This window comes from Mastigoproctus giganteus, chromosome 14 (genome assembly GCF_048544385.1).
Source record: "Mastigoproctus giganteus isolate SK-2022 chromosome 14, ASM4854438v1, whole genome shotgun sequence".
In the NCBI taxonomy this organism is placed as follows: Eukaryota; Metazoa; Arthropoda; class Arachnida; order Uropygi; family Thelyphonidae; genus Mastigoproctus; species Mastigoproctus giganteus.
Window position 1 is genome coordinate 65,813,153 of NC_143588.1, and position 1,112,909 is coordinate 66,926,061.

The 1,112,909-nt window shown below is 37.7% G+C and overlaps 2 protein-coding genes across 9 annotated transcripts; one reads left to right on the forward strand and one right to left on the reverse strand.

Annotated features, from left to right (window-relative positions):
* The first annotated feature begins 77,044 nt into the window (after positions 1 to 77,044).
* On the forward strand, positions 77,045 to 217,383 carry LOC150075187 (serine hydroxymethyltransferase, mitochondrial-like). The gene is made up of 12 exons (XM_090389091.1): positions 77,045 to 77,236; positions 103,993 to 104,181; positions 131,500 to 131,579; positions 134,633 to 134,833; positions 151,811 to 151,892; positions 162,431 to 162,553; positions 167,237 to 167,376; positions 179,376 to 179,538; positions 189,118 to 189,217; positions 200,868 to 201,023; positions 216,027 to 216,134; positions 217,143 to 217,383. Exons 1-12 carry the CDS (start codon positions 77,183 to 77,185, stop codon positions 217,271 to 217,273), a joined length of 1,527 nt encoding a protein of 508 aa, XP_090245217.1. The 5' UTR covers positions 77,045 to 77,182; the 3' UTR covers positions 217,274 to 217,383.
* Positions 217,384 to 229,899: 12,516 nt separating this feature from the next.
* LOC150075188 (poly(rC)-binding protein 3-like) lies at positions 229,900 to 969,780 on the reverse strand. 8 transcript variants are annotated; one of them, XR_016547921.1, is made up of 13 exons: positions 678,777 to 679,180; positions 531,821 to 531,952; positions 462,133 to 462,156; positions 448,271 to 448,303; positions 432,313 to 432,429; positions 426,291 to 426,419; positions 422,370 to 422,498; positions 414,927 to 415,043; positions 410,722 to 410,824; positions 403,876 to 404,047; positions 402,707 to 402,826; positions 298,372 to 298,491; positions 272,877 to 273,121 (listed from the first exon to the last, which is right to left on the reverse strand). XR_016547921.1 is itself a non-coding variant. In XM_090389199.1 (13 exons), the coding sequence occupies exons 3-13, from the start codon at positions 531,893 to 531,895 to the stop codon at positions 347,933 to 347,935; spliced, it is 1,362 nt and encodes a 453-aa protein (XP_090245325.1). In that variant the 5' UTR covers positions 531,896 to 531,952; positions 686,802 to 686,866; positions 969,694 to 969,780; the 3' UTR covers positions 347,603 to 347,932. The 8 variants fall into 8 exon arrangements, 7 of the variants coding, with proteins under 7 accessions (XP_090245329.1, XP_090245328.1, XP_090245325.1 ...); XM_090389199.1 differs by lacking the exons at positions 272,877 to 273,121; positions 298,372 to 298,491; positions 678,777 to 679,180 and adding exons at positions 347,603 to 348,275; positions 686,802 to 686,866; positions 969,694 to 969,780; XM_090389200.1 differs by lacking the exons at positions 272,877 to 273,121; positions 298,372 to 298,491; positions 678,777 to 679,180 and adding exons at positions 347,603 to 348,275; positions 686,802 to 686,866; positions 711,713 to 711,866.
* Positions 969,781 to 1,112,909: the final 143,129 nt, after the last annotated feature.

Here is a 1,112,909-nt window from a genome sequence, read left to right on the forward strand (position 1 = left end):
TTACATTATTAAAAATTTGTATCTAAAATGGCTTTGGGAGAAAAAAAAAGCTTTTTCGGAAATGTTTTAATGTGATAAACTAATCTAATATATCCATATTTGCGTCTTCCTTAATAATTCTAAAACGTGGATTCAAAAAATAAAATGTCATCTTAAATAATCCTTATTTTCTCAATCTCGTTTAAACTGTCTAAAGCTCTACTTAAAATTTATGGTAAAATAACGTAATCAATTTTTGGTTTTAAAATCGAGGCTTCAAAAATATTCCATAGGAAATTTCTAGAATTTAAAAGTTCCATCAATATTATTAACACTAAATACTGCTTACCCTTTCAGAGATAATAATTTAATGCAAAATATGAATAACGCTAATTGTAAATTTTATTGTGAAACAAAGCACAGAATATTGTTATTATTGTCAGAAATCGATAAAATATCAGTTACGAAATAAAATATACACAGAAAAAAGTGCGTAAATCATGCATGTATTGTTGAAAATTTATGCTTTTAAGTGATTATAAAAAAGTGGCTGAGTTAGTCGATCTCAGGCGAGGGTAGCGTGGTGTTTCCTCCCAGAAACTCGGGTTTTTCATCCAGCAATCAGAAAATCGACCTCAAAACACACTCAATTTATAGACAATATACACGGAACAACATGGCCTTAGTGGCAGATGCTTCTAAAACCCAACAACAAATTACGATTAAAAAAAATTCTTCAGAACCTTGATGTTTAAATATATCTGTACGATCACTGATATTTTAACTGTAAGTGTAATTTCTAAAAATCGTGATCATTATTAAGTTTCTCACAAAAATCAATTTATTTTCGCATTTTATCTGACCCCTCCTCCCGCGTTACGTAATTTGTAAATAACTTCCAGAGAGAGAGAGAGAGAGAGAGAGAGAACAAAGTATATATATAAAAAAAAAAAAAATGTTTGATTGCATTTCAGACTAGGTAGGTGGCGCTTGCATATTTCAGACAACGAAAATATTCGGAGTCTTTTAAATGAAACATAGAGAAGTGACAGAGCAACATTTTATAAATTACACGTTACTTCCGCGGCGTGTTTTCCTGCTGAATTTTAAACTAAATTACTTGTCACAGTAGTAAAATATGTCTTCTTTACATAGCTCACTATGTAAGTAATGCGCTTTTATAAAAGAAGTAGACAATAAAATTAATCATTAACAAAAGAATTCAAAATATTCGTAACCCCAAACAGTTGTGATATGTATGTTTATATGTCTCCATGGCGGTGAAAAGCAGTAGTAATTCAATCAGTCAAAAGGCTCATTGGCTACAATCTAGGGAAAGAAACTATGGGGGAGGGGGGGTGTCTAAGCTGGAACCCAGATCTCATATGTTATCTGCACGTTCTCTGCATGCTAGTGTCACGTAGAAAGGAATGAGAAGCATGAATGGCCACTGCGGATACATAGCAATAGTTTTTTTCTTTATTGTATTTCAGCAAAATAAACTTCTTCATTCTATCTGTATTTGTAATGTGGAGGATGGTTGCATCTACTAATAGAACAGGCTTCAAAGAAAAGGAGTGCGCTTGCCCTTTTTTTAAAAAAAGCAAAACTTCTACCATTAAGGATAATCAAAGCATGCACGCGAAGCATGCAATAGTTTAACATTTATCATGGCGAACTATAAGCATAATAACCTTCTAAATTTATTTTACTGGTAAGCAAGTAGCGAGTCGTTAACTTGCATTAATATGGAAAAACACGTTTTTAGTGTGAAACAAACGTTTACAATTCCCACCTGGCCATTATGCGAGACAGAAACTTCTCTTTTAATGTAATGGAACTGTAAAAGCGTGACTTTCAAAAACAAGTTGTCATTTAACCGTGGTTAAAATAGTAAATAAAAAATTATTTGAAACAATCAACGTTAGTGACTGCATTAGCATCTTTTAGGAAGTGACGTAATTTGCGCCATTTCCGCTTTACGTTTTCTCGAAAAAAAAACATTAATAGGGAAAAGTAGTTAATGAATTTAACAAATATATTTTGACAAAATGTATTTGTCAAATTCTGTACAGTAACTACTTTTGTTTAAAATCTACAATTTAAAATAAGAAAAAAGAAGAGAAAAAAAAAACATTTGAGAATTTAAATTTTAGAAGAAAATGATGTATTTATTCAAAGATAGCAATTTGACTTAAAATATGCGCTTTATTAATTGATTTTAACTTAAATAAATACGGGACTATCTACTAAAAATCTTATTTTAGGCTAAATTAGTTCTCTTGGTGTGTGTATTACCATTTTTATTTCAATATACCAATTTTTTCAACGGATATTGTATGGCATTTTATTTACTTTATTTGTGAATCTTTCTATTTGAAACTTTTTATTTAATTTGAAAACAGTAATAGGAATAAAATTACAAAGAGAGATTTCTATAAACATCATTGCTGCAACCACAAAGATACTCCATAAGAGAAAGCTTGGGTCCGTTTGATCTATCACAAAGTTAAAGAATACGTGATACTCAATAATGAAAAATTGCTAACTATTTTTAAATAAAATAAGTTTTTGTAATTAAAACTATAAATTTAACATAAGCTGTAAAAGGGCGGTAACATTCAGTGATCTTCAAATATTAAAGCTTTAATGTAATTTAAGAAAATATTGGGTTATACTCCAGAACATGGGTACCACTATGTGGTGTGGCTTGTTTTGTGTGAATCCGTCCCGAATTAGAGGCGCAAACTAAGCTAACTTTTTTCACTAGCCAAAAATGAAAGTCTATTAAAAAACTCCACATTTCTTTTGCTTAAATCAGTCCCAAATTAGCCTTCTTCTTCCTCTCTTTCTCGCCTTAGTATGGGGTTGTATCCATGTTTTGGAGTATAACCAAATACTGTATTTAAATTATAAAAAATGGAATATCGAAAAGATATGTAGAAAAATGGATAAGTTGATATTTGATATAGTTTCAATTCGGAAAAAAAAAATACAGCTGATATCATGATTGAAAATTACTAATGTTCAAGGGAGGATTCGACAATCAATTATGTACTATACTGGATAAAGTGAAATTCAAGTCTCTAGGACACGAATTCATTGGACATATGATGGAAATTGAGAATAAACACAATTTATGGCCTCTCAGATGCCTTCGAGAAGCTATTTCGCCATGAGAGAAAATGAAAGCGAAGAGATCTAACAGATCATCGAAAGATAAATCTGAAAGCAATGGAATAAATTCACATTTGCAGAATCGCTTAGAAACAGGGAAAACAATTAACAATATGTAATTAAAAGGGAATTTACTGCTTGAAACTTAAAACGTCTAATATTGGGAGGGCTGTAACTGAAAAGTATTTAACAGGGAACTCTCATTGAGAAAATCGACAGATGACGCCGGTCAGCCTTACCATTTAATAACGAAGAGTCTACGAAAAGAGCAGAGAATGCAATTCTAGATTGCAGAGATAATTAGGGTGTGTAAATTATAGTGCCGGACTCAATTGTGTGCGTGTGTGTGCGTGCGCACGCGTGTGCAAGAGGGGGGGGGGAAGCAGTTATGGGTAAATTTTAAGGAATTGCACATGTAATTTATTATTCTGACATCTTTTACTGGAAATAATACGCTTGTTCCTAGTGCCCACCATTAAATCCCACAAATAGCAGATTCCAGTAATTCTATCTCAAGGATGTCTCCTAAAAAAGAATGATCTTATTTCTTTCAAAGAAAGACGTTTTCGTAGTGCATTCATCAGCTACATCTAAAAGGTGGATTTTTTCTTATCTAATGCGTATTTAGCATCAAAATACACACCAAAATAATAACATAAACTATTCGTGTCTTTTGCAGTTCTTGGAAGTGTTCAAGGTGAAGGTTAGTCTTCAGTGGGGACGTTTAGATTCTCCATGTACGCCATTCCGTAGTATCGATCGTCAGCCAAAATAGGTCGATTTGAAGCGACGCCGAAAACGGGAGAAAATGGCGAGTACTCCTCTCTATCTCCTTCTTTAACGTGCCTATGGTCCGTGGTGATCTTCGCTGAGCTAAGAAAACGAGATTGAACACAAGACTAATTGCTACCGAATCCCACATGATAATTAGCATAAATTGTTTTTACTAAGGCTCCGAGATAACATCTCATAATTTATGTGGATATAACTTATACACGCTGCAAATTAATTAGCTTTGTTTCCACTTTCTTGCCTTTTTCTACCTTGTTAGTTGGTTGAATATATAAAATGTCACATCCCAGTTTAATAACGTTCCGGCTCAGTTCATGCGGTGATGTTAGCTTTAAACCTTAAGATTAATTCGGCTAAAAATAGCAAAAATTTCATTATTGTGCACTCTTGTTGATATTAAATGAATCGGAAGCCATTTCTCCATATTGACTGAGGTTATGCTGCAGAAAATTTGAAAAAAAAAGTGAACTTTAACGTTCATTAAGAAGTGGCGTCATAATAAGAGGGCTGCTGCAGTAAAAATAGAAGTGAGGCTAAGGGACAGTTTATTGGAAGTACAATTAATTGAAAAGTTTTTCAGTATCTGTTCGTTTACGATCCCTTTCCCCCTTAAATAACGTGAGTTGGTCCAGAAATTTCACCGCATCACTGACAAACGTGCCATATCGATCTATGGCTGCTAAAAATAGACTTGCATATTGCATTTGGATCGGATCGAAATGCTACCTGAAATAAATGTTTTTTTCTTCTTCTTTTCTTCTTCCTTTCCCTTAGATTATCAAAATTTTAAGTGGATACAGAAACACGACGCAAAACTTTGATAATTATAATTTGGCGTGACTGTTCTAACTACAAGAAAAATAATTTAAATTATTGAATTCGTGTAATTTATTTTTAAATATTAATTATAAATAGTAAATATTTAGAAATACGTGGAAAATAAAAATATAAAAACATAATCACCGTCTTAAGTTCACAATTTCGATATCTGAAGCGATGTTAGCGTCCATAGTTTTGAAGAATACGAAAAAAATGAAGGAATAAATCAAAGATTGTACTTAAATGATCCACTAAATTATACCAGCTTCTACAAATGTTTAATTTTTTTAAAGGCAGTATTTATAAATAACATTTTAAAATGCTTTTAACAGTTACGTTCCAATTTAAAATATTAGAATTTGTCATAAAATGCAAGGAACCACAGGCTTTTGTCCCACCAGCCAAAATTAAATAAAAATAAAATAAATAAACAAAAACTAAAATAAAAAGTGAATAAAACACAAAGAGTAAAAAATAATAAAAATCAAGCTATCGATGAGTGGGCACTCAATGAAGCTTGATGAGATTCAAGTGTCCACTGAGGTAACTTAATTCGGTTACCAACTCGCTGGCTAAAAGAAGACTTCCCGAAATCCAATCTCAATCTCCTTTGCTATTATTTGAATTTATGGCCTCTAGTTCAAGAATTATTGTTAACTGAAGAGTTTGCCTTTGTTCATTTTACTGTCCCTCTCAGGGACAGTAAAATGAACAAAGTTTGAGGTCTATAGGACATAGATCCTAAGGTCCCTAGTTGCTAAGCTCTGTAACCCACATATTCGGTATTTTCTGATATGGACGCCTTTCTGTCGTCTTACGAGGAGGATTGTCCATCTTTGGACCGTTCCGAGAAGCTCATTATCTTTTTTTTAAAGTGAGGTCTCCATATTTGAACACAGTATTCCAAGTGTGGTCTTACAATTGCCTTTATACAATCGGATTGTGACCTTCCTACCTCTACAAGCAAATCTTCGATAAATCATCGATACGACGCACCATGGACCCTCCTTGCCGCCTGTCTACACTGCTTGGAGAACATCATGTCCGCTTGTATCGTAATTTCCATATCCGTTTCTTCTTCTACTCTCTTATTCAAACACCAACAAGTGTGTTTTAGAGGTTGCTATTCTCCAAGTATAAGACCTTGCATTTTGCTGCATTTAAGCACAGCTGAACATCCTTGAAGTCCAAGTAGCTACGAAGGAGCATTGAATTGCACTCTTTCTCCCAGTCTTTACATAACCTGCAAATTTGGACATCGCGCCCTCCTAACTCTTCATCGATGACATTGGTCCCAGAATATATTTAAAGCATTTCTACATAAAGTAAGTAATTATTATTTAAAGATAATTTCATTAAAAAAATTATAATTACAGTATTTAAAAATTAAATCATTTAAATAAAAACTGTTTCTGTAATTAATATAATTAATAGAAATATTAAATTTTATACGTTTTACTTTACTTTCTGTTACAAATTTAATTTCGAATTATTTGACAGAAACGCAACGTCAAAGCAGATGTATCATAAACTTTTTAAGCTTTTCTAATTCTTACCATATTTTTCCCTTTCACTCTAAAATAAAAAAAAGGATTAAATTATTAAAATAACAGCATTAAGTTCTATTCAGAAACAATTGAAAAATATAAAAAACTGGGCAATTAATCTTTTACACATAGATTTTTACTTTAGATTACATTTTCTGCTTTATGAATCTGTTGTTTTATTTGTGGAAATTGTCTCCGAAGGGACTTGAACCCAGAGCTCTCCAAAATTGTAATACTCACTATACTTTTGCGAAGGACGAAATCACATCAATCATGGATACTACTACCAACACGCGAATGCTGAAAATATTTGAGAAGCAACAAAATCTGTTTAGAAACACACGGCACTGTACATTGAATGGTGACGGCCATTTTGAACATTGTCTAACATAATTAAAATGTGAGTTGCTATTTATCTAAACGTTTCTCTCATTATGTTGTTGGCAGAACACCATGTATATATATAATTTATTTTTTCCAAGGGGCAAAAATAAAAGGTTAGTTTGTTTTTCAGTACGTTAAGCATCGAATAATTAATGGCATTCTTTTAAAATATAGTATTGAAGCCCAATATATAGTATTATAGTCTATACTTATTTTTTCCAATTATGATTTAATTGATTTTAAAGAAAAACCGAGAGAAAGAGAGGAAAACAATACATATTTCCTCTGATAAAATTTCAATCACTAAATTAATATTTCTGTAGGCTTCATTTCCTATAGAAAGAAGATGTCAAGAAAAGAACAGAAAGTTTTGGTCGGAGATGGTGAAAGTTGAGAAACCAAAAGTTCTGGTAAGATGAATTCTAATATGCTAGTCCCCCCTCTATCTCTGTTCAGTGTCTATGAATCCAACGAAAGTTTTTTTTAAATATATCTATGTATATAAAAACTACATTTGAAAATGTATTAGAGTAAACTCTTTAAAAGCACGCACGCTCGGGGATTGAGAGGTACCAGAGTTTAAAATTTTCCCGATTGTAGAATGGTTGAGCAGTTAGCAAAAATCTGTAAACATCTTAGTTACATGTATAAACATTTATAATGCCTGTCTTGTCCTTTCATCTATTTTTTGTGAACAGCAGGATTTAAAATGCATGGATAATAAAGTCTTTTTAATTCTCACAGCCGAACAAACTTGCCTTTGTGACGAGTTGCCCTGATATTGCACTACTTTTAACTTTCTCAGAAGTTAAAAGTAGGTTCCCAAACTTTCTCGGAGCCCTTAGTGTCTCAGTAATTTTTTCACGGCACCCCTAGGCCAAAAGAAATACCTAACAGTTCCGTTTATTAAGTAGGTCCAAACAACATAATGAGTAAGGGCGAAACAGTGAACACAACGATACTCGACAGATGTCGAGTATCGTTGTGTTCCCCTCGAAAATTTAAAATATCCTGCGGCGCACAGTTTGGGAACAGCTGTACTACTCACATCGAACAACTTCTCTACACTGTTTTATCTGTGTTGACACTAAAGACCACTTTCTATATGATGAGGGACCAGTTAGTCCTGAAACAGGCCGTCATAGCAGTCTCATCTTTCAAACAAATGGCCGATTAACTTCTTGTGGAGGCCATCTAAAAAGGCAATCGTTTTGCGCTGTGACAATTGCTTTATCATTTTAAATCCTGCTGGCTGGAAAAACAGATTAAAGGACAAGAAAGTTCTGCAAGCATCTTATAAAGAACGAAGTTTTGTGTAAAGTTCAAAGTTGTAAAAAACAATCCAAAAAATAAAGCAGCGACCGCATTCCTAAAAGGCAACTTCAAAAAAACTGTTCGAAGAATAAGTTCTGACTTCGTTCAAGTATGGCATTAAAAACACTGCAACTTTTACAGTTATGAGCTAATTTTGTAAACTAAACTCTAACAGATCATTGAATACCACATTTTCATATATAATAAATTTATACATTCTGGGCCACATTGTGTGATAAAATGTCGCATTAATTATCCATTCTTCTTCTATCTGCTACTTTTTATATTTATATTCACGGTATAAAATGTCTGTATTTGTATGATTTTTTTTTTCTCTCTCTTAAGACTAAAGGCGCAGTTGCTTCACTTAACTATTTCCTCTTTGTACCACTACATGCGTCAGATTCAGCAGACGCGCCACGAGCATGCTCTTCTCGTAGTGGTTCGTGAATGACAGCATAATGTACCGCGAGTCTTTAGCTGACAGGCCGAATTAACATTGCTTCAAAGTGTGTTATGAATATGTCCAAATAAATACAATTAACAGTTAGGATATCTTTGATGAATTTCCCATTTTGTGCTTTTCACACGAAGCTTAAAGGTAAGTTCTTTCGAGGGTTTTGTATTTCCATTTTTTTAAAAAAAAATTATTCTTTTTAATCGAGGCTGTCAGTGAAAACTGTAAATGTCACGCGAAGTTATAGACTTGAGGGTGGCGTACAATCATGTTTGCAGTAACATCACTACGATAAAAGTGTTTCAAGTCTACCCCTTCTTATGTTATAGTTTTATATTTCTGTGTTCTAAGGGACCATTCAGCTTATGTAACCCGATTTTTTTTTTAGTATTGTGCGAAAGACACTACGAATAACATCTTTTCCTTTTAACTGTCTCCAACCGATTTGACATTGCTGTTCTTAGTTGATTTTGCGCCGAGGTAATTAAGGCCATAAGGCATCGGTATAAGAAAGCCCAAAAAATGTCTCCCTCGTCTGTTTTCTGGATAAAAGATCCGCGTTTTCAGGAAAAAAAATCATGTTGCCCTCTCCCGAGATCGACTAACTTGGCCACAATGCGGAAGAAAGCCCCTTAAAGTCCCTCCCGTCTAGGCTGGACACGAACAGCCTTTTCTAAACGGTGTGGGAGGATAGTGATTATAACTACTGTTCTAGCTGCGAGGGCGCGTATATGTGTAATTTTTAGAGTGATCTAGATGTGAGCTGTGTTTTTTGAATGGAAAGATTACTCATTTTTAATGTTTCCCCATTTTTTCTTTTTCAAAAATGTAAATCGTGCAAGGTTTCCTGTATTGGTAGAGACTCAAAAACGTTTATACAGATTTGCATAGGTCAGTAAAGTTAGCTGTTATATTAAGCTGAATCTATTAGATGTTTTTGTAACTGTTATCCAAATCAAATTCAAAAGAGCTTTGAAGTATTAAAACCTTTATTCAAGTGTATGGCTTGAACACGTAAAAATGAATCCAACCTTCATATGCAAATTACACGATATGAATTTTATGGTTATTTAAAACTGTGGTTTTAAACTAATGTTTAAGAAACTCAGTTTTTAGCAATCACTGTAGAATTCCAGCAGTGAAACATGATCGTGTGTCCAAGTTCCGTTCATAGTGATTGGAAATCCATCCATACGCGGATGGATTTCCAATCACTTTGAAAGAATTTTGCCCGCTATCTTTCAAGAAATCATACTCTGGTGTCATTATTGATCCATATACAATTGAAAACCCAAGAAATACGAACCTACGTGATCATCAACATGAATCATGGAACACAAATGTCTGTTTTATTGTGGGTATGTCCTACATCCTTCTGACTTTGACATTCTGAAAGTCTGATCACTGAAGTATTCGAAGATAGCATTGTGTTTTATGTATTAATATTTAAGTGATCTACCCAACGATATTCTTATTACGAAGAGCATACCACAATCGAGTAGATGGCAGTATTGTTTCTGTATATAGACTTCAGAAATCATCCACAGCTCTGACTTTTATTCATCGCTTTTTGGGGAAAGGAAAAACGACTCTTTCGTATTGTACATACCACGAACTCACATTGCGTTAGTCTTTTATTATTCATGTAAAAATCCATTTTCAAAATGGCGTTCCTGTTTATTTTTATCCCTTGGTATTTTGGTTCGTGCTTTTATGATACTTATAAATCTCGCGTGTAAGTTCTGAAGTAATTTTATACTTTTCGTAATCGATTATTTCCCTTACGTGATCTAGTACGCTTTTATTATTTATTCTATGTTTCTTCTGATGTTTATCGAAAATGTCTAAAACAACTTCTCCAGCTAGTTGATATTACTCTGTAAGTGTACTTGTGCTAGAATATACTGTAGAAAGCATATAGAAAACCAGTTAAGAAATGGGAATTACCAGTTAAGTCTAAATAAGGAAACCAAAGTCTCCTTATTTAGACTTAACTGGTTTTTTCCAGTTAAGTCTAAATAAGGTCTTCACTTTTCTTGTGAAAAGAAAAGTCTTCACTTTTCTTGTGCTAGAATATACTGTAGAAAGCATATAGAAAACCAGTTAAGAAATGGGAATTACCAGTTAAGTCTAAATAAGGAAACCAAAGTCAAAAAAGAAACATGTAAAAGTAAACCAGAACCTAAGGAGTTAAATCTACACTCAAGAGACAGTACTAAAATTACTTACTATTAAAATTTCTGTAAAACTTTAAATAGAGTTTAAGAAATCATATTATTATATGTTTCTTGATATACAGATATCAGATTATTAGTTTAAAATATGCTGAAGTGGTAACTAAAATTTAAGCGTATAAAAGAACAGTGTACTTCTCAATAAACAACCCTGATTTCTTCAGTTTTCTTAAATCTTAGTTTCTGCTTTTCTTCAATCGATCGTAGTGTCCTCTTACAGCGTGACAGATACTTAGACAAATTCATTCATATAAAATATTGTTATTAAATCTAAAAAAAAAGGAAAAACATTTACGCTCTCTAGAAAATCCTTTTTTGCTCCAAAATTTCTTGATAAAAAAGGGAAAAAAAATATTCTTGAGTGTCTGCGAATGGTATACATATATAGACACAGATTAATTGTCAAGGACTATACATACAGCAGATTTAAAAAAAAAATTGCACTCCTTCCACCCACTGTGACTCTTATGAGACGTGGAAATGGCTTAAGTAAACATTTTTTACTTTCATTTCAGGATTTCCCTCAGTGCATAAAGTTACAGTGTAGCTACAGTCTCTACACTGGACATATTGGGAGGGGTTAATGACCGTCAAATCTCATGAACGCTTCCCGTCACTGATTTTCTGATAACCCCGGATGAATTAATAAACACCAATTATTCCCACTGGACTGCTTGCCATGGAATTATGATCATTGATTTACCGTGGCCATCACTTTAGTTGAAACTTGCTGACAGGAACAGTTGGTAAAAGTTTAATACTCAAGTGTATTTTCACTGAATTATTTTTTAAAAGATGAAGTTTGTTTTTGTTACAGTCGTGCTCATTGGATTTTATAATTCTTTCATCGCGATTTCATATTTGATGATGTGAATCTTAAGACGATGTCAAATTTATTTTTCTGAGGCACTGACAGTTTGTGGCCAAAACAAAGTAGAGAAAACAATAAAGGCCAGAGGTCATCGGATGCCCAGACTGAAAATTAATTGGAGTTTGACTACCAGATCTAAGTTTTAGTGCATCATATTATCGACATATTTTCAATTAATGATCCCTTTATTCTGTATAAATGTTGCGTATCATCAACAACCTTAGTTATGCCAACATTTTTTTTTTGAAAGTTAAGCAACGTTGTTTCAAAAAATTTAATGTGTTAATGGTATTCTTCGAGTACGAATACATTCATAAAATTTTAAAAATTAAAGACTGCGATTTCAAAATATCGAAAGTACAATTATATATACCTAAAGATTTTATACACAAAATTCATATTTATTTATTAAGTCTTTACTTGGAGAAGGCCTTTGACGTATACTGCAGCAATTCAAGTGTTCAAAATTTCAGAGATGGATTTGAACTGTTGCACTAATGTAGATGAGAACATGCGCATGCTCACTGTAAACCAAAAGCGTAGTGTTTAATTAATTTACATACAATTCTGAGTTCGCACTAAGTTACGACATTACTACATCACCATTAGCTTCGTAATGAACATGTGCATTAATTAGCTACGTGTCTTAATTAAAGTACATAGTTTTATTCAAATTTAGATGTGTAGCTTTAAATGGTACTTTCGCAGTGGAGTTTCATGTTTCAACGCTAACTTAAAAGCATTGGTTCAGTCCACTACAGTGTTTTCATCAAAGCGAATTGTAGACTTTCTTAGATTCGTGACATGGCCCATTCGTTTAATTTATAGTAATATAAAATAATTCATTACCCGAATTATTTTATTTATTCCAAAGTCTTCTGTAAAATTCAGGAGTTTTCCTAAACGTCTGTATTACGAATGTTAAAAATGAACTACAAATAATTAACGGTATTATCTTTAACATTCGTAGAACAGAATTTCAGGAGAACTCTTGAATTTTGCAGAAAACCTTAGAATAAATCAGAGATAATGAATTATCGTAACTTTCAACTCAAGGGTTTCTGGATCTTTATAAGGGTGACCATGAAGTTATTATATGTAGTTCTCCCCTTGATCACCGTGTCGAGGCATGGGGCCTATGGTATTTTGGTTAAAATTTTTTATTTCATTTATATGAATGCTGAAATTTCCAACTGCAGTACTTTGTTTCTTTCCTTATATCTTCTCTTAAAGCAAAAATATCAAATTCCATTGTCAGTGCACGTGGGTTGCTGTTTTTGATATCAAAGGTTTTAAATTTTTTCTTTATTCTTTCTGCTTCACTTTTCTTATTTACTTGGCTTGAATGCGTTTTTTTCTTAGTTTCTAGTGTTAATTGTTTGTTGTTTTCTTAATGAAAACCATCACTAGAGTTTTAAAAAAAATTCGTATTCAATTTTCGTATGCTAGAATGGTGTCTGACAGTAAATTTCTTAAATTTTTCTGTTTTTTTTTTTAAAAATCGAAATAAAAGTAAATCCTGTCGTGTACCTTTCCTACTCAATATTCTCCAACTGGTTATACTGTATTTTCTGGATGCATTTTGATATACTAGGAATTACGACACATTAAAGTTTTATTTGGCGTTTATCAGACGCCATGTGAGCAAGAGAGTCAACCTTCTAGGCAACTCCCTGTCTCACCTTGTGTCTCTGAGACGTCAGAAACAGGTGACTAATCTTGCCATAATACTTTGATTTCGCCAGCTAAATGTGAGCAGCTGACAAAAATGCAAACCTTCACTTTGCGTCTGCCAGACACCACTCGAACGTCTGAGTTTCAATCTGGTGGACCATTAACCTGAAATTCTCAAAAAAATACGATAAAGTTTTTTTTATTTTTATTATTGTTTTTTTTTTCTCAAATTTATTTTTTTTTTTTTCAATATTTTTAATTGGCTCAATATTTTTTAATTAATATATAACCGCATATGGTTTCAAAAAACATAAAACGCACATACACAGTGATTGTGTTCTGTGTATTATTAAATTGTACTGAATACTTTATATGGATGAAAGTTAAGCACCCTAATACACTGCTCGACAACATTAACAGAACAAAATGTTTTTCATGAATATTTTATTGTGAAGAGTGTTGCCGAAGGCGAATATTTGATATAATAGGCATCCTAGCATGCAAATTCCGAGTATCCAATAGAAATCCATCTGCTACCTTAGAGACCGCACATTATGCAAATTATCCATGCCTATACAAACACCGGTTACAACCACATACTGTAACTTCATTCCCGTTTGGCTTGCTCAGCCACATCTCCAGTACTCAAGGATTGCAAGTCATCGTCGTTTAGATGATTCTTTGAGATGGCGGGCCGTTGGGCAACTTAAAGCCGTGTCACGCAGTGTCGTCTCGGCCCTATTAAAGCAATTTTAGGAGACAGGAATCATTACGAGAAGAGTTGACTAAGGTCGCCCCAGGGCTACATCAACCATAATGTGTTAAGAAGACTCAGTTCAAGTGGACTCTACGCAAGGAAGCCAGTGGTTTGTATCCCATTAACTCCAAACTACCGTAGAACTCGTCGAAACGAGTTCTACGGTACTATGAACCTGTGACTTGGAACCTCTGATGAGTCTCGTTTTAGACTATATACAGATTCTAGATTATTTCATCTGGAGACAACGAGGAATGCGGTACCATCCCTCCAACATCAGAGAAAGGGACACTTACGGTGGATGCGGTGTTCTTTTGTGGGGCAGAATAATGATCAGCAGCCGCAGTACTCTTCGTTTTTTTTTTTTTTTTTTTTTTTGATATGGGTACTGTAACTGCTCAGAGGTATCGAGAACAGATCCTCGAACCCTGTGTGCAACTTTTTAGGGGTTCGGTTGTCCTAGATTATCTTTTCATGCAAGACAACGCTACTGCACATAGAGCTCAAGTGGTGGAGGAATATCTTGAAACTGAAGATATCCAACAACTGCCGTGGCCAGCACGATCAGCGGACTTAAATCCGATCGAACATGTATGGGAATCCCTTCGACCTCGCGTTGCACGCCGACAGCAACTCCTCTGTGACTTGGTGAGCCGAGGTCTGCGCTTGTGGAAGAATGGGATTTTTTGCCACAGAATCTTATAGACACCCTTATATCGAGCACGTTTCATTGCTGTCAGGCCTGTTTAGCCGTTAGAGGGGATCATGCGCTGTACTGAGGTCATGTGACGAGCACCTTGTATCGACTTCTGTAATGTGACCTTTTGGTAATTAGGTCTCTCTATAAATGTCCCGCATACCTGTCCGAAGTTTCTCGCTGTTTCCTCATTTCATGGTTATTCTATGGCACACCACCATACCAAATTTTGTCCAGCTTCATCGCGAGCTGCACAAGTTACATCACGTTTTCTACGTGTTCTGTTAATTTTGTCGAGCAGTGTAGTTGTAACCATTCCTGTTGAAGGTACAAGTACGGTATTAGTTTTGTACAATCAGTTTTCGCTCTCTTTAATGTAATTAAAGAGAGTAATAAATTAAAATAATTAAAGAATAATACAGTACGTCAAAACTAAATACATTTTTTATCTAATTATAATTGTATTCTTAATTCAGAATGCTTATATAAATGTGAAAAAGTAAATAAAAAACTCTATAAGACAATCCAGAACGTATCCTATCCTTATTACATCTTTTCTAAGAATTAATAGCTTTCCGAGATACGTGTTTTCGTTTAATGACATAATTTCATAACATACACATATTTCATTAAATTTAAATAACATAACATTTAAATCTCTATACTATTGTTTCCATATATGTATAGGAACTATAAGAAACTATAAAATTTGATGTGGATTCCATGCGGTTTACAAAACCTGAGTTTTTAAAGTTTTAGTATAGTTAACACCCCAGGGGTTGACATCTGGTGAGTATGGGCTTGGCACACCCAGGGTCCTGAGCTGGATATCATCATTCTTCTCTTTCTTGGTGATTCCCTTTTACTTCTCTCTCTCTCTCTTTCTCTCTCTGAGTAATTCATTTTTTGGAAGGAAGCTTATGTTGCACCATATGGCTTATAAACCTGTCTTTGAAAGTAGTGCAATACCGGCGCAACTCGTCATAAAGGCAAACTTGTGCTGCTGCTGTGAGAATTAAAATCATTGCATTATCTTTGCAGTTTAAATACTGCTAGCCACAAAAACAGATGGAAAGACACGATTGTAATTACGAATGTTTACAGATGTAAATAAGTTCAGTTGTGTACGTTTAACATTTATTTAAAAAGTGCACCTCTACAACTGCAGAACCAGTCGATTACCTCTCTGATATATGGAAAATTTCAAAATTGAAACCTCTCTCAATCAATTTAATAATAATAGGATTTGATTGATAAGCATAAAAAATATTAATTTATTATTTTAAACGCTATCCTATATTTTTGTGATATTATACTACTGTATATTTTATAGCCTTTACTTGTTTATAAAGCGTCAAATTAACAATTGTAGGAAATATTCTGAAAGTTTGAAATTGCTTGTCATTAATGGAATTGGTATATGCGAGTGGAACAAAACGTAAATGAGAAAATAATGAACTGACTTTTAGTAAATGCTGCCGGGAACTTGAACAGTATTATTTATTTAAATAAATAAAATAAATATTGCGTAATCGCCATTGATATTTAAGGAATTCTAATTTGTAATCCACTCCCGTATATTTTGCAGATGTTGGAGGGGAAAGGCCACCAATCACAATACGTACTAGATTAACCCAAAAAAAGTTAAATGAATCGCATACATCTCCTTCTTTCTTCCCCATCCTAATTTAACACAGAACGTTTTGTCTACATCCTCACTTCTTAGAATGAGTTTGGCTGGCATGTTTTGCATGTGACGTCACGCCAGTTACTGGTCAATGAAGTAGCTGTATTTTCCACGCCTACGTTGTCTAGATGTCAAACACGTTGGGAGTGGCTTTCCAAGATGTTGTAATACTGTACTTAATAAATTGCCAAATACGTAACTATTTTACTTAGCATTTTTCCTTTTAACAATATAAATTAGCTAATAAAATGATTTAATCGAAAGCTTGCTCGAATACGAAAATAAATAAATAAAGCAAGCGCTGGTTTCAGCGTAATACTCAAACGGTAGATGAATCCTAAATTTCCAGGAGGTAAAAACCGATTATTTTGCATGGAATATTATTGGAAATTTATGATTCAAAGATTATAAAGTAAAAGTCAGAATAAACACGAAAAAAGGAGTATTTCAGGAAATTAAATAAGCGTATATTCGTTGTTCCGTTCTATGATTTCATCTTAGAGATTTTATAATAAAATCTCCAAAAAAATAACTTCGAATATTTTCTTTAAAATGTCGTCGTTATTAGCGTTAAAAATGACCAAATTATATCTAATTTTCTCTGCTTCCCCGCTGAGCAACTGGCATTTTAAAACACTTTGTATTTCTCTGGGGCACATGAAGCGATATGTGATGCGTACAGAAAGAATCTAGAACACGAAGCCTTGTCCTTGTGCTCTTCCGGTATGTGACGTAAGTCGAAAAGCATGAAGAACTAGTGACTCCCCTTACCAGAAAAAAAACTGTATATATAACATAATAAAACTGAGAGACTACGCGAGGAATTCAAAAATCAAACTGTGCGGATTTATTGCCAGAGTGACGACTGTACTTCAAAATTGTTTATGTACACTATATTACAATAATCATAGGGAAACCACCACTAAAAACAAAAACAAAGGATCAAACGTTACGTGCGGATTTAAATTACATAATTCGCACTCTAAGTGCCCTCTCTAACATTCGCTTTGTGACTAAGCTGCCCATATTTTCTACTTTAACTTTCTGGTTGATTTTGACTTGTAGCGTGGTGCGCTTTCTTAGCTGCTAAATTCGAGAAGCCATTTTTGAAATAATGGTATGAGGGCCTCTTTTAGGATCTGATTACATCTGGTGGAGTTTAAACCGCCGCTTTGGCCACTGTAGTGGATTGTGTTCCTTAACACCTCTTTTAAAACTTGGTAGCAAGGTGTCCAGTGTGCTCTTACGGACTTTCTCCAAACCCTTGTGCCCCTGATTGGAGATTAACTGAAGGAATGCAACCCATCATTCAAAACTATCGTAATTGTATATTATTTTTAGCTACTTGTGTCTTTTGAAGGTAAACAATTTACTATGAGGCGTAGGTGTGACAGATAATGAACGCACAGTATCTTTTCACAGAACGGAACCGTTCTTGCGTTCTTTGTCGTCTTGTGTTGTTCTATAGGAGGATCGAGTCACTATTACAGTTATGTTCTGTAAACTATGCATTAGCATATTGTTCATGTACGATAGGAACAGTGACAGTCCAAATGTTGAGCCCCGTGGAACACCTCTGTTGATGGTGTTGCCATAGTTAACAAAGCCACGTAAACCCACTGGTTGTTGGCAGTTGACTATAAGTGGCCTGTTGTCTTAACTTGGTGATTGATCCCAGGTAGTTGAATCCAGATGAAGATCATTGTGCTGCCTTAGCATCTGATCTTGAGGATGGTTTATCGTGCTTCCTTATTGACTGATCCTGGACGGTATTTCGTTGTTATCTTGGTGACTGATCTTGAATAGTGGCTCATCGTGACCGAACTATGTTGACTCTTTGTGTTGTCTTAGTAAGTGATCTGCACGATAATGGCGGGGATGCCAAACATTGGCTGGCACCGCCTAACTACAATAAATGTAATGTAATTACATAAACAGAGGATATTAGAATAAAGGGCGCGATGAATTAATACAATTTAATTAAGTTGACTATAGGTAGGTATCGAAAAGAAACAATTCCTCTAATTTAAAGTTTCTTAGTGCGCCTACGCTATCTAAAGGATGTGCATCTTATGGTCGTACATTTATTGATGGGGTTGTTTGAATTCGACTAATTGTTCTGGTTGCGTTGAATAATGCATCTTCTACTCGCCCTGGATAGAACCTCTATTATAGATAGAACTTTTTTATTCTCTGAGTAGCTCATGAAGCACTAAAGAAAACAATGTTCCGATGGCATTCGAATTATATATAAAAGAGGTGGACTGATAGTCTTTCGTGTCATTTTTCTATCCGTTCTTACATATGAGTGGAGAAGTATAAGCGAGGATTAGGGAATGTTCCCAAGATTGAGCTCATATGAAGGTACTGTTGACAGGGCTATGGCGCTGTTCAGGGCTTTTCCAACAATTAAGTTCCATCCTACAAACTTTCTTTCTTCGATTGGCGCGATTAGAGTTTGTGGCTCATTTCAGCGAGTTTGGTGGGCCAGATAGTTTAATATAGTTATTGAACTCGATCACATGGTTTTGCGAACTCTTAGTAAAGATAGTATTATCACATTTAAAAAGTAGAGATATGACCTGTTGTAAATTAAAGTTGGAGACTGAATTGGAAATCGTGAGAGACACAGTTTGTGGCGTATGGAAATGGTTTATTTTTCAGATATCTTTAGTGCATTTCCTTAAAAGTTATAGAAGTTAGCAAGCGTTTTGCGCTTGGCGTGTATGTTAGCTGTACCTACGATTCTTGGCAACATTTTCTACGTAGAGGGATAAAAAGACCTAGGTTCTAGACGGAAGAAACTTATATGGGCTTTTATCATACCATGACGAGTTGTCGGTCTTAGGAGAGGTTCACAAGGAGTTTCTTCTTAGAAACTTTAGATTCCCCCCCCCCCACCTCAAAGAATGGCAAACCGACTATAGAATACACGAAGTTCGCAGACACAGCTGCACCATGGTCCTAGTTGCCTTGAAGCAAATCAAACATCCAACCATGAGTGAATCCTCAGTTGGTAGTTATTGTTTTGATTCATCAACTACTTTGGTCGTAGTGTGCAATTTCATGTACTTTTAATATTATGGTTCATATGGTTTTTATCTTGTATTGTTTGTAAAAGTGTTTGCAGGCCAATTTGCATATAATGCCCACAGCCTGAAGGAGTAGGGTTTTCTAACTACAGCTTCGACTGGGGGCTTTGAGAATTCCTCCAGTCTTCTCCAGTGAAGGTTGCGTCAGTGCTGAGATAAAAGGTACATCCTTCTTCTGAAGTATGTCTTTTATCTCTCTTAGGAAGTGGAGTGAATAAATTGGCTGATTTTTAGCCACATTTGATGTTGATATGACTTGACTGAAGTGATTTGTAGCTGGGACATAACAGGGTGATTCACACGTTCTCCATAATATATTTTCAGTTTTATTTCAATTATTATTATAAACAATATTATAATAGAGATTGCAATAAATGTTGAAAGTATCCTCCTTCTCAAAATGTCAGTACAAACACCTTTCATTGTGTGATAGCACCTAACAGTGTTTGGTATAGTTCAAATTTCTGTTTCGATACTGATTTTTAATCCATACACTATGCGAAGGTTGCTAGTGTATACAGTACCACTTAATTTAAGCATTCCGAAAGATAAAAATCCGAGGATCGTGAATTATGATATATGCTGGGCCTACAAACTTTGTTCGTTGTAAACAAAACACAACTGGTTCGTGACTGAAAGCCAACATGCGAACAACTCTTGGACATCTGGGGATGACCAGTCTGCTGCTAATGTAGCAGTTAGAATAATCCATCAAGTTGTCAATGATAAATTAACAGTTACAATTTCGGGTTTCATGAATTTTGAATCATCCTGAATTATGATGTAAATCGCAAAGAGCCCTCGAAAATCCCAATTTGACTGCTCATTTTGAAATTCTAATAGATTAAATGGAAATATTTATTATGCATATCTTCCCCCCGCCCCGATGTCAGTTCGAACCTATTAGATTAATTCCATATTGAATACGTAATCTCGTATTGCTGGTGTTGCATCTAAGACTCTAATGATTAGTGCTAGTTGATAATTAAATTTCAAGGAGGGCTTCGATCTCTTCGAACGAAAACCACAACTAAAATAGCGTGCAATTTATTTGGTGTGTTCTTTTACTTGGAATTTAACGTCTTGCAATCAGGCAATGATCAAAGTCTATTAACTGTGCACTAACTGCAGTAGCAGAACTTCAAATTCTTGTATCCCCCCATGAGATTCACCAATGTCCTCCCAACTATTTAATAACCGAACAAAACCAATCGTCCTAATCCCTGAGTTTCTCATGCGGTGGAAACCTAGCGGTATGGCAGTTTCGCTAACTAAATGGCCTGAAACTATTTTCTAAATCACTTAATTAACTGCTATCTGGAAAGGCCCTGAAAGTTTTCAGAGCAAGGTTCACCATTTCTAAAGGTAGAGGAGAATTGAAAGGGTCAAAAAAATCTATGACGACATGCAACAGCCTTCTTATGTTTCGTAGGAGAACGTGCTGGTTTTAAGCCATTTTCAGATGATGTAATTGCTAATTGAATACTGGGGAAGATCCGGATCTGTTGTAGCGTATCACCAATGCATGAATCACACAATGTCACTCAAAAAAATTTAGGTAATGAACTTTTCAACATTAGCGACCAGCATTGGACAATAATCGTCAAGCTAAAATTATATTGTCTTTAAAAAATTGGTTTGCTATTTTAACTTGACATTGCCATTGACATTGCCCAATTGGTCAAATCGATCGGTCAAAATTTCCCCAATAAAATTATCACTCGTATCATCCCAGCTGTGAGTAATTACTAATTTTTCTATTTTAATTTTAACGAATTAAATTCAGTGAGCTGCGACGTACCTAGTATTTTGTTTGAAGAATAATAAAAGATAGAATTTCTGTGAAAAACATATTTCACGATGATCGCAGTAACGGCTACAGCAGCGACACCCTTGTCAACTGTGAGAAGCAGTAAAATTGATGCTAAAAGGAAATTTATTATTGCAAAAATTAAATCATAATGGGAACAACAGCTCTATGGAACTAGTAAAAGCAACACGTCCCTTGGGGAAATCAGTTTGTGCATTACTTCTTTGGAGTTGCTTAGATGTTGATAGTTTGCAACAAGGGTTCTAAACCTCAGGATTATTGATTCCTTTTCTCTCTCTCTCTCTCCTTTTTTTTTTCACGTATAACTGTGACTATTACGTTATCTCGCGAAAGGTAGACATATTTCCCATCACCGCCTGCACTGAAAATGCAAATAGCAGTCAAAAATGGCGGATATGTCGGAGTCGTGTTGCATTCGGAAGAGGTGTGGTCTAATTTTGAATGGGAGAAGAATTGAGCTGATAGCAATCCCCAACCGTCTTACAAACATTTTTGGAATGAATTTAATGTGGGATAATTCACTGTTTGGGAAATTAAACTGAATAAAATAAATGTTTGAAGAAATACAGTTTAAAAAATTCATAGTGATTGAATTTGGGAAATGATTTTGACCCAAGGAAGTTGAGCTTGGGAAATTTCAGTTAGAAAGTACTTGAAAAGGAATATGGTACGGGATAAGTGGTGGTTGAGAAACCACCAGTTTAAATCCAGTTAAAAAAAAAAAAAAAATTGAGAAAACCCCGTGGAAATTACAGAAATTCCGGATATAAGATTTAACGTTCTGAAATTTTAAGGTATGATGTATTTTTTGAAGATTTTCCAGGAGTGCTGTTATGTAGAAGAAATGGTGGTAAGCGCTACTTGTACGATAGGTAAAGATCACGTAGGAATCCATGATCAGATTGCTCATGAGACCAGCTCAAACATTGATGGAAAACGTGTTGGTTCTTGCGAGACACTTTTCATGATCCTTTTTTTCCCCATCGGAGAATGGAGGCATTCTTAAAGGTTTCTTTAATCCACCCGATCTCAGGCGGAGGGAATAGGGTCCCCAGTGAGTTTTTCCAGTTTTCCTAATTTTTCAGCCGCACAACCCGTTCAGTTGGTCATTTGACTGAACGGGTTGATCTTATTTAAATTCGGAACTTACGTGTTTCGAAGGATGCAGAAGAGGGTTATGAGAAAAAAATAGTTCCAAAAATTACCAGCAGACAGCCAAAGAAAGGCTGTAACTCAGTTTAGGGCAATAGCTGTTTTTTAGAAACTCACGACTCAGCACTGCTGAAGTTAAATGGCAACACTTATCTCAGATTAATTTCCTCTTATTCTATACACGGCCGAGGCCAGAATAATTTAAAAATTCATTGTGACTGCATACATACTGAATTATTAAGGACAGTCGGATTTTCAGCATCACAGTTCACAATGGGCAGTGCATTTTTTGTGGTAGTGCACAGAGAACGAGCCAGCAACCTCCTTGCTTTTGTCCGCGTGCGCTAACCACTAGACCGTGGTCGACCCGATTTGCTCTAAAGAATTCTTTTACACTTAGTGCATATTTGTATTTGGCAGCGACAACTCAAGTCTGCTGCCATGGGCATCGGTTATTTCATTTAGTGTAGTGGATACTCCGCCATTAGAACATCATCAGCTTGAGCCCTTGTGCAGCATTTCAGGGCTATGACCAATCTGTATGTAAATAAAAATCATTCCTTTCGTGTTATTCCACGACATACATTGCAGTTTCCTTTGCCTATATCAACTTCAGTTACACTTAATGTATATGAGTATAGAAGTGTTAGAAGGTTAAAAAAAATCTGTATTATATTCATGCAACTAATCTGTGAAAATAAGTGAGTAATTTTGATCAGAGCCGTGATGTAGTATCTTGGGTGCTTTCTGTGTTTGTTACTTAGTTGAAAAAAACTTCTTTAAATTTCGAAGACTTCATAGGAAACACCTTATTCGAATGAGCACGTTGTCTTGTCTTTAATATTACTGCCTATTATCCCAATCAAGTAGTCCTTCATATTGCTGTAATCAATCTGTGGGCACTACATGTCTTTCCCTTTTCTTTTTTTTCCTAATGGAGAACGTCGTTGATAACAAAAACCTTATTGTCGTTAACACTTACATTACACATAGGTATACGCAATTCTGATGACCCACTACTGTTATGAAGGACTCTAGTTCCAGGGCTGGCCCTAGGGTTTGTTGAGACGAGTGCAAAATAACTGGGCAATACCACTGCGAGTTGTTCAGTTTTCCAGCCCACGCGATATGACATGCTGATCAGCTATAGAACATAAACACACACACACACGTACAGACATAATACACCGTGAAGTACATGAACTGATAATCAAAAATCCCTCAGAGACCGGCCAACTCAAAGAATGAGTCAGGACATTGTCAATGAAACTTGATCCGCCCATCACAGATTTTTCTGACTGTATTTCAAGTGTGCTAAAACTGCAAATGTCAAATGTCAACCTTGGTGAGTAGTATCGTCATATACAAACCACAGAAATTTGATATGAAGTCCTGCCTATCTCCACACACACAAAATTAATTACTTTTGCATATATACACACAAAATTAATTTTGTACATATAATTTCGATTATTACGATCTTTGTGGGATAATTTTTTTCCCAAAATTATGAGGAAAAAATTTTTTATAAGAATGGAATATTTTATTTCGTATTTTTCGGTTTATTTTCAGTATTCTTGCCATTCGCATTTTAATCTTGTTCCTATCGGCTATTTTCCTCTCGTTCCATCTCTAAATCTAAGAAATGAAGTTTCTTTTGAAACTTCAAAACCAAACGACATTTAAAACCAAACGACAAACTACCGTGCTGCCACCTGGAGACTCATTTAAATATCGGTTTACACAAGAGTAAGAGAACCGAAACATAGTTTGTTCACCTCCAAATGACATTTTGAATTTTCTCTGACAGTTGCTTTTTTATTTTATTTTATTTTTTTACTCTTGTCATTTAATACATTAAAAGGGAAACAAATTTTCAAAGTACGACAGCTTCTTGAAAATAAAACGAGCGAATCTACCTTCGAGCATCTTGTGTTCATCTTCGCTATCTTTTAAAAAAAAAAAAACGTGTAATTCTCGTGCGACCATTATCATTTCTATCACTTGATGCATTTGTATCTCTTCCAGAATGCCCAGAGGTATCGATTCTTTCCACACGAGGGCGCCACATGAACGGAAAGCAGTTTTCACGTTTCCTTATCATTCGACTGTCCAGACTGCATATGAGGACTGGACGGAGAACTGATAAGGGCTTGTGGAAACAATAACTGCACCCCACTGCCTGCCTGCGGGTGTTGGGACTTTACGACTTCTACAAACAGTTGGATCCGGAGGACACAGGAACATCTAGGACCGAATTTAATGGTTTGGTGGAGTGACGAATGCTGCCAGGCAGGAACCCACGAGAAGAAATGCTGTAAGTATCCTTGTGTTGGAGGGTGCGCCAGTTACAGATAATTGCTAAATTAAAGTTAATTATGTAGAAGGTAAGCGGAACTCAGCCAGAAAGAGAGAGAGAGAAAGCATTATTAGTGCCGAGATAAAGGGGTTATGTCTTTTCACTAAAATCCCCTTGTGATATGGGCTGACGATAATTTTAATTCATCCAACTAACTAAAACTTACTCCAAAACAGCATTATTTGGAAATAAACTTGTACTAATTATACAACATACTGTACTTGTTGTAGTAATCAACTGTCTTCATATATGTAATTCGAGGGAATTTTGTAGACAGGGTGAAATATCTTCAAAAATATGGTAGGGTTTTCTGCACTTAAAAGTGTAAATTTAGAGTTTGAAAGGGAAAATCAAAATTCGCTACTCCTGCTGAAAGCATTTGCAGAAAAAGTAAACGTATTGGGCAAATTGAGAATGACCAAAACGAAATGCAAATTTGTATCAACGTTAAAAACGTTCTCATTACTGTGATTATAAGAACCAGCCTGTAAAATGGAAAAGGTATCTAAATATATTCTCCTTTATTAATTATTCGAATTAAGAGAATTAAAGATTATAAGTTTATTTTATATAAAAATGTAAAATAAATTTTAATGAAAACTAACCTAATAGAAAACTTCCCATTGGAAAATATCAATTTTCTTAGTTTTTTAATTATATTATTAGTTATTTGCCGAAATAACCAGTTAATAACGAATATAAATAACTAGTTAATAACTAATAAAATAAAATAAAATAAGTTAATAAAATAAAACAGAATCATGCTGTTCTCATTCCCACAAGGTAATAGTAGCAATGGCAAATGATGGAAGATAGCAAGCTTATAATAGCATCAGCAAAAAAGGAGTTCATCTATCCGTACCCTACAAGGATTTGTCTAATTCTCCCTTGAATTTATTACACCTATCTACTTCCACAACAACAGATGGAAGCCTATTCCAACAACCAACCATCCGCTGGCTGAAGGCAAACTTCGACACATTTTTTTTCCAGCAACCATCCTTCCTCAACTTGAATTTATGCCCCCTCGTGTGTGTAGTCTCACCAAGTTGAATAACGCCATTAACATTCAGCTTACTCATTCCATTCAAGGCGTTAAATACCTCAATAAGATCTCCACGCAGGCACCTGGTCTCGAGACGCTGCAATTTGCAAAATTAGAACCTTTCTACGTAACAGTACCCTTTTGTTCCCTTCACCAATATGGTTGCCTTCTCTGCATCCATTACAGCAGATCTACATCCTTCCTAAAGTGAGGCCTCCAGACTTGTATAAAGTAATCAAGATGTGGTCTAACCATGGCCTTATACAAAGGGATAATTACCTGCTTATTCCTGCTAGCAAAGTTTCTATATATCATTGACAAAACTCCATGAGCTCTCCTAGCAGCACGTCTGCACTGCTTCGAAAGTTTCATGTCTGACCGTACAATTATCCCCAGGTCTTTTTCATTCTCCACTACCCTGAATATAGTACCACAGAGTTCGTAAGTTACTCTGGAGTTACTGCTACCCATGTGTAGTACCTTGCATTTGTCAATATTAAACTTCAACTGCCATTTTTCAGCCCATCGACCCAATTTTCCTAGATCTTGTTGCAGTAGCTTACCCTGATGACTGCCATTAATCACCCTGCCAACCTTTGTATCATCTGCAAAAACTTAGACATTAAACCTGATATACTTGCATCAATGTCATTGATAAATATTGAAAACGACAATGGATCCAGCACTGAACCCTGGGGAACTCCACTAATAACATTAGCCCAAGAAGAACAGTGCCCATTGATTACCACTCTCTATCTTCTTCTACTTAACTATCCATTTATCCATAGCAGTAACTTGCTCTTAATGCGACATTGTTCTAGTTTGTACAGCAATCTTTTATGTGCAACAGTATCAAAAGCCTTCTTGAAATCAAAGTATATGATATCAAAATTATTTTTTGCATCCAGTTCCTTGGTCACTGCATCATAGTAACCTATCAGATTGGTTAGACAGGGCCGTCCCTTAACAAATCCATGCTGTGATTGCAGTATAATTGAATGCCTCTCCAGGTCTTGCATTACTTCTTTAACCAGTGATTCCATTATCTTCCGTGGAACAGACGTTAATCTAACAGGCCTCTAATCATTCAGTTCTTTTTTTGAGCTTAGCCAGATTCACTGCCTCCACCACACTGGGAGGCAACTTATTGCAATGTTCGAAACCCACTGCCCATGGATTAATTTAAATAAATAAATAAATTCTTTATTGCTGATAAGTACAGAACATGTACTAGAGAGACAATAATACTCATCACGGCGACTTGGCCAGGAGTTTTACATTATAAATGAGATTAATTGGGGGGAAAAAATTTACCTTTTCATGGGAAATTATGAGTTACACAAAATTAAACACGTAATTGCTTCGCTCTCCAGCGTAGGGTGTTAAATCGCTTCTGGAGGTATTCTGTGTGAACATTAAATTTCAGCTTCGGGTCAAAATAGACACCGGGATCCTTATGGCAGGTAACCACTGGGATGAGAGTACCTAAAACTGAAGGTTGAATTATTGTTGGTTGCTGTTTCAATGAGTAAACCATTATTTCAGATTTTTAAGGTTTAATCCAAACGTCTTCAAGTAAGTTGAAAGGGCGGTCAAGTTCTCTGTGATGGAAGACGTAATTGCCATTGGGTTTGCAGACGATGGGATTAAGGTAAGAAACTTTATATCGTCGGCATATATTAGAGCATCATCACGAGGACTCATTAAAGGAATCAGAATGGCTGAGAAGAGAAGGCCAGACAGGACACCACCTTGTGGGACTCATGCATTGATTTTTCTTGTAAAGTGGGTCTTCTTCAAAGTGAGGTGGGCACTTCTATTCCTCAATAAGGCGGTGAGGAAAGCTAGTTGGTCTCCATTAATCCTGAAGAAGAATTGCAGAAGCCTGAGAAGGGCTGTGACGTCTAGGCTGTCAAAAGCAGCTTCAATATCGGCGTACACTATAGCTAATTCAGATTTAGTTTCGAAGGCTTGAAGAATTAATATCTGTGCGGTCATGAGGTTTGTTATGGTGGATCTATTTTAGACTGCGAAATGGAACTTTTTTGGCTTCTGTGGTGTCAGCTGTTTGTTTAATGCTGGAAGGAGTACCTTTTCTAGAAGTTTGAGGAGGGTGGAAGAAGTTGAGATTGGTCTGAAATATTTTAGGCTTGTTGACGCTTTAACCTTAGGCAGTGGCCTCACAGAGTATTCATTCCATTGAGCAGGGAAAACACGTGTGGAAAGAACAGAGTTGTAGATTGAGAGTAATGCATCTAGGATATAGGAACTAAGGCATTTAATTATGAAATGAGGTATCTTATCACGGCCTGCGGTACTAGATGGACGCAGGGAGTTTTTTTTTTTTTTTTTTTTTTTTTTTTTGGTAGTTGTTGGCGCATCGGCTTCTGTGGCCATATTGCACCTCCCAAGGTTTTTGCAGTACTTTGATCCAAGCCCGAGGCGGGAATCGAACCCGCGACCTTTGGGTTGCCGGGTAGGTACTTAACCCACTCGGCTAGCCCGGTCGGCTACGCAGGGAGTTAATAGCATATATCAGTTGCTGTCTTGTGATGGAAATTATGGAAAGGTCATCAGTAGGAGCAAATCGAGAGTTTTGGAGAGGAATTTCAGCAGAAGCGGAATTGGTTTTGAATCTTGAAATGTAGTCCATCCAGTTATCTAGATCAAGATTTGAATTAATGCGACTGTGTCTTGATGAGTATGGCGCTTTTCCTTTAGACAAGGTAGCATCGGTGTATCTCTTTATTGCTGATGCCTTGAGTCAGTTGAACATAGCTGTTGCTCAGGAACATAGGATTCGATCTTGGGTTGTGCCAGAGATTTTACACTGCCTGTGAAAGTACTGCTTGTTGTGGAAACTGCGCGCTAGATCTTTGGTCCAAGCTCTCTAGTTCTTGGAGAAATGTGTACGGTTTTGGCTGACGCATAGAGGGTGACTGTATTTATCCATCTTGTGATTAGATCAACTGCGAGGATTGGGTCACATCCATCAAGCACATGCCATGGAATAGACTGCGCTGCCTCGAGGCACTTTTTTGGATCCAGAAAATTCGGAGAGAATATGATTTTCTTTTCAACAGTATTATGGCAATTGAAGCTGGGAATAGGCAGAACAAGAAGTAATGCAATTGGGTCGTGATCTGAATTGAAGGACGTTTCTGGTGGAATGTCGACTCTGCAAATTCCAGAACATAGAATCAAGTCAAGGCGATTGGAGCCTCTCGTTGGCTCCTCATTGATAATCGTAAACTTTAATGGAGAGAGCTTGTTCATTAGTCGTTGAAGGAGAGGGCTCAGGTGGGGTGGCGTGGGGTGGAAGGTTAAAATCGCCGCAGAGAATGTGTGTAGCAGAAGGGTGTAACTTACTCATTATCAAGCCTGTAGCATCGTCAATTGTTGCAATATCTGGAGCTGGGGTATGTAGCTTGCCCCTAAATCAATTAAACAGGCATTAAACTTCACAGTCACGAGTACTGCTTCATAAAATAAGGAGTTGCTAGATGTGACGTGCACAAATTTCAGGTTGGAATCTTTGACGAAGATGGCAACACCGCCGCCTCTAGATTGAGATCTTGATGTGAAGAACGATGAAAATCCAGCGGCCGGAGCATAGGCTATTGACTCCTGGTCAGGTTCAAGCCATGTTTCTGATAGACAAATTACATCCATGCTGTTGGACAACAAGAGTTGTTCGAGAGTTTCAAGTTTATTTCTTAGGCTCCGGACATTTTGGTAGAAAACTTTAAGGGTGAGTTGAAAGGGAATTTTTATAAGTAGATAAGTCTATTTGTAGATGCTTTTGAACACCTCAACAGATTAGGCCTGGTGGAAACTATACTGTTAATTGAAAGTGATTGAAAAGCAGGGTTATGTCGTGTCACATCGGTATGTTTATAAGCAGTAGCTGGGGCAAGAAAGTGATTGGAGCTGGACATGTGGTGCGGTGGTTTTCGACAGTCGAGAGACACTAGTGTAGTTTCACAATTAGTTAGTCATGCAGAGGGGAGCTGTGTCATCTTTCGGTTTTGCTCATAAGATGAAGTTGAAGTGGATGGTTTTGGTTCTTTCGATTCATAAAAAGGCCTGATTAGAGTGCCAACTGGCCATACAGATGTGGATGCAACAGATCTGAATGCCCGACTTTCGCAAACTACTTTAAAGGACGAGTAATTTTGCGTTTTCTTGAGTAAATTTGCAGATATTTTGGTATGCAGTTCTTTACTCATTTCAGCCTCAATTTCCTCAGCAGTTGTCAGTGACCCCAGTCGGGATATAAAAAGGCTTCTGTGCTAGGAGATGGAAGGCTTGCTCATCGATCTCAGAATAGAGGACGTGGAGGTACCAATCCTAATCTGACACTTTTCCTTGATATTGACAGGGTGACTTAATTTGAAAGGTTGACCTGGGGAAATGAGGCTTCTGATTAGCTATTAATTGAGATGAAACAGAACGGGTAGCAGCGATTTTTGCCCAAGATTGTTCATGACAGGTGAGCAATGGCTGCTTTCAGAGAGCAGACAGATGGTAAAACTGAGGTCAATTTTGGAGGTGGGATGCCAATTTGGTGGGCTGCCACTTGTGGATCGCACCTCTGTTCGGCTGCTTGACACGAATTCATGACCGGGACTTCGCTGCTTGCTACATTAGGGAATTGAGATTCCTCTGAAAGGTGATTGGCTCCCTGAGTATTTGGGCAACATTCCAATTCGGCGGGATTGTGTGAGGTCAAAATATCCAACTCTGCGGATTGGGCGGTGAATTGAGTGTTGATTCTGTAACTGGTCCATTTTGCTTGGAAAACATGAATTTTGAAGCACCCGGCTTTGATTTGCATATTAGTATATAGATCATTAAGAGCAGACATCAGTTTATCTATTAACACAGGTATGAAATTTCTTTGCAACTCATCTGCGACAGACTTGCTTATTGACTCATTCTGGATTTCTGGCCTTGGGTTGTCCTGCATGGACAGTGCGGCCGTTGACACTGTTCCTGGCAAAGAGATATCAGTTTGGATCGTTGCATTATTAGTGCTCCGGGCCTGGGAAACAGTTAATTTGTCTTTGGTACACGACGGTTGCAACAAGCTTTGCGACGAAAAACTTATCTCACCCCTGATACACCCCGGTGTTTTGCAACTGATTAACTTGGGTGCTTCGTTATGACAGTTATTGAGGGTATCCGCAGGGAGGATCGATTTAGCGGTATTACGATTCTTTGAAATTACATCAGATGGCATATCTCGCGACAAAAGTTGTATTACTGACCATGTTATTCTTATCAGAATTTTCATTCATGTTACTATGTTCAGATGGTCTACTATTGACTGCGTCTACCCCTTTTGATTTAAGTTTCATTTCGTGCAGATTGCAAATTGAAGCATGGTTGTTGCTTGACGTACACATCAAATTATAGATTGTGGTAACTTATTCGCTGAGTTTTTCGTTCCGTTGTTTTTCTTTTTCTGAACTCATGAATTCTTGCTGAGTTGTTAATATCGTCCGTATTTGCTGTTTTAAAAGGTCCTGGTTATATATAACCAGGAAATAAATATTATGCTGGAAGAACATGTATCTATTGATTTCTGCCATAAGAATTCCGTGTTTCACGAGATCCAGTCTTCTATTATTTCCTGGCATTTTATACGCCGCCGTCTTCATTCATTTTCCTCAACCCCTTCAGCGTTTTATACAGTACATCTCAATCAGACCTTCTCTTAGCAAATTTTGTAGTCTGCACTCTCTAAGCCGTTCTTTATACGTGACTCGATTTGCATTCATCACTAATCTAGTCGCCCTTTGGCCCCTCTTCAGAACTCCTGTCTTTTTAGGTGAGGTCTCCATACCTGAATACGATATTACAAATGTGGTCTAAATCCCCGTAAAGACCAATAATGATGCCCTTCTTCCAAATAGCAAATGTCCTATAAAGCAATCCAATGTGCCCTTCTGGCCATCTGTTTACACTGCAGGAAAAATGCGGACTGACTCCAGGATTTCTGTTCCCCGAATACATAATCTTACATTTAGAAGCATTAAACTTTAGTTGCCAATTTTCGAACCATGTATACAACTGATTCAAGTCTTTTTGAACAATCATGGCCTGGCTTGAATGGTTAACCACCCTTCTCATCTTCAAATCATCAGTACAATTTCGACAGCTTCCTTTGGATACACTCGGCATATCATTTTTGAAAATTGGAAAGAGGTGGGAACCCAACGTCGATCCCTCAAGGTCTCCACTTGTCACTTTGATATACCCTAGAGAGTGATCATTTATGATAACCCACTGTCTCCTATCTTTTAGCCAGCCTGAAATCCAGCATAGGATCTTGCCATAACTCCATCTTCCTCCAGCTTATATACCAGCCTTCCATAAGGGCAATATCAAAAGCTTTATTAAAGTCTAAATATATAATGTCAAAATTGTCACCTGCATCCAACTGTTTAACAACTTCATCATAGCAATTTACCAGATTTGATCCTGAATTGTATCCCTAACCATCGACTCCATCATCTTCTCTACCAAAGAAGTCAAACTCGTTGTGCTTGAAGTTAATGATTGCATCACTTTGACTCCTTGCTTTGGACTGTAAATATTCATGCGCAAATGGTAAGCCAGCTTAAGCAAAGCAGTAAGTTACCTATAATTTTTCACAATTAACTTAAATAATACGTGAAAATTTTATATGAAATTTTACGTCCTGGTGTAATTTAATAGGATAAATATGAATATGGCGTCGGAATACAATTTTAGATCCCTCAACGTGGAGCTATAAAAGTGCACATTACAACAGCACTTACATATATGAAGTGGCCGCCGTAGCCGAGTGGTCAAGCACGAGGGTGGATAAGTACACGTGCCTTGAGTGATCAGGGTTAAAGCCCGTGACTGCTAAATACAGTACTGTTTCTTGTATTCTCCCTATCTTGTGAACTCCTCTGACCGTGTGGTTGTCCCGGAGTATAAACAGAAAATTTATTTATATTTTGAAAATAGCGACAGTATCAAAAACTTTACTAAAGTCTGGGTGTATATGTATAATGTCAAAATTGTCACCTACATCCAACTGTTTAACGAGTTCAACATAGTAATTTACCAGCTTGATCCTGAATTGCATTCCTAACCATAGTTTCCATCATCTTCCCTACCAAAGTCAAACTCGTTGACTTCTTTTGTAGGGAAGGTGGCAGGAAAATATGCAGCTAATCAGAGCCTTAAAGGTGTTAAGAATGGTAGTTTAAATTTAAAGGATTTAAATTGTTTAGTACTGAAACCATATTCGGACTATGGGAGAATAGTGAAGCCGAGTTGAATGGTATCATGATATCCTAGAATCCTCTTTCTGAAAAATTGGTGAGGCTGAAAGAGGGGAAAGTGAATACATCCAACTATTAGTAATGGAAATAAGATCATCATTAGATTAGGGATTATTACCTTGGACTGCAGAAGGAATTATTATTTTGGACTTGGAATGACGTCTCTCCAATCCATAAGAGAGAGAACCATAGAAATGATTCAGGATAGCAGGGAAGATCCATCAGTGGATTAAGGGTTCGTTGAATGAAAGGAGACCGAGTACGACCATAAATGGGTATTCTTCACGAACTTGAGTAGCAGACTCTGTGCCACGGAGATCAGTGCTCGGTTCTCTCTTGATTTTTATCTTTCTAAATGATATTGATGAGGGAATAGAGGAGATGTAAAAATTTTCTGACGACATAAGGTGGGGAAGACGATTAGCGATCAGAACCGAGCTATGCCTCGGGATGAGGATCCTTTGCTTTCTTCACCCATCCCACAGAGATTACTATACAGAAAGCCGTAAATTACTATCTGGAGGCTGCATTAAAAAAAAAGATACAGAGCTTCTAGAGCAAGCGCAAAGAAGGACCACTAGATTGGTGGAAAAGGTTAACATTATCTCATGAGGAATGACTTGGATTCGGTTGAAGGCTCTGAGGGAGAGGATTAGTAAAATCAATGAGAGAGGAAGTGAGAAAAGTACTAGAGGGTAATAAAACTCTAAATTCCTTAAGGAGCAACAGTGGGATATATCTTATAATGTTTACCTTTGAGTACTGCGTTCTGGTACATTGTAATAAGTTGTTTGGAAGGGTGGCTGAGGTGAGAGTTTGGAAAAATTCAAGGAGCAATTAGATAGGCACTTTTGAGAACGATATTTTGTAGCATATATAGAATAAGTTCGCTTCTTTGCATCATTATGCCATTTTAATACTAATGCTAACATCAGGAGGGAGAAGCGGTCTTGGAGGCAAATTCAGTATCCGCCTAGAGTTACACCAAACCAGGATCTAGCACTAAATAGAGAGATACTACGTAGAGGTGGGCGTTTTCCCACGAGTTTTCAATTCTCACAAGAGTAATAGTTTCAAGGCAAATAGTATACAAAAGGCTTCAGGAAAGAGGACTCTTCCCGAAAAGCACATAATTCGTGGCTTGATTTCCAAGCATTTTCAAGGACGATAATGCGCTTCCACTTAGGACTCAGCTGGTAGAAAAGTTTCTTTAGGGTGAGAATATTCTTCGGATAAAGTGACTAACCATATCTCGGTACGTAAATCCGCCGAGCAGTCAGGGTAGAAGAAATGGGGTACGTCGACCCTCCTCCCAGAACCAAGGAGTGGGATTTATTACACAAGATTATGATTTTGGTAACAGCATCTTGTTAGAGCTATTTGGGTTTCAGGAGTGTTGTTGTTATTGTTAGTTTTTAGACGCATCAACGGCTTGGATGATATTACGCGCCATTGTATATAAGTTCACCGACCGATTTCATATTGTGAAGCTGAAAACTCCAGAGTAACAAGGATTGAAAAACCTACTCCTAACGCCTGATATCGTCGGACTGAAAAGGGTTTTAGAAATTCCTCCAGTCATCGAAGGGAATGTAACCAAAATTTTCCAAACGAGCGACAAGTTGCGAAAACGATTATATTGTCACGGAGAACAGTTATGGGAGTTCTCATACCCTATTAAATGTCCAAATTATGCATAACTCCTTTTTGAGAAGTCACAATCTCATGTTTGTTTCATGAGAAATCTTCCATCGAATAAACATAACTTAGCTTTTTGTACACGAGTGTATACAGTACTATGCATATACCAGTCCAGTATATACTATGTACTCCACGATCTCGTGTTACTTGTGAGGAACATATAGTGCTAGGGTGTGTGTTTCTATATCAACTATTTACAATGTCTGATACTGAAAAATTTGCTGATCCTTCATCAGATTGTCTCTTTTAAATAAATGACAGGTTAATCTTTTTGCGATGCTTGAAAGTAGTGCAATAACGGGGCAACTCGTTGGGAAGGCAAAGTTTCTTCTTCTGCAAGTGATAATGTTTGTATTGTTGTATTAATTAATACTGTTATATTAATTACTTGATTTAAATCATTCAAGCATAGCGAAAATTAATTAAGCTTACAAGAGATAGTAATCGAACCAATGACGTTTCTGTTTTCATAATTTTTTTCATTCAGAAAAAAAATGATGAAAATTTCTTTCGGGATTTCATTTTTAAATAGCTTCAGCGTGCTGACTTACAACCGATCTGAATGAAACGAAATTTGAGACTGACAAAAAGTCCGTGTAGAGGTTTTTTTTTTTTTTTTTTTAGGAAGTCGTATTATACTCCGTGTTTTATAAGCGTCCGCGGAGATCAGGCATTTCAAACTCGAGAACGCTTTCTATGCGACCCTCAAGTGTTGTCAACGTTCACAAATTAACATGGTTAACTACACTTAGTGGCCACTTTATTAGTTAAACCTACCTAATAGCCAGTATCTCCCGCTGTAGACCTTAGAACAGCCTGGATTCATGTTGGTACGAACTCAACGAAGTTTCGAAAGCGTGTCAAAGAAGACTGTTGTTGGATTGTCTTCTCTGTCACTTATTCTTATCACTCTATCACTTATTGTTACTTATTCTCGGCGGATACATGGGAGTTGGTGGTATAAATAGTCTTCTCTATTAGTGAAGCGTTACTTATTCGAGGTAGTGCAATATCATGGTAACTCGTTGTAAAGTTAGTCACAATATACACTGAATGATCACTGAATTGTCACCACCTACCTAATGATTCGTAGGTCCTCCTTTTGCCCTCAGTATAGCAGCTATCCGACATGGCATTGAATCAACAAGATGTCAGAAGCGTTCGCCAACCAAGCTGTGTGTAAATGCGGTCAGCAATGCAGGTATGGAGGTGATTGGTGTATCAGACGCCGGATATGCCTTTCCATAGTGTCCCACAAATGCTCTATGGGATTGATATCGGATGAAGTTCGGAAGCCAATCGATATGCCGGAAGTCAGAACTGTGTTCCTCAAACCATTCCTGCACAAGTGCACAATGCCTCGGCGCATTGTCATTCTCGAAGACACCATCGCATTCGGGGAAAAGTGTAACATAGCGGGGTGTACACAGTCAGCAAGCAGTTGATAATAGCGGAGACCAGTGATACGTTGTTCCATGCGCCAGGGGTACACGTTCCTGCCAGTGAAACATCACCCACACCATACAATCGCCTCCGCCTGACTGCACTTTTGATAACATGCATGATGGATCAAGAGCTTCATGTTATTGATGCCAAATCCGTGGACCATCCACGGTGTGGAGGAAATAATAATAATAATAAGAAGAAGAAGATTCTTTATTAACATAAATTTTATACACTAGTGATTCCTTACACAGAAAGCCAGAGGAATCTTACATTTAGTTGTTTATACAAGTGATTTTGATTTCTAAAAAAAAATAAATAATAATAATAATAACAACTAAATAATAATTAATAGATCAAAGCAAAGATAATAGTCAAAATGTAAAAATGAATGAAGTAGTAATTACAGCGAAAAAGGACTACAAGTTGAGCAGAACATGAAATGACATCGGCTAACTAAGATCGACACTTACATAAATGTCCTTTACAAACCGCAAGATGGGACAAGATGCCATCTCGATATGCCTTGTCTATATTCCACAGGTCGATGTCGATGTTGAGCGAGTTGAGAGCGTCCAGAGTCACATTTGGGAAGTGTCTTTTGAAATTCTGTAACCGCTGGAGCCTTGAGCATAAGGAGGGGGTACTACGGAGATGTCTGCCTGGCAAACGCCAACCAACCGTGTTCCAGATGTTGATGTGATCCTGTTTAGCTGAGCACAGATGAAGGAATGACTTTATTTTTAGCACATGGGCTCTGTGGACTATGGGCGTATATTGCAGGTTGCAGCAGAGAGTAGATTTAGATGTTGTGTAGTTCTGGTGCGACCACAAGTTGGCCCACTTCAGCACCCAGAATTCGAGGCCCATAGTTTCCTGAGGCTGGTGGGTGGTGCCGCCGACCAAATTTCCACGGCATAGGAGAGTACACTACAGAAGTAAATTGTGAGGTACTTCTTGATTATTTTCTTATTGTGCGTTTTGCACAGATCAATTTTCATTCCCCAGAACGCTCTCAGGGCTTTGGAATACTGAGTTTGGATTTGTTTTTTATAGGTGAAATTGGCATCCAGGATTACTCCTAGGAAATTGACACTATCTGTGGGAGTCAGGACATTTCCTGCCAATACCGGAAGTAGAGAAGATGCAGCATCAGTAGAAGTCATCCGACTTGGCGTAAAGATGAGATAGTTTGACTTCTCTGGATTGACTGACAGGCCAAAAAATTTAGCATACTTATAGAATGCATTTAGGTAGCTGTTTACAGATTCAGCGGCGGTTTGTCTTTCTTGTGAAGGACCAACATGGCGTTTGCATGGCAAGTAGCAAACAATATCATCAGCATACGATAGGAACGCTGGAATTTGATCCATTAGTGGAACGAATATTGCTGCAAATAACAAGGCTGAGAGACAATCACCTTGTGGGATCCCTACTTCGACGCTTTTAGTGACTTTAACGCCATCGCCTTCGAAGTGAAGCATTCTCCTAGATAGCAAACTATTGAGGATCTCGAGCATCTTTCCGAATATCCCGTAGAATCTCTCAAGTAAGGCAAGAAGGAGTGTTATTTGGACTGAGTCGAAAGCAGATTTCATGTCGAGAAAAATGGTGTGAAGATCTTCGTTGTCATTCCAGGCCTGAAGTATTTTCTGTGATAATGACTGTAGGCAGGTTACCGTAGATCTATTAGGCATGGCATAATGGGTGTGTTCTGGCCTATGCGCAAATATTGCGAGTGCTACATCATTATAGATGCACTTCTCGAGGCATTTCAGGAAGGGAGAGGCAATTGATATTGGTCTGAAGTCAGCCGGTCTTTTCGCATGAGGCTTTTTCGGAACTGCCACGACTCTGTATGATAACCTGTATGATAAGCTTGAAGGCACCTGTGCAAATTTGAGTACTTTGTTGTAGAGTTGAGTGAGCTCTTTGCTGATGAAATGAGAAGCAATTTTTAGACTAAACAGAGGTATTGCGTCAATTCCTATGGTGGACTTGTCAGGTAGTGAATTTATTATTTTTATTAGTTGTTCTTCGGAAATTTCTGTATTACTAGTAGGTGAAGACATGTTAAACGCTTCGTTCCAAGGATATGCTTCGGACACACGGTGATCTCGCTTAAAACGCAGCACATGCTCACACCATTCCTGGACATCTAAAGACAGAGGGGTACAAGTATGACTTGTGGACCACACACGTTTTCCCCTGGATAGACGGCGGTTCATGAAATTGTCAATAGAAAATTGTTTCCTCTTCTGAAAATCCGTCCTTGCTTTGGAAAATCTGGCGTATGACTCTTGTGAAGGCGACTTCTTGTAAGAGGCATGGGCTGCCTGTTTTTCCCTAAAGGCCTTGGTCAGGAGGTCATTCCACCATGGCTTTGAGTGGGGACTAAGGATGCAAGTTTTGGACATTGCAGACCTTGCAATGAATTCCATCCATCTCGAAAGCCAGTAGGCAGCCTCATTTATGTTAAGCTCAGCCAGTATGTTCCATGGGTAAAGTTGGAAGAGGATAGTAACTTTTCGAATGTTGATGTATTTTGGATTGTATACTCTCCTGACAGTGTTCGTAGTTTGTACTTGTGTACGTTTCTCCTTAGGTGCTTGCAGAGATATCATCGCAGCAATCGGAACATGATCGGACAGGAGGAAGTTCTCAGTTATGGTCAGGGTTTCCTCTACTAAACAGTTTGCGAAGATGCGCTGCAGGGTGGCATCGCCGTGTGAGGGAGGAACATGAATAAGACCAATCCCCATTTCCGACATGTTCAATGACAGAGTATCTAGGAGCTTCTTTGTGGCTGGCAGTGGAAGGTTAAAGTCTCCGAGGATGATGAGCTTTTGCCGATGATTGATTGTGGATGACAGCCATGCTGTCAGATTAAGGACAGAATCCTCAGAAACTGGTGGAGGTAAATAAACGGCACACACAGAGATCGACAAACCAGCAATTCGGTAGATTCCAAGAACAGCTTCTATGTCACCTCCTGGATAAGTGGATGCCTTAATCAGCGGTAGTGAACTCTTTTGACAGATTGCTACACTGCCACCTCGTTTCCCAATTCTATTAGCAGCCAGCGTGTGATAGCCAAGATTTGAGGCGAAGGCAGCAATTTCCATTTCATCTCTGAGCCAGGTTTCAATCAGAATGACGAAGTCGTACTCTGAGCAGGAAAGCAAATCATCTAGCTTGTTTTTGACACTCCTGATGTTTTGTAGGAAACATCGAATTTTTACTTCGACAGAAGGTTGTACTATGATGAGATTACTCTTGGAACAGTATTTGCTTTTCACATAATGATCTGAAATCTCGTCCCGGGATCGATGTCGCATTCGATGTGCTCTCATTCTGGATATTCTAACTGGAATGCGATGGGTCCGTTGTTCGCTCGTCATCTCCACGTTAGACATCCATAAGTTGCACCTGCTCTCGGATATAATTTGGGAGACTCCGCTAGAGAGGCCAGGTAGCTATGCTGGTGTAGTTATACATTGTTGTGGAATGGGGTTCGGGCTTGATAAGTTCTTGTTCTTTGGTGTCCCATAGTATGGCATTACCAACAGACCTCTGGGCCAGTATTCTGCATTGAGGTATTGTTGGTAATTAGGCCCATCAATCTGAATCCTAAAGGAAGCATAAGACGGATGCTTGGTATTGATTTTGAAAGGCTTACTGGGTATGCCTAGTTCCATCAATAGTGCCTGAATTTCTTCAACTTTTGTCAACGGATCCAGCCTGCTAATGAAGATATTTGCATGAGTATTGCTGGTGGCTTGGCGATCTCGTATTCTGATTCTAGTGTTAACTACTCTTGTGCCAATCAAGGTGGTTTTGCTGTTTCTGGAATACCGTTGGCGTGGGGATGCTTGCGCCGGTTGAGGTCCGGGCATCTGGCTTTGCTGTGCTCCATTCATGCCTGCAATGTCAGAGTTCCGTTTCGTTGATATTAGCATGGCGCTATAAGCGCTGTCTTTAGAAAGTGTAACTGTATCCGTTTCGGGTAGTAGCGATGACTCAGGTGTGGGAGATGGGCGTTCCAGTGGGCCAGGACAAGGGAGTCTAGTGTTCACGGGCAAGAGACCTTATAGTACGCTCAAGGACTTTCTTTGATAATCTTCAAGCTGGCTCAGACGTTCTCTTAGCGAGCTATTTTCTGAGTACAGTTTTCTTAGAATGCCTTCAATTGTTTCAAGTTTCTCAGTGTTACACCCGCAAAAAGCGCAGCTGACTTGAGCCTGTGATTCCGTTTGAGAATAATTATCAGTAACCCCAGGCAAAAAGTTGCTATTCGTAGCCGGTTCACTGAGAGTGGAACTGATATGTGTGGTGACGTCATTAACAACATTCAGCATTCTAGAGGGAGAGACTGTGGGGGAGGGAGGCAGATGCACTAAGGGAGCAGCCAATATGTCAGCTGTATCCGACGAATCCCTATTTTGCTTGCAGCAGAGTACACATCTCCATTTTGATTTCCTAAGTTGTGCTGTCCGTTTTAGATCTTTAATGCCACTACAAAAATTGCAAAAAAGAAGCTGGCATGATAACGAAGAACATTTTATTAGGCAGTCGGAAAGTTTTTCGCAGCTCGAGCAGGGTTGCATATTTTTCGACGGCATTGTACCCAAAATTCGCTAAACACTACAGGGAAAGATATGGCAAGGTTGCTGACAAAGTAAAAGCAGAGTACTTACTGACCCAGGAATGTTCCTTCAGGCTAGGATTAAGTAGGGTGGTGAGGAGCTGACTGCTTACTTTTCGCAGTATGTGGGCTCGAACGGGTAAATGAAAACACACTGTACTCACAATGGCGAACAATATGGTCCGATTCAACTTTAGCAATTCTGCCAGGAAATCCGAAATTGCTGGACGAATAGTAGCAAAAGCACTTTGATTTTCACTCTTCACGAGCTATGAATATAGATCTAAGACATTAGATGAAAATTAAGATGGTTACACTAGTTTAAGAAACTAAAACAATTGAAGTAAGCGGAGCATGTAAATAACCCGACCCGAACAATCACGCGCACGCGCAATAACGTGACTCATCCGACCAGAACACCTTCTTCCAGTCTTCTAACGTCCAACTTGCATGCTCTTTATACCAGGCGAGTCTTTTACACCGATGAACCTTGGTTAGGAGAGGATTCCGTAGGGGTCGTCTGCTGGTATAGCCCATACGTGCTACGCATGGTCATGGCAGATATTGTTCCGGGTTGGCCCATGTTGTATTGGGTAGTCAACTCTTCAACAGTGCTTCGCCTGTAAGAGTCGTCGGACCCGGCGCTCGCCTCTAACATCAACCTTTCGCTGACCTTTGCAGGTTTGCCGTCGGGTCGTTGTTTGACCATTTTGACGCCAGTCCTGGTATACTTTAACTACGGCGGCTCTCGAACAACCCACCAGTTCAGCCGTTTGAGAAATCGAGGCACCAGCTCATCGAGCACGCACAATCTGTCCTTTATCAAAGTCCGATAAATCCTTCCTTTTACCCATCACGCTCGGAATTTTACTACCTACTGAACCGCTGACACCTTGTCTATGCTACATCCTTAGGTCGACTAACTGCGCACTCTCGTACTTCACGTGGTCAACGGGTTGCATTCGGTTTTCATAGGGGGTTGTCATAATTCAGTGATCACTCAGTGTAACATACAATTAAATCGATGCCTTTTACACTACTGTTGTACGAACTATTGCATCATATTATCTTATTTTTCTTACATTTATTTAGCTTTTAATTCTAGTCAAATTACATTGTAGGTATTTATACATAATTGAAAATTTATAGAAATTTGATCCATTGAGAAATGTAGATGGATACAGAGCGTGGCAGTGTGCCTTTTTCCCTCACAGTAGTCATATCCCTTCCCATAAATGCGCTTTATTGTATCGCTTTTTTTTTTTTTTTTTTTTTTCAGTTTATGTTGTTGTGTCCATCTAGCTTCCGATAAAACAGCTGCAGGGTGATGTCTTTTAAATAAATTGAAAAATAGAGTTGCAGGACCACCGGTATGCCAACTACATTCTGTAAGAAAATACTATGAAGTAAGTCATATTTTTGGCGTTAACCGGACTATGGAAAGATTGCTATTTAAATATAGATTCTTATTTGCAAACAGGCTTGGTAACGATTTTGTTTTCAGTGTTTTTAACCGTTCGAGAGGCCACATTTGAAAGCAGTGAAATGTAGGATAACTCGATGCAAAGGCAAGTTTGTTTTGTTGAGAATTTAGACCATTGAATTACTCCTACAGTTTAAATCTCGCTGTGCGCCAAAGTAGTTTAGTTTGACAGATAGCCCTATCTGTCAAACTAAACTAAACAGAATATAATTTTTTTAAAAAAATAATTCTTAAAGATAAATGCTATTGTTTATAGCAGTGCCGGATTGATTCCTTAATATTACTGGGGTTTGCTTACTTAATATTACTGTACAGTACTCAAAATGGCGTCTTGCCTACAATGGAGCCTGGAGCAACTAATAGATAAAAGCTTTTCAGTGACTGGCTTAAATTCCAAGTCCTATCTTACACCAACCAAAGTATAGTTTATATTGAATAGAAATGCTGTAGCAGGATTTATCCTTTGAACAATCTGTTCCATATAAAACGAAAAATTGACCTTTAAAATACACGTAATTTAAATCGTACTTAATGTTTTAGGCTCATCGTGGCACGTGCTGAACTAACACAGCACGTTTTTTTAGTAGGGGAGGGAGACGAATGCTTCATACCCCACGAAAAAATTCCATTCTACAAATTCCACGTAGAAAAATCTTCAGCAATCTCACTAATCGATATTTAGTTGTCTAAGATTCATTAATAAATTCTTGTACGCACTAAACAAAATAGAGCAATTTTTAGACTGTTGCTAAAGAGGATTATTATCAATTAACAAGAAATGTGAATTTGGTCTCTCAGTGGATCACTAGAAGCAATGAGCAGTTAATGCGACTGCCGCTTATGAATATAGGGATTTGATCAATACACCGATCGAAAGCAATTTGTTTAATCCCTCAAATTTAATCCCTTAATAATATTACTCGACTCTTCTAAGTTAACTGGCAGCCATAAAATTCGAGGGGTACACTCCTTTCCCCAAAAATAAAGATCAGAATTAATTAATGCAATCTAGGTTAAGTGATCTTCACGGGCTTCTTAAGTCTTTCGGGCTGTGATTGCTTGCAAGAATTACTGTCGATAGCACAACTCTTACCTGAACTGCATTTTTATTAAATGTGCTAATCTTAAGAAACTGGTACTGAGCTTGTCCCATCTGAGCTCTAAATTTGTTTTTAGATTTTTAAAATTAACGTTTGGCTACTTTGACGTGATGTTTGATTATAACGCAGCACGAAAAAAAATTGATATAGATAACCCTTTTTTTCTGGAAAAATTAATCGTTGAAACTTTACCTTAGCGACCTCTGGTGTCACAGAAGCGTTTGTTTGAAGATGCTTTTTGATTGAACAAAAAAAAAAAAGAAAATGAAAAAGGGTTGAATTCATATCAAAAGAATGCTTATCTTAAGTTTATTTTTATCTTATTGCAGTTGATTATGCATATAAATTAGGTATGTTCTAAAGGTCTGTACATCTGTTTTGTGGATTTAAAATAATCAGTGTTTTCCGATAAGGAAAGATTTAACCTTCACTTGGTTAACTTAGTATCATGTGAAATGCTTTGGGAAAACGTTTTTCCAGTCATCAATGAAATTCTAACCTTCGGCGTTTTCGTATGGTAGTCGTTACCGCCTTAGCCTACAGGGATGGGGTGGTCTAGCTGATGAATACGTAAACCAAGATATTTGTAATCGACCTTATTCTTTGTATTATTATTCATAATATTTACATATTATTTTTGTCGCATGCCTTGTATTCTTCAATACAAGTGATCATTAAAGAATACATATTGTCCTCAGTACACTGCTGGACAAAATTAACAGAACATGTAGAAAACGTAGTGGAGCTTGTGATGAAGCTTAACAAAATTTGGTGTGGTGGTGTACCATAGAATAACAATGAAATTAGAAAGCAAGAAACTTCGGATAGGTATAAAGGACATTTATGGGGGTTGTGTAAAAATTACCAAGAAGGTCACATTACAGAAGTCGATACAAAATGCTCGCAAATATGGTCACGTGACATCAGTACGGCGTATGATTCCCTCCAACGGCTCAACAGGCCCGACAGCTGTGAACCGTGCTCGATATAAGGGTGTCTATAAGATTCTGTGGCAACAAATCCCATTCTTCCACCAGCGCAGACCTTAGCTCACCAAGTGGACGAGGATATAGCTGTCACCGTGCAATGCGACGCCCAAGGGCGTTGGTGAACTTGATTGGATCGTGAACGTGCTGGCTACGGCAGCCGTTGGATACCTTCAGTTTCAGGATATTACTGCACCACTTGAGCTCTATGTGTATGTGCAGTGGCGTTATCGTGCATGAAAAGAAAATCTGGGGTAACCGCACGCCTAAAAAGGCGCACATAGGCTTAGAAGATCAGTTCTCGATACCACTGGGCAGATTACAGTAAAAAAAACTGCAACCATCATCAACCCACTGCAGGATGGAAGCCTCCCTCAACAGTTCATTGCTGAGGGAAATGGACCATAATCTGCCACGCTGGTCCAGTGTGGGTTGGCAGATCGACCGTATTTAGCAGTCAGGGGCTTGAACCCCGGTCTACTCAAAGAGCGTGTGCTACTACACTCCCGCCCCTGACCACTCGGCTACGGAGGCCCGTGGGCAGTTACAGTACCCCGTATCAAAAACATGAAGAGGGGTACGGCCGTTAATCATTATTCTGACCCACACGAGAACACTGCCTCCACCGTAAAGTGTCTCTTTCTCTGATGTTTGAGGGATGGTACCGCATTCCTCGTTATCTCCAGATGAAATAACGTCTAGAATCTGTTTGTAGGCTAAAACGAGACTCGTATGAGAACAGAACTGTACTGCATTTGTCAGGGCTCCAAGTCACTTGTTCATGGCACCAGTTTCGACGAGCTATGCAGTGGTTAAGGGTGAATGGGATACAAACCACTGCTTTCCTTGCGGAGACCACTTGAATTGAGCCTTCTAACGCAGTCTGGGTGGAAATGTTTTCACCTGTGGCTGCAGCAACCTCAAGAGACAGGAGAGAACAGGATGCCAAAGGATTTCCTTTTGCTGTTAGCGCCAGATAGTGGGGGTCTGTTCTTGTTGACGTAACCCTCTTGCAACTTTGGCCAGCTCTTCTTGTAATGGTTTCTGTCTCCTGAAACTGTTTCCATAGTCCCTAGATGCTTCGTGACATATTAAGCCAACGTGCTACCCCCGCCTGCCCGGCTTCAAGTCATCCAACGGCCTGCCAACTCAGAGAATCATCTAAACGGTGATGACTTGCCATTCGGAGTACTGGAGGTGTGGCTGTCCCACTGAGCAAGTCAAAAAATAAATGTCAATGAACTAATCTAGTCGCAACCTGTGTTTTTATAGGCATGAATAATTTGCATAATGTGCAGCTCTGTAAGGTGGTAGATGGATTTCTAATGGATACTCTGAATTTGCATGCCAGATGCCTATTTATATCAAATATTCGCCTGCGGCGACAATGTCCACAATAAAATATTCATGAAAAACATTTTGTTCGATTAATTTTGTCAAGCAGTGTAGTTCAGAGACATATCGTTATGTAAATCCCTTTGATGAACAAATAATTCCTGAACTATTTTGGAATTGAGTATTTTATTTATTTATTTATTTTTTCTTTTTTGTGTTAAAATATTTTTTATGAAATCTTGATAGAAGAATAACTGGATTAGTAGCAGCATCCGGGAAGAGTAGAGACCGCTGGAATCAAAAACTTTGATCCAAACAGTCTTAAGTGAAGAGGCCTTTACCTGGATGAAAAAAAAAAAAAAAAAAAACTAGTCGAACACTGCTTACCATAGTCATCTGGTATCTCGATGGAATTCAAAGTATTTGCTGGGAGGACACGCAAAGTTTAATTGCGCTGTCTCTATTGGTATTAGAGGATATCGCAAACAGATAAAATGTTTTCTAAATTATACATATTCCAAAAAATAAACTACTTTGGCAGTCTAGTAGCATATCACTTTGTAAAGCGCTGTGATTATTTTGGAGTAAAAAAATTTCGTAATAAAACGTTTTTATCGCCTTACTAGAAAGAGGACCCTAATGTAGCCCACCACTAAAGGACGGGGAAGGATCATTTGATCAAAAGACTGGTTCATTGTCCACTGTAGTAAGACAGCATATTCGTACTTCGTAGAGTCCGGATAGATAAAGGAACAGGCAGACAAGCAAACATATTTCTTTTTTATATATTAGATTTATTGACAGCTGTGTCACTCCTGCTTTCACGTGTCCTATTGGCAGCTGCTATCTCATTAGCGCGGATGTCTAATACAATTAGTTTCTCATGTTCCCGCTTATTGGGGATTGTTCCATTATTCGCACTTCATGCGGGCCGAATCTGTTTTTGTGATGCGTTATGTATTTTCTCGCGAACCCTCTTTTCCTGTAAACAACGCTCTCGGGGTAACACAGTGGCTACGGCTGTTCTTGCATACTGTTGAAAAGGTTGAACTTGTTTCACATTCGGATGAGGGAACGTGGAATGGCTTTTTCTCCAAGAAACCAGGGTTTTTCATTCAGCACATAGAAAAGTAATCTTACATGTCCACAGTCTAAGGATTAGGGTCCTAGGACTTGACAAAAACGGATGGTCAAGTCCACGGTTTGTCAAGTGTGCTATACTTATAAAACACAATTAGTGTTTTATAAGTGAGTCTAGCTGCTGTGAGATTGAACTGAGTTCTTTGCCTTACGATCGCTGTGTTCTGTATCTTGTAAGGACTTGCACGAGTTTCGACAAAAGTAGAGTACGACGGACTCGTAGTACGCACGCCAAACTATAGACAGCATTATTTTAAGAAAGGAATCTATTGGTTAAGGAACGTGGTGAAAAATAATAGCCTAACTAATCATATCTGGCTTTCGTTATGATAGCAATCAAAGTAGTTCCCATCTCATAATTAGTTTCTCGTTCAACATCGATGTAACAAACTTTATCCTTTTGAAGTGGAACTTCTTTAGGTGCGCTCCATACGGTTTTCAGATGGGAGTAACTTACTCCCATCTGAAATAATTTTTGTCAAGTTACCATTGACAAAAATTGCCAAGAAAATCAGACATGAAATGATTGGTCTTCCCATTGTACCACTCCGTACCAGGCAAGAGCGACACATGACCCAATCAATACCCCTACTGATTGCGTCATGCTATTTCTTTCGTCATTCTCCACCGTATTTAATAAAAAAAAAAAAAAAAAAAAAATTGAGTGTTGTAAGGCGTGTAGAGCACGTGTACGTGCAATGCGACCACTGAAACCACCTGCATTGAGTACAAAGGAGAGATCTAAGCTATTTCAACAGCGGAAGAAATTACAATGGAGTTGAACAAAGAAGCCGGAGAAGGTCCATCTACATCTTCAGAGCCTTACATCTCCCCAGAAATGTTAGAAGTGAATTTGGAAGAAGGAGTCATGAAAGTTGATACTACAAATGAGAACGATGGAGTCCTCGAAGCCCAGTCATAAACGAAATGCGAAGAAGCCAAAACCGACTGCCTGAAGTACTCCATCAAATCATTCAACACGTAAGGCACAGCATGAGAAGCAACAGGCTTTTAAGAAACACCAACGCATCCACGCACAGTTTAAACGTACATTTCTGAATAATTCTGAATAAAGCCGATCACACGCGGAACAGTGTGTGATCGGCTTCGGTTCAAGAACGATGTGAAGATTATATCAGCTCGAGATCTTCAAACAGCATTTCCAAATGAGGATGTAAGTCAAATGTTGGCCCGTAACAGCTGTCGTGGCTCTCTCAAGAACAAGTGATTCCGGCCCTATCAAAGTCAAATGGTTTTAAATATCATCAGATGCCACAGCACTTGTCGAAACTAGATTTGGTAACGGAATGTCTCATATCTCCAAGGCTCCTATTCATGCAAATTCGTCGCCTGCGGAATTCATACGGTCAATACGGGATCCTCGGTGAAGGGATAATGTTCGCCTAAAGAAGTTTCACTTATCTTCCACTATCCGTGCTCGACACACACACACACACACACAATCACACACAATTTTTTTTAATTGATCAGTGTAAAATAAATCCATTCATGAAAATATTAACACTGTTTATCGTATGGAGTATGAATAATACAAAACCATAAACTATTTACAGAATTTTATGTTAAGTCACATTCTGTTTATGCATTAACCTAGGACGGAATATTAATTTTTATTGTTATTATGAATAAACACATCATGAATAATTTTTATTATCTTAATAAAAATTATTATATAATAATTTTTATTAAGATTTACGTAATAAATTTTCTTATTAACAATTTAAGAAAGGAGATTTAATCAAACAGAGCCGGATTAAAGAGAATCAGATTTAGGTCCTTCGTCCAGTAAAGAGGAAACTTGCTGAAGAATGTTATGTGCTTTTGGAAATCGTAACTTAGATACCTGCCGATGCTTGCGATTCACGTATGATGGTGCACCACCCACATGCTTCATCTGATTGGTACAGTGCTTCCTGAACAGCAATTGGAACCATCGTGGTCACGATGTTTCAATGAAATGGCTGCCCATTCACTGAATATTTGAACTGGTTGGTTTCTATCTATGAGGTCACATTCGAGGCATGGAGTATATACCACTGAAGAAAACACTCAGCAGGAACTTTGGCAGCCTGTTCAGGACGCCGTTGATGATATTAGAATGCACACGTTATGGATAATACGATCTTCACACCCGGGTAGCACAGTTGGTAGGATTGCCGTCCTCTCCACACTGGGTGGAAAAGACCTGAGTTTGAGTCCCATCGATGACAGGAGGAATTTTTATGGGTCTTTTTCACAAGTGGCTGAGTTAGTCGGTCTCAGGCGAGGTAGCGTGTTTTTTTCTCCTGTAAACTAGGGTTTTTCGTCCAGCAAACAAACTCGACTTCAGAACACACGCAATTTACAGACAATATACACGGAGCAATATGGCCTTAGTCGCTGATGCTCCTAAAACCTTACTGCAACAACAACGAGCTTCGCTTGTACGAAGTACAAGTGTACATTGAAGATTTATTGTAAATAAGAATAATTGCAAAACTCAGATTTTTTCTGAGACTTGTGTCGTCCTCCAATAGAATAAATGCGCAAACGTGAAAAACCTGTAAATCAACAGGTGTGTTTTACGTTTTTTTTTTTGTTTTGATCAATTATATTTTCGTAATCCAGGTCGATTGTCTCGTGTATGTTTTATATTATTTATTCGATTCCTCTGTAGTCATATCATTTTGCATCCATTCCTCTGATACCGGAAGTGACGTCACGAAAATTTAACATCGTTTCTCCTAGAAAATGTGCCGTTTTTGGAAAAACACTAAGCGCATTTCGATTTTTTTTGTTATCAGTTGCTGAAGAAATTTGAAACTTCGTTTTGAACACTAAAATTTATAAAGAAGTAATTCTTTATTAATACATAGTGTTCAAAATGATTCCTCGCCTTTTGCATTAAGAAATGGTAAATTTAATAGTAATCTCAGTAGCTGGAAATGTGTGCTTCTTTGAGATTAGCTACTTATGAAGTCTAAGACACTTCATAATATTCTCTTAGACTCATATAAATAAAGTCTAAGAGAATCTGTTCGAAAACGAACTTTGTTCTTTGAACGACACACAAAGATTATATATCATTTTATTTAAAGCGTTTAGTGGTATCAACAGAACACACGTTTCCTGAAAAATGTGCATAATTTTCTACACATTTATAATTAAAGGGTGGTTCCCCCCCCCCCCCCCCCAACTACATTCCCTTTCCTTCGACTCTAAATGACTGAAAACCTTCTTCGTACGATTTGTTTAACAGGTAATTTTTCATTTTAATCTCATGATGGTGTCTTCAGTACACTTTCGCAATACATATTCAGTTAAGGTTTGATATTCAGTTAATGAAGAATAACATTGGGTAATGGTTAATCCGGCCCTGTTATCAAGTACTGTAATTAATTATACATTAAGTACAGTACAAGTAGATACCTTGGCACTTTGCCAAGAAATGTTCTCTAATGGCGGAAGTCGCTATTGGATTATAAAACAACATAACGGCATAATAATAGTAAATTAATAGAAATATTCCTCAATATCTTATTCATTCATATAAAAGACACGAATGTATTAAATATTGGAACTAGTCAAACATTTACTGCGTCAAATTTAACTTCCTCTCTAATGGCCACAGATGTTGTAGTCATGCGCAGAACGAACACGAATGTCTACCTCACTCGGACAGACAAAACTATTCATGCAACAAATAATAAACAGTGATATAATTATAGAAATAACACACACAACAGTAAACGTGTTATAACTAATGTGTTAAAAGAAAGTTGTCTCTTTTAAAATTCTATAAAACCTGTTTGTTGTCGAACCGAGAGATTCGATACAAGAAGATTCTTTACCATCATTAAGTTACCATGCTTTTAGTTTAATGGGACAACACATTATTACCGTTTCTCCTAGGGAAAGGTGTGAAAGGATTTGCAATTCATCAGAGGCTTCAAGACTCTATGGGGAGTCTTTCTTGGTATGGTCTTCGGTGTTCAAATGGTATCAATCATTCAAGGATGATCGCGAACGTGTGGCGAATGAAGCGCACAAAGCAAGGGCAACAACTGCACTTTTCTGGCTATCGTGAGGTTGTTGAACTCATATGGCGTAACGGAAGAATGGTTTACCATCAGCATATCAGTGTTAGTAGTGTTCACTCCAAAATCTGTAACAAATTGGGAGTGCATGGTACGCCCACGATGAGTACCCAGACAGGTATTACGAGAACCAAAGCCGAAGAAAACTCACAACGTTGATTCGAATGGACGATTTCAGAAGGAAAAATGACTTTTTCAATCGCGTTAAAACGGTTTAAATTACTGATTAGGCAAGGTCCATCACTTTCACCATAGGAGGCAGACACACAAAGTCTCACATACATCCAAAAAAAAAATTAAACTGCGTAGTTTCGGAAAACAAGTGATGGTCATCGTGTTTTCGTATACTAAAGGTATTATTAGTGTTGGTTTCTTAGAAAATAAAACGGTGAAAATATGATGATTGAACACTATGAAAATAAAACTCAGTGTCGCCATCACAATTTCTTCGAAAATAGAATACAAAATCTTCCAGAACTCTAGAAAAAACTTATTCTGAAAGCAAGAGTAATTTTATTTCTTTATTATTTTTTTTTCTGTGTTAACCGTCTTATTAAAAATAATAATAATAACGTCCAAGTCAAATTGAAACCATCCTGATAATTTCAGGCAACTGAACAGCGAGAAGAAATATGGTAACGCATATTCGTTGCCTACTCTAGATTATATTATAGAGGATGTCCCTTTGAACGTCCCTGATTTTAAAAGTTGGTTAAAATTCATGTATATGGCAATGTAGTGGGAGCCAGTAGAGCGGATGGTCAAGTTTCATTATTGATGTTTTGAAACGCGCTGTGACCGAGGCTGCAGCGCCACTGTCGTTTGCGTAAAAATGGCGTCGGTGCAAGAGAAAGGCGTAGGCAGTGGTGTGGTCTGTAGAGAGCAAATCTGTTGTCACGGTTCAAAGGAGATAGTAGAGGACATTTTTGTAGCGTGCAGAAGTAACACGGAGGAGGTTGTCAAAGCATCTCAGAAGAGCGAGTTGAAGAGATATGTGCTGCCTTTGTTCGTAGCCCGCTGATATCAATCAGGTGTGCGTCAAGGGAATTGAACATGGCATTGCAACTATGCACAGGTAATACACAAAGCGGCTGCGTTTGTACTCCTATAAATTGCAAATTTTTCAAGAAATCAAGACAAACCACTGCGACAAAACTTCGCTGTTGATATTCTTCATCACATCGGCCAAAACCACGATTTCTTGAGTCGCTATGTTTTCCGATGAGGCAGCATTTCACGTTTCGGGAAAAGTTAACCGATGCAATGTTCGAAAATGGGTTCTGAAAATCCGCGCTGTATCCAAGAGCACATTCAAGGCAGCCCAAAAGTGAATGTGTGTGGTGGTCTTATGAAGGACACGATTACCGGAATGTTCTTCTTCTTCTTGGAGGATATCGTTACAGGAATCACATACCTAGACATGCTGGAACAACACGCATTTCCTCAGATTGCACGTCTACAGCCCAACAATTTTCCAGCAAGATGGAGCACCGCCTCATTGGAACTTGCAGGTGACACTGCTCTGAACGACACGTTCCCGGACTGTTGGATTGGGCGAGGTGGACCGTGGTGTACCATTGTCCTTTCCTTCACTTGGCATAACTCGTTCAGATTTCTTATTCTTCCGGGACTATGGGAAAAAAATGGCTAATTCCACAAAATGTCTAACATCGCCACCTTACGTACAAGCACCATGCAAGCAATTGACACCATCAGTGTAGATATGTTGAAGCGAACCTGGTCTGGAATCAAGTATCGTTTGGACATTCTTCATTGCACCAGAGGAGCTCATATAGAAGTCTGTCTGCTAACTCTTTTTTATTATAGACTGCTTCAGTTTTCTTTTTTCAATAAAATTTATTAACATTTTCCTATTGCATTGGGTTTTCTTTTGCGAGACATTTTAAAATCAGGGACATTCAAAAGGGACACCCTGTACTATTCGTATAGGACAATAACATGGACCAATTACATCCCTATATAATGAATCTCGTTTAGTTCCATGAAAAATTTCACGTGCAGTGGCTGCTCAACGAGTTCGAACACTGATGACTACTTTTGGGTGACATTTCAGGACTTAATATTAAACGATTTCGGAGGTTCCCACATACCACTCTGACATTTTGGTATTTGAACCAGGAATTCCTTATACAACGTAATCTGGATTTATGTATACAACGCAGAGACCATTGATTGGTGGGTGTCGCCTACACATAATAACTAATAATGAAATAGCCACTGTGTGACATCATACGAAAGAAATATGATAGGAGATGCAAAAGTTGAATCTCAAGCGGCCGACAGTGTATTTTTAGAGAAATATGCCTTGGGGAAATGTAGTCTACTGACCATCTATTATACAACAACCTGTTATTATAGACAAGGTTTAATAGCATCCCTTGCGTTCTGAGGGAGGGAGTGAAATCCTGTTCATTTGAGGTGGCTCCTTTGTTATGGGGAGGATATTTAACAAGAAATGAAATCCAAGAGGTTTCCTACAAACATTAATGGCAGTGCAGATTATGGACAGATGATGGCAGGAATGTCAGAATGAATGGCTCTTAAAACCCTTTTTTTTATTGCTTGGTGCTTGACTCGTATTGGGACTAAAGAATTTTGCTATGATAGTCCACCTTACTTTCAGAACAGAAGAACGTTACTATAAGTAAGCCTGTGAATTGTATTAAGTACTGGGAATCTCTGGTCAGCATCCCTTTTTTTATAAATCAGTAATGGAACTGAAAATATTGTAAATATAACTACAAAGCTTTTGTGAAGCTATTAAAATTTTAATATTACAAGAATATTTTTATACAAACGAAATGAAATGAAGCAACTTTTTATACTTTTAAAGTTGTCTTAGATTATATTAGGTAAGTACTCTTAATCAAGTCTTCCTGGATTGAACGGCGACTCCGTAGCCAGGTGGGAAGGAGCAGCAGTGCATAGCACACGCTTCTTGATTAGACCGGGGTTCGAGCCCATCACCACCAAATATGGAGGATGCGGAAAGGTCAGGGAATGACCACCGCATATCCCGGCGCAATATGGCCTTAGTTGCTAATGCTCCTAAAAACCAAACATCCTGGATTGAACTTATCCTGATTTAGGTCAAGTTTCGTTTTAGGACGGACGCTGAAGTAAAATACTGTAAGTGAAATCCCTTGTTCCCCTCCTATGCTGTGAAATCCCGAGTTGTCTTAATGATGCGTAGATTTTTAAAGCTGAAAACAAATCTGTACAGAATACACTCAAGAGTTTGAGAGGAAGGCATTTCTTTCTATAACAGAAACATTAGAAAAATAATCTAAATAGTCATTAGAAAAATTGAAAAAATATTACAGAAAAATAGTCTTATTTGTTTTTAATCTAGCAAGTGTTATTAACTGATTATCATTTTGATTTGTTTTACTGTTGCTTTAACATTCGCAACGGCTGCTCAGTTAATTTTACAAGTGACATTACTTTCAAATTCAAATGATGAAAAATCTATTTTCTGTCAGCGCACAACGCAACCATTTTTTCACATTTCTTTCTCATCGGTGAAAAATTTACCTAATGGGTAGCTGTACTAACAGATAACAAGATTAACAAGTTGTATCAGTTTGAAATGACTTGGTAAAGTTCAGTCGCTAATTTTTTAGCTTATCGAAGGCGATGTCTTTTCTCTTGAACGATTCGATTGTGCTTTAAAATGCTGTGGTGAACTTTTGAACATAGCTCCTCCATTGGCAGTGTTAAATAACAGAAGCCAGAGAATATAGGTATAAATGTAATTGCTTTTAAAACACAGGTTAACTTTGTTTTAAAAGTTTTTTAAAAATTTTACATTAATTAATCCTCGATCATTAATATACACTTATTTTTTCCCCACAAAGTCGCCATCATTTTCTATGCACTGCCGCCCTCTCTGAGTCAGACGCTGTATTCCAATCCTGTAAAAGCCCTGTCTTGCGCGAGAGGGCTTCGCGAACACTGTGCTTGAGTTGGTCGTCATCCACAAAATGGGTTCTATGAAGTGCATCCTTCAGCTGGCCGAAGAGGTGATAGACAAGATCCCGCTATGAGAAGGGCAAGGAAGAATAGTGCACTCCAGTTTGGCAATGGCCTCCATCGTGCGCAGACTGGTATGGAGTCGTGCGTTGTCATGGAAAAGAAGAACCTTATTAAGGTTTTTGTCCGGTCGAACTCTACGAATGCGGGTTTTCAATTTTTCAACGTTTCCACATATCGATCTGAGTTGATTGTGGTGCCACGCTCCAAGGAATTCACAAGCAAGACCCCATCTTTGTCCCAAAACACTGTCGCCATGACTTTGCCGACAGAAGTTCGTCTTTTGAACTTCTTTTTGAGCGGTGAATTTTGATGGTACCACTCCATCGAATGTCTATTCGTTTCAGGGTCATAATGGTGGACCCAGGTTTCGTCACCTGTGACTATGCGTGAAAGATACCTCTTTGAGTGATACGGATATCTGTAACGTCCACCATTTTGAACTATCCGTGTGGTGCAGTTACGAGACCGATCACAGCGCTACTCATTGTGGGGAAACTAGAGACCTCTAGTGAAATGATCTACGGCGTCACATTTGAAAGCAAAAAAATTATACGTCATTACTTTCGTAACGGTCCCCGTATATTTTCAAATGTATAGAGAGAGAGAGAGAGAGAGAGCAACAATTTAAATTCCATTGCATATATTTAGTATAAAAACACTTCGATTTATTTATTATTATTTACATTACCATGAATTTAAAAAAAAAACTGTTTTGAAGGTATGACATAAGGTTTTCGATGAACAGAGTTCGAGGTGAAAGAGGTAGAATTAGATTAGGTTATGTCATTTTATATTACAGGGATTATGTAGATGAACCCTATTTGAATTGATGGATAGTCAAACAATTATCAAACGTTACTTCCTTGTCACGCACACACCACTTATTCATCTGAATAAAAATAAGTTTTATTTATTAATATTTGATAAAAAATTGAAATTTCAGTACCTCCTATTCGAGGCATTCAGTTTTTTTTTTTTAATTTTTTATGATTGTATTTTCGAGTAAGAAAAATAAACATAAACATAAATAAACATATAAACAAAAATAAATATTTACATTTATTTAGTTATAAATTGGAAAAAATAGATTCACATTTAATTAATCACAATTAACATTAATAAAACAATCATTTTCTTATAAAAATGATTATAACAAAAGAGAATACGAGACCTATAATTAAAAAATGAACTTTTAAAAACATTCTGCCAATGAGAATAACCTGGAGCGAAAAGGTTGTGTAGTGGTTATAAAAATTAGCTGTGCTTTTCGTTTCTTCGTTTCCATAATTAGAGAATTCTTAATTTTTTAGATTAATTGTAATGAAAGATATGTTTCCCTTGTTTTGGTAAAAAAAAGTGAGAATTTTATTAGGTATTTCAAATCTGAATTATAAAGTGACACGGTTTCTGTCGTCTTACGCCCAATAACAGAACCATAGATTGTGTTTTCATACCAATCGCAAAGCATGTTTCACAAATGGCATAAAAGATTAAAAGGATTAATATTATGTGAAAACAGAGACGTTATAGAGTAAGTGAGGACACAAGAAACAATAGTATTCTAGGCTGAAAGTAGTGACACTACAAAAGGATGGCGAGGGTTATGTGAACTAGATAATGGAAGCTAGTTGAAATAAATGAAATTGATGGCTGCTTTGTGTGATAAGAAAGTGTCAAGGGAAATAAAAATCAAATATAAAGATGGTAATTAGACTTTCAGTATTGTAACATCAAAGAAAAGGCACGAAATTGGTAGATGAGTGGAACATTAAGAGTGGAACATCGTAAAGGAGAGAATAATATAAGTAGGGGATTGGGGAATGTCATCAAAATAACTCAGAAAGGTCGATTATGATGGACATTGTATGTCTAGAAAGGGTAGGAATGCTACGAATTGAAGTAAATGGGATAAAAAGACTAAGAGACAAATTGCTTAAAAGATGGGAGATTATACAGGATATACCCGAAACTAGAGTTAAGAGATGAGGTACAGATAAATATACTGCTAAAAGACAGAAAAAATTAGCGCTGTGAAATTTAACCAGTAACCAAGAGTGGAAACAGCTTTGCAGAATTAAGTGGATGCTTTATTTATAGTTCTAGGAATGGTCATTCTTCTCTTTCTTGGTGATTCCCGTCTACTTCTGACTGTTGTTTTTTTTCTCTCTCTCTCTCAGGGGTAACTCAGAATTTTTTTTTTTTTTTTTTTGAGCTTTACAAAGTTGAAGAATGAATCATATACCAATGGTTTCTTTCTTTCTTCCCAAATGAATAATGTTTTACGGAAAAATCGAAGTTTCTGCGGTTGATTTTAAAAGAAACCTCAACAAATTTGAGCCATTTAAAAGTTTTCTCCAATTCCCAGGCTTATTTAGCGTCTTGTAGATTTGTAGAATCACCATCTTCGCCATGTAAATTTATTATTATTTAAGCAAACGTGGTTGCACCTTTTGAATAATGAAGCTGTAATCCAAATTAGCTGGTTGTAGACATAATATGAAACCTCATAATTTATTTACACTATTTCATCTAGCACAATTTTTATTTTTAAAATGAATACATAAGCAAGTAAAAGATATTCAGTTTAATCAATTTAACTGCAAAACGAAGTCTCCATTAAGCACTTATTGCTATTCATAATCAGATATCCGTGTAACACCAGAATATTCCTCATGCATACTTGAGACTAACAAATTTCTTGTTCTGTGAAATCCAACGCATTCGGTACTTTTAATATGCTAATCTAAACCGTTTCTAGTTTACTATGCATGTAAATTAAATCCTCTAGAACTAATATAGAACTTTCTATTCTATAGAACTGAGGGAAGAGACCTGAGACTATTTTCAAAGCTCAGGGCTATTTTGAAGTCCAGGAGTTATAGCAATTATTGCTGTCGAATATTATTTTAGGTTTCAATATTTTGATATTAAATATATAGAAGTATTTATTGGTCTTTGCAAATTTCTTTTAAAATTCAATTTAGTACAGATCCAGAGTTGCAAATCTTATTCCCTTATCTTCTGAGACATATATCATTCTTCAGTCTACGTACCTTCTTTCTAATGATAGTTTTTAATTATTATTTATTTTAGATCGAATAGTTGTGACTCTATCTGATTTAAAAATGTTACTAAAATATTTTTACAGAACTGATAAATATGGTATAGTAAAACATGATAAATAAAACGTACATTGATAAAATCCATATTAGAAGAAAGAAAGAAGTTTCTTATAAAATTCCTATTCAGACGTATGTTACCCTAGGACTACTGAGAACCTCTATAAAATTATGATTAGTCAAACTGTATGAAGAAAAAAAATTAAATGAGTTAAATAAATAATCTCAATATTCACCACTTCTCATGCCACAGAGGATTATGATGTATTCATCGTGCTTGGCATTGTCTGCACGAGCAGTATCGCGTGATGGAGCAGCTCAATGTACAGCAGCAGGGGAGGAAGACATAAAACAACGGCAATATCCCAATATTAAAAAAAATATATTTTTTTTTCTTTTAACAAGCACGCTTCACCTTCACAACGAGTTGCCATGATACTGCACAACTTCAAATGAACACTATTATAAATAAACTAAGATTCCTTTTGGAAACGATAATTAAGTTTTTCTATAAATGTATACATTTATCAAATGACTTTGCAAGCTTTACAATAAATGTTGTGGTCCTGCACTGTCACTAACAGCACTTCCTTATAACATCATGGTTTCTCCACTATAATGTAAACAAACGCGATGCCAATGTACTATGGCCCTCTGTGTTTGTGGGCGTTTTGAACACCGAAATTCAAATTAACATTTACATTAAAATGTTTGAGCAAAAAACAAAAACACCCTAACGTTTGAGAAACGAAATTTAACTCAACCAAATGTCTTTTTCAAAACGTTAGTTTTTTCTTTCTTTTCTTTTCGTTTTTTTTAGCACTTTATACAGTAAAACATGTTTATATAAGCTTTAAAAGATCGTTAACATATTAATTGCCTAATTAATCGTTCCATGAATTTTCATATTAGTTTTTATGAAGTAAACAGCAGTTTGCACGGTGGTCTTTAGGGCCAATTTACGCAGGTCACGCTATCTCCTAATCCAGCGGAAGAGAAATACTTTTTTTTTTTCTTGTTGTATGGTATTAAAAATTATGAAATTTGCGTATACTTTAAAGCGGAACCTGCTTTGGTATTATCACATTTTCTTACGGTTCTTTTAAGAAAAAAATTTGCAATTAAGAAGTTTTGGTTAGAAAAACACAAAGTATTTTTAAAATTAAGTTTATTTTACTGGGTCACTTATCATTTCAGACACTTGTGGTAAAATGGTGATACACGTCAGCCAATCGATTATATAACCCTTCTTATGTAAAAAATATTTAATTACAAGTCCACGAATTCTTGATATCTTTGAAAATAAATGTTAGCAGTCAGTGGACGAATAATTAACAGTTAATTTTCCGACCTAGTGATGTTGTCAGAACATTTGGGATGACCTATTCATTAAAAATTTCTAAGCAACTATTGTAATAGTAGTAGAAACTTTTCTAGAAGAATGTTAAATTCACTTTCTTACGACGTCACTGTGCCAAAGCGCTATAAAAATAAGAACTGAAAGTCTACTAGTTGTAAAAGATTTATAAATACTGTTTAACATTTATGTTGTGTTTTCTACCACATTTATTTCATTTAGAAAAATGGTTACGATTTCACGTTTCTGTAAGAAAGAATGGTTGGTTATGTTATTATTATTATTATTAGAAGCCTCAAATGAGAAGATATTACGACCTTCAACCCATACACGATATCTTTAGTACTTGCATGAGTTGAAGTGGGTTCCAGTCGGTGGAAGGGCTGAGAAGACAGAAGTTACTTGTTGAAGGATGAGAAGAAAGGTGTAGCCTGTAATTTTGGGCAAATGCATTTGAGGGGAGGTTGTTCCGAGAAAGAGGAGAATATGTTAGTTCTGTGAATTTGGAGTTGAACAATGAATGGATTTCGACTGGTTCAGGCAGATGTTCTGACTGTTTTGGAAGAGAGTGGGGGAACTACATGTGCCAACTGAAAACTGTATCCATAGAAGTATCTATAGCAAAGGCATGCAGCAAAAACCGAACGTCTATGAGACAGAGTGGAGAGACTATAAAAGACGGGTCATTAGTTAAACTGACTGCACTCTTTTGAATAGTCTAGAAGCTTGGGAGAGGTTCTGTAGCTACCACTCTAGATGTGGGAACAGTATTTCGATGGTAGGGTGGTTTTGAGATTTTTACAAAGTGGGTAGTTGTTTAGAAGGAAAAGAAGCGCCGAGAACGAAAAAGAAAATCTAGTTTAGAGATATGCGATAATGTTTAGAAATCTGGGTGTCATCGAAGACGAGCAAAGGAGCAGTAGACTGTTTTTTGCGAATTTAGTTTTAGAAGAACTGAAGTTAACTAAGTTATCTTTTCTCCATTGGAGAATTACCTGGTGATCGGCATTTAAGAAATTGGTGGTGGATATTCGAGAAGTTGAGGCTGTGCCGGGTAAAGTTTCACAAACTGGAAGGTGGAGTGTAATGTGATTTCAACTATGGATCTTATTTCCAGTTGGTGGAAGAAGGTTCAAGAGGAAAAGAGTGGGTAAAGAACTGAACCTTGGGGAACACCAGCATTAGCGAAGTTAAAGACGGAGCCAGGTCCTATCCATGAGTTTTATTTTATTTATTTGATTTTTTACCTATTTAACCGTTTGCATTCGTCCATTTTTTTTTTCGATTTTTTTCACTCACTTTTGGCTGGATAATGTATATTGGTATGGCCAGTTTCCCAAGAGGGCCATTTGCAATAGGAACATTATTCCAGCGCCTAGGAGTTCCAGTATTTGTGGTCATCAAAAAAGTTAAAGTAAACATACAACTACACAAACTTTTGTAGCAGTAGCGGCCCCAAAATCCTTAAAACCCAGATCTAAACGTGCTACTGATGTTCACTCCTTCCTATAGTCAGAAGGACTATTTGCTAAAATCTAGAAATTGAATTTCAAATCCACACGTCAGCCCTTTCTCTGAAACGTTTTTTGAACTTGCTTGAAACTAACAAGGTTTCATTTTCATCACTGTCAGTGCAACAAGATTACCCACTTAAAATTGAATTCTGCTTAGATAGGATTGCATTTTAGAATACTGTATAATACTTAGAATACAGCAAATTTTTATTGAAAACGAAAATAGAATTTAATGGCAACTGTCTATCTTTCTAGTGTGCTTGACACAATTCTTCCTATTTGGCGAAAACGCTGTATAATGTGACAAAGAAATGTTTTATTTGGTATGGGGTTAAGAATTTATATAATTGGCAGTTTCTTTGCATTGTAAAATTCATTTTTCTGCAAGATAATTCCAAAATAAACATGTTTTTAAAATTTTTTTTGCGCACTTCATTAATAAATGCTGTACTGTTCTTCACACAGGCCTTCTGCGACCTGTCTAAAAATGTCGCACTGTGTATGACATCATATTGTCTGTTGCTGTAATTACCAGTTACACATCGATGATCACTGAGTTTCACGATAAGTGGATAATCCCATATAAAAGAAATATCTTAGTATTTGATATTTTGTTTTCCTGCCAAATCAACTGATGCAATACGCTGCCCTACCATTAATATCCGAACACCTGCATATCTACAAATAAGCTTTATTTACAGGAAAACTAATAACATGTGCCGAAATCTTTAGAATTTTTGATAGCCTCTATTCTCCGTGGAACACTCTCCACCAGTTTTTTTATTATTATTATTTATTTCCTCCGATATTTTCTGCCATTCATCATTCAAAGCGGCTACTAGTTTAACTTTAATTTTTGGATGGTTTCTCCGCAATGCACCCAACGATCCAGTTTATCCTAGAGGTTCTCTATAGGACTAAGGTCAGCGTTATAGGTTGGCCAATCCAACTTTTCAATTCTCGTTTTCAAACCAGTACATCACAACGTGAGTAGTATGACATGGAGTGCTGTTTTGCTGATACTGGTAAGACTTTTCCACGACGTACTGCCATAACACATTGTCCTGGACGTTTAGAAAGAGCTCAGCATTCATGACCCAAACAACCAGTGGTGCCAGACCAAACCATGAAAAACTGCTCTAGACCATTACCCTGCCTTTGCCAAATTTCATTGTCAGGATGATACAGTCTGGCAGGTGGCTTTCTCCGTGCGTCCGCCACATCCAAGCATCACCGTCAGAGTGATAGACCATATACAGTGACTCTTCAAGCACAGCTTTCCATCTGTCTATGGCCCAAGAACGGCTGGCCTCATACCAAGCTAGACGGCGTCGGGCGTTATCTAGAGTAATTAGTGGCTTGTGGACAGTTGCACGACCGAGGTAGCACATATGCAGCGTCGTCAGCACTGTACTGATGCTGACATATGTACCAGTGATCTCGCTGAGGAACTGTATGTGCAATGCGACAACGTCGGCTACTTGCGTTCCTAGCGGACGATTCTTTGCAGGACTGCCCTGTCTAGTTCCGTCAGCTTTTAAGGAATCCAGGTCATTTCGTTATGGTTTCAGCACCAGCGTTTCAATGGCAGATCACATCAACAATCTTCGTTCTATGGATGTTCAGTGCCGTTGAAATGTCATGTACAGACCGATTGCTAACGTGGCATCCTATTATCGTTCCGCGCTGGAAGTCTGCTAACTCTATTGATCACTGCACCTTGCATTCACAATCATATTACTGTCTCCGCGAAGAACTACGATCATATTTATAATTGTGTCTGAGACGTAACCAACTATCAATCGACGGGAAGATGTTATGGGTTTTTTACATCGTGGCCATGTTAATCTCTATCGGTTGGATTGCACAGTTTTTCTTCTGGAAATATGAATATTTCTAATTCTAATACCGAGCGTAAATAGCCTGGATTTGATCGTTCCACAGTTAAAATATGTTACCTGTCATGATATGTTATTTTCATGCCGTGAGTGATTTGGTATCCAATGGATTCTGTTTGTCTCCCCTCCGGAAATTTAGGTTTTTAATCCCCCAAACTGTAGTGTATTATAGTCTTTAGTTGCCCTTGTGCTGTAAAAACTGCCATATTAGGACCACTCGAGAGCTATGCTATCTGCCCATGTGTACTAAGTCCATTTCGCTGGTCAACTTAGCTGTTTTGGGTGTTCTCTGATCGATTTGGCTGTTTTGCTGGACGAAAAACTCAAGTTTCCAGGAATAAAAACCTCATAAAAATTCTTCACGTCATTGATGGGATTCGAATCCTGGCATTTTCCACCCTGTGTGGAGAAGGACAATAATTATAACCATTGTGCTACTCTCACAGACTCCTTGTGCTATAAACCTCTAATATTAACCCCAGGGGCTCACATGTGGGGAGTATGGGCTTGGCACACCCAGGGTCCTGGGCTGGATATCATCATTCTTCTCTTTCTTGGCGATTCCTTTCTACTTCTGACTCTCACTCACTCACTCACAGGGTAATTCAGAATATATATATATTTTTTTGGGCTGGTGTAGCATAAGCCTTAGGCTTCCTTGCACCATATGGCTAATAATAATAATAATAATAATAAAACAAATACGGTTTTCGTGTAAAAAAGAGAACCTTAGAATACACTAAAATTGAGATAAAAATCACATTTTGAAGAGTTCAGAAGCACAGGTATTTGAGTAGACCACGGTTCAATTCCGCGTTCTTGCTAAATGCGGTTAACAATTTCATTTATTGTTGAAATGATTAATTAATTGCAAACTCCTCTGATCTGGTGGTCATACTGGAGAATAAACAGAACTTGTTTTTTTTTTGTGTGTCATGATGAATAACCTCTATGGGTTCTGTCATGCCATGACTGAATTGTTTAGTTCATGTCGGGTGAGGATTCTGGTTTTTTTTTTTGTTTTGTTTTTTTTCTCTCCAGAAATAATAATTGCATAAGTCTACAGCAGGGATGAGCAGCCTCTTTCTTGTAAGTGCTATTTTTATTCATTACCATTATAAAAACCTTCAACTTTCGCGTGCCTCTTGGACAGGTTATGAACATAGAGCATGTCATTTGGACATGCGCATGTACACAGAGCATAGTCAATGCCGCTTGGATAGTTATATAAATGTAACATGCAATGTAATAAGCAATTCGAATAAATATCATACCATCGGAACGGCCCATAAAATGTTAAAGATTAACACTTCCTTCTGTTGTGAAAATAAGGATTTTTCCTGAAATAGGAGTTCATTCACAAAATGATTTTGGCATGCATTATAGTGCCAAAATTATTCTAACACCCCTGGGACTTAAGACGTATAGACTATACCCTCCATCCACCTGTCAATAACAGGAATTAAGGCAACTGCGTTCATGGCAGAAGTAAGCAGATCAACAGAATATAGTACATGGATCGAGGCGTTCAGCTGAGCAACTTACAATGGGGAGTCATCATAGGACGCCATATTAACGATCAATCTGGTTGTGCCATTGCCCCAAAAATACAACACGTATTTTTGGAGCACGTTGAATGGCACAAACAGGCTGATTATGTCAGCCACCGTTGAATGTCGTTCCAGAATGGTAAGACAATCAATGGTGGTTGATATAATCAGTTCGGGTATACCTCAGAAATTGACGGAAAGAGACCGATGGGCTCTTAGATGATTGGTACATAGATCCTGTTAGCCCTTGTTGAATACTGTTAACCAGGTTCGAGGATGCCACAGAAACTGCTATTAGTTCAAGGAAGCTGTAATGCATGTTCCTAATGCAGTACATTTAGGAATTTGCAGAACATTGGATTTTACGGAAGAGCTGCAATACACAAACTGAGCATCACAGCATACAATACCACCCTCGACTTGTCGGCTGCGCAGTCCATTGTAATTAGTTAATTAGTTTCTGTAACACTGAAAAGCAGTGGCGAATTACGGAGCACGATTGTCTCATCTAATATCCGTGTTTGGGTCTGTCGGATGCCTGGTGAACTTTATTTATCGGAGTGTGTTCCTCATTTGATGGAATTGGGGCTATTTTTTTCTATTTTTTTGGAATTGGGATTTTTTTCTCGTGGTTTGGGTTTGGATCATTGATTGTTGTTTCAGAAACAGTGAGTTCCATGCAGTATACGAGTGGGTACCCTGACCTAGATAAAACATTAATAGGAAGATGCCGTTTTTAATATACACTGGTTTGCAAAACTTAAGGACCAATACTATTTCTAAAGGTTACAACCACAAAATCAAACTAAACAGCCTGTGGCGATTTGCATAACTGTGGCCGTTCAGCAGAAAGCTGGTGCACATGCAAAAATTTGAATCGTGATGAGAGGGCTCACATAAACAGATAAAAGCAGGGATTCAGCAGTTATGTGCAAATTACCGAATGGTGAGCACGATTGTTACAGACATTCGATTGGTTTCATACAGTCGAATAATTGGGACGGTCGAAGTGCGAAGAGTGTGACTGCAGAGTTCGGTATCGCCCATAGCATCGTCTCACGTGCGTAGTCGGTCTTCAGAACGACAGGTACAGCTGTTCGAAGGACCAGTGGTGGTCGTCCACGAAAAACAACACCCAATGATGACCGTTATATATTCCTACAGGCCAAGAGGTACTGACACCAGACAGCGGGATCCATTGCAAACCAGCTGCACAGCAGCACAAGACGCAGGATATCGCGGTTTACAGTGGCCAGGTGACTCCACAAAGGTGGACTGTTTGTCCGACGGCCAGTACGCTGCGTCCCTTTAACACCTGCCCATCGGAGACACTGTTTACAGTGGTGCATCGAACACAAGGACTGGACAGCAGCGCAATGGGGTAAGGTACTCTTTACTGATGAGAGTAGATTCAGTCTCAGCAGCGATTCTGGACATCAGCTAATCTGGCGAGAGGTTGGCACACAGTATCGCTCCGCAAACATCACTGAAAGGGATCGATATGGCGGTCGAGGTGTTCTCGTCTGGGAGGCGTTATCTTGGATGGACGTACACAACTCCAGATACTGGAAGGCGGCACTGTAACCGGTGCACGCTACAGTACTGATGTAATCCTTCCCCATGTGCGTCTGTTCCGAGGTGCCATTGGCCCCGAATTCGTATTTATGGATGATAACGCCACACCTCATCGCACTGCAGCTGTTGATATGCTTTTGAAAAGTGAGGACATTGTTCGTATGGATTGGCCTGCCCGTTCATCGATCTAAATCCCATCGAACACATATGGGACGCTCTGGTGAGACGACTAGCGGCACGTTCACACCCACCAGAAAATGCTCACCAGCTGAGGGTGGCGCTGACACAGGAATGGACGATGTTACCTCAAGAACTTATCAACAACATTGTTCTAAGTATGGACAGGTGGTGCAAAGCCTGCATCGACATTAGGGGTGGCCATATCTCCTACTGAGGACCACCTCTTCCCTTTGATCCATCTTTGGCAGTGTTGCATCTGTATCATGGAAGCCAGTGCTACGTTGCCATTTTTGAATAAAGTCCCTCTGTACCGTTTTGTTTCCTTCATCATTTCTGTACCTCACGAGGTTCCTTTGGTATGATTTTCCCATATCCAGGCCACTCCTATGAGAAGCTACCTGACTGATCATTAAGTTATGCACACCAGTGTAAGTTGTCTATATATTCAATAACTAACATGTGAAAATTCATTCCCGTAGGTGTGAATTTTCACATGTTAGTTATTGAATATCGTACACCAGAGGTGGAGCCAGGAATTTGAGGAAGGACGCTATGGTTGACAAAGTGGAGTATCGAGCAGTGATCAGTATCTGCATTTGCAGAGCAAGAAACCTCAGGAAATTTACGAAGAAATGAAAGCTGTGTATGGGCAGAATTGTCCATTCTATGACACTGTAAAAAATTTGAAACGCGAGTTCCAGTGCGGTCGTACAAGAGAAGGAAAGCCATCAACCACAGACAGTGAGACGGTTGCAAAGGTTGAGCAGCTGGTGCTGAGTGACAGACGTGTGACAATTAATTTCATCGCAAATACAGTGAGAATTAGTTATGGGTCTGTCCACAGCATTTTCCATGACCAAACTATTATTTTTAGGCCACCAGAATAATTAAATTCATCTGCCGTGCTGTGTTTGTGTGTCTTGTCTGTTAATTACATGTGTTCTATGGTTGATTTATCTGTTTTTCTCGACGAAAAACCTCAGTTTCTAGGTCTGGGGGAAAACCTTGCTACCTATGCCTGAGACCGACTAACTCAGCCACGGAGTGAAAAAAGCTCATTGAAGTTCCTCGCGTCATCGACGAAATTCGAACCCAGGCCTTTTTCACCCGGTGTGGGAGGGATAGTGACGATACCACTGTGCTCCCGTGCAGATATTTTATATGACCATCTGCACATGTCTACGGTCTCCGCACGATGGGTTCCAAGATTGCTGACGCCTTTGCAGAAGAAATGTCGAATGCAATGTTCTCGCCAACTGTTGGATTTGTGTGTAATGCGGATGTTGAGAACTTTTTTGATCGGTTGGTGACAAATAACGAATGCTGGGTGTACCACTATGATCCGGAGACTAAAGACATGTCAAAGCAGTGGCTTTGATACGTCTCAGGAAGTGATCAATGAAGTGGAATCATGGTTTCGGGCAAAGAGTTCGGACTTCTATGATCAAGGCATTAAACAACTGATCCATAGACGGGAGAAATGTGTTACTACATGATGGAGAGTACATAGAAAAGGATTAAAGTTTCAGTGAAATTTCACCCTTCTAGGGCTATTATTTCTACGTAAGGGTACGAACTTTTTGATACCCTCTCGTATTAATATTGGATAACGGGCAATAAACAATTCTGCTCTTCTAATTTAATTCTATTTAAAGAATTTTTTAAGCTCTGATGGAGGTGGTATAGATATGGGTCAAAGAGGCTATAACTCCCAGTGGCGGACTGGTCAGGGTGTCAGCTTGCTCGATGGCAAGTGGGCCCCCTTGCAATAACATTACACAATATGTTAAAAATGTTAATGACCTTTTAGTAGCTTAAAAATATAATAGAAGTTCCAATATTATTACTGTATGGAACTAAAATTTATGTTGTGTTACTATTTTAATAAAATCATTTTTCGAGGATACTTTATATTTAAGAATATAATAAATAACTGAAAAAATAATTCTGATTCGGATTATGTGAGGCCGACGCATACGTTATATAGGCTCGGATCTTTACTTTTGCGACTGCGCAATAAAGCTTAGCTTCGAACTTTGATATATTAAAGCTATTGCTTAATGATGGTGAGAATATGGATTCCAATTGCAACAAGTGTAAAATTTGTAGCACTTGCCCATCGTGTGTACTAAAAATTCTGGCATCCAACAGACTTCATGACAAGGCATATGATAACCTTTATGAACTTTATAAAGTCATCTGCACGCTATCAGTTACTCAAGTCCAATGTGAGAGGACATTTTCAAAGCTTAAGATCATAAAGACAAGGCTAAGAAATTCACTGTCTGAGGAGAACTTGGAATCATACATGTTGCTATCCGTTGAAAAGGAATTGTTAGATGAATTGGATGCAGAAGCAATTATTGACAGATTCGCACAATCATCTAGTGAATTCAATCGATTGCTCTTAATATAGTGGACTGCATGAAATATGCTTTTGAACTACCTGTTAATGTGTAAAATGTTCAGTACAAGCAAACTATTTAAAAATATCCACCATTTATTTAAAATAAAAAAATAATAGTAATTTAAAAATTCAATTATAACAATCTGTATTTACATATTTAGTATCTACTGTATACTGCCAGTAATATGGCAACCTCGCAACCAATTGTCTCCTGGCAACCAATATTTTTAGACCCAGTCGGCCACTGATAACTCCTTCCCCCATATGTTCAAAGTGATGTGATTTTTGCACTTGTACAGGATGATTAAAGCTTAATGACTCTCGGAATATTGCTTTAGTCCCCCTTAACTTCTTTAGTCTCCCTTTGGAACATCCTGGGATCCCCTGAGCTTTAATTATTTTCAGTGTATTAAACAAAATAAAGCAGAAAATCAAGTTTGGTTTCATTTTTGTGGAATTTGCACTTTCTCGAAATTTTAATTTTTTTTTTTCTCTTGCCCCCAGAAAAACACACAGACGAGGTTTCTATAATATTGCGTTGGCTGGCGCTCACGGCCTTAGTTGCCTCTGATAAAGTTTTAAAAACTCAATACAACCCATAAAACATTGGCTGCCTTTAAAAATATTTCGATCTGAAAAAATTATTATTATTAGTAGTAGTACTCGTAAAAAAATTGTAATTTAGAATTATTTGAGAACAACTTCATCTAGCCTTGTTTATTATACCAATAAATTGCGTCTATCCTCTGGTCGGGTTGTTCGTTTTGCTGGAGGAAAAACCTGAGAGTTTCCTTGTTCTTTTCGTCTAAGACCAACTGAGACATGATGTGAAAGGAATGGGGGGGGCCTCCTGGTCACAATCATTTTGAATATGATGCACAAACTACAATATATTAGATTGTAGCACAATCTGTACTAGAATACCCAGTAATTTTTTTTGCCGAAACAGTTTCAGAGAAGAAGTAAAGATTAATATCAGAGTAATTACAAAAACCTTCCCCTCAGTTCCCTTCGCTGCTAGATAATGTGAAGTGGGTAGGGATCTGGTAAAAATGCAGTTCAATAAATTTTTGCATGTACTCGTATGACTATAGCATCCTTTAAAAAAATAGAATTAATTGCACAAAAATTATCTGGACCTGGAAATTGCTACGTAAAATTCTCTATGAGCGAAAATGGCAACTTTGTTTCCAAGTCTTATCCTAAGATTTGTTAATTGCGATGACAAGAACTAAGAAATTGTCTTCTCTTCAAAGTAACCCCCAAATCAGTTTCACTGGGATCTAAGTCAATTCTTGGTATTGAAAATCGGTCGGAAATTTTTTTGGATTCCCCCTTCCCCTCAATTTTAGTGCCAAATAAAACCTATTGCAAAATTAATCCGGTCAAAAACTTGTTTAGTTTTTGAGTTATTTAAGTTCAAAGAGCGTTCTGGACGAAGAGACATTAGCAAATTATGTAGATAAAGATGAAATCATGCAATAAAGGATTTAATATTAGGAATTACAATGTTAACATTATAAATAGTGTATTTGAACTAATACATATTTTAAAAAAGCTTCATTATGGTAAAAAATTCTCTTGGTTGAATCTCAAGAGTTCATTACAGGTTATCATCCGAAGTTTCATTTCTTTTCAATCTATTTCATCTTACTATGTTCAGTGGAGAGAGAGCAGTGAAGTTTTTTAATTATTATAATTTTATTTTTATTATTTTATTTTATTATTTTTTTTTTTTTCGCGTGGGTACGACGGTGGCGAAAGTGTGCAACGTTCAAGGGAGAGTATTTCGAGAAGGAAAAATCTACAGAGGATTCAGATTATGACAATTAAGATAAGATCTTGCACCAGCCCTCCAATTAAATGATCATCTATCAATATCTGTAGTGGCAAACGATATAAGAAAGCAAGCTTTTGCAGCATCAGCTAAAAACAAAAGGAAAAAAAAGGGAGCAGCAATACTTCACATATCACTTGCTCGTCCCTTCTGTTAGTTTGTCAAGTTCTTCCTTGAATTTGTTCAAACTATCCATTTCCACAACACCAGATGGATTTTTGTTCCAACAATCAACTGCTCTGGCTAAAGGTGAATCACATCTGTCCCACCACCATCCTACAGTATCTCTGTTTGAATTTATGCCCTCTCAGCAAGAGAAAAGATACCGTCAGCATTAAGCTTACTCAATCCATTCAAATCTTACTCATATCCTTGAAGGCCCTTGTGGGTAGCACAGTTGGTATAATTACCATCCTACCCATACTGGGTCGAAAAGACCTCAGTTCGAATTCTGTCAATGACGCGAGGAATTATTTATTTATTTATTTATTTATTTGGGTCTTTTTCATAATGTGACTGAATTAGTCGGTCTTAGGTGCGGTTATATGGTTTTTTTTTTTTTGCCGGAAATGGGTTTTTTCGTCCAGCAAACAACAAATCGACCAGAGAACACACGCAACTTATAGACATTTATATATGGCGCAACGTGGCCTAAGTTTCTCATGCACATAAACCCCTATATCAGCAAATACTACAACAGTATCTTTGACGTTATAAGGAAAACCAGTGCATGTTTTCTTTAGTTTCAGGATTTTGGATGCTTTTCTGGCAGAATTTATCGAGATCAATGGCCAGATTACCCAAGTAGTCAGGCGCGAGAATTTGTAAATACACATGCTTTGAGTCACCAGGATTTTAGCCCGTGACTGATAAATACGGTGCTGTTCCTTGTATTCTTTCGAACGTGTGCACTCCTCTGAGCGTGTGGTCGTCCCGGAGTATAAAGAGAAAATTTATTTTTATTTACTATGTCCAGGAAACATGCATCCCTTTGAGGTGGTTAAGAATTCTTCCAACAATTCTGGGAGTTTTAATCTGTTCTATGATATCAGGAACATTGAGGTGTTCCGTGGCAAGTCTGGCCAGTGCAAGTCCGTCAACTGCCGCAATCTGTTGTTTTCATGTAGAAACTTAAAGGTTAACGTGTAGCTGGGTTCTGGAAATAGTGTACCTATTCATTTCTCCAGATGAGCCATTTCAGCAGCCAGTATTAAAGACTAAGGAACTTGTTGAAATATATTGTAGGGGCAGAGAATCATAAACTTGCTGCATATGGAGGTATGCTCTTGTAGGTAGCACAGTTGGTAGAATCGCTGTCCTCCCTACACCAGGCAGAAAACCCTGATTCGAGTTCCGTCGATGACGTGAGGAATTTTAATGGGCCTTTTTCACAACGTGGCAGAGTCGGTCTCAGGCGAGGGTGGCATGTATGTATTTGTGTAGGGCGTCACCTGGAACGTTAGTTCATCTCCGCCTCGTTTCACTTTTAAGATACAGGACTCTGCAGAAATAGCCAGAAATTAACTGGCTGTTTGGCTACCCGGAATCATCAAGTCGGAAATGGGAAGGAAGACCAGGGGCTACCAACTGGCGGCATCAGAAGAGGGGGACGCCAAGAGCCCAATAAAGTTCGCGTCAATGACTCTAGCCAAAAATAGTGAGAAAAAAAATCTTATACAAGCATACAAAAATTAAATACTGTACACAAGATTAACCTCAACAGATTGAGGTAAACAAATGATACTTTGAGGTAGGTTTCAAAGAAAACAGTGCAAGTAATCTCGTTAACTTTTAAAACTTAACATAAATATCAAAAAAATTAAAGGTTATATACAAGGTCAAAGAAAATAATTAAGGATAATAATCCCAAAAAAAAAAAAAAAAAAAAAAAATCCCTAGACCACCACCATTCAACCGACAAAACTTTACACAAGCATTTTAGCTCAGAAGCAGGCACAAACCTTATAAACAGCTTAGGTTAACTGTGACATCCAGTAAGTCCTGCAGTCATCAGTAGCAAAATCACAGTCAGTCAATCACCGATAACAAAGTCGCAGTCAGTTAACAGCCAGCCGAGCAATTTTAGGAGCACAGGAAGGTTGATCGTTAAACTGAGTTGTAGTTGTTGGACACATGTAGAGTTGCAAAAAAAAAAAAAAAAAAACAGCACAAGTCAAATTATAGATCTTGTTGAGAAAATGGACGTCACTGCAATGAAAGTGAAGAGTCTTGAGCTGAATTTGAAACATTCGCAGGTGCAGTCATTGCAAGCCTTTTATTGAAAGTTGCTTTAGCAAAATCCTGAAGGGCGCAGTAATAGGTTCCAATCCTGATGAAAAGTTGGGAATTGCATTCTGCAGAGTTACTCGAAATTCATTGTATGAGGAACAAGAGTACAACACGAGGGTGGCATGGTTTTTTCTCCCGGAAACTCGGGTTTTTCATTCAGAAAACAGAAAATCACCCACACAACACACGCAGTTTACATACAGTATACCCGGAGCAATGTGGCCTTAGTCGCTGTTGCTCCTAAAACTCCACAACAACAACATACATTGTGCTGCCACTTTGTTAGGTACAACTACCTAGTACCGTGTTGAGCCTCCTTTAGCCTTTAAAACAGCCTGAATTCGTCTAGGCATGGATTGAACAAGATGCTGAAAACGTTGTGCTGGAATGGAGTACCATGCAGGCATGAGTGTGTTCTTTGGGATTCGATGGAGGTGTAGACCTGCAGCGAACAGCCCTTTCCAGCTCATCCCAAAGACATTCAATAGGATTGAGATCCGCGGACTAAGTGGGCCATTTCAGCAAAGAAAAGTCATTGTCATGTTCCTGGAACCATTCCTTTGTGCACCGACGCATTATCCTGCTGGAAGTAACCATTTGACTGAGGATAAACTGTCAACATGAACGGATGCACTTGTTTAGGTACGATGTGGCACTCAGACGTGAATCTGTGGGTACCAATGGACCAAATGTGTGCCAAGAAAACATTCCCCACACCGTAACACGGCCCCCACCACCTTGCACAGTAGTCGTCAGACATGACGGGGCCTTGGATTCATGTTGTTTTCGCCAAATTCTGAGCCTTCCATTAACATGATGCAACAGGAACTTCGACTCGTCAGACCAAGCAACTGTTTTCCAATCAACTGTTCAGTGCTGCTGTTGCTGTGCCCACAGGAGGCGTGCTCTTTTGTTCTTCGTTGATAACCAAGGTACGCGATTTGGCCGTCGGCTGTTGTAGCCCATTCGCGATAAAGTGCGATAGTGGTTCGTTGCGATATTTTGTTCTGCGCACCAAGGTTGTATTCTAACGTGATTTGCGACCTTGTGATCCGTCTTTTTTCTTGCACAATTCTAGCCATCCTCCTCTGACCTCTCTATTCAACAAGCGATTTTCTTCCACAGGAGTGCCGTTGAGAGGATGTTTTCTGTTCGTTGCACCATTCTCGATACACCTGAAACTGTGGTGCGTGAAAAGTTCAGGAGAACTGCCATTTCAGAGATGCTTTTGTCCAGCACGTCTTGCACCTGCTACCATGCAACGTTCGAAGTCCGTTAGATCACTTCTTTTCCCCATTCTTGCTACGGTTTGTACACTTAACTGATACTGGAAAGGTTATTCTGCTGCATTTATATCCACAACTGTGGTAATGTGACTTGCAACGTTTTGGGACAAACCGTTTGTGTGCACAGCAGGGGTGTACCTAATAAAGTAGCATCACAGTGTATGTTGTTGTTGTCGTCCCGACTGGCCGCCTTGCACTTGATGGTTTGGATAATTCGCGGTTCGGCACCCAACACCAAGTTGGTCGCAGGCCTGGCAGTGGTTCGGTCTTGTTTAGGGCTAACTGACGAGTGACTTCCTTGGTTCAGTTAAAGGGCGTTTGATGTGGCATTTTTATTTATATAATAAAATTCTGTATATAATAAAGAGTTCTTCTACGTGGAGATGTAGGGTAGAGACATCTGAAAACGCATTTGTTGACTAATTCAGCATTATGTACTCCCGTTAGTTTCTGGTGTAATTCTTTTCTTGTTCCTTATTTCAGTTTTCTATACAGTCCGCTCTGTTCTGATTGCCAGCTACGTCATTTTGTTCATGGATTAGTGTTCATACTAGTCTGTTTTTCTGTTATGCCTATGATATATTGTTTTAACAGATATTTATTTAGAGTATACCCAGTATAAAATAAAATAAAATAAAATATTTCCAGAAGCTTTCGGAACTCGTGTCCCTTTCTCAACTGACAGAATTTTTGAATACATTACAAGCAAAGTGTGGCACGTTACTCATTCGTCATTGTTGTAGCACGGACGTGTGCTGCCTTGCGCCAGTGATCATCCATCAATAAAACGGTTGTCTCCAGGATTGGATGTATACGCATGCCTTTCTGGCGATTTAATGCCTTAGGGTTGTTCATTATGTTTAGTGACTCTAGCCATAGGCGGTGGCGAAAGTGTCGCGCGTGGTCCACTATCTCAAAGTCGCGCTTGGGGTCAAGATCGTGGTTGGTAGCCCAAAAATGTTCTGCAAGCGCGGACTGGTCAGTTTCGGCAAGCCGGATTGCTCTGTCGTGTTCCGTGAGGCGATCCTGGAGACGTCTCGATGTCTCACCTACGTAGCAACTGTTACAGGCCCTACAGGTGATACGGTACACTACATTGCTGCGTAAGACAGGTGTGACAGGGGTCTTCACACTGGAGACAAGTGAACGTAGGTTCCTACCTGGTAATTGTACACATTTTATGTTGTAACTTCTCAGGATCTTCGAGATACGTCCTGACACTCCTGGATAGTACGGAATGTAGGCGGATGATATGCCGACTTGCTTCGGAGGTCTTGGGTTGGAAGTAAGTTCTTGTGCCTGTAACAAGCATCTGTTTAGTACATGGGATGGATAACCGCATCTGGTTAAGTCCGCCTTCACACGGGAGATCTCGTTACGTCTAATTGTGTCGGTGCTGGAATGGCTCCAGGCCCTGGAGAACAGGGTGCGGGCAGTGCTATTGAGATGGCTTGGAGCGTGGCCGGACCCGTAGTTGGTGAATTGACCGCACCACATGGGTTTGCGGTATACTGAGGTCTCTAGATGTGGGCCTACGCGATGCACTAGCACGTCCAGAAACGGGAGCGAACCGTCCACCTCTGATTCTACGGTAAACTTGATGAAATTGGATAGAGAGTTGAGGTATTCTAGTAGTACCGTTTCAGAACCACGTGGTATTATGGTAAAAATATCGTCGACATATCTACACCACGTTGTAATAGGTGTAGGTGGGTTCTGGTGTATCTGCTTCTCCAGATCTTCCATGGCGATGTTAGCTACTACGGAACTGACAGGGGCACCCATAGCAGTGCCATGTACTTGTTTGTAGAGTGAGTCTTCAAAGGTGAAGATGCTGCTAGAGAGGCATAGGTTGAGGGCGGTACAGATGTCATCAGTGGATAGTGACGTCCTGGATTGGAGGCTTAAGTCGCTCTCAAGGAGCCTTCTGGCGCAGTGCACGGCCTGTTGGACGGGAATCGAGGTGAATAAAGAAACCACGTCAAATGATGCCATGACAGAGTTATCAGGGATTGAAATGTCCTTAATGGTGTTAATGAATTCACTGCTGTTTTTAACGGTGTGAGATGTATTACCTATAAGAGGCGAGAGGAGGCTCGCGATGTGTTTGGACAGTTCATACGTTGGGGCACTGCAGCAAGACACTATAGGTCTGAGAGGAATACCCGGTTTATGGATCTTTGGTAATCCGTAGAATTGTGGTAGTTGGCAGCCAGTAGCACGCAGAAGATGGTGAGTCGCGGTCGGGATCTTCTTATCTTTAAGCCATGCGTGGACAAGTTTATTAACATTTGCTTCCAGACGTTTCAAGACTTTAACGGGAGGATCAGGTAGAGGTTCATATACGTTAGGATCGAGTAATAGGGCCAAGGCTTTCTCTCGGTAGGCTGATCGGTCCAGCACAACAGTCCGGCGCCCTTTATCCGCAGGAAGTACAACGATGGAGTTGTCTTTTCTTATAGATGACAGGGCGGCACGTTGGCGGTGGTTGAGGTTTGAGCACGTTTTTCGAGTGTTGCGGAGGACTGCGGCAGTCTTGAATCGGATCTCGTTGGCAGTTTCTTCGGGAAGGTTGGTAATACTGGCTTCTATGCCCATAGCGAGCTGTGTGATGGGAGGTTTCGATGGTATAACGGCGAATTTCATACCGTTTGATAAAACACTCAGCTGCTCGTTGGACAGTTGTTTGTTACTTAGATTCAAGACGAAAGAAGTCGTGTCGTCTGAACGAGTGTTCGTCTTTAAGGAGTTAGTTTCTATGCTCAAGTTTGAGCATAGAAACATATATATTGTTTTATGATTGATTTAATTTTGTATTTTCGGTAGAGGGCTCTGTCTTCTAAAGAACGCATAACACGAGGTTGGCTATATCTGATTTTCTTCTAAATAAACAAGTAAAAAAGTAGATAATACTGGTTTAATGTCTGGAGGTCAGGATCATCGCTCAAGTGAGTTACACGTTGCGTCTCTGAGGAAGATCAAATATCTACAATCATGGCTCACATTAGGAACGTCCGTAGGGTGCTGTTGTATTTATCTGCAAAGAGAGTAAGTTTGGGTTTGAGTATTTTGAGGTAATTAAAAAATGGGATAACCATAGTATGATGTAAATTAAGTGTCATGCATTTGATTTTGATATTTAACTTCCAAAAAAAAAAAAAAAAAAAAAAAGTAAATGAATGATAACTGGTTATCATTCATTAACCGGTTGCTTATGTTTCACTTGCTTTTTTTTCTGTTGCTGTTGCACCATGTATTTTTTGCGACAAGTTCATTCACCACATTCAAACATTATAACCCACTTTTCATTGTTTGCGACATTCCAGTATCACAATTAATTACCGATATGAATCACGTGATCAAACTTGCAGTCGATAACTAATCATCCTGATTTTAGAAAATTGTTTTTGGAAGTTTAATAGTAGAAATACTTTGAGCACTTAATTTAAAAAGTAAACTGATGTACTGGAATGCAGTGCTGGTCCAGTATGAATACTGGTTATTAACACTTTAGGATATATTAAACAACTCCAGGGGCTCATCTGCTGAGTATGGGCTTAGCACATCCGGGGTCCTGAGCTGGATATCATCATTCTTCTCTTTCTTGGTGATTCCCTTCTACTTCTGACCCTCTCCCTCTCTCACAGGGTAACTCGGAAATTTTTTTTGGCTGGTGCAGCATAAGTCTCAGACTTCCTTGCACTATATGGCTAGTAATAATAATAAAGTGAAAACTAACATATAAATGGATGTGTATGTAATGGATACTACATGCAATCATCAAATAAGCAGTTAGTATACCCTTGCTTGGATGTCTGGTAATTTGTATACTAATTACCATAAAATTGTTATCAGAAGAACCATTCTATTATACCTCAGTATTGTTAAAGAGATTCATTTTGGTTGGGTGGTCAGTGCAGTCTAGTGGCCTTCCCTAGAGGACACATGGCGCCAACGGTTAAGTGACGGTTAAGAGACTGACAGTAAATAGGGTGATGGACAATCAACGTTCTGCTGTATATAATAAAAGTTATACATATATACATACTTTATATAGAAATTCTAATTTACAAAATTAAAGTAAAAATAAAATTCAGAGAACATCCTGACAGGCAGCTTAAATATATATATATATATATATATATATATATATATATATGGTGGATTTGTAGACGTCTCAAATTAAAGCATGCATGTTAGCTAGTGAAAATAGTACATTTTTATTGCCTTACTATTTTGATATTGAAATTGAAATTTGTATTAAAATTTATACAATTAAATGAAGTTTAAATTGTTGCTACTTGAGTTGGTGTGCAAAACGTTTTCTACAACTTTTGGCAACATTCAATGAGTAATGAAGGATTAGTCAAAATTTAACAAAGCCTGCTTTTTGAAGACTGCTGTCACAGACATTCTAAAATTATCCCAGTTACTGTCCATACATACAACACAGTACAGTTCAGTTGCCGAAAGGGGAGAAAACAAGCTGTAATTATCAAGTGACAACCAACAATTTTGAAGTGATTACTTCCTACAGTTGGTAAAACTTTGCTTGGGTCACTACATATAAACAGCACACGTACTCACACACACGCGCACTCACGCACACATACATACGTGTGTGTGTGTGATAATACTCATATACCGGACATCTTTGTAATAAATTAGCATTAGTAGCATACGATGCAAGAAAGCAAGCTTCTGCAGCATCAGCCAAAAAAAAAAAAACCCTCCCATTCGTTCCAAATACCTCTCCAGCTCAGCCTTAAATTTATTTAGGCTATCAACTTCCACAACAAAAGATGGAAGTCTGTTACACCAATCAACCACCCACTGGCTAAAGACACATCTATTCTACAACTATTCTGCACATCTATTCTACAACTGTCTTTCCTCAGTTTGAATCTATGCCCCCTCAGGTTCTTAATCTGAGCAAGAGGAAGAATCCCAACAGCATTCAGCTTGCTCAACCCATTCAAGGCCTTATACACCTCAATCAGATCACCTCCTAGGTGCCTACTCTCCAGGTGCTGCAATATGCAGAACCTAAGCCTTTTTTCGTAAGAGCACCCCTTTGTTCCCCTCACTAATCTTGTTGCCCTTCTTAGTTCACGTTCTAGCAATTCTACATCCTTCCTAAAATTAGGCCTCCAGCAGGTGGTAGATGACTCATCAACCGGTGCAATACCACCACTTTGCTTATTGGAGGCTTGAAGTGGTGAAACCCATGTTTAGTCTCTAGAGCAAAGTTTCCGGCAACCCCCCCCATACTTCTCTTTCAACCCATGCACGGTACTAAGTACTATAGGCTTTGATACCTTTCGTGTTTGGGGTTTTCATAAAAAAAAAAAGATAAGATTCTGCTGACCTCCATTTTGTTTCATTTATTTCTTCACTCTAATTTCTGTTGCTTATCCTGTAATATTTAATGTTAAAGACTACCTCATGGCTTTCATAAAGTCTGGCACAATTTCAGATGCTTGATAATTGAAATAGCTTAGCAATTTTTAACCAGCATGAAATAGGTTTGGTTTGTCAGGGTTAGATTATCATAAATATGCCTTGGGCAGTTTTGTTTTATTTTGTTTCTCAAGAGTAACTTAAGCTAATCTCTTGGGCAGGTGTTACTGTTCAGGGTATTCATGGATTGGCAAACTATGCTGCTTTGTGAGATGCCTTTAATTATTGAGGTTTGTAGAATGTCATGCATTTTCATCAGATTTAAGTCTTTAACCCTTTGGTATATTTTTCTATATTTTTAATTTTATTTTAAATTTGTTTTACTATCTCCACTTTAATATTTGTGTATTTACATTTCAAGGTATATGCTATGTAGTAAATACCCAGAAAGAGTTACCAAACACTTGCAGTAACCTTGACTATATGAAACAATTTTTCTTTATGTGGCTCAGTGTCATAATTAATTATACTTTAATATATTTCAATGTGGACAAAAGTTGGAAGTTCTTTACTGTAAAAAATGGGTTTGTAAGTACAGAATCAGCCCTACAAAGTGTACAGTCCTATTTAGGGTGGTTTTGCAGGCCCTCCTAGTATGGATATATTTAGTATTAGTAGTGGCAAATGATGTAAGAAAGAAAGCTTATGCAGCATCAGCCAAAAAAAAAAACAACTCTTTCCATGGAAGTTTATTCAAGCAGCTAAAGGCTTACTTCCATATATCGCTTCGGAAACCATCCTTCCTCAATTTGAATTTATGCCCATTCGTGCATGGTCTGAGCAAGAGGAAGAATTCCATCAACATTGATCTAGTTCAGATCCATTCCATTCAAAGCTCTAAAGACCTCAATCAGATCACCTCAAGGTGCCTGCCTAGTTTCCAGACACTACAATTTGCAGAATTGAAGTGAACAAAGGGGTGGTCACTAGCGCAGTCGCTTCCTGTGAAACTGCGCTAGTGACCACCCAGGATTAAATTGCCCTTCTCTGTACCCATTCCAACAGCTCCATGACCTGTATGCAGTACTCAAGATGCAGCCTGACCATTGCCTCATACAGTGGAATAAGCATCTCCTTATCCTTGCTAGGAAAATTCCTGTATATCATTGATAAAACCCATGTGCTGTCTTAGCAATCTGTCTGCACTGCTCAGAGAACTTCATATCTAACTGAACAATTACCCCCAGGTCTTTTTAATTTTCCACAACCCCAAATGTAGTACCACACAGTTGGTACATTACTCTGGTGTTACTGCTACCCATATGCAGTACTTGGCATTTGTCAATGTTAAACCTCAGTGGCCATTTCTCGGTCCAACTGCTCTACCTAATTTTTCTAGATCTTGTAGCATACTGTTGTTACTGCCATTAATCACCCTGCCAACCTTTGTATCATCTGCAAACTTAGACATTAACTGTGATATACCCTCATTAATAAATACAGAAAACAACAGTGGCCCCAGTACCGAAACCCGCTGGACTCCACTGATAACATTAGTTTACAAAGAGCAGTGTCCATTGATAACAACTCTCTTGGCTTCACCCACTCAGTCATTCCTTTTTCCATAGCAGTAACTTGCCCTTAATGTCACATTTCTTCGATTTGTTTAGTAGTCTATTATGTATAACAGTTTCAAACGTTTTCCTGGAATCCAAGTATATGATATCAGAATTATTTTTTGCATCCAGTTCCTTTGTTACTGCATTCTGGTGTCCAATCAGATTAGTTAGACATGATTTCCCCTACACAAACCCGGTGGCAGCTCGTGATTATAATACATGTAGACAGAGATGGTAATAATAATATAATATTATTATATTAATAGTATATAGGTATAATAGTAGTAATAAATTAGAATAATAATAATAATAAATTAATTAATAGTAATAAAATTAATAAATAAACATCGTGAAAGTTGCTCCAAGGGACCTACCTACCCCAAGGTCGGAGTGGCAGCTAAGACATATTGTGGCACCATCTGGTGTCACTCCTGAGAACTACCACTGGACATAAGCCGAAGCTAAACAGGTCCACCTCCATAGATGGATGATGTCGCAGAGAAATATTAATCATACTGCATTGAGTGTGGTGCAGTATAAAGTCACTTGCATTGAGGCCTTAGGCAGAGGGGTCGGTTCGAAAAATCAGACTGTCTCCTGAGGAAGATAGTGGAGCAAGTGGTGCTGTCCCCCGTATGGCTACCACAAGAGAAGGGCAAGACCATCCAGCCCCATCAACTGGAAGTGCTTCCTGTGCAACTGCACTAGTGACCACCCAGGAAGGAACGAAACACCAATGCATGAAGTGGAGCATTGAAATGAATATGTACGTCATGCAAGCATACTACGAAATAACGAAACTGGAGACCAATATGACAACTTACAGGGTGAGGCTACATACCAAGTGGCTGGAACGATTCCTGGATATTCACGTCAGTGAATAGCAGACCAGAGAAGGACCATCGTCACGAAGAACCTGATAGCGCCTGCAATCTTGGAAAAAATCAAGCAGAATGTGAGCAATCAACTACAAAGGATAAAGAATACGGAACCAGAGTAAGAAGAACATATCACCACCAAATCAGAGGAGGGAGAGCAAGAAGAAATACAACCCACAGCAGCTGAAGTGGCGAGGTCATGATATCCAGACTAGAGGATGAATGGAAGAAGGCCCTAACAGAATTCGAAGGAATGGACCCCACAAAGACTCGTGTGATACCAAAGCAGAGGCTGAATAGAACCTTTTGGAGAGTCACAGACCACCTCAATCGGCAAATAATACCGCATTACCTCAACAACAATGGTGCAACACTGGAGACCATCCACACAGCAGTGTATTGTGCTGCCATAGCAGCCACTAGGATTAATGGAAGAGAAACAAGAGACCAGCAGCAGCAGCAGAACTGAAAACAGAAAACACCTCCAGCTTGGGAAAGAAGACTTCAGCAGAAGACTTTGGTAGCAGTAAGAAATTAATTGGATAAGTGAAGAGCATCCTCGAGAGAGACAGCATCCACAGCAAACATGAGACAAAAAATCAGGGAATAGGAGAGTACTTAGACACATTGAAGCAGAACCTCCTTGCACTCAGCAAGAGACTATGCCAATACAAAGAGAGCTCCCAGAGGAAAATAAACAACCGAATCTTTGATGAGGACCAAAGAGGCTTCTACAGGGATCTTGGAGAAGATGGGAAAGAAGGGAATGGACCAACCAAGCAGAAGATGATTCAGGAATTCTGGGGAAACTTGGAGTAAGGAAGTAAGACAACAGCTGAGTCCCCTGGATAGAACTAGAACACAAGAAAACCAAGGACATACAAGAAATGAGAGAGTGGGAGATTCGGGTAGAAGTAAAACAGATGATCAAGAACTCTCACAACTGGCAAACTCCAGAAATAGGTAACGTCCACAACTACTGGTACAAAAAGCTCACTTGCATGCACAAGCACCTGGCAGAGCAGTTCATCTGAATGATAAGGCACCCAGAGACAATCTTGAAGTTTCTCACTCAAGGAATCGCATATCTGAAGCTTAAAGACAAAGATACAAGAAACCCGGTGAAATATAGGCCAATCACCTGCTTCCCAACAATTTGGAGAGCCAGAACATAATGGCCGAATAGTAGAAAGGATGCAAGCGGCTGAGCAAAGGATGCAAGGAGCATTAACCATAGATGCCACGGTTATGGAGCAAGCATACAAGAAGCGCCACAACATGTACACAGCCTACATTGATTACCGCAAGGCTGTTGACTCTGCGCCTCACAGCTGGTTACTAGAGGTGCTGAACATATACAAAGTGAATCCGATAGTGACAAACTTCCTAGGAGAAATGATGGCAAAATGGAGTACCACCACTAAGGTCGAAAACATCACAACCAAGCCAATCCCATCAGGAGAGGAATTTTTCAGGGAGATTCCCTGAGCCCATTGTGGTTCTGTCTAGCACTTAACACGCTATCCACCATGCTCAACAATAGCAAGTACGGATATAATCTCAAAGAAGGAAGGAAGAACCTGTACACCCTCAGCCGCCTGATATACATGGACATCAAGCTCTACATGGGAACTAAGAAGCACCTCCAGCAGCTACTCCAGATCACCGAAGAATTCAGCAATGATATTAGGATGGAATTTGGTCTAGACAAGTGCAAGACCCACGGATTGCATCAGGGAAAATTAGTCAACCGAAACTACCAGCTGCAGACTGGTAAAGAGATCAAAGCCATGGCAGAGGGAGAGGCCTACAAATACTTGGGGATGATGCAGGCTCAGCAGTTACAGCACTAGGAAATTAAGGCCTGTCCGACCGAAAAATACCATCAGACTAAGAATCCTGCTGAAAGCAAAGCTGAACGGAGGGAACACAGTTAAAGCCATTAACACCTATGCAGTCCCAGTGCTAACATACTCCTTCGGAGTCATAGATTGGACTAACCGAGTTGTAGGATATCAGGAGAAAGACAAGGACAATGATAACCAAGAGCCGCCAACACCACCCGAATCAGCCATGGAGAGGCTGACAATTGCCAGGAAAGAAGCAGCCTGATAGATCTCATTGAGCAACAGAAGACAGCAATTGCTAACCTGAAGGATTACTTCTAGAAACACACAGCAGCAGGCTATAAGGAAGATAGACAAGCAGTATACCCCACTCAACCTAAGTGAGGAGTCCCCTCCCAACCAGGAGGCATAAACGAAGCTAGAAAGATGGGCAGAGAAGACACTCCATAGCAAATCTCCATCAAGATCACATAGATAAAATTGCTTCCAATGCATGGCTCACGAGTGGGACGCTCTTTCCCGAGACTGAAGGATTCATGCCAGCCATCCAAGACCAGGTAATCAACACCAGGAACTATAGAAAATACATCGCCAAGGAGCCCGGAGTGTTCAGTGACACGTTCATGATGACACCTGGCCTCAGAAATGATCCAACACATCACCTCGGAATGCAAGGTGATCATCCCGACTGAGTACACTCATAGACATGACCAGGTAGCCAGGATAATATATCAAAAGCTAGCAAGGGAATACCAGTTGATCGAAGAAAGCGTACCATGCTACAAGTACGGACCCCAGGCAGTACTAGAGACCTAAACCCACAAGCTGTACTGTGAGTGTGCCATAATAACGGATAGGACAGTCCTGCACAACAGACTGGACATAACCCTTGTGGACAAGAAGGAAAAGGCTACCTATCTTATTGACATAGTGATACCCAACACTGGCAACCTGCAGAAAACCCATAGGAAAAAAATCAGGAAGTACACAAACCTAAGACAGGAGATCAAAGAGATGTGGCATATGCAATAAGTAATGACCATCCCATTCATCACGTCAACCACAGGTATGGTGCCAAAGATCCTACATAACAGCCTAGCAGCAATAGGTTTCCCAGTGAACACGGACAAGAAACTCCAGAAAGTCCCAATCCTGAACACCTGTATAATAGTCAGAGTTCCTCGACCAACAACCACCCTGTGTACTTGGTAGCAATACCTGTCATGAGGTGGAACCCCCAATCAGGGAGAAATAATAATAATAAGCAATTTAAAAATACTACAAAACATTAACTGGACACTTGCCATTAACAGATTTGAGTAATCTCAATTTTATTTAAAAATAAAATACATTCTTTGGTTTTTATTTGTTGAAAATAGATTAATAACTTTTTCATTCAAGTTTGGTGCACTGTTCAAATCAGCACTGTTCTCTCCACAGTTCCTTTGACTCATTTTATTACCTCTAAAAATGCGTATTGGCAACCTGCCAGTTAAGCATTGATTCAACCATGCATTTACCTATCTCCCCCTATCTAATTTAAACCCGACCTAATCAAAAGTGTTATTCTTTAAACTCTCTCTTCTTCCTTTGGTGGGAAAAACATTATTTTTCCCACACAACGAAACACTTTCTTCTTTTACCTCAAGATCACCTGTTCACAATACCTTTTGAACTACTCTATACCGACACCCTTTCCCAAAATGCACTGAGTGTCGCATCCTCAAGTAGCTGTGTAATAGAGGGATTAAACTATTGTTCAGAAGCTTTTAATTTTAACCCTTCCACACCTGCCATACCACTGTTTGCCCTATTCCTTAATTGCACTACCAGGCCTAATGCCATTAATGGAAATATTTCCGTAATGATGTTTTCGTTATTCCTTAAGTGCTTTACTTCCACACACGTTGCACTTACTAAGAGAAATACTGTATATTTGTAAGATTTTGTCTTACAGTTTCATGTTTTCAGGTTTCCATTGCATTTGTACTGTATATAACAATCCCTCATTTGCAAATTCAGCAGTATTAATGATTTATTGTTGTCGATTTTATAACCTTTATGTGAATAAATCATGGATAATTATTTTTTAAATTAGTATTGAAAAACTGGTATTTTTGTATCGATACCAGGATTTGAATATCGGAAAAAAATGACCGGGATCCCGGAATCTCGGTATTGTAAGCCCTACTGTCTATCCTTTCTGTATGCATCATACTCCCCAAATTTCAATCGACATTCCTTATATGTACCTGCATGACACCATGTCTCTGATATCCCAACAATATCTGCCTTTGATGTCTTGACCAGCACTTCAAATTCATCAAATTGATTTACCATACTCCTAGCATTGGTATATATGCACATATACATGCACCTGTTCTTACTCTTAGTTACCTCAACACAGCCCGTGTATTTACCTTTTCCATGATGGCTCACAGCAAGACTTGAAATTCCCAGCATCTGGCTTTCCAGGCTGCTGCACATTCCAATAGAAAAAGTATAATTTTATTTTGCTATTGTTTATTATTGAAAATGTGTGTAATTTGCATTTTTCATATAATGTGTATGACAGAAAGACTTTTTTCATTAGACAGTTTCTGTTAAAACACATTGGTCTGTACATAATCATGGCTCTATCTTTTTGCACAAAGGAGCATTTAGTTTGACCATAGTTTCTATTTATACTTAGTCTAACTTTTCTTGCTTTTCTCTTTGCAAATTTCTTTATTTTGTCAAATTCCAAGGTGTCTGTTGCTTCAAATTCAATGGTATATGTAGAGCAAGTGGAAGAATATGGTACCTAAATTTTATTTCCAAATGGTTTGCAAACTCAACATCAAATACCAGTCCATAAAAAAATAAATAAATAAAAAGAATTAAATGAAGGCATGGTTATTGGGTTAAAATTAGCCTAAGGATAGTCCTACGTAAGTAACTGCAAAAAAGTTAAAATACACTGTGTTAGTAACTGTTGAGCTGGAAATAAAAGAAAAAAAATATATATAGTGAAAATCATCATGATTGTGTTATGGTAGTAAACTTTATTTCTAGGACAGTTTTGTATTGTTATCTGTTTTTTATTATTATAAATGTATAGCATAATTATTCATTACAGGAATCCATAATTATTATTATTATTAGCCATATAATTTGAGGAAACTATAAATTATTTTAACCACCAAACAGCAGTATGTGCCCTTATATAAAGGTCTGTATATTACATCTAGTGAAGTATGGTTAGTTTCCAATTTTGGAGAGTTAAAAACCTGAAATAGCTTGTAGGAAAAATCTCATATCGCCATGTGGTACTAACTACAACCATTGGGGTTATGGAAAATATAAATGTTCCCCACAAAAATCACCTCTACCCCCTGAAAAACTGATAGCTGTGCTTACTTCTGATGGGATCCTTCCACTTGTTCAGATTACGAACCTAAGGGGGCATAAATTCAAATTAAGAAAAGACAGATGTAGATTAGATGTGCGGAAATTTGCCTTTAGCCAGCGGGTAGTTAATTGCTGGAACAAACTTCCATCTGTTGCTGTGGAAGTTGAGAGGTTGAATAAATTTAAGGAGGAACTGGACAGGCATTTGGAGGGAATGGTGTGTTTTTTTTTTTTTTTTTTTGGCTGATGCTGCATAAGCTCATACACTTGCTTTCTTGCATCAACTTACTCTTGATGCTCATACGCTCATACACTTGCTTTCTTGCATCAACATACATTGCTACTATATATAGTAAATCTTATACAGTAAATCTTTTAAAATCTGGCACTTTACAGTATGGAATTGTTTAGTAACTTAACCAGCACATTTTACAAAACAGCCAATATTTTAAAATCCAGAAATATTAAGATAACAATCTGGCATGCATATCAGTGCTTGAATTTTCCTTTAAGAATTCTATGGAAAAAAAAAAAAGTGACATTTCTCTCTTTTATAAGATTCTTGCATGACTATCTTATCCTTTAAACTGTTTTTGTGGCTGGCAAGATTTAAACATACATAAGGCAATGGTATTAATTCTCACAATAGAACAATCTTGCCCTGTTATTGCACTACTTTCTGCTTGAAACCTTTTGGCAAGACCATCTGTTTAATGGCCTTGCCATCAAACAGATGTATAAGCTTGTATAAGTATATTGATGATGTATAAGCTTGCTTTCTTGCATCATTTGCCACTACTAATGCTAACTAATAATAACAGTTAGTTTCTAGTGGCAACATACACACAAAATAGTTGTAAAGAAGTTGTTTGATCTGGGCTGCCATGTGGTATACAAAATAATTTTTTAAAGTTTTGATATATAGCTAAAGCTATCTGTTTTGCCTGAGTTTTATAACTATAAACCACCTGCTATCTCAAGAGGGACCAATTAGTCCTGAAACAGAATGTTTTAGCAGTCTCATCTTTTGAACAAATGCAAATCAACCTTTTGATACTCATTACAAAGGAAAATTTATCCTGCTCTGAAAGTTAAGACTATTTTATAAGATTTTGCTTTATCTTGATTTATAATTTTGATTTATATTGCTTTATCATTGCAGTTTAAATCCTGCTGGCAGCAAAAACAGATGAAAGGACCACCTTGTGGTCCTGTAAACAGATTTTAATTTCTCTGAAGTTATGTATTTTTAGCTATATTATAACTTTAAATTTTCCTCATTTAGTGAATTTACCTATATCTTTTTAAGTAAACTTTGGACCTCAACACAAACTGCTCTTTCAAATTACAGATATGTGGATGGTCTATAGCACTTGCTTGAGCTGGTAACCAATTTGAGGTTACAGCAGCTGAGAGCAAAGAGAGAATGCAAATGCCCAGTATGAGTACAGTTGGAAAAATATGTTTCATAAACAGTGACTTATGATGTGTGCAAACAATAGATTTAATTCCATATGGTAAAGTTTTTTTTTTTTTTTTTTTTTCCTACTGCCATAATTATTCATACAGCTCATCATTTGCATGACTAAGTTATGGAGAAAAACAGGCCATTCAGAGTCACTCACTTAGCTTCCCAACCTACTAATGCTGTGAAAGAAAAGGCTGTGCTACCTATTGTTTTTTTCTTCTGCTTTGGATATAATAGCAATAAAAATGAAACTTGGTGGGCTTTGTTATTACATGTGCAAAATTGATAAAAATAAAATTTTTCCACAGTACATTATTAAAAACAGTTATTTTTTTCTTATTTTAAGTTGTGACAGTATTTTTTTTTTCTCTGAAACACATTCATTGATATTCTGATGCTGTTTGCTGTGACTGTTTATTGTCATTTGTTCACATTTTAACAAATTGAAATGTTATTTACATTTTAACCACTAGCTTGATCTTTTAGCCAGTATAAATGTTTGCAGATGTAAATAAGTTCAGTTGTTAGTGCTAAGTATTCACTGAAATGTGCTTCTCCAAAACTGCTCCTTGACTAGGATATCACTGTAAAATTTAAAATTCTAGTCCCCCTCAATTTCCCGAGGGTACTGAATTTTAAAGATTTACTGTATTTGAGTTTTGATTTATATTTTTAATTTAATTTAATTCTGACAGTTGATATCTACAATATTTTATATTTTAAGTGTATATATGTGATAGATTGGTTTTCTTTTATCTGGTGGAATAAAATTCCCCCCCTCCACCTCAGAGAAAAATAGTAATTTTTATTTTAACATTTGTTCAAAGACTTTGGACGTTGAAATTTTTGCCACATTTTTTATTTAATTTTCTTCTTGCTGCACTCTTTAGGGATCAGTTTGTTTGTAGTACATACATATGTTGTAAATATTAAATAAAAAAAAAATATACACACACACACACACACACACACACACACACACACACACACACACACACACACACACACACACACACACACACACACACACACACACACACACACGTAACCCTCCCCAAGGTTACATAACCCCGGTGCAAACACTCTGGATCCAACACTGGTCACCAAGGTTTTGGAACACAGTTTGGGAATTACTGCAGTTTACCTATCATTGGTGCATTTGTCAGTATCATATACACTAGGGGGACCGTGTATAATTTATTGAAAATATGCTCGTAGAAACAGGAAGGTCAAAATCCTGCAACACAGGGCAGTTGTGAGACTGCGCTTGGAATACTGTTAAGTATGGAAACTGCACCTAAAAAAAAAAAAACATACATTTCTTGAAAGGGTCCAAAGACTGGCAACTTGCCTTGAGAGACCAGCAAAAAAAAAAAAAAGGCAACTATGTGAGGGAAGACTAAATATGTGGGCTACAGCCTGGTAACCAGTCACCTTAAAGAGTGACCTGATTGAGGTCTGTAAGACTCTGGGAAGGGTAAATAAAATGGATAAGGGAGGAATTTTTACTGTTATAAATGATTTCAGAACTAGGGGCCATAAATTGAAATTATGGAGGAAAAGGTTTAGACTGAATTGTGGAAGCTTTCTTTTAGTTAGTGAGTTGTTAATTACTGGAATAAGTTGCCTCGATAAGCAGTTGAAGTCAGGACAGCTCTAGGAAATTCAAAGGTCAGCTGGTTAGATTACATAGGTAGTTTAATTTGTTTTATTTACTTATTATTTTGATTTATGAAGAAAAAGCTCTGGTTTCATTGCACAACATGACTAATAATAATTTACATAGTACTGTATTAGAATACAGATATGACAGAAAGAAAATTTTATTAAAATATAGTCGGACCTCTATATAACGAAATCGATCGTTCCCTTGAAAAAATTCGTTATAAAGAAATATGACCTTTTCAACAGTGAAAAATACTGAAAATTCAGAAATATGGTTAAAGATGAGAAAGAAGTGGGAATGAATAAATTTTCTAACATTTTAAAACCATTTATTAATACGTACATATTAAGAAATGACTGCTTACGTGATGCCCACAATTTATTAGTACACTTAAGAATTATGTCGTAAAATATTGGGTTATTTTTTGTTGTACGCTAGATTTTACTGTACACCGTTCATAAAAATGTTCGCATTTCTTTAAACTTTAAATCAGATATTTTCTGTTACATTTTCTTCCCAATGAAGGCCTTGATGCAAAGTTTCAAATGCTGTCAACATTTGTTTGGAAGGTTTAATATTGCCCTCATTTTCATCCAACTCATCATCAATATTGTCACTAGTTCTTTAAATACGCTCCAAAAATGTTGGGAGTCATTCAGATTTCAACTACTATGACATCATTATGAACTCTAAAAATTTATCAAGAACATTTTCTTCACTGATCAAACTTCACTTGGAACTCTTTCCAAGGTTGCTCAATGTCTTCTGGTAGTTTATCCTTCTCTTCTCTGTTAATTCTTAATCGTTGCTTCCATCACATCTTGATTCCACACTTTCACCAACTCTGATATGCACATCCACAAATCTGTAACAGAATCTATAGGTTGGTTGGTTTCTATTCTCAGTATAATTTTTTTTTCAGTATGTGCCTTCGGTAGTACATTTGCAAATTCTTGATAATTGCCTTGGTCCATTGGCTGCAGTTTAGATGGGGTATTCAGAGGGAAGAAAACAAGCTTCACACTTGTAAGCTTGTTTTATTCGAAATTACCGAGTGAAGCTGGTCAGGACAATTGTTGACATTCAACACAATTTTTCTGTTTTCTTTTGTCATCTTTTAAAATCCACTGCTCAAAAATTTCACTTGTCAATTAAGGTTTTTTGTTGTAGTTGTAGTCCAACTCTAACAACTTTACTCCTTTGAAACATCAGGGTTATTTACTTTTGCCTATTACCAAAAGCTTCAGTTTTTCATTACCAGCCATATTTGCAACCAAGATTGTGATTCTCTCCGCCTATTTTTACCACCTAAACATCTGTCACCTTTAAAAGTCAGTGTCTTGTCCGGCAAACATTTAAAAAATAAACATGTCTCATCAACATTGAATATGTCTTTGGACTCTTAGTCCTCCATAATTTTTTTTCAAAACTGTTTCTTTCCAATGAGTGTAGCCTTCTTCGATTGCAACTCCACTTTCATCAGAAATAACTTTTTTGAGTAAGCCACGACGCTCGCTCTTTAAATTTGTCCAGCCAACCAGAACTGGCTTGGAATATTTTGTGCCCGAAAATATGTGTTCTCCATAGCCTTTTCTTTTATTAATAGTCCTGATATCAGCATGTTTTGGTCTCGAATCAACTTCATTCACTTAAAAACTGGTTCCTCTACATCTTCCCAAAGGCATAATTTCGCATGCTTCCGATTGGGTCCATTTTCCTCAAACAGGTTTTTTTTTTTTTTTTTTTTTTTATGTGAACCCCAAACACGAGAGGTATTAGAACCTATAGTATTTAGTACCGTGCTTGGGTTGGAGGTTCAGAAGATGAAAGAAGATATTTGTTGACATCGGACTTGAACTTCTGTAGATTGTAATTTTCAGGAAATGTGTATAAAGGAAGGTTGTTCCAGAAAACGGCAGTTGAATGAATAAATGAGGAAGATGAAAAGTTGGTTCCGTGGGTTTGAAGTTGGACAGTAAATGGATGTTGGCTGGTGGCGGCACGTGTTCGGACTGTTTTGAAAGAGAGACCGGGAATTATAGAAGCCAATTCAGAAGGACAGTGCCCATGGAAGTATCTGTAGAAGAGGCATGCAGCAGAAATAGTATGTCTATGAGAAAGCGAGTGGAGAGACACTGTTAGAGGTGAATCATTAATTAACTTAACTGCCCTCTTCTGAATGGAATCAAGAAGCCTGAGAGAGGTTTCGGGGGCACCACCCCAGATGTGGGAACAATATTCCATGGCAGGGCGGATTTGCGATTTATACAGAGTGAGCAGCTCTTTGGAAGAAAAGTAATGTTGAGAGCAAAAGAGAAAACCAAGTTTTTTAGATGCAGAGGAAGCAATATTTGTAATGTGCTTGTGCCAAGAGAGATTAGAAGTCAGGGTAATCCCCAAAAGAGATATATCATTTTGCCTAGAAATCGGAGTGTCACTAAAGATAAGCATAGGAGCAGAAGAATCCTTTTTGTGAGTATAAGACAAGACTGAGTTTTAGAAGTGTTGAAATCAACTAAGTTGTCTTTGCCCCACTGGAGAATTACCTGAAGATCGGCATTTAAGGAATTGGTAGCAGATTTTCGAGAAGTTGAAGCTGATTGAGCAGGACAAGGTTTCTCAAAATGGAAAGTGGAATGCAATGTGCTATCATCGGCAAAACTATGTATAGGATTTCCAGTCAATGGAAGAAGGTCATTAATATACAAGAGGAAAAGAGTGGGGGAAAGAACTGAACCTTGGGGGACATCGGCATTAGTGGAGAAGTTAGAGGACAGAGAGCCATCTCCCATCACCCTCAGTGAGCGATCAGAGAGAAAACTGGATAACCAATTACTAAAAACAGTTGGCAAACTATAAGATGGAAGCTTGTTTAGAAGACCTTTATGCCAAACACGATAAAAAGCATATTGAGATGTCAAGAGCAACTACTTGTGTTTCACATTGAATTAGTCCATAAATGGGTAACATAAGCCAGAATATCACCAGTGGATCGACACTGACGGAATCCATACTGGCGATTGTTGATCAGACGGAAGGTTTCTAGGTAGTTTAAGAGTTGGCGGTTAATTAATTTCTCCAATACTTTAGAAAGAGTAGAAGTAATTGCAATGGGACAATAATTGAATGGGAGGGATTTGTCACCCTTTTTAGGAACTGGCTTGATATGAGCAAATTTCCAAGCAGAAGGAAAAACACCTTTGGAATAAGAAAGTGAAAAAAGGCAGCAAAGAGCAGGAGTAAGTTCAGGAGCATAGGTTTTGAGAACAAGTGGAGAAATACCATCAGGACCTGGAGCTTTCTTAACATCAAGATTCATCAAAATCCTTCTGATATCCTTTTGACGGAAGACCACAGGAGGCATTAAATGGAGTGTGTTGGGGGTGGTGGGAGGTGTTTTACCAAGATCATTAATACATGAGCTGGAAGAAAAATGGAATGCTAGCAGGTCAGCTTTATCCTTGGCTGAAGTGACAACAGAACTGTCTGGTTTGGACAGAGATGGGCAAAAGTTGCGGCCAATAGCTTTGGCAAGAAACCAGAATGCTCAGCTACCATTAGGGCAAGAAGCAAGTTTTCGACTCGTAGCCTGTTCAAACTCTAGTTTGGACTGATTAATAACTGCTTTACAATTGTTGCGAGTTTTTGTGTAGGCAGAAAATGAAACTGAAGAATTAGAAACAAGCCAGTTACGATATGCAACATTCTTCTCTTGAACAGCCTTAGCACATTTATTGGAAAACCTAGGTTTAGATAAAGGACGAGATTTTAAAGTGGAGTGTGGGATAAAGGATTCCATTCCTGCAAGAATAATTTCACTGACAAGATCTGAGCAAACATTGACATCAGAAGTTTTGAAACAGTAATCCGACCAAGGAAAAGAAGAAAAGAAGTCTCGCAGGTCATCCCATTTTGCATTCTTGTAATGCCAAACAACACGAGGTTGGGAATAGCCATGAGATAAAGGTTCCATTGGAGAAGAGACAATCACCAAATTGTGATCTGAAGTGCTTAAAGGATCTCTCACTTCGACCGTATACTTAGAAGGGTTGTTTGTGAGAAAAAGATCAAGCATATTGGCTGTATGATTAGGATTGTCTTGTATTCTTGTAGGTAAATGAACAATCTGTGGTAGGTCATTAGTAATTGCAAAAGCCTCAGCATCTCGACCTGCTGGGTCAGTGTGACTAGAAAACGGAAGCCAGCTGGAGTTGTGAACATTAAAATCACCAAGGAAAAATACCTCACTGTTAGGAAAGTTGGACTGGAGAAAGTCAAGTTGCAAAGAGAAGAACTCAAAGAGCTCCAAGTGATTAGTGGAGTTGGGAGAACGGTAGAGACAACAGATGAATTTGACACAATGAGGTAGAGAGATTTTAAACCAGAGAAGATCAAGGAGAGGAGATTCCAAATTGTCAAGTCTCTGACAGGGAATATCAGAACGGACATATGCACAAGTACCACCTTTGAGGTGAAAGGAATGATACAGCAAATAATTTGGGCATCTGAGATCAGCAGTAGTTGAATCAACCAGTAACTGAGATTCTGTCAGCAAAAGTACATGGGATTTGGCAGACTGCAAGTGGAAATGGACATCGTTGAGATTAGAATTGAGACCACGTATATTTGTGAAATGAATTAGGAAGTGCTTGGGAGGTTTAGATCTTTTCACAGATAAGCTTGCTCTGTTAGTTTGACATTTCATGGTGTATTCAATAGTAAGAAAAAGTGGGTGGGACATGCAGTATGAAGTAATGAAATTTTTGGATATGGTGTACACGTGGTAAGAATATACCCAGATCCTTGACATAACGTGGCCTCGACAATGCTCTCCGCATACACACTACTCAGACTCCCTCCAGTCACTATCTGGCAGAGTAGAGGTAGCAAGATTATACACTAGCTGATCTGGAAGCCTACTAGAGAGTTACCAATGGGTTCGGTCCAGTGTACTAACTAGTGGCCAGCCTGCGAACACCGTTTTAGAGCTGTACCCTCGAAATGTAAGGAATATTGGATCTTGCCGCGACGTTCATCATAACCTCAAAAGTCATCAATCATACTGCATGATGGAAGAGATAGGGAAGGGTTGACCGGAACTTAGCTCTAGAGACTAAACATGGGTTCCACCACTTCAAGCCTGCAATAAGCAAAGTGGTGGTATTTCACTGGTTGATGCGAGTCATCTACACCTAGTACTGCCTGGTAACATAGAGGGGCGGCGTTCCTCCATGTGGTGTGGTCGCCACACCTCGACCCCTGCTTATGTTGGTTCGCACCTGGGTGGTCACCCACCATGTACTTGTGCACGGAGGTTATACCCAGGATTACTAACAGTCCCACCATTGTGAACGTGCAAGCAGAGGATTTGGCTGTCACAGACCGTCCAGACTTCACCGAAATTGGGTCCACTTGACTTGAGTGTTACCCGAATATCAGTTCCATCAGCGTTTTAGACTCCCAGGTAGCAAGTACAGCTTGTCTGGCATATCTGAGAGAATGTCTGTGACAACCTCAAGGACCAAAGAAAATAGAAACAAGGTTTTTCAGAATGATTGATGCAATACTGACAGGGACATCAAATTTTAAAGCTATTTCTTTTTTTTTAACGCCACTATCTACACTATTAAGCACTTCCGCTTTTTCACACTACACCAAGGATTTTCTCTTAGCCACTAAGGTTACTTGCACAGCAGTTAAAACAAAGATGAAATTAGGGACCACTTGTAGCTACCATGTAAACAGAGACAGGTGAAATTTAGTGAAAGTGTGGATGACTCATTTCTTTGAAACAACAGATGAATTTCCGAGATAAAGGAAAATCGCTCTCTCCTAATTCTGTAATTGGATGTTTACGGTAGCAAATAGGTTGACCAGAGCCAATGCCCGCGTCGGGAATATGCCTTAATCTTTGCCAATGGCTGTGGGCAGCTGACCAGCGAGACTTCTTGGCATAGTAGAGTATAAGTTGTATAGGTTTTACTTATTTTTTAGCCATTGCTGACCCACTGCCGGGCAAAGGCCTCTCCCAAACTTCCATCTTTTTCAATCTCACGCCGTGGTTGGCCAGTTTCCTCCTTCAGGGTTTTACAGGCACCATTAAATTGTAAAATGTTTTAGCTCTTAATTCGTGGAATTAAAGCCTTTAGCTATTAAAAGCTAAAGAGATTAATGATTAATCCTTTTAACTCTTAAATCGTGTCTTCTACAGCATCAGCTTTATTGCCTAAAGGCCAGAGGTGCGAACAGTGCGTATCCGTGTCTCTCAAAATCAGTTCATTTTATGGAAATTTTCTTCCTTATACAGAAACTATTTTCAATGTAATGGCCAAGGGGGAAATCAAAAAAGTTCACTACATAGAACATTTCCCTATATGGAAGTTCGTTAAAGAGTGGTCTGACTGTATTTATATTCAAAATAAAATTATATACAAAGAGTTCAAAATGAAATAGAATACAAAAAACACAATGCTTAAACAATTTCAATTAATATACTAAACAATAACTATAAATTTAATCATATGCAGACAATAATGTAGGTATATCATGCTTATTGTCTAAGTTTACAAATGATAGAAAGGTTGTCGGGGGGGGGATAACGACAGTAATAGCAGTAAAAGGTAAAGTGCAGCCATTATCAACCCACTGCAGGATGGAAGCCTTCTCAACAATTCATGCTGAGGGAAAATGGACCATAATCTGCCATGCTGGTCCAGTGCGGGTTGGCAGATTGACTGTATTTAGTAGTCAGGGACTTGAACCCCGCTCTACTCAAGGAGCGTGTGCTACTGCACTCCCACTCCTGACCACTCAGCTACGGAGCCAGCTACATAGTAATAGCAGTATGCTACTGCAACAAGATCTAGAAAAATTAGGCAGATGGGCTAAGAAAGGGCAATTGAAGTTTAACATTGACAAATGCAAAATAATGCATATGAGATCCCAGAGTAACATGTCAACTGTGTGGTACCACACCCAGGATAGAGAAATAATGAAAGATCTGGGGTAACTGTACAGTCAGATATGAAATTTTCTGAGCAGTGCTGCTACGACAGCTCATGGGGTTTTGTCAATGATATGCAGGAATTTTGCTAATAGAGATAAGCAGGTGATTATCCCATTGCATAAGGCAAGAGCTAGGCCACACAGTTGACGGATTACATATAGGCCTGGAGGCCTCATTTTAGGAAGAATGTAGAGCTTCTTTGAAAGGGTACAGAGAAAGGTAACAAGATTGGTGGGGGGAACAAAGCGGTTCTCTTACCAAGAAAGGCTTCTGCAGTCACAGCATAGATTGGTGAGGGGGATAATATTGTCTGACCAATGTGATTGGATAGTAACATAGGAGTGGAATGCAAAAAATAATTTTGATATCATATACTTGGATTCCAGGAAAGTTTTTGATACTGCTGTTGCACATAAAAGACTGCTGTACAGATTGGAGCAGTGTGGCATTAAGGGCAAGTTGCTTCTCTGGATAAAGGTATGGTTGAGTGGAAGAAGACAGAGAATGATTATTAATGGACATTGTGCTTTGTGGACTAATGTTTTTAGTGGAGTCCACTGGGTTCACTGCTTTACCCATTGTTGTTTTCTATGTTTATTAATGATATTGATGAAGGTATCAGACATGATGTCTAAGTTTGCAGATAATGCAAAGTTTTGCAGTTTGGTTAATGACAGTAATCAGAGTAAGGTACTGCAATGTGATCTAGAAAAAGTAGGTAGATGGGCCGTGAAATGGCAGCTGAGGTTTAACAATGAAAAATGCAAGGTACTACTTATGGGTAGCAGTAATCCCACATTAACATGCCAACTGTGTTGGTAGTGGAGAAAATGAAAAAAAACTGGGAATAATTGTGCAGTCAGATATGAAATTTTCTGACAGTGCAGACAGGCTGCTAGGGCAGCTTGTGGGGTCTTGTCAACGATATAGAGGAACTTTGTTAGCAATGATAAGGGGGTAGTTGTCCCATTGTACACGGCAGTAGTAAGGTTGTAGATATGCTGGAATGGGTGCAGAGAAGGCAATGAGATTAATGATGGGAATAAAAGGGTGGTCTTACCAAGAAAGGCTTCAGTTCTGCAAATTGCGGTATCTGGAGACTACGCTTCTGCATTGTGATGTGATTGAGGTGTTAAAGGCTTTAAATGTTATTGAGCAAGCAAATGCTGATGGCATTCTTCCTCTTGCTCAGACTATACCTATGAGGAGGCAGATTCAAATTGAGGAAGGATGATTGCAGGATAGATGTGTGGAAGTTTGCCTTCAGCCAGTAGGTGGTTGGTTGTTGAAACAAACTTCCATCTATGGTTATGGAAGTGGATAGTTTTTAAAAAAATTTTAACGTTTTTTAAAAAATTTATTTATTATATTAGGCGGTGCTGACTAGCTTTCCTGGCAACCCTGCCACCTATTTACATTGCTATACATATACAAAGGGTACTAGGAAAGTTTTGCAATACAGCTTTGTTTATTTAATTTTTTCAAAGTAATTTCCTCTACATTCAATACACCTCTCCATCCTCCGAAACCAATCTTTAAACCAATTCTGCCAAGTTTCACTAGGGAGTAAAGCAGACTCGTTGTCCCAAGCCCATAGAAGGTCCTCATCACTGGAAAACCGCCTCCCTTTTAGCTTCATTTTCACATGCGGGAACAGTGCAGAGTCGCAGGGAGCAAGGTCTGGACTGTAGGGAAGGTGCTCGAGAAGTTTCAGTCCTGTCGTGGTCAAATATTCGGTGCAGGCTTTGGCGCGGTGAGCTGCAGCATTATCGTGATGGAGGTACCAGGTGTCCATTCTTGACTTTGGCCGCAGGTTCTTCATAGATCCAATGACTTTAGGCAGGCATTGTTCAGTATACCACTTAGCTGTGACTGTCTTCTGCGTGTCCAAAACGACACGTTCCACAATTCCACTCGATTTGAAAAATACAGCTATCATTTTCTTCTTTACAGATCGGGATTTTCTGACAATTACGGGTGTGTCGTCATCATCAAAGACCCAAACTTTGTTTTGAGCCTTGGTCGGCAGATCGTAATAGTACAGCCAAGTCTCGTCACCTGTCACGATGTTGTTCAGATACCGAGATTGTCCCTTATCAAACTTTTTTAACATCTCCCGGCACCAAGTCACACGTCGTGTCATCTGCTCTTCAGTCAGTTGATGCGGCACCCAGAGAGAACAAAGTTTCTTCACGTGCAAATGATCTTGCAGAATCGAACGAATTGCTGGTGCATTTAGGCCCAAAGTATCCTCTATCTGTTGGTAGGTCACTCACCTGTTTTCGTCAAGCATTTTCCTCACAGCAGTAACGTTTTCCTCCGTAACTGACGTTCGTGGCCTTCCCGGCCTCTCCGACTCCTCCAGAGTGAAATTTCCCCTTTGGAATTCTCTATACCACCTGAATATCGTTGTACGATGTGGACAATCATCATCTAGTGCAAGAGTCATTTCTTCTAAGCACTGGTCTATGGTTAAACCACGCATGAAATTATACCGCAAAACTGTCCTTATCTCATTTCGTGACCACGATGCCATCGCAAGCACTTTACACTCTCACTACCAATGAATAACTGAGCCCATCGACTTGGCGCGGCGGCTACTATGCACGTATGAACATGTCTCAACATGCAGCAACAAGCAGTTTCCTGTGATTCATTGTTGCGTCATATTGCAAAACTTTCCTAGTACCCTTTGTACAACCACTGAACAATGTTGATGTACAGTTATCTTAGATTCTCTTTTAGTGGGTCAGTATGTTTTCAATGTAATGTCCATGTTAAAGTGCAATACCATGAAACTATCTGACACTATAAAATCCTAACTTAAGCTTGTGATGATCTCCAATGATTCGATTAATACTTGTAGGTCCACCATGTAACTCAAAATAATGAGTAGAAGTCCAATCCAGGAAGTATAAGTCTAAACCAGGAATTGTAGTCATAATGCCGACCGGGCTAGCCGAGTGGGTAAAGTACCTGCCCGGCAACCCAAAGGTCGCGGGTTCGATTCCCGCCTCGGGCTTGGATCAAAGTACTGCAAAAACCTTGGGAGGTGCAATATGGCCACAGAAGCCGATGCGCCAACAACTACCAAATCAAAAAAAAAAAAAAAAAATGTAGTCATAATGAAGAAGTCAACTTTTTATCAAACATGAACAGTTCCAAATCTCAAGAGTAATATCTCAATCAGTCTTCACATACAGCTCTGGAACCACAATAAGGCCACAGCAGGAGCATCCATCCAGCACAGGTCATCCATCGAGGAAGCAACCACAATGCTATCCAAAAAGTGTTAGCAGCCTTCTCAACAACTGCTCTGAATTATCTGATACTACATGCTGTAACTGATGTTGATATCGTTATATCTCAGGTCTCCGCAGCTGAAGGACTGCTGTGTGCAGGCACTGTGATTCTGATTGGTAGTATAATATCTCAACCCTTCACAGGTGGACAAGGAGGCGGGTAGTTTGAATAAATTCAAGAAAGAACCAGACAAATTATTGGAGGCAATGGACAGATATTGTGGGAAGGGATTTTTTTTTTTGGTTTTTTTTTTGGCTGATGCTCTATAACCTTGCTGTCTTGCATCATTTGCAACTACTAATACATTGCTTAAATTACCTCAGTTTTGCAGCAATAAATCATATATAAATATTAAACAGATAAAAATGATAATTATATTTAATAAGAAAAACATGTTTGCTTAATAGGTAATGCCTTTCTTGTAACCAGTATTACTTTGGTGAATGCTGGGCAGTAGTGTGTGCACTCTGTATAATATTTCAGACTGGTAAGCCTTTTCTTTGCAAAACTAGCACAGTCTACCTCCAGGGTCAAGAACATTCCAATAGTGTTTGATGAGAACAATTCTATCAAGGTTCTTTATTCTGAGCCTAGTGGTGATTGGGTGGCAGAGGACAATTTTAGTGAGACTTGGAATCTCTATCCTTTCTGTGAAGAGCTTTAACAGGATGGGTGTTTGGTTTGATTATGGTTAGTTGCTAGGGGATCAAATTCAGGTTAATGCAAGGAATACTTGTAGAGCTGGTAAATGGCATCCCCATGTAGCAGTTTAGCTACCTCAGAATTCACTATTCCACAGAATCTCCTGAGATTAACAATGTAAGTAGAGGCCCTAAAAGGCAGGCATGTAGGGCAATTGGGGATACACATCTCACCACATAGTGCATTATGAGGTTGGAACATAATACCCCAGTTAGCTGTTGTCTAACATGACAGTGCCCCAGAGGTCTTCTTTTTCGTGTTTGCAAGGTAAGGGACAAAAGTGAGTTTGTCCCATACCATACAATACCTACAGTCTTGTGTTGTTGCACTCTAAAAAAGAAACCCATTTAGGGTGGCACTAATGGCTATCGCTAATGCTGTATTTTCGTACTGAAAGATGTTTGTGCAATCTTGTTCAGGTTAAGGGTGAGACCACTATTGTTAAGATATGAGGCTGTCATCAAGTTATTTAGAAGCATCCTTAGAAATCAGCTGATATTTAGATTGTTGCCATAAGGAATGATAATCTTGATCCCTTTTGCATCCAAATTAACTTAAGATTATCATTCCTTATGGCAACAATCTAAATATCAGCTGATTCATCACATACAGTTACAGAAATGGGTTGATGGCAGCAGCAAAAAGAAAAGCAGAAAGATACCCTGAGGGATTCCTCTGTTCAGAATGAAGGTTAGAACTGTCATATCTTGAGATACTTGTTTGCCTATTGCTTAGAAACCTTCAGTTGTGGCAAGGAGAATGATCCTGATCAAATTGACAATCATGCAATATTTTTATAATGGGCTTTCATAAAGAGTCTGTCTAAGGCAGATGCAGAATCCAACGAAATTACATCCATTTGACTTCCACTGTTCAGTAAGCACTGTATTTAGCCAAATGTCTCAAGAAGGTTATAATTGTTTCAGTGTCATACTTTGGTTTGGCATAATTTAGGGTTTTGTAAAATGTACAAGTACTACTGTTGGGCCGAGATTAATCTTATGCATGTTAATGAAACTATGACACTAAAAGAAAGTTCCTTATTACTTGCTGTTTTTATATAAACTATTAGAAGAAACATTTCTTAGTGACTAGTTAACTTTCATTGTATGCTTTGTGTTCAAGTTGATCCTTTTTACAACAGTGTAGTCTTGATTCTTAATGGCGTTATTTTTAATTGTGGTAGCATTCTTGATTGTTTCATGTGCAATATTTGTTTATATATTCTTTACTTTGTAAAAGAATAAGAGAAGTTTACCTCAATATGATGCATAGAACATTTCCCGTATGATACTCTCTAGAAATTAAAACGAAAACAATAAAAAAATCAAATCTTTCATTACAGTAAGAGATAATTAAAAATCAAATGAACAATTAAAAATCAATTTAACGAAATTAAAAATTAAGTAAAAAATTAATTTAATGAAAAAAATTGCAAAAAGATTTTTCTTCCTGAAGCTGACAATGCTTTTCAACCGTATGCCATGAATGTATTTCACAGGAATGAAAATTACCGTGGGGGTGAGCATGGAACTTAAATAGGGATTATTTGTCTTCGCGCATCCATGTAAAGGACCACGAGTCGGAGATTAGATATGGCCAGTGAACATTAACAGAATTCTCATGTAATTTAATTTCGACGGTTTCTTCAATTAAGTCTCGTATAATTACATTGAACACTAAGTATTTTGACCTCATTAAATAAAAAAAGTGTTTTTCATTAACGGCATGAAAGGCTAATTCTGACATGGCTGAACAAGAAGAATGAACTGAAGGCCGTGTGTTGATTAACACGAAAATTTACAGGAAACCATGTAGAACTCTGATAAGATGAGTCGCAATCACTGCAAGAAATGTATACTAGGTCATTTATTTGTGTTGCAAACGAGGAAAGGACTGAGCGATTGTTCAGTATAGTGTGTAATTTCCGTATTACACATTATAATTAAAATTGTAGCCAGGCCAATATGGAAATTACACACTATACTTAACATTCGCTCAGTCCTTTCCTTGTTTTCAACACAAATAAATGACCCAGAATACAACATTTCTTGCAGTGATTGCAAGAAATGCAACTCATTGATTGCAATGAGAAATACAACTCAGTGATTGCAACTCATCTTATCAGGGTTCTACGCAGTTTCCTCTGAATTTTCGTGTTAATCAACACACGGCCTCAGTTTTTAAGTTCCATGCTCACCACTATTTTAGTAATTTTTATTCCTGTGATCACGACATACAGTCAAAACATTGTCAGCTTCGGGAAGGAAAATCGTTTTGCAATTTTCTTGCTTAAATTAATTTTTTACTTAATTTTTAATTATTGTTAATTATTTCTTACTGTAGTATAAGATTTTAGATTTTTTTAAAAATTGTTTTCATTTTAATTTCTGGAGAGTATCATACAGAAGTGTTCTACGTACCATATTGAGGTAAACTTCTCTTATTCTTTTACAAATATTTATTGATATCAATGTAGAATGTATTGAGCATTAAAACTCTGGTTCATATTATATATTCTTTAGGTTAATTTCCAAGGATTAGATGGCAGACTCAGCTTTTTCTTGTCAAAAACCAAGTTATCTTCTCGTAGCTGCCATCACTTAACAAGCACTTTAAATGAACCGCTCTCAGAGGATGATCCAGAACTGTGGGGTCTTATTCAACAAGAAAAGCATAGACAAGTGTCAGGATTGGAACTTATTGCATCTGAAGTAAGAAATTTGTCTTGCAACAATAATGCTCTATAATTTGTGTACAAAAATTATAATTGTTAATCTGATTTCTCTTTCATTCATGAAAAATACTACAGGGTTATTCCACATGTTATTAACTATTGAGTATTGCCATTTATCACAGAATTTTCAAAAATTTAATTTGATAGATAGTTTTCAAGAACAGTTAATAAATTATTGATTTTTTACAGAATTTTGCAGTCTAGCTGAACAAAGCAACTTCTTTCAAAACTGCCTGTGATGAATGGTTTTTTCGAGATGGATCTGCCACCTTCATCAAGATGAAGCTGTTTGAAATTGAGACCTCTAATAGCCAGGAAAAACATTTCATTGATTTCTGAGTTTACAACTTAACTCGCACAGTAATGGTCAGCTCTGTCTACCACTCCCATATTTTTTACATATTCACAATAGCAATTGGCATTTCAATCTGTATGATTTCCCCTCTCTTTACCTTTTTTGTGGTAACCACAGTTTGGGTATTGTAGAAAGCATAAGTAAGAGTTTTTTTTGGCTTTCCATGCTAGCACTTGAACTATATCCTCCTTTTGGAAACAGACAACTCTGTTTTTCAGTTTTCTTTCTCGTCTTGATCTCTTATAGTAAACTTTCCTCTTTCCCCGTACCATTGCCCTTAGGTGTATATTCAGTTTATGTAGTTCTGCTAGTTGAATACTAATGTAAAATCGGCCAATGAACAGATAAAATCCACCATCCTCAACACTTTGAAAAAGTTTTTGGATGAGATGAAGCCACACCAGCATTGGTTAACAGGTTGTCATCAGTTTTTTCATCACTGCTACAAGATATATCGTTGGGATCAAAAATAACATAATCCTCACTATCGGATAAAACTAAATCAAATTTTGAATGAAAGTTCTAACAATTTCGTCATCAGAAAGGCCTTTTTTGAGATGTTGGTGCCATGACTAAACACTTTGTTTCTGGCAGAGAGTAAATGTACAGTGAACACTAAAAACAAAGAAAAACTACAGCCACTGGCCGTTAACAACTGAATGTAAATATTCAATTAGTTTGTGAAAGTGTTTAGGTGAAGTATAAATAGAAGGCAGTTCAATAATTATACTGGAAGAGTGCGAAAACAAGCTATAAAATTGGAAAAACAGAAAGGTGCAGCTGACAGGACATTGGATCAGAAGGGAAATTTTGTGATGGTGCATGAGAGGAAACATTGGACTGCAAAGGGTTAATTTTACTCAGTTTTATTTATTTTTATATAGCATGCAAAAATTATATTTTTGTTTAGGCTTATTTTTTGGCATATAGTACGGAAAGGTTTGGCACCGCTGTCCTAAGAATGTGTGAATTTCGTAGTGCCCACATCTTTTTTGTTCATAAATAAATAATTTAAACATGTTTTTGAACCAGAAAAATAAAATTAGTTGAAACAAGTGGGCTGCCATTAATTTGTCTGGTGTTGTATGTATTATTCATCATTGCTTATCATGTTTAAATTTGCTGTAATCTGCAGGGAAATGCAATTTGAACAGTCTCAAAAACAATGAACATTGTAAAAACAAGTTTATAGAATACCAACAACTGTAAAAACCGACATATGCAGCCTTTATGCACATTGTATGAATGCTACTTTTGGTTTATACAACATTAGTATTGCATTAATATTAGTTAACATGCTCTCCTTGCCCATATTAATTAATCTGATTGCTCTGTTTTGAATAGAGTCTAGGAGTTCTGATTCTTAAGATCCCGCCAAAAATGTGGTAATAGATTTCATAATAGAGTGAATTTGTGATTGGTATAGTGTTTGCAGCTATTCAGAAGAAAAGTAATATCAAGAGGAAAAGAGAAAGCTTAATTTTGATGCTCGGAAGCAACATTTTCAATATGCTTATGCTAAAAACATTTCAAGTAAAATTCACTTCCAGCAGAAGTCAACAAGTTTGTTCCAGCTCTGTGTGCCACTTGTGAAACTTAAATTAGTTGCCAAGATTAAAGTAAAAATATGGTTACTTAAAAAAGAAAAAACTTGTAGTCATACTGAAAAATGTTTAAAAAAAAACCAAAAAAAACATTGAAAATTAGGAGTCTATTTTAATGCAAGCATTGAAATAGTTTTGAAAAAATAATGCTGATCTGCTTTGTTTTTGCTTCTGAGACAACAGAACCAGAGACCAGTTGCAATCTCCGTGTTAAAGTTATTTGATTAAAAATGATTTTAGTAACTGTAGGTCATCTTGTGGATAAGCATAGTCCTTTCTAAAGAGTAAGCCCAAATAAGTAAGTCACTGAGGGGACGGTAGTGTCCTCTGACAATGAAGATAATTAATTGATTGATGTGTATAAGGCCTTCAGTGGTTTGAGCAAGCTCAGTGCTGATGGGATTCTTCCTCATGCTCAGATTACGAACCTGAGGGGGCATAAATTCAAATTGAAGAAAGAGTTGTAGAATAGATGTGTGGAAATTTGCCTTTAGCCAGCGAGAGGTTGATTGCTGGAGCAAACTTCCATCTGTTGTTGTGTAAGTTGACAGCTTAAATAAATGGCAGAACTAGACAAACATTTGGAGTGAAGGGATGGGTGAACTGGGAAGGATTTTTTTTTTTTTTTTTTTAGCTGATGCTGTATAAGCTTGCTTTCTTGCATCATATGCCTCTATTAATGCTAATGTAATGCAGAGTAGCATTATTTTCTCAAAAAACTTTAAAATGTCATTAAAAATTGGTAATATAAAAAATGTAATGGTTTCAAATTGGCCCAATTATTATAGGGCCAACTTGAATAGCATACTAGAACAGCTTGTGTAGTTTTTGGCAACTAGAAATACTTGTCTGACAACTGGATACCTGCCACATCATCCCAAATCAGCATGTCATTTGAATGGCATGTTTCACTTTGCATGCCAATTAACTTCTTCAACTGCATCTGGAAATTTTTAATTTCAATTTGGGTTTAATACTATTATAAATAGTGACACCACTATGGATTTAATACTGCCTTCAAAGAATGAATATATTCTTTGAAGGCAGCATTAAATCTCTGAATGAAAGGTATTAAATTTTCACCCTGCTTAAGCAAATTTTCAATGGTCTCAAACTTCTTAATTTACAACCAGCAAAATTTCATGCAATCAAGTGCATAGCATGTAAAATTTTGCCATTTTAATCTACATTACTGAATGTTTCTTAACATTCAGTAATGCAGATTAAAAAGCCAAACTAAACTGAATAAATACTAAAATTCACATTAACATTACTCTAATAGAAATTAATTTTTAAGGCATTTGTGGTGTCAGCAGAGTTATAAGAGTCCAGCACTTTGTTTTGGTTTCAAAAACTTTTTATTTGACAACTTTTTCATTGCTTTTACAAATTTTAATTAACTGAATGATATGCAATTATTTTATGTAGCAAAAAAAAATTTATTACAAAGATCACAATATTATTTGAAAAATGAACGTTCTGTACAATGAAAATAGAGTATCTCTCTCTCTCTCTCTAGGTAACTCTGATTTTTCACACTATAACAATCTAAGTTAAATCTTGTTGGATATAGAGTTCTTATTAGTATTAAGTAGTGGTAAATGATGTAAGAAAGATGCAAAAGATGCTTTGAAGGCATCAAAGGCTGATGTTGTTGGGATATCAGAGACATTGTATCATACAGATATAAGGAATACAAAATTGGAATTTGGGGAGTACAATGTGTACTGAAATAATTGACAGGATAGAAGGGGAGGAGGGGTGATGCTGTTAGTTAAGAAACACTTAAGATCTAAGGAAGTGCATCCTTGGAAGCACTTTGTTTTGGTTTCAAAAACTTTTTATTTGACAACTTTTTCATTGCTTTTACAAATTTTAATTAACTGAATGATATGCAATTATTTTATGTAGCAAAAAAAAATTTATTACAAAGATCACAATATTATTTGAAAAATGAACGTTCTGTACAATGAAAATAGAGTATCTCTCTCTCTCTCTCTAGGTAACTCTGATTTTTCACACTATAACAATCTAAGTTAAATCTTGTTGGATATAGAGTTCTTATTAGTATTAAGTAGTGGTAAATGATGTAAGAAAGATGCAAAAGATGCTTTGAAGGCATCAAAGGCTGATGTTGTTGGGATATCAGAGACATTGTATCATACAGATATAAGGAATACAAAATTGGAATTTGGGGAGTACAATGTGTACTGAAATAATTGACAGGATAGAAGGGGAGGAGGGGTGATGCTGTTAGTTAAGAAACACTTAAGATCTAAGGAAGTGCATCCTTGGAAGCACTTTGTTTTGGTTTCAAAAACTTTTTATTTGACAACTTTTTCATTGCTTTTACAAATTTTAATTAACTGAATGATATGCAATTATTTTATGTAGCAAAAAAAAATTTATTACAAAGATCACAATATTATTTGAAAAATGAACGTTCTGTACAATGAAAATAGAGTATCTCTCTCTCTCTCTCTAGGTAACTCTGATTTTTCACACTATAACAATCTAAGTTAAATCTTGTTGGATATAGAGTTCTTATTAGTATTAAGTAGTGGTAAATGATGTAAGAAAGATGCAAAAGATGCTTTGAAGGCATCAAAGGCTGATGTTGTTGGGATATCAGAGACATTGTATCATACAGATATAAGGAATACAAAATTGGAATTTGGGGAGTACAATGTGTACTGAAATAATTGACAGGATAGAAGGGGAGGAGGGGTGATGCTGTTAGTTAAGAAACACTTAAGATCTAAGGAAGTGCATCCAGTTGATATGGGTGGACAGTGCAGTGTTGAGTCAGTTTGGTGTGACATAAGCACTGGGAGAACCAAGTTGAGAGTAGAAGCTTGTTATAGGCCTAATAACTCTGATGAGTACACAAACAACTGTACAGAGAAATAGAGTGGGTCAATAGCTTGATTGTTTTATAATGGGGGATTTTAACTTCCCACATATAGACTGGAACTTGTGGGTTGGTCACTCACACACTAGCAAGACTTTTGTGGATTTATTGGATTATTGTTTTCTACAGCAGCATGTTCAAGAGGCAACCAGAGGGAGTAATACTCTTGATCTGATTATCAGCAGTGATTGCAGAATCTGAAGATAAAGGAACCAAGGAAAGATGTAACTATCATCAGGGGTAAAGGGAAGGGTTTTTGCTTTTGTAAAGGTGACTACAATGGTCTTAGAGATTTTTTTTTAAATTCTGTACTGCGGGACCAATTGATGATCTTACCAACAGCAAATTCTAAATGGGAAGCATGCGAGGAATTAATCTTGGAAGCTACTAGGCTTTTTATACCACCTAAGAAATACTGTTCACAGTTTAAGCCTAAATGGGTGTCAGGTGACCTAATGAGACTTGTGGCAGAGAAGAAAAATGCATGGGATGCATATAAATTATCGGGAGACACAGATGCCTATGGTAGATATAAGATGATATGTAATCAAGTCACAAAGGATGTCAGACAGGCAAAGGCACATTACAGGAATTCTTTGGCAAAAGATGCAAAGATAAACAGGAAAGACTTCTTTACTGATGTGAACTCTAGAAGGAAGGGGGATGAATCAGATTGGTCCACTTGACATTGACGGATTGATTGTTGATGAAACTGCTCAGGTAGCTGACAAACTGAATGAGTATTTTGCATCTGTATTCATACATGAAGAAGTATGTGTGGAAATGGAGGCCAGAAGCTTATCAAACTCTGGCAGGGTGCTAAATGATTTTGTAATAAATGAGTGCAAAGTGGAAGAGAAATTGTTGAAATTGAACCTAAGAAAGGCACCTGGGGTGAATGGAATCTATCCAGTTATATTAAAGGAGACAGCAAAGGAAGTAAGCAAAGCCTTAGCCAAAATTATGAAAGCATCCTTGGACTTGGGGGAAGTTCCCATGGACTGAAGATGTCTCCATTCACAAAGGGAGATCAAAGGGTGACACATATAATTACAGATCTGTTAGTTTTAACTTCTGTCCCAGAGGAAATATTGGAGTCAATGGTTAAAGAAGCAATTCAGGATCATCTAGACAAGATTGCAGTTACAATTCAGACACAGCATGGGTTTGTTAATGGGGAAGTCTTGTCTGTCAAATTTGATTGGATATTATGGTCACAAAGGAACTGGATGCAAAAAATAATTTTGATATCATATACTTCGATTTTAGAAAGCTTTTGATACTTTTCCACATGGAAGACTACTTTACAAATTGGAGCAGTATGGCATTAAGGGCAAGTTGCTACAATGGATAAAAGGATTGTTGAGTGGTAGACGACGTGATAGAGTGGTAATCAATGGACACTGCTCTTCATGGAGTAATGTTATTAGTAGAATCTCCAAGAGTTTAGTGTTGGGTTCATTGTTGCTTTCTGTGTTTATAAATGATATTGAAGGTGTATCAGGGATAATGTATAAGTTTGCAGACGATACGAAGGTTGGCAGGGTTGTTAATGACAGTAATGATAGTACGCTACTGCAACAGGATCTGGAAAAGCTGAGCAGATGGGTTGAGAGGTGGCAACTGAAGTTTAACATTGACAAATGTAAATTACTGCATATGGGTAGCAGTTTGCCCCAGAGTAATGTACCAACTAGGTGGTATTACACTCAGGGTGGTGGAGAATGAAAAGGACTTGGGGGTAATTGTCCAGTCAGATATGAAGTTTTCTGAGCAGTGCAGACAGGCTGCAAGAGTAGCTCATGGTGTCTTGTCAATGATATACAAGAATTTTGGTAGCAGGGATAAGGAGGTGATTGTCCCCTTGTGTAAGGCAATGGTCAAGCCACACCTTGGGTACTATAGGCCTGGAGGCCTCATTTTAGGAAGGATGTAGAGATGCCGGAACAAGTACAGAGAAGGGTAACGAGGTTGGTGAATGGAACAAAGGGTTGCTGTTACTAAGAGAGGCTTTAGTTCTGCAAATTGCAGCATCTGGAGAATAGGCACCTGCAAGGTGATCTAATTGAGGTGTAATAAGGTCTTGAATGGTTTGGTTTGAGCAATCTCAACATTGATGGAATTATAATTCTTGCTTAGGTTACTCCCCTGAGGGGACATAAATTCAAATTGAGGAAAGACAATTATAGATTAGTTGTGCAGAAATTTGCCTTTAGCCAGCGGGTGGTTGATAGTTGGAACAAACTTCCACCAGTTGTAGTGGAGGTCAACACAACAACTTATTTAAGTTCAAGGCAGAACTAGACAAACATTGTTGAGGATAAACATAAAAAAGGCACCTGGGGTGGATGGGATCTATCCAGTTATATTAAAGAAGGCAGCAAAGGAAGTAAGCAAACCCCTAGCCATAATTATGAGAGCTTCTTTGGACTCAGGGGAGGTACCCATAGACTGGAGATGTGCAAATGTAACCCCAATTCACAAAGGAGGATCAAAGGCTGACACAAGTAATTATAGACCTGTTAGTTTAACTTCTGTTCCAGGTAAATTAATGGAGGCACTGGTTAAAGAAGCACTGCAGGATCATCTAAACAAGAATTCAGTTATAGCTCAGACGCAGCATGGTTTTGTTAAGGGCAGGTCTTGCCTGACCAATTTGATTGGATACTATGATGTAGTAACAAAAGAACTGGATGCAGGGAATAACTTTGATATTATATATTTGGATCTTAGAAAGGCTTTTGATACTGTTACACGTGGAAGACTGCTGCACAAATTGGAGCAGTGTGGCATTGGAGGCAAATGGCTGCTATGGATAAGGGGATGGTTGAGTGGCAGAAGACAGAGAGTGGTAATCAATGGACACTGCTCAACGTGGACTAATGTTATTAGTGGAGTTCCTCAGGGTTCAGTGTTGGGTCCGTTGTTGTTTTCGGTGTTTATGAATGATATTGATGATGGGATATCAAGGTTAATGTCTAAGTTTGCAGATGATACAAAGGTTGGCAGGGTTGTTAAGGACACCACTGACGCTATGCTGCTGCAACAGGATCTGGAAAGGTTGAACATATGGGCTGAGAGGTGGCAAATGAAGTTTAACATTGACAAATGTAAAGTACTACATATGGGAAACAGTAACCCCAGAGGAACGTATCAACTCTGCGGTACTACACTGACAGTGGTGGAGAATGAAAAGGACCTGGGGGTAATTGTGCAGGCAGATATGAAGTTCTCTGAGCAGTGCAGACGAGCTGCAAGAGTAGCTCATGGTGTCTTGTCAATGATATACAGGAATTTTTCTAGCAGGGATAAGGAGGTGATTATTCCCTTGTATAAGGCAATGGTTAGGCCACATCTTGAGTACTGTATACAGGTCTGGAGGCCTCATTTCAAGAAGGATGTAGAGCTGCTGGAACGGGTACAGAGAAGGGCAACAAGATTAGCGAATGGAACAAAGGGTTGCTCTTACGAAGAAAGGCTTAAGTTTTGCAAATTACAGAGTCTGGAGACTAGGCACCGGCGAGGTGATCTGATAGAGGTGTATAAGGCTTTGAATGGTTTGAGCATGCTCAATGCCAATGGGATTCTTCATCTTGCTCAGAATAATCAGCTCAGAGGGCATAAATTCAAATTGAGGAAGGACGGATGTCGGATAGATGTGCGGAAATTTGCCTTTGGCCAGCGGGTGGTTGGTTGGTGGAACTGACTTCCATCACTTGTTGTAGTTGATAGCCTAAACAAATTTAAGGCTGAACTGGGCAGGTATTTCGAGCGAACGGAGGGGTGAAATGGGAGTGGTGTGTGTGTTTTTTTTTTTTTTTTGGCTGATGCTGAATAAGCTTGCTTTCTTGCATCATATGCCTCTACTAATGCTAATGCTAACATTTGGAGTGAATGGATGGGTGAAATGGGAAGGTTTTTTTTATCCACTCTTCCTTTTGGCTACAATGAAAAATTATCATTGTGGCCTGCACTTGTAGGTAGAAGGAATCTGTTTTGTAGAGATGGTATTCATTTGAACAAAGGTGCTGTAAGGGTTTTTGTCAGTGTCATTGAGGATACCTTAAGGGTTCAGGGAAATTGATAGTTTAGTTAGAGGGGAGGGGGGTTAATGTAGACACGTTAATGCTTGCACAATCCAAGATGTTTTGAGAGCGGCAATGTTTTAAATGTGTGGCAACATAAAGCTAGGAAAATAATTTTAAAGGATGTGTCAGAGTGTAAACTATAAAAGAATATTTAGTCTTAACCGTGTCTCCGGTAAAGTTGTTAATAAAACTGGTGAATTTGAACTCCTGGTTAGTACAACTAATGCTAACATAATAGCTAATAGAAACATGGTGTCATCTGGAAATTGGGGATAAGTTTCATTGTTGGTATGTACAATATATTTAGGGAGGATAGTGAAGATAGAAGGGGTGGTAGGGTCATGCTTCTTATCAAAAGTGGCCTAGGTGTGAAAGGAGCTTATTCTGAGTCAAAAGTAATGGCTGTCAGCACAGAATCTGTATACTGTGAATTAGTTAGAAGCAAAAGTATAATGAGAGTGGGAGTAATCTACAGACCAGAAGATTATGAAGAGTATGATGAGAGTCTGTGCATGCAGATTGACTGGTCAAGCAAGACTGAATTGTCTTATAGGCAATTTCAATTTGTCCCTAATTGATTGGAATAAGTGGATGAGAAACTCACCATGGGGATCAAAATTTTTAAATAAAATAGACAATCACTATTTGTAATAGCATGCTAGAATTAAGAATACCTTATCATTACCTTATACCTTATTCTGTACCTTATCATTATGAATCAGATGACATCACAGGGCTTACAGCACAGGAACCATTGCTGGTAGTGATCATTCAGTCATCAGTTGGATGATGAAAGAAAAGACTATGCAGTAGTTAAAGGTAAAGGCACAGATTTTAATTTCAGAAAAGGGGATTGACAGTTTAAGACACTATATGGCATCTCTGAATTGGGCAGATTGCAAAGGGAGGATGAATATATCAGAATTATGGAATACCTGTAGAGCAATAATCACAGAAATTACAAATGCATATACCGAAGCTTACAACTGCTACAAGTTGATCTGTAATACTACCACCGAAAAGGCTGGGGCAGCCAAGGCTGAATATGAGAAAAGGCAAAGAATGGGGATAAGGTGTTTTTCATGAATGTGAATACAAATAAGAAGAAAACAAATCAAATCAGATCATTGTGTACAGAGTGTGTGGGGAGTCTTAAGTAATCAAGTTGATGTTGTTGATGAATTGAATAAGTACTTTGTATCTATCTTTACTGCTAAAAGACCCTTCTTGGCGAGGAGAGGCTGTGTGATTGAGGCTGAAAAGCTTGAAATTAGTGATATTGAAATTTCAGATTTTTTATTAGAAAAACTTTCTAGCCTAAAGCAATTAAGACTCCTAGAGCTGATTCCTTTGCATTGGAGAAGTGCCAGTGTATTGCCAGTCTTATCTCATCTTCCTTCATGGATTAGGTGATCCACCTGTTCCGATCTCGAAAGGTCTGCCCATCTTTACTTTGGTCTTCCTCTGTCTCTTTTTCCTTTTGCTCTATATGTATAAGCTAATTTAGGGAATCTATTATCTTCCATTTTTTCTACATGTTCTTTCCATCTTTGTCTATATTCTATAATTTTTCCATTAATTGAGTAAATCTTTAATTCCTTTCTAATATTTACGTTTGGTATTTAATCTAATTTTGTATATCCTTTAACATATCTTAAAAATTTCATTTGTGCAGCTTGTATTCTATTAATGTCTCTTTGTTTCGGTATCCATGTTTCAGAACCATAAAGAAGTGTTGGTTTTGCTATTACTTTGTAAAATTTCAATTGTGTTTTTTCCTTGTTTTCTTAGTCAGAGTTTTTTTTATTGTTCCACATATATTTTGAAATTTTGCCAATTTCTGGTTCATATCTTCTTCGACATCATATGTAATATCACATCCTAGATGTTTTACTTGTTCAAATATTTTATTGTCTATAACTATTTTTGTTCTCACCATATTTTTCCCTTTAAAAGCCATTGTTCTAGTTTTCATCGTTGATATTTTAACTTTATATTCTTCTGTTATTTGGTTTAATTTAAATACTGCTCTTTGTAAATTACCTTCACTATCTTGAATAATTACTTGATCATCTGCAAATAACAGTGTATTAATCCTATTTTTTGTATTTAAATATATGCCTGTATTAATTTCTTCTTTCCATTTACATATCATATCCTCGATATATATGTTAAACAGCGTTGGTGACAAGCTATATCCCTGTCTAACTCCTTGATTTATTATACTTTCTTCTGTTAATTTATTACCTGTATCTATTACTATTTTTGTTTCTTGATATAAATTCTGTATTATTTTTGTAAGATGCTTTGAGTATCCTTTATTACTCAATATGTCCCATTGTTTTCGTCTGTTTACTCGATCAAATGCTTTTTCATAATTAGTAGCTAATGCGCCAATAAAACCAAAACAAACAAACAAACAAACTTTTTCATAATCTATAAATGCTAAATGCGTTTCTAAATTAAACTCTTCATTTTTCTATTATTTGTTTTAATATAAATATATTATCTGTACATGACCTTCCTTTTCTGAATCGTGCCTGTTCTTCTATTAATATTTCATCAGAGATAATTTTAATTCTATTATTTATTATTTCGCTATTCATTTTATATACTGTATTTAGTATGCTAATCCCTCTATAATTCTTTGTATCATTTCTATTTCCTTTTTTAAATATTGAAATAATTTTTCCATCTTCCATTCTTCTGGTATTTTATATTATTCCCAACATTTAGTAAATAAATTTAGTATCCTGTCTTTTAAAAAACTTCCTCCATACTTGATCAGTTCTGCATTTATACCATCCGTTCCTACTGCTTTCCTATTTTTTGTAGCTTTCAATGCCTTTTCCAATTCTTCCTTCGTTATTGGATCTATGTCACTAACTGGGTCTATCTCTTCTGTTTGATATGTTGGGTCTTTCCATAATTCTTAATAATGTTTTTTCCATTGTTCTTCCTTTATTATATTTATTCTTGAAGTGTCTTTCTCTGTGCTATTCAAGTGTTTCATCATTTTATATTCCAGATTTTGTCTTCCATGAACATCATGTTCTATTGTGCTTATAAATCTATCCCATGACTCTGCTTTAGCCTTCCTTATTATATCTTTAGTTTTATTGCGTTCTTGTTTATATATTTCTTCATTCTCACTTGTCCTGTTTTGTATATATTTAAGATATTTATCTTGTTTTATCTTGTACTTCTTTAGCTATTTCTTCATTTCATATCTTTACCCTCCTCTTCTTATAGTTTTTCCTGAATTGTCCTAGTGTCTCTTTTGCTATCTTTTTAATTATATTTCGTATATTATTCCATTCTTCTTCTATTTGTTCTCTCTCTCTCTCTCTCTCTCTCTCTGATGTTTTACTTATTTCGTCTTTAATCCTTTTTTCATATAAATTTTGTATACTTTCTTCTTGAAGTAGATATACTTTATAACTCAACTCCTCCTTCCCCTATTTAATAGCTTTTCTCTTCTTCCATTTAGCCCATAACTCTACATTTGAAGCCACTAAAAAATGAACTGAATTAATATCATATCCTCTAAACACCCTAGTATCTCAACATTGTTTTGCTAATTTTTGATTTACTATTACATAGTCTATTATTGATTGTGTACCTCTTGCGAACCATGTATATTTATGTATATCACGTTTTCTAAAAAATGTATTTGTTATCTTTAAATTATTAAATCTTGCAAAATCTCTTAATTTATATCTGTTTCCATTTACTTTATTTTCTCCATAACACCCCATAATATTTTTTTATTGGCTTATTCCTTACCCGAGCATTATAATCTCCCAAAATAACTACATGGTCCTTTTTTATATTCTTATCTAGTATCTCCAGTACATAAAAAAAAAAAATAAATAATAAATAAATAAAACCTTCCATTTCACCCATCCATTAACTCCAAAAGTTTGTCCAGTTCTTCCTTGAATTTATTTAAGCTATCAACTTCCACAGCGGCCGATGGAAGTTTGTTCCAGCGATCAACCACCTGCTGGCTAAAGGCAAATTTCTGCACATCTATTCTACAACTGTCATTCCTCATTTGGAATTTATTCCCCCTCAGGTGCATAATCTGAGCAAGAGGAAGAATCCTATCAGTATTGAGCTTGCTCAAACCATTCCAATCCTTATACACTTCATTCAGGTCACCACGCAGGTGCCTAGGCTACAGATGCTGCAATTTGCAGAACTTAAGCTTTTCTTGATAAAACCATCCCTTTGTTCTCCTCACCAATGTTGTTAACCTTCTGTGCACCAGGTCCAACAGCTCCACATCCTTCCTAAAATGAGGCCTCCAGACCTGTATGCAGTACTCAAGGTGTGGCCTGACCACTGCCTTATACAAGGGGACAGAGCCAGCCCGGCCATTAGGCAAACCTAGGCAGTCACCTAGGGTGCAAAGGTCCTAGGGGTTCATTCTAATGAAATGTAATTTTTTTTTTAGTTCTTAAAAAAAATAATTATTTAAATTAAATAAGGTAATGATTATTTCTAAATATAAAGAAATAACATTATCTGAATATTTTTTTCAAATATTAAGAACATATTTTAAAAAAAGATTGATTTACAATATAATTCTCATTACGGTTTTATGACATTTGGGGTTGCTTTGTCAGCACACATCACTTTGGTATTTAATTAAAAGCTTCCAAAAATATTAATAGAAAAGGTAGGGAAGAAGGGATAATATTTTATGATGGATAGATGGGCGGATATTATATGATGAATAGATAGGCAGATGGATGGTATAGGATACAACCGGTGCACAAATTTTAAGTCTCTCCTAGGGCACATGAAACCCTTCTGCTGGCTCTGCAAGGGGATAATCACTCTTTATCCCTGCTAGCAGAATTCCTGTATATCATTGACAATACCCCATGACCTACTCTGGCAGTCTGTCTGCACTGCTCAGAAAACTTCATATCTGGCTGCACAATTATCCCCATTTCTTTTTCATTCTCCACTAATCTGAGTATAGCACTGCACAGTTGGTATGTTACTCTGGGGTTGCTGCTACCCATATGCAGTACTTTGCATTTGTCATTGTTAAACTTCAGAGTGCAAATAAAAGTTCAATCCAGGACATTTAGATAGAAATGGCTTTCTGAAGGACACAATGTGGTTTTGTTAAGGGAAGATAGTGTTTAACTAATTTGGTATGCTACTTTCACATAGTTTATTTGGATTTTAGCAAGGCATTTGACTCAGTCCCTCATGAAAGATTATTGTATGATCTGGAACATATTGGGTGTACTGGAAAGATTCTAAGATGGAACACAGGTTGGCTGCAGGGTGGAAGGCAGAGTGTTGTGATTAATAGATATTCTTCAGATTGGTGTAGCATCAGAAGTGGGGACTCCCAGGATTGGTTCTTCGACCTCTCTTTTTTTTTTTTTTTTTTTTTAATGAAAACTCCAAACACAAAAGATATTAGAACCTATAGTACTTAGTACCGTGCTTGGGTTGGAGGTTGAGAAGACGAAAGAAGATTTGTTGATATTAGACTTGAACTTGTCTAGACTGTAATTTTCAGGAAATATGTATGAAGGAAGGTTGTTCCAGAAAACTGCAGTTGAATGAATAAATGAGGAAGATGAAAAGTTGGTTCTGTGAGTTTGTAGTTGGACAGTAAATGAATGTTGGCTGGCGGCGGCATGTGGCAAAAACATGAATCCATGGACCCATCATGTCTGACGACTACTGTGCAAGGTGGTGGGGACAGTGTTATGGTGTGGGGAATGTTTTCTTGGCACACGTTTTGTCCATTGATACCCACAGATTCACGTCTGAATGCCACATCGTACCTAAATATCGTTGCTGACCAAGTGCATCCGTTCATGTTGACAGTTTATTCTCAGTCAGATGGTTACTTCCAGCAGGATAATGCACCAGGGCACAAAGCCCGAATCACTATGGAATGGTTCCAGGAACATGACAATGACTTTTCTTTGCTGAAGGGGCCCACTTAGTCCATGGATCTCAGTCCTATTGAATGTCTTTGGGATGAGCTGGAAAGGGTTATTCGCTGCAGATCTACACCTCCGTCGAATCTCAAGGAACACACTCCGTCTGCATGGAACTACATTCCTGCCCAAGGTTTTCAGCATCTTGTTCAATCCATGCCTAGACGAATTCAGGCTGTTTTGAAGGCTAAAGGAGGCTCAACAAGCTACTAGGTAGTTGTACCTAATAAAGTGGCGACACAGTGTATTTAAAATTTTTTTTTTTTTTATGTAAACCCCAAACACGAGAGGTATTAGAACCCATAGTACTTAGTACCATGCTTGGGTTGGAGGTTGAGAAGACGAAAGAAGATATTTGTTGACATTGTACTTGAACTTCTATAGACTGTAATTTTCAGGAAATACGTATGAAGGAAGGTTGTTCCAGGAAACGACAGCACAAATGAGGAAATGAAAAGTTGGTTCTGTGAGTTTGAAGTTGGACAGTAAATGGATGTTGGCTGGTGGTGGTACGTGTTCAGACTGTTTTGAAAGAGAGAGAGCAGGAATTATAGAAGCCAGTTCAGAAGAACAGTGCCCATGGAAGTATCTGTAGAAAAGGCATGCAGCAGAAACAGTATGTCTATGAGACAGCAAGTGGAGAGACTCTGTTAGAGAGGAGTCATTAATTAAGCTAACTGCTGTCTTAGGGCGGATTTGCAATTTTTACAGAGTGAACAGCTGTTTGGAAGAAAAATAACGGCGAGAACGAAAGAGAAAACCAAGTTTTTTAGATGCAGAGGAAGCAATATTTGTAATGTGCTTGTGCCAAGAGAGATTAGAAGTCAGGGTAATCCCCAAAAGAGATATATCATTTTGTCTAGAAATCGGAGTGTCACCAAAGATAAGCATAGGAGCAGAAGAATCCTTTTTGCGAGATATAAGACAAAACTGAATTTTAAAAGGATTGAAATCAACTAAATTGTCTTTGCCCCACTGGAGAATTACCTGGAGATCGGCATTTAAGGAAGTGGAGGTGGATATTTGAGAAGTTGAAGCTGATTGAGCAGGGCAAGGTTTCTCAAAATGGAAAGTGGAGTGCAATGTGCTATCATCAGCAAAACTATGTATAGGATTTCCATTCAATGGAAGAAGGTCATTAATATACAAGAGGAAAAGAGTGGAGGAACGAATTGAACCTTGGGGGACACCAGCATTAGTGGAGAAGTTAGAAGACAGAGAGCCATCTACCACCACCTTCAGTGAGCGATCAGAGAGAAAACTGGATAACCAATTACAAAAAACGGTTGGCAAACCATAAGATGGAAGCTTGTTTAGGAGACCTTTATGTCAAACACGATTGAAAGCCTTTGAGATGTCAAGAGCAACTGCTTGTGTTTCACCAACCTTTTCCATTGAATTTGTCCCTAAATGAGTAATAAGCCAGAATATCACCAGTGGATCAACACTGACGGAATCCATACTGGCGATTGTTGATCAGACGGAAGGTTTCTAGGTAGTTTAAGAGTTGGCCATTAATTGATTTCTCTATTATTTTAGAAAGAGTAGAAGTAGTTGCAATAGGACGATAATTGGATGGGAGGGATTTGTCACCCATTTTTGGAACTGGCTTGTTATGAGCAAATTTCCAAGCAGAAGGGAAAACACCTTTGGAATAAGAAAGTGAAAAAAGGCAGCAAAGAACAGGAGTAAGTTCAGGAGCACAGGTTTTGAGAACAAGTGGAGAAATACCATCAGGACCTGGAGCTTTCTTAGCATCAAGATTCATCAAAATCCTTCTGGTATCCTTTTGACGGAAGACCACAGGAGGCATTGAATGGAGTGTGTTGGGGATGGTGGGAGGTGTTTTACCAAGATCATTAATACAGAGCTGGAAGAAAAATGGGATGCTAGCAGGTCAGCTTTATCCTTGAATGAAGTGACAACAGAACCATCTGGTTTGGACAGAGATGGGAGTAGAGATGGGCAAAAGTTGCGGCCAATAGCTTTGCCAAGAGACCAGAATGCTCGGTTACCATTAGGGCAAGAAGCAAGTTTTCTACTCTTAGTCTGTTCAAAATCCAGTTTGGATTAATAACTGCTTTACAATTGTTGCAAGCTTTGGTGTAGGCAGAAAATGAAACTGAAGAATGGAAACAAGCCAATTACGATATGCAACATTCTTCTCTTGAACAGCCTTAGCACATTTATTGGAAAACCAAGGTTTATTTAAAGGACAAGATTTTAAAGTGCAGTGTGGAATAAAGGATTCCATTCCTACAAGAATAATTTCACTGACATGATCTGAGCAAATGTTGACATCAGAAGTTTTGAAACAGTAATCCGACCAAGGAAAAGAAGAAAAGAAATCTCACAGGTCATTCCATTTTGCGTTCTTGTAGTGCCAAACAATACGAGGTTGGGAATAGCCATGAGATAAAGGTTCCATTGGAGAAGAAACAATCACCAAGTTGTGACCTCAGTTGCCTAAAGTACCACTCACTTCGACTGTGTACTTAGAAGGGTTGTTTGTGAGAAAAAGATCAAGCGTGTTGGCTGTATGGTTAGAATTGTCCGGTATCCTTGTAGGTAAATGAACAATCTGTGCAATGTCATTAGTAATTGCAAAAGCCTCAGCAACATTAAACTTCAGAGTACAAATAAAAGTGCAATAGGACGTTTAGATAGAAATTGCTTTCTGAAGGACACAGTGTGGTTTTGTTAAGGGAAGATCGTGTTTAACTAATTTGGTATGCTATTTTCACATAGTTTATTTGGATTTTAGCAAGGCATTTGACTTGGTCCCTCATGAAAGATTGTTGTATAATCTGGAACATATTGGGTGTACTGGAAAGATTCTAAGATGGAACACAGGATAGCTGCCGGGTGGAAGGCAGGGTTGTGATTAATAGATATTCTTCAGATTGGTGTAGCATCAGAAGTGAGGATTCCCAGGATTGGTTCTTGGATCTCTCTTGTTTCTGATTTTCATAAATCAGAGCGGATAGATGCTGGGATGTGAAAATTTGCAGACAATGTAAAGATTGGGAGAGTTGTTAATGATCAGCACTGAGCAATGCTCCTTCACGATGACTTGAAGATGCTTCAAGAATGGTTGGGCACCTCCGTAGCCAGGTGGGTAAGAGCAGCAGTGTGTAGCACACGCTTCTTGATTAGACTGGGGTCTAATCAAGAACCATGATCACCAAATACAGAGGATGCGGAAAGGTCAGGGAATGACCACTGCATATTCCCGGAACAATATGGCCTTAGTTGCTAATGCTGCTAAAAACCAAATAACAACAACACCATCAAGAATGGTTGGAGAAGTGGCGGCTATGCTTTAATGCAGCAAAATGCATAGTCCATTGAAAAGAATAGAGGAAGGGATCTAGAGTTATGATCTGGTGGATATGAAGTTCACTAAGCAGTGTAAACAGGTGGCCAAAAGTCCTTTGTGTCCTGTTAATGCTTTATCAAACAATAGCCTGTAGAGATAGGGAGGTCATAATCCCACTGTATTAAGCAATTATAAGAGTGCTCTTGAAATAGTGTCCAAGTATGGCAACTTAGCCAAAAAAAAAAAAAAAAAAAAAGGAAGTTGTTTGAAAGGGTCCAAAGACAGGCAACTCGCATAGTTGAGATTGGCAAAAGGTTAACGATAAAAGGAAAGACTTTAATTATGTGGGCTAAAGAGCTTAGCACTCAGGCACCTTAGGGAGGACTTGATAAGGTTTATAAGGGTATGAGAAGGTTCAGTCAAATGAACGAAGGCGCCTCCGTAGCCAGGTGTGGAAGGAGCAGCAGTGCGTAGCACACGCTTCTTGATTAGACCAGGGTTCGAGCCCATCACCACCAAATACGGAGGATGCGGAAAGGTCAAGGAATGACCACCGCATTTCCCGGAGCAATATGGCCTTAGTTGCTAATGCTCCTAAAAACCAAATAACAAACAAACAAATGAACGAAGGCAAATTTTTCTCTGTTATTTGAGACATTCCAGAACTAGGGGCCATAAATTAAAATTGTATGGAAGAAGTTTAAATTGTAGAAAGTTTTTTATTTGGGCAAGCTAGTTGTTGATTTCTGGAATAAGTTGCCTCCACAGGTAGTGGAGGCTGACAATTTGAAGAAATTCAAAGGTCAACTGGATAGATATTTATGTGAGGAGGAAAGTGCATAATTTGTCTATTTTCTTATATACTTTCTACATTTTTATTTTATTTATTTTCTTTTTTAGCATTAGTAGAGGCATATGATGCAAGAAAGCAAGCTTATGCAGCATCAGCCAAAAAAAAAAAAAAAAAACTTCCACTTCACCCCTCCGTTTGTTAGAAATACCTGTCCAGCTGAGCCTTAAATTTATTTAGGCTATCAACTTCCACAACAAGGTATGGAAGTCTGTTCCACCAACCAACTACCCTCTGGCTAAAGGCAAATTTCTGCACATCTATCCAACATCTCTCTTTCCTCAATTTGAATTTATGCCCCTCAGGTGATTATTCTGAGCAGAGACAGAATCCCATCGGCATTGAGCATGCTCAAACCATTCAAGGCTTTATACACCTCTATCAGGTCACCTCTCCGGTGCCTAGTCTCCAGACACTGTAATTTGCAAAACTTAAGCCTTTCTTTGTAAGAGCAACCCTTTGTTCAATTCACTAATCTTGTTGCCCTTCTCTGTACTTGTTCCAGCAGCTCTACATCCTTCTTGAAATGAGGCCTCCAGACCTGTATACAGTACTCAAGGTGTGGCCTAACCATTGCCTTATACAAGGGAATAATCGCCTCCTTATCCCTGCTAGAAAAATTCCTGTATATCATTGATAAGACACCATGAGCTACTCTTGCAGCCTGTCTGCACTACTCAGAGAACTTCATATTTGCCTGCACAATTACCCCCAGGTCCTTTTCATTCTCTATCACTGTCACTGTAGTACCACACAGTTGATACATTGTTTGGGGTTGCTGTTTCCCATATGTAGTACTTTACATTTGTCAATGTTAAACTTCATTTGCCACCTCTCAACCTTTCCAGATCCTGTTGCAGCAGCATAGCGTCAGTACTATCCTTAACAACCCTGCCAACCTTTGTGTCGTCTGCAAACTTGGACATTAAGCTTGATATACCATCATCAATATTACTTATAAATACAGAAAACAATAATGGACCCAACACTGAACCCCGAGGGACTCCACTAATAACATTAGTCCACAATGAGCAGTGTCCATTGATTACCACTCTCTGTCTTCTCCCTCTCAACCACACCTTTATCCATAGCAGCAATTTGCCTCCAATGCCACACTGCTCCAATTTGTGCAGCAGTCTTCCATGTGCAACAGTATCAAAAGCTTTTCTAAGATCCAAGTATATAATATCAAAGTTATTCCTTGCATCCAGTTCTTTTGTGACTACATCATAGTATCCAATCAAATTGGTTAGGCAAGACTTCCCCTTAACAAAACCATGCTATGTCCGAGCTATAACTGAAGTCTTGTCTAGATGATCCTGCAGTGCTTCTTTAACCAGTGCCTCCATTAATTTTCCTGGAACAGAAGTTAAACTCACAGGTCTATATTTACTTGTGTCAGCCTTTGATCCTCCTTTGTGAATTGGGGTCACATTTGCACATCTCCAGTCTATGGGTACCTCCCCTGAGTCCAAGGAAGCTCTCATAATTATGGCTAAGGGTTGCGTACTTCCTTTGCTGCCTCCTTTAATATAACTGGATAGATCCCATCCACCCCAGATGCCTTTCTTGTGTTTATCTTCAACAATTTCTCCTCCACTTTGTGCAGCAGTCTTCCATGTGCAACAGTATCAAAAGCTTTTCTAAGATCCAAGTATATAATATCAAAGTTATTCCTTGCATCCAGTTCTTTTGTGACTACATCATAGTATCCAATCAAATTGGTTAGGCAAGACTTCCCCTTAACAAAACCATGCTATGTCCGAGCTATAACTGAAGTCTTGTCTAGATGATCCTGCAGTGCTTCTTTAACCAGTGCCTCCATTAATTTTCCTGGAACAGAAGTTAAACTCACAGGTCTATATTTACTTGTGTCAGCCTTTGATCCTCCTTTGTGAATTGGGGTCACATTTGCACATCTCCAGTCTATGGGTACCTCCCCTGAGTCCAAGGAAGCTCTCATAATTATGGCTAAGGGTTGCGTACTTCCTTTGCTGCCTCCTTTAATATAACTGGATAGATCCCATCCACCCCAGATGCCTTTCTTGTGTTTATCTTCAACAATTTCTCCTCCACTTTACTCTCAGTTATTATAAGATTATCTAGCTTACTGCCAGAGTTGAATACACCTCTGGCATTCCCCTCGCTGAATAACTCCTCATGTGTGAATGTCAATGCAAAATATTCATTTAGTTTGTTAGCTACCTGAGCAGGATCATCAACAGTTGAACCATCGATATCAAGTGGACCAATCTGATTCATCCCCTTCCTTCTAGAGTTTACATAAGTAAAGAACTGTTTGCTGTTTTACTTTGCATCCCTTGCCAAAGATTTCTCGTAATCTGCCTTCACCTGCTTAACCTCCTTTGTAACTTGGTTACAGATCAACTTATATCTATCATAGGCATCTGTGTCACGTGTTAATTTATTATGTATCCCATACATTTTTCTTCTCTGCCATATGTCTCATTAGTTCATCTGACATCCATTTAGGCCTAAACCTTGAACAATATTTCTTAGTTGGTATGTAAAGCCTAGTAGCTTCCAAGATAAATTCTTTGAATGCTTCACATTTTGTATTTGCTGTTGGTAACATCATCAGTTGGTCCCACCGTATAGAATTTAAATACTGCCTCAGTATTTGACAAAAGAAGTAAATTCAATTTTAACATCATTTGCCTAACTAATTGGAATTCTAATATTTCTATTAAAGTACATAAAAACATTATCTGTACGCAGATTATTCAGCTTGTAAATTTAAGCAGTAATCAGACACTTGCTACTAATGCCTTAAATGGTCTTTGTACTAAATTGGTCAATAACAATGTTCCAAACTTTAACTTTATTAATTATAATATAATAAATATGTCTCATTTTGGTTAGTGCTAACTTGAAACTTGTAGAGATGTATATTTCAGTGGTGTAGTTCCACTACTTTGAATGCATTATATGTCATACTTCTCTCTGAACGATATCAATGCTTTTTCACTCTCTGAATCAATCTTCATTTTTACTTTTAATAATCATTTACAATTGAAATGGTATTTTATATTCTTTTTGTCTATGACATGTTGTTCTTTAGTGTTTCTTCAGAATTTATTTTCACCACTCAGCCTTTCGCATTCATTTTTTATTTCTATTAGATAACTCAGCTCATTTCTATGTAGCTCTGTAGCAGTAATAGCTATAGGGGGCATTAGTTCTTTTTTACACAGCTTTCTACTGAGCAACTCCACAGTTGTCATAGCTCTTTACTTCTGTTTATATTCCGTTTTTGCCTACATTGATGAAACATAACTTAACAAATGACAGGTATTTAATTGTTTTCTGATATTCATCATTTTTACTTTATTGAATTCATTCTTATATATTTTTATTTTTGGCCATATTTTTCGACATTTTAAAACATATTACAGGCTAGTGGTATTAGTTTCTCCTTCAACTAACACTCTCTCAGCCAAGGCCCTCTCTAAGAGGTTGGGTATTTACACACCTAGCTTGCCTAGTATCCTTTAAACTCTTTTCTTTTTATCTTTCTTCTGTCCGTCGAACTATTAGTGTAATACGAGGGTGATTTGGACTTTTCTTATTCTTTGCTATTTTCACCTCCTTTGTCTTTATTACCTTTATCCTTCCCTTGCCCTGCTTTATTTCCCATTTCTATACCACTGCCTGTCACAATACATTTTTGATCTCCAAATTCATTTCTTCGTCTCTTTTTCAAAACATTTTTTATACACCCAGCTTTTTCTTTGCTATCTTTTTTTTACTTTTTATCCTCTGTTTTTCCATCCGTTGGGCGATTCAGAAATTCTTGCTTTTTTTCTTCTTTGCTATTTTTGCCCCTTTTATTTTTACTACTTTTTCCTTCCTGCACTCTGTTTTATTTCCCTTTTGCCTTTACATTATATATTCTCAAGTTCAAGTTCAATACTATAACTTGAATTCAAGGTATAGTATTCATTTTTTTTTAAATTCATTTATAATTTAATTTAATTTAATTTCCTTAACTTAATTACATACACTACATTGGTGCTACCTTACTTATGTTTTTGGAGGTTCTATCTTTTTCTCCCTCCCTTTTTTTTTAAATCTTTCCTCCATTACCATAAGTTTGTATAGAAATGCAATGGTTTGATACATGATCAGGTGTAGTCCCCTGATGAAATGCCTGATCTGTGTACCAACTTTCTTTAGTTTGCATCAAGCTTTTTTTTTTCTCTCTCTCTCTCTCTCTTTCACCTTATTTACATCTTCCCACCATGAGTTTGAGGCTCACTATTTTTCTTTATTAATTAATCATATATTTCTGCTTTCCCTTTCAGCTTCTACGTTTAATTGGCTCATTGATTTAGCCATTAATTTTATATGGTTTATCATTTTTTTTTTTTTTTTCCTTACTTTTCATCTTCTATTAGGCTCGGCACCTTGTGTCTAATACTGCTCCATCTTTTTGTATTTTTTATTAATTCTTTCTGATTTCATCCATATACAGTAGGCTCTCGATTTAACGGACTAGTTGGGGGAAGGGGTGTCCGTTAAATCGAATGTATTTTAAAAACATACATTATGAACTTACAGTGTACAGGATGTATTAAAATGTTATAATGTACATTGAGTAATTTATACATGCCACTAAAACATCTGTTAAAAATAAATTTACAACAGGAACCAATCTTTATTTTAATTAAACATGTCAAAAACTATACAGTATAACTAATGATATGTTTGTTTGTTTATTTTTTTTCTTAAAGGTCACACGAAGTTGTTTTCAATGTGAATATTAGTTTTTTCATTTAAAGCCATTTTAGAGGGAAAAAATACTTAAATTCTTATACTCCATTGATTAAAAAAACGTTTAAAAAAATACATAATATTCAATATTAATATTAACTTAATTGAAAGAATCACAATTTTCAGAGTCAGAAACAACTGTCATATGAAGGGAGAGGTGTTAATTCCTTGCTGGTAGAGAGTTCTGGTGAAACAGGTCCAATTGATGAAGTGGTCTTGAAGAAATCATCAGGCTTCAGTTGCCTTACGCCTTGGTGCTACTTTCTTATTACTGTAGATCGAAATTCTCCAAAATGTTCATAATAAGGAAGCACATCAGGGTCTGATGATGATTCAATATAATGTATGATATCATCTATATATTGTCTTATAACAGACAATTTAGGATGAAGTACAACTGGTCTTTGTCATCATCCTCTTGTTCTCCATGAAGAACATTTTCCACAATCTCTACCTCAGAAAAAATTTGATAGCCCGGATCACCTTCATCATTTTCGAGCCACTGTTCCACCTCATTCTCAGTTACATTTTTGTTGCCGGCCCTCAGAAGAGTGTCCCGAAAATTAGACGCCTCAAAGTCCAATTCAGATTCTATGTCGTACAACAACTTCTTCCAAGCATTGGTCAAGATAGTAATCTCCATATCTTTCCATGCAGCAGCCAAGTTGAAGATAGCAGATCTGATGTTGTATGCATGTAAATTTTGCAGTGTCCTGGTGCCTCTTGTATCTTCTTCTGCATCTTCTATTTCTTCCAAAACAACCATCATCTCCTCCAAAAACTTCTTCTTATACAACCAACATGCAACAATTACACCCTGATCAATTGGGCATTGGCTGTATCAGTGAAGTAGTGTTGGGGGCAGAAAAACACATTTAATTGTCCCATCCCTGCTAACTAACCTCTCAGCATTAGGGTGAGCAGGTGCATTATCTAGCAGTAAAACAGCCTTTATTTCATGAGAAGGAATTTTTGGCACATCAGGAATAAAATGGTTAAAGAACCAGTCACTAAAAATATCCATTGTAAACTAGGCATTTTTTGAGTATGAATATATCACAGGTAACTGGTTTATTAAATCCTTTAAGCACGACGTTTTTTGCCTTACCAACTATCATAGGCTTAAGCCATTAGCATTTGCACAAAATAAAACTGAAATTCATTCCTTATTTAGCTTATGACCAGGTGTGCTTGTAAGCCTGGGTATTTTCAGGAACAGCATGATAAAAAAAAAGCCCAGTCTTGTCAGCATTATAAAACTGTGATAAAATGAGACCCTCATTTTTAATGAGGTCATTTAGATATTTTCTGAAAGCCTCAACTTGTTCTTCATCTGCATCTAAAGATTCACCACAGGTTCTTTTATTAACAATGCCGTGGCACTTTTGAAACCGCCACAGCCATCCATCACTCTCCTGAAATTTTAGGCCCATATTCTTAGCAAGCCTTTGCTGCTGATTTTAACTCAACACCACTATGTGATAGTTGAAAAAGATTTGAATCGCACACTAAGCATCTGACGGCCAATAAACAAGCATTTGCCTGCTGCCAGCCTCAGTGTGTTCCTTCAACCATTGGAAGTAGACGTGTTACTTGTTTTTCTCCTGCTAATATAGTCATGTGTAGATGTATTTAAAAGTTCCAATTTTCTACCCCTGTTAATTATGGATAAAAAAAAAAAGAGCGAAAAACAACATCATTGCAATTTTAAAAAAACTGAAAAGTTATTACTTTAGCTGAAATACTTGAAGTTATTAAAAAAACAAAAGTGGTGCAAACCATGTGAAAATCGTAAGAGATCTGAGATACAGTGAGTCTACCGTATGAACTATCTTGAGCCATAAGGACGAATATAAAGAGAAAGATAATTTCATCAACTTCATTTGTTTTGCAAAATACCAGAAACATACTATTTGATTCATACGCAGAAGCACTGATGAAAGAATTCATAGAAGAGCTGAAAGGAGCTGTAAAAGTAGGAGGGGAGAAAATAAAGACAATAAGATTTGCAGATGACTAGATATTTATTGCTAATAATGAAGAATTATAGAGCTCCTTGGACATCTTGAACAGCACATTAAAGGAGTAAAATAGGAAAATTAACAGTAATAAAACCAAGGTAATGTTAATTTCAAAAAGGCCAGGAAGAAGAATCAATGTAATATTAGATGGAATAATATTGGGACAGATACAGGTACTTGGGAAGCATAATGACAGAAAATGGAAAAAGCGTGGAAGAAATAAAAACAAGAATTGCAATGGGCAAAGAGGCATTTAGTAATAGAAAAGAACTATTGAGAAGAAATTTCAAGAAGGAATTAAGAAAGCAAATGGTGAAAACATTAATATGGACTGTTGTACTATATGGCTCCGAAACATGGACACTAGGAAAGAGGAGATTAGATGCCTAGAAGCTTTCAAGATGTGGGTGTGGGGGAGAATGGAAAAGGTGAAATGGGTAGACTGAGTGAGTAACGAGATCATGAGGAAAGTAGAAGAGAGAACATTAGTAAAGAATTAAGGAAACAAAATAGCTTTACAGGACATGTGTTTAGAAGAGAAAGCATGTACAGGAAAGGGATTGAGGGGTAGATGTGTGGGAAGAGGACTGTTGGGAGAAGGAGAAATGGAATGATTGATTGTATTATAAGAGGAAATTATGCAGGAATTAAAAGTATATCACAAGATAGAAGCATTGAGCTCTGGACCTGCCTGAGGGCAGAGACCTTGAAGAAAAAGATTTTATAACTGCAAAATATAAATATAAAACACAGATCTAGATAAGCAACTTAACGTGTCTGTAATTTCATGTACTGTATTTATTTCAAATGAATTATTTTCTGCCATGTTGAATACTGATAAATGATGGAAGTCACGTTGAGGATCTGATTTTATAAAACCAATCAGATGACCAGTGCATTTTCTGGGTATATGGGACAGGCGGTTGGTTCGGTTTTAAGAGTAACACTAAGTTGCAGAATGGTATCTTAATTCGTGCTTAGCAATAGCACTAATTGACTCGATTGCCTGAATGCCAGAGGTGCGAACAATGTGTTCCTAGTAGTCTCTCGTAATCCGTTTGTTGTATGGAAATTTTTTTCGTTCTACTGGAACTATTATAAATGTAATTGTCCAGGGGAATTTCAAAAAAATCACTAAATAGAAACTTTCTCTATAAAGAAGTTCATTAAACAGAGGTCCAACTTGTATATGTCAAATTTTGAGGCAACAATTCATAATTTGTTTAGTTATGTCTTGCTCTTGCCTTCGTGTGTCAATTTTAGAAAATATTTAATGCTGAAAATATGCAGTATAATTCATTATGAGAAAAGTCATAATTTATTTAAAATCATTTTATTTATTTATGAGTGTCTAATAATTTAACTTTTTCTGTAGAATTTTGCCAGCCGAGCTTGCCTAGAAGCTTTAGGATCTTGTTTAAATAATAAATATTCTGAAGGATATCCTGGTCAACGGTAATTTTTCTTTCATTTTCTATTTTGGGTTGTATATGAATAAGGATAACTGTCTGTTGGTTAAAAGCTATAATATTCTCAGATTTTATATAGTTATATTCACATCAATTACTTTAAAAATTATAAATGTTATTATTGTTTATAACAGGAAACAAATACCTAAGACTGGAGCTTAATTTTTCAGAAACTAAAAATTTGGTTTCTAAAAGAAAATATGTAACAGTTTTGAGAGCCCATATTTTCAGATATGTTGCCCTGGCATTTGTGAGTTTGATGTTATTAATTACATTAGACATGGGGTTTGCTATTCAGACAAAGACATGCTCAATATTCCCTGTACAGTCACTATTTCCTCATAGATGCTTTCCATAGCAATTGTAATTTGTCCTTTCATTTCTTCAATGGTTTATCCTGTAGACACTATCTTTTAGTTATCACCATAGGAAATAATTGCAGAGATTCAGATCTGGTAAGTACAATGGCCAAAATGCCCTTTACTTGCTATAACCATCTACCCAATACCATATCATCCAGGATACTGATTAGAGATGACACTACCATTAAAATATTCCTTCAGGAAAAGAACTGCATACACTGTGTTGTGGTCTTGCCCCATCATATTAGGAAAATGTTTCTTTCATGATGCTTACTCCTATACCTTGATAGGTTGGAGCAAATTGTGTGAACTGTCATCCAGAAAGACTGATCCGATGGTTCAAGCTGATCAAATTATGCACGACACCATGTATTTTTTAGGGTATAAAGCAGTCTCCAAGTAGTGTGGACTTCCATATGTATGGAGATTCCCACTAATACTTTTAGTATATTTACTTCTGGTATCTATTTGTTTGTACAGCCGACCGGGCTAGCTGGGTGAGTAAAGTGCCTGCCTGGCAACCCAAAGGTTGCAGGTTCAAATCCCGCCTCGGGCTTGGATCAAAGTACTGCAAAAACCTTTGGGAGGTGCATTATGGCCACAGAAGCCAATGCGCCAACTACCAAAAAAAAAAAAAAAAAAAAAATTATTTGTACATATTACTTTAATATTTTCTTCTTTTATTAATTTTTTTTTGTTTCTTAATCCTCACAGTATATTTTTAATAAAGTTTTATTTTTAGCACAGTTAGGGAAGGATGTTATGGTTGTTTTTGTTTATTAAATTAATTTTATTTTAGCGGTTCATCGGTTGTAGCAATATTTATTTCCGGTATGTTTATTCCCGGCATTCAAGTCCTTTTTGCCAATAGCCACTAGGATAGGACTTGAATTCTGGTGTGAACCATATCTGGTAAATAATCACTGTATTATTTTCTCAACAAAAGGTGAATTGACTTTCTTTTTGTTGATGTCGAGCAGAAGTTATTGTATCTACATTTTATAAGGAAACAGTTTGTCTTATAGGTTAAAGTGGATGTTTGTTTTAAAACCAGTTGTTATGACAGGCAATTCTTCAAATAGGCCTCTGGGGCTGGGAAAGTATAAAGAATACTCCAACTGTATATGACAAACTTTATTAACATAAATTAAAATAAAATAATAATAAAATGAGACAGGATAAAATTTTGTTGTTAAAATAAAATACACTGACAACTGTATAGTTAAAAGTGTTAAAATGATGGATAAAATTAAAATATATGAAATATTGCAAATTAAAAGTGATAAAACAACAATCACTTTTAATTTATATTGACTGTCACAACGCATCCTTAAATGTGGAGGATAATTCCCATGCTCCTGCAATAACACATGCCACGAACTGTGATTCTACTGATGTTATTTAAAGATGTGCCATGACAGTTAAGTTTTATTGTCGATAAAGGCGGCAGACACCTTTGAAAGCAACTGTCAACTATGCAACTGTCAGTGTATTTTATTTTTACAACAAAATTTTATTGTCTTATTTTATTATTATTTAAAAATAATAATGAAATAAGAACTGCACATGTCTTAAGGCAAACAGATCTCAATTTTTTTTAGTTAAAATGTATGAAGCAATAATTTAAATAAATAAATAAAAAAGGTACAAAGATAAAAAGATTATAAATGAATTGAAGATCTCTAACTTAGTTGTTGACATGCTAGTGAATAAAAAAGAGAAATACGTTCAATGAATGTGTTTAGTGAAGATCAACTTACCATTATGTCTCTGTACTTTTATGAATGTTAGTAACTTCAGCAAGAAACATACTGATTTAAATTTCATTTTGTTTTTTTCTGAGTCGTTATTGTACAATTTCTGACTTGTAATTTGTTAGTTTTAAAAATTGAATTTTGAAACTGAACTTATGTAGAGGTGGAACCTGTTCATTCGATAATTGTAACTTTCCATGGCTTAATTTATTTATAATGGTTTCTATAAATTTAATTTTAATTTTATATTAGTGTATCTCCTTTTGTTGTCATATTTGCCATAATTTTCATATGTGTTTAGCACTGTTAACCTCTGAAAGTTGATGTTTGGGGTATGTACAACAAACATCTGAGGGCTGCATCCAGTTTGACATGCTTGTTATGCAAGGAAGCAGTCACGTAGGTAGTCTATCATGCTTCTCTGCATCATAGCCCTATGTACATTGACATGTGTGTACTGGTTTCATTCCCAGAACTTAATTGACAAACTTTGTTTTTTCTTGAATTTGAATTAGAATTACTTATACTGTTCATCCAGTACAAGAAATTCCATTCATGTACTGAATGATTACCTTGTTGTGAAAGGGTAGAATTTTAATCATTGACAAACTACATGTTAAACGAAAAAGCAGGTTCCTAAAAACATCGTGGAATGCTTTCCAAACTTCTCACTTTACAAGTGAGGTTTCATATTACTTGTCATCAATAATAATGGAGGATTCTTTGATTAATTTTTTATCCATGGGATATTTCTCACTTAACCAAAATGCAGGAACTGAGTTGTATTATTTTTGTTATGTTTTTAAACATATAACAAAGATAACTAGTTAAATGTAACTAATTACCTTTGAAAGTTAAGAAATTAGTTAAATGTAGTCTGTACAATTTTAGCTAACCTTACTGTTATAAATTTGTATTTATAGATATTATGGTGGAACTGAAGTAATCGACAGGATTGAACTACTTTGTCAAAAAAGGGCTTTGGAAGCATTTAACTTGGATCCAGAAAAATGGGGAGTAAATGTACAGCCATATTCAGGTTCTCCTGCTAACTTTGCAGCTTACACAGGATTATTGAAACCTCATGATCGTCTTATGGGTTTGGACCTTCCGGATGGTGGACAGTTAGTATTTAGATTTATCTGAAGGCATATAATAGTTCTTTTTTTTAATTTTAGGAAGTTAAAAACATCATTTGCTTATGCATAATTAATAATTAAAATATGTGACCAAATTTTGATAAGCAGCTATTTATTTTATTTATTTTTTATGCCAGCAGCTCCCAAACTACTAAGATCTATGGACCCCTTTTAAAATCACAAAAAAGTTTGCAGACCCATATATATATAGGAATTATGTCAAATGACATTTAGTTTTAAATATTAAATGACGTAAGTATTGTAAATATTGGCTTTATTTCATTAATTTTGTTGTTTCATTAATATTGTTGTTTTTATATATACCTTATATTTTTATATATAAGGCTATCCATACCAGGGCTAGATTTAAATACAGGAATACCTCGCATTACGCAGTTAATTCATGCCAAAAAAATACCACGCTGATTGAGGTATTATTAGTATGTATTTTAATGTAACGCGTTCCGACAATTTGATTATATGGGTCGAGTTGCAAAATATATAGGTGTTTGTTTACCATAAATTGATGCACACGAAGTTTTTGCAAAAAAAGAAATTAAAATGATAAAAATGAAAAATACTAGTAAATACAAATGATTTTTATTGTAGTATGTACATACCAAAAGAATATAAGTGAAGTATGTACTGTATTTTTATTTTGAAAAATAACTGATCGGCTTGGTTTGCACAGTTTTTTTTTTTTTTTTTTTCTTCTTTTTATCGAATGTCATTTTGCAATGCCTGCCTTACTTTCATACCTCGTTTTATGTTTGGATCTAGAACTCTCAGCGCCATTACATTTCTTCTTTCCACTCATATTTGCGTATAAAGGTGTAACGTTTTTAAAAAATAATCTGTAATAAAAATACACAGCAAAAAATATTTGTACAGCCTCACCGCTCGGAATGTAGAGTATTTACTAATGTATGAATGCTAGCAGAGTCCGTATATAATGGGAGTTGCAACAACAGTCAGCGTGGCCTTGAATCCATAACGCATTGGCCTACGTGCGGGCATTATAATACATACATATAAAATGTATTGGTGCATAATGCAGTTAATTTTTTTTTCAATTTGTAAACCGCGCTATGTGAGGTATTCCTGTATAACTAGCGGGTTGGTTGGGGTCACTACAAACCTGATGCTCCCTAGTATTACCATAAATTAAAAATAATAATGTATAAATAAATCAAGTATAACCTAAAACGATGCCACCTTAAAAATTTTCTGTTTATTCAGAAATGGCTGTGTATTATGATGCTAAGCACTTTATATACATAATCAAGTATATATATAAATGCTAGTAGGATATGCTTTTAGTGTGGAGAGAGCAGCAGATAGTGTAATCAACCAACGGGTTAAATAACATAGAAAGGCAGTCATAAAATAACACAATTCAAACTAGCAACAAAAGTCAAAAATATTATATTATAAGTACTTAGTGCTGTACTTCAGATGATTTCAACGTCGTTAACGAGGACCAGCCGTCAAAAACCAATCAAAATGCAGCAAAACGTAAAGCCTCTGTTTCTTTTTTCTGCATTTTGATTGGTTTTGACGGTTGGCCCTCGTTAACGACATTGAAATCATCTGAAGTACAGCCCTAAGTACTTTGTATAATATTTTTGACTTTTTTTGCTGGTTCGAATTGTGTTATTTTATGACTGCCTTTCTATGTTATTTAACCTGTTGGTTGAGTACACTACCTGCTGTTCTCTCCACACCAAAAGCATATCCTACTAGCATTTATTTATTTATAGTCGTTGGGTGCCTTCTACTATACATAGTAGTAACCCAGGTCTATATTCCATCATATATTTTTCTTATTTCCACTCCTGTACCTATTACTTCTATTCTATATATATATATATATATATATAGTGTATATGTAATGTTTAAAGTTTATAATGATAGAATTGTATATTATAGTTTTTGTCATATATGCAACGTTAATGCCATTGTACCTAGGGCAATTCAACATTATATGTGCATGATTTAATATAGGTCGATAAATTCAATTAAGTGGTATTTTACTATAGGTGTTATTGTGTATACGGATCAGGTAATCATGCTAGCATATATGGGCTATCTTAAGTCTGTTTGGCCTATAAACGTTAAGTTAAACTTTTTAAAATTACTATGAAGCAATCAATACAAAATGATAATGAAAATGTCATTACTAACTGATAATGAAAATATCAATACTAAGTGATTATGAAAAAATCAATACTAAATGATAATGTGCAATGCAATTTTTGAAAATATCAATACTAAATGATAATGTGCTGCAATTTTTGAAAAAACATTCCATCACATGGCCATCAATCCACTACTTCATCGGGGGCTTTGAGCTGATCGATAACCCGTCTGAAGGAATGTCCCATACCTACCCGTTTCTGTTGTCCCCATACCAGTTTTGCCATTTATTATTTCGCTAATATATATATATAAGCGATATTTTAGTTTAAGTAGGCTTTTTATTTAGCTTTAGATACGTATAATTATTTTAGGTTTAATTTAAGAATCGTTTTATAGTTTTTGGTTTGAATTTAAATTTTAAATTTTGTAAGCAACCGTAGCAGCAAACTGGGATAAGTGACACAAAGCCCAACGGGTATGTATCTGAATAAATGAGAAGGTTCTTACTTACTGCAACTTGTCCTGTGGTGGTCGTCAGTCAGACAGGGCTAAGTTCCCACCTTCTTTTTGTTTTATATGTAGTAAAGTTATTACTCACAGACGTGCTAATTGTATATAGTGGTGTGATGTTGAATTAGCTTCAGGGCCCAATATCCTATGTCAATGCGTGTAGGGGGAGGTTTGGAGTCGGGAGAAACCTTCCGAAAAGAAACAATAGTAGAAGTTATGTTTAATATATATGAAATATGTTTATGAAAATGGAAGAAAATTACTATTACAAATGTTTTTACAAATGTTATGCCATTCTTTGGACTGGGCCGGTATAGCTTTTCTATAGCATAAAGACCCGTATATGTCCAAAGGAATGGCTAAAAATACCAATGCAATAAGTTAATTAATGCCCAGATTTGTTACATGGGTTTCTTGCACTCAGACAAGGCTCGTCTTCTGACTGCACTTCGACCCGACTTCAAAAAAAAAAAAACCCTCCAGACAAAATCAAAAAATTTTTGAAATTTTAAAACTGACAAACTTAGTAATGAAAAATACCACCGGAAGCTTACTCCCACAAAACAACATGACAATATCACACATAGTGACACGGGGTAAATATTCACTTAGAAGGAGGCTGTAAATATGTAAATAGCCATTCCTTTGGACATATATGGGTCATTATGCATTAGAAAAGCTATACCGGCCCAGTCCAAGGAATGGCATAACATTTGTAATAGTAATTTTCTTCCATTTTCATAAACATATTTCATATATATTAAACATCACTTCTACCATTGTTTCTTTTCGGAAGATTTCTCCCGACTCCAACCCCCCCCCCCCAGGCATTGACATAGGATATCGGGCCCTGAAGCTAATTCAACATCACACCACTATATACAATTAGCACATCTGCGCAGTAATAACTTTACTACATAAAAAATAAAAAGACCCTTTCTGACCGACGATCACCACAGGACTTGCAGTAAGTAAGAACCTTCTCATTTATTCAGATACATACCCGTTGGGCTTTGTGTCACTTATCCCAGTTTGCTACTATGGTTGCTTACAAAATTTAAAATTTAAATTCAAACCAAAAACTATAAAACGATTCTTAAATTAAACCTAAAATCATTATAAGTATCTAAAGCTAAATAAAAAGCCTACGTAAACTAAAAATATCGCTTATATATATATTAGCGAAATAATAAATGGCAAAACTGGTATGGGGACAACCGAAACGGGTAGGTATGGGACATTCCTTCAGACGGATTATCGATCCGCTCAAAGCCCCCGATGAAGTAGTGGATTGATGGCCATGTGATGGAATGCTTTTTCAAAAATTGCATTGCACATTATCATTTAGTATTGATTTTTCCTAATCACTTAGTATTGATATATTCATTATGAGTTCGTAATGACATTTTCATTATCATTTTGTATTGATTGCTTCATAGTAATTTTAAAAAGTTTAACTTAACGTTTATAGACCAAACAGACTTAAGATAGCCCATATATGCTGGCTTGATTACCTGATCCGTATACACATAATACCTATAGTAAAATACCACTTAATTGAATTAATCGACCAATATTTAATCATGTACGCATCAAAATACCACTTTATTTGAATTTATTGACCTATATATGTATAAACACATATTACTTGATACCCCTTCTAAACGTGCCCTCTGGAACTGGTTAGTGGACCTCAGTTTGGGAAATGCTGTATTATGAAATTTCTTTACCCTTACTTAATTAGCTAAGAGATGTTGGATTTCTTTGTTTTTTTTTTTAATAGTTGTTAAAATAGCCATAATATCTGTTATTGGAAAATGTGCAGTTTCAGCTATTGATATATTCAAATGTCTGTTAATTTTTCTGTACTTTTTTTAGATAACTCCAGCACATTTCCTACTAATAAAAAAAATTATAAAATGTATTTGTAAAATTACATTTTTCTGTTTCCTAAGTTTTCTTTGTCATAAAAACTTTTTACAAATACTATTAAATGCAACCTAAAAGTAGGCGTATTAGTGAATACATAAGGTGGTATTATAATATTTTCATTGTATTTGTTTCTCTTGATAATTATGTGACCTTCAATTAATTAACTCTTTTATTTTTAAAAGAAAACTTTGCCTGTGAATTAATTGAGTTCATCCTACTTGAATGCTTTAATAGTACTATAATCAGCAGCTATATTAGTTCATTAAAGACAGGAAATGAAAACTGTGTTTCTTTTGATAATTACTTGAACTGAATTAACCCTTTTACATGTGGCTGGCATTCATGTTGTGTTATCAACACTTTATGTAGGATGAGTCATATGAATATTATAAGCATTTTCTTGAAAAGTAATGTAGCTAGCTTTTTTTTTTTTTTTTTTTTTGTCGCTTTTTACATGCTATATATAGCTTATTGTCGTAGCATTTCATTGCCAAAGGCAGTGAAATGCTACGACAGTGTTTTAGACAGAGCTTTTAGACAGTGTTTTGTTTGTAATACAACACATTTTTTGGGGAGTAAGCATGTCTCTTTTTCAGTGAGGAGTTGTGTGTTTACTCCTCTGTGAGTGAGTCCTGCTTTGGTTCTTTTCCTTTTTGATTTTTATTCTTTAGATTTTTACATTTATTTTATTTTTTATTCTGTTGCAAGAATATTTACTGATGCTATCGAAGCAGTGTTAGGTGGGTCAGATAACTGCTAGCTTGGAGGGATTCATAGACTAAAAGATTAACAGTAGCCGCGGGCAGAGGCGAAAGTGACTCTTGAACTGCTTCTATTGGAATTAGCAGCAGCCAAGAGAGCAAGTTGCTGAGGATTTCAAGAACTGCTGGGAGTCATCATGGAACAAGTAAATACATGTGCTGTGTTCAGGTAACTAAGAGTAAGAACAGGTGCATGTATACTTACATGTACATCAATGCTATAAGTATAGTAAATAAATTTTATAAATCTGAACTGCTGGTCAAGACATTAAATCAGATATTGCTGGGATATCAGAGACATGGTGTCACACAGATATTAGGAATGCAGAATTGGAATTTGGGGAGTACAATGTGTATAGAAAGGATAGACAGGGAGGGATGGGAGGAGGGGTTATGCTGTTAGTTAAGAAACACAATCTGAGGAAATGCATCCAGTTGACATTGAAGAAAAGTGCAATGTTGAGTCAGTTTGGTGTGACATAAGCACTGGGAGAGGAAAATGAGAGTAGGAGCGTGTTATAGGCGTAATGACTGATGAGTACAATGAACAGTTGTGCAGAGAAATAGTGGGCCAGTAAATCAGAATGTCTTGTAATGGAGGATTTTAACTTTCCAGATATTGACTGGAACATGTGTTTTGGCCACTTGCACCGACACTAGCAAGACTTTTACATGTTCAAGGGGCAACCAGAGGGAGTAATACTCTTGATCTGATTATCAGTAGTGATTATTCGTGCATTAAGAATCTGCAGATAAAGGAACCACTAGGTGGCAGTGATCACAGTGTGCTGAAGTGAGATTTACTCAAAAAGAGGTATCTACCATCATGGGTAAAAGGAAGAGTTTTTGCTTTCGTAAAGGTGACTACGGTGGTCTGAGACAGTATTTAAATGCTATATAGTGGGACCAACTGATGATGTTACCAACAGCAAATTCAAAATGGGAAGCATTCAAAGAATTAGTCTTGGAACCTACTAAGCTTTTCATACCAACTAAAAAATAATGTTCAAGATTTAGACCTAAATGGATGTCAGATGAACTAATGAGACTCGTGGCAGAGAAGAAAAATGCATGGGATGCATATAAATTATCAGGTGACTCATAATTATATGAGTTATAAGCCTATGGTAGATATCAGCTAGTCTGTAATAAAGTCACAAAGGAGGTTAGGCAAGCGAAGGCTGATTACGAGAAACCCTTGGCAAAGGATACGAAGAAAAACAACAAAGACTTCTTTACTTATGTAAACTGTAGAAGGAAGGGGATGAATCAGATTGGTCCACTTGATGTTGATAATCCTGCTCAGATAGCTGACAAACTGAATGAGTATTTTGCATCTACATTAACACATGAGAAATTCTGTATGGAACGGGGGAGGACAGAAGTTTACTAAGCTCTAACAGGGAGCTAAATAATTTTGCAATAATGGAGAGCAAAGTGTAGGAGAATTTATTGAAATTAAACATAAAAAAAGGAACCTGGGGTGGAAGGAATCTATCCAGTTATGTTGAAGGAGGCAGTGAGGGAAGTAAGCAAACCCTTAGCCATAATTATGAGGGCATCCTTAGATTGAGTGGAGGTTCCCATTGATTGGATGTGCAAATGTATCCCCAATTCACAAACGAGGTTCAAAGGGTGACACAAATAATTATAGACCTGTTATTTAACTTCTGTTCCCAGGGAAAATAATGGAGTATCTGGTTAAAGAAGTGTTCCAGGAACATCTAGACAAGACTGCAGTAATAGCTCGGACACAGCATGGATTTGTTAAGAGGAGGTCTTATCTGACCAATTTGATGGGATACTACGATGTGGTCAAAAAAGGAACTTGATGCATAAAATAATTTTATGCATCAAATTCCTTTTGATATTATTTACTTGGGTTTCAGGAAAGCTTTTGATAACGTTACACATGTAAGACTGCTGTACAAATTGGAGTGGTATAGCATTGAGGGCAAGTTGCTATAATGGATGAAGAGATGGTTGAGTGGGAGATGACAAAGAGTGTTAATAAATGGATGCTGCTCTTCGTGGACTAATGTTATTAGTGGAGTACCTCAGGGTTCGGTGCTGGGCCCATTGTTGTTTTGTGTATTTATCAGTGATATTGATCAAGGTATATCAGGCTTAATGTCCAAGTTTGCACATGATACAAAGGTTGGCAGGGTTGTTAATCACAGTATGCTACTGCAACAGGATCCAGAAAAGTTAGGTAGATGAGCTGAGAAGTGTCAACTGAAGTTTAACATTGACAAATGCAAAGTACTGCATATGGGTAGCAATTACCCAAGAGAAATGTACCAACTGTGTGGTACTACACTTGGGGAAGTGGAGAATGAAAACGACCTGGGGGTAATTGTTCAATCAGATATGAAGTTCTCTGAGCAGTGCAGATGGGTTGCCAGAGCAGGTCGTGGAGCCTTGGCAATGATATATAGTAATATTGCTAGCATAGGCAAGGAGGTGATTATCCCCTCTTATAAGGCAATGGTCAGGCCACACCATGAGTACTGCATACAGGTCTGGAGACCTCATTTTAGGAAGGATGTAGAGTTGCTTAAACGAGTACAAAGAGGGGCAACAAGATTGGTGAAAGGAACAAAGGGGTGCTCTTACCAAGAAAAGCTTGAGTTCTGTAATTTGCAGCATCTGGAGACTAGGCACCTGCAAGGTGATCTGATTGAGGAGTACAAGGCCTTGAATGGCTTGAGCAGGCTCAGTGCTGATGAGATTCTTCTGCTTGCTCAGATTATTGAACTTGAGGGGGCATAGATTCAAATTAAGAAAAGAATAGATGTGCAGAAGTTTGCCTTTAGCCAGTGGGTACTTGATTGCTGGAACAGATTTCCATCTATTGTTGTGGAAGTTGATAGCTAAAATAAATTTAAGCTGAACTAGACAGATATTTGGAGTGATGTGATGGGTGAAATGGGAAGGGGTTTTTTTTTTTTTTTTTTTGGCTGATGCTGTTATAAGCTTGCTTTCTTGCATCATATGCTTCAACTAATGCTAATGCGGGCCATGAGGTTCATAAGAGTAAAATAGCACCTTGCCTTACCCATAACCCTTCAACAGAATTATTTTGCTGTATTTAATTTGTGGCTTAAGTGCTTTTTTTTTATATTTAAGGAAAACCCTTTAATATTACAGTAAACCCTCGCTAATCCAGTTTCAGTTAATCCAAATCAAAATATGAAATATTCTGCTCACAGTTGAGCAGTGGCATAGCTATGGAGAGGCAGTCCACCCTGGCGGAACTTTTTTGCGAGCAGCACTTTTCACATTTGACACAATTTTATTTTTTGACGATTCTTTTATTTATGCTAACTTAGTAATTTTTATTACTTAATTAATAATTATTTTTTAACAACTATACTTACAACTAAAATAAATAAAATATAAATATAACAAAACTGTTACATTTCCATATCATACTATAATTCAAATTCTTAAAAATAAAATGCATGGCACAACGATTAGTTTATTGCTTATACCTCGGCAGCTGCGTCTCAGCAGCAGCACCGCATAGTCAGTACACATTTTCGAAAACGTATTTTATTTTTTTTCTAATTTTGCATATAACTAAGGCCATCGACAGGATTTTAGGGTCCCGGTAATAATATTTCTGCGGACCCCTATTATATTAGATCAACAAATATGAATGTCAACTAAATCATGATCGCGATGACATTGATAAGGAAGAGTTCCTCGTTGAGAGAAAAAGACTTCAGAGTTTTATTTCTGTTGCTGCTACGCAAGACGAAACAGAGACGTGGAGGGATGGTCCCCTTGAACTTTTGCAGTTTATTCTAAAATACAGTCTCGAGAACTCAGTTCCAAATATTGTAATACTACTGCAAATTTTCCTCACAATTGCTGTAAGTGTTGCTAGTTGTGAGAGGAGTTTTTCTAAATTAAAATTGATTGAGAATTACCTAAGATCTACAATGAGTACCCTGCGTTTAAGAAATCTTGCCATACTGTCTATAGAACAGCAACTGAGTGATGAAATAGATTTCGACAATGTCATCGATGATTTTGCTAACAGAAAAGAAAGAAAAATAACATTTTAGAATGTTGGAATTAGTTTTACTTCAAAAATAAACATAGTATTTTAATTTATTTCCCTATACATTGTTTTGACTTTTTGTAGTAATTTTGGTATGTATTGATAGGGGCAGTAAACTCAGGGACTACCCCGGGCGGCAAAAGCTCTAGTTACAGTACAGCAGTTGAATACTTTGAAAGACACACGGGATTTGAGAAGGCAAATGAGCAACTCTCACTGTGTGCTGATTATTGTTGTTTGTTTGTTTGTTATTTAGTTTTTAGGAGCATTAGCAACTAAGGCCATATTGCTCCGGGGATATGCGGCGGTTATTCCCTGAACTTTCCACATCCTCTGTATTTGGTGGTCACAGGCTCGAACCCCGGTCTAATCAAGAAGCATGTGCTACGCACTGCTGCTCCTGCCCACCTGGCTACGGAGGCGCCGTGTGCTGTTGACCGCGCAGAGAGAGAGAGAGGGAGAGAGAGAGAGAGAGAGAGAGAGACATTACATTGTTTTGCATGTTGTTCGGTATCGTTGTTGACTCTGAGTCGGACACATGAATATGTACATAAGTACTGGACACGTACATATGTACATAAGTTAACATATTTTCTATAAAATTATGGGTTCTAAAGAATTAAAAAGCAAAATAAAAAGAAAACATGTTACTTTTTTAACTATCATTAACTAGCTCAAAGTGATAGAACAACTTAAATGGTGTTCCTGGAAAAAAAAAAATCTCAAGAATTTGGTATTGGCTAACAGGCTGTGCAAGTAGTAAAAAACAGAAAAAAAGAATGTATAAAGACATTTCCTTTAAAATTCAATGTGGAGAGCGTTGTATCAAATAGACAGACATTAAAAAAGCCAAAAAAAGTGTTGCAGGAAGAAGCTGTATTAAGTGGTATTCACATCAACGATTAAGTGGCACTGACATGCGATGCCAGCAACACCTGATAAATGTATAAAAAGTTAAAAGATAATAACATTTATTCATCTATTGATGGATAAATGTAGTCTTTTTTATAGTTTTTAAATAAAGGCTCCAGTGATATTTTCTTTATTTTCATCAGCACTATCATTAAATTTTCCATTTATTTGTGTTCTAATTTTTTTTGTCTTTTAGGGCTGTCTTGCTTCACTAATCTGGATTACTGTACTTCATGTTTTCAATACTGTTTCATTACTGATGATAAACTTTGAATGCTGATGGGATTCTTCCTCTTGCTCAGATTAAGAACCTGAGGTGGCATAGATTCAAATTGAGGAAAGACAGTTGTAGAATAGATGTGTGGAAATTTGCCTTTAGCCAGCGGGTGGTTGATTGATGGAACAGACTTCCATCTTTTGTTGTGGAAGTTGATAGCCTAAATAAATTTCAGGCTGAGCTGGTCAGGCATTTGGAACGAATGGAGGGGTGAAATGAGAGGGTTTTTTGGCTGATGCTGCATAAGCTTGCTTCTTGCATCTATGCTTCTACTAATGCTAATACTATATGTGCTGTGGAATTGAAAAATTACAAATTTTCAAACTTTATAATAATGCACCTCTTAACATAACAGTTTTAAGGATGAAACACTGATTTACAAAGTTCCAAAACCAGTGAAGGTGAAATACCTACTGGCAGCATTGATGAACTCAGTTTTCAATTAAGGGCTAGTTCTGAAACTTTATAAATGTAGTAGTAGTAGTAGTTGTTGCATGTGATGCAAGAAAGCAAGTGTATGAGCTTATGCAGCATCAGCCAAAAAAAAAAAAAATTTCACACAACCATTCCCTCTAAATGTTTGTCCAGTTCCTCCTTAAATTTATTTAACCTATCAACTTACACAACGACATGTGGAAGTTTGTTCCAGCAATTAACCACCCACTGGCTAAAGGCAAATTTCTGCATATCTGTTCTACACCTGTCTTTCCTTAATTTGAATTTATGCCCCCTTATATTCGTAATCTGAACAAGTGGAAGAATCTCATCAGAATTCAGCGTGCTGAACCCGTTCAAGGCCTTATACACCTCAATCAGATCACCGTGCAGGTGCCTAGTCTCCATCCACTGCAATGTGCAGAACTTAAGCTTCTCTTGGTAAGAGGATCCCTTCATTCCCCTCACCAATCTTGTTGCCCTTCTCTGTACACGTTCAAGCAAATCTACATCCTTCCTAAAATGAGGCCTCCAGACATGCACGCAGTACTCAAGGCATGGCCTGACCATTGCCTTATACAGACACCTCACACAATCACCTCCTTTTCCCTGCTAGCAAAATTCCTATATATCATTGACAAAACCCCATGACCTGCCTGGCAGCCTGTCTGCATTGCTCAGAAAACTTCATATCTGACTGCACAATTACTCCCAGGTCTTTCATTTTCTACCACCTTAAGTGTAGTACCACACAGTTGGTACTTTTCTCTCAGGTTACTTCTACCCATATGCAGTACTTTGCATTTGTCAAGGTTAAACTTCAGTTGCCACTTCTTAGCCCATCTGCCCAAATTATCTAGATCCTATTGGAGTAGCATACTGTTTTTACTGTCATTAACAACCCTGCCAACCTTTGTATCATCTGCAAACTTCGACACTAAGCCTAACATACCTTCATCAATATCATTGATATACAGGGTGTTTCAGTTAAACGTTTCAGAACTTCTAAAAGGGGTAGGGTACCTCCTGACAACTCGAAATCATATAGCAATGTGGGGTCGGAAATGCTTTCCTGAAGCGGTATTGTACACAGAAGTCGTCGTGCAGCACAGATTCGATTTTCGGTCAATGTATGGGCCGGTATTATGGGAGATCACCTCATCGGACCTTACCTGTTACCGTGTCGTCTAACCGGACCTATCTACTTGATCTTTCTGCAGCAAGTATTGCCACAACTTTTGAGAGATGAACAGATTTCTGCATCGACGCAACAGACAATGTGGTTCCAACACGATGGAGCCCCTGCCCATTATAGCGGAGATGTTCGTAACTACCTGGATGTCACATTTGGTCAACAGTGGATCGGACGTGGTGGTCCCGTGCGTTGGCCTGCTCGGTCACCCGACCTATCGTGTCTTGATTTTTATTTCTGGGGTCATATGAAATCGCTAGTTTATGACACCCCTGTTGACAATGCTGAGGAGCTGGTTGCAAGAATCACAGTAGCTGCCGAAGAAATTCGAAATTTGCCTGGAGTATTCCAGAATGTTCGGATGTCCATGCGTCGGAGATGTGAGGCGTGCATTGTAGCCTGTGGAAGAAACTTCGAACACTTACTTTAATCCATGTACCTTTTGCTTCTTTTCATGTATTATTAAAACGATTTCTCACTTACGGTCTCTTTTCTTTATGGTGCTTCTGTGTACAACACCGCTTCAGGAAAGCATTTCCGACCCCACATTGCTATATGATTTCGAGTTGTCAGGATGTACCCTACCCCTCTTAGAAGTTCTGAAACGTTTAACTGAAACACCCTGTATATACAAAACAACAGTGGACCCCAACACTGAACCCTGTGGGACTCCGCTAATAACAGTAGTCCACGAAGAGCAGCACCCATTGATTACCACAGTCTGTCTTCTCCCACTCGACCATCCTTTTATCCATTGTAGCAACTTACTCTTAATAATACCATGTGAAGTTGACTAGGGAGTTAGGAAATTGTGACACAGCAATGGAAATTTCTAACTTGAAGACTATATTCATGAAAAGGAATGCAGTCCAAAACAATTTGGCCCATATAACCATTTGTTATACAATTTGTTTAACACCAATGGCACCTTTTTGTTCTATTTGACACCTTTTTTCATCATAAAAATAATAATAAAAAAAAAAAGGTGCCAAATAAAACCTTCATTTCAAAAGAAGTGAAAGTAGCCCCAAATTTTAATGTGGTTACAGAATGAGTTGTCATTACATCAGGGGACTTTAAATGCAAACTAATGTCAATATACTATGCATCAAATCCCACTGCTTAAATGCTTTTTATTTGATGATTGGTTTAAAAAATTGTTTCTGTATGACATAGAAACTGTAGCACTTAGAGTGCTATTATTATTATTGTTGTTGCTCTTATATTATTTCTCCCTGATTGGGGGATTCCACTCCATGACGGGTACTGCTACCAAGTACACATGGTGGTTGTAATATCTGACGTTACTGTTGGTCGAGGAAATCTCTGACTATCCTACAGGTGTTCGGGATTGCGACTTTCTGGAGTTCCTTGTAGGTGTTCTCTGGGAGACATATTACTGCTAGGCTGCTATGTAGAGTCTTTGGCACCATACCGGTGGTTGACACGTCTGGGTGATCACCTTGCAACCCGCAGTGATGTGTTGGATTGTTTCTGAGGCCAGGTGGCATCGTCAACATGGTACATTCCGGGCTCCTTTGCAATGTATTTTCTATTGTTTCTGTTGTTGATTACTTGGTCTTGGATGGCCAGCATGAATCCTTCAGTTTTGGGAAAGAGTGTCCCTCTTGTGAGCCATGCAATGTTATCGATATGATCTTGATGGAAGTCATTTGTCCCTCTTGTGAGCCATGCAATGTTATCGATATGATCTTGGTGGAGGTCATTGTGTCTGCCATGGAGTGTCTTCTTTGCCCATCTTTCTGACTTTGTTTCTTGTGCCATCTCGGTGGGTGGAGGTATTCTAGCTCGGTGTTAGTCCAATCTGTGACCCCGAAGGTGTATGTTAGTACTGGAGCTGCATAGGTGTTTATGGCTTTAACTGTGTTCCCTCCGTTCAATTTTGCTTTCAGCAGGCTTCTGAGTCTCTGATGATGTTTTTCAGTCAGGCACTTCTTGATTTCCTTGTGCTCTAACTGCTGAGCCTGCATCATCCCTAGGTATTTGTAGGTCTCTCCTTCTGTCATAGCTTCGATCTCTTTACCAGTCAGCAGCTGGTAGTTTCGGCCAACTAATTTTCCCTGGTGCAGTGTGTGGGTCTTTGCATTTGTCTAGGGAAAAGGAGGTGATTATCCCTCTGTATAAGGCAATGGTCAGGTCAGGCCACGCCTTGAGTACTGCATACAGGTCTGGAGGCCTCATTTTAGGAAGGATGTAGATTTACTTGAGCGTGTACAGAGAAGGGCAACAAGATTGGTGAGGGGAATGAAGGGATCCTCTTACCAAGAGAGGCTTAAGTTCTGCAAATTGCAGTGGCTGGAGACTAGGCACCTGTGCGGTGGTCTGATTGAAGTAATAAGGCCTTGAATGGGTTGAATTCTGAATTCAATTCAGTGGAAGGATCCCATCAAAATTCAATGAATTCTGATGGGATCCTTCCACTTGTTCAGATTACGAACCTAAGGGGGCATAAATTCGAATTAAGAAAAGACGGATGTAGAATAGATGTGCGGAAATTTGCCTTTAGCCAGCGGGTGGTTAATTACTGGAACAAACTTCCATCTGTCGTGGAAGTTGATAAGTTAAATAAATTTAAGGAGGAACTGGACGGGCATTTGGAGGGAATGGTGATATATTTTTTTTTTTTTTGGCTGATGCTGCATAAGCTCATAAACATGCTTTCTTGCATCACATGCCACTACTACTACTACTACCAGATTCCATCCTGATGTCCTTGCTGAATTCTTCTGTGATCCGGAGTAGTTGCTGGAGTTGCTTCTCGGTTGCCTCATAGAGCTTGATGTCATCCATGTACATCAGGTTGGTGGGGGTGTACAGGTTCTTTCTTCCTTCTTTGAGATTATATCCATACTTGCTGCCATTAAGCATGGTGGATAGCGGATTGAGTGCTAGACAGAACCACAGTTGGCTCAGAGCATCTCCCTGAAAGATTCCTCTTCTAACGGTGATTGGCCTGGTTGTGATGTTCTCGGCCTTAATGGTGGTACTCCATTTCACCATTGTTGCTCCTAGGAAGTTTGTCCCTATTGGATTGACCTTGTAAATCTTCAGGGTCTCTATTAACCAGCTATGAAGTGCGGATTCGAAGGCCTTGTGGTAATTGATAATGCCTTGTATAGGTTGCGGTGCTCCTTGTAGGCTTGCTCCATAACTGCTGCATGTATGGTTAATTCCTCCTTGCATCCTTTGCTCTTATTATTATTATTATTAGATATCTAGTGTTATAACCTGGCTGATATCCCTAATCGTTTAGGGAGTTCAAAAATTTTTTCACACCATCTTTCAACAAATTTTTTTATTGTTTCTACATAAAAAAAAAAAAAAAAAAAAAAGGGAGAAGAGAAAGCAAATATTCATTGGTGCAACCATTAGAGAAAAAACTGGAATGTTCATTAATTCTGAAACATTATTTTGTGGTTGAATGTATCTGAAAGCATTTATCAATGTTAGATGACAAAATTTTAAAATTCTCAGATGACATTAATAAATGTTTCTTGTTTTCATGTACAGAGGAAAACAAAAAAGAAGTGCAGGAATGATGGGTAACCATGAAGTAATGTAACTGTGAAGAATTTGTTTAGAAGCTAAATATTTCACACCAGCAGTTTAAATCAAACATTACAAAAGGGTATCCAAACAATGTTAGTGGTCGGGCATTAAAATTAAATGGAACTAAAGTTGATTCTGAAAAGACTGTTGCACTTCAATGTTTCATCGTCAGTTAAACAAGATTTGTTTATTTATCAATATAGATGAGAATACAGGCAATTTTGTGTGCTTTGATATGCCAGGAAATATTTAGTGGATGAGAATACTGATGTTTATAATTTAAAAAAAAACAACATGAATGAAAAATTGCAGAGAATAAAGCAATGATTTATTGCTTTATTCTCTGCAATGATTCAGATATTTCCAAAAAAAAAAGAAAGCATATGTTTGGAATGGAGGGAAGACAAGTAAATTAATTAATGGACTAGTGAGCTGAGATGTACATTACAATAAACTTAAGACCACTTCTAAAGAAACATCAGAATTCAATGTATTAAGAGATATTTTACGGCTAGAATTGATGAAGAAATTGGAAAATATAATATACAGTGATTCTGCAGTTATTTCAGGTTGTGTATGCCCAGGAAAATATAGGTATTAGCTATTATAGATAGTCCCTTTAAGGTATGTTTGCAGTAACTATTCTGAATTAAAATTATTATATAGAATAGTGTTGATAATATACATTAAATAATAATTGAAAACATTGTAGGATTGAGCAAATTAAGTGTCTTCATTATGGCAGAAAAGTTGGACACCCATTAGATATAAGTTAAATTTATTGTGTGTTGTACAAAATGAAATTTTTAAAGATCTTGTGTGTTGTATTCATTTGTATTATTAATCAAATATGTCACACATATGCCTAATTGTGTACAAATGGCACAGCATTAATTTGTCTTTAACTTACTTATCTGAATGTTGCATGAAGGTAATATATCTTTTTGTGCTAAAATTTAATAAGAATAGTGTTTAGATCACTTTTGATTCAAAGTCAGCATGATTTGGTATAAAAATTTAACCCATGCACAGTACTAAGTACTATAGTTTCTAATACTTTGTGCTTGGAGGTTTCATAAAAAAGAAAAAAAAAAAATACTGTTTTTATACACTGTATTTAATCATCTGGGGGAAAAAAAGTTATTTCACATCTATTTATTTTCAGTCTCACTCATGGTTATATGAGCGATCAGAAACGTATTTCTGCAACATCTATCTATTTTGAATCCATGGGTTACAAATTAAATGTGAGTAGTGAAAAATCTTTTAAATATAGTTAATTGTTAGTGTTATAGAAGTTCTTGGATTACTCTCTTAATCTGACCTGTTTTTTAATATAACTTAGTTATTATTACCACTGAAATGGACTAGGGTAGTTTTACAAAATGTCTTTATTTGTTTTGGGTATTTCATACATTACAATTAATTATTAATTTTTTGCTAGATTTTTATGTATCATAGTAATTAAAGATTGTCAGTCTGTATGTGCCCTAGAAGCAATAAACAACTTTAAATCATGCAGCTAAGTGTCTATTTCTGCAAACTTTTCAGTCGCACATTCGCTACTGGTACAAGAGATATCATATTATACTTCTTCTTTTTAGGATGCAAAAAATTGACAAAAAAAAACTTCCTCAAAAAACCCATAACTTCTATAAGATTATTTAACAGCAAATTATATGTTTTTATATGGCAGTAACATAAGAATATTTATATATGAGTAAGTCTCAACAGTGTGCTTTGAAGTTCAAAGTAAGAATATCATAGAGTGAGCTATAAGATGCAGCCATGAAGATGATTATGTACCTTTTTATTTTTATTCCAAATAAATAAACTGTAAGATAAAGGTAGAAAAAACTAAAATAATTATAAAAGAACACAGTCCTTTATGTGTAGAGTATTTTCCAATTCAGAAAGCTGAGTTTGAGGAGAAAATTTAACATTCCCAACTTAAATTATATACAGTTGATGGCTAGTATTGCTCTGAAAGCAACATCTCTCATCGTGGTGTATACATCTGGAAACATGAGCTAACTCAATAATAAAATTACTTGACACAAACAGCTGAACATTATTAAAATAAATAAAATTAAATTAAACATAAGTCAAGAAGAACAAACAATATACTAAAAGTGATAAAAATCCACGGAGTAAAATACAGTTAGTTCTACTATAGTGTGTATTTTTGCAATGCGAATTTGCTCCAATACAATTGATATATTAGGGAACAATGCGAATATAATGCGATTTTCGAGTTGGCTCATTCGCAATTTTGTTTGCGAGTAACACCAGGTAAACGCAAAACCCAGCACGTAATCTCAGCATAGTGATCTGATAGAGATGTATAAGGCTTTGAATGGTTTGAGCATGCTCAATGCCAATGGGATTCTTCATCTTTCTCAGAATAATCACCTCAGAGGGCATAAATTCAAATTGAGGAAGGACGGATGTCGGATAGATGTGCGGAAATTTGCCTTTGGCCAGCGGGTGGTTGGTTGGTGGAACCGACTTCCATCACTTGTTGTTGAAGTTGATAGCCTAAACAAATTTAAAGCTCAACTGGACAGGTATTTCGAACGAACGGAGGGGTGAAATGGGAGAGGGTTTTTTTTTTTTTTTTTTTTTTTGGCTGATGCTGAATAAGCTTGCTTTCTTGCATCATATGCCTCTACTAATGCTAATAGCAACCTGTGCAGCAATACATACAAGTTTACAAAACTTACAAATGTCAAATGTGTGAGAGTTATATTTCCCATTTACTGTAGTTGTATTGGTCAAAGACACATTGTTGTCATTCACTGTATTCACAAGATAACACTTGATATTGTAGGCCGACTCGTGTTTTCAGGAGCTCACATTTTTCTGTTCGAACAGAAATTTCGTGAGGCATGATAGCGTGAGCAGAGGAGCACATTTCTAGGGCCACTACCATAAAACAATAAAAACAGTTTGCAGTTCCCGGTTTATTGGGCTTTCAGTTAGTTCAATCTATTATAAACGGGTAGTAAACTTGATCTTATTGCATTTGCAATAATACCGATAGCTGGAATTCTGTGGGTTTTAATGTCATTATGGTGAAATGTGATTTTCCCTTCCATGAAATCTTCAGTCATATAAAAAACTTAAATAAATTTTCAGAATCTTCTTTTCATTCCTATTTTTTAAGCTCCGTAAACTTGTTACTTCATTTCTCACTTGTGCAATTTGTGCGTGTCTTGTTTGTCATAATTGATTGCTTTTTTTTTTTTTTTTTTTAATTCTACAATTAAAAAAAAAAATCAATAAACAGAAATATCAATTAGTATGCATATATTACAGTATTAATTAAGCTATGGACATAAGCATACATAGTCTCTGACCAATGCAGGGTATCTTGCCAAGGTAAAATGCTGTAGTTACTGTAATATTTATTTATTTATTAGAAATGTAAGATGTTTACACTTGTGTTAGCAATTTTATTGGGTTTCTAACTTTTTTTAGTGTTTTACTTAAGACTGATATTTTTTTTAATTTTTTTTTTTTTTCCCTTTCTTTTGAGTGCTCTGCCCCTAGCCCTATTTTTTTTTTTTTTTTCACATAAGCCCTGTTGTTTTTAATGCACAAAATACCATAACACAGAGATTTTTAGGAACATGTGTATTGCGTTATAGCAGAACTGACTAAGCTAAAATCATGTAACGTAGGAGAGAATAAAATGAATTAAAATCAGAAAAATAAACAAGCCTCTCTTGAACATAGGAGGATAAAATTTGTTAACTATCAGTTGACAAAAAAGCATCCCACCTTGAAAGCTTTTTATTTATGTTTATGATTTTAACTTATTTTATCCTCTCTTGTTCTAAGGCAATTTATTTTACTCTGTATTTTTATTGCTTTTTTTTCTTGACTTATTTTTGTATACTTATTTTAATAAAGTTCAGCCTATTGTGTCAAATAATTTTATTATTGATATGGTTCCCGATGCACAAGGCTTTTTTTTTTCTAACACGACCTTGCTTTTAGTAGTAGTAGTAGTGGCATGTGATGCAAGAAAGCAAGTGTATGAGCTTATGCAGCATCAGCCAAAAAAAAAAAAAAAATCACCATTCCCTCCAAATGCCTGTCCAGTTCCTCCTCAAATTTATTTAACCTATCAACTTTCACAACGACAGATGGAAGTTTGTTCCAGCAATTAACCACCTGCTGGCTAAAGGAAAATTTCTGCACATCTATTCTACATCTGTCTTTTCTTAATTCAACATTACAGACTTGTTTCCTATTGATAGGATCCCTCACAACCAGCACATTGGTCATGGTCACTCTTCCTTCGCAGTGTTAAAATGTAGTTGCATCTGTATTTGATTCCTGATGAAGTACAGGCCATTCTAATGTATAGACAGTCTGTCTATGACAAAGATTTTATGGTTTCTTCCCTGAGAAATTTGGGTCTTCCATGTTACAATTGTACAAATTGGAGCAGAATGGTATTAAGGCTAAGTTGCTACAATGGATAAAAGGATGGTTGAGTGGGAGAAGACAAAGGGTGGTAATCAATGGGTGCTGCTCTTCGTGGACTACTGTTATTAGTGGAGTCCCACAGGGTTTGGTGTTGGGTCCACTGTGTTTTGTATATTTATCAGTGATATTGATGAAGGCTTAGTGTCGAAGTTTGCAGATGATACAAAGGTTGGCAGGGTTGTTAATGACAGAAATGGCAGTGTGCTACTGCAACAGGATGTAGATAATTTGGGCAGATGGGCTAAGAAGTGGCAACTGAAGTTTAACCTTGACAAATGCAAAGTACTGCATATGGGTAGAAGTGCACATTGCATTCCCCTTTCCATTTTGAGAAACGTTGCTCTGCTCAATCAGCTTCAACTTCTCGAATATCTGCTATCAATTCCTTAAATGCCAATCTCCAGGTACTTCTCCAGTGGGGCAAAGGAGTAGAAGTAACCCGAGAGAAAAGTACCAACTGTGTGGTACTACACTTAAGGTGGTAGAAAATGAAAAAAACCTGGGAGTAATTGTGCAATCAGATATGAAGTTTTCTGAGCAATGCAGACAGGCTGCCAGAGCAGGTCATGGGGTTTTGTCAATGATATATAGGAATTTTGCTAGCAGGGAAAAGGAGGTGATTGTGTGAGGTGACTGTATAAGGCAACGGTCAGGCCATGCCTTGAGTACTGCGTGCATGTCTGGAGGCCTCATTTTAGGAAGGATGTAGATTTGCTTGAACATGTACAGAGAAGGGCAACAAGATTAGTGAGGGGAATGAAGGGATCCTCTTACCAAGAGAGGCTAGTTCTGCACATTGCAGTGGCTGGAGACTAGGCACCTGCGTTGTGATCTGTAAAATTGAATGGGTTGAGCACGCTGAATTCTGATGGGATTCTTCCACTTGTTCAGATTACGAATATAAGGGGGCATAAATTCAAATTAAGGAAAGACAGATGTGCGGAAATTTGCCTTTAGCCAGTGGGTGGTTAATTGCTGGAACAAACTTCCATCTGTCGTTGTGTAAGTTGATAGGTTGAATAAATTTAAGGAGGAACTGGACAGGCATTTGAAGGGAATGGTGTTATTTTTATTTATTTTTTTTTTTGGCTGATGCTGCATAAGCTCATGACACTTGCTTTCTTGCATCACATGCCACTATGACTACTACTACAACAAAACAAGCAAACCAACCATAGAATATGTGCAGTTGATGAACATGATATACTGATGATTTTATAGCCTTATGTTTTTCCAAGTAACCCAACCAATTCAATCCATTAGAGTTCAATGAATCCAAGTTTTCATATCTATAACCTGTTTAAAGGAACCACTGACAACAGTGATCATGTTAAGACTAGTCCCACAGAATTTAATGTGTGTTTTTTAGAATAAATAATTATTGTGAAAGGAAAAGAGAAGGGGGTTTTTGGTTTTTTGTTTCTGTGATCCCATTGGAAAAAACTTAGATTTATGTCTATTAATTTTAACAGATATAAATGCCAAATGGAAAATGTTCATGGAAGTTACTTTGGAATCTACCATGCTTTTTTATATATATATATAAAAAAAGGATATTGTCTAATGTATAGACCAAGATGCATGTTAAAAGAACTAATGACTTTAGTGACAAATGAAAGATTGCACAAGATAATTATAAATTGTAGTACCCAGATCTCTTCACTAAATATAAATTAGTCTCCAGTAAAGTTACTTGGAAGGGGATAGGCATGCAAAAGAAGATTATAAGTCTGAAGCTAAGAACATAAACAGGAACAAGGAATTCAGTGTTTGTGTAAGCAGTAAAAGTAAAGAAAATCAACCATATTGGTCCACTTGATGTCTGAGGTATCGGTATAAGCTGAATAAGTATTTTGCATCCACAGTAACATGTGAAAGACTAGAAGCAAAATTATTACAGTTAATAGTGAACAAGGCATCAGCAACTGAAGGAATGATATCCAGTTATATGAAAGGTATTAGCAAAAGAGGTCATCTAATAAAGATCCCTAAAAATATTCTAAATAAGTCTTGAAATTTTGTAAAAGATTGGGGTAATTTTTGAAATTTGTAGTGAGTATGAAATCATAATTTAGTCTAAAACCCTCATGCACCAATGAAATGCAGTCGGACCTCTATATAACGAAATTGATCGCTTGCTTGAAAAAATTTGTTAAACAAAAATTTCATTATAAAGAAGTATGACCTTTTCAACAACAAAAAATACTGTAATTCAACATTCAGAAATATAGTAAAAGATGGGAAATAAATCAGAAATAAGTGGCAGTGAATGAATTTTCAAAACAATTCATTTATTAATATGTACATATTAAGAAATGGCTACTTACATGATGTGCATAATATATTAGTACACTTTTAAAAATTATTTTCTTTATTTGGTTACTTTTTGTTGTGCACTGGACTTTACTATACATAGTTCATAAAAATGTTCACATTTGTTTAAACACTCAAATATATTTTCTGGCACATTTTCTTCACACCGAAGGCCTCAATGCAAAGTTTCAAATGCTGCCAACATTTCATGTTTGGAAGGTTTAAATCGCCTTTGTTGCCCTCATTTTCATCCAACTCGTCGATATTGTCACTAGTTCTTTGAATACTTTCCAAATGTTGGAGTCACTTGGATATTCAGCTATTATGACATCATTATCAACTCCTAAAAGTTTGTCAAAAACAAATTTTCCACTGATCAAACCTCTAGATTGTAGTGATTCCCAAGGTTGCTCAATATCTTGCAGTAATTCAACCTTCTCATTGCTGTTAATTGGCGTTCGGGAAACAATTCTTAATCATTGTTTCTGTCACATCTTAACTCTTTACTTTTGCCAACTCTGATATGCACATCCGCAAATCTATAACAGAATCTATAGGTTGATTGGTTTCTATTTGCAGTATAATTTTTTTCAGCATGTGCCTTTGGTAGTGCATTTTCAAATTCTTGATAGTGCCTTGGTTCATTGGCTGCAATTTAGATGAGGTATTCAGAGGGAAGAAAACAAGCTTCACACGTAAGTTTTTTTTTGAAATTACTGAATGAAAGTGGGCAGGGCAGTTGTCAACAATCAACATGATTTTTCTATTTTTCAAAAATTTCACTTGTCATCCAAGATTTTTTGTTGTAGTTATAGTCCAACTCTAATGAATTTTTTCCTTTGAAACATCAGGGTTGTTTACTTTTGCCTATCTCGTGCTACCAAAAGCTTCAGTTTTTAATTACCAGCCATATTTGCACCAAGCAAAACTGTAATTCTTTCCTTGCTATTTTTACCAACTAAACATTTATCACTTTTAAAAGTCGGTGTCTTTTTGGCAAACATTTAAAAAATAGACCTGTTTCATCAATGTTAATGTCTTTGGGTTCATAGTCCTCTATAATTTTTTCAAAGATATTTCTTTCCAATGGAAATCTTCTTTGATTACAACTCCACTTTCATCAGAAATAACTGTTTCGAGTAAGCCGTGCCACTTTTTAAATTTATCCAACCAACCAGAACTGGCTTGGAATGTTTTAGGCCCCAGAAAGGACGTGTACTCCATTACCCTTTTCTTTTATTAATGGCCCTGATATCAGCATGTTTTGGTCTAGAATCAACTTCACACACTTAAAAATGGCTTCATCTACATCTTCATAAAGGTATAATTTCATTAGCTTCCAACTGGGTCCTATTTCCTCAAACAATATGAGAACTGAAATATGATTTTTCAGAATGGTTGACACACTCTGGCAGGTATACCAAATCTTTAAGCCATTTTTTTTTTAATGCTCTGATCTACATTATTAAGCACTTCCACTTTTTCCACTACACTCAAGGATTTCCTCTTGCCCAGCAGCTAAAACAAAACTGATTTAGGGACCACTTGTACCTACCATGTAAACAGAGACAGGTGAAATTTAATGAAGTGTGGATGACTAATTTCTGCAAAACCGATGAATTATTGGGATAAAGGAAAATCAGTCTCTCCTAATTCTCTAATAGGGGGCTTACAGTAGAAAACAGGTTGACCAAAGCCAATGTCTGCATCGGGAATATGAATTAACCTTTGTCAGTGGCTGTGGATACACAGATAGCAGTTGACCAGCGTGATTTCTCGGTACAATAGAGGCAGTTGTAAGGTTGTTTTACGGGCACCACTAAATTGTGGAGTGTTTTAGCTCTTAATATATGCTCTTAAGAATTAATCCCTTTACTCTTAAAAGCTAAAGGGATTAATTCTTTAGCTTTAATTCCTAAAAGCTAAAGGGATTAATTCTTAATGCTTTTAGCTCTTAATTCGTGCTTTCTGCAGCATCAACTATTGCGCAAAGGCCAGAGGTGCAAACAATGCATACCCAGGTCTCTCGAAATCAGTTCATTATATGGAAATTTTCTTTGTTATACGGAAAGTGGTTTTGATGTAATGACCAGGGGGAAATCAAAAAAATTCGCTATGTGGAAGTTTGTTAAAGAGAGGTCCGACTATATATGTGATGGCTATTTGGTGTTGATCTGACTTTTTTCTTGAGTAATGCCCAAATCCCAAACTATATAAATTTGTGGGGGGGGGGGAAGTTGGAGGAACTGTGGAACTGATCCTGAAACTTTTCCCGGAACTAGCAGAACATATGCTGAAAGTTTGGTATCAATACAACTTTTGAGTAATGCCAAACATCCTAAACATGCTTCCATTTATATTAAACTTGAAATTTATGACCCAGAAAACATTTGTTGAATTTCTGTTTTTCTGATTTGACTGAAATTTTGGATGGCTCAAATTCTTCTGAAAAAAAAACCAAAATTTCATTAAAATTTGTCCACCAGAAGTAGTTGTTACAAGTAGATGGGTGGACAGATAGGGACTTTGGGGTGGGGGAGTTACAGAATGGGGCAGGCAGCTCCCAGAATATCAGACAACACTCTTTTCCCAAGATACTCTCTTTGTGGCATCATTAATTTCACAATAAACTCACTCATGATTATCTATGTAGTCTTGTGTTTTCTTTTAAGATAAAGATTGAAATTTTTTACCACCCTATGTGTAGTACCACACAGGTGGTAATTTTCTCTGGGGTTACTTCTACCCATATGCAGTACTTTGCATTTGTCAATGTCAAACTTCAGTTGCCACTTTTTTCTCAGCCCATCTGTTCTGCAGCATAGTTCCATGTGGAGGGACTATGCTGCAGAACAGATGGGCTGAGAAGTTAACCAACTTTTCTGGAACCTGTGCTACTGCAACAGGATCAAGATGAAGTAGTAGCACACTGCCATTACTATCATTAACATTAACATATACCTTCATCAATATCATTGATAAATATACAAAACAACACTGGGGCCCAACACAAAACCCTGGGGGACTCCACTAATAACATTAGTCCACAAAGAGCAGCATCCATTGATTACCACTCTGTCTTCTTCCACTCAACCAGCCTTTTATTCATTGTAGCAACTTGCCCTTAATACTGTACTGCTCCACTTTGTACAGTAGTCTTCCATGTGCAGCATATCAAAACCTTTTCTGAAATGCAAGTATTTGATATCAAAATTATTTTTTGCAACCAGTTCGTAACCCCAACCTGTCACAACAGATCGGTAGAATCCTAAGATCATATGGGATAAAATGCATCCAACTCCCAGGCAAGAAACTGCGTTCTCTTATCTCCAACGTAAAAACACCCGTCCCCACTCTTCTACAGAGCGGTTTGGTCTATCGCATCTCTTGCCGTGACTGCACCAGCTGCTACTTTGGAGAGACTGGACGTCGACTCGAGAAACGTCTCTCAGAACATAAAAGGGCGATCCGTTTGGCAGATGTAGAACACTCAGCTATCGCCGAGCATGTCTGGACAACCCACCACGACATCGACCCACACCGCGATGTCATGGTTGTGGACAGGTCCCACCATTACCTAAAGCGCACCTGGTTGGAATCGTTAAATATAAAATGCTCGGATGCCTCTTTGAACAGGAACAGTGGTTGCCAAGTTAACCCCATCACAGAGGCAGTAATTCTATCCATAGACAAACGCTGGCCACGTCACCACCATATGTCACAGCCACAAACATCAACAAACAATTAACCACACGCCTCATGCACCATCCTGGCAGTGCACATCTCTATTCCAACTGCCATTCATGTATTCAATCTGAAGAAGGCTGCCTCCCAGCCGAAAGCTTATTATTGTAATTATGTTTAGTTTGCTCTGAGAAACAAAATAAATTTTCGTAACCAGTTCCTTGTAACCACATCATAGTATCCAATCAAATTTGTCAGACAAGACTTTCCCTTAACAAACCCATGCTGTGTCTGAATTATTATGCAGTCTTGTCTAGATAATCCTGCAACACTGCTTCTTTAACCAGTTACTCCATTATTTTCCCTAGAACAGAAGTTAAACTAACTGGTCTATAGTTACTTGTGTCACCCTTTGATCCCCTTTGTGAATTGGCAATACATTTTCACATCTCCAGTCTGTGTGGACTTCCCCTTAGTCCAGTGGTTTTCAACCTTTTTTTAATAATGGCACCCCTAAGTAATTTATTTTATTTTGCGGCACCCCTATTCTTTATATAGAAGTACTAAGTAAACATCAATTATAGATCACCACAAAAGGTACTGTACACCTTTTTATAATGAAATAAACATATAAATTTAAAAAATAATAAGTTTAAGTAACTTAAGCCCAAATTACGTGGCACTCCTGGAATGTTGTTGCGGCACCCCGGTTGAAAACCGCTGCCTTAGTCCAAGGATGCTCTCATAATTATGGCCAAGGATTTGCTTATTTCCTTTGTTGCCTCTTTTAATATAACTGTATAGATCCCATGTGGAGGGACTATGCTGCAGAACATCATATTTCATTATCAAAACAGATGAAAATTGCTAATTTGTAAATGAATGTACATGTATATGTTTTAAGTGAAAATAAAATTCTTAAGGTATGTACACATTTTATGATTTTCCTTGTTAACTGACTTTTTTTAATTGACTGACCAACTACTAGTCCTGATTACATCAGATAAGAGGGTTTTTCTACTTTATAATGCAAATTCAGTAGTACTGCAAATGGTTAGCAGAATTATTGCTGATTTCAAAGCATATTTTTCAGCATTTATCTATACTTTAAGCATATTTAAACAACACTTCAGCATTTAAGTATATTTAAGTATAGTTATGTCATACTTAAGTATACAGTAGTTATGTTGTTATACAGTAGTTATACAGTAGCCATCACAAACAACCAGATGATGATAATTGTAATAATAATGCATTTCCTTAAAATAAATGATCTTTCATTTCATTATAGCCAGAAACAGGTTTTATAGATTATGATAAACTTCAACAAATGGCAAGGCTATTCCGACCTAAAGTTATCATTGCCGGAACTAGTGCATATTCTCGCCTTTTAGACTATAAAAGATTTCGAGAGGTAAGAGTTTAAAAATATTTCTATAATTTAGTACTACTTTAGAAATAATGAATATCAAGAAAATCATTTTTTCATATTAAATGTATGGATGAATATTTAGCATATCACACTAATAAGCTATATATATTCAGCAAGCCCACCTTGCTGAATATATATATAGCTGAATATGTATACCTTAGAGTAGTCTTCAGTAGACTCCAAACTGCTGACGTCTAGGATACAGCTGATTCTGAAAAATCTGGCCAAAATTATGGAGCAAATTCTACTCACCAAAATGATAAGACAACATTTATGTGAATATAGGTCTGGAAATGATTCTTTGCCAAATTACAGATGTGTTTGTTACTCTTAGTGTCAGTCCTGAAAAAGGGCTGTTGTAAAGATTTGAAAGTGGCTTTGAACAAACAGATGTTCAAAAATGTTTTCCTTGAACAGAGATATAGGCATCACACATCTTAAAGAAATTTTTTGTTAATTGAAATTGAACATAGAAGTTTTAGATGCTCCCCAACAGTAAAAATCTGTAGAGATGCAAATATGGTGAGTGTGGAGGCCATGCAGTTAGCCCATCTTGACCTAGCTATTGGCTAGGATAACAAATGAGTGTTGAGCATCTCACAAGAGGTAATGCTGAAATATTAAGGAGCCCTATTGTTCATCTGTAATTGTACATCTTTGAGCAGTGTAGGCAGATTGTTTTTCAAAAAAAAAAGCTCTGGATGTTTCCATCAAGTATTTGTGGAATATGTGAGGTCAAATCAAATGGTCACCAGTGATACATCCAAACCCCAAACATTGGTGATGCCGAGATCAAATGATCCCATGAGGATTTTTCGTCTGTCCATAGGATGTTCATTATGAAAATTAATAGGCGCCTCCGTAGCCAGGTGGGAAGGAGCAGCAGTGCATAGCACACGCTTCTTGATTAGACCGGGGTTTGAGCCCGTCACCACCAAATACGGAGGATGCGGAAAGTTCAGGAATGACCACCGCATATTCCCGGAGCAATATGGCCTTAGTTGCTAATGCTCCTTAAAAAAAAAACGAAAATAACGAAATGAAAATTAATGATGCTGTCCCTGGTAAACTGCATCTCATCTGTAAATAGAACTGACAAAATGAAGTGAGGGTTAAACTAAATAAGCATTCACCTTTTGGTTGCTAACTGTTTTTTGTAATTGGGTATCCAGTATTCTCACTGTGAGCGATGGTAGATGGCCTTCTGTCTTCCAACTGCTCCACTAATGCTGGTGTTACCCAAGGTTCAGTTCTTTCTCCCACTGTTTTCCTCTTATGTATTAATGACCTTCTTCCATTGACTGGAAATCCTATCCATAGTTTTTCTGGTGGATAGCACATTACATTCCACCTTCTGGTTTGAGAAACTTTGCCCTACTCAAGCAGCTTCAACTTCTCGAATATCCACTACCAATTCCTTGAATGCTGATCTCCAGGTAATTCTCCAGTGGAGCAATGATAATTTCAATCCTTCTAAAAATCAGTGCTGTCTTATATCTTGCAAAAAGAATTCTTTTTCTACTATGCTTATCTTGGATGACACTGATTTCTAGTCAAGACCCATATATCTCATCTCTACTGGGGATTACCCTGATCTCTCTTGGCATAAACACATAGCAAGTATTGCTTCCTCTGCATATAAAAAATTGGGTTTTCTCTTTTGCTCTCGGCATTACTTTTCTTCAGAACAGCAGTTCATTCTGTACAAATTAGAAATCTGCCTTGCCGTGGAATGTTGTTCCCACATCTGGGGTGGTGCCCCCCAAAACCTCTCAGGCTTCTAGATTCCATTCAAAAAAAGGGCAGTTAGGTTAATTAATGACTCATCTCTAACGAAGTTGCTGTACTCTCTGTCTCATAGGTATTTTGTTTCAGTTGCATGCCTTTTTTATAGATACTTCTATGGGCATTGTTCTTCTGAATTGGCTTCTGTAATTCCTGCTCTCTCTTTCAAAGCAGTCCAAATATGTGCTTCAACCAGTCAACATCCTTTTTATTATCCAACTTCAAACTCACAGAACCAACTTTTCTTCTTCCTCATTTATTCATTCAACTTCTGTTTTCTGGAACAATCCTACACATATTTCTTGAATATCACAATCTACAGAAATTCAAGTGTAATGCCAACAAGTATCTTCTCAACCTTCATCCCATGCATGTTACAAAGACTATAGTTTCTAATACCTCTCATGTTTGAGGTTTTCATAAAAAAAAAAAAGTGTGCAACATGAAAATTTAAAATTCCTTACCTTTATTTTTTATTTCTTCTTATCTTCCTATAGCAGCTGTTTCCACTTGATAAGACTTTTTGCTGAAAATTTAGACTTAGTGTTAAGATTGTTTTCAAATCTCTTTCTAAGGTTTCTGTAGCTTTGTTTTGTCTGTGTCAGAAGAGGAGGGGATCATCAGAGAATGCCAGTGCCTTCTTCAGCATTCTTTTGCTGTTGAAGCTCCAAGAGATACTCATTGGTTAGTTCTTCAGAGTGTTAGGCAATCAATCCATCAGCATCTCTAATTTAGTCTCCTCTAAACTAAATTAATTACCTATATGCATAACTTCCATTTTTAGAATTGATGTGAGGGTGGCTCAGTAAGGATCTTATTCACCAAGAACACCTGGTGACAGAAGGTTGAAACCAGGCAAGTATATTAATACTTTTCTATTTTTCACCAAGCCAGAGAAACAATTTATGCCACCAATTGATATACACTTTTGGAGGCACTTTTGTAGAATACGTCTGTTTGCCCATAAATTTGCCCAACACTATGAAACGAAAAAAAAAAAAAATTAATGTGAAGCTGTATTTTACTGCACTGACCAGCTGTGTGGAGTAAAAGAGCTCAAACTGTTGCCTATTCACACAGTGGCAACTCTTATTAAAGTGTATTCAGAGACTGAAAATCTGGATCTTTTGAGTATCTTCTCTGGAGGTTCAGATGACACTTTAGACACATTAGTGCAAAGTACCAGCATGGAAAATCCTGGCTCCCTGGCAGCGAAAATATTTTAACTAGTGGCAAATACTGTCGGGCTAATGCAGTTACATCACTGGGTTCCACATGGACAAAAAGCTTGGTTGTTCAATGAATTCCATCATTATTTCCCAAAGTCCATGAAATTGCAGGTTTACTGAATGGGGGGATGCAGTCACTTTTTCATATAAGAACTATCACATATGAGAGTGGGACATGCTGTCTTGAGATATCCCACTTGTATATCTATATTGCTGCAATTTGTCATGTGTTTATATTTAGATTAGTTTTGTGCAGTTCAGGGCCTCTCAGTTACTCACTGCATTTGAAGTGAATGATGGGTAAAACTGGTAAGACTAGGAACTTGCTTATTTATTTAGTTGAATATCTGCACTAAGAAATAGCCTCAGGTTTGGTTCATATAAATTGGAATATCTTAGTGTATACTGCTATAAAGCCTATCCTATATTGCCATGATATTGGAAGATGATTAAATTCTCCAGTGGAGCAGTATTAAACTAATATGAAAATATTTAATATTAGAAATAAACTTTGTGTTTTTATTAATCACTATCAGTGTTCTTGTAACAGACTTAAATCAGAGGCATGCACTTTTTTTTAATAAATCCTTTCGCTGTTTTGTATGTAGCCATTGGTATCATCCAGCTACACTAAATAACTGTCCAGTTATGAATATGAAAAGAAAGCCATCTGTTAGGCCTTCAGTATGAGAGATACTAAGATAAAGGCATACAAAAGACAGGCACCTCCGTAGCCAGGTGAGCAGGAGCAGCAGTTCATAGCACACACTTCTTGATTAGACCGGGGTTCGAGCCTGTGACCACCAAATACGGAGGATGCAGAAAGGTCAGGGAATGACCACCGCATATCCCCGGAGCAATATGGCTTTAGTTGCTAATGCTCCTAAAAACCAAATAATAACAAATAATATAAAAGACATCATTCAGAATCTGATATTAAAATTATATATAGTTTGTTCATGTTGTTGTCATTTAGTTAATTTTGATTTGCTATTATTGTTATAAAGATTGTTATTACATTGTTTGTCTGCAGCTGGTACACAAATTAACTATTTGTAGCATAGAGGAGGGACCACATTGAAAAATATTGGGTATCATTATCAGTCAAGTCTTCATTATTCATTATCAGTCAGTCTGGGATTTATTACTCCAAATTTAATAATATTATTTTAATATAATTAATTCCAGGTAAACTTTGTTAAGTAGGCTTACAGACTAATGACTAATATTAATGCCTGAAAGCTATTAAATTATTTTTTTTAATCTGTGACAGTATAGTGGTTATTGCCACATCACTCATTTCTTGGATTCAATTTCTTTGAGGCCTTTCCAGTGGTGGGGGAGGCTGTCATAGTTAACTAGTGTCAAGCAGTGGTGTAAGGTTTCTTTGTGAGATATTTCAGATTTTTAATCTGCAAAACATGCAGACTGTGAATATGTTCTTTTGAGACATAATACATATTTGACTTATATTGACATTATCTTAAGCAAACAGAATTTTTAATGTTATTGTAGCCAGGGTTAGAGTAAAGAATTCCAGTGAATCAGCCATTATTATATCTCATTCATTACATTGCCACCTTTATTTAGTTTTCAGTCATTTTCTCTGGCAACACCAATAAGCATCTTTTTATAATTTCTGTTACTCCAGATCTGTGATGAAGTAAATTCTGTTCTTTTGTCTGATATGGCTCACATCAGTGGACTGGTTGCTGCTCAAGTCATTCCATCACCATTTGAATATTCAGATGTTGTAACAACAACTACCCATAAAACTCTTCGGGGTGGCAGGTAAGAGAATAATCTTCGGTGAAATGTATTGCACACCTCTATTACAAGCAAAAGTGTTTTAATTATAGCTTTAAATTTTCATTGTCTATGATTAAAAAGTTTATGATATCAGCAGGTGAGCTAGTGTATTGGTGTGATTCAACAGTCAGTTCCCAGTGCCATTTCTCTGGTTGTGTTAATAGTGAGGAATGCAAATGGGAATTCAATACAAATAATGTATATTTTTAGAAATATGAAAATCACTGTTTTAAGAAGGGAGAAAAATCCTGCCTTCCATTTTATCATCAGATGTCAAACTTGAGATACCTCACAGTACCATTAATAAATATTAAAAACAGTAAGGGCCCAACACCTAGCTATCTGACTCATAACATTAGTTCATGAAGAGCAGTGGCCATTTATAACTATTCTTTGTGTCCTACCACTTAACTATCTCTCTAATAACTTCCCTCTAATGCCACATTGCTCCAATTTTATTCTTTGCATCCATTTCCTTTGTAACAGCTTTATAGCCAATCAGATTGGCTAATTATGATCTCCATTTAATAAATCTGTGCTGTGATTGCCTTATAGCATCGCTCCCACAAAGATTATCTCTGTTAGTTCTTTTAACTGTTGACTCCCTTATTTTCCTTAGCACAAGTCACTTCACCCTTTACACCAGTTTTGTGGATAGGAAACACATTTACACATCAATCTTTGGTACTTTTCTCCTGAATCAAGGAATGCCATCATTATTATAGCTAAAAGGTTTGATTATTTCTTTCCTGCTTCTTTTAATATATTTTTGGGTAGATTTTATCAGCCTGAGGTACCTGTTCACTTTTAGCTGCATCAGTTTCTGAGAAAACAAACTACACTGTGGCAGTCTCTAGCATGCTGTGGTGGCTGCACATAGACTGTTTTGGTAGTCATTTGTTAGTGTGTATTGGCAGTAAGTTTATCAGCTATCAGTTCTTAATTCCACCTATATAGACATTCACTTGTCAATTCAACCATATTATGTGATCCCTGTCAGTCACTTTGAAGAAACATGTGGCTTACTGATTTCACTAGTATAGCTAATGCCATTCTGCTTTGCAGGGTGAATCTCAGGGCAAGTTAAAATTTTTGAGGTAGAGAATCAAGTGTTGCAAGGAATTTGTTATGTGCAAGTAAGGAATTCATTTACTTTTACATATTTTATAATAGCATGTGTTTATAAATTTTTGAGAAAATATATTCAAAAATATTTATTGCTGAGAAGTAAACAAATACATAAAACATCATAGATGTGTTAATTTAATAATTTAATTTACATTATTAACAGTGTTATATCTTTTAAGTTATATGAACTTCCAGGTATATCTTTCTGCAGCCAACAGGATTTTAACTGCCTACTCAATGCAGTGGTCGTAATGCTCACAGCAGAACAAATATTACTTTCACAGTTGCAAATGATTTGCATCATCAAAAAGTTATTGTGATTTATTTAAGAAGAAACCACTTGCTATATAAGAGAACCAGTAATCCTGAAACAAAATGTCTTTGAACAAATGATAGATTAAACCAGTGGTTCTCAAAGTGGGTACCGCTTACTCTTTATAGGGGTGCCGCAATGTCAAATTTAGCATCGGCTTACATCGTGACCATCGCTACAAAAGGTCATTGATTTTCATGCAACTGTGTAAATTAGAAGTCGTCATGAAATAATTACTGACCGCATCACAGTGTTTATGTACATACACCTACATATACGAAACAGCTGAGCCATCCGTCGCGTACATTGTATTTGGAACAGCACAGCACTGCTGCGAACACTCATACTCGCTTAACCGATCTTAGCCTTTAGGCCTAAAATTAATAAAATTTCAATATAATTTTGTATTGTGTTTTTTTTTTTTTTTTTTTAATTTTGAATTATTTTAGTTTCTGGATATAAATTAGAAAATGTACTTATTGTTCTAAAAACATTAAAATAAGTATGAAAAAACAATCAAATATTATTTCTTTAATTTAGATTTTTTGATACAATTTCTTATTCTTAGAGATATAGAAATTGTGCATAAAATGTGGTATGAGGCCAATTTTTAAATTAAAAAAATTTTTGCTTAAAAATCCTGTACCAAAAGCCAAATGATTTTTTCATGCATTTTTGAAAGCAAAATTCCCTCATGGCCCTTCCACATGCCCCTGGTGCTGGGGATGCCGGGAATTTTTCATAATGGATTCAGTGTGTCTTCACATTAAAAAGTTTGAGAACCACTGGATTAAACTGTTGGTGATGCAATTTCTTTGAAAGTAGTGCAGTACTGAGGAAACTTGTTTTGAGGTGTTGAGCATTAACACCATTGCAGTAGTGTAAACCTTGTTAAACACAAAAACATATGAAAGGACAAGATAGTCCTCCTAACTTTATAATTTCAAGATCAAATAGCATTACTTATTTTATAATTTTGAAATTTTAAAACTTTTTTATTTAAAAAAAAAAAAAAAAGCTGATATTGTATAACTTAATGAACCTAGATCCAATATAGTTTGGGAGGGATGCTATGTGATTGTTTTTCATTAAAGTTATTATTATATTAAAACCACTTAATTAATAATATAGTTTATTAGATTGTTCGCATTCATTAATGAACCTAAGTATGAAACATATACCTTGTTTTCATAATATTCAGCTTTACTAGCCATTCACCAACATTTTTCTAGTTTGGCAGTGAAAAAAAAAATTTTTTTTTTTTTTTTTTTAACGAAGACAATTATATTCAAAAAAGCTACTTCTAGGTTCAGTCTGTGTTCACCTAATTGAAAAATTAGAATGGAATGAACAACCCTTCACCAACCCTATCTTATTTTGAACTAATCTTACAGTACAACTATGATTAAATGGTCACTGCTCTTTTTCTCTGCTTTGCCAAGCTGGATTCCAACACCTATATTTTTTTTTTATTTATTTGTTAGTGGCACAAATTTGAATTTGAAAAATATAAATATGAATCTTTTTAATTTGTAGTTGGTTTGTACAAATGGAAAAGGTGTGACTTTTTCACAGAAAAGAATCTGGCAAGAAGGAATTAATATTAAATTAAGTAGAATCAAGAGGCACTGGTCAGGTTAGAATTGGCAGTGTAGAAAATGCTGTATTATAAATGTTAAAGGACAGTTACTTTAAAAAGCCAACTGATTTTAAAAAAATTAATCCACAAGAATTACTTTTGCTCTGTACAAACTCAGCAACTTCAACAGTATTCCATGTCGGAATAACTAACAACATCTATGTGAAATGTTGTGAACATTTACAGGAGATATATATACTTAAAAATTCACAGAGCTGATTCAGTTAGGAGGGATTGGCAAGACTATAGAAATAGACAAAATTGTGCTCGTAAAACCAAAATACAACAAAGGATGCAACCTAGCCAATAAAAATAAGTGGCTTTTTGGTGTATATGAAAGGAATCAAAATTTTCATACTTGAGATTCATAAAAAACTGAAAAGCCAGAAAATAACGAAAGGATCGCTACAATATCAAATGAATGGCCATCCTACAAGCAAATTGAAAATATAACAGGAAAGAAATGGCAGTTCATAAAGATTGATTCAGGGCCACATCAAGTAATACTTCTGGAGGCAAAAGTATGGAAGCAGTTTAGGTGATTCTTTTCAGAACATCATAGGCCAAATATAACATAGAAGTCCCTTTTGATGTGTCATTTCTCTGGTTTCCATTCATGTTTTAATTTTTCATTTAGTTTCTTTTACAAATTAAAAATCTTTTTTTCAATTGATTTTTGTTATTTTCTGCTAATTGTTTTTGTTCTGTATTTTATTTATTTATTATTTTTTTTAGATGTGAAAATTGGATTTAAATGCATTTTAAATTGAGTAGTAACTGTGTAATTTTTTTTATTATTTAGTACACTTAATTAAATTTCTGTAACGTAAGCCAAAAAAAACAAAAGCAAAGCATTGCAAAAAAAAAATATACAGTACATGAAAGAATATGGGTGGGGGAACCCACCCATCCATGTGGCAATACCATAATTGACAAGGTCGCATGATATGGCAGAATTTACAAGCAGATGTCACTGAGTACGTGATACTAACAAACAACTCCTGATGAGCTGCTTGCTGATGCATTCTATGTGTAGCTGCTCTGGCGTGCTACAGACTTTGTTACAGCACAGTTTGTTTTCCCATTCTCGTTATTTAGCCAATTTCTCTTCAGGCCCTCTTTCAGTCATCATAAAATCATTCAACTTTCAATCAACATTTGGATAGACATCTGTGATTTCCATTGCTGAACTTCTTTGTGTGTGAATATATATTCAAAATGTTTATTCAGTTTCCTAGTAGCCTGTATCGGATCATTGATAGCCACGACAGTGGTTGCCAAAGTTTTCCTTCAACATGTCACATGTTGAAAATGTGTTACATGCCACATAGGAGTGGATTCTGAATTTTTTTTTATATATATATACCTCTTCCAAATTGTTATTATTATTTTTTTTTTTTTGTGATCAGGGAGTGTGCCACTGAGAATAGCTGTGCTTGCCACAAGTGGCATGCATGTAGTAGGTTGGCTATTCCCAAGTTACGTCATTCATATCAAGTGGACTAATGTGATTCATCCCTTTCCTTCTAATTTTAACATGAGCAAAGAATTCTCTTCTTCTTTTCTTTGTACTCTTTACCAAAGATATCTCATAATCTGACTTGCATATCTAATCCCCCTCACCTTGATTACAGATGAATCTGTATTGTACGACTCTGTTTCTCCTGACAATTTATAATCATCCCATGCACATTTCTTCTCTGCCACTAAACTCATCGCTTCATATAACATCTCCTTTGGTCTAAAAATATCTCTTAGCTAATATACAGAGCTTAGTAGCCTCTATGATTACCTCCATAAACATTCCCATTTGGCATTTTTTAACATTAGTTGAACCCACTGAAAAAGGGCTTGAAAAATGTCTGAGCTCATTATAAAATACAAATGCCTTTGTAAAACAAAATCCCTTCCATTTACCCTTAACAGTTATTTCTTTGAATGAATCCCACATCAACACATTACGATCACTACTGATTAATGGTTCCTTTACTTGAAGATTCTTAATACATGATAAATCATGCATTACTAATCAGATCAAGAATATTGCTTTTTGTTGTAGCTTCTCTAATATGTTGATATGGAAAACAGTCATCTAGTATGTCCAGAAACGTGTAGCTACTGAGTGAGTAGCCAATCCATGAGTTTCAATCAATATTTAGAAATTTAAAATCCACACAAAAAGACAGTCAGATTTTTGTAGCCTACTATATTTGTCCGTGCAGTTGACTATATTCGTCATGGTCATTCGGCCTGTAACACTGGTAGCACATGTCTACTGGTTGTATTGTGTTAGAATCTAAATGCTTCTTAACTGAAAGCATACCCCCCCCCATCATTTCTTTTCTGTGAGCATTGTATACATTTTTAACAAAGCCCAATATAATTGTTGGTTGTGTGTGGGTTTTCCCTCAGCAGACTTTCTAATCTCCTCCCCTCCCTTGTCACTGCATATCCCAGTAGAAGTAGCGCAAGAATCAATTCCACAAAGGGACTGTTTTTTTATAGATATAATATTGATGATGATATTGATTGAGAGTAAACAAACAACAGTAATAATAATTATACCTACAGTATAATTGGGAAGTGATTAATGCTCCTCAATTAGAACCAGTATTAATTTTGAGGTAAGACTTTATACAATAGCTTACCAATACAAATATCTGAAATTGATATGGTCATTACAGGTAATACCTGAAGTTGCTCCCTATATCAGGAGGGGAAGAAAAGTCCAAATGAATGAATTCTTAAATTACAATTAAGAATTTAATTCTAGAAAATATTTGTCAAAATGCAAAGCTATTAAAGGTGGGAGAGAGAGAAATGCTAATAGCAACAATCAAATTAGGAACTGTCAAATTAATTTGAATAGTTCTTAATGACCAAATTACAATCTGTATAATATTTGTTAAACAATACTAAATAAAATTTTAAAGGTGTTACACGTGTATTAAGTTTATCAAAATGAATATCTCAAATTGATTTAAACTTTTATAAGAAATAAGCAAAAGTTACTCTGTCAATTTTTTTTTTTTTTTTAATTAAAAATAAATAACCAACTGCCCATTTATCCTTAATTTATTGGAAATAGAAAATTATCAGTCTCAATACTGTAAGAATTGGAGAGATGTTGAATTTACATCAGATCCATTACATTTTTCTTTTTTTGTGTGTGTGTGTGTGTGGTTTACTATGTTTTTCTATGCAACCTGATTGAGAACCTGGTAGGGCACCTGTGCCCAGGTTCCAAATGAGGATGTTGAATACTGGCCATATCAATTGAGAATGATGTAGATGACTGCTTGGATGATTTGGAGGATGGAAAAAGAACAGGAACCATTAGGAAATCATACAGAGAAATATCTACTCTGCTCCTGCTTGTCATGAATGGATGATGTATAAAAGGCTTTTTCCAAAGGTATTAAGCCAGAATGGGTTGACCTGTGATCTGTATTTTTGAGGATTAATGAATTTGTTACCAACAATAAAAAAATCTCTTTGAATTTGCTAATAAAGAAACTGGTATCTTTAGATATGATGGAAATCTGATTTAAGAAGGATGTGTAATGGCCTTGTTGATGTAGGCACAACTCAGTTTTGTGTGTCCTCCCAAGATCATGACCCCACAAGCAATATCTGAGAGACTTGGCACTTGTATGGGACACAGGGAATGGCAGCTATGTTGTTAGAGGGATCAAAGAAGTTAAGAGCAATGTCTTCAGAGAAGGGACTAATTTAAACTAAGTTTTTATACCATACCTGTCATTGGTCCCATGGAATATCTTTTAATGTATTCCAAGATATGGGACAGTCAACCTCATCTTACAGTGGCTCATATTATGTGCACCTCACCTTAGCACTACCCATGTTATGTTACCAGTTCATGAGCTGTGCTAAGTAATACATCATTACTAATAGTTTCCTATATTACATATTTATGACACAAATGTGAGGAAATTTACATCAGATCCATTATGGGACTAAGAACCAGTACAAAAAGGGAGGGTTTTATGTTCCAAAAGCTAACAAAAATACACGATTTTTTATAACTGTCGAAACTTATTAATTTTTATTAAAAATAGTAATAACTGAACAACCATATTACAAACTGTGATACATATATATCAGATAATTTATATTCATTTAATTTTCTTCCTCTCCATTGCTGCTAAGCACAATCAAATGAGAACGTTTTCTTTGTTGCAGAATATCTTCACCTACTGAACTTTCTTCTGCAGCATCTAGATTTTGTGTGTCTTCTGTCTCTTTAAAAAAAAAAAATCAGTAATCTGGGTTTGTTTTCTTTTGCTTGATAGATCTTTGTAAATTTCATGGTTGTAGCTAAGCATATTTGAAGCTCCCTTTTGAACTTTTGTACTCCTTTCAGTCGAAGGATCTGCATTCAAAAAATAAAAGATTCTAATTGTTCGGCTAAGTTTATGCCTTCCCATATGCTTTTTAGTGTAAAATTTGTAACTTCAGAATGTTCATCTGCACTATCATCCTCTGAATTGATTTGATTTACCTCCGATGCTATTTCCACCAAATCCACTTTGTAAGCCTCTTTTTCTACCAGTAATTATTGAACATCTTCAGTAGTCATATCACCAAACCTTCCCCTCCTACTGACTTAGCAAGTTCTACTATTGCACCGATTCCATTTTCTGCCAGTTCAACCATATTTCTTGAATGAACAGACTCTGGCTATACATTTTTCCAACACACGTTTAATGTTGACAGTTTTACTCCTTTGAGCAATAAAGCTATAATTCCAATAGTCCTCAATTGAAAAATGTTTCCATGCCTCCATCACTTCAGTAGATTCGGAATCAATTTTTTCCAAAATTCATTGCAACGATTTTCAGATGTGATGAGTTTTAAAGGTAGATCTAATTTCTTGATCTAATGGCTGAATTAAAGAAAAGTTGTATTAGGTGGTAGAAACATTACTTCAACATTTGAATGACTTAAATCTTTTGGATGGCCTGGCACCATTATCCAATAGTAATAAAACTTTGAAATCTGGATTTTTCTGCTTTAAATAGCTTTCCGCAGCTGGCACAAAAAAATTTAGAAATCATTCTTTAAATAAATAGGCAGTTACCCAAGCTTTTTTATTTGCTTTCTAATGTAACTCATTTTTATTTACACCTTTCATTGCCCAAGGATTAGAGGATCTATAAACTAGCATAGATTTTATCGTGTAATCTCCTGGTGTAGTTTTCTATTTTTTTGAAATAAATTTTCTGTTAGGCATTTGTTTTTCCACCAAAGACCTGTCTCATCGGCATTGAAAACTTGATGTGGTGAGTATCCATGCTCTTCAATAATTTTTTGAAATTCCTCTGCATACTTCTTGGCAGCTTCATTATCAGCCGATGCACACTTTCCCCTTAAATTCTTATGTTGTGTAATGAGAAGCGGTTTTTAAATCGCTCAAACCTTTACTTGCAACAAACTCCTGGTTAACAGAAGATTCTTTCTCCATTTTCTTTTAAATGGTTACACATTTTTGGTGCTTTTTTGTTTAATTACATTGTCTAACAGGATCCTTTTTGTTTAATTACATTTTTGTCTAACGGGATCCTTTTTGTACTGCTATTCAATCCAAATACTGAGTGCTTTTTCCATTTTCTCAATTATTGGTGCTTGGGAACGAGCTGTCATATTTGCGGAAATGAAAGCTCCTGCTGTAACAGCAGTTATAATTTTCTGTTCGTTTTTCTTTTTTGGTCTAGATTGTTGTTTCATTTAAATTTAAATTTTGCAACATATGATACCTTTCCCCCTTTTTTTAAGACTATCCAAAATTTGTATCTTTTGATTCTAGAGAAATAAAGTTTCTTTTGAGCAGTACTTTTTTACTTTCCATAGGCATAATTTAGGAATGGAATTTAATTCACAACAAAGAAATTATTCCAATACGGTTCTCAAGAACAAATTTTAGTAATACATACCTGGAAAAATTTATAAACAATCAAATAAAAATTAAAATAACCTTACAAAAACCTTAAAAGTCACGAATTGCACACTTCGAAGTCACAATCTTTTATGACTTCGAACAAGCACAGGTTCGATAGCACAGAACCTAACATGAGGATTTCCCAACAGAATAACTACAGGGATTTCCCAGTATTTTTTTTTTTTTTTTTGCCATAACTAGCATGTCAACAATGGGGATTCACAAAAAAGAATGAAAATGTTGAAAAATTACATCCAACATAATAGCAAAGTTTTCCACATACAGAAGCTCAAAAATACCATGTTATGCAAGTTTGCGACAATTCTCTGTGTTAGAGCGAAACCGAGTACCGTGTTGTGCAAGAATTGCTGCAATTTATCAATCTTGTTAGAGAGAAACCATGTTGTAGAAGTGCAGTGTTCTACAGGGGTTAGCTGTACTTAATTATACACTGTCTGCTTGAATATAAGCTTCCCCCCCCCCCCCAAACCAGTGCTTTTAAGTTAGGGTTCAGCTTACGAGTGGTTTTTAAAGAATAAAAAATTGACGTTGAGTTATCTAGATCCTGGTGCATATACATAGTTCATTGATACGACCGAGATATGATGATTTAGCTTCTTTAGCATTAGTAGAGGCATACAATGCAAGAAAGCAAGCTTATATACGGCATCAGTCAAAAACACCCCTCCCATTTCACCCCTCCATTCATTCCAAATGCCCGTCCAGCCTTAAATTTATTTGAATCTGTGCTCCCTCGGGTTCTTAATCTGAGCAAGAGGAAGAATCCCATCAGCATTCGGCTTGCTCAACCCATTCAAGGCCTTATGCACCTCAGTCAGATCACCTTGCAGGTGCCTACTCTCCAGGCATTGCAATTTGCAGAACTTAAGCCTGGTGCCTCCGTAGCCAGGTGGGCAGGAGCAGCAGTGCGTAGCACACGCTTCTTGATTAGACTGGAGTTCAAGCCCATGACCACCAAATACGGAGGATGTGAAAAGGTCAGGAAATTACCACTGCATATCCCCGGAGCAATATGGCCTTAGTTGCTAATACCCCTAAAAAAAAAAACCAAACAACAACAGAACTTAAGCCTTTCTTGGTAAGAGCACATCTTTGTTCCCCTTCACCAATCTTGTTGCCCTTCTTTGTACTCATTCTAGCAACTCTACATCCTTCCTAAAATGAGGCCTCCAGATCTGTACATACACTCTAAGTGTGGCCTGACCATTGCCTTGTATAACAGGATAATCACTTCCCTGTCCCTGCTAGCATTATTCCTATATATCATTGACAATACTCCATGACCTGCCCTAGCAGCCCATCTACACTGCTCAGCAAACTTCATATTTGACTGCACAATTACCCCATGTCTTTTTCACTTTCTACTTCCCTGAGTGTAGTACCACACAGTTGGTATATTTCTCTTCGGTTATTGCTATCCATATGCAGTACTTTGCATTTGTCAATGTTAAACTTCAGTTGCCACTTGTCAGCCCATTTGCCCAACTTATCTAGATCCAGTTTGAGTAGCATACTGTTTTTACTGTCATTAACAACCCTGCCAACCTTTGTATCAACTGCAAACTTGGACATTAAACCTGATATACCTTCATCAATATCATTGATAAATATACAAAACAACAATGGGCCCAACACTGATTAATTTAATTAATTAAAAATCTTTACTGTAATAATAATAATATTAACAGATTACATGTTATGTTGATGCAAGCTCAATTTGAATCGTCATTATCATCTAATAGAATCATAATGAAAATGTATCATACCTAATTTTTTGATATTATTAGAGCCTCTCACTCACTGATCCAAAAATCTAAATGAATGTTTTAAGTAATGTATGTAATTACGAGTAACATGAAACTTGCTTGCTTGTTCTGATTGTTGTACACAGAATTTTGATTGAACAGTGTTGTGTTGGTCTGATTCAATGATTTTGAAGATAAAATCTCTACAATTTTGCCTCTGAACTAATTTATTTTTCAAGTATTCTGAATAGTTCAGTATTCTACATTTATGAGTGTTACAATGCGAGTCTGATGGTGAAGTAGGATTAGCATTGCATATGTGCATTATTTTAATAATGCACATATGCAATGCTAATCCTACCTAGTAATGTGTTTTGAATAAGTCCATAAATAAAGGATACGTTAGTGCTGTGGTACAAATTACTTATATATGTGGGTAACCACACTGAAACAAGAATTGTGAAAACTAAAGGACTCTGTGCTTGTGATGTACACTTAAAAATAGTTGTCGTGTGGACATGACTAATAACAGAAAAGCTGATGGGCATTTGGAGTAGTAGCAGGTTTTTTTTTTTTTTTGCCATGTTTAGGTCCTTTCAGAGGACGTTCATCAACACGTTTGCTGAACGTCTGCAAACCACCACGTTGCTCAGCATGTTGGTTTGCCTGTCACTTACTCATTTTTAATGCCTTTAGTTATTTAATTAATGACATTAAACATTACCAACTGCAATAGATTTACCTTGCAGTCGGTATTGGTTGGTGCAGAAGATTTATTCAATGAAACAGCCTTGCACTTCGGTGAAAAACATTACCACAAAGGTAACCAAAAAAAAAAAAAAAATTCTTTAAAAAGTTCAATTCCTGCCAGTACTATGTTATTTTGCTACATAAGAAGCACAACTAGATAGGTGCTTAATTTTTTTTTTTTAAGACCATATAATTTTGGCGGTCGGAGCTTATATTCAGGCAAATTGTGGTAATTCATAGATATTAAGCAATTTTCGAATGATCTGTTAAGAGACTTCGCTGTGCTTTTTTTAATTGTGCCATTATATAATATAATGATTAGCATAAATAGAGAATAAGGCCTGCATTCAGTAGATAATGCCTTGTGCTTCAACTGTATAAAAATTTTGTATTGCTTATTGTATAAATTATCTCTATTTTAATTAGAGCAGGTATGATATTTTATCGAAAAGGCATAAAGGGAATTGACAAACATGGAAAAGAAATCAAGTACAATTTCCAACAGCAAATTGATTTTGCAGTTTTTCCAAGCCTTCAAGGAGGTCCACATAATCATGGAATTGCTTCTGTAGCTGTGGCTTTAAAACAGGTAGGCAGATAGCTGTGTTAGTGATGTTAATAACAAGGTGGTCATATGAGAGAAAGTAAAAATTTATGAAATGTGTCACAATTTAGGTTATTTTGTTCACTTATATTTAGTTTTAATCAACAAATGTAATGTAAAAATTTAATGCCATATAAATTTCAGTCTTACAGACAGAATTGTTTTAAGTCTATCACAGCCTCTTTCTGGTATGCCTGTTCCTTAACTGATTTCACAGGAAACTGTATATAATTTGTTCAACTTAATTTTAGACTGACTTCAACAAAAATAGTCTGCACAAGAAACAAGGCACTGAGAATAATATGAAGAACAAAATTTAAGGAAAAAAAAAAAAAAGCTTGATTGATTGCCTATAGTAGCGTAAAAACTCGATTAAAGTCATCCTCATACTCCTGGAACTGGTTACAAACAATCTGTGCCTTGTGACATGGTGCATTATTCTGCTTGAAGTAACCAGTGCCAAATGAATAAACTGTGAGTGTAAAGGGAAGTACTTGGTCAGCAGCTGTGGTCAGACATGCTATAACATTCAGCAACCAGTATCAGAAGACCTAATATGTGTCACAAAAACACTCCGTACAACATCATACTTCCACTACCAGCCTGCAGTTTTGATACTTGGCATGATGGGTCCTTTGATTCATGCTGCAGTTGCCATACCCTAATCCTGCCATCAACATGGAACAATTGGGACCAAGATTTGTTGGACTGGGTGAACTCTTTCCATATCTCATATGTCCACTTGTTCCTGTATTTCAGTGTATCCAAAGCTGCTTGTTTTTAGCTGATGAGTGGAATCCAGTATTCATCTGCTGCTATACACTATCTGCAACAGAGTCCAACATGCTGTGCATTTTAATATATTCCTTTGCACTGTTATCAAACTTCAGTGCCATGTGACCAATTGTGGCCTATTTGTCATGACACTGCCACCCCTACCAGGGTGGTAGTGGTATTACATCTGATCTTGACTGTCAGCCATGCTATGCTCACAGTCACAGTATGCTTAGGCTGTACTTGGGTTGCACTGTTGGCCCATTCTCTTTTGTCTCAACAAAAGGAATAATCGCATTGTCAAGCCATTGTATTATATGGGCTGTGATAATGACAACAAATGTGTAGCTATTGTAACTCAACAAAAAGGTCAATCTGTCCTGCATAAATACACCAGAAATTCTTTATGATTGTAACACTTTAAACGTTACAATTACAAAGAAAATTGCTACCTTTTCATATCCTTATACAGTGGATTCCGGATATTTGGGCCACCGGTTAATCGGGGCAGACGATTATTTGGGGCAAATCTTAAAAAACAGAAACCAGTCAAGAAAATAGCCAGGGTTTACTTCGCTTAATTGGGACAGCATACCGTTTAATCGGGGCAGGAGACCGCAGCACTGGAAATTACCCTACGATTGTCTCCAACGGTACCACGTGGTTCAGTCGAAATTCTGGAGGTCACAACCATAAAACAAAAACAATTAGCAGTCACCTGTTTATTGGGCTTTTCTGTTAGTGCAATCTATCATGAACGGACAGTAAACTCAATCTTACTGAATTTGCGATAATACCGACAGCTGGAATTTTGTGGGTTATTATGGTGAAATGAGTTTACACTTCCATGAAATCTTCAATCATATAAAAAAATTTATTTTCAGATCTTCTCTTCATTCCTATTTTTAAAGCTTTGTAACTCGTAGCCAAGTGGTCAGGAGCGGGAGTGCAGTGGCACACGCTCTTTGAGTAGACCGGGGTTCAAGCCCCTGACTGCTAAATACGGTCGATCTGCCAACCCGCACTGGACCAGCATGGCAGATTATGGTCCATTTCCCTCAGCATGAATTGTTGAGGAGGCTTCCATCCTGCAGTGGGTTGATAATGGCTGCAATTTACTTTTTTTTTTTTTTTTTTTTTTAATTAATTACTCCGTTCTCACTTGCGTGTATTGTGTTACTTGCAATTTGTGTGTGCCATGTTCTTTGTTATTGATTGCTTATCTTTTTACTGTTTTAAATTTTAACCCCCACCCACAAATGTCAGTGAACAGAAATGTCAACTAGTTTGTATGTACATATTACAGTACGTATTAATTATTCCAGTTATCACGTATCATTTAATTCTTCCGATTTTCACGTATCATTCAATTTTTTAATTGGTAAGGTAATAAAGGGTAAATTTGTGCTTAATATATCTTTACTTTTATAGCCTGTGGATAATAATCCTCATATTTTCTCTAATTAGAATCGCTGTTTAATATAATTAAAATTCAGTTCACAAACGTGATCACAATGACTGGCGCTTACTACACATCGTATAGTGAACGGTACTTTACTATGGTGAGTTCGTCGTAACGTGATTTGATTGTACAGTGAACTAATTGTAAAGGGGGGTACATTGTATTTTTAACTATTTACGTGAAACTTCAGTTAATTGGGGCAGCCGCTTAATCGGGCCAAAATGCACTAGTCCCGATGTGTCCCAAATAACGGGAATGGACTGTATTAGTAATAATTGCAATCCATGACCTGTTTCTTATTTTTTAAGCACACATTAATATGCAGGAGGTTTCAAAACACTTTAATTATAAAGTACAAATGATTTTAAGCATAGGCAATTTAAGATGTCACTTAACTGTTACTTAAAAGCTGAGAGTTAGAATTGAATTTTAAATATCTGTAACTTTGCCAGGGTATGATAGGATACAGTTTGACAGCCCTAGAAAGATGATGCAAGGCCCATGTAATAGAATTTTTCTCAGTATGGCCTGTTTTCCCTTTTGTTAAGTGTTAATAAAAGGGACTGTTTAATGGGATACATTGGATACACTTGATAAGAAGGGGAATGAGAATGCTTGCTGATGCTGTCAATGCAAAGCTAGGTGGTTTGGAAAATTGCTAGTTTGGCAAAATACACAAGCCACTATTTTAATGGCAGCCATAAACGGTTGAAATTCATTTTTGCATCATTTCTATTAGGACATGCAGTAACCTGGGAAATGGGAGAGATTACAATGCCTGCTGGGGATTCACATGGGATTAGCAATTATATCGGCTGTGATAGTTACTAAAAACATAAACAGGTACACAGTTACTTTCATTATATACTAATGCTAGAAGTATAGCAGATAAATTTTGAGTATTATTTTTAAATTTCAAATGCTGACATTATAGGAATATCAGAAACATAGTGTCACTGATGTACAGAAAGGAGAGACTTGAACAATGTGGGGGGGGTTATGCATAATCCCCCCATCGTATCTTGGAGGGGAAATTATGGTTTTGGTTAAGAAGCACATAAAATATGAAATAATACCTCCAGCAAACATGGATTGCCTGTGTAATATTGAGTTAGTCTGATGTGACTAGGAATGGGAAAACAAGAATAAGTGCAGAAGTAAGTTTATAGACACAAATGCACAAATGATTGTGACAATTATAACTATGCAGACAAATGGAATGGGCAAGCAAATCAAAATGGCTTATTGTGGGGATTTTAATTTTCCTGTTATTGGTTGGAACTCATGAGTTGTTAGCTTACTCAGTAGTAGGATTTTTCTGAATTTTTCTAGATGACTGTTCCATACCAACATGTTAGAGAGCAACAAGAGGAAGAAATATTCTTTATCTGATTATTAATACATGATAAATCATGTATTAATAATCAGATGTTTTCTTTACTTAGAAACCATTAAGCTACAGTGATTATAGTGTACTGATGAGGGTTGTATTCATAGAAATAAATATGGTTTGAAGTGAAAGGAAGGATTTTCTTTTTTGAAAAGATTATTATAATGAGCTCAGACATTTTTAAACTCTTTTCAGTGGATCATCTGATGTTAAAAATACAAATGGATTTTTTAACATGCTATTGACCACCCAGATAGGGAGCATTCATGGAGGTAATCATAGAGGCTCCTATAAGTTTAGAGGCAGAGAAGAAAAATGCATGTGATGATTACAATTTATCAGGGGAAGCAGAGTTCTATAGTAAGTACAAATTACCCTTTTGCTCAAAGTAAAGTAGCAAGGAATTCTTTGCATCTGTTAACACTAGAAAGAAACTGATGAATCATATTGGCCCACTTCACATGAATGGCATAAATATTAAGTTGCTGGCTGACTGAATTAATATTTAACAACTACAATCATTTCTGAAGTTTTCAGAGATGGAGCATACATTCAGATGTTAGTCTAATTCTGATTGGGAGTTAAATTATTTTATGATAACTGAAAGGAAATGGGGAGAAAAAAGTGATTCAGCTTAAAGTGAACGAGGATCTGGGGCTGGTGGAATCTACTTAATTATAATGTATATTAAAAGGAGCAGCAAAAGAATTAATCAAACTTTTAGCTGTAATAATGAGAGCATATATTTAGGGGAAATCTCTTAGATTTGAAATATGCAAATGTGTAATTTAACTTCTCTGCAGGGAAGATAAGAAAGTAGATAATTAAAGTCATGAATGGATCACAACATGGATTTTTAAAAGGAGCTCATGTTTGACAAATCTGATTATTTACTAAGAGGTGGTTGTCATGACGAAACTCGATGCAAAGAATTTTGACATAATAAACTTAGATTTCAGTAAAAGCCTTTTATGCTGTTCCACACAAAAGACTACAGTACGAAGTGGAGAAAATTACTGCTGTGGATAAAGGAATGGTTGAGTGGCAGAAGACAAAGTGGTTATTAATGGCTACTGCTCTTTAGGAAATGATGTTATTAGTGGAGTACCAGAGAATTCAGTTTTGGGGGCCCTTTATTGTTTTTGATATTGATGTAGGTATTGTATTTCAAGTTTGATGTCTAAGTTTGTTGATGATACACGGCAGGTAGAATGGTTAATGGCATTAATCAGGGTATGCTACTTCAAAGAGAGATAGATAAACTAAGCAGATGGGCTAAAAATAGCAATTGAGGTTTAACAATGTAGAAAAATGCAAGGTACTGCATTTGGATAACTGTTTGTTGTTTGGTTTTTAGGAGCATTAGCAACTAAGGCCATATTGCTCCGGGATATGCGTGGTCATTCCCTGACCTTTCCACATCTTCCGTATTTGGTGGTGACGAGCTCGAACCTCGGTCTAATCAAGAAGCGTGTGCTACGCACTGCTGCTCCTTTCCACCTGGCTACGGAGGCGCCTTTTGGATAAGAGTAATCCTAGAATAACATACCATTTTGGCTGTGGGTGTGTGGCAAACAGCCACACCCACGGCCAAAAATATACAATTCACAAAAATAGCCTTATGTGAATTGTATATTTTTTCTGGCTGATAATAAATATATTCAGCCAAATTTTATTATTTAATGATATGAAGTTGTCAATATGTATGAATGCTCTTCTAAGCTCTAAATAAGCTTCTTTCTTATTTTATATACATCTTATTTTTAAATTTATTAATAAACAGCTATTTGTATGCTAGTTAGTTGTCAGCATAAATGTGGCCATTAGTGTTTTATAAATTGACCTGTTATGCTGAGGGATATATTTTTAAATATATCCCTCAAGACAAGAAATGTGCTATTTAATTTATATCTCCAAGTAAAGTCAAGGTTCATACTGGGTAGATTATAGTATAGCTACCCATTTATGAATTCACATTTTTGAACCTCCTTTTATTGTCACTCTTTCAACTTGCTAAGCCTCTTCTTCGATCAAATTTTGAATTCATCGTTAAAGAGCATCATTCTTACCCAGAAGGTGACCAAAATAAATATTTGGTAACCCATATTTAAATTTATAGTAAACTTTCATATACATGACTGTCAGCTATCTGGTTTTACACAATATCTACTCCATTTTTAATCCAGATACAAATTTGCTACAATAGACTCTCAATTTTTCAGGATAGATGGTAAAAATAAAATCCCAGTTAATGAAAAATGTTCAGCAATGTATCTAAAAAATGTGCCAATAGATAAAAAATGAAAAAACTTGCCACACACCACACTACTCACATGTCCAATATGATGTGTGCATAGGTATAAAAACATACCTATAGGTCAGCGTTACTCAAACTGTGTTCTGCGGAACTAGTGTTCCGCAAAAAATCGTAATTAATAATTTAAAAAAATAATAATAAATAAATAAATTTTGCATATTTGTAGCATACACCACTTTTGTATCATTATAATATTTAACATTTTTTTTTTTTCAGTTATTAATATACTGGCATAAACTAATAATCAAATAGACCGCAGAACACTTTATTTTGGCAGGCTTTGCATAGAGAAGTATGCGTAGAGGTAATGACACCTACAAAAAAAGTAGCAATGTGGTGATCTAGTATAGCATTTGTATGCGATTTAGCCTGGAGTACATGGGTTAAAGGAGAGGAGGAAGCGAAACGATATCATAACCAAACTCACTTTCTTCCTTGTATATATATATTTTTTTGATAATTATTAGTATTTCGAAATGTTATCATTAAAATATGTGACCATGGACTGGTGGTTGAAAAAAGGAACTTTAAAACGAGAAGCAAAATACTTTTATTAGTGCAACTGTGGTCGATGAAAACGAACACAATATTGTTACACTTCAAAGTGAGAATGAACAATCTCAGCCTTTTGTTTCCCAGAAATCTGAAGTGAAAAAACAGGAACCAACTAATAAAAGACTAAAACGAAAGTATAATGACAGTTATTTGAATTTCGGCTTTACATGTGTTGCAAATAAAGATGCTCCTGATGCACAGTGCACCATATGTAATAAAATATTAGGAACACTTCTTTGGCTCTCGCTAAACTTGTGTTTCATAAGTGTTCCGTCAATATGTTGTGAGATGAAAAGTGTTTCGTGACTATTAAAGTTTGGGAAATGCTGCTATAGGTAATGGTGTATGCTCACATTGGTCGCCAAAGGCTGCCGACAGGGGTGCACAATAATTTTCACAATACTGTAGTTTTGTTTTAACTTAGTCTGTTGATATCTTTAAAACGTGTTTTGTTTTTAACATTATATTTTAATTTTTAAGGAAAATAGGAGAGATAATCGAAAGCCAATTCACTTAGAAAAATACGAAATTGTAGAAGATTGTTTCTTTCCTTTTGCTACTTTTTGACGAATGGTGCTACGAATATTTCTTAACAATTTATTCTGACAGAACACTATTGTCTTGCTGCTCCAGGTTGTCAAGAAGTGCTTCTGCATGGTTTAAAGCAACACTGTGGCTAAATTTTTGTGACAATATCAACTCTTCTTCAGGTTCACCATCATTATTTAGTGGTGGTATAGTAGTCGTTACATGATGTAAAATTTCTTCATCATTTAGTGCTTCATGGCCAGCTAAATCTTTGTCAGAATTTAGCCTGTCATGAATTGATTGTGCATTGACATCCCCGCACCCCCCAATTTGTTGCAAATTTCATAACATTTCTGCTTCACAGTTTCTTCAAATCCTAGGGATCCTTTGTCATTTCCCAGTAAAATTTTACACCAAGACCTCTTTAAGATTATGCTTTTTATTGATTTCCATGCTGCTTAAACTTTGTAAATCGCATCTAATACAGTCAGGTTTTCCGAAATGTCAATAAATCACAATCATTTTCTTCCACTAACCTGAGAAATAAATTTCTGTGATAAATTGCTTTCATTTGTTGGATGACACCTTGATCCATAGGTTGTATTAATGCTGTTATGTTGGGGGATAAGTATTTGATGAAAATATTTCCATAGTCTGATTTTAGAATTTTTTTCTTTTTAGAATTTTGATGCATTGTCTAACAGCAGGACAGCTTTCTGTGGCAAGCCCAGTGATACCAGATGTTGATGCACTGAAGGCACAAATTTAGTTCTAAACCAACTGGAAAATATCTCCCTGTGTATCCAGGCTGAGTTATTTTAGTAATCAACAGGTAAATTTAATATTGAAATACTCTAGAAAGCCTGTGGCTGCCATTCCAGTTATGCAGAGTTTCAAAGAATGAGACCTGGCAGCATTAGCACAGCCAGTAACTGTCAATCTTTGCTTTTGCATTTTATGCCCTGGAGCTTTTATCTCGGTTTCAAAAGCCAAAATTTTTGATAGAAGACATTTCCAGAACAATCCTGTTTTATCGACATTGTAAACGTGACGCACTAAAACTAAACATTTGTTTTCTTTCTATTGTTTTTTTTTTTTGAGTGGCGGGTGTGAAGACAGTGGGGGTTTCGGGATAATAGGTACATTCATCTCCCAATCACAACTTATAACGCCACTTCTTGTCGCTTATTTACAACTTGCAAAACATCCCGTGGTGGTACTTATTCTATTTATATTTATTACTTAAATTTTATAATTTTCAGTGGATATTTTTTTTTTTTTTTTTTTTTTTACTTTGGAGTCTTGAAGTGTCCCAGTTAATCCAATCCCGGTAAATCGAGGGTCTGCTGTATTTGAGATATCTGTAAATATTTAAATAATTGTTCAATTCACGTCTCATTAGTTTTGTTGTCCCACAAGTGGCCTGTAGTGGTGACCGTGCACATTGTTCAGTGCTGGTCCATGAGTCTCGCTGATCAGTTGTACCATATGGAAAGTATTGTTTATTTTTTATTTTTTTTGCCAGAAGGTAGTTGTCATAATTCCTATCCCATCTACTATGAATGTGAATAAAGTGCAGTGCTAATTATCAGGAGTGCATTTATGCCTAGGAAATTTAGACAGTTGTCTAGGGTCCCTTGATGGCCCTTAACCTGTTTGTTTTAAAATAATTTGAATATAATACCAAAAACTTCCATTTTTCCAGCTGCATTGGGACCTTAAATTGACTGGAAAAAATGAATAATCTGGATAAGGAGAGGTTATACATACAGCCTGACACCCTACCTATGAATTACCCTAATAAAAATTGTTTTGGGAATCGTTTTTTTCCTGGACTTCCCTCTGTAGGGATCCATGTGTAGAGATTTTGTTTAAGGCTTGCAAATTTAGAAGTATGTTCCTACTAATGATAGTCTAAAAACTAGACATACAGTAATAAGTAAGCTGGCAAAGGAGCATAACAAGAAAATTCTTATGAGAGAATATTATCTTAGTTCAGTAACAGTTGTGACATTAAAGCACAAAAACAAAACTTAATGGAGTTTAATTTAGCATCTTTTTAGTCTCTGAGGTGGCAGTCCCCGATGCTAAAAAGACATTGGATAGAAGATGTATACTGTGCAAATCATGGCGGGAAAACTTGGACATCATTTTATGTGAATGGTTTAAGCTCAGACTTTCAGAGGGTACTTTGATCTCTATCTGAATTCTAATAGAGAAAGCAAAGGAATAATACAGTTTTTATGTGGCTTTTTATTATTTGAAGACTAAATACAGTAATTAATTTCAGTTGATAGGAACTTGGGTTAATTTATATGTAGAGTGCCATGTTATAGGTATAATTTCTCTGCATCTGGATTTTTCATTTTTAGTATCCCAATTAAGGTCCCAGTGGAGCTGGAATAATGAAAGTTTACTGCATTGTATTCAAAATACTTTAAAACATGATAGTTATAAACATTCTGGGTAAAAATATTTAAATTTAGAAGGTATATTCTATCATTATTTGAGATTTTAATGTAGTGTTATTAACTTTAGGCTAAAACTCCACAATTCAGAGCATACCAGGAACAAGTTTTAAAAAATGCAAAAGCAATGGCTAAAGCTCTTTTAGACAAAGGGTACTCTTTAGTATCAGGTAAGATAGTTACATCTATTTAACACCCTATTTGTTTTTAGTTTCCTAGTATTAAAAATATCTGTTGGCTCAGCTTCTCTGTAATTCTTTTTTTGGGCCCAACATTAGATAAATAATGAATATTGTTGCATGAATTTAGTATTCATTCATTAAAGTCACAATATTTCCTTCTGGATGAGTCTGTTTATGAAAGAGAATTGATTCATTTTATAGTTTGAACAGTTTATTTTATTCATTTTGTATTTGTTAATAAAAGTATACAAGGATAGTGTGCAGAAAAATGACAGCACCATGGTACACTAACTGTGCTCATATGCCAAGTATGGATCTCACACATTATGACCATTACATGGAATAAACTAATCTCTTCCTGGCATTCCTTTAGTTGAGTATTTATGTAAGTGAGCTGTGGCTGCATGGAAGACTGCAGTAATTTCGAATGGGTGTGTAATTACTGGTTCTCATCTGTCATGGCGAAACTGTCTTGAAACATAATTTTAAGCAAGGAAAGAATAGAAAAGAGGCAAAATAAAAGGAAAATTATAGTTGGGATCCTATCTGAAGATGTTATTAGTCTGTGTTGCAAGGAAAACTGGATGAATAACAAAGTGGACTAACTGCATATAGAGTACCATGTGCACCTTAAGCATTCTGTATTATTAAAAACAGTACAAAGTAAACTTTGTAGAGCGAGTGATATGTTGGGTTATTTTGTACAAACTGCTCATAACACTCGAGCTCCTTGTTTCTTATACCACTGTGTAGGGAGGCCTAAGGACATGGAAATGTGTCTTATGATCTGGTAATTCTTCACTTATCACTTATCATTCACTTAGAGAAGTCTGGGTTCATATCCCATCAGTAACTGGAAGAATTCTTAAAGGCCTCTTCAGTTAGGCTCAAGGTTAGCTGATCCCTGGAAGAGGAAGCAGACTTCCCTTGTGGGTTATTACAGATTTTTCTTCCTTGTGAAGGAGGACTTGTGTATCCTTCACTATGTTCTTGATGAACTGCTGTTTGTATGTGACTGCAGTCCTGAATGCCTGGTTCCATATGATGTGAGATACATATTCACTCGTAATGCAATATTTTTCTCTGCTGGAAGGGGTCTTTTTTAGCATTAGCATTAGTAGAGGCATTTGATGCAAGAAAGCAAGCTTATGCAGCATCAGCCAAAAAAAAAAAAAAAACCCACTCCCACTTCACCCCTCTGTTCGTTCAAAATACCTGTCCAGCTGAGCCTTAAACTTATTTAGGCTATCAACTTCCACGACAAGGGATGGAAGTCTGTTCCACCAACCAACCACTCGCTGGCTAAAGGCAAATTTCCGCACGTCTATCCTACATCTGTCTTTCCTCAATTTGAATTTATGCCCTCTCAGGTGATTATTCTAAGCGAGAGGAAGAATCCCATCAGCATTGAGCATGCTCAAACCATTCAATGCTTTATACACCTCTATCAGATCACCTCGCTGGTGCCTAGTCTCCAGACACTGTAATTTGCAAATCTTAAGCCTTTCTTCGTAAGAGCACCCCTTTGTTCCATTCACTAATCTTGTTGCCCTTCTCTGTACTCGTTCCAGCAGCTCTACATCCTTCTTGAAATGAAGCCTCCAGGCCTGTATACAGTACTCTACGTGTGGCCTGACCATTGCCTTATACAAGGGAATAATCACCTCCTTATCCCTGCTAGAAAAATTCCTATATATCATTGACAATACACCATGAGCTACTCTTGCAGCCCGTCTGCACTGCTCAGAGAACTTCATATCTGCCTGCACAACCACCCCCAGGTCCCTTTCATTCTCTACCACTGTCAGTGTAGCACCACAGAGTTGATACGTTGCTCTGGGGTTGCTGTTCCCCATGTGTAGTACTTTACATTTGTCAATGTTAAACTTCATTTGCCACCTCTCAGCCCATCTGCTCAACCTTTCCAGATCCTGTTGCAGCAACATAGTGTCAGTAGTGTCCTTGACAACCCTGCCTACCTTTGTATCGTCTGCAAACTTCGACATTAAGCTTGATATACCATCATCAATATCATTTATGAATACAGAAAACAATAATGGACCCAACACTGAGCCCTGAGGGACTCCACTGATAACATTAGTCCACGACGAGCAGTATCCATTGATTATCACTCTGTCTTTTCCCCCTCAGCCACCCCTTTACCCACAGCAGCAATTTGCCTCCAATGTTACACTGCTCCAATTTGTGCAGCAGTCTTCCATGTGCAACAGTATCAAAAGCCTTTCTAAGATCCAAGTATATAATATCAAAGTTATTCCCTGCATCCAGTTCCTTTGTGACTGCATCATAGTATCCAATCAAATTGGTCAGGCAAGACTTCCCCTTAACAAAACCATGCTGTGTCCGAGCTATAACTGAAGTCTTGTCTAAATGATCCTGCAGTGCTTCTTTAACTAGTGCCTCCATTAATTTTCCTGGAACAGAAGTTAAACTCACAGGTCTATAATTGCTTGTGTCAGCTTTTATCCTCCTTTGTGAATTGGGGTCACATTTGCACATCTCCAGTCTGTGGGTACCTCCCCTGAGTCCAAGGAAGCTCTCATAATTATGGCTAAGGGTTTGCTTACTTCCTTTGCTGCCTCCTTTAATATAACTGGATAGATCCCATCCACCCCAGTTGCCTTTCTTGTGTTTATCTTCAACAATTTCTCCTCCACTTTACTCTCAGTTATTACAAGATTCTCTAGCTTACTGCTAGAGTTGAAGACACCTCTGGCTTTCCCCTCGCTAAATAACTCCTCATGTGTGAATGTCGATGCAAAATATTCATTTAGTTTGTTAGCTACCTGAGCAGGATCATCAACAGTTGACCCATCGATATCAAGTGGACCAATCTGATTCATCCCCTTCCTTCTAGAGTTTACATAAGTAAAGAACTCTTTGCTGTTTTTCTTTGCATCCCTTACCAAAGATTTCTCGTAATCTGCCTTCGCCTGCCTAACCTCCTTTGTAACTTGGTTACAGATCAACTTGTATCTATCATAGGCTTCTGTGTCATGTGTTAATTTGTATGTATCCCATGCATGTTTCTTCTCTGCCATATGCCTCATCAGTTCATCTGACATCCATTTAGGCCTAAACCTTGAACAATATTTCTTAGTTGGTATGTAAAGTCTAGTAGCTTCCAAGATAAGTTCTTTGAATGCTTCCCATTTTGCATTTGCTGTTGGTAACATCATCAGTTGGTCCCACTGTATAGAATTTAAATACTGTGTCAGTCCATCGTAGTCGCCTTTACGAAAGCAATAACCCTTCCCTTTACCCCTAATGGTAGTTACCTCTTTGAGTAAATCCCACTTCAGCATACTGTGATCACTGCCACCTAGTGGTTCATTTATCTGCAGATTCTTAATGCATGAAGAATCACTGCTGATAATCAAATCAAGAGTATTCCTCCCTCTAGTTGCCTCCCGAACATGCTGATGTAGAAAACAATCATCCAATAAATCCACAAAAGCTTTGCTAGTGTGTGAGTGACCAGCCCACAAATTCCAGTCAATATCTGGGAAATTAAAATCTCCCATTATAAGACTCTCTGATTTACTGGCCCACTCTATTTCCCTGTACAGTTTCTTATTATACTCATCAGAGTCATTAGGCCTATAGCACACTCCTACTCTCAATTTTGACCTCCCAATGCTTATGTCACACCAAACTGACTCGACACTGCACTGTCCAGCGATGTCCACTGGCTTCACTTCCTTGGATTTTATGTATTTCTTAACTAATAGCATAACTTCTCCTCCCTTCCTATCCAGTCTATCTTTTCTGTAGACGTTGTACTCCCCAAATTCCAGTTCTGCATTCCTTATATCTGTGTGACACCAAGTCTCTGATATCCCAACAATATCTGCCTTTGATGTTTTGAGCAATACCTCAAATTCATCAAATTTATTTACTAAACTCCTAGCATTGGTGTACACGCAAGTATACATGCACCTATTTCTATTCTTAGCTACCCTAACACAACCCATGTGTTTACTTGTACCGCAATGACTCCCAGCAGTCTCTGAAATATCCTGAATCTTGTTTTTCAGGCTTCTGCTCATTCCAATAGAAGCAGTGCAAGAATCTCTTTCACCTCTGCCAGTGGCTACTGTTAATCTATTTGTCTTTGTATCCCCCCAAGCTAGCAGTTTTCCGACCCACCTAACACTGCCTCGATAGCATCAGCAAATATTCTTGCACCCTTTCTATTTAAGTGTATCCCATCCCTGTAGAAGCAATCCCTCCTGTTAACAAGTACAGTCCAGGCTGAAAAAAATTCTACCCCTTGAGCCTTGCACAATCTTTCCAGGGCCGAATTGATCGACAAGGCTCTCATCATATACTCCCTCCTATCGTGTCTGGGAAGAATTGCAGACACTTTCAAATTCAACCCTATTTCACGGCTTTTTTTCAACAGTGACCTGTACTTGTTAAGCAATTCTGCCGGTCTCCTACTCTTGATATCGTTAGTGCCCACGTGTACAACTATATCACCTTTTGTGCCCTTAAAAGATGATATCTGCTCTACAACGTCATCAATCTTTGCCCCTGGCAGACATACCCTGGTCCTTATAAGAAGATGGTTTTTCTTTCTAAGTGAGATAGTCACTTCTCTTCCATAATCCTTAAAATCACCAGACTGCACTTCCATACAGCATTTGTGGGACTGTAAAAAGCAGCAGCAACACGTTATGAATCTGAAACAGTTCTGCTAGTTTGATAGATTGTGACTTCATGTCACATTGTATCCATTCTGTTTTGGATTTAAGTGTTTGCACTTTCTTTTATTTATTATTATTATTTTTTTAATATAGTTCCATAATACCCAATTAATTTTTATGTTTCATCTAATGTTTTGGATAAATGTCTTGGTATCCCTTTCAAAATTGGCCATGTGGTAGGCAATGGCATGCCACCACATTATCTGATGCCACAGAGACCACAACAAAAAATATAAAAATTAAAAATATAAATATAAAATTTAAAAGAAGGCAAGATGGATATCGTCATCAATGAAATGGATAGGTATAAAATTGACATTTTAGGAGCAAACAAAGTCATGTGGACAGAATAGAGTCATTTCAAAACTGAAAATGGATTTTTGGTGGTTATTTTTTCTGGAAGTGACCAAGTAAAAGAACATGGTGTTGCTGCCATTTTGAATAAGGAATGTTCAGGGTTGCTTCTTTGATACAATCCTATGAATAGTAGAATGATGATGGTTAGACTTCAGAGCCAGCCAGTAAATCTCAGTTTTAGTTGCATATGCACCGACATCAACATTCACGGACGAAGATATGGATGTTTCTTATGAAAATCTCCAGTCAGCTCTTGATCTGGTCCCAAAAAAGGATGTTTTGATAATACTCATGGGTGATTTTAATGCAAAAGTAGGCAAGACAGTTTCTTCTAGTCCAGAATGTGGTAGGTTTGGTCTTGGCACTAGAAATGAGCGGGGAGGCGCCTCCGTAGCCAGGTGGGAAGGAGCAGCAGTGCATAGCACACGCTTCTTGATTAGACCGGGGTTCGAGCTCGTCACCACCAAATACGGAGGATGCGGAAAGGTCATGGAATGACCACCGCATATTCCCGGAGCAATATGGCCTTAGTTGCTAATGCTCCTAAAAACCAAACAACAACAACAAATGAGCGGGATGAAAGTTTAATTGAATTTTGTCATCTGAGAACAGTCTTGTCATATGTAAAACCTGCTTTCAGCAGCACCCGAGAAGGCTCTACACATGGAAATCTCCTGATCATAAAACAAGGAATCAGATTGATTATATCCACATGCATCAAAGGTGGCGTTCTGGTGTAATCACAGCAAAAACACTTCCTGGAGCAGATTGTGGCAGTGATCATCAGCTACTCCACATGATTCTCAGGCTGAAGCTGAAAAATATCATGAATAAAGTTTTCCTTAGACGATTGGATGTAGAAAATATTCCAAACGATTATATGCTTGAAACAGGCAATCGTTTTCAAGCTCTGTTAGAACTAGATGATGATATGCTGCTTGAGGAAATGTGGGAAAATATAAAAAGCATTATTAAGGATTCAGCAAATAGACATATTAGAGAAAGGTCAAACATCAGGAAGCCTTGGATTACAGAAGCCACTTTTAAACTTATTGAACAGAGAAGAACTGCAAAAGCCCAGGGTGTACAAGGAAACAAAGAGTATCAGGAACTAAGCAAAGTCATCAAATGCTGTTTAAGCCATTTGATGACTCAGTGAGATTATATCAATCGAAAGTGTAAAGAAATCGAATACTACAACAAACGAAACAACACTAAAAAGGTGTATGATGTAATTAAGTCCTTAAGACAAAAGTTCCGACCAAAATTTAATGTAATTAAGGACTCCAAAGGGGAAATTTTAACAGATGAGAACAGTCAAAGGAAGGTGGAAAGAATACTGTGAGCAGCTCTTCCGAGCACCTGCTGGCACTAATGATCTGCCACCCTCTTTTCAAGAGTGTGATCATGAACCAGTTCCACTGAAGGAAGAAGTCGAAAAAGCTATCAGAGAACTGTGTGGCAAGTCACCTGGAATTGATGAAATCCCAGTGGAATTGATTAAAGCTACAGGTGTGACGGCTGCCGAGATTTTTTATAAAATGATTGTAAAATTTGGGAAATGGGACAGTGGCCATCAGATTGGAAGAAATCAATTTTCATCCCCTTAAAAAAAATCTGAAAATTTGCCAAATTACAGGACTATTAGCCTAATTTCTCATGCTAGCAAGATTCTTCTTAAAATCACATTGAACAGAATCTCAAGAAAATTTGAAGAAATGCCAGAAGAGCAAGCAGGTTTCAGAAGAGGTAGAGGAACCAGAGATCAGATCTTAAGCCTACGACTGATTATAGAAAAATGCAAAGAATTCAATGTTCCAGTCGTTTTGTGTTTTATAGATTATGCAAAAGCATTTGATTGTGTTCAACATGAGAAACTATGGGAAACGATGACTATTATGGGTTTCCCAATCCACATAATTCAGCTGATTAAGCTACTGTACCAGGAACAGGAAGGAACTGTGAGAACCAACACGGGAAACAGACTTTTTCACAATAGGTAACGGTGTCAGGCAGGGCTGTATTTTGTCACTGCACCTTTTTTAATCTTTATGCCGAAGATGTCATGCGTGAAGCTTTGGAAGATTTAGAGACTGGCATAAAAATTGGAGGACTGAAGATAAACAACCTTCATTATGCAGATGATACTGTGCTAATTTGTAATTCTAAGAGAAACTCTGAGGAGAGTATGTGAAGCAAGTAAGAAAAAAGGATTGTTTCTGAATGTGTGTAAAACTAAAATTATGGTTATTGGTGATAATCTTGATTCCAGTAAGGTGAAGGTTAATGGGCAAGATATCGAAGAAGTTGATGAATTTGATTACTTAGGGTCAAGAATAAATAAAAATAGTGACTGCTCAAACAATGTAAAGAGACGACAGGCAATTGCTAAAACATTGGTCGCTGATCTGATAAAATTATGGAGAGATCATGACCTGTCCCTAAAGACGAAACTGAGAATCATTGATTCGTTAATTTTTCCAGTTGCCACTTATGGATGTGAAGGATGGAATCTGAGAGTTGACAGGAAGAAAACTGAGGCATTTGAAATGTGGTGTTACAGGAGAATACTGTGTATTTCTTACTTATATTGAAGAACATATGAGTGGGTATTGAATAAAATTGGCAAGCCTCAATTTCTTCATAGCATCAACAAAAGAAAATTCAAGTTTTTTGGTCATATAGTAAGAATGGAAAACTTTCTGTTGAAGAATATAATGGAAGGAAAAACCGAGGGAAAGAGGTGCAAAGGAAGACCTGCAACTAGGTGGAAGGATGGGATCAGTGAACTTCTGGGCATGACACTTTGTGATGCTGCTCGTATAGCACACAATCGATGTAGTTGGAGGAATTTGTTGGTGGCCCCAACAGCTCCTCAGGGAGCTATGTGACTGGAAAAAAGATCCATTATGACCGACTAACTCGTAGGCAAGCATTTTGATAAAAACAATTTGCTTTTTTTTTCTTTTTTTTTTTTTTTTTCAGTATTCACTGTTATATAGCTCCTGACCCTTTCATAATTAATATTTTATTATGAGAAAGTGTTTAAATTTCATCTTTTTTTTCTTTCTTTCTTTTGTGCTGTTTGTCCTCTGTGATAGTATAGTGGCTTTACTGCCCTTCATTTGTTTGCTGATATCTAGGATATTTCTCAGCCGTTTTCTCACAAGATTAAAGTTAGCTTGTCTTGAATAGTGGTGTATGGGTTTTTCATCTTGCAGACATTCAAATCATCGCACTGAACACATGCTTCCATAGACACAAGTTGTTTCCTTTGGGAAACAAATGCAGCTGGCTACACTGATTATCAGAGGAGTTTTTTCCCCCCTCTCCCCTCTTTTTCCATGGAGAAGACCTAGCCATTGGATTAGACAGTTATTGAATATATTTTTTATTTTGAACACTATGTTCTTCCTTCACCTGCTGGAATTCCTTGTAGCTTTCCCTGAGGAGATGTGCCATTGGCAGCTAAATTTTCTTTTACATTTTCTTAGGTATATTTTGCTATTTTCTTCATATAGGTCACACAACCCTGTTCCACTCCATTGGGTTGTTTATTTTCAAAAATCATTTCAGTTTGTGAGAGCTTTAGTCCAGTAAAGGAGACATATCATTTCACTGGTTCTCCAGAGTTTTTCCCTTCTGAATATTCTCTTCTAGTCAATTATGTAATTTATGATAAATTTGTCTGAAAGGATACTCACTGCCTCACTGACATTCTATAGTTGTCCTTTCCTCAACCACTTCATTCATTTTATACAAGAATGGACTTTATTCATCTTATTTTATTAATTTAATTTTAATTTTAATTTTAAATCTTATTTTATTAATTTATTAAAATGCAAGCATGAAATTGAAAATCACTGCCTCTAAGTCATTCATTGCTTTCAAACATTGGGAAAATCATCTAACCAGCTGATTTATTCAGCAAGTAAAAAAAGTAAACTCCAGCTATTATCAACCCACTGCAGGATGGAAAGCCTCCTCAACAATTCATGTTGAGGGAAATGGACCATAATCTGCCACACTGGTCCAGTGCGGGTTGGCAGATCGACCATATTTAGCAGTCGGGGACTTGAACCCCGGTCTACTCAAAGAGCGTATGCTTCTGCACTCCCACTCCTGACCACTCGGCTACAGAGGCCTACCACTAATTTTGATTATGAGAGAATTGCATAGAAAGGTACAAATGATATACTAAGCAGTACTCAAATTTGGTTAAAATGCTGTTCCATTTAATAAGTTTACAGGGTTTACTTTTGTAAATTAAGTTGAAAGCATACCAGTTGTTGAATTTCAAAAAAAAACTTTTAAAAGAGTTTTACAGAATGTTATGGCCATTACTGATTAAAAATTTGGATGCATTTTTATGAATTGTGGCATCCACATATGAGAACCAAGTAGAACTGGTGTATCATGCTGGCATGTATTAGATAACAACATAAAAAACAAAAACAAAAAAAACATTAAATATTAGCATTCCAATTAAAGTTTTGTAATATGCAGTCATTCTGTAAAATTATGTCATTAAGCAGCAGTAAGTTATTTAATAATTAATGTGACTCATATTTAAAAGACTTTTGCCAAAGTGGCTCTTGCTTAAAAAATTATGAAGATTGTTGTCCTAAAGTTTACTTTGGGACAGTGGTATTCACTTCCAAACAATTGAACTTCCTGGCTAATCTATGAACTATGCCTTCTGGCAAATCTTATATCACAGTACATTCATGGTAAACTTGTGTGTGCTAGGACATAGCTTTGCCAGAGTAGTTTATGGATGAAGTAGGAAGTGCAAATGGGAAGAACATTTTTTCAAAGATAGACTACATATTGGACAGTCAAAAACGGCAGTGGATGGTGTCTGATCATAATTTATAGAGGTAATCGTAATGAATAACAGATGTGCCACAGCACAGGAAATTGCAACCCATATGAGTGCATTTCTGTTAGTTATGTGCATGTTATTTTTCATGATTATCTGAAAATAATAGTGTTAGCAAAAGTGTGTCAAAGGGATTGAAGATAAAGTTGATTTTCTTTTGAGTCAAACCAAAATTAAAATGGATATACTTACCACCACCAAAAAAGTTTTTGGGTTTTGCCATCAGCAAAAAAAAAAAAAAAATAAATAAATTAAAAAAAAAAAAAATAAATGTTTTATATTTTATGATATATCCTGTCTACTATAACAGGAAGAAAACCTACTAAAATGTTGCAGGAGCATCTTTTTCCAGATGGTCCAAACTTGAAGAATAGCTTCATCCTGCAATGTGTCAATGCACCTTCTCATTGAGCCCAATGTCTGAGATAGCCATTATTGAACCATTGCCACCATCCTTACCATATTCTCTCAGTTTAACTTTCCGCCGACCGGGCTAGCCGAGTGGGTAAAGTACCTGCCCGGCAACCCAAAGGTCGCGGGTTCGATTCCCGCCTCGGGCTTGGATCAAAGTACTGCAAAAACCTTGGGAGGTGCAATATGGCCACAGAAGCCGATGCGCCAACAACTACCAAATCAAAAAAAAAAAAAAAAAGTTTAACTTTCCAGTTTTTGGTTAAACTGTACAATTAACTAAGTCCCATAAAATTTTATGGGACTTAGATGGTTGTATCCTTTCATGTCCTAGTGCATTTGGACATGGAAGGATACAACCATCTGAGTACCATCAAATTTCAACATCAGCAAGGCAATATGCAGAAACTATACACACAAAGCCAATTATTTAGTGTACTTACATTCACAAATTTATTTACAAATTGTACAGATTAATCAAAAACTGGAAAGGTTTAAACTGAGAGAATATGGTATGGATGGTGGCAATGGTTCAATATAGCTATTTACGGTGAGCCATTGCACATTGGGCTTAATGAGAAGGTGCCTTGACATATTGCAGGATGAAGCTATACTTCAAGTTTGGACATTTTGTTGACCATCTGGAAGGAAATGCTCCTGCAGAATTTTGGTAGTTTTCTTTCCTGTTACAGTAGACAGGATATATGATGATATATCATAAAAGTTTCATTCACTTTCACATAGTGCAACACTTATAGACCATATCTAATGAATATAAAGCTGTATTCTAGGGAAAGCCAAATTCTCTGTTTTTTTTTTTTTTTTTTTGTAATTGTTTGTTTTGGTATATTCAAATAGTACTTGCACTTATGGTTGTTGAACAAAACATGCTTTGCATATGTAATTTTTAATCCTTGTGATGAAATATGATTACAATTAAACCAAGGCAGAAGATTAAAACTTCCTTAAACTCTTTATGGCAGAAATGGAGGTATAACATGGAGCTTTTAGAGCAGTGACAGGTGCTATAGGCTAGTTGTAGTTAAATAATGGAAATTTGTTAAAAAATATTTTGAATTTCAAGAATAATAAACTGTGTATTTTTTATTGTTTTTATTTCTTTTTATGTTAGTGAACACTACCTGTGTTCACTAACATAAAAAGAAATAAAAGTAAAGAAATGTGAGATTATTTTAATGCACTCTAACTTAGTTAATTATTAGATTGAAATTGTTCTGAAAATTTATCTTTTTATCAGGAGGAACTGATAATCACCTTTTGCTCTTGGATTTGCGACCAAAAGGACTTGATGGTGCCCGTTTAGAATGTGTAATGAATGAATCCAAAATTACAGCTAATAAAAACACTTGCCCAGGTGACAAATCAGCTCTAGTACCTGGAGGTGTTAGATTAGGTAATGTCTGTTATTACTATATTCTAAAAATTATTGAACAATTGAAATTTTATACTATAACTTTATTACTTATTTTAATTTGATGTATTTGTTCCATCTTGTGTACATGCTGTTGCTAATCTCAATCAAATTATTATTATTTTCTTTTTCTGTAAATTTATGAAGGGACCATGAAACAATAAATAACATAAGAGTATTATTTGCTCTAAAATAACTTGTTAAAATATTGATTAATTATAATGTACTAAAGCCTCATATTTTAGTGGCTTTCGTTTTTTCAATTATGTTTATTAATTAGTATTGCTATTAAAATAGCAGAATTATCTAAGGAAGAAAAACATAGAATCTGCCACTTCAGAAAAAAAAAGTCTATTCCTCCTTCCCTAGTTTCATATTTATCTACTCTTACTTATCTAATCTCTTTTAAATTCTGACATCCTGGCTGTACAAGGTTATGTAAAAGCCTGCTTTGATTATTAACTGACTAAAAGCAAATTTTTTTTTTTTTTTTTGTATCCATTCAACAGTTTTCTTTCTTTAATTTGAATGTCTTTTTTTTTTTTTTTTTTTCCATTGCTGAAAGAAAAAAATCCCATAATATTGTTTTCTCAATCCACCAAGCAACCCAATCAGATTCTCACAGAGAGATACAAAGATCATTCAGATGAACACGGCAAAAGTTAAAAATTGCATTTTGCAAAAAACAAGGAACTATGCATGTTATTCTTCCATTTAGTCTCCCATTACATTTGACATATTTCCACCAGTGCTGCACTAATGCCTGGATTCCTCAAGAGAAAAAGTTTTGTGGTCAGAATCAAAGCCATTCATTCATCATTGTCTTAAAATCTTAATCTGATGAGAAGTAATGTTCTCTTAGTGTCTTTTAGTTACAAAAAAAAAAAAAAAGTCATGATAACATGGAACTAAGTCTAGTGGATATGGTGGATGGGGTAATACTTCGAACTTCATCTCCTATATTTGATTCAGTGTAGAATGGATGATACAAGGATGGGTGTTATCATGCTGGAGGTATGCACCTGAGAAACCACGTTTCTTTTAAATTGCTGGATTTAATTAGCTGAGAAACACATCACAGTATTTGTCACTTGTCATTGTTCCTCCTCTCTTCAGATAACATTCCAGAATCACTCTATGATCCAGAATATAATGAGTAACGCTTTCCCAGCTGGTGTTTGGGTAAAGACTTTCATTGATTCAGGTTAGCCTGTTTAGCTCCAGAATTGCATGCTTGCTTTCGATGTGTAATATAGTGCACCCAGGATTCATCCCCAAGCACATACCTGTCAAAAGTGCAATTCCTCAACATTGACAATATGTGTTGGACTAATGCTAATTTTGCACACTGTGACAATTTCTTCAACAGAGTCCTCATAAGAGTTCTTCCATTGCCACATTATATTCATTTTATGTTTATTTTGTGGTTTTCATTTGAATGACATTTGTATTTGCATCAGGGATATTTCCTGACTTAGCAGCTTGCAGAAATAAGATCTCCTTTGGTAAGAATATTTTTTACACTCAGAATAAGTTTTGTTACCCTCCTTTGTATCCTTTCAAGCAAGTATCTTTTTTGAAATAAGGTTTCCAGACCTTATGCAGTAGTCATGTGGTCTAGACACTGATTTGTAGGGTGGGATGGATAACCATCCCTTATCTTTACTGGCAAGATTTCTGTATGCACAGTGGCACCACTGTTCTGCAATTATACTGTACTGCCAAGAGAATTCTATGTCAGATTTCATTATTGGGAGATCAGGATAAACCTTGGTCTCCTAAGAAATCATGTGAACATGAATGATGAAATTGTTAGATGATGATGAAGATTTGAAATTGCTAGAGTCAGGTAGAATTCTACTTTTTTAACGAAGGTTACAAGCATATCTGTTTATCATAGCTACTTAGCATTAGAAAAGGCACATGATGCAAGAAAGCAAGCTTATATAGCATCAACCAAAAAAAACAAAAATCCCTTATTTCACCCATCCACTTGCTCCAAATGTTTATCAAGTTCTACAATGACAGATAGAAGTTTCTTCCAGCAATCAACCACCCGCTGGCTAAAGGCAAACTTCCGCACATCTATCCTACAACCGCCTTTCCTCAATTTGAATTTATGTCCTCTCAGGCGATTATTCTGAGCAAGAGGAAGAATCCCATCAGCATTGAGCATACTCAAACCATTCAAGACATTATACACCAAAATCAGATCATCTTGCCGGTGCCTAGTCTCCAGACACTGTAATTTGCAAAACTTAAGCCTTTCTTTGTAAGAGCAACCCTTTGTTCCAACAGCTCTACATCCTTCTTAAAATGAGGCCTCGAGACCTGTATACAGTACTCAATGTGTGGCCTGACCATTGCCTTATACAAGAGGATAATCACCTCCTTATCCCTGCTAGAAAAATTCCTGTATATCATTGACAAGACACCATGAGCTACTCTTGCAGACTGTCTGCTCTGCTCAGAAAATTTCATATCTGCCTGCACAATTACCCCCAGGTCCTTTTCATTCTCTACCACTGTCAGTGTGGTACCACATAGTTGATACGTTACTCTGTGATTACTGCTTCCCATATGTAGTACTTTACATTTGTCAATGTTAAACTTCATTTTCCACCTCTCAGCCCATCTGCTCAACCTTTCCAGATCCTGTTGCAGCAGCGTACTGTCATTAGTGTCATTAACAACCCTGCCAACCTTCGTATCATCTGCAAACTTGGATATTAAGCCTGATATACCATCATCAATATCATTTATAAATATAGAAAACAACAATGGACCCAACAATGAACCCTGAGGGACTCCACTAATAACATTAGTCTACGAAGAGCAGTGTCCATTGATTATCACTCTGTCTTCTCCCACTCAACCATCCCTTTATCCATAGCAGCAATTTGCCTCCAATGCCACACTGCTCCAATTTGTGTAGCAGTCTTCCATGTGCAACAGTATCAAAGGCTTTTCTAAGATCCAAATATATGATATCAAAGTTATTCTTTGCATCCAGTTTCTTTGTGACTACATCATAGTATCCAATCAAATTAGTCAGACAAGACTTCCCCTTTACAAATCCATGCTATATCTGAACTATTGCCGCTGTCTTATCTAGGTGATCCTGTATCACCTCTTTAACCAGTGACTCCTCAGAACAGAAGTTAAACTAAGAGGTCTGTAATTATTTGTGTAACCCTTTGTGAATTGGGGATACATTTGTACATCTCCAGTCCATGGGGACTTCCCCTGACTCTGAGGATGCTCTTATAATTATGGCTGAGGGTTTGCTTATTTCTCTTGCTGCCTCCTTCATTATAATTGGATAGATTCCATCTGCCCAAAATGCCTCTTTTATGTTTAACTTCAACAATTTCTCCTCCACTTTGCTCTCAGGTATTACAAATCACTTATATCCCTGTTAGAGTTTGATAAACTTCTGGCATTCATTCCCCTCCTTGAGTAACTCCTCATGTGTGAATGTAGATGCAGAATACTCACTCAGTTTATCAGCTACTTGAGCAGGATCATCAATAGTCGAACCATCTATGTTAAGTGGACCAATCTGATTCATCCCCTTCCTTCTTCTAGAGTTTAGTAACGAACTCTTTGCTGTTTTTTTCTTTGTATCCTTTGCCAAAGATTTCTCGTAATCTGCCTTCGCCTGCCTATCCTCCTTTGTGACTTTATTACAGACTAGCTTACATCTGCTGTAGGCTTCTGTGTAGCGTGATAATTTATATGCATCCCATGCATTTTTCTTTCCTGCCACGAGTCTCATTAATTTATCTGACATTCATTTAGGTCTGAACCTTGTACAGTATTTCTTAGTTGATATGAAAAGCCTAGCCTCCAAGATTGAAGGCTTCCCATTTAGAATTCACTGTTGGTAACATCATCAATTGATCCCTCTGTATAGAATATAAAAACAGTCTGGGACACTGTAGTCACCTTTACGAAAACAAAAACCCTTGATGGTAGTTACATCTTTAAGTAAGTCGAACATCAGTACACTATGATGACTGTCACCTAGTGGTTCCTTTATCTGTACATTCTTAATGCATGAATACCTTGCATTAAGAATGCAAGGTACCTTGCATTCTTAATGCAAGGTACCTTGGGTCGCTGGTCCAGGAGAAGAAAGTTGCATCCACCATGGAAATTCACAGCAGAATTGGACAGGCGGCCACTGCGTTCGCCTCGCTCAAATGGTGTCTGTGGAAGAGGACCAACATTTCCACAAAGACTAAAATCCGACTCTTCCGGACTTTGATCCTGCCCATTCTTCTTTACGGATCGGAAACATGGATTTGTCTCAAGTTAGATTTGAACAAACTTGAGGTATTCCAAATGCGATGCCTGCGGCAGATCTTGGGCATCTCTCTTCGCGACCGCATCACTAATGATACCATCCGCGCCAGATGCCAACAGCAACCAACCATTGCCGACCAAATCCAGAAGCGAAGGCTCAGATGGTTTGGCCACGTATGTAGAATGGGCACGAACAGAATACCATCCACACTCCTTTGGAGACAACGACCCACCCAATGGAGCATCCAACGGACCGCGCCTAGGAAAACGTGGGCCAAGCAAGTGGAAGATGACTTGAAGAGCCGACGTCTCGACCTTAACCAGGCCAGGACTGAAGCCATGGATCGTAAGGTATGGAAGAACATCACAGAGCAAGTCCGAAACCCTGCGGCACCTACAGCAGCATACTGGTTGCGTGGCCAACCGCCTCCCCCAGCTGCCAGCTAAGGACCAAAGAAGAAGAAGAAGAATGCATGAATAATCACTGCTGATAATCAGATCAAGTGTATTACTCTCTCTGGTTGCCTCTCGAACATGTTGCTGTAGTGAACAATCCTCTAATAAATCAACAAAAGTTTTGCTAGCATGCGAGTGACCAACCCACAAGTTCCAGTCAATATCTGAAAAAGTTAAAATTCCCCATTACAAGACATTCTGATTTACTGGCCCACTCTATTTCTCTGCACAACTGTTTATTGTACTCATCAGAGTCATTAGGCCTATAACACGCTCCTACTCTCATTTTCCTTTTCCCAGTGTTTGTCACATTAAACAGACTCAACATTGCACTGTCCACCATGTGTGACACCATGTCTCTGATATCCCAACAATATCTGCCTTTGATGTCTTGATCAGCATTTCAAATTCATCAATTTTATTTACTATACTTCTAACATTAGTGTACATGCAAGAATACATGCACTTGTTCTTACTCTTAGTTACCCTAGCACAGCCCATGTATTTACTTGTTCCATGACGACTCCCAGCAGCTCTTGAAGTCCCCAGCAACTTGTTCTCTAGACTGCTGCTTGTTACAATAGAAGCAGTGCAAGAATCATTTTTGCCTCTGTCTGCGGCTACCGTTAATTTTTTAGTTTATGTATCCCCCTAGTCTAACAGTTTTCTGACACACCTAACACTGCCTCGATAGCATCAGCAAATATTCTTGCACCCTTTCTATTTAAGTGTAACCCATCCCTGTATAAGCAGTCTCTCCTGTTAGCATGCAGAGACCACGCTGAAAAAAATTCTTCCCTGTGAGCCTTGCATAATCTCTCCAGGTCTGAATTGATTGAGAAGGCTCTCAACATATACTCCCTCCTATCTTTTCTGGGCAGAATTGCAGACACTTTCAAATTTAACCCTAACTTGCAACTTTTTTCCAGCATTGACCTGTACTTTTTTTTAAGTAAACCTGGAGATCTCTTAGATCTGTAGGTCATTAGTGCCAATGTGTACAACAATATCACCTTTTGTGCCCTTAAAAGATGATATCTGCCCTACAATGTCATCAACTTTTACCCCTGGCAGACATACTCTGGTCCTGTTCCACCTATCTTTTTTGCATAATATATTCCCCGTCTCCCTGACAATAGTTGTCGACAATAACTAATTCCTGTGGGACCAGCACATTCTGCTTGGAGATTGCCTCTGTGTTTCCTGATGCACAGGAGTGAGCTCTGGCATTCAGTTGGGCAGCTGAGAGCTAAATGGACCCCTCATATTAATTTCTTCGAGGGCATTTACCCTACACCTCAAACTCTCATAGATGCCCTTCAGAACGCTGAGTTGGCACCTCATTTCTTCACAGTCTCTGCACCTAGCGCGCACACGCACGCACGCACGCACACGCACACACACACACACACATCCTCCTTGGCTAGATCATGTCCTGCTCTAGACAGGTCTACAAACATTTCACGCATTGTTTTGAACTGTGATGCATTGGAGAATCATCCCCTTCGGTTCTCCCGCGAGCCACAACACTCTGGCTATTCTGTGAATGTTGCTTTACTGCTATAGTCTGGGTCATGATTCCATTAAGTATAATTTAATTAACAGTGAACTTTAATAAGATTAATAAATTTTACTGCTTAATTAATAATACTATAGTAATCTAACAGATTTCTAATACAGTGCTGCGTTTTTCGCTATCTAGTTTTACATTAACCTTATACGCTATTCCATATCGTATAATAATGGTGGCAAGTTACGAACATAAAATCTACGGACACTAAGTATTAACTTTCAAAAATAAACCACTGAGCTTGGCTAGAACTATAAAGCTACTTATAGAAAATAATTTAGTATAACAATTAAGTCAATAAAACGACTAAATATAAATGATAACTTAGCATTCGCCGGAGCTGAAAAAATCTTGATCAACGTGGTAAAACAATGTCGTAATATCGGGTACTCAATGAAACTCTTGCACATCTGTGCAGAAGATTTTGGGTGGTTTGGGTTAATGCTCTTGTGTGTGTCCTTGACATTGCTGCAAAGAATCTGTGTAGTGATTGAAGTTGAATGTGACAGTTAGAGGGGGGGAGTGCAAATTTGCCTTGGTATTGTATGTACTATGACCCTGACCTAGACATCAATGAATGGTCTGGGTTTCTTGGAACCAATTCTACAAACTGCTGATGAAACTTTGATACACCAAGCCACCATGACTGACATGACTGGGTTTTGTGTCTGTCCCACTTCGTCTCTGATGACTCAAATATGCTAGACTTCTGCAGATCCACCTGAGGTGACATTTTCAGATAACTTCACTGTGGTAATCAACAGGTGTTGTATTTTTCAGCTGTAGTTTATGAATGAGATGTATCTGTGACGTGGTCAAGTATTTAATGAAATAGTTGCGTGCCTGAATTTGTGTTCTCAGCCTTTATTTTGCTGGAAAGTGGTATATATGGCTGTACCATTATAACTGTTTTATATCAGCTGTTATACCAGTGCAACAGATAATAATGGGTGTGCATTTTTTTGTTGCAGTATACAGGCTCAGTCTTGTAGTGTGCATTCCTATGTACATTACCACATGACCATTGTCTTTTTTCCTCTTTCCACGGAAAAAGGACCATCGAAGGCTGTCATTTCAAAGGTGCAATGGAGGTTTAAAAGGCTTCAGAGATACTGGAGGTCATATGGTGACTTCCAGAAATGTTTTGAATAGCTGTACAAGTTCTGGCAAAAGTGTGTGGTTATTACTGAAGTTCAGTATTTAAGGAATTGCATTAAGATATTGCATCTACCTTGGAAATTTTTAAGCTACCTTATAGATTCACATAGTAGCAAAGGATATTCTTAATGTCTTGATACTCATTCACAAAGGGGTTTCCCCAATCATGTGGGTGCACTGTGGAGTGAGCTTCTTTATTATATTTTAAAAAGTTTTGTAAAAATAAACTTTTTATATGCAAATATTTTTTACACACAAATATCTTTTAAATATTAAAAAAAAATTAAAAATCCTTCATATTTTCTACATCTATTTATATATCACTTAATTCAGTTTTGTTTTTCTAAATTTAAATTTCAGATTTTGTCAGGCAAACTCTGACAGTGATGGCTGACAGGTGTGATGTTCTCATCCAATTTTTAAATCTATTTTTGTGCTGTCATCTGTTAAAACCATGTCTGCTATTAGCTGGAAATGCAATTTAGAGGTGGCAGCATGTAATAGAGAAATTTTAAGGCTGTTTTTACATAAAATGATGTGTTATTTGAAGTGTACTTGAAACAAACTCCAAAAACATAAATTGACATATGTGCTTGCTCCCCAGAGTCCACACACGAAATCTGTAGAACAGTGTATTAACTGTAAGAACTACTGTTTTTACAGTAGATGCAAATGGATATATTTCAGAGACAATCAACCTTTACGAACTTAACGCGTTCACTGTTAAGTTCGTTTCCTCGGCCAAATATGCAGCATCAGATATTTAATCCACTTAAAATAGGAGGAAAAATTGTCCAGCTTTAAAACTTTTTCTTTCCAATTTGACAGAAGAAAAACCAGATGTTTTGTCAACCAATCTTCACTGGTAGAGACTAATTAATTCGGTCACAATGAGAAGAAAGCCAAAAAATGTTTCTGCCCATTTTAATCCCTGGTCAAAAAAGGTTGTCAGAAAAGCTAGCAGCAAAAGTGTTAAAATACTATTCACTAATAGTATCAATTGTGCAGTTATGATAAAATATTCTAAATATTAATCGTATATGATGTGAAGCGGGAACCACAAGGCATACAAAGGGAAAACAAAGCATATATTATTTCAGTGTTTCTGAACTATAACATTTTTAAAGTTATTAGAATAAGGGCACATTTGCTTTGTACATAGAAGATATTTATTGGTCTAAAAATTATACACAAGGTACAGTAAACTGGGAGCTACCATGACCACTATATGTAGCAGTGTATCTATGCAGACCTTTCTCAGTGGGATTAATAAACAGTATTTTAATTTAAGATTGACTAATGCATAAAAAACTATTCCAACTAGGAAGGGAGCCTACACTTGTCAGGAGGCTGAAGATTACAGTTAGGCTATTTTCTTATTTGATAGAGGTAGCCTGGCTGCTCCAAAGTTGTTACATGGTAATGAATGCCAGTCTGTGAAGTTTTGTTGTCTTGGCTGTAGTAGTGGAGCTAGAACTGGTTGTGGCAGGGAGAGTCCTTGAACACCTTACCAAGCTTGGAATCCTGACCAGAGTCCCCAAAGACAAGGTGGAATTTTTTTTTTTTTTTTTTAATCCCATTCACACAAATCAATATGCCACTTGATCCACTATCAACTGTTCATTGGCTACAGTCCAACAGCAGTTTCAGCTCCTTTGCTACTACAGCCAGAAGTGACATTGACTTCCATAGATCAGCATGGATTGCTTCAAAACAATTCCAGAGCAACCAGGCTCCAGAGTTGTTTAGTAAGAAGTCAGCCTCCAGCTTGTGGACCCCTTAGCCTTCCCACATGTATAGAATTCCTTGGTTAAGACTAATTTTTCATTATCCTTTCTATTGATTGTACATTTAGCCAACCTTAAATTAAATATATTTTGTTAATTAATCCCACTGACGAAGCTCTATAGAGAGGTACCACTATATATGGTGTGTGTGTGTGTGTGTGTGTGTGTGTGTGTGTGTGTGTGTGTGTGTGTGTGTGTGTGTGTGTGTGTGTGTGTGTGTGTGTGTGTGTGTGATTAGTCCTGCTTTTTTTATGATATCTTATTGTGTATGATTTTTAGGCCATTAAAGTGTATTTATGTCACCACTTATGCAGTGAAGTGTCTTTATTATAATTGTAAGCTTACTTAGAAACATAACCAAGGTTGATTTCAAGCTGTATTTCAGCATTCACATACAAGTCTTGTTTTATTGCCATTTATGAGTTAATGACTTTGCTTGTTAGGTGGAAAAGTGGAGGTTCGAATTTTAAAGGCAGAACTTTTTCTGGAGTTTCCATGGAGAGACTAGTTTTTTACCCATTGAAACAAATACATCAGCCTTATTGTAGTGTACTAAAGTGTACTAAACATGGTAGTACACTTAAAAAAGTGTACTAACATGTTTCTTCAGCCTTTTACTAGGTAAAAGTTCTGTTTGAATTTACACAAGGTACGGTAACAGCCATCAGTTGTTGACTGAGCAACGTGTGGCTGTCAGTAGTAATGAAGTTAGCTCTTTCCTTGCCATGTCACTGTCCTAGAGCATAAACAGAACCAGTCTTTTGAATATATGCAATATACGCAATATAATGTAGAGCGTTGATAACCAGAACTAATTGGGACCTGGAGTAGTTCAGACTTCTGATTTGTTCGGAATTTTGAACTTATCAAAAATACTGTTCTGGAGACTATAAAAAAAAAAAAAAAAGGTTTAAAAATAAAAACAGTAATTTGTATTTATGTATTTTTATTCATAGATAACAAAACAAATGGAACTTTCAGCCACATATGTATAGGCCTTTAATGAAAATAATTACTTATTTTTTGCTGCACCATTTTCGAACTTCGTTTCGTTATTGTCAAATCTCTCACTCTTCAATTTTGGGTTGGTCAGCATTCATTTTGTTGATCATTTGTCAATTCATCATTGTTTGTCAATTTTTACGTATCATTTAATTTTGTTAATTGGTAAGGTAATAAAAGTGTAAATTGATGCTGTATATCTTCATTTTTATAGCCTGTGGATAATATTTCTCCGATTTTTGCTTATTAGAATTGCCGTTTAATAGAATCAAAATTAAATTTGCAAATGTGATCACAATAACCCTCTTCTTGCCATAATTATTTTATGGCACCAGCATAAAAAATAAATAAATAAATGCTGGTTCATTTGGATTATTGACGTTCAGGTTTTCAGTGATTTGGTTTACTGTACATAAAAAAAAAAAAAAAAAAAAAAAGCATTGTGACTTGGGTTGCTTTTGTGTTAATCTAAACAGTTGAATTCAGCTCTCTTACTCCCAGATTAATCTCATACAAAAAAATTAAATATTTCTGGTAGATATGTTTAATAAATAAAAATAAATTAAATTTATCAGTTTGTTGGAATTTGTTTTAGCATTAGTAGAGGCATATGATGCAAGAAAGCAAGCTTATGCAGCATCAGTCAAAAAAAAAAAAAAAAACACTCCCATTTTACCCCTGCGTTCGTTCCAAATACCTGTCCAGCAGACCCTTAAATTTATTTAGGCTATCAACTTCCACAACAAAGGATGGAAGTCTGTTCCATCATCCAACTACCTGCTGGCTAAAGGCAAACTTCTGCACATCTATCCTACATCTGTCTTTCCTCAATTTGAATTTATGCCCTCTCAGGTGATTATTCTGCACAAGAGGAAGAATCCCATCAGCATTGAGCATGCTCAAACCATTCAAGGCTTTATACACCTCAATCAGATCACCTCGCAGGTGCTTAGTCTCCAGACACTGTAATTTGCAAAACTTAAGCCTTTCTTCGTAAGAGCAACCCTTTTTATTCCATTCACTAATCTTGTTGCCCTTCTCTGTACTCATTCCAACAACTCTATATCCTTCTTAAAATGAGGTCTCCAGACCTGTCTACAGTACTCAAGGTGTGGCCTGACCATTGCATTATACAAGGTGATAATCACCTCCTTATCCCTGCTAGAAAAATTCCTGTATATCATTGACAAGACACCATGAGTTACTCTTGCAGACCGTCTGCACTGCTCAGGAAACTTCATATCTGCCTGCACAATTACCCCTTGGTCCTTTTCATTCTCTACCAGTGTCAGTGTAGTTCCACAGAGGTGATACGTTACTCTGGGGTTACTGCTTCCATATGTAGTACTTGACATTTGTCAATGTTAAACTTCATTTGCCACCTCTCAGCCCATCTGCTCAACTTTTCTAGATCCTGTTGTAGCAGCGTACTGTCATTAGTGTCCTTAACAACCCTGCCAACCTTTGTATTATCTGCGAACTTGGATATTAAGCTTGATATTCCATCATCAATATCATTTATAAATACAGAAAACAACAATGGATCCAACACTGATCCCTGATGGACTCCACTAATGACATTAGTCCATGATGAGCAGTGTCTATCGGTGCCTCCGTAGGCAGGAGCAGCAGTGCATAGCACACGCTTCTTGATTAGACCGGGGTTCGAGCCCGTGACCACCAAATACGGAGGATGCGGAAAGGGCAGGGAAAGACCACCACATATCCCCGGAGCAATATGGCCTTAGTTGCTAATGCTCCTAAAAAAAAAAAAAAAAAGAAACAAGCCAAATAGCAGTGTCCATTGATTACCACTCTCTGTCTTCTCCCATTTGGTGAAAGAAATAAAAGAGATGAAAGACTTGTGGAATTTGCAGAATCTCAAGGACTGTCAGTAATGAACACTTTTTTTCAAGAAAAGGGTGAACAGAAAGTGGACATGGAAGAGTCCAAATGGATTAACAACTAATGAAATCGACTTCATCCTTGCTAACAGAAGATATATTGTGAATGATGTTACCATCCTGAATAAGGTAAATGTTGGAAGTGATCACAGAATTGTAAGATGTACACTTGATATAGATGTAGGAAAGGAAAAAACTGACTTGAGTAAATAATACAAAGGTCTTTGAGATAACAGAGGAGGAGAAAAAGCAGTATGTACTGGAACTTAAGAACAAGTTTGAGCTTCTGCAGACTGCTCAGGACCAAGATATCGACGAGGAATATTACAACTTTCTGAAAGTGATAAAGCCCAAGAAACCTATAGGGAAACAGAAATACAAAGAAGAAAAAATTAGTCATGATGAACCGAAGACGACAAATGAAGAGCAAGAAAAACACTGACAGGGAGAAAATTGAGTATACTGAATTATGCAAAGCCATTAGAAAGAGGCTCAGAGAGGACATAAGAAGATTTAACACAAGAAAAGTAGAACAAGCATTAAGGGAAAACAAAGGATTTAAATCAGCAGCCATGAGCAGTAATACAGAAAGACAAATGATACTGAAACTGAAGAATAGCGATGGTGTACTTATAAACAGCAGAGAAGGCATAATTCAAATAGCAGAAGACTACTATAGAGAATTATACAAGGAGCGAGGGAATGATACCAGCAGTGGGGAAGATGGATTGCAAAGTAGCAACACATACGGCATACCCGATATTCTTCCTGATGAGGTAGAACATGCACTGAAGAAAATGAAGAATCAGAAAGCCCCAGGGGAAGATGAAGTTACTGTAGAGTTGTTAAAATTGGGAGGAAGAGACATGATACAAAAACTGGCAAGGCTCTTCACAAAGTGCATTAGAAAAGGTGTGATGCCTAAGCAGTGGAATAATGCAGTCATAGTTTTGCTGCATAAGAAAGGAGATAAATCAGAAATTGGAAATTATAGACCAATTAGCTTGTTATCCCACATCTACAAGTTGTTCACAAGGGTCATTACTAACAGATTAGAAAGAATACTTGATGAGAATCAACCGAAAGAGCAAGCTGGCTTTAGGACAGGATTCTCAACTATGGATCACCTTCATGTAATATCACAGCTAATGGAGAAAGAAAATTAATATAAAACACCATTATGCCTGGCATTTGTGGATTATGAAAAGGCATTTGACTCCATACAGCATAAGGCAGTGTTTCGGGCACTGGAAAGACAAGGCATAGATACCCCATATATTATGATTTTGAAGAAAATATATGAGAGTGCTACCTCCTTTATTAGACTAGACAAAGACAGTAGCAAATTTAAAATCAAGAAAGGAGTTCGACAAGGAGACACTATCTCCAAAGCTGTTTACTGCTGCCCTTGAGGAAGCTTTCAGAAGATTAGACTGGTCGCAGAAAGGAGTCAATGTGAACGGAGAGTACCTAAACCATTTACGATTTGCAGATGTCATTGTGGTCATAAGCCACAATCCCAAAGAATTAGAGGAAAATCTTAATCAGTTATGCACTGTTAGTAAGGATTTTGGACTAAAGATGAATATGGCTAAAACAAAAGTAATGATGAACAAGTATGTCATGGAAAGGGAAATAATGTATGAAGGAGCAGTAATTGAAAAGGTGGAGTCATATACTTATCTGGGACAAGTTATTAGCTGTAATAATGATAAATGGCTGAAAGTCAAGAGAAGAATAAATTTTGGATGGATAGCATTCAGAAAATATAGTCACATACTGAAGAGCAATATCCCAGTTTGTCTGAAACGTAAAATAATGAATCAATGTATACTCCCCACCATGACTTATGGAAGTGAAACTTGGGCACTCACCAAAAGAATGGAAGAGAAGCTGAGAACTACACAGCGAAGAATGGAACGAATTATATTGGGAATCAGACTGTTAGATAAGAAGAGAAACACATGGATTAGGCAGCAAACTCAAGTAAAGGACATTCTTATCAAAACTAAAGAACTAAAATGGTCTAGGGCAGGACACATAGCTCTAAGACATGATGACAGATGGACTAAGAAAATAACAGAATGGTACCCAAGAGGAGCTAGAAGAAAACCTGGAAGACAAAGGCGGAGATGGATAGATGAAATTCATGAGTTTTTGGGTAGTAAATGGATGGCCAGTGCTCAAAACAGAAGGAACTGGAAAGTTGCTGGAGAGGCCTTCATCCTGCAGTGGATTGAAAATGGCTGATGATGATGATGTCTTCTCCCACTCAACCATCCCTTTATCCATAGCAGCAATTTGCCTCCAATCCCACACTGCTCCAATTTTTTCAGCAGTCTGCCATGTGCAACAGTATCAAAAGCTTTTCTAAGATCCAAATATATGATATCAAAATTATTCCCTGCATCCAGTTCCTTTGCGACCACATCATAGTATCCAATCAAATTGGTCAGGCAAGACTTTCCCTTAACAAAACCATGCGGTGTCCAAGCTATAACTGAAGTCTTGTCTAGATGATCCTGCAGTGCTTCTTTAACCAGTGCCTCCGTTAATTTTCCTGGAACAGAAGTTAAACTAACAGGTCTATAATTACTTGTGTTGCCCTTTGATCCTCCTTTGTGAATTGGGGTCACATTTGCACATCTCCAGTCCATGGGTACCTCTCCTGAGTCCAAAGAAGCTCTCATAATTATGGTTAAGGGTTTGCTTACTTTGGGATCTTTGAAAGAAATATAACTATATACAGTGTATTAGGAAATTTTACAAACATTCTTAGAGGAATTTACTTTTTATGCAGGTGCACCTGCCCTCACTTCTCGGCAGTTTAAAGAGAAAGACTTTGAGCAGGTGATAGAATTCATTCATCAAGCAGTGCAAATAGCTTTAGATGCAAAGGGTAAAGCAGGTGAGTATTCTCTTGTTTTATTATGAAAAGTAAATGTTATTTTTACAACTATGGATTTAAAAAAATTTACTTGTTAACCATTTTTCATTGTAAAGGAACTGCTTAATTAATTTTTAAGGAAGGTGAGAACTGTAGCAGCATTATATTTGAAAACTTATGTGATATAAAAACAAACTTATAAACCTATTCAAAGATTTTACTCTTCTTGATATATTGAAGAATAGATCAAATAAAATAACAATGGCATTAGTGCCTTCCTGAACAGTATAAATTTTATTATGCTGTGCATTTGTATACATTATCTGTTTTTGTCATCAATGTTTTCATCAGTAGTAGTTTAAAAAAAAAAAGAAAAAAAAAGAAAAAAAAAAGTGCAATTGCCAAAAATTGTAACTTAGTCAATTACATGTAAACTTATAAAACTTTAGAAACATATGGTGTTATGCAAATCAAATGCCTCTGAGCATAAACTATTCAAAACTTGGGAAACAATCAAAAACAATTTCCCAACATAAGTCAGGATATGATAAGAAATTGTGTATTCATACAATGGGGCATCGGAATTTGTCTTTCTGTACAATGTACTGAAAGTCTAAGCACTGATTAGCCACTCTGTTTTTGGGCAGTAACCAGTTTTTAGACCAGTGGGCTAAATCTGCTGAGACTTCAAGCACATTTTTATAGTATTCCTTGGGAACAGTCCCTATTATATGCCAACTTCAAAATACCAGATGAAAGTTCTGCCTTTTCTTGAACAGAACTGTAGGTTGTAGGCATGACCCACCACTTTATTTTTGGTCAGGAAGTTGTTTGGTGCAGAGCATTATTTGCAGTGTTAAAGTCAAGCAAGTTGCAACTTTGATCTACTTTTAACATCATGATTATTTAAAAAAAAAATTCATGTGTTGTTAAATTATAAACTGCTGCATCTAATAAATTATAATAAGTTAAATTATTCAAATAGAAGCTGAAAAGAGCACAAGCACTAATATTGTTTCTATGTTTTAGGGAAAACAGTCAAAGATTTCAAGGTTTTCATATCATCAGATCCTGAGACTAAAAATAAAATTGCAACATTGAGAAAAGAAGTTGAGAATTTTGCTACAAAGTTTCCTATGCCAGGATTTTCAGACCACTAATTAAGGCATGTTATGACTATCCCTGTTTCGACTATCTTGTGCCTTACAAATAGTATCAAAAATTTTTCTTTTTCAATTAAAGGTGGTGGGGAGGAGAAAACTCCAAAGAATAGTGCGGTTATTGAATTTTACAAAATAAAATATTTTTGCAATATTTACTATGTAATTTTCATATAGAGCTTGGAATTGATCTGATCAATATTAAGAATAGTATACTATTTAAAAAGGTTTTGTGAGCTAATTGAATACACTAGTAGAATTTAGCAGCAGCTTTTTTCTTTGCAGTTCAGTTTTTCCTCTTTAATTCTGATAAATGTAGAACTACATTTTTTGAAGAAAAATGAGTAGTGATATGTCATGCAACTCACTGTGGTGACAAGTAATAGTATTCTCTGGGAACCAACCATGAACTGGTATTTTGACTTGTTTTTAACTATCCAAATGACTATGACATTGAGCATTTTATTTTTAGTGGTTTTGATTTCCTTTCCTGTGTGTTTTTTATGTGGATATGGATATAATCCTTTGCCTAATGTTAACATATCTATGAAGAGAGAGCATTTTTACTACAACTGACTGGTGCTATATTTAAACTTCATTTTTATTTAATTGAGCAGCATAGCCTCCTTTTTAGCTGTTTTGTGGCAATATTGATTCCTTTCTACATATGTCAGTAAATTAATGAAGTCATTGTTACAATTTCATGTTTTCACATTGTTATTTGTTTCCATATAGTGTTATAAAGCAAGTGTTATATTTTTTATATTATTATTTTTAATGAGAGCCACTACCCAATGAAGGTAGTTCAATTATAAAGTGGTTTACAATTGTTATGGCAACCAGACAGATCATGTTTAATAATGATTTTTTTGTGGTAAAATATGGATTTGAAGATATTTATCATTCCCTGAAACAGTAATGGGCAAGTCAAAGTTGCCAGGATTAATTATTTGTTAAGAAATCTTTTCAATTATTTGTACAATTTTTATTATGCTATATCAAGTTAAATTACATTCCCAGCTATATTTCGATATTTTAACTGTAGAGTGTTATGTATTGTAAGTCATATGATCTGCTTGTGTAGATTGTTTCAAATGAATTTTTGTGTAATATTAGCATTTCATAACTTTATCATAAATTGGACATGTCATTCAAACAAGAATTTTTAATTATATATAGAAATGCATTGGCGCAAATCAATTTTTAATTCCAGTTTAAGGTATTTCAGTCATTTTTATTTCACGTTCTCAATAATCATGTCCAAAATTATGTTGTGTTACTTATAGTTTAAATTTAAAAAATATATACATAAAGGTTAGGCTAAAATAAACAGTACTATTTTAATACATACTGGTTAATATCTTTATGAAACAATTTTTCTTCCAAGAAGTCTGTGAAACAGTAACCCCCAAACTGCAGACTATAGTTGCTAAATTCTTTAATTACATTATGGCTAATGTAATTGTTTTTTTTTTTTTTTTTCCCCCACACTTGTTTCTTGTGTTCTGCTAATAATTTCTCTGCAAACTTAAAACATTTTAAACTAATTCTAATATTTTCACAAGCTTTCCATGAATGGACAAAGTCAATGCTTCTCAAATTGTGCTCTATGAAAATATGAAGAATATAATTTTTGGTTGTCTAAAAACCTACTGATTTTCAGATCAAAAATTTCTGTTAAAGTAATTCATAAAGAAAAAAATGTTTGGTAACTGCTGCTGACAGTATAATTTATTATTAATGGCATTGTTACACACTTGCGCACACACACACACACACACACACACACACACACACACACACACACACACACTCTCTCTCTCTCTCTCTCTCTCTCTCTCTCTCTCTCTCTCTCTCTCTCTCTCTCTCTCTCTCTCTCTCTCTCTCTCTCTCTCTCTCTCTCTCTCTCTCTCCCCACCCTTTCCTTTGGATATGATACCAGATTTGTGTATCTTTTCAAAACATGGGCTGCACAATAATGTCATTATTCAGATTAGGAAAAATTGCTATTTATACTGATGTTTTTGACAAGGATAAATCATTCAAGTCTTGCAACCAAAATTAAATCAAGAACAAGTAATGGTAAAGTAGCAAAGCCTTCAGAAATATGAGTTAAATGGCAGTTTAAAATGCAGTTTGATAATCTACCTAAGCTTAATTTGCTACCTGCTGTAAACCTGAAAGCTTTTTCACCCTACGCAGCTGAACTAGTTTTCAAAGACAATTTAGGAATTTGCTTTAGAAAAAGAAAGATTAATCCAGTCACACCCGTAGATATATGTTTTGACTATGCAGTGGAAATTGTTTTATATTTTTTTCGCTAGATAAACCAAGAGAAAAACTTTTTTAGTAGTAATATTGTTACAGCCAGATGAACATATTGGTCATTAAGTGTGCAAAGGAGCTTTTTTTTAAAAAAAAAAAAAAAAAGTCTTAGTATTAATTGGTCACTATTTATAGTAATGTTTTTAAATTTAAAAGTAAACTGTATTCATAAAGCCGATATAATTACATAACTCTTCACTTGCCTTGTACATGAAAACCACAACAAAACGATATATTTAATTAAAGCATTCACTAAGCTGTAAACGACAGTTGCGCAGCAAGGAAAAGTCCCAACTGAATTGTATTGTTTTGATGTTGTATGCCTTGATTACTGCACACGTGGAAATAGCATTGAAATATCACTCGCAAGGAGAGCATGGAAATATTTATGCTCTCCTTGGAGTCCAGTTATTCAACAATGCAAAATTATATTTTTGCCTGTGCCATGTCAGCATGCTTACTTATATGTAGGAGTAAATAATATTGCTTTATAGTGGAGTACTAAGTAATGTAAGGATGCTTTGTAATATGTCTTTTAATTATTTAAGAACTTCAGTTGTTTACAAGCAAATAAGACACACACAGATCAGCTTTTAAACTAGCAAAAAATTAATCTTTCCTCTATTACATTCTGCTCTGAAAACGTCTTCTTTTTGTTTGTCTCAAAATTACATTCACTTTTTAGTAAAAAATAAAAAGGAACTAACCTGCAACTTGCATATCTAGCCATTTCCTACAAACAGGAAAATAATCATACTATGTCGATTGTGTATCTGACTGAAAACTAGTTACATGACTCCCTCTAGGCTAGTGGAATTGCTAGAAATGTGTATTCCTTGTGCCTTCTCTTAAGTAGCTTAAGTATTATGAGGATGTGGTCAGCTCTTTGCAGTTTTGAATCGAAGTTTTGGAATTTATAAGTTCCACTAATTGGATATTTATAATTCTGACTGCCTTCTTTTCGTGTAGTATATATTATATTTGTGCAGAACAGAGATTTTTCCTAAATAATAATTTAATGATTAAATTATCATTTTTTTTTATTTATTTATTTTTTTTTTTTTTGAAAATGGTTTCATAATCACTTTGTAAAAGAAGTAAAATCATTCAAAAGGAAAAATTAAATCAGATGAAAAGGTTAATGCATTATCATCAATTGATATAAATTGTTATTGATTGATAATGCAGCTGAAATTTTATGAAATCAAGTGCTTTTCTTACTTTCTAATATAACAGCCCTCATTGAACCTTATGGACTAGGGAGTAAAACTCAGCTCTAAACATTTTAATTGAAGGAAGTGGTGAAAGGTTGTCTGGTTTTTGTGATGATTATGATAGTGAACAGGACATAAGAGGCCAATATTAAAAATTATAACATAAAAAGTGTTATAACTGGGCGGCAAGTTGACATGAAGAGGTTATTAAATGATGGCATTGTTTTTATTAATTTAGCTGGGATCAAAGATGAAGATTGTTACTCGGTTGCGGCAGTAAGGAAAAGAATATTAATTTTGGTGATGGAGCTAGAAGTGAAAAACTAGATATCATATGGCAACAAAGTTAATTACACAAAGGCAGAGGCTGCCTTGATACTCGTATTAAACTGAATTTTCTAATTCTGACAAAGAATTTGAAGAAACAAAACTGCAGTGCAATTGACCTTTACTCAACAGAAAATTTCAGCTCTCTTCAAAAAGGCAAGAGGGGGGGCAGACTTTTTATACATTTCATTCAGTGCAATGTGGCCTTAAATGCTTGTACTATATCAACAACTACAACAATCTAATTAAATTCAAAGTTATTAACTTTTAACACATTAAAATTTATTGTTAAAAAAAATCATTCTTTGTATACTGTTTTAACTCTTCAAATTTACTTTTATTAAGAGTATAAACTTTTTCAAAAAATTTTTTTTTTCTTTGCATCCTATTTGTTTCCTGATACCATCAAATTTAACATCTGACTGGATTCAGAATAAATTTACATGTTTTAAAGAACTACAACTTGAAAATATTTCATATCACTATATTTTATAATTCATACTTTTTACTTATTTGGACTACTCCTACCTGTTAGTCTGAATTACTGAGGTTTTACTGTATAAGCATAAAATAATTGAAGGATAAAATTATTGGTACCTACTACATAATGCCAACTGAGTGACAGTTTGCACCTTATATTCTGTAGCATTATTATGCCTGGCTTTGGGTAAGTGCTTCACTTATATTGATATCCTATGTATGCAGAAGTTACCAGAACTTTACACTGAAGCATGAAATATATCTGGTGTTCTTAATGTTTAATAAAATGTATAGTTGTGTGTGAATGGAAAAAAAAAAAAAAAAAAAATATATATATATATATATATATATATATATATATTTTTTTTTTTTTTTTTTTTATATATGGTAGCAATATATATATATGGTAGCAATATATATATATATATATATATTGCTACCATACTTCTGCATGTGTTAAGTGCAATTTTTTACCAAAATATTTTTAAAATATTGATACTTATCAGGGTATCATCTTGTTGTGGTAATAAATATACATGTACTTTGTCATTATTTTATTATACTATAGGGTTCTCATTTTGAACCATATTTTTCTTTTGTTTTTGTAATGTTAATTATTAATGTTCCTTGAAAGAAAGTTGCTTTTTCCATTGGTAGCTAACAAAAGGCATTTCACATGGAATAACTGTAAAATTAAAATATGGCTTTTGAGTTTGGCATTTGACTCGTATTACAATGTAAAATGATGATATCAAAAGTATTTTTATCCTATTAGAATTTGTAATGTTGATGAAGAATATTGCTCAAGTTGATAATTGACAGATTAGAGAGAACAAAAAAAGCTATTGCATTTTTTTAATTGTTTAATTTGTACAAGATCGTTAATAAAATCTTTTACATTAAAAAGAATGATATGGACAGTTCATTTCACTCCAAGTAAATCCTGATTTAAAAAAAAAAAAAAAAAAGTATACAATTCAGAGTGTTAGTTATGTCTTTTGATACTGATATGTTATAATAGATAGCTGTACGGTCAGTACACTTTGTAAAATCTAGCACTGATATTGATATTCACATTTGTCTTTTTAGAATCCCTGCAGTAAACTGTGACACACACACACACACACACACTGTGTGTAGGGGAGGGTTGTTAAAATTAAAGTATCCCTATGTAGAGGGCCCTGGAGCGAGATCTAAGGCTCATACCAAAGAGAAATTTGGACAACAGGTACAATAAAGAATGTGCTTGCCATTTATTGGGGGGGGGGGGAATTAGTTACGAAATTTTTCACAATATGGCGCTGTGGCAATACAAATCGCTTGAACAGCGCTACAATTGTTCAATGTGTCCTCCGTTTTTGTCAACAACAGTTTCCATTCGAAGAACAGCATTTTCTACAGCAGAATATAACATGTCAGCTGGAATAGCCAGCACATGACGTCTAATGCTGTCCTTCAGATATGCCAGAGTTTGACATCCTTCCCGGTACACCTGGTTCTTCAAAAAACCCCACAACCAGAAGTTGCATGGGGTTGAGGTCCGGTAATCAGTGGCCAAGGTGTCTGTCAAGTGTTGCCATAGCAATCTTTGGACACAACGGTGGATGTGGGGTGGTGCACCATCTTGTATGAATATGGTATCCTGAAGGCACTCACGTTGTTGGAATTCTGGTATTGCAAAATTAGCCAACATTTCATAATATTGCTGTCCAGTGACAGAACAGGTGTGGGGTCTGGTCAGTGTTACCTGTTCAAAAAAATATGTCCCAATCATGAATGTGGCCATAAATCCACACCACACTGTCACTTTTGGAGAAGGCAATGGGACCTCTTGGATAACTTGAGGGTTTTCTGTTGCCCAAATGCAACAGTTGTGCATATTCACTTGTCCATTTAAGCAGAAGTGGGCTTCATCACTCCAAAGGATGTTCCATGGCCAAGCGATATCCACTGTCATTTGCATCAGAAACTGAAGTGCGTATGTGAAACGAATATCTGCATCACCATGCTTTAGCATGTGCATCTTGTAAGGATAGTACTGCAACACCTGACGCATTTCTAGCATACAGTGGAATATGGCATGTCCACTTCACGAGAAACAGCTGGCACACTTGCGCTACCACATGAAGATTGACTTGATAAATCTACGACAGCCATAGCGACATCTTCAACACGAGAGGAGTCCACTCGTTTTTGACCTCTACCTGGTTGAACACCAAGATGTCCTGTCGCTTCAAATTTCGCAATCATTTTGCGGACTGCGCAAACAGTCATAGGTCCACGCCTTATGCGCTTCTGACACTGGAATTCTGATAGCCGCATCTGCATTGTTGCTGTTCTGGTAGTACAGCTTCACTAATAGTGCCTTTTCCTGCAATGTTGTTGGCATTGCTGCTGTAGTGCAGGCAAACATCTACTGTATGATTTTGTAGAGACTGCTTTGCTTTTATACAGTATGGTAGAGCTGAGTAGTGGCACTATGGCAATAACTTACATTATTTGCATAATCGTAACTGAGATAATTACATGCTATGCCATACCATGACACAGCGCCACATAGTGACAAATTTTGTAACTAATTTTTTCTCCCAATAAATGGCGAGTGTATTCTTTATTGTACCTGTTTTCCAAATTTCTCTTCAGGACGAGCCTTGGAACTCTCTCCAGAACCCTCTACATAGGGATACTTTAATTTTAGCAACCTTGTATATATATGAAGCTTCCGGGACTATTTTGTCTTTTAATCAGTTTTTGCAGCCAGCTGCACTTAAAGTGCAAAAATAATGCAGTGGTCTTAAGTCAATCTGAATAAATATTTTAAATAATTCATATCTGCATTCATATGTGCAATTTTTAGGGATGGAGGAAATAAGGAATGTGGGGCTGATGGTATCTATCCAATTATATTAAAATAAGCAGCAAAAAAAAAAAAAAAAAGTAAGCAAACCTTTCACCATAATTATGAGGGCATCCTTGGATTCAGGGGAAGTACCTATAGATTGAAGATATGCAATTGTCTCTCCTGTACTCAAGGGTGAAGTGAGTAATTACAGACCTGTAAGCTTTTCTTCTATTTCAGGAAAAATAATCGAAGTCAGTGGCTAAAGAAATATTGCAGGATCAGCTTGATGGGAATGCAGTTATACAGAAATCACAGCAAGGATTTGTTAGGAGTGGTTGTGTCGGATCAAGCCGAATAGCTGCTGTGATGCAATAACAAAGACTTAGACTTCAGCTAGCTCAACTGCTATGGATAAAGGGAAGAGTAAAGAGTAGAAGACAGAATCATTATAAATGGGCACTTCTCTTCTTGGATTAATGTTATTAGTGGTGTCCTTCAGGTTTCAGTGCTTAACTTCTTGCTGTTTCCCGTATTTATTACTGATACTGATGAAGGTATATCAAGCTTATTATGTAAGTTTGCAGAGGATACAAAGGTTGGCTGGATGGTTAATGACAGGAATTAGGATGCACTACTAAGTGGCATTTGAGATTTAACATTGATAAATCAATGTACTGTGTCTGGGCAGTAGCCGTCTCAGAATAACGTACCTGTTGGGTGGTATCACACTCAAGGCAGTGGATAATGAAAGAAATCTGGGTTGTATAGTCTAACATGAAATTCTTATAGCAGTGCAGATAGGCTGCTAGGACAGTTCACAGAGTTCTGTCACTAATATACCAGAATTTTGCTAACTGGAACAAGGAGGTGAATAAAGCAATTGTTAGGTTGTATATTGAGTACTGTATACAGGTCTGGAAGCCTCATTTTAAGAAGGATATAGAATTGTTGAAATGGGTGCAAAGAAAGATTAGTCAAGGACATAAAAGGGTTTTATTCTTACCATAAAAAATTTCGGTTCTGCAAATGCCATCCTTACTCTTCTTTTTGGACAACATGTGTAAGGGGATGTAAATTTGAAAAAGAATGGCTGGATGAGATGGGTAGTTTTATTTTATTTATTTATTTTTGACTGATGCTGTGTAAGCTTGCTTCCTTATGTCATTTTCTACCACTAATATTAATATTAAGTTCCACAGTGAAACAAACTTGACTTTGTAAGGAGTGTCCATGGTATTGCATTAATTTCAAACAAATAGCCTCACAAATGGTTAATTGGCTATTTCAGAACTAACTGGTCTCTCATCAGAAGAGTGCAGTGTCTGTTGAAAAATATGGACAAAGCACTAAAATAGAAATTCATTTAATGAATTTCTATTTTAGTGCTCGTATTTAGCAAACTGTGCAAGTTAGTGTAAACTGCTCTCAAATTACAGCTATGTGGCTGAATCATACATTGCATGAGTGAGCTGGTGACCAATTTAACATCACTGTAGAATAGCTAAGAACTTTAGAACATGCAGGGTAAACACAGCTGGAAAAAATGTATGGTTGATTAAACCTATGGTTATTCTATTCCTCAAACAATGACTTAGTGAGTTATAATTATTCCTTAAAAAGAATAGGTTATTTTTTTTTATCTTCCTGTGTGAAGGTATTTTTCTCTGAAGCACATTCATTGTCATTTTCTCTGATAATGTACTAGGCATGCATTTAGAACTTACATTACAGTATGTGACAAAATTTGCAGAAACTTTGTTTATTGTCATATGTTTATATTTAGCAAATTGAATTATTATTTACATCTGTCTCTACTAGCATTGGAGACATGACCTTTTAGTCATTATAAATGCTTACAGATGTAAATAAGTTTAGTTATTAGTATATAATATTCATTGAAATGAATTTTGAAATTTTGAAATTCTATTTTTCTCAATCATGAGTGCTGAATTTTAAAAGGTGTGTTGTATTTATGCATTAATGTAACACAAAGCTGCATAATAATATATAATAATAGCCACATGTATGTGGCTATTATTATATATTATTATATAATAATAGCCACATACATGTGGCTATTATTATATAATAGTTACATGATATATAATACTATCAAAACAAGTAAGAGTTACTTTTATTTTTAACTCTCCAACTGGCAAGCCAATTTGGTAAAATCAGCTAGCACAGTGCATTTTATATACCACTCACTTTGCAGTTTAAAATACAGCAAGAAATGCTCAATTTCACTTTTTTGATGGCATCTTAATGTTCAATGTATTTTGAGCACAACTATGAAAAATACTTTTTTTTTAAATATTGGAAATATATATTTTTAATTAATTTTTTTAAAGTAACTCCCAACCTCTGACACACTTTGCACATGCACGTTTCATAATCTGTTTTAAAACACTCACATTACCTTCACTGTTGGTGAATGAAACTTCAAAAAAAATTCAAAATGCCCTCACCTCAGTGACTGGATTTCAGGAATATTTATTGTAGACACCTGACACTAGTGGTGTTTTCATTTGCTTTCTTCAGATTAAAGATTGTGCTAGAGCACATTTTTTTATTGGGCACAATGGATGCTTTTAATTTTAAATTCTAACTTTAGAGTGCTTGATTCACTAAGCCTAATAAACTTTCCTTTTATTTATTATTTATTTATATTTTATTTGGCCAAACTTCTTTAAGAAAAGAATTAATGATACAGACCACAAGTCAATCCAACAATGACGGAATATTAAAATCACGTTGGTGTATGGTATACACCATAGTGACTGCTTCTGGGTTAAAAAAAAACTATTGTGCGGCATTGTACAACAGTTAAACTCTTTATATAACAGGCGCTGCCAAGCAGTGTGTAATTATTGTAGTTTTGAATTTTGTAAGTTCCAATAATTTTATGTGTGACATTAAAAAAGTTAATCATACATTATTTTAATCCACCTTTCTTTGCATAGAAAGGTGTACATGTCCTCTAATGCTTAATAAATAAGTAAATGGGCTCTAATAAAGGAATGCTGCTCATCATGCAACAGTGATTTCTGAATACCTTTTCTAATGTTCTGCCTTACAACAGTCTTATTCACTTTACCATTCACCATGCAATTTTTATTATTTTGTTTTATTTTTTCCAAAGTAAAGAGCTCATTAATACACTGGCGATTTTTAGTGAAACAAGAGTTATGGCAACTATGATAAATGCAACCAAATAACTTTATAAAAGGACTTCAATGGTTTTTTGCAATTATTTAACTGATGAAAAAAATGCATAAATAGCTAAGGTCATTATTTTAAAAAAATTCAATGTGTAATTAGCTGAAATATTTGATTAAATAAGAATTTACTCCTGGGAATTTTGGATCCAACTTTCTAATATTGTCTTAATTTTAAGACAAATGAAAAAGACCTGTGGGTAATTGTGCAGTCAGATATGAAGTTCTCCAAGTAGTGCAGACAGGCTGTCAGGATAGCTCATGTGGTTTTGTCAATCAATGATATATAGGAACAATTATCCCATTGTACAGGTGATATGGGAAGTTTTTTGGGGTTTTTTTTGGTTGATGCTATAAGCTTGCATCAACCAAATATTATTTAAGCTAATATTAAATAATCTTAACTTCATTGTCACTATTCACCACCAATGTTATATTTTGATTGAAAATATCTTGTCTTGCACAGTATGCAAACTGTTACCAATGTTTGATATAACTGTTGAAGTGACATGAAATCTTACAGTGATTTTTAAGTATCTTTAAAATGGAAACTAACCAGGGGAAATTGGAAATTACCTTATCTGAAAGATTACTAATTCAAATCAAAAGGGACTGTGAAGCCCAATAAGTCCTATTATTATAATAATCTTAAATTATAGGAGAAAACCTCATACCCTTTTAGTAGGACTGTTAATCTCTCAACACTCAATTGCTAATGATTATAATATGAACCTACCTGCCCTGCATAGATGTAAATAAATCAAATTAAAATAGCTATTAATTAAAATCATCATGCCTTTAACTCTCATATCATGTCAAGCGAATTGGAAAGAATTACGGAAAGACTGTGGCCACCAAACTCCAAAAAACCAACCAACGTCACATGCCACCATGAGAATTGAAAAACAATTGTCCTAAAAACAACAAAACAAATAAATATTCATTAATTTACACATAAATTAAACTTTAAAACCGTTTTATAACTTCTTTTAAGAGACCATCTTATTCGGTTTGTTACCGTGTTCACAAGGAGTACAAAAAAACAAAACAAAAAAAAAAGTAGTCAGGTGTCGGTAATTTTATATAAAACGGGGGATATCATTCGCGAATCACTTTTTTACTTCTTGTGAACATGGTAACAAATGAATAAGGTGGTCTCTTAAAAGAAGTTATAAAACAGTTTTAAAGTTTAATTTATAAGTAAATTAATGGTTATTTATTTGTTTCTTTGTTTTTAGGTTTTTGCAACAATTGTTTTTCAGTTTTCATGGTGGCATGTGATGGTTGGTTTTTTGGAGGTTGGTGGCCGCTGTCTTTCTGTAATTCTTTCCAATTCGCTTGACGTGATATGAGAGTTGAAGGCATGATGATTTTAATTAATAGCTATTTTAATTTTATTTATTTATGACTATGCATGGGGGAGGGGGGGGTAGGTTCGTATTATAATCATTTGTGATTGAGTGTTGAGAGATTAACAGTCCTACTAAAAAGGTATGAAGTTTTCTCCTATAATTTAAGCTTATCTGAAAGATATAATTACAATTATAATTATATTGTAATTATAATTATAATTTTTTTTACATTCTATAATTTATTATAGAATGTAATTTGCCAGAAGACAACCATCCTCTCAGGTTACCACTCTTAAATTCTTAAAACATTACCACTTAAAGAAATCTCTAAAATATTTCTTTGATATTTCAACAATTTTACACTACCAGTTTTCGTTGTAATTCATAATGCATGCAACTGGTATTTATGGCGCCTCCGTAGCCAGGTGGGAAGGAGCAGCAGTGCGTAGCACACGCTTCTTGATTAGACCGGGGTTCGAGCCCGTCACCACCAAATACGGAGGATGCGGAAAGGTCAGGGAATGACCACCGCATATTCCCGGAGCAATATGGCCTTAGTTGCTAATGCTCCTAAAATCCAAATAACAAACAAATAACAAAACTGGTATTTATATCCACCAGTGATTAATAAAATTACACAGCCAGTTTGAGATGTTATATTTTTTTTTATTTAAGGCATCACTAAAGTTAGTTGATCCATATTTACAAATAAGGAATATAAAAAATTTACATCCATAAACTTATTTTTCCTTTCTTTGTTCTCATAGTATTTGGTGCAATAAGTGTTAGATAGTATTGCTATTTTCCATTGTACGTGGGCCATGCGTTCGTTAGCTGATTTTTGTGCCTTGTTTTAGTGTGGGATATCCTGACACTCATTTGCTTATTCATTGCCCAGGCAACTGTGATCAGCCCTATAAGAACAGACAATCATTTAATTATGAAAAATTAAATTTCTTGCTCATTTTTTAGTTGTCTAAGTTTTTTTTAATCAAATATCATAATTATTCTGCTAGTTTAATATCCAATGAGATACTACAGGCACATGGAAAGTGTTTTTAGCACCTACCTTACAAAAAAAACTTTTTTTTTTTTTTTTTTTTGCAGTGCAAAAAAAATGTTAGGAGCACAAAAATTTGAACTTTCACATGTGCACGTATTAATGTTTTGTCAAATAAGAAGTTGTAATCAAAACGAGAAATATTGCTACATCAATAATGATAACAATTGACACAAAAAAAAAAAAAATGCTTATACAACAATTAAACATAAAGAGAATCTAATTTCTCTTGTTATCTGTCATGCTAGATAAGATTTCAGCAACATATTGTTTGTGTGCACTGAAACTAGCATCGAAGCAAAGAGCAAAAAATAGTAAATAGTCATGAAGAACCTGACAGTTCCTTTGTAAATATAATTCCAAGTAAACAATAATTGCTCAAATAAAAGCTTGACTGTGTTTAGGTAGGTAGGAAAAAATATTCAGATTTTAATCATTAATTAATGGTCATTATTTTTGAGAGGGACTTGTCCAATCCCACATGATCACTGCCAGGTTAAGCTTCTGCAGTTCTCTACTTTGATTAAGTAATACTTTGCAGTTAGAATACTTGTCCAGAGATAAAATTGACTATGATTGGGTACAAAACCCTAAAGATTTTTTTTATATTAATATAATATTAGACAATTAGCAATCCTTATGCATCAAGAATTTTTGGATGCCAGCCATCATCTTCATTCATCTCCATTCTAGGGCAATCTGAGAACATCCAGGCTGAATTCTAAAATGTGCTTCTTTGGAAACAATTAAATTTAGTTAATGCTTATCGGCCTTGGTTCTGTAACTTTGCCTTTGAGTACTTCCCACAAATTGTTATCTGTGGTGGTGAGACCAGGACTGTTTTGGAGCCTTTTTTATGTAATGATCTGGAACATATCACTTATTCTCTGAGTGGACCAAGCACCATATTGCTACATTATTGTCTTTGGTTTGGCAGTACTGCATGTCTTTGGTCTTGCAATGTACTGCAACAAAGGCCTCTTTTCCATTCAGATAATACTTATACTTGGTGGATGCATGTTAAAAAAAATTGTCACTTTGTGTAGCCTTAACTTGGGTGATTCTAAGGTATTATCAAAGCTCTGTATGGGATGGCAGGGAGGTAGTAATAAAGAAATCAGGGATATTTTGCCTGCTATAAAAAACAGATTTGTATCTTAAGATGCTTCATTGCTGGCATGGATAGTTTTTTCCTACTTGCTTTCACGCGAATGGCCAATCTCTACTTCAGTAGTAGGAATTGTTTCCCCCTCATTTCCTTTTTGTTTAGTTAATGTTGTAAATTATAGTAAAGAAATAGTTTTAAGAGCTATACTGGCTTATTTGGTTAACCAAATGGTATAGGGTTAACTTTTGGCTAAATATTTAAATAGTTATAATTTATTATTTGTATTATGGGTAATTTTGACTAGAATTTTGTGAGTAAGAATTCCACTGTTTGTAAAACATTATTTAACAGATTAAAAGTATTTGGGTGGATCAAGGGCTGGCTTAGTGAAAGGGGACAGAGGGTGGTATTTAATGGCATTCTTCAGCATGGACTAAGATACTAAGTGGGATCCCTCGGGATTTGTGTCCCTCTTGTTTCTGATTTTCCTCAGTGATATTGATGAGGATATACAGGAAAAGTTGCCAAAGTTTGCTGATAATTTAAGAGTAATAGGATGGTTAATATTCAGTATCAGGCTAAGCCACTTCATCAGAATAACTTAAGATCAGTTGCATATGGTCTGAAAGACTGCAAATGAAGTTTAATCCTGCTAAATGTAAGGTTTTTCATTTAGGGAAAAGAAATCTGTGGTAATGTAGAGCAGCAGGACACAGATAAAGATAGTTCAAGATGAGAAAGATTTAGGGAGTTATGATACAAGCAGATATGAAGTTTTCCTTCAATGTAAACAGGATGGCTTAGGGAGTACTATCAATGCAACCAATGATCAACATCTTTGTCAGCAGGAAGAAAGATATTGTTATTTCAGTTTATAAAATGGGGTGTCCCATTTAGTGCATCCTATGAGATCTGTTGGAGAAATAAAGACCTCTTGAGGAGTACTGTGGGAATTGAAACAAAGAAAAGAATGATTAGAACATTGGTTTGGCCAGTTTTTACATATGGAAATGAATCTTGGACCTATAAGAAAAGAGTGTGACACCAGATTGAAGCATTTGAGATGTGGTTCTTCAGAATTAAGAATTTCATGGATAGAACATGTGTCAAACATTGATGTCCTACCCAGAATGAGAACACAAAGATCTTTACTAATGGAAATGAGACTGGCAATTCACATGCTAATAGGATCAGCTGGACAAAGAACACTGGCAGTCCTTGAGGGAAATATTGTGGGAAAAAGATCAAGAGGAAGGAGAAGAAGAACATGGTTTGACGACATGAGGATCTGGACGAGGTCACAAGACTGCTGAGACCAAGAGGAAAGCTTGTGTAGAGGGAACTGGAGAGACATGGTGCTGCACCCTCACATGAAGATGATGAGATCTATTCAGCCTGGAGGCCTCACCTAAAAAAAAAAAAAAAAAAAAGAGAGAGAGATAGAACTTTGGGAAAATTCCAAAAAGATTACTAGATTGGTTGAGAGTAGTAAGGGTTGTCCCTATGAGGAACATGTTAGATGAGGGCTGCAGCACCTTGATAAAGGTATTTAACGCCCTTAAAGAAATGAGCAAAATGAACGAGGAGGACATTTCAGCTGGCAGTTGAAACAAGACCAAGGATATATGAATATAAAATTTTGGAAAGTAATTAGACATTTGATCTTATGGGGTTCATGTTTGGTCAGCATGTTTATCATTGGAATAAGGTACCTGCTTATTGTAGTTGAGGTAGACAGTCTGACAAGGTTCAAAGCAGATTGGGATTGTTGCTTTTTTAGAAATAGGCAAATTGTGATTGACTTCGGGTTTTTTTTTTTGTCTTATGTAGAATAAGTTTGCTTCCTTGAATCATTTGGCCTGATTATTACTAATACTATCATCTAATAATATTGAAAAAAAAAAAAGTGGTGGAGGGGGGGGAATACTGCTTATGAAATTTCCATGTAACTTCTAAATAAAATAGGATTATTAAAAACAATACCAAAAAAAAACACGAAACTATTTGCTGTTTCATTCATTGTTATCGGGATGATGCAAGTTAGTATGATGAAGAACAATTATATATTCCCTTTCCAAAAGATTGATAATAATCCGAGAAATTAATATTTTTTCCTGTTACCTTAGCTTGCTTGCATAGTCGTAGTGTTTCAAATATTTTGATTTGAGTTGTTTTTTTTTTTTTTTTTTTCGTTTTAAATCGATATTCAAAATATTATCTCCAAGTTGAGCAAACGTTATAGTTTTAGCATTTCTAATTTTGAAATGGGTCGATGACACCATTACTCGACCCACAATGCAGAATGGAATTATATTAAAAGTCTTTCTCTTCAACTACTCATTATTTAACGTCTTTTATAGTAAAAGATACATTTATTTTGGTGGTTAAACAATTATTTCTAATTTTTATGATATTAGAACAATATTTTGAATTAAAAGTTTTACAATCAGTAAGATGAATTTTGTTTTACATGGCTTTTGAAATGCAACCAAATGTATATATGCTCTCCTGCTATCGAAACGCTAATGGATTTTCGCTTGTTATGAATTCGTGTTTGATGCGAACTTAGCAGTCATTAATGCGACTAATGCCATTTTTATGAACATTAAAAATCTCTGGCCTGTTTTGAATCGATCGGTCAAAATATGGTGTTACAGAAAAATTCTGCCTCTGTATTGTTCGTATGTGACCATTTAATTTGTCGAGATGATTCTCTAGGCGGGGCAAAAGGAAGATCATTGATAAAAAGAAGAAAAAAAATCTGCAACGTTTTATACATTATCATTTCAAATTACAGACATATTATATTCTTGATGTCGTTTCAAACTTCAGATTTATTTTCCCCCTTCTTCCCTCCTCTCTTAATACTTAAAATGGATTTTTTCTTCGGCAGTGGGCAATACAAAATCAATGTGATGATACTGTGTGATGACTGATTGATCTGCTCCTGTCAAACTTTTTTAAATTCAACGTAGCAAATTGAGCTTGCAGTTTAATCAAGTAAATATAGTTCCATTAAAGTTTGCTATATGCTTCAAGAACAGAGATAAATCATTTTTCGATTCTTCTAGGTTGCTCTAATTTATTTCACCATCTAAATTTTTTATTTATCTGAACCAGTCAAATATGCTTTTCTCTAGCAAGTTAGTATGACGAACAACAATTTTCCTTTAAATTCAAAAACGGGGGCATCAGTAATCCGTGACTCTCAGTAGCGAGCATTATAAATCCACTATAGCATTACCTCTTAGAAAAGACCTCGAGGGATGGGGCTTACACAAAAGGAATCGTCCAAGTGGGTATGTATGGATTTCATACACAAATGTGGAAACGCATCTTCTGCCACTGCTACACACGTCCCTAAAATTTCAGGGTGGCATCTCCTCGTGCACGAGTCGTATTGCGGAAGTTCTTTTCTAAATGGTTAAACTACTATATATACTGATTTTATTATCATTTACAATGTGATAATTACAAGATTTTAATGTCTTGAAACAAAGTTTTTTTCGGGGCGAGCGAAATGGGTATTCAAACAGGAATTATAGTATTCAGTCCTATCCAAATTAGACTTAAAAAAAAAAAAAAATGTTATTTCGCCTTTATTCCAAGTGTGAGCTGCACTATTGTTGTAAATACTCAGTTTAAGAAATTGCACCCATTTGAAATGTGGAATGCATTAAATTCGATTTTTAAAAAAATACTTATAGTCAGGGAGGGAATAAAAAATGTTAAAAGTGGCGGAAACAAAAATTACAAATAAAACATTACTTCCAAAAAGTTTTGTCATTTCTTGATATTGTTCATGTGTTACTGTGGCTGTGATTTTAGAATTTACTTTAAAACAATGCTTGTTTTGAGGCGAGTGAGATACAGAGACGAAACAATAGTGAGGCACCCGAGGCGCTCTGCGACAATAGGACCCAAAAGTAAAGTCAGGGACGTAATAATCTATACAAAATAAAAATAAAAATCTAGAGGTATTCTATAATGTATATATGTACATAGTTAACAACTTCGTTTTTCTTCTTCTCCTCTGGGATTTTTTTTACCTAAGGGTACGATTTTTTTTTTTTTTTTTATTTACTCCTCTGGAATGGGCCCCCAAAGGAATCTACCTCACCTTTTGGCAATATCAGGTAGGATGGTCGAATTGAGACAGTACATGTTATATTGGGATTGGCCCACCATTCCGGGGTGTGGACAAGTACCCAGAATCATCTCTCCAGGTGAATGATTCTTTTGGGTAGCCAGGTGGCCAGAACACACAAACCTACACCTACTTGCATATCTGGCCCTTTTAGAGAAGTACTGTTCTTCACAGAGAGACACGAAATGGATTTGAACTGACGTTCTAGGAGCTGCCCTTCACAAAAAGTCGTGTCCATATACACTACTGCCACTTTATTAGGTACACGTACCTAGTAGCGTGCTGAGCCACCTTTAGCCTTCAAAACAGCCTGAATTCGTCTAGGAATGGATTGAACAAGATGCTGAAAATGTGCACGAATGCAGTACCATGAAGACATGAGTGTATCACTCAGTTTCTTGAGATTCGGCGGAGGTGTAGGCCTGCAGCGAACAGCCCTTTCCAGCACATCCCAAAGATATTCAATAGGATTGATATCCGTGGACTGAGCGGGCCACTGCAGCAAAGAAAAGTCATTGTCATGTTCCTGGAACCATTCCATAGTGATTCGGGCTTTGTGCACCGACGCATTATCCTGCTGGAAGTAACCATCTGACTGAGGATAAACTGTCAACATGAACGGATGCACTTGGTCAGCAACGATGGTACGATGTGACATTCAGACGCGAATCTATGGGTATTGATGGACCCAACGTGTGCCAAGGAAACATTCCCCACACCATAACACTGCCCCCACCACCTTGCACAGTAGTCAGACAGGACAGGACATGGATTCATGTTGTTTTCCCCAAATTCTGAGCCTTCCATCAACATCATGCACCAGAAACTTCGACTCGTCTCACCAAGCAACTGTTTTCCAATCCTCAATAGTCCAGTGCTGGTGTTGCTGTGCGCACAGGAGGCGTGCTCTCTTTTTCTTCATTGATAACAAAGGTACGCGATGTGGCCATCGGCTGTTGTAGCCCATTCGCAACAAAGTGAAACTAGTGGTCCGTTGCGATATTTTGTTCTGCGCACCAAGGTTGTATTCTGAAGTGATGTGCGACATTGTGGCCCGTCTGTTTGCTTGCAGAATTCTAGCTATCCTCCTCTGACCTCTCTCATCAACAAGTGATTTTCTTCCCCAGGAGTGCCATTGAGAGGATGTTTTCTGTTCGTTGCACCATTCTCGATACACCCTTGAAACTGGTGCGTGAAAAGTGTTGGTGTTCAGGAGAACTGCCGTTCTGAAACGGCAGTTCTCTTGAATCAGAGATGCTTATTCAGCATGTCTTTGCCCCTACTACCATGCCACGTTCGAAGTCCGTTAGATCACTCATTTTTCCCATCCTTTGCTACGGTTTGTACGCTTAACTGATACTAGAAAGGTTGTTCTGCTGCATTTATATCCACAAGTGTGGTCATGTGACTTGCAACGTTGTGGGACTAACCATTTGTGTGCACAGCAGGGGTGTATCTAATAAAGTGGCAGCACAGTGTATTTATAATTGGGAACGGAGTGCATATCAAACATACTTCCTCGGACGCAAAAATACCTAGTTACAGCGCTGTTCAGATATTTCTTGGCTATTTTTTATTTATTATTATTTTTTTATAATACAAAAATACTGTGATTTAATCTGAAGGAAAAGCAAATAATGTGAAATTAATTTAGGAAACTGGTTTAAATTAAACTAACCTCTTGTAGCCCCAACTTGAATTTTGCAAAATGCATGTACGAGTATGTTTAATTCAAATAGTTTTTTTTTTTTTTTGTTAAAAATAGAGCCATTCTGGGGGCGATTTAAATACTTCTTGGAAAGTGGAGATATGCCAAATGGAATTTCGAATATGACTAACGGCCCATTTTTGTACGATAACTCTAATCAGATACAAACGCCAAATCCAGCAGCTGTATGTGCACGGACTCCACTGACATTGACGCATGACTTGCCATCCCGAAGGTTTTCATTAGTGTTAGCGTGTATTGGATTTTTGTCTCGCCTTCTGCTGCCGTTGATGGGGAAATTTCCAAGTCTGTCTAGCGAAGGGTTCAGTTGATTTACTTATAACACCACGGATACACTGGAAATTTCAATTAGTCTTGAATGAGATTTTCAGTGATGTTCAGCATATGCTTTATAGGTTGCCTGATAATGGAAAGTATATAAATAGTTAAATTACATTAATTTTGTACATATCCTGATTTTACACTGACAGTAAATTTTGTGAATGAGTGAAATTATACTGATTTGTAGAATGTGACCTTCGATTTTGCTTTCAGCATCTCTTGGCGTTCCTCCGATAACAATAAAGCTGTCATCAAATGTGCCTAATGGAAAAATAAATAAATTACATTAATTTATTAAACAAACAAAAAAAAAAAACGCTTGCAGGACTGTTATTTTAATTATACAGATCCCGCAGATACTAAACCCGCCAAGTTTATTAATTACACGGGTCTGCATATTCAGATCTGTGGAATGGAGTGTGTTCTAAAAAATTTCCTTTTTTTTTTTTATCATATACGGATCTTTCCACTGATTGTAAGACAAGTAAACGCATTTTTATATATTTTTTAAAATTTTATTTAATCTTCCAACTAACAATTTCTGTATTGTGACAAAATGGACAACCTCAAAAGAATATTAATACAAAAGTAAATAGTGCCGATTAAATTCGAGACCTTTTGGTCTACAATGAATATTTTTGTGGTTTTTTGTTTGAGCATTATGCCATGTATCTCCATTTTCAAAGACCAGCAGTAATTTGTTGTAATGTTTTACGTTCACCTTCCCTGTTACCTTCTTTATATCTTGGCGGAATATACTTTTTTCCAGGTCAGTATTCTGCACATCCACTCACATAACGAACTTTCTCGAACTAATTAACGATGGTATACTCGCATTCTACCACTATGGTTACATTGGTGTGAACATGAGTGGCGTAGACCACATGGTATCAAAGGAGTTCGCAAAATATGGAGAAAAGAACATCGCCGTATTTAGCTTGAATGTCTGTCAACTCAAATGCGTGTACTACTTTACCCTCGCGTTTAACCAATCGTATACGGAGGCGGTAAATGTGACCTCAAACGGTAGAATAAACTTTATCTGCACATAGTGTTCAGTATCAAGCTGAACCGGGGATCTCCCCTAACTCTCTGATGTATACAATTCGCTGTAAAGGCCAGAATGTGTAGTGTAGGGTTTATGAAGTGTTGTGCTGTTCTTATGGGCGTTTAGCCGTGGAGAACTCTATTGGGACCCCAGGTTGCCCTTCACTCACCTGGCCTGCCTGAAGGTAGGCCAGGTAGTATGAGTTTCCCCAGTATTGGAATACTTTAAAACACGTTTGTTCCTAAATTATTGGATATTAACCTTTTACGGGTGACATTACGTTGCCAAAAAAGTTAATCTGTTATTTAGCCATCATCTCATCTTGCAAATAAACGGCAGATTAACCTTTTTGGTGTCATTTGTTTGAAAGTAGTGCAATGCCAGTTTACTCGTTATAGAGACAAAATTCTTTTTGCATTGCATTAACTGCACTGCTTGAAAAAATTAACAGAATAAAATGTTTTTTATTAGGCATCCTGGTATGCAAATTCCGGGTATACAATAGAAATCGATCTACCACCTTACGGAGCCTCGCATTATGCAAATTTTTCATGCCTGTAAAAACACTGGTTGCGACCTCATCACTTCATTCTCGTTTTTTGGCTTGCTCAGTGAGATAGCCACATCTTCAGTACTAAGGATGGCAAGTCGTCGTTTAGGTGATTCTTTGAGATGACGGGCCATTGGGCGACTTGAAGCCGAGCAAGCAGATGTGGCATGTTGGCTTAATGTGTCATGCAAGTGTTGTCCCAGCACTATGGAAGTAGTTTCAGCAGACAGAAACCATTACAAGGAGAGTTTGCCACGGTCGCTCGAGGCCTACGTCAACCAGAACAGACCGCTATCTGGTTCTAACAGCAAGGCTGAACCCTACGATATCCTGTCATCAACTGTCTCTTGAGGTTGCTGCGGCCAAGTGAAAACATTTCCAACCGGACCGTGTTAAGAAGACTCAATTCAGTGGACTCTGCACAAGGAAGCCAGTGGTTTATATCTCATTAACCCGAAACCAATGAAGAGCTCGTCGAAACTGGTGCCATGAACATGCGACTTGGGGCCCTGACAAATGGGATACCGTTCTGTTCTCTGATGAGTCCCGTTTTAGCCTATAAACAGATTGTAGACGTTATTTCAACTGGAGACAATGAGAAATGCCGTACCATCTCTCCAACATCAGAGAAAGGAACACATACGGTGCAGCCAGTGTTCTCTTGTGGGCGAAACAATGATCAACGGCCTCACCCCTTTGCAGGATTTTGATAGGGGCACCGTAACTGCTATGGGTACCGACAACAGATCCGCAAACCTTATGTGCGAATTTTTAGGAGTGCCGTTGGCCCAGATTTTCTTTTCATGCACGACAACGCTACTACACGTACACACAGAGTTCAAGTGGTGGAGGAATATCTTGAAACTGAAGATATCCAACGACTGCCGTTGTCAGACAAATCCGATCGGACATGTGTGGGACGCCTTTGGGCGTCGCATTGCACGGCAACAGCCGACTCCTCGGTCAGTCGGTGAGCTAAGGTCTGTGCTGGTGGAAGAATGGGATTTCTTGCCGCAGAATCTTGTAGACTCCCTTATATCGAGCATGGTTCACCACTGTCAGGTCTGTTTAGCCGTTGGAGGGATCATATCCCGTACTGATGTCGTGTGACTATATTTTCAGGCATCTTGTATCGACTTCTGTAATGTGACCTTTTTGGTATTTTTTATACAATCCTTTAAATGTCCCTTATTGTCCTCTGTTTGTTCCACTTCATTGCAAGCTGCACGAGTTAAACTACGTTTTTTACGTGTTCTGTTAATTTTGTCGAGCAGCATAACAGTAGCGAAACTAAATTTTCCTTCCGCGAGATTTCTGAACTCTTCCCATGTACTCTTTAAATAACCATACAAACCAGGTATTAGAAATCCCCCGAATCTTTGGTTTTTCCCCGCGATGGCGGACCGGTATGGTAGTATCGTCGACTGCAGCAGGATTCAAATTTAACAGTTGGAATACGGTACAGGTTATCGTCTAACTCCATATTTCCACGTGTTCAATACCGTATTTAATAATTATTTTACTTTATTTTTATAAACATTTTAATTTTTATAATGAAATTTATTAAAATTAATATAACATTTTTATTTAATTTAATATTTATTAATTTCCGTAAGTTTATAATCTAATTTATTTAATAATTATTATTGTTATCATCCCAATTATTTGTATCTTAAATGACGGTTCCTGACATGGATATATATGCAAATCGCAACAGTTCACATAAAATAAATGCTAAATACAATATTCGAATCCCATCAATCACTGGAGGAATTTTTGTTTTATTTTATTTTTCACAGCGTGGCTGAGTTAGTCGGTCTCAAGCGAGGGGTACAGGCTTTTCTCCCGCTTCGGAAACTTGGTTTTCTTCTCCAGCAAACTGATGCTTCATAGTCTTAGTTGATTTGCTCTTAATATACAACCTGTTAAACTGTATATCCTTCAGTTGCAAACAAAAGCATCTACCATTTACAATATAGATAAAATTGAATTTCAAGAAGCAAAACATTAATTTTAAAATTTATAATGAGTTCTACCACACAGTTTACATAAACTACGATCAGCACTGGCTGATCCTAGGAGATCATATTTCAGCAAATTTCTCTACAGTACAGGTTACAAAGAGAAACTTCCATCAGCAATATTTTGTTGAAACTCCGTAATTTGCTGCAGAAAAAGCTTCAAGGGGCGCCTGAAACTTACATACATATATCAAGAAAATTTTAAAGGGGGCACCAGATTTCAATTGGCACCAGGGCACCACATACCCTAGGAACGCCCCTGAATCTACTACTCATTGTCAACCTCATGTGCCTCATAATAAAACTACCATTCGGTAAGGACGATGGCTGACAGTAATCTCAGCCAAAATGCAATATTATAGTGGGTATGGTGATTATTTACAGGTGACTGAAGTCAAAATTATGAAACGAATACAATTTTTATTTCAATAATGTCCGAACACTGCAGATTTAGTTAGTTCATTTCTTTTAATTGCATACGGTTGCATAATACTTATTGGCCTCTTTTATCTCTATTTTCTGTCATGAACGTAAATTTTCTCAAAGGGGTGGCGGACCTGTGTTTTAAAAACCAATAGTTGTTTAAGATAGACTAGTAAAAAGTATCACTGTTATCTCAGACGTGTTACCTAAAATCCTAAAGAGGGAGATATCACATTTCCTCTCCGAAACCCATGTCTAATGGGAAAAATATATATAATAAATAAATAATGCATATCTTATCTCACTTAACGGAATGGCATGTGCTGGTTTGGGTTGATTGCTTAAAAAAAAAAAAACACACACACACACACACTCTTGCTGTAACAAAATCTCAAGAGTATAGAGCCTTAGTCTCGTTATGCATGACTGCAAGTCAATTGAAGAATTTTGTGGCTTTTCTCTTTCCTTCCCAAACTTAAATTATAGAAATTCTTTAACGATCGGACGACTAGCAGCTAAGGAGAAAAAAACCAAGCTGTAACTTTTCTTTCTCCATAGGTAAACAAAGACAGTATCGTGATTAATGTCAAGAAAATGAGGTAAAGCTAAGTAATAGATGACGTAGACGAAAAGAGGTGGGTTAACTTAATATCGGTAAAACTTTTTTTTTTTTTTTTTTTTGGTGCTATTATGCACCTCTGCATTCCCTAAACCCATTAAGTGTAATTACCCGCCATCTAGTGTACAAGAAAGAAAATTACTATGATGGAATGTTGTGATCGTTTGTCGCAAAATAGTATTGGTAAAACTAACTACAAGTTTTTCTAATGAACACTGATACGTAAGTGTTGTTCAAAAATGGCCAGAGAAATGTATAAAATAAATAATATTCGTAATATAACAAAAACTGAACTGTAAATAATTGTAAAACTTAATTGGCAGGTGTCGCCATAAGGTTTCAGTTACCAAACGATAAGTACGATATTGCTGTTCCAAAACGCTAAAAATTAGCATAATGTTCCACACGTGCCGTTCGAGTAAATGAAGTTCACAGCGTATTATAGATTACATTACTGCACTTTATCTGCATTCATAAAAAGTAATTTTAGAAGGTAAGTGGTAACCTTTGTTGCATATTTTTGCAAGATGCTAAAAATTAATATTCTGATTTAATGAAGTTACTATCAGCCCTGTTGTTAAGAAATAGCTGTCGCGGATAGCTATTATCACAAAAGTGACAGGAAATAAAACTACCATTCGGTAAGGAAGATGGCTGACAGTAATCTCAGCCAAAATGCAATATTATAGTGAGTATGGTGATTATTTACAGGTGACCGAAGTCAAAATTATGAAACGAATACAATTTTTATTTAAAAATTGCCCGTGCTTTTAGAGAATGTGCCTTGATATTTTGTTTGCTCCGTAAATAATTTTATTTTGAACTATGGCGCAATTTTGATTTTTCGCTAAGTGGGGAAAACGTGAGGAAAATATAAAATAGTAATCAATATCTACTTGAGATATTACGGGCGTTCTGACTGCTTGTAATAGCTGTGTGCAATAAAATTCTATACGAAGTAATAAAATATTTTGTATGTTTTAATTGTATACAAATAGCGAATCGGTTAATAAAAGAGTTTATTATTAGCTATATGGCGCAAGGAAGCCTGGTGCTTTTGCTGCACCAGCCAAAAAAAATTGCTGAGCTACCCTGAGAGAGAAAAAGAAAACAAGAGTCAGAAGTAGAAAGGAATCACGAAGAAAGAGAATGGTGATGTCCATTGGGTGTACCGAGCCACTAACCCCCAGGGGCTCACTAGATGTGAGCCCCTGGGGGTTAATATGATAATCAGCTTTAATTTGGTATAAATAAGTCCAATTAAAAAAAAAAAAAAACTGAAGTCATCCATATAAGGAATACAAGTTCATAAACTGTGGTATGCAAATTTAAAAGAAAAAATTAATCAGAAACCGGTGCATTTTTGTAGCCCCAGTATTTGTTGTGATTGCGTCATCATTCCTGTTTTGTATTTACAGTTTAGAACAGTGTATTCTGCTTTTACTGCTGGTGATTTGGCTTTTACTTAATATAATAGATGATGAATGATGATAAGCTCTTGAAAGTGAAGCCCCTTAAAAAAAAAAAAAAATAATTTTGCCTTATAATAATAGTTTTTTTTTCCGGGAACGTTAATCTGCCTCAAAAATACAATGCCTACAATTTTATGTGCCCTTCGAACTAGTAAATATATTTTCTGTATTTACTTTATATTTTGTGCATTTACCAATTAATATTAATTGGTTAATTAATATTATATTACGTTACCTTTTTGAAAGAAAACCGAAGCGAGAATATTTAAAATTTGGCGACCAAAACTAATTGGCATATCATTAAATATTATTACATTAAATAAATTTATATTTTAATTTAGTGTGAATATTATATTTATCTCTCTATATCCTAGTGATGATATTTATTCGAGCCAATGGGAGAAGAGAGCGAGGCAATTAACTATTGACAACTGCCTCCATAACGTTCACTAACCTCGTGCTCCACTGTCTAACATTTGATGTTCCATTGTAACGTTTCTATATATTAATGAATAATGTATACAGTATTTGTAAATAATTTAGTATTTTATAAATATTTTAAATATTTGTATAGTTTGTAAATATTTCAGTGAAATTTTTTAATCATGCCCTTTGGGATGCAACAAAGTATTCCTCATGCATTATTAAACTCGAAGCAAAAGGCCTTTTCCTAAGTGACCTATGTAAATGCACCTAAATAATTACATTGTGATATTTATTTCACCTTGAGAATGCCGCGCACTACAAATGCACAGGTAAATAATTACATGGGTCATTTCCTGATTAGACATCGATCATAGTGACTTAGTGTTTTTTGTCTGGCAGCACCGGGGTCTCCCCCAACTCCGCGTTTTTACTCTGTGTAGAATACAATACTCTGCGTAAGGCCAGGGTGTGTGTTATGTGAAGTATTATTGTGGGTTGGGTTGTTCCTGTGGTCACTTAGCCTGTAGGTCTGCGGAGAGCCGCTAACACCCCAGTTTCCATTACCGCCCCGGGAAGGCGGGCCAGAACACATTAGGAGAGAAGAAAGCTCTTGCGGGGTGAACCCTGGTATAGTCTGGGCATCCAAGGAGAGCCGAAAAAAAAAAGAAAGAAAATATTGGAAAGGAGATAGAAAGAGAGTGGGATAAAAAGAGCAGAGAACAGAGGGGGGGGTTGGAAATAGTTGAGGCACTCGCCTGATTTGAAAGAGGAGACAGTAAGGGGACCCCTGGTACAGGATGCCCATTGTAGTCAAAAGGGTGGGAGTTGAAAGTGGGTGGTGGAGTGAGCCACCACACAAAAGGGGGACTGGGGCCACTCAGGGTGTGGGAAGGAGACTCAACCACCCCAGGTAGTAGGAATAAAAGAACATAGGGAAAGATATGCTATGCTAGAGCGTGCTTTTTGCAGCTCTCTCCCACACTGGCCTGGGGTTACCTTAATGGCCAGTGTCAGCATCCCACACCATTCCAGCTAGGAAAAGCTACAGCATAGTGTCAGCTTGGATTACTCTGAGGGCCTGCATAGCCATCAGTCTGTCCAGTGAAGAAGCTAAGATAGAACATGCAATTAATAATAACTTTCATTCACTCAACATTCACACAATTTTACTTTTTATAGTTAGTTTTTTTTTACACTTTCTATTTTCTTTTATACACTGAATTATGACCACCTACCTAATACTTTGTAGGTCCTCCTTTGCCCTCAGTACAGCAGCTATCCGACGTGGCATTGATTCAACAAGATGTCGGAAGCGTTCGGGAGGTATGGCCAACCAAGCTGTGTGTAATGCAGTCAGCAATGCAGATATGGAAGTGATTGGTGTATCCAGACGCTTGATATGCCTTTCCATAGTGTCCCACAAGTGCTCTATGGGATTGATATCGGTGGAGTTCGGAAGCCAATCGATATGCTTGAATTCAGAACTGTGTTCCTCAAACTATTCCTGCACAACGTGTTCCCGATGGTTCGGCGCATTGTCATCTTGGAAGACACCATCGCCATTCGGGAAAAAGTGTAACATAGCGGGGTGTACTCAATCAGCAAGCAGTTGACGATAGCGGAGACCACTGATACGTTGTTCCACATGCACCAGGGGTTAAAGTTCCTGCCAATGAAACATGTCCCACACCATACAACCGCCTCCACTGGCCTGCACTTTTGATACCATGCATGATGGATCAAGAACCTCATGTTGTTGACGCCAAATCCGTACACGACCATCCACGGTGTGGAGTAAATAACGTGACTCATCCGACCAGCACATCTTCTTCCAGTCTTCTAACGTCCAACTTGTATGCTCTTTGTAGCAGGCGAGTCTTTTACGCCGACGAACCTTGGTTGGGAGAGGATGCCGTAGGGGCCGTCTGCTGGTATGGCCCATACGTGCAACGCATGGTTATGCCAGATATTGTTCCGGGTTGGCCCATGTTGTATTGGGTAGTCAACTCTTCAACAGTGCTGAGTCTGTTCGCCTGTACGAGTTGTCGGACCCGGCGCTCACCTCTAACATCATCCTTTCGCTGAGCTTTGCAGTTTTACCGTTGGGTCGTTGTTTGACCATTTTGACGCCAGTTCTGGTACACTTTAACTACGGTGGCTCTCGAACGCCCCACCAATTCAGCCGTTGGGAAATAGAGGCACCAGCTCGTCGAGCACCCACAATCTGTCCTTTATCAAAGTTTGATAAATCCTTCCTTTTACCCATCACGCTCGGAATTTTGCTACCTACTGAACCACCGACACCTTATCTATGCTACGTAGGTCGACTAACTCCGCACTCTCGTACCTCACGTGGTCAACGGGTTGCATTCAGTTTTCATAGTGGTGGTTATAATTCAGTGATCACTCAGTGTATATTAGATTAGATATCGACTAGTGCGTTTCGAGAGGTGTGTCTTTTACCTATAAAAGATTTGACTTACTCCGTCCTACCTCTACATATTACGTAGAAAAGGGTGTGCAGGGAGCTAAGCCCCCTAGTGTGTATATTAAAAAACAAAATACTTGGACAGGTTTCTTTCTTGCATGGTTATTGTAAATGAACTTGAAATGTATATTCAATAACCGTATGAGCTGTCAGAGACCGAAAGACCTTTTCAATCAGGGTTTTAATTAGCTGATCTCAGCGAAAGGAATTTGAACATTTTAGACATTTCTGCCTAAAATGATTAAATTATTCCGTTAACCTGTGGGAGGTTTTGTGGGCAATTTGTCCATCGCCAATTTTTTACCAGCAGAAATTTTAAATCAAATGAAATTGGTATACATGTATAAGTAAATTATTTTAATTACTTAATAGGGTTTCTTGTATTCTCTCTATCTTGTGAACTCCTCTGACTGGTGGTCGGCCGGGGGTATAAACAGAAGAGTTTATTTATTTTGCTCACTAATTTTACGGTATCGCTGGTGATCTGAGCTTTGAGTACTGCATTCATTAGTATTTCCATTCGTGCGGAGGGGTGCAGCACGTTTTAATTCAGTAGCCCAGTGAATAAATAAAATAAATTTTCTGTTTATGCTCCGGGACGACCACACGGTCAGAGGAGTTCACAAGGTGGAGAGAATACAGATAACAGCACCGTATTTAGCAGTCACGGGCTTGAATCCCGGTCACTCAAGACACGTGTACTTCTACATGACCACCGATACTTTGTTAGACACGTCGCATTTTGCAGAATTATTTGATTATAGATATTCTATGAATTTATTTTAGTTTTAATTTTAAAAATACCACCTATAATAATAATAATAATAATTATGGGTAATGAATTTTTGATTGGCCAATAGAGATGACCGCTAACTGATGAGAAGCCAGTACTTTCGAAACAGCTGGCGGTTTTCGAAGTGAAGCAACCTAAAGATTTCGATTGATTTATATTTTGATTATCTTAGACAATATTTTAAATTTGTGGTTTGAAATGTGGTTTTTACATTATTAGATACGTATCCCCACCAGAGACGCTGTCCGTGGGTATTTATATTCATATTCCTGAGTTTTTCTAGTTTATAAAAATAGACAGCTATGCCAGGTCAAGAAGTATTTGCTTACGGGGTCGTCTTAGTGTAGGAACTGCAGCCGCTCATCTCAGCTATTTCTGGATTGAAGGAGTTATCGAAGCACCACATTCTCCCTTCGTCCGCTGGGAGTGCCTTGTAGCTTTCCCTGAAGAGATGAGGCGTTGTCTGCCGAATTTATTTCTACATTTTTTCCTTTCTTTACATTGTCGTACTGTACAACTTTCGTTTCTACTCCATCAGATAATTTCTTTTCAAAATTCTTAGTTTGTGAGAACTCTAGTTCAATAATAGAGAGATATCGTCTCACTGTTTTTTACTTCTGAAAATTCTCTTCTAGTCAGTTATGTTATTTATGTTTGAAGGGAGACTTATTTTTTCACTGACAGTTATCCTTCTTTATCGAATCAATCATTCATCTTGTAAAAGTGCGGTCTTCATCCCCCTAAAATTTCCATCCTCTCCCTACCGTTCGAGCTGTGACAGCAAGAACGTTATATACGCATACCCTTTCCCTACCCCACGCATGATATCACTTTTATGAAGTGCCGATCAGACACGTATAAGAATACATAGAACAAACGAGGTTTATTGGAATCAGAAATTCGGTTGATGTTATCACTTTTTTGTCTTGTAGCGGTTAACACATATGGAAGTGATTTGTTCTTGAACTCCGACACGTTGCGTGTCTAGTTACTGCTGTTGCTCCGTACAGTTCGTTTGATTGTTGGTGTCGTTACTCGGTGAAAGAATGTACTGTATCTGTACTCCTACCAGTGTGAGTATAGGACATTAACCCTTTTTCTTGATTTTAATGTTTTCTTTATTTGTTTTTAATGATTTGTATAGAAACTGTAACGACGTTTCTGGATTTCCGGATACGTCGGGACAGTTCCATTTTTATTGACGCATTAAAATTTTTCCAAAAGCATTCTAGTTTCGTTGGTTATTGTTATCAGTTTAGCTGAGTCCCGAAGTGATCAAAATAAGTGGCGTCCACTGTTTTTCAAATTATTTCAGATAATCGTTGTTTAATGTATTTTTCACATGTTTTAATGTTCTCAATGAACATTTTTAAAAATAACTTTTGCTTTGTAAACCTCGCTGGATTGTCTGCACGTGGGTACACCATGTAATTTTTTTTTTTTTTTTTTTTTTTTTTTTTTGGAACAATGTAGTTATACACTGAATGATCACTGAATTATGACCACCTACCATATTAGGCCACAGTGAGCACGGATAACAGCCGTTCGCATAGGCATTGACTCAACTAGATGTCTGAAGACGTCCGTGGGAATCTGCAGCCATACTGTCTGCAAGGCTTTGCACAGTGTCGCAGTAAATGACAGTTGCATGTTCATACGCCTCACTTCTCGTTTCAAAACATCCCACAGGTATTCAGTTGGATTGAGATCAGGTGAATTTGGAGGCCAGTCAAGATGGGTGATATCTTCACTGTGTTCCCGAATTATATGTGCACAGTGCGGGCCTGATGATACGGCTCATTATCGTCTTGGAAGATCCCGTTTCAGTCCGGGAAAAAATGCAATGTGGCAGTGTGTACATGGTCTCCTGAGAGCTGCGGGAAACCTCACCAGTGAAACATTGATCCATACACACCAACGGTACTAATTCTTGCCAGAGAAACATGCCCCATATTAGGCAACCACTGTCATCTGCCTGTATAGTGGGCACTATACACGATGGGTCCGCGGACTCACGTTGCTTGCGCCATACACGAAGGCGTTCGGAATGTTGCATATTTGTATGTATATATATATATATAAAATTTTTTTTTTTTTCATGTATTAAGTGGCCCCTAGCCAAAAAATATGGCGAATCCGCTTACCACGTGTTTGGATTCATCCGACCAGCACACCCATTTCCAGTCCTCCAGTGTTGACACCACACCATTAACCGTCGACGATGATCAGCAGTGAGGGGAGGGTGTCCCTTCGGTTGTCTGCTGTGCAGCCTCATACGTCTGAGTGTGCTGTGCATCGTCATTTGGTATATTGTTCTTGCAAAGACCTGAGTTCAAGTCCTATTAATGAAGTGAGGAACTTTTATGGGCCTTTTTCACAACGTGACTGAGTTCTTCGGTCTCAGACGAAGTAGCACGGTTTTATCTCCCGAAAACTCCAGTTTTTCTTCTTTCGTCCAGCAAACAGAAAATCGACCTCAGAACACGCGCAATTTACAGACAATATACACGAAGCAATATGGTCTTAGTCGCTGACGCTTCTAAAACCCAACAACAACATTCCCCATATTGTATTGCGATGTCATTTGTCGAACCTGCCGTTGAGCCTGTACCCTTCGCTAACCTCACCTTGCGAAATCCATTACAGTTCTTTCGGTGGAAGGTGGTTTGACCCGTTCGACACCAATCTTTATACACCTTAACCACAGTGAACCGTGAGCAACCGACAAGACGTACCGTTTCCTATATGGAAGCATCCAATGCACGAGCTCCCACAGTCATGCCTTTTTGAAACTCCGTGGTATTTTTACTACGTCCCATAATTGCTACTTTATCACTTTGACTTGCAAGACCAGATGCAAATTACAACTGCCCACCGTACGAAGCTTTTCAGCTTTTTATACTGCGAGCCATGTGGCATAGTCCATTACGGATGGGTTGGTCATAATTCAATAATCACTGAGTCTATATAATAATATAAATTATTATATTTTACACACGCACAATGATCCATTGGAGAAATCACACACAAGGCAAAACTGCATGGCTTGCTGACTTACCTTAAAGAAATCCTCGCCCCCATGCCAATAACGACTCGAACATTCACGGCTTGAATGTCATGCGATTACAAAATGCATGAGAAGATGAGACGCGCCATGTTGCTTGCAGAGCATCTCACATTTGCACCACTCTGGTGTATCTATTAGTCCTCATGGCACGAATGCCTGATGTTGTTGAGACCTGGGGGGGGGGGATAGACAAGGAATCTTCTGAATATCCGTCAGACTATCTGCACACGTTTGTCTCGTTCGCTGGCATGCTCACTGCACTAGACCTACGTGGCAGGATACATCGCCTTCTGCCACTCGTTTGGAGAGGTCTGCGTCTGATGGCATCGATGATTAAAGGAAATTTTTGAAGGTCTCTTCAATCGAGGCTGTAATTAGCCGATGTCAGGCGGAGGGAGCAGTGTTTTCTGCGCTAGTTATTCCGTTTTTTGTTTTTTTGGCCTGCACAGCATGCAAATCCGCCCATGAACGAATGCCTCTAGAGATGAATCTACGATACGGATATAAGCGATAAGCTCTGGTAACATTAAAATAATAATTTTAATTAATTAATTTATTTTTTGTGGAAGGGTGCCATTCCTGCAAAGGAACACTGTTGGACATACCTGCTCTGCAGTAATGTTCAGACAGTCCATGTTGTCAAAGGTTGTTGCACTTGTACCAGAAAACCCACTGACTTTTAATAAATAAAAATAAATGTACAAATCAAGAGACATCCACCGTTAGCTACCTTTGACCGAATCATACAAGTTGAAATGGCACAGTCAAGACGCTATCTACAGTAAAAAAATATGTGGAGGTCCAAGTTTGATTGATTTTTTTTTTTGATTTGGTAGTTGTTGGCGCATCGGCTTCTGTGGCCATATTGCACCTCCCAAGGTTTTTGCAGTACTTTGATCCAAGCCCGAGGCGGGAATCGAACCCGCGACCTTTGGGTTGCCGGGCAGGTACTTTACCCACTCGGGTGGAGGTCCAAGACACGATACTTAAGTCAAGAATACCAGTGGAGGGTGGGACGAGAGATAGAGATTCCGCTCATCCTTTAAGAGCATGATTATAACAGCTGGATATACGCTGCCTCCCTGAAAGTAGTGAGGTTGAAGTCCCAGCATCAGCAGAAGTGGCCGTATATGCTGTCTGTAATCAGCTATAGAACCTTGGTTTCTATTGAGTTGCATCTCACAGAGCTTTAAATGGTAAATATTTCTTGGAATGGAACGTTGCCTACGGTTTTTTGGTCTCTCAAATGGTGGAAAATGATAGAAGGATGAATCGTGTTACCCATAATTCAGATGATACAGTGTAGAGTGCGTTGAGAAGAGTTCTAAGAACGCCATTTATGTGACTGTATCCCAAGAATAAATCGTGATATATGGGGATTACTTTTCTTGATTGGAGGTATGTTTTAAATGCCACATCCACCCGAGAGCTGCATCCTGCACTGATATATTGAATAATCCCGAACTAGCTCGAGGCGCAGATTATCCGTGCTGAATCCCACGGTGCATCTTGGAATATTCGGGGCTTTTCATAAACCTAATTACGCTTAATTAGGTAGTGCAGTGATCAGCCAATGATAATTGAAATGGTGTGCTGGATACACTAGCCCTCGCCTTTAGCACAGTGGACATAATCACTGTCCTCACACCAGGTAGAAAATGCCCGGGTTCGAATGCCGTGAGTGATATGAGGAATTTTATGAGCTGAGTTAGCCAGTCTCAGGCGAGAGTTGTAGTCTTTACCCGTCCCTCGGAAATTCGGGTTTTGCGTCCAGCAAATCCACCACAGAATACAAGAAATTTACAGACACAATATACTGACGCCTCACTGCCATAGTTGCTTTGGCGCTTAACACATACAATGGGTATACTATACTTCCTGGTTCCATTTACTAGTCAACTATGACTTATGGTCTTGTCAGCAGCTTTCGTGGCTGCCCTAATGGTAGCAATCGCTGTCGTTCTACACCATGGCCCTCTTGAGTAGCACAGCTGGTATAATCACCGTCCTTCTCACATCGGCGGAAGAGAGCTCTGTTCGAATCCCGTCAATTACGCCAGCAATTGTTATGGGTCTTTTTCACTACGTGGCCGAGTTAGTTGGTCTCTATGAGCCGTATATATACGGCTTACTATGGCCCAAGTTTCTGATGCGCCTAAAACCCTATAACAACATCCAACACCATGTGAAAAAACCGTGGGTTCGAGTCGCGTATAGATGGGAAGAATTTTTATGGACTTTTCCTTACGTTGGCCAAGTTGGTTTTTCATACAACCTGCGTTGGCTTGTCTATTCAGCTGGTTGTTCATCCAACTACAAAATACGCTCAATTTCCAGATGTATTGGCGTCTCATAGCCTTATTTACCTTGAATAAAAAACAAAAACGAGGTACAGTACTAGTATATTGCGTTTGTAAATTGCGTGTATTTTGTGGTCCGTTTGCCTGTTTTGTCGAATGAAAAATCCGAATTTCTGGGGGAGGGGAGACGTTTAAAATCGTGCTAGACCGAACCAGTCCTTATCCAGATCGCGTGGGGCCAGCGATCGCAACCACCATGATAATTCTGAGGACGTAAACCGTGTAAAAACGGCCGTATTCGCTTCTCGTTGACGGTGGAAGAGAAATATTTCCCCTCCAGATGAAGTTATTTCTGTGCACTTTATTCACATCTTAACTGAGTTGATCTGGAACGAGCGTTGCATTTTTTTTTTTTAACTGTAGAATAATATTTTTCCGCAAAAGAGACGACCCAGCCATTCATTACACAATTTTACCGAAAATATACTGACGCCTTTTATCCATAACTGCCTCGGCATAAATTCTCAACCAGCAACCTTCTGCCGAGGTTCAACAAATTCAATTCAAACACAATTCACAAAAGATTTCTTAAAACAACTTTCCATCGATTATGTACTTTCGCGGCTATAAGTGCATTCGCTGTCCATTTACATTGTGTGGCAAAGGAGTGGAATCTTGCTCAATCTACTTGAGGTTTTTTCACATCCTGATCGAATTGGTAGATTCCAGTGAGAGTTTCAAGGCTTTTCTCCCAGAACCTTGAGTTGTGTTGTCCAACAAAACAGGCAAAGTGGCAATAGAAGACACAATTTACAGACACGCTGGCGCCCCATGGCATTTGTTGCCTTGGCCCAAGATACACCTTGGCTGAGACCTCGACGTAACAGAGTTCCTGGAAGCGAATGGCACAGATATGCAAAAATATGCGTCGAATGATCACTTAATTAGGTACGCTGACCTAATAGTGGCTATTGCCTTCTTTAATCCTCAGAGGTCCTCGTGGATAGCACAGTTGGTAGGACAGCCTTCCTCTCCACACCGGATGGAACCTGTGGTTCGCGTCACGTCAATGACGTGAGGAATTTTTATGGATCTTTTTCACGGTTGTGAAAAAGGTCCATAGAACGACTAACTCAGCCACAAACGTGGCTGAGTTAGTCGTTCTCAGGCGAGGGTAACGTGGTTTTTCTCCCAGAAACACCAGAAAACAGAAAATCGACCTCAGAACATACGCAATTACAGACAGTACATTCGTAGCAATATGGCCTAAGTCGCTGGTGCTTCTAAAACCCAACCCTAATAGCCGCCTCAAATCGAGGCTGGGGTGGAATATGGCTTCTACACGGATTTGGCACCTGTAGATGCAATCGCATTCCTCTTCTACCTCAGATGGCATGGTGGTGGTTTCCTGCTGGGAACAACTCGTTCCACTTTATTCCACAGGTACTTAATCTGGTTGAACCGCCGATTGAGCGGACCATTGAAAGTTTGGTCTCATCTCCTGGAGTCGTTCCTGAACGACTGGTGGCTACTGACGTGGAGCATTAGCTGAACTAACTTTTACTAAATGGATAAGTTGTGAGCATGAATGGATGCACGTAGTCGGCAAAACGTTCAAATTCGCCGTGGCATTCGTACGTTGATCCACCAGTATTAGGCGATATAACGAGTTCCATGAAAACACTAGCCACACCGTCGAACTTCCGTCGCTAGCCGCAGTGGTAACACCTGACATGGGCACAATGGAGCCATTGATTCGTGCTGCTTTCTGAAACCCTGGTCCTGCCATCATCACTGAACTGAGATTCGCTGGACCAGGCAACTCTCTTCCATTCCTCAAGTGTCAGCTTTCCTGCGCCAACTGCATTTGTAGTTTCTTGTTTTTAGGTGGTAGAGTTGCATCCCGTCCTTGACAGGAACTGAAGCATTGTGCATTCTGTACCGCGTTGTCATTTGACCGATCATGGCCGGGTTTTTTTTTTTTTTCTTCATACTCATTGTTAGGTTTTAGATGCAACTTATATGTGCATCTGAAACAAATTCACAAGTGCTTACTAAACAAAATATCAGTGTAGTACGAATTTATTCGTAGAATTTCAAAAACCTGATATTCGTCATTACAAATGTTATGGTGTGATCTCCAGAATTTTAATCTTTAATTGCAGTAAAAGATGTATACAAATCCTATCATCTTCAATGTCATGAAGGGTATTGCTATTTCCATATTTCTTGTTATACTTCTTGAAAGGAAAAGCTTCGCTCGGATATGCTAGGCAACAACGATATTGCCCGATTTAAAAAAAAATATATATGTATATCTTTATCATTGAGTGCATGTAACATAAATTCGGACCATAGGACAGAGAAATCTTTGGCAACATTTTCCAGTAAAAAAAAAAAAAATTAAAGCGAATAAAGCATAATTAAAAATTTATGTGAAAACATCTTTGGGCTTGGAAGAGGTTAGCAAAATCCATTTGAAGAATAGTATGACGTCACAATCATACTGCCTGCAGTTACTACTGCAGGCAGTATGATTGTGATGTCACAATAATACCTCCTGCAGTAGTAACTGCAGGAGGTATTATTGTGACGCCGAGACTACATTGGCACAACCATAAGGAAGGAATCACGAGTTTAACGTCACAATCACGTTAGTAAAGTTGCAACAATACAAATATTTGACCACACATTTGCATTTCGGTTACGTTACAGATGTTTTCACACCAGAAATAAATAAAAGCAAGCATACGTACCTTAACAATGCAATTAACTGACCGATTTGTAAAATATAGTCCCATTTTTAAGAACGTTAGTTAGTCCGATTCCAAATAATATTTGGAATAATTAGTCCGATTCCAAATAATATTTGGAATCGGACTAATAGAAATGCTACCATTATTATTTCTTTGTCTGTCCGTCTGCATGTAATAACTCTTCCCAGTGGACGGATTTTAAGGAAATTTTATATTTCTCTCTGTAAGAAAGACCCTTCCTATGTTTCATTAAGATCACACCAATAGAATTCCAGCAATTATTATTATTTTTTTTGGAATATATATCACATGAACTATCAATATACTGTAGCTGAAGCGCTTTTTTTTTTTTTTTTTAATGAACTTATTTTTACACCTGCTTGTTGTTGAACAAGCATAATTATTCGCATTTTAATCGTTGGATTTTAGCTGCAGCTGAAAGAATGCAGAACATGTCTGTTAAAGAGACTGCCCGCAACCCACCTTATGATGGTGGCGCGGCTGCCCCACTAACCCCCTTCCCTCAAGAGAAAAGTCCGCAGCGAAAACGCTGCGGAGTTTATCTCTACACGCGTCCCTAGCCCTATCAAATTTTTGTGTACCCCTCGTCGCGAAGGGCGGTTTGTCTGTTGTGAGGGGAAAACCGGAGTCAATCCCGGTGAAAAACCTCACGACTACGGTTTGAGACCACCAAACTCAATGCTAAATCCCCCTGGGAAAATTCCCATGAGGGTAGTGCTGGAATCGAACCCCGATCAGCTCTTCAGCAAGCCGGCAACGTTGCCACGAGGCTACCGTGGTCCCGTGCGCTATCGCTAAATTTCTCTATTTAACGTTTCTCACCAGTCGTGTGGCTAGCGTGACGTCATTGCTAAACTTCCGTTACATTCCATCGTTAGGTGCTGCAATAGATGTTTCACATCTAAAATAAATTTTAAAAAGTCTTGTGGTCATAAAACACGGTATTTATAATTATTTTTCATTGCTTCCAACTATATAAAGCTCATGTAGTCCAACTACACAACTTATAGCTTCCAACTATATAAAGTCTGTTCGTTCTTTTGTTACGCAGGGTGATTTTGGAAGGTCCCACCAATAAGTACAGCACATATTTCTCTTTTCTGTGAAATCGCTTGTAGAGTCCACAGCGCTGAACGCATTACACGATCATTAAAAACTCCTCTCTGGTAAAGATCTCTTTCCTCACTTCGCAATTATCAACGCATTGATCGCTCTTTCGACTGCCTCATCATTTTCGTGGCGCTTGACTCGATGTAGCCTCGATGTTTTGAAGCTTGGCAGCAGGGCCGGGGGCGGGTAAGCCTAGTAAGCAGGGCACAGGGGCGCCAAAATTAAAATTTTTTATTATAATAAAAATATCTCAGTTAAAGTCAGTAAATAACGACTTTAATCTGAATTTAGAAACATAAACTATTATTGACTTCGCGAAACATCGCCCTATTCACAGCTTAGGCGCGTGCGTGAATTGTAAGACTCGTTGGGGATATTCAGGGGGACGTATGCCCCTTAATCATGTGTATAACTGTTTCTAGGTCTATCTAAAACCCGTTCACCATCTCTAGATCTATTCTACATGCGAACATGACATCATGGAAGATAAAAATTCTGGAAAAGAACGTCATCACTCTTGCCAAACTGTTAACTAATATGATTGATTCTCCCAACGTTCAAGAAATCATCTTAGCCTTAAGTACCAATCCAAGAGTGCGACATAAACAACGGTATAGGTCGACTCTTACCAACTGTATCCGCCTTAGAGATATGTTCCCAACAACCATTGTGGAACATTTCAACACAAGTTCGTAATTACAGTTCAGATATAATCCAACGCATGTCTCTTGATCTGGTACTCTTTCTTGGTTACGTGGTGATCTCGTTTGTGACCATTTATTCTACACTGTAAATCTATAGCCCTATAAAGGGTCTTTGAGTTCGTGACAGGTGTTGCGGGTTTCTTTTGGATTAGTATAATGTGGAACTTTCCATCTTCTATTTTTTCCAGTCCCGCTTCTGCCTATTGCTGTGCTTTAATCTGTTTTCTATATACTGAGTCTCTGATTGTTTCTTTCAGATATGTGTTCAGTTTGGTCAGGATGTCTGGGTCATCTTCTCTTCCATATCTGCAGTCGCATCTGTAAGTCCAGATGGCGTACAATCACGTGAAAGACTATGATCATTTTTATTTTTCCTAGTTTACGGATATTGAGCCAGAACAGGATACTCTCGTCAGTGTTGGGGCTTTCTGTGAATAGTGGTTTAGCTGTTTTCCAAATTTCAGATGCCACCTTGCAGTAAAGCATGAGGTAGTAAGTACAGTATCTCTGCTTCATTGCAGAAGTGGCATTTCGCTAGTGTTGCCATCGGTATGCCTTTAGCAACGGTCCACATTTTTGTGGGTAGGCAGGCGTGGTGTACTTTACAGAAGGTTTTAAATGTTGGTCTCATTGGTAATTTAAAATAATTTAGGACGAGTGACAACTTGATGCGTCCTCCTTCGATTTCCCTGTGTTGTGGTAGCACTGATCGTGACAGTTTATGGTATATATCTTTGGGCATCATTTTTACCACTTTACTCACTCTATCTCTTTGTCAACAAAACTATAACCCTCCGCAATTTCTTTGAACACGCGTGGTGTCCGTTTGGTGGTTCTCTGGAAGGTGCATATAAATCTGTTTGGCAGTGTTTTATGCATGTAAAAGAGGCCATAGGCGCTCCATATTTTCTTGTCTTTGTAGACTCCCTTTGGGATTTTGCACGTTGCATCAAGGTCTTCAAATGGACATTGATCAGTCCCGAGCCCCCCTGCTTCTATATCATGGTAAATTGCTGTTCGTCTCATTGGTTCATATGAACCCCAAATAAATTTCGCGCATTCTCAGTGTATTTTATCGACCTACTGTCCATGATGTGGGATGTTTATCATAATGTATTGCATTTTTGAGAGTAAATATTGATTACATATTCTAGCTTGGCCTCTTGCAGAGCCTTTCTCTAAGTGTTCCTATTTTTTTTAACTATTTTCTGATAGACATTTCCCATTGTTCATTATATATATTTGCGTCTCCGAGAATTATTACTCCTAATACTTGGAATATGTTTTTTGCGTCAATTCCTCTTGGGAGTGCTGGCCTGTTTATCCATTTCCCAATTCTCAAACTTCTGTAAGGTTCGCCATACTTCTTTTACCGATTGTTCGGATGTAATTGTCGGGGTAACATCATCGGCGTATGCTGTTATTTTGGCACTGCGCTCTCCATGTACCTGTGTTCCATGGATGTTGAGATTTTGCCTTAAGGAGCGGTTCTAAGGCAAGGACAAATAGTATCATGGACGAGTTGCCTTCTTGTCTCACAGAGCACTTTATTGGAAATGGCGCCGAGAGCTTTTTATTGACAATTATCTGTGATTCTGCATTACTGTAAAGTATTTTAATCCATTTTTGGAATCCGGTTCCAAAACCGGCTGCTTTGATCACTTTTATTAGGTATTCGTGGCTGACGGTGTCAAATGCTCTTTCGATGTCTACGCCCAGAAGGAGGCAAGGTTTCTGCGTCAGAGTGTAGTGCTCGAAAATACATCGAATATGTAGAATGGTGTCTTCTATGGTTCTTCTCCAGATTCCACAGGTTTGAGTTTATGAGATTAATATCGTGATTTGTGTTTGGATGCGGTTTGCGAGTATCTTGGTTATTATTTTGAGGTCGGTATTTAGTAAAGTAATTCCTCTCCACTGGTTAACATCTTTTGTTTTCGGGATTAATGTGATATTTATTAAGTTGAATTCGGGTGGCATGATTTCGTTCTCTTGCATCGTTTCGATCATTTTCACAAAAAGGTTTTTGTGAGACATTTGCTTACAAGACTGAAAATATGGTATTAGAATGTAATTTGAACACATTTTTTTAAGGTACATCTTCGTAAAGTATGCGGATCTCAGTTCGAATCCCAACAAAATGACTTTTATCTAAAAATGCTGTGGCGCCATTCGCTAGCAAAATTTAAAGGATCATGAAAGACAAAATCGTTCAAACTGCCGCCAAACGAGTGGTGCCCCTAGCGGCGGTGGCAACAATTAAAATTTGTTCAAATGGCCACTACCCCCTGCTACAATATTAAAGCACGTAAAGTGAGAATGAAATTGATGCAAATAAAATTAACAGTTTCCATTTCTATTTATTCAAAATTGTCGTATTCATTAGAATCTTCAAGGGCGCCAATTACACTTTTGCATAGAGGCGCCAAGAACCCTAGCGTCGGCCCTGCCTAGCAGCATCACGTGGATCATTTTGGCGAATCTGTGAAGTACTCATTCTCGGACAGTGCTACGTGTTACTGTTTTTAAACTGTTCATTAGTGTTGGTACAGCCTTCGTAATTAAACGAACTCAATTTATTAGTCGTATTATCCTGCAAAAGGGAACTTAAGGGCCGGCGACGTTTTTTTATTTACTATTGGCAAGTCTGAACAGCGAGGCGAGGATTTGCCTTAATTCAAAGTGCAAATGCTCACATAGTTTAATGACTCTATCGTACCTTATCTGTAAATATAAGTAAAAATAAATATGAATTAAGATAAGTTTGGAGGTGGACAAAACTTTGTGGACCTTCAAATTGTTTCTGTCCTCTTGTTATTATACACATCAATTCATCTGTATTAATGCAGTTAAGCTGTCAGAAGCTAATTGGGTGATGGTCTGGAGTTAACGGAGATGATTTGTTGCTGTGTGGTGGACTTATTTTTAATTATTTTCTCCTCTGTACTTCACTTGATAAGCGCCAAGGCTTAATATGTTGTCTGTTCTTCACATTTATTAATAATTATGTTTTTTATTTTCACTTTATAAATTAAATAATTTATATAAATAAAAGTGTAGCGGCTTTCTACTAGCGCTGTAGCTTAAACACTACGAAACCCAGAAATTTGGCAAGCATACTGAGGGAATTATTTCGGTGTACACCCGTTATATTTTTTTTTTTTTTTTTTAATTTAAAAGCATTAATTATTTCTTGAGTTGTTAATTTGTAATTTGCAATTATTAGTACGTTCCGTAATGGCGCCATTATCAATTAACGCGTGTCACGAAGTAAATTTTTCTCTTAACAGAACCTTTATTTGAACCACTGCATTTTGTAATTACTCACATTTATAACGATTGCTTTGAATGAGACGAAAGCTGTAAATCAATTTGTGGAAAATCTGCGATAGTAATTAACGTCAGTGTTGTAAATGAAAGAGAGTGCGATTATCAGTTGACAAATGTAATGAATGTTACGTTCAAGTTAATTCGTTTAATATATTTAAATGTTTAAAGTTCATTATTTTTTTTGCCCCATAATTTAGTGGCTCTATTCACACAAGTAAAAGTGATTACAGCACACCTACACTGTTATTGGCAATCTTGATTATCAAGTAGTTTAGATAGATGCTAAAGTACCTGAGATCGAGTGCGTCGATGACGTGAGGAATTTTTATGGGCCTTTTTCACAACGTGGCTGAGTTAGTCGGGCTCAAGCGAGGACAGCATGGTTTTTCCTCCTGGAAACTCGGGTTTTTTGTCCAGCAAACAGAAAATCGACCTCAGAACACACGGAATTTACAGATAATATACACCAAGCAATATGGTCCTTGTCGCTGTTGCTCCTAAAACTTTACTACAACAACATTTAAATGGAATACGCTGGCTAGTTACTTTATTAGGTACATCTGTTCTCATGAAATGAAGCGCTCCTTCACCATGTATTGTGTTCGTATCATGCAATACAAAGCAGGCTGGGGAATACATTGGATGCTGTATGTAGGGCAAGACGAAAGATTTAAGAGACTAAGAACGTGGCATGGTAATCGGGGCCAGACGCGCCGGTATTTCGGAAAGTGAGACTCTGTTGGGATTTCTGCATACGACTGTGTCTCGAGTGAATTGAATTCACTTTTTATTTGGTCCAGCTAACCAAATAACAAGCTGTCAAAACTTGTTCAGGATAATAGGCTACAGTCAAATAACAAGCGAGTACAACGAAAGAGGAATTCCAGAACCTGTAACTCGTCTTACCTTGTTACGGATGGAGTATAGCAGCCGACAACTGAACCGGGTTCCATTGCGGTCGGCAAAGAACAAGAAGGTATGATTACAGTGGAATCAAGAAAGCTATCACCTGACAGTGGAGGATTTGAAAAACGTTGCGCAGTCTGACCAATCTTGGGTCCTGCTATTTTACTCTTACCAGAATATGGCGAAAACAGCATGCATCCATAGATTCATTTTGCCAGACTGGTGATGGTATGGTGTGTGTGGGGGAGTAATTATGGTGTACATTGGGGATCCTTGATACCAGTGGAGTGACATTGGATGTCCAAGGTTGTTTGAAAATTGTTTCCGACTAGGCGCATCCCTTCATAGCTGCAGTGTGTCCATCTGCGAATGGGTTCTTCCAGCTGGACAATGCGCCATGTCACAAGGCGAGAATTAGTTCCAGGAGAGAGCTCCTGGCTAAATTTTGGGAGATTAACTGAGCTCCCTTGTTAAAAATAAATAAATAAATAATAAAACAATAATAATTCGATAAAATTTAACAAACTGTTTTAACAGGAATGATCCTTAGTTGAAGTTCTTCTCGAGCGAGCTCTTGTTAACAAACGACCAGCACGCTCCTGGTCTTGTCCATAAGGGTATTGTCAAATTTTTGAATCATATCAACCTTGTTTTCACTGAAATTTCCTCTCACTGCATATTTTTATGTAATTTATTGATTAAAATATAATTATTGAATGTTTTATTTCTTAAGGTGCTTCATACTTGGCAGCTGGTGAGCACTGGATGCTGTCTTTCTCTTTGAAAGCTAATGACTGACGTAGCCTATTTCAGATGGCCTTGGTTAAGCTTGCGCTTAGTATATATCGCATATCTATTTCCCCCACTTAGTCATGTTTACATATTTTTGGCCCGAAGCAAACGAGGTCGCGTAATGTTTCATTTACCGTCAATTAAAAAAAAGAAAAAAGGTGGAGTGTTGATTAATCACTATATTCTTGCCGAATTACTTTTTGGCACGCACACACACTGCCGGCGTCAAAAAAGTTTGGACTACACTGAATATATGCGAACAGATATCGGTGTTTATTTCACCAGTTTTTGTGCGGAAATTTTTTTTTTTTTTTTTTTCACAATCAAACTGGCAGTTTTGTTATAATTCAGCGTGAGTTAAAAGTGAGATCTGGTTGCGCAAAAAGGTCCATAAATACAAAAATTAGTTTAATAAAGTTTAAGCAATATAGTTCTGCGGTATCCAGATCAGAGGATAATTTACAGGTAAAATAAAGAACAAAATACAGGTGGACGCTCGTGTAACCCGCAATTTAAATCTTTGTTTTTATGGTTGTTGTAACTAGTGCCAGACCAAGGTATTTTCGCGCCCCGGGCAGAAAGTTTTCGGCGTCCCTTTTGTTAAGGGTATATTATACATTTTTTTCCCCCCATGATTTGTAAAATTTGGCGCCCCTTAAAGAATAGTGCTCCGGGCAAGGTGCCTGCTAGCAAAAAAAAAATGTTCGGCACTGACTGTAGCAGAAAATAAGAAGTGGAGAAATAAGTTGGCAGTGGAGAAGCCAGAAAATGCCGTTTGTTCGGGAAGCAGTTATTCGTCTCCCAAAACCTAAGGCCGCTGTAGCCGAGTGGTCGGGCGCGCTGGTGCATAAGTACACGTGCCTTGAGTGACCCGGGTTCAATCCCGTGACTGCTGAATACGCTGCTGTTTCTTGTACCTTTCTCTACCTTGTGAACTCCTCTGACCGTGTGGCGTCCTGGAGTATAAACAGAAATCTGTCAAGCGATTTCGTAACAGCCAAGTTTAAAACATCAATTTTTAAGCATTGTCCGAAGGAACATTTTAACGGTAGGGTCATTTCAAATCGATGTCCAGAACAATTATAGTGGTTTCTCCGCTTGTCATCCGTTTGGTGAAGTGTGGGTTCGAGTCCCCTCGTAGACTGGAGGAATTCTAAGGACTTCTTCAATCGGGGCTGTAGCCGATTTCACAACGTGAAATCGGCTCGCGAGTACATACATAACATACAATGGCGCCATGTGGTTTAAGTATCCGATGCGCCTAAAACCTTACAATCACCAGCATTCGCGAGATCTGAATCTCTGTGATTACTTCCTATGGAGAGTCCTGCAGGAAAGTGTCTTCAGGAACAATCCGCATACCGTTGGAATCACAGCTGCTGTGGAGAGTATCTCTGAAAAATGCTGACTGCTGTTACTGTAAAGTTCATTCGATATCTATGAATGGTCTTCAATGCACAAGGGGTCACATACTGAATATGTTTTTGCTTGTATAATAAATTCCCATAAAAGGCTTTTAAAACTACTTCAACTTTTCTTGATGTTTGGATAACCTGTATCATGTAGGTGACTTCTTCCTCCTTGCATAGGGTATTCAGTAACATGAAATCGTCTTAAGACTACACAGGTTTGAGGTGGGAATATAAAAAGCTATTCAAGTCTGAAATATAATTTTAGAACTGCACAAATTTCAAGTTGCTTTCAAGAAAAAAAAAAGAGAAAACACTGTGGCGAAGAGGTAACTTGCAAAATGCAGATCTTTAGATCTTTTGTAGCCCGTTTAAGGGGCTTTCGAAATCTAAGCCCAGATCTCCAACATGTAACAGCCAAGGAGGCGAGACAAGTTAGGAAATTAGACAGCACAGCTGACGGATCAACATTAGTTTGTCAGCCTGCAGTTTATTTTAGAATGCTTGCTGAATCGTTAATTGCTGTATGCTACAAATGTTAGCAATCATAAAACTGGACCAGTGCTTTTTAGTATTTTTAATAACAGTCTATCCATAATTCATATATAGTTAGCGTTGGAAATTTTTACTTGTGTATTTTAATCATTAAATATGTTAAAGATGTGAAAACATCTATAGCGGCGCCTAACAATGGAATGTAAACGGAAGTTTAGCAAAGACGTCACACTAGCCACGCGACAAGTGTGACTTGAATAGGGAAATTAAAGCGATATCATACGGGGCCACGGTAGGCTTGTGGCAGCGTTGCTGGCTTGCTGAATAGCTGATCGGGGTTCGATTCCAGCACTACCCTTATGGGAATTTTCCCAGGGGCATTCAGTATTGAGTTTGGCGGTCTCAAACCGTGGTCGTGAGGTTTTTCACCGGGATTGACTCCGGTTTTCTCCTCACAACAGACAAACCGCCCTTCGCAACGAGGGGTACACGAAAATTTGATAGGGCTAGCGACGCGTGTAGAGTTAAACTCCGCAGCGTTTTCGCTGCGGACTTTTCTCTTGAGGGAAGGGGGTTAGTGGGGCAGCCGCGCCACCATCATAAGGTGGGTTGCGGACAGTCTCTTTAACAGACATGTTCTGCTCCTTAAAATAATGCATTGCATGCACTAATTTCGGCTGCAGCTAAAATCAATTGCTAGTGTTTGCACCTGCTGCAAAATAAAGTTCATTACAAAAGAAAAAAAAAAAAAAAAGGTAGTTAATGTGCGCAGAGCATTATATTTCAGGCGCATTAGCAAACTTTAATAATTTACAGCAAAACGCGCTACTTATGTGCCAACAGAGAAAATGAAACAAAATATTCTTTTGTTTCATTGGTCAATATATGAGGAAATGTTTCAGTCTATTGTTTCTGTGCAGAGATGAGGGAAATCCCTGGTGCCGTTTGACACTAAACATTCTATTGTTTCTACTTTCTAAGCGACAATATGTATTGATTTATCGTTTCCTTGTGGAAGTTTATTTTTGATCGACATGGGCTATGAGAGTTAAATAAAAATTATTTATATTTTATTATTTAATTCTTTGTAGTTATTCAACCCATCATCAATCATGTCAAGTGCTGAAAAGAAAAAGTGTCGACAATACCTGGATGAATATCTAGCTTATGGTTTTATTGAACGCCCATTCAACTCAAGACAGCCCATGTGTCTTATGTGTAATAGTTCTTTTTCAAATGAGGCTATGAAACCATCAAAACTCTTAGATCACTTAAAAAGGAAGCATCCTGATTAAGTTGGTAAACATATCGAATATTTTAAACATTTAAAACAGAATTTTGAGCAACGTAACACTGTTACTTCCTTATTTAAGAAGAACACACAAACAAATGACGATGGAATGATTGCGTCTTATAAAATTGCAGAAATCATTGCAAAAACTGGTATTGCTCATATAGTTGCTGAGACTGTTATACGACCCGCAATTAGAGACTGTAATTTCAACAGTGATGCATCAAAATCCTTCCAGTATTTTAAAAGCATTGCCATTGGGCGACGAATCGATGAGGTGTCTGTCAACGTTGAAGAGCAGCTAATTGACAAACTAAAAACGAGAAAATTTTCTATTCAGATTGGTGAATCCAGTTACTGACAATAAGGCCCTTCTAATGGCATACTTTCGTTATTTCGATGCTGATTGTAAATTGTAAGAAGAGATGTTGTTTGTAAAATCTATGGAAACTGACTGTACTAGAGCATCCAGTTTTGCTGCTGTAAAAACATGGTTTGATGAAAAACATGTACCATTGGAAAATTTGGTATCCTGTTCCACTGATTGTGTTACCTCCATTGTTGGAAGACATAAAGGTTTTATAGCCCACCTACAGGAAGTATGCCCCGAAGTGAATTTCTTGCAATACACTGAATTGTGCACTGACATCATCTAGTTGCAAAAAATATTAGTCCAGTTCTTTATCAATATCTCAGTATATTTATTAAAACCATCAATAAAATAAAGTCACATAGCAAATATGATCGCCTTTTCAGAAAATTCTGTGTTGATAATGAAGAACAGTATGTGAGGCTTCTTTTACATACAGAAGTCAGACGGCTTTCTAAAGGAAACTTCTAAAATATTTGTAAACCTTTTTGAAACGATAATTAGTTTTTTAGAAAGCGAAGGAGGCAAAGATTTAGCAATGGAGATCAACAAAAACAACATACACTATATGGCTTGGATTTTTTGAAAACTTATGAAGTATTAATTACGGCGATAGACTGCAAACGCGTGTTAAAAGCCATCACTGAAAAACTGGAAATATTTGAAAGAAATTTAATGAGAAAACAATTTCATAGTATGCAAGGATTAGCTGAAATCAATGGATCGCTTACCGAAATTATCTTAAGGATTATTCGGATCATTTGTGTTTTTTAAAAGGTGAAATGAAAAATAGATTTTCAGATTTATTTTCTTTTGAAGTGAAACCATGGATGTGATTTTGGGTCTGCTAGCGAAGAAATTCAAGAACTCATTGAGTTCTTCTTGAAGTTGTGGGGGATCAAAAACAACTAAACCTCTTTATCCAATAATGTGGTATGAAATGGCCAAAGAACTTCTTTGTTTTCCAACGTCTTATATGGGTGAAGGTGGGTTTTAGTTCAGTAAATAAAATATTAACAAAGGAAAGAAACAGAATTGATATATGTTCAAGAGGAGACATTACAATTAAACTTACTAACGTCATACTGAACAATGAACTTTTGGCTAAAAAGCATCAGGCTCAGGGATCGCCATTGAATAAAAAGTATTTTCTTGTTTAAATTTTCATATGGGGGGGCCGTTAGGAAAAAAACTGCCTAAAATAGCCCTTTACGGGGTGATAATTAAATAAAGGTCGAGAAACACTGCATTAGAGCAACGCAAAGAGATGATGTTTCATAAACGTTGTGTTTTTATAAGTAAAATTTCATAGAGTAAACAATCAATCTGTTAAACTTCATTAAAATATATATTTATCTTTTATTTATGAAAAGCTTGTTCTGGAAAATTCTAACGTCTAGTCTACCTTAACCTTTTTTAGGACTAAATTTCTCTGCTAGCATCAGCAGTTGTTTTTAAGTTCTTCAAAAATATTGATACGTTACTTTAGCATTAGTTTAATTTTATTTTATAACTGCTTTTCACTTCTTGATAAGATGCAAAAGATCGCGCATTCAAAAAAGGTTCCCTTTGCTGGTATTTGGGATAAACTATATGGCCAAAAGTGGTCGAACACACCTAGATAGATGCAAAAGATAAAGCTTCACGCTCCAGCCTATCTACTAGACAGAACACACATCAGAAACTCCAGGTTAGAGATATCCAAGAACTCCTTCTTTAAAAGATCGTTTGCACTCACGAACAAGTTTGATCTGGATATGGCCGTAGACCGGAAAGTTTCACAGAACTATTCGGAGTAGGTTGGCTGGTTGACGGATAAATTCAAGGTTTAAGATGTCCTCATCAATTCGTGTGTGTGTGTGATGATGATGTCTCCTGCAGTTACCCGCTCTCTGCGATTTTCCTAATGGCACTGGACTTATGATGTCAATAAAATACCTTTTTTATTTCCTTGATTTGGACTTTTCTCGATTGAAATGAACTTTCATTGTAAAATGTCTGCAATTTTTATGTTTTGTAGTCTTTATTCTGTTTTTTTTTTTACTTCTTTGTTATACACTTTAACTGGGTGCATGCCTGTTGTGTATATTATATGTTAAAATAAATAAATAAAAGGGTTTTAATTCAAACACCTAATACATAGTAGCGCCACCTTTGCCCTTGATAGCCTCACCCTTCCTAGACATACTTTATTAGAACTTCTGGTAAGTATCGGCCGGAGCTCCTCTTCATCAGTTTCAGGGACCGGTTTGGAATAGGGCCGCAGCATAATTCGGCACCCAGTCCGTCCTACATCCGTTTAGTGGGATTGAGGCCCAGGCTCTGAGCCGACCACTGCACACAAACTTGTTTTGCTGATACTGACAGGGTTCGTTTCCATAATACTACCACACTGCGCATAGTGGTCCAAATAGTTAGGTAGGTCATGGACTCCATTATTTCAGGCACTACCACTCTAAAGGCAGCATCTACACCCAAACACGTCCACCGGAAAAAAAATTATTTCGTAGCGAAATTCGTCACACACGCCATACATCCCTCTGCCACTGTTCTGGAGTCCAGGAATGTCGACAATACTACTCCAGACATTTCGCATTAGTGATCGCGATATTGGGCTTACGCGTAGCTGCCACACCACTGAATCCAAAGCTGTGCAGTTCTCTGTAGAATATAGATGGTTGACCTTCCAACGGACTTACCCTCTTTATGGTTCGCCAAACTTTCCGTGACCCTGAGTTTGCGAGGTAATATGGAAATAACATCAGCTACAGTAGTTTTTGGGAGTTTACAGGAGTCGCAGTTATGCTTACAGAATGATTATGGATGCGATATCCTACCACCATTCCAGGTTTAAAATCTGTAAATTCTAACCCCGACCCATACTGGCTCCTAACGTGCTGCTGCTGCCGCCCAAGGAGACCCACGAAATTAATATTAGTGTGTGTGATCCAATACGCATGCGCGGGGAACTAGTACCTCAGTGTACAATATTCATGTAGGGGTGTCCGAATACTTTTGGTCATATGGTATAGATGCAAATGATGGGTATGTTAATATTGTACACATATAGAACTGTTGTTGCGTAAAATGAACAAGACGTAAGTAGAACACATTAGTTTTATTCCACGTTGTAAATTTTACCTATACACTGTACATAGCTTCAAACAATGCTAGAACAAAATGGTATGATCACTTATACATCGGCACAGATGATATGCTTCGCCTTCTTTGTGGCCTCTCAACTTAATATTATGAGTTTCCATCACTGATACAACAGTTTAGGTACATTTATAAGTAGAGAAGGTTTACGAACTTTCCGTGCTGTACAAGTGCACAAAACACTTGTAAGAGCGTGCTTCAGGAGGTGTATAGTCGTAATCACCGAGTTCGTATTTACAAAGTAGGCTTAGAAATAGTTTGTATTAAAAACCTCGGATCTTACAAATGAGGAAGTTCACAAACCTTGCTCTTACACAAGTGTTATAAAACTTGATATAACTTGTAAATTATACCTGATAAAATATGTACAATTCCACGGATTATGATAGGACATCGTATCACTATTTGACTATTGTCCTTTTAAAGGAACCATGGTTGTATCTCGTAGACAAAGTGCCGCTTTTTACGTGGCATTTGTACTTGTTATGCAGGAGATTCGCTGAACACAGACAAATGCGTGGCTGAACTCGCCGAATAGCTATCAAAAAGAGACGACTTTATTAAATTTAGATTAAATATAACTCGAGTGCATTTTATTTAACTTGGGTGCATATTGTTAACACGTTTTAGCTTTATTTCGATTGCGTAACAACTTCCGAGTTCCGTATAATCAGATATGTTGATGAACGATTGAGTATTGAAATATTGAGTGGTTTCTCCGTCTTCTCACATCAGTATCATTTCGACCGTTAATCTTTACTCTGGTGCTAGAGGCCAGGAAGAAAATATGTTTACAGTAATTAAAGATCGAAAGGCATAAGTGACTCCCAGGTGGCGTCGTACATCTACGATGGTCGCGTCATTTTTAAAAAAATAAAAAATAAAAGGGAAGATTAAAAAAAAAAAAAAGGCTCGAATACATTTTTGTATTCCGAAGTGGTTCACAAAAAGTCGCAATATATAGATATATTTTGTTGAAGATGGTCTGATTATATGATAAATTCTGGCGAAGTAGTTGGGATAAACGCCCAGTGGCCATGTCACATTTTTGCGTATGATTGAACTGTACGAATTAGGATATGTCCACTTAAACTTCGTTCGCATTCCCTCGATTTTATTTTTAATGCATTACAGCCTGCCGTTACGTGAAGGATGCCATCCTGCACGACAAACTCAACGGTTTTCGAACTTTCCTGTTTGTTTTTTTTTTTTTTTTGTTACAATTGGCATTGTAAGCACTTTAAAATTATTAAATTAATTTTGCAAATATTTTAATAATCAAACTCGCAGTCATTTAGGAAAATATTTTGTAATTCCTAGTTTTCTACAAATTTCATTTCATTTCAAAGTTGTTTGCAATACTGCATCGTCAATTTTTTTTTCCTTTTTTTTTTTTTAAATAACTGCTTTCGACAAATTTAAGGGGTATCCTCCCTGATGTGAGCGATATGCTTATTAAAACCTTTTTTTTTTTTTTTTTTTTTTGTCAGGCAATGCGCAGTTTTCCGCTTTATAACGAAGTTTTTATAAGTTTCTAAATTACACAATTGAACTTATTGCGGGCTTAAGAGTTGCCCTGTCGAGAAATAAATTCTCGAGGCTACTGGATATAAATAATATGGTTCCTATTGACTTTGTTAGGTTCAGAACAGAAGCCTTTATTTTTGTTCCCATGATTTTAGAACGGTTAAAGAAAGTACGCTCCATATAACATAAGAATTTGTCAGCATATTTAGAACTGATTGTTCGCCATTAATAAATGCATAGTAATTAAATTGGGAATCTCGACCAGCGTATTCGCAAATATATATACATACTAGCCCCTGTTCAATTGAGGGGAGAAAACAAAAGTAATAAATAAATACATAAACGGGCAGGGGTTAAAAAAAAAAAAAAACTGCCAGTACCTTTTTACATTTAAATTATTCAGTTCATTGTGTATGTCAGGACTACAAGTCTTATTTCTCAAAACAGAGTATGGATTGTTTTGACGAACACTGACGCCTGAATACTGAAAATAAGTTCATTCCAACAGTACTTGAAGGCGTGTCAAGACTTTTTTTTTTTTTTTATCATCATCAAAAAAGCGTAACGAACCCTGAATAAAATTTACTATACATTGGCAATAATTCGGCAGGTATCACTATACGCGTTTTTACAGTATAACTAACACGTTCACAAAATATATGATATTCTTTCATATTTTTTGAGCATAAGTTTGGGATATGATTCCTTTCCACAGCATTATTATTATTTATTTATTATTTTTTTTAATGATCAGCGTTTCTAGGCTGTGCACTTATTTAACTTTCCGCCATTTTTTTTTTTTTCTTTGTCAGTATGCGTTTGACTCGCCTGATAATACATAGTTTTGACAAAATCAGTTGGTTCACATGCTTACGATAAATCGCCGAACATGATTTTATGTTTGTTCAAGATGAAACTTTGTAGATAAGTTACAAATCTAGCGGCGGCCACTTATTTACAATATTCAGCAACTTGTTTCACTAGTTCCGAAAGTTGGCATATGAAGGGGAAGACAAGATTTGTTCTGCCTCAGGTGCTGTCTGACCTACTTCCTTCCATAATTCATTGTTGTTGGTGTCTCTGAAGGATTAGGCTCTCTGAAGGAATGAGGCAATCGCCAATGATCCTAGTTTTGCTGAGGGCTATCAGTGCTTTGAGGCTTTTTTTTTTTTTTTTTTGTCCGTTAGCAACCCAGTTAGTCGGCCTCGATTTTGTGGTTCCTTTTCTTTAAAATGCACAGCTAGGCGCGTACTCGACTAGAAAACACACGCAGAGACAAAATTAATTAGGAATACGTGGATGCACCACTGGTGGCGCTTAATGATTACGTTACCAACCGATGATGCTAAAGATTGAACATATTGAGTGCGGTCGTGATGAGTGCTTCGTCCACTTTATTGGTGGTTTAAAAAAAGGGAGGTGAATTGGTGAGCAGAACGTTTTACACAGAATGCTGGCAAGTGTGCCACACTGTTAACACTAAGAGTTATTGCAATTGCTAATATAGATTGCCTAGGTGGACTGACTACTTGTGCGTCATACTACACAAAAAACGCCAGTAATATTATTTATTAGAGGACTGGTTAATTAATATAAAGTTGGTGCTTTATTTGGTTACTAACTTCGGGTTTTGAATGCTTTAAAAAAAAAGTACGTTTCGTTTTCCCATTTGTTTAACGATTACTCAATCTCTTCCTCTTTTGGAGTAGAGATAAACTGCAGCAGCAGCCAATTATCTTTTATGTGAGTATAACGGTTTAAGGCTGCATTTCGAAAAATAAAAGGGGGGAAAAAATATCTTGCTTAAAAGAGTCGTTGGTTTAAAATTTAACCCTATTATCAGTAAAATGTAATCAACGAACAAAATCTAAATACTCATTTCTGCATTCTCCAAAACAATATACCTTTTCTCTCCTTGTTTTTTCCCCTGGACCTGTGTCACGTAATGATATTCTGTAAATTACATTATTAACTGAATATATCGAGTTAAACGTATTTTCTGATAGGCCTCTGTTTCCTTTAGAAGCATTATTTGTAATAAAAAAAAAAAGACAAGGAGGAGAAAACTTAAATCCAAAGAGGAGATCCTCGTGTTTGCTTAAAAACCACTTTCACTCATGGGGTTATTTGCTGAGTGTTTCAGATCGCGGAACAAATTGCACGTGACAAACACATATTGGCTCACTGTCACAATCTCCTTGAGAAAAAACATACAAAAACAAATAAGTGTAATAAAACATGACCAAAAGAGATATGTAGAGCATTCACAAACATCCCGTGGTAGATATCTATGCTATCAAAATCACACAGACATTTTTTTTCAGTGCTCCGTCGACAATCGTATTACAAACTTTGATATGTCTTGCAAACTTTTAGAAAAAAAAAAAAAAAAAAAAAAGAAAAGAAAAACATTCTTCGCAAGTTCGGTTCACAAAATGTCACCGTCAGTGGCGACACATCTCCGAGCCACCGGACACAGTGTAACATCAAACAGTTTTTATTGCCCTCGAACCTGTGTAGTTATGATGTCGCCGCCTGGAGCGGGCTGGTAACAATGATGTCACAGCTGATATGTCAGACTCGGTTCTACCACCGGAAGAGAGAACATATCTTCCACAACGTGCGATGTCGGGGCCCTGTACAGAAAACTGAAAAAAGAAAAAAAGTGTAAGAAATACAGGGTTGTTTTCACATGAAAAATAAATAAATACATGCAACTTGCCTTTGTCTGCTATTTTACTGGCCTAACGTCCATCACAGCTATCTCTTTGAAATTTGTGCATTGTAATCGAGTGGCGACATCTATCGAGTGTATAATAAACTCAGGTTTACTGGGGGATGAGGTGTTTTCTAAAATAATTAAGAGAAAAGTAACATTCGTTGACGCCACACTGTATACGTAGTTTCTCGACATTTGAAACTATCAGATGAAATTTAAACACCAAGCCGCAACTACGCCAGTTATTACAGTTATAAATTACCTATGTCTGCTTTGGCGTCCAAGAATAAACACTGACTTTAATATACAGTGTCCCTTCGGGTTTTTTTTTTTTTTTTTTTGTGGGAGGAATGGGGTTGAGGCTCACTTTAACTCTATTAGAATGTTTATGCTTAATGCAGATTGAGATACATCAAGAAAAACTAATAAAACAAAACTGATATATTTATTTTTATTTAAAAATGAATACATTCTTGACATGTTTAATGTTTTTTTTTTTTTTAATTTTTTATTTTTTTATAACATCATCTGTTATAATTCTGGTCCACGAAACTTCAGAGTTTGCCACATGAAATTTCTTGGCATACCACTTCAGACCAACTGAAAGTTCAGTATCCGCATTGCAGACACCACCAAATCTGATTGTCATGCATATAATATCACTGATCACAGCTATAATTATCTTCAACCACATTTTCGTAAGACCTAAACTATCGTGGGGGGGGGGGATGCAAAATCCAGCAACTATCTGTTTCCTAAAGATTTAGGGTTGGAACAGCATTTTCCGCTCTGAGGAAGCAGTTTATACCTATATCGCGAAACATCAGTGCAAATCGCCAGCTTCTTTCTGTATTTAAAAGAGAAAAGATATCGATTTTTTTTTTTTTTTTTTTTTTTTGTAATCCATGGGATAGAGTGCTCCTTTGATTACAGTGTGTTTTTTCTTGTGTTTTAAAAATGCCTTTTAAAAAAATAGCCTTAATTACCAATTCCTGAATTAAAACTAATTCAGTAATTGGTCTTGTAATTAGGAATATTCATGCTGTTAATATTTTTGTCGTTAATAACAGGCGGCGATTTAAAACAACTTCATAGGTCGACAATCACTATTAGAGTGGGAAAAGTAACATCACTTAGTTTTTGAGAATGTGATTTCTTTATTTCATTAATGGGTGATACTAACTATATATGGTGAAAGTGGAGGTTATTGTTATTAAAGGGTTTTATGCACATCGGCAACTTAGACCATGTTGCGCTGTATATATTATCTGTTCTGTGGTCTGTTTGCTGGACGAACAATCCGAGTTTCCGGGAGAAAAAACCATACCATCCTCGCCTGAGACCGACTAACTCAGCCACGTTGTGAAAAAGGCCTATAAAATTCCTCACATCATTGACAATATTCGAACTCTAGTCTTTTCCATCGGGTTTGGGGAGAGGCGCCACCGGTGGTTTCCCATAACTCATTTGTACTCACGCGACGTAAACAGAACTCTGTAAATGACAGAAGTGTGGGTAGCGTGTTTTTTTGTGTTATGTTCTTCTGGCCGCAGCACCCCTAGTGGGACTGTACGTTGCCCCCCACCACCACTGAGCGGTAGCCAGGCAGTCCACTGTCTCTGGCAGGATCTTCTGAGTTTCCTGACCGTGTGTGGGGAGGACGGTGGTTATACCAATTGTACTACTCGCGAGGGCGTGAAAGGGGAGGGAGGAGAATATCTGGACATTTTCCAGACGGCACCGTCAAGCTTGAATTCTGTTTAAACTTACGCTTAGTGAAATTCATTTTGAACAACTGAGACTTGCAATATTCACGGCGAATTAAGCCTACACTCACCCATTATTGCAATGCTGCTATGAGTTGTTGTTCACCTTGCTGTAAAAAAACCCGACATGTTCAACGAATACAGCATTAATAACAAACAGGTCTTGCCGAATTGTATAGTATGATGAGTGGAAACCATCAATAAACGCCGTGATTTAACGAACTTTTAAAGTGGCTTAATTGTGGATGCCGGTTGTTCTTGTCTTTTCAACACTTACTACTACTGTAGAGATCTATAAGGATCAACAAATTAATGGAAAATATGCATCAATCATAAGTAGTGTAGTGATATGTTGATGGCTGTTCCATGCAAGGAGAAGAAGATTGGGTATATGGTGTGGACAAACACGAGGAGAAGCTCTAGAACTCGCTACACCATTTAGCGCGGTGCTATTGGTATCCATTTCGGAAGCATGATGGATCGAAACCTTGACTGGTTGTATTATAAGGACTAATACCCTCTTCACACTTCACTTTATCTAACACCACAGAAACAAGCGGAGCGTCGTGGAAACAACATATCTAAGTGGTCTTATGATTATGCAAATGGAATATCATAATCACAACCTGGAGGTATTTTGATAGGAATTCTTAGGACTTGATAAATGACTAACGGTGCCAGTGAATTACCTGACTGGCTAATGTTCCTCTGTTATTAAGATATAACCTTTTGCACATTTCTGCACCAGAAACGTGCAGATGGGTGTCAAGGAACTTTCAGAAGGTTGGCCTCTTTCTTTTGACCATATAACTTCTCTGGTTTAAACTCAATCGTTTAACCGTTGAAAGGGCTTTCCGAGATACAGTCGATCGCCATCAAAAGTCGAGAAAGAACGTTATGCATATAGCATGGCAAGCTGTTTTTCAGTTAGTGTTTCGTCATCTTGTGGAGTCTGTTGCCATGGCGTCACGGCCATTTTTACTTGTTCTCGGGAGACCTAAGACATTATTAGGTAGATGTAATCGCTGGAATATAATGACTGCAGTACAGCTTTTCCCAAAATTTCCTACGTATTTTTTATTAATGCATTTTCCTTCCTCCTCTACCAAGGTCCTTAATAAACTGTACTTCAAATTTACTTTTAACGTCTGATCTTCATGCGTATTATCAGTCATTTTCAACCGGGGAAACCTTTTAGAATCTTACTAATGAATTTCAGGCGTCTCACTAGCCAGGTGGGAAGGAGCAGTAGTGCGTAGCACACGCTTCTTGATTAGACCGGGGTTCGAGCCCGTCACCACCAAATATGGAGGATGCGGAAAGGTCAGGGAATGACCACCGCATATCCCCGGAGCAATATGGCCTTAGTTGCTAATGCTCCTAAAAACCAAAATAACAAACTAACAATAACTAATGAATTTCCACATCTTGACTAAATTTTGCAATGTAGAGAGTGGAGTCAATATAAACTTTTTTTTTTTATGTAAACCCCAAACACGAGAGGTATTACAACCTATAGTACTTAGTATCGTGCTTGGGTTGGAGGTTGAGAAGACGAAAGAAGACATTTGTTGACATTGGACTTGAACTTCTGTAGACTGTAATTTTCAGGAAATACGTATGAAGGAAGGTTGTTCCAGAAAACGGCAGTTGAATGAATAAACGAGGAAGATGAAAAGTTGGTTCTGTGAGTTTGAAGTTGAACAGTAAATGGATGTTGGCTGGTGGCTGCACGCATTCGGACTATTTTGAAAGAGAGAGCGGGAATTATAGAAGCCAATTTAGAAGAACAGTGCCCGTGGAAGTATCTGTAGAAGAGGCATGCAGCAGCAACAGTACGTCTATGAGACAGCGAGTGGAGAGACTCTGTTAGAGAGGAGTCATTCATTAATCTAACTGCCCTCTTTTGAATGGAACCAAGAAGCTTGAGAGAGGTTTTGGGGGCACCACCCCAGATGTGGGAACAATATTTCATGGCAGGGCGGATTTGCGATTTATACAGAGTGAGCAGCTGTTTGGAAGAAAAGTAACGCCGAGAGCAAAAGAGAAAACCAAGTTTTTTAGATGCAGAGGCAGCAATGTTTGTAATGTGCTTGTGCCAAGAGAGATTAGAAGTCAGGGTAATCCCCAAAAGAGATATATCATCTTGCCTAGAAATCGGAGTGTCACCAAAGATAAACATAGGAGCAGAAGAATCCTTTTTTGCGAGATATAAGGACTGAGTTTTAGAAGGGTTGAAATCAACTAAGTTGTCTTTGCCCCACTGGAGAATTACCTGAAGATCGGCATTTAAGGAATTGGTAGCAGATTTTCGAGAAGTTGAAGCTGATTGAGCAGGGTACGGTTTCTCAAAATGGAAAGTGGAATGCAATGTGCTATCATCGGCAAAACTATGGATAGGATTTCCAGTCAATGGAAGAAGGTCATTAATATACAAGAGGAAAAGAGTGGGGGAAAGAACTGAACCTTGGGGGACGCCGGCATTAGTGGAGAAGTTAGAAGACAGAGAGCCATCTACCATTACCCTCAGTGAGCGATCAGAGAGAAAACTGGATAACCAATTACTAAAAAGAGTTGGCAAACCATAAGATGGAAGCTTGTTTAGAAGACCTTTATGCCAAACACGATCGAAAGTCTTTGAGATGTCAGGAGAAATTACTTGTGTTTCACCGAACCTTTCCATTGAATTAGTCCATAAATGGGTAACATAAGCCAGAATATCACCAGTGGATCGACACTGACGGAATCCATACTGGCGATCGTTGATCAGACGGAAGGTTTCTAGGTAGTTTAAGAGTTGGCGGTTAATTGATTTCTCCATTACTTTAGAGAGAGTAGAAGTAATTGCAATGGGACGATAATTGGATGGGAGGGATTTGTCACCCTTTTTAGGAACTGGCTGGATATGAGCAAATTTCCAAGCAGAAGGAAAAACACCTTTGGAATAAGAAAGTGAAAAAAGGCGGCAAAGAATAGGAGTAAGTTCAGGAGCACAGGTTTTGAGAACAAGTGGAGAAATACCATCAGGACCTGGAGCTTTCTTAGCATCAAGATTCATCAAAATCCTTCTGATATCCTTTTGACGGAAGACCACAGGAGGCATTGAATGGAGCGTGTTGGGAATGTGGGAGGTGTTTTACCAAGATCATTAATACATGAGCTGGAAGAAAAACGGGATGCTAGCAGGTCAGCTTTATCCTTGGCTGAAGTGACAACAGAACCATCTGGTTTGGACAGAGGTGGAAGCAGAGACAGGCAAAAGTTGCGGCCAATAGCTTTGGCAAGAGACAGAATGCTCGGCTACCATTAGGGCAAGAAGCTAGTTTTCTACTCTTAGCCTGTTCAAACTCTAGTTTGGACTGATTAATAACTTTACAATTGTTGCGAGCTTTGGTGTAGGCAGAAAATGAAACAGAAGAATTAGAAATAAGCCAATTACGATATGCAACATTCTTCTCTTGAACAGCCTTAGCACATTTATTGGAAAACCAAGGTTTAGATAAAGGACGAGATTTGAAAGTGGAGTGTGGGATAAAGGATTCCATTCCTGCAAGAATAATTTCACTGACACGATCTGAGCAAATGTTGACATCAGAAGTTTTGAAACAGTAATCCGACCAAGGAAAAGAAGAAAAGAAATCTCGCAGGTCATCCCATTTTGCATTCTTGTAATGCCAAACAACACGAGGTTGAGAATAGCCATGAGATAAAGGCTCCATTGGAGAAGAGACAATCACCAAGTTGTGATCTGAAGTGCCTAAAGGACCTCTCACTTCGACCGTGTACTTAGAAGAGTTGTTTGTGAGAAAAAGATCAAGTGTGTTGGCTGTATGATTAGGATTGTCCGGTATTCTTGTAGGTAAATGAACAATCTGTGCATTAGTAATTGCAAAAGCCTCAGCACCTCGACCAGCTGGGTCGGTGTGACTAGAAACCAAATTCAGTTATGTTAAATTTTCTCTCTACAAATCGGGATGAAATTTTTTCGCTACTGTGTATCAATAAATAGATGAAATTTTCTTAAAAGAAATTGATTTCGATTATAATCTTTATATACAATCTAAATAATAGGACCGACTTGAAGGTGGTACGAACGGTGCAACAGTCACCGGGGACTGATGTTACAGAGGCACCACGGTTTGTATAAACTGTTCTTAGTTTCCATTTTTCAGTTCTGACAAAATTTACTATTTTTGAATTATAAGATGACTTGCACGCATAACATTTTAACGAGCTTCGCTGTTTTCCAAGCTGACTCTGTAACCCGAAAGTACAGTATTTCACTTCAGATGATTGCATCAGGCTTGTCGGTGATGCAATCATCTGAAGTATCAATCGCATTTTATCAAAACCAAAAAAAAAAGGGGGGGGGAGCGCAAGAAAAAATCCAATCCTGGTATGAAATGCACACATACATCTTACAGTGCTACCACATCTCATATAAAAGAATTTGCTAAAACTTTCATTATTCCTGTTTTATTATTGCCTATGATTTTTACTATTTTCAGCTACGAAATGTGTTTGGTGCGTTGCTATGATTGTGCTTGTTTATAATAAAAAAAAAAAAAGAAGAGCTGAATTAGACAAAAAAGTTTATCTACCTTTGACTATAAATAATCAACCCAAAGGAGCACGTGGATGTCACGAAACTGTGGCATCGTCAAATTTAACATCACACTATGTAATTGTGTGACTTTTGTTATTTGATCCGTTGATAGTGCACCCCCTTCTAGTCTGCGGGCTGTTCAGGGGGTGAACCAATACGGTAATAAATATATAATAATTATTATTTTAATAATAATAATAATTTGACGAAAGAAGGGAACGGACCAAAAGTTATTCACGAATGCATGAAAGCCATATATTGTAATGCTGCCCCCTCTGACTACCAGATAAAATTTTGGTTTAAGCACTTTTAATGGAGTCTCAGGACGACAAATTGAAGTGACAATTCCAGAAATGTGCCAAAAAACTGAAGACCTGGTTACGCAGGACAGACATATTAAAGTGTATATTACTGCCAGAGAATTTAATATTTTTGAGGTGGAGGGAGCTAGTATTGACCATCCTCCATGAACAATGGGGCGTGTCGAGAGTCAGTTCTCGCTGGTTGCGAAGAAAATGCCTGCACCTCCTCAGAAACATTGCGGGGCTCAAATTTGTGAGGAAAATATACACATGCATGATGCAGATCCACAAGGATTTCTTTCAAGAATTGTAACTGAAGAAACGTGGATTCATTGCTGGGATCCGGAAACAAAACAGGAGTGCACGCAATGGAAATACCATGGGTGACCACCGTCCAAAAATTCAGGACCCGATTCTCCGCCGGAAATATCGTGGTGACCATTTTTTATGATATGGAACGAATTCTTTTGATAGACTATATGCCATACAAGAAAACAATTACCGGAGATGCCAATGCTGCCGTTCTCAAAAATTTAAGAATGGTCATAAAGGAACAGAGAAGAGGGAAATTGGCAAAAGGTGTCTTGTTTCTTCATGGCAATGCTCCTGTGTCTAAGTCCCGTTAAGCAATTGCTGCTCTGAGATTGTAGATTCCAGGAGTTAAACCACATACCCTACAGTTCAGACCTAGCTTTGGTGATTATTTTTTCAGATTTTTGAAGAGGAAATAATAATAATCACCGGGTGTGCATCGATTTTAAAGTGATGATGATCTGTACGGAAGGGATAAATAGCTTTTTCGGAGACTAGGACAAAGACTTTTTAAGGCATTTCGTCCTTTTTCTCAAGACAGAGGACATAGATTGAATTTAAGGGGAGATACATTGAGGAAAAAAATAATAATAATATTCTGTTGCTTCTTTATTACCGATATAGATAACTTAAGTTACCTTCACATTAGGCCGCTGTAGCCTAGTGGTCAGGCGCGCGGGTGCATAAGTATACGTGCCTTGAGTGACCGGGGTTCAAGTCCGTGACTGCTGAGTACGGTGCTGTTTCTTGTATTCTGTCTATCTTGTGAACTCTTCTGACAGTTTGGTCGTCCCGGAGTATAAATAGAAAATTTATTTATGTATAGCATACAATTCGTCTTAAATGTGACGTAGAAATGTTACCAAGCCAAATAGTTTATACGATACGCTGACACGTATTTCAATGGTAGGATAAATGAAGTTGTTCATTTTCCAAAGGTGATTATTAACTTATCTGTTTTTTTTTTTTTAAATGAAACTTCTTTAGGTGCGCCCCAGGCAGTTTTTACAAGGGAGTAACTTGCGTCATTGGATTGACCAAAATCGACACGAAAAGATTCATCACCCCCTGCCATTGTACGCCACTACGTACCAGGCACGAGCGACGCATGATGCAATCCCTACAGCGCGGACACGGTGTAGCTCTCACGCGAGTCGCTTTTACGTTTTAAATCGCTATATCTCAGCTTCTAGAAGTCCGATTTTAAAAATTTAAAAACCAAAATATTTCTTTCGTCATTCTCTACCGTATTTCATAAAAAAATTTCGACGGAAAAAATTTATAATCCAACATGCCGAAGACTAATAGTGAGCGTTGTAAGACGTATAGAGCACGTATACGTGTAATGCAAAGGAGAGATCTGTAAAAACTGTGTAATAAACTTGTAAAACAATTGTAAAATATTAAACCACTGTAACATTGAAATAATAAACGTTTCAAAAGATTCTAAAGAAGTTTCATTTAACTTTCGCTAAGCGTTCTCGGCAGAGAGACAATTTTTTTTTTTTTTTTGCTTCGAAGCTGGTAAAATAGATCTGACATGAATATAATATCATTTGATCTTCATCAAATAAAAATAAAAGTATTTTGTACTGCATTGCATTTATTGATCGATCGTACTGATTTCTGTTCCTGATAAATCCTTAATTTTACCAAAATTTTTCTAGATTAACCTACACTGAGGTGCCTTAAATTTATTTTGCAAAAGTAAAATCAAAGCCTATTTTTGTATCAGTGTTTTGGAAAACATGCCCATTCAGAGTTCACTTCTTTTTGGTGTGTGAGCCAGATCGTCATTTCCGCATTCAAATCGATTAGAGCGACGAAGACTGCACGCTTCGTGAGATTAGAGTGTTGTCACGGAAGATTGGTGGCTAACTATTTACGTCTCTTAGTCTGCTTACAGTTCAATAAACAGCACTGTTCTTAGGCCACTACCACTAATTAATTATGTTTTCTATAACAGCTTACGTTATCAAGACTGAACTGTTGTACACTATCGATTCTATTATCGAAATTACTAGCATCTGTGCGTACGAGTTGGTGTCAGGACACGCTCAGATGGAAGCCTCTAATGTATTTTTCTGTACAAGTGGTTATTAAACTCCCAAAGCTTTCTTTTCAACATATTTTACTTTCTTTCAACCTTTCCAGCCGCAGCCTGTATGGATCACAACATAAGAACCAAGATGAGAAGGCTAATGCATACAGCGAACCATTATAATAATGCTGATCCTCTACAGGACTCCTTACCATTAAAGCTACAATTACAGAGATGAGATCCAGAGCCAACTTCAAATTTTTGCAGTGCAGCTTGTCTCGATCCTTAAATGTGCATCCCCTCATTATCCAGGAGGCACAACAATAAAAATAACAATGCATATGTTATATTAACAGGAAGAATGAAAAATCGGTCCTCTAGAACCGATTTTCCATTCTTCAAAAGGTTAGAAACCACTATCCTAGAGGATAGTGGTTTCTAACCTTTTGTCACTCGAGTCACACTTTAATTTAAGTGTGCTCTGTTGAATTCAATGGCAATTGAACTCAACAGTCCTCCCCCCGGAACCTCCTGGCACACCGGTTGGGAACCACTGCTCTAGAAGAATGATTTGTGAAGGTATACGCAGTATGAATCCTGTATGTTTACTGCATGTTTTTTGGAAGCAAAATGCTTCTGCCTTGGAGTGACGAACCGATATGAGACGGAAATCCTGCCGAGGAGCTGTTGCAATCAATTGTGTGATAGACCGCATAACAGAAAGACTTGCCCCCGCAGCTAATAGAATTTTGGTGGGTCTGAAATATGTGGAGATTGTCACAGTGCACACAAGCTTTTAGTCTCAAAGCTAAAAATCTATTAGGGTATGATCAGGGAATCGGAAGTGGAGGAAAACATTCGATTGTGAAATGCTGAAAATTACTGTCTTGTAAGTATTCTCACAGAATGTCTCTATCCATGTGCTGGTGGCACTGGCGCGAACACTTCCTTTTGCAAAAACTGACTTTACTTTAAGAATGACGGATTTGCAGCTTCTGGTATTTGTAAAGCTTCCACTCTTCCGGCTACTGCAGGTCGTTCAGATTTCCTCGTGAGATTCCATAGAGACTGTGGAAGGCATGGCTCACAATGAATCTGATGCAGTGGTAATCAAGAGTTCTGCTATGTTATTATTTCCATGGGTATAATATAGGTTTGGGCTCTCACCTTTTTTGCTTGCTTGTTCGTGGTATGATTGCACAATCATGCTATGTACCTGATTCGTGTGTTGATCTGCCTAAAACAACAGCTCCCCTGGTACCAAAATCTGAAATTTCCGCATTTCTAATTACATGGTTCTGGTAATCTCTTTTATTTTGTATATATTACATGTTTATTTAATAAACACTAGACATACTGAATCAGTATTCAATAGATAATACCTACTCCAAGCCCTCCTAGAAAAGTCTCGATTTGGATCCCCTTGGTCGGGATTGGTACCCGGGCCTGTTTAAGAGATTATGGAGAAGGCGTCATACACTGACACAATATGGTCTAAAATTTCATCGTCAATAAAGATTGGTGAAAAATGTGACCACCACGGGCACTTTTCGAGCCGCTGGTGATAAATTTCGAACTAATTTTTGCTGTTTAAAAAGCTTCCACATACGATAACAATACATACCAAAAACCGCTTTTCTGGTTTTCGAGCTATTAATTTTTAAAAATGGAAAAGAACTTTGTAACCATCCTGTATAAAAGTTATCAATTTAATAAATACCCCACGTGCAAATTTCAGGTGTCAATAACCAGTTGTCGAACTATTGGACCCAGAGTTTCTTTATAACCGCCCCATATCACTAAATTAATGTCATTTGTTTCAACAGCTGATGGTAGTCGAGTGGCCAGGCGCGAGGATGCATAACGTACAAGCCCGTGACTGCTAAATACAATGCTGTTTCTTGTATTCTCTCTATTTTGTGAAATCCTCTGACCGCGTGTTGTTAATCCCGGAGTACAAACAGAAAATTTCTTATTTATTATTCTTTTGGATTTACAAGTATATCTGCCGAGAATGAAATAAACATATAAAGCTGAGAGCAGTATTACTGGATGGAGTTGTTTCTTAACTCATCATACATTTTTTCTGTTATGATTGGGACTGCTTCCTTCTTAGTTGCCTTTTTGCCAAATATATGCAGAATAGCGTTTCGAAGGGTCGCTGTTACACTAGAGTAGTATTAAATTTATAAATGTAACCTAGGAAGTCATCAATGCAGCCTACGTACTGTCCTTCAAACAACGCTAATATTAGGAGTCTTGATTGTGATCATTAACTGCAACGTACAGAAGCTCCTTCTAAAGGTGGAATTCCACTGAGGCAACATGTAGCATGCTACATACAGTCTTTCAATCGAAGGAACACGAAGCGACAAGAAGCAAGTATCTTTGCCGCATGCTACATGTTGATTGTTGTTGCTGGGGCGCATGCGTCACCTCTCGACAAGTTTCCACGTGTCGCACAATGTCGTCGTTATCCAACAGTCGGCGGATCGGTGCGGCTTGTATCATGCGACATGGAGTGGAATATTGAAAAAACTACCTTGTTTATTGAAGATTATCATAATTCACCGGAGTTATGGAATAATAAAATTAGTGATTATAAAGACAACAGAGAAAAAAATGATAAGCTGAAGCAGTTAGCGAGTAAATACGATTGTAGTGTTATTGTAAAAATCATTCTGAGCTTCTTTTCTTCTCCACCACCGTGGCTTTCTTCTTTTTTTTTCTACGATTCAAAGCTATTACCAAATATGCAGCCGCCGCGACTGTTTGTAAAGACACGATGCACCAAACTGAAGTTGCCTCCATGGAATCGTTGAGACGCTTGCTTCAAAGCATAGACGACATAGCGCATGCGACATTGTGGCACATAGTCGCACAATTAGAAGCAGGCAACACTAGGAAACATGTAGCATGCCTCTTGTCGTTCAGTTTGCCTCAGTGGAATTGCGCCTTAAGACTGATGCGATTTTTTTATGCACTTCCAATTTACACCCTTCTTTCTAATGACATCTTCACACCATTTCCACTCACAATGAGGAAGTGTAATTCAATTTTGAGCTTCAATCCAGATTTGCAAGCTGGAAAACTGTCTTGCACAAATGTTTTCATCTTGTCGAATGTGCTGTTGTGTGTGGACATGTGTTGTGTCTTACGCTGGCGGCTCCTAAACGTTAGTTCATCTCCGCCATGGTATACAAAACTCCGTACAATGGCCAGAAATGAGTGTAGTGCTATGTTTGCGTAGTGTGTGTGTGTGTTGTGTTGTTTAGCTGTATGTGTGCTATTTTTTTCAATATTGTTCACATTACTGCCGGCGACATTAAATAAAAAAAGATGATGATCTTGCCTCGTATAGATGAGGCTTTCGACGCCGGCTTCTTTTCTCTCCCTCTCTCCTTTTGGTTTTCACTAATGACTAGCTATGTGCAACGAAAACAGATTTTGTTGTTTGGCTTCACAGCCTTTGTTTAATATTGTTTTGTATAGTTTGTATTAGTTTTGGCGCTCTCAGCAGAGGCCCAGTGTGGGAATTCTGTCTTTAGTGGTTAGGTCATTCGTTTATCTAAAATCTCTATCGACAATCATAATTACAGAATGGAGCCAGCAATAAAAACACACCGCCGTGGGGTTCATATTGATTTTTGATCCTGTTGTCCTTAAGTAATCAAGTAAAAAAAAAAAAAAAAAACACGAAAAAATGTTGGTGTGTGTGTGTAGAGACGCCTTCAATGTCTCTGTCACTATCTTCTTTATCATCTTGAATTTGGTTACCATGTATTATGATCCATCACCTTTTTTGTTAGTGCAAGAGTGGGTTGAGCTGGCGTTATCGACCGATAACTTGTGTTTCTTAAGGCTGTACAACATAATTGCCATAGATGTGGAACGATCTATATGATAATCACTTCTTTTTCTTCTTCTTTTTTTTCAATGAGAATTGAAAATGAAAAGTGCGTGAGCTAGCTAGTTCATTTTCCATTCCTCAAAACTACAGCGGTGAAGTTCGCTGACCTAATTTCATAGAAACTCTTTTCACATGACGATATTCCGTGCTTTATATTATCACAAACTATATTTTGCTGAAAAACAGCATCTTAACAAAAATATATATACAGTAATTCTGATGAAATCACTTTTCCTGACTTTTCCCTGTTTGTTTCATACAGGGAAAAAACCATTGAGATGAGAGTTCAAGAAATATAATCTTTCAGAGGATGGAGTGAATATCTGGTAAGTGTTATGTATTCTATCCGTAGTGAAAATTACTGTTTGAATATTATAATTAACTAATGACCGGCAATGTGCATGCCTTTTTAAATACATTATCGTTTGTTTGTGTACTTGTTCAAGAATCTCTAGGGGTTGGGGGAACCCCCTTAAAATTATGAACTTCGACTTCAATTACCACAGTTTTATTTATGTTGATACTGTATCTGAATTAACATTATGTACTTCCAGTATAATTTCTGAAAGTTTTATGTGTACTACACGCTACTGAAAAGCAATTTATTAATATACAGTTAAAGCTTATAAATATTTATTAATATACAGTTAATAGGAAGTGGTCCGAATCACAAAGAAATGTGAAAGGTTCGAAATCTCGAAGTATTAAGTAATATGTGTATAGCTTTTCTGTCTATACGCATAACCTTCGGTTTATCTGTGAATATAGTTTTATAAAATTTTATTGCCATCCAGTATCAATACGCATGATCTTCTCTTTATGGCGATGGAGTCTTTTAATAATATGCTCTGAATACTTAAAATTTTACGAGAGATCAGTAATACAAATATTGTTACGCCTTTCTAAACGTTTCTGCTACTTCAACATATCTTTTTCGAAAAATCTTTGTGTTTGTTGGAATAAGAATTGTACAACTTTTTTTTTTTACTGCAAAAAAGCTCTTTTAATGGTATGAACAAATGACAGTCAAAAATCCGAACTAAAGGGTAAAAGAAGCACCACCTTCCATTTCAGATATTCATTGTCACTGTGAGATGCCTGCTACATTGCCTTGATTGGAAAGACAAATGTGCGGTACTGCCACTAAAATGCATTTGGATCCTTGAATTTTACGTTTTGACAAGTATTTCCACATCTTTCGCGTCACAGAAACCTCAGCTATTGACTTGTCCACAGAGAATTAGTTAATAGCAAGTGGTGCAAACTTTCACTGAAAGATTTTCCGTTATGTGATTCAAATCCACCAGAATACTAAACTTTAATCTGGATTTAAGTCTACTGAAAATTCCTCTCGGTTGCCCGTTTTTGTTCGACAAAACTTCATAATAATGCTTTGGGTAAATAGAATTTGGCACTTCCCTTTCAAACGTGCCTCGGAGTGCTGATTAAACTAGCATTTCCGTGGCTACTTGAACCAATGGCTACCAATTCACCTGATGATATTACCAAAGATGTTTCGTATTCCTGTGTTAATTAATAAGCCAGTAATAAAATAATTTTCATTGATACCGGTACCGGGAGGCGGTGCACCAGGAAGGAGATTAGGACGACGACTTTCTTTCTCGTGAATTGCACACCACACAGGGGATTGGGGTCTCTTTTTCTATTATTTCGAACTATTAAGTAATTTGTAAGTAACCAGTATGAATAATAGATGAGATGTATTTTATGCCAGATATATTGTTAAAGAAATATGATGTTAAATAATAATAATGATGATAATAAAAGTAAAAACATTATTTTGAAATTTTATTATTATTTTTTTAAATAATACCCCAAACATTTAACAAAGTGCAGTCTGTTCTTATACATCCTTGATGATATTGTTGAATTTTTCTGTCGGTGACGCATCGCCGGATGACTCGTTCTCATTTTTAAATTTAAGCTATTTAATTTAACATATGTACTTCTTCGATCACTATTTAAAATTTAATAAATACAAAAATCAAAGGATGAGATTTGTAAAAATTGGAACTAAAAGCTCGAATGGAACGACTTACATACATTCCTTATCTGTTGATCGCTCTTATCTCCTAGGACTTAGACCATTATCCGTGATCACTTAGTGCACATTTCCTGAGTACCAAACACACGTTAGATATTAACAGTCTGTTGGGTGCGCAATTCGCACGTCTCTTTTCAGGTCGGGAATCCTTCTGAATAATTGACTTCCCGATTGGTGCGCAATTGGTACACGTTCTCCGCCCCATTAATGGGTGTGGGGAGTAAGATGCGATTAGGCAATTGAAAAATACTTCGAACTGTTCACTGCCCCGAAGAAATGATACAGAGATAGCTAGAAATATTTTTCAGCATATCTGTTTAACAAGAATGGGAGTGTAATCATATATTATAAATAGGCGCCTTTTAACACAAGATGATAAAATTTCACCAAAATCAATTCGCCCAGAGCGGCGCTGATATAAAAATACGATTTTGAAGTTTCCGGTCTGAACCACAATTGAATATAACAGATAAATGTTATTAAGGGCCACTAAGGCAAGGTTTCTTCAAAATCTGTGCAGAATGCTGCTGTATTTGCACAGACAAACGGGCACGGCGAAACACACCTGAAGAGCTATACCTGTACTCACTTTATGTATGTGTGTGTGTATATTCTGACAAAGGGCAGAAGTAAATTGCTACAAACCGTTAAAATATTTGCTAAAAAATACCAAGGTGTAATGTTGCAAAGGTTGCGCCTGTTTCCATTGACTGCCGTAAACAATTTGGTCATTTTTTGTATAACTGCTTTTCCTTATCGCATGATTGGTATTTCATCAAAGGTTTTTAAAATACTTGCTTTATTATGTGTTTTGCTAATTCCGTTAATTCAGATGCCCTTCTATCCAGGTTTACATTTCTGATCTAGGCTTGGCATCAAAATACATTGGCGAGGCAAATTTCTTTTCGATATTTGTGTCTCCGTCATAAAATAGTGTACCTTATACCAAATTCTGTTCTTTGTAATGCAGGTATATTTAATTTACCTTCCTTACATCTCCGTAAATCCTTACATAGTGTTATAATAAAACTTATCAGATATTGCAGCCTTTTTCCTGGTATTTCTTTTGAATCTAATTGTACGTTACCGGTAGAAGGATTTTGATTATTGTATACGTATGGACTGTTTTAAACAACGGATTGAATTCACACAGATTTTAATAGACATTCGCCCACTTTTAAAACGAACGGAACCACAGAGGCCTGACGTAGCCGAGTGGTCAGGAGCGAGAGTGCATAGCACGCGTTCTTTGAGCAGACCGGGGGTTCAAGCCCGTGACTACTAAATACGATAAATGTTTGTATTGACGATTCATTGTAAACTCTACTGACTTGGTTGTCGTGCCGGAGTATAAACAGAACATTTATTTAAAGCTAGTGCACCGTTTACTGATGAATCTCCAAATGCTAGTTGCATCAAATAATACGTTTCACCGTCCTCATCTTTCCGATTTTGTTGTACTTTTTGTGATGGCGCGTCACAAAACACTCAGACTCTCTAATTAATGATGAGCTGATAAACTCGCTTGGATATTCATTAATACTGCCTAGCATTCGTCGAAGCAGCACAACCCGGTGCAGTGCCGTTTATCGAAGATACACTCACTCAATTCGATGTTTGATATGCCCTCTTATAAAATTGTCCCTAAAAAGAAAAAATGTGAGCTTAAGCATTTGCGGATGTAATGACCGAACGGTTTTTTTTTTTTTTGCATAGAAAACCAAGCCGAAATTTAAACAAGAATACGGTGATTTGCTTTATCGAAACAGGGAAAATGAGACTAATCATGATAAAAACCATCGAAACGATAGGTTGTTATTTGGTTTTTAGGAGCATTAGCAACTAAGGCCATATTGCTCCGGGGATATGCGGTGGTCATTCCCTGACCTTTCCGCATCCTCCGTATTTAGTGGTCACGGGCTCGAACCCCGGTCTAATCAAGAAGCGTATGCTACGCACTGCTGCTCCTGCCCACCTGGCTACGGAGGCGCCCGAAACGATAGGGTATTTACCGACTCTGGAAATAAGTATTGTAAGTATCAAACGTTTAAAGTGTGTAGATATCATTAGATGTCTTTCCACCTTCGTGCTTGAGTGGTCAGTTGTGTTGGAAGGTACGTAATGATCTGTACTTGCCTCTATTAGCATAAATCCATTGGCAGGTCCGTTCACTTCCTGAAATTAGTCATGGATCTGCCATTTAGGATACAGAGTCCAGAGATGTCATATCATGTTCGCCGGTCTAGATTTGACTCTGGGGAGGGAAAGAGTTTCTGTGCCTACTAGTCCAAAGGCGTTGTCAAGGGTTCATAAGTGTGGTGGGGGGGGACCCTGTAAAGGTTGGGTTCTTGCTAAGAAACTCAAGATTTTATTAACTGAGCTCGCATGGTTTGTCCGTAAAGGGGATCCTTAGAATCGTTAAATTTTCAATATCCAGTGTGTGCGTGTTTAGGTATAAAATAAGTAAATTATCGTCTAGGTCAGGGATCAGCAACCTTTCTGGAAAGGTATGCTGAGATGTTGTTGTTTGGGGTTTCATGGCGCAAGAGCAGCTTCGGCTATATTGCGCCAAAAGTATGCTGAGATCACTCTGATGTAGGATCTTCAGTGTGCGTGAGGAGAATTGCCTGTTGTTATTTTATTTTATTTTTAAATCAGCAGATAGTTTTAAAATACATTGAGAGGGTTTTACTCTGAAATTAAACTAGAATACGAGCACATCTTTCCGTCTTCCTTGCAGGAGCCTCTTTGAGATGCTTATATGACATCGTCTCGTAGATGGTTATTCGGGATGGTCTCTGGCGACGCTTTTGTCATCAACACCGTAGGTCGCCGCCGACCCATGGTCTATGGCAGCCTTTCTAATTGTAATAAGGAATATTTTTAAATTACCGTTATCTAGCACAGAAGTGGAGTTTCACCTTTATTCCTATTAGGTTGCTCTAATTGTAAAATGAAACGGCCATTAAAGCTGATGGTGCTGCCAATTTTTAGCTCCATATGTATCCGAGGTTTCTTTATCAAACAGATAAGCACAGTTTCTTTATCAAACACGTTTGATTTATAAAGAAACTGTGCTTGTTTGGGAAAAGAATAAAGTTATAACGTGATATTTAAAACTTAACGTGAGTGAAAACAGAATGGTAGGCGAAGTGATCCGCAAGACTGATCATATTTTGCACTGAGATGAATTTTCCAACTGTCAATGAAATTCTATCTATCCAATTGATATGAAACATTTTGAAGCCAGGGTTCTAAATAAAATATTACTTGTGATAATGCATATTAGTAATTCGTTCCGCAATGTCAGATACCTAAACCTTTTATTCATAAATATTCTTAAACTTTCTTTTTTGGGATGGGTTAGGTTGGTTAGAATTTGATGCATTTTTGGGATGAAAAATACCAATTACACGGAGGAAAAATATTCTTTTGAGTAAGGAATTTAAATAAAGAGTAGTTAATCATTAGTTTTATTATGATGGAACAAAAATAAATAAATATTTTAATTAGTTCTAATTTAAATATCGTTCGTGTTTGATGAATTAAGCTAAAAACTCTCTAAATTAAGTCAGAGACGTTGATTACCACATTCACTTTCATAACATGTGCAATGTTTTTTTTTTCACTTCGTAAACTAATTGAGTGCAAAAAATATGAAGAAATGAATGTTTCCTCTTCCGTTTCTTCTTCTTTTTGTTGTAGAAAACCACATCGATGACTTCCCTTCCGATTCTTTGCTGCCGTAAAGGATCATATATACCGCTCTTAACTCCTCCACCAACACCTTTTGATCTTGTCATGCCAGAATGAATAGTAACCTTGACAGTGATGTGATTACTGCGAAAGACTGTTGTCTACATTCATAGTGAACGTGCACGGCGATCGAATTCAAATCACAAAACTTGGCAGCCGAAAATAACAAGCTGCACAAAAAAATGAATGGAATAAAACATTCAAAAATTGGGCGGTTAAAACCGAACTTCTTTTCAAACACAGTGCTCAGAGCATGAGAATGTGCAAATTATGCGATAGTTCAAACATGAAAGACAGAAAAGTCCTTTGACTTCTGAGAAAACCGAATTAATATTTTGGCCACCATGGATAACTTAGCAGACGGCAAAGAATACAATTTTATCACATAGATAAAATTGCATTAATGTATTCAGGAGTCACTCATTGACTGACTCGTGAACACAAGAATAATTTCAACTTTCTGAGTCAGTAATGTGTCTGTGTGCGCAATAGAACACTGCGCACACACACACACACACACACATTAGTAAACTCACGATCGTAATTTTAATACATAGGTGCGTAACGATACCTTCAGGGATGCATTAGGGGAAAAGAGTGAAGAATCACTTACATAAATGTTCAGCTATTCAAGAGACATTGTATCTAGAATAGCTGAGCATTTATACAAGTAATTCTTAACTTTTTAATGAATAAATAGCCGAGTCTTTAAATTTTTAAAGTTTTTTTTTTTTTTTTTTTTGTTTGACTGGATATGGTGCCAGGAAAGCATAAAAGCTGTCGTACTTCAAGGTTGCTTCCCTGCATCATAATCAACATCTGGCGCATGTGTGCGATTTTTTTAAAATTATTATTACCATCTTTTTATTTCCACATCAGTGGGCACCCCCGGAACAGCCTGGTTCGGCTAGAAGGGTGTACATTATGAATATTCAAGGTAATTACAAGAAAGAAAAACACATTGTATTTACAAATAAGCTAATACAGACACTGAAGTTTCAGAACTGTGAAAGTGGTACGGTCAATAGTTCTAGCTTATACGCTTCTTTCAAGGTGTGTGCAATATTTGTCTATAGCGCTTCGAGCTGCAGAATGATGGTGCATCAATTCCAAGGGAGTTATATGGTCCGAACGGATTCACCGGAAACACTGACCTAAGTACTGCAGGTTTTGTAAGGAAGATCTAAGACAAGGTATTGCACTGCACCGGGTTCGTTCGGTAGTCCGAGGGCTTGTCGTAACTTCCCAGATGTCAGGTGAATCCATTCGGCCACAAAGGGGTTGTGCCAAGGTGTGCAGATTCCTCTCCTCGATAATGGTTTTCCATGGTTTCATGCCAAGGTTTTCGTAGAGCACGCTCCGAGTGATGGTAAAAGGGTGGCCCATAGCCCTGTGTTTAACCATCTCAGGAGCCAATACTCGACCCCAAGAAATATCTTGAGTTGAGCAGAGGAGGCCCTTGACCAGAGCACAGATGCATAGAGCGTTATGGAGGTCAAATTTCTTTCGACGTAATCCAAGAGGAACCTTCGAGGCCTAAGACCGACCAGCTCCTGTCGGATTGCCCACAGACCCGCGAGCGTTTTAAGTCTAATCATATTGAGGTGGTCTTTGAAGGTTAGTCTGTCACCCAGCTTCAAACCCAAATCAGTGTGAGAGTGAATTGCTGATGATCAGTCTACACTTCATATATTTGGTGGCTTTGATTAACATTTGAAGATAACTTATCAGGACTACCAATGGCCCACAAGGAAGTTGTTGCTGTTGTTAGATTTGTTGGTACATCAGCAACTTAGGCTATAATGCACACACAATGTTTGACAAGGAAGTCAAACGTTCATTGTCGCGTATATTCTGCTATATACAGGAGTAGATACACGACAGATGATGCAGAATAATTAATGGATTAATGTATATTATGTTACATCACAATAATACCATGCGATCTTAACGCATGCTATTTATGAAATATGCAAATGAGTTAATGCGTACCTGAAAAATGAGTATCCAGCAGAAGAGGTTGCAGGCCTTAATAGGTTGCAAGATTACCCCCTTACAGCCAAGCGACATTCGCAACGTGTTCTCATGCTGATGATGAAAATGTTCAAGATTTCTCTATATTGAAAACCAGCTATTCCAGGAGAGCAGTTCGTAACTCGTTATTTTATGTTCTATGTTTTTTTTTTTTTTTCTTTTTTCCAAAAGTGGTCGAATTAGTCGGCCTCAGGCGAGGGTTGCATGATTTCTTCTCATAGAAACTCGAGTTTTTCGTCCAGCAAATCGAACGAAGAATACACACAAATACACAGAAATATATTCATGCCCGATTTTCTTTGGCGCTTAACATACACATGTAACTTTGGATTTTCGCTGAGACACAAATCCAAATATAATAACTCATGTAAGGTTCTACAATTTGTTGACCTCGAAATTTTAGAATGCTTGTGGGTTATCAAGACAAGTCATGGGCGTCGCACTTTTTTTTGTGATAACTACCCGTCAGCATCAGGATGGCTTCGTGGTAACCGGAGTCCTCGCATGTAGCATGATGGATATAATCACCGTCCTCACACTGCCCGGATTCGAATCCACAAATGAAAGGAGAATTTTTAAGGGCTTTTTTCACAACTTGGCTGAGTTGGTCGACCTCAGGCAAGGGTGTCATGCTTTTTCTATAAAAAGAGCAAATCGACCACAGAGTACACGCAATTAATTATTATATAATGCACTATAGTCTCGTAGCTTTAGTTGCTTTGGCGCTTAAGACGCACTCGACTTTATTCCTTTTTGCGATTTCTTGAATTTAGAGAGTACTAAGGCCATTTTTCTGCACGGGACCACCTGTAATGATTGCTACCTTTGTATGGTGGGCCTTTCGTTGAAAAAAAGGAGTCAAAAATCGAGAATGGATTCGAGTATACAATCCTCTATTTCGTCACACATGGCGAAAACCTAAAACTTTCCGGTTCACCTTATTTAGAAGTATTTCAGAGACGGAAGACTAATTTACTGTGATTTCAGAAAAAGAAATCTCCGCATTTCCCTAATTAGCGAGAATTAAATGGTCGAACCACTGATTTAAGATCTCACCAAATCCAATGCAGAACTCATTTGACATCTCGGCTAAAAGAATGGAATTTATTAAATTCTAGCTGAAGACATCTTCAGGATTTTCAGGAAAAGGCACACATTTGCATCTTTCAGCTTAGACCGTGGTTCAAGCCAGCGTGACTACTAAATACGGCAGTGTTTTCTTGTATCTATTTTCTTATGAACTCGTATGATCTTATGTGGTTGTCCCGGAATATAAACAGCAAATTTATTTATTTATTTGTGCAGATGTAGTCCTTTTTAAGAAGATGATACTGAAGACAATTCAGCAGAGTGACGTCTGTTCATCGAGAACTTTGAAGACAATTTTGCTTAGCAGTGGGAATAAATTTCCATCGATTCCTGCTCTTATGGGGAGCATAGTTGGTAAAATCACCGTTCTCCCTAGACGGATGAAAAAGATGTGGGTTCGAATCCCGTCAATGACGCCAGGAATTTTTGTAGGCTTTTTCCTCAACGTAGCTGAGTTAGTCGGCCTCAAGCCAGGGTTGCGTGATTTTTTCCTCCCGCATCTTTGCAAACAGCAAATCGACCACAGAACACATGCAGTTTACAGACATATTATATACGGCGCAATACGGCCTATTGCTCATGCCCCAGAAACCCTACAACAACAAATCCTGTAATCAATTCCTGTAACTTATTCATATTTCATATTATTCAGTTCAAAAGAATGAAAGCTATAAATGTGATGTCTATGGGGACTTCGAGATGCTAGGATTCCTTCTTAGGTTTCAAGGTGATCACACTAAGTATCCTTGATTCCTGTGCCGCTAGGGAACAGCAGAGCACTAGTCTAAGATTGTACGAGAAGAGGAGAAAGGCTTGTTAGGCGGAAATTGAAGTCTGGTAAACACAGCGCAGTTAACGATGCTCTGTTGTAAATTGCTTATTTTTATGATTGGTCTCCTGTTTAAAAAAAAAAATTCCAGAGGAAAACCCCATTCGATCACGACATGAAAAAAGTCCATAAAAGTTCCTCGCATCTAGATGGAACTCGAACTCAGGTTGGCAATCGTAACCACTGAACTAATCGCGAGGGTAATTTGTCAAAGCTTTCGATACTGAAATCGGAGCTTATCAGCATGTATGTTCAAAAGTGAAAGGTGGCACATTCATTGTACTTAAAGTCAAGCAGATGCTATCATCTAAAGAGTTGGAAGACAAAATGACCGCAGTTGAGAACAATACCTGCCAAGCATTCTCAACTACGGTCATTTTGTCAATTGTGTAATGCAGGGGACACTACACCACAAGCTGGCTGAGATTTTGATTTGAACAGCATTGGGATCAACTTGTGCAAACGAGGCATGTGCCAAGGGCCAGTAAACAGAGATTTGTGATGTATTATTACAAATGTATTACTTCAAAATTTCCTAGTTTGTAGAATAAATTTTACGTTGGATTTTTATCCCTAGAACGTGATGTTAATTTGTTTATTTATTGTTTGTGATTTCCATATAAAAAGTTTGCCCTTTTTTATATTTATATTGAAATAGAGTCTTCGCAAATAATTTTTACCTAGAATGCCCCTAAAGCTACACTATTTGCGCTCACTTTTGTAACTTTGGACGATGTCATTGAAGAATATGGGAGAAACTTTTCACCAAGACATTCAAAACAACAGGAAGGAGATATCAAAGAAAGGGAAATGCAGCTGTCATGTACCATCTGGTTCTAGATGATAACAAAAGACGTTCAAATGTTCCTTTTTGACCAAGTATCTAATTTTATTTTCTTTAGCTGCAGTTGTACTCAAATGATTTGTTATTGTGAGATTATGGGCTTCCTTTGGTAAAGTTATAAAAAGGACTGATGATTAACACAGATCTAGAGTATTTACATGCATATGTGATTATTTTTTAACTGAAAAAACCTGGAATATAATTTAAAAAAAACTAATGTCATATTGCAATCAGCATATCCAAAATAATAACGAACGAGCAAGGAATGAAGATAAGCAGAAAAATTAATTCTGTTACACAGATATTGCGCATCATCATCGTCCTGTACCGTCTGTAGTTGAATATCTAGCGAAGTACCACCTTCTTGTGGTATCATATCCTCTCCTACTCCTCTATTTCGCCTCACCCTTTTTGACTTCCTCCTCTTTCCTAAATTGAAAGCTCAACTTAAAGGAAGATTTTGGAACAAGAATCATATTATTGAAAACGCTAGAATATTGAGAGCCATTCCAAAAGAAGAGTTCCTGGCATGCTTTAATAACTTGCAGCACTGCCTGGAACAAGGAGTCTTCTTTGAAGGATTTAATAGTGTGAAAGTAATCCTATTTATGTATCACTGAATCAGTCTCAGAACTTTTTTGACAGCCCTGGTATTTTGCTATTGAATACTTAAAGGATTGGGAACGTCTGGCTAATTAATTTAAATTTAATAAAGTGTACCTTTTTGCACTTTTTTTACTGTTGACTAGAGGTGTTTGTTCCTCGCAGTTTATATGGAGCATATTTTCTTGGATAACCTTCAGATTTCTAATATTTGTGGACCAACTATGATGATTCCACCTGCACATCGTCGTCGACTAGACGGATACTTCCAGCAGAATAATCCGTCTTGCTGTTAAGCTGCATCATGCAGAAGTAGTTCCAGACCTTTTCTTTCCACACAATTTTTCGATCTCAACCCATTTGGACATTTGTGAGATGAGATAGGAGGGACTAACTGGCATACAGATTTGCTTCCATCCACTGTCCAGAAATTGAGGGATGCTATCATACTGGATAAAGCTAGAGAAGGTTTACCGCCACCGCCACGTTGGAGTTCGTATCGAGGCGAATTGCTATTGTTCTGAAGACGGATGAAGATTTCGCACACAGTACTAAAGTATTTATAATAAACTGTCCATTAAAAGTTACAATTCAAGCAAAGATGTAATTTTTATATCATTGAATGGTTATATGATCAGTATGAAGTTACACGCACCGATTTGGTTGAGGTCATTAGTAAAATCAGACGCATATTACAGTCAGTCACTACCACAGATCACAAAAACAGTCGCTTCGTTATCAGTTATTATAATGCTAGAAGTTAAGGTATTAGCAGATGTGTCACTGAAATTGAAGGTTCAGTTAAACTGTGACTGTCAGTTGATACTATCTTCAAATTAGGATGCAAATAAAAGTTAAAGGTGCAAGGAATACACCAAGTTATTTTTTCGTGCGAGAAAGTTAAGGGAGGAAGGTGATGGCTTTGGATGCTACAACTAAACCATAATGCTAAAAATCAAAATGAAACGAAACGCCTAGCAAAACGTCACAAATAAATAAAGCAAAACAAACCAAAAACTCACCAAACGAGGCTCACTCACATAAGGTAGAGCGAACGGATTAACGGAAGGCAAAACACTGCTCACTTGAGATTACTAGACGGCACATTCCTCCATAACATCGACATTTGGGCGTTGTGGAGGCTGTAAGGGGAAATAATGACCTTAGTGGGAGCGGTGAGCGACACTAGAAGGATTTCATCATAGTGGACAGCAAACATGTCTTCCCCAAATAAACATCAGCAGTGATCACTAGCAGCTATTAATGATGAAAGAAAATGATCTGGTTCCGCCAGAGAACCAGTAGCATAATCCAAAAATGTCCAGCTTATGTATGTGTCTTTCCATATACACTGCGATCAAACATGTAAAAACGTCTTCCGAACAAACTTACCATCTACGGCTTCCACAGGAAACTGTTGCTTAAATAGATAATTTCACAGAATAATGAATTAAGTTATACACATCCACTCTCAGATTTCAGCAACACCTACTCTACGAAAACTATGAAACAGCCATGAGCATTTATTCTTTTTATGGTTGCAACAAGCGTATTACCTCGAAAGAAAATTGAGATTAAAGAGAAAAATGCTTGTATAATCGATATATTCGATGCAGTGGGCTTATGATAATTAAGTTAACTTAATTATTATGTTGATTGCACATAGCCGAAATGTTATATTTTATATCTGAGTGCATATTACGTATTAGCGTACTGTTTTAAAGTTTATGGGTTCATTTAGAGCAGACGTTTTTAACCTTTTTGGACAGTATTGCTCTTCCCCTTCCTTATCTAGTTTCAAAAATTATAAATGAAATATATATTATCAAAATATTCAATTTTGAAAATGAAAAGGTGAGAAAAAAAAAATAAATAAAATAATAAAAATAATTTTGGAGGGCTTCTCATTTCTCTGCACCCCTTGTCAAGCCTTACTGGTTTAGAATCCCTCATTTAAGAAGATGAACGTTGTTAATTATTGTATATACTGTTAAGATCTACCAGTCATCGTATATTTCTTCTTTCGATGCAGTGTCTCTTATCTCTGTGCTCAAATATGATGAATGTGCTTAGTGGTTTCTTGGATCAAACGTGGCACTGTTCAGTGATCAATTGACAAGACTTTCAGATGGCTTGCTTCGCATAAAATTGATTAATATTATTGTTGTATATTATATGCCTAAGTTTGCCGTTTGACATAATATCTCCTAGTAATGTCACTATAGTTGAAATTTTATAACTCACGATAATAGTTTTCGTAGCCTTTATTATTATTATAAAATTATACGTGATTTCACAAAAGAAATAAATCCAATTCAGAATGAGGTTTTTGGCATCGTAGGGTTTTATACTTGATATCAAAGGCATTGGATTTAAAACGACCCCTTCACCCTGATAATATAAATAACCCAACAGAATTTCGATTTAATCTTCACTGGAAACTTTTAAAATATTTCATTTCATGGTAGCTATTTTAATATAACATCAACTAACAGAAGTGACCAATCCTGCATTACTATTGCACTACCTTGAAAATATTCAACTAAATCGGGTGATTTAGATCGGTTTTGAAATAAATTTAACTTAGTAATGGCCAAGTTGCACTTCTTCCCAGCTGCTGAAAATAATAATTTCCATTTCCATGCGCCAAAATGTTACTGCTACTTTAAATTGCCAATGTGTGTCCACCGCTCATGTTCAAGAGTTGGAGGCCAAGTCATTACCGTTTTTTGTTCTCCGTATATATATTAATTGCGTTGTGCCCCAGTTATCATAAAACTTGTTTTGTTAGGATGTTACCCATTTGGGCAGCACTTCACATAATCGAGAGAAAAAAAAAAAAAAAAAAAAAAAAGAGTCAAGTTTGGAAGCATTTGTTGACTACACCATTACCACGGATAACATGAAACGATTACTATAAGACAGAGCATCATTCATTATAGCTCTGGCATATATATAGAGCATCACGATTATGAGCAGTCATTGGAGTGCGGCTGTATTCCATTTACTGCTTTTCATACTAGTTCAAGACGAAGTTCCTTGTAAAGAAGGGGCTGTTGAATTTAAAGTTCAGCTTACATGCCTAACCGCAATAGATAATGGTATCTAAGACATTGATGACACGGAGATGCAGCTCTACATTGTTACCTAGTAATATTAAATGGATTCCATAAAAGAGAGAGGGGAAAAAAAAAACCCTTGCATGCAGTTATTTTAACCATAACTGTTAAAATAATAAAAGACATGTCACCATAAGCACTATTTATTCAGAGCACGAATCAAATTATTGTTATAAAAATAATTAAAATTAATTATTCACCGCTCATTAGCTAATCCAGTTTAGCTTCTGATGCCTAATTTTTGCTTTAATAAAATGTCTTTTTTGACATCTCAGATTTAACTTCAGAGTTAATGGAAAACTGTTTTATGTTTGAAAAAGTCGGGAAATAGTTGGTGCTGAAATATCAATTTGATCGGAAATAAATTAAGGTGCGTAAAAACCTCGAAGGTGAACTGTGATGGGAAAGACACGAGTTTCATCACACAGGTGCATCTTAGCAGAACGTAATCCGTAATCAGTGAAATTTGGAATATGGAAGTTGAAAAAAATATATATACTGAGTGATCACTGAATTATGACCACCCCTATGAAAACTGAATGCGACCCGTTGACCATGTGAGGTCCGAGATTGCGGAGTTAGTCGACCTACGTAGCATAGATAAGGTGTCAGCGGTTCAGTAAGCCGCCGTAGTTAAAGTGTACCAGGCCTGGCGACAAAATGGTCAAACAACGACCCGACGGCAAAACTGCAAAGGTCAGCGAAAGGTTGATGTTAGAGGTGAACGCCGTATCCGACGACTCGTGGAGGCGCAGCACTGTTGAAGAGTTGACTACCCAATACAACATGGGCCAACCCGGAACAATATCTGGCATGACCATGCGACGCACGCTCGCACGTATGGGCTATATCAGCAGACGGCCCCTACGGCATCCTCTCTTAACCAAGGTTCATCGGCGTAAAAGATTCGCCTGTTGCAAAGAGCATGCAAGTTGGACGTTACAAGACTGGAAGAAAGCGTGCTGGTCGAATGAGTAACGTTATTTACTCCATACCGTGGATGGTCGTGTACGGATTTGGCGTCGACAACATGAGGCTCTTCATCGATCATGCATGGTATCAAAAGTGCAGGCCGGTGGAGCCGGTTGTATGGTGTGGGGCATGTTTCACTGGCAGGAACTTGGACCCCTGGTGCATGTGGAGCAACGTATCAGTGGTCTCCGCTATCACTTGCTAACTGTGTACACCCCGCTATGTTACACTTTTCCCGAATGGCGATGGCGTGTGTCTTCAAAGATGACAATGCGCCGAGCCATCGGGCATTTGTTGTGCAGGAATGGTTTGAGGAACACAGTTCTGAATTCCAGCATATCGATTGGCCTCCGAACTTCTCCCGATATCAATCCCATAGAGCACTTGTGGGAAGGCATATCAGGCGTCTGGATATACCAGTCACCTCCATACCTGCCTTTCTGACCGCATTACACGCAGCTTGGTTGGCCCTACTTCACGAACGCTCCCGACATCTTGTTGAATCAATGCCACGTCGAATAGCTGCTGTACTGAGGGCAAAAGGAGGACTTACGAAGTATTAGGTAGGTGGTCATAATTCAGTGATCACTCAATGTATATTAAATATTGAATAAATGCATCAGAGTAAAATACACTATAATTATCAGCAGTCCTCCTTGAGTAAGGAGGACTGCTGACAGTTTCGTTAATCTTAACAAAATATTGTGTATACAGTACAGTATTTGATAGCCGGTAATTAATAAATTAGGTTAGATACAAAATCCACTCGGCTTGTATTCTAAAATTCACACTCGGCTTATATTCTAGCTCGGCATGCATTTGCAGACGATTGCCATGTTTTTACCATTTTTTAAATGTTTTTAATAACTGATTTCATTTTTAAATAAAACCACTCACTAAAGGATTGACACTTATAAACTATTCTACTTTAACTAACAACAGTTGAATTCTCTTTCTCTCTCCAATTTTTTCCCTCGGTGTGCTAATTCATAGAGATGCTGAAGAAACAGCATTTTTATTTTTAATACCAACTCTTATATTGTATTGTCCGGCGGATATAAGCTATTGCAAAAAGTAATAATGGATGTAATTTACTGTACGCAAAAAACAAAGTGATGTGAATAATGTATTAATATTACTATCGATTTCCATTGATGCACAATTCAGGTTCGGTGTGTCTTGCACCATGCCAATCAACAGTTTGCCCTCGTGGGTAGCACAGTTGTTACAATCGCCGTCCTCCCCACACCTGTAAAAGACCTCAGTTAGAATCCCTTCAATGACGCGAGGAATTTTTATAGGCTTTTTCATATGGTGGATGAGTTAGTTGGTCTCTGGCGAGGGTAGCATGGTTTTTTCTTCCGGAATATTTACTCTAACGTTTTTCGCCCAGCAAACAGACAAAATAAACCACACGCAGTTTACAGACATATTACATACTATTCAATATGGCCTAAATTGCTGGTTCACATAAAAACCCTGCAACTATAATAGTATTAGTTTTTGTTATGAAAGGCTTGCGGGCTGCAGCTCTTTCGTGAAAATTCGACATCCAGCTGTCTGTGTGTCGTGGAAACACTTAGAAGTTTGCGTGTGGCAGCTTGCAACAATAAACTCAGATTCTCTAGGGTCTGATGGCGTGGCGAGACGAGACGAGATTACCGGCTGGCCAAAGGCAGTCAGTATTTTTTGCGCTTTCCTGCTCATTTCTTGGGCCCAGTTTCACCTCTGGACTTCTATTTATTCAGCTCATTGTCAATTGCTGACTTGAGAATGTTTAATTCATGAGGAAATCCATGCCATATGAACTGTTACTCTCTTCTGTTCTCGCAAGTAGCACAGTGGTTATAATCACCGACTTCCCCACATGAGTGAAAATGGTCTGGGTCTGAATCCCGTCAATGACGCTAGCAATTTTTACATCTTAACCCACTATAATTCTAGTTCTAATTTCCCGGAACTTCTACATCTCACATCGCTTATTTGCAGACAGCCAAGATATTTGTATTTATCCACTTGTAATATCCTCATATCCATTGTAATAGTTATTTCCTCTTCATCCTTTTCCACCACCATAACTGCAGTCTTTTCAAAGTTTATTCAAATTCCATATTGATCACGCCTTCCTTTTTTTACTGTTTTCAATTTATTCTCAATCCATATTCTTTTCGTGCCTTTTTTTGATCTTCCCAAAAAAATCTATAATCTCCATTCTTTTGTATCAGACATCAGTGGCATATCATCACTGCATATACAGTATTCTTATCTTTACGCTCTCCTTCCATCTCTGTTACTATTACTTCTTATCTTTACTCTTTCCTTCCATCTCTGTTACTATTACTTCTTATCTTTACTCTTTCCTTCCATCTCTGTTAGTATTACTTCTATTATTATGACCACCTACCTAATACTGTGTTGGGGCCATTGTTCGCACGGATAACAGCCGGGATTTTATCTATCTATTTTATTTTACCTTTATTTTTTTACTTTTGCTTTTTTTACTTTGTACTACCTAGGTACAAGCTATCGCAACTTATGAGTTGTGGTTGTTTTTTTTTTTTTTTTTCGCTAGTACCTAGGTGTGGGCGATCTGAGTGGGGGATTGCTGGCATCCACTGGTATGGCACACCACTGGTGGATGCGGGATTTGGTGCGTTACAGAACAGACTACTGGTACAGGTCCGGCTTCACGTGCCGAGTTTGGGGACAAGGAATCAGCTATCCAGGTGTTAGCTGCTCCCTGGTGGCAAAGTGGCCTGACATAAACAACACATACTACAGTACACGCACTAATACTATGTCAGGCCCGTTTACAGAGATTCTGTATGAGAGATAGGCATACACCTAGGAACCACCGTAGACAGGAAACACATACAGACCGCACCAGTAACGTCTTGGCCCATACGCACCAGGGGTGCTAGTTCTTGATAGCAAAACATGCCCCATATTAAGCAACCTCCGCTAATTGCCTCGATAGTGGGAACCATGCACGATGGGTCCACGGACTCGTGTTGCTTGAACCAAACACGAAGCCATCCGTCGGCGTGTTGAACCCGGTATTTGGATTCCAGCACATTCATTTCTAGTCCTCTGTTATCCAACCAGCATGTTGTTGACACCACAGCATTCGCCTTCGGCGATGATCAGCGGCGTGGAGAGAGTGTCTCTTGGTTTGTCTGCTGTTGAACCCCTTACGTCGGCGTATGGGGTTCATGGCGCATGGGGACACAGAGTCAACATACAGGCTACTGCCCAGTTAACATACTGGGCAGCCTTCGATGGATCAATTGAGCATGACTTCCCACTTTCCATGTTGGACCACCTTGACGCTGCTTTGGTCACCAAACTATGTGATCTCGTTCAGCAATCCATAACTAAAGCCTCATACATATCAGCCAAGAAGAAGACATTCCCTCCCAGGATCTGCTCTTGGTAGACAGTGGAACTCAGTAAAATTCGTAAAGATGTCCATCACGCCCGTAAACAGTACCAGCGGAATCGTGGATGGCCTCCTCCAGATGTTGCCCGACTCTATAATGACTACATCACTAAAAAGAATCAGTACACAAATGCAATAGCAAACAGGAAAAAAGAAACGTGGACCAACTTTGTTAAGGACTCTGGCAGTGCAAATCCCTGGGGGGGGGGCTCTTCTACAAAATTATAAGGGGGAAGACTTTCACCTCACACTTCTTAGGGTCTGTGGTCGTAGGAACGAATGAATCAACTAATTGGCACGACTCGGTCAATCTCATTCTGGACAATCCTTTCCCAACTGATGACCCCTTGGAAGACCTTCCCGAACATGCTGATCTTCGAGCACAAAATGCTAATTACTGTTCTCAGTCCTTAGCTGCCCCCTTTACCATGCTAGAGCTGGATGCAATACTGAAAAAAATCAATCTCAGGAAATGTCTGGGCATGGAGATTATTGAATATGTCTTCATCCTCAGGTTCTACAAATTAAAACCATCACACCTTTTGCTACTGTTTAACAAGTGTCTACGAGACAGCCAGTTCCCTAAGTGTTGGAAAGAGGCATTGCTCTGGCTCATTAAAAAACCAAATAAGCCTTTAACTGAATCACGGTCCTGCAGGCCTATTCACTACTGGCTAACCTTGGAAAAATATTAGAGCGGCTAATGGCCCACAGAGTTACCACTTTGTTCTTTTCACAGAATTTAATCTCCCCATCCCAGTATGGCTTCACACCAGGCCGCTGCTGCGAAGAGGACAAAATTTGATCTGCTCCTGCACCTGGAGAACTCAACCTCCAAATATGAATTAGCTATTTTTGTCGACTTCGAAGGAGCCTTCGACACTGTATGGTGGGAAAGTGCCTTGAACGTCTCCATGCCGCCAGATGCCCTTCCAATTTGTACAAGCTGTTCCAGAACTACTTTTCAGAGCGCTGTGCAGTATTAAAATCAAAATTTCTTCAGATAAGAAGGCCTATCTACCGGGGTTGTCCTCAGGGATCCGTCCTGGGGCCCCTGGTCTGGAACATGGTTCTCCAAAATTGCTTGGTAACTCCTTTGACAACACAAAAATTGTAGCATTTGCGGATGATCTCACCATCATCGTGTCTGGAAACTCACGCTCTGCTCTGGAAGCTAATGCTCAGCATGTTTTGTCCAATCTCTCCATCTGGACCAGGTTAAACAACTCCATATAAATCCAAAATGATGATCTTCAAGAACAAACTTGACCTGAGGATACCCTGGCAAATCAAGATCTCTGGTGTGCAACTGCCTTTAGTTACGCAAGCAAGGGTCTTAGAGGGTAACTATAGACCACAAACGCTGCTTCTTCCCACACCTCCAACACCTCAGCACAAAAGTTAAAGGTTTTTCTGCCTCCATCCTCAGAGTCTCTCGAAGTGATTGGGGTTTGTCTATACTACAAAACAGTATTCCTACCCATTGTAACTTATGCCGCCGGTGTGTGGTTCTACCGTGCAGTTATTATAAAAATGAGAAATAAACTGAATTCCATTCAAAGAGGAAAGATCCTGGCCACCCACCGTATATGCAGGACTGTCTCCACGGCAGCTATTCAGGTAATTGCGGGAACTCTCCCGCTTGATTTGTTTAGAATCTTCCGTGGGCTCTGCTTCAGAATCAGAAAAAAAATACCAACCTGTATTCTGGATATTGAGCTTAATCTCACTGCAGATGTTAAGTGTGAAAAAACAAGATGTTACAGTGAAGTGGTCAACATCTGGCAAACCAGGTGGAATACGTCTCCACAAGGCACAGTAACCAAAAGATTCCTTCCCGAGGTAAAGTTTGCGATGACCAAAACTGCAAGATCCTGGTTCTCTCTCAACCTTGAAACGTCCTTGGTGCCCGGCCACGGCTCCCTAAATGAAAAGTTGTACCAACTGGGGCTTCTCGCTACCGACCTATGCTTTTGTGGAGGCAAGGAAAACTGGTACCACCTTCTTTCTGACTGTGACTTGTACGAGGATCTCAGAGATCAACTTCAGAGAGACATTCTGAACTTCTCCCTAACCAATGTGGATCAACTAATCCAGACTCCAGACAATCTTTCCTCCTTGCAGGCCTTTGCATCTGGCATTTTTACCCGGCGAAAGACCTTGTATGCCAATGCCAACCAAAACCAGATAAACAATTCTACAGCCTAGATTTCACACTTGTGAAGGGGAAGGCTAAATTCAAATTTTTTTTTCTCTCTGTATTTTTTTATTTTTATTTTTATTATTTTTATTATCAGTTTTTTTAGCTAAATTTTCCATACTATCAATTTTTATTTTTCATACATAAATATATTACTTTATTATTATAATATATTACCGGCACGCACCACTAGCTTTTATTATTATTATTTATTTTTTTTATTTATTTATTAGTTATTTTATTATTTTTTTTTAATTTTACAACCTGCACTACGGGTAATTTTTTTTTCTCCTCTCTTCCCTCTGGAATGGGCCCCCAGAGGTTCCTGGCCCACCTGCTGACAACACCAGGTGGGTCAGAGTCTCTTTCGAGACGGTATGTGTTTTACTGGGACTGGCCCACCTTCCCGTGGTGTGGATGAACACCCAGAATCATCTGTCCAGGTGACTGATGTTTCTGGGTAGCCAAGCCGCCAGAACAGAACAACAGAACACACACAAACCTGCGTTACACACACATATCTGGTCCATTTGTAGTGATACTGTTCTTCACAGAGATACGAGGTGGAGTTGAACAAACGTTCTAGGTGCCGCACATGTCAACATACAGGCTGTGAGAAATCAACTACTACAGGCCCATGGGGCTGCCCTTTTAGCAATGACCAGGACCTGCAGAACAACCTCCACCTTTGCACTCCAGGTCCTTTCCAGCAAGATTCCTCTTGATATGGAAGTTATTTATCACCAGATAGTTTCTCCGCAAAAGGAACGTACAGGAATATGCTCACAACATCCAGATAGACCTCACCATTCCTGCTAAACAAGATCTGAATAGAATAAGAATGCTCTTAGTCTCCAGGTGGCAGGAGAAATGGAACAACACACAGCACGGAGCAATCATCCGTAAATTCCTACAGAGGTAGCCGAGAACAGCAAAAACCACACGAAATGGTTCACTCCAGGGCTTTATGCCCTATTCTTGTTAACGGGCCATGGTAGCTTCAACGAAAAACTTCACAGCATGGGCCTCGCAGACACCCCAGATTGCACCTGCGGAAAAGGAGAATCTTGGGGGGCCACCTGATGTATGATTGTCATCTGTATGTGTGGACATCTGGACACAACTTGAAATTGAGACTGGCTGCTACACCCAAGATGGAGCACCGGAATTAACTGCAACTCAGGCTAACTATGCAGCCTTCTATAGGTATGCTAATGCCCTCTTCAGGCGTAGGAAAACTATTACTCAAGGACAGCACCAACGACATCCTGACGTGTAAGCTCTAACAAGATCAGATTGATCAGATACATTAATGTGACCAATCCTTCAACTCTGACTTACCTAACTTCATTCATAGTGATATCCAGTGATAGACACTTCACTTGGCCTACAGAACCACACCTTGGTAGAAAACACTGCAGACCCTGATCTTCCGAGGATGGGATCCTTTGTGCTGACCACTGCTTGGGGCAGGATCTATGCTGCTAACCCCACCTAGGTTGGAACCTTCACTGCTGACCCCAACTGGAGCAGGATCTTTGCTGCTGGCCCCTACCTGTGGTGGGATCTTTGTTACCTGCTGACCCCCCCACGTGTGGGTGGGATCTTCAATGCTTGCTGACCCCTACTGAGGGGTTGGATCTGCTGACCCCACCTGGGGCTGCAATCTTCACTGCCTGCTCTCCCTACTGAGAAGTGGGATTCCTGGACATACTGTCTAATGCTCTACTCTATCACTTTAAATAACGACTCCTCCTTCCTATTTCAATGTGGATGCCTCTAACTATCATCTCCAGCTTTCTATCACTATATTCCCCCCATCCCTTTTTTCCCATCTTCTCCTTGCTATACATCCACTCTCCTTTCCTATATTTCCGCGGGCTTCCCGAAACCATCAGTTCTGGGGACGCTCAGCAGGAGCTAAAAGATGAATCTGGCCTGTAAAAGATGAATCTAGAGATGTGAGACAGGGGGCAATCAAACTCGTGTTTATTGTCCCCCGGTTGCTAAATCGCCTGATGCCGGCCACTCAACGCCAAAAAAAAAAAAAAAAAAAAAAAATCACATATTCCAACATTATGCACAAACGGTCGGTGACGGCGCTTTCTCACCACAAGACGACAATGCGGCGAATTGGTGGGGGGACCCTAGAATCCGCAAAAACCCCCACTAATAATAATAATACGTCGGCGTATAGTTATTTGGGATATTGTTCTTGCATTCCCCATATCGTATTGCGATGTCAACTGTCGTCTAGTGACCTGCCGTTGAGTCTGTACAGTGCTGTGCACTCTTCGCTCACCATGAACATCCACCTTGCATAACCTTTTACAGTTTTGTCAGTGGGAGGTAGTTCGACACCATTCTTTGTTCACCTTAATCACAGTGGGCACTGAGCAACCGACAAGACGTGCCGTTTCCAATATGGAAGCACCCGGCGCATGAGCTCCCATAATTATGCCCTTCTTAAACTGTGATATCTTTATTACGTGGCATAACTGCTACTTTTTCACTGACTTGCACGACCAGCTGCAAATTACCACTGCCCTAGCGTACGAAGCTGTTCACGTTTTTATGCTGTGAGCTATGCGGCAGAGTCCATTACGGATGGGTTGGTCATAATTAAGTGATCACTGTGTGTATATATTGAATAATGTTGTGGAGGGAAAACGTTGATCAATTATTGAGAAGCAACAAATGTAGTGTTTTTCGTTTTATCTGAAATCCCCGGTTAAAGGTGTTTTTCAGTAAACTAAGCTGATTGTGATTTCAGTTTTTTCTATAATAATGAGGAGAAAACTTAAAAAGGCGAAAGACTTAAAAAAGATTTAAAAAATACTTAAAGACGAAAACTTAAAAAGGCTGCTACTAAGAACGTAGTAAGAATTCTGAAGCTCAAAACTCTAGAAATTTCTGTTATCAATTTTTGATTAGGTAAATTTCTTCCGAAATCGCAGTAAAATTTTATTACCAACACTTTATTTTGAAAGGAAATTCTTTTGGAATTTAGTAGCCTAATAACTAAAATTGTGCATTTCGTGAAATGGAATATAATTGTTATGTTGCATTTCGCTTTAACATTTAGGTTCTTTTAAATGTGGTGATTTTTTCATGGTGTGTGTGTTTTAAGTACAAGTGATATTTATTAACTATCACTAAAGATTATTTCTTTATCCAGGCAGAATTGCCCTTTAAAATTACATTCAGAGTACGATTACGAAAAACTGAAGCACTTAACGAAAGATAAGCAAACATAGAAAAACTTCTAATTTTATATATTAATTTTTAATAAATATTGCGATTGTATTTGACATTTTAGAAGAAATGCATAATTTTTTAATTAGTAATGCCCTCCCAACTCACTTATGCGTGGAATTCCAATCGCTGAAGTCTACGCCAAACCAATGTATTTTGACGACGAAAGTAATTCCAAAATTACGAAGTCAGAAATGAAATTAATACATTGCGTTAGCCTTCAACAGAGGAAGTTTATTGGCACGTACAACAGAACTGGTGGAAGCATCGCAAATCTGGTGGTTTTGGTGCGAAGAGTAATACTTGCTTAAACATGCTGACATCAATTAACATATCCTCTCCTGTGCAACCATCTGGCAGTTAATGAGGATTCTGCCAGCATCATGTATGCAGAACTTCTGGTGTTGCCAGCAGTTCGGGTATTAATATAGAGTAGTCTGGTCGTGAATTATGTACATAGTCCTGAAGTATTAATGATCAAACGATTTATATAAATGAGTTTTACATCGGCGCCTAATTGTACAACTATTCCAAGTAGTTTCGAGGAAAACTAGGAAACAGATGGTAAGGGTGCATTGCCGACACGCGGATTACGTGAGCGTATCGCAGAGCTCGTTATTAGCATACCTATGGGAGTACAGTCTGCGATTGTGCATTTACCTACGAACACTGGCAGACATAAATATAAATGAGCTCGATACGTAGAATGTCAGCCATGACAATACGTGGTCCCCCTACTGCGCTTTGCGCGGACAACAGAATGGCGTAGAGTCATAAATATAAAAGGAGCGCCGTGTATTTCTTATGCATGGTGCAGATGACACATAAATAGGAAAACAGAACTCGTCGATGAACAGCGCTACCTATGGAACCAATACGGGGTTCCTGACTGTATGTTCGCTGATCCCACTAAAATAACGAACTCCACCCCCAAGTTTTTTGCATTGTCTGATTACATCGGCGATTGATCTTTAACAGCAGGGAGAGATCAACAGCATTCATTAATCCCTGACTAATCTGTTTGGCTCTGCGTCTTTCCAGTGAGTTGCTTGTGCATTTCTTAACCGCTCAACAGGAGATTGCTCATTCCAAAGAACAATAGTGTGCAACTTTCGAAATCGATATTCCTAAATAAATCCAAAACCCCCACCACAAAAATTCCATAATTGTTCTGTTCTTAATTTATTATCCAATAATTTTTAATGATAACACTCAGTAACAAGAACAGAATGTAGAGGTCTCATTGGTGAAAACAGACTATCATATTACTTTGTGCGCGGTATACTGATTTAAACATTTCGTGGTTTACACGTGTCGAGAAGATAAGTGTGAAAGACTTGACCTTAATGCTATGCTGAAAAACTTCAACTGCCGTCTTAAAAGCTTCGATTGATTTGCCTTCGCTAATTTTTTATTTTTAGAAACTCAGATATAATCCATATATCTCTTATGAAAACAGGGGAAAAGTTCATTCTTTTGGGGGTAGAAACTGAAAAGGGCCCCTTAAGTTTAATGAAGTGTCTAAGAGAAGAGTATATTCATTGCTATCTGGAACTTGTATAAAATTTGTGATTATTCTAAATTTAAGTGCTGGTATTTGAAGTTGCAACAACATATGAAATTTTATGAAAGTCTGCTAGAGTCGTATACCCTGAAGTCTTTTCGTGGTCCAAAACTCACAACGATATCAGCAGTGGTGCATGACGTGCAGCAGGCCAATAACAGTGCCATTTAAACCAAAGCACATGGTAGCAGTAGTGATATTTACATTTCCCGATTGGTCACATGGTTTAGGAAACTTCGAAACAGTTTTCGTAATAGTGGAAGTTTTTCTCTTAATATAATTAAATATTTAAGGAGCGCAACAAGCTAATTCGAAACAGATATTGCTAAAGAAGCTTTTACTGCCATGTTAATATTATGCTGAAAATAGTAAATGAAAAAAGAGGAAAAATATAACCTTCAACGAATGCAAGCATATGTTCGTAAAAATTAATATATCTTTTTATCTTCTTTCCTAATTTTTATGCCTTTCGAATTTTAATAGTGGATTTATCACTTTCGGTTTATACTTATTCACACATGATCAATTTCAAAAGTTCGCTTACCTCGCTCACAAAAATTTTTTTTAAGTAGAATATCCTGGAAATAATTCCTAAAGTTTGAGGAAAGTTTTTGAAAAGTGTCCCGATAAATATTTAAGAAAAAAACTATTCTGTTGACTTCAGTTCTAACTTTTTTATATGCAAAAATAAACAATTTATGGATTTTTCTCGAAAATTCCTATATATTTTTTTAATGCTAGAGATTTATATTTAAAAATTTCGCACTAAACTACACAGTGGTCGTAGCGCCCTCTTAGAGAGTGATAGATTCACCGAAAAACTTAACCATTATAAGACATTTTTTTCTGCACTAAGCAATGCATACGTATATTTTTATGGTGCAATGCACAGTCTCCCCCTTCTTCCTTCCGTCCCCTCATTAAATAGGCATTACTTCAAGAATGTAAGTGATGCAAATTATTCTTTACCGAAATTACCCTTAAGAACTTGAAGGAGTTCTGAGTTAGAAAAGAGAAATACTCGCGCAAGAGAGCCCGTTTCATATCAAGTAACATTTCACAAAATATATTATTTTTGAAAAACTATAAGAATATATTTTTTCTTGCTAGACTTATCAAGTGCAATTTGTTATCTAGAAACTGATGGTCAAACGCATAAAAATTCTGTACTAGATCTGTTAGGGAGAGATTTCAAAGGATCGCAAATACCGGAGAGAGATCCTTGATGGCCTAAACTCAACCGGATAAACTGCACAGTAATGTGGGTGGGCAGTATAATAAATTTAAAAAGGATGTCTATATAATATTGTATATAATGTCAAAAATACTGTATAATATCTTTATGAGTATATTGGGAATAATTTAACTGAAACTTATTATATTGTGGACCCTGGGGGATGAACCCGAATTTCGATGTGGGCCCCGTCCTCAAGCCAATGTGAAGCCCCTGGCATTCCTGCTGTGAACGGTACATTGTATACACCCTTTATACACAATAAAGATTATTTATATATATATATTTCAGAAAGGGCAGGTAACCACTGCACCTGAGTTTAGTTACGATATAAATTAATTTACCGTACCAACTTTACATTCCCTGTGGCTGAGAGACTTTTCACATGAGTAGATTCATTTGAAAATAACCACAACCAAGACATGAGTGTGGCTCGTTGATCTATAAAGAACTCGGACGGAATCATTAGTGAATGTCGCAAAAGCCAGGTAAATCACTATAGAAAGATCATATCACTTAATATATATGATGGTCTACCGAGAAACAAGAGACGAGATCTCTCTCTCTCTCTCTTTGATGGTTTTCTCTAGGTTGATGAATACAGAACACCTCTCGAGGATGAAAAACATTTAAAAAGAAATGCCATCACGCAACGTATTATGCTAGATCTGATTGTCTTACCAAACTGGCCATCTGTTCTTATTCCATAAGGGCATTAGAATAGACGTCCACAACTAGATGCACGTTCAGTAAGTTCAACTAACAGAGGCTGAAGTTTAAGAACAAAAAATATCGTTGCACCATCAACGATGTTCACAATTGCTTATGACTATAAAATATTTAAGGACAAAGGCCTCATGCTACGAAGTAGAATGGCTAACATGTAGGTTAGTGCAAAAGCATCATTTTAACGTAGCCATCTACCAAAGTAGTTAAATTCATTAATTAAATTGGCATCGTTTTGGTTATATCTCATATTGTGAATGCCTTCACAACGAGTTGCCATTGTATAGTACTACCTCGAATAAATAACACTTCACCAGTGGAGAAGACTACTGTTATTTATTCTCAGCGGATACCACCACCCAGACGGCACCGTTTCAAAGCTTGTTGGCTTCTCTTCGGTGGGTGGGCAGGTACCCCGGAACCTGCCCCTTTTTTTTTTAAACCTGCCCACCCACCGAAGAGAAGCCAACAAGCTTTGAAACGGTGCCGTCTGGGTGGTGGTATCCGCTGAGAATAAATAACAGTAGTCTTCTCCACTGGTGAAGTGTTATTTATTCGAGGTAGGTAGTACAATACCATGGTAATTCGTTGTGAAGGCATTCACAATATGAGATATAACCAAAACGATGCCAATGTAATTAATTAATTTAACTACTTTGGTAGATGGCTACGTTAAAATGATCCTTTTGCTTATAACTCATTTTAGTTTATACACGAATATGACAGTTTGTTCATGTACTTAAGGCACTGCATACGGAATTAGTGCAGCTTTTCAATACAGTGAAATAAACCTATGAATACAATGACTCTATCATGTACATACACTATCCTACCAAAAGTCATGAACTGTTATTTATGAACAAAATATGTATTCAAATAAATTAACAGTGTGTTGGCCCACATTTGGCTTTAACGATTTCCTCTATGCATCGTAGGAGACTTTCCATTAACTTACGCTTGACGTAGCTGTGTGGTCAGGAGCATTAGTGCAGTAGCACGCACTCTTTGAGTGGATCGGGGTTCAAGCCCGTAACTGCTAAATACGATTAGCATTTGTATCGATGATTTATTGTGAACTCCAATGACCTGATGGTCGTGCCGGAGTATAAACATGAACTTTTGGTAGAAAGTTGTTGGTACTGTGGCCCGCTCCTCCTTTAAAGCATTCGTAGTTTCACTTATGAAGAGGGGGTTCTCTTGATCGGGTTCTAATTCTGAATTCCAGGTCATCCCAAAGATGTTCAATTGAGCAAAGGTCGTGGCGTTGTGCTGGCCACTGGAACGTTTCAATGTTATCTGTTCAACCCACAAGCCTTTCTTTGTGACATTGAGAGAGTTGTCGTGTTGGAAGGTTAAGAGCCGCATCCACCCATAAAATTGATACAGATTTGTCCAGAACATCAGTGTAGGATGCAGCATTCATGATTTCATGTACTGAGACCAGTGGACAAAGCCATTACAATGAGAAACGTCCCAGGTGTTTTTCATGGTAATGACTGATTTCCAAAATGCCCCATGACGTTTCTTTTCCAAACTTTACAGTAGGGACAACAAACCCAGGAATATTCAACACCAGGGACCGGCAATCTTTCACACCACATTATTACATATTATTTACACCTATTTTAGAAATGAGCAGTTCTCGAGATCGACTCACCATAACTTTTTCACAAAATACATATCTATCTTAAATGAAATGTGCTTATAGAATTATTATAATTTTATAATTTTATTATAAAAACACGATTACGTAAATACATAAAAATTTGAAGCATACTTCAAAAATAAATCAGACAAGTAATTAATGAGATTTGTAGCACAGATTTTCTCCATAAAGTTTTATATATAAAATTCCCGGAAACTGTTGACTTTGTTTGTGGCCTTCTGACGAGTTGGACACAATGGTCAGATTATTTTATTAGTTTCACCTTGTTGGTCATCACGTTCTTATGATCGGTTTTTCGTCTCCGTCTGTAGTGATATTTCACGTATTTTGGACCTGGTGCCGTCGAGGGGACGCACCCCAAATTTGAATTAATTGGAATTTTTTCTAAATTATTTTAGGAGCGTATTCCTTCAACACCTTTTATCTTGATTTATTTTCCCCTTATTTGTTTCTTGCTGTGTTACGTACTGCTTTACATTCTATTCGCCCCTTATTTGTTTCTTGTTGTGTTACGTACTGCTTTACATTCTATTCGCCACTTACACGTTTGAATATAAATTAAGAACATGACTGGCATATTCTTCATTTATATTCAAATTATATATTATATATATATAGACAAAATTATGCTTTGCAGTTGATCATGAACGACTGGTAGGTTGCTGTCCTTCCCTCGTCCCATATCCAAACACGTCCATTAGGCTGAACGAGTGTATAGAGTGACTCTTTACTCCAGGTCGATTCCCGTTGACGCACAATCCAGGTTCGGTGTGCATTTGTTTCTGTTATCAAAGGCTTGTGGGCTGCAGCACAATACTCTGAACACTCAGAGGCTTTCCTGTGGCTGCTCTCAGCTCCAAACTCATATTCTGAAAGTCATAGCGAGACCAGTAGCCAGTTGTCTCCATGTGTCGGCTCCTGTCGGTCAGTATTTCACGCCATCCTGGTCAGTTATTGGGATCAATATCACATCTGGACTTCCATTTCTTCAGCACTTTGCCAATTTGTGAAAGTTTAATTCCTGAACAGCAGTATACATTTTTCCCAGGTGACATTCAACTATCCCTCCGAAACTCATCACAATTAAAAAAGTTTGTATAAACATGCGCCAGACTCCGAACGGTTATGGAGTTATCACTGGTTGAATTTTAAAATATAGTTGTTGAGTTTTCAATGGTAAAAAATAACAATATATATATAATAAATAAGAATAAGTAAAACTTACCTAGTATGAATCTTATCTGCTTCTTCTTATTCATTATTATATTATTTTTTGCTATTGAAAACTCCATGGCCATTTTTTAAAATTCAAATAGCCACTTCTCTAAAACATTTCGGAATCGGACATACGTTTGTTCGTAAGAATTCCTTTCATTGTTTGCAGGTCCTGAATCGCTCTTTAAAGTACTCACATGGTATGAAACACCCTGTTTATATGTAAGTCCCCACATGCAAGCATATATATTCTGCATAAAGGTCAAGTTTCTCACGGATATTTCCTCAGAACGGGCACAATACTGCAGGGTTAGGAAAACTTCATCCGCAGACAGTTTCCGTTCATTCTTGAGAATGACAGATATCAAGGAAAATATTTAAAATTAATAGATAAAATGGGAATGAGAAGAGAAACTATGTTAAACTCTTTACCAGAAAATGTTGTCTGATAGCAATTACATCTATGACTCTGCTGCTGCAGAAGATGTCCAAATCTGCGTTAGTTATTTTAGTAAAGTTCTGAAGTAAGTAAGACCACGAGAAGTCGATATATATAGCCCATGTAAATTGTATGTATTCTATAGTCACGTTCCTGTTTTGAGTGATGAAAAGCTATGTGACACTGATCCCATTACAAGTACTCTCTCTCTTTAAAAAAAAAAAACAAAAACTACCCACCTCATTTGTTCATCCCCCATATTACTTTTCCGAATCCTCCTTAAATTTATCCATACTACAAACATCCACAAGACCAGACGTAAGTTTGTTCCAGCAATCAGCAATTCTGGCTAAAAGAAATTTTTCGCACTTCTATCCTGCAACCGCCCTTTTTTAGTTTAAGTCCCCTTATGTGTGAGAAAGGGGAAAGAGAAAGGATACCATCAGCATTTAACTTACTCAAACCACTTAAAGCCTAAAACACTTCAGTTAGGTCTCCTCGCAGGTGTTCAGTTTCCAACCGTTGCAATTTGCAGAACTGAAATCTTTCATGGTAAGAGTACCCTTGACGTCCTTGACTAATCGTGTTGCTCTCCTCTGCATCCTTTCCAACATATCCACATCCTTTCTAAAATGCGAATTTCTGACTCAAGATGCAGAGTAACCATTGCCTTATAAAACGGGACAATGAGGAGATTAACCCTTGGGGTATTTTTGTAAAAACCCCAAGAGCTGTCCCAGCAGCACATCTGCATTTCCCAGAGAACTTCAAGTCGAACTGTACAATTCTCTTCCATTCTCAACTAGCTTCAGTGTAGTACCACCAATTTGGTTTGGATTACTGTTACCCATGTGCAGTACTATCTTGCATTTATCAATGTTAAACTTCAAATGGCACTTATCAGCCCATCTGTCTACTTTTTCTACGTCATGTTGCAGTAGTAAAGCCTTGATTTTTGTCATTAATTACCCTGACAACCTTCGTAACATCTGAAAAATTAGCTAAAACCTTGATATGGCTTCCATAAACATTGAAAACAGTAAGGAGACCCAAGACCGAACCCTGAGGAACTCCAATAACATTAATCCAAGAAAAGCAATGCCCATTTATAACAACCCTTTGTCCTTTGCCACTCAATCATCCCTTTACCCACATAGCAGAACTATCTCCCAATGTCACACTGCTCCAATTTGGACTGCACTCTGATGTTGAACAGTGTAAACAGTTTTAAAGATATGATGTGAAAATTATTTTTTGTATTTGTTAATGAATCATAATAGCTAAGTATATAGTTCAGATAAGCTCTCCCCTTAACAAATCCGTGCTGTAATTTCCTTATAACTGCACTCCTGTCAAGATGATGTTACAATTCATATGGTTATCGGTGTCGTTACTCCGCGAAAGAAAGATCGTATTTGTACCAATCTGACTGTTTTACAGCAGGGCATTAACCCTTTTATAAATTCTAAAGAAAATATTAAAATCGGTTAATATTTTCTTTGGTCGTTTCTATGAATTTCCAGAAACATCGTGAGAGTTTCATTTTTATTGATGACTTTCTTTTTATCTTACTTAATTTTAATGTTAAAATCTTTTTATATTCACATTTCCGCTCTGCATCAATAAACAACGCCGAACAGTTGCATTCTTGTTCCATTGGTTATTTTTAATAGTTTAGCTAGGTCCCGAGGTGATCACAATAAGCGCCTCCACTGTATTTATTGTTTGTCAGCAACCTGAACAGGATCATCAATAGTTATGACGTATATATCTAGTGGGCCAATGTGGTTTACCCCTTTCCTTCTAGCGTTAATAAGGAAAGAATTCTTTGCTACTTTTCTTAGCATTCTCAGCCAAAGACTTTTCGCACTTTGCCTTAGCTTGCCTAACTTCCTTAGTGACATGATTGCAGACTGGTTTTAACTTTATGTAGGTATCTGTGTTCCCTGATAATTTGCAATGATCTCGTACATTTTTCTTCTCTGCCATGGTTCTATCAGTTCATCTGAGATCACTTTAGGCCTAAACATCGAACAATATCTTAGTTGATATAAAAAGCTTACCAGCTTCTATGAGTATTTTCCTGAATGCTTCCCATTTATTATTTCAATTGGTAACACAATCAGTCGGCCCTACTGCAAAGAATTTAAAATCTATGACCATTGTAGTCACCTTTACTACGATAAAATCCCCCTCCCTTTACCCTTGATAGTAGTTGTGTCCTGAAGTAAATCCTACATCAATATGTTATGATCACTGCTACATAGTGGTTCCGTTATCTTTAATTATTAATGCAGGGAAGAGTCACTGTTGATAATCAGATCAAGCGTATTGATTTCTTTTGTTGCCTCTAACCTACATCAGTATGTTAGAGAACAAATATGCCATTGTTCTTACGAAGAGGACTGAGCCTTTCAAAAGTCCCTCTGCTAGTCAATCTGCAGTGGTGTGAAACCCAGAACTGTTGTTTAAATTTAGGAGCGTTGTTAGGAATGCCTGTTGCTTAAATTAGGAATCTACTAAGTAATTCGCTCTTTGAATGAATTGTAATTGAATTTCTGAAGAATTTTAACTAAAGTTCACGGATACGTTTAGTCTAAAATTATTTCAGATAACAATAATTCTGTGTTGTATACCTCATACTTTGTATATTGTATATTTTTTATTGTTTAATCTCAAAAGAAATTCTGTATACTTATTCTTAATTACAATGGCTCCGCAAGTGCATATTATTTGCCAATTGTGCAAAAAGAAAAGCAAAGACTTCCTTCAATGCAATGCGGAATGCGGTCTTGTGTACTGCATCAAATGCATACATATGTCAACTGCCAACTGGAAAAAGATGTCACAGGCAGCGATTGACTCGTGGAAGGGCCCTTGTTGTATAAATCATAGGCAATCAAAGAAAAAGCAGAAGAAACATGAAAATAACTTAGGCTCTAGCCCAGCTGATCCCTCAAGCACTCCCGACGATGAACCTCAGTGTTTCAACTGTCCCTCATCGTCAATGGATACTCGGCAGAGTGGGCTATCCGAGGCCATACCTCATGACGTGGCATCAGAGCAGACAAATCGCTCCTTCTCTGACCTCCTTAACCAAGAAGTTTCACAAGATGAAAATCCAAATGAGCTGACCACAAAACTCATTTTTCAAATCTTGGACACTCACAAATCCATGATGGTCTCTGTTCTTGATGAAACTAAAAAAATCAGATTGGAAAACGCGAAATTGCGTGAATTTAATTATATTTTACTAAAGAAACTTTCGGATTTGACAGATCTTATTCGAAACTCCAGCAGGTCAGTAAGTCCTACATACAATTGGACGAAACCCATGGAAAATTCCACTTTCCAGCCAACCCATGCTCCTGTTGCAGAAGCCACTTACGCATCTATTACAAAGCAACCTCCATACCCTCCAGTATATGTTCCTATCCCCAGTCAGTCTCAGAAAACATCTAAGGACGTCAATCGAACTGCAAATCCACTCCTAGAAGATGTCATTTCCTCTAGGCGGCGGACAGATCTCATTGGAAGACAGCGGAATCTGTCTGCCTCTAATCACACAGGCAGACGTCGACATCCTCCTCCTGTTGTGGGAACAGCCACCAACTCTACAATCAGAGCAATCCCCAGAACCAAAAGTTCGACCAAGGGTATTTTTGTCTCGAGACTCGAACCCCAACTCTGCGATAGAGAAGTAGAGCATTACATCAGAACGCAGCCGCAGATAGAAACAAAGGCAATAAAAATGATTTCTAAACACGAGTCATACAGCTCTTTCTACATTCAATGCCAACAAACAGACTTTGACGAATTACTGAAGGAACACTGTTGGCCTGTGGGAACTATCATTCGGCCTTTCTACGGACGACCCCCTGTCCCTGGCCCTAGGTTACCAGCTAGTGACTTAGCTATCGAAACAAGTGAGCATGAATGACAATCCGTGCGTTTTTCAGATATCCAGGAATCTCTACAGGAAATAACGTCTACGAATGATTCATCTGTCTCTTCAGCCTACCAGAATTTCAATGACACTAACTCTTCTGAAAACATCTTTCTACCCTGTCACTTGCCAACAATTAAGCCAAACAACTTATGCCTTACTGCAGCATCAAAATATGCAATTACTGTATTCTATGAACGCACGCAGTCTTGTAAAACATAATGATGAAATCCTCGCTCAACTGACATCATGGAATCTGCATCCAGACCTGATGGTTTTTACTGAAACCTGGTTCTCTCCTGAGGTTTCAATCAAAATTCCAGACTACTTTCTTTTTCAAAGTTGCAGAGGTGATTCAAAAGGTGGTGGAGTTGCTATTTATGTTCATAGTCATCTGCGATGCTCTGCCTTTCCCATCTCAAATCTGGCTGATCAAGCTTGTGAACTCACTTTTATCCGCATTGCCCCTTTGGTGATCGGGTGTCTATACCGACCTCCCTCAGCTTCAGTTAACAGCTTCCTTGTAACTCTTGACAACACTCTATCTCATTTCACAAGCAAATCCCTAAGCCTTCTACTGATTGGTGACTTTAATATTACATTCTTCAAAAGCTCATCCTCTCAGGTGCAAGACCTCCTAGATGTCATTACTTCAAATGGTTGCTCTGTTCTTACTGATGGAGATTACTTACTGATGATATCCCGACTAGAATGGGAGAGTCCCACAATTCCCTTATTGACTTTGCAATTAGAGAATGCTCTCTCACGTATGCAATACTTGATACAACTATTTCGGATCATCGTCCCATCTTAATGGTAATCGAAAATGAAATTAATGAAGCAGAGATCATGCATACTTTCAAATCTATCACTCCAGACTGCTACAAGTGATCCTGAAATTGCAACTAACTGCTTTTTTAAGCATATCCTAAATAGCTATGAAAAATACGTGTCATATATCAGGAGCCCGGGGAATAAAAAGGCCACCAGGCCAAGAAGGAAAATATGCCCGTTCATATCAAACAAGATTTGTAATATGTTAAAGAAAAGAGACAACTTTGCAAGAATTGCTAGAGCAACAGGAATCGAGGCAGATAAAATTAAATACACAACGTACAGAAACAAAGTCACTGACTGCATTCGGTCAGAGAAAAGAAAATACTGTAGTTCTCAACTTACAGGTATCATAACAAGCAAGAAAAAAATGGTCAGTTTTGAACAAAAACTATTACCGGAAAGGAAACTGAAATCATGAAGCTATGTTGGAGATGTAGTTGAAAACGAGGTACTCATTTCAGATGACGAGCTAAAAGCTACTGCCTTCTGTAACCACTTTAATTCAAGTGTGAATAACATCTTTCAATACGAACTTGACTTCAGAGACAATGAAATGAGAGAATCTGCCAAGTACCCAGTCAGAAACTCTTTTTTTCTCGTTCCTCTCTCCGATCAAGAGATTTTAGAAGCAGGGAATCAGATAAAAGAAAAGGGAGCCCCTGGCTTTGATGAAATATCTCCGTCTCTGCTGAAAAAGGTCCTTAGCTCAATTCTTATGCCACTGAAGTATATATTCAATCTCTCCTTTCAATCTGGTAAATTCTCTTCTCAATTCAAAAAAGCAATAATCATTCCTGTTCCAAAGGGAAACCGTTGTAACTCCATCAACAACTTTCGACCAATAGCTCTACTCTCAGTTTTTGCAAAATTACTCGAAAAAATTCTTCATAGCAGACTCATGGGTTTTCTTGAAGCAAATCAGCTCATCCATCAACAACAGTATGCTTATCGCTCTAAAATATCCACTGATCTTGCAATTGTTGACTTCTGCTCAAGGATCATTGATAGTCTTGAAAAGTGTCACTATGCTATAGCACTGTTTCTTGACTTATCTAAAGCTTTTGATTGCATAAACCATACTATTCTACTTAACAAACTCAATAACCTTGGCTTGAGAGGGAAAATTAACCTTCTCCTTGAAAGCTACCTTACCAATCGGCCGTTTGTCTTAAGAACAAATCAATCATACTCTGACATCTGTTATTTCTCCAGGGGAGTACCTCAAGGCTCACTTCTTGGACCCATCCTATTTGTTCTTTACATCAATGAATTTCTCTCTCTTCTTCCATCTCACCTAGTAGCGTATGCCGATGATATTTCCATCCTAATCACAGATAAAGACCCTAATGAGCTCCAACTCAAAATCTCTGCCTTGCTTTCTGTGATGCATAATTGGCTTCAAAAGAATCAGCTTATATTGAATCCAGAAAAATCAAAATATATGGTGTTTAGAACGAAAAACAAACCACTAAATATTGATTTAGACGTAACGTACAAAGAAAAACAACTTGAAAGGGTGAATGAAATCAAGTTTCTCGGAATCTGGCTAGATGATAAGCTAAGTGGACAAAACAAATGATAACCCTACGAAAGAAAACTTCGTCACTAGCGGGAATACTCGCCAGGGCCTCTGCCTGGGTGTCTCCTCTTCTCAGACAAGTATTCCTTTCTTTAATTCAGCCGCACTTCACCTATGGAATCATTTCATGGGGTACCACTAAACAAGAAAACCTCGCGAGAATCAACTCCATTCTCAATCGATGCGTTCGTTCAATTTTGGGCCTTCCGTGGAACGCATAGGTTAGTTCGAGATACAAGGAAGTGAGACTCCTAAGCATCTACCAGCTATTGCAGAAAGCCGAGGCGATCCTTGTTTACAGTGCTATGAAGACAGCAGACTTTCCCCCTCTCTTCAGATCCTTTTTCATAACCACAGACGAAGAAGAAATATCATACAATCTCAGAAATGAAGCCAACCTGAAGATTCCGCTTTTCAGAAAAGCCATAGGTCAGAAAAGTATAAAATACAGAGGTGCTAAAACCTGGAACAAACTTCCTGCAAAAATCAAAAATGTCACTTCACTAAATCAATTCAAGAAACTACTAATTGAACACATCACCAGGGATGTCTGATTCAAATTACCTTCCACTCAACTCCTGGATTTTAAAAACACCAACATGGAAATAATGTACAAATGTTAAAGGAGGCAGTTGGCAAATAGTTTGTAAATTTCTGTGCATGTATCTCATCACTTTTCTTTTCTCTCCTCATTTAATTGTAAAAATGTTCACAATGATGTTATAAGTAGTGATGCTTTTTGAAGTCTTCTGTAAAGAAATGTACAAAAAAACTCCAATTTATTTATGTCTTTCCTGTTGAACATTACCTGTACAATTTCAGAACTGTACATTTTTCAATTGTATATTTGTATATTCATAATTTTTTAAGGGAACACCCCCTAAAAAGCCATTGGCTTATGTGTTCTCCCTCCCTTTTTGCTGTTATCTCCCAAAAAAGTGTAACATAAAATAGGGATAAATAAATTATTATTATTATTATTAAATATATCCAGAAAACCTCTGCTATTGTGTGAGCTACCAGCTCACAAGTTCTAGTCAATATCTGGAAAGTTAAAACCCCCCTCCCCCCATAAGACATTCTGATTTACTGGCCCATTCTATTTCCCTGTACAGCTGTTCATTATGCAACACATCAGAACATTGATTTCCCAGTTCTTATGTCACACTAAACTGACTCAACATTACACTTGACACCGACGTCGACTGGGTACACTGCCTTAGATTTTATGTGTCTTTTACTCTAAAGCATATCTCCTACCCTCCCTGTTGTTTTTGTACACATTGCTCTCGCCGTATTCGAATTCCGCATCCCCAGTGTCTGAAGTAGTCCCACGTTTCCGACATAGGGTTTCGGAATTTAAATATGATTTGGCCAATATAACGTGTACAGAAAGGACAGACAAGACTATAATCTAAAAAATTACTGTAAAAGCTACGTGATTTTCTTTTTTTCTAAAATAACTCATGACGAATAAAGTCTCGAACTTAAAGATAAAAGCAGGAGTTTTAATTTTAGCAGGACTACAACAGTTTAAGATGCTAAAATACTCCTGATTAACTGGTCAAGAAAGCACAGAGAGAGGGAATACAAGAAAACTATAAATTATCTTTAAATCAGTACTCATCGAAGGCACGAATACATGTATGTCATTCAGAAAATATAGTACGTGGAGGATGCCAAGATGGATGATTAATGAGCTAACGAGTTTCATAGAGCAGAAAAGATGGCATGGGAAAGTTGCAGAGTGATAAAGAGTACTAAAGCCTACAATAGCTACAATATACGCTGATCTGTGATAGTACCATTGAAAGGGTTAGGCTGATTACTCTATATAGCAAAAAACGTTTTTTTATATTTAACTGCTTTTTATATTTTTGTGCGCTGATTCCAACGGTATCATTATTGTTTCTATAGTGTTAAAATTTTGGTAGTAATTGACAGTTTTGTTTTTCGACATTTATATGTATTACTTAAGTGTATATCAATACTTTAATATATAAGAGACTGTAGCATTCGTATAATATATATATATATATATATATATATATATATATATATATTTTTTTTTTTTTTTTTGTTATGGCTATCAAACGAAGGTATAAGCTACCTTCAGACTCATTCCGCTGTTTGTAGATATTATATAGGTTCGAAGCAGGTGAGTCATAATATATTTGATGGCACTAAGTTTTGCAGCGCCTGTGGGTGATCAAGACAAGTGAGCATCTCGTTTCTGCTTTGGTAGCCATAGATCAACATTAGATGGATGGGTGGTTTGCTATACCTGGAATATGGAGAGAGCGAACAAACTATCATGGTGACTGCTGCTTTTGCATGGTGGATATCTCAGTTTAAAAAGTATGCAGATCGGAAAGCTCTAGTGTATCCGAACATATCATCCTCAATTGCTCCGATTCCACACAAAGAATTAGATAACTTAGTGAGGGACTTATGTCTAACCTAATCTAGTGCAAAGCTCCTGACATCTTGTTTAAAAGGGCGGAATCTACTAGATCCAGCTTTAAGGCTTCCACATATAACAAAGACGTCACTTACGCACGTTTTTAGAACACCACAATCGAATTTTACAATCAAAACAATGCGTCAGTATATTGTCTTGGTTGGATGTATCCTGCGGCCAGTTTGCTGGGCGAATTATTTATTAAATAATAATTTAATAAAAATTAATGAAAATCAAAGGCGCACTCCTGATAGTTGGCCGAAGGTGCCAGAATCGTAATTATGCCTCTGCTGTTAATATTAATAGTTTTAGTCTAAAAGATTGGAGTTCTTTGATCATCTAGAATCTTGAGTCCCTAACGAGCTCCCAGTTACATTATTCTCGAGGGTAAGCACCCGTTTTTTCAGTGACTCAAATTGTTCTAGCAATGCACCAAAACACAAAAAAGTCACAGCTGAATTTTAATGAAGACGAAAAACAATCGCTTATTTGAAGTGACTACCATGATATTTTGTCTTTCGCTCGTTTGGACTCACTTTTAGTTCTGAAAAACTTCAATCTTTCATCGTTACAAAATAATCAGCAACTCTAAAATGGACTCTGTGCACGGTAATCAATATTTAAGAAACTAATCAGAAAGATCAGTTCCTTTTTAACAATATATTCAAAAATACTCACCTGAGTATTTTGTTAAAATAATTAAATAATTGTTATAATTAAATGTTATTATTGCGTAGTAATTAAAAATCTATTAAATGTTGCACACAACATTCATGTTTTCTCAACCCCTGCAGTAAAAAAAATAGCGCGATTACATGGGTTTACACAGGGTGTTAGGAAAATCTACACATTCACGATATGAACGATGCCTGGGGAAAGACTCGAGAAGAGAACAAACAGTAATGCTCTATGAGGCCGCGTTGTGGAGAGAAATGATGACTGGCAATATTTGTAGCATCACATCTGTTATAGCCATGCACCTGTGTGCCAGAGGATAAGAAACAACGAACAAGACAGAATAATGTGTTGCTGGAACCCCTGTATATCTATCTTCCTGTCGGGACATTTAAAGAATTTGCTGCATAAACTTCGTGCCACGCCGTGTGGCATGGCATGAAGACAGTATGAGGATCTAGTGGCAAAGTGTATGCTGCTGTCATTACGGTACATCCAAGTGTGTTGCAACTTACACTGGTGTGCAAAACTTAAGGGCTAACACTATTTCTAAAGGTCACAACCACAAAATCTTTACTGGTGAGAGTAGATTCAGCCTCAGCAGCGATTCTGGACGTCAGCTAATCTGGCGAGAGGTTGGCACACGATATCACCTTGCAGACATCACTGAAAGGAATCGATATGGCGGTTGAGGTGTTCTCGTCTGGCGAGGCGTTATCTTGGATGGACGTACACAACTCCAGATACTGGAAGGGGGCACTGTAACCGGTGCACGTTACTGTACTGAGGTAATCCTTCCCCATGTGCATCTGTTCCGAGGCACCATTGGCCCCGAATTCGTGTTTATGGATGATAACGCCACACCTCATCGCACTGCAGCTGTTGATATGCTTTTGAAAAGTGAGGATATTGTTCGTATGGATTGGCCTGCCCGTTCCATCGATCTAAATCCCATCGAACACATATGGGACGCTCTGGTGAGACGCCTAGTGGCACATTCACACCCACCAGAAAATGTTCACCAGCTGAAGGTGGCGCTGACAGAGGAATGGACGATGTTACCGCAATAACTTATTAACAACATTGTTCTAAGTATGGACAGGCGGTGCAAAGCCTGCATCGACATTAGGGGTGGCCATACCTCCTACTGAGGACCACCTCTTTCCTTTGTTCCATCTTTGGCAGTGATGCATCTGTATCATGGCAGCCAGTGCTATGTTGCCATTTTTGAATAAAGTCCCTCTGTACCGTGTTGTTTCCTTCGTCACTTCTGTACCTCACGAGGTTCCTTTGGTATGCTTTTCCCATATCCAGGCCACTCCTATGAGATGCTACAGGTGAAAACCTGACTGGCCCTTAAATTTTGCACACCAGTGTATGAATGCGAGAATACCTCTACGTGCTATGGCTGCATGCACATTGTAAGGTGCTCACTTTGGACATTTGTTACTGCAAGCAATTAGGTAAACGCCTTGCAGTTTGGTGTGTCATTCGTTGCATCATCACTTCGACATGTGACTGTGTATCACCATGCGATATCATTATACTGTAATGCTTTTATCCTATTCTGATTGCTTTGTTAAATCACCAGATAGTTAGCGTATTTTATACTATGTTCGTGGTGCCTTTCCTTCTGGTACACATGTCCATGGCAATAACAGACGTGAGTAATGAGCATTGTCGGTCATTTTTCTCCACAACGCAACCTCGCAAAGCAATGTTTATTCTTTTTGTAATAACTACCAACGTCAACGTATGTCGTAAGTGTATGACCATTCCTTTGTATGCTGGTTTTAGGATGTTACTTTCCTGTCAGAATCTTGAGGAAATACTCTCCATCCTGAGAATAATTCCTCAACGGTAAGGCTCTGGCTACGACATTGGAAGTATATGTTCTCATTCAATGAACTTAGCTTGAAGTGTTATCACTTTCCAATTGACAAAAATTCCAGCGAATGGCCGATTTTATTTATTTGTTGAGTAACTTGCAGTAACTATTTACTCATATGATTATGGATCAAACAGAATGTCAAAAAAAGTCGAAGAACATATGAGTAGTGTCAGTAACTTTTTTATGCAGTTTGACACAACTTATATAAGCAATGCCCGAAACTGTTTATGTTGAATTCGCTGTTAATATTCATAGGCCTTATCAACCTAGACCTTCCTCTGATTTGGTCCCTTCAAAATCAGGCAGTGATTAAAATAACCAAAAGAGTACCCATCCACGAACGAGTTTTGATCATATTAGCCCGAGTTTTTTTTTTTTTTTTTCACCTTCTGTTTACCTTGTTATTTCAATATTTGATGCTGACTAATTTGAGTACTAAGAATGATTTGTTTCCCCCACCACTCCCATAATCGATTAAGTCCCCATCGTGGCCTTAATTGATTGTTTATTTTGCTACAATCCAGTCTTTTCTTTTTAAATTTCCGTTTATCATTCATTAAATTTAACTTTTAATCATGTATGGCTGAAGTATAATTTCCTTGATGTAGTGTGGCTTTGATGTTAGTGAGGCTGTATTTATACATATACCAATGACCTTCTGCCCTCCGAGGGTAACCTGATCACAAAGAACTAGTTATTTCTTTAATGTCTTTTTTTTTTTCTTGCGTCTTAATCGGTTCCATATTTTTATTGACTACTATAATCTCTTTCATTGCTAGTCATAAATGCTCTCTTTTGTATAAATATTTTTGCACTAATAATAAATTTCGGCGTTCAGTGTATTAATCAGGGTCGAGATGAAAAACATATTGCACTGACTGTCTATAAAATGCTTATTGCTTCCGATTATTATGAAATTTTTCATTTAGATAAATATGCCGTAGTATATTTGTAAATATATTATTAAATAAGAGCTTGAGCAGAATTTGTAGTACAACATGAAAGGACTTGCGCTAAAAGTGATAGCATGCAATTATTGAAAGGAAATTTAAGCTTAAAGCGCATTTCAAATAGCTACGAAATCGTTCATAACAGCAACACTTCTTTTATGCGGCAAGATAGGTGGAGATGAGAATAAAGATTTTATTCCTTACGTGGAAGCAGAGCAAAAAAATAAAAAAAAATTCAAAACACCGTAGATAATAACCGTTTTGGAATTCAACGCCGTAGTATCGGGAAATTATGTGACATTAATGTGTCACTCACGTAACTTCCAGATAAATAAAATAGTTATCCATCCGCAGATGTATATTTGAACAACAAGATCTTCTTTCCTGTCATTTCTTAAATGTTCTAAACTTGTGTGGCATTTGGCATCGGTATTACTGTTCATTTATTTCATACTTGCCCATTTAACCTGCTGGATGGATTCTCAGCTGTTCATCTGTATGAACATACTGGAAACGAAATGGGAAAGATATTACAAATTCTGGTACCATGAACTTTTATGATATAAAAATACAGCTTTGACAAAGGTTGAACATCGACAATTCCAGTGTGTAGAAATACACGAGGTCCATTATTATAACCTTGGCAAGTGTTTTTTTTTTTTTTTTTCTTTCCTGGTGTGAAGGGACGAAAAGCACAATTATTTTTCTCATGGTCACAACTTACTATAGTCCAGTTTGTTAATTTAGAAACAAATCATGTGTTCAACTGTAAAATGCGCGAACAGCCTATCCCATCCACCCAGATATATAAATCAGTGATTGTATACTATACAATCGTCAAAGGGTGGATATTCATTCTTTAAACGTGGCTTCAAATATGCTGGGATCTCTCTTCTGGTCACTTTAGCTTTTCGCACAAAGTGTATTTGAAATATTTATTTGAGTAACTTTTTATAAGATACGGTTATATTTTTATTGACATTTCTTGTAGGGGAGAGTGAAAAAATGTATTACTTCCTTCACGGAGGTAAAATTACTTTAATAATTAAGTCCACATGGAATTTGTGTCCGGTTTATTTACCTTTTTTTTTTGTCTTTATTTTTTTTTATGAAACCCCCAAACACTAAAGGTATCAAAACCAGTAGTACTTTGTACCGTGTGTAGGTTGAAGGAGATGGGGAGGGAGGGCATGGTAGAAACTTTGCTCTGGTGACGAAACATGGGTTTCGCCTTCAAGCTTCCAATAAACATAGTGGTGTTATTACACCAGTTGATGAGAGGCATCTACCACATAGTGTTAATATTAGAATTATATTATAGTATTGTATTATTAGTGCTATTTTATATTAGTATTAGTACTAGTAGTATCGTGCATGGGTTGAGAGAGAAGGGTGGGGTGCCAAAAACTTTGCTCTAGAGACTAAACATGGGTTTCACCACTTGAAGCCTCCAATAAGCAAAGTGCTAGTATTGCACCGGTTGATGAAGATCATCTGCCACCTAGTGTTAGTTTAGTACTAGTAAGTATTATATTATATTACATCGTAGTATTGTATTATTAGTGTTATTTTATATTAGTAATAGTCACTGCATATATATAAAATTTTCTAAACACGTAGTTCTCGGAGTTGATGATAAAGCATCAACTGTTCCTTGCAGGAAAACTGGTAAAACTTACTGAAGTTTTCTCTTGGAATTATAAATATTTCATTTAATATTATTCATATCTTTCACTGTTTAAGTTTTCAGGATTTCACAGTTAATTTTCATAAAGGAATGTTATCCTGCTAGGCTGTTCTGAAATGTAGCTTCCTTGAATAATACTTGAATATCATCCAGCTGTGCAGTTGGCCGGCGGCAATTTATCATGGCCTGGGGCAAGTTTCCATGGACATCACTGGACCCCCTTCATCTCCTTGTGTTCCATCCCACCCTCTCTAATACCACCCCGAAAAGGGAATTAATAACACAAATATTTTTGTATTTTAGAAAAATTTTTGCATTAACGATTCATCCACTTTCCCGATTTTTAAACAATGTCATATTAGGAATACATTTCCTACCCAACAAAAGGAGTGATGACATTTGTTTCAACTTGAGAAGTAATAATATTTTATTTTCAGCCTGTCTCCCCTCCTCAATTACTTATCATAATCAGTTTTAGGATTATTATTTCTCCCGAAATATGTAAGAAAATATTTCAGCTGAACCTGTACATGGTATTTGAAGTCCGGTGTGCAATATTGCAGAAATCAGTGATAATGCAACAATTTAATATAAAAAAAAGTATTAAGGACATTCATCAACAATAGTAGTAGTAGTGGTGGCATGTGGTGATGCAAGAAAGCAAGTGTATGAGCTTATGCAGCATCAGCCAAAAAAAAAAAAAAAAAAAAAAAAAAATCACACTATTCCCTCCAAATGCCTGTCCAGTTCCTCCTTAAATTTATTCAACCTATCAACTTCCACAACGACAGATGGAAGTTTGTTCCAGCAATTAACCACCAGCTGGCTAAAAGCAAATTTCCGCACATCTATTCTACATCTGTCCTTTCTTAATTTGAATTTATGCCTCCCTTAGGTTCGTAATCTGAACAAGTGGAAGGATCCCATCAGAATTCAGGGGCTCAACCCATTCAAGGCCTTATACACCTCAATCAGATCACCGCGCAGGTGCCTAGTCTCCAGACACCGCAATTTGCAGAACTTAAGCCTCTCACCAATCTTGTTGCCCTTCTCTGTACACGCTCAAGCAAATCTACATCCTTCCTAAAATGAGGCCTCCAGACATGCACGCAGTACTCAAGGCATGGCCTGACCATTGCCTTATACAGTCACCTCACACAATCACATCCTTTTCCCTGCTAGCAAAATTCCTATATATCATTGACTAAACCCCATGACCTGCCCTGGCAGCTTGTCTGCATTGCTCAGAAAACTTCATATCAGACTGCACAATTACTCCCAGGTCTTTTTCCTTTTCTACCACTTTAAGTGTAGTACCACAGAGTTGGTACTTTTCTCTCGGGTTACTTCTACCCATATGCAGTACTTTGCATTTGTCAAGGTCAAACTTCAGTTGCCACTTCTTAGCTTATCTGCCCAAATTATCTAGATCCTGTTGCAGTAGCACACTGTCATTACTGTCATTAACAACCCTGCCAACCTTTGTATCATCTGCAAACTTCGACACTAAGCCTGATATACCTTCATCAATATCATTGATAAATATACAAAACAACAGAGGACCCAACACCGAACCCTGTGGGACTCCACTAATAACATTAGTGCACGAAGAGCAGCACCCATTGATTACCACCCTCTGTCTTCTCCCACTTAACCATCCTTTTATCCATTGTAGCAACTTACCCTTAATACCATTCTGCTCCAATTTGTACAATAGTCTTCCATGCGCAACAGTGTCAAAAGCTTTCCTGAAATCCAAATATATGATATCAAAATTATTTTTTGAATTCAGTTCCTTTGTAACCACATCATAATAACCAATCAAATTTGTCAGATAAGACTTTCCCTTAACAAACCCATGCTGTGTCTGAATTATTGCTGCAGTCTTGTCTAGATGATCCTGCAATGCATCTTTAACCAGTGACTCCATTATTTTACCCGGAACAGAAGTTAAACTAACTGGTCTGTAATTACTCGTGTCACCCTTCGATCTCCAGTCCATGAGGACCTCCCCTGAGTCCAAGGATGCTCTTATAATTATGGCTAAGGGTTTACTTAGTTGCTTTGCCGCCTCCTTTAATATAACTGGATAGATCCCATCCACCCCAGGTGCTTTTCTTATGTTTAACTTCAACAATTTCTCCTCTACTTCTTCATATGCAATTTGTTCAAAACCACATCTTTGGAAACACTGTATATTTTCGCATTCAGAGCAGTGGTTGAGGGATTACACTTAGACAAACTCATCCAAAATCGCATAATTAAAAATGCGAACATCAAAGAGGAATTTCGAGCAAATATCAAGATTCACTAAACCAAACAAATTAACGATTTCGTGATTATTACCCGTTTAAATCAACCCGTTTTCGTGAAAATAGAATTCATGACACACACACACACACACACTAAAAAAAAAAAAAAAAAAACATACAAAAGATATAATAGAATATGATGAAATGAGTCCATGCATGTATTCAAGAAGTTTGACATTTTCAGTGTTTATTATAAAATTTCATAATTACATAATCTAAAAGTAAAAGAATTAACACGTTTTAATTAATGATATTTCAGTTTCGAAATTTCAGATTGCTTGTAGCATCGCAAGATGAATGGTTCGCTTACTTATAACGATCCCACTATTACGGGGAAACTGTAAAGCATATAACTTGACTTGCGCGGCCCACAGCAACACAGTTGTAGCGTGCTTGTTCGTCGAGTGGAAAGGCCTGGGTTCGAATCTAGCAGACGGTATTCAGGAAGTTTTCGTGCCTTCTTCCATTCGGTGCTCAGTTAGTCGATCTCAGGCTGTGGAGTGCGGTTTCCCCTTCACAGACCTAAAATCGACCGTAGAACATACACGAGGTTACAGACTACACTTCGCGTTTCCTGAAATTTCAGTGCCCCGTTTTTGGGATGTTGAACTTTCAAGGTTCTCCTACAGGAGAGGGTAGTTCCCCCCCCCCGCCAGAAAATGTTTAATTAGTTTATTCTTGATTCAAACATTTGTTTTACAAATATTTGAATCAAGAATTCGATCATTCAAACATGTGTATGTTTACATTTATCATTACAATTAGTGTCATAGTTGTTTTAATTGCATAATCTGATAATAAAAAAAGGTAACGCATTTTAATTACTGATATTCGGGTTGTGCCAATTTTTAATCATCCAGTATGAGCGTTCAAGCTTGATCATTATGTGAATAAAGAATATTATTATTATTCAATTTAAATCCATATCCAATTAAAATTCATTAGTCTTGTTTTTTGCAGATTTAAATTCGTGACCTATTTTATCTGTAGCTGATTGATAGTCACCATAACTATATTTGAATTATATTACAACTAGAATTCTCGTGTAGATTATTATGCTGAGTGGAGAGAAATCATGGGATACCTACCTAGTAACGGGCAGGCCCACCTACTACCCGGACAAGGGCATTCACACGACGAGACATTGAATCCACTAGGTCACAAAAGCGTTCCACAGGTATTTGCATCCATGCTTTCTGCACTGCTGTCCATAATTCCGTCGCATTCCTGGGCGGAGAATCCAAATCTCGAACGGTCTTTTACACAGCATCCCAAAGATGCTCCACAGGGTTCATGTCCAGTGTGAATGGGGAGGCCATTCCATGGTGGTATAATCTGAGCAATGCTCTTTGAACATGTTCTAGTCACCACGGCTCTGTGCAGACCCATTGTCCTGCTGAAAGAGTACATTGCCCTGTGGGTGCACGATGATCATGAAGGGATGCAGATAGTCTGCAAGGATGAACACGTAACCTGAACCTTTCAGAGATGCGTCTAGACGTACCAGAGTTCCCAACGTGTGCCAATTGAATACGCCCCAGACCATTACCGACCGTCCACCTGGCTGCACAGTTCCTTGTTGACATGACAGGTGCATAGCTTCGTGCGATTTACGCCAGATACGCACCCTTCCGTCCGCTCGAAATAACTGGAAACGGCACTCATCGGACCAGGAGACCCGTCTCCAATCATCCAAGGTGTAGTGCCGATGTTCTTTCGCCCAGTTGAGGCGTAGAGTCTTGTGCCGTGGTGTTAGCAATGGGACTCTGGTGGGTCGGCAGCTCCCATAACCTATTGCAGCTAATAATCGCCTGATGGTCTCGGTGGAGACGTTTCTGGCACCTCCCTCGTTGAAATCGGCAATGATTTGTGCCACCGTCCCTCTCTGGTTGGCTGAAACAATGCGAGACAGACGTCGACGGCCACGTTCATCCACCACGTTTCGTTTCTACGCCCACAGCTCTGTCCACAATGAGATGTTATTCCGGAAATGGCGTATTCCTGATACACTCCTGATACTGTCGAACGAGAATAGTGCAATAATTTCTGTACCACCTCCGCGATAGAGTGACCCATGCGTCGGGAACCGACTATCATTCTTCTTTCAAAGTCGGTTAACTCACAACATTTATCCATACTGACATCGAATTACTGTCTAAGTGAATGCAGAGTATTTATGCTGTATACCTGCCAAGTGGTGGGTTCGTCCACTAGCCAGAGGGATGACAGCGTTGCATTGCCCAGGAACCCCATGAATTCTGTCCTTTCAGTGAACTCAGCCTTTGCCAGGCGAATCATCTCTGCAGTACTTTTACTGATCAACTAATATCTGTTATAATTTTTAATACTTTTCATCGCTCTGTAACTTTCCCCATGCCATCTTTTTCTGCTCGAATTAATTTGACCAGCTCTGCTTTCATTCATCTTGAAATCCTCCTCGTGCTATACTTTTCTGAATGGTATGTATGGATTCATGGCTTCCGTGACTACTGCTTTAAAAATATTCCATAATTCTAGTAAAGTATTCATTGTCTCTCTCTCTCTGTACTAACTGCTCGGTTGGGAGAGGCATGTAGTGTCGTAAACTGTCGTAACCCCCTTTCCCGAAATTAAAACCGATGTTTTTATCTTTACGAATTGCAATCTTATAGGATAAAAATACTTGGATAAATACATTAATTTAGAATTCTTTACATAACACGGTTTATTTTCATAGATCCTGTATTTTTGTTAAATACTCCATGGATCTGATGTAACTCCCATAGTAACTAATGTTAATTATTGGAATATTTAGTTTTCCATAATTGTGTACAGTTTTGTATTTGTTTTCATTTATCCCAACAGTGGAGTAGTGTGATTTCATTACCTGCATGTACAAAGGCATTGGGTAGCACAATTAAATAAGCTGCGTTCATCTTCCTTGTTCGCGCAGTTGTCTTTTTAATAATAGTAATAATAAAACTTTATTCCGTAAATATATATGCCTCACATAATTCAGTATTATACTGCAGATCAAATACTAGCCGATGGAAATGTAATGAACGATAAATCCTGCAATAATGAATGATAAATCATTAGCCGGCTCAACTGGTATTTGTTAGTGATTGGAATCAGTTCCACTTGATTCAAACTTTTATCTCTACCTAATCAACCTATGTACTGCTGTTAAAAGACATAGGGTGCCACCATATAGCAATATCTACTTTTTGCAAGTAATAAATGAATAATATCTTGCTAGGCTTTTATTATCTACATTGGTTGGTTGCATGCAACTATATATGTTGTAACATTTTAATATGCGGGTAGTCTTCTTTGTTTTGCCTAAAGAACTCCACCTCTAACGACTGCCTATTTGCTTATTCTCTTGTGCCGCTGATAAACTGACATCAATTTATATCGTCACTGATCATTTTATTCGTGTAGACATCTTTTTGCAGACCAGTTTATATTTGTGGCAACTTTTCGTAATATAGAGGGTTGTTAAAATTAAAGTATCCCTATGTAGAGGGCACCGGAGCGAGTTCTAAGGCTCGTACTGAAGAGAAATTTGAACAACAGGTACAATAAAGAATGCGCTCGCCATTTATTGGAGAAAAAAAATAGTTACAAAATTTTTCACTGTATGGCGCGTAACTATCTTAGTTCTTCTTCTTCTTCTTCTTCTTCTTCTTTGGTCCTTAGCTGGCAGCTGGGGAGGCGGTTGGCCACGCAACCAGTATGCTGCTGTAGGTGCCGCAGGGTTTCGGACTTGCTCTGTGATGTTCTTCCATACCTTACGATCCATGGCGTCAGTCCTAGCCTGGTTAAGGTCGAGACGTCGGCTCTTCAAGTCATTTTCCACTTGCTTGGCCCACGTTTTCCTAGGCGCGGTCCGTTGGATGCTCCATTGGGTGGGTCGTTGTCTCCAAAGGAGTGTGGATGGTATTCTGTTCGTGCCCATTCTACATACGTGGCCAAACCATCTAAGCCTTCGCTTCTGGATTTGGTCGGCAATGGTTGGTTGCTGTTGGCATCTGGCACGGATGGTATCATTAGTGATGCGGTCGCGAAGAGAGATGCCCAAGATCTGCCGCAGGCATCGCATTTGGAATACCTCAAGTTTGTTCAAATCTAACTTAAGACAAATCCATGTTTCCGATCCGTAAAGAAGAATGGGCAGGATCAAAGTCCGGAAGAGTCGGATTTTAGTCTTTGTGGAAATGTTGGTCCTCTTCCACAGACACCATTTGAGCGAGGCGAACGCAGTGGCCGCCTGTCCAATTCTGCTGTGGATTTCCATGGTGGATGCAACTTTCTTCTCCTGGACCAGCGACCCAAGGTATTTAAAGTCCTGCACTTGCTCGATCTGGACGCCTTCGAGATAGATGGTGGCTTGCGACCCATCTGTTGTCAGGGCCTTTGTCTTACCAGCATTGATCTTCAAACCGTATGGCCGGGCAATGCGGGCAATGTCGTAGAGGATGTCCGTGGCTTCAGCGTCGTTACCGGCAAGGATAGCACTATCATCAGCAAACATCAGGTCAGTCACATAGTGATCCTTGTCATATTTTATGCCCTGTCTGTTTCTGAATGCTTGCCTCATAATGGCGTCGACCACGACGTTGAAAAGCAACGGGGAGGCTACATCCCCTTGGCGGACTCCAGTTTGGATGGTAAATTCCTCAGATAAATCGTTCTGGATGCGCACCTGGCTGGTTAAACCGTTGTATGCAGTTTGGAGGAGTGTGATGACTTTTCGAGGTACATGTTCAACCTCTAGTAGTTTCCATAAGGCAGGCCGGTGGACACAGTCGAAAGCAGACTTAAAGTCAATGAAAACAATGACGGTTCGCTGTCCACACCGGATCCTCTCCTCCATCAGCTGACGAATGGCAAAGATTTGATCACAGCATCCTCGCCCGGGTCTAAATCCTGCCTGTTCTTCTCGACTGGTTTGCTCGCGATGTTTTTGCAGTCTTGACTGGATGATCTTCATAAAGACCTTTCCGATGATGGAAAGGAGGCTGATGCCACGGTAGTTCTTGCAGTCCCGGTTATCACCTTTCTTGTGGATCGGTACGATAATGGCTTTCCTCCATGTTAGCGGAATTTGTTCAGTGCACCAGATGGTTTTGAGAAGTGAGTGTAGTCGGCGAAGCAGTACATCTCCCCCGGCTTTGATCGCTTCTGTGGTGACTTGGTCCACTCCTGGTGCCCTGCCATTCTTCAGGGATTGTATGGCTGCTTTCACTTCTTCTACTGTAGGCTCAACATCGACCATGGAGACCTCAGGGGGGTCGATCGAGAGTGCTGTTGCTGGCGGTCCCTGAGGTGGGTCGTGATTATACAAAGCTTTGAAGAATTCACTCCACCGTTGCAGGCGTTCGGATGGTGATCGCACGAAGGTCCCATCAGCATTCTTGATGTTGTCACTAGTCAATTTGGTCTTTCCACTCAGACATCTGAGGGTGCGGTATAGAGTGCGGTACTCGTTCCTGGATGCCGCCACTTCAAGATCGTCTGCCACTTGGTTCCAGTATGCTTCTCTTTCTGCTGTCATTCTTTGTCAGACTTCTCGGCTTAGCTGCCGGTACCGTTCAAAGTCGACCAACTTTGCCTGTTTCCGTTTGTCCACGAGGTCGAGGCACTCGTCTGATATCCATGGTTGCGTTCGACGTCGGGCAGGTGGACATAGGGGCTTGGCACATTCCAGGATGGCATCAGAGATCTGCTTTTCTTCTTCATTTATATCCTCGGGCACGGCCAGCATCTCGAAGCGGTTGGATAGGGCGATCTGATATGCCTGTTTATTGGCAGCATTCATTAGCTGCCTCCAGTCCAGCTTGGCTGACCGAGATGATCTTAGTTACGTTATGCAAATAACGTAAGTTATTTGAAGAGACTGCAAAATCATACAGTAGCTGTTTGCCTGCACTACAGCAGCAATGCCAACAACGTTGCAGGAAAAGGCGCTATTAGTGAAGCTGTACTATCAGAACAGAAACAATGTAGCTGCGGCTATCAGAGAATCCCGGCGTCAGAAGGGCATAAGGCCCACGTGGACCTATGACTGTTTGTGCTGTCCACAAAATGATTGCGAAATTTGAAGCGACAGGACATCTTGGTGTTCAACCAGCTAGAGGTCGAAATCTAGTGGACTCCTCTCGTGTTGAAGATGTGGCTATGGCTGTCGTGGATTTATTAAAGTCAATCTCCATGTGGTAGCGCAAGTGTGCCAGCTGTTTCTCGTGAAGTGGACATGCCGTATTCCACTGTAAGGCTAGTAATGCGTCAGGTGTTGCGGTACTATTCTTACAAGATGCACATGCTACAGCAGCTAAAGCATGGTGATGCAGATATTCGTTTCACATACGCACTTCAGTTTCTGGGGCAAATGACAGTGGATATCACTTGGCCATGGAACATCCTTTGTAGTGATGAAGCCCACTTCTGTTTAAATGGACAAGTGAATACGCAAAACTATTTGGGCAACAGAAAACCCTCGAGTTATCCAAGAGGTCCCGTCGCATTCTCCAAAAGTGACAGTGTGGTGTGGTTTTACGGCCACAAATTTTTTTGAACAGGTAACGCCGACTGGACCCCGCACCTGTTCTGTCACTGGACAGCGATATTATGTAATGTTGGCAAATTTCGCAATACCAGAGCTGCAACACCGTGGTTGCCTTCGGGATACACTGTTAATGGTTACCTGTTGTGTATCTTGTTATTAATAAAAAATAAAATACCATATTCATGCAAGATGGTGTGCCACCCCACATCCACCGTTGTGTCCAAAGATTGCCAAGGCAACACTTTACAGACGAACGGGTCATCAGCCGTTGTTTCCAGACATCTTGGCCACCCCGATCATCGGACTTCAACCCCTGATTGTGTGGTTTTTGAAGAACCAGGTGTATCGGGAAGGATGTCAAACTCTGGCAGATCTGAAGGATAGCATTAGACGTCTGTGCTGACTATTCCAGTTGACATGTTACGCTCTGCTGTAGAAAATGCTGTTCTTCGAATGGAAACTGTTGTTGAACAAAATGGAGGCCACATTGAATTGTAGCGCTGTACAAGTGATTTGTATTGCCACAGCGCCATATAGTGGCACATTTTGTAACTAATTGTTTTTTCCCAATAAATGGCGAGCGTATTCTTTATTGTACCTGTTATCCAAATTTCCCTTCATTACGAGTCTTAGAACCCGCTCCAGAGCCCTCTACATAGGGATACTTTGATTTTAACAACCCTGTATAATACATAAAAATGGGAGAGTGCGTGTGTGTGTGTGGGGGGGGGTTAATATGGAGACTTCGAAAACTGCCTAATACAGAAATAAAGTGTACAAATGCAGGCTTCCACTAGTATTATAGTTCTTTAGCGCAGCAGTGGCTGCTGTTGATCAAGGTATAAGCATTAATCATCGAATCCTTCTAATGGTTTACAACAGTAATTATTGCATTTTTGTTTTATATGCATCTTTCAGTAGTCAAAGTTTCATTTGCAACTTCCATAATCAATATAACAGTAATAGCTTAGGGCTCTGACCCGCAGACGCCGTGAACAGGCTGCAATATTTTCTACAACCCCCTTCCCCCACCAAATAATTATCAAATCAGTTCGGTAAGGTTAGTTTTTTTGCTTTACAAAAAACAAAGAATAATTTTGAATTACCTGACATGGTAACAACAGCTACCATGACAAGAAAATCAAGGCCATAATGATGATGTACAAGTTCATCATCATAGTCTTGACTTACCTTCTCGCTAATTAAATATCTCATAAAACATATTTTGTTCGTATGAGTTACATTTTTAGCAAGCCTCCAGCGATCTTTATAGCGCTTCTGAGCTTTGTGGAATACCCATACACACAGATAGGTTGTCTGGTGCTCATTTTACATCAATTGGACAATCACAAGATTATGTCTCCAGAACCCACGCGTCTTAGTTTGCTCAATTAGAGGATCAAAATCCACTGCGTGTGCACAACAGTAAATGGTGTGGCAAGTCTTCTATTGTGTCATCCCACGGGATGATGCAATGTTTCTGTTCAGGATGGAACTTTCCACCATTTCAAAACCAAAACATAACCCGCTTGCTATAATAGGATATTCCCAACACGCATATACTACAAGAATCGCCACACTGATGATCAGTATAACTCAAGTCCAGTATTTCGTTTATCCGATATGATGTCTTCAGTAGAAAAATAAAATAAATAAAATATAAATAAAAAATCAGTAATATTAAAGAGACGCGAAAACCAGTGAGATTGGAAATTGAAGATTTCGTTTCTTCCTTGGCCCTCCTTTTTTGTTTAGGTGTCTGTATATTTTAATATACTGACCAATGCCACTAACACTGTCATTAGGCATTGCTTAATATATCAAATCATTTATAAATTAGAAAGAAAAATCAGTGGATCTCTCTCACTCAACCACCTTGACGTTACTATTTAAGTATTTGATTAAAGGAATCATAGGAAATCACACCTAATTTTAGAAAACTAGTTATTTAATGAATTTTGCATGCGTGTCTGTTATAACGTTTATTGGTCATTAGTACAGGGTATAAAGATCATTTATATTTAATGTGAGCTTTTCATTAAAAATTATCGCAAAGTAGGCGTTGAGTCCTCAGGTGTATATACTATCCTAAAGTGTTGCACTATAAATAAACGCACTTGAATATAATACTATTTATTTGTATTGCAGTACCACTAACCGTGTTACTAGTTTCACCCGTTATGAGAAATGTCAAATAATGTTAAAAAATTATTAACTTCTTCCCAATAGAGACAAATTGGGCAGTTAATATATACACACAGTGCGTCTGAAAAGTAATGAGACAAAAATGCTAAAAAAAAAAAAAAAAAAAAAGTTTAAAAAATAATGTATGAAATTTATTCAACGGGACTCAATATACTTGTTATATAACCTCTTTTTTAATCATTGAAAGCGTTCTTGAAATTCCTCAAGGTTATCGTTATCATCTCCTTGAGATGGAGATAAGTCGGAATTCTTTGCAACAATCGTATTTAGAAGTTATCGTTCGATAACTTCTAAATAAGATTGTTTCAAAGAATTCTACTGGACAGACAAGGATTTCATGAAAATAATAACTGGTTATTGTTCCACGACAGTGCACCTGCGCATTCGGTGTTAATTGGTCGAGAGTATTTCCATCGCAAAAAGAGATAGCTAAGATACCCCCCCCCCCTACCAGATTTGGCTCCGACTAACTTCTCTTTCTGAAGTTAAAATGAAGGTGAAAGGGCAATGATTTCTTAGAATCCAAAAAAATATGATCGACCATTTCTAGAAGGTAATCTGGGAAGAATTTCAAGAACGCTTTGAATGATTAAAAGAGACGTATAACAATGTGTATAGAGTCAAGTGGGAACTCTATACATATGACTATTTTGAATGATTTTTATAATAATTCTTTTTCAGAACATTTGCTCTGTTTTTATGTCATTACTTTTCAGATGCACTGTATATTTATCATATGGGGCTTGTATAATTCAGCATCAGGACAACTTGGGATAGCACTGCAACGAGCACACATTTTTATACGTTTTATGTTATTCCAAAATAAAATTGTGATACCTCGTAGTAATTATTCTCAATTTAGAACCTTGGACAACCGAAGGTAGAGATTTTCAGGGGGGGGGGGGGGAGAAAGATCACGCTAAACCTTTGATCCATAAAATATGCTGCATTTCATAAACTGTATTTAAGGATTTTAGGCACCAAAAAGTATGGCTCAGAAAGAAGTCAATGTTCGATAAAATCAGAGAATAATTACACTAGAGCAGGATTTTTTAAAGCTTATTTTCATACTTGGCGGGGCATACTGCCAAATAGCCGAGGGCTCTCGAGCTGAACCCATTTTACGGACATTTCTTGTTTTAAAACTTGCATAATGTAGCTTATCTTATCCCCACCTCTTTTTTTTTTTTTTTTTTTTTTTTTTTACAAAAGGTACCACTGAAATCTCAGGAAACTAGTGGCAGAACCTGCCAGAGTACATATCTAAAAATAACTGGTGTACCTGGTCTGCCTCCACGGGGCTTAGTGTGAGCAACGTTGGGCCTCAGCAGGGGTCCAGAGGCTAAATGGCCAGATGAACAACGGTACAGGACACCCCACAATATCCATACACTTAAATCTCTGGCCTTTACAGTGTACTGTAACACACGACAATGTATACTACGCGGAGATGGGGGAACCCCTGGTGCCGTTAGACCCTAAACACACTTTATATGTATCGGTGAGTGTGTTCCGTTAAGTAATACATAAATGGTATGCTTTCATATAATAAAATAAATAATAGAATGAAAATTACTTTTATTTGCTGATACTGTCTATTTTTGCTGAATAAATGCCGTTGTTTAAATTTTGTAATATCCAAGATATTCTAAAAGTGTTTAATAGATAAATTTGATCTGTACCTGTATTTCATGTACTCTCATTTTAGAGGTTTCATCTCAGTTTAAATTGGCAATGCTGTTACGCACAGGAGAGGTGATAATAAAACATATAAAGTAATAATACAGCAGTCTGTCATTTTTGTATTCTATTTATAGAAGTTTTTCGATATATTTCACGGGTACGTAAAAAGGGCGTCGCCCGGCTTAGGTTTTGGGACGCATACTCTAAAGCATTTTATTCCTGTGTGTTAAATATCTGTTTCTTGTCTACGCCATGTTGTTGCTTTATATCTATATCAGGGGTACCTCAAGAGTAACCCTCTAATCCGAATATGTGCCGTTCATATTTTTTCTCTTTTTAATATTATTACTAATTATGCGATATATAATAAAATAACCGATAACCTACACCAATTGGATAATTGAATATACCAAAGTTAATTTTAAAACTTTCTCCCCTCGTTTGTTTCGCGTATAGGTGGACACTACTGATCTAAGTTATTGTTGCCTACAGTCACCTAGTTTTAAGTAATTATTCAAAATGTTGATACATTCGGCTAGCTAAATGTTAATAATGGCCTGATTTCATGATGTCGAACATAAAATGTACAATCCACCATTACTGACTTATCCCAATATGTACATTAGTGTAAAATTCACTGGCTTCTAGCGATGACTCCTTGCCTAGAGTATGGATAAAATCAGTAAGCAGCTCACGGTCATTCATTAGGCCTATCCATTCCATACCCACAGGTACGGAATGAATGAGTGAGTGAGGAGAAAGAAGCCGCCTGAGCAACCCTGAGCCGAATATTGTTTTCTCTTGATTTCATAGGTCTCAACACCGACTGTGTTGTCTATCCAAGCTTGACAATTCTTCCTCTCCGATATACTTAAATATCGCACCGAACTTAATGCTCTCAAATATCTCTGTAAAGTGTGTAACCACATTACTATCAAATGCATGGATTTACGGTTCCAGTGATTTGTGGTTCGCATAAGAAATCTTGGGCCATTTAAAGCAGCTTTTCTCAACCTTTCTATACCTGACACACTATTCTCAAAAAAAATACAGCAGTTCTCGTGATGGGAAAGTAATGCATTCATTACTTTTCCTAATAGTTTCGATTTATTGTCCATAAATTTTCGCAACACCACATTACAGACAGAAAGACCCTAGTTGAGAAGCACCGATTTAGAAGTAAAAAACGCTAAGTAGAATTCAAATAATCCAAAAATAGGTTCACTGCCTCTACTCTACGAAATGAAGTATTCAAAATGCCATTTTTCTTTAATTGCTCCTTTGTTCATTATAATTAAATGGATTTCCGCTGTATCTGTGAATTTTAATTGAAAGACAAGATTTTAATGCCTCAATGTGTTCTAGATAGCTCCTGCAAGTAACGGTTTATAGTAGTTCGAAAACATGATTAACGCAGCAGGTCTGTTATTATCTATTGATTATTTCCAGTGGAACAATGTAAGAGGTTGTAGCAAAAACTGGCATAAGTGAATGTTATTTGTAAGTAACACATACATGCCAACAATTCGAAACTGTTATCTAGGGTGGAGGGAAGGATGGTGGGAGAAGATCTACTTCCTTTCCCACCATCCTCCCCTCTTCCTGGAAAGGAAGAGGAAGAATAAAATCTTTTACGATTAAAAAAAGTAGGAAGACTTTCTCTTCCGAATGCGTTTTTTTTTTTTGAGTGGCAGGATTTGAACTGTGTTATACCTACAGCAGAACAAACTTTGCTGTACCTATAAATTACCTTAGAAGTGCCCTGCTTTGAAAGAAAGGACATTGCCAAAAGGTTAATTCTGTAATTTACATAAAACCTCACGCTGCTATGGCGGCCTGTTTCTGGCTTGCTAGTCCCTCATCAGGTAGGAGATATCTACTGATAGTTCCGTCGCAGATCACAAATCCGAAACAGGTTGTAATAGCAATTGGTGAGCTTTTATATAAATCACAGACCAACCTTTTGACGATGCCATTTGTTTTAGTTCAATACCAAGGCAGCTTATGTTTAAGGTGAAATTTGTTCTGCCGTGACCATTAAGACTATTCTATTAACTAGGCAATTTAAATTCTCGCTAACCACAGAAACAAAAAAATAAATAATAATAAAAATAAAATAAAAAATCCTCCTACTTTTCATCATTTTAAGAAAGCCAATCTTTTTGAAACTTATTACATTTTTCATAAAGTAATTTTAGTACATTAATACTTTCACATTTCTTCCTCCTTCCATTTTAAAGATTTGAGAAAAATTCGAAAGAGCTAAATTAAACTACTGTAATTTTTGGATATGTGCTGTACTTTAATACATAATGATTTTCGAGTGTGGTAATTTTTGCGACTGCAAGCATACAGTTGATTGTGCGAAATGTGTTACATAATGAAATTTATAAAATAAGTGCACACATAACAGAATAGATGGTTTTAACGTACTTTAATTCTCTAGTTTTGAGAGTGTAACCGCTGTCACAGAACCAAGGCTTTCACAAATCACACTAGAAACAAAAGACACTTGAAAAATTGTCCCTTCCGTACGCAAACAGATTCACGCATACAAACAGGCACAAAAAAAAAAAAAAATCTGAAAAACTTTCTCATCACGTTATGCCAAAAGAAAAAAAAATAATATATATATATATATATAATATCCTGATATGAGTCGACGATAGTCTCCGTCTTCATGATCACACAATCACTGCCTACATAGTTAACTTGAAATCAAATCCACTCTTTTCATCTGAAGAAGTTCAAATTAGAGCAATTTTCCACTGCATCTAGTGGAGAAGGCGTAGGTATAATTGTTAAACTACAGATATTTTGCACCTCTTTTGCAGTTTGAGACCAAGTGATTTGTAATAAATATGACAGATTTTTGAACTATGAAAACAGAAATAGGATAACAGAGGGGGGGGGGAGAAAGTATCATATTAGATACTGTGAAATTAGGAACGCGTCGGGGGGGGGGGGGATCGGAAAATTATTTAGTTTCATTTTTAAAAGGGTAGGTGTGAAAAAAAGTTACTTTAAGCAATGACTCCTCCATCTTATTCATGAAAGGGAATGTACTCTATTTTCCCATATTACAGATATTACCAATGCTGATTAAGGGAAAACCTGAAGGCTTTGGAATATCATCATGATATTTTAAATGCTAAATGGGAGATGGTGGTATGGGATACAATGAGGAGGTAGTTGGAATGGCGTTTGGCAATATTTGGTGGACCCAACATTCGAGTTACTAAAAATAGCTATAAAACAAGAAGGCTGTCTTAACAATGGCAGTCCCGGCAAGCCTTACATTTAGGAGTGTCGTTGTGCGTTAGGAAAGGAAGGGTTACAAGGGAGGTTAGAATACGTCCAGCTAAGATATGAAAAAAATCAAATAAACTACGTAGAAAGTATAAACGATTAAAAAAATAAAGGTAATTAAAATTTTGATAAAATATAAAGAGAAATCAAAATTAAGAGAATGAAAGAGAGAGGAAAAAAAGGAGAAATGATTCTGAAATTAGGCTATACCAAAAAAAGTAAAACCCACAATTGGCTTACGTATATGGCCGTGGAAGCAGGACGCTTGTGGCGACATCTTCTGGAAAAAAAGAAAGAAAGAAAGAAAGGAAAAAAAAAAAAAAAAAAAAAGAGGTGCAAAATTGCTGCAGTTCCACAGTATAATTTAATGCATTTTGACAATTTTCAACTTGGCGACTAGCACTCGTGATTTACTGCAGTAGAATCGGGAACGCCGTGAGAGAAGGACAAAATATACTAACAGGTGACTTCCACATAGTCCCGATCCGCCCTCGAGAAGGTTGTTGGAAGGTAAGGGTAGTAATGATAAAGTAGTCCTCTTCGGCATGTTTCAGTTCATAACCGAATGCCAAAGACTGCATTTTCACGCAGTTCCCGCTCTGTCAGTCTGGTGTGCACTCTACAAACTCTTGTTACCATGACGATTTCACTAAGAGTCACCTATCACATCTAGTACGGCGAATATTTGTTTCTCTCAGATTTCTTGCCGTTGTAAGAAGCTGATCCTCGGATTTTCGTGGTAAAACTCTTACGGGATTGACTGGTGATGGAAGCCAACTCGGCGGCGGCGAACAGAGCTGAGGTCGTAGGTGTGGCGGCGGCAGCTGCTGCCGCCGCCGCTGCGGCTGCGGCGGTTAGACCGAGGGTCAGAGGGGTAGGCTTCACCAACTGGCTGATAGGGATGGCCAAGGGACTTGGGGTGTTGGACAAGGTCGAAGACATGGTGGCAGAGGTGATGGTCGAGGCAGGGGTCGAGGTCGGGTCAAGGGTCAGGTTCTTATGGAGTTCCATGCTGTGGAGACAGAAAAAAAAGGGAAAGAAAAAAACGAGAAATAAACACATTAACAAGGGAAGGAGGAGATGAGTTTGGTTGGGAAACAACAACACAAAACAGGTAATTAAGAATTATTACTAATTTCTGGTTATTACATATTAATGCTCGAGCTTTATAAGATAACTTCAAGTATGCTTCTCACCTTCAGTGTTTTGCCATGGTTAGTGTGTGTGAACATGTCTGTGACCAATTCAATTTCAGTGACACTAAATGTTGAGATCTGATACTGGAAGTAGTGCAATACCAACCTTCAGCCCCCGCGTTCTCTTAAATATGCAAAGCGTCCCAAAAATCATGTTCTTTTCTGCATGACATCATGTACAGGATGGGTTCCCTCCCCAACAATTATTTTAGTTCTACCCAACGAGAAAGCTGGTTTTCTTCCAACTTGAAATTTTATGAACTACTTGCTACATTTATTTGATATTTCGGTCAAATATATGAAATTTTTGCAATTTATATGCTGAAATTTATTTGCAATTTATAGATGTTTAATTCCGAAAAGAAAATGCATTCTAGTTTCTAGCAATAGAAAGAATGGCGCTGATAGGTGTGTAACGTCCACATGCTGTATTTTTCCTGTCTTTCAACCGTGAGTGAGGTTTATGTGGTATTGCAAGGTGAAAGGTACTTCGGTCTATCCTGGTTTGTTTTTAAATTTAGGAGATTTTGTCGTAGAGATCTTTCTTTTGTTAGTGCATAGTAATCATCAGTTTGTATGTGCTGAAATTTTAATATAAGTATTACCTTTTTTTAATTTTTCCAATCAACTGCTTTGTGGTCAGTGGTAAAGTTGTTTCCACCATCGGTTTATTTTAAAAACATCATCATATACTTGTAAGATGAACGTAAAGCTGATTTTGTTTGAGGGGGGAAAAAACCCGAACACAATACAAGGTCCGTAACCTAGTCAATAAATTAGTGTAAAAACTGTGCAGTTGGTCGTTTGGGGATTTTTCGAGGTCTCGGTTACTTAGGGCATTATGCGTCAGTTCACACGTTCTTTGTCGTGTATTATGGCTGTACAAGTGTGTTCACGGAACGATTTGCTTAACTAGAAGACTGACTGAAAAACCATAGTAAGAATTTCTCCACTTCCTGATGGGACTCAACCAAGATGTCCAAATGAGTGAAAAGTGGTATATCCACTATACTATCACTTAAGAGTCGGCGTAGGCTTTTGATACTTCTCCCCCAAAAATAAATAAAATCGATTTACTTTTATTTTATATTGTTGATTGCAAAAATTGCAGCTGATTAGGCGAAATTTAAAGGGATGGTCAAGTTATAAATCGTAAAATGAAAACAATATTTAAGCCAATTTTAATATCAGTCAAAAATTTAAGTATAAATGTGTTAAATTTCCTAAATCTTAAAAGAAGGCAGAAATATTTGGGTACCTTTAAATTACAATACCCCGTATATCCAGTTGTCCTTCTCAATATTATTTGCATACATCACCGAATCGTCATTTCCAGGTCCTTTAGTACCTTGTACAAAATCCCTCAGTCTTTCACATTGTGTAACAACACATGCTCAATTGCTGCGATTAGCTCCGGCTATTTACTTTATTAGTTGTGATAGTCTGAATGTGTTTAATGCGTGGCAACACCACTTGTCACGACAACAGTCTGTTGCCGCATCACCACTTCATCAGTCTGATTGGGTGAAGGCTACCGTACTTTGCATAGTCACATTTTATCGTTATGTTTTCCGAACATAACGTAGTCATGCAAGGATAGGGCTATTAAAAAAAAAAAAAAATATATATATATATATATATATATATATATATATATATTTTGCAAACGTTAATATTTTCTAACTATAGATTAATCCAATGAAACATTTCCATAATTAATGCATAAAATGCCAAAACTTTAAAGTTAAAATTTTCTAGTAGTCTTTTATGTTGCCTAATTGAAGATAAAGTTTTGCAAATTACAGTGTCTGGAGCTAGGCACCGGCGAGGTGATCTGATAGAGGTGTATAAAGCCTTGAATGATTTGGGCATGCTCAATGCCGATGGGATTTTTCGTCTTGCTCAAAATAATCACCTGAGAGGGCATAAATTAAGATTGAGGAAAGACAGATGTAGGATAGATGTGCGGAAATTTGCCTTTAGCCAGCGGGTAGTTGGTTGGTGGAACAGGCTTCCATCCCTTGTTGTGGAAGTTGATAGCTTAAATAAATTTAAGGCTCAGCTGAACAGGTATTTCGAACGAACGGAGGGGTGAAATGGAAGTTTTTTTTTTTTTTTTTTTTGGCTGATGCTGCATAAGCTTGCTTTCTTGCATCATATGCCTTTACTAATGCTAATTAAAGGTTAAGTTAGATTATAAAAGAATGGAATTTCCTATAATAATATAAAATATGCTGATGTTTCGTTATTGCATGAAAATAAAGGCAGCACTTGCCAATGAAATTCATGTAGATGAAAGGTATTTCTTATCGTCAGACTGATGACATCGTGACGCAGCAATAGACTGCTCCCAGTAGCAGAAGAATCGTTTTGCGGTACTTTTATCAGTAATTTAGTTAAAGGGTATTATTTTATTTACTATAAACCCACCTCACAAGCTGGGCTTTTTAGTAAATTTCCTTCAGTAAGTGTATGTCTGTCTGCAATCATGAGAAACTGCGAAAGATGGTTGGAAACCCGCATATTACTTATCTATGCAACTCATAGCAAGGAAGGCAAACTCTCATACACATCGCTGTATTTTTCAGTGTTCTTCCCGTTTCCAACTTAATGCAACGATGGGAAAATGTTTACATTTAAAAGTGTGGCTTGGAACTCCCTAACGCGAAGATATAAGAAATGTATGGCATAGAAATGTCTACAAATACCACGTGAATACTACACTAGTTTATTCAGTTAATAACTATATAGATTAAGGTGACGTTACGGGAACCTTGCCGGCCCCGTTCATCAGCAGACCTTATATTGGCTGTTGTCAGTCCCTGCTTGCAGAGTGTCTCGATCCCTACTGTGCATTTTGGATCAAGACACTCGGCAAGCACGTGCTGACAACAGCCAATATATGGTCTGAAGAAAGGCCTGGCAAGGTTCCAGAAACGTCACCTTAATGTATAGTTATTTAGTTATTAACTGAACAAACTATCTTAACATTCACATGGTATAAGAGTGGTCATTATTAAAAGTATAAATCATGTAACGTCTTTCCCCAATTATAATAGAAGTGTGTGCCATATTTTTTAACTTAATTATTATAGTGCATTTCAAAAGCGACCAAAAATGTCCATCATCCACTAGTTCTTTAAAAGTTTCATAAAATTAAGCATTTCACAAACGATATTTTTCCAGAACAATGGACGCTGCGTACAATGTTCCTTTAACGCGAAGTTAAAGCATCTTTTTACTGTTGTATTCCATCGTACCTCAAAGCCAGCCGCTAAGTTTAAAAGAGATACTCTGTAGGAACTACTTATTCCGGATGTGATGTTCATCATAATTTGAATCCCAGATCCACAACATTTATTACTTATGTGCTGCATATGCTTATTATGAATTTGAGATGGGTGGAGAAACCCAGTGGAAGCGACCAATACCTCATCTTGCGTCCAGTTTATCTCAAGACCAACTTATTCAGAAACATCTAAGGCGGTTGCTTTCCGAACGTTTTGACACTGACACACTATGCACGTGACAAAATACTTCAAAATCCCACCCTTATCTTTAAGTTTGGTGTTAAGCGCAACAATATGCAAATTCCTTTGTTCCGAGCCAAAAACACGTAGACAAGAATAAGAAAGCGAGAGAAGACATGCAGTGCGAGGCACAAGCTTAACGAAGACCATCTAAATTTTACTGTATTAATCAAAAATGGCATTTTAGTAAAATGCAATTTTGATTATTTTCATTTATTAAGATCAGTCAGTTAAATGAATGATGTGATGCCAAAATTCTTTGTTATCAACTAATAATGACGTAAAGTGTGCATTTTCTCCCCCTTAAACTACACTTCCAGAATCAGTTTCAACGTTTAGTTTCCAGAAAAGATTAACTGATTTAGTAACTCAAATAACAAATTATTTTATACATTGTTCAGCATTTTAAAACCACCGCAGGGGAGAAAAAAAAAAAACAGCTAAGCCAAACATATTTTTTAAAATTACAAATGACAAAGTTGTGTTGAAGTTAAAATGTAGACAAAAGTATACGTTTGCTTCAAAGGATCATTTTAGTTCAAATACAAATATTACCATTGCAGTTAAAATTAAATTTCACACTTTTTTTCCCTTTATTATTTTTAGAACCTTTAATTTAACCGCTGACAAAATTTTATTAAAAAAATTACAATCTCAAAGATCAGTTCACGTTCAATTAAACGTTACATTACCTATTTCCGCTTACTTTTGTCCACATTATAAAGGTGTGTTGAATATTCAGTAACACGAATTATAATTTTGCATTATACAGATCTATTTCTATTGAATAGTGCTGCCAAATAATTACGGCACCATTTTTTTTATCCACATGCATTCCTTGCAGACTTTTAGTAAAACGACTTTTAGCTCGCGGCTTCAAAACCTACATGTATTCGATTTCCATCGTTAGATAAAGGCGATCTTGAATATTCGAAAAATTCTTTCAGCTGATGAAGAATAAGTTTAGCCTGGAGACATCGTTAATGAGTGTGCCAGTCCTTACAGAATGGCTAGTTCGTAAAATAGTTACCGTAGGATCTCAGTAACACGTCAGAGTTGAGACTTCAGAAGAAACAGTATCATATGAATATTTCGTTACTTACTCTTTGCAGCAGTTTTTTTAAATTGATGGACAATTTTTTTATATTGATGGACATTATCCATTTTATGGACAATGTTTTCTGCTATATCCAAAATGGAGTTGCATATTTGTAAGGAATGCATATTATCGCAGGATAAAAATGTGCTCATAACTATGCAGCACATTCCTTCTGTGCAATATAATACAAAATATGGAAGTTTCACCTGCCATAAACAGTTGTTTAAACTTGCGGATATAATACTTTAATAAATTATGTATATCTTCTTTCCTTCTACACCATTCTCGAAGCATGTTGCACTGAAACCGCTAATATCGCATTGGAAAAAATAAACGAAAAGGTTTCTGGCAGCATCGGCAAGTAGGAATCTTTCAGCAGCATGGTGTGATGATGGGTATTGGCAAGATGCCTGACCCATCACCTTAATAATGTATAGTGGTTTAAGCGATTGCTTAATAAACTATATTATTAATTTCACGTGGTATTAAATATAGTAATAATCTTAATGGGAAACTGTTACGTTTTACTGAACGGCTTATCGTTTGCTGTTTTCACAGAAGTACATGCTTTGGGAGAGCAACGTCTAAAAAAAAAGTAGTGTTATTAAGGCCACCCGAGAACTAACTCACCTGCTCGTGTGTAATATGTCCGTAAATTAGGTGTGTTCTCTGGTCTCTTTACTAGACAAAAACCCGAGTTTCCGGGAGGGGGAACCTTGCTATCCATGCCTGAGACTGACTAGCTCAGGCGCGGAATGAAAAGAGCCGCAAAACTTCCTCGCGTCATTGACTGAATTCGAACTCGAATCTTTCTTTTTCACCGGGTGTGGGAATTACAGTGACTGTAATCACTGTGCTACATGGGAGAGACATCGATGGTTCTCTCATTTTCTTCCTTCCTCTATGTCGCTGACTGAATTGTAGCCTTTTTTTATGGAAGTTATGTCATTCCTTTCGAAGAAATTGTGACGTTACCGTCTCCAGTTAAATCAGATAAGACGCTCAACATATGCTATTCATCTAAGTAGATTACTTAAATTAGTGTAAAGCAACGGAGTTTGCAGCTCTGTCTGTAAACTGCGTGTTTTCAAATTAATTTTGTTCTTTTGCAGGCTGATTGGTTTTTTTTTTTTTTTTTTTTTTTGATTAACATCGACGCATCTCAGGCTATAAGTCTTTAGTGCATCGTGTCTATAATTTTTCTGAATTTTAAGATCTGTTTTGCGGGTTGATAAAACCCTGCATCTCTAATAAGTCCTGCTAGAAAAGATTCCAGTGAGTCCTTCGTTATTTAAGGGACTCCAACTACACATTTCCACATAAGTGGAAATGTGACACAGCCACTACCTTACTATAGAGGCCTCTCAGAGTCGGCGATGAATATTACGAACCAAATGAAACCTCAGGGCAAGAGTTCGCAACCTTTCAGGGATGGGATTCTAGGTTTATTTTGGAATTGGGCAGGGCCGCTTTAAGTCAGTGGCGAACATGGAAAAAGTATGATCTTGGGCTCAATTCCAAAGAATGAGGAGAGAAAAAGCTTAAACACATGATTTTCGCAATTCACTTCTAGCGTTGTGTACTTAGAGGAAAATCATGCACATGATACAGTTAATTACATGTCTGCAAGAAGAAAATTGGCCTATACAATTTGTATTGTTACACGTTGACTATGAAGCCTATTTCTCCAATTTAACTGAATGTGCTCCTGACACCTTGGAGATATTTGCCCATCCACATGCTATGGATATCTGGAATAATTATTGGAAATTTCGTATAACAGACTAAAAGTCATGCAAATATATTCCTGAGATGCTTGGAAAAGTTGAAACACAATACCAATACTTTCCGTGGAAGGTTCAGTCTGGTCTACGGTCTCATGTGCCAAAGTTGAATTATTGAAATCGGGAGAGTAAGTAATGGAATATCTTTTCCGTAATCATGACGTTAAGTGAGTCGATTACTTCGTGGATTTTTTCCCGTTAAGAGTTGGCTGCTAATTATTAAAAGTAAGGGTAAGGAGATGAAATCATAAGACAGCGACCGTACATCGAATGACTAGCCATATAGGTCACGCATATCCCCAACCTTAAAACCTTGTTTAACACTGCTTAGAAGGCAGGCGAATCGTTGGAGCGAGCTACTAAGTTTTAGTAACCGGATCCGCGTAGCATACCGTTTTAGTACCGTCTAGCTGCGAGTAGAGTAGTAATAGTATTCGCCATATAGTGCAAGGAAGCCACAGGCTTTTGCTGCATTGGCACAAAAAATAAAATAAAATACAAATTATATGCTTCCCTCCCCAGACAGGTAACTATCCAGTTGCCCTTTGAATTTATTCAAACTGTCAGCCTATGAGGACAACTTGCTCCAGCAATCAAAGAAAACTTCCTACAATCTAAACTAAACCTCAACCCTGTAGTTTGAACTTATGACCCACCTTCACTCATTTTATTAATCCCTCTCAGAGCCTTATGAACCTCAATCAGGTTACCTCTGAGGTTCCTGGTTGCCAAACTTTGTAGCCTACATCAATCACCCTTTCCTCATACGGTCGTCCTTCTGCCGATCTCACCATTTGAGTTGCCCTTGTACTTGAACCCAATATTCCAAATGTGGTCTTACAATTGCCTTATACAGTGGGATTATGACGTCCTGTCTCTAAAGGATAACGTTCAGATCATCGATAGGACACCATGGACTCTCCTGGCTGCCTGTTTACACTGGTCAGAAAGTTTCATATCTGCCCGTATTGTAACTTCCAGATCCCTTTCCTCCTGCACTGATTTTAATTTAACCCCACCAAGTGTATAATTTATTTTTGCGTTGCTATTCCCAAGTATAAGACCTTGCATTTATCAGCATTAAAACCTTCTCTGACCATCTTTGAAGTCTGTCCAAGTCATCCCGAAGGAGCGCTGCTTGGCATTGATCATTAACGACTCCGCAAACCTTTACATCATCTGCAAATTTTGACATCATGCCTTCTATCCCTTCGTCGACGTCATTTATGAAATTGAGAAACAACAATGGTCCAAGAACCGATCCTTGAGGGACCGCACTCCTCACATTAAACTAACCTGAAGGATATACATTAATCACAACCCCTCTCCTTCTGCCCTGCAGCCATCTAGCAATCCGCCTTAGAACTTTACCAGTAATCCTAACCTGTTCAAGTTTATACAGTAACCGCTTGAGGGACCGAGTCAAATTCTTTGCTAAAATCCAAATAAATTACGAAATAGCCTACTAAGTTAGTTGAGTATGATTTTTCCTTAACAGAGCCATGTTGTGTGTTCTTCAGAATGCCATATCTGTCTAAATCCCCGCATTGCACTTTTAATCATTACCTCTAAGATTTTTCCTACCACTGAAGTTAGGCTAACTGGTCTGTAGTTAACTTCACTCTTAGAACTGCCTTTATGTATTGGCAATACATTGGAACGTCTCCAATCCACAAGAATCTTCCGAATCCAAAGACGCCCTCATAATCTGACCAAAGATGGCCTCTGCCCTTCCTATCTGAAATCTGCCTGATCAAGCTTGCGAATTCACTTTTATCCGCATTGTCTCATTAGCGGTCGGGTGTCTATACCGACCAGCTTCAGTTAACAGCTTCCTTGTAACTCTTGACAATACTCTGTCTTACTTCACAAGCAAATCCCTAAGCCTACTGATTGGAGACTTTAATATTAACATTCTTCAAAGCTCTTCCTCTCAAGTGCAAGACCTCCTAGATGCCATTACTTCAATGGTTTCTCTCTTCTTACTGATGGAGATATCCAAACTAGAATGGGAGAGTCCCAAATTCTCTTCTTGACTTCGCAATTGGGGAATGCTCTCTCTCTCACGTACGCAATACTTGATACAACTATTTCGGATCATCGTCCCATCTTAATGGTAATGGAAAATGAAATAAATGAAGCATAGATCATGCACACTTTCAAATCTGTCACTCCAGACTCTCTCAATAAGCTTTGTCACGACCTCCAGTAGTCTACGTGGGATGGAGTGCTTGCTACAAGTGATCCTGAAAATGCGACTAATTGCTTCTTTAAGCATATCCTAAATAATTATGAAAAATACGTGTCGTATATCAGGAGTCCAGGGAATAAAAAGACCACCAGGCCAAGGGGGAAAATATGCGTTCAAACAAGATTCGTAATATGTTAAAGAAAAGGGACAACCTTGCAAGAATTTCTAGAGCAACAAGAATCGAGGCAGATAAAATTAAATACACAACGTACAGAAACTGCATTCGGTCAGAGAAAATACAGTACTAAAATTCCGAACTTACAGGTATCAATAACAAGCAAGGAAAAATGGATAGTGTTGAACAAGCTATTACCAGGAAGGAAACTAAAATCACGGAGCTACATTGGAGATGTGGATGAAAACAAGGTACTCATTTCAGATGACCAGCTAAAAGCTATTGCCTTCTGTAGACATTTTATCTCAAGTGTGAATAACCTCTTTCAAGACGGACTTGACTCCAGAGACAATGAAATGAGAGAATCTGCCAAGCACTCAATCAGAAACTTTTTTTCTCGCTCCCTTCTCGGATCAAGAGATTTTAGAAGCAGAACATCAATTGAAAGAAAAAGGGAGCCCCTGGCTTATTATTATTATTAGCCATATACAAAATATCTCCTTCTCTGCTGGAAAAAGGCCCTTAGCTCAATTCTGACGCCATTGCAGTATATATTTAATCTCTCTTTTCAACCTGGTAAATTCCCTTCTCAATTCAAAAAAGCAATAATCGTCCCTGTTCCAAAGGGAAACCGTTGTAACTCTACAACTTTCGCCCAATAGCTCTACTCTCAGTTATTCCAAAATTATTCAAAAAAATTCTTCATAGCAGACTCGTGGGTTACCTTGAAGTAGATCAGCTCATCCATCAACAACAGTATGCCTATCGCTCAAAAAGATCTTGCAATTGTTGACTTCTGCTCAAGGATCATTGATAGTCTTGAAAAGTGTCACTATGCTATAGTACTGTTTCTTGACTTATCTAAAGCTTTTGACTGTATAAATCATAATATTCTATTCAACAAACTCAATAATCTTGGCTTGAGAGGGAAAATTAACCTTCTCCTTGAAGACTACCTTACTGATCGGCTGCTTGTCGTAAGAACAAATCAGTCATACTGTGACATCTGTTATTTTTCCAGGGGAGTACCTCAAGGCTCACTTCTCGGGCCTATCCTATTTGTTGTTTACATCGAGGTATTTCTCTCTCTTCTTCCATCTTCCCACCTAGTAGCGTATGCCGATGATATTTTCATCGTGATCACAGATATCGAACCCTAATCAGCTTCAACTCAAAATCTCTGCCTTGCTCTCTATAATACATAGTTGGCTTCAAAAGAATCAACTTTATACTGAATCCAGAAATATTGATTTCGACATAATTTACAAAGAAAAACAACTTGAAAGGGTGAATTAAACCAGGTTTCTCGGAATCTGGCTAGATGACAAGCAAAGTTGAGTAAAACAAACCGTACGAAACAAAACTTCGTCACTAGCGGGAATACTCTCAGGGCCTCTGATAGGAGTCTCCTTCTCTTCTCAGACTAGTATTCCTTTCTTTAATTCAACCGCACTATGGAATTATCTCATGGGTACCACCAGCCAAGAAAACCTTGCGAGAATCAACTCCATTCTCAATCGATGTGTTCAATTTTGGGCTTTCCCTGGAACGCATCGGTTTGTTCGAGATACAAGGATGTGAGACCCTCAGCATCTATCAACTGCTACAGAAAGCAGAGGCGGTCTTTGTTTACAATGCTTTGAAGACACCAGACTTTTCCCCTCTCTTTAGATCCTTTTTCATAACCTTAGAAGAGTACGATCTAAGAAATGAAGCAAACCTGAAGTTTCCGCTTTTCAGAAAAGCCATAGGTCAGAAAAATATAAAATACGCAGGCGCTAAAACCTGGAACAAACTTCCTGAAAAAATGTCACTTCTCTAAACCGATTAGAGAAACTACTAATTGAGTACATCACCAGATGTCTGATTCAAATTTACTTTTCACTCATCTCCTGGATTTTAAAAACAGAGGAAACCATTACCAATATTGGTTACCAACAAAATATTGGTGGAACAGACTTCCATCTTTTGTTGTGGAAGTTGATAGCCTAAATAAATTTAAGGCTGAGTTGAACAGGCATTTGGAACGAAGGAGGGTTTTTTTTGGCTGATGATGCATAAGCTTGCTTTCTTGCATCGCATGCCTCTACTAATGTTAATGCTAATATAGAAATAATGTACTAATGTTAAAGGAAGCGGGTGGCAAATAGTGTGAAAATTTCAGTGCATATATCTCATTTAATTGTAAAAATGTTCACAGTGCTATTATAAGTATTGACGGTTTACGAAGTCTTCTGTAAAGAAATGTATAAAAACTCCAATTTATCTGTCTTTTCTGTTGAACATTACCCATACAACTTCAAAACTGTATATTTTTAATGTTATTCACATCGTTTACTAAGGGAACACCCCCTAAAAAGCCATTGGATTATGTGTTCTCCCTCCTTTTTTTCTGTTATCTCCCAAAAAATAAGTGTAACAAAATAGGGATAAATAAATTATTATTATTATAATTAACCTCAATGGCTCAATACACTCCCTCGCACTCTCCCTAAGAACTACAGGGTATATGCCACCAACTCCGGGAGCATTACTTGCCTTTATGCTCTAAACTTTTGTTTTTCTAATAAACAATCATCTGTAATTTCTACATCACTAACTTCTATGGCTCAGCTTCACTCGCACAGCCTCTTCTCAGCATGAAGCGTCTTTCGTCAGTAAAGACCGTTGCAAAGACCTATTTAATTCACCCGCAACATCATCTGGATTATCTAAGACTTTCCTACAACCAATGCACAAGGGTCCGATCTGAGTAGCTTTCTTCTTCTTTGTTATATTCACATACATGAAAAATTCTTTGTCCCCATTCTTCGCTCTCTTAGCTAATGCTTTCTTATACGCAGCCTCGGCCTCCCTGACCTTATTTGTGGTACTATTACAGATCAACTTGTATCTGTTGTAGACTTCAGTTCTTTACATCGCTATGTAACTATCCCATGCTATCTTTTTCTGCTCTATTTGACCAACCAGCTTCGCAGTCATCCATTTCTATATCCTCCTGCATTATTTTCTTGCATATGTATGCATTCATGGCTTCTGTGATTTTTGCTTTAAAAGTATTCCACAATTCAAATGTATTCGCTATCCCTTGGCAATGCGCCCAGTTCACGGATGCCATGTAGCGCCTTAAACTGTCAAAGCCCCCCTCTTCTGAAGTTAAAACCCGTGCCTTTCCTTTAACTACTGCAATATCTTGCTACTTACGATTGCATGATCACAATGGTTCCTGTACTTTAAGTCCTGTGATGTCATCTGATTCATTATTAATGATGGTCAAGAATATTCTCACCACTTAATACTTTCTCTAATAAGCTGGCACAAATAATAATCAACTAGTTTATTTAAAAATGTTTTTCCCCATCGTGAGTTTCCCCTCCCACTTATTCCAATCAATATGGGACAGATTAAAGTCATCCGTAAGATATTCACGCTTGCTTGCCTATTCCATCTGCATGTAAAAGACTCTGGTCATATTCTTCACAATCTTCTGGTCTGCAGATTACTCCCACTCTTATTGTTCTTTTGCTCCCAACTAATTCACACCATGCAGATTCTATGCTGGCAGGCGTAACTTCAGACTCAGCAAAAGCTCTTTTCGCGCCCAGGCTGCTTTTGATAAGAAGCATGACCCCTCCACCCCTTCTGTCTTCCCTAAATACATTATACATACCTTTGTGGAACTCATCATCACCAATTTCCGGCGGCACCACGTTTCTGTTAGCCATATTATATCAACATTAGTTTTTCTAACCAGGAATTCAACTTCAGCCATTTTATTGACAACACTGCTGACACACTGCTGACTGTGGACACAGTCGAGACTAAGTAATCTTCTATAGTTTATTTCCCTGACACACGCCTTGAAGTTATTTAGGTTTTTGTTCCAAGCTTTATCTTCTTCCTCATTTGAAACATTGCTACTCTCAGAACATCTTATCAACATTGGCTGTTGTGGCAACAAAAAGAATTCATGAGGTGAATGCAAGCATGCATTACTTTGAGCCTGTACTGGATTCCAGAAACGAGGCGAGTTAACTAAATGCAAAGGGTTCTGTTCAGTTGCTTACTTGCTTCCCTCCAAACCCTCCACAATACGATTATCTCATATCAAACACGCGTGAAGATTCATTCACTTAGCATTTCCAATTGTCAATATAGCGAACACGAATGTTTTTGGAATGTAGGCATTTCACAGTTTCGAAACGCAGCTTTATTAAATATTGTTCAGCAAATAGCAATGGCGGGCTTTGCTGCAGAGCCCAATAACTGTTTCCTGTAGCAAGTTACGACAATGTTATTCTAGCTCGTAAAGCATGAGAATCAGGGCTACTTGCCCTCGGCCAAAGAAGAACCCTTCACGGATGAGGAGGTTGCATTAGCCCTAAATAAAATCAAAAATGGAAAAGCTCCCGGACTGGACCTCATCGAGGGGGAGTCCATCAAACACCTTTGGTCTGTTGCACCCGATGTTCTAGTACAACTATTCAACACGTGTCTTAATGAAGGATCCTTTCTTACACGCCAACCTCCGGCTTTTACCCAAAGATCCAAATCGTCTCACTGGTACAGCCAAAGCATACCGTCCAATTGCTCTATTGCCAATATTAGGAAAAGTATTTGAGAGGTTACTTCGTTTGTTTGTTTGGATTTTTTTGGCGCATTAGCTACTAAGGCTATAATGCGCCAGAGGTTACTTCTCATCCGTCTTCAGTCTGTCTATGAAACCAAAGGACTTGCCTCCACACTCCAGTTTGGCTTCAAGCAGGAGTGCTCAACTATTGATGCACTACTGAAAACCACTCAGCTAGCAGATAATTCTGATGCCAGTTACGTACTGGCGATTTTTATAGATTTTAAGGGAGCTTTTGACACCGTCTGGTGGCCAGGGATCTTACGGCGAGCCAGATTATCTGGCCGCTCCTTCAACATCTTCAAATGTCTTACAGATTACTTCTATAACAGAAAAGTTACCATGAAAATAAAATTTCATAGTGTCACTCGCGAACTCACCAGAGGCTGCCCGCAGGGCTCTTTTCTGGGGCCAGCTGTCTGGAATGATTCTGGATGAATGGCTCCTGCAGGACTTCCCCCATATCACACAGCTCTCATATGCAGATGACCTAGTTAACGTTGTTGAGGGCCCTACTCGTGCAGCTATTGAGACCAGAGCCAACACAGTCTTGAATGCCCTGTCGGTTTGGGCTGAAGAGAATAAGCTGGAAATCTCTACAGATAAAAGCAGAACCCTACTTCTCAAAGGCTGTCTTGACATCAACAGTCCACCAACCATTCGTTATAAAGGACATGCACTCAAGAATCAACGGTCATTCAAATATTTAGGTGTTACCCTAGATGATCGCAGAACTTTCATGCCACACCTAAAGTCCATGAAAGAGAAGGCCAAAAATTATACCAATATGCTTGCTCGCTTCACCCACAAAGACTGGGGCCTTAAGGGACCTGCACTCCATCTTCTTTATTCAGCTGTTTTTGTACCGTTCGTAACATATGGTATGGTTCCGTAGTTTGTTCATCATTAGCAGGAACGTTATCCTGCAGATACAACGGTTGATGTTATTAAAAATGACTCGGGCTTCTAGAACGACATCAACAGCAGCACTAAAAGAATTAACAGATTGTATACCCCTTGACCTCCAAGCGGCGTTCACAGGGCTTTCCCATGCCATCAGAAAGAACAAAGAAACTGAATTTCTGGGGATAAAAACTATTCTCGATGCAGATCCGAAACAAAAACTCCGGCGTATTTGGCAGGAACTTGTTTCCCTCTGGCAAATCCGTTGGGATGATTCCACCAAAGGCAGTACTACCAAATTATTTCTACCTAGTGTCTCCTACCTCTTCCCTAATTTACATACTTCCTTTCTTCTGATAGGACATGGGTCATTCAAAAAGCGACTTCAGGACTTTGGGCTTGTAAACGATGCCCATTGTGTATGTGGAGAACTGGAGGACTGACACCACGTAATGCACTCGTGTGACATCTACCTGGACTTGCATAATCAACTGTTACTGGATATAAATTTAACCACACTTAGTCTGGAAAGCAACCTGTTAAAATCAAAAGAAGCGTTTTTGGCTTTTGGCAGATATGCCTCAGCAGTCTTCAAAAGGCGTTGGTATCATCTCTTCACGTCTGACCCCACAACGTAGACATCCAGACCAGATGTTCCTGAAATCGCTATGATCTCTCTTCATACCTGCTCTTCCCTCATCACCGGCCACTATCAGAACTGAATGAACATCCATCTGGACATCTTCCTCGTGAATGATGGCACTGAACTGATAGCAATCAAACTCACACATTTCCCATTGCGCCTACCCAACTTTGCAGACCTCCCTTGTTCTGCGAACTGTCTTCCTTTCCCTGGCCTTCGGTGGGCTCCCAGACCAGGGGTGATTCCTACTTCTCCCTTCCCACCTCTTCTTTCCTCATTCTCCTCCTTTTGCCTACTTTGACTCAACCACTTCTACTATCTTCCCTCCTTTTTTTTTTTTTTTTTCCCTCTGCCCAGAAAGCTCAGGCGACCCTGGCGGAGATCAGCCAGAGTATGAGGGTAGCCTGACTCACCTCCCAGTGGTGGTGGCGGGAAACGTAGGGGCCCTACAGCAAAGTAGCCAGAGACACAACAGAACATAACACAATGCTGTATAAACCAGACATTACACTTTTTTCTGGCTTATGCAGTAGTTCTGCATTCCATCACAGAGTAAATTCGGCGCAGATGTGGGAAATCACAGGTGGCACCTAACCCTAAATACTATGCCACTTTCGATGAAGTGTGAAAGCACTGAATTAAAGGGTCAACTAGGCTCAAGGTGTCAAACTTTGGAGACATTCTTAAGCATATTTGTATTCTTGAGGTTCTATAAAGAAGGCAGAATTTTCGCGTAGTGGGAGACTGCAGTTGCAGTGTGTGATCGGTCATTGGAATGATTCCTGTCTTTAAAAAATGAGGTTAGTATCTCGCTCTAGTGACTCACGTCTACTAAACCCGTGTAAACAAGGCTTAACTTCTAAAGCCTGCTTCAGTTATATATTAATTCTATTAATGATCTAATCCCTTACTGGGTTAAAAAAAAAAAAAAAAAACTTTTTTGAATGTACCATAATGCATGTACGTCCCTACCCACATTTCTCTTTATCATCCTGTCTTTAAATTGGAGACTGCTTTAAATTCACATATTGACTAATATTTCTGCGTTGAATGAATAATCTTGGAAGTTAAGAAGTTTGAAGATTGAAAATGAACACTTTCCACACCTTCATTTAATTACTGTATGTTGTCACTTTTATTCTTGGAATTTGTCCTGGTTTCGTTTTCATACATAAGAAAATCTCGACAAATAAGGCAAAAAATACTTCAAAAAGGGACTTCAGGTCTTTGGGCTTGTAAACGAAGCCCATTGTGTATGTGGAGAATTGGAGGACTGACACCACGTAATGCACTCGTGTGACATCTACCTGGACCTGCATAATCAACTGTTACGCAATAATTTAGAAAAAAAAAAAAAAAGCATTCTTGGTAAAGAGCCTCAAGCTACGTGGGAGTTTACTAACTTTACGGGTTAGTGTACTCGCATCATTTTTATACGTAGCAAATTTCTCCAAAGATGCATTTACCTGCTTTGGGTAGTTTGCTAGGCGCCTCCGTAGCCGGGTGGGAAGGAGCAGCAGTGCGTAGCACACGCTTCTTGATTAGACCGGGGTTCGAGCTCGTCACCACCAAATACGGAGGATGCGGAAAGGTCAGGGAATGACCACCGCATATCCCCGGCGCAATATGGCCTTAGTTGCTAATGCTCCAAATAACAACAACAAATAATGGGTAGTTTGCTACGTATCAAAATGATGCGATTGCCCTAATCCGCACGTAGAGGTTCTTGCCCAATAATGCTTTTTTAGTCTAAATTACTGCACACCATCAAGCAGCTCTCATATTGTGAAGTTATATTTCATAACCGACTCGTCACGAATGCAACACCAGGGGTACCTGCCCACTCACTGAAGAGGAACCAAAAAGCCTTGAAACGGTGCCGTCTGTGGTGGCGGCACGGAGTTTCCGAGAATAGGTTTTTTTTTTTTTTTTTTTTGTAAGTTGTTGGCGCATCGGCTTTTGTGGCCATAATGCATCTCCCAAGGTTTTTGCACTACTCTGATCCAAGCCCGAGGCGGGATTCGAACCCGCGATCTTTGGGTTGCCAAGCAGGCACTTTACCCATCCGGCTAGCCCGGTCGGCCCGAGAATAGGTAACAACAATCTTCTCTACTGGGGAAGCGCTGCTTATTCGAGGAATTTACGAGTTTTTGAATGGCGTGAGTTGAAGGAGTAGCTGTCTCTTTCTTCCTTCGACGGCATCTCTTCCTCTCCTACTATCACCTTTCTACATAATTTTTTTGCCTTTCTAAGTCTAATAGGGATAGTATGAGAATAACAGAGATCTTTATCCCATACCATATTTCAAACGGTGCCGTCTGGGTGGTGGTATCCGCCGAGAATAGTAACAAGTCTTCTCTCCATTGGTGAAGCGTTACTTATTCGAGGTAGTGCAATATCATGGCAGCTCGTTGTGAAGGTATTTACAATATGAGATAATTAAAACGATGCCATTCACCTACTTTGGGTAGTTCTACGTATAAAAATGACGCCATTGCACAAACCCGTACGGTAATACGACAATAATTTAATATTACACTTAAAAAAAAAAAAAATAATAATAAAATAATTTCCCCGCTGTACAAAACATTAATACAATTAATGTTATAACTGAATTAGGCTTCGGAGGTTAGGCCTGGGGGTATGCGCAATCTATTTGTTCGGCCACTGGTTGGCCAATAGGTCTCTTATGATGTCATCTCCCTTCCCTTACTTTACTTTACTGAACACCATATTATTCTGATCATTGACACTGTTTCTGTATGTGACCGACAGAGGTTTCAGAACGTAATGCTGATTATAAAAAGTAATCATTACAGTGTAACAAGTATAAAAATAGTAAACTCTTCATAAATTTTATTTTTTTATATTTTTTTCATTTTGCACAGATTTTATGCATACGGATGATGGGAGTTTTTGCAATGTATTTAAGAGGACTTCGCTTGAAATTAAATTGTTACACAAGGTTGCCTGCTGTGTTTGTGACGACTTTAGTAGCAGTACGTTGTTAGGCGCTGCTGTGGATTCGTCTTGTGTGGTGCCCTATTCGAGGGAGTCTCGGGTGCCAACTTTTGTAACTAGTGCGGTAGGTTGCCTGCCGTAGGTCTCTCAACTTCGTAAGCGAGACATTTTACCGACTGACCTATGGTGGCCGCATATTTACTGATGCTGATGGCAAATTTTGTGACCATAATTATTCCAAACAGCGGTTTCTGCACTACATGCTCATATAATGGCTGACTAGAAGGAATTTAATGACGAACTGGAACTTTTACTCTTGCAATTATGTACATAATTGTTTGTCGTTGATAAATAAAAGCATTTTATATCGCAGTCGCAAAAACGTGTGAACATTTTTAGGAAATATACAATAGATAAACAAAATGAACTTGTATTATAAACAAGAAAAGGTAGAGATACCGTAGAACTATTTCTTATGCTATCAGGAACAGTCTACTGCGCCTTCACACGCTATGAATGTGATAGAAAGTTTTCATTATTCGTGCCATGTTTTTAATTTCATTGTAGTGCATTTAGTTGTAAGCAGTCATATTTTTCTGAACACAATAAAATAAAAAAATTTCTGTTTATACTACAGGACAGAGGAGTTTACAATAATATAGTCATATTTTGTGGAATCACATGGATTCGAACACGCGGCCTCTCACCACTCCTTGCTGTCATGCTCAAATAACCAAAGCTTGCTTAATAAAATGGCAGTTTATTTTACTTGAGAAAAAAAGTAAAATTTGAAGGCGATATATATTAACTGTTTTATTGATGGATTAGGCTAGTTGAGCTGAGTGCAACTGCCAACACAATATAAACTTAACGCCGCAAACGCAGACTGCTCCCGCCATAAGAGTCCGCCTTACCGTATCTTTACCCATGAAAGTTATGGACTGTGAAGCCCTAGAGATTTTATACATGTCAAACAAAACAATTTTATGTATTTACTAATATTTCAAGCTAAACTAAAAATAAAGTGCTGCAGATCAAAAAATGCAAAACAAAGGAAAAAAATCAAATTATATAATGAATTTAATCAGTAGTTTTATTTCATATCTTCCAAGTGAGGTGTTGTACTTGAAATCATTGTGGGCAAATATATTTTGTTTTCACCAAATGAAAACGTGCTATAGAAAATTTATTTAAGTATAAAACTCAAATTTCCAACAACTCACTTTTTAGGACTTTCTATAATATTGTTCATAACGTTTGTGTAATTTCAATTGATGATTATTTCAGCTTACTCTTAGCATTGCTCAAAAGAATAGTACAGTATTTATATTTTGTTTCTTGAAGAAAAAGTCAAGTCACATTATGTTCCTCAAAATTCATAGAAGACCCATTTGGGCCATTATCAGTTAATTTATTGGCAAAGGTTTAAGCGTCTCTAGAAACCTGGTATGAGCATCAGTAATGCGCGTAAGCTATGGATTATGCTGCTGACATTCACCAGTTGTTCCCACAAAACAAAAAAACTTCTCTTTCGAAATATTCTGATATTTTGTAAACGACTTTGTGTTTCCTGCTGTTTGTACAGTACTTGGTATTATTTACTAATAATGTCATATTTTATAATTTAATTAGGTATCGCTGAAAGAAACAGAATACTCGACGATGAAAAACCTAATTTATGACTTGCGTGAAGAAAAAAAAAAAGGGGGGGGGAGTGGTAAGGTTTGATTATGAAATAGTGGACTTTCGATGGTGTTTTATAATGAAAGCATTATTTCATTATTTTTTCCCCCCAACTTTGCTATACAATCTTAGTTTTTTGTTGTTTTACTGACATCCGTTTGACTTGTCTGTCAGTTCGACATGGAGAGTGACAAATTTGTTAGCATTAAGAAACATGCTGCTTTCAAAAGAAAGTAAGTTTTCTGCGAACTATGTGCCATCAGGAGTTACTTATCAGCGAACATAAATACCATAATCGATGGTTAGTTCCTAGTTCGTCAAGACACTACTTAAACCTTTGCCAATTTATTTAGCTATAGTTCTGACTGACGTGGCTATATATGTATGATGGCACAATTAAATATGGGAAATCTTGGCATATGTACCTTACCGATCCAAAGTTTTCACTTCCCAAAGCTACGTGTTGCCGATATCAATGAAAGTTGCGCTATGATATTACTGGACATTTACAATCAAACTCAGAGATATATATTTTATATTCATTGCCACTAATCATATCTGACTCCTACTTCAGCAAATTTCTCTAACCTAGCGTAAAGTAAGAAAACTGTTGCATATGAATGAATGAATACAGTAATATCAACCACTACGAAAACACAGACTATGGGCGAAGAAACACATTAAAATAAACTAATATTCATTCAAATTTTAGGTAACCTAACCACTTTTAACAATAAAAGGTATATTTTATAGTATTTAATAGTAAAGGTATCCACAAACCTCCTTTACAAAACTAAAACGTTATTGTGTGAATATGGTACATGACCAGTGCCGGATTAAGGCACGGACTAGTAGGGCCCTTGCCCGGGCGCCATTTTTTAAGGGGCAAAAAATTTTACAAATCATGAAAAATATATACAGTAGAATCCGGATAAGAAGTTTTCCAAAGGACTGGAGGTTTCGAAAAATGAGCTCCTCTGGAGTTTTTACATACCTTAAAAGGTTACATTTACAATAAGACAAGCGACGATCCACTAAGTAATTCAGAACTTAACGGCAAATGCTTCACTGTGCTTCATGCGTTCGACGCTATCCAATTATGGATATCGATGAAAACAATTGCAATAGGTCACTTCCAAAATGTTTATACTAAAAACGTTTTTGGGCAAAAGCCTCAGACTACGGAAAATTCACTAATCGAACAAGTTAGTGTGTAGCATCATTTTAGTTAGTAGAAAATCACCGACCGAAGTAGGCGAAATGGCATCGTTTTTGTTATATCTAATATTGTGAATGCCTTCACAACGAGTTGCCCTGATATTGAAGTACCTTGAATAAGCAACGGCCCGACATTGGATTCTCGAATAGGCAACACTTGCCAGTGGATTCTCGGCGATACCACCACCCAGGTGGTATCCGCCAGCAATAGTTGCCTACTGCCGGCAAGTGTTGCCTATTCGAGGACTAACATTAGTCTTCTCCATTGGAGAAGCGTTGCTTATTGGAGGTAGTGCAATACCAGGGCATCTCGTTGTGAAGGCATTCACAATATGAAATATATCAAAAAATGATGCCATATCACTTACTTGAGTAACTCACTAGGAACTAAAATGATGCTTGGCACTAACTTGTTCGATTACCAAAAGGTATTAAGCGGGAAAACGTCATTATAATCATAGACTGTATTCTTTATCACAAACTTTTTATGCAAAAAAATAATGCATTACAATATATAGAGTTGAAATAGGCACTTAATAAACCAAACCTAGTACAGGAGAAAACTTCTTATGCGGGAATTTCTTTTTGGCCGCGGCACAAAAGTACCTTGGTTCGGCTCTGTACATGACACAAACCTAAAACTATAGAGAAAATATCAAGTTTTTATTCACCAACCGGTAAATGTGGGCGTTGCAGTAGATGACATCATAATCGCAAAGCTGTAATCACGGCGGAATTTACTAACACTGAGAAGGCAGAGTGTCTTTTAGTTCAACGAGTTGCAGTCTGCAACCACTGTTACGCATACATTTCGAAAGCAGTTTAAAAAAGAAGCCGCCGGATAGATCTAGGGTTCTGCATTGGTACGGAAAATTCATAAAGAAGGACGCCTGTTTGTGCAAATTATCCCGGACAAAGTGGTGACCAAACGAAAGTCATGAGGGCTCAGTGGAACTGGTTCTAAGAAGTTTTACTTAACTCCAGGGAAATCCATACAAGTTACAGCTCGTATAGAAATTGTGTAGATCAACAAAACCAAGACAATGGAATTTTGGTAATTTGTGCCATGATCATAGTTTTGCGATTATGCTGCCATCTACTGCAGCGCGCACATTTTCCGGTTGGTGAACAAAACCTTGATGATATCCTCTGTCACTTGGAAGTGCCTCAGTTTGTATCATATACCCTATTCATAAAATGAAGTTTTAGTTTTGTAAAGGTTTGTGTGCACTATGTTTGTAAAAGGTTATGTTATCTAAAATATGAAACAGTGGCATTCTAAAACTAGGGTTACACAACGGTATCATTTTATAAAATATTAGAGGGAAAAAAAAAAGGTTTTTGTTTTAACGTTCAATCTGATTAATTGTAGCCGTCAGTCTTGATTAGGAGCAATTAATAAGAAATATTTATCACCGAGTTTGACTGTCAAGGACTCATCCAATTAACATAAGCGTATGATTTTGATTGATATCGACAAACAAGAAACTTCAGGAAGAGTGAAAACTTATGGTCGATAAGTTACATTTGCATAATTTTTTTTTTTTAGAACGATGCTTAAAATTGAAATATGTATTTTAAAAACATCAGTCTTAATGTTCATATTGGTATTCTGATAAACACAAGCCAATCAAAAAATGGTATTTGAGACTTGGAGCCGCATAAAAATCAGTCCCCCCCCACCAAATACACTTTTCCCCATAGTTTTGTCAGTATGGCCAAATTGACAGCAATAACAACATTGAAATAAAATAAAATCTGGTTCTTGTAAAAATTTAAACCATTATCTAGAATAATAATATTGACAACTATAGTCAGCCTACAAAAAATGTGAATTATTTCTGATATATGTCAAATTTACTTAAGGATACTGAAAAAGCATGGAATAAACTTATTGACTAAACAACCGAACAGTGTAAAACACCGTGTATAAGTCTGAGATAAAAATGGAAAACAAGGGGATGAAAGAAGGATTAAAAAACAGTTTGGATGGACAGATTAGTTTATTTCAAAAGAGTTGAGAGTTAGCTATGAAATATTTGAATGTTTTTTTTTTTTTTTTTGTGCGTAACTTTCGTTCTGAAGAAAATGGACGTTTACTTCTCTCACTAATATATCGGAACTGTGAGAAGTGTAAAAGCATCGTTAACTGCGCTACTTGCAATACGAAAATTTCATATTATCATTACCTAGAACCTTCTATTAAGATCCTATCGCTAATATATATAGGCGTTGCTCACTGTTGAGCAAGACATAGCATTATCACGATTAAGGAGACGTCAAAGTAAGTTTTTTTTTTTTTTTTAATTTCGTTCAGAGTGTTTCAAGCATTGATCATATTACAGTCAACTGACAGACAAATAGTCTGGATAATGATTATTAATGCTTGTTTAGGAACCCTTCGACACAATGAACCCATGATAAAAGACTGTACAATGGAAACTGAAGAACTTGCAGTGAATTTAGAAAGAACAAATTAAAAAATTTGTCATATGAGGCAATTCTGTGAAGAGGGAAGAGGCCACTATACTAATCGGAAAAAAAAAAAAAAAAAAAACCCCGTTCGCTCAAAGTATTAAAACGTTAAATAAAATGCCATTTCCGAGTCCACCTCAATATGTAAATAGTTCGCAAGTTATTCGAACATATTAACTTTTTTGTTGTTGTCTTTAATCTCCACTAAGCTGAGTGTTTACTAATTCCGATGGCAGAAAGATATTCCTTGCCTAACTGGTACCAGAGAGCACTAACCTCCCTTTGGACGAAATATAGCATAATTTTTAAATATCAACCGAACTTTAGATCGGTTTAGTTAAACCTGTGGTGACTGCTTAATTGTTGATGGTTCCAATATAGACGGAATTTTTAAAGAAATTTATTTTTCACTATTATACCCGTAGTTATGCTGACAATCGATTTTTAGTTAAAAAATCTCTAAAAACCTCGGAATAAAGTGACGATTAGCAATTAAAGATGGCTGATAACTACTGCTTTACAGCAAATATTAAGTCCTGGTAAGGTGTCCGCCCCTGCCTCTGAAATTTATTTGTCCACTTTCCATTTCCTGTTGTTTGATAAGTTACAATTTGTTACAAAATTCTAATATAAGATGATTTAAACAAAAAAATGCACCAGTTGAATTGCTTTTATATCACTAGCATTTGTATCGTTTCACATTAGTTCTAGAGGCTATTATGTGACCTTACAGTTATAAGAGCTCCGTGTTTCGACTGGTTCGTCATAGTGTTAAATATATTTGACACCTAAGGCTCCGTAGTCGTGTAAGAATCAGCCTAATGGTTTTAGCGTAATCCAGCTTTGATTAAAATCATAATTCAAAGAGAAAATCTCCACTCTAAAACAATTTGGTGGTCTTTACTCCTGTCTATGCTATTACATGTCCAAGCTTTCGAGGGAGTTGCTGTTCTTTAGTAACACGATGTTGCTGTGTAACTGAATGTTAAATAATAAAGGCAGAACGAAGACCAAGTAAACCAAGTTATGTTTCCTGTACGATTTGTTGCTCGGCTCCGCATAGGACACTGTCATCTGACACACTCCTTTTTGCTGAGGGCTGATGACCTCCTATGTGCGAGCAATGAGACACCATTTTATCGGTTCAACATATTTTATCCGATTGTACCACTTTTAGAAATGCTCATTTTATAACTTTTACCCATTTGACTGAGCCATATACACTCAGTCAGATTTTAAATGACAATGTGTCAGCAGTTTTTAAAATCGATTAATATATATATATATATATATATATATATATATATATACCCACACTCTCATATGAAATATGCAATTTACTTTTACTGATTTTTGTTTATTGACAGGTGTCTATATAATATATGCACTTCTGACGAGGTAACCTTTTCAGAGGTTACCAATCTCATCTTTTTTGAATTTTAACTTTTTCATGGTTCACTATAACCTTGCTGTTTTTGGGCCACAAAAAATCAAATCAAACCAAACCTGTACGATTGGCGGCTATGTCATCCGATAATACAATACAGTTTCAGCCCGGGAAATGTGCAATCACTGAAATGAACAAACTGAATAGGAACGCCACTGAATTTATGATCTATGACACAACATTATGATGGCAATCATGCCCTGGCGCCTCTAGGCGATCTGAGCCGGGCACCCTGACCTGGCTAACATCTTTAAAAACCCCTTCCCTGGCGGGAGGGAGACGGTTTTCTGTCCCCCACCCTTCCTCCCCCTTTTTCTCCTGGTGAGGCCTGGGCCGGCCTCACTGACCATATTGGGGTGCCTTCTCTATCGTCCCCATACTTCTACCTTTCAATCCCCCATCTTCAGCCTTCCCACACTACCTATACCTAGCGTGCGCCCACCCGTAGAGTAAAAATTTCAACTACTGAGTACCTGGTCTGCCTCCACGGGGCAGTGTGGGCAACGTTGGGGCTCAGTAGGAATCTAGGGGCTAAGTGGCCAGAAGAACAGCGATACATAACACTACACTTACAAAATCCATACACTTTTAAATCTCTGGCCTTGCAGTGAACTGTTACACCCACAATGAAAGCAACGCGGAGATGGGGGGAACCCCCTGGTGCCGCCAGACACGAATACACTTTACACAATACAGTACAATGCAATGCAATGCAATGCAATACAACCAAATGTTTTCATACTTAGTATAAAATCTTCATGCTGAACTTGCTGAAAAAAACTTTTTGATCTTTCAGAAATACATCACAAGTACGATGTTAAACAATACACGTAGGGGAAACAAACTAAGACCAGCGTGCCAAATGCAGATTGTGGACCGTTTTCCATTTATGTTTAAAATCCATATATGAACCTGACTTCTTATATTAAGCCAGAAGTACATTACACGATCTTGTATCAAATGTTAGCTAAGTGGATCATTCAACGTGCAATTTGCTACAAATTTTAAAAGGAAATTTGTTCTCTAAAATCTTACCAAATCACCCCACGTATCATCCGCGCACCCACCTTGGGAGACCACTGGCTTACACTAGTACAAGTCATATTCATTGATGTGATGACTACTTTAACTTGACTTCGATCCTACCCTGTTATCCTCTAATTGTGGTTCAAGTCCGCATGACTACTGAATACGGTAATGTTCCTGTATCTCTCTGCCCTTGTGAGTAGCACAGTTGGTATAATCACAGTCCTCCCCACACCGCGTGGAAAAGACCCGATTTCGATTCCGTCAATGACGCTAGGATAGCATGATTTCGCCCCCCCCCCCGAAAACTCGAGTTTTTCGGCAAGCAAAACATCATATAGACCACAAAACACATGCAATTTATAGACACACACACACATATATATATATATATATATATATATATATTTTTTTTTTTTTTTTTGTAACAATAAGTAAAATATATTTCATATCGGATAAGCTGGTATTTACTTAACCCTATAATAGCCATAACTGGTCCACGAGGTATATATATATATATATATATATATATATATATATATATATATATATATATATATATATATATATATATATACACACACACACAGAAATCTTTGGATCCGGCACTGGCAAGACAACTTTAAAGTGAACGGATTTTAATAGTGTTATTTTTACAGAGTATTTTGCCAAAAACGTATAATTGAATAAATCATTATAATTAAAATTAATACTTAAGTAACCGAATACTCAACAAACTTTAGTTGCATCCTTGATATTAAAGTTTTTTTCACTCTTGATTTAAACCACACAAGTGTAAAACTGAAGAGGTTGACGGCAAATAAACTATGGTAGAACTCACTAGGCAGTTTCCTTGTGTGACAGTGTGGTATTTGAGGAGCAGTACAGCACTTATTCGTGCAGAGCATTACTTGAATTTTCCTCCCAAAAAGAATTCGTGTTCCTTAATCATTTTTGCAATGGCAAAATACGAATAACAAATACACAAATGGGAGTTTACGAAATAAGATAATCATTCATCTTACTGCATGATGCTTACGCCCAACAGGCAGGCAAATGATCATAAACAATTCAACTGTTTTAAAAAAAGATAACCGTAAGAAGTGCTCTTAAAATCAACTGAAAAATCTACCGAAACTTCGACAACTTTGTGGACTGACATACGGGAGTGCATATCAATCCACGAAAAAGCTTAAGATAGGGACACATGGAACATAGGAAGAGCTTCAGCCTATTTGATAACAAAAAGAAACGCACACTGTCGATAGGCATGGTGCGAGGCACACCGAATAACAGAATTTCTGTTTGTCCAGAGTCTCTGCGACCTTGTTTTTAGGGTCTCAAAAGATGTGTACTGGGGTCCCAGGATATCTAAATTCGGAACTGCGAGTCAACCCTACAGCTCTTCCAGTCCGACTGACGTATTCGGATTGGAAAAGAAGGCTTACTCTACCTACGTATATCGTCCCAACTGTGAAGTTATTAAAAGAATGGTGGTTCGTGACTTATGACTGTCAACGAAACCATTCCTCTGATACTGACCTGCAACTACAGCCTTGTGCAAATATGAACGGAAAGATCTTTTTCTTTTCTTTTTTGGTTTTGTATTGGAGTTGTGGACGCAACAGCATCTATAATTCGCCAGTATTTTATAGCCGTAAAATACTAAATTAATAATTTTATATGACCTCCTCTGACCTTTATAACAATCTTTATTCGTTTTGGCCTGGAATCACACCTTTACCACAGCACAAATCACTTTCTTATACAGCCCTTTTTTTTTTTTTTTTTTTTTTTTTAAGTTTGTTCTTACAGATGGTCCACAGATTTTCAACGGGATTGAGGCAATAGTGTTTAGTAGTCTGCTGCACAAGCTTAGCAGACACTTTCTCCACCTAACCTCCTTGCATTTAATTTCCTGCACTTCAAAATAGCTTTCACCAGAAAAGAGAACTTTTCTGCAATCTTCTTTAGTCCAGCTTGCTCTTTTCTTCTTAATAACTTGAGTCAAAAGTTGCTTTTTGATTGGCTTACGAGCTCTCTGTCCAACCTCTCAAAGTCCGCGGCGGATTGTTGAATCATGTATTTTCAGCTAAATCCTTTTGTAAGTCAAAACTGGTCATATGAGGGTTTATTTGCTTCTGATTATATAGGCATCAGTTGGGTGTTGCTTTTCTTTTCCGTTCACGTCGGCCTTTTCTTTGAGGTGAAACTGAATCTGTCTCAATGTTTCAGCTTGATTATTTTGCTAAGCTATCGAACTTGCTTTTTAACTGCTATTTATAACTGTATTTCCATTTTTTTCCCCTTTACAGGACTATTTGACGTAATTACAAGTGAGTATTAAGGAGAATTGGATGATTTATGCAGAGAGCTGTGCTTTTAAATAGAAATCCTGAAAACTGCTTCACTTTTGGTATTCGTAGATCTTTCGTTGGAAATGGAACTGACCCTCAAGAAAACGGTCTAAGATTGTAACCTTACTCAACATACCTTACCTTACTCAGAAGTATGTTCATATGAACATACACCTTACGTTAACTATAACTGTATAAGGTTAAAATCAGTTACCTCATATAGTTAAGATTTTAACTGTATAAGGTTAAAATCGTATACAGTCTATTAGGAGTCCAGTCCATTTCTGCAACGAAAAATCTACGAATGGCAAAACTAAAGCAGTTTTCAGGATTCCTATTTATAAGTACTGCGTTCTGCATAAATCATTCAATTCTTCTTTAAAACTCACTTGTAATGATGTCAAGCAATCCTGTAGAGAAACAAAAATATTATAGATAGCTGTTAAATTGATAAAAGACAGGCATTCCAAAAGAGGCTTCATATACACTATGTAACTTGCTAACAACCAGCGATGTCAAGCTTTATCTGCTTCGACCTCGGAGATACTTACACCTTCGTTTGATAGTATAGCAAACTGCAAAAACAAACAAAAAAAAAACCCTTATAATACGAATTCTACAGGCTATTATATACTCACAGTATTGGTAATGCACTTATGTATTACAAAAAAAAAAAAAAAAAAAAAAAAAAAATATATATATATAGATTTTAAATATATACTTTCTATATATATATATATATAGAAAGCCTCCACGTGATACCAAAATATTGCCACTAGAGAAAAAACAATGCCACCTTGATTCACCGCACAAAATATATACAAGAAACGTTTAATATAAACATAAATTTAATTAATTTTTTTGTTAATAGTAAAATTATGAAAATATAGATAGAAAAATCACTATGAACAAATAAATCATTATGTGTCGTAATACACATATAGGGCAGCACACATGTTCGAAAGGGAGGTAGGAATATATGAGTGCTGTGATGCACTGGGATAAAATTTCCTTTAATTCTCTATCGGCCTAAAAGCAGTACACCTTCAATTTCCTACGAATGTATGATAATGCTCATTTCCTTCCACAGAGTGCAATTGATGGAGGAATTTCTACAGAGCAGGTGACCACCAATATCTCCAGACCTGCACCTCACTCAATATACACTGAATGGCCAATTTATTAGGTACACCTATCTTTTCAGCTTCCTCAGTAACAGCAACACGTATTCGTACCATGCGATAAAGCAGGTGGGTATATCCGTAGGAATGCTACTTGTGTGTAACTGAGTGCAAGAATGGACAAGACCAAATATTTAAGAGACTACGAACCAGATGCCAGATTCCAGATAAACCGGTGCCAGATGCGCCGGTATGAGTATCTTGGAAACTTCAAACCCCGTAGAGGAGGTTTTCACTTACAATTGTCTCGAGGGGGGGGGGTGTATCGAGATTAATCTAATCACGAAATAACATTCTGTCAGAGGTGAGCCTGCGGTTGTATAACAGCGATAACCAAAGGGCACTTCAAAATCGATAGCTCGTCGTACCCTCTAATGGATGAAATGCTTGCGGTCAACGACCGAACTGGATTCCATTCCTGTCAGCAAAAAACAGTACGGTTACATTTGCTCAGGAACGCCAACAGTTGACAGCGGAGGATTGTTAAAACCTTGCCTGGTGTAAAGAACCCCTGTTCCTGTCGTTTTACGCTGATGGTGGCAGTGTAATGGTGTGTAGGAATATTTTCATGATGGACATTGCCCCTTTGATACTAGTGGCGCAACGTTTGATTTGGATGTAACAGGTTATCTGGAAACTGTAAAAAATAATGCGCCATATCACAAGGCCAGAACTGACAGAACGGTTCCAAAAACATGAGTGAATTCAGTCTAATACAGCGGCCTTCCTCGCGAGATCTCAATCCAAATGAGCCTGTGAAGTGAAGTGTAACGAGCTCTTCGGAATAAAGCTCCACAATCATCTAATGTGCAACAACTGTGGGAAGCACTTCAACCCTGAGTTAGTCTCTCTCATGGAAAACCCCTTCCGGAAATCGGGGATAGTATGGCTTTCCTCTTCCGGAAACTCGGGTTTTTCATCCAGCAAATCTCCTGCGGTCGATTTGCTGTTTTCTGGAAGAAATTTACAGTCATCTTTACAAACATATTATATAAGGCACAATATGGTCTGTAGTTGCTGATGCGCCTAAAACCCGTATAATAACAACTGAGTCATGGATGTCGAGGGCTAAAGGAAGGGGGGGGGGAACTTAGTCGCTCTTAGGTGGGTGTACCTAAAAAAATGGCCACTCCGTGATTTTTTTTTTGGGCTTTCTGGGAATAAAAATTTAGATTCCCAGCCTTATTTTGTTATTACGAACTGCCTTCCTGGAAAAAGGCTTCAACACTACTAGGGCCCGTTGCATGCCCTGCTTAAGTCACACAGTGTTGCATTGTAAGTTCAATGATCTTAATTTCATTATTTTGCATGCTAATTGCAGTTTTATCATTAACACCGTAATGTAATATTTTTTGTTTTTAAGGAATAATTTTACAATGAATTTATTAAATGTGAATAATACTAATGAGACCACTCGAAATGCTATTAAGTGAATGTTATTGTGTGCAAACGAAGTTAAACTCCCATACAACTGCACTACTTAATCGCCGGATGTTTCTAGATTCCATATTTAATCGTGCCATCAGGCCGATACAGGGTAGAAAAGGAATTCAAAAACGACACTAATTATTAAAGAACTTCTAATGTGAGGGAGTTTAACTTAATGTAATAATTTTTATACAATAAAATTTACTTAATAACAATTTCATATGGCTTAAATAGTGTTATTTACTGATTAATTAATTATGCACAAGCACTTAATGTCTTTCTCTCAACAGATTAAATTTATTTTATTTATTTATTTATTTTTTTTGAAAACATTTCTATCTTTAATGCTTTGTTTTTTTTTTTTTTCCAAGAAGTTAACTGCAGTGGAAAGTCCAGCGGCAGTATGAGGTGGCCGCACGCTGAAAGTTAAACTATAGCAGTTCCCCTGTACGCCATATTTCATGTTCATGTTTGAGCACAAAGATGCCCATATTTCATCGTTAAACTTTATTTCGGTCTTTATGAAAAACTATATTTATTTTAGGCTATTTCACCACACCAGATGTTCGCTAGATATGAAATTAGATGTCCTCTAAAGTTTCAAAAGATGGTGTCTCGTATTGAAACTCACGAACACATCTCATTTGGGAAAGCGTATCTCCGACCCGATATGATCCACAACGCTGCTTTCAGAACGGAACAATGCGGTAATTCCGGTGAACTAATATATCGTGTGTGTATGTGTATAAACGCACGTGCATGAAAAATTTTCTCAGCTGGTGATGAAGACAATAACTGTAAACTTGGAAAGGAATGCTTATGCGGCATATGAATACAAATATGCCATTTCGGGGACATCGCATTTGCTCTGTTGAGCTACTGATGAATCTACGCCGACACATATCTGTGCCTCGCTCTATTGGAGATGTTTTGAAGGGGAGGGATGCAATGTCGATTACAGCTCGCGAGGTCATTTGAAGTCTGCTAGTCTGTTCTCCGCAAATGCTAGTCAATTTAACCCAACATCATATTTTTCGGAAGACTAGTAGAAGCCACAATATCAGTATAATGGGTGCATCTTAAAGATGCATGCGCATTTCAGGGGGGCGTGTGCAAACCAAGATATATCTTAAATATTGCTTTTTTTTTTTTTTTTTTGCGCAGCATGGAATAATTTTCGGTGCCTTAAAATTATTCTACGCTGCGCACGTTCTCTCAACGACGTAGAATTTGTAATCTTACCGCCCCTCTTTTACCTTTTTATAACCGTGGTCAGAATAATCGGTATGTAAAATACACAATCCTCTTTTCATTTTAACTCGATGTTCCGCAATAAATGTAGCGAACGGTCAGGTAAGACAACAATTCTCTCCGATTACTCAGAATTTGCTAAATATAATCACACCTTTTGGTGTGACTTATGAGGATCACTAGAAGAGCTACTATATCTACCTGAATCTGGAATTATAGTTAAGCAGTTGGGTAGCACTTACATGTTCGTGTACTTATCTAAAGCTGTCATTACGGTCAGATGTTGCAGGGAATGATGCTGCGGGAAAAGTGGATTTAATGAAATATCAATCGGCATCCAAATTGCTGCCAAATGAGGGACAACTCAGAAGACATGCATGCAAAGTTACAAGCAGCATTTAAGTTAATTCGTTTTGAGATACATTTATTGACGTTTATATAGATTAGTCTTAAAAACTAAGCTATATATATATATATAAATTTATATAGATTAGTCTTAAACTGATGACATGGTAAGTTTGTAGGAAAATCTTGGTATGAGCAAGATCAGTTCGGATCGAGTGCCCAAATTTTGACATATTAAGCTCAAAAAGAAAGCCAGAATCCTAATTTCTCAGTAAATTTAAACATGCCGGAAACAAATCATTCCCTACAATGGAGTGGAGGAAGGGGGAGGGAGAGATGAAGTTGCTTTTTAACAATGTTAAGTACGCCCGCTTTGGGTGACCGTGGTTCAAAACGTGTATGACTGCTAAATACAGGACTGTTTCTTGTATTCTACCTTGCCTTGTGAACGCCTCTGACCCGTGTGCTCGCCTATAGTATAGAGTATAAAAGAGAAAATTTATTTATTTTTATACGCAGTTTTTTTCAAAAATAGCATGGTTAATGTTGCGTTTAATGCTGTGAACGAGGCAAATTTAATTTCTCCGTACACAAACTTTATGCCCAGAGTCACAGACCCTAACCCCAAGTATCGATGTCTAGAAACATGGCAGTAGCATACAACTAAAAAGGGAAAAACACGCTTAACAAAAAAAAAAAAAAGCAGCAGTTTCTTATGGAGATGTTAGGAGTAAATTTAATGTGATAATATTTGATAAATGCAACAACAGCTGGTGCGAACACGAAAAATGAATTTTCCATATTGAGCAGCAGCATTTCTAGTGCTTAGTTAACACAATTCGCCCGAGAGACAATTAGAGAAAGAGATCAACCTTTAGACTGGCACATCTTGGCCTTAGAAGTCTTCCCCCCCCCCATTTAAACCAACAGAAAGAGATAAAGGTTATGACATATTTTGATGCATATGCTACCCATAGACTATATCAGACGTAACCATATAGTATGCAGTTTTCCTGTTGACGTCATATCCGCACCATGCAATACACCAGTGGTCTCCAAAGTAGGGTGCGGAGATGATCCGTGGGGTGATTTGGTAAGCAGAGCGAGCGATGCAGTCCTTCCATTTGGATCAAAGTCGCCGGTGAGGCGACTTTCTCTGCAATGACTATTGCAGAAAGTGTTTGAAGAGAACAATGAAGTTTGCGGAGGTGGTCTCTTTGCGCCTGACTGGCGAAAGTATCCTTTCAATGTTAATATGTAAATTTTAATTAATGTTATTTTATATAAACTTGTTTCTCATAAATTCTGAGCCATGTAAATAGAATATTGGTCTTAGCATTACTGAGCTGAACTTGTTTCCACGTACCTTTTTTTTTTTTTTTGCTGGCCCCCAGGTTTGAATAACCTGGGGGCGGGATTGCTGACACCCACAACCTCCCTCTGGTGGGTGCGGATTTGTGCAATACAGCACACACAGGGACTAATAGACACACAAGCTAGTCGAGGTCCACCACAGCACATGCGCAGTTGTGGCCCACTCCCTGTGGTGTAGACGGACACTGGGCAGGCTTTCCAGGTGATCGCCTGCCTGGTGACAAAGAAATAACTAAACAACACACACGCTACACAAACATAACACTACACACATTTCTGGCCTTTTACAGAGTTCTATATCCATCACAGTGTACCAAGGCGGAGATGAATTGACGTTCAGGTACCGTCCTACACTTAAAGAAAATATACACGTCTACATGTCATGCAATGACTATTATTAAAACCAGTTTAAAAATAAACTTAACTTGGAACCAGATCTTCGGGTAGCCGTGTCCCAAAATATGAAACCAAGATTTTTTTTTTTTTTTTTTTTTTTTTATGAAAACCCAAAACACGAACGGTATCAAAACCTATAGTACTTAGTACCGTGCATGGGTTGAAGGAGAAGTATGGGGGGAGGGGGATGCCGGAAACGTTGCTCTAGAGACTAAACATGGGTTTCACCACTTCAAGCCTCCAATAAGCAAAGTGGTGGTATTTCACCGGTTGATGAAAGTCATCTACACAGTAATAGTGAAAAATATTCAAGCACATTGTTCGCACTAAAAAATTCTGCTGATTTGATTTTACTTTAATTTTACTTTGTACTTTAATTTCAATTTCGTTTTGTATTTTTGCATCGAATTAGACTGTGAATATTTTCAAGTTATATGTAAATTTTATATACGTGATTCTAGATATAATGCATACCATGTGAATTATTTATAAATAAAACAAATAGTATTACATTACATTTACTTACATTACATTCACTTGTTACATTAACGATTTCATATCATTTTGTGCTTGAACTTCAATTTAATTTTGTTATATATATATATATATATTTTTTTTTTTATTATTTATTTGTGACCTTTTAGAATTATATGTGATTTTAGATAAAATGCCTTGCATGTAAATGATTTATAAATAAATAAATAAATTATATATATTAGACTTATATATTTAATATTTTATTCCGGGGTACGCGCTAGTCATTTTAATTAAAATAAGGGTGCGCGACCATACGCAATCAATACAGTTCGAACGAGTAGCAATCCACCGCAACAAATCATCCCATTTTATCCCAATATGGCCAGAATGTGATGCAAAAAACATTGTAAGGGCATGGTTCCGGCAGCAAACCTTGGAACAAATCTGCGTGGTACGAAGAAGTCTAAAGTTACGAAAGACAATTTTATATATATAAATAGTGTCAGAATTGAGATAATTCTTACAGGAAACTCGTGAAATAAAGGATCGCATGGAAGATCAGCTTTAACTGTTTATGTTGACTTGATAACATTAGTCTCTTATCACTGAGGTGTTTCAAAGTATAGCATGCAGTATGTTTTTCTCACTCTGTGGCTCAGGATTTTATCAGGTACGAACAGATATTGTTCGTTTACCTTCATTAATTTTTAATGCAATTGACCTAACCAAATTTAATAAGACAGGTCATTTTGTGGTCTCCAAGATCTACGAACTTGGTAACGATAAACAGAACAAAGTTGAGATACAAGAGGAAATTTCGTATATTTATTTCTGATTGCGTGGAAAACATTTCTTTCGTAGCAGGCGCTCAAAAATGCACCTTTTTACCCTCGACTTTAAAAAATAAGGTCGACAGTTAATGTAGGAAGACAGCTTCATCGCACCTGCAGTCTCACTACACAGACTCTGCAGAAACCGTTACGCTAAAAGCTGTTCTAGCATGCAATCGATATAGTGATCTGTAAACTGCCCAAACACTACACATGGGGAATTCTGCGCCCAGGCAACAGAAATATTGATTGTATATTTGACCAGTTTTAAATTAAGTGTTTTGCTTTCGAAAGCTAAGTAGGCATGGTAATTGCGTATTTCTGTACGGATAAACTTCCTCTTAAACAACTAAGGAGAAAAAGTCATCGTGTATGTATCCACGCAAGTCGCTATAAAATTTTTGACGATGGTAAAATTATCCGTGGCGATATTTCAAGGATTCCCCCATATGCTGGAATGACGCTGGCTATTAAACAGGCTGGTGGATACATTAATGTTACGCAATAAGATTGCGATATATCTCTTTATGAAGGTTATCTTCATCGTAGCCGAGTGGTCAAGGTAGTGGGTACATAAATACATAGATTTGAGCTGACCGTGGTTCAAACTCGCGTGAATGCTAAATACCTAATGTGAACTTCCGACATTTATATAGTCGTCCTGGCTATAAACAGAAAATTTGTTTATTTAACCGTCTCAAAAATGCAATTTCATTGTCCTGAAATTTCTCACTTTAGTAACCAACTTTTGAAAAGCCTGCAAAAAGGCAAGCTTCCGCTCTCAATCAAGATCGTTGTTTTTACTGATCTGCTCTTGGAAACTGTATGCCAACCTGAACTGAGCTGAGCTCAGAAATGAGTTGCAGGAAAGTGCTGGACAATCTGTATGAAGTAGGGTGACAATACATAACATAGCTTTTAATGTGAATGGCGTTTATTACACCGGGTGGCCTATATTGTATAAGAATTCATACTGAAATGCCAAAGAACAGAAAACGGATTGCACTTCTTTTTTTTTTTTATCCGTGTCGATATTTCGAGGATTCCCCCATATGCTGGAATGACGCTGGCTATTAAACAATGCGTTATGCTGTTTGGTTTCCAGGCCTGAAAAAACAGGGCATTTAATGCAGGAACACGGAACTCCTCTTGGTTGCTGAGAGCAGTGACCAAGAGAGTTCGTGTCCTTCGGATGTTAACACCTGGATACACTGTGGCTGTAACCACGTCTGACAACTGTTGTAATACAATGGCTGAACACTGTGGCGAGACCAAACCTACCACACCACATTACATCAATGCGATTGCCGACTGGCTGGTTTTTGACCGGTATTTTAAGTCAGAGGCCGGTTGTCGGTTTGACTGTTGAACGGGCCTTTTAAAAACTTCTTAATACCTTAAAACTTGGGATTTGAAAACAAAAAATCCAAAATTTAACATATAAACGATACATGCTTTGTATCATTTATAGTACATGTTAGAACTCGTCGGTAACGTACAATAATGTTAAATGGTTCAACCTTTAATTCCGGATTGCTTGGAGCACTATCCCGATTCACACCACACATTGGTATGTACTTTAATTCTAAACATAAGATAGTTTAGAATTTTGGTCGAAATGAAAATTTTGTTTGACAAAATTTTCATTTCGACCCCTCATTTAGGGTCATACAGGTGCAAAAACACAGGATCAGGTTTAGCGACGTTGTTTCAGTGTATAGATATTAATTTTTAAAAAAATATATATAATAATAATGTTTTTTTTTTTTTTTTTTTTTTGCGTTTACGCAATGAATGCCTCTGTCAAAAGTGAACATGTCATCATTAACGAAACTTCTCCTCGTAAACAAAAAAGATTAAGGAACTGTATTTTTAACACTGTCTGAAAGATACAATCCTGACTGGCTGGCGGTAGATAAAAATCCAAATTAGACAAGATGTAAAAAGAAAAAAAAAAAAAAACTGCATATCAGTTTTTAGTGTAGGTAAAATACAGTAGCATTAAAACAATATACCGACTTACGAGTAAGAAATTAATGCTATTAAAATTATTACAAAGTAAAATTTTATTCTACTAAATAAAAAAATTAAAGTTTATATGAAAAATAACATAATTTTGTTGAATTAAATTGGTGGAATAATTTTATAAGCAACATCACTGAACTGTTCTACATATGCTAATACATATAATATGAAAAAGATATTTTTATACAATAAAACATTTTTTTAATGTATTTGATATGGGAGTAAGGCCGTCCGCCAAATCTGACTGTCCATTAAACTCCAAAGAAATACCGATAGTTGCCGAAGTTTCTAAAAATTATGAATTGATGTCTTAATGCTATTTTAAGCTCTTCCACCACCACTTCACACATTAAAAAAGTGTGAAGTGGAATATCTTGAAATATAGTGGTAACGGAAGCTAGAGGGAAGGGACGATATAAAACCATGATGATATACGTGATTGACATGGAGCTGCCTTCTCCAAGTCTCTAACACGGAGATGTTTTTTTAGGAAGGGGAGGGATGAAAGAAAGTAATCTATGAGCTGTTCGCTAAAATGCACATTTTTAGATGACTTTCTAACTAAAAAATTAATCTGATAAATGTTATTTATCATGAAGAAAACTTACTAAAGGGACTTTTGTGATAATTATTTAATTTATGTATTTATGATTTCCAGTTTAACTTTATCAACGCTATAGTTTAAAACAGAGGTTGGAAAATAGTAAAATACAATATATAATTTTCTGCAGAACACCACTGCCAGAAATTTTATTAATTACTTGCCTGATGCAATATACGTATTTACTTACCCAATATACTTTTATAATAGAAAAAATAATAATTTTACAATTAGCGTATTTTATTTAAAATAGAGATCGACTTATCAACTTTTTACACGTGTATCTCTCTCATAACCTGTTTATTTTTAAAATAGCTCGTATAGCGAAAGGCTGTCGGCACCTGATTTAAAACAGTATATGATACGAGTATTAAATAGTTTAAACCTGTACGCATTCTAAAAAGAACCCCCACAAAATAACATATAATAATATCATATTCGCATCAGAATGAAATGGAATGGTATGGAATTGTGATTTACTATTCTAATACCCGGAGCAATTAAAACAAAACCAAGACTGGAGCTAGCATGCTTAAACTCGAAGACTACGAGTCAATCTTGGTGGGGTGGCCATGCTAGATTGATAGTAATTGGAATTAAGCTCGTATTTCTTTTGAATTTATCTGAAATTTTTAACCACCCTTTATACACTGAGTGATCACTGAATTATGACTACCCCTATGAAAACTGAATGCGACCCGTTGACCACGTGAGGTACGAGAGTGCGGAGTTAGTCGACCTACGTAGCATAGATAAGGTGTCGGTGGTTCAGTACGTAGTAAAATTCTGAGCGTGATGGGTAAAAGGAATTATTATCGGACTTTGATAAAGGGCAGATTGTTGGTACTCGACGAACTGGTGCCTCGATTTCCCAAACGGTTCAACTGGTGTTCGAGAGCCGCCGTAGTTAAAGTGTACCAGGACTGGCATAAAAAATGGTCAAACAACGATCCGACGGCAAACCTGCAAAGGTTGAAGTTAGAGGTGAGCGCCGGGTCCGACGACTCATACAGGCGCAGCACTGTTCAAGAATTGACCACCCAATACAACATGGGCCAACCAGGAACAATATCTGACATGACCATGGGTCGCACGCTCGCACGTATGGGCTATACCAGCAGACGACCCCACCGGCATCCTCTCCTAACCAAGGTTCATCGGCGTAAAAGACTCGCCTGGTGCAAAGAGCATGCAAGTTGGACGTTAGAAGACTGGAAGGTGTGCTGGTCGTATGAGTCACGTTATTTACTCCACACTGTGGATGGTCGTGTACGGATTTGGCGTCGACAACACGAGGCTCTTGATCCATCATGCATGGTATCAAAAGTGTAGGCCGGTGGAGGCGATTGTATGGTGTGAGGTAGGAATTTGGACCCCTGGTGCACGTGGAACAACGTATCAGTGGTCTCCGCTATCGTCAATTGCTTGCCGACTGTGTACACCCCACTATGTTACACTTTTCCCGAATGGCGATGGAGTCTTCCAAGATGACAATGCGCCGAGCCATCGGGCACTTGTTGTGTAGGAATGGTTTGAGGAACACAGTTCTGACTTCCAGAGTAAGGATTGGCCTCTGAACTCCACCGATATCAATCCCATAGAGCACTTGTGGAACACTATGGAAAGGTATATCAGGCGTCTAGATACACCAATCACCTCCATAGCTGACCGCATTATACTTGTTGAATCAATGCCACGTCGGGTAGCTGCTGTACTGAGTGAAAAAGGAGGACCTACGAAGTATTAGGTAGGTGATCATAATTCAGTGATCACTCAATGTATAATATACATACAACACGATACAAGTTAATATCATCAAATACTTAGTATTTGTTCCTATTTACTCAGGGTCTGTAGGGGATCGCCCGCTCCTGGATAGTTTGTATTTAGCAAGATTATACTTATAAGAATTTAATTGATATCTTAAATGTTTAAGTTTAGCATCAATGTTACAATCTATAGTTTATTATTTTTATTTTTGAATGGCTGTACACAATGCTTATCTGTTCTGTTTCGCATGAAACTAGTATTATTAAATTTCGGTAATATTTGGGCCAAGCTTGTTTTCAAAAATCCAAAAATTTAGCTCTTTCTGAATATAAAAATTTGGAATCAGGTGGAGTATAATGAATGAGATATTAATCTCGCATCTCATATTTGAACTCGATGGAAGTTGGCGATTATTTTGTTTTTGATTTTATGCGTATTATGCTTAGTTAAGAACGAATGATCCACTAGTTCACCAGAATGCTTTAGTTTCTGCAATTATCTTGCCGCAAATTCTAGTAAATAACGAACTACAAATGTCTGCGAATCTTGAATTTGGTTTCTTCTAAACCAAATTCAAAGTTTTATAACACCCATCCGTCTGTTCCTACATAAAAGAATTTTTAAACAGAAACTTACGTTAAAGTATCATTGCCCGCACCGCATTCCGGACATTTAAGTTCACGAGCCACGAAAACTGTTAACGTAAATTATATAACGTAAATTTGGTCGAGATTCGGTATCGGGTACAGCCAATGAGAACGAAGGGGAAGAAGCCAGCCGGCTCCACCCAGTGGGCGGAGTCAATGACGTCTAGACGATCACAACTAACACGCAGTGCGTGTCACCTTGTGCCGCGCCGTGTTAGTTGTGTGTGTGTCATCTTGTGCCGCACGTGTTTATAGTGTTTTGATGTCACGTGGCTGCGGTATAATAATCCGTCTTAATTTCATTCGTAAATTAAAGGTAAAGTTAAAAAATTCGGGGGTCGCAGAGCCCCCAGAAAAAAAAAAAAAATTAATTAATTTTTTTTTTCTTAAAAATGAAGTAATTTGGAAATGTCGACTGAGGAAAGTGACGGGCCACTTTCCTCCTCTTCTGAGCCTTCTCATTACTAATCACTGATTAGTAATTCCTAATATCCCCAATTTCTGTGGTTCCTTGTGATTTTCTTTCTTGTTCAGCCACGCTGGGTGCAGGTGTGAATTGTAGTGCTTCTGCCGTATTCCTTTGTTTTAGGTATGTATTCTAATTTTTTTTGTTCTGTGTTTAACCTATTTTTATTGCGAAATTTTCAACTTCGTGGTTAATTGATGTTTGCGAAATAGTCTTTTTTGCAATTCCCGGTCGAATTTTACGTTGTGCTGTATTACCTGCGGTCGAGAAAAGGGTTAGTTTTTTAAATTGTTCAGTTTATTTGCCTTTCCTTTTAGCGAAATTTCGGTTTAAATTACCTTTTCCCCTTTCCTTTTTAATCTTCTTTTTAGCTCAATCAGACTTATTCAAATGTCACGTGACATTTCGCGAAACCGTAGAAACGTGTATTTTGGTATTTGTATTTTTCTGATTATCGGATTTATTCTTTGCTTTCAGCCGCCACATTCGTTGCTGTGCCACGTGCCATCTGCGTGTCACTTCGCATCCGCCGGGCGAGGAGAGGAGGGGGAACGCAGTGAGTGGGTGGAGTCAAAACCCGTCAATCAATGCTTTCCCCCTTCCTCTCCTCGCCGCCATTTTTGGTGTACCCGATATTGAATTTTTACCTATGCTTTAATAATAAAATCATTAGATTTGATTTCATTTATCTGTACAAAATTCATAAGTAATCTGCTAGCAATGTCTACAATAAAATTATTATTATTATTTTTTTAATTACTGGTAAAATAACATTTCTTAATTTAATACTGAAATCGTTTTAATAACCAACTGCAGAGCTACAGCATTGTCATCATTGTATTCCAGAAGACTCGTAATTAAATAAATAAATTTTCTGTTTATACTCCGGGACGGCTACACGTTCAGAGGAGTTTACGAGATGTAGAGAATACAAGAAACAGCACCGTATTTAGTAGTCATGTTTGAACCCAGGTCACTCAAAGCACGATAATTGCGCACCTCCCGTCTGACCACTCGGTTACGGCGAATCTCTGTTTGGTAGCGCGCAAATTAAGATAGGATTAAAATTTGAATACTCCCACTCAGGTTAGCGCAGGTATATCTGCAACATGTCCGCACACTGTCAGCACCCCTGCCCTAAGGTTATTACTGGATGCTTGCCACTCTATCTTGAGGTGATTAAAAGGGGACTTTACCATCGATTATAGAAGGGAATTCGACACAGTTGTTAAATCTTCAACTGCAGCTTACCAATGACCTGAAACAAGAAAGAAAACGTATCTTCGAACACCTTCAAGGACTTTGGGAGCATTCATGGGAAACCACGCCCAAAGGAGAAATTACCAGAAGATTCCTCCCATCCATTGACATGACTTTCCCAAAGTCTCCTTCCTGTTTTCACCTGGTCTGCAAGTTACATTCCTGATCACAGGACATGGGCCCTTTCAACAGAAATTGACAGCAGTGGGAATTGAAAGCAATCCATTCTGCCACTGTGGCAAAGAGGAGTCATGGGGACATCTCATGTATGAGTGCCCTGCTTACGATGATTGTAGGCTAAATTTTTTACTGAAATCCAGGATAACCCTCGTAATCATGAAACATACCTGCTTCAGAATGAAACAACATAGAAAGCTTTAACGAGTTACGCACAAGCTGTCTTTACCATCAGACGGGCAAAGTTTGCTGAACTTAGAGCTGCTCAGAACAACGACCTTCAAGTGCAAACACAAACTGGGGTCGGATAGCATTTTCCCAACTGATAAAAGTGTAAGACTGAAGATTAAAATACTATGCTGGCATTATGGTTGGCACTCCTTGAAAAGCTGACTCCCAGAGAGTGCTTGGCCTTTGGCACTCGCACAGTGGCTCCTGCCCCTGTGACTTTTGATCCCTCTACCCATCCCCTATGGAATATAGTCTTCGACGACTTCCTTGACACCAACTTGGGGGAAGTAAAGTGTCAAGCCTTCGCAGATGACCTTGCACTGATGGTGGCTGCAGACTCCAGGGCCCAACTGGAGATACAGGCAAACCATGCCCTAGAGATCCTACAACAATGGGCGGAAGAAAACTTCCTACAAATTGAACCGACAAAAACAACGTCGATCCTTCTCAAAGGATCATTAAATATCAGAAGACCCCCGCAAATTAAAATAAAAGGAAAAACGATAAAGTTTACCACCCAAATGAAATATCTAGGTGTCATCCTTGACAACAATCTCTCCTTCCAACCTCATCTCAAGCAACTAAGAATAAAAATTAGAAACTACTCTGCACTGGTAGCCCGTGTTACAAGGCGTGACTGGGGCCTGAAAAAGCGAACACTCTCTCTCTACTATAAGGCTACATTTATACCAGCAATCTCATATGCTGCTCCAATCTGGTTCCACAAGACAGCCATGGCCGTAAATAAAAGAATTCTTGATTCAATCCAGAGATCAATCCTTCTAACAATAACCCGCGCATGCAGGACTGTCAGTACGCATGCGCTCCAGGTGCTGGCGGGGGTTCTCCCGCTGGACCTGGAGATTGTCAGGTGTGGCCTGTCATACTACCTATCTAAAGGGATGCCCGTCACATTCATGGGGTACACCATCGAACTTACAAATGACAGAAAGACAGAAAAAACCCGATTATTAGGGCATCTAAAGCAAGAGTGGCAAACCCGCTGGACAAACAGTACCAAAGGAGAAGTGACAAGGAAATTTTTTCCGGAAATACACAAAGTGTACCCTAAATCACCGCCTTGGCTCCACCCAGGACTGCACTCCACTTACCTCCTGACGGGTCACGGCCCTTTCAATGAAAAACTTGCAGCCTTTCGGCTTGTGGAGGACCCACATTGTCCATGTGGGGAACGCGAGAGCTGGCAACATTTGATGCACCAATGTCCACTGTACGACGACCTACGCGGAATCTTAATCACCAGACTAACTTACTTACCTCAGGACCAGGAACACCATCTCCTGGACAGCTTCGATGAATATAGTGCGCTCGCCAAATTTGCACAAGACTTATTTGCAAGAAGGAGAACACAAATTGCAATCAATAATGCACGCCATTAGCCCAGGGCTCCCTGCAGATGAGCATCCAAACTGAACCAGACTATGGCCGTTATGGTGGGACCTCACTCTCCCTGTCTCCTAGGATTGAACATCCATTGCAAATGATAGACGATCCGACACCATATATGCGGACTCCTACTAGACAATGATCTCTCTCTGGACGGGACTCTTTCTCCCATGTGCGACGCAATGACTGGACCACATGACCACAGCAGCTCTGCTTCAGCACGCCGCCTGGCGTTCTAAACTGGGCACCTTTGCCCAGTTCACTTTTAAAACCCCATCCCTAGGCAGGGAAGGGGAAGAGATAGGCCTCTGTCTCATCCCCTCCCCTGTCCCCCCCTTTCCTCCCTGGTGGGGCTTGCTCCACTGACACTCCTGGGATCGCCTTCTCTTTCGTTCCCATACTTCTATCTGTTCCCCCCAATCTTCAGTCTTCCCCCACTCTACCTTTACCGACCGTGAATGTCCCACTGCATGCTGCTAAATTTCAATGTAAAAAATTAACCTAACCTTCATTTAAAACCTATCTCGGCCTTACCTAAACCTCTAGCGTCTACCCCATTTTTTTTTTTTTTTTTTTTTTTTTACATAGGTCCTAGCCACTGAAATCTCAGGAAATTAGGTGGCAGGGCCTGCCAGAGTAAATAATTGTAAAACTGGTGTACCTGGTCTGCCTCCACGGGGCCAAGTGTGGGCAACGTTGGGCCTCAGTAGGGGTCCAGCGGCTAAATGACCAGATGAACAACGGTACACGACAGTACACATGTACAATATCCACACACTTTTAAATCTCTGGCCTCAACAGTGTTCTGTTTCACATGACAATGTATACTACGCGGAGATGGGGGAAAACCCCTGGTGCCGTTTGACACGAATACACTTTACACTTTACACTTACCCATCCCCTATTTCTCCTTACTCGGGTGGACTGCCTTCTCTATCTGTCCACTTTAGCTTGTTCCTCACATTCAGACCCCCTTCCTCTTGTTCCCCAGGCCTTGTCTTCTCTCTTTTTTTTTTTTTTTAACTTGGTCTTTGTCCAGGACGCTCAGGCGACCCTGGTGGAGACCAGCCAGAGAATAAAGGGCAGTCTGGCTACCTCCTAGCGGTGTGTGCGGGCAACGTAAGGTCCCACCAGGGGCCCCGCGGTCAAATGCCAGGACACCCAACAGAACGTAACGCAATATGTCATATACAACAGACAACACTTTTCTGGCATTTACAGTAGTTCTGTATTTCTTCACAGCGTACATATGGCGCAGATGTGAGAAATCACAGGTGGCGCCTGACCCTAACACTATGCACACACTATGTCCGCACATTGTCAGAAATGTTGACTGGGAAGCCTTCGAAAGAGGCGCCTCCTTAGCCAGGAGCAGCAGTGCGTAGCACATACTTCTTGATTAGACCGGGGTTCGAGCCCGTGAGCCACCAAATACGGAGGATGCGGAAAGGTCAGGGAATGACTACCGCATATCCCCGGAGCAATATGGCCTTAGTTGCTAATGCTCCTAAAAACCAAACAACAACAACAGCCTTCGAAAGATCATCTGTTGTCTCAGATTTCCCTCTCACGGATTCAACCCAATACAGACGAATTAGCCGACCGGGCTAGCCGAGTGGGTAAAATACCTGCCTGGCAACCCAAGGGTCGCGGGTTCGATTCCCGCCTCGGGCTGGATCAAAGTACTGCAAAAACCTTGGGAGGTGCAATATGGCCACAGAAGCCGATGCGCCAACAACTACCAAATCAAAAAAAAAACAAAAAAAAAAAAACAGACGAATTAGTTGCCATCCTGCAGCAAGCTGTCCTGAAGGCCTCTTATAAATCGGCCAAGAAGAAAGTCTTCCGTCCTACTCTATTGGTGGACTTGGGAATTCGCCTTGCTTAGACGGTCCGTCCACCGAACTCGCCGATTTTATCAATGACACCGTGATCGACCTGCCCCAAAAGTAGCAAGACTATAACAGTGGCTACATCGCTAAGAAAAATGAATACACAAAGGTTATTGTAGCGAGAAATAAGGCAACATGGTCTGAATTTGTCAGAGAAGTTGGTAGGACGAATCCGTGGGCCCTAGTCTACAAGATCATGCGGGACAAAACCTACACCTCGGACATATTCAGCATAGTGGTTGCAGACTCCTGGGAGACCTCCAACTGGCAGGACTCAGCCAATCTCATCCTTGATAAGCAATTTCCACTAGACGACACTGCTCAGAACTTGTTTGAACATACTACTATTCGTACAGCAAACAACAGTTATGAATCAGATGAAACCAAATATTACTATCCAAAAATGTCCAGGATTAAATCTCATCGAATACAGTTTCATCCTCCGTCTCCACAAGCTTCGGCCGGAGTATATACTCTTACTGTACAACAAATGTCTTCAGGAGGGATGTTTTCCTGTGGACTGGAAGATCTCGCTGAGACTCATTAAGAAGCTGCACAAAAACCCTACTGACCAGCGTTCTCACCGTCCAATTGCGCTACTTGCAAACTTTGGCAAAATAGTGGAGCGGCTAATGGCACTTAGGACCACAGCTCTCCCCCTGCTAGTATGGATTCTTCCAGGACGATCGTGTGAGGAGGCTCTTTTCGATCTAGTTCTGCACATAGAAAACTCTGAAGTAAAATTTGAGCTTGCCATCTTCATTGACTTCGAAGGCACATTTGACACTGTCTGGCGGGGCGGTGCTCAGGCGCACCTCCGGATAGCCTTCTATTCCAGCCATCTCTATAAACTTTTCCAAAGCTACTTTTCAGATAGAACAGTAATTCTAAAGTCAAAATACCATCATGTCTCCAAGCCAATCACTCGGGGGTGCCCTCACGGCTCAGTCCTGGGACCTCGTGTGGAATATAGTCCTACAAGACTGGCTTTCCCAATACCAAGATTGTTGCTTTTGCGGACGACCTCACGACCGTGGTGTCCGGCCGTTCTCGCAAAGCCATAGAAGACAAAGCTAATCAGGACCTTGACGACCTCTCTTCCTGGGCCGCACTAAATAAACTAAGGATAAATCCAAACAAGACCAAAATTATGCTCTTCAAAAATAAGCTGTACATAAGCTGTACCTCAGGCGGCCTCCACAAGTTAAAGTCTCTGGGGTACAACTCCCCACTGTCATGCAGACCACTGTGCTAGGGGTGGCTCTTGATCATAAATTAAGCTTTCACCCCCCACCTTATCCATCTCAGCTCCAAGGTGAAAATATTTTCAGGCTCAATCATCAGAATCAATAGGAACGAATAGGGCCTGTCCAAGCGGTTGCTTCAGCTGTACTCTAAAGCAGTCTTCCTTCCCATCGTGTTGTATGCTGTAGGTGCTTGGTTCCACCGAGCTAGATTGGTAAAAATGATAGCCAAATTAGGCTCTATACAACGGACCTGGCTCCTGCTTACCCATAGGGTATGCAGGACAGTATCCACTGCTGCCATCCAGATCTTAGCTGGGACCCTTCCAGCTAAGATCTTTAGAATCAACAAGAAAATTCCGACCAAGATCTTGGATATTCAGCTAAAACTGGACACTGACCCTAAGGCAGAGAGAACACGCTGTTATAATGATATGATAAACGGCTGGCAGACAAGGGACACTTCCACCAAGGGAGCAGTTACAAGGAGATTCCTGCCGGATGTGACTTCCCCCTCCTCTGGGTCAGCGCAGAAGTGACTAACTCTTGAGAAGAAGTCATTCCTAGTTACTGGGCATGGTTCATTGAACGAGAAACTCTTCCAACTCGGCCTAATACCCATAGACGTTTGCTTTTTTTTTTTAATTTTTTTTTTGTTAGTTGTTGGCGCATCGGCTTCTGTGGCCATAATGCACCTCCCAAAGTTTTTGCATTTTACTCTGATCCAAGCCCACCTTACCGTGGTGTGGACGAGTATTCAAAATCATCTGTCCAGGTGACTGATGCTTCTGGATAGCCAAGCGGCCAGACACAACAGAATACACACAAACCTATGTCACACACATATCTGGCTCATATGTAGTGATACTGTTCTTCATAGAGATACGAGGCGGAGTTGAACAGACGTTCTAGGAGCCGCCCTTTACAAAAACACAGTCCATGTCCGCACACTGTATCATGTTTCCTTTTATATAGAACACGAAAGATGTAAAATCCTTTCTCGCAACTGTATCTCAACTGTTTCGAGACAATGTTTCCGCAAGGGTGTATCCAGGTGTGGGCGTACTCTAAAGCTAAAGTAGTCACCGGCTGTACATCTCAGAATGACTTCAATGAGGCGGATAGAAAGCTTAAGAAAGTGGGTTCAGAGAATCACGCGCATATGTATTAAATAGTTATTACAGTATTATTAATTTAATGATAATCCTATCGGTTTACTCTCTCACAACCGTCCATCTATTTGTCCATCCAACAAGTTTCAGAGAGTGGCATATAAATGAGCTAAAAAAGCTAATTGTATCACTTGGAGAAATAATAAACATTACCGACTTGTTTTTTTAAAAGCATCAGCAATTTTTTTTTTTTTTTTTTTAATGAAAGCCCCAAGCACGCGTGGGGTACAGGATCACGCTTCTGTAATCGGGCCTAATTTCATCAGTATTAACCTGACAGTAAGAAACTGCCTTTAATGTACAGACTGTCCTCCCACCCCACCAAATCGAGAATGGATATATGAGAAGAAGAATATAATAATAATAAGAACGGCACGACCACTAGGTTAGTGGAGTTTACAGTTAATTATTTAGGCACTCCTGCACTAACCACTCGGCTATGTCGGGCCTGTGAAAAAACAAAACAAAACAGAGAAATACAAGGACTTGTATTTCAAAAAAAAATTCGGTAAAACAACACAAAATTTCTCTGAAATCACTTCATTACAAAGACGCATTAACTGTATATCTATACTTAAATTAAGGAACGCAGCTTTCTACCTTTACCCAACTTTTTGGAGGGAGGGAAATACACTTTAGTGCACAGAAATATAGAAAATTTCTCTATAATGCCTGAAGATAAAGTGGGTTAGAACATTTTTAAAAAAATAAGTACAGGGTAATTAAAAAGGACACTAACATAACTTCCGTGTGTATTTTGAACTTAGTAAAACACGTCAACCACCGAATAAATGCTGCGGTCTTCAATTTTTAATGACGACTTTAACATCTCACAATGATTACCACCAACCATGCGGCATATATCCAAAAAATATCAGTGGCATTTCACCAGCACTGGATTTTGTTCTTCAATTCATGCAAATTTACTAACAGTGGTGACTGATCGTTAACGAAACCACAGGGAAAATGGGGGGAAAAAACCACCCACAGATCTGTAAAAGTTCGTATCAAAATCGCGATTTTATTCTTTGCATTAAGGGCGCGTTCACTACCGGCAAAACTTGTAACTACTAGTCACTAAGAAACTTAAACCGATTTCAAGTTGCACAACTTTTAGACAAATTGTATGACTCCGACTCCAGATTTTCTGAAAAAGCACGTGCTAGTAAAAATAAACGAATCGCATAATGTGCAGAACAGCAAGTTCCGTTCCACTGTTGTGGAAGTGTAGAATTACGAAAGTTTAATCAAATATATAACAGTTCTGAAAACTATAAATTGTGGCCCATCAAAAACATTGCAGTCCATTGTACAATATTTAAAACGTACTTTTCTGACTTACCCACTGGCAAACCTCACTGCGCAATTACAATGGCTAAAAACCACATAAAAATAGACTATTTTTCTTGAATCTGCTTGCACAATCAGTTTCTCACAAACCCAAAAGGGCGGGGGCGTGAGTTTGCGCACTTCTGTACTATCCATATATTCACGGTAACATGCGCAAAATGGAAGCCAAGTTACAAATTTCCAGTTTCCTCATTAGACATCAGGCAATGGTAATAAAATATCATATTGGTTAGTTCGTCATGGACTCTTTATGCTCAAATTTTATGACGCCATACGCTGCAGGGGGCTTTCCTGACGTCTGGCATCCGAAGAGTACAGGCTTTACACTACTTACTCTTTAAACTAATAACCAAGGAGGAGGGTTAGCTGATGAGTAGCACTTTCACACAGGTTACGCTTTGTCTGTATTATAATGTTATAAAAAATACTTGAAAGTTCGAATGAGAACTTTGTTTCTACAGACAACTATACGTATGGTTTTCTTCACTGATGTGGCTGATGGACCGAATAACAAATTGGTCTTCAAAAACTTTTTTTTATAATATAAACGGTTCATAATGGGAGGCCGCATGTCAGTATATTTTCCTTTGCGTGCCATTAGTTGCACGTGTGCCAAAGGTTCGCCCATGGTGTCTTTGTCTTGTGCCAAGAATGCACTGCGCGTGTAGTTGATTCAGAGAAACCCTTGCCTTAGATATTAATCCGCTGTATAAATCATAAGAACAAATTCGTTTGTAATTTAGATGCAAAAAACTGTAATCCAGGCGGTCTCCGATTTCCGTTGTTTCGATATAATGTTATTTTTAATTTTAATATTCCAAACTGTAAATTCAAAAAAAAATCGCTTCTCTGCCTTTTTCAAGAAATTGTGTAAAGAACAAAATGTCAACAGGGTCTTGCTTGTTTTTTGTTGGTATATTTGGCATTCCTGTTAATAACATTGAAGAACTGGAGATATCAAGAGAGGAAGTCATGAATTACGATGAATGCTCTTTGGCAGAATGCGCTCACAGTATTTAGGAATTTTCACTGTGTCCGAAACTGTGGGATTGGTAATTGAGATTGACTTCCACGAAACGACGTAAGTAATTTGGTGGAGATGCTGGAATTGCACGATGCTGAGCTGATCAACTAGGATATGACTGAATTGTAGTAATAAGGAGTAAGCTTGCAAGAGGAAATGCAGGCAACACTGAAAGTAAAACAGATCACTACAAAAAGGATGAATGAACCCTTCAGTTTGTTTAAAAAAAAGATGGCCAATTTTGTTTGCAGCAACCCACACATGGAACGGAGTGGCAAATTCAGTCGAAGACTGAGCAAGCTTTTGATCTGTTATAATGAACTATAAGAAAAGAAGCAAAATCCTGTTCAGAAGCCAAGGATAGATATATAGTATCTTAAAACGTAAATAATTAATATGTAGGTGTAGAGTACAATATACACTCAGTGATCATGGAATTATGACCACCCCATCCATAATGGATTATGCCACTGAGCTCGGGCTTTTTTGATAAAAATCCAAACAGCTAGAGTAATTTGCATCTGATCGTGCAAGTCAAAGTGATAAAATTGCAGTTATGGGACGTAGTAAAAATATCACGGAGTTTCAAAAAGGCATGATCGTGGTAGTTCGTTCGTCGGGTGCTACCATATCGGAAACGGTCTTGCCGTTTGCTCACGGCCTACTGTGGTTAAGGTGTACAAAGAATGGTGTCGAACTGGTCAAACCACCTCCTGCGGACAGAACGGTGATGTTCGTAGTAAGTGAAAGGAGCAGCGCGTTTTACGGGCTCAACAATATGGGGAATGCAAGAACAATATCCGAAATGACGATGCGCCGCACGCACACTCAGACGTATGGGATTCCACAGCAGAAGACCCAAGAGGCACCTTCTCTTCTCCTCATCGCTGGTCATCGTCGACGGCGAATGCTGCTCGGGCACTGGAGGACGGGAAACGAGTGTGCTGGTCGGATGAGTCCAAATTCCTGGGTCAACACGCCGTCGGATGCCTTCTTGTGTGGCGCAGACAACGAGATTCCATGGACCCATCATTAATGGTGCTCACTACTTAGGCAGGTGGCGGTGGATGCTTAATATGGACATGTTTTTCTGCAATAACTAGGACCCCCTGGTGCGCTTGGACTATCGTTTGATTAGTGAAGTCCACCGGCAGCTCTTAGAAGACCATGTGGGCGCCCTGCCATGTTACATTTTTCCCGGACAGAAACAGGATCTTCTGAGACGATAATGCGCCATGTCATCTGGCCCGCACTTGTGCATGAGTGGTTCGAGGAATATAGTGAAGATATCACCCACCTTAATTAGCCTTCAAATTCGCTTGACCACAACCCTATTGAACAGCTCTCGGATGTTTTGGAACGGGAAGGCGTATGAACAAGCAACCATCATCTATTCCGACACTACGGAAAAACCTTGCAGGCAGCATGGCTGCAGATCTCTACGGACGTCTTCAGTCGATGCCTAGGCGAATAGAGGCTGTTATCAGTGCGAACGGTGGCTCAACACGCTATTAGATAGGTGGTCATAATCAGTGATCATTCTGTGCACACGTATGTTTTTATTGCCTTCTTATTTTAATATTGATTTGTTTAATTTTTCTTTTTATGGGTAGTTAAGTGAAGTTTGAATTAAGTTGGCGTATTCAAAATCTGACCACGGAATGCATTTTTCCTTTCTAACATATAAATGCTACATATGATTTCAGAGAACAGTGTTAGCGTCTCCTCACACAATTGCAGGTTTCCGTGAGTAGTAAGTGAGCTTACATTTATGGTTTATCTAATTCATATAATAGGTGCGAATTCCAACATAAAATCACTACTAAAATAAACCCAGCGCGCATGTGCATATCAGTTCATATATGAAGAAGAGCTTAGGTGCGGAGTACAAAGCTTAACAACTAGATAGCTACGGGAAGCTTTGATTGGGCTATATTAAGGCACTGAACAGGTTGAATAAAATTAATTGCCTCAACTGCCTGGTGGGTGATATATGAACCAGGGGACACAAATATAAAATCTAAAGGAAAAACGGAAGATTGCATATCATGAGTCATGACGTTCATCTATGGACAATGCGTTGTCGAATATTGAAAAAAATTGCCTCCCAAAGTGGGTGGACGAAGTGAGGCTAAGTTTAAAGCGGAACTGAATAGTAATTGGAAATAGTATAAATATTCAATTTTTTTTTATTTGGTTGGTGAAGTCTACCGGCAGCTTCCTTGCATTATTTAGTGTTACTAATATGGAAAAAAAAAAAAAACATGTCCGATTCATCGAAACACATACCCGTCTTAAATCGAAGAACACCTGTATACGATATGAATTAATCTTGCAATTTTAGTGACTTAACTGCCTTTGAAATATAGGGTAGGAAGGCGCGCGTTGCATTTTCCGCTTGTTATACAGAGAGAAATTCTGAAATTCGGGCACCTGGGATGATGCACGCTGTGACTAATAGCATGTTACACATGATCAGAAAAAGTGCACTGCCCATTGTTCAACCGGTGACATTCGTATAACGGCTGTCTAAAAATAGTTATTAAAATGAAGGCGCAAGGTCCCCTAAACATTGAAGAGTACACTGTATCAGAGTACATAAACTTTGTATTTATTTATTTTTCTTTAATGAAAAAGGGATGCGGCTTTCCCGCCTCCTATTGTGTTCCTGCGATCGGCAAGATGCAGTGGTCTTAATGCTCGCAACAGAAAGCACTTCGCGTATATTGTGAGGTGTCGTATTATGGACATATCTAGTATTTTACTACTTTAAAACAAATGGAAGCATCAAAAGATTAAACTGCCCTTTACTTCCATAATTTTGAAAAGGCTAATAAAATAATATTAGCGCTTTAATAATTGCACGCTTTTTCGTTGTTTGCGCGAAATGAAAAATTTTGCTTTTCTGGGAATTTGGTTTAGAATAACACATTCAGTATCGCGAACCAACGTTTATTCTTATTCAGTTCGTTTCAAACCTTTAGAAATACATTCGAAGTGAGATGGCGAATACTACGGCTGCTATATCTACTGTACTTTTAACTAAATGACTGTATCCCATCGTTCATTACCTATAAAATGTAATGTTTAATCTTGGCAACTGAATACAGAGTAGGGAAGTCAACAAAATGTCGGAGAGAGAAAGAGAAATTTTAAAGTTACTTTCTTAGTGATCGATTACCCGTACTGGTCGTTCCCAAATAGTTCAGATAATTGAAGTCCAACTTGGTCGCATTACTTTATGGTTCCACCTCATATTACCGCGGTTTCCACCAATGCTCTGTTCGTGCCCCCGCACCTCACACAGAGATTTAAATACGCAATGAACCAGTGATTACAAACTAATTTCGCAGTACGGTTTTATCGTGTTACACAATTGCAGAGTTCCCTGAGGGGTAAGTGAGCCTACGTTTTAAAGGATATTTAATTCATATAATAGGTACCGCATTTTAATGAAACCATCAATGCCTAATTAACTTAAAATCACCACTAAATAAACTCAACGCGCATGCACACAATTTCTAAAGTAGAAGTAACGTTGAGATAGAAACACATGCACTCTGAGGAATCTACTTACCTCGTATTAATAAGATACTGAGCTAGATTGACAGCCTCCGGTGTTCCAGAAATTGCAACCATTCGGTCCTTGGATCCTTCTTCCGAGTTAGAAATTTTGATTGTGGCCCCTGAGAGTTGCCTACGACAAAAAAAAAAAAAAAAAGGAAAAAACCATAAGCTGTATAGTCAGGATGATACCCTCATAATGAATTCATAATAATTAATAATGTTGAAAACTCTCTGGCGTAACAAATAATAACTTCGCAAAATAAAAGTACAGAAAATTTTCGTAAACAGTAAACTGCACGGTGAAACAGTTGTTTCACCGGGCAGGTCGAATCACTAATAATGGCAACAAAACGGATCGAAGTCAATATTAAAATATTCAATTTTTACTTGCCTGTAGGAGCTAAGTGTATGTTTCTATACATATTTCTAGATAACGACGTTCCAAATAACTTTGTCAACAACATTACGATATTAGAATGCTCGCCAAAAAATAAAAATAAATAAATAACCTAATTTATACGCGTTTTTACAGGAAAATGTAAAGACAATGATCTAAAATGTATAGTAGGAAATTCCAGCAAGCATTTTCTTAGCAAATGGAGAAATGGGAATAAATTGTGGGCATTTTCTGGTCCCAATCTGCTAATTATATTTTGATACTGTCTACGGAGCAAGTTAAATTCAGTAATCTATAAATCTCAGTTGTAATGCGAGAAGGAAAGTAGTTGTACCATACTTTTCTTTAGCTGTGCGTTCAGAAAGAGCAAATGTGCTAACGGTTTTATTTTCCTTTCTCAGAGTTAGCTTACAAAGACAAAATGATGTCATTACACACACAGTCATTAATACTTGTTATAGCATTGCTACGATACTGCTGTATAAGAACATTTTATGTTGTACGCTGGTATTAAAAAGAAACTGTTGTTCATTTATAGAGATCGCTGCCTTTCGGCATGTCTTCACTAATAGCCTAAATTCATTTTGAGATTCACTTTATCTCTAATGTCCAAGTTACAAAGCGATAGCAGTTAAGAATTGCTCCTCTACATTCCATCTGTAAATGGTGATTTTTACAGAAGCCATTTATTTTTTACTATTTTTCTTTTCTTTCTCATTTCATTTTAAATGCTTTCAAATTACAATTTGAATTTTTGCGATGACAGGAGAAAAAACACTTACCGGATTTCATTAATTTTTGCACCTCCCTTTCCAATGATGCAACCTATCAGATCATTCGGAATGGTCATTTCAGTTGTGGTTGTTGTCACACCAAGGGATGAGGATGTGGCACTTCCAGGTCGCAAGCTATTGGAGGCAGCCAAAGTTGCCAATGTTGGAAGGCAAATAGATCCTAAACAAAGGTGGGGAGAAAAAAAAAAAGAAAAGAAAATTGCATAAGTATTTTATTACTATGTAAAATTACATAATTTTACATATGACCTCATATAAGGTGAATGTGAATTTTATTTGCATTCACTTTCTAGGAGGGCTGGGTGTTTTTTTTTTTTTTCCTGTGTACTTTCCCATTAATCTGACGTCTAATTTAATAAGCATTTAAGGGGCAGAAATAAGTGCAAAAGGACAAATTAGATACGTGATCTAAAACGTTAAACTGGGTTAAGTGCACATAACGAATGCGATGTGCATACGGAAACAGGATCAGCTATTCACAACATCCTAATTTACTATAGTTCCGATTGGCAAATTTATGTCGTAACATTCATGGCTTATGCACTGCAGATAACCATTTTAAATAGAAGGACCTGGATTGCACTGAATACATTTGGAAGAAACGTGAGAAAAACAAGGCGACAATGTTGACGAACTTCTACGAGTAAGTTCGAGAATTTCAATATTTTAAAATTTAATATTTGGTGAAACATGCGCACATATATTTCAATACGAGCATAATTCGTAGTGCTGTTGCACACACCATTCGATTTTCGCCCATATTCGACTTAGTATGTCTGGAGTTATGGTCAATTACAGTTTCTTTCTTTATTTTATTTATTTATTTATTTATTTTTTTTTTTTTTTTACATATCCCCACGTGAAGGAGTTCAAAAGTATGAGGATAATGTTTCGTCAAAGGCACATTATTAGATCACCTATTTCATCCATAAGTTTTCAAACTTTAATTTAAAGCCTCACGGGCGTGCTTATTGAAATGACGCTGAACAGTAGCTTAGAGTTGCCATTTCTCCTCCAGTGTCATCAGTTTATGGGAAAAAGATTTCCAACATATCTAGATAAATGACTTTAATGTACATATTTTTCACTTAAAAAATATCTTTTGCTTCTGTTTTAAAATTTAAAAATTTTAAAGCAGAAGTGTTCTTTTCAGGCGTACAGTATTTTGCAATAGTTGCAAAGGGGGGAGTGAAAATTCAAACTATACATTCAATTGCACTCACTCACCTTAAGCAAGAGCTTGTTATACGTTTACTTTTCAAGCTCGAAAACACTAAGTTTAAATTTTGTGCGTCGACAGTAGCTAACAGTCTCTTTTTTGTTTAATCAGTGGACATTTTATAGAAATATATTTTAATTATCAATATTTAAGATGCGGTAATTATCAAGTAATGCATAATGGTTATAATTAAAAGCTTCACTATGGCCGCTGTACGTGGTGAACCATGAAAAGGCCAGAGAATTCAAAAATGACACGAGACACTGGCGTCGCATGCTGCCACACAGCACAATTTATCTGACCAAGTCACAGTCGGTGTAATGACGCTAGAGGTTGTGATGATAAAATGTGAGAGCCATGTGTACTGCGAATGTGCTGGAAACATAGCAGCAGGGTCAGTTGCTGTCCAAAGAATGTTAGGAAACTAGAGAAAGAGAGAAAATCTTTATTGTACACTAAAGATACAATAATGTGCCCGCCACAGCCAGGAGCTTGACAATGATATAGGGTAATATAAAAATATGTACAGTATATAAAAATATGTACACTATATAAAAATATGTACAGTATAACAAAAAAGATAACATAACATTAAATTAACTTAAAAACGTAGCATTAACCATTCAATAGATATGAGTATAAGGCAGACAATACACCAAGGTATATACACGTTCATATGTACAAAGCACATATTTCAGAATATTCACACAAGTCAGAATATTTCACAGTGCCAAATTGATGTTCGGTATCGCATTTTCTTGTGAAACAGTTCATCGATTTGCCTGCGACGTGCCGTTCTGCGCCTCATAGGAGATAGCAAGTGGAGATATTAGTAACAGTCGACATCAGGGGTCAAACAAAAGGGGAACAAGTTCGGCCAATCAGCGCCTGTAATTGCGATCCGAAGCGAATTTCAGGAGATCAACTCCGATCGTTAGCAGGGCTTGTACTGTAGGAAGTACTTGGCCAGGTAGGAACCTGTTCCGTTGTAGCTGAAGAAGAGGGGTGGCTCGTAAGGAAGGAAGTGGAACATACCACTGACATATATCCCAGAAGTCATGGGAGTTGATTTTGCCAACCAGCATTTTGACTGTGGTCACAGTTCTCCTTATGCCGATTATTTGAAGTTGGTCGGCCATGCTGATGGTCCTCTGTTGGGGGGGGGGGGAGTCAATGTTTGCGGGTTGCCCACTTCGGTATCCAGTATTCACTGGCGAGGATGGGCTTCATGAGAGAAGGTACAGCGGAGGCCCATATTTCAGAGGCATACAGAAAGGTAGGATACACAACTGTTTTCAGATATCTGATTGTGGTTCTTGCGTCTGTGTTATGAAGCTGTTGACGGGCAATCCAGCGCATTCGGCTGATCTTGCGTAGAACACATTCGATGTGAGAGTTGAACCTAAGGTTTGGGTCAAAGGTTACACCGAGATCTTTGTGTTTAGTTACACTTGGAATAACTGCACCCTCCGGTGAGGGTTGTATGAATGTGGGACACTTCTTGGGAGAAAAAACCATAATAACAGATTTTGGGGGGTTCAGTTTAAGACCGAAATGGTTGAGATGGCTACAGAAAGCTGTGATCTTATTACAGATGTGATCACTCCTCTGTCGGCTGATGGTGGTATTTCTGTTAGGAACTTTGTAGCTCTTGTTGTTGTAGTAGGATTTTAGGAGCATCAGCGACTAGGGCCATATTGTTCCGTGTATACTGTCTGTAAATTGCGTATGTTCTGAGGTTGATTTTCTGTTTGCTGGACGGGTTTCTGGGAGAAAACACCATGCTACCTTCGCCTGAGCCCGACTAATTCAGCCATGTTATGAAAAAGGCCCATAAAAATTCCTCCCGTCGCCGACGGGACTTGAACTCAAGTCTTTCGATCCGGTGTGGGGAAGGAGCCGATAATACCAAGTATGGTACATACGAGGGGAGGAGACTGTTAGCAGTATACATTGTCATGCTTTCCTTGAAGTCGACCAGAGACTGGATATTGCTTTTAAAAACACTATCCTTGTGATATCATCATGACCATCACAAGGATTAAGGTCTGAAGAGTAAGGTGGCCAAGTATTGGCAAAATTCCGGGAATGATGTGATCACCATTAAATGTGGCTCGTGCGAGGTAGTGGAGCGACATCCCTAATGAAAATAATTGTATCTAAACATCCTTTCGTTTCAAGGGCAGGAACGTATAGTTTACACGTTTAACACGTGCCCGAACCTCTTCGAAGGATGATCCAGTTATGAAGTATTCTGGGTGCAAAAAGTAACATGTGGACATCACAGAGTAACTTCGTCTTTAATACGTGGAGATTATGTTCTTCTGTACTTGACAATAAAGGGTAATCTGCCAATGGAATATCTAGAGTCCATTTCATATATTAGTTTATTTCCTGTGTAAACAATTCGGAGTTGCCCTCGCTCCTGAAAATACCCATCTTATTCGTAAGCCATTTTCAGGAGCGAGAGCAATTCTGCTTGTTTAAAAGGGAATATACTAAAGTGAAATGTCTACAGTTGTCGCGACACCGCTCTGGCATTAGAGGACACTGGTTCATATAAAATAAAATAAAAAAAAAAATTTCTGTTTATACTCCGGGACGACCAAACAGTCAGAGGAGGTCACAAGATAGACAGAATACAAGAAACAGCACCGCATTTAGCAGTCACGGACTTGAACCCCGGTCACTCAAGGCACCCGCGTGCTTGACCACTCGGCTACGGCGGCCGCTTCATGTGGCACCATCTACCATCAGCGATTTTGTCAACAACATAGGAAGCTGTCACAATTGTGCAGCTTCCTATGCCCGGAGCTACAGACAAAGGACTGTTTCTTCGAATTTCTTCATCATCCTGGGCAACCCATTACTATTGTTTTGATAAAAGATCGTTACCAACAAAGAACGATTTTCATTAAAGTATCACGTGACTTTTGCTTGCTATGCTCGTATCTAAGATGATTAAAAGCAGAAATAAATCTCAACATTAGTCGTGTCGTAAGCTTTATTTTGCACACTTACTTTATACGGCGAAGAACGCATCCTGGTGTCACCTTTTGGATCTTTTTTCGTTTTGGGGTAGTCTAGACACTGTTCCAAATTTAATCTCGGGGCATAAGACGCCTAAGTGACACACTTTAATTATAACCACATTGTAAAATTGATCTTATCAAAGATAATCTAAGGCATTTCTTGAGCGGTAACTGTGTCATCTGAAGATAATAAAGCACTCAAACCTACGTTGCTATGTTTATTTACGAATTGGAATTTTGGAAATAAATATAATTATAGCAACGTAGGTTTGAGGTCTTTAAAAATAATAAACAACAAAGATAAAGGCAGTTTGATTGGCTATACTATTTGAATATCATCTCTTTTACAAACAATTTCGGCGAGAGAGAGAGAGAGAAAGTACAATAAGAAATATTTACCGAGAAAAATATTGAAAATAATATGTAAAAAAATCGAAAAGGTAAGAGCACAATTCGGAATAAAACTAAACCTCAAAGAAACAAAAGACACAATGATAGAAAAGTTCTGTGACAGAGCCTAGATATAATCCAGAAAGCAAGATTACTTAATGATTTTCATTACTAGGGCTAAAAAAAAATTAATGTTCTTCTCGCTTAACAGATCTGACCAGCTACCAGTTATAAGCAAAGCTAGTTCATTCAAAAAGGGATTTTAGAGTTTTTATTCCTCATTTGCTGTAATATCGGCCAACATTCTACTTACAATTGCAAAGTAGATAGGAAGTGCCTCGTGTGAATGCATTTTATGGTCCAATTAGAATGAAAAAGCAATGATAAGAATATGATGGCAGACTTCTCTCAGTAACAGGAACAAACCCGCTCACCAAAAGACTGAAAGTTTAAAATGGTTCGAAATGGAGTACGGGGGAACATGTGCCACAGACAGGAGCGCTAACTAGCAGGGAGAAAAATTTTTTATCCATAAGTTAACTTTCACAAAGTTATCAAAACTTTCCCAATATGCGAAATGTAAAACAAATTTAAATGGAATGGGATCAGATTCTAAGGATTCTCTAATCTCATCCCATTTATAAAACAAATTTTCAACATAATGTATCACTTAGCTGAATGAAGAGTTTCAATTAAATACAACTAACACAGCAAAACTGCTATAGTCCGAGCATACAAAAGGTAAGTGTCCCGCTGGATCCCACCCTTTGGTATGCGTCGATGCAAATTAGTTATGTTGCATTATTTTTCGCCTGTAAAATCGGAAGTTATGAAGCATTACTTGCATGTGATCTGAAACCGATGATCGCTGAGAACAATCCTACATCTCTTGCAAAAGGCTTCTGCAAGGTTCGAACCTGGTCTTTTCCAAACTTGTGGAGATGATAAAATCAGATAGAGGGTGCCCCCAACTTTGTTCTCTCAGATGAGCAACAGAAGCGAACTGAAATCGTGAGAATGTCCATCAAATTTCACATACATATACTTAACCAAAAACTGTTTTCAAAGAGAGTTGCCTCGTAGCCTAGAAATGTGCGTAGGGCAGAGAAATTTTCATACGCAATATTTTTCTACTATAAGTGAGTTTTAGTAATAAATGTAATGCAATTTTTAATCTAATCCTTAGAATTCTGTGAAAGGTTTATCATAATGTTCACACAGTGGTTTTTAAAGTAGCTGAACCCAGAATTGCCCATATCTCCGGTTACACTTGCGGAACAACATATAATTTGTAACAGTTAACTCAGCGATGGTTCACAAATGCCACTCTTCAGCATAACAGAACAGAGAGAGAGAGAGAGAGAGAGAGAGAGAGAGAGAGAGAGAGAGAGAGAGAGAGAGAGAGAGAGAGAGAGTTAAGGACTGGTGATCGTAGCGGCCAGTCCCTTAGTGATCACGCAATCTTCGAATGCAGACTTCACTGCCTACAACGCCACAGTAGCACGACTGTTTTTGCGTTGCCTTGTTGGAAATACCCGGCCGACATTCAACGTCATCCAGTTGGTCTACGAACGGCTCAAATTTCCGCATAGTGCTGCTTATTGTATTGCCTTTCCCCCCCCCCCCCCAACTTGTTCAGCCAAATATTTCACTTTCAAAGAAAGAAGTATTTTGTTATATTTTTATCCCCTTTAAAATAAAATATTTTCGATATATATCTAAACTAAAAACACATTTTTTCAGATTTAAATTCGTTTGGATTCTTTTGTTAAAGTAAAAAAAAAAAAACGCTATCAGTTTCGCGAAATTTTTTTCATTCAACTCCCATACAGTGAACTGATTGGTAATTCCTGTCTAACTTCTGTAAAAAAATTAAGTTTGAGATTACTTCGCAATAAAGCATCTCTGCTGTGAGCTTAACGCAGTGGCTTGTGCGGGATAGGTTACTGCGCACGATATGTGCTGCCATCTGTCCTTACGCTACCGATCTACACCCCAACCAAATTATATGTCAAATAAGTACTAGAAAGACGCAATTGTAAGGTTCGGCAATTTTAAAAACATTGAACTTAAATATGTGCAACAAAATTCTCTCTCTCACACACACACACAGGTTCAATCATTGAAACCATATGCAGTAGTGAAAGATTAGATAGATGAAAGAAAAAAGAAAGACGAAATGAGAGAACTTACCTTGCGGGCTGATGGTTCCTACATTGTGTCCAGGAAGTAAGGGGGCATGCTGTAGTGCAAGCTGATGTAGTTTAGTCAACTGAAAAAAAGAAAAAGAGTTCAACTGAAAAAAAAAGAGGGGGGATACTTAGTACTCACTACTTCAGCACAATATCTTACTTAAACATTCAATAAAAAGTAAATGCACTGTTTTATACATATGTAGTGAAAAACGTTTACTTTTGGATATTACCTAGGCAACCAACGGTACTATCTCCACATTGCTTTAATGTGCAGCTTCAGTCACAATTGTCTTTTGTCCTGCACTCGCTCTTAATGTGGAGATACCGGGAATTTTATTATGGCTATTGTACGAATGGGCAAGCATGATTTACACAACTAACCAAACTAGAACTGGAAATGTATTACGTGAAATTAATGTTACCAGGGAAAACTTAAGGGACGCTATTAACTCTCTCTCCACAGTAAAGCAACGATCGGGCCGGACCAGTTCCCATTCTTCATGGTAAAAATATGTAGTGCATACATATTTGACGCGCTCCACCGCCTCTTCCAACGAATACTAAGTGAGAGGGTTATCCCGAAAAGATATTATGTAAAACCACTTCCAAAAATAAACAACCCTAAATCCAGTAAAGATTTCAGGATCATTGCAATCGGATGCTCCGAAAAAAATATTTGAAAAAGCAATCCTAAACACCGTCAATCAGCACTGCGTTAGGGACAGGCCAGAATACTTGCATTATGTGCTTCCGCGAGGATCGACTATTACAAATTTAATGGAGACACTACTACGAATAGAGCGAGCATTAAATAATAAACAGCAGTTGGATGTCAAACAAGCCAATTTGGAAGTTTGAAGAATATACACTACATTGGTCTGAAACTAAATGAAAAGAAAACCAACAAAAAAAGAAGAAAATTAAACTTTGTGAATAATACCAGAGTTCAAAAAGCCCCACACATGTCGACCTTGACCTTAAGTAAGATGAAGGATTAACCTTCATATCTCAGTTCGAATATATTAGAAAGAAGACATACGCAGCACTCTGAAGCATTAGACAGAACTCACCGGTTTCCGAAGCCCTCATCTTATGATCCAATACATCCTTAAATGTGTTACACCAATTCCGTTGTACGCATCAACTATCTGGTCATCGGCCTCTGAGAAGAACATAAAGTCCTTAGGCGTGGAATACTGGCTCCTGAGATAGCTAAATAGGATCGCAGGAAAACCGTTTACCATTTCGAGAGCGGTCTTGTATGCTAATCTAGACATCACACTCTGGATGCATAGCATCATTACAAGAAACATTAACTCTGGCAAAGTTATTAACAGAGAAACTAGATGCGCCTAAAGTGGAAAATTTGATCACTCGCCCTCGGATGGTGCGACGGAGAATAAATGAGGAAGAACCAAGTCTCACTTGCGACTTGGTGTGACTGGACTCAGACTCTCCGGGGAGATTAATAATTTAAACATAGATCCCGAGAAACTATGTACAAATAAAAGATACAGGAAAGAAATCTTTTGTAATATGTACCGACAGGTACAATTTAATAATTAATGTAACAATATTTACTTTTTATCAATTTAGTAATTCATAACTACTTAATTTAAAAATCACATGCTTGTTTTTGATTTTCAAATTTTGTAAATAAGTTTATGTAAATATGCTTGTAAATACTAAAATAATGTAACCACACCTAGCCACATGCTGTTAATGTGATGTCTCGAAAGAGAAATAAACAGATAATTTGCCAAACTAATCCATCTTAGTGAACTTTGTGAGCGCATGGCACTGGGGAAATACAATTTTTTTAAAAAATTGTTTTTTTTTTTTAAATTTATACTTCTGGATAAATTCTTCTGACCGCCGCAAAGGGTCAGAAGAATTTATAAGATAAAGAATCGGTGGCGAAACCTTCATACTGCCAGGTCTGCTACCGAGGAGGTACGACGTCTGGTTTATGATTACAGGTTTAGTATTGTTTTCAATGCAATACACATGCAAGGCAAACAGTTTTACACACACTTGGAGGTACGCAGGGTTTTGCAATTAACTTGCCTTGACTTGCAGTCTAATAATCAACCTCACCTGTCATTCTATCAGAGTGGTTGGTTATTAGACTGCAAGAAGTATTCCAAACACAGATTGTCATATAGCATTTTTGCCCAAATCGTTTAAGTACTTTATTTGTTTTTTCAAATGGTTATTTTAACTTTCAATATCTATTCCCAGTGAAAAATAGAGGTTTAAAAATTATAAAAAGCAACAATAAGTAGTACAGTTTACGATGCTTATTGCTGAACTGTTTGAGATATCCTTATTGAGCGGCCCAATTGCTCAACTTGGAAACAAAAGTGATTAATAATTTACAAAATTATAGATTAGAGTAATTCTGATTAATATCATAAATTCGATTCCTGGTCGAGACTTTTCGACTGATATGCGGTTTCCACTATGAAATATGATTCGCGGCAGCTTTTTAAAGAGGGACGTAACTTGGCCAGGGTGATGGAGACCACCAAATTTACGAAAGCAAATTTGGTAGAGTAGAACTGAATTGGGAGACTCAATTCTATTGTAAAAGAAATTCAATAGAATTTATTTTACGGTAGAAAGCCAGTTAACTGAAGATTCAGGTGGATGAATTTCACAGTCTGTCTCAGTATTATATTCAGGCAGCTATCTCACAGAGCGGAAATTCAGTTACACAGTTCTCTAACTACTGACTGTTAAAATAAGTTTATGCATTCGTAGAATTCACCAAAAAATAAAATATTCACAAAGTTCGTGGCACTGCCCTAGGGTGTGATCAACAGAGCAATTAAGAATGGTTTTGATAATGTATAATTGAGTGTGGTGTAGTAATTTGTTATTAAAGTATTGTAGTGTATTAAATAAAGTATCTCACAGAGAATGCTAAGAGAAAGGCGTGAGTAATTACATTAGCAATCAGTTGATAACTCTAGATACAAGAAAATGCCAGGTTTGTTGCTTCGTTCACACAGAAAGTTGGTATTTTCCATTCAAAGAGAAGCCCAACATCCTTACGTATCTTATACACTGTTGTTTTATCACCGCAATGCATGTGCGTTGCTTTTATCCCTCTTTGCCTGCTGGAATGATGAAAATGTTCTTCCAAATGACCAGCCAAGCTGATTTAGTAAATCATCACTCATTATCAAAACGTGACAGCGCAAGTAATATCCCAGATGCGACATAAGAAACGAGCGCACCGATGACATCGTAGATCTGAATTAAGAAGCGGGGACGCCGTCAAGATATTGCAAGTTGTTCCGCGCCAAGTATCAGACTCAGATACAGTAAGACCGCAGGTCGATATATTGCGAGCACTGATATGGAGAAGTCAGAGGAGAGCCACAGTCCCAAGGATGTGCGAAAGGGAGCTAGAGAAGGAAACTTTGACTTTAGTGCTGCAGCGGTTCCATTTCTAACGTTCTGAATTTCTGCATCATTTCCCACCATTACGCACCTCCTCTCAGCCATGACAACACAGCATGAGCACTGGGATAGTGATCCATGCCACAGAGCAGTCACGTGGGTGCAGATCAACTGAACAAACCTATATTTCAGTCCATTAGGCGACCTGCCAGCAGCACTATCTTACTTCCTCAATTCGCAATCTCGGCCGGGGAAACAAGGGTTGCCTTGTTTGCGTTGGAATTCGTTGCATCTTTGGCTAATATAAATCCCCTTCCCTAGAGGAAAGGGGAAAGAAGTAAATGTTAATGAGAGCCAATTGGGAAAATATGAAGCTAAAAAACAGGGGGCGTGAATGCTATTTTGAACTGTTTTATCCCTTCTCCAACCGCTTTTCTTTTCGACGAAATTGCGTTTTTTTTTTTTTTTTGATCTCGTTCTCCATCAGAGATGTAGGTTTGCTCTGCTCCCACAGTATCTTTAGCGGTAGCGGGATAGCAAGAAATCTTATAACATTCCATCATGAACCATCTGGCAATCTCCCCAGATGCCACCTCAGAATATGCTTTAGACGGAATAGATGTGTGTGTGTGTGCCGGCGGGAGAAGAGATGAAGGAAGAAGATATGATTAAAGAGTGGTGCACTGTTAATCCCAGAATTCAAAATAAATGGGTTAATAAAAATTAACCGCGTGATTTCAATTAAATACAACTTGCACTAACAAATAACTTTAAAGGTGCATTGCTCATACTTACATCAGGATGGGGTATAGCGTATTGTCCTTGAACTGTATAGGCTTGACCACCAGCAAAAATTACAGGAGGCATCGCCGGCTTTGGACGGTATGGTATAGTTGCTCCTTTCGGTGGGGACTAAAAATAGAACAGAATAAAAGCATTTCATCAAAATTAGCAACAATATCGAGACGTATAGCAAGAATGCATCCAAAGGCGAACGCGCGCGCCCATACACAGATATGAAATAACAAAATATCCATTCATAAAAATGTGCTTGTATTAGTTTTCTAAATGCATGAAAGCACCGATGCTAGGCTCACTGAATAGATTGCTAGCGACAGAAGGAGGAACGAAAGTTATTGACGTTAATGTACAACCCCTGGAATTCCATTTTATGTTCATCACTTCAAGCACCTCCCTTATTTAACAGCTATTCTTTTTTTCTTCCCCCTTCTACTTCTCGTTTTAGACTGAGAAGCCTAGTTGTAATTAAACTATCAGATGGTTATATCTACGCAGTCTTCCTGGGGTTATACTTGCCGTATTAAAGCCAGCACGAACACCATCCTCGAGATATTTACTCATAAGAAACAGTAAGCGTTCCTCCTTGCTTCAACAAACTTTCCGACGACATTGTGACACCCTGCAGGGACTTGGGGCTATCAGCATTCTTAATTAAATAATTAATTACCAACTTGCTACTTAGCACACTTTGCATGCAACTATTACGTCAGATCTCTTTGGTGTTTATTCAGAACAGAGTAATTAATTGTTCTAAGAACAGGAAGGAAAAGGAGGAAAAACACGGGGAAACTAATTAAAGAATTTCACGTTAAGAGAAACTGCAGAGAGTAAAAAAAAATGAGTCACCTAAGGTGCTTTCCACAAGAAAAATCTAAACTTAGATTATGCAGTTTTTTTTTTAAACCCGCATCGAAATCTAAATAGATCATAAATTAAATTCCCCTCCCTCCAAAAAAAGCGCGTGCATGGCTAAATACGCTCTATACCAAATTTTTTTAATATTATAATAAATTATCCAATGTATACACTTCAGCACAGCTGTTAATTATTGATAATCGTGGGAATACAAAGGGAAAAAAGAAAACAGATCTATATCGTTGGTTTAATTAATGAGAGTAAGTAATGGATTTGTTTCCGTGCTCATTCAACTGGGTAGTAACGTACGTAGCTAATTTTCTTTCCGCAGAACAATAAGTTTTTAATGTTTTCTCTGACCAAATATGCAGAAGCTTCCTAAACAATGTCTTTGAGCGACAATGTGGCTCGCTAAATCTAACGGTTAAAAAGGCTCTTCTAGCCAATTTGACTCCGCTTCTCAAGTATACAGGGTATAAAAACGATGTACGTTTAAAAATAAGCCAAATAAAGAGACAATTAAAACGCTTTTTGTTAATGAGTAAATAGGAATTTCTTCTGAAGCATATACTGACTCGCTTCATTTGTGTTAATTTGTCAGGGAAAATCTTTTTGTTTGCTCTAATACTCGACAGCACTGCGGTACGATACAAACCGACAAGGTAAATAAGTGATAACCAATGCTTTTTTTGTAAAAAAATAGGTGCCGGTACTCATTCTTTGCTATCAAGGAAAATTGAAAATTAAAAGGATATGTAAAGTACTCTAAATTTTTTTTCCTGATACTGTTACTTTAGTAGTAATGTTTTTAGAATATGAACAACAAATTATTAAATTAAATTCTTCTGTTTATACTCCGGCACGACAACCAAGTCAGTAGAGTTTACAATAAATTGTCAATACAAATATTTATCGTATTTAGTAATCACGGGCTTGAACCCTGGTCCATTCAAGGAACGCGTGCAATGCACTCTTTCTCTTGACCACTCGGCTACGTCAGGCCATTAAGTATATTAACACAGTTTATTAAGCATAAATTTATAATTCAAGTATATAAAATTAAGAAAAATGTGAGTAAAATAAGTAAAAAATAACTGACTGATGATATATTAAGGAGCGGGAGTGCAGTAGCACACGCTCTTTGAGTAGACCGGGGTTCAAGCCCCTGACTGCTGAATACAGTCGATCTGCCAACCCGCACTGGACCAGCGTGGCAGATTATGGTCCATTTCCCTCAGCATGAATTGTTGAGGAGGCTTCCATCCTGCAGTGGGTTGATAATGGCTGCACTTCACCTTTTATATTAAGGAATCCTTATGTGCTGTGATGTAACAAATGATAATTAAGCTACGCTATAACTACAATCTGGTAAAAAATAATAACATAAGTAAAAATAATTTCGTAATAAAGTTTTTGTAGAATATTCCAAATTTTCATTAAGTTCTCATCGGACACTATGCCGACTTCTTTTCTTCCTCTTTGTGTGTCGGTTGCTGAATGACGTTTCCGAAGCAGCCACCAATCGACATATTTTGCTGAATCGAAGCGGGTCAGCGGTGGGCCTACAATTTCATTAAGTGAATGCGAAAGAGGATTTTCACAAATAAATCTAATCGCCAGCCCAACCAGAGCTTCGTTGATGACAAAAACAGTTTTTTCACTACTGTTTTCAAGAAACAGCAGTGAAGAAACTGTTTTTGTCATCAACGAAGCTCTGGTTGGGCTGGGGATCAGATTCATTTGTGAAAATCCTCGTTCAAATTCACTCGATGAAATTTGTATCGTACTCAGAGCGTTCATCAAATGCTTCAATTCTTCCGAAACCTTCTTATCAATTAGGTATCCCCGAATTGCATTTATCATCATCAGCCATTTTCAATCCACTGCAGGATGAAGGCCTGTCCAGCAACTTTCCAGTTCCTTCTGTTTTGAGCACTGGCCATCCATTTACTACCCAAAAACTCATGAATTTCATCTATCCATCTCCGCCTTTGTCTTCCAGGTTTTCTTCTAGCTCCTCTTGGGTACCATTCTGTTATTTTCTTAGTCCATCTGTCATCATGTCTTCGAGCTATGTGTCCTGCCCAAGACCATTTTAGTTCTTTAGTTTTGATAAGAATGTCCTTTACTTGAGTTTTCTGCTAATCCATGTGTTTCTCTTCTTATCTAACAGTCTGATTCCCAGTATAATTCGTTCCATTCTTCGATGTGTAGTTCTCAGCTTCTCTTCCATTCTTTTGGTGAGTGCCCAAGTTTCACTTCCATAAGTCATGGTGGGGAGTATAAATTGATTCATTATTTTACGTTTCAGACAAACTGGGATATTGCTCTTCAGTATGTGACTATATTTCCTGAATGCTATCCATCCAAAATTTATTCTTCTCTTGACTTCCAGCCATTTATCATTATTACAGCTAATAACTTGTCCCAGATAAGTATATGACTCCACCTTTTCAATTATTGCTCCTTCAATCATTATTTCCCTTTCCGTGACATACTTGTTCATCATTACTTTTGTTTTAGCCATATTCATCTTTAGTCCAAAATCCTTACTAACTGTGCATAACTGATTAAGATTTTCCTCTAATTCGTTGGGATCGTGGCTTATGACCACAATGACATCTGCAAATCGTAAATGGTTTAGGTACTCTCCGTTCACATTGACTCCTTTCTGCGACCAGTCTAATCTTCTGAAAGCTTCCTCAAGGGCAGCAGTAAACAGCTTTGGAGATATTGTCTCCTTGTCGAAATCCTTTCTCGATTTTAAATTTCCTACTGACTTTGTCTAGTCTAATAAAGGAGGTAGCACTCTCATATATTTTCTTCAAAATCATAATATATGGGGTATCTATGCCTTGTCTTTCCAGTGCCCTAAACATTGCCTTATGCTGTATGGAGTCAAATGCCTTTTCATAATCCACAAATGCCAGGCATAATGGTGTTTTATATTCATTTGCTTTCTCCATTAGCTGTGATATTACGTGAAGGTGATCCATAGTTGAGAATCCTGTCCTAAAGCCAGCTTGCTCTTTCGGTTGATTCTCACCAAGTATTCTTTCTAATCTGTTAGTAATGACCCTTGTGAACAACTTATAGATGTGGGATAACAAGCGAATTGGTCTATAATTTCCAATTTCTGTTTTATCTCCTTTCTTATGTAGCAAAACTATGATTGCATTATTCCACTGCTTAGGCGTCACACCTTTTCTAATGCACTTTGTGAAGAGCCTTGCCAGTTTTTGTGTTATGTCTCTTCCTCCCAATTTTAACAACTCTAGAGTAACTTCATTTTCCTCCGGGGCTTTCAGATTCTTCAATGCATGTTCTACCTCATCAGGAAGAATATCGGGTATGTCGTATGTGTTGCTACTTTGCAATCCATCTTCCCCACTGCTGGTATCATTCCCTCGCTCCTTGTATAATTCTCTATAGTACTCTTCTGCTATTTGAATTATGCCTTCTCTGCTGTTTATAAGTACACCATCGCTATTCTTCAGTTTCAGTATCATTTGTCTTTCTGTATTACTGCTCATGGCTGCTGATTTAAATCCTTTGTTTTCCCTTAATGCTTGTTCTACTTTTCTTGTGTTAAATCTTCTTATGTCCTCTCTGAGTCTCTTTCTAATGGCTTTGCATAACTCAGTATACTCAATTTTCTCCCTGTCAGTGTTTTTCTTGCTTTTCATTTGTCGTCTTCCGTTCATCACGACAAGTGTTTCTTGACTAATTTTTTCTTCTTTGGATTTCTGTTTCCCTATAGGTTTCTTGGGCTTTATCACTTTCAGAAAGTTGTAATATTCCTCGTCGATATCTTGGTCCTGAGCAGTCTGCAAGAGCTCAAACTTATTAAGTTCCAGTACATACTGCTTTTTCTCCTCCTCTGTTATCTCAAAGACCTTTGTATTATTTACTCGAGTCAGTTTTCTCCTTTCCTTTAATACATCTATATCAAGTGTACATCTTACCATTCTGTGATCACTTCCAACATTTACCTTATTCAGGACGGTAACATCATTCACAATATATCTTCTGTTAGTGAGGATGAAGTCGATTTCATTAGTTGTTAATCCATTTGGACTCTTTCATGTCCACTTTCTGTTCACCCTTTTCTTGAAAAAAAGTGTTCATTACTGACAGTCCTTGAGATTCTGCAAATTCCACAAGTCTTTCACCTCTTTTATTTCTTTCACCAATTCCAAAATTTCCTATAGTTCTTCTTTCTGCGCTGTTTTGCCTTTTTCCAACCTTAGCATTGAAGTCCCTCATAATAATAGTGTAGTGGATTTTCTGCTCATCTAGAAGACTCAATTTCGGTGTACATTTCTTCAACCTCTTCATCATCATGGCTCGATGTTGGTGCATAAATCATTATAATCTTTAGCTTGTACCTCTTAGAAATCTTGAGTATTAGTCTTGACACCCTTAGTGATGTACTTTTGAATTCCAAAATGTTGTTTTTAAAATCTTTATGGACCAGAAACCCAACTCCACCTTCACTCCTTTCACTGTTTCCATTGGTGTACAGCAGATTTCCACTTGATAAACTTATAAGTGATTCATTTCTTCTTGTTGTTTCAGCCAAACCGATGATATTCCAATTCACATTTTCGAATTCCTTTTCCAGCTCTAATATCCTGTCTTCACCGATGAGTGATCATACGTTATAACAGGCCAAGTTCAGTTCCGTGCATGGCAGCCTGGTCATACCCAGGCTGCCATGCACTAAATTGCATTTAACTGTAACTTAATTGACAATTTTCTAACTTCATTTTCACCAAATGCAAACAATTCATGTTTAGAAGAATTAATACCTTCCTTGTCCTCTTTTTTTTTTTTCTTTTTTAAACTGTCCAATATGTCAGTGTCATTCGGATATGCAGCTACTGTGATAATGTAAACAGAGATAGGGAAAATGTGGATAACGCACTTCCGCGATCAACAGATGATTATTTGTCGGGGTAAAAGAAAATCACTCTCCAAATTCTCGAACGGGGCGTTTACAGTTGATTCACAAAAGTGTCCAAACCTACGGCCCGCTAGGAAAGTGAACTAAAACAGCATATTAATTTTGTTAATTATCGAAAACATTTTCTCATAAATGTTTTGTTCAGTAAATGTAATTGTGTATTGTACTTAATAAAAGTTTCGAATATTTTCAATTTTACTTTTACACGCAACAAGATATGGAAAATGTAACACACTAAATAAATCTAACTTTGAATTTTTTTGAATATGGCCCCTGTACGGGAAAAGGTTGGACACCACTGCAATAAAAGGTGGGCCAGAGCCCATTGGGAATACACCTTGATCTGCTCACTCTTGACTAGCGCGACTTCTTCGTATGTGGGGCAGGTGGTCGGATAAGTTTTACCAGGTACCACTAAGTTGTAGAATACTAATCCCTTTAGATCTCTTAATTCGTGCAGCAGCACTGATTGCCTAATTTGCCGGAAATGGGAATAGTGCGTACCGAGTTAATTCTCTCCTAATCCGTTCGCTATATGAAAATTTTATTCGCTCAACGGAAACTTTTAAATGTAACTTCCAAGGAGAAATTCAAAAAAATTCGCTATAAAAGGACTTCGTTAAACAAAGGTCCGACTGAGTAATTTAGAATTATAAAAATGGTTATACAGTTTTATATAGTAAATATCTTAACAATAGACAGTGAAAAAAATGCAAATTTATTTAAATAATTTTAAGCTTATTTGAATAGTAGGTAAACACGTGAAAAAAATTTAACGAATATTACAAATTTCGAAGTGCATTGCATCCAAATGTCACACGTCACTGTTAATAAAAGGTGTCGGTACGCCGTACCGTTCCAAAAAAAAAAAAAAAAAAAAAAAGCACTGGTGATAACTAATACCGGAAACAGAAATGAAATGGGACAGGAATAGGTAAAAAATCGTTTCTAAGCAGTTATTATTCACTTTTTTATTTTAGTTATTTATTTTTTGGCACAACATTTGAGTAGATAATGCACTTGTGATGTAGCCGATGTTGGCTGAAATACAAAAAAAATTAGTACGTCAAGAAACATTTCAACTATTGTCGTCGGTACAAGAACTTTGCGACAGCGTCACCTTCAGTGTAATCAAATACAGTACTACACACTGATTCCTTTAATTCGATTGGATGACATTTAACATAATTCGTAGGAACCTATTCAAAAAAAAAAAAAAAAAAAGTAAGTATTCTAATCTGTGTGCTTGAACATATTCATATTATTCAAAAATAGCATCAGCATCAGCTGGTGGGCAAATTTTTCAATTGGCTGCTAATGTACATGAGAAGACTGTCCCTTCAGCCCTACTAGTTAAAATAATCGCCCAACACTTTTACATTTTTTATGTTGTTTGCAATGGAACTGCCAAGGAAATGTTACTCTATTTTGGGCGTAGATTATCTGCACTATCATTAAAGTAAACATTCGGAATGACTGACTTTTCTGCATTTTCTTTGCACGGTCCTCATTGATATCTACAAACTTCCTGTACCGGAAGTGCAGATGCAGCAATGTTATAGTAGACTGCGTTCGGTAGCAATCACGCGCTCAGATAATAAGCTCCGCCTACTTACCTCCATCATAACGCAGCAGATTTGATAGACGCATTTCCTGATTGCATCCGCTGTCCCAGATAGAGTCACTGCTCTTTCCGTAGAATTGGGGAGCATCTCACTAGCTACTTGGATCGATGCTCCAGTTATCTAGAAACAAAAGAAAAATGCATTAGTAAGCATAAACATTTTACATGAGAACCATAATATACTGCTAAATGTATTCTATGAGTATATCCATTTCTAAATAAGAAAGGCAATGGTAATACACATACAATTTCAGAGCCGTAATCACACAAACTATTAACATACACGTGCTCCCAAACTATCTACGCATCAAATTTCTGTTTTCCAGGGACAGCCACATAGGTGCTAGACGTTTTCAAGATTGGTACACAAGAACGTTATGTGGATTCACACAAGCTGGGTGCGTAACTCTGTACTTGTTCCAAAAGATTGAGATCACGCAATGCACATATGTATGTAATATGTGCATTGCGCAGTCTTATACCATCTTCCGTAACCGCCACAGATCCTAAAAGATTATAGACGTTAAGGATTTATTCAAATTTTAAGGAAATTTTTACATTTATTATTGTCATGCAGTTTAAAAACTTCTCATCGCTTATTTATTAGTTATCATCTTGTCGAAATTTCTGCAAAGCTCCAGATATTAACGTTCTCACCATACTTGATCTTTGAGCTGAAGCTCGAAGTACGTGTTTTTTTTTTTTTGGAAAGGAGTCGGCGATTTTGTTTTCAACTTTATTTATGACTGTCACCATGTACAGTACGTACAGGCAAAACCTATTAATCAGCCACCAGAGCTATTTACATATTACACAAATATATACAGAACTTTTCACAGTCTGAAGCACAGCAACTAAGCAATCGTATCCTGTTGATAAACATGCAACGTAATACGTAGATGAAATAAAGCAACAGTGAGGAACAGAAGTCCGCAATTATACAGAGACTCAACCGCTTCGAAATTTTAACACAAAAGAGAATTAAATTATTCAAAATATGGAATTTATAAACTTAATTATAATTTACATAATGATAAATGACAAAATATAAAATATTTAGACAGTTATCTCACTTGAGTTCTTTTGAAGGAGGCGTTCTTCGAAATAGGAGTTCTTGGAACAAGCTGCGTGGAGCTTGTTCCCACATCATGCAAGTTTTTTTTTTTTTTTTTTTTTGGTAGTTGTTGGCGCATCGGCTTCCGTGGCCATAATGCACCTCCCAAGGTTTTTGCAGTACTTTGATCCAAGCCCGAGGCGGGATTCGAACCCGCGACTTTTGGGTTGCCAGGCAGGCACTTTACCCACCCGGCTAGTCCGGTCGGCCCATGCAAGTTAAGGGATGTATCTTCCATAATTACTTGAACGAAAATGCAGAAGAATTTCGGCTATTCAAGTAAGAATAATTGACAGCTAAAAGAAGCGGACAATCTACCTTGGCGTTAGCAAGTCTGTAAAGAAAATATAAGTCGTTATATTTTCTTCTGTTGTAGCAGGAGCCGAGTTTGACGACATGAAAATGTCTGCATAGCATAATCTTCAGTGTGGTATGTGATCGTATTACTATAACAAAGGTATTTGATTTATCTTCTTTGAGACGTTTCGATCTTAACGTGGGGAGATGTGGTTTCCAAATAGCCGATGCGTAATTTGGAACGGGTGCTACCAAAGATGAATAGGTTATGCCTTGTCTCATGTAAATTTGGATCTATGCCTTTTAATAAAACTTGTCATTCTGTACTGAGTTAGCAATAATCAATTAGTTTCTATGGTAACTACAGAGTCCTTTACACTGTCATATTATGAAAGTTTATAGAAATCCAATGTATATCAACAATTTAAATACATATTTAAAATAAACAGGCGATTTATTAGCAGTCCATTGATTATGTCAATGTCCTAGTGCAGTGATATAGCTTATAAGCTTTAAATTTTATAATGGTTTTAAGACCAGCAATATTTAATGTGCGAGATATCATCGAACTATATGGAACAGATTAAAAAATGAATTTTAAATCTCACAAAGTGAGAAAAATTTCGACTGACACACACACACACAGTGAAAGGAAAACAGAATATAATCAGAACGGAAGGAGCAAACAGAGAATTTGCACAGGTGGTCGGTCGATCGTTCAATGCAATCGGCAACTTAAGAAAAACAGAAGGAAGTTATTTCTTCCATTAGTTAACACTAATGGAAGAAAGGCGTAAGCGTGACATTTCTAATGGAGTAAAATGGACGGAAACTTCGAAAAACAACAAAACAAGGCACAACTGCGGGAGCACTAATAGGATGAGAACGGCACATTTATCAGCTTGGTCAACAGAGACGCCGAATGATGAGGAAAAAGTCGAAGAATTGCTTAGCGCAATAATGCGAAGGACACTTGAAGTCACATTAAAAACGGAATGCTATAGGGATGGTGTAATTGCGTTATTCTTGGAATGAAGCAGATAAAACCTGAAACTGTGACATTTATACGTAAAATGTTTACTGTATGTAATTACTGGGTAGGGTTATGTGCATCCCCTGGTGACAACAGGTCAACTTTGTCACGAGTGATCCATTTGAGAAGGTCCAGCATTCTGCACAAAACACAACATAGAAGAGATGCTGGGGAAAAAAAAAAAAAAAGCACAATAGGAAGTATTAAAATTATCCCATAGTAACATAATAAATCAGCGAATCGCTGAAACTCTCCTCCCTCTTGCTGTTAGGAAATATTTTGTAACTTAAGACCCGGTACAAAGGAGATTAATGTAAATTAGAAGTTTAATCTCTTGACGCGTACTACTGATTAATGACAACGAACTAACAACACTGAACGGTCTACTGGAAAGGGCGAGAAAAAAGCTAAAGCGATGTTTAACTGTTTCACCGAGCTATTAGTGCATTACTATTGCCCAGTTAAACCATTTATCAAGCAGAAATAAGTTCAGCTTGAGTAGTTAATGAAAAGGGAACACGGTTTGACGTGAACTTGACTGAAAGGGGAGAATAAGTATACCAGAATTTAATGGAAGGTATCTGGTAAGATATTCTAGTAATTTTCATATTTAGCAATATGCCGTTGTCTTTCTGAGGTTAAACTGACAGAAAAGTGAGACGTGTACAAATCTACTTCTACATCTGAAATCTGCACTGTTACCATGTATCTGTTAATCCGTATATCATGAAACATAATTTTATTTATTTATTCAGTTGTAACCACCAGAGTTCAGAAGGAACCGAAGCACAATGGAACGTTATTCCGTCAATGATTGGTAAATCGTTGACAAAGAATACCGTATTTCAACTATTTTTAAAACATATGATCTAATATCCTGACAACGTACACCTTTTGATTAATCCATTTAACGAACATAGTAGATTCTCGTTGTTTTTCCATTCTGGACCATACCACAATATTGTTTCCTGTTCTGTCCCCCCCCCCCCCAGTTCCTAAATTATTTAAAAAAATAAATATAATCCCAAATTTTCTTCTGAGCTGACACGCCTCATTTGATTTCAGTTTGAATGCAACGGTGATTAATAATTAAATACACCATCATTCGTTTACAAGAACAGTACGCTATTTTCGCCCTTCAACTCATGAAATAGCGGTTCAAGTGGCCATAAATTCTTAATTGACGTGGTAAGCTCATTTTGCGAGAATAAATCCATGCTACACATTTAAGGAATCAAAGAATGAGAATATTTCATTCTATCAGCTTTTTTTTTTTTTTTTTTTAACTTGCTGAATCACACGGTATGAAGGTAGCAGAGGACGAAGTAATCCAATGTAACGGTACTTCGAAATGAGATACCTTTTGCAGGAAGGAGACAGGTAGTGTTAATGTAACTAAAAATATATGCAAGTTACTTTAATGCGTATATTATGTAACAGAAGGAAAACAAACGAGCAAAAACACTTACCTCCCGTATTTCTTTAATTTTAGATCCTCCTTTTCCAATCAGCGAACCACACTGACTAGCAGGAACTATAAGCCGTAGCGTAACGGCTGGCTTTGGGATGTTCACCCCGGCTGTGGTGGTTTGCAGGTCCTAAAGGAATTACACAAACACTTACTAACAAACTTTGAGGTACGTTATTTAATAATTAAATTAGCCTGAAATTCCTACTGATATTCATTGCGTGTGCGTGTGTGTGAGAGAGAGACTTCTAACGAGTTGAATGCAACTGAGAACAGGCTAAACGTTCAAATAACCCTTATTGTTGGTATAGTGAAATAAGAAATAAATTATGTAAACAATTTATGCAGAAATACTAGATAACAATCTGTTTATGTTCGAAATATTGCACCTTAAACCTCTCCGCAGAATCTGGAATTCTGTAATTTAATTAAATCCCAAATGGATCAGTCAATCGCAGAACTTGACGTAACTCCGAGTGCAAGAATAATAGTAAAACTTTTGTCTTGCCTGTTATTATATTAGGAGAATAGTAAATTTATCACAGCGCTAACTCTTATGTACCAACAAACATTACTACAAAATATCTCTGAATACAGTTAAATATTCAGAAATATTCTATTACCAAATTAAAAATATTTTGCTAGGATGCATACAATGGATGAGCAAAGGGGGTGAACTCTCTACACCACAACTGGGCCCCTATTGTCAACCCGTTTGCATCTGCTATTCTCTGCACAACAAATGTAAATACTGTATTGTCCACAAATTCATCAGTCTTTGTTGCTGTGTTTTTTCATTACATTGTATATTACAACTGCATTACATTGCAGTTTTAGAAAATGCATACATTTTCTTCCAGTACTTCTTCTTGCCTACATGAAATTTATACCAGTTTATTTTTAGCTTATTGTAAATAATAAAAATTCATCGGGAAAAAAAAAAACTTTGAGCCCATCTGTGTTGAGAGCGCGTATTTCTCACTTTTGTCTTATTTCCTCTTATCCTACTAGACATTTTCGACTGTGAGAGTATCCAAAATGCACGCTGAGCTTGGATTAGGAGGGTCTTTGCTCTAATTAGTTGGACTATTCGATCTTCTAAGCTATGAAACTTATTAGATTCAGGTGTCGCCAACCATATTATAGCACATAAGTACAACGGCATATGTGCAATGCACTACTGTTATTATTTTATATATTGCTTTTAATTCCTTTATCCTGGCTAATCCTTGTCTAAATGGCCATAAGGCCACACAACTTTTTGTCTCAATGTTTGCTTTGAGATTTAGTCTCATGTCTTTAGACAAATACCGTTATCTACAATTCAGTCTAAGTTGCTAATATATTTTTAAATATCATAGCATAACCCAACCCTAGGTTAGGATTTGGGGGATAGGATCCCCTAATTCCTTCGGTCCCTAGGCGGTGGTAGAACTGGTGGTATGGTATTTTTGCCACTTACCCGGAGCTAATTTTGAATGTTTCCGATGCCTGGAGGATAGCAGACTCATCACATGCAAGTTATTATTGCGAAGAGCAATTTTAGAAATTAATGGAGGACTACCTCAAACTATAAATTAATAGCTCAATTTAGAAATACCCGGAGCAGAGGCAAAAGTATAAATTCTGGCCTCCTCAGCCAAATTTCCCAATGACCCAAAATTATCTTTAAAACCATTCCAAACCAGCCATCGGGTTCGCTATAATTCCTTGACTTCCCGGTCGTGGCGGTATGGTAGTGTTGCCACTGATCTGGAATTAATTTTGAATGTCGCCCATGCTTGGAGGACAGCAAGCTCATCACGTGTATTGGGAAGAGTGGTTTTAAAAATTAATAAAATTGAGCTTAAAAAAAAAAAAATGCTTTACATCGAATTCCATTTAAAACAATAATATTTCAACAAATGTGAAAGACGACAGAAAAATCTCTTATCCCTCACCTTAAACATACTCATGATAATAATAAAAAAAAAGTTTCTATTATGAAAGGCCACCAGATGACACTATCGTCAAGAATGAGACTGCCATTTCCTGAATTCATAGCCAGAAATCGAATGCAAACCTCATTTCTCTCGACAGCAAAGGAAAGAAAACACCAATAGGCAGTTCTTGTACTTCGCACCCTGCACACGTGCGTGAAGTAGTTCTTATTAGCTTTAACATCGCGTTTTCGCGTGACCTGCTGGACGGAAATTGTTCCATATGACAAAACAAAGACAGGGCCTTCATCCACACGTCTCCCAAATTTAAATTTAATGATAAGATTGCCGGGAATTCTAGGCAACAAAATCTGTTCATTACGTATGACTGCATGCAGCAGCGGCAAGAGAACAGTTTATTGCATTGAAGCTTCTAAAACAACAACACTAAACTAATACTTCAATAAACTTCTGCAAGTCTTTCGCAACATTTCGTTCACTGTGGCTCTGGGATGCAGGCTTTGGCTCCGTAATTGAAGGGAATACCGTTCGATGAACTGCTTTGGCTGACTGAAATAAGAACAAACTACTTTCTAAAATAATAAAATCTCCAAGCAGAATGCGCTATCTTCATGAAATAATCATGGATTTTAGTTCTTAAGAAGTGGCCGAAAATAATTTAACACTTTGCATGAGGACCAGGAAGCTTAATTTAAAAGCTCGGTAATAAAAATCTGCGCCCAATCGCACTAAAGTACTAACACCACACGCCGGAGAATACGCACAATTTTGATTTCAAATTAAGTCCGTTGTGGACTTGGGGGGGAAAATGAAATGAAAGGTCAGTTTATATTCGAAAAAGTTCAAAAATGTTATACGCTTTTTGCCTGTTCCATTAATAGCGGTAAAGTACCTGTATTTTTCATGATTGGTTTCATGTAACAAACTACACTAGTGGACAAAAATTAAGGTATAGTCGAGTTTGCACATTATTGTGTAAAGTGAGCATATAATTGTGCACATAGATCAAGCAATTTATGCAAACGAGCACACTGCGATATGCAAATACCGGAGTTTTATATAGAGAAGTCGACTGTGCACAGGTAACAAAAGCACGTCTTAGTAACCTTTCATCGTCCAGTGACACAGGAACACTGTACGAGTGATTCATTGTAGTGGAGATATCAAATGTCAGTGGCCAATCGCATATGAAAGTGGCAAATTTCCTAAATGCCTATCGAAATATGATATGCCGACTATGGAAATTTAGGAAAAATATCGAGAGGAGCTGACAAGGTCGACTAAGGGTCACAACACCAGCAGATCAATGATATTTTACCCTGATTGCCTGCGACATAAGGACATAACAACACAGCATTTCGCTTCCGAAGTTGCAAAAAGTCCATTTCAGCTGATGCTTTAAACATGTTAAGCGGACCCAAGATCAATGGTCCAATGCTCTTGACCATAGAATACATCAGGCGAATCCAGATTCACTACAGCCGGATCTTCGATGTATCCTCAACAACTTACAAACGTCAGTAAGAAACAGCTATGGAGAGGGCAGTCTGATGGTCTGGGCAACTCGTGAGAGTAACTGTGGAGGTTACGAGGTTGAAACAAAAATCACTGACCTCTACCGCAGTACATCACTGACATGCACAGCACATACTTTTTTTAGGAGTGCAGTAGGCTACAAGTTCCTCCTGATAGATGATAATGCTCTCTTTCCTATACAACGCAACTATGGAGGGCTATCTTCAGGGTGATATGTCCTTAATGGAGTGGTCACCGAGGTTTCTCCACAGTATCTCACACACAGTATTCCATGTATAGAAACAAAATTTAAGTCGTCGGCCACACCGGCATTTTATTTTATTTTATTATTTTTTTTTTAATTGAGCTACTTTCCAAGAGTGATTTCGGATACTACCAGGACTATTCAACAATTCCGATAACAGTATGATAGTCCGGTGCGAGTGTTACTTAGCTGTACGGGATAATCATATCTCTTATTACGGTGGTCAAATCTCCTCTACTGGACACTAATTTTAATTTGCATTAGTCAAATGCTCTGCAAAGTTAATACTGTTACCTCATATAACATGTTTTTTTAAGAAACATGTGTTTTCAAGGCTGTTCAAAAAAACAAATGCTAATTACCACGAAACAAATGCAACATATTAAAACTATGCCTGACAATGTACTTTTCTGCTGCCTAAGTATCAAAGTTCCTTAATTATTTAAAATAACAAAATCTTAAAAAGACAAAGCAAGACATCCAGAGCAATGCAAAAGCGCGACTTCCTGTCCAAAGGAGACGCACCCTCAAAACCATGAGTTACTTTCACAATGAAAATGGAATTAAAGAAAGACAAGGAACTCAAAAGTATCACCTCTTCGAGGGAAGATGTGAACTCAAACTCATTACCACAGCACAAGTGATGCTCATACTTTGGTGGGTGGTAGGGTGTGTCTCCTTTGGGCAGAGAGTCGTGCTTTTGCAGTACTGAGGGGTGATCTTTGTCTTTCTTATTTTATGATTTCATTTTATTTTGATTAGGGTACCTTGGTACTCATGTAGCAGAATAACACCCTTCCACGCATAATTCTAATTGTAGTATTAATTTGCTTCACTTGTTTCGTGGTAGTTAGTGTTTCTTTTTTCTAAATAGTCCTGGACACGTAATCGCATTAGTCTTTATAATGAACGTTGCGTGTTTCATACTGTCACCTTATACGACGTATAACTAAATTAAATACAAACTGAAATTTAAGATACAGTATTATAAAAATTTTAGCATAATACTCCAACTCACACTAGAAAAAGAAAGCAATTAAGAGGATTATATATCTGGAATTCAAAAAGTAAAAGAAAAAGCTGTACGCATTTCCGTTGTATGACTGGAAGTATTTAAGTGAAATAGAACTTAGAACGTGGAATTATTTGTACGTTAATAAAATAGAGCTTTACTAAGTGAAGTATTTCATCCTGTCTCAATAAATATTTTATAAATGATTTTCTCTGTTTTGGCTATTATATTTGAATGAATATATATCAAATTTAATATAGAAAATTACGTACAAGATTCGTGCTAAAGTAGAATTGTTCAATGACAAGAAAATCTATTAAGAGGGCTTTTTATTATGATAATGTTAATGTGGGGTACAAAAGAACTGTTGCTTAAATTTTCAAGAAATACCTAAATCTTTAATAGTGGTAACTGTGAATTAAATGATTTTTTATGGTATAAAAAAACGAATATTATTTTGGCAAATTCAGTGAACGTAATAATGTCAAACATGCGTTAAAAATATAATAAAAAATCACACTTAGCTATGTTTCCATTTTATTTATTATCCTCTGCCAGCAACAAACTAATAAGGAACTTTGCAAGTGAAGACGTTTTATACAAGCTGACCTAATTAATAGCTTGTACGTATGAAAGCTTAGTGAATGCTGAGTAAGATTTAAAGTACATACACTGTACTGCCTTGTGATGATTCCATTTGGTAATAAATATTTCTAAAAGTTAACTGTATTCAAAGATATCTGAAAATGCATGTTATAAATGTTCCGAATTAGCGTAGCCATGTTACTTTACCCGGAGGTATGCTGCATTCTGTCATTAACTTGTCCATGATATTTGTGATCCGAATGGATCTCAGAATGTTGAGATTAGTTATAACATTCAAAAATAAGGTTCCAGTGCAACGTTCAGTGTTTAGGTTTATTTAATCACTAAATTCCCTTTCCAGTGGCATGCTTTTTTCTTTATATCACCAAGGAAGCCTTTGTGGGAGATCTTGATAGTATCACCAGAAACTAAATTCTGCTGGAAGCATAGTTTACTACCGAATTAAGTAAAGAGATGTCAACGCCATATGAGAATTTTGTTTCAAAATTTTTTTGTTCGGTGGAATGAAATGTTCTGGAGTGGAGCACAGAAAATTAATATTAGTGTTGTCGAAACCTTTATCCTGAGCTATCTGCGGCAACATTTGAGTAAGACTCTACATTTCCGTAAACTGGTCATGTGTTAAGGATTGTATCTGTCATTAAGAGATCAACCTAAATAAGTCAGAGAAGTACTTTATTCTTACCTCTTCAAACTTCTTTCCAATAAGGGCGAAGGCCTTGAGGATGGCTTCCGTACACCCTGTGACGGTGACGATACGCTCCGGGCAAGATCCATCAGAGATGTTTATTTTGGCCCCACTCTGCAAGGTGAAAAGAGAAACAGGTTACATGGAAACGCCCTTCACCTGTGTGCGCGAGAATTAAATTAAACACACGCTCCTGTCGGAATAAGCAAAGTGACATGCAGAGGGAATTCAACTATGCAGGGGCAAATGTTCAACTTTTAGTCTCACGTTACTATGGACACAAACATCATTAAAAGCTTACGTGTGGCAGAGCTCGAGTGAATTCTCAACCTCTCGTAACCACATTAGAAACAATGTGTGCTTAAAACTGGAAACTCAAATAGACCCTCATATTTTTACTGGGGGAACAGTCACAAAACACACCATGCATGAAGATTGTTTCCCTGCATCGCATTTCAGAGAGTCGATGCAGAAAACTATTTTGCATCATTGCAGACACGTTAATGAAATAAATACCATGACTGCTTACTTAATTCACTTCATAGAGGGAAGAGAACGAAATAACTGCATCACTTCTGGAGCTAAATTTTCTAGCTGCCCTAGTGGTAATATTTTCATCAACACACTTCTCGATTGTATATTCTCATTCCCAGTAAAATACTGGAAATGAGAATATACAATCGAGAATTGTGTATTCTCGTTTATGTATCACCCCCCCCCCCCAGTCCTTGTAGGACCGTGACGAGCTTGCATTGTGTGAAATTGTTAATAAATGATTATTTAAATAGGATAATGTAGGTTCCTGTAAATCCGATACTTGATTTAAAAAAAAAAAAAAACAACCCTTATTTTGATGGGAAGGGTGCCTTCTGTATTTTACCATAGAGAAGGTACCTCCCATTGACCCTCAAACTTCACTAAAGAAAAAAAATTAGTCCAGTGGTGGTATTCATTCTGAAAGCTAACTGCTGTCGGTGAAAATTACTACTTACTTCAAGCATAACTTAACTTGCTAGTACTTTTGATTTTAATGGTTGCTTATATACTGCCATAACAAATTATTAGAGAATGTACCCAATGGTACATCGATCCATTTTTATCTCGATGACAGGGACCCACGTGGCACGATTAGGTGTGCATAAACATCCCTGGTGATGTTATAACCCCTGTTCGAGAATTTCAGAACTATTTGTATCTGGATCCCTTTCGGATGAGAAATGTGATCTCACGATTGTTGATGCCATATTGCATACCATTGCTGTACAATCTGCGCCTTCATAAAAGAAATACTGATCACACTTGTAGTTGTCCACTAATGAACTACTACCTGATAATAATGAACTATGTAAAAACTGATATTGCAATTAATGTAGCACTTTGTGCGTCCCTCCGCATAACACAGATAACTGAAATTTGGAGCCGGAGTTTACATATATTTCATTTTTGAAGGAAAACCCAAAGAGGAATGTGGTCAGAAATGGACTTAATACCCGCTTCAAGTGTGAAAAAGGTTATTTTTGTAAGACTAATGAAATTCGTTTCCTCCTTCCATTTTATACAAACCCTGTGTTCGGTACGCCGTCAGACTCCCAGAATATATGGAAATAAAATGTTTTGCTTAAGTGTTTATATTCATGATGATAAACAGATAGACTTAGCTATCGAGAAAGAACACAGTGCTGATGCAACTGCGCTTGAAATACCTTAAGTTATTCGACGTACGCAGAAAGCTTTATCATGCAAACTTACCAATCATCAGGTTTATTATTTTAGTTTTCGCAATTAAAAGAACATTTTGGATTCGAAGTCCGATGCTAAGGGAAAAGCAAGAGTCATGATTATCGTAAAAAAAGTTTTTAAATTCCAATAAAATTTCATTATACTTGTATATTTTCCAGGTATTTATAGCAAAATACTTCAAGACAGCATGCGTGAGTGAGTGGGGGGAGAATGTAGAAAAGAGTACAGTCAAATACAGAAAAAGCAGTAGCACACAACTAAAGTTACTTAAGTTCCGAACGATCGCTTCAAGAGCTGTTACGAGAAAGCTTACAGGCTGTAGGCATGATACTTAAGAAGCGAGAGGAATCTCTCTGAGAGGTTAACAATGGTGCCAATCGTTGTCAGGAGCAATTGAGAACGGTAAGCTTCAATCACCTGAAAGCCAATGAAGTTCCAGTCCTTAAAAATCATGCCAACTAAGCTTTCTTCTTGTCACCAAATTATAAATAGGAGAGTGATACAGAAGGCATTAAATTTAAGAGAAAATACAACCTATTGTTTATTTATTTATTTTTGGCATTTGTAATTAAACCGTGAAAAGTGCTTTAATATTTTGAATGAAAAAAAAATAATAATAATGACTTTCTTTCAAAATATTCAGTTATAAATTGAACTCTGAAACCTGATGTTCTTATTCAGGTGATATCAAAGATCTTACTTAACAATGTATTTAAAAAAAAAAACGAAAAATTTCGCTTACATATATAGATTTTAAAATTTCAAATTTGTGAAATTATTCAATTTCCACAAATCTCAAAATACGGATCTTCAAAATTTCTTTTGGAAGTAATTAAATAAAAAAAAAACAACTTTAAATGTGAATAACACTAATTAAACCAAGTAAATTGTTGTTGTCAAGTTAATTTTATCGTATGAAAAGTATTACATTAAAATTTAATGTAATACTTTTCATACGGTTGGTGTGACAATTTTAATCTTCATCGGTGACGTTTCTGGTTTCAATATCTGCTTATTGATATTTTATTATTCTAAATTATAGGATTAGATGTCTAAATTTATATGAATGTATTATCTTTGTTGTAATTCTGTGCAGCAGTAATAAAATTAACGTGACTACTTCTCATCGGCATTTTCAAAAAGGCAGAAGCAATCACTAGTAATTAATTTATATTACAACTGGCTTTTTTTTTTTTTTTTTTTTTTTACAATTGTGCTTTCTCCTGTTTTGTTTTTACATGAAATAATCTTGGCAAGTAATTACGTTGAACCGTAAGAAAACACTAAAAACCAATAAGGCAAAACTGACTTAACAATCCCAGGGGTTTTATTGGGCGCCTTTTCTACCTCACTGAAAAAAGTTGAAATCGTGGATTGGCCATTAATTCTTTTTGGCATGTATACGCATGCGCAGTACTTACGTGAGTAAGCAAAATACAGTGTATTTATAATTATATTGCGTTACTTTTGGAGGCCGTAGAATGAAAATTGTTTATCGTTTTCTTTCAAAATACAAACTGGGATAGACAATATTCAGCCTATGCGGAATGGACGTCATTAAAATTATTTTCAAAAAGTGACACTATGAAGAAATTGTCGCTGGTATATAACAAGAGTACTGAAGATCACAACTGCTGTACGAGAAATCTATTTGGATCGCAGTGTGGCGCAGCACACGTTATATCGATCAAACTGTTCAATGTGATGACCATCAATGTCATCAAAATAGTAAGTAAGAAGCACAGACTGCATCGCTAGTTGTAGGCTGCATCATTTCGTGTGGAATATTCGAACGGAGAAGCGTAACAACAATTTCTGAGCTCTGCCCGACGATGGGAAGACCGGTGGTATGATAGTTTCGCCACTTTCGAAACATGCATTGTAGACTTCTATCCTTAATGAATGTTTCCGTGATAAACCTGAGATAATTCTACAAATCTATTCAGAAATTGCAAGAACTGAGTTGATATGAGCGAGACAGCCAGAAAAATTATGCAGTTATTGAAAAATGTGTCAACTTCAAGTTGAGAAGTCTCGAAACTTGCATAGACAAATAGTATATTGAAATACTAAATGAGACCAGCTAAACCGGGCTATGACTGGATTACTATTGGCGCTACTCTCCGTACGGCCGTTCCAGTGCTTTTTCATCACCTCATCAGTGAAGACCGCTAGGAGTGACGCAACTCCTTCGTATATCTGGTGAGCGCAACCATTTGATTCTAGGTAGAACGTAAATCTCAGCTGACAAAAAGAAGGGGGGGGGGGGGATCAGTTAAAAAAAATAAAAAACAACACGAAAAAACCCATACTAAACAGAAGTATTAAAAATCACATGAATTAGTGCAATTAACACGAACAGAATAAGCCTAATTATAATGAAGGGGAAAAAAATCAAACCCTGGAACTCACGATTGACTAGAGAACGGGACTGCATTAGCACCTATATTAAGAGTGCAAAAAAAAAAAAAATCACTTCCATAAGGGCAAGAACCTCAAACAAACCGCACATATCAACATAAATTTGATATTTCAATACTCTTGTCTATACGCGTTTCGAGACGAGAGTACGTACGTTGGTTGTCCAGCAACTGCGTCGCTGGACAACCAATATAGAGATGGTGCCCAAGCCTCTTGAGCGTTAGCTGCTGGGAGATTAATTCGGTTATCCGTCGCTGCACTTGTCTCGACAAGATTAGTAGCAAAGCAGCGTCAAATATTAACACATTAGAGTGCAGCAGAAATTCTTGTACGACATGTGGAGGCGTTCTCGCACGTATCTAACGATAATGGGTTTACACTACTGCTTGGCTGAAAACGATCCAGAGAGTTTTTCAAGGCCAAATATTGTCTACCCTCATTTAGAGTGCCAATGTTTGAAAGGATCAGATGGTATTACTGTATGTCTCTCACCAAACAAAGCTCATATTCATGTTTTGTAAGAATCACTTGCAAGTTTGTATGGATGAGTGCTCAGTATGTATGTCTGTGATTGGAAAGCCAGCTGTTTCTTCAAACATTTGGGTTAAACGTTAAAAAGAATAATTTTTTATTTTTATTTTGTTGGTTCATTACACAAAATTCTGTACAGAATTTTCTCTGCAACTTTAATACAAAATTTCAATTTCTGTAGCATTCATTCAGAATGAAAAACGTTCTGCACACTGTAGGCCGCCATCCCACTTGGAATTAAATGTTGAGGTTAAAGAAATGAAATGATTTGATAAAAGTGATTAACAAATTTTGTGAACATAGGCAATATGCGAATTTTTGTAGACTATTATTTTGGTTGTTTTTGGTGCTAAAGCTAGGCGACTTCTTTGTCGCCTTGGGAGTAGACTGAATATTTTTATTTATTTAAATGAAGACTAAATATGCTTGCATATTTAGTCTTCATTTAAATAAATAAAAGACGAAATCATCTCCAAAAAGGTCTATTCATAGAATTTCGCCTCAGCACCATTAAGTTTAATGTACTCTCCGTAATTGGTTCGCTGGATGCCAGAATGCAAGTAGACTCGTTAAAGTCTGCTTTTCTGAGGTTCTGTTTGAAGGGAAAGCATAAATCTTTGAGCATTCTTTGTTAGTAGCTAAGATGAGCTTGAAGGGGTTACATAAATCGATATTAATGTATAGGTACGTAGTATTTACACATACAAGTATGTATTTTTTTTTTTTTTTTTAAGTAAACCCCAAACACGACAGTTATTAGAACCTAGTACTTAGTACCGTGCTTGGGTTGGAGGTTGAGAAGACGAAAGAAGATGTTTGTTGACATTGAACTTCTGTCGATTGTAATTTTCAGGAAATACGTATGAAGGAAGGTTATTCCAGAAAACAGCAGTCGAATGAATAAACGAGGAAGATGAAAAGTTGATTCTGTGAGTTTTAAGTTCGACAGTAAATGGATGTTGGCTGCACGTGTTCGGACTGTTTTGAAAGAGAGAGAGCGGGAATTATAGAAGCCAATTCTTCTGAATTGGCTTCTATAATAGCCCATGGAAGTATCTGTAGAAAAGACATGAAGCAGAAACAGTATGGCTATGATGAGACAACGCGTGGAGAGACTCTGTTAGAGATGAATCATTAATTAACCTAACTGCCCTCATCTGAACGAAATCAAGAAGCCTGAGGGAGCTTTTGGGGGCACCACCCCAGATGTGGAAACAATATTCAATGGTAGGGCGGATTTGTGATTTGTACAGAGTGAACAGATGTTTGGAAGAAAAGTAACGCCGAGAGCGAAAGAGAAAACCAAGTTTTTTAGATGCAGAGGAAGCAATATTTGTAATGTGCTTGGGCCAAGAGAGATTAGAAGTCAGGGTTATTCCCCAAAAGAGATACACCATTTTGCCTAGAAATCGGAATGTCACCAAAGATAAGCATAGGAGCAGAAGAATCCTTTTCGCGAGATATAAGACAAGCCTGAGTTTTAGAAGGATTGAAATCAAATAAGTTGTCATTGCCCCACTTGAGAATTACCTGGAGATCGGCATTTAAGGAACTGGTAGCAGATTTTCGAGAAGTTGAAGCTGATTGTGCAGGGCAAGGTTTCTAAAAATGGAAAGTGGAATGCAATGTGTTATCATCGGCAGAACTATGGATAGGGTTTCCAGTCAATGGAAGAAGGTCATTAATATACAAGAGGAAAAGAGTGGAGGAAAGAACTGAGCCTTGGGGGACACCGGCATTAATGGAGAAGTTAGAAGACAGAGAGCCATCTACCATCACCCTCAGTGAGCAATCAGAGAGAAAACTGAATAACCAACTACAAAAAACAGTTGACAAACCATAAGATGGAAGCTTGTTTAGAATACCTTTAAGCCAAACACGATCGAAAGCCTTTGAGATGTCAAGAGTAACTGCTTGTGTTTCACCGAACTTTTCCATTGAATTAGTCTCCATAAATGGGTAGCATAAGCCAGAATATTACCAGTAGATCGACACTGACGAAATCCATACTGGCGATCGTTGATCAGATGGAAGGTTTCTAGGTAGTTTAAGAGTAGAAGTAATTGCAATGGGACGATAATTGTATGGGAGGGATTTGTCACACTTACAAATCACTGGAACTGGCTGGATATGAGCAAATTTCCAAGCAGAAGGAAAAACATCTTTGGAATTAGAAAGTGAAAAAAAGGCGGCCAAGAACAGGAGTAAATTCAGGAGCACAGGTTTTGAGAACAAGTGGAGAAATACCATCGGGACCAGGAGCTTTCTTAGTATTAAGATTCGTCAAAATCCTTCTGACATCCTTTTGACGGAAGACTACAGGAGGCATTGAATGGAGCGTGTTGGGAATGTTGGGAGGTGTTTTACCAAAATCATTAATACATGAGTTGGAAGAAAAATGGGATGCTAGCAGGTCAGCTTTATCATTGGCTGAAGTGACAACAGAACCATCTGGTTTGGACAGAGGTGGAAGCAGAGATGCGCAAAACTTTCGGCCAATAGTTTTGGCAAGAGACCAGAATGCTGGGCTACAATTAGGGCAAGAAGCAAGTTTTCTACTCTTAGCCTGTTCAAACTCTAGTTTGGACTGATTAATAACTGCTTTACAATTGTTGTAAGCTTTGGTGTAGGCAGAAAATTGAACTGAAGAATTGGAAACAAGCCAATTACGATACGCAACGTTCTTCTCTTGAAGAGGCCTTAGCACATTTATTGGAAAACCAAGGTTTAGATAAAAGACTAGATTTTAAAGTGGAATGTGGGATAAAGGATTCCATTCCTACAAGAATAATTTCACTGACACGATCTGAGCAAACGTTGACATCAGAAGTTTTGATACAGTAATCCGACCAAGGAAACGAAGAAAAGAAATCTCGCAGGTCATCCCATTTCACATTCTTGTAATGCCAAACAACACGAGGTTGGGAATAGCCATGAGATAAAGGCTCCATTGGAGAATAGACAATCGCCAAGTTGTGATCTGAGGTGCCTAAAGGACCTGTCACTTCGACCGTGTACTTAGGTTTTTTTTGTGAGAAAAAGATCAAGCGTGTTGGCTGTGTGGTTAGGATTGTCCGGTATTCTGTAGGTAAATAAACAATCTGTGCAAGGTCATTAGTAATTGCAAAAGCCTCAGCATCTCGACCAGCTGGGTCGGTGTGACTAGAAAACGGAAGCCAGCTGGAGTTGTGAACATTAAAATCACAAAGGAAAATTATGTCACTCTTAGGAAAGTTGGACTGGAGAAAGTCAAGTTCCAAAGAGAGGAAGTCAAAGAGCTCCAAGTGATTAGTGGAGTTGGGAGAACGGTAGAGACAACAGAAGAATTTAACAGAATGAGGTAGAGATTTTAAGCCAGAGAAGATCGAAAAGAGGAGATTCCAAGTTACCAAGTCTCTGACAGGGAATATCGGAACGGACATATGCACAAGTACCACCTTTCAGGCAAAAGGAATCATACAGTGAATAATTTTGGCAACTGAGATGAGCAGTCGTTGAATCAACCGATAACTGAGATTCTGTCAGGAAAAGTACATGGGCTTTGGCAGCCTGCAAGTGGAAATGGACATCGTTGAGATTAGAATTGAGACCACGTATATTTGTGAAATGAATTAGGAAGTGTTTGGGATGTTTAGATCTTTTCGCAGATAAGCTTACTCTATTAGTTTGACAATTTATGGTGTATTCAATAGTAAGAAAAAGTGGGGGAGGGGACATGCCGTATGAAGTAATGAAATTTTTGGATATGGCGTACACATGGTAAGAATATACCCATATCCTTGACATAACGTGGCTTCGACAATGCCCCCCGCATACACACTACTCGGACTCCCTCCAGTTACTATGTGGCAGAGTAGAGGTAGCAAGATTATACTCTAACTGATCCGAAAGCCTCCTAAAGAGTTACCAATAGGTTCGGTTCGGTGTACTAACTAGCGGCCGGCCTGCGAACACCGTTTTAGAGCTGTGCCATCGAAATGTAAGGAAGATTGGACTCGCCACGATGATCATCGTAACCTCAAAAGTCATCAATCATACTGCATGATGGAAGAGATGGGGAAGGGTTGACCGGAACATAGCTCTGGAGACTAAACATGGGTTCCACCACTTCAAGCCTCCAATAAGCAAAGTGGTGGTATTGCACCAGTTGATGAGAGTCATCTACCACCTAGTACTGCCTGGTAACACAGAGGGGCGGCATTCCTCCATGTAGTGTGGGTGCCACACCTCGACCCCTGCTTACGTTGGTTTACACCAGGGTGGTCACCCACAGTGCTTGTGTGGAGGTTATGCCCAGGATAACTAACAGTCCCACCATCGTGAAGGTGCAAGCAGAGGATTTGGCTGTCACAGACCGTCCCGACTTCGCCGAAATTGGGTCCACTTGACTTGAGTGTCTCCCGAATATCAGTTCCATCAGCATTTTAGACTCCCAGGTATCAAGTACAGCTTGTCTGGCATATCTGAGAGAATGTCTGTGACAACCTCAAGGACCTAATGTATGTGCGTATATAAATATATACACGACGGAGAAGAGTGTAAAGAGGTGGAATAAATATTGTGTTGAGTGCAAGATTTGCAGATGATATAACACTGATATCTGATACAGAAGAAGGGTCACAAGTTTTATAGGAAAAACTTTTAAAAGTAGCATCGATGTATCACCTAAACAACCCCTGGCTAGACACTAGGAGTGTCATGGCGAAAACAGGCAACGACCATTACATCCGTTCAAATGCATATATGAAATGGAAATAAAACATTGCAAAACTTTTATAATAAAAAAAAAATGTAATTTGCTGTATTTGATACTTGGTCCCTAAGATAAAGTTAAAATACTGCAAGTTAATGCATATTGGTCCAAAGTTATATATTTTTCATTAAATAGCAATTAAAAAAAACATCTGTAAACGTTAAAATAATTAATATATTAGATATAAAACACGAAACAACTGAAAAGTCAGAGTAATTAGCTCAATTTTGAATAAAAATAGAAGATATCCAGAATTACGACAAATACTGTACGTCACATCTGCATAAAATATTATGCAAGATCTATTGTATTTTACGCTTTGAAATTCTGTTCCATGCAGTTTCCTTTCAGGAGGGTGGCTCACCTGGACATCCACCCTCCTTTCAGGAGGGTGTCTGTCCAGGTGAGCCAATATTGCAAGGTTATATTTCAGCCCGATCCATTCCTCCACCTTCTCTATCCATGATTATCTGGAATATGGATTGGCGCCTTCTGCCTTCTATTTTGCTTCCCATCAACAGTTTCACTCCCTCTCATTAGGAGTACCACATTATAATTTTCCTTGTCTTTAATGTGCTTACCATTGTACGGTTAACATTTACCGGGTGTTGTTATTAGGAGCATTAGCAACTAAGGCCATATTGCTCCCGGGGGTGTGTGTGTGCGGTGATCATTCCCTGACCTTTCCACATCCTCCGTATTTGGTGGCCACGGGCTCGAATCCCGGTCTAATAAAGAAGCGTGTGCTACACGCTGTTGCTCCTGCCCATTTGGCTACGGAGGCGCCTAGCATTTACCATTTGCAATACTTCTTCGTTCCTTAATTTTTCTCTTCCATGATATTTTCATTATTCTTAGATCTCAAGTGTTTTTTTGTTTTCGATATTTTTGCTTAATGACCACATTTGGGCTCCTTATGACAAAATGGACCAAGTAATGCATCGAATTCTAAGCATGGCTTTTATAGTATTAGTATTAGTAACGGCCGCATGGTGCAAGAAAGCCTATGGCTTATGCTGCACCAGCCAAAAAAAAAAAAAAAAAAAAAAAAAATCCGAACAAAACAATGATAAAAACAAAAAAACTAAATAAATAAATAAATAACTAAATAATAATAATTAATAAATAAAAAAAAAACCAACCTCTAATGTTTAAGCTTTTAATTGCGTTTAATATTCATATTCCCATAATAATACTTTTTATTTAAAAAAAAAAATCCTTCAAATACCGTAATCTAAACAGTATAGTATGGCCAGCTCTGCCTAGCTACTCCACATCAGAATTACAGAAGGGAAATGAGCGCGTATACTTGTATACTGGGCGATTAAAAGTTATTAAAAACTGAAATTATTGTATTTCTTCAGTGGCGGTCCTAGTTAGGGTTAAAGTGGCTCACTACCATGATAAAAATATAATGCGGATTTTTTTTTAATTGCTGCTGATTAAAAACTCTTATCCCAAAATACTGATGTAGCCCCTCTCCCCTCGGACTTGCACTGTACATCTTCGATGCTATAATTAATTTATTTCAAAATATTTGAATTTAATAGCTAAGAGATGAACTTAACATTGTATACGTTTCAGGTAAACCAGTGAATGATCGGTAGGGGGAATAAGCAACTGGAATTTGAACTGGAGAAACATTTTAAAAACGTTCTGAAAGTATGAAAATTTCGTGAGTCCAACTTGCGTCAATGCGGAACAAAGTTGCTAGTACATAACAAGAAATCGTCTACGTGATTGACATGAAACGCATGGAAATGTGTTGAATGAAAGGAATAACTTTCCCTATCATTAAAATTTTTATTTTAAACAATATTCAATTATCAAAAAAGATAATCTAGTGTTGTTCAATGAATGTCTATCCGCATTCATGCACATGCAGGAAAATAACAATAAAGCGCAAAAGGAAACCTATAATATATAGGGTGTAGAGAAACGCTACCGATAAACTTAAACAGGTGATAGATGGTATCAAAAGAAACATCAAGTAAACATAGGTGGTAAATGAGTCGTTATAGCAGCAGAAGCTATTGCTGTATGCATTGATGTACGGTGCTGAGACATGGGCGATTACAAGTGCCTAGGAGAAGATGGAAGTGGCGGAGATGAGGATGCTAAGATGGATGTGTGGTGTGACGAGGAAGGACAGGATAAGAAATGACTACATCAGAGGAACGGTTAAGGTGGGGCCTCTGAGTAAAAAAAATGCAGGAATCTAGGTTGAGATGGCTTGGACATGTGGAATGAAGAAGTGAGGAGTACGTGGGGAAGAGGTGTGAAAAGTTGGAGGTGACAGGGAAGAGGAAGAGGGGAGACCTACGCTGAGATGGAAGGACAAGGTGGCAGAGGATTTAAAAGAGAGAGGATGGAGGAGAGAGGAAACCCAGGATAGGGAGGAATGGAGGAAAAGAATTAAGGACGGAAATGCCGACCCCATATAAACGTGGGAAGAAGGCGAAGATAAAGAAGAAGATAGCAGCAGAAGCTATTAAAGGGTTGTAAAAATCAGAACAACACATTCAGTAATTTAATGTCGTTTAATTCATACAAAATAGAAAAAACAATTCATAAGAAGTGCTCGAACTGGTGACCGTGATGTTCAATGCATAACTCACACCGACGCATTATTGAACGTTGTAGACGTTGGAAATTCCTAGGATTGTCTTGTATCTCTGCACTTGCTGCGACAATTCGTGCTATAAGTTCCTTCACTGTGTCAACTGGCGTTTCATGCACAAGAGTTTTCATGTATCCCCAAAAGAAAAAGTCCAAACAAGTCAGATCAGGCGCCTTGCTGGCCAGGCTACAGGTCCACCTCGACCAATCCATCTGCCTGGAAAGGTTGTATGTAAGTGTGTGCGTATACGTCTGTCAAAATGTGGTGGTGCGCCATCATGTTGGAACCACATTTGTCAGAGGAACATCCTCTAACAACTCTGGAAGTATTTACTCTAGAAAACGCAAATAGAGTCGTCCGTCTAAACGTGCAACCAACATGTATGGTCCAACTAAAACGTTTTCTACAATTCCAGTCCATACATTGACACTAAACCATGTTCAACCATTGCATGGGGATTATTCTCTGCCCACACAGTGAAAAGCACATTATTGGAAAAAAATCAGGCTGCAAGTTGGTTTTCTGTAAAAACCAGTGGGAGAACTCGACACGGTGGGCAAAGTCAGCAGGTTCTAGTGCATGCACTTTTGGGCACTGGAAGTCCGGCTTTGTGCACCACATCCCACACCAAACGATGCTGCATACCCAATCGTTGTGCAACGGCTCTTGTGCTGGGAGGAGTATTAGCGAAGATCTGCAAAACCTGTTCCTCAAACCGGGGTGTCCTATCAGTGCATCGACGTCCATTATCATGCATATTCACCAGAAAGAGCCACTATCCCGCAATCTTTGGTGTATCGCAGCAAATGTTGTGTGGTTAGGCAACCTTCTGGATAAATCCTGCGAGCCTCTCTTCCGTTTCCATTTGCTGCGCCTTACATTAAATGGATATCCGTCATTTCTGCAACAGTGAAAAGCTCAATGTCTGTACCCGTACTGATCATAATATGACATGACACGTTTATGCTATTAGCGGCAGATACGCACCACTCCGAGGACCTCTCAACGCATACATACGTTAATGTTGATGGTAGTCGTACGTTCGAGCACTGTGTTATGGATTGTTTTTTCCATTCTGTGTGCAACAGCAAATGATTTGTACACATTAAATTACTGAATGTGTTGTTCTGATTTTTACAACCCTTTAATATCTTCAGCTGTTATAACGACTCATTTACGACCTATGTTTACTTGACAAAAAAATGTTTCGTTTTGTACCCTCTATCACCTGTTCAAGTTTATCGGTAGAGTTTCCCTGCACTCTGTACATGGTAGTTTTTCATAAAAAGTCCTTACAAGTTTTCCAAAATTTTCATCTAGAACTTGAGGGATTGTTTAATTAACCCGCGCAGGGAAGTTGAGTTTACTCGACTCTCAACTTATCTCATCATATTTTTTCAATCAGTTTTCATTATTGCTGCTCAGAAAATAAAAGTAGCAATGCTCAAAAAAGCAGTTTAGGCGAATATAATTATAAATTAAAAGTTCTTATATGAAAGATAATACACATTTATGGGTAAATTTAAATAAGAGAAGAAAATGCTTTTAAAGAAATATTTTTCCTAGCGAATGCGTATTTAAAATATTTCGTCTTATGTTTCCTAAAGTAAATAATACCAAATCATCTTAATTAACAGAAAATCATAACAGAAAGTTGACCTGTAAATGTTAAAATGCTGCTAACATTCAGTTATATTAATGCGAAAACAGCGTAGTAAAATTTGTCAGTGGAACTAATGATGTCATTATGAGAATTCTAAAAGCCTCTTATACAAAATCATCCAGAAAAGACGCATAAAACACGAGTTCTTTTTTTCAACCAGTTAGTGATGCACCTAACGGGAAGATGCATCTGTATCCAAAATTGAATATACTACTGAGCAGAGCATTTTTTTGTGTGAAGGAGCTTTATGAAACACGCAGTTCTTTTTTATAGTGCAGTATGTGTTTAAATTGAGATTTGGTTGCAGAAAACTTCTAGAAAGATTAAAAAAAAAAAAAATTCCAGCAGTCTGGTTGTGACACAATAACAAGTGCGTTGTGTCGGAGTTGAGGACATATCTGAAGAAACACTGGCTGCAGTTATAACTTCAATCGATCTCTGCAAATAGTCTTCAATGCACAGTAATTGCATACTGAATGTTCTTTTGCTTGAATAATAACTAAACTCACAAATCACAGCGTAGCACATATGTATACGAAAAAATAGACATTCAAAAGCAATGCAGTTAATTTAGTTTTAAGAAAGCACTTTTCTATGTGATAAAATTTAAGTTCAACTTACTGGTAAGTCTGAACAAAACTTTCACAGATTTTTGAATTCTTTGTTGAATTCTGTCATCAGGCTGGGAGTCAGGTTCTGAAAATCTGCTGCTTTGAATAATTGTCGCATTGGGAAATTAGATGGAATAAATCTGGACAGAATTAATTTTCACATTAGATTAGAAATTCTGTAACATTATGCAATTCAATTTGATGACTAGAGGAATTTTTTTGAAATATTAGCTTCATTATTTTTAGTATATGCACTTCTTGTACCAAGCTTGAACTCGAAACAAAAAAGTTGATGGGTATTTTATCTATATTTAGAACAACGATGTCCCTAAATTTCAGTATGGATTTTTTTTTAAATCTCCCTGTCGTGCTCACACTTGATATAGAGCTAGGAGGTATTATCTAAGTGATCTTACGTGCAAAAGTTCCTGCATCTGCAACCAATGTTTGTCATGTACTTTGACGGTTATCTGCAATACTCTGACATGAAACACGTGCTCGCTAGTTACATTTCCGTAGGAATACAGCTTGAGCAGTCACATTTGACAGTAATCCGTCCGCAGTACAAGAAGAGGTTGCTACTGTTTATATTTAGACTCAAATGTGCGTTCAAGATAGCTTTGAAAGGCAACTGATGCTCAAAATTGAAGCTCAATAAGTGTCTAAGCAAAATGTCTGCAAGCTTGCTTAGACAGGAAGAGGCGAAAACCATGCACTAAATAGAAACTTCTTATACCTGCGTGTGGAATATATCCAGTACAATAAAAGATTTTACCGCATTACTGGGAGTTTTAAATAAAATTTAGAAGCATTTAAATAGTCTTATCTATAAAAAATAGTATGAAAACACGATGATTCTCTCTATTATATGGGTACAGAATTCCCTCGAATCAAATGATAAAGCTCAAATAGCATCGTGCATATTCTCTACATTGGCAGTTGTTTTTACCACTGACAATACATTTAAATGAGAGAGATCAATGCTTGTAGCCAAGCTAAAGTAAAAGCAGAAATAGAAACCTTGCACTCTTTCTACTATCCTAAATAAGGAATTTGAGCATAAAAACCATTTATTATTTCCTTTCTTTTTTTCTTTTTTTTATTATTGATAAGCAGTTCAGCTGCAGGTCAAGATATTTGGGAAGCAAATACTTTTAATTTCATGTCACAGGTTGGTCCAACCAATGCATATCTTTGCTTTTATCTACCACAGAGATTGTTACAGAAAAGTGCATTCAGTATTGCTGAGAAAGATAAGTGAGTGCGCATTGCTATGGCAACGGCCTTGGCACAGCAAAGCAAAGGTTTGTGCTAAAAATGAATGCAAACTGCTATTAAAAATGTATGGCCATAGCAAAGGCAGTAGAGCAAGTCCGCAGTAAATGTGCATAGTCGAGTGAGACACAGTAACGAAATTGGGGTGAGGGGATGAAACAATCCGTTTTCAAGGAGGTCAACCGTGGCGAGAGCTGTGAATTCATTACCAGAAAATTGCTCCTGCGTCTTGTATGATAAATGCAGGCACGTTCTAACGAACGAACCTTGTCTAAACTAGGCTGAAAAAGCGTCAGGGAATATATCAAGCATGAAAGAGTTATGAATAAAACAAAACTTACCTCCTCCCGAAATTTCTTAATATTGTCTCCTTTCTGTAAAAGAAAAAAAAAAAAAAAAAAAAAAATGTATAAGTATACACACTCGTATATAATAAATAAAACAACGCGAGTTTTTTTTTATTTTTTATTATTATTATTATTTTTTGCGTGTGCAAATAACTAGAAAGAATTAAATCTCAAGAAAAGAAGCAAGAATACCATTGATTAAATATAAATCTGCAATAATCAGATTGGTTTCTAACATGGATACACTCTCAACGAAAAAAGGTTGCACTACAAGTATGAAAGACTGTAGGAACGTGAAAACAAGGTATGGCCGGGCTAGGAAATATCGGCCATTTTCGAGTAATGATTTCATTTAATCGAAGGGGGCCAAACAAACAAGTTTAACCTGTTTGGTTGATAAAATCGTCAATAAGGCCAATTAAATTACAGCACAAAATCATCAGCCAATAAGGACAAACTTATGCAACTTATCTGTCATTTTATTCTAGTCCTTCACGTCCGAAACAAAATGTGCTACACTATTTATTTCCGAATTATGAGCCATCAGGATGGTTTCCTTCTGCAGAAATGTTCTTTTTGAAAATATAAAATTCAATCCTGAACGTTTATCGTGTGTTATGCAATATTCTTAATGAGTAATGCTTTATGTATTTCAAAGTGATTCCGAGAACTTCAAGAAAACAATCATTTTAATAATAGTTTTCTTTGTTATTTGGTACAGTACTTTAACTAGTACATCTTAATTGTATTATTTAAGGCAGCCGATATATATAAGCACCAGAGTTAATGGTTGTATTTTGTGGCAATATATGGGTTTGATTTCACAACGTGCGTACCACTGGTCAAGTACACTACTCCAGGACCAGAGAACACAAGTAGAGATACTAATTTTTTTGAAGTATCACTGTTCGCGTGTTCTAAATCTGGATTGATTGATTGATTAATTTGGTAGTTATTGGCGCATCGGCTTCTGTGGCCATATTGCACCTCCCAAGGTTTTTGCAGTACTTTGATCCAAGCCCGAGGCGGGAATCGAACCCGCGACCTTTGGGTTGCAGGGCAGGTACTTTACCCACTCGGCTAGCCCGGTCGGCTCTAAATCTGGATTAAAATTACTTTCAACCTTCGCAGCAGGGCTACGGCAAAAGCAGTATGGTCGCTGATCAGATATTGGAAGCCAATAGATTCCTGTTATCTCAACCACCGTTGTGTTTTATAAACTTAGATGGAATGGTAGGAATATTTAGTGTTTTGAGCAAAATCAGTTAGCGACAGTTTGCTTCGCGATTGTAATCGAATGTTTTTCTTACACTTGAAAAAAGTTCAGTTAAGTTCATATTGGGGATCCTACGTCGGTAAGAGGCCCGATTTCAGAAGTTAACCAATAAATAAAACGATATGACTCGTAAATCATAGTACACTGAGGAGCAAGGTTGTCAGATTGAGGAAATAGTCAAATTCTGCGTTGCATTTCATGATGAACTGTTTTTAAGCAAGCTGAGGATTTCTTCTCAACAGACTTTGCTGCTTAGGTACTGAGGGCAATAATTTTAAAGTGATTTATGAGTTGTAGTGATGATTTAGGGAACGGCCTGTCCATCTGGTGAACTCTTGTGAGGTATTCTTAGAAATAGGTGACTTCGTGAATTATCTCTAGCAGGTACTTTGGTGATGAGCTGGCTGATATCTGATGCGTTATCTCTTAAAGACGAGCTGTAATGGCAAACATCTTCTTATGATGAATTCCTTCCAACTTCATTGCAATATTTTACCATTCAAATGTACACTACCCTACCAAAAGTATCCAGAACTCTCCTCCAGACGTGTGCGAAAGGGTGTGCACAAAGCAGGAAAGGGTTAAACGCATGCAGGTAATAAGCAAGGTTGTATCCTGCTTAGCAACGGTAAAGCGTATTTGTTTAATTTATTTATAAGAGAGTCAATTTTAGTCACAATTTTAAACAGTGCATGTCACCTCTGACCTTCAATACAGCAGATAGTCTCCGCGGCAACATTTTCACTAGTTTTTGACAAGTTTCAATAGAAAGATTTCGCATTCTTCACACAGGAAATCTTTTAACATAGCTTAACGAACGTTGTCGCCAAGGTTGATTCCTCAAAATGCATCTTAAATTCACTGCGAAAACGTCTATTCCTGTTCTTGGAAATTTTCGAAGCACCGATTGATAAGGTGATGATGCGCCAGGTTTTTGTACCACAGCTAATGCAGTTTGTCTTGTATTATCTCTGTTCAAGTTTGTGTTCACAATCCGATTTGTATGTTTCACAGTTTAAAAAGCCGGAATAACTGAGGTTAAGTCCAACTCCCTCAGCCTAAGATTTCTCCAGTACCGAAAGGATTCGAATTGATCATGTGACCGCCCTCTCCAAACCATTTAATCATCCTCTGGTGTTTTTCATACTTTTAAAAATACAATGTATACACAAAATTGAGCTGTTCGAGTCCATAATATGCTATGCTTCCCATGAAATCGTTGACTTTATATACAACCTTTCTAGCAACTTGCTCAGGAGTTGGGAAAAAAAAAAAAAAAAAAAAATTAGAATGAATACAAAGAGTGAAAGATTTACATACAAATTCTTTAATAAGGAGTTGAGGTGGAGTCCTGAGACGTCGCCAGTGAAACTTGGTCCATACGCACCAGGGGTACTAGTTCTTGCCAGCAAAACATACCCCATATTCAGCAACCAACGCCGCCTGCCTGAATAGTGGGCACAGAGCACGATGGGTCAATGAATTCATGTTGCTTACGCCACACTCGAAGGCGTCCGTCGGCGTGTTGCACAAGGTATTTACTCATCCGGCCAGAACACTCGTCTCCAGTCTTCCACCGTCCAACCAGCATGTGGTTGACACCACAGCATTCGTTGTCGACGATGATCAGCAGTGAGGAGAGGGTTTCTCTTGAGTCGTCCTGCTGTGGAACCTCAAACGTCTGAGTGTGCGACGCTTCGGCATGTGGGATATTGTTCTTGCATTCCTCATATTGTACCGAGATGTGAACTGTCAGGCACAGTGACCTGCCGTTGAGTGCATACAACGCGTTGCACCCTTCTCTTATCACGAACATCCACTTTGCATCATCCTTTACAGTTCTGTCGGCGTAAGGTGGTTTGACGCCTTCAACACCATTCTTTGTACATATTAATCAAAATGGGCCGTGAGCAGCCGACAAGACGTGCCGTTTCCGATATGGGAGCGCCCACAATCACGCCTTTTTAAACTCCGTGATATCTTCATTGCGCCCCATAATTGCTATTTTATCACTTTGACTTGCACGACCAGATGCAAGTTACCACTGCTCTAACGCACGAAGTTGTCAGGCTTTTTATAATGGAAGTTGTGCGGCATAGTTCATTACGGATGGGGTGGTCTTAATTCAGTGATCCCTGAGTGTATATAGTTTAAACCAATATTGGATTTATCCCTGAATGGCCTACAACTAGACGGTATACATTAAATTCAAAATGATATGACATTATACAATGTCTACAGTACACATGACTTCGATGTAATATGACAAATGCACTAATTTGAAATGGAATATAGTAAATATAAGTATGATAAGATAATTAAAGTGTAAAGCAGAAAACCTTCCAAGGAGTACTAGAGTTCATCTAATCGTGTTTTTGGGAATGGCTGACCCTGTACATTGCAAGAATTTATCGGTGATAAATTTTTCTTAAAAGGAACCGAGTCAGTTAATAAAAATAAATATTTTAAAAAAGTTAAAAGTCAATAAAAGTTAGCCATTAAGTTACAACTGTTCAGAGTTCATCCATCGTATTTGCATAGTATCTTATTCACAACTTTTTGATAACACAATGGTCACGGAGGAATTGAATGATGATTGATACAAACTTTCAGATGATTAGGCAGATAACCGCAGATCTACACAACCTTGTCAGTTTATCTTCACAAGGTTGCATAGATTCCCTGAAGAATGAGGGGGGGGGGAAAACCATAGGAATAACAATTATATTTTTTATGCGCAAAAAGCTGTGGGCGCTATAAAGTAGATATTCTTAAAGTAATATTTTGGCAAAAAAAAAAAAAAAATCTGGTATATATTACTAATGAAAAAATAATAGCAACCGTTGCTGTAACTACTTGCAATTTGTAACTTGAAATTACTGCAGAATTGTAAGGGAATAAATTTCTCAGACAGCTACATAAATCCATTATGCTTCCGGAACATGTATTCATTTGAGAAAATGCCCGTGAACTTATTTTTGGAGGTAACTGTTGGCGCATCTAGAATAGCATTAAAATAACTTGAAAAAATTAATTTATCTGCTATTAGAAAGACTGTGTGCAGATGAGGGAAACCACCGGTGGCGCCTGAACCTAAATACTATGCCACTAAATACTATTAGAAAGACTGTTTCAGAACGATTCAAGGATGGGGGTCATTATGCAAGCTACAAATTGAGAGATTTGCAAGAAGTTGCCATAATACGTGTAATATCGCAGAAAGGGGAGGATATCCAGGTGGTTGTTTAATAGTTTAGGCGGGTATCACATTCAGTGGTCTCTAGGAAACTCTACAGATATATTATCAATTGTTTTCTGAGATGGCCTCTTTGTTTCTCAACTAGGAAGTCCAGTGTAAATCTGCAGCCTTCTTTCTGTTGGCCAGAAGGACAATCGAAATCTGAAATCTTGATGATATTTAAAATATACACTATTTTAAATAATGTTGGGGACAGAAATTAAGGTGGTGATTAATAACTTTATTCTTGGCATTTCGGAAATGATATTTATGAATGTCGATTACATTCACCCTTTATCCAACGACAGAAGTGACAATTCATCCAGTAATTCAGTGACCGCAAATGAAGTTCTTTACCATCCTTGCTCTTTCCTTAATGGCGGTTTTACTTATTTTTATTTCTAATTAGTATTCTATATTCGTTTCCACTGTATTCAGGATACAGGCGTGCTACCAGAACAGTTTATGCAGCTGGTTGCCAGGAAAACTGTTTCCGAGAGGAAGAGTCTCCGCCCGAAACTGACTTAACTCAGCAACTTTTACTCAGCTCCCAACTCAGAGCTACGCTTTATTAAGTTTCAAAGGTATGTCGTCAAGCTTCTATAAATAAGATAAACACATTTGAAAGACAACCATCAAAGCAATACTTGCCTAATTTGAAGCCAAGAATTAACTATTTAAATAGTTTTAACTACTGTATTTAACTATTTTCCTCTGTACACATTTCTCCGGACTTCATTCTTGTTCACAAAATCACGGAATCTACTTCAGTTCTGGCTTTTGTCTTTTCATCATATCACGTTCACAGCAATTATATGGACGCCACACAAGTCATTAATCACATCATTTATCCACTTGTGTTTCACCTTGTTATTGCTATCAGTCTTTCGTTTTATTAAGTAAATATTTAATTTAAATTATGGACTGGGCCAGTAACTCTAGGAATGTACAATTAATATTATGTATCATATTCTATAATATATTTATTTAAAATATATTATATTTCATTCCTTTTTTGCTCTAATATTACGGGAATTGTTATTTATATCAAATCTAACGTATTTTTATTAATGTTTCGGCAGAAAGAGAAGTTTTGCATGCGGTTTGTAGTAAAAAAATAATAAAATAAAAAAAGGAGGAAAATGATTTCTGTGCACCTTTAAAAGTTTGCTTCAGTTTTGTATTAATTTTCTCCTCCATTATTTAGTTAACTTATCCCTGCATTTTTACTATTATTTTCATTTCTTCTTCATTAATGTTGTTTTTCTCGGTTTTCTAATATTGGTGTCCTTAGCTTATATATATATATATATATATATATAATATATATATTTAAATAATTTACCCATGAAACTGAATCAATGCTTATTATTTTCTAACATATTCATTTAATTCTTTTCTTTGATTTCGTATGAAAAACTAGTAACTCGAAAAGTGTTATTTTAGTTTATTTATATCATTTCACGTCAACATATATAAATAATAGGATTGAACTTAAAAATGATAATGAAAATAAAGTAATTTAGTCTTAAGTCACACGATAATAAAAATAATAGATGTGATAAGCAAAAATCAATGGACTGCGTAGCATGACGACAGCATGAACTAATCATATACGCGTTCTTATCTTCTGGATTATGAAATTAATATTTATTCTTTTCTAAATACAGAAATAAAGAAGAAACTGATAATCCTAAACAGTTTTTTTCATTGATAACTGCTGTCGCCAAGAGTAGAGCCGCAGTATGTCCCATGATCAGAATATCTGAACGTTCCGAGTGAGTCCCAATTCGTTTTAGAATTACCCAGGGCGTATCGCGTGGATTCGAACTGGCCTATAAACACCCTAAAAGTTATCTGTTTACATTGGCTTCTTTTATTTATTTTGTCCATTTCGTTTTCGTAAGTGATACTTTTTTACATCTTTATTAATGGTTTATGTTTGTGAGCCATAATCTTCACGAATAAAATCTTGTAATTTTTCTCGTTTTCTTCAATAAATTCAATTTTATTGGTTGTGCTTGACCTGTCTTTCTAACGTTGGAAGTTGCAACTGCAATTGTAGTGTCGATTTTAAACAGTTTTAGCATACCTCAAAACCTAATATTTCGTCATTAAATTTCTAATAAAAGCTTTCATTCCTGTGGTCATTTCTGCTCACGTTTCAGGAAGGAATACTTGCTTGCGCAACTATGTAATTATTTGCAAGATTTTCCATGAATTTTCTTTTCTCTTGTTGCAAAGAAAATTCATGAAACGATCTTTGCCCATATCTAAATTCAGTAATAGCAAACCAAATACTCAAGTCAGCAATCCTACTTCTATATGTGCACCGTATTCTTTGCTTAAACCTAGATGCCATAACGGCTGACCTAAATGGAATCCAATCCTTAATACAGTGCACTTTAACGGCACTACTCAGTGAACTAACTAAATTTTGTATTTTGAACGACATTTTTTTGATAAATGTCATGCACTTTCAAAATAATTTGCCTGGTTTCGCTCTGCTCGAAATACCACTTTTCTATGTCAGCAGAAAGGCGTTTTTTGACCTATTAAAATATTAATTAAGCCAACTCTTTTTAAAAGTGAAGAACTTTCGTTTTCAAATAAACAGCGCCTTTAATATTAATATGGGAATTGAAAACAATAACAGGTACAATTAAAGCATGAATCAAAGGAAGGATCGGTGGTTAACTCCAAAGATGGAGAATCAACGCCCCATATATGTAATCAATTAGTAATTAAAGGTTTAATATGACAATCAGTTATCTGTTTTTTTGTCGTATCGACAACGTAGATCATAGTGCATCGGTCATTTGGTAGTATAGAAAATGGTCCAAAAATATGAAGGTTAAATATTTAATGTATGGTTAGGCACATTATTATATCATTATGGTTATTTACAGTGCGTCTTAGATGTTGATTACAGTCAGGAATCTAAAGATATCGGATACGAGCTCGTTGTCACCCTTCGTATTTTTGAGGATTGTGTTTTGCCTTTCCCCATAAAGATGTGAAAATCCTTCATATGTACCGGGCCTAAAGTACTATAGATGAAATCCACTTCCTGTAATGGTAGACACGGCCAAAAATGTTTTACAGCGTTGTGAATTAGTGATGGTTTGTGAATGAATGACCTGATTCAGTCAGGTCATTCAGTCATTCAGCTAAATGACTCGCGTCATTTAGCTGAATGACTGACTCGTAATTAATGACTGGAGTCATTCAGCAGAGACGTAGTCACCTAACTGTCATAGCACCTATTCATAACAAAATGACCAGGTCCAACTACGCACATCCCAGGCTTCAAATTATATATATATATATACTGTATATATGTAATTTGGTACATCTTGTTCAACTAGAAAATCGAAGAGCTTCCAACACCGTTGAAATAGAATTCTATTTAAATCCACTAAACTGGTAGAATTTAAATAAAAGCATTTATAACAGACTTTTTTTCAAATAATTCCGCAGCGGATTTTGCATAATTGCAGCTCCAGTTTCAAGTTAGAGAATATACTCGAAAAAGGTATACAGACGTTCATCGAAAGACGTAGCAGGTTGACAAGTGGTAAAGAGTCTAAATTCATGTTTCTTATTGTGAATCTAAAATAAAATAATTTTTTTTTAAATAGTATAGTATGAAGCAGAGCTATAATGCTCAATAAAATGAAAATGTAATCAATACATGGAATACACAAGCCAATCAGTTTGGGGGGGGGAGACGTTGTTGGGTTTTAGATGCATCAGCGACTCAGACCATATTGTATTATGAGTATGTTGTATTCATGGGCTGAACTGCATGTTGTGCAGGCTGAAAAACCATACTCGCTCCGTCTGAGATCGGCGGACTACAGTTCCGATTGAAGAGGTATTTAGCAATGCCTCTATTCCATGACAGGACTAGAATCCAGACTACTCCAAGAGCGACAAGTGGCGAAACCACACTTGCGTTTCTATCATAGAGGATTTATCATTATTATTATTATTTATAAGCAGGTGCCATCTGAAGTGGCATCGCTGAAGTTCAGGCTAATAGAATTTGATATTCAGTTACCACAATTTTTACCAATCAATAATAAAGTTCATATCCAGGTTGCTTCAATGATAACATAAATGAATCTCAGCGATAATGCTTAGTCTTATAACAACTTAAAAACAAATACCGTTGTCCACCGTTTCGCTTAAGCTGTTGGTATCTTTTTAAATTGCATAGAATCACCTAAACAAGCGAATCCGTAATGGATTTAAAAGACACCGTCAGGACAGCTGTTTTCGAAGCATACTGGCTTCACATCAGCCAGCAAGTAGCATCTATTAGCGAACATGTGCAGAACTGTGTTAATAATGTAGTTTGTCAAGTGAACAGTCAAACGGAGTATGGAAGAAGACAATTGTGTGCATTCCCCTTAGAAATGGTCTGCGTTAACCCTATGCAATATAATGATATGACAGGGGAGATAATTTAAAGCGGAAAACAAAATCGGACAAGTCTGAGGAGCATTACTCTGCTTTAGGCTAATAGAGGCCCCCAGCTAGCTGATGAAAAGCCAATAAGCTTAGAATCAGCTGTCCTGGCTGTTTGTTATTTGGTTTTTAGAAGCATTAGCAACTAAGGCCATATTGCTCCGGGATATGCGATAGTCATTCCCTGACCTTTCCGCATCCTCCGTATTTGGTGGTGACGGGCTCGAACCCCGGTCTAATCAAGAAGCGTGTGCTACGCACTGCTGCTCCTTCCCACCTGGCTACGGAGGCGCTGGCCTGGCAACGCTTCACATTTTTAAATGAAATGCATAGCGAATTCTGTTTAGATGATGCTATACAATTTAAAAAGATGTTAACAACATAAATGGAACTGTGGATAACGACATTTGTCTTTAAGTTGTACAAGCTTTGGGCACCGAGTTTTTGGTATCGACCTTTTGAGGGAGCAGAGTTTCCGTGATCAAGTACCTACTAACACATTAATGCCCTTCAAATCTGTCAGATGTTTCTAAATCTGTAATTATTTAGAATCAAAAGATTTTTTCCCTTTTCATTGTACATATATATGAACTTTCCATTTTGATTCACAATAGTACTTAATGGAATGAACCGATATGTACAAAATGTGTGTATTAGTGACGAATGCAAAATATATCAGTATACTGGTTACATTGTTATTTTAATGGATTAGAAACATTTAAGATATACATCTATGTAATACAGCTTCAAAGCTGCCGGCTATGTCGGAGTTTCCATTATAGAAATAATATTTATTACTGTATTATATATGACTAATTAGCTCTGCCACCGTTAAAAAAAATAATAAGAAATAATAAGAACAGTACTTAACTCGATCTAGATATTTCTTAGTGGTCACATCAACTTTAGAAAGGAGAATGAAGTCGATGATGAATATCTTACCCATCCCCAAATAAAAATAAATCTATACATGCAGTTTGAAAATTGAAAGGTTAAAAGTTGACAACTTAATTGAGCAACTCAACTATGGAATAATCCAACGCTTTTCAAACTTTTTTTTTTTTGGCCGTGAGATCCTTTTCCAAATCTAAATATTCCCGCGGAACTCTTATTATCTTTAAAAACAGTAATAATTAACAAATAATTAAACTTTGATGTATGTGTACAAATTAAATAAAAACAATAATAATAAAAATAAAAAAAATTAAATTAACATTTGCAGAACCTCTAGGAATCTTTTTCTCCAGGGTTCCGCGGAACATTTTAGAAACCAAACCTACTCTTAGTTCGGTCTGAATTTCGAATATTTCACAATTTGTATTAAATATTGTTTATGCATCTCAAAAACCCTCATCCCAAACTTCTTTCTATGTTTCACGGAAACTAGCCTGAAAACCTAAGACAATCTTATTTATTTATTTTTTTTTTTTGGAAGATTAATTCAAATGAAGTGGCGCGATTCATCTTTTCACCAACAACTCCACGTTTTAACTGGTTTAAAATGATAAAAACGGCCACTTGTATTCGATTGTCATTAGCCAAGTCCTTCTTGAAATATTAAATTCTGAAGTATGCAATTATGACGTTCTTGCAAGTTGAAATCATGTCGGATGATTATTTAAAATGTAAAAATATTTTAATTTCCTTTGCGTAATATCTGATTTTTCGGTGGAACGAAAATATTTTTAAATAGAAGTATGAAATAAAAACAAAAATAAATAAATGAGGTATATATAATAGTGGTGGTAGTAGTAAAAGAGGCATGTGATGCAAGGAAGCGAGCGAGCTTGCCTTTTTGCATCACATGCGACCTATGAGATTATGTACCATCAGCCAAAAAATATATATATAATAAAATAATTAACACAACCATTCGCTCTACGAGTTTGTCCAGTTACTCCTTGAATTTATTTAAGCTGTCAACTTCCACAACGACAGATGGAAGTTTGTTCCAGCAATTAACCACCCGCTGGCAAATTTAAGGCAAATTTATTCTACAACTGTCTTTATACCCCCTCAGGTTCGTAATCTGAGCACTCAATCCATTTAAGGCCTTATGCACCTCGTTCACATCACATCGCATCGCAGGTGCCTAGTCTCCAGCCACTGAAATTGGCAGAACTTTAGCCTTTTTTGGTACGAGGACCCCTTCGTTCCTCTCATCAATCTTGTTGTCCTTCTCTGTACACATTCAAGCAACTCAACATCCTTCCTAAAATGAGGCCTCCAGACCTGTACGCGGTACTCAAGGCGTGGCCTGACCACTGCCTTATACAAAGGGATAATCACCTTTTCCTTGCTAGCAAAATTTCTGTATATCATTGAATAACCCCATGACCTGCTCTGGCCGCCTGTCTGCATTGCTCAGAAAACTTCAAATCTGACTGCACAATCACTTCCAGGTCTTTTTCATTTTCTACCACCCAAGTATAGTACCACACGGTTTGTACGTTTCTCTGGAGTTACATCTACCCATATGCAGCACTTTGCATTTGTCAAGGTTAAACTTCAGTTGCCACTTTTCAGCCCATCTGCTCAAATTTTATAGATCCTGTTGCAGGAGCACACTGCCATTATTGTCATTAACAACCCTGCCAACCTTTGTATCATCTGCGAACTTTGACATTAAGCTTGATATACCTTCATCAATATCATTGATAAAGATACGAAACAACACTGAACCCTGAAGGACTCCACTAATAACATTAGTCCACAAAGAGCAGCGGCCACTGATTACCACTTTGTCTTCTCCAACTCAACCACCCTTTTATCTATTGTAGCAATTTACCCTTAATACCATACTGGTCCAATTTGTACATCCCCGCAGCTTTTCCATGTGCAGGTGTCAAAAGTTCTCCTGAAATCCGAGTATATGATATCAATTATTTTTTTGCATCCAGATCATAGTATTCAATCAAATTTGTCAGAAAAGATTTCCCCTTAACCAACCCATGCTGTGTCTGATTTATTACTACAGTTTTTTCTAGATGATCCTGCAGTGCATCTTTAACCAGTGACTCCATTATTTTCATCGGAACAGAAGTTAAACTAACCCTTAGAATCCCCCTTTGTGAATTTGGGTTACATTTTCACTTCTCGACTCCGTGGGGACTTCCCCTGAGTCCAAGGATGCTCTCATAATTGTGGCTAAGGGTTTGCTTACTTCTTTTGCTGCCTACTCTAATATAACTGGATAGATCCCACCACCCCAGGTGCCTTTCTTATGTTTAACTTCAACAATTTCTCCTCCACTTTGTTCTCAGTTATTACAAAATCATTAAACACCCTGTTACAGTTTGATGCACTTCTGGCATTTTCCTCCCTTTTTCTCCTTATGTGTGAATGTAGATGCAAAATACTCATTCAGTTTATCAGCTACTTAAGCAGGATCATCAATAGTCGAACCATTTATGTTAAGTGGACCAATCTGATTCATCCCCTTGATTCTAGAATTCATATAAGTAAAGAAATCCTTGCTGTTTTTCTTAGCAATCTTTGCCAAAGATTTCTCGTAATCTGCCTTCGCTTACCTAATCTCCTTTGTGACTTGATTACAGACTAGCTTATAATTATTATAAGCTTCTGTGTCGCCTGATAATTTATATGCATCCCACGCATTTTTTCCCTCTGCCACGAGTCTCATTAGTTCATCTGACAGCCATTTAGGCCTTGAACAATATTTCTTAATCGGTATGAAAAGTATAGTAGCTTCCACGATTAATATACTAAACAAAATCCGACTCTTAACCAGGTTCACCATTGATTCAGTAAAGATACGCATATCGACGGATGGGTGCCAACAGCGGTTTGATCATCTATTAGTAAGTAGTTAAATGTGCATGCGCCATGAGCTGTCATTATTTTCTTCGAGCATGGGAGTCTATTGTTTGTTTTGTGTGTATATGGAAATGTTTAGGGTTGCAGAACTACTGTAAGGCCAGTACAATTTTCATCCATATTCATAATAAATGTAAGATATTAACAATAATGATTACTTAATATTCACATCAATAGTAACACTGTTTGTATTAATATGTAGCACTTACTTTTACTTAGACTATAATCAGATTTGTAAAAATATATATATTACGTAGCAGTGTTGCCAGAGAGAAGGCCTCCATAAGGCCCGGAGTATGCCTTATATGTTCAGATATGAAGTGTGTTTTGTTTTCTTTACATAGAATATGAACCAGCTAAGGGCAGGTCAGTCTCGCAAAAGCTGTGACAGCCGTAAATGAAGGTATGGTGGTAAGGACTGTAGCAAAGCAGTTCCGAATTCTTTGGAACCCCAAGCTGCTAATGAGACATTTGACTACTTTAAAACTGTAAACCACAGCTTACCTACTAAAAGTTTTTATTCCAACTAATAGTTTTCTGAAAGTTAACATATTAGATGGCAACCCATCGTTATTGCAACCTCCCAAGGCGTACCGATCAAATTCTACAAACCACCAAACTTTAAGTAGGTTATATTTGGTACTCAGCTTTATATAAATAAACAGAGATGAAAATTTTTTGATTTAATATAGAGTTTAACTACAACTTGAAATACATTACGCATGTAATATCTATCTAACAACACCGAAATGTAACTGCAGAAGCAGCGCAAAAAAAAAAAAAGTATCCAGGTTCAACTGTGATTCTAACTTCAGTGATATGTTAAATTTTGGACCAATGAACAAAAGCATTATCACTAACAGAAGAGACTGCACTAACATTTTTTTTCCAGAAGACTGCACTAATATAAAATTGTTAGTGCAGTCTTATGAAAAAAAAATTAATAAATAATAATAATAATAAATAAATAAAAATGAATTATTAACGAATATTTCATGTAATTTAGCATGCGAGATGGATAAGCAATCTTACCTTTCCGATGATACTTCCAACTTCCTGCAATAAAAACAAATGTCTATATTAGTTTTGCAAGCAGAATAATTTAAATTACCTCATTTTAAAACAGCATGCACAATGAGTATTGTAATAAGATTCCAGCTACTTCTATAAAACTTAACAAAATACAGGTATTCCCTAGCGCAGTGCCCAACATCATTAATCTTGAACGCGCCACAAAACATTTTCTCCAGTCAACGAAGATAACAAAGAGAAAAAAAAAAGAAAAAAAAGTGACAAATTACTGTTAGACATTTGCATTAAAAAAAAAAAAAAAAGTCTTTCGAATTTAAGTTAACTCGTGATTTAAAACTGTCATCCCCGCAGCTTTATTTCACTCTGTAAGGTGTCGCTACTGTCGTTCCGAAGGAAGAAGAACCTTGACCATGACTAAACACTGAAGCAGTCGACTTCATATGCTAGAATTTTAAGATAAACACCTCCGTTCACATTTGAAAAAAAAAATGCATAATTTTAATCCCCTTATTTAACGAAAATATGGAAATAGCAGCATATAAATTCAGAAGTTTTTTGTTTATATTCAGAGACGGTCACAATGGGTAGGAGGAGTTAGCATTAGCATATGATGCAAGAAAGCAAGCTTATACAGCATCAGCCAAAGAAAAAAATCCCATTTCACACATACATTTGCTCTAAAAGTTTGTCCAGTTCTTCCTTGAATTTATTTAAACTATCAACTTCCACAACGACAGATGGAAGTTTGTTCCTCAACCACCCAATAGCTAAAGGCAAATTTCCGCTCATCTATTCTACAACTGTCTTTCCTCAACTTGAATTTATGCCCCTCAGGTGCGTCATCTGAGCAAGAGGGAGAATCCTATCAGCACTGAGCCTGCTCAAACATTCAAGGCCTTATACACCTCAAGCAGATCACCTCGCAGGTGCCTAGTCTCCAGACGCTGCAATTTGCAGAACTTAAGCCTTTCTTGGTAAGAGGATCCCTTCGTCCCCCTCACCAATCTTGTTGCCCTTCTCTGTACTCGTTCTAGCAACTCTACACCGTTCCTAAAATGAGGCCTCCAGACCTGTACAAAAGATAAAACGAATACAAGAACATTACCCAACTTAGCAGTCACGATCCCCGCGCTTGACGAATCTGTTACGGCGACCTTAAATTTTTTCTGTTTACATTACAGAGCGGCTACATAGGTCAGGATTTCCCAAAATAGAGAGAATACAAGAACAGCACCGTATTTAGCATTCAACGAAGTTGAATCAACCACAATCAATCAGGCTCATCCGCCAAACGGATATATGCCAAGGTAAAGATGCACCCGAACAGATTAACCTCAGGGTCGGTAGATACATTTGCCTCCTCCTCTCTTATCAGGCAGTAAAACCTGCAATCGGCTGGTGCGGTTTAGTTATTAATTGACCCAGGCACCAGTGTTCCTTATGCAAACTAATATTCACCGGACTCCAGACCTGAACCCTCGTAGAAATCAACGTTAGGTTCTTCATTTCTCATACTGCTTCTCCTATTAATCTTTACAGTTGTGTGCGTGGGGGAGGGGGTTAGTCACCGACTTACTTTCTGTATAATTTTTAAGAGTGAAGTCGAATGAAGGAACAATAAGTATAAGTTTTTATTTTCGTTTTCATATAAGCTATGTTGGATAATAACCTGCGATTTAACTATATTCTGCAAATATTCGACAACACGTGTTTGAGACAGGTGAACTACGTCGAAGACTTCAAAGAAACTCCCACAATATTCAAGCCACGTGAACTGTGTCCCATCGGCTATTTATTCGGAGAATTACACTCTAGCCCTCTGTCTCTACATCCTTTCCTTCCTTTCTTTCTGGATTGTAGTCAGTTCAGTTTTGTTTGAGAGCGAAGTGGGAGCATTTGCTTTCATTTTTGTATGTAATATTTGTTACACGTCGGGTTATTTTGGTAAAGATGAAATTGACTTTGTCCAACCATTTTCAACGACTTCGCGTCAAACTATCGTAGTGTAGTGCGCGCTTCATTCGCATGTCGTAAGGTGTGAAAGCATCTTGTAAGTTAACCCTGTCAAGTTCTTTGCAGAAATTTTCATTTTGACCATCATCATGGTGCCGCCTAAGAGAATAAGTCACAGCGGTACTAGTAAGTCTCCCAGGAAAAGGAAAACGATCGATTTGGATCAGAAAATTAAAATAATAAAGGCGTAAGAAAATAGTCAACATCAACAAGTATCGCGCGTAATTTAGATTTGTTAGTGTCAACAGCGAACACAATAATAAAGGACACAGACAATACGTGAAGGGGTGAAGGGATCGGCACCAATGAAGTAAACTATAATAACCAAGGCTAGAACGAGAATAATAAGGGAGAGGGAAAACTTACTTATTGTGTGGATGGAAGATCAGATCCAAAAACACACCTCCTTACCTTAAGCCTCCACCTCATCAAAGCCTTTGCTTTGATGAGGTGGTTTTGATGAATCTTGATGCCAAGGTCTTGATACCATCAGGACATGGAGCTTTGCATCAAGCTACAGGTCCTGATGGTACGTCTCCACTTGATCTCAAAACCTGTGCTCTTGAATTTACTCCTGTTCTTTGCCGCCTTTTTACACTTTCTTATTCCAAAGGTGTTTTTCCTTCTGCTTGGAAATTTGCTCATATCCTGCCAGTTCACAAAATGGGGGCAAATCACTCCCATCCAATTATCGCCCCATTGCAATTACTTCTACTCTTTCTAAAGTAACGGAGAAATCAATTAACCGCCAAGTCTTAAACTATCTAGAAACCTTCAAACTGATCAACGATCGCCAGTATGGATTCCATTAGTGTCGATCCACTGGTGATATTCTGGCCAATGTTACCCATTTATGGACAAATTCAATTGAAAAGTTCGGTGAAACACAAGCAGTTGCTCTTGACATCTCAAAGGCTTTCGATCGTCTTCTAAACAAGCTTCCATCTTATGGTTTGCCAAATGTTTTTTGTAATTGGTTATCCAAGTTTTCTCTCTGACCGCTCACTGAGGGTAGATGGCTCTCTGTCTTCTAGCTTCTCTACTAATGCTGGTGTCCCCCAATGTTCAGTTCTTTCCCCCACTCATTTCCTCTTGTATATTAATGACCTTCAATTGACTGGAAATCCTATCTATAGTTTTGCTGATGGTAGCACATTGCATTCCAGTATGAGAAACCTCGTCCTGCTCAATCAGCTTCAACTTCTCGAATATCCACCTACCAATTCCTTAATTGCCATTTTCTGCAGGTAATTCTCCGGTGGAACAAAGACAACTTAGTTGATTTCAATCTTTCTAAAACTCAGTCCTGTCTTATATCTCGCAATTTTAGAGTTTCGTCAATAAAATGAGCGAATTCGAACTGCTGGTTAAAACAAGTAACGCGGACATAATAGGGCTTACGGAGACGTAGTGCCACCCGGACATTGGGGATGATGAGTTTCAGTACGGCTTGTATAATGTATTTAGGAAGAATAGGGTAGATAGAAGGGGTGGTGGGGTAATGCTTCTTATCAGAAGCAGCCTGAGTGCGACGATAGCTTTCCCGGATTCAGACGTTTCACATGCTAGTATAGAATCTGTATGGTGTGAGATAGTTGGAAACAAAGGTATAATGCGAGTAGGAATAATCTACAGACCAGGTGATTGTGAAGATTATGACGAAAGCCTCTAGATGCAAATGAAATGGGCAAGTAAGGGTCAATGTTTTATTATGGGTGATTTCAATTTGCCTCTAACAGACTGGTGTAAATGGGAAGCGAACTCGTCATGGGGAACAAAATTTTTAAATCAACTAGATGACTTATTTGTATCAACATGTCAGGAAAAGTACTAGAGAAAAGAATATCCTAGACCTCATCATCACCCATCAATAAGATGACATAACAGGGCTGACAGTAGAGGAACCAGTAGCAGGAAGTGATCACGGAGTTCTACGGTGGATGACGATGAGAGAGGTAGCAGTAGTAAAAGGCAAAGGAATAGGTTTTAATTTCAGAAAAGGAAATTACGATGCCTTAAGGTACTACATGGCCTCTATTAACTGGGTAGATATCACACAGAGAATGAATACAATTGAACTGTGGTATGCTTTTAAAACATTAATCACAGATGCCTTGAATGCTTATTTACCATTAAAAAAGTAATCGGCGAGGAGGATTCCAAGTTGGGTGAATAGTGAAGTTGCCACATTACTTGAGCAGAAAAAGGTGGCATGGAAAGGTTACAGAGCAATAAAAAGTACTGAAGCCTATAACAGCTACAAGATGATCTGTAATAGAGTCACAGAATAGGTTCGACAGGCAAAGGCAGTTTATGAGAAAGCACTAGCAAAGAGGGGGGATAAGGAATTCTTCTCATATATAAATGCCAAGAAGAGCAGGACAAACCAGATCGGACCTTTACGTAAGGGAAAGGGAATAGTATTAAATACACCAGCTGCCGTTGCAGATGAACTCAACAGTTATTTTGCATCGATATTTACAAATGGAAAAACTTGTGGCAATAGGAAATTGTGGGAGCGAAGTTGAAAAATATGTAATTAATGATATTGAAATTTCGCAAGATGAAAAAAAAAAAAAAACTTTCGAGCCTACAGGCCAGTAAGGCTCCTGGAGTTGATGGAATATACCCTATAATCTTAAGGGAGGCGGCAAGTGAGTGCATTGAACCATTGAGGCTAATCATGCGAGCATCACTAGACTCTGGGGAGATTCCGTTGGATTGTAAAAGTGCCAATGTATCTCCCATACACAAGGGTGGCATTAAGTGTGAAGTGGGAAATTATCAACCTGTCGGCGCCTCCGTAGCCAGGTGGGAAGGAGCAGCAGTGCGTAGCATACGCTTCTTGATTAGACCGGGGTTCGAGCCCGTCACCACCAAATACGGAAGTTGCGGAAAGGTTAGGGAATGACCATCGCATATCACGGAGCAATATGGCCTTAGTTGCTATGCTCCTAAAAAAACCAAAATAACAAATAACAATTGACCTGTCAGTCTGATTTCAGTGGTAGGGAAAATCATCGAGGCAATGGATCAAGGGTGGAATTCGGGATTATTTGGATCGAATTGAAATTCTCAAGAATACTCAGCATTAGGGCTTGCAAACCGGTTTTATAAACCGGTTAAATCCAGTTTTCATATTGAGTTGTTAAAACCGAAACCGAGCTTCTAAAACCGGATTCGAATATTTTTTTAGTTAGCCCTTGAATATAGTTTTTTGTTACGCACATTTTCTTTTGTTTGTTCGTTTGTTATAAATTCCTATTCCGGTGTTATAAATTCCTACTAATTAATATTTATTACTCTTAATATGTTTAAGATGAAATCAAATGTATGGAATTATTTTTCTCGAAAAAGCAAAAATGAAGCACAATGTTCGAAATGTCAGATGATAATGAAGTCGTCTGTAGGATCTACATCATCTTTGATGTTGCATTTAAAGAAAATGCATCAAATTGACATTAAACAAGATAACAGTGAACCTCCCGTAAAAATGGTAAGAACGTTAGAAAACTTTATCGTTAAAAAATCTATGGAAGAAGCGATTTCAAAATTAGCCGCTTTAGATGGATTTTCTTTTAATTCAATTGGCAAGAGTGAGTTTATACAATCAAGCCTTCACCTTCAGAGAAATAAATACGATAAATTACCACCAGCCTCAGTGAATGGAATTAAAAATATGGTTCTGAATTATTATAAAACTAAGAAAGAAGAACTCATTCAGCATTTCAAAAATTCATTGGTTTTGGGTGCACGGTATTCATTGACTCTGGACGAATATACGTCTATACAAAATAAAAAGGTATATGAATATAAATGTGCATTCAAAAGACAATCATTGGTCGTTAGGTCTTATTGAGATTAATGGTTCACTTGATAGCAGAAGAGCTGAGCAAATTGTGAATGGACACTTGAAGGAATTTGGTTTGAACTTGGATGAGGATATTGTTGATTGCACCACCGATGGAGCAGCAATGATGATTAAGTTTGACAAGTCATCATCAACGCCTAATCATCAACAATGTATAGCCCATTGTATACATCTGTCAGTTATAGATGTATTTTATGAAAAAGCAATCAATTATGGTACCACAGTCTCTGAGTCTCCCAATGACAATGAAGAAAATGAAAATAATGAAGAAAGTAGTGATGATGAAGAAGTTGAAGAAAGACAGCAAGGCATGCTTTATCAAATCGACTTTACCGATAAGCTCATTTATTTCTTCAATCCAATGGCCAATATTGCACAAACTATTAACAAAGTCAGAAAAATTTGCAAGATTTTTCGAAAATCGCCTACCAAAAGTGATATATTACAAAATTTTGTTAAAGCAAAATTTAATGGGAAAGAATATAAAGTTATATTAGATTGCAAGACTAGATGGGATAGCACATTCTATATGATTGAGAGATTTTTGAAATTGAAAGTTCAGTTGACAGTACTGCACATAATGCTCTTATGTGCAGTACTGTCAACTGAAGCTGTCTGACGATGACTGGAAAACACTCGAATTGCTACGTGAAACTTTGCGACCAGTTGAAATGATTCTGAAGGCTATAACCTCAGAAGATACAGACTTACTTAAAGCAGAGCCTTCAATAGAATTTCTGCTTGCTAAGCTTGATACAGCAGAAAACCCATTTGCTTTAAAGTTTCACCAAAGCCTTTTGCGGCGTTACAATGCAAGACGAAATTGCCAAACTGTGGCTTTGCTGAGCTATCTACACAACCCCAAAAAGTTTAGGAAAGAAGATTCAGGTTCAAGAACTTTTGATGTTCCAAGTAAGCAAGTTTTGAAAAAGCATGCTGAAGAGATTTATCAGAGATTATTTGCAAAACATTCCTAAGGAGTCTTAGCGTTGAATGAAGAAACCGAAAATAAACGAACTGTTCTTTTAGAAGAAAACAAAGACTCGTCTAGTTCCGATGTTGGAGATACACTCATGCGAAAGTATGATAGTGTAATAAAGAGATTAACTGAAGAGCCTTCAAAATATCGGAGTGAATTGGAAATCAGCAAAGAATTTAAACTTTTGTAGGCAACTAGCAGTAGAAGTGAAAAGCTGGAGAAAGTTTATAGAGCACTGCTGACCATTAAACCAACAATTGTCCAATCTGAGAGAGTGTTTTCGATCACTGGTCTCTTTAACACAAAAATAAGGTCGAGTCTATCAGGAAAAATGCTTAATATACTGTGTTTTTTAAAGGATCATTTTCAGAAAAAAGCTGAGCAATAAATAGTAAAGTAATTTCCCCAAGCTGTTTTTTTTTCGCATTATTTTTATTTATTTATTATTATAGGGCTTATTATTTTTTTTGTTTACTATACGAGAAGATAGTTTTTATTCAAAGGATTTGAATACAATTTGTAATTTTGTATATCTCAAGCTGGTTACCTTTTTTGAGCATTTTAATTTTTTTATTTTTTTTACTATAAAATGTGATAGATTTTGTTTAAAAAATTTGATTACGATTTGCACAATCTACCCAAGATAAAATAAATACTTGTGTTATAAGCTTTTAATTATTTACCCTAAGTCTGAGAAAATCGGGTTTAAAACCGGTTTTAAGAGTAAACTTCGGTTAAACTCGGTTTTATGCAAGCCCTACTCAGCGTGGTTTGTAAAGGGAAAATCATGTTTAACAAATCTGGTTCGCTATTTTGAAAGGGTCACTCACGAGCTGGATTTAGGGAATAATTTCAACATTGTTTATTTAGATTTCAGCAAAGCTTTTGTCTCAGTCCCATATGAGCGGTTGCTTTATAAGCTGGAACAGGTCGGAATCACTGGGAAAATCCTTAGATGGATAGCAGGATAGCTTCAGGGCAGGAGGCAGAGGGTTGTGATAAATGGCTATTCCTCAGATTGGGTTGATGTAAGAAGTGGGGGGGGGGTTCCCAAGGATCAGTATTAGGACCACTGTTGTTTTTAATTTTCATAAACGACATCGATGAAGGGATAGAGGGCGTGATGTTTAAATTTGCAGATAATGTTAAAATTGGTAGAGTAGTTAATGATCACTGTCAAGCTGAGTTTCTTCAGAGAGACCTATATAGACTTCAGGAATGGTCAGAAAAATGGCAGCTATACTTTAATACAACAAAGTGTAAGGTATTACACCTGGGAAACAGTAATCCCAAAATAACTTATTCACTTGGTGGAGTTCAACTAAACCCAGTACTGGAGGAAAGGGACTTGGGTGTTACGATACGGTCAGATATGAAATTATCTGAGCATTGTAAACAGGCTGCAAGGAAGGCCCATGGAGTCCTATCAATGATCTATTAAACTTTTGCAAGTAGAGATAGGGATCTGATAATCCCATTATATAAGGCTTTTGTTAGACCACACTTGGAATACTGTGTGTGTTCTAGTATGGAGACCGCACCTAAAGAAAGACAGAGCTTCTTGAAAGGGTACAAAGACGGGTTACTCGTCTGGTGAGATCGACAAAAGGGCGTCCTTATGAAGAAAGACTTCGAATATGTGGGTTGCAGAGTTTGGAAACTAGACACCTTACAGGAGGTTTGATTGAGGTGTTTAAGGCTCTGAGAGGCAGTAGTAAAATGAATGAGGACGAAATTTTCAAGATTATAAATGATGCTAGAACTAAGGGACATAAATTCAAGTTACGGGGGGTAATGTTTAGATTGGACTGCAGGAAGTTTTATTTTAGCCAGCGAGTTATAAATTACTGGAATAAGTTGCCTACATGGGTGGTAGAGGCCGACAGTTTGAGGAAATTCAAAAGCCATCTGGATAGTACCTTCGGGTGAGGGAAGCGCATAGGATGATAGCTGTGATTTCCTTTTCTTTTATAATTATTATTTATATCATTGTTTTATTCGGGGTTTTTTTTATCGCTGTTTTATTCGGGGATTTTTTTTTTTTTTTTTTTGGCTGGTGCAGCATAAGCCATAGGCTTTCTTGCACCATGCGGGCATTACTAATACTAATACTAAAAAGGATTCTTCTGCTCTATGCTTATCTTTGGTGACACTCCGATTTCTAGGCAAAATGATATATCTTTTTTGGGCATTACCCTGACTTCTAATGTGTCTTGGTACAAGCACATTACAAATACTTCTTCCTCCGCATCTAAAAAACTTATTTTTCTCTTTCGCTCTCGGCGTTACTTTTTTTTTCAAACAGCTGTTCACTCTGTAAAAATCGCAAATCCGCCCCACCATGAAATATTCTTCCCACATCTGGGGCGGCGCTCCCAAAACCTCTCAGGCTTTTAGATTCCATTCAGAAGAGGGCAATTGGGTTAATTACTGACTCATCTCTAACAGAGTGTCTCCACTCTGTCTTATAGACGTTCTGTTTCTGCTGCATGCCTTTTCTACAGATACTTCCATGGGCACTGTTCTTCTGAGTTGACTTTTATAATTCCCGCTCTCTCTTTCAAAACAGTCCGGACACGTGCCGCCACCAGCCAGCATCCATTTACTGTCCAACTTCAAACTCACAGAACCAAGTTTTCATCTTCCTCATTTATTCATTAAACTGCCGTTTTCTGGAACAACCTTCCCTCATACGTATTCCCTGATAATTACAGTCTACAGAAATTTAAGTCTAATGTCAATAAATATCTTCTTTCTTCTTCCCAACCTCGAACCATGCAGGGTACTAAGTACTATAGGTGCTAATACCTCTCGTCTGTGGAGTTTTCACAAAAAAAAAAAGAAGGATCGTGCCAATTTTTGAGGATCTTAAGAAGAGTGATGATACTGAAACCACCTAATCAAGAAGTGTGTGCTACGCACTGCTGCTCCTGCCCACGGCGTACATATGTATACAACATATATAGTGGTTTGTTTTTCCTTCTTTAAACACTATTGCATTTATAGCTTTGAAAGGATTTTTAAGAGGACCATCTGAGCCGGAAGAGCATTTAAGTATCAAAGTACACATTGTTGAAAGCGCCAACGAAATTATATATATAAAAAATAAAATAAATAAAATAAAACAATAATTTTAAAACAAATTTAACGAGATTAATTTTTGATGCTAAGCTTTAGATATGAAGTCTGGCTGGGAACCGCCTTTGCGCTTACAAGTTTCAACATTATCAGAATTCCATGGGTTTCGTGGAAATTCAAAAAGTTTCAAAATTCACTTAATAGACAAGTCTACTGACTTAGGGATGCTGGGAAGGAAATTCAAAATGCAGTTCGTCTGTCTTCCTAAAAAGAATGTAGTATTAATGGAGGCATGATATACAAGAAAGCAAGTGTATGAGCTTATGTAGCATCAGCGGGGAAAAAAAAAAAATAATAATTCACACTTCCATTCCTTCTAAAACTTTGTCGAGTTCCTCCTTGAATTTATTTAAGCTATAAACTCACACAACTACAGATGTTCCAGCAATTAACCACCCGCTGGCTAAAGGCAAATTTCCGCACATGTATTCTACAACTGTTTTGAATTTGAATTTATGCCCCCTCAAGGTTCATAATCTGAGCAAGGGGAAGAATCCCATCAGAATTCAGCGTGCAGGTGCCTACTTTCCAGCGCTACAATTTGCAGAACTTAGCCTTCCTTGGTAAGATGAGCCCTTCGTTCCCTTCACCAATCTTGTTGCATTTCTCTGTACACGCTCAAGCAACTCTAAATCTTTCATAAAATGAGGCCTCCAGACCTGTAGGCAGTACTCAAGTCGTAGCCTGACCATTGCCTTATACAAAGGGATAATCAGCTCCTTTTCCCTACTAGCAAAATTCCTGTACATGTATATCATTGACAATACCCCATGACCTGTTCCGGATGCCTGTCTGCATTGTTCAGTAAACTTCATATCTGACTGCACAATTACTCCCAGGTATTTTTCATTTTCTACCACCCTAAGTATAGTAACACAATTGGTACCTTTCTCTGCAGTTACTTCTGCCCATATGCAGTATTTTGCATTTGTCAATGTTAAACTTTAGTTGCCACTTCTCAGCCCATGTGCCCAAATTTTCTAGATCCTGTTGCAGAAGCATACTGTCATTAATAATCCTGCCAACCTATGTATCATCTGCAAACTTGGACATTAAGCCTGATATACCTTCATGAATACCACTGATAAATATAAAAAACAACAGTGGGCCCAACACCGAACCCTGAGGGACTCCACTAATAACATTAGTCCACGAAGAGTAGCGTCCATTGATTACTACTGTCTTCTCCCATTCAACAACCCTTTTATCCATTGTAGCAACTTATCCTTAATACCATACTGCTCCAATATGTACAGTAGTCTTCCATGCGCAACCGTGTCAAAAGCTTTCCTGAAATCCAAGTATATGATATAAAAATTATTTTTTTGCATCCAGTTACTTTGTAACCACATCATAGTATCCAATCAAATTTGTCAGACAAGACTTTGCAATGCTGTGTCTGATTTATTACTACACTCTTCTCTAGATGATCATGCAAGCCATCTTTAACCAGTGACTATTATTTTCACCGGAACAGAAGTTAAACTAACTGGTCTGTAATTACTCGTGTTATCCTTAGATATCCCCTTTGTGAATTGGGGATACCTCTGCACATCTCCAGTCCGTGCAGATTTCCTCTGAGTCCAAGGATGTTCTCATAATTATGGTTAAGGGTTTACTTACTTCTTTTGCTGCCTCCTTTAATATAACTGGATAGATCCCATCCATCCCAGGTGCCTTTCTTATGTTTAACTTCATCAATTTTATCTCCACTTTGCTCTCATTTATTACAAAATCATTAAGCACCCTGTTACAGTTTGATAAACTTCTGGCATTTTCCTCCCTTTCTTCTCGTCGTGTGTGAATGTAGATGCAAAATACTCATTCAGATTATCAGCTATCTGAGCAGGATCATCAACAGTCGAACCATCGATATCAAGTGGACCAATTGATTCATCCCCTTCGTTCTAGAAAAACAGCAAGGACTTCAGCAAAGAAGTCCTTGCAGTTTTTCTTAGTATCCTTTGCCAAAGATTTCTCGTAATCCGCCTTTGCTTGCCTAACCTCCTTTGTGACTTTATTACAGACTAGTTTATATGTGCCACAGGCTTCTTGTGTCACCTGATAATTTATATGCATCCCATCCCCCTCTGCCACGAGTCTCATTAGTTCATCTGACATCCACTTAGGCCTAAACCTTGAACAATATTTCTTAATCGGTATGAAAAGCTTAGCTTCCACGATTAGTTCCTTGAACGCTTCCCACTTAGAATTTGCTGTTGGTAACATCACCAGTTGGTCCCACTGTACAGAATTTAAAAACTGTCTGAGACCACTGTAGTTACCTTTACGGAAGCAAAAACCCTTCCCTTTATCCCTGATGTTAATTATATCTTTAAGTAAATCCCACATCAGTACACTGTGATCACTGCCACCTAGTGGTTCCTTTATCTGCAAATTCTTTATACACAAATAATCACTGCTGATAACCAGATCAAGGGTATTACCCTCTCTTGTTGCCCCTCGAAAATGTTACTGCAGAAAACAATCCTCCAATAAATCCACAAAAGTCTTGCTAGTGTGCGAGTGATCAATCCACAAGTTCCAGTCAATATCTGGGAAGTTAAAATTCCCCATTAACACAATCTGATTTATTGGCCCATTCTATTTCTTTGTACAATGTCTTATTGGGAAATATTTATTATATAGAAACAAAATAAATACTTCAGGAGTTATACTCAATTCATTAATAAACACCATGCAGTGATTACACAGTACCACCAAATTACTCTGCTTGCGTAATGTTCTAACGTGGGAAATTTAATATGTTCTTTGATTGCTCACACACATGGCTTTTGAAGGACAGTTATTCCTATTCAATTCCCTTACTGATCGTATTATGTTTAATAATAGTTAATGCTACTCAGTATAAGCACATTATGCATGACTGCTTGAACAGATTCTAATTGCGACAACTTCAATACCGCTATTCAGAGATGAATCTTTCCATCTCTCCTGTTTCCTTATTCTTTTAAGGGCCGACCGTCATGTCGCCGTCCTTTTAGGTCACTTTGTCCCGACAGCCTCTCCATTTTCTTTAGTGAGCCGGAAACACCATGAAAAACCACTCACATCACATTTCAACATATCGTCTACGTGCCAAGCCAGGTCACGGCTATTTTGGAGCGAAATAAAACAATGGTCCGATGCTTGCGGAGTCTGCTGAAATTAGGAGCGTACCAAGTTACAAGAAGAAACGACAGCGGTGGCACAGGGCCAGCCGATCCCATAACTTACTTGCTGTAGCGAGAAAATGAATGATTATTCGCAACCTCAGATCAAAACAATGTTGTCTCCTCTAAGCACGTTAGTCGGCTGCAGCTTAAAAAAAAAAAAAAAAAAAAGTAACAGCAATGTCTAAGAGTTCAAACAACAGCACACGAGCTGAATTTATTAAAAGAAGAAATGCTTTAAAAATGATAGCTTAAAGCATTCTGTGATAGAAATTAGTCTCTGTTGTTAAATACTTGGTATGTTTAGCACACCAGGAGTGGTACAATGTCGATGATGCTCCATCCTACGATGCGTGCAAAATCAAGAAAGAGAAAGCAATTTCTCGTAAGTGACTTATAACACAGGTGTGGCTATGAATAGCCACGAAATTCAACCATTAACTGTCAGGTGGTTCAAAGAACGAGTTAAATCATTTTATACATACGGATTTGCAACTAAAAAAAGATCACAATCATATATGAAATCGAACTTAAGAGTGGTTAAAGGTAGGTGTCAGGAATGAAAATACGTTGATCCTGGTACCCCGGTAGACTGCATGACGATTTCAAGTGGAATGCCATCAAGTTATGGAAATGGATGAACAGTAACTGTATAAGTTATAACATATTTACCAGGTGCATTATGGCCTTAGTAGCCCTTGCACCAATAAATCAAACGAACAACATAACATATTTACCACACAGAAATTCGAACTGCGACAACTTCAATACCGCTATTCAGAGCAGTATTGAAGTTGTATTCAAGTAAGATTGAAGCGGTATTGATAACTTCAATACCGCTTCAATCTTAATAGAATAGCATAGTTCACATTAGTGCCAAGCACTGATAAGTTAGGGCTTAAGCCTGGTGTCTTATCCCTGAATTATCTATATAAATAAGCTCTATTTGCGCGTACTTCATGATAGACACAAACAAAAAGCTTATTTGTTTAAATATGTATTAACACTACTCTTAATGTCTTCGGTATTGATTCCTCATAATGTGAGACTATGACAACGAGTTGCCTCGGTATTACACAACTAATAAGTAACAATTCTCCTAAGAGAAGTCTATTTTTGTTAGTAATGTAATTTCACATTCCAGACCTTCACTTCGGTGCTTTATGGCAGTGGCTGTGGAAGAGGCAGGCATTCATCAGACCAATTGTGATTTTACTCACAATTGAGAGATTCCTTTTGTTTATCTCTGAATAAACTACACAAGCGCATTTATTTACATGAGTTTCTATACAAATACGCTTACTATTATGAGAGAAGCAGTCGGCTTCTCTCATAAGTGTAAGTTAAATCGCAACTGGGTTATCAGGTTCTGAATTGATTGGTGCTTTCCATCCCGCCGATGAGGTGCCAGAACGCACTGCAAAGACAGTCCAGGAGGTGGCACTTCTTTATTAATAAGCAACTATACTAATTATTTTCTAATAAACATGATAGCTTCGGGCCAACTTCATAATGGATGGACCAATTTTTAAACTTACACTGAATCATTAAGTTGCAAATAAGTCTTTCTGATATCAGTTTGCTGAAAACAGAATTTCAGTTTTAATATTTTGCTTATATTTTTATCCAACTGTATTTGGTGTTTTAATAGATATAATGTATAAGTTTTACTATAGTTTTATTTTCGATTATTATTATTATTGTTCCTCCTTAGCTATCTCTGGGCAGCCTTAGGCTAGAAAGGTATTATGGACAAACTGAGGTTAGAGCAAAACATGTCTTAAGTAACAAGGTACAGCATGTCCTCTTAACCAGAAGTTTATTACAGAATTTGTATTTACGTTATGTATTTATACGATTAGCAATAACACACGATATGACTATACCTAGATTTTTTTTTTTTTTTATAACTGAGTGCTCAATATATATAATGATATGCCAAACTTCTGATTACTTAGTATACACTGAGTGATCACTGAATTATGACTACCCTATGAAAACTGAATGCGACCCGTTGACCAGGTGAAGTACGAGAGTGCGCAATTATTCGACCTACGTAGCATAGATAAGGTGTCAGTGGTTCAGTAGGTAGTAAAATTTCGAGCGTGATGGGTAAAAGGAACGATTTATCGAACTTTGATAAAGGACAGATTGTGGGTGCTTGACGAGCTGGTGCCTCGATTTCCCAAACGGCTGAACTGGTGTGGTGTTCGAGAGCGGCCGTAGTTAAAGTGTACCAGGACTGGCATCAAAAATTGTCAAACAACGATCCGACGGCAAACCTGCAAAGGTTGAAGTTAAAGGTGAGCGCCGGGTCCGACGACTCATACAGGCGCAGCACTGTTCAAGAATTGACCACCCAATACAGCATGGGCCAACCCGGAACAATATCTGACATGACCATGCGTCGCACGTATGGGCTATACCAGCAGACGACCCCTACGGCATCCTCTCCTAACCAAGGTTCATCGGCGTAAAAGACTCGCCTGTTGCAAAGAGCATGCAAGTTGGACGTTAGACGACTGGAAGGTGTGCTGGTCGGATGAGTGTCATTATTTACTCCACACCGTTGATGGTTGTGTACGGATTTGGCTTCTACAACATGAGGCTCTTGATCCATCATGCATTGTATAAAAAGTGCAGGCCGGTGGAGGCGGTTGTGACGTAAAAAGTGTAACATAGCGGGGTGGAACAACGTATTAGTGGTCTCCGCTATCGTCACTTTTTCCCGAATGGCGATGGTGTCTTCCAAGATGACAATGCGCCAAGCCATCGGGCACTTGTTGTGCAGGAATGGTTTGAGGAACACAGTTCTGACTTCCAGCATATCGACTGGCCTCCGAACTCCACCGATATCAATCCCATAGAGCACTTGTGGATGGAAAGGCATATCATACGTCTGGATACTCCATACCTGCATTGCTGGCCGCATTACACACAACTTGGTTGGGCATACCACCCTAACGCTTCCGCCATCTTGTTGAATCAATGCCACGTCGGATAGCTGCTGTACTGAGGGCAAAAGGAGGACCTACTAAGTATTAGGTAGGTGGTCATAATTCAGTGATCGCTCAGTGTATATCTAGATATTATTTTTGTTATAACTGAGTGTTGAATAAATATAATGATATGCCAAACTTTTGGCCTACTTTTCTGTCTTTCTGGGTTAAATGTCTATTCCCATACTTAAAGTTATGACTTTGATTATGACCTTTAGATATCTTTTTAGTAGCAGTTGAAAAGGTATCTTTTATTTTTATATTTGCGTTGATTGTGTTGGAAGGTCACTGAATTTTCCTGACTGTCGTTAGTTGATGTTAATCCTAGAATTGATGATGTTGGCTTTGTTCTTGGTTTCTTCCAGGGTAAGTGCAGATGAGTGCAATCCCTGTGTAATGAAGCATTTTTATTTAAACAAAATATATAGCCGGCTAAATCTGCAGGAGGAGCTCAAACCGATATCTGATTTAGAGTCTTGGGGCTCTGGCGCGCATATTTTTATAAGCTCTATTTAACAAAATCGCGGGGGAAAGAGGACCTGAACCAACATTAATACTGAGGGGTCCGGCTTCTAACAACTGTATCTACGTAATTTCGGCCTTAGCTCAAGATTTGAAATCGATTGAGCAATGTATGATTAGTTTACATTTGGGCCAATGCCACATGGGATTATTGTCAGTTTACGTTTTAAAGAGTACTTATTTAAATAAACTTATAAACATAATTGTGCCTAATATAACAACTGCATTGTAATATTCGCTTTTATATTACAATATAAAATGCTATATGGCATGTTTTATATATGTATAATACGCCTACTGTCTTCACCATATCCGTCCGTCTGCATGTAGCAACACGACATCCAATGGATGGATTTCCATGAAGTTTTATATTTGGGTCTTTTAGAAAGATTTGTCGCATCGTTCAAACGATTCCCATTTTGGTTCGATTTCGTTAAAATCTGGCAATTATTATTATTTAATCCTCGTCCTCGTGTAATATAACCCGACTTCCAAATTTCATTAAAATCGGAACAGATAAATCCGACAATTCACTCATTATTTCTTTGTCCGTCCGCATGTAATAACTCGACTTCCAGTGAACGGATCTTCATGAGATTTTACATTTCGCTCTTTAAAACGATTTGTTGAGCCTCCCTGAATTTCATTAAAGTTGGAGCGGTGGAAATCCACCAATTATCTATATAGTAAGAGTCTATATATATATATATATATATATAAAAAAGTGGAAAAGAAAATGCAAATTATTTACTTCTCTCCTCGCATAGGTAACTAAACTCAGTAGTAACTATACAGTTCAGTTCAGTTCACCTTTGAATTTATTCAAACTGTCACCCTCAACTACCTGTTCCAGCAATCGACTCGTTGAGTAAAAGAAAACTTCCTACAATCTAGTCTTAACCTCTTTGCCTGTTATTTGAATTTATACCTCTTAGTTGTGGAATTCTTTATAACAGTGAAAATTCCGCCTTCATTCATTTTACTAACTGCCCTCAGGGCCTTATAAACCTCAATCAGATCACCTCAGAGGTGACCTGATTGAGGTTTATAAGGCCCTGAGGAGAGTTAGTAAAATGAATGAAGATCACCTCAGAGGTGACCTGATTGAGGTTTATAAGGAGTCTGGATCGGAGTCTTTTCTCATTTGGTTGCCCTTATGCCGATCCTACCATACGATTTGCCCGTCTTTGGACCCTTTCGAGAAGCTGAATGTGTTTTTTTTTTTTTTTTTTCCCAAATATGGTCTCGCACTTCAACACAGAATTCCAAATGTGGTTAAAAAATAATAATAATAAAAAAATATATATATATAACCCCCCCCCAAAAAAATGAATAGGTACTGCGGTGAATGCGCAGAAACGAAAATTTCTCGGTTCGCACGCAAGTCTTTTTTTTTTTTTTTTTTGTTAAAAATCATGAATTATTACTATTTGCTAACGGGTCTGAAATGTTACGCACTGCGTACATTAATTGTCCCTCCCACCCACCTTTCAGAAATTTGATTGCCTAGTGTTCATGGTCCATTAAGATTTGAGAATATTTGTGGTTTTGCTTGGGTTGGTTGTTTAAGGTGAACGCCGAGCTGAACTATCATGAGCATATCGTGTCTGCAAATTTCGTGTATTCTATGGCGGTATGCATGTACATGCAAGGGAAACCCTCCACCTCTGCCCGAGACCAGGTAACCCTTTGGCCGATTGCACTGTGGGCTGATATATTACTGTGTAACTGTACAGGCGCGCGCGCACACTTTTTGATTGATTTATTTTAAGTAGATTAATGCGATTATTTGCCCTTTGCATTTTATGTAACAAACAGATATTTTTACAGAATGGGCTAAATGACATTAAACTGACTTTAAGATTTAAACTATTCAAATTATTTTTTGGTGAACTAGCACATGCCCGCCCTGTATATGTTTGTCTACAGATTTTCCATAGTCTGGAGGATATAAATGGCCTAAATATGCTTGTTTCGTTAGAGGTACGTAGCTGAAAGTCTGAAGATGGAAATGAACACTAAACATTTCCATCTTCCCGCTTTTAAATTAAATTAAATTTTCTGTTTATACTCTGGGACGACCAAACGGTCAGGAGAGTTCACAAGATGACAGAATACCAGAAACAGCACCGTATTCAGCAGTCACGGGCTTGAACCCCGGTCACTCAAGGCACGTGTACTTATGCACTCGCGCGCCTGACCACTAGGCTACGGCGACCTCTACCGTGTTTAATTTCCCCTGCCACCTGATTTTATGGACAGCCTAGTTACAAGAACAGTAAGGAGGGTTGTACAGTGTAATATATCAAATTTTAGGGTGCCAATTCACAAAATACCGCAATAAATCTTCGTGCATTTCAAAATTGCTTGACACCATAAGCTTCTGTACTACGATAGTTTTTATCGTATTGGATGTCTTATCCAATGATTGGTCAATTCTAGAATCAATTATTAAGTATAAGGCAAACAAACAGAAAAAACTAGGAAAATTAGCTGAATTCTAGAGGCAAAGATGCTCCAGAGGTCAAGGTGGTCTATGATACCGATCAAGTTTTAACCAATCACGATAGCACTGAAGAATATGTAATTTTCTTATGACATACTTAGTGCTGTTTTGCTCAACTGAAAGACACGAAAGAAGATAATGTAATTAAAGGTATGAAAGAAAGATATTTATCGGTGGTGTGTTCCAGTTTGGAGGTGGAGGGCTATATAATCCCTTCTAATTGAATACATTATCATATGTTATTTGAAGGCCGATTTTGAAAGATGTATCTCTAAATCGGACTTGATGTTAGCATTGTCTGATCACCTCAGGCTTGTGCAAATCCTTCCTCCCGCACAAGAATTTTTCTTGGTACGCCAATGGCAAAGATTAATGCCACTTTATTCACATTTCTTTCCTAGTCCTTATTCATTTTTCACACTGAAACAGCCGACTTTATTTTGATCTTATACGATTGCTTGGTGTGCTGCTCGCACACTATCTCCGGCATGCAATATCTAATTTAGCTCCTAATCTTCTACGACGACAGTAGCGCCACCTTAAACATCTGAGAATACTACACGCACAACTTTTATGTTCGAAAAAGCCTCTTATCTATCTAATAAAAACAAATCCTTTCCTTAGTAGAGTACCGTCCTTGACGTAGGTACTTAATTTAGATCAAAATAACAATCCAACCCATTTCTTGCTGACGGTGGGGCTTTTGGCTGATGACAACACGAAAGCAAACTTTCTTTCGGTTATTTTTATTTCGGGATTAGCATCGTAGTGTGAAAAAGAATTATGGGTGAGGGGTCAAGGGGGAAAAACACCGATGCGAACAGTGTGTGTGTGTGTGTGTGTATATATATATATATATATATATAAAATCCATGACAGTCTCGCAAAATGTGTGGCTAATAAGTGTCTAGTCCAGCGGTTCTCACACCGTGGAACGCCGAGACATTTGAAAAGAGACAGTATGGTGAAGAATTTTTTTTTTTTTTTTTTTTTTGTTTTTGTTTTTTCCTGAGGGGAGGAGACAACATAGATAAAGTGTTAGGGAGGGAGAGTAGCATATGAAAATTTGTGTGTACAGAGATATGCAAAAGCATAAATCGCTTCTGTAATAATTTTGAGGGGGAAGATAATTATCCCTCATCATGTATCCATGATAATTATCATCATTAGCTATATGGTGCAAGGAAGCCTGAGGCTTTTGCTGCACCAGCCAAAAAAAATTCCCGAATTGCCGAGAGAGGGAGAGAGGAGGGAATCGCCAAGAAAGAGAAGAATGATGATATCCAGCTCAGGACCTTGGTTGTGCCAAGCCCATACTCACCAGATGTGAGCCCCTGAGGTTTATAAAGATGCCCGAGTGGTTCGCTAAATTCACTGTTGAGGACCAAATGACAGACTAATTCAACACGAGTTTCCAAAGAAACCCAAGACAGAATTGGAATCTCCTAGCCTTTACTTCTTGGCAAGCACGCATGAACGATCTTTACAGTTGTAGCACTGTCCTTTTCTTGAACTGTGCAATAACTCTAAAAATTGACAATGACAGATTGAGAACTTTGTGTTGACCTAAAGCCAAGAAAGGTCTGCGATCCCTCTCCAGTCCTATAAATGAGTTTAAATCTCATAACTGAGTTAAACGCCTTTTACACGTTGCACTCCCTGGTATTCACTCTCACAGGAAGCTAGTATAGACAATGGAGCTGACTGTGTGTTATGCCTAAGCTCGCACCCTATGGGGTATATCACAAGTTATTTAAAGGTTCGTGAAAAGAGCGCCTTGGGGGTGGCAATTAAGGAAATTGTCAAAATGCAAGATTCTCTTGTATATTTGTTTACATATTCAGCAAATATTCATGAGTTTCTCTCTTTAATATTCGCGGAATTTCAAGTAGCTGAAGTTATTTCGTTGGCATTGAAATCGAAAAAGAGATTCACTGGTACTTTGGGATGACCTTTTAATATTTACATGAGAAAAGCGTATAAAGACAAAAAGTAGAAAATAAATTTTTAAATCAGCGTGGCACTGGATATTATTATACTTATTTCAAGATAGGGTTTCATTCTGCGATTTAGAGAATCACACATTAGACTATTATGTCGCGTACTACGCTGTTCACTATTCTGCTTTAATGGTTCCCCCCTATAAATGAAAACAATTAAAGCTGGAAGAAAAAATCCAGGAGCGAAGGGAATTCCTTGCGATATTAGTAAATTCAGAAACTTTCCGACCATAATTTGTGTTTCTCAAAGTCCAGCGAAGCTCGAATTTTTTGCCTACTTTCGCATCAAACAAGTTTCATTACAACTTTCATAACGGAGTCCGCGTAACTGGGAAGACAACAGGATCTTCTACTATGATCACTAGCTGAGGAAATATTCATACAAATGTATAGTCAGATAGCTAAGACGCACTTCCATCTCCATAAACGGAACAGTCTCGCAAATAAACTTGATTATTTGCGAGAATTACTGAGAATTTTTAAAAGGGCCTACTGAAATGTATTTTTGTTTGTTTTTCTGCAAACCCCTCTAGGTTACTATCTCGGTGTAATGCCAATTTGATTACTTGTACTATTTTATGTGGTTACTTGATTTTGGCAGTAAAGAGTTTCATTCGTGTATGTTTAAAAATGTCTCAGAAATGCCCAGCCTATTCATCTGGAACCAATCTTTAAACAAAGATACAGGAAACAGGTTTTTAAAAAAGTTAAAAGCTTTGCCTATCTGAGTTTTCAAAACAATTGGATAATGGGTTAGTTTAAATAGTCGATATCGAATACCATAAGAAATTTTAGCGTTGTGTTATTACTAAATACTCCATCCCACTACAGCACATCGTGATCTGAGGGGGGGGGGTACATCCATCCCTTGAATGTAATTTTTCTCAATACATGTTACGCTATAATTTAAATATACTTCGGTGTGATTTTCAAGATGGCCATCGGAGGGCGCCACGGTATCAAAGCGAACAGAGAACATTTCAATATAATCATTGATTGGGCGATTCTGACTCGCAACCGCTCAGCAATTCAATGAAAATGGACTAGCAAAGAAACTATTTTATAAAGAAAATAAACGAAACAAAAAAAAAAAAAAAAAAAACAAAGCGAGAAGATAACATAGCACGAACTATATGGCATATCTTTCCGCGAATTCTTTAAAGTATTTGATGGAGATAACAGCAAACGTGAATCTTTAAATACACCATACCACTAAAATCGAAGTAGCTCGAGACCGTAAGATTCGAATCAAATTTTAATAGTTGTCATGAGAAAAGTAATATGCAACAATCTATTGTCACCACTCTGTTTTCAACATCTTTAATGTGTAATCAAGGATGCTCATCTTTAAATATCTCTAAAACCGTTTAGGAAAATAAATAAATAAAAATTCAAATCGATTATTTTCGACTTGTCTTAATCCCACATTTGTAAAGGATCTATTTTCCCTTCCCGTGTAGAGGAAAAGTATTGCGATACAGTACCATCATCAAAGAGAATGGAATTTAATTAGGCTTTTAGCCCACGAGCAGAGTTCAAGTATATTATTTTAAAATTTCATTTTCTCTTCGCTTCAGTGAAACAGGCTATTTCTAGAAGCAAGTAGCTTTTTCATTTCGAAATCTAGTTTCGTAAGATAACAAAATGTATTCACCTTCTGTGTATTACAAGCAATTCTGATCGTTACACTTCAACAAAGTTCACATTTCAGTTCGAGTACTGTTCTATATTTTGTAGCATTATCATTCATTGTCTACCTTCTTTTCATCTGACCGTTTAGCTGTATTGCGAATGACTGCGAAATGTTTGTAATCTCTTTTATACTTTCACTCTTTTTCTAAAGAAAAAGCTCGTATATATCTTATTTCAATCAACACTATAAGAGATCTTTACTGGAGTTCAAAATATTCTTGTCATGCATCCCATTAATATTTATGCCAAAGAGCTTTACGGAAATCGGATCGTGTAGTAAAAGAAAGCAGCAGGTAATTCCGAGCAATGGGAGAAAGAAAGAGAGATGTTTTTTGCAGCACGCTGCAGTTTATAAAAAGACAGTGGATAATTGTAATACTGCCAAAATTGTCTGGCTATCTGCCATGTGGATAGAAATGGCAGTTTCATAGGTAACAGTTTTATACGTTAAGAAAGTTATTAGGCATTTAAGTCTTCTTTGGGGGTGATAAAGCCAATTACTTGCGAAAGGTGAATCTTTCGCACGCACTGTGCGTCATTCCTTCTACCCACGAATGCATATGATAAGAACCCGGCAGTAGATATACTGATATACTGACAATCACCTCGGCATTTTCTTCTGTTATTAGACTTTCAGCTAACTATACTTGATCGGATATGGAGCATCTGCGCAAATATGTAAAATTCAACTTTTTAGTATTTAGTAGTAAAAACAGATGACACTAGATGGCAGCAAAGCATGCTATATAATTCACTACTACAATCAACGAAACAATCAAACCATTAATTAACAGAGTTTCTCCGTATTAAAATACTGTACAGTTATTTCGATTGTTTCATATCACTATCTTTGTCAACTGACCGAGCTCACAACCGTAGAAATTTTTAGCCTTTTCCGAGAACGTTCGAGACAACAGTACTTCACTTTTTTCTTGCGGAACTGGTTCTTGATCGTACTCCAATGATTTAATCTCGTTGTCCAAAGAAACTTTTCTCATTAGCAAATCTCTCTCTCTCACACTCACACACAGTCCTAGGCGGTCCATGGGAATCAAGCTTTAATTATCATTTACCAATAAAAAAAAAAAATAATAATAATTAAATAAAAACACTATTTTGATTATGAGGGGGCTATAGCCCCTTTATCTTTTACCTAGGACCGCTCCTACACACAGTCTGGATGGGTAATTTGAGTAAGTACACGCCTACTTTCATTTTAACCATACAATACAGTGATTTCTGGACTGACATCGATACGCACTAACATCATTATCAAAATACATTAGTATAACACTGCATACTAAACTTTACATACATTCGAAATCAGTGTCCTCTCAATACAACAATCTACTACAGGAGATTTAGGAGATCTTTCCTCAAGAGACCATGTTTAGCACAAAAGTGGTTACATAAAAAAGTGTATACCATTTACGTACAATATACATACACTTTACACTATTTACATAATACTTTATTTATATTATAACTAATTAATCTGACTGTATCAAATTCCTTCAATTTTACAGGGCTTAACCATTCCTCTAATACGCTGTGTAGACTTCCTTAATTTAAAACTTCTGTCTACAAATCTACAAAATTCCTTGAAATACTGTTTACGCAGAATTAGTACTAGTAGTAGTGGCATCTGATGCAAGAAAGTAAGTGTATGAGCTTATGCATCATCAGCCAAAAAAAAAAAAAAAAAAACACACACACCATTCCCTCCAAATGCCTGTCCAGTTCCTCCTTAAATTTATTCAACCTATCAACTTCCACAACGACAGATGGAAGTTTGTTCCAGCAATTAACCACCCGCTGGCTAAAGGCAAATTTCCGCACATCTATTCTACATCTGTCTTTTCTAATTTGAATTTATGCCCCCTTAGGTTCGTAATCTGAACAAGTGGAAGGATCCCATCAGAATTCAGCGTTCTCAACCCATTCAAGGCCTTATATACCTCAATCAGATCACCGCGCAGGTGCCTAGTCTCCAGCCACTGCAATTTGCAGAACTTAAGCCTCTCTTGGTAAGAGGATCCCTTCATTCCCCTCACCAATCTTGTTGCCCTTCTCTGTACACGCTCAAACAAATCTACATCCTTCCTAAAATGAGGCCTCCAGACCTGTACGCAGTACTCAAGGCGTGGCCTGACCATTGCCTTATACAGAGGGATAATCACCTCCTTTTCCCTGCTAGCAAAATTCCTATATATCATTGACAAAACCCCATGACCTGCCCTGGCAGCCTGTCTGCATTGCTCAGAGAACTTCATATCTGACTGCACAATTACTCCCAGGTCTTTTTCATTTTCTACCACCTTAAGTGTAGTATCACACAGTTGGTACGTTTCTCTGGGGTTACTTCTACCCATATGCAGTACTTTGCATTTGTCAAGGTTAAACTTCAGTCGCCACTTCTTAGCCCATCTGACCAAATTATCTAGATCCTGTTGCAGTAGCACACTGCCATTACTGTCATTAACAACCCTGCCAACCTTTGTATCATCTGCAAACGTCGACATTAAGCCTGATATACCTTCATTAATATCATTGATAAATATACAAAACAACAGTGGACCTAACACCGAACCCTGTGGGACTCCACTAATAACATTAGTCCAAGAAGAGCAGCACCCATTGATTACCACCCTCTGTCTTCTCGCACTTAACCATCCTTTTATCCATTGTAGCAACTTACCCTTAATACCATTCTGCTCCAATTTGTACAATAGTCTTCCATGCGCAACAGTGTCAAAAGCTTTCCTGAAATCCAAATATATGATATCAAAATTATTTTTTGCATCCAGTTCCCTTGTAACCACATCATAATATCCTATCAAATTTGTCAGACAAGACTTTCCCTTAACAAACCCATGCTGTGTCTGAATTATTGCTGCAGTCTTGCCTAGATGATCCTGCAATGCATCTTTAACCAGCGACTCCATTATTTTACCCAGAACAGAAGTTAAACTAACTGGTCTGTAATTACTCGTGTCACCCTTCGATCCCCCTTTGTGAATTGGGGATACATTTGCACATCTGCCGTCCGTGGGAACCTCCTCTGAGTCCAAGGATGCTCTCATAATTATGGCTAAGGGTTTGCTTAGTTGCTTTGCCGCCTCCTTTAATATAACTGGATAGATCCCATCCACCCCAGGTGCTTTTCTTACGTTTAACTTCAACAATTTCTCTTCCACTTTGCTCTCAGTTATTACAAGATCATTAAGCACCCTGCCGACCGGGCTAGCCGAGTGGATAAAGTACCTGCCCGGCAACCCAAAGGTCGCGGGTTCGATTCCCGCCTCGGGCTTGGATCAAAGTACTGCAAAAACCTTGGGAGGTGCAATATGGCCACAGAAGCCGATGCGCCAACAACTACCAAATCAAAAAAAAAAAAAAAAACAAAATTAAGCACCCTGCTATAATTTGATAACCTTCTGCCATTTTCAAACCTTAATAATTCCTCACGTGTGAATGTAGATGCAAAATACTCATTCAGTTTGTTTGCTATCTGAGCAGGATCATCAACAGTCGAACCATCGATGTCAAGTGGACCAATCAGATTCATCCCCTTCCTTTTAGAGTTTATATAAGTAAAGAAATCCTTGCTGTTTTTCTTAGCACCCTTTTCCAAGGATTTCTTGTAATCTGCCTTCGTTTGCCGAACCTCCTTTGTGATCTGATTACAGATTAACTTATATCTGCCATAGGCTTCTGAGTCGCTTGATATATGCATCCCATGCATTTTTCTTCTCTGTTACGAGTATCATTAGTTCATTTGACAACCATTTAGGCCTAAACCTTGAACAATATTTCTTAATAGGTATGAAACTTTTAGTAGCACCCACGATAAATTCCTTGAATGCTTCCCACTTAGAATTTACTGTTGGTAACGTCATGGTAATATCCTTTACTTTATCTCGCAAGAACCTCATATGATAGCTTATTACCAATAAAGAACTCCTAAGTATTTCATCAACCTAGAATATGCTAGTTTGATACTTTCTGTATTAATTATGAGATGCCTTCTATCACTCAGCCTACTTTTAAGCAGCATTTGGAATTAGGTATCGAGATTTCTAACTTTTTTTTTTTTTCGTGTCCACTCCTGAAAAATACTGAGAATACTTTTTTGACTTTGTTTTCAGCTGATGCCTGTATTCGCCTCCACCAATATCAATAAATCATTGACATATGCAATAGCTCTTGTTATGCTAGGCAAGGTCCACAACAATTCATTCATCATAATATTCCAAAAACTTGGACCGAAAATCGATCCGAGGCCATCCTTTTGTACAAACCTCTAGATCTGTGCAAGCCTTGTCCAAACAATTGACTGTTCCGTTCGAAAAGTGACCCTTCACAATATTGTACATATTAATAGAACCGTACATCATTCATAATCGCCTTCACCATAAAGTACCAAAAGCTGACTTGAAGTCAAAAAATCCCATAACATAAGTAGCTTCATCTACTGTCTGCATTAACCTATGTAGGGCATCATCCGTTTACATGCCCAGCATAAAAAGCAAATTGTATTTCAGACACCAATCTTTGGTCTTGTTACCTTTCCTTTAGTCTTTTAATAACTAAACGCTCATACAATTTTCCAACACTGATAATAGTGCAATTGGTCTATATGAACCAATACCATTTGCAGCTCGACCAGAATCATTCTTCAAAATATCAGGAAAACGACCTTCATTCAGACATTCATCATTAAAAAGACTTGAACACTTCCGGTCTTATCCAAAAAAAAAAAAAAAAACCTTTTTGATTACCTCCACCTCAAATGTTGATTCGCGGGCCTTTATTAACTTTCATAGTCTTGACTGCCTCATCCAGTTCATCATGCATAAACTTTTATATCCCTTTCACACACAATATATTCATGATAATTATTTTCCAATTCATCAAAATCATAGAACTGTGCGTCATTCCTAATCGCTGGAAAATCGTTGGAAACAAATTCTCCAAGGTCTTTTCTATCCTGTCATGCCAATCAATAGTTTCGTCGGCCTGAATATCAATTACTGTATGTCCTACTTGCTCCATTTTCGCCTTATCCATGACAATCTTATACACAGAACTCCATAAGGTTTGCCCTTCCTTCTGTATAAGAGCTTGCCACGTTTTGTTTTAGGCTACATTCATATTATCTCACTTTATTCACTTTTTTCAATAATTTTCCGAGCTCACCGTTTTTAACAAAAATGTATTTATACGTTATTACCACGCAAGTTTTCCAAATCTTATGGGATCACTGGTAGTCCAGTGATCTCTGACTTGCCAGTTACATAACATATTCCTCATTAAATTGCTATTTAAGTTTACATCTATATGCAATTCTCCCGTACTCTAACAGTGAAAGCCGGGATACTCTGGTTCATTTAAACTAACCAGATCCTTTTCAAAGATAAGTTCCAATCCCTGACCCTTTTCATTCAATTCATTCCTACCCCCACAACGGGATCGAGCATTGGCATCCATTCCAATCAACAGTCGTTTGGATTTCAACTGATCACATACCTTATCCAGATAACTTATATATTCGTAACTTCCTCACTACACTGACAAAGGCATTCGGGAACTTCCATATCGAGTGACGGGGCATGTGAGGTTAACTTGATCCTCATGCCTGCTGGTGGATAAGCTGCGATCCATGGCTGGCTGAAGTATGATTTTGTTTCAGTCATGGATTGAAATGGGGATGAGGAACGTTTCAAAGAGTTTTTCAGGTTAAGAAATAGGTAGAAGTCACTCGGAACTAAATCAGATGAATAAGGAAGGGGGTAGGTATATGTTTTTAAGCCTGCGTCATGAACTGCATTCACACTTATACAAACTGCACATTTTTTTTTTTTTTTTTTTAACATTTCTTCACTTCTTCGGAATTTAGTAACTCCGGTAATAATGTGACCTCCTTCCAAAAACATTATATCCCGAAACATTGTGGCCATAGCCCTTTCCTGCAGACGGTTCAGTGTTGAACTTCTGGGGAGACTGGTTATGAGGGGTGTTTCCAATGCAAATTTTGTATTTTGTTTCTGCATCATAGTGGTGAACCCACACTTCATCATCAACAGTTACAGATCCAAGATAGGGCTGAGATGGCAATTGTTTATCTGGATATCCAGTCTGCATTCGACAGCATAGACATCCAGCCCTTCCTGCAACTTTTTGAGGACGGATACCAGATAAAAGGCAATATACTGGAATTCTTGAAGTCGCTACTTACGACCAGGGTCCTTTACTTGACTGTGAATAAAAAAATTTTCAAAGGAAAGTTTGTGTAGGTTGTACCCCAGGGCGGAGTTCTCTCAGGGCTCCTTTTTACGGCTGCCATCCACCCATTCCTGTGTCAGCAAACAGAATTTATCAGTTATGCAGACGACTTTAAGCTCCTCTATCGGATCAACGGGACCGCCCGACCTGATTCTGTTTCTGAAAACATTATCAACAGCCTCAAGAATCTGATTACATACTTGGCACAGTTCTCTCTTAAGATAAATCCAAAAAAATCTGCACAAATGGTATTTTCCCTCAAATCAAACCCAACGCAACTAAACCTGGAAATCCACAGAATCCCCATCACCCCAGTCATCAAGCACAAAGATCTCGGCATTATATTCGACCCTAAACTCAGTTTCAAACACCATGTTGCAGACATTCACAACAAGGTCTGCAGAGCAAGATGGCTTGCCAAACACCACCTCCATGTCACAGAGCCTGAGTACACGCTCCAATACATATACCGGTTTCTGCAGCCAGCCGTCACCTACGGGTCAGAAATCTGGGCGTCGGCAACGAAAACCACGCTAAAAACCATTGCATCTGATGAGTACTGGCTTCTTCGGTGGGTCGTCTTCAAGCATAAATTCAATTTCTATATTACAACTTCTATATTACAGAAAAGCCTCCAAACGGATATTTGCCCTCCGCTTGCTTGTCAATTAAAATGATAGCGGGTGAAGTCAATACGCCAAATTTTTGGCAGATGTGCAATTTGGCAGATGTGCATTTTGGCAGATGTGCAATTGCAAAAACCCTTAAGAGCCATCCCCTCTCTGCAGTCTGTGGCGTGGAGGCTCAGAATAGGGGATAGATTCCTGCCCATGGAGGAATTCCCATGGAGGATAGATTCCTCCACAACGTCCAGGAGATAGATGTGGACTACAAAAAGTCCTAAAATTCTACATTATCAGAGACCAGCTTTCGTCTTCAACCGAGTGACTGTCATCGTCCTTTCATCGCTTTTCATGTGTCTTCATTTCACATATTAATATTAATTTTATATGAAAAATATGTAATTATACGTTTTATGTCCTAATATATGTTTTAAGTAATTCTTGTATAAGTTATTTAATGTTAAACCCGTAGCATTGTCGCTGTTGTGGGTATTATTGCATCAGGCAATCATGTAACCAATCACTGCCTGCAATAAAGATATTTAATTTGGGGGGGGGGGGGGGAAGACGACGATTTCCTATGATATGGCAGTGTCCTAGTGAATAATCGCATAAAAAAAAAAAATGCTTTTTTTGGGACGGTACGCAACGGTACGGCGTACCGGCACCTTTTATTAACAGTGACGTGTGACATTTGGATGCAATGCACTTCGAAATTTGTAATATTCGTTAATTTTTTTTTTTCACATGTTTACCTACTATTCAAATAAGCTTAAAATTATTTAAATAAATTTGCATTTTTTCACTGTCTATTGTTAAGATATTTACTATATAAAAACTGTATAACCATTTTTATAATTCTAAATTACTCAGTCGGACCTTTGTTTAACGAAGTCCTTTTATAGCGAATTTTTTCGCTATAAAAGGACTTGGAAGTTACATTTAAATTGAATTGAATTTAATCCGAATTGGAAGTTACATTTAAAAATTTCCGTTGAGCGAATAAAATTTTCATATAGCGAACGGATTAGGAGAGAATTAACTCGGTACGCACTATTCCCATTTCTGGCCTTCAGGCAAATTAGTCAATTAGTGCTGCTGCACGAATTAAGAGATTTAAAGGGATTAGCATTCTACAACTTAGTGGTACCTGGTAAAACCTATCCGACCACCTGCCCAACATACGAAGAAGTCGCGCTAGTCAAGAGTGAGCAGATCAAGGTGTATTCCCAATGGGCTCTGGCCCACTTTCTATTGCAGTGGTGTCCAACCTTTTCCCGTACAGGTGCCATATTCACCTTTCTGAATCAACTGTAATCTCGAAGTTGATTCACTTTTGTGTTTGTGAATCAACTTCCAGAATTTGGAGAGAGTGATTTTCTTTTACCCCGACAAATAATCATCTGTTGATCGCGGAAGTGCGTTATCCACATTTTCCCTATCTCTGTTTACATTATCACAGTAGCTGAATATCCGAATGACACTGACATTTTGGACAGTTTAAAAGAAAAAAAAAAAAAAAAAAAAACAAAGAAACGAAAATTTTCAATTTAAGAACTAGTGACAATACCGATGACGAGAGAAGGAAAACGAGGACAAGGAAGGTATTAATTCTTCTAAACATGAATTGTTGGCATTTGGTGAAAATGAAGTTAGAAAATTGTCAATTAGGTTACAGTTAAATGCAATTCGAGGATACCTAATTGATAAGAAGGTTTCGGAAGAATTGAAGCATTTGATGAACGCTCTGAGTACGATACAAATTTCATCAAGTGAATTTGAACGAGGATTTTCACAAATGAATCTGAACACCAGCCCAGCCAGAGCTTCGTTGATGACAAAAACAGTTTCTCCTCTTCTTGAACTATCGTTTCTTAAAAACAGTAGTGAAAAAAATTGTTTTTGTCATCAACGAAGCTCTGGTTGGGCTGGCGATCAGATTTATTTGTGAAAATCCTCTTTGGCATTCACTTGATGAAATTGTAGGTCCACCGCTGACCCGCTTCGATTCAGCAAAATATGTCGATTGGTGGCTGCTTCGGAAACGTCCTTCAGCAAACAACACACAAAGAGGAAGAAAAGAAGTCGGCATAGGGTGTCCGATGAGAACTTAATGAAAATTTGGAATTTCTACAAAAACTTTATTATGAAATTATTTTTACTTATGTTATTATTTTTTACTAGGTTGTAGTTATAGCGTAGCTTAATTATCATTTGTTACATCACAGCACATAAGGATTCCTTAATATATCATCAGTCAATTATTTTTTATTTTACTCACATTTTTCTTAATTTTATATACTTGAATAATAAATTTGCTTAATAAACTGTGTTAATATACTTAATGGCCTGACGTAGCCGAGTGGTCAGTAGCGAGAGTGCATTGCACGCGTTCCTTGAATGGACCAGGGTTCAAGCCCGTGATTACTAAATACGATAAATATTTGTATTTACGATTTATTGTAAACTACTGACTTGGTTGTTGTGCCGGAGTATAAACAGAAGATTTTAATTTAATAATTTGTTGTTCATATTCTAAAAACATTACTACTAAAGTAACAATATTAGGAAAAAAAAAAAAAAAAAAAATTTTAGAGTACTTTACATAGCCTTTTAATTTTCAATTTTCCCTGATAGCAAAAAATGAGCACCGGCACCTATGTTTTTTACAAAAAAAGCACTCTATATATATATATATAGCTCAGGCCAACACAAAAAAACGTAATACAGGAACGTATTTGGATGGTTCTTGCAGACTCAAAATCCAAAGGGACTTGTTCATAAGCCTATTGTCTAGACCATCTGCTCAGGCCAACACAAAAATGTAATACAGGAACGAATTTGAATGATTCTTGCCAACTCAGATTTCAAAAGGGACATGTTCACAAGCCTACTATCTAGATCAGAGGTTCTCAAAGTGGGTGCCGCGGCACCCTAGCGTGCAGCTTACTCTTCATAGGGGTGCTGCGACGTCAAATTTGCCATCGGCTTACATCGTGGCCGTCGCTACAAAAGGTTGATTTTCATGCAACTGTGTAAATTAGAAGTCGTCATGAAATAATTGCTGACCTCATCGCAGTGTTTATGTACATACACCTACATATACGGAACGGCCGAGCCGAGCCGAGCCGTCCGTCGCGTACACTGTATTTGAAACAGCACCACCTTATAAAATATTTTGCCAGCGCCCATTGCACCCAGTGCTGGGGTTGCCGGGAATTTTTCATAATGGATTTAGGGCGTCTTCACATTAAAAAGTTTGAGAACCACTGGTCTAGACAAAGTACGTACACGTGACACTGAACCCAGAGTACCTAGCCTGTGCCAAGATGCATCATGAGCAATTTATTGTTATGTTATAAACTGTCAAACAAGCTTAATCAATTTACTTCTTGTAAAAACCCTTACAGTGACACAGCTTATTTCAGCTCTTTCTGAATAATCATAAAATGTCTAACGAGCTGCTACTCAACCAATGAAATCTCTACATACGAGAAGCGGCCTTATTAAAATGATCACTCATTTAATTTCTTTCTCATCATAAGTAGGCTTGTGCTATATACTAAGGTCACTGTTGACATTTCATTTAACCAGTAAGGAGCAAGCGTTGGGTCAAGAATTACAAGTGGTTAGCTTTAATAACTAAATTGGCTTATTTCAATTTGGGTGGTATCACGGGAACAGTCTTCCTGAGACTCACCACTGTTTTCGCCTTATCATTACAATGCATTAACGAACGAGAAGCTAATGGAGCCGTGGAAGACATACTTCATTCAGAATTCAACCATTATTTCTCTTTTGTACTCTTCATATCCTCACCAATCTTCCCCATCAAAAATATACACTTTCGCAATAATAACAATTAGCTCATACCATAAGCTGTCACATGCTTCTTGTGGAATGCATTTCAGTTGCTGGGTGATGTGTGTGTGTGTGGGCGGGAGAAGGCCAGCAGCTAAATACACTACTACACTATGAATCTAAAATCATCGGGCTTTACACTAAGGAGAAAAATCAGCGTTCTTTTTCTATATATACGTTCTTGTTTATACTCCGGCGCGAAAGTCAGCTCAAGAGTTAATGAATCATGGATACAATCAATAATCATATTTGGCAGTGACGCGAGCTTGAACCACGGCGCATTCAAATAGGTGTGCTACTGCACTGTTATTTATATAGTGGGGAAGGGGAAACAATTAAAATGATAGAAGTAGGTAGATGCTACAAGTTCAGTACTGTTGTCGTATATTAACTTTGTACTTTGTTTCTTAAACATATAGTATTGTTCAGTATTACTTTTTTTATGTCTATATTTATCTCTCTATTTTGATCGTATATAATTTTTATATATTTCTATACGTTCTTATATAATTAAGATTTTTTCCGAAACCTTCCATAAGCAATATTCCCTCGATATGAGCAGTTTCAAATATACTATGGAAGCGAAGAGTTGTTTACTCGCAACGACAGAGTTTGATCAGGGTTTGATCAATTTATATTTGACCATTTGATGTTTGTTAAAATACTGCAGAATTTAGAGACATTTTAATGATTTATTTTTATTACTCTCTCCGTTTTATGATGAACTGCTTGAAAGATTTCATTTGCAGAAAATGAAGCTTGCAACAAGGAAATACTATTTCTTTTATAATTGGTGAATGTATTACAAAAATATTATCTGCGTTATAACGCTGTGTTGCATTATTTTATTTATTCAGTTGATTGCAGTTTGCAATCGCCCACTTGTACGGCGTGCAAGCCAAAGAGGTACATTTACAATGCAGAGAATAAATTTACAAAAATATTTAAAATTTTTGGCAATAAAGGAAATGTATATATTATTGTAAAAATTGTTCTTCATTGCTGGATGTCTTCATAGAAGATGTCTCCATGAATTGTTAAACTAATAGAGTAAGCTTATCTGCAAAAAGATCTAAACCTCCCAAACACTACCTAGTTCATTTCACAAATATATGTGTTCTCAATTCTAATCTCAACAATGTCCATTTCCACTTGCAGTCTGCCAAACCCCATGTACTTTTTCTGACAGATTCTCAGTTATCGGTCAATTCACTACTGCTCATCTGAGTTGTCCAAATTATTCGCTGTATGATTCCTTTCGCCTTAAAGGTGGTACTTGTGCATATGTCCGTTCCGATATTCCCTGTCAGAGAATTGGTAATTTAGAATGCCTCTTTTCGATCTTCTCTGGCTTAAAAATCTTTCTACCTCATTGTGTCAAATTCATCTGTTGCCTCTACCGTTCTCCCAACTCCACTAATCACTTACAGCTCTTTGACTTCCTCTCTTTGCAACTTGACTTTCTCCAGTCCAACTTTCCTAACAGTGAGGTAATTTTCCTTGGTGATTTTAATGTTCACCGACCCAGCTGGTCGAGATGCTGAGGCTTTTGCAATTTCTAATGACCTTACACAGATTGTTCATTTACTTACAAGAATACCGGACAATCCTAACTACACAGCCAACACGATTGATCTTTTTCTCACAAACAACCCTTTATAAGTACACGGTCGAAGTGAGTGGTCCCTTAGGTACATCAGATCACAAATTGGTGATTGTCTCTTCTCCAATGGAGCCTTTATCTCATGGCTATTCTCAACCTCGTATTGTTTGGCATTTACAAGAATGCAAAATGGGATGACTTGCGAGATTTATTTTGTTCTTTTCCTTGGTCGGACTACTGTTTCAAAACTTCTAATGTCAACGTTTGCTCAGATCGTGTCAGTGAAATTATTCTATCTAGGAATGAAATCCTTTATTCCACACTCCACTTTAAAATCTTGTGCTTTATCTAAACCTTGGTTTTCCAAAAAATGTGCTAAGGCTGTTCAAGAGAAGAATATTGCATATCGTAATTGGCTTGTTTCCAATTCTTCAGTTTCATTTTCTGCCTACACCAAAGCTCGCAACAATTATAAAGCAGTCATTAATCAGTCCAAACTAGATTTTGAACAGGCTAAGAGTAGAAAACTTGCTTCTTGCCCTAATGGCAACCAAGCATTCTGGTCTCTTGCCAAAGCTATTGGCCGCAACTTTTGCCCATCTCTGTCCCACCTCTGTCACAACCAGATGGTTCTGTTGTCACTTCAGCCAAGGATAAAGCTAACCTGCATGCATCCCATTTTCTTCCAACTCATGTATGAATGATCTTGGTAAAACACCTACTGCCATTCCCAACACGCTCCATTCAATGCCTCCTGTGGTCTTCCATCAAAAGGATGTCAGAAGGATTTTGACGAATCTTGATGTTAAAAAAAGCTCGAGGTCCTGATGGTATTTCTCCATTTGTTCTCAAAACCTGTGCTCCTGTTCTTGGCCGCCTTTTTTTTCACTTTCTTATTCCAAAAGTGTTTTTCCTTCTGCTTGGAAATTTCCTCATATCCAGTCAGTTCCTAAAAAGGGTGACAAGTCCCTCCCATCCAATTATCGTCCCATTGCAATTACTTCTACTCTTTCTAAAGTAATGGAGAAATTATATCAATTAACCACCAACTCTTAAACTACCTAGAAACCTGTGTGATCAACGATAGCCAGTATGGATTCCGTCAGTGTCGATCCACTGGTGACATTGTGGCTTATGTTATCTATTTAAGGACAAATTCAATGGAAAAGTTTGGTGAAACCCAGCTTCCATCTTATGGTTTGCCAACTGTTTTTTGTAATTGGTTATCCAGTTTTCTCTCTGATCGCTCACTGAGGGTGATGGTAGATGGCTCTCTGTCTTCTAACTTCTCCACTAATGCTGGTGTCCCCCAAGGTTCAGTTCTTTCCCCCACTCTTTTCCTCTTGTATATTAAAACCTTCCTTTGACTGGAAATCCTATCCATAGTTTTGCCGATGATAGCACATTGCATTCCACTTTTCATTTTGAAAAACCTTGCCCTGCTCAATCAGCTTCAACTTCTCGAATATCCGCTACCAATTTTTTAAATGCCGATCTCCAGGTAATTCTCCAGAGGGGCAAAGACAACTGAGTTGATTTCAACCCTTCTAAAACTCAGTCTTGTCTTATATCTCGCAAAAAGTATTCTTCTGCTCCTATGCTTATCTTTGGTGACACTCCGATTTCTAAGCAAAATGATATCTCTTTTAGGGATTATTCTGACTTCTAATCTCTCTTGGCACAAGCACATTACAAATATTGCTTCTTCTGCATCTAAAAAACTTGGTTTTCTCTTTCGCTCTCGGCGTTACTTTTCTTCCAAACAGCTGTACAAATCGCAAATGCACCCTACCATGGAATATTGTTCCCACATCTGGGTCGGTGCCCCCAAAACCTGTCTCAGGGTTCTAGATTCCATTCAGAAGAGGGCAGTTAGGTTAATTAATGACGCCTCACTAACAGAGTCTCTCCACCCTGTCTCATAGACGTACTGTTTCTGCTGCATGCCCTTTCTATAGATACTTCCATGGGCAATGTTCTTCTGAATTGGCTTCTATAATTCCAGCTCTCTCTTTCAAAATAGTCCGAACACGTGCCGCCACCAGCCAACGTCCCTTTACTGTTCAACTTCAAACTCACAGAACCAACTTTTCATCTTCCTCGTTTATTCATTCAACCGCTGTTTTCTGGAACAACCTTCCTTCATACGTATTTCCTGAAAATTAGTCTATAGAAGTTCAAGTCTAATGTCAACAAATATCTTCTTTCGTCTTCTCAACCGAAGCACGGTACTAAGTACTATAGGTTCTAATACCTCTCGTGTTTGGGGTTTTAATAATAATAATAATAAAAAAGGAGCATTCGCAACGCTAAAATTTATTAACTCCGCATCCGAACGCCGTGATGGCATAACTCGGAGTAACTAAAAGATGGATTCCAGCTGGTAGTGTTGTGACTCAGTTGTCTGTTGGTAGATAGTCTTTCTGTAGGACTTATTGGAGCATAGTTTTTAACAGTTAATCTGAAACCGGTTTAGGGTTTCTATAGTATTTAGTGAGAACATCCTGTTTAAACTTTTCAAGAAGACTAGATTAGAGCGAAGTGGCCTAATTTGGAGGCTGCATGATTACCTCTGACTTCGTGTGTGTGAGATGATGCCTGTAAGTACTGGTGCATCATACCTTCCTGTCAGTACCTTGGCCAGGATATGAATATTTGTCCAAATGACAATAAACACCCAATGTGTCCACTCCATATTTTCATACAAAATGCCTCTGGACACAGTGAAGGGAAATTGTAAGATATTGTTTAGCCGAGTAATTGTCAATTTACTTATAAGTTGTTTAGCATTCGCACTTATCTTTATATTTTTTACTTTCGTTAAACTAATTGATTAAATATTCATTCTCTGCATAAGAATTCAGATACTCAATCCACGAGCAAATAGTTTCACGCAGACATGTTGAACGACGTTGGGTCTAAGCAACAATAGCGGTTTCCCAAATTTTTGTCAGTACTAAAAGACATTTCATTACAAGAGACGCTTTTGTTCCGAATTCGACACAAAAGGTAATGAAAATATTTTGTTAAAAAAAAGACCTAGACCCGTTTTTAACAAAAGGGGATCCAACGAACAGTTATTTTTATGTTTGTAAATACGTCATAAATATCGTGTCTAAAAATAAATTTGGACGTAGGGGCGCAGATGATGATCCAGAACCTGGAATTTTAATAACTATCCTTTGCAGTCAAACTGTTTGCCTCTTGTTATTTATTAAGCTAACAGGTATGTATTTCAGGGGACAGGAGAGCAATTTGATACTATGAATGCTGCCTGTCTGGTAAAAAATGATTAACAATTGAAGAACGGTGATTCAGTTAAGTTAACCAACCAGCAGGAACCATCGACATTTTCCTCAGCGCGACCCCAGCCTGTGCGTTATCATACAGCAATGGAAATACCAATAAATGTGATTTTATTCAAGCTTCACACATCAGCCATAAATAAAGATGGTGAATATTAAATATCTATTATGAACTGAGCAAACCATAATTCTCCAAATACAACCTATTATTCAGAATACTTTTCCAGATTTATATTCTTTTGCAATTATGCATCAATTTTCTTAAATAATAAAACAGTAATCCGCGTTTTAAATCGTAACTACGATCATGCATCTCTCAAGAACAAAGTGATGATATATCGTCCTTACTAACACGACGAAGACCATTTTCTGATAGCATCTTTTGTCCATAAACATCGTGTTACTAATAAATGTCGAAGTAGATAAAGAAAAGACCTTATATTAACCCTTAAATCTATTCTATCAAGCAGAGCAGAAGAGAAAGGGGCGAGAGAGATACAAGCCATGCGGGGTGGTACAGCGTGCTTGATGCTTCCACGTTCTGCATGACTAATAATTGGCTATGACGAAAGTTAGTAACAAAACAGGTTCGCATGGTTTATTGCACACTTCATGGTGTAACATGGCAGGTGTGGTATGGGTACGTTAACGTGCGAGCGAAAGGAATGAATTCACCCGGTTGATAAACTCGCGACAGGCGCACTGCTGCTTTTTGAAGAGGCGGAAACAATACGAAGTACAAGTTGGATGCTAACGTACATTACTATGAGATTTTGCAATCATCGCAAGTCCTCGGGTATATTCTAAATTAGTCTGTTACGTCAGCTTTTCTCTACGGGGGCTTCTACTTTGCTATGTCAGAAGCTGACACAGCAAACCCTTCAGTAAAAGAAGAAACTGTGGTGACAAAGAAAGGGGGAGCGAAGAACAGGGATGGTATTTTTAGACGGGGGTATTAAAAAGGAAAAAAAAACCGTCGTCAGACAAACACGTGCAGAATGAACACCTAAAACAGCAACCCATTACGACACTGGATTCAAAGGCCAACCGCGAAAAGAATGAGGCTAAGAATACCTTTCTGCTGGCAATTAGTTCAACTAGGTTACAGGAGTTTTTTCGTGAACTTTCTCCCTTAGCGAAACACAAAGACTCTTGGCACCAACAGTAGTCTATAAATAACGAATACTCTTCTTTATGTATAATAGCCTGGTCAGGCTGACCACATCTGCTATTTTCAGCACGCTCTGATATCCCCGCCAATTCCATTTTAAACCAAAATCGCCAACACTCTCGAACTAAAACTTTGAAAATGCCTGATAAGATATCGTAATCATCAACTTTGCCAATTTAGGGTATGCCATCTTAATATCTCTTTTTATAATCTTTAGCTGGGTGGAAGGGGAGAAAACAGAATTTGAAACAAAGATAATGTGCTTTTATATGCTGGTGATCAAAGTGCATCACATAGAAATTTCACATTTCTCACCCTTTTTCGCGATGGTATGTTACATTAATGACTAGCATCATAAATAGGAATATAAACAAAAGATATTTATTAATAATTAAGGCAAAGTTAAGTAATATTTGGTAGGTGCTCTCAAAAAATTCCAAAAATGAGCATTTGCAACCTTTATACAACAGTTTTGGTAAACACGACAATTATGGCTGAAATGTTATCAGATGTCCCCACTTTGTTTCAGTTTATCATTTTAAATGGAAAACAAAATGAAAAGTTCACCAGCTGCAAACTAAAATTTAGTTGAACCGCCTCTTGCCCTGATGACAGCAGCACACCGTCGAGACATTGATAAGATCGATTTCTGAAGATAATCAACTGATAGTTCGTGGTTCCAAACACGAATTATGGCTTCCTGATGCTCACGAAGGGTCTTTGGTTTCTTTCTGGCAACTGCAGATTCCACACGATGACAACAGTTCTCTATAGGATTCAGATCCGAGTTTCCTGGCCAGCTAACAGTTGAAATGGACCGTTCTTCCAACCATTTTTTCACCTGTAACAAATGTAAATACATCACTGTCGAACCTCTAATGCAGAAATGAAGCTAAATTAACTACAGAAGTGCCTACTTACAGAAGAGGTGCAGTTACCTGGCAGGTTGAAATGGTCTCTAATGGTTGGCAGCAATTTGCCTTCCAATATAGCCAGTTATCCATTGGCATTTTCGAAATCTTTTATAAACTGCAGGTGACCTACTCCGAGATACGAAATGCACCCCCATATCATTTGGCTGGTAGGGAATTTCACTGTACACACCATACAGTCTGGATGGTATTCTTCACCACGTCTATGGCGAAATGTTTGTCTCCCATCAGAGCCATGCAGGTTGAATTTCTTCTCAGCCGAGAAAATAACTGGACTTCTACTGCTCGGGGGTCTATTTGACATGCTCCTGATACCAAATTAATCGGGCCCTTTTCATTTTTTGTGTGAAGAGGGGGTTCTCCTTAGGATGACGAGCTACAAGTCCATTTTTGAAGAGGCGTCTTCTGACTGTTACTGCACTTGCTACCACTCCTGTATGTTCTTCACATTTTCTTTTCAATTCAGACGAAGAAGCTTTACGGTTTTTACGGCATAAGCGCTTCAAAACGCGGTCCTGTTTTGACGTAGAGACTCGTTTGCGTCCGGTTCCTTTTTTCCTATCAGCAGAACCAGTAGGTCACTTGCAGTTTATAAAAGGTTCCGTAAATGCCAATGGATACCTGGCTATATTGGAAGACAAATTTCTGCGAACCATTACAAACCATGTCAACCTGACAAGTAACTGCATCTTTCAGGACGACTCTGCTCCTTGTCATCGGGCGAAAAGTTTAAGTAGGCACTTCTGTAGCTACTTTAGCTTCACTTCTATTAGAGGTTCGGCAGTAATGTGTTTACAATTGTTGTAGGTGAAAAAATGGTTGGAAGAACGGTCCATTACAACTCTTAGCTGGCCAGGAAACAGCCCGGGCCTGAATACGCCGTATTCCAGTGGTCAGGCGCATAAGTACACTTGCCTTGAGTGACTGGGGTTCAAGCCCATGACTGTTAAATACGGTGCTGTTTCTTGTATTCTGTCTATCTTGTGAACTCCTCTGACCATTTGGTCGTCCCGGAGTATAAACAGAAAATTTATTTTATTTTAACTGTTGGCATCGTGTGGTATCTGCAGTTCCCAGAAAGAAACCAAAGACTCTTCGTGAACTTCATAATTCGTGTTGGGTACCATGAACTATCAGTTGATTATCTTCAGAAATTGATCTTGTCAATGCCTCGACGGTGTTTTTTTTTTTTTTTTTTTTTGTTAGTTGTTGGCGCATCGACTTCTGTGGCCATAATGCAGCTCCCAAAATTTTTGCATTTACTCTGCCGAGACCTTTGGGTTGCCAGGCAGGCACTTTACCCACCCGGCTAAGCCCGGTCAGCCCTCGACGGTGTGCTGCTGTCATCAGGGCCAGAGGCGATTCAACTAAATATTAGTTTGCACCTGATGAACTTTCCATTTTGTTTTCCCATTTATAATGATAAACTGAAGCAAATTGAGGGCTTCTGAGAACATTTCAGCCATAATTGTCGTGTTTACCAAAACTGTTGTATAAAGGTTGCAAATGCTCATATTGGAATATTTTGAGAGCACCTGTCAAATATTACTTAGCTTTGCCTTAACTATTAATAAATATCTTTTGATTATATTTCTATTTGTGACGTAATCATTAATATGTGGCATACCATGGCGAAAAAGGGTTAGAAATATGAAATTCCTAGGTGATGCACTTTCTTTGAACACCAGTGTGTGTGTGTGTGTGTGTGTGTACACACACACACACAATTATTAAATATAAAAGATATACTGATTTAGTTGAAACATAACCAGTAGAATTTCTTTCTGTAGTTGCTATTGAATATGAATGGAGAAGTAGGAACTTTAGCGAAGGAATTAGGTTGCAACTTACAAAGAAAAATAATAATCTTCCTTAAAGATTTTTGTAGATTAGATAGAGTTCGCGATTCTTTAATACCACTACTTCTTATTGAGGCTTCTAACGTCACTTTTTAAAAATAAATCCCTTTCTAATTATCATACAGTGTAATAAGGATTTATTGTGCTGTACTGTCTATTTGAAACCATTTCGAAACCAATTCATTTCTCACATACGACGGTGCTCGAGAATCTGCGAGTCTCGCAAATGGATCAATTCGATTGGTCCATCAGCAAAGAGGCTTAGTCAGCTCAGCCTCCAGTTTAGGGAGCATGCTCGTTGGTTATTGCATCAACGAAAGAGGCACTATTGTTTAAAATTTTCACAAAGGATATTTAGAGCAAAAAGGTATCAGTATACTGTGTCCATAAATTGCGCGTATATTTTTGCTCGGTTTTTCTATTTTGCGAGATAAAAATCCAGTTTCTAGAAGAAAAGAACCAACCAACCCTCACACCCAACACAGTGTAACTTGCACATAGTGGCATAGTGTTTTGTGGAAGGCGCCACCGGTGGTTTCCCACATCTGCGCCATGGTACTTTGCGAAGAATTACAGAATCTCTGTAAAATCCAGAAAGAGTGTAATGTCTTGTTTGTGTGAGAGTAGTGCTATGTTCTGTCTCTGGCTGCTTGACCCCTAAGCGAACCCCACGTTGCCGCCACCACCACTGGGAGATGAGACAGGCTGCCCATTATACTGTGGCTGGTTTCCGCCAGGGGTTGCCTCAGCTTCCTGACGGAGACCAAGTAAAATAAAAAAATAAAAAAAAAAAAAAGAGCTCGAAGAGCGGGGTTTAGAAGAGACGATTGAAAGAGGAAAGAATTTGGGTGCATTGACAGGGGAGAGTTTATCCACCCTAGCTTAGACGAAGTAAGGGAAAGGGTGAAGGTTTAAGACTCACAGGGGACAGGCGTCCCTGTGTGATTGCCATTGGCATAGTACTTGTAGATCCCGCACCTAGATCGGTGCCAGCAGTATATCCTACCCATTTCGAGTTTGCAAGATCTTTTAAATCCCGCACTCCGAGGAGTGCCAGCATCCCGCACCTTGGATGGTGCGTGCAATAAATCCTACCCTATTCGGGTTTCATTTCAGAAGTACTTTCCATTCTCAATCACAACTGCAAGAACCGTTATCTCTTAACCACATGATTGGCAATAGTGCTAACCTAGCTACACTCTATACCTTTCTGAAGCAAATACATATTTATGAATTCCTCTAATGCCAAAATGGAACACATTATATTACTTTAGGATAATAATATAGGATCTGGCACATTTTGGCCTTAGCTGCCATTGTGCCCTTAAACTCCAATACCAATTCGGGTTAGCATGGTCCTGTGTGTTGTTCTGGGGGGGGGGGGGATGGAGAGTTATCCCACGCTGGTCTGATTTAGTTCTTGGGGTCTGAGTTCTGCAATCTTAGCTCCCCTAAGTGCAAATGTTTCCTGCGCGTAGGTGGTTAATGCCTTAGAGGTACCTTCCTCGAGTAGCATAGTGAATTCTTGATTGCGAGGGTTCCTCTGTATTGTGGTGAGGAATTTAAGCCTAACGTTGTCGCAGTGGGGCACTCGTACATGAGGTGTCCCCAGGACTCCTCTTCGCCGCAGTGGCAACGTGGATCATTCTCGATTCCTATGGCCATCAGTTTTTATTAGGATCCATGCCCGGTGATAAAGGTCGTATGGAGACCAGGCGAAAACCAGGGTGGAGGTTCTGGGTGAGTTGTACGTATAGATGGAATGAATCGTTTTGTGATGACCCCCCTTTGATGTGGTGTCCCAGTCATATTGCCATATCTCTTGTAGATATTGGGTTATCCGTTGTCTTTCCTGACTGGGGACGTTTGTAATGTCAAGTTGAAGATTAAGCAGTTGGGTTGGAACTCCCTTCCTTAAATGATAAAAACTAAAACTATTATATTTAGGCCACCCGAATAATTAAATTCATCTGCCGTGCCATGTCTTATGTCTGTTAATTGTGTGTGTTCTATGGTCGATTTGTCTGTTTGCTGGACGAAAAACCTTGCTGTCTATGCCTGAGACCGCCTAACTCAGCCACGGAGTGAAAAAAAGCCCATTAAAGTTCCTCGCGTCATCGACGGGGATTCGAACCCAGGCGTTTTCCACCCAGTGTGGGGAGGACGGTGACGATATCACTGTGCTACCCGCGCAGCCCTTCCTTAAGTGATAGAAAAGCCCTCTTTTAACCACTTTTAAGAATAGTGGCTCGCATCCAGTTATTACCTGCAGAGAGCAGAGGTGATGACGGTGCGGCCCACCCTGCAAACTAAAGGGAGTATGAACCTCTGGATTGAATCCAGCTTATGTTTGTTTCTTGCTAGGATGGCTTTTCGGTACCAGATGGAGGCACCATAACACACAATTTTCACTTATACCTCTTGGTATATGAGAGTAAGAGCCTTATGTTTCAGCCCCAAGTCTGCCCTGCTGACCCGCCTTATCATAGCAGTGTACCTTTTAATTTTGTTGGCTAGATAATTTAGGTGGTGGTGAAAGGTAAGCCCCTCGTCTAAGAAGATACCTAAGAGCTTGACTTCAGTGTGCAGTCGTATGAGTGTTGTAAAGTTTAATTTTATTGTAGGCAGTCTCCTGATTTGTAGCCTGCCTTTAAGGAGTATGGATTTTTGTTTTATCTCCTGAAATGGTAAGCTTGTGCAGGGCCGCCCAGTTCTGTAGTTTCACCAGTGCTGCATTTGCCATTGTCTCCAGGGTCGCCTTGTATCAGCACATACCAAAAGGACAAGATCATCCGCAAAGGCCAAGGGCTCAACCCCCCCCCCCCCAGTTCATGTCCAGGAACTCGTCCAGGACAATAGACCCAGAGGAACGAGCCAAGCAAAGAGCCCTGCGGACAGCCTCGATCGATGTACCTAATCACTGTCTGGAATCTGTTGGTAACTTGGACTTTTCTACAAGTTAGAAATGACCTTAAGCTGTTGCATAGGTTGTTGGAAACATTTGACTGCCGGAGCCTCCTGAGAATGCTGGGCCACCATAGTCGATCAAAGGCCCCTGTGAAGTCTACCATTATTGCAAGGGCTGTGTGGGTTGACTGAGTGATTAATCTGTTGATGGCATCTTCTGTACTGCAACCTGCTTTGAATCCAAATTGCTTGTCACTTGGAAGTTTTTGTTCTTCATATCTGGCAGTTAAGTGAAATAGGAGAAGGCGTTCTTGTAACTTGGCCATTACAGAGAGCACGGCAATCGGCTGAAATTTGTAGTGGCTTGTTGGGATTTTTCAATATAAAATTTCAGGGTTGCCGTTTTCCAGGATGTTGGAAAGGTGCCTTCTGTCAGACACCTTTTTAGAAGGCTTAGGAGAGTAACAGGGTAGTATTCTGCAATTTTTTTTTTTAACTACATCCACTTCCAGCAGGTCTGCACTAGGTGTTTTTCCTTCTTTCATTTTGTTCATTGCCAAGTCCATCTCAATGTTAGTGTAGGGGGATTCCACAGAGGCAGGATGACAGTTGTGGTTTTGATCAACTATTTCTTGTTGTTGAGTCATAGCTTCAATGGGATAAATGGTGTCTAGAATATTGTTAATGCTATCCTCCCAGGTGTAAGTAGAAGAGCCACCCATCTTTAGTGTCGTGTCGAGTACCTCTCCTCGTGGCAGCTTGTTTGTTACGATTCTGAAAACGATGCCCCAGGGGAAAGTCTAACTTGCACAATGTGAACAAAAGATCTGAACTCGATGTTCTTTCCACCAGGACGAGGAGAACTTAGACCTTTTCACACACTGTAAGACAGAATCGCCGCTATTCACGAGGAATGCAATTCTTTGAAAGTGAAGACCAAAGATAAAAAATTTCGATTTTTCTGAGTAGGCTTATTCTCAAAAGCCCTCTTAGCACTTCAGTGTGGAATTCAATATTAAAGAATGTCGCGACTTAGCGAGAAAGAGATCGTGTATGTTGCAAGCAGAGACAGTAGAGCCGTTCAATGAATTTAGAGGCACAGACAACTTAGATTCTGTCTCTGTAGTTGCGTCAGGTTCCCCTGTTTTTTTTTTTTTTTTTTTTCCTTCCCTCTCCTGGAGGAGGTGGGGTACATTGGTTCTTGATCGACCTGCTTGAGTGTTCTACCCAAAGGCGTCCAAGTTTTAATTTTAAAACTGGACGCGACCAACCGAGATATAACACAGAACAACTAGCGAGAATTACGGCTATTCCTGCTCAGAGATGTACGGGAATTACTGTGGAAAGGAAAAAATAAAAATTTCTGAAATATATTTACAAAGGAAGTATTGTTTGATCTAAATGGAAGAAAACAGCTATTGTATTTCATACAGCATCCATATTGTTTCTCTGGTTTTTCAAGTCAAACTGGCTGAGACAACTTGGCCTGTTTTCAAAAAGTAGCTACAAAATCTCGAAAATTAATGATAATGGGACAGTAACATCTTAAAATCTCTTTTTATAATATTTAGTTGGGTGTAAGGGACAGAAAGATAATATCTTGCCATTTTACTTGGATCAATATTAATAATTCCGCGAACTTCAACCGCACCAGACTTTTTGTGCATAGTGCTTCAAAAACATTATGCACGAATATACTTACCGTCAGTGGTTCCAGTGCACTCCGGAAATTCAACAGCATATAAAACAAACCAGAAACATTGACCACATATTTCTTTAGAGGAAGTTTGGATTAATCAAAAAATTCGGGGAGTGGCTGTCTTGCGATATGAAAATCCAGTTTCGGGGAGGAACGAACCAAGCAACTTTTCCTTCTCCAAGCCCACGGCTTGGAGAAGGAAGGGGGAAAATATGCTCACCCAGTTCTATTGGGAAGGGAAGGGCATTGTTGGTGACGAATTGTGAGTGTATGGCTAAAAGGTCCAGTCCTCAATGGATGATTCCGTCTTTCCCGGGGCCCATAAGAAAGCAAGGCAATTTTGATAAAATGTAAAGATCATGCCTTAACGTGTTTTTCGACTCAGGACATTGTTTCTTATGAATTTGTCCGCATGATCAAACAAGCGAACAATGAATACCACAAAACAGTTCTACAGCGATTGCATACTATGCGAGAAAACGGGTGGAAAAGTAAGTTTCGAGGAATAGATGCTTGCATCATAACAACGCCTTTGTACATTCGGTGCATTCCATTCAAGAATTTTTTGCGAAGAAATTTATCACTATGAACCCCCCACCATTATACTCATAGGATTCAACTCCTAATGATTTCTCTTCTCCCCCCCCCACATATTTTAATGTTCTCTTGAAAGGTCACAGATTTGCAACGACTGAGGAGGAAATTATTCAGATTGCCTATCAGGAGTGTATCCAAAAGTTGCAGAAGAGCTGGTACTTATATTGTCAAGGAGACTGCCTCGAAGGAGATCCATGCGAATAGCGGAAAGCTTTAACATTTCCCAAATATTAGTTGCCCCAAACTTTTTTTGACAATACCTTGCATAACAGCCTCAACAAGCTTCATGGGGGTTTTCGTTGTTTCTTTTGCAGTCATTTCAATTGTGCTCATGTCATAATTGCGACATGAGCACAATTGTGCGACAAGTACTGTGGTATACACTCATATGGTTTGGGGGAACCTATCCTTCTCTGCCTGAGGTTGGCTAAGTACGGTACTTGGCAGTGCTATAGAATTTGATGATTCTTCTAGAGAAGATTGTAAATAAATAAATATAGACATACAGACACCTTTGCAACTAAGAAAATTTTATTTATTGTAGCGTGCGTTAAAGTCTTCCAACGTTCGGTCGCAGTGGTATTGTGTCGCACCTCCCAACTTCCGAAGAATAAAGACGAACTTACTTGTTATGCATTCTATTATCGCGTGCAATGCGCTTGTTATTATTAAACTTTTCATTCCAATCATGTACAATACATATATGTATAGCATGCAACACCGGGCACTATGGGTAGCACAGTTGGTAGACTCGCCGTCCTCCCTAAACCTGGTGGAAAAGACTTGAATGTACCAGTTGAGTCCCGTCAATGACATAAGGAATTTTTCTGGGCCTTTTTCAAACCGTGGCTGAGTTAGTCGGTCTCAGGCGAAGTCAGCATGGTTCCCCCGCAGCAAACAGAAAATCGATCACAGAACACACGCAATTTACAGACAATATACACGGAGCAATATAGCCTTAGTTGATGATGCTTCTAAAACCCTATTACAACGCAACACTGGCAATATCCCGTCATGGCAGAATGCCAGGGGTTTGCAACTCTCCTTCGCTAGCAAAAAAAAAAAGTTAGATTCAGAAATTAATAATGTGGGAGAATGTACCAGTAAATGTCAAAAATTAGATTACATGAGAGCGCATTACAGATGAAAAATCAGACGGATCCGTAACGTCATCAACAGAACTCGAACACTTACCGTTTCCAATGTGGTGGCAAGTGGCACTGTCACACTGAGGATTTATATATAGATGCCACTGTCCGTAATAGTACAGTGATTTTTACCACTTTCACTTGTTTGAAGAGGTATAAGTTCAAATCTTGTCATTGTTGGAGGAATTCATAAAATCCTCTTTAGTCGGGGCTGCAGTTATCCGATCTCAAAGGGAAGAAGTGGGATTGTCTGGCGCACACAATATGCAAATCAGCCTTTGAACACACGCTTCTACATAAGCACGAGCATGTAGAACCATGTGTTCAAATACACTGACTACCGCAGGAATGGCATGTAGCTTAAAAGCATTTCATTTAATGCTTAACAGATGAATTTTGGTGTGCTAAGAATTAGCGACCGTAAACATCATGCAGTATATGATTTAAGCCTAAGAGAAAATACAGAAAACTTCCGAACTGGTGATTTCGTTTGTGTTCAGTCGTCCGAAATTACGGTTGCAAAGCAAAACCAATATTGCCAGCATCCTGCCAACGGACTTGGATACCACAGCAATGGCGCCACCTAACGGACTTATAGCTCCAAAGCACCGTTCCCTACTGCACCAAACCCCGTTTTCTCCTTATTATACGTGCTTTCCCCCCCCCCCCCCAAAACGGTCGGCAGCGGTCATGTTTTATTCAGAACTTTCTGCCACCGCCGCTCGCATTCAGAGAAGTTTGAATTGATTACCTGGTCTGATCACTGCGCCATTATCGCTGCTGGCTGCCGACGGGACCGTAGCAATTTGTTAGACAGGGGAGGACTATAAATAGTGGTCGCGCGTGTCCGTAATGGCATGAACGCAGCTGCTACTGATACCCCGGCCTAGAGAATTGCGGCACACAGACTTAGCGACCCCTTTCTATCCCCTCTCCCCTTTATCTTTGTTCGGCCTTGACTAGTGACATGTAAAAGGTTGTCACTGTCATCTCTCAAATGCATGCTGTTGTCTCCTTTGATATCTTTCTCTCCGCCGCTTTGTTTTCGTGCATACACACATGGTAATTGTATCCCCATTGTGTACCGAATCCTTTTCGTCGGCTCATTGGAGGCCTTTCCTTCTGAATTGTAGGTGAAAGCAAATTTATAACAAATAAGGATTCACATATATCAAACTTCTGGATTCCATGTTATACGGTCGTTGAGATAAGCATGCTTTAACATTATTATAATATATTTTTTTGTACTCTTATGTACAAATAAATGTCAAAAAATCCAATCCAAAATAAATCCACTTCAGGTATTCAGTATTATAATGATGCAAGGAAGTAGACTTTTTCCGGATCTGAAAAAAAAAAAAAAAAAAAAAAAAACACGACACGCATATATGTACGTAATAAAAGGGGGAGGGGGGGATCTCCATCATTCATACTTTCCTCGTCGAACAAAACGTGGCTATCCAATTCCACTTTGAACTTCTCCAAACTCTGCCCCAACCACAGTGGCAGGTAATATATTCCAATTATCTATAACACGCTGCCTAAAAGCAAACTTCACGAGATCAGACTTTTTATTCCTTTCCAAAGTTCTGTATTTCTGCAGCCTTGGTTCTAAAAGTGAAAATATACTTTCCTCGTTCATTTTATAGACTCCTTCAGGCCTTATATATCCCTATCAAGGGTATTATAAGGTCTGAAGGAATCACATAGCCCCTTGCTTATATATACTCCTATCAAGAGTATATAAGTAAGAGGTTACGTGATTATTTATTTATTATTATTATTTTTTTTTCTCTATTCACGTAAAGGAATTCTTTAGTCTCCATTTTTCATTCTGAGCTTTTGTCTGTTTTACTCTTTCCCCTTCAATGGTATGTTACATATGCGTTTATAATACTCATAAATCAGTATCTTGTGATAGAATTTCATATCACACTGAATCATAACACTTAAGTCCTTTTCTTCGGAAACCACTAACTATTCCATAATTTTTATCTTATGTTCAATTAAACCATTAACCTCTCGTTAACCTCACTTGGGCATCATTCTTTAAACTTCTCCACTGGAACAAATGCATTTGTACCTTGCAGGATAAACCCATTTAACACATCCTATAATGAACCCTTAAAGCTGCTCTCTGACATTTTGGAATAAATAATAATCATACAGATGACAGAAAAATTTGTTACCACATGGTGTACTGATAGTCCAGTTTCCATTCTCTAAGACACAGATTTAAGTCGCTCATAACGAAGCAGTCACGTTTGTCTGTTGTAGGGTTTTAGGCGCATATGCGGCTTGGGGCTATATTGCGCAGTACATAATGCCTGTAAACTGCGTACGATCTGTGGTCGATTTTCTGTTTGCTGGACGAAAAACCAGAATTTTCGAGAGAAGAAACCATGCTACCCTCGCCTGAAACAGATTAATTCAGCCACGCTGTGAAAAAGGCCCATAAGAATTCCTAACGTCATCGACGGGACTCGAACTCGTCTTTTCCTGGGGAAGACGGCGATTCTGGCAACTGTATAACCCACGAGTGCATTGCAATCAACTCTCACCAGATAAGTATTTGTACCTTCCAGTAATTGGTCTTATTGGACATATTCAAACGATACTTAAATTTCGAACAACGGTGTAAAACAGGTGTTTAAACAGCTATGTAACAGCACGTCGTACGTGAAAAAGCGTGTTTCGCTAATGAGCTTGATGTAAAGCAAAGATTCTTAACCAGGGACGCTCGCCTCTTTAAGAGAAATGGAGGACCTCCCAAAATTGAAATTTTGTAACCATTTCATTTACAGATTTTGAAACTATAATAAGGAGTGCAGGTAAAGTAGCATGGCAAAATTGGAATTGATAACACAAAAAAATGTTAAGAACCTCTGATGTAAAGGCAGCTCGTACATCAACTGTTTCATCATACGACCACATAATTACACAATTCGCGCTTAGTATGACTTCACCATTATGAAAGAACTGAAAACGCAGATGTGTGTAAGGTGATCCAATTTCATGCTAAGCTCTACAAGACTGGTGGATGCATCCGGACTAAATGTCATCTCACTAAAATGGTACAATGTCTTTGCTAAAAGCAACAAGACAGACGTTCAAGACGAACAGTAACCCAGGCAATCGGCACATCCATTACAAATGGACAAAGTGATTTATGCAGACATTTTAAGCAAAGAAGAGAGGAGCATTAAACTGAGTGTTAGTGCCAAAACACTTAACACCTTACTGCGAAGTTTACACAGCATCATTCGTAATCTTCAGGACAACAGAAAACTAACCACTTTGGGCGTCAAAGAAATTCAATGCATCGATCAACAAAGATGTCATTGCAATAGTGTTTTGTGACCATAACGGTGTGTGTGTGTGTGTGTGTGTGTTTCTTGCTGATTTCCTTAATCAGGTGATGTTATAAGTGCCGAGCGCTGCTGAATCAGTTACGAATGACCATTATAACAAACGGCTTAGGTTGCTGCGCGAAGGCGTCATCAAGTTACACGAAAACGCCAGGAAACACTGGCAAATGCACCCGCCAGTTGTTACGACCTAAGATAGGAATCTTCTGGATCACCCAGCACACAGTGCCGATCTCGCAAAATGTGATTTCTATCTCTCCAGAACTTTGAGGTGCACCTAGCTGGCAAGCCGTGAACACGGTGTCATTTTCTAGCTAAAGGCGCTGAAACGATTTGTTGCACGCCTTGGTGTTACGGTCAGACAAATGTTTAAACGTGTGTGGAAAAGCGATATGTACAAATATTGTGTCATACATAAATGTAACAATAAAATCCTTCACATATAACTGCTTGTTACCTTGGTTGAAATACTCTCGTATTTTCTCTTAATCAAAGATAGAAGTGAGAAATTGGGAAAAAAAAAAATTCTGCATACATTGTAGAAGTTTAATTCCGAAATGTGCCCTTTGAGGCAACGAGAATTCGACACAAATTGGTCGCCATTTTTCGCAACAAATCCATATACTCTAAGTACAAGGTTCCCAATAAATTGAAAGAAGGTGGAGAGAACCGCTGTACACTAACCACTATAAAAAACTTGCTTGGAAAACAACTGCAGAAAATCGAATTCGGAAAATCCCCTGATAACCTGCTAAAAAGCCAAATGGAATGGATGTGTTACACCTGTGGCGGTCATGTATGTGATTTAAATGAATATTTCATTAAGAGTAAATAGCATATGCGGTCAAGCTGTTAGAACTAAAAGGCTCTTTACTTATTCTACTGTATTCTCTTTGTTCATCTATCTGGGGAAAACTTAAGAGCAAACTTTTCCGGTCAATCAGATTTAGTAGGAATGCTTTACAGTATTGCACTTGGGACTTTGATTCAGAGACAATCAGAGAAAGTTTTCTTTTCCTCATTTATTGTTATTTTTTATTGGAAATACATTACGTATCGCTACAAAGCGGTAGTATTTTTTTCCTTATTGTAGCTCCAAAAGGGACATTACTCTTTCTTATCAAAAGATTGTTTTTTAGCTGGATAACTGTCGGGTAAAATTTCCAAAGAGAGATGAGACCACTTTTCATCAAATCCCCAAAAGAAATCGAAAGATGTTGCATTCCATATACGAATTCTGTTGTAAAGTTTCTTTTTAGAGTAAAAAACATTACTTGAAATAGAGACCGAGCCACCGGATGTGAGTCATATTGTTTCTTCTAATATTCTGTAACTGTCCAAGTTCCTATTCAGTTTAACATCAAAAGTGGCAATCACAGTTACATATCACAGATACGCGTATTAGAGACAAAGAGATTCCAAAATAAAGAAAAAGTGGGGGAAAAAAAAAAAAAAAGAACTAGCATCGAATTTCAAAGTGATAGATGGAAAATATTTCGAACCGTTGTGAGTGAGTTATTAGTTGTACGATGTTAGGAAGCCATTCCATTCCAATGCAGTGCGAATCTACATTCCACTGCGCGCACAAATCACTGGGGAGGCAGCCTGATCGTATTCGCTTGCAGTGTAACAAACTTAGCGTCGTCTGGTTCACAGAACGAAGGCAAGACAGCTTCATAACAGACCCCAGAGTCGTAAACCTGACGAAAGAACGAGACGTGTCCGCTGGCGTTCGGGCGGAAGAACACTCTGCACAGAGTGATCGGAGTTTTTCCAGATTATACATTCTTCCATCATGATAGCAACGGCCGACACCAACGGAATATCTAAATAATCGCGAATGCAGTTGGGGCCCATACGAAAGGGAGGGAAGAGGAGTAGCTGGCCATGAAATGGTGCCGTATGCTGCTAAGCATTTTTTGGTGGTGTCGTCAGGCTGTCGATATTGTATGTTGCAGGCAGCCAATTTTAAATCCCGATAAAATTTGACTGCCATACCCCACCCGATTTAAATATTACCATTATAGAGAGTGAAGAGGATAAAACGCAGTACGGTGAACAATATGCGGCATGGAAACTGCTTCTTTCGAAATAGGCAGGTGGTCAGCAGTGGAAGGAAGTGTTTCTTTGTGGTGCGAAGGATCTTGAGGAAAGATACTTGGCTTCGAATGATGAATACATTTTAGCAACTTATTCTAGGTTTATACACAATGAATAGAGTATCTGCACTGCACGTTATTCAGCTGGAGTTACAAATTCGATTATTTGTTCTTTCATTGGCGAATAAAAAGAAAAAAAAATTACTAACGGTTATTTTCTTAAATTCCTTCCCAGTTATTCTTCATCTGTAGTAAATTTTAAATACACGATTCGTTATAGATAAGTTACACTACTTTCTTTTAACTTTCAGCGCCAAAAAATGTTTCTCGAGAAATAAAAACGGAAGTTCTCTGTTATTAAGAAGTTCGTAAGGATCAAAGTAAAGAGCTCAGCTACTGATGAAAACCCTGTAAACAAGCGGCTAAGAAAGGATATGGAGCCCCGATCGTGATTTACAGGACCTTTGCTAGTAGGGAGAAGGACGTCATAATGCCTCAATATAAAACGATTAGACCAAATTTGAAATATTGTATTCAGATCTGGCGACCATAACCTAAAATACGTAAAAAAGAAAAGAGTGAGAGAAACAACTTCTAGGATTCAAATAAGGTCGCCAGATTAGCAATGCATGCAAATCGTATTTCACATAGGAAGAACAGCTTAGATAGTGTGGACTGCAAAGTCTGACATGTACGCATCTAAGAGGAGATCTGATTGAAGCGTATAAGACGCTGAATTGGGTTCCTTAAAATGAATAATGTTCTCCCTCAAAGGTGATAGATAAAAGGACCAGAGGATAAACATACAAAAATTTTAAGGAATGGTATTAGTATTATAATGGCTAAATGATGCAAGGAGGCAGACCTTTCCTGAATCTGCCAAAACAGTAAAAAAGTGTAAAAAAAAAAAAAAAAAAATTCTCTTTCATTCATACTCTCTCAGTCGATAAAAAGGTTATCCTATTCCGCTTTGAACTTTACCAAACAATGCGCTTCGACCACAGGTAGGCAGTTCATTCCAATAAATTGCTATTACAGCTTCTGTCGTCTATGGGGGATCCAATTGATGATCTCAAACATTCTCAACGAGATGATTCATTCACATACAGCCGTTTTTGGATGTATACCGTGCACTCCTGGCCTTCGCTCAGCTTCAGTAATTTTTGCTGTAGACTTCTCCAAGGATCATACATATTAATTTTCAGCAGTATGAAGTTCTTATCGGTGATTTGTCCCAATTCGAATGGTGTTTCAACTGTAAAGATCATTGCGAAATACCATCAATTCGTCCGCCACTTCTGCTGGGCGTTTTATGACCCTTCCACTCTGGTAAAATAAGGAGCCTATGGGATTCACTCTTTTCTGTTTCTATTTCACGTAAAATGGAGACAGAACTCTTTGTCTCCATTTTTTGTTCTCAGCTTTCGCCTGACACCTTATCAATGATTTTGTTATATATGTGCATACAATACTCTTAATTTTGTTTATATTTTTATAATTATACGTAATTTTAATGTAAATATCATACAATTTTCTCTTTAACTCTAATTTACATACAACTTTTTTTTTTTTTTTTTAGAAAATTGTTAACCTACTTTATATTACACCTAACTTTCCAATATCGTAACTGTTAACAGAACCTATCAATTTTCCTTATTGCTAATCTCTTATATGCTACTGTATACTCAAACTTCCTAGCCGTATAGGCTGTGACGGGTATTTATTGCCCACTTAGCCCCACTGTATCTGGTTGTATGCAATAAACGATTATTTATTTATTTAAATCAGTATATTCGATTGTTTGTAACTGTCCCAAGCTTTTTTTATTTTTTTTATTCTGTTCAACTAAAAACTCTTAATCTGTCGTTCACTTGGATATCATTCTTTTCCGGAACTTCTCCATTAGAGCAAATACATTTGTAGCAGCCAGAATAAATCCCTTTAATGCTCGTGGAACGCTGTTTTTTTAAACTGGAATAAGTCAGGGTTACTGGTAAGATCCTACAATGTATTGTAAGCTGGTTAAAAGATAGAAGACAGAGGGTTATGTCAGTCTTCAGGGTAGATCAATGTAACAAGTGGAGCTCCTTGGGAATCGGTGTTGGGTCCGCTCCTTTTCTTTATAATTTTAATACAGTATAAATGATATCGATGAGGGCATCCAGGGAGTAAGCTATCAATTTGATCCCTACTGGCAAAAGTCCTCTAAATATTACCATTTAGAGGACGCCAAGTGCCTTCCTAGCGTCCTGTTTACACTGCACGGAAAATTTCATGTCATACTGAATCATAACACTTAAGTCCTTTTCTTCTTTAACCACTTTTAACTCCTTTTCCCCTAGCTTATACGAGCCTGGAGGATTTCTACTCTCCAAATGCTTAGCTTTTTGATGAAATTTAATGCTCCTTTTTTTTGACCATATATATGCAACTGATCCATATATCCATTTTTTGACCATATATGCAACTGATCCAAGTATTTTTGAAGCAACATGGCCTGGCTAGGATTTCCATCTTCAATATCAAACACTCATCCAGATGGCTCAGTTTCCACATGGCGCATCGCCATGATTCCCAATTTACAAAAAGCAGGTTATAGTGGCCATAATGAGGCAATCACACTTGGGTATCCGGGTAAAGTTGTTCAAAGAGATATTTATCGTATTCCTCTGACTGATTTAATCCATAATACCCCGACTATCACTTTCCCTTTAGCAGCAGTCACCTTGCATTACAACTCAACGCCCATCCGAACTTGATCTGACATTGGGTATAGGCTGATCGCTTTCTGAAAGCTTTTGACAATAAGCTTTATTCCCTTCATCCCTCCCTATTCCTCCTGACGACGCTACATTCACCAAACATGAAATTCTTCATCCCTTTTATGACTGGATAGGGATGGACGGAATTACCCATAAGATTGAATCTCATGAAATTCACCTATGGCCAGTATACGTTGTCGAATACTGGAATAAGTTTCGCCAAATGGTAGAGGCAGTGAGTCCGGATAAGTTCAAAGCAGAATGGATGGTTATCTTGTGGGGAAAGGGAATCTTATTTTAATATTCGAAAATTTTATTTTATTTTTTGCTAATGCAGAAAGAGTCCGCTTTTTGCAGCATTTGGCCTTACCAATAATAAATCTCTCGTTCTACTATTTAGCAATAAAAATATAACACAAGGTTGATATCCTAGTGTTGGACGAAAGAATTAATTTCAGGTATCCGTATTTACAAGCAGAATATGTGCTCCGGATAGTTTCATATTTGACCTCACACATGTTCTTCATATTCAAAGAATTCATATAATCGACAAGGAGAGGTTTCCTTGCAAAACGACAAGCCCCTCCCCAAGTAACATTATACCCCTGGCTAACGCTATGCTTCGTAAGAGCTTATCTATTTAGAATTCCAACTTAGCATTAAATAAGCGTTCTCGATGTTCGGAATGACATGTTTCAATAGAAATCCAAGTTAAGAAAGCTACATTCGTTAGCATAAAGACTTTGTAAAATAATACATAAAGAAATTTCTCTCTCTATCTTTTAATCTCTTTTGATGCTGTCGCCTCCGGGATGCGACATAGCATCAAAAGAGCTTAAAAGACAGAGAATAAAAGAGCATCTCCGTATTTAATAGTCGCATGGGCTAAGACAGGGTCAACTTCAACGCATGTAATTTTAACAACTTTAAAGTAGAATTAATGGAGCCCAGCTTCTACTTCTTTAAATATCCGTCCCCCCCCCCCCCATCGGAGTATTTTAGGATTCGCTCCAAGTTTATATTATAAATTTGGTTTGTAACTAGGCCGCACACTCAAGATTTATAAGGGTGGACCAAATTTAACTTCCTCCGTATTACTGAAACAACCTATGCGTGAAGGATCTGTTATGATTATAGCTAAAAAAAATGAATCATTTTAAACTATTGATTTGGACAACTTTTTATATGCCCATGCTCTTTTGATTAAAAAAAAAAAAAAAAAAAAAAAAAAAATCAGTGCAATAGTTAATGGACGGTAAATTTTGTGGCAACGTACAGAATCGATCTTGGAGCAAGGGTACTCATGTCCAGTATGCTACACGAGGACAAAACGTTCTACTGTAAAACAAGAATCTTTTAATGAAATAAATGCAGACAAGGGTACGGCGTTTTCTTCCATGGCTTAGATGAAGTAAGTGTCTAGGACCTTTGAGAAATAGCCGTCTGTGTATAATGTTATGCACACCATAACCCGGGTTCGATATTTTACCAGCATACATTCTCAAATATTTGTCAGTCAAAAAAATCAATTTCAAAAATTAGGTTTCTGTTTAACGTTCATAGTTAGTTTATTTAATTAGTAAATTCTCCCTCCGGCGATATGATTATTTATATCTATCACGTATATCACTTCGTTTTCAATGTTTCTGTCAAAAGAAAGATGGAACAGTTAATTAAATACATATTAAAAAAGCACCTATGTTCTGGATTTGATCACGTATACTCGGAGTAATAAAAATACACATAAAATTTAATCATGACTAAAAGTGTTGTTTCCTTCGGAAACGTGTGCAAAGGGAATAGTGCATGTGATCGAGGGACTGGCAGAGTTCCGGAACGTGCTCTTAACAAAACATAATTATCGCGGTGTAATAGTGCATTAATTGGTGGTTATCTCTTAAAGCATGAAACAGTTTTATCCATTTCACTAATCATTCAATAGTTATTGTGTTGTGTTTAATATCTTGATTTAAAGTGTCAGTCATTTGTGCAAACGCATCAATTACTCAATTTCGTATTTAAAAATTAACTATGCTTAAATTTCGGTTAATATCATGAATTCAATTCCTGGTTGAGATTTTCGAATGCTATATGATTTATCTTTGTAAATACAAAACTCACGGCCAGTATCATGAACAAATATATTCAAGAACATATTAGAAATAAATAGCATCATGCTTCTCCTTAGAGAGAATACTTGAATACTGATACTCTTGATCTAATGCTATTTATTTATCTTATGCTGCTGACCTAAATACGTGCAAAAATCTCACAGTGGAGAAAAGTCTGTCTGATACGGAAGGGAAAGTCCATCATCTAGCATGTTATTGATTTATAGTAGTATTTAATCCAAAACTCTAATAATAAGCTTTAATTATTATTATAATAATATGAATAAATTTTGTTTATAATCCGGGACGACATAAGATCAGGGAAATTCGCAAGGTAGAGGGAATATAAGGACATTACACTGTATTCAGCGATCAAGCAGGCTTGAATCATGGTCACTCAGAGCATGCACTTTTTGTACATTCGCGCTTGATCACTTGGAGGTCTTTAAATGCTCCGAAGAGCATTTAAAGACCTCCAAGTGATCAAGTGTTCTTTAAATGCTCCGAAGAGCATTTAAAGAACATGTAATTATAATTTATGTGTCATATTAAGTTATATCATGTATGGGTCTTATAGTATTATAGACCCTAGTATGTATACTCTCCTAGCCAAAGGCTGTTCAAGAGTGAAACTGAAATATGAATTATATAACTAATTTAATAATATGAAATAAATTATTTCACAATATGAAAATCAATGTATGTTGTAGCAAACCTGATTTGCGCTTATGTGAGTACATAAGTGGGCTCCTGTCAGCTCAGGCTACAATGTGGTACAGATGTTTGTACAGTTGCTAATGTGTTTTGCATCCCAAATTAAAGTGGCCTACAATCCCCTTAGAACTGTACAAATTCTTAACCCGCAATGCTTTAGGGTAGACAGTATCTTTCTCTAAATCCTTCAACCGCAAACACGAGGGAGTTAAAGAGTTCCTCGTGACAGTACGAGGTCACCTTGAAGTAAGATTTCGTGAAACGCGCCACTACTGTTGTGATATATGGTCAATAGAACACCCGGCACACCCCGGACACAGAAATGAGCGAACGTGATCTGACTGTGGAAAGGATTATCGACACGAATGGAACGGTGAAGTGGAGATAATGTCATCTCCGTATACATGGTGGACTGTTCTCAAATTCCGACACAGTCTTCCGATGAATATTGAGAACTTCTGCATGGAGTAATGCCTACAATACTGATGATCCAGCCTGCGATTTCCTTGCATAATCAGGATGATGTCCGTATACCTAATGGAAACATTTATCTTTTTTCACCTAAACGTCTCACTCCTCCGAGGTTAGTTTTACCGGGTTCAAGGATGTACATCTCAGCTGAATGCTGAGAGGTACATTCTATCTCTAAATAGCGTGTATTATTTTTATAGCGTTAAAGGTCACGTTTAAAATACTGATAGGAGAAATTATTTGCAGATACGATGAACATGCACAGTGTAAATTTAGCGAGTAATATCATCACGTTTTTTTTTTTTTTTTTTTTGTTGAGAGAATTAGTTCAAAGAGTTTTGGTTGGTTGGACAACCCTTTCAGTTTGTTATCCATTTGGAGGTTACTAAAAGAGATCTGGGCCATAAAGTGGAGTTTGAAAAAGGTATTGTGCCCATAATCCCTTGAAGCAATATAGTAAGAATATGGCCGCTTGGCAAATAGATTATGTCCAGGAAGACGCAGAAAAATCTGCATTTTATGACAAAGGCGAAAGGAACGTGTTTCCTTAAATTTGGAAGGCATTTCTAAGACGCCATCAAACATTCAGGGAATCGAATGCAACCTATATATCTGCACAAATTAAAGACAGTTCAGTTTTTACCTCGAAGGCACTTAGTACTGCAGTTTAAACTGCAAGGATGCTGGTCACTGCTAATGTTTTATTAATCGCGTAGAGAATTTTTCAGGATTATCTCCTAAGAGTTTAGTAAGTTGCGGCAGAAGAGTCTTATTCCGTGTTTTTTAGAGTGTTGGGGATGGTAGAAACGGGCAGTGGCTTGAAAATGTGGAGAAGTTTTTGTAGAGATAACAGCTTATTTAGAGGGTAAGAAGAACCTCTAAATAAGCCGTGGATGCTCTAAATGTGGATGGGGAAGTGGGAGTAGCTGGTCAGGACAGCACTGAGATTGATAGCAGCTGATCAATTCTTCAGAGCCTTGTGAAGTGGAATGGGGCCGCTGTTCACTCTTGCAATCATGGTAGTATTTAGGGTTAACTGCGAATTAGATTTTTCTACTGTTAGTGATGGAGTTAAAGTCACTCTGCTGTATACAGGGGGTCATTATCCTCTACAGCAGTAGGATTTGAGGTAGAGAACCTCTTAATGTGCAAGGAATTCATCTAATTTCAGGATAAAATGTATTAAGTAAAGGACTGTCACATGAGGGTACGCTGAACCTTTTCACTATTTTTAATATCCTCACGGTGTGGCTTTTTATTGCAATTGATTTCTGTTTATCCAACGGGACTAGAAAAACTAAGGATCTATTACAATGCAGTTTTCCTCCCTCTGGTCACGTATGATGCGGGTGCGTGGTTTCACAGGCACGGCTCAATCATTTCAAATCTAAACTCGCCTCCTTGCAGAGAACCATCTTGCGATCTATAGTTAAGGCTTACAGGGCAGTCGACGCATGCTCTGCAGGTACTGGCCGGAACATTACCTTTAGACTTGCAGGTTATTTATAGAAGACTTTTATACAGACTGAAAAAACAGATTGAGACTGAATTTCCGGGAATTGGTACATAAAAATAAAGAAGGAGACTGTGGAACGAGTTAGTTAATATCTGGCAGTCCCGATGGGATACATCTCCCGTTGGTGCAACAATGAGAAATTTATACCATAAGTTTCATTTCTCCTGGATAAACGTGTGCAATTGTGGTTCTCCATGGATATATGCACGTCTTACCTGCTGACAGGACATCGATCGATAAACCAGTCTTTTAAGGTTCAATTTATCTCTAACAGACCTCTGTTCGTGTGGATCACCACAAAGTTGGGATCACATCTTGTTTCATTCCTCCCTGTATGATCTTAGACTTCCTCTTCATGCACTTACTAATTTTCAACCAGGACAAGACAGGAGTCGCCTCTGCTTCAAAACTCGAAGTCATATCAGATTCTTCAGGCTCAAGGCCCTGTATGCATATCTCAGGGCCTTGATCTATGCATCAACAGGGCCTTTTAGATCTCCTTTAATAATTGTTGAATATGTAAACTCAAATCCTCAAGAAGTGTAATTTTACCATTAGATTAGGCCCGCAGACAAAATTAAGTTAAGTTTTTTTTTATATTATTTACTTTTATTTGATCTTATTTTTATTATATATATATATGTTTATTTTATTTTCTATTTTATTTTTATTCATTTTTTTTCCGTATCCAGCACCACGGGTGGTTTTTTTTTCTCCCCTTTCTCTTTTCCCTCTGGATTGGGCCACCTTCCTGCGGTGTGGACGAGTACCCAGAGTGATCTCTCCAGTTGATTGGTGCTTCTGGGTAGCCAAGTGGCCAGAACAGAACACACACATAATAAACAGAAACCTACATCAATCACATTTCTTCACAGACATACGAGGCTGAGTTGAACTGACGTTCTAGGAGCCGCCATTTACAGATACACATGTCCACATATCCAATGATGTTCTAGACTTTTAGTTCATTATGCCTTCCACTTGGTTAGAAGTCTTATATTGTGTAGCATCTGCATCTGTTTGAAGGATACGGCTACAGAGTTTCAACCATTCCTTCCATCTAGGACGATTCTGAAATGATTATGTAAGAGGCAAATACGCTGAATGAAATTTTTCGAAAGCAAAAATTATAGACTCTCCCTGGAAGCTGAAGCTTAAAACTTTCCTTCGATTGAGAGTGGATAGTGACCCCACTAATGATGTTTATCTGGCTAAACTCAAATAGGCATTATGCATTTGGAAAATAGCTTAAAACTGATTTAATTGTAATTTGCAAATAAAGGAACCACTAGGTGGTAGTGATCACAGTGTACTGATGTGGGATTTACTTAAAGATATAATTATCATTAGGGATAAAGGAAAGAGTTTTTGCTTCCGTAAAGGTGAGTACAGTGGTCTCAGACAGTTTTTAACTTCTGTACAGTGGGACCAACTGACGATTCTAAGTGGGAAGTATTCAAGGAACTAATCGTGGAAGCTACTGGGCTTTTCATACAGATTAAGAAATATTCTTCAAGCTTTACGCATAAATGGATATCAGATGATCTAATGAGACTCGTGGCAGAGAAAAAAAATGCATGGAATACATAGGAATTATCAGGCGACACAGAAGCCTATGGCAGATTTAAGCTAGTCTGTAATCAAGTCAAAGGAGATTAGGCAAGCGAAGGCAGATTATGAGAAACCTTTGGCAAGGGGGTGAATCATATTGATCCACTTGATATCGACGGTTCGACCCCAATTCACAAAGGGGGGGGATCTAAGGGTGGCACGAGGAATTACAGACAAGTTAGTTTAACTTCCGTTCCGGGGAAAATAATGGAGTCACTGGTTAAAGATGCATTGCAGGATTATCTAGACAACACAGCATGGGTTTGTTAAGGGATAGTCTTGTCTGACAAATTTGATTGGATACTATGATGTGGTTACAAAGGAATCATATACTTGGATTTCAGGAAAGCTTTTAACTGTTGCGCAATGAAGACTACTGCACAAATTGGAGCAGTATGGTATTAAGGGTAGGTTGCTACAATGGATAAAAGAATGGCTGAGTGGAAGAAGACAGAGAATGGTAATCAATGGACGCTGCTCTTTGTGGACTAATGTTATTTGTGGGGTTCCCCAGGGTTCGGTGTTGGGCCCACTGTTGTTTTGTATATTTTTCAATGATATATGGATGAAAGTATATCAGAATTAATGTCCTAGTTTTCAGATGATACAAAGATTGGCAGGGTTGTTAATGACAGTAATGGCAGTGTGCTACAGCAACAGGATCTAGAAAATTTTGGCAGATGGGCTGAGAAGTGGCAACTGAAGTTTAACATTGACAAATGCAAAGTACTGCATATGGGTAGAAGTAACCCCAGAGAAATGTAACAACAGTGTGGTACTACACTTAAGGTGGTAGAAAATGAAAAAGACCTGGGAGTAATTGTGCAGTCAGATATGAAGTTTTCTGAGCAATGCAGACAGGCTGCCAGAGCAGGTCATGAGGTATTGTCAATGATATACAGGAATTTTGCTAGTAGGCAAGAGGAGGTGATTATCCCTTTGTATAAGGCAATGGTCAGGTTACGCCTTGAGTACTGAGTACAGGTCTGGAGGCCTCATTTTAGGAAGGATGTAGAGTTACTTGAGCGTGTACAGAGAAGGGCGACAAGATTGGCGAGGGGATCGAAGGAGTCCTCTTACCAAGAAAGGTTTATGTTCTGCAAACTGCAGACTGGGTACCTGCGAAGTGATTTGATTGAGATGTATAATGCCTTGAATGGGTTGAGCACGCTGAATTCTAATGGGATTCTTCCCATTGCTCAGATTACGAACCTGAGGGGGCATAAATTCAAATTGAGGAAAGACAGTTGTAGAATACATGTGCGGAAATTTGCCTTTAGCCAGCGGGTGGTTAATTGCTGGAACAAACTTTCATTTGTCGTTGTGGAAGTTGATAACTTAAAGAAATTTAAGGAGGAACTGGGCAAACGTTTAGAGGGAATGGATGTGTGAAATTGGTGGGTTTTTTTTTTTTTGGCTAATGCTGCATTACTGCTATTCGTTTCCGTTTAGATGAGAAATTTGCTTTTCTGACGAAATCCACATTTTCTCAAGACAAATGGTGGTGGAAGTCTAAAAAAATTATAATAATAAAAATATATATGCTCGGAATTTTAAGGGTAAAAATTAAATTAGACATCCTTTCTTGACGGATATTATCTTTATGTTTTTAAGGTGGCAACCTAATTTCAGTTAACTCCTCAGCCCAAGTTCCCGGATATTAAGTTAGATTTCTCATATAAACCTTATACGTATTTGTGGATATTAGGTGAAAGTTATGTTTTGTAAACCCCTGGCACCACCATGCCGTGACGGAACTAATTGTATGTCTATCATTGCTGCAATTAAAGATTCTATAATGATTCTATAGATGAAATGGCTCCATATTTCCAAAAGAAGTAACGTGATTTCTAAAAGTGGTTTGACCAGAAGGTGACACCAAAACGAATGACGAAGTCGATCGTCATTTTAAATTAAAACTGCTTGTTGGAGAAATCACACCACATTTTTGAGGGGATATTGACTTTGCTTTTGATTTTTACGAATTCGAACGCTACCAGATCAATACGAGGTTGCAGTGTTACTATTACTACGCGTTTCAAGAAAGCCGTTCGTGTGAGCGATTTCAAGGGTGCCGATTTAAATCTTCCATTCTATTCACGAAATCTGATGAATGACTTAAAAATTAATCACTGGCGTTATCGATGCAATTTTGCATGCGAAGAAAATGGCGAGCAATATGCAGTCCATTCTACGCAAACAGCTAGCTGCCACATGACGTCGAATGACTATTTAAATATCGTGATCGTACGCTGTATCCCCGTTGTTAGTAATAAAATTGAAAATCACGTTCTGTTCTACTGTAATTATGTATTTGGATAACAAGGATTATAGGTTATATTTTCTCACACGTGACTATAACCCTGTATTACCCAATACATCATTAGAGGGATCCCCAAATTCCGTTTTTAAATTCCCAAACCTTCTACTCGTCTAACAACTAATGACTTTACCTCACGCTACATTACCTTAATGGTAGCAACTCTGAGCTCCAATGGCTTCAGAATTGTCAAGAGGGGAGTAAAAACGAAAGAAAGTGGGGAACACTAAACATCTATATGGAGGAAAAATAAGTATGGCATTCAATCACTCAACCAGAATTTACGCTATTTATCTGTATTAGAAACAGAATCCACATGCTGCATTTTTTTTTGAGGTACACTGACAAGGTGACACTGGGTTATACCAAAGTCAGACGTTTCTATCCTCGTAGAATGAACGCTGTTTTTGACTGCCTCGAATATGTTAGAGATCGAATAGGACACAAAACGTCGTATAATAGAAAAGTCTGCCCAAAGACAATGCCGTTTGCATACAAACATATAAGCAGCGATGTAATATTGCCTACCAATGGTATTAACTGTCACTGTCTTTACACAGCTTAATATAGAAAATCGAACAGCCCTTATAGCACTGCACAAAGTGGAGCAGGTCTCTATCCAATACTTTCAATTATCAGCCATCAGGAATTAGTGCAAACCATTTTGTGTACCGAGGCAACAAAAGTATACATTGTCACTCTGGATCTAGTTGCTGAAATACAGTGAAAACTCTGGAGATGATCAAAACTGTTAGCAACTGAATTTCAACTCCTTTTCAAAAACAAAAGATAATAACATATGGAAACTGATTAAGTACATCAGATCCTAGAATGAATGTTTTCTTTGGGGGCATACAATAGTTATTAATGTCTGCTCTGGAAAAATTTTATCATCGAAAATGATTGCTGTGCAATGGTGGGAGAAAGTTATCATCCTACATCGGTGATGGTGCAATAATTAAAGACAAACAGCAGACAAGGAATCAAAATTTTACTATAAAAATAAATAAAATATAATAAAAACACTATCGGAAGACTAAAATATTACAATAAATTACGATAAAATAAACTACGATAAAAAAAGTTAAAAATATAGTTAAAAATACCGAAGCAATAAAATTATCTAAATTAAACTGGATTAAAAGCGATACAGTGAAGAAGGAGACAGCAGTCTCCGAAAGCTTCAGGTTTTATCGCTTTTAATCCAGTTTATTTTAGATAATTTTTTTGCTTCGGTATTTTTAACTATATTTTAAACTTTTTTTATCGTAGTTTATTTTATCGTAATTTATTGTAATATTTTAGTCTTCCGATAGTATTTTCATTATATTTTATTTCTGTATATTTTATTTTTATAGTAAATTTTTAATTCCTTGGCTGGTGTTTGTCTTTAATTATTGCAGTATGGAATTTCCCAGCCCCATAGGCCTGTTTGAAGATCGGTGATGGTGTGATATAGACCTGAATTTTTGTAAGCAATGAATGGAAACCTCTAAAAGTGTACCTTACAGACATTCTAAAAAAGGTTGAAATGGTTGGATGCTGCTGGACCTTTTAGCAGGAAGTAACTCTCACACCATGTTCTGGATTTCATCATGTCTTTGGAATGCCTCAACCTGAACCTGTCGGCCTATGGATATTTTCAATATTCCGCTGGTTTGATAGATGAGTGGACTGAAAAGTATTTTGGAGCATTGACTACTTTGGTCATATGCACCCATTCACGGGTCGATTTTGCATGTGAAAACATAAAATAAATCAGATGGGTACACTACTCTCTTCGTCTGAGCTAGGGCAAATACTGCTTCCATCGAAGAAGTCTAACATTCTTCAGTATCGGACACGATTACAATCCAGATCCACTCAAAATGAATGGCAGGTGTATACTGCCAAGGAGGATACCTTATAATAAGACGATCATCTCAAGTACTCCAAGTCTGCTTTGGACGGGACTTCTAAACGAGTGGTATTTATAATTTTAGTTTCAGCGCCACGGATCGAAATATAAACATCCTTGTGAATATACCCATACCTTCTCACAACACGTACTATGAATTTTGTTCGGATTAGACTAACCATAGAAGGTACTGGAAACAAACAGGTTGATCTAAGTCCACTTTCTATTCTTTTAAAGTTGGTTAAAAATAATTCATTGCTGTAAACATCGGGGATAATTATGAAAATTCTGTATTTTATTTTGTTTGATAAAAGTGGAAAGAAAGGTATTAGCCATACAATGCAAAGAATGGCTTTCGCTGAACTAGGGAAAAAATATATTCAAAATACATAAAAAGTATATGTATAAAAAGGAAAATGACCTATGCATTTTCCTCCATGTAAGTGCTCATACAGCTGAATTTTGAATTTCCTCAAGCTGTCAGCCGCAATTACCCATGGAAGTCACTTATTCTAGTAATTAACAACTCGCTGGCTAAAATAAATTTCCTACAATCCAGTCTCTTTCCTTGTAATTTGAATTTATGGCCAGTTCTGGAATTATTTTTAACAATGAAAATACCTCCTATAAATTTATTCATTATACATTTATTTTTCTCTTTCAAAGCCTTATAGATCTCAAACAGGTTGTTAAGTTCCGCTGCCTACACATTCGAAGTACTTTCTCATACGGGTGCGTGCCTCATCTGCAGCTCTTACAAGGGTAGTTAGAGTGGCTTTTCTTTGGATCCTTTCAAGAAGCTTTTATTTTGTTTTGTTTTGAAGTGCAGTCTTACAACTGCTTATATAGTGAGATTAATAAACGATCATCTGTAATTTCAATAGTTGCTAATTTCATATTGCTCAGCCTCTCCTCACTGCGAAGGATCTTTTCACCCATCAAGATCAATGCGAAGTTACCTGTTCATAATGCACGTGAGTCAGGATATCGAAGACTTTATATTGAGATATTATACTGCATACTAAATTACTGGAATTATAATGAAAATTTTACACTTCACTACCATCACAAGGAAAGAGATTCTAAATATGTATAACACCAAATGTAAGTTATCAAGTGGAAAGGAATTCGTGGCAAAGTTCATATTAAATTTTATATATAGTTGATATACAATATATATATATATATATATATATATATCTTTGTAATATGCAAAAAAATTTATGAGACGAAGGATGCCATTAAATGCATTTATTCGAGTGTTATTTCTTTTAAAAAAATAAAATAATAAACACTGCACATTATCACAGTGTATAAAACATGGGATTCAGTTTGACCCAAAGACCAAATAATAACCATAGCATCTAAATATATAAAATAAAAGCATATTAGGAAACTAAAATTTCATACACAATAAAATTACACAAATTTTAACATCAATATCTCAATTCCTAAGTAGCAAAAAGACGAACTTTTTCTACGATCTATATAGCGGTGTTAAAAATAACAAGAAGCTGCAGAACAGAAATTAGTTAATATCTCATTAGCAGGATACAGTTGCGTGAGGTTAATACGAATGTCATTACTAAGCATGATTTGTGAATGTTAGCTTTTCTAAAAGATTCGTTTCTACTTCTACAGGCCTCCTGAACACATCACTTTGTACTTTTACTTACCTGAACGTAGAAGCGAATAAGATCTAGAAAGAAGCGACATGTTAAGTATTTCGCTGTTCCCTTTTGAAATACATGACAGAAGAGGGAAACGGTAAACATTTCTATAACTGCAGCATTTGAGCAAGTCCTCTTAGGTGATGTGAAGCGTCCAGGAGATGTAGGGATCAGTATGGGAAGGTATAAACTCATGAAACATAAAACAAACGAAAAAAATAGTAGGTATATGAATGAGGAGAGGAGGATGAGAGAGAGGAACTCACCTTTCCTTGCATAATCAACCGAATCGTTAAGGTGACAGGGGGACCGTCGTTGGAGAGGGATTCTATGGCATCCATGTCACTGCGGGTAAGGGATCGGGGAGAGGCCGCAAGAAACAGCAGTTACGGGAGAAGCTGGAGGATAAGAAAACGAATTAAACAAAGCGTCTTGCAAAAAAATAAAAAAGGAAGAAATAGGGAAGTGTAAGGAGGATAGGATAGTGCTGAATGCAAAGCGCACTGAAATTTATAAAAAAACTAAATTGGCATTGCTGAAAGTAAACATGGCCAAATTATGACATACATATCGGTGTTCACATGCAGCAAGTCCAAAGTTTTTTTTTTTTTTTATTTATGGCTGATTATATCTACTAAAAAAGAATGCGATTAACTGAGTTTATGGGCTAAGATAAGTCGTTGACTTTTAACAAGAATTTCCAGAAAAAGTTAATTATGGAAATTCTTAAATACTATTTCGTTTCCTGCATTACATACGCTAATCAGAATTATAAAAATAATGGAAGCACCGAATGTATTAAACAACCGTTTCAACTCTTTATGCTTGTAATTGGCATTTTTCTTTAAGAGACCCAGCAAGGAGTCAGTTACAATTTATCTGCATGGGGAAAAGACTTGGTTTTAACTCAACATACTGTATAACCAAATGGCGATACCGATGCATAAATGGAACACAGCCTTCCCAATTGTCATCGTTTGGATCGAGGGCTGACAACTGAGCGTAATTATAGGTACACCATTACAGACGTTCATAGGTAATTAGAACAACTTTTGGCTGGAGGAAGTGAGGGTGCTTAAAGACAATTACAGGCCTTCCTACATTCTGACTTGTCTTGAGAATTATGAAGTGTTTTTCAACAAGTTTCAAGGTTCAGAGTTCACTGTCTACTATGCAAAGCCATATCCATTTGAGCTGACCCACTGAAGTACTGTCAAAGAGAAAGAGTTGAGAATAATGGCTCTAAGCTGGTGTTCTTTTGTCTTTAAAGACAACAAAGTCGTTCGCTTACGATAAAAATGGTGACTTCAGGTTTAAAGTGTCTACTTAAAGAGTAAGACTTCCTTGGCAAGTTATTTTTTAATATAATAAGAATGCGAAAAATGGCTTTTGTTATTCCATCCAATTTCTGTACCCAAAATTCGTGGAGATTTAATTGCTAGTGCCGAAAATATCTCCAATCTCGTCCTCCAATATGATGCAGCCTTTCACCATTTAATTAGATATATCTTGAGTACCAACTGCATCGTACAGGATATGTGAAATGTTTCCATTATTTTTTCCACTCTGTAGATTTAACTTATAAATTATGCTAGCAAAAAGAGGAAAAAAAAAAAAAAACACGCTTAATTCAATTAATGAACTCCTAAATTTCAAAGCAACATGAAGTTTCTTTTCGGAAGCAGCACGTTCAGTTGTAGCTTTATATTTGCATCATATTATACAGTCTTAATTATCACTGCGATATAATGGCAAAGAAATTAAAATATCCAAATGCAGATTTAAATCTCAAACCGGAGCATGGAAATTTAAAATTACATTCCATGTCAGCATATGAACAGATTGTTGAGCATATAGGCAGAAGTTACATTAGGGTGTGTAAATACATGACAGTAAAGGGCAATGATCCACCTGCAAAATGCAAATAATTATAAATACATGTAATATGTGAAAACTTTGGAGACTGATTATCCATAAAGAGTGAACCAGTAAACATTTACACACTAATCTTGACTTATTTAAACTAAGAATATTGTGGTATTACTGATATAAAAGCAACCACAACTCTGTCAAAGTATTTTGCAAATAAATACTTAAGTTTTCTAAAAAATCTAAAAGCGCTGCCTGGTATTTTTATCAACTTTTAATGGTTCAGAGTACTGGGCAGGAGATCATAGACAATGCAAGTAGCTATTATTAAAGCTAAGAATGTATTTAATGTGGATAAAATACAGTATTTTAATTATTTTTTTTAAATAAAAAATCTAAAGCTCCCACGTAATGTTCTTTAGTAACTATATTAAACATTTAAGGCTTTCTATATTCTAATTCAAATGCAATTTGCGTATTTGAAATAGAATACACACAGAATTTGTTTATCTGAAAAGCACAAAAGTTAAAGCAAAAATCCGACAGTTAAATGAACTGCTGAGCTATAATTTATTCCAATTAAACGTTCAGTTCAACAAGACAATTCCACGTTCTACACAAATAAGCATGCAACATAATTAGGACAGTTTAAGAAGAAATGTCAACACAGATGTCTTGTGGCGTCATCACTCTACAAATCAGTTTATTACAGAGGTTCTCTCGGCCGTTCTAAAACCACTGGCTGACCATTCATGAAATCTTATTTCTGTGAACTCCATTGTCTCATGAAAACCATTTTGCTTATACAGACTAGAAGTGCAGCGTCATTCAGAATATTGATCCTTAAATACTGGTTTCAGGAACTATTAGATATAATTGATTGTATTTATAGAAATATTCCGATAGTACAGAAAGTCGCATATGATAAACTACCAGCCAAGCAGGTGAGTGCAGAAAGAGGCCCTCTACACGTTTTTCCTGGAGAAATGTGAAAAATAAACATTAGTTTAAAAGTAATTTTTATTTTAAATCCATCTGTGATTGCAGAATTCATTTTGAAGCAGCATATCGTTATTCAGTAATTGTGGAAACTGGAAATCTGGATATAGCCTACAGAAAACACTTGATTGTGCATTTTAACTGATAGCATTTCCAGTGCCCAAAAACAACCTCGAGCTCTTACCTTGAAGAGAGCTTTATGGCCTTTCAGTGACTTTACCAACTACTTCAAAATTGGTAAAGTTCTTCCAAGTCTGGTAGCCCGAAGTTCTAACAGCTTACACGGTATATGTTACTCCATACAGTGGAAAATACTACCAGTACACTCGAGAATTTTAAACTCGCAAGGGGAAATAACCAAATAGTGAAACAGATTCTCGAGAGAGGAAGAGACGGAGAAGTCACAGCCCACAGTATATTTATAAACTGAAAACGAATATAAAAAATTTCAAAATACACAAAGCTGTAAGCATAAATTAATTACTACAATTAACGTAATAAATGCTACAATCCTGATTCTATTTAAAAATAAAATAGCATCAGGATTTATCAAAATTTTCGGCGACTCACCGTTAAATTCCCTTGCCACTACTTGGAAACGTGTTTCCTAATTGGAATTGCCTATATATACAATTATACTTTTTTTTACACGTTGGTTTATATTTATGGGTAATTGTATAGCGGTTCAGCTAAGAGGAGGCGAAATTAGGTAAGGCATTAGGATAGAAATAGACACTCCTGCCCTCGTATTACACTAATAGCCTAGAGTGTGGAAAAGTTTAATGTAGGGAAGTGAACAGTACTGTATATGATTGAAGAATATAAAATTAGTACTGGATTTATCCGGGAGCGCGATTTCCCGTACGTGCTAGTAACTTCCCTGGACATAGTAGATACACGTATCCATAAGTATACGTAATAATCTTATAATTAATCTTCACTGATACTGCACTTCTAGTCTTAACCTTAAATTTCACATATACAGCCTATAACGTCTCAATAGTTTCCTGTACGCATACCCTTGTAGATTTAGCCAATAAATTTAATTTAATTGTTAATCGAAGTGAATGTATGTGGTTTTTTTTTTTTAAGATGTACAGGCTGTGGATCTACCTTATGTTATCTTTAATTTTATAGAAGTCAAATTGTTAATTAAAAGTTACTAAGAAGAAAGAGGGGAAAAAAGCCGTAGCAACCATGACGCACGTTGCCGTCTAAACCAAAAAATGATTTTAGTTACTTTTCAAAGCTACATATCATGATTGCCGTCCTCTGTCGTGGGCTTAAGGTGGCCTCCTTACAGGCCAGGATTAGCATGACATAATTTGGGAAATATGTACACACACAATAATTAAATAAATAAAAAATAACAATAATAAAATTGATATAATATATAAATTTAATATATATACTCCCATTATGTACCTATATTAACTACTTCTATATAAACCTTATGTCTATGTAATTAATTAATCGAATTAAACTATACTAAACTAACCTACTGCCTTCACAAAGCTGCCCCACCTTCCCGGAGGGCAAGCTACAGGGACTAGCCTTCACAAGCCAACGAAGGCTTAATTAATGTATTTACAAAATTGCGGTTTGGTTATTAACCTGTATGGACCCCGTTTTTTTTTTTTTTTTTTAAATTATTATTCCAGAATACTGTATTTGATAAACCTGTCGGGAATTCTGTTCTTATACTCCGGTTTTTACGTAGTTATTCTCATTAATTTTTATTTTAAGATCTTAAAAAAAAAAAAAAAAAAAAAATGCTACTTCTCTATTGCTTACGTTCGTTTTTGTTAATATAACATCGTAAGTTCAATACCTTCTAGATTACTGTCGGAAAGAAAAAAAAAAAATCATGTCATCTATGTATCTGTATGTTTTAATTTGGTTACCGCTCTTTTTTAATATATTCATTTTCGTGATAGTGTAGAAAAAGGTTTGCTGTTAGTACTGTACTAAATATTTGGAGCCAATCGGGACCCCTATTATTTATTTATTTATTTGCTAGTTACAAACGCCCCTTGCACAGCATATAGATGTATATCTCTGCCTTCGTAGAGGTAATTTTAAATAGAAAGATCTCCACGGAGCTACGTTTTTATTTTTATTTTTAACTGGTCTAGACAACCCGACCCGATTTTTATCCTAGCCCGACTGAAAAACTTTTTATATAAATAAAATCGCTAGCTTTAGTTTCTGAACGTTTTCATAATAATAAAAAAAAAAAACTTTCAGATTTAAAATTCAATATTAATAATTATATAACAATAATAATTATCCGAAATAATTATAAAAATGTAATAAATCTAATTTAATTCTAAAAAGGTTATCGATATCCACCCACCTTCTCTCTTCACGCACTTTTTATTACTAACTGTTGTACTGAAATAAAAGAGTCAACACTGTCGCTACTTAAATTGGTTCGTCGATTTGCACTAATCCGGCTGCACTAAAATTTCTTTCGGAACTTTCACTGCTGGCGGGCATTTCCACGAAACAGCACAAATTTCAGAGAATTTTTGAGACGTTGACGAAGTGCGCCTTATCAGACAAATAACATACACTTTGTTTCTAAAAAACCTTTAAGAATTTAAACACATAAAAAAAACACAAAAAAATATATATATGTAAGAAATTGTCCGAAATATTTGAAATAATTCATTACGATTATTTGTACCCGGCCCGAGTGTCGAAGCCTCGGCAGACCTCTACTGCCCATTGGCTTTTTTATATTTTTAAAGTTTTCCTAGTTCTTTTCGAAGTACGAGTTCAATACCTTTTTAAGCTGATCAACTGGATGGACGTGAAGAGGTTGGCAAAGTCGTGTGTTTTGATATTAGCGATATTGAGATTGTCTTTAATATATTTTAAAACGTCACTATTACTATTTATTATCTATGTTCTTTCTATATCCTTATATACGGTATTTAAGCATTTTTTCTAACTTATTGGCGTAGCAATTTCTACCGCTGGTGTATCTGAAATTAACTGGCGTTTCGTGAAATTTTGGTATCATATATAAGAACGGTATGTTTATATTATCTATTTTTGTGTCTTTCATTTCTTATGTAGTGCAAGTATCTGTACGCTAGACTTAAGGAGACCACCACAAATTAAGATTGAGAACAAAACAGTTAAGCTATGTGAACAGATTAAATACCTAGGAATAATCCTGGACAGAAAATTAAATTTCAAGCCACACCTAAAATATATTAAACAAAAGATAAGAAGATACGCGGCCCTCGTCGCTAGAGTCACTCGCACGGACTGGGGACTCAGACGTACTACCCTGTCAAAGCTCTCTTCATCCCTGCCATCACATATGGCTCCCCTGTCTGGTACGCGAGGGCGGCGCTAGAAGTGAATAAACGGATCCTCGAAACCATTCAGAGGACCATCCTCCTTACCATGTCGAGAGCAACTAGAACGACTAGCACGGCTGCCCTCCAAGTCCTGGTAGGAGTTCTGCCCCTGGATCTCGAAGCTACAAGTTGTGGTCTGCTCTACCATCTTGCCAGAAACATATCAGCTACAATGTATGACCTCACCACTGACATCACTAATGACCGCAACTATGAGAAGAGAAGAATCACCGACCACCTTGTCCAGATTTGGCAGAGGAGATGGAGCAACACAGAAAAAGGTGCAGTGACCAGAAGATTCCTCCCCAGTGTCACCAAGCTGTACCCTAAGGCGCCAGCGTGGTTCCACCCTGGTCGAAATACCACCTTCCTCCTTACAGGACACGGCCCGTTTAAAGCTAAACTTCACCAACTTGGCATCATAAATAACGCGGACTGTCCCTGTGGCAACCCGGAGTCCTGGAGACACTTAATGTTTGAGTGCGATTTGTATGACGACCTACGACTACGCCTAATAACGGCAATCCAATATATCCCAGAAAACCAAGAACCCAGACTGCTAGACACTCAAGAGGACTACAAGGCACTCAGTCAATATGCCCAGGATCTATTTTCTAGAAGGAAAACAATGATAGAAATACACCAAAGGCAACCCGACTAGAAAGAATGCAGGTCAAACAAGTAAAAAAAAAAAAAAAAAAAAAAACTCACCATACCACAGAAAGACAAGACTTTAGGATGATTTGGATGGCCTACTGTCGACCCAAAACTGCACTCTTGTGCAGGCTTCTCCCCCCCCTTCGGGGAGGGGGTATTTGCCCCTCCTCGCCTCCCCATATTTTCACTGTCATGGGGCATGCCCACTGAAAATGGGGGCCCACCTTCCTATCGGACCCCCTCTTCTTCCTATTTCATCTCCCCGTCTACACCCTCCCTCTCATTACTTTCTCTTGTACAGCGACTGCCCCACATGTCCAAATTTAAATCACATCAAATTTTGCCCGACCTTTTAGGCTCTCTAGAAAAAGTTCTTTCAGCGTAAAACCCCACGCAGCGCTTTCTAAATGCAATTTTACTTAAATCAACAGCGATAACTCCAACCTTTATTTTAGGTCCTAGTCACCGAAATCCCAGGAAAGTAAGTGGCAGGACCTGCCAGAGTATAATTAGTCTCTTGGTACACCAGGCCGGCGTCCCCAGGTATGGTAACGCCGAGTCCCACTGCCGGCCAACAGGCCAGATGAACAATGGGCACAACAAACTACATACGACATGACCCATACATTATTTTTAAACCTCTGGCATTGACAGGGTACTGTCACTCGATACATAGAACATACGCGGAGATGGGAGAAATCCCCGGAGCCGTCAGACCCACGACATACCTATACCTACTTATACCTATCTGTGCTTGTTTTGTTGGTGCTGACCGCTTATATGTGGCGCGTTTTGTTATTTCATCTCTTAAGTGTTTCCACTAATTTTTTTTTACTATATGTAGGACAAACGCAAATTCCACTACATATGAATGGACACAGATCAGACAGCAACAATCCTAGAAAAATTGAATGAACACGCACGGATTTAATAATTCAAGCGTTAAGATTTTAGCCATTATCGAATCAGTCAGGCACAGAGAAATATTAGAAGAAATTTATGTTAATGCATAAAATCCTGTATACATACGGACTGTACCAAAACACACACCGTAAACAACGGCAAAATGACCACATCAAGGTGCATAGCAAAGAGCTTTAAATTCCTAATAAGATTTACAAACATTTAAATTTAAGAATGGATAGCTACTAAACCTTATAATAGACATTGGAAAATATAGACAAAAACATAAATAATTTAACACAGAATATAGAATATTGTAGGACTGAGTTTCTAGATAAAAGGTTTGACCAAGTTAGCTGGAAGGATATATTTCAAAAATACCATAGCTTATTACCGCTTATAAAACCGAAAGCAGCATTTTACCTAGATTTACCCTCCAACCACCCGTAGGATTAAGTACAGTATATGTAATTACAAAGCGATAGCTACAGACTGAGTAACGACCCAAAACTGTTACTTCTGCGAAACCAGGTACAAAAGGCTCATTAATAAAAACCTTTTTATTATAGAAGGTGAAGAACTGAGAAACCTTATGAAATTTGGTTTTAAATTTAGGTCTAACGATAAGAACAATTTTAAAAAAATTGGAAAAGAGATATACTGTGATCTGATGCAATTTAGTTACAAATTATCCCTGAAATATGATGTACTCATAAAGGACTACTCTTAAGGTATGGATTTTAGGCCTTGTTGTGAATGATGATTTCATTTGGCATTTTTTTTTAATTGACAGTATTCAAAAATATTTGAGACTGCGTATTATAAATGTTTGCAGTTAATACTAATACATATTATTGTATACAAAATTACGCATTTAGTATACAATACTTTATTGGTATGCCAGATTCCTGATCCAAGTTGATCGCATAATGCCGTAGAGGGTGGTTATGAAGATCAAAAATAAGTTTCTAGTTTAAAGCTCAATGGTTAGTTTATTCAATCAGTCAATCCCTATCCGTGACATGTTTTTTATGTGAGTGTGGTGCACGCCACTTATTGTGACCACGGATCATGTTATCATTAATGCTATTACTTTTATGAAGTCCCGATCAGACTTATACATGAAAAAAACGACGTTTATTATAATACGCGCTTTGGTCTATGTTTCCCTTTTTGCTTTCTCGTGGTTTACACATATGGAAGTGATTACGTAGCAACCCAATTTCTTGCTGGGATGCTACGTAATCCGATACATTGCGTATCTAGTTACTGCTGTTGCCTCGTACAGTTCCTATGATTGCCAATATCAGTGTAGTTATTCTGTGAAAGAAAAGTACTGTATCTCTACTCCTCCAATCTGGTTGTTGTTTTTTTTTTTTTACAATAGACTAACTCTTTTTTCTATTACTTTTTTATTGTAATATTTTCTTTATTTGTTTTTAATAGCATGAATGGATTTCCAGAAACATTTACGACAGTCAAATTAAATTATTTCTTTTTGTTTGATTTTAATGTTTTCTTTCTGCCCGCTTCCATCTTTTATGTGACATTTCCGCTCTACATCAATAAACAAAGCTGCCAGCTGTAGTCTTGTTTCATCGGTTATTGTTATCAATTAAGCTGAGTCCTGAAATGATCACAATAAGCGGCGTCCACTAACACACGCACACACCGTTATATTTTTCTGTCAAAAGAAACCAAGAAATAGTTTAGGTGGGGGAGACCTCTGGATTTGATTACATATACGTAAAGTAATAAAAATAAAATGCACACGAAACTGTTTTATCCCTCTACTACTGGTTCAACTATTATCGTTGTGCTTATAATATCCTGATTTCTTTAGCTATTAGCCATTTTCGCAAACGGATCACAATTACTTAATTTCTTGTTTAAAAATTAACTCTGGTTAATATCAAACTCGATTCCTGATTGAGTATTTTGGAATGATATGTGATTTATGTTTGTATATGCAAAACCCTGAAGAACTGTTTTGATAATGTATGCTGGATTCTCAGTCCTTTTAGAAAATGTCCAATTTTTTTAAAAAAAATTTATTTATTATTTTTTTTTTACTAGACGAAATACTGGATATCATTACTATGAGGGGCGATCATTTAATTCGCGCACTGGTGCACGATTTTATGTTTAACGCGCGAACTTTCCATAACTGCCGCTAGAGGCAATTTCCCCGATCATTACTGAGCAGAATCTGTGTGCGCATGCCAATATTTGTCTAGCTAATGTTGCGCGAAGAGAGTTTTTTTTAGCCGCGTGTCACTGACGATCGCTTTGAAGCAAGTATCATGTCGGACATACAGATTGAACAGCGATGTGTGATTCATTTTTGTGTCAGACGGAGCTTAAATGCATCAGAAACAGTTAAAGAGGTGACTGAGGCTTATGGTAAAGAGTATCTTGGTAGGACGGCCATATTCCGGTGTGAAGTGATTTCTCCATCAAGACAATGCCAGGCCACATACCGCTAATATTGTGAGTCAGTGATCACTGACATAGATGACGACGTTCTGCCACATCCCACCTTATTACCAGACTTAGCCCTGTGGGGTGAAAATGGGCAGAAATTTGGTCCATAATCTATGGACTCTTTCCTCAAAGAAGACAGGAATGTCCCTGCCGAGTTTTGTTTGTTTCTTTGCTGATCCTGATACCAGGATGGGATTTTTGGTAAGATGTCAGGCGCAGGTTACACAACATAACAGAACAGAGCACAAAATTTACACACAAAACATTACACGCGCATGACCGGATTTGGCGCAATCTTCACTACAAGAAGTATAAAAGCGGCTAATGTGGGAAACCCTGAGGTCTGCAACGACTAAACTTAAATACTTAATATACGTTTGTTGACGACACTGGTCTCGAGTTTTGCATCTGCAAAGATAAATCATGTTATTATTCGAAAACTCACAACTAGGAGTACTTCTAGCCTAATGAATATAACAGTGTGTATTTATGTTATTTCGAGTGTACGTAATCAAATTACAATGTAGTCGTTTGAAGTGATATAAACGTTAGTATAAGAGAAAAAAGTTACAATCGGGAAGAGAGTGTACTAGTTTAAGAATGTGTACTAGTAAATGTCAGGAGTTAGTACTACAAGTTCAGTACTACTTCTAAATGAACAATCCATGTGTAAGGCTTTAAATCTCACTCACGGGCTCGCCGGATTAGGTCAGCTTGTCACTGTGGTATATCAGGGCCTAGGGCTTGCGCCTCTAATATACAGAAACCAAAAAAAAAAGAAAATAATAATAATAATAATAATAATAATATTTTATACCATATTAAATCTCAAGAGCTGGACAATTTCACGCTTCACGTACTTCATTTGTAACCGATTACATGTGTAAAATCTTTAGCGAACACGAACATTAAAATTAATTGGGCAGGCTCCCTAATAATAATAATAGGAAAAAGAAAAGATAAAAACAGATACTTTCCAAGCAGTTTACAAGCCCAAAAGGCACATTATTCATTAAATGCATAATGATATTACAATTCCATTGACACATGCGTGATGCACGACACTTAAATGCTCTCGTGCATGTCATCACTTAAGGGTCCTACGGGAGACCACACTTCAGAAAAAGAGATGGCAGGCAGCTTTACGCAAGATGACTAAACTCAGTATTTGCTGAATTCTGTTCATTCTACAAGCGGGCATAACTAATTGGAAAACAATAATAATTTTTCCTTTTATACTCTGTGCTGCCAGAAAGTTTAAACTTCATTGTATTTGTTCGGTTTCTACAGAGAATGAGCACAACTAAACAGTGGGCACTTAAATCCCCCCCCCGGCAGCGTACATGTTCGGTATCGCAAATAGGAAGGATCCAGAAATGTAAAACATATACATTATTTTTTATCACTTTTACAGTTTAAACTTAATACGCATAGTTAAAATAATACAACACACCGCGGTACAATTTAAAAATATTGTACATGGTATACATGATTTCCTTCGGTACAGCAACATCTAGTAAAAGAATACAACATGCGTTCTTTACCTTGGTAGCAATTTTTTTATTGGCTTAATGTCTTCGTGGAAATCCCCCTCCCGCTCACTCATGTTTTTGAAATCATCCCCTCCATTCACCGTGCCAAGGTTTTTCGGAAAAAAACTAAATGCAAAAGCAAGAAAATGACATTTCAGCAACAGACGGCATCCCAGTTCTTTATATGCATCGAGCAGTTTTTGAATTCCATCTTTTTATGCGAGAGACTTGTGGTTACCTAAAGCTATTTGAAAGCATGTCCTGCTTTTAGTTCTAATACAGTGAGGCATTTTTCAAAGCTTTCATCCTGCAGAACATCTGATTTGAGGCCTCACAAATATTCCCTCTTTCCCTTTCGCGACATTGATCTTTCGAAATTTCTCACTTAAGTAATGAAATCCTCTCAAATTCACCTTACTAATCGGTTTAAAAAAAATCATCATTAGGTCAAGTTTGACGTGGAGAAGTGGAAAGAAAAATCCATTGATACTACTCGTTCTTGACTCATATATGCTTTGAGCCAGTTATACCTCAAGCGGTAGAACTGCTGTCCCGTAGGCATAGGAAATATTTTGTGAAACCTTCCTTCCGTGTCCATTAACATACAAATGACTTTGACATCACCACAGATATTCTATTGACGAGTGCTGTATTGAACTGTTTTGAGTAGTACTGTTATAGTGTATCTCCTTTAGATGAACAGAGTAGGCAAGGGAACAACTTTCAAACTTCGCTGTGAGAAGTCGATGATGAGGAGCTATTCAGATGCATTGTCTACCTTGTGACAATTATTTCAAAACTCCATTCATACCATAGCAGATTCGACAGTTTACTGTAAAGAATATCGCCAAAACTTAGTTTCTTTTCCGATGGTGAAACACTTTGATGTTCTTCCTACCGAGGCAATTCTGCTTTAGTCTCTATGCATTATCTTTGGAGTAGTGTCTTACTGGACTAGATCTCTAATGCCGTCATTCAACTCATCTTGGATGAACAGCTCCGGCTCCAATGTCTTTTCGTTGTATACTGCAGATCGGCTAAAATTCTAGTGATCTTTTTGTCTCCCTTCACACTGTAGGTATGGCAAACGGCGTGCACTTTTTCCTTTTATTCGACTATTCGCGTAATCCATTCGAACAAGCGGTACAAATAACATGTGGTGCCCACGCCTTATTCTGGTCACCTAGAGGTCAGCCAAAGTATAACTGGTAAAGTTTCCAAATATGCGTTGTAATCATTGTCCGTTGTGATATAGTTACGAAAGAGCTGCACGCACAGCAGAGAATTTCTTGTGGCGATTTTTCCACTTTAGAAGCATCACTACGAATGCGTTTCGGTAATTCACTGGATCTTACCTGAAACAATTTATAATAAAATGATTAAATTATGAAATAACATGGATATAGATATAGCCTTGTTATTTCATAATTCAAACATACATAAATAGACTGAATGATCACTGAATTATGACCACCTACCTAATACTTCGTAGGTCCTCCTTTTGCCCTCAGTACAGCGGCTATCCGACTTGGCACTGATTCAACAAGTTGTCGGAAGCGTTCGGGTGGTATGGCCAACCAAGTTGTGTGTAATGCGGCCAGCAATGCATGTATGGAGGTGATTGGTGACGCCTGATATGCCTTTCCATAGTGTCCCACAAGTGCTCTATGGGATTGATATCGGTGGAGTTCGGAGGCCAATCGATATGCCGAAGTCAGAACTGTGTTCCTCAAACCATTCCTGTACATCAAGTGCTCGATGGCTCGGCGCATTGTCATCTTGGAAGACACCATCGCCATTCGGTAAAAAGTGTAACATAGCGGGGTGTACACAGTCAGCAAGCAGTTTACGATAGCGGAGACCACTGATACGTTGTTCCACATGCACCAGGGATCCATATTCCTGCCAGTGAAACATGCCCCACTCTACACAACTGCCTCCACCGGCCTACACTTTTGATACCATGCATGACGGATCAAGAGCCTCATGTTATTGATGCCAAATCCGTACACGACCATCCACGGTGTGGAGTAAATAACGTGACTCATCCGACCAGCACATCTTCTTCGAGTCTAACGTCCATCTTGCATGCGCTTTGCACCAGACGAGTCTTTTACGCCGATGAACCTTGGTTAGGAGAGGATGCCGTAGGGATCTTCTGCTGGTATAGCCCAGAAGTGCGAGTGTGCGATGCATGGTCCTGCCAGATATTGTTCCGGGTTGGCCCATGTTGTTTAGGTAGTCAACTCTTGAACAGTGCTGCGCCTGTTCGCGTCGTCGGATCCGGCGCTCACCTCTAACATCAACCTTTCGCTGACCTTTCCAGGTTTGCCGTCGGGTCGTTGTTTGACCATTCGGACGCCAGTCGTGGTACACTAACTACGGCGGCTCTCGAACACCCCACCAGTGAGCCGTTTGGGAAATCGAGGCACCAACTGGTCGAGCACCCACAACCTGTTCTTTATCAAAGTCCGATAAATCCTTCCTTTTACCCATCACGCTCAGAATTTTAGTACCTACTTAACCACTGACACCTTATCTATGCTACGTAGGTCGACTAAGCCGCACTCTCGTACCTTACGTGGTCAAAGGATCGCATTCAGTTTTCATAGGGATGGTCATAATTCAGTGATCACTCAGTGTATGAATGTATAAACAACAATAATTATTATATTCATGTTGGTTCGCTTAAGAGGTATGTGAGCGGTATATCAGTCTCATCATATTCATGTAATCGTAGGAATCACAAGAAGTAGACGTGCTATGGGGAAACGGAAAACAGATTTGGAAGCAGCGTCCAAAGATCTCCGCTCCAGGATGAAAAAAAAATCTTTCATCCGGGAGCGGATAAAATGACACTTCTAGCGATAGTGTAATTATCGCTATCCATTGTTATTTGGTTTTTATGAGCATTAGCAACTAAGGCCATATTGCTCCGGGATATGCGGTGGTCATTCCCTGACCTTTCCGCATCTTGCGTATTTGGTGGTCACGGGCTCGAACCCCGGCCTAATCAAGAAGCGTGTGCTACGCACTGCTGCTCCTGCCCACCTAGCTACGGAGGCGCCTCGCTAACCATTATACCGTGTGTTAAAGGCGTTAGAGTGAATAGCACCGGACAGTTCTAAGTGGGGTAGCCGGAAAAAAAAAAAAAAAAAAGGAATTCTTTGAACGTATTACAGATATTTGATTTATTATTAAGAAAGAATATTTATTTGTGCTACAAATATAAATATAGTTGTACATTGGTATGAGATAAATTCTCTTCACGGCAGAAAATGCCAGAAGATTGACATAAAATGAAATATAAAAGAATAGCTAAAACATAACAGAATAGCCAAAATATTACGGAAAAGCTAAAATATAGAATGAAAGTCAACATTACATTTCTGTCTAGAGTTCTGTCAGTTGCAGTAAAAAGTTCAGCTTAACATCACATCTACTGAAACTACCCATGCGAGATATACACTCGATCAAATAATTACACACAATTGCGTACACAGTTGATGACAGAAAATACACAAAACTACTAGACAACAGTAGCCTCAGCGCAGTTTGTCTTCTATAGTTCTTATCTCCTACAAGCTTATCGAAGTCAATTCCCATATATGATAAGCTGTTAATTGAGTGGAACGCTCTGGCTGGTAAGAACCTGTCGGCCATCTTCAGTCTGTTGGCTATTATCCTCAGGGATTCCGTGCCTTAAGAGGCACTGTGGGATGTGCCACTCACAAAGCTGCCAGAAGAAAGGTGAAGAGATCACACCAGTCATCATCTTTATTGTGGTTAACAATCATTTTCATGCAATGTCTGGTAAACGCTGTAGTTTAAGCTGTTCAGCAACCTACACGGTCCTTTACTGATGGGAGAGATCGTGTTTATTGTTGGCCCACTTCAGGAGCCAGAATTCAGTCGCATATATTCTCTTAATGTGGGTATGGGTGGCTAAGGGCCACCACAATTCAGCATACAATATGGCCGAATACACTGCGGTTCTTATATATATATATTGCAGTTGTTGCAGGTTGTTTCACATGCAAGAGGTGCTGTTTGGTTGTCCATTGTAAGAAGTGCATTCTATTTAAAAACATTTCAATATGCGACGTGAACGTAAGACTAGTGTCAAATGTTATCCCGAGATTTCTATGAGTTTTGTCAATTGGAATAGTTACAACTGCATTGGAATATAACTGGAACAGTTATGACTGCATTCGGATATAAGTTGAGGGTTATATTTTGTATTGAAATTGAATTGAAATCATGACTCAGACCAGAGCAGCAAAGCAAAAGGCTCAAGTTAATGGGAGTGCTGTGACTCAGGGAAGAACTGGGGGGGGGGGTGTCCTCTGAATGACAGCCTTTTTGAAATGTACTGCTTGTTTGATGTTTGTGGAGCTAACAGGGATGGGACATGATATTGCCAAGGGGATTGTCTTTGTGTGTGCACGATGTAAGGAAATCGGGCGCCAACTCAGCATTGCTATCAGATATCATCTTTTAAGGGAACAAAAGGTGATATTGTTGTACATGTTGGCACTAATGATATTAAGAGTAGGAGTCGGGTGGAATTACTAAACAAGTAGAAGTCAATGTTGAAAAAAAGCCGAAAGTCAGGGTTGAATTTGTAAGTGTCTGCAATTCTGCCCAGATGCAATAGGAGGGAGTATATGACTAGAGCCTCATCGATCAATTCGGCCCTGGAGAGATTGTGCAAGGCTCAAGGGGTAGAATTTTTCAGCCTGGTCTGTGCTTGTTAACAGGAGAGACTGCTTCTACAGGGATGGGATACACTTAAATAGGAAGTGTGCAAGAATATTTGCTGATGCTATAGAGGCAGCGTTAGGTGGGTCGGACATTTATACTCGCATGTACACTAATGCTAGAAGTATAGCAAATAAATTTTATGAATTTGAAGTGCTGTTCAAGACATCAAAGGAAGATATTGTTGGGATATCAGAGACATGGTGTCACACAGATATAAGCGGTGCAGAATTCGAATTTGGGAAGTACAATGTGTACAGAAATGATAGAGTAGGAAGGGAGAATGGGTTATGCTGTTAGTTAAGAAACACAAAATCTAAGGAAGTGCATCCAGTTGATATGGGTAGACAGTGCAATGTTGAATCGGTTTGGTGTGACAATCACTGGGAAAGCAAAACAGAGTAGGAGTGTATTATAGGCTTAATGACTCTGATCAGTAAAATAAACAACTGTACATAGAAATAGACTAGGCCAGTAAATGAGAGTGTTATTATGGGGGATTTTAATTTCCCAGATATTGACTGGAATTTGTAGGTTGGTCACTCACAACACTAGAAAGGCTTTTGTGGATTAATTGGATGATTGTTTTCTACACCAGCATGTTCGGGACGCAAGTGTAATACTCTTGATCTGATTATCAGCTGTGATTCTTCATGCATTAAGAATCTGCAGATAAAGTAACCACTAAGTGGTAGTGACCACAGCGTGCTGAAGTGGGATTTACTCAAAGAGGTAACTACCATCAGGGGTAAAGGGAAAGGTTTTTGCTTTCGTAAAGGTGAATACGGTGATCTGAGACAGTATTTAAAAATTCTATAGGGTGGGACCAACTGATGATGTTATCAACAGCAAATTCAAAATGAGAAGCATTCATAGAATTAATCTTGGAAGCTACTAGGCTTTTCATACCAACTAAGAAATACTGTTCAAGGTTTAGACCTAAATGGATGTCAGATGAACTAATGAGACTAGTGGGAGAGAAGAAAAATGCATGGGATACATATAAATTAACAGGTGACACGGAAGCCTATGATAGATATAAGCTGGCCTGTAACCAAGTCACAAAGGAGGTTAGGCAGGCAAAGGCAAATTACAAGAAATCTTTGGCAAGGGATGCAAAGAAAACAGCAAAGAGTTCTTTGCTGTTTTCTTTGCATCTCTTGTGTACAGAAATGATAAGAGTAGGAAGGAGAATATGTAAACTAGAAGGAAAGGGATGAATAAGATTGGTCACTTGATATCAATGGTTCAACTGTTGATAATTCTGCTCAGGTAGCTAATGAACTAAATGAGTATTTTGCATCTACATTCACACATTATTCAGGGAAGGGAATGGCACAGGTGAATTATCAAACTCTGGCAGTGAACTAGATGATTTTGTAATAACTGAGAGCAAAGTGGAGAAGAAATTGTTGAAGATAAACATAAGAAAGGCACCCGGTGTGGATGGGATCTATCCAGTTATTTTAAAGGAGGCAGCAAAGGAAGTAAGCAAACCCTCAGCCATAATTATGAGTTTCCTTGGACTCCGGGGAGGTACCCATGGACTGGAGATGTGCAAATATGATCCCAGTTCACAAAGGAGGAATCAAAGGGGTGACCAGTAATTACAGACCTGTTAGTTTAACTTCTGTTCCACGGAAATTAACGGAGGCACTGATTAAAGAAGCACTGCAGGATTATCTTGACAAGACTTCAGTTATAGCTCGGACACAGCATGGGCTGACCAATTTGATACAATCAAATTGGTCAGCCCATGCTTGGATACTATGATATGGTCACAAAGGAACTGGATGCAAAGAATAATTTTGATATATTTGGATTTTAGAAAGGCTTTTGATACTGTTGCACATGGAAGTCTGCTGCACAAATTGGAGCAGTGTAGCATTGATAGCAAATTGCTGCTATGGATAAAGGGTTGGTTGAGTGGGAGAAGACAGAGAAGTGGACTAATGTTATTAGTGAAGTTCCCCAGGGTTCAGTGTTGGGTCCATTGTTGTTTTCTGTATCTATTAATGATAGCATATCAGGCTTAATGTCTAAATTTGCAGACGATACGAAGGTCGACAATACGCTGCTGCAAACAGTATCTAGAAAAGTTGAGCAGATGGGCTGAGAGGTGGCAACTGCAGTTTAACATTGATAAATGTAAAGTACTGCATATGGTAAGCAGTAACCCCAGAGTAAAGTATCAACTGTTTAGTACTACATTGACAGTGGTAGAGAATGAAAATGACCTGAGGGTAATTGCGCAGTCAGATATGAAGTTTTTTGAGCAGTGCAGACGGTTTGCAAGATTAGCTCATGGTGTCTTGTCAATGATATGCAGGAATAAGGAAGTGATTATCCTCTTGTATAAGGCAATGATCAGGCCACCCCTTGAGTACTGTATACCGGTATGGAGGCCTAATTTTAAGAAGGACGTAGAGCTGCTGGAACGAGTACAGAGAAAGGCAGATTAATGAATGGAACAAAGGGTTGTTCTTACGAAGAAAGGCTTAAGTTTTGCGAATTACAGTGTCTGGAGACTATGCACCTGCGAGGTGATCTGACTGAGGTGTATAAGGCCTTGAATTGTTTGAGCATGCTCAATGCTGATGGGATTCCTCCTCTTGCTCAGAATAATCGCCTAAGAGGGCATAAATTCAAATTGAGGAAAGACAGTTGTAGGATAGATGTGCGGAAGTTTGCCTTTAGCCAGCGGGTAGTTGATTGCTGGAACAAACTTCCATCTGTCGTTGTAGAAGTTCATAGCTTAAACAGATTCAAGGCAGAAACAGACAAACATTTGGATCGAGTGGATGGATGAAGTTAGGTTTTTTTTTGGCTGATTGCTGTCTGTCTTAGATTGGAACAGAATATAGGTATTCTTCCGCAGTTTACTAATCTTGCCAAACTTTATACTAATCCTAGTGTTAACAAGTTATTAGTTCTTTAACCATCAGTCTCTTGCTACGGCACAATAAATAAATTAGATACAGCGTACATTTTTTCTTTTCTGCAGCTCCGGAAATCTGTAGGGAGTTACAAGATGGTAACTGTCTGATAAAGCTGGAACCATTTTTGTAAGTTATCACACGCAGCCAATTTGCTAGTACGGCTATAAAGTTTCTGGTTAAAAAAAAAAAAAAAAAAGATGGACTCCAATTGGTAGCTTGACACACACTTATATTGAACTAACACTTATCAAAACACTGTATAAAGATGATACCAAGTCGCAATAAAACTACCGAATTGAATATAAGAAAATAATATTAGGCCATTAATGTGATGGAACCGTTCAAATTATTTGAAAATTCAGAAATCAGCCATAAATAAATTGGAAGGACCTAGAGAAATATCGCTAAAATAAACGTTTCATGTTGTAATTTGTTTTAAACTACCCTACATCTGCACACAGAAAAGCAAACTGCTCTAGCGGTCGGAGAAATAAGCGATTGAGAAGAAAGACATCACACTTCAAACAGTGAACCCAACTCAACTTACAATGCATGGATAAAAAAGTTCTCGCAGTATCAATTTCAAAGCATTGTTAGTCAGGTCGCTATAAATGGATATGTAGTTAACATGCATCAGTTCTGGAGGTTTCCCGTTCTGTTGCTTATATTATCCACTCTGATTTTACGCTCTGCCTTTCGACTGTCGGGCTGCGTTTTGAGTGTTGCATACTGGGACGGAGTGCAAACAGGTTGGGAATAACTCTCTCTCTCTCTCTCTCTCTCTGTCTCTCAAACACACACACAAAAGAAAAGTTCCCGGGGTTAATTATACTTTGTATAGACGGGAAAAAAAATGGCCCAAGTAAAAAAGCAAGCATCCGACGCTTTGTAAAGACGCTGACGCCATTAGTTGTCGGAAAAGTCTGTCGTCCGAGTAATCCCAGGCATTCTATTCGACAGTGGCCCGTGCGAAGAGTCCCATCCCAATCCGGTGGCCATAAAAGGTAAAGTAACCCAATCTATATGCATATACATCATCGCTGTCAGCTAGCGTCACAACAAAAGCTCCTGTAGACAAAGCAGTCGCTCTGCAGCAAAAGTCTCTGTCGCTTCTTACACGTTTCTTCGCTGTGGCACACTTCCAGATTGCAGCAAATTCTTGTCCACGCTTTGAGGCTACGTTAAATCACTAGAAAAAAGTAAAGCTGGTAAGAAGAAAGGTAAACAACTTAGCTCAAAGAAAAAACAACACCGGGGGTGTAAGACAATCTGCGTCAACATCACAGTATGCTTTGACTTATCGTACCTTGGACAGTACCCAGAACGAGGACGATGAACGTATTTTAAAATAAAATTGCCCTTTGTTGTTAAGGGAATGACTTAATTCTCCGCATTTGCTGAAAAGTTTACGATTTATCGAAAACTTAGTACTTTAACAAAGTTTCATTAAAAGCTGGATATAGTTTACGCTCCCGAAGTTAGGAGAGAAGGTTTTCGTTCTGTACATAGCAGTGGAAGTTCACAATGCATAAATGCAGTGTATTAGAGATTAGGCAGCTGAAATTTATACAACACTGATGGTTTGGATCCATGCCTAGTTGGCCATAATTTGCATGGCCTACATTTATCCATGTTAGGTACGTTTGCTTATTCTTATTTATTTTTATCATTGAAAACATTGACATTTTTTTTTAAATTTCAAACAGCCAAACTCCGTAAACGTTCACAATCGGACATTGTTTTATATTAAGTTTTTTTCCATTCTGGTCCTGAATCGATCTTGAAAGTCAAGTGTACTCCCTGTTTATACTCCGAATCGATCACATACGGTCACAGAGGAGTTTACAAGAAAAAGAACGCATAACGCCGCCTCATTTATCAATCATGTGGATTGAAGTACAACTCAAACGCGGTAGTACCATATATATCCCTTTTGATCACAGGCCTCTGAAAGCCGAATGGAAATTACTAAGGACAGCTCCAACTACGGATAATTACCAGAGAGAGAGAGAGAGAGAGAGAGAGACACACTCCCGCCTACATGTGGTCACCCTGAAGCATAAACCAGAAAATTTATTTTAAGTCGCACACAGGTGATGATTTAATCGAATTTTAGAACATTTAATCGAATTTTAGAATACATTCCAAAATCACGAAGGTTGCAAAAACCTTTCTTTGATCCTGTGTATAAAACAGAATTAATCCTTTATCACTAATTTTACTGCATCGATTTCTATGAGTAATTCGATGCCTCATGTTTGGGCATCGAATATACTACTAGAATCTTGTATTCGACAACACCCCCATGGTTCTTCCGAATTATGTGATAAATTTTAAGCTGTGATGTCCTAAATGGAACATGGCTTCCGGTTATTGCTATGTTCACTGGTAACATAACCATTATAAAGCTTCTGCTTGTAGCGCCCTTCTGCTTCTCTTTACTTCTAGTCTCACGGTCAACCCTACGAGTACAACGCATTTTTAACTGTTTAGTGTTCCCATTTAAAACGCTTCCATTTAACTACTGCTTCATAAATATGGGATCGAAAATTTAAGGGCACTTGATCCCATAGTCAGATAATAGAAGTCCTAATATCAAACTTGCCTAATATTTAAACAGAACTTCATCTACAGTTCATAGAATATTTGGTCGATTTATATATGACAGTGGAGCGAAAATATCATATCTATGTACTGCTTGTGCCCTTTATCAATTTTTCTCAAATGGGGAAAGATAACATAAAAAGGAAGGAACTTGTACCTTCTCCTGATATCTGGTAATTCGTCTCTTCCCCAAAAGGCCCAAGTTCCTTCGGCCATCAACGCGATTCGAATACGACCCTTATAAAATACGTTTCCACCAAAAATATAAAGTCCAATATTAATATTAGGAAATTAGATTTTTCTAAATATTAATTTTCAACCATAATAACAACAGAAAAATCTCAAAATTTTATATGTAAGTAAATTCAGGAAAAACTCTGCTGAATTCCAAAGGAGTGAAAATTAACTGAGAATCGTCCGAAGCTATCTAAAGAAAATTGTAGTGAATAATTTATTTTTTTTAACTTGTTTATGTAATAATCCTAATGTTCACTAAAAACATGTAAGCAAGTAAATCGCAGAATAAAATCCCATTACAGTAAGTCCGACACACGAAATAATAGAAACATTTGCCACTGTGTAAAAAAAAAAAAAAAAAAAAAAAATCGAAGTGGCAAATACAGTTCATCCTAGTATTGAACTAGTGCTGCCACCTATTAGACAAAGTGTTTACCATTCAAGATAAAAAATACGCATTTCTTTCTCTAAATTCAAAACCAAAAGGAAAAGGGGAAAAAAAAAAAAAAAACGGAAGAAAAGAAAACAACAAAACTTATTCTATTTAAAGATTTCGTTTAGAAATCTGTGCAGTCTAAAGAAATTCCTTATCTGCGTAAGCTGCCCAAATCAATTTAAAAAGTTTCTTCTCTATTTCTTTGCATTCCTTGTGTCCTCTTTCCTTCCTTCAAAACACTCCACAAAGCCAAAAAGAAAAGTGTTCCATTATTTTTCGAAATTCCTCAAAAAAAGCAGTTCATTCATCCGTGCCCTGATTTAAATGTATTAAATTCAGAAGGCAGCAACCAAGTAGACTCGTTCAAGTTAACGCCACCTGCAGGAAACAGGTAATATGGGAGAAGTGAAATTCTAAAACTACAAAACAATGACAACTGCCAGATTCCGGTCTAGGAAACAGCCCATGCGTCCATTCGTGTTTTTAACAAACATTTTCCTACACTGAGGACATTACCATTTCCATATGGAAAGGGGGGAAAAAACGGACTGATTTTAAACAACATCATATAAAAATATAACACACACACACACACACACGACATTCCCAAGGAATAAATTCTAGCATATTATTGGTATCGATAATTAAATTCGATAACCGCACAGAAATAAACACTGACAATTCTATTTGGAACAAGCACGATAAATGTAGCTTCGTAAGCGTTATACCATTTTCTGTAGATAAATCAACTTCCTTTCCAATTAATAATGATCTCAGATATTTTTGTAGTTCCTATCAAATTCTCAAACAGATGATTTCATGGAAACCATGTTACCTGAAATATCGAAAATAACTTTACCATAGGGCCTAACGTGGTAATATCACTTAAAGCTTATGTGTGCGTGGGGGGGGGGGGGAGAAAACATTAAACCACCTAAGAAATACAGCAAATTCCTGAAAATGTATCAAGCCACCTACTATTCAAAATAAAATAAAAATAAGATTAGAAAAATAAAAGAAAGCAATACTCGCCTTTGAGCAGTGTGAATGCAGGAACGCGCACTCACGCCCACTAAAGAATGAGCGGCACTTTTATAATAGAGACAAAATAGGAACCGAGAACTGAAACAATACCAAATCAAAGGGACACCAGCGTTTGGGAACTCTACAAAAAGGCCTGACTGCATTTCAGTCAATGATCGCTACCAGAAATATGTTAATGGATGTCTGTATACAATCCGAACTAGACAAAAAAAAAAAAAAAAAAAAGGGAACAGTACTCAAAAAAATACAGCTGTCGTGGCATCGCAGTATACAGGTTAAAAAAGCAAGCATAACAGACAAAAGACAAATTTAAAAGTCGACTAAGCCAATCGACAGGGTCTATTGTTTGTTGTAATGTTTTAGTCGAAATGTCCTGTGGTCGAATTGTCTGTTTGGTGGACAAAGTACCCGATTTTCCAAGAGAAAAATCTTGCTACCTCGCCTGAGACCAACTAACTCAGCCATGTAGAGAAAAAGGCGCATAAAAATTACTCACGTCATCCGAACTCAGGTCTTATTCCATCGGTGTGGGGAGGACGGTGATTATACTAATTGTGCTATCCACAAAGACTTGACAGGTTTAAACCAATTAACGTTGAATTAAATCATAATAAAATATTTAACTTAACTAAATTAAAATCATATAACAGGGTAAATTAAAACAATGGACAAATCAAATGTAGTGACGAACATTCAAACAAAAGAAGGAGAAATAAGGTGGGGGAGAGGAAACAAGTATACCAATATGAAATACAATACAGATATGTAATACGATCCTTTTAGAGTGTACAAGTGCTGATGTTCTTTTGATTTGGTACCAAGTTCTCGGTTCCTGTTCCTAGATTAAGAACCTGAGGGGCACAGTTTAAATCGTGGAAAGACAGTCGTAGAATGGATGTGCCTTTAGCCAGCGGGTGGTTGATTGGTGGAAGACTATCTTTTGTTGTGGAAGTTGATAGCCTAAATAAATTTAAGGCTGAGCTGGACAGGCATTTGGAACGAACGGAGGGGTGAAATGGGAGGTTTTTTTTTTTTTTTTTTTTTGCGGATGCTGCATAAGCTTGCTTTCTTGCATCATATACCTCTACTAATAAAAGTGGTGCTCATTTTTTGGTAGGTTTGGGCGTGGGACTCCTTGTCCGGAATAGGGAGGGTCGTTCGTTCGTTCGAACTGCCGGAGGTGGTGATGCTTTGCTTTATTTATTTATATTATTTTGAATATTAGGTGGTTTGGTACATATGTGCAGAATCTCACCTTGCCAAGTTCAATCATAACTACAGCAAATTATTTCCTGCATTTATTATTTTCTTTTTTCATAAGTCTTGGATGACGAAAATATTACCGTTATAAATTTAATTACAGTATTAATATTATTTGGTCATTTTAAATAAATTCCATTGTGTTTTAAGTCTCACTGAGGAAGAGTGGGCGCATATACTATGCTGTGATTCTTAATGTTTCCCCAAATTATTACCGAGATTCTCTAAGAATTTCATAATTCTCAAAAGATCTAAATGATGCAATTCAGCTTCATACATATGGGTGGGCTTCATACATATGGGTGGTCCTGAGAGAGACTTCTACTTAGGCTCGCTAAGGATAGCACTCTTCTCATTACATTGAAAATATCGAAATGTGAAGAAAATTACTACGCGTGGTCTTCATTTTTTTTACTAGCAACCATGCAAAACGCTACCAAATTTACACTGGGCTCTTACGTCTTACGAAAGAAATGAATATTACTTTAATACAGATATTTTACTCGAATCGGCCGATCTTATCTCTATCGTGTACGATTAGATTTTTGCTTTTCAGAACATTAACAAGCAATATAGTTTAGAAGCTTAAAAAGGTAGAATTTCTTCCTAATGTTATTACATTTATAAATCTAAACTGATAACTTAACCCATTTAGCTCAAAACATAATCGCATATTAAGCGTGACCCTAAAATTTTAGTAGCAAAGTTTTGGAGCAGTGATGCGAAATGTTTTTACTGAGAAGGCACCATTCTAATTGAACTATCCGTTTCATTACAATCTTTCTTAAAGCAGCCATCATGTGGTGGTGGGAAAGGGGTGGCTATCATTGTCACAACTGCCAACTGATCTCCAGCTATAAAAAAAAAAAAAAAAAAACAACCAACCCATCGATCACGCAATTGTAAACAGGAAGAAAAGAAAATAGGAGAATTTTTGGATAAAAAGCATGAGGTTTCTGTCCGCACTGTACTATATATAAAATTTCACAAACAACGAACATGTACATTTTACAATAAAATAGAGAGATCGGATTACAGTATGATTTCGAACATTATCGGTCTTAGGTTTTTCTGCCAATTTCTGTTAGGAGTGTCTGCTACACATCAATTGATTACGCTCAAGAAAGAAACTGTTGTAGACTTTGACCCCTGCTGTCTAAACTTGGTTGTCAAGAGCATTTCCAAATGCTTCACCAGAAACAGATCTGAACTCAGTGTTTATTTTCTAACCTGGGCAACTATTCTCTTACACTCAGCACTTGTTAAAATGCCAAGCATGACTTGGAATAATTTGTTATATTTCAGCTTCCTTATGCACTTGTCAGTTCTGAAACCGAGGATCACGGTACATTCATTTTTTTTCTTCTTCCACAATGGTGTCTGGTAGGTTTTCACACAAACTGATGCTGAAAAACATCTATTGCTTCATCTAATTCTTTGTCTTCAACGACACTAAGTCTCAGAAACTTGTCCACAAAAAATTGGAAATGGCGCATTGCCAATTGATGAAATTTGTACTATCTCGACATAAACTGAGTGACCACTAAATTATAAACACCTACCTAATACTTCGTAGGTCCTCCTTTTGCCCTCAGTACAGCAGCTATCCGACGTGGCATTGATTCAACAAGATGACTGAATCGTTCGGGTGGTATGCCCAACCAAACTGTGTGTAATGCGGCCAGCAATGCAGGTATGGAGGTGATTGGTGTATCCAGACGCCTGATATGCCTTTCCATAGTGTCCCACGGGATTGATATCGGTAGAGTTCGGAGGCCAATCGATATGCTAGAAGTCAGAACTGTATTCCTCAAACCATTCCTGCACATCAAGGGCCCGATGGTTTGGCGCATTGTCATCTTGGAAGACACCATCGCCATTCGGGAAAAAGTGTAACATAGCGGGATGTACACAGTTAGCAAGCAGCTGAGGATAGCGGAGACCACTGATACGTTGTTCCACATGCACCAGGGGTCCAAGTTCCTGACAGTGAATAACTCTCCACACCATACAACCGCCTCCACCGGCCTGCACTTTTGATACCATGCATGATGGATCAAGAGCCTCATGTTGTTGAAGCCAAATCCATACCCAATCATCCATGGTGTGGAGCAAATAACGTGACTCATCCGACCAGCGCACCTTTTTCCAGTCTTCTAACGTCCAACTTGCATGCTCTTTGCACCAGGCGAGTCTTTTACGTCGATGAACGTTGGTTAGGAGAAGATGCCGTAGAGGTCGTCCGCTGGTATAGCCCATACGTGCGACTGTGCGACGCATGGTCATGCCAGATACTGTTCCGGGTTGGCCCATGTTGTATTGGTAGTCAACTCTTCAACAGTGCTGCGCCTGTACGAGTCTTTGGACCTGGCGCTCACCTCTAACATCAACCTTTCGCTGACCTTTGAAGGTTTGCCGTCGGGTCGTTGTTTGACCATTTTGACGCCAGTCTTGGTACACTTTAACTACGGCGGCTCTCGAACACTCCAACAGTTCAGCCGTTTGGGAAATCGAGGCACCAGCTCGTCGAGCTTTCACAATCTGTCCATTATCAAAGTTCGATAAACGCTTCCTTTTACCCACCACGCTCGGAAGTTTACTACCTACTGAACCACCGACATCTTATCTATGCTACGTAGGTTGACTAACTGCGCACTCTCGTACCCATGGTCAACAGGTCGCATTTACTTTTCATAAGGGTGGTCATAATTCAGTGATCACTCAGTGTATATAGGCCCATCAATTTTTCATTGGGAACTTGGGTACAGCCATAAAGATTTAGTTCTTTCGCACCGTAAGCAGCAAAAGAACAAAATCTTCTCCCCTTGTTTTAGGCTCTACAACCTTGGCAGTAAAAATGCCTATGACTAAGACGGAATCATCGTTCTGGTTTAGTCTGCTGTAGTAATCAATTTCCAAAGTAGAAATGGAAGGTTTGAAAATTGTTGGTTGTTTGGGGATTTATTAGGAGCACCGACATCCATGGCCATAGTGCGCCACAAAACTGTTGGTAAGATAAATGTGCATATAACATTCTCCAACATATCTAGGCGCAATGACATCATCACATGGATGTGAAGTACGTTGGATTGAAGAACTATGTTCGCGTTTTTAAACGTTGGCACAAAATTTAAAAGAAACAAGCAAACTGCTTTATTCAAGCCAGAAGCATGAACAGACTTTTTGCACAAGTGAGGCCTTGACCTGTTTAGATTGCTTTCACCAGAAGTTTAAGATTCTTGAGTTCTTTATCTTGGAGATTTCATTTATCTGTCATCTTTTAAAACTTCTTTCGGATCATAAATGGGATTTGGATATGAGTCAGTGGCACTTCATTAATGATCGCTTGTTATACTTTCAATTTGGTAACTTGAAAAGTACTCATATGGTAGGCGCCTCTGTAGCCAGGTGGGCAGGAGCAGCAGTGCGCAGCACACGCTTCTTGATTAGGCCGGGGTTCGAGCCCGTGACCACCAAATAAGGAGGATGCGGAAAGGTCAGGGAATGACCACCGCATATTCCCGGAACAATATGGCCTTGGTTGCTAATGTTCCTAAAAATCAGTTTAAATCTCCTTCCTTTTAGCACTTCACTCTAGATGGTAGTAGAGCCTACCAAGTATTCATCTAGTTTCACGGAAAGGTATGCAGCTGCTCTTTCAGCACACACAGTAATATAAGATGACAAAGACAGCCTAATAACACCAAGTGTTCAATCTCCTCTTTTAATACCCTTGCTATTACAGTTTTATCATGTTTTTTCTATAAGGGCTAGAGTTTTTTTTTTTTGAAGGATTCCTACATGCTTTCCAGGTTGTTCAGATGATGTCCAATGTCGTGCCATATGGTCACCTTCCAGTTTTGCTACTGAGAGTAAGCTGCTTTCGATTTGACGATTTTTTATAACAAAAAGGCACATCACAATGGAATATAGCTTGGAATTAATGATTATAGCTTTGAATCTGTAGCAATCCAAAAAATTACCCAAATTTCAGAAGCATCACTACTTCTTTGTCTATACGTGTAATTTCACTGACAATGACTGTTGTCATTTATCTTCCTAAACCGTATTGTTTTGCTATTTTTCTAGAGGGAAACATTTCAGAATAACGCGACTGTATAATTAGCAGAACTCAGTGGAAGATTATGTTCTATGAAGAAAAGAAAGTGCAAATTACCTTGGGAACGAATGACATCATCATCACTATTAAATGCTACATCTATTTTTGCATTTATTTCTATGCATCGCACGCTTGTCCTTATTTGTTTACTTTTTTTTTTTTGCTTATTCCTTTGCTTTTGTTTACAAATGTCTAACCACCTCGTGTTCCCCACTGCTTGAAATTTAAATCATACCTGCATACAGTAACACAAGGCAAAAACATGTTACATTTTTCAGATTTTACGATATGAAAAATTTTGCGTATGTGTTTTTGCTCGTATTTCTTTGGCATCTTATTTAGCATTGCACTACACGAGTACTATGAAATGATCGCAGATAACAGAACAACGCTATTATCTAATATTTCTATTTCGAAAAGTACAGCAGCACACCTAACGACCAATTTGTTAACGAAAATAAGCATAAATTCGCAAAATAAATTAAAATTCCAATTTTAATGCAGTTTTATTACTTTTTGTTTAGTTTTTCAAGTAAAACAAAGAGGGGATTCTCTGGAGAGTCGGCGGCGTTGCACTCTCTCGCCTCATAATTTAAATTAAGTGTATTTTCAGGTAATGCATTCATGAGATGTTAGCCAGACTCAAATTTATAGTAAACTATGCTGTAGATACAATGTCATCAGATACAGTAGACTGTCAAAATAACGGCACCCCAAATAACGGAACATTCGAAATAATGGCACATTGAGATCGGAGGTATACATACAGCGCAGATGTCTTGCAGCCGAAAAACGAAAACGGCGAGTCACGTGATTACTGTATTTGTTTACGTTCGCCATTTTTAAAGTGAATTCTGTACTGATAGCACGGATTATACCGCTGTATTACATTTATTTTAAATTAAAAACCCCTCAACTATGGCTCCTAAAGTTAATAAACCTCATACAGAGAAGAAAATAAGAACAACATTAAAGCTTAGCGACAAACTTGATATAATCCAAACTATTACATTTGGATCACCCGGAATGTTCATTCATATACCCATTTGTATTGTGTCTGTAAATTGCGTGTGTTCTCTACTTGATTTGCCTGTTTTTCTGGACGAAAAACCCCCAGTTCCCGGGGAACAAAAAACCTTGCTATCTAAGCCCGAGATCCACTAACTTAGCCGCGGAGCGAAAAAGCCTATAAAAGTTCCTCGCGTCCCTTTTCCACCCGGTGTGGGGAGGATGGTGACGATACCACTGTGCTACATACCTGGGCAGACTAAAATTGATACAATAAAGAAAATAGAACGGGGCTTAAGTGTATTAATGGCAGAATACAACATTGGATCGTCAACACGCTTTTTTTTTTTTTTTTTATGTGCAGTCAATAAAATTGCATTCATAATATCTCTATTTCTTATTTGACCTCAAACATTAAAAAGAAAACTTTCTAGATAACGGAAAAATCGAAATAACGGCACTTTGAATCCCCGAAGGTGCCATTATTTCGAAAGTCTGCTGTATATAACAACCCAAACATCCTATCACCATCTTGACATATTTATTTTAAAGAAAAGATGGGTGACATACTCTGAATACAAGTTAAATACTTTTTTTTAACATTTTATCGGGATTCTGCTTAGTTGCTAAAAATTATTGAAATCAATACACCATTTCTTATTTCTCTTTAATCTAGAACAGCAGTAAAAAAAAAAAAAAAAGCATTTCATATTTATAACTCAGAATAGATTCAGTGTTGGAGTTGTCTATATACAATACCAAAACAATTCCGCAGTATCTGATTCGAAGATAATGTGAAGTCAAAAAGCACACGTCGATTGAAAGGGGTGATGGAGTGGCCTTGTAAGCCCCCACACTGCAATTCAGCTTAGCGCAACAGCAACATATCACACTCCACCAATTAAGAGGAATCCTCGCTCACCCTAATTTCTGCCAGAGCAGCCTCACTTAGGGAGAATTATGTGGAAACTTTTAATGAATTGTACTCTCCGCTAACTGTACGAATTACTTCCTCCTGATGTCTTTTAAATGGCATTTAATAAATTTTTCTCCTTAATGTTTCCGCACAAGCCACGGAGTAAATAAAAACGTTTTAATTTTAGAGAGAGGAAATCGAATTTATTAAAGCAGCTATATTCTTTTGAAAATTGTGGCTAATGAAGAGAGGGAAGAAGAGAGAAAAAAAAAAAAAAAAAAAAAAAAAACAATTTATCACTCTGTATAGGGACGTAATTGAAAGTTCTCTTTTTTTTTCTTTTTTTTGTCTTTCAAAGTAATCTTCGGTGGCATCATTAGGGAACTTATTTTTATCCATTTTCATAAAATTGCACATAATTAAAAGGAATAACAAAAAAAAATAAAAATATATTCCAACTACAAGAACTTATGCCAATGCTGACCTAGAATTGCGCATATTAGAAGAACTCTTTATTGCATACAAAGGGCACACGCCGTACACAATACCCTTATAACAACAGATACCCTTTCCCAAGATCACTGCCTGACTTTATGCAGATAACCCAGCTTAAACCATTAACCGCGTATCTTCCAATCGAAATAGAGTGGAATGGCCAGCTTCTCTTTCTAATTACAGTAATTGTAGTCATGGATAAGTTTTATCGCTCTCATCCCTGCCTGTTACCAGTCCTGGTCACAGCTGGCTGTGATAATGAAGGGAAGCACTCTTGTCTGTTAAGCGAAGCACGGTGAATGACCACAGAATCGGCCTGTAGATGGGGGGAACAATCAAAAAACATGCTTGCAAATTCATTGTGATGATAATGCACAAAGCTTTGATAGAAACAAGCGCTGGAGCAAACACTGATAAATTCTAGATGCTCTTTTCTTTGAAATGAAAACAGTAACAGAGCTGCTGCATTCTCGCTATATTTCTATAACTCTGCTTTCACCTGTGATGCCGCAAATTGTATGAAATCACATTACGGGAGATATGACGTTTATTGTCATATACCCCTACCTATCTGTCTGAGCTCGAGTGCAGCGTCAATTAACGGATACTTCTATGCACATAATCACCGTGCCATAAAGACAAATTCTGTTTTAGAGAATAATTGAAACCACAGTGTTCGACGAAGCAAGTGAGCTGAAACACCACATAAATGTAGGCGCACACTTGTAGGTAGAAGGAATTTGTTTTGTAGAGACGGGATACACTTAAACAAAGGTGGTGCAAAAGTTTTTGCCAGTATTATTGAGGATACCTTAAATGTTCAGGGAAACTGCTCGTTAGGGGTGGGGGGGGGGATGTGGATAATACTGATACGCGTTTATCTGATATTGGTCAAAGTAACTCTTGCACATACCTCAAGGGTTCTTATCTGTTACCCCAACTGGACATATTATCTAGATGTTCTGGGGGCAAAAGCGTTTCAAGTGAGCGGGTGGCAAATGCCAGGGAAGAGAGCCTAAAAAACTTCAAGGGTTGTGTTAGGGTAGTTAAATATACAAGAACAGTAAGTCTTAATTGTTTATATAGTAATGTTAGAAGTGTCGTCAATAAAATGAGCGAATTCGAACTGCTGGTTAAAACAAGTAACACGGAAATAATAGGGCTTACGGAGACGTGGTGCCACCCGGAAATTGGGGGTGGTGAGTTTCAGTACGGCTTGTATAATGTATTTAGGAAGGATAGGGTAGATAGAAGGGGTGGTGGGGTAATGCTACTTATCAGAAGCAGCCTGAGTGCGACAATAGCTTTCCCGGATTCAGACGTTTCACATTCTAGTATAGAATCTGTATGGTGTGAGATAGTTGGAAACAAAGGTACAATGCGAGTAGGAGTAATCTGCAGACCAGGTGATTGTGAAGATTATGACGAAAGCCTCTAGATGCAAATGGAATGGGCAAGTAAGCGTCAATGTTTTATTATGGGTGATTTCAATTTGCCTCTAATTGATTGGAGTAAATGGGAAGGAAACTCGACATGGGGAACAAAATTTTTAAATCAACTAGATGACTGTTATTTCTATCAACATATCAGGGAAAGTACTAGAGAAAAGAATATCCTAGACCTCATCATCACCCATGAATCAGATGACACAACAGGGCTGACAGTAGAGGAACCAGTAGCAGGAAGTGATCACGGAGTTCTACGGTGGATGATGATGAGAGAGGTAGCAGTAGTAAAAGGCAAAGGAATGGGTTTTAATTTCAGAAAAGGAAATTACGATGCCTTAACGTACTACATGGCCTCTATTAACTGGGTAGATATCGCACAGAGAATGAATATAATTGAACTGTGGTATGCTTTTAAAACATTAATCACAGATGCCTTGAATGCGTATTTACCATTAAAAAAATACTCCACGAGGAGGGTTCCAAGCTGGATGAATAGTGAAGTTGCCACATTACTTGAGCAGAAAAAGGGGGCATGGAAAGGTTACAGAGCAATAAAAAGTACTGAAGCCTATAACAGCTACAAGATGATCTGTAATAGAGCCACAGAAAAGGTTCGACAGGCAAAGGCAGTTTATGAGAAATCACTAGCAAACAGAGCAAAGGGGGGGGGGGGGTTAAGGAATTCTTCACATATATAAATGCCAAGAAGAGCAGGACAAACCAGATCGGACCTTTACGTAGGGAAAGGGGATAGTATTAAATACACCAGCTGCCGTTGCAGATGAACTAAACAGGTATTTTGCATCGATATTTACAAATCGAAAATCTTTTGTGGCAATGGGAAATTGTGGGAGCGAAGTTGAAAAATATGTAATTAATGATATTGAAATTTCGCAAGATTATTTAATGAAAAAAAAAAAACTTTCGAGCCTACAGGCCAGTAAGGCTCCTGGAGTTGATGGAATATACCCTATAATCTCAAGGGAGGCGGCAAGTGAGTGCATTGAACCATTGAGGCTAATTATGCGAGCATCACTAGACTCTGGGGAGATTCCCTTGGATTGGAAAAGTGCCAATGTCTCTCCCATACATAAGGGTGGCTCTAAGAGTGAAGTGGGAAATTATCGACCTGTCAGTCTGACTTCAGTGGTAGGGAAAATCATGGAGGCAATGATCAAGGGTGGAATTCAGGATCATTTGGATCGAATTGAAATTCTCAAGGCTACTCAGCATGGTTTTGTAAAATCATGTTTAACAAATCTGGTTCGCTATTTTGAAAAGGTCTCTCAAGAGCTGGATTTAGGGAATAATTTCGACATTGTTTAGATTTCAGCAAAGCTTTTGACTCAGTCCCACATGAGCTGTTGCTTTATAAGCTGGAACAGGTTGGAATCACTGGGAAAACCCTTAGATGGATAGCAGGATGGCTTCAGGCCAGGAGGCAGAGGGTTGTGATAAATGGCTATTCCTCAGATTGGATTGATCAGTATTAGAGAGCAACAATAGTAGTGGTACCCGAGGTATAGCTAAAAAATTCCTGGAACAAGCACGCAAAAATATATATTGGTGTTCAAAGAAAGTGCATCACCTAGCAATTTCACATTTCTAACCCTTTTTCGTGATTGTATGTTACATTAATGACTAGCATCACAAATAGAAATATAAACAAAAGATATTTATTAATGGTTAAGGCAAAGCTAAGTAATATTTGATAGGTGCTCTCAAAATGAGCATTTGCCACCTTTATACAACAGTTTTGGTAAACACGACAATCTTGGCTGAAATGTTATCAGAAGCCCTCAATTTGCTTCAGTTTATCATTTTAAATGGAAAATGAAATGAAAAGTTCACCAGGTGGAAACTAATATTTAGTTGAACCGCTTCTGGACCTGATGACAGCACCACACCGTCGACGCATTGACAAAATCAATTTCTGAAGATAATCAACTGATAGTTCGTAGTTCCAAACACGAATTATGAAGTTTACGAAGGGTCTTTGGTTTCTTTCTGGCAACTGCAGATTCCTCACGATGCCAACGGTTCTCTATAGGATTCAGGTTCGGGTTTCCTGGCCAGCTAAGAGTTGTAATAAACCGTTCTTCTAACCATTTTTTTTTTACCTGTAACAAATGTAAAGATATTACTGTCGAACCTCTAATGCAGAAATGAAACTAAAATAACTGCAGAAGTGCCTACTTACACTTTTCGCCCGATGACAAGGAGCAGAGTCGTCCTGGATGCAGTTACTTAGCAGCAATTTGCCTTCCAATATAGCCATGTATCCATTGGCATTTACGGAACCTTTTATAAACTACAGGTGACCTAGTCCGCGATACGAAATGCACACCCCCATAGCATTTGGCTGGTAGGAAATTTCACTGTAGACACCATACAGTCTGGGTGGTATTCGTCACCACGTCTACGGGAATTGTTTGTCTCTCATCCGAGCCATGCAGGTTGAATTTCTTCTCATCCGAGAAAATAACTAACTGACTTCCACTGCTCGGGGGTCCATTTGACATGCTCCTTACACCAAATTAATCGGGCCTTTTTCATTTTTTGTGTGAGGAGGTGCTTCTTCTTAGGACGACGGGCTACAAGTCCATTTTTGAAGAGTCGTCTTCTGACTGTTACTGCACTTTCTACCACTCATGTATGTTCTTCCCATTATCTTTTCAGCTCAAAAGAAGAAGCTTTACGGTTTTTAAGGCAAAAGCGCTTTAAAAGGGGGTCCTGCTTTGGCGTAGAGACTCGTTTGCGTCCGGTTCCTTTTTTCCTATCGGCAGAACCAGTATTCTTGAGTTGGGAAAGAAATCTATCACTCTCGACTGATTAGAAGACACTATAAGCAATATGAAGGGAAGAACATCCTTCCTGACGTAAAGCAACAATAGCACTTTCTTCGTGGCGTCAACTGCACGAAACTCGCCAGCCTGACACAAGCAACGAATGACTGCAACTTTTCAGAGCATGCTTATATAGCTGAAAGTAACAGCTGATGCAATATTACGTCATCACCCATGCTTGTCAATCTTATCTGATGCAATCTGTAAAAAATATTGCCATATACGTTATTCGGACAACAATTACAAGTTTAAGGGTTGATGCACTTTCTTTGAACACCAGCGTAAATATGCGTTTATCTGATGATACTGGTCAAAGTAACGCCTGCACCCATCTCAAGAGTTCTTGTTTGTTGCCGCAAAAGCAGATATTGGCAAGATGTCCTGAGGGTACCAACAGCAAGCTAATATTAGGAAAAAGAACTTAAATAATTTCAATGGTTCGTCAGGAGTGTTGTCAATAAGATGAGTGAATTCGGATTCCTCGAATTCGAAGTACAAGACAACGGTAAAACTTTAATATCCGGTACTCCTGGCCGTGTGCAACGACCGGTTTTTGCTTGAATTCCTCCTAAAATGAAAGTCGATTAAAAACATGACCCCTCTTATGTTTTTTCCCTCTTCTAATTATAACTATTTTTCTCATCGTCCTTCACGCAACCTTCTGTTCATCACGTAACGTAACACGAGGGGTACCGAACAATTTCAGACAGGACAACTAACACAGGGCTAACGAAACCTAATGCAACTCAGAAACGAGCTGGGTGAGTTTCACTATGGTATGTACAACGCATTTAGGAAGTATAGGAGTGGTGGGGTCATGCTGCATACCAATAGCAGCCCCGAGTACGACAAAAGCTTTCCAAGATTCAGAAGTTACGCTAATCCGTGTGGTGCAAGATAGTTGGAAGCAAAAGTATAATGAAAGTGGGCGTAATCTACACAAAAGAAAGTTGAGGATTATGATGACAGCCTCCATGGGCTGGTGGAAGGAAAACTCACCATGGAGAATAAAATTAAATCAACTAGATGATTTGGGGGCAAGAGTATTCTAGATATGATCATCATTCACGAACCAAATAGCTGACAGTACAGGATATATGAGTAGGGCGTGATCCGAGTTAGCATTAGCAAATGATGCAAGAAAGAAAGCTTACACAGCACCAGCAAAAAAAAAAAAAAAAGCGCTATACCTCCTCATTTTTTCTTGAATTTCTTTAAACTATCAACTTCCACAACAACAGATGGAAATTTCTTTAAACAATCAACCACCCGTTGGCTAAAGGTAAACTTCTGCACATTTATTCTGCAACCGACAGTAATGAATTTTAATTTTCACCCCATCATGAGTGTGGTCTGCGCAAGGGGAAGAATCCCATCAGCACTGAGCTTGCTCAATCTATTCAAAGCCTTAAACACCTAAGTCAGATCAGAGTTGGACGATGAAGAATAGCAGTTAGGCAAAAGAATGGGTTTTAATTTCAGGATAGAAGTTCAAAATAGCTTAAGGTACTAGATTGCCTCTTTCAACTAGGGAGGTAGCTAACCGAGTGTAGATAATTAGAATTATGGTATACTTTTAAAGCTGGAGTTATTTATTTATTTATTAAATCTGTTTATTGCTCTGCCAAAGAGCCACCCCCTGGACAGCTAGAAGCTAGGGGGGTGATATTACACACAGAGGTTAAGACAGGGACATGTGCCTGGCGGTTACATGGGGCCCATGTATGCCTAACCCGACAGGTACAGAACTTAGTGTTTATTATTTTACATAATTAACAGAATTAAAGGATATTATTTTCTCTAAATTGCTATAAATTACATAAGCATGAGGGAAATATACAAAATATAAAGAAATGAGGCAGTCCTTCACCGGTTGTTACACGTGGTATCTCTTCAATTCTTCAATCTTGAACGTAATAGTGCAGCCAGGCGTCTTTGGAGTAGTAGATTCTAAGTAAGAGAGGACCAGTGATGGCTTCACCTATCTTTAACGGGATGCGTTGTGGTGGCATTTTCCTTCTGGTGGCGTCTCATAAGTATATGTTTGTATATGTGTCCTTTAGCTTCTGACGTCTGTATGAATGCTGTTCGCAGAATCTATCCAGGTCGATGGCTAGATTGTTCATCAAATCTACCGTGTTTCCTGGGAACATGCGTCTCAATCCTTTCAGGTTGTTCAAGCTGATTGTGAGTGGGAGCCTTGGGTCCATTTGATTCCTTCCGGCAATGCGTGGAGTTTTTATTAAATCAGTGATGTCAGGGGTGTCGAGTCGTCTTGTGATTAGTCTGGCAAGTGTAAGAAGATTTGCTGCCACAATCTATTGTTTCCATGGGGTGACTTCCAGATTTATGTAGAACTGAGCCCTAGAAATGGTGTATTGGTTGCCAGTCCGCCAGTTGAGCCATTTCAGGAGCCAGTATTCCAGGCTGAGGAACTTGTTGAAGTGTGTTGTGGGAGCAGAGGACCAAATGGTTGCGGCATAGAGAGGTATGGGATAGACACATCGGACAACATATTTCTTTACCAGGTCGGCGTCATGAATTCCCGTTAGTTCCTGGCGGATCGCCCACATAGCGGAGTACATTTTTGTTTTTGTGTTCAGGGGGTGAGCCTGGAATGTCAGCCCAACATCCCACACTAATCCGAGATCTTTGTGCGTTTTTACTTTCTGAATGGGTGATCCATTGATAGTAAGATTAATGTCATTGCGTGACTTCTTCCAGGTGAAGGCCATTTGAGCTGTCTTTGTTTGGTTAATCTGTAGTCCGATGGAAGCCAAATATTGTTGAAGGTTATGTATGGTTTTATTTACCTGCAAGGTAGTGCTAAGAACCTGAGTTTGGTCAGAGGATGTAATATAAAGTTTCAGGTCATCGGCGTATGATTGGAAGTCAGTTTGGGATGCAAGTTAGAGAACCGTTGAAAGTATATACCGTTAAGAAAGAACAGCACGAGGATTCCAAGATGGTTAAATAATAATAAACTATCCAGTTTAATATAGCATTAAAAAAGATGGCATGGAAAAGTTACACTGCGATAAAAAGTACTGAAGCTTATAACAGCTACAAAATGATCTAAAGGAGTACCACAGAAAGGTTAGGCTGGAAGAGGCAGATGAGAAATCGCTGACTAAGAGAGCAAAGAGCGGGGACAAGTTTTTCACGTATGTCAATACAAAGAGAACAAATAAGATCAGACCCTGTGTAATGGGAGCAGGAAAGTCTTAGATAACCCTGTGGATGTTACTGATGGATTGAAGAGGTATTTTGCATCGATATTTACAGAAGAAATAGCCCTCATGGTGAAGAGAAACCGTCCGAGTGAGGCTGAAAAGTGTGAAATGAGCGATAAGAAAATCCCAGAAGATTACTTGTTAGAAATCTTTCGAGCATTGGGTTCAAGGAACATCCCCTGCAATTTTGAGGGAGGCGAAAAGAGTCCACTGAACCATTAAGATTAATTATGAGGTCACTGGACTATGGGGAGATTCCCTTGGACTAAAGAAGTGATAATGTATCGCCAATACATAAAGCCGGTTCTAAGAGTGAAGTGAGTAAGAAAAAACTTGTCCCCGCTATTTGCTCTCTTAGTCAGCGATTTCTCATAATCTGCCTCTTCCAGCCTAACCTTTCTGTGGTACTCCTTTAGATAATTTTGTAGCTGTTATAAGCTTCAGTACTTTTTATCGCAGTGTAACTTTTCCATGCCATCTTTTTTCTGTTATATTAAACTGGATAGTTTATTATTATTTAACCATCTTGGAATCCTCGTGTTCTTTCTTAATCTACTATCGACCAGTCAGCCTGACTTCATTGGTAGGGAAAAATCATGGAAGCGACAATCAAGAGTACAATACAGAATAATTTAGATAGAAATGGAATTCTGAATGAAATACAGCACGGTTTTACAAATTTTGTAAAGGGAAAATCATGTTTAACTAACCCGGTTAGCTATTTTGACAGTCACTCACAAGTTAGAGACAAGAAATAATTTCGACTGGTTTTGGATTTCAGTAAAGCATTTAACTAAGTCTCGCATGAAAAGTTACTGTCCAAGCTGGAACATGTTGGCACCACGATTAAGATTCTAAGATGGATTGCACGATGGCTGCAGGGCAGGAAGCAGACGATTGTGATTAATGGTTATTCTTTAGCTTCGGCGCACGTGAGAAGTGGAGGACTTGTGCTGGGACCGCTGCTGTTTTTGATTTTACTAAACGACGTCGACGAAGGGATACAAGAAGTACGTCAAAATTTGCGGATGATGTCGAGATTAGTAGAGTAGCTAATGAGCAGCGCCAAGCAGAGCTTCTTCAGGACGACTTAGTCTTCAGGGATAGTCAGAACAGTGCCAACTATGTTTGAATGCGGCAAAATATAAGGTTTTACAGCTGGGGTAATAGCAACCCCGAAATAACTTATACACTTGGTCAAATTGAAAAACAGTAGAAGGATTTGGCAGCTACGATACGGTTAGACACGAAGTTCTCTGAAGCACAAATGCCAATCGTTTGATGATTTATCAAACATTTGCTTGTAGAGAAAGAGAGGTCATAATCCCACTGTAAAGACCACACTTGGAATACTCTGTTGAAGTATAGACCTCTACCTTAAAAAAAAATAAAAAATAAAAGAGAGAGATCGGGCTCCTATTTACCGATCTCACCAGATCGCATCTGGTGAGATCGGTAAAACGGCGTCCACACGAAGAAAGAAAGAATATGGTAGGCTACAGAACTTGCAAACTAGGCACCTTAGGCAACTTGCAAACTAAAAATTAAACTGAAATGAGGGTGCGATTTTCAGTTATAATTCCAGAACTAGGGGCCATAAATTCAAATCACGGGGGAAGATTTTTAAACAGGATTGCAAGGGTGTTTTTTTTAGCCCGTGAGTTATTTACTCAAGTAAATTAACTCCATGGGTGGTTGAGGATGGCCGCTTGGGAAAATTCAAAGATCAACCGGATAGACACCTATGTTAGGTGTCAGTCAAATATGTAGTTTAGTTTTAATTATTTTCAGTGATTTCATTATTATTATTTTATTTATATTTTTTTTCCGGTGCAGCAAACCCTAGGACTCCCTTGCATCACATGGCTGATATTAAGTTATAATAAAAAAAAACTTTCCAATTATTTTAATTTTTCCTCTTCAGTCAAGATTGAATACTTTTGGAATTCGTTCACTAATATCAATTTTAATGGCCCCGAATGGAGGAAGTTCACAGCCTAGACTTCCTCCAAGATCCCAATAGGTGTCCTCTACAACGCGACAGTTCACATTGCTTTATCAGTGAAATAAAAAATGGATCCTTCGATAGAAGCCCACACCCACCGACTTTGTCCCATCTGACTTTTTCTATTCTCAAGTATCAAAACTTCATTTAAACGAGAACGTTGAGTCTTTGGAGAAGCCCACTACGTTGAAGACACTGAAATCGATATCAAACTACTTCCAATCATTGCAGAAGAAAATAGCTTTACGTAGGGCTGGCTGCCAGAGAAACTACTCAGAAAAGAGAGAAATAATCAAATAACAGTAAACATCAAAGCATAGAGAGCTGACAATTCCTTAAAACATGTTATGCATTGTTATCAAAGCCCAAATTGACTGCACACTAAACTTTCCCAGCGCAAATGCAACCTTAGCAGTCCGCCTATTCATCTTAAGTTACTGCATCTGATTTCTGCCTAAGCAGTGTCAAGAAACTATTTCTTCAAGTTCATCCAATGTCGCTAGACAGCTTCAAACAGGGAGTTTAGTCGATATTTCAGCACTTAAGAGACGGATGATAAAAGCACTAAGAAAAATTCAATTATGTCTCCCTTTTCTATCGTAGGAGCGCCTCTAAAGAATATTGGAAATCGAGCAGCGAAATGGGCAACAAAATTTATGTTAATTGTTCCTTTACTGGATAAAGTTTCTGGTGAACACAGCCAGGATTTTCATTTGGGATAATTTTCGTATCAAAAATTTAGCGAACATCTGTTAACAATCACACAAATTAATTGTATATTCCCTTCTCGGTGCTCTTTTTATCTTCCCAATGCACTTCTTGTAGAAACTGCAAAAATGTTTCCTTCATGGATATTTTGCTTCTGTACAGCGCACCGAAAACAATTTTGACTTCGAGTTTTGACTCAACGATCAACGCTTGTAATTTGTAGCTTTAGCACCAAATCTGAGAACACCGCTAAGCATCGATATTATCTCCGCCACACTGGAATCAGAATGACATTGTTAGCATTACAACTATTAAACTTTGTGATTATTGATCATAAACTGATTTTAATAATAATCATAATAAAAATAACAATAATATTTGCTTGTTTTTATAAGCATACAACCTGATTATCCTTAATATTTTTATGCTTCGGTTGGATCAAGGTAATCATCATATACGAACAGCATTAAGCATCAAATCGTTAGAAATACCATAATACACAACACAATGAGTATTTCTGAAAGGTACACTATATGCCACGAATAGACGAAAACCAATTACAAAAGCCTATTTTCCACTACTCCAACTTGGATTACAGCTTCGTGTTTGGATAAGTACTATACCAAGCGTTGTGTTTCAAAACACCAAGGTGATATTTGGCATGCTGACAAGCTGGGATTGCAATTAATGGTAAATGATTAGCATCTAATGAAGATAATTAGGTACTGCAGAAAGGTAATGTGGCAAATTAGGAAGAAAATTAGAGCAATAGGGAGTTCTGTTAATTTTCATTAACAAGCGTGCACCGTCAGAGACAATGTACCTGTCGCTTCACCGAGTCAAGTTTTCCGCATTAAATCGAGGAAATGATCAGTAATATTAATCAATCCAAATTCAGAATGTTATTCAAAGTCTGGACCCTAACTGGAGATGATGTAATGTAGGAAATATGGCTTGACTAAGCCACAGTTTTATTGTCGCCAGCTGAACGAACTATTTCTGCAGTTAAGATGATAGCCACAATAATCTCTAAACCTATTTTAAAATTCGCATTTGCTAAAACGCCAGTGGCGATCATAGTGCACGCTCTATAGGGTATAACATCCTGCACCAGAGCCGCTAAACATGGCGAAAGCTGAAAACAGCGTATGGCAATTTTCTTTATTGTTACCGTCAGTTTCCAACGGCCCTCCAGAGAGCGCAGCTACTGTTTTATGACATACCGAGCACACTGTGATCTCTCGTCCGGCAATAGCTTCCTTGCCACTGCTGCGCAGTCTTAAAAGGTCACATTACTCCTTTTATGGCAAATGCATAAAGAGACATTATTTTTCCGGAGGACATCGTTGGACACAGAGATAGGGGCAATTTGTATTTCCTGTCATCTAAATTCGGGAAATGCATAATTCTATAACAATGACGAGCATTTATATGAAACCCAGTCAATAACAAGCGATGCGTAAAAAAGCAGATTAAAAATAACTCACCAGTATTCCAGTTAATTTAATTACAACGATCAAGGTTAACTCAGTGGGACTACAGATATTGCCCTAGTTATTAGGCTGCCATGAATCGTTTAAGAACAAATTGCTGGTATCGTGGGGAATACAGTAGTATGTAAAAGGCGCTTTCCTGTATTACATTATAGAAATGCTGCGAAGTAACCACAGCGAGTTTTTGTGCCTGTAATCAGGCAATTCCGCTATAGAATCCTTGTTAACAATAACCTGTTATAGTTTTATGATCGTCACATGAATGAATATATAGCATTAAGTATTAGTTTTATTATTAATAAATGATAATCCTCACCTGTAATTACAACTGCTGTAGGAAACCTTGGAGCCAATTATCCACTTCGGGTCAATCGTAAATACCAGAAAACATATATTCTTCTAAGTGAATTACCAAACTTCTTTTTTACAACTTGCAAATTCTCCAAATCATGAAAACAACAAGCACTGGGATCAAATTAAAATTCACAACAAAGCAATCTCTTGTAGGCACAGTATACACGCGCACACTGTAGTGTTTTAAGAGAACTTCGGGGAAGTACCTCAGTTTGTATTCCAACACGTTAAATCAGCACACACATTCAGAATGATATAAACAAACTGACAGCGATCACACAAACAGGCATCTGTAACCATTATTCTCCAGAACTACGAGTAGAGAACGCTTATCTGTACGTCTGTGTCTTTTCCTGTCTCCACAACTGGCACAAAGCCGCGTCTAGCTAAGCCAGCGATATCTAACCTCCCTCCCCTTCCACTCGATTCGCCTATATAAGCTTTCAGCAACTGGCTGATGACACCCGTCACAAGCTAACTAATTGTCCCGCACAAAGCCAATGAAAACACAAGGAGCCACTCAAGACAGTGCGGACGATTATCCCGTATACAAAAGTCGCTCGCAAGAACAACGATAACTTTCACTGCACCTTGCCGATTACAAGTTCCATGCAAGGACAGACAACTGAACGTGCATACATTGCCTTGCTAAGGCCTGAAGGATTTCATTTTACATTCGTGTATCTAGAAAAGTTATCCGTTCACTCCTTTTATTCTATGTTGTTTTTAACATGGTTCACTTACCCGTATCTCCATCCATCTATACACACCCGGCCTAGATCACGTTTCTACCATCCCTCTAAACCATCCCGCATTGATTTCATGCACAAAAACATTTAGTCTCATGTTAAATAGAATTTTACCTTTATCTGAAATCGCTCTTTCCAATTTCATATTACTGAGAGACGAATATCATGGGACGAATATATTTAGCTATGCGGAAATGGCATGAATTATATCAGGAAGAAAGTCGATTCTAATGGTCTGATCTAGTCTCTCCCCCCCCCTTCCACTTGTTAGTGAAATCGTTTTCATATCCTATTTATACCTGTATAGCGTTAAGACTTCTAAACGCTGTTCTTGTTTCGTTTTTTACCAACCACTCGGCATTTTATTTTATAATTTAAATACAAAACTTGTGATCTCAAAAACTGACCACCCCTTCATTCTCGTGCATTATCGAGATAACTGTGCGAATCCTCCATGACAGTCAAGTAGGTTCGCATTCGTCAAAGACGCTATAGGTAACTGATCTTAGGCGAAATGAATTGGGTTTTTCAGCCCTCACAACATGAAAATGGACCTGTAATAAATAGTGAGGGAGAGGAACTATCATACTGTGTGAATTGACGTCTACGTCATACGCACAAACCAATTTAGGTATCGTATAAGCGTATGTATAGTAATATCATTTATTAATTTAGTTACCACGGCTCTAGTAAAATAGAATCTTAACTGCACACTCAGTAGCCTACCACAGTGTTGATCTCGGTTAGAATATGTAGTCTTATTTAAACAGTCATGGATAAGACTTCAATCCGATTTGACATTAAGTTTGGTGTTGGACAATGTTCCAAATATAGGAAGTCTTTCCCGGTTCAGGGAGACTTACTGTACACAGGGGGAAAGAAAAACCACAAAAATGACTCATCACATCGATACTACAATCCATAACTATGAGATATTTGAAGTTAGTTATAGTCAATTTTCTTTAATGATAAAGATGCAAAAATAAAAATTTTAAATGTAAAATACAGCTTTATTAGAAATATTAAAATAAAATTATAAAAGTTATGACGATATTAAAGTGTTAATGCTGTGAATGAAAGAGTATCACATGCCCTTCACTGTTTAGCTTGGGTTACTGGCAGGTATCCGCGAGTATGAAAACTATTTTACATTTCGTTATGTTTGCTACTAAATAACATAATAACATTGTTTGGCCTTATAAACCTCGATAAGCCAGTTATTTATCTTAGCTAAAGTATTGATTATCTTATTTTTTAATATGTTTGATTTCATAATAGATTAACCTAATTGTGGTCAATTATAATACGACAATATCAGAATTATAAGGAAACAACATATATATATATATATAGTAAACGTTGTACATGTCATATTTATCTGTTAATATTCCATACTAGCGAATGACATAAGATCTTTGATGGGCAACACGCCAGGCGAATGAACGAGCATCACATTTTCAGCAGAGATTTGGCTGTTGCAATACGTTGTTTTTTGTCCCCGTGGCCGTAATAGCAATAAAACTATTATCACTAAAACGCGAACACCATTAATAAGAAATAATACAGCCCACTTTTTTTTTTTAAATCGACACTAACAGTAAACAACCGATCTCTATCAATGGTTTGGAGATTAATGCATTATTACCGGGAACCTAGTAAGAGATCAATATATACTCATACAACCTGTATTTTTTTTTTTTATCTGGCGCACCTTTTTATTCATCTAGAAATTAATATTGCAAATTAAATGTTGAAAACGCGTACATGTTTAAAATACGCAAAAATTGGGGTTATTTATTTTCTGAGTCAAAAGTTTTGCTTATTACGAGAGCAAATTACGTTAAAATATTAATTTTAAAATGCGTCATATTTTTTCATCATATGTTTCAAGAATTTCTGTACAAAACTGTTTGCTTTACAAATGCATATCATATAATAAATCACAAATGCCATATATTCCTTAAATGAATGCAGACATTTAATACATCATTTAACATGACTGCCCCTCTCTCTCTCTCTCTCTCTCTCTCTCTTCGTGTGGAGAGGGAAAACTATATCTGCAGATGGCTGTCAATTTCGTTCTATTCTTTCAACCTCAATCACGAGCCTCTTGGGGCTTCCCCCTGTGCCAGAAATAATCGAGTGCCAAGCCCTACGAAGTCAGTAGCGGAGTGCGCTGACGTCATGAATTGTTTATTTACTATCCCAAAAGTGATGGAACTGAGCTTATCGCAATTCAAGAAGTTTCCATTTTCATCCATTACTGAAGCAAAGGGTTGAAGTTAAACTTGGAAGCACAGACAATTTCCGCTCATGAATCTAACACCGCAAATGTCTCAAAATAAATTACACACGGCAAAAGAGTCATTAATAATCCAAACTCATCCTGGTCGCTAGAAGAATGCTTGGAACGCTGGTTTCTTATTAGGAGAAAGCCCTTTTACACATGTATTAACATTAATTAGACAGAAAGTAACAGATTCCGTAAAGCTATCGATTGTGAGGTGGCGAAATTTCAACATTATTGCACTCAGCAATTGGAAAAGTCAGCCTCTTTCCTGGCTGAAACTATGGATAAATGCAACTTAATAACATGAAAGCGAATTGGAATATGTACTTTCAATTGCACGCATTTCCTGGCAATAGCCAGCTTGTTAAAGTCGGATTTTTTTTTTTTTTTTTTTTAAGGAACATACATTTATTTCAATTCTTCGCAATAATGATGCATGCTGAATATACTTCAAATTCATCAAAAATCCATATGAACATTAAAATTAAAGTATCTAAAATATGAACTTTATATTTCTTAAACCTAAGCGCTTCTTTACTTTTAAATAAATACGATCGCAAAGTATTAACATTACAGAGAAATAGTATACATTTTTATGTATAGTATTCCTTCAAGGTTAAACTTCAGTGGCAACTGAAGTTTAACCTTGACAAATGCAAGGTACTACATATGGGTAGAAGTAACCCCAGAGAAACGTACCAACTGTGTGATACTACACTTAAGGTGGTAGAAAATGAAAAAGACCTGGGAGTAATTGTGTAGGCAGATATGAAATTTTCTGAGCAATGCAGACAGGCTGCCAGGGCAGGTCATGGGGTTTTGTCAATGATATATAGGAATTTTGCTAGCAGGGAAAAGGAGGTGATTATCCCTCTGTATAAGGCAATGGTCAGGCCACGCCTTGAGTACTGCGTACAGGTCTGGAGGCCTCATTTTAGGAAGGATGTAGATTTGCTTGAGCGTGTACAGAGAAGGGCAACAAGATTGGTGAGGGGAATGAAGGGATCCTCTTACCAAGAGAGGCTTAAGTTCTGCAAATTGCAGTGGCTGGAGACTAGGCACCTGCGCGGTGATCTGATTGAGGTATATAAGGCCTTGAATGGGTTGAGCACGCTGAATTCTGATGGGATCCTTCCACTTATTCAGATTACGAACCTAAGGGGGCATAAATTCAAATTAGAAAAGACAGATGTAGAATAGATGTGCGGAAATTTGCCTTTAGCCAGCGGGTGGTTAATTGCTGGAACAAACTTCCATCTGTCGTTGTGGAAGTTGATAGGTTGAATAAATTTAAGGAGGAACTGGTGTGATTTTTTTTTTTTTTTTGGCTGATGCTGCATAAGCTCATACATTTGCTTTCTTGCATCACATGCCACTACTACTACTTTCAAGTTGTATAATATTTAATGAATATTATAATATACAAGAAAAATATTAAAAGCTACCTTTTATTCATTCTCATTTACATATTAAATGTGTGTTAATTACAAGGAACGTCACATTTCTTAGCCAGTTTCAGAGAGCAACAGTTCATTCGAGTAGTGTGTACGTGTAGAACGAGGGGGGGGTGATAATTATAATATGTGCTTTGAAGTTTATATATTTGATACTACAAAATGGCATTCCACTTGGGAATTTTTCTTTGAGGGCGTTCGGGTTAATTCACATCACGCTTACAAATAGCTTGCTCATGTCCAACTTCTTGGTTTGGTCAAGCTTAATAATGGATGGCCTGTACCAACTTTGGGATAATAATAACCAAATGTGTCTGTGGTTCTAAGTGTGAAGATTCAATACCTTACACTGAGTCAAACGACGTCTTTTCAGTGCGTTTTTTTTTTTTTTTTTTTTTTTAAAGAGCGACAATTAACTCCGACTTTAAAAGTTATCAGAAAGAAAATAACATGCACAAATAAATTATACAGGATTACAGAATTTATTGACAATGCGCGCGCAGAATATGTATGTATGCACAGTTTGATTAGCTATATTAGACATTATCATCTTTAGGCGCACATTAAGTGCTTACTGTCTTCGCCATGCCCGTCCGCATATAATAACTCTGTTTCCAATGGACGGATTTTCATGAAATTTTATATTTGGGTCTTTAAGAAGAATCTGTCAAGCCAGCCTAAATTTCACTAAAATCAGATCTTCGCCAATTATTATTTCTTATTTATTAATTAAATGTTTTTTTTTATGAATACGTATTACATAGGCTCATTTATATACCATATATTGCAGTTGAATATTAAGTTTGTTGCAGGGCAATGATTGGAGGATTGAATGGTCAATATGGCGAATGCAGAGAAACGAAATGTTCTTGGTTCGTGCATAAAAGTCGTTGTTCGAGAAAGTCGAGTTTTTTTTTTTTTTTTTATCAGTTTACTAAAGACATAAATCACGAGTTATTACTATTTGTTTATTAATCGCAACAGACACGTTAAATATGTGCTATATTTTAACTTTAAAAAGTAATCCCCTCAGATCAGCCCAGTTGTCAATTTTAAAAATGAAATCAATGAGTGAAATTCATTGTATAATGAATTTCACTCATTGAAATTCTCTCCATCTGGAATTTCAGAACAAAATCCGCCAAACACCAACTCGACTTGAGAGAGCTTCTGTGGGATGATGACCTGACCTTCTCTTAACGCTTTGCTTACAGCAAAGCAAGACGTATACGCAGCATTACGGACCAGCAGGTAACCGGATGTTATTGTTATTTGGTTTTTAAGAGCATTAGCAACTAAGGCCATATTGCTCCGGGATATGCGGTGGTCAATCCCTGACCTTTCCGCATCCTCCGTATTTGGTGGTGACGGGCTCGAACCCCGGTCTAATCAAGAAGCGTGTGCTACGCACTGCTGCTCCTTCCCACCTGGCTACGGAGGCGCCAAGATCCGGATGTTATGACCCAAATGGGATTGTGCACTATACAGTATATAAGAATACTCGAAGAAAGCAGCCCTTCAGCCAGAATGCTGTTCTCGCTGCAGCAATAGGACTATCTTCGTATCTAATTATTTGCATCTCGTAAAAACATGCAATGATGAAAAGTTCTTCGTTAAGATGTCTTATCGTAAATAATAGTTCAAGCAACCAATTCCTACATGTTATGGATCTCAAATCTTCGTTAACTACCACAGCTTAATCCTATACAATAACTACAGACAAATTACTACCGTTCGCATCATGCATACCACACTGAAGTCCTGAGTGACCCCCCCCCCAAAGTCTAAGTCTTGATATGGGTGACTAGGCAACTGTTTTTATTATTTCATTCAATTCTAATTATGTGTATTTGTGCTCCTAACCTGTGGGCATAAAGGTTTTTGTAATGCACCTACTGCAGCATACCTATTGCAACAAAGTTCCACACGTTTTCAAGTCGATGCTATGTTAATTGTTTTGAAAATAGACCAGTGAAAAGCAAAACTGTCTTAGATAACTAAAGGGGGAGGGGAGGAGAGAGAGAGAGAGAGAGAGAGAGAGAGAGAGAGAGACTATTTAACCAGATTTGCCATTACTAAATTAATATATAATAATAATCTGTATGGTATGACCAGGAGGCCGGGAAATCGATGTTTCGTCTCCGAAACTAACGTCGATTTAAACTTTCTTGAAAATATGCAAACTAATCGCAGAGTTTACTTGGTCCTTCAGTGATTAATTCATTTCAGTGAGCGCAGCATTATCATTTTACGATACTCCTCTTCGAGGTGATAGGTTAACGAGCATCTTCAAACTCATGCTAATCAAACGTCTTTTGCATTGCTAATATTTCCCCTATGAAAGAGCTGAAACCATTTTTTTTTAAAAATAAAACTCGCTTTACTAAGTCATGGGATTAGTCTCTAGATTGCACGACCAATTTCTGACAGAGATTAGACTGCCTTAAGAGACACTAAGAATGTCTCTCAACGATTCCGCTTTGTAGCCGTGAGATACACTAATCTGAAGTTACAGATATAATTATATAACCGAGCTGGCGTTAAAGTTTTTTTTTTTAATTTAACGGTTGGATATTTTTATGCATTATTTCTAAGGAAGAACGACTCTAATTTCTTGTAATTTGAATGTTGGATTACCATCCATGATTGGTAGAATTTGTTCAGGGTTTTCTTTTCTTTCTTTCTTTCTTTTTTTTTTTTTTTTTTTTTTTAACAATCGAGGCCCTCGTGGTTTGCACAATGATTGTCACTGTTCTTCCATACCCTGTGAAACAGATCTGGGTTCGAAATCTGTCTTCACGGAAGATTTTTTTTTTTTTTAAAGGCCAAACAGCGCAGCAGTCAAACACGATAGTGCAGTAATTCACGTTAGTATACAGTAGTCCACTCGCACTTGAGCGGAACGTGGTTCAAGTTTCCATGGCTGCTAAATATGGTTGATGGTTGTATTCGTTGTGAAAATACTTAAATTGCAAACTGCTCTGGCCTAGTGGTCGTGCGGAATAATTATAATCACCGTCCTGAGTCTAAATCCATCAATGAACGGAGAAATTATTGGCTTTTTACAAGTGGCTGAGTTAGTCGGTCTCAAGGAATGGCTGCATGGTGTTTTCTCCCAGAAACTGAGGTTATTCGTTTAGTAAACCAGCCGAAGAATACCCACAATATGCTGACGTTTCATAGTTTTCTTCGTTCCTTCTAATCTGCGTTCTGTGTGTTGTTGAGCGGAATCTTAACCTTCTGAACTATGGCCGAGGATCGTCCAATTTCTCCATTCCTACTATCGCTGGTAGATGCTTTGGCGCTTAAACACACACACACACACACTTTAGTTAGTCGTAGTTTTTCCAATCCACACGATATGGATATAAGATCGGCTCGGGAATACGCACTTCTACAAATTCATGATATGGATATAAACGAAAAGCTCCAGTGCCGTTAAAATTATTCGAACAATTAAACGGTTTTTCTTTTGACACAGTCAATAAAACTTAATTCTCAAGAATTAAGTTCATAAGAACAAGAATTCCTTGTCTGTGGAATTCACTCATTAAATAAAAAAAAAAAAAAAAAAATTGTGCCAAACAGCCATCGTAAAATTTGTTGAAAGGTAGTTCTATATTCTTAATTTATGAAATAATCTCCTTCCTCATAGTACAAAAATTCGAATGCACATCGTTTTCTTCAGCATGTGGAGAAAGTGCATGGTCTTTGAACATTCGCCTCATCTTCCCGTACAGTATTTATTTTCACAGGTTAGGAAGCAATGCCCAGTTAGGCAGAATAATTCCATCACCATTTAAATTCACAACGCATGCGCACTAGTTTCGCCATTGTGACAGTCTGACGCAGGTGTCGCTGCTTGAATATTTTGTCCTAATCTGCGTTCTGTGGCTGCTCACCACAACGTGATTTTCATCCATCGACCGGCTGTTTATTAGACAGTATATAACGCTAAGGGATGCCGCCATTATCAAACACGCTGCTACGACAGAGGCTGCGATGTGCCAGCTCTGTTATAATAATAATAGAAGTTGCCAGGATGACACTAATTAAGTGAGGTTATGCGTTCCATTCTCGGATTATTACACCGAACAGCATCCTCCCGACTAGTTCCTTGCATCAGTGAAGAGTACGCGCGTTAACGGAGACAATCTACCGGAGCCTCCGTGTGCATGCATCGTTAATTAGCGAACTCCTCCATCCTACATTTCGATCTGTTCTCCTTATCTTGTTCCTCTTCCTTCCCTCCCCCATTTCAGCATTCGCCAGTCCTTAGACGTTCGCGTGTGTACCCTTTTAATTCCAGTCCCCTCTAGTTAATTATAACCCCACTTACAATATCGCATGTGCAGTCCCCGTAATACTGCGTGGACACGTTTAATAACAGAGAAATGAATCCGCTGTTCTGTGCAGTGTGTGTTGTTGAGCGGAATCTTAACCTTCTGAACTATGGCCGGGGATCGTCCAATTTCTCCATTCCTAGTGTCGCTGTTAGACGGAAGAATTCTGTAACCATTTACTCTGCAGAAAAGTAATCGGAGGCCCAATATATGCAACCCAAATTCACGTAGCAGGGAAACTCACACGCGCAATGCAATTTTTTTCTCTCATTGAAACATTTTTTCTAGACTCATATGATTAGACATCCGATTATAGTGAAAACTTTACTGAAAGAAATTTTACAGCTGAAGTATTCGCACTTTATTATCCCTGTATGACAAGTAATGTTTTAGTGCAAAAAGTGAAGATACAGAAACACTAATTGCAATAACTTCATGTCTAAAATAAGAACACGATATTCCTTTCGTTGATATTAAGTTTAAACTTCTGAAAATTAAAGCGAAATATGTTTACTAATAAAACGAATGTAGTATAATCACGAAAGCTCGTACTGTACTTACAATGCACGAGGGAAAGTTCGCTTATTTTTAACTCATCCTCAAGAACCAAAACTTTATGCATGACTACCCCTTAATATCAAAACAATCGCCCACTGAACAAAATTTAGTGAAATATACTCCTCCCCCCCCACGCGCCAAGTAGCAACAAAACCTTATTAATGCCTCACCATACTTTTTTTTGGTAAAACTCCAGATTATGGATACACCTCCGGAGAAAGTGTCTTTTGCTTGAATCCGTCCCGAATTACTGGCGTAAACTAACCTAACTTTTTTAGCTAGCCAAAAAAGGAGTATTTAAAAAAATACCACATTTCTTTTGCTTGAATTTGGCCATGCCCGCAACGCGGTGACAAGGTGTACCCATAATCTAATTTCCAAAACATTTAAGCCCCGAACAACTTATTTCGCTTCTTTGACTTTAGAAATTTCGTTTAGCAGGGTTCAAGACTTTCATACGTTGTCAGAACAAGTTAAAAAAATATATATATATTACCTCTGTGTAATATATGAACTAATCTTATTCATAGAAACTATTAGGAAGAGAAACTAATTCTTATTTCCCAAGTTCCAATGTACATTAAAACATAAGAAATTCGGCGATCTGGGGCTATATAATTTGCCGATAAAACAATCACAAAGGACACAGTTTTAACATTAAAATGAGAATTCCTCCCAGAATATCAAGGAATCAGTATTATATAATACATCGAGGAGAATTTCTAGCATGTGGAGGATAGCTCTTTACAAGTGGAGAAATTTTTCAGGGTTTTGTACCAGCCGTAGGATAACAGAAAAATGCCCAATTCACTGATGGCATCGCAACCGACAAGAAAGACTCGCTTCGTCGTCGACGGAGCTTTAGAAATCATTAAACAACTGCACATTCCCCCAGGGTGAAGATTTTAGCTTTGCACGGTGGTCGTGTCAACCACGCGCCTGGCAGGTAACCTCAGGCTTGTATCGGAGAGATCGATGAACCAGGTGAGCAGCCTTTAGTCGACGGCGTATGTGCTTTCTTTCCTGCGACTCCATGATTTTTTTTCTTATTCCCGATTTCTGAGATAAGTGCAAAGAAAAGGAGCAAAGAGAATGCTGCGTCCCATGTTTAATGGTAATATGATTTTCAATCAACAATTTATTTTCTTCGAAGATGCGTTTAAGTGCTGCTATCTCCGTGCACGACTACACATGCACATTAAAAGGAATGTTTTTACCTAAGAGCAAACAGTACAATATTAAATTTATCGCATTAGACGCTATATTCTAATTTATATCTTGCCCTCTACATGCTTGAAAAAAAAAAAAAAAAAAAAAATGTAAATATATCACACTGATGAACGAATACAACTACATCAAAAATCGGAAGACGATATGATCTGTTATTTAGAAAAATTGCTCGTCCGTTTTCACCGATTTCATTCTAGTACATCTGGTTGCCGAACGCTGACAAATTAGTAGAAATAAAAAATCCAAATTTATTCTCGCTGCGAATCTAAAAGAGCGTGGCCAATATCAAACTAATATATTATCAATTGCTCGTACTAAGTTACCCACAGCTCTTCTCAGGCTTTTACCATACTGCAATCCCTTCATTTTCTATTCCCCATCCTGTTATTTGAGTAACGTAACTTTTCCACGCAGTGTACACAGGGCGGCTTGGAAGGCAAATGGTGTCTTCTCTATAATATATATAGAGACTTTCGCAAGTATGGAGAAGCATGTCCTTATCCCTTTTTATAAGACGGTGTAATCGCATTTAGAATACTATGTTGAGGTCACACTTGAAAAAAACAACTTCTAGAAATGGTTCAGAGAAGGGCAACCTAGACTGGTGAGAGGTGCTAATCGATGTCCACACAACGGCCTAAGTAAGTGAGGACTGCAAAACCTGGCAACTAGATCTCGGATGGGGGGGGGGGTTAAGCTGAAAGAAATCAGTAAAATGGTGTATTTTCACTAGCAGAAGAGACAAGAACGGGCAAACAAATACAAAAATTGAGGAATAACAGATGGCTAGATCTCATGAAATTTACTTTCGAACAGTGTTGCAGGCCATTGGAATAAATTGCTTGCATTACTGGTCGAGGCTGATAGTTTGGTGAAGTTCAAAGCTGAATTGGAGACGCATTCTATGCAACGGGAAAAAGTATATATATATTTTTTCTTTTTTGACAAATGAAAACATTAAGAAAAACCAGTTTGATCCATAGGAGCGTAAATTAAATTTTGACAATGGTAACTGCTGCTACGTCCTTATATTCTAAAGGAAGTTTGAGGATTAACTCCAGAAAGATCCCAAAACTTACGTCATCGATGCGATTCGAACCTATCAAACAAGTGACAAATCAGAGCCACTCTTGTCACGGAAGCACTTAAGAACAAGAGTTATCCAAAATGGAAAACTACTACAGCTTTGACTGATCACATATTCCGTACAGTGCAAGGTGCTGGCTTTACAATAACGTACACCGTTATTAATTATTAGTGATATATACACCACCGTTACGGTAAACTTCCTCTAAACAACATTGCCGGAAACTGCGAGCTCCAAACTTCAAGCGTTTAGGCCCTAAACATCTCTAATTTGGTACTATATTAAAAACACTGTATTAAATATTAACTTTAAATGTTATATTTCACACATACAACACTCTACCGGAGATAGACTAACTCCGTCACGATGTGGAAGAAGTCCACGATCTTCCCCCGTGCCAAATGGAAATATCTTGCAATTTTGGTTGGTTATGAGAACAGAACTTGGGCCTTTTCGACAAGGTGTGAAAGAGCACAGGCATTGACAATTGCACTATACGCAAGGAGAACTTGGGAGTTATTTAATTCGTAATTAATAAAATATTTACACATCTCTGTACTTCTGTTTATATAATAATTTCCAATAGAGCGACCTTTCCCTCTGGAGTTCTGCAATACAGTATGTACGGTTGGGTATACTAATAAACGGATATACTAGTTAATTCATCAGAAACATTCTTTTATGTTTGTTACCATATGTTGATGCATTTACGCAGCTAAACGAACCGAAATATGCTACAACTTGTTCTACGTACATAATGTAGAGTGACTGTTTAAACTTCAGGTATTGCTCTGCCATATGTTTTTTTTTTTTAATTACATGATAAAATTTTAGGCTGATAAAACAGTTGGTATGGTTCGGTGAGTAGGTACTTTGGCACGTTTAAGTCACCAAAAGAAATTTAAAAATTTCACTAAAGCGTTGGTTCATCAAGTAGTCCTTAAAATTTCAGAGCAATTAAAAGCTCGTTAAAATTACACGCTTCGGCTCGCATACTTAACTCTCCCCCTCAAAGAAATATTTCAACCAAAAATACACGAAAAAGAACTATGCCAGCCGAAACAACAAATTCAGCATAAAACCACCAACATACACTGCGTGCCATACTACGCACTGTTGTAACCAACGTTTCTAAAATACAGCCATATTTCATTCTGTTGAACAAAAATTAAGACGGCGCTTAAAAGTTAACTTTCCAATTTTAACTCATTAGTGACTTATGGTGTAACATCGTAAAGAAGAACGTTTGCGGACAGTAACGATTTGTCACATTACACACGAAGAACCTCAATTTTCTGAAGTATTAAATCAGAAACTCGCAACTCAACAATGTAAGTACTCTATTCTAACTGAAGTAGTTAATTAAAATGAGACATCCAGAAAGATTTACAAGTGTTTGCATTCATTTGTTATTACAAAATGATTAGTATTTGTTTGGGGAAACCTGGCTTTAAATCAAGTTCAAAATTCTACTTGCTTGTCCAACGCACTAACAATTTTTTTGTTCCCATCTGCCTTACATTTAATCTCTTCTCTCGCCAAAAGTTAATAACCATTATCACATCACTCACAACAAAAACACGAACAAACTGTTGAATGAACATTTTACCTCGCTAGAAATTCGTGTAGCATTCTAGTATAAGTTTGCACTGCGCATGCACAGCTTGGAAATTCGAACTGCAGCGTATGAACCACATTTATTGAAAACAGCCCAAAAGAAGCCGCTAAACCTTGCAACGAACGTTGCAAGGAATTACATTAATTTACATAAGACAGCACTACATTAAATTATTCTACTTTAGCTGTAATCACAAATATATATATATATATATTTTTTTTTTTCCCCCTTCTTTTATTTCCTAAACGGATGTGAAGATTCGTTTGAAGATGAAATATGATTATTATTTTGAACTCATTACCAAGAGTACAAATGTACTCTTGGTACAAATGAGTACTAATGTATTTAGTACAAATGAGTAAGTATTTCTTAGATTCTCCTGTTTATTATCATATGGAATATACACTGGTGTTCAAAGAAAGTGCATCACCCCTTAAAATAGTAATTGTCGTCCGAATAACGTAAGTATATGGCAATATTTCTTGGAGATTGCATCAAATAAGACTGGGACGCGTAGGTGATGACGTAATATTGCATCGACTGTTACTTTCAGCTGTATAAGCACGCTCTGCAAGAGTTGCAGTCGTTCCTTGCTTGTGTCAGGATGGCGAGTTACGTGCAATTGACGCCACGAAGAAAGAGTACTATTGTTACTTGACGTGAGGAAGGATGTTCTTCCCGTCATATTGCTTATAGAGTGTCTTGTAATCAGTCGACAGTGAGTAGATGTCTTTCCAAACTCAAGAATACTGGTTCTGCTGATAGGAAAAAAGGAACCGAACGCAAACGAGACTCTACGCCAAAACAGGACCGTGCTTTGAAGCTCTTATGCCTTAAAAACCATAAAGCTTCTCTGTCTGAGCTGAAAAGTGAATGGGAAGAACATACAGGAGTGGTAGCAAGTGCAGTTACAGTCAGAAGATGCCTCTTCAAAAATGGACTTGTAGCCCTTCGTCCTAAGAAGAAGCCCCTCCTCACACAAAAAGTGAAAAAGGCCCGATTAATTTGGTGTAAGGAGCATGTCAAATGGACCCCCGAGCAGTGGAAGTCAGTTCTTTTCTCGGACGAGAAGAAATTCAACCTGCATGGCTCTGATGGGAGACAAGTGATTCGCCGTAGACGTGGTGAAGAATACCATCCAGACTGTATGGTGTGTACAGTGAAATTCAATACCAGCCAAATAATATGGAGGTGCATTTCGTATCGCGGAGTAGGTCACCTGCAATTTATAAGAGGTTCCGTAAATGCCAATGGATAACTGGCTATATTTAAAGGCAAAAACCATTAGAGACCATTTCAACGTGCTAAGTAACTGCATCTTTCAGGATGACTCTGTTCCTTGTCATCGGGCGAAAAGTGTAATTAGGCATTTCTGTAGTTACTTTAGCTTCATTTCTGCATTAGAGGTTGGACAGTAATGTGTTTACATTTGTTACAGTTGAAAAAATGGTTGGAAGATCGATCCATTACAACTCTTAGCTGGCCAGGAAACAGCCCGGACCTGAGTCCTATAGAGAACTGTTGGCATTGTGTAGAATCTGCAGTTGCCAGAAAGAAACCAAAGGCCCTTTGGTTTCTATTTATATCTGCTCACCGGGGTGAGCAGGTATAAATAGTTCGTTTTTGGAACATCTGTATTTCGCGTTTATCACTTGCATTATCGACTACAAGTCATTCAAGATTGTAAAAATGTTACAAACACATCTTTTGGATGATTCTTTAAGGTGAAAAGCAATGGAGAGAATACAACAACGAAAAAAGTCAAGCCAGGCGGCTGAATGTGACAAGAAGTGTCGTAAGCAGGGTGCGGAGCTATTTACAGATTATCTCTTAAATACCTGTCCGAAGCCGTCTTCGTGCCACTTCCACGAAAGATGACTGGCCCACGCATTAAGTGCAAAGCATTATAGAGATTTTACAGCATGCTTGAATCTACAGGAGAGAAAGTATCCAAGCATAATGTCTACATGAAATGGGTCCTTATGCACGACGGCCAACTGCTTGTATTCACTTAACTGTATATAGAGAAGAACCTGTTGGAATTGGTGTCAACAGCATGTTGACTACAGCTGGAGCAAGGAACCACGGAACTGTGCTCTTTAGTGATAAATCTAGGCACTTTTTCTGAAGGATGCGGGGGGAAACAGATTCCATCCAGCTAACATCGCGGAAAGAGACACGTTTGGAGGTACAGTTTAATTGTGCGGATTGGAGTCAACGTCTATGGCTGTACAGATCTCCATCTTTTCCTGCGAAGAATTCTCGCTCCTGTAAGGCATCGAAATTAGAACCTTATGTTTGCCCTTTTCTAAGAGAAAATGGTTCACAACAGAAACAAGAAAATATGCACAAGATTCTCTAGGCACGTTGGTTGGTTACCAATTATAGATCCCCTCCAAGAAACGTGACTGAATTTGTGTTACCCCATATAAGCAAGAATTGGAAGTGATACTTCGAGAACTGATTAACACTGTTGTTCTCAGCATGACAGTCGATGTCGCACGCAGATCACACGCGTTATTGTTTCGACCTAGCTCATATCAACACGCCACTTTTGGATGCTCATGAACTCATCTGCATAACTCCTTAATTTGAGATTGAAATTGGTCCAGTCTTTGTACGTTATTACGGCACATTAAAACGAATATCTAACTTTTTGCAGCAGTCTAGTATAAGGTTTCAATTTATTACGTTATGTTTATTCCCTTAGCTTTTGAGCACTAATGTAGGTTTGGGAATTTAATGTTAATTGTAAATAATGAAACGCGAGTTTATTTTTAACGTTGTTACTAAAAGCAAATTAATTCAGATGCTTTTTTTTTTTTTTTCTAATACATTGCCTGTAACTGTAACTTCAAGAGATACAATGTAGAATCGAGGTATATTGTAGAATAATCAGGTTCATCAGTATGTAATCTCCTTTGAATTCGAAACTTTCAGAAAAGTAATGTAAACAAGGCTGAAATTGTTACACAGCATATTCTATTCTTGCATTGTTTTATCATGACAGTTTGATTCATTCAGCCGACATTTGTCTTTAAATTGCACTCTAATGGTTTTTCTGAATTTTATTTATTTCTTCGTTTAAGACTTAATTTTCTTCAGAATATTGATAGAAGGTACGTCAGATCAGAATATTATTTAGTATAGATGTTCTCTTTAATACACCCTTATCCATTAAAACAATGATAATAAATAAAACTTGGGACATGGAATATCGATTACCAGAATTACTATTTATTATAACGAGAAATAAGTCATCATATGAACAATGTACGTAAATGTTAAACATTAGCCGCACTATCAAAACATAGAAGAAAACAAAAAAAATTGCAATTCAAGAATTCGCTATATCCCAAAAGTTGTTGGCAGCATGACATTCTCATCTTCGCTTTCGAAAACCAAGGCCCAGCTAATCTCGAATACGCAATGAAATGTTGATCACTCCGAGACGTTGATGAATACTCCGAGACTTATCTGTAACTAATGTCCTACAATTATTTGTTAACAAATTCACTTAGGTCAAAGTGCGCTTCATCACTCATTGTTAATCTCGAAATAAACAAGTAATTTGTTTCAGCAAGTCCTAAATATACATTGTAAATCATTGTCATTAGGACGAAGCTTCTGATGTTGAGGCAGGAGCGCAAGGCAAGCTACCCTATTCATAACACTTTGGATGACCCACTTTCTCTGTACGTTGTAGTCGAACGAGTAGAGCCAAATCAAATTGCATAATTTTTTCTTCAATAAACACTTTGTTGATAATAACAGCCTTCATTTTAAAGTATTGTGCAGAAACAGCTGCAAGTCTTTTCAATGCGCTGCAACAATTCCTAAAGGTTTAGACAAATTACAATAAAATATTAACTGTTTAAATTTTGTATCCAAATAAAAACCTCTTTCATATCAGTCAGCCACTGTCCGAAGTTCATGTGACTGGCAACTTCTTTAAGAACTAAATACTCATGACGATTTCGAAGGACTATTATTAGTCCTTCGAAATTATTAGCAGTTCATAGTATCAAGAAAGCAAAACGATATTATCTAGTCTACATAGTTAATCATTAGGAACTTGATTTTACAATGAAGTCCACCATAACAGTACACTTCATTTTGCAATGAGGTCTCATATAATTATCGGATTAGTATCTTCTCGAGATGAATAATAGTCTCTCTCTCTAAGAGAAAGCTCATAGCAATTTCCTGCTTCACATACAGAATTCTAAATAGTTTTTAAAAAATTTTCACTTTTAAGCTGAAATATCGTCTTACACCAAAGGTGTAAGAAACATCGTCTTAAGCCAAAATAATCCTCTTACATCAAATAAAAATAAATAAAAAAAATTGTCATATTACCGGCGAACAACCTCATTCAATCATGTATGCTATCTTCTCTAGTTGTTTTGCTGGGCGAAAAATCCGGGTTTTCGGAAGGGTGAAACTTTGCTATTCTCATTTGAGACTGACTAAACGAGCCAGAAGTGAAAAAAAGCCCACAAAATTTCCACGGGTCATTGAGGGGATTCGAAACCGGACCTCTTCCACCCGTTGTAGGTAAGACTGTGATTATAACTATTGTGCTACCGCAAGGACGACATACATTAAATGTAAAAAAAAAAAAAAAAAAAAATCAAAGAGAGAGAAAAAAGTCTTATTAGGATCATCTAAATTCGAATTTAGAAACCCATAAGTATTATGCCCATAAATTGCGCGTGTTCTATAGTCGAGTTGCCTGTTTTGCTGGACAAAAAAAATCCCAAGTTTCTGGAGAGAACCCTTGCTGTCCACGCCTGAGACCAACAAACTCAGCCACTAAGTGAAAAAAAGGCCCATAAAAGTTTCTCGCGTCATTGAGAAGATTCGAACCTGAACCTTTCCCCCCCGGTGCGGTGGAGAACGGTGACTATAACCGCTGTGCTACCGCGCAGACCGCATAAAATGTTAGCACATTTGGGACATTGGTCCATTTTTCAACTGCTACCTATCTGCAATGTCAAATCCCAGATTAAAGAACTCTAACGTCTCGCCTCATAGCTTTACCAAAAATAATCGGACATCACGTTTGGAAAAATACGAGTTTTAATTTTTAATAAAGTAATTAATAATGCATAGGGTGCACTTTCGCTTTAATTACAGTATTGATTCGCGATGGATTGATGCTACCTTAATCTGGCCAAATACGCTGTTTCAGTTCATTCCAAAGTTGTTCGATCGGAAACAGGTCTGGCCTATGGGTCGACTAGACTAGTTGTCAGACTACATTTTCCGCCGACCGGGCTAGCCGGGTGGGTAAAGTGCCTGCCTGGCAACCCAAAGGTCGCGGGGTCGAATCCCGCCTCGGGCTTGGATCAAAGTACTGCAAAAACCTTGGGAGGTGCATTATGGCCACAGAAGCCGATGCGCCAACAACTACCAAAAAAAAAAAAAAAACTACATTTTCCGCAAACCAGAATTGTACACCGCTCGCTGTATGCTGTGAAGCATTATCGTGCTGAAACATTGTGCCTATAGAACTAGCAGAGTGTGGGCATCGCGAAATTTTCCATGATGACAGTCCGTGTACGGCTTGGCACTGACTACAACCAAAGATCCGATTCCGAATTACGAGAAGCAGTCCTACAGCATGACGGCACCTCCTTCGAACTTCATTTGAAAGATACACAAATGAGGTAGGCGATATTTCCGGAGCATTTTCCACACTCAACCGTTTGATACGAAGACCGTGCAACTCGCAGTCTTCAGATCAGATGTTGTCCCTCAAGGCCTGTTTCCACAATTTCATGATCTATGAATTGAGTGTTAGTGTGATGCGGGACTTATGAGCAGCGGCTCTGCCATTAAAACTCATTCTGCGCAGTTCTCTACGGTCTGTGGATGCACTAAAGGATACTTTCGTGGACATCTGGAGCTCCAATGTAACGTTTATTCCAAATCGGACGTTGCCTAGTTTTCCTAAGCACTTTATTCAGGGATCCGCTATTATTCCTAACTGTCAAGTGTTTTTTTTTTTTTTTTTTTGGGAGGGGAGGAGTAATACCTGTCCGTTTTAGCATACACCTACATCGTTCTCATTCCTTTTAAATTTCGACTAAGGTTGACTTGGTTCAAACGTGTGGCTGTCAATGACAAATTGCAATGACAGACGGCTAATATAGCATCCGACAATTAAGCCACTTTGAAAGTGCTAAACTCATTATGGTTGTTTGTGATAATTCTGTTAGTGCCCGCACAGTTTTAAACCTGTTCCTTATTTACATACGTTCGTTTTCCAGATCGTGAGGGATATCAGAATATGTTTAGCAGAATTCTGTATTTTAGTTAAATCTCATGTCCACAAGAGCGCGTGGACACCAACCATGACACGCGATCAGTAATTAATAAGCAAACTGCCTTCGCTTTATGAATTGCTCCATATATTTACAATTAGATCCCATTTGCAATCTTTGAAAACAAAATTCGGTGCCACGATACTGTTCTTTGCTGTATTAGTCTCATATGCACCTCTGCCTCAACAATTTACCAATACAGTATTTGTGAAGTTGAAAATCAATGTGTGATGAGAGGGTAGTCTTCCCGTGGTAGTTCTTTTAACTTTTAAAACTGGTAGGGTAGTACGACAGAAATTCATGGCTATAGAAGGCACAAAAGAAATGAATTATAAGCCAAGCAAGTTTTTATTTTCTTCAACAATTAAGAAGTTAAGGAGCGACTGTAGTGGCGTCAATTTGAGGATACGCTCGAGAAACTGCTTCAGCAATTTTACATAAGTTCTTGAAGAAACATCTGAAAGAGTCTAATAACTTGCATATTTTATTATTATTTATTTACTATATATTTTTTTTTATTAAATACCACGGTACAGGCTATGTGTGCATAGTGAAAGTCGAGTTCGCCGCAGACTTCGGTGTTTTGCAGTATGAAATTTGTTTCAAAGTCATCGTAATTGGCCTCGTAGCTAACAAGTTATACACTTCATCGCAACTGACGGAGTATTGCGTCAACTGAGATGGAAGGAAACGCTTACTATATATGAAAATAATCGTGGCAGCACCCATGAATATTTACCTCATCAGATTCCAAAATAAACGCTTTTTGCTAAAGAAAACAAACTTTTAAAATATTATATTTTCTTTATCAGTTCAGAAAGCACTCCGGGATGACTTAACACAGATAAACAGTTCCATTTTCGTGGAACCATTAGCGTTCTAGCTGCATTGGTTGTCCGGGATTCACAACTTAAAAATATTCACCCTCCATCAGCTATGCATAAAGATGTAGTGTTCCAGAAGAATACTGGCAGTACAGCAGGAATTTTGTCATAGACAGTGTAGCGGTAAAGAGAGGCGGAGCGAAACAATACTTTTGATACCATTTGAATGAGATCTCACCCCGATGAAAAAAAAAAACTTGCCATAAGGCAAAAGAGCCCATCATGACTTGGAAAATTTAAAACTGCTGTGTACTGGGGTAGGGCAAGAAGCCATCGGAAAATAGAAAGTACTTGTGACCTAATACAATGAACATTGTGCCTTTTTTACATCAATTAATTAAGTCCCTCTTATTGCTCGGTCCTAGAGTGAATCAAACATAGAGAGAGGGAGAGAAAAAAGAGAGCGTCATTCTACTGTGTTCTACGTTTGCAATGACGGTCCAAATTTGCATACTAATTCAAGAAAGATACCGATGGGATTTATAAAGTGCTCTTGCATCATATTAGACGCTGCCGGTAACAGCAGTTCGCCAAAGCCGGCCTGTTCCGTGGGGAATAACTCCCGCATTTACGTAAGTACAAGCAATCTTACGAGGCAGACAGAGCGGATTAATCTATTTCTGGTCGGAGTGGTAATGGCTACTTCTTCCCAGCCGACAGATGTCCCCAAACACCAGACATAATGGGCAACTGCGGATAACTTTAGGAATCTACATCTGACGCGCGTTATTAGCAATAGTCTGGCAGTTCGCAGTGTTTTTCTAAAAGTAAATATTCTTGCCTGCTGAATCCATCATTTCTCGCTTGCCGCCGGTGTAGAAAATTTTTCTTCCTCTGGAAGCCATAATCTTGGGATTTTTGCTGCATAACATACGAGATGGGAGAAGAACAGCACCGTAAATATGGATGACTGAAAAACGCAATATAACTCCTCCCACTTCCACGATATGGAATACCTGTAAAGGAGAACTGCTGGAAAAACATGAGCAAAATAACGTAGAAATGTAGAAGGAAGCATTTAAGCAAGCTCAGCTGATTGCACTTGTATTTAGTATGAATACGATTAAAGGCATCCACATGGCTAAACTAATAGGAAATGCTGGATGTACCGACAGTTTCAGAGGATGCCTAGGAACACAAGCGTCACCTATTAAAGCAGTCAACTTCTTACACGACACAGTCCAGCTGACACACACACCGAGAGGAGCAGTCCAAGTCACTTTCAGTCACGCGCTAACTGGTGGAAGCGACATCGGTGTCACTTCGCACGCCCAACAAAGCTAACCCAACGCTTGCTGGACGCAGCGAAGCATTTAGCTCATTGTTTACTCGACTCAATGGATTTGTTGCAGGAAACTTTTCACTCGTGTTTGAACAGAAACAGGGAAGGATTGAAAAGACACAACAACAACAAGAGAGGAAGGGAAAAAAGTGAAGAAACCTAATGGCTGTTACTTAAAGTTGATTCAATCGAGTTAAATAAGGAAAAAGGGGGAGCATTTCATTCGATCTTGACATCCCCACTTAAATCGTTTTGTCATGTGAGCGACGTGTGGCTCTGTAAAGTGTGCGGAAAGGAACAGAAACAAAAACGCATTTTAAAAGATGAGAAAATGCCTTTCGTTTGATTCTACGAGACTTGCCAATTCGAGCGCAAAAATAAAAATAACCCGCCGAGTTAGCCTCGTCCACACCACTTCTAGCCATTTAAGATTACCCTAGAGCTTTTCCTCGACGGTTCATTTTAGTATTGGGAGCCAGACAAGTGCCTCCATATGAAATGGAAGGTTACGGTGACACATTATATCGCGTCTCTGGGGACGTAGTTCCTATCGGAGGATAAAGTTTCCAAAAGAGCGCGACAACACGGTCCACAAAGCAGTTGCTGTAGCACCACACGCAACGAGAAAGAAAAACACATGTTTGCCAGGAACAGAGACAGACAGTTTGAAGGAAGGGGAGTGGAGGGGGAGGATCTCCCCCACCCCAATATTTGGCAACCTCTCCACCGACCGTTACCGAGAAATATTATCGATACTATCGGCCATTGCCCCAATTTCGAAAGCCATATAAAAATCAACTTTGAATAATGTTTAAAACACTCATCAATTATTGTAGTTCTCCCAAGTAAATTTGGTATAGATGTCACTTGTTTGTATAGGTTTTGTACGGCTAAAGGAGAGCTTTCTGTGATTCATCATGACGTACATATTACGGTTTTTGTGACACTAGGACTTCTTGTGATTATTCTTGCCAGTTTAAAGCGCAAATAAACTATTTTCAAAAATCAAAAAATCGCTCTAAATGAAAAATTAGAAGATGAATATTAACTATGTTAAAGTCTCCTGATTCAATGAGTAAAGTGCGAAAGAATTAAGTCAAATTTAACTTTATAACAAGGAAATATTCATCAAGAAAATAATTTTTTACAAACAGAGGGGTGGGGGGGAAATCAAAAATTCTGGATCGTGCTTTGTTATCATTTGACTAACGGCATCATCCTAAGTTACCAGTCACTAATCCTCAACATTCTTCTTTGCATTTAATTAAAAAAAAAAAAAATTCTACTTCAAACCTATATCAAAGTGGGTATATTGTTGGCCCTCCTTTAAATCTTGCAACGTTCTTAATTAATAAATTAATCTAAGATTATCGTTCAGTTCCTCTAATATCCATAAAGTAATAAGTTAGTATGTATGAGTATTTCAAAAGTTTCTGGCCATAGAAAATGTGAAGAATGAAGAAATCTGAAAATGAATCAACTTTTCGACACAGTCACTGCTAAAGGCTACATACTTCATGCAACGTTCCGTCATCTTTTTTAGACCCCTTAAGTAGAACCTTAGTCTGCTAATCATTCTTAGACGGCATGAGTAACATCGTTATTTGTTCGAAAGCATGGCCCTTTCAATTTTTTTTTTCTTAAGGGGACATTTCTGAAATATAGAGTGAGTGTATTAACAGTTCATAACCTAAATCGTTGAATGTCTCCTGGTGACTCGAGCCTTGTCATGTAGGAATAGGTCCCTCTTGAGATCGCCTACTACGTTTGGTTTTTAATTGCTCAGAGGATTTCTGCATCCAGGAAAAATATAATTCATCAATAATGGATTTATTCTTTTAAAGATAATCAACATATCGCTCCTTCTTTGTTATAAAACACTGATGCTTTGGTAAATAATGGGGACCTCGGAAGTTTCTTGTGGCCAGGGTAATCCTTCATAATGTCATCTCATGGACTGTTCTTTGGTCTCTAGATCACAGTACAGAAATAATTCTTCAGTGTGCATTAAAATTTTTCGGTATCCATTTCGCTGGATTTAAATATATTCAATTCTTTGTGGACAATATTATGGACTCATTCCCAAAATATGTTTAGTATTTTTGCTGTGTGTTGTAACCCGATCCGATAATCTTCATAAACAGCACCAATGTTTTCTGTGGTTGGAACAATCACGGGTTGTCCAGATGCAGGCTCATCTTTAGTTACTCTACGACCCCTTCTGAACCCAACAACCAAATTTTGTTGGTGCTGTATGGTAGACAGCCATCGTGTAATGTCTCCGTCATGTCCTCATAACCTGCTTCGCAGAAAGTCTTTTAAAAAAATATATTTGATTACTGAACTCTTTTGTTGTGAAATTATTCGGTGAACAACTTGTTTTCAGTCCTAAAAAAAAAATAATAATAAACTGTATTTAGGTGTTAACATTTTTTGTATCTTTTTATTTCCAAATAAAGAAATATAAGTAGGCCAGGAGAATTTTGATATACTCCTCGTATTAAATCTTTGTCTTCTACATTTACCCACCTTTTAATTCTAAGTAGTATCTTTCCACCACCAATGGTTCACTGTTCCAGTTTATACAAAAAGCATGCATAACGAAGCGTATCAAAAACTTGTAGTTTAATATTTCAAATAACTAATTCACATCTCCTCTATTAAAATTATTCTTTTCCTTCAGTTCGTCTTTGAAAATCTCACAGTAACTTATTAGGTACATTGTACATGATTTCTCTTTAACAAATTCATGTTGTGTTTCCCGTATAGTTCTGTTCCTGTCCAGATGCTCCAAGCAATACTGTACACATTTAACCATGAATTCTATAATTTTTCTTGCCACAGAAGTTAAACTGGCAGGCTATAATTACTCATTTCACCCTTCATCACCTTTGTAAGCGGGAGAGACATTTGCACATTTCCAATCAGTAACGGACTTCTGATTCTGGGAATGATTTTATTTATAAGGATAGATGTGCGGCGATCTGTCCTGCTACTTCTTTTAATATAATTGAAAAATCCCACCAGCTCCCACAGTCTTGTCCGGGTTTAAATATGAAGCTGCTCTTTTATTCCATTTAAAATTATCCTAATTGTCTCGTTTGCAAACTATTCTCTGGACCAATAATACTGTCAAGTGAAAAGAATGCTCACATGTGAATACAGATTAATTTATGTTTGCCATTTTTCTGATATTTTACAAGGGTTATCATAATTTATCTATCCTAATTTCGCCATCTAATTCAGATAACGCAACGAAACTTTGAGGGCAGGGCAGGGCAGGGCAGAGTGGAGCAGAGCAGAGGAACGTCCAAGTTATTTCAAAGGTGGGTTACGTGATCAAAAATTCACGTGTGCGTGGGGCGCACGAATTTTTTTACTGATAACGATGGTAAAGTATAGCCTGTTAGCTATTCAAAAATATAGATTTTTAGCAAAAATACAAAAGCAGTCTTAAAAAGTATTTACCAGATCAGCCACATTTTGCCCGTGGCGGCATGTTGGACGTCTTGGCATATCTGGTATAGGTTCTTCACATGGGATGTGATACTGCCTTTCAGATCTGCGAGGTAGTAATATTTCGGTATAAATATTGTCCTTCAAATAACCCCACACATAAAAGTCATAGGTGTGTGTGGAGACGTCCCACCCTGCATAAAATTGTTGTATCGAGACGTTCGCACTACTGGAATGATTCTGCGTCCAAACGTGTCTGGATACCACTGCCTAGTCATTGAGCAAGTTATGTCCCATAGAACAAAACTCTTTGACAAAGAGTTTTATAATACAGCTTTAATAGCTGTTACAAAAGTCACATTATACTGCGATCTTCAGTGAATGTGGTGGGGGGAAATATCCTGTACAATGCATGAATGTTCTATGAAGAAATTCAACGACATTTGTGAGTGTCGACATTTTCACTCAGATGGAAATGGACCACATCTCCTCAAAATTCTATGGGCAATAATCATCTATCCCTATTTGCGTCAAGAAATTGAGAGTGAATGCGAGTCTAGTTTTGAACAACCGGCTTTCAACTGTTAGGAAAGGTCGATCTTGTGTGGGTAGAAGCGCGAAACTTTGCATAATACTTTCCGTACTTCAGAAAAAGATTGGCTTTCCGCATTCTTCCTGACATGAGTAAAAGATAACCAGTTTCTGCGAACTTTGTTATTATGTTTATCTGCGGCAGAAGGTGTTAATGATCCTAGTCTTTTGACGCCGATACTCCTGAACCGCAGCTGACGCATCACTGTCATTTTCGTAGTAAAGCTTCACCACGAGTGCTTGCTCTGGTAATGTGTGGCATTTTCTTTCTGTTAAGGCTTTCTCACACCTCCCTTGACACCTAAAACTATGTTTAAAAAATGTGCAAAACAAGAAGACGTTTTACTTTTTTTTCTGGTCCATTCTCTTCTGCAAATTATGGACTATATACATGTTAAGTTTCGTTGCGTTACCTGAAATGGTTGGCACTCCAAACGTTCTGAGTAGGAACAGACAGTTTAATTAGGATAATCCTGTATATTTATTCCATGCAACTTTCTTTTCTGTCCACTAAGTCCACTGGCCATCCATTTTGGTTTAGGTCTTGAACAACTCTTTAAAGGCAGAAACAAGTAACTTCTATATTTAATTTCTTGGATATTTCCCGTTTAGCATTTTGATTGCTAGACTTCCCACTGTTCCCACCGAATATGACTCAAATTATGTTTCAGGCAATCTTAATTTCTCCTTTGCGAAAATTAAAACCTTTTCCCCTTACCCTTGAAAACAATTATTTCTTTAGATATGTCCTCATAAGTTTTGCTTATAATGGCATATCCAAACAGGACATATCGCTCACTGCTAATAGTTCCTTCACGCAAAAATTCTTAAATGTCAGATGATGCTTGGCGAAAATTACCTAAAGAATACTGTCTTCCTGTGCAGAATCTCTAGAATACTGATATAAGAAGTTATCATGTAATTGATAAAGAAATGGACGATACACCTTCACCAACCTCATGGACGCACTGTTCAGAATTAAAGGTACCTCAAGCAACAAAGAGCAACTGGATATTGTGTTCCTCGACATTAAGGCGGCCTTTGACCATCTGTCCATCCATTCATTATGTGCCATACTGTGCAACTACTTCAAAATCTCTGGCCACATTCTAGCTCTCCTTAGGAAACTCCTTCGTTCCAGGATCCCATGCATCAGAAATCAGAACCATAATCACCGCATTCTCTGCTCCAGAAGGCTCCCCCAAGGGGACGTTCTCTCTGCCGCCCTCTTCGCCGCATCTTTAGAACCCTTACTAGCAAAGCATGCTAATTTTACCACTTATGCAGATGATATTAAGTTCTTCATCATCACAAAATGCACCGTCTCTCAGGTCTATCACTGTGAGCTACATGAACTGGAAAATTACCTTCATGCGATTGGGCTCTCCATTAACAAAGAGAGAAAACCTCACAACTCTATCACCAAGAAGAAAAATAGCAACGATGTGAACATCATTATAGCGAACTAGTTAAAAAAGTCACCCAACATAAAGATTTGGGTGTCACTTGGAAGAAAGACCTCACCTTCTTGCCTCACTTTAATGAAACTCGAATGAAAACATATTCGGCTTTATGGGTAGTAAAACAGGAGATTTCCAACTTCCATAACCCGCACCTTATCATCAAATAAATTCTTCGATGCATAATCCCAATTCCTTTATATGCCTCGACTATATGGGCCAGGAGCGGATTAAGGTCGGTTGAGGCCCCGGGCGCAGAAGAAAATATTGGGCCCCTCTTTAAAAAAAAGAGACAGGGAAAATAAAAATACATGTTAACCATTTTTTTAAATAAATAAAAAATATTATGTACTATTAATGTTTTATTTCCAATAAAATTTGAATATAATATAGTATAATATAATTAATAATAGCATAATAATAATCACAAACTTTTGAACTAATAGTTGAATATATTAGTTTAACTATCAGTTTAACTAATATATTCAACTAATTTGTTGGGGTTTTGCGTGGGCCCTTCAGAAGTCGGGGCCCAGGGCGCGCGCCCGGTGCGCCCGCCGTTAAATCCGCCTCTGATATGGGCCTCAGCACCCTCATCATACCAAGCCAGGTTCCTTTCCCTGGAATACTGAATTTTGAAATGGCTAAAGGTTGCTGGGCTAACACCTAAAATCTCAAAATCTGTTCTGGTCACCAATCTTAATATGCTTCGTTTGTTTGTTTGTTATTTGGTTTTTAGGAGCATTAGCAACTAAGGCCATATTACTCCGGGATATGTGGTGGTCATTCCCTGACCTTTCCGCATCCTCCGTACTTGGTGGTAACGGGCTCGAACCCCGGTCTAATCAAGAAGCGTGTGCTACGCACTGCTGCTCCTTCCCACCTGGCTACGGAGGCGCCTTAATATGCTTCCTTGAAGGTATCACATCGTCTCTATGAACCTTCTTACCCTTTCTCAGTTTCTATCCGGAAAACTGAGCTCATCTGATATATGGGATATCATCGCCAGACTGTCCGACACCTCCCCATACAGATCGAAGCTGCGTAGCATGTTCTCCCTGGACAACATGTTTCCACATGACTTCTTCCAAATATTGTACAGTTTAGCCATAGACGTTGAGAAGCTCTGCAAGGACAGAACCTACAGATCTTCCATTCTTGCAGACACGTATGCCCTCGTCATGCTCTAGGTGGACTCTCTGAGATGCCGCGCTATCTACGCTCTGTTATATCTGTATGTACTTTTATATGTTGTATCTTTATGTTTATGTATCTTCACCAGGGGCTGTTTAAGGCAGTATATTGTATCTGGGCTCTGTACACAATGCATTTGTCGGTCATTTTTTATTTAATCTCTGTATGTAACTCGTGTCCTCTAGCTGCATAGCTGTAAAGGGACATTTCTTCGGAAATAAATTGATAATAATAATAATAATAAAATATACTGCTACAGAATGAATGGGTACGAATAAGTTTAGTGCGCTGTACTGATTGTTCATATACTGAAATGAAATTTTGTGTACTACTGCTCACTATATTACACAGGTTTTTTTTTCTCCCTCCCCCCCCCCCTTTTAAAAGAAAAGTCACTCTACATTCCTTCCTATCCTTGATCTTAACAACACTGAACAGAACTATATATTCAGTTTAATAACTCGAATTCTTACAAAGGTAAACTCCGTTAAATTTGAAAGTTATGTTAAAACTATTTTGTGCATGGAGACTTCAATGACACAGTAGTTATAAACTCAAGTCTCCATCTACACGGGAGAGAAAACCGTGATTAGATAGTTTAGGGACGATGGCTTAAAACGCAACGAGACAAATCTTTGATATGGGAACAAAGAACCACGAAGTGATGATATCATCTTTGATGAGTATGCTACATTTTACTGAAAAGTAATACAAATAAGCATTGAGAATAAAAACACAGGGCATTACAGCCAACTCTTAAATCCCTGAACTCAAAATATTCTTATCTGAACGTTATCAAAACCTCCTCCTGCATTTAAACGTTCATAAAAACTTGTCTTCATACAAAAAGGTCGATATTCCGAACTGAAAAGGAATTTTCTTCTGTGAATTACTGTCGTATTTTCACATTAAAATGCGAAGCTATTCAGTAGAAATATAGAAAAATTCAGGCGATTTTGCTTTAAAAAATTGCTTATGTGATTTCTAATTTCCATTACAAAATTTGCCGTCAGTAATGAAACTAGATGTCGCATTTTTATTGAAATCTTGCTTTTATTGTTCTCCGTATTCGATGTGTAAAACTGTTGCAGTCAGAATTGCTAAATGATTAAATCATGCTTTTCTAAAAATAATCTAAAACCTGTTTTCCTTCCGAAAATATTGTGCAATTCTCTTCTTACGTAATGCTTGTTAATGCATACTGAAAATTGTGCATTACGTGCCATAAACTTTACCACATCAAATCTAGATGTCGCAACGCACAGTATGTATTGACAACTAGATAAGCTTGTGAACGGCAGTCTAATTACTCGCACGAGAGAGTATTTAATTTGAAATCATTACATAATTTTAAGCGAAATTCTCCAGCAACTAAATACAAATTGGATGTGATCGAAATAACGTCCACTTTCTGTAATCGAGTTATATTTCAAAATTAGTGAAGTTCGCACCAACATTCTCTACTTCACATTCTCTGCACGTTTGGAAGCCAACAGAAAGAAAGACAACAGCACAAAGCAAGCATTAAATGATTTCAGTGTTCATCAAAACTTTCTTCTGATGATGCATTTCCCGGGATTTAAGTTTCCAACAGATAAATGGAAAGTTCCCCAGAAATCTATCCGGCAGGCTGGTGAAATCATAACGTTTTTCGTTGCAGGCATTTTACTGCGTTGTTCTTGGCAATGGTCCAGATCTTCAGTTTCTTTGGCCACATGCACACTTCATTCGAGCACTATTCAGCTAAAATGAACTGCTACGAAACAAATAAACAAACAAAAGTTTTGTATTGTCTGCCTGCAACACGCGGAATTCTTTGCGTAAAGAGTTTACCTTTGTGCATTACTGCACAAAAGTTCCTACGATAGGCAAGATAAAAAATGTCTCGGTGTTGAAGGCGCGAGGCTGTAGGAGCTACATACGTTCAAAACTTTGGACATGGTGAACAAACTTATAAAAGTAGTTTCTTTCCCCTTCTGGCATCAATCAGATACGCGACGCACAAACACCTGGTCTGCCAAGTGTATTCAGGAACAGTCAGCCTTTCGCAAACAGCGAACAACAGTTCACCTCTAACAAGACACTATTCAGGCCAACTGTAGCGAAATCAGATATTCCAATTAAGCACCGAAATACCAGCGCCGTACTGCTAAGTGAAAATGCATTGAACCATCTACAGAGCACAGGGAAATTCAGCAACTTATTCATCATTTTGTAACTAAATATACCAGTGCCTGACAGAGGAATGAAAGGTGTGAAGCCGGCCACTTAAATCAACTCATAAATGACACTTGGTGAATTAAATGAAGACATATATTACGTATATATTCTAGCCATGTTGAATACAGAACAATACAGTCACTAATTTTCAAACCTGCTGCGTGAAATGTGACCTGACCAGAAAAATTCCGGTAGATGTCAGGTGTGTAGCCTCGATCTTAAAATGATCATTTGTAATGGTCGCATTGCAATATAGTATTACCATCTATAATATAGAAAAGCAATATTGGTACGTGACAGATTTTGTAACTATTTGAAAGTAAGACGCACATATAAATAACGTAAGTTATGGGTGTTTCTATCCAGAATCGTATGATTAGTACTGCATGCGAAGTTGAATAACGAGTCTATCGTTTATAAATATTACAAATTTATAGAGAAATTAGTTAAGGGTGACTGAATCACGTAGAAACTAGTACATTTTGGTAACTTACAAGAGGACAGCCCTTAAACTGCTACAGCTATAACTAATTCTCATCACAATCCACTAGGTGTCGCTGTAATCTCGACGGTTTTATTTCATCACGTACGATACGTTATTGCCAAATGCCAAAACGGTCTCTACGATAGTTTCAGTGATTTGACCATAATTCTTTATGACAGGGTTTGCTTCCTACTCGTGAGCACGGCAATGCTTACTGCCTTAGCGAGTTATTATACGTGAAAAACGAAAGAATAATCTCGAAGAGCGACATGGGAAATAAAGTAGATAGAATTGTTTCCATAGGCACAGATCAAAATTTATTATATAGCCCAGTAAGTGTTCGAAGGCTGAAAGGCGCTCCATCTTTCCTTCTAGTAAGCGAGAGACGGGAAGGATAGAACAGTATTATAAATGTATTATATAACAGTGATGGACATTAAGGAAATGTACACTGGTAAAACCGCGACATACGATTTGGGGGTGCACTGGAAAGAGGAGGATTACACAGAAAAGGCGAAGTTTGTGGATAGTTTCATTGGGGTAATCAAATTAATATGCAGGAACCGAAGTAATATTTAATGATCACATGAGGGTGACCTGAAGCAGACAAATAGAATATTTATGGGAAAAAGTTATATTACCATTCGTATGTATTCTTTTTACAGATTCATTTGCCTATCACGCTTTCTATTTTCATATACCAAATGTGCAGTTTAACAAAACTTTAATTTCTATTCACATGCAGAGATAAGGAGAGAGAGAAAGAAAAAAAGCCGCAAATGGAATTTTTTTTTTTCGTGTCTCTTTATTGAATTAAACTAATGATAATGAAATAAATGGAAATATATTACTTTCGCGTTTATATTTCTATCAGAATATTTTCAACGTAATTTTATATCTAATTAGGCGCTAACTTTATTTCGGATTTAAATCATTACATAATCGTAAATGATAAATACTTATTATAATGGGAAATTGCCTCCTGTCAAAGGAAGTTCAGCTAGTTTAAAAAATCAACAAGATAACTCAGGATATGAGGTGTCGGTGTTTTTTCCCCATTCCTATTGGGGAAATCAATGGGGAAAACTTCCCCATTGTTCTGTTTGCAGATGCGAATTTTACAGACATCGTGTAAACAAACAAAAAAAAAAGGATTATTTAAATCCACAGTGGGTAAAAAAATCTCGCAAAAGATCCTCTAGTCAGTGTCGGGATTCGAATCCAGACCTTTCTGCTAGACATGCAAAGTTGCTTGCTTCCAAACAGTTCATGACAAAGCCAAGGTATCCAGTTATTTTGTTCTTATTCTAAAGTAGAAATCCATGCATTTAAAATTATGTAGATTTAATACAATTATGTTAATCCATACAGTAGGTGTTAAAATATTAAAGTTTATATTTTGGGAAGTTTAAATAATTCTCGTATGTAGTGAGAATAAGATTAATTTTTAAACAGAATTTTCAAAAATGTTTCCATTTAGATCCATGTAACTGCATTCCTTTGTACTTTGTAATTACTCATATGGAAGGTGAAATATTCCGCGCTGCTTTAATTTCATAGGTCCAGTAGTCCCGAGAAATTTCTCTTTTGTCTTTTGCAGGAAGAAAAAAAAATTCAAATTTTTTATTTTAATTGAAACTATGAGGTTTTATTATTATTAGCCGCTTATGCTAACGATAATATGAAAATACCATGTTCATTAGGCAAGTTTTAAGAGAACTAATCATTAATTTTTCGCGTCAACCGTTATGCAGTTACAATTAATGATTTTTTAAAGTTGAAATTCGCGACCAAGTATGTTTCCAGTAAAAAAAAAAAAAAAAAAAAAAAAAAAAGAATGTTCTCATTTGGAAGAACAAAAAGGGACCATTATAATCAAAAGGAAATTATTTTTGTCTTGAAAACACTGTTTTTTCACTGTGTGTGTGTGTTTTTTTTTTTTTTTTTTAATTTTTTATGATACTGTACACCATAAGACTTATTCAATTAATATCTTAACTCTAAAACTTACTACAAACAATATTTAAAAAGGCACAGTATAAAAAGATCAACCACAAAAAGGACTCCATCTGCACAAATGACTAAATTCTAAGTCAGCATCAGCGGAAACTTAACTCTTTGAGAGAATATTTTAGTTATAAAGTAGCTAGCGTTAGCGAACTGGTTCTGGCTATCAACTTACTGTACAGTCTTCCATAATGCAGATACAAATAATAATAATAATAATAAATAAATAAAAATAAAAAATAATAATATAATGAAAATAAGAATAAACTCTCAGAGTAAGCGAATTAACCATATATTTAATGTGAAAGGTACAACGTGCAAATATTTCCGTCAAAAATGTTTTTTATTTTTTTGAAAACTACAGAAGTTATATGCCTCATATAATTCAACTTATTTCAACAGCTAAGTCCTTCCCATATGTTACTAAGTTGGTAGCGATCCGCAGATTTTCATGTCTACTGTAATACAATCTTTTCAAGATCACCATAGACGAGTAGTCAAACGCAAGAGGGCATACATACACGCGCTTTGAGTGACTATAGTTCAAATTCCCATGACTGCTAAATAGGGTACTCTTTCTTGTATTCTCTCTCTATATCTTGTGAACTCTGACTGTGGTCGTTCGGAGTATAAACATAATTTTTCCCCCCTTTCAGTTTATGCAATATAAACTATTGTTGTAAGGTTTTAAGCGCATCAGCAACTTAGGTGATATTGCGCCATATATAATGTCCATAAATAGCGTATGTTCGGTGGTCAATTTGCTAATTACTGAATGAAAAATCCGAGTTTCAGGGAGAAAAGGTCATGCTACCCTTAACTGAGACCACTTAGTGAGAAAGACCCTTCAAATTTCCTCGCATAATTGACGGGATTTGAACTCATGTCTTTCCTGCCTTGTGGGAAGAGGACGGTCATTATATGAACTGTGCCATCTCACGACAGCACTATGTAAGCGATAAATGAGAATCTAGACAGCTGAATGCCCATATCCAGTCCAGCTGACGGGGAGGCATTCATCTATAAAATGGCACAAGTCACATTACCAATGGGATAGAGTCTCATCTTGTTGAGAGAGAGAGACCCTCTTTGTTGGAGCTGTTCTTAGAATCGAGTGCAAATTTTCCTTCCTATGCCGATGACCTGAAGTTCCATGTCACTTCAGATGGCTCAGATCTCGATCACCAAAATGTAATTTAAAATGATATACAAATATTTGTTAGGAATAAATGGTTTCAAAGGGCAGCGTCTCACATTGGCCTTTCAAATCCACTTCATGACGATGAGCTCATAAAACTGTGCAGCATTGTGAATGATATGACAGGAGCTCGTCGGTGTGCACAACTCATCAATGAGCTTCCAATGCATTTTGAAGTGCTTCGCTATCCTCTAGAATACTGGATTATAATACGGATGAACAGGACTGTGTTTGTGGTAATCCTTTCACCATCTTCCAATAAATCCGGGCACCATTTTCTGAAGACATTAAATAGTTGTAAAATCTTCTCACCTTAGCAGAACTCATAATACATGCCCCATCTGTAGCAGCTTTTATCTCTTGTCAGAAGACGGGGAGAGCCCGCTGACTCATACAGACTTGAACTATCTGCCGAAATTTTTCAACATCTTAAGTGTTCAACGGAATAAATACTGCGGGAAAAGCTCTACAGAAAGAAAGGGAAAAAAAAAAAAAAAAAACAGAGAAAACAGTTGGTTAATCACCGAAATAATGATGCTTCACCTAACAATGGTTGTTAGATGTTGAAAAATCTGTTTGAGATGACCTCTGGTGTTGAAAGAAGTGCACGAACTATCCAAAGACGGCTTTAAAAATGTGGTTTGCATGCCTATCGGCCCAAGAATAAGCCTTTGTTGACCCAACAAATGAGGAAGAAGTGACTTTCTTCGGCTAAAACGCATGTTTCATGGACAAAAGAGCAATGGGACACCGTCATCTTTTCTGACGAATCGAAATTCAACCTGCATGGCTCGGATGGGAAGTGATATGTCACATGACGAAAAAAACAGGAGGCATACTATCCTGACTGCATAACACCTATTGTAAAGTTTATTAACGGAACGGTGAATGCAGAAATATGCACTGCTATCTTGGAGGAGCGCTGAAACCCGTTATTAGGGATCACCACACAGACGTCCAAAACTGCATTTTTCAACAGGACTCCACACCTTGCCACACAGCATAACTGGTAAGCTTTATGCTATTTAGATTTAATGATGAGTTTGTCTTCTTGTCTCACAAGGCTTCAAACATACTTACACCAATGTTTTCCCTCGTTTTTCTCCCTTAAGGTGTAGTCATACCTCAGAAATGTTGAGGTATGATTGCATTGTATGATTACAGTGTTGGACTGGCCCAGCAACATTCAAATTTGAACCCTATTGAAAATTGCTGGTACAAAATGTCGTCTAAAATTGTTCAGAAGAAGCCAAAAGTAAGATTCAGTTGCAGGAGAGCACTGTAAGGGTGTGTTACCACGAAATTGGGCAACCGTATATCCAGAAGTTGATTAACTCTTTGCCAGATCGTTGCAAGGCTGTAATTGCAGCTCGAGGAGTAACAAGAAAATATTGAGGACTTTTTTTTTTGCTGATTTACAGTACATAATACTATTACGTGCACTTGTCATTTCAGTTTGTACACGTAAATGCAATAAAATGTATGTTTGGTTGTCATGATTGTCATTTGCATGATTTCTCATATTTCCATTAATTACGCATTTTACCCTTTGGGAAGATATTTATGGCAATTAGGTATATCAGGTGGAGCCTTTTTATTGGATTTCATTCACAGAGATATATATCCCACAATGCAGCGCAAAACACATTATTTGCAAAATTCACAAGTGATGCAGTTTTTTTTTGTCCGCCATTGTATGTACAAAACATGGTGAAGTCTGCTGCGAACGTTGTGGAGTACAACTGATCAGTTCGACATCTATCAACCTGTTTTAATGCCCATGACATATTGTCTCTGTATTCGTCTCTTACTCGTCTTTTATGATTGTGATTGACAAGGAAGGCACCCTGCACTAATTTATTGATAGGGAAAGGCGCTGTTTTGGTTCATTTCTAGACTGTTGGAAACGCGAGTTAAGAGAAGCTGCCATCCCGTACATCTATTTTATTTGGGGGAAAAAAAAAAAAAAAAAATATATATATATATATATATATATATATCTTTACTGATATTAGTTTTAATAAATTTTAAGTTCTTTCATTAATCTTTACTGCTTTCTAAATTGAGAGTGTATAATCCTTGGCGTATATCATATACGTTGGGTTGGAAATAAAAAATCTGAAAATAAAGTTGTTGTTTTTTTTATGGCTAACTGAACAATCAACAAACTATTCTCAGCTGTTTATTTCAGCCGTTATTAGCGAACGAAAATGAGAAATTCGGAGAAGTTTTAAAAAGTACGGAATTGTGTTATTGCAAAAAGACGGAAAAAGTCTATGTCATGAACCGTATTACGACGGTGAAACAGATAAGTCAAACTGAGTCAAAAAAGAAGGAATCTCCATCGAAACCGGGAACAGCAGCTATGCAGAGGTTTCTTAGGCCACTTCCTAAGAAACAACAAGAAGTAGAAGAGAAGGTTCTCGCACACAAGTCTGGTTGTAAAAGTACCTAACCTGGGTTAATTTGAGTTACTTGGCAGGATTAGTTGTTGTAGACTTCATATTTCATTCATTTTTTCTTGTAATATCTGGTGCCCTGTTATCGAATGATTGTAAAACGAATGCCTTAAAAGTACTTAGCTTACTTGCTTTCCCAATTATTATTAAGCTATATTTATTTGAAGCAATATGTAACAGCCGGGTATTGTTATCATGGATTCAGTCTGTACACGAAATTTATTCTAGTATACTCTTTATTCATTTAATCTGTACACATGTATATGTCATCTTTATTTTTTTGCATCTTGTTTATGTGACTGTCTAGCCAATTGTCTGTTACTGGGATAATCCCGACTCAGCATAAATAAAGCGAAAAAATAAATAAACTAAATAAAATAACTGCGACTCAAATGCTTCTACAATCTTCACGTGGAATCAAAAATAGACATTGGATCAACAGAAATAAGGCTTTGAAGAAAAGTACTACGCTTTGGATAAAAATAGTACTATTTAAACATCAGAAATCTTTAAGACCAATCTCATTTCCTCTCCCCCCCAAAAAAAACCACACAGACGTTTTAACAGTTGGAAATTCTGACATACGAGATTCAGATAATGGAGGCATAGTCTTAAAATTGGGAGCCTTATAGGCCCTATTCATAAAAAAATATCACTTAACTCCGTAAACGCTCTTTTAATAAAGCCCAAATTTCTGGAGGCAGTACTAATAAGGTATTAAATATTAAAGTTTAGGTTACCATGAGAAGTAGAAAATACTTTTATCTCCAATTATCAATTATCGGAAGTTCATTTTTCCGAGATAACAAATTAACCTAGTATTAATGTTATCCCCAAGATGGGCCTTGCATTTACCAGTGCTGCACATTACCTGCCATTTTTCAGACCATCTGAAAAATTGATCTAACTGCATGTTCCATTTTTAATGAATGACAGTCATTCCATTATTTTCGGTGAGCAAAGACCCCTACTATACTTAAAATGTTTAATGCAAACTGCACACCGCAATAAAAGAAATGAAATACACTGTTTATTAAACAATGTATCAGAGCTATTACATTCTCCGTAATGAGGTTATTAAAATTCAATCTAAAATTAATTTGAAATAAATTCCGAATGAACCATACAAACGAACCCCACTATATATATAGAGCACCTCACAACAGTTAATCAAAAAAGAAAAACACCAAGTATTTTCTAAAGTTCTGAAACTACTTAGGTCATCACTCAGAGAAAATAATGATAAAAAATAAAAATACGCCTCAGAGGATATCACCTTTTACACGATTTTCCATTTTTAGAAAGAACAATTGTACGCGGAAAAGAAAAATTACACAACTCTAGAACAACAACACATTGTGAAATAAATTTTCTCTCAATCTGACAAAGAGCTGTTCCGAAAATGATGATTTACATAGAACAAAACAACCAAAAATTAATGGAGAGGTGTCTTGTTCTTGTGGAAGTACACACGTCATGTCAAAACATCGATAATATACTAAGATAAGCTTCGACCGCAAGATGACCGAGTGCCTTGTTCCTCTTATCAAGAACTTCTTACAAAAGAAATATATTTCTCCAATTTCAAAAAAAAAAAAAAAAAAAAAAAACGAAGAAGAAAAAGAAATATAAGCTACAGAGAAAATGTTACCTTTGGAATGTTACTACCGCTGGCTTCATTTTTCAATTTGCAGTGCAAATAAGTACTCCTTCTCCATGAAACACTTATGTTAAAAGAGGTAAGTTAGACGAATCGAAAATCCGTAATGCTCTCTTTGTTTTAGTAATTGTAATACAAAAAGAAAAAAAATTGGGAATTTCACTTGTAAATGAAATGTTACTAGATGTGTGCAATATTTCTAGATGTTTCGAGAAAGCGGAAATATTTATACACTTTTTTTTTTTTTTTTTTGATAAACCTGAAAATCGAAGAACGAGATAAAAAGGAGACTGCACCAAGTAAACAAAAAAATCTAAATATTATACGACTTTCACATCGCTTATTGTCTAAAAGCATGAATTTCAAAAGAGTTACTAACAATATGGTGAACAAAGCACACTTTTTGTAATTTGAATCTTGTCACTATTTTCCAAGTATATTATCTAAACTTTTTCTTTATGGGAGCATAAAAAATAAGCCCTTAATTGATATAACATAAATCACGATGAAAATGGTATGAATTACAGATTTCAGATATAAATAAATGGCTGAATCTCACTGCTTTACTTGAATCGCAGAGAGAGAGAGAGAGAGAGAGAGAGAGAGAGAGAGAGAGAGAGAGAGAGAGGGAATTCACACAAAATAATTTTATATTGAAAACAATCAAATAAAAGTAAAAACAATCAATCAAATAGTCAAAGCGAAGAATAAAAGTTTTTTTTTTTATCTGCCTTTAATCTAGATAAAATAAATAAAACTTTCTTTCATCTAGGAAGAATTCAAAGAACAATTAGAAATATTGGCCGAAAGTATCCTGGCAGATAGTCAGTCAGCATTCCCAAGACTAGATGCATTAAAGCTTTCTAGTAATAGATAAGAACGTAGATAGGACGAAGGGGTTCCGACCTGTAATAAATGAACGCCTGCTGACTAATGATCAGTGCCAAGACACGTTAGAGACTCAAGAGAAACCGAGAAAGACATTCAAGAGTTTCCAGTTAGATGAATTTTCGTATTGCTCTAATAGAACATTAAAGAAGTAGAGCAGAAAACACGGGATAATAATTTTCCGAAAGGTTCAGAAAGTGAGAGAATATAGGAAACAGAAGTAAAGCAATAGGGCCGCAGATTAGTTGAAAAATTTTAAACTAGTCATTCTTCATCACCCGAAATTAAAAATTCGAAATAATAAATCACGATAAAATATATGAATATTCTCCTATACGTATGAGTTTTAGAAGTAACTCCGAATGATTCATTTTGTTTATGCGCTAAACTTGAAATCATTCCACCGACCGAAGTTTCAAGGAAGTGAGATTAAGTCAACCATTTCAAATTCCAGTTGAAGAATTAAGTCATATGAAGTGAACACAAAAAGCTATTTGTAATGCATCATTTATCCACTGGTCTTAAGCATTCATCTGCATCATTTACAAGCTGATCTCTTCAAGCTGCACTCGAAGGTAGATCGTCCAGTCAGCTGACATATCAACGAAAAGCCTTGCTACTATACAGTAGGAGAGAGAGAGAGAGAGAGAGAGAGAGAGAGAGAGAGAGAGAGAGAGAGAGAGAGAGAGAGAGAGAGAGCAGGCAAAAAAAAAAAAAAAAAAAGAAAAAGAAAAAGCCCATCGATTTTTAGTGCCTGCATTCTTGAAGGAATCTCAGCAATAAAGAAAAATTCTACAGCCAAGTACACAGAGGTTGGGTACGATGAATAATTCAAACTAACAGGTCGGGACTTCAATTTGAGCTCAAACTGATCTTGGAAATGTGAGTTCGGTCTTAGGCGTGGCCCGCTGTGAAAATCCCTGAAGGAGGATAAAATAAACTGGTGTTCCATCACTGTCACTGTATCTTGCTGCTGGATTATGCTTAATGCTAAGAATAAAAGCACTAATTACCCAAAGGGAAAAATCAGTTAATTTTATTTCATTTAACATAGCATTTCTGAAAAAATCAGGGGCTAAAGAACTTCGTTCGATTGATGGAATTTATACAATTCGGTTGCACTCGGGAAAATGCAAAATTTCTGACTTTTAACAACAAAGGAAACTATTTGTTCCAAAATTAATCATGTCATACTGTAAACAAAATACTGTCGCAACTCGTAGTGATTTTCAGTCAAATAAAAATTGAAATTAAAGAAGCACCGTGTGGGAAAACTAATGTAATTGAAAAATAAACCAAAATATATCTTAACTCGCACACACACAAACACCCACACCCACACACACACACGTGTGTGTGTGTGGGTGTGGATGTTTGTGCCCTACCCTATGTACCCTATATATATACGCACGCACGCACCCACAAAACTTCTATCAAAAATTCAGAACATAGCAACAGAGACATCAGAAACAAGTATAATGAGTAGTGGCATTTAAGGCCTTTCGATTAGGCTTATTCGCCTTATGTCCTATCGGCAATTTATCGCTGCGTAATAGTCACATGTTTGAACCTGGTTAAGTCGTTGCTATAACGAATGTACAGAAAAATGGAAGAATGTAGATGTTCATACACGATAGGGTAAGGCTATAGACACGAGCGGATAGGAATCGCCGATCCCTGAAGGTAGAGGGGACACGAACCGAGCGAAGTTTTTGGGAAACGTTACGTTGCCGCTCCAGACACGCACAGAAGCGTTCGTAGGATCTCTACCATGAGTTTTCATATCTGCACTCGCTAGTTCTGCGTCACACTAACGAATACTAGACGCCGTTTGCAGTTTTGTTTAGCCCATTTCTTCCAGATCACAAAACAGTGGAAACAAGTCTTATGGGGCAACAAATCGCCTTTCACAGTTTTCAGACCAGACGGTTGAACGCGAGTAAGGAGAATGCCTAGGGAACGTTATGAGGTGTGGCTGCTTCTTGTGGTTCTAGCTGAGATCGTTGGTTTGAGTGTTCATATTTGGCAGTTGTACAGAAGTAGCCCAACAAGACAATGCTCTATACCATGCAGGGAGCAATGTAAAAATATGGTTCAGAATAACTAAGTCCAACAACTCGCCTGGTCAACACAGAATCCAGACCTGAATTCAGTCGAACGCTGGGATGAGCTGCTACGCCAGATCAAAGAGCAGCCTATACGCCCCTCTACAGCTGAACTGGCAATTGCACGAAGGAGAAATGGACACAAATTTCTGATGTCTGCTATAAAAAAAGTGATCGAAAGTGTTGCCATCACGGGTCGATGCTGCCTTTGGATCTAGACTTATTAATCTGTTCATTAAGTGCCCCCCTCCCCAAACGTGATGGTATCCGAATACTGTTGATCAGGTTTGTGTGTTATACACGTTGAGGCTTGCAATATTATTTCATATTGCTCTCCCAATATATGCATATGATTCGTTTAATTATTGATTTACAAACTTCTCACCCACCCACAGGTTACGCAAACCCTAGAATAATGGTAAGAAAATTGAGCAATGCAGAGAATCAATACAAAGCAGTCGATAGTATTAAAAAATATACAAAATTTGGATTAACAAAATAGAGTAAAGAGTAATTTCTTATACATAGATGGTTTAAGCGTAAAATCAATATTGTGATTATTCAATACCTGAAGGAAACGGAACAGAGGACTTCTAAGTGTTTAAGTACGAGGGAAAGGCAGTGAAAAATTAGTTTTATAACGAGAATTCAAGCGGGGTATACTGAAAGCTATTTGTTCATGAAGAGATGGAGAATCAATAATATAGTTTATAATACTGTAGACCCATGGAGTTGCGTCGGGCGTCAAGAGGAACGATTCTGAAGCTAACAGGTGAGCAAAAATAGTACAGGACAGGAGACCCATTGGCAACGAAGTGGAGGACGGCCAAAAGAAGTTGGGAGGATGATCTATCCTAACCCAAACAGCAGCATGCTTAATTGGAAAAGAAGAGAAGAAGAAATTCCCAATTATTTAAAAATTAGCTCATTTTTTTCCTTCACTGAAATCAGTGGTATTAGCTCTAATACAAAATAAAAATACGTTTGTTTACATTTGATTTCTGCCACTCCTGATTTATCGCCGCTTCACGCAACTGTGTCATATTCAGTTCCCTCGATAATTATAAATAACTAGCACATTAAACAATGTGCCATGTTTTAAGGACACACTTCTCATTATTTACAGCTAATCATTCATACGGGTAAAGATAATGTGGCTACTTAAAACAGTAATCAGTATTCAGGAAAAAAGCTACTTAGGGGAGACCCATTTTCCACACGCCGTGAAAAGAATGTCTTTCTATAAAGCTTGCCATCCATTTGAAGTACATTACCGACTATGCAGCGGTATATAATTATATCATGCATAGAAAAAGTAAATTTAACTCTTCTGTCTAATTAGAATTAAGAAGAGCAGATGATCAATCATAATAGGCATTTTCTAGTTACATCGGTGCTAATAGTTTTGGTGACTGCGAGTGCAGCTCCTCTGCAATGCAAATTAATAGTGCACACATGAGACTTTTACAGGGGACAATTTTTAGGAAGTGGAAACATTTTGGCTATCAATTCATTTGTCAGACAGACAAGTGGCTTATACTATAAATTCGAGAGCGGGTTTTGCATAATGACGCTCGCGTGACGGTAATTACCTTATTGAGGAAAACTTAGCATAGAGAGAATTTAAAATACTATACATTTCTCAATGCTACAAACAGTTAGTCAGTTTGTAGCATTTAGTTTGTTAAAAGAAGCATTCGACTTCGTGTTAAATTAAGATTTTGGTAGTGCGTGTTCAGTTCTTAGCTTGCATTGAGCTCTATTATAAAATTTTAAGTGTTTTATTTATTTATTTTTAAAACTAGTTTCATGAAGCATCATTAGACGGCAACATAAGGTGTCCAATTTTGACTTACTCCCTCTCCGTGGAATCGTTTTTAGTTATTATTTTTTTAATCAACTCTTGTAACTTATTTTTTCGTACTACTAAATGAAATAAAGCAAAGTAAGAGATAGAATATTCTCTACTAATTTTCATCCGCCGTTTACAAATATCTCAAAGAGAGAGAGCAGCAAATCGTAATGAAATGTGACAGCAGTCTGGTGTTATTGACAATAAAAACAGACTGCGTAGAAAGGTAGAGACATGCGTACAATTTGAAACAAAGAATTGCACAAATGACTAAATGGAACTGTAATAAATCTTGCATAAAATGTCAAAAGGGTCGTCCTCCTCTTACTTCTTCAAAAACTTCTCTCATGAAGACAATTACCCAAATAGTTCCATGGGTAGAAAGAATATTATTCTACTTCTGTTTATCTTTATATATACAAGTACATCATTAGAATCATTGCAGACAGAATAGTTCTGTAGTTTAAAAATGGGGGGGAATTAAAGAAAGGCTATTTATGTTAAAACAGTTAATTACTGTTAACCCTCTAGTAAATTTCAGTATATTATTCAAACACTGACATATTTATGTAAGTTCAGTTTTGTCCAGGAACAACTGCTTACTTCAAGAAAATAAGGCAACGGTCTAAACGAACGAAAAAAGGTTGGTATTGCAATCGCTAGGTCTTTATAAATATTTCTACCAATGGCGTACCACAACTACTGCAGAAGAAACTCGCTGTTTTACAGTGAGTTTCCTCTGGAGTAACAGTAATGACTTATGAGCAAATTGTCATAGGTTATAAGTGTTCTTCCCCTTACACTGGGAGATATATGGTAATTACTATATTTGCTCTAAATAGCACACCTCTCTGATTCAGTACGCTTCTGGTGGTGACTATAAAATCGCCAATGAGTACTTATATCCCCATCAATCCCATAACGAACGATAGAAAAGAAACTGGTATGAGCAAAATGCAATCTAATACAACAAACATTTTTTGAGTATTTTTGACCGGATATCACTTGTGACATTGAAACTGCAGCAAGTGGATGAGTTGCGCCGAGATAGACAAATGATTAAATTACCGAACAATCGGGCGGTAGCTTCGGCTGATATAAAAACGAAAAGAGATTGTGGAGTTCAAAGCAACGCGTGTAGTGACGCAGTTAACAGGCTGTCTAGCAGAAACTGACTTCAGAGTGTACGGAAATCGTAGAGAATACAATTTAGCGACTTCGAGAGAGGACGGATTATTGGCCTTCGAGAGGCTGAATGGTCGCTTTATCGTGTAGCGGAACGCGTGGGCCGAGACAATACCGCAATGCAAAAAAAAAAAACTGGCAACAGTGGCTGTGAAGGTACGACTGCTCATCGAATAGGTAGTGGAGTATGACGGAAGACTAAAGAACGGGAGGATCGTCTCATCCGTCGACAGGCTTATGCCGCACCTTCGGCCACGCTGACCACCATCCAACGAGTTGTGGCATCAGCTGGCTGTCACCCCATCACTTGGCGAACTGCTGAATGCCAAATGGCAGAAGGGAGGTCGCCGTGCATACCGGCCCTTGCGTCGATTACCCCTCACCGCTGCCTATCGTCAACAATGTCTGGAATGGTGCCGCGCACGGGTCACCTGAGTCAGTGGTCTTCATCAATGAAGCCCGTTTCTGTTTGTGGCCCGATGATCGCCGCTTACACATGTGGCGACGATGTAGTGAACGTAATGATCCTAGAGCTACTTGTGGAGAGCAATCAGTTTGGATGGTAAGTCGTCGCTGGTGTTCGTCAATGGCAATCTAAGTGCTCACCACTATGTCGTCGAGATTCCGGAAACCATCGCTCTCCCCTTTCTTACTGGGGTGCCTGGTGCCATTTTTCAGCAAAAGACAACACCCAACACATAAAGCAGGGATTTCTTCTGAGTATTTTCGTGGTGCAGATGTACTGTCTTGACCAGCCAGGTCCACGGATTTGTCCCCAATCGAGCAAGTGGGCCATGATTGGACGCCATCTACAGAGCCACCGGCAACAAGCACAGACCACGGATGTTCTGCGGGACTAGGTGTAAGAGGTTTTGTAGGAAATACCGCAGGAGGCTATTCGACACCTGTACGACTCAATGCCGAGAAGCTTAGCTCAATGTATCCGCAACCGTGGTGTATTTACATCATCTGTATCATTATAAGCATCACTTTGTGTCATGACTGACACACACACACAGAGATTAGTGTCTGCAACTTTTATCGTGAGTTCCTTAATAATGACAGAGAACTTGGCTATCATTATTCTATGTTCTCTGTGTTCCTATTCCTCCAGGGAGCTAAAATTTCAATACCACAGAGTGTAATTCAGGACGGCATAATAGTGGCATTAACTCACCTTGGGCAAATAGTGTTACTGACGTCACTCGACTGGAGAGTTACAATTAACAACATGGACACCAATCCATGTTGTTGGATGACAGTTGCCAAAGAAGATGGCAAAAAGGAAAGTGCAGAATGGAGATATCCATTGCCACCAAAAAGAAAAAGTCTAAATAATGTTGGGGTGCGTTGAAGATTATGAGCAACACATTTCTTCATTGTCATTGGTGCTGTATATTATATGCCTCAGTAAATGAAGCGGATTATGCTAAATATGCTATTAGAAAAGTTGTGCTAAGCATTAACATGATTCACTGTAAAATGGCATCATTTTTTCCAAAAGTAGGCTGTGCCACACCGTCGCTGTATCATGCGCCCCAAAGGGTGGCAAGTAATGGAGCTTTTTATATTGATACTTTTTCAAAAAAAAAAAAAAAAATGTATGAAATGTAAAAAGGAATCATGTGCAATTACTTTTTATTACCATTGCTGAAGGAGACCCTGACAGGCCTGGTCTGACTCCGTGAGTGCCATCAAAGAAACTATTGGAACATTGTTGAGGTGATTGAGACGGAATGATTATGGCGCTTCTGCATCGACGACATCAAGGCATCAAATTACTTGTGCTAACATACAGCAGAATAAAGCTGAGACTTTCAACTGAACCATATTTGTCATAATAGAAACAGGTATACTAAGCATACAGAAATTTCTCTAAAAATACCTTTAGTGCTTACAGAACAGTTTAGTACACTGTACTAAATTGTTCTTCTCTTTTATTTTTTAAAATTTAATTTAAATTTTCATTAAATTAATGGAAGTAATCATTAAACTTTTTAATGACTTTTCTTTAAAAAAACTTTACAATTTGCTTAATTATCAAATTTGTACATTAATGGTGTCTAATTCTGATTTAAGCACCACTAAAATGCAAAAAAGTAAGCTAGATTATTCCCTTAAGATGGCAAAATTTTCGCTGCATCAAAACTCTGAAGTGCCAGCGTACGAATATGAAATGGGGAGACGACTCATAAAAAAGAAAAACGTGTGTGTGTGTGTGCAGGGGAAAGAGAGAGGTGATACAAAAGTAAGAACCAAGAGAATAATAAGAAAGACAGAAAAAAAAGTTATAGAGCGAAGGAAACAATAAAATTAAACACCGGTAATTCGAAAATTTTTCGAACAGAAATTATGAGCAGTTTATAAATTTTATCATCATTTGGAAAGTGAAGGAAACTTGTCTGTAAGCTTATTTTCGCAACATTGCACATTTTTGCAACAAATCGAAAACAGCTATTTTCAACGCTCCTCTTCCCCCTCCTTGCTGTACGATGGGTAGTTTGTAAAAGTAAAGGCATCCACTTCAGAGCTGTCCAGTAACTACACAATATTACTTTGTTGATGCTCTACGTGACTCACATCAGTTAGACATTACTTTGCTCATGAATTTCACTCTTTGTATACCTGTCACATTTGTGTCTGTAATTCAACTGAATGTGGTCATAGACGGTTACCGTAACAAAAAAGCACCAGTTATGGACTTCACAATGGTTGTCCACCAGACAAGGTTTTGTGACTATGACAAAGGAAGCATACACTTATGTGCTAAAGAGATACACAATACATGTCGTATATGAAGGGAAATTCAACTGCTTTACACGTACGTTTTTATCATATATTATTTCGCTAATTTATGGGAAACAACATTCTGGAATAAATATTTATTTTTATCTTTTTTTTTTTTTTTTTTTTTTTTTTTTACGTTTTTAGGAAGGAAAACTGTCTTTCGAATAAATAACACAGATTTACAAATTTTAATGTTTTTGTAACATGTATATGATAAGCTATACATTCAACTAAAAACTTCTACGCTCTTCATGAAATAATATTTAAAGTTATAGAATGCACAGTTCTTTTGTTTTATAGACGTGACAGGTAAGCGTATACAATCTTTCACCTTGTTCTTGCAGTCTTGATCCCAAAGAGTGTGGCTATGCTGTTGCTTTAACGGATTTAAATCACGTGTGTGTTAAGCGCCAAAGACTATGAGGAATCAGCGCAATTACAGACGATACGTCTGTAATTGCGTGTATTCTTCGGTCGTGGTTTTTTTTTTTTTTGGTACGAAAAACCCAAATTTCGGGGAGAAAAAAATACACAACCCTCACATGAGACCAATTCAGCCGCGATGCGAAAAAAGCCCATAAAAATTCCAAGCGTCATTGACGGGATTCGAACTCATGCCGTTTCCACCCGATGTGCGAGGACAGTGATTACAATTAGTACTACCGCGAGGGCCCATTAAAATCATGTACTAGATCAGTAAGCTTACTTCGTTTAATTTAGTGTGGTTCTCTGGAATAGTGTAATTAAATCTTCCATTGGGTTCTCTTCGTCTGGAACAGAAAGACCACGTGGAATTGATTTCACTGCAGAAGCAACGTTTGGATATTATGGTGCCATTTCTCATATTCATTGTCAGAAAACTCAAATTCTATAAAGAAAAACAAAAATAATTATACATGCAACCGGCCTCAAATTCTCATAGATGACAAGTGACAACTGTCATGTACGAACCTGTTAACAGGTTTTCATAATAGATGACTCACAATTATGGATCATTCTCTCCTAAATGCATTCTACTCATCTGTTTCTCCCACGACCGTAAGCGATGCTTACTTTCCAATGTTGTTAAGAAAATGAGTTATTCAGTTTCTTCTCCTCCTCCCTCAAACCGCAATTCGTAAAATTTATGCATTCAAATTCAAAATTAAAGTTCGTTGGCTTTCCTTTTATGTGGCATGCAAAGAATAAACAAATAAAAAAATATATGGCATTTTTATTGCATGAACTCGGTTCTTACCAACTCCTCCACTGCGCATGGTTCTGCCTGTTCCGAATACTTGACAGGGAGATGAGGTATGCAGATTTGTATGCCATTCTTTCTGTTAATCAACTTTCCGATTAACACCAAAAATAACTGTGGAATTCAACCGAGCAAGAAATACAATAATGTTCACAGTAAAGTATTTTTTAACTACTCACCCACTCATCCTTCACTTCTTTCTCACACATGCACATATTCACTCACTGTTTCTTCCTTCCTTTCCTCTGTTAAAATAGCTGCTTAAGTCTCGCTTTTCGTGGCAAGAAACTGGTGATCAAGATAACCGGGGTTATTTATAACGTCACAAGCTGTGCTTGCCTAAGGCATCACTAGCAGTTTCACAAGTGACGTCAATTTATGCGTGATAAACGCTTTTGACAGATGTGAGAGAACAAAAAAAAAAAAAAAAAAAAAAAATCACTTGCCAGAAATGCTGATAAACCAAACAAAAAAAGAGAGACCCGACTACATCCTGTAGTCAAATTCTTTTGGTCTCGAAATCAAGAGAAACTCATCTATCTTCAATCTTCTGAAACTTGGAATAAGGTGGAGTAACCTGCAGGTGATGAAAGTTACCTACCGATAAGATAAAACTTGCAAGGAAAGATAATTTAAGGGGCAAAACTATATTTAAAAAACACTGCAAAATAGAAGCGGAAGAAAGGGATGGAAAAATCAGAAAGAAAGGAGAAAGGTAAAGAAATGAAAGAAGGAAAATAAAAAAAAAATAATGGGTAATAAAACGATAGAGCGAACAAAGCGAAGAGGAAAATGGAGAGAGAGAATGAAGAAAAAGATTCATAGACATAAAATTTCGTATATTTAAGGACAGAAGCTTCAAAATCGGACGAAACAGTTTGTTTCTAATGAATACTAATAAAAAGTAATAATAAAAAAAGGTTATTAAAATGCTTACATTTAATCCAAAAAGAAGAAAAATTCACTGTCAATCTGCGGTAGAACAGTAAGAAAACTACTGTCCCATATAACCTGTACAATACACACAAACCATACAAAGGAACTCTTCACCTTCGACAGTTCATATTGGTTGCCCAGTAGAAATGCTCCAACTTAGTCAAATTTCCAGCAATAAAATCTAGCACTGTACATTCCATTCTTTATTTTGCACAATTCTGCCTCTGTCGTGCTGCATAAAGATTAATCTAATCATCTTGGAAACAGAAAAATACACAAATAAGAAATGCACGCACGTTGTCTCTCAAGAGGCCTTATTATGAACGGTTTCTAAGCAAACGTCGATTCACAGGTACCAAACTTCGGTATTTTCTACCCAAAAACAAAAGTTAGTCTAAACATATTTAGGTACGAACGTGCGCGCACTTAGATCAAAAAGGTAACTGGATAAAATAAGGATCGTGCAAAATTCCTTTACCTTAACTCTCAAAGTTATATCTTCCTCAACACAGCATGTGGCGACGTGCCACTTGGTGTCTTGTCGATAGCCGCTAAAAACCTTGACGATTGCTAGACTAGACAGCAATACCAGAAGTAATGAAAACCTAGTCCCTCGAGATAAAACACAAGAAAGGAAGCCCTATAATGACCCCTCTCAGCACACGGAGTCTTAACCACAGCCATGTCCACTGGGAAATCAAGGTAGACGTTAAAAAATGGACGCCTCAAAGAGAAACAAGAACCTCTAATCTTGGCCCAAACATAGCAACAGTATCTATGAAAACACCATAACAGTGAGAAAATACAGAAAATAAACACAGTACAGCCATTTAGATGTCTGGATTTATTATATGTTCGAGTAGGAAAACTTCAGGTAAGTAAGTTTTCGTTATAATAACAGAAAATTATTTCTTTGACATGTGCCGGACGGTAAATACACTTTAACACCAAAAAATGATGCGCTCATTTTCTTCCATTTCGAAGAAAATTACTGACAGTGTACAATGTCATGGACTATTCTGTTAATTTCGATTAAGCAGAAAATAATTTTAATTTGCTTTGCTGATTTTAATTTACTAAATCATTAATGCATCTGGTGAGAACATATCAACATTACTTAATCGTTAAACCGTACTATATGATCTCTTATTATTATGAAATACTCTACTTATGAAGGCTTCCGTAGCTGAGTGGTTAGGACAGGGAGTGCAGTAGTACGCGCTCTTTGAGTAGACCCTAATTGCTAAAAATATCAATCCACTGCAAGCTTCCATACTACAGTGGATTGATAATGGCTGCAGTTTACTCTACTTATATACTATTAAACGTCATCAGAATAATTTAGGCAATTCCAAGATCACATTGCAAAACATTCTTTCAGCCGCAATAATAAAGGATTGCTACCATTGTGGGAGTAACGAATGATAAAACTTATCGTTCCATACGTTCTACAAGCAACTTACCTGGATTATGTACGCCTCATTTGCATATCTACGTTAATCACTCAGATTATACAAGCGTGGGGTACTAGATCATACGCTGAATCAAACAAGGCAACTCATACACATACAAATTCAAAACCGGTGTTTAATTCTACATTTGATGTCACACCATGGGAGCACATCATATTCTCCTGAAATCTTAACACACCAACCGATGCATACACCAAACTCCGCAGACCTTGAACAGGTGATTCGGATTATAGAAAAAGAAACTAACACAGAGGAAAGAAGGTCCAAGAAAGGCCTATTTTACAACTTAACAGTATAGTATTAGTAAACTTCAGTCCCGATTTGTACACTTCACATAGGAATGCAGTACAGACGTTAAAAAAATTTGTAAAGTGAACAATAATGTTTAAAAAAAAGAAAAGAAAAACAGTTCTTAAAAGATTCATATAGGTGTACGGCCAGAAAGCTAATGCTATTATATTATATGATGTTAACAAAATAACATACTTTGTGGTCCGAAACCAGAATTCGTAAATTTGTAGATATCAAAATCAGCAAACCAAATTAAAATTAAAATCAATATCCCGTGGTTAAAACAACCTGTTCATTAAGTGATTCAATTTGATTTGTCCTCAGTTACAACAGAACTGAATAACAGCAAGGTAACATTAGTAAATCAGTATACTGTCTTATTAACTAATAAATGAATTTTAAATTATTGTTTTGCTATAAATGAAGCGGTTCACTCTAACTCCATCGATTATAAAAAATATATCAAAGCCGCCTGCCTATAGTAGCATATACATGTAACGAAGTGTACTGCTAAATAAACCTTTTAATTTCAAATGCTGTAAAAGGGCGCAGTGGAATGAAATTTAAAAAAAAAAAAAAAAAAAACAGTTTATTCCTAAGTCATAACTGTCTCTCTCAGGTTTGGCTTGTTTCATAAAGTGGCGCAACGAAACTTCCAATTATTTATGATTAACCTCATGAACTATTGGCAAGATCTTCAAATGTCGAAGATTCAATGTGAATAAGATGGTGGCGCGCACACACAATGCGCAAGCTGATAAATCTTACAGACACACACAGATAAACGGGTAAACCAAGTGTGTGGGCTGTTAGAGCAATTAATATGTCAGAGCCATCACAGAGCTGACTAACCCACGCTATATCCGCAGCTGAAGTAGAGACGACAGTCACGTGATCTCTATAGCCAACATCTCTGTGCCAGAATTTCTATCGAATGAGAACCAAGGTAAGCATAAATTAAAATTTAAAGAGCCTCGGAAATAAACGGCATCATTAAGGTGCCATAAATCACGTCTAGGTCTGGCTTAGTGCACGTAGAAAGGAGGGGAAGGAAAAAATCCCACAAGCCCCAGATATTTCCTTCGGTTGGTGTGCGCTCCTCATATAGCAGTGGTGCACGCAAAATGTGCGCTGTCTCTCTCTCTCTCTCTCTCTCTCTCTCTCTCTCTCTCTCTCAATCATTTATCATTTGAACATTAGCTAACGGCTTGTGCTAATCCATCTCTCACTGTCAAACATCCCTCCCAGCTTGCCCCTTCTACACAAATCTCCGAAATTAAATTTTCCAATAGCAAGTGTGTGAGAATTTTTACTCAGAATATCTTCAGAGGCGGATAGCATCTTTACTTTATATATAATCTCTATGACACACAGATTTAAGCTCCTCTGCAGCGATTTAAACAGCACCCCCAACTGCGAACCCTGCAAATAGTTTTCACCTTTTGTCGGCTTTACAACTCCCCCATCTCCTCTCTTTTCGTACCTGGATAGCCCTTGCAGACATCGGAGATTAATTATTCACACGGATAGAGGTCGCTGCTGAAGGATCTTAATAAACGCGGACTTTTGCTGGGCTTATGAAGTTAATAATTCATCCCTTTTCCCGCAGAGCCTCTTCACGTGGAACGATGAAAGTTGGGGCAATCCTTATATAATTCACCATTTTCATAATTTCACAGCTAGTGGCATTAGTCAAGCGCGCCTCCAACAATGAGGACACCATGACTCATAAGCTGGTGTCCGCCTTAGATTTCTGCTCTATAAAGGAAGCATTTGCTGTACATAGTGTAGTCTATGCAGACTATTTCGAATCGCATGCTTCTAAACGCGCATTTAGCTGCATATTAATTTCTCAGAAATATTCAGGTTGTTTTCGATGTAATCTGTATGGATCAAAGAAGTAGTGCATATTATGCATAATTAACTATATGTCCAGAGAGACCCTTAAGTGGCCTACTGCTATAGAAACAGCTTTTATTTATCCGAATGAGTCCGAGTCATTTACACACGTTACAATTAACTAAAGAGTGTCGAAAATAAGGTAGCAGTAAACGAATGTTACGATACAGTTATTCTAGCAAAATGTGTACTATAGGATCATTTTCTCACACGTAGGAGAGAAACAGTTTCGGCAATAGCCAGTAGAAAGCTACACATGTATTCATGTGCATGTGACGTCAGTTGAAAAGTTGTCAAACAAAAATGAAGTGAGAAATGCCATCCATTTGTATTCCAAAAGCAGTATCCCACAGAAATTCATCGTGGACTTGTTCCCGCATAAGGTGAACACGCCATGAGCAAAGGGCGTTCTGAAAGTTCAACCTCCAAACTGAACTACACACAGGAAGACCACGTTCCATAAACAATTATAGTATTATCGGCATTACAGCCCTTAATTCGAATGATCTAAATCTCCGCTTAGCCCACTATTAGCTCACAAGCCTACTTGTTTTTCATTCATCCGTTTGTTCAGATAAAGTTTACCAATGCTCCTAGGGTTGTGATGGCCTTGATTGTAACTTTTTAGCAATAAAATGATTATTTATGTTATTCAAGACTATCATTTCAACGTATATATATATATCATTTCAATATATATATATATATATATATATATATATTTTTTTTTTTTTTTTTTTTTTTTTTTTTCCCGTAGGATATTTGTTTTCAATCCATCCATGCAAACTTTTGGCCACAAACCCCTTCTGAATCCTAGCTTGACTGGTGGACCCCGAAATTAAAAAAAAAAAAAAAAAAGAAAAGTCTCAAAAACATCTCAGAATTGGTGTGAGGCGCGCCACTGGTCTAAACTATGGAGGTGATTGTATTAAAAAATAATAATAAATAAATAAAACAAAATAAAAAATGAATACTGTCCAGGACAGACACATAGAATCAGAGTAGCTTTTAAAATGCAATGATTTACAAATTATTTTACTACGTTTTCATCTTATTTTATTGAGATTAATTCAATAAATTTCTTATTACACTTCATATAAAGGTAAAAAAGGTAAACTGCAGCTATTATGAACCAACTGCAGCTATTATGAACCCACTGCAGGATGGAAGACTCCTCAACAATTCATGTTGAGGGAAATGGACCATAATCTGCCACGCGGGTCTAGTGCGGGTTGGCAGATCGACCGTATTTAGCAGTCAAGGGCTTGAACCCATGTCTACTTAAGGAGCGTGTGCTACTGCACTCCCGCTCCTAACCACTCGGCTACTGAGGCCCTTAATACACTTCATATATTACTCGCTTACCATTCAGTTTCTGCAAATTGATCCAACGTGCAGTTTGAAGATCATTTTGATAACTGTTTTCGTACGAAGAGTTATTCACTCACCTCTTGATTTTGAGGGCTGTAGACATCTGAGTCTTAACATATTTCGATTTTAAAATTTAAAATTCAAGTGTAGTGGTCCAATTTTAGCTAGCATTCCTTATTCTAACGGTTGGAAGACATGCCAGTAATTATTTAATCCTCTAATGAAGCGTCGTAAAACGTAAGAATAAAATGGAGCTAGTTTCTCCATCCTTAATAAGACCAATTTTGGTTTGGATAAACAATCGAAATAAGCATTTTATGAAACTATTACTCATATATTTATCTTAATTTGAATATATTTCATAAGCCCTCATAAAATAATATATTTACAGTCAAGTTATAACCATAAAATCCGAAATATCAAGAAAAATATGCATTTGATGGAATTCTGTCAAATCTTTTATGGAAGACTGTTCTACAAATTTGAAAAGAAAAATACCTCTATTATTATGATTATTAATCGCGAGATCATTAACTGAGGGGCTAGTTCTGCATAAATTCAACCATTTAATAAAGAATACTATTTGATAGCAGGAAACTTTTACGAGTTCATATGCTGTTTACAAGGCCAAGGCGCTTCTGAAATGCCACACACAGAGCGAGCTCAAGAATCTCGTACCTTCAAGCATTCACAGTTCCTCCGTGAGAAATGTGGAAGTCGGTATGGCCGTTCATAATGGTTCCTGCAGACCACGACAGTTGCCCATTTCCTGATGTCAGTAAAAATGTTCCACGTTCTTTCCATCAAGAATCAGTTCAAGACTTAACTTATTTGTAAAGAGAACGTTAGTTCACCGGTTTTGGCTACAAAGATAATGTTGTCCGCACCAATTCAGACGGAATTTCCTGTGGACGTTGAGAGGGTGGAGGAACATAATGAATTTCTACTTCCAGGTTACAACAGTGCAAAGCAAGAACATATTTTCTTAGAAATTCGTAAGCCAGAGTGAAGAATCTAAAATAGTAAGAAGATCGATTGTGACAGCACTTTTTACAGAGAAAGTCTATTTTATTAACCCTCCAGTGCACCACTCAGGAGTGTCTGCTACGGGAAAATTTTCGCATACGAAAAAGTGCTAAAAATTATACCATTTGTCTTTATTTTCTTCCCGTTTATTCCCTCTATCCTTGTGAGGCTATAAACTGTTACTGACGCTAATTCCTTGTTCAAGAAATGCACCATTACTTTCTTCAATTTCATTTCTAACTGTTTAGTGAAAGTTAAGTCGACCAAGTGTTCATTTCGTGGAGTAGCTGGGCTATTCCGAGGTTCAATTCTTCCTAAATTCAAGAGCAATTTTATGAAGGCCCGGTTAATAATTCCAAAAGAAAACCGAAAAAGAGATTATCAATCAGATAATGAATTTTCCAGATACCAATACCAATGCTCACATTGGATTTAATTATTTGCTCGTTTTGTATATACATGCAATAAAATATCAATATATTTACTTTTTATGGAACAAATAAGACCATCATACGAACTCTCGTCCTAAGAGACAGAAATAATTTTCCGTGTGGCTGCCCATGCAGGAAATGAGTTTTCATCCTGGCAGACGACAACTTTCATTCAACTCTTTCAGTTAATATTTTATCGGCGACTCATGAAGCGTTATTTTGGCACCCCTCCCTCATTTCTTACCGTGGGGAATGACGGAAGTTATGATAAAGGACACGAGGAAGTAGCAGTAGTCCCTGCATGTGTTTTAAGTTAAGTTTTAGGTGGAAACATTCCGGGTTTTAATTACATCCCTGGCAGGAATTTTCCCGTTGGCAATAACATTCTTTACATCCACCTCCTGGCTTCACCTTCAATTCAGCAGCTCTGATGGAAAAGAAATTTGTGATACTAGTGCTTTGGGCTGATAATTCTGTTTACTTTCTGAGATATCAATCATCCTTTCAACGGCTCAGAAAAGACTAGAAGGTCCGAATTACTACTGGCTTGTACTGCCCCGTACCAAACGAAAGACGAATATCTCAAAACTGCCTCGCCGCCTGTGAAGGAGTGTTCAAAAGAAGGGTCGGCCGTAGCTGACTAACGTCCAGCAACAATACCCTGATATTTAAACTTTATCAATTACATGTTCCATTAGGTTTATCTTTATGAAAAAACGAGGCCGAGCAGTTTCCCATATCAAATTAACGTATGGTGAAAACATGACAGAACTATCCAACTGTAGAGAATGATTTCAAATATATTTACATATTCATATTTCGTAAATCATATGGCAGAAGAAGTTGCAGCTGCACAGAGTTATTGAAAGAGGCAAGAGACTCCATCATTTTAGCTTATAGCAGTCACCAATGAGAGGGGAAGGGGGTTACAGATAACGTTACTGATAAATAATCTTTTTTCTTGTATACGTATAGGTAGGGAAAGGAAGATACAAAGTATACAATAACACCTACATTAAGCCAACATACCAGGAATTTAACAAGCCAAAACCAATTAATCTATACCAGCAGACAAGAGCTCCCACCGAGAAGCCGAACTTCTGGCTGAATGGAGAATATATGAACACATACACACACTGTTTGCAATCTGTACGTATCTAGGAAAGGCACAATTTGAGCAATAACAACATACTTTGAAATTACACAATGAGAAATCGCATTACTTACAGATGACGATAGTATAAACAACCAGTTAGTGTGTCGTTACATGCCTTATAAAACAAAGGGTTCAAATATTTACCAGAACACTTCACTGTACAAATATTTTGTATAGTGCAGAGAAATTCTATAGGCGGTTGAGGTCATTCGTTAGCTGCTCTCTTCTTTTTCATTCCATATACCTTTCACCCTCGAGAAATGCACTGCTTACGTTTCTTATACCAAAAGTTTGTTCATAAGAAGGGCAGAAAGGCTGTTGATAAAGAATGAATCTATCAGTGAGACGAGTCTTTTAACTGGATAAGATTTTCTGGATAAGAGTTATTGAAAGAGGCAAGACACTGTTGTGAAGAGGCGGGATTTTGCTGGTACCTGGGTCTGGGCTCCCTGGCATCCACTGGTCTTTCACTCCACCACTGGAAGCAGCATTTTTTTTTTTTTAATAATTACTAAACTTGCTTTGGGTATTCGGTACAAGATGTCGAGGTCCACCTCCTCGTGGCGTAGATGGGCAGGCTCTCTTGGTAATCGCATTCCTGGTGGAAAAATGGCCAGAAACAATGAAACAATATACACATTTCTGGTCGATTTACATAGTTCTGTATCATCACAGTGTACCATGGAGGAATTGAACCAAGGTTCCAGAGCAGTCATAACATACATGTCTACATGCGAGATGAGCATTTAATGAACTAGGCAAAGAGATGGTGATCTCAGTACTCGTTCAGAAACTCTCCAAACAAGTTTCCCATGCATTAAGAGAAGAGATGATGTCAGATAGCATCCTGATGGTTACGATCAGCCTGATTTAATCAATTCTAGAAGAAAGCCTCTGAAAGGTCTAGAGGTTGACAGAGTGGTTGTGCTACGAATTACAGGACGGTTGTCTTTTTACACAGTCCAGTGCAACAGCCAACTGATTTTGATTTGCAGTGACATCAGTCTTAGTTTAATATATTGGCCACCTGCTAGATGGCATAATGAGGACAGGGATACAGCATGGAATCCTGGTATATCATGTAAAAGCTCATGTAAAAGATCAAGTGGTGATTTCTCCCCCACCCCTACATTGAGAACTGGAGCCAATGCTGACTCGGCCATAAAACCACATCCTACTGCTACGTTCTCATTACGAAAGGTAGGCGTGCGTGCGTGCGTGTGTGTGTGTGTGCGCGCGCGCGCTATCACTGGTGGCTCCTAGGCATTTGTCCATCTCCACCTTGTTCATCTGTGATGGTGCAGAACCTCTGCAGATCGGGCCCGAAAAAGTGTTGGCTCTCGTGTCAGCCTAATGTGCTGGTCTGGGTCCACTATCACCAGTAGTGCTGAAACGCACAAATCCCGCACCCACCGGAGATTGTGCTATACCGGTGGGCGCCAGCAATCCTGCTCCCAGGTTGCCCAAACCAGAAGCCAGCAAAAAAAAAAAAAAAAAAAAAAAAAAAAAAATGTATAAATTAACCTAGTAATTATTTTACTCACAAATTTTGATATTTTACCTTATTTGAATTTAACTTTTAGAGAATACATCGCAAGGAAATTTAAAAGTTAAAACTTTAACTATATACGAAAGCATTTAAAAACGATAGTCAGTGGCAAGTAGTCACGATGAGACCACTGCCACAGGAAGCACGTTGAAATTCGTCACTTCCGCTCCAAGATACACAGCAATGAAATACGTCTTTACAATCTTCTTCGAGAAGAGGCGTATTGGAAGCAGATGATAAAGCCAGCAGCGTCAACAGGGAAACAACAACAGCAATGAGACTATTCCTTTATAAATCATTGATTATCACGCAGTCAGATTCAAGAAAATTTGATCAAAATTTTAATGGTGATGATGATTGCTATGAACAGCTACAATGAGACTGTCACAGCCCATTAACATTAGCTGGTCCAAAAAGACGTTACTCAACTTGAAATATAACCTTACAAGAGACCACTGCCACGAAGAGCATAATGATCCTTGTTATTCTCCAAGTCTAAGGTACTCAACACTTAGATATCTTGCTTTTCAATCTTCCGCAGAAAAGATGTACTGGATGCAGATAACAAAAACCTCTAGCGTCATTTTTAAGAAAGGGATGCTGAAAATTATAGTGGAAAAATTCTACAAGCGGCTGAAGGTCATTCGTTAGTTGCCTTCTTCTCTCTCATTCCCTATACCTTTCGCACACTTAATTCGTAGTATCTACGAATTAAGTGGGCTTACGCAAAATTGCGTTTAGACCAAGTTTGCTGATTATAAGGGGTGAAATTGTAGCGTGAATGAGTCGCGAAATTGCTAGCGAATGACCTAAGAACGGCCTATATAAATTCTCTTTATAATGCTGGCTTAATGCTGACTACATATAAGAGACCAGCAGTTTCGCGTGTTTACACTTTCGATCAGACTGCAATGAGCCTCGTACATCCATTTACTGTTCATTTACTTCATACTGTGCCAATTACTCCAACGTAAAGTTGAAGCATTTGTTGACCTCTCCCTTCCTCTAATAGTTGTGCCCGCTGTGTCCTGTACAGAAAAATTAGGTACTTGAAGGAGGAAACTTAGCATGTGTCGATGGTTTATCGGAAGATTTTATTCAGGATCTCTACAACAATTTCAACTGGTACCAACGGTTTCCTGCAGTGATGTTTGTCAAACCTGCATTTCTTAAAATTTTTTGATTAACTTGCACAACAGCCCCACGTCCAACACGATCTGCTGAGAAAGTTAGGTACTCCTTGACATTCTCTCACAGTTACAGTAGCATTACATAATAAAAATCGACCAAGTCACCTCTGATGAACACCAGCCAACAACATTATGCTAGCATGTTCATCTTAATATGCCACTACAATAAATATACTGAAACCGTATATAAAGGGTATCAGCTCGTTTTGCTGCTTCCAAAATAATCACGATCTCTTTCTTCCCAAAATATAAATTTACCCAAAGGTCTATGTGATACTGGTGCTTACACCTCGAAATATAAGATGGATTATCAAGTTTATTTACCCCTCAAGTAGAAATAATAGGATGAAAACAACGAAAGTGTTTTTATTTTAATTCCTATAAAAAAAAAATAATAATAATAAAGATTTATTTATTTTATTATTTTTTTTTTTTTTACTACGAATTTACCCAAAAAAGTATTTCTTTAGATTTGGGAACAGAATAAAGTCACTGGGGGCCAAATCTGGTGCTTTTGTGGACGATGTACCAATTCAAATGATGCGCCTGAAAGTGCAACTACTATAAGGTGGGATTTGTGTGGAGGAGCTTTATCTTAATGAGAAGCACATGACGGGAGAGCTTCCCCATCGTCTCTCCCTGTTTTTTTTTGTTTTTTTTTGATAAAATCGCATAGTTTGGGATTAGGTAGGCATAGTACTAAGCTAAGTAATAGTTTAGCCATGTTCAAGGTAATCAACGAGGACGACACCCGAGAATCCCCAAAAAAATTATGCCATCACCTTTGCTCACGATTGCATCCTGAATTTTTTTAGGGCGATGTGATGATGTTTCCGCTCGACGCTTTGTTGTTTAGACGCAAGGTCAAAGTGATGGAGCTTTGTTTCATCTAGTGTTATATCAAAATCTTCTAGGCTGGTGTGGCCCATGGGGAAAAGAAACTCCAAGACCCTCATGCTCTTTTGATATAGTGTCAGCATTTCGAGGCACCCACTTTGGTGCAGATTTTTTCATGCCTGCCTAGACTATCAGTTAATATGGCCCCTAATGTAACATATGAGAATCCACTGATGTCAGCACACGTTGAATTGGGACATGACAGTCCTGGGGGACAATGTCATGGACTTTGTTGACATATTCCTGAGTGGTGGCAGTTATTGGTATTCCGCCGGCATGTTCATCTTCACACGATTCCTTGCCATACTTAAACTTATGGCACCACCTTTTTAACTATATCATTTGATGGGGCAGAGTCCACCGGTGTGTCTACCAAGTCGTTGTAAATACCAGTCGAAGCCCACTTCTTTTTCCCAAAATATTTGATAAGCGCTATAACTTCAGTTTTCTCCATTTCTTATAGAGGTAGTACTTCTTCAGTCAGCTGCTCACATTCAACGAAAAAAACTATTATGAGTTTATTACTCGGTAATTTATAATCAGACTACATAAAATCTCTAATCCTTTCTATTTTCAGAAAGAAGGCAATTAACACAGAGGTGAATGCAGAAATATGCTGTGTACTTTTTCTTTTCTCTATTTGGTGTATGAAACATGTAATGAGGTCCAGATTTGTGTGAGCTAATTATTTGAACGTACTCAGACTGATTTAAATGAAAAGTTTCGGAAGGTGATGAGATGTGTGCCTCTTCCATGCCATAAAATACTGACAAAGAAGCCACTGTTTGCCAGGAAGTTACAAGACAATTAGGAAATTTTCGGTAGTTTAAGGCTTTTCTTTTTAGGTCTCCTTAAGGCCATTGGCTTCAAAAGAAAAAGTTCTATAATCCATTTGTAATATAATAATGTACCGAGCTTTCGCTGGTGCTGATTAATCCTTTTAGCCTAATGACTACTGAATAGTAAATAAAAAGAACACCATTTGCTGTTCGTTAGCCTCGCTTAAGTAACGAGATAAAACTACAATTAAAAGTTGCCTTCCAGCAAAGATATCAAAAGAAGATCTTAACAACGAAAACAAAATTTTTAAACAAGGTGTCTCACGTTACCACAGGATATAGTGACGTGAGATAATTAGGTTTAATGATCTAGCTGCTAAAATTCGCAGGATGTGTCTTCGGGACAAGAATGCATAGCACCTGGAACTGAGAGCTGATACCCTCAGTGTTGAAAAGCTTCAAGCCAAAGCGAATCTTATCAGATGTTCCTTCAAGAGAGGTAGTTATCGATTCTATCTAATTAACTCAATGTGAGAAGTGTAAGTGGCCCGTTAACAACATGAACAGGCCTTCCGTTTTGTTCCAATAATTATCCGATTAATTCACTCAACAATACCTAGGAGCGTGTACAGCACAGGCACAGAAAACATTAAAGTCCCCTCGGTAAATAACGAAGATGGAAGAAACTTTAGCAAGGTAAACTTAATGGATTTAGATACAAAAGTTCTTAACAAGCATAAGATTTGAACCTGGAGGGTAGGGAACTCTTAACGATTTTCGAAAACCCTTGTGAATACAAACTACTACTACCAAAATTAATTAAAACGGGAAAACATTAAAAAAAAACAAAAAAACCCACACACTGAAACAGAAAGGAACTAATTTTTTTCTTTAATATCGACAATGCATTTTCTATTTATTTTCCCAATAAATCAATATATAAAAATGTAATGGGGGACAGAACTAGAAAAACTGACTAAAAAAGGATAAATACACGCTATCATGTCATCAAATATGCACCAGAATCACCAGAATAGGTCAAGAAACGTACAGCCTTGTTTTCTCAAAAAAATCGAAATTTCTTTTTTCTTTCATATTTTAATAAATTAGGAGACAACTAATATAACAGTAAAAACTACAGAACTAGAAAAGCGAGGGGGAAAAAATTGCCAAATTTTTCTTGCGGTCCTAGGAGTTCACAAATCCCTGATTTGGAAAATGTGGCCTAAAACATAGTATCATCCTTACATTCGGCCAATGTTATATAGGATACCAAAGCTAATATCTATTATACGAAATTTATAATTTTATCGGCGATATGTACGATTATCTATTTTTGCAAATAACACCAGCTACAATTTTTTCCCACCAGTATTGATGAAAAATAATTCAAAATCAAATAACATATAATTTCAATTTCCCTTATGAGTAAGGAGTTAGAAACGCCCAATACGCTAAAAACAATACAACGATCGGCTTGATTTTAACAGGGATATTTAACCACAGTAATTTTATAAAACATATCAAATAACTATACAGAGTTTAATAATAATAAAAAATTAATAAGTGGAAAAGTTAAAAATCAATGATTTTCGTTTTTATGTGAAAAATAAAGAAACTGCAATACATACAAATAATAAAATTTATATACACGTGTATAAATGAGATTATCACCTCCAGATTATTTCACCAGCTTTTACTCCATACCACGTTAACGCAATCTGAAAATATTCAAGAGAATCCCTTATATAAAAAAAAAAAAAAAGAGGGGACTACACCAACATGACAATAAACACTCCAGGGATTAAATAATTCAACTTGTTCGATATCTGGAATACGTAACTAGGTAACATCAAAAGGCAGGTGCTCTTTCTTTAAATGGTAGTTGTTGCCATAACAACTAGAATTTGCGTGATGTTAAACAATATAAATGAAGAGCTATATCCAATTACTTTGTACTTACTGACAGGTTCAGGTTTCATATTGTAATATAATATGAAGCCATATTGCTAAAAAAGTGACAACAGCTAACAAATGACTCCCTAGTGTTTTTAGTCTCAATCTTCGCTTATTTCAATGCAGAAATTGTACAAGAAAATTTTAGCCAATGTCTCTAAGGAAACTTCTGTTGTAAAATTTCAGCCACTGATTGTCTCTTCTCTTTTTTGTTGTGATTAGAATTTTTATCGATAAATACGGGGGGGAAATTTCAAAGAATAACGTAAAAGATAACATCGTTCTGCATCAACAGTGAATGTTGATGCAGAACGATGTGGTCATAAAAAATGTATTAAACTGCTTGATATGAGAAATAAATGTATAGTTAGAACTTAAAATTTACAGTCATAAATTCACTTTTCAGATACACAAAATAAGAAAAGTTTATTTCGTAACTGAGGCGGATTCTGGATCGGATAAAAGGCAATAGTATAAAAAGGTTTTTAAGGGAGTGTATTACAATGCATCTCAATCAATAAAATGAAAAAATGTTATCTTTCGGATAAAAATTTCCTTCGTGAACCTGGCAGCCATATTAATCAGAAGAAAAATCTGTCTATAGCTATGCCGACACTTGGATTTCTAAATCCGATTTTTCATGATGGAAAAATGAAATTGAAATAATCTGCACAACGCGATAGTCAAATTCAGCCGTGTGAGTGACGATACCGTTCATAATATATTGTATTATCTGGGAAGGTTCCTCAACTTATTTCAACCATAATGTAAGATGATTTTTTTTTTTAACTCGAAGTGGTATAGTCTAGATTGAACACAAAAAGAATTATAAAGATAAAAAGAAGACTATCACCAAGACTCAAAAATTATTCAAATTATTATTCTATTTAGGGGCACTAGTGCTTGTCGCTCATAATCACATCGTGTATTTGTCCGTAGGAGTGTGTGATCAGCGACAGATTTGCATGTTGTATGGGCTGGTAAACCGAAATAACTCCATCTCTGCCTCAAATCATCCAACTAAAGCCTCGATTGAAAAGGGCGATTAGATATTCCTCCAGCCATTGACAGGAATCTAGCCTAGACCTCTCCAGACGAATAACAAACTGTAATGTACCATGCCAACAAATCAGCCTTAGAGGACTATCCAGTCATATTATCGGCATAACTTTTCTTCAACCGATGATAAGTGTAAAAAGTTGAATTTAAACTATATAGATGTGAATGAAACATAAAGCGACAACAGAAATGAAGATAAAAGGTTGGGGAAGCGAAGCCCGCTTTTTGTGTCTGCCAGAGAAACATCCATCGATAAGTCAACTTTAATTTTAAAATTAAGCTCATTATACGATGCTTAACAAATCACTCTTAAAAATCTTTGAGCTTTGTCGCTGTATCAGTTAATTTCTAAGAGCACTATGATAGAGAAAAAGATATAAGCTGTATGAATTTTGTGGGAAGTTTAAATCGGTGAATTCCGTTATAATATAGAAATAAAATATGAATTTTCGACAAAAATCCACAAAATGTTTATTTACTATTTCAAATGTTGCACCTAAATTCAACGAAACATTTTTACCTTAAATAAGTATTTTATGCAAAAAGTTTTTCGAAAAAACTGTTGTACAGGAAAAAATCCATTTTTTTCTTGTACAAGAAAGTTTTTGTACAAGAAAAAATCCATTTTTCTTGTACAAAAACTTTCTGGCGTTATCGGTGGGATTCGAATCCAGCGTGGGAAGGATGGTGATTGCATCCACTGAACTACCCGAGAGGACAAAAGTTGAACTAACGTTCCGGAACCGCCCTACATAAGACACATAAACAACATCTGAGAAACTTCTATATGAAAACTACCAGAAAAAATTGAACTACAGTTCTTTTACAGTTTTTCCCGATTATGGGACTTTTAAGATGGCAAGAAAAAAACTGGTATATTTATGTTCAACAATATATTTTCATGCACATTATTTAGCAAGATATAGAAACAAGGTGAGGAATTTGTGTAAAACTATTGATATTACAATTTCAAACCTGAAAAAATTTCAAAATTATACTCATTTAAGTATTTTGTACTATCACTGGCTTATTAAAAACGGGATAAAGGAGATAGTTTCATATGCTGTATCTGAATACGAATTTTCTATGCCAGAAAATTAAATCTCAACCTTGGAGGACTTATCTATACCAAAGAATAATCAAAAGATTTTCAACTTAAATCCAAATAATAATCAAAAGATTTTCAACCTAAATCCAAATAATAATCAAAAGATTTTCAACTTAAATCCAAAGAAGGGTTTTTATTTATTTTTTATCTGAAAAGAGAGAGAGCCGTTAAGGTTGCGAAGATAGTAGAAGATGGATACATGAGCAAATGAACATCGCAACAACGCAAAAAACTGAGCGAGAGAAGTAGTAAAATTGTCTAAAGTAAGAAAATTGCTTTCAGTAAAACGCAGAAAAGCAAGGCACACGAAGCCACTCACGGAAAAAAGAGCCATTACGAAAAAGCAAGGTCAAATGTTCTGTATTATATGCAATCAAGAAACTAATGAAGTGAACTACTTAATGGATTTCTTAAACTGTGTTTTAAACAGCCATTACATTTACAGTATATTGAAAAATTCTCTAGTCTCTGGTATTTTTTGTCTCTATATTTTTTCATTAAAATATTTTGTTAGCTTCAAAGATTATGATGCAGCTCGCTAGAGCAGAAAAAAAATTGCATACATTCTAATTAATATTTACATTTTATAAATACACTCATTTGCAAAAGATAAGCGTTTTCAACTGTTTCAGACAAAATGTACGGGTAAAACTATAAAAATGTAGCATACTTGCATATAAATTTTCATGTATGTGATCCTTTAGGAAATGTGCATAAAAGGCTCATAATATGCCCGTTTCATATCTGTTCTAGAAATAAGCGTTTTTACTTTGTTGTTCGTGCTAAGCAACAAAATATGTCTGTCTGCGTTTCATTTACAGCAGGGGTGGGCAACAGCCGGCCCGCGGGCCACATCCAGCCCGCGACGATGTTGAATCCGGCCCCCTCGGTAAATGCATAAATATACAAAATCCATACCTGACTACACTCGCCGTAAACGTTCGGCTTAATTTGGTTCAATCGGGAATCGCGGCCAGTACAACAGTAACCAAGTGATTCTGCGCAGCGTCAAAGAGTTATTTCCTAATTATTATTGTAGCATCGATCGAACGAAGTTCCTTTGGGTTTGACTTCTTATTGAAAAAAATAATATTGGTGCGAGATATTTTATGTTTTATGCCTTTTCTAATTATTACAATTTTTAATTTAATATAATTTATAGCCCATAAAATAAGCCAATTAAAAAAAAAAGAAAAATTGATGCCGAATGCCGCATTTTCAATGATAACTGGACATTCAGATATTTAATTGCAAATATAGACGATAAAGCTGTTTGTTTGGTTTGTAACGAAACTATTTCCGTTTTTAAAGAATATAATCTAAAAAGGCATTTTTCAAAAAAAACATTTCGTAAAATATAAAAAAGCTATTTTCACCGGAACAAATGAAAATTGAAGCAGAAAATTTAAAATGTGGTTTGCGTAAGCAACAAAATACTTTGAAAATTTTGTCAAAACAGATAGAGCTCTGACAAATTTAAATATTGTATTTACTTTTTTTAAAAATTAATTTGGTAATTCAAGTAATATAACATTTTTTAGGTTCTGATTTTTTTTATTAAATCGTTCAATCTATTCCGGCCCGCATCATGATGCGAAAATTTCATTCGGCCCGCTGACGAAAAAAGTTGCCCACCCCTGATTTACAGAGTTGTATAACGAGTCAAGCAAATGCCATCAGCAGCAGAAAACTGTCGGAAGAATGACTATGGACCAAATATACGTGTAGGTTGCCAGCTATTCAGTATGTCCAAAAATGTCACCTCAATGATATGGAAAGAATTCCAGGAAAGGTGAAGCCACACAAGAACACATCGGAAGAAGCCATTATCTAGCCTTAATAACTAAATGCCACGGGAAAATGTTAGCACGTTGACTTCCATTGGAGCTCTTATCGGCCTCAGGTCGCAAGGTAACTAGGTATATAGCTCTCGTGGGTAGCACAGTTGGTAGAATCGCAGTCCTCCTAAAACCGGGTGTAAAAGACCTGAGTTCGAGTTCCATCAATGACGTGCGGAATTTTTATGGGCCTTTTTCACAAAGTGGCTGAATTAGTCGGCCTCAGGCGAGGGTAGTATGGTTTTTGCTCCCGGAAATTGTGGTTTTCTGTCCAGCAAACAGAAAATCGACCAAAGAATATACGCAATTGTAAATTGTAGACGGTATTATACAAAGCAATATGGCCTTAGTCGCTGATGCTCCTAAAATCCTAGTATAACGACAACTAGATATATATACCGTGTCTCTCAGACTTAAAGGAAAAAGGTGTGGCTTACAGCTAGCAAACTTCGATTTGGATTCCTCTAATACAATCTCACAAGAGAATATACTTATCGTGAAGCACAGAGTACAAAGGCTGGATAACAATAGATTCACGTTCTGTTCTCTGATAAGTCACGATTCAGCTCTGATTCTCGACGGTGTTGCATCTGAAGAGAGAATGTGGTGCATGATATCAACTCGCCAACAAGTGAGAAAAGGAGTTTCGGCGGTGTTCGGAATAATGTCATTATTAATGACGGCACATTCCACCGTGTCTTTGAAGCGGAACCTTCACTGCTCAACGATAAAATCTTAGAGCCTTGTGTGAAGCTATTCTGGGCTGCGATCGTTCCCAGTTCCTTCTTATGGATGATAACATACTTTCCAGTATGGTTCAAATTGATTGATATATTTTTGGAAAACAACGATATCCAGAGAATGGATGGATCATCCCCGACAAAATATGCTTGGGAGATGAACTGCAAGTTTACATCCTCCCCAAAGAGTTCTGCACTGCACCCAAAAGAAACAGGATTTATTGCCTACTGAACTCCTGAATAATCGATATGCAGGTGAAGTGTGAGAGTTAATCTTTGTCATAAACCTTTAATTATAGTATGAAATTTGCGTGATTTTCATAATTATTCTTTCATGGTATGCAAGGCACATTCATTCGGTTTTCTAGCATTTCAATCAGAGATACCTTTAAAAAAGTTTACTGAAATCTCGACATGAGGTGATGGATAATTCCAAAGATGTTAAACCCTTAACTTTTGCACATGCGTGTATTCATAAAAACTATTATAAAATTAACACACTTAGATACTTCACAATAAAAAATTTATGCATTTTGTCCTGCTCTCCATTGGAATGGCCCCGTCCTACGTGACAATGTAGTAGTTTCGCCACTTGTCATTCGTTTGGAGAGGTTTACTTTTGATTCCGTCGATGACTGGGGGGTATTTCCAAAGTCCTCTTCAATTTAGGATATAGTTAGCCGATCTGTGGCAGAGGGTGTAAGGCCCTACTGTAAGTTATTCCGGGTTTTTCAGCCAGCACAACATATAAATCGGCCCGTGAACACACACTTCTGCAAACATAATACTTATATAGATGCTTATACTTAGGAATCGTTAACATAATAATAGTTAATTACATTAGTTGTATCATAACAATGAATACTCAGTATAGATTTTAGTTTTATCAACAATCTCATCAAATTTAAGACACAAATTTGCTTTTCTTTTGTAAGGCTAAAAACAAATGTTATAATCATTCATTACTAACTACTGTATTTTGACTAGAAGCTTAATTTACGGTTTATAAATGAATTGCTACAAGTTTTACCACGGTGTTTATTATTTGTAGCGACAAGTCTTTGTGATGAAGACTGCTAAATCAGTTTAGGCCTCCGCAGCCGAGTGGTCAAGTCTGAGAGTATAAACGTGCACGCGCTTTGAGTGATCGTGGTTCAAGCCCGCGTGACTACTACTAAATACGGTGCTGTTTCTTGTATTCTCTCTCTCTCTCTCTATGTCGCTGACCTTATCTCATACCTTCAAAGCTTGAATCTGAATAGAAACATTAATAAGTCGGTCCCGTCATAACCTACTAGAGTAGAGGCCACGGCACGAAATCAAGATGGCGACAATAGTGGGTCTTACTTGAAAAGCTCGTACGGACTATAAAGACAATACGATTTCGATGAATACATTTTACAATTAAAAAAAGATGCTCTTTTCCAAATCTGCTAAAGAAAATAAATGCTAATAACATAAGTTTTTTTTTTTTTTTTAAGGGTAAAAAAATTCGTTTCAATTAATGAAGTCACCAAGGAAGAAACAAAGTCTGAATGGACATTCAAATAAACTGCAGCCAATAAAGAGCACTTCACAACGAACAGGTCAACAATAATACAGTACCTGCTACTGCAGATAATCCAGGACCTCAGCCAAAGAGCACGACACCATGTCGAAAATTGCCTTTTAAACTACTCGGCCCTTTAACACGAACAGTTTGTTTGTAACTTCTGCAACAAATTATGATCACTTTGTAGAGTCCACAGAAAAACTGAGGCAAGAAAAATCTGACAATCCTTTATCCAGAATTCCAGAACATTCAAAATAAAATGGATATAATTATTTTTCTGTCTTGACATTATATGTATCTCTGAAACCCGGTTGGATAAAAAAAAAAAAAAAAAAAAAAAAACGCTAAAAACTTGATAAGTACTGAACAAGGAGATAGAAGAACAGAGTAATGGGCAACCCATTTATCATCCCCAGATTTCTACTATATACCAACTTAAACACCACCACCACCTGGCAACTTCGCACAGCATCCAGCAATCCTCTTTATACCTCAAATACTTACTGCGGTGACTGACCCCCCCCCCCCCCCCCAAGTCTCGAACGCCTCGTCTCTATTGCACGTGCTGGACGCAATCATGAAAATCCTCTACCTATCGTTGCGTTCTCTGCTTACCAACCTCTCCTGGCTAAGGAATTTTTCCCCCGAGCAATACAGTCAACCTCTTTATTCAGTGGAAATAGACCCACAGAAATACTATCAGTGAAAGCGATACAGAATAAAAAGCCTATCTGAAACCCACACCTTACTACAACTATTGAGGGAACATCGATCTAGATCCCCATATCATTTCGACTTTTCCCGGCCTCAACTCCAGCCATAGATAAGCAGAAAAATGACGCAGTCGTGTCAACAGTATCACACAGAAACTCATAAGATGCAATATTATGCAGCAAGTGAATCAATAATACAGTAAAGATACTATAATAATATGTAATAACAATTTAGTCAAAGCTCGATTCGATATAAAAATCATATAAAACATAAATTAATGCTAAACCATTATTCTTTTCAAAATATTGTAAATAACTGCTTCATGTAATATTGTAAATAATTGCCATCTTCCCTTTTGTAAAGCATGCAAAAGCGTGTCGGTCAGCTGTGTAAAAGGAGTGAAAGAAATCAATTATTCTGTATTTTTTGGAAACACCGAAATAAAGCTAAAATAATTTTTAAAAAAACAAGCGTTTAGTTACCTTGACTTTATTGATTGATGCATAGTACATGATTAGCAAAAGATAATTTACCATGGCCGTATGGTGATACCCTGGTGCCAGTGAATATTTTTTATCCGTTAAATTCAAAGTCCGTTAAATTGGGGGATTGATGTAATAAAATCATAATTTTCTCTAGTAACTGCAGCATATTCCAGAGAATAACGAACGACAAGGATTTCCAGAAGCTATGGAAAAGCTACTACGTAAAACCTATCCCCAAAATAAAAAATCCTAAATCTGTAAAAAGACTTCAGACCAATCGCCGTCGGATGCTCTTTTCAAAAAATCTTCGAACCAACATTGCCTCAAACACAGACCTGAATACCTGCACTCAGTACTTCTTCAAAGATTGACCATCACCAACCTCACGAGAACACTGCTAAGGATCCAGCAAGCACTAAATAACAAGAAGCAACTGGATCTCGTTTTTTTTTTAGATGCAGCAGTCGCATATGACAATATATCTATCCCACCTCTCACAGTTATTCTGCGAGACTACTTCATCATTACGGGAAATGTCCTACATTTTTTAAAGAGAGCGCAAACAAATTACAGTAACAAACGGAAACACATGCGCTACGTATAAGGTTGATAAAGGAGTCCCACAAGGTGGCGTCTAGTCGGCCGCATTTTTTGCCTTGGCGCTAGAGCCCTTCTTAGCTCTAAACAGGAAACAATTCATCACATATGCAGATGACATTAAATTTTTTATTGCCTCAGAAGATCAGAAATCAGATGACTTCTGCAACCAAGTGGCTAACACCAAAATTAAAGAAATCCAAAAATATCTAGACTGTAGCGGGCTACACTTAAATGAAAACAAGACTGCGTAAATGACCTTCACAAATAAAATAAATTCGAACAAAATAGAAATATATGTGAACGATATCCTTGTCCAAAAGGTTCAGTCACATCTTGACCTCAAACTCAAATGGGACGAAGGGCTGAATTCCTTCCGCACTTCCCATACATTAGTAAGAAAATGTATGCGGCAATCTGGATAACCAGGCAGGAGCTCACAGGCATAGAGACCCCACTTTAATGAGGCAACATATCAACAGATGTGTTATCCCAATTCCCCTATACGCGTCAAAAATCTGGTCTTCAGCTCCTAAAAGCAGGAGCTGAAGACCAGATTAGAAGACCAGCTGAAGACCAGCAGTATCAAGGCTTTCCACGGGCTTGAATATTGGCTCTTCAGGTGGCTGAACAGAATTTCAGCTAAGGCTTTTACCATCTCAAGAGCTATGTTATACTCCAACCTAGAAGTCACACCCCGGAGACAAATAATCATCTCAAGAAATATAATGACGCTTTCTCAGCTCTTAACGGGTCAGCTGGATTCACCAAAAGCATGACAGTGGATAATAACACCCGGAGTAAATCAAAAACGAGTTGCAGATAAGGAACCGCAACTCAGAGCCACATTTACACAGTTTCTAAGAAGATTCTTTCCAGAAAACACTATAAAGCTATTTAATAAGCTAAGTATCAATCCTGAAAAACTCTGTACAAGCAAATCATATAGAAAAGAAGTGCTCGAAAACTGCTAACTGCAGATACAGCGCCCTCGTCTTCCAGACACGAGCCGGAGAGCTATAGGAATCCAAACTTCATCACCCACAGAAGAAATCGGCTGCTGGAAACAGTAAAATGAACTTTCAAGTTTTTATTTAGTATTAAATTATATTATATTGTATCACTGTCGCACCTGTAGTTTCGTTGTTTCATGTTGTACGCTGTTCAGCTGTAAATATTTGTGGTGATGTAAATATGTATTTTAAAATTATATATAGTCTTATATTCTGTAACATAATTAAATATGTATCTTCACCCACTGGCCAGTAGCTGTAATCGGGTATCTCCTAGGAGAAATAAAGATAATAATAATAATAAGATGCAGTAGCTACCATCGCGAGACCGCTGTAGAGTTACTGAGTCATACTTTTCTTCCTTGATAAGTTCACATGAAGTCATTGTACATGTTGGGCGTAGCCTCTTTCTGTACATAGCTATGAGCAAACTGGGCTTGATACTTAGCGCATCTATTGTGAAGGCACTTCGCCACGGGTTGCCTGGATATTGCACTATTCTTTACTTAGAATGCACAGCTCCAATGGAGAAGTATATTGCTTTTTTGGGTCTACCCACACCTGAGTTTCGATGGATTTTGGAATTTTATAGGTGGGCAGGTAGGCATTGTGAAGACTTGAAAAAACCCAGTGAGGTATATCCACATGTCGCATCTCACATATTGGGGATATATTTCGTTATTGAGTTGTTCAGGTCACACAATGTTTGTGTCCACCGATGAGATAATAAAATGGATCGGAATCCAGTCTGGGTTGTGGTTATACATTTTAAATAAAAAGTAGCAAACCCGTTTGATCATAGCTATGTCAAAAAGATGCTATAACCGAAGAAACTTACGTAACTTAAATGTATAATAAATAACTATATAACTTAAATAATTTAAATGTACAATGATTTTATATAGTTTTCATAGCTTGAGACTTCTGCCCTAGACTTAACTATAATAAGTTCATATTCACTGGCATGACTCTTACAGTAACTTTTTCTTAATGTTATCTTTATTGGTTTACACATCCATTTATTCGACCTCATTGCGCCTGTGTGTGTGTGTGTGTGTGTGTGTTTTCACCGGCCGATTTGCACGCATTCGTTGTGAGAGCTGAAAATCCCCCTACTCCCCCCCCCCTCCGATTGAGAACCGCTAACTATCGTCCCGACTGAAATGGCCTTTTACGAATCCTCCAGTTTCAAAAAGGATTCAAACCCAGATCTTTCCAAAGACCAAACTGTGCTTCCGATTCGTGAATTGGCAAAAAAAAAACAGAAGTAAAAGACTATAATTTGCATTACTCTGAATTAATTTTTTTCCCTTTCTGTCAATATGTTAAATAGACATATATAAAAATTACTCGCTTTGCTTCGTTAGAATGAAATTTTGATATTCAGAAGCTGCCAGCTAATTCTGATCCTTAATTTTCCCTTACAATTCCTGCCCTATAGCATCGCTTCGTGGAAATTTGCATTATTATGTGCATCTTTATATGATATTTTATGTGCACAACCCAGACGTTGGTTTTCTTTTTCAGTTATTACTTAAATTAAAACTTCATCATATTTTTCTGCCGTGCAATGAAATGAATACTCACGATAACGAGACTTTCTAAAAATATTCTCTCTTGATGGAATAAACAAACATTAATTAAAGAGAGTGCAGCAAATAAATAATATTAGGTGGCAAGGTTCGAGATTTTAAAACGTACGTTCATTTTGCTCTATAAAAATGCTTTTTAAGAGCATGATGGTGTCAACCTTCCCAATTTCTTTTGAAGCCGTTTGTTCACTGTTTTCTTTTAAATTATTAAACCAATAAAGAAAGCTAGATACCAGTAGTTAAACTAGCTGATACTATATTTGATATATTTAATTTGGTGTTCAGAAATGGCTTTGATTAGACTGTTTCGAAAACTTGGTTCTTGTAGAATGAGCGAGGATGAAAGCAACGCTCTTTGTTTGACAATGCTATATATATATGCAACTGCAGATGTGTTTTTCCTTTACTTTTTTTTTTAGAAATTATACAGAAATGGAACTTGCACTGCACGGATATAGATATAGAGTGGGCATAGTCAGGAGAGAGAGAGAGAGAGAGAGAGAGAGAGAGAGAGAGAGAGAGAGAGAGAGAGAGAGAGAGAGAGAGAGAGTATTGTAAATTATCACACCAGAATTCCCAAACGGAGGCCGTGAATTTAAGTATTCTCTAGTTGAATAATCATAAAGATTACTAACCATCTTTCACCAAAATTAAAGCGTCACCTCGCAGCAACTAAATTACCGGAATCCAGAAATTAACGATACTTGAATATGCACTTTTTTTTTTTCCGAGGCAAAACACGAAAGCCATCGCTCATAACAGTATCGTTAAAACTCCATTAAAGATAACCTTCTCATCGATTTTTATAGAAATCTAAATCTTTACCTGCCTCCCTTCCCTAGAGCCCTGATATCAATGGTTCGTGTCAGCCTTACACCAAACATCTCTAAAAGAAAACTGAGCGTGCCAAGCATGAGGTTGACTTGCAGCCTCCCACCTCCCTCCCTCCTTTTCCCTCCCCATCCTTGTCTGCTCCTTAGAGGGACCATTAATTCAACCCGACTCGGGGGGTGATTGAAATCGATTAACGCTCTAGTCGCCTTGGTCCCACATCGCAGATAAATGTGTTTTGGTGGGGCACACGTTTGGTGGCTTTAGAACGCGTACCTTCAGCGTGTCCATCCACAATGTGAATTATTCCACTTTTCACTTTATTTCGATCTCTCATCCAGCCAGCAACCTTTAGGGTCAGAGAGGATAGAACTGAGGACAGACAGAAACTGAATTAGCAGCATTAAAAATACTGTAAACAAATAGTTCATGATATATAGAAATAAATAAATAAACACGTGTAAATTTTTACTTTTCTCTTCGCCAATAAATCATTCGCTGAAGACCGGGTTGACAATCAACAGAAATAAAGTGAATGCTCTCTTCCGGACAGGGCCAAGGAATTCTAGAGGAATTTTTGGTTGGGAGCACTATCAATATGAGAACATTAATCTATGGTACACGTTTAGTACACGTTTTTGTCGAAAACGGTTTAAAATCTGGTAAAGAAATGTGATCTATAAATAACTGATATTCAAGCAATGCAATTTAATCTCAACCCAAGAGATAAAACATAACTGACTCTTACTAGGATTGAAGCTATGGAAGATATATAATTATCATACAAGTAGTGCAAATTTCATCATTCTTATACGTAGCATCTTGCGAGCTACGTACAGAATAATGCATTTTGCACTACTTATACAACAACTTTTAAGTTAATAATTATAGAAGTCTCTAACAGGCACTTTTAATTAATTGTAAAATATAATAATTAATATTTTTGTTTTTAATAATTCGATTAAAACATCTATAATTTAACTTACTTGTAAACAGAAAGTAACTAGTAACTAAATAAATGGACCAGTTCAGCCAGTGCATTAAATAGATGGCTCAGTAATGCTGGTGTTTCCCAAGTTCTTTCTCCCACTCTTTTCTTCTTGTATATTAATGACCTACTTCCATTGACTGAAAATCCCATCCACAGTTTTGCTGATGATAGCACATTGCATTCCATCTTCCAGTTTGAAAAATCTTGCCCCTGCACAAATAGCTTCAAATTCTGGACTATCTACTACTAATTCATTAAATGCTGATCTCCAGGCCATTCTCCAATGGAGCAACGATAACTTAGTTAATTTCAGTCCTTCTAAAACTCAGATTTCTAGACAAGATCACATATCTCGATTAGGGATTACCCTGACTTCTAATCTCTCTTGGCATAAGCCCATCACAAATACTGTTTCCTCTACATCTAGAAAACTGAATTTTCTCTTTCGCTTTCGGGGTTACTTTTTAAAGAAAATCTACGAATCAGCCCTACCATGGAATACTGTTCCCAAATATGGGACGGTGCCCCATAACCTTTCTCAGGTTTCTAGACATTCAAAAGAGGGAAATTGGTTTAATTAATGACCACTCTCTTAAAGTCTCTCCACTCTCTATCTCACAGACGTTCTATTTCTGCTGCATTGCCTTTTCTATAGATACTTCCATAGTTTCTTCAACTCATGTACGGTACTACTACGTACTATTGGTTCTAATACCTTTTTTGTTTCGGGTATTCCTATATTGACTAATACAAAAAAAAAAAAAAAAAAAAGAGAAAGAAAAGAAAAAAGTGCACTATTCATACTACATTAACTGTGGGAATAATTATTGTTGTTTAGATTGTTTGGCATTCTAGGAGAGGATGATTTGTGTAAGGTCGCAAGTTTACTTAAATCCGTTATTTCAAGTTGACAGCACCTACGCTAATGGCATACCTATTCATATGTATTACGTACTATACGTAGTAATGAGCATTTACAAACACATGAATTTACCTAAAACAACCATATTTATAAATTGCAATCATTACCAACCTTGTGCACGAAAAAGTTTAGGTTTTCTATTACTGTCCAAAGTAACATTATACTCTCGATTATCCGCGCCGCGGATTAAGCGTGCATTTGGGCGTCTGCTCAGTGATCGCATGATTGATGACTTCTGCCCGCTGCACTGTATATCTGTTCCCAAGACACGTGATGAGGATCGATGGGATTTACAGTGGTAAATGAATGGCATCAGAACAACACTGCGTTATTCAGCAATTGAAAAGTTAAAGCTGCACGACATGTAAAAATCACAAGTGAATAAACAAGCAAGTAGAGGTCAGCCTACATAGACGAAAAAGATTTGCCTATAAAATCATAAGGAGTGAGTTATGAGAAAAAAATTTCACAAACAAGTCAACATAGTATACTATTTAATAATTGATTATGAAGACTAAAGCGTTTAGGGCATAAGCCCTAAACGCTTTGATTACGGCATTGATTATGAAGCTGAAAAGGGCTCATTCAGAAATAGGTCGAAAGTGTTTTTCAAATTTGAAAATAGCCCAAATGTGATATATCCTCGTATATATGTATATAGTTGGATTCCTATATTGACTAATATGGTATAGTATTTTTAATGTTTAACAAGTTCTGAAAGTCCTTAATATCTAAGCCAGCTAATTTAGCTGCTTAGAATTCTAAAATTTGCGGTTTATTACAAGACAAAAGCTTCTCTTAAAAAGGTAGTGGGTAACTGAAATCCTATAATATTAAGGGTAGCTGGATTTTTTATTTTTGCGATTGGATGAATCTTAAGTATTTCTGTGCTGATCAGTTGACGTAATGAAATCAGCTGATAATAATATTAGCTCAGCAACCAACATGAGGCGTTCAACAGCCTTCCCCTCCCGTGTTCCCCCACCCCCCCTAAATGTAAAGTTGGCCAGAATATCGTATACCCCCCCACCAAATCTTCCCACATTAATCACTGAGTGAGAATTTTTTAAAAAAGGAATGATCACTTATACTGGTATTAAAGAAAATCTATATCACGGTTCTTCGTTATCTTTAAAAGCAATAATCCTAAATTCTGAATAACAGCTGTCTTAACTTCGATGATATGTCAGCAGGCGGTGGGAAGGAATGCGGCTGCGATGCGCCATTTCAAACCCCTCTGGACATGCTTTATGAAATTAAGAGTAAAATGACCGTTATATTGACATTTCAATACCATTAATTTATATCCATATCATATCTGTAAATTGTGTGCAATCGATTTGTCGGTTAAAAACCCATGCTACAATCGCCCGAAGGCATGTTGCGACTAGTACAGTATTATATTGTACTGAACAGCATAACCAATCTCTGTTGTCACTGTGTAGCACTAAAATGTAACAAAAATGTACAACACAAAATGAAATTCGGACCACACCTTCAAAATAAAAGCCCCAGAATGCTTCCAAAAAGATGAACAAGGGTTTTGAGGATCTCCTTTCGAAACTGAACAAGACGTGAGGGTCTATGAGATCATGATGCTAAACGGATTATATCGCCATCCCCCTTCCACGATCAATGAGGGATACTTTTAGTTAAAAAAAGTGAGTCTCTCAAAAAATTAGATTCTGGGCCCCTTTACCAATGCGCTCTTGCTAATGACTCTGGCTTGCTTCCATTTTTCCAACTGTCCCCGCCCCGCTTTCCCTCAGAAAATCGTCTAACTTGAGTTGCCTTAATATTTGCAAAGACGCTTATGTGACAAAGTTAACGGAGTTCGGTTCCACAAGGAAAATAACAAGGTTCCTATTTAAATTATTTTTCCATTGGCTCCTTGCTGTGCACGTTTGAATGTCCTTATGTAGATTCCTTCAGTTCATCATACTGGACACCGCTTCCTATACGCGCGCTGAATTTTATTACAGACTATTTTACTATGGTGATTTTAATTACAGAGTTATTGATGAAATTTGATTTGTTTCTCAAACACTGGAAAATACTCTAATAGCACTATTTTCCAGTAGTAGTAGTAGTACTACACGTTGTTGCATCCAAGTCGATGGCAAAGAAAAACCGATCTTAACTAGTCTACACCGGTTTTACGTTATACTCCGACATGCAAAATATAGTTCAATGGTATTGATATCATTAAACATTATATAAATTTGGATGTATACATTTTTGTGTTAGAACTGGCACAATAAATGTTACTTTTTTCCTATTAATTTTATTTTATATGTCTGTATGTAAGAGTAACATCACTGCCATGATCAATGGCTTTGTCTTTGACCTTGGGTCAGATGGCAGTTTTTAAACACGGACAACATGTCAAGTTCGCCGCCAACATCGCGATCTGGAAAATCTGATTCTCAGAAATAAATGTGGGAAACTGTTGAAAAGTAGCGTTAAACAAAATATTGTAAAATAAAAGATAAATTTCTGTTAATTCCATGTATTTATTTATGAATGTACTGTATATTCAAAACTTCGAGAAGAAATGCCTAAGGAGAGCACAAATTCTGAAGGGGCTCACATCTGGTAAGCATGGGCTTGGCACACCCAGGGTCCTGAGCTGGATATCATCATTCTTCTCTTTCTTGGTGATTTCCTTCTACTTCTCTCTCTCTCTCTCTCTCTCTCTCTCTCTCGGGGTAACTCAGAAATTTTTTTTGGCTGATGCAGCATAAGCCTCAGGCTTCCTTGCACCATATGGCTAATAATAATAATAATAATAATAATAAAACCACTATATTAACTGGCGTTTCCAGAAAAATTGTTTTTGCTGTAAAAACACCATGCAGATCATTTAATTATACGGTCGTATTCAGTGGTAACATTTTTAACACTATGTTCAAGACATTTTTTTTTTTTAATTTTCGTAATAATCAAAAATTATAAGCGATATCTTAACATTTTTATAGAATAACTGATGGCTTAATATTAATATTTATTATTCTTAAATTTAAGTTTTTTGTTCTTTTCAATTTTATACTTAATTTTATATTTATATTTTTTGTTTTATTTTCATGGGCCTTTTTCACAACGTGGCTGAGTTAGTCGATCTCACTCGAGGGTAGCGAGGTGATTTTTCTCCCGGAAAACTCGGGTTTTTCGTCCAGTAAACAGGAAACAGACCTCAGAACACTTAAAATTTAGAGACAATATACAAGGAGCAATACGCCCTTAGTCGCTGATGCTCCTAAAACCCTACAACAAGAACAACAACCCTGTACCTTTCTCAGTGGTGTCAACTTAGGTTGAAACAGTGTGTAGCTACGTTACGGCATCGGTTTATTAAAACCGCCGATGTCAGAGACTTCCTTACAACCACCAACAGTGGCAGATTGTTGGTGTATCATCCGATCGTGAATGACACTGCCTAAGTGTACTGCTTTGGTAATCAACCTAAGTAATCAATAAATACAATATCATTGCATTTGTCGATTATACCAAAATCAACTTTTGTTTTGCCTTCTTCCCTTGATCAACCTGCATTCGGTTTTTTTTTTTTTTTTTTTTTTTTAGATTCCTAGTTGGCTCTTCTTCATATCGAAGGTGCCATTCCTCACCAAAGTAAACCATGATAGGATTAATGTTTGTTGTCATAATTTGAATAGAAATAAAGCTCAACAAGCTTTATAAAAAAAAATAATCCTTCTGAAGAATCATATACTGTACTTATTTTCACACTCCAAGCTCTTTATTCAATCAAGCTAAAAACCAAGCTTTTTAAAAACCATGGTATTTATAATAAATTACCAAAAATGGAAAAAGCGTTTTCTCGTAGCACAATCATTACATACACAAGCCATTCAATGTGGAGTCGCAGGCTGATCATATAATTCGTTTCTCACCTCAACCTGCCACCATAATGGTAGACTTATTTGGTAAAGCTCCCATTTCTAATGCCCTCAACTCGGAGTCTATTCAAACTCAAAATATCAAAAAATTCTCTAATTTTAAAATTTGGGAGCAGTCTCCGATGGACACGGTGAAACGTTTAGCAAGGATATTGCTCAAATGGAATCAAGATACCAGGGAAAATGAAGTCCAGATATGTTGGCGGACTACTGTTGGAATGTCGTACGGGAAACGCCAATGGATGATTATAAACGGAAAAAAACGTCAAAATAAGTGTCTTGTTATCGAATAAACATTTTTGTAAATAGAACAAGGTTAACAGATCCATTGTTCAATATTTAGTACTGTATGTAACATTTTCTTAAAACATATGAAATCATTTTCACCAGAAACTCAGTTTTTGACTTTAATCCCTTCTCTCTTAAAATTGGTGGGTTTTACGGCAATATGGTTGCCATATTTCAATTCAGCAACGTCAAATCTACAAGAATTACACTGAATTTTAACAGTGAGCGGTTTTTTTTTTTTTTTTTTTTTTTTGCCGACCAGTATAATGGGAGGGATACAGCTTATCCGAGTTCGGTAGAGATTTGACTATTCTGAAATTGATATGACTGGAGATCAGAAAACTTCAACAAAATTATCAAAAATATAAAACTGCACTCTAAACCAACAGAAATGTTTCTTTTGAAAATATATCAGCTAAGCCAGTCACAGTTGCATACTTAATACACTCCTAAATATCAAAATACTGAATTCGCAACATCGAAATTACCTTTCAAGATTGAAATTTAATGGTGAATCTTGACAGTAGCTGTAATTCCACATGACACATCCATAACTGAAGAGTAAATTTTCAGGAGAGAACAAGGATTTGAATTAAGAAGAAATGTATACAAAACAGAACTTATATATGGCCTTTTAATTGCACGCAATGCAGTTTAATATGTCTTAAAGTTTGATATAAGTTCAATACCACATTACTTCTTCAAGAAGTGCTACTTACATATACTGAAACTCTGAGGGAATTCCTAGCGATAATCTGAAAACATGAGAGATCGATGCCCCTAATCTAGTAATCCAATGCATAAAAACAGACGCAAACTGTTATTTGAAATGGTGTGTGTATATATATATAATTCTGTCCGGGTTAAATGGGAATTCTAATTCAGTATTATACCAGGCGATAGCAGCAACTACTGTACCCCTATGCAATTGAATTTAAACCGTATCTCCAGTGCTTTTGAAGATAACAAATTCTAATCTGCACAGGACAACGCAAACATAATGAACGAAAACCGTCAGTACTCAGCATTTTCCACATGGCCATTTAGTGCATTAAAAAATTAACTGATGAAAATTTTCAGGCATTTTAAAAAGGATTTGATTTCTAATAAATTCTTGGAGATTATATAAATAGCGATAAAGGAGTCTCTAAAACTAAGAGTGATTTTTTTTTTAATTAATAAGGGAATTCACGCCAAGACGACACTAATACACATTCTTGTCAGCAAATTAGCATTCTCCAATAAAAGAATTTTCATTTTACAGCAGAAGAGGCTACTTCTAATTAGCAACCGTTCAGAATTTATTTAAGGAGCGCCATCTCTGCAGCGGTAATCTATGAATTGAATGAGAAAATGACTCCAGGTATCTCATTTTGGCATCGCATATATCACTGCATTGTAACTGTCAGAAAAAAAGAAGAAGAAGAAAAAACTCGAGGTAGTTATGAAAATGATACATGCAATCTTATTACTTATGTTCACAGCTGGAAATAATGACCTTTTAAACGCACACAAAAGAAAACAATGAGAAGAATGGATCAAAGCAACTGACTGAAAGGAAAGGGCACAATTTGTGACCGTTACAGTAATGATTTAATGGTGGGTCGCATTGGGAATAATCGTCTGAAGGCACTGGCGATCCAAAAACCTTGTCATTTTTCTCTTTTAAAATACAAATAATCCCTAATCTAGCTGCCCATCTTACAGTGAAGTGTCGTTTACAGGAATGTGAAAAGATCTGAAATTGGTTTTATTAATGTAGTTTTTTCTTTTCATTTATTTTTTCAAACCTCTTACAACTCTTCGGCCTTTCCATGATGAAACCGCAAATGAAAGGCGCTCAAGTAATGCATGACGTCACTTGGACGCTAAAAGTACTCCAGAATATAGGCCTGAGAAGCACTGCAGACCACTCAGGATCCAGTTAATTCTCATTGGCACCCGATTATAAGTGTAAGAGCACTTCAGAAAGCTATCCTGAATATACACGTAATAATATAACTATAACCTAATTTTCTACTAGCTATAACTCATTAAATGGAAAGAAATAATAAGTCTTCTGAGGGATTTATACAATGCGATACATTAAAATTTCTTTTTCGACTGATCTCTATGACACGTTTCGTCAATTATTTTAATAGCTATCCAAGGGTACGGGAAGCTTACAAAGACAGAAATTTATTGTCCGGACGTGCTGGAATAGTGCCAAGCCAATTTCGTTTACTGTGACCTTTCTAGATAACAAAGAGAATATATATAGGTGCGCGCGCACACAGGCTACATACAAAATTGAATTTTACATAATATTACGTCTTCGGGAAAAGTCCCACAATTATATTTTTACGTGACCAATGGTAATAAATAAAGGAAGGAATCAGTCATTATTCCCTCTGGAGTTCTGCACTTGCGATTTCTAAAGAAGTAGCCACGGAGTTGCTATATTTATCCTTAGAAAACAAATATCTTTGAAGAGCTAAAAAAGTCCCACAGCTACAGACGAAGTTAAAAGCTTAGCCTAGATGTTTTAAGGCCGATTTTCTTCCAGTGCAACGTACCCAAATTACTATGCTTTTGTGTGTTTTCTCCTAGCTATCAAGTCTTTCGGAATGCGACTTTTTTTTTTTTTTTTTGCGCGTTATCGGAACCAAATAGTACTTCAAAACGAATTTTTCGCAAAAGACTGTTTTTATGAAACGCGCATTCAAGTTGAACAATACTTTGCGGAAATCACGGGCAGCCGCGTGCTCCGAGCTAACGACAGACAAATGTGGTCGATTTTTGGATACAGTGAGCGAAGGAGACAGCTTCTAATCGATGCCCGTCAAATTCTGCTCAACATTGTCGGGATAAAAACTGCAGCTCCCCCACATCTTCTTTTCCTCCCCCTCCCTCAAAACATTGAAAATAATTGTGGACAACGCACAACAAACCTGATAATGTTTGAAAACATCAAACTGTCGGAAAATAGATGAGTCGCAATTCATCCTGCAATTCCAGGCCCTGATAAACGGGAAAAAAAAAAAAAAAAAAAAAACAACAACCCCTACCTGCAGATTTAAAAGATATTAAACTTGATCATCCATTTTTTTAAAATAATGTTAGCTATCCTCCATAAATAATCAGTATCGCTTTAGATACTGATTATTTACAGAGGATTATAGATGACATTTTTTTGTCATCTCTCATGACAACACAGGCCACGAAATAACGGAATTGTGCGTTCTGCTACTATTTGTTTGTTTGTTTGTTGTGTGTGTGTGTGTGTGTGTGTGTATATATATATATATATATATATATATATATATATATATATATATATATAAAAAGGTGAAAATACTACATTTCTGCTCAGCTTGAAAGTTCAACGACAGGCACATTTGTCGGGAGTTTTTTTTTTTTTTTTTTTTTTTTAATAATTCACATCTTGGCGTTCGTACTCGTACATAGATTACTTTAAAATAAGTAAAAAAATTAGGTAATCAAACTTATAAAACTTGATTCCTATTCCTAGAGTCGCATTGCGGCTCTAGGAATGGAAATTGCGATCATCTTCAACCTTACATCCAGCTTCAGGGGAAGCAAATCATTTTTAACTCCTCAAACTGTGTGTCTTTAAATAATTTTTACTGCGTTTAAATTGCAAGATGCAATAAGGTACGATAATTCCTTTATGGCACTGAGAAAACATTGCTTCAAGAGAAGAGTGCGTGATTTTCATCCCATTGTAAAAGTACTTCGAGATGCTGAGATTTGTGCTACGATTGTCTAATTAAATGTAGCCGACCAGATCTGCGTTTGTTATGTTATGTCTGTTTTTCCATGCGACATGACTATGCATTTCTTGTCGATAATGAATTTAATTCGTATTTAACAAGTTCTCTAAGTCACCAGACTATATAAGCAGGTTCTATGCCGCCAAGAAGTCGCTCTAGGAGTTTTATGGGGAACATCACATCACCTTGAACACAAGAATATCCAGGTCTGATTAATTGTTTTCATCTCTGGTACAGTCAATGTGTCGCCACTGTCGTCACAGATCCTGGTGAACGAAGCAAAATTCCCATTAAGTTATTTACAATCTCATTTCGAATTCATCAAGTCGATAATGCAATGTAGTCACAATGTGGTGAAATTACAGTAGTACTAATATCATTATATGATTCATAAGAAAACTCATTCTGTTAATAAAAATGTGCGATTTATTATACCAGGTTAAAGAAAGTTGCATACACACCTAATAAAAGCAGGGCACGTTATGGCGTCACAATGTTAAAACTGCTGACACATCCTGTGGCCATCTGTATCGCGTATTTCATCTGAGGCTAAGCAAAGGTACGACAAGCAGTAGTTTATAGTAACGTCAACAACTGCGTCAGTTATCTAGGAACACTGGCTTCAGAAGAAAAGGAAAGCTGTTGAATGACGACCTGCCACCTCATTAACAGGAAAAGGCCTAATAATTAGTTATCACTGCAGCCATGTCTTACCAATATACGGAGATATGAAAAAGCAATCATTACATCTATAAATATGCAATGATTAAGTTTTGATTATCGTTAATTCAGTAGAATATTAACACTTCTGTCACTCTCTCTCGGTCTCATTCATGTGTGATCTTCAAGGAGACTGATATAGAGAATCGAAGCAAAACAAATTTTTCTCTGGGGATCGGTCCGAAATTTCATTGGAAAATCTGCATTTAACTACACTGGTCGGCAAGTAACTGAAAATTGCCAAGATCAGAATTGAAAATTTCTAATCTTTGTTGGATTAAGAATTGTCACGCTGTTGAGCTTCTATTGAATGAACTTCTCAAAGCTCATGACAGGATTAAAGAATTCCATTCCCTGACATTTGGGGAGGTCAAATTAGACACAATAAATACAACAAAATTGCTCTTTCAGATTGGTGCTTTCTGTTCACTGTTTTAGCAGGAACATTGGGCACACGCACAATTTGCATGTGTGACTTTTTCGCTCATTTGTGACCTTCATTGTGCCGAACCGGACAAAGCGAAATAACAGCATATTTTGTCTGGTACGTGCCTCCCTTTAGCGGTGCGTGTAACGCTTTGTTGTGGTCGGTAATTATATCCTCGTTGTCGGAGCCCCAAATGGCATTTTGTTCTGCCGCAGTTTAACACGGTGGAACGTGCCATCTTTCAGAAGCCAGTAATTTTCATACCACCTCAATAATGGCGTTCCTCTTACACAATGTGCGGCCTCTGTAGCCGCCAATCTTTAAAAGCAAATTTTAAATTCACCTAATGAATAATTTATTGATTGAAACCTCGGCTACAGGCAAGAAATGATAATGTCAAATCAATGTGTTGTTCAAGCTGTGTCCTGGAGCTACCCTGTAGTAGTTCTGTTTGTGGGAAGGGGAAGAGGGCGGGGAGAGGAGATATAAAAATATAATGGCCCTTAACACATAGCAGAAATTGTTACTTGTAGGCCATGATCCAAATATAAAGGGCTCCTTTCTTAAACCATTACCCAAGTAGCTATTTTAGTGACATTCCTCCCCCACCTTCTCATTAACTTGGGGGACGTTGCCGAACTTTCTATAATGGCTGCTATTTGAACTAAAGCGCTATGGTACACACACACACACAAGATGAACATCTTAATGGAAGATCTCAGTAAAGGATGAAAATTAGTTTCATTTCAACAATTAAAATAATGCCATGTGATAAACTAGCAAATATTAATTAAAACAACTTCAGTAATCTGTCGAAAATCTGAACAAGATAATGGACTGCTTATTCATAATAATCTTGGCCATTTCATAATTATTATTTGATATAACGAATGCGATAACGCACATTACAGGTTCTATCACTGTTACAATGTGAAAAACAATCTTAAGGCATATCTAATAATTAGTTATAGAGTTAAATCTTCGATACGTATTACGTATAATTAATATAAATGATTGATTAAAACACAACAATCAGTGAATGATTTCGTAATATATCAGCCAAAAGAGTTCTTAAAATTAAATCTCATCATATCTCTTATCTCTATGAATCCTAGGAAAAAACTGAAACTTTACAAGCAGAACAAGGTGAACTTGACTACAGGCAACTCTCGGTTTACGAACATTCGCTATAACGAACGTCACAATTCATTCAAAATCGCCAATAGATAAAGAGTTCCTTAAATAAATAAACTTTTAAAAAATGTATTAATTACGATAATTATCAGAAAATTATTATGTTATAATTAATACTGAACTGTTCTTGGTTAATAAAACTAAGGCATACAACATTTATAATGCATTGCAAAACATTGCTGGTGCCTGGAGGATGTGAAGGAAACAAATTTAAGTGGAGTGTGGAAAAACTTGTGTCCACAGTTTGTGAATAATTTAAGTGATTTTGAGGAGCCAGTAGAACCCGTGACTGAAGAAATTGTTGAACTGGGCAATAAAATGAACCTCGACCTTGATATGACTGATTCGGGAGAACATTTGGACTCGCATTTTGAGGAATTAACAACCGATGAAATAACTGAAATAGAGACACATCTAAATTCTGAAGTAACAGAAGAACTTGATATTCCACAGCCTCCCAGAACATTTACAAGGCAGAAAATGGCTGCAGCTTTTAAATCAATTTCTGAGGGGTTGGCAATCTTTGAAGAAGATGCATATGGAAAGAACTGCAAAAGTGAAAAGAGGCGTTTATAACTGTCTAGCATGCTACAGTGAAATTTTTGAAGAAAATAAAAAACTGCCTGTTTAATCTTCTATAAAAACATATTTTAAAAAAGTGGAAAATCCAGCTGTTTCTTCATTATCAGAAGGCCTTCCATCTACTTCATCTGCACCTAGTGTCACTTATGTGGAAAATATTGAACTCTGATGAAGATATTGACGAGTAAAAGTTGAATACATACAGTATGTATGCACAGTACATATATTATGTTAGTACTAATTTTCTTTATTTCTATTTATGTTTTTAATTACAATTAACAAGTACGATATTCTTTTCTTATTTTATTTTACATTACATATCGCATAACGCATACATACATAAGCCACAATGCAAACGCATACATACATTATATAATAAAACTTACTGTGTAGACCATTCGATGTTTAGTACATGGTTTTAATGCTTTGAAATGGCTGCTAACGTATACGATAAGTATCGTAAAAGCTCAGGAATGCAAGATACACATAACGAACAAAACATATAACGAAAAACGTCTTGGAATGGAATTCGTTCGTAAACTGACAGTTGCCTTACCTTAGTGACAGTACAGTATAGTGGTTTCGCCACTTGTCGCTCGCTTGGAGAAGTCTGGGTTTGAATCCCGTTGATGAATGGAGAAATTTCTAAAAGACTTCAATCGAGTTTATCCAATCTCAGGCGGAGGGATTAGGGTTTTCCCAAGTGAATTATTTTAGATTTTTCAGCAAACAAGCAATCGGCCCGTGAACCCACCTTGTACACACTTAATATACAAGGGCCCAATATCGTCTAAGTCGCCGATGCACCTAAACCCCAACAACAATTCCAATAAAATCCTCCTGTGAATGTGCACATGGGTGTTATTTATGTATTTTTAACACATTAATGAGTTAGTAGAATCTTTCTTCAAGTTATTAAAATTTGTCATTTTAATTAAACTATTATCGATTGTGATATTAATCAATTGTCATCAAATTATATATGAAAGGGGCGCCATATATATCACTTTACCAACTTGCGAAAGTAAATAAAAGAAAGGTTTAAATTCATTTGCTTGGAAAATCTGAAATTAAATGTACTGAAGTATATATTAATTCATGAAGTATGCATACGCATAGCTCAATTTCATGTAAAATCTCTTTATTTGCACTTTTTTTTTCTGGAATAGGGCGTGAAATTTATGAAATATTTTAAGGGGCACAAGAGATAAAAGTGTAAAAACCTCTGGTCGAGGAGAAAAATTGGCTCGGAACAATATTCCTCTTCATCTGTACAACAGATCTAAAAATTTCACTTCAAGAAGCATCTGTTTTATTATTATCAGTTCGTAAGTGCATAACAGAAGTAGAATTCAAAGACTGTTTAGCTCTCGCACACTGAATATAGACGTATCCCATTTAAAAAATGAAATGAAATGAAACTTTGTACCATGTATAATATTAAAATTCTTTATTTACCGACAGATTCGCTCTGCGTGAATTTTGTTCATTTTCATAGTCAGTCAACTGCTGATTAATTATATATACAGATCCACCAATTAAATATTCACCGGATAACACAGTAAGCAAAGAGCTTAAAAAAAAAAAATGAAGGATGGAGTTCAAGGCTGCTGTATGACAGATCACACACACGCGGAAACCACACCCAAGCTCATTCACGCTTAATAAGCAGCTGGACAATATTTCGGTGTACTGCGCTTTTTGAATGTAACCATAATTAACAACATTCCCAAAATCACGACCAAAGTGTTTTCACCCACATGTAATTCCTAAAAATCTGAAACTTAATTACTCTAATCGTTAACTATTTTTTCCCTCTTGTGTAATTAGCATTGTTTGAAAGAACTACGAAAAGGGTGAAATTTTTCGATAATTAAGCAACAACTACTATACAAAAGGAACATTCTTTTCTCATCGTATACAGAGAATAGGATTTAAAAATCCCTCATTAATGGCGATCTAGTGGGCCAATAAACTTTCCATTACAAGCGGCATTCCTTAATTAAAACGATTTAACGAAAAAATAAACCGACTTATACAAATAATACAAAAGGCAAAAAAAAAAAAAAAAAAAAATCTGTGTAGGCTTTAAATCCTTTCGAAATTAGGGTGCTTGATAAATTTACATCCCCATGTTTTAGTGAGGGAGAAATCTTAAATAATACATTAGCCGTTATGTAAATACTAATATGCAAAGGAAAACTATAATACCGTTCGGCATTATAAGTTAGCAACATTAATGAACATATAATATTCAATTAAAAAACTGTAATTAATTTTAACATTAAAAAATCCATTTTGATTACAACACGAATTAATGCGAGTAGATAAGAAAACTTCTATAGGTCTACTTCATTTGTTAATAAATAAATATCTATTGAAAATCGGTACAGGCAAGAGAGGCCAGAGGGTTTACAATTACACTGTTGTTTTATTGCAGAGTACAGGTCCAATCTCAATGTACGTACCTATGTCCACATGTGTGACAACTAATTAGAAACTTGGTTGAGGAAGGCCCAATGACAGAACGCTGAATCTAAAACATTTTCACTCCGTTTATGAATTCCGATCAGGATTAATTTAGTTTTTCATGAAGTGGGGAGTGAAAATATATTATTATTATTATTATTAATATCAATTTATTTCCGAAGAAATGTCCTTTTACAGCTATGCAGCTAGAGGACATGAGTTATATACAGAGAAAAAAACATAAAATACAGACATATGCATTGCATACAGAGCCAGATACAATATACGGCCTTAAACAGCCACTGGTGAAGATACAAAAACATAAAGTTATAACAAATACAAAAACATAAAGTTACAACAAGTACAAAAACATAAAGTTACAACAAGTACAGAAACATAAAGTTACAACAAATAAAAAAGTGCATCCGGATACATCGAAGCGTGGATATTGCGGTATCACAGAAAGTCCACCTAGAGCATGACTAAGGCATACATGTCTGCAAGAATGGAAGATCTGTAGGTTCTGTCCTTGAAAAGTTTCTCAGCGTCTATGGCTAATCTATTAAATATTTGGAAGGAGTTGTGTGGAAACATGTTGTCCAAGGAGGACATGCTACGCAGCTTCGATCTGTATGGGGAGGTGTTGGACTGGCATCTTCTCCTGTCGGACGGTCTGGCGATGATATCCCAAATATCGGGTGACCTCAGTTTTCCGGATAGAAGCTGAGAGAGGGTAAGAAGGTTCCTAGAGATGATGTGATACCTCCAAGGAAGCGTATTAAGATTGGTGATCAGAACAGATTTTGAGATTGTAGGTGTTAGCCCGGCAACCCTATTTAGCCATTTCAAGATCCAGAATTCCAGGGAGAGGAACCTGGCTTGGTATGATGAGGGTGCTGAGGACCATATAGTCGAGGCATATAATGGAATTGGGAAAATACAACGAAGAATGTATTTGATGATAAGGTCCGGGTTATGGAAGTTGGAGATCTCTTGTTTTACTGCCCATAAAGCCGAATATGTTTTCGTTCGAGTGGCATTAAAGTGAGGCAAGAAGGTGAGGTCTTTGTCCCAGATGATACCCAAATCTTTATGTTGGGTACATGTCTATATTTGTAATAGGAACGTGATCCGATGCGAAGAAAATCTGAAGATCTTCGAATTTGTAATGAAAGGTTTAAAAATACAAGCTAATGTAAACAATAGTTTTAAACGATTTCCGAAACAATTGGGCCACGAGAACTTCTCCATATGTGCTCTAAAAATGACACTGAAATATTTTTAAAAAAAAATGAATAATATGGTTTAATATATAAAATAAATTAGAAGCTTAAAACTTTATTCAATCATATTTTGATCAATAGAAATCACCTTTACGTGTTCAAATCAACCGGTTTTACATATAAAGGTTTCGTGCATCTGATTAATGAACACAGGGCGGGATAGTATTCTAAACGCATATCTTACTTAATGTGTGTTAACAGGAAAATGAATTCTCCAGAAAAATATATATAGTTTTTAATTTGACTGTTAGATTATAATTTACAAAACTTTTTAAAATGATTTTAGTATTAGGCATATTGTGTAAGGAAGCCCCAGACTTCTGCTACAACAGCTAAAAATAAAAATAAAATAAAATAAAACTCGATACCGGTGTGGCTGAGCTCAGATGTGACCAATTATAATAATTTTGAATCATCAATTTGATAAAATATTTTTTCAATATTTCCATTATGTGCCAGGGCAAACAAAAATCCTGATAATGTTTCAATTTCCCAGGTCTACTCTTGAAATACAAAATTTTATACGGAAAAAACAGTAACACTGACCCTAACAATATCTTTTAAACCATCACCATTTATTCTTTCAACTCTTCTAAAATGAAATCATTAAGTAAAGAAAATTGACTAATAAATAAATATTCTGTTTATACTCCGGGACGACCACACGGTCAGGAGTTCACAAGGTAGAGAGAATACAAGAAACAGCATCGTATTTAGCAGTCACGAGTTGAACCCCGGTCACTCAAGGCATGTGTACTTATGCACCCTCGTGCTTGACCACTCGGTTATATTCGAAATTTCATATTAATAATATTATTTCACATATCTGGTACTTCCTACCAAACTGGTGTACTTTTTAAAAGCATCCATTCCATAATTTGAATTTACTGAAGAGGTCAGTCCATTTTATCAGGTAATCACAAGTCTTTTATACATAACAAATATTTCATCATTAAATGACATAATTTCTTTACCCTGAATTTGTGATCAATTAAAATTTTGCAAGCGCTTCAGGAAAATAAATTTCTTCAATGCGTAATTTATGCATTTCGACCGTCTGATGCACGTCATGACCTCTATTATGCAATTTTCGGATCATTCAATTTTTAATAATTACTTATTGAAAATGAGAAACACGCTATGTATATTATGGAAGTACGCTTCGTTTAATGGTTATTCAAAAATTGTATAATAAATTTCAGTGGCTTCTCTTTCTCAAGAAAAAATGCCTTCAATGCTTCGAAACAGCGAGTTTCAGAATTGGTCAAGAACTTGTTAGTTAAGTATATATCAAGACGAACTGGTAATGAAAATAACAACGCATACTTGAGCAAAATTAACGGAGATTTCAAGCAGATTGTCCCACCATAAAAAGCAAACTGTCTGTCTACTAATCACGCGGAATTCCGCCTTTTACAGGAAGGTGCTCTGCAGGATGGTACAGCGGATGGTACTCACACGTATAAGCGGTTTTTCGTGCACTTGAAATGTTAATGCTTTATAAAGTCGTATTCGGTAGATCCAATTTGAGATTGAAAATGAACCCCTGTAAATAGAGATGGTTAAAAACTGTTGGCTAAACCATTACATTTAAAATTTCGGAAAACTGGGAAATTTATGTGTCCCGAAAAGAAACTCTAGGCAAACCTTAAAAAAATCCTAAAAAAACCAGGATCGTCTTATCATCCTATTATTGAGTGATTTGGATTTGGATTAGCCAAGCCTTCTTTGATGTAAGGTCAAAATCTAATTTAATGGTCCTAAACAGCCATAAGTGAGATCGGCAAAAGGGCGTCTTTAGGAAGAAAGACTTCGAATGTGGGTTGCAGAGTTTCGAAACTAGACGCCTTAGAGGAGATTTGATTGAGGTGTTTAAGGCTCTGAGAGGCATCCGTTTTTTGTTTTTTTCTTTTGGCTGGTGCAGCATAAGCCATAGACTTTCTTGCACCATGCGGCCATTACTAATACTAAAAAAGTGCTCCTAAAAGTTCAGCTTTCCTAATCAGCTAGCAGTTTTCATTGGGTTCAGTTAGGAATGTTACCATATCATTTAAAAACATGAAATGGTATGTTGGGCAAATAATTTTTGCCCCAAAACAAATCTCATTTCCATTTAATTACTATAAAATTACACATACTGTGGAACAAAATAAATGCCAAAAATCTTACCTTTTTTTCTTACCGCACGTTGATAACGAATACACCCATTTTGAAAAATGCGCTTGCCCACTTCCTTGTAAGCTTATAATATGAATGAAACAACGCTAGATAAAAGCATCTGCATTCATTGTACTTGTCTCATGCAATTGCTAAAAATCCATACCAAGGAAAGGAAAGACGTCGATCGAGATTGCGGTCCCCAGTGTAGAATGGACTGATTTGGGATGTAGCACAAAAAACAGTTTTAAGTTACAGAAATGAGTGAAGAGTAAATGCATTAGTAATTTATCTAGCTTAATTGTTTACTTATTTTTGTTACATGACAAATCGGAGCTATTTAAGGGTTGTAGCCTACATTTAATAAGAATTGCAAAATTTTAACAATCTGACATCTATAAATAACATTCTATACTCAGTGGCCAGTTCAAGTACACCATATCAACCAAGGAATCGACCTCTCCGCCATATAGAACGATACAGGTCCGTACCAATCTATACAAAGCAGGTCGTCAGACACCGATGGACGGTGTATATGTGTGGCGTAATTTAGCTAGAAAATGGGCCAACAACGTGACCTCGGTAACTGAGCGCGATGTGATGGTCGGCACCAAACGTACCTGTGAACAAATAGCATAGACAATGCTAGGATGTTCGGCACAACAATGTCTGGAGTATATAGGGAGTGGTAAACTTATACGATCGTTCTGGAGTATAAACACAAGAGCAATGGATACAGTGGGCACAGGAACATCGACACTGTACAACTGAGGAGTGAAAAGGGCTGCCTAGTATGACGAATCCCGACTCTATTCGTTCCATGTTGATGGTGGGGCAAGTTTATCGCGACAGCAGCAAAACTCAATGAATCCATCATGCCTGGTATCGAAACTGCAGGCTGGTAGTCGAAATGTTTTCATGTCATACGTTAGGTCCCCTGATACAGGTGTATCAACGTCTGAATTATACCAGTCTCCTTGAAAGTTGTTGCCAATCAGACGTATTCCTTCATGCTCAGAGTTTCATTCAGCGAGTGAAACTCACTGAATTTTCATTCAGTGATTTTCTCGACTCGGCCAAGGTGTGAAAAAAAGCAAATAAAACTTCCTTCTGTCTTAGTGGGACACGAACCCACTTTTCACACTTCTGAATGGATAACAATCTTCATCAACTATGTCCTCGAGCCTTCAGTAGACAATAATGCTAATGCAAATAATTAATTGAGAACAGTATAATCGTATAATCTATATAATAACCTTCTGAACAAAATATTCCGATCCATGATTACGTCAAATTGATGGGACTTGGTGATCATTTAATAGAAAATATATTATTTGAACCGGTGTTTAAGTATTTAGCAAGTGCCTGTTGTAACATTCACGAATGGTTTGTATGAAAAAAGGCTCAGTTTTTGGAGTTCCTTTCCAAGAAAAGGAAGCAAAGGCTTATACCTTAAATTGATTATCATATCGTCAATCTTTTTATATGCTCTTTACTCTGGCACCATATTAGCATCTTAGTAGATTTCTATGGAAAACAGAGCATGAAACCTGAACTTGACTTCCACGGTTAAATTTAATTTAAATTTAAATCACAGAAAGATGAAATTCCAATCTATAGTCGAAATACAGTGAGGTGTTATACGAAAAACGAAATTTGAATAACTACTAAAAACACATTACTTTCGCTAAGGTAAAATTTCAATTTTTCACACTACTTAGAAATCGTAATATGTACAGGCTATTTCTCATATGACTTTCATGTGAAAGGTTTGTGGTACATTGATCGCTGATATTGGTAAACTGGCTATTAGCAAAACTGAATGACAGATTCAGCTGCTCTAAGCCTATAGCAATGGAAAGAATTTTTTTTTTTTTTTTTTTTTTTACTATGAATGACTTGTCACAAACACTAAGGTACTTGCGATTTCAAATGACTAGTTACTTTCTCTTCGTACGCACGTGAAAAAAATGGCCTCTTTCATCACTTTACATTCCCTCCCCCCAACCTAAGGAAAAACCAAGTGCCTGTCTCTTAGGTAAGCTGTCTAGTAGTCTGGCTTTTTAATGAAAAGATCCGTTTTGAACTAAACATGCAGTTTTCTTCAGTTTTACCTCGGTGAATCTTTTCAAAATCATGGACTGTCGAAGAGCGGTGAATAATATTTTACGGCATGTCTCCAGCTGTCTGTCTTGCATGATGGCCAAAGAAAATATTTGGTGACAACCTCAACGCATAAAGAAATAAAATACGAGTGATAAAAGTAACATCAAAGTCTCTGTCATCATTTTTAGACCTTATATCTACAGCCATAAAGAGCTGGGCACAGAAAGAAATGACTTCAGAACAGTTAATAGGTGTTCCAAAGCGGCAGTGACTGCGAAAAGACTCAAAGGCGGCTCTGTTTTAACGCCCACCTTGAAAACTCTATGAAAGATGATGAATGTGCTCGAGTGAGACATGACACAGGGAATTGTTAGTGAAGTTGTTCGAGAATGGCTCATAAAGAATCAATGGATGGCATTGTATTTGGTGACTGGACAAGGCAGAGAGAATGTAGATGGCACCTTCTCCATTTAAATCAACAAGAAATTATGCTCTGTTTTGAGCTGATATATAAAATGCAACGTCATCTGGTATTCAAACTTAGAGAAAAATAAATTTTTGCATGATTATAAAATTAACTATTTGTTTACATAACGTGAACTCAAAGAAAAAAAAATCGAATGTACTGGAGGGGAGGAATCGGATTACTACGCATTTTTTGATGGGAAAAAGAAGCTAACGGTAAACTTAACGTTCACAAAACTTTAGCGAAGTTACGTGATGTCTTAGAATATACAAGATAGTATAAGGCTTGCTGTGGTGCTGGGCACATACATAGCATAAAACACGAAGAAGAGATAGAACTCGTCACCACCACAATAAAAAATAAAAATAAAAATAAAAAAAAAAAAGCAGCTCCTTGCTGGTGGTAAGGCGTAAATCAGCTGCAAAAAAAGTTATAAACTCTTCAGGCTATAGTTGTATAACTATAAGGAAAAATTTATTTACATTCTAAGACTTTCCAAGACTGATTATTAAAAAGATAATAACAAGTCAGTTAATATACGTGAAGCGTTACATTTCAAGCGTATTAGCTTATTCGTGATTTATAACAAAAAAAGGAGAGCAAATGCAATGACTTATATGTACGAACCAAGAATAATTTTTCTGCGCATTCGCCACATTAGCCATTCATTCCTCCAAAATTTTCAACTTCCAGCAAGTTCTGGCATTCATTTTATGTCAGGATGTATGCATTCTACTTCTTCGTTGAAGTCTGAAGACCAGCCTGTCTTGGCCATAACATAAAATTTTCTTGAGCTGTTAAAAGTGCAACGAGGTCCCTAACTTGTTACTACAATGGTTTAGCCACCAAGCTTAATCAAATTCACGTGTTTTTCAGTGGTAAGATCGTTTTCGCGATAGAAGGGAGAGTGTTGTACGCAATCGCAGGTTGGGCGAATCCTCTATTTTACACTGTGATGAAAACCCAAGGTGAAATAGGAATTTTTTCGACAAAACCGACACTGCGGTTCTTGATAAATTTACATCAAGTTTTTGACTGAGGATTTGGTTTAAAAAAAAAACAGCGAGCGGATATTGCACAGCAAAATCTGATGCCAAAACATAAATTTGGTCCATCATTTTTTGCTGATCTTTTGCAGAACTTACCACTGGCCTGACGTAGCCGAGTGGTCACGAGCACGAGTGCAGTAGCACACGCTCTTTGAGTGGACCGGGGTTCAAACCCATGACTGCTAAATACGATTAATATTTGTATTGATTGATTTATTGTAAACTCTACTGACCTGGTGGTTTGCCTGGAGTATAAACAAGAACACATTGAAAGTTAATGCTTCCAATGTGATTATTCAACGAAGCGAGAGTTAGAGTAACTAGATCACTTCGAAGAAGAAAAAAAGTTCCTGCTCAGAAAATCTAAGTAAAAACCAGCTATAAACTGCTTTTTTCCGATACGAAAGGGAATGTGCACAAGGAATTTGTCCCTGTTGATGTATGTACTTCCAGCCTCCACAGCTCATACTCAAGAATATTTGTCGCTGCTACCCTAAAACGTAGACATGTTATCAAGTGAATTTTATCGACTCAAATTTATTTATTTTTCTATTAAACATGTAAATTAATTCATAGTTTTTACATTATTTATTTTTTTCAGAATAACTTACTTTGATAGTTTGTTATGTAAGCTATTCAGAAATAAACTACCCACCCATGAATAATTTGAGCAAGCTCTGTACCAAAATTCTTCATAAATGATTGTGGTGGATCTCCATATCTCTGAAAGCATGATGGACAAACATATTTATAGGTTTTTTTTTTTTTTTCTTTCTCTTTTCACTTTCTAATCATCCTTTCATCGCCCCCTCCAAAATCTTAACAGGAGAACGTGTGATAATAGTGGTGGATCTCCTGGCTCTTTTCCTACAAGTTAAAGGGCGGTGTGCTTCGAGATACTGATGGTTTTACTGTGCATCAGCATACCGCACCAATGTATGATCTCTCTCTCTTTTAATTTTTGTGCTCAGGGAACGATTACATGTTTATGGGGGGGGGACGGAATAAGTCACTGGAAAAACCTTAATAACTCCGCCAGAGAACTACAGCTCCGATTTACTTTGGGAGTAGCTTGATATCCACAAAAGGAGGCCTAATTAATGCGACACCTGAATAAGAGTGATCAAAACCAAATTTTCATTTTAATTATCACGCCATGATAATTCGATTTTTAAAATCAGTTCTATCCGAAAGCGCATTTGAATTTTTACAAATGCACTCCAATATTTTGCGATTATGAATATTAGTTACGGATTACAGAAAACAGTGATTTGTAAATTAATGCGCATGTATTAACACATTTTAACAGAACTCGAAAAGGACAATACAATGAACAAGATGGTGAGTTCGTCAACTAGCTGCATGATGATTTTGTATACCAAAAAGAAAGCAGAGTAACATTTCGCCTGTTATATTTGTCTAATTGCTATTAAGGAACTTGTTTTACGGTTTAAGAGTAGAATTTTGTTTACATATACTTTGAAAAATGTTACTTACGGCAAGCATAAACGTTATAACGAAGACGATAAATATTGAACTAGCATCATAAGAAGTGCTATTTTGCGAAATCTGAATGGGAACTACGAGGGGGTATCAAAAAGTTCGTACCCTGACCTAGATAAAACATCAGTAGGAAGATGCCGTTTTTAATATACGTTGCCTACATATTTTGAATAACTAACATTTGAAATTTTATTCCCACAGGTGATCGTACACCAGAGGTGGAACCCGGAATCTGAGGAAGGACGCTATGGTCGACAAAGTGGAGTATCGAGCAGTGATCAGTTCCTGCATTTGCAGGGTAAGAAACCTCAGGAAATTGACAAAGAAATGAAAGCTGTGTATGGGCAGAATTGTCCATCCTATGACACTGTAAAAAAGTGGAAACGGGAGTCCCAGTGCGGTCGTATAAGTGTCTTTGACGATCCATGAGAAGGAAGGCCATCAACATCCGCAGACAATGAGACGGTTACAAAAGGTGAGCAGCTGGTGCTGAGTGACAGACGTGTGACAATTCATTTCATCGTAAATGCAATGGGAATTAGTTGTGGGTCTGCCCACAGCATTTTACATGACCATCTGCACATGTCTAAGGTCTCTCGCATGATGGGTTCCAAGATTTCCGACGCCTTTGCAGAAGCAATGTCGAATGCAATGTTCTCTCCAACTGTTGGATTTGTGTAATGCGGACGATGAGAACTTTTCTGACAGGTTGGTAACAAATGACGAATTCTGGGTGTACCAGTATGATCCGGGGACTAAAGACATGGCAAAGCAGTGAAAGCACATCTCCTCCCCACCTCCCAAAATGGCAAAGATGACTCCATCTGAGAAGAAGGTGATGTTGTACGTGTTTTGGGACAGAGAAGGGATTATCCTGACAGATTACCTATCTCGCGGTTCCACACTTACCGGAGAATACTACAGAAATCTTTTGAAAAAGTTACGCGATGCTTTGAAGATGAAAAGGCGTGGAATGTTAATCAAAGGTGTCCGTCTTCTGTCAGACAATGCATCGGCTCACACAGCCGTTACCACCCCGAACTTTATTGCCAGTGCGGCTTCGAACTACTGCAAAACCCACCCTATTTGCCTGACCTAACACCGTCAGACTTTTTCTTGTTCGAGAAATGAAGAAAACATTGCGTGGACGCCGCTTTAATTAGTCTCAGGAAGTCAACAATGAAGTGGAATCGTGGTTTCAGGCAAAAAGTGCGGACTTCTATGATCAAGGCATTAAACAACTGATCCCTAGATGGGAGAAATGTGTTACTATACATGGAGAGTACACAGAAAAGGATTAAAGTTCCTGTGAAGTTTCACTTTTCTAGGACTATGATTTCTAGGTAAGGACACGAACTTTTTGATACCCCCTCGTATTTTATTTATTGCGAAGCTGTGGGTGAATTTTCACAATTTCATACTTGTATCAGCAGGACTTATCTTAAAATGTTTTGAAAAAAGTTACGTCGTTATCCTGCCCCATTTTCTCCTATTTATAATATTTTATTCCAAGGTTAACTATGTATTCCTATTACGCATTTTAAAAGATAAAAGTTAACGCTTTAGCACACTATTACATTGAAATTCATCCATTTAGTTCTTTGGATCAGTTTGTATAAAAATATGCAAATAAATGTGAATTTACTTGAATAACTACAGTAATCATGACAAATACCTAGAGGACGACAATATTCTTCTGCAACATTTCCAGAATTTCTGAAGTGATAAAATACATATAAAAGTAATGTTAATACATCTTGTTGTTTCACTTTTCAATGAATATACCCAAAGTTGTAGGATACTTACAGTATATCAGGTCACTGAATCGCTTTGTCATGTTTGGTAATTAGAGATTGGAGATTTTTATCCAATCAAGGACGCCCGAGATATTTCAAAGTTACAAATTTTCTCTGATAAACGCAATGTTAGGGTTGTCTAAAAAGTTTTAATTCGGCACTACTTTATTCTGGCTACGCTTTCACAGAAACGAGGACAAGGAATGGAGGGACTTGACACACAAAAGATTTATTGTTTGTTCATCATTACGCTCTTCCGAAGCGAAGTAGGATAACGCCATTTATCTTTTGCTAAGTGTGCAGTGTGGTGGTAGTGGTGGAGAGCTCGAACATCAGTCACAGCTCTTAATCCATCAGTCTCATTTCTCACAAGAAGTCGATTTAGATTCTAAACATGGCCCTCCATCCCAATGTTACGAATATGCTATCCGTAAACTAATGCATTTCACTTGATAGAGAAGAATGTTACGTGGCCGCTGTATGAAAGACCAGACAAGACGTGTCAAGATCGGCTGGTTGTGCATGACTGCGTATACATTTCGTTTCGCTTCTCGTTGGATAAGATAACTTTTTCTATTCTAAGAATATGCGTTTTCGAAATAAAAACAAGATTCCCAAATTTTCTGTATCCTTAAAGTTCCAGGTCTTGATGCTGCATTGGCTGATAATTATACAAAGATAATCACTGAAAGGCTTTGTACGTAAAGAATATTTGCAGAGGTTCAGCAGCTCAAATGTAACCACTTTGACTGCGCTTTTAACTCAGTTTAGGATAAACGTTTATACTGTAGCATTATTGTAGCGTTCATTGTAGCATTAATAATGCTGATGTGATTAAAGCAAATCTTGTAATCATAATTACGTTACGTTCTCTTTATCATGAACATTTTATGATATGGTTTTAACCAAGTACAATATGCTTGGTTTAAACAATAATCAGCCATGCTATAGTAGTAAGCGAAATTTAGAAAAAGAATCCCCACATTTTAATCAAAAGGAAAGAATCGCAAAGTACTCACCTAAAATAAGTGGACAATCTTGAATTGGAAACCGCAACTCTACAAAATATAGCGTGCATTCCTCTCATAAAACAAGCAGAAAGACTACACAGCCTTTGAGACTAAACTACTTAGTACAAAAGGTTGCGAATCGAGAAGACAGAACAAAAGGGAACAGAAGGTAATAATAATAATAATAATAAAAAACATACTGCATCGCCTTAGTGTAATACTATCAAACACAAATGCATTTCAAAAGTTCTTTCATTAGAACACCAATGCAGAAAATATTTATTGAGTGATCTCCGAGAATAAAACTTTATCCTTTATAGTATATTGACAAAGTGTATTCAAACGTTATAAGCATTATTAGTATATAAACACATATTCATAAAAACGTAGCGAACTTATAACGGTCATTAAAGGTCCGTGACATTTGTACGTGAAAAGTAAAATTAAGATTACATCAGGAATGCACTGTAGGGAAATTATCAGAAGATGAAAATGGGAAAAATAAATAAAATAAAATTCAGTATTAAGAATAAAGATAATTATACCACGATAACACGTGTTACATTTATGTCCCTTTTTTATATAATTCATTAACTGTGAATAACCACTCACCACCACCACCCCCCCCCCTTCAAGGGAAAAAAAAAATCAGTGCATTTGGAAATAGAAATATCAACAAACAAATATCCTTAGGGAAACACTAAACAAATCACTGACGACATACGTCATAATGCGTAAGAGATATGGGGAATAACCATTAAAATTTTCCCGATATTTCCTCAGTACTATCACGTGCCTCGTAATGTGCTGGGACATCGTTGCTATGACTGTTCGGAGTTACTTTTAATAGATTTTCCGTAAATGACACCAATAATGAAAACGGAAATAATTAAACTCCCATTGTTCCCAGTCCTTTCTCTTCAAAGACAATTTGCAAAATAAAATGAAAATGACGGAACAGACTAGGATAAGAGAGTCTTCGCTATTAACATTCCAATCAGCTTACGAACGACTTTTTTGGGCTTCTTAAGTAACTTTCTAGAGTCTGAAAACAGGATGATGCGTTATCCTTCTGTCAGATATTTCAGTATAGTGAAGCTTAATTACGGATGGAGAGATTCGTCCCTCCAACGTGGTCTAGGACATTGTGACCGATTTCCAGTAATGGTGTCTTTCTATCCCTGAGCCACATACCATCTTAGTTATGTTACTGTAAAATACAACTTATATCACAAACAATCGAAAAGATGAGGGAAAGTTATGCAGCAATTAAAAATTCTACTTCTAAGACACAATATTAATTTAGTATGGAAGAAATGACACAAAAAATGAGCACGATGGCAAGCAATCAGACTACTAATCAAAACAAATTGAAAGCGATAGATAGAGGAACTGTGTATAAAATCAAAAGTAGAAAAAAATATAATGAAAACAAATCCCAAACGTGAAGAGAAAAAAAGAAAGGGGGAGGAGGAGAATTAGTGCAAACATGGAATTGGGAATGCAAATACAAGCGCAGAAATCGAAAACTTAACATTTGACGCATCTCTCATCCGCCATCATCTTTTATGAAATCTGCCATTAAGATACTACTTTATAAGAGTATCGAATTAAAAATGAAAAAGACAAGGATGGAAAATGAATAGCTGACTAATAATCGGAATCCAGAAATGCTAGTTATTAAGGTATATCGTGTCATTTTAATCTTACACCGAATAAAAAAAAAATCGCATAAACAATAACTCGTATTACCTGGATATTAGCTCATCCAATGCAGGTGCTAAAAAACGCCACTTCCGGTTATCCCCCTTCTATGAGCGATCGAACGGAACTTCCGATACACACACACACACGCACAACCAAAGGTAGAAAATCCTTCCTCCGTCACTCAAATTATGGTCGGCGTCCACAGAAATCCAAACGTCAGTCAAGGTATGGCACGCACTGTCTGCGTACACATTGATTGCGTAACAGAACAGAAGAGAAAGGCAGAGTGAGGCTACGAAGAGAGACAGACAGAGAGAGGGAAAGACAGAGAAAGAGAGAGAGATGCCGAATAGCTAGTACAGGGTGAGTCTCCGTATAGGCCGACACACCGAAATGGTGCTGCGTGTCACTCAAGCTAGTTGAATCGGCTCTGGTTGATAACGTCTCTCTTTCTCTCTCTCTCTCGCGCGCACAACGGAACTAGCTGCAGAGTGGCAAATAGGAGGCGCCACCTGCCAATTGGGAGGGAAGACAAAGGAAAAACGGCACCTGATACATATGAGCAGTACCTTATCTTAACTGTAGTGTCGGTGATTTTGGTGACATGGCCTAGAGCTCGGGTCCCCAAATGATTTCTAATTACATTTACGGAACGGTAGACATCGATGCACATTCATCACCCTCTTCCAATTAGTGCTCTACAGGGAGCGTAGAATATTCGAAATAAATTTAGACGCTAAGAAAAGAAAACAGTGGCATCGCTACAATTAAGATGTCAAATTAGACAATGTGCATCAACGCAAGTAATAAGAGAAAAGATACACGTGATTACAAGTGTGCAGCAATTAGAAGATAAACGCAAAGAACTTGGAAGTGAAGGAATTTTTTATTGCAATGGTGAGCGAAAAACGCATTATCTCTCTCCTGTAAAGAATACTTCACCGCCCGACACGGGAATCTAATAATCGGACAAAGCAATTTTGCGAATGTAGGAAACAAGAAGTCGGCTTCTTCGGAGCAGCGAAAGGCACCAATTTTTACCTGGCGACCCCTAATTCAATTGATCTGTTCGTCACAACCCCTTTCCTGAAATTCGCTCTCGTGATTTACTTCATTCACTTATTTTATTTTTATTATTATTTATTTTTTTTTTTTCGTTATGTAGGACGGAGAAGGAAAAAAAAAAAAAACATTTGTGTAATTCGTTTTAAAGAAATACCACTTGGAGTACAATATGCTCGTGAGTATTCTAAGCGGATTCGTTTTTTATTTTAAATTAGTTTACTCTCCTTCCTCCCCAAAAAAAAAATTCTCTTGCAATTCTTTGAAAACATTTTGTGATTCCTTTGAATGGTGAGGCGGTCAAAGGCTTCCATTTGGCGTATCATTGCCCTTGCAAACAAGGGACAAGTAAACTTCAAGAAATTTCTCGTGTGCTTCTATGAAACAAAAACGAATATTTATATTAAACATAGTTGAACTATTTTTAAACTTTTCCATTCTTCCTAAAATTCCTTTAAAGCCGACATAAGTGGGCGGCGAAATGCTACTTCATCGCCACAGACATTTTAAACTCATGCGTTGTTAGAAAATGTTTGGCACATATATAATGAGTTTGCTGTTAATTTATGTCTCTTTCTCTCTCTCTCTCTCTCTCTCTCTAAACTTTTAACTATTCAGTAAACTGAATCCTCTGACGTAACAAAAGAGAATACAGTACTAAATACCTCTAAACTAGATTTGTCAGTTCTGATAAAAGCCCCAGTATTATTTGAAGGTTGCTATTTTGGCACACAAAAAAAAAAAAAAAAAAAAAATGCAGGCACGTGGGGAAACTAATAATTCTCAAAAATGTGGCAAAAGGGTATTCAACATCGTACAAGAGCGTGTACAAAATAATAATTCGTTTTCTTTATATTTTATATGGTAACTATTCTTCTTTCTTTTATACCATTTTTTTTTACCCAGAATTACTTCCACGTTATACTCTACAAGGCTATTCTTACTATTTAAATGACTAGGGGAGAGGGAGAAGGAACGGTATAGCTAAACAGGGAAAGCAATAAGAAAACAAGATCACAATTTCTTATTTCTATCAGTACTTTCTAATGAAACTAGAAATAAACTTTCATAGTGGGAAAATGAGACATTTCCATTTTAACGAAATGAAATTTAAAATTCTATTAGAGAGCGAAACGTCATTTAGTCTCTGGTGATGCTACTTGTGTAAAATAATTAAAAAAAAACATGACAGGACATGAAATTCTCTGAGTAGTGCAAGCAGGCTGCGAAGACTGGGCATGGGTTTTTGTCAACGATATACAAGAACCTTTCCAGCAAGGACAAAGAAGCGATTATCTCATTATTATAAAGCAATGAACGCTACATCTTCAAAGCTGCAAACACGTTCGAAAACCTTACTTTGGGAAGGTCACATATGTTGGAAAGAGTGCACAGAAGGGCAACAAGATTGGCATAGGACACAAAAGGGTATTGTGAAAACTAGGTATCTGCATAGATATCTCACTGAGATGTTTAAGGCTTTAAAAGGGTTAAGTAAACTTAATGCTGATTGCACACTTATTTTTTCTCAGGGGGAAAATTCACGAGGACAGAGATTTAAATTAAAGGGCCAGCTGCAAAAGTAGATGTCCGGAAATCTGCTTTCAATAAAAGAATACTTGACTGTTGGAATAAAAGTTCCTAAAGTGAAATTTGATTAAATTTAAAGAATGTTTGGACAGATTATAAGAAGACATTACGGGCAAATGGTGATATTTTTTTTAATTTTTTTTTTTGTGGGTAATGCTGTGTTAGCCATACTAATAGTGTGCCTGAATGCATTATTTATATAAAATGTGGTATCACATTTAAACAGAATCTGGAACTTGGAATGATTTGTTTTCAAAAGCGATTTGATAATATTCGTTATCTTCTCCGGAAGTGGATAATTATTTAGGTCAGAGGACTATGATTTGTTCACCAACTGAACTCATGGTTTCAGTTATACGATGTACTTGACAATTAGATCAACACTGTACATCTCCGTTGGGTGCGTACTATGTCCATAGATGTCAATATTTTGTGAACAAACTTAACAGTTTGTTGACATATTCAACTTCAGCAAATAAAGGCGCTGCAGGCCGCAAGTGCCATTTGCAGCATACACAAAACCTTTTAATTTTGATATTCCTTTGATGTACCCAAAATAAATAAGCAATTAAAATTTTACTATTCTTATACAACATTAAAGTAATAAAGGGAAAAAAAATTAAGGCGTCCTTGGAAAAATAAATGGAAAATCGTCATATTTTTGATCACTACTGAACTATCTATTTCATTTAAGACGAATTAATAAATTTACAATATCGTTTACACTTTTTAAATTTTTTTGTCAATTCATTTATAATCAAAGTTATAGAACCCCAATCATTGATTTTTATTTTTAACCAATCTAGTGTTGTCGAACTTCGTCTCACGCTTCCCACTATTCCAAGATATTCTTTGTACTTGACATCTCCCCGCCCCTTCCTTGAACTACCGGTATAAAGGTCAAGAAACTGAAATTTGTAGCATAAGATGGAAAGAATAGAAAACTGAAAGTTTTCTGAAATATTTTCATCTATAAGAAAATGTTTAGAAAGTTTATAAAATAGTTGAAATTCAGATTTTTATATGTATCTAGATTACACATTCATCATACACACCATATAAACCACCCAACTAGTGCACATATCAAATTAAATCAAACCATACATTTCTACATTCACATAGAAAGTCAAGTTTTATATAAAAATGCGTAAAACAGTAGTTGTTTAACACACAAAAACTGCTGACTGTGATTCTCAATGTTCAATTACATTAAAATTTGAATTAAACACATTAACATTTGTCTTATTGAATTTTTTAAATTAAAATATGTATTAAAAATGCGTTGCTTGTAAAATGCATGGTTTCTTAAACCTGTACTTTACAAACAGAGAGAGAGAGAGAGAGCGAGCGAGAGGCATTAAGAATAATGCTTTTCCACTTAAGGTAAAATGGAGAAGTATTCTGCTTTGTCACTGCAGGGATGGCAATGTGTCCTTCGTCGATATTTCATCTTGCTTTGGAAAGATACACGCTTCAAGCATCTCACGCCCACTATCACAACATGCATGAAACAACGTGTCATCCCGAGTCTCGGGGGATGTGGGATATACAAAGTAGAATTACGCATGATAAATTAATACACGGATACATTTGTCATCATTATGTACGGACTTAAAATATCACGTACAGTTCTTTAAATGAATTTCGCAAACGAAAAGTGTGAACAACTAGTGTGACGAAATAAAAATCATAAAACAGTGGCCAAACTGAAACAAGACACAGAACTTTTCCGAAAACTGATAACATTTAGGTTAGAATTAATAAATCGTAATTTGTCAATAATATCCGAAAAACATTTTGAGATATTTAGATATCGGCTTAAAGGTATTACAGTACTGAATTATTTTACTCAATTACAGGAGTGCTGATATATGAAATGCACGCTCAAGTAGTGCATGCATAATACAGTTACATTTTGATTAGTACATATTTCTGCTGTTGGGGAAGTCCGAATTCGAGCCATTGACTAAGTCCTGTTATCGAGTGATGGGTTAGTGATTCTCAGACAGCCTTAATGGTGTGTTCACCAAGAACGCACCTTTAAGCATACACAATTTAAAATCATGGCTTTGGGTATATTTGCTACTATACAGCCGCTGCTGGCGGTGCACTCTAAACTACCAAATCGATATACATTATTTTCTTTCTCTCTCTCTCTCTCTCTCTCTCTCTCTCTCTCTCTCTCTCTCTTCCAAGCGGGATAATTATCGTTCTGAAAGGTTGTTTTTTTTTTTATTCGCATTATTTCTTTTTAATTTCAGTGACAGCAGAGTAGCAGAAAACAAATATACAAATTATTTAAAAAAAAAACAAGCTATCATTGTTATTCTCTTATTATAATAAATTGAATTAATACATTTATTATACAATAAAAGGAAATAAATGAAAACGAAGACGTTATTATTCAATTATTTATTACAGAAAAAAATTAAGCTGTATATGATGAAATTATTTATTACACAACCAAGCAGCAAAGCTCCATTACAGATTGTTTCCTATTATTTTTATAGAGATGTGTTCACGGCCGGTTTAATGTTTCACGAGATGAAAAAAAAGAAAAAAAAAAAAATATATATATATATGTATTTTTTTTTTTTTAAATAGAGTCTAAAGTTTCATTAAATTAATATTTTAGCTATGCTTATGTTTTTTTATTTTTTTTAATAAAAAACACATAGTGAAGAAATTAACATTACATGACTTAATTAAAATTTAACTTTTAAATCTGTGGGGAAAATATGCACTCCTTTCCGTGGTTTGTCGTGTATTAATAATATATACACGACAAACTTATTTCACAGAGCTGGAAATTCACTATACTGCCACTAAGTCAAACACACGCGGGTAAATATTGAAAAGTTTTCGGCTTAAAAAAAAAAATAATAATAATTTTAAAAAAAGTAATTAAAGCGATTGAAAAGAATGCATTAGAAATCAAATATAAAATCGGCGAGGGACTACCCAAAAAAAAAAAAAAAAAAAAAAAAAAACGAAAGGCTCTTTTTATAGAATACTGCAAAAATAACAAAATAAAAGAGACGGCATGTAGGCAGGTCCTACATACCGTCGTCTTGCCTGACACCACGTAGGACAGCCGGTAAGGCCCTCTGTATCGACTGGTAACAGTCGATACAGAAAAGCCTTATTTCGCAGATGGGTGCGAATGAACACAGCAGGTTCAGAAATTTGCCACCGGATCTGAGAGACGGATGACAGGCTGTTGTCACGCCATCTGTTAGAGAATGTCTTTCACGAACAAATAACACTACTATAGGCTAGTTTACACATCAAACGGGGGGTTAGTTACTGACAGTATATCATTTGTTTAGCTACAGTCTTTGCAAGCACTGAAGTAGGGTCGTTAGGCTTGAGTGGAGGTTTCACTCGTTTGGAAAGGTCCGAGTTTGCATCTATGCAATGAAGAGAGCTTACTGAGTCCAAACTAGGGGGAAAGGGGATCATCCTAAGTTGCTTCTGGCTGCTTTCTTCCGAAAAACACTCAAATCGGCCTTAGAACACACACTTCTCAATTTACAGAAGTTGATAACCCAGCCAATTCAATGACTGAAGTCGGGACACTTATCCAAAGCCAACAAGAACAAGATGAGTTTGAAAAAATTTTTGAGGTACAGCCAAGTGGTGGAACTAGTTTGAGGCTATGTTGCTATCGTATCTTGAGCACAATTAAAAATATACTGTAAATCTCTCTCGCATCTTAAGTTGATTATACCCCACTTACTAATTTGTTGCTAGAATTATGCAAGTTCAAGAGGTTTTCGTAATAAGCGGAACATTTCGATTAATGCGCAACTCGTCACTACGGCTTTTATCAAGGAATTTTTATAGATTCTCTCAATTTATAGCTTTTATTATAGCTTTTATATTATTTATATATTTCATCTTATTACAGATCTAATTATAAAATTTTTATAGTTTGTCTCAATAAAAAGATTGCAACTGTACAAAAAATTTTAGAACTTCACACCCTAGTGTCGAAATGCACGGTGTGAGGGAATCATCAAGTGATTATTTCGTGACCACATAGCCGTGTTGAAACTCAGGAGTTTCGCCATTGGAGTTCCCATACTGTGATTTCATTCACTACTTCGTTTTATGCACTCTTAATTTGTATTGTATGCTCTATAATATTCATTAGTTTCAAAGGGCTCTAACAGTTTTGAGTATTCCAACCACAATTGTATCTTGTTGAAGGTACAAATATTATTTTGGAAGATCAATTATTAGCGAATTTAATATGCTATACGTTATGTACATATTGTACATAGCAAATTATTTTGTACGTAATTACAAGTAATTATTTAATTAATGTACAATCACATTTTAATTTAAAATGTCTATAAAAATTAATAAAAAGACATACATACATTCACGTAAAAAAAGTGAGACAGTCTCATCTAGAAAAAAAAAGAAGCCAGACTAATTACATTTGGAAAATAAGTATGAGTTTAGACCTTACGGGATGATTTCCAAGAACACATTATAACCGCGTAACTCGAAGGATGCCTGTTTATTCATTGATTACTGAACCAACTTTCATCTCGTCTATTATTTGATGCAATTTAAACAAATTGCTTCCAAATTAATTATTATTCCCCCCACCCAACTTTAAATTTGGCCAGAGTAAAGAAGCACACAAAATCCTCAAGGCAGGGCTCAATAAAAAAAAAATAATAATAATAATAAAACTGTAAAAACTAGGCAACCTCAATCAGCAAGCATTGTCACATTTACCAAGTGCATCGTAAAAGAAAAGTAATCTTTAGGAATTCCACCAAAAAACTATTTCACCATATTGCACAACTAACATTTCTAATCTACAATTTTCCAAATTCGATAGAGGATATTTTCACAAACACATTCTTCAAGGCTGCTCCTGCACAATAATAACAGCTGCGTATTTAACTACATCTTGCGCTCGTACAGTTCAAAAGACGTTATTTCCACAAAGGGGAATTTTTTTTTCACTTGCGAAAATCCACGCCAATGAGGAAACTCATAAAATAAAATAAAAAGGAAATACAAATACTGATTTACTACAGTAAAATTTCTCCGACACCAATCTTCTCTAACTAAGTAATCCCGGAAGCGATATTCGCTTGAGTGGCTCAAAACTCCATCACTGCTCTGCTAGCGGTATCGCAGTATACTCCTCATGCCTGGCTGTACACAGAAACTTAAATAAAAGCGTCAAGCGGTTTAAAACACATACAGATCTTTGTAAACAGTACTCGTAGCATTACTATGCATGAGAACTCCTGCAAGCAAGCTCGATATTAAAAAAACTATACAAAAAAAATAATAATAAAAAAGAAAGCCCTCAGGTAATTGCACTCGAGGACTACTTAAAGAACACAGATGTACCAAGAACACCAATCCAGTACTAAAATCCTCACTTACCTTCAACTCCTTACACCCGGCTATGCGACGCTCCGGAAACCCTGGAGCAACTCCACGACAGAATTCTGAAATGAAAGAGAAGAGTGTAAGTAAACAATATTTGCCTTCAGGATATCTTAGAGCTATTCTTCTCCTGAGAAGAGGCAGCATCGCAAGGTAATAGCCCAAGGGCGAAGTAAAGCACAAGTTGAAGATGCACTCACAACCCCCATAGAGTTATTTTTGAAGTCGATTGCTAAGTCTAGACTGCAGACGCGCACTCACTTAGTATTGGTCTGTATATTAACCCTAATAGGATTCTATGCTGCTGTACGGAGTTTAAATTAATTTTTTCCCTTCGTATTGCTTCTTCGATTACTTGTATAACTACCCTTGTCGTCCAAATTTATTTATTTTTAATGTAAAGGGCATCCTTCCTTTAGCTTGCCTACGCTCTCAGGTAAATACATTATTGAAACAAAAACAAAGCACCACCACGACACTCAGTAATGCAAGCAAATTCCATTTTGAATTCAAAGACAACTGGAAGCATCCCATTAGATGCGAGTCCTTTCTTAGTCTCGTAATATAAACCAGTGATACCTTCGGGATCAGGGGACGAGGGATACAGCACGTTACGTAATGCTGATTTACAGAGCTGCCTACAGGAATGAAGCCATGCATTTATCCAGTTTATGCGCCTGCTAGAACCATGGAGAGAACCGCCGATGTTATCATTAATCACAGGGATTGCTATTATGTTGCAGGGGAAACAGAGAAGATAATTTCACCGAATAATAAGGACATGGATATTTGTAACTCCTGTATCATTATTCAACGTAAACTTAGAGCTGGCTTTAATCTTATGGTAATGAAATATACAGTACATTCATGTTTTTACTCATTGGGTATTCGCTGTTATAAACAGCCAATTGCTCCTTCTCTTTAAAGTTCGCTTAATTAAGAACAACCGTTTAAAAACGTACCGATAATACAGATCAAACGGTGTTTTAGTCTATAATTATGACATCTTTTGTTTCTTCCCCAATATTAAGAAAAGTGGAATAATGATGCCAGCGCAAGTAAGATGCCATTTCAATAGTTTATTATAAGGGGACAACAAAAAGTATAGAAGTATACTGAATACGTCGTGGTTGTTGATTATGACAATAATCAATTATATTTGTTCAGTACCCAAAGATCAGTCCCACTCAGTCAATTTATATGCAACAGAAATTTCGGTGTCTGCCATTCCTATCCATTTAAAGCCCACCATTCCATGAGTATCGGGCAATAAACGCCACCTACCTGTCCCTGGTCTTCTACACAGTTAGTAAACCAGTTCTACATACAAACACTTGATATAATAGGTTGGAAGCACATGCCTGGTGATAACTATTAAGATGTTATAATAGCCTCATTTAATCGGCTAAATATGCTCGACAGATTATTGCTAGTAAAGGCGCTTCCATCAATCCAAGGCTGTTCGCATTAATATAGGGAAAAAGAGAAGGATTTTAGCTACAGGAGAGCAGTAACTGTGTAGTTCTTCCAAGTTCGCAGTGCCAAGTTTCGTCTTAACGCAGATGCCTAGTTTCCAGACAATTTACAGAACCCCAGTTTTTCTTGGCAAAAGTACCATATTTTGCCCCCAACTAATCATGTTACTCTTCTCTGCATCATACTGATGATCTACATCATTCCTACATTGCTTACCCGGTGGTTTGCGACCCTAGGGGTTAGTGTGGTCTTTTTCACCTCCTGATTCTTCAGTTCTTAACATTAATTTAGTAATAAATAATAAAAACAGTATGACAAATTACGTAAACAAGTAATTATGTCTGAATCACGTTGGACTCTACTCATAACATTAGTTCACGAAGAGCAGTGACTGTTTATGGCTAATCTCCTACCCTTTATCCATAGCAGTAACTTGCCCCTAATGCCAGAATTCTCCAATTTACAAAAGAATCGTTCGTGTGGCATAGTATCAAAAACTCATGTGCTAATGCTTCACGTCCCACAGGAATCTAATCTCGGTTCATTACTTTTTTTACAGTAGGCCAAAGTGTTAATGACATCCAATCAGTATGAATTAATCAGAAGGTCAAGTTTCCAATCTATTCCGACAATAACCGATACGTCTGGTTAAGTTAATCTAACCTAGATTATCAAGGTTAATAACTGGCCTCAGCAATATGTTAAGTTGCATTTCGTAGCCAACCTAATAATACGTTAACTTTGTATAAGACAGCACTGTACACTTTATCATTCCGATCAGGTTACAGAACTGCAACACGACAGGCCAACAAACAAGCAGCTATTCTAATCGAAAGATAGCCGCTCTTTTGTTGTATTTTTCCCATACCGATGCAGAAATTTTTAAAATAAATTTGATATTGTTAAACTAAACAGCTACTAAGGAAGAACTTTCTCAGTGATAAAAATGCAAACGATCAGCTCAACTTGTTAACAAAGAAGATATGACGGTTTGAGTTTTAAACGGGAAAAACCATTAGCAAGAGCTAAGACAGTGGGGAAGAGTCCTGTTAAAGAAATCGAAAAAAAGGAAATTGGTAAAAAAAAAAGATCGACTGGGTTATAACAGTGGCTCACAAATGTATACTTACTGCTGATGTCTCATAAATGGTTACAGATCACAACACGAGTGTTGAATTTGACTGTTCTATTTATTTTACTGATGCAGGATGAAAATAGAAAAATAATTCAATTTCATCTTTTCAAGACACACAGGAAATTTACCTATATATTGTCAACACGAACCACGCATATCAGGAAGTCAAATTCCTTGCATACTTTGACTGTTTCAATATGGTGTAGCTAAATCATCAAGGCATCGCTGCCGTGGAAATCCAAAGCGCTTTTAGCCCTGATGGGGAGAGTGATGACAGACAAAGATGACAGAGCGAAACATGTTTTGCGAAATATATTCACCGAACGACAACTCACCGCAAGCTCCTCTTTTAAACTAATCTTCATTAAAGGGCAGTCCAGTTTGTAGCTCATCTCTCCTCCCTACTCATTAAAGGGCGTGTAAGATCTAGATTAGCTCAAGTGATGACTCAATGCCCAACAACACTGAGGCCTGTTAACGCTGGTTTCATGTGTGCATGCAGAGAGTTCAATGGAAAAATCTTATCCTAAGCAGAACTGAATAGAAAATGCAAAAACAAAAGAACGAGTTTAATTATTCGAATATGACCGTTTATTTTTCTGAATAAAGTTTATTCGAAAAAAGATGATCCAGTTCAGGCGCGAGCGTAGAGAAATGCACGCACTTTGAGTGATGGTGGTTCAAGCCCGTGTATCTACTAAATACGGTAATTTCTTGAATTCTCTTTATTTTGTGAACTCCCATGAACTCATGTGGTTATCCTATAGTATAAACGGAAAAACAACTTATAGCCATTTCGCACGACCGCCGGTTTTTTTTTTTTTTTTTGGTCTTCCACAATCACCAAGGAACATCGAGAATAAGGAAGATCAGCAAGGAACATTGAGTGACGGGACAAAATGTTTGTAGGGTTGTACCTAAGGGAGACCTACGGTTGCCTTATTTACTTCCTCGGAGGATTCCTAGGGCAAGATTGCTTCCACTGAACTTTAAACTTCCAAGGTATAATGCCTAGGTTTCCGTGTGATTTTGAGATAGCGAGAGAGTATCCAAATACCCGATTCGTCCATCTCAGGATCCAGTACTACAGAGCGTATTAAAGTGTGAATTTCGCTGATGACCAGCCTCGCATGCATAAAGAGGATTGTTGGTCGGGCACCACTGCATATAAGGATTATAAGGTATAAGGTATGTTAGTGTCTAACGGCTCCTGGGATTTCTCCCATCTCCGCGGGTGTACATTGTATCGGGGCCAGAGATTTGAAGTGTGTGGGGGTCATGTGCTGTATATTGTGTTGTGCCCTTTGTTCCTCCGGTCTATTAGCCACCGAGCCCCTAGTGGGACCCGACGTTACCACACCATGCCACGGGGAGGCTGACCGGGTGTACCACTGTAGCTAGAGTACTCTGGCGGGTCCTGCCACCTACTTTCCTGGGATTTCAGTGGCTAGGACCAGATTTAAGAATGAGATGATCGCTGTTTCTTGAGCAACGGTTGTAATTTTAACAGAGCGTAGGGTTGTTCGCTGATAACTTGTTCTAGGGCCAAATAGGTCGGGCAGTAATTTTGATGTTTTTAGATTTAGACCATATAAGGATTATTAATATAAGGATTATTATGCATATAAGGATTATTAATACTAACAAGCTCAAGTTTTTATGGTGTCAATAAATAATAAAACTTGAAATTTTTAGTCACAGATCCTGACTAATGCCGCCAATAAGGATACTGGGAAAGCCAATCGTTACCTGGAAATTCTTTACAACTCTATTCTTTTCTTCAATACAGAAATTAATTTTCATGAAATATACTTTATCCATCAAGATGAAAATACATCTTGATGGAATGGAAAATACACTTCCAGGCTAATCGACGTGCATGCGAGTATTCTGGTCTGTCTTCTCAAAGTGATATCCGGGAAGTCTGGGTGCAGATGAGCAAAACTGCAAAGTCCGTTTGATATGAATCCCAGTGAATTTCTGTTTATGGGAGTTAAAGGATATGGCATACAGAATTAGCCCATATATGTTTTCTGTATTAAGAAGAGAAGAGTCATAACTGTTGGTAAAGCTACATTGAAACACTAATTTTTCAACAAATACTTGTATAAGCAATAAAAACAAAAGCACCTTTTGCTGGAGTATCCAGTTATGCTCAGAAAATAATCTAACATTCATGTTTCCAGAAAACATTTTTAACTTTGCGTTAGCCAAAATGCCAAAACAGCAGCACATTTTATTATTATTGCTGTTGTTTAAATCAGACACTAACTGAATCCCCTCCCAAGAAGAAGAAGAAGAGAGAGAGAGAGAGAGAGAAAAAAAAAAAGGCTGGTTATAGCAGTTTCCGTACCCTTCAGAAACCAATCATTATCCATTGTGGTTTCTATGGCCAGCTGATCAACAGTATACCGAATCGATAAAGAGTCCAGAGAAAGTCATCAGAAACTATGCCAAAAATCCCAACCACAGAGGGTCATGTAATAGGAATTTCCAGATGTACTCCGGAATTCAGTTTAACAAGTAAATGTGCTTGTGCGGTGGAAGGGACGTAATGTATACATATATATTTTTTTTTGTCAAGAGAATTTTTTTCACAATTCTCATGTCAAAAAAGCAATTATAAAATAAACGATGTTAATTTCATATTTTTAATATTTTATTTTCTAAACAAACGGAGAAGCAGAAACTTTCAAGGCTTTTTATTTCAGCAGAAATCCCAACGAGATGGGGAAAACCCCTAGTGCCGCTAGACCCAAAACACTATTCCTTTTTATAATGCAGAAATGGAGGAAACCCCCGGAGACGCATTACCACTAACACTATGTACGTTTTCTAACCTTTCAAATCTATTTAACATTATATACTGCTTTAACAAAACTGGAGAGTTTGATTAAGCGAACTTTACGCGGTGTGTGGGTGTGTGCGCGCGCGTACAAAATCGTAAATCTGTAGCTCTGTAGTGATGCGTAAACGCCAGCGAACAGTATCATATTGTTAGTTTTTTTTTTTTTTTTTTCTCTTAAATCAGAATTAATGGACAACTATATTTTGTGACCGCCTATTACAATGCTTCCCAACTATCTGGAATCTAAAAATTGGTTCTTCGAAATGAGTCTAAGAAAATCAGATTAAAAAGAGATGGGCGAGCAAATAAATGGAGATTTTTCTCTTCTATTAAACAAAAAGTTAGAAGTATTCACCAAACACCAGTCTTACTAAGAAAGCAGGTTCAATAACAAACTATTTCCACCGGCAAAAAGAGGCAAAATTTAAAATAGCTATATGCACTACATATAAAATCTCTTGTATCATCGACAGTAGCTTGATTTTACTACACAACTGTCTTTACTGCTATTGCTCTAAACAGGCGATGATCAGCTGTGCTGTATCATCTTTAACGAAAATACACTTTTTTAAATCTTTAACTTTTATTCAAAAAAAATAAAAAATAGTCCACGAAACACTAACTCTGATCATCATGCAAAGAAACTATAAAAAGGAGAAATTCCTGTTCCTATAAATTTCGTAGTTTATTGCGCAATTTCGTTTTGAAAAAGGTGTACTAGCTAGCTACTTGTAGGGAACTCCTGTGGTCGAAGCATCTTACAAGTATCGATTGTTTTACGAACGACTGAAGAGCACCGCCTATCTAGAGCCCTCTCACGGCTGTAAGTATTGTACCGGAATGATAAAACCTTACACGAGGGAGACAAAGATATACCGGTGTTACCTAGCAACGTAGACAGAGAGGTCTTCGGTCGGATTAAGGACTTGTCTGTTTGCTTGTCTCCGCCCCCGTAATCTCTTCGACTAGCGAGCGAGAAAGAGGGAAGATTTTTCCCCATACATGCCGTATTCCAGGATCATACAACATGCAGCGCGCAGGCATTTCTTTGAAGTCTTCTCAACTATTAGCAATAGTGACAAGCAAGTGATAATCTGAAACGTTCGGTATTAGGCTTGTGCCTTGGGTGAAGAGATTTTCCAAGGCAATTCTGTCAATACGGGGAGTGTAGTGTGTTTATACAGAAGCCTTAATGCTAGTCCGAGATACGCAGATAATAATACGAGCTGTCTCTTCAAAACAAGCCAGCGTCCAATCGTTTTCACATTTCTATGCAGTAAGACTTGCTTGAGAGCGCATTGTAAACAGAATGGAAATATTCCAGCTGCCGTTAATGACCGCGTCCTTTTAAAGCACTTTAAATCTTCGGAGATGTCGTGAATAACTAACGGAATGTGTTACTGTGGGAAGATGAAAGCCTATTATGCAACCAGAGAAACAGCTGGTTTTGTTAATCTATCAAATAATAACGAATTGGTAAAGAACAGAGTTTGTTGGGCACACGAGAGAATCCAATTCGGCTGTAATGATTAACTGGATAATAAGTTTGAATTTTGATATCTTTCATGATACGTATTTTCTCCCCTCCTAAAACCTATTGTCGGATTTTAGGAAGGGGAAAATGGAAGAAACGTCTGGTCCCATATTAATAGGTGCGTTCCATTTTTCATTACAAAAGGTTTAAATTGGAAACGTCTTGAATTATTCGAAATAATTTCAAAGAGGAAACAAACCATATTCTTAGTGCCTATCAATTACAAATTCTGACTCCCCCCCCATTTTTGGAAACTTTAAGTTAATTAATTAAGTTATTGAAAATAAACACTTTCAATTTATATAGTATCAAACCGGCATTCTCAGTTACATACAGATAATTATTGTCTGGGAGAAATTCCTGGAGTTCATGCATGTATCGCCATCTAGTGGCAGACGAAATAATTTAAGCAATTTAATCCAAAAAAAAAAAAAATACCTCAAGCATATTTGTTTGTAAATTTATTTCTTTAAATATTTGTGCATAATTACGTATGTTTGTTATATAATTCCATAATTGCGCAAGTGTAATATTGAATACAGTATACAAATAATCTGCCAAGCAATTCGCTAGTTCCCTCCCCCATTCTTTCTTTCAAACCTAAGTAGGTTCTGATGACACAGTATTAACTTTCTGCATGGCATACTTTAGTGGGGAGAGGAAGGAGAAGTTAAGAAATGAATACACACATAGTTACCTTCGTGCATACAAGTAACCGGAAATTTCAATTTCGCCAAGAGCGCCTTCCTTTGGCGTCTAACGAACCGTAAACACAACAACATAATTTCCGCATGCAAAAGAATAAAGATAAATCAAGCTTGCAGCCAGGAACAAAGGCTCAAGCTCGTATTAACCTGCCCTTCTCCAATTCGTCTTTTTTATTATACAAGCTGACAGAATAACCGGTTGGATATCAATAATTAATGGATCGTGATTGCGTTAGACTACCCACGTACGATCACCATGCTTTAATATCTAAACCCGCTTCATTTAATTCGCTTTGCCTCACGCGTATGTGACGTCATCAGGTGTGGTTACCTCTTCGTTTCGTTCAGCACCACATTATTCCGGAGAACGCTGACGCGAACTGTAGCCACACGACCCTATTAGCATAGATAGTATGAGTTTGTGATTCGGCATGAGAAAGCATTCGCCTGTTCCCGCTCGCCGAATAAGAAATACTTTCAAACTCCTGCACGTCTAAGCCAATCGCTCTACTGCGCTCTAGTTTGTCCTGACTACGCTCGCGACAAAACATGGTCCAATTCCATTGATTTGCAGGATCCAAGGTTTGCGGAGTAGGTGGAAAACTAAAGATTAAAGAGATTACGTTTCAATAAGCTCCAGTGATACTGGATACTCTGTGGAGTGCTAGCCTCAACATATGTAACACCATCCTCGAACATTGTTAAATTCTCTAGTTTAAACAAGACACGCACAAGAAGTAATCGGACACTAGCGGAGCCAGTATTTCTAAGTATATTTGTGTTGTATCCGTTCAAATTGAATTTTTCATGCATCTCCTCCTCCGGAAGAGTTAAGAGAAATCTAAATTCGGTTAAATTAGGTTGCAACTTCTCATTTCTTACTGATATCATATTCCTTCGCACTTCTTTTAACAGCTGATACTCTCCTCTGCTGTTTGATAGAATGATTAGCTGGTATCATCGAGGTCTTTAATGATCCTTCTTTAATGTCTTGCCATCGAACATCGTAAACACAAAAATATACGCCTTCTCATCAGGCTTAATAATTATTAGTATTGATTCAAGCACAGAATGGGTAGCCTCGTCTAGGGAACTGTTACGGTGCTAAAATGATCGGAAAACACCCTACCTTTGTCGATAAACGTCCAGAATAACACGCCTCTATAGCGCACTCCCACTCATTCTGTTAATTGGTGAAGGCTCCCGGAGTTTTCATTCGTTCATTACAGTGCAAGCACCACGAAAAAAGTTTCTATTTGTGTGTGAAAGCTCGCATACAACCGTCAAAAGTGAAAAGGCAATAATTTCTAGAAGTTCATTCAGTAGCTAAAGCTACCAGAAGTGAAAGGATCGCTTCTAATGTCTACGTTGCGCATAAGTAATACGGAGAAGCAGTCTTTACGACTGTTTGAGGCTGTTTACAGAATGTTTCCAATTAACTTTGCCTTATAAAATTACACACCATCTTTTAATATAAATATGAGTAAAAAAAAAATGTGCATATACGTTAATTCATCTTTTTAATGTAATGGCCCCATAAAAATGCTGCTCTTCTAGAGCTTAATCCATTTTCGCCTTGAACAAACGCACATTTTTGTAAAGAAAAAAAAAAAAATTCCTTGAAACAAAACAAAAACGGTCCCCTTTAAAGTACGAAGTTAACAGATTCCCTTACAAGAAAGTGCCGCCATTAAGGATTTGTTCCTGCTGTCGTCGCCGTTCTAAAAATGAATCGTCACGGAGTGAAAAGAACTAAACAACTTAGTTTAATCTTCCGGTTGCACTCTCTGTCTTAGCCGCTAGCATCCATCCACGAACCTCTCAACATGCAGGTCATTTCGTATTTAAATTGCTACGGAGTATTTTTAACTGTCAACAGTAGAAGATATTAAGTGGACTTGAGTTTGTTTGGAAGATCTTTAAACATGACATTTGTAGTAGAAGTCGTCAATTACTGTCTCCCCCACCCCCCATTCTACCTTCTCTCTCTCCTTTCTTTCTCTAGGCTTCTCAAATGAATGGAGGTTTGTTAAGAAGGGAAACTATCACGTGCAAATTATCGCTCGCATAAAATTCGTAAAAACCAGTTATGGTGACAAAACGTCACTGATCAAAATGTTACTATGAAGCAATATAGTATGAAAGTATGAAATCTTAGTATATAATATCGGCGTAAACACACCATAGTTAGCTCATAAAAATAAACTACAATCGTAGTGTAAAGGCATCGATTTAATGTATATCTAATATTGTGACTACCTTCACAACGAGTTACCATGTATTGCACTACCTCGAATAAGAACATAATCATCAAAAATATTTATTCTAAGCAATTATTTAATGCGTAAATCCCTGACTTTATCCCATTATGCCTCATACATTATTTTCTTGAGAAAGAATTTCACTGAAAAGTATTTCCAAAAAAATAAAGAAAAGAGTTTGGGGAAATAAAACTATATTTTAGTGATAACATTACAGAATTAACACTGAGAAAACGCCTCTTAACTAAACGATGTAAACGGCTCTTCCCTATTGTAGCATTGATGATAAATAAATAAAAAACCTGATCACACCTGACAGGAGAGCATGTGCCCATTACCGTAGGTCAGTAACTGTCAACCGGATGTAAGCAGTTCCTTGGAGATTTACATATGTACGCATACAGAAAAAAGCTAATTTTAAAATAAAATTTGATTACAATTAATTTTATCTAAGTGTACATTATTTTTCTCAGAACCTGTAACACTGAAAACAGAAAAAATATAAAACTTAAGAAAAAAGCCTTTATTTCCCGAAGCTTTTTTCTTAACATGTTTTTTTTTTTTTTTTTTCAGCTTTCTCGACAAGCCAACACTGGTTAAGAAAGGCTGGAAATTTCTGCCCTAGGCTAAATGGTGCACCTAGCGAGAAACACCGAATGCAATATAATAAAAGCGTTCGATGGCACTCTGCTTCAGCGCCCTGGCTTCCGAATCTACGATCCCTAAAAGCATGTGAGTACTCGCTTCATAAACAATTGCAAATCCATCAAATTGAAAACGGGTTAGTACCAAAACAGCCGCGGCTGTCGCAGAGACTACCACTGCTGTTCGTCCACGCCATGTGGAAATAGATCTCAGTTCATTTCTATAGCAAAGCGGAATATTTCAGATAAGAACGGATAAACTTACAAACCTTTTTTAATCCCCACGGTAGAGTTAGCCAATCTCGGGTTTCTCATCCAGCAAACCAACCAGGGAGGACCTACATTTGAGAGACAATAAATCTGAATCGGTGGCCTGGTTGTGCGGATCCTTTCCTAATTATCCATCCATTAAGCAGCTAATGGGACATATATTCCTGCTGTTTAATTATGACTCACTTTACATATTTTATTACACGCTATCCTCCAACATGTATTTTCACACCCCACTGATAAATAACTGTCCACTTATCAACGTCAGAAAGAGTAGGATACCCAAAATCAGGATCCACAGTCCGGGAATCAGATGAACCTTGATTGGGCATATGCCACCTGACTGTTGGTATGTCTAAACAACAGTTGCCCTTGATTATACTGCACTAATCATGAAGTTCGATGATAGCAGCGTGATGGTTGGATCTGTTTTACGTAGTTTGGACTTGACCCACTGGTTGTCATCAGCGAAACTGAATGCAACTGCCTATCGCGACATACTGAATGACTATGCTTTATTTTAATTGTGGCATTTTTTGTAGAGAGTGAAGCCATATTTCTGTTAGCAGATAATGCTGTCAAAAAGCATGGTCAGTATGCTTTTTGACACGGAGGTCAAAAAGAATACTGACCATGCTTTTTGAGTGATTTCAGGCAGTGGCGGATTTAGCAACTGAGAGGCCCCAGGCGCAATTCAATTTTGTGCACCCCCCTCTAAATATTTTCGGTACCACTATAGTGTGCATTCTACGCGCACGTTTTTACTATAGCACGCTCTCTAGATTTGGTGTTACGGTTTTAATCATTTTGGTTGCGCAATTCTTTCATACATATTTTAACTAATGTTTAAATGAAAAAATGGCACAACTAAGCATTAATGATAATAGGAATTCTACTTCAGATTCACTTAGTTCGCATAGATATTTCATATAATATGTAGGGATATTCGTATAAGAGTTTACTAACTTCTCATATTAAATTATAGTTTTATTCAGTAACGGTAATAATGATGAGTGTAAAAATTAAAGATGAAACAATTTTATTTTTTTTTAGACCTGAGATTTGAGGCCCCCTCTATTTAAGAGGCCCCAGGCGCGCGCCTCGTGCGCCTGTGCGGAAATCCGCTACTGGTTTCAGGAGAATAATGCAGCGAACCTGCTATTTCAAGTCCAGAATTCCGATCTGAATCTAACTGAACCAAGACGTCCAGGGTCAAGCAGAGAACTAGCTGCAGCCTTAAGGGAATGGAACAAGATTGTGCTAATCAGATGAGTCCAAACGCCTTAGGCAACACGAGTCTACAGACCCATCGATATCCAATTTCATGTTAGCTACAGATATTTACAATAAAGAACTGTGTGTTCAAGAAATCGAGAAAATTTGTTGATTTCACGAAATCAAAGTAACAATAAACAGATTATTATATTAAGAGGGCACATCATTTTGATTTCAAACAGCATATATAAACTATCCCACTCTTAAGAAAGAAAGAAAAAAAACTTCGGAGAGGAATGGATATAAGTATTATGGAATCGAGAGACTACCGTCTGATGTTCAAAAGAAAAATTTCTTACACAAAAAAAAAAAAAGAACACTCCGCGCATTGCAAATTAGGCAACCCATGACACCACACTTGTCATAAAAATTTGTTTATTGGACCCTACATGCTGGAGAATATAAATTTTAAGTCAACACTCGATATAATCAAATGATTAATTAAGTTAAAATCAACATTTCTGATTCCTCTTTCAGGAACTATCATCAGACTATTACTAGGTGGAGGCTTTTTGTGTTAGAGAGTTTTAAAACTCTCTAACACAAATAATCAAATGCCAGAGAGTATAATTTAAATTAAACTCTCTGGCATTTGATTATTCAGTAAACTAATTTTAACACAAATGGGTAAAGCATTTTTCATTTCAGAAATAATTTCCTATATTGCACACATCACAAAAAAATGTATGTATCAGTCATCTATTAAAATTTATGAGATTTTTAAACTTAATCGCTTTTTTTTTTTGACGATTTTGCAAGTTCCTTTATATAAGAGGTGTGATCAAGGACTTACTTATTTGTACCTTGAATCAACATGTTTGGCGACTCATCTAGACATAGTAGCATGGACGCATGAATCATTTGCGTATCCGTAGTCGGTTCAAAACAGTGCTCATTAAATATGTTTTATGTTTTGTGGCATTTTAAAATGAGCGAATTCGATGAACAGCAATTTTTTTGGCAAAAAATTTAGCAAAAATTCACGAAATGTTAAAAACGTTTTCAGAGATGCTGTTCGAACACCTTTCAGTTGTTCCCGAAGTTTAAAGAGAGTCGCTTGTTCATCGTAGATTATTCGCACCTGAATACTCATCAATTAAAAAAAAAAAAAAAAAAAAAAAGGATTCTATCGTTCGTGTTCGTGAATCTCATCAGAAGTTATCGATGTTTAACTACCCGTGAAACTGGTATTTCTTATTAGACATGTCAATTTTAACACAAGATTTGAGAATGCGACGTTTCAATCAAGTTTGTGCCTCGAATCCTCGCTGATGATCACAAAGCGAAGACCCTATCATGCGAGAAATCGCATGGTAGGGTCTCCGTCAAAGAGCTGCTACTGACCCACACTTCGTTTCTTACATTTTTAGTGGGTTATGTGGTTTAGTGGGCTATGACCCAGAAACAGAAGCCCAATCCTCAAATGGAAGACTCCCTCTTCTCTGAGACCTAAAATATGCAAGACAATCTCGGTCAAACGTGAAGATCACACTTATCGTATTTTTTGATTCGCAGTGTTCATTTTAAATTTATTCCGCACGGTCGCACAATGAACCTGGAACACTATAAAAAGATCTACGGTGATTGCGAGAAAACGTTCAGCATTCGAAGAAAACGCTGCAGAAAAGTGGTCTTTGGGAAATTAGCGCTTGCATCATAGCATCTGGCCTGGTACATGACACATATCCTGCATACTAAGCGCTTTTCATTAAAAAAATTTCTTGCGATGCATTCCATTACTGTGGTCGTTTCATCCTCTTATACTCCCTGGATTTAGCAGCCTCTGAGGAAATTATTCAAAATGCGACACAGGAACCATTATCAATTCCAAAAGAAGCCCATCACAAATGCTTCTAGAAGTTGCAGAAGCGTTGGAATATTGCATCCAGTGTCAAGGAGGCTCCATCGAGTGGAAGGAGATCCATCCGAATAGCCAGTAAGTTTCCTTCATTTCCCAGATGTCAGTTCAGTCACCCAGCTTTTTGATCACACCTCCTATATGTCTTAAATTTCTCTATTTCACCAGGTATAACATAATACCGGAAAAACTTGCAGTCAGCTTGCGATTTAGTCTAGGCGGCTTTCTTCTAGTAAAAAAGTCTCAAGTAGATAGAGACTACTTGCCATTTTCAACATGGGGTGAATGATGGTGCCGAATTCAACCCTGTTTCAAGAAGTCGGATAGAAATGAAAATACCTCTCAAAATACCCAAGTCCCCCATCTATGTACCATGAACATAAGATCTATAAGCACAAGTTATGTGAGAAGAAGGGGAGTCATCACAGACATGGTGATCTACGAGAAGGTAGGCTAAAAATATTCTCAAAGTAAAATATGAAATGACAGAAAAATTACACAGTGCTAGTTAGTACTATTTAAAAATAAAAATACATTTTCTGTTTATACTCCGGGAAGACCACATGGTCAGAGGAGTTCACAAGATAAAGAGAATACAAAAAATAGCACCGTATTCAGCAGTCACGGACTTGAATCCGGTTCACTGAAGGCACATGTACTTATGCACTCGCGCGCCTGACCATTCGGCTACGGCGGCCTTCATTTAGTGTGTAGATTTACTTTGTTACTTTTATTTAAAAAGGAAAATACAGGTCGTGAGCGTCACTAATTTATTGTTCTCTTCACAGAGCTTCTTCCATAGTTTTCTTAAGATTCCTCAATGAGAGATTTAATAAATCACAATTTACTATAGATATTCCTCGTTATCTGCGCAAATTAATCTGCTTAATAGCCTCTCCAGCGACTTTCCAGTTACAGTACTTCTGTTTTGTGCAATGACCATCCATTTACTGCCCACGAACTCTTGAACTTCATCTGTCCATCTCCGTTGTTGTCTTCCAGGTTTACTTTTAGTTCCTCTTGGGTATCGTTCTGTTATTTTCTTAGTCCATCTGTCATCATGTTTTCGAGCTATGTGTCCTGCCCAAGTCCATTTCATTCTTTAATTTTGATAAGAATTTGAGTTTGCTGCCTTATCCATGTCTTTCTCTTCTTATTCAACAGTCTGATTCCTAATATAATTCTTTCCATTTTCGCTGTATAGTCTTCAGTTTCTCTTCAATTCTCTTGGTGAGTCCCCAAGCATATATATAGCTGACATTAATTCTGACTTTATATATACTATTGAAAAACTTTTCTTTTAAGAATTAACAAGGGAAAATAAACATTCCGAACTAATCTGGCAACTTAAAAAAAAAAAAAAAAAAATCGCATTGCTCTTGACTAATCCCCTTTATCTCTCCGAAACATGATTTTTTTTTTCTATTGCAAACTCTGAAGATTCCTCGGACCATTCGTCTTCATTGTCCACTTCCTATAAAGAAAATTCATTAGATTTGTTTCCTGTAGCCATTTGTCGTCCATCTGCGTGGAACCCTTCAACATTCGATGTCACGACAAGCAGTCTGTTAACACAGTTGGAATGATGAATAAACAATTTTCAGAGAACGTTGGAAACTGAGTTCGATTCTTTAAATAAAACGAGAATAAACAGAGCCTTCTGAAACATGTGTTGCTAAGCTGTGCTCCTCCTCCTTTAAAACGCACGCTCAACTTGGGTCTACGATTAGCTTAGTCGATATTCCACGCGGCATTTAATTAATCTAACACCAACAAACATTAATTTAAGCCGGCAAGCGGATGAGCAGTGCAGGAAAGGGTTCGTGTAGTTGAAGATGAGGAGGCAGTAGCTGAACGAATCAACTACAGAACCTTTTTCCTGGGGATTCCTTCAGCACAATCGGAACGGAGATACAAACATAACGTGACAGGTTTTATTTCAGCACAGGTGTCGGTGACTGCTGGTGTCTTGAAGGGTGGCCGTCTGCTCGCGGGAAAAAGGCTAAACTGCCTCGTACAGATGTCAAACACAAAAATGGCCCGTTTTGTGAACAACAAAAGAACTTATTTTGTAATGTGCCAAGTATTGCGTTACTGCCAAGTGGTCGGTATACGTCACAAGCTAGTTTAGGTGGGGATGGGAGGAGAGAAACAGCAGTAGTTTGCTTAAAAAGAAACAATAGAGAGATCAAGTGGTTCTACAAACAGACACCGATGCAGAAATTTTATTTTAGCTCCCCCCACCACTACCATGTATAGGACATAATTCCCAATTTCAACTAAGGTCACTGACCTCACTGAATCATGATAAGTACAAGAACTCAAAAAAAAACTCGATCGATCTGCGCATCGTTAAAATTTCATAGAGATTGCCGTAAACTAAGGAAAATCCTCGATAATGGATTATTGAAACAAAACAAAACGCTCTGAACCTTAGGTAACCTAGTCGTGTATCTTTTGCAGCAGTTTTTTAAAACCTGGAATGAGAAAGTCATCGATTATTCAAGCTATTAATATGCACGCAATGAAGCGCTCATTTGGGCTGAGTTCTTAATTAATGCGAAATCAATCAATCGCCCTCTTGTCTCAGTACTCAGAGGATAGAATAAACATGGCCTCGTAAAATCCACTGAGCCACACAACGGATATTGTTCAAAGTGACAATAGCAAACAAATTACAATACAGTAATTGTATTTCAATTCAACGCCCCCAATAACTTGAACAGAGGTTACGTATTTCAAATGTGCGCTGAGTCAAGTCAAACAACACTGAAATCAAACAGAAATTACCCAAATCAGTAACGTGAATTAACATGTAAAACTAGTAGAACCAATATTTGCGTAACAATAATGATATTTGACTTACAGCCTTCAACTTTCTGCATTTTCTAAACACCAAGTGTGCATGAAACAGTATGCCGCAAAAATTTCTCTGTAACCTAAACAAAGTAATAGTACCATTGCTACTACACAGACATAAACACGCAATTCGGGCTGGCATGAAAAGAAACTGGCAATCTGCCAAGTGGAATGATACAACTCGGTCAAAAGAAATGAAAACAGTAGGTGTGTGTGTCGATAGAGCTGATTATAGCCAAGGTCCAGACTCATCCTCATAAGGTAAGCATGGTGAATAGCGGTATTGTTATCACAGAAAGAATCAGCAAAGAACAAAACTGCCGAGAGGAAGGGGGAGATTGCGGGGATGGGAGTAGAAAGCTTCTTGTTATCGCATAGCAGTCGTACTTCGTTTGACATCTACATGTTTCAGCTATTCTCATAACGAAAATGTTGCTCTTTACAGCAAGTGTAGAAAATGCCTATTGATGGCCTGCGAGGTCACCTGGCTTGTCGTGTGACAACCATTCTATATTACTGCTCTCCTGTTGATGCCCAACTCTGGAACTATCAAGGGCACAACAATTCACTTTAACAGCGTGGTCATTATTTACGATTTCCTATCTAAATGTACTTCCTACTAAACTAGTTTCAACCTTTTTATTTTTGTGTGTGTTTTAATTTTCAGTGCTGTTTGGTCGGGTTATTTACAGCGTCCAGTCCTCTTTTTTTGAGAGCAGGCCCCACTTGGAGAGCAGCTGAAAACGTCCAAGTATGTCTTCTTTTCGCTAGATTCTGCAATTAATTTCCTCGTCTAGCCCTAATTGCTAGTACTGCACGTCGTTATTTTAATTAGTGCTTGCGCTTCTCTCTCTCTTTCACACACACAACTGAAAGAACGTCAACGTATATTTTAGATATTAATTAGTTTTTTTTTTTTTTTTATCGCTTATGACTTGTCATAAGCTCCTAACAACCAGAACTCCAAAAGTTAAAGTACATAAGAAAGGGCAAATCAGATCCCGAGTCACCTACCCTCAATGGCTGAGTAGATTTGTCACCTCAACCCATCTGAAAAGGGGATCCGAGCTCAAATCAAATCCATGACATGAGAATCTTACTGAAGCCCAATTTTCAGCCATTTACTTTTAAGGAGGGCAGCATTATGTGGTCTATTGCAGGGGTACAAGGTTCAAACCGATCTTAGGACACATGCCAGGTTATATAACGTAAATGTATCCCACACGCACGAATACACTGACGTTGCATTTTTTCTATTTTGCTGGATCTGCTTGGCTTATTTTGGCGCTAATCCAAATAATCCCAACTTTTTACTTTATCCATAATCTTTGGCCAATTTTACTACTAGCTGAAATTTTTTTAAAAAATTATAACTGTGTCACTGTAATTTATCATTAACGTTAAACTATAAATTTTCGTTTTAAAAACTTTCATTGCATGTATTTGCATAAGTTCCTCTTCTACAGTCAATCTCATTTTGTGAAATAAAGTTACAAATACCTGACAAAGATTTGCATATTTATTCTCGATAGCCGAGTCTGTCGTGGTGGCTGGACTATTTTTATTAAACAAAATTTAAAAAAATTGTATCTAATATAAAGTTAATTGGGTATAAAGAAATATAAGCAATGCTGTAATTGATTTTGCATCTGTATTTGCTAAAGGAGAGCGATGTTTAATATTAATCACATGTAGAAAGTTGAGAAATGTAAACTAAATTGAACAGATCTTTCGAAGCTAACGAACAATTCGCTAATAACACGAGTTTGGACAGAAAGTACTGTAAAACAGATTACGATGGTTTTTGAAAAGTTCGTGGCTTGAATAAGAGCGGGTTTATTTGAGGAGTCTGGTAACATGTTACTTTTCAACATAGCCCCCTTTGGAATCAATTCTTGAGGATTTCTTCCACACAATGCACTTTTGCCCCTGAAGCTGCAATGAGTTGATTCCAGCACCGAAGTAAGTTTTCTCTTGGGGTGAATGCATCTGCGGCAGATATGACGCCACTGTCGGTGGGTAAATGGATACCAACCAAGTATTTTTTTTTCAAATTAGGAAACAGGTGAAAATCCGATGGTGCTAAGTCTGGTGAATATTGGGAATGGTCCACGATTTCAAAGCGGCACGCATGAAATGCAACCATGGCAATAACAGACTTGTGAGCAGGCGCGTTGTCCTAGAAAAACAAGACTCCTTTGCCGAGTTTTTCTTGGCACCTTGTCTTCAATGTTTTCACTCAAACGCCTCACAAGGTCTGCGTAATATACCTCTGTGAATGTTTGACCTTTCTAAAGGTAATTCACCATCGGCATCCCAAAAAACGATGTCATCACCTTGCAAGCAGAAGGAATAGACTTGGCAGATGATCAGATCTCATACATATATTAGTATGGTTAGGACACATTTCAATATGCGCTGCCTTAAGGAGTTTTGAGTGCCTACCGGTTTTATGGACCACAGGGCGGCATGGCTTTTCACTTCTGCTGAAACAAAGTCCAGGATGAGGACCTTATCCAAGGTAGGTGATTACCACTAATTATTACTACTCTGCAGATCCTTCGACAATAAAATAAATAAAGATTAATAATGGCATTCATTTTGTGAAGTTAAGGGTTACTTTATCCGGAAGTCAGTTATGGCCTAAATATCATGAAGAAGAGTCACCACTCTTCATTAGCTATTATATATTTTCACTGATAGCAAGTTTAGTAGTGAGCTATCACATTTCTCGTATTCACATTTTTCTGTTATTTTTTCTGAACAAAAGGTAACTGAAACAAACTTCATCATAAGTAACAAAAGGATATGTTTGAATATAGCTGAGTTACTTGAGAAAACTGAAGGAAAAATAAAATAACCAAGGCTTACGTTAAGTGATTGAAAGGTAGTTTAATTGAGTGGATGCTGCCATCACATCTCTAACAAGTAATATTATGAATGTGACTTTGCACACAGACTGCCCTAATGGCATAAGAGTCAATCTTGTACCTAGACCCAATTGCGAATAATCCTAACGCCAATAATCGATGGATTATTACACACAGCTCAAGTGAATACTACACATAAAAAAACCTGCCATATTAGGGCCTCCCAAGAATCAACTTATATCCATCAATTGCGGATGTTCTCTGGTGGAGTTGGTGAAAGAAAATTAGAGTTTTCAAAACACATAAAAGTTCCTCGTGTCACTGACGGAATTCGAACCCAGGCTTTTCCACCCAGTGTGTAGAGGACGATGATTATCACCACTGTGCTACCAGCGCAGACAATATCTCTAAATAAGCCTACTTGGCTCTCCTTTCTTGACAAATCTTTCAGGAGACAGAGAAAAACAGTGCTAACAGAAGTAGATTATTCCCTTTCTCACAAAGAATCTTCTAAACCGTTTTCCGAATTTAGTGAAGAGTATCTTCACTAAATTCAGCAAACGATTTCGACACGAAGTTTCTCCAAACATATTTTCGCCGTCCGGTGTTCGTGTGAGAAAGCTATTAACAGTAAGCAAAACTGCTTGCGAATTTATATTACGAAAACATCCTGTAAAAGTAATGCGTCCGGTATCGACGACCAACGGATAATAAATGACTCAACGTTCGACTGGCAACATTCATGTAACACCCGCATTCTTACGTATCATCTTGTGATAGCTGTCCTTCAGAATGGTGTCTCCGATCTTCGCTTCTATTCGTCTCCCTTGCCTTCCCCCTCTCCTCCTCAAGTATATCTGGAAGGTCTTTAAGGCTCACTAAATGATAGTTTAAATGGCGACATTCTCGTTCAAAGAATGTGCCTAGTGTCAGTCTGTAAATGCTTAGTTTAGACTCATAGTTGGCAATAAAACATTCACGTTCTTTAAACGCGGCCTAATTTCTACTAACATGGAAACGTTAGAAAAAAAAACAAAAAAGCATTACAACAGCCATAACAATAAAGTCTCATAATCTATGCTGAAAATACGAGAGCGATTCCTATTAAATTAGAATGGTAATGATAGATGTCCGAGGACAGATCCTATCAAACTGCATTTCTTGTTTCTCTACTGGCTTAGCCATTAGGCTGTGCCATTCTGGCTGTGCTCTGACTGATGAACGAACATACGCAATAAGACCCTTAACATTCGCGAAAGCCTAATTGTTTTCAGCACACCCTGAAATATCTTACTAAACAATCTTTACTACTGACAGACAACAGCTGTTTTGAATAAATACCAACTATGTCCGTTCGCTATCTCTCGCCCGGCTGCGGGGATCATTCAGAATATTTTTGGCACGTGCCCATTATTTGCTGGGAGGAAAATGGATTTCCTGCTTACAGTGTAGATGTGCTGCACTGTTGATGTGTTACACTGTCAGCAGATAAGTTTAAGGACATACAGACTTGGCACACATTATGAAGAAAAGGGTGTGGCATATGTGTAAAAATCGTACGATATAGTATGTTAGGATACTTCTCAGGTGTGTGTAATTATTATCAGGTACTGTATCAGATTATTATTCATAACATCACGGAATGGGTTAAAACCATTCTAGCAACGAATTTACCAGTCTATTCTGAATGAGATGAATTTACTGCCCGAAATTAACAGTGAATATATTAAAAACCCGTCAAAATGCTAAAATAAATATTGAGCAGAAAGCTGACCTAGTTATGTCAACGAAAAAATGGAGCTAACTGATCGATTTATTCCTATGTGGGCAAAAAGAGATGGTTTTTCCTAAGCAAAGTGCTTTTTTTTTCTTTTTTTTTTTACCCTTAACCGTATTATTCGGCTTTGGAATGGAGTTTATGAATGATTCATCCATGGAGAGTATTTTCGTTTTGCTTATGAAAGCCGATAAAACAAACTCATGACACATCTCAGAAGTTTTATCTTTTTTTTTTTTTCTTTTTTTTTTTTCTTCTAAATGAGTTGCATAAATGCTGTATTTATTTATATATATTTTTTTTATTTTGGGTTTCACAACTTTGTATTCAGACTAGTCCTGCCGCTACTACTTCATTAGTAGCTCTTGATTCAGAGTAAGTGTTTGTATCAATGAATTCTATTATGATATAAATTAGGTTCGACCCATCAAATATTTGTCTATTTTTGCACGTTAATACATCGCCGATTGTAAACTTCAAAGCCACGTGATTGAATAAATAGGAAAGAGCCGTATAGCAACAGCAAAGACAAACTATTTGACATTCCATGTTGCTTAAAAAAAACATAAATAGATACTTAAATTGTTCATCTTCAAACAATAACCAAAATAAGACTGCACATTTACTGCATTGGTAATCTGCTTCATCGGGATCTTAAATAAAAGATATTTCATCCGCATTTATGACGATTTTTTTAACAAGGCTGTCATAAAGTCATCCTACACTTAGAATTTTTCTCACAATAGGTTATTTAATGTAAAATTTATGTGATTTAACGATATAATAACCAACTAAAAAACATCTCAAAGAAAGATAAAAATTCCCTGTGCAAAAACTATACAGTCAAAGCGAATTTTCAAAGTGATTATGTCAGTCACTTAAAATAATGTGTCATTTTATTTATTTCAATATGAATCGGTAATTAATGTCGTGTAATATCTTTGAGCCAACCATGATAATGTCTTTGAGCGCAGTGATGATATATTCATAAAAATTGCTGCTTAAAGAGTTCATCGCCATTCGAAAGATTCACTTCCTTTAACAAGGTTTCCAGCGGACCGGTGGTTAACGTGCTCGCCCACAAGTAAGGAGGGTGCGGGTTCAAGCCTGTATTCTGCCACGAAAAATGAACGACCACACTGTGAAATGTGGCGCCGAAAACCTGGCTGCTCTTAATTAAATATGTATGCAGTTATAATGAATATGTAAATGCTCCTGGCATCGGCCGTATTAAAGAATAAATGGAATTTTTTTCTTTAAGGGCCTCGATCAAAAAAAGCCACCATTTACAATTCATACAGAGCCTGATTTAAATATTATGGGGGGGTGGGAGAGACCATCAATCTACAGTACAGTACTTGAAATAGTTAACTTCTCCTTGCTCCTCATAAATAGATAACTTCAAGGTCGAGGAGCAATCACTTGTCAAGAGAAAATGCACGACAACTCTGAACTCGGTCAACAACTAAAGAGCCTAAAGATGGTTATGCTGAAGCTTTTCTGGAATTAACAATTTCAAATAGTCTTTTAATATGTGTTAATTAAAACAGCTATGCATGCCTGTCATTGCGAATTTCAAAACAATGCAATGTCTATTGTTAGTGTAAAATATGAAATTAAAATGAAGCCAAATGCATATACTCATATTGTGCCAAAAAATTATATATATAATTAACTAATGGATTTAATATGAAATGAATAGCGCGCACACAACAAATTTAATGAGCTACAATTCACCTTCATTTCATTTTTCTCCTATTAAAGGAAGAGCACCATCTAATTATATGACTAAAATCATCTGTATTGCATCCTTTTACATCGGTTACGTTTTATAAAAGATAATTTTTATCCTTTATAATTTTTTAAATCTCAATTCAATCAATTTTTTTTTAATTAAAAAAAATGAAACTTTGAAGCATTTATCTATCCAGCTTATAAAAGCGGAGAGGCAAGGTGCTGGTCCGTCTGCAAATTTCATATACTGTACAGTATATATTGATAAAATTAGAAGTAATTAATAAAAAAATACAAAAAGATGGAGAAGTAAATAACACAAGGTGCCGAGTCTAATAGAGGGAAAGAGAAGAGAATGAGAAATTAAAAGAAAAAGAATATTACGAACCTAAAAAAAAAAAAAATATATATATATATATATATATATATATATAGAATTAAAGGCTGAATTGACAAGTCAATCACATGCACATGAGCTGAAAGGGAAGGGAGAAATTAATCAATGTTAAATAATAGAGAGCATCAAAATGAGGATGGTAGGAAAGGTAAATAGGGAAAAAAAAAAAAACCTTTTGATGTAAACTAAATAAAATTGGTACATAGATCAGGTATTTCATCAGGGGACTACACCTGATCATGTACCAAAACATTATATCTTTTTGTATCCTATCTTTGCAGCTTTGCGCATTCAGGTACAATTCCTGTTTCTCTCTCTGTCTCTATTTCTTGCTTTTTCCCTTTTTCTTGCATTTCCTACTCATACATACTATATATATATTTGTGTGTTATTTGTGAGGTTTTTGTATTAGTAATTTGCATGAAATTATTCGCATATCCATGTCCAGAGCCGTTACTAACACGGACGGGAAACTGCGTTTTATTCTTCAATCATATATTGTTTACTTACCTACAGCTAAAATTCTTCCACACTCTGGGCTATTAGTGTAATACGAGAGTAAGAGTGTCTATTTCTATCCTAATTACCTTCCTAATTCGCCTCCCGTTATCTAAACAGCCAGACAATGAGTTTTAACTATAATATACAACATTTACATAAAAAATGTTATAACAAGCAGCAGTACATTCTGACTTCTAGTTCGATACTGGAGCAGAGGGTTTGCAATTGGGAAAATTACTCAAGAAGAGAACGAGCTAAGGATGTGGAGAAGGAGCGGTTCAAACTACATTCCGCCTTTTAGTTCTAAGCGCGAGGCAGCTAAGGCTATTAATACAGCGTTGGTATGTAATTGCCTATGAACTGCATAGTTCTTGGTTCGGAAATTTATACTCATAAGAGCTTGCAAGCGGCACCAAATACCGTTGAAACCTCACGAGATATTGTCATTTTTCTTTAATTTTTTTTTCAAAAAAAAAAAAATACTCTAATTTTATTTAAAAAAAAAGTGCCCCAAGGTCGGGAGATGATCGTCACTGCCGCTGTAAAATGTCTTTTACATAAAAAAAAAAAAAAAAAAACACAGGAAGAAAAAGTTGTCAGAGAAAGCTACTGAATTTTAAATTTTTCTGGAAATACACTCCCATGCTGATAAAGTTGGTTCCCCCCCCAGAAAAAAGTTATATCTCTGATATTCAAATTTTCTGTTAAAATATGTTTTAAAATTTTATATTTTAACTTTTAGTTATAGTAAAATTCACTCACTGGTCGTATCAGATAGTCTGTTCACCACAACTTTAAGGGAAATATGCAATAACGATTGCTGAGACAATGACGATGACAAAATTCAGGGAAATCCCTACTAAGAACTTCAAATATGCTATCCCCCTCATTCATTCAATGGTTGGCTAGTGATTTAGACATTTCAGTATAATTTCACATGAACAGCTATAAAAATTCGCCTAACGACACTAGCCGTCAATCGGGTAGCAGTTTTCCACACTCTATCTGTAGTTTGGGTATCAAAAACGGAAACACGGAACAGTGGAATTAACTGCAATCTATTTGGAGCGCTATTTCAACGCTGCGTAGGCTTTTCTCCTAATGATGAATCTGAGTGATAAACAGCAGGCCTGACGGTAACGCGCTATAAAAACTAAAAGGAACTTGCCACACTGTTCTAGTTCGTTTTCTATAAACAATAATCCGAAATAAAAGAAAGGAAACAGTGATGTTCCACATAAGCACGGTAATGCACATTCCTGTTATCCGAAGCACACCCTTTCTAAGATAGAAATAGTATGTCCTTGTCGCTCTATTTCTGCTCCTCTTGCCTTCACAATAAGATAAACACTCAACAGAAAGAAACAGTATGGTAGTTCGTGTTTTATTTATTTATTTTTAATTTATGAAAAAAATTTATTTTCCGACATTAATTTCACAACAGTAGGAAATAATATCAGTTAACTTATGCAATACAAAGATTTTCAAATATCTTTTTATCACTTCTGTTTGACTTTGGGTGTCTTTCCTCTTCAGACTGCCATGTCCGTACGTCTCCTAGATCATCTTAGATAAATATTATCCCTGGGTTTCGAATAGAGACTATATAACTGATTTAAGGGAACTAGCAAACACAGTTACGCATTTTGTGTTCGTTCTCGGGCGATCAAATTCAATAATAATAATGACACAGCTCATCTGCCCAAATTGGCCTTCAAGCATGTGTGCAGGTAGTCCCCAATCCCACCCCAACACACAAGGCAATAAGGAATCTGTATGGTTAACACGAAAGTTATTTAACGATTCTTACCTCCTATAAAGACATTAGGGTCTTATTGCCCTTCCGTAAGAATGATTACGGGCCACCAATCACTAGTCTCGGATGGAATTTGGAACGCGGAGAGGTTAAAAATGCAAGCTGCGTTCTGGGCCTTAAATCATCGCTCTCGTCGGTGGCTCTGATGTGCTCAGCATTTCTTGTTTTATTCTTTTATTCTGTCCAGCTGGGCACAATGGCTCGGCCCCAGTAGGGTTCCCCCCGGCTGTTTGACGTTGCTATGACTAAGCAACACTCGGAACTTCGCTTGCACTGTCTAATTAACCCCTCCACTTGTATATACTGATCTGTCAAAAATTCAGAGTACCGTCTATTTTAGTAGTTTCCTCTTCTAGATTTCATTCGCAAAATACTCTTGCGATGACAGCGGCAAAGCGGGAATACCGAAGCAGGAAGTTTTTGATTTATTATTATTTACTGTGACGTGTCCAAAATTGGAATTACTATAAATAATAATCACACAAAAGTTTAAAAGGTTTGTGTGAAGTTTAAATTCGGATACTGTCCGCAGATTGTAATACATAGGGCCAGCTTTTAGTTCGTAGACCCTAGGTACTCTTCATTCCTCACTACGTTATATAAAACATAATGCCCCTACGTTAAATATATTTTTCAGTTTTTTAAAGAAATTTGAAAGTGTTTCTATAAATATTGGTATTGAAGTTATTTCCACAACGTTTATTCCAGCAATAACTCATCACCGCGTGTTCTTCTTTCCGACCAATCTAATGTCCCATTGAGCAAACAAAGTGAAAATGTGGTTTAAAAATGCAAAAACTTCCACTATTCAGATAAACAACTACCGCAATCCCAGATCAAAATTCAAATTCGAGGATCCCTACAATAAACTATGGAAACACATAGTTATCGAAGGAGACATCAATGCCGGGAATACTCTGATGACCATTAATTATTTGGAACGGTTAAAACAAGATGAGAAAATTATGATTCTATTTATTTATTTATTCAAGGAAAGGTTACATCCACCCCTAGACAGCAAAAAATTGCTAGGAGGGTAAACATAACCATAACAGATTCACAATATATACTGTACATTAAACGGATACAGATCAAATAAATTACAGCAGCTAAGACAATATTCGGGATAAATGTTCTAAATAAATTCCGCATCCCTCGAAACACTGTGCGGGAGAGCCGGAAAGTTGTAGAAAGCCGTCCGGAAGTGGAGGGGGAGCGTAGTTTGTCCTTACAGAAGCCTACAGAGAGCGAAGGAGACCTGAAACATCTAAAATTCCAACACTGCGTAGGTGTCCGCAAGGACTTTGAATCTATAGATCTTGTCCACGCAAATTGCCTAATTTATGCGCACATATAAATATTACAAATAAAAAACCATGATATATGGAATAACCATTGCATCAAGATGCAAATGGCATTGGGACAATTCAAATCAGAATATGAAGACGGAAAAGCAAAGTAAGAATGAAACTGAAAAACAATTAGCTTCTGTCTCCTTCCCCACTTCCATGTTCTCCCAGTCTGAATTGCTTATTCTAAGTCAAACAGCGCACTAATTAATTCTTTGTCTTTCGCCTGTTACATTTATTCCTCGCCCAATTTCATGGCTTAGTCACAAAGTTAAACCTCTTGGGATATAAGCAAAATAAGATCCCTCTCCACTTTTCTTTTATTTGCAACTCACGATTTCTTCTTCTATGTCTATAATTAACGCTGAAGAAATTTTTGCAGTTTTTCGTATGCTTTGATTCTTATGGTGTTTTTTTTTTTTTTTTTTGTCTTATCGCACATGACTCCAGAAAACAACTAAAATTATCTGAAAATCAAATAGTTTCAAATAACGTAAGCACAGTTTTGTCATCACTACCGGAAGAATGTCGCGTTTAAATTGTAGAATAAACTGTATTACACTACAGAACAGGAAGTCCTCGCTATTTGTCGTAATTACGTTCCTAGAATCGCGACTAACAGTGAAAGGCCGATCAACCTCGGTACGTATTGACAAGCAAATGGCATGTACTGCACGAAAGATAAGTCCTAAAGAAAAAAAAAATAATAATAATTAAATAAGATTTATGTAGTACATTAAAAAGGACAATATTCTTTAAGATCACATTCATAACTTTTATTACTCAAGCCAAAACATTATGACCACCCTTGACTCCACGAGCGGACGTATCCCACAGCACCTAGGTGTGACGTCACCGACGGTGCAGCACATGTAGTGCTGCACGGTCGATGCAATGGGGAAAGATCTGACTGAGTTTGAATGGGGAATGATTTGCAGCGCTAGTTAACGGCAGACTACAGGGCGCACAGAGAAACGTTTCCGAGCACACCATCCAGAGGATGCTTTTACAGAGAGATCAACGGAGTAGGCGATCTGTTCATGTTCCCACGCTGAACCATTGTCATCGCACGGAAGCACCGTTCCTGGATATTGGACAACTGGGAAAGAGTCGCCCAGTCGGTCTGATGAATCAAGGTTCCAGCTCCAACATGATGATCAACGGGTGCATATTCTATGGCGAGCAAGTGAATGGTTGAACAAAAACATGCCGGCGGCGGCGATGGTATTGCGACTTGGGGGATGCTTTCATGGATATCACTGGATCTCCGCATTCTCACTGAACACACCACGAGATTCTACCTCCTCATTTTCTACCCCCCCCCCCCATCAATAACCTGGCAAATAAAGTTAAGAAATTTATAGCATCAATTATTAGAATTAGCCGTTCGGAATGGGGTTTCAATAAGAAAACAATCACGTTATATTACAAAGCTGGTTTTTTTTTTTTTTTTTTTTTTTTTTTTAGGAGCATTAGCAACTAAGGCCATACTGCTCCGGGATTATGCGGTGGTCATTCCCTGACCTTTCCGCATCCTCCGTATTTGGTGGTGACGGGCTCGAACCCCGGTCTAATCAAGAAGCGTGTGGTACGCATTGCTGCTCCTTCCCACCTGGCTACGGAGGCGCCATTACAAAGCTGTATTTCTTCCTATAATTTATTATGCTTCAGGTGTCTGATTCTCTAGAATTGCCAATGTAAAAATCCAAGACAAAATCCTTTCACTGCAACGTAGCATGCAGCATTTGGAAATGCATGGAGTATGTCGAAATCTACGAATGCTCTCCAGGTCATCGCCGGAGTCATAACTTTGGATCTCTTCATTGCGTTCCTGTGTATTATTTACCGACTAAAGAAGGGTCTTCCAAATGCCATTATGGGTGTAAATAGTGATCAGGCCAATAATTTAAAAACTGAAAATACAAAAATTTGGAAAGCGCGTTATAATATCTGGCGAACACGCTGGAATTTTAGTGAAACAGGTCATGTCACAAGAATTTTCATCCGCACTTTTATTAGCATCATCAAATTCTATTAAAAATTGGTTGGTTTTACTCTTCAATGAGTACGTATTTCTTACTGAGCACTGATCTCTAAAGGCCAAACTCTATCTTCTAGGCCTAGAAAATAATCTGATCTGTCTATGTGGAGCTGAAGAAACCTGGAGTCATGTTTCACACCAATGTCCACTTTTTGATGAACAGCGAAATTATCTACTGAATCTTGTCCCAAAGCTTTCCGAAGGTAATAAAGAAATTATACTTGTTGAGAACTATACAAACTTTTCAGAATTTCAACGTTTAGGAACTCGTTGGTGACTTAGTTCGTATGGAGAGCTCATCGTATTCGCTTAAACTATGAGTGTTATGTATATGTCTTTGTATATAACTCGGTTTGGTCTTTTCCGAGGCCCTAGGTACTTGCTTCGTAAGATATATATATAATTGATGATTCTCTGTGTAGAATTTTCTTTTCTTTTCTTTTCTTTTTTTTTTTTTCTTTTTTTGTTCGTTGCTGGTACCCAAGTTTGGATAGCCTGGGTGCCGGATTTTTGCTGGCATCCAATGGTATTGCACTACCTCCAGTGGGTGCGGGATTTTTTTTTTTTTTTTTTTTTTTGCTGGTGCTTTTGGATTGAGTCCCCAATGGTACAAGGTTTGCTGGAACCCACTGGTATTGCACTCCTTCCAGTGGGATTCTGCCCTACTATAGGCCGTCAGACTATAGTAAAAGTTGTTCATCCTGGTGGTTTAGGTTGCATTTAGTTGTAGCTCACTTCCCCGTGGTATAGACGAACAATGGGCAAGCTTTCCAAGTGATTGCCTTCCTGGTGACTAAGTGGCCAGAAATAACTAAACAACACACACACTTTACATACATAACATTACGCACATTTCTGGAATTTTCACAAAGTTCTGTGTGTCTACCTCCTCATCTTAAGTTTTAAAGATCTTAAATGGTTGTCTCAATGCGTACCATGAGAGATAAGCGTATAATTATCGAGGTTCACACAGAGTAGGACATGAAGAGTATTATGACGTATCCGAAGGTTTTACAGTTAGGGCTGGAGGAAGTCAAGCCCTCCAGGCTTCCCCCAAAAGTGGTAATTTTTGACCTCGACAAGTCTGTGACTCGTAAGCATTTAAAACAGAAGCTCTGAAAAAGAAAAATTAGAGACCGTGATGTTTCTGAAGATTAGTTCTGACAGTCAGTAACAGTTCATGAGGAACAATTGTAGGGAGAAGCCAACATATACACCGGTGTTCAAAGAAAGTGCATCACCTAGGAATTTCACATTTCTAACTCTTTTCCGCGATGGTATGTTACATTCATGATTAGCATCACAAATAGAAATATAAACAAAAGATTTTATTAATAGTTACGGCAAAGCTAGGTAATATTTCACAGGTGCTCTCAAAATATTCCAAAATGAGCATTTGGAACCTTTATACAACAGTTTTGGTAAACACGACAATTACGGCTGAAATGTTATCAGAAGCCTTCAATTTGCTTCAGTTTATCATTTTAAATGGAAAACAAAATAAAAAGTTCACCGGGTACAAACTAATATTTAGTTGAACTGCCTCTGATGACAGCAGCACACCGTCGAGGCATTGACAAGATCAATTTCTGAATATAACCAACTGCTTGCTTGTGGTTCCAAACACGAATTATGGCTTCATGAAGGGTCTTTAGTTTCTTTCTGGCAAATGCAGATTCCACACGATGCCAACAGTTCTCTATAGGTTTCAGGTCCTGGCTGTTTCCTGGCCAGCTAACAGTTGTAATGGACTGTTCTTCTAACCTTTTTTTTTTTTTTTTTTTTTTTCACCTGTACCAAATTTAAACATATTACTGTCGAACCTCTAATGCAGAAATGAAGCAAAAGTAACTACAGAATTGCCTACTTACACTTTTCACTCGATGACCAGGAACAGAGTCGTCCTGAAAGATGCAGTTACTTGGCAGGATGAAATGGTCACTAACGATTGGCAGCAATTTGACTTCCAGTATAGCCAGGTATTCACTGGCATTTACGGAACCTTTTATAAACTGCAAGTGACCTACTCCGCGATACGAAATGCACCCCCATATCATTTGGCTGGTTGGGAATTTCACTGTAGACACCATACAGTCTGTATGGTATTCTTCACCACGTCTACGGCGAATCACTTGTCTCCCATCAGAGCCATGCAGGTTGAATTTCTTCTCATCCGAGAAATTAACTAACTTCCACTTCTCGGAGGTCCATTTGACATCCTCCTTACACCAAATTAATCGGATCTTTTTCATTTTTTGTGTGGGGGAGGGGCTTCTTCTTAGGACGACGGGCTACACATCCATTTTTGAAGAGGCGTCTTTTGACTGTTACTGTACTTGCTACCGCTCCTGTACGTTCTTTCCATTCTCTTTTCAGCTCAGAAGAAGAAACTTTATGGTTTTTAAGGCATAAGCGCTTCAAAACGCGGTCCTGTTTTGGCGTAGAGACTACTCGTTTGCGTCCGGTTTTTTTTTTTTTTTTTTTTTCCCTATCAGCAGAACCAGTATTCTTGAGTCTGGAAATAAATCTACTCAGTGCCGACTGATTACAAGATACTCTATATGTGCTGTGTCTTACGCAAGGCGGCCCCCTAAACATTAGTTTATCTCCGCAACAAGACACTCTATAAGCAATATGACGGGAAGAACATTCTTCATCACGTAAAGTAACAATAGCACTCTTTCTTCGTGGGGTCAACTGCACGTAACTCGCCATCCTGACACAAGCAAGGAATGACTGCAACTCTTGTAGAGCGTGCTTATATAGCTGAAAGTAACAGCTGATGCAATATTACGTCATCACATACGCGTGTCAATCTTATGTTATGCAATCTGTAAGAAATGCCATATACTTACGTTATTCGGACGAGAATTACAATTTTATTGGGTGATGCACTTTCTTTGAACATCAGTGTATCTCTGTAGTGCGAACCTCACCTAAGATTATGAGTTTTCTCATCAATAGAACACGTGTCTATGTCGATTGGGGATCGCATAGGGTAATGGATCTTAGAGTCCCTACCCAGTGTTTTCGATGCATGGCCTATGGCGATGTAGCGAGGCACTGTCAAGCTGACAGTTTTCTGTGGCCACTGTAGTGGGCGGGACCCTTAAACCACTAGTTTAAGGATCGTCCAAAACATAGTGATTCGCCAAAATACGTGAATTGCTGGAGGTTGTTGGAAAAACTTTCCCTGAATATTTGAGGGCTTAGATATTGTAAGAACTGATTTTGGTTAACAAGTTATAAAATAGCTCTGGTCGGTTTATAAAATAGCTCTGGTGGGTTGGGCGATAGTCCTCCTTTGAACAACTATGTGGGATGTTTGATGGGTGTGGTTACTGGCTACTTGTGGCTGTGGATGTTTTTGATATACTGCTGGTGGGTTTAAACTATTAGTGGGTCCCTTGCCCTTTGCAAACCTCTACATTATATTGATGATTGACTCTGCTGCTATGATAGATTTTGTGATCACTATCCGGTGGCTCTTTTAGGCCATATTTAGTTATTTTATATTATGATCATCGGTTAGTAGTCACGAACTGTGTATGGTACCAGATTCCCGGATGGGAAGTCAGATAGATTAACTAACTGAGAGCAAAGATAAAAGTAAATGTAAACTGCAGCCATTATCAACCCACTGCACTATGGAAGCCTCCTCAACAATTCATGTTCAGAGAAATGGACCATAATCTGCCACGCTGGTCCAGTGCGGGTTAGCAGATCGACCGTATTTATTAGTCCGGGGCTTAAACCCCGGTCTACTCAAAGAGCGTGTGCTAGTGCACTCCCTGACCTGACCACTCGGCTACAGAGGCCGGTAGGGACGTAACTCGTGGTGGCGATGTGAGTGCCCGCCCCCACCTCGAAGCTAATGGTCGCTCTCAGATGTCACTTTCATTTTGTTTGTTCATTTAAGCTGACCCGGAGATCAGTCTCTGTATTGAGTTTATAACCAACTAGATTTAGTTTGTTATTAAATACAGATGAGAATTAAATGCGTACGGGTGGGAGCCTGGGGAGCGTCTAAGATGCTAGTTCATTTAAATGACCTCATTGTTTCCGTGCAAGTTTTGCTCTACATGGTTACATCCAGCTGCGGTGGAACGCAGCATTCGCCAGTCCACGCCAGTGCCTTGCTCCGTTGCCGAACTCGGGGACGTTCTGTCCAGGTAGTCCAGGACACCGTCCGCGGTCTCGTGGAGTCAATGCCACGCCGGGTGCAAGCTGTTATTACGGCGAAAGGCAACCCAACATGCTTATTAGGTGGGCAGTCATAATGTTTTGGCTCATGAGTGTATATTTGATTCTTGATGTAAATAAAACTCATTTTGTTATTATTTATATATCTTTGTGATCTGATGTGTCCAGTCAATTATGTATTCGCCTGGAGCAACAAATAAAGAGATATTTATTGAACTGTGCAGCTCAACCTCCCTCCTCATTCCACATATTTCGTGTTAGCGAGTCAACTGTTTTTTTTTTTTTTCCCCTTAATATAAACTTCATGTAATGCAAGCTTGAAATACAAAGAAGTCACCAGTTTATTTCTGCAAGGTCTCAGATACTGCGGCTTCATTTTTTAAATAAAGAATCGAAGTTCTTTTTAACAGGAAATTGCATTTAAAGTGATCACACAAAGCAGCATTAAAAGCTTCTTCATTAGCACTTTCGCAAAATTAATTAAATTAATATGAAATATAAGTAGTAAGGAGTAATATAAATATGAAATAGTAAGAAATGTATTAAGGCATCTGAAGATATTTTTAGCTTTTCTTTAAATTATTCTTGAAAATATTTAAATAATTGAAAGTAACATTAAGGTTCCAATGAAATTTATAAAGAATTTAGCGAAATGTTCAATAAAGAAAGCAATATGACACGATGTGAATTATCACGGACCATAGTATGCATTTGATAGACGTGGCGAAGAACTACTGAAACGACGAACAACGCGGCAATCGTTTTGATTCCAGAGGTTTGGTAATGAGTGTAGAACTGTGCACCGCAATTTGAACTTGAGTTCCCCAACAGCTGGATCTATTCCAGTGCTGATCTCGCAACATGAGGGTAAACATCGTCCTGCTGCAAGACAGCAAGTTTTTTTTTTTTTAGATTACCATCGCCGTCTTTCTGATCGAATTTTATTTTGTCCAAAATGCGTTGATCCTTCTGAATAAATTCATTAGCATAATGAAATGAATGCTGCTCTGGCTGGTCTACCAGATTAACGTTTTTCCCCTACTTCAGAGAACAATTTATGTTTCAACAATTCGTACTGCGCATACACGCTTTTTTTTTTTTTTTTTTTTTCAGTGATACAAGCAATTGTCGTGCATTCTATAATAAATTTCATTTCGTTTAACTCTACACACAGAAAAGAAAAAAATCGAACACACTGCTGATCAACATCAGCGCAATTGAAAGAGCTGCTGCTATTTTGAAAAGTTACGTCAGTGACAGCATTGAAGACTACATTCGAAACTACATGTTAAGGCATTCAATTAATATATAAAGGTACGGTACATCCGTCCGTATAAAATGAAAGTTCACCTTATTTCTTGATCTGCCTTCGTATTAGAAACCTCTGATTTCATGAATTCGTCTTCCATGGCCTCTACATCCATCAGGCGCAAAGCTAATAAACAATTTATGAGATGTCCCTGAACGCGATATCCTAGTAGCGGAATTCTTAACCTTCTATCACCTCAGAACTGGCAGCTACATTACTGTAAAACTCAGAACAACAGTGTAACCTCAGTCCTTGACGGAATCAAGGTCGTGAGGTGCGCAAGAATCATTAGTGCACTCACGAGGTATCCGAATCTCACAGAGGAACAAATTTTCTAGTATTTGGGTTAATATGTGTATTTAACAAATGCAATCGTTTTTAATATCTAAAATAAGCATAAGCATTAATTGTTTTATGTTTTTTTGTGGTTTAAAATAACATGAATTTTATTTAAATTCTATTTTACACATTATTGTGATGTGATTATAATACATACGGAGAAGTAATATGAGTAGAGAATATTTTCATAATATTCTCCAGATTTTTTTCCAGAATTTAACCATCGTTAACATGGATAAATAGCGGAAACTCAAATCTCTTGGAATCCTTTAAGATAAATTAAATAAAATCGAAGTTAAAAGGCCAACAAGTCTATTAACAGTTAAAAAGATACATCAGCTAGTTTCTTTCATCTTGGGAGCAGGAATGAAATGACCAGTAGATGGCGCCATATCAGCTATGCTGCACACAACTAAACCTTTTAGGACTTTCCTGGTATTATTCTAGGTCTATTTATTTTTAAAATTTTAAATAAAGTTTTAAGAAACTCAGAAAATGAAATAATCTGAGCCCAATAACGCTTTTTATTTGCTTTAGGAAAGCAGCACACAACCACACAGGCCATTTTTTACCTCACGAATGGAACTGCCATATTATCAGAGCAACACAAATGAAATTGCGTAGGCATACAGCGGTCTGCGTATTTATAAGCATACGTGAAGAAAAGAAAGAAAAGAAGTTTATATCTTTTAATATCATTGAATGTTTTGATAATGTGAGGCAATTCATAAACCAGTATATCAAGCACTCAAATACTGACGAATAACTTTTCCATAACGCACAAAGTTTAAATAAACGAGATTTTCGAAGCAGTTTATAAAAAGATAAACAGCACGAAGTAATCAACGCCTGTAGCAGATACTGCAAATAATCTGAAGATGTAAACTATTGCTAAATGCAGCGAAATCTCAGATATTTCTGCATTCATGGTGGTGAACACTATAGCGCGCCACTGAATGCTCTACCATCTGAACCGTAGAACCAGCACTACATTCATGAACTTTTGCACAGTTCCTGCAAATAAACGATCCATGGAGAAAAGGAGACTACAAACCCATCTGATAACAACGCTGGACAGATTCCATAAAGGGAGAAATTACACGAAAGTTCCTGCCAAGTGTAAAAACTACATATCCACAGTATCGGTCCTGGTTCTCCCCATATACGACCTACCTCCTCACAGGGCACGGAGCAATCCGCTGCAAACTAAATCTACTAGGAATTATTGATAACCCAAGGTGTGATTTTTTTTTTTTTTTTTTTTTTAAGGTTCTTGCCACTGAAATCTCAGGAAATTAGGTGGCAGAACCTGCCAGAGTAAATAACTATAATACTGGTATACCTGGTCTGCCTCCACGGGGCAGAGTGTGCACAACTTTGGGTCCCATTAGGCGCCCTGCGGCTAAATGACCAGAGAAACAACGGTACACGACACTACACATGTACAAAATCCATACACCTTTAAACCTCTGGCATTGAAAGAGTGTTCTGTTCCCCACTCACAATGTATATTACGCGGAGATGGGGGAACCCCTGGTGGCGTTTGACACTAAACACCACTCTATACTGCGCCATTACTGGTATACACCAGTAAACTTTATATAACCTTATAATACTGTACGTTAACCACTTTTGAAAATTCTTTTTCCTTTCACTGAGACCCCCCCCCCAATTCGGAAAGGGGACAAAGTAATTTATAATTCGAATGATGAAGACAGCTGTCTTTCGTTAAGAGCTGTCTCACAAGAAGCGTGTTCTAGACCAGTGGTGTCCGAAGTTGGTTGAGCGCACCCCTAGGAAGCTCGAGATAATCCGCAATAAATCAATATTTATTAATTATGAAAACTTTAGTTTTTCGAAATGTAATTGAAAATAAAAATTATAAATTAATGTCTTTTTAATATTTCAATATGCGGCTTTGTTTGATCATGCCATCGATCTGCACATTCAAGTACATGCACTTTGTACTTGAACTTCAATTTAATTTTGTTTTGTATTTTTTATTTGTGATCTTTTAAAATTATATGTGATTTTATAAATTGATTTTAGATATAATGCCTTCCATGTAAATGATTTATAAATAAAAAATATTAAACTTATATATTCAATTTTTTATTCCAATGGTGCACGCTAGTCCTTTTAAGTAAAATAAGGGTGCGCGACCAAAAAAGTTTGGAGGCCACTGTTCTAGACTAACGCGTTATTAAGGTGAAGAGTTAGCTAGCTAAAGATCTGTCATTTTGAGAACTCTCTAAACAGTTTCAGACTTTCATATAATAAGTGTGCAATCTGAAAGTCAAGAAATCACGCGTGTCTTCTGACTTGCATGCTTTCTTGACTTTCGCAGTTTGGTAAATGTCTTCCAATTTCCATTGAAGACTGGCGCTTTGCTACTGGGTCACACTGAAACATTGTGTTTAACCACCAATCAGAATTTTCCCTAAAAAGTTATTGTCTTTTTGAACAATTGATTTCAATTCTCAGCGGTAATTAAAAAAAAAAAAAAAAAAAATCGGACTGTTTCTTTTAGCAAAATCATTTCTTTAGCAAACTTCAACAATTTGAATGAACCAAATTCCCGTTCTTTGAACATTATCGCCGGTCTTACCAGTCGTTTGATATCTCCACTTCGTGAGTCATCATTGACGTTTTATGCATTTCTTTAAACTCCCCCCCCCCTCACACCAGTCAGGAACTGTTGCTGCTCAATAAACTTGATCATGCTGATATCCTCTACTTCATACAAAATATTAATATTGAAGAGGGCTCACTATATAGAATCTCCATATTATACACAACCTTAGCATTCCTTTCACTTCGCTTTTTAGTTAGTCTTGATGGAGAACGTCGTACTTAACTGTATCTGGTAAGCTGGCTGTCTCATAAGATAAATGTCATGTTATCTCTTAGATAACAATTTAATTAACTTGTAATGTGTTTAATTGTAATTTGTCAATGTTCCTATTTAGTATTTGCATGTAATTTAAATTAACTTACTTTTTTTTAATTTTCTCTGCAGCTAAACCCTTTGGGTGGAGGGGTTGATGATGGAGTCATCAGTTGATCCAGCAACTCAGGACATAACAAATCAATTTAGCAAGTTTAACAGTACTAGATGTGGGAGTAATGAATATTTGACAACAGTACAAAATAAATTATTTTTTTCCAAGTGAAACTAGTATCTCCTTTTTATTTCACGTTTAAATATGTTATTAATTCTTCGTTCGAAAAAAAAAAAAAAAAAAAAAAAACGACCACTCACTTTATGACGCATAGTAAAAACACGCGCCGCTTTCTACTCAGGTAGCAGTAGCACTAATTATAAATATTAGCTAATAACGCCAATATTCATAATTAGCTAATTATGAATATTTGAGAACTGACTTTAAATTAATTACACGGGTAGTCCGTGATAAAACCAATTTATTCAAAAAGCATAACACCCAGAACTCAAACCAATTCCACGATTACCTGATCTGCGCCGAAAAAGTACAATCACCTCTATAATCAGCACAATAAATCAACAGAATAAAATCGAAAACAAAATTTGCAACTATTATGGATTATTAATTAAACAGTAACATTAGCACATTGTCAAAATGCAGCATTTTGACTGATGATTTTACTGTTTATTTAAATGAACAATAAAAACAAATGATCGAGTTTTTCTATAAACAAAGGGTTAAAATGTAAACTGTCATGTATATTCTTAACATCTAGTTATATCACGACAAACTTTTAAACCCTTATTAATCACGGATGACGGCTGCTTCCGAAATTCAAAATTTTAAATTTTTGTCACTTATTTTTACCATTTAATTTGAATAAACAGTTCCTAGAAAATTACAGGCTAATACACCTATAATGTATAATCACCGTTAATCTCTCGGTTCAAACAGTTAACCAACAATTTCATATCACTTCATCTTACAAGGAGACATGCAGCGCTTTTGCAGTAGATATGCGCTTTGCCTCCCCCCCTCCCAAATCTCTATCTCTGCCCCCCCGGCAGAGATAGAGCGCTAGCCAAATTTTCCGATTACTAAATGATACAAAAAACAAAGAAGGCCCTTCGTTTGTTATTGTTTAGAGAAAAACAGCTGCATCACTTAGGTACATTTTTCTGCTTTGCCCTCTTTACTAGGCAAAAAAATAAGGGGGGGGGGGAGGAGAAACTAAAAAAAAAAAAAAAAAAACAAGTAGAAAGGGAAAGATAAATTGTTCGCAAGCCTAAGACCCTGTACTACTCCATGCCAAACCATCTGTTCCCTCAAATCACTGGGGGGAAAAAAAGAAAAAAAAATCCATCACCGCCGACATACGTTGTGATACTCGTCGTGCCGCATCTACGCTGCCTCTTGCATTCTCTTCCTCTCGTCTATCCCAACAATAACTCACTGACAAAAACTATAGCGACCTGCATTCCGTGTCGCCTGACAATGACGACAGTCGATGAGGCAAGATGCTTGCATGTCGAGCCAAGTACTCAACCATGTGGTTCCGGTGTGGCCTCTGGCACCACGACAATACACCCTAAAAATAGACACTATTCCCACGTGATCCTTTCTGGTGAGCTTCAGGAAGCTAAATTAACAATGGCTGCTGTGAGAGTTGCCTTCAGAATAAGAGGTTAAACTAAACAGAACTGACTCACGACAACCGACTTCCAAGTGTCAGCACACTGTCGCATACCACTGAACTCCAAACGAGCTAAAAAAAAAGAAAGAAAAAAAAAAGAAGTAAATTAAAAAATCTAATACGACTCCTTCCGACTTCCCATTAACATTTCAATCTCCATTTCAAAACTTCGGTAAATATTCTGACGGTTTTCTTCGGGGTGCTATGCCAGTGGGAGCGGTCTGAGATTTGCTGGATGAAAAGTTTTAAGAAAATTTATATTACTGTACTCTGGTTATTGGAATAGTTACAGGGGCAGTTTATTAAAGCGCTTGATTCATTTCTTTCCGTCTACCGGTCATCTATTCAGTTATTTCAGCTACCGCAAAGGCAATGAATTAAACACAAATTAAAATAATAAAAAAACTAAAACTGGGGAATCATTATTCGCAAACTGTGAGAATTGGCGGTGTCTTTTAGTATCAAAACAGTCATGCTTTTGACAAAGTTTTTCCAACCTAATATCTCGATACGGTCACAAGATTGTGGCGATTTTTGTATATAACATCCATCATCATCATCTTTATGTTATATTTACATAGAAATTCAATTCGTAAAATTCTCAACTTCAGCTTTCGTGAGATGTCTTCTGTACATCACAATTCTACAAAACTTGGTAAAAGCGCGTTTATGGAACAAGAACTACAAGTAGCACTTCAGTCAGAACAAAAGTTCCAAGATGCCTTTAACGCAGATGTTCCCACTAAAAGTTGCAGGATAGTGTAATAGAGTGGTTTTTCTTATCTTCCGTGCTAGGGGTGGGGTAAGGAAAAGGAGTATTTATGGCGCCTTAGGGATTGATAATATCTGCAACAGTTACATAAAGGCTGTTTTGGTAACTAAAATACAGAATAAAAAATAAAAAATAATATCACTGCTATACTTCATATTATATCATTTCGTCGAGGTAACCGATAACTGAAAAATTAACAGAATGACAACACGGAGACAGCTGGTTTTAAAATATATGGAAGGCTAGGGACTGAAAATGATCAGCTGTTAATGAATTGAATGAAATCTATGTAGAGAGACGTTCATTACTTTGCTCAGATATTACCATTAGTTATGTGCAAGTTAAGTACTGGCAATAACTATAGTGCAAAGAAGCTACGTGCCTTTACTGCGCCAGCCAAAAAATAATAATAATCTACGAAGCCATAAGACAGATAAGCAAACGGCACACAACACTCAACCTTAACAAAGAGACCCCACTGACACTGACAGAAGAAACAAAGACAAAAAGATCCATGTGACAGACATTACAATAACTAGCATCAAGACTATATAGATAAGATAGCTTCCAACACATAGCTCACGCGAGGGAAGCTCTTCCCCGAAACCAAAGGATTCATGCTCGCATCAAAGACCAGATGATCAACACCAAGAAAATACATTGCCAAGGACCCTAGAGTGACAGATGACATATGTTGACGATGCCATCTGGCCCTGGAACAAATCCAGCACATCCCCGTGGGATGTAAGGTGATTACCCAGACGGAGTAAACTCTCAAACATGACCAGGTCGCCAGTATAATACATTAGTAGCTACCGCAAAAACACTAGTTCATCAAAGAAAGTGTACCGTATTACAAGTACGAACCACAGGCCGTACTAGAGACCCTTAAGAACTATACTGGGACCGCACCATAATAACGGACAAGATGATCCCGCCCAACACACCAGGCATAACCCTCATCGACAACAAGGAAATGGCAACCTTCCTGATCGACACAGCAGTACCCAACACCAGAAACCTCCAGAAAAGATCAGGAAGTACACAGACCTAAGACAGGAGGTCAAAGAAACGTGGCATATGGAACAATAATGGTCATCCAGATCGCAGTGTCAACTACCGGCATGGTGCAAAAGAGGCTCCATAAGAATCTAGCAGCAATAGGCCTTCCGAAGAACACTTTATATGGAATTCCAGAAAGCCACTATCCTGAACAACTGTAGGATAGTAAGAGAGTGCTTCGACCAACAGTAACAATAATAATAGTAAAATAATAGTAACCGGACATAACCTACCACCCCAAGCACTTGGTACCAGTACCCGTCACGAGGTACTGAAAAAAAAAAATCCCATTAAGGAGAAAAAGGTTTTATAATAATAATACAGGATGAAAAAAAAAAAAAGCATTAAGGAAAAGAAAGATATAATACAATACAAAACAGCACAATACAATTTAATACAATACAGTAATAATACACAAGTATAGATAATACTGGAATATACAAGATATAACTGTCGTTGAGAATAAGCTAGTTAACTGATCCATGTGGCAATCCCAGAAGACAGCAGAATTGAAAAAAAAAAAAAAAAAAAAAAAAAAAAAAGAAGAAGAAAGAAAGAAAGAAATTGCAACATATCGGGATGAATAAATTGTAAGTGCAGCATCTCTGGAAGAAGAAAGCAATATTATAGCAGTAGTGATTGGAACACGGGTTGCCATTCCAAGAGGTCTGAGGAAACATCTGGACGAAATCGGCATATGCAGAATAAAAACTTGGCAGTTACAAAAAGCGACACTACTGGAAACATGCCACATTTTATGATGACAATTGCTGACTCTTAGATTCTTGGTTAGAATCTGAATCAACGAAAGACCAAAAATTCCATTCACAACATTGGGTGGATTGCAACGACCATACAATAATAATAAATTAAATAAAAAATAAACAACCTGTGTGATTCCCTTCTCGTGTAGGTACCTATCCAGCAAATATTTGAATTTCCCCAAGCTGTGGCCTCAACCATCCATGGAGGCAACTTTCCCAGTAATAAGCAACTCGCTGGCTAAAAGAAAACTTCCAATAAATTTTCACACTACATCCCCATAATTTGAATTTATGGTCCTTAGTTAAAAAAATATGATGTTATAAAATATATTATAAAAGTCATTTATAACAGTGAAAATTCGCCCTTGCTGATTTTACTTTCTCCTGTCAGAGCACCAGTTAGGTCCTCTCTAAGGAACCTTATTACTAAGTTCTGTAGCACACATATTCTGAGTCCTTCCTCATATGGACGTCCTTTTAGCTGTGAAGGGTATTGTGTACGGCGTGTGCCTTTTGTATGCAATAAAGAGTCTTCTTCTTCTTTTACCGATCTCACCAAGCGCATTGCCCACCTTTAGGTCCTTCCAGAAACTTAATGTCTTTTCTTTTCTTTTCTTTTTCAAGTGCGGTCTCCATACTTGGACACAATATTCCAAGTGTGGCCTTAAATTGCCTCGTACAGTGGGATTATGACCTCACGATCTACATACTGTAAGTAAATATTTAAAAAATAATTCGATGGAATACCATGGATGCTCTTTGACGCCTGTCTGCACTACCCGAACTTCAGGTCGTCCATACTGTAACCACTAAATCCCTTTCTTCACCCTTTTTTTTTTTTTTTTTTAATTATTATTTATTTAACCCCACCAAATGATTAAGTTATTTTGAAGTTTCTGTGCCACAACTATAAGACATTTTGCTGCATAAGAACATAGGTGCCATTTTTCTGACCATCCCTGAAGTTTATCCAAGTTGTCCTGAAGGAGCACTGACTACTGACTACTGACGCTGACTACTCTCCCGATCTAAACAACATCTGCAAAATGTATTCGCCCTTCCTGTGCTATCTCCCCATTTGATAAAGGTCATGTGGCACCTTAAAATGCCATAATCTCCTTTCTTGAAATTGAAATACATTCATTTTTCTTTAACAAATTCTACACCTTTCTTCATCATCCAACTTACAACTATATGGTCACTCCCTGGTTTCTGTACTGTCAGCCTCTGACACGGAAATGTTCGATTGTCACTTGGTTTACAATGCCTTATGACATTCGAACATTTGTGGGTGACGAAAAGATACAGAACATTCTTGCCTTTAGTACGTTCCCTAACATGCTGATAATAATCATCTAGCTGATTTAAAATTTTTGTTCTAATGGTGAGTTTCCCTCCCACTATTACAATCAATGAAGAGAAAATTGAAATCATCCATAATAAGACATTCGCCCTTTAAGTTTCTTAAATGTTACTCGCCTTGTATATCAGTAAGAAACCCCCTGGCTTCGTATGCCGTTTCCGGGCTAAGGTGTACACCTTAATCTGATTTAAATAAAATAAATTCTTAACACCTCCCTAACAATATTGGCAAAAAAATCTTACACCATCTTTGTTCAAACGTATTCTGTTTCTATAAAATATATTCCTTCTACCTACATGTGGGCCATAGTGATAAAAAATTTTCCCAAAAACACCCTGCAGTCTCTCAAATCTTGAGTTAATCCAAAAGGCTTTCAGCATATAGTTCCTTCTATTGTGTATGGGCAGAACTGTAGACGCAGATTTGTTCAAAGAGTTATCACTTTCCATGACAGTCCGTGTAGCTATATCATAAACGTGCATCAGACGAGCCAATGAACAATGATAGAGGGTCCAAAAATTACTAACTTTTCAATTTGCAAGAAGTTAATCCAATCAATTCAAAAAAGACAATCCCATTTCTACATAATTATATTTCAAGCACATACTAGAATGAGACAATGTCGATAAAGTTCTGTGAATGGTTCTCAAAAATAATATCCACTTGATCATGTTCAATGACGAAGGTAATTTTTCTCTCAGCAGCACTAACACGTAGATGGATCGTGTAGCAAGTTTACTGTTCATACTGAATGTTTCCAATTTGAACGTTTACTAAAGTATAATTTTGCAACTTTGAATATCAAATATTTTGTTTAGTTTCAAAAAATTTCCTAGCAAACTAAATAAATCGAAAATACGTCGAGAAAGTTATATTTTCTGTATTTCAGCAACATAAAATTTAGTTTAGTTAAAAAAGTTTAGTTTTAATTTTGCATAAACAGTATTTATAGACAGTATATTTAATTTTGCATAAACAGTATATATAGACAGTATATAAACAGTATATATATATAATATCGGTGTTTAGATACACCATAGACACTCTTAAAAAAAAACTACAAAGTAGTTGTTGTGGGCATCATTTGCTCTTTCTCATATTGTGCTCTGCCTTCACGACGAGTTGCCATGATACTGCACTACCTCAAATAAGTAACGCTTCACTAATAGAGAAGACTATTGTAACTTATTCTCAGTGAGTACCACCACCCAGACATGTTTCAAGGCTATTGGCCTATCATCAGTGGGTGGGCAGGTACCCTAGTATTGCAGACATGACGACCCAGTTGTGAAGTTAATCGCACAATATGAGAGATGCCAAAAGGTGTATAAGATAATATTTAAAATAATTAAATGCACATGGCATAATACTTTAAGAGTTTAGTATCTATATAATATCGGTGTTTAGATACACCATAGACACTCTTAAAAAAAACTACAAAGTAGTTGTTATGGCAACTCGTCGTGAAGGCAGAGCACAATATGAGAAAGAGCAAATGATGCCCACAACAACTACTTTGTAGTTTTTTTTAAAGCATGTCTATGGTGTATCTAAACACCGATATTATATAGATACTAAACTCTTAAAGTATTATGCCATGTGCATTTAATTATTTTAAATAAACAGTATAATACAGTGTATATAGAGGAATGGTTGAGCTGAAATAATGACTGAAATAATGACTGCTAACACGTTTTATGTACTCTTTAACAATTGCGTTAAACATGATATCCATGAGGTATCCTGGATAATGAATCAAGTGGATTGTTGAAGGATGTCTTGATTTTCAAGTGTATGTAAAGTTTAAACTGTGCAATGTTATGCTAATATATAATAACAATGATGTGCGAATGGACGTCAGTGCAGAAAGCACTGTATTGTATGGTTAAATAAATGAAAAATGTAATGAATGAAATTTATTTTTCACTTCTGCTAATCACAATAAAAAAAAAAAAAAAAAAGAAACAAAAAAGAAAACATGTTAGTTAATGTACACAGTGCACAACATTTCAGGTGAGTTCGCTTTTCTTTTTTCTTAAATTAACTGAATTTTTTTCTTCAATTTCTGTGATTAGTAGAAGTGAAAAATAAATATTATTATCTCCTTATCAATTAATTGTTTCATTATTATTACTAATTCGGTTTTAACCACCGTACAGCGTATGCGCTAGGAGGGTTACAAGTTTCACAACTATTTTGACTAACATTACATTTTACGCATATGGAATTATTAAATTAAATTGTATCAATTATATCCATGAAATTGTACATAAAATATATATGTATATAACTGTACATAAATTATATTGATTTATAGAACACTTAATAAAGCTTGCAGTTTTATGTTCTAAACTTAGCTGTTCAATTTGATTACAACTGTAGAGCATTTATTACTCTTCTCCTATATACTTTTAAGTCTCTCTCTATGAGATTTCTCTTTCTCTAGTACAAATATATCAACAAATACAAATTTGTAAATACATATATATCCCTTCACAAGCGACAGAATATTACATAACATTACACGCGTAGCGTGCACCGGACTGTCTAATATACTAACAATTAAAACTATATTTAATCGATGAATTTATTTTTTTGCTAATGTATAATAATAATAATAAAGCTAGAGCATATCATGCGAATGACAAGAACAATGATGACCAAGAGCCGCCAACACCACCCGAAGTCAGCAGTGGAGAGACTAACAATAGCTCGGAAAGAGGGAGGAGGGGCCTGATAGAGCAACAGAAAACAGCGATAGTTAACCTGAAGGATTACTTCGAGAACAACAGAGATTCACTCCACCAGGCCATAAGGAAGATAGAAGGATGAGCAAATAAGACACTCCATGGCAGACACTACAATGAGACACTACTTTAAGATCACATCGATAACATTGCTTCCAATGCATGGCTCACAAGCGGGACGCTCTTCCCCGAGACTGAAGGATTCGTGCTGGCTATCCAAGACGGTAATCAACACCAGAAACTATAGAAAATACATCGCAAAGGAGCCCAGAATGTCAGATGACACATGTCGACGATGCCACCTGGCGTCAGAAACGATCCAACACATCACCGCGGGGTGCAAAGTGATCACCCAGACTGAGTACACTCATAGACACGACTAGGTAGCCAGGATAATACATCAGAAGCTAGTGAGGAAATGCCAGTTGACCAAAGAAAGTGTACCCATGCTACAAGTACGAACCCCAGGCAGTATTAGAGACCCTAAACCACAAGCTGTACTGGGATCGCGCCATAATAACGGATAAGACCATCCTGCACAACAGACCGGACATAACCCGTGTGGACAAGATGGAAAAGGTTACCTACCTGATTGACATAGAGGTGCCCAACACTAGCAATGTCCAGAAAACCCACGAGGAAAAAATTAGGAAGTACACGAACCTGAGGCATGAGGTCAAGGAGATGTGGCATATGCAAGAAGTAACAGCTATCCCGATCATCGTGTCGACCACCGGTATGGTGCCAAAGACCCTCCATAGCAGCCTAGCAGCAATAGGTCTCCCAGAGAACACCTACAAGGAACTCCAGAAAGTCGCAATCCGGAACACGTGTAGGCTAGTCAGAGAGCTCCTCGACCAACATTAACATCAGATATTACAACCACCCTGTGTACTTGGTAGCAATACCCGTCACGGAGTGGAATCCCCCAATCAGGGAGAAATAATATAAGAGCAACAACAATAATAATTATTATTATAAGTTGACGATTCCCTTTGACATTAATGCTGGTGTTAGACAGGGCGATGCACTCTCTACTGTGTTATTTAACTCGGTTTTAGAGGCAGCTGTCAGAAAATTAGAAGTGACTGGGCACAAAGACAGTGCAGGTCTGTGCATATGCTGATGGTGTCGCTATTATCAGTAGGACTAAAGGAGCACTGGAAGAAACAGTGGCCAGACTGGATAGTGAACACAAAGAAGAGGACTTAGGATAAATGAAGCGAAGACAAAATATATGGAAGTCCGGAGAATGGCAGATAACACGGAAAATTTAAGAACCAGCAGCTCCTCGTTTGAGCACGTTCAAAATTTCGCCTATGTAGGTTCGCAGATAAACCAGTCCAACTTTATTACTAATGAAATTAAGTCCCGTATCCTGAGTGGAAACAGATGCTTCTATGCACATGAAAAGTTAATGAAGTCCAGATTATTGAACAGACATTTAAAATTAAGAATATACAAAAGTTGCATTAGACCAGTAGTAACATTCGGTTGGGAAGCTTAGACATTAACGAGTAAAGATAAGCAGTTGTTGAGAGTGTTCGAGCGTAGAATTTTGCGAAAAGTCATTGGGCCCGTACAAGACGTTGATGGATCCTGGAGGATCAGAATGAACTATGAACTTGACAATCTTATTCAGACATCGTCAGATTGTGAAGAGCCAGAGACTTGCCTGGTTAGGACATGTTATGAGAATGGACGACAGCAGAACAACTAAGAGGATAATGAAATGGAAACCTACCAGTAAGAGGGCAAGAGGAAGAGCACAGAAAAGATGGATGAATGACGTAGAAGAGGACTTATTGGTGAAACGTCGTTGGTTACAACGCCAGAAGAAGAATATATATATATATATATATATAATCTATTAATTTAAGAAAATATGAAATATCAAATACTCCTGAAATGTAATGCACTGCATACATCACCTAACTTACGTCTTTATTGATGGTACCCTCCAAATTAAAAATATAGTAAGAGATCCATCAGCTGTAGCGTAAATCTGGTTCAGATCGGACTCTAAACACCATTACTTTAAGGGTCTTATAATTCGCGATATAATTAGAAGATGGTGAATGAAATGAAAAACAACCCAGTCAGGATACCTTAATATCCACCTTACATACATTGTGAATTAGTTTTAACCGGATTGTAGGCACAAAGGCTATTGGGGAGGAGGGCAAATAATCTCAAGAGTCTGCTTCTATTTTTCGAAAGCTGGAAATAAATAACAATTGGTAAGTAGAACTAATGAAACTTATTTCTCACACTATTTTTTCAACATGAACAATAATATAACTTATTTCGAGTCTGTGGTATTAAGTCTGCAGTATAAAAAATCGTAATTTTCCCAATATTGCTGTTCCTTTGTACGAAATTTGAATACGAAATCAACTGACAATATAAAGCAGTTAATCAGAAGATGTAATTATACTGTTACAAGCAGTTTAATTTGAAGCGGGAGCTCAACGAAGTCGGATTCCTGAACTTTTTATTATTTTATTTTCCCAAGGTATTAACAATTTTTGGAATTTCTAAGTTTATTAAATAGTATTTTATTTTTTAAGCATTACAATCAAAATACCTCACGACTTTATTTTCTGATATTGTTCCTTTCTAAATAGTAAATCCTTTCACGAAAAAGAAATTTGTCTTGCGACTGATTTACACTGTAAGCTCTCAGAATAGAAAGAGATAGGAAACAGCTCAAAATGCTGTTTACTTGCTTACCATTTCCATCTGAATACAACGATGTACGCAATTTTGAGATGTACTCCAATATACTGATGAATTAGTGCAAGAAGAAACAAGATACGCGCATAAAATAATGGGATTACACAGTACTTTCCAAATTAGAATATGATGAGCGCAGGTTATGTGCTTATTGAGAAACATTTCTTGTATAATGCTATTAATTATAAAATTCCTTCCTTGTTGCCTTTCAAGTTCCGCGGATAAGCCTTATTAAATTGCCAGAGGAGAGTTTGTTCATTAACTGGACGTGTAAATGCGTTGCACTTTAGTCTGACGCCTGTATAAAGTTTGATAGATGCCACGTCAGTTTTGGTATTGTATGAAAACTTATTACTTCCGTTGTCAGAAGTTAGCCTTTCAAAGACCCAAAAATAGGTAAGTCATTCTATTCCGGGTTGTGAAACGAAAGGAAGGATATAATAAAAGTAACCTACTTAAAGTTATTACAACTGAAAACGTACTTATTTCTAATAATCGCCCTGTTATGGACGTTTATAGCAGGTTTCAAAAAAATACTTTGAATAATGGCGAGCTTACATAAGACTACCACGCTTAACGACAGTCTCGAAAAATCATCGTATTGTCTACTAATTTCGTAGTCGGTAAAACTGTCTTCAAATGACACAACCCTGTCACCGTGTCCATTCCTGCTCAGCATCATTGAAGACAAAAATATACGCTGCTTTATGGGCTACTAGACAGGATCTTGTAGGAATTAGGGACCCCCATCTAGCGATCAAGTACATTTTAAAGTGTGTCCTTCAGATTCCACTGTATGCCTCTCAAATTTGGTCCTCAGCTCCGGATTCCCATTATAAGTTTGTCCTTGGGATCGAGTACTGGCTCTTGATGTGGCTTAACAGATTTGCTGGCCACCCTTTTGATATCTCAAGGGCCATTCTCTATTCAAACTTGAGCATCACACCCTGGATGCAGCGGCCAATCAACAGGAATATTCACACTCTCACACAAATATTCACAGGTAAATTGGATGCGCCAGCACTGGAGAATGTTCTAGCCAAACCGCGTGCCACTGCTAGACATTGCGGAGGAGTAAATCTCCCACTTCGTCCAATCCTCAACAATCTTGGTAGCCTACGAAGATTCTTACCGTCAAATACACCAAAAATATTTAACTCTCTGCAGATAGATGCAGAAAACCTATGTGAGGATGCAACATACCGGAAGGAAATCTTCTAGAATTCTTACAGACTTACCGAAATATGAATCAGCAGTAATGAGACAACATACCAAAGAGTTGCGACTAAATGAAATTGTTCCATGTAACATAAGTGAACTTTCTACTTTAATAAAGAATAAATTTCCTGTTTATACTCCGGGACAACCACACGGTCAGAAGAGTTCACAAGATAGAGAGAATACAAGAAATAACAACGTTTAGCAGTCACAGACTCTAACCCCAGTTAAACGACGCACGTGTACTTTGCACCCTCTCGATGCACATTCTCGCTGGACCACTCGGCTACAGCGGCCATTATAGTCTGAAATATAAGCTCATCGCCACAATAAAGATTAATTATTAAAAGGAGTGCTTTGTATGAGGTCTTATATGCCGCTTGCAGTTCGTAGTTAGGTAGACAGGTAGGCAGCACACAGCAGATTAACAATTAGTGTTTCATTGAAAGTAGCTGAAGACCGCATTGAATAAAGCTTCAGAACATATTCGAGGATAAAATTTCCGTTCTTTTTGCTTTCATTCAACATTTCCATGCAGCTCAATCAGATTTCAATTGTCTGGGCTGATATTCAAACAAGTTTTAGATAAAAGATATCCTCAGTTACTGACTCGACCGGATCACGCATCATCGTTATTAATTTGGAACTACTGACCAAAAAAAAAAGGCGGGCGGTCATTGGTACCAACCATCTATCAACCCAGGTCCGTATGCTCCTCTTCTGTAATCTGAATAGTTACACCAACAAGACACTCTTAAAACCTTCCCAATAACTGAAAGTGGAAATCGACCATTTGATCTTTTTTTTTTTTTTTTTTTCCTGTTTATACTCCGGGACGACCAAACGGTCAGAGGAGTTCACAAGATAGACAGAATACAAGAAACAGCACCGTATTCAGTAGTCACGGGCTTCAACCCCGGTCACTCAAGGCACGTGTACTTATGCACCCGCGCGCCTAACCACTAGGCTACGGCGGCCTTATACCCTTCACCATCCAAGGAAGTCACAGAAGAGCCTACACTTGCCCACACGGAATGCCACACAGGAATGCAAGTGTTTGCTGAAATGTTCTCGTGATCTTTTTGATCATTTAGCCGGCGCGTTGTTGAAGAGTCTGGTCAGTTTCTGTTGTTTAATTCTCAAATAACACTCTTTAATTGCATTTTTCATGCCGTTGTCCGTAAAACTCATACACACTTAGTCCAACGATGAACGGTAATCACATCCACACAATCGTCACTAAACCCAGCTTTTATTCGCCATTGAATGTCGATAAGTGAAATGTTTTCTGCAATGAGAAACATGATAACTGTAATTCATTAAATCAGCTGCTGTTCACCATATTGTTTATGTAGCACTGAGACCTCTGGCGATAAAACCATGAAACTTCACCCAGTGGCAGAACGAACAGACGTACGTACTGACTGACTCCGTGTTGAACAAAACTTATTGACTGACACGTTATTATCATGAGGAGAAATGTCCTCAACATAACATATGAATGCACAGTGACATCGCATTACGTTCATTTTTCTCTGAATAAGAATTATTAATTTTTCAGCAGTAGGAAAACTTGTGATGGTAGTATTGAAATAGTCAGCAGGACGTGGTTCCTCGTACTAACGACAGATAGAATCACAGGGCAGTCTGTTGGGCGTTTTGCCATACAAATTCATAATAATCAAGGAATTATTCAATTAACTTCAGAAATTGGCTTTGGAGTATGATCTATTCTTCGTTCCAGCATCTATTAAACTTTGTTGTACCAATTATTGAGAAAAAAAATCACAGTATGATAAAGTTTTTTCAGTGAAAGAGTACTTTCTGTAACAACAACACTTTTAGAAACAGACATATCATTAGAAGATTCAAAATTCTCAATTTCTTGGAAAATAATTCCGGAAAACTGTATAGTAGCTGCAACTGTTTACGAATTTCAATTAAACCAATTTCGCAGTAAACTATTTATTAACACTTACTTGTTGGTCAAATAATTCGACACAAATTCAAGAAAATTAATATTATATTAGGCAATGTAAAAAGGAAAGTAATATAAAAATAATAACTGATAGTGTTTCAGAATGGTTAAATTAACCATTTCACAAATTAAGTTCAATTTATGAAGAAAAATGTTTTGTTTATCAGTTGAAGACAAAAGGAATCATGAATTCAACCAGATTATGCAACAGACGCGCATGAGGACTTCCAACCAACCCAATTTTCGAACTGGGCTTAATGACATACCCGACTGAATAAGCAGGGCACACACACACACACACACACACACACACACACACACACACACACACACACACACACACACGGTGAAGATTGGTGCATTACATTCCAGTCGTCATGAATCCTTAAGCCCAATCGTCATGGGAACCCTTATGCGTGTACAAAGCAGTACCCGAGTGCGTGCTAGAGGCCCGAAGTCGGTGTCATAAGATCCTTCCATGGGAGCCAAACTTCGCTCTAGTACTGCATCTGGGAATAAGTACTAGTAGCTAGTTTTCCTCGGGAGTTCTTTGCTGTGTTCTTGTATTCTAAAGGTCAAGTAGTTACTGCAAGAGAGTTCGAAAAGTCTTATTTCAAGGCTGCTCCTCTTCTCCGATTGCGAAATGTATACTACGTTTCTCACGTACCGGAATCACATTGCATTTGGTGTTGATGCTCCGCATCGGATTGCATTTTGGCTCTATATATTTCTTTTTACGGACAAGTGCTGAAAATGAAGTTTTTTCGCAACTTGTCACGATTCACTTACAGGCAATTACAGAATAAACAGTAATTGCTAACGTATATGATGTTCAAATAAGTAATACACTTGCAACTATTACTTTCCTCAAAAATCTCGGAAATCGGTTCTCATCTAATAAGATTTAGTCTCTCTTTGGTCCTAAAACCAGCTGACGAGCTGTAATTTGTACACCTCGATACTGTGATAATGATCACTGGTTGTTCCGCCCCATCAGCACATATATTCTCTAATGAAACTCCATGATCTCAATACCTAATTTGGTCCATATTAATTTTTTTCCCCACAGTCCCTGAAGTTGTTACACAGATCGTTAACATTCACAATACATAAAAGAAAAGTAGAGGTGTTTAATGATGGGAGGGGGGGGGGGTAGGAGAGAAAGACAGAACCTGTTTCCGTGCCCGAAAAATAATTAAAATTGATTAAACCGATCAACAGAATACACTTTGCCCCCATTTCCATCTCTGCCTTCAGGCTTACCACAAGGGAATGTTGTGCCCCGTCACTTCTTATTCTTATGCAAATTCTCCTTTGATTTTTTTTTTCGTTTTTTGTTCTTACCAGAGTTTTTCCAATTTCACGTACATGGACGTAGCTCATCTAATTGACGATCGATAACCACTTAAGTTGTCGTGTCCTGTCGGTCGCTTCATTTAACGCTAGCAGATCATTACTGGTTATGTCAAGACAAATAACGGATGTTGCCCGTATGACTTTAATCAAACCGCACAGCAAGCATATTTTTGAGTCTGAACAGAAACTATGGTCTCTCTCTCTCTCTCTCTCTCTCTCTCGCGCGCGCGCGCACACACACGCACACACACACACACACACACACACACACACACACACACACACACACACACACACACACACACACACACACACACACACACACACACACAGCTCCCTTGTTGATTCCATCCTCGGATGAGCATCGCCTGTTTCTCAAGACGTACACTTATTTTCCAAAGTAGTTACTGTTAAAAGTGACACATCTGATACTTTCTTGGCACTTTAAAAGAGCATTCCAAATTGCAGGATAAGTCTCTCGCGAGACGAAGAAGAAACAGATGCTACTTTTAAAATGTTTTACTAATCTAATCCAGTAGTCCAATATATCGCAATTATACTCTACATCATACTTGGTTGGAAACCAAATCTCAACATCAAGTCCGAATGTATATACAAAAGTGTTACCCAAAAGTTATGGGTATGTATTAACAATTAAATTCGTTAAACTTACTTAATTTTTCATGACCACTTCAAAGTATTCCCTTGGAGATGAACACCGACCCCAATTTTTTGCCATTGACGGAGGCATGTCTGAAATTCTTTTTTCTTAATATTTTTTCAAGAATCTCCTACAATTTTTGATGAATCTCTAATAAGTTGCAGGGAGGGGGGACCCACAGGTATTTGGTTCTTAGCCAGAAACTCTTAACAGAGAAAACACGGCATGAACAGGCGCACTGCCTTTGAATACTGAAAACTACTTGGATGTCTACGTTTTCGATAAGGGGTCTTTTCCTAAGGTTGTTTACAACATGCCATGTATTTCTAGGGCTCTTTTACCAATCTTTAAACAAAACGATGCAAACTCTATTCTTTATAATCCCTCATTTCAAAAAAGTAATGAGGCATATATTTGCCAAAATTATCTATAATAGTGTTCTTTTTCTTATTTTTTCAAGTTTTTGAACTTTGAAGCAATTTTTACGATTTCCTGAATCATCGATCTTTGTTTCTTGAATAATCAGCCTATAGCTGCTTGGAAATTCCTGTGGCAAGGCTTGATTCTTTCATAGGATTTCGCATTATTGTTCTTGATTACTGTTACAATATTTGATACCATTTCCCGGTTTTACCCGGAAACAACTATAAAAATGTATATTATTGCAGACTAGTAATATCAGAAATATATGTGTATTGCTTATAATACAAAAGTAGCACGAATAAAGAATATTTAATCACCTATCACTTTAGTCCATGTTATTTTATTTATTTATTTTTTTCCCCACAGTCCCTAAAGTTGTTACACAGATTGTTAACGTTCACGATACACAAAAGAAAAGTGAAGGTCACCGGTCACACTGTAGGACACTACAGTGTGACTACTGAAAGTTCGTTTCACAATGAGCTGCATCGCTCGGTATTGCACTACTTCAAAGAAATAAACTAAATCAAAACGCACATGAAAAGGCACCTGCACAGCGTCAAAAAACATGGATAGCATTTGAAATACTCAGAGTAGCAAATTCCATACAAAAAAATAACAATAATAAATAAATAAAAAAAAATTGCAATATATCTTTAAAACTAACTAAAATACATTTCGGTTTCTCAAACCCCAACTACAATAAATTTTCCCCATTTGCAGGTGCCAGAAGTGCTGTACAAGCGAAAGGAGAGGGGCCGCTAAATAGTATCAAAGCCGAGAAAAACTTCTAAATGACCCCCTGATACGTTCTCAAACGGACAACTACTGGGAACGTTCACCCCTGAATGTAGCATTGGAGAATCAAACTACAGTATCAATACGGCATTTAGGAAGGAGAAAGCAAAAGGAACCACTATTAAGGGTCCTCGGCAGCCTGTACAGAGAGGAGCAGAGGCTTACAGTTTCATGTTTTAACATGAAGAGCATATAAAAGTTTAGTGAAAAGAAATGTAATTTAATCAGAAGAAAATTACCGAAATTAATCTGAGCAATTTAAAATGTAATAACATCATTTAAATTTAATATTAATAAAGTAATATAGGCATGTAATTGATTACAAGGTTTAAATTGTATATTATTTTTCAGAAAAAAAACTGACATATAGTCCACCCTGTGTATTTTTCTGTTTGATGATTTAGTTTCATACTGTCTCGTTTAAATGTAACCAACATTTGAAACTAACAGTGGAAAACACGCTTAACCCTACCATTAGTACAATACTCGAGGACTCTTGGTGTGAAAGTTTTTCACTTCATCTAAAATGCAGAAACTTCTAACAGGGGAATGAGGTTAAGCAAATCCATTTATAACAAACTTTAACCTCTCCATTAACAAGAATTCTCCTCTAAACGAAAGCACATAACTTGTATATACACTAGTAAAGTAAATATCAAAAAATATCCAGAAAATGAACAAGATCGCTTACAAACTCTAATGAGGTAGAACACCACTGTTGGCGTAGTAATGTTCTGCCTAATGTTGTGCACAAGCACTCTACCTAATGGCCCGCAATCACAGGATGACTGATAAGATCTTTAGCATTTACTGGTAGTTTACAAAGCGTACATCCCGAATGAAAAAGAACTACTATTCCACGGGATTATCGAAGTTAAGTCTTCCTCACTGATCTCGATTCCTTTGATGAATACCTGCAATAGGTTGGGGGTTACCACGAAGACGTTTTTGCTTCCCTTAGCGTATCGTCTAAAGGACGTAAGGTTAACGTGCGTAGCATGATTGATCAGAAAACCAGATGATACCACATGACATGAGGGCAGTTGTTACAATAACTCATTCTTAATTATTTTTGAAAATTTAAGAAAAATACGTTCTGAGAGAGAGAGAGAGAGAGAAACATTTTTCTCAAAAACGTCGGTCTCACTGAATTTATGTCCATTCCAATCGCTCAAATTTAAAAATGTTGTTTTCTTTTACCAAAAAAAATAAATAATAAATAAAATAAAAATAAATAAATAAATAAAATAAAATAAATAAATAATGAATGAATGAATGCATATCTTATTATTTTTAACAAAGATGTGCAAAACGTTTAAGAACGCAAGGTCATCAACGTGTACACTGTTATTTGGGGGCTGGTCATTTCTTATTTATTTATTTATATACATGTATACACGTTTCTCACACACAGGGCACACAGACCCTAAATAAAGGTAAGAACGCTAGGAGTTACAGAAAATACAAAACAGTAATAATCAATACAAAACTAGAATTAAAATATATACAAAATTTACATTAAGAAAGCAGAGTAAGGAGCAAATTCTTATAGATAGATGGATTAAGAGTAAAATCAATATTGTACTTATTCATTACCTGAAGGAAACGAAACTGAGGACTACCAAGTAAGTGATGAGTAGGAAGAACAGGCAGAGAGAAATTAATTAATTATGATATAGTGAATCTCAAATAAAAGCACAAAGATCACGACATTCAAAAACACGTCGATGATTAAAAAACTTATCAATACTTCATTTTAAAAACTAATGTAATACTTTTTAATATGATATTCTGCAAACATATGACAAAAATAATGTGTAGCTCATACCCTCTTTTTTCAACTATTTTTTGTCTAATTCAAATCACTATAAATTTAAAAAAAATGACAATTTAATTTTATTGCTGCTGGTTTCTGTTTTTCCCGAATATCATATTTTAGTTTCCCTAGTGATTAACCGAATGATTTCCATAACTGAATAATTAATAATCAATTAATAATCAATCGATTATGAAACTGGAGACAAGAAAACTTAAGAAGAAAAAATGACAGGGTAGGGATTCGAACTGATGTTATCAATACAAAAGCTTAAGTATTTTGCATTCTCTCTCTCTCTCTCTCTCTCTCTTTCTCTCCCTGACCCCCCCCCCCACCGATTTTGATCATGGATTTCAATTCGATTATGAAATGCCATAGTCGATTATGACCTCTCGATTACGCCCAACACTATTTCCCCCTCCCATCCTCCCAACCCTACCGAATTTATGCTTCGTTTGGCGCAAGTGAAAAATCAAAGATTTACATACACATCGAGACAGCATCCTCAAAATGGAGCATGCGATGCTCCATAATACGAGGTATTGTTAGAAAGTTCCGGTAATGATTTTCTAAGTCAGTTAAAATCGAACTCGCCAATTATTTGTCCTTCCACCCCACACAGTGTGAGCTGGCGCACTGTCGACGAGGCAAATCTGACGGGAAAAACGGATCCTTCAAATGCAACATCTTCCCACCTCCCCCAGATTTAGTCCCATCTGGCTACTTTCTATTCAAAAATATCAAAATTTCGCTGAAAGGATATCAGTAAATTAGTTCCAGAAATGCTTCCAGTGATGGAAGAAAAGAATGGCTTCGTCGTATACAGCTATCCGAAGGGACTTTGAAGTAAGTTCCTGGTACTTTATAGCTACACGTCGTATGTACGCCTTCTTTATAAATAAATGCAGCTTCATGCATACCTACTGTGCCAGTTTTGACATTTTGTACTGGGAAGTAGTACAGATACTGTACTAGTAAAGTACAGTATCTTGATTACACCTATTGCTCCCTGCCTCCCGGCTGCTAAGACTCCAGGGCCGGCAAACAACAACCATCACAACACACATATATACTTACATACACACACTTACACACACTTGCCGGCTATAAATAACCTACAGATGCTACAGCGGTATATAGGGGTAACCCTGGACGCTGCAATCAATACAAGAATACCTTGTCCCTTGTCGGTTTGCTGGACGAAAATCCCGACTTTATGGGGCCAACGTTAGTCTCACCTGACAGCAACTAAGCCAAGGAGTGAAAAAAGCTCATAACAGTTCCTCGCGTCACTGATGGGATTCGAACCTGGGCCTTTTCCAACGGACGTGGGGGACAGTGATTAAAACCATTGTGCTACCTCGATTACTAAGACACCAGTTTCGTAACCGCCCTTTCACACACGGTCAACAAAACAAGGGACCATGGTGGGTAGTGCCACTGTTTCCTATTACACCTCAGGTGGAGTGAATGACAATTGACTGTGCGAAAGGACTGTAAGTGTAGGCAAAGTTCTTTCGCCGAACAGAATAATGCGTGCTGCAGCTGCTTTGAGAAACGTTACAAAGATCTGCGCTCGTGAGTAAAGACAGAAATCGCACATCAGCGAAATGCAGAGAAATGTTTCCCTGCTTTACAGGAAGCATCCGGTCATGACGGGTGAATAGTAGTCGTCCGTATCAAAGATGTTCACGCAAGAGCCATATAATGAGAAAGTAATGCTGATTATTGCATACGACTAGGATAGCATCACTGTGCACCGTGCTATTCCATAATTCAACACATTTTTACCACGAACTACCACTCTTTCTTGGATAAGCATTTTCACTCAGCAAAAACAGGAAAGCGTCGACACTGCCTGAAGATGCACCAATCGCCTTGGGATCGCATGGAAAAACTTTTTTTTTCTTTTTTTTTTTGTGCAAAAACTAACTAGTTTTCACTTTTGTATGTGCAAATTTGCTCTTTACAATTATTTGAAAAAAGTAGAGTGGATTTTCGTAAAAGATATTCAAAATGTTTCTAAAACCCAGAAGAGACTTCAAGATCAACGTATCGCCATCAGAACTTAACCGCTACTCACATCAGCACATTAAATCGATATTATAAATCCGCAGAGAGAGATCATTAACGCCCCATTTTTACCTTACTTTATATTTGTCTACTTGGTAGTTAGTATGAGAAATGACGTAGACAGCTACTGCAAGACCGCTAAGTACCACATATGTAGTATGAATTAATCCCTGAGGAAGAAGAAAAAGCAGAAAACTGTGAAGTTCTAATTTTTTCACGGATGAATATCTTTTCTATTTCAATACCAGCAGCCCAATCTTGTACCGATAAGTTAACTTTTATGTACAATTGTTTCAAAATTATGTGAAAAAAAATTCTTGGACGTATTCTACAATAAGAAAAAAGTTACACAAACATGTGTTTTATTATGAATAGTTACAGAGCTATGGCTGTTTGAATTTTAAAAAATGGCCAGGGAGTTTTCAATGTTAAAAAATATAAATTATTTTATTTTTAACATTAACACACCTCAGTAGATTTTATTTTTAATTCAAAAACCCATAGCTCCATAACCATTCAAAATCGGAAACATGTTAATATGACTTTTCTTTTTCTGCCCAACTCCACCCACTTCTGAATCCTAGAATAAGTCCCAGAATTTTTTAACACACACACTTTTGAAAAGCCCTGTTATAGTTACATAAAAGCAATAACACCAACTTTTATAGCTTCATGATTTTTATATTGAAGAAAACCAAAAACAAATCTTGGACCAGTATAATGCCATATGCAAAATATATTACTTAGTGAACTATTCTAATCATTAAATATAAGGTTTAATTTAACCAATACACCGCGATATTGCAAATAACTAAACTTTATTCTGTGAAGAATTTACAACAATCCGTTGAACATATGAAAAGCCCTGACTTGTCGGCATCATTTTATTTGGGAGTTAAGTTACTTTAACCTGTTCAGTCTCGTTAATTAGTCCTTTGTCAACACTATGGCCTCTATCAGTTGAAACAGCACCCAAAGCTTTGGCACTCTAGCACCAAAACAGTGCGAAGAGAAGAAGTGGTACTTGCAAGGGCACGAATAGGACATACGTATCTCACTCACCTCCATCTACTCACAGGAGAGGATCCTCCTCAGTGTTCACACTGTTTAGCACATTTATCAGTGAAACATATTCTAATTGACTGCCCACAGTATCAACAAAACAGAACATCAGTCCTGTCTTTCCTAACAACTCTGCGAGACCCGATGACATTAAAGCATATTATTGGCGAGGAAGCAAATATCAATGAATTTTTCTCTTTCCTGAAAAAAAAAAATGGACTTTATCATAAATTCTGAAAGATCACTGTAACAAAAATCAAGTCATTACAACTGAATTTTGTTTTTAGCAGTTCACTATGAATATGCGCACTATAGCCCCAGAAGCTTATGCGCCATTAAACCTCCATAACACACACACACTATGGCGCACTCTAACCGTTATTATCTAGAAGGCCCCGATTTATCCCTTTTAAAAAATTATTGGCGGGAAGCACTTAGAACGTATATGCTGTGGAATGAAAATGCTATTAAGCAAGCACCTCACTTCGTAAATCAACTTTCGTCATCAGTACCTTAGAACATTCTTCATCCCCACTAACCACAAGCCGCATCTGTTGAGCGAATCTCCATTGAAATCTCTGAACTGATTGATCACTACATTAATTATTCATATCTAATCATCGTTTTGCAATTTCAGCGGTCGTCCACAACACAATATCTAGCGTTAACCGTACGACTTCCCATACAAGTGTGTGCATTAAATGCATCGCAAAAATCATCTTTACAAAAATCATATAAAATTCACAACTAACTTTGGCTACATTTCTTTCTGTTCTATAACATATCGTGTTAAGTTACTCTGCCACTCAATCGAAATATTTTAATTATCTTCGCGCAGTAGTATCTGAACTTAGACAGAATCTCAATCCCAAGACTTTCCATAAAGTCTTGGGATTGAGATTCTGGAAAACCAGCTTAAACAGCTAGCTCCAAAAATTCCAATGTTAATCAGTAAGAATGGTTCGATCAGCTTTCCTTCTGGCACACACACACACACACACACACACACACACACACACACACACACACACACACACACACACACACACACACACACACACACACACACAGGTAATCTCTTTTGCCGCTCATTTTTCGAAACTCTGTTTCTACTTATCAGTTTCAATCAACTGCTTTGTTAGATTAGTCCACACTACTAATCAGTAACCAATCAGCTAGTCTCGGCATCTTTCCTATTCTCCTAAAGTTCTTCTCTAATGCCAATTCTTACAAGCTTCTTCAATTATTGCCATCGTCGGGTTGTTGTCTATATAAGCTTTTAGAAGCCTACATAATCCCCCATGTATTAGTATTAATATTAGCCATATAGTGTAAGAAAGTCACAGGCTTTTGCTGCACCGCTGAAAAAAAAAAAAAAAAAAAATGTTGTTGTTGTTGTTATTTGGTTTTTAGGAGCATTAGCAACTAAGGCCATATTGCTCCGGTGCGGTGGTCATTCCCTGACCTTTCCGCATCCTCCGTATTTGGTGGTGACGGGCTCGAACCCCGGTCTAATCAAGAAGCGTGTGCTACGCACTGCTGCTCCTTCCCACCTGGCTACGGAGGTGCTTCAAAAAAAAAAAAAAAAAAAAAAATGTAGATAAGGTAATACAAATTGCGCGTTTCTCTCCTCACGTAGGTAACTATTCACTTGACCTTTGAATTTCTTCAACCTGTCCGCCTCAACTTGTTCCAGTAATCAACGACTCGCTGGCTAAAAGAAAACTGCCTACAATCTAGTCTAAATCACTTTCCTATAATATGAATTTCTGGCCCCCTAGTTCTGCAATTCATTATAACAGTGAAAATTCCGTCTCATTCATTTTACTAACCTCTCTCAGAGCCTCATAAACCTCAATCAGGTCCCCACTTGGGCTGGTTGCAAGCTCTGTAGCCCACATAATCGGAATCTTTCCTCGTACGGTTGCCCTTTTTGTCAACCTCATCATGCGAGTTGCCCGTCTTTGGACCCTTTCAAGAAGCTCAATGTCTTTTTCCAGAAAAGGTCTCTATTCTTAGACAGAGTATTCCAAAAGCGGTTTTACAATTACCTTATACAGTGGGATTATGGCCTCCCTATCTCTACAGCAGCGTTTCCCAAACTTTTTTTTGGTCAAGGAACACTTTTCATCTCACAATATATTTACAGAACACTTACGAAACAAAAGTTTCGCGGGAGCCAAAGAACTGTTGGTTAATATTTTATTACATACGACGCACTGTGCATCAGGAGCATCTCTATTTCCAACACATGTAAAGCCGAGATTCAAATAGCTGTCATACACTCGTTTTGTTCTTTTATTAGTTGGTTCCTATTTTTTTCACTTCGGATTTTTGGGGAACAAAAGGTTGCGATTGTTCATCCTCACTTTGAAGCGTGACAATATTGTGTTCGTTTTCATCGACCACAGTTGCAATACTAGAAGTAACTGCTTCTCCTTTTAAAGTTCCTTTTTTTCAACCACAAATCCAAGGTAATTTATTTTAATAAGATTTAGAAATACTAATAATTATCAAAATAAATTTACACAAGGAAGTGAGTTTAGTTATGATATCGGTTCGCTTCCCCCTCTCCTTCAACCCGTGTACTCCAAGCTAAATCGCATACGAATGGTATATTAGATCACTACATTGCTACTTTTTCGTATATGTCATTACCTCTACGCATACTTCTCTATGCAAAAGCCCGCCAAAATAAAGTGTTCCGCGGTCTATTTGATTATTAGTTTATGCCAGTAATGTTAAAAATTATAATGATACAAAAGCGGTGTATCCTACAAATATGAAAAATTTATTTATTTTATTATTTTTTTTAATTACGATTTTTCACGGAACACAGTTTGGGAAACGCCGCTCTACAGGATACTGTTCGATATATCATCGATAGGGTACCATGGGCTCCCCTGCTCAGAAAACTTCATATCTGCCAGTATCGTAACTCCCAGTGATCAGCGATCACTGACTGTTATAATATACGAAATGCATATAAATTATCAGGGGATACCGAACCCTACAGTAAATAAAAACTAGTCTGCAATCAAGTCACAAAGGGGATTAGGCAAGCTAAGGCGTGGCAAAGAATGCAGAGAAAAATTGCAAAGAACCCATTACTTATGTGAACACTAGTCAATCTGAATAAATTTAAGGAAGACTTAGACAAATTATTAGAGGGGTTGGTCAGATGAGATACTCATTTATTTATTTATTTTGCTGATGCTATATAAGCTTTCTTTCTTGCATAATTTCCCTTGCTAAGACTAATTCTTGAAGTTTGTTCAAGTCTTCCTGAAGGAGCGTTGCTTGGCTGATCATTAACAACTCTCCCAATCTTTACGTTGTCGGCAACTGAATTATTACATTACGCCCTTTATCCCTTCGTCCATGACTTTATGAAAATGAGCGACAACAGTGGTCCAAGAACCGACCGATCCTTGGGGGATTCAACTTCTGATGTTACACCAATCTGAAGAATATCCATTAATCACAACCCTTGTTTATGTAGTTGTATAAAACACAGGATGATGTTTTATACAACTCAATGATGCTGATAATGTAGTAAACACAGGGGGGGGGAGTAAATTAAACCCTAAGTATCCACCTATTATTGTACTTAACGCTACTACCAAAATTTTCAAAACCCTCTTTATAAATATCTTATTTCCTATTTTCACTCTTTTATTAATAATTACCAATAAGATTTTCTTTCTTCCAGAAAATACATCTTTAAAATCATGTCCTGTTCTCTTATATCTTAAGAACTAATTTGGAGTAGGGAAATTACAATCCTTTTAAATAAAATAAATAAATGTTCTATTTATACTCTGACACGACCACATAAGTTAGAGGAGTTTGCAACTAATCATTTTGACATGAAGGCAATCAATTATCGTATTCACATGCGTCTGACTCTGTTAATATCGATCTTCTCTTTAAGATTTCATCCTATGGTCTACGTCCCCTTTCACTGGTTCCACTTGAATCACTGCTTAATAAACGTCAACTATCTAATATAACAGAAGGTACTACACCAACTTCGTTCACTTTTCATAAGGTTCTGTGAGAAGCACATCTCAAGCCTTATCCTTAGGTCTGCTTCTATTTACTGTTTACATTAATGATCTGTCCACTGTATTTCAGTCTTCTAATACTGAGTAGCAATTCTATGCAGATGATCTTAACTTTATATATATATATATAAAGTTAGACCAATGAGCTGAGAAATAACAGCTAAAGTTTAACACTGACAAATACAGTCTGCATATGGGTAGCAGCAATCCCAGATTAACATACCAACTGCGTGGTATTTTACATCAATTACACTCAGAGGTAACGGAAAAACAGGACAGATCATGACGTTTTTTCAATAACATACAGGAACTTTGCTAACAGGGATAAGGAAGTGATTATCCCATTGTATAAGGCAATGGTCAGGCCACACCTTGAGTACTGCATACAGGTCTGGAGACCTCATTTTAGGAAGGATGTGGAGCTGCTGGAACGAGTACAGAGAAGGGCAACAAAATTGGCGAGGAGAACAAAGGAGTGCTTTTTACCAGGAAAGGCTTCAGTTCTGTAAATTGCAACTTCTGGAGACTAGACACTTGCAAGGTAATCTGATTGAGGTGTTTAAGGTTTTGAATGGGTTGAGCAGACTCAATGCTAATAGGATTCTTCCTCTTGCTCAGACTACGCACATGAAGGGGAATAAATAAGGATGGTTGCAGGATAGATGTTGTAAGTTTGTCGTCAGCCAGCGGGTTGTTGGAACAAACTTCTATCTGTTGTTATGGAAGTGGACAGTTTGAATGAATTCAAACAACTATAGAAATTATTGCAAGGGTTTTTTTTTTTTTTTTTTTGCTGATGTTTTATAAGCTTTCTTTCTTGCATCATATGCCACTACTAATAAAAATAATAATTACTAATAAAGTCATCAATTCTCTGACCAGCAACGATGAATTCTAATCCTATCTCCTATCTCTTTTACTCAGGATCAACAATGATGTTTCTAAACCCATTGAAAAACAAATGTTGCTTCCATTCGCAATGCTCAGTTACTCATAAATTCTCTCGATAGTAATACGTTTCTTAAACACTAAATTCAATTTGTCTTTCGCTGAAACCACGAATCACTTTGCTGCCGTTTCAGAAACTTCCCTTTTTCTGCTCTAGACGACTCCATGGACCATACTTTTTTTATTATTTTTTATTTATTATTATATATTTTTTCCCCCTGTTTATACTCCGGGACGACCAAACGGTCAGAGGAGTTCACAAGGTAGACAGAATACAAGAAACAGCACCGTATTCAGCAGTCAGGGGCTTCAACCCCAGTCACTCAAGGCACGTGTACTTATCCACCCGCGCGCCTTACCACTCGGCTACGGCGGCCTGCCATTGAGAGAAAGAGATTGTTGTTGATTTGAAATCAAACTAAAAGACGTTCGTCGGGCGCTGTTGAACAAGCTACATTCAAGAAGTACACTGTGCTGCCACTTTATTAGGTACACCCCTGCCGTGCACACAAATGGTTCGTCCCACAACGTTGCAAGTCACATGACCACAGTTGTGGATATAAATGCAGCAGAACAACATTTCTAGTGTCAGTTAAGCGTACAAACAGTAGCAAGAATGGGGAAAAGGAGTGATCTAACTGACTTCGAACGTGGCATGGTAGTAGGTGCAAGACATGCTGGACAAAGCATCTCTGAAAAGGCAGTTGTCCTGAACTTTTCACGAACCACAGTTTCAAAGGTGTATCGAGAATGGTGCAACGAACAGAAAACATCCTCTAAACGGCACTCCTGTGGAAAAAAATCGCTTGCTGATGAGAGAGGTCATTAACCTCTCATCAACAAGCGATTTGGCATTAACCACCCATCAAGACAAGATACAGCCTGCTGCCTACGCGCTATTTAGGCGACCTGCACTACGCTCCCTTGTGTAGTCCCTTTACTCCCTTTTTCCTAGCGGGGGAGACAGGTCTCTGTCTTCCCCCCTCAATGCCTCCCCTCTCTTCTCCTGGTGGGGCCAGTCCCTACTGACGCCTTCCCTATAGTCCCCATATCTGCCTGTCCCGCCAGTCAGAGAAACAACAGAACATAACACTACAAAACATAACAATATCCCACACACTTTTAAATCTCTGGCCTCCACAGAGTACTGTGCTTCACGAACAGGATACACAACGCGGAGATGGGGAAATCCCTGGTGCTGTTAGACAGCTAACACACATTGTTGTTGTTGTAGGGTTTTAGGAACATCAGCGTTTTAGACCATTTTGTGCTGTATACACAATACCTATAAATTGCATGTGTTGTGTGCTCGATTTGCCTGTTTGCTGAATGAAAAATCAGAGTTTCCGGGAGTTATGTTTGTTAGTTTGTTTGTTTGTTATTTGGTTTTTAGGAGCATTAGCAACTAAGGCCATATTGCTCCGGGAATATGCGGTGGTCATTCCCTGACCTTTCCGCATCCTCCGTATTTGGTGGTGACGGGCTCGAACCCCGGTATAATCAAGAAACGCGTGCTACGCACTGGTGCTCCTTCCCACCTGGCTACGGAGGCGCCCGTTTCCGGGAGTGACATGCTACCATCGCCCAAGAAAGACTAAATCAGCCACGTTTGAAAAAAAGACCCATAAAAATTCATCGCGTCATTAACAGGATTCCAACTCAGGTATTTTGCATCCGGTATAGGAACGACCCTTTCCAGGTGTGCTACCGCGACGGCCCTATTACTACTACTGTACTTATTCTCTTGATCTTCCATCTCTACTACTGATTCATTTCAGGACCGTTTTAAGAACTCTCGGGCTTCCCGGCGAATTTCCAACTGTGGCCCCTATTCAGTTTAAATTTTGTTTTAATTTTTTTCTGGGTCTCTCTTAGTCGCACTCCTAACCCTATGCATTAAAAGAGTTACTGGAAACTATACTCCAAGGTGGAAACCCGTCGATGGAGTTATTTTTATTTTTTTTAAATTCTTTTTTTAAATTTTTTTTCCTTTTTTAAATTTATTAAAAAATTTAATTAATAAATTTTAAAAATTTAAAATTTTATTTTTATATATTTTGAAATTTTTAAGTCGTATGAAATTTGTTCGAAATATGAAGAAAATACCTATGAACAACTTTAAGAAAAGTTTTTTTTACAAAAATTATAAAAGTGGTTTTCGACAATTCAAAGTGGAAAACTCCTGGATGACATTATTAAAATCGATGTTTTGTAAAAGCTCATTCTCTACTGCCATTAAACTTAAAATGCGACTGGTTCATATTTCTAAATATTAATATTTTCTGCACTTTCAACTATTTAAAGAAAACCAAAAACATTATTCGTATATCATTATGTACCGTGTTTGCGGTGCTTTCGACTGCAACGTAACATATGGGACAGAGGGTCTTTTAAAAAATTATTTAAGTGAGGCCCCTGGCGTCCGCCGGGTGCGCCCATGAGTTAAAACGGCCCAGATTCTTTGTCTCTTCTTGAACCCTTCACTATACAGAGAGGAGTGGAGGAAACCCCTGGTGCCGTTTGACACAAAACACACACTCTATACACAACCCGACTTCTCGTCAAACTTATTTCTCACTGTCTATGTTTTCTATTTACCATTTAGCTGCTAGTTCTCTGTTCTGTTTTCTTCTGGTAATAACTTAACGTCAAACGTATATTTTTAACCCATCTAGTGGTATGAAATATTTTTCACTCTTTTTCATTAAAGCTATCAAATTTGTATAAATTCCAATTTATTTTCTCAACTTACTTAGCTGAGTTTTAGGGATTGAGTGTCCTGTGGATGAAAAATACGTATATAAATAAATACACAACTCACTGAATTAAAATTTTAAGCGAGTTGCTGTTGAAATATCGTAATTTGGCATTTAAATTAAATGATGTATTTATGGATCTAAAAAATGCAAAATATTCTTCATTTAAGAGCAAGAATTATTCTAGTCAGACTTTCAATGTCAGACTTATGGCATTTATTTCGGTACATTTAGAAATCAGCTGATACTGATATCAACATCATTATTTCGATTATTACAGGAGTTTACAAGTAATTATTATAATAAAAAAAAACACTTTTTATGATAATTACTTGTAAACTCCTTTGATCTCTGTGGTAATGCAGGCATGATCACATTTGTCAGAGGAGTTTGCAGCAGCAATCTAAGACCAACAACACAATTAAATGAAAAAGCATATATTCGTATAATCGAGAAATCTTATAACAGCAGCCTAAGGCTTGACAACACAATTAATTAAAAACAGGGTTAGTCTTTACCTTTTTTTTTTCTTTTTGTTTTCTGTTTTTAGGAACTCAACACAAACCAAACCGCAACAGTGAAACAGAACTGTTATTCATCGGTTATTCATGTCTGGTGTTCTATTATTATTTTCTTAACGTGTCTCACTCTGCCCATCCCTTCTTCTTGGAAACTTCGTCCACTCCTACAGCGTATTCAACCGTATTCTTCCATTTTCTCCAGGTTTAATCCATGTCTCATATACCTGCCTCCGATAATCATCCTGGCAGTCGGTAACCATGGCAACCAACATCACCAGCACGCTCGCTACGCGTTGCCTAATCTGAGCGGATTATCGGTTGTTCTGCCCGTTTTTAGCACACCCGTCGATATTTACAAGCAGGCCTGAGGAGAACGTTATGTTTCGTCTCCTGTTTGACCTGACAGGTGACCGCTGGCGTAAACTCCATGATGGTCGGCATAGATCAACGAAGCAGCAGGCGGAAGATGCGATATACGTGGGTTCACAAATGAGGCACTGCGGCTAAAGATCGTTAAAAGTCGGGACATGAACATCGCGTTTCAAAAGTTGAATAAGGTAGAGATACTTAAAACTTCAAAATAATATTTCACTATTACAGAAAATTACTTACCGTGCGAGTTTGTAATTCATTACGCAGAGCTTACAGTTATTATGTACCCTAAAAATCTCGCACATACATATCCAAACATTTCAGTTCAGAAACATAACCTACTGAATACAGCCAATTATTCTACGAGTTACTTGATTCGCATGAATTAGCTGCCGGCAGATGGCAGAACTTGCCACATTTAGCTATTAAAGTATTGGCTATATAGCCATTTTATTTCACTTTGCCTTAAAAAATTTAATAAGTCCATCGACTGTAGTAACTGTTGGCCAGTATTTAGTATTATATTATGTAGCCACATTCTCAGTAATTCAATAAACAAATGATCAATATTAAAATCAGTTACATCATTTTTTTAATGCAATATATAAATTACATTGTTATTACTAAGCTGAAACACGCTTTTCATTTTTAAAGCATTCTTGATTTAGGAAAAACAAATATTTCTTAAAATAATTCTCAGCACATTTTATTGAAAACATTTCTTAAAACAGTTAATAAAAATAAAAATATTGTATTCTTTAGTAAAAAAGATGAAACTCCCTTTTCCTACTGAGTTAAACACCGCGTATTACAATCCATGTGAATGTTAAAAAATACTAATATAATTGTAGTCTTAACCTTGTAAATTCCTCTGACACCTATGTGGCCGTCCGTAGTATACAAAAAAAAAGGGGGGGGGGGGATTTTTCTTTAATTGCCTGTAACTTTATGCACAAATGAGCTGTATTCTACTGCTCAATTAAGTAAACAAAAAAAAAAAAAAAAAAAACACTTGTGTAGAAGCATATTGTACTTCCCTATAACAAGCGCATTAACACAGTCGTTTACTCTTAAACCAGTTTTTTTTAGCTGAACATTTTGCAGGTGGTCCGTGCACTGATCAAAAATCAGTAACTGGCTTTTTTTTTTTTTTAAGACAAATTTTTATTATTTTTTTTTAAGACAAATTTTTATTATTTTTTTTTAAGACAAATTTTTATTATTTTTTTTTTATAAAAAATGTGTTTTTTGGTCAATATTTGTACGAATCCATGCTAATAAGCCTTCTATAATAATATTTAAAACCACTTTAATTAATAAAGCGAAATCTACTGATGGTCTGCAGCGTCCGAAAGGTTAAAAACCACTGGTTTCAATAATAATTTAAAGATGTAAGTTGGTCAATAATAAAGACCGGCGGTCTAGCATTTGCAGTAACTAATCAAATCATCAACGCTATAACCGCTACAGTGCATGAAAACAGCCTATGCTGTTGAAGATCCTCGCTAATAATGAATTGTGTGTGTGTGTGTGTGTGAGAGAGAGAGAGAGAGAGAGAGAGAGGAGAGAGAGAGAGAGAGAGAGAGAGAGAGAGAGAGAAAGATATTGTACATATGATACTACACGTGTACCTCGGATCATTTACGTCCCTGAAAATATATAATATTTTCCTGGATATTGTCCCTGGAATAACCCCTGAATCAGTTTCCTACTTGAGCAGTACAAAGTACCCAGATTTCATAGAGAAAAAACTAAAGGAAGGAACTCAAGCAAATTAGGGTCTTTAAATGGGCAACAAAATTCAGGTATGCCTCCTGCAGAAAAATACTTGGAGCCGGGCTGGTAGCACATCCTGTGTGCAGTTCAGACTTGGCATCCTGTGACTTACATTTAAAAAATAATAATAAAATTAATTAATTAAAATTAAGCGGGCATGATTTCAACTCTTCAAGAAGCAGTGATCAAAATGGTGTAGGCAATTTTAAAGGATATGTCAAAAAATATATTTATAAGTTTTTGAAGAATGGTGACAATGTTGGATAAGTGCATTGCATCCAAGTATATCATTTGGATATACTTAAGGCAATAAATAATAATAATAATAAATTTATGATCATACTTTGAACAGACTTTCGCATATTAACCGAAAATATTAAATATCCAGTACAGTTAATATAAATATTGTTCTTATGTTGCGGAATTTTCATCAGACGCATTCTTTGAATTAATGCCATGCTAAGACAGGATGCCTTGCCTGACATTAGTTGATGTGAAGTCTCCTTACAGGGCAATAAAGATAAATGCTTATCTCTGTCGTCCTGAGAGCCAGGCACTGATATCTCCGCAGGCAATGATTTCTCTTCTTTCCCTTGAGTTTAAGTCCTAGAGACCTCTTTATTTCTTGGCTGACTTCCTAAAGGGAAAACCTTAGCTTCATAAACTTTGCGTTGTGTCCGCGTTATTTTGCAATAATCTTTCATAACCTTCACAAAAGTAAATAATACTGATAAAACAAGGTCAAATTTATTGCGCACTGACTACACCAATAAAAATTCGACATATACAGTCAGTAGATAACACAGAGACCGTAAACTGCACCATATCCAGGTACTGTACCAATATACAATTCCTGTACTGGATTACACAAAACGAATACTGTTGTAAGTTGGTACAACTAAATTGTAATGTGGCTTTTGTAACTCACATTACGATTTAACTTATCACATAAATGTTTTTATTTCATTCTTCATTATTTATTTACTATTTTTATCTCATTTCATTTTTATTTAATTAATTATTTTATTTTTTATTAATTATTATTATTATTATTATTATTATTATTATTTATTTTTTTGTTTATTTATTATTATTTTTTTAACATCATATAGAATTCCACACGGTCTAAGTTTGGGTATCGACACAGACTGGGAAACGCTGATTTGTTTGAGCCACCTTGAATCCTCTTTTACTCTTTCTTGCTATATTATTGCCCATTACAATGGACATTACAAAGCATATTACAATGGAAATAGGTCTACTAACCATCAACTATATACTATTACATGATTATTCTGTATACATTTATAAACACTAGAATTTACTGTAGAGATTTATAGCTTACAATAAACCATTAAAAATATATCGTTGAATATACCATTAGTAACCTAACAATTTAGAATGATCTCTCAAAATTTTGTATTTCTGTTTGGCCATTATATTACTTATTTATGATAATTTTCAGGCTTCAGCTTTATACAACTGAAATCTAACTTATAAATAAAAGTACCAGAGAAAACACTATAAATTATAAGCACAAAGAATCAAAGATTGGTTTAAATAATTACAGCATAACACTTCGAATATAAACAAAAAATAAAATAAAATAATAATAATCTACAGCGCAGTAAAAGTTTTTAGATAACAGCAATTAGTTCTAACCATACCATAAAACATTTAAATATTCTGTTATACACCTAACTCGTTACAAAGAAAATTAGGCTTGTTTTTAGTTATATTTTTAAAGTAATATTTGTTTAAAAATAATAGCATTGTCAGTATCCATCACTAATACGATTTATAAAATATGATTCATTATAAAATTCCAATAAGCATAATCAAGTTCTTGTAAACACGGGGGTAAGAAAGGTTTCCCGATATACACACAAAGGTGCCCCTTAGAATAGATAAATGATTGTAGTATCTTTCTGGTAACTTTTCTGCATGAATATTCTCAGACTTGATTCAAAAATAAAAACAAATATACACATAAAATCTAGCAAGAACCTGCAAGAACATGAATATAAAATAATCATTCCAAAAACGAGTACTAAAAGGAATAGTAAAGAACATCAAATATTGAAATTGCCATTTCAAATAATAATTCATCTTTAATCTATACCAGAAATATTTCAGAACGCTCTTTGATACTGACTTCAATTATGTATGCACATTCCAGATTTGGAACAGCAGCTTCAGTACATCTTAGAAAAATTAGAAGGCGGGGTAACAAGTTATTTGTCATATATGATGCTCAACAGAACAACAAATGACTACTACTCCTAAATCATTATATTCGAATAACCTTTCACCTGGGAACCCACTAATACCCACTATTTTTAGTGGCTTTATTCACTGCACTAATTTCTTTTTAAGTTACTGCTTTTCAACTTTTTCGGCCGTAGAACCCTTTTAGAATCCAAGCTTTCCGAACTAAATGCAAATCTGACCGAGAAAATCCAATAGCTTCAAAAACAGTAAGATACATGTAAAATATTTATACAAATTAAATTAAAAAATCAATAATAAAAATTTACAGAACATTTTTGGAATCCCAGCGACCTAGAATCCCATGGTTCGCGCAGAACAAAGGTGGAAACCACTGCTCTAAGTCTATATTTATACATGTTTGATTTTTTAAATCCGTTTGAAATCCTTCACGAGTATTTGCCTATATAAATAAGTCACTCGTACAGCTTTAAGATCCCAGGTTACCGAGATTGTCCCTTGGGTAGATGCTTCAAAATAAAAGTTCGTGGCCTAAATATGAAAGACCAGTGAAACAGTGTTAAAAATTTCTGTTCTTTATGCGTAACTCTTTAAATAGTAAAACACTAAGTTGTTGACAGATCAAAAACGTACAAGAGTTGTCAAGCGAAGTGAATATTGGCATCGTTTTCAAGCAGATCCATCAAATTTCCTTGCAAGGTTTGTGATCATGGATGAGAGGTGAGTCCATCACTTTCAGCCAGAGCGGAACCAACAGCGGAAATTCATCTCTTCTCCATTCCAAAGAAAGGCAGGTCGATTCTTTCTGCTTGCAAGGTGATAATACCAGTTATTCGGGATAATAATGGAGCGTTGTGTGTGGTTGTGTGTGTGTGTGTGTGTGTGTGTGTGTGTGTGTGTGTGTGTGTGTGTGTGTGTGTGTGTGTGTGTGTGTGTGTGTGTGTGTGTGTGTGTGTGTGTGTGTGTGTGTGTCAGCGGTACAAGTGGTCAAAACCGCGTAAAAGTGTCTGTGAAGAAGCAAAATCTGGCAAGGCCACATTTGGGTGTGAGTAACGTAGCTATCGTGAATACAGTATTATTGTGTTGTTCGTGTTGTTCATCCGGCCACTTAGTTACTGGAAGGCCAGGAAGTGGCATTCCAGCATCCGTCACAACAGGACGAGCCGGGTCAGGTCAGTAGAAGGAGTGTTGCTGGTGTATTACTTTCAGAAAGGCCCGACAGTCACAGGAGCATATTACGAAGAACTTGTGAGGGGATCGCATGAAAACAATAAAGACACGCCCAGGAAAACTCAGCAAAGGAGTCTTGTTCCAACAGGACGACGCGTCTGTCACTGCCATGGCTGCACTGAACGAGCACGGCTTTGAAATCTTAGAGTATCACCCATATTCACCAGATCTAGTAGCAACGGACTCTCCACTATTTCCTCATTTGGAAAAATCCTGGTTGGCATCAATTTTCCCATCCAATGCAGCAGTGACGTCACTGCTGCATTGGGTGCATTCCTAAAAGCAAAAGAAAACTTTCTTGGAATCTGGAATCAACGCATTGCCGCATCGGTGGAAAAAGTGTATTGATTCCACCAAAGGACAGTATGTTAAAAAAGAAACATATTACTAGGCTCCTCAAATAAACCTTTCATATAATTAGGTGAAGAACTTTTCAAACGCCCCTCGTTTTAAATATCTTATTCCAGTGTCCATGTTTGTTGTGGAAGAAACTTTGGGACCATCTAGCACCCTTGAATTTGAGAGATGTTCCCACAAACTGGACATGTGAAAATATCTCTCCTATTCACAAAGGGGAATTAAAGGAGTATGTGATAATCAGACCTGTAAGCTTTTCTGTACCAAGAAAAATAATGGAAATCAGTGATTAAAGTAATGCAGAATCACTTAACAGAAAAGTAATTACACGGCAATCACAGCATGCGTTTGTTAGGGGAAAATCTTCTCTGACCAATTTGATTAGCAACTATGTGGTATTCAGAAGGGAACTGAATCAAAAATAAAATAATAATTTTACATCATTATATATATATATATTTAGATTACAGTAAAGCTTTTAACAACGTTCCATATGAAAGATAGTTGCACAAATTAGAACAGCATGGAATCAGAGGCAAGTTACTGCTTTGTATAAAGGGGCAGCTCCACTAATGTTATTAGTGGAGCTGCTCAGGATTCGGGGTTGAGCCCCTTACTATTTTCAATATTTGTTAACAATATTGATAAATGCATATCAAACTTAATGCCAAGTTTGCTGTGATACAAAGGGAACAAAGTAGTAAATGACAGTAAGTAACCAGGTATAATTACTTTCCTCCAACCGGTGTAGGAAGAAGAGGGTTATAACGACTGACAATGGCAGTGCAGAGAAAGGGACGCCTCCGTAGCCAGGTGGGCAGGAGCAGCACTGCATAGCACACGCTTCTTGATTAGACCGGGGTTCGAGCCCGTGACCACCAAATACAGAGGATGCGGAAAGGTCAGAGAATGACCACCGCATATCCCCGGAGGAAATGGCCTTAGTTGCTAATGCTCCTAAAAACCAAATAACTAACAAACAAACAAACAAGCAGAGAAAGGCAACAAATTTAGTCAGGGACACAAAAGAACACTCTTACCAAGAAAGACTGAGTTCAGTAAACTGCAGTGTCTGGAAACTAGGCATATACAGGGATATCTAATTTAAGTGTCAGTAAAGTATCATACTTACCCTATGCTAAAACTGAAAAACAGATATTTGGCCAGATTTGGATGATAAAAATAAAATACAAATAAAAATAACCAGCTTCACCAACGGATAAAACAAATTCATACATTAATATAGTTTTCCATCTCACGCTTGGAGTAGATTACAAATTTTTATGATCTATATCTAAAATTATAGTAATAAATTTTTGATACTTGTTTGCATATAGCTCTATTATATGGAAATTATCTCTCCGCTAAACCAATAACTAATCACTGCAATGAAACTAATTTGCTTAAGGAATACAATGACAATATAGAAATACACAGCACACTATTCCTTGGAAATGCATGCTACTACTGTTACCCATATGCAGTACCGTGCATTTGTCAATGTTGAACTTCAACTGCCATTTCTCAGCCCATCGGCCTAATGTCTCGTTGCCATTGACTACCCTGCCATCCCGTATCATTTCCAAACAGACATTAAGCCTGATATACATTCACCAATACCGTCAACAAATATTGAAAACAACAATGGGCCCAGCACTAAACCCTGGGAGACCCCACTAATAACATTAGTCCACAAGGAGTAGTACCATTGATAATCACTCTGTCTTCTCCCACTCAACCATTCACTTATCAATAGCATTAACTTGTTCCCCTTAATACCACATTGGTCCAGTTTGTACAATAGTCTTATATGCCAGTGGTCTCAAACTGGCGGCCCGCGGGCCGCATCCTACCCCCCGAAGCAATTTTACACGGCCCGCAAATACATTTCAATTACGTATTTGTTGTAAATAGTGCTTATATTCACTTTCATTTTATTAAAAAAAAAAAAAATTCCGGCCCGTCAGCTGCTTTTAGATCGTGCATTCGGCCCGCATGCAATTCGAGTTTGGGACCACTGTTATATGCAACAGTATCAAAAGCCTTCATGAAATACAAGTAAATTATATCAAAATTATTTTTTGTATCCAGTTCCTTTATTACTGCATCAATCTGATTGGTCAGACAAGCCCACCACTTAAAAACCCATACTGTGACTGCAGTATAATTGCATTCCTGTCTAGATTAATCAATTAATCAAGAGACACGTTAACCCACAGCTGAAATTGCATATATACAACGCAATAATATCACTTGAAGGATAAAAAATAACAGTTAATTAAATAAAAATAAAATAACATAAGATCCCCAGCAAGTTTCAACGAAAATTTGCCAATTCTAAATCGTAAAAAGTGACAGGGAAATTCATTTATGTACAATAAATATGCTTATTCGAAGCGTTAAAACAAATTTTAACATTCCGAAAATGATTAACTTTACGTGCTGTTATTTGGTTCGCAATATCTAAAACCACCTTTAAAGCAATTGATGGAACTTCAGAAATAATAATAATAATAATAAAACTGCCTGAACATTTTTAGCGAATGAATTTCATAACAGGCTGCGATTTCTATATTCCTAAACATTACTTCTCCTTCTGGGTTAGTGTCAAGCTGACGCTGCTGCCATGCGCACAACATTCATAAATTATTTATGGTACTTTATTCCATGACCTCAGAGTTAGTGGAAACCGTTGAATGCAGCTGACAAAAAAAAAAAAAAAAAAAGAGGCATTTGGCCGCCAGGTCGTGTATCTTCAGAATTTTCTTCAAGACGCTAAGTGAATTTGTAAATCACTCGGTTTGAATGCTGTTTCTAGCTGCCACCCTAGGGCATATCCTGGGGTTTAGGAACAGCTAAGAAAGCAGTTAAAGCCCAAAGAACAAAAGAAATCGGTATATGTACGTTTCTCCTTAGAGTTGAAAGCGTCGAGCAGCCATAACAATTGAATTTTTTGTATTATGTACAACCCCAAAATATGTAAATCTTCTTCTAAAGATAGCTTCTCAAGTGGAAATGGTTTAGATAGGGATTCTATGGAATCTTTGTGCTCCGCGAAAAAAATTAGTTTTTTTTTTTTTTTTAACTTCATAAAACGTTGGATCCACATAGGGCCTACTGCAGGACGATGCTTTTAATCGCCTTACTTTCTAAAAATCATACCACCTTAAAGGGGAAAACAAAAACTATCGTGAAAAAAAGCCCAAATCTTACACATTTTTACAACGATTGTAAACTATAGCTTTTTATAAGTATATTCACATAAGGAAAAAAATTTACATTTAAAATATTTGAAAAATATTTGCATGAAATAAGGGGGGGGATTAGATGGAGAAGCTTTAGATTCCAGAAAATTATAAAGATTCCAGAAATTATATGTTACGAGATTCGACTGCTACCCTTTAGTCCCTTGGTTTATAGACGATTGGCGTAATCAAGCCAACCAAGTGCTCAACTACTTTGGTGATTTCCTGGGGTTTCTCCCGTACTCTATCTTCAGCCTGAGTAACAAATGAAAGTAGACTATGACCTCTGTGTCAACTCAGCTAAACACAGTTTTGTTCACTATCTGCCTATAAGTGGGCTATAGCTGTACTGTCCGATTGCTAAAACGTCCGTTTAAGAAAACAAAATTATGCCTCTGACCTATGTTAAACAAACTTGCCATAGCTGCTTCAGAAAGATGCTACACGCTTTGTTGCGCAATGGTCCCTGTGCACAGATCGTTTGCGAAAAATGTAACAAAGTAAAAATTTCAAAACTGTCCATAGCCTCCTGGGCAACTTACGCCTGCGGTCACTGTGGGAATGCATCATCTGCGGCAGTCACCACTACGCCTGACAGAAAGTCCACCCGAATCACTGTTCCTCCAGTTACTCTGAATCTGCCACCATACTTTGCTCGTCACCGTACACAGGATAAAGAAGACAAAATGTGGATCGCGTCGTGCATCTGAAAAGGACGTCTAATTGAAAAAGTAATGCCCGACGTCACATAACGAGATACGAAGAACGTAGCTACTCAAAAGACTACCCACCCGATAGCCATATGTTGTTGTAAGGGTTTTTAGAGCATTAGCGACGCCTGACAGAAAGTCCACCCGAATCACTGTTCCTCCAGTTACTCTGAATCTGCCACCATACTTTGCTCGTCACCGTACACAGGATAAAGAAGACAAAATGTGGATCGCGTCGTGCATCTGAAAAGGACGTCTAATTGAAAAAGTAATGCCCGACGTCACAAAACGAGATACGAAGAACGTAGCTACTCAAAAGACTACCCACCCGATAGCCATATGTTGTTGTAGGGGTTTTTAGAGCATTAGCGACTAAGGCCATATTGCTCCATATCTACTGTCTGTAAATTGAGTATGTTCTGTGGTCGATTTTCTTTTTTCTGGACGAAAAACCGGAGTTTCCGGGAGAAAAAAATCATGCTGCCCTCGCTTGAGACCGACTAACTCAGCCACGTTATGAAAAAGCGAATATGTGTTGAGTCCCAAACGGGCATGCCTCAGGATTCAGATTTGCTATAATCGCCAAAAATTTAAAAGATTGCTTCTCTGCTCAGCCCACAAATAACAACTTCACGAGACAAGCTCTATTGCACACCACACTCGACAATTTTAAAGCTTCTATACTGCAGACCATCGAAATGAAATTGAAGTGATTCTGCATCTTAGTAAAAGCCTGTCACCCCTCTCAGCAGTGCATCAAGAGCGTAAATGTGTTACACATCAATTATAAAAAACTCAACGACAGTACAATACAAGCCCATATATCTGACTAGTATTCCAGATGCCTCTCCTAACGCCATTCGGATGTGAATTCTATAGAATTCACATCCGTTGCGTCCGAGCTGAAATTTGCGCCTAAAAAAACAGTTGTCTAAGTGATTGTTGGGACCGTAACAACTCCCATTTCATATTATGTTGTATTAATTTCGTTATTCTTTGAAATTTGCGCACGTAAAAGGTCCTAAATACTACAGTACGTAATACAGTTACTGTTACTTTTTATTATACAATTTTTGGGTGCGTTCACAAATACATAAAGTATCTTATTGTCTTCACTATGTCTGTCCGTCCATATGTAACAACTTGACTCCCAATAGTCAGCAGTTCGTGGAATTTTATATTTGGGTCCTTTAGAAAACTCTAATCGAAATCATCCCGAATTTCATTAAAATCGGACCAACATAGATGGTATTTCAAAATTTCACGGAACAAACGTAGGAGCATATTCCACAGCTAAAAATAAGAAAAAGTTCCTATAAACTTGTCTCAAAAGTCTTTATTTCAGAGATATTAAATATTTATAATAGGTTACAAAAGATGAGAAATTGAAATAAACCTCTAAAAGGAAAACATTTAAAGCAGCTGTTCAAAATGGCCTGCATTTTGTTCAATGCAATATAAAACGAAACTGAAATAATATAGGAGTTGAAGGGCAATGTTCCACACGCAGGTAACGTGATATACTAAGAAAGAAAGATAGGATACTAGCTTGCCTGAATTAGAAATAATTAAAATTTTTAAAAAAGCGGTAATTGCAGTTCAATTATTTATAATTCACATAGAGTAGTGTTCTACCTTTCTTTCTTAGCAAACTGAAATAAATCTTTAAATGAATTCCATTTCTTGTAAAACATGATTCATCTGTAACTCGAACATGGCTGAGATCACGTGTACACTGCAAAATGAGCCACTGACAAAAGTTTCTGCGTTTATTCATATCTTGTGGCAACAATTCTTGTAGAGGCATAGGTGAAATGGATACGATTACTGTTTACGTAATGTTATCCATATACTTGCGGAGGAAACTTACTGTACCTGAAAATCTTCTGTTACTTGTATGACTTATATGGTAGTAGATACTTGTATATCAAGAAGCATTTGCTCTTCAACATTTGCAGTTCGTTGAAATCCCCATTTACCGTGTTTACTCGTAATGGTTTCAGCGTACCTGTTTTTTTAAGCCGTCTCTCCACAGAAAGAAATGTTTTACGATTTGGTACGCGTCCAGTTGAAAATTTTTCGTCTATCCGTGAACATCAGCTAAGGAATTCTTATGAACACCATAAATTAAAATCTATATTAGTTAATTCGGCAAAAAGCAAACAAATTTGTAATATCTCCCGTATCAGTTTAACAACTAGCGTACTGTAGCAATGAGACAGTCAGGTGAAACCACCTGGAATTCAAGTAACAGATACGTTAACACTAATATATTATAAATAAATAATAAATTTTCTGTTTATACTCCGGGACGACCAAACGGTCAGAGGAGTTCACAAGATAGACAGAATACAAGAAACAGCACCGTATTCAGCAGTCACGGGCTTGAACCCCGGTCACTCAAGGCACGTGTACTTATACACCCGCGCACTTGACCACTAGGCTACGGCGGCCTTAAGTACTCGCCATACTGATTACTCACAACTGAATAATTAGCATGATTCATGTGATAGAATGCTATTCATGTAGTTGTTGGTACGTATGTTTTGTACTGTTTAAATCTCGCTTTACACTGTCACATTTTATGACATAAATCGGAACATAAATGTTTGGACAATTTCTGACTAATATTTAATATCTCGGAGGTTGTATTTGGTTTTTAGGAGCATTAGCAACTAAGGCCATATTGTTCCGGGGATATGCAGAGGTCATTCCCTGACCTTTCCGCATCCTCCGTATTTGGTGGTCACGGGCTCGAACCCCGGTCTAATCAAGAAGTGTGTGCTACGCACTGCTGCTCCTGCCCACCTGGCTACGGAGGCGCCAATATCTCGGAAATAAAGACTTTTGTGGCATATCTTTATAAGAACTTTTTCTTATTTTTAGTTGTAGAATTTGCTCCTATATTTGTTAGAATACGATGCATATGTCTATGAAAGCCCGAAATCCGGTAAATCCTTGGATTGGTCAGTTCACATTGGTTGCGGACTTTTTTGTTTGCCCAAAATGTTGCGGACTTTTACTGCTCCGATACGGTAAATCCAAGTATTTTAAACAAGGGCACAGAGAGGATACATTCCATATCCCGAAAAGCTCGTTGGTGAGGGTGCGAAATTAGAAAAAAAAAACTATAAATTTCCTGCTTTATTCACTATAAGAAAGGCAGAACAAGAACATAAGGAGGGTATATCTCATATCACTGCAAGGTTGTCTGGGTTACATTATTCACTATATTCCGAATATAGTGAATATATTATCCAGATAACTTTACAGGGAAAGGAGATATATCTCATCTCCAGTGGCGGATTTCCGCACAGGCGCACGAGGCGCGCCTGGGGCCTCTTAAATCGAGAGGGGCCTCAAATCTCAGGTCTCAAAAAAAAATTGTTTCATTTTAAATTTTTACACTCATCTTTATTACCTTTACTGAATAAAACTATAACTTAAGATGAGAAGTTAGTAAACTCTTATGCGAATATCCCTACATATATGAAATATCTATGCGAACTAAGTGAATCTGAAGTAGAATACATATTATCTTTAATGCTTAAATTAAACACTTTCAGTTTTTTCCTAGTGGAGGTAATTCCACGAGTGAAGATATTGCTCAAGAAACGATGTTAGATTTGTTCGCGGAGGCAGTTCAAATCTATTCGCAACTAATTGGGAACCAATAACCAAACACAGTAGTCTTTTAAAGCCTCTGAAATCACTACTGCGCTGGCTCACATATAACGGAGCATCGTCTTTTTTAATAGCTTTCGGAACTAACATTTCACTCACGAATCTGTTACAAAATACTCGAGTTTGGTGTGGTTGGTGTTTTAGTGTAGGAGTATTTTTGTTTTGTTATCAAGTAAGTATCTGTAATATCTTATGTATTGTTTATGTATTTATCAAAACTGAATTGTTTGACGAGGCGTGACATTTACAGCAAGTGATAATTGGGAATTAAAAAATTAATTCCCAATTAATAAAATATGTATGAAAGAATTGCGCAACCAAAATGATTAAAACCGCAACACCAAATCTAGAGCGCGTGCTATAGTAAAAACGTGCGCGTAGAATGCACACTGTAGTGGTACCGAAAATATTTAGAGGGGGGCTCAAAATTGAATTGCGCCTGGGGCCTCTCAAGTGCTAAATCCGCCACTGCCCATCTCTCATGTCTCTGATTAAAAATAGGAAAAGTGAATGAACCATTTAATATAAAAATAGGGAAAATAGGAAGATTAAAAATAGGAAAAGTGAATGAACCATTATTTGATATTTCGAGCTTTTACCAACACGAACTAATTCATCCTAGCAGGATCGAAGAAGGGAGGGAAATTAGAGATTTACAGTTCCCGAGTCCTCCATTCTTCAAGAGGCCCGACCCAGACCTTGATATTTCATTTTTTTTAAAGTACAGTAATTACATTCATTTTTAATAATGGAGGGGGGGGGAAATCGACAAACTTAAAATAATAAGAATGTTCTTAATTTATTATTGTTAGAACCGACTTGTTGCTTTTTACAAGGGAAGGGAGGGGAGACGTCATGCAGTTGTTATAAAAGAATGAAAAAGCATGTCGCTAAATTTCGTGGGGTTTCTAATCAATCCTCCCCCCTCCCCAAACTTAAACACACACTTTCTCACGAAAACTGAGGAAATTGCGTTACTTTCAGTTAAAGGTAAACAGCATAAAAATCATTCTCGATTTCCTAGAATTCTAACAATGTGTCTGCTTTCATAACTCCAATAATCATCGGCATTTCGATAGACCCCCCCCACTTCGCAGTGTCACATCGATTCTTTAAAATATATCAGCCGCCCGAGCTTTACAATAAATATCGCTGGTTTGAAAAACACCTAGTACCAGTGGCATCTCTTTTATAAATAGCTCCATCCTTCACCGCTGCCGTTATCTCGACATTGGTACGTCGTGTGTATCTTGTGAGGACTCACGTGAGCTGCGGGCAGCGACAACTTATGACGTTACGCCGTAATCCTTACATTATAGCGGTCCGCCTCCTAATGACAGAATCGCGAGCCTACAGATGCTTAGTTTCGTTGCTGACTGGTTTCTGTTCTGCACAAAGTAAACACACATATAAATTGAGATGCACAGTACAGAACTTTCGTGTTTAATCCCCCCCGCCTCCAGTCATATATTATATTTTTTTAGCTTATTTCGACTTCTACTAGAGCATAACAATCGCACGCTCAGCGTTCTATGCATGTCAACGTGGTTCCGGTTTAATTTCGGGGAAACACGTTCTGCATTCTGTGCGATCAGCAGGTAGGCGAAGGTCACTCACGGAACACATGAGGAAACAGGTGAAGAAATCACGACTTAAAACCCGGGAATCAGCAAAGGGCAGTGCACGCCTTATCGGAGCCAATACTGTGAACAGTGAAGTTGGAGCGTGAAATGGGCTTAGAAAGGGAAGAACTTCCGCAACACATGCAAAAATTCTGACTTCACTGAAACAGTCATGACTTTACTTCGAATATTGTTCATTATATTTATTCCACATACTGTTTTCATGTATATTCGTATTTATATAAACGCCCTCCGTGACATTAGAGCGCAGTGGTTTTCAAGCTGCTTTCAAGGAACACCTCCGATCCCGCGAAAGTTCGTAAAATACAAGAAAGGTTAAGTCAAATTGAAGATGTCCACTAAAGTACGCATACACAAATGGTATCATTTACAGCTCAAAATACAGTGAAGCACAGTGGTGTATCAACGCGACCTTAGTGTGACTCTGGTGCAATGTAATTTTTTTTTATGTAACATTCTCATTCTTCTCTATTCTTTTTGGATTCCTTTAAACCGAAGCCCTGATGCAGCTGCACCACCCGCATCAGAGGACGATACTCTGATGATGCACCCGCGACCCTATCAAGGTACCCCCCCCCCCCACTTGACCACACCAAGTTGTGCCTCTGCATGAAAGCGTTACTGTGATGTATATCTTTTAGGTAACCCCTGATGTATACACAAGTGGAAGCTGTATTGTTTGTGAAAACGGATGGTCCTTGAGGCTGTCACAGACATTCTCTCAAGTATGAAACGCTAGAGCTTGCTACCTGGGAGTCTAAAATGCTAATGAAACTGATATTCAGGTGCCACTTGAGTCAAGTGGACCGAATTTCGATGAAGTCCGATCGTTCTGCAACAACCAAATCCTCTGTTTGCACCTTCACGGTGATGAGACTGTTAGTAATCCTAGGTGAAACCTCTGTATTGAAGTCCTGAAATACAACACCTAGTATACTGAAAGTGACTACCCAAATATGAACTAACGTGAGCAAGGGTGTGGCGTCCACACCACAAAGATAAATGCCGCTCTTCTGTGTTACAAGGCAATACTGGGTGGTAGATGACTTTCATCAACCGGTGCAATAGTACCACTTTGCTTATTGCAGGCTAAGTGGTGAAACCTATGTTTAGTCTCCAGAGCAGCAAAGCTCTGGCAACTCCCATTTCTTCCATCATGCAGTACGATTGATGGTTTTTGAGGTTATGGTGGGCATAATGGCGAGGTCCAATCTTCCTTACATTTCGAGGGTAAGGCTCTAAAATGGCGTTCGCAAGCCGGCCGCTAGGTAGTCCACCGGACCGAACCTATTGGTAACCCTCTAAGAGGCATCCGGATTAGCTAGTACAGTATATAAAATCGCTGGCTGTACTCTGCCATATAGTGATTGGAGAGAGTCCGAGTAGTGTGTATGCGGGAGGAGACATTGTTGGAGCGACGTTATGTCAAAGGACTGGGTATATTCTTGCTGTGCGTACGCTATATCCAAAAATTTCATTCTTCATACATGTTGCCCCTCAACTTTATCTACTGAATGCATCATGGATAGTTAAACTAATAGAACAAACTTATCTGCGAAAAGATCTAAAATCTTCCAAACACTTCCTCGTTCACAAATATACGTGATCTCAGTTCCAATGTCAGTGAAGTCCATTTCCACCTGCAGTCTGCCAACCCCACTTACTGTTTCTCACAGAATCTCAATTACTGATCGATTCAACCGCTGCTCATCTCAGTTGTCCTAGTTAATCGTGTATAATTCCTTTCACTGCGTGAGACATACGAGTAGTCTTACAAATATATTTCTTATAGTGGAAACAGGTTTGGTGGTAATGTACTTAAGGAATAAGAGCAACACGGTGTGATCAGATATGGGGAAGTAGGTTAAAATTAAATTTTCGGAAACTTTTGAAATGTTGGAAGAAAAGAACAGGGCACTTAAGAATGTTAAGTGGCCAGGCGTCTTAATGTAATGTATGCGCTGCTATTTTAGGATGCCATCACTTAAGGTGTTTTGGGTGAAGCGTCGGAATCTGACTTCAAAGACGTTGTCAGGGGAAGAGTTCTGTTGTGTGAGAAACACAGAATTAGAATAATTTAAGTTACTGACGTATGGGAAGAGGGAGTTTAGAAAAACAACACCGTGATTGGGTTACACTGAAATTAGGCGGGGATAGGTAATTGAGAAGAAAATATATAAGGTTTTAGTGCGAAAATGGGAAAGAGGTGAAAAATGGAGAAGAGGGAAAGAATAGAGGAGGTAGACTAGCTGGAGGATTCTTAGTGATGGAGTTTCAGTATTGTTTGAAAAAGACGCATTGAGATGTGCAGAGTAACATGCTATCTGTCCTGTCTGAGCTGCACTCGAAGCAGTAATGTTTATTATTAAATGGCAAAAGAAAGTTTAAACTGAAAGTATACGGACATATTTCAAATGTAAAGGTTAAGAAAGAATCTTTATTTGTGCTACCAAATACAGGCAACTCGGTTTACGAACAAGTTCCATTCCAAGACGTTGTTCGTTATGTGTATCTTGCATTCCTGAGCTTTTACGTACGTTAGCAGCCATTTTAAAGCATTAAAACCATGTACTAAGCATCGAATGGTCTATAGTATATACAATACGCAGTTGAGTTATTTGGTTTTTAGGAGCATTAGCAACTAAGGCCATATTGCTCCGGGGATATGCGGTGGTCATTCCCTGACCTTTCCGCATCCTCCGTATTTGGTGGTCACGGGCTCGAACCCCGGTCTAATCAAGAAGCGTGTGCTACGCACTGCTGCTCCTGCCCACCTGGCTACGGAGGCGCCACATATGCAATACGTTTTATTATAATGTATGTGTTATGGTTTTGGACGCCCAAATTATCAGACGCCCTTCCATCTACCTCAGATGAGGTAGATGGAAGGGCGTCTGATAATGAAAAAACAGCTGGGTTCCACTTTATTAAAATATGTTTTTATAGAAGATTGCACAGTTAGTTTCTTTTTTTCTTCAAAAATCTCACTGTAGCATGCTAGACAGTCATAAAGGCCTCTTTTCACTTTTGTAATTCTTTCCATATTTCCGTCTTCTTCTTCAAAGATTGCCAACTCCTCAGAAATTGATTTAAAAGCTGCAGCCATTTTCTCCCAAGTGAAAACATTCTACGCGACGTAACATGTAAACCAACGTTTTTTTACTGACTAGATTAGTTTTATTAACCAAGAACAGTTCAGTATAATTATCATATAATAATTTTCTGATAATTACTGTATATGTTTTTTATGAATACATTTTTTAAAAGTTTGTATTTATTTAAATCTTACAATTACGTTCACTGTACATTTGGCATTTCGTTTTATAAGGAACTCTTATCTATTGGCGACTTTAAGAAGAAATTTTGAATGAATTGTGCCGTTCGTTATAGTTCGTAAACCGTGAGTTACCTGTATAAATATAGTCGTACATTGGTATGAGACAAATTTCCTTCACGACAGAAAATTTCAGAGTACTGACATAAAATGAAAGTCTCATCACTACATTTCTGTCTAGAGTCCTGTCGGTTGTAGTAAAAAGTTCAGCTTAACATCACATCTACTGAAACTACCCACGCGAGATATACACTTGTTCAAATAATTACACACAACTGCGTACACAGTTGTTGACAGAAACACACAAAACTGCTTGGCAACAGTAGTCTCAGCGCAGTTTGTCTTCTATAGTTCTGATCTTCTACAAACTTATCAAAGTCAATTCCCATATATGATAAGCTGTTAACTGACTGCAACGCTCCTTAGTCCAGAAGCTGGTAAGTAGGCCAGACAAGGTGGCCGCTGATCTCTGTCACAGCTATGGTCCGCTCAAGATTATCGGAGCACTGTTCCCGAAATCAGCCTGTACTTAAAGAGCTCAAAATACACTGAATTATGACCACCCCTATGAAAACTGAATGCGACTCGTTGACCACGTCAGGTACGAAAGCGCGCAGTTAGTCGACCTACGTAGCATAGATAAGGTGTCAATGGATAAAAGGAAGGATTTATCGGACTTTGATAAAGGACAGATTGTCGGTTTATGTTTGTTATTTGGAGCATTAGCAACTAAGGCCATATTACTCCGGGGATATGCAGTGGTCATTCCCTGACCTTTCCACATCCTCCGTATTTGGTGGTGACGGGCTCGAACCCCGGTCTAATCAAGAAGCGTGTGCTACGCACTGCTGCTCTTTCCCACCTGGCTACGGAGGCGCCACAGATTGTCGGTGCTCGACGAGCTGGTGCCTCGATTTTCCTAAAGGTTGAACTGGTGGGGTGTTCGAGAGCCGCTGTAGTTAAAGTGTACCAGGACTGGCGTCAAAATGGTCACACAACGACCCGACCGCAAAACTGCAAATGTCAACGAAAGGTTGATGTTAGAGTGAGCGCCGGGCCCGACGACTCGTACAGGCGCAGCACTGTTTAAGAGTTGACGGCCCAATACAACATGGGCGAACCCGGAACAATATCTGGCATGTCGCACGCTCGCACGTATGGGCTATACCAGCAGACGGCCCCTATGTCATCCACTCCTAGCCAAGGTTCATCGGCGTAAAAGATTCGCCTGTTGCAAAGAGCATGCAAGTTGGACGTTACAAGACTGGAAGAAAGCGTGCTGGTCGAATGAGTAACGTTATTTACTCCATACCGTGGATGGTCGTGTACGGATTTGGCGTCGACAACATGAGGCTCTTCATCGATCATGCATGGTATCAAAAGTGCAGGCCGGTGGAGACGGTTGTATGGTGTTGGGAATGTTTCACTGGCAGGAACTTGGACCCCTGGTGCACGTGGAACAACGTATCAGTGGTCTCCGCTATCGTAAACTGTTTGCTGACTGTGTACGCCCCCACTATGTTACACTTTTTCCCGAATAGCGATGGTGTCTTCTAAGATGACAATGCGCCGAGCCATCGGGCACTTGTGCAGGAATGGTTTGAGGAACACAGTCTCACTTCCAGCATATCGATTGACCTCCGAACTCCACCGATATCCATCCCACAGAGCACTTGTGGGACACTATGAAAAGGCATATCAGGCGTCTGGATACACCAATCACCTCCATACCTGCATTGTTGACAGCATTACACAGTGCTTCGTTGGACACACTGTTTGTTTGTTATTTGGTTTTTAGGAACATTAGCAACTTAGGCCATATTGCTCCGGAGATATGCGGTTATTATTCCCTGACCTTTCCGCATCCTCCGTATTTGGTGGTCAGCGGCTCGAACCCCGGTCTAATCAAGAAGCGTGTGCTACGCACTGCTGCTCCTGCCCACCCGGCTACGGAGGCGCCTGGTTGGCCATACCTCGCGAACGCTTCCGACATCTTGTTGAATCAATGCCACGTCGGACAGCTGCTGTACTGAGGGCAAAAGGAGGACCTACGAAGTATTAGGTAGGTGGTCATAATTCAGTGATCACTTAGTATGTGTGTGTGTGTGTGTGTGTGTGTGTAATAAGGATCCCTCAGCTTGTGGAAGAAAATTTTCTGACTATTTTTTTAGCACAGTGAGGTAGCTTGTGGGCCTTGGTGTTTGAAGGGAGCTGTTGTATTAACATAAAGAAAACAATTGACACTTTAGGCAATACTAAGGCACAGAGGAGGAAAAAAAAGTTAAAGGAACCCCTCCCAGCTCAAAGGTAGTACTTGTTCATACGAATATAACCGCTCTGATATTCCGTCAGTTAGTAATTTGGAATCTCCTCTTTTCGATCTTCTCTGGCTTAAAATCTATCTACCCCATTCTGTCAAATTCATCTGTTGTCTCTATAGTTCCAGCTCCACTAATCACTTGGAAATCTTTGACTTCCTTTCTTTCAAACTTGACTTCTCCAGTCTAATTTTCCCTATACAGTAGTGAGTTAATTTTCCTTAGTGATTTTAATGTTTGCAACTCCAGCTGGCTTCCGTTTTCTAGTCCAGCAGGTCGTGACGCTAAGGCTTTTGCAATTACTAATGACCTCGCACAGATAGTTCATTTATCTTACAGAATACTCGACAATCCTAACCACACAACCAACACTCTTGATCTGTTTCTCACAAACAACCCTTCCAAGTACACGGTCGAGGTGAGTGGCCCTCTAGGCACATCAGATCACAACTTAGTGATGGTCTCTTGGCCATTCTCAGCCTCGTGTTGTTTGGCATCACAAGAATGTAAAATGGGATGACCTGCGAGATTATATTCTTCTTTTCCTTGGTTGGCTTAGTGTTTTAAATCTTCTGGTGTCAACCTCTGCTCAGATCGTGCCAGTGAAATTATTCTTGCAGGGATGAAATCATTTATTCCACACTCCACCTTAAAATCTCGTCCTTTAACTTAGCCCTAGTTTTACTGTCCAACTTCAAACTCGCAGAACCAACTTTTCTTCTTCATTCATTCCATAAACTTCGGTTTTCTGGAACAACCTCCCTTCACACGTTTTTTCTGAAAATTAAAATCTACAGAAATGCAAGTCTAAATGTCAGCAAGCATCTTCTTTCATCGTCTCAACCACCCACGCATGGTACTACTATAAATACTACAGGTTCTAGCACCTTTCATGTTTGGGATTATCATTAACAAAAAACAAAAAAAAAAAAAAAAAACTCGCCTGACGAAATAACTGTCAAGGACGCGATCGCCTTAGCTGACTGATTTCCTTGCCTAAGGCGACGGGTCTTTGATCGTTATTCCAGCATATGGGTTGGCTACTTTCACAAGCGATGGCAACTTCCATTTGTTTACATCGTAGATAAACTAAAAATAAAGAATATATTCTTATTATATATGTCAGCACATATATAAGGAACTTGTAAGTGGAAATTAAATTTACGGAAGATTAACGACCAGTACCATTCGAGATCACTTCATAACTTCACACTTATAAAATACACAATTTATAAAGTTAGAGTTGCAATTTATCTTTAATAGATCTTGATATTTTCCAGGATATTTATAAACATTCTTCCGTTGACTCCTTGCAACAATTAACGACTGTTTTTTTTTTTTTTTGCAACTCATATGCCAAGAGAACATTTATTCTTTTTAGAAGCATATGGGCTCAATCTCGCAATACTCATGTCAGTGCCGCATGCATCCAGAAATATCTTTCCTATTGCAAAAAATGCATTATTAATTTAACTTTTCACGATAAATTTTGCCCTGTAACAACGCCACTCAACCTGTAGGGGTTGATGTTTGATTTATCCCAAGTGAGGAGGATCCCAATCACACAGCAAACCTTAGCAGGTTAGCATTGTCCCCATGGATGACACAGTTGCTATAATCACCGTCCACCCACACACGGAGAGGAAGAGATTGTATTCTAATCCCGTCAATAAAGCAAGGAACATTTTATAGGCATTTTCACAATGTGGCTGAGTTAGTCGGTCTCAGGCGAGGGTAGCTTAGTTTTTTCCCTCCAGGTAACTCGGGTTTTTCGCCAGCAAACCGAATACAGAACACACGCAGTTTACAGACATATTATACAGTAGATTTGCAGAATAATGGCACCTTCGGGAATTCAAGGTGAAGTTTTATTTTTAATATATTTAATGCAGAAATAATGAGGCTAATTAAGAAATGTAGAGATTAAGAATGCAATTTTATTAACTGCACATAAAAACGTTGACGATCCAACGTATTCTGCCATTAATATACTCCTACTTACGCCCTCTTCTATTTTCTTTATTATGTCAAGTTCAGTCTGCGGGGTAGCACAGTGGTATCATCACCATCCTCGCCCACACAGGGTGGAAAAGGCCCTAGTTCGAATCCTGTCGATGACTCCAGGAACTTTTATGGACTTTTTTACACTCCGTGGCTGAGTTAGTCGGTCTCAAGCATAGAGAGCAAAGTCTTTTTCCCAGAAACTGGAGTTTTTCGTCCAGCAAAACAAGCAAATCGACCAGAGAACGTGTGTTCTCTGGTCGATTACCCATAAAAATGCACATGGAAAATCCCTCAGCTCCTGGAAATATATACCTGTAACCTCATATACCCATAACAATACACATGGGTATATGAATTAACTTCAAGGTGACCCCAATGTAATAATTTGGATTATATCAAATTTGTCACTAAGCTTTAATGTTGTTCTTCTTTTCTTCTCTGTATGAAATTTATTAACTTTAGGAGAGGCCATAGTGAGGGGTTTTTAATTTAAAATAAATGTAAAACAGCGATATAATCCGTAATATCAGTACAGAATTCACTTTCAAAATGGCGAACGTAAACAAATACAGTGATCACATGACTTACCGTTTCCTTTTTTCGTCACTGCTAGACATCTGCACTGTATGTAAACATCCGATCTCCATGTGCCGTTAGCTCGAACGTTCCATTATTTGGGGTGCCGCTATTTCGACAGACCGTAGAAGGGTGGTCAGGCGAGGGTACATAAGTACAAGCGCTTTCAGTTACCCATGTTAAAGCCCGTGCTTTAACATGGGTAACTGAAGGGGAAACAGCTAAATATGGTGCTGTTACTTGTATTCTCTATCTTGTGAACTCCTCTGCCCGTGTGGTCGTTCTGGGGCTTAAACAGAAAACTTATTTTTATTTTAAATGCATGGTTTTTCATGATCAAATATAGTTTTCGCAATTCGCATTCCCACTTGATTTAAATGTCACTTCAAAGTGACATTTATAGTGTAAAAATTAGTTACACTATAAAAATCAGTTCACTTTTTTCTCTTATGACAATACCACTCAAAAAATACACATGTCGATCTGAATCATCTTCCTAAATTACATGCAACAGGTAGTATTTTCATTTTATATCCTTTAAAATTCTAAGAAACTCGATTGATCATGCACAGTTCTTGAAAACACTTTGTGTTCATTACACGGGTGATGTTTGCCCTATTAGAAGGCAAAAATTACCTTGCATCTCGCACAGCTTATACATTAAAGATGTCTTTGTTTCTCAACTTCTGTCTTTACAAATTTGTGTCGCCCATCAATTTTTTTTTTTAAATCCGCACTGACATTTCCATGCACAACAGACTTATCTCATATATTTTTTTTATAAATAACTACTCTAAAACGTGTTCCCTCTGATCAGTCACTGGTTCACTTGAAATACATAAGAATATTAAGCACATATCTTAACTATTAGATGCATTTCCATATATATGAATCACACAAGTTTGAAAGTTGAAAAACACCAATAGTTTCATCATCGTCTCTCATTTAGAAAAATCTGGGATCAGTTGTGTTAACGACTGGAGAAATTCGTAAAAGTCTCTTCCATCGGGGCTGTAATTAGCCCTACATTAACTGAACGTTTTCCACTGTAAGTTATAATCGGACCGTGAACACACACACATTATACAAAATACATAAATCTCACCCGTATTAGGATTAGGTTACTTTCTAACAGTAGTTGTGGATAAATAATGAGAATGATTATTTACATAAATACAGTATTATCTTGTTGATTGATTGTACAGAGCGGTCGTGATTTACGCGTGGGTTGCGTTCCTGGAAAGCGCGTAATCGATTAAATAAAAAACTGTAAATTAAATATACATGTACTGTATAAGAGAAAATTATTTTCATGAAAAATTCATTTTTTAATATTATTTTCAATAAAAAAACAGCTTTCCGGTAGAGTACAGCAAAAAAAATACAGATGACCTTAAGAATTAAAATGTAAAACAGTATACTGTACCTTAAATCTAATTTAAAAATATCGCTTACTGCGATCTTTTGATTTCTTGAGTTAGCGGTAGGTCGATTTTATTTGAATCCTGGGCAAATACAGGGTTGTTAAAATTTAAGTATCCCTATGTAGAAGGCTCGTACTGAAGAGAAATTTGGACAACAGGTACAATTAAGAATGCGCTCACCATTTATTGGGGGGGGAAAAATTAGTTACAAAATTTATCACTGTATGGCGCGTAACTATCTTAGTTACGATTATGCAAATAACTTACGTTCTTTGCATAATCGTAAGTTATTGCCACAGCGCCACTACTCAGCAGCTCTACTGTACCGTATAAAAGTAAAGCAGTCTCTTCAAAATCATACAGTAGACGTTTGCCTGCACTACAGCAGCAATGCCAACAACGTTGCAGGAAAAAGCGCTATTAGTGAAGCTGTACTATCAGAACAGCAACAATGCAGCTGTGGCTACCAGAGAATTACGGCGTCAGAAGCGTATAAGGCCCACGTGGACCTATGACTGTGCAGTCTGCAAAATGATTGCGAAGTTTGAAGCGACAGGACATTTTGGTGTTCAACCAAGTAGGGATCGAAAACGAGTGGACTCCTCTCGTGTTGAAGGTGTGGCTATGGCTGTCGTGGATTTATCAAGTCAATCTCCATGTGGTAGCGCAAGTGTGCCAACTGTTTCTCGTGAAGTGAACATGCCGTGTTCCAATGTAAGGCTAGTAATGCGTCTGGTATTGCGGAACTATCCTTACAAGATGCACATGCTACAGCAGCTAAAGCATGGTGATGCAAATATTCGTTTCACATACGCACATCAGTTTCTGGCGCGAATGACAGTGGATATTACTTGGCCATGGAACATCCTTTGTAGTGATGAAGCCGACTTCTGCTTAAATGTACAAGTGAATACGCACAACTATCGCATTTGGGCAACAGAAAACCCTTGAGTTATCCAAGAGGTCTCGCATTCTCCAAAAGTGACAGTGTGGTGTGGTGTGGATTTACGGCCACATTCATGATTGGGCCATATTTTTTTGAACAGGTAACACCGACTGAAACCCGCACCTGTTCCGTCACTGGACAGCGATATTATGACATGTTGGCAAATTTCGCAATACCAGAGCTTCAACAACGTGGGTGCCTTCAGGATACCATATTCATGCAAGATGGTGCGCCACCCCACATCCACCGTTGTGTCCAAAGATTACCAAGGCAACACTTTACAGACGACAGGGTCATCAGCCGTTGTCAGATATCTTGGCCACCCCGATCACCGGACCTCACCCCATGCGACTTCTGGTTTTGGAATTTTTTGAAGAACCAGTTGTATCGGGAAGGATGTCACACTGTGGCAGATCTGAAGGACAGCATTAGACGTCATGTGCTGGCTATTCCAGTTGACATGTTCTGCTGTAGAAAATGCTGTTCTTCTAATGGAAACTATTGTTGACACATTGGACAATTGCAGCGCTGTTCAAGTGATTTGTATTGCCACAGTGCCGTATAGTGACAAATTTTGTAACTTTTTTTTTTTACAATAAATGGCGATCGCATTCTTTATTGTACCTGTTGTCCAAATTTCTCTTCAGTACGAGCCTTAGAACTCACTCCGGAGTTCTTTACACAGGGATGCTTTAATTTTAACAACCCTGAATATTCCACGCTATATATTCTCTGCTGGAATATATAGCGCGTAATATTAATTTTTACGCGTATAATAATATATTTATTATTATTATTTATATTATAAGGATGCGTTCTTTCAAAATTGCGCAAAATATGACTGCGTAAATCACGACCGCACTGTACATGTACATGAATTAAATTTCGAGAATGCAAATATAGCCAAAATCGCACGATTGCTTTTTCCAAAGTAATGTAAAACGCAAGTAACCACACTTAAACGATAAAATTACAATGTAAACAACTAGAACATGAACAAAGCCACGTACTATTCCAATAACTTAAAAATCCCTTAACGTTAGACCGGCGTTGAGCAATTTGTGTATCAGAAAGTAACGGTGTTTTCATCACAGTAACGGTTAGGACCAGACTAACATGTAGACCTCAAAATGATCACTTTGAGCACTGGAATAGAATTACATACCACTGTCACACAAATTAAGACAATGCCATCTTGTCTTCATTTGTGTGTTGTGATATGAAATAAATAAGATTCTACGTATTCCGAGCCGACAGGTGGCAGTACAGAGAATTTCTATATGCTATGATGAAGTCATACAATTTATTTTGTTTGTAAGTGTGCCCCGAGAAACCTTTCCAAGGTTTCTTACAAGGATAACTAGTGAAACAACATATCTTTATGGCATTTATAATCCACGTCATTGTTGTGCTTTTTCTTTCTTGACATTTACTCTTCAAAGCACACAAGTTAGCCTTAACCTATCCTATCACCTAATCTGTATAAAGTATTTTCCCTATCTATTCAATTTTTCCATGCAGCAAATTTTAGATCTGCTTAATGGGTTCAGAAAAGCTCTCACAGGCCAATCCGCCATACCTAACAAAACTAGAGCTGAACACAGCAGGGGGGGGGGATATCAAGAAAATAAATGCTTGACTTTTTCAGCAAACAAAACTTTGTTCCTGAACTATGGGAGTTAGAACCCGAAATCGACTTATTTCTCAGTAGAAAGATCCCCACTTGCCACCCATTTGAAAGCGCCCGGATTTAAAGCTCATCGATAACGCGAAAAACTTAATTAGGTAATTTCTAGCTCTGCACTAGCCGGTAGAGGGCAGAGGTGCGATTCTCGCAGGAGCTTCATTGAATTTGTCATCCCACAATTAAACCAGCTTTACAAAAATTTACAGAAAAAACATAACCAATAAACTTCACGGCCTGAGTTGCGTTACATAATGGAAAACAACCCCAGTCGTAACTCGGAGCCTTGTGTTCCAGGTATTATTATCCAATCGCGTATCCGTAAAATATAATTTTAAGTTTTTCCCCCCTTACAAAAAAAAAAAAAACATTCATTCAACTGTTCGCCTATGACATCAATCTCATATGGAAGGGATGTAAACAATTCAGAAAAAAAAATTAAATTACAATAACAGCATACTGTACTGCCTTAAAAAACATATACAATATATTAAAAAAAACTGAAAACCAGATTTTTTCAAGATATATAATATAATACATATAAATGTGGTTTTTAATTTAATTAAATAATTTAGATATAAAAAACTATATTCTTAATTTCGCTAAATAAATGCGAGTGTTACCAATTATTACATAAATTCTACATATTTTATTACACTGAGCGCTTATTAAAAGTACAACAAAATTTAGCGAGACATTTTTGATTTTTGTCTTCTTTATAGTCAGCTCTTTCTAATTAATGTGATTTATTTACTTTTTTTTTTTTCTTTAAAAAATCCGATACTAAACTTTTGATGTCATTTCTTTTTTTTTTTTTAAATAGCAAAAATCCAAATAGAATAAAATAAAACAGAAATAAAATATAAAGAAATCGGCAGGAGCCTCCTCTCGTCAAGAACCAGGTGGTCTTTGTGGACGACGAAACCTAAAGAATGCAGCATTTCAATAACCACTGAATCCCGACACAGACTTGGGCTGAGTCGGTTATGTTTCTATGCCTTGATCGCTAGTACTTATCAAGTCAAGAAAAAAGAACTAAAGGAAATTGAAGGGGGGGGGGGGACTTTTCAGCAATTAAATAATCCCAGGACATTCTTAATGCAAATTACAATCAGATTGTTGAAACCAAATTAGTCAAATCGAAACGTGAGAGGAGTGAAGCACAACCATAGTAATAATCTTGATGGTAGGGGTTAATAACTGGGATTTTGTGAAAGGTAAAATTTAGTTATATGGGCTGCAGCAAAAAATTTGAGAACGGTTTTCTTATGCAAAAGAGTCAGCTGAAGAAAGCAGTTGTAGGTATCCATCATGTGCTTTTACTACTACTTGCTGTTTGGTAATGTGCCTATTCGAAGTTACACACGAAATCTCATGGTTAAATGAGCACTGTGTGTGTGTGTGTGTGTGTGCACAATGAAGTTGTTAACACTTCTCTTACCATATCTGTATCTGTATTACTGTAACGAAATATGAGCAGACACTTTATTTATTCACTGAGGAACTCGCTTATCAAGGATAGTCCATTTGTAAAATAAAGAAAACACTCAACGCTGGTGTACATCTTGAGCACATTCTCTCGATCGGACAGAAATCATGCGAAAATTAACTTATCTTATTGAATGTATAAGAGGCTTGGCGAGTGTTCGTAGGCGGTCAAGAGAGAGAGGAGATGATGAAGGTAATAACATAGAAATGGGGACCTTTAGGCTTTAGAGTTAGGTCTGTAGTGTTTGGCTTTTGGCGGAATGAATTGAGGAATCAATAAGAGAACGCGTGCGTGCATGTGTGTGTGTGTGTGAGAGAGAGAGATCTCATTTAAGTGGCAATGTTAAGCACAGGTATGAACGAAGCTAAGAGCAAGTGTTTTGCTGTGTATAATACAGTACATTCTTGGCCCCGGGGCCACTATATTCTGAGGGGCGTAGGAGCGTTACGATATGATGGCAGTGGGACAATTTATATGGTTTATTTATTCGATATGCTTGTGTTAAGTGCTGATCGCACTATTATAACTGTAATTTGCAGCAAAGATTACCTGACAATCATCGTATCGTTAGTGTTGATACACTTGGGAAAAATAATAATAAAAAAAAAATATATATATATATATACACACACACAAAAATAAAAGCATATTAAAAATGAAATTATAATAAGTAGGAAGAATATAACGAGAGAAAAAATGAACTTCGTAACATAATTTGGAAGAATTTATTTCAGTTGAACAGATGCGATCCACTCTAGGAAAATGCGACGGTATTTGTAATCGGTAGCCATTTTCTGCAGGTTAATTCCAAGACAGAGCAGTACCTGAGTTTTGGGGAACGTCTGGGCAGGTAGGAAACGATTACAAAGTTTCAGATGGTTGTATTTGAGGAGGAATGGCGGAGGTCCGGAGGCCTCATTTTAGGAAGGATGTAGATTTGCTTGAGCGTGTACAGAGAATGGCAATAAGATTGGTGAGGGGAATGAAGGGATCTATTTACCAAGAGAGGCTTAAATTCTACAAATTGCAACAGCTGGAGACTAGGCACCTGCGAAGTGATCTGACTGAGGTGTATAAGGCTTTGAATGGGTTGAGCACGCTGAATTCTGATGGGATTTTTTCCACTTGCTCAGATTACGAACCTAAGGGGCATAATTCAAATTGAGGAAAGCCAGTTGTAGAATAGATGTGCAGAAATTTGCCTTTAGCCAGCGGGTGGTTAATTGCTGGAACAAACTTCCATATGTCGTTGTGGAAGTTGATAGCTTAAATAAATTCAAGGAGGAACTGGACAAACATTTAGAGGGAATGTTTGTGTGAATTTTTTTTTTTTTTTTTTTTTTTGGCTGATGCTAGATAAGCTCATACGCTTGCTTTCTTGCATCACATGCCTCTATTACTATTACTATTGACAGAAATCCCAGATGTTTGGGGTGTTTCTATGTTTTACACAGAAACACCCCAAAATTTTTTATTTTATTTATTTATTACCACAGACAATAACAAAATTTTTATTTTGTACCACAGGCAATCACAGATCGAGCAAACTGCACTAAACTCGTTATTGCAAAATCTTTCAGTATGCGGAACGATGTTTGTTGTACAGTAATTTAAATAAGGCAAAGCAGGAGTGGTTTCTTCAGAATGTTTTAAACGTGGGAAAATATGTCACGTCGGACGTGGATCCGAACTAGCAGAGCTTGTGGATGGTTGGTCCTGACTTGTAGCTGGCTGTGGATCCGAACTAACAAAGCTCACAGATGGTTGGTCCCGGCTTGTTAATGGCTGATTCAGTTTAGCCGAGGAAAAATTTTTCATCATTTTTGCACGTTCTTGACAATCCCGTTGACGTTCTGCAGTGGATTTTGCAATCTTCTTCGGTTTAGAGGCATTTAAGCTAGTCTTATAAGCTTTTTTGCCATAGCAGTCTAAAATGATGTTTTATTCTTTTTTCACAATTTCAAATTTTTAAGTGTTTCTTACCCAGAATGACAAAAGAAAATCACTACACTTTGAATTTTTCAAATCGGTGAAGTGGAACTCAAGTTGTAGGCCACCGTAGCCTAGTGGTCAGGCGCGCGGGTGTATAAGTACACGTGCCTTGAGTGACCGGGGTTCAAGCCCGTGACTGTTGAATACGGTGCTGTTTCTTGTATTCTGCCTATCTTGTAAACTCCTCCGACCTTTGGTCGTCCCGGAGTATAAACAGAAAATTTATATATTTTATTTATTTGTCACAAAATGAGGTGACACTGGCTAGTCACTCCACACTGAAGCAGTACCAGGCGGAGACTGGTATGCGTTGTCGCAGCCGACTGAGTGGTGGGGTGATGACATAATTACTTCCGTCACCCGATTTTGTGACATACATGCTGCGAGTTTACCCAAGGGTGTCGCGTCTCAGTTTGTCAACTGGTGCTAGATGTCAACTGATCCAGTTAAAAGAATACTGTCAAGCTTTCAAAACAAAGGAAAAGAAGAAAAAAAAAACTCAGTTAATTCAGCAAGTACATGTCATTTAACTGAAAACTCCATCGGCATCATTTAATATGACTTCGAATGGTTACTTATTAGTGCTTCTAAAAATTGCGATTTATTTACGAATTTTTTAACTATTCCTTTGAATATTGTCACTGGAGAATGTTCTTTTTATTATTATTATTATTATTATTATTATTAGTAGTACGATATTATTATTATTATTATTATTATTATAATTACGACAAGATCGAAAATGAATTCGATCTTGTCGTAATAATAAATAATCATAATGCAATGTGTAATCACACTTCTTTAAGCATTAATCTAATTCGCCAGTTTGGAATGTGTTGGATTGGTTGGTTTCAAAATTCACGAAAAGGAAAGAGAGATCCAAAACTTAATTTCGCACAGGCGCAAGAATATCTCAGCGGAAGACTGCTATAACTCCCCCCCCTCCCCCAATCGGCCTATCGTAATATAGGGGAAGATGAGTGGTGGTACTTTGTAAACATTAATAATTCGTGCTGCTTGACCTTTTCTCCCAATTTTGACCTTTTCTCTTCATATTACAAAGATGTAAGAGTAAAGAGGCATCTCTATACATTTTTTTTTTTTTTTTTTTTAATGAAAACCCCAAACACGAAAGGTATCAAAACCTATAGTACTAAGTACCGTGCATGGGCTGGAGGAGAAGTATGGGGGGGGAGGGGGGGATGCCGGAAACTTTGCTCTAGAGACTAAACATGGGTTTCACCACTTCAAGCCTCCAAATAAGCAAAGTGGTGGTATTTCACCGGTTGATGAAAGTCATCTACCACATTAACAGGATTAGATTATTTTAGTAATCCATTACTATAAAAATGAATAATAAAAATCTCAAATAATATAAGATAGTCGTCCTACTGCTACTAAAGCAACATACTTAAGAGATGCGACATGTATTCAGCGGGTGTCACACACACAATACATCCCTTCTCCCCAGAACATAATAAATTCTGTTTTCTTGCTCTCGTTTCACACTTTCTCCCATCCCTAAACCTACGTTTATAAACAGACACGATTTCTTCTCATTCTGTAAAAGGTGATGAATTAATCTTTATCACAGTTCCAGGAAGGAAGGAAGGGTCACCTATGCAAGTAGTTAACTGAAACCGAAAGCAAATAGTTCGGGGTATTTAAATTAGATGTTGTATGAAGTTAATGTGGAAGGCAAACCCCACGTGCTAGGCACCAACAAGTGACAAGTACCCAGAATATCAAATGGCATTTTTTGTTCAAATTTCTAGTTTTAGCTTTCTGAAGCTAGGCTTAGGAAGACTCTAACACTCTAAATTGAGTGGGGTGAAACAATTACAAATACTGTAATACAGGTAAAAACTAATGTTATTTGCATGTAATGTACGTTAATGGACATGGCGGTGATACATTACACCTTTCCTGAAAGTAGTGGCACATGGTAGAGATAAGGTTAAGCACCAATACATAAATTAACTCACCCAAAATTTTAATGATGAGTTATCTGTCACTTATCATCAAAACGTGGTGAGCCGGTTTACAACACCCACCTGTATAATGAGTCACTGGTGTTCTTTTATTTGCATTGGGTAGATTCGGTTGATAGCTGGGGGGTGGGGGGGGAAGAAGGAAGTGTGAATTCTTCTGAGAATCTCGATTTACCACTCGTACACAGACAAAGGTACGCAAATGCAAATAGTGTTGAACAATAGTAAATGAAAATGGGAAGAATAGAAAGTGAAATTATAATCGGTAACAATGCAAGGTAGTGCGTCAGAATAGTAAAGAAAGGTAGCGACAGTAGACAATTATGCTTCTAATTGTTAATGTAATAACAATAACAACAACAAAGAAATTTAGGATCCCATCTCTACTATGAAATCAATCCAATACTATGAAACTTAAAACAAATTCTTTTTGATGCGTTAAACATCTTAAAACAAATTCTCACGTGATGTAACAGATAAATAAACAAATTTTCTGTTTATACTCTTGGACGACCACATGGTCTGAGGAGTTCACAACATAGAAAGAATACAAAAAACAGCACTGTATTTAACAGTTACGGGCTTGAACCCCGATCAATTCAAAGAAATATCTTTTATTTTCATTTAATAGAAGCGTATTTAATACCGTTTAATTTCCACAAATTAAATATTATTTAATTGTATATTAATTTGTGGAAATTTCTGGCACGCCTGCTGGTTTAAATACTGGCTGTTCACGCTCACCACAATTCTGGACTCAGTTTTAGCTACTCAAGATAACACGTTCTTGTTATATTTATAAACAGTTTAAACACCTAGTGATCTTCAAGACTGTTTCAGGCTATGCTCGGAGATGGTGGCACAATCGATAACAATGAAAGGCTTTTGTTTTGAGGCTGAGGATGTATCAAAGACTGGGGAATGCACAAGGATATCAGTGATAACAATGAAAGGCATTTGTTTTGAGGCTGAGGATGTATTAAAGACTGGGGAATGCACAAGGATATCAGTTGTCACCACCTTCTTGCTGCTCATCTCCATCTCCTTGCGTGTCAGAGGTCCACAACGTTAAGTTATCTCTGAGGAGTTGCATTATGAGTGTGCTGTCTTTATAGGAATCTTCGTTCAAAGTGTCAAGTTCTGCTATTGCATCATCAAATGCCTGCTTTGCTAAATGGCAGGCTCTGTCCGGGGCAAACCACGATCGTACCGCGCCCTATTTCACACAATGAGAAAAATAATTCGGTTGCTTATTATCTGAAAATATTATACTCACTAATATCATTTGTTTGGTAAACTCAAATCCCATCGCTATCTGCTTATTCCGGAAATCATAACTCCATATAATCCAGCCATATTACAGAAACATAAGAGAGCACAATTTTAGGTTTATCAATTTCAGTCATTCGCCGCTTTATCTTAATACACAATTTTTCCAAATTTGTCCATTTCGATCTACTCGGCCATGTACTAGAAAGGATCGTTGTAAACATATACAGTAAAGTCTCAATTTTATACGACCTAGATAAGAACAATTTTTTTTCTTACGCTCGATGGGCACATAGGATCAAAAGTTGTGTGTGTGTGTGTGTGTGTGTGTGTGTGTGTGTGTGTGTGTGAGAGAGAGAGAGAGAGAGAGAGAGAGAGAGAGTACCGTATTATTGCAACACGTGGCGTGAGTAACGCGCTCTGTAGGCGCCTCCGTAGCCAGGTGGGAAGGAGCAGCAGTGCGTAGCACACGCTTCTTGATTAGACCGGGGTTCGAGCCCGTCACCACCAAATACGGAGGATGCGGAAAGGTCAGGGAATTACCACCGTATATCCCGGCGCAATATGGCCTTAGTTGCTAATGCTCCAAAAAACAACAACGTGCTCTGTACTTTTGCCTGGTCACTCAGCTACGGTGCTGGCATTGCATTAATAGCAGGTTTCTGTGAGGAATCCTATATCTGGTTTATCAAGAAATAAAGTATTCAATAAGCCAGCATTTAAGCAAGGTCTTTTTACTCGTCCTTTCCCGTTTCCCAGAAAAATGAAAAATAATGATTATTAGAAAGATAAAATCATTATTAATAATGATTATCTTTCTGCATAGGAATTCCATACAGTTGGTTAATAGCAGATAAGTGTATTCGTGCATTGGGTGAAGGTTATGTGGATAAACCAAAAAAATAACCAGAAACAAAAAAAATTGAAAAAAATAAACAAAGAAAGAAAAATATCAAGAGAAAAACCGAAAACTCCTAAATATGGCTTCTGCACCATATATGTTAAAAAAAAAAAAAATATATATATATATATATATATATATATATATTTTAATTAATTTATTATTATTATTTTATTTTATTATTATTATTTTATTTTATTCATTTTTTTTTTTCAGTTTAATTGTCAGGAAGAATGAATGCAGAAAATGAAGCAGCAGACAAAGCTAGAGGTAAATTATCCTAATTTAAAAAGAAGCATTTAAATCTTAAGTCGGCGAGAACTCGTCGGATGCTCACATTATATGCCACGTAATCGAATTCAAAACACCTTTCTAATTACAGAAAATCTCTTTTTTAAGAACATGTGGGGAACAAGTTCATTCAGTATAAAAATGGATTTTTCGGAAAATAAAAATTGGCAATTTACAAAGGTATTTAAGTAGGGTCAGCCCTACATTAAATACTTTTGTAAATTGCCAATTTTTATCTATTCTTTAATAAAGCCGTCAGATTCTTCGGAATGAAGATGATTGCTAAAGATGATTGAATACATATTTTTCAGCTAATTCTGAACTGTTATTAGAGAAACGTAATCCCAAACTCACACATGGTGTTTTTGACGGCGTATGATTTGCGAAACGTACTGATATCGCTAGCCATTCCTTTCATCATGGATAAAAGGTTCTGTATGGTTATTCCTATACATCTTGATCGTTATTATGATTCTTTGGTCCACTGGTTGGATTAAGTTGGTAACATATTTCCATTCTTCAGCAATTCTACAATTGTCTAATGCAGGGGTCCCCAACCTACGCCCGAAAGACTATTTCATCCGCCTCGTGAAATTTATTCTACAGAAATCTTTTTTGGTTGATACATATCGTTTATATGAACATTTTTAATCAAATTATAATGTAAATGCGTCGAAATATAATTTTGCAACTCTGTGCTATAGCCTCGAGTATTTCCGGCGAACACGAGTTGTAAAAAAGTGAAATAGTAAAGTTAAAATAAGCGACTGTTAAAACAATTGCTAAACACTAATCTAAATATTAATCGAGTAGGTATTAGTGATAGAATTGTATGCAATGCGTTCTTTGCAGTTTGCAATGTAAAGACGAGTACGCGTATTAATTTTTCTCCTGGTCAGCTATTCTCATTCAGACCGTAGTCGTCGGGCCGCTGCACCGATTATCATGCGCAACGATTTATTAGTGCTATTTGTATAAATGCGTATTATTTTTAATTTTATTTAACTTTGAATTTTTAATTTTAATTTTAGCGAATCAAGATGTCAAGGAAAAGAAAAATTGATTCCGAATGTCGTGTCTTCAATGGACTTTGGTCGATTAATTATTTTTTTATAAGGGACAATAACCGATGTACCTGCCTTATATGTAAGGAAGCAGATTCTGTGTTGAAAGAATATAATTTGAAACGGCATTATACGACAAAACATGCCTCAACTTACGATAAACTTCAAGGAGAGTTGCGAAACAAGAAATTACAAGATCTGAGCTTTGATTTCAAGAGGTTTTGACCTGCAACAACAGATGACATGTTTCAATAATTAGAATTTAAATTTAATTAGAGCTAGTTTGCGAGCATCCCAAATCACTGCTGAAGAAGGGAAGGCTTTTACTGATGGCGAGTTTGTGAAAAGGGTGTGCCTATCAATTGCAGAAGAAATATGCCCTGATCAAGTTAAGCACTTCGCTGATATAAGTTTATCAGCGTCAACTTTAGCAAGAAGAATCGAAGACTTGTCTGCTAATGTTAAAGATCGACTGAAACAAAAAGTTACAGATTTTGTAAATTTTTCGATTGCAATTGATGAAAATGAAGATATTACCAACACAGCACAGTTACTCATTTACATACACGGTATAAATCAAAATTTTGAAGTCACAGAAGAACTGGCTGCACTTGAAAGCTTGAAGAATAGAACCTCTGGCGAAAACATATTTTATAGCGTATCAAAAGTGTTTGAAGACCCGCAGCTTGATTGGGAATTGTTGACAGCAATTACGACCGATGGTGCAAAGAATATGGTTGGAAAAAATATTGGTTTCATCGGCCATGTTAATAAATATTTTTATTCCAAAAACATCGAAAGACCTATGCAATTTCATTGTGTTATTCACCAGCAACCGTTGTGCGGTAAATTTTTGTCTTCGAACTCAATCATGTCGACTATAATTAGCATTGTGAATAATTTTATACGCAAAAATGGCCTGAATCATCGTCAGTTTAAAATTTTCTTGGAAGAAATCGAAAGCGAATATGGTGATTTGTTGTATCATACGGAGGTGCGATGGTTGAGTCGCGGTAATGTGTTACAAAGATTTTTTTAACTCAGAACCGAAATAGACATTCATGAACGAAAAATTAAAACCAGTCCCAGAATTAACAGACTCTAAATAGTTATGGGAACTTGTATTTTTAACAGATATTTGTGAACATTTGAATACATTGAATAAAAAACTTCCAGGTCGTGATCTACTTGTAAATGACTTGTTCTACAATACGTATTAAAGCATTTCAGACAAAATTAGAATTATTTAAAAATCAAATTGAACAAAATAATTTTTCCCATTTTTTGTGTTGTGAAAGTTTATATAATGATATACCCAATTGTGATTTTTCTACAGACAATTTTGTCCGAAATCTTGAATTATTGATGGAAGCATTTGTTGATTTCGAAAACAATAGAAAATTATTTACATTATTTCAGAATCCATTTGATGTAAATGTTTCACAAATAGATAAAGATCTACAATTAGAAATCATAACTCTTCAAAGTAACGATAACCTGAAAACATTATTGAAAAATGAAACATTAATTAACTTTTATAAAACTTTGACAGAAAATGAATTTCCAGAATTAAAAAAATTAGCGAGAAGAATAATTTCTATTTTTGGTAGCACTTACCTATGTGAACAAACATATTCAAAAATGAAATATATAAAATCCAAACATCGATCAAGAATGACAGATGAACATTTACAAGACTTTTTAAGATTGGGAACGTCTACTATTAAACCTAACATTTCAATTATTGCTAAATCAAAACAACTACAAACATCTCATTGATTTGCTATTTCTGTAATATCAAATGTAATTATAATAATAAAAATTGTGATTTTTAATATGACTATGTCTTTACAATAACTATCCCTTGTTTATAATTTTTTATAGTTTTTCTATCTTGTACACCCCGTTTGACCTGGTGAAGTCGCTAAAATTTGAGATTTCTATCTGCCTCGTTTCTATCGCTAGTCTCGATACTGAAAATTTTCAAGTCATTATTAAGAAAAAACGACTTTTACTCTATTCATAAAGTGAGTTGTCACTAATGTCATCATCTGGGTATGAAAACATCACAAATAACAGTGTCCAAAATTCACAGTATGTCCGCAATGGTCCCATCCAACGTATAGTTCATTAAGCTAAAAATGCGAAGAGCACGATAAAACAAATAAAGATAATTAAAATAGCTTTTAAGCGAAAGGACTATTTGCTCAATCACCTAATTTAGTTAATTATTGCAAATTTAATAAAAAAAAACAAATTAAATTCGACAGTCAAACAGCCCATATGAATCAGAATTAAAGAAGCGGGTATTAACTGCACATATAAAAAAATTTAAATAGAGTTTGTTGAAGTACATCGTCAATCATAAAATAATGAATTAATTATATCTGTTTGGAAACAGACACATATGTTATTTTTTGAAAAAATTACAATCCATGATAATTAATAAATAATTAATATGTAGAGACTAAAGTGAAAAGATGCGACGATTTTTTATTTTTGTATCTCCTCTTAATTAAGTTTTGATGTTATATGAAAAACATCTAGTAATATTACACTGGGAGTAGTTGATTCCAAAGTAATGATAAAAAAGAAGAGAACGAAAAATAAAAAATTATACAAACTGTAGCAATAGCTATTTAATAAGTTACATGGAACAGATCATAAATGCAGAAATTGTTCTAATTTTCACTCGCACCACTACTCACATTTCAAGACTTACACAGCCCAAATGAAAAAATATTGTGTGTAATATATACAATGATAGCAAATATCAGTATGCGCTAATGCCATTGTTAATCAAAGTTAAAAGACTCATTTATCCGATATTCGCTAAACATATAATATATAAGTCCAGTTAATATTACTTTGCTGCATATCGAACTTGCGAGATGTGATTTACCTTAAGAATGCTGAAAACCCTTTATTAAGGAAACCAAAATTTACAATCGTTCCGGGACTTCCAACCAGTCTCCAAGTTATAACAGGCTTAGTTATCATTTTCATTTGAAACTATGCATTGCGATTTTAATTTATGATATACTGCGACCCCCACACATATTCGATTTATTTTTGATGAAACATACCCCCACCACTGCGAATTCCCGACCAGCTTGTTGGGAATGTTTTAAGAAATATATCCCACTGGTAGGACCAGCTGTATTCATACCAATAAGAATGAAGTTTCACAAATTGTGTGAAATGTTTCTGACGTTTTAGCCAGCCTGTTCTAATAGGAAACCTTAATTTAAAAAATTTACTTAAGTTATGTTTAAAATTTTTAAAACGACTTATTCACAGTTCTAAACTACGTAAGAAGTATCACTAAAGAATCTAATTATTCTTGAAATTTCCCTTATGTTGTAAATATTCCTCCCAGAAACTTTCTGAGCGATGTAAATTAATGCTCTGTGTATCCAAGAGGATACACAGAGCGTTAATTTAATGCAAATCTACCTACCCTTTTTAGCCAAAATTCTGGACCAATCACAGAAGTGGTTACGTCATAAATAACAGTGAAATTGTTTAGCTTGTAATACAGGATACATCGGTACTGACTAGATTAGGTTTATTCAATGTGATTTGTGTGGACATTTCAGTTAATATACAGAACGCTTTGCGGAGTAGAGATAAGGAAGAGGAATTTGAACCTCTCACGTCCAGCAGATAAGCACGAAAACAGGTCGCGAACAAAGGTTGCTCCACATTCTAAAAAAACAATATAGATAAGCACAAACTTCACTGAAGTGATCACCCATTAGCATTTGGAATCCAAACTTTGCTATCGCCATTGCTTTAAGACAGGCAAGATTCAAAAAAACAAAAAGTAAATTAAGAAATATATATACAAAGCTCTTCGGTACAAGTTAACGTTTACAGCCCGACTAGAGTCGATTTTATTTTATTTGACGTTGCCTGAACACGCATCTTAAAATAAGTTTAATCAGGAGGGAAAGAAGTGTAAAATAACAGAAACTTATATCAGAAAGATCCACCGAGTCACTTTTAAAGTGACTCAGTGGATCTTTGACTTTAAAGGTCCACTGAGTCACTTTTAAAGTGACTCAGTGGACCTTTAAAAGTACAGACTTGACTCAATCAAATGTAGTACTCAGAGTATCGATTGATGCTACTGAGCTCCTTAGAAGTATCAATCCATATATCCATCTGTATATCAATCCATATCAATCTGTATACTGAGACCACTGAAAGTCTCAAAGAGAAAGATTAGAATTGAGGTTTAACAAGTATTGTAATTGTTAGAAGTGAGTATTGTAATATTAATTCGTTTTTCACAGCCTACTTTAAAGATGTTAGGATAATGAAAAGATTATGGTAAGTTAATATGGATGTCCACTACCGCAACTAACTGGGAACTAAATTCAGAATTCAGTAATTTTTGGTAAATTTTTCAGATAAAAAACGATTTTTTTATTCTGAAATTGTTTTGCTTTTCCTATTCTGCATTTGGTCGCTAAAATGGTACCATTAACACTTTTATCAATTTTTCAATATCACTGAATGGAGAGCATCTGTGTTTACGTTTCATGAACATTTCTGCAACAAGTGTAAAGTGTGTTTAGGGTCTCACGGCACCAGGAGTTTCTTCCATCGCGTAATTTTCATTGTGAGTGTGAGACAGTACTCTGTCACAGCCAGAGGTTTAAAAGTGTATGGGCTGTGTTTCCTGAGTGTAGTGTTGTGTACCGTTGTTCCTCTGGCCATTTAGCCATTGGGCCCGGCCCCTATTAGGACCCACCGTTTTCACACTTTGCCCCGTGGATGCAGGCAGGTACCCAGTAGACATATATTTACTCTGAAAATATGTTTCATCAGGGTACAAGTAAAGTGTGTTTAGGGTCTAACGGCACCAAGGGGTTCCCCCATCTCCGCGTAGTATGCATTGCCGTGTGTTACAGTACACTGCAAAAGTCAGAGATTTAAAAGTGTATGGATATTGTTGGGTGTCGTGTCGTGTACCGTTGTTCTTCTGATCTTTTAGCCAGTGAGTCCCTAATGGGACCCACCGTTGCCCAGACTAAGCCCCGTGGAGACAAGTCAGGTACACCAGTACTTTTATATAGTACTCTGGCAGGTCCTGCCACCTAGTTTCCTGAGATTTCAGTGGCTAGGACATAAAAAAAAAAAAAAAAAAGTGGAGGGACGCTAGAGGTTGGGTCAAGCTAAAGGGAGTTTTAAGTCATACAGTGTAAATTTAAGAATTTTGAGTGTAGGGCTAGGATAATTTTGACACTGGCTAAACTCTAGAGGGAGGAGAGGAGACTGAGGCTGGGGGGGAGCGAAAGACAGAAGTATGGGGTTGATAGACAGAAGACCCCAAAATCAGCGAGGAGGCGGCGGACCGGCTTCCCCCCCCTTGCCAAGAGGGTGGGGGTTAAAGGTGGGCAGGGCTAGAGTGCCCTTCTCAGATCGTCTATATGGCGTTTGGCAGCAATCTGCAGTTTTCCAAGTCCCAGTGCTGAGTCCTTCAACTGGATAAGTCCCGTCCGAGGTTTCCTGTTTCCACGTTGTTGGTTCCATGGTCTTTTACTGAGGTGGGTAGCCCCCAGTTTCATACTTTGACTGTCATTGTAGGGATGTGACTACCAGATCTATTGTTTTACTTGCAGTCGTTCATTATCGGACTTCATGTATGGCAATCAGTGTCTTCCTTCTCGTTAAATATTCCTGTGCAAACTTGGAAAGTGCTCTATATTCCTCCTCTGTATCCAGGAGGTGATGTTCTAATCCTTTGGGGAGATATTTGATTGTTGTTATGAGAATACACCTGAGGCCTTCATATTGCGGGCAGAACGGGCAGTCATACATAGATACCTCCAGTTTTCTAACTCTCCACATGTACATTTGGGATCTTCTGTAAGGCCGAAGCCTAACAGCTTTTCTTTGAAGGGTCCGTGATCTGTTAGTAGTGAGGTCATGTGTAGCCCCAGGAAGCACCAAGTTGGCTGTTTAGGATATATTTTGCTAAGTTCCGGTAGTTATTTACGTGTAATTTCTCCTTTGATGGTCTCTGTCCATCTGTTTTGCCAAAGTTTTAGATGAGTTTGCAGGCGGGTTTTTTCTGTGTAGTAGCTTTTCGTCGGATCCGTTGTGCACACCAGAAAGGTGGCAGCCACCCCCCCCTCGAGAGCTGGTGAAGCATCCCAGTTCTAGCTATCTCCAGATCCAAAGGGAACGTTCCAGCGAGCACCTGAAGGGCCGGTGTACTTACAGTACGACAAGCACGCGTGATTGTAATTAGTATGGTTCTCTGTGTCGCGTCCAGGATTCTCTTGTTTACTGCCAAGGCAGTTTTACGATACCAAATTGCAGATGCATATGTAATTGTGGGGACGAAGGTTGTTTTGTAGTACAAGGCCAATGCCCGTTTTTTAAGACCCCAGTCTATTCTTGTAATCCTACCCACCATTGCTGAGTAGCGTCTGATTTTTCCCCTTATGTGATTAAGGTGAGGTTGGAAGGAAAGTTTACCGTCCAAGACTATGCCCAAACACTTCAGCTCATTAGTTAATTTGATGGTAACGCCATCTGTTTTTATTTGCGATGGTCTTTGCAGTTGGAGAGTCCCTTTGAGCAGAATGGATGAGGTCTTCGTAGGTAAAATCTTTAGTTGGTTCTTCTCGGCCCATTGTTGTAGTATTTGCAGGGTATGGTTTGCCTGGATCTCCAGCTGGGTCCTGGAGTCTGCCTCTATTGTGAGGTTCAATCGTCCGCAAAGGCCTCGGACCCGACCGACCCTAAGTCCATCCTCAGGAACCCGTCGAAGACGAGGTTCCAGAGGAGTGGCCCCAGAACGGACCGGACCCGTGGGCAGCCCCTGAATATAGGTTTTGAGATCTTCTGATAGTGCGTGTTAATTTTCACTGTTCTCTGCGCGAGGTAGTCGTCTATTACCTTGAAAAGGTTGATGAGTATTTTGCCTCTCTCAACCTGCCGGGGACGCTCGGCCACCAAAGCGTGTTGAACGCCCCGGTAAAGTCGCTCGAGATTACGAGGAAGTACTTCTTCCTGCATTCTTTCACCTTTTTAAGCAAATTGTCAAGTGCCTCTGTCGTTAAAGATCCCTGCTTGAATCCGTACTGATTCCTGGCTGGAAGCCCAGCAATTTCATAGTGGTGTTGTATCCTTTTATATAGCAACCTTTTAAATAGCTTACTCACAACTGAGAGCAATGCGATGGGTCTGTAGGAATCCGGGTATTCTGGTTAGGCTTACATTGGCTGTTTTCCAATCGGTTAGGAATTTCCCAGATTCGAGACATATGTTATAAAGAACTAGAAAAAGCTGTGGTGCGTATTCGATCGTTTTCTTAAGTACAGTATTTCGGGTTCGATCATGTCCAAGCCCGAACATTTTCTATTTCGGATTCGGGTGGCAGCTATGTTGAATTCATCCTGCGTGAGGGGTGGTTCCAGGTTGGGGGTGTTTCAGGTTACGTTTTCTTCACATATGATGTGCTGCTCCAGCAGAGTCATGTGTTGCTGGATCTCTGTAGATGGAATCCAGAATGTTTCCCATCGACTGCTCCCAGGACGTCGTCAGGTTGCCCTGCAGGGTTCTGGAGGATTTGTGACTTCCCCCTGGGGAGTTTGTTGGCGGTTACCTTGTACAGTGCACCTGACCACAGGTATAAATATTCAGCAAACTACAGTACAGAGGTATCTCACTTAACAAGGACTAATAGTTGGAACTACTCGCAGGCGTTTGTGGTCCTCGAACTGCCGGCTGATTTCGCTTAATTGAAAAGCGAAACAGTCACTACGCTTTCAAGGCATAAATGTTATAAAATAATAATAATAATAATACCAAGATGTAAATTTTAAGAAGGAAGCTGCACTGAACAAAATGTCTTATTTTCCGATTTACGAAAATTAAGAACTAACAACAGATGCATGTATGTGTAGACAATAAGTTAAACCTACAGTACACACTGAACTAACTGCATTTAAAGGTATACCAACGATACATCCCACTTTTCGAAATTTTTATCTTAAGCAGGGATGTCCAATCCGAGTTCATATAAGTATATCTAATAAGTGTTAATCCTAATAAGTATATTAACCTAATAAGTATATTTAATAAGTGTATATCTAATAATATTAGTTCTCTGAACAAAATTAGCAAGCCACAAAATTTAGTTTCACATTAACTTTTGAAAATATCCGTTTTTAGTACTGTTAAATTTTTCTGTATTACTTCTTATGATGTTTAATGTATCTTCCTCAATATTTAACAAATTATTACAAACACATAATAAGAATTAATGTCGTATAATAACAGTGTTCGTTTTGCTATTAAGTAAACAATTAAACTGTAGATATATATACACTGGGTGGACAGAAATCATGGGATACCCATCTAGTAACGGGGAGGCCCACCTTTCGCTCGGATAAGAGCAGTCACAAGGCGATGCATTGATTTCACTAGTTCACGAAAGCGTTCCACAGGTATATCCATCCATGCTTGCTGCACCTCTGTCCATAATTACGTCGCATTCCTGGGTGGAGGATCCAAAGTTCGAACGGACCTTTCCACAGCATCCCAAAGATGCTGTGGAAAGGAAGGTGACTGACAAATAAATTTATCATTAACAATAACTTTATTCATTACTAGTTATATATTTTAGTAATTGCAAATAAGAACTACCAGGAGCAGACGTATTCAAATGCAAAGGGACAGTTACTTTTTTACTTCATGTGGAAAGTATTCCTAAGCAGAATCGGCCCTGAGCTTGCATTCCTTTCATTCTGATCCATTTAATCTAATGTATTTTAACACTTCAACTACCCAAGTAAACGATAATCAAATACAGTATATCATGAAAAACTATTCCAAAAGTCGTAGACAAGTGTCCCCTGACTTTTAGTATAATAGCATATTCACAGGATAAGTGCTGAAATTACAGATATCACTGATCAAACTTATCAAAAGGCATGCGATTTAAATAAATGAATTACCAGGTTCTTCAGAAAGTATGTGCACAAAATTCCTGGACAAAATAAATAAAAATAAAATCATAGCATTTGTTCGATTCGGAAGTATGGTTGTTTGTGGGGTTTTGAATGAAAAAAAAAAATAAATAAATAAATAATAATAATAATTCTAATTATTTTGGAGTAGTGCCCCCTTAACTATTACGAAAAATGGGCTATATGCCCAGCGGTACCATCCTTTTAGATCGCTTCCTTATTTTTCTGGGTTTCTCCCTCCCCCAATGTATTTTCTGTTTTGTTGTTTTTGTAAGAATTTATATTATTTTTATTTATGAATAATAAAATCTATATTTACTTTACTTTTAAAATAAATATTTAGTAATTACTGACCAAATTCGTATTTCTAAAAAAAAGTACGTAAAGGCGTCCAAATTTCTTAAGACTGTCCTTTTCTAGAGTCCCTTACGCATGTTTTTATTATTTTTTTTTTTTTTTTTGTAACTATACTAGAGATAAATATAAATATATCTGCCACAAGTAAGCTTATGTTAATATTATGGTGAATATGTAATTTATATTGTCTGTCAACAAGATAAAAAGGCTTATGGAGATCCAACTATAATACACTATATATATATATATACTGTATTACAGAGAGAGAGAGATTTTGTTAAAATGGTTTATTTTAATTTAAAAATGCCAGCTGAATGCATCTAAATCTGTCTGATTCGAGCAACACGCGATCAACATTGCCACTTCTTTGCCAAGAGTAAAAATCAGTATTCCAAACCCTGAATTACTGTAGAGCTACGATTCTCAAACAGACCAAATTACAGCTTCAACAACCTAGCGATAAGTAGGTAGGAGGTGGCGGAAGTCAAATATAAATTCTCCTAATGATATCGCTTCGTTGTGTACATCCCACGATGCCTTATGTCGTAATCGATCACCCAAGTACGCTTTACCTTTTCGATCGACCAGAAAAGTAGCATGTTTCCTGTCACCGAAAGGTAACTTTTATAGCGTTATAGCAAACACCAAGGGAAAGAAAACGATTGAAAATCGAGATGTGCAGCTAAGGAACTAGGCGTATATTAACATGAACTAGATATTGGAAACTACATAATACGTGACAATTGGAGACTGGGGGGAAATGGGTGGGCGGGAGAGAACCTTAAGTGGATATCAACACATGGAACTTGGCGTCGAGCTACAGGATTTTAACCCCAACAGGAATCGAATATCGTGTTTGTAAGTCAAATTCTGAAATAAAAATCGTGCTTATTTTAGAAAAAGGCAAGGTCCGCTTTGGGTGATTCGAAAATTAGCACTCTGGTTAGCGTGCTGTTGTTTTTAAATATACCTTCTTCAAGAGAGAAGTTTTTCAATTTACATTGGGTTTCCTCAGCCTACAAGTTATTTTTTGGTAGGAATTTTTTTCCGCCATAAAGTGCGGTTCAAGGTGTCTTTGGTCGGTTAAGCCTCGGGCTGTCATGCACTCCTGTACTCCATCCATCCATGTACTGTTTTTAAATATATAAAGTTGTAAATCGCTTTTCTAATTGTTTACATTATACCTTTTATACGGCATTGCAGTTCGATTTTAATTCCATAATCAAGCCATAATCTAACACTGTACTCTATTTATCTAATCTCGAAAACGAAGGCCAAACGACTGATTTAAAACAACAGTGTGTAATTACTTTCGTCTACCCAGGGTAAGCTTGTTATATTTCAATGGAAAATCCATTTATACATTTCATCCGCTCCCCTCTCCCACCTATCTAGAGATCAAGCGCCTTGTTCGGAAGTCCCTTAATTCACCCACCTTATCTAATCATCGACAGAAGGTCACCCTCCTTCTGTCACTCTCGCAGCTACTTGAAGTTCGCCAATGAAGCGACGATCGGCAGAGAAACAGTCCACTTCATCTTTCACGAAGTGAATCTTTCTCTACGTTTACAAGCCATAAACGAACGAACGCTCGCCCGCGCTGGCCGATCCCCCATTGACGCTTCAGCGTCGCTCTCTGTGTTCGGTACTATTATTAGAAAGACGTTCGTTCACTCGTATCAGCAGTGAATCCCGGGAGACGAGTGTTCAAAACGGACCTTTTTCTCTCCTGCCCACTTGAGGGAGTTCCCATTTAGCCTTCAGACACGCCGATGAGGTGGGCGATGATCATCCACTTCACCAGTAGCAGGCACTGACATCCCACCGTGCGCTAGCGATGAGATGTCAGCTAAAACGCTTCTCCACTATGCAGCAATCGTATCTCGGTGTTTTATCATTGAAAATATGAATTTCACTGCCGTGTTTTTTTTTTTTTTTCTTCTCCTCCCCCCGATGTCTAAATAAGGATTTCCAATTTCAGTTCCATAAAGTTCATGACACCGGAAAAGGGTATGCGTCCATCTTTATCTTGATTGTTAAAAGTATTTGTAAATTTAAGTGGATATCACGCTTATTAATTCATATAATACTATGCACTCTTAGACAAAACAGTGCGCACTCTCCACACTGGCCAAAATTCTCCACTCAACTGGCTAATTTCCAGGTAGGAAAAAAAAAAAATCCCATAAAGGTATTCTGTGTTTCAATTATTGCCCGCCGTGTCAGCAGCAATGCTAACGACTTTCGGGTTGCTTTTGTCAGCACTACTATATCGGCTAACGGCGTGTTCGCTTATAGCGATGCTGAGATAGCGTACTATAAGAGTCTAGCGGTGTGTGTGTGCAACAGAAGTTTCTTTTCTTTTCCTTTTTTTTTTTTCTTTTGTTCGTCCCTATAGAACAGGAGTGGCCTACTTAATTTATGATGCGATCTACTTTTTTCCTTCAAAATGTGCCGCGATCTACCATCTCAAAAATCACATTGCACAAGGTGCACAAATCGAGAGATGACTGTATATTTAAAATTCGTCGTGATCGACCGAAATTAAATCCGCGATCGACTCGTTGGCCACCCCTGCTATAGAAGATCGTAAGAAAGGCTGACTTTGATATGGCCTTGGGGTGAGTCATTGAACTAATAAGCTGGAAAAAACAAGAAAATATTTTTAAAATTCTTTTTCTTAGCATAAAATTACATCACTGGAGGCTCATCCTCACTGTGCTTTCTTGCTAAATCAATGTAGACAATTCTATTGTGTGATACAAAATTCCAAAGCTGTATTATGAATGTTGAAATAAAAATATGTCAGAGGATAAAGGATGTGACATCAAGAGGACGTGGTTTTTTTTTTTTTTTTTTTTTTGCTTCAAGTGAGATCATGTGCGGTTTTAAAAGATATTCTTCCCAACAGCAACTGCTGTCACTTGGAGGGAAATATCATGAGTTCCAAGATGTAATCTATACACATGTTGGCGTTACACGACTAATTATCACACCACACTATTTTTCTGGATGTTGTTTGCTTCGCTATGAGATTGTTGAAGAGAAGAATTAGAACCCAGTGCGCACATTTTACTGGCCATCGTAGCCTAGTGGTCAGGCGCGCGGGTGCATAAGTACACGTGCCTTGAGTGACCGGGGTTCAAGCCCGTGACTACTGAATACGGTACTGTTTCTTGTATTTAATCTATCATGTGAACTCCTCTGACCGTTTGGTCGTCCCGGAGTATAAACAGAAAAATTTATTTTTTTATTTCAGTTGGAGTATGTCTAAAGATTCTTGCTAACGCTGGTAATCCTGCTCGATACATAGAAATTCTACATATGATGTATATTATTTTTTATGAATTATTCGGTTTCATTAAAATTTTTGGTAGCGTTGGCAGGAGTAGAAATATTGATTGATTGCAAGTGATTAATAACAAATTTAGATTTCGCCGTGAAGGTCATTTGGCCGCATGAACTTGTCCTATGATTTAACCCAAATCTTCAGTCGGTCGATTCGTGACATCAGGGAATCAATGTTAAAAAGACTTTAATGAAGCCTGTCATTAACATCATTAATAACATTGTTACTCAAAGTATTATTTGTTACTCAGAGAAAATAACATTGTTACTCAAAGTATTATTTGTTACTCAGAGAAAATAACATTGTTACTCAAAGAAAATATTAATTTGAAGACAAGAAAAAGAATAATTTGATGGACTGAAGAAAAGACTAACGAAATAAAACTTTCTCGATTTTAGTTTATTATATGTGCTTCTTCATTCTCATTATTCTCATTTTTTTTTCTGAAAAAAAAAAAAAAAAAAAAAATTTTTCTAGCATTAATGTTTATAGAATTAGTAATGGTTTTTCAACAAAATTTTGGTAATAGTTTTCTAATAATATTGTTCTCAAAATTCATGTTTTCGGAATTTTGTGTAAATTCTCGAATATACTGAAAATTCTATAAATTCTTGCACTTGTAATTTTTTAATTCTAATAATGCTTTTGAGTCGTCTTCTGTTACCATTGCTTCTACACATAATACAGAAATAACTGAAGGCGCAATGCCATTTTTCAAGCATTTTTTAACTAGTTCAAAAAAAATTGATTATTATTTTTATTTTTTTCCGAGTACACGTTTGCACTGTTCAATTAAACTACTTAATTCGAAGCAGCTGACTGATTACTAAATCAGTGCAATTCATACATTGGATTATCTAGGTCTCCAGTGCAATTTATCTTCTTGTTTAATGCGGATGGGGTTGCTTCTGGGGCGGTTCGTATGTACCAGGATATTACGATATCGTACAGTAATAAAGAAAAATGCAATCACAAAACAGACTGAACAAAACGTAAATGATGTATAAAGTGCTGTTGAATGATAATTCAATATATATAAATGGAGTGATAACATAATGTGAAAAACAAATTTCTGATGCTCAGAACGGTCAAGAGGAGTCCGCGTACTTTTTTTTTTTTTTTTTTGGTAGTAGTTGGCGCATCGGCTTCTGTGGCCATAATGCACCTCCCAAGGTTTTTGCAGTACTTTGATCCAAGCCCGAGACGGGATTCGAACCCGCGACCTTTGGGTTGCCAGGCAGGAACTTTACCCAATCCGCGTACTACTATTATTAATATTCCTTTTATTAATAAAATACGAATTTAAATCTCGTGACTGCAATATTGAAATCTCCTTTTATAGTCGTTTCTTCAGTAACTTTTCATGGAAGACAAACTAATTTCCTGGACAAGTGAAGCTCTACTCTCTATCGAAGGTCAGAAATAGCCCACAAGTTTCTGGCTATAAAAAGTGGCCTACAAATGCCAGACGAAAACATTAATGCATACTGGGAAGTTTTACAGAAAATAAATTCCCAAAACCTAGCTGGCATTGTCAGCCTTCCCTGGAGGTAAGAACAAAATCCGGACATGTCACTCTTATCAGCTTTATCTATGCAGCAATATAGTGCTCTTTTCAGAAGTTACACTAAATATGACCTTACAAAACTAGCTGCGTGACAGATATGGTTTTTAATCCAAAACTCCATTTAAAAAGTTACACACTACAGTGCGTGCACACCTTAGATTTCCAGATGAATGGTGGAGCTGAATTAATCTATTGCGTAACTTCTAGCAGCGCATCAAACATTCTCGTATATGCCAAAAAGATGGTTAGAAAAAAGAATTTATTTTTAACCATTCAAAAGCATTAATTTTATTTCATTTTATAATTAAACACATAACAACAATGTTTTGTAGTTAAATTTAAAACTGTTCACACATCACACATGGTGCAACTAGTTTATCTATCAAGATGAAATTTTCCTTACAAGACTGCATCAAGACCGAGCAGTGCCCAATTTAACTCTTTTTTTTTTTATTATTATTTTTTTTTTTATTTAAATGTTAAATGAATAAAACCTTCGAAAAGCTACAAAGATTGAGGCAGCAGTTTCATGAGGAGTGTGTTGCCGAAAAAAGTTTGTTTCTAGTTGGGCTTGAATTGTAGGGATTTGTAGCAGACAGGTAATAGCCGATATAGTGAAAACGAGTTAGAAGCACATTCCATCATTCAAGACGAGCACAACTTTAAAGAAAGCTTTCTTTAATGAGTTCTCTCAATGAGTTCCCAAGTTTTTGACTATTTAATAGAAAGAAACATGTTTGAATACTCCCAGGCATATCCTTCAGTCTCGAGAAGAAGCTGTTGTTGTTGTTGTTATTTGGTTTTTAGGAGCATTAGCAACTAAGGCCATATTGCTCCGGGGATATGCCGTGGTCATTCCCTAACCTTTCCGCATCCTCCATATTTGGTGGTCACGGTCTCGAACCGAGGTCTAATCATCGAGAAGAAGCGCAGACTTCGATTTTATGTAAATAAAAAGTAAATAATAATAAAATAAAGGGAGATGAATTTTTGTCACATGGAATAATGTCACTGAGGACAAACATTATATTCATTCTTAGGACTTAAACACAAAGAAACGATTAGTGGAATGGATCATTTTTTAATTCTTTATTTTTTTTTTAATTATGTTTTATTTTAAGACTTCAATTAATTTCTTATTTGGGAATCTCATTTTGTCTTTGTGGGTAGATTTCCTCAGTCTTTTTGCGTAACATAGACACAGCAGCGGCACACCAAACTCACAAAGGGCTGAGTAACAGCAATAGTTACCAAAATATGTAATATGCTGTAGTTTCACCATTATTGCTTTCATATGGTTTAAGTAAGTGATTAATTCAATTAGAAGGTTTAGTGTCGTGTCCAGCAACGTTAACTACAAAATTGCATTTTTGTTTTGAGATAACTTTAGTTTTGCTTTATACAAATAACGATGCATATCATGTCAAACAGCTGTATTTCTCAAATACTTTAGAAGTTAGCTTGGGCTATAAGCACATTTCCGTAAACCGAGAAAATGTCAAATGACTCTTTTTTTGGTTAATTACAAAAACGTTTACTATAAAATGGTTTTGTAGTTAACGTTGTTTGACACTAAACCCTCGAATTAAACTGTTTATTTCTGTGGTTAAATATACTATGTGGGTTCTCTGTTTTTTTTTTTTTTTTTTTTTTCCTTTCCTTCTTTCTATCTGAAGTAATATTTGGTACAGACAGTCACAGTCCGTTAGAAATCTTTTTCTCTTATCTCCCCCAGCCCATTCCTCTTGATTTTTATACGATCTTTGGTGGCCCTCCCCTTATGCTTTCATAAGGGGAGGGCCACCAAACGATAGCAATTAAAACGATAGCAATTAACTTCTTTTAAGTTAATTGCTATCGTTTATTTAACCAATATTATTTGATATTGTTTTCGTTTATTTTACTTATTTAATTATATGTGCTTCTCAATGCAAATGTGCGAAATAATTTTATTTCGCACATTTGCATTGGTATTGGCTCTGTCGATTCACCATTGGTCAACTGAAACTTTACATTTAGAATGTTTGGTTTCTTCTTCATTACATGGAATCGACGTCCCTCCCGCCAGATCATTTTTTGTCTTCACAATGTAATAAAAATTACATTGTGAAGACTGAACAACACTGCCAGTCAAACTTTCGGGCCTCTTGTTTTTTGATGGTATGTCGCAGATCAACTCTGAGGATTCGTGCCTAATTTTGCGAGTTCGGTGTCAATACATGTGTGGAAGTGAAATGAAATAGTCCCTATGTGTCAATGAACAGCACAGGAATAACTTTCCAGTGCTTTGGAAATTCGTTAATTATTTCGGCCGTAGTGACGACTGATGTTTCTCTTCCCTTCACGGTAACGATTTGCCATTTGTAGACCTCGTGGGTGTGACATACATTTGTGGATATACACCTTTTCCATATGCCGGCGAATTCTACATGCTAAGTTTTTCTAAGTAATTCTACTGTTAGGTTTTTCATCTAGAGAGCAAACTCGAAAAGTATTTTAGAGAGAGATAGAGCACTCAGAATTAGCGAGCTTATAATGAAAAGAACACAGATGGTTTTAAATTATTTGTAACTTCCCACCCCCCACCCGCTGATGCTGTTATTTTAAGGTACCCTACATTCTTATCATTCAGCAAACAAGTAGTTCAGCATCTTCGAATGGGGATAACTCTCACAGCACATCAACAAAATGCCTGCAACTAACGACTAACAGACGGCTCCATTAAAATGTTTCTCTATCAACACAGTTCGACCCCTCACAAAGGGACGACAGAGAAAGAAGAAAAATTTCCGTTCGCCATCAGAACATTCCATGCCAACGCCTTACTTTGTCAGAAATATCTGGGAAAGCCTGAAGACCGACAGGCATGTTTACTGTAACCAATCAAGGGTATCAATGAACCGTGTCACGCTCCGACTTAAACAACGTCTCCATTCCACGAGCGTGCTATAAATAATTTGGTAATGGATTTGTGGTATTAGGGTTGCTTTACAGTAGTTTCGGGTGTGGATCGTTTCCCCGCATTGGCGATTTGCGGTAGATCGTTGTGTAAATTGTACATGAGGATAACATAGCAATTCAGTTAAGAAATATCTATTAAACAATGAACAATAAAAATAAAATAAAAATCTGGTAAGAATTATAACGACGAAAACTGAATTATGTGAAAAGCTGTGCTCCCGATTTGACATACGCTTTTTCTTTTCTTGTTAGTTTGTACTTGTTTTCTTCATTTAATTCAGATAGTTACGACCACAACGGAAGCTAACAATTTTAATTCCAAAACATAATAATAGCAATAAAAAATTTTATAAATTAATTTAAAGGTAGCTTGAAAATATCATGACTTAGGTAAAGAACGATTCCTCGATGGGTTTGTCTTTCACTGGTTTAGAAACTGCCAATCAAACACATGTCATTAGGCTAATGACATTGATAGACAAGAAAAAAATGACATTCTGTTAGTATTAGATTTAGAAAATAAAAAATAAATAAATAAACAAATAAAAAACATCCAACATATAATTATAATCAGGACTAGAAATGGAAAATTTTACGAAACAGGACGCTCATCAGAAGAAGACAGTTAACGCGTGTACATGACATTACCGATGCCTATGATGAAAGCTGGAATCGATGCTGGAAGGCCGCCCGTTTCGAACCATACTTATTTATTAACCAAAGGTTAAGTTACATTGCGCTATAAAAAAAACTGAATGGTTATTACAGCAGTCTACGGCGCCTCCCTAGCCAGGTGGGCAGGAGCAGCAGTGCGTGACACACGCTTCTTGATTAGACCGGGGTTCGAGCCCGTGACCACCAAATACGGAGGATGCAGAAAGGTCAGAGAATGACCACCGCATATCCCCGGAGCAATATGGCCTTAGTTGCTAATGCTCCTAAAAATCAAATAACGAAATAACGAACAGCAGTCTATGAGGCTATACTCCTTATGACAATTGGTTTAAAAAGATAATTATCTTAAGTTATGTTAAATGAAAGGATAAATAAAAACAAATAACCATCATATACCAGTACACAAAGTCTATGTAACCAAAGGTAGTTACCAAATTTGACGGTGTATTATAGCACTTTCTCCTGCTACATTTTTTCATGCGACTGTTAAATGAATATGATTAGTAATAGTTAGCTACTGTCAGTCACATTACAGAAAAATGAAAAATTACACGTCAGTACATCAATCCCCCAATGAGATTCAGAAGGATAATGTTCAAAAACCTTCTCATGTTCATGCTGGGCAGAAGTTATTAGATTCACTGGTTTTTTCCAGTTGCTTATTTAAATTTTAAAAAATCAGCAGTAGTTTAAATATTTGAAACAATATAATGAATTAATATGAAATGAGAAAATACTAATTAAACCACGTGGATTCAGACGAATTTATAAAGTGACAAAAATAAATCTAAAATGTTACAAACATAAACTGAGGTAAATTTTAAAATCATTCTCGTAGCTTAATTTAATGTCTACTCATTATTTAGCTGATATTATTTAACACTTTTATACAGAAATTATCCTTCACATAACTTAAGAAAAAGTAATTCTACGTTGACTGTTACCACAGATATCCGCATGAATTCACCGCTATATCAAAACTGCTGCAGGAATAATATTGTTAAAGCCTTGCGCTCAATATCACATATATGTATACTGCCACACTAAAATATCAGAGAACGAACTTCTTTAGCAGCGATGACAGTGACCGTAATACATTGCATAAATTAGACTAAGTGTGCTTAGATACTGTTGATATTCCAATCCGGTTCGAAAACGATCTTTAAAACAGTTGGTTTACCGCGAATGCGTTGTTCCAGATTATTCCACAGATAAGAATTTGTGGGATAATCAGGAAATTCTTATCTGGATAATCTGGAACGACGCATCTCTGGAAAACCTTAGTAACCAACTGCTTAAAGGTCATTTTCGAAGAGGACTGGAACATCACCAGTACCTAAGCACACTTAGTTGAATCTATGCCATGGATTACGGCGATGTCACTGTCATCGCCGCTAAAGGTTATTAGAAGTCCGTTCTCTAATATTTTTAATTGGCGGTAAATGGAATTCATCTAGAAGACGGTGCGGGATATAGACATTATTGCTATATGTACATTACTTTTGTGTTCTGCATACGATTCCTGCACAATTCGGGACTGTGGTCCCTTGCTTTTTCGGCTTGAAACAAATTCAAATTATTAATTTCACAGCACCAGAATTGTTGCTCATATACGTATATAGTGTATTTTGTCTTCAGAAGTGTGTGTTACGAGCTGAAAAAGTCAAAAACTTACGGGGGAACTCTTTCCGCTTGAAATTGGCTCAGTACAACCTCAAGTAAAGGGAACTTTAGCAATTGCTCCAGTCATTGACGAGGCCCTCTTGGGTAACACTATTGGTAGCTGGAAAAGACTTGAGTTCTTTTCCAGCTACCAATAGAATTTAAAAGACCCCACACCAGCTGGAAAAGACTTGAATTCAAATCAATGACGCGAGAAAATTTTATAGGCCTTTTTCACAACGCGGCTGAGTCTCAGGCGAGGGTAGCATGGTTTTTCTCTCGGAAACTCGGGTTTTTCGTCCAGCAAACATCAAATCGACTACACAACACACGCATTTACAGACATTATATACCGCGCAATGCAGCCTAAGTTGCTGTGCCTAAAACCCTACAAGAGCAACAACAGTCATTGACGAAGATGTATCGTGTCGATTAAACTTCCATGGAGTCTTTTTGAAACAGTGCGTCGTCGTTCCGGTACAACGACAGCACTGTAGGATGAACTCGTGGTCCACAAGAATATTAATATAAAACCTACAGGTACTATCTAGAATAACAAGGATCCATGGAGTCGTTTTGAAACAGTGCGTCGTCGTTCCGGTACAACGACAGCACTGTAGGATGAACTCGTGGTCCACAAGAATATTAATATAAAACCTACAGGTACTATCCAGAATAACAAGGATCCATGCAGTAATAAGAAACTAATCTCCACCACCACCACCAGCGACTTACGGAGGTGTCGAATCTACTGCTTTGTGCGCTTACAGTACTTCTAGACGCTGTGTCTGTCAGTGCTAAACAATGTGAACCATGATTCGTCTGACCACATTAGATGTTTCTAGTGCTCTACCACCAACTACCGCCGTTCCCGAAACCACTACAAACAGATTAGCCTAATTTGTTCACATGTGAAGCGTGTAGACTGCTATACGGCTGTATACGCCCATTGTCCACAGTTACCTGCATGCTTTGCTTGTGGAAACTAGTTGCTGGCGTGCAACATTAAAAGTTTGGTATTTGCATGCCGAATTTCGCTTACGTGGTAGGCCAGATGTCTGCTGCCTTGGTCATGAAGTTCTTTTGGCTGGACTTGTTTTTCCCTCTTTGCTTGTCCCATAGTGACCACTTATCAATAGGTTAGGCACTGTCTACGTGATTACATGAGCAAAATCTACTACTGCCTCTAAAGTTGTTCCAGCTGAACGAATACCTGTATCACGGGAGCGACATCAGCGACAACGTGAGGTGGTTGATGTCTCCTGCCTTTTCCCATGGTACACCTTTATTAAGCACGTATTTACGTAATTGGCAGTCAGACAACTGTTCCAAAGGACAATAGTGGCCTGGAGAACTACATTTCACCCATAAAATAATGCTAAAGATAAACTACCAAACGGTCGTACATATACGACCAGACACTTCGGGAAGTCTTACGTTTTGAAACGGACTGAACTGTTTGCTAGTTTGGGAAAACTTTGTTTATTAGGATTTAAGCTCAGAATATCCTGAATTTTAATATATTGTCTCAAAGGATTTTGGCATTGCCATGTATATCCAGAAAAAAAAAAAAAAAAGTTTTAAAATGTTCTTGAAAGTACAGTACTTCGTCTCTCTTTCTCGCTCACTCTTTAATTGTACGATGAAAGACGTCTTTGTAGACTTTATTCCTTTTCTTCCATTATTCAATTCTCAACTACTTCCTCTTTGAATAAAAAAAAAAGAAAAATTTAATAAAAATTTGTCCACTGCGCAGGAGTAACGTCGCAGGCGGATCACGATTCAGCACCAAACCCATTTTACTACCAATTAGGTTACTACTTGGAAATTATAACATTACAAGATGGAAGTTGGATTTTTCAGTCCACTGACAGGAAGTAAAAATGTAATGTTAATATTAAGCAATTCTTAATTATTGTATGGTATGAACACAGCCATTCTTTTCTCTCCAATAATTTAATACAAATTCAATTTCTTAGCGAAAAGCGCAGAAAAATTTACATGAGAGAATAAGAAACTGATGGGGGGGGGGGGGACGCCTACCATAACCAAAACTTCAAATTATGCTTTAGCCCAATTAAATAACATAAAAAGTCTGTTACTAGAACCAGAGAAGGGTTGTTACATGCATTGTAGCCGAGGTGTACTCATATTTACTAGTAAATAAAACATTAAAGTTTTGAGAAATACAGCAAGCATTATTATTTTATTTTATTTATTTATTTATTTATTTTTTTGCAGCTGGTACGTTTCTTTATACCCCCCCCCTTTTTTCATATATATGTATATGCATGGAAGAACTGATTTAATCTGTCTGTAGCCTACTTATGTAGTGCAAGTCAAGAGAAGCGTAAACTTAATTGTAGACCACATTAAATGCAAATGTCTAAAACTTACTGTAGTGTATTTTTTGGCATGAGCCAAACTTCGGGGAGGGGGGAGGTTTATTCAGCAGTATTAAATGTTTCCGGAAAGCAGAATATCAGGTTGTCGATCTTGGCCAGTTGCTGCTAACAGGCCAAGATCCTCAAAAAATCACTATAGTCGAAATAATGAAAGAGAAAGGTGGATGAAATGTAATTTTTTGTACTCAGTTTTTATGCGCGTTAGCATATATGCATAAGCGCCTATTTATCTTCACCGTCTGTCTGTCCGCCCGCCCGCATATAACAGATGGATTTCCACTAAACGGATTTTCAAGAAATTTTATGCAGTATTTGGTTTGTATAGAAAGATTTGTCGAGCCAAGCTAAATTTCATTAAAATCGGACTAATGAAAAATCCTCAATTATTATTCCCTTTTTCCATACAATTTGTACAGAAAAATATAAAAATAAATTCATAGATTAAATGTAGTATCGTTAGCTTTAGAATATCCGTGCACGTTGTGAACGAATACATATATACAGAAAGAAAAATGACTTCTTTCTTCTTCTTCTGTTAATCTTTGGGAAATTTTCAGGTCCAGTTTCGATCACACCCCTCATTCCCTCTTCCCCTAAAAATATCGGCATAAATGCAGCTATGTTTTCGCATTAATCGATAAGAAAAATGCAGCTATGTTTTTTTAACATATATTCTGTTGGTCCCTGGGATGATTCTAATTTCAATTTCATAACATTCACTCCCCAGTTTCCCCTACAGATATATATTTGGAACTGAAGCTCTGATCCATTTCTATACAGTGCTTCCTTGGAATATTTTAGCAATCTTTAACGATGGGTTGACTTATTTTGTTATAAATCACGAATGACTATTTGCTAACATGCTTGAAATGTAACGCACTGCGTACATTAACTAACTTGTTTTATATTTTCGTGAAGTAGGTTACAAGTTTAGTAAACTTATTTCTAGTGCTCCAACAGAAGATTTATCTTTTCTTCATTACGTTTTAAACAACTACGAGGTGGAATACTTCATTCTCCAAAAGTATGAGCAAAAAACTTTCAATATGAACCGCGAACTACACAACGGTCCAGAATCCCCCATTCGCACTACGATCGGCAGTTTTACACCTCACATTCTAATGTAAAACCTCGATTTAACTCACTATATGGGATATGGCCTCTCGTTCCGTTAAATCCGACTGGCCGTTGACTCAAAGAAATACGTGTAGTCTCCGAAGGAAAAAAACATTAAATGTAATACTGTATTTTACTGCATTTATCGTGTGGGGTATAATTTGAAAGTTTGCTGCGCCATATAGCGGCAGTGGCTCAACACTCATTTATTAAAGCTTATTCTGAGTCTGGAGATCATTGATGATTCTTGATGTACTTCTTAAAATTATTAGATCTAGGTTTAATCTTGTTTTTTTTTTTTTTTTTTTTTTTTTCCCCTTCAGTTACACTAGAATTGTGAGACTGTTCCAACAATAATAAAGTAACGTTATTATTCTTTATTTTGTATTCTAACTGTATTTACAATGGACAAGTCTGTGGTAAAGAAAGATAGACATGCCAGCATCTGAAAGAATTTGTTATTATGCACTCGGCTGCTCTGCCTTCTGTTTTGATCTATTTCTTCGAAGGAATGCGAATGAGTAGATGCAAGCTATGATTATTCAACAATGCAACAAATCTTTCTAATACAGTATTTCTCTGTGTTTTGGCGATCTGTAGAAGAATAATATGCAATAACTAGAGTGTTTTGAATTTTTTTTTTTTTATCCCTTTGCCCTTCTTAACTAATGCAAACCTCATCTCACCCTTTTGCCCTACTAATGCGAGACTGCGTTTTCAGTTTAAATCTCTACAACTAATCATTTTAGCATGAATACAATCATTAACTGTATTTAGCAGTAATGCCAGCTTGAACCAGATCAATTTAAACACGTAATAATGAGGGATTCAACAGGATGCAGCAATTCTCTACGTAGTAAAACAGTATTTAATTTTGTAAACTTTAAACAAAATTAAATTATATATTTTTAAATATTTTATTACAAGTTATATACATATAAAACATTCACTTTGCCTCTTATTAAAAAAAACTTGGTTAAAAAATAGGCAAAGTGAAGGTTCTTAATTATTCTTACAGTTAATAATACACTCTTTTTTTATAGTGAATCAACGCCAACGAAAGAAATTAAACTACTTCTTCACGTAAAAGCAGTGACTGATGTGTGTCAAGAGTTTGGAGGAAAAATCTGCTGATATGGCTCCAATGTAACAGCTTGGAACTAAGCTTGAAAACAAAGTTGTAGAATGATCGACATGGACGTAGCCTTCCGCTGTCAAAAGATTTACTATGACAAGCAGAATTCGCAGAATAGTCCTCATCCACCCCTCTGACCAGCAAAGTGTTTTTATCGAAAATAAGCAACCATTACTAAAAGAAATACCACACCGAAAGCAAGAAACTGCGAGATACAGAGTGTATTAAAAAAAAAAAAAAAAAAAAAAAGCAAGAAAAAAAGAAAATAAATGCTTTTCTTTAAACCAGTTTAGGCAATGTTCTGTTCAAATAATCAAGCAAATGGCTGTCGTTAAAGTTGATAAATGATTTTCAGTTGATCGAGCCGTAATTGCTTAGGCGTTGTCTTCACTAATTCAGAAGTTCCCATATGCACTGGAGAACGGAGGAGTTGAGGAAGAAAGGGGCGGGGATGGGGGGCTTCGAGCGAGAATAAAAATCACCATTTAAAATACCAAAAATGAAATGTATGCGGAAGACGCGATGACAGACAAACTAAAGAAAAGATGAAATACGCTGTATCATAAAGAGAATGACAGCACACTTGATTAGGTGTGCGCGATCCCTTATGATCTAGAAAAGAAAACGATTACTGAAGGATATGTAATGGATTCAACGTCTGTGAAAGGCTAATACGAAAGAGAAAAACTAGGGTATTCAGGATCTCACGGAAAATATGTAAATTCTGCGGAAGGCTGTTTCTGAAAAATCAATCTCTCTACTATTATTATCCTATCTCCAAATTAAAATTCCTAATAAGAAAATTTTTGATAAACAGTGATACAGTAGATTAGAATAGATATGCAGAAAATTACTATCTCTGTTCGCAGTGTGGAATGTACTATGTGTAGTGACATCACTGTCTTTTCTGTAAGAAAAATTGTATACAAAAACTGTTGTAAATGAAGAATTACAACTTGTCAAGAAATTTACTTTTCTTAACAAGTTCATTTATTGTAAACAAATTCTCTTAATATTGTATTGTATTGTATTATTATCTCTATTATTATTACTACTTTCATTTAAGGTAATTCCTATATATAAAAAGGAATCACCAGATGACTTTTGCAATTATAGACCAATAACAATACAGTCAGTTATAAATAAGATAATAGAAAATTATATTTTTTCCCATATAAGCAAATATTTACATCAATATGGACTGTCAAACAACTCTCTATTCTCATATCAGAAGGGCAAGAGCACACAGACATTATTAGAGAATTTAGTAGACTCTTTTAACTTAAATTTAAACAACAATAACTTCATAAAGATTTTATTTATTGATTTGACCAAAGCATATGACTTAATTGATATCCCAATATTGCAACAAAAATTACTGAAATATGGTATAAGGGGAAGAATCAAGCAACTCTTAGCATGTTATTTAACCAAAAGAAAAATAACAGTTGAAGTAGAAAATACAAAGGGAAAATCATATAATGTTAAGAGAGGAGTATCTCAGGGCACTCATGCAGGGCCAATCATGTTCAACATCTATATAAATGACATATTCGAAGTAATAATGAACTCCTTTATAAAAATTTATGCAGATGATATAATCTTATATACAATTGGAAAGAACCTAACAAAAATGGCTAAAGGTTTACAGCAGGATGTAATATATTAAGGCCGCCGTAGCCTAGTGGTCAGGCGCGCGGGTGCATAAGTACACGTGCCTTGAGTGACCGGGGTTCAAGCCCGTGACGGCTGAATACGGTGCTGTTTCTTGTATTCTGTCTATCTTGTGAACTCCTCTGACCGTTTGGTCGTCCCGGAGTATAAACAGAAAATTTATTTATTTATTTATTTACAAACTGTTGCATGATAATAAATTAGCACTCAGCTTTGAAAAAAAAACAAAATTTTTGGTAATTAGACCTCCTCATGAAACCTTGGACATTCATCCCTCTATTAAATTACATAAACATGAATGCCTACGTGATCAGAATTTCCAGAATTGCAAATGTCTAACTGTGGAAGAAGTTTCAAATCATTATTACCTTGGGTTATGGATTGACTACAGTCTTAGTTGGGCAATGCATCTAACGCATTTGTACAAAAAAATGAGATTTTATGTGTACTTTTTTTACTTCAAAAGTTACCTTATATTATGCATTAGTGGATTCCAAACTCAATTATTTAGTAAATGCACGAGCAAATATAACTGAAATGAGGGTAATAAACAACTTAATTAACAGGATTTTGAGACTTTTAATGGCGACAAACTTTTGGAATGACCGGAATAAGAGAATGCAATTTTTGTTGAAATATAAAATACTTTATCCAGTTCTATTTTTTTTTTTTTTTTTTTTGATTTGGTAGTTGTTGGCGCATCGGCTTCTGTGGCCATATTGCACCTCCCAAGGTTTTTGCAGTACTTTGATCCAAGCCCGAGGCGGGAATCGAACCCGCGACCTTTGGGTTGCCGGGCAGGTACTTTACCCACTCGGCTAGCCCGGTCGGCCTATCCAGTTCTAAAACTGAAGTTAAATTTAATCTTGAAAAATCTTAACACTATTTTTGAAGGGTCGAATCTGCAAAGAAATGTCTCACATAATTTAAGGAACCCAAAAGCAATTGTTTTGCCCCACCCTAGGGTACTAAATAGATTTGGAGATAGGCATACAATGAATATAATAAACAACTTGTTGGCTAGTGTAGATTTCAGGCTCAGGAGATGTTATTCTAGCTCCAAATTAAATTTCTTAATAAGAAAATTTTTGATACTCAATGATACAGTAGATTAGAATTGCTATGCAGATAAATTGCTATTTCTGTTTGCAGTGCGAAATGTACTATGTGTTGTGATTTCATTATCTTTTCTGTTAGATAACAAATTTGTATGCAAAGACTGTTGTATACGAAGAATTACAACTTGTCAAGAAATTTACTTTTCTTAACAAGTTCATTTATTGTAAACAAATTCTCTTGATAAAAATAAATTGTATTGTTGTTGTATTATTATTATTCAGCATGTAATAGGGTCATACCTTCCCGAGGCACGAGCCTACGCCGCCGTAGCCTAGTGGTCAGGCGCGCGGGTGTATAAGTACACCTGCTTTGAGTGACCGGGGTTCAAGCCCGTGACTGTTGAATACGGTGCTGTTTCTTGTATTATGTCTATCTTGTGAACTCCTCTGACTGTTTGGTCGTCCCGGAGTATAAACAGAAAAAAAAAATTTATATCGTTTCATCAACAGTTAAATTTATGAAGCACTAAACCAGTGGTTTTCGACCTTTTTTTAATAACGGCACCCCTAAGTAATTTATTTTATTTTGCGGCACCCCTACTCACTCAATTTTCTGCCTGTTAGATCCGATTCGTTCTCTGTGTATATCCGTGTGTGTATATATATATATATATAATATTAAAAATATATGTTATGATATTTATTACAATAATATAATTAGAAAAATTACATTTCATAATACAAATTATATATATACAGTATATAATTTTATTCTTTATATAGGGTACTAAATAAACATCAATTATAGATCACCACAAAATTAAAAAGATACTGTACACATTTTTATAATGAAATAAACATATAAATTAAAAAATAATAAGTTTAAGTAACTTAAACCCAAATTACGTGGCACCCCTGGAATGTTATTGAATTTTCAACCGGGGCCGCGGCACCCCGGTTGAAAACCACTGCACTAAACCCTTAAGTGTTGCGTATTTTTTTTTTTTTTTTTTTTTTGTTAGTTATTGGCGCATCGGCTTCTGTGGCTATAATGCACCTCCCAAGGTTTTTTTTTTTTGCAGTACTCTGATCCATGCCCAAGGCGAGATTCGAACCCACGACCTTTGGGCTGCCAGGCAGGCACTTTACCCACCCGGCTAGCCCGGTCGGCAAGTGTTGCGTAATCATAAAGATTTCCTTAATGAATCGTGGTTATTAGTTTTTTATATAAGCTAATTGTGGTTATTATTCTATTCCGCTTCAATAAAATTTTAATACAAAATGCGAGAATAAGTGAGATGAAAAGGAATCGTGGTAATCTAAGAGGGGTGATCATTTTAATTCGCGGACTGGTGCAAGATCTTATCTTAATTGTCATCATCTGAATCTTCTGTGGATTTCTCCTTCTCGAAATGCCCTTCCTTTTGCCACCGTCGTACCCACATTAAATGCTTCTTGCAAGCCATTTTTCGAAAGACTGGAAGTGCTTCCGTTGTGGCTCTGCGAGCATCGTTGTATCGGACACTTTCTTCAGACATGGAAACAGGAAGAAATCACAAGAGGCTAAGTCCGGTGAATAAGGGAGATGTGGCATAATCTCGGCACCTATGGTAATGATCAGTGCCTGCACAATATTAGCCGTATGGGACCTGGCATTGTTTTGATGGAGAAACCACTTCACACCGGAAAGTTCGGTCACACCGGAATATGGCCCTCCTACCGAGACACTCATTACCATATGCCTCATTCACCTCTTTAACTGTTTCCTTTATGCCCCGTCTGACACAATAACGAATCACATATCGCTGTTCAATCTGTATGTCCGACATGATACTTGCTTCAAAACGATCGTCAGTGACACGCAGTTAAAAACTCTCTTCACGCAACACTAGCTCGACAAGTACTGGCCTCTGGCCTGCGCACACAGAGTCTGCTCAATAGCAATCAGGGAGAACGCCTCTAGCGGCAGTTATGGAAAGTTCGCGCGGTAAACATAAATCTTGCACCAGTCCGCGAATTAAATAATCACCCTGCGTACAAGTCAACAAAACAATACAGAAGATAATCCCATGATCCTTGGTGGTATAGCCCAACTAAGAACATTAAGGGCAAGTACAGTGTCTATAAACTGCGTGACTCCTATCTCTGGTCGGTTTCCTGTTTTCCGGGAAGAAAAAACCTGTTTCTGGTAGTAAAAAAACAGTTAACCCTTTCCAGAATAACTAATTCGTATGGTGTGAAAACAGAAACAAGAATTTAACTCAAACTTTCCACACAGTACTGAAGAACAGCGATAACCAGAATTGTATTTATTCGTGAGTGGCCTTGAGCTGTGTACAGAACTTTCACACCTGTACTGTGGCAATGGCTGTCCTTTGGTTTTGAAAACTTTGTATCCATCAACTAATATCAATAAATACTCATCGCACAGCTCTCGAAACGAGATTTTCATTCTCTCTACAAAGCACTTTTTTTTTTTTTTGTGGTCTTTGTGGTGGAGCCCACAGTTGGTTATACAAAAACCTAAAACTGTATTTTGACTAATCAAACCGCATCATACCTCCCACACCTTTTTCATCTATGCAGGTTCTTATTTATCTAAAGCTGATTATATATTCAAAAAATTAGAAATCGTTGCGGGGGGGGGTGGATGTTTGATATTTGCACTTTTATAATCGCTAATACTGTAAATAAATTACTCACAAATTGATGGTTAATTTTAGGCAAAAAGTTGTAGGTATGGAAATACCTGTCTGTAAATTGCGTGTGTTCTGTGGTCGATTTTACGTTTGCTGGACAAAAAAACCGGAGTTTCGGGGGAAAAAAAACCACGCTACCCTCGCCTGAGACCGACTAAATCAGCTACGTTGTCAAAAATGCCCATAAAAATTTCTCACATCATCGACGGGACTCGAACTCGGGTCTTTTCCAGCCGGGGTGGGGAGGACGGCAATTCTACCAACGGTGTAAAGCTTGATTTACCTGTATTGATTGATAAGTAAGCGAGGTCATACAAATGATCATTCCTTGTCGGGAAGGTGCACATCTGTTCTAACATTAAGTTTAACAAGTATTGGGCTGTAGAATCAATTATAAATAATTATTACCCCACAACCTCTGGAATTCCTGTCTAAGCGGATGGCTGCAGAACCCAACGCAGAATTCATCTTAAAAATTCTTTTAACAAGCGAGGTCTCTGTCAGAATAACTAGGTCATAATTTCAATCAACGAGTAACAGACGCAGAGCAGCCCAGTTCTTAACCACACTCCGATACATTTGGTGAATTACGAAGAGATTGGAGCCATCAGAATCTTCGCAGATTTTCCGCAGTTTCTATTCACGTGGTTGAACGGTGCCATCAACAAGTTCCTCAACGGGTTTAGCTTGTAGCTGAAAAGGAGCAGCAAGTGGCAGATTGTCATCAATACGTACGTTTATATTCCCAAAAAGGCCTGAATAGTACCGCCTTCTGGGCACATGATGGTGATGTCGCTAAATCAGGAACAGGCTGCGTCCACCACGACACGAAAAGATTTATACACTGGTGTTCAAAGAAAGTGCAACACCTAGGAATTTCACATTTCTCACCCTTTTTCGCGATGGTATGTTACATGAAAAGGCCGCCGTAGCCTAGTGGTCAGGCGCGCGGGTGCATAAGTACACGTGCCTTGAGTGACCGGGGTTCAAGCCCGTGACTACTGAATACGGTGCTGTTTCTTGTATTCTATCTATCTTGTGAACTCCTCTGACCGTTTGGTCGTCCCGGAGTATAAACAGAAAATTTATTTTTATTTATTCATGATTAGCATCACAAATAGCAATATAAACAAAATATATTTATAAATAGTTAAGGCAAAGCTAAGTAATATTTGACAGATGCTCTCAAAATATTCCAAAATGAGCATTTGCAACCTTTATACAACAGTTTTGGTAAACACGACAATCATGGCTGAAATGTTATCAGAAGCCCTCAATTTGCTTCAGTTTATCCTTTTAAATGGAAAACAAAATGAAAAGTTCAGGTGCAAACTAATATTTAGTTGAACCGCCTGTGGCCTCAATGACAGCAGCACACCGTCGAGGCATTGACAAGATCAATTTCTGAAGATAATCAACTGATAGTTCGTGGTTCCAAACACGAATTATGGCTTCCTGATGCTCACGAAGGGTCTTTGGTTTCTTTCTGGCAACTGCAGATTCCACACGATGCCAGCAGTTCTCTATAGGATTCAGGTCCTGGTTGTTTCCCGGCCAGCTAAGAGTTGTAATGAACCGTTCTTCCAACCATTTTTTCACCTGTAACAAATGTAAACACATTACTGTCGAACCTCTAATGCAGAAATGAAACTAAAGTAACTACAGAAGTGCCTGCTTACACTTTTCGCCTGATGACAAGGAGCATAGTCGTCCTGAAAGATGCAGTTACTTGGCAGGATGAAATGGTCTCTAATGGTTGGCAGCAATTTGCCTTCCAATATAGCCAGATATCCATTGGCATTTCCGGAACCAACTGCAGGTGACCCATTCCGCGATACGAAATGCACCCCATCATTTGGCTGGTAGGGAATTTCATTGTACACACCATACAGTCTGGATGACATTCTTCACCACGTCTACGGCGAATCATTTGAATCCCAGCAAAGTCATGCAGGTTGAATTTCTTCTCATTCGAGAAAACAGCTGACTTCCACTGCAAGGGGGGGGGGGTCCATTTTACATGCTCTTTACACCAAATTAATCGGGCCTTTCTCATTTTTTGTGTGAGGAGGGGCTTCTTAGGACGACGAGCTACAAGTCCATTTTTGAACAGGCGTCTACTGACTGTTACTGCATTTGTTACCACCCCTGTATGTTCTTCCGATTCTCTTTTCAGCTCAGACGAAGAAGCTTTATGGTTTTTAAGGCATAAGCGCTTTAAAACGCGGTCCTATTTTGGCGTAGAGATTCGTTTGCGTCCGGTTCCTATCAGCAGAACCAGTATTCTTGAGTTGGGAAAGAAATCTATTCACTCTCGACTGATTACAAGACACTCTATAAGCAATATGACGGGAAGAACATCCTTCCTCACGTAAAGCAACAATAGCACTCTTTTTTCGTGGCGTCAACTGCACGTAACTCGCCATCCTGACACAAGCAAAGAATGACTGCAACTCTTGCAGAGCGTGCTTATATAGCTGAAAGTAACAGTTGATGCAATATTACGTTATCACCTACGTGTGTCAATCTTATCTGATGCAATCTGTAAGAATTATTGCCATATACTTTACGTTATTCGGAGGCCAGTTACAATTTTAAGGGATGGTGCACTTTCTTTGAACACCAGTGTATATCACATTTTGTTTTAAATTGCGATACCTCTGCTGTTATATTTTTAATTCTATATCGAATGTCTGCCATAATATCAGAAGTGGTCACAGTGTTGGAAAAATCTCGCAAAAAACAAAATTTTTATTCTGTTCTGTTTGCGAGCTACAACCTGCAGCACGGAAGCTTGCCTGGTACTGCATTATCCCTCGGGTGCGATGGAACCCTCTTATGTTCTACTGAATGTCCAGAAGTATTAATACGATCCTAGATGATAACTGCATCCACGGTGTTATGTGGACATTTCCGTTTTAAGAATGGCTGCATATGAGCCGGAGGCAGAGCTAGTATCTCCCAATTTGACTGGGACATTGCTCACCACATTTGAACCATTGTTACAGTTTAGTACTTTACTGGAACTGCCAGGAAAGAATGTTACGGTTGTATAAATTATTTAATATTAGAATCCAAATTATTACAAATATCCTACTGTTTTTTTTTTTTTTTTTTACCTACTGTTATTTTTATTACTATCCACTTTAAGATACTGTCAAAAAAAAAAAGAAAAAAAAAGACACTAGATTTAATTTCCTAAGTTAAAAAGTTTATGTGTGCAATAATATATACTGTAAATGAATATAGCAGATACACGGACTGAACCCTCAATATGAATTTCTGGTTCCCCCCCCCCCGAACATAAAAGTTCAAACCGGTATCTTAAATGCTAAGTATCGAAAATACGAACTTTTTGAACGGCCCTATCACACTATTCTTTTTTCTTTTTCTTTTTGTTGTTGGCGCATCGGCTTCTGTGGCCATAATGCACCTCCCTAAGTTTTTACATTTTACTCTGATCCAAGCCTGAGGCGGGATTCGAACCCTCGACCTTTTGGGTTGCCAGGCAGGGTAATACTATTCATTACTACATCAAATGGCTCTGTACACAATATTCTTTGCACCAGGTCTTGATAGAAAACAAAGTTTTGATAAAATTTTTTGACCTTTGTCCGCATATATTGTTAAAAATGTATAACAAATGTTTGATCGAGAGAAAGTTTCCGAGATCTTGGAAGATTTCTCTGCTCAAGATCCTGCATAAGCCTGGTAAACCTAAGAGGAATCCTCGATCATACAGACCTATTTCTCCTTTGGCTAATCTTGGCAAGTTGTTTGAAAGGTTACTGGCTCCTCGAATTGTTGATATGTTGAATGAAGGTCATGTTACCTCGGATTGTCAATTTGGTTTTAAACGGGGTCACTCAACTGAGGAAGCTATTTTGACATTAATCAATTACATAAAATCCTCTCCTGAGAAGTATGTCTTGGTTGTGTTTGTGGACTTTGAGAGTGCTTTTGATTCTGTGTGGTGGGAGAGTGTGTTAACATCCTTAAGAATGTCTCGATGTGACAGATACATATTTGTATATGGAGTAATTCGTTCTTACTTCTGTGATAGGCTGGTGAGGGTCTGTGCAAAACATCTGACGTTTGGAAAATATATCAGTCGAAGGTGCCCGCAGGGATGTGTTTTGGGTCCTATATTTTGGAACACAGTTTTGGATCAGTGGCTGAATAGGCCTAGTGCCTCAAGATGCCTGCAGGTGGCGTACGCGGATGACCTGGTTGTTGGAGTTCCTGGTGGGTCTAGATTGATGCTGGAGCAGAGGATACGAGATGTTTTCTGGAGGACCTTTCTGAGTGGATCTCCTTAAACAAATTAAAAATTTCATCTAAGAAAACTAACTTCATGGTGTTTAAAAAACATTTTGATTATAACCGTCCGCCCAGAGTATTGTTAAATGGAAGACAAATACCTTTTGTGTCTAGCACTAAATACCTAGGAGTTATTCTGGATGATAGGTTGGGATTCCATTTGCACGTATCACACCTCAATGATAAAATCAAGAAATTCACGTCTTCGGTGATTAGAATCTCCAAAAAAGAATGGGGACTTAACAAACGAACGATGTCACTGTATTACAAGACTATCTTCCTGCCAATTGTTGCTTATGCGGCTGGTGTGTGGTCGGGATTAATGATTAAAGTAAAAATAAAAAACAAACTCATGTCATTACAAAGATCTATGTTGTTGGCCCTATTGCATGCTCCGAGGACGGTATCTACGGCTGCGCTACAGGTAACTGCTGGATCTATTCCTCTTGATCTCTACATTGCATATCGTGGAATGTTATATGCTATGAGAAAAGAAATCCCTGCTAATTATTTGGACATTTCCATCAACCTGGATGCCAGTGTTAAGGAGGAGAAACTTAGAATCTGGAATGAACTAATAGAGATTTGGAGGAATCGGTGGATTTCGTCGGAGGTGGGAGAAATAATTAGGAACATTATTCCTGCTGCGGACTTTGCTACTTCTAAAACAGTTTCGTCATGGTTTTGTCCTTCAATGTTCACCAACTATGTGCTGACAGGACATGGGTCCTTTCGAGACAAATTATGTTCATGGGGTGTGGAGCCAGATCCGTGGTGTTCTTGTGGTGAGGCGGAAACTTGGCTGCATACACTGTTTCATTGCCCATTTTATAATGTCGAGAGGCGTCGTCTTTTCGAACTGATTCCCGATCTAGCTGAAAACAACGTGCAGGAGTTTGTGAACGGAGTGTCTAATTTTCAGGCATTGCAGGTTTTTGCTGCTGCAGTGTTCTCTAAGAGATCAATTATAAGGAACCTATCAGAAAATGAACTGGCAGTGTATTTTGAGAGTTTTGCTTGATTGCATCTGGGCTTGGGAGCCTCAGACCTGGAAGCTTTATGTCAGGTCTTGGGCTCCTGAGTATGTACCATTACGGTGTTTTTTTTTTTTTTTTTTGGGTTCTTGGGTTTGGGCGGCCCAAGACTGGAAAGCTGGCACCCAATAGTATTGCACTTTCTCTTTTGGGTGTAGAATTGTGCTTTGGCACTACAGCTAACAATAGTAGAAACAGGTCCGGCTCCACGTGCCGGGGACGGGCATCGGTTGATGTCAGCTGCCTCCTGATGGCAAAGTGACCTGACATTAACAACACACTAAACACACAAACACTTCTTTAATACGTTTTAATCTTTCCTATACAAAATGATGTATTAATTTTAGCGTTGAAATTTGTAAACATCTCAAAATTTTTCTTGTTTTGGATACTGTATTTCTTAGCTATCTTATCTATCAGGTCCATTTTACAGTTTTCTGTATTCTTTAAATGTACTAGGTGGAGATGGGACACACACACACACACACACACACACACACACACACACACACACACACACACACACACACACACACACACCATATTGCTTCCATGCTAACTCTGATGTTCGAATCGAATAAATGAACCCCTTGTTTGGTACTGAAATGTTGTCATCTAGTCCTTTCTTACCAACTTCAGCGATATTCTTTATATTTCTTTTGTGAATTTAGTAGGTGACAATGCTTACTACTTCCACAACTTGCCTCTATGCCGCCTCTGCGTACACACTGATCGTGAGAGCCTGTTCAAAAATAGGCACCTCTTTATATTTGCCCCTCAAACGTCATCCAAGTTAGCCAGTGGTTAAAGGCGACAGTACAGTCAACACATCACTTGAGATAACCGTGGTTCAAACTCATATGACTACTAAATATGGGGCTGGTTTTGTATTCGCTATCTTGTAAATTCGTATGTCCCTGTACAGACATCCGCGATTATAAACAGAAATTTTATTTTATTCCTTGTAAAAATCTTCAGTTTGGTTTCCTCAATATCTTGCTTCTCATTATTTTCAATATTCCCCATATAAGCTGCAGTAGTAGTAGTAGTTTAAAAAAAAAAAAAAAAAAAAAGATCTGTTTATATTCCGGCACCCACTAGGCCAGAGGAGTTTACAATTAATGATTTCGATAAAAAATACAATTGTTAACCGTATTTAGCAGTCACGAGAGCTTGAACCACGGTCCCTCGCACGCGTCTGCATTACTTGCATTCTGGCATTTGACCACTCGGTTACGTCGAAGAAAAAGAGAATGAAAAATCGAAAACTCTCAGGCGGGAATCGAACCCTAATACCAACGAGGAACGTATTCCGAAAGAAAAAAAGTAATTTGCTCTGTGAGATGATAAAAAGGCACGGCAGTAACCTTATCCTTTTAAAAGTAAACGGTGTTCGCTTTCCCGAACACAAAATGTTGTAAAAATAAAAAGATGTACATATACGTGTATATAAGATTAAAAAAAAAAAAAAAAAAAAAGGTAGAAACTTGGTTGGCTACCTTATACAACTCTATAGCCAAAACACGCATCAATATCTAATCCTATAATAAGGCAAAATATTTACACAAACAAGGTGAAATTTTTGCATTAGATTTGCATGCTCAAATGCAGTAATTCTGTATAATGGTATATTGAACCTGTTACACAGATATCCCTGTGTAATAGGCTCAAATGTTTCGCTATTCCTCACGCTATGTTTTACCCATTACGGCCTCGATAGCTGTAACCAAGCGCGTGTTGAACGTTTTTATGCATATCCACCCTTTCACTAATGAGATCATAAAATTTCACCTACGATAACAAGACCGTGACAATCGAGGCACATTTTTAAGCGGACTATTGATTTTTCAAATAGTATAGACCAACCCAAGCGAAGAATTTGGTATACTCTCTGTAAAACGATACTGCCATATACATTGAGTTGGGTTTGTATTAGCAACAAGCCCTTGTGCAGAAATGGACTGGTTTGTGACGTTGCCCAAGGCTCAAAATTGGAAACGGCAGATATAAGATTGTAGTTTGCACATATGAAGATCAATTTTTGGCGGTCTACAAGGAAGAATGGGTCAGCGAAGAGATCTTTTCGACTTTTAACTTGAAATGATTGTGGGAACAAGATGTGTAGTGCCAGTAACTCGACAATATAGCCACCGAAATCTCAGGAAAGTAAGCGGCAGGACCTGCTAGAGTAAATCTAAGTCTACTAGGTTCTTGGTCTGCCTCCACGGGGCGAAAGTGGGGCAACGTTGGGCTTCAGTAGGGATCCGGCGGCTAAATGACCAGATGAACAACGGTACACGACACTACACAAATTCAAGATCCATACACTTTTAAACCTCTGGCTTTCCCAGCAAACTGGCACACCTACAATGAAAGCAACGAGGAAATGGGAGAAACTGCTGGTGCTGCTTGACATCAACATATTTTACAATTTACACTTTCCCTCGACAACATGGGGCCCTAAATGTCAAACTAAAGGGCTTTAAATCAGTGAACGATCCCCGCTGTGTTTGTTGGGGTGGAGACATGGTTTCACATAATGTACAACTGTGAAAACAATGAAAATCTCCGATACTTCCTGGCGACGAAAGTAACTTACTTTCCTCACGACATGGAAGCAAACCTGTTGATTCGCAAGAGGAGTGTAAAGAATTGACAAAATTCGCCCAGGAACTGTTCACCCAAAAGGAGGGAACTTCCTGCTATATACAGGGATCAAGAACGGACTGCACAACAAAACTAACATTCCTTGGACTTAACCGAACTGACTCTCATCCAGATAGAAGACTGACCCATTTGGACTGAACTAGCATAACAAGGGACTCGCACTGATCCACGATAGCGAAGGAACCAGCTCAAGATTTATACCCAGGACCCGACAAACCATGGATGGGCTCCAATCACTGTACCGCACTGCTGTCAGATTTGACAATACTGAACAGAACTACAACAGGAAGGGACATCAATTCACAAAATAGACAGAACCACGGACGGGACTACATCCCAAGAGTGACATACAATGGATTGACACTACATGCTACTGAACTGATAAATACCTAAGTGCTACAAGGAAGTGGCCACCATTCTGGACAGGACTCTGCCAACGCTTGACCCCAAACTGTACTGGACTGTGGCAGACTGAACCTTGATTGAATCTGCAGCCCTGCCGCTGCTCCACCTGTTGGTGATTCTGAGCTGGGCGCCCTTGCCTGGCCCACTTTCTCCTCTTTCCCTGGCGGGGGGGGAAGGCGGTTTTCTCCTTCCTCCCCTCAGCCCCCCATTTCTTTCTCTGGAGGGACATGAGCTTGCCCACTGATCATTCTCGGTTGAAGGCTGCACGAATTCAGTGTTCCATATAGTTTAGTGTTTTTTAGTGGCTTTTATTCACTCAAATTGGATTTATTTTGTGTCGATCAAGATCTCCAGGGGACGATGAGTCAACAGACGTTTATTCCATGCAATTTCTAAGGCGTTGAAAAGATATGAGAGTTTTTAAATCCTTGTTACATGTCGCTCGTTCCGGCGATCTGCAACATGGAAACGCCATATAGGTTCGGCCGTTAATTAACATTGGTAGTTGCTAAAGATAATCTATGCTCTTTGTAACAATTTCTACTAGATTAAACGTTGCTAAGATGACCATACTTGAACACCGTTCCAACTATATATGGTTTTAGTAATGCTAGAGTTATTTATTTTGGTTTTATGGGTGATTGAATTTGTGACTAGAATAATTATGTTAACTGGAGGCAGCCATTGCTTCTTCTTCGACGAATGAAAACAAAAGCCTTTGTTGTTGCTGTCGTCGTCGTTGTTTGGTCACGTGACCCTAAGGCCTCAACCTGATTGGCGGAAGCTGCCCAACTGAAGGGAGCCAACATTCTCAAGCCTGAATATAGTATCACCTGTATTACTTGAATATCGTTGCTCATAATTCATTTATAAATGAGGCTAATTAAAATATATAACTCAGCTATAGATACCATTAAAATCTAAAATAAAAAAATCTTAAGCTGAACTAAATTCAAGAACCATTAATATAAAATACTGTAATATAAAAATGGAACTGGACCATCAAAATGAATCCTTGGTTGGTTTCCAACCATTACTTTCCTCTGCACAGACTGTTGCTGGAAGTAATAATGTGATCAAAGTGACTACTTCCACTCGTAAAGAACCGACAATGGAAATTCCTAGCCTAGAACCCAAAGACTTACCCACACCCTTGGAGAAGATATTGCCTCAGCCTTCAGTGGATCTTAGTTCCTCTGTCCTAGAATTCCACTTCCATTTCTTAGGAGTACATATGGAACACGTTTTCTCCTTAAGAACTGGCCTCTCTACCATTCTGTCTGATGGGGGGCAAGCTAACAAACAAGTAACCACAGATGTCTTGTATTTCAGTGGTAACAAACAAGTAACCACTGAAATACAAGACATCTGGTCTGCCATGGAGCAGATACTAATCAATGTGATCAGGGAGAACAAGCACCATAAAACTAAGCTGAATGAAAAAGAATTCCATATGAATAAAATACAAAAGAATTATAAAACACCTAAGGATTCTCATCCTGGTTTCTCTCAGCCATCTTTATCATATGCTCAAAGCCACGCAGCTATACACTCCGACTCAGACCATAAAATCAATAGTGGGTAAATCTACACAGCAGCAACACGTAATTCTGATTACGGCGCAGGAGGGCAGCACCTGTGTTACAAGTGAGAAGGAAAAACAAGAGATTAAAGCTAAATCCCTCAAGACTTGAAAAGATCAAAAACTGTGTCAAATTACAAGAGTGTGGTTTAAAACCTGAATTGCAAGAAAGTTGGGCCCAACTATTGAAATTTATGATGTTCACAAAGACTCCAAGATTGAGGATATAATAGATATCTATGAGAAAAATTTAAAAGACTGATTTTACACTTTAGGATGTAAAAGAGCAAATTAAGCCTCAATTTCCAACTAAGCCAAAACCTAATAAGTCCAATATAACTTGGATTCTAGAATTCACTGGTATGTTTGTTTGTTATTTGGTTTTTAGGAACATTAGCAACTAAGGCCATATTGCTCTGGGAATATGCGGTGGTCATTCCCTGACCTTTCCGCATCTTCTGTATTTGGTGGTGACGGGCTCGAACCCCGGTCTAATCAAGAAGCGTGTGCTACACACTGCTGCTCCTTCCCACCTGGCTACGGAGGCACCAATTCACTGGTATGATTCGCAAGATTCTTTTGTCTGCTCGTAGAATTTATCTAGGTTGGACATCTCATCTATTGCGATTTATGATGTTCACAAAGACTCCAAGATTGAGGATATAACAGAAGATATCTATGAGAAAAATTTAAAAGACTATGATTTTACACTTGATTTCCAACTAAGCCTAAACCTAATAAGTCTGACATAAATTGGATTCTAGAAGTCACTGGTACAATTCGCAAGATTCTTTTGTCTGCTCGTAGAATTTATCTAGGGTGGACATCTCACACGGTTAAGGATTATACCATAGTTCCCAGGTGCGATAAATGCCTGGGATATGGCCACTCTGTAAGATGTCATCAAGAAGCACAAACTTGTGGGCGCTGTGGTCTAAGCGGTCACAACTTTATAGATTGCCCAAATAAGGAGAAACCAGCTGAATGTCCAAACTATAAAAAGTGAAAGAAGAACTGCACCCACTCCTTCAGAGATCCCAAATGCCAAGAGTACTTAAAAGCTGTAGATGCTATTTGCTCAGACATTTTATGGATAGAAACACATCAAGTATTAATTCTAGTACTTTGGAATCAACAGAAATCAGGTTTTTGCAGCTAAATTGCCAACAATCCATTGCAGTTACAAATGACTTAACAAAAGTGTTGCAAGAACATTTTATTCAGATTATGGCTCTTCAAGAGCCCTATTCACATAAGGACCTTCTAAAGAGTCTTCCCATTAGCTATAGAATAGTACAATCCAATCCAGCTATGGTTAGAACAGGTGGAAATACCCGATGTCGGATCTGGTCTGCAATTGTCATCTTAGATCCAAGTCTCACAGTTATAAGAATTCCCAGTCTCTGCTTCACCCATGATGTTTGTGTGTGTTTGGAGAGCCAGTTTGGCCAAGTCTATGCTATCTCGTTATACTGTCAATGCTCCCAATATAGACTCTATACAACCGTTTGTGGACTACCTGGATATGACACTTAATATTCTACGTGGGAAGAATGTTATTGTGATGATGATGGATGCAAATGCTGAGTCTACTCTGTGGAGTTCTGCAAATACAAATGAAAAGGGTGAATTAATGGAAGACCTAATCTTATCTCACTGCTTAACTATATTAAACACCATGTGTGACACCTATGGGTTCTTCTCACATCAACATTACTCTCGCATCTTCTGCTATTAGTCCAAGACTTCCCAACTGGAAGTTGCATACTAGCTGGTCTACCAGCGTTCATAACATCATGACATTTCGACTTAATTGTGATTAAAGGCGATCCAGATTTGATCCTACCGACATACCAAGATTTCACACAAAGAAAGCAAAGTGGGATAAATTTGATTCCTCACGTGATTAAAGACTCCTTTACACAAGACGAAATAGAAAAATTGTTTGACTACTCTCACTGCAGATGAACAGGCACGAGTAGTTCAAAACATAATTATTACTGCTTGTAGACAGTCCACGAGATATAGGAAAAGGAAGCCCTACCATGTACCGTGGTGGTTCTCAGAATTGACACAATTAAAATCATTGATGAGACAGGCAAGAAGAGATTTCCAGAAAGCGAAGAGAGACAGATCTCGTCCCACCTTGGAGGTTGTACTTTTGCAAAACAGATACAAACAAGCCCGTAGAAACTATCATCAGGAAATCTACAAGAGGAAAAAAGCTTTGTGGGAGCAACTAGTGAGCACCCAGGGAAACAGTTCTCCCTGGGCTTGTTTACAGATTAATAAACAATAAAATTCCAACTGGTGAAGTGTTTGCAGCTGTTACAACTACTGATGAACAAGAAACCATATCTTGGGTGCCCACCATGAATAGGATCCTGGATGTTATTATTTATCAAGAAGAAGTATGTACGGATCCAAAACAGATAGACATCAGAGTGAAAAACACTTGTTACTCGGGCTCGCCTGTTGAACTTCCTTTTACCTTTGAGGAGATTGATATTGCTATCCAGTCTATGCGTTCGGGCAAATGTCCTGGACTTGATGGCATTGAGGTGGAAGTACTCAAGCACGTATGGAAAACGGTTCCTGTAGTTATTGCAACATTATTCAACTCTTGTCTTAATCCAGGTATTTTCCCTGCAATTTGGAAAGTTGCTAACTTAAAAATTCTTCTCAAAAATCCAAAGAAGCCAGAATCTGATCGCTCTCATATAGGCCTATTGCCTTGCTTCCTGTTATGGGCAAGGCTCTTGAAAAAAGTTATTGTGAGTCAACTTCTGACTACCTATGTTATGAAAGGACTTTCTTCGCCTGTACAGTTCGGTTTTACAAAGGGTAGGGGAACCGAAGATGCCACTGCTTCTCTTTTAGAGATACAGCGGGAAACTACGACTAATATCTGCTGTCTTTTTGTGGACTTCAAAGGGGCCTTTGACACCTTTCCCTTTGGTGGCAAAGTGCCCTGGAGAGGTTCCAGGAGGCTGAAGTGTCTTCACCTATATACCAGTTGTTGATGAGCCACTTTTTGCAGCGCTCGCTTGTTGTTAAGAGTGGTTCCATTCAAGTGTCAAGAAAAGTTACCAGAGGATGCCCACAGGGGTCTATTCTTGGGCCCCTGTGCTGGAACTTAGTGTTCGACTCCTGGTGAAATAAACATTTTGATGCAACAACCATGATCTCATATGCAGAAGACCTAACCGCATGGTCCAAGGAAACTCCAGAAAGTCTCTTGAAGATGTTGCCAACCGGGTACTGCAGGAGCTCTGTGTGGTCTGACGACCATAAACTCCAGATATCTACAAGTAAAACGTCCCAAATGTTGCTTAAAGGCAAGTTAGACAGAAGCCATCCCCTTCAAATAAAATATAAAGGACAAGCTATTAAATACAGTTCAACCACAAAATACTTGGGAATTATTCTGGATGATGGTTTGAGTTTTATACCCCATGCAAAATACATTAAAGAAAAATGCAAGTCATTATTACCTAGATTGAGACAAGTAACACAACAAGAGTGGGGCCTTAAAGGTCACTTACTGAGATTGTATTATAACTGTATATTCCTGTCCATTATCACATATGGTGCTGATGCCTGGGGTTATAGGGGAGCCAAGTGTGCCATTATCAAACAGCTATTGCAAGTACAGCGTGCTGCCCTTCTTATGTTATCCAGAGCTCGTAGGACAATTTCTACTGCAGCGTTGCAGCTCCTCTACAGGAAGGATGCCAATACAATATGAGGTCCAGTATAGATATTTGAGATACCACCTGAAAAAAAGGCACATCCTACTTCTCTTGATAACGTGGAATTTGACCTGAATGTTCCAATAACAACCGAAAAGGAAAGATTGCGCACTATTTATTTTAATAAGTGGCAGGCTGACTGGTCTGTATTGGAGACGGGAAAGGTGACAGAGTATTTGTGCCAAATGTAAGGGAATTCAGGAAAAGGGAACTATTGTGGTTTGCTCCTGGACTATATGGAACATACCTTTTGTCAGGTCATGGCATGTCAGCTCATTGCTAAGAGCCACTCAATAGCAAGCTATATAAACTTGGACTGTCTCCTTCCCCTCTTTGTCTCTGTGGAGGTGAAGAGGACGCAGATCATATTCTTTTGGAGTGCCACTGTTATACCGACTTACGGAATGAACTACAACTCGTTACTGGTTCCTATGACAGGGAGAATAAACCTTTTCTGATCCAATCACAAGATGCATTTGAAGCTTTTAACTTATTTGCAACATGAGCATTTAAACGAGAGCTGCTGCCCTAGATAGCTTGAATCTGGATCAAGAGAAAGACTTGAACAACTGAAATTATCTCTGAAGACTTGATCAAGGACTGACATTCTCTTTGCAGACTTTCACAAGAACTGCTATCTAGAAAGAATTGATTAATATATTGTATTTCAATATTTCATAAAAGCTTCAACTGCTACTTCCTGCATCTTGTCTCACGAACTTGAGGTGATACATCGTGATGGAAGTTAAATCCTTATTGATTGGAGTGACGAACCTACTGTGTTAAAAAATCGTAAATAGTGTATATAGTATGTTGTTTGACTCTAGTGCTTCAGTTGTGCCATGCCATGGGATACCTATCTAACAATGAAATTAAGGATTGCTGCAACTACCGAACCTTCTCCTGGTCCGTTGTAGAGTTCTGATATGCCTTTGCTCCAAGAGGATCTCCTATCAAATGGTGGGAGTGCCAAAGAAATCTTCAACGTTTGAAGAGCTACCCTTCAAGCTGAAGGATCTATTGAGGATGTGCCTCGACATCTCCTAATCCTGCTCACAGGATAGGAATTGCTAATCCTAAATTAGGATAGGATTACACGACATGTGGCTTCTACAAAGGCTGAAAATTGAATCCACCTCCTCTTTTTCTTTTTTTTTCTCATTTATCTTTTCTCAATTTCTCTTAACTTCCTTTTATTACGGCAGGTCCCTTCTCTGCCCCCCCCCCCCCCCCCCCCCCCCGCTGCACTTCTTTCCTTCCCCACCATCCCTAACTTTTCCAGCTATTCCCATTTTCCTTTTCTCATAACTTTGCCTATCCTGGAACTTTATTCCGGTATAGACTAGCATGAAGGTAGATCCTGGCTGCCTCCACGTGGCGGGGATGGGGGTGGGACACTGTGACCAGGTGCTCTGCTTCCCACTTGCTAAGAGCCAGGTACCGGTCGACTACATAACAACAGAACACATCATAACATGTACACACCCAACACACTATATACAAATGGCCGGTTTTGGCGTGAGCCTCAACACAAGGAGTACAATAGCGGCTAATGGGGGGAACCCTGGGATCCGCCACAACAACACATGAATATCCCCTCACCATTCTCGGTCAGTGGGGCAGACTCTATTATGCATTAGTATTTACATTTACATTACACACCATTGTATCCTCCCTGGCGTATGAGAAAAAGATGAATGAATGAGTGAAAAAAAAAAAATATATATATATATTATAAAATATAAGAAAAAAGTATAAAAATAGAATACAAGTAGAATCAGAATGCAGATTATGAATGAAGTAAATGTGTGTCTCCCCACCTTCAACTGTCAGCTAACATATCCTACACCCAGAGCAGGATGGGCAGTTTGACCATCCTACCGGATTCAACACTTACATGGACCTGACAAGGATCACCGATGCAGACATACTGCAGCTCCACTGCCAACACGACATTTGGCGATCTGAACTGGGTACTCAAACCCGGTTCCCTTTAAAACCCCATCCCCAGGCAGTGGGGGGGAAGGGATGGGTCTGTCTCATCTGCCCCCTGCCTCCCCAATACTTCGCCTGGTGGGGCATCCCCACTGACCTCTTTGGGGATGCCTACTCTACGTCCCCATCCTTCTATCTGTTCCCCTCCCAGGTCTTCAGTTTCCCCGCCGACTAACTAAACCGACCAAGTACACCCTTAACAATGCCGTAAAATTCTAATCAATGTCTAAATTTTACCGCTTTCTCGTAAATCCCTTTTGGCCTTTCCAAATTCTAGTGTTCACCCCCTATCGTAAAAGGTCATTGATGCTATGATCATATAAGTGGCAATGTGCGGGCATTACTTGGACACCTTGTGCAAATCATGGGTAGCACTACCACAGGACACACTCTACAACACCTTGTGGAGTCCATGCCAAGACGTGTACTGGCTGTATTACGGGCAAAGGGCGGCTACACGAGTTATTAGATAGATGTTGATAATGTACAGTCAAATCAGCGTATAGATATAGTTGCGAATACAACAGTCGGTAAAACACGTCTGAAATATCAGTGGTGATGTATATGCATGTTACGCTTGGAAGTCTACGGGGTAATTTTTTATTCATCATTCTATTTATTTTATTTATTTTCAGTTTCGCAAGCTTCAATTTTTCATACTAACAACAGCATTACTCTACAGAAAAGTTTGGAGATTTGGTTGGCAACATTAAGTCTCCAGCGGACATGAAGAACATGATGGCGTAGCAGCACAGAGCAAAAATTGTACACTGGTAAGGAGTACTACAGATTTCAGAATTCAATTGTTTCTGCTCAAAAAAAGACACCGAAAACATTTCGGCACGCGTTATGGATCAACAACCAAACGGTTAACTGTTTGGGTCGTGAGGTTAGTTGATAAATTTGAGAGAACACAGAGTATTTTAGACAAAAAGAAAGGTCATGAAGGCCAAACGTCATGGTGGTTTCTTACTCTGAGGCACATGGCAAAGAACTGGCATGGTCTCAAATGTCACCTGATTTAAATTCATGTGATTTTTACCTCTGGTTATCTCAAAGACAGTTTGTTTCAGAAGAATTCAAGACACCTTCCTGCGCTGAAGATTTAATATGAAATTTTTTCTGTGTCAGAGGAAATGTTGAAGCATGTTCTTTGCAACTTCATACCCCGACTGCGCCACATTATTGATAAACGTGGAAGACACCCCGAATGTGTTTTGGCACGAATTTCCCAACACTGCTAATTATAATTCAAGTGCTAATTCCAGTTTCTAAACAAATTTTTTTTCCTTATGATGAATAAAATAGTATGATGGATAATAATAAAAAAAACCTGTATTTAATAGGTAACTGTGCTCTTTCTGTAATGAATCATGAGCACGAACAATAATTCTGACCCAAACACCAAACTTAATTTTCTGGGAATATTCCTTTTGGAAATCTGAAAGTCTCCTCAAACTTCACACAGAACCATCCATAGTATAAGGTTAAAAGGGAAATAAAGGGGAGCTGGCTTGCTTATGCAGTAAAGAAAGGAAAAGAGAATGTATGTGAGAGTATGGAAGGCAGCACCTGGAATGCCAGTTAAACCCCGCCCCTTGGGAAAGAGAATAACAATAATTGTTGAAATTGTCATTAAATGCGTTAATGAACTGAGTTTCAATTTTGATAGCAATGGTATTCATTTAAATGGTAGCTTTCAATAATAATTACAGAAATTCTGATTGCATGGGTATTAGCAAAGGCACATGATGCAAGATAGCAAGCTTATACAGCATCAGCTAAAAAAAAAAAAAAAAAAACGCTTATTTCACCCATCCACTCACTCTAAATGTTTGTCAAGTTCTGCCTTGAATCTATTTAAGCTATCAACTTCTAGGACAGATGGAAGTTTGTTCCAGCAATCAACCACCTGCTGGCTAAAGGCAAACTTCCACACATCTATCCTACAACTGTTTTTCCTCAATTTGAATTTATACCCACTCAGACGATTATTCTGAGCAAGAGGAAGAATCCCATCAGCATTGAGCATGCTCAAATCATTCAAGGCTTTATACACCTCAATCAGATCACCTCTCAGGTGCCTAGTCTCCAGACACTGTAATTTGCAAAATTTAAGCCTTTCTTCGTAATAGCAACCATTTGTTCCATTCACTAATCTTGTTGTCCTTCTCTGTACTTGTTCCAACAGCTCTAAATCCTTCTTAAAATGAGGCCTCCAGACCTGTATACAGTACTCAAGGTGTGGCCTGACCATTGCCTTATACAAGGGGATAATCACCTTCTTCTCTCTGCTAGAAAAATTCCTGTATATCATTGACAAGACACCATGAGCTACTCTTGCAGACCGTCTGCACTGCTCAGAAAACTTCATATCTGCCTGCACAGTTACCCCCAGGTCCTTTTCATTCTCTACCACTGTCAGTGTGGTACCACAGAGTTGATACGTTACTTTTCATTCTCTACCACTGTCAGTGTGGTACCACAGAGTTGATACGTTACTTTTCATTCTCTACCACTGTCAGTGTGGTACCACAGAGTTGATACGTTACTCTGGGGTTACTGCTTCCCATATGCAGAACTTTACATTTGTCAATGTTAAACTTCATTTGCCACCTCTTAGCCCATCTGCCCAACCTTTCCAGATTCTGGTGCAGCAGCGTACTGTAATAAGTGTCATTAACAACCCTGCCAACCTTCGTATCTTCTGCAAACTTGGACATTAAGCCCGATATACCATCATCAATATCATTTATAAATACAGAAAACAACAATGGACCCAACACTGAACCCTAAGGGACTCCACTAATAACATTAGTCCACAAAGAGTAGTGTCCATTGGTTGCCACTCTCTGTCTTTTCAGGCGCCTCTGTAGCCAGGTGGGAAGCAGCAGGAGTGTGTAGCACACGCTTCTTGATTAGACCGTTCGAGCCCGTCACCACCAAATACGGAGGATGCGGAAAGGTCAGGGAATGACTACCGCATATCCGGGAGCAATATGGCCTTAGCTACTAATGCTCCTAAAAACCAAATAACAAACAATCTGTCTTCTCGCACTCAACGATCCCTTTAACCATAGCAACAATTTGCCTCCAATGCCACACTACTCCAATTTGTGCAGCAGTCTTCCATATGCAACAGTATCAACGGCCTTTCTAATAAACAAATATATATCAAAATTATTCTTTGCATCCAGTTCCTTTGTGACTACATCATAGTATCCAATCAAATTGGTGAGACAAGACTTCCCCTTAACAAACCGATGCTGTGTCCGAGCTACTGAAGTCTTGTCTAGATGATCCTGCAATGCTTCTTTAACCAGTGCCTCCATTAATTTCCCTTGAACAGAAGCTAAATTAACAGGTCTGTAATTACTTGTGTTGCCCTTTGATCCTCCTTTGTGGATTGGGGTCACATTTGCACATCTCCAGTCCATGGGTACCTCCCCTGAATCCAAGGAAGCTCTCATAATTATGGCTAAGGGTTTGCTTACTTCATTTGCCACCTCCTTTAATATAACTGGATAGATTCCATCCACCCCAGGTGCCTTTCTTATGTTTATCTTCAACAATTTTTCCTCCACTTTACTCTCAGTTATTACAAGATTATCTAGCTTACCGCCGGAGTTTAATACAGAATTTGATTGGATTTAAGTCTGATAATCGTGTTGGCCACGGCAGTCCTTGAATATCTCCTTATATGTGAATGTAGATGCAAAATATTAATTTAGTTTGTTAGCTACCTGAGCAGGATCAACAGTTGAACCATCAATATCAAGTGGACCAACCTGATTCATCCCCTTAATTCTAGAGTTTACATAAGTAAAGAACTCTTTGCTGTTTTTCTTTGCATCCTTTACCAAAGATTTCTCGTAACCTGCCTTCACCTGCCTAACCTCCTTTGTGACTTGGTTACAGACCAGCTTATATCTATCATAGACTTCTGTGTCACCTGCTATTTTATATGTATCCCATGCATTTTTCTTCTCTGTCTCATGTCTAATTAGTTCATCTGACATCCATTTAGGCCACATCTTACTAACAAAAGGGTACATCTTACTAACTTTCTACATCTTAATAACTAACTTACTAAGTTTAGGGTACATTTTACTAACTTTCTACATCTCAGTAACTGACTTACTAACTTAGGGTACATGTTACTAACAAAACAAAACCTAACAAAATATTTCAATATAAAAAAAAAGGCCATGCACACAAACACATCCATACACACTTTTCACAAACACGTTTCACCTTCATTTTTTCCCCATTAAAGGATTTTTTATCTCCATTTTTGAGAAGAAAAATCAAGGAAAGGACATTATCTTGGATAATCCTCTCACCTCTTCATAAAGCAGGATGGAGAATTTCTATCCCACACCTCACGCTCTCCTGAAACCCTGAATCTGGCTGGACCTTAAGGTAGTCATTAATATTCTTACAAAAGGCAGCTCTAGAGTCAATGTGCATGTCGTATTACAAACCTGAGATCCCATTAAAAAGACCAAAGAACAACCAGACTCCTACCAGCCCATAGCCCTGCTATCCCTGCTCAGCAAACTGTTCGAGCATCTTCTCCACCTCAGAATCAGTCAACACTTCTCCAACAGGAACCTACAGGCACTAAAACAATTTGGATTCAAGAAAGGCTGCTCAGCTGCGGATGCTCTGAAAGCTATCATCATTGCTGCAAGGAACACAGATAGAAAATACTTCCTGATCATTTCCGTTGACTTTGCCGGGACAATTGACTCAGTTGGGTGGCCAAGCGTCCTCGGCAGACTCAGGGATGCCAAATTACCGTATAACCTATTTTACTGCATTAAGGATTATCTTTTGCAAAGGAAAATAACAGTCAAAACACCATAAAAAAATGTTAAAATTTTCTGTTTATACTCTGGCACAACAACCAAGTCAGTAGAGTTTACAATAAACCATCAATACAAATATTTATCGTATTTAGTAGTCACATACTGCCAGGTAACTATACAAGTGCACAGACGGTGTCTCCAGGGCTCTGTCCTGGGACTCCTTTTTTTGAAACACTGTTTTAGACGAATTCCTGCACACCAATCTGCAGGATGTCTCTACCCAGGCGTATGCCGATGATCTGATTCTTACCCTGGTGGCCAACTCCCATAGACAACTAGAGGACGCAGCGAATGAAGCCCTTATGACTCTCTAACTTTGGGCTGAACCTGCAGAACCTAAAGTTCCACCTGCAGATTTCGCCGTACAAGACCAACTCGATTTTACTGAAGGGAACACTACAAGTCACCAGACCCCCTCCGTAATTAAAATTCAAAGGTGTCTATAAGATTCTGTGGCAACAAATCCCATTCTTCCATCAGCGAGGAGTTGGCTGTCAGCGTGCGATGCGACGCCCAAGGGTGTCCTATACATGTTCGATCAGATTTAAGTCTGATCATCATGTTGACCACGGCAGTCATTGAATATCTTCAGTTTCAAGATATTCCTCCACCACTTGAGCTCAATGTGAAGAGGCGTTGTCATGCATGAAAAGAAAATCTGGGCCAACCGCATCCCTAAGCAGTTGCACATAGGGTTTGAGGATCTGTTTTCAGTAGCTCTGCGCAGTTATGGTACCCCCATCAAAAACATTAAGAGGGATGCGGCCACTGCTCCTTATTCTGCACTACACACGAAAACGCCACCTCAACCTTAAGTGTTCCTTTCTCTAACGTTGGAGGGATGGTACCGCATTCCTAATTGTCTACAGATGAAATAACGTCTAGAATCTGTTTGTATGCTGAAACGGGACTCATCAGAGAACAGAACTGTATCTAATTTTCTCACACTTCATCGCAAGCTGCACGAGTTACACCACATTATCTACTTTTTCTGTTAATTTTGTCAAGCAGTGTAGAAGACATACTTTTATAATCTACATTACCTTAAATCAAATAAGAATTCCGTCTTAATTGATTTATAGTGGTCTGATTTCTCTACCGCCTATGAACCACCCACGAAGAAGTTTGGATAACTCAAGAGGTTGCTCGTCATTTCAAAAGTATTTGATCAATGCTGGCCTGAAGGCCTTTTAGTAAGTTTTCATATTATAATTTCCTCTGCAGTTTCTCGCTGCATGTAATAGCAAATGGCTCTTTATCCTTCTTGACTAATGGTGGAGTGTCTCGTGGCTCTGTTCTTTCACCTATTCATTCCCATCTTAATTTAGTGACCTTTTTCGGCTGGCTACTATCCATAGTTTTTCTGCGGATAGTATGCTACTCTCCTCTTTCTCATTTGACAAACAACTCTGAGAAGACAAAGAAAACGTCTAGGATACCATTTCCACATTCACATACTGTCCAATGACTGGAAGATAACCTCTGATTCCAATGCTATTAAAACTCAATCTTGTCTTATTTCATATAAAGATTTCTAAACCTATAGTTAGCATTTGTATAAGATTATCCAAATGTATTAGAATACATTTAGAATATACAAATTTGATTAAAATTAATAAATAAAAGAGAGAGAGATAAAGCATAATTTTATAATTTTTTATAATATTGAATAGTATTATATCTTAAATCGGTCTACAATTTAATTTTTAAGGTGCAGATATGATAATTCAACAATACACCGATTTATATGTACCATCTAAACTTTAGATGGAACACCAGTGTTTACTGAATACTGGTGTTCCATAAGCATTACCAAAAGGTTCACGAAACATTCTGCCAAAAATTAGTACAGTCGTATATTGATGCATTTTAAAATATAAAGGAATTATATTTGATATATCAATAAAAAATCGTGGTAATTATGAATCATTTTGTTTCTAATTATGAAGGCAAAGTTTTATTTTTACACGGAAAGTGATTAAATGTAAAGGTTTATACAGTATACAAGATTTCATGTTCCGGCAATTTCTTACCCGTTCCAAAGGGTTCCTTTCCTCAAAAATTGTCAAAAAACACTGATGTCAGAAGAGACTTTTTTTACATGTGTATATGCATATACAAAATATAGTCTGTTCATCATTTCATTCACACAGGAAGCCCCCCCCAGCTATGAATCACGGTCTGATACCATTTATGAGGACACGAAAATGCTGTGTCAACAGCGTAATCATTTTTAAGGAGTATCCAAATTGAGCCAGTCTACCAGCACAATCCCAACCGCACTACTAAGCTCCTGTTAATCCATCTGTCAAATCGAGTCAATATCTTACTTCCTACTTATAGCACTAAGGTATAGATTAGAGTTAAACTGAGCCAATATTTTATGCAGAATTTTGACAGTTGCAGTTCTAAAAACGACCTGAGAAGAAACCACCTTTGTGTTAGAGTGCAGAAATGTAAAACGTCCCAGTGTATAATCAGCTAAAATTTGCCTTTACTGAATAATTAAATTTGAAACACGGTGTTTTATCAAATGGTTATATGGGTTGGAATGTGCTGTGAGAATTTGTTCCTCCAAATTTTGATTTCGCCATTATCACACTACACAATTATACAAAACTTTCAAGCAATTCATTTCGCCATGTGTCTAACGAGCAAAATTGAATACTCAAGTGTTCAGCAACAATTTGAAAGAAAAGTTGTTGATGATTTCTTAAGACAGACAATCAAAATTTATTTTTAAAGAACTTACACATAATGAATGTGCTTCAAATTCAAGAACATGTGACACTCAATGTGCCAGTAAAATATACAGGGTGATTCACTCACTACCAGTGCAACAAACTTGCAGGAGGTGTAGGGGGCACAAAGATGAATCGGAATCACATAGCATTGCAGGGTCTGAAATGCCTTCGTCATGCGGTAGAGAACGTTGAACTGGAGGTCGCATGAACAGCGATCCCACTGGAAGTCACCATTTGCGAACCGGTTCCCGAGGCAGTAGGATGGACGAATATTCAAACGTTGAACTGGCCGACGTGCACCTTGCGTATAGAGCTGTGGACTGTAATGGGCGCGCCGCTCTGCCCTTGTACCAGGAACGTTTCGCGCACAGGCGTCCTCCTCATCATACGATTTTAATCGCATGATGAGAAGGTTACGTGAGACTGGTTGTTTCACGAGAGGTACCATGAATCGAGAGCAAACGACAAGGCCACCAGACAATGAGGAGAATGTCCTACGTCTTGCAGAAGGTAATCCGAGTACGAGTACTCGAGCAATAGGCCAACGATTGGGTATTTGCCAATCCACTGTATGGAGGATACTGACAACAAACCAAATGAGTTCATACCATCTGCAACACGTCCAATCATTGGAGCCTGCAGATTATCCACTCCGAAGGACTTTTGCTACTTGGTTTCTTCAACAGAAACGGTTCGCAAATGCTGACTTCCAGCGGGATCGCTGTTCACGCGACCTCCCGTTCAACGTCCTCTACCGCATGATGAGGGCATTTCGGACCCTGCAATGCTATGTGATTCTGATTCGTCTTTGTGCCCCCTACACCTCCTGCAAATTTGTCGCACTGGTAGTGAATCACTCTGTATATAATGCTCGTCTCTCTATTTTCCCATTTCTTCCTGATCATTAAGCTGTACCCCATGGTTGAAATGGAATATGTAGAAACAGTTTTAACCTTCTATTCCTATTAATGTTAAAGCTGCTAAGGTAAGAGTATTTTAATATTTTTCTGATGGCATTTTATATGGATGAGATTTTTCGATTTTGTACCAAATTCTTTAATCAGTTTTTCGCAACTCGTTTAAAAAAATGGACATTATAAACTGTTTATATTTGCTTTACTTGATAACAAAACCGTGGAAATGTATCTGACTTCATTTAAGTTGCTTCACAATAAATGTAATGATATCAGATTACAATATATACCTATAATTGTTATTTATTTTTTTTATGAAAAATCACTTCATCTAGCCGTTGTTAAAATGCGGCCTAAGGGCAGAAATAATGGGCTGTAGATTCCATTTGTGTCAGGCATGGTATCGGCGAATTTAAAAATCTGACAAATTAATATAAAGTTCCAAACTCCGTAACTGGTAAAATTTTAAGACATGTATTCCTTTTACAGTATTTAGAACAAAGTATATGACTACTATGGATTAGATTTTTGTAAAGCACTTCTATTGACAGCAGTTTAATTAAGCCAATTTTGTGATTACGTAATTGAAAATTATACTGCAGAGGTTTCTTCATTTTCCCCATCAGTTTAGACTACTGCTTATTATTCATTGAACATGATCACAAATACTTGAGTCCTTTCTGTCACAATTTAATTCATCTCATCCCATTTTGTGACCCTGTTGATATGTCAAAAAAAAAAAAACAAGCCGAATATTATTTGAAACCATCCGTTGCACTATGTTAAAAAAATAAGGTTATGCATTTTTAAACACAACAAAAGTTTCCAAAAGAAAATAAATATAAAGATGGTACCTTCCCAAGGATGAACTTTGAACAAATTACATAAGTATTTATCAAATTAAGATCCAACTTTGACAAATGTATATACTGCATATTTATTTCCAAATTTGAACTGTGTGATCAAAAAGTTCAGAAACTGATTTTATAACTTGAAATTTCTGCATCGCAGATATTTGTAACTTGTCACTATAAGTTCGCTAACTCATCCAGACATAGTAACTTATGAACTGCCCATTTATTTGCAGTCAGTCTGAATTTGTGCGGCTGGAATAGAAGGTGTTTTATGTACTTCATCGTGTTTTAAAATGAGTGAATTTTAGTGAGCAGCGAATTTGCATCAACTTTTGTTTCAAATTATGGAAACACACGAAATGTTCAAAACATTTTAAGAGAAGATGCTACTACTGTATATGTCATTAAAAGATTTTTCAGTGGTTCTCAAAGTTTAAAGGGGGCTGCTTGTCCACCGAAAATGATCCTTGCTCTGGCCGCCGTTCAAACTGCTCGTGTTCTGATCAGGAATGATCAATGTTGAAGGAAAAGCTGCTAGCAAAACTGGTATTTTTTATTTATTTTTTTAATGTAAACCCCAAACACAAGAGGTATTAGAACCTATAGTACTTAGTACCGTGCTTGGGTTGGAGGTTGAGAAGACGAAAGACGATATTTGTTGACATTGGACTTGAACTTCTGAAGACTGTAATTTTCAGGAAATACGTATGAAGGAAGGTTGTTTCAGAAAACGGCAGTTGAATGAATAAACGAGGAAGATGAAAAGTTGGTTCTGTGAGTTTGAAGTTGGACAGTAAATGGATGTTGGCTGGTGGCAGCACGTTTTTGGACCGTTTTGAAAGAGAGAGCGGGAATTATAGAAGCCAATTCAGAAGAACAGTGCCCATGGAAGTATCTGTAGAAGAGGCATGCAGCAGAAACAGTACACCTATGAGAGAGTGAGTGGAGAGACTCTGTTAGAGATAAATCATTAATTAACCAAACTGCCCTCTTCTGAATGGAATCAAGAAGCCTGAGAGAGGTTTTGGGAGCACCACCCCAGATGTGGGAACAATATTCCATGGCAGGGCGGATTTGCGATTTATACAGAATGAGCAGCTGTTTGGAAGAAAAGTAATGCCGAGAGCGAAAGAGAAAACCAAGTTTTTTAGATACAGAGGAAGCAATATTTGTAATGTGCTTGTGCCAAGAGAGATTAGAATTCAGAGTAATCCCCAAAAGAGATATATCATTTTTCCTATAAATCGGAGTGTCACTAAAGATAAGCCGATGAGCAGAAGAATCCTTTTTGCGAGATATAAGACGAGACTGAGTTTTTGAAGGGTTGAAATCAACTAAGTTGTCTTTGCCCCACTGGAGAATTACCTGAAGATCGGCATTTAGGGAATTGGTAGCGGATTTTCGAGAAATTGAAGCTGATTGAGCAGGACAAGGCTTCTCAAAATGGAAAATTTAATGCAATGTGCTATCATCGGCAAAACTATGGATAGGATTTCCAGTCAATGGAAGAAAGTCATTAATATACAAGAGGAAAAGAGTGGGGGAAAGAACTGAACCTTGGGGACACCGGCATTAGTGGAGAAGTTAGAAGACAGAGAGCCATCTACCATCACTCTCAGTGGGCGATCAGAGAGAAAACTGGATAACCAATTACTAAAAACAGTTGGCAAACCATAAGATGGAAGCTTGTTTAGAAGACCATTATGCCAAACACGATCAAATGCCTTTGAGATGTCAAGAGCAACTACTTGTGTTTCCCCGAACCTTTCCATTGAATTAGTCCATAAATGGATAAAATAAGCAAGAATTTCACCAGTGGATCGACACTGACGGAATCCATACTGGTGATCGTTGATCAGACGGAAGGTTTCTAGGTAGTTTAAGAGTTGGCGATTAATTGATTTCTCTATTACTTTAGAAAGAGTAGAAGTAATGCAATGGGATGATAATTGGATGGGAGGGATTTGTCACCCTTTTTAGGAACTGGCTGGATATGAGCAAATTTCCAAGCAGAAGAAAAAACACCTTTGGAATAAGAAAGTGAAAAAAGGCGGCAAAGAATAGGATTAAGTTCAGGAGCACAGGTTTTGAGAACATGTGGAGAAATACCATCGGGACTTGGAGCTTTCTTAACATCAAGATTCGTCAAAATCCTCCTGACATCCTTTTGACGGCAGACCGCAGGAGGCATTGAATGGAGCGTGTTGGGAATGGTGGGAGGTATTTTACCAAGATCATTAATACATGAGTTGGAAGAAAAATGGGATGCTAGCAGGTCAGCTTTATCCTTGGCTGAAGTGGCAACAGAACCATCTGGTTTGGACAGAGGTGGGAGCAGCGATGGGCAAAAGTTGCGACCAATAGCTTTGGCAAGAGACCAGAACGCTCGGCTCATGCCAGATGCCAATACTACAGTTCTTGACAAAAAAGGGAAAGGAATCCTCAACCACGAATCTCCCATTTATCCCAGGGGCTCACATCTGGTGAGTATGGGTTTGGCACACCCACGGTCCTGAGCTGGATATCATCATTTTTCTCTTCTTGGTGATTCCCTTTTACTTCTCTCTCTCTCTCTCTCTCTCTCTCTCTCTCTCTCTCTCTCCCTCTTAGGGTAACTGGGGAATTTTTTTTTTTTGGCTGGTGCAGCATAAGCCTCAGGCTTCCTTGCACCATATAGCTAATAATAATAATAATTAATGTCGCCCCATATGCCATAGGACACGATTTCGGAATACCACACATTTCAGCCAAGTATGTTGCTGTTATATCCTCACTATCCTGTGTGGAATCTATATCCCTCCCAGCTATTTCTTTTTAGTTCTTCTCTTTTCCTTTTCGTCTGTTCTACCAGGTGTTTACTTTTTATTCTTCCTCCTTTTCCTGCTCTTCTTTCCTTAATAGAGAAAAGAATATCAGGAAAGGTGCAGGATTTGTTAGTAGTTTTCTACCAATTTTTTGTTTATTATTTTTATTTATTATTTATTTTTTTGGTGGTTTGGATATTCAGTACGTGACATTCAAGGTTAGCCGCAGTTCGCACTTAATTGCAGCCCTCCTCCTCATGACGGAGAAGGGTATCAGGACGCACCTTCTTGGTGCTTGTTGCTTCCTGGTATCAAAGTGGCCAGAAACAACATAATAACATATATAAACACAAACAGCACTAAACACATTTCTGGCCTTTCTGCAAAGTTTTTGTTGTTGTTTGTTTGTTATCTGGTTTTTAGGAGCATTAGCAACTAAGGCCATATTGTTCCAGGGATATGCGGTGGTCATTCCATGACCTTACCGCATCCTCCGTATTTGGTGGTCACGGGCTCGAACCCCGGTCTAATCAAGAAGAGTGCAAAGTTTTTGTATCACCACAGTGTACTATGGTGGATTTGAACTAATGTTTAGGAGAGGCACTACGTAAGATACTATATATGTCTACATGTCTTACATCCTCACTGATGATCAGAGAGAGTGCCGAGTTCTCCCAAGTCAGGATCTTCGTCAACATGCTGCTGATAACCCACAGTTTCTTCCATGATTACTTCCGTCATGACTACGTCCCTACACCCTCGACGCTATTCAAGAATTTATTGCGAGGCACTTCATCACTATGGTTCTCTATCCGCCATACTCATCGGATTTAGCTCCCTCTGCGTTTTTTGCTTCCTAAGCTTAAAGACTTCTTGAAAGGTTGCAATTTGGCTGAGGAAATTCAGAAAGAGGCAGCTCACTTTCAGCAATTCCAAAAGAAACCAGGAATGTTTCCAGCAGTTGCATAAGCGTTCGAATCAATGTATACAGCGTCAAGGAAACTACTTCGAAAGAGGCCCATCCGAATATCCAATAAGCTTCATCATTCCCCAAATATTAGTTCAATCCCCAAACTTTTAACCACACCTCGTACTGTAGTGTATTTCTGGACAACTCACATTATTTCTCAGGTGGTAGATGACTTTCATCAACCGGTGAAATACCACCACTTTGCTTATTGGAGGCTTGAAGTGGTGAAACTCTAGAGCAAAGTTTCCGGCATCCCTCTCTCCCCATACTTCTCCTTCAACCCATGCACGGTACTAAGTACTATAGGTTTTGATACCTTTCGTGTTTGGGGTTTTCATAAAAAAAAAAAATAAATAAATATAACTTCATGTATTTATTTTGTTTTTGAAAATATTCAGCATGTTTTCATTTCAATATGAAATACACTACATAAAAAAAAGGCCACCACTTAATCTCCAGTTAGACTGTTTTGGCTCGATGTGAACATATTCTTTTTACCCGTTGAAGACGGCTCGATTTACTTTACCACCCATCAGTCCACACACATTATTTTGTCATAGGTGTTACTGTTTAATTCATAAGCAGAATATTGTGAGGTAAATTCTCCCCCCCCCCAACAATGTTACAAGGTAGTGTGTATAAAGTACCTTGTTCCAACCTTCTTAGTGAGTAGCAGAAATTCAGCAACACGTTAGCAGCCCATAAGTGATCCTGTGTAAATTAACTATATGATGTCATAGCTGAGGGAAAAAAAGAGAGAGAGAGAGTAAAGTGTGCAGTTTGTACAGTTAAAAGGCAAAGTATTTGAACTGATGCAAACTGTCTTCATTGCTTCAGGAGGGCAATTAGACCGAACATGAAGTAGTGACGTACAGTTAAATTCGTTTAAGTTTTTCACATTATTTTTATAAAAGTAATAACGGATTATATTAATTAAGTTATTTATATAATTAATTTATAATGAAATTTGTGTTTGATGCCAATTATATGCATCGCATAAATATAGCATCGAAATGAAAATAACAATGCTGCTTTCGTTGTATATAAATTTGGATATTTGTTTCGGAAACTGTGCCCTGCCAAAAATCTTCTTTGAAATTCAAGTTATAACCTTCTTTTCATATGCGTGTTGTATGAACAATAATCAGATTCAGGTAATCTAGGGAACAGGTGCACATATTTTTATCCGGCGTGGGGAATGTACTAACAGTAATTGCATTGTTTGAATGCCCCTGTGGCATTGCACCTCGGTAAATCTGGACATGCATGAGTACTCAATCAAATGTTTTCTATATGTAAAGTAGAAAACTGGTGTTGGATTTTTTCAATTAAAACACATTTTTAAAATAATTTAATATATTTCTGCATTAAAATTTATTTTGCAGATGCCAAAGTGAGCATTTATAAATTATACATTGGGCTACGTGTCTTTTCCATTTACTGATTTTGGCTAAGCTCCATTATTTGGGTACTACCTGTCTCCGCACAGTGGGCGTGGTCGTAGAACGAAGTGATTGTATGGTCGAGTTCTGTGATTGGGCGATTATTGTAAAGGCATTTTCTTTCTGATTGTTTTGTGTCATGGGGGGGGATGCGTAGCTTAGGTAGGGTGTTTATCTCCACCATCCCACTGTTTCAAAATCGGAAAACGAGTTGGTTTTCCGATTTTGAAATGATATGCCTATGGAACACCATAGGCATATCAACCTTGGAGGGCAGTAGGCGGGGAAAGCAGTGAGTGGCATCTGCCAATCACTGCTTTGCTCCTGTCCGTTTGTTGAAATATGGACTAGTACCCAAGATCTGGAGTTTTACCCTGATTTTTTCTTTAAGCAATACGATTATTCGATCAAAGAACGAAACATTTTACACCTTTACCTTGCATCTATCTTATGTGCGTATTCAGTTTTGTTTAAAAGATTGAATAAAATCAAGCAAAAATGCTAGTTTTGATAAAGATGTTAAGAGACAAAAGAACTCAGTCTTTCGACAATCAATGCACATCACCAATTACCTCACAAATAATCGAAAATAAAATCCTACAAAAAAAAAAAATTTTTTTTTTATTTATTATTATTTATTTTTTTTTTTTTACTACTTTTAATGTGATTAATCATTCTGGCAGCTTGATCAAAATCATTTTTCAAAACTTCTTTAGGATATTTAGAAATTTTACTACTTTAGGAAATTTAGTAATTTTACTACTTTAGGAAATTTAGTAATTTTGCTACTTTAGGAAATTTAGTAATTTTGCTACTTTAGGAAATTTAGCAATTTTACTACTTGAGGAAATTTAGCAAATTTACTGCTGATATTAGTAGATTCAACGATTTGTAATGCAAATCTTTGTTGATCTGCCATTATGTGCAAACACTTCTTGTTTCAATACTGGATAACATTCCTTGAATATTATCCAATTGTACTTATTGTATTGTAAAAAAGCAGAATTTTGAAATTTATTTTTCAGCTTCGTACCCTAGAACAGTTTTTACCATTTAGATCTCACCAGAAGCTATTCCAATAGTTTTTGAGCAGCCATCATTTATAGGTATGAGTCATTATTCTATATGATGATAGACTATAGTTCAGGTGCGATGTCAAAATACGATATAGATGAATACCACTCACTGAATGCGAACGCGAATTAGAACAGGTTTTATATCTTACAAGTAACGTCTATCACTATGCCACAACTGAATTCAGAACTGGTCAAATCATCAAAAAAAAACCTGTTCGGAACTTTAGATTACACGAACTAAAAACGACAAATATAAAAGTGGATGCCTCTAAACATTATAAATCCTTCCTTGTTTAAAACTCATTTATAAAGAAAACAAGCGGAAACCGATCGACTTCGCTTCTTCACTTGCACAGTGATTTCATAAGTTTCACTCACATTTCTAGTAATCCGAGAAATTTTCTAACGAAACAAGATAAAAAAAAAAAATAGTGGCAGCCGTTAGAATCTGGGCATGGCTTTGTCTACGAACTAAACGCACGATGCAGCATCGATTAAAAAGCTATCACAAACACAGCTGGCTAAGCACCATTTGCGATAGCGACCCTAAAGTTAGGGAGAGGTTAGAAATACGGCAAAGCTTAAAGTAACATATCCAGGAACAAGACTTATTGTTGAAAGTAGTAAATAAAATAGACTGCAAATGAAGTGTTTCTGTGTTCTTTTTAAGAGTAAAATGCATATTTTCATTAATTTTCTCCAATGTTAAACTTAAGGAATGAGATTTGTTTTAGTACTATACTGTTTCATTACTGTCTCCGCAGATCCTGTATTTTTTTAACTTGATTGCTTTAAAATATAAAAACAAAAATAATTTTTCTTCCATTCATATCTTGAGTTGCATTTAAAATATCCTTTGAGCCATTGAAAGCATGGAAATTAAAAATTTTCTGATGCAAACAAATCAAGAGTTCCTACCTACAAAAATAAAGAACATGAAATCCAATCCGTTCGTTGTTCGGAATGACCTAATACAGTGGTTTTCAACCGGGGTGCCACGTAATTTGGGTTTAAGTTACTTAAACTTATTATTTTTTAAATTTATATATTTATTTCATTATAAAAAGGTGTACAGTATCTTTTTAATTTTGTGGTGATCTATAATTGAAGTTTATTTAGTACCTCTATATAAAGAATAAAATTATATATTGTATATATATAATTTGTATTATGAAATATACTTTTTATAATTATATTATTATAATAAATATCATATAACATATTTTTTTAATATTATATATATATATATATATATATATATATATATATATATATAGAGAGAGAGAGAGAGAGAGAGAGAGAATTGTATCTAACAGGTAAAAAACTGAGTAGGGGTGCCGCAAAATAAAATAAATTACTTAGGAGTACCGTTATTAAAAAAAGGTTGAAAACCACTGACCTAATAGTATGGTCATCATCGAAACTACATATTATCTAAAAATAGCATTGGTTAATTATGTTTTGTTTTCCCTAAGTATATTTCAATATACTTTAAAATTAAAGTATATTTTAAATTTTAAACTGGAGTTTTATTTAAGTACTAGCCTGCTTTTTTTTTTTTAATATAGAGGTACTATATATAAAAAAAAAAAAAAAAAGGAGGAGGCCTGCGTTTTCCCAAGCGGGATTGCTAGTGTTGCCTGGTCGAATTCCAAGCAACACCGACTGATACACTGTACTGCCGGGGTTTGGGGTTTGTCTGTGCTTTCCTCGGTATTGCGGGTTTATCTCTCTCTCTCTCTCTCTCTCTCTCTTTCTTTCTTTCTTTTCTTTTTTTTTTTTTTTTTTTTTTTTCGTCGCTGGATTTTTCCAGCCGTATATATCAGATGTGGCCCGCTTCTCCCGCACCCACATTTTTTTTTTTTTAACAGTGATATTGTTGAACTTTCATTCGAATGCCGCCATACATACACAAGTTAATGGCCAATGAAACAAATTAAGAAAACAAAAATAAAAAAAGATATGAGTCATCCATGGCAGTATGAATTCGCTATCATCTGATTAGAAAGGCCAATGTTCGTTTCTGCTTACTAACCGGAGGAATTTCTAAAGGTAACTTCAATTACGGTTGAGCTGGCCAGTTACAGGCAAAGGGAGAATGGTTTCTCCACTTGAGACACCCCCCCCCAATATACAAATGAAAATTGGGCATAGTTATGTTTGATGAAACTCAAGTAGTTGCTCTTAACATTTCTAAGACTTTTTTTAGTGTAACATAAAAGTCTAAACAAGCTCCTATCTTATGGATTGCCGATTGTTTTTTGTAACTGTGTATCCAATTTTTTTTCTTTGAACTGTCGCCGAGGGTGACGGAGGACGGCTCTTTGTCTTCTAAACTCTCCACTTATGCTGGAGTTCTCCAGTTTTGTTCTTTCTCTCACTCTTTTTCTCTTGTATATTAACTATCTTCTTCCACTGACTAGAAATCCTAACTATAGTTTTGCTGATGACAGCACCCTACATTCTATTTTCCAGTTTGAATTTTAAAACCACGCACTGCACAAACAGCTTAAACTTCTCGAATATCAACCACCAATTCCTATTTTTTCTTGTAAGGCCGCCGTAGCCTAGTGGTCAGGCGCGCGGGTGCATAAGTACACGTGCCTTGAGTGACCGGGTATTCAAGCCCGTGACTGCTGAATACGGTGCTGTTTCTAGTATTCTCTCTAACTTGTGACTCCACTGACCGTTTGTCGTCCCGGAATATAAACAGAAAATTTATTTGAATGTCGATAGCCAGGTAATTTTCCAATGGCGCGAAGAAAGCTTCAATCCTTCTGAAATTCACTTTTGTCTCATTTCTCGCAAAAAAAAAAAAGTCTACTGCTAACTAACCATGTCTAGCTCACACGTTTAAATTTAATAACAACAAATTTTTGCCCGACCTATACATACATTAGACCTTTTAACACATCTCTCTAGCGTTCAAACCCAACCAGCGATTTCCTAACAGCAAATCTCATTAAGAATTAACGTCGAACGGCTGGAATTTTTTTTTTTTTTTATTATTTATTTTTAGGTCCTAGCCACTGAAATCCCAGGAAACTAGGTGGTAGGACCTGCCAGAGCAACTTATCGTGATTCTGGAAACACCCGACTAGCCTCCACGTGGCGAGGTATGGGCAAAGTCGGACCCCACTAGGGGTCTGGTGGCCAATAAGCCGAACAAACAATAGGCACACTGCACAGACACAGCCCACACACTTTCAAGTCTCTGGCTTGACAGTGTACTATCCTCGATACAGCGAACACACGCGAAGATGGGAGAAATCTCAGGGGTCGTCTGACACGAACATACCTTATATCTCATCGTCATGGGTTCCTTCAGTCTCTACGACTGGTTGGTAGCACTGATGACTTTTTTTCCATATCTCTCTGTTGAGTGCCAGCTTCTTCAAGTCCTGGTATGATCTTGTTGTATCCCTTTGCAGTTGCTTTATGAAATTGTTTCTGGGTCGCCCTCTGGGTCTAGTTCCATTAATCTTTCCTTCTATAATCAGGCTTAACACTTCACTGTGTCTTAGGTTATGTCCGAACCACCTTCCTCTTCGCTCCTTGATTAGGTTTATGATTTTTCGTTTTTCTCCTAGCTCTTCTAAGACTTCTTCACTGGTCTTTTTTTTCCAGTCCAGCTAATTTCTTGAATTTTCTCCAGCACCACATCTCAAATGCTTCAATTCTCTGTCCGTCTCGTTTGTTTATTGTCCATGTTTCGGATGCATATAGGACTGTGTTCCAAACATAGGATTTTAGAATTCTTTTCCTTATATGCTCATTCAAATACTTTGTTGTCAGAATTTTTTGTTTTTCCTACCTTATATCAAGATGCCACATATCTCTAGAGAAGAACACATATCTCTATTAGAGATTACTTTGACTTAACCTCTCTTTCTTGGCATAAATACGTCACAAATATTGCTTCCTCTACATAAAATTAACATACACACATGAACCAAAAGTGTCTATCAATTTGCCAGTACGAAGCCCGTACAATGGAAAAAGGGGAGGACTTGAAGCCTGGACGGGGAATGATTTGGGGCGCTAGGAGAACGGGAGCTAGCATGGCTCGCTTAAGACGATGGTGAGACCACATTTGGAATATTGTATTCATCTCTGGAGGTTACTCCTGAAAAAAGACAGCTTCCAGAGAGGATGGATACAAATCGATGTCCATATGAAGAACAGCCTAGAAGGTGCAATGCGGTCTGCAAAGCTTGGCAACCTAAAATCATGGGGGGTGTGGGGGGGTTATTGAAATGTACAAGGACCTCAAGGGAATCGAAAAATGAATGAGGGAGGAAAATTCTCACTGGTAGGTTAGACGAGAACTAGGAGGCATAAACTGCATTATATTTGGAATTTTGTATTCAAGTCTGGAGGCTACTCCTGGAAACAAGGCAGCTTCAGCGATGATGACAATATTGGTCATGGTTGCAAATCGATGTCCATAAGAAAAACAGCCCAGAAGATGCAAAGCTTAGCAACCTAAGATCATGGAGGGGGGGGGGGGATATTGAAATGTATAAGGCCTTAAGGGAATCAGTAAAATGAATGAGGGAGGAATATTCTCACTGGTAGGTTAGACGAGAACTAGGTGCCATAAATATAAAATCTTAAGCCCACCACACAGGTTCAAACCAATTTTGTAATTAACACCTTAGAGCCAATTAGGGTGCACATACCGAAGCAACTGAATGACCCTGTCGAACGCTCAGTTCCACTAGGGACCCACACACCCTCCGTTATACACTAGATATATATCTACGTGTACAGCGACATGTGTGTAGATCATATCAGCAGCAGGTATTCATATATATCGAGGGTTTAGTGTCAGACAACTTTAATTACAAAATCATTTTGTAGTAAACGTTTTTGCAATTAACCAAGAAAAAGTCATTTGACATTTTCTTGGTTTACTGAAAATGTGCTTACAGCCCAAGCTAACTAGTAAACCACTGGAGAAATACATTTATATGACATGATATGCATTGTTATTTGTATAAAGTTAAATTAAAGTTATCTAAAAACAAAAATGTAATTTTGTAGTTAACATTGTCTGACACTTAAGTCCTCAATATACAGTGGCGGACAAAAAAACTGCATCACCTTATAAAAAAGTAACATTTCTAGTGAAACGTATAAGATATTATTTGATTACAGTCATTTTGTTTGTCGCAAAGCAAAGGTATTGCGTCAGATAACGCTTCTATTTCATCAGACAGTAATTGCAAGGTAGTGCATCAGCCGTTTCTATAAATACGGCGTTGGAAGGGTATACACGCTCATTAGTATCCTGTTTTGCGGAGGTGTAAACATGGCTCCATATGTTCAGTTGACATCAAGACAAAAAAGTGTAGCTGTTGCTCTGTCCCAGGAAGGGCTTTCTACGCGTGCTTTCGCTGATAAAATAAGCTGCCACCAGTTAATAGTATCCTGGGTGTTGAAATTAAAGCGTGAAACCGGTGATGTGAAGAGAAGACTTGGATCAGGCCTGTAAGAAAGTGGCTACGTCTTCCCAAGATCGATATTTGAAACGGCTCTGCCTTCGTAATCGACATACTAGAGCTCCTGGTCTAAAACTAGACTTTGAGATAGCCTCTGGTGTTGAAAGAAGTGCACAAACTATCCAAAGACGGCTTTCGGAATGTGGTCTGCATGCCTATCGGCCCAAGAAGAAGCGACTTTCTTGACCCAACAAATGAGGAAGAAGCGACTTTCTTGGGCAAAAACGCATGTTTCACGGCAAAAGAGCAATGGGACATCGTCATCTTTTCTCACGAATCGAAATTCAACCTGCATTGTTATTATTATTAGTGGGTTTTCTTGCCGATTGTAGGGTTCCCCCCATTCGCCACTTTGTCATCTTGTGGTGAGGTAAGCGCCATCGACGGCCGTTTGTGTGTAGTTGGAATATGTGAAGGTGTGATGTGTGTTTTTTTTTTTTTTTTTTTTTTTTTTGTGTGTTGAGTGGCCGGCGTCAGGCAATTTAGCAACCAGGGGGCGACAAACACGAGTTTGACTGTCCCCCGTCTCACATCTCTAGCTGCGCAGAGGTATGCCAGATCCATCTTTTGGCTCCTGCTGGGTATCCCCAGAATTGATGGTCTGGGGAAGCCCGTGGAAATATAGAAAAGGAGAGTGGTGTATATCAGGAAGAAGATGGGGAAGGAGGGACTGGAGGGAATATAGTTATAGAAAGATGGAGATGATAGTTAGAGGCATCCCCATAGAAGTAGAAAGGACGAGTTGTTAGTTAAATAAATAAATCCTTATTGTGAAGTACAGAGGAACAGCACAATATTCCATCACGGCAACGAGCGCCAGAGGTTCACATGTAATAGATTGAGAAAAGCAGAATAATATACGGCATACAAATACAAGACAGATTACAAAATAAAAAGGCTACAAAATAAGGCATACAAATGTTAAAAAAAAAAAAAAAAAAAACCCATAGTAATGATTCAGCAAGGCTCCAGTGATGACAGATTTGAACATGTGGATAGAAGCATCACAATCCTCTTTTAGAAGGTCAGGGTTCAAGGGCTTTGATAAAGTTGTATCTCTCCTTGTTACTTATTAGCCTGCCAAAGTTGGCATCCACACAGTTCAAGGTTGCAAGCATCTGCTTGGAGAGAAACCTGTCAGTGAGTGCAAGCCTGTTGTGGTGAACTACAAGTGCAGGTGACGATCTTAGGTTAGGTTATGGGATCCTCCAAGAGCAAGCGTTCCAAATATTCGGAGATGATCTGGCTTGTGACGAGGTTGGCTGTGAAAACCAGCCTCTTTTCCAAGATCAGGAACTTCACCCTCGGGATTTCAAGTGCTTGTGCCATCATGGTGGTTGTGGTAGCAGGAGGCAGATGAAGCTTCTTGTTGGCCCATTTCAATAACCAGTATTCAGCGGTGTAAACCCGCTTAAGGTTTGTATGTGCGGCTGAAGCCCATATTTCTGAGCCATAGAGAATGGCGGGGTAGATCATGGAAATGATGAACTTTTTTAACAGTGAGGGGATGTCGGACGTGTAGCAGCTGCTGCTTGGATATCCACCGTAGATGAGGAAATTTGGTGTTGATTTTGTCGATCTGGTTGACAAAAGATATTTTGATCAAACAGAACACCAAGGTCTGAGTGCGAGGGTATGTTTAGTATTGGTACCCCTCCGAATGGCATGCTGAGTAGTGTTGGCACGGATTTAAGGGAGAATATAACCTGAGCGGACTTCCGTTGGTTGATTTTTAGACTGAAGCTTGCCAGGTACGATTTAAGATCCTTAAGTTGGGAATTGATCCTGTTGCTGAGCTGAACGGGGTTGTCGCCAGTGTAAATTTGTGTCAGCAGTTTAATGTCATCAGCATAGCATAAGAGACCATTCATGGAGGCAATAATGGGCACGATGGTAGACGTGAACAGGACACAGCCCTGCGGTACTCCGGCAGTAATGTCATAGGATAGGGTGTGTTGTTCCTGATGGAGAATAAGTATTCTGTGACAGAGCAGAGATTCCAAAAAGCACAGCATATCACCTCGAATATAGGAACAAGGTTGAGATTGACACGGCATTAAAGGCTGAGAGGATGCATTCTGTGGTGGCTGCCAAGTTAGTGTTTGATGATTTTCCAGGGATGGCGTAGTGGATTTCAGGTGGTTTCGTCTGGAGAATTTGGTGAGTAATTGTTGGTAGCAGAGTCTTTTCGAGAGTTTCTAGCAGATAGGAGGCAACGGAGATGGGTCTAAACTGGCTGATGTGTGTGGCAAATTGGTTTTTAGGGATGGGGTGCACTCTGTACTTATTCCGTTGGGGTGGAAAATAATTCTCAGCGAGGCATCTGTTGCAGATCGAGAGAAAAGGGTCTAGGATGAATGTGCTCAAGCATTTGAACATAAACTGCGAAATTCCATCATTCCCAGCAGTGGCTGTTATGGGAAGGAAATTGATGGCACGTATGAGCTCCTGTTTCGTTATCTGGATAGTCCCTAGGACATCTAAAGGGTTTTCATAGTCAGGCTGCACAGCTGTAGATGGGACTATGGTTGAATCTGAAAACCTGGCAATGTACTTGAGCCATTCTTAAGGATCAAGCATTTGATTGAGTCTACCATGTTGGGCAGCACAGAATGGCTTTCCTTTCGTCAGAGTGTGGTCAAGATTTTCTTGGATTGCAGCAGCTTTTTTTTTTTTTTTTTTTTCTGATTAAAGTGGGCCCCTGGCACGGGAAAAGGCAATTATGTCTTGACTGCTATTTGTAAGCTTCCATTTTTTTATGTAGGATTTGTTCCTTTTTGAAGCTGTTGTTAAAGTCAGAAGTCCACCACAATCTGGATTGGGGAGTCGCTCTTGCTCGTTTGGTGGCAGCATAGTCGGTGACTGATTTAATCCAGTTGGACATGGTCGTAGTCGATGAGGACATCCCAAGGAATGCAGGATGCTGCTTCTACAGAGAACTGATGATTAAGGTATTCAGGTGCTGTAATGTATCAAACACAACCCAAGCTTCAAAAGCTTGAGTTGTGGTTGAGGTCGAATGCTCATAGGAGAAAAGGGAGATGTTATACAGTATGGCTACTCCACCACCTCTATATTGCTCCCTGGAGGCAGACAGCATGTGGTAACCAGCAATAGCTGAGCAGAAGAGCGTGTCTTCATTAGGTTGAAGCCACATTTCGGCGAGGTAGACCACGTCAGCAGCCTGAGAGAGAAAGATCTGTTCTGCTGAATTTAGTTGTTCCTAATGGGCTTGATGTTTTGGAAGTACACCCTAATGACAGGTGTTCGATGAACTTCAGTCCTGACTGGAGGTGTCCTGAGTTGGCATGTTCACAGGCGAACAGCACAACTTCATAACGTAAGATGGACCCGAATTTCAGAGAACCATCACACAGGGGGTTCGGGAAACTCTTATCATGGCAGGGTGGAGCTTTGACTGTGGGGCTTGGCAGAGCAGTGGAATGAATGGGAAACTGCTGAGATTGTTGGAAGTTGTCAGGGAAAGAGTCGATAGTGCTGGACAGTGGGTCCAGGAATCCCTCCCCTGAGTAGGGGTCAGCAGTGAAGATCCCACCCCCAGGTATGGTAAGTAGCAAAAATCCCACCCATCAGTAGGGGTTAGCAGGCAGCAAAGATTCTGGCCCAGGTGGGGGTCAGCAACAAAGATCCCACCTCCTCAGTAGGGGTTAGCAGGCAGTGAAGATTCCAACCCAGGTAGGAGTTAGCAGTGAAGATCCCATCACAAGTGGGGGTAAGCAACAAATATCCCCCCTCAGTGGAGGTTAGCAGGCAGTCAAGATCCCACCTTCAGGTGGGGGTCAGCAGGCAGCAAAGATCCCACCCCAGTTGAGGGGTTAGTAACATAGATCCTGCCCCAGGCAGTGATCAGCACAGAGGTTCCTATCCTCGGAAGATCAGGGTCTGCAGTGTTTTCTGCCAAGGTGTAGTTCTGTGGGCCAAGTAGATATCACTCTGAATGAAGTTAGGTAAGTCACAGTCGAAGGATTGGTCCCATTAATGTGTCTGATCAATCTGATCTTGTTAGAGTTTACATGTCAGGATGTCGTTGACGCTGTTCTTGAGTAATAGTTTTCCTACGCTTGAAGAGAGCATTAGCATACCTACAGAAGGCTGAGTAGATAGCCAGAGTTGCAATTAATTCCAGTGCTTCATCTTGGGTGTAGAAGCCAGTCTCAATTTCAAGTTGTGTCCAGATGTCCACGTATAGGTGCTTGGCTCAAATGGGAAGCGCTATGTCAGATAATCAAAATTGGAGGCATACCATCTTGACTGCATAACACCGACTGTAAAGTTCCCCGCCGGTCAGATTGTCTCAGGGTGCATAACAAGCAAAGAGGTGGGGCGAATTAAGTTTATTAACGGAACGGTGAATGCAGAAACCTACACTCCTATCTTGGAGGAGTGCCTGAAACCCATTATTCGGGATCACCACAGATGTGTCCAAAACTGCATTTTTTAACAGGACTCAGCACCTTTCCACACAGCAAAATTGGTAAGTTTTATGCTACTTAGATTTAATGATGAGTTTGTCGTCTTGTCTCACAAGGCTCAAAACATACTTACACCAATGTTTTTCTCCCTTAAGGTGCAATCATACTGCAGAAATGCTGACATTACAGTGTTGGACTGGCCCAGCAGCAGTCCACATTCGAACCCTATTGAAAATTGCTGATATATAATGTCGCCTAATGCTCAGAAACCAACAAGTAGGATTCTGCTGCAGGAGGGCATTGTAAGGGTGTAGTACCACAAAATTTGACAACCGTATATCCAGAAGTTGATTAACTCTATGCCAGATCGTTGCAAGGCTGTAATTGCAGCTTGAGGAGGAGCAACAAAATATTGAGGATTTATTATTATATAATATAACAGTACATAATACTATTACGTTAACTTGTCATTTCATTTGTACACGTAAATGCAATAAAATGTTTGATTGTCATGACTGCAATTTGCATGACTTCTCATATTTCCATTAATTACGCATTTTACCCTTTAGGAAGATATTTATGACAGTTAGGTATATCGGGTGGAGTCTTTCCATTGGATTTCAATAACAGAGATATATATATCCCATCTAACAAATGCATTTTGAACATTCATGCAACCCACAATGCAGCACAAAACATTATTTGCAAAATTCACAAGTGATGCAGTTTTTCTGTCCGCCTGTATATATACGTATACCACATTATTTTGTTAAATATATGTATTAGTTTATGGAGATTATTGTAAAAGATACACCTAGATAATGCACAGGTGAAGTATGGAGAAGTATATGTATGATGAAATTCACAAAGATTTATCAAGCAAAAGCAAACAAACCCAGATTACTGATTTTTTAAAGAGAGCAGAAGATACACGAAATCTAGAATGGTGTATTTTTGTTAACGTTATAGTGTATTTTTGTTAGCTTTTAGAACGCAACCCCCCTTTATGTACTTTTTCTTAGTCCCGTATAACGCGGTTTCGCACAACACGACATTTTGTAGGAATCTAACTACCGCGTTATACGAGGGTTACCTGTATTAAAAAAAAGGGGGGAATCGTTTCAAACGCTAGTTATTGCATTAATATTTGCAGTCGACGGTCAGGGGGCGCTGTGGTCTCTCTAGGGATGGTGACAGCGCTCGAGTTTGTGCTCTAGAAATGACTGCAACTGTCCAAGTAGTTAACCCAAAGTAACTAAATATCGTTTTTAACTGGATGGCATCACCTATTAGACGAGTCCGTTGTCTATTAAAAACTCGAGGCACTGCTTGTGACCCGTTGGTCACAGCAGTGCCTCGAGTTTTTAAAAATTACCGCAGAGAATTTTTCCAAAAGTTAAGCAGAGACGCCTTAACTTTGCAAAACTAAAAAATAATAATAAACTTTAGTAAAATTAAATAATAATAACTACTGTATTTATAATGACCAATCCATTGAACGCAAAACAGTAACAAGTAATGCATAGATGTACTGCCATGCCTCTAAAGCAGTGGCTCCCATAACTGAGTGCCCCGAGATTAGGAAAAATCCTAAGTTCAAATAACAGGTGTGCTGCGAATAAGGCATCTTTTAATTGGAGCTGTCACTGTGTACGTCTGAAAACCACTGCTCTAAAGTCAAATCTTCAAAGTGTTTTTTTTTTTTTTTTTTTTTTACGATTGTTATTTGCTTTTATTTATTTTAATTCGTTTCTTCATTAAAATAATCACGGCTAAATTATGTAAATAGCTTATTAAAAAAAAAAAAACACAAACTCTTTTACAACATACCTTTGATTCTTTTGCTGCATTTCAGAAGTAAAGCTCTGAAACAGAGAGATATACCTGTACATCAAAAACTGGTACTATTAAGTACCAAGAAACCAACTGTATAAGTTAACTCCTTTAAGCTGTAAATAAATTCATGTTTTCACTTGATTCGTGTTATTCAATAACGAAAACATTTTCCATTGTTATCTTCCTCTCTGGTGCATATATTCAAACAACCGTACAATAACCAACTGTTCCTAGCATAAAGAAAACAATAATGAAATAAAGAGGATAACGTGAAAGAGTATATTGTCCCAGTGGCATATATTCACCAGGCTAAACATACTCAAAAAATTCTTCTAACCAGTATTACAACAAAAATAACAGGAACATACTTCTGTTCTCATTTATATATCATTCGGTTTGCAGTGTAGTTATGTGCACTACTTAAAAAAGTAGTCAGCTACTTTTCGTTTTCCTCGCCTTTACAGATCTCCAGTCTCCTTTTATTTTTTTCCTTTCTTTCTTCCAAATCTGCATTTGTTGCTAACTGAATACATAGATTATGATGTCAACTAACAACTGTTTGATGTTCCTGTTTCAGCTCATGCAAAGTGCATTCACAGATCTCGGCCTCCTGCCATGCGATAAGCATTTTGCACTGCGGTGACCTTATGCTCTGTTTCAGTTAGTGTTCACCACTGAGAAAGGTAGTGTCTCCTCACACAACAAATGGCATAATGTACATATGGCATTATATAAATGCCTGCCTGCCTCCCATCACAGTATATCACTTTTTTTTTTTTTTTTTTTTTTTTTTACCAGTATGACAGATATAGATTTAAAATAGGTATCAACATATAGCAATATGTGTATTTTTTTTTTCTAAGGTTGCAATAAAGATTTTCTTCCACTTGTAATTTTTGATCATTAAGAAATTAAAAAAACAAACTAACTAACTTGCCATTTTGCTGCCTTATTGTGTTAATTTTATTAGAAACGGAACTAACGTTCACCTTGAGCATTTCTTCTCTCGAAATTTTGAATACACATTCATAAATACTGTACAGTGAACATCACTTATAGTGATCACTTTGGGGCAGAACTAAATTGATAAGAATAATAATTAATGACAATAACCGAAGAAACAAGAATGCGGCAGTTCAGCGTTGTTTGTCGATGCAGAACGGAAATGTGTGTATAAAAATGTGTAAGTGGACAGAGAGAAAACATGAAAATCAAGCAATATAAAATGCTTTATTTTGAATGTCCATATTTCTTCGAGATCAAGTCATCAATAAAAATTAAACTGTCATAATGCTTCTGGAAATCCATACAAACTATTTAAAAACACATAAAAAACATTAAAATCAAGAAAAAGAATTAAACAGCACAGTAAAACAGTGACACCGTTAAGGGTAAATGTAACATTATCCTGATTACAAAAGCAGTGTGCGCTTTATTTTGCCTGACATTACCCTCAATGGATTCCGTTGTTTATTTCTGAGAAAGAGACTCTTCAGATTGTGATATTGACAGAAATCTGGCATTTTGGCGTCCATGTTTTAAATTTCTGCATTCTATCCCAAGGTCAAATAGAAAGACATCAATCGCGAGAGTGACGTCACTTTTAAATACGGACCCATATAAAATAAAATTAAGAGAAAAACAATGCCTAAATGTTGTGCCAATTCGTCTATAAAAAATTATACCAATTCAAATTACGTTAAATGTTATTAATCCCATTTAACTATTTTTTGTATGTCGATATATTCATAAAACAGGTGTAAATTGGTTAAGATAGGCTTTTCTCTGGTGTCAACCTAGAGTGAAGCAGAGTGTAGTTAGATATGCTTCAGCAACCTCCGACGCTATAGAAGTTATGCAAAAATCCAACAGAAGAAACAACTAATTACCGCAGATACAGAGTTGGGCGGGTGGACGGCTTTCCAGGCAGAATACCACGTAGTTTTCTTATCATTAGACGTTAATACATCTTTACAGGTATAATACAGCTTAAAATCATCAGTGTCTGCAGTACACTGTGAAACATTATTCACAAAAAACCCTAACCCTTTCTGCTCATTTGTTTCGCCTGGTATTTTCAAGATTTCAAGAAGAACCGACACTCCTTGCTATAGCTCCTATGTCGAAGCTACTGGACAAGTTTTTCGAAGGTATTTTAGTAAACATCTCCGAAATCAGAATCATGTTTCTTTAAACTCCTTGTGGAAAGTGAAGTGGACAGCGTTGCCGCTCTTTTTCACATGTGGTGTGAACGTCTGGTTCAGAGGCTATAACCGACTGAAATTAAATGTTTAAACGAGACAGAGGCACTTTTATGGACTTTTTAATTCCCTGGCCGAATCGATTAGTCATTCTTGAGAAGGGTTTGCATTGCTTCTCCCCCCCCCCCTTCTCCTAGAAATCCGAGTTTTTCATTCCGAAAAATAGGCAAACTGAGCATAGAATATCTGCAATTTACGAACACGACGGCATGAGGCCTCATAAAATGCCTTGGTTGCTTCAGAGTAAATTCTAAATGGCCCTGATTTGTTCACATGACCACACATCGACAACAGCCTGCATTTGCCCAGCATACTATTGAGCAGCTCTTTACATTGCAACTTATAAGACTCCCTACATATTAAAGTCTAATATGCAAATATCTCAGAAATTCTCAGTTTTGTAATCATGATCTCTTTGCAAAGTTATGCTTAAGTCACTGAAGAGCCTCTAATCCATGAATCATAAACTCATGAAAAGACCACTGGAAGGAACCATCAAGAACGAACTCAGAAGCGAATTCGATTCCGCCCAAAATTCAAATGCTTAAATTTGAAAATTCTGCTGTTTACTGTCTGTATTAATGATATCCCATAGACGTACTGAACGTACATTAGATATAATGACAGTTGCTGATTGATGATTGGTTGTTTTCTGGAGGGGGGAGGATTCCTTGGCGTATCGACTAATTTCGTCATAGTGTGCCCATTCATATGGTACAAGATGTGACCTTTTTACTATGTACCGTGTTTTTATAAGCGTATGTGCATTCACAGGAAGCAAACTACTCAGAATAACTCAAGGGAATGACACCTATTCCCTCCGTCTGAGCCGACCGGGCTAGCCGAGTGGGTAAAGTACCTGCCCGGCAACCCAAAGGTCGCGGGTTCGATTCCCGCCTCGGGCTTGGATCACTGTACTGCAAAAACCTTTGGAGGTGCAATATGGCCACAGAAGCCGATGCGCCAACAACTACCAAATCAATCAAAAACCTCCGTCTGATCTCCAGGTAACTCTCCAGTGCAAGAAAGATAACTTAGTTGATTTTACTCCTTCTAAAACTCAGTCCTGTCTAATATCTCGCAAGATCCTTCTGCTCCTATGCACATCTTCTATGACACTCATATTTCTAGAAATTATCGCATATCTCTATTAGAGGTTATCCTGAGTTCTAATTTCTCTTGGCATCAGCACATCACAAAGACTGCTTCCTCTGCATCTAAAAAATTGAGTTCCCTTTCGCTCTCGGCATTACTTGTCTTCCAAACAGCTGTTCACTCTGTATATATCATAAATCAACCCTACAATGGTATATTGTTCACATATCTTAGGCTTCTGGATTCCACTGAAAAGAGGGCAGTTAGGTTAATTAAATGACCCAACTCTAACAAAGTCTCCCTACTGTCTGTCTCATGGACGTTCTGTTTCTGTATTAGGGTTTTAAGAGCTTCAGTGACTAAGGCCATATTGATCAGCGTGTATTGTTTGTAAATTGCATGAATTCTGTGGACGATTTTCTGTTCGATGGAAGAGAAACCAGAGATTCTGGGAGTAAAAACATGCTACCCTGAAACCACATAACACAGCCACGTTGTGAAAAATTCCTAAAAACTGCTAACGTCATCGACGAGACTCGAACTTAGGTCTTTCCCATCTGGTGTGGGGAGGAGGGCGATTCTACGATTCTACCAACTGTGCTACCTACGAGGGCGCTGTTTCTGCTGCATATCTTTTTTATAGATACTTCCATGGGCACTATTCTTCTTCTGAATTGACTTCTATAATTCATGCCCTCTCTTCCTAACGGGTACAAATACGTGCAGCAACCAGTCAGCATCCTTTTACTGTTCAACTTCACAGAACCAATTTTTTTCCTTTATCATTTCCCTTCATGCGTGTTCCCTGAAAATTAATCTACAGAAACTCAAGCCTAATATCAATAAGTTTCTTCTTTTATCGTCTCAACCTACAACCTCTGCAAGGTCGTCGTCATCATCATCATCAGCCATTTTGAATCCACTGCAGGCGAAGGCCTCCCCCAGCAACTTTTCAGTTCCTTCTGTTTTTTTGCAATGCCCATCCATTTACTGCCCACAAACTCTTGAATTTCATCTGTCCATCTCCAGTGTTGTGTTCCCAGTTTTCTTTTAGCTGCTCTTGGGTGCCACTCTGTTATTTCTTGGTCCATCTATTGTCATGTCTTCAAACTATGTGTCCTGCCCAAGTCCATTTCAGTTCTTTAGTTTTGATAAAAATGTCCTTCACTTGAGTTTGCTGCCTAATCCATGTGTTTCTCTTCTAATCTAACAGTCTGATTCCCAATATAATTCGTTCCATTCTTCGCTGTGTAGTTCTCACCTTCTCTTCCATTCTTTTGGTGAGTGCCCAAGTTTCACTTCCATAAGTCATGGTGGGGAGTATACATTAGTTCATTATTTTATATTTCAGACAAACTGGGATATTGCTCTTCAGTATGTGACTATATTTCCTGAATGCTATCCATTCTAAATTTATTCTTCACTTGACTTCCAGCCATTTATCATTATTACAGCTAATGACTTGTCCAAGATAAGTATATGAATCCACCTTTTCAATTTCTGCTCCTTCAATGATTATATCCCTTTCTGTGGCATACATGTTCATCATTACTTTTGTTTTAACCATATTCATCTTTAGTCCGAAATCCTTAGTAACTGTGCATAACTGATTAAGATTTTCCCCTCTAATTCTTTGGGATCATGGCTTATGATCACAATGACATCTGCAAATCGTAAATGGTTTAGGTACTCTCCATTCACACTGAATCCTTTCTGCGACCAGTCCAATCTTCTGAAAGCTTCTTCAAGGGCAGCAGTAAACAATTTCGGAGATATTGTCTCCTTATTGAACTTCTTCCGTAATTTTAAATTTGCTACTGTCTTTGTCTAGAGAAATAAAGGATAATTTTTTCTTCAAAATCTTAATGTATGGGATGTCTTTTTATGCCTTGTCTTTCCAGTGCTCGAAACATTGCCTTATGCTTTATGGAGTAAAATGCCAGGTATAATGGCATTTTATATTAACTTGCTTTCTCCATTAGCTGTGATATAAGGTGAAAGTAATCCATAGTTTTAGAATCCTGTCCTAAAGTCGGCTTGCTCTTTCAGTTGATTCTCATCAAGTGTTCTTTCTAAGCTGTTAGTAATGACCCTTGTGAACAAGTTGCAGTTGTGGGACAACAAGCTAATTGATCCATAATTTCCAATTTATCTCCTTTCTTATGCAACAAAATTATGATTGCAGTATTCCACTCTTTAGGCGCCATGCCTTTCCTAATGTATTTTGTTAAGTCTCACCAGTTTCTGTTTCGTGTCTCTTCCTCTTAATTTTAACAACACTACAGTAACTTCATCTTCACCTGGGAATTTTTGATTCTTCATTTTTTTTTTTTTTTTCAATGCACGTTCTATCTCATGAGGAAGAAGTTGTTGTTGTTATTCGATTTTAGGTGCATCGTTGACTAAGGCGATCCATATTGTTTCGTGTATATTGTCTGTAAATTGCGTGTGTTCTGAGGTCGATTTTCTGTTTGGTGGGCGAAAATCCCGCGTTTCCGAGAGCAAAAACATGCTACCATCATCTGAGACCGACTAACTCAGCCACGTTGTGAAAAAGACCAATAAAAATTCCTCCTGCCATCGACGGGATTCGAACTCGGATCTTTTCCACCCGATGTGGGGAGGACGGCTACCCTGTCAACTGTACTACCCAAAAAGGCCTCATCAGGAAGGATATCAGGTATGTTGTACGTGTTGCTAATTTGTGATCCATCTTCACCACTCCTGGCATCATTCCCTGGCTCCTTATATAATACTGCATAGTATTCTCTGCTATTTGAATTATGCGTTCTCTGCTAACCTTGTACTTCAAGATTTAGTATCATTTGTCTTTCTCTATTACTGCTCATGATTCCTGATTTAAATCCTTTGTTTTCCATTAGCGTTTGTTCTACTTTTCTTGTGTTAAATCGTCTTATGTCCTCTCTGAGTCTCTGTCTAATGGCTTTGCATAACTCAGTATAATCAATTTTGTCCTTGTCAGTGTTTATCTCTCTTCATTTGTCGTCTTCGGTTCATCATGACAAGTGTTTCTTGACTAATTTTTTCTTGTTTGAATTTCTTTTTACCTATAGGTTTCTCGGGCTTTATCACTTTCAGAAAGTTGTGTTCCTCGTCGATATATTGGTCTTGACAGGTCTCCAGAAGCTCAAACTTGTTCCTAAGTTCCAGTACATACTGCTTTTCTCCTCTTCTGTTATCTCAAAGACCTTTGTATTATTTACTAGAGTCAGTTTTTTCCTTTCTTTTCTTACATCAACATCAAGTGTGCATTTTACCATTCAGTGATCACTTCCAACATTTACCTTTTTCAGGATGGTAATGTCGTTCACAATATATCTTCTGTTAGTGAGGATGAAGTAAATTTCATTAGTTGTTAATCCATTTGGGCTCTACCATATATCCTTTCTGTTCACCCTTTTCTTGGAAAAAGTGTTCATTACTGACATTCCTCTAGATTATTCAAATTCCACACGTTTTTCACCAATTCCAAAATTTCCCACAGTTTCCATTTCTGTGCTGCTTTGTCTCTTTCCAACCTTAGCATTGAAGTCCCCCATAATGATAGTATAATGAGTTTTCTGTTCATCTAAAAGTCTCTCAATTTCGGTGTACATGTCTTCAACCTCTTCATCATCATGGCTTAATGTTGGGGCATATTTCATTATAACCTTTAGTTTGTACCTCTTAGAAATTCTGAGTAGTAGTCTTGACACCCTTGGTGATGTACTTTTGAATTCCAAAATTTTGTTTTTAATATCTTTATGGGCCAGAAAGTCAACTCCATCTTCACTCTTTTCACTGATTCCATTGATGTACAGCAGCAGTTAGTACTATAGGTACTAATACCTCTTGTGCATTCGATTTTAATAAAGACAAAAACAAACAAAAAAAAAAAAAAAATGAAAAACACTATAAATCAGATTTTTGACCTGTACGATCGCGACCTACTTCTAGCCTGCATCTCAAAAATAGGATGAAGCAAAAATAATTTTTCCATGTCATAAAAAAAAGATCTGACTAAATTCAATAAATGGCTATTAATGATAGATTTATTTATAAAATGATAATAATATAGAAGTTTATAATTAGAACTTTGTTGCTTATAATTTGGAGCAGAATCGCACCTTCATCGGCAGATGTAGTTGATAACCTGTGAAACAAATTTGTCTTAAAATAAAAATTACTGTTTTACAATATACTCGCTAGCTGCCGTATAAATCGAATGTTTTCCTATGTGTCTCTCTCTCGCGGCACTAGATTAATTAGCTATCTGCTGATGACATTTCTGAACATATTCTAGGATTCTTTTGTGAAGTCTGATAAGAATAGAGCAAACCTATTCTCACTGTGACACGACAAAAAATAAAATAATAATAATAACACGGGCCGTATACTGTGCTACCATAGAACCACTAGGATTAATGGAAGAGAAACGAAAGACCAGCAGCAGAATAACTGGAAGGGAAAAAAAAAAAAAAAAAAAAACGAACCGCCAGCTTGAAAAAGAAAACTTCAGCAGAAGGCAGAAGAATTAAGAGTCAAGATAGGCCAAATGACCCAGTACCAATGGGGTAATAGGGTTAAGAAATTGATTGGAAAGGTGAAGATCATCCTCAACAGAGTATCCACAGGAAACACGAGACCAAAAATCAGAGAATAGGATGATACTGGAATACACTGAAGCAGAACCTCCTCGCACTCAGCAAGAGACTACAGCGATACAAAGGAGCTCCCAGAGGAAAATAAACAACTAAATCTTCGATGAAAACCAAAGAACCTTCTACAGGAGTCTCGGAGAAGACGGGAAATATGTAAACGGCCTACCCGAGCAGAAGACGATCGAGGAGTTCTGGGGCAACAAATAGATCAGTGAAGTAAGGCATAAGATTCGGCTGTTACAGCCGAGTCACATGGATGGAACTAGAATGGAAAAAAACCAAGGATGTACAAGAGATGAGAGAGTGGGAGATTCGGGAGGATGAAGTAAGCAGTCGATCAACAACTCCCGCAAATGGTGAACACGGAAATACATAACGTCCACAACTACCGTACAAGAAGCTCACTTTCACACACAAACACCTATAAGAGCAGTTCACCCAGAGATAATCCCAAAGTTCCTCACTCAAGGAATCACTTATCTGAAGGCTAAAAACCAAGATAAAAGAAACCCAGTGAAATACAGGCAAATCTCCTGTCTCCCAATGATGTACAAGATCCTGATCAGCTGCATAACCAAGATATCAGACCACTTGGAGGGCAGGCCACAGCACAATGGACAAACAGCAGAAAGAATGCTAGCAGATGAGCAAAGGATGCAAGGAGCAATTAACCACAGATGCCGCAGTTATAGAGTAAACTTACAAGAACATACCGCAACCTGTACACTGCCTATATCAACTACTGCAAGGCCTTCGACTCCGTGCTTCATAACTGGCTAACAGAAACGCTGAAGATCTAGAAAGTCAATCCAACAGTGACAAACTTCCTAGAAGCAACCATGCCAAAATGGAGTACCACCATCAAAGTCAAGAACATCAAAACCAGACAGATCCCCATCAGGAGAAGAATCTTTCAGGAAGATGCCCTGAGCCCACTGTGGTTCTGTCCAACATGCTCAACAACAGCAAGTATGGATATAACCTCATAGAAGGAAGGAAAAACCTGTACACCCTCTTTCACCTGATGCACACGAATGATACCAAGTGCTACGCGGCAACCGAGAAGCAACTCCAGCAACTACTCCGGATCACCAAAGAATTCAGCAATGATATCAGGATGGAATTTGGTCTAAACAAATGCAAGACCCACGGTTGCATTAGGGGAAATTAGTAGGCCAAAACTACTAGCCACAGACTGGTAGATTGAAGCCGTAATAGATGCAGAGACGTACAAATACCTGGTGATGATGCAGGCTCAGCGGTTAGATCACAAGGAAATAAAGCTTGCCTGACCGAAAAATACCATCAGAGAATCAGAAGCCTGCACAAAGCAAAGCTGAATGGAGGGAACGCAGTTAAAGCCATAAACACCTATGCAGTCCCTAACATACTCCTTCGGGTTCATAGATTTGACTAATACAGAGCTAGAGGATATCATGAGAAAGACAAGGGCAATAATAACCAAGAGCTGCCAACACCAGCTGTTGTTTTTGTTTGTTATTTGGTTTTTAGGAGCATTAGCAACTAAGGCCATATTGCTCCGGGGATATGCGGTGGCCATTCCCTGACCTTTCCACATCCTCCGTATTTGGTGGTCACGGGCTCGAACCCCGGTCTAATCAAGAAGCGTGTGCTACCACTGCTGCTCCTGCCCACCTGGCTACGGAGGCACCCAACACCAGCTGAAATCAGCCGTGGGAAGACTGAAATTAACTCGAAAAGAGGGAAGAAGGGGGGTGATAGACTTCATTGAGAACAGAAAACAGCGATAGCTAACCTGAAGGATTACTCCCAGAAAAACACAGCAGCACTACACCAGGCTATAAGGAAGACAGACAACCCCACTTAACCTAAGCAGGTAGTCCCCTCCCAACCGGAAAGCACAAATGAAGCTAGAAAGATGGGCAAAGAAGACACTGCATGGCAGACATTACAACGACCTCCATCAAGATCACATAGATAAAACTGCTTCCAATGCATGGCTCACGATCGGACGGTCTTCTCAGACTGAAGGATTCATGCACGCCATCTAAGGCCAAGTAATCAACACCAGAAACTATGGAAATATATCGCCAAGGAGCCCGGAGTGTCTGATGACACATATAGACAATGCCATCTGGCCTCAGAAACGATCCAACATATCACATCAGGATGCAAAGTGATCACCCAGATGGCGTACACTCGTAAGCACGACTAGACAGCCAAGATAATACATCAAAAGCTAGCAATGAAATACCAGTTGGTCAAATAAAGTGTACAGTATTACAAATACGAATCCCAGGCAGTACTAGAGACCTCAACCCGCAAGCTGTACTGGGACCCCGCCATAATAACAGACAAGACAATCACGCACAACAGATGGGACATAACCCATGTCGACAAGAAGGAAAAGGCTACCTGTCTGATTGACACAGCGGTGCCCAACACTGCCAATCTCAGAAAACCCATGAAGAAAAGATCAGGGCGTACACGAACCTAAGACAGGAGATCAAAGAGATGTGGCATATGCAACAAGTAACGACCATCCCAACCATAGTGCCAACCACCGGTGTGGTGCCAAAGACCCTACATAACAGCCCAACAGCAACAGGTCTCCTAGAAATGACCTACAAGGAACTCCAGAAAGTCCCAATCCTGAACACCTGAAAGATAGTCAGAGTTCCTCGACCAACCGTAACACCAGTATACTTGGTAGGAGTACCCGTCACGGGGGTGGCACCCCTACAATCCTGGTAAAATAATATAACAGCAACAATAATAACATTAATAAACGAAAATGGAATCACAATCCGAGTTTAGAAACGCTGTGAGCAAATTAATTTAGTGTACTGAAATGTGCTGGAGGTGGAAAATCGTGTCCTGCTATTTTAGAAATAAGTAATACTTATTTTGTTAATTTTATAAAAGTTTAATTTTCCAGTTAACTCTCTCTCTCTGAACGCATCATTTATCTACTTTTATTCATTTGCAAAGCATGGTAATAAAGCAACTTTAAAAAGGATGTATAAAAATCAGCGAACTTTCCAGCATGCAAAAAAATAATCCAAAGCATAAAGACTTTTCTGGAATACTGACATTTGGGTTGAGAAATTTAATGCAAAATTTGTTTTCTGTACTATGTTTTTAAGCGATGTTTTATAAGGCAATAGTCACAATGTCAGCCAAGCAACTATATATTTATCTACAAAAATAATCACAGTATGCAAACTAATTAAAGCTAAAATAATATAAAAGTTCCGTGTATTGAATTTAACAATGACTAGGAAATTCAACCTTCTACGCAGACAATTTTCTTAAATGTTCCCCGACTCTATCGGCAAACTGCTTTTGACATAATTAGACAATCACTGTTGAGTGATCTTAGATGAAGTTATTCCTAAGACTTCTCAATAATATCTTAACCTAAATAAACTGTCCATCACGCGTCCAAACAACTGATCGACAGGCGAGTCATCAAAATGATTGACTGATAGAAGAAGTATTTTATTCATAGGCTTTCGGGTACTAAGTTACATATATAAGTGGATACCCAGCCTCGTCACTATAAAATGGTATGCTTCACATCAGATTTGCGCAAAGTTCTGGTGGATAATTGAATTTACAGTAGTTTGACACTAAGCGCGAGATTTAAAAAAATAATAAAAAATTACCTGTTTCACCACATTGCGGATGAATCGAAAAATTTCCTCTCTACGCTAACACTGGAAAAACATATGTGGCAAGATTTCTAAATTTAGAAGATAAAAATAATAAAAAAAAAATAACTGTTCAACCGCATAAATTACGGTACATAAAACGATGCGCTGGTTTTCCATCATATGTAGCAAACACTAAACAGCATCCACACTTAAACAGCGTCATATGAATTTCATAAGGAGGGGGGGAAAGACTATAAAGGGTCATCCGATATATATGTTACAGTTCAAGGTATTTCATAATGCCTGATCAACAGTTAACATCAAAGAAAATAAAAGTATATACGGTCTTGTGATCACCTAATTTCATGCAATCCTAAAGATATTTTCTGTTGTACTGACTTTCAGAATATCATCCTCTGAATTGTCGATATGCCATTTCATTGTTCAAATATTCTGTGACCAGCCTTCAACGGTCTTTTGTAAAACTTCGCGCTGCAAATATTTCATTAAGTGAAAGAAAATAAAATAGTTAGCATCAAAGGAAGTATAGTTTGTGAAAGGTAAATTAAGAGCACTTCATGTACAGGAAATTAAGAAGGGTTTAGCGTGACCTAGGCTAAAATTTCATTTACATTTTCAGTTGTTTCCACTTCTAGAATATTTACATAACAATGAGAAACAAATGACAAGGTCGAAATCGCTCAAGTACACTTGAAATTGCTACTGTAAATCTCTCTCTCTCTCTCTGTGGTACGCAAGTAACAGAGAGACAGTACATTGTTCAACCAATACAGCTGCGAGAATGAAGGAATGTACCAGCGCTGCGGGTGACATTAATTAAATCAGCCGACGTAGTGGGTTCCCAGTTACAAACTGCAGTCCTTGCTTGTTAATCTCTGTCTCTCCATCTGACGGATGTAGGGTTGGCGCTCTGTCTGCAGAATCATGCCGTTGCCAATGAACTCCCGCGTAGACACACGAGAAAGAGACGTTCGTTGCAAGCTCCATCTGAAGAGGAAACTATAACCGGATTAAACTGGGGACGTTTACAGGAATATGATGTTAGTAGTCATACAGGGGAAAGGGATGTCCCTGTTAAGGGAATGGCTGGCTGGCATTATGGCAGTAAGGAGGTGGTGCTGGGATAAGGAAATAACTATTGGACAGGCAGGGAGAGGATTTTTAGTGCGAGGCATATCACAGTCAACAAAGAAATCAAGCTAGGAATTTAAATTACTATTCTATTAACGCTGCATTTAAGTTTCATAATAAATTCTAAAATTATAACGAGAATTACTGCACATTTACTGCTTTGCATATTTCAGCTTTCATTGGCACTTGAGTATATATGCAAACGACTGCTTACAAATCTATCACGGAACACCAAGAACATGCAATAAATGATTTTAATAATTCTTGTGGATAATATTTTAACTATATGTATTCGAAATACCCACGATGCCTTTCCTTCTGTTAAGATACTTTGTCATTAATTAATTTATTTATATGAAGCTTGTGGCGCTCACCCTGAAATCCCTAATAATAATAAATTTAACATTCTAGGGTATCTATCGGTGAGGCATGTTAAGTTCGGAAACATTACGTGACCACTCAAAACAATTTTCTATAACATTTTTCACTCAACAAATGCATTTCCCTCATCGGTCAATTCAGTTATTGTACGTTTGCTTGCCATTCGAGACCATAAAAGGAATAACGTTACTGTTTGTAACTACACATTTCCTTTGATTTCACACTTCATATTCTCTCTCTCTCTACTATATACTGTATATAGCAGGAAATCAAATCTCTGCGTGATGTGCAAACAATGTAATTCAATGAGATAGATTTTATGTCGCTATGGTATATAAAATACCGTAAATATGATATGATATGGTAGTTAAAGAGTGCCTACAATTTGTAGTTACGTTCGGTGGGAGTAGAAGAGAATTTCCCCCTCCTCCCCACTACAAAAGTTTTTTTGGATCTGGAAGTAGCGGAGTTTCCTAGAATTTTTCTCGGTTTAATAGTATATGACGGTAATAGATATCCTAGACCTCTAGTAATAGAAAGAACAAAGCAATCTGGAAATAAATCAACTCTTATTCAACAGTCACCACTAATGGCTACATAACCGGCGCAACGCATCCTCGTCTTTTCTAGATCAAATACATAGAACCCACTATCTTGAGCATGTAACTACTACTCAGCTGCATGAATAACATTATTTGTCTCGAAATGCTTGTTCATTTTTTTTTTTTTTTTTTCGGTGTAGAGGTTTACTCGTTCTTTTAGGAGCATCAGCACTGGGCCTTTGTATATTATATATATGCAAATATACGTTTGCTGTGCAGGCTGAAAAACTCTACTCCCTCCGAATGAGATCAGCTAACTGCGCTTCGATTGAAGAGGATCTAAGTTATTCCTTAGACATAGACAGGAACTGAACCTAGACCTCACCGAACGACTGACAAGGGGCGAAACCACTATACTGTCACGGAGGTGACTTGGTTTACTTACCCAAGAAAGCGCAAAACGATGGAATCGTAATTTTCTGGCCGCTAATCTTATTACTCATATAAAGAGAAAGTCACTTTTTTTAATAAGAGGTATTAGACTCAAAGTTTTGTTACGTAACTGCGACTTAAAAAACGAAACTCGTAATAACGAGGCATCGAATGGAGCATAATTTAAAATAATAATAATTAACATTTATATGTAATAATAGACCCTTTCAAAGGACTAGAGAGGCCCAGCCACTTCCATTTTTTGCGGCCACTAGCCATAATAAAAAAAAAAAAAAAAAAAAAATTAACGCACAAAAAGGCGAGACAATTTGAATGCTTAGTATATTTTATTTAACAAATGAGTTTTTAGTCCTTTGCTAGAACTCATATGAACTAATTATTCAGTCTATCTGTAACTATTTCAGTCATTCTCCCCCCCCCACTAAGATTGGGAAATCCAGACGAAATGGCTCTCATGCCCCTTCCGCGCCAACTGGTCTTGTGTAATACCAATAGTAAACTAACTATTGGTATTATTAGCAAAAAAAAAAACAGTAGATATTGGCTGGCAGCTTATAACTACATACATATTTCACCAATATAGTCCTGTACGTGGAAGATAAACATTCCCCCCCCCCCCCCCGAGGTATTTCTACACTTCTTCAATTACAGTAGAGCTCATAAATAGCACGTTCCGAATTTTTGAAGGGTATGCATACAGCCTAAGTATTCCAAGAGTAATTTATTATTATTATTTTTTTTTTATTGGAAAATACAGCAGCTGTGATCTCTGTATATAATCGTCAACATTAAACCAAAATGTTAACGCGTACTGTCAGGCTGGTTCAGAGGGTAATGTACAATACGTGCCTAAAAAATAAAGATCCCAGGTTCCAACGATACCTACCTCCGGTATGGCGCGGCAATTGCCCGTTTTTTTTTTTTTTTTTTTTGTTCCCTCCCCCCTCCATATGAGGCAATATAACTTCAGCAATCGAATTGCCTCCAAACTAAATACATACTACTCTAAATACTGAACTAGTATTGAATGTCTTGCAAAATGTCAATATGTTGCAAAAACTTGGTAACAATGACATATAGTCCAGGAAACGTAAAACAGAAAATAATCGGTGTTATTGATGGAATATAATGCATAAATTTGGCACCTGCGGTGCTTGCTTTTTTTTTTTTTTTTTTTTTTTCCCTTCTCCTGATTAGCCTATTTTCTCTGTCTTTGTACGGTCGATTATCCTCGAATAAATATTCAAAAAGTTTCGAATTTCTGAGGCTCTGCGTACTTGCAATCTTAATTTTCTTACAGTAAGGTTAGATTTTTGATGGGCAACAGGGACAGCAAAGTTATTTCAATACCAATATATTAAATGTGTAACACACATAATCATATAAAACTCGTACATAAGAATTTTTATTAATCAAATGTGCCGAATGGTAAACCAGAAACTCCAAACTTCGGAACAAAAAAATTTATGAAAAAACAAACAAAAAAACTTCCAACCCGTAAGATATTGACGTTGGTAATCCTAAATAAATAAACAAATAAGCAATCCCAAGCTTCGCTTAACATCGTTTTTTTTTTTTTTTTTTTTTGTGAAACCGATACATTCGATAAACCCAAAAAGTTTTTTCAAAGAAGGCGACGCAACATGTCAAAAATCGGAACCCACATCTTATAATCAGAGATTCCAATTCAGAGAAGGAACTGTCAAAGCAGGGGATTACCTGATAATAGACAAACAGAAGTTTGGGTACCTTTTCCAAAGTGCTAATAATAAGAAATGTAAAAATGACATTTTTCTCATACAGTACAAGTCAATTACAGTGGAATGACAATTATCTGAATCACTGTACCAATGAATGCCGGCTTGGTCTTTGACGTAACCCCCCCCCCCTCGCTGAGTCAGCCCACGTGGTCGTTACTACAGTCCGTTCCCAGCCGTCGCCGTAGTGCCAGTTTGATTTTCAAACCGATTCTAATTTTCATGGACGCTAAAAAAAATTACGTCAAGTAAACGAAGGCGTGTTGTTATAACAAGGGCCGAAAAGTGGAAATAACTAATTTCTTGAACAAAAAAATAAAAATAAAAATAAAAAAAAAGAGAGAAACGAAAGAAAGGGGTAGGGGGAAATCAGGGAAGAAAATCACCGAAAGGTTGGTGCGGACACGATTCCTGGCATTAAAAAGAATAGTTAGTCAATTCTTCACTTCGTTTCTCTATTAGAAAGTGAAGATCTAGCAGAAAAACGATGACGGAAAATATATGCTAACAAGAAAAATGCTGAAGAGTTCACCATTGACATTTTTTTTTTTTTTTTTATGAAAACCACAAACACGAGAGGTATTAGAATCTATAGTACTTAGCAGCGTGCTTTGGTTGGAGGTTCAGAAAACGAAAGAAGATATTTGTTGACATTAGACGAACTTCTGTAGACTGTAATTTTCAGGAAATACGTATGAAGATTGTTCCAGAAAACAGCAGTTGAATGAATAAACGACGAAGATTTTTTTTTTTTTTTTTTTGCTGATGTTGCATAAGCTTGCTTTCTTACATCATAGGCCTCCGTAGCCGAGTGGGCAGGAGTGCAGTAACACACGCTCTTTGAGTAGACCGGGGTTCAAGCCCCTGGCTGCTGAATACGGTCGATCTGCCAACCCGCACTGGACCAGCGTGGCAAATTATGGTCCATTTCCCTCAACATGAATTGTTGAGGAGGCTTCCATCCTGCAGTGGGTTGATAATGGCTGCACTTTACTTTACTTTTTTACTTACATCATATGCCTCTACTAATGCTAATGCTAAACATGAAAAGTTGGTTCTGTGAGTTTGAAGTTGGACAGTAAATGGATGTTGGCAGGTGACGGCACGTGTTCGGACTGTTTTGAAAGAGAAAGCGGGAATTATAGAAGCCAATTCAGAAGAACAGTGCCCATGGAAGTATCTGTAGAAAAGGCATGCAGCAGAAACAGTACGTCTATGAGACAACGAGTGGAGTGACTGTTAGAGATGAGTCATTAATTAACTTAACTGCCCTGTTCTGAATGGAATCTAGAATCCTAGGAGGTTTCGGGGGCTGAACCAGCCCCCGTTGGTTGGTTTAATTTTTTATGGTGCATTGGCAGCTTAGACCATAATGAGCCAAGTCAAACAGTTTTGGGGCAGAGCCCCAATGTGGGAACAATATTCCATGGTAGGACGGATTTGCAATTTGTACAGAGTGAACAGCTGTTTGGAAGAAAAGTAACGCCGAGAGCGAAAGAGAAAACCAAGTTTTTTCAGAAACAGAGGAATTTGCAATGTGCTTGTGCCAAGAGAGATTAGAAGTCAGGGTAATCACCAAAAGAGATATATCACCTTGCCTACAAATCGGAGTGTCACCAAAGATAAGCATAGGAGCTGAAGAATCCTTTTTGCAAGATATAAGACAGGACTGAGTTTTAGAAGGACTGAAATCAACTAAGTTGTCTCTGCCCCACTGGAGAATTACCTGGAGATCGGCATTTAAGGAATTGGTAGTGGACATTCGAGAAGTTGAAGCTGATTGAGCAGGACAAGGTTTCTCAAACTGGAAAGTGGAATGCAATGTTATCTTCAGCAAAACTATAGGATTTCCGGTCAATGGAAAGAGGTCATTAATATATACAAGAGGAAAAGAGTGGGGTGAAAGAACTGAACCTTGGGGGACACCAGCATTACTGGAGAAGTAAGAAGACAAAGGCATCTACCATCACCCTCAGTGAGCCGGTCAGAAAGAAAACTGGATAATCAGATACAAAAAGCAGTTAGCAAACCATAAGATGGAAGCTTGTTTATGCCAAACACGATCGAAAGCCTTTGAGATGTCAAGAGCAACACTTGTTGCTCTTGACATCTTGTGTTTCACCGACTTATCCACTGAATTTGTCCTTGAATGGGTAACATAAGCCAGAATATGACCAGTGGATCGATACGGACGGAATACGTACTGGCGATCGTTAATCAGAAGGAAGGATTCTAAGTAGTTTAAGAATTGGCAGTTAATTGATTTCTCCATTAATTTAGAAAGAGTAGAAGTAATTGCAATGGGACGATAATTGGATGGGAAGGATTTGTAACCCTTTTTAAGAACTGTTTGGATATGAGCAAATTTCGAAGCAGAAGGAAAAACACCTTTGGAATAAATAAGTGAAAAATGGCGGCAAAGAATAGGAGTAAGTTCAGGAGCACAGGTTTTGAGAACAAATGGAGAAATACCATCAGGACCTGGAACTTTCTCAGCATCAAGATTCGTCAAAATGCTTCTGACATCCTTTTGACGGAAGACCACAGGAGGCATTGATTGAAGCATGTTGGGAATGGTGGAGGTGTTTTACCAAGATGATTAATACATGAGTTGGAAGAAAAATCGGATGCTAGCAGTTCAGCTTTATCCTTGGCTGAAGTGACAACAGAACCATCTTGTTTGGACAGAGGTGGGAGCAGAGATGGGCAAAAATTGCGGCCAATAGCTTTGGCAAGAGACCAGAATGCTCGGCTACCATTAGGAAAAGAAGCAAGTTCTCTTAGCCTGTTCAAAATCTAGTGCGGACTGATTAATAACTGCTTTACAATTGTTGCGCGCTTTGGTGTAGGCAGAAAATGAAACTGAAGAATTAGAAACAAGCTAATTACGATATGCTGTTTGTTTGTTTTGTTTTTAGGAGCATTAGCAACTAAGGCCATATTGCTTCGGGAATATGCGGTGGTCATTCCCGGACCTTTCCGCATCCTCAGTATTTGGTGGTGACGGGCTCGAACCCTGGTCTAATCAAGAAGCGTGTGCTACGTACTGTTGCTCCTTCCCACCTGGCTACGGAGGCGCCCTTTTGCGATATGCAACATTCTTCTCTTGAACAGCCTTAGCACATTTATTGGAAAACCAAGGTATAGATAAAGGACAAGATTTTAAAGTGGAGTGTGGAATAAAGGATTCCATTCCTACAAGAATAACTTCACTGACAGGATCTGAGCAAACGTTGACATCAGAAGTTTTGAAACAGTAATCCGACCAAGAAAAACAAGAAAAGCAATCTCGCAGGTCATCCCATTTTGCATTCTTGTAATGCCAAACAACACAACAATTTCTGGCATTAAAAAGAATAGTGAGTCAATTCTTCAGTTCGTTTCTGTATCAGAAAGTGAAGATGGCTCTAGCAGAAAAACGACGACGAGAAATTATATGCTAACAAGGGAAACGCTGAAGAGTTCACTGCTGAAATTGCCTCGTTTATTGAAATTGAGAAGTATGATTCCGATTTTATTTACAAAGATAAAGAAAGTAGTTTAAACTGGAAAGCACTGCCTCAAAAAAAGCATAGCCTAATCGAGGGATCAAGTGACTGTGATGGTTTGTGCTAATTCAAGTGGAAAAAACAGGTTAAATCTGCTTTTAATTGGCAAGTCAAATATGTCAAAGAGCATTAAAAAATGGGAAAAATTTACACGTAACTTATATGAATCAGACCAAGGAGTTGTTGGATCAGATATTTATTCTTGAAGAAGAAAAAAATACCAAGAAAATATTGGAAGGTTCGGAAAGTACTACTCATTGTAAACAATGCACAATCCCACCGTTGCAGTGAACTTTTGGAGCATGAAGCTGGGAAGTTCAAAGTCATATTCCTCCCTCCAAATGGAACACCTCTATTGTAACCTGTGGATCAGAGGATTATTGAAACTCTTAAAAAGCTGTACAGGAAACAACTCTTGAGAAGACTTTTTTTTTTTTTTACTGTGTGATGAAAATGACGTGTTAATCTGTTATAAAAGTTAACTGAAAGGTGCTTATATGCTTACTGATTCATGGAGCTCGATTAAAGCCAAAACGTTGCACAAAGCCTTGGGAAAGCTGTTTGGCAAAACTGTTGAAGTTTCGGAAGAAACAAGTGGAACTGAACTTGAAATTATTAACAACATTCCTGGTTCTGATTGTGGAATCGAAGAAGTGACACAATAGAAAAGTGATGAAGACGATCACGGCTTCCAAATTTTGACGGATCAGGAACCTGTTGACAGTATTCAAGAAGAGGATAATTTTGAGAGAGAAGAATATCAGGAAGAAAATGATGAATCGACTCCCTCTTATAGTGAAACTTTCAACTGCCTTGAAACAGCAATGAAGTGGTACGAAAAGCAGGATGAATGCAATGCTTCACAGCTTCTTACCCTGAAATGCGTGTGAGACTTAGCAGGTAGGAAACGAGTTTCGTCTGTGAACAAACATCATTGTTGGACTTTTACTACTATAGGTTTTGAAAATGTGAAATTATAATTACTGTACATTTATTCATTTTTCACCTGTTTTAGAAGTTTTTTTTAATTTTTTATTATTATTACTATATAAGATTATATCGCAATATTCAATCATGTCTTCAAAGTGTGCAATAATTTAAGAAATTGATTTTTCGTGGATAAGAGTGTTCTTTTCCTTCATCCAATTATCCGAATTTTCGATTAATCGAACCAACTTTGTTGCAATTCAATTCGGATATTCGGCGTTCTACTGATAAATTATCAATTCTCAAAATGACACTTCAATTTCACCGGATCACAAGCCATTCTAATAACTATATTAAGACATGTGGAGTATTTTGCCTTCAATTTGTATAGTTCAAAACAGAACACATCAGCAGTCAAGATGTAATTACGCAACTATACACAGAATTTTACTTGGTATTACAATTCTGTAAATGAACTAGCATTATTCTTTTTTAATATGTATTTTTTCAGAGCATTTTTGGAAAAAAAAAAAATTCCCTTGGGGGATTTTTTTGACACAAATATCCAAATTTAAGGCCATCTTCTTATTATATTGTAACTTGGACAAAATTTATAGAAAGCTAATTTAATGAGTATTATTTATTTATTCTCTTACAAAATAAAGCACTAATTTTATAATAAACATTTCCAAAATAAAACCATATTTTCGTCGTATTCTTTTGTACGTTTTTTTTTTTTTTTTTTTAAATATACAGTATAAGTTTTTATTTTTAAAACATTACGACTTCCGGAACGGCATTTCGGGATGGCTGGTTATTTATATTAAATAAATAACCAGCCACCTTTGAGTACAGATAATCCAAAAATCAAATCAATTTCGGGCTCTACTGCACCCATCGATGGGAACTCTTAGAGAATTTAACCTGATACTATGTTAAATCAATCCATAAGGAAGTCATAAAAGTTCTCAACCTTAAAAATCCGGTCTTAAATCCCGACTTTTTAAGCGAACAAACCGATTTTTGAAACAGTTAATTTACAAAAAAAAAAAAAAAAAAAAAGCACTTTAACCTAATAAAGAATTTACTCTCTGCTTCTAACACGTGATTGTGTCAGGAATATTCATCTTAAAAATTTAAATTTCATACACAATACAGCAGACCTCCAGTCAACCCTGAAATCCATTACCCGAAACTTTTAATGGAAGTATTAATTATAATGGCTAAATTGGTTTTTCCATATCTTGAGAAGTGCGGATCGATATAAATTAATGTCAGCCAAAATATATTTCGCACTAGAATAAGTCAGGAAACATATCTGAAAATCTTTTTAGATTCTGGTTTTTTTTTTTAATTTCAATGACTTTTTAACTTCAATGACTCACGATGGCAATGGCCATCGTGAGCGGAATAAAACCAATTAATACTGATTCGGTGTCAACTTAATATATTGAGAACACGTTCCTTAATAAACGATCTAATATTTATGACTAACCAAAATAATTCAAAAAATTACAATACTAAAAATGATCAAGAAGTTCGGGGGCTAACTGCATCTCGGAATTGCATTGTCCCCGCAAGTTGCGACTTATCGCAACACGTTCAGCGACCCATATAGACAGAAAAACGCATGGTTTTGGTGTTTGATTTATGTCGGTTTTTAAAGTGAATGATTTTATTGGGCAACAAATCTGCACCAATTTTATTTCAAATTAGGAAGAAGTGCAGAAGAAATTCACAAAAACAACGGATTCCAAGAAATTGCTGAGTGTCGTTCGAAGACTTTTCAGTAGTTCGCGAAGTTCTTAAAGAGGATCGCTTATAAAACGAGGTTTGTTGAAAAGAACTTTATCAGCAAAATGTAAGGACAAGGATGAACGTGTATAATTGTTTTTCCTTATTAAATTTGATTTGAAATATTTAAAAACTTGTATATAAAGTAAATCTTGTATGATTTCAATTATTTTTATTTTGGCTTTAATTTTATTTTTATATTCTTTTTCCCATTTTCGCTTCAAATTTGTTGACATTCAAACTAGTGACGGCTAATAACCCTGGCCTAGATCTATAAAAATAACTGTAGGTTACGACACCCTATGACATGTCATGAACTATTTGCTATGATTAGGGATTACCAGAAACCATTAGTTTAACAAGGAAGATATCAGAAGCAAAAAAAATAAAAATAAAAAAAGCAATAGAAATTTTGCAAAGGAGACGTTTATATGCGGTTCAGGAGTAAAAAGCTGAACAATATCAAATTTATGTAAACTAATAAAGAATTGGCAAGATATAAGATTTGTATTTGAGATGATGTTCTCCTTTGCCGGACGTCTGAAAATTCCCCCATCAAGCTATGATGGGAAACGCTGGATATTGAAATGCTTTTGGATTATGTAATAAATCAATTGCACAGTGTTTATATGAGTGTGCAGATTATAACTAAACTTCATCAATTACAGACAAATATAGACGAAAACAACTAATTTCACATGCTAAACTTTACAATGGACATTAGTCAGAAAACACACAGGAATGAGGAGGGAAAACAGTTCTGCAAAGAGCCGCCATGTGTAAATGGTGAAGTACATTGTTTGTTTGATTTATTGGTGCTAAAGCCATAACGCACCGACGTACATTATTCAGAAGTGAAAAGCTTGCTGTCCAAAAAATTTGAAGTCACGAACGACATCAAAATTCATTAAACTTCTCAACGTGATGTCCGCTGCTGTCGAAAACATTCGGCAAATTTTAGAAAAACATGTCCAATTGTTATTCACATTTATTTGCAATGTTTCAAATGTGATTTTTTTTTTTTTTTTTGATTTGGTAGTTATTGGCGCATCGGCTTCTGTGGCCATATTGCACCTCCCAAGGTTTTTGCAGTACTTTGATCCAAGCCCGAGGCGGGAATCGAACCCGCGACCTTTGGGTTGCCGGGCAGGTACTTTACCCACTCGGCTAGCCCGGTCGGCCGTTTCAAATGTATCCTGTTAGATGATGTCTTTTATGGCTGCCAAGGTTTCAGTGCTGCCTTGATACTTTGTCCCTCAAATAATCCCATAACTAATTCGTCCCCAGAGGCTCACATCTGGTGAGTATGGGCTTGGCACACCCAGAGTACTGAGCTGGATATCATCATTCTTCTCTTTCTTGATGATTCCCTTCTATTTCTGACTCTTGTTTCCTCTCTCTCTCTCTCTCTCTCTCAGGGTAATTCAGTTTTTTTTTTTTTTTTTTGGCTGGTGCAGCATAAGCCCCAGGCTTCCTTGCGCCATATAGCTAATAATAATAATAATAAATCACACTGACTGATGTCAGATGAGCAACATGGCCAAGCAGTTAGGAACAGGTGGGAAAGTTTTGTTTGTTTGTTATTTGGTTTTTAGGAGCATTAGCAACTAAGGCCATATTGCTCCGTGAATATGCCGTGGTCATTCCTTGACCTTTCAGCATCCTCCGTATTTGGTGGTGACGGGCTCGAACCCCGGTCTAATCAAGAAGCGTGTGCTATGCACTGCTGCTCCTTCCCAAGTGGCTACGGAGGCGCCCCCAGGTGGGAAATTATGCAAGTCTTTATGCAATATGTCACAAACCAACCATGTCGCTAGCCAAGCAATATGGGGTGGTGCTCCATTCTACATGAAAACAGTGTTCGAGTAGCCCCAAGTTTGAACACAATGGTGTATGAAGCATGGAAATAACATGCAAGGTGGATAGTTTAAGTTTATGGCGTCATGCGCCAGTAGCAGTGGAACTTCAAGGACCCACAGATGTGACACTTCCCAACTCTGTTTCACCATGAAAATCCAAAATATTTCTCAGGATCAGGCCAGCTGTAACGTCATATGCAGTTTATACAGATACTAGCAGTATGTTTCACAAGACTTGCCCATGAAAGACTCAGCTATGTAGCAATCGTATTAACTTTGGCATGCCCAAATATGTTTTACAGAAAATTAAAATTCTGACTAGCAAATTCATCAGAATTACCAGGACTGTGTGGGGTATTAAACCCGCCACACTTAAAATGTATTACAGTAGTCATATATTTTTATACCCACTGTTTGTTATGCTGCTGGAGTTTGGGGCTCCAGGGTTAATCATTGTATAGTCAAAAAATATCTTGTTCAAGCACACCGTTTTTTCTTGCTAGCTGTAAGTTGATCATGTAGAACCGTGTCTACCACTGCATTGCAGGTCCTATGTCATAGAGTTCCCATTCAGTTTGAAGTAATTCTGAAATATTTACTATAACATCATCGGAAAGCTCTCTTTGCTAGTGGGTGATTATACTTATAATATGGAGCTGCAGGAGAAAGAGGATATTAAAATACTTCGAATTGCATTTGTTAATGAATGGCAAAGTTCTTGAATTGACTGTAATCTTGGTAGAATCACCAACAAATTTCTTCCTGTGGTCTCAACACGAAAACCAGCTTGCCTGGTTTGACCCAGGTCTTTTTGTAACCTTCCTAATTACAGGTCATGGCAGCCTGAATTATAAATTATATTCATTGGGTTTGGCTAACTCTCCTCTACAGCATTGTCGTGCTCCTGAAATGATGGAGCACCTCATTTTCAACTGTAAAACTTATTCTGATATTAGGAATGAATTGCAATTGTTAACAACTATTTACATGCCCGACGATGTCCAAGGTTTGTTGAAATGATGGGGCGTTTTCTGACTTCACAGAGAAATTGTTCAAGCACAAGAAACGGTTATTGAAAAAAGGAAATTATAATATAATTAAACCTAAGTTATTGACAATTAGCACGTTGGTGTAATGACATTTTGTTTTTCATTCTGTGCCTATTGCAGATTTGTGTATTGTTTTGGTGTAGAACTTGATGTTCTGCAGTTTTGTTGAAATGATAGAACTTTGTTATATACGGCTAGCATCTAGATTGCAGACTTGGTTGTGGAGTTGGATGTTGGTGATATTCACTCCGCTGAGTGTTAATCATGCTTGTAATGTAAATAGTTTTATGTATTTGGTATGTACAGTTTTATTTTTTTTTATGGCTAATTGGTGTGCTGGTAAGCTAGTTGGGCCCTGCTGGATTAGTGGTATTGCTTAGTTTTGACAAAACCTTAAGTGTGATATGATGCCTATGTAAATAATTATTTAATGGTTTCTCTCTCTTGCGCTTTAAACTTTCTTTTCTAACTTCTTCATTTTTGGGGATGTCTTCTTCTTCCCCTTCTATCTGCTCCCCCCCACATCTCCCTAACTAAACTTTCTATTTCCTATCTTCCTTTCAGTTCAAAATTCGGGGCCCCCAGGCTTGCCTGATAGCCCCATTAAGTGTCTCTGGTAGAAAGTGGACCCTGGCACACCTCCTTGTGGCCAAGGTTGGGAGTCAGGGGCAAAGTTGCAAGGTGCCGGCACTCAACATAACAACCCACATACTTACACATACACACTTACTGGCCGTGGCCTTTTGCCTTTTCAGATGCTACAGCAGTATATAGGGGAAACCCTGGAGACCACAATTAAACAAATACACCTTGACCTTGTGTATAAATCGCACCATCATTAACAGATGTGAATTATGCACTGGATGCTTGATCATCATAAGAACAATCTCATCAACACTGCTAGAAACTGGTTTCTTTCCTCTACGATGATCTAAAAAAACTACCTATCTTCTCAAAATTCTAAATCATGTTGCACAATCCATTTTGTAACAAATGACTCAACATTCAATCTTTTCCAATGGAGGAATTTGTGAACCACAGCCAAGGAACTGCTACTGTTTTCGTAACACAGCTTGACTAATAAAGCATTATCACTCAGTGCATGTCTTGCAAAAAATCTGTCTATTCTGTATCTTGTTCTCATAGCTCTTCTGTAGATATGTCACTAGAGTATAACTTTTATTATTATTATTATTATTAATATCCATATGACACAAGGAAGCCTGAGGCTTATGCTGCACCAGGAAAAAAAAAAGTTCCCCAGTAACGCTGTGTGTGTGAGAGAGAGAGAGAGAGAGAGAGAGAGTCAAAAGTAGAATGGAATCACCAAGAAAGAGAAGAATGATGATATACAGCTCAGGACCCTGGGTGTGCCAAGCCCATACTCACCAGATGTGAGCCCCTGGGTTGCACAATCTTTCCGTAAAGAATAAATTTCCCCTAGTGGCAATTTATGGAACTAATGTTTTTCATGTTACTGCTTGCTGCATTGCCTGATTATTGTATGTTTTAATAACAGCTCTTTGCAATTAACCATTTCCCCTCTACATGGTGCAGTTCAGTTATAAGCACCCTGCACATAATCACTGAATTCACCAAAAGTATTTAGACATCTATCCCAAAGCAGTGAATGGTGAACAGTGCAAACATCTATGCAAAGCAGAACAGATATAAAAGTTGCAGATAGCCAATTATTAGTAATTACTGAACCTTCAAAAAGTCATCCATTACTGATGCAGCGAGAAGAGAAAGGAATGGCAATGAACACGTGTACAGTTGTCAAGTAGGCTATATATATATATATATATATATATATATAAATAAAAAAGACCAAAAAAGATGGACAGATGTATGCAGGGTGTTAGTGTGTTCACAGTTCATTGGGAATTACATGTCATGGATTTTTATGACAAAATAGATTTTCATAAGCCGCACACTCCATCAACATAAGCCAGATGGCATTTTTAGTAGTGCCTGCCTAGCCCATCATTCTTGGACTAAGGAACAATGGAAACAGTCCAGTGTATGAAGACAAGTTATGTTACAATCTCTGGGGTCAGGCATCTGTAACGTGACTCTTCAAAGGATGATCAAGCATGGGCATGAAGAATGCCTGGGACATCAAACAATATCTAACGTAGAGAATGAAGCTCTGAGGAAGCATACAATAGTGGGAATAGCATGACGTTCAGATGCAGATCATTAGTTGTAATATTAAAAACCATCAATAAGTCATACAATGGCATCTTGAACAATTCCGAGATGCCCGCACACTAGCAGTTCTATGGAAATGGGCCCTCCACATTTCAGCATTTTAATTCTCTTCCATAATACAGCAAGCAGTGTAAAAACCTGGTTTGAGGAAAATGAAAGCCCTACAAATTGCCTGGCAGGTCCAGAGTCCATAGCTGAATCCAATCAAACACTTCTGGGGTGAATGGAAATGTCAGATCAGCTAGGAGTCAAAGTGCCCCACTTCTGCAATTAATACCAAATTGACAGTTCAGCAGTAGAGATGTCTGAATTGGTAACTGTAGTAAGAGAGCAATAGACAATCTCTTGCTGCCTTCAGTAAGGAACTAGTCGAAAGCCTTCCACAATGATCAATGCTGTCAAAGATGGGCCTACACTATTAATTTGTTCATTAAAACTAGTGATTTTCCAAATCATGATAATTCTAGTAGGGAATTGTATACACTCAATCTCAATAAAATTCTGAATCTGCACATGAAACAATATCAGAAGATAGCTATTGTGAAAGGAGTACACAATGCTGTTTTGTGTGGCTGAATTGTGGAGAAATACAGCCAGCAGTGTTCATGATATCACATCTGGTGTGATCATTTGTGTATGAAAGGGAAAAGAATCATAAATAACACATAGAATAATAAGTTTAACTGTCATATACAAAGCATCATAAAAAGCTAAAACTCCTTTTATAATCTGAATACCAGTCACTGACAAAATTATGACAACAAAAATTTCATACCAAACAATGCATTGCATAACAGATGCCAAGGTTGTTGTTCAATTAGTTGAAGTAGCAAATGTTCAAAATGGCCAGCCTGCAATAGGCCTCAGCCTATCAAGGTACACTCGCACAAACTGTAATATAGCAGATCATACAACAGACATAGCAGCACATACCTTGACTACTATGTGTTAAGTGCTGTGTGTGACATACCAATTCTTTTAGATGTGACAAAATGGAGAAATCCATGGGACTCTTGATTTTTAAGGAGTCCTTATGTGCTGCAATGTAATAACTAGATCGTATGTATAGTGGTAAAACTGGTGGTAAAACTCTCCACCAGCTAAGCGAATTACTATGAGGTGAGTGCTGAAAATTAAGCTAAGCTATACATACGATCTAGAAATCCATGGGATTAAGTACAGGAGACTTTGATGACCGTGATATGAGACGAACACATCCAATACATCAGCAGAGAAATGTCATGGCTGAGGTACCAGCATTACCACACTCCAAAATGTGCCAGTGCCCCATCTTGTTAGAACCATGCCAAGTGCTGATCAAACAAATCATGGTTTTCTTTTCTAATAGATGTTGCAGAGCTGTACTTAGAAATGCATAACTTCTGACATTCAAATAGTCTAAGGAAAGATATGGTCCAATAGGGTGTCAATGACAATTCAGCCTATATTAATAGCCTTCTGTGGCTAATGTCGTTTGTTCCATGTGAAATGGCGACTGACATAAGCAAATATGACTACTGTGATGGATGAATTATTTCATCATGAGTGAACTGTGCTACTTTAGTCCATATGATTCATCACACAAAGGTGTGATTAGTGATCTGCTGCTGCTGCTGCAACAACCAGTTACAGAACAAGATTGGCGTCATTAGTCCCCCAGGCAACAAGTCACAAACTTCTACAAAGTATTAGTAGTGGTAAATCGGTAAATCATGCAAGAAAGCAAGCATATACAACATTACACAGACAAAAAAAAAAAAACCTTCCCAAATCATCTGTCCATCCAATCCAATAATTTGTGTAGTTCTTTTTTTGAATTTATTAAAACTACCCACCTCCACAACAACAGATGAAAATTTGTTTCAACAAACAATCACCCGCTGGCTGAAAGAAAACTTCCCCACATCTATCCTGCAACCATTCTTCCTCAATTTGAATTTATGACCCCATGTGTGTAGTCTGAGGAAGTATGCCATCAGAACTGAGCTTGTCGATCCCTCCAAACCCTTTATTACCTCAATCAGATCACCTTACACCCTAGTCTCTATATGAAATAATCTGCAGAACTACAGCCTTTCTTGGTAAGATAACCCTTTTGTTCCCTTCATTAATCTTATTGCTCTTCTCTTAACCCCGGGGGCTCACATCTAGTGAGTATGGGCTTGGCAAACCCAGGGTCCTGAGCTGGATATCATCACTCTTCTCTTTCTTGGTGATTCCTTTCTACTTCTCTCTCTCTCTCTCTCTCTCTCTCTCTCTCTCTCTCTCTCTCTCTCTCTCTCTCTCTCTCTCTCTCTCTCTCAGGGGGTAACTTGGGATTTTTTTTTTTTTTTTTTTGGCTGGTGCAGCATAAGCCTCAGGCTTCCTTGTACCATATGGCCATTAATAATAATAATAATAATAATAATAATAATAACCCATTCTAGCATACATCGCTGCTAAAATGTGGCCTCCATACTTGTATGCAGTATTCCAGATGTAGCCTAACCACTCCCTTGTAAAATGTAATAATCACCTCCTTATTCCTGCTAGCAAAGTTCCTGTATATTATAGACAAAATCCCATGAGCTGTCTTAGCAGCCTGTCTGCACTGTACGAGAACTTCATATCTGACTGCACAATTACCCCCGTGTCTTTTTCATTTTCCACTACCTCAAAGTGTATTACCAAACAGTTGGTACATTAATCTAGAATTACTACTACCACATGCAAATACCTTGGAATTTTTAATGTAAAACTTCAACAGCCATCCCTCAGTCGATTTACTAGACTTTACTGCAATAGCTTACCCTGATTACAGTCATTAACAAACCTACCAACCTTTGTATCATCTTCAAACTTAAATATTAAGCCTGATATATTCATCAATATATATAGAAAACAAAAACAGGCACAGCACCAAACCTTGGGTACTCCAGGGTTCGGTGCTGGGACTAATGTTATCACTAATAACCATGAGAATCAGTGTCCATTAATAACCACTCTGTCTTCTCCCACTCAATCATCCCTTTATCCAGAGCAGTAACTTATTCTTCATGCCACACTGCTCCAATTTGTATAGCAGTCTTTCATGAGCAACAGTATCAAAAGCTTTTCTGAAATCCAAATATAAGATAGCAGTATTATTAATTTCATCCAGTTCCTTTGTTACTGCATCATAGTATCCAGATTGGTCAGACAAGATTGCTCCTAACAAATCCATGCAGTGACTGCAGTATAATTGCAATGCTGTCAAGATAGTACTACATTACTTTAACCAGTGAATCCATTATTTTTTCTGGAACAGAAGTTAGGCTAACAGGTCTGTGATTGCTCACGTCATCTTTTCATTCCCCTTTGTGAATTGGGAATACAATCATACATCTCCAATCCATAGGAATCTCCCCTAAATCCAAAGACATTTTCATAATTATAGCTAAGGGTTTGCTTACCTCCTCAACATTAGCATTAGTTGAAGCATATGATGCAAGAAAGCAAGCTTACACAGCATCAGCCAAAAAAAAAAAAAATTTTTTTTTTTTTTTTGAAATGAAAATATAATAATCATTTTATTAGTTCACCAATCCAGTCACTCCTAATGTTTGTCTAGTAGAGCCTTAAATTTATTTAATCTATTAACTTCCAGAACAACAGATGGAACTCAGTTCCAGCAATTAACTATAACTACCCGCTGCCTAAAGGCAAATTTCCACACATCTATTCTACAACTGTCTTTCCTCAATTTGAATCTGTCCTCTCAGTTTCATAATCAAAGCAAGTAGAAGAATCCCATTAGCATTGAGCATGCTCAACCATTCAAGGCCTTATACACCTCAATCAGATCACCTCAGGTGCCTTGTCCCCAGATGCTTAAACTTACAGTACTTAAGACTTTCTTAGTAAGAGCACCCCTTTGTTCCTTTCACCAATCTTGTTGCCTTTCTTTAAACTCGTTTTAGCAACTCAACATCCTTCCTAAAATGAAACTCCAGACCTGTATGCAGTACTCAAGGTGTGGGCTGACCATTGCTTTATACAAAGGGAAAATTGCCTCCTTGTCTCTACTATTAAATTCCTACATATCATTGACAAGACTCAATGACCTGCTCTGGCAGCCCATCTGCACTGCTCAGCAAACTTCATATCTGACTGCACAATTACTCCCAGGTCTTTTTCATTCTCCACTTCGGTGAGTGTAGTTCCACACAGTAGGTACGTTCCTCTTGGGTTACTGCTACCCTTATGCAGTAATTTGCATTGGTCAAGGTTAAACTTCAGTTACCACTTCTCAGTCCATCAGCTTAACTTTTCTAGATCCTGTTGCAGTAGCATACTGTCTTTACTGTCATTAACAACCCTGCCAACCTTTGTATCACCTGCAAACTTCGACATTAAGCCTGATATACCTTCATCGATATCATCATTGATAAATACACAAATTTTATTAGTGGAGTCCCTGGGGGACCCCACTATTGACATTTGTCCACAAAGAGCAGTGTCCATTGATTACAACTCTCTGTCATCTTCCACTCAACCGTCCCTCTTTCTCTTTCAGCAACTTACCCTTAATGCCATACTGCTACAATTTATACAGCGGTTAACCCTTCCCTTTATCCTTGATGGTAGTTACATCTTTAAGTAAATTCCACATCAGTACACTGTGATTGCTGTCACCTAGTGGTTCCTTTATCTGCAAATTCTTAATGCATGAATAATCAATGCTGATAATCAGATCAAGAGTATTACTTCCTCTGGTTGCCCCTCGAACATATTGCTGTAGAAAACAATCATCTAATAAATCCACAAAAGTCTTGCTAGCGTACGAGTGACCAACCACAAGTTCCAGTCAATATCTGGAAAGTTAAAATCCCCCATTATAAGACATTCTGATTTACTGGCCCACTATTTCTCTGCACAATTGTTCATTGTACTCATCAGTCATTAGGCCTATAACACACTCCACTCTTATTTTTCCTTTCCCTGTGCTTATGTCACACCAAACTGACTCAACATTGCACTGTCCACCAATGTCAACTGGATGCACTTCCTTAGATTTTGTGTTTCTTAACTAACAGCATAACTCCTCCTCCCTTCCCAGCTAGCAGTTTTCCGACCCACCTAACACTTACTTGATAGCATCAGCAATATTCTTGCACCTTTTCCAATTTAAGTGTATCCCATCCCTGTAGAAGTAGTCTCTCCTGTTAGCAAGCGCAGACCACGCTGAAAAAAAATTCTACCCAATGAGCCTTGCACAATCTCTCTAGGGTGGAATTGATTGACAAGGCTCACATCATATACTCCCTCTTATCGTGTCTGGGCAGAAATGCAGACACTTTCAAATTTAACCCGAACTCATTACATTTTTTTTCAACATTGCCCTACATGTACTTGTTAAGTCACTCTTAAGGTCATTAATGCCAATGTCACCATTACAACAATATCACCTTTTTTGCCCTTAAAAGATAATATCTGCTCTACAGTGTCATCAACCTTTGCCCCTGGCAGACACCCCGGTCGTGTTCCACCTATCCTTTTTGCATAATATATTCCCCATCTCCCTGACAATAGAGTCACCAACAATAACTAGCTCCTGTGGGACCAGCAAATTCTGCTTTGGAGACTGCTGCTGCGTTGCCTGATGCACAAGAGTGAGCCCTAGCATTGAGTTTGGCAGCTGAGAGCTTGATGGGCCCCTCATTAATTACTTCAAGATCATCTACCCTACACCTCAAACTCTCAAGATGCCCATCAAAATGCTGAGTTGGCACCAAATTTCTTGACACTCTGCACCTAGCACACAAAGACGTCCTCTGTGGCTATGTCCTGTTCCAGAGAGGCCGCAAGCACTTCACATTTCACACATTTTTTTAGACTGTGATGTGTTGGAGAACTGCCCCCTTCGGTTCTTCCCCCAAACCACAGCACTCCCAATACTTTGTTCTAGTTGCTTTGCTGCTGTAGTCTGGGTCATAATTCCATTTAAGTACAATGTAATTGATTAATTGATAATACTACACTAAGCTAACATATTCCTAATACAGTGCTATGTATTACACTATCTAGTTTTACTTTACACCTTACAATATCAAATTTGGGATATACGTTACGCTACTCTGTATCAATCTAATATACTATAACAATGGCAGCAAGTTTCAAACAGTACAAGCTAGTATTAACTTTCAAAATTGCTATCTAAATTCAAAATAAACTAAGGAGCATGACTAGGACTATAAAGCTACTTCTAGAAAATAAATGAATAGAAAATTAAGTCAATAAAACAGCAAAAATATAGCTAAGCTGCCTCCCTTGATATAACTGAATAGATGCCATCCACCCTAGGTGCCGTTTTTATATTAAGCTTCAATTTCTCTTCCACTTTCCTCTCACTTAATACAAAATTATTTAGCTCCCTGTTAGATTTTGAATAAATTCTGGCATTTTCCCACAAAAGAACTCCTCATGCATAAATGTAGATGCAAAATACCTGTTTAGTTTGTCAACAACACGATTAGGATGTATGTCAAAAGTTAAACCATCAACACCAAGGGAACCGATGTGATTGAACTCCTTCCTACTACTGTTAATAGTAAAGTCTCTGTTGCTTTTCTTTGCATTATTTCCCAGAGACTTCTTGTAATCTGCCTTAGCTTGCCTAACCTCCTTTGTGACATGGCTACAAACTAGTTTATATCTTCCATAGGCTTTGGTATCACCTGATAATTTACATGCATCCATTTACACCTGATAATTTACATGCACACATCTTTCTTTTCTGTTATAAATCACACCAGTTCATCTGATATCATTTAGGTCCAAGTCTGGAATGGTATTTCTTAGCTGGTATGAAAAGCCTAGCTAAGAAATACTTTCATAGTTTATGAAAAGTATGAAACCTAGAAATACTTTCTAGGTTTCATACTTTTCAGATTACTTCCCTGAATGCCTCCCATTTATTTAGAATTTGCTGTTGGTAACATCATCAGTTGGTTCCACTGCACACAATTTAAAATCTGTCTAAGACATCTGTAGCAGAGGCAGACTGGCCATAAGACTTACTGGGGAAACCCTGGTGGGCCGGAGGCCAGTGTGATTTTGGTCATAAATATTAGTATGAGGCAGCTACAAGTTTTTCCCGGTAAGAATTTTTGACCCAGTCCACCTCTGCTCTGTAGTGACTCTTACGAAAGCAAAAGCCTTTCCCTTTGCCCTTGACACTAGTTATGTCATTAAGTAAATCAGTATGCTGTGGTCGTTGACACCTAGGGTATCTTTTACCTGCAGATTCTTAAAGAATGAAAGATCACTGCTGATGATCAGACCAAGAGTACTGCTTCCTCTTATTGGCTCTCTAACATGCTACTGGAGGAAACATGTCATCTAATAAACTCACACAAGTCTTGCTAGTATGTGAGTGACCAACACACAAGTTCCAATCAATATCTTGAAAGTTAAAATCTCCCATTATAAGACATTCTGATTTACTAGCCCACTATTTCTCTATACACTTGTTTGTTATAATCAACACAGTCATTAGGCCTATAACACACTCCTACTCTCTTTGTTTTCCCAGTGCTCATGTCACAGCAAACTGACTCGACATTGCACTGTCTATCCATGTTGACCTGGTGCACTGCCTTATATTTAATATGCTTCTTAACTAAGAGCAGACCCTGCCCTTATGTTCTATCTATCCTTTCTATACACAATGTACTACCCATATTCAAATTCTGCATCCCTTATGTCTGAGTGACACTGTGTCCGATATCCCTACACTGTCTGCATCTGTATTTTATCAAATTTATTTACTATTCTCCTAACGTTAGTGTGCATGCAAGTATACATGCACCTGATCTTACTTTTAGTTATCCTAAAACAGCCAATGTGTTTGTTTGTTCCAAGGTGTTGGGGATTTCAAGGCCCTGTGGGTCTTGAAATCCCCAACACTTTACATTCCAGGCTGCTTCATGTTCCAATAGAGGCAGTGCAAGAATCAATTTTGCCTCTGCCTGTGGCCCTAACTAATCTATTAGTCTTTGTACTTCCTGCCCCCCCCCCCCCCAAGTTACCAGTTTTTTGACCAACAACCTAATGTTGCCTCAATCGCATCTGCAAATATTCTATTGAAATGTATCCCATCCACATAAAAGTCTCTCCTGTTAACAAGAATAGAGCACACTGAGACAAATTATACCCCACAAGCCTTGCATAATCTCTCTCAGGCCAAAATGATTCAACTCAACATGTACTCCCTCCTATCATGTCTGGGTAGAACTGCAAACACTTTCATTCTCAATATTACCCTGTACTTGTTAAGTCTTCAGATCTCCAACTCCTTTTATAATCTGAATACTAGTCACTGACAAAATTATGACATATCATAATATCATTAGTGCCAATGTGTGCTACAGTATCACCTTTCATTCCCTTAAAAGGGACATGATAATCCCATTATATAAGGCTTTTGTTAGACCACATTTGGAATACTGTGTTCAAGTATGGAGACTGCACCAATAGAAAGACATCGAGCTTCTTGAAAGGGTGCAAAGATGGGTAACTCGCCTGGTGAGATCGGCAAAAGGGTGTCCTTAAGAAGAAAGACTTCGAATATGTGGGTTGCAGAGTTTGGAAACTAGACACCTTAGAGGAGATTTGATTGAGGTGTTTAAGGCTCTGAGAGGCATCAGTAAAATGAATGAGGGTGATATTTTCAAGATTATAAATGATGCTAGAACCAGGGGACATAAATTCAAGTTACGGGGAAGATGTTTAGATTGGACTGCAGGAAGTTTTATTTTAGCCAGCAAGTTATAAATTACTGGAATAAGTTGCCTACATGGGTGGTCGAGCCTGAGAGTTTGGGGAAATTCAAAGGACATCTGGATAGTGACTTCGGGTGAGGGAAACGCATAGGACGATAGGTTTAATTTGCTTTTCTTTTATTAATAATTAGTTTTGTTTTTTTTTAAATCATTGTTTTATTTGATTTTTTTTTTTGGCTGGTGCAGCATAAGCCATAGGCTTTCTTGCACCATGCAGCCATTACTAATACTAAAAGATGATAACTGTTCTACAATGTCATCTACCTTTGTCCCTGGCAGATATACCCTGGTCCTATTCCACCTATCCTTTTTGCAAAATATATTTCCATTTCCCCGACAACAGAGTAAATGACAATAACTGTGGGACTAGCACATTCTTCCTTGGGAATTATGTACAGAAGGTAATAGATGTTTTTATGCAAAATAACAAAAACTACAAAACAACTTTTTATTTTGCAAGAGGATACAATATACAGGATGGTCTACTGCCACTGCCATCCCCTTTACTCCTTGAGTGTTCATAAAGCATGCAAAAAAACCTCTAATTCTATCACTGCCTGCTAACACGTTGCCTATTTCTCTCATGCAGTATGCAGTAATTTAACCTGAATATACCATTCATATCAAGATGTCTGATAGAATTCTGCAGATATCTGAGAGCTAGCTAAGGTATTGCCATTGCATCTGTCCAATAGCAGATACATATTATGATACTCATTTGAGTCCATTGTGAGTAGTCATACAAGCTGCAATTATAAAAACCAATTGCAGATTTTCTGCAATTGCATAAACCCATATGATTTTTTTATTCATGTTACTACGTTCCACCTAGTTTTGAAAAAAAAAAAAAATATGTGAGCAGTTGAAGTTTGACCTTAAGACTTTTTTCTCCCCCTCTACAGATATCTGTACTGGAATGACAAAACACCCTCTTTGTGACAAATGGGGGTAACACCTGGATAAATATAGATATGCCATATACACATTAGAAGCAGTACAGGATGACATCAGATTTTCTCCAAGATGACACCTGATTCTCTCACTCCAAGTGTAGAATAGTGCTGTGTTATCAAATTTCTGCTAAAAGAGAAAATGAAATTCTTTGTAATTATGAGGAAGAGAACTTTTTATGTGCAAGTGGGTATGATTGGTGCAACAAGTTTTCTGAAGGCTGTGAAGAAATTGCTCACCAACCATATACTTGTGCATCTAACTGCTGTCACAGATGTGAACATTCATTGCATCAAGTTGATTTTGGAAAACACAAATTAATATGATACTGCACTGAAAATGTACATAAATGTTAGAAGTGCAGAGGCAGTTATTGTTCGAGTGTGTGCACAGTAGGACCATTTTGAAATGGAAGACAACTACACTCCAGAAGCAAAGTTTCAGTATGGAATGGTGCCACAAAGGATCCCCCATTACCAACAAGCCAGAATTTCAAGACTAAGTGAACTAAAGTGTAGTGTCTTGAATTCGTGATGCAGTCAACAGCGATGACAAAAATATGTCAATGTAGGGGTAGGACAAGGGACAATAACTTGAAAAAGAACAGTAAGTGTGGCAAATTAGGTACCAGTATTTTTTTTTTTTTTTTTTTTTTTTTTGTAAGAAGTTCAGGTCAACCTTGAATCACTGTGCACATATTGTCATAGGATGTTTCATGGTGCTTTATTGCATTAGTAAGCAGAAGCAGGAATTTGGAATAGAGGTGCAATTAATGAACAACGAAAATGCATTGCAGTTTTTTGTATTTTTTTTATTTAATTATTTTATCAAAAATGTATCAATTTATATTGCAATAATAACAAAATCTATAATAATAATTACATTTCAATAATTGTAATTCATTCAAAATTGTTTGTTAAATAACATACCGCAATGCATTAGCATTAGCAGTGGCAAATGATGCAAGAAAGCAAGCTTATACAGCATTAGTCAAAAAAAAAAAAAAAAAAAAAAAAGACACCTCCCATTTCACCTAATCATTATCTCAAATAGTTTGTCTAGTTCTTCCTTGAATTTATTTAAGCTATCAACTTCCACAACAACAGATGGAAGTGTGTTCCAGCAATCAACTACCTGCTGGTTAAAGGCGAACTTCTGAGCATCTATTCTGCAACTGGTCTTCCTCAATTTGAATTTGTGACCCCTCACATGTATGGTCTGTGCAAGAGGAAGAATGTGATCAGCACTGAGCTTGCTCAGTCCATTTAAAGCCTTAAACACCTTAATCAGATCACTTCACTGGTACCTAGTCTCCAGAACCTGCAATTTGCAGAACTGAAGCCTTTCTTGGTAAGAGCACCCCCTTTGTTCTCCTTCTCTGTACTCATTCCAGCAGCTCTACATCCATCCTAAAATGAGGCGTCCAGACCTGTATGCAGTAGTAAAGATGTGGTGTGACCATTGCCATATACAATGGGATACTCACCCCCTTTTCTCTGCTAGCAAAATTCCTGTATATCATTGACAAAATCCTATGAGCTGTCCTGGCAGCCTGTCTGCACTGCTCAGAGAACTTCATATCTGACTGCACAATTACTCCCAGGTCTTTTTCATTTTTCACTACCCTGAGTGTAGTACCACACAATTGGTACTGTTACTCTGGGGTTACTGCTACCCATATGCAATACTTTGCATTTGTCAATGTTAAACTTGCTAAAAAATGTTAAAATCCTAAAAATACAATGCCAGTGGCATACAGATACAATACAGAACAGCAAGGCCTAAACATTTCAACAAACTGGTTAATGTTGCTAAAATAACACTTGAGGGGAAAGTGGATAGGTGCAGAAACAGAATCTTATTTATTTACATTTATCACCATCCTCGTTAAATATATTATTAAATGTGGTAGCCATCTAAAGATGTAATCTTGCATTTTTCAATACTATTATGTTTAAAGAAAATTATTAATTTAAAACCATATAATCACTGTTAGGAGAAAACAAAATGGTATTACTGCAATACAGCACTCTATTACTGATTTAAACTCAGCTTCTGGGAAGAGAGTAAATATGTTTCCTTGCAACACTATGGTTTTGCTTATAATATATACAGTCGATTCCAGTTATTTGGGACACATCGGGACTAGTGCATTTTGGCCTGATTAAGAAGCTACCCCAATTATCCGAAGTTTCACGTAAAAAAAGTTAAAAATACAATGGACCCCTGCTTTACAACTGGTTCACTGTACAATCAAATCACGTTACGATGAAGTAACCATAGTAAAGTACCGTTCACTATACGATGAGCCGACCGGGCTAGCCGGGTGGGTAAAGTGCCTGCCTGGCAACCCAAAGGGCGCGGGTTCGAATCCTGCCTCGGGCTTGGATCAAAGTACTGCAAAAAACCTTGGGAGGTGCACTATGGCCACAGAAGCCGATGCGCCAATAACTACCAAAAAACAAAAACTATACGATGTGTAGTAAGCACCGGTCATTGTGATCACATTTGTGAATTCGATTTTAATTCTCTTAAACAGCAATTTTAATTAGCAAAAACAGCAGGAATATTATCCACAGGCTATAAAAGTGAAGATATATTAGGCACAAATTTACCCTTTATTACCTTACCAATTAAAAAATTAAGTGATACGTAATAATTGGAAGAATATACATGATAATCGGAATAATTAATATGTACTGTAATATGTACATACAAGTTGACATTTCTGTTCACTGACATTTGTGGGTGGGGGTTAAAATTTAAAACAGTAAAAATATAAGCAATCAATAACAAAGAACACGACACACACAAATTGCAAGTAACACGATACGCGCAAGTGAGAACGGAATAACAAGTTACGAAGCTTTAAAAATAGGAATGAAGAGAAGATTTTGAAAATTAATTTTTTTATATGATTGAAGATTCCATGGAAGTGTAAACACATTTCACCACAATAACCCACAAAATTCCAACTGTCGGTATTATCGCAAATTCAACAAGATCGAGTTTACTATCCATTTATGATAGATTGCACTAACAGTTTAAAAGCCCAATAGACAGGTGACTGCTAATTGTTTTATGGTTGTGACCTCCGGGAATCCGACCAAACCATGTGATACAATTGGAGATAATCGTAGGGTAATCTCCAGTGCTGCTGTCTCCTGCCCCGATTAAACGGCATGTTGTCCCAATTAAGTGAAGTAAACCCTGGCTATTTTCTCGATTGGGTTCTGTTTTTTAAGATTTGCCCCAAATAAATGGCTGCCCCGATTAACCGGTGGCCCAAATAACCGGAACCACTGTATATATAACTGCCTACCTCAGGCATATTATAAGAGGCCCACAATATGACCTGCACGGGAAGATTTTTATTTTTCAATTGCTGCAATTGCAGAACTGAAGTCTTTCATTGAGAGTACCTTTTTGTGTCCTTGACTAATCTTGTTGCTCTCCTCTGCATCTGTCCCAACAGATCCACATCCTTCTTAAAATGAAGCTTCCACACCTGTCTGCAGTACTAAAGATAAGGCCTAACCATTGCCTGATATACCAGAACTGTCCTGGCAGCCCACAATCAGTACTGCTTAGAGAACATTATGTCACACTGCGCAATTACAACTAGAACGCTTTCATTTTCCACCACCTTGAGTGTAGTATCACGTAGTGGTGTGTGTGTTATTCTGGGAGTAGTGCTGCCCATATGCAGTACCTTGCATTTATCAACATTAAACCACAATTGCCACTCCTCAGCCCAATTTTTCTAGGTCTTGTTGCAGTAGTCTGCCTTGATTCCTGCCCATTAACAATCCTACCAATTTTGTATCATGTGAAAGCAGATAATAGGCTTGATATGCCATGATCGGTACTGTTATTAAATAATGAAACCTGTAAGGGACCCAGCACTTAAACCCTGAGGGGGCTTCACTAACAACATTAGTTCAAGAAGATTGGTGCCCATTTATAACTACCCTATGTCTTCTGCTACTTAACCATCACTTCATCCATAGCAATAACTTGCCCCTAATGCCACCCTACTCCCTACTCCAATTTGCAGCAGTCTTTCATGTGGAACACTGTAAAAACCTTTACTGCAGTTAAAGTATATTAACCAAATTTATTTTTTGCATCTTGTTCTTTTGTTACTGTATCACAGTAGCTAATTGGATTGGTCACAAAAATATCCCCCCCCTAACAAATCCATGCTGTGATTTGGGTATAAATGCATTCCTGTCAAAATAATCTTGCAATACTTCTTTAACTAATGACTCTATTATTTTCCCAGAAACAAAAGTCAAGCTTACAAGTCTAATTAGTCACTTTGCCCTTTGATACCTTTGTGAATAGGTAAGACATCTGCACATCTCTGACCTCTGCTGAATCCATAAATGCTTTGATAATTAAGGCTGAAAGTTTGCTTACCTTCTTTGCTATTTCTTTTAATATAACTGTATAGATTCCATCAGCACCAGGTGCTTTATTTACTTTTAGCTTCAACAATTTCTCTTCCACTTTCTTCTTGGTTATCACAAAATCATTTAGCATTTTGTTCCCAGTTATAACTTGGTATACTCCTGGTATTCCCATCCCTAAAAAATTCTTAAATCATGAATGTACTGGCAAAATATTTACAGCACATGCTGCTATAATGTGCCATGTTAATGTGCATTTAAAGTTACCCACATATTTGACATATTTTCTGTCATTATCCACACAAAAATTCAAAGTTATGCACACAAAATGCACACATGCCTCCACTTACTAGCATCATTTCAGTTTATAGTTGTTGGTAAGCATGTGTTGCATATTTTGGTCTGTTATATATTTTTTGTTTAAAAATTTATACATACATATTCTTACTACCTCATACTATAAATTGTGTACAAAACAGGATTTCAAAAAAAAAATTTTTTTTAAATTAAATATTGAAATAAAAATAGAAATTTTAAAGCTTTGCCAAAAATGATTTCCGACAAGGATCTGGACATAAAAAGAAGCTACGCAGTCAAAAGAAAATTGGATCATCTAACGAATGGTTACAAATTTATTTCAGAAGGAATTTCAGAATAAAAAAAAAAAAAAAGCAAGTGAGCTTTCTAACTGTCATTACATTCATTCTTTTACAACAACAAAAAAAAACCCACTATATTGCTCATGTATGTTTTATTTCAATAAATTTTTATTTACTAACCTTTCACATTTTTAATATGTTAATTTATTATGCGTGGTTTTTTCAGAACATATGTTGCACATATGGCAGGATCAGATGTATTCAGTTTGTCAGAAATCTGAACATAATCATCAATAGTTATGCCATTCTGATGGGCCAGTGTGGTTCATAATTTTCCTTCTAGTGTTAACAAAAGAAAAGGATTCTTTGCTGCTTTTCTCTGAATTCTTAGACAAATACTTCTCATAATCTGCCTTGGCTTCCTAACCCCTTTAATGATTTGATTAGAGACTAGTTTGTACTTTGCTTTATCTTGTTCTCTCTCTCTAACATGCTATTATAGAAAGCACTCTTCCAGTAAATCCAGACAAGTTCCACTATTGTGTAAGTGACCAACACAAAAGTTCCAGTCAATAACTGGAAATTTAAAATCTCAGAAATCTAACTTGCCAATTCTAACCAAATTTTAACTTTCTAGCCCACTCTATTGTCTGTATAATTGTTCATTACACTGAGTTGGCTTTACATTAGCAACACCACCTATTTAATACCTAGTGGGGCCACCTTTTTTTCCTGTAATACAGCCCATATATGCAATGGCATGGACTCTACACGGTTTTGCAGGGTGTCTTGTGGTAGTGTTACCCATGCGTGGCACAATGTGTCCAGTAATGTCAGCACATGATCAGGTGGAGGGTCATAGCATCAAAAGTCCTTTTCCAGCAAGTTCAATCTTGGGTTGAGATTGGGTGGCCATGGGAGGAAGGAAATTTCATTCTCATGTTCCTGAAACCAGTTGGCAACCTGCTGGGACCTTGTAGAATGGCACATTGTCTTGTTGATAGATGCTGGAGTTGTGTGGATACACTGTTATCATGAAGGGTGTATTATGAGAAATCTTTGGCAAAGGATGCTAAGAAAAACAGCAAGGATTTCTTTACTTATATAAATTCTAAAAGGAAGGAAATGAATCTGATTGGTCCACTTGATATCGATGGTTCGACTGGTGATGATCCTGCTCAGATAGCAAACAAGCTGAATGAGTATTTTACATCTACATTCACACATGAGAAGTTATTAAGGTTTGAAAGTGCCAGAAGGTTATCAAATTGTAGCAGGGTGCTTAAAGATTTTGTAATAACTGAGAGCAAAGTGGAGGAGAAATTGTTGAAGTTAAACATAAGAAAGGTACCTGGGGTGGATGGAAACTATCCAGTTATATTAAAGGACCTCCTTTAACATAACTGGAAGTAAGTAAGAAAAGGAAATAAGCAATCCCTTAGCCATAATTATGAGAGCATCCTTGGACTCAGGGAAGGTTCCCACAGACTGGAGATGTGCAAATGTATCCCCAATTCACAAAGGGGGATCGAAGGGTGACACGAGTAATTACAGATCAGTTAGTTTAACTTCTGTTCCAGGCAAAATAATGGAGTCACTGGTTAAAGGTGCACTGCAAGATCATCTAGACAAGACTGCAGCAATGATTCAGACAGAGCATGGGTTTGTTAAGGGAAAGTCTTGTCTGACAAATTTGATTGGTTATTATGATGTGGTTACAAAGGAACTGGATGCAAAAAATAATTTTGATATCATATACTTGGATTTCAGGAAAGCTTTTGACACTGTTGCACATGGAAAACTACTGTACAAATTGGAGCAGAATGGTATTAAGGGTAAGTTGCTACAATGGATAAAAGGATGGTTGAGTGGGAGAAGACAGAGGGTGGTAATCAACTTGGGTGTTGCTCTTCGTGGACTAATGTTATTAGTGGAGTCCCACAGGGTTCGGTGCTGGGTCCACTTGTTGTTTTGTATATTTATCAATGATAGTGATGAACGTGTATCAGGTGTCGAAGTTTGCAGATGATACAAAGGTTGGCAGGGTTGTTAATGATAGTAACGGCAGTGTGCTACTGCAGCAGAATCTAGAAAATTTGGGCAGATGGGCTGAGAAGTGGCAACTGAAGTTTAACCTTGACAAATGCAAAGTACTGCATATGGATAGAAGTAACCCCAAAGAAACGTACAACTGTGTGGTACTACACTTAAGGTGGTAGAAAATGAAAAAGACCTGGGAGTAATTGTGCAGTCAGATATGCAGGTCATGGGGTTTTGTCAATGATATATAGGAATTTTGCTAGCAGGGAAAAGGAGGTGATTGTCCCTCTGTATAAGGCAATGTTCAGGCCACACCTTGAGTACTGTGTACAGGTCTGGAGGCTTATTTTAGGAAGGATGTAGATTTTCTTGAGCATGTACAGAGAAGAGCAACAAGATTGGTGAGGGGGAATGAAGGGATTCTCTCTCTTTTGTCAATGATATATAGGAATTTTGCTAGCAGGGAAAAGGAGGTGATTGTCCCTCTGTATAAGGCAATGTTCAGGCCACACCTTGAGTACTGTGTACAGGTCTGGAAGCTTATTTTAGGAAGGATGTAGATTTTCTTGAGCATGTACAGAGAAGAGCAACAAGATTGGTGAGGGGGAATGAAGGGATTCTCTCTCCAAGAGAGGCTTAAGTTGTGCAAATTGCAGCGGCTGGAGACTAGGCACCTGTGAAGTTATCTGATTGAGGGGTATAAGGCTTTGAATGGGTTGAGCATGCTGAATTCTGATGGGATTCTTCCACTTGTTCAGATTATGAACCTAAGGGGGCATAAATTCAAATTAAGGAAAGACAGATATAGAATAGATGTGCAGAAATTTACCTTTAGCCAGTGGGTGATTAATTGCTGGAACAAACTTCCATCTGTTGTTGTGGAAGTTGATAGGTTAAATAAATTTAAGGAGGAACTGGATAAACATTTAGTGGGATTTGTTTTGTAAATTTTTTTTTTTCTTTTTGGCTGATGCTGTGCATAAGCTCATACACTTTCTTTCTTGCATCACATGCCACTACTACTACTTGGTTAGCAACAATAGAAAGGTAGGCATTCCCATCAAGCCACTGATTATTAACAATCAGAGGGCACGCCACAGAAACAATCCCCAAATCGTAGCACCAGTCTCCCTCCATTCTACGAAACCTAACAGTGCATCCAATTGTCATGGCTTCATGTTGATTTCTCTACAAATTCAGATACACTTATGGGTAAGACAGGGTTGGAAAGAGATCCATCAGACAAGCTAAAAATTTTACATACTGGTGGTCCAGTATGTAAATACTGATGTGCCCATGCAAAGTGGAATTCCTTGTGTCTCCAGTGGAAATGAATACCCATTATGGCCATTGACTGCCGCAGCCTATATGAACCAATGTCTGGCGTATAGTCTATGTAGATATTGGTCTAGCTATTCCTATGTTGTACTAGATGGTTAGCTGGGCCACCGTGCTGTGTATGTTAGGAGAACAGACATGACACTCACACCATAGGCATCAACCTCACATGGCAATTCTATGTGTAACCTTTGACTGGTTGTTCAACTGCTCTTAGCCAGTCACAGTAAACTCACAACACCAGAGAAGGGGGACACTTAACCATGCTGGCTGTTGCTGAGATACTGGTCCTGCATATCTTGCTCCCACAAACATTTAAGTTCAAAGTCAGAAAGATCTCTCCACCAATATATTCTTCCTTGTAGACTGCCAAAAACTGATCTCCATGGGCACCAATACTGGACCACCAACATGCAGAAAATCCATTCCTACACAGATAGGTTTTGCTAATGCAAACCCAATTCAATGTATACTCATCACAGATATCTGGCCTATAACATAGGTATACTCACATTTTTGTTTTCCCAGTGCTTATGTTACACCAATCTGACTCAACACTAGAGGCATTAGAATTAGTTGAGTCCTATGATGCAAGAAAGCAAGCTTACAGAGTATCAGCCAAAAAAAAAAAAAAAAAAACCTTCCCATTTCACCCATCCGGTCACTCCAAATGTTTGTCTAGTTCAGCCTTAAATTTATTTAAGCTATCAACTTCCACAACAACAAATGGAAGTCTGTTCCAGCAATCAACTACCCACTGGCTAAAGGCAAACTTCTGCACATCTATTCTACAACTGTCTTTCCTCAATTTGAATCTATGCCCCCTCAGGTTCTTAATCTCAGCAAGTGGAAGTATCCCATCAGCATCGAGCCTGCTCAAACCATTCAAGGTCTTGTACACCTTAATCAGATCACCTCGCAGGTGCCTAGTCTCCAGATGCTGCAACTGACAGAATTTAAGCCTCTCCTGGTGAGAGAACCCCTTTGTTCCTTCTCATCCATTTTGTTGCCCTTCTCTGTACTCATTCTAGCAACTCTACATCCTTCCTAAAATGAGGCCCATGAACCTGTATGCAGTACTCAAGGTGTGGCCTGACCATTACCTTATACAAAAGTATAATCACCTTTGCACAAGGCAATGGTCAGGCTACACCTTGAGTACTACATACAGGTCTGGAGGCCACTTCCATCACAGAAACTAAGGTGTACTACATTAGTTTCTATGTGCTTCTTAACCAAGACCATAACCCCCCATCTGTCCTTTTGAATTAATTAATTAGAACAGTATATGTTGATGATGCTTCATCTGGCCAAATGTTCATCTGCAATATATTTAGTTGAAGGATGTTCTTAAGATTAAATTTTTGGTCCATTAATGTGGAATCTGGCTCTTAAAGACTGACTTTGGCATAGCCATCCATATTTTAAAATGGTTGCTCATGCAGATGATCTAGTAATGTCAGATGAAAGTCAACAAAGCAAGCAGATTGAATCCTGGTCAGAATTACTAAAGCAGGAATTATCTGACTGTTATCATTTTCACAGGATAACTTTCTCCACCCTATAAAACAAAGTTCATGTTGCTGACACACACACATTACATATCTGATAAAATCACAACGTTTGTACTTTTGATACCAGAATAACATGATCTGAATGGGCCATGTGTGTAATATGGTAATGGTACCATGTTGTTCAAGCATAATGCTTACAAAATGGTTGTGAAGAAATTCTCTATTAGAAGAAGGATGTTACTAAGCATCAACAACAGTGTGTAGAACTATCTTGTAGAACTAGCCACACAAGTAATTGGTGGTAAAATGCCAACTGATATGCACCTAATATACAGAGGAATGTGCTATTTGTTGCATCGATCAATTGTGCATGGTTTTTGTGAATTTGCAAGTGACCCACGAGAAGAAAAAGGAGAGAAAGTAGCAACTGTGTTGGTATCAGTCAGGTAAGGAATAAATTACTAGAAAGTTCTTCCCACTTATCAAAAATGCAGCTTATTTATGATACCAGCAATGCTACTGTGTTATACGTGAGGATATCATCTATGATAAAGGCCAATTGACATAGTGATGTATATGTACTGTAATGTATCAAAGGGTTATGCTGTTTGTGTTGTGTGGCTGGCCATTTAGCCCAGATGGTGACAGAATGTGCACCTGGTTTCCAGCCTTGCTCCATGGAAGCCATCTACAGCTGCTTTAGTATTAAAAGCATGCATACTAATATATTCCACCCTATTTTCCAAGGAGTGAGAAAAATGCAGAACAATAAATGCCATCTTCTGGGGAAGCCCAACAAACTGCCACCAACTTTAGTATAGCAGCACAATGAATTGCCACCATATTCACTTAGTTTATGAAGTCTTCACATAGCACAATGAACTCATATTTTGTTGAGATGTTAAGTCCTGTGACAGTACCAGGAATGAACTATTTTCAAATTCAAGGGCAGCACCATTAACCACTTTAAGATCTAAATCAATTATCAGTCATTGCACCATGAAAGAGCCAAGCCATGCCACTTTATTCAGTAACATTAAGCTAGCAATAACATGAACTGCTAGTTTCCCAGCAGCCAAACTTAAACTCCAGAGGGAACAGAAAATAATTATACTATACAGAAAAGTTTGTAAAATAATAAGAGAACTTTACCTCAATATAGTACATAGAACACTTCAGTACGATGCTCTCCAGAAATTAAAACAAAAAACCAAAAAACTTACATTAGGGTAACAAATAATTTTTAAAAATAATTAAAAGAATTTAACGAAAAAAATTGCAAAACGATTTTCCTTACTGAAGCTGACAACACTTTTTGACCGTATGTCGTGATCATAGGAATGAAAATTACCGAATAGGGGTGAGTATGAAACTTAAATAGGGATTACTTGTCTTCACACATGTGCTTTTACCAATGAATCGGAGATGAGATATGGCCGAAGAACATTAACAGAATTTTTGTGTAATTTAATTTCTATGGTTTCTGAAATTAATAGTCGTGTATAATTACGTTGGACAAAAAGTATTTTGGCCTCATTAAATAAAAAAAATAATAAAAAAATGAGCATTACAGCTATGCTTCATACTATACAGAAAAGTAGAAAAGTCAAGTGACAACTAATGTGAGAGTGGACATCCACCCAAGGTAGACAACAGAATAGCTCATCCTGTCCACTTCCACAATCAGTCTAATTAAAGGGGAAAGAGCAGATTCTTTTAATTCCTGTAAAAGAATTTGCTCTGTTCCCTTTAATAAGACAATCCTTTTAGCCAGCATATGACAACTACATGAAGCAGCATTCAACCATAGTGACTGAAGCAATAACAAATTAAATATCACAAGAGAATGTAGACAACATATTCTACATTTGCTGCAGTGTTATATCAAACTACAGAGTTTTGATGCCATAGACATACTGCATGACTCAAGCTGCAGGTAGGAAAATATATTTTGTAGAGATTAAATACAAAGGTGGTGAAATGGTTTTGAACAAAGGTCATGAAATGGTTTTTGCCATTATTATTGAGGCCTTAGGGACTCAGAGAAATCACCAATTGGGAGACTGCAATATAGATATGCATTTATTTGATGATAGGGATCAAGCTACACCTGCATATATCTCAAGAGTTTTTTGTAAGAGGTCTCGAAAGCCAGAGGTCTCGAATATTCGGAAGACATGCTAAGAGCGGTATTGTTTTAACAAAAGGGAAGCTAATGCTACACAACAAACTTTCATACCATCAGAAAATGTATTAGGGTAGTAACCAATATAAGAATACTCAGTTCAAACTGTATGTATAGTAATGTCAGTAGTATTGTCAATAAAATGAATGTGTTTGAACTCCTGATTAGGATAACTAATACTATGGCATTTATAATGTGTTCAGGAATGGTAGTCAAAATAGCAAGGGTCATGGTCTTTGTCAAAAACAGCCTGAGTGCAACTGAAGCATTTCAGAACACAATGTGTGGTGTGATATAGATGGAAGAAAAAGAAAATGGGGATATGCTATAGACCAAGGTTGTCCAACCTTTGTTGTCTGGTTGCAAGCCAAGTGACCTTCTACCTTTTTGATTGTGAGATAATATATATTTTTTTATAAGCAAGCACCTTTATATAGCATTAGCAGAGGCAAATGATGCAAGAAAGCAAGTTTATGCAGCATCAGCCAAAAAAAAAAAACTCCAATTTCATCCCTCCATTCGTTCCACCAATCAACTACCCACTGGCTAAAGGCAAATTTCTGCACATCTATTCTACAACTATCTTTCCTCAATTTGAAACTGTGCCCCCTCAGGTTCTTAATCTGAGCAAGAGGAAGAATCTCATCAGCATTCAGCTTGCCCAACCCATTCAAGGCCTTATAAACATCAATCAGATCATCTTGCATTTGCCTACTCTCCAGGAGCTGCAATTTTCAGAAATTAAGCCTTTCTTGGTAAGAGCACCCCTTTGTTCCCCTCACCAATCTTGTTGCCCTTCTTTGTACTCATTCAAGCATCTCTACATCCTTCCTAAAATGAGGCCTCCAGACCTGTACACTATTCTAGGTGTGGCCTGACCATTGCCTCGTATAATGGGATAATCACTTCATTGTCCCGCCCTGGGAGCCTGTCTGCTCTGCTCAGCAACCTTCATATTTGACTACACGATTACCCCAAGGTCTTTTTCACTTTCCACTTCCCCGAGTGTAGTACCACACATTTGGTACGTTTCTCTTTGGTTATCGCTGCCCATATGCAGTACTTTGCATTTGTCAATGTTAAACTTCAGTTGCCACTTCTCAGCCCATTTTCCCAACTTATCTAGATCCAGTTGGAGTAGCATACTGTCTTGACAGTCTTGAACATCCCTGCCAACCTTTGTATCATCTGCAAACTTGGACATTAACCCTGATATACCTTCATCAATATCATTGATAAATATACAAAACATTAATGGGCCCAACACTGAACCCTGGGGAACTCCACTAATAACATTTGTCCACGAAAAGCAGTGTCCATTGACTACCACTCTCTGTCGTCTCCCGTTCAACCATCCCTTTACCCATTGTAGCAACTTACCCTTAATACCATACGTCTCCAATATGTACAGCAGTCTTCCATATGCAACAGTATCAAAAGCTTTCCTGAAATCCAAGTACACTGTATATGATATCAAAATTATTTTTGGCATTCAGTTCCTTGTGACCACATAATAGTATCCAATCAAACTGGTTAGACAAGACCTCCCTTTAACAAATCCATGCTGTGTCTTAACTATTACTGCAGTCTTGTCTAGATGATCCTGCAATGCTTCTTTAACCAGTGATTCTATTATTTTCCACAGAATGAAAGTTAAACTAACAGGTCTATAGTTACTTGTGTCACCTTTTGAACCACCTTTGTGAATTGGTGATACATTTGCACACCTCCAGTTCATGGGGACCTCCCCTGAGTTCAAGGAAGCTCTCATAATTATGGCTAAGTGCTTACTTCCTTTGCTGCCTCCTTTAATATAACTGGATAGATCCCATCCACCCCAGGTGCCTTCCTTATGTTTAACTTCAACAATTTCTAGTGCACTTTGCTCTCAGTTATTACCATATCACTTAGCACGCTGTTAGAGTTTGATAAACATCTGGCACTCCCCTCATTGAATAACTCCTCATGTGTAATGTAAATGCAAAATAGCCATTCAGTTTATTAGCTATCTGAGCATGATGATCAATAGTCAACCCATCTATGTTAAGTGGTTCAATCTGATTCATCCCTTTCCTTCTAGAGTTTACAAAGTAAAGAACTCTTTGCTGTTTTTCTTTGCATCCTTTGCCGAAGGTTTCTCGTAATCTGCCTTCGCCCGTCTAACCTCCTTTGTTACTTGATTACAGACTAGTTTATCTGCCATAGGCTTCTGTGTCACCTGATACTTTATAAGCATCCCATACATTTTTCTTCTCTGCTACGAGCCTCATTAATTAATCAGACATCCATTTAGGCCTAAACCTTAAACAGTATTTCTTAGTTGGAATGAAAAGCCTAGTATCCTCCAAAATTAGTTCCCTGAAGACTTCCTATTTACACAGTTGGTACGTTTCTCTTTGGTTATCGCTACCTATATGCAGTACTTGGCATTTGTCAATGTTAAACTTCAGGTGCCACTTCTCAGTCCATTTTCCCAACTTAACTAGATCCAGTTGGAGTAGCATACTGTCTTGACAGTCTTTAATATCCCTGCCAACCTTTGTATCATCTGCAAACTTGGACATTAAAGCAATATGGCTTTAGTTGCTAATGCTCCTAATAACAAACAACAACAACAAGCTTCCCATTTAGAATTCAACGATGATAACATCATCAGTTGATCCCACTGTACAGAATTTAAAAACTGTCTGAGACCCCTGTAGTCACCTTTACAAAAGCAAAAGCCCTTCCCTTTAGCCTTGATGGTAGTTACATCTTTAAGTAATTTCCAAATCAGTACATTGTGATCACTGTCACCCATTGGTTCCTTTATCTGCAAATTCTTAATGAGTGAATAATCACTGCTGATAATCTGATCAAGAGTATTACTCCCTCTGGTTGCCTCTCGAATATGTTGCTGTAGAAAACAATCATCCAATAAATCCACAAAAGTCTTGCTAGTGTGCAAGTGACCAAACTCACAATTTCCAGTCAATATCTGGAAAGTTAAAATCCCCCATTATAAGACATTCTGATTTACTGGCCCACTATATATCTTTGCACAATTGCTCATTATACTCATCAGATTCATTAGGCCTATAACACACACCTACTCTCATTTTTCCTTTCCCAGTGCTTATGTCACACCAAGCAGACTCAACACTGCATTGTCTACCAATGGCAATTTGATGCACTTCCTTAGATATTGTGTTTCTTAACTAACAGCATAACCCCTCCTCCCTTCCTGTCCTGTCTATCCTTTCTGTACACATTGTACTCCCCAAGTTTTAATTCTGCACTGCTTATATCTGTGTGACACCATGTCTCTGATATCCCAACAATATCTGCCTTTGATGTCTTGACTAGCACTTCAAGCTCATCAAATTTATTAACTATACTCCTAGCATTGGTGTACATGCAAGTATACATGCACCTTTTCCTACTTTTACTTACCCTAACACAGCCCATGTATTTACTTATTTCACTATGACTCGCAGCAGTTCTGGAAATCTTCATTACCTTGCTTTCCAGGCTGCTGCTCATTCTAATAGAAGCAGTGCAAGAATCACTTTTGCCTCTGCCTGCGGCCACTGTTAACCTTTTAGTCTCTGTATTCCTCCAAGCTAGCAGTTTTCCAACCCACCTAACACTGCCTCGATAGCATCAGCAAATAGGCTTACACCCTTTCTATTTAAGCATACCCGATCCCTGTAGAAGCAGTCTCTCCTGTCAACAAGCACATTGAAAAAAAAATAATAGCAAGATGTAACCACAGAGGTGATATAATAAAGTGAACATAAAAAATATAATTTTAAAATGATATATAAAGGTGGTTAGAAATTTACTTACAACATACTTATTTTACTATTTATATTTAAAAAAAAAACATTAATGGGAAACTTGAGCTTGTATTTTTTCACATTACATTTCAAAATCTGGTGTTCAGTCAGTTACAAATATTCATAAAATGCTTCTGGCTGTTTGTCTGTAAGCTGGTGACAAAATATGTTTTTGAGGTAATTCAATTTATAAAATGTAGATTCACACAGGTAAGTACTATCAAAATTGACAAGTATTTTCTTCAAAATTATTTTTAAATTGTGATTTGTAAATCTGATAACTGCGTATGAAAATTATCTAAATTTTTAAAATTTTCCTTGTAAATAATCTTCATTGTATCATTCTGGAGACCAACTAATTCTAACTGCAGATCAGCAGGTGCATCAAATAACAGAAAATGTAAATGGATTTCTAAACAAGTTCATTGCAATATGGCACCTTTGACATTAATACTTGTTGATGTATAATGCAGTGTAATGTAATTGATTTCTTTGATTCTATTTCTTCCATTTTATGATTTTTACCAATCAATCTGATACTTATTCCATTCATATGTTTTGTACCATCAGTAGTCACATTCAACTTTTTCCACTTCAGATTTAAACTAGACATTATTTTGTACAGATTATTAAAAATATCACTTTCTGTTGTCCTGCCTTTTAATGAACATACTGCAACCTTCAGTAATATCAAAATCTGCATCAATTCCTCTGACAATAATTAAGTTCTGAGGTGTCAGCAATATACATACTTTCATCCAAAGCTATTGAGAAAAATATCTAATTTTATGTTTTTTGTAAGTGTAGATTGAATATCTTTGCCAATAAGTTCTGTTTTGTCATAGAATTCCTTGATAATGAAACATTACTGAACAAATCAATTTTTTCTAGACACGTTTCTTCAGCAAATTTTTAGGACACATTCTTTGTTGATATTGCCATCAGAAAACAGTTTACACTTAGAAGCCATTATATGTGCAATTTGGAAGCTGGTTTTAAGAGCAGATTTATTTTCATTAATTGTTTTTCCCAAAAAAACATCTGATTGCCCTTGTAAAAATTTTTTTAGAGATTCTAGCATACTGACTTACTTTTTTTTTTTAGCATAACGTCTTTGAATATTATATTCTTTCATGATCACTACTGCTCTTTGCATATTAGACACAATTTTGCCCTGAGACTTGATACATAAATATCATAAACTCCATTTATCTTTTAATACTCAGTGTTCTGAGTCAACTTTTCTTTTCTTTATTTCATCATTTTTGCAGTATGGATTAAAAACTTTCAGTTCAAAAATACGATGAATCTAATGTAATAATGTTAGTTTTTAAAAGGGAATACACATCTTTCCCACACTCCAGTGATATTAAACAAACACTCTATGTAGCTTCAATTGACCAATGCGATATGTGTAAGCAGACTGATTTTTGGGACTTTGTAGACATCACTAGCCATTTCATCCATGTAGATTAAACCCAACTACCACTGATTGATGTATTTTTTTTTTTTTTTTTTGTACAAAAACATTATGGCATTTCTAGCATAATAATTACTTTGTTATATAATTATATTATATTAGCTTTTTGTTTCACTAGTTTTTCTCAATACTTAATATTGAAAGTGTCAGTGGGTTGGATTGAAAGTGTAGGTTGGGCCTTATTTGGCCTGGAGATTGGGCATACCTGCTATAGACCATAACATTGTAAAGACTATGATGAACCCCTATATGCATAGAGAACAAGCAAGTAAGTGTGAATGCCTTCTTATAGGTGATTTCAATTTGCCCCATATTGGCTGGAACAAGTGGAAAGGAAACACCCTGGGAGACAAAATTTTTAAATTAAATAGGTGATTATTACTTACACAAGCATGTTAAGGAAAGTATAGGAGAAAGAATATTCTACACTATGATGCTATTTGAACTGTAGGGCAACTCCATATTCATCTATCTTGGCTATATTTTCATTACCCACAATTCAAATGGCATCACAGGACTGACAATGGAGGAACCTGTAAAACTGCACAATCACTTCCTGCTAAGTTGGACAATGAAAATGAAGAAAGAGGCCACAATTGTTAAAGGCATGGGTCTTAATTTGAGAAAAGGGTGCAATGAAAGTCTAAGATGCTACATGGCTTTTTAATATTAACTGGGAAGGTGGCACAGGGAGGACAAATACAGGAAACTATAAAACACCTTTAAAGAAGTAGTCGCAGTAAGCAATACTATACATTACCAAAGGGATTATTATTAACTACGTGGTGCAAGGAAGCCTAAGGCTTATGCTGCACCAGCCAAAAAAAAAATATCCCGAGTTACCCTGAGAGAGAGAGAGAGAGTGTGTCAAAAGTAGAAGGGAATCACCAAGAAAGAGAAGAATGATGATATCCAGCTCAGGACCCTGGGTGTGCCAAGCCCATACTTACCAGATGTGAGCCCCTGGGGTTAAATGTATAACATTAAGAAAATATAGCATGGATAAGATGCCAAGATAGATGAATATGGAGTTGCCCCATTTAATATAACAAAACAACATGGCACCGGTGAGTTACAGGGTGATGAGTACTGAAGCTTACACAAATGATATACGTTGATTCATAAGTGTATCACAAGATGATTGATTATGAAAATCAACCATCTTGTGATAGGTTTTCATAATTTTCAATCAACCAAAGGCTGATTATGAAAATCACTAGCTAAGAGAGCAAAGAATGGTAGCAAGGGAATACAGAAGGTAAAAAAAAAAAAAAATGAAATCAGATTGGACCATTATGTAATGGATATGTAAAAGCTGTAGACAGCCCGGCTAATGTTGCCAATAAATTGAACAGGTAATTTGCACTGATATTTACAGATGTAAGCCCCTTCGTGGAGAAGAGAAAGTTATGAGTAAAGCTGGGCATTACATAATTAGTGATACTAAAATTACAGATTATTTATTAGAAAACTTTAAACCTTAGCACCTAAAAATAAGCAAGCTTCTGTTGCTGATGGCCAGTAATATTGAGGAAGATGGTGAGATAATACATTGAACCATTTAAGATTAAATATGGGGCCATCACTGGATCAGGGGAGATTCTTTGGAGTGGGGATGTGCCAACATATTACCAAGCCATAACGGTGGTTTAAGTGGATAACTACAGACCAGTAAGTCTAACTTTGGCAGCAGGGAAAATCATGGAAACAGTGATTCAAAATTAAAGAGATCTTGATAGAAAGAGACAGGGCTTTTTTTGCAAAATATAAACTTCCAAATGCTGAGGAAATCCCCCTAAGAAAGAGTGGGATCTAGGAATTCTCCCCTGGGAAAATTTTCAGGAAATCAGTGCCAAATGCAGAAAATTTTTGAATTTGGGGTTTCTTTTTTGGTTTTTTTTACAGTCTTAACGGTTAGTATTTGAATCATTATTTTTTTTTTTTTTCTGAGATCTCAAGAAAAAAATTATTATTTTGGCTGCTTGTTACTTTTAAATGCAGGTTATCATATTTCTTATTGCAATTTATTTTTTTACTGTTTATGCCCATGGCTGCATGATGGCCATGAATAAGCCATGGTTTTGTGATTAATTAATAATTAAATAACAATTTAATAATTATTTAATTTTATTATTTATTAAATAAAAAATGAATATTTAATAATTAAAAGTGTTTTAGTTATTAATTAAGCATTGTGACTGGCAAATGCTTGAATAGATGAGTCACAAAGTTAAGCTATAAATAAAATTTTATTTTTATCATAAAAGATTCAGTTTCCAACTATTTTAAACGTTATTCAAATATATGTATATCACATGACAGTAGTGGGCAAATTGCTAACGCTGCCATCCATAGTTCATTTTTCGTTTATATAAACTGTTTAAGATTACTTTTGTCAGTAGTGTGGCTTTGCACTGGAGTGCTCGTATCTGTTCTAATTTTAATTTTCGCTGCATCAGGACCACCGCTATTCAAGTCCTCTGCATTGACGTTTCGATCTGGGGATTGGGTGGCAGACTGATCTTTCGATCGACTCGCCTTTGCGGCGATTTGTCTAGCAATCGAAATGCAGCGACTCCCTGACCATTATTGGCCTTGTGGTCCTCTGTTGAGATGGGGTGCTATGGTCAGTCTATTTTTGGTTTATTTTTGTTTTATTTTACTGTAGTGGTCTAGATCAGTTGGTGATATTTCACATAAATTTGGAACTGGTGCTCATCAGAGGGGTCGCCGTTAAATTTCTACTATAATTGGCTTTCAAAATTTAATGAATTATTTATTATTATTATAATTAGATGTTCTAAATTATCTTAGATTTTCTGCTGCAATATTTTTACTCTTGTTACCCCTCTCTTCCCTCCCTGTTTGGTTTGATTCTTAAGTTTAATTTAATCTATTGTCTTGCCATACTGCTGGCAATAGTTTATATTTTTAACTCATTCTAATTTATATGTATGGTTATATATATATATGTGTGTGTGTGTAAGATAGGAGGTTATGCTTTTAGTGTGGAGAGAGAACAGCAGGTAGTGTAATCAACCAATGGGTTAGATAATATGGAAAGGCAGTCATAAAATAACACAATTTGAACCTGCAACACAATAAGTCAAAAAAATTATATTATAAGTACTTAGTACTGTACTTCAGATGATTTCAACGTCATTAACGAGAGCCAGCCATCTGAAGTACAGCACTAAGTACTTATAATATTGTTGACTCTTTGTGTTGCAGGTTCGAATTGTGTTATTTTATGACTGCCTTTCCATGCTATCTAACCCTTTGGTTGATCACACTACCTGCTGTTCTCTCTCCACACTAAAAACATAACCTCCTATCTTTTATTTATTTATAGTCGTTGGGTGCCTTCTACTCTACATAGTAGTAACCAAGGTCTATATTCCTTCATATATTCCTCTTATTACAACTCCTGTACCTATTACTTCCATTCTAATATATATATATATTTTTTTTTTACCGAAATTACGTATGAAACTTAATATAAAATTAAAATCACAATTAAAACATATGCCAGTAGTCATGGCAAAACTGTATAGTGAAAATTTAACCTAAAAATTAAACATTAACAGGGAAGGGAAAAGTAAAGGTAACAAGAAAGAAACTGTAACCAAAAGCCTCCAAATAATATAGAAATTCAATTTAAATCCAATTCAGAGTAAATCCATATTAAAATTTTAAAATACAAAGCCAATTATATAGAAATTTAGCGGCACTCCCAAGTAAGGTACCAGTTCTGAGAAACATGAAATATCACCAAGAGAGACTAAACAAACTATTAAAATAAAACAAAGTAACAAAATAATAATAGATTGACCATTATGCCCCATATCGACAGAGGACCATGAGGCCAATAATGGTCATGGAATCGGTACATTTCAATCACTAGAGAAATCGTCGCCAAGGCGAACCGATTGAAGGACCAAACCACCCCTCCATCCTCCAATCGAACCACAAATGCAAAGGATTTGCATAGTGGTGGTCCTTATGCAGCGAAACATTTGCTGTGGAGATGGCACTACACAGCAAAGCCACACCGATGACTTAACTAGCTTATATAGACAGAAAATGAAAATATAGATGGCAGTATAGGCTCAGCTTTAGCATGTCAAACCCACTACTACCACCTAATTTACATATGTATGAATAATGACATGAAAATAAAATAGAATAAATAAGAAAATAAATATAAAGCTATCATTAGAGGCAGTAAAATAAATATATAAAATAAATATACTGCTGACGTATGTTTTAATTTTATATTAAATTTCATACATAATTTCGGTAATGTAATGGGCATCATGTGGAGGATGTGTATTTTACTGCGACTAATGATAGCTTTACATTTATTTTCTTATTTATTCTATTTTATTTTCATAATGTCATTATTCATATATATATATATTTTTTTTTTGAAGGGGCCTGTAAACTCTTTTCGATTTTTGAAGAGGTCCCTAGATCTCAGTAGTTTTGGAACCACTGGTTTAGATGATTCTTTGAGATGACAGGTCATTGGACGCAGAGATGGCACATTGGCTTAATGTGTCAAGCAGTGCCATCTCAGTGCTATGGAAGCAGTTTCAGGAGACATTAACCATTACAAGAGAAGCTTGCCAAGTTTTCCCAAGGGCTACATCAACCAGAATAGACCACTATCTGGCTCTAACAGCAAGACAGAACCTTACGATGTTCTGTCCTCAGCTTTCCGTGTTGCTACAGCCACAGGAGAAAACATTTCCAACTGGACTGTGTTCAGAAGGCTTAATTCAAGTGGACTCCAAGCAAGGAAGCCAGTGACTTGTATCCCATTAATTCCAAACCAGTGCAGAGCTCGTCGAAACTGGTGCGATGAACACGTGACTTAAAGCCCTGACAAAATGGGGTACACAGTGTTGTTCTCTCATGAGTCCAGTTTTAACCTACAAACAGATTCTAAACGTTATTTCATCAGAAGACCACAGGGAATGTGGTACCATCACTCCAAAGTCAGAGAAAGGGACATGTACAGTGGAGCCTGTATTCACTCCAACAACTGCTGCTGCTAGCATGATCAAATACAATCGAACATATGTGGGATGCCCTTGGGCATCACACTGCATGATGGCAGCCAACTCAACTCCTCAACGAGCTATGGTCTGCACTGGTGGAAGAATGGGATTTGTTGCCACAGAATATCATAAACACCCTTATATAGAGCATGGTTCACTGCTGTCAGACCTGTTTGGTCGTTGAAGGTGATCATACACCATACTGATGTCACGTGATCACATTTTCAAGCATCTTGTATCAACTTCTGTAATGTGACCTTTTTTGGTAATCCTTATACAACCCCTATAAATGTCCCTTATACCTGTCCGAAGTTTCCTGCTGTCTTCTCATTTCATTGTTATTATATGGTACACCACCATAACAAGTTTTGTCCAACTTCATCGCAAGCTGCAAGATTTTATACATATTCTGTTAATATGTTTTCTATATATTCTGTTAATTTTGTCGAGCATTGTAGTAGAATGGAATGCTTATTTCTTCATTTTTTAATAATAATTTAAAATTCTGAAAATGTGTGTTTTTGGTCACTAAAAATACTCATTAGTTATTAATGAAAAAAAATAAATAAGTTTATTAATTAAAAAAATAAAACAAGCTTCTGTTACGTATTTTAGTGTTTGTTACTTATTACCACATAACCCGCATCTCTCTTCTCCTATTGGCTGAATAAATATCACTAGGAGGAAAATTATTTTAATGTATAGAAAGATATGTAATGAATATGATAAATATGAAATAGTAGCATGAAATTTTTTCTTCGAATATTCTTGCAACATTCACTACGTGAAAATCCTACATGACCGAAATACAAAATTAATGGAAATACTGACATAATGCCTGGTCTTTGTGTGCCTCTTATTGCAATCATTTCTATTTTTCTTATGAATGGCTGCCTTCATATATTATTACGACCTGTATGTATACTGTTACTAAGAAATGTCACATGCAATACCTGTTCAGTTCATTGGGGAAGCAAAATTCACTATTGACCGGCATTAACCATTCTGACTGATATCATACATAGTACACAACTATCCAGCTATGTCAGTTTGTGTCAATCCACCCCCCCTCCATCCCCATTTATAGAATTTCAAAATGCAATGATCTGTGAGGACAAAAAAAATATGGGAGAAAAAAGCAAAATACTTTTTTTTCCTGTTGAAGCATCGATTTTACTGCAATAATACACATATATGTCAGAATAATATTTGGCTTTTTAGTAACGTAGGATTATTTTAATACCTTCCTGGAACGAAAATTACACTAGGATTAGCTGATTTACTGTTTTTGGCTAAAAACTGCTAGAATTTCTCTCACTTTCTGTAATAATACCCACACGGGCAAGTGGTAAAACTTGAGAAGCTATTGGGTAATAGAAAACACAACACTGGATGAAGTGCAGTGTTTCACTAAATGACAAACTCTACTTGGCCAGACAGTGAAATAACAAACAATACTACATAGCCTAACAGGCCTACTCCACAAGCTTACACAAAGTGAACATATCTATTTATAAATGGACAAAAAGAACAGCACTCAGAAGACTAAAGACACTGTTCAGAGAGTGCAAAAAAGTAACAACCACTAATTCCCAATCAGTGAGTCACCATGGTTAGACATTTTCCCACGTTGCTTGTCATGTCACGCAACACAATTCTACTGCTGGGTTAGTATGTTAATGCTGAAAGTACAACAAACTTTACCTTCAGAAGCTGCACTGTTATTGCTTTACTTTTAAGCAAACGATACCCATTTTGTGATGTCTCTGTTTTGAAAGGTTATCTACCATTTATTTTTAGACAATGTCTAAAAAAGCAGATTAACTTTAGCAATGTAATGTCATCTCAAAAAGGATAATCTGCCAGTTGCACTACCAATCAGTTTCAAACAATTATGTTTAAAAGCAGTGCAATACCAGGGAAACTCACAGAAGACTTTCAATATATTATTAATTCATTGGGAAAGAAAAATTTGTTCTGCAGTTTAAGGCCACATTTTTTCACACCATACTTATGCCACTCACATTCACATGAGTGCAGCCACAGTAGTGATCAGGAGTTATGTCATCTTTGACCATTTTTAGAGAGCTCATTACATAAGGCATAGAATATTCACCCAGAAAGGGAGGGTCTCAAGTACGTGATGATTTGTATTTCTTGTGAGTCACCTTTCCAAAAGCATCCTGAGAACAAATAATTTCCGAGAACTTTCTACTGTGGATCTACTGTCCCATACAGATTTAAAGATATAACATACTGGCTATTGCTTTACTTTTAGGAGCAAAGGTGGAGTTGGGTTTCTGGTCCATAAAGATATAAAAAACAACATTTTGGAATTCAAAAGTACATCACCAAGGGTGTCAAGACTAATACTCAAGATTTCTAAGAAGTATGAGCTAAAGGTTATAATGATTTATGCACCAACATCGAGCCATGATGATGAAGAGGTTGAAGAAACGTACACCGAAATTAAGTCTTCTAAATGAGCAAAAAACCCACTACACTATTATTATGGGAGACTTCAATACTAAGGTTGGAAAAGGAAAAAACAGTGCAGAAAGGGGAAATAGAGGAAATTTTGGAATTGGTGAAAGAAATGAAAGAGGTGAAACTTTTGTGGAATTTGCAGAATCTCAAGGATTGTCAGTAATGAACACTGTTTCAAGAAAAGGGTGAACAGAAAGTGGACATGGAAGAGTCCAAATGGATTAACAACTAATGAAATCGACTTCATCCTCACTAACAGAAGATATATCATCAATGATGTTACCATCCTGAATAAGGTAAATGTTGGAAGTGATCACAGAATGGTAAGATGCACACTTGATATAGATGTAGGAAAGGAAAAAACTGACTTGAGTAAATAATATAAAGGTCTTTGAGAAAACAGAAGAGGAGAAAAAAACAGTATCTACTTGAACTTGAGAACAAGTTTGAGCTTCTGCTGACTGCTCAGGACCAAGATATCAATGAGGAATATTACAACTTTCTGAAAGTGATAAAGCCCAAGATAGGGAAAAAGAAATATCCAAAGAAGAAAAAATTAGTCAAGAAACACTTGTTATGATTAACCGAAGACGATAAATGAAGAGCAAGATAAACACTGACAAGGAGAAAATTGAGTATACTGAATTATGCAAAGCCATTAGAAAGAGACTCTGAGAGGACATAAGAAGATTTAACACAAGAAAAGTAGAACAAGCATTAAGGGAAAACAAAGGACTTAAATCAGCAGCCATGAGCAGTAGTAATACAGAAAGACAAATGATAATGAAACTGAAGAATAGTGATGGTGTACTTATAAATACAGAGAGGGCATAATTCAAATAGCAGAAGCCTACTATAGAGAATTACACAAGGAGCGAGGGAATAATGCCAGCAATGGTGAAGATGGATCACAAATTAGCAACACATACGACATACCCGATATTCTTCCTGATGAGGTAGAACATGCGTTGAAGAAAATGAAGAATCAGAAAGCCTTGGGGGAAGATGAAGTTACTGTAGAGTTGTTAAAATTGGGAGGAAGAGACATAACACAAAAACTGGCAAGGCTCTTCACAAAATGCATTAGAAAAGGTGTAACGTCTAAGCAGTGGAATAATGCAATCATGGTTTTGCTGCATAAGAAAGGAGATAAATTAGAAATTGGAAATTAGAGACCAATTAGCTTGTTATCCCACAACTACAAGTTGTTCACAAGGGTCGTTACTAACAGATTAGAAAGAATACTTGATGAGAATCAATTGAAAGAGCAAGCTGGCTTTAGGACAGGATTCTCAACTGTGCATCAACTTCACGTAATATCACAGCTAATGGAGAAAGCAAATGAATATAAAACACCATTATGCCTGGCATTTGTGGATTATGAAAAGGCATTTGACTCCATGCAACATACCATGACAGTTCTTAAGGCAGTGCTTTAAAAACTCTTTCTGCCACCACCATACTGAGAAAAGTAGCCACCGGATCAACATTGTTGCCTACCCAAATAACATGTACGATTGACTGCTACTCAGAGTCTCAATTCAATGAAAATGTCAAGCAAGATGAAAATTTTGAAAGTAGGATTTACAGTTTTGTTAACCATTGTGCTGCTAGTACAGCATCTCACAAGCACCCTTGTTAAAATAAAATTTTTATATTTTAATTTTTAATTTTTAAATGAAATCAAATCCTCCCATGTACCTTTGCCCATCAATATTCTCTGATTATACAGTATCTTCTGTTTTCATTTGAATATTTCCAAAATTTCAGATGTCTGGGATCACAATGTTATGCCTCATGACCTATTCGTATAAATAGTGCAATCATGGGTGGAAATTAACTTCTTATAAAAATTTGTTCAAGTTGCTACTTTGTTAAAAAATCAAGTACAAGTAGCTTGTGGTGTACTGAGGCATTTATTACAAAATATTAAAAGTGACAAATGTTGAATATGACATTTTGTACATCTAAACAACAGTGAATGGTAGTAGCTATCAACAGGCTCAAAACCTATTGCAAGGAATCAACAAATAAATAGTATCATGAAGTTGTCAGCATCTTATCACAGAATACATAAAAGCTACATGTGGGGGGGGAAAGCGATTTCAAAATTTGGCACAAGCCAAATGACACTTGGAATGGTACATTAAATGATGAGTGGACTAGTGGACCAGCACTAAAAAATAATTTGGAGTAATCAGCAGCATTTTGAAGTAATTAAAAGAAAAAGCAGAATATTAATGTGACCCAAATCATACAAGGAAAAACTATTCAATCTATTTCAAAATTCATCACCAAGACAATGGAGACAAAATGAGTGTGTAGCTATGGTTTATAAAGGCCAGTCTGCATCCAGTTGTATTCTATAAAGGCTGCCGCTATTCTTAAATGACTTCTGTCATTTAAGAATAGCACAACAAAAGATGGAAGTCTGTTCCACCAATCAACTACCCGCTGGCTACAGGCAAATTTCCACACATCTATTCTACAATTGTCTTTCCTCAATTTGAATCTATGCCACCTCACGTTCTTAATCTCAGCAAGATGAAGAATCCCATCAACATTCAGCTTGCTCAAACCATTCAAGGCCTTATACACCTCAATCAGATCACCTTGCATGTGCCAACTCTTCAGGCAATGCAATTTGCAAAATTTAAGCCTTTCTTGGTAAGAGCACCCCTTTGTTCACCTCACCAATCTTGTTGCCCTTCTTTGTACTCATTCTAGCAACTCTACATCCTTCCTAAAATGAGGCCTCCAGACCTGTACACAGTACTCAAGGTGTGGCCTGACCATTGCCTAGTACAATGGGAAAATCACCTCCCTGTCTCTACTGGCAAAATTACTATATATCATTGACAAGACTCCATGAACTGCCCTGGCAGCCGATCTACACTGCTCAGCAAACTTCATATCTAACTGCACAATTACCCCCAGGTCTTTTTCACTTTCCACTTCTCTGAGTGCAGTACCACACAGTTGGTACATTTCTATTGGGTTATTGCTACCAATATGCAGTACTTACTTTGCATTTGTCAATGTTAAACTTCAGTTGCCACTTCTCAGCCCATTTCCCCAACTTATCTAGATCCAGTTGGAGTAGTATACTGTCTTTACTGTTGTTAACAACCCTGCCAACCTTTGTATCATCTACAAACTTGGACATTAAGCCTGATATCACTTCATCAATATTGTTGATGAATACACAAAGCAACAATGGGCCCAGCACTGAACTCTGGGGAATTCCACTAATAACATTTGTCCAAGAAGAGCAGTGTCCCCTGATTACCACTCTCTATTGTCTCCCACTCAACCATCCCTTTATCCATTGTAGCAACTTACCCTTAATACCATACCACTCCAATTTGTACAGCAGTCGTCCATGTGCAACAGTATTATAAAGCATTCCTGAAATCCAAATATACACTGGTCTTCAAAGAAAGTGCATCACCCCTTAAAATTGTAATTGCTGTCCAAATAACATAAGTATATGGCAATATTTCTAACAGATTGCATCAGATAAGATTGACACATGTAGGTGATGATGTAATATTGCATCATCTCTTACTTTCAGCTATATAAGCATGCTCTGCAAGAGTTGCAGTCATTCCTTGCTTGTGTCAGGATGGCGAGTTACGTGCAGTTGACGGCACGAAGAAAGAGTGCTATTGTTGCTTTACACGAGGAAGGATGTTCTTCCCGTCATACTGCTTATAGAGTGTCTTGTAATCAGTCAACAGTGAATAGATTTCTTTCCAAACTCAAGAATATTGGTTCTTCTGATAGGAAAAAAGAACCGGATGCAAACGAGTCTCTGCGCCAAAACAGGACCACATTTTGAAGCACTTATGCCTTAAAAAACCATAAAGCTTCTTCATCTGAGCTGAAAAGAGAATGGGAAGAAAGAACAGGAGTGGTAGCAAGTGCAGTAAGAGTCAGAACACACTTGAAAGATGGACTTGTAGCCCGTCATCCTAAGAAGAAGCCCCTCCTCACACAAAAAATGAAAAAGGCCCAATTAATCTGGTGTAAGGAGCATTTCAAATGGACTGCCAAGCAGTGGAAGTCAGTTCTTTTCTCGGATGAGAAGAAATTCAACCTATATGGCTCTAATGGGAGAGAAACGATTCGCTGCAGATGTGATGATGAATACCATCCAGAGCGTATGGTATCTACAGTGAAATTCCCTACCAGTCAAATGATATGGGGGTGCATTTCGTATCGCAGAGCAGGTCACCTACAGTTTATAAAAGGTTCTGTAAATGGCAATGGATACCTGGCTATATCGGACGGCAAATTGCTGCCAACCATTAGAGACCATTCCAACCTGCCAAGTAACTGCATCTTTCAAGAAGACTCTGCTCCTTGTCATCGGGTAAAAAGTGTAAGTAGGCATTTTGTAGTTACTTTAATTTCATTTCTGCATTGGAGGTTCGACAGTAATGTGTTTACATTTGTTACAGTTGAAAAAAAATGGTTGGAAGAATAGTCCATTACAACTCTTAGCTGGCCATGAAACAGCCCGGACTTGAATCCTATAGAGAACTGTTGGTATTGTGTGGAATCTGCAGTTGCCAGAAAGAAACCAAAGGCCCTTCGTGAACTTCAGGAAGCCATAATTCGTGTTCGGAACCACAAACTATCAGTTGATTGTCTTCAGAAATTGATCGTATCAATGCCTCGACGGTGTGCTGCTGTCATCAGGACCAGAGGCAGTTCAACTAAATATTAGTTCGCACCTGGTGAACTTTTCATTTTGTTTTCCATTTAAAATGATAAACTGAAGCAAATTGATGGCTTCTGATAACATTTCAGCCACAATTGTCGTGTTTACCAAAACCATTGTATAAAGGTTGCAAATGCTCATTTTTGAATATTTTGAGAGCACCTGTCAAAATATTACTTAGCTTTGCCTTAACTATTAATAAATATCTTTTGTTTATATGTCTATTTGTGATGCTAGTCATTAATGTAACATACCATCACGAAAAAGGGTTAGAAATGTAAAATTTCTAGGTGATGCACTTTCTTGGAACACCAGTGTATGACATCAAAATTATTTTTTGCATCCAGTTCCTTTGTGACCACATAATAGTATCCAATCAAATTGGTCACACATGACCTCCCTATAACAAACCCATGCTGTTTCTTAACTATTACTGCAATCTTGTCTAGATGATCCAGCAAAGCTTCTTTAACCAGTGACTCCATTATTTTCCTCGGAACACAAGTTAAACTAACAGGTCTATAGTTACTTGTGTCACCTTTTGAATCCCCTTTTTGAATTGGTGAAACATTTGTACATCTCTAGTCCATGGGTACCTCCTCCCCTGAGTCCAAGAAAGCTCTCATAATTATGGCTAAATGTTTGCTTACTTTCTTTGCTGCCTCCTTTAATATAACTGGATGATCTTATCCACCCCAGGTGCCTTCCTTATGTTTAGCTTCAACAATTTTTCCTCCACTTTGCTCTCAGTTATTGCAAAATCACTTAGCTCCCTGTTAAGAGTTTAGTAAACTTCTGTCCTCCCCTTCCTTACAGAATTCCTCAAGGATGAATGCAGATGCAGAATACTTATTCAGTTTATCGGCTACTTGAGTAGGATCATCAATAGTCGAACCATCTATGTAAAGTGGACCAATCTGATTCATCCCCTTCCTTCTAGAGTTCACATAAGTAAAGAACCTTTTGCTGTTTTTCTTTGTATCCATTGCCAAAGATTTCTCGTAATCTGCCCTCGCCTGCCTAACCTCCTTTTGTGACCTGATTACATACTAGCTTATATCTGCCGTGGCTTCTGTGTCGCCTGATAATTTATATGCATCCCATACATTTTTCTTCTCTGCCAAGAGCCTCATTAAATCATCAGACATCCATTTAGACCTAAACCCTAAACAGTATTTCTTAGTTCGAACGAAAAGCCTAGTATCCTCCAAAATTAAGTCCCTGAAGGCTTCCCATTTAGAATTCAACGTTGGTAACATCATGAGTTGATCCCACTGAACAGAATTTAAAAACTGTCTGAGGCACCCCCGTAGTTACCTTAACAAAAGCAAAAGTCCTTCCCTTTAGCCTTGATGGTAGTTACATCTTTAAGTAAATCCCACATCAGTACACTGTGATCACTGTCACCTAGTGGTTCCTTTATCTGCAAATTCTTAATGCATGAATAATCACTGCTGATAATCAGATCAAGGGCATTACTCCATCTGGTTGCCTCTCGAACGTGTTGCTGTAAAAAACAGTCATCCAATAAATCCACAAAAGTCTTGCTAGTGTGCGAGTGACCAACCACAAGTCAATATCTGGAAAGTTAAAAAATCCCCCATTATAAGACATTCTGATTAACTGGCCCACTCTATTTCTCTGCACAATTGCTCACTGTACTCATCAGATTCATTAGGCCTATAACACGCACCTACTCTCATTTTTCCTTTCCCAGTGCTTATGTCACATCAAACTGAACTAACATTGCATTGTCCACTAAAGACAATTGGATGCACTTCCTTAGATTTTATGTTTCTTAACTAACAGCATAACCCCTCCTTCCTTCCTGTCCTGTCTATCCTTTCTGTACACATTGTACTCCCCAAATTCCAATTCTGCACTGCTTATATCTGTGTGACACCACATCCCTGATATCCCAACAATATCCGCCTTTGATGTCTTGATCAGCACTTCGGTCTTAAGCACTACTGTTACAGTCATTATTATATATCTAATGATACATCTGATCAACTAATTTTTAATATATTTTTCTGTAGCATAAAGCTCAAAGGTACTGAATTACTCCATGGTATTCAGTTTATTTATGGTAACCCTTGCTCACCCTGAGTTCAGCTAACAACTGAAGAGGCCTATAACACTTCCTCCAGTCTAAATGGGATTCACACCCAGAACTTTCCAAACAAGTGAAAAATGGCAAAATACTGTCCTGAAGAAATATACATCTAATGTAATAAAATAAAATTACAGCAACTTTAAGGCACCCTTTCTTTTTCGGAATACACCTAGTATATTAGTAGTGGTAAATGATGCAAGGAAGCAGCAAGTTTATACAGCATTATCCAGAACAGAACAAAATGAACAAAAAAAAACAAATTGTACATTACCTCTCCACCCCCACTATTAATAACACTACTTCCGTCTTAAATTTATTCAAACTACCCACTTCCACAACATCAGACGGAAGTTACTGTAGTTCCAACAATTAACTATCCTCTGGCTAAAAAATTTCTGCACATCCATCCTACAACCATTCGTCTTCAATTTATACCCCTTTATGTGTGTTGTCTGAGCAAGAATAAGGATGCTATCATCATATAGCTTACTCAATCCATTCAAGGCCTTAAACATTTCAATCAGATCTCCTTACAGGTGCCTAGTTTCTTGATGCTATAATCTACAGAAGTGAAATCATACTTGTGTCCATTCCCCCTGACTAGCCTCGTTCTTCATCACACTTATTGCAAAACACCCATATCCTTCCTAAAATGAGGCTTCCAGACCTGTATACAATACTCAACAAATTGCCTTATACTGTCCGACCGCACAAAATGTGACGCTGAATTCATGTGCACGTGACTAAGTGTCGGCATGGCTGATTAGGTTAAACGTGCGAATATTTTCAATGCTGTTCAAACTGTACTTATATAAGAATGAATATATTACTGATTCAGTATAAAGTAGATATTTTACTATTATTATTTATTTAACAAAAATTCAGTCCGCTCTCAGATTTACAACGTCAAATTTCTCATAAATAGAAATAACTCTACCTTCAACAACTTCAATAAATTGACTTCCGTATTTTTTATTCTTCATTTCATCCTCAGAAGAACTAGTTAAGTTCATAAATCATTGTTTTGTCTGAACCATAACTTGTATCCTCTTCACTGTCATCAACTGGTTTTAGTAGAGGGCCACAACAACTCTTCCATCACAGCACCTTTCATCCAATATCATTCTCCCAAATTTGATATATGAGCACAACATTTTTTTCAAGTTTCTTTGCGAATTGAAGTTAGTCCAAGAATAGGTAATTCTAATAATCTATCCACTGATATATCCCCAGTAATATTAAAATTTTTACTATATTTTTTTTAGATCTGCCCATATATATTCAATGGCATTAATATTACATTGGCACAGTGACAATCTTAAAACTAGGAATCCCTTATGTTCAAGCATGGAATCAAATTGTATTTTGAGAAAATAGCGTTTTGCCAAATCTAAAAGTTCAACTTTTCTAAGATCACCGCTGAAGCAATATTATTCCAGGAAAGCCAATCCATTATTTCCTGAATAATGAGTTAGGAGATTTGCTTAACTGTATGGAATGATAGGGGTGCACTGTCTATAATTATGACAGTCTTTTCAGGGAAACTGGGTAACAGTTTATCTGATGTCCATTTTTCAAAAATTGTCAAATTTACCATCTGTGGTAATCCACCCCCTATTGTTGTTTCTCTTTACACTAAATTTGAATTAGGAATAAATCCCATTTCTTCACCTGCATATATAAAGCCTGCACATGCTTCAAGTCATTTTTAAGCATTCCCTGATTGAAACGCCACAGACAATTTGACTTTTCCAGCATTAACTAAATGTCAAATTGCTACTGGTCCAAGTTTCACCAATATAAACAATAGGCCTATTTTCTCTTCAAGTAGGATTATTTGTTGCAAATATCTTCTCCTTTCAAGCATAATTTTGTCTTCTTCCATTAAAAGCTTTTTTTTGGTTTGAGATTTTTTCCAAGAAAATCCACTTTCATGAAAGATTTTCTGAAGAGATTATCTTTTAAAAGTAAAATTAATATTTTATTTCATAACTGAAATTAATTTAGGCATTGTTAGAACTGTTTTCTCATCAGTCTTGGACAGTTTGCCTTATAACTTCTCAATTGAATTTCATCTCAATCGAACACAGAAATACACCATGGCTTGTTTTAGTTTGCTTTTTTGGATATTTAAAATGGGATTCTTATCTTTCTCTTCCCTCCTAATTTTTTTAATGATTGTTTCCGAAAATCCTTTTGCCAAAACTTGCTTGTTTAATTGGCATAAGCTTGGAACTCCATTTAGCACTTCCTTATCACAATAATTAACAACATTAAATAAAATGTTTTTACATTGACTATGTAAACTTTTCCCTCTTGCATTCTTTGATACAGATAATACTGCTTCCATTCTTTTTTTGCTAACAAAACCCATAAACTTGCACAAACTATAATTAACAAGCCATGGCACAGGACAGTATAACAGCATTCCTGTATATCATTTAGAAAATCCCAAGAGCTGTCCTAGCAACTGTCTATACTATTCAGAGAACAACTGTCTGACTGCATGATTACCCCACAAGGACTTTTTTGTTCTCCATTACCCTGAACCAAAACATTCCCACTATGAATTTTGGCTTTGCTGCTCTTATTTTAAAGCATGATTTTAGGCTCAATTTAATTTTAAAAATACCACATGAACTAAGAATATAGTGAATCTACACTATACCCAGATTTTGTGCACTACACTATTGTGTTACTAAATAATGCTTATTAACTTTCTAAATGCTTAGCTAAATACAAAAATAAGCTAACCTACATGATTAGTAACTTCAAACTATTTATTTACTACAATTTATCAGTTAAGAGATATGTTTGTGGCAAAATGACTGATAAATTAAATTCAAAAGTAATCTATTTTGACACATAAGTTTTCCAAACACTTATGTCTTCAAAAAGCACAAATTTTTAACAGCTGCACACAGTGGCCTCAATCACAGACTTTCTATTTCAGCATTCTGAAAATGCTCATATTCCAGTTTTGAACAACTCTTTTGTTGGATATCAGCAATTAAAACATAGGTTGTGAAGGGAATAATGGTGAGAGCAGGAATAAATAATTTCATAAGCAAACACCCTACACTTTTAAATTGTTGTTTCATAATTTAGACTAATAAAACAGTTTAACAATACACATATCTGGCAAGACATTTCAGAGATATTTGCCTTCTCCTTAATGTGAAATTATATTATTAGCAAAGGCACATGATGCAAGAAAGCAAGCTTATATAGCATCAGCCAAAAAAAAAAAACACACTTATCATTTCACCCATCCACTCACTCCAAATATTTGTCTAGTTCTGCCTTGAATCTATTTAAGCTATCAACTTCTACAATGACAGATGGAAGTTTGTTCCAGCAATCAACCACCCACTGGCTAAAGGCAAACTTCCACACATCTATCCTACAACTGTCTTTCCTCAATTTGAATTTATGCCCTCTCAGATGATTATTCTGAGCAAGAGGAAGAATTCCATCAGCACTGAGATCAGCATTATTCAACAATTATGTATTAATAGCATTGTGCAAACAAAGGCGTCACATCATCATAAAAACACAAAGAACACAATAAAATAAAAGAATAAGGATTCTGAAGTGTTATTGTGGAAAAGGTAGTTTGAATAAATTCAAGGAAGAACTAGACAATTTATTAGGGAAAATGGAGAGTTGATGTGAGGTTTTTTTTTGTTTTTTTTTTTTTTGGATGTTGCTTTATAAGCTTGTTTTCTCGCTATTTACCACTACTAACACTAAGAAGTTCTGGGAGCTATGTTCCAAAAAATAGATCCTACAGTTCCAAAAAAAAAAAAATTCCTTATAGTATTTGTGCCACGTGAATGTTCTCCTTTTTCTGTTAATTAATTCAGCATACAGCTCATTTCTTAAAAATAAAATTAATAATCACCAATCAGTATCACAATCTTTGCTTACTGCACCATGCCAGGTGTCAATTGATTTGTCCAAAGTTTTGAAATACCCCCACAATACAATGGATCTCTAGCTCCTCACATCATATCCATCACAGGAGTTCTTACGAATTCCTGTGATGGATATGATGTCACCTTCCCTATAACTTTTATTCCTTTATTTTGTTCCTCACATCATATCCATCATTATTCCTTTTATTACTCACATCATATCCATCACAGGAGTTCTTATGAATTCCTGTGATGGATATGATGTCACCTTCCCTATAACTTTTATTCCTTTATTTTGCTGTGTTCTTAATGTTTTTGGGTGAAGATATAGTGCCTTTGCACTGCAATGTTTAACTGTTGGATATTTATACTTTAATACAAAAGGAGGGAAACCCTCCAAAATGTCTGATCAATTAAATGTAGTGTAAAAGTATTAAATTATGAAAAACATGCAGTTTAGTGAACTCACTACTCAGATACTTAATGCACAAAGAATTACTGCTGATAATCAGATCAAGAATATTGCTTTGTCTTGTTGCCTCTCTAACATGCATATATAATAGTCATACAATAAAACCAGAAAAGTCTTGCTAGTGTGTGAGTGATCAAGTCAGAAGTCCCAGTCATCTGGGAAGTTAAAAAAGTAATCGTATTCACCATATAGTGCAAGAAAGCCACAGGTTTTTGCAGCACTGACAAAAAAGAAAAACCCAAGTAGATGAGAAAATACAAATTATATGCTTCCCCTCCTTACATAGGTAACTATTCATTCAGTTGACCTTTAAATTTGTTCAAGCTGTCAGCCTCAACTACCTGCAAGGGCAATTTGTTCCAACAATCAACGACCCACTGGCTAAAAGAAAACTTCCTACAATCTAATCTAAACCTCAACCCCTGTATTTTGAATTTATGATCCTTAGTTCTGGAATTCTTTATAACAGTGAGAATTCCACCTTCAATCATTGAAGTGATCACCTTCGATCACTTCAATCAGGCTACCACTGAAATGCCTGGTTGCCAAGCTCTGTAGCCTACATAATCGGAGTCTTTCCTCATACAGTCATCCTTCTGCCAATCTCACCATTCGAGTTGCGCATCTTTGGACCCTTTCAAGAAGGTCAATATCTTTTTTCAGATGTGGTCTCCATATTTGAATACAGTATTCAAATCCCCCATTATAAGACATTCTGATTTATAGCTATTTGTCATAATCATTACAATCATTAGGCCTATAACACACTCCTATTCTCATTTTTCTTTTGACAGTGCTTATGTCACACCAAACTGACCACCCATGTCAACTGTATGCACTATCTTGGATTTTAGGTGCTTCACTAAGAGTAAAACTCCTCCCTCACTCCTGTCCTGTCTATCCTTTCAAATCACAATATCTTCCCCATATTAAAATTCTGCATGCCGTAATATCTGAGCGACACCACGTCTCTGATATCACCATAATATCTGTATTTGATGACTTGACCAGCATTTGAAATTCATCAAATTTATTTACTATGCTCCCAGCATAGGTGTACATGCAAGTACAAATGCACCTGTTCTTACCCTTAGTTACTCTAACAGAGCCCATGTATTTCCTTGTTCCGAGACAACCCAGAGCAGACCTTCAAATATCCAGTAGCTTGCTTTCCAAGCTGCTGCATGTTCAAAAGAAGCAGTGCAAGAATCACTTTCACCCATCTGTGGCTATTGTTAATCTATTAGTCTGTATATCCCCCCACCCAAGCTCAGTTTTCCAACCTTCCTATCACTGCTTCAATAGCATCAGCAAATATTCTTGTACCCTTTCTATTTAAGTGTATTGCATCCCCTGTAGAAGCAGTCTCTCCTATTAACAAGCACAGTCCACACTGAGAAAAATTCTACCCCATGAGTCTTGCACAATCTCTCCAAGGCCAAACTGATGCAAGACTCAAATCATGTACTCCCTCCTATCATGCCTGAGCAGAATTGCAGATGCTCTCAAATTTAACTCTAATTTGTGACTTTCTTAACATTGTTCTGTACTTGTTAAGTAAATCCTCAGATCTCCTACTCTTAATGTCATTAGTGCCAACATGCACAACAATATCACCTTTTGTGCCCTGAAAGATATTGTTTGTTGGTTTGTTATTTGGTTTTTAGGAACATCAGAAACTAAGGCCATATTGCTCAGGGGATATGCGGCAGTCATTCCCTGACCTTTCCGCATCCTCCGTATTTGGTGGTCACGGGCTCGAACCCAGGTCTAATCAAGAAGCATGTGCTACACACTACTGCTCCTGCCCACCTGGCTACAGAGGTGCCCCTGAAAGATATCTTCTCTACAACTTCATCAACTTTTGCCCCTGGCAGACATACCCTGGTCCTATTACACCTATCCTTATTGCACAATATATTTCCCATTTCCCTGAGAATAGTCACTAATAATAGCTACCTCCTGTGGGATCAGTGCATTCTGCCTCGGGAGCTGCTACTATGTTGCCTGATGCCCAAGTGCAAGCTCTGGTTTTGAATTGCGCAGCTGAGAGCTTGATGGAGCCACAATAATTCCTTCGAGGGCATCCACCCTGTTCTTCAAGATAAACGCCTATCAGAACACCAAGTTGATACCTAATATCCTCGGTGCCTCCGTAGCCAGGTGGGAAGGAGCAGCAGTGCGTAGCACACGGTTCTTGATTAGACCGCGGTTCGAGCCCGTCACCACCAAATATGGAGGATGCGGAAAGGTCAAGGAATGGCCACCGCATATCCCGGAGCAATATGGCCTTAGTTGCTAATGCTCCTAAAAACCAAACAACAAGATCCTAATATCCTCACACTCTTTACATCGAACCCATACAAGGGCATCCACCTTGGCTGTATCATGTCCCATTCCATAAAAATCCGAAAACATCAAACAATACATTTCGTAACACTGTGATTCTGAGGAAAACTGTCCTCCCCCTTAGTTATCCCCCAAACCATAGCACTTCCCTACATTGAGCCAGCCCTTTTCTTTCCTGCGCTGGGCTGAAGCATTATTTCTATTCAAAAAAAATATATATATTTTATACAATCCAAGAAGACCACATAAGGTTATAAGAGTTTGTAAGACACTCATCTAACACTGCATATTAAGAATATGGTAAGAACATTACCATATTCTTAATAGGCACGCAGTATTAGATGAGTCAGAAAACTGTTAGCTGAGGATACATACAGAATAACAGAAGCCACAGGAAGAGGCATAAGTGATTCTTGCACTGCTTCTACTGAAACATGCAGCAGCCTGGAAAACAAGGCGTTCAGGATTTCGAGACCTATTGAGGGTCTTTACAGAACAAGCAAATGCTTTGTTAGGCTTACTAAAGTGAACTGCAGTGTTGTTTCAGGCACATTAGCAAATAGTAATAATTCATGATTTATAATAATATAAGCCAACCAATCGACAGGAAAATTTATCACGAAGATTCCTAAAATATTCTAGTTAAGTACAGAAATTTTGAAATGGATCACATCTGTTGAAAATTTTTAGTAATATTAATCCTGTAGAAATATTACTAAAAATTCTGTAAGGAATAAAAATACAGAATGCTATGAAATTAACAATAGCCACTGGCAGAGGTGAAAGAGATTCTTGCACTGCTTCTATTGGAATGAGCAGAAGCCTGAAAAACAAGATGCAGGATATTTCAGATACTGCTGGAAGTTATTGCGGTACAAGTAAACACATGGGTTGTGTTAGGGTAGCTAAGAATAGAAACAGGTGCATGTATACTTGCGTGTACACCAATGCTAGGAGTTTAGTAAATGAATTTGATGAATTTGAGGTATTGCTCAAAACATCAAAGGCAGATACTGTTGGGATATCAGTGACGTGGTGTCACATAGATATAAGGAATGCAGAACTGGAATTTGGGGAGTACAACATCTACAGAAAGGATAGACAGGATAGGAAGGGAGGAGGGGTTATGCTATTAGTTAAGAAACACATAAAATCCAAGGAAGTGAAGCCAGTCAACATCGATGGACAGTGCAGTGTCGAGTCAGTTTGGTGTGACATAAGCATAGGTAAATCAAAATTGAGAGTAGGAGTGTGCTATAGGCCTAATGACTCTGATGAGTATAATAAGATACTGTACAGGGAAATAGAATGGGCCAGTAAATCAGAGAGTCTTCTAATGGGGGATTTTAATTTCCCAGGTATTGACTGGAATTTGTGGGTTGGTCACACACACTAGCAAGGCTTTTGTGGATTTATTGGATGATTGTTTTCTACACCAGCATGTTCGGGAGGCAACTAGAGGGAGTAATACTCTTGATCTGATTATCAGTAGTGATTCTTCATGCATTAAGAATCTGCAGATAAAGGAACCACTAGGTGGCAGTGATCACAGTGTGCTGAAGTGGGATTTACTCAAGGAGGTAACTACCATCAGGAAGGGTTTTTGCTTTCGTAAAGGCGACTATGATGGTCTGAGACAGTATTTAAATTCTATACAGTGGGACCAACTGATGATGTTACCAACAGCAAATTCAAAATGGAAAGCATTCAAGGAACTAATCTGGGAAGCTACCAGGCTTTACATACCAACCAAGAAATATGGTTCAAGGTTCAGGCCTAAATGGTTGTTAGATGAACTAATGAGACATATGGCAGAGAAGAAAAATGCATGGGATACATACAAATTAATGGGTGACATGGAAGCCTATGATAGATATACGTTGGTCTGTAACCAAGTCACAAAGGAGATTAGGCAGGTTATGAGAAAAAGGTAGATTATGAGAAATCCTTGGCAAAGGATGCAAAGAAAAACAGAAAAGAGTTCTTTACCTATTAAAACTCAAGAAGGAAAGGGATGAATCAGATTGGTCCACTGGATGTTGATGGTTCAACAGTTGAGGATCCTGCTCAGGTGGCTAACAAACTAAACGAGTATTTTGCATCGACATTCACACATGAGGAGTTATTCAGGAAGGGGAATATCGTAGGTGAAGTAAACATTGGCAGTGAGCTAGATGATTTTCTAATAACTGAGAGGAAAGTGGAGGAGAAATTGTTGAGGATAAACATAAAAAAGGCACCCGGGGTGGATGGGATATATCCAGTTATATTAAAGGAGGCAGCAAAGGAAGTAAGCAAACCCCTAGCCATAATTATGAGAGCTTCTTTGGACTCAGGGGAGGTACCCATAGACTGGAGATGTGCAAATGTAACCCCAATTCACAAAGGAGGATCAAAGGCTGACACAAGTAATTATAGACCTGTTAGTTTAACTTCGGTTCCAGGAAAATTAATGGAGGCACTGGTTAAAGAAGCACTGCAGGATCATCTATACAAGAATTCAGTTATAGCTCAGACACAGCATGGTTTTGTTAAGGGCAGGTCTTGTCTAACCAATTTGATTGGATACTATGATGTAGTCACAAAAGAACTGAATGCAGGGAATAACTTTGATATTATATATTTGGATCTTAGAAAGGCTTTTGATACTGTTGCGCATGGAAGACTGGTGCACAAATTGGAGCAGTGTGGCATTGGAGGCAAATTGCTGCTACGGATAAAGGGATGGCTAAGGGGGAGAAGACAGAGAGTGGTAATCAATGGACACTGCTCAACGTGGACTAATGTTATTAGTGGAGTTCCTCAGGGTTCAGTGTTGGGTCCATTGTTGTTTTCTGTATTTATAAATGATACTGATGATGGCATATCAAGCTTAATGTCCAAGTTTGCAGACAATACAAAGGTTGGCAGGGTTGTTAAGGACACTACTGATGCTATGCTGCTGCAACAGGATCTGGAAAGGTTGAGCAGATGGGCTGAGAGGTGGCAAATGAAGTTTAACATTGACAAATGTAAAGTACTACATATGGGAAACAGTAACCCCAGATCAACGTATCAACTCTGTGGTACTACGCTGACAGTGGTAGAGAATGAAAAGGACCTGGGGGTAATTGTGCAGGCAGATATGAAGTTCTCTGAGCAGTGCAGACAAGCTGCAAGAGTAGCTCATGGTGTCTTGTCAATGATATACAGGAATTTTTCTAGTAGGGATAGGGATGTGATTATTCCCTTGTATAAGGCATTGGTCAGGCCACACCTTGAGTACTGTATACAGGTCTGGAGGCCTCATTTCAAGAAGGATGTAGAGCTGCTGGAACGAGTACAGAGAAGGGCAACAAGATTAGTGAATGGAACAAAGGGTTGCTCTTACGAAGAAAGGCTTAAGTTTTGCAAATTACAGAGTCTGGAGAGGCTTTGAATGGCTTGAGCATGCTCAATGCCGATGGGATTCTTCCTCTTGCTCAGAATAATCACCTGAGAGAGCATAAATTCAAATTGAGGAAGGACGAATGTCGGATAGATGTGCAGAAATTTGCCTTTAACCAGCGGGCAGTTGGTTTGTGGAATAGACTTCCATCACTTGTTGTTGAAGTCGATAGCCTAAACAAATTTAAGGCTCAGCTGGACAGGTATTTCGAACAAACGGAGGGTTGAAATGGGAGTAGTGGTTGTGTTTTTTTTTTTTGGCTGATGCTGAATAAGCTTGCTTTCTTGCATCATATGCCTCTACTAATGCTAATGCTAAAATCAAAACTGAACTTAGAACCATCCCAGTGGCCAACAGAATATACATTGGTAGCAATTATATAAATTTGGAAATTTGGTAGCAATCAACATTTTTCTTGTTCATTAAAGTTAAAACATATATGCCGATTTTTGTGGGGGGGGGGATGAGTACCGTTAAATTGTAACTGGATCTGAAATTTTCCCTTCTGTGGTCAAAGATGGGAGGATGAGACTGATCTTAAAACTTCCATTACAAGTTAGGTAATGTATGCAGTGCATTGCATTTCAAGTGCATTCTATTTTTTTCTTCAAATTAAATTTTTTTTTCTTGTTCCTTGATTAACTGAAGTGAAAAGTAAATATAGTTATCTCCTTATCAATTCATTAGTAAGATTATAAATTTATAGAATACTACTTAATAAAACTTTACAGCTTTACATTTTCGAAACTCAGCCATTCAGTTTATTTACAACTGTATAATGTTTATTGCTATTTCCCACGTACTTTTAAGTTTCTCTCTCTCTCTCTCTATATATATATAGCAACACATCACGTTCATAATTTTACATAATTACACATGCAAAGTATGCACAGAGTGTCTAAAGTGGAGAATACTGCATTAAAACTGGTTAAAGAGGTGGTAGATCACCTAGACAAGACAGCAGCAATAGTTCAGACACAGCATGGGTTTGTTAAGGGGAGTCTTGTCTGACCAATTTGATTGGATACTACGATGTGATCACAAAGGAACGGAATGCTAAAAATTATTTTGATATCATATACTTGGATTTCAGAAAACCTTTTGATACTGTTGCAACATGGAAGACTGCTGTACAAATTGGAGTGGTATGGCATTAAGGAAAAGTTACTGCAATGGATAAAGGGATGGTTGAGTGGGAGATGGCAGAGAGTGGTAATAAATGGACACTGCTCTACATGGCCTAATGTTATTAGCAGAGTCCCCCAGGATTCGGTGCTGGGTCCATTGTTGTTGTGTATTTATCAATGATATCGATGAAGGTATATCAGGCTTAATGTCCAAGTTTGCAGATGATACAAAGGTTGGCAGGGTTGTTAATGACACTAAACACAGTATGCTACTGCAACAGGATCTAGAAAAGTTATGGGCTGAGAAGTGGCAAATGAAGTTTAACATTGACAAATGCAAAGTACTGCATATGGGTAGCAGTAACCTAAGAGGAACATACCAACTCTGCGGTACTACACTCAAGGAGGTGGAGAATGAAAAAGACCTGGGAGTAATTCTGCAGTCAGATATGAAGTTCTCTGAGCAGTGCAGATGGGCTGCCAGAGCAGGTCGTGAAGTTTTTGTCAATGTTATATAGGAATTTTGCTAGCAGATACAAGGAGGTGATTATCCCTTTGTATAAGGCAATGGTCATGCCACACCTTGAGTACTATATACAGGTCTAAAGGCCCCATTTTAGGAAGGATGTAGAGTTGCTAGAACGAGTACATAGAAGGGCAACAAGATTGGAGAGAGGGACAAAGGGGTTCGCTTATGAAGAAAGGTTTAAGTTCTGCAAGTTGCAGCATCTGGAGACTAGGCACCTGCGAGGTGTATAAGGCCTTGAATTGAATGGTTTGAGCAGGCCCAATGCTGACGGGATACTTCCACTTGCTCAGACTAAGAACCTAAGGGGGAACAGATTCAAACTGAGGAAAGGCAATTGTAGAATAGTTGTGCGGAAGTTGGACTTTAGCCAACGGGTAGCTGATTGCTGGAACAGACTTCCATCTGTTGTTGAAGTTGATAGCTTAAATAAATTTAAGGCTGAACTAGACAAACATTTGGAGTGACCGGATGGGTGAAATGGGAAGGGTTTTTTTTTTTTGCTGATTAGTATTTAGTATTAGTAACGGCCGTATGGTGCAAGAAAGCCTATGGCTTATGCTGCACCAGCCAAAAAAAAAAAATCCGAACAAAACAATGATAAAAACAAAAATTAAATAAATAAATAAATAATAATAATTAATAAATAAATAATAATAATTAATAAATAAATAAAAATAATAAAATGAAATTAAAAATTAAATAAAAAGGAAATTAATCCTATCATCCTATGCGCTTCCCTTACCCGAAAGTACTATCCAGATGACCTTTGAATTTCCCCAAACTGTCGGCCTCTACCACCCATGAAGGCAACTTATTCCAGTAACTGATGCTGTATAAGCCTTGCTTTCTTGCATCATATGCCTCAGCTAATGCTAAAACATTTAATCTATAAATTCGTTTCAGAATGATTACAGAGCTATAGCTGTTTGAATTTTAAAAAATAGTTATGAACTTTTCAGTGGTAAAAAATAAATAAGAAAAAGCAGACAAATATCTCGTAAGATGTTTATTAATATCAGGTTTGCTTATGTTTGTTTATTTTTTTAAATTAATTTTTACCCAATTAATTTGACACTCCATTTTACCATAAATTAATTTGACACTCCATAGCTATTTTTTTTTTTTTTTTTTTTTATAATTCAAACAACCATAGATCTGTAGTGGTTCCGAATCTGATATGTTTATACAGTAAAACCTCAATATTACAGACTAATAGGTGGTGTTTGTTATTGACAAATGTCCATTAAATCAGGAGTTTTAAATTTGCTACTGTCTTTATCTGTAATAAAATATGTAGCATTCTCGTATTTTCTTCAAAATCCTAACGTATGGGATGCCTATGAATTGTCTTTCCAGTGCACGAAACATTGCCTTATGCTTTAGGAAGTCAAATGCCTTTTCATAATCCACAAATGCCAGGCATAATGCCATTTTATATTCATTTGCTTTCTCCATTAGCTGTGATACATGAAGGTGATCCATAGTTGAGAATCTTGTCCAAAAGCCAGCTTACTCTTTCAATTGATTCTTATCAAGTATTCTTTCCAATCTGCTGGTAATGACCCCTGTGAATGACTTGTAGGTGTGGGACAGCAAGCTAATTGGTCTATTAAGATTCTTAGCAAAGCTTATTACCTTAGTACTCACTTCTAGATTCGTATTGGTTAGGATTAAATTTACATAAAGGAAAGTAAAGAGGACGTCCACCACTTTTTCCTGGTTGTCATTTATAAAATTATGAAGAAGATTCATGTGTTTGAAAAACCAAGAGCTGGACGAGAATCTTTCGATGTCATTGTCATCATCAGTTGGTGAATGCCATGAGTTGTAAGTGTTGATTTATAGTATCCTAGTACCCAGGATTTTTTTTTTTTTTTTTTTTAGTACGCAGGATGCATTACGTTAAACACGTGGAAATTTGATTCATGTGAGCTGCCATATTGGTGATAGATTCGTGAGTAATTTAGTGTTTAAAATTTCATATGATATATTTTGGCGGAACCATTCTATAGCTAGGGAAGTAATTTCATCATATAATAAATTAAGTACTTTTTTCAGCAAATACAGGTAAATATATAAATACAATATTCATGACAAACAATATAATACATCTTATAAAATACCAATCTCCTTTCTTATACAGCAATTGTATTATTCTACTCCTTAGGCGTCATGCCTTTCCTAATGTATTTTGCAAATTTGATTTAAGTTTAATTAGTGTAATTGCGTTATCTATTAATGGATCATGATTAAAAGAGTGTACGTGCTGATTGAGTTCAGTTCCTGGTTGGTCTGATTTGAAACTATTATAATGATAGTATGTTTGTTGTTTGTTATTTGGTTTTTAGGAGCATTAGCAACCAAGGCCATATTGGTCCAGGATATGCAGTGGTCATCCCCTGACCTTTCTGCATCCTCCGTATTTGGTGGTGACGGGCTCGAACCCCGGTCTAATCAGAGCGTGTGCTATGCACTGCTGCTCCTTCCCACCTGGCTACGGAGGTGCCTAATGATAGTATGCTCTCATAAACAATATAATACATCTTATAAAATACCAATCTCCTTTCTTATACAGCAATTGTATTATTCTACTCCTTAGGCGTCATGCCTTTCCTAATGTATTTTGCAAAGAGTATTGCCAGTTTTTGTGTCATGTCTCTTCCTCCTAATTTTAACAACTCTACATTAACTTCATCTTCACCTGGGGCTTTTTGATTCTTCATTTTCTTCAATGCATGTTCTACATAATCAGGAAGGATATCAGGTATGTCGTATGCATTGCTAATTTGTGATCTCTTCCCCACTGCTGGCATCATTCCCTTGCTCCTTATATAATACTTTATAGCAGTCTTCTGCTATTTGAATTATATCTTCTCTGCTATTTATAAGTACACCATCACTATTCTTCAGATTTAACATCATTTGTTTTTCTGTATTACTGCTCATGACTGCTGATTTAAGTCCTTTGTTTTCTCTTAATGCTTGTTCTACTTTTGTAGTAAATGTTCTTATGTCCTCTCTGAGTCTCTTTCTAATGGCTTTGAGTAACTCAGTATACTCCATTTTGTCCTTGTGTTATCTTGCTCTTCATTTGTCATCTTCAGTTCATCATGACAAGTGTTTCTTGACTATTTTTTTCTTCTTTGGATTTCGTTTTACCTATTTATCACTTTCAGAAAGTTGTATTCCTCATCGATACCTCGGTCCTGACAGGTCTGCAGAAGCTCAAACTTATTCCTAAGTTCCAGTACATACAGCTTTTTCTCCTCTTCTGTTATCTCAAAGACCTTCGTATTATTTATTTGAGTCAGTTTTTTCCTTTCTTTTCTTACGTCTATATCAAGTGTGCATTTTACCATTCTGTGATCACTTCCAACATTTACCTTCTTCAGGATGGCAATATATCGTCTGTTAGTGAGTATGAAGTCAATTTCATTAGTTGTTAATCCATTTGGGCTCTTCCATGTCCACTTTCTGTTCACTGTTTTCTTGAAAAAAGTATTCATTACTGACATTCCTCTAGATTCTGCAAATTCCACAAATCTTTCATCTTTTTCACCAATTCCAAAATTTCCTATCATATCTAAGTAATACATACCATATCTAGGGATGTATACATATCTATATATATAGTAGGGTTCATGAACTATGCATGGGTTATGTTCCTGGTATCTCCCTCATAAATGAGAATTCACATAAATTGGAATCTATTGGGGTTCCTCCATAGAAAACTACTGTACTAAGGGAAAACTAGACATACTCCTATAAACCATGTGCACATGCATATAAACTTTATTTGTGCCACTCAAATGTACAGCGATCTTAAAATAAGGTATAGGCAGATGTCATTTAATATCCTCACTTGATCAGACACACTAATACCTAGAAAAAACTGTTTATTATAATCAACCCTTTGGTTTATGTTATCGCTTATCGCGGTTTACACATATGCAGTGGAAATGATTACATAACATCCCAATTTGTTCTTGAACTTCAACACATTGCATGTTCAGTTACTACTGTTGCTTCATACAGTTCATATGATTGGGGGTGTCATTATTCTGTGAAAGAAAATACTGTACTGTATCTCTACTCCGACCAATCTGACTGTTTTACAGCAGAGCATAAACCCTTTACTAATTCTTGATTTCAATATTTTCTTTATTTGGTTTTAATGGTTTGTATTGATTTCCATAAAATTTATGATAGTTTAATTTTTATTGATTAATTTCCTAAAGAAATAGCAGACAGTTAAATTAAAGTGTTTTATATTGTTTCATTTTCGTGTTTTCTTTCTATCCACTTCCTTTTTATTTACACATTTCCGTTCTGAATCTATAAATAATGCTGGACATTTGCATTCATGTTTCTTCAGTTAATGTTATTAATTGGTTATTCTTATCAATTTAGCTGTACCCAAAAGTAATCAAAATAAACAGTGTCCACTGTACTTTAGTTAAATGACATTTGTCGCAAAAGAATTTTACAGAGAATAACAACAGAACTAACTATAAGAAACTAAATCAATTATTAGATCATTATGTTATTAGATATCTTAAGGATAGTTACAGGAAAAGTGTGCAGAAATCTGCTTTCAGCTGGACATTAACTGATTATTTGAACAAACTTCTATCTGCAGTTGTGAAAGTAAGAAGTTTGAATAAATTTAAGAAAGGATTAGGCAAATAACATTCTTAAGCTTTCTCTCTCAGCTGTCCAAGGTTCTTTCTCACATAATTTATGTCCACTCTGATCAAGTGGACATAAATTTAAACTGAAAAAATATGGTTGCAGAACAGACAGAGAAATTTTCATTCAGCCAAAGAATAAATAACTAACTGTTGAAAAACTTTCACCTAGTATTGTTGAAGTGGGTAATTTGAATAAATTTAAAGACGGTTTGGACCAATTACACAGGCCAAACAAGTATTTTTCATTAGAAAAAATTATGTGGACTACACAGATCTCTGGACACTAATTCCAAATCTGTTAACAGTTTCCTCTAGCATGTCTAGTTTTTGCAATTAGACCAACTACATGAACATGATGAGACTGATTATACTGCTCACATACCTATTCAGACAACCTATAAGAATATACTTATTGTTCATCATTATTATAATTCTTTGCATATGTGAGCACTAAAGGAAAGGAAAGAATGAATTGTACTAGTTCACTACAGAAAAGCAGTAGGACCAGTATAGACAATCCCAAACATTTGGTTGATTAGCTGAGCAGATTCTTTGCATCTATATTCACATAAGGTTACAAATTTAATCCATATCTGGGCATGCCAGTGACTTTCTCTTCCTCGCACATGCATTTGCTTAACAAGGTAAAAAGTTACTCCATAAATAAACTTAAAAATTGCCAAGAAATAATTAATTGTTCACCATTGAAGCCATCTTTATTTTCAGTCTTTTCTGAACACAAATGGGAAAAATCCATAATTTTATATTAAAAACAACTTTTTTTTATATAAACCCCCTCTGCAGGGCTTTAATCACATTTTCTATACTGTCTTATTTGTATATTATCTCCACTATTATCTTTGACTGACAGTGAACGAAATGTCAATCAAAAAACCCACAAGCTTGCTTGTTTGTTTGTTTGTTTATGCTGTATAACTTTGATTTCTTGTATCATTTGCCACTATCATACTAAGTTCTCCAAGTTTAAGATCCATGTTGTCAGAAATTTGAGAATTGCTATCCTAAACCAGAAATAAATGAACCTGTCTTAATTAAAGACTTTCACTACTAGCCCTCTGCTGAAGAAACTCTCCCTTAAAAAAAAAAAAATAATAATGATGTATCGGCATCTCCCATTTGGATATACTAGTGTTATAAACAAAGAACTGGGTGCCTGTGTGCATATACAATATTAGCATCAGCATAAGTAGTGGCATATGATGCAAGAAAGCAAGATTATACAGGGTGTCTCAAAAATACACGGCATAACTTCGGGAATGAGTTCCTCATATGTGGACAATAAAAATATTTTATATCAACATAATTCCGGAAATGCTTAGTTTTGAAGTTCTGTCTATGACACTTAGCTGTTCACATCACCTTATAGTAATTTTTCAAAATGTCCACCTTCTGCCTGAATACAGGCCTCACATCGACATCTCTCATGAACTCGCAAAGACTATGCCAAATTCCTGGCATGTTTCGTATTGTCTCATAACCTGCCACAATTCGATTGCGGAGAGTTTCCACATCAGCTACCAGAGTCGAATACACCAATGACTTTAAATGGCCCCATAAGAAGAAATCTAGTGGGTTTAAATCAGTTGAGCGTGGGGGCCAGGCAGTTGGTCCACCCCTCTACTTCAGGAGTCGTAGATCTTGGTCATCCTCTGTCGTCAGCACGAGGTGTAAAAGTCCCACGTTCACAAAGGCGGTGATGGATACCTTCAAACGTTTTCCTGTCTGGACTTCTTCGTTCTGGGAACCTTTCGTGGTACAAATGATGAGCCTCCAGAGCATTGCCGTCCGCCAAACTGTACATAAAGTGCATATCCGCTTGCTCCTGATTTGAGTACATGGTCAGAATGGAAAACCATCAGATTCTATCAGTACCTTGTGATGAAGGAAATCACCTGCGGGAGATAAGACATTCCAGTTAATAACTCAGGAACCAAGCATTTCCGGAACTATGTTGATATAAAATATTTTTATTGTATACATATGAGGAACTCATTCCTGAAGTTATGCCATGTATTTTTAAGACACCCTGTATACAGCATTGGCCAAAAAGGAACAGTTCCCATTTCACCTATCTATTCCCTCCAAAAGTTTGTCTAATTCTTCCTTGAATGTATTTAAGCTATCAACTTCCACAGCAACAGATGGAAATTTTTCCCAGAAATCAAACCACTCGCTGACTAATGGCAAATTTCTGCACAACTATTCTGCAACTGTCTTTACTCAGTTTGAATTTATGCCCCATCAAGTTTATAATCTGAGCAAGAGGAAGAATCCCATCAGCATTGAGCTTGCTCAAAACATTCAAAGCCTTAAACACCTCAATCAGATCACTCAGAGAACTTCATATCTGACTGCACAATCACCCCCCCCCAAGGTCTTTTTCATTCTCCACTATGCTGAGTGTAATACCACACAAGTTGGTACTTTACTCTGGGGTTACTACTATCCATATGCAATACTTTGCATTTATCAATGTTAAACTTTGATTGCCATTTCTCAGCCCATCTGCCTAACTTTTCTAGATCCTGTTGTGGTAGCACACTGTCATTAACCACCCTGCCAACCTTTGTATCATCTGCAAACTTGGATATTAAACCTGATATACCTTCATCAATATCATTTATAAATATAGAAAACAACAATGGGCCCAACACCAAATTCTGGGGGACTTCACTAATAATTTTAGTCCACGAAGAGCAGTATCCATTGATTACCACTCCGTCTTCTCCCACTCAACCATCCATAGCAGCAACTTGCCCTTAATGCCACACTACTCCAATTTGTACAGCAGTCTTATGTGCAACAGTATCAAAAGCTTTTCTGAAATCCTCAATATGATATCAAAATTATGTTTTGCATCCAGTTCTTTTATGGCCAGATTGTAGTATCCAATCAAATTGGTCAAACAAGATTTCTCCTTACAAACCCATGCAGTGTCTGAAGAGTCTTGTCTAGATGATCCTGCATTACTTCTTTAACCAGTGGATCCATTATTTTCCCTGGAACAGAAGTTTAACTAACAGGTCTCATGTCACCCTTTGATCCCCCTTTGCGAAATGGAAACACATTCGCACTTCTCCAGTCTGCAAGAACCTTCCATGGATCCAAGGATGCTCTCATAATTATGACTAAGGGTTTTCTTACTTCCTTTGCTGCCTCCCTTAATATAATTGGATAGATTCCATCCACCTCAGGTACCTTTCTTATGTTCAACTTCAACAGTTTCTCTTCCGCTTTCCTCTCAGTTATTACAAAATCATTTAGTTCCCAGCTGGAGTTTGATAAACTTCTGGCCTCCACTTCCCTAGAGAATTCCTCATGTGTGAATGTAGATGCAAAATACTTATTCAGCTTGTCACCTACCTGAGCAGGATCATCAACAGTCAAACCATCAATGTCAAGTGGACTAATCTGATCCATCCCCTTCCTTCTATGGTTTACATAAATAAAGAAGCTTTGCTGTTTTTCTCTGCATCCTTTGCCAAAGATTTCCCGTAGTCTGTCTTCACTTACCTAACCTCCTTTGGACTTGATTACAGACTAGCTTATATCTACTGGAGACTTCTGTGTCGCCTGATAATTTATGTGCATTCCATGCATTTTTCTTCTCTGCCATGAATCTCAATAGTTCCCCTAACACCCACTTAGACCTAATACACTGAACAGTATTTCTTACTTGCTTTGAAAAGCCTAGTAGCTTCCGTGAGTAATTTCTTGATTGCTTTCTATTTAGAATTTGCTGTTTGTAACATCATCAGTTGGTTCCGCTGTACTGAATTTAAAAACTTTTTGAGACCCCTCACCCTTATGAAAGCAAAAGCCTTTCCCTTTATAATTGACAGTAGTTACGTCTTTAATTAAATCCCACATTTGTACACTGTTTGCTGCCACTCAGTGGGTCTTTTACCTTCAGAATGAATAAATCCTTAATGCATGAATACTCACTGCTGATAATCAGATCAAGAGAATCTCTCTCTGGTTACCTCTCCAACATGCTGCTTTTGAAAACAGTCATCCAATAAATCCAAAAGTTCCAGTCAATATCTGGAAAGTTAAAGTCTCCCATTATAAGACATTCTGATTTTCTGGCCCTAACTATTTCTCTGTACAGTTGTTCAATTGTACTCATCAGAGCCATTAGACCTATAACACACTCCTACTCTCATTTTTTCTTTCCCAGTGCTTATGTCACACCAAACTGACTCAACATTGCACTGGCCACCTATGTCAACTGGATGCACTGTCTTAGATTTTGTGTTTCTTAACTAACAATATAACCCCTCCTCCTCCCTTCCTATCCTTTCTGTCTGTGTGGGTAGCATAGTGGTATTGTCACCATCTTCCGCACACTGATTGGAGAATGCCCGGGTTTGAATCCCATCAATGATGTGAGGAACTTTAATGGACTTTTTTTCACTCTGTGGCTGAGTTAGCCAGTCTCAGGCATAGATAGCAAGGTTCCTTCACCCCCCCCCCCCTCCCAGAAACTTGGTTTTTTCATCCAGAAAAACAGGCAAATCAACCAGAAAACACATGTAAGAAATTACTTGGTGACTTTAATATAATAGTTTTGTCCTCTCTGTGCACAAGTTACCTTGCTTTCTTTTCTACTCCCTATATTCAAATTCTGCATTCCTTATATCAGTGTGACACCATGTCTCTGATATCCCAACAATGCCTGCATTTGATGTCTTGACCAGCATTTCAAATTCATCAAATTTATTTACTATGCTCCTAGCATTGGTTTACATTCAAGTATACACACACCTGTTCTTACTCTTAGTTACTCTTACACAGCCCATGCATTTACTTGTTCTTTATTGCTATTTAACGTAAATGTATTGTAATTATGATTGGTTGATATGTTGTTTAGTGGCACAAGGGCTGCTAAGGCCATATTGTGCCTATATTGTAATTATTCCTTATTTTAGAACTGTCATAACTAGTTCACTTTTTTTGAAAAGTGAGTTACTCCTATCAACCATCCAATTCGTTCAAGTACACAGGGCCCAGGTTCTGTTTCACATAATTAAAATTGTATTTTTTCATCATTATTCCAGAGTATTCCGAATAATTGATTAAACATTAGTTGAGTAACTTTCATTACGATTTAAAAAAAAAGACTTGCTGGCTCAAACTTATCCAATAAAGACACAAGACAAGACGAGAAAAAAATAATAATATATATAATATATATTTCATTTTGTATATAAAAACAATATTTGAGTAATTCTATAAATGCGATAAACCAAATTACCTTGCTTTCTTAATTCACAAAAAAAAAAAAAAAAAAAAAAAAAACAAATTTATCAAAAATAAACAAAGAAATCCGCTGTAACACAAAGTTCAATTCGGTTACATTATTTTGTTTATTTACAAGCAGTTAGCAGTCCGAGAGTAAATGCCGTAACCGGAAATTCTTCGTTCTATCTACATGAGTCAACAAAACTAGAGAAAAAAAAAAAAAAAAAAAAAACTTCAATTACAAAACCCAAGAGGTTACACATCTGCACATGCGGTAGAAGGTTTGCGGGAGAGCCGCACTCGATTACTTCTTTGGGGGAGGGGAATTCATGAATTTAATTAGGCCCTGAAAACGGTTGGGGCGAAATTTTGATAGTACAGTATTTACTAAAAAAAAAAAAAAAAAAAATCGTAAATGAACGATCGTTATCTTCGTAGACACACATATTACGTTGAAATTATCAATAGTCACAAGCATTGACAGAAAGCAAAAAAAGATGGAAACAGCAAAACTAAGTTAATAGATAACACTTCAGAGTCCAGCGATATAACGAGTTTGTGCGAATTTAGCTGTCAATTATAAAGTGTAGAGATAAATGATTCTGTGGGAGGATAAAGTACTTGCATTGTATTGATCAGTAGGAAATGAACAGAACTAACAAAAGGAAGCATAAACATGTAATGGGGTTACAGTTAATTTCTCGATTGTCAATCTTACACAGGGCCGGCGTTAACAGCGCTCACAAAGGATACTGGCTGAGGCAGGAACGTGTCAGGGAAACTTGACCAACAGTAAGGCTTTAGATTCGTTGGACGCTATTCAGGTCAGTGATACACTGACCGGATTTTCTGGAGACTAAAGCGGAACAGTTGGTTATAACACGGCCACGTTAAAACGATCGTTCCCCCTTTTGTAAATATAAAATCTGGCCATCTGAAATCATCATTCTCCTCGTTCTTTGTGATTCTTTTCTGTCCCCCTTTCTCTCTGGGTAACTCGGGGAATTTTTTTTTTTTTTTTTTTTTTTTTGGCTGGTGCACATTAAGCCTCAGGCTTTCTTGCGCCATATGGCTAATAATAATAATAAAATGGAAAGTTATAGCTTTCTCACATTTTCACTTAAATTGCATCGTTTCAGTAGCCCAAATTTTAATCATTACAAAAAACAAAAAAGCGTTCGATTGCAGCATTAGTTCCTGGTAAGCACTAATTCAAATTTTCACGAGGAATTTCATTTTCTGAAAAATGTAAAAACACGTCCATCAATTACCAATCATCAACCATCCATCAATCGTGATTTTGTTGGTCCACTATGAAATCCACAATACTTAAATGCAATAAAAATGTCTATCTAAAACAGAAGAATAAAGAATAAACATTACTGAACCCTGTGCGAATATCAAGAAGCAACGCGACCAGGTAACCCAATTATAGATAAATAAATTACACAATAAGACGCCCTCGTGAGTAGTACAGTTGGATCACCATCCTCCCCACACCCGGTGGAAAACACCTGAGTTCGAGCGACGACGGGAGGAATTTTTATGGGCCATTTTCACAACGTGGCTAAGTCAGTCGGTCACAAGCGGGACAGCAAGGTTTTTTCTCTCCCGGAAACGGGTTTTTCGTCCAGCTAACAGAAAATCGACTTCAAAACACACGCAATTCAATAAAAAACAATAGCACCAAAGGGGTGCTATTGTTTTTTTTTTTTTTTTGGCTGATGCAACATAAACCCCAGGCTTCCTTGCACCTTGTTATTAATAATAATAATAATAATAAATAAATAAAACATGAGGGCGTGCGCACATACACGCAAGCACGCGTTACAATTACTTCAGGGGAACGTAAAATGGCGCGTAGGCCCTCGACAGGTACCAAGACTTTGAGATTTTAAAAAACAGACAAAAATTAGTTTCGATGCATATTTTCTTTATGGAAATATTTGAGAACGGTACAAAATATTGTTATTGTATACATAATTGTGAAATACTGACATCAGTAAGAGATATGGCCACCCCTAACGTCGATGCAGACTTTGCACAGCCTGTCCATACTTAGAACAATGTTGATAATTTCTTCCTCTGCCAGCACCATCTTCAGCTGGTGAATATTTTCTGATGGGTGTGGACGTGCCGCTAGGCGTTTCTCCAGAGTGGCCCATATGTATTCGATGGGATTTAGACCAACGGAACCGGCAGGCCAATCCATACGAACAATGTCTTCACCTCCCAAAACCATATCACAGCTGCAGTGCGATGGAGTGTGGCGTTATCATCCCTAAACTCGAACTCGGGGCCAATAGCACCTCGGAACAGACGCACATGGGGAAGGATTGCCTCAGTACAGTAGCGTGCAACGGTTACAGTATTGCCTTCCGGTATCTGGAGTTGTGTACGTCCATCTAAGATAACGCCTTCCCAAACGAGAACATCTCGACAGCCACATCGATCCCTTTCAGTGATGTTTGCAGGGTGATATCGTGTGCCAACCTCTCGCCAGATTAGCTGACGTTCAGAATCGCTGCTGAGGGTGAATCTACTCTCATCAGTAAAGGAAAGATTTTGTGGTTGTAACCTTTAGAAATAGTGTTGGTCCTTAAGTTTTGCACCCCACTGCATATGCCCGTATATGTGTTATATCTGTAAATTTCCGGTGTCCTCTGGTCGATTTGCCTGTTTTTTTGAACGAAAAAACCCCCAGTTTCTGGGTGAAAAAACCTTGCTATCTACGCCTGTGACCGACAAACTCAGCCACGGAGTGAAAAACGCCCATTAAAGTTCCTCGCGTCATCGACGGGATTCTAACCCGAGCCTTTTCCGCCCGGTGTGGAGAATACCGTGACGATACCACTATGCTACACGTACAGACCCTCTCTCCCTCAACACTACTGCTATCAAGTAATACAGTAATAGAATACATTTACTATCGGATATAGCTGGAACTTATTTACAGTCACAAATGGCTGGAAAACCACTCGCCTTCCAGCAAGCGTTTATTCAAAGGTGCAAAACGTTCTACACAGCACACAGCACGACAACTGCTCATTGCACAATACATTTTAGACTTTGAGTAATGCCATTGATGAAACACCATGCATCCAAGTTCGCAACAGCAAGGAACCCAGAGTTAAGGACATCTTATTTAATACGTAGCCGAGTGGTCAAGAGCCCGAGTGCAGCAGCATAAGCTCTTTGAGTGGACGGGGGGTTCAAGCCCGTGACTGCGAAATACGATTAATATTTGTATTGATTGATTTATTCTAAACTGCACTGACCTGGTAATCGTGCCGGGGTATAAACAAGAATATAATAGCATTTAAAAATGAGTGCCAGGAACCAGACTAAAATCTGGCACTGAACACTCGTTCGGAATTCGCGGTGGGGCAACACATTTCTAGTGTAAGAGCAGAATTGCTTTTCGATCGACGAGGGCAATCGTCAAAATCGATGAATCATACGCTTCTCATACAATTAATGCTGAGAACTGGAAAATGACTATGTTCAAGCGTATGAACTTTACTAGCCTCGTAAATGTTGCCAAGGTACTTTTTAGATGAATTTATGCGGAGTGAGATATTGGGAAAAACAATTCATCTGTTTTACCTATGATGTCACATAAGTGAAGGAATTCAATATTAACCCTCTAGTTGTTCTTCATATGTTTATTCAAAAAGATTGTGTAATTTGTTATTTCAAGATGTTCCTATTTGTGTTTCGGATATTTTCTAAAACCTGAACTTTCAAAAGCATTGAGAAATATTGCTTTCCATCAGTGAAATCCCTTTCCAGAGGGTTCAGTCTAGGTCTAGTCCTTTGGAGGATGCAGCAGGTGCAATTCTTCTGCGACCTTCGATCGAAACAGGCCTAAATCCAAATAAAGGGACTTCTCATTCCCAGCTAGGAGGCCCGGGTATCCCCTAACATTAATTCTTGTACACAAACTCCAGGATCAACCCTAGTCCTACCAACGTGACGTAGTAAATAGCTCTTCCCTACACCCGAAAGTAAATACATGTATAGGGTGTTCATTTCAAAAGTGAATCGCCGTTATTTGTATTAAGTGCTGTATAGTTCAATATTACCAAGTAACGATCGTTGGTGTAATTGTTTGCGGGCGACAGCGGAGGATATTACGTAATAGAAGGAAGTGACAGCGTTGCATTTGAAGTGTTCAGTTTGTTACAATGCGTATTTGAAGCCGCACGCCTGACTATTGGTAAATGAACTTCATGCCATATACCAACGACCAATGTTTTTTTTTTTTTTTTTTTTTTTTGTGGATTATTACTTGGAAACGAAGTCTAACAGTGAATGTCAACAAAAATTTGTGGAAAAATTCCCTAACACTAACCGTCCATGTATAGTTGCAATTTTCAAGATAATAAAGAAGTTTCGTGAGTATGGATCAGTCAAGATAAGGAACATCAAAGAACGAGTGTTCTTATACACTTAAGACAAACAATTCTGCAATTTCCAAACTCACCCCGAGGAAACTCATCATTCAAAAGGAGATATCATGCGGTTCAGCACATTTCGTTGTAAGAAAACACCTAAAACCTTTTCCATACCGAATCTGCGTTACTGTCGCTAGGTTAAAAGTTTTCTTCTCCATGAAAGTACTGATATTTTGGATAAAATTTATTTCACTGACAATGTGTGGTTTCTCCTTGACGATTGTCCTCTAATTACTCTAATTTTGACGGTTGTCATAGGACAACCGTCAAAATCAGAGTACGGAGCGCTGAAAATAAGCACATTTCCTGCAAAACCTCCTTACATATCCAAAAAAAATTGGTGTTTAATGTGGCATATCTCGAATAAAGTTAGCTGGACCCATATTCTTTGAAAACAAACTGTCACCAAGGTATCAAATGCAATTTACTGCATTGCTAAAAAAAATGAAAGACATCTGGCTCCAAGAGGGGACAGCGTGCCATTCTGCATACTGAACCACTGGCATATTGCAAGAGCTTTTTAGGGATCGAATCGCATGACAAGGACTTTGGCCACCTAGGTCTACTGATTTAATATCCCCAGCCTTCTTTTTGTGGGAGTTATTGAAGAAGAAAGCTCAGAGCGAGCATTGAAATACACTCCGAAGCGACAACAAAGGATACTTAAAGCACTGTTTATAAACTATTATTTTTTAAATTATTTTATTAATAAATTGTATTTTTCTTTGAACATTTTTGGGTTTACTTTTAAAATAAACACCGTGTATATGTTAAAAACAAAAGGTTGTTATGAGGAGCATCCATCAAATGAATATATTTCTGAGATCTTTAAACAATACAGTGGTTTCGCTACTTGTCTAGATTCTAATCCCATCTGAGACTGAGAGAATTCTTAAATGTCTATTCAATCGAGGCCTTAGACGATCTCAGGCGTAGGGGGTATTGGTTTCCCCCTTGAGTTATTCCGGATTTTTCAGTTCACACAAAATGCGTATTGGCCCACTAACATATTTATACAAACATAGTACTGTAATAAATATAAATGCAACGAGGCATAATATTATAAGAACTTAAAATTATCTATTAAATATACACCATAGATAGCCCTTAAATGAAAACTACGATTAGTAGTGCAAAGGCATCGTTTCAACTGTATCTCATATCGTGGTCATCCTTCACAAAGAGTTACCATGTGACGCTTCACTAATAGAGAAGACTATTGTTACTTATTCTCGGGGTGGGCAGATACTCTGGTATTGCTATCACGACAACCCAGTTGTGAAGTTAATTTCACAATATGACAGATGCCAAAAGGTGTACGTGATATGTAACAATAGTCTTCTCTATTAGTGAAGCGTTACTTATTCGATGTAGTGCAACACATGGTAACTCGTTGTGAAGGATCATCACAATATGAGATAGTTGAAACGATGCCTTTACACTACTATCGTAGTTTTCATTTAAGATCTATCTATGGTGTATCTACACCAATATTTAATACAAACATAAGACGCACAATTCGTAAAATGGCCTTAGATTATTGGTTCTCAAACCGTGTGCCGCGAGATTCGTTAAGTGTCCCGTGAGATTTTGGATGTGATGTTATTGCAGATGGCTAAAACAGTTGTTCACTGATAAATGGCCATGTTTAGCATTCGGAAGTCTTCAGTTTACTGAAAACCATACACAAATCCAAAGTTTAAACCCTTTGTACTTACGGACTACTAATTACCTTGGTACTTAAGGACTCTACCAAGGGCTTGCACGCCATGTAACCGATTGTATGAAACTTACACTTAGTAAAATAATAAGAGGAGTTTACCTCAATATAGTGCGTAGAACACTTCCGTATGATGCTCTCCAGAAATTAAAACGGAAAAAACAAAAAAACCGACAACTTACCGGTACATTAGAGTAAAATATAAATAATTAAATAATCAATTTAACACAATTCAAATCAATTTAAAACAATTAAAAATCAAATTAACGCAATTAAAAGAATCTAACGAAAATATTCAAAACGATTTTCCTTCCTATGATGAGGAAGGAAAATCGTTTTGAATATTTTCGTTAGATTATTTTAATTGCGTTCCTATGATGAGGAAGGAAAATCGTTTTGAATATTTTCGTTAGATTATTTTAATTGCGTTAATTTGATTTTTAATTGTTTTAAATTGATTTGACTTGTGTTAAATTGATTATTTAATTATTTATATTTTACTCTAATGTACCGGTAAGTTGTCGATTTTTTTGTTTTTTCCGTTTTAATTTCTGGAGGGTATCATACGGAAGTGTTCTACGCACTATATTGAGGTAAACTCCTCTTATTATTTTACTAATATTATTATCAACGTATTATTATTATCAACATATTGAGTAGTACAGCTCTGATTCATACTATCTAAGAAACTTACACTTGCAATCGATTTTTGTTATTGTTACTTTCTGCCACTGACTCATCATTCGCATTTTTTCGGTTTAATCAAAAACTTATGCATGTTAAATTTAATAACTTTTAATTAATTTTAAAATTTTACTGAAATTAGTAAAATACACAAAACACTTACGCACTCGCAAAGAACTCGATAAAGTTTTAAAACCAATTTCTTAGACGCTAATACGCTATAAAAATAATAAAGGTTTGGAAGAAAGAGGTAGAATTACAGATGCTAGTTCAGAAGAAAGTTCTGGTAGACATATCTGTAGAAAAGAAAATACAACAGCCACTTGACCGTTTGATACGGAGTGGTGTAGGTTTGTGAGGATTATTAATTATCCTGACTGCTGTCTCTTTAGGAAAATAACATCGAGCAGTTTAGCAGTGGTTATGGAAGAACTCGCAACGATATTCCAGAGTAGGTCGGATTTGCGATTTCCTTTCCATTAAAATCTAAGAGTGTATACATATCCTCAGCCTTTCCAAGCGGAAATATGTAACAAAATATTTTCCTTTTGAGCAAGCATGGTGAGGGGAAAGAACTCCTCACATCCCAGTGTATAGGGGGGGGGATCTGTGTGTCCCCCATCCACTCCTCGAGTTTAAGTTCCACTAAGGATTAAAAATGCCTCTAAAATAGACTGAATTCTACAACCTGTCTATATTTTCTATAAGCACTCTTTCTCAGGTGTAGTCTATATAATTGGATAAAGACCTTGGCAATATCACTGGTTATGAGAAATCCTTTACACATTTTGCACATGCAGCCATTCTATGAGCATTAATAATTAATGACATTGTATTGCTGTTTTTTTTTGGGGGGGGGGGGTATTGCAAAGTTGGCTGAATTGGAATTATATTCCAATGAGTAAGTAACTTGATTAATCTTTATTAGGCATATTAACGTTATGTTGTATATTTATTTAGCCGTATTTACTTATAAATTCATAGTGATAATTTGTGTGACTTGGTCAGTCTTGCACTTCGATAAGTCCATTCCTTGCACCAGTTGCCCATACTAATATACAAGGTACCGTAGTTATAACTGCATATCTGATCAGAAATATGCTGTATATCCACAAATTAAGGGTGTTTTTAAATAATTTCAGTAATCATAAAACAATAAAATATGAGAATTATTGCTAAAGATGAAGATCCTCTTGTGAATCGCAAAATATATTTTCAGTACTTTGAACAAACTGTGTGTTAGCATAGTTGAAAATAAAATGCCAGTGAAGAGAAAAAAAAGTGGAAGGGCTGCTCATCCAAGTGTTGTTACACAGTAGTAACTCTATAGGCAGTTCACTAGGCACAAGTGCCTGTGCAGAAATGCTTAGGCCTCCAACAGCTGTTGTTTGTCACAAAAGATAACAAAATGGAAGAATATGTCATGAAAACGTTCCACAACAATTCGAAAATTGGCGCATGAAGCCCGCCTGAAGTACCGACTCTATGAAACACATCCATAACTATTTCACATATGATGAAAGCTTTTGTGTGATCGAACCCTCAACTATTATCACCTCCCTAGAAGGTTAAGTCAGAACTGTTCAAAGCAACTTTTGGCCATGAATAACAAATTATAAAAATAACTTCTTTTCCAAACTTTCCAAATAGCAGAAATATTCTCAGTCATCATTGCCTTCTATAAGAAGATTACCTACCAAGTCTTCTGGAAAGGTGATAACCTGCTGAAGTTCCTGCAGTACCTACTAACTTGTCGATCCATTTATTTTCATACAGACACTCAGATCCTCCAATGACCAGTTGATGCAGGAGTTCCACAAAGGTGGCATCTTATCCGGACTCCTATTTACCGCAATGACGATCCCTTTCTGCGAGGGCAGGAATGATCTGTACATATACGCAGATGATATTAGGATACTGACAACCATCCAACCGGCCTTGTCTAACATTGAAGTGTGTGACCAGATCACTCATAAAATTATGGAGCTATTAATATATTTAGAAAAATCTGGCCTGATCCAAATCCATAGAAAACTGTAATGATGGTGTACTCTCTCAAAAAATCACCTACACTTGTACATCCAGAACTAATTGGGACACCTATCCCAATTGTCACAACTCAGAGATCTGTGAATAATATTTGACACCAAACTTACGTTCACGGCCCATGTTGACGGGCTTGTAAAGAGATTAAACTATCTACATTGGATAACCAAACAAGACCTCTTGCATGTAAAACAAACTGCAACAACTGCAAGATATATAAGAACGGTGTATTCAACCGTATTGTATGGTGCTGAATTGTGGGCATCAGCCACCCCTACCCACATTAGGAGTATATATGTGACTTAATTCTGGCTGCTGAAGTGGGCCAACAGTAAACACCATCTCCCCCATCAGTTAAGGACCATGCAGCTTGCTGAACAGCTGAAAATACAGCATTTACCAGACATTATTGCCTGGAAAAAACTGATAACCACAATCAAGATGATGACTGGAGTGATAACATCACCATGCTTCTGGCAGTTTTGTGAGTGGCACGTCCTGCTATCTGGCCTAAGAGGCATATGGCCGATAGGGTCATACCAGCCAAGGCATTGGAATCAATCCACAGATTGTCTCAAATTGGAATTAACCTTGAAAGGCTAATAGCAGATCCGAAGTACAGGAAACAAACCGCGATGTAGTCCACTCAGGCTACTGTCACCTAACAGTTCTGTGTGTTCTGGAGTAACTGTGACTCAATGTTGTGCTTATGTGAACATGTGAACCACATATATAGCATATTCAGTGGTGGTGTTGTTATATTCCTTTATATTGTATTATATGTAAATCTAATTAAATATATGTTGTTATTCCTTTATATTGCAATATATGTAAATCCCCCTGGCATATATTGCCATGAATGGAATATGTCTCTCACCACGTATATATCTTGGTAGGACAAATAAAGATTTATTTATTTATAAGTTTTCTGAGAGTGTGACATGAGCCTCAGTAATTATCTTAAAAATGGAACCTCCATCAGCAGGATACAATTAATCCTATCACCTGTCTCGTTTCTGTGTAATTTAAGGAAAAAGAGACCGAAGAATGTTGTTGAACTGTGTGCCATTTCTTCACGAATGATTAATGTTGCTCATGTGTTAATTCACATGCAGCCACATGAATGGCAAATCCTTTTTTGCAAAGCATTTTTCTGATGATGATGCAGTGATTTCTGAATCCATGTCATGGTTTCGAGGGCACAAAATGTGATCCACAAAAGTATTCTACAGAAGTGTCCTGTCCATAAATGCTTTCTCTAACTAGTAGCTACGTAAAAAAAAGTAACTAAACTGTGCTAGTTTCAATCTTCTGTCATCAGAGGTTCTAGAATACTATATTAGATTTTTAAGGGGCCAGGCTAGTAAATAAGCAGTTTTTGTATTACCATATATGCAATAATTTTTAAATTTTAGTAGTTTTCGAGGTTAAATTTTGTTAACAACATGACTTAATCCTTATTAAACAAAAGCATTTACACATACTCACGAAAATGAGTAGACTCAAAGTAGAAAAAGAAATAACAATCAGCTGTCAGCGAGGGGCGTTACCTACGTAGATGATTCAAGGCATCCTAAAGAAGATTGCGAAACGTCATGTACCGATGATATATATGAGATCTGTCCATTGTTTCACACAAATTTTATCAGCGATATTGAATGAGACAATCTATTTTAGCATTAGCGATAAATGGAAATACGTTTCAAAACCAATACCTGATAATTGCAGTCTGGAGGCAATTCATTCCCTACCGTTGATTATGCTGATCATTAAACTACCGCCGACCGGGCTAGCCGGTTGGGTAAAGTGCCTGCCTGGCAACCCAAAGGTCGCGGGTTCGATTCCCGCCTCGGGCTTGGATCAAAGTACTGCAAAAACCTTAGGAGGGCATTATGGCCACAGAAGCCTATGCACCAACAACTACCAAAAAAAAAAAAAAAAAAAAAATTAAACTACCATCCAAACGCAACTACCTGGAATCTAACTGAATCGAAGTATTCCTTCATTAACAAAAAACGTGTACAGTCAGATTCCCGCCTCGGGCTTGGATCAAAGTACTGCAAAAACCTTAAGAGGTGCATTATGGCCACAGAAGCCTATGCGCCAACAACTACCAAAAAAAAAAAAAAAAAACATTAAACTACCACCCAAACGCAACTACCTGGAATCTAACTGAATCGAAGTATTCCTTCATTAACAAAAAACGTGTACAGTCACAATACAGTAACACAAAAAAAATATGCAGAACAGAAAATTAAGGGTTTTTTAATTTAAAAAAAAAATACTGAGTACCACTTAGAAATTATGACAGATAGAATATAAGCGTGGCAGGATCCGAATTATCTGGTGAGATCCGAGAATAGATTACCGTAACAAAAAATAAAAATATTAAATTCCAAACAACATTAATAATAATATAAATTAGAATATAACTTACTATTAAAAACACTATTTCTTCATAATATTTGGAAGACACGTTGCATGCACAATCTTTGACCCAAGTACTTGAAATAAAGTACGTGGGTCAAAGTATATCAGAATTACACAGCACTTCACCTGTGTAATTCCGATATACATAGTGTAAGTTAAGATAATTTTGAATTTAAATAGGTATAAAATATTCTATTGGCAATCCCTAATACTGCTGTCAAAATTAAACATTATATGATCGTTGTACATATTTGAATGAAAATGAATGAAAGACTAGAATTGAAATTCTAGTCCAAATATATTTTCTGGCATCAAAAATGATTATTTGGATACTATGTTAACGGAATATGTGCAACTAAAAGTGTTACTGTACTTAACTTTCGAAAGGAATTAGTTTCTACGTTCATTGGATCCACCCATCCCTCAATGAACTCATGAAAAATTTTTCATTGATATCACAGTTCCCCTGAAAACGTCCTTAAAACGCCTCTGGGACTTGCACAATACAATCAGCACCTAATTCCCAGTTCATAGAATCAAGTTATTGAGAAGATGGAAAGTTTTCATATGAAAAATACTTCAAAAATAAAATAAAAATAATAACTTCACACCTGTTAGCTCATTTTCCGAGTGTGTTAACGTGAAGGTTTGAAAAACTGACTAGTATTCAGAGTTAGGAGCTGAAAGCATCTAGAAAGCGAAAAAGAGTATTTTCTAGCAAATACTCAATTCACTGGCCTGGATTCCAGTGAATAACAAATAATTGCTTATTACATTACAATTTATAACAGTCCTCTGGGACTGCCTAGCTAGCGAGTCTAGACTTTTTAGCAACAGTAATTACCAAATTTTGTTGACCGGAATTTTGACCATTTACAACGCCACCCTTTTTAAAATAATTTTAAAAAAATTCGATCACTATGTGCCACAAGCTTTACTGAGACCAACCTTCAGTATATATCTAGTTTTAAAAGGTCAAATAAATTTTAAAAACGTACAAATTATATATACAGGGAATGTTTCTTTTATTATTTTTATAAGCGACATTTCTACTAATTGAAGTGTCAATAAATACGTCATCTCAAATTTACAAAAACATCGGGAGCATTTCAATATTGCATAATCATACAACATCTGTTATGCAACGTGGAGCAGCAATAAAGGCAGAAGCATATAAAAGAAAGCATTATTTAACTTAAGCATTAATTTTAAAAATCTATATAACAAATGTTAAAATGTACAAGTCAAAAGTAACTGCACATTTTGAGACAAGTATGTGCAATCCAAAATATTTTGCAGGCACGCTTAATTTACAAATGACGACAACATAAAAATAACTTCAGCTCGTATATTGTTTTTATATATATTAAAAGCGTTATTAAAAACAAACGATGCTTTGCCGTTATTTATTAGTTCAGGCTGGCAAGCTTAATCCATTCCACGTGTATTAAAATACATCTAAAAATAAAAAAGAAATCTCGATCAAAATATTAATTCCAAAAACCTTCCATCCGGCATTAACACTATTCAAATATGCAACTAAAACTAAGAAAAAAATTCTACGAAGTTTAAATAATTATACAATTGTTTATACTTATATTTTGTGTATTAATTAAAGTAAAAATTGTTTAGTGTAAAAACTGGGTAGCTTGAAATGCAATGTTTCAAGCTAATCACTAAATCCGAGATCACACGAATTCACAAATGTTACGAACCATGTAATAATTTGTATAGTGATATAAGCATCTGATAATGATCAACAAATGAAGATCATTGAACTCCCCCATTTCTCCACCCACCAAAATATTGTTTAAGTAAAAATGCCGTCCTTATACCGAGGTAAAGACAATGTAGTTAAATTATTAAATAAATCTATAAAAACTATCTATTCTGAAAGAATAACAGTTTAAAAAAACATATGTTAACAGTTATCCTAAATATCACAAATGAATTAACTGCGAGCCTGATTTATTTTGGGTTCCGCGAGCTCCGTCCAGTTTGCGACCTTGGCCTCTACAAACTGTGCGGTACGGTATAGCCGTCTGCCTACCTCCCCCCTTTTCTCCCCGCTACGACGTTCCTAAGTTAACTGCGCCAACACGTGCAGAATACGTACAAGAACGCCTTTTGCGTTCTCGTGCAAGGAAGAATGAACAGCCTCGAGCGCGTGTCTCTAACCGCGCGCGCCGGTGAACAACGAGACATGCACAGCACAAAAAAAAAAAAAAAAAAAAAGAAGAAAGAAAACTCTCGCAACGCCATATTAGAAAGAGCGAGGCGTTGCTAGCTGATGGTTTAATGGTCAGATTAGCTGCTATTTAGGTTATTAGATGAACGCTATTTCAGCTATCTTCTAAACTAATGGCGAATGGTCACAACAACAGATACCATTCCTCGCACATGGACGGGTTCCATGCTTAGGGTATGGGGAACGAGGGTACCGGTTGGAAACAGTCAAGGGAGAAAAGGGAAGTGGTAGTGGTGGACAGCGTTGGGAAGCGGGAGTGTATAGAAGCAGCTAAAATAAACAGGGAACAAATGAAAATAAGAGTGGTGAAGGATTGGGACATACCTTGGTTATGGTGAGGAAGGGCTAGTTGGGATTTTGGCAGGACCAGGGAAAACGTGAGAAGAGCAGGGTAACAAACAAGAAGTGACTGGTGATAGCGTGCGCCAAGTACTGAACACAGCTGTGCAGAAATGTGTTACTCCGCGACATAAGATGTAGTTTCTCGTTATCGCTAAATGAAACACAGTGAAAAAATATGCAATAAATTTATTATTTATTATTATAACTTCTGTTGATTAAAAATGAGTACTTGTGATGTGCTCCATGGCCTACATATTTTAAATTTATTTACCTCCAAACGCTACTACAATGTGCGGGATATCAGTGCGCTCAACTAGTACAACATTTCACTTTGCCATCTAGTGACAACGGTAGAAAGTATATTATAAAAGTCAAAATGTCAACACAGAATCTCAATTAGCTTAGCCAAGCTACTTACACAACAAAAACTGGATACGTTAAAAACGTTTCTGTAACTTTTATAAATCACGAGGTCTGCGTGAACAATTATTAAAGTAAAACTTTCGTTATCTTAGTGAAAAATTCATGTCACTTATTTTTTTTTAAATTATAAATATTAATTAGTATATTTATTTTCATATATTTTATTTGGTGTTCACATTATTATAACAAATACTCAGAGAAAATTTTGATCTATGAAATTTAATATGTATTGAATGAGAAAGTAGGTTTATTGACTTCATATTTTGTTCGGCTCTGTTTTTTTTTTTTTTTTTTTTTATCAGTAACAAATAAGTACAGTAAATAAATAAATATTCATAAATTAAATCTGATACGTACTTCGTTTATGAAGCGAGTATTACTTTTATATCCTAAATCTTTAATAACAAAACACATTTCTTAAATTTTAAAACCGTGTTGATTTGCTGGTTTTTCCCCTCTCATAAAACTGGAACCCCCCGCCCACATAGAGTGACGTACTATTACAAGCTTGGGGCCAGTTGCAATGTAGTTTATTTATTTATTATTATTATTTTTATGAAACTTTCTCTTTTCCTTTCTGTCCCTTGGGTTAGCACCGTGGTGCAGCTGCACCACCTGCGCCATAGGATACTACACTACTGCCCACAAATGATCACGTACTTTCTAAAAGATAAGGGTTAGCTTCAAGTAGCCAGATTTTTGGTTGCTGCAGAGGCCTTCATCCTGTAGTGGATTGGGAATGGCTGATGATGATGGCCAGATTTTTTGGAACCCAGAGCGTGATACCTCGTTATTCAAAACCGAAATCTTGTTATAACTCGATATAATGATTCTGAAGCGGTTATAGAGTAAAAGATAAATAATGAAAAAAATAAAATAAGAAAAATCAACATTAAAACTTTCTTCATTGACATGTAAATAGTATATTAATGAGAAAAATAATGTAATACACCCAAACTGTTTCACATTAATAATTATTGATGAGCATAATCGAATGATTAATGACCGATTAGTTCAATAACGAAATATTCTCTCTCTCTCTCTCTCTCTCTCTCTCTCTCTCTTTCTTATTTCGATTATGACCTCTCGATTATACCCATTACTGGCTACAGTGAAACATATTTTTCAGTAAGAACTGACCTAATAAGAGTTAGAAGGAATCAAAATTATTAACAATCATTTCTCGAGTTGGAAAATATTGACAACCAAACGATAATATTTGGCAACAGAAACACGATTACTATTTGTTTTTCTGTTTTTTTTTTTTTTTTGCCAAAAATTTATTCCACACACACAGGATACTACAGTGGTGTGCAAAATTTAAGGACAAGTCACGTTTTCACCTGTAGCTTGTCATAGGAGTGGCCTGGATTAGGAAAAACATACCAAAGTAACCTCGTGAGGTACAGAAATGATGAAGGAAACAACACCGACGCAACAACGGAAACAAAACGGTACAGAGGGACTTTATTAAAAAAACGGCTGGCTGCCACGATACAGATGCATCACTGCCAAAGATGGAACAAAGGGAAGAGGTGGTCCACAGTAGGAGATATGGCCACCCCTAATGTTGATGCAGGCTTTGCACCGCCTGTCCATTCTTAGAGCAATGTTGTTGATAAGTTCTTGCAGTAATATCGTCCATTCCTCTGTCAGCGCTATCTTCAGCTGGTGAACATTTACTGGTGGGTGTGGACGTGCCGCTAAGCGCCTCCCCAAAGAGTCCCATATGTGTTCAATGGGATTTAGATCGTCGGAACGGGTAGGCCAATCCATACGAACAATGTCCTCACTTTCCAAAAGCATATCAACAGCTGCAGTGCGATGGGGTGTGGCGTTATCATCCATAAACACGAACTCGGGGCCAATGGCATCACGAAACAGACGCACATGGGGAAGGATTATCTCAGTAAGTAGCGTGGTCTGCGCGGTAGCACAGTAGTATCGTCACCGTTCTCGTCACACCGGGTGGAAAAGGTCAGGGTTCGAATCCCGTCGATGACGCGATGGACTTTAATGGGCTTTTTCCACTCCGTGGTTGAGTAGTCGGTCTGAGGCGTAGATAGCAAGGTTTTCTCCCAAGAAACTGGGGTTTTTCGTCCAGAAAAACAGACAAATCGACCACAGAACACATGCAACAGACATAAGACACAGCATGGCAAATGAATTTAATTATTCGGGTGGCCTAAATATAATAGTAGTACAGTAGCGTGCACCGGTTAGAGTACCGCCTTCGAATATTGGTGTTGTGTACGTCCATCCAAGATAACGCCTCCTCAGACGAGAACACCTCGACCGCCATATCGATCCCTTTAGTGATGTTTACGGGGTGATACCGTGTGCCAACCTATCGCCAAATTAGCGACGTCCAGAATCGCTGCTGAGACTGAATCTACTCTCATCAGTAAAGCATATCTTAAGTAAAGATTTTGTGGTTGTAACCTTTAGAAATAGTGTTGGTCCTTAAGTTTTGCACACCAGTGTAGTATACGCTGGAAGTCGGGCAGCACCCAGCAGTAACTTCCATGGATGACAAAATGAGCAGGGATATGAAACTTTTTATGTAGTAGGATAGCTACAAATGAATGTGATGTTACTAGAACCTTGCACCTGGGAACTCAAAACGGAAAACTCAATTCCGAATACACAATGCGGTGTCTTGACACTAGATTGTGTATTTGCGGCAGCCACAAATAAATTCGGTTCAAAGTGCCTCAATGACTGCGCCCTCTAGTGGCAACGACCGCAATTAAAATCAGTTCAAAGTTCCTTGGTGGATGTGCCCTCTAGCGGCGATGATTGGATCGTGGGGGAAAAGATGCGAGGTAGACCGTACCCACCTGCTAAAATCGGTGTTCAAATCACCCGGTTCCCTATTAAGGCGAAGTAAATTACGGGAAAACGTAAATACGGATTTCACTGTATTTCATTTCGTGTATTTTATATTATCAATACGATATTACAAATACAACTAATGGGGAGCGAGGGTGCGTAAAATAGACATGCTTTGAGTGTCATATTCATGCCTGCATGATTGCTAAATACGGTACTGTTCATTTATTCTCTATCTTGTGAACTGTTCTGACTGTGTGGTCCTCCTGGAGTATAAACAGAAAATTTATTTATTTATTATTATTTTTTTCTTTAAAAAGATCCCTGAGTAATCAAGTACAATACAAAAACTAAACTAGACTGGCAGTCCCGCAATAGCTGTAGAAGGGGAAACAAAATCGCAAACGGCACAAAATGAATATTTCTACCTAGATATTTAGCCAAACAACTTCTAAAATAAATAAACAAACCAAAATTTAATTGTCCAATGATATTTCCAACAGTCAGGTTAGTCAATACTTCCAAGAGAGCAATAATGAAAAAAATAAAAATTAAATTAAATAAAAGCCGGAAAAGGTAGACTCGGGTTGCAACAACAGCAGATTCTCCCGCCAGTAAGCAAGAATACTTTATTCCAGTCTGACTGCTTTCATGCCTTACTCAAAACGTGGCCGGTTTGGTTATTGGATTTCTGTTGCAGTCTTCGCGTCTGTCTTCAATAAATAGGACATTAACACACAAACGGGAATATAAAACTACATGACAGAAAGGTCGTTTTGAGTTAAAATTAATATCCCCAAAGCGTACTTTATAGACCAGATTTTTTACTACAACTTTACGCTTTCAGCATGAAGGCAATCTTTTCTAGATTAAATTATTTCAACTAAAGTTCTTCTTTCCTTCTTTTCGCAGCGTGATATAAGCTTTGACCATTGTTCTACTTCACTTTTATCTACACGCTGTTCACTTCACTTTAAAAAAAAAAATGTGTAACACTTGTGCACACAGTGAACTGTCACTGATATGATAGAAGTCAGCTTGATACTCCACCACATGAAAAACGCTTCAATTTTAGCTACTGAAACCTTTGTGTTACGTATATACTAGGTTAAAAACTATTAGTAACACAGTTTATATTGAAATGGGGTTCTTAATATTAAGACTGTTCTTAAAATTACTAATACTCAATGCTTTTTTTGTAAAAGAATGGATGCCGGTACTCATTCTTTGCTATCAGGAAAAATTGAAAATTAAAAGGACATGAAAAGTACAGTACTCTGAAAAATTATTTCCTAATATTGTTACTTTAGTAGTAATGTTTTTGGAATAAGAACAACAAATTACGTATATTAACACACAGTTTATTAAGTATAAATTTATTATTCAAGTACATATACTAGGGGGCTTCACTCTCTGCTCGCTTCTTTTGATAAAATAAAATACTTAACAGAAGCTTTCAACACAGTGGGTGTCTCTTCCTTAGCTATGAATACATAATTACGTTACATATGTAAATCAAGAATGCTACCGCGTGGTCATGTTGGTTAAACAAACGCGTGCACGGGGTTTATCTAGCATGCGCACGCTTAAGTAGAAGCTTGTTTTAATACAGTAAAACAAGCTTCCGTTACGTATTTTAGTATTTGTTGCGTATTGCGCATCTCTCTTTTCCCATTGGCTGAATAAATATCACCAGGAGGAAAATTATTTTAATGTATATAAAGATAAAAAAATAAGTAATAAGTAAAAAATAAAAAGCAAAAATATTTTCATAATAAAGTTTTTATTGATTATTCCAAATTTTTATTGAATTGTTATCCACCACACCATGCCAACTTCTTTTCTTGTTTGTGTTTGTTGCTGAATGACATTTCCGAAGCATCCACGAATCGACATATTTTGCTGCATCGAAGTGTGTCGGCGTTGGGCCTACAATTTTAAGAAACAGTAGTGAAGAAACTATTTTTGCCCTCAACGAAGCTCAGGTTGGGCTGGCGATCAGATTCATTTGTGAAAATCATCTTTCACATTCACTCGATGAAATTGGTATCGTACTCAGAGCGTCCATCAAATGCTTCAATTCTTCCGAAACCATCTTTTCAATTAGGTATTCCCGAAATCCACGAATTGTATTTGTTTCATTTAACAGTAACCTCATTGACAATTTTCTAACTTCATTTTCACCAAATGCCAACAATTCATGTTTAGAAGGTTTAATACTTCGTTGTCATCGTTTTCCTTCTCTCGTCATCGGTATTGTCACTAGTTCTTAAATTTGAATTTTTTTTTTTTTTTTAATTGTCCAAAATGTCGTTGTCATTCGGATATTCAGCTTAGGTGACCATGTAAACATAGAAAGGGAAAATTTGCGGAAAAATGTGGATAACGCACTTCTGCTAAACAACAAATGATTATTTTCGGGGTAAAAGAAAATCACTCCCCCTAATTCTCGGAGGGGGCGCTTACAGTTGATTCACAGCGGTGTCCAGCCTGCGGCCGCCGCAAAGTGAATTAAAACAGTTTTAAACTTTGCTAATTATCAAAAAAATTTTCTCATTAAATGTTTTGTTTAGTAAATGTAATCGTGTATTGTACTTAATAAAATTTTCGAATATTTTCAATTTCAGCTGTATCATTATTTTTATTTATTCACTTTAATATTCACCTTATATTCATCTTAAGCAGTGATCCTTTCAGGTTGTAAAAATAGTAGGTAAACATGCGAAAAAAATTACGGAATATTACAAATTTTACAAATTTCGAAGTGTACTGCATGTAAATGTCACGAGCCACTGTTAATGAAGGTGCCGGTACGCCGTGCCGTTGCGTACCGTCCCAAAAAAAGCACTGCTAATACTGATATTAAGAAAAAAAAATAAAGAAATAAATAAACACCCTATATGTACACACACAAGGTGTTTTAAAACTGCACGGGAAAAAATTAGATTTAGAAGCATGTATTAGCATAAGCAAAGGCACATGCTACAAGAAAGCAAGCTTATATAGCAACAGCCAAAAAAAAAAAAACCCTTATTTCACCCATCCCCTGGCTCTAAATGTTTGTCAAGTTCTGCCTTGAATGTATTTAAGCTATTAACTTCTACAACGACAGATGTATGTTTGGTGGATGTTTGTTCCAGCAATCAACCACCCGCTGGCTAAAGGCAAACTTCCGCCCATCTATCCTACAACCGTCTTCCCTCAATTTGAATTTATGCCCTCTCAGGCAATTATTCTGAGCAAGAAGAAGAATCCCATCCGCATTGAGCATGCTCAAACCATTCAAGACTTTATACACCTCGCAGGTGCCTAGTCTCCAGTCACTGTAATTTGCAAAACTTTAGCCTTTCTTCGTAAGAGCAACCCTTTGTTCCATTCACTAATCTTGTTGCCCTTCTCTGTACTCGTTGCAACAGCTCTACATCCTTCTTAAAATGAGGCCTCCATACCTGTATACAGTACTCAAGGTGTGGCCTGACCATTGCTTTATACAAGGGATTAATCACATCCCTATCCCTGCTAGAAAAATTCCTGTATATCATTGACAAGACACCATGAGCTACTCTTGCAGCTTGTCTGCACTGCTCAGAGAACTTCATATCTGCCTGCACAATTACCCCCAGGTCCTTTCCATTCTCTACCACTGTCAGCGTAGTACCACAGAGTTGATACGTTGCTCTGGGGTTGCTGTTTCCCATATGCAGTACTTTACATTTGTCGATGTTAAACTTCATTTGCCACCTCTCAGCCCATCTGCTCAACTTTTCTAGATCCTGTTGCAGCAGTGTACTGTCATTAACAACCCTGCCCACCTTCGTATCGTCTGCAAACTTGGACATTAAGCCTGATATACCATCATCAATATCATTTATAAATACAGACAACAACAATGGACCCAACACTGAACCCTGAGGGACTCCACTAATAACATTAGTCCACGAAGAGCAGTATCCATTGATTACCACTCTGTCTTCTCCCACTCAACCATCCCTTTATCCATAGCAGCAATTTGCCTCCAATGCTACACTGCTCCAATTTGTGCAACAGTATCAAAGGCTTTTCTAAGATCCAAATATATGATATCAAAGTCATTCTTTGCATCCAGTTCCTTTGTGACTACATCATAGTATCCAATCAAATTAGTCAGAAAAGATTTCTCCTTAAGAAACCCATGCTGTGTCCGAGCTATAACTGAAGTCTTATCTAGATGATCCTGCAGTACTTCCTTAACCAGTGCCTCCATTAATTTCCCTGGAACAGAAGTTAAACTAACAGGTCTATAATTACTTGTGTCGCCCTTTGATCCTCCTTTGTGGATTGGGGTCACATTTGCACATCTCCAGTCCATGGGTACCTCCCCTGAGTCCTAAGAAGCTCTCATAATTATGGCTAAGGGTTTGCTTACTTCCTTTGCTGCCTCCTTTAATATAACTGGATAGATCCCATCCACCCCAGGTGCCTTTCTTGTGTTTATCTTCAACAATTTCTCCTCCACTTTGCTCTCATTTATTACAAGATTATCTAGCTTACTGCTAGAGTGGAATACACCTCTGACATTCCCCTCGCTGAATAACTACTCATGTGTGAATGTCGATGCAAAATATTCATTTAGTTTGTTAGCTACCTGAGCAGGATCATCAACAGTTGACCCATCGATATCAAGTGGATCAATCTGATTCTAGAGTTTATATAAGTAAAGAAATCCTTGCTGTATTACTTAGCATCCTTTGCCAAAGATTTCTCGTAATTTGCCTTCGCTTGCCTAACCTCCTTTGTGACTTGATTACAGACTAGCTTATATCTATCATAGGCTTTTGTGTCACATGTTAATTTATATGTGTTCCATGCATTTTTCTTCTCTGTCACATGTCTAATTAGTTCATCTGACATCCATTTAGGCCTAAATCTTGAACAATATTTCTTTGTTGGTATGAAAAGCCTAGTAGCTTCCAAGATTAATTCTTTGAATGCTTTGTATGGTTAAAGACAAGAAAAAAAAGGTTCCATAAACACATGTCGAAAAAGTTTATTTCGATATAAATAAACATTGATCATGAATTACAAAACCGCGTAATAGCAAAACATTTTTATTTTGAAATTTAAATTAGAAAAATAAGACTGAAAGACAGGATTTACAATACAAAACGTAAGGAACGACATCGACATGAGTGTTGTTAGACTACATCAGGGACTCTCAACGGGGGCGAAAATTGGCTTTTGGGGGCGAAAAATCATGGGTATTAGAATGGTTTGTAGCCCTACAAAGTTCAACCCTACCTCTTACATCTTATTCCTTAATAATTAATTTCTCTCATTCGGTTTTCTATTCCCCCGAGACAACTGATTTTTAGCATATAGGTATATTATATTAGAAGTGAGTGAGAAATTTTGATAAAAGGAAGATAATGGGCGTGATTTAATTCAACCACCTTTGCTTTTCTTAGGTAAATGCTTTCAGAGGTAATATCTCCTCAATCCTTGGCATTTGCGCCTCTCCGACAGCTGCGACCTTGGCGGCGGCGTGGTTGGTGTGGTTTATTTATTTTTTCTTTTGTTTCATTGGTCAATATATGAGGCATGGATGGGATGAGGAAATGTTTCAGTCTGTTGTTTCTGCTTTGAGGTGTATAAGGCCTTGAATGGGTTGAGCACGCTGAATTCTGATGGGATCTTTCCACTTGTTCAGATTACGAACCTAAGGGGGCATAAATTCAAATTAAGAAAGGACAGATGTAGAATAGATGTGCAGAAATTTGCCTTTAGCCAGCGGGTGGTTAATTGCTGGAACAAACTTCCATCTGTCGTTGTGGAAGTTGATAACTTAAATAAATTCAAGGAGGAACTGGACAGGCATTTGGAGGGAATGGTGTGATTTTTTTTGGCTGATGCTGCATAAGCTCATACACTCGCTTTCTTACATCACATGCCACTACTACTACTTTCTAAGCGACAATTATTATTGATTCATTGTTTCCATGTGGAAATTGTTTATTTTTGATCCACAGTGCTTTTGTGAGTGACATGAGCTATGAGAGTTAAATAAATATAATTTATATTTTATTATTTAATTCTTTGTAGTTATTCACCCCATCATAAATCATTTCAAGTGCTGAAAAGAAAAATTGTCGACAGTATCTGGATGAATATCTAACTTTTGGTTTTATTTAACGCCCATTCGACTCAGGACAGCCCATGTGCAATAGTTCTTTTTCAAAAGAGGCTATGAAACCATCAAGACTTTTAGATCACTTAAAAAGAAAACATCCTGATATAGTTGGTAAACATATCGAATATTTAAAAAAATTAAAACAGAATTTTGAGCAACGTAACACTGTAACTTCCTTATTTAAGAAGAACACACAAACAAATGAAGATGGAATGATTGTGTCTTATAAAATTGCAGAAATCATTGCGAAAACTGGTAGTGCTCCTCCAGTTGCTGAGACTGTATTAGAAACTGTAATTAGACCCGCATTAGAGACTGTAATTTTAACAGTGATGCATCAAAATCCTTTCAGTATTTTTAAAGCATTTCCATTGAGTAACGATTCAATTCGAAGACGAATCGATGAGATGTCAGTTAACAATGAAGAGCAGCTAATTGCTCTTCAATGTTAACTGACAAACTAAACGAGAAAATTTTCTATTCAGATTAGTGAATCCAGTTACTGACAATAAGGCCCTTCTAATGGCACGTTCGTTATTTCGATGATGATCATAAATTGCAAGAAGAGATGTTGTTTTGTTTGTAAAATCTATAGAAACTGACTGTACTGGAGCATTCATTTTTGCTGCTGTAAAAACATGGTTCGATGAAAAACAAGTACCATTGGAAAATTAGTTATCCTGTTCCACTGATGGTGCTACCTCCATGATTGGAAGATATAGAGGATTTATAACCCACCTAAAAGGAAGTATGTCCTGATGTTCTTGCAATACACTGCATTCTGAACCGACATTATTTGGTTGCAAAAAATATTAATCCAGTTCTTTATCCGTCTCTCAGTATAGTTATTAAAACCATCAATAAAATGAAGTGACATAGCAAATATGATCGCCTCTTCAGAAAATTTTGTGTTGATAATGAAGAACAGTACATGAGACTTCTTTTACATGCAGAAGTCAAATGGTTTTCTAAAGGAAACTGTCTTACAAGATTTGTAAATCTTTTTGATACGATAATTAGTTTTTTTAGAAAGCGAAGAAGATAGATTAGCAACCACAAAAACAACATATACTATATGGCTTGGATTTTTCGAAAACTTAGTGAAGTATCACTTCAACTTCAAGGGAAATTAATTACGATGATAGATTGCAAACTCGTATTAAAAGCCTTCACTAAAAAACTGGAAATATTTGAAAGCAATTTAATGAGAAAACAATTTCGTGGTATGCAAGAGTTAGCTGAAATCAATGAATCTCTCGCCGAGTATGATCTTAAGAATTATTCAGATCATTTGTGTTCTTTAAAAGGTGAAACGAAAAACAGATTTTCAGATTTATTTTCTTTTGAAGTGAAGCTATGGATGTTGGATCCAATTGAATGCGATGCCGGGTCTGCTAGTGAAGAAATTCAAGAAGAACTCATTGAATTACAATGTAGCAAAGAATGCAAATATAAAATCGAAAAAGGTGGAATGGCTGAGTTGTGGGGATCAAAAACAACTAAACTTCTTTATCCAACAATGTGGTCTGAAATGGCGAAAGTACTTCTTTGTTTTCCAACGTCTTATATGGTTGAATGTGGCTTTAGTTCAGTAAATAAAATATTAACAAAGGAAAGGAACAGAATTGATATATGTTCAAGAGGAGACATTATAATTAAACTTACTAACATCATACCAAACATTAAACTTTTAGCTAAGAAGCATCGGGCTCAGGGATCCCATTGAATAAAAGGAGTAAGTATAAAGTATTTTCTTGTTTAAAATTTCATGGGGAGCGATTAGGAAAAAAAATTGTCTAAAAAAGCCCTTTAGTTAGGGGGCGATAATTAAAAAAAGATTGAGAAAAACTGGACTACATGAATCATACAAATTACCCAATTGTGAGTAACCGGTGTAGCGCAGTACATACCAACAATGTCAATGTGTCTGTTACTTGGGTTTCATGCTCCACGACTGTCTCGTTGTTTACAGTATGGCATTTGTTAAACTATATTATGGGAGACACTACAAATCTGTTAACTTTTACTGAGTTAACCGATATGATTTTAATTTATGGTGGGGTTCATAAGAATTTCGTAGCTATTGTTCATAAATGTGGAGAAAAATCTTTAACTCGACTAGTATTAAATCGTAAAACATTTCCATCTGTGGAAAGACAACTTAGAGAAACAGGTATGCCGAAACCATTACAAGTAAACGCCGGTAGAAGAAAATTTTAACAAATTGAAAATTTTGAAGAGTAAATACTTCGTGTTGTATAAGTATCTTTGAAAGAGTAAAGAGGACATTACGTAAACAGCAATCGTATCCATTTCATTTCACAGTACACCTATACAAGAACTGATGCCACAAGATAAAAATAAACGCAGAAACTTTTGTCAGAGGCTCATTTTGCGATGTACATGTGGTGCCCAATTTCTCAGCCATGTTCCGGTTACAGATGAATGAACGAAATACCACTTGAAAAGAAAGTATACTGTATTACAAGTACGAACCTCACCGTACTAGAGACCCCTACCCACAAGCTATACTGGGACCTGCGACATAAGAACGGAAAAGTTGATCCCACACAATAGACCGGACATAACCCTCACTGACAGGAAGAAAAAGACTACCCATCTGATCGACATAGCGGCACCCAACACCAACAAGCTCCAGAAAACCTAAGAGTAAAAGATCAGGAAGTACACAGATCTCAGACAGTAAATCAAAGAGATGAGGCATGTGGAAGCAGTAACAACCATCCCGATCACTGGCATGGTACCGAAGAGACTTGCAGCAATAGACCTCTCAGAGAACACCTGCAAGGGACTCCAGAAAGCAACGATTCTGAACACCTGTAGGATAGTCAAAGAGTTCCTAGACCAATAATAATATCGGCCAGACATAAAAAATAACCCCATGCACTTGGTGCCAGTACACGTCGCAGAGATAGAAAAACCCCATTAGGAGAAGAAATAATAATAATAATAATAATAATAATAATAATAATAATAATAAGTAGAAGAAGAAGAAGAAGAAGAAGAAGAAGGAAAAGGAGAAGAAGAAGAAGGAGAGGAAAAGGAGAAGAAGAAGGAGGAGAAGGAAAAGGAGAAGAAAAAAGAAGAAAAGGAAGAATCTAGCAACAATAAGCTTCCCAGAGAACACGTACATGGAACTTGAGAAAGCCACTATCCTGAACACCTGTGGAACAGCCAGAGAGTTCCTTAACCAAGAAGAGTAACCAGACATAAAAACCACCACACACACCTGGTATCAGTACCCGTCTCCCTACAACAGAAACTATACATCGCCAAGGCGCTAGGAGTGTCAGATAACACATGTCGACGATGCCACCTGGCCTCAGAAGCAGTCCAACACATCACCGCGGGATGTAAGGTGATCAACTGAGTACACTCGTAGACACGACCAGGTAGCAGAGGTAATATATCAGAAGTTGGAGAGAAAATACCAAAAAAAAAAAACCAATCTGTTATTTTTAGGCGACCCGAATAATTAAATTCATCTGCCGTACTGTGTCTTATGTCTGTTAATTGCGTGTTTTATGGTTTGTCGATTTGTCTGTTTTGCTGGATTAAAAACCCCAGTTTCTGGGGAAAAAACCTTGCTATCTACGCCTGAGACCGATTAACTCAGCCACGGAGTGAAAAAATCCCATTAAAGTTCCTCGCGTCATAGACGGGATTCGAACCCGGACCTTTTCCACCCGGTGTGGGGGACGACGGTGACGATACCACTGTTCTACCCTCGCAGACGCGAGAAAATACCAGTTGATCAAAGAAAGTGTACCGTATTACAAGTACGAACCACAGGCAGTACAAAAGACCCCAATCCACAAGCTGTACTGGGACCATGCCATAAAAAACGGACAATACAATTCCGCACAACAGACAGGACATAATTGTTGTCGACAAGAAGGAAAAGGCTACCTATGTGATTGACAAAGCGGTGCCCAACACTGGCAACTCCAAAAAACCCATGAGGAGAAAATCAGGAAGTAGACGAACATAAGGCTGGAGATCAGAGAGATGTGGATATGCAACAAGTAACGACCATCCCGATCATCTTGTCAACCGCCGGTATTGTGCTAAAGACCCTACATAACTGCCTAGCAGCAATAAGTCTCCCAGAGAACACCTACAAGGAACTCCAGAGAGTCGCAATCCTGAACACTTATAGGATAATAGGAGCGTCAGGAAATTCCTCGACCAACCGTAACACCAGACATAACAACCGCCCTGTGTACTTGGCAGCAATACCCGTCACGGGGTGGAACCCCGCAATCAGGGAGAAATAATATAAGACCAACAACATAATGATTACCAAGAGTTTCACACTCAAGGAATTACGTATCTGAAGGCTAAAGACCAAGCTACAAGAACTCTAGCGAAATACAGGTCGATCACCAGCCTCCAAACGATGTACAAGACCTTGACCAGCTGCATAACCTAGAAGATAACAGACCATTCTACCAACCAGAATATCATGGCCAAACAGCAGAAAGGATGCAAGCAGCAATTAACCATTGATGCCAAAGTTATAGAGCAAGCCTACAAGAAGCACCGCAACCTGTACACGGTCTACACTGATTACTGGAAGGCGTTTCTATTAGCCAGCTGTGACGCACGGAGTGCGTCACAGCTGGCTAATAGAAACGCTGAAGATCTACAAAGTCAACCGACAGTGATAAACTTCCTAGAAGCAACCATGGCGAAATGGCGAACTACAATCAAGGTCGAGAATATAACAACCAGACCGATCCCCATCACGATAGGAATCTTTCAGGGAGATTCCCTGAAATCACCCATTATTCACTATGCTCAACAACAGCAATATAGATATAATCTCAAGGAAGGAAGGAAAAACCTGTAAACTCTCTCTCCCATCTGATGTACATGAATGACATCAAGCTCTACGCAGCAAAATAGAAAAAACTCCAGTAACTACTCCAGATCACCGAAGGATTGAGAATGATATCAGGATGAAATCTGGTCTAGACAAATGCAGTTCTCCCGGATTGCATCAGGCAAAATTACTCTGCTGCAACTACCAGCTACAGACTGGTAAAAAAGATCGAAGCCATGACAGGTGCAGAGGCCTACAAATATCTGGGGATGATGTAGGCTCAGCAGTGGAGCACAAGAAGATCAAGGCCTGCCTAACGGAAAAATGCAATTAGAGACTCAGAAGCCTGCTAAAAGCAAAGTTGAACGGAGGGAACACAGTTAAAGCCATAAACACCTATGCAGTCCCAGTGCTAACATACTCCTTCAGGATCATAGATTGGACTAACACTGAACTGGAGAATGACGTAAGAAAGATAGGGTCAATGATGACCAAGAACCGCGAACGCCACCAGAAGCCAACCGTGGAGAAACTGACAATAGCTCGGAAAGAAGGAGGAAGAGGTCTGGTATACTTCATCGAGCAACAGAAGACACCGATAGCTAACCTGAAGGATTACTTCCAGAAAAACACAGCAACACTCTTCCAGATCATAAGGCAGATGACAAACGGCATGCTAAACTCAACATAAGCGAGGAGTCCCTTCCAGTCCAGACGGAACAAACGAAGCTAGAAAGATGAGCAAAGAAGACACTCCATCATAGACACTAATGTGACTTCCATGAAGAACACGTAGATAAAATGATTTCCAATGCATGGCTCACGAGCGGGACACCCCTCTTTGAGACTGAAGGATTCAGTCTCAAATTCAGGCTCGCCATCCAATCGAATCCAACCAAATTATTTTTATGAAAAAACCTGTGGTGCCATCCAGCAGCAAAATTTAAAATAAAAAAATAAACAAGAAAGTTCGGCCAGCTCAAAGCGTCATGGGAAAGGAAAAAATATCGGAGTCCTGAGACGAGACCTGCATCACTAGCTAGATTAAAACTGAGGTTAATCCCTTAACCGCTGAGTTACTCAAATATTTACTCATAAGCCTGCAAATGTTTTAAAAAAAAGAATTTGAGCACAATTCTTTTTTTTAAATCAATGAGTGGAATTATTTTCGGTTCAAAGTGCCTTGATGGCTGCGCCCTCTATCGGCAGCGGCCGCAATTAAAATCAGCTCAAAGTGCCAAGAGCAGGTAATCAATACCAGGAACTATAGAAAATATATTGCCAAGGAGCCAGAAATGTCAGATGACACATATCGACGATGTCACCTGGCCTCAGAAACGATCCAACGCATCACCGCGGGATTCAAGGTGATCACCCAGAACGAGTACACTCGTAGACCAGGTAGCCAGGATAATACAGCAGAACTAGCGAGGAAATTCCAGTTGATCAAAGGATGTGTACCGTATTACAAGTAGGAACCCCACGTCGTTCTAGAGACTCCAACCCACAAGCTGTACTGGGACCGCGCCATAATAACGGAGAAGCCAATTATTCACAACAGACCGGACAGAATACCCTGTCGACAAGAAAGAAAAGGCTACCCATCTGATTGACATAGCGGTGACTAACGCTGGCAACCTCCAGAAAACGCACGAGGAAAAGATCAAGAAGTAGACGGACCTATGACAGGTGATGAGAGAGATATGACATATGCAACAAGTAACGACCATCCCAATCATCGTGTAAATCACTGATATGATTCCAAAGACCCCACATAACTACCTAGAAGTAATAGGTGTCCCAAAGAACACATACAAGGAACTCCAGAAAGTCCAGAGAGTTTCTCAACCAAGAGTAACACCAGACATAATACTCACCCTGTGCACTTGATACCGGTACCTGTCACACGGTGAAACCCCATTAGGGAGATCGCTGTTGTTGGGGTTTCAGGAGCATCGGCAACTAAAGCTATGTTGCTCCGCGTATATAGGCTGTAAATTGCGTGTGTTCTGAGGTTGATTTTCTATTTTCTGGACGAAAATTCCCGAGTTTCCAGGAGGAAGAAACCATGCTACCCTCGCCTGAGACCAACTAACTCACCCACGTAGTGAAAAAGACCCATAAAAGTTTCTCCTGTCATCTACGGGATTCAAACTCAGGTCTTTTCCACCCGGTGTGGGCGAGGAGTGCGATCCTACCCAACTGTGCTACCCGAAGAGCTATCTGACTCTCCTGTAGGGTAGTCAGAGAGGTCCTCGACCAACAGTAACACTACACATAACAATTACTCTGTGCACTTAGTACCAGTATTCGAAAAGGGATGGAACCTCCCATGGGGGAGAAGTAATAATAATAACAATCATCATCAAAGAAAGTGTACCGTATTACAAGTACGAATCCCATGCCATCCTAGGAAACCCCCTACTCACAAACTATATTTGGGACAGCGCCATAATAACGGACAAGACGATCCCGCACAACAAATCAGACATAACCCTCATCAACAAGAAGAAAATGGCTACCTACCTGATCGACATAGCAGTGCCCAATGCCAGCAATCTCCAGAAAACACACAAGAAAAGTTCAGGAAGTACACCGACCTAATACACAAAGTCAAAGAAATAAGGCATAAGGAATAAGTAATAACCATCCCGATTTCCGTGTTAGCCACCAGCATGAGCTAAAGGCCTCCATTTTACATAACAGCAATAGGCTTCCCAGAGAACACATACATATAACTCCAGAAAGCAGCGTTCCTGTCCACCTGTAGGATATTTCAAGTGCAATAATAATAATAATAGTAATCGGACACAACCAACCACCCAATGCACGTGGTACCAGTACCCGTCACGGGGTGAAAAAATCCCATAAGGAGACAAAGTCAGAAATAATAATTGAAGCGAGATGTGTCAAGAATAGGTAGATGTCTAAGATATTAGAAGTAAAATCGATTAGTTACTATTCAGTAATTAACAAAAGAAAGACACGTAAAGTTTCTCTAAAAATGGTTTGCAGTTTGGCTCAGCAAGAGATAACGATAATTGTACTGAAAATAATATTTTTACGTCTGATATTTATTATTTAATAAAACCGCGTGGTTTTATTAAAGAAAGCCGGTGCCAACTTCACAGTTGTGCTTAGACCCATTAACTTGCAGCAATGACTGTAAAACTTATTAAAACTCGTGATCAATTTTAAATTTTCATTTAAAACTAAACTAAGAAACATAAAATTAGACAACGTACAAGGCAAACGCATTATATTAGTACGCATTTAAACTCTGAATTAGCAAAAATATGCAAATAGTATTTCAGTCTTAATTTATATTATACACCATCAGGCATCTCTCATATTGTGAGTTGAAGGAGTTACTGTCCCTTTCATTCTTCTACACCGTTTCTTTTCCTCTTCCACTCTTACTGTTACTTTCCTTCTACTTTTTTGCTTTTCTAAGTCTAATAGGGACAAGTGGATAGTAGAGTTATTATCCCACACAAAATAGCCCTGAAACGGTGCCGTCTGGGTGGTGGTATCCGCTGAAAATAAGTAACAACAGTCTTCTCCTTTGGTTAAGCGTTACTTATTCGAAGTAGTTCAATATCATGGCAACTCGTTGTGAAGGTATTCACAATATGAGATATAACTTAAAACGATGCCGCTTTTGCATATTTTTGCTAATTCAGAGTTTAGCTGCGTACTAATACGATGCGTTTGCACTAGTACGTTGTCTAAATCTCTCGCAGCCTGAGGCTAAAGCCCTTAACATCAGAAACATAAAATTATAATAAAACTTATTTAATTAGAAAAACAGGACATTTACATGTTCGGAATTTGCTCAATTTGTTTAACGGACGGTAAGCTCAAATAGCATCCTGTCCACAGCACCTGGCAACCCTAATTCGGGTTACTTCTAACGAGGCCTTTGGTTTTCTTTCAAAGCTGATAGATCCAAAGATAACTTTACCACGGTCACCTACAAGAGATTCAAGGCGAAAGAAAGAGGCAAAATATAAACCAATTTAGGCATTTACAGTCCAATAATATCTAACTGAGGTGTGTCTTTTCAAGTATATTTCACACTTTCTCTCTCTACGCGATCTTATTATTTATTTATTATTTTTTTAATTTCAACAATTCTTACAAAACCTGCACTGTGAACTGGTGCATTTCCATAGAAGTGCGCACAGGCCGATCTGCACGCTGTGGTCGCTAACACACCAGGTCTAATTAATACGAGGGGAACTTACTCCCTCCGCCTGATTGTTATTGTTTGTTTGTTATTTGGGTTTTAGGAGCATTAGCAACTAAGGCCATATTGCTCCGGGATATGCGGTGGTCATTCCCTGACCTTTCCGGATCCTCCGTATTTGGTGGTGACGGGCTTGAATCCCGATCTAATCAAGTAGCGTGTGCTACGCACTGCTGCTCCTTCCCACCTGGCTACGGAGGCGCCTCCTCCGCTTGAGATCGGCTTGCTACAGCGCTGACTGAAGAGGATTTTAAGAATATCTCCACTCTTTATCTCTTTTTTTATTTTGAGAAGTCTTCATTCGAACCTAGATCTCTCCAAACAAGTGTGGCGGAACCACTGTACTGTCATAGAGGTTATCCAATAACTATTTGGCTATTTTGTTTTTGTCATTCCGAATAAATAATGCCATTTAGTTTTCAATTTTAATAATCGTGTGCGTGCATAGAAACCACATGAAATCCATGTTTCTGGGTCATTCTAAAATACCCATGCTTCATTGCCAGTTATAATTTCCACAAAAGATTGCTCTATCCTTTTGAACTCTGAAAGATTAGAAAACAAATTTTCATTATTTTCTATTTTGGTCTTGGGGAAAATTAGTTGAATCATCTCGGCAGAAACTTCCTTATGATCGAGTCTTCCATAGATTTGATTCGCTAAATTTAATCTTTTAGCAATTAAACGTAAAGTTAGCCAATTATGTAAATGAATCAAATCTCTTACCCTTCCCAAGCACATTTTCATGGAACTTGTTGTTGGATGTTCATTTTGTGAGTTAATATCAAAATCTTTCCTGCCTTCTTTAAAAAGCTAACCTAGCCAATATCACTTGTTCTAGGTTCGCTCATCATCATAAACTTGGTTAACCATCTTTCAAGTCTTACCTGAGATTTCTCCAACTTCATTCTAAATTATATATTGTTTTTGTTCTAAACACCTGTATGTACGAAGCAACTTTTATATGAACATTGAAATTGTTCAGATAAATTCAGATATAAATGAATAATAAAATCTCTAATGATGGTTTATAGTTTTTTATTATTTATTTATTTATTTAAACTAGTTCATAAGTTAAAACTGCCTTTGGATTGATAGACTAGTGAAGGAAAATGATTTAAATCTAGCTAAGTATAACATTAGTAGTGATAATTCATAGAAATTGTTATGCTTCCTGGCTCTATCCCATCATCATGGTTGCTTCCCACAAGAATACGCGTAGAAAATTCATTATCACACTGAGTACATTATCCAGGAAGCTTGTTCAGAGAGAGAGAGAGAGAGAGAGAGAGAGAGAGAGAGAGAGAGAGTAGCTACCAACACAGTTTATCTCTATACTCAGAGAATTCCCACTGCAGCTCAATTATCCACGTTTAATGTTATATATGCACAAAGTATTTCTCTTAATCAGTCCCAACATTTAGTACTAATTACAGCAACAAATATGAATAATAAACTTATCCGTACCACATTCCTCTGTCTTGAAGACCGCACCAAAGTATTGAAAATGATTATATAAAATATATAGACATGTTAGAAATGTATATCACACAACGTCAAAAAAGTATTTATTAAAACTAAGTTAACTAATGATATTTTGTATTAGTGATATTTATTCAAGCGTACAATAACATATAGTTTTGAAGACTAAATGCTCAAGGCATAATACGTTATGGGTTGAAATTAACTATATAATATCAGTGTACGTACACCATAGTTTACCCATAAGTTTAACTACATACGTAGTTTAACGGCATCGTTTAGATTTTATCTCATATTGTAACTACCTTCACAACGAGATACTAGGTATTGCACTACTTCGAATAAATAACGCTTCTCTAGTAGAGGAGATTACTGTTATTTATTCTCAGTGGGCACCACCACCCAGACGCGTTTCGGAGCTTGTTGGCTCACTCATCAGTTGGTGGACAGGTACCCTGGTTGGTAATGCAGACATGCCATTTCGGTTCCGAAGTTAATTCCACAATATGAGAGAATTTAAAAAGAGGTGACAACTCTATTCATGATAAATCCAAAGACAGGCAAAAGTTTTGCCTGCCTTTGGGGGGGGGGGGTAGTGTTAAAGAAAATCCTCAAATATTTTAATAAAAAGCAACACAAAATTAAATTAATTTGTTAAACATTAATTACCAACCTTTTGACAACATCAGGTGAGTCAGAGTTTCTTTTGAGACGGTACATGTATTATTGGGACTGACCCACCTTCCCGTGGTGTGGACGAGTACCCAGAATCATCTGTCCAGGTGAGTGATGCTTCTGGGTAGCCAAGAGGCCAGAACAGAACACACACATAATACACACAAACCTACGTCACACACATCTGGCCCGTTTGTAGTGATACTGTTCTTCACAGAGATACGAGGCGGAGTTGAACAGACGTTCTAGGAACCGCCCTTTACAAAACACATGTCCACATGTCCACAAACATTAATTACCAGAACTTTTTTGTGATAATGATAATATTTACTTGTGGCTACCATAGCCCAGTGGAGTCAAGCGCGATGGTACCGAAGTACACGCGATTGAGTGACCCTGGTTCAAGCTCATGTGATTGCTAAATTTGGTGATATTCTTGTATTCTCTATCATGTCATCGGACAGAAGTACAAAGAGAAAATTTATTTATTTTATTGGTATAAATTTCTAATTTCCAGCTAAGGGCCTTATCGGTAAAACACCATTTTATCGATAAATATTGTTGTTGTAGGATTTTAGGGAATTGGCAACTAAGGCCATATTGCCTTAGTTGCCAATTAAACAATTCCTCACGTCATCGAAGGATTCGATGACGTGAGGAATTGTGTTTATTCAGGTCTTTTCCACCGGTGTGGGAAGTACCGCGATTCTATGAACTGTGCTACACACAAGGGCAAAACATTGTAATACATGATAGAAGTATTAAACAGTTTTGTAAATTGCACACATTCTAAAATTAGCATATAATAATATACAATATCACATTCGCCTCAAAACAGACCCGAATATTAGGCTGTAAACTCGGAGAAGTGGCAACTCTAATCATAAACAGTGCGAAATAACTAATAAAGAAATTTTCTGATTATTCATTAGAAAATATTTGAAGATATTATTATTCAAAAACTAATTGCTCCTTCTAAAAAAAATTGTTCAAAGTTTAGCCGTATTTCTATAAAATCATAGACATAATTTCTAAAAACAATGGAGGGAGCGTAAAAGATAAAAGTAGGAAAATGCAGAATTCCAACATTTATTTATTTATTCCAGTAAAGGAAAAGGAAAGGTTACACTACCCCTTAGACAGCAAATATTGTCGAGGAGGGTAAACATAACTATAACAGATTAAGGGTAAACATAACTATAACAGATAAAGGATACAGATCAAATTTATTACAGCAGGCTAAGACAGTGTTCAGGATAAATGTTCTAAATAAATTCAGCCTCCCTCGAAACACGGTGCGGGAGAGCAGGCAAGTTGTAGAAGGCTGTCCGGAACAGGAGGGGAGTGCAGTTTGTCCTCAAACACAGAAGCCTATGGAGAGCGGAGGAGACATGAAACATCTAAAATTGCAGTATTGCGTAGGTATCCGCAAAGTCTTGGATCTGTAGGTCATGTCCAAGCAAATCTCCTTGGGGTTAATATTTAGGTCGTTCAGGAGACCAATCGCGTTTGCTGGAAACATATGACTGGGCGAGCTGATTTCGTTGAGGGCAGGTCGGATCTTAGATGTTTGGTGATTAGTTGCTCTTTGTTATCTTTGGGTAGAATGATGAGCCTAGTGATGATGGGAGAAACTAGTCTACTTGAAATAAGCTTGGAGACGGTCATTATATTGCGAGTAGTGATTATTTGTTTCCAAGGGGGTTATTCCATGCAGTGAGTGCAGTATAGCCCTAGAGATAGTAAGGGGATGTCCTGAAGACCTATTAACGGATCGCAGCAGTCAATACTCAAGACCCAAGAACTGCTGCAGGTAGGTTGGAGGAGCAGAGGACCAGATTTCGACGCGTGGAGAGACACGGGTACAACGCAAGTTTGGACAAATCTACATATTAGCTTCTTATTGCAGTAACCAATCAGTTCCTGACGAGCAGACCAAAGGGCTGCATAGAATTTGTTTCTTGCTTCCTTGCAGTGCTCCAGAAAAGACAGATTCGAATCCCAGACCAAACCGAGGTCCCTGTGAGAGTTGACAAACTTGATTTTATGTCCGTTTATAGATACGTGCATTGGGATTATTCTTTTCCTCTTTCCAAAACGAGATCATGTTTTGGAAATTTGCCAGCAGTGGTTCCAAAGCAGCTGCAAACAGTGCTGCTGACAAAACGCTGCCCTGTGGAACCCCTCTGCAGACAGTAAAGGAACTTAAGAGACCATTATACTCTACAAGGAGCCGTCTTTCCTGCAAAATTTTAAAGAGTACGGTGAGGAGGTTATCGGAGATCCTGAAGTAGTTCTTCAGGATGTTAAGTAAGGATGTGATGGAAATCCTATCATATGCAGCTTTGATGTCAAGAAAAATTATGTCGAGTTCAGCTCGAGAATTCAAATCTTCCTGTATGTGAAAAAGAGTTTGAAGGAGATTGGTGGTAGTAGATCTTCCAGGAACCACGGTGTGAAGGTGGCGAGGTCTGTGGTGGAAATAGTGCTTTATAAGTTGAGTTAGAATTGCCTTTTCAAAAACTTGAAGGAGCGAAGAACCCTTCAAGAACTTTCAAGGATTTTCTTTGACAGTTTTTGTCCTCGAAAATCCTTGACATTTTTTGTCCTCGAATTCTTGGGAATGGGTTTGACGGTAGTGTGTCCAAATCTGGGGCACTGTCGAGGTTCGCAAAATTTCATTAAAGATGTGCAAAAGAGCATCCGCAACGAAGACAACAGGATATTTTAACGATAAACAAGGGAAATCCGTCAGGCCCGACAGTAGCTTTGTTCGGTAACACGTTTATTACTTTCATCAGATTTTCCTTCGTGATGTTAAGTGTTGACAGTGGAGTCAAATCACGTAATGGGTTGGAGATGGGAGGATTCGATTCTTTCTTTACGTGACTCTCATCAAAAGTATTATCAGCCCATTCAACGAAAAGGCTTTCATCCACCTTAATATCTTTGTAATGCTTTGCAAATGGCCGCTTTGAGCTTACTAACCTAATAGCTATGTATCTATTGTGGTGTGTCGCTTTTGCTTCAGGAAAAGTGCACGTTTCTTTTTAAAGCTAATGAAATCACTTCTGGATCCAGTATTCTTCCATTTCCTGTAGACACGTTGCTTGTCCAGAAAAGCGGGCTTCAGGTCTCTTGAGAACCATGGTTTAGTCCATTTAGAGATTCTGATGGTTTTTGAAGATCCTTGAATTGCCACTGCCTTTAGGAGGGAAGCCAGACCATTAGTGGCCTCTTCGATCGGCAGGGTAGAAAGTGCTGTCCAGTTGGTTGAGGTGAGAAAACTCATTATGATATCCTGCCTGATGAAATTAACTGAGAAAATGGTTTTGGTTAGGACTTCATCATCCCTGGGATGCATCGACAGAACGTAAAAGCAAACAGAGTGGTTTGTAGTCCGAATTAAAAGTGAAGGTCGGTATTGTCGGCGTCAAATCTGCAGTACGATGAAATACTAGGTCTAACGTTTGGTCGCCCCTTGTAGGCTGTGACTCAAGGAAATCCAACCCTAAATTTTCAATGAAGGTGATGAAGTCTCGTCTAGTTTCAGAGTGTCTAGGGGTTGGCATATTGAAGTCCCCTGCAAGAAAGGTTGGTTTATCAGAGGTGAGATGGGTCGCGAGCCATGACTGCAATTCATCCCTGGAGTCTTGTGTATGATCAGGTTGAAGATAAATTAGACATATTTGGATCTGGTGATTTCGACATGTAACATTGGCACACAAAGCTTCAAAGCGTTCTGTACTGCTGTTCCTCAGGCAAGAGAGTGAAAATTTTCGATGGTAAATAATCATAACGCCTCCCCCTTTTCTTCCCGTACGATCATTAGTAGCTGCGTGGTAAGATGAGTTTCTGAACAACGTGTCGAGCTGTTTATTGGATGACATCCAGGTCTCCGTAAGGCAAATAATCCCAAATTCCTCAAGGAACAAGAGTCATTGTAGGGAATGCAGCTTATTGCAGATGCTCCTGACGTTTTGAGTTAAAATTGAGCACAGTCTGTCAGTTCCAATATCCCTTTAGTTGCAGCGACGATTTCTGGACACAGAGATTCCAGAATTTTCCCGAAATTCCCTGACCCTTGAGCCGAGCGGCCACACGTGAGGGTTAAGAATACCATTTAAATCATAGGGTGAACAAGCTACATCAAAGTGATGCATAAGAAGTGCTTTGTGCGCATTTTACGGACGCTGGTTTGATTTTAAGCAAGACTGCACTCCAGTCTTGCTTAAAATCAAATTCCAAACGTCTTGTGAGGCTGTATCAGGGTCAAGCCTAGTTACAAAAAACATGCGCTAATCCAGGAGCCGATTTGAGTTCCGAAGAGCCGCCAGTTCATGGATGAAGCCATCGCGTGCGGTTATAACCTCTACTCTGTTTCAGTGTTGGAAGTGGACATAACTTCGACCTTGGGCACAGGGAGCGTGTGGCATCGCCAGGAGCCACTTCATGAGGTGGTGATGCGAGAGACCTGATGCCCCTGCTCATTGGAGGGAGATTCACCTCAACACAATTTGGGGCTGTTTGTAGTAGATACTCCAGATTGGTGAACAAGGGTGGTTGATTTGCTGGAGATTGAAGAGCATCTGGCCGGGAGGACTTAGGGTGGGAGGAAGTGCTGCGATTTGAGCCCAGTGAGGGGCTCCTTCACAGGCATATGGCTAGGTAGCGTTTCGGTATGGCGAAGCTGGCCGGAGAGAGCAGCGTCCCCATCGATAGCAGAAGGTTGTCGTATCGAAAGAGCATCCGGATGTTTGGCTGTAGCAGAAGGTTGCCTGGCACGAGAAACAGGAGAAGCACTGGTAGGGATGGCCATTTTTGACTGCATGTGGAGTGCGCTGACTCGATTCAGTTTCCTATTATGTGGGTGCCGATCAAAGATTCCCTTTGAACAGGAGTTTTTATTTACTCACTGTAGTTGTGAAGAATTATGATGATTTTTATCCACGGGATAGATATAATGTAATGCTTCATGCAGCTGTGTGTCAGTCAGGTCCATCACCGCTTTATCAATCTGGCATCTTTTCTCTAAAGACTTCAAGAATTTACAGTATTCTGTTTCATTAAGGAGTGATTCAAGGGCGCTTTCATTTACACAGGAAGCCTTGTTGCAATTAACGTAAATCCCCTCGACAGAAGTGCTAGGTACGTGTCCCGACCGGGTGGATTCTGTCTGAGTGATTATATTTACTTTCTTGGTTGGACTGAGGTTATGACAGCTGGTAGGATGCCTTCTAAGAGTTTCCTGTAGAGTGCTCGCAATTCTACAGAGTACTTCATAGAGTTTGCCTGTAGCTTGCTCAGGTGATGCAGTGTGTTTTCTCCTAACTTCCTCCTGAACTGTCTGTATCAGATACGCAAATTCCTTTTCCTTCTCTAGCTCAGGGTGCGTATGCACAGAAGGCGTAACCCAGGTTTGGAGCATTAAATTTGCGGTAGTGTTCCCTGCACAAGCTTCAGCAACCGAGTTGAAACTCCCTGCATTGAATGCTGTTGCATGTATATTATGGCGGTTGTGATCCTAGTGGGTGTGATCCTGTGATCCTAGATTCAGGGGGTAGACAGTATTTGGCTGGCAAGGTACAGAGCACAGGTGCCACGGATTGGGGGTACCAGAGCCGTTTATTAGATCGACAGCCTGACTGTCCGAGGGGGCACGTGTTAACTCCTTTCCTCCAATAAGTGACTGTGAGGCCTTTTTCTCTCTGTTGTTTTGTTCCTCCTCTTTTTGCCTGGGCAGTCGTTTCCTTTATGGCCTGATATTTTGGAGGTAGTTGGTCATTCGATTGTTGCGTACTTTAGCCCCTGGATCTGTCCTCCTGGCTTATAATCTTCATTGGTTCACATCGATAGTGATATGCCTTATCATGTTTGCCATGGCTTATCATGCCTGCCTTAACATGGCTGGTGCTACTGTCTGTTTTCGATAGGGTTTCTTCGGGCTGTGAACTGTTTCTCAAGCATTCATTCTGTTTGTGTATTTTTCTTGCTAACATCAGCAGTTCGCTCTGCACTTTCGTCATCTGGGTTATCTGATCCTTTAGCATTTTTTGATTGGTGAGAGCTATGCCAATGATATCCAATATGTGTTTTATGTGGTTTTGCGTGTCACCATTATTTTGTTGGAATATATTACCGAGAATTTTGTGATCTTCATGGATAGCGTGGAGTATCGATAAGATCTTATCCTGATTATCACTTGCAGGTGGGTCGTGCGCGGTTTCAGCATGTGACGATACACTTATAACATCATTATCGGGCAGTACTGCAGTTGTGTTTGTTTGTAGGTTACTCGCGCACGCGCCTGGCAGTGTTTTATTATTATTATTATTATTATTATTATTGGAATTGCGATTAGAATTGCTATGCAGATAAATTGCTATCTCTGTTTGCAGCGCGGAATGTACTATGTGTGTTGTGATTTCATTATCTTTTCTGTTAGATAACAAATTTGTATGCAAAAACTGTTGTAAATGAAGAATTACAACTTGTGTCAAGAAATTTACTTTTCTTAACAAGTTCATTTATTGTAAACAAATTCTATTGAAAAAAATAAATTGTATTGTTGTTGTTGTTGTATTATTATTATTATTTATAAAAATTTATGCAGATGATATAATCTTATATACAATAGGAAAGAACCTAACAAAAATGGAGAATGATTTACAACAGGATGCAATACATTTACAAACTTGGTTGCACGATAATAAATTAGCACTCAGCTTTGAAAAAACAAAATTTTTGGTAATTAGACCTCCTCATCAAACCTTGGACATTCAACCCTCTATCAAATTGCACAAACATGATCAGAATTTCAAGAATTGCAAATGTCTAACTGTGGAAGAAGTTTCAAATCATTGTTACCTTGGGTTATGGATTGACTACAGTCTAAGTCGGATAATGCATATAACAAACTTGTACAAAAAAATTAGCTTTTATGTGTACTTTTTCTACTACATTAAGAATAAGTTAAATCTTAGAACAAAAGTAACCTTATTTTATGCATTAGTGGACTCCCAACTCAATTATTTAGTAAATATATGGGCACGAGCAAATAAAACAGAAATAAGGGCAATAGACAACTTAATGAATAGGATTCTGAAACTTTTAATGGGGACAAACTCTTGGAATGACCTGAATAAGAGAAGGCAATTTTTGTTGAAACATAAAATACTGTATCCAGTTCAAAAACTGAAGTTAAATCTATTCTTAAAAAATATTAACACTATTTTTGAAGAGACGAATCTGCAAAGAAATGTCTCACAAAATTTAAGGAACCCAAAAGCAATTACTTTGCCCCACCCTAGGGTACTAAATAGATTTGGAGATAGGCACACAATGAATATAATGAACAACTTGTTGGCTAGCATTGATTTCAGGCTCAGGAGAAGTTACCCCATCTCCAAATTAAAATTCCTAATAAGAAAATTCTTGATACTCAATGACACAGTAGATTAGAATTGATATGCAGATAAACTACTACCTCTGTTTACAGTGTGGAATATACTATGTGTAGTGACTTCATAGTCTTTTCTGTAAGATAACAAATTTGTACAAAACTGTTGTAAAGGAAGAATTGCAACTTGTTGTCAAGAAATTTACTTTTCTTAACAAGTTCATTTATTGTAAACGAATTCTCTTGATAAATAAAATTGTATTGTATTGTATTGTATTATATTGTATTGTATTATTATTATTATTATTATTATTATTATTAGCTATATGGTGCAAGGAAGCCTGTGGCTTATGCTGCACCAGCTACAAAAAATCCCGAGTTACCCAGAGAGAGAGAGAGAGAGAGAGAGAGAGAGAGAGAGAGAGACAGACATAAGTAGAAGGAAATCAGTAAGAAAGAGAAGAATGATGATATCCAGCTCAGGACCCTGGGTGTGCCAAGCCCATACTCACCAGATATGAACCCCTGGGTTAGATTTTGTTGGGATGTTGCCGTCAGTTGTTGAACAGTCAGTGCATCCCCATTTTTCTTTATTTTGCTGCATTCTCTTAAATTGCTTGTATGGGAATGCGGTGCATTTTAGGAAAATTTCAGCACGGCACCGTATGCAGCTTGTTTTTCACCTTTTTGTGACCTGCTTGACACGGTGTCATTTTATAGTATAGTGTTTACTTTAAGGTAAGGAGAATTCTAGCTCTTTCAAAATTCTATATATTCTCTTGTTTTTAGCGATCACCAACTGCTTAATCCCGTTTTTCTATGCGGCTGACAAAGCTGTTTTCATTTAAAGTGAACAATCCAGAGGTTGAATAAAGCTGGACAACAAGCTTAATCAAAGCGATCGTTATTTGCGTACAGAAAATGTTATAACGATGCGATCTCTAATGAAATTAATCCATCTAAATCTATAAAATTACCCGATGATAATGTCCAATTTCTTATTGGATATGGGGAATGTAAAATCAAATGAATAATTTCATTTACAATATACAGAAAAAGGTAATTATTCATAAAATGAACGGCCTCCATTTCTGTATTCTTCAAGCCGATTTTCATCTATTACGTGATTGCCTGTATGCTTCATTTTATATTTCACTTCAATGTGATACAGTACTACTTTCCTGAGAGATATTCTAGACAGAAAGTCAGTCTCAAGGTCAACTGCGAATGATTGAGAACCTTGTCTAAGGGATTATTTCATTTACTATATGGCATCCCAGTATACTTGGAACACTGGCTCCTGCAAATTCACTATTGGATTCTTCCCACTCAAATAACAGCGAGCTTCAACTGTAGGTCGCCGTAGCCTAGTGGTCAGGCGCGCGGGTGCATAAGTACACGTGCCTTGAGTAACCAGGGTTCAAGCCCGTGATTACTGAATACGATGCTGTTTCTTGTATTCTGTCTATCTTGTAAACTCCTCTGACCATTTGGTCGTCCCGGAGTATAAACAGAAAACCATGAAAGTCAAGCGAGATGAAAATTTAATGGAGACAGCTAAGGTTTACGGATTCCGTTAACATAAGAAAACTGTAGAAAATAATTTTTAAAAATTTGGGTTATTGTTAATAATTTATTTCGTATGAGATATTAGTGAGGCCCACAACAACAATGCAAAATATGGCTGAAAATTTTTTTTTTATTAGCACACTGACCTAAAAGGAGTAGCACCCCCTTCAGCACTCAAAATAGATTGAAGTCGTCGGGACATGCATTCTGCGAGGTGTAGAAAGCATTCCGTAGGATGCTGCCAGCTGTAGACTCGTGTGCATCCCACAGTTACCTCACATTGGACCTCAACGAATCCCTGCCACAAACAACTCGTTCCACCTATCCCAAAGACGCTAGTCTAGTGGAGATCCAGGAACTAAACAGCCCAATGAAGTATGGAAGAGTGACTCTCATGCTCCTGGACCATTCCCTAACGATTTGTGCCTTGTGGCACAACATATTGTCCTGCTGGAGGTACCATCTGGTAACCGTTACCAGATGTATCTCTTCATGCCACGGAAGATGGCAAGTATAAACAAATTGAAATTAAAATTATAGAATATAATAATTAAAAGTTATTTTATTTATTATATTAGAATAATATAAAATCATATTAAAATAATTATATTATGTTAATTTTTTTAATATAAGTAATAATGAAGGCTCTAATGCTGTATCCACACTGCACGGCACCAGAGCTGGTCGCTCATATCCATATAGTGTGGTATTAGATAGTTCGAAGCATTTTCGGGTTTTTCAGTCGCACAACGTACAAATCGTCATGTGAACACACACACAGGCTTCTATACACATAATTCACCTACGGTTATGAGAACACACCTGGGAACCGTTAATACCAATATACGCTGCCCTACCTTTAATATCTAGACCTGCATATTTACAAATAATCTTTATTTAAAAGAAAACTAAATACGTTTGCTGAAAACTTTAGCCTTTATGACAGCCTCTTGTCTCCGTGGAACACTCTCCGCCAGTTTTTTGTAAATGTCTTCCAGTATTCGGTTTTCAAAGCAGCGATCAGTTCAACAGTTTTTTGGGCACTCTCTCCTCAAAATATACCCGGATATGAAAAAGTCGAATATGACATGGAGCGTTGTCCTGCTGATACAGATATGGACCTTCTTCCGCACGCTGCCACAATGTAGTTAATGCATTATTGTTCAGGACGTCTATATAGACCTCAGAATTCATGCTTCTGCCAAAACAACCAATAGCTCCATGCCAAACCATGAAAAACAGCCACAGATTACCACGCTACCGTCGGCTAACCTGTCAAGACGATACAGTCGGGCAGGTAGCTTTCTCTCCGGGCATCCACCAGACCTAGATACGACCGTCAGACTGGCAGACCATGTACCGCGACTCGTCTCTCCTAAGTACAACTTTCTATTGTTTACGGTCCAAGAAGGGCGGGCCTTTCACAAGACAAACGGTGTCTGACATTAGTCGGGATGATTAGTGGCTTGTGGACAGCTGTACGACCGTGTGAAGCATATCATGCAGCATCCCACACACTACACTGTGCTGATATGTTCCAATTATCTCACTGAAGGAATGTGTGCGCGTGCGCCGCGGCAACGTCGACCTGCGTTCCGAGGGAACATTTTACAGGGCTCGCACGTCACCTTCGTAGGTTTTCCGGGTCTTTTTGTGACGGTTTCAGCAGCAGTATGTTTTTAATTGAATTCATATCAACAATTGTCGACCAACGAATCTTCAGTGCCGTTTTAGTGTCATGTATAGCCCGATTGCTTATGCGGCACTATTATTATTATTTCGCGCTGGGAGTTTGTTAGTTCCGTCGAATATATTTTGTATTCACAATCATCTCCTCATCTCCTCGAAGGCGTACAAGCATATTTATAGTTGTGTCTGTTATGTGGGGCTTGAGTTGGACGTGACGAAATATCGACGGAGGGGTATCCGGATATTAATGTTTTCCTTGCAAGAACAACCAGCCGAAAAAATATAGGTCCTGCGAGCAGTTTGCCAGTTGCATAGACAAACAACTTTGTGAAGCGATCGCAGTCCCATTCGTAGCTAATAATAATACATCAACAACCTCCATCTCCTCAGCTGCTGATACATATCATCCGACTGACTGCTTCCTAGATATAAGTGCCGGATCCATGGATCGGCTTATTTCCCATTGTGATATCAGTAACACTGCAACCTGTTTGGTTGACCACGATGATGAAGACTCTAGCTTCTCTAACCTAACGGAAGCGAAGGATAAGTCTCACCATCGCAGCGTCGCTATTATAGCAACTCAAACAGAAGACTTCGCCAATATCCCGCATGCACAGCTTGAGGGATATTGGCATGCGAATCCCCAAAGAAGGAACTCCCCACCTTCTATCACGTTTACTAATGTGTCTACACAAACTGATGTTTCGCTTGCTGAATCTTTGTCTCACAGCCCCTCCACATGCCTCTTCAAGAACCGTAAATCACTTGAAATTATAATAACATCAATCCTTGAAGATATAAAACATCGCATTCTCTGCACATAGTGCTACGTATCCTCCATAGCTGATAACCTTTCTCAAGACCTAAGTTTGTGTAGATGTAATGATGGTAGTCCAGCTATTAAATACGCTACGACACAGACCTGCGCTATTAATCAGGCTCACCATAACCTATCCTAGAGCACTACGGTAAGTGTGTGTTGTTGTCATACGGCACCAGGGGTTTCCCCCATCTTCGCATTGCTCTCATTGTGGATTGTCCGGTATTCTTGTAGGTAAATGAACAATCTGTGCAAGGTCATTAGTAATTGCAAAATCCTCAGCATCTCGACCAGCTGGGTCGGTGGGACTAGAAAATGGAAGCCAGCTGGAGTTGTCAACATTAAAATCACCAAGGAAAATTACCTCACTGTTAGGAAAGTTGGACTGGAGAAAGTCAAGTTGTACAGAGAGGAAGTCAAAGAGCTCCAAGTGATTAGTGGAGTTGGGAGAACCGTAGAGACAACAGATGAATTTGACAGAATCAGACGTAGAGAGATTTTAAGCAAGAGAAGATCAAAGAGAAGAGATTCCACGTTTAATGGTTAATGGCACGTTTTTAAGTTAATTTCATGTTATGTTATCTTTTTGTTATACTGTACATGTTTTTATATTAACACCATAACTTTGTCAAGCCCCTGGCCTCCTGGCTGTGGTGGGCACATTATTGTACCTTTACTGTACAATAAAGATTTCTTCCTAATGGTAGGGCAGTAAATATAATAATAGTTCGAAACAAAGGAAAATGAGAATGGGGAAAGCTACAGATAAGAAGATTGTTAAGAGTATGATGAGAGCTCTATACGGAGATGGAATGGGTAAGTGTGAATGCTTTTTTTTATAAGGGCGATTTGAATTTGCTCCTTATTGATTGGATCCAGTGGGAGGTTAATTTACAAAGGGGGGGCGAACTTTTTAAATGAACTACAAGTCTGTTATTTACATCAGAAAGTTAGGAAAGTACTTGGATGAAGAATATCAAGAAGATAGAATCCGAGGAAGAAAAGTAACGGAATCCTTAGCGAAAGTGGTTATGTAGCTGGACAATGAAGAGAGAGAGAGAGAGAGAGAGAGAGAGAGAGAGAGAGAGAGAGAGAGAGAGAGAGAGAGAGAGAGAAGTTGTATTTGTGAAAGGTAAAGAAAGACACTGGTATTAATTTCAGAAAAGGGGACTATGGCAGTTTAAGACGCTACATGGTTTTTATTAGCTGAGAAGACGGTACAAATTCGGCGAGAACGAATACAGGGAAATTATGGAATACCTTTAAAACAAAACAAAGGCCGAGCAAGAAGCCAGAGACACAACAACAGAACATAACACTACTCTGATACAAACCAGATATTACATTTTTCTGGCTTTTACAGAGATTCTGTACTTCTTCACACAGTACTATGACGCAGTACTGGGTCAGTATGAGTACTCTGTGGCGCCACACATCTCCTGCGCATAGTGCTTTGTGGCGCCACACATCTCCTGCGCATAGTGCTTTGTGGAAGGCGCCACACATCTCCTGCGCATAGTGCTTTGTGGAAAGCGCCACTGGTGGTGCCTTCCACAAAACACTATGCACAGTAGACATCCTCAGGCTTATAAATAGGGAACACCGTACCAAAGGACTCAGTTGCAGTTTACCGATAGAATTTTATTTGCTGTAATTTGATTCGTTGCGCGAAGAACGGTGTGAGTCATGTATGATTGGGGGAGGGGATATGATTCTCTTTTCGTCCAGTTAAGATCACCTTGCTCGCATTATTTCTGCAAATTTTTCACCAATAAAAACACTCCAACGTAAAAGAAACAAAGCGGTATTAAACATGCTTCTCGGAATTCCTGAAATCTGTGCCAGCCACTGAACATTTTGAAAAGGGACTGCAAATTGCATTCTCCTTTCAAAGCTTCGTGACAAACTGCAGGAAAAAGAATTTCGCCGAACGTGGACAAAGACATTATTCGAAAAATCAGACACCATACCAAATCTTGTTCAAGCCTATGTTAATACAACCAAATACAGTACTAAAACAACGCTCTATTAACCCATGTAATATGTAGCTGGCACATTTCCAGAATCAGTTTGGTACGATAAAACAGTTGGTTTATCACACAAGACACTCGTTTTATTATGACAGAACACCATACAGTAAGAGCTTTAGATATTTATTTATTTTTTTATTATTATTTTTTTTTCACAGACTAAAAATAGGGAAGAAAAAAAGCGGAAGTGTAGAGGCTACTTTCTTGATAAAATTACATTTTAAAAATTTGTATTACGCTCTGAATTATTCAACTTTCAACAAACTTTAACCAGCAAAATGGGAGGAAGAAAATTCTAATATTTGCGTGATTTTAGACAGCCTGCACACTTCTGGTGACTTAGCACAATAGTCAGACACTCTATGTAAATACGAGTTGATGACGAAAGGTTTGACGACATCAACACGTACGCGGTGGTAACAATGCGTTCTATCGTGTCTTGTTACGGTGACTGTATGAATAAACTAACCAAGAATATCCTGTAATGACGATGCAGAAATAAAAATTCAAATTTATAGAATATTTCGGAGAATTTATTTTGGCAAAACGACAACACAGGGACTTTTTACGAATGTAGCATAAATTGTACAAAGCAGTATTGACTACTATATTTAGATGCAATCATTATAGAAAAAAAAAAGTATGTAAAAAAGTACGTAACTAATTTAATAAATTAGTTATTTTAACTGACAAATGGCAAAAGTTTAATCCAAAAGACACCTAATTAAAGTTGTTATACAATTATTATAAAATAGTGGCGAAAGGTTATAAGCACAGTAGTCTAAATAATTCTAAGTGATTATTAAGTTCAATAGATTAAAAAATTTACAACGATAATTAGAAATTCTAATGATATTTGGAATAAGCTAACGATCCACAACATAGTGTCTAATTATCAGTCTCAAAATTAACTGACCTAAGAAACGCATTTAATATGAATTAGACCTTGTAATTAAGTGCCTGCATTAGTCCTCTGGGGTAATTTTATTTATACAAGAAAATCAATAACCATAGAATACTAATGAAACATCAGTATTCTTTAGTGAAAAATAAAAGAATTTATGAGAATAATCTAGACTGATACAGAAATGACAGGAATATTAACAGTGTCGTAGCAATACAGGAATGTATTGCCCAGAGGGGGAATGCTGTTCCGGGATGTCAGCTGCTGACCTCTAGCGGTCGAAAGGGAAAAAAGTCCATTGTCCAAGTGGGCCCAGATCCCGATACAGGAGCAGACAGAATTCTCAGTTTACATTAAAAATGAAACTCAACAACCTTTCCTTCCTGAACAATATATTTCCAGCGTGAGCCGCGCCTTAACTGGGATGTCTAGTAAAATGGGATGTCTAATAAGAAAGAAACAACTGTGTGTTTTCCCTTGATCCGAGGAACCAGTGAGCTCTCTTATGTAAAGTCCAGTTCCTTATATTTATGTAAATGTCAAATATCAATTGTACATATTTCTACAGATCAATACTGTCATTGTTTTGCGGTTTTTTTATTTTTTCATTGTAATTATTTTCTGTTGGTTCCTTTTTTGAACCCTTCTAGCTTGAAAGCTGTTCTAGGGGTGTTTGTTAAAAGCAATAAACTGAATAAATAAATAAATAAAAACACCAAGGCGACTGGTTTCCCAAGAAAGACAATTAACAAATGAGCTACAGAATATTACATCCTCTGGCTACACTGGTTGTAATCGCTACCTCCCACACCAATGTGGAAACGGCCAAGGTTCGACGAAAGGCAAAAAATATGTACAGTATATACACCAGTGTTCAAAGAAAGTGCATCACAAAGGAATTTCCCATTTCTAACCCTTTTCCGCGATGGTATGTTAAATTAAAGACTAGCATCACAAATAGAAATATAAAAAAAAAAAGGTATTTATTAATAGTTAAAGCAGAGCTAAGTAATATTTGACAGGTGCTCTCAAAATATTCCAAAATGAGCATTTGCAACCTTTTTACAATAGTTTTGGTAAACACGACAATTATGGCTGAAATGTTATCAGAAGCCCTCAATTTGCTTCAGTTTATCATTTTAAATGGAAAACAAAATGAAAAGTTCACTAGGTGCAAACTAATATTTAGATGAACCGCCTATGGCCCTGATGACAGCAGCACACCGTCGAGGCATTGACAAGATCAATTTCTGAAGATAATCAACTGATAGTTCGTTGGTTCCAAAAACGAATTATGGCTTCCTGAAGTTCACGAAGGGTTTTGGTTTCTTTCTGGCAACCGCAGATTCCACACGATGCCAACAGTTCTAATAGTAATAGTAATAGAGGCATGTGATGCAAGAAAGCAAGCGTATGAGGTTACGTAGCATCAGCCAAAACAATTCACACAACCATTCCCTCTAAATGTTTGTCCAGTTCCTCATTAAATTTTTTTAAGCTATCAACTTCCACAACGACAGATGGAAGTTTGTTCCAGCAATTAACCACCCGCTGGCTAAAGGCAAATTTCCGCACATCTATTCTACAACTGTCTTTCCTAAATATGAATTTATGTCTCCTTAGGTTCGTAATCTGAGCAAGTGGAAGAATCCCATCAGAATTCAGCGTGCTCAACCCATTCAAGGCCTTATACACCTCAATCAGATCACTTCGCAGGTGCCTACTCTCCAGCCGCTGCAATTTGCAGACCTTAAGCCTCTCTTGGTAAGAGGATTTCCCTCACCAATCTTGTTGCCCTTCTCTGTACACGCTCGAGCAAATCTACATCCTTCCTAAATTGAAGCCTTCATACCTGTACGCAGTACTGAAAGCTTTTCTTGACCATTGCCTTATATAAAGGGATAATCACATCCTTTTCTCTGCTAGCAAAATTCCTATATATTATTGACAAAACCCCACATGACCTGCTCTGGCAGCCTGCCTGCATTGTTAAGAAAAAACACCAGGGGCTCACATCAGGTGAGTATGGGCTTGGCACACCCAGGGTCCTGAGCTGGATATTATCATTCTTCTCTTTCTTGGTGATTCCCTTCTATTTCTGACTCTCTCAGGGTAACATGGAAATTTGTTTTTAGCTGGTGAAGCATAAGCCTCAATTTTCCTTGCACTATATGGCTAGTAATGATAATAATAAAACTTCATATCTGACTGCACAATTACTCCCATGTCTTTTTCATTTTGTACCACCCTAAGTGTAGTACCACACAGTTGGTACGTTCCTCTGTATATATATAAAAAAAGGTTGTACCCTTCTTGTAAAGTACTGTATACCCATATACAGTACTTCACATTTGTCAATGTTAAACTTCAGTTGCCACTTCTTAGCCCATCTGCCCAAATTATCTATATCCTGTTGCAGTAGCACACTGACATTCTATCATTAACGACCCTGCCAACCTTTGTTTCATCTGCAGACTTCGACACTAAGCCTGATATACCTTCATCAACATCATTATATATTGATAAATATACAAAACAACAGTGGGCCCAACACCGAACACTGAGGGACTCCACTAATAACATTAGCCCACAAAGAGCAGCGTCCCTTGATTACCACTCTGTCTTCTCCAAATCAACCACCCTTTTATCTATTGTAGCAACTAAACCTTAATACCATACTGATCCAATTTGTACAGTAGTCTTCCATGTGGAACAATGTCAAAAGCTTTCCTGAAATCCAAGTATATGATATCAAAATTAATTTTTGCATCCAGTTTCTTTGTAACCACATCATAATATCCTAACAAATTTGTCAGACAAGACTTTCCCTAACAAACCCATGCTGTGTACGAACTATAACTGAAATCTTGTCTAGATGATCCTGCAATGCTTCTTTAACCAGTTTTTACCCTGAACACAAGTTAAACTAATTGGTCTGTAATTACTCGTGTCAACCCTCGATCCCCCTTTGTGAATTGGGGATACATTTGCACATCTCCAGTCGGCGGGGATTTCCCCTGAGTCCAAGGACGCTCTCATAATTATGTTATGGCTATGGGTTTACTTACTTCCTTTGTCGCTTCCTTTAATATAATTGGATAGATCCCATCCACCCGAGGTTCCTTTCTTATGTGTAACTTCAACAATTTCTTTTTCACTTTAATCTCAGTTATTACAAAATCACTTAGCTCCCTGTTAGAGTTTGATAAACCTCTGGCATTCCCCTTCTTGAACAACTCCTCATGTGTAAATGTAGATGCAAAATACTAATTCAGTTTGTCAGCTATCTGAGCAGGATCATCAACAGTCGAACCATCGATATCAAGTGGACCAATCTGATTCATCCCCTTCCTTCTTCAGTTTATATAACTAAAGAAGTTCTTGCTCTTCTGCTTTCATCCTTTGCCAAAGATTTCTTGTAATCTGCCTTCGCTTGCCTAATCTCCTTTGTGACTTGATTACAGACTGATTATATCTACCTTAGGCTTATAAATTATCATTATATGCATCCCATGCATTTTTCTTCCCTGTCACGAGTCTCATTAGTTCATTTGACAACCATGTAGGCCTAAAACTTGAACTGTATTTCTTAATCAGTATGAAAAGCCTAGTAGCTTCCACGATTACTTCCTTGAATGCTTCCCATTTAGAATTTGCTGTTGGTAACATCGTCAGTTGGTCCGACTGCACAGAATGCAGAATTTAAGAACTGTCTGAGACCACTGTCTACGAAAGCAAAACCACTTCCCTTTATCTCTGATGGTAGTTACATCTTTAAGTAAGTCCCACATCAGTACACTGTGATCACGGAGGAAAGGTGGTCCTACCCGTTACTATGTAGGTGTCCCAGTATTTCTGTCCACTCAGTGTACTTCTTATTCGATACTTTACTGTACTCGCTCCTTTGACACCAACAGTGATGAATGCTGAACAGTATCCTCAGATTGTAGAACGTGGTGATCAAAAAAAATTATTTAATACTTTTAAATGGCCATATCTATCGAACTGCTCACATCATATTAGCAGAATAGAGTGCTCGGAATTCCCATTACCCCCCCAAAAAGTATTTTGCGATTAATTTAAATAAATAAATTTCCTGTTATATTCTGTATTGCCATCGAGGTCAGAGTAGTTTTCAACTTTATTACAATTGTGTTATTGATCAGAGGAGTTTGCAATAAATCGTGAATACAATCGGTAATCATATTTAGCTGTCACACTAGCTTCAACCATGGTCCATTCAAAAAGGGTGTGCTAATGCACCTCGCTCCAGACCACTCGTGTACGTCAGGCCTCTACTCTGGAGAGAAATATCTAGTGATGAATACATTTTACGTGCTCATGAAAGGCCATATACCTACAAATCTATGAATGGTATCCAGAATGATTCAACACAAGGTTCAAGAAGTCAGAAAGGTTACAGAATATCATCTTTCAGTATGAATATGCACAGCGCCTCGGAATATTATATGCTTACACTTACTACATTATAAAGAACACTACTAGTGAGTAATTGAAGATTTAACAAAAATAACAGCTGTCTGACGACTGGGAATAACTAGTGGAACTAATATTGCTGTCAATATCGAATTTCATTATGTTGTCAATGATAAATTAATACTTAAAATTTGAGTTGCATGAATTTCTGAATCACTCACTCTCTCTATTATGTTTATAATGAATATATTACACGGCGTATGATCAAGCGAGTATGGATTACGAAATATTATAGAATTCCTCCACGTTTCAGCGCGGCACTGAGCGCAATGCTTGCTTTACGTCTGATAAAATATTTGACACAGAGGAAAGCATTCGACAATCAATCAACGTACTCGAGAAATGACAGGCTGTATGAGATCCCAGCTGAGGCGCTCACATCAAAACAAACAGTTTGCTAAGATAAACGCTAAGCCTAGTTATCGAAGAGAAGACATAAATGATAAGACGTCTTTACATAATCAAGTCAGCCAAATTCAAGAGAGACTGTTCTGAAATAATAACCGCAAAGTATTTTATTTCTTCTTTCCTTTCTTTGTTAGGTTTAGAAAATGCAGTGCTTTGGTGATTTAAATCGATACGCGTTAATAAACTTGGAGTCCGCAGGATAAAAAAAACCCCAACATTCCCGAAATACGCTGTTTATTAGTGTACGATTAACCATACGACCATTTCGATGTTTATTAGCACCTCATCGGTGGGTACAACCTGAATCTTTTGGCATAACACAACGTCGTTTAGCCCACTGTGCAGCATATGTACGATCAGATAAAACTAACAGTACGAAAATGAAAATTTTAGAAAATAATATGATGTATGTATAAAACAATAAAATAAAATGCTATATACTGTACATGCCATTTAGATCACACAGTGCGGCGTAACGCCCAGTAAGATAAAAATTACGGCGTTACATATACTTATATTACATTAGAATGATTAGATGAAAAAATAATTTGCAACTAGTACTAACCAACACACATGTTCTGAAATACCTTTGAATACAGTACGCTTTCAAAAATATTTATTACTAAGTTAAAGACATTGGTAATTGTTATTGACTAATAGAACATTAGAGAATCATTTTTTCCCGAGGCTGTTGCTTAGAAGACTAGTTGGCGAAATTGGTATAAATTCGCGACCGCTGGAGAGGAGAGGAGAGGGGGAGAAACGGGTGGTGTGATATGGTATTGTCGCTAAAGGATAGAGGGACAGTTCGAATATCTAGGGGGAAAAACGCAGAAAATCTGAAGTTTCACCTCTGCTGCAGCAATGTAATTACGTAAAGTAGTTAATTCATTAAATTTGTAAAGTCTATTCTCGGTGATATAAATGATAGATATGGATGAGATATATATATATAAGAATATTCTAGTATGGAATAAGAACATTCCATATATTTATTGAAACTGCATTAGGAAAGGGCTCCTAAAGTAATTTAGAAAGAATGCAATTTAATAAAGATAATACCATAAATTTACAAAAATTACAAATGGTCCAAATTTATGGTCCACTTGATGGCACCAGGTCTGAAATATCACTATAAACGGAGAGGAAAACTAACTACATTAAGTGACCAACAGAATGAATCAAAACAGACTGATGGTGTGAAAAGGGGTGGGGGACGATCAATTTATACTTAATACTTTGGTGACATTTCGAGGTTCAACTGAATCCCGTCATCAGGTCTGAATTATGAAGAAAAACTTGGAAGTAGACTGCTAGACTGGCAAAGATATTAATTAAGATATATCATTAATTAATAATATCTAGACTGACCGTTGTGCCCCATCTCATCGGAGGACCACAAGGCAGACAATGGCATCACGACTCATAATGTGCTACTGAATACTACTATCTATAGTTAAATTTTCTTTGGATGCATCCATATTTAACTCTCATTTGTATCAATAGATTGGTGTTGCTATTTGAATGCTCTGATCTTTTATAGTATAATTTGTCACTTCCTAAGACTACCATTACTCAAATTTGTTGCATTGGTGGGCTTGGTTAGTGTCAGTTTGGCGATGCGCTGATTTGTTTGATGTTCGAAATGCAGTCATTCCCTGACCATTGTCGGCTTTGTGGTCCTCCAACATGATAGTGCACAATCAGTTTATTTATTTTTGTTTCATTCTGTTTGTCATGTGTTGTGGTTGGTTTTCGTCTCTGTTCATAGTGATATTACATGCAATTCGGACCTGGGGGCCCCTCGTGGGTATCACAGTTGGTAGAATCACCGTCCTTCCCCACACCGGGTGGAAAGACCCGAGTTCGAGTCCCGTCGATAACGGGAGAAATTTTTATGGGCGGTTTTCACAAGATGGTTGAATGAATCAGTCTCAGGCAAGGGCAGCATAAGTTTACGTCCAGCAAACAGAAAATCGACCTCAGAACACACGAAATTTTCAGACGGTATACACGGAGCAATGTGGCCTTAGTCGGTGATGCTCCTAAAGCCCTACAACAACAACCATACTACTGGCATATTCTCATCTCTCTATACATTAAAAAATTTTTCCTCTTAGCGATATTTATTTCAGCCAATGGGAGAAGAGGGCGGGGAAATTGCGTCACTACAAATGCGCAGGTAAATAATTACATAGATCACTTCCCGATTAGATTTCGATCAGTGCGTTACAATATTAGTATAACATTATTATACAAAACTATAGAGAGATTTACAAAATACTAAACTATTTACAATCAAAACTCTACTATATCGGTAAAATGGGTCCCTTCTTCAGCTGACATTAATATACAAAACATGTTAAACGGAAGGAACATAAATGGGTTACTGGGAAATGGCTACTTGCTGTTGAAAATGTAGAATGCTGTTTTATTTAAACAAATAATGTATTACTGAAATTAAAATCACAATTTTTTTTCACAAAAAAAAAGATAAAAGTGGGTACTTTTATTAGTCATATGTATATTCATGCATAATTTGAGACTCATCTTCAGGCACTTCAACAGATCCAGTGTTCCTTTCCATCGACTACATATTGTAGAAACTATGGTGACAATGAAGAATATAATGCAATAACGAAATCATATCGACTTTCTTTGCACTTGTTAAGGGCCGTTGGTCTTTGTATAGTTGATTTTGTTTAATTTGCGCCAAGACAGAGTCTGCCAATTTTCTCCTTCTTCTGTACATCAATTTCTTCAAATGGCATTAAATCGCCTGAGTTTTGTAAAAGGGGAAATAAAGCAAATATGCAATAAATCTGATATCTGCCAAAGTACAATTTGATACATGATCAGACATTTCATCAGGGGACTACGCCTGATGAAATGCCAAATTTTACTTTGGCTGATAACAGATTTATTGCATATTTGCTTTATTTCCCCTTTTTGAACCTTAGTCAAATTAGTGTACCCCTATGTAATGCCAGCTGCCGTTAACTTATTTTTGATATAATTTTATTTTGCAGGTTACTATATTTTGGCCATATTTTCCTTTTGCTTTTGGCTGTCTGTGTAACGTATTATTATAGATATATACAGTATTTACTTTTGCATTCTTTGCTGCTGCTTTGCGCGCTTTGGTGCAATTGGCATATCCAGGTTATTTTTATTTTCCCACTATTTCTACAGTTGTTAATTCATTAATATTATATATATATATTCATTAATATTATAATTATATTATTAGTTATTTGGTTATTCAACCTCAAAATTGATTTCGCCTTAGTGTATATTGATCATATATAGGAATTTTTCTAGCAGGGAAAAGGAGGTGATTGTCCCTCTGTATAAGGCAATGGTCAGGCCACGCCTTGAGTACTGCGTACAGGTCTGGAGGCCTCATTTTAGGAAGGATGCAGATTTGCTTGAGCGTGTACAGAGAAGAGCAACACGATTGGTGAGGGGAATGAAAGGATTCTCTTACCAAGAGAGGCTTAAGTTCTGCAAATTGCAGTGGCTGGAGACTAGGCACCTGCGCGGTGATCTGATTGAGGTCTATAAGGCCTTGAATGGGTTGAGCACGCTGAATTCTGATGGGATCCTTCCACTTGTTCAGATTACGAACCTACGGGGACATAAGTTCAAATTAAGAAAGGACAGATGTAGAATAGATGTGCGGAAATTTGCCTTTAGCCAGCGGGTGGTTAATTGCTGGAACAAACTTCCATCTGTCGTTGTGGAAGTTGATAGGTTAAATAAATTTAAGGAGGAACTGGACAGGCATTTGGAGGGAATGGTGTGATGATTTTTTTTTTTTTTTTTTTTGGCTGATGCTGCATAAGCTCCTACACTTGCTTTCTTGCATCATGTGCCACTACTACTACTACTACTACTATCACAGAAACAGAGAACCCCTTATCGCTGTTTTACTTTCAGTTTGGGAGGTTGACCGCGGACGAAGTCACCTAGATTGTGGGTAAGCAACGATAAGTTTTGTATATTATCCTTTTGTATATTAACTTTTGTACATTATATTATCCTATGCGTTTTCTATAGATCTATCTAGGTATATATCTTAATATGATTATCTTACTATAATCTTCCCCATAATATTATAAAAATACGATAAACAACACATTATGCATCCATTGCCACCGCAAGTGCATTAGCCCATAAATAGTAGTAGTAGTAGTAGTAGTAGTAGTAGTAGTAGTGGCACCTGATGCAAGAAAGCAAGTGTAGGAGCTTATGCAGCATCAGCCAAAAAAAAAAAAAAAAAATCACACCATACCCTCCAATTGCCTGTCCAGTTCCTCCTTAAATTTATTTAACCTATCAACTTCCACAACGACAGATGGAAGTTTGTTCCAGCAATTAACCACCCGCTGGCTAAAGGCAAATTTCCGCACATCTATTCTACATCTATCCTTTCTTAATTTGAACTTATGTCCCCGTAGGTTCGTATTCTGAACAAGTGGGAGGATCCCATCAGAATTCAGCGTGCTCAACCCATTCAAGGCCTTATAGACCTCAATCAGATCACCGCGCAGGTGCCTAGTCTCCAGCCACTGCAATTTGCAGAACTTAAGCCTCTCTTGGTAAGAGGATCCCTTCATTCCCCTCACCAATCGTGTTGCTCTTCTCTGTACACGCTCAAGCAAATCTACATCCTTCCTAAAATGAGGCCTCCAGACCTGTACGCAGTACTCAAGGCGTGGCCTGACCATTGCCTTATACAGAGGGACAATCACCTCCTTTTCCCTGCTAGCAAAATTCCTATATATCATTGACAAAACCCCATGACCTGCCCTAGCAGCCTGTCTACATCGCTCAGAAAACTTCATATCTGACTGCACAATTAATAGTTTATTAATGTCAGTGTATTACCTTCCATAATAAAACAAAAGTTGAACCCAACTAGTTCAAAATATAAAGCAAAGGAAAGTGAAGATATATAATGTAGAATAAAGTCATGTAAAGTAGATTTAACGAAACTGAGTAAGGCCATTGAACTAATGATTAAACGTTACATTGGACTCACATATTTAACCTTTAAGCAGTCTTCTTAATCCATTTTTATTATCTTACAGCTATTTCTAGGATGGCAAGGGCGGGATAATATGAAATATGAATGTTTACGTGCATATCATAATGTGAATTACATTATATTGTGATATAGTAATATATGGGGAATTATATTTTTATGATTATGTAAGCCTATGTGTGTGTTGTAGTATGTAAGCCGAGAATACCAATGAAAACGCTCGCGCCCAACAAATATTAAAACTTCTGAAGGAGAAAAAGAGATAGGCTAATTAATTAAACAGTGGGGAAATGGTAAGAGTGTTGTTGTTAAGCAAAAACCAAACAGAAAGGCCTAAAACACAAACACATAAAATTATTGCCAATTATCCGTAAAAGGACACAATGAATAATTAGGCGAAAGGAAGAAATAGGATGCTAACAGTATTCCAATCATTCTCGAATACTCTACCAATTCATGGAGTATAAAATTAAAATAAGAAAGCATATAGACTAAAAAAAAAAAAAAAATAGCAGACCATATGAAAAAAATACTCGGACGTACCGTGAGCGTAACTGCCCGTCCCATAAGATGGGGTCCTAATATAATAAATTTTCTGTTTATACTCCGGGACGACCAAACGGTCAGAGGAGTTTACAAGATAGACAGAATACAAGAAACAGCACCGTATTCAGCAATCAAGGGCTTGAACCACGGTCATTCAAGGCACGTGTACTTATGCACCCGCGCGCCTGACCACTGGGCTACGGCGACCTATATATTCAAATCATTAGGACCCCATCTTATCAATTAATAAGGCAAAAAGCAATAACAGGATCAATAACGAACCAGATATAACATAATTAATAGGAATTTAGAGAATATTAAGAACAATTCTAAAGGTAAAAAAGAATGAAAAGCATCAAATAAAAGAAATGAATAAAAATTAATACTACATCATAAAATGACAAATACACAGAATGTAAAAAGATAATTTTTTAAGAGCAAGTCAATCAAACAAAGAAGCGCTTATCATAATCTGTGTTAATTAATATTATAATACATTACATTACGTAGCATATTTTAATGGCTCGATGACACGCTCTCTGAATTTGTGTGCAATGAGATGGTTCTTGTACTGATATATTCTTTGTTAAATCTTTGGCATATTGTATTTACCCTAATTAACAGGTTACGTATCCGAATCCCCTCCCTCTTTTCTTGATTCCCCAGTTGGAAAAAGTTAATTAGTGTTCGTTTGATGCAATATATATTTATGTAAAAAAAAAAAAAAAAATCCCTCCGATTCAGCACTAAAATATTAATTACTAAAATGCTTTAGTGCACCTTAAATATCCTCCTTGCCAAATGTCTCAAAACAGGGCGCTCTGTGCCAATAAGTGCAGTATGGGGCTTCAAAAAAATGTTTTCTTTTAAATAGTAAGGAATTCAACTTAAATATACGTGTAAGGGTGCCCAGGGAGAGTGCCGTAGCTCGTTTCCTGTTGGAGTAGAAGTTAGCAGTCTCATAGTTTGTTAAGTTAGCGAATGCTAGTTTAGGATTTCGCTTTTGGAACAGAGCTGCAAATATACTCTCTGATTAATTTTCACATCCTATTTTTATTTATGTTTTGTTTTTCATATGTAAACATTTCTCTTATAAATTCCAGTGGAACTGTTCGTTCCTTTATACTATTCTAAGCTTAGTATAAAAAAGGAAAGCTTTTTTTTAAAATATAGTTTTACTTTTCTCATAAAGAAGCCACTTTCAGTTATAAACTTTCGTTGATAATCGAATCATTAAATTAACTTCTCTCTATTTTCTCTTCTCTCAATGAGAATAAGCGAAATAAAACATGGAAAAGGACACATTTCTCTCTATATATATATATCTCTCAGCTTATAATAGTAAAAAAAGAACGGAGCATTCCATCTGTTCTAAGTATGTTTATACTCAGTGCAACCATGATATTTGTGTGTACAGTTCTATTATTGCAACTTTTTTTATGGTGAAGTGCTAACATTACGGGTACTATTCCATTTTCAATTGAAGAATGGCCTGTTGTAGCAATATGGTTTCAGGAAACCAAATACATTCACACAGCGCTGGCGGAGATATAAAATGATTTTAGAGAAGGGTTTGGTGAAGCAGTACCACCAAAATCGAATTTGCATATGTGCAAGAAGAAAGCATTTTTCATGTTAAGCCGCAGGGCGCAGGGCATATAGAGGAAGATCCATCTTCTGTTGTAACTATCACGGCCTGCGCATAGAAGCTTTATATTACTAGTGATCTATATAATAAATAGTGACAATATTGATAATAATAAAATAACAATAAATAAATTCGAACATATACTGGGATTCAAAAAAGCCGGGTGTGGAATTTAGAGGTCAGAAGTACAAATGGAGAATTCTTACAAACACCGACCAAACACAGAAATAAGAACTTAAAAAGCCAGTCAAGATGATACATCTCTATTAGTTAGCTGGGAATTTAACAGCAGTAATATTAAATTTGAGAAAATAAAATTTAAAATAAAAAAGTCTGCCTATATACGAAATAATGAAGTATACCTATAGAAGAATAACTAAAAGAGATTTCGGAACTGAAAACTCTAAAAGACCCTGTTAAGACTGTCCTTTACATAAAGTTTATGACAAACTGCAGTTCTTCATTTAGAGAAAGAATTAAAATATAAAGTTTGCCTAATAAAATTATGATGGAAGTTAATTATCGCATGTATAAAATAAAATGGAAATAGAAGGAAGGAAATGAAATGGGGAATTCGACCGCTGATGCCCAATGAACTCACGGAAGCTACAAGGCACAAAAGAGGGCGAAGAATGAACTTAAGTGTTTTTTACCAAGCAAGGCCTTAAGTTAGTATTAGTATCATAATGGCTAAATGATGCCATCAAGAGGACTTTTTCTGCATCTGCAAAAAAACATTTCTATCCCGCATACCTTCACCATCTCCAAACAGTGGCTATCCAATTCCGCTATGACCTTTACCAAACTTTCCGCCTCGATGATGATCTACGAAACGCTGCCCGCATAAAAATTCATGAGATCCAGCCTTCTGTTACTCTCCAATATGTTGTATTTGTGTCCCCTAGTTATTATCTCTTCTGCAAGGGAAAATATACCTCCCTTGATCATATTACTAATTTCTTTCAGGGTCTTATATACCTCTGTCAGATTTCCCTATAAGAAGTCTAGTTGTGAAAGCACTACAGTCTGGAAATCTTTACAATACCATCGGCATACCTTACCCACAGACTAGTAACTGTGGCTGCTAAGTTCCAGCGAATAAGTTCCTGTTAATTGAGGGTTTCTCCCAAGGACTCGGTCCTGGGACCATTCTTGAAGTCCATCGTCCTGGATGAATTCCTTGGCACGGACCTCGAGTGTGTGACATCCTCGGCCTTTGCAGATGGCATCCTAGTGTCCACGCTGGCACAAGGGCTCAGCTTAAAACCCACAACAACCAAGCACCAAAAGAACTACAGGAATGGGCCTCCCTGTACCGGCTGCTTATTTCTGGGGAGAAAATCAAATCAATTCTCCTAAAGGGATCTCTCCAACTTAGAAGACCACCAACAATCAAGATAGATAATATCCCAATCGGGTTATACACAGAAATCAAATACCTGAGCATAGAAATAGATATGAAGCAGACATTTCACCTACATCTGGTATATTTATCCACTAAGATAAAGAGGTATATAGCTGTGATTACCCAAATGAGCAGGGCAGACTGGAGGCTCAAGAGAAGGGCAATTGCATTACTACACAAGGCAATTTTCGCGCCAATAGTTTGCTGTGGTGCAGCAGTTTGGTGTACTAAGACCACTCTGGATAGAAATCGAAGAAAGCTTGATTCAATACAATGCTTTATGCTTCTTACAATCACAAGAGCTTGTTGCACTGTAAGCACCCGTCCTCCAAATCCTAGCCACGTTCATGCATTTGTACCTTGAGATCATCAAACAAGTAATCTTACACAGAAGAAAGGCGTTCCTACCGACGTCGCTGGTATCCAACTCGACCTGGAAAACGATCCGAAACGGGAGAGAAAAAGAATTTTGGACAAGCTACAAACATGGCAAGAATTCTGGGATACCATGGCTGAAGGTTCTACAACCAGGAAATTTTCCCTACCGCGACTCTCACTAGCCCAAAACCTCCTTCCTGGTACGCCCCAGGCCTCCAGGTATCGTTTCTCCTTACTGGGCATGGGCCCTTTAGACATAAGCAACAATCCCCTTGGTGTTGAGAATGACCCACTATGCACTTGCGGCGAAGATGATACCTGGGAGCATGTAATGTACCTCTGCCCTGTATATGACAAATACCGGACCAGACTCATCCCCTGAGTACCTTACAGAAGAACATTACTACACAGCCCTTACCGAGTATGCTCAATCTGTTTTTCAAAGGAGACAAACTACCCGCCTGAGAAATATCCAAAGTGCAAACGTGAATCAAGTTCTGTGACGGGATCTTGACCTTACTAAACCAACTGGAGTACAGTACTGAAAAAATCTGAGACCACAGTACTAGTCCCTAATGAAACTTGCTACTTTAATAAACATTGTGGATCGTCTCTTCCAAACCTCTCCTGCTGGCAATCCTTTGGAATGCGGGATGGACGTCTCGTCCGCTATCCACACAAAGTGTGACAAACCCCATTTGCTAACTTCAGCTGGGGTAGGATACGAGTAACTTACCTCGCTTCTTAAAAAACTTATTTGAAAGGTGTCGTCACTATTCTAGAATAATACTGCCGTTTCTTTAAATAGAAATTTCGGGTTTCTCAAGTTCATCGCTTTGAATTCGCGCACACTGAGCCATTATGATACAACACACTAGGCGCGTGCATCAGATGAAAACGGCATTCGAGTCTAATTAAATAGCAGTACTAGTTGTAGTAAACAACACACAGCAATTAAATGCGGCGTTAGCGTGCCATTATCGTATAGTCCTGCATCATCCTAATTTTATGTTTATGAGCTTAACACATTACATGTCTGGTAATTCAGTTCTTTACATTAATCGAACCGCATAGTTAAATGCTTGTTTTAGCATTTAGAATAAAATGTTAAAGTGTTGAATAGTCAATTATTATGTAGAAGAAATTGACTATTACTACATAAAAACTTAACATTTCTTTTAATACACAATAAAAAGGTAAATTATTTATTTGAAAGGATTTCGTTAACTATTACAATATTTATTATTGTGGAAAGAATATTACGTGAATGCTTATTTAAGAATAGAATGCTTAAATAGCAAATTCTTAAATATATTTTTAAATCTTATTGAATTAGCTATTTATGAAGTAGAGAAATAATGAAAGTAAAACAGTAAGGGCTACTTATAAATTTTTGAGAAAACTAAAGCAAATTTCACTGTTATGTGAGGTCACTAGTATCAAGCAATCTTTATAGAAAGGAAACGTTGATGACGAGAAATAAATGGCCAAACAAATAGAGTATAACGGTCTTCGCGGAAAGATTCTGAAAATTTTTACGACAAAATTAACTAGACGAATTTCAACATTTAACGGTTAATAAAGAAAGAGCTCATTCCTTGCAGGTTCGTCAATCTTTTATCGTTCTAATATCGAGAAATCTTCAGAGTTTGAGAAATGCACGCATAGCCAGGTATATCAACGTTTCGGCACGCGTTTTACGACCGCAAACCTTTTTCTCTCTCAGGATAAGAGTTTAAGTTCTTGTTTTATTGGACGGAGACCTTCCCCTGATACTAGGACCTCCAGAGCAATTTTCCAGGAAGTCCCGACTGTAACGTCGATCGATGACCCGTTATAGGACCCATTTGTGTCGTTCATTCAAGTAAGCAGAAAACGTGTGGCTCCCGTTTGTCTTCCGATCCGCTAGGAAAGTCTCTATAGCAACTTTGTCCGCTGATTTGCTACGAAGATAACTGATCTTAATGGAAGATAGTCTGCTAGAGAGTTTCTTTTATTTCAAGACTTCTTGATAAAAGTAAGGATTATGTAGTTCCATCGTGATATTTAAATACTCTTAACATTTCTTATATCAGATGGGAACAAGGAAATGAAACAATACGAAGTAGGTGGTGCTAATTGACACTATACCATTATTTATTCTCAATATAATTGGTATAAGAATACAGGTAACTCTATCTAGGATACATTTAATTCTACTACTACATCACTAAAATTAGGCTTGAACACGGCTGCCCACCCCGTTTGTTCTGTACCTCGCTGAGAGGAGTTTAAAGCTCGTTCCTAGAGCGTTCCAAGGGTGTTCCTGCACCACATTGGTATACATTGCAAATAGCATACAACAGTGGCATTATCCTCAGTGTAAGATGCATGCTGCATTGCATACATCTGACAACAATGAGATCTTCCATTACATTAGGGAGAAAAGTTTGTAATATTAATTTTAAACATAGTCCTCATTATTTTTTTCAATGAGAGAATTCCAAAATTGGAATATTGCAATAAAGGTAACTTAATTTTATTGCAATATTAATTTCCCCTTTTTACAATAAAAATGAAAGACTAAATATTTTCTATCATTTTTCTTAAATAAACAGAACAATCCACTCACTCACTACCTGCAGAAGGTCTCCAACGAGTTTGCGTGTTCTTGTGCCCTAACAACGTTCTTCATAACATGCGGTCCGTACTTTCAGGACCCGTAAACAATAAAAAATGTTCATATAAACACGTGTCCGATTCTGAATGGTTACGAAAATGTGGCTAAAAGAATTAAAAAAAAAAATGGCCGTGGAGTTTTAAAAATCAAAATTAATAAAATAAATCAACAAGAATAAGTGACATGTATCTAGTATGAATAACACATTACTACGCATGTATATAATTATTCTTATTATTTTATTATCTCTATTATTTTTTACCACTGAAAACTTCCTAGCCATTTTGTAAAATTCAAACAGTCATCGCTCTTAAATCTCCAAAATTCTACTTGAAAGCTTTCCGAAATATTTTTAAAACATTCAAATTTTTTCTTCCTACTGATTACTATAGTATAGTATAGTATAGTATAGTATAGTATAGTATAGTATAGTATAGTATAGTATGTGTATGTCTGATGAATGGTGGCACCTGAAACGTCAATTCAACTCCGTCGTGTTTCGCTGTGTTGATAGAGAACATGCTTGTAGGTAGAAAACAAAAGTGAACATAAAAGAAATCATTTCAGGTTAAATTACGAATTCAATTTGAAGGAAATTTTGTTTACAATTAGATTTTCTTTAAAAATAGGAGAACCATTTAGAGATAGATAACCTAAAATAGTTAATGACTCAACTGTTTGCAAGAAAAAAATTATACAGAAAATTTATAGAATTATACAGATGCACAATACAGTATATACTATTTAAATAAATAATTAATTAACTGAAATTTAGAAAAATACTGTAAATTGTGGAAAATGAAATAATTAATTAAATAAACTTACAATGTTAGAAAAGGCAGAAATTTGTAGAAATTGAAAAAATTAAAAAAGGCTGCAAATAATAAAACTAATAAATAACAGAGCATGGCATATAATAGTAGAAAATTGTGAAAATATAAGCCAATAAGACAAAGCATGATAAGACAAAGAAAGATAGCAGCGCCCTCCTATTTTTGGTTACTTTAAGACCAGTTAGATAAATAATAATAAAATAAATAAATGGCAATGTTAGCAAATAGCAATAATTAATATTAATGCAATAACTGGCAAGGTTAGAAAATAGCTGGAATTTCTATAAATTGTGTAAAAACTGCAAATACTTAAATAACTGACAATGTTAAAAAATTACTGAGAATTAAAGGATAAATTGCACTGAACAGATAGCTGAAAATAACAGCCATTGCATATATTGTCGAAAATAGTGTGAAATGCTGCAAAACTGAGGAAACTAGAAATTATCCAAAACAACTGAAAATAGCTGTTATTTTTTAACTCACCATGTAAGAAATTAGTTGATACCCTAATATGAGTGAACGAAGTTAAATATCAACTTAACCAATTAATTAATTATTTACTGCAAACAAATTTCTAACATTTTCCCACAATTTACAGAATTTTTATAAATTTAAGTTAATTAATTATTTATTTAAATAGTCACATAGTTACCAAAATTGAGAGGGCGCTGCGATCTTTCTTTATCATATATCAGGCAGCAATCCAAGTTATAAATCCTTTTAGCCAGATTTCTTACAATACGAAGGTATTGTTCATTTTCAATTTATTATTCATCAACAATTTTGTTGATGATCCTGCTCATTTATCATCAACAATTTTGTTGATGATCCTGCTCAGGTAGCTAACAAACTAAATGAATATTTTGCATCGACATTCACACATGAGGAGTTATTCAGCGAGGGGAATGCCAGCGGTGCATTCAACAGTGGCAGTAAGCTAGATAATCTTGTAATAACTGAGAGTAAAGTGGAGGAGAAATTGTTATTACAGGAAACTAAATTTGATTTTCTATTTGTTCTAATATTTCAGTAAGGCTGGTTTATTCTTATTATTTCTAAAAACTAAATTTTACCTGCAATTTGGTAAAATTTTATACTTACTATTTTATTTTATTTTATTCTAAAATCTTCTATTACATCAGGTATTTCTCTATTCATTGGATTTCTGAAATATAGTACTGGTATTCCATAAATTTCTTCAATTTTACTTCAAGCATCACTGCCTACTGTAATACCAGGATCCCTACCAAAGGGACGGGAAGTTACGCTCCCGGTAAATCCGACCTATCTCTATAATATGCTTTTTCTTTGCTTTATACTTGCTAACCCTAATTTTTATACCTCAAAATCTATTAGAGAAATTTGAGGTACTATAGCTATCCTAACTCCTCCTTTTCGCCTTAAATTGGCAAAAGCCCTTCCTTTTCACTACATAATTATTTTTTACTAGTTAATAAACCTGTAAGAAAGTTATCGTTGGCACTCACTTTCATTATTTTTCATTATTATTTTTATTCACTGCTATCTGTCGGGCTAGTTGTTATTCTGACAGTTTGCTGCGAAATTTAACATAAACTGCATATATAACTTTAGAGCATTTTAATCTACAATTTCAGTAATTTGAACCTCGACATACTGGCAAATAGTAAACAGAAACAAATAGTCTTAACCAATCATTGCTAGGATGTATTGAGTGGTGCTAGCTCTAGAAAACGTACCTTTCAATGTATCCTTTTATCAGTAATCAGCTTCATTATCATTTTATTTTATTATTATTTTATATAATTTTATTATATGTTGTGTGTTTAATTATAGGGTATAACAATGAAGTCCAACTTAGGTTAACTAGATACTTTAGCCTTATGGCGCTATAGGTATACTTTTACTCTGAATACCTATATTCCATATTCTAATTATACAGTATTTCATTTGACATTTGATTCCCATGATATACTGTTCATTAAATACTGTAATATAAGTTTTACAAAAACCAATGTGAATCGATACCTTGATGGAATTAAACTGATCTGACGCTTTTTCTAATTCTCTGTTTTTCTAATTCTGTATTTTTTTACATTTTAAGCCTAATTTCATATATGTTTTGTAAATATATACACAGTATATATACACTGAGTAATTACTGAATTATGACCACTTACCTAATACTTCGTAGGTCCTCCTTTTGCCCTCAGTACAGCAGCTATCCAACGTGGCATTGATTCAACAAGATGTCGGAAGCGTTCGGGAGGTAGAGCCAACCAAGCTGTGTGTAATGTGGCTAGCAATGCAGGTATGGAGGTGATTGGTGTATCCAGACGCCAGATATGCCTTTCCATAGTGCCCCACAAGGCTAAAGGGAAGAGCTTTTGCTTTCGTAAAGGTGACTACAGGGGTCTCAGACAGTTTTTAAATTCTGTACAGTGGGATCAACTGATGATATTACCAACGTTTAATTCTAAATGGAAAGCCTTCAGGGACTTAATTTTGGAGGCTATTAGAATTTTCATTCCAACTAAGAAATATTGTTCAAGGTTTAGGCCTAAATGGATGCCAGTTGAATTAATGAGGCTCATGGCAGAGAAGGAAAATGTATGGGATACATATAAAGTATCAGGTGACACAGAAGCCTATGGCAGATATAAACTAGTCTGTAATCAAGTCACAAAGGAGGTTAGGCAGGCGAAGGCAGATTACCAGAAATCTTTGGCAAAGGATGCAAAGAAAAACAGCAAAGAGTTCTTTACTTATGTAAACTCTAGAAGGAAGGGATGAATCAGATTGGACCACTTAACATAGATGGGTTGACTACTGATGATCATGTTCAGGTAGCTAACAAACTGAATGAGTATTTTGCATCTGCATTCGCACATGAGGAGTTATTTAGTGACGGGAGTGACAGACGTTTATCAAACTCTAACAGGGAGCTAAGTAATTTTGTAATAACTCAGAGCAAAGTGGAGGAGAAATTATTGAAGTTAAACATATAAAGGAACCTGGAGTGGACGGGATCTATCCAGTTATATTAAGGGAGGTAGCAAATGAAGTAAGCAAACGCTTAGCCAAAATTATGAGAGCTTCCTTGGACACAGGGGAGGTACCCATGGACTGGAGGTGTGCAAATGTATCACCAATTTACAAAGGGGGTTCAAAAGGTGACACAAGTAACTATAGACCTGTTAGTTTAACTTCTATTCCGGGGTAAATAATGAAATCACTGGTTAACGAAGCATTGCAAGATCATCTAGACAAGACTGCAGTAATAGTTAAGACACAGCATGGGTTTGTTAAAGGGAGTTCTTGTCTGACCAATTTGATTGGATACTATGACGTGGTCACAAAGGAACTGAATGCCAAAAATAATTTTGATATTATATACTTGGATCTTAGAAAGGCTTTTGATACTGTTGCACATGGAAGATCGCTGTACAAATTGGAGAGGTATGGCATTAAGGGTAAGTTGCTACAATGGATAAAGGAATGGCTGAGTGGGAGACGACAGAGAATATGGACACTGCTCTTCGTGGACAAATGTTATTAGTGGAGTTCCTCGGGGTTCGGTGTTGGGCCCATTGTTGTTTTGTATATTTATCAATGATATTGATGAAGGTATATCAGGTTTAATGTCCAAGTTTGCAGATGATACAAAAGTTGGCAGGGTTGTTAACGACAGTAAAGACAGTATGCTACTTCAGCTGGATTGAGAAGTGGCAACTGAAGTTTAACATTGACAAATGCAAAGTACTGCATATGGGTAGCAGTAACCGAAGAGAAACGTACGAACTATGTGGTACTACACTCAGGTAAGTGGAAAGTGAAAAAGTCCTGGGGGGGGGGTAATTGCGCTGTCAAATATAAAGTTCGCTGAGCAGTGCAGACGGGTTGCCAGGGCAGGTCTTTGAGTCTTGTCAATGATATATAGTAAGTTTGCTAGCAGGGACAGGGAGGTGATTATCTCGTTATATAAGGCAATGGTCAGACCACACCTAGAGTACTGTGTACAGGTCTGGAGGCCTCATTTTAGGAAGGATGTGGAGTTGCTAGAATGAGTACAAAGAAGGGCAACAAGATTAGTGAGGGGAAACAAAGGGGTGCTCTCACCAAGAAAGGCTTAAGTTCTGCAAATTGCAGCGCGTGGAGAGTAGGCACCTGCGAGGTGATCTGATTGAGGTGTATAAGGCCTTGAATAGGTTGAGCAAGCTGAATGCTGATGGGATTGTTCCTCTTGCTCAGATTAAGAACCTGAGGGAGCACAGTTTTAAATTGAAGAAAGACAGTTGTAGAATAGATGTGCTGAAATTTGCCTTTAGCCAGCGGGTAGTTGATTGGTGGAACAGACTACCATCATTTGTTGTGGAAGTTGAAAATCTAAATAATAAATTTAAGGCTGAGCTGGACAGGCATTTGGAACGAACGGAGGGATGAAATGGGAGGGTTTTTTTTTTTTTTTTTCGCTTATGCAGCATTGTATGCTAATGCTATTTTAAATGCTAAAGGTGCAGGTCATTAGAAATCTAGTACAGTATTAGTATTAGTGTTAGTAGTGGCCAATGACGCAAGAAAGCAAGCTTATACAGCGTCAGCCAAAAAAAAAAAAAAAAAAAAACCTTCCCATATCACTTATCTATCCCCTCTAACAATTTATCTAGCTCTTCCTTGAATTTATTTATTCAAACTACCCATTCCACAACATTAGATGGAAGTTTGTCTCAGTAATCACCCACCCACTGGCTGAAGGCAAACTTACAGACATCTATTCTGCTACCATTCTTCCTCAATTTTAATTTATGCCCCATGTGTGTAGTCTGAACAAGAGGAAGAATTCCAACAGCATTGAGTTTTCTCAATCCACTGAAAGCCTTGATCAGATCAAACGCCTAGATCAGATCGTATCGCAGGTGTCTCGTCTTCAGACGCTGCAATTTGCAGAACGGAAGCCTTTCTTGGTAACAGTACGCTTTTGTTCTTCCACTAAACTTGTTGCTCTTCCTGCATCCTTCCCCAAATGAGGCTTTCAGACCTATATGCAGTACTCAAGATATGACCCAACCATTGCCTTATACAACGGGATAACACCTCTCTGTTCCTGCTAGAAAAATTCCTCTGTATCACTGACAAAACCCCATGGACTGTACTGGAAGCCTGTCTGCACTGCCCAGAGAAATTCAGATCTGACTGCACAATTATCCCCAGGTCTTTCTATACTGCTCTGTGCGCAGAATATTCGATACATTGAGTAGTGGCAATGAAAGTTCACATTCGATCACATGGTAAGCATAAATTCGAAAAAAAATCTGTTTTCAGTGGGGACTCCAAAGCTTTTGACTAATCAATAGGAATAGTTAATTCCCTTTTTTTTAATTTGATTATGTAATAATTTATTTTGTATATTTTTGTATATTTTGTTTCTGTATATTTTCGTATATTTTGTCTCTGTATAATTTTGTATACTGTATATATATATAGGGTGGGCCAAAAGTACGTATAACCTAACATAACCTTCTTATTACCTGTAAACTAAAAAGAAATAATAATGAAAAATAAAAATACCATGACCCTATCAGTACTGTACAGTACTTTTGGCCCGCCCTGTATATATTTTTTGGTTTTCAAAATCATCGTGATTGCAACACTAAGTACTTTCACATAACTTATTTCATATTTTCTTTACAGGTACTGACGTGCATTTTTACTATGGGTTCGACAGATGGTTCCTTAGACTATACTTTACCCCATACTCATAGTCTATATTATTAACTACATTCCTTATAGTTGCTGGGTTCTTTCTACTATTAATGTAGTAATCTAGAGCTATAATCCTTTATACATTTCATTCTCTTTACCGCTTCTTTATTTGACTTTATATTATATATGAGATTATTTTAATTAACGTATTTGGTTCATTTAGCCATCACTAATAATATATACCTCAAAATTATGATAAATAAACATTATAAAATATATTCAGATTGCCATTACTCGAGGGAGGAAAATCTGGAGGACTAGGTGCATCATTATGACAAGGAAAAAGTACATCGACAGATTTCATCTCAGTCTTATGCTCTTATTACCAACCGCAGGCCGTAAAAGTGAATTATGTAACATTAATTTCCCCGTTATGAAACGCTACAACACATAAAGCGTGGATATAAAAAGCAACCGGGATCAATTAGTGTCAGAGCTAGGCCTTAAACTGTACTTAATGTGACGAGATTTAAATAACAGAGACATCTGGAGCTAGCAGAGGGGCATAAAAAAGAAGTCAACAAGAATAGAAAGTCATGAAGTATACCACATGGGTAAATGGCTTGAGTAATACGAAGGGTATGTCGGGAGTTAATAAAACTTGTAGTTTCTAATTAACGCAGGGTGTGAGTTTCTCCCCACCAAAAAAAAAAAAAAAAAACCGTTGAAGTTTTAGTTATTCATTACACTATTAATTTATTTCGTTTTTATTATTCCGTAAAATAAAACCAGCCTAAATTAAACTCCAACATTTATTTTTATATTATAAAATGCAGTTTAATGAAAGTTCAAGTACTTCCATTTAAATGACAAATAAATGAGTGCCATTTATTATTATTATTAAACGATTAGAATATTTTAAAAATCTCCGTACATCAAATTTAAAAATAGTGGAAGTTAAGATAAATCTAATAAAAGTAAATGGCCTCTTTCACCGTATATGTTTAAAATCACTTCATCTTTACCCTGATTTAAAGCTTACGAAAACGATAGTGACATGATAATATACGATAGTGTGCTTATCGCCGAATCACTTTAGAAAAATAATTTATTCTATTTTTGACGATATAGTGAGTGGGGGGGGAGCAATACTTAAAGTTCGGTTGAATGCTAAGCTATTTATGAAAGTTAAGTTTCATATATTAACGGAAACGAAACCTTGGAAATGTGTGCTTTCTTGAGACCTAAATAAGTAATTGCCCCCATACATCATTCCTGTTACGGGCTACTAAAATGTGGCGACGGTGGTCCGTAAGCGTACGTAACCTGTTCATCAGACTGCCTATAAATAAGCCAACGCCGACAAAGAAACAAGCGCGCACACACGCGCATACACACACACATATGCAGAGAGAGAGATTCTTTCGAATGGCCTGTAACCTCTGACTTAATATCTACTTCAACAAATAGTTTTGATATTCGTATCTGGAAGGCGGACACAGAGCATCAATTATGTTCTATCTTCAGTTCTTAAAGAACTCTTTAACGAAGATAAGAAACTTGGCATATCTAAAGAGAGACACACTAGGTAGATGAACTCATTAGCAAGCCATAGTGCCCTAGACGTAACGTGACTGGCTAGAGTTCAGCTAACTCACCTTGGTTAGCCACTTTTATACAGTCCGTTTCATGCATGTTCGGGATAAGGGTGCTGCGCTCTCTAGATTCTCGCTTTCTCCTATCGTTCCATCATTCAAATACACCAGTACTTGATGTGTCTTCTTAACAATTTAACGTCTAATGCGTGTGTTTCTTCGTCTTAAATTAGCAACACATTACATAAGAAACTATTCTGGACTGATTTCGTCCTTCAGCTTTAAGAATAGTGAATGTAGGAAACTCAACTAAGTTGAAATAATGTTTTCAAGCTAGGAAAGACGCCTACTAACATTTTTTTCAATTTTATTTTGCAAATGGATCCACCGGTTGCTTTTAGTTGCACAACTTTCAACAAGGTTAAAAATTCAAAGTTGTTTTCTGCAAACGACTTTGTAATTCTAAACAAATAGCAAACTTTTAAGGAAGTTGGGGGGAAAAGGATAAAGAAAACCGAAAGCAAACTATCTAGGTAGCAGATGCAGATGTTTATCGCATTCTTTTCTTTTTTTTTTTTTTTATTTGGTCATTTCTCAGTGTGATACTTCCTTGAAAAGTAGCTATGCCATGGGTGTAAAATTATTGCAAAAAATCAAAACATTCTCTGACGAATTTTGTAAAAGAGTTCTTGAAAGTTTTGCTTTAATTTTGTCTGATAAAAAATTATTTAAAACATAGTCTGTCTCGATAAAGTGACTAGAGTCACTAGACCTTTGAAAAGCTGGTGAAAAGGGCGCTGAAAAATATTTTAAATCATTAGCACAAAGTTTTAACTTTGCTGTATTTGATGAGAACAGTGCTGGCATCCTCTGCGCATTGCAAATTTGCCTATATAGTTGCTTAAACGTTTTATAGTCAATTTTACCTACCTAGTTACCTATATATATATATATATATATATATATAGTCGTTTCAAAGTAGAATAAAAAATTTAACTTAAAAACTTAATTTATTAAAAACGTTAATAACTACTGCTAACTACAGTGAACTCTCTTTAAAATTCAGCACTGAGAATTGAGAGGTGCCATATTTTAAAAATTTCCGCATTTTAAAGCAGTATGCCTAGTGGATGAGAAGTTTTGGAGGAAAGTATTTCAATGAATATGAAGCACTAAAAACATTTGTAAACATTTATAATAACTAAAAGGTAGCGCTAGTGGTTTAAATAAGTAAATAACAGTTCAGTCTGTTAAATGACAATAAGAAAGCCACAGCAAATGTCATGTACTCCAATAACCAATATGCATTCCTAGTACAAAACAGTACCAAAGGGAATATCAATAAATGTGCTTCTGCGAAAAAATGCTTTCGCATTATAAAATCAATAATAAATTACTGTTCTGTGTAACGGCCTTTTCAACTGGAAAATGTAGAGATATGACGGAGTAAGTCAAATTTTTCTATGTAAAAGACACACCTGTCGAAACACACTGATCGATATCTAATCTAATATATAAAAGAAAATAGAACGTGTAATAAAAAACTATAAAAAGTAAAACTGTGTAAATGTTCAGTGAATGAAAGTTATTATTAATTGCAGCCGGTCTCCGTAGCCGAGTGGACAGGAGCGGGAGTGCAGTAGCACACGCTCTTTGAGTAGACCGGGGTTCAAGCCCACTGCTGAATACGGTCGATCTGCCAACCCGCACTGGACCAGCGTGGCAGATTATGGTCCATTTTCCTCAGCATGAATTGTTGAGGAGGCTTCCATCTTGCAGTGGGTTGATAATGGCTGCTCTTTACTTTTTTTTTTTTTTACTCCCATAGCCTCTTCACTGGATAGACTGATGGCTATGCATGCCCTCAGGGGCCTCACGGTTATCCAAGCCGACACTATGCTGTAGCTTTTCCTAGTTGGCATGGTGTGGTGTGGAACAACACAATCCACACTAACTCCCAGTGTGGGACAGAGCTGCAAAAAGCACGCTCCACCATAGGAATCTCTTTCCCTATGTTCTTTTTTTCCTACCACCTGGGGTGGTTGAGTGTCATTCCCCCAATCTCCTTCTCCCACCCTGGGTGGGCCTACCCCCTTTTGCGTGGTGTCTCACCCCACCACCCACTTTCAACTCCCACCTTCTGGACCAGGATGGGCTTCCTTTACCAGGGGGTTCCCTTACTGTCTCCCCTTTCAAATCAGGTGTGCTCAATTACTTTCCCCCTTTGTTCTTTACCCCTTTTATTCCACCCTTTTCCTATCTCCCCATTATCTCCTTTCCAATAAAATTTTTTTTCTTTTTTTGGGGGACTCTCCTTGGATGCTTAGGCTACACCAGGGTTCACCCCGCCAGAGCTTTCTTCTCTCCTAATGTAGTCTGGCCCGCCTCCCCGGGGCGGTGATGGAAACTGGAGATGTTAGTGGCTCTCCACAGGCTCCCAGGCTAAGTGGCCAGAGGAACAACACAACCCACACTAATACTTCAGAAAACACACACCCTTGTCTTACGCAGAGTATTGTATTCTAGGCAGAGTAAAAAGACGGAGTTGGGGGAGACACCGGTGCCACCTGACAAAAAACACTATGTCATCATGATCGATATCTAATCAGGAAATAATCTGTGTAATTATTTAATTGGGCATTTGTACTGCGCGGCATTCAATCTCTATGTAATTATTTACCTGCGTTTACATAGTTCACTTAGGGAAAAGGCCTTTTGCTCCGGGTTTCATAATGCATGAGGAATATTGCTGCATCCCAAAGAGCAGGACTAAAATATTTAACTGAAATATTTACACATTATACAAATATTTAAAATATTTACAAAGTACTAAACTACTTTATTTACAAATATACAATATTCATTAATATATAAAAACGTTACAATGGGACATCAAATGTTAGACAGTGGAGCAAGAGGTTGGTGAACGTTATGGAGGCTTCTTCTTCCAGTCACATAGTTTCCCGAGGAGCTGTTGTAGCGACCAACAAAATCCTCCAACTGCATCGATCATATGCTATACGAGCGCAAAATGTCACGCCCAAAAGTTCACTAATCCTATCCTTCCACCTAGTTGCAGGTCTTCCTTTAACAGCAGTTTTGGAGTGGTTTTGTTATGGTCTCTGTGGCATCAGATAATATGGTGGTATGCCATTGCCTACCACATGGCCGATTTTAAAAGGGACCGGCTTTAATCATAGGAAGAGTCATCATGCATCCCACGCGATGCTGTTGAAGAGGAAAGGTGACTACAGCAGAGCCCCACTTAGGGCAGAAAGCTGATTACAACTGGTTTTCGTCCTGTTTCTAGAGGTCGTCTATTCATATAAACGGATATATATTATTCATTAGATTCGCACCAGTAGTTATTATATCTACAGTCAATAAATTTATTCATTTGGTGACGCTATTGTCCCTCTTCTTCCTTCTTTGATGTCCAATTAATGTCCAATATTTCTAATTAATTATGTCGAATATATTTTAAAATAATTTTCTCCCAAACCATAAAGAATGCAACGTTTCCTTACCATAAACATATTTTCATGCTGATTCGCACAGTCTTAACCTCCAATGCATTACGTTTTAAAATATTCGTTTCTGTATTTCAAATTTACACTCCTTTCATATGGCATTAACCGCTGCATAATCTTCTGTATTCTTTGAACGCGCTAACCGTTAAACTGTTATTTTAATCTTAGAGCCTAAATATTGACCACACAGATATAAAATGTGTCTAATGTTATGGAAGCAGTTGTCAATAATTAATTGCATTTGTAGTGACGTAATTGCCTCGCTCTCTTCTCCCATTGGCTCGAATAAATATCACTAGGAGGAAAAATCTTTTAATGTATAGAGAGATATTGTGGATGAATAATAAATGTTTTGTTTTAACCGCCATTCAGGTGAAGTCCTTAGTGGATGTAGCGAGTGCAACGCATCGGGGCAGCAACTGGAAATGGCCCCAAATCCCGACAAAGAGGGCCTCCTCTCCCAATTATGTTCCTCTCAACTCTGAAACTGGACCTTGCCGAAAAACCTTGGTTTTGTTGACTAAATCTATTGTTTGTGTCTGTTTATGGAAGAGATTTAATGAAGTATACATTTTTCCAGCTGTACCCACACTGGGCAGTTTCTGGACTTTAACAATGGTTATTATTTATTTATTTATTATTATTTATTTATTTATTGTTTTTTTTTTTCTAAAATGTATTGGATTTTAAATAATTCCGGATTGCGAAGTGCTGGAGTTTTTTGCATTTAATAACAGTTAATGACTATTTAGTAACAGTTATTGGCAATTTATCTATCGTTCCACTAAACAGTCTATCTCATTTTGTGAAAAAAAAATTCAGAAAAATTTCACAACGTGCCACACATTTGTTTCCAGTAACTTGGAGGTTCTGCTTTAACCATGGATGGAATGAAATATAAAATTTTCGTTCCTCATTTTTCAAATTAATGAATCCTTATTGCCTCGCGAATTTGACGTCTTATGACATAAGAAAGTGGCAGATTATCCGTGCACCCATTGACTAAGGAGGTGATTTAATGGGTCTTTCTCGTATCTGACGATTAAATATTTTAAAAAGTCCGTGTTCTTAAAGTTCAACAATTAATTAATTAATCTCTTTATTGCAACATATAGCAAAAATATTAAATGGAAAGTTACATAAATTGCAAAATGATTATATCAGTTAATAGAGGGTATTTACATAAACACACTCCCATAATGCAGCTCGTATAAGTAATTATGAACAGGAAAAGTAAAGGTGATATTTAAAGCCATGGTTATCCCTATGAAGTGGTTAACAGTTTCGTAATGATTTTAACGAATTAAGCTTATTTTATATCAAATACTATTCATATCCAATATATTTAGACATAGGTGATCATGAAATATAAAATTTTTCTCCTAATTTTAAAAATTAATGAACGATTTCGTATACGTGTACTGATTTGGTTACAACTTTGCAGGTTTAATTAGGAATAAAAATGAAAATAAACAAATTATTCTTCAGCAGCGAAGCAAGGTCATTCCGTTTAATGAAATTATTTTAAAATTAAAAATTGTTTAAATTATTTTATTATATAGTAAATTCTTCAAAATTCAGCACCGCCGGTGATTGAGAGGTGCCGGATTTTAAAATTTTCTGGATTTTAGAGAAGTATACGTAGTTCTTGAGCAGTTTTGGAGAAGCAATTTCAATAAATATTAATCACAGATATCCGAACTCATTTACATCTGTAAACATTTATTTTTCATCTCTTTTTGCAGGCAGCAGAAATTAAAACTGCATGGATAATGCAATAGTCTTAATTATCACAGAAAAACAAACTTGCCTTGGTATTGCACTACTTTCAACACATAGCTTTAATTGCATTACCACTTTGAAAGCTGATTTCACATGCCACGTGGCAGCTTATACCACATACAGTGCACGTCCAGGTCATATCGAATAACTGTACAATTGTTTTGTTCTGCATGTTGTCACCAGACCACCTTTGTCACACCTCAAACTGTCACTCCTCAAGCTGTCAGAAATCTTGTCTTTTAAACGAATGGCCGATTAACTTATTAATCGGCCATTCGTTTAAAAGAGGCTTTCTATTTGAAAGTATTGCAATATGAAGGCAATTCGTTGCAAAGGCAAGTTTGTCCTGCTACGGAATTAAGACCATATCATTTTAGAAGGATAGGTCATCCTTCCATCTTCCTCTTGGTCTAGTTTTAAAATAAATGGCCAATTACTCTATTAGCGAACAGGGAAATTATTTTAAAGGACAAGATAATCCTGCAAGCATTCACTCTTTTTTTGCGTGAATTCATATTTATATTTGTATTTCTAGATTTCAAAATATTACTTACTATTCTCACAGAGTACAGAAAATCCAGATCCGTCTCTTCTTCTTCGACATTTCCATTGCACTACAAAATACGTTAAAGAACACTTAATCTTCTACCCTCAGCGAATACAACAAACATTCAAAAGCATTGTAGATGTTAAATAGAAATCCATTGAAAGTTTTCTTATTTAAACCAGTGGTGCCCAACCTTTTTCAGGTTGGTTCCAAACGATCTTCTACCTTTTTTTTTTTTTTATTTTTATCGCGAGCCAAATATATATTTATCTATAAGCAAGCACCTTTATATTATAATAATACATTGGGGAAAAATATGACGTGATATAACACAGTGAACATAAAGTATGTAATGATTTTAACATAATATAAAAGCGGTTAGAAATTTAATTATGAAATGCTTATTGTAAAATATTTAAATAAAGAAAACATTAATGGAAATCTTTAAATTGACGGTGATTCAAAGCACTCGATCTTAATTAATAACAGTTGATACCGTAATATTCATAATTTCATCGCAATTCAGCACCTGGTTTCTCTAATTCTATTTCTTCCATTTTATGATTAATTTTTACCAATAAATCCGACACCTATTCCACTCAATTTTTGCGCCGCCAATTCTCACATTCATTAACCTTTTACAGTTGAGAATTAAACGAGACGTTATTTTTTTTAAAAATATTAAAAATATCAATTTTGTTGTCGTGCCTTATTGCAGCCAAATATTAAATAATATTAAAATTTGCATCAGTTCCTCTGATAATAATTAAAAGTTGTGAGGTGTCAGCAAGTGCAGATTGAATATCTTCGTCAATGAGTTCTGTTCGTTTCGTCACAGTATTTCTTGGCAGTGAAACATTATTGAAAAAATAATTTTTTTCCGGACATATTTCTTTAAAAGTATTTAAGACACATTCTTTGATGATATCGACGTAAAACAGTTTGCACTTAGAAGTTACTATTGTAAAATTTTTAAGCTGCTTTAAGAGCGTATTCATTTTCATTAATTGTTTTTCTAATAAAAACTTGATGCCCTTGTAAAGATTTTTTTAGAAAATCTAACGTTCTCTGTAAATTTATCATATTGACTTTGTGTTGTTTAGTGAATGTCTTTGAATGTTATATTCCTTCGTAACCACTGCTGTCTCTTTGCATATTATACACAATTTTTCCTTCAGAATCAATACAAAAATATCTCCCAGGCAGAAAAATAGGCCAGATTAAATTGTCACCAATCATTCTTGCCAATACATTCATGCTGAAGTGTTGCTGGTGTTTTGACTGAACAATGGCATGAGGATTTTCTTCAGGCCGTCCATCGATGAGCATTGTGAAAATTGACCACACCATCCCTAGTAAATCCAGCTTCGTTAATAAACAATACAGCAGATAGGAAACGCTGATTATGAGCACAGATCTGCAGAAACCAAGCACAAAAAGCTTCTCGTGGCGGGAAGTCAACTTCAGTAAGCCCTTGTACTCTTAGAAGATGATATGGATAAAGCTGTTGGTGTCGTAAAATTCTCCACACAGTCATAATTATGTTCCATGCGTTCTCTGCTGTTGATGTCCTTCTGGGTGTCACCATAATTTTCTTCAACGTGATTGAGGATGCGTTCTTCCAAATCAATAGTTCTGGTGCTGATGTATCTACCACCATCTGAAACTCGTTTTCTAAATGAACCAGTTTCCGCAAGGCGTTCATGCATTCTCTGAAAGATCTTTTTATTTAGCACATGACGATTAGTTAAGTTTTCTACATACAGACACCTTGCCTCGGCTGCATTGCGTCTAGCAAGGTCATACATGAGATGTTTGCTTGCCATCTCTCGATTTGAATAAGCCTCCATTATCACAGTAAACGCACAGTATCAAAATGCTAATAAAAAGCCCCAAATGAAGTGCCCTTATCAGGAGAACTAACTGAAATCACTCAAAGAACACTACCGGATCTCGTTTACTTAACTACAGCAAGACCCTCTATGAGATCTCGAACAGAGAGGGCGCTGACTCTCTTTAAAAATTACAGCTGTGAATTACAGGCTCCGAAAAAGTGATGTGTTTGCCTTTTTATTTACCTAATTGTTATTTTATATTGTACTTTATACGTAGTCTTATAGTTATAGTTACGCTGGTTATTTTTATTTTTAATTTAGATAAAGAGTTTTTGTAGATTACTACTTAATATACGTTAAACCGTTATTTCGTTCGCATCTTGCAGCCATTGTTTTTGTATATAGTGATAGGGAATTCAAATTTTTAATTGTGGTAACTAACGTATAATTATATAGCGTAATACGCATCATTGCATTTAGGATTCTATTAGATAGCGTAGTATTCACAATTAATTAATTAAATTTATTGATCTTATTAATTTAAAATATCATGCCCCAGACTAGAGCAGCAAAGCAACTGGCACAAAGCGGCAGGAGTGCTGTGACTCGGGGGAGAAGTGAGGGGGCCAATTCTCCAACGCATCACAGCCTAAAAAAATGTGCAACTTGTGAAATGTTTGCCGAACTCTCTGGAACAGAACATGATCTAGCCAAAGAGGATGTCTTTGTGTGTGCCAGGTGCAGAGAGTGTCTAGAAATTAGGCATCAACTCAGCGTTCTACTGGGCGTCTATGAGAGCTTGAGGTGTAAGGTAGATGCCCTCGAAGAAATTAATATGAGGGGCCCGTCAAGCTCTCAGCTGCCTAACTCAACGCCGGAGCTCACTCCTGGGCATCAGGCAATACAGCGGCAATCTCCAAGGAAGAATGCGCTGGACCCAAAGGAACTAGTTATTGTTGGTGACTCTATTGTCAGAGTCATCAACTGCTAGCTTGGGGGGGATTCACAGACTAAGTGAGAATAGAAAGAGAATCGGAGAGAGAGAGAGAGAGAGAGAGAGAGAGAGAGAGAGAGAAAGAGAGAGAGAGAGAATAAAGTGAGAACAGAAAGAGAGAGAGAGAGAGAGAGAGAGAGAGAGAATAAAGTGAGAACAGAAAGAGAGAGAGAGAGAGAGAGAGACGGAGGGAGAGAATCAGAGAGAGAGAGAGAGAGAGAGAATCAGAGAGAGAGAGAGAGAGAGAATCGGAGGGAGAGAATCAGAGAGAGAGAGAGAGAGAGAATCGGAGGGAGAGAATCAGAGAGAGAGAGAGAGAGAGAGAATCGGAGGGAGAGAATCAGAGAGAGAGAGAGAGAGAGAATCGGAGGGAGAGAATCAGAGAGAGAGAGAGAGAGAGAATCGGAGGGAGAGAATCAGAGAGAGAGAGAGAGAGAGAGAGAGAGAGAATCGGAGGGAGAGAATCAGAGAGAGAGAGAGAGAGAGAGAGAGAGAGAGAGAGAATCGGAGGGAGAGAATCAGAGAGAGAGAAAAGTATGGGGTTATTTTTATGATAAAATATTCATCAGAAAAATAGCAGTAATTAAAACGAAAGCGAAGTCTGAATTTGGGCAGCTGTGCTTGTATCGCTGTTTTCCTCCCAAGAGACATATTGATCTGCCTTTTTGTTTTCTTCTTAATAATCCTTTACTTACCAATTAACAACAATAAGTAGAAAATATAGTTCCTAATTAAGTTTAATCAATTAACAACCACAACTCTGATGCACAATTGGGATATGTTAATTAATTAATAAACAAAGAGGACACGCGGTTCATTAAGCAGCCTTAGTATTAAGATAAATATGAACACCTAATTAATGAATAAGAAATATCCGAATTAAGCTTGACTAATTAAGAGAATGATAAGAAACATGATTAATGTTACCAATCTAAGTTTTAGCTTATCTTATTTAATCGTAATGGCAATATTTAATTTAATTCCGCTTTTGGGTTCTCAGAGATATTTTCCAGTTGTATGTTTTAAGTCAGTGGTTCTCACCCGTTGTCGACCTAAAGATTCTTCCCCTTTTAGCTTGAAGAAATTGCCGCGGACTCTGCCCTGAAGTAAATTCTTACAGTTTTGAAATATAAGGAATTTCGTACATTATTCACCCTCCCTCTTCGAAATATCTATAAAGATATTCCGGCAGAGGAAGAGGACGAACCCACTAGAATGAAAAAGTGAGAAAAATGTAGCACGGAATAGGAGTAAAAAATTACTATATTAGGGTTACCCGTAAATGATTACATTAACCCGTATTCGTGTCTGTAAATTGCGTGTGTTCTCTGGTCGATTTGCCTGTTTTGCTGGACGAAAAAACTTCAGTTTCTGAGGGAAAAAAACCTTGCTATCTACGCCTGAGACCAACTAACTCAGCCACGGAGTGAAAAAAGCCCACTAAAGTTACTCGCGTCATCGACGGGATACCAACCCGGGCCTTTTCCACCCGGTGTGGGGAGGAGGGTGACGATACCACTGTGCTACCCACGCAGACGGAATAGGAGTAAGCTCATCAGCACAGATTTTGAGAACAAATGGAGAAGTACCATCAGGACCTTGTGCATTCAGGGCCAGGAATCAATTCTGATTTCGCATTGTTTCTGAGTTACAGCTTTTTGTGTTCAAGCAATTCTTTCCACAAATGAGTTAGCATAGCTGGCTCCATTGAACTGTTTACAAACAATAGTAGCAGTGGCATGTGTTGCAAGAAAGCAAGTGTATGAGCTTATGCAGCATCAGCCAAAAAAAAAAAAAAAAAAAAAAATCACACCGTTCCCTCCAAATGCCTGTCCAGTTCCTCCTTAAATTTATTTAACCTATCAACTTCCACAACGACAGATGGAAGTTTGTTCCAGCAATTAACCACCCGCTGGCTAAAGGAAAATTTCCGCACATCTATTCTACATCTGTCCTTAATCTGAATTTATGCCCCCTTAGATTCGTAATCTGAACAATCAGAATTTATGCCCCCTTAGGTTCGTAATCTGAACAATTGTAGATCCTGTTGCAGTAGCACACTGCCATTACTGTCATTAACAACCCTACCACCCTTTGTATCATGTGCAAACTTCGACACTAAGCCTGATATACTTTCATCAATATCATTGATAAATATACAAAACAACAGTGGACCTAACACCGAACCCTGTGGGACTCCACTAATAACATTAGTCCACGAAGAGCAGCACCCATTGATTACCACCCTCTTGTCTTCTCCCACTCAACCATCTTTTTATCCATTGTAGCAACTTACCTTTAATACCATTCTGCTCCAATTTGTACAATAGTCTTCCATGCGCAACAGTGTCAAAAGCATTCCTGAAATCCAAATATATGATATCAAAATTATTTTTTGCATCCAGTTCCTTTGTAACCACATCATAATATCCTATCAAATTTGTCAGACAAGACTTTCCCTTAACAAACCCATGCTGTGTCTGAATTATTGCTGCAGTCTTGTCTAGATGATCCTGCAACACTGCTTCTTTAACCAGTGACTCCATTATTTTACCCGGAACAGAAGTTAAACTAAAGTAAAAAAGGTAAAGTGCAGCCATTATCACCCCCACTGCAGGATGGAAGCCTCTTCAACAATTCATGCTGAGGGAAATGGACCATAATCTGCCACGCTGGTCCAGTGCGGGTTGGCAGATCGACCGTATTCAGCAGTCAGGGGCTTGCATCCAAGCCCCTGACTGCTGAACACACTCAAAGAGCGTGTGCTACTGCACTCCCGCTCCTGACCACTCGGCTACGGAAACTAACTGGTCTGTAATTACTCGTGTCACCCTTCGATCTCCCTTTGTGAATTGGGGATACATTTGCACATCTCCAGTCCGTGGGACCCCTTCCCCCCTGAGTCCAAGAATGCTCTCATAATTATGGCTAAGGGTTTGCTTAGGTGCTTTGCCGCCTCCTTTAATATAACTGGATAGATCCCATCCACCCCAGGTGCCTTTCTTATGTTTAACTTCAACAATTTCTCCTCCACTTTGCTCTCAGTTATTACAAAATCATTAAGTATCCTGCTACAATTTGATAACCTTCTGCCATTTTCAAACCTTAATAACTCCTCACGTGTGAATGTAGATGCAAAATACTCATTCAGTTTGTTTGCTATCTGAGTAGGATCAACAACAGTCGAACCATCGATACCGAGTGGACCAATCAGATTCATCCCATTCCTTTTAGAGTTTATATAAGTAAAGAAATCCTTGCTGTTTTTATTAGCATCCTTTTCCAAAGATTTCTCGTAATCTGCCTTCGCCTGCCTAACCTCCTTTGTGACCTGATTACAGACTAGCTTATATCTGCCATAGGATTCTGAGTCGCTTGATAATTTATATGCATCCCATACATTTTTCTTCTCTGCCAGGAGTCTCGTGAGTTCATTTGACAACCATTTAGGCCTAAACCTTGAACAATATTTCTTAATAGGTATGAAACTTTTAGTAGCTTCCACGATTAATTCCTTGAATGCTCCCACTTAGAATTTACTGTTGGTAACATCGTCAGTTGATCCCACTGTACAGAATTTAAAAACTGTCTGAGACCACTGTACTCACCTTTATGGAAGCAAAAACCCTTTCCTTTAACCCTGATGGTAATTATATCTTTAAGTAAATCCCACATCAGTACACTGTGATCACTGCCACCTAATGGTTCATTTTTCTGGAAATTCTTAATACACGAATGATCACTGCTGATAACCAGACCAATAGTATTACTCTCTCTGGTTACCCCTTGAACATGCTGCTGCAGAAAACAATCATCCAATAAATCCACAAAAGTCTTACTAGTATGTGAGTGACCAACTCGCAAGTTCCAGTCAATATCTGTGAAGTTAAAATCCCCATTATAGGACATTCTGATTTACTAGTCCACTCTATTTCTCTGTACAATTCATTCATTGTACTCGAATGAGTTCATTGTACTCATTCGAGTCATTAGGCCTATAACACATTCCTCCTCTTATTTTTGGTTTCGCAGTGCTTATGTCACACCAAACTGACTCAACAGTGCACTGTCCATCTATATCAACTGGATGCACTTCTTTTGATTTTATGTTTTTCTTAATTAACAGCATAACACCTCCTCCCTTCCTATCCTGTCTATCCTTCCTGTACACATTGTACTCCCCAAATTCCAATTTTGCATTCCTAATATCAGTGTGACACCACGTCTCTGATATCCCAACAATATCCGCCTTTGATGTCTTGACTAACACTTCAAATTCATCAAATTTATTTACTATACTTCTAGCATTGGTATACATGCAAGCATACATGCACCTATTCCTATTCCTAGTTACCCTGACACATCCCATATACCCACCTGTTTCACGATGACTTACATCAGTCCCTGAAACCCCTAGCACCCCTAGCTCCAGGTCGCTACTTATTCTAATAGAAGTTGCGCAAGAATCACCTTCACCTCTGCCTGCGACTACTTTTAACCTTTTAGTTTGTGAATCCCCCTGCCCCAAGCTAGCAGTTTGGGGGATGAATCATTAATTAACCTAACTGCCCTCTTCTGAATGGAAGCAAGAAGCCTGAGAGAGGTTTTGGGGGCACTACCCCGGATGTGGGAACAATATTCCATGCCCGGGCGGATTTGCGATTTGTACAGAGTGAACGGCTGTTTGGAAGAAAAGTAACGCCGAGAGCGAAAGAGAAAACCAAGTTTTTTAGATGCAGAGGAAGCAATATTTGTAATGTGCTTGTGCCAAGAGAGATTAGAAGTCAGGGTAATCCCCAAAAGAGATATATCATTTTGCCTAGAAATCGGAGTGTCACTAAAGATAAGCATAGGATCAGAAGAATCCTTTTTGCGAGATATAAGACAAGACTGAGTTTTAGAAGGGTTGAAATCAACTAAGTTGTCTTTGCCCCACTGGAGAATTACCTGAAGATCGGCATATAAGGAATTGGTAGCAGATTTTCGAGAAGTCGAAGCTGATTGAGCAGGGAAACGTTTCTCAAAATGGAAAGTGGAATGCAATGTGCTATCATCGGCAAAACTATGGATAGGATTTCCAGTCAATGGAAGAAGGTCATTAATATACAAGAGGAAAAGAGTGGGGAAAGAACTGAACCATGGGGGGGACACCGGCATTAGTGGAAAAGTTAGAAGACAGAGAGCCATCTACCAACACCCTCAGTGAGCGATCAGAGAGAAAACTGGATAACCAATTTCTAAAAACAGTTGGCAAACTATAAGATGGAAGCTTGTTTAGAAGACCTTTGTGCCAAACACGATCAAAAGCCTTTAAGATGTCAAGAGCAACTACTTGTGTTTCACAGAACCTTTCCATTGAATTAGTCCATAAATGAGTAACATAAGCCAGAACATCACCAGTGGATTGACACTGACGGAATCCATACTGGCGATCGTTGATCAGACCGAAGGTTTCTAGGAAGTTTAAGAGTTGGCAGTTAACTGATTTCTCCATTACTTTAGAAAGAGTAGAAGTAATTGCAATGGGACAATAATTGGATGGGAGGGATTTGTCACCCTTTTTAGGAACTTGCTGGATATGGGCAAATTTCCAAGCGGAAGGAAAAACACCTTTGGAATAAGAAAGTGAAAAAAGGCGGCAAAGAATAGGAGTAAGTTGAGGAGCACAGGTTTTGAGAACAAGTGTAGAAATACCATCGGGACCTGGAGCTTTCTTAGCATCAAGATTCGTCAAAATCCTTCTGTCATCCTTTTGACGGAAGACCACAGGAGGCATTGAGTGGAGCGTGTTGGGAATGGTGGGAGGTGTTTTACCAAGATCATTAATATATGAGTTGGAAGAAAAATGGGATGCTAGCAGGTCAGCTTTATCCTTGGCTGAAGTGACAACAAGGTTGAGTGGGTTCCGTTGGTTGTTAATGAGCTGAAGTCTGTTATTATCACAAAAAAAGCGCTGATACAGAGCATTAACTCCCTCAGGGCCACTAAGACAGCTGGACTCGATCGGCTTGCTCACTTCATGGTAAAGTGTCTCAGCCCATACCTAACTGAACCACGGCCTCCGTAGCCGAGTGGGCAGGAGCGGGAGTGCAGTAGCACACGCTCTTTGAGTAGACCGGGGTTCAAGCCCCTGACTGCTGAATACGGTCGATCTGCCAACCCGCACTGGACCAGCGTGGCAGATTATGGTCCATTTCCCTCAGCATGAATTGTTGAGGAGGCTTCCACCCTGCAGTGGGTTGATAATGGCTGCACTTTACTTTTTTTACTTGTTAATAGAAATTTCTGTGAAAACTGGAATAAGTATGCTGCAATTCCAATGCCAAAAATTAAAAACCCTGACCTCATGGAGCACTATAGGCCTATATCTATTGCATCTACACTCTTAAAAATACTGGAGAAAGCTCTACTCCCAAAGTTGATGCAGCAGATCTTGGCCAGTCAGCTTCAACAAATTCATTATGCAATATCTAACAGGTAAACTATAATGAACCTCCTTACAGTGCAAACCGAGACACTGAACGCTTTCAAAGCCGGAAATGAAGTTGAAATAATATATGCTGATATAGAGGCCGCCTTCGATAGTCTCAATGTATAGGTCCTACTACGTCTGCTGCAGCACGCCGTCCAAATTAAAGGAAACCTGCTGAAGTTCCTGCAGTCCCTACTAACTCGGCGATCCATTTATTTGCATACAGACAATCATATCGTCCAACGACCAATCCATGCAGAAGTTCCACAAGGTGGTGTCTTATCCGGACTACTCTTGACTCACCTGGTGTTGCCAGCAGGTGGGCCAGGATCCTCTGGGCCCCCAGAGGATCCTGGCCCACCTGCTGGCAACACCAGGTGAGTCAGAGTCTCTTTCGAGACGTTACGTGATATACTGGAACTGGCCCACCTTCCCGTGGTGTGGACGAGTACCCAGAATCATCTGTCCAGGTGACTGATGCTTCTGGGTAGCCAAGCGGCCAGAACAGAACAACAGAACACACACATAATACACATAAACCGACGTCACACACACCTGGCCCATCTGTAGTGATACTGTTCTTCACAGAGATACGAGGCGGAGTTGAACGAATGTTCTAGGTGCCGCCCTTTACATATACACATGTCCACATGTCCACATACTCTTTACTGCAATAATGATCCCGTTCTGCGAGGGCAGAGATGATGCATACACGTACGCAGATGATATTAAGATATTGACGCCCATCCAACGGGCCATGTCTAACAGCGAAGTGTGTGACCAGGACCAGATCAATCATAAGATTATGTAGCTATTAATATACTTAGATACATTTGGCCTAGCCCTAAATTCACAGAAGACTGTAATGATGGTGTACTCTCTCAAAAAATCATCTACACTCGTACATCCAGAACTAAACGGGACACCTATCCCAATTGTCACAACTCAGAGCTCTGGGAATAATATTTGACACCAAATTTAAGTTCACGACCCATGTTGATGTGCTTCTAAAGAGATTACACTATCTACGTTGATTAACCAAACAACACCCCTTGCACGTGAAACAAACTGCGACAACCGCAAGATATAAGAACAACGGTGTATTCGGCCATATTCGGCCATACTGTATGGTGCTGAATTGTGGGTGTCAGCCACCCACACCCACATTAGGAGAATATATGCGACTGAATTCTGGCTGCCGAAGCGGGCCAACAATAAACACCATCTCCCCCATCAGTTAAGGACCACGCAGCTTGCTGAACAGCTGAAAATACAGCGTTTACCAGACATCGTTGCCTGGAAACGACTGATAACTACAATCAAGATGATAACTGGAGTGATATCATCACCGTGCTTCTAGCAGCTTTGTGAGTGGCACATCCCGCTATCTGGCTTAAGAGGCACCAAATCCATGAGGATATAAGATCCGAAGTACAGGAAACAAATCGCGATGTGGTTCGCTCAGACTACTGTCACCTAACAGTTCTGTGCGTTCTGGAATAACTATGTGACTCAATGCTTTGCTTATGTGAACAAGTGTACCACGTCTATAGAGTATTCAGTGATGACGTTGTTATATTTCTTTATATTGTACTATATGTAAACCTAATCGAATATATGCGTTTATTCCTTTGTATTGTGTTATATGTAAATCCCCTGGCATATACTGCCATGAAGAGAATTTGTCTCTAACCAATGTAACACTTATGTATCTTGGTAGGACAAATAAAGAAGAGTTTTATTTCTCTCTCTCTCTCTGTAAAGAATCGCTTTGTAAGCATTGTTTCTATGGTACGAATAAAACAGCAACTATCCATTTCTTTGATACTGTTTCATCGTATACGTGCATGGTTTGGTCCTGTCTGTTTTCTTTATGATACTTATGATAAATCGTGATGCATTTTTCCTGAGAGAATCCCAGCACACCCTTCATCAGTGCCGCTACTGTTCTCGGCGTGTTCCATTTATTTCTTGTAGACCTATTGATTTTTTGTTTTTCCCTTTCTTGTTCGTGCACCTAGAAACGTTTCCAGTGCTTCCAAATCATTCAGAGGGGTACGGAATCAGAAGATTGCTTCGTGTAATAAAGATACGAAGAATTAATTTCCTTCGAAATTCCAGAGTCACTTGTGTTCTTTATAACTTCGATGTAGCAGCGTTTTTATAATTACACAGGCTCGTTGGTAGTGACCTTCTTGAGATTATTACTTTTCAGACAGCAAGCAAGTAAACTTGTCATTTAAGCTGGTTGTTATTACAGAAGTCGACGAACGAATAAGCTCAAAGTAATTTTTTTTTGTCTTCTGTCTTTTAAAGTGTAAATAAAATCACCCTCCTATTGCTTTTCATGTTTATAGACAGACATTTAATTTTCTAATTTCTTATTTTCGGTATCAATTAGGATTTGATGTACGGAAACTAAAATATAAAGAATATTTATTAAAACACACAGAGTGTAACCACGATTAAAAATTAATGCGATTGTTATAAACAGCTACTGATACAGAAGATGGTTATTATGCTAATATGACTAACTTACTAACATCAAGTGAAGTACCAGCAGATTGAAGAAAAATGTATTTTTAATTAACAAAGGTGGTTCCAATGGTGAAAACTGATAATTTTAAAAGTTTAACTACTGTGGCAGGGAAAATTATGGAATCCATAATTAAGGATGTGTTGTAGGATCATTATAGGACATAAATAGAATCAGGAATGAGAAAAGCAGCGTGGGTTTGTAATTTCATTTTATTTTATTTTTTTATGGTGACTTGAACTACGAAAGTAGCACTTTAGTGCATGGATTGAAAGTTGAGAAAGATATATATATATTCAATAGCAAAAGATACTTGTTTGCTATTGAACTTGATCATATAGCTTTAGGGAAATACACGTGATGGAAGGTTGTTCCACGGTACAGAACTAAAAGACACAAACCAGGAAAAAGAAAAGTTATTTCTGTGAGTTTGGAGTTGAACAGTGAATTGATGTTGACTAGTTTCGGCACGTGTTCGAAATGGTTTGTGATAGGGCCAATTACAGATTCCAATTCAGAAGAACAGTGCCCATGTAAACATCTATAGAAAAGACATGCAGCAGAAACTGAATGTCAGAGAGAGAGAGAGAGAGAGAGAGAGAGAGAGAGAGAGAGAGAGAGAGAGAGGTCTTTTATTAATCTGACTTCTAGCTTTTGGAAAGTCTCTAGACCAGATGTCTATGCAGTAGTTAAGGCTTTAATTAAAACGCTTCAGTAAATTAAACACCGTAATGGGAGACCTAAAATTGCCTCATAATCTTGTAGAACTAGAGAGTTTATGTTTATGAAAAGATTTTAGTAGTGGAAAAGTGCACTGCTTACTGAAAACTATTGCTCTCTTATAGTACCAAATCAAAAGCAGAAGTACATCACCGTTAAAAATACCATGGAAATTTTGAACGTTCGTCCTTATATTCAGTCAAATTAAGGCGCCTAGTCCATACTATAAGGAAAACAATTATGATATTGTTTCTATCAAATTTGGCTGTTTGGACAAATATAGTTTCTGAAGTCTTAATTGATGTTGAACTTTGCCCATTCATAGGATGCTAACTATATATACTGCAGTTCATTCTACGTCATGCTCAAATACTCCAAACAACAATTCCGATATTCTGCCGTTGCAAACATATTTTGCATCACTCATACTAGAAATCGTGAAATCACAGATATCACTGCATGGAGAAGTCATATTGGCTTCATGTTCTTCTGAAGCTTATAGGACAGATTTTAATTGCGTGGTCATGGGCAAGTTTGTCAAGTAACCATGTCCTTTGTAAATATCTTCCATTGCAGGATCTTTTAGCTCAACTGCGTTCAAGCTGATCATGGCAGCTGAACAACCATCGAAAGAACTGTCGATTATCACCCATTCTAACTTTGACTTCTCAACTGCGATCTCATTGTGAAAGCTATCTTATAATGCCACCGGCAATTTTTGACTGTCGCTCACCATACTTTTCAATTTGATGATACAAAGATGAAGGTGAAACAAATATTGGCAGAGTTGTTAATGACAATAATCAGGGTAAGCTGCTGCAACAAGGTCTAAACAAATTAGGCCGATGGACTGAGAAATGGCAGCTGAAGTTTAACATTAATAAATGCAAGGTACTACACATCGGTAGCAGTAATCCCAGATTAACGTATCAACTGTGTGGTATTCAATCAGGGCAGTGGAAAATTAAAACGACCTGGAGGTAATTGTGCAGTCAGATATGAAGTTCTCTGAGCAGTACAGACAGCCTGCCAGGGCAGCTCATGGGGTTTTGTCAATGATATACAGAAATTTTTATTAAATGTACTTATATAAATATTCATATTTTTCATATAAAAGCGTTTAACTTGAGACTTCATTGTGGCTGCTGGCAGTAACCCTCATACATACTACAAAAGTATTTAATTTGAGACATCTTTTTTGACTACCTAACCGTTTGGGCACATTTACTTTGGCCTCATTCTTTCGTCTTTTCATTACATCAACTACTGTTGGCTTTGATAAGTTCAATCCTGTGTCTGTCGCACACAATGACGAATTTCCGTTATGGCATTCGATAATTAAAGGCTCTGTGAAGCATCCCTTGCTGCTATTCAATCTGCTCGTTTGTGATATCTCTATTATGTCTCCATACATTTAAATGTGTTCCTTCTTTGGATACTTTTCGTTTATTTATTTAAAAAGCACGTAACAGGCAGAGAACCCAGGTACAACGTGCAATAGAATATAATATAGATTATTATATATAATAAACTGATAAAAAATAATAAAAATTGACTGGAATTAAAACGTAATAATATAAAATTTAAAAATTATCGACTCTTGAAAATTTGAAATTTTTAAATTTTGAAATTTTTCTTATTGTATCAATAACAAGGCAATCAAAAAAGTTAGTACAGCCAAAAATTTAGGTATCCTTATTAAAGAATCATTTTCCTTTGATGTCCATGTCTCTAACATTGTGAAGGTAGCTAGCAAAAAACTAGGTTTCCTGAAAATAATTAATCGAGACTTCAATCAGTTGGCACTTTTCATCTTTCTTTACAAAATCTACGTTAGGCCAGCCCTAGATTTGCCTCACAGGTCTGGTCCCCACATGTTGCTTACCAAAAATTAGAAATTGAAAATATTCAAAAAAGAGCAATTCAGTACGTTTGCTTTAAAAGTGGCCTTGAATACTATGAGAAATCCTACCAAGAGTGGTGTGTATTCTTTGGACTGGAAACGCTGGAAAAAAGAAGAGATAAAGCCGACTTACTCCTTCTTAACCAGATGTTAAATGGTACCCTGAATTGCCCTCATCTCGTCTCACAAATAAATTTCAACGCTCCAACAAGAGCGTTAAGAAACCATCCACTGCTGAAACCATCCTATGTGAGAACAAATTATGGATACTACAACTTCTACAACAGGACTGCAAGATCAGTGAACAAAGCAAATATGGAGATATTTGACATCCCCGGACCCTTCAAGAGGCAACTGAAATTGCTAACCTCATCCGTTACCTGACTTAAAATGGATTCTTGTTGCAAGTTATAAGACTCTGATTGTGTAATGTGTGTGAAGAAATACCGGTGCTCTGCCTTACTCCTACCTGTTCACTTAATTAGGACGGATGGGTCCTACTTTTATTTATTGAATTTTATTTTATCTGTACATTTCAATTCACTAGTCTTCTTATGTACATTTACTTTTCTCTTTACTTTGGGAAATGTATACTGCAAGCTTTTGCTTTGAAGCTGTGTAATAATGCTTGTAGCTGCACCCTCAGGCACGTTTGTTTGCTGGGTTTTTTTTTTGTAGCTGTTAACAATAATAATAATAATAATAATAATAATAATAATAATAATAATAATGAAACAAAAGTACTTATCGAATGTTTATATTAGACAATTTAAAAATTGAGTTTATAAGCTTTTTTTTAGCGTTTGCATCTGGTTCCTTTTTTGGAAAGAAATCTACTCACTGTCGACTGATTACAAGACATTCTATAAGCAATATGACGGGAAGAACATTCGTCTTCACGTAAAGCAACAATAGCACTCTTTCTTCGTGGCGTTAACTGCACGTAACTCGCCATCCTGACACAAGCAAGGAATGACTGCAACTCTTGCAGAGCGTGCTTATATAGCTGAAAGTAACAGCTGATGCAATATTACATCATCACCAACGCGTGTCAATCTTATCTGATGCAATCTGTAAGAAATATTGCTATATACTTACGTTATTCGGAGGACAGTTACAATTTTAAGGGTTGATCCACTTTCTTTTAACACCAGTGTATATATACATGCATATAACATATGCATAAATTATATATAGGGGTCCGCAAACTTTTTTTGATATTTGAAGGGGTCCGTAGATCTCAGTAGTTTGGGAACCACTAATCTAAGAGATAAACATGAACATTAGTCGGACTAAATTTACCAATGTCTGTTCTAAATTTCAGTAGAAATGTTTTATGAGAACGTGCGGTTCTTCTGGGTATAAGAAAATTAATTTCTGATAGGAGAGTATTATTTAAACATTTGCCATGAATAACTTTGTAAACAAATCTTAATATTTGAGTATACCTTCTGAAAACTAGTAGTTTTTTTTCATATTTGGCCAAATAAGAATGATATTTGTGATTATGATGTTAAATAATAATACCATCTTGCCTTAGCATGTATTTTACCATACATGTTTGAATTTTTTCGAATATGTTTATTATGTTCAAGGAATGAGGAAACCAGATTGGACAAGGGTTTTCTAATATGCGAAGAATTATGGAAGAGTATTATTTATTTTTGCATTAGTCTAGAATTTTGAATAGAGATTCCTAAAAAGAATCTCCTTATGAAACCTAGTTTGTGATAAGCTTAAAATAAAATATCTTTTACATGAGTAGAAAAAGAACAATTCTCTGTACAGGTAATTCCTAAATTTTGTATAATGGTCATTCTTGATATTTGTTGGAAGTCTGTGGTATATGGGAATTGAATTGTTTTTAGGGTAATGGAAGTGTGCGGTCAGAGAGAAAGCTGGATACCCAATTACAAAAAACAGTTGTCAAAGCATTAAGATGGAAACCTATTTAGAAGACCTTTATGCCAAACACGATCGAAAGCATCTGAAACGTCTAGAGCAACTGCTTTTGTTTCACCAAACTTTTACATTGAATCTCTATAGATAGGTAACATAAGCTAGAATATCACAAGCGGATCGACACTGACAGAATACATACTAGCGATCGTTGATCAGATGGAAGGTTTCTAGGTAGCTTAAGAGTTGCCTGTTAATTGATTTCTTCATTACTTTAGAAAGAGTAGAAGTAATTGCAATAGGACGATAATTGGATGGGAGGGATTTGTCATCCTTTTAAGGAACTGGCTGAATATGAGGAAGTTTCCAAGCAGAAGGAAAAACACCTTTGGAATAAGAAAGTGAAAAACAGGCGACACAGAGCAGAAGTAAGTTCAAGTATATAGTTTTTGAGAACAAGTGGAGAAATACCATCAGGACCTGAAGCTTTTTTGGCATCAAGATTTGTCAAAATCCTTCTGCCACTCTTTTCACCGAAGACCACAGGAGGCATTGAATGGAGCGTACTAGGAATGGTGGGAGGTGGTTTACCAAGATCATTAATACACGAGTTGGAAGAAAAATAGGATTCTAGCAAGTTAGTTTTATCCTTGGCTGAAGTGGGAATGGTTTTGACAGAGGTGGGAACAGAGATGAGCAAAAGTTGCAGCCAGTAGTTTGAAAAGAGACCAGAATGCTCGGCTACCATTTGGACAAGAAGCAAGTTTTCTATTCTTGACCTGTTCGAAATATAATTTGGACTGATTAATAACTGCTTTACAAATGTTGCGAGCTTTGGTGTAAGCAGACAATGAAACTGAAGATTTGGAAACAAGCCAATTACGATATGCAACAACATTCTTCTCTTGAACAACCTTAACACATTTATTGGGAAACCAAAGATTAGATAAAGGACGAGATTTTAAGATGGAGTGTGAAAAAAAAGGATTCCATCCCTACAAGAATAATTTCACTGACACAATCGGAGCAAACGTTGACATCAGAAATTTTGAAACAGTAATCCGACCAAGGAAAAGAAGTATTTCCCACCCGGTCCCACAGAACATCCATCGTCTGTACTGGCTGCCGGTGGCTGTGTAGATGGCGTCCAATCATGCCCCACACGTACTCGATGGGGAAGAAATTCGAAGACCTGGCTGGCCAAGGTTTTCAAATTTCTACCTGCGGTATGCATTCTGGTATTGTCCTATTGAAAAATGGCATGACGCACCCCAGTAAGAAAGGGGAAAGCGATGGATTCCAGAATCTCGGTGAGCAGTCAGACTACTATTGATGAACACCAAAGACGACTATCAAAACTGATCGTCCTCCACATCATAACACCAGCAGGGCATGCAGTATGGCATTCAATAATGGCTCTACGATCATTGCGTTCACCACGTCATCACCACAGGTGTATGCTGCGATCATCGGGCCCCAAGCAGAAAAGGAATTCATCGCTGAAAACCACTTGAGGTTTTCATCACATCTTTATCCCAGGTAGCTCGTGCGCGGCACCATTCCAAAAGCTTTCAGGGATAATCGATGGAAGAGCCGGTATGCGCTGCGGCCGCCTTCCTCCAGTCAGCGTGCAATGGTTCGACAGGTGATGGGGAGACAGCCAGCTGTTGACACAACTCATTAGATAGTAGCCAGTGTAGCTGTAGGTGAGGTGTAAACCTGTAGACGGATAAGACTATCCTCCAGTTCTAGTTTTCCGTCGTGCTCCACTACCCGTTCGACTACCAGTCATACCTTCCCGCAGCCACTGTTGCCAATATCTCTGCACTGTGGTATTATCACACTACCCACGTTCCGCTACGTGACGAAGCGATCATCCAGCCTCTCGAAGGATGACAACTGTTGAATCGCTAATTTGCTGATATCGGTGTCGAACGAGACGTCATGAAGAAACAGCATGAAGAAATCTAAATCCTCTAGCTGCCCACGAAAGGAATGTGTACAATTAAAATGTTTAAGTGACAGACCAACATGTGCCTCCGGTTTTCAGTCAACTAAATGCAGCTCCGGCGTTTCCAGGAATAACTCCCCACCTGCACCATTGGCGCTTTCGGATTTCCATACAGGAAAACCGCAATGAAAACACTTAGAAAAGCAAAGAATATGCGAAATAGCCATAACGATACAATTATTGGACCGCCTGATTCGGACGTCATACCTGAACTGAGGAGGCCCGGAGCAGCAGAAGACCATAACCCACAATCTGTTCCGATCTTTGATTCCGGTACCAAAAACCACAAAAACAGAGATATAAGGAGAAAAAAAATTCAGAATCCCATTTCACTTAGCGAGATAAATAATTTAAAAAATATATATCTCGGCCAATGGGCAAAAACTAGAAAACTGGATACGTCTCGAGAAAATTGAGGATTTAATATTGCACAGAGAAGGGCAGGAAACAAATGGCTTTGAAATGATTCTTGAAAGTATTAACAGAATAGCCAGTACTCCTGAGACATACCTAAGAACCCAGAATTGCTCAACTAAAGAAAAGGAAGCCATAACCAAAAGGGAAGTGGGTACTCAAACGTCAGATCCTGTTTCTTCCGCGCCTAGTGAGACTGTACTGCAGCAACCTAAGGTGCCGATTAATAATAATAAACCTGCTCTTGAGGTCTCTAGTCCTCTAGAAGAAACGTTAAGGAATTCTGACTACTTAGAATTTATCAAAAAATCACACAAAGAAAAACTCCAGATTCCTTATTAAATGGTGACAGACACTCTCAGCTAAATCGACCGAACCAGACTACACACCAGTTACCAGTTCCACAAGGAGAAATAATGCATCAGAACACCAGAAGGCCAACTAAAGCGGCTGTCGGAGGTTCAGAACTGAACTATAAAAAATCCAAACAACCCAAATCAAGGTATCTGCAAGAAAACACAGCTACAGTGAATGTACAACAGCATTACTTCCAACCAACGACAAACAGTAATGCAACAAATACATCTGATGGTCACCACATGCAGTTTGAAAGTAGTTCCAAGACAGTTGAACTAAGAGCATAGTGGACGAAATTAGCACCAACAGCAGTTAAAGTGCTAAACCTCCATCATTTTTATAAGCCGACTATGCCCGGAAACAACGGTGGAACATACTGAAACCCTTCTGAAGCAGCTCGACATACCCGGTACCCCCATCAAGGTCCACACCAGGCATCCACCCTATTCCTCTTTCCGGATTAAGATCAAAGGTCCCAATATAGAAAGGTATCTAAACCCAGCTATCTGGCCCGCAGGTCTTTTGGTAATGCCATCGTTTGGTAATCATGATGAACAACCAGCGCTACAACCGATATCGAGACCAGAGATGGGCAGTGTGCCTCTCTTTGCGTAGCTAGGCAAAAACCAGACTGTCCTTTCCAACTTACAATCATGCAGATCAACGCATAACACTCTAGATGCGTTGCTGATGAGATCAGGCTCATTGCAACGGAAAATTTTATTTGATACAGAAAAAGCATTTGGCAATATTACGAAAGCTTGTACAATAACTTCACATGTGTACATGTGTCAAATGCTTTTAATTATAATAATATAATCATTAAAAGCATTTGTCACAACTATACGTGTGAAGTTATTGTACAAGCTAGAGTCTATTTGAGTAACAGGCAAGATTCTGAGGCGGAATGAGAACGCCTGAAGGACAGGAGATAGAGAATTGTCATAAATGATCATTCTTTAGAGTGGATCAGAGTTATAAGCGGAATCTTTTAAGGTTGGGTGTTAGGACCACTCTTGTTTGTGATTTTCTTGAATGATATAGATGAGACAATAAAAGGATAAATAATAATGGATAATAACGGATGGATGATGACGCAATTCAGGCTGAGCGCCTTCAAAATGACTTGGACTGGCTTCATGAATGGCGAAAGAAATGGCAACTATGTTTTTTGCAGCGAAATGTTAGGTTCTTTCATTGGAAAACAGAATAAACCAGAAAATAACTTATACAATAGGTGGGATAGAGTTGAAGGGTGTAAATGAGGAAAAAACTTGGAATTTTTGATACAATCAGACATGAATGTTATCTTGCAGCGTAAGCACGTCAGGAAGGCGCATAGCGTCTTATCCAATGATTTACTGTACCTTTGCATCTAAGGAGATGGAGTTTATAATTTTTATTTCAGTTATAAAAGCCAGTAGTGAGATCGTATTTGCAATATTATGTTCAGGTTGGGAAGATGCATTTAAGAAAAGACACTAAGCTTCTGTAAAGAGTCAAAAAGCAGTGCGACTGAACCGGTGAGAACAGAAAGAGTTTGGAAATAAGGCATCTCCTGGAGCCGGATCTGATTTAGGTATATAAAGGTAGATCGAGTAACGGTGGAATATTTACAATGAAATGCGATAAAAACTAAGGTATATTAATTATTGGAGAGACTAATAGACCGGATCTCGAAAAGTTTACTTTTTGATCAGCGTGTTTGTGACCACTGGAATAAATTGCGTTCCTGTATGGTTGAGGTCAATCTGGCAAAGTTAAAGGGGTAATTGGATCGATACTTTCTGGTAGTAGGAAAATATGATGAAAGGGATATACGTACAGACAAAGATTTATTTTTATTTATTATTATTTTTTTTTTTCTGGCTGGTGTAGCTTTCTTGCACATTTTTGATCATTATTAATTCTAATTAACTAATAATAAAAACACAGTAATAAAAATACCGCGCGAAGTTCAGTTCTTTCTCCCACTCTTTTCCACTTGTATATTAATGACCTTCTTCCATTGACTGGAAATCCTATCCATAGTTTTGCAGATGAAAGCACGTTGCATTCAAACAGCTTCAACTTCTTGAATGTCCACTACCAATTCCTTAAATGCTGATCTCCATGTAATTCTCCAGTCCGAACACGTGCCGCAACCAGTCAACATCTATTTACTGTTCAACTTCAAACTCACAGAATCAACTTTTCATCTTTCTCTTTTATTCATTCAACTACCGTTTTCTGAAACAACCTTCGTTCATACGTATTTCCTGAAAATTACGATCCACAGAAATTCAAGTCTAATATAATATCTTTATTGCAATCAGCGAAAATAAGTAAATTTTACTTGTATGCCTGATGCAATGCCCATAACAGCAAAAATGCTAGGGTTCATCTATTCGATCTCCAACCCATGCATGGTACTAAGTACTACGGATTGTAATACGTCTCGTGATTGAGATTTTCATTAAAAAAAAAAAAGTAATTTCTTAATGAGATTTAAAAGCGAAATCAATACAGTGCTTGTTTATCAGTAGCGGATTTAATGCATTTCAAAAGCCTATGTGGTATAAAAATACACGATTATATACAGGGTAATCTTAATAAAATATCCGTATAGGCCACAAACAGAGATCTCCCGAGAATAAAATTTTTTTAAAAATTTAAAACACTAATTTGAGGCTATTTTTTAATTTAAAAATTGTTTTAAAATTTTTAAAAATAACGTATATTGTAGTCTAAAGCAATGGCTGTAGAAATGACTTCTACTCTAGCAGGTCCTGCCACCTAATTTCCTAAGATTTCAGTGGCTAGGACCCCTTAAAAAAAAAAAAAAAAGAAGCGCGCACACACACGTGGAGTAATCGCGGCAGAGATAGCGCTAGAATTTGAAGGGTCGAAAGTTTTGGGGGGGTGAAGCAATTTGGGTGTAGTTAAATTTGGACGTGTAGGGTGTTCGCTAGCATATAGATAGAGTGGGGGGGAGACTGAAGGCTGGGGGAAGAGGTAGAAATATGGGGACGATAGAGAAGGCGACCCCAGAGAGTCAGGCTCATGCCTCACCAGGCGAAAGGAGCGGGCGACAGGGGAAACAGGTAAGAGAGTCCGGTTCAGATCGTCAATAGTGGCGATGAGCAGCGTAGCTGCACTGCATAGTGTGCATAGTGTTAGGGGAAAGGCGCCTCCAGTGGTTTCCCACATCTGCACCATATAAACTCTGTGAAGACAAACAGTATCACTGTGAAAGCCAGAAAGTGTTATGTGTTGCAAATGAAGTGTTATGTGTTGTAAATGATGTTTAGGTAAGTGTATTTAGGGACAAGCGGCACCAGGGGTTTCCTCCATCTCCGCGTAGTTTATGTTGTGGTGTGTTACAGTACGCTGTAAATGGCAGAGATTTAAAAGAGTGTGGGTCTTGGAACGTTTAGTGTCGTGTATCGTTGTTGTTCTGGTAGTTGAGCGGCTGGACCATTGTTGGGGCCCAACGTTGCCCCGTGGAGGCAGACCAGGAACCCAGTAGCTTTTATACACTCTTGCAGTTCCTGCCACCTAATTTCCTGAGAGTTCGGTGGCTAGGGCCTTATGATGTTTAGGTATAGGTATGTTGAGGGTCAGACGGCTCCGGGGATTTCTCCGATCTCCACGTATGTTCTATGTATCGAGTGACAGTACCTTGTCTATGCCAGAGGTTTAAAAATAATGTATGGATCATGTGGTATGTAGTTTGTTGTGCCTATTGTTCATCCGGCCTGTTGGCTGCCGGGCCACTAGTGAGACCCGGCGTTACCATACCTAGCGACAGGGACGCTGGCCGGGTGTACCAAGAGACTAATTATACTCTGGCAGGTCCTGCCACTTACTTTCCTGGGATTTCGGTGGCTAGGACCTAAAATAAAGGTTGGAGCGATCGCGGTTGATTTCGGTAAAACTGCATTTAGAAAGCGCTGTGCGGGGTTTTACGCTGAAAGAACTATTTCTAGAGAGCCTAAAAGGTCTGACAAAATTTGATGTGCTTTAAATTTGGACATGTGGGGGGTCGCTGTACAAGAGAAAGTGATGGGAGGGGAGGGTGAAGAAGGGGGTGAAATATGAAGAAGACGGGTCGGATAGGAAGGTGACCCCCCTTTTCAGTGGGGGGTGCCCATGCCCCACCAGAATGAAAATATGGGAGGGGAGGGGAAAACTCTCCTCCCTCCCCAGGAAATAGGGAAAAAAACACAGGTTCGCACAAGGGAGTGCGGTTTTCGGTTGGCAATAAGCCATATTACCTATTGTATCTCCGCTGTAGTCCAAATGGTGGTGTCAGGTCCAGTTGTGTCACCACTGAGTCGACGAACAAGGTCTTGTCCTGGCAAGCCAGGGTCTGGTGTTCTGTAATTTTTAATATCGGGCTTTTTGTCGTGCAGTGAATTGCAGTTTTCTTCTGTTTACTTTCAGGAGTGGGAATTTTGGATTGGTGTTCAAACTGGGTATTAGTATTAGTATTAGTAATGGCCGCATGGTGCAAGAAAGCCTATGGCTTATGCTGCACCAGCCAAAAAAAAAAAAAAAAAAAAACACAGAGTTGGTGCTGCGGAATAGTTTCATACATTATGGTAAGTTTTATTTGTATGTCACGTTCTTGTTTGACCTCCTGCAGTCCTTCTAGTCGGGTTGCCTTTGGTGTATGACATCTCTGTTTTCCTTCTGGAAAAAAGATCCTGGGCATATTGACTGAGTGCCTTGTAGTTCTCTTGAGTGTCTAATAGTCTGGCTTCTTGGTTGGTACATATTGGATTGCCGTTATTAGGCGTAGTCGTAGGTCGTCATACAATCGCAGTCGAACATTAAGCGTCTCCAGGACTCCGAGTTGCCAGAGGGATAGTCTGCGTTATCTATAATGCCAAGTTGGAGAAGCTTAGCTTTAAACGGGCCGTGTCCTGTAAGGAGGAAGGTGGTATTTCGACCAGGGTGGAACCACGCTGGCGCCTTAGGGTACAGCTTGGTGACACTGGGGAGGAATCTTCTGGTCACTGCACCTTTTTCTGTGTTGCTCCATCTCCTCTGCCAAATCTGTACGAGGTGGTCGGTGATTCTTCTCTTCTCACAGTTGCGTTTATTAGTGATGTCAGTAGTGAGGTCATACATTGCAGCCGATGTGTTTCTAGCAAGATGGTAGAGCAGACCGCAGCGGGTAGCCTTGAGGTCCAGGGGACGAACCCCTGCCAGGCCCTGGAGGGCAGCCATGCTAGTCGTTCTAGTTGCTCTCGTCATGGTAAGGAGGATGGTCCTCTGAATGGTTTCGAGGATCCGTTTATTCACTCCTAGTCCCGCCCTCACATACCAAACAGAGGAGTCATACGTGATGGCAGGGATGAAGAGAGCTTTGTAGTAGAGGGACGGCTGAGTCCCCAGTCTCTGTGGGTGACTCTAGCAACGAGGGCCGCGTATCTCTTTAGGTTGGTGGTAGACGTCAGAGTGCCTGGCACATGGATGACCAGACCCAGGGTATCCCAGCACAACATCGCCCAAAGCATTACACCGCCACCCCCGGGTTGTTTTCGTCCCACGGTGCATCTAGGCGCCATCACTTCTCCAGGTAAACGACGCACACGTACCCGGCCGTTCACATAGTGCAACAGGAAACGTGATTCATTGGACCAGACGACCTTCCTCCAATCACTCAAGGTCCAGTTTCGATGCTTGCGTGCCCATTGTAGGCGCTGTCGCTGGTGAACCGTGGTTATCTTGGGCACTCGGAGCGGCCTGCGGCTACGTAGCCCAATTTTCAGCAGGGTTCGATGTACTGTGTGTTGTGACACATTACTCCCGTCACCAGCATTCCAATTACCGGCGAGCTGCGCCACAGTCGCCTTTTCGTTGCCACGTACCATCCAGGAGAGCCTTCGCTCACCTCGAGCATCGATGGTCGTCAAACACCTCGCCGGCGTTCGTGGGTTTTTCCTCCTCGAGCCACTTTCGGTAGGTACTAACCACGGCTGACTGTGAGCATTCCACCAGCTGTGCCATTTCGGATATGCTCTGACCCAGTCGTCTGGCTATTATCGTTTGGCCTTTGTCAAACTCGCTTAAGTCTACTGCCTTTCCCATCTGAAGAACAAGAGTAACACTGATTAACGGAGGTAAGTATCAGGTGTTTTTTATACTGTGTCACCCGCGCACGCGCCGTAGTTCACCTGCAGTTGCTTCGATTTGCATAACGATTCGCTGGTTATAATGTTTTGGCTCATCGGTGTAGAAGATCTGTTCCGTGTTCTGAACCACCTACTGTTTCGTTTCATTTAGAATTTTAGGCAAATCAGCGATTTAGGCCATATTGCTCCCTATATAATGTGTCTATAAATTGCCTGTGTTTTCTGGTCGATTTTCTATTTGCAAGACAAAAAATCGAGTTTCCGGGGGTTAAAAAAGAAACGATGCTATCACCACCTGAGACCAACTAACTGAGCCACGTTGTGAAAAAGGCCTACAAAAATTTCTCTTTTCTACCGTGTGGGTGGGGGGAAACGGTGATATATACCGACTCTCCTACCTACGAGGGGTGTGAGTTAGAGAGAGAGTGAGAGGAAATTACTCTCTCTCTCTCTCTCTCTCTCTCTCACAATTCTAAAGTCTCTCCCTCTCAAGTTCTTTTTCTCTGTCTATGTCATTCTTCTAGCTTTTTCACGTTGTTTGGAACTTTCTGAAACTTTATACTGTATTTGTATGTCTTTTAAATAAATTCGAAGATAATTTACGCTTGTCCTAGAATTCAGATTTTGTATATAGATGCTGTTTCGATACTATCGAAGTGAAAATTCCGAAAACTACAATCTGTGAGATTAAATAACTCAAAGTTATTTAATTTTAACGATACAATGTGATTGAAGTGGTACTTTTAACGGAATGTTCAAAAGGACAGTTTATATATATATATCACATATCCTTTGAATTCAAAGCGTTCTTTGTTTTTGTGGCGTTTTCCCCTGACTGACGATGAATCCTGACCACACATCAGGTGCAAACAATATACGTTACTACCATGATGTAGTAATTCATCATTCTGTATGATACCTTTTCAGAATTCAGGACATCATATATATATATACTTCTTTCTTTATTATTTTCTTTTTGGGCTGTGATGTCTCGTGAATACCATATTTCTACCATTTACACTTCCATATTAATATTTCTCTCAAAAAAACAGAAAAAAGAAAAAGAAACACCGTCTGATACGCAGAAGCGGAGAATGCAAGAAAATCGAAGGTCAATCCATTGAACTTCAGGCTAACCCTGCGTCTTCCTTCCTCGTGCTTCGATATCACACCAAAAGCACTCGTGCCTGCACAGCGTTCCATAATCGATACAAACTTGTCAAACATTTAACCAGCTCATGCGTCTGTTTGTGTGTGTGTGTGTGTGTGTGTGTGTGTTCTCCAACGCTCGTGCGATAGTATCCACGGGATCAATAGCACTCAAACGAGATGCCTAATTTCTTCTTCTCATACTTACGTCCTGTCTCAACGTCTAATCTTCAATGTTGTGTCGCACCTGGGGACCAGATATGCCTGATCTGGTGTAGTTTAATTTTGAAAGTCTCTGTCTCTCTCTTTCTTTCTCTGTTGGATAGGCCGACTTTCATTTTCACACCTCATGAGGTTTCCTTGAATTTCCCAAACGCAGCTCTACGCTTGGTGTGCTGTCTACGTCCGCTCCCACCCACAGGAAAAACTAATTACACTTAAGATCTTCCGCTTCCAGTCTAAAGAAAATTCCTTTCTACGTTTCTTATTTTCATCATCAATACTTGTGTGCTCCGGAACGAAGTATATCACTAGTGGTTTTAAGGAAAGAGGATATGAATGCGGCGAATATTTGATCTTTTCTTTAATTCCCAGATTGATAAATTCTCCTGGAGCTATCTCCTCAGATAATAGTGAATATTGATCATGAATAATTCCTTTATATTTTGTGATAAGAAATCTTCTTGGAGGAGGAAGGAAGTGGGGAAGGGAAAGGAAGAAAAGAGAGAGAGAGAGAGAGAGAGAGAGAGAGAGAGAGAGAGAGAGAGAGAGAGGAAATGAAAAAATCAATTTAAAATCGCTGAATGACGTTTGCTTCTAGTTGCCTACTTTGAGGAGAAGCTAGATTAAAACAGGCTTGCACAGATGTCTGCATCACTACGTTTAGTAAAAAAGAATAAAAGAATAAAAGAATAAGAGCAGTGGCCTATTCAATGCTGTTTGTGTACTTTCTGAATTTTGTTTCAAAAGCTGGGATTTAGAAGCAGAATTTATTATTTATTTTTCAGTTATTTACTGTAAACATTTTCTGTTATATAACAAGGAGAACCAGTGACACGCACCCCACGAGCTGCAAGCATAAGAAAATATACGGACATAAATAAATAAATAGTTATAAAAAAGTTGGGGTTTTTTTTAAGACAAATTTATTTTACAGTTTATTGGCTACATATGGGAGATAAATGTAATCGTGTGCAAAATAATGCAGCAACGAGAAACTTTCAAGTATTGCTACCTCTTTTAATAATAGCAATCTTAAAGAGAACTTACAAATATTAATCTTTTTTTTTACATGGCACTCGAAAATTTTTATGCTTTTGTTTCAGCTTATTTTTTGGCACTCAGGGCGGCAAAGGTTCGCTATTGCTGTCCTATAATACATGTATGAAAGATTCAACAGAGATTCGACCAACTCAGAGCTGTGACTTCGAGGAAATCGCGCCATTCCGTGGTGCATAAACTTCCTGGCATAGCGTAGTGTCAATTATTCGTGTGACTTTTTGGGAGTAAGTAATCAGCTACATGGCTTTCAAATTCGCCACTTCTTAGCCAATCAACGGGGGAAAACAGAAATAAATCTATATTCCCATTCTATATGGCTAGACCTAACCCAACACTATACCTCCCACTATTGAGCAGAAGGGGTCGCCTGGGTAGCTTTCTCTATCGTCCCCATACTTCCTGCCTTTCACCCCCAGTTTTCAGTCTCCCCCCCACTCTACCTATATGTCAGCGTACACCCCACATTGCAAAATCTAACTACGTCCAAATTAAATCACGTTCTCAAATATTTTGGCCTATCGAATTCTGGCGTTCACCCCCATATTAGGTTTTTTTTTTTTTAGATCCTAGCCACTGAAATTTCAGGAAACTAGGTGGCAGGGCCTGCCAAGTAAAATATAGAGCTACTGGGTACCTGATCTACCTCCACACGGGCAACGGCGAGTGCCATTAGAAGCCCAACGGCTAAATGGACTGATGAACAACACTACACCTCCCAAAGCCCACACACTTTTAAATCTCTGGCCTCAACAGTGTTCTGTATCACGCGGAGATGAGGGAAACCCCTAGTGCCGTTAGACACGAACACACCTTACACTTATGCAGCAGGAGCTGTCCGTCCAGCCTCCTCGTGGTGTTGGACGGTAAACTAGACGTTTCTGTATGAAAACACAAGTCCCTGGGTTCTAGGCCAAGAGGACGGATGAACATAACTCACACGAATACTACACGAACACTCACTAACCTACATAAATCTGGCTTTACAGAGTTTTGTATTCATCACATTGCTTGACGTGGAGTCGGGGGAACCCCCTGAGCCACATTACAAATAACAATATACACTACACTATACACAGCAGGAGCAGGTCATCCGAAATTAGGCTTCCCACTGAGGCCAATAGCAAATGCGAGCTATAAAATTGTACAGTATAAAAAATTGTATCGTAGAGTACGGAGGTAAACGTGCAGTCCGTGCAAAGGCCAGCAAACTTCGATTCCACGGACCCCTGCCACAGTGCCCAAGGAGATGTCCCGTCACCAGATTGACTATAGGGACATTTGGAAGTAATCCTCCCTAAATAGGAGCTGCACAGAACAGCCGCTATCCTAGCGTTATCATCGGAAACCCTGAAATTGCAGGATTAAGACATGGACATTTCCTTCGACTAGCAGGAGCAAGTACAATCGGTAAAATACCTGTTCAAAGGTAAAACGCAGGGAATGGAAAAGCAAATCCTCCGCAGCCATAAGAACAGGAGATAGGCGCTGCAAACACACACACACGCACCAGTATCCTGTATGAAAGACTTCGAGGATACCAGAAGAGTTCTCCCCCCCCTTTACTAGGTTCTCGCTAGGGAAATTTTTTACAGGCAAGCCCAGTCCTAGTTCGTAAGGTCCAATTCTCAAACAAGCTCTAGCTCGCAATACTCGCGCTATCCAGCGGTGGGGGGGGGGGCAGGAATGTGGAAACAACTGCAGCAACTACGCCATATGCTATTGCTGTCAGAGGCACATCCATTCCAGGAGACCAAGCATGCTTACTTTCGGTGAAAGTTTGTTCGGTGGGCGTCAGCCACCCCTACCGACATTAGGAGAATATATGCTACTTAATTCTGACTTCTGAGGCGGGCAAACAATAAACACCATTTCCCCCTTTAGTTAAGGACCACGCAACTTGCAGGAACAGCTTGAACTACAACGATTACCACACATCATTGACTGGAAACGATTAATTACGACAATAATGATGATTGGCGCGATATCATCATCATGCTTCTGGCAGCTATGTGAGTGGCACGTCCCGCCATCTACATTAAGAGGCACGAAATCCCTGAGGATGAAAGCCAGCAGACTGAAGATGGCCGATAGGTTTATACCAGCCAGGACGCTGGAGTCGATTCAGAACAGCACATATCGGAATCGACCTTGAAAGGCTTATAGATGAGAACTAGAGGAAACAAATCGCCGTGTGGTTCGCTCAGGCTACTGTTGTCTAACTGTTGTGTGTTTGTCTATGTGAACAATTATGTGTACTTATTTGTATATCATGTATATAGTGTATTTCAGTGGCTGTCTAGTTATACTGAACATTTTGTACAACAACTGAAAATAATCAATTCGTGATATATTTTAACTATTCTCTTATATTTTATTATATTTATATGTCAATCCTCTTGCATTTACTACCGTAAAGGGAATTTGTCCCTTACCAATGTACTACTATATTTATATTTGGTAAGACAAATAAATATAGATTAATCAGTACGTATAACTCATTCAGTGGCAAGCTACCATACCGTCAGGTCGGCCAACCGTGGGACCCATACAGTGAGATCGTGAATCTCGCGGGAGACCCGGAGTTTGTAGATTCGCCATTAAACTCATTACTTGATTATAAAACTCCGTTTTAAGCCTGTGACCAGCAAGTTAGATTTATTTAGGTCAGCTTGCAGTTCATGAGAGAAGAGAGTGATTAACCTTTTAAGAATTTGTGCTAACTTCTTTCTTATAAGACGTGTGCATTAAATACATTTTTCTGGCAGGAAAAACTAGTTTGTTTCATTAGTCGAGTTAAGCTATCATAGAGCACAGGCGTAGGGAGAGGCGGCTTTATTTTTTAACGAGACCTCTCTTGATTTTTAAGCATTATACAACATTATTTGTATTTGCTATGCACGATATAATTGTACAGTGAAGCACCAGTGCAATTTCAACTTTTTTCCTCTATTAGCAAGTTCTGTTGCAAATACACAGGCCGATCATTTAATTCGCAGTATGGAAACGCTACCGTGCAATCACTGTAAGTTCGGCGAACAGCCGATAGATGGCAGGAGAATGTATGTTCAAGAATACCCTGACACAGTTACAAGTTGCGACACGTTGTCTGATAGTTGCAAAGCAGCTGTAAGTTATGTGCTTTGTGAATCCGTTTGTAAGATGCATAATGGAAGATTTGAAGACAGAGCAACGTTTTGTTGTGCTGTACTTCATTGTGTTCGACGTGGTATGAGTGCTACAGAGACTGAAAAAAATATCAGAGGTTTATTAGAGAAAAATGTTTGAAGAAAATTGGAATTTTCAAGTGCCACAGGCGCATTCAAGTTCAAGAATCTATAGCTGACGACTCACCGCCTTGACAGCCTTGACTACTCCAGAGCAAACTGAAAATTTCCAGAAGATTCTGGATGAATATAAGACAATTATACTTCGTCAGCTAAGCAGAACAATGTCAAACTCTTAGAGCAGTATATATATGCGAAGGTTGCAGAGCACCTTTTAAATGTCGAGTCTGTGCTCGCTGGAATCCACACCATTTGATATCTGATCAAAAACAAAACCGCTTGCAGATGTCTAAAGAAATTCTAAGACGGTTTTTGAATTTCTTAGTTTCAATGTGATCGATAATGAGACGTGGATCAATCATTATGACCAAGAAACTCGTCGAAAAAACTGTTCACACTTACAGAAAGTAACGTAAGGCTACTTCGCAGTTATCAGAGAACATGTCAAAACTTGCAACTATGTCAGAGTATTCTTGGGCATACACTCTCTTGCCATCTGTCGGCAATTCGCCAAACTTTGAGTAGTTGTATGGCGGTGCTGACATCCTGAGAATTAAATAATCCCGGGGACTCACATCTGGTGAGTATGGGCTTGGCAAACCCAGGGTCCTGAGCTGGATATCATCATTCTTCTCTTTCTTGGTGGTTCCTTTCTACTTCTCTCTCTCTCTGTCTCTCTCTGTCAGGGTAACTCGGGAATTTTTTTTTTTTTTTTTTTTGGCTGGTGCAGCATGAGCCTCAAGCTTCCTTGTACTATGTGGCTAATAATAATAATAATAATAATAATAATAATAATCAGGCCGTGTATAAAAAATTAGTTTTTTTTTCGCCTTCACGGACTTGCGTTTTTGCACAGAATGAGAAACACAGGAAGCATAAAGCTCCAACCGGTGGCTTTGTCTTGCCGCAAAGTTACTATTAGTTGTAGAATTTCCCCCTCCTCATCCTGCAAGTGGACAAACCGATTTTAAAACATGTGCAACTCCTGTGAACCTGAATTGTCCCCCCCCCCTCATCACCTTATATTTTATGAGATTTTGTTAGCATTGTAGCATTCTGTTTCCTGAGTACCTGGGTTGGCCTGCCTGAACAACAGACTAGTCGAACTGTGACCAGTTTTTGGACTAGGGGTGTGACCAGAAAGTTAGTTCAAACATAGCATATAGTAAATAGTGTTTAGGGTCAGGCGGCATCGGTGGTTTCCCGCAACTCTGCGATCAGTCCTCTTGTCAAGCACCTCTTGTTTTTATTTCAAGCGTATGTAAGTTCAATTCTGTAAATATCTCGGGTCGAGCACGCGAGTACTCTTGTACATTGTACATGTGGTTCTTCGCACCTCAGTATGTAAATCTCTCACCCACCTGGCACACTGCCGTCCCGGGGTGACCACAATTACTCGTGGTTAATAAACGGATAATAATAATAATACTGTTATAATAAGTGGGCAGAAATCATGGGGTACCTACCTAGTAACGGGTAGGCCCATCTTTTGCCCGGATAAGGGCAGTCACACGCCGAGGCATTGAGTCCACTAGTTCACGAAAGCGTTCCATAGGTATTTCCATCCATGCTTGCTGCACCGCTGTCCATAATTCCGTTGCATTTCTGGTTGGAGGATCCAAAGCTCGAAGACCTATCCATAGCATCCCAAAGATGCTCCACAGGGTTCATGTCCGGTGAACGGGGAGACCATTCCATAGTAGTAAAATCTGGGGAATGCTCTTCGACCATGTTCTAGTCACCACGGCTCTGCGTGGAGGCGCATTGCATCATGCCTATTAAAGCTCTTTGAGAAATCTCTTCTGAGAATGTTAACCAACCAAATTATGCCATAACAGCTACCGCAGATCCACTATACTACCCGGTCAAGATCCACCGCTACAAATCTAGTCACCACCACCATTGCCAAGATCCTCGAGGCATTTGAGCACTGATCGGAAATCACTGTTACATATATTGACCTACAGGCAGAATTTGATTCCATATCTGTTCACGCATTGGCAAAGCTACTACGTGAGTATTGCTTCATTGGTAGAGACGTGCTCTGGTTTATTCAGACAATGCTTGAAAACAGGACCATTATTGTTCGCGATGCAATATGCACTACACCAGGACTATTACTGCTGAATCCCACAAGGTGGAGTCCTGTCTGGAATCTTGTTCTCAGATGTTCGAGTGCCGTTCGTGACGGGCACGAGAACAGCTGATATCATCACCTTTGCTGATGACATAAAACTGTTTATTCCTATCAGCCCTGGAGACTGCTGAATGCATCAATGCCTTAATCCTTCAGAAAATCCGGAACCTTGAGGCTTTTCGCTCCGGTTTCGGTCTTCACATCAATCCTGAGAAGTCGACTGAATTTGGCTCGCAATCGGAGCCCAGCATAAAATAGTGCAACCCATTTTAAGAGGATCCGCAATTTCTGCCGTCCAACAACATTCAGATTTGGTCGTGATTTTTGATCGAAAGCTCTCCTTTCTACCGCACTTAGATCACCTGCAAATAAAGTTCTGTCGACTCCGGTGGATGATTAAACAACTTATTCACGTCCATGACCAGGCTGTTGGGTGCAGATACATTCAGACGTGTAAATCCGGTCATACTCTATGGTGCCGAAGTCTGGACTTCAACTGCTACGACGCATCTTAGACGGATTTTCGCGGGGGAATTCTGGCTACTGAAGTGGGCCATATGGAAATTTTGGCTTCCCCCTGCACCAAGGACCACCTAGATGGCTGCAGCTCTCAATATCAGACGTCTTCCTGCCATCATTCATGAGAGAAGACTCGTCTTTGCCTTCAAAATGATGGTTGGCATTATTTCAGTACAAAATTTCTGGGCTAGCTACGGATGGAGGATCGGGGTCCCAAGCCTTAGGGCCAATCCAATCCTTCAGGCTATTCCAAACCGGTTAAAGTTATCTGATCGGTTCTTACCCGTGAAAATCCTGCAGTACATACACTCCGTGGACGGCGATCTCTACAAGTTCGCAGTCAATAAGAAATATAGGCAGAACGTACTCGATCGACTTCCTTCTCAGGACCATCACAGAACATTAAAAGCTGCTCCCGAGGACCTGTCCATTACTACCATGGATCCATCGCTCCAAACGTCCAAGTGTTCAAACCTTTCTGGAGTCATAATGCTGTTTTTTTTTTTTTTTTTTCATTTTTGTTTATTATGTTGTGTAATTTATTTTATTTAAACCCCTGGCTTGTAGCCGTGAAGGGAGTTGTATACAGCAATGTGCCTTCTGCATACAATAAAGAGTTCTTCTTCATTGTCCTGCTGGAAGAGTTCATGCCCTGTGGGTGCACTATGACCATGAAGGGATGCAAATGGTCTGCAAGTATGGACACGTAACCTGGACCGTTCAGAGATGCGTCTAGATGTACCAGAGGTCCCAACGTGTGCCAGTTGAAAACGCCCCAGACCACTACCGACTGTCCACTTACCCGAACAGTTCCTTGTTGACATGGCGGGTGCATAGCTTCCTGCGGTTTCCGCCAGATACGCACCCTCCCGTCCTCTCGAAATAACTGGAAATGGGACTCATCGGACCAGGATACCCGTCTCCAATCATCCAAGGTCCAGTGCCGATGTTCTTTTGTCCAGTTGAGATGTAGAGTCTTGTGTCGCAGCGTTAGCAATGGCACTCTGGTGGGTAGGCGGCTCCCATAACCTATTGCGGCTAATGATCCCCTGATGGTCTTGGTGAAGACGTTTCTGGCACCTCCCTCGTTGAAGTCGGCGATGATTTGTGCCACTGTCGTTCTTCGCTTCGGTTGGCTGAAACAATGCAAGACAGACGTTAACGGCCACGTTTATCCATCACCTTTCTTCGCCCACGGCGCGGTCCACGATGAGATGTTATTCCGTAAATGGTTTATTCCCGATACACTCTTGATACTGTCGATAGAGTGACCCATGCGTCGGTCACCCACTATCATCCCTCTTTCAAAGTTGGTTAACTCACGACGTTTATCCATACTGATATCGAATTACTGTCTACGTGAATGCAGTGATGCTTGTTTGTTTGTTTGTTTGTTTGTTATTTGGTTTTTAGGAGCATTAGCAACTAAGGCCATATTGCTCCGGGATTATGCGGTGGTCATTCCCTGACCTTTCCGCATCTTCCGTATTTGGTGGTCATGGGCTCGAACCCCGGTCTAATCAAGAAGCGTGTGCTACGCACTGCTGCTCCTGCCCACCTGGCTGCAGTGATGCAGTGTACTTATATACCTGCCAAGCTGTGGGTTCATCCACTAGGGAGAGGGGTTACAGCGTCGCGTTGCCCAGAAACCAATTACCCCATAAATTCTGTCCTTTCAGTGTACAGTACCCTGTAAAGGCCAGATAGTGTGAGTGATACGAGGTTTATGTAGTATAGTATAGTGCAGTGTTACGTTGTTCATCTGGCCTCTTAGCTTAGGAGCCCATGGAATACCACTGATCCCTAGTTACCATACCATACCACGGGGTACTGGACCTGGTAGCAGGGAATACATGCCCTGGCAAGGCGATAAAAAATTCCCATTTCACCTATCCCTCCCCTCCAATGGTTTGTCTAGTTCTTCCTTGAATTTATTCAAACTATCCACTTCCAAACAACGAATGGAAACTTGTTCCAACATTCAACCATTCGTTGGCTGAAGGCAAACTTCCGCACACATATTCTGCAACCATCCTTCCTCAATTTGAATTTATGCCCCCTCATGTGCATAGCCTGAGAAAGAAGAATCTCATCAGCATTGAGTTTGCTCAAGTCATTCAAAGCCTTAAACACCTCACAGATGCCTAGTCTCTAGTCTTCGGTTTGTAGAACTGAAGCCTTTTTTTTTGGTAAGAGTACCCCTTTGTTCTCTTCACCATCCATCATTTTGCAAGAAAGGAATATTAAAGAGATGAAGACAACAAGAAGATTAAAGAGGAAGTATATTTTTCTGAGGGAAAGATAAAGTCAACTGCTATTATGATAACAGTCAGGCTAAAATTTTATGTAATTGCGTTTTAGCTTTGCCATATGACGCTAACAGTAAGCAAAGTATCGTTTTTTCCTGTTTTTTTGTAATGCCAGTGTTGCAGCAAGGAGAGGTAGTCAAGGTTAGTTGTTGCTGTTGCAACTGTTGGGTTTAGGCGCATCAGCGACTATAAACCATATTGCACCTTATATATTGTATCTGTAAATGGCGCGTATTCTGTGGTCGATTTGCCTGTTTGCTGGACAATGCAACCCTCGCCTGGACCGACTGTCCCAGCCACGTTGTGAAAGAAACCTATAAACTCTCGCGTCAGTGACGAGACTTGGATCTGAGCCTTTTCCACCCAGCGTGGTGAGGAAGGTGCTTTGTGCTACTGCACTGTGCTACCGCAAGGGCTCAGGGTTAGCGGTTATCAGGGTATGGTATTAAAAAAGATGGGATATGGTATTAAAATCGTGTTTTTATTTTAATACTATAAGAACTGGCAGTTCTTGTGATACGAAATTAATACTATATAATCCAAGGAATTAATACCATATAATCCAAGGAAGACACAGGCTTTTTCTTCGAAGGCCAAAAAAAAAAAAAAATATATATATATATATATATATATAAATAAAACATAATAGAGGTTGAACAGTGGTACAAACAACTTAACAGATTCTTTAAAGAAACTGTAGCCAGGCCAATACGGAAATTACACACTATACTGAACAATCGATCAGTTCGCAACACAAATAAATGACATAGTACAGTATGCAACATTTCTTGCAGTGATTGCGACTCGTCTTATCAGGGTTCTACGCGGTTTCCTCTGAATTTTCGTGTTAATCAACACGCGGCCTCAGTTCGTGCTTCTCGTTCAGCAGCGTCAGAATTAGCCTTTCATGCCGTTAATGAAAAACTTACTTTTTTTTATTTAACGAGGCCAAAATACTTAGTGTCCAACGTAATTATACGACACTATTAATTGCAGAAACTGTCGAAATTAAATTACATGAGAATTCTGTTAATGTTCGCTGGCCATATCTAATCTCCGAATCGTGGTCCTTTACGCGCATGCGCGAAGACACATAATCCACATTTAAGTTCCATGCTCACCCCTATTCGGTAATTTTCATTCCTGTGATCACGACATGCGGTCGAAAAGCATTGTCAGCTCTAGAAAGGAAAACCGTTTTGCAATTTTTTTCGTTAAATTAATTTTTTACTTAATTTTTAATTGTGTTCATTACATTTTTAATTATTGTTCATTATTTCTTATTGTAATATAAGATTTTCGATTTTTTTAATTGTTTTCGTTTTAATTTCTGGAGAGTATCATACGGAAGTGTTCTACGTATCATATTGAGGTAAACTTCTCTTATTCTTTTACAAATAAAACATAATAATTAATTAAGGTAAATTAAAAGAGAATAAAATAAAAATTAAAAGAGAATAAAATAAAAATTTAAAAAGAATAAATAATAATCAAATAAATTTGCAAAGGAAGTTATAAAAGATATTTAAAAACTAGATGGCGCAATATGGCCTGAGCAGCCTTTGCGCCAAAAATAATAATAACAATAAAAACTAGATAAAAGTAGATTATGTACTTCCCTCCTACGTAGGTAACTACCTAGTTGACCTTTAAATTTCTTCAAACCATCAGCCTCAACTATCCACGTAGGTAACTTGTTCCAGTAATCAATGACTCGCTGCTTAAAAGAAAACTTCCTACAATCTAGTCTAAACCTCTTTCCCTCATAATTTTAATTTATGGCCCCTAGCTCTTGAACATTTTATAAGAGCGAAAATTCTGCCTTCATTTTATTAATGAAGGCGGAAGAGAAGGCTCCTCTTATAAACTCCTCCTTATAAACCTCATTCAGATTCCCTCTAAGGTGCTTGGTTGCCAAGCGCTCTAGCCCACATAATCGAAGTCTTTCCTCATATGGTCGCCCCTTTGCATATCTCACCATGCAAGTTTCCCCTTGAACCTAACTTCCAGTTTGACCACAATTTATTGTAGTGTGGCTCCAACAGCTTGTGGTCAGGTGGCTGGTTGCTCGATTCCATACAAATTAATTACAAGGAACTCTTGGACGAAAATTTTATTCTCTGTTAAATTCTAACAGAGAGGTGTCATCAGGAGATCACTCATTTCAACGCATTGAAAATATTTTTTCCACCTTCCCGATTGATGAAGCTGTTAATTGTCTCGATATACATCGCAACTAGAGGACTTCAAGGAGCAGGACTTTCATAGTTAATGTCTTGCTTTGCATCTTTAACGGCGTGCACTGTGTCAGTTCATATTCTTTATCAATAATTTTGCGGAGGATGATCTTCATATCATTCTCCGCAAAACGAATGGCTATAATAATCAATAAAGAGTATTTATTTTTTATTATTAATGATAATGATCAGCCTTTACAGTTTATTTCCCACTGCTTCAATCACTGACTTCCACATGCACTCGGTGATCCTAGGCCGGACGAATACTACCAACCTTCTTGATACTACACCACTGCTCGAAAAATTTAAGAGAACACGTAGAAAACGTGCTATAACTCGTGCAGCTTGCGATGAAGCGGAACAAAAGTTGGTGTGGTGGTGTACCATAGAATAACGATGAGGAGACAACCAGAAACAGTGTGAAAAGAAAATTTGGGCCAAAAAGCATCCCTAAAAAGTCTCACATAGGGTTCGAGGATCTGTTCTAGGTACCTCTGCGCAGTTACGGTACCCTTATTAAAAATATGAAGGGGATGCGACCGTTGATCATTATTCCGGCCCACACGAGAACACAGCCTCCACCGCAAGTGTCCCTTTTTCTGATGTTGGAGGGATGGTACTGCATTCCTCGTCTAGATGTTTCTGATGAGTCCCATATTAGCCTACAAACCAGTCACATGTTCATGGCAACAGTTTCGACGAGCTCTGTGGTATTAATGGAGTACAAACCACTGGCTTCCTTGCGTCGACTTGAATTGAGCCGTCTTAAGACAGTCCGGCTGAAAATGTTTAGAGTCAGCTAGCAGTCTGTTCTGGTTGACGTAGCCCTCGAGCATCCTTGTCCAGCTCTTCTTGTAATAGTTCTTGTCTCCTGAAACTGCTTCCATAGTGCCAAGATGACACTGCTGTTCACATTAAGCCAGCATGCCACCTTCGCCTGCGAGGCTTCAAGTCGCCCAACGGCCCTCCATCTCAAAAAATCATCTAAACGATGATGACTTGCCATCCTGAGTACTGGAGATGTGGCTATCACACTGAGCAAGCCAAAAAACGAGAATGAAGTCGTGTCATGGCAACCTGTGTTTTTAAAGGCATGAATAATTTGAAAAATGTGCGGCTCTATAAGGTGGTAGGTCGATTTCTATTGGGTACTCCGAATTTGCATGCCAGGATGCCTATTATATCAAATATTCGCCTTCGGCTACACTGTTCACAATAAAATAGCCACGACAAACATTTTATTCTGTTAATTTTGTCGGGCAGAGCATTTTTCGCAAACAAGCAGTCGTTAATAAAAAAGAGAAACGTGATATCTTCCTGGATATAAAATCTGAACCTGGTAGAATTTTTGTGTCTGCGTTGATCATAATAATGGAGAATTACTTCAAAATAACACGTTTCCTCCTCAAGGTATTCAGAAAGATTTTACAAGACAGACTTCATCCTCACTCATCGGCATTTCCAAAGCAGCTATACCGTCTTCAGAAGATTACTTCAAGAAGATGGGAGGTTACTGGCTATCCTCTTTTGAAATACCTTAAAGCCAACACCCATGACTTTAAAATTTCAGCACCTCTGGCCAGTCTGATTAAGTAATCAGTGTGAAAAACGAAAAGAGGCAAATTTCGGACCTTTACAGATACTATCAGTCAATCGAACCAGAAATAAATTAATCAAAATCTGTGCAGATGACTTTTACAAAAAAAGAAGAGAAAGATTTCTTTACCTTTTACTGTACTTTTTTATAGTTCATCGGCTTGATTGAGAAAGCTGACTGTCGCAAGGAACTCGGTTTGGTGTGGAAAATAAAAATTTCCTTTTAACATTATTTTAAGAAAGCAGAGAACGGATCGTTTGTGACCCTTTAGATTGCTTGACGGAGCTTTGAATTTCATAACATTAAATCTAAAAAGCTGTACGTCTCAATCATAGAAGCAGTTCATCTTCAGCAGTTCACCTTGAATACAGGATATTAAGATGGATATCTCCAGTAGTCTGAAACATTTCCAAGGCTCTGTTATTCTCATGATTATAAAAAATCGTGAGAATTTTTATAAAAGAGTTTTAGTACTGATCCTATGGTGGTCTACTAAAGTTGAAAAGGTTGGGAACCACTGAAGGTAGCAATAATGGCCTATACCACCATATAACAAATCGTGTAAAAAAAACAAGAGAGAGAGAGAGAGAAAGACGGATAACAAGAAACAAGAAACAAGCAAAACAACTTAATTTCTCCAATTCATCGAATATTTAGCTGTTATTGAAGAAAATGTATTAAAGCTTTCTGTTATAACAATCAATATCTATTGCTTGTTAAAATTGAACTTTTATTCATTAATTTTAGTATTACTGATAACATTTTCAATATTTATATGGTTCTAAGCTCTTAAAGCGTTCTGTATAGATAAAATTAACACTCGAAATATTTATTCATAACATAAAATTCAATCGAACTACTTTTTCTGCTTTTATAGAAGTGCATTCTTGAATAATTCAGGTAACAGAAGGCCTCTTTTGTGAAAAGCTATGAGCCATTCCGAGGACAGTGTTTGGCAGGTTAGTACGTGCTGCAGCATCGCTCTCTCTCTCTCTCTCTCTCTCTCTCTCTCACACACAAACACGCATACGCACGCACTGGCGAAGAACCAATAGTTTGCGCCCTGGAGTAATACGAAATATTGAGGGTAATGACGCCTCGAAAGGGAAAATCACTTCTCCAGCGTTATTTCTATTAAACTAATAGTGGGAGAGAAAAAGTGAAATTTTTTAATGGTATATATAGCTTTTTATAAGCAAGATGGAGTCATCGAGCTTTAACGGCATAATGATGGACCATTAGGTTTAATGCTGGTAGGACTGAAGCTTTAAACTTGAAACTGCTTAGTCATAAATTTTGAAACTGCGCATTGTTAAATATTTGTAAATGGTGAAGTCATTTGCCTTTCACTCCCGAATATTTTAAATTCTTATTAATGCTGTATTTTTTTTTTTTTTTTTTTTTTTTTAAGCAGAGGCATTTTAACAGTTAGTTAAGGACCAGATATCGAGTTTTGTTTAATAGGTGCAGTGAACTGGAGAGAGAGAGAGACAGAGAGAAGGGTACAAACAGGATTAAAAATTGAACCGATAAGTGTCAAGACTTCATATTTTCAGCAAATAAATAGGAGGGAATTCATATTCATCACTACTTACAGCTACCTAATCTTATGATATATAACCCATTAGAGTATTATTATCTATGATATGCCCACCGCTATGAATTTCCTTGCTGCATGTACGAGTACATCGATTGCTTTTTAGGACATCCCATAATAATTTGCAATTTCTGTTATGACATCGGTATTCTTTGCTTATGTCGTTACAGAAATTGCATGATATTTGAGCTAGACAGAAAATTCGAACTGGATAGAAATCTAGTTTCGTGTATTAGATCACAGATTCCGGTAGAGGTAGTTGATGCTTCGTCATTCTGTCCTATGTTAAACGCACTCGCTGCGAATCCTGGCACTGCCATAATTACAATCTGTGCGTAAAGTTGAAGTGTAGAGGACTGACTGGTTAAAAGGAGTAGAGTAATTTACAACGCTCAGTAGGCAGCTTAACTGGATAATTTGGCTAATAAATTCACATTACAAGAGTGTCGCGTGGCTCTTCATAATTCCTCGAAATATTAAGGGCCATTAGCGATACGTAATGAAACATGCAAGCCACATAAGCCGTTCTCTTCATAATGAACACAGTTTATTTACTGCAGAGTGTTGAAATGTGAAATAATGAGTGACTACTTGTACACATTTTTACGTCATCTTCGGCATGTCTGACTCAGCAAATGGGCGGTTGCCAGACCATGGAAAACGATGAAAGATACACGCATGCAGTATACATCAATCGTAATGTTCTGAGAAACACCTTTTTCCCTTACTTTTCTGTGCATCACTGATTCTTTGCGACACTTGCTTGTAAGACCTAGAAATATATTCTCATTTATTCTTTTTTTGTTGTTCTTCCATGGTTTTTGTTACAACTACTTTCCTACCTTATTAATGATCTGAAGAAGACATAGTTACATTAATATTTTTCACTGTTTCTGCACGAAACACAAAAAAAGTTAAGAACAATGGATTTAGAAAACCTAAGGGTAGTCAAAGATATTGTTTAAGGGTTTCCATGTTGTCGGAACATGGTAAATTTACGATCGAAGGAAATTATTGAAGAAATCATCAAAAATATTCATTATTATCGACTATTAGATATAATTTAAGAGAATAGAGTATATTCATCGCTTAACAATGACAAGTTTTTAATACTATTTTTTAAGCAATCGGTGATTTCAGTTTAGATTATTGCGATTTTATATGGGATACCATTTATAAATATCAAACACTACATTTGTAGGCGTTATAAATTAGAAATAGTTTATACAAATCACATATATCATTACTACAAGTTATGTGAGCGTTTGGGTTTTTCACTATGAAGAGATGTGAGTCACTCCATGCAATATTATTTCTTTGTACATGATTCATTTAGATATTGATTTTCCTTCTTTATTCGACAATTTATTATTTGGCTAAACGATTTTCTGCAAGACATCATTCCAAACAACAGAAAACATTTATATTTTTAGGCCTATTATTAGATACAGCATCTTACAAAACGTCATTGGATACCCCTTCCGAGTTGAATATATCTGTCCTATTTGACTTTTTGCCAATTCAGAGTAGGTATAAATAGTACACCCACTGGCCAAAAATATATGAACCTTTATTCAGCATTGATTCGGACCGCCTTTGTTTCTAATAACAGCAATTGTCCGGCGCAGCATGGATTCTATAATGTTTTAGTGCGTTTGGGTCTAATTGTAACCATTCTTCCAGCAAAATATCGCGCAGCTGCGACAAAGTTGACGGAAGAGGACTTCGTTGCAGCATGCTCTCTCCAGCATATCCCACATATTCTCAATAGGAATGAGATCAGGTGAAAGAAAGCTAGGGAAGATTGTGAAAATCGGCGTCATGTTCTCCGAACCATTCTTGCACGATTCTTGGCATGATGCGCTATTGCTGCATTGTCATCCATAAAGTGCCTATCGCCTTCGGGATAAAAGTGTAAATATTACAGCGCACAGTAGATCTGATAAAAAAATTCAGGTATTCGCTGGGTGACATTCGACCTTCCACCGGTATCAACGAACCCAGTCCGTGCCAACAAAACATTCCCCATACATGACACCACCTCCAGATGCTTGAGTTCTCTTAACAAGGCAAGTAGGGTCCATCGCTTTGTGAGGTTCTCGCCACACTCTCTGCCTACCATCGGCGCAAAACTAAGTGTATTATGATTCGTCTGATCGCATGACTTTCTTTCATTGTTCCACTGTCCAATGACGACATTCTCGGCACCATTAAGCAGATTTTTCTGTTGTTCTCTGAAACAAGTAGCTTCCGAATAGGCAGACCACTGCCAATACACAATTTCTTCAATTCTCTGCGCACGGTACGGTTGAAATAGGGTAGTTCTGGGCTTGGTTGAATTCAGATGTTATTTGCTGCACAGCGGATGCTCTATTTTTCCGTACAGTCCTACTAAGAGTACGACGGTTTCTCTCTTGAAGCATTGTTTTTCTGCCACATTTACGCCTTTGAGATGTGGAAGAACCGGACGCTCTTCCCCGATACTGAAGGATTCATGGTCGCCATTCAAGACAAGGTAATCAACTATACAAAATTCATCACTAAGGGGCCGGGAATGTCAGATGACACATGCCGACGATGCTACTTGGCCTCAGAAACGATCCAATATATCACCGCAGGATGCAACATGATCACTCAGACGGAGTACACTCGTACACACGAGCAGGTGGTCAGGATAATACATCAGAAGCTAGCGAGAAAATACTAGTTGATCAAAGAAAGCATACCGTATTACAAGTACGAACCCCAAGTCTTACTATAGACCCCAACCCACAAGCTGGTCTCAAGCGTAGATAGCAAGGTTCCCCCCCCCCAGAAACTGGGGTTTTTTTCGTCCAACAAACAAGCAAATCGACCAGACAACACACGCAATTTACAGACAAAATAAATATATGGGTAGATGTAATCATTTACAGGGGACCCTAATATATCATATTAGGGTCATTTACAGGGGTCATTTACGCGGTCCCAGTACAGCAGGACCCTAATATATCATATTAGGGTCCTGCTGTACTGGGACCGCGCCGTAATAGCGTACAAGACAATCCCGCACAACAAACCGGACATAATCCTTGTCGACAAGAAGGAAAAGGCTACCTATTTGATTGACATAGCGGTGCCGAACACTGGAAACCAAAGGAAACCCACGAGGAAAAGATTAGGAAGTACGCGGACCTGTGACAGGAGATCAAAGAGATGTGGCATATGCAGAAGCGGATTAAGGTCGGTTGAGGCCCCGGGCGCAAAAGAAAATATTGGGCCCCTTAAAAAAAAAGAGAGAGAGACAGGGAAAATAAAAATACATGTTAACCATTTTTTTAAATAAATAAAAAATATTATGTACTATTAATGTTTTATTTCCAATAAAATTTGAACATAATATATGTATTATATTATATTCGCGTCTTTTTTTAATTTGTCTTTTTTTCAACCCCTGATAGATGTCGTTTCATTTTTCTAGCTACCATTGGTAGCCTACCAATGAAAAGAAAAATATAAAATTTAATAGTCTGAATGATTAGAATACTAGAGAAGAGATTTTTCGTTATAGCGCAATAAATTAATGATTAATTAAAATTCAAAAATTATTCATAAACTACGAAGATCCAGGGGCTGATGTAACAACAGGAATTAATTTTATCTTAATATAATTTCAACAATATACGATATAGTCTGCACTGCAGGAGAACCTTTGTAAGTACAAAGGAGCAAATACGATTCTATTGCTCCGATGAGCCTATGCAGCGTTGTATGTGTATAGTATGCAGCGTAGTAATGAAATAATGAAAATAAGCGAATATAAACATACTATCAGGTTTTACCGCTGATTGTAAACTTGTACGTAATTAAAATTGCACGTATGAAACCAAACTTGGTGTCATTAGAAAAAAGTGTAAAGTGTGGGGTTTTGTGGGGCCCTTCAGAAGTCGCGGTCCAGGGCGCCCGGCGTTAAATCCGCCTCTCCCACGTGGACTGATAGAGGACTTTTAATTTGCGGGGCTGAAGGAGGGAGATAGAGACGCTTGTCAGGTAAGAAAACTAACTAAGAATGATAAAAGTAGATTTTCAGTGAAGCATCAAAATTCGGAGTTGATGGAGGGAAGTTTCCTTGGAGTTGACACACTTCGAGGACTGTTGAGAGCCCCCGATTCAGTAAAAAGATTTTTTTTTTCGTAAATTGTATTCTAAACTAATTTTATTTTAACTAACTTTTAAATTATTAAAAATAATTAAATTAAAATTTCATCTGATAATTAGTAAAATATTTAAAAAGTTGTTTCGTATTGGAACTTATTTTAATTATAATTAAAAATAATTAATTTAATTTAAATTACTTTTTAATTATAATAAATAAAAATGTTTACATATTTCTGTTCACAGGGAGATTCCAGTGGACCGCTGTTCATTAATCGCCGTGGCTCTGGATGGACTTTGGTCGGAATCGTGTCCTTTGGTTACAGATGTGGAGGGCCCACGTTTCCCGGAGTGTATACTAGAGTCACCTGCTACCTGAAGTGGGTAAGCGATAACACCGGCATGAAAAATGCGCTGTAAATAGGCGATGGGAAGCGAAGATCCTTCTTTTGGACCCTGCTGCACTATGAATGAGTTCAGGTTGCTCAACCAAGTCTCCAATGTCTGTGCCAATTCCTTACTATCACAAGATTGGCTTTGAATTGCGAAACAGAATAATATTAGAGGTAACGTTTCTATAAAAGTGTGCCTATAATCGGAAAAATACGGTATTTCATCTAATTGTGCAAGAACATATGGTTTGTCGAATGCACTTTTACACCATCTTACCTTATATATGTACGTTTAATTTTATTTTGAGATTATCATACTAATTTCATGTTTATGTGTTCTGTTTATGAAGAATGTTACGTTTTTACTGTTTTTATGAACGTGATTTTTAAGTTTATGTAAATGTTTTCCATTTACTTTACTCGTCTTCATATATATATTTACGAGTCTTTCCAAAATACTGTACAGAAGTTTTGTTAAAGAATATTCTTAAATAAAAGTGTTACTTTTTAAAATAAAAGTGTTAAATGAAATTTTCGTGTTTGTCTTACTTCAAAATACCTGCATGTTGTATAAACTAATGGCATCCCTTTCAAGGAGCATGTGACAATGCTAAAGATGCTTTTGCTTCTTGCTTCGCGCACGCATATCATTTAAATAATCTTTCATACGACGAAAAGATAAATATGTTTCAGTTTAAAAAAGACAAACTCCTTTACAAAACTAAACCGTTATTCCGCGAATAAGATACACGATATGAATCTTAACACACTTCCAAGTGATAGAGGGTATCATCTTAATGTCCCAATTGAAGGGGAGTTGATGATTTTCCAAAAAAGACTGAGCTCCACCATCTTACAACAGCGAAGATCTTACTAGAAGAGCAGGACCAACTGTGCGGTCAACAGGATCCATTGATATGGCTCTTTTAGATTTTACTATCTGATGATTCGTGAAACTGGGATTTGTGAGGCATTTAGACTCGTTGACAGGGATATGTTTTGCTGAATATGGGAGGATTGGATTACAGGTGGGACCTTTATCACACGGGTGTGGTTGCAAGTTTGTACCGTGTGTCCCATTCGCAGGATAACGCTTTAGTTTTTGAAAGGAGGGACTGTACCAAATGGCGAAGAAATATCCTTTTAATATTAAAGTATTATTATTAGTATGTTAGTAATAATGATTATTAGCTAGTAACTAACAGGAACGAGGAATGTTTTCTCTAATGAAAAAAGCAATTACCTTCTTTGAACTGCAGGTCTCAGCATGAAGAGGAGTCAGATCTAATGTACGAATAATGAACTGGGCATCGCAACAGATTCACAATAAACGCAATAATGCTTAACTGTTGCAAACTTATTTCCGGTAACCTAATATTACGAATTGAACAATTTGGATTGTTGAACTGCTATATAAAGGACTAACGAACTAAAAAGCTTGTTCCAAATTGAAACGACTTGTTCCAGTTTGGTACCAGCTGTGGAGTATTCTAGCTTGAAGGACCATTGGAATGGAAGAAAGACTGTCTGAGCGGATGGTTGATCTGGAAAGAGGTAGTAGACCGTCCTTTTTTTTTTCAACCAGAACTCAGCTTAGTCGAAATCCTTTTTAATGGCCGAGTTTAGGAAGCTTTACAGAAATGGCCAACGACTGTTTGCAACTTCTTAAGTAGTCCGCAGCTGGAGGAGCATGGGGTAGGAGGCGGGCAAGGCTTATCGGTTAGGGATCTTGATAGAAACAATTGGTTTCTCCGAAGGGGACTGCTAATTTTGAAGCAGTCCTCAGATGGAGGGACATGGGGTCAATAAGGTTAGGGAACTTGATAGAAGTAAACGGCCCCATGGTTAAGGAACTTGATAGAAGTAAATGGCTGTTCTAAGAGGATTATCCGGAAGTTGGAAGCTGTCGGCAGCTGGAGGAGCATGGGGACGGTTGGAGGGAACCCCTATGGTTTGGTAATTTGATAGAATTACTGTTTTAAGAGGATTGTGTCTAATTTTATGGTTGGTAACCAACCCAGCTGAAATAATAACTACTCAAAAGTCTCAAGAAAAAACAAACTGGTCAACACGGATTATATGACTTTGCCTGTAAAATGGAACTGAAACGGAGAACGAAATTAAAATTTAATTATTGGAATATCGGAACAGAACAGGCCATCTGGTCTAAATCCTTGAAAGGATGGTGTCTAATTTTAAGTAAGAGATTGGAGGAGAACACATATGATTATGGAGTTACTATGAAGTTATTCCTAACCTCGTACTTTTGCACAAAATCCTTATTATGGGGTGTTCGTGCTGATCAAATTTATATCGAATTGTCCTACAAATAATTGCTCGGATAGACCTTTAGATGGTGAAAGAACCATACGGACGAGTGTGCCTTCATCTCGAGCTTGTGAAACTTATTTTTAAAAGTAGAATACATTGATTAATAACTGACTCGAAATTGACTGTTCCCGGATTTAGTATTTTTAAATAATTTCTATCCAGCAAAGCAGAGAAATCCACCATTCATTGAATCACTTAATTGAGAGGCACAATATGGTGACGCCTCATAACCTTAGCTGTTCAAAGTATTTTTCACAATTTATTATTCAATTTTTAATTTTACCCGAGGTGGTCTCGATCCTCGGTTGTTACGTTGGTGAAACCCAAAAACAACTGCTTCTGTGATCAGGTTACTGGAAAATTTCTTTGTAGATGAATGCCCTTCCATCTGGCACACTCGAAGTGATAAGCTTATATGATACATTTGAAGAAAAGGGGATGGAGAGGTGATTGTGGTTAATAGTAATCCACTTAACTAAAATGGAGGTTTTTAAAAATGGCCACGGGTAGGCTTTGTTTGCTTACAGGTGTGGGGCGTGTGACCAAAGCGGCAGCACCTGTAGCATTTGTGTGTATAGTATGTGTATAGAGCGTAGTATGTGTATAGTATGAAGCGTAGTAATGAAATAATGAAAATAAGCGAATATAAAAATACTATCAGGTTTTACCGCCGATTGTAAACTTGTACGTAATTAAAATTGCACGTATGAAACCAAACTTGGTGTCATTAGAAAAAAAGTGTAAAGTTGGGGTTTTGAGGGGCCCTTCAGAAGTCGGGGCCCAGGGCGCGCGCTCGGTGCGCCTGCCGTTAAATCCGCCTCTGGGCATATGCAACAAGTAATGACCATCCCGATCATCGTCTAAACCACCGGCATGGTGCCAAACACCCTACATAATAACCTAGCAGCAATACGTCTTCCAGAGAACACCTACAAAGAACTCCAAAAAGGTGCAATCCTGAACACCTGTAGGATAGTCAGAGTTCCTCGACCAAGAGTAACACCCTGTGTACTTGATACCAGTTCCCATCACGTGGTGGAATTTCCCATCAGGGAGAAATATTATAACAACAATAACAATAATACAACACTTAATAATAATAATAATAATAATAATACAATACAATACAATAATTTTATTGAATTGTATTGTATTATTAATTATTATTGTATTACAATACAATTTATTTTTATCAAGGGAATTTGTTTACAATAAATGAACTTGTTAAGAAAAGTAAATTTCTTGACAAGTTGTAATTCTTCGTATACAACAGTCTTTGCATACAAATTTGTTATCTAACAGAAAAGATAATGAAATAACAACACATAGTACATTTCGCACTGCAAACAGAAATAGCAATTTATCTGCATAGCAATTCTAATCTACTGTATCATTGAGTATCAAAAATTTTCTTATTAAGAAATTTAATTTGGAGCTAGAATAACATCTCCTGAGCCTGAAATCTACACTAGCCAACAAGTTGTTTATTATATTCATTGTATGCCTATCTCCAAATCTATTTAGTACCCTAGGGTGGGGCAAAACAATTGCTTTTGGGTTCCTTTAATTATGTGAGACATTTCTTTGCAGATTCGACCCTTCAAAAATAGTGTTAAGATTTTTCAAGATTAAATTTAACTTCAGTTTTTGAACTGGATAAAGTATTTTATATTTCAACAAAAATTGCATTCTCTTATTCGGGTCATTCCAAAAGTTTGTCGCCATTAAAAGTCTCAAAACAACTTGGTCAAATCTATAAATAAAATCAATATGAAGTTATTGTTGTTTAAATGTAAGTTTAGAGAGTCTACTAAATTCTCTAATAATGTCTGTGTACTCTTGCCCTTCTGATATGAGAATAGAGAGTTGTTTAACAGTCCATACTGATGTAAATATTTGCTTATATGGGAAAATATATAATTTTCTATTATCTTATAACTGACTGTATTGTTATTGGTCTATAATTGCAAAAGTCATCTGGTGGTCCCTTTTTATATATAGGAATTATCTTAAATGACAGTAAGTTTGTAGGATAGCTTCCCGACTCTAACATCCGTGCTATAAGCTCTACCAGGAGAACAGAGAACTGTTCTTTATTTCTCTTTATTTCGGTTTCTGTAATACAGTCCAGTCCGTCAGATTTCTTGTTCTTTAACTGTTCTATAATCTTAAGAATCTCAGTATATTGTGGAGTTAAGACTACACAAGAGTTCACTATCTGAGGAAGACTATCTTGTTGAGTAAAGGAATCTTGGCAATAATGTATTAAATATCTGTTGAGATCTAATACAGCTTTGGCAAACCTATTTGCAACCTCATATTATTTGTTTGTACCAGAAATCTGTTCTAATAGTGTTTTAATTTGATTTCCTCTTGATAATTTCTTCCTTGTACTTAACAGGTTATTCATAATTATTCATAATGTTCCATTTATCCTTTTGAGTTATCTGCTTATCCATAAAAATTCGATTATAATAAGTGTTTTTTTGTTTTCTAATCATACTTGTCAATTTATTTCTGAGTGTTTTATAATTGTGATAATGTTCTATCTTTGATGGACAATTTCTATACTGCCTGAAGTATTTATCCCTTTGTACCATTAATTCTTCTATTTCGTTAGTCATCCAAGGTTTCTTAAGCTTAATCCTCCTACTCCTAGAATTTATGTTGCAAGCTGAGTGATTTACTTTTCTCTCTGTATTAAACCCTCGAATTGTTTATCATTTGTATTATCTTATTTGAAAAGACATTTACATTTGTTGTGTAAGATACTTGCTCTTGTATTAACATATTATCTATGTTTTGTTTCAGTTTACCTGTTGATAGATAATTTTTCATCATAACATTTGTTAATTTTATATCTTCACATGGATGTTGTTTTGAGTACATATCTACTATTAGTATACATGTTCTGTGATCTGAAAGTTGATTTAATAGTATCTGGATCCTCTCCTAATAATCTGACACAACAGTTTTCACAAGACTGAGTTAAGTGGTAAACCTGTATTGCCCTAAAGCATGTTCTATAGTATATTATTATTCCTCCACCCCTTTTCAAATCTCTCAACATATAGACCTTGTCATAACCTTGTATGTTATAATTAGAAATTTCATCACTTTTTATGTTAACCTCTGCTAAAACTATACATGAAATAAATTCTTTCATTGCAAGAAGTTAATTAAACCACTTTTTTCTTAATGACCTAATATTTAGAGCTACCAGAAAGAACCGATTTTTATCAATTATAAGAGCTTGAATATTCGGATTATTTAAAAAATGTAAAGGTGAATTAAAAACCTATGATTCCTCAAAAAAGCATATCTGATGACTTAATTTTACCTTAACTCTAGATTTCAAGAAATTTCAATTATGCACAATAAAAGAGTCTGTTTTATATACTGCAGATCTTTTGAGCTCAAAATTCTTATGGCTGGCTCTTGATGATTCATTCTTCTTCACATAAATCCTTCCATGTTTCAACCATAAAAATTTGTAACTGTAAGTTTTTACTAATTGTTTTGTTTCCCAAAACAAATGCTTGAGATGATTTGTTAAGTGGTCATTTATATAGATTGGAATATTGCTATTGTTCTCATAAATATCATTTGCTGTCAGTCGGATCTCTTTTGCCTTTCTAATCCATTTTTCCTTTATCACATGATTGGAAAATTTCACAATTAGTGTAGGCTTGTCATTTTTTTTTCTTATTGTTAGGTATATAATAGGGTACTACTTCTTCTTTATTGTGCTGTAGCTTCAATGCGAGCCCTAGCTGCTGTATAACAAGCTCTAGATCTTGGCCTATTAATCCAGTTAAACATACTATTTCTACATTATTTGCTAACAGTTGTTGTTCTATTGAGTCAATCCTTAAATTAAGTAAGTTGGAATTTTCCTCGTTTTGCTTGAATGAAGCTTCCAGATCCACGATTCTTTTGCTGATTGCAGCGTTGGAGTCCTGCAGTTTACTTACGATTTTTTGTATTTTGTCAAAGGAATCTGAAACAAATGAAATTGATTTCTTGATATCTTTTGCTTCTGTCTTCAGGTCTTCCATTTGCTTCATTACAATTTCTATTAGTAAATCCAGAAAATGGATTTTACTGAATAGCTTCCTTAGTATGTCCTCCATATATTTAGGATGCTCGCCTGCTTTTGTATAACCTATAAGTCTTCGTTTACTACAGTTGATGAATGCAGGAAATCGTGATATTCTTCTGCCGAGTAGGGAATATCACTTTTTTCTTCCTTCTCTTCTTTCCTGCACAATATATACCTCCACTGCTGTTTCTTTTGTTTCGCCATCCCTTTATAGGTTGCTTCTTTCAATGACCATCGATAATGATACCCATTGTTGCAGTCATGACATACCGCCTCTAGTAAGTGCAGCGGTAGGTTACACTTTTTGAATATATTGTGATTCATGTTTTTTTTTTTTTTTTGGTAGTAGTTGGCGCATCGGCTTCTGGTGCCATAATGCACCTCCCAAGGTTTTTGCAGCACTTTGATCCAAGCCCGAGGCGGGATTCGAACCCGCGACCTTTGGCTTGCTAGGCAGGCACAGATTCATGTTTGCAAATCTTTGGAGTAGAGTTAGTTTTAACACAACGTTTCAGATAATGCACTTTCACGAAATAAATAACAAAAGAAAGAATTTAACAACTTACAAATCGCAAAGCTTTCCTATTTTCTCTAGGAGCGCTAATACAGTAGACATGCTTACTCTTAACGCCCTAGCATTATGCCCTCATGCCTACTCCTAACCCACTAATAATAACAATTAATAATAATAATAATAATAATAATAATAATAATAATAATAATAAAAAATAAAAATAAACCACTGGGCATAAGTGGAAGATAAACAAGTCCACCTTCATAGATGGATGATGAAAGGAAGGAAGAAAGAACCTGTACACCCTCACCCACCTGATGTACATGGATGACATCAAGCTCTACGCGGCAACCGAGAAGCAACTCCAGCAACTACTCCGCATTACCGAAGAATTCAGCAAGGACATCATAATGGAATTTGGTCTAGACAAATGCAAGACCTACAAAATGTATCAAGGAAAGTTAGCTGGCCGAAACTACCAGCTATTGACTGATAAAGAGATCGAAACTATGACGGAAGGAGAGACCTACAAAATACCTAGGGATGATGCAGGCTGAGCAGTTAGAACACAAGGAAATCAAGAAGTGCCTGACCATAAAATATCATCACAGACTCAGAAGCCTGCTGAAAGCAAAATTGAACGGAGGGAACACAGTTAAAGCCGTAAACACCTATACAGCTCCAGTACTAACATACACATTCGGGGTCATAGATAGGACTAACACAAAGCTAGAAAATATCTTGCGAAAGACAAGGACAACGATGACCAAGAGTCGCCAACACCACCCGAAGTCAGCAGTGGAGAGAATAACAATACTTCGGAAAGAGGGAGGAAGGGGCCTGATAGACCTGATAGAACAACAGAAAACAGCGATAGTTAACCTGAAGGATTACTTCGAGAACAACACAGCACCACTCCACAAGGCTATAAAAAGATAGATAAGTGATATATTCCACTCAACCTAAGCGAGGAAACCCCTTTAAAAGACAAAAAAAAAATTCAATGACAGACACTACAATGACCTCCATCAAGATCACATCGACACCATTGCTTCCAATGCATGGCTCACAAGCGGGACGCTCTTCCCCGAGACTGAAGGATTCATACTGGCCATCCAAGACCAGGTAACCAACACCAGAAACTATAGAAAATACATCGCAAAGGAGCCCGAAATGTCAGATGACACATGTCGACGACGCCACCTGGCGTCAGAAACGATTCAACACATCACCGCGGTGTGTAAGGTGATCACCCAGACTGATTACTCTCATAGACACGACCAGGTAGCCAGGATAATACATCAGAAGCTAGCGAAGAAATGCCAGTTGACCAAAGAAAGTGTACCCATGCTACAAGCACGAATCCCAGGCGGTACTAGAGACCCGAATCCACAAGCTGTACTGGGATCGCGCCATAATAACGGATAAGACCATCCCGCACAACAGACCGGACATAACCCTTGTGGACAAGATGGAAAAGGCTACCTATCTGATTGACATAGCGGTGCCGAAACTAGCAATGTCCAGAAAACCCATGAGGAAAAAATTAGGAAGTACACGAACCTGAGACATGAGATCAAGGAGATGTGGCATATGCAAGAAGTATCAACCATCCTAATCATCGTGTCAACAACCGGTATGGTACCAAAGACTCTACATAGCAGCCTAGCACCAATAGGTCTCCCAGAGAACACCTACAAGGAACTTCAGAAAGTCGCAATCCTGAACACCTGTAGGATAGTGAGAGATTTCCTCAACCGACAGTAACACCAGACATTACAACCACCCTGTGTAATTGGTAGCAATACCCGTCATAGAGTGGAACCCCCCAATCAGGAAAAAATAATATAAGAGCAACAACAACAATAATAATAATAATAAATAAAAATAAATAAACCACTGGACATAAGCCGAAGCTAAACAAGTCCACCTCCATAGATGGATGATGTCGCAGAGAAATATTATTCATACTGCATCGAGTGTGGCGCAAGATAAAGTCACTCGCGTTCAGACCTTAGGCAAGGGGTCGGTTCGAAAAGTTGGAGACAGTCTCTCGAGTAAGACAGTGGAGCAAGTGGCGCTGTCCCCCGTAAGGCTACCACAAGAGAAGGGCAAGACCATCCAGCCTCACCAACTGGAAGTGTTTCCTGCGCAACTGCGGTAGTGACCACCCAGGAAGGAAGAAAACGCCAATGCATGAAGTGGAACATTGAAACGAATACGTACATCATGCGAGCATACTATGAAATAATAAGGCTAGAGACTGATATGACAATGTACAGATCGCGACTACATACCAAGTGGTTGGAACGATACTCGGATATTCAGGTCACCGAACAGCGATTAGCAGACCAAAGAAGGACCATCGTCACGAAGAACCTAATAGCTCCTGCCATCTTGGAAAAAATCAAGCAGGATGTCAGTGATCAACTACAAAGCACAAAGAATACGGTCAATATGAAACCAGAGGAGGAACAGCAAGAAGAAATACAACCCAGATTAGCTGAAGTGGAAAGAGACGAAGTCATGCTATCCAGAATAGAAGACGAATGGAAAAAAGCCCTAACAGAATTTGAAGGAATGGACCCCACAAGAACCCACGTGATACCTAAGCAGAGACCAAATAAAATCCTGTGGAGAGAAACAGACCACCTCAATCGACAAATATTGCCACATTACCTTCACAACAATGGTGAAACGTTGGAGGCTATTCCACACAGCCGTATACTGTGCTGCCATAGCAGCCACTATGATTAATGGAAAAGAAACGAGAGACCAGCAGCAGAAGAACCGAAAACAGAAGCAACCGCCAGCTTGGGAAAGAAGACTACAGCAGACGATAGAAAAATTAAGAATCAAGATAGGTCAGTTGACTCAGTACCAACAGGGTAACAGAAGTAAGAAATTGATTGGAAAGGTGAAGAGCATCCTCAAGAGAGACAGCGTCCACAGCAAACATGAGACCAGAAATCAGAAAATAGGAGAATACTTGGACACACTGAAGCAGAACCGCCTCGCACTCAGCAAGAGACTACACCGATACAAAGAGAACTCCCAGAGGAAAATAAACAACCGAATCTTCGATGAGGACCAAGGAGCCTTCTACAGGAAACTGGGTGAAGATGAGAAATCAGGAAACGGACCATCCAAGAAGAAGACGATAGAAGAGTTATGGGGAAATATCTGGAGCAGTGAAGTAAGACATAACAGCAGAGCACCCTGGATATAAGCACAACGGAAGAAAACGAAGGACATAGAAGAGATGAGAGAGTGGGAGATTCGAGAAGTAAAACAGTCGATCAGGAACACCCACAACTGGCGAACCCCGGCAAATTGATAACATCCACAACTACTGGTACAAGAAGCTCACCTGCAACACACACAAGCACTTAGCAGAGCAGTTCACTCGAATGATAAGGCACCCGGAGACAACCCCGAAGTTTTTCACTGAAGGAGTCATATATCTGAAGCCTAAAGATGAAGATACAAGAAACCCGGCGAAATACAGGCTAATCACATGCCTCCCAACGATGTACAAGATCCTGACCAGCTGCATAACCAAGAAGATATCAGACCACTTAGAGAGTTAGATCATAATGGCCGAACAGCAGAAAGAATGCAAGCGGAGGAGCAAAGGATGCAAGGAGCAATTAACCATAGATGCCGCAGTTATGGAGAAAGCCTTCAAGAAGCATCGCAACCTATACACGGCCTACACGATTACTGCAAGGCCTTCGACTCCGTACCTCATAGCTGGCTAATAGAGACCCTGAAGATCTACAAGGTCAATCCGATAGTGACAAACTTCCTAGGAGCAACAATGGCGAAATTGAGTACCACCATTAAGGTCGAGAACATCACAACCAGGCCAACCCCCATTAGAAGAGGAATCGTTCAAGGAGATGCTCCGAGTCCACTGTGGTTCTGTCTATCACTCAGCACGCTATCCACCATGCTGAACGGCAGCAAGTATGGATATAACCTCAAAGAAGGAAGACAGAACCTGTACACCCTTACCCACCTGATGTACAGGGATGACATCGAGCTCTACGCGGCAATCGAGAAGCAACTCCAGCAACTACTCTGCATCACCGAAGAATTCAGCAAGGACATCATAATGGAATTTGGTCTAGACAAATGCAAGACCCACAAAATGTATCAAGGAAAGTTAGCTGGCCGAAACTACCAGCTATTGACTGGTAAAGAGATCGAAACTATGACAGAAGGAGAGACCTACAAAATACCTAGGGAACACAAGGAAATCAAGAAGTGCCTGACGGAAAAATATTATCAGAGACTCAGAAGCCTGCTGAAATCAAAATTGAACGGTGGGAACACAGTTAAAGCCATAAACACCTATGCAGCTCCAGTACTAACATGCACATTCGGGGTCATAGATTGGACTAACACCGAGATAGAAGATATCATGCGAAAGACAAGGACAATGATGACCAAAAACTGCCAACACCACCCGGATCAGCCGGGTGGTGTTGGCAGGTCTTGGTCATGTGGCAGTGGAGAGCCTAACAATAGCTCGGAAAGAAGGAGGATGGGGTCTGATTAACCCCATTGAGCAACCCAAGACAGCGATAGCTAACCTGTGGAATTACTTCCAGAAATACACAGTAGCACTTTATCAGGCCATAAGGAAGATAGACGAACGGCATACTCCACTTAACCTAAGCGAGAAAAATACCCTCCCGTTCAGACGTAACAAACAAACGAAGCTAGACAGATGGGCAAAGAAGACACGCCAAGGTAGACCCTACAATGACCTCCTCCAGGACCATATAAATAAAATGGCTTCCAATGCATAGCTCACGATCAGGACGCTCTTTCCCAAGAATTAAAGAGTCAAGCTCGCAGTCCAAGACGAGAAAATCAACACCAAAAACTATAGAAAATACATCACAAAGGAGCTTGGAGTGACGGATTACACATGTGGACGATACCACGTGGCCTTAGAAACGATCCAGTACATCACCGCAGGGTGCAGGGTGATCACCCAGACGGAGTACACTCGTAGACACGAACAAATAGCCATGATAATACATCAGAAGCTAGGGAGGAAATACCAGTTTATCAAAGAAAGTGTACCATATAATAAGTACAAATCCCAGGCCATACTAGAGACCCCAACACACAAGCTGTATACTGGGACCGCACCATAATAACGGACATGACAATCCCGTACAACTGGCAGGATATAGCCCTTGTCGACAAAAATAAAAAGGCTCCCTAACTGAATAACAAAGCGACGCCCAACACTGGCAAACTCCAGGAAACCTACGAAAAAAAAATCAGGAAGTACGCAGACCTAATACATAAGATCATAGAGATCAGCGAACACCTACAAGGAACTCCAGAAAGTCCTTAATGTACCTTCCTTCGCGTTCTGTAATCATAACTAAGCGTTCTGTAGTAAAAAGAAATAAAAAATCTGTTATGTTTATTTAACGTTTACTTAATTTTACGTTAAGGGATCCGGACCACCACCATGAATTATATTTTTTAAAACTAGTGTCAAATTACCCAGTGTCAGATTAAAGCACGGGCTAGCAGGGCTCTTGTCTGGGGCGCCATTCTGTAAGGGGCGCCAAATTTTACAAATCGTGAAAAAAATATATATACAGTATATATCCTTAGTAAAGGGGGCGCCGAAAAATCTTTATGCCGGGGCGCGAAAATACCTTGATCCGGCACTACAGTGGGCAAGTGCAGGTGGCCTCACCCCCCGAAGGGAAGGGATCCTATTATTAAAAACAAAAAGAAGAAATAAATGAAAATAACGCTTTTCTTGTTACTACGAATTGAAATACAGTAATAATCACTGCATGTAATTTTTACGTCTAATTTAAGTGGACAGTTTATTTAGTTTGCAAACTACCCGGCTGTTACATACTTGGCTTCGGCCTGTGGAAGCCAAACATGTAATGGCCCTTCTTAGCTAGTGCATACAGGTTTATTTACACGTACATCATACGTTGTCAAATTGCCACACCGTTAGTCCAGCTGGTGCGGCGGTGGGAAAATTAAAGATTTAAAATCTGTACTGATTTTTCCTAATATGGACGGCGAATAAAGCTAATTGGTAACTACTGCACAATACGGATACGATATAGAGCGCCCTATGACTTTTCTCCCCTACAATCGCTATTTCCTTCCCACCTCTCATCCCAACCTTTTAGCCTGGTGGACCCTACCACTACAAACCTTTTGCTGCTCTTGACAGTTTTCCCCTGTGGATAGTGGTCTCCTTCCACAGGGATGCCCTTCTATCCCTTTAACTTCCTATTTCCTTTACATAAGGAAAAGAGGGCGCTGAATCTCTTTAAAAGTTACAGCTGACAGTTACAGGCTCCGCAAAAACGATAAGTGTTTGCCTTTTATTTACATGATTGTTGTTTTATATTGTACTTAATACGTAGTCATATAGTTATAGTTACGCTGGTTATTTTTTTATTTTTAATTTAGATAAAGAGTTTTTGTGGATTTTACTTACGATAGGTAAAACCGTTATTTCGTTCCATTTTTGTAGCCATTGTTTTTGTATATAGAGAATTCAAAGTTTTTGTAGGGAATTCAAATTTTTTAATTGAGGTAGCTAGGTAGCTCTAACGCATAATTATATAGTAATACGCTTCACTGTTTCTATTTAATAGTTTCTATTCAAATACTATTGACATTTAATTTATTGATTTTATTAATTTAAACTACCATGCCCCAGACTAGAGCAGCAAAGCAACGGGCACAAAGCGGCAGGAGTGCTGTGACTCGGGGGAGAACTGAGGGGGGCAATTCTCCAACGCATCACAGCCTAAAAAAATGTGCAACTTGTGAAATGTTTGCCGAACTCTCTGGAACGGAACATGATATTGCCATGGGGGATGTCTTTGTGTGTGCGCGATGTAAGGAGTGTAAGGAAATCAGGCGACAACTCAGCGTTGTTATGGGCCTATATGAGAGTTTGAAGGACAGGGTGGATGCCCTCGAAAGATCTAATTGAGGGGCCCATCAGGCTCTCAGCTGCCCAACTCAACGCCAGAGCTCACTCCTGGGCATCAGGCAACACAGCGGCAATCTCCAAATCAGAATGCGCTGGTCCCAAAGGAACTAGTTATTGTTGGTGACTCTATTGTCAGGGAGACGGGGAATATATTTTGTAAAAAGGATAGGTGGAACAGGACCAGGGTATGTCTGCCAGGGGCAAAGGTTGATGACGTTGTAGAGCGGATATCATCTTTCAAGGGCACAAAAGGTGATATAGTTGTACACGTTGGCACTAATGATATTAAGAGTAGGAGACCGGCGGAATTACTCAACAAGTACAGGTCACTGTTGAAAAAAAGCCGTGAAATAGGGTTGAATTTGAAAGTGTCTGCAATTCTGCCCAGACACGATAGGAGGGAGTATATGATGAGAGCCTTGTCGATCAATTCGGCCCTGGAAAGATTGTGCAAGGCTCAAGGGGTAGAATTTTTTTCAGCCTGGACTGTACTTGTTAACAGGAGAGATTGCTTCTACAGGGATGGGATACACTTAAATAGAAAGGTTGCACGAATATTTGCTGATGCTATCGAGGCAGTGTTAGGTGGGTCGGAAAACTGCTAGTTTGGGGGGATACAAAGACTAATAGTTTAACAGTAACCGCAGGCAGAGGTGAAGGTGATTCTTGCACAACTTCTATTAGAATAAGAAGCGACCTGGAGCGAGGGGTGTTGGGGGTTTCAGGGACGGATGGCAGTCATCATGGAATAGTTGGGTATATGGGATGTGATAGGATAACAAGGAATAGGCATAGGAGCATGTATACCAATGCTAGAAGTATAGTAAATAAATTTGATGAATTTGAAGTGTTGGTCAAGACATCAAAGGCGGATATTGTTGGGATAGCAGAGACGTGGTGTCACAAAGATATAAGGAATGCAGAACTGGAATTTGGGGAGTACAATGTGTACAGAAAGGATAGACAGGACAGAAAGGGAGGGGGTGTTATGCTGTTAATTAAGGAAAACATAAAATCAAAGGAAGTGCACCCAGTTAATATAGATGAACAGTGCTCTGTTGAGTCAGTCTGGTGTGAGATAAGCACTGCGAAAGGAAAAATAAGAGTAGGAGTGTGTTATAGGCCTAATGACTTGAATGAGTACAATGAACAATTGTACAGAGAAATAGAGTGGGCCAGTAAATCAGAATATCTTATAATGGGGGATTTTAACTTCCCAGATATTGACTGGAACTTGTGGGTTGGTCACTCACACACTAGTCAGACTTTTGTGGAGTTATTGGATGATTGTTTTCTGCAGCAGCATATTCGAGAGGCAACCAGAGAAAGTAACACTCTTGATCTGGTTATCAGCAGTGATCATTCGTGTATTAAGAATTTGCAGATAAAGGAACCACTAGGTGGCAGTGATCACAGTGTGCTGAAGTGGGATTTACTCAAAGAGGTAACTACCGTCAGGGGTAAAGGAAAGGGTTTTTGCTTCCGTAAAGGGGAGTACAGTGGTCTCAGACAGTTTTTAAATTCTGTACAGTGGGATCAACTGACGATGTTACAAACAGTAAATTCTAAGTGGGAAGCATTCAAAGAATTAATCGTGGAAGCGACTAGACTTTATATACCGATTAAGAAATATCGTTCAAGGTTTAGGCCTAAATGGTTATCAAATGAACTAATGAGACTCGTGACAGAGAAGAAAAATGCATGGGATGCATATAAATTATCAGGTGACGCAGAAGCCTGTGGCAGATATAAGCTAGTCTGTAATCAGGTCACAAAGGAGGTTCGGCAGGCGAAGGCGGATTACGAGAAATCTTTGGCAAAAGATGCTAAGAAAAACAGCAAGGATTTCTTTACTTATATAAACTCTAAAAGGAAGGGGATGAATCTGATTGGTCCACTTGACATCGATGGTTCGACTGTCGATGATCCTGCTCAGATAGCAAACAAACTGAATGAGTATTTTGCATCTACATTCACACATGAGGAGTTATTACAATTTGAAAATGGAAGAAGGTTATCAAATTGTAGCAGTGTGCTTAATGATTTTGTAATAACTGAGAGCAAAGTGGAGGAGAAATTATTGAAGTTAAACATAAGAAAAGCACCTGGGGTTGATGGGATCTATCCAGTTATATTAAAGGAGGCGGCAAAGCAACTAAGCAAACCCTTAGCCATAATTATGAGAGCATCCTTGGACTCAGGGGAGGTTCCCACGGACTGGAGATGTGCAAATGTGTCCCCAATTCACAAAGGTGGATCGAAGGGTGACACGAGTAATTACAGACCAGTTAGTTTAACTTCTGTTCCGGGTAAAATAATGGAGACAAGACTGCAGCAATAATTCAAACACAGCATGGGTTTGTTAAGGGAAAGTCTTGTCTGACAAATTTCGTTGGTTATTATGATGTGGTCACAAAGGAACTGGATGCAAAAAATAATTTTGATATCATATACTTGGATTTCAGGAAAGCTTTTGACACTGTTGCGCATGGAAGACTACTGTACAAATTGGAGCAGAATGGTATTAAGGGTAAGTTGCTACAATGGATAAAAGGATGGTTAAGTGGGAGAAGACAGAGGGTGGTAATCAATGGGTGCTGCTCTTCGTGGACTAATGTTATTAGTGGAGTCCCACAGGGTTCGGTGTTGGGTCCACTGTTGTTTTGTGTATTTATCAATGATATTGATGAAGGTATATCAGGCTTAATGTCGAAGTTTGCAGATGACACAAAGGTTGGCAGGGTTGTTAATGACAGTAATGGCAGTGTGCTACTGCAACAGGATCTAGATAATTTGGGCAGATGGGATAAGAAGTGGCAACTGAAGTTCAACCTTGACAAATGCAAAGTACTGCACATGGGTAGAAGTAACCCCAGAGAAACGTACCAACTGTGTGGTACTACACTTAAGGTGGTAGAAAATGAAAAAGACCTGGGAGTAATTGTGCAGTCAGATATGAAGTTTTCTGAGCAGTGCAGACAGGCTGCTAGGGCGGGTCATGGGGTTTTGTCAATGATATATAGGAATTTTGCTAGCAGGGAAAAGGAGGTGATTGTCCCTCTGTATAAGGCAATGGTCAGGCCACGCCTTGAGTACTGCGTACAGGTCTGGAGGCCTCATTTTAGGAAGGATGTAGATTTGCTTGAGCGTGTACAGAGAAGAGCAACACGATTGGTGAGGGGAATGAAGGGATTCTGGTGAGGGGAATGAAGGGATTCTCTTACCAAGAGAGGCTTAAGTTCTGCAAATTGCAGTGGCTGGAGACTAGGCACCTGCGCGGTGATCTGATTGAGGTCTATAAGGCCTTGAATGGGTTGAGCACGCTGAATTCTGATGGGATCCTTCCACTTGTTCAGATTACCAACCTACGGGGACATAAGTTCAAATTAAGAAAGGACAGATGTAGAATAGATGTGCGGAAATTTGCCTTTAGCCAGCGAGTGGTTAATTGCTGGAACAAACTTCCATCTGTCGTTGTAGAAGTTGATAGGTTAAATAAATTTAAGGAGGAACTGGACAGGCATTTGGAGGGAATGGTGTGATTTTTTTTTTTTTTTTTTTGGCTGATGCTGCATAAGCTCCTACACTTGCTTTCTTGCATCATGTGCCACCACTACTACTACTACTATTACTACTACTATTTCCAGGTGGATAGTCTCTCTATCATCCACTTTCTTTATTTTCACCCCTTTTCTCCAATACTTTTTGTAATACGCTCTAAATTATGCTTTTTTAAATAATTGTTAAAAAAAAAACGAGACATGTGGGATCACGGTTTATCCAACCGCACGTATAACTGAACTGCTGTTAAATTAGATATCTCACATTAATCTAATCACGCATTTATACCCTTATGTGATAATAGATACCACTTCGCGATCTACACTGGTGTCCAGAAATTAAAGGAACAAAGTCGAAAACGTAAATACAGTATAGCAAAAACGTATGGTAATATCACGACAAAACTTTAGCGAGACATTCGTTTTAATAATGCACAAAGACTAATCAAATTTCGATCTGAAATTCCGGTCGTGTAAATAGGATAATTTGCAGTAAAAAATTACGCATAGATAATCTATGCAAACATACTTTAATAAGGCATGTGATATCTGTGGTAGCAGTACAGGCATGACTTCCACTCCTCATGCTGAAAACGTGTCTGTTAATCAGTGCCGAAGGCATCAATTCCCATTCACACGAGCTGTATTAAAGTGATCAGACGTCCCGTGTTTGAGTTTAACACGGGACATCTTGTCACTGTATAACAACTGTGATTTACTGATGTTATTTAAGAGTGACTGCTGATAATTAGATCAAGAGTGTTGCTTTCTCTTGTCGCCTCTCTAACATGCTTGCCTTTCTAACATGCAGAAAGCAGTCATTCAATAAATCCAGAAGATATCTGCTATTGTGTGAGTGACCTATCCACAAGTTCCAGTCAATATCTCGATATTTAAATTCCCCCATTATAAGATATACTGGCTCACTCTATCTGTCTATGTAGTTATTAGTTATTCATTATACACATCAGAGTCATTTGGCCTACAGCAGACTCCTACTCTCAATTTAGTTTTCCTGCTGCTTATAACACACCAAACTGACTCAACAGTGCACTGACCACCCACATCATCTGAGCGCACTGCCTTAGATTCTATGTGCTTCTTACCCAAAAACATTACTTCCCCCTACCATCCTTCCTGTCCTTCCATGAATTCATACAGAGGATTATACTCTTAATATCACGAGCGCATACTACACTGTCAGTATATCTGCTCTACAGGTCCTGCGAAGGACACTTCCACTACACTTAGAAATAATTAAAAGAGGACTCAACTTAGGTCCTTGAGGTTGTCACAGACATTCTCTCAGATATGCCAGACAAGCTGTACTTGCTACCTGGGAGTCTAAAACGCTGATGGAACTGATATTCGGGTGACACTCCAATCAAGTGGACTCAATTTCGGCGAAGTCCGGACGGTCTGTGACAGCCAAATCCTCTGCTTGCACCTTCCCGATGGTGGGACTGTAAGTAATCCTGGGTATACTTCCATGCACAAGTTCATGGTGAGTGACCACCCAGGTGTGAACCAACGTAAGCAGGGGTCGAGGTGTGGCGCCCACACCACATGGAGGAATGCCGCCCCTCTATGTTACCAGGCAGTACTAGGTGGTAGATGACTCTCATCAACTGGTGCAATACCACCACTTTGCTTATTGGAGGCTTGAAGTGGTGGAACCCATGTTTAGTCTCTAGAGCTAAGTTCCAGTCAACCCTTTCCTATCTCTTCCATCATGCAGTATGATTGATGCCTTTTGAGGTTATGATGAACATCGTGGCGAGATCCAATAGTCCTTACATTTCGAGGGTACAGCTCTAAAACGATATTCGCAGGCCGGCCGCTAGTTAGTACACAGGACCGAACCTATTGGTAACTCTCTAGGAGGCTTCCGGATCAGCTAGTGTATAATCTTGCTACCTCTACTCTGCCAGATAGTGACTAGAGGGAGTCCGTGTAGTGTGTATGCGGGGGGAATTGTCGAAGCCACGTTATGTCAAGGATCTGGGTATATTCTTACCACGTGTACACCATATGCAAAAATTTCATTACTTCATACAGCATGTCCCACCCACTTTTTCTTACTATTGGATACACCATGAATTGTCAAAATAATAGAGCAAGCTTATCTGCGAAAAGATCTAAACCTCCCAAGGACTTCCTAATTCATTTCACAAATATACGTGGTCTCAATTCTAATCTCAACGATGTCCATTTCCACTTGCAGTCTGCCAAACCCCATGTACTTTTTCTTACAGAATCTCAGTTATCGGTTGATTCAACTACTGCTCATCTCAGATGCCCAAATTATTCGCTGTATGATTCCTTTCGCCTCAAAGGTGGTACCTGTGCATATGTCCGTTCTGATATTCCCTGTCAGAGACTTGGCAATTTGGAATCTCCTCTCCTTGATCTTCTCTGGCTTAAAATCTCTCTACCTCATTGTGTCAAATTCATCTGTTGTCTCTACCGTTCTCCCAACTCCACTAATCACTTGGAGCTCTTTGACTTCCTCTCTTTGCAACTTGACTTTCTCCAGTCCAACGTATCTAACAGTGAGGTAATTTTCCTTGGTGATTTTAATGTTCACAACTCCAGCTGGCTTCCGTTTTCTAGTCACACCGACCCAGCTAGTCGAGATGCTGAGGCTTTCACAATTACTAATGACCTTGCACAAATTGTTCATTTACCTACAAGAATACAGGATAATGCTAATCATACAGCCAACACGCTTGATCTTTTTCTCACAAACAACCCTTATAAGTACACGGTCGAAGTGAAAGGTCCTTTAGGCACTTCAGATCACAACTTGGTGATTGTATCTTCTTCAATGGAGCCTTTATCTCATGGCTATTCCCAACCTCGTGTTGTTTGGCATTACAAGAATGCAAAATGGGATGACCTGCGAGATTTCTTTTCTTGTTTTTCTTGGTCGGATTACTGTTTCAAAACTTCTGATGTCAACGTTTGCTCAGATCGTGTCAATGAAATTATTCTTGCAGGAATGGAATCCTTTATCCCACATTGCACTTTAAAATCTCATCCTTTATCTAAACCTTGGTTTTCCAATAAATGTGCTAAGGCTCTTCAAGAGAAATCGTAACTGGCATATCGTAACTGGCTTGTTTCTAATTCTTCAGTTTCATTTTCTGCCTACACCAAAGCTCGCAACAATTGTAAAGCAGTTATTAATCAGTCCAAATTAGAGTTTGAACAGGCTAAGAGTAGAAAACTTGCTTCTTGCCCTAATGGTAGCCGAGCATTCTAGTCTCTTGCCAAAGCTATTGGCCGCAACTTTTACTCATCTCTGTCCCACCTCTGTCCAAACCAGATGGTTCTGTTGTTACTTCAACCAAGGATAAAGCTGACCTGCTAGCATCCCATTTTTCTTCCAACTCATGTATTAATGATCTTGGTAAAACACCTCCCATCATTCCCAACACGCTCCATTCAATGCCTCCTGTGGTCTTCCGTCAAAAGGATGTCAGAAGGATTTTGACGAATCTTGATGCTAAGAAAGCTTCAGGTCCCGATGGTATTTCTGCTCTTGTTCTCAAAATCTGTGCTCCTGAACTTACTCCTATTCTTTGCCGCCTTTTTTCACTTTCTTATTCGAAAGGTGTTTTTCCTTCTGCTTGGAAATTTGCTCATATCCAGCCAGTTCCTAAAAAGGGTGACAAATCCTTCCCATCCAATTATCGTCCCATTGCAATTACTTCTATTCTGTCTAAAGTAATGGAGAAATCAATTAACCGCCAACTCTTAAACTACCTAGAAACCTTTCGTCTGTTCAATGATTGCCAGTATGGATTCCGTCAGTGTCGCTCCACTGGTGATATTCTGGCTTATATTACCCATTTATGGACTAATTCAACGGAAAGGTTCGGTGAAACACAAGTAGTTGCTCTTGACATCTCAAAGGCTTTTGATCGTGTTTGACATAAATGTCTTCTAAACAAGCTTCGAACTTATGGTTTGCCAACTGTTTTTTGTAATTGATTATCCAGTTTTCTCCCTGATCGCTCACTGAGAGTGATGGTAGATGGCTCTCTGTCTTCTAACTTCTCCATAATGCCGGTGTCCCCCAAGGTTCAGTTCTTTCCCCCACTCTTTTCCTCTTGTATATTAATGACCTTCTTCCATTGACTGGAAAAAGGTCATTATATCCTATCCATAGTTTTGCCGATGATAGCACATTGCATTCCACTTTCCATTTTGAGAAACCTTGTCCTGCTCAATCAGCTTCAAATTCTCGAAAATCTGCTACCAATTCCTTAAATTCCGATCTTCAGGTAATTCTCCAGTGGAGCAAAGACAACTTAGTTGATTTCAACCCTTCTAAAACTCAGTTTTGTCTTATATCTCGCAAAAAGTGACATTCCGATTTCTAGGCAAAATGACATCTCTCTTTTGGGGATTACCCTGACTTCTAATCTCTCTTGGCTCAAGCACATTACAAATATTGCTTCCTCTGCACCTAAAAATCTTGGTTTTCTCTTTCGCTCTCGGCGTTACTTTTCTTCCAAACAGCTGTTCACTCTGTACAAATCGCAAATCCGCCCTGTCATGGAATATTGTTCCCACATCGACCAGAGAACACACGCAATTTACAGACACAAATACGAGTTTATGTTTTAAATTACGGATAACCCTAATATAACAATAAAAAAAGTTACAACCTTCCTAGAAGCAACGATGGCGAAATAGATACCACCATTAAGGTCGATAACATCACAACCAGACTGATCCCTATCAGGAGACGAATCTTTCAAGGTGATTCCTTGAGCCCGCTGTGCTTCTGTCTAGCACTAACTCGCTATCCACCATGCTCAACAGCAGCAAAAATGGATATAACCTCAAAGAAGGAAGGAAAAACCTGTACACCCTCATGCACCTGATGTACATGGAAGGTATGAAGCTCTACGCGGCAACCGAGAAGCAACTCCAGCAACTACTTCGAATCACCGAAGAATTCAAAAATGATATCAGGATGGAAAATGTGATCTAGACAAATGCAAGACTCACGGATTGCATCAGGGAAAATTAATCGGCCGAAACTACCAGCTGCATACTAGCAGAGAGATCGAAGCCACGGCAGAAGGAGAAACCTACAAATACCTAGGGATAATGCAGGCTCAGAAGTTACAGCACACGGAAATCAAGACCTGTCTGACCGAAAATTACCATCAGACTCTGAAGCCTGCTGAAAGCAAAGCTGGGCGGAGGGAACACAGTTAAAGCCATAAACACCTATGCAGTCCCAGTGCTAACATGCTCCATCGGAATCATAGTTGGACTAACACGAGCTACAGGATATCATGAGAAAGACAAGGACAATGATGACCAAGAGTCGCCAACACTACCCGAAGTCAGCTGTGGAGAGACTGACAATAGCTCAGAAAGAAAGAGGAAGGGGCCTGATAGACCTCATCGAGCTACAGAAAACAGACATAGCTAGCCTGAAGGATTACTTCCAGAAAAACACAGCAGCACTCCACCAGGCTATAAGGAAGACAGACAAGCGGCCTACCCCACTTAACCTCAGCGAGGAGTTCCTTCCCACCCAGGCGGCACAAACGAAGCTAGAAAGATGGGCATTGTAATGTCTCCATGGCATCAAGATCACATAGATAAAATGACTTCCAATGCATGGCTCACGAGCGGGATGCTCATCCCCTAGACCGAAGGATTCATGCTCGCTATCCAAGACCAGTTAATCGATACCAGAAACTACATTCAGGACATTCATATGTTGGTGAGGCGGATCCCAGGGTTTCCTCCATCAGCCACCGTTGTACATCTTGTGCAGAAGCTTAAGCCAAAACCGGCAATTTTTATGTAGTGTTGGATGCGTAAGTGCAGTGATATGGTGTGTTGTTATGTTTTCGGCCAGTACCTGGCGCTTAGCAGATGGGAAGTAGCAACACTTGGTCATCAAGTTCCACCCCCCCATCCCCGCCACGTGGAGGCGGCAAAGATCTACTATCAATTACGATGAAATGAAAAGGCTATAGAAGGAGGAGTTTTGGTGCTGGAGAGGTAGGAAAGTATAAAAGAGAGGAGGATCAAACAGAGGAACCCTCCAATAGTTAGAAGGTAGAAGAAATAAAGAAAGACTAAAGGAAATAGAGGTGGAGAAGTGAACTGACTTCTCATGCTATGGAAAATAATCCCATGGAGGATCCCATCCTAGAATCTAGGATCAGCAAGATTTCTTGAAATACAATTATGTCTAATCTCTTGTAGACATTGCTCCGTGCACTTCCTCGGAGAAACAAGTTTTTTATTTATTTATTTATTTTTATTATTATTTTTTACCCCAATCACGCTATAAACAGGTTCCCCGTCTTCAGAAGAACACCAAAAATTTACACTAGATACAGGAACACGTTCAATGTCCAGCAGGGTATATTTGATTACAATGTGTATCCAATCATCATCAACTCCTGATAAAATTATTCCAAATTAGCAAGTCCAAGCTCCTCTCTTCTTTTAAAAGCACGTGAGGCAAAGGTGTTCAGTGCTATAAATGCTGCTTGAGATCGGATAAGCGCAGGTTTATTTCCCATTGTGAAGGTATCTGAAACAAGCTCCAGTTCATGCCTGTTGTCCTGATAATATTGACAGTCAAAAATAATGTGGTCAATACTTTCTTTCTGTCCACAGAGACAAAGCAGGGTAAGAGACAATCCTAATTTAAATAATTTGCTGTTAATACTCCCGTGGCCAGTTAGTAAAAATGTACCAATCAAGCCAGGCGCAAACCACAAAGATTCTCACTTCCTGAACTCCTTCACCGATCGTAAAAATTCTCTCTCTTAAAAACTCGCGCCAAGTTCCGAAGCTGACTAGTCTCTTTGCCATTTATCTTCTTTTCTTTTCTTTTTTGTTAGTTGTTGGCGCAATCGGCTTCTGTGGCCGTAATGCACCTCCCAAGGTTTTTTTGCGCTACTCTGATCCAAGCCCGAGGCGGGATTCAAACCCGCGACCTTTGGGTTGCCAGGGCCATTTATCTACATAAATGAAATGAATCCTTCTTTTCTCAGATGTTAAAAACGCATCTAGGTCAAGTTGCACATCATCCAAAGTAACAGGAATTGATTTCTTCAGGTGATACATCATATATCTGTATTGCATTTCATAGTCCAGAGGTAATTTTCCCAATAACACCTGCAAAGTCATAGTAGAAGTGGTTCTACAAGCCCGTCACATCATCAGGAGGGCGGCACTCTGGGCCTGCAGAAGCTGTTTCATAATTGCAGACTTGTTGGCTCTATGTCCCCACGCTCCAGCTGTATAAGAAATGATAGGTAAAAAAAACAAAACAAAACACAATTATAGTAAAACCTGAGTGAATGACCTCACAGGCCACATTCCGGCCTGGTTACCTGTCTCAGTCTGGATAAGAAAGACTTACACTTCTCTTTCACATACCTTGTATGTGGCAGAATACTTAAGGCATCATCAAATTGAATACCTAAATATTTTGTAATGGCAGTATATTTAATTGTCTGTTCTCTATACTTTTTTACAAATGGCGGACGTCCTCTATCTAATTTTCCTTTTAAAAACATCTGCGATGTTTTAGTTGTTGAAACTTGCAGTTTGTGAAATGTAGGCCAAATTGGAAGTTCTTGTAAGACGGAGTTAGCTGTGTCTTCCAGATTCCTCATTAAATTCCAGCGGTCAAGGACGGTAAGATCGTCTGCATAGGCAATCATCTTTGTTCTTTCAAATTTCTTGGTGAGCCACGAATCAAACACAACATTCCAATACAGGGAGCCAAGGATTGATCCCTGTGGGCAACCCCTTGTAACATGTCTAGAGACCTGTTTAGTACCACTCTTAACTATAATAGAGCGCTGGTAAAAATAGCTGGTAAGTAGTTTGAAGATTGGTCTAGAAACCCCGGCCTCCTGGAACCTCTCCAGAGCACTCTGCACCAACGGGTGTCAAAGGCCCCTTTGAAGTCCACAAAGAGGCCAAGTAAGTATTTTGTATCAGTTTCCTTTTGCAAAGTAAGGAGTCTGGCAATTGCATCCTCAGTCCCCTAACCATGAGTAAAACCGAATTGATCCGGAGATGAAACTAATTATGAAACCAGTAACTATATTAAAACTATTATTTTTAGGCCACACGAATAATTGAATTCATCTGCCGTGCTGTGTGTCTTATGTCTGTTAATTGCGTGTTCTACGGTCGATTTGTCTGTTTTGCTGGACGAAAAACCCCAGTTTCTGGGGGAAAAACCTTGCTATCTACGCTTGAGACCGACTAACTCAGCCACGGAGTGAATAAAGCCCATTAAAGTTCCTCGCGTCATCAACGGGATTCGAACCCGGGCCTTTTCCACGCGGTGTGGGGAGAACGGTGACGATACCACTGTGCTACCCACGTAGACAACCAGTAACTATAAAAACAAACTATTTTTAGGCCACCCGAATAATTAAATTCATCTGCCGTGCATTGCGTATTATGTCTGTTAATTGCGTGTGTTCTATGCCTATTTTGCTGGATGAACAACCCAAGTTTCTGGGGGAAAAACTTTGCTATCTAATCCTGAGACCGACTAACTAACCAGTAACTATATTTTTTTTCGTTTTTTTTTTTAAATTTATTAACACACAACTGTATATACATTCTCAAGATACATATTAATCAATTTATATACAAGATTTATATACAAATTTTATATATACTCTTATATATGCTGTAGCCTTTCTGTACATTTGCTTGTGTGTGTCCTGATATTAAGGGTGGCTCCTAGACATAAGCCCGTCTCCACCTATTACTCCTGTAATAGCTCAGAATCTCTGCAAAACAGGCCTGAAAAAATAGTGTTATGTCAGGCCATTTCGCCACCAGAGACTAACCAACACCTGGATCAACCATTCTCTTTGTGTGCGTAGTAACTATAGAAAATATATCGCCAAGGAGCCTGGAGTGCCGATGACACATGTTGACGATGCCACCTAGCCTCAAAAACGATCCAACACATCACCGCGGGATACAAGGTGATCACCCAGACTGAGTATTGTTGAGTTATTTTGTTTAAGGAGCCTAGAAAGGTTCAAGGAGCACAAAAAAAAAAAAAAAGTTAGGGACCGTATTCCCGTATCATGTTCTCTCTTCTATCCTGAAAAAGAAATGTAACTTATTGAACATATCACTCATTGGTCAATTGTGGAAGTACCGCTGCGTGATTAAGCTACAAACCAGAGTGATACTTCCAAAAAATAAGCTTTACTCCATGACGTTATTTGTTTACGGCAGGATCAAAATAACAGTGACTAGAGTATAGTAACATAACACGAGGAAGTTCGAAATGCCTACAGTTAAATGGACGAAAACACATAAAATGGTATTCTAAATTATGCGATATGTATTTTAGTTGAATTAAGTCAATAAATTTATTAAGGACCTTAAATACCAAATTACTGCAACAACCATTTAAGCAAATCAGTGTGTTGTTATGACCGAGTGGTCAGGAGCGGGAGCGCAGTAGCACACGACTTTGAGTAGACCAGGGTTCAAGCCCCTGACTGCCAAATAAGGTCGATCTGCCAACCAGCACTGGACCAGCGTGCCAGCTTATGGTCCATTTCTCTCAACATGAATAGTTGAGGAGGCTTCCACCCTGCAGTGGGTTGATAATGGCTGCTGCTTTTTATGTGCATGCAGGCAGACAACTGACGGACAACAAAACGATACTAAAGGGGGAAAAAACCACAAACGATTGATGGTCACTTTTGCTTCCCATTCCGTACTAACACTATGGAACATAAGGTCTAGAGAGAGTGGATTGAGCTGACGTTGTTTTTTCCTCGCTATAATAAGTGCTGCCGCATTGTTGACAGGTGTATTTAAAAATAGAAATGGTGTTCTTCCGATGTTAGTGCTGAAAAATAGTTTTAACTAATTGAATTACTGATCAAAGTTGTCAACAAACACAAAACACTGCAATCTAGGTTACTAACCTATAGTTAGGAAAAAATAACTTGCGAGGTTGGAAGTTAGGGATGATAGGCTTATGGGCGCTAGAATTTGAAAAGATCATAATCACCACTGAAGTTACGAACTAATTCCTAAACTGCGATTGAGAATTTAATTAAAGATCGAATAACGATCAATTCGTAAACATTACTTATATTTTCTTAGACGTTTCACGAATCTCTGTAGCCAATTGTTGTATTTGCTTTACTGCAGAAGTTACAAAAATGTTAGACACTATAAGGATAACTGACTCCTGAAGAGGTGAGTTACCTTTATAAAGAAGTGTAACATTTTTATAATTATCACCTAGAAGCATACAGTAAAAACCTGTGATAAAACGCAGAACTTGCATCAATTTTTTGTTGCTCAACAACTTCAAAAATTGTACCTCTTCCGATTTGTCATAAATGTAGAATTAGCTTCTTTAGTTAAGTTTGTTTTCTACCTTAAAACCTTAGCATCTTCCTTTTTTTTTTTAACTGGCTTTCTTCTGGGACATTAGCTAGCAAAGTTTTTTACTCGCTGACAAGAAAGGTTAAAAGAAAAGTTGGAGCTTTCAGAAGACAGTCTTGTTCTACCATTAAGGATAAGTAGCCAGAGATAAAGAAAGAGACAAGACAAGGCAGGCGGATAGAAAGACTAGGAGGAGGAGGAGGAGAGGTTCTGTAATGACTATCACCTACAGCTAACAACCCCTGACAAGGAGACGCTCCATAAACGCTGGACTGGCTTCGCAAGTGTCGGTCAATATCACGCGGGTCTTGATTGCCCTGAAAAGCTACAAACTCCATTAGACAAAGCGATGCTTTGATTTGTGCCACTAGACCTAAATAGCAACGCCAAACACCAATACACTACTACTGATTTTGATTATTTAGTCACATGTGCCGCACTTACTGTTTTATGTGCATTGTCTTTCGGTGAGATTCAAGTCAACAAATGAACTGGATTTCGCAAAATGGGCGATCTGTTTAGCTGTAGGAAAATTGTTTTACATCTGTGGAAATAATAAACGCAGTATTATGGAAACTATGGAAATTCTCGTGCGAGTTGACTGATGTGATCTTCACACTGAAGATCATTGTCGAATGCTTTCGATAATTACAAGTCGTACGGTAAACAGATTAGTTCTAATTTAATCATTTCAGTTCACCCAACGCTGTACACTCGAATGTTTATTGTAATTACAACAGCATTAGCTTCGTCCTAAACTAACGTAGATTACACTTGCGCTTATGAATGAATTAACCATATTATCATAGTTTAATCGGAGAGGGGAGAACTGTAACTTCCTAGTGCCTTTACCAAGCACACTTTGAATATTTGGTATTATTTGTACTAACGTAACGACAGTATTATAGAAATATGCTTAGAAATAGTTATATAGAATATAAATAGTAATTAAATATTTATAAATAGTAGCTAGAAAAATATAAATAGCAGCTAGTTTTAAGAAAGGAGGCTACTCGTACAAGTGTTCCTCCAGAAAGTGCCAGTACGTACTGTATTACCTTGCTTTCTGTCAGGCAGTGTCATCCAGTTACTAATGTAATTATCGAGTTTGTCAAGCGAGATGCGTTTGGCAAAGAAATGCTAAGTGAGTGCGCTTTGTGTATCGAGCACTGATGGCCAGTTCTAGATTATAAAGTTTCGACTTTAGTAAAACCAAACATTACCAACGACTTAGTGGGTGATGTGAACACGCGAGGTTGACGTGTTCCTTGGAGGAGGAAGAGAATGGTACTTAGTAATACAGTAATTATAATGAATAAAAGGATGAAAATGGCATCAAGAGCGCCTACAATGCTTATAGAGTAGTATCTTTTTTATATAAACTTGGAAAAATTCTATTACTTTATATTGTTTTTATTCATTTAATATGTATTTTACTCGTATAAACATGATAACGGTATAATTTATTTTATAATTTACTGATTTTTAGTGTATACCACAGCCGGCTGAAAGGTTTGTGTCATCCTGAGTCACTTTTGATTTGACCGCTGTGCCCAATTACATTCATATAAGCTGAATAAAAGTTTTTCAGTTAAAAAAAAAAATAAAAAATTATATAATTTTCTTAATTTGATTCAATTAATTTTATTAAAACTTAATAATTTTATTAATTTAAATTTAATGAACAAGTAGCATACTCGCTAAACTTTCTGGTTAAAAGATTAATCTTTTCGGCCAAACCGCTGCAAAACTTTGGATCATTTCATTCAGGTCTAAAGCGTGTTCAATTGATAAGGTTGCCAACACATCCAACCGATCTTGTGTTATCGTGGAACGCAGATAAGTTTGATTAACTGCACCTTTGAAAAGCTCCGTTTTTGCTTGAGTACACGAAATGTAAGATTTTCGGTGAAGAATGGCTGTTTTTGAAATGGTTTCGCAAATATTTTAAATCTTCGTACAAATCGACGCAGCAATTGTCTTTCTAATCACCATCCGCAATCAGAATTTCCAAATCCATAAAACTGTTACGCAGCTGGTGACAAGTTCTGTGGCATAATTTAGATTGTACAGAAATTGGAATTAAGCAATTATGCTTTACAATCAACTCAAACCTGTCTTTCAGTGACTGGATTGCGTTGTCTAAAATGTTGCAAAAACATTAATCAACTCTTAAGAAGTTAAAAATGCACAGATGTATCTCTTATATTATCATACGCTTTTACATCATACTGTAGATAGCCCATCGTTTGGATCTGTTTTTGAGAATAAATACAGTATAATACGGTAGGGAATAAATATACAGTATTTCCTTATAATTCTCAAACTATTATAATGTGGGGGGTGGTAAATGTGTGTTATTTTACTTGTATCTTCTTTTTTGTATTAATTTATATTTATTTATTTATTATATTTATTTTATTTATATATCCCCTTATAAACCCCTCCCACTTTAACACCTGACTTGATTGATCTCAGAAAATCCCAGACTCACGGGGATCCCAATTATATTAGGTATTCTTCCACTGGACTGGCTGAGTTTCAGAATAACAGACACACACACATGAATGTAGAATATAACATTGTTTATTAACATGTCATACATAAAAACTTGCAATAATATCTAACTGATTATAATATTTGGTTGGAAACTTGTTATCTTTCTAACTTTTAAATGTGTATATATCTTGATCTCAAACCAATTATTTCACCAACAATTATCCAATTCTAATACATATTCTTATACATTATATCATGGTGTCTCTTCATGTTTTTACATGGGCTTCGATAGGGCGTAGTATTCACCTCATACAATCCGTCTCACTCTACTCCTAAACAGTCTGTATAATGGAACAACAAACTACCAGTCAATGAACTGGCTAACAAAATCTTTTAGACTTCGTTTCTCAAACTTGTAAGGAAAGTACATTTATTCAATCAAACATTTTCTTGTAGCCAGGTTAACAGTAAACATTAATCAACTCAATTAAATAGTACCCTTCTGATCAATTAGTCCACAACTCCTTAATAGTTCACCTGTTAATCAACTCCTACTCCAATCAGATATACTCACAATAATTCAACTTTCATAATAAATTAAAGTTCAACCTTTAACTTCACACTAGTTAGAAAACCCTTACTCAATCGTAACAATTCTTAGTTAATTATTACCTCTTTTCTTTCTATCAAACTTTAATATATAGGACTTCACTTCCAATTACAGATTACTTACGCCTTAATTATATTACACTTATATACATATATTCATCACTTAGACATCCCTCCTTAACTATATAGCATTCTCCTATAGTCCTTCCCTTATTAATATAGGTACATTTATTCTCAGTAAACTTCCTAACACTTACGTGATTGTCTGGACTTTTCTCCCTGCTCGGATTCCTTTCCTATCTGCCCTTCGTGTACTGGAATGCGGAAGGCGCCCATCCGGGATCACGGTAATCTTTCTGATGTTTTCCTACAGGGTACTGCGCGGCTGGATTTAAATCTGGATCCTATATTCCTTTCTAGTCGGCATTTTTTTCTTCCGTGGACTGAGGTGCTTTCCTAGTAGGCCGGTCGTTCGACTGCTCATTTGATTATTCTTTGCCTAAAGAATTCTCAGAGTGTGTTTCTCTTTTCTCCTTCCACACTGCTTCAATATCTACAGGTGAACATTCCTTCCTATTGTAGTCGTAC

What these genes read in the sequence shown, in the direction of transcription:
- LOC150075187 (XM_090389091.1), top strand. Translation starts at nt 77,183, where the DNA reads ATGGCTCACATTAGGAACGTCCGTAGGGTGCTGTTGTATTTATCTGCA. An exon ending in TGGAACTTATTGCATCTGAA is followed by an intron (nt 104,182 to 131,499) that starts GTAAGAAATTTG and finishes CTTTTTCTGTAG; the next exon opens with AATTTTGCCAGCCGAGCTTG. An exon ending in GAAGGATATCCTGGTCAACG is followed by an intron (nt 131,580 to 134,632) that starts GTAATTTTTCTT and finishes TTGTATTTATAG; the next exon opens with ATATTATGGTGGAACTGAAG.
- LOC150075188 (XM_090389199.1), bottom strand. Translation starts at nt 531,895, where the DNA reads ATGGATGCCATAGAATCCCTCTCCAACGACGGTCCCCCTGTCACCTTA. An exon ending in TTAAGAAATTTCGGGAGGAG is followed by an intron (nt 432,430 to 448,270) that starts GTAAGTTTTGTT and finishes TTCACCTTGCAG; the next exon opens with AGTGGGGCCAAAATAAACAT. An exon ending in AAATTAAAGAAATACGGGAG is followed by an intron (nt 422,499 to 426,290) that starts GTAAGTGTTTTT and finishes TTTTGTTTCTAG; the next exon opens with ATAACTGGAGCATCGATCCA.